Source organism: Thalassophryne amazonica, chromosome 2, assembly GCF_902500255.1.
Source record: "Thalassophryne amazonica chromosome 2, fThaAma1.1, whole genome shotgun sequence".
Lineage (NCBI taxonomy): Eukaryota > Metazoa > Chordata > Actinopteri > Batrachoidiformes > Batrachoididae > Thalassophryne > Thalassophryne amazonica.
The window spans coordinates 90210363-91363795 of NC_047104.1; the positions used below are offsets into that span (position 1 = coordinate 90210363).

Consider the following 1153433-nt stretch of genomic DNA (forward strand, 5'->3'; position numbering starts at 1 on the left):
CCCACCCCAACAACATCATCGTCAAGTTTGCCGACGACACCGCCGTGATAGGACGCATCACTGGCGGAGATGAAGCGGCCTACAGGAGGGAGGTGGACAGTCTGGTGATGTGGTGTGGCGACAACAACCTCACCCTCAACACAGACAAGACCAAGGAGATGATAGTGGACATGAGGAAGGAGAGGAGGCCTCACCAGCTGCTGTTCATCCGAGGTCTTGAGGTGGAGAGGGTGAAGAACTTCAAGTACCTGGGGGGTCCACATCAGCGATGACCACACCTGGACATTCAACACCACACAGGTGGTGAAGAAGGCTCAGCAGCGGCTGTATTTCCAGAGGAGGCTGAGGAAATTTGGGATGGCACCCAAGATCCTCAGCAACTTCTACAGCTGCATCATTGAGTCAGTCCTGACCACCTGCATCACTGTGTGGAATGGCAGCTCTAATGTGTGGGACCACAAATGCCTGCAGAGAGTGACCAGGACCCCACAACCCTCTCTGCAGAGCATCTACCACTGCAGAGTCCACAGGAGAGCTGTCTCCATCATCAGAGACCCCACTCACCCACAACATGGACTATTCACACTTCTCCCCTCAGGCTGCAGGTTCAGGACTGTGAGATGCAGAACCACCAGGTTCAAGAACTCCTTCTTTCCCACAGCCATTAGACTGTTAAACAGCTGAACACCCCCCCCCCCCCCCCTTAAGGACAGAGCCCCCCATCACTGGTCACTTTATCTTCTATTGGACACTTTACTATATTACGGACACTTTATTCTATTGCACTACAATACCTGTTAACTTGAATCTATTGGCTCATTTGCACTAAATTGCACGAAACTGCTGAATGTTGCACAAAACAGTGAATGTTGCACACTGGTGCACTATCATGTACATATCATGTAGGCCATTACACAAGCATATTTTATATTTCCCTTCTTACAGTGTATATTCTTTTTATTACATTATTACATTTTTATTACATTGCTTGTTATATTCTCTTGTTCTTACCAGCATGCTTACTTTATATTTTTTCATTTTTTCCCCCCACTTATATTTAGATATTTTATACTTAGTTATCTATATATATTTGGGCATCCAGTGTGGGCAGCAAAGTAAGAATTTCATTGCACAGGGAGACATGTTTCTTTACTGTGCATATGACAATAAAAGCTTTGAATCTTGAATCTAGACCATCACCTCCCAAAGATCATGGTGAGAATCCATGAAGTAGTGTTGACATAATCCTTCAAAGCCTATATAAAAGGAATTTTGATCCAGAATCCAGATCTGGATCTGGATCACCTCCAAAATTCAGCGGAGTCTTCCATGCCCTAATATCTATCTTTGGTGCAGATTTGGTGAGAATCCGTTGACCAGTTTTGACGTAATCCTTCAAAGCGTATAAGTGAAATCTTGATCCAGAATCCAGATCCTGATCACCTCCAAAATTTAATGGTGGTTTCATTGGCCTAATATTTAACAATGGTGAAAATTTGGTGATGATCCATGAAGTAGTTTTGATGTAATCCTTCAAAGACTATATAAAGTGAAACTTGATCCTGAATCCAGATCCAGATCACCTCTAAAATTTAATGGAGTCTTCCATAGCCTCATCAAAATCTGTGCAGTAGTTTTGACTAGGGATGTACCGATCCCAATACCAGTATTGGGTATTGGTCCGATCCCATATTCATTTACTCGTACTTGTAATCATAAAACATCTCAGATACTCCGTGACCTGATACTCCTTTACAGCAGCGTAATGTCAACCTCTCAACGCACATGCTTTGAAATTTCTGGTCTATAAGTCGCTACTTTTTTCATACATTTTGAACACTGCCGCTTATACAATTATGCGGCTAATTTATGGATTTTTAGACACTTTCATGTAATTTACTCATAAGTCGAAATACGTTTGACAATGCTGTCCATTGATTGGCTGAAATCTGCAGTCCATCATGCGGAGTGAATTCACACACACAGTAAATAAAAAGAAAAATAATTGACACAAAGCCTCCTGAGTTTGGAAAACAACATCTGAAAAGCCTTTAATTCCTCGTATGGCTGTAAAAAAAAACAAAAACCTCTGTGACACCACACTTTGCACTGTTCCTACTTCAGAACTCAGATCATGGTTTCAGTGGCAGATGTCGTCCATCAGGTTGGTGAGTTTCAGCCCTTGGTGTGGGTGTTCAGGCCGATAGGAGACCGGTTCGGTCCACTACAGGTGTAATCCATTTGCGGAATCTCTGTGGCGCTACGTTCGGAATCTCTACTCACTTCCATAATTTGGGAAAGAAGTTGACTCACTGCTCCTCGTTAACGGCTCATTTACTATAGGCAACAGGCCATGTTGTCTGAACGCGAGGAAATTATTCCATGATGAATGAATGAATCAATCAATCAATCAATCAACTTGTTTCTTATATAGCGCCAAATCACAACAAACAGTTGCCCCAAGGCGCTCCACATTGCAAGGCAAGGCCATACTTTGCTCCTGTAAATCCTTCTTTAGTGTGTTCATGTTTTCCTCTGTCCGCACTCGCCTGTATTTTATTTTCTCCTCTGGCTGATTCCGCCGATGGTTTCTATTATAAACGATGAAAACTGGTAGATGATCACTAATGTCATTGATTAATAATCCACTCACAGTGTTATTCTCAATATCATTGCTGAATATATTATCAATTAAGGTAGCACTATGGGATGTAATTCTGCTTGGCCTGGTGATTTTTGGATATAAACTCATACTGTACATTATACTGATAAATTCATCTGTTATTTTATGCTTATTTGGATTGAGCAGATCAATATTTAAGTCACCACAAATGAACACAGTTTTTTGATTAGTTTTTGAGAACATTTTTCCCATACAGTCAGTGAATGTTTCAATACTAGATCCTGGTGCTCTATATATACAGCTGACTAATACATTTTTGCTTTTTTCTTCACATATTTCAATAGTTATACATTCTAATAAGTTATCAATCACAGTTGTCATATTGTCTACTATTTTATAATCCATGTTCTTATCCACATACACAGCCACTCCTCCTCCACTCTTATTTTTTCTGTTTACACAATTAAATTCATATCCATCCAGTTCAAAATCCATTCCTTTATCTTCATTGATCCATGTTTCTGATATAGCAATTATGTTAAATATTTTTTTAAACTGACTTAAATATTCTTTAATGTTGTTAAAGTTTGCATATAGACTTCTGCTGTTGAAATGGATTATTGATAATTTGTTATCCGTTTTAATGATCCGATTAAACTGTTCATCTGTATAATAGCAACAACTGTCATTGATATTTGAGAAGAAATTATTGTCCGGGTCTATATCGTGCTCCAAGTCCAGTACATTGTGGTCTGTGTATTTAAATGTTCTCAGTTCTACTTTTCCATGATCAGCAATCCTTTGAGTTATATCCTTCTTGTCTCCAGATGTAGATGAATAGGTAGTAGATGAATAGGTTCCTCTGGTCTGTGTCATGGTGTTGTGATGTGTTTGTGTCCTCATACCTTATTGGTCATATTTGTCCAGATCCTCACTTTAAGAAACACTATTGTTCATATTTGTCCAGCTCCTCGATGTTCCTTATTGCCATGACTTTTGCTTGTTCTGGTGATCCGTTCAGTTTGATGATCCACAAAGAAAAAATAAAATAATGTTAAAAATTGCTCTGTTTGCCTCTGTGTGTTGCAGAGATGCTGCGTAACACTGTGTGTGCATGTGTGCGCACACGCCGTGTTCATCAATATTACATGTTCCACCTTTGAGAAAAACACCATTTATGGTTTGGTTTTGTGTATGGCACCAATAAGTATTTAATTAAAAGTTAAAAAATAGTATGGAGCATTAAAGGCTGTTTAGCTCAGTGTCACACAGTGTCAGTAATTACAAAACAGGCCTGCCACTTGTCAGTGTAAATTAATATCAGCTAGTTCAGTCCCACCTGATGACCTATAAAAAGGTGTCTCATTATCAAGGTGTCACACAAAAAAACATCTCATGATGGATAAAAGCAAAGAGCTTTTTCAAGCTCTTCACAACCTTATTGCAGTACATACTGATGGCATTGGTTATAGAAGGGTCATTCCATCTCAAGTCACCCAGGGGCTCCCAGGTCAGCCCTCAGCCCTGAGTTGCCAATTTGATATGTTTGACATGTTGTTCCTCTGTCAAAGTAATGGTGAAATGCCACATATTGGGTCAAAATCTTGAAAGGTTTTGCAGCTACAGCCCAATCAATATTTGTTGGATTTTCCACATTTTAAGAAAACAGTGATTTCTACCAAATGTAGACATTAATAACTAGCCTGTCATTAGCTTCCCAGCTTTGAAACTACACATCCTAGCCTACTTTTTGGTGTAGAGTTGGAATATGAAGTCAGATTTACTGTATCTGGTGTGTATCTGCCTTCCGCAAGGTCCTGAAAATGGTAGAAATTCCAAAATTTTACATGTCGTCCGTATATCTGCTTGCTCAAAAATCCCTCAAAGATACCAGCGATGGTCTTAAAATTATTTTTAGCATGATTTATGATGTGTTAGAGCATATCTATGAAGTGAAATCATATATCAGTCTGTTTGGAGCAAAATGTCGAGTTGTGGAAAATTTGCTAATATTTTGAAAACATGAAAATAGGCCATTTTCGGCACCCCAAAAGGATGTGTAGTTTCAAAGCTGGAAAGCTAATGACAGGCTAGTTATTAATGTCTACATTTGGAAGAAATCACTGTTTTCTTAAAATGTGGAAAATTTTAAAAATATTGATTGGGCTGTAGCTGCAAAACATTTCAAGATTTGGACCGAATATTTGGCATTTCACTATTGCTCTGTCATAGGAACAACATATTAAATTGGCAACTCAGGACTGAGGGGTGACCTGGGAATTTTCTGAATGTTCCAGTGAGCACATTTGGGGCCATAATCTGAGAGTGGAAAGAACATTATTTCACCATAAACCAGCCGCGACCAAGCGCTCCTCTCAAGATTTCTGACAGAGGAGTGAAAAGAATTATCAGAAGAGCCAAGACCAAGAGCCAAGGACAACTTCAGAAAACCTGGATTTAGCAGGTACAATTGTTCCAATGAAAACAATAAATAATGCACTCAACCGCCATGGCCTGTGTGCACACTCACCACGCAAGACTCCATTCCTGAAGAAACAACATGTTGACACTCCTTTAAAGTTTGCTACACAACATTTAGACAAACCTGTGAGATACTGAGAGAATATAGTCTGGTTAGATGAGACCAAAATTGAACTCACTGGATGCCATAATACACACCATACTATAAGGTACCACAGTTAACAGTATTTTTCACTGTCATTCCATTTTATTACACGTACTTTCTGCACTTACATGTTTTGGTTTCTTTGCATTTATGGATTACTTGGGTTGTTACCGACATCTGGTGAAAATTTCATGTCAGTAGAACCTTTAGAAATAAATTTTCTGAGAAACATGGTGAAGTGTTTAATACCTATTTCACCCGCTGTAGATTGGGGTAGTTTATACTTTTGCACCTCAAATTTCATTTTGAACTTAACCTTCAAATTGACCTTGATTTGGGACATTGAGATGTACAATTTTGAGAAAAAAGCTGGGTAAGACTACTCCCAGGCTGCAATGGGCACAAAAAACTTTGAGAATGTCAATATTTCCCTTTGTTTTGACTTTGATCGTTGACTCAAGACATTGAAGTAGTTGCTTATATCTTGAAAAAGACAAGATATCAAAATAAAAGGCATTGCCCATGGGACACTGGAAATTTTGTAATATTTTCATAGCTGCAGTTGTCTTTGTGGCCATTTTGAATTTATATGTATACACTGATAAACAGGACAGCCGTTTATTTAAATGAGAGGCATGTGCATTGGGACACTTCTGGACCTGACTGTCATTTCATAAGTGGATCCCATTTATATCCACCTTATTCCTGAGGGTGCTGCTGTAGAAACGATTATGGGTGCAACTTCCTGTTAGACACCGGAAGTAGCAGTAAGCCATTGTTTTCTAGCGGATTTTGTTTCCCCTGTTTATTTTTAAGTTTGTTTTCTTTTCAAGACGATGACCAGCTCCGGTAGCATTTTAAAACATCCTTGCGCCGCTCAGGAACATGTTGCGCTGTTTGCTTTATACTAACAACCAGTCGAAGTTAAATCTGCGGCTACATCAGTGATGTTTTTAACAGGCAGCCGGACTAAGAGAGTTTCCACCGCCGACCGAGGGATGAGGAACCCAGAAGGATGTGGCTGACAAAACTCAACCTGAAAAGACCACCTAAACATTATATGTGTGCTCTTTTCATGTTGTTGACAAAAAGCCCACAGAGGAATGTCTTACTTTGCGTTTGGGATATAACAGACCACCGGTGAAGATAAAGATGATTGACAGCAGTGTCACCAGAACAGGTATGATTTAATTTGTCTGGAGGACAAATCACTGTAGTATTAGGCATTAGCAATAACATGTATTACCCTTTTCTGAACAGCTAAAATGTAAAGTGCATTTGGACTGCTGGTCACTATGAACCTTAAAATGCCATAATTTCAGAACAGACATAAAATGTTCGACAATGCAGTATTTTAATCATAATCTGAATTTAATATTGTAGCTGTTATTATGTACCAGGTTTTCTTTTGGTTTCTGTAGCACAGAGGTGATGCTGTTACCGGTGGGAAGTCGTGGGGTTGATGGAAGGTTAATGGTGTAAATAAAGTGTTGTCATGAAAACCCTAATGCATCACTTCTTGATCATAATGTCCTTTATCGCTGCCCTCAGATGAACCAGATGAGATGGATCAGGTTAAGGAGCTTGTTTGCAGTAACAAAGTCATCATGTGATGCCCAACGGTGGAGGGTCACACTTGTTCAAAAGGGCCCACCATCACATGTGAAATGCACCCACCACCACGAGGACCGCCACACCCTGTAGCTGACTGCATCAGAGAGTGATGCAGACTCCCGTCGGTATGCAGGAATTCCACTTACAGAATTTCAGACACCTCACCGTCAGTGCCGGTTGTGGCCCAAATTCTACTGAGACAAAGCAAAGACAAAACTAAGACAAAACTTTGTCTTGCTGATTTGGCACACCGACTTAAAATATCACAAAACAAATCAAATCAATTTTATTTATATAGCGCCAAATCACAACAAACAGTTGCCCCAAGGCGCTTTATATTGTAAGGCAAAAGCCATACAATAATTACAGAAAAACCCCAACGGTCAAAACGACCCCCTGTGAGCAAGCACTTGGCGACAGTGGGAAGGAAAAACTCCCTTTTAACAGGAAGAATCCTGCAGCAGAACCAGGCTCAGGGAGGGGCAGTCTTCTGCTGGGACTGGTTGGGGCTGAGGGGAGAGAATCAGGAAAAAGACATGCTGTGGAAGAGAGCAGAGATCAATCACCAATGATTAAAAGCGGAGTGGTGCATACAGAGCAAAAAGAGGTGAATAAAAAGAAACACTGGGTGCATCATGGGAAACACCCCAGCAGTCTAAGTCTATAGCAGCATAACTAAGGGATGGTTCAGGGTCACCTGATCCAGCCCTAAGTATAAGCTTTAGCAAAAAGGAAAGATTTAAGCTTAATCTTAAAAGTACAGAGGGTGTCTGTCTCCCTGATCCGAATTGGGAGCTGGTTCCACAGGAGAGGAGCCTGAAAGCTGAAGGCTCTGCCTCCCATTCTACTCTTAAAAACCCTACGAACTACAAGTAAGCCTGCAGTCTGAGAGCGAAGCACTCTATTGGGGTGATATGGTACTATGAGGTCCCTAAGATAAGATGGGACCTGATTATTCCAAACCTTATAAGTAAGAAGAAGAATTTTAAATTCTGTTCTAGAATTAACAGGAAGCCAATGAAGAGAGGCCAATATGGGTGAAATATGCTCTCTCCTTCTAGTCCCCGTCAGTACTCTAGCTGCAGCATTTTGAATTAACTGAAGGCTTTTCAGGGAACTTTTAGGACAACCTGATAATAATGAATTACAATAGTCCAGCCTAGAGGAAATAAATGCATGAATTAGTTTTTCAGCATCACTCTGAGACAAGACCTTTCTAATTTTAGAGATATTGCGCAAATGCAAAAAAGCAGTCCTACATATTTGCTTAATATGCACATTGAAGGACATATCCTGACCAAAAATGACTCCAAGATTTCTCACAGTATTACTGGAGGTCAGGGCAATGCCATTCAGAGTAAGGATCTGGTTAGACACCATGTTTCTAAGATTTGTGGGGCCAAGTACAATAACTTCAGTTTTATCTGAATTTAAAAGCAGGAAATTAGAGGTCATCCATGTCTTTATGTCTGTAAGACATTCTGTAAGACATTTCTGCAGTTTAACTAATTGGTGTGTGTCCTCTGGCTTCATGGATAGATAAAGCTGGGTATCATCTGCGTAACAATGAAAATTGAAGCAATGCTTTCTAATAATACTGCCTAAAGGAAGCATGTATAAAGTGAATAAAATTGGTCCTAGCACAGAACCTTGTGGAATGCCATAATTAACCCTAGTCTGTGAAGAAGAGTCCCCATTTACATGAACAAATTGTAATCTATTAGATAAATATGATTCAAACCACCGCAGCGCAGTGCCTTTAATACCTATGGCATGCTCTAATCTCTGTTAATAAAATTTAATGGTCAACAGTATCAAAAGCAGCACTGAGGTCTAACAGGACAAGCACAGAGATGAGTCCACTGTCCGAGGCCATAAGAAGATCATTTGTAACCTTCACTAATGCTGTTTCTGTACTAGGATGAATTCTGAAACCTGACTGAAACTCTTCAAATAGACCATTCCTCTGCAGATGATCAGTTAGCTGTTTTACAACTACCCTTTCACAAGCTCAGGTCAGCGGGACAATGGGACTGTGGGTAGACATTATGTGTGAACACATGAAGGATCGCCTCATGAAACAATCAAAGCAACATTGCCAGAAGCTTTTTAAAGAGCACATTGCTAACACAACCTGTGTAATTGACTGCACAGACAGTTTTACAAAAAGCAAAAAACTGGATTCAAGATGTGAGCCATACAGACACTATTATGCAAATAACACAGTTAAGTATTTAATGGCTGTTTCTCCCTCTGGAGTAGTCATGATGATTTCTGACACTTATGGTGGAACAATGCAGAGGCATGTACATAACAGATAATGTTTTTTGTTTAGGTTTTTTATTATCATTATTTGGAACATATATTGAAAATGTATTGAAAACACTGTTTTCCTTGTAACAATAAAAAATAAACTGAAAGTTTTCCTTCACATAGGGTTCTTTTGTTGTCTGTAACACACATTACACCTGATAAGTGATGCCTGTATTTTTAAGAGCTTCAGATATTTGGGGCAGAGCAGAACCGTCTTTGCAACAAATTCATCCACTAATGTTGGAAGCAGATGTGAACAGTAGAAATTCTGGAGGTGTTTCATAAGTATGTCTGTAAAGACTTTGTTAAATATAATGTCTAATGTAAAAATATGGCTTAGAATTTATTTTCATGAAGGCTCACATGTATTCTGTCACATTAGTTCATACATTATAATTAACTAAAGTTACCCACCTGGAGATCTGCCCTGACCTGCGCTGCATGAGGACCTGCTTTCTATATTTCACCTGATGCTGAAACTCAAACCCATGAGGGACTTTAGGCTTCTACTGGCCTCTACGTCTGCCTTAAGGTAAATAAGTTGTGTCCCAAGACCTCTTTTAGCAGAACAGCACCGACCTTATTACTGTGCAGGTCCTGATACGCCTCAGAGCTTTTCAGATTGTTCATTGCCTCCCGTACGGAGCAAGAGCTAAGAAAGGGGCTAAAAATGCTGTCTTAGGCCACTTCTTCAGGTCGTTCCTCCGCTTCTCTGTATTTGTAGACAGCGGGATTGTAATGTTGTCTCATTTGAGCTGTGCCAGCTGCTGTTTATGTCTCGTAGAAAGTGGATTTGCATATGTAAACAAATGCCAGTTCCGGTTCATACCGGAAGTCTCACCCATAATTCACGCAAGGCCTCATGGGAGCTCACAATAAGGTGGATATAAATATGCTACATGGCATTATAGCTGGATGCATATGGTGTTGGCTTTAGGCTTGTCATTGTACTATCCCTTAACCACTTCCATTAGTTCTTTCACTCTATCTTGAATGGATTCCCAATTTTTATATCTTGAACTTTCAGCAGCTCTGGGACTTATTAGACTATGACCTTGCTTCCATGTTTATAACCTTAGTGTCTGTCCCTCTGTGAATGTTGAATAATTGGTGAGTTTGCCTAAATTGCCCCTCTTGTTGTGAGAAATCCCTGCTTGCAGAGAAACAGGTTGATTAACCTGGAACACCACAGTAGCTCAGCTCATGTTGTCCCCATGATGGTCTGTGTCCCATATGCATTTGTCTCCCAGCACCAGGCCTCATAGGTCCTCCCTGGCTGTCCTCTGTGGAATATCACAGTCAGCTGCTTCATGGTAGTCATTCTTACTGACGTTAATAGTTTGTTTATAATGAGGATAAACGCTGCCTTCATGCTGCATGTGGCAAAAGTCAGTTCATAAACCTGTCAGCAATTAAACCAACATATACGGGCAAAAGCATGACCTCCTTGGCAGTGGTAATTGTCATAATACCATGATTTGTGTAACGCCTATGGAAGCCTTTCTGATGAACATGAAACATTTGATTGAGATAATGCCATGCAAATTGTTTGCATTAACCATCAAACAACTGAGTAATTTTCACAACTAAAATGACCAAGTACAGTGATTTATGACCCTGTTGTATTTTTACCTGAGGCCAAAATATGGCCATCGGGTATTGCGAAAGACTTACATCTGTCGAGTTGTCCAGTCCTAAAATTTAAGTCATAAAAAGAGCTTTCTTTGGCACCACTATAATTTTATTCCTTATAATATCCATCCATCCATCCATCCATTTTCTTCTGCTTTATCCGGAGTCGGGTCGCGGGGGCAGCAGCTCAAGCAAAGCCGCCCAGACCTCCCGATCCACACACCCCTCCCCTAGCTCCTCGGCGGAACCCCAAGGCCTTCCCAAGCCAGTCGAGAGATGTAGTACCTCCAGCGTGTCCTGGGTCTTCCCCGGGGCCTCCTTCCAGTGGGACGTGCCCGGAACACCTCTCCAGCGAGGCGTCCAGGGGGCATCCGGAAAAGATGCCCGAGCCACCTCAACTGACTCCTTTCGATGTGGAGGAGCAGCGGCTCGACTCCGAGCTCTTCCCGAGTGACCGAGCTCCTCACCCTATCTCTAAGGGAGCGCCCAGCCACCCTGCGGAGGAAACTCATCTTGGCCGCTTGTACTCGCGATCTTGTTCTTTCGGTCATGAGCCAAATCTCATGACAGTAGGTGAGGATCGGAACGTAGATCGATCGGCAAATCGAGAGCTCCGCCCCCCTACTCAGCTCTCTCCTCACCACGACGGTCCGATACAGCGACCGCATCACTGCAGACGCTGCACCGATCCGTCCATCGATCTCACACTCCATCCGTCCCTCACTCGTGAACAAGACCCCGAGATACTTAAACTCCTCCACTTGAGGCAACGACACTCCACTGACCTGAAGAGGGCAAAGCACCTTTTTCCGGTCGAGAACCATGGCCTCGGATTTAGAGGTGCTGATTTTCATCCCGGACGCTTCACACTCGGCTGCAAACCGCCCCAGTGCACGCTGAAGGTCCTGATTTGACGAAGCCAAATCAGGTCCTCCAATCAGTACTCCTGGAGAGGGGCTGGACGCTTCCTTATAATATTCCTTAAACATTCCTTATTACTTAAAATTCGCACTGGAAAAGATTTAGAATTTTTCCTCCTGAAGGGGAGAAATTCAAGTGATCAGACACCATAACCTACATTTGTTAGTGATGTCAGATCACGCAGGGTCTTCTTCCAGTCTGCGAGAGGGATGCTGGGAAGCACACTGTGACTGCCAATTGGAGTAAAGAAAGGCAGCGTGACATCAGCTGGCTGCTCTCTCCAACAAACTAAAGCAAGAAGGAGCAAAATGCTTTGAAACAGCTTATTTCTGTAATATGTTGTTCATATTTTTTGTAAAGGTTAGCAAGAAATAAACAAATAAAAACGAAATAATAAAAAATAAAAAACACTTTATAAACCAGATAAAACCTCTGAAGTGATTGGAAAGATGTCTTACAGATATTAGCGTGCATCAAGCAAGTGGGTCAGGTCACAAATAATCTCAAAACCTCAGCCATGTGCATATGCACTTCCTCCTGTAGTTAGTCTGCACGATGGTGTTAGAAGGAAAAGGCTATACTTGCTGTGGAAGTCCCCCAGGAAAATATGTTCTCTTCATAAAAAAAAGAGCTGTAATTTTGCAACACGTTTCAAAAATAAACCTACCATTATATTTTAAATTTTAAATTTATTTTCACTTATATAGCACCAAAACACAACAAAGTTGCCTGAAGGCACTTCACACAAGTAAGGTCAAACCTTACCAACCCCTAGAGCAAGCACACAGGTGACAGTGGTAAGGAAAAACTCCCTCTGAGGAAGAAACGTAAAGCAGACCAGGCTCAAAGGGGTGACCCTGTAATTGGGCCATGCTACCGACACAAATTATGATAAAATTTTGGTAGAAACTAAATTTTGTCAGTTTTGTGAAATTTGATAGGCCGTATAGCTTTAAATAGAGCATGTCATAACAGGAATGGACAAAACTGTGATTCAAAAGTGGTGTAGGTGCTGCCCTGCTATCTATGAAATTCTGTCAGTTATCTGCTGCAGTCCCAGGGGATTGATTGACTGATTGTCCTTTTTTGTCATCTCTCCTCTGTGTCAGGTGCCCCTCTGTCCAATGGCAAGATTCATCTGCACAGCTCGGTGAAACGAAAGTTGGCTGAAGACAAAGGCTATGTGTTTGACAAGCGTTTGCGGTACAACGTGCGACAGAACGACAGTAGCTACAGATTCAGAGACATCATGGTGAGGAAAGAGGAGGGGTTCACCCACGTGCTTCTCTCGAGCCAAACAACAGACAACAATGCTTTGACTCCAGAGGTGAGAACCAAAAGGCACATTCAGGTACACACATTTATGTACATTATCTGTCAATGTGTAATTATATTTAAGTTTATGTACGTTTTCATTCTATCTGAGTTGATGTAGATTACTCTTACTGCAAAAAAGCAAATTATTTTGCTCAGTAATGACTTCTGTGAAGCCCAAAAACTACAAAAATGACACTTTGCCACTACTACAACCCCAATTCCAGTGAAGTTGGCACGTTGTGTAAAATGTAAATAAAAACAGAATACAATGATTTGCAAATCCTCTTCAACCTATATTCAATTGAATACACCACAAAGACAAGATATTTAATGTTCAAACTGATAATTTTTGTTGTTTTTGTGCAAATATATGGATGCCTGCAACACATTTCAAAAAAGCTGGGACAGTGGTATGTTTGCCACTGTGTTACATCACCTTTCCTTGTTATTTCACCTTTCCTACATCACTTGCCAAAGAGTTTTTACATAAAAGTAATTATTGGTGAATAATACAGTGTAATCAGGTGTTACATCATGTATTGTTGCAGCAAATGTTAGCTGAGCTAGTAGCAAATTTATGGAGGAGGTTTATGGAAGTGAATGTTGTGTAGTTATCCTTCAATACCCCTGGATATGGTCAAGAGTTCAGTGATTTTTCTGTGTTTCAATGACATAATCATCTTTGGTGGAGATGTACGAGGTCTGTTAGAAAAGTATCCAACCTTATTATTTTTTTCTAAAACCATATGGATTTGAATCACGTGTGATTGCGTCAGCCAAGCTTGAACCCTCGTGCGCATGCGAATAAATGTCTGAACGATTTGGATCTTTGCTGCCCACGTCCATGTCTTTTCACAATTCCTGTGCTAGTCAGAGGACATACCGGATCAAGACAGCGTCCAGTTTAGAAATGAACGGCACATTCCACTGTTACAGGAGTTTTTGTCATGGAAAGAGGAACAAAGGCGGAGGAATTCCGCGCGTCGCGGCAGAGCTGCATGGCAAAAAGAAACGCCGTGATGAAGCCTCACAGGACATGTTCTGGCATGTCCAGCTCATGCACAATCACAATCGGATATTCACACGACTGGAAAGCAACCGGAATCCGTCTGAAATCCACCTTTAAGCCGTCCTGTGAGACTAACACTGAGGTGGTTTTGTCCCGCGTAATGAACGGCTCCGTGGCGCGTCCCTCGGCTTCTTTTTCCATGAAAAAAAACTCCTGTAATGGTGGAATGTGCCGGAAAAAGTGCTGATGTCCACATCTTCTGCCTTTTTGTGAAAGTCAGACGAGGTCCCGGATCAACAAAGCTTTCACGTTGGAAATGATCTGGTTGTTTGTGCGGGGTGTCAGCCTGTCCATCGGCACTGGGAGCGCGCTGCACTCTCAGCAGTTGTGGGCCATCCTTAAAGGGGCAGTAACACCCCGAAATCTGTTTAATCCCCATAAAATCGTCCCTGAAAGCCATATTAATTTTTCAAACGGTGTCCACCTGGAGGTCTCTCACAGTTTCTGGAAAAAAATTGATGCAGCAAAGATCCAAATCGTTCAGACATTTATTCGCAATAAAAAATAGACGAGAGGGGTAGACCACACCTCACTCAAAGCCTGCTCACAGGCGAATGACGCAACCGACAGGCATGAAAAGACTCACGCATGCGCACGAGGGTTCAAGCTTGGTTAATCAAGTCATTCTAGATGTAAATTTACTTATCTGCTTTGCTCGTTCAGAGTTGGCTGGCAGTTTAGCTAAGCGCTGGTCAGTAGTCGGCAGATACCGCTGCTACCCTCTTTTAGCTCCGGGTGATGGGGTAGCATGTGGGCTTGCCGATTTGAAGTGTTTCCAAAGTACTTGACTTTCATTTTGCAGATTTTGCACACTGCATAAGTCATGTCAAGCTCCTTCTTAACGCAGCAAATAATAAAATCCAAAATGCGCCCAAACATTTGCCTTCAGCAAAGACGGTGCTGGCTGAGTTAGCTCTTCGTCCGCCATGCTAAGCTGCCCCTCATGAATGTTTGAAGCACGCCGGACCCCCCCCTCGCGGGGACGCTGTAGTACGGAAGCCGCTGCCTGACAAACAATACGTGCAGGGAGTAAGCAAAAAAATGTTTTAAAAAATGCTTTTTAAAAATTGATTCTTGGACATTTTGGATCGATTCAGAATCATAATAAATAAGAATCGTGATTCAGACGTGAATCGATTTTTTCCGACACCCCTACTACCTTGGTCAATGGCAGAGAAAGGAGCAGACACTAAATAATTTGTCATGATTGAATTTTTTTCCACTAAATGATCATTCCTGGACATGAAGTGCAGCTTGTTTATTTTATTTTTTCAATTACAGTGTTATTAGGTTTCAAACTTGTATGCGCTTCAAACTGGGTGGAATCCATTTGTTTACATTTGTAGAAGAAACCTGCTGTGAGGAAAATTCATAAATTTGAACCCCAATTTCAGATACAACAAAGACATTACAAGTGAAATGTTTATTTTTCTCTTATTTTGCTCAGAGAATCTATTTTATAATAGCCAAGTGGCCTCTGTGTGCGTGTATGTGTGTGTGTGTGCCTACGCGCATGCGTGCATGTGTATGGCTTTGATCACAGGGGAGAGCTGACGTTTGCCTTTTGGTATGCTTATGTATTTTGGGTCAAGGATGAATGCTGCGAAAACGGAAAGTTGATAGGACTAATATTTTTGGAGAAATTAGCGATTTTAGCTAACAACAGTGAACAATGGACGCTGTGCTGCAATGCACTATGGGAGTTCTGGGTTTGGGGGGTTTTAAATGTTGTTGTGGTTAATGTTAGTTCAACAGCATTGTTAGTGTTATTGATTTATTGTGTTTTGTAGCTTAATTGGTTACACCTATCATCACCCACCAGTGCATCCATGGCAATGCCCCCCGCTCACCTCAAAGACCTCCTCACTCCCCACACACCCTCCCGTTACACTAATCACAACACTAATCTTCTCTGTCTCCCCTCACACCACATTTCACACCATGGGAGACAGGGCCTTCTGTTTAGTTGCCCCTCATATTTGGAACTCCCTCCCTGATCATCTGAGGGCTCCACAAACTCTGGAAGCTTTTAAAAAAAAGTCTCTAGACATGCCTGTTTAGACAGGCCTATCACAGGTCTCAATAATTTGAATCTGTTGCATCTTAGTCTTTTTAATTTATTTTATTAATTTATTTTGGTTTTATTACATACTGGTGACTGTTTTTGTCTTAAGATTTTATGTTTTTATTCTCTTATTTATCCTTGGTTTTATTTTTTCCCTGTAGCACTTTGAGATTTTTATTAATGAAAGATGCCTTATTATTGCATTGTTGAACGTGATGTCACTGAACGTCACATTACACTCATTTTGTGTAAAACAATCAGTTCTGTTGATGAATGTTTATTTTCTTTTATGAGTGGAATATTTATCTAATCACATAAATCAGTAAATGCCAGAATACTGTGGAAAACTGAAAGGATGATGTCATTGCCCTGCCTCTGTAACATGTTGTTCACAGTGTAATTTAACAGTCTAATTTAGGAAAAATATATTTGTTTTCTTGGTGGTGGGACAAAGTGCTGGCGTCCTCCAGCTCAGTCTGAGAAACTCACCCAGAGCAGACAGACACTGAGGGACGTCTTTAAAAACGCGAATTAATTAACGCATTTCCAGATGTCATCTTCCAAAACAAGGTGTCATGTGCAAAACACTTTCATCTGTGATGATGAATTCTGGCAACAGGTCAGATTAAAAGACTTTATTTAATCCATAAGCCGGCTTCTAAAGTATTAGCTTTCGTCGCTGCGTTAGCCCCACGTCTTCTCCATTTTTTGTGGAAGTGTTACAGCGCTACATACAGGCCTGGCATGTGTACAACAGCATTTTCACACGGTTTCATTGGATCTGTGACAATGGAGATATTTGTTGAATGGAACACTTTTTAAAAATGACAAAAAAAAAGATTGTATAGCAGAAGTTCAGTTTCAGTGTAGACAAGGCCTTAAAAACATGGGATGGAATTAAATTAAAATAATGAATGAGAAATTATTTTCTTGGGGGTGCTATGACAAATCCAGGGGGAGCTCTAGCACCCTGTAGCGGCCCCTTGGCACCGCCCATGCTGTATGTGCGTGCATGTGTGCGTATAACTTCGATCACAGACAAACTATGGAGCTGCAATTTGCTGTTTGGTATGCTTATATATTTTGGGTCAAGGATGAATGGCCCAAAATGGAAAGTTGATAGGACTAATATTTTTGGAGAAAATACCGATATTAGCTAACAACACTGAACAATGTGATAATTACATTCTGGACTCACGCCATTCCAACAGGGGACGGTAAATCATCTGTATATTAAAAGTTTGCATGTGTGCCTGATTTTATTTAGTAAGTTCAATGTATGTACATAATTGTACATTACAAACACATGGATGACACAAGAAAGTGAAAACATTTCCATTATAGAAAATAGAAGGATCTGTATTCTTCCAAAATAGAAGTAATAATAATAATTATAATTATAATACTGATGATAATAATAATATTAGTGTGTATATGATAACAAGAACCGAAACAATTTCTAAATACATTAAGACAGTAAATTAACATTAAAAAATTACATAATTAACAGGAAATAAAAGGGTTGAGTTCTTCTAAAAACTGTTCAGGTCTGGGGTTCTCAAAGCATTCTGGAATCACACGTCGTTCCAACACGTTGCACAATTTACAACCCCAATTCCAATGAAGTTCGGACATTGTGTGAAATGTAAATAAAAACAGAGTACAATGATTTGCAAATCCTCTTCAACCTATATTCAGTTGAATACATCACAAAGACAAGATATTTAATGTTCAAACTGATAAACTTTAATGTTTTTGTGCAAATATTTGCTCTTTTTGAAATGGATGCCTGCAACACATTTCAAAAAAGCTGGGACAGTGGTATGTTTACCACTGTGTTACATCATCTTTCCTTCTAACAACACTCAGTAAGCATTTAGGAACTGATTTGTTGGGAAGGTGTAGTGACACGGACCCACAACAGGGGGCATTAATGAGCGGACAATGGATGAGCCAAAAAGTAACAATTTAATGTTGTGACTTGCACAACGGAATACAGACAGTAACAATAGAGGAGTACAGTCAATCATGTACAAGGTGACGTGTGGGCAGGCTCGAGGATAGAAGACGTCTGTCCAAAGAAGAGCCGGATCCCACACGGCTTCCACCGCCAGCGGATCTGAAGAACACCGGAGCCGCCAAGTCCCGAGTCCCAGGTGGCCACCGTCTCCAGCTGTCAGACCAGGTACTGCTGGCAGAAACAGAAACAGTTAATGGTGGGTGTGTGTAGACACACCCAGTAATCTTCCCCTGAGTAGTTCCTCTGGGAGGGAGAACCTCCACCTCCAGAAACAATGTCACCCGTGCAGCTCCTGTTGGTCTCTTTCCTGGATGGAGTGAGAGGCGAAGAACGTCGCCCTCTCACTGTCTGCCAATCCAGCCTCCGACAGAGCCCGCAGGAACACGGCTGCACACAGAACAATATTTTAATCACAGATAATTACAGCAGAGAGAGTTACCTTGCTTGGTAGCTGATTTCTCGGCGGGGAGGTGGAGTTGCAGTCTGGCCTTTATGGTGATGGTGTTGAGTGGTGGATGAGTGACAGCTGGTACGGATGATGAGTGACAGCTGTCACTCCTGGTCGCTCCGACGCCCTCTCCTGCTTGAAGCCCGCACTTCAAGCAGGGCGCCATCTTGTGGTGGTGGGCCAGCAGTACCTCCTCTTCAGCGGCCCACACAACACTGATTACACTAATTGTGAGTGTCATGATTGGATATAAAAGAAGCATCCCCAAAAGGCTCAGCCGTTCACAAGCAAAGATGGGGCGAAGATCACCACTTTGTGAACAACTGCATGAAAAAATAGTCCAACAGTTTAAGAACAATGTTTCTCAACATTCAATTGCAAGGAATTTAAGGATTCCATCATCTACAGTCCATAATATAATCAGAAGATTCAGAAAATCTGGAGAACTTTCTACATGTAAGCAGCAAGGCTGAAAACCAACAATGAATGCCCGTGACCTTCGATCCCTCAGGTGGCACTGCATTAAAAACTGACATCATTGTGTAAAGGATCATACCGCTTGGGCTCAGGAACACTTCAGAAAACCATTGTCAGTTAACACAGTTCATCGCTACATCCACAAGTGCAAGTTAAAACTCTGCCATGCAAAGCGAAAGCCATACATCAACAACATTCAGAAACGCCGCCACCTTCTCTGGGCCAGAGCTCATTTGGAATGGACAGACACAAAGTGGAAAAGTGTGCTGTGGTCTGATGAGTTCACATTTCAAATTGTTTTTGGAAATCATGGACGTTGCATCCTTCGGACAAAAGAGGAAACAGACCATCCAGATTGTTACCTGCACAAATTTCAAAAGCCAGCATCTGTGATGGTATGGGGGGGTGTTAGTGCCCATGGCATGGGCAACTTACACATCTGTCAGCAGCTTGTTTTTCAGGGACGTCCCTGCTTATTTCAGCAAGACAATGCCAAGCCACATTCTGCACGTGTCATAACAGCGTGGCTTCGTAGTAAAAGAGTGCGGATACTAGACTGGCCTGCCTGCAGTACAAACTTGTCACCCATTGCAAATGTGTGGCACATTATGAAGCACAAAATACGACAACAGAGACCCCAGACGAACAACTGAAGTCATACATCAAGCAAGAATGGGAAAGAATTCCACATACAAAGCTTCAACAATTAGTGTCCTCAGTTCCCAACCACTTATTGAGTGTTGTTAGAAGGAAGGGTGATGTAACACAGTGGTAAACATAAAACTGTCCCAGCTTTTTTGAAACATGTTGCAGGGATCCATTATATATATATATATATATTTTCCTCAGGGAGAATTTTGATCTTCCCATTTTTCTTTTGGGATGCTGTGGTTTGACAGAGAACAGTAGGACACAGGAGACTGCAACAGGGGACAAACAGAAATATCTGGTTTGGTGTAACACAGCAGCTGCCAGCCCTGGAGACTCAACTCAGAGACCTCCAAAGCAATGCTGCAATTCCCCAGACTGATTTTCTCTGACTGTCCCCAGGATTCAGCATCTGTCATTGTGAATCAATAGATATGGAAAATTACCTGCTAAAAAGAAACATGGAAACATGGAATACTTTACTTCCTCGGTTAGTAAAGTAGGTAGACAAACCAGACCCTCACAGAAACATGTAAATGATGTACAGAACAGACTGGCAAAATGGATGTAGAAAGCTGAAGCTGACATATTGCTGGCTTCTGGAGGAAACAGAAATGGAAACAGGTGAGTGAATGAAATAAATGTTATGCAGCTGTGCAGACAGAGCCAGAGAACCCGTGGCACACCTGTAACACAGACACACAGCGAGAAAAAGCCAGGGAACCCCAGTGATTCAAAACACACCAAGTAGCCACAATTTCCCAAAAAAACCCATGAAGAAGTGCAAAACAAACCCAATTGGAAACTGACACCTGTAGATCAATTCTTCCACGTGCTTTCTAGCAAATATGAACCAAGATTTCATATTCCTTTTTTTAAAAAATGAAAAAGTGTTTCTATGTGCTACTCTACCATAAAGCTGTGACTAGTGAAGCAACAGAAGAGTGTGGCGTCTCATATCACAGCCACTTTTGCTTGCGTCCGTTTTGGAGTCATCTCGGGTTGCTTGTGGTCTCCTGGGTGCCTCTTTTAGGCACAGTTTTGCCAGTCTCTTTACATTTCTTAGTGGTTGATTTAAATCAGTTTTTCCTAATCCTGGTCCTTCAGACCCAAAGTACCATAATTTCTGGACTATAGAGCGCACCTGAATATTCGCTGTACTCAACAGTTTTAAAATGAAAACAAATTGTACAACCCCCCCATTGGAAATTGGGGTTGTACATAAATAACCACACTTGTCTATAAGTCGCGGGTCTCCAAGTTGTAACATGAGATATTTACACAGAAAGATGTTAGACAGAAATAATTTTTAGCTTTAAATTAAATATGTTCCATAAATGCTTCTTTCCCTGAAATGTTACACGTAAATATTGATGCGCACGTCATCCAGCGCGCGCACGATGTCTCTGCTCCACACGGACAACTGAATCATTTTAACTTTTTTAAGATTTCATCACGTGCAGCCAGGATCGGATGGAGTCTGTGGTAAATGAGAAGTTAATGAAGCGCTGTGACTTTTTTGACTTGTTGCGCCAAGACAGAGAACCGTTTTGGAAGGATGGGCGGAGAAGGCTCCGCTCTGCTAACTGATCTGACGGCGCAACTCTGGCGCAAAGTGCCGGAGAGGGACTTTAATTTCTTCACTAACACAAACAGGTAAGACCTTATATTTACACTGTGTGTGAACTTACACCGCATGAGGAGCGCAGCTTTCAGGAAATCAATTGTAGCCACATCATTGTAAAAGCCGCAGTGTTCAAAGAGTGTGAAAAAAGTAGCGGCTTATAGTCCGGAAATTATGGTACTGCTCATTTTCCATTTTTCCCTTGTCTAGCTACACATAATGTATTCAATTCAGGTGTGTTCCATTGTTCAGCCAGCTCTTGGTTGACTGAACACACTTGACTAAGCTGATCTACTCTGAGCAGATGAGAGACAAAGGGACAACATGGAATACTTTGGGTCCCAAGTGAGGATGGCGAAACACTGATTTAAGTGAATGCCAAGAGATACTCACTCTGTTATTGTGTTCATCCCCGAGCTGGTCAAAAAGCCAACTGGCTGTTAGAGGGATGATTGGGCGTTGTTATATTAAATGGAATGAGTACTTACTTGATCCATTAATACATGTCACCATTTTTCTCAGTAAATATACATCTAAAGGTGCTACAAGCATGACATTTTCACCAGATGTTGGTAACAGCCCAAGTAATCCACACATACAAAGAAATCAGACTATAGATGTCCATAAATTATGTTATGTGTAATCATGTGAAATGACAAAGGAAAAAGTTATTGAACACCTGAAGAAAGGGAGGCATAAAAAGGCATGGAAATCAAGAAACCAGCTGAATTCTATTAGTATTTAGAAAGAAGTCCTGCCCCTTGTCAGTGCAAATTAATATCAGCTAGTTCAGTCTCAACTGATGGCCTTCAAAAAGGTGTCTCTTTACCAAGGTGTCACACAAGAAACATTACATGATGAGTAAGAGCAAAGAGCTCTCTTAAGATCTGCACAACCTTATTGCTGCAAAACATACTGATGGCATTGGTCACAGAAGGATTTCTAAACTTCTGAATGTTCCATTGAGCACTGTTCTGGCTGTAATCTGAAAGTGAAGAGAACATCGTTTCACCATAAACCGGCCATGATCAGGTGCTCCTCGCAAGATTTCTAACAGAGGACTGAAAGGAATTATCAGAAGAGTTGTCCAAGAGCTGTGGACTGCTTCAGAAAGACCTAAAATTAGCAGGTATAATTGTTTCAACAAATCCAATAAGTAATGCACTCAACCACCATGGCCTGTGTGCACGCTCACTGTGCAAGACTCTGCTGTTGAAGAAAAAGCATGTTGGAGCTTGTTTAAAGTTTACTGCACAAGATTTAGACAAACCTGTAAAATTATTGTCTGGTGAGATGAGACGAAAATTGAACTCTTTGGATGCCATAATACACAACACTACACATCAGCCCAAAAACACTGTACCAACAGTGAAGTTTGGACGTGGGAACATCTTGGTGTGGGGCTGTTTTTCAGCATCCAGCACTGGCAAACTTGGATGAATGGAAAAATGTACAGAGACCATCCATCCATCTTCTATACCTGCTTACTCCAGTTAAGTCGGGGTGGAGCCTATCCCAGCAGTCACAGGGCGTGAGGCAGGATACACCCTGGACAGGAAGCCAGTCTGTCATAGGGCCACATATGGACAGACAAACACATTCACTCACACCAGCCCAGTCTCACGGTTTTTTTTTTCGTCCTCCGTCACGAAAATTTGACTCATTTCGTGACGGGGGTTTTTGTCAACTCACTATTACTAACCCTACTCCTACCCCCAACCCTAACCATAACCACCCGACCCCCTACTTCACTTTTAATTTTGTGCAGCCATCGCGGAATGTATTAGAAAGAATTTGTGCTGCCGTGACGAAAAATGAGGCGCTTTTCGTCACTATCACAAACCAATAGATTAATGTATATTTCGTGCTGCTGAATCACAACTTGCCATGAGACTGGGTTGCACACACACACACACCTACAGGCAATTTAAAGTTTCCAGTGTACCAATCCTGCATTTCTTTGGATGTGGGAGGAAGCCGGAGCACGCGGAGAGAACCCACGCACCCTCCACACAGAAAGGCCACAGGTGTGAAACGATCCCATGACCTTTTTCTTATGCGGCAACAGTGCTAATCACTCAGCCATCTTGCTGCCATGTACGGAGACATTCTTGATTAAAATCTACCAGGATGATGAAGATAAAAAGAGGGGGGACATTTCAGTAAGACTTTGGTCCCAAACACACAGCCAAGGAAACTCTCAAATGGTTTCACAGAATGAACATAAAACTCAGAGAATGACCCAGTCAATCACCTGACTTGAATCTGAGAGAAAATCTATGGAAAAACTAAAGATCAGAGTTCACAGAAGAGGCCCACTGAACCTTCATGATTTGAAGACTGTTTGTGTGTAAGAATGGGCCAAAATCACACCTGAGCAATGCTTAAGATTAGTTTCTACATACAGGAGGCATCTTGAAGCTGTTATTGCAAACAAAGGCTTTTGTACAAAATATTAAACAAATTTCAGTAAGTGTGTTCAATATTTTTGTCACTGTCATTCCATTTTATTACACATAACTTAATTTCTCTACTTATTTGTTTTGGTTTCTTTGCATGTGTGGATTTCTTGGGTTGTTTCTGACACCTGGTGAAGATTTCATGTTAATAGCACCTTCAGAAATATATTTGCTGAGAAAAACGGCAGTGTGTTCAATACTATTTTACCCGCTTGTATATGTTTCAGATTTTAATTTAGACCATCTTGAAGATTTTCATTTTTTAAATGTATTAATTTACTACTTTTTTACTTTGTGCTTGTGCCCTTGGCAGAAATATGTGTGAATGACTGGAAAAAGTAAAACACTTTGAGCAACTGCATCAGAAGGAAAAGCACTATAGAAATGCAGCCCATTTACCATTAGATTTGAGATTCAAGAGCCTATTCTTTTTTTTTACTTTTTTATTTCTAGCAATAAAAATATAACAACACTCAAAGGAGGTAATTAATTCTCATAGACATTGCACATTCTGGTATGAATAATTATTTAAATGTTAACCCAAAATGTAGCCCAGCTCCAGCTCCAAACCCCCCCCCCCCCCCCCCACCCCCTTCCCTCCAAGTCCCTCTCTGGAAGCCAAAACTAAAAAAGAAGCCAAACTCCTTTCTCTGATAAACTGGTTTACATTCTTATTATTAATATTATTATACCAAATAAACAAACAAATCTATAACTTTTCACAAAAGAGTTGAAGTTTTTGAAATTATACCACAATGTATGTCCTGCAATTTTGTTTCTTCTCCTCACATGAAAAATGCAACTGGTGTTTTAGGTCTTTCAAAGTCAGACCCAGCCGGGAGTGATTAGACCTCGGCTAATGTCCTAGCAGCATTCAATAATGAATCTGCCCTCTGGATTCCAAAGCCACCTAGTGGCTTTCTCCACTGCTTCAGTCACAGATCTGATGCCATTCCTCCTTGCCACCCTGGTAGTGTGCTGTGGTGTAAACGCTTAATAACGTGAGCACCCTGAAAGTCTTTTGACGGCCCATCCATCTGCACAGGCTTACAGCAAGTTCACCAGCTTTGCTTTCTACACTCTTCCACAAAGTCCAGGTACTTGGTGTACTTCCTCTCCTTGACCTAGCCCACATGCTGTGCCCAAGGTACTGCATGTTCCAGTATATTAACCTCCAACCGGAGCTTGAATAGGAATTAGGTTTTGGAAAAACAAAGCTCTGTTGATGTTATCTGCACTTGGAACTTGAACTGCTTGCTGTCCTTGGCTGTTGTGAGGAAACCAGAATCACGCTAACTTGTCGCTGGGTCTTCTGTCCAGCTTTGAGGATCCTGAAGGTCTGTGACTGGTGGTTGCCTTTACTGGTGTTGATGGCCATTGTTATACTCTCAACAACCGTTTTATGCACTTGGTCATGGTGCTAACAGTAGAAACCATCCCTGCAGGGCTTTTAAGCAGCAATAAAAATGGAAGAACAAAATACTAAATTTGCACTCAAGAAGACAAATTGATGATTCCTGCTATTTCTCATGAGATCTGAAAGTCAAAATGAAATAGATCAGCATGCGCCAGGAGAAGTGGTGATTTAACAGCTGATACACAATACTTTTGTTGCTTTGTTATGTGAGTACCTCAGTTATTTGCCCATCAGTGTCCCCAGTTCCAGTGCACGCTTCATGTGACTGTGAGTTTGCTCTCAGTTAAGGTGCACTGACACGAGCATGCCTGTGCCTCACGCAATAGCACGAACTTCGTAGTGACGATCCCACCCACTATATTCACAGCTGGTTGCCGTTCTTTGTTCTACCTGCTGCCATGTGCTCTGTGCTGGACGGTGTGTATATAAAATAATTATTTTGTGGCGGATTCATCATTTTTTTTTCTGCAAATTGGCCGCTGAAAACAGCTCTCATCGCTTCCTGAATCACAGAGGAGGCTGCAGCCGGAGCCGTTCGTGCGCACATGCGCACCTAACTACCTTCAGAAAGCATTTTGAACCATCTAAAAAGATAATTATTTGACTTGTTTACATTGTCATGGCTTGATAAAACAGTTGCGTGTTCTTTCTTTCTTGTCTGCAGCTGTTAAAGTATGTTTATAACAGATTTAAAGTGGATATGACACTTAAAGACAACATAGTCTTATTACATGTAACAAAGGTTATATAATTCGGTCAACCTAAGCATTTTGGGAAAATGGACACGATTCTCCCGTTATATATAACATTTGAACGTCCCACCACTGAAAAATGTGCACGCCCCGTGACCAGCTTCCCGCTGAGCACCAAGCCTAAAATACTTCACTACGTGTAGACCGTATCGGCTTGCGTGCCTGGCGGCCGTTGTTTACACTTTTTTTAGTGGCAGAAACTTTGATTAAACACAGCTCTCAGGGACTTGTTTGTCGATATGCCTGACCAGTGTGTCGCAGCATATTGCACAAACACAAGGGCGAAAGGTTTTAGCCTTTTCAAGTCCAGGCAGATTGATCGAAAGTTGCGGTGTTGTGTGATGCACGAAATGTCTGGCTGCCGCTCGCACAAACGCATTTGCTCCTGACAGCAGACACTTTCCTCTACCGTCTCCATGTTCTCGCACCGCTCACAGGAACACATAAAATGTCAACCCCAAATAATATGTTCACAATAATCTTGAAATGGTCAAGGAACTTACGTAGTAAACACGGCGGCGGCATGTAAACACGACGGCGGCATGTTCAGTGTTGTTTTCGGCGATCTTTTTCGAAACGTTTGCCGTTTATTTCCTGTTCTTTCGTGAAAATAACGTAACTAAACATGGATGAATGCAATGCCAGGCACTCGAAGACGGCAAAAACCCGAAGGTAATGACGGTGGTCCACAAGTAGTAGCTACACTATCACGGCTCCGGAATAATAACAAAGGCAGTAAACAGACGCTTGAATCAAAAATGCTATAATTATAATGTTATAAACAGCAGCAACAAAAATCAAAGCCTCCCTTACCATTCCATATTCTGCAGCCTTTCAAAATCCATCGGAATTGGCACGTCTCTTGCCTCTGCTTCAGCTCCGCCATAAGCACGGCGGCATTATTTTCGCTGCCAGAATGCTCCTGGTTTGAATGTTCGTCCGAAAGATATGGCTCCAATCTGTAGGGTCTAATCAAGGCTGCGACATCTTCAGGATCCGAGTCACACTTGAAGAGGAGTCAGAAAAGTTCTTGATCTTGTCACTGTCCATGCTGAGGTCCATCTGTTCCTGTTGTCAATCGAACAGACAAAGACGGGACTGTACACGCTGTGACATCACGGCATCATGTGACTGGTGATGGAACGCTGCCAGTGCGCTTTCCAAGAAACACACTTTTGAGAAACTGTACAAACTTTATTTCTCAGTGATAATAATTAAAACCACTTTCAACTTACTATACTGTATGTATATTTTGATATTTATATCAGTTTTACCTAATTTTTTAGGTGTCATATCCACTTTAACTTCTTGTTATAATCCTTCAGACGAGCTGCGTTCTGATGCGATCCGCTGACATCACCACTCACTCTGTTCACTTCTTGTTCACTCGACTTGATGAGCTGCACGTAGTGTTGGAGATTAGATTGCGCCACATGGCACGATATTTGTGAGTGAAAGATTTTTTGAACATTTCAGAATTCTCTGTGCGCAGTAGCATGCATCGGCACCCCTCTGGCGTCTTGTCTGCACCTGTTAAAGACAAGTTTGCTCTCCAGCATGACACAGGTCGTGCTATTGCGTGAAACAAAGGCATGCTCGTGTCAGTGGGCCTTTACTTTGTTTCACAGCCTATAATCCACATCTCCTCATCTACGGTGTTTTCATCAAACAGTGACTTTAATCACCCTGCTGGAACAATGCCACGCTGACTCACATACTCACACTGGCACCCACGTCTATTTAAAGACAAGTACAGATTACATGCTTGGTGAGACATGGAGAAATAAGTTCATTTTGAGGTTGAATGGTTAATATGGGCCACCAGTATTAATCTGATTAAACAGTGGAATAAAGTGTGCAGGGTGACTAGTGTGTTGTGATCTGAACATTACAGTTTTTTGCAACTTTTCATTAATTTAACTGTTTGCCAGCACATGAATTTATTAACATGCAAGAACCCTGTTAGTTTACTCCATAGTGTTTACTTAAATAATGTTTAATTTTTTTTTCATCTTCTGTTGTTTGACTGATCTTAGAAAGTGTTTTTATAATATTACTCGTGTATTCATATTACTTATCCTGACAAAGATGTGCTCATATTTTTGGATTTCAACAATTATAATGGTCTTTGCTGATTTTATGCATGAAACAATGACATACCAGCAGGGCAGCCCTTAAGGGTCTAAATATCAGGCCATATGCTGAAGCTCAAAAAAGCTTTGGTTTTTGAGTTTCATAGCAGCATTGTTGGTCTAAAATGCCGACTGGTTACTGAGGCAAAAGCTCCTGCAAAAATTCCATGTAGTGTTTTGTGGGCCTGCCTTCAGATGGAGGGAGGGTATTGGAAAAACTAACATGTTTATTTTCTGGGCAGTTTATGTGGCAGCATAAAAGAAAAGCAATATGAAGCAAACAAAAGTTATTTTTTAAAACACAATGATATGTGTTATTATTCCATGAATATTGAATTTCTAGGCTTTTTGTTTTTTAAATTGTCAGAAGTGTGCTGCAATTTGAATTGCTGAATGATGATAAAAAGAAAATGACTCCTTACACCAGAGCTTCTCAATTATTTTCTGTTACGTCCCCCCCCCAGGACTATAAATGCCATGACTATAAATAGTATAATTTGTTCATAAAATTGCTATAACATTGTATCCTTATTAACACTAAAGAAAACAAAAAAGAAAGAACTTTAGATCAACTTTCAGCAAAGAATAACTTTAACATTGTTTTTAGTCTGTAACAGAAAAAAATGTGCATCACTTTGCTTGAAATTTAAAAAAAAAATCCTTAAACTACAAGTATAAACATTTTTTGACCGACTGCCATTTCATGTTGAAAAACAAAATTAAATAAAATCAATACGTAATAATAAATTCAAATTGATCAGAACACTTACTCAGGCGCACAATATATAAAACACTTTAACAGACAAAACAAAAATGAATAAAACAATTTGTGCTGATTTATTTAGGATTTTTTTGTGTGATTTTTATTAGTTTTTATTAGTTTTTATTTTTGTAACACTTGTCTATTGCTGCTCAGCTCCTCTGCTAAGGTACTATGATGCTAACGGTGCTCGCTGGTTTACTGAAGCAGCATTCACAAAGGGAGATGATTGCTGGCAATATTCGACACGTTTTCACTGAAATAAAGCAAGCGGCTTATTGGCGTGATTACGATGTAATGTCTTTAAGTAACACCTTAATTTATTTGGCTTCATGCTGTCCGCTGCCAACATTTTAAGACGCAGCGGTCTTTCCTTGTCTCCCACTGTAGTGTAAAAAAAAAAAACCCTACATAGAGCTACGTTCCATTATGCTAGAGTCCTCAATACTCCCTGCGCACACTCTTGACAATGAGAGCACCACTGCCACCTATTGTAGTGAATGTGCAATTATACTTTTTTCTAGTATGGGAAAAAAGCATGTTCCCTGTGGTCACACGTGCTCCCCTGGCATCGCACCCCCCCACCCCCACTATTTCAGAAGGAGGTGTTCCTGATATTATGTAAACTTTATGAACCCTAATTTACCTAGCAGGCATTGTTTGAAAAATTTTTTATAAAAAGAACCTGAAAACTATCATGCAAACATGGCTGATGGACACAGTACAACTACATTTTTCCCTTTGTGTTACTATAGCAAGAGAATAATCCATTGCGGGCATGTTGGGCCTGTCGCAGCTCCACCAGAGCCTCTCCAGTCACCAGGGTCAAACTACTGGTGTTACCAGGCTCCATGAAATGGACTTGGCGTTGGACTTTAGAGTCCTCCCCTACTGAAACAAGGCTGTAAAATCAAATCCATACCGCATATAGTCACATCCGGCCCACCATGGGTGGGGGTTGGGGGCACATAATTATTATTTACTTTATTTTGAAGAGAATTACAGTTGTTTTTCTTGTTGCACTCTAGTGAACTTTTTGTTCATTTATATACAGCTCCATGTATGTAAATGAACTAACAGTGTGATGGACTACTTATTTAATTTTTTTCAACACAAGAAAAGTAGATTTACAACCCCAGTTCCAATGAAGTTGGGACATTGTGTAAAATGTAAATAAAAACAGAATACAATGATTTGCAAATCCTCTTCAACCTATATTCAATTGAATGCACCACAAAGACAAGATATTTAATGTTCAAACTGATAAACTTTTTTGTTTTTGTGCAAATATTTGCTCATTTTGAAATGGATGCCTGCCACACGTTTCAAAAAAGCTGGGACAGTTGTATGTTTATCACTGTGTTACATCACCCTTCCTTCTAACAACACTCAATAAGCATTTCGGAACTGAGGACACTAATTGTTGAAGCTTTGTAGGTGGAATTCTTTCCCATTCTTGCTTGATGTATGACTTCAGTTGTTCAACAGTCTGGGGTTTCCGTTGTCGTATTTTGTGCCTCATAATGCGTCACACATTTTCAAAAAGACTTTGCTTGGATGGCAGCATGTATTGCTCCAAAACTTGGATGTACCTTTCAGCATTGATGGTGCCATCACAGATGTGTAAGTTGCTCATGCCATGGGTACTAACACACCCCCATACCATCACAGATGCTGGCTTTTGAACTTTGCGCTGTATACAATCTGGATGGTCTTTTTCCTTTTTTGTCCGGAGGACATGACGTCCATGATTTCCAAAAACAATTTGAAATGTGGACTCATCAGACCACAGCACACTTTTCCACTTTGCGTCTGTCCATTTCAAATGAGCTCGGGCCCAGAGAAGGCTGCAGGCTTTTCTGGATGTTGTTGATGTATGGCTTTCGCTTTGCATGGTTTGAGTTTTAACTTGCAGTTGTAGATGTAGTGACGAACTGTGTTAACTGACAATGGTTTTCTGAAGTGTTCCTGAGCCCATGCGGTAAGATCCTTTACACAATGATGTCGGTTTTTAATGCAGTGTCACCTGAGGGATTGAAGGTCACGGGTATTCAATGTTGGATTTCGGCCTTGCCGCTTATGTGTAGAAAGTTCTCCAGATTCAGATGTTTTCAACTGAATATAGGTTGAAGAGGATTTGCAAATCATTGTATTCCATTTTTATTTACATTTTACACAACGTCCCAACTTCATTGGAATTGGGGTTGTAAATATGGCAAGGCAAAAAATTAGGAATCTTTGTCAGATTTCATTTTGATTAGTTTCGTGTTAATATCAATGTACAGTTGATACCATTTGATATTCCGACATGCATGTCCTCTGGTAATTTGGCAAATACAGAAGACAGACCTATGGATTCTGTTTCGACTTGATCAAGTTTGTCTGTCTCTCACTTATGGAACACATGTATGTGGGTTTTTATTTATTTATTTTATCCTCCTGGTGTGAAATACGGTGGCTATAGCAGTGAACATGTCTGTCTGTCCGTCGTCCATTTTTGCTTGTTAGCGTGATATCTCAAGAACCAGTTGACCAATTTCATTCATATTTAGCATAAGTGTGTACTTGGGTGATCCCCCGACAGTTTGTATTACTGAATTGTAGGGACTGGGAGGGAGTGTCATCTCCTGATGACTCTTGTTTGTACATAATATACAGACTACTGCCAAGACATGAACCCAGTTTGAGGTTTGAAAAAATAACAGGGTGGCTGATCACTCTATGAATTAAAATCAGAATAGCTTCCATTCTCCAAGTATCTTCAAAGAATACAAGGAATCTGACTCCTGTAGAACTACTTTCCATGCAAGCATGCATAAATGAACACTAAACACTAAATAATTCACAATAAAAATGAGTGCAAAGACAAAACAAACAGATTGAAGTTGTACATGAGGTGTATGAATTAGTGAGTTTTTTGGCAGGTTAAGTTGTTCATCAGTGTGATAGCCTGTGCAAAGAAACTGTTTCTGTGTCTCGTTTTGATGTACAGAGCTCTGTAACATCGACTAGAGGGGAGGAGTTTAAACAGAGTGTGTCCAGGGTGTGAGGGGTCGGCAGAGATGTTACCAGGTCGCTTCCTGGTCCTGGACTGGTATAAGTCCTGGATGGAGGGCAGGCTGGCTCCAATTAATTTTTTTCTGCAGACCTGAGTGTTTGTTGAAGTCTGTGCCTGTCGTGTCTGGAGGCAGAAGGAAACCAAACTGAGATGGAAATGCACAGGACAGACTGGATGATGGATGTGTAAAAGATGATAAGCAGTTCCTGGGGCAACTTCCTAAGCTGTCTGAGGAAGTACACCCTGCCTTCTCCTGATTGCGGTGTTCTTTCTGTTGCAGCCTGTGCAACATCAGGAGTAGGTGCAACATCATGTTGTGTAGCCTATAAAATTGGATGCAATGTTTGAGTAATAAAATACATAAATAAATCTCAATGGGATTGTTAAAATGTGTAGGTTGAGTCAGTTCAACGAGACTTGTTTAGTTCCTTGAAAATGTTTCACTCTTCATTCAGAAAAGCTTCATCAGTTCAAAGTTACACTAGTGAGGGACTCAAATATTTATCTTGTGTTGGTGACATTGATGTCACAGCGATGCAATAAAAGATATTAAGAGCTCTTGGCCACCAGAGGTCACAGGTCCAGTTGACCTGGCTCAACCTGCAATTATACCATGACCTGGAAGTATGCAAGTAATTAATGTTTTTCTTCAAATATGGCATTCAGAGGTGGAAAAAAACAGGAAAGTTCTGAGGTTTTGGACAAATTTAAGTCACTTGTGCATTCTTAAGAAGTACATCATAACATTTATTCCACACTATACAGACATAAAGTTTTGAGCATTCAATATGAAAACATGAGACTTGCACATTTTGAGATCAGTAGATGAGTAGGACAAGATTGCTCTTGCTTGCCTCTACTGGTGGTTGGCTCTCACTGCGGTATTGTATCACTTCCTGTTCCGGAGCACTGTGGTGTTTTTCTGTATCTGTTAGCTGTTTAATCTGCGCAGTTAGATTGATCTAGTTATCTAGATTACGATTTGTTTCCCAGTGTAATCTTTACGTGCCATAACTAAAGCACTCCTTCTGCTGAATCACCTCTAAATTATTTACACATTATTCACTTTACGTGTTTTTAGGAATCCGCTAGCTTAGCGTAGCTACTAGCTCTTAGCCGATTTAGCATGGCGGCTTCTCCTGTCTCTCCCGCACTTTTCTGCTCTGGGTGTGAAATGTTTAGTTATTCCTCGGCCTCCTTTAGCAGTAACGGTACTTGTAATAAGTGTAGCTTATTCGTAGCTTTGGAGGCCAGGCTGGGCGAATTGGAGACTCGGCTCCGCACCGTGGAAAATTCTACAGCTAGCCAGGCCCCTGTAGTCGGTGCGGACCATGGTAGCTTAGCCGCCGTTAGTTACCCCCTGGCAGATCCCGAGCAGCCGGGAAAGCAGGCTGACTGGGTGACTGTGAGGAGGAAGCGTAGCCCTAAACAGAAGCCCTGTGTACACCGCCAACCCGTTCACATCTCTAACCGTTTTTCCCCACTCGACGACACACCCGCCGAGGATCAAACTCTGGTTATTGGCGACTCTGTTTTGCGAAATGTGAAGTTAGCGACACCAGCAACCATAGTCAATTGTCTTCCGGGGGCCAGAGCAGGCGACATTGAAGGAAATTTGAAACTGCTGGCTAAGGCAAAGCGTAAATTTGGTAAGATTGTAATTCACGTCGGCAGTAATGACACCCGGTTACGCCAATCGGAGGTCACTAAAATTAACATTAAATCGGTGTGTAACTTTGCAAAAACAATGTCGGACTCTGTAGTTTTCTCTGGGCCCCTCCCCAATCAGACCGGGAGTGACATGTTTAGCCGCATGTTCTCCTTGAATTGCTGGCTGTCTGAGTGGTGTCCAAAAAATGAGGTGGGCTTCATAGATAATTGGCAAAGCTTCTGGGGAAAACCTGGTCTTGTTAGGAGAGACGGCATCCATCCCACTTTGGATGGAGCAGCTCTCATTTCTAGAAATCTGGCCAATTTTCTTAAATCCTCCAAACCGTGACTATCCAGGGTTGGGACCAGGAAGCAGAGTTGTAGTCTTACACACCTCTCTGCAGCTTCTCTCCCCCTGCCATCCCCTCATTACCCCATCCCCGTAGAGACGGTGCCTGCTCCCAGACTACCAATAACCAGCAAAAATCTATTTAAGCATAAAAATTCAAAAAGAAAAAGTAATATAGCACCTTCAACTGCACCACAGACTAAAACAGTTAAATGTGGTCTATTAAACATTAGGTCTCTCTCTTCTAAGTCCCTGTTAGTAAATGATATAATAATTGATCAACATATTGATTTATTCTGCCTTACAGAAACCTGGTTACAGCAGGGTGAATATGTTAGTTTAAATGAGTCAACACCCCCGAGTCACACTAACTGTCAGAATGCTCGTAGCACGGGCCGGGGCGGAGGATTAGCCGCAATCTTCCATTCCAGCTTATTAATTAATCAAAAACCCAGACAGAGCTTTAATTCATTTGAAAGCTTGACTCTTAGTCTTGTCCATCCAAATTGGAAGTCCCAAAAACCAGTTTTATTTGTTATTATCTATCGTCCACCTGGTCGTTACTGTGAGTTTCTCTGTGAATTTTCAGACCTTTTGTCTGACTTAGTGCTTAGCTCAGATAAGATAATTATAGTGGGCGATTTTAACATCCACACAGATGCTGAGAATGACAGCCTCAACACTGCATTTAATCTATTATTAGACTCTATTGGCTTTGCTCAAAAAGTAAATGAGTCCACCCACCACTTTAATCATATCTTAGATCTTGTTCTGACTTATGGTATGGAAATAGAAGACTTAACAGTATTCCCTGAAAACTCCCTTCTGTCTGATCATTTCTTAATAACATTTACATTTACTCTGATGGACTACCCAGCAGTGGGGAATTAAGTTTCATTACACTAGAAGTCTTTCAGAAAGCGCTGTAACTAGGTTTAAGGATATGATTCCTTCTTTATGTTCTCTAATGCCATATACCAACACAGTGCAGAGTAGCTACCTAAACTCTGTAAGTGAGATAGAGTATCTCGTCAATAGTTTTACATCCTCATTGAAGACAACTTTGGATGCTGTAGCTCCTCTAAAAAAGAGAGCTTTAAATCAGAAGTGCCTGACTCCGTGGTATAACTCACAAACCCGTAGCTTAAAGCAGATAACCCGTAAGTTGGAGAGGAAATGGCGTCTCACTAATTTAGAAGATCTTCACTTAGCCTGGAAAAAGAGTCTGTTGCTCTATAAAAAAGCCCTCCGTAAAGCTAGGACATCTTTCTACTCATCACTAATTGAAGAAAATAAGAACAACCCCAGGTTTCTTTTCAGCACTGTAGCCAGGCTGACAAAGAGTCAGAGCTGTATTGAGCTGAGTATTCCATTAACTTTAACTAGTAATGACTTCATGACTTTCTTTGCTAACAAAATTTTAACTATTAGAGAAAAAATTACTCATAACCATCCCAAAGACATATCGTTATCTTTGGCTGCTTTCAGTGATGCCGGTATTTGGTTAGACTCTTTCTCTCCGATTGTTCTGTCTGAGTTATTTTCATTAGTTACTTCATCCAAACCATCAACATGTTTATTAGACCCCATTCCTACCAGGCTGCTCAAGGAAGCCCTACCATTATTTAATGCTTCGATCTTAAATATGATCAATCTATCTTTATTAGTTGGCTATGTACCACAGGCTTTTAAGGTGGCAGTAATTAAACCATTACTTAAAAAGCCATCACTTGACCCAGCTATCTTAGCTAATTATAGGCCAATCTCCAACCTTCCTTTTCTTTCAAAAATTCTTGAAAGGGTAGTTGTAAAACAGCTAACTGATCATCTGCAGAGGAATGGTCTATTTGAAGAGTTTCAGTCAGGTTTTAGAATTCATCATAGTACAGAAACAGCATTAGTGAAGGTTACAAATGATCTTCTTATGGCCTCGGACAGTGGACTCATCTCTGTGCTTGTTCTGTTAGACCTCAGTGCTGCTTTTGATACTGTTGACCATAAAATTTTATTACAGAGATTAGAGCATGCCATAGGTATTAAAGGCACTGCGCTGCGGTGGTTTGAATCATATTTGTCTAATAGATTACAATTTGTTCATGTAAATGGGGAATCTTCTTCACAGACTAAAGTTAATTATGGCGTTCCACAAGGTTCTGTGCTAGGACCAATTTTATTCACTTTATACATGCTTCCCTTAGGCAGTATTATTATTATTACGGTATTGCTTAAATTTTCATTGTTACGCAGATGATACCCAGCTTTATCTATCCATGAAGCCAGAGGACACACACCAATTAGCTATTCCTGCTTTTAAACTCAGATAAAACTGAAGTTATTGTACTTGGCCCCACAAATCTTAGAAACATGGTGTCTAACCAGATCCTTACTCTGGATGGCATTACCCTGACCTCTAGTAATACTGTGAGAAATCCTGGAGTCATTTTTGATCAGGATATGTCATTCAGAGCGCATATTAAACAAATATGTAGGACTGCTTTTTTGCATTTACTCAATATCTCTAAAATCAGAAAGGTCTTGTCTCAGAGTGATGCTGAAAAACTAATTCATGCATTTATTTCCTCTAGGCTGGACTATTGTAATTCATTATTATCAGGTTGTCCTAAAAGTTCCCTAAAAAGCCTTCAGTTAATTCAAAATGCTGCAGCTAGAGTACTGACGGGGACTAGAAGGAGAGAGCATATCTCACCCATATTGGCCTCTCTTCATTGGCTTCCTGTTAATTCTAGAATAGAATTTAAAATTCTTCTTCTTACTTATAAGGTTTTGAATAATCAGGTCCCATCTTATCTTAGGGACCTCGTAGTACCATATCACCCCAATAGAGCGCTTCGCTCTCAGACTGCAGGCTTACTTGTAGTTCCTAGGGTTTGTAAGAGTAGAATGGGAGGCAGAGCCTTCAGCTTTCAGGCTCCTCTCCTGTGGAACCAGCTCCCAATTCAGATCAGGGAGACAGACACCCTCTCTACTTTTAAGATTAGGCTTAAAACTTTCCTTTTTGCTAAAGCTTATAGTTAGGGCTGGATCAGGTGACCCTGAACCATCCCTTAGTTATGCTGCTATAGACGTAGACTGCTGGGGGGTTCCCATGATGCACTGTTTCTTTTTGCTCTGTATGCACCACTCTGCATTTAATCATTAGTGATCGATCTCTGCTCCCCTCCACAGCATGTCTTTTTCCTGGTTCTCTCCCTCAGCCCCAACCAGTCCCAGCAGAAGACTGCCCCTCCCTGAGTCTGGTTCTGCTGGAGGTTTGTTCCTGTTAAAAGGGAGTTTTTCCTTCCCACTGTAGCCAAGTGCTTGCTTACAGGGGGTCGTTTTGACCGTTGGGGTTTTACATAATTATTATTGTATTATGTATTATTGTATGCCTTACAATATAAAGCGCCTTGGGGCAACTGTTTGTTGTGATTTGGCGCTATATAAAAAAATTGATTGATTGATTGATTGATCTTTACCTCTGATGTTATGGCCCATTATATTTCTCTTTTATCCCAGAATTAGACCATTTCCTACAACTTTACTTTGCAATACAGGATAAATCTGCAGTGATCAAATGTGAAACTTTAGGGCCCCTTCACACATAACGAAAGACGCAGAAACCGGAAGAAAATCTGCAAACCAAAAACGAAATGGGGAACCACAAAATATTCCACCTGCTGTCGGGAGGCACCGCGGTATCATGCACTCTCGTGTTCACAGTGCGAGTACGTGGAAAGTCACGCACACAGCAGTGGAGCAAAAAAAATGAATAAAACACCACAATTTATAAAACTTAATTCCTGTTATAAAGAGCGGATTTAGCCTCCATCTATCATAGACGTACACCAGTAAGTAATGAAATGACATGGATTTCTGTTCTCTCTTTTATGTCTTACATGAATTACCTGATGCGTTCATCTCATGAAGAGCCAGTCGGCTCCCATGTCATGAAGAGCCAGGCTCTCGCGTCGTGAACACATCAGCAGTGATCCACTGCAAATGTGATCTGTGTTTTAATTATTACAATGTGGGGAAATCCCGCAGTGACACGCACCTCACAGGGACGTGCCGTGGGGGGATTTCCTGTATGGCACAATATTCACCAGCGTTGCGGTGTGCTGAAGTGGTTGTTAGCTGAAACGATATGTGGTTTAATTTATTTCCACGTGAGGACAGCAAGCTGATGTCCTTGCTTCATGGTACAGTTATGCGATGTCATATCCTACAAGCCACTACAGGTGTTCCCCAGCTATGACTTGAGAGCACAGATATCTCAACAGCTGCACATCGCAGGGGGACACGCCCACCTCTGTCAGCAGCCCTCGGCAGCTCACAGAAAAAAAAGGCTCAGTGTCTGTTGCTTTATTCTGTGAATTTAATGTCATGTTTGTATTATTATGTGTTTGTCCTGCATCTGTCTGATGTCTGTGTTGTAATGTAACACCTTGCATGCATGGTCATGTCCATACACGTCAGCTGACTTGTATGAGCAAAGCGATCACACAAGAATGAGTTCATGTCTTCACCCTTATTTATTTATTTAATTTCCACTTTTTCTGTCTGTCTGTCATGAAATCTACAATTTACATGGTGGAAGTGACATCAGCCTGGCTTCACACCGTGCCGTGCTCTCCGATGCTGGCCAGTCCTCATGAGGCCATGAGGGTCCACCTCCACATGTGCACTGCGTGTTCTCCAGCTGAGTTGCACATGGATGCTTATTCGCCGTCTTTGGACGGATTTCCGTGTTTTTGCAAAATCTCGCCGTCTAAAAGAACTAGCAAAACATTAATTTTTATTTCCTTAAATCCATGAAATGGTATTTTAGCTGAAAAACTACAAATCGCTGAGAAATTTATCATAAAATAGTGGTGTGTTCAGGGTTCTAGCTAGCGCAAACTTGCGTTACGGCCCGTTACGCTATAATTTTGGACCGTTATGCTTATTTTGGACCGTTATGATTTTCAGTACAGCGTCTGTAATCAACCGTTTCTGCAGCGCGACTCCAGTTTGAAGTTTGAATTGAAGCAATGCTTCGATTCAATGGCTCGTGGGTCTTTGATTCGCTGCTCTTCAGAAGCGGTAAGTCAACCCCTCTGAAAGCCATTAAAATATCATGAGTCATTTTTGTGTGGATTAAAGTCACTAACTGGGACTCTTGTCTTGTTGGAGTCGAGAAACGAGCTTCAAACGCTGCGCGGCTCTCTGCCGACACAGAGTCCGCTCGGAATTAATAACTTCAAAATGAATTGCCGCTTTAAATAAAATTACACCTCTTACAAACGTTGCAATACAGACAATAAACTACAATTGATTAAAACGTTTTTTCCTCCCAAAATGAGACGTGTTTCATTCTTTATAAACCTGACCTGCAGCACAGCTGCAAGAGCTCAGCTCATAGGTGTGGAAATACATTCATGCCAGTAATAATGTCTGGAAGGAAATGCTTTTGACAAAAACTAACAGATTTTATTTCTGTTATGTCCAGAGATCAAGGATCCACCATGTAGAGTTTATTATGTCCAGAGTTTAAGGATCCAGTAACCAATTTCATATTTATTTACTTTAAGACTCAATAAAATGTTGTTTAATTTCAATTTAATCAGCTTATAAAGCGCCAAATTACAACAAAAGCCATCTCAAGGTGCCTCCGACAGAACAGTTCAACATAAAAAAAATTAAAATAAATAAGTAAAAATAAAAAAATTAAAATACCTAATTAAAAACAGAAGTCAAAGACTAAAACATAACAAAATAAAAACTACTCATAAGAAAGATAATAAAAATAGGTTTTAAGTCTTGACTTAAAAATGTCCACGGACTCCGACTGCCTCACTGAGGGCCATGTACTGGCTAACCCAGAATGAGATTGCCCACTCGACAAACTTCCCCGGCCTTCTGGACATGATGAAGGGACTTGGGCTGTCATACCTGGCTTTTCCCATTTGGGTACCCCTAGAATGGCCAATTTTTAGCTTGAATTTTCAAACGCTTCCCCCTTCTGTAGTCTCCACAACAGTACTACAACTTTTTATTTCTCTCTGTTCAATCCAAAACAATATGCATTGAGAAGAAACATTTATTGCAGTACACATTCAGGCTCTCCACGCACATTTTCAAGAGCACAGCACCCCCCCCCCCCCCCCCCCCCCGGAAAACAGTAAGAGTTAAACAAATTTAACATTTTATTGTTGTGCATTATTAAATGAATAATAGTAATCAAGTGGCTTTTGAATGCATGCTACATCATGCTGTAGGAGATCACAAGAGGAATCTCAGGTTTATTTATTTTCACTCTACCTTTTTGGCACATGGGAAACACAGCGGTGTTAACGAAGTGTGTCCAAATGATAGAAAACCATCAGATTTCTATTGTTCCTGAATCTGAATCGGTATGGAATGACTGATTAGATGCCATGTCAGTGTTCAGAGCAGACAAATAGGCTGACTGTATATGTATTTACTATAATAGTATGTATACATGGTAATGTCATCTGTGATGGCATACAAAAGTGAATTGATCCTAAGCAGAATCCCATCAGTATTATGTTGTTTATGTATCTTTAGCTAGTCTGAAAGCAATTATCTAGTCTCTAGTCTGAAAGCATAATGACATTAACTAGTTCTTTGAATGTTGAGATTTTAATTGCCTAGTCTTTGAGCCCAATCAAAAACAAACTAAATCAATAAAGTTTTTTGCATGAGTTAGCTATATTTGTAAACTATTGTCTTGTTATATTCTGTACGAGGTCTGTTCCTTTTTATTTTTTGCAAAAACTATATGGATTTGAATCATGTGCGCTTGCATCAGCCAAGCTTGAACCTTCGTGCGCATGCGTGAGTTTTTTCACGCCTGTTGGTTGCATCATTCGCCTGTGGGCAGGCTTTGAGTGAGCACTGGTCCACCCCTCTCGTCGGATTTTCATTGTCAGGAAAATGTCTGAACAGCTGGAGCAGCGCTGCGTCAAATTTTCAAGAAACTGTGTGAGACAGCCAGGTGGAAACCATTCGGAAAATTGAGATGGCTTTCGGTGAAAATCCTATGGGCATCACACAGATTAAGGAGCATTACAACTGGATTAAAGATGACCTGAGGGCGCGCCGCGCTTCGAGCGGCCATCGACAGGTTGAAATGACCAGATCATTTCCAAAGTGAAGGCTGTGTTGATCCAGGACGTCGTGTGACTACCAGAGAAATGGCAGAAAAGGTGGACATCAGCCATTTTTCGTCAGATTCCACTGTTACAGGAGATTTTGTAATGAAAGACGTGCGGAAGCATTCGCGTGTCGGGACGAAGCCGCAGTGGCGGAGAACAAAAGCAAGTCTGTGTTGGAAATCTCACGGGACATGTTGTGACATGCCCAGCTCTCCACAATTTCTCGGATACTCAGGGTGCAGGACTACTTTGTGTCCCTAGGGTTAATAAGAAGTCTGCAGGTCATTGAGCTTTCTCTTATCGTGCCCCTGTTCTGTGGAGTGATCTCCCTGCATCAATAAAACAGTCAGATTCTGTAGAGACTTTCAAGTCCAGACTTAAGAAGCACTTATATTCCCTTTTGTATGGCTAGCATACTGGCATAGTATGTTACTATCCTTTCTACCCTTTTAAAATAATTTTATTAGTAAACAGAGTGTGCCACAGCCTCAACTTTATCTAAAGTCTGGGTCTTTTAGTGAAGCTTAGGGCTAGTGGCTGGCGATCACCTTAGTATTTCTTCTGTTTTTCTTGTTGCTCAATGCTGATAAATTATACTGTATTTCTTGTCTTTCTGCCACCTGATTATGTTTTTTCTCTCTGTTTGAGGTGCGGCTCCATCCGGAGATGGGAGTGGGTGTTTTTCTTCTGCAGGCCTTCCGTCCAGTGCCTGGACTACCAAAATTTCCCCAAATTTCCTGTATAATTTTCTGTATTGTCTAATGTGTCAGTAGCATGGCCCAAGCAGAGGGTCACCCCTTTGAGTCTGGTCTGCTTGAGGTTTCTTCCTCAGAGGGAGTTTTTCCTTACCACCCTAGAGCAAGCACTCAGGTGACTGTGTGCTTGCTCTAGGGGTTGGTAAGGTAAGACCTTACTTGTGTGAAGTGCCTTGAGGCAACTTTGTTGAGATTTGGTGCTATATAAATGACAATAAATTGAAAATAAATTGAAAATTAAATCTGGCGACTTTCTGAACGTTCTTGGCAAATTATTTTCTCAAAAGCAATTAGCGACGAACCTAGCTACTTTTCCTGGTGTCATTGGAGACTTTTCTGGTGTTTGGCAACTCAGAAATGAAAGCACGTATTGATCTACAAGTCTCTGTTCTCACCGAGTGGCATTGGGTGCTGCCATGAGGTCCCCACCGTCCCAAAGCAGTCACAAGCGGTCAGTACACAGTGTGCTCCGTGACAGCTTCAAAGCACTGGGAGCAGAGATCTACACTCCTCCGCACTCAAAGTGTAAATGAATCACGCATGCGTGATGCCGCCTCAGCTGATCCTGCCCTGTTTTAGAGTGGAGTCTAAAACAAAAAATTTGTTTCTCACCTAAATCACTGCTGCTGCAGTGATCTGGGGCCTCGTGTACAAAGCATGCGTTTACACAAAAATGTGGCGTACATCCGTCTCCACACTCACGTTCAGATGTATAAAAAGTGAAATGACCGTGGTCATTTCACTTGCTTGCCTCTACTGGTGGTTGGCTCTCACTGCGGTATTGTATCACTTCCTGTTCCGGAGCACAGCTGTGTTTTTCTGTATCTGTTAGCTGTTTAATCTGCGCAGTTAGATTGATCTAGTTATCTAGATTACGATTTGTTTCCCAGTGTAATCTTTACGTGCCTTAACTAAAGCACTCATTCTGCTGAATCACCTCTAAATTATTTACACATTATTCACTTTGCGTGTTTTTAGGAATCCGCTAGCTTAGCGTAGCTACTAGCTCTTAGCCGATTTAGCATGGCGGCTTCTCCTGTCTCCCGCACTTTTCTGCTCTGGGTATGAAATGTTTAGTTATTCCTCGGCCTCCTTTAGCAGTAATGGTACTTGTAATAAGTGTAGCTTATTCGTAGCTTTGGAGGCCAGGCTGGGTGAATTGGAGACTCGGCTCCGCACCGTGGAAAATTCTACAGCTAGCCAGGCCCCTGTAGTCGGTGCGGACCAAGGTAGCTTAGCCGCCGTTAGTTCCCCCTGGCAGATCCCGAGCAGCCGGGAAAGCAGGCTGACTGGGTGACTGTGAGGAGGAAGCGTAGCCCTAAACAGAAGCCCCGTGTACACCGCCAACCCGTTCACATTTCTAACCGTTTTTTCCCCACTCGACGACACACCCGCCGAGGATCAAACTCTGGTTATTGGCGACTCTGTTTTGAGAAATGTGAAGTTAGCGACACCAGCAACCATAGTCAATTGTCTTCCGGGGGCCAGAGCAGGCGACATTGAAGGAAATTTGAAACTGCTGGTTAAGGCTAAGCGTAAATTTGGTAAGATTGTAATTCACGTCGGCAGTAATGACACCCGGTTACGCCAATCGGAGGTCACTAAAATTAACATTAAATCGGTGTGTAACTTTGCAAAAACAATGTCGGACTCTGTAGTTTTCTCTGGGCCCCTCCCCAATCAGACCGGGAGTGACATGTTTAGCCGCATGTTCTCCTTGAATTGCTGGCTGTCTGAGTGGTGTCCAAAAAATGAGGTGGGCTTCATAGATAATTGGCAAAGCTTCTGGGGAAAACCTGGTCTTGTTAGGAGAGACGGCATCCATCCCACTTTGGATGGAGCAGCTCTCATTTCTAGAAATCTGGCTAATTTTCTTAAATCCTCCAAACCGTGACTATCCAGGGTTGGGACCAGGAAGCAGAGTTGTAGTCTTACACACCTCTCTGCAGCTTCTCTCCCCCTGCCATCCCCTCATTACCCCATCCCCGTAGAGACGGTGCCTGCTCCCAGACTACCAATAACCAGCAAAAATCTATTTAAGCATAAAAATTCAAAAAGAAAAAATAATATAGCACCTTCTACTGCACCACAGACTAAAACAGTTAAATGTGGTCTATTAAACATTAGGTCTCTCTCTTCTAAGTCCCTGTTGGTAAATGATATAATAATTGATCAACATATTGATTTATTCTGCCTAACAGAAACCTGGTTACAGCAGGATGAATATGTTAGTTTAAATGAGTCAACACCCCCGAGTCACACTAAATGTCAGAATGCTCGTAGCACGGGCCGGGGCGGTGGATTAGCAGCAATCTTCCATTCCAGCTTATTAATTAATCAAAAACCCAGACAGAGCTTTAATTCATTTGAAAGCTTGTCTCTTAGTCTTGTCCATCCAAATTGGAAGTCCCAAAAACCAGTTTTATTTGTTATTATCTATCGTCCACCTGGTCGTTACTGTGAGTTTCTCTGTGAATTTTCAGACCTTTTGTCTGACTTAGTGCTTAGCTCAGATAAGATAATTATAGTGGGCGATTTTAACATCCACACAGATGCTGAGAATGACAGCCTCAACACTGCATTTAATCTATTATTAGACTCTATTGGCTTTGCTCAAAAAGTAAATGAGTCCACCCACCACTTTAATCATATCTTAGATCTTGTTCTGACTTATGGTATGGAAATAGAAGACTTAACAGTATTCCCTGAAAACTCCCTTCTGTCTGATCATTTTTTAATAACATTTACATTTACTCTGATGGACTACCCAGCAGCAGTAGGGAATAAGTTTCATTACACTAGAAGTCTTTCAGAAAGCGCTGTAACTAGGTTTAAGGATATGATTCCTTCTTTATGTTCTCTAATGCCATATAACAACACAGTGCAGAGTAGCTACCTAAACTCTGTAAGGGAGATAGAGTATCTCGTCAGTAGTTTTACATCCTCATTGAAGACAACTTTGGATGCTGTAGCTCCTCTGAAAAAGAGAGCTTTAAATCAGAAGTGTCTGACTCCATGGTATAACTCTCAAACTCGTAGCTTAAAGCAGATAACCCGTAAGTTGGAGAGGAAATGGCGTCTCACTAATTTAGAAGATCTTCACTTAGCCTGGAAAAAGAGTCTGTTGCTCTATAAAAAAGCCCTCCGTAAAGCTAGGACATCTTTCTACTCATCACTAATTGAAGAAAATAAGAACAACCCCAGGTTTCTTTTCAGCACTGTAGCCAGGCTGACAAAGAGTCAGAGCTCTATTGAGCTGAGTATTCCATTATCTTTAACTAGTAATGAGTTCATGACTTTCTTTGCTAACAAAATTTTAACTATTAGAGAAAAAATTACTCATAACCATCCCAAAGACGTATCGTTATCTTTGGCTGCTTTCAGTGATGCCGGTATTTGGTTAGACTCTTTCTCTCCGATTGTTCTGTCTGAGTTATTTTCATTAGTTACTTCATCCAAACCATCAACATGTTTATTAGACCCCATTCCTACCAGGCTGCTCAAGGAAGCCCTACCATTATTTAATGCTTCGATCTTAAATATGATCAATCTATCTTTGTTAGTTGGCTATGTACCACAGGCTTTTAAGGTGGCAGTAATTAAACCATTACTTAAAAAGCCATCACTTGGCCCAGCTATCTTAGCTAATTATAGGCCAATCTCCAACCTTCCTTTTCTCTCAAAAATTCTTGAAAGGGTAGTTGTAAAACAGCTAACTGATCATCTGCAGAGGAATGGTCTATTTGAAGAGTTTCAGTCAGGTTTTAGAATTCATCATAGTACAGAAACAGCATTAGTGAAGGTTACAAATGATCTTCTTATGGCCTTGGACAGTGGACTCATCTCTGTGCTTGTTCTGTTAGACCTCAGTGCTGCTTTTGATACTGTTGACCATAAAATTTTATTACAGAGATTAGAGCATGCCATAGGTATTAAAGGCACTGCGCTGCGGTGGTTTGAATCACATTTGTCTAATAGATTACAATTTGTTCATGTAAATGGGGAATCTTCTTCACAGACTAAAGTTAATTATGGAGTTCCACAAGGTTCTGTGCTAGGACCAATTTTATTTACTTTATATATGCTTCCCTTAGGCAGTATTATTAGACGGTATTGCTTAAATTTTCATTGTTACGCAGATGATACCCAGCTTTATCTATCCATGAAGCCAGAGGACACACACCAATTAGCTAAACTGCAGGATTGTCTTACAGACATAAAGACATGGATGACCTCTAATTTCCTGCTTTTAAACTCAGATAAAACTGAAGTTATTGTTCTTGGCCCCACAAATCTTAGAAACATGGTGTCTAACCAGATCCTTACTCTGGATGGCATTACCCTGACCTCTAGTAATACTGTGAGAAATCTTGGAGTCATTTTTGATCAGGATATGTCATTCAAAGCGCATATTAAACAAATATGTAGGACTGCTTTTTTGCATTTACGCAATATCTCTAAAATCAGAAAGGTCTTGTCTCAGAGTGATGCTGAAAAACTAATTCATGCATTTATTTCCTCTAGGCTGGACTATTGTAATTCATTATTATCAGGTTGTCCTAAAAGTTCCCTAAAAAGCCTTCAGTTAATTCAAAATGCTGCAGCTAGAGTGCTGACGGGGACTAGAAGGAGAGAGCATATCTCACCCATATTGGCCTCTCTTCATTGGCTTCCTGTTAATTCTAGAATAGAATTTAAAATTCTTCTTCTTACTTATAAGGTTTTGAATAATCAGGTCCCATCTTATCTTAGGGACCTCGTAGTACCATATCACCCCAATAGAGCGCTTCGCTCTCAGACTGCAGGCTTACTTGTAGTTCCTAGGGTTTGTAAGAGTAGAATGGGAGGCAGAGCCTTCAGCTTTCAGGCTCCTCTCCTGTGGAACCAGCTCCCAATTCAGATCAGGGAGACAGACACCCTCTCTACTTTTAAGATTAGGCTTAAAACTTTCCTTTTTGCTAAAGCTTATAGTTAGGGCTGGATCAGGTGACCCTGAACCATCCCTTAGTTATGCTGCTATAGACGTAGACTGCTGGGGGGTTCCCATGATGCACTGTTTCTTTCTCTTTTTGCTCTGTATGCACCACTCTGCATTTAATCATTAGTGATCGATCTCTGCTCCCCTCCACAGCATGTCTTTTTCCTGGTTCTCTCCCTCAGCCCCAACCAGTCCCAGCATAAGACTGTCCCTCCCTGAGCCTGGTTCTGCTGGAGGTTTCTTCCTGTTAAAAGGGAGTTTTTCCTTCCCACTGTAGCCAAGTGCTTGCTCACAGGGGGTCGTTTTGACCGTTGGGGTTTTACATAATTATTGTATGGCCTTGCCTTACAATATAAAGCGCCTTGGGGCAACTGTTTGTTGTGATTTGGCGCTATATAAAAAAAATTGATCGATTGATTGATTGATTAACGTGATAGTGGCTTGCGTGAGCGTGGGTGGTAAACACCTGTTCTCCAGTGCCCAGTGATTCATTAAACATGGCCAAGAGCAGTGGTCCCAGTTTTTCAGCAAACTTTTTGTAAAATTCAATTGGAATCCCGTCAGGTCTGGGTGACTTATTTGATTGTAATGCTTTGATTGAATTTAAAATTTCGATGTTAGTGAGTGGGGAATCCATACTCTTAGCAATGGCAGGATCAACCACTGGATTATTAAGGTCTCTGAAAAATTCATCCATTTTAGTATTGGCAGGGGGGATTCTGATTTGTATAATGAAAAATAATATGATTTAAAGGTGTTATTGATTTCAACAGGGTCAGAATCAACAGTGTCTTGGGCATTTCTTATACTAGATATACAACCCCTGGCAAAAATTATGGAATCACCAGCCTCTGAGGATGTTCATTCAGTTGTTTAATTTTGTAGAAAAAAAGCAGATCACAGACATGACACAAAACTAAAGTCATTTCAAATGGCAGCTTTCTGGCTTTAAGAAACACTATAAGAAATCAGGAAATATAATTGTGGCAGTCAGTAACAGTTACTTTTTTAGACCAAGCAGAGGGAAAAAAAATATGGAATCACTCAATTCTGAGGAAAAAATTATGGAATCACCCTGTAAATTTTCATCCCCAAAACTAACACCTGCATCAAATCAGATCTGCTCGTTAGTCTGAATCTAAAAAGGAGTGATCACACCTTGGAGAGCTGTTGCACCAAGTGGACTGACATGAATCATGGCTCCAACACGAGAGATGTCAATTGAAACAAAGGAGAAGATTATCAAACTCTTAAAAGAGGGTAAATCATCACGCAGTGTTGCAAAAGATGTTGGTTGTTCACAGTCAGCTGTGTCTAAACTCTGGACCAAATACAAACAATATGGGAAGGTTGTTAAAGGCAAACATACTGGTAGACCAAGGAAGACATCAAAGCGTCAAGACAGAAAACTTAAAGCAATATGTCTCAAAAATCGAAAATGCACAACAAAACAAATGAGGAACGAATGGGAGGAAACTGGAGTCAACGTCTGTGACTGAACTGTAAGAAACCGCCTAAAGGAAATGGGATTTACATACAGAAAAGCTAAATGAAAGCCATCATTAACACCTAAACAGAAAAAAAACAAGGTTACAGTGGGCTAAGGAAAAGCAATTGGGGACTGTGGATGACTGGATGAAAGTCATACTGTGGATGACTGGATGAAAGTCATATTCAGTGATGAATCTCGAATCTGCATTGGGCAAGGTGATGATGCTGGAACTTTTGTTTGGTGCCGTTCCAATGAGATTTATAAAGATGACTGCTTGAAGAGAACATGTAAATTTCCACAGTCATTGATGATATGGGTCTGCATGTCAGGTAAAGGCACTGGGGAGATGGCTGTCATTACATCATCAATAAATGCACAAGTTTACGTTGATATGAATGAATGAATGAATGAATGAAAACTGTTTATTTCGAACATTTGATACAACAACAATTACAAGATAGATCAGTAAAGACAACAACAAAAAAGTTCCTACTGTGTACCCAACATGTCCGAAAAGGGGTAGGGTGAAGCATCAGCTTATTTATCCCTACCCCTTCTTCCCCACAACCAGTAATACCCTTTGGCACATATACACATAGATTCCTACACACCTAAACCGATATCAATATATATATATATATATATATATATATATACATATATATACATACACACATCAACATACATACACATATACATACACATATATACACATATACATATATACACATATATATACACAAACATAAATATACACCTACACATACCTACTTACATACAAAATACTATATATTTACAAGCCGAAGCAAAAAACAAAAACACCCTAACCCTCATTACCCTTCCTCCTCCCTATACCCAGAAAAAAACATATTTTTGTACCGCTGTTTGAACTGGTTCATGCTTGGACATTGCTTGAGCCCCACTCCCAATCTGTTCCACATCCTCACCCCACAGACAGAAATACAGAAACCTTTTAATGTTGTTCGTGCCCACTGATGCTTTAAATTAAATTTCCCCCTCAGACTGTAATCCCCTGATCTGTTAAAAAACATATTTTTAATATTTGCTGGAAGTAAATTGTTTATTGCTTTATACACAATTTGTACTGTTTGAAAATGAACCAAGTCTGTGAATTTTAAGAATTTGGATTGTAAAAATAGTGGATTTGTATGATCTCTATAGCCAGTATTATGAATAATTCTTATAGCTCTTTTCTGCATTACTGATAGTGATTGTGTTGTACCTTTATAAGTATTACCCCATACCTCTGCACAGTACTGTAAATATGGTAAAACCAGTGAGCAGTAAAGAATGCGGAGTGAGTTGTGGTCCAGAATATGTTTTGCTTTGTTTAGAACTGAAATGCTTCTTGACAGTTTACTTTGTATATGTTTTATATGAGTCTTCCAGTTTATCTTATCATCTATTATCACCCCCAGAAACTTATTTTCATGTACCCTTTCAATATCTACCCCCTCGACTTGTAACTGAACCTGTATGTCTGTATTACAATAGCCAAATAACATGTATTTTGTTTTACTTAAGTTTAATGATAATTTGTTTCTGTCAAACCATATTTTCAATTTTCCCATTTCTATACTGATCCTCCTCAGTAACTCCTGCAAATCCCCCCCTGAACAAAAAATGCTTGTCATCTGCAAATAATACTAATTTTAATATTTTGGAAACATTGACAATATCATTTATATAAATTAGAAACAGTTTTGGACCCAATACTGACCCCTGTGGGACGCCACAAGCATTGTCCAAGCATGATGATGTATATTCCCCCAACTTCACAAACTGTTTTCTGTTACTTAAGTAGCTTCTCACCCAGTGCAACACCAACCCCCTAATCCCATACTGTTCAAGTTTATTGATTAATATGTCATGATTAATTGTATCAAAAGCCTTTTTAAGGTCTATAAATATTCCAACTGAATGTAATTTGTGGTCTATGGCGTTTGTAATCTCCTCAACTGATTCTATTCATGCAAGTGATGTTGAACTATGTGCTCTGAATCCATATTGACTATCAGTAAGTAATTTATGTTTATTTATGAATTTGTCTAATCTATTATTGAATAATTTTTCTAATAATTTGGAAAATTGTGGAAGCAAAGAAACAGGTCTATAATTTGTGAAGTGGTGTCTGTCCCCAGTCTTATACAGCGGCACAACCTTAGCTATTTTCATTTGATTGGGAAATTTACCGGTTTGAAATGATAAGTTACAGATGTATGTTAATGGTTCTACAATCCATTCAATGACCTGTTTTACCACCACCATATCAATTTCATTTAAATCGGTAGATGTTTTATATTTACAATTATTCACAATGTCTATAATTTCATTTCCATCCACTGCTGTGAGGAACATTGAACAGGGATTTCTTTCTATGAGATTATTATCCCAATCCTCAGGTTGGGAATCGGGAATTTTTTCTGCCAAGCTTGGTCCAATATTTACAAAAAAATGATTAAAACCGTTGACTACCTCATCCTTATTTTCCTTCTTGACATTATTATCAATGAAATACTGAGGGTAACTCTGTTTTTTATTACCATTTTGGACACTTTTCTTATCCCATCAATTGAAAGGATGTTTGGGGATGATGAAATCATTTTTCAAGATGATAATGCATCTTGCCATAGAGCAAAAACTGTGAAAACATTCCTTGCAAAAAGACACATAGGGTCAATGTCATGGCCTGCAAATAGTCCGGATCTTAATCCAATTGAAAATCTTTGGTGGAAGTTGAAGAAAATGGTCCATGACAAGGCTCCAACCTGCAAAGCTGATCTGGCAACAGCAGTCAGAGAAAGTTGGAGCCAGATTGATGAGTACTGTTTGTCACTCATTAAGTCCATGCCTCAGAGACTGCAAGCTGTTATAAAAGCCAGAGGTGGTGCAACAAAACACTAGTGATGCGTTCTTTGGTTTTTCATGATTACATAATTTTTCCTCAGAATTGAGTGATTCCATATTTTTTTCCCTCTGCTTGGTCTAAAAAAGTAACCGTTACTGACTGCCACAATTTTTTTTTCCTGATTTCTTATAGTGTTTCTTAAAGCCAGAAAGTTGCCATTTGAAATGACTTTAGTTTTGTGTCATGTCTGTGATCTGCTTTTTTTTTACAAAATTAAACAACTGAATGAACATCCTCAGAGGCCCGTGATTCCATAATTTTTGCCAGGGGTTGTACTACGAGAAGTAGTTTGTCGTTTTAGCTGATGAGCCAAAAGACGACTGGCCTTATCGCCATACTCATAATATGTACTGCGAGTTTGTAATAGTAAGCGCTCTACTTCGCTAGTGGTTAAAAGGTCAAACTCTGTTTGCAAATCCAAACGCTGTTTATGAAGTTCTGGAGACGGGTTCCTGGCATATCTTTGATCAATATCGGCTATAGCAGTGGTTAATTTGTTTATTCTAAAATCAGATTTTTTCTTTGATAAGGCATTATAGTAAATTATTTGACCCCTAAGATAACATTTGAGTGTCTCCCATGTCAGTGAATGCGAAGTAGAATTAGTTTGATTAAACAAAAGGAACTCATCAATCGAGTTAGAGATAAAATCACAAAATGACTTATCTGCCAAAAGAAATGAATTAAACCTCCATCGAGGTGGAGTGTGCATTTGGGTGTTAAATTGAATGTCTAATAATAGTGGTGCATGATCAGATATTGTTATACTCAAATAATCTGATGAGAGTACAAATGGATTTAAAGTTCTATCAATAAAAAAATAGTCAATTCTGAAGAAAGAATGATGCACTTGGGAAAAAAATGAGTACTTACGACCTGAAGGGTTAAGAGATCTCCATGAGTCGATAAGGCCATTGTGTTTCATGAAATTAGAAAATACTTGTGCCATAGCTGATAATGTTGTAGTGCGCGGGTTTGATCGGTCCAAATTTGGATTAAAAACACAATTCAGATCGGCAGCAAAGATGATAGAATGAGTATTCAAAAGGGGGAGGCTACTTAATCTATTGGCGAAGGCGTCGTCGTCAAAATTCAGAGCATATGCATTAACTAATAAAACATGTTTCCCCCATCAAAGTACCAGCAACTATTAGAAATCTACCTTGTCTGTTGGCTATAACCTTAGTGGAGAAGAATTGTACATTTTTATGAATCAATATAGCAACTCCTCTCACTTTTGAATTGAAGTCAGAATGAAAAATGTGACTCACCCAAGGACAGCGCAATCTGTGATGGTCATCATTTCTAAGATGTGTCTCCTGTAAGAACACTATAGAAGGCCTCTGACATTTCAGATGAGAGAACGCCTTTGATCTCTTGACAGGGTTGCCCATCCCTCTAACATTCCAACTTATAAATCTGCAAGGTGTACCAAGCCCAGACATATTAGAATTTAAAGTGGCACTAGCCATTTGACCAAATAACATAGAGCTGAGACGGCCCCCCTCCCCCAATTCCCCTAAAAAGCAAAAAACACCCAAAGTCCCCCAAAAACCTTTGAACTGTGGAGACAGCAGTGTGAGCACTTCGGAGTCAACCAAACTATTCTTGGAAGCAAAAATTAGAGCCAATTAGCTAAGGGGCTCCCACCAAACACAGATCCTAAAAGTAAAATGCGCATTGTAAGTGCACCCTAATGTTACAAAGACTATGATTTAAAATTATATGAGCACCACAAATGGGACATTTACATATGTATCAGTAATTGTGAACAACAAAATTTCAATGTTAATGAAAGTCTGTATTGTTAATCAGTCTTGTATCAGCTAACATTCAAAATGAAAAGAAGTGAAAAAGTGTCTGAAAGATGAGGCCATACCGGTGCATTTCCAGATTATCCTGCTACCATGGTCTTCACATACCGTCCAGCATCCTCAGCAGAGGTGAACTCCTTCTCCTCTCCCCTGTAGGTAATACGGAGTCGTGCTGGATAAAACAGACCATACCAGGCTCCCTCGATGTTCCGGAGTTGTCGCCTCACGTTGTTGAATGCAGCCCACACCCGAGCTACTCTGTCAGTGTAGTCAGGGAAAATAGAAATGGTCATATCACCGACCTTTATCTGCCCCCGCTCTCTCGCACGACGTAAAATGTCCACACAATCACTGTAGTAGTGAAGCCGACAGATAATAGCTCGTGGGTGCGAGCGATCTCCTGGTGCTGTTTGACGAGGCGCCGTTCGGTGAGATCGGTCCAAGCGGGGCTCGCTCTCCAACCCGAGGGTCTCTTTGAGCAGGGCAGCGACAGCAGTGATATTGCAGGTGTTGGGACCCTCGTGGACTCCCACTATTCTTATGTTTTGGCGTCTCGATCTGGCCTCAAGATTCTCACATTTGCTTTCCAGTCTGGTTACAGTTGCAGAGAGATGTGCCACGGTCGTTCTCATAGTAGCTATGTCATCCGTACATTCAGACAGAGCCGTCTCCATGTCCTCAACTGTACCTTTCAATGCCATCAACGTAGCATCAGTAGCGGCCTTATTAGCCGTTAGCTGCGCCTGCAAGGCCTGTAAATCAGACCTCACTGGCAATAGCGCTGGCACAAGGGCATCTTGGAGCTCTTTCTTGATGATTCCGGCAATGTCTTCTTTTAGTGATGACAAAATCTCAAGTTTTAAAGCAGCAGTGTCTGATTCAGCCTGGGATAGGGCAGAGACCGGCTCGTTCGGTGCTAGCTGCACACCTGAAGCACCAGTGGTAGCCTGCATGCTAGGAGTTAGCTGCGTCTGAATGGTAGTCCGAGTCTTCTTAACTGTGCTCTTTCCAGACATTTTAAAGCGATTCTATTGTCCACTTCAAATAATTATGTGCTTCGAATAAGCAAAAATACAAGATTTGTAAATAAAACCGTGAAAAAATATCACTTTTTGTCGTGTTTGGCAGGAGCCCGTAATCACACGTCTTACTCCATGAACAGCTTAGCCACGCCCCCCCGTTACTCCTTTTCTAACCCGAATATCAGGTCATATAAACGTGCATTGGGATATCCCCATAGAAAGGAACATTATTTTGTGTTCTGCGCATGTCCTATCCGCAAGGAATCTTGGTCTTTTGAGTACGGCAACTACTTGTATGCGGCGCACGCAACCCACTGGACACCACAGAAGCAGAGGACAGCGCATTGTGTTCTGCGTCCTTATCAGGCGGGCCGGTCGCGGCACTGGTCAGCATCACCGCGATTGCTCTCACTGCCTCCGATGCGCTTACTGAGTCTGCGGGCTCGGTGAATGCCGCAGCGGGCCACTCACACCGACCCCCTCTCTGCCGTGCGGAGCTGCACCAACTCTGGCAACAGGTCCAGAGACTACGCTCGCTGTTTTGATGCGGAGCGCTCTGGCATTTGCGCAGTAATAAAATATAATATAATCTTCTCACCCAGAAGAAAAAAGAGTGTTTACACAGGAGACAAAAGTGAGAAAATGTTAATGCCTGTTTGAGAAAAGTGTATAAAGTGTGTAGTGAGGGGTTTTACAGCCTTAAAACATCTATAATAATTGTAAAAACTAACGCTGACTACTTTGCGGATTTCGCCTATTGCGGGTTATTTTTAGAACGCAACTCCTGCGATAAACGAGGGACCACTGTACTTCATTAGTATCGTGAAAGACATGAATATAATGTCTTTTATTGACGGTAGAAAGTACAGAAATAGCGACATTTACAAGAAGGTGGCCGAAAAGTGCGAAGCAGGATTTGCACAAACGCCAGACTAAATCAAGCACCGGTGGAAGATGTGTGTTGCTGTTTAGATGGGGATATTCCAAATGATACCAATGACAATGTATACAGGAGTAACTCTGTCTGCTTAAGCATGTAAACGGGTTATTCATAATGATTCAGAAAACGGAATATTGACCTTATCCCGAATATTAACGGCATGTAAACGTGGCCAATGTTTTTGTGAGTTGGCGTGGTATAAATTTAATTGAACTGAAATGAAAACCCACCATTCATATTTATCAACGAATAGCCAGAATGGCAAAGACTCAACCAATGATCAGCTCCACGTTGATCAAAGAAGGTCTAAAGTTACCTGTGAGTACTGTCACACTTAGAAGATGCCTATGTGAAGCCAATCTATGGGCAAAAAGCCCACACAAAGTTCCTTTGATGAAAAAATGACATCCTGAAGAGGTTACAATTTACCAAAGAACACACTGGCTGTGCCTCTTCCGCGCTTTGGAAATCCGAACATAGCGTGCAGAGGGCTTTACCGGGGAGCTCAACCCTGCGCACAAATTCACAGAGTCTTGCCTTTGTCCATGTCCACCTCCCGCTCCAAACATGTTCACTTAAACCTTTTTTTAAATTTTTTTTTTTAACACCACTATCAATGTCTTTAACGCGGTCTTCTTCCTCTCTCTCAATGTTAAAGATGCCGCGCGACAGAGCAAACTTGCAGAAATTCAAAATGTCCACTTCCGGGTACTTTCAGTAACTTTCGATATTACAGAGATTCTGATCGGCTAAAAGTTTGCTGTTGTAGAAAAAGTAACCAGGGGCCACAGACAGTTTGTCAGACAACCCCCCAAAACTGAATTCAAGCCACAGTACACTGTGAAGCATGCAGGAGCAAGCATCATGATGTGGGGATGTTTCTCATACTATGGCATCGGGCCTATTTATCACATATCAGGGATCATGGATCAGTTTGAATATGTCAAAATACTTGGTCATGTTGCCTTATGCTGAAGAGGAAGTTCCCTTGAAATAGGTGTTTCAACAAGACAACGGCTCCATATGAGAACAGCATCTTGGTCACAGACTAACAACATTAACATTATGGAATGGCCAGGTCAATCCCTAAACCTTAATCCAATAGAAAACATGTGGGGTGACATCAAAAATGCTATTTCTGGGGCAAAACCAAGAAATGCAGAGGAATTGTAGAGTGTAGTCCAATTGTCCTGGCTGGAATACCATTCCAAATGTTGGTCAGCTCCATGCAACACATGTGCGACGCACTTCTCAAAAAGAGTGGTTATACAACTAAATATAAGTTCAGTGATTCACAGGAAAGCAATGGCAGCCCATGTAGATATTGGAAAAGGTGAGGTGCTGGCTCACATCCTCATTTCTCTCTGAATAAACATTTTTTCTTTACTCAGTGAATTTATTCAGTGTTTGTTATTATCCACACAAACACCCAATAATAATGTCTATCGCACTGGATGTTATTTTGTGTCTGTATTCTCTGTGTGTGTTTGGCAAAGCACAGACATCTGTGCATTAACGACTCAAGCGATGGAAATATTTCTAATTACATACGTGATTGAATTTGCAGATGAGCCACAATGCTGGGACTAATCAAAAACAACGAGTCTGCATACAGGTGGGAAACAGGTTGGCTCTCACTGCGGTATTGTATCACTTCCTGTACCAGAGCACAGCGGTGTTTTGCTGTATCTGTTAGCTGTTTAATCTGCGCAGTTAGATTGATCTAGTTACCTAGATAACGATTTGTTTCACAGTGTTATCTTCACGTGCCTTAACTAAAGCACTCCCTCTGCTGAATCACCTCTAAATTATTTACACGTTATTCACTTTGCGTGTTTTTAGGAATCTACTAGCTTAGCGCAGCTACTAGCTCTTAGCCGGTTTAGCATGGCGGCTTCTCCTGTCTCTCCCACACTTTTCTGCTCTGGGTGTGAAATGTTTAGTTATTCCTCGGCCTCCTTTAGCAGTAATGGTACTTGTAATAAGTGTAGCTTATTCGTAGCTTTGGAGGCCAGGCTGGGCGAATTGGAGACTCGGCTCCGCACCGTGGAAAATTCTACAGCTAGCTAGGCCCCTGTAGTTGGTGCGGACCAAGGTAGCTTAGCCGCCGTTAGTTTCCCTCTGGCAGATCCCGAGCAGCCGGGAAAGCAGGCTGACTGGGTGACTGTGAGGAGGAAGCGTAGCCCTAAACAGAAGCCCCGTGTACACCGCCAACCCGTTCACATTTCTAACCGTTTTTCCCCACTCGGCGACACACCCGCCGAGGAACAAACTCTGGTTATTGGCGACTCTGTTTTGAGAAATGTGAAGTTAGCAACACCAGCAACCATAGTCAGTTGTCTTCCGGGGGCCAGAGCAGGCGACATTGAAGGAAATTTGAAACTGCTGGCTAAGGCTAAGCAAAATTTGGTAAGATTGTAATTCACGTCGGCAGTAATGACACCCGGTTACGCCAATCGGAGGTCACTAAAATTAACATTGAATCGGTGTGTAACTTTGCAAAAACAATGTCGGACTCTGTAGTTTTCTCTGGGCCCCTCCCCAATCGGACCGGGAGTGACATGTTTAGCCGCATGTTCTCCTTGAATTGCTGGCTGTCTGAGTGGTGCCCAAAAAATGAGGTGGGCTTCATAGATAATTGCCAAAGCTTCTGGGGAAAACCTGGTCTTGTTAGGAGAGACGGCATCCATCCCACTTTGGATGGAGCAGCTCTCATTTCTAGAAATCTGGCCAATTTTCTTAAATCCTCCAAACCGTGACTATCCAGGGTTGGGACCAGGAAGCAGAGTTGTAATCTTACACACCTCTCTGCAGCTTCTCTCACCCTGCCATCCCCTCATTACCCCATCCCCATAGAGACGGTGCCTGCTCCCAGACTACCAATAACCAGCAAAAATCTATTTAAGCATAAAAATTCAAAAAGAAAAAATAATATAGCACCTTCAACTGCACCACAGACTAAAACAGTTAAATGTGGTCTATTAAACATTAGGTCTCTCTCTTCTAAGTCCCTGTTAGTAAATGATATAATAATTGATCAACATATTGATTTATTCTGCCTTACAGAAACCTGGTTACAGCAGGATGAATATGTTAGTTTAAATGAGTCAACACCCCCGAGTCACACTAACTGCCAGAACGCTCGTAGCACGGGCCGAGGCGGAGGATTAGCAGCAATCTTCCATTCCAGCTTATTAATTAATCAAAAACCCAGACAGAGCTTTAATTCATTTGAAAGCTTGACTCTTAGTCTTGTCCATCCAAATTGGAAGTCCCAAAAAACAGTTTTATTTGTTGTTATCTATCGTCCTCCTGGTCATTACTGTGAGTTTCTCTGTGAATTTTCAGAACTTTTGTCTGACTTAGTGCATAGCTCAGATAAGATAATTATAGTGGGCGATTTTAACATCCACATAGATGCTGAGAATGACAGCCTCAACACTGCATTTAATCTATTATTAGACTCAATTGGCTTTGCTCAAAATGTAAATGAGTCCACCCACCACTTTAATCATATCTTAGATCTTGTTCTGACTTATGGTATGGAAATAGAAGACTTAACAGTATTCCCTGAAAACTCCCTTCTATCTGATCATTTCTTAATAACATTTACATTTACTCTGATGGACTACCCAGCAGTGGGGAATAAGTTTCATTACACTAGAAGTCTTTCAGAAAGCGCTGTAACTAGGTTTAAGGATATGTTTCCTTCTTTATGTTCCCTAATGCCATATACCAACACAGTGCAGAGTAGCTACCTAAACTCTGTAAGTGAGATAGAGTATCTCGTCAATAGTTTTACATCCTCATTGAAGACAACTTGGGATGCTGTAGCTCCTCTGAAAAAGAGAGCTTTAAATCAGAAGTGCCTGACTCCGTGATATAACTCACAAACTCGCAGCTTAAAGCAGATAACCCGTAAGTTGGAGAGGAAATGGCGTCTCACTAATTTAGAAGATCTTCACTTAGCCTGGAAAAAGAGTCTGTTGCTCTATAAAAAAGCCCTCCGTAAAGCTAGGACATCTTACTACTCATCACTAATTGAAGAAAATAAGAACAACCCCAGGTTTCTTTTCAGCACTGTAGCCAGGCTGACAAAGAGTCAGAGCTCTATTGAGCCAAGTATTCCTTTAACTTTAACTAGTAATGACTTCATGACTTTCTTTGCTAATAAAATTTTAACTATTAGAGAAAAAATTACTCATAACCATCCCAAAGACGTATCGTTATCTTTGGCTGCTTTCAGTGATGCCGGTATTTGGTTAGACTCTTTCTCTCAGATTGTTCTGTCTGAGTTATTTTCATTAGTTACTTCATCCAAACCATCAACATGTCTATTAGACCCCATTCCTACCAGGCTGCTCAAGGAAGCCCTACCATTATTTAATGCTTCGATCTTAAATATGATCAATCTATCTTTATTAGTTGGCTATGTACCACAGGCTTTTAAGGTGGCAGTAATTAAACCATTACTTAAAAAGCCATCACTTGACCCAGCTATCTTAGCTAATTATAGGCCAATCTCCAACCTTCCTTTTCTCTCAAAAATTCTTGAAAGTGTAGTTGTAAAACAGCTAACTGATCATCTGCAGAGGAATGGTCTACTTGAAGAGTTTCAGTCAGGTTTTAGAATTCATCATAGTACAGAAACAGCATTAGTGAAGGTTACAAATGATCTTTTTATGGCCTCAGACAGTGGACTCATCTCTGTGCTTGTTCTGTTAGACCTCAGTGCTGCTTTTGATACTGTTGACCATAAAATTTTATTAGAGATTAGAGCATGCCATAGGTATTAAAGGCACTGCGCTGCGGTGGTTTGAATCATATTTATCTAATAGATTACAATTTGTTCATGTAAATGGGGAATCTTCTTCACAGACTAAGGTTAATTATGGAGTTCCACAAGGTTCTGTGCTAGGACCAATTTTATTCACTTTATACATGCTTCCCTTAGGCAGTATTATTAGACGGCATTGCTTAAATTTTCATTGTTACGCAGATGATACCCAGCTTTATCTATCCATGAAGCCAGAGGACACACACCAATTAGCTAAACTGCAGGATTGTCTTACAGACATAAGGACATGGATGACCTCTAATTTCCTGCTTTTAAACTCAGATAAAACTGAAGTTATTGTACTTGGCCCCACAAATCTTAGAAACATGGTGTCTAACCAGATCCTTACTCTGGATGGCATTACCCTGACCTCTAGTAATACTGTGAGAAATCTTGGAGTCATTTTTGATCAGGATATGTCATTCAAAGCGCATATTAAACAAATATGTCAGACTGCTTTTTTGCATTTACGCAGTATCTCTAAAATTAGAAAGGTCTTGTCTCAGAGTGATGCTGAAAAACTAATTCATGCATTTATTTCCTCTAGGCTGGACTATTGTAATTCATTATTATCAGGTTGTCCTAAAAGTTCCCTGAAAAGCCTTCAGTTAATTCAAAATGCTGCAGCTAGAGTACTGACGGGGACTAGAAGGAGAGAGCATATCTCACCCATATTGGCCTCTCTTCATTGGCTTCCTGTTAATTCTAGAATAGAATTTAAAATTCTTCTTCTTACTTATAAGGTTTTGAATAATCAGGTCCCTTCTTATCTTAGGGACCTCATAGTACCATATCACCCCAATAGAGCACTTCGCTCTCAGACTGCAGGCTTACTTGTAGTTCCTAGGGTTTGTAAGAGTAGAATGGGAGGCAGAGCCTTCAGCTTTCAGGCTCTTCTCCTGTGGAACCAGCTCCCAATTCGGATCAGGGAGACAGACACCCTCTCTACTTTTAAGATTAGGCTTAAAACTTTCCTTTTTGCTAAAGCTTATAGTTAGGGCTGGATCAGGTGACCCTGAACCATCCCTTAGTTATGCTGCTATAGACTTAGACTGCCGGGGGGTTCCCATAATGCACTGAGTGTTTCTTTCTCTTTTTGCTCTGTATGCACCACTCTGCATTTAATCATTAGTGATTGATCTCTGCTCCCCTCCACAGCATGTCTTTTTCCTGGTTCTCTCCCTCAGCCCCAACCAGTCCCAGCAGAAGACTGCCCCTCCCTGAGTCTGGTTCTGCTGGAGGTTTCTTCCTGTTAAAAGGGAGTTTTTCCTTCCCACTGTCGCCAAGTGCTTGCTCACAGGGGGTCGTTTTGACCATTGGGGTTTTTATGTAATTATTGTATGGCCTTGCCTTACAATATAAAGTGCCTTGGGGCAACTGTTTGTTGTGATTTGGCGCTATATAAATAAAATTGATTGAATTGATTGATTGATTGAAATACAAAATCTGTCAGTCTGGTGTGGCAGTCACAATTTCCTTGATCCGGATCTTCTTGCATCTTTTAATTTTAAATAAACACAAGAATAAAAATGGTCATAACAAGGAAATGTTCATGGTGTCTTCCGCCTTCACCGCCACTATTCTTGGTTGTAATTCCCCCCCCCCCCCCCCCAAGACCAATTTGTCCCTCAACAAGCTCCACTTCTTTATGCAATCGTCAGCGTTACCTGCAGTTTACTTGTATCAATTACGGGTCATTTGAGCATCTTTGTAGTTTCTCGACTCATTGGTCATATTTGTGGACTTCTTCTGCCAAACGTTCCTCTATTTGATCCGTGATCGAAGTGTAATCTTCAGAGCCCTCTGCCTCACTGCAGAGATGGAGAAGCATGAATCAGGCTTAACCTTAATCATAACAACCAATGCTCCCCCCTCCTCTCTCGCCACCCGTGTCACCCCAAATTTTGTGACATCACAAACTTTTTTCGTGACACCATAACGAATATGTTTGATTTTGTTACATATCACAAACAAATAGATTAAATCATTTTTCGTGGTGCTATTAGGAACTTAGTGTGAGATTGTGATTATCTGACGTGCATTTTTATTATTATTATTGTTCTTATCATTTCTAGGAGACACTGTGCTCATTCGTTCTTTTTATAACTGTGACAATAAATTGAACTTTGAACTTTTGAACTTTGAAGTGTGTTTGTACGCACACAGAACAATTTTTTTTTTTTTGTGCTCAATAAAACGTGGCCTGGTTACATATTTCTTTCTTTCTCATTCAAGCTCTGGTTCAGGTGCTTCCACCACAGATGGGACAATCTGTGAAGTACTGTGCAGACACAGGCGCATACGACACTGTGACGTCACGTGTCTGCTGTTTTGTGTATCTTTTGAAATACCTCTCAGCATTATGTTGATGTCTGTCCGTGTTCACATTTGTATGGTAAATGGACTGCATTTGTATAACACTTTAGAATAATGCCTTGCATTCATATACGAGGTCTATTAGAAAAGTATTCGACCTTATTATTTTTTTCAAAAACCATATGTATTTGAATCACGTGTGATTGCGTCAGACAAGCTTGAACCCTCGTGCGCATGCATGAGTTTTCCACGCCTGTCGGTTGCGTCATTCACCTGTGAGCAGGCTTTGAATGAGGAGTGGTCCAGCCCCCTCGTCGTCATTTCATTGCCAGGAAATGGTGGAATGATTTGGGCTTTTTTTCCATCAGAATTTTTCAGAAACTGTTAGAGACTGGCAGCTGGAAACCATTAGAAAAGTTTATCTGGCTTTCGGTGAAAATGTTACGGGCTTGGTAGAGAATAAGGAGTGTTACTGTCGCTTTAAGGACAGCCCCCAGCGGCTGTGGGGCACGCCGCGCTCCGAAGCTGCCATCGACAGGCTGAACGACCATTTCATTTCTAAACGGATGGCTGTATGGATCCGTGACCATCGTGTGCAATTTCTCTGGTTATCACAAGAGCTGGACATCAACCATTTTCCGGCAGATTTCAGTTTTAACGAGAGATTTTGTCATGGAAAGCCAAGCGGAAGCTTCGCGCATCACGATGGATTCGCTACTGGAGCAAGACAAAACCACCTCCGTTTTGGTCTCACAGGACGGCTTTGAGATGGCGTTCAGACAGCTGTCGGTGGTTTTTCCATCGAGTGATTATCCGAGAAATTGTGGATGTGCCTGGACATGCCAGAACATGTCCCGTGAGGCTTCATCATGGCGTTGCTTTGCGCCATGCGGCACCGCCGTGACACGCAAAGCCTCCTCTCCTCTTTCCATGACAAAAACTCCTGTAACAGTGGAATGTGCCGTTCATTTCCAAACTGGACGCTGTGTTTTATGCGGGATATCATCTGGCTAGCACAGGAATTGTGAAAAGACTTGGACATCACCACTTTTTCGGCACATTGAGACAGACGTGCGGAGGAATTCCGCGCGTCGCAGCGGTGCAGCATGGCGCAAAGCAACGCCATGATGAAGCCTCACGGGACATGTTCTGGCATGTCCAGGCACATCCACAATTTCTCGGATAATCACTCGATGGAAAAACCACCGACAGCTGTCTGAACGCCATCTCAAAGCCGTCCTGTGAGACCAAAACGGAGGTGGTTTTGTCTCGCTCCAGTAGCGAATCCATCGTGACGCGCGAAGCCTCTGCTCGGCTTTCCATGACAAAATCTCTTGTTAAAAGTGAAATCTGCCAGAAAATGGTTGATGTCCAGCTATTGTGATTACCAGAGAAATGGCACACGATGGTCACGGATCCAGACAGTCATCCGTTTAGAAATGAAATGGTTGTTCAGCCTGTCGATGGCGGCTTCAGAGTGCGGCGTGCCCCACACCCGCTGGGGGCCGTCCTTAAAGCGACAGTAACGCTCCTTATTCTCTACCAAGCTCGTAACATTTTCACCGAAAGCCAGATAAATTTTTCTAATGGTTTCCAGCTGCCACTCTCTAACAGTTTCTGAAAAAATTCTGATGGAAAAAAAAGCCCAAATCATTCAGCCATTTCCTGGCAATGAAACAACGACAAGGGGGCTGGACCACTCCTCACTCAAAGCCTGCTCACAGGCGAATGACGCAACCAACAGGCGTGAAAAAACTCACGCATGCGCACGAGGGTTCAAGCTTGTCTGACGCAATCACACGTGATTCAAATCCATATGGTTTTTGAAAAAAATAATAAGGTCGGATACTTTTCTAATAGACCTCGTACACTCACACACTGATGTCAGGGTGCTGCCATGCAAGGTGCTCACTACACACTGGGAGCAACTTGGGGATTAAAGACTTTGCCCAAGGGCCCTTAGTGATTTTGTGGGTGTACAGGGTTTGGACCAAGGATCCTCTGGTCTCAAGGCCACTCCTTAACCACTAGACCATCACCTCCCCCATGTTTCATTGCGTCGTAGTGGGTGGCCTGCTTTAGGAGTTGAGCTTACTAAGTAAATATTCCTCGCAGTGGTGGCAGTGTTGGGCTTGAACAGCAAAAATGTCGACGAGTCCGTCCCATCCAGCACCAGAAGTAATGCACAGTTTCCATTTGTCCCTGAATTAATGAGAGCAGATCAACTTCATCAGTATTCACCTAATAACTAATTGACCAAGAAATGAAACAGTGTGTTCAGTTTTCCACTGAACACATGTGGCGGTGCTGTTTGTATGTCAGCCTTTGTGTTGGTGCATTAAAAATGTAATGGAGACTTCTGCCTTTTTTCCCCTCTTTAGATCATGAAAGAACTATGCCGGGCTCTGGGTAATGCAGCTGCTGATGACAGTAAATTATTATTGCTCAGCTCGGTGGGGACTGTTTTCTGCAGTGGCATAGAGTCGTCGTACCTGATCGGGCATCTGTCCACTGACCGCAGAAAAGAGAGCAGCCGCATCGCCGATGCAGTACAGTAAGGAGACATGTTTCCGTTATAATCAAGTCCCACATCCGACTTGTGTAAGACTCGGTAAAAGTTTGTATTGATAGTTCTGTGACCTCTCTAGGGACTTTGTGCTTGCATTCATCCACTTCAAGAAACCCATTGTGGTGGCGGTAAACGGTCCTGCCCTGGGATTGGGGGCCTCCATCCTGCCCCTGTGTGACGTGGTTTGGGCCAGTGAGCGAGCCTGGTTTCAAACTCCATGTGCAGCCCTGCACCTCACACCATCTGGATGCTCCTCTTACACGTTCCCTCAGATCCTTGGTGTAGCTTTGGTGGGTACTGGCAACATCAAAGCTTTTGGCAAATTATGATCTGATTTTATATTTATAGTGACCACAAATCCTGGGAGGTGGTTGTAAGGAATGAATGCACATTTCCTGAGTCAGAATTCTTGCATAGATGAGGCAAATGTCAGCCACAGAGGTTGTCTGGTGTTGTGACTTTCACTTTGGCTGTGAATTGAGAAATTGAACTTAAATCTTAATGGAACCTAAATTTACCATGTTCAGTTTAATACTGATGGTGCACCAAAGTTCTTACCTGTAAACCTCCATTATATAGAACTGTCACACTGCAGACAAAGTCCTGAATTTACGTAGTTCAGTTTCAGTTCACTTTATTTTGCAGTTCCACATCACAGCACAAGTCACCCCAAGGCAATGTACACAATTAAGGTTTAAACCTTACTCACCCCCTGAACAAGCACATTGGCAACGGTGGTAAAGAAAAACTTTCTCAGGTGTTTTTATTTTTTATGTTATATTTTTTAATTACTGTATAGGAAAAGACTTCAAGAAGACCAGACTCAGTGTGGTGACCATTTTGCAATGTTTGACAACTGTTAGGTCCCCTTCACGCATAACACGAAAGACGCAAAAACCAGAAGAAAATCCACAAACCACAAAACGAAATGGGGAACTGCTGTCAGGAGGGATGCACGGTCATACAGGAGTGCACTATACCGCGGGGAGGGTTTCATGCACACTCATGTTTGCACGTACGAACACAGTGCGAGCACATGGAAAGCCATGCACACAGCAGCGGAGGAAAAAACACCACAATTCATAATACTTAATTCCTGTTCTAAAGAGTGGATTTAGCCTCCGCTTAGATAGACACCAGGAAGAAAAGAAATGACATGGATTACTATTCTCACTTTTATCAGGGATGAGAATTTTCCACAGATCTGCAGATTTCAGAATTTTTCTGGGTTTGTGGGCCATTTCTGAGATCAGTGTAAATCCGTTCAGAAAACTTTTGGGTGAGTTAAATGTTAAATCTTTCCTCATATGCATGGGAACCATAATAACGCTGCAGAAACTGCAAGCTAAAATGTTCGTCATTGGTTACTTTTTCTACAACAGCAAACGTTTAGCCGATCAGAATCTCTGTAATATCGAAAGTTACTGAAAGTACCCGGAAGTGGACATTTTGAATTTCTGCAAGTTTGCTCTGTCGCGCGGCATCTTTAACATTGAGAGAGAGGAAGAAGACCGCGTTAAAGACATCGATAGTGGTGTTTAAAAAAAAAAAGGTTTAAGTGAACATGTTTGGAGCAGGAGGTGGACATGGACAAAGGCAAGACTCTGTGAATTTGTCCGCAGGGTTGAGCTCCCCGGTAAAGCCCTCTGCACGCTATGTTCGGATTTCATCAACAGAACCTTGGAAGAACACTGCAAGACAAAGAAACGTCATCAAATTAATATTAAACGGACTAATTTTCCCGGGTCCAAAGCGCGGAAGAGGCACAGTGAACCCGAAAGCCCACAGCACTCGTACTGGTCAGCGACCCAAAATCCAGTGCTCAGGTGCGTGTCCAATAATTCTGTTCATGCAATTAAATGTGTTTACAATCACTGAAATTTTTAAGTGTGTTACAGTTACTGTGCAAGTACTCAAGTGAAATTCAGTGCTGCAAAACCAGCGTTTTGTATATGTATTTTTGTCCAAATTTGTTTCCATGTTCCGTTTATTTCATCATATAAAACCACTAACTTACAAAAATATATATATGTATTTTATGGCTTTATTCTGACACGAAATACGCTGTAACAGACGTATAACAGCAGCCGGCATGCTTATTGTTGCATTGTTGCCACCTGCTGCATCAGTCCATTATAGCAGTACTAAATACTCTCAATGAGTCCAGTGTGTTTCAAGTATTTAAAAAACCAACACTTCCCTCTCTCACTTGACCTGATAGCTAAAATACTTCCTACAGAAACTTCTTTCAGGCCTTACAATTGAGTTCCTTCAGTTTTTACTCTTTAATAGATAAACCATTCAAAAATGACAAAATATATTTTGCCTGCATGCTGAAATTGTCCTGCATCAATTTTATTTTTGTTTTGGTGAATTCATAGACTGCGGTACAGCTGGTGCACAGGACGTGTGCTTTTTAATGAGACTATGCTGTATGTGCCTGTGGGGTTTTGCTGCTAACTGACATAAGTAGTCGGGCTGCATCTGTATGATTTAGGAATTTATTATGGGGCATTATTATCACTTACTGAGGTGTTGCTGGGCCGGTAGCATAGATTTCCATTTACGCTACCTGGCTGTAACTGCCCACAGTAACGGGTGGGTATCCCAGTACCCGCCTGCTGTGCATAAACTGATGACGTCATAGCGCGCAGCCCAAGAACTGTCCGCAGTTCATCTAACTCGGGCAAATATCTGTCATTTTGGCCAACTGGGCATGGACGTCGGGCCTCTGAAAATGCATACCGCCCTCCAAAAGCATGTCATTGTATTAGTGATTTGGAAGCATTTCACATGTAAATGTCACTGTTTTATACCACAAATGTTGTTTTGATAGGTTTTAATCTCTTTAAATGATTTACACATACTTTTATGAAGTTTCAGTACACTGAAAAAAGAGCATGTTTGAACCAACTTAAAAAGTGTTACAATTTGTAAAAACGTGAATGAATTAAGTTGTTTGAACTTAAGTTTGTAAGTTAGAGTTGATTTAACTTTCAAACTTAAGTTCAAACAAGTTAATTCATTCAGGTTTTTACAAATTGTTACACTTTTTAAAGTTGGTTCAAACATGCTCTTTTTTTCAGCGTATATTTCAGAGCTCATTGCAGGTTAAGGAAAGACACTTAAAGAATAGTTTTGGCAAGTTCAGTGATATCTGTCCAATGCTATGGCATGTATAGTAAGTACACTCAACAAAAATATAAACGCAACACTTTTGGTTTTGCTCCCATTTTGTATGAGATGAACTCAAAGATCTAAAACTTTTTCCACATACACAATATCACCATTTCCCTCAAATATTGTTCACAAACCAGTCTAAATCTGTGATAGTGAGCACTTCTCCTTTGCTGAGATAATCCATCCCACCTCACAGGTGTGCCATACCAAGATGCTGATTAGACACCATGATTAGTGCACAGGTGTGCCTTAGACTGTCCACAATAAAAGGCCACTCTGAAAGGTGCAGTTTTATTTTATTGGGGGGATACCAGTCAGTAAATGGTGTGACCACCATTTGCCTCATGCAGTGCAACACATCTCCTTCGCATAGAGTTGATCAGGTTGTCAATTGTGGCCTGTGGAATGTTGGTCCACTCCTCTTCAGTGGCTGTGCGAAGTTGCTGGATATTGGCAGGAACTGGTACACGCTGTCATATACGCCGGTCCAGAGCATCCCAAACATGCTCAATGGGTGACATGTCCGGTGAGTATGCCGGCCATGCAAGAACTGGGACATTTTCAGCTTCCAAGAATTGTGTACAGATCCTTGCAACATGGGGCCGTGCATTATCCTGCTGCAACATGAGGTGATGTTCTTGGATGTATGGCACAACAATGGGCCTCAGGATCTCGTCACGGTATCTCTGTGCATTCAAAATGCCATCAATAAAATGCACCTGTGTTCTTCGTCCATAACAGACGCCTGCTCATATCATAACCCCACCGCCACCATGGGCCACTCGATCCACAACACTGACATCAGAAAACCGCTCACCCACACGACGCCACACATGCTGTCTGCCATCTGCCCTGAACAGTGTGAACCGGGATTCATCCGTGAAGAGAACACCTCTCCAACGTGCCAAACGCCAGCGAATGTGAGCATTTGCCCACTCAAGTCGGTTACGACGATGAACTGGAGTCAGGTCGAGACCCCGATGAGGACAACGAGCATGCAGATGAGCTTCCCTGAGACGGTTTCTGACAGTTTGTGCAGAAATTCTTTGGTTATGCAAACCGATTGTTTCAGCAGCTGTCCGATCGGCTGGTCTCAGACGATTTTGGAGGTGAACATGCTGGATGTGGAGGTCCTGGGCTGGTGTGGTTACACGTGGTCTGCGGTTGTGGGGCTGGTTGGATGTACTGCCAAATTCTCTGAAACGCCTTTGGAGACGGCTTATGGTAGAGAAATGAACATTCAATACACGAGCAACAGCTATGGTTGACATTCCTGCTGTCAGCATGCCAATTGCACGCTCCCTCAAATCTTGCGACATCTGTGGCATTGTGCTGTGTGATAAAACTGCACCTTTCAGAGTGGCCTTTTATTGTGGGCAGTCTAAGGCACACCTGTGCACTAATCATGGTGTCTAATCAGCATCTTGATATGGCACACCTGTGAGGTGGGATGGATTATCTCAGCAAAGGAGAAGTGCTCACTATCACAGATTTAGACTGGTTTGTGAACAATATTTGAGGGAAATGGTGATATTGTGTATGTGGAAAAAGTTTTAGATCTTTAAGTTCATCTCATACAAAATGGGAGCAAAACCAAAAGTGTTGCGTTTATATTTTTGTTGAGTGTATATATGCTATAGCACTGAGCAGGTGAAAAAAGGTCTACATCGAGAGATTCTGTTATTACAGTCAGGTGTCCACATACTCCAACATACAAAAAATATAAAATGTAAATTCATGAAATTAGGTCTCTCTCTAGTGGCCACGAAATACCTCTAAAATGCTCAAAACTTGTGGGCCCCCACCAGGGGCATCTCCCCTGGACCTTGCTGGGGGCCTACGGCGACCCCTGGGTCCCCACTGATTTTCAGAGGGGTTTTTTTGTTTGCCCATTCCCTGTTTTATGTTTTACATGAATTACCTGATGCACTCATCTCATGAAGAGCCAGCCGGCTCCCGTCTCATGAAGAGCCAGGCTCTCGCACGTCGTGAACACATCAGCTGGCATGGCGTGTCCAGCACGCAGTGATCCACTGCAAATGTGATGGGTTTTAATTATTACAGTGTGGGGAAATCCCACAGTGACACGTACCATGATATTCACCAGCGTTGCGCTGCACTGTCAAGGTGGTCAGCTGAAGCAGTATGTGATTTAATTTATTTCCACACGAGGACAGTATGCTGATGTCCGCGCTTCACAATGAAGTTATGCAATGTCATATCCTACCAGCCACTACAGGTGTTCCCCAGCTGTGACTTGCGAGCACAGATATCTGAACAGCTGCATGTCACAGGGGGACATGCCCACCTCTGTCAGTGGACCTCGGTAGCTCACAGAAAAAAAGACTCACTCTCTGTTACTTCATTCTGTGGTTTTTATTTTATGTATTTGTTTGTCCTGCATCTGTCTGATATCTGTGTTTGTAATGTAACACCTTGCGTGCACAGTCACGTCCAGCTGACAGGCGTTGCATGTCCATAGTAAAGCATATGAGCAAAGCAATCACAAATGAATGAATTTATGCCTTTACCTTTATCTGTTTTATTTAATCTCCACTCTGTCTGTCATGTAAACTACAATTTATGTGTTGGAAGTGACATCAGCCTGCTCAGCCGGCTCATTAATTCCACACTGTGACGTGTGCTCGGACACTGGCCAGTCCTCATGTGATCGTGTTGGAATGTAATTATCAGCATGTGGTGAAGGCCTGAGTGCCCGCCCACACGTGCATCTCCAGCTGAGATGCAGTACCCAGTTCCACTGTTCCAGCAGCGCACTGTGTTGGACAGCGACCGCACTTTAGGACCCTCATCCAAAATGGTGTGTGTTGGGGGGGGGCGATGCACTCCACAAGCCATGTGTATGCGTGTCGGGGGAATGTTCAGCACAGTCACACCCATGCATGTTGCTAGGTTATGCCACACTTGTGATGCACTTCAAAAATTTTCACAGACAGGTCGAATGTGGTCGCCTGCTGTCTACTCTTGTGCTGGGAGCACGAACAGCCCCACCTTTTCTAAGTGTCCAGCAAGCAGTGTTAGATGTTTTTTTGTGTAACACCTGAAATGTGGCCGACACCTGCCAAGAGAGCAGTCGAATGAGCACTTGCTGTCTTTCAGCCACTGGTGTGCATGAATGGTTGTTGTGACAGCTGTACCAGGCATTTGAGGCGGCTCCGATTTTTCACGAGTGGCGTTTGACTCCTCCTTCGTGCGCCATTCTGCCTCAGTCATGTTATGTGTGAAGGGGCCCTTAAACATGCACAGACAGAAATGTAATAGTTAAGCAACCATACCCACATAGAATCCATTGATCCCAATGACCAGTTGCTCAAAAGACTCAAAGTCTCAGTGAAATGGACAGCAACTGGTGAGTCAGTCTGTGTATTGATGCCAGATCAGTCGTTAAAGAGGACATTACACAGTTTTAATACTGTCCCCAACCCACAGGCTCACTCTGAATCTCAAAAGTTCCCATGTGCATTCTACATGATCCAGTTCTGGAAGGATCTGGGATGGTTGTATAGGTGGCTGGATAAATGTTCAGTTTTACATGAGAAATGAAAGAACAAGCAAAGCAACAAGAAAATTTTCTTTATGGGACAAAGCTTGAAACTAATCTGTAGCCTCCAGCAAAAGTCGTTATTTAATGATGAATATTGAGCCACAAATTAAAATACAAGGAAGTGCAGTTTGTATGTGGTTTTCTTTACGTACATATACAACAAACTCTCAGTAAATTGTGCAGTAATTTTCAGAGGTAGTGGTATAGCGGTTCAGCTGGATCAACCAGTTTGCCTTTCTGATCTGTTGTGTAGTAAGGAGTTGATAAAAGACATTTCATTGGAACACGTCGGGACCAGCAACTGTAGCAGAAACGTCTTCACAAATTTGTGATCTTCGAAGGCTCCTGTATTTCGGCAGTGGTTTGGGTTAAGGCAAGCGTTTGCATTACAGCTACGTTTGGTCATCACAAAATTATCCAAAGGCAGGGTATAAAACTGGAGTGCCTTTGGATCATAACAACCCTTGATCATACATTTTGGGTGGCTAGCTACCAGGATCGTCATCCATTTGCTAGATGGGCAGCTACCTTTTTTATTTTATCTGCAATTACTGTCATTTCCGGACTATAAGCCGCTACTTTTCACACACTTTGAACACTGAGGCTTAAACAATGATTCAACTAATTTATGGATTTTTACAGTCTTTCTCATAAGTTGAAATACGCCAGTTGATGCTGTCCATTAATTGGCTGAAAGATGCCGTTCTCATGTGGTGTAAATTCACACACAAATATAAAGTCTTACCTGTTTAGTTTTAGTGGTTTCAACAACACGTCCTGAAGAAAACGACATCTGAAAATACTTTAATTCCTTGTCGTGACTGAAGAAAAGTACCTCTGGCACTTTGCGCTGCAGTGGTGCCTCCATCAGATCAGTCAGTGGAGCCTTCTCTTCCCCCCCCACACACAGGTCTCGTCTTTGCGCCCCAAGTTGAAAAAGTCACAGCGCCTCATAACATCTCATTTACCACAGACACCAGGCGATCCTGGCTGCACGCGATGATATTACCTCATGATCCACAAACAAACAAACAAAAAAAGCTAAAATTACTCAGTTCTCCGTGTGGAGTGGAGATGCCGCATGACACCATGCACGTGCTGGATGACATGCTCGTCATTAAAAAGCATTAATGGTAGGTATTTAAAAGATTAAAAAAAAAAATCTAACATCTTTCTGTGTAAATATCTCGTTACAACTTGGAGACCCGCGGCTTATAGACAAGTGCAGCCTATTTATGTATGTCTTTATCTTTTTAAAATTGGTGGGTGCGGCTTATATTCAGGTGCGCTCTATAGTCCGGAAATTCCAGTACATTGTTACTACATTGATGTAAAAATACTGTGATTCTCTGACATTTTGCTCCCACATCACAGGCCAATGAGATGCTCTTCTGTGGAAGAAAGCTCACAGCGCAAGAAGCGTGTAGTCGAGGTTTGGTGTCACAGGTCTTCTGGCCAACCACATTTAACCAGGAAGTCATGCTACGTGTGAAGGAAATGGCTTCCTGTAGTGCAGTGGTAGGTCTTCATCTTAAGAAAGTGGAGAAAACCCTCATTAATCAAAAACAACAATGCCCATCAAAAGAATAACCATCTCCCATTTTTATGTTGCAAGGTTCTGGAAGAATCCAAATGCCTCGTGAGGAGTGTCCTTATGTCCATCCTGGAGGAGGTGAATGAGAAGGAGTGTCAAATGCTGAAGCAGCTGTGGTGTTCCACCAAAGGACTAGAGGCCCTCTTCAATTACTTGCAAAACAAGGTGCATGAGAAGTGATCACTATATTATCTTATCTAGAAGTTTACTCTAAACACAACTGCACTTCTTGTTTGGTGTTGAAGACATTTTGCCACTCGTCCAAGTGATTCCTTCAGAATTGGAAGAAGTCATTTTAGAGTAAACATCTTGATATCTCCTACATGGGTGACTGAGAACCTTCATCAACTGTTAAGAACATTGTAGGCAATATGATCTTTAATTTGAGGAAAGGTTATATTACGTAAAGGTGATAGTCCAGCCATCGGTGGAGAATTTCTTCAGATGGGATTCTTAATGTATTTACCAACAAAAAATTCCTTCATGATTACCATTAAAAACAAACAAACAAAAAGTTTGTTGGTTGTCTAGGTTTATGTCGTTTTTGAAAGGGGTTAAAGTGCAAAGTAAAGCAAAGCAAACAACAAAAGAAACACTGAAGGATGTTTTTTCAGGGAGGTACTGATTGTACTTACATTTATAAAATCATCAGGATGTATGAATGCAGTGTATATTTGATAGTATGTGCTGAAGAATTAATATATTGATACATATTTATTTAATTTTGTTGAAGCATATGCTTTCTGTGTACAGGATGCATTTTAATAATTGTGACCTCTAGTTATTATATGTTGAGATTCGAGTTGTTAATTTGTTTGCATGAGGACATTGCCTTTTTTTCTTTAGGATGCATTGTGTTGCTTGTTTTTCAATCAAATATTCTAAAACTGCTCAAGATCAGGTTCATTGTCTGTTCAAAACATGGAATCTTGTACGTAAATCATCAGAAAGCAATGTGACATGACATTTATGATCACATATCAAAATTAATGAATTCAGAAGTCTCTTGACACATTTTAAATGCTTCATATTGTAAAATTTTTCTAAAGTTAATGTTGGTGTCGTAAAATTCCAAAGCTTTGATAATGCCTAAATACGTAGCCTCTAAAATGCAGTGAGTAAATACTTAAATAAATCCATCTGCTAACTTTACTCAAAACAATAAAATACTATTTATCTTATAAATCACCAAATTTAAAGGAATATATAATGTGGATGACCCCTTTCATATTGAAATTAGATTCACTATATCAATCAAAAAAGCATAATCATTTCACCTATGTAATATCCCATAGACATTTCTGCCACCTGCTGGATGGTAAGTGCATATTGGATTGATGGATGAAAAGCAGGTGTCGTCAATAAAGGTACGGAACATTTCCTCAGAGAAATGTACAAAGAAGTAAACAGTTACTTTCTATTTGTCTCATAGTCATTATGTTAAAGAACTCAAATAACATGTCCATAACTCTACATAATGGTGGAGAAAGAATTTTGCATGAATTAATAACAAAATAGAGTGAGGAAGATGGCCAAGCTAATTACACTCTGTGAATGGGGCCTGAGAAAGTGAGAGGGCGCATTTCTGCCAGGGCTGCCCAGTTAGGGGCCCACAATTGACCCGTACTCCCTTTCTTTTGGCCCACTAAGGCAACTGATGAGATCTGCAAATTTATAAATTACCGTTAAACAGATTAAACATTAGTGTTTTGATTTTGAACTTTAATTAAATATTTTAAACATTAACATTCGATCAAATCCAACACGTTCAATTGTAATGCCATTGTATGTATGCAGTTCACACCACAGATATTTATTTTTGCATGTGGCCCTTCAAAGGAAATGTGAGGCCTACTTAATGCAGCTTATATTCAGGATTCTAAGAAACTAGTTGCTTCTGTGTCTGCTTTAATACCTTTTCCACAAAATAAAGAGGCCTGCTCAGCGGTGCATAAATCTTGCTCAACTAAGTGCGAAGTCCCACTCCTGCTATTAACTTGGGAGCAAACCATGATTCACCCTTAAACAGCTTTGTATCCTAAACCTTTGTTTAACAACTAGTGTATTACAGCTGTATTTCTGAAGGAATTCTTTATATTCAAAAGAATTTTGAAAATACCTTTCCTTTACCTTTCCTTAGTTCCATTATGTATTATGATTGATGAATAATGCTGTAATTGCCATACTATTTCACAGTAAAATTACACTCATTCCAACCCAAATTTTTTTGAAGTTACATTAAAACGTGTAACAGTAATGTCATATTTATGCTGCAAAAACAACAGCAATACTGTAACTTTGATTCAGACAATGTAACCTTCTCCTGACCCGAACAAATATGTTTACAACACGGCTTCTTCACGACGACAGCATAAATGTTACGCTATTTTAAGTGCATATTGCATCCAAAACACGTCCATCCTTTACTGAAGAGTCGATAGTGACACTGTACAACTTTCCTTGTCATCGAGGCCATAACTTTAGATTTCATGTGGCATTTCTTTCTGTTACCGAGATGAAACAGGAACACCTACACATAGATCTTGTACGATTTCATGGCTTTCTGTCGAAAGGCTCCAAAAAAAGCTGTGATTTGTCACTTTTACGTTTTCACTCCTGCCTCCTCCTCTTGATTGATGCTTATAGGAAGAAGAGCTCGTTGAGGAACAAATTAATCCAGAAAAAGTGTAATCCAGACAAACTGCATAAAGACAAGACAGAGAACTTTAACGTCAACGTCATTGCATGGCCACTGAGTTCCAGAAGCATAAATCAGGCTTTAGGATTTTAAGGTAAGGCAGCGGACTTATAAAAAAGAGTGACTTGACCAAACGTAATCTTTTTAATCCACATAAAAAGACTACGGCGGGTGTGTCCCCACTCGACGACACACCCGCCGAGGATCAAACTCTGGTTATTGGCGACTCTGTTTTGCGAAATGTGAAGTTAGCGACACCAGCAACCATAGTCAATTGTCTTCCGGGGGCCAGAGCAGGCGACATTGAAGGAAATTTGAAACTGCTGGCTAAGGCTAAGCGTAAATTTGGTAAGATTGTAATTCACGTCGGCAGTAATGACACCCGGTTACGCCAATCGGAGGTCACTAAAATTAACATTAAATCGGTGTGTAACTTTGCAAAAACAATGTCGGACTCTGTAGTTTTCTCTGGGCCCCTCCCCAATCAGACCGGGAGTGACATGTTTAGCCGCATGTTCTCCTTGAATTGCTGGCTGTCTGAGTGGTGTCCAAAAAATGAGGTGGGCTTCATAGATAATTGGCAAAGCTTCTGGGGAAAACCTGGTCTTGTTAGGAGAGACGGCATCCATCCCACTTTGGATGGAGCAGCCCTCATTTCTAGAAATCTGGCCAATTTTCTTAAATCCTCCAAACCGTGACTATCCAGGGTTGGGACCAGGAAGCAGAGTTGTAGTCTTACACACCTCTCTGCAGCTTCTCTCCCCCTGCCATCCCCTCATTACCCCATCCCCGTAGAGACGGTGCCTGCTCCCAGACTACCAATAACCAGCAAAAATCTATTTAAGCATAAAAATTCAAAAAGAAAAAATAATATAGCACCTTCAACTGCACCACAGACTAAAACAGTTAAATGTGGTCTATTAAACATTAGGTCTCTCTCTTCTAAGTCCCTGTTGGTAAATGATATAATAATTGATCAACATATTGATTTATTCTGCCTTACAGAAACCTGGTTACAGCAGGATGAATATGTTAGTTTAAATGAGTCAACACCCCCGAGTCACACTAACTGTCAGAATGCTCGTAGCATGGGCCGGGGCGGAGGATTAGCAGCAATCTTCCATTCCAGCTTATTAATTAATCAAAAACCCAGACAGAGCTTTAATTCATTTGAAAGCTTGACTCTTAGTCTTGTCCATCCAAATTGGAAGTCCCAAAAACCAGTTTTATTTGTTATTATCTATCGTCCACCTGGTCGTTACTGTGAGTTTCTCTGTGAATTTTCAGACCTTTTGTCTGACTTAGTGCTTAGCTCAGATAAGATAATTATAGTGGGCGATTTTAACATCCACACAGATGCTGAGAATGACAGCCTCAACACTGCATTTAATCTATTATTAGACTCTATTGGCTTTGCTCAAAAAGTAAATGAGTCCACCCACCACTTTAATCATATCTTAGATCTTGTTCTGACTTATGGTATGGAAATAGAAGACTTAATAGTATTCCCTGAAAACTCCCTTCTGTCTGATCATTTCTTAATAACATTTACATTTACTTTGATGGACTACCCAGCAGTGGAGAATAAGTTTCATTACACTAGAAATCTTTCAGAAAGCGCTGTAACTAGGTTTAAGGATATGATTCCTTCTTTATGTTCTCTAATGCCATATACCAACACAGTGCAGAGTAGCTACCTAAACTCTGTAAGTGAGATAGAGTATCTCGTCAATAGTTTTACATCCTCATTGAAGACAACTTTGGATGCTGTAACTCCTCTAAAAAAGAGAGCTTTAAATCAGAAGTGCCTGACTCCGTGGTATAACTCACAAACTCGTAGCTTAAAGCAGATAACCCGTAAGTTGGAGAGGAAATGGCGTCTCACTAATTTAGAAGATCTTCACTTAGCCTGGAAAAAGAGTCTGTTGCTCTATAAAAAAGCCCTCCGTAAAGCTAGGACATCTTTCTACTCATCACTAATTGAAGAAAATAAGAACAACCCCAGGTTTCTTTTCAGCACTGTAGCCAGGCTGACAAAGACTCAGAGCTGTATTGAGCCGAGTATTCCATTAACTTTAACTAGTAATGACTTCATGACTTTCTTTGCTAACAAAATTTTAACTATTAGAGAAGAAATTACTCATAACCATCCCAAAGACGTATCGTTATCTTTGGCTGCTTTCAGTGATGCCGGTATTTGGTTAGACTCTTTCTCTCCGATTGTTCTGAGTTATTTTCATTAGTTACTTCATCCAAACCATCAACATGTTTATTAGACCCCATTCCTACCAGGCTGCTCAAGGAAGCCCTACCATTATTTAATGCTTCGATCTTAAATATGATCAATCTATCTTTGTTAGTTGGCTATGTACCACAGGCTTTTAAGGTGGCAGTAATTAAACCATTACTTAAAAAGCCATCACTTGACCCAGCTATCTTAGCTAATTATAGGCCAATCTCCAACCTTCCTTTTCTCTCAAAAAGTCTTGAAAGGGTAGTTGTAAAACAGCTAACTGATCATCTGCAGAGGAATGGTCTATTTGACGAGTTTCAGTCAGGTTTTAGAATACAGCATTAGTGAAGGTTACAAATGATCTTCTTATGGCCTCGGACAGTGGACTCATCTCTGTGCTTGTTCTGTTAGACCTCAGTGCTGCTTTTGATACTGTTGACCATAAAATTTTATTACAGAGATTAGAGCATGCCATAGGTATTAAAGGCACTGCGCTGCGGTGGTTTGAATCATATTTGTCTAATAGATTACAATTTGTTCATGTAAATGGGGAATCTTCTTCACAGACTAAAGTTAATTATGGAGTTCCACAAGGTTCTGTGCTAGGACCAATTTTATTCACTTTATACATGCTTCCCTTAGGCAGTATTATTAGACGGTATTGCTTAAATTTTCATTGTTACGCAGATGATACCCAGCTTTATCTATCCATGAAGCCAGAGGACACACACCAATTAGCTAAACTGCAGGACTGTCTTACAGACATAAAGACATGGATGACCTCTAATTTCCTGCTTTTAAACTCAGATAAAACTGAAGTTATTGTACTTGGCCCCACAAATCTTAGAAACATGGTGTCTAACCAGATCCTTACTCTGGTTGGCATTACCCTGACCTCTAGTAATACTGTGAGAAATCATGGAGTCATTTTTGATCAGGATATGTCATTCAAAGCGCATATTAAACAAATATGTAGGACTGCTTTTTTGCATTTACGCAATATCTCTAAAATCAGAAAGGTCTTGTCTCAGAGTGATGCTGAAAACTAATTCATGCATTTATTTCCTCTAGGCTGGACTATTGTAATTCATTATTATCAGGTTGTCCTAAAAGTTCCCTAAAAAGCCTTCAGTTAATTCAAAATGCTGCAGCTAGAGTACTGACGGGGACTAGAAGGAGAGAGCATATCTCACCCATATTGGCCTCTCTTCATTGGCTTCCTGTTAATTCTAGAATAGAATTTAAAATTCTTCTTCTTACTTATAAGGTTTTGAATAATCAGGTCCCATCTTATCTTAGGGACCTCGTAGTACCATATCACCCCAATAGAGCGCTTCGCTCTCAGACTGCAGGCTTACTTGTAGTTCCTAGGGTTTGTAAGAGTAGAATGGGAGGCAGAGCCTTCAGCTTTCAGGCTCCTCTCCTGTGGAACCAGCTCCCAATTCAGATCAGGGAGACAGACACCCTCTCTACTTTTAAGATTAGGCTTAAAACTTTCCTTTTTGCTAAAGCTTATAGTTAGGGCTGGATCAGGTGACCCTGAACCATCCCTTAGTTATGCTGCTATAGACGTAGACTGCTGGGGGGTTCCCATGATGCACTGTTTCGTTCTCTTTTTGCTCTGTATGCACCACTCTGCATTTAATCATTAGTGATCGATCTCTGCTCCCCTCCACAGCATGTCTTTTTCCTGGTTCTCTCCCTCAGCCCCAACCAGTCCCAGCAGAAGACTGCCCCTCCCTGAGCCTGGTTCTGCTGGAGGTTTCTTCCTGTTAAAAGGGAGTTTTTCCTTCCCACTGTAGCCAAGTGCTTGCTCACAGGGGGTCGTTTTGACCGTTGGGGTTTTTACGTAATTATTGTATGGCCTTGCCTTACAATATAAAGCGCCTTGGGGCAACTGTTTGTTGTGATTTGGCGCTATATAAAAAAATTGATTGATTGATTGATTGACATAATGCCCGCCACTTATTTAACTCAGGCGTTTATTTTTGTAATTTGTGTAGACAATCGTAAATAGTGAAAATTCACACATGCTAAACAGGGTTCAATCATTTGCCGTTCATGCAATGTGCAAGTTGCTGTCCAGTATGGCAGCATAAGCACATATCACGTGATCCGTGGTGTCACCTGCACATTATCTGTTAGAAAGGAGCTGCTGCTGCCACACCCACTCTGCCTTCAGAGAGGGTTAGTCTCCCGCTCTCACAAACTGCTGTTGTGATACACCAAAGGCACCTTGGCTCAATAAGCATGTCTCGCAAAGACAACAGCAACCCAGATATGGATGGACCTGTATTTTGCTTAGTGGACCTTCTACATAGCCAGTTGTAGAGTGGTGGGATTTTGAGGATGCTTATCATGAAATCCCAACTAAAAAGTACACATGAAGGACATTTTCACAATATGTCCCCTTTAACATACTGGCTGACATTTATTGCTCTTTAGGTTTTCTTTTTTTTTTTTTTTTTTCATAAAACACAGATATAACAATTTGCTTCTATATTTAATCAACATCTCTGCTCATAAATTATCAGTTACATTTTCTGATAATCAACAAGTGTTGAAATTTCAGCTTCATATTTGTTTGTTTCTGCTGACATTTAGAAGTTTTTACCTACAGGGTATTTTATTCCTTTTCCAAAATAAATGAAAGTCGAGAGGGTTTTGGCCATCATACAAACTAATCACTAATCAAGCTGTTATCTTCATTTTCAAAGGAGAAAATCTTGATTTTTCTGTTGTTGTACTGCCCAGTACATGAAACAGTAAGGACAGTTGATGAAAATCACTCCATAAGAAATAGTGCAGCAGATAACAGGTATTCACAGAGGAATCCTTCAAACGGTGATACAAGCACCTAATTTGGCACAAATACTCCTTAGAATTCTAAGAATTTTAGACGTTTGCGGTGAACAATTTCTTTCTTGGTTGAAGCCAACAACTGGACAAAATAAATGTAAAGAGAGACATAGTGGAGTTCCTATTTTTGTTTTGACAAGCATAATAAATTCTGTAGTCTACTCCTTACATGACCTGGTAAATTACGCATAAGAATAACTCCCCGACATGGTTACACCAAGACGCAGATAGGCAAGACAGAAATAAGAGTATTCTGTGCCCAACAATCACATGAACAGCTTCAGTTGAGAAGACCGATGGGAACACAGATGATTCTGGTAGACAAAGCCAGTATTGTCTTTCCTTTTTTTGTGCAGGTCTACTTAAACTTAATCAAGTGATCCATTGATCATTTTTGATGTGGTGCCATTAACATTAATGTTAAGCGATTCTGGGCTAGCAATGTAACATTAAACACTGCAAGCAAGGTTAGCAAGAAGCTAGCTATGCTAAATGGAAACCAGCACTACACTACGTTGAAGTTCAAGGCAGCCAACTTAGAGACATTTTCTTTATGGGTGGTCTGTATTACTGTGAAATGATTTTACATATAGCATCCGTTTATAAGTAGAACCGGAGAATTGGTATACTGTTTTAAACGCGATATATTTCCCATTGTGAATATCCACGACTCTGCTGTTTATCAGGCTGTCTGGCCACACAGATGTATTTCTTAGATTTTTCACTTTGATATCGATGACAATACTTAAAAGCGTGCACAAAGCTGAGACTGTATCTGTGTATATGTATATATGATATCTATGTTTTCATTTGTCACAGCTTTTTTTGGCCAACTTATCCACCTTCTCATTTGTTGGATAGCTATATGCTCTGGAACTCACATCAGTGTTATCTCAATGCCCATTCCTTTCCACATCCCTAATCGCCTATTGATAGCTGACACAGTCCATTCTATGTGCACTGTTTTGCACAATTTGCACTGTATTTTATGAAATGTATTTAAGTAATATCACTCTGTGTGTGTGTGTGTGTGTGTGTGTCTCGGGGGGGGTCACCGCGTCATGGTAGGTGTGCCATATATTTTCTTACTTTTTTATCATTTGCGAATCACACCTATGATTTAGAAATGCTCCAGTTATATTGACAATTGTACCACATCATTTGTCTCATAATAAAGATTCCAAAAATGTATAGTTTGGATGACCTATGACTGAATATTGTGTTGTAAAATCAGTAAGAATGGTGACAAAGGTCAATTTCAGTTTGTACAGGGGTCAAAGTTGCTGCAATTTTGGTAAAAAAAAACAATGGGTCAAATTATTGGTTAATAGGGTTTTAAAAAAGAATAGTTTGCACCATGTGTCATGCTTAGTTATCACATTGTAGAATCCAATGGATGTCCACTTTGTTTGACCGTTACTTTGGAGACCAAACACTCAACACAGTCAAAACTATTCCATTTATTAATATGATTGACATGATTTATATACGATTTATAATATGTTTTTTGACCCCTGTGTATTTCTTCACTTGACACCGACCTGGCTGCCAATTGAAAATTCAACTGTTTTTTTTTTTTCTCCTCAAAAGAGTAATGTCTAAGGAGTATTTGTGCCGAATTTGTTGCTTGTGTCACCATTTGAAGGATTGTTTGTTAGTGCTGCACTAAAAATGATTACATAACTCACATTAAATACAGCCCCATTTTCTTACAAATTTCAGGAGAACATAAAAGAAATCATGTATTGTTAACATTTTACTTATTTATAAATATTGGATACTGTGCAACTTCTCATTAATTTTAAAAGATTTTGGCACATTAAATATTGATGTTGGCAAAGTACTGTAGATCCAGCAAGAATGCAGAAATTGTAGTTGCGTGAATGTCTGGGACTAAAAATACAACCATATCCATTCTTTATCAAGTGGTAATTTGGCTTGAGGACAAACAATTAAATGAATTATTGATGTTTAGATCCACAAAGGGATTATCTCTACTTTAGTTTGAAGTACATACAGTATAGTCATATGTGGTGTATCAATTTGGAAAAAGTACTTAAAGTTTAGGGAAGTACTAGTGTAAAATTGTTACCTGCTGTCAGTGTAGATTGTTATTGTGTGAAATGTGATCACTTATTGAAAAGGTTGAGATGCTTGTGTTGACATTACAATGACATTATTTCTCACCTGTGTAGAGCTTACAAAAGAAAATGTTTTTGTTGTAAACTGCGCTTGTCAGTGATCGTTATTGTGAAGTTGCAGCCTTTGTGTACTTGGAGTTGACGTCTTCATCTGCATGTGATGATTACAAATCTAAAGAACTTATATTTTAATGTAAACCTCTGGAATCTATTTTGTTTTACCAAAAAAAAACATGTAGGTCTGTGAAAAATAGTTTTGTATAACTCGGACTTTGCAGTTGTACATAGGCAGTACGCTATGTGTAGACTGTTGTGTAATTATTAACTGCATGTACGTGTAAAATGCACTGTACATATGAATGTATTGCCTGTCAGGATAATTTGTATTTCGGGGTATGTTTTGTATCGGCATTGTAAGTATTGTTGGAAATGTTGGCAGTTTATTTTTGTATTTATTTGAGATAATGCTGATTGTGCAGTGCCATGTGGTTTCCTTTACTCCAGAGGCACCCCTGCTGTCTTCAACAACCTGTGTACAATAAAATAAAAATAAAACCCTTTTAAAGAATAAATATCACTGCTTAATTTCAAAATCAGAATGTTGAAACGTAATATTGTGCTGTATATTATTATTTGATGGCTCCCAGTGGGTCAGCCATCCTTTTGAACAAGATGTAACCATCTGTAATGTGGGCGTCCTTTTGGCTCGATCCTGTCACTGCCAGACATAACCGTAGTGTCACAATTGAGAGTCATGGGCAGAGTTGCAGAGTTCAGACCTTTTTTGGGGGGAGGGGAGGCACGCGTTACGGTGCATCCAGAAAGTATTCACAGCGCTTCACTTATTCCCCATTTTGTTATGTTACACCGTTATTCCTAAATGGAGTAAATTTATTTTTTCCCTCAAAATTCTACTCACAACATCCCATAATGACAACATGAAAAAAGTGTTTGTTTGTTTTTTTGGCAAATTTATATATAAAAAATAATAATAATAAAAACCCCTAAGAAATCACATGTACATAAGTATTCACACCCGTTCAACACTTTTGTTGATGTGGCTCAAGTACAAGTTGGCGCACCTATCTTTGGGCAGTTTTGCCCATTCCTCTTTGCAGCACCTTTCAAGCTCCATTAGGTTGGATTTGGAGCGTCGGTGCACAGCCATTTTCAGATCTCTCCAGAGATGTTGAATCAGATTCAGGTCTGGGCTGTGGCTGGGCCACTCAAGGACATTCACATTGTTGTCCTGAAAGCACTCCTTTGATATCTTGGCTGTGTGCTTAGGGTCATTGTCCTACTGAAAGCTGAACCGTCGCCCCAGTCTGAGGTCAAGAGCGCTCTGGAGCAGGTTTTCATTCAGGATGTCGCTGTACATTGGTGCATTCATCCTCCCCTCAATCCTGACTAGTCTCTCAGTTCCTGCTGCTGAAAAACATCCCCACAGCCTGATGCTGCCACCACGCTTCACTGTAGGGATGGTGCCTGGTTTCTTCCAAACATGATGCCTGGCATTCACACCAAAGAGTTCAATCTTTGTCTAATCAAAGCAGAGAATTTTGTTTCTCAGGGTCTGAGAATCCTTCAGGTGCCTTTTGGCAAACTCCAGGTGGGCTGCCATGTGTCTATTACTAAGGAGTGGCATCTAGCCACTCTACCATACAGGCCTGATTGGTGGATTACTGCAGAGATGGTTGTCCAACTGGAAGGTTCTCCTCTCTTCACAGAGGAATGCTGGAGCTCTGGCGGAGTGACCCACCAGGTTCTTGGCCACCTCGCTGACTAAGGTCCTTCTTACCGATCACTCAGTTTAGATGGGCAGCCAGTTCTAGGAACAGTCCTGGTGAATCTGAACTTCTTCCATTTATGGATGATGGAGGCCGATGTGCTCATTGAGACCGTCAAAGCAGCAGAAATGTTTCTGTACCCTTCCCCAGATCTGTGACTTGAGACAATCCTGTCTCTGAGGTCTACAGACAATTCCTTTGACTTCCTGCTTGGTTTGTGCTCCGACATGCACTGTCAACTGTGGAACCTTATATGGAGACAGGTGTGTGACTTTCCAAATCATGTCCAAATTTACCCCAGGTGGACTCCACTTAAGCTAAAGAAACATCTCAAGGATGGAAATTGGAAAAAGGATGCACCTGAACTCAATTTTGAGCTTCATGGCAAAGGCTGTGAATCCTTATGTACATGTGATTTCTAAGTTGTTTTTTTGTTTTTTTTAATAAATTTGCAAAAATGTCGACAACAAAAAAATTCCCATTGTCATTATGAGGTCTTATGTGTCGACATTTGAGGGGAAAAAATGAATTTAATCCATTTTGGAATAAGGCTGTAACATAAAATGTGGAAAAAGTGAACTGCTGTGAATACTACATTTTTTCCCCTTGCCTTGTTTATAGTTACTCATTTCAGGTTTGTTTCCGATTTCAAATGAATAATGACAACTCGACCAGAGCAATTGCATTACACCCACTATCCTACATTACCTGTTATTTTTTGTGCAATGTATTACAACAGCCATCTTTCTCCTGCCCACTCTTAATATTATTTTGAATGATAAAGAATAATGGAGACATTTATGCCATCATTGAATATGTTGTCAAAATGTGGGTTTCAATTCATTTTAATTAATTTTATTTGGCCAGTTGAATTAAAAACTTTTATTGGTTTAGGAAAAAACACACATCTTTATAAAACTGTACAAAATGGTCAAAACTACTGTATCTTTTTTGTTTTTTATTCTGTTTACACAATTTTTTATGTGGTCAGTTAAGACATTAATACATGTGGACATGTTTACATATGCTGTGGCTAAAAACATTCATACTGTTATTCGCAACATCACATACTCTATATTATCACACTGTGCTGTCAGTTATAATGTCTACTTCATTTCCTTAAGATAGATAGATAGATAAAGTTTTCAATAATGGTTTTTTGTCGTCACCTGTTTACACAGAAGACGAATGCCACGTTAAACAGTGTGCAAGATTCCAAAAATTGATGGGCTTACTTTTAAAAAGTTATAAGTTCCTAACTGGCATAATTATTGGTTAATTGTCGCATATTTGCCTGTATATAAAGGGCTAACACCATATTAGATTTAAGAGGCTTGTGACTTTGTACAGCCATAGTAATTAAGCAATCCACATCAACTTGCTATGGTGACCGGGGCCCCTAGGTTGAAACCACACATGCGCAAACACACACACGGTCAGCCTTATATATTAGAATCACAACCTGCTGACTGAAGCCCTTATTTTCACAGTTCACATGGTACTCAGGTCAAGGAGCAAGCATCACACTTTACTTACTGTGTCGTAGCGGCTGGCTTGGATAGACTTTAATTCAAATCCGAACGGACCAGTGCATGCTCCCTGCAAGTTAAGGCGTGTGTTGTTGTTTTTTTGTTGTTGTTGTTTTTAAACTTAAAATGTACCTGCAGTGTACAGCATGCAGACTGTTGATATGCCTCCCAAGAAGCGAAGGGGTGTTAGGTCATAAAACCCCAAGTGCTAAATGGATAAAATGTAATAGAGCTGGGGGAACATCTGCAGAGTCACTAAGAACATTATATATCCCACAGCATTGCTGTGATATGACATGCTATCACCTTTTTAATCATCATTCACTTGAGTCTCATAAATGTCACAAATTGCTCTATGAAAATTAATTTTGACAACATACACACAATGCAACTTACAACTTAACTAAAATGACATGAAATACGCAATGACATGGCTAAAATTCTTCTCTATTACCCGTGCTTAGAATGGGAAACTCAGCTAGTAATAAGCAAAGGCATTCATGACAGTTTTGGATCTCCATGTCAGGATCCTCATCTTGAAAATTGCACGCTCCCTCAAATCTTGCGACATCTGTGGCATTTTGCTGTGATAAAACTGCACCTTTCAGAGTGGCCTTTTATTGTGGGCAGTCTAAGGCACACCTGTGCACTAATCATGGTGTCTAATCAGCATCTTGATATGGCACATCTGTGAGGTGGGATGGATTATCTCAGCAAAGGAGAAGTGCTCACTATCACAGATTTAGACTGGTTTGTGAACAATATTTGAGGGAAATGGTGATATTGTGTATGTGGAAAAAGTTTTAGATCTTTGAGTTCATCTCATACAAAATGGGAACAAAACCAAAAGTGTTGCATTTATATTTTTGTTGAGTGTATTTTCCGCATTACTTTTTCCTTTCTTATTTGTGATTGTAAACCTTTATTACACTTATATAACACAACAAATGCATATATATTATGAAAGCACAGGTTGTCCTGAAAAAAGAGACAAAACTTGATTGTGGGATGCAGGGATAGCTGTTAACAGCAATAATAAAACATTTATACCATGCGAGTGAACTGTCCAAAAAATGCCCTCGGACCCCAGAGGGTTAAACTGTTGGACTATTTTTTCACGCAGTTGTTCACAAAGTGGTGATCCTTGCCCCATCTTTGCTTGTGAACGGCTGAGCCTTTTTGGGATGCTCCCTTTATACCCAATCGTGGCACTCACCTGTTTCCATTTAACCTGTTCACCTGTGGAATGTTCTGAACAGGTGTTCTTTGAGCATTCATCAACTTTCCCATTCTTTTGTTGCGCCGTCTCAGCTTTTTTAAACGTGTTCAGGCATCCATTTCAAAATGAGCAAATATTTGCAAAAAAAAACAAAAAAGTCTATCAAGTTTGAACATTAAATATCTTGTCTTTGTTGTGTATTCAATTGAATATACGTTGAAGAGGATTTGCAAATCATTGTATTCTGTTTTTATTTACATTTCACACAACGTCCCAACTTCTTTGGAATTGGCTTGGTAAAACAGTTGCATGTTCATTCGTTCTTGTGAGTAGCTGTAAAAGGATGTGATGGATTTAACATCTTGTTATAATCGCTCAGATGAGCTGCGCTTATGCGGTGCCCTGATGCAATCACTCGCACTCACATGCAGTGTTTTTTAATTGTTTGCACGATGTTCACGTGACGTTCATGTAATTAATGCGTGATGGAGATTTTGAACTTTTCAAAAATTTTCTTTGCGCACTTGCACGAAGCCGCACACAACGTGTACAATGGTTTACGGTTTACAATGTGTTTGCGTCAAGTTTACTCTCCTGCACGACAGAGTCTTTGCAAGTGTGTGGATCAAAGTTGTGAAAGTGTCAGGGCACCTTTGTGCCCAGACACTTTCACGACGGTGGGATCATAAACATAATTTTGCAGGTACCCATGAGAAGGAATGAACATGCAAATGTTTTACCAAGCCATTACAATATAAACATGACAAATAATTACCTTTTAGACTGTTCCAAATATGTTCTCCAGCTCATGCAGCGCACGAGAGTGAGAAGACAAAAGCTCCAGCTGAAACGGTCCTCTGTGATTCCAGAAGTGATTAGAGGAGTTTTCAACAGCCAACTCAGAGAAAATGATTAATCTGCTACGAAATAATTGTTTTATATATGCAGTGTCCAGCATACAAAGTGCAGCGTCCAGCACACAAAGTGCAGCACCCAGTGGAACAAAGCACACCATCCAGCTGGGTACACAGCAGGTGGGATCGTCACAACAAAGTGTGTGCAAGTGCGCAGATCAAAGTAATTTAAGTGTCAGGGCACCTTTAGAGGCATCATAGAGAAATGTGACATCACCCTTCTTTAATAAGCCTTGAAGAAGAGGGTATGGAGTGGAGACTGTGAGATGAAGAGGGAGGTACAAAAGGAAGTGTCAGTCTGTCTGAAGGAGGCTAATGAGGCATACAGCAAAAAGTTGGAGATGAAGCTAAGGTATCACATGCAGGAGGTTTGGATTGGTGTGAAAACCATTACTGGCTGTAGCAGCAAGGGTAATGCTGGCTGCATGGACCTCCAGAGAACTGAGGAGCTGAACACTTTTTAACCGGTTCAGTTCCCCTCTGACCCCACAATCTCCCTCTAGCTCCTCTGACCATCGTCATCCTGCTTCTCCTCTATGTGCCTCTCTCTTACTCACACAAGTGACTTCTCCCTCCATCAGGGTGGACCAGGTGATAAAGGAGCTGCAACGTCTACATCTTAGGAAGGCCGCAGGTCCAGACCAGGTCTGACCACGGCTCCTGAGGGCCTGTGCTGCTGAGCTGGGAGATTCTCGACAGCACATTTTCAATCTGAGTCTGCGGTTGGGGAGTGTTCCCTCACTGTGGAAAACATCCCACATTGTTCCAGTCCCAAAGAAGAGTTGCCCTCGGCAGCTGAATGACTACAGGTCAGTCGCGCACATGATGACAACACTGGAGCGACTAGTCCTGCAGCTCGTGCAATCTCAGGTGCAGATGGTGAGGGACCCCCTCCAGTTCACCTACCAGGGGAAGGTGGGTGTTGAAGATGCTTTTCTCTATCTCCTACACTGTGCACTTACATACCTGGATGTGGATGTTATTTTTTGACTTCTCAATACAATCCATCCCAGCCTTGTGCAGGAGAAACTTAACATCATGGCTGTGAACCCTCACCTTGTGCGCTGGATTTCAGACTATTTGACCAACAGGCCACAGTTTGTTCGTACTGGGGGCTGTAGGTCCTCAAAATTGATCTGCAGCACTGGTGATCCTCAAGGCACGGTGCTCTCGCCACTTCTCTTCACCCTCTGTACTGCTGATTTCCAGTACAACTCAGGTACATGCCACATGCAGAAGTTCTCCAATGACACTGCAATTGTAGCATGTATTAGGGCGAGTGAGGAGGGGGAGTATAGCGACTTGGTCAAGGACTTTGTGAGGTGGTGTCAGCAGAATAAGCTCCTGCTGAACACCACCAAAAGGAAGGAGGTGGTGCTCGATGGATCGGAGGTGGAAGTGGTTTCCACCTATAAGTACCTGGAGCTGCAGCTGGACAACAAGCTGAGCTGGCAGAAAACATGGGCGCTGTGTACAAGAAGGGAAAAAAAAAAAAGACAGTTTCAGGCTGATCTGGCTCATTAAGAAGACTGGATCCGTGGTTGGACTGTGTCTGGACTCTGTGGAGAAGGTGGTGGAGCACAGGACACTCTCCAAGATCAGGGCGATCCTGTCCAATCAGAACCACCCCCTGAACTCGGTCTTCTCCCACCAGAGAAGGAAGGTGAGCAACAGATTCCTCTCAGTGAGGTGCTCCACTGAGAGACTGAAGAATTCTTTTGTCCCTCGTGCCATCAGGCTGTATAATGCAGCCTCTTCAGCCAGGAGCAGGAGGAGTGAACCAGAAATGTCCCGTGCAGTGCCTTAAAAATCATTTACTTTGATTTTATTAGTGCTGTATTATTTATTGCTACTTTTTATACGTACTTTTAACGTGTTTTTATTTGCATGAATGGGAGCGACAGGCTGCCGCATAATTTCCTTCAGGATTAATAAAGTATCGATCTATCTATCCATCTTTATTTAAGACAGCATTAACAGCTCAGTAACAGAAAAAAAGACCTTCATCCTGATAATCAACTGTAAACTTTTTTTTTTTAATTAGACCAGGGTTTTGTAACTGCATTGCTTCCACACACGATGGATTTGTGGTTAGCGCTGATGCCTTACAGCAAGAAGGTTGTGGGATCGATTCCCGTCCTTTCTGTGTGGAGTTTGCATGTTCTCCTCATGTCTGTGTGGGTTTCCTCAGGGTACTCTGGTTTCCTCCCACAATCAAAAAACATGCTTATTTAGGGTCTGCACCTTTCTCTACCCCTGACCAAGGCAGAGTCTCTACATCTGGAGTTGGTCCCCGGGTGCCGGACTGTGGCTGCCTACTGCTCCTCGTGGTTGGATTGTTGGACAGATGTTGTATGTATACATCTACAATGACAATAAAGGTTCTGTTCTATTCAATACCACTGCACAATCACTGTGTGATTCTAAAGTTTAGATTAATGCACCCATGGCTACACTTTTGAGTGTACAGGCGTATTGCAAAGAATTTTATATTTTTTGTCAGGTATTTCAGAAAGTGAAAAGTGCATATATTCTAAACTCACTCATTATAAAGAAGCTAATGTTTCAAGCATTTTTTTAAATTATAGTTCTGATCATTACAGCCTACAGCTCGAATAAAAAACCATTAAAATGTGTATCTCAAAATAGAACATTTCATAAGATTGATTAAAAAAAAGATTTATAAGACAAATGTTGAACTTTTGAATGGTATGTTTGTTTATTCATGCATTCAATAATTGGTTTGGGCTCCTCTGGATGAATTACTGTCAGTATGGAGTAGCATTTAGGAGAACAGCCTGTGGCACTGCTGAGGTGGTATGGAAGCCCATGCTGCTTTGATAGTGACCTTTAGCTCTTCTGTATTATTGGGTCTACTGTATATTCGCTAATCTTCCTCTTGTCAATACCCTAAATCTTTGAGGTATTGTCTTTGGGACCAATTAAGTACAGTAATACCACGTTAGAAAAGCAGTTACTAGTACTTTTACCACTGTGGGCAGGTTGGAAAAGGAAATCAGCATCTACATAATGCTTGTCAAGCTGATGGAACCATGAAATGTTCTAACAATCTTCTGGCAGACAGCTGTGTTAACTTTGGACATGATAAAACACAGTGGACCAACACCAGCAGAGGACACAGCACCCCAAATCATCACTGACTGTGAAAACTTCACACTGGACTTTAAGCAGCTTGTACTATGTGCATCTTCACATGTCCTCCAGACTGTGGTGCCTTGACTTCCAAATGAAATGCAAAATTTACTTTCATGTGAAAAGAGGGCTTTGGACCACTGAGCAAAGGTCCAGTTCTTTTTCTCCTTAGCCCAGGTAAGATACTTCCAACACTGGCTCTGGTTCAGGAGTGGCTTCACAATAGTCCTGTGATACTTGTAGCCCATTTCCTGGACACTATGAGTGGAGGCTCTTGATACACTGACTCCAGCCTTAGTCCAATACTTGTAAAGCTCCCCCAAGTTCTTGAATCAGCTTTGCTTGACAATCCTCTCATAGCTCAGGTCATCCTTGTTGCTTGTGCATCTCTTCCTACCATACTTTCCCTTCCAGTCTACTTTCCATGAATATGCTTTGATACTGCTTTGATCAAACACCCAGCCCTTCCAGCAATGGCCTTCTCAGGGTGTCAGTGTGAGTGTCTTTTGAACAACTGTCAAGTCAGCAGTTTTCACCACGACTGTGGTTGTGTGTACTGAACCAGAACAATGGAGTCATGGTATTGACACTGAAGAAAGAGTTAGTTAATCACAGCTGAAATGAAATATTTTAATATTGAGATAGTTTATCTGTTTTTGTTTTTTCTGAAACAACAGCACACTTTATCTCTGAAGCAGACGACTAAAAATTTATAGACCAATGTATCTGCTCTTGGGGTACTTCTTATTCTGACAATAATCAAATAATTCGTGTGAATTATGTTCAAAATTAAATGAAACAAAATTAGATTCATCCTTTAAACATTATAAATGTTTACAAATGAATGTTCGTGTGGAAAACAGACAGTTTATAATTGCTTTAATATACATTTGAACTGACACACAAGAAATTCATTCCACGTTGCCATAATGAATCAGGTGTCAGAATAATGGTGAAAATAATGGTGACAACAGGCAGAATGATGGTGCAGCCTCATAAAGGACAAAATGGGTTTAGCGTTCTTCCAGCACAGGATAAACTACACTCGTAGAGTGCAAACCTCCATCAACACTAGTTTCCAAATCCACAAATTTTTACCTTGGAAAAATTTTTAATGTCAAAGTCCTGTAAGATGTGGCTTTTCATAAGATAAATAACACAAAATACAGATCAAAAGAGTGCAGCAGATAACTGTAACAATTGCTCATTTCTGGAAACAAGCACCAAAACTGGCACACATACTCCTTAGACATTTACTCCATAACACTCAGTCACAGATTGTCCAAATGAAACCATTTTGGAATATTTATGATCAGACAAATAATGTGGTATAGTTTTCAATATGATTGGAGCATCTTTTAATTTTGACCCTTGTGTAATTCTTCAGTTGACCCCTACCTGGCTGCCTTTTGAAAATTCAAGTGGCCAATCTTTTTTTTTTTCCCAAAAGAGTAACATCTAAGGAGTATGTGTACTGAATCTGCTTGTTTCACCACTTAAAAGATTCTTCTGTAAATATTCTGTTATTTGCTGCAGTAACAGGGCTTTTCAATGTTAAAATTAAATATCTGCTAAATCCACAATACAGATCAGACGCAGAAGAAACTTAGTCTATTCATTGAGAGTGCCAGTTTGCACGTCATTGTCACAAATGAGTGATTGAGGCACTTTTGATTGAGATATAATGCAAAATGTACACTACAAAATCCAGATCAGTTCCAGATCAAACTTTGTCAGGTAATCACAAGTGCCAGTCTGCACCTCACTTTAAAAAATATGAGAGTGATTGTGGCACATTTGATACAATGTAAAATGTACATTAAATGGGATTTTTGTTTGTTCACAAATGTTCAAAACTGTAGGTTTTGTTTTCACCCCTGTTTGTTTGTGAACAGCCAGGAACCCATAATTTTTCATATATTGTTGTGATTTTTTTTATTTTTTTTTTTTTTTTTTACAAAGGATTCATAAGCTGACAGGCAAGAGCTGAATCACTTTTCAAGGTCAGAGGTCAAACTCAGGAAAAATCTTGCAAAATTGGGAAAATCCCTATCCTTTAACATTGAACAAAAAATTTTTAATTATTAACTCATATTTGAGAGTGTTATGGAGGATGATATATTTTATTGACTGACAAAGTTTGATCCGGATTAGAGTTTGTGGCCACTTAAATTTTTAAGATTGAAAACCCCATTTAACATATATTTTACATTATATCTTATCCAAACATGTCCCAATCACTCTCATATTTGAAAGTGAAGTGCAGACTGGCACTCACTATCACCTGACAGTTTTATCCAGATCTGATCCAGATTTTGGATTTTGTGGACATTTGAATTTAATACCGAAAAGCCCATTTGGTTTACATTTTTCATTATATCTCAATCATAAGTGCCTCAATCACTATCATTTTTCTATTATGGATTTACCTACACCACCAAAATTGGATGGAGGTTCCAATTTTATGCCCGTTTGTCTGTCTTCCAGTTGTCAGTCGGAAACCAAGTGCCAAAAACAATGACAAATTGTGCATAACAGAGATAACCAATGTAATGTGAAAATTATCTGAAAAATCAAAAAAGTTGGCAAAAAAAACAAAAAAAAAAAAACAACAAAAACCTAACACCAAAAAAAAAAAAAAAAAAACAAAACTTCAAGTGCATGGACTAAATACATACTCCTGACATTTGATTACATGTAATGTGGCTTATGAAAAGCCACTTCTAACAGGACTATTACCTTGAAAATTTTTTCCAAGGTAAAAAATTTGTGGAACTGGAAACTAGTGTTGGCAGAGGCTTGTGCTGGAGAAGCACGGTGCTAGTTTCTCAGTAGTATCAAGGCAATAATTTTACACTGGCAATTTAAAAATGTACCATGTTGAGTGTACTTTTAACATTGCAAGGGAGAAGTTACACAGATATGTGTGTCCTCATATCAGAAGAATTTGTTTTCAATTAACTCCTGCCTGTGTGTAAAATGTGTTCACTATATACTGCTGTTAGGGAAAAAGGGAAATTGTGATACTTCAGCTTTAACAGATGTAGGGACACAAAAGTGAACATGTCTGTTATTCACAAGAGTCCATTTTCCTGCACATTACGGTGTTAAGTAAAGAGTGATTACTTTTTTTGGGAATGGTGGATGCAAAGGGTGATTCTGGACATGGCTTTTCCCTTCGGTACCAGTGGTCCTGTTGCAGTAAAGTGTCCTTCACAATTCTTTGTGGCCTTCTTTCACCTTGCGTTTCATCTCGATAGCACGCAGATGGCTTTGCTTCCTCTTTTCCTCTGCCTGTTGAATGGTAAAGTCCATAATCAGTAAGCTTGCTGCTGACTGTATATTATTCAAAAAGTAAAAAACTTTGAATCGCACCTCCTCCCTCAGACACTGACGCATAACTCGGTCCTCCTCATTGCACTTGCCAAGGAACTTCAGGAAACTGTGCTGAGGATAACATGAAACACTTTTGTTTTGTCCTCTCACACACTTAGTGAACAGTACCACAATAATGACTTACTTTTTCATTTTTATTCTTAAAGACTTACCTCATTGTGGCACTGCTTCAGAAGCGATATTAGTTCATTACACTTGTCTGTGTGCAGGTGAGGTGAGAGGTCAGGGTGCATAGTGACCTGTGGGCTTACGCTGAGTCCAGCAACCTGAACTGGAAAAACAAGTGGAACTAATGTGGACTAGTGAGTCAACAAAAACTACTTTTTAAGAAATAATTATTTTTAGAGGTGTGGAACATTACATTGTGTATCGTGCTAATCAATTAGTGATGCCTGTATTGAACTGTAGCTTTATTAAAGAAGAGTCATCAGGAGACAACATATTCCCCCGGTCCCCACAAATCAGTAATACAAAGTGTCAGGGAATCACCAAATGCTAAATATTAATGAAATTGGTCAACTGGTTCTTGACCTATCATGCTAAAAAGGCTGGCAATGACAACATCTGGGATATCTCACTGTGACCTTGAAATAGACCCCAAGGTCACTGTAACTGACTGGAGTCGGGGATCACCCAAGTACACCTTTATGCTAAATATGAAAGAAATTGGTCAACTGGTTATTGAAATATCACACTAACAAGCGCACAGAAAGACGGACATGCTGATTGCTACACTGAGGAAAATAAGTATTTGAACACCCTGCAATTTTGCAAGTTCTCCCACTTATAAATCATGGAGGGGTCTGAAATTTTCATCTTAGGTGCATGTTCACTGTGAGAGACATAATCTAAAAAAAAAAAAATCCGGAAATCACAATGTATGATATTTTAATAATTTATTTGTATGTTACTGCGGCAAATAAGTATTTGAACATGTGTGAAAATCAATGTTAATGTTTGGTACAGTAGCCTTTGTTTGCAATTACAGAGGTCAAACGTTTCCTGTAGTTCTTGACCAGGTTTGCACACACTGCAGCAGGGATTTTGGTCCACTCCTCCAAACAGATCTTTTCCAAATCTTTCAGGTTTGGAGTTTCAGCTCCCTCCAAAGATTTTCTATTGTGTTCACATCTGGAGACTGGCCAGGCCACTCCAGGACCTTGAAATGCTTCTTACGGAGCCCCTCTTTAGTTTCCCTGGCTGTGTGTTTGGGGTCATTGTCATGCTGGAAGACCCAGCCATGACCCATCTTCAATGCTCTTACTGAGGGAAGGAGGTTGTTTGCCAAAATCTCACAATACATGACCCCATCCATCCTCCCTTCAATACGGTTCAGTCGTCCTGTCCCCTTTACAGAAGAGCACCCCCAGAGTATGATGTTTCCACCCCCATGCTTCATGGTTGGGATGGTTTTCTTGGGGTTGTTCTCATCCTCTAAACATGGTAAGTGGAGTTGATTCCAAAAAGCTCTATTCTGGTCTCATCTGACCACATGACCTTCTCCCATGCCTCCTCTGGATCATCCAGATGGTCACTGGTGAACTTCAAACGGACCTGGACATGTGCTGGCTTGAGCAGGGGGACCTTGCTGCCCTGCAGGATTTTAAACCATGACAGCATCATGTGTTACTAATGTAATCTTTGTGACTGTGGTCCCAGCTCTCTTCAGGTCATTGACCAGGTGTGCAGTTCTGAGCTTTCTCAGAATCATCCTTACCCCACAAAGCGAGATCTTGCATGGAATCCCAGACCGAGGGAGATTGACAGTCATCTTGTGTTTCTTCCACTTTCTAATAAATAATCATAACAGTTGCTGTCTTCTACCAAGCTGCTTGCCTGTTGTCCTGTAGTCCATCCCAGCCTTGTGCAGGTCTACAGTTTTGTCCCTGGTGTCCTTAGACAGCTCTTTGGTCTTGGCTATGGTGGACAGGTTGGAGTGTGATTGATTGAGTGTGTGAAGAGGTGTCTTTTATACAGGTAACAAGTTCAAACAGGTGCAATTAATACAGGTAAAGAGTGCAGAATAAGAGGGCTTCTTAAAGAAAAATTAACAGGTCTGTGTGAGCCAAAATTTTTGCTGGTTGGTAGGTGTTTAATTTGCAGCAGTAACAAACAAATAAATTATTTTAAAAAACCATACATTGTGATTTCCAGAATTTTTTTTTTTTAGATTATGTCTCTCACAGTGGACATGCACCTAAGATGAAAATTTCAGACCCCTCCATGATTTCTAAGTGGGAGAACTTGCAAAACCGCAGGGTGTTCAAATACTTATTTTCCTCATTGTATATGCCCCGTATTTCATACTGATGTCGCAGACTGAACGGGCCACCCCTAAAAATTGGTCTGCCCTGCCTCCACTGCGCATGTATCATTTCGGAGCTCAGCCACTCGTCTGAGACAGAGTCTCTTCAGGGCAATTCTACGGTAACAGAATTACAATCTGAGCTAATCTGTCGTGGTTAGATGCCATATGTCCAGATTTTGCTGCTGTTGTAATTCCATTACCATAGAATTGCCCTTCAACCAAAGAAATCAAATGGATTAGTGGGATTATTAACCATCAAATGACAAGGTAAAACCTCTTAAATCATTCTAAAGTCAGTTTTAAGCAGAAACGAGGTAATAATCCGTGACTCTTTGAAATGACAGACGCAAAGTGAACACATCAGCTAGCAGCTTGTGTAGCTGTGGTGCTCTGATCGCTTCCTCCACCTTTTCTGATAAAATAATGCTGAATTTATGTGGAAATGTTGTACACTGTAATTGTTGTACAAAGCTTCAGATATCTGTCGCTGAGAGAGATGATGACTGGAGTGCAGTTTGAAGCAGAAACGAGGTGATAATCCGTGAAGCATGGTTAATGACGCATGCGCAGTGAAGGCAGGGCAGACCGATTTTTAGTGGGGACCGTTCAGTCGGCGACACTGGGGGAATAAAAATGAGTATCGTGAAAACATGAAAAGTCAACTACTATGGTGAATAAACCTCTTGCAGACGAATCATAAATGATTTAGAAAATATAGAATTACAGTTCAGAGTAATTTGTTTCTTTAAAATTAAATATTCAGCAAGAGTTACACACACAATTAGTGTGAAGTGCCATGTAATTATGTACTGTGATATGTATGATATTGTTGAGCTGTGCGCACCCCCCACCCCCCCACACACACTGCTTTCTGCAGCTGCTTTTCCTTGCCACTCCACTGCACAAAAAATATGCAATATTCACAAAATATTTTAACAGTCAGTCTTTGAACTGGCCAAGAGTAGCTCTGAGAAGTTATGGTCACACAGTGCTATTGTGAAGATCCCTAATACTGATCTCAGAGTGAGGCACAAATCCAACCTCAGCCCCACACATTGTCACTATGTCTGAACATTCATGTGCAGGGTCTTCCACATTTGAGCGCTGAGAAAGTGTGTTATAAAGTACTCAGGCACAGAGTATGCAGGTGTACAGATGCAGCACCTCTGGATCCAGGAGGAAATGCCACATGGGTTAAAGCAATAAATTTTTGTCTGACTGAAATGTTTTTCCTGGCAAAAATCAATGCCAGCAATTCCCTAAAATGTGGCGTAGTGGGGGCACACACTGTTTTTTTTTTTCATCAATAAATACACTAAACACATTATACAGTATACAAGTCTATTCTAAACAGCCTCTAAGGAGAAAGAGACAAAGCATAAAAAGAATGCAAAACCTGAACTTAAAGGTACATGAAAGGGTGGTGGGGGGGTGGGGTGTAGTCATGATTCTGGAGGATCTGGGGGTGCTCCCCCAGAAAATTTTTAAAAGAGCAAGTCAAATTTGGTATATTCTGATGAATTTTAATGTGTATGAAGCCCTCTGAAACAACAAAAACTCACTTCAAACTGTCAAATAAAAACACAGTATTGTAGGGCTGCAGCTATCGATTATTTTAGTAATCGAGTATTCTATCGATTATTCTGGCGATTAATCGAGTAACTGGATAAAAAGTACTTTTGCGTTTTTAAACATCAATAGTCCAGGGCTCTCCCTAAGCAATGGCACAATGTCACTGCGCCAAAGTGTTGAAATTTTGCTGAAATGGCGATGGGATGTGGCTTTCTGTTTTGTTTTCTCCAACTTGTAAAATATATATATATATATATATATATATATATATATATATATATATATATATATATATATATATATATATATATATATAAAGGTTGATGGACTGGGTCCCTGCGTGATTTTTTTTTTTTTTTTTTTTTTATCCCTTTCTCTGCAATTCAGAAGATGCATTTCAGCTGGAGGTTGAACATGCAAGCCTCACAGTTTTTTTAAATTATTATTTTATTTAAGTTACCGTGTTTGTGAAGTGTTGTGTGTTGCCCAAAAAAGCAAAAATTAAAAAGTCAAACACTCAGTGTGAGTCTGAGGGAAACACAGAAGAGTGGACTTCTGCTGTTTGTCAATGTAGCCAGGGACGGAGCTGGGACTCATCCGGTCTGACAGCCCCTCACACTGGGCAGAGAGAGACAGCAGCCGGCCACCGCGTCAATAGTCCCTCCCCACGTAGAGCAAACTGTGCTTTTTTAAAAATAGACAAACACACTGCTTCGCTTTAAATGCACAGTAAGTCTATTTCAGATGGTCAGCGTGGACCATCTTTCTCTTAAAAGGCTTTATTTTACTCTGTCACGTTGGAAAGCGGCAGCTATCATTGCTAATTTGATTAGCTGTTATGCTCCAGTCTTTTTTTTTTCTGCGGACGTTGCAGCGCCACACACAGGTTGGCATATGTACTACAACGTTAAACGAAGCTTCGAGGCACAGAATTTGCCTCGAACATTTTTTTGTAATCGAATTATTCGAGTTACTTGACTAATCGTTTCAGCCCTACAGTATTGATTATGGGAGGTCTGGGGGATCTCCCCCAGAAATTTTTTTAAAAGAGCAAGTCAAATTTTGTATATTCTAGTAAATTTTAATGGGTATGAAGTCCTCTGAAACAAAGAAAACTCACTTCAAACTGTCAAGTAAAAATTCTTTGTCTTCTGTAGTATTTTGATCTGTTCTAATCCGGTGAATGCACCAAATGGGTGCTGTGTCACTGGTTGTACAGTCAATAAAATACAAAATTAGGGCCTAAAGCAACTGACAACGTTGTTCTGCTGTGCAAAGTAACACTGTCACCCGTACGCATACGCACTGAGAAACTCAAAACTGGCATATTCACATTTAATCAGCAAATGCTCTCACTCGTAAAACAAACGGGCTGCAACTAACGATTATTTTAGTAATTTGTTAATCGGTTGATTATTTTTTCAATTAATCGTTTTTTATGTTTTGTTTTTTACTTACATGTGAGTTTTGCCATTATTTCTTGAAGTGAGTTATTGTTAAAAGGCCTTTGTCACGCAACATCAACGTTTGAGCTTGTAACAAAGTTATGATGTTATATTCTTGTCAAAAACATACCTGGAGTAGTGTTTTGTTTTATTTTGCACATACATACATCACCGACACACTACAAAGAGATTTCCATCAGGTTTTACCCGATTACGAACATTTTTAGATGCCTACAGCAACTATCTCAACCACTGACAACATATTACAGCAAGTCCACAAAAGTATTTCAAAGGCCTGACTAAAGTGTAATATGTTATATTTAATAAGATATGTTCATGAAAAAAGACACAAATGTGCAGTTTACTGCATTTTATTTTTTTTTTTCTTGTGTAAAAACACAACTTAGATGTGGTTTGAGTGAAACAAATTGTCATTAAACTTAAATGAAACAGGGATGAAGTGGAGGTTTAAGAGTCACTAGGTGTTCACAGAAAAGTTATTTCTATATTTATTTATGTTCATTGTTAGTTGGTTTAATCTTTTCTGTTTTTTATCAGATTCTTTTTGTCTGTTTCTCTAAAACTGTATTGTGACATTATTAGTTATTACTATTATTGTTGTTGTTGCTATTATTAATATTGATATATAAATAAAAATAAGTGAATAAAATATTACAATTTGTAATACATTTGACTCTTTTACAGCTTAGTGCTAACTTTAACATTGAAAATGCCATAGACACGCTAACGCATTAGCATAAGTCCCCTTTTTAAGTTATAAAATACATCTATCAACTGTTTCAGAAGACCATAACAGGTCGGTTTAACATAAAAAGGTAAATATTACTGACAGATATATGCTCTTTGAGGTTTTAGCGGTGAAAAATTAAGATAAAGCAAAATAAAACAAAGAACCGAAGCAGCAGATCATTGGTTCAAAGCAAAGCCACACTCCACTCTACTTGGGGAAGGTCTGCCAATGTTCCCACAAAGACAAGGAGAAGGACCGCGGCTTATAGCAAGCAGGAAACAGCGTGGACACAACGTCCCAACTTCATTGGAATTGGGGTTGAACATGTGATTTTAGTTTTTTCTTTTTTAATAAACTTACCAAAATCTTAAAGAAAAAAAAATCACATTGTCATTATGGGGTATTGTGTGTAGAATTTTGGGGGGAAAAGTTAACTTCATCCATTTTGGAAAAACGCTACAACTTAACATAAAATGTGGAAAAAGTGAAGTGCTTTCCGGATGTACTATAAAATTAGAAAACACTGCATCCATGTACTTTACCTACTGTAGCTTTTTGTTGTTTACCTACTGCCACAGATCGTTTGGAATCCGAGGAAAATCTTACATTCATGCAAGTGAAAAATAATAACTTTGAAAGGCGAATGTCTGCTGAAACCACAGACCAAAATCAAAAGTCCATAGTTGGTGTAAAACTTACGATGCGTATTATTGAAAAAACTCTCCAGCACACGCCCAGCAAGAGTAAATGTAATACACACCACCATTAATGATAAGACAACTTTTACCGTAAAATAACATTCGTTATTACAACATATTTTTTACGTAAATGCTACAACCTATATAAAGCGGACCTGCTAACAGCAGTGAAAGACACGGCGCGCTTCTTCCCTGTTTTAAAAAGTGCATCCATCGACAACATTGCCCTGTTGTACCGCCACCTACTGGGCTGGAAAATATATCGCATGGTTCAAACAACATATTACACATCAACTCACGTCTGTTCCTTGTTTTTCCTGATTCATCACACACTCAGTATGTCTGCGGGATTCTTTGTTTGGGAAGGTAGTCTGTTTAATCTGTTTTTTTTCCCAATAACTGCATTATCATATGCTGCAAATGCACGTATATGCATATCACTTTATTTATATTAATATTTATGTCAATAACACACACAATAACTCAAAAATGCACGGAAAAAAGTGTCAAGTAAATTTTACGGAGACCTAGTCTTACTGGGTCAAGAAGAAGTTTATTAAATTTTACGGCGCATATGGATCTGATTTAAAATGTTTTATTCCTCGCTTTTGTGGTTTTCTTTCCTGGGTTTGTCACTCCTGTCTCCAGCAGGTACCACTCCAACACACCAGAGGGCGCCAGAGGAGCCACCTATGCTTGTTTCTGATTGGTCGATTCGTGGGGCGGTTTGTTTGTAATGTTCAATCGACTGTTTTGCTAGAATGCGTCAAATGTAGAGTTTAGTAAATATCCAGACATAACAGTCATATGTCGGTTTGTTTCTGAGGAAGTATGGATGGTTCTGCGCAGTGTTTACTGCAGCAGCTCATACGACGGATACCCGTTCAACGCTTGAAGTCGACGCTGGATAAATGGGGCCGTTTGACGAAGGAGCAGCAGCAGTCTTTGGACTTACCTCAGTCCAAATGGTCTATAACCGAAAACCTTCTCAGCTTCTGTGAGGTGTGTACTCTTATTCAAGCATATTTTCGTGTTTTATTTATATTAACAGCCGTGTTTTAATGTAGTTTTACAAACTAAAATGGAAGTTTCGTGGAACGTCTCGCCACACTGACATCTAGCGGCCGAATGTCTTTCATTTACAAAGAATCAATAAGTGATCTCGTGTGTAATTCTGTATAAAATCAATAGGTCTGTATTTATGTGACTTATCTTGAATATTATGTTATGAAGAGGGATTTCATCATAATTTCTTATGATGATTTATTTGGCAAAACAAACGTACATAAAACAAAAATTTATTTCCATTGTGATCCTCAGGAAAAGGAGGAATCAATGGCTAAAGGAAAAAACAAGATATTGGAGTACTTGCATTCATTGATAACTCATTTGTGTTTTGTTTAATGACTCAAACACGTAAACTAAGCACACACAGAATCAAATCCTTGTCTTTGGGAGAATTTAACACAGTGTTACGTCTGGGATTACCCCACTTGTCATGGTCAGTTTCTGGCAGTAATGAGATGATTTCCAAGTGGTCTGGTCAATCTGCAGGTTACTCATGGTGATCGCAGATGCACATTAACAAAAGGCTTTTGATGCTTTGGATATACAAGATACACTGTACTAAAGGCTGGTGTTGTTGATGACATTCTACTAGCGAGTGACTTGTAGCATGTCACTTCTTCCCCTGGAAATATGTGCACGGCTGAGATGAGGATCTCGTCCTAGCCATAGATCCACTTGACCTGGTCACTGCCATCCTTCCACAGGGAGGAACATATATATATATATATATATATATATATATATATATATACAACCCCTGGCAAAAATTATGGAATCACCGGCCTCGGAGGATGTTCATTCAGTTGTTTAATTTTGTAGAAAAAAAGCAGATCACAGACATGATACAAAACTAAAGTCATTTCAAATGGCAACTTTCTGGCTTTAAGAAACACTATAAGAAATCAGGAAAAAAAATTGTGGCAGTCAGTAACAGCTACTTTTTAGACCAAGCAGAGGGAAAAAATATGGAATCACTCAATTCTGAGGAAAAAATTATGGAATCATGAAAAACAAAAGAACGCTCCAACAAAGGATTCAAGGATTCAAAAGAATTTTATTGTCATATGCACATAGGAACATGTTCCTTGCACAATGAAATGTGTCTACTGCATTTAACCCATCCTAATTGCCAGTTAGGAGCAGAAGTCGCCTTTAGGCGCCCGGGGACCAGCTCCAGATGTACTTCCCTGCCTAGGTCAACAGCAGGGCTGAGCAAACCATGACCGGCTCTTTACAGACAGCACACACAACACACATGAGCCGGCCCGGTACATGAACACATATAAAAGCACACACAAGGTAAAAACGTGGGATAGAAAAACCCTTCATAGCTGCTGCATTACACAGCAGCAATGCAGGGGAAAAAAAACCCATCAGCACAAAAAACAATGATCACACACACAGACAGGAGACAAAAGACGACAACCGAGATTTGAAAGTCCAGTTTATCAGAACACCCGGAGGCAGCCTTTAGGCGCCGTCAACGGCCTTGTTCATCCATCTGGAAGGAGGAGGGGCTCAGCCCTGAACAGTTCACTGTCCGCAGTCAACGTCAGAGCTGGAGAAGCTGAGGGAGGGAGAGACTGGGGAGCGAGGCTTAAGTGTTGTCCTTCCTTCAGGAGGTTTTTATCGCAGCGGCCTTGAAGTGCAGCTGTGTTTTTGGGAAGCCAAATGAATATCCAGATTAGCAGGCACCTGAAAGATTCCACAGTCTGAGAACAGAGTGGCTCTCATACATCTGAATGTAGAAAGGATGCGGTCTTACTGACGGTCAAAGCGGTTTTCCAGCGCCGCTATCTTACCGGAGATGGTATCCAGCGCACGGTTAACACCCGCAGATTGAGCGGACACTGCCCTTCCAATCGAATCAATCGTGCGGCAGCCTGGACGGGCCAATTATAGCTGCTTCAACCTTCTTGAGTTTCTGGTAAACCAGCGCTATGCCCGCTCCACACAGCAGAAAGCCGGTCACCACTGAGCCAAATATATACACATCTTTGATGTCCTCCACAGACAGCGTGTAAAGGCACATGGCCTGCCATCTCCTCCACGAGTCCATCACGTAACCCATCACATGCGTCCCGGCAGGACAGGTCGGGTCCTCCGCCCCCGAATGTCTTGTAGAAAAAATAGTGTCAATTGCGTTCAGAGACCACTTTAACAGATCCATTTTTGTCGTTTTCCAGAAGAGCAAAGCTGCAGCCTCACAGACAACACGCCACAGAAGCAGGAAAGATAAGGAGGGAGGGAGAAGAGAAAAATGCGTCCGTCTCGGCCGAGTGCAAGCTGGCAAAAACACATCACTAGTATTTTGTTGCACCACCTCTGGCTTTTATAACAGCTTGCAGTCTCTGAGGCATGGACTTAATGAGTGAGAAACAGTACTCTTCATCAGTCTGGCTCCAACTTTCTCTGATTGCTGTCGCCAGATCAGCTTTGCAGGTTGGAGCCTTGTCATGGACCATTTTCTTCAACTTCCACCAAAGATTTTCAATTGGATTAAGATCCGGACTATTTGCAGGCCATGACATTGACCCTATGTGTCTTTTTGCAAGGAATGTTTTCACAGTTTTTGCTCTATGGCAAGATGCATTATCATCCTGAAAAATGATTTCATCATCCCCAAACATCCTTTCAATTGATGGGATAAGAAAAGTGTCCAAAATATTAACGTAAACTTGTGCATTTATTGATGATGTAATGACAGCCATCTCCCCAGTGCCTTTACCTGACATGCAGCCCCATATCATCAATGACTGTGGAAATTTACATGTTCTTCTGTTCAGGCAGTCATCTTTATAAATCTCATTGGAACGGCACCAAACAAAAGTTCCAGCATCATCACCTTGCCCAATGCAGATTCGAGATTCATCACTGAATATGACTTTCATCCAGTCATCCACAGTCCCCGATTGCTTTTCCTTGTAAGCCCATTGTAACCTTGTTTTTTCTGTTTAGGTGTTAATAATGGCTTTCGTTTAGCTTTTCTGTATGTAAATCCCTTTTCCTTTAGGCGGTTTTTTACAGTTCGGTCACAGACGTTGACTCCAGTTTCCTCCCATTCATTCCTCATTTGTTTTGTTGTGCATTTTTTCGATTTTTGAGACATACTGCTTTAAGTTTTCTGTCTTGATGCTTTGATGTCTTCCTTGGTCTACCAGTATGTTTGCCTTTAACAACCTTCCCATGTTGTTTGTATTTGGTCCAGGGTTTAGACACAGCTGACTGTGAACAACCAACATCTTTTGCAACATTGCATGATGATTTACCCTCTTTTAAGAGTTTGATAATCCTCTCCTTTGTTTCAATTGACATCTCTTGTTTTGGAGCCATGATTCATGTCAGTCCACTTGGTGCAACAGCTCTCCAAGGTGTGATCACTCCTTTTTAGATGCAGACTAACGAGCAGGTCTGATTTGATGCAGGTGTTAGTTTTGGGGATGAAAATTTACAGGGTGATTCCATAATTGTTTCCTCAGAATTGAGTGATTTCATGTTTTTTTTTCCCTCTGCTTGGTCTAAAAAAGTAACCGTTACTGACTGCCACAATTTTTTTTCCTGATTTCTTATAGTGTTTCTTAAAGCCAGAAAGTTGCCATTTGAAATGACTTTAGTTTTGTGTCATGTCTGTGATCTGCTTTTTTTTTTTCTACGAAATTAAACAACTGAATGAACATCCTCCGAGGCCGGTGATTCCATAATTATTGCCGGGGTTGTGTGTGTATATATATACGAGGTCTGTGATAAAAGTAACGGACCTTATTATTTTTTTCAAAAACCATATGGATTTGAATCACGTGTGATTACATCAGACATGCTTGAACCCTCGTGGGCATGCGAGAGTTTTTTCACGCCTGTCGGTTACGTCATTCGCCTGTGGGCAGTCTTTGAGTGAGGAGTCGCCCACCCTCTCGTCATTTTTTCATTGTTTAGGAATGGCTCAGAGACTGCTACTTTGTTTGATAAAAAAATTTTCAAAAACTGTAAGGCACAACTGAGTGAACACCATTCGATAAATTCAGCTGGTTTTCGGTAAAAATTTTAACGGCTGATGAGAGATTTTGGTCTGGTAGTGTCGCCGTAAGGATGGCCCACGGTGCCTGATGGCGATCTGCGCTTCGAGGCGGCAGCGTCTCGCCGTTTCAAGTCGAAAACTTCCACATTTCAGGCTCTGTTGACCCAGTAAGTCATCAGAGAACTTTCAGAAGAAGTCGGCATGAGGAGTTTATTCGGACATTCCATTGTTAACGGACATTTTGTAATCAATCAATCAATCAATTTTTTTATATGGCGCCAAATCACAACAAACAGTTGCCCCAAGGCGCTTTATATTGTAAGGCAAGGCCATACAATAATTATGTAAAACCCCAACGGTCAAAACGACCCCCTGTGAGCAAGCACTTGGCTACAGTGGGAAGGAAAAACTCCCTTTTAACAGGAAGAAACCTCCAGCAGAACCAGGCTCAGGGAGGGGCAGTCTTCTGCTGGGACTGGTTGGGGCTGAGGGAGAGAACCAGGAAAAAGACATGCTGTGGAGGGGAGCAGAGATCGATCACTAATGATTAAATGCAGAGTGGTGCATACAGAGCAAAAAGAGAAAGAAACAGTGCATCATGGGAACCCCCCAGCAGTCTACGTCTATAGCAGCATAACTAAGGGATGGTTCAGGGTCACCTGATCCAGCCCTAACTATAAGCTTTAGCAAAAAGGAAAGTTTTAAGCCTAATCTTAAAAGTAGAGAGGGTGTCTGTCTCCCTGATCTGAATTGGGAGCTGGTTCCACAGGAGAGGAGCCTGAAAGCTGAAGGCTCTGCCTCCCATTCTACTCTTACAAACCCTAGGAACTACAAGTAAGCCTGCAGTCTGAGAGCGAAGTGCTCTATTGGGGTGATATGGTACTACGAGGTCCCTAAGATAAGATGGGACCTGATTATTCAAAACCTTATAAGTAAGAAGAAGAATTTTCAATTCTATTCTTGAATTAACGGGAAGCCAATGAAGAGAGGTCAATATGGGTGAGATATGCTCTCTCCTTCTAGTCCCCGTCAGTACTCTAGCTGCAGCATTTTGAATTAACTGAAGGCTTTTTAGGGAACTTTTAGGACAACCTGATAATAATGAATTACAATAGTCCAGCCTAGAGGAAATAAATGCATGAATTAGTTTTTCAGCATCACTCTGAGACAAGACCTTTCTGATTTTAGAGATATTGCGTAAATGCAAAAAAGCAGTCCTACATATTTGTTTAATATGCGCTTTGAATGACATATCCTGATCAAAAATGACTCCAAGATTTCTCACAGTATTACTAGAGGTCAGGGTAATGCCATCCACAGTAAGGATCTGGTTAGACACCATGTTTCTAAGATTTGTGGGGCCAAGTACAATAACTTCAGTTTTATCTGAGTTTAAAAGCAGGAAATTAGAGGTCATCCATGTCTTTATGTCTGTAAGACAATCCTGCAGTTTAGCTAATTGGTGTGTGTCCTCTGGCTTCATGGATAGATAAAGCTGGGTATCATCTGCGTAACAATGAAAATTTAAGCAATACCGTCTAATAATACTGCCTAAGGGAAGCATGTATAAAGTGAATAAAATTGGTCCTAGCACAGAACCTTGTGGAACTCCATAATTAACTTTAGTCTGTGAAGAAGATTCCCCATTTACATGAACAAATTGTAATCTATTAGACAAATATGATTCAAACCACCGCAGCGCAGTGCCTTTAATGCCTATGGCATGCTCTAATCTCTGTAATAAAATTTTATGGTCAACAGTATCAAAAGCAGCACTGAGGTCTAACAGAACAAGCACAGAGATGAGTCCACTGTCCGAGGCCATAAGAAGATCATTTGTAACCTTCACTAATGCTGTTTCTGTACTATGATGAATTCTAAAACCTGACTGAAACTCTTCAAATAGACCATTCCTCTGCAGATGATCAGTTAGCTGTTTTACAACTACCCTTTCAAGAATTTTTGAGAGAAAAGGAAGGTTGGAGATTGGCCTATAATTAGCTAAGATAGCTGGGTCAAGTGATGGCTTTTTAAGTAATGGTTTAATTACTGCCACCTTAAAAGCCTGTGGTACATAGCCAACTAACAAAGATAGATTGATCATATTTAAGATCGAAGAATTAAATAATGGTAGGGCTTCCTTGAGCAGCCTGGTAGGAATGGGGTCTAATAAACATGTTGATGGTTTGGATGAAGTAACTAATGAAAATAACTCAGACAGAACAATCGGAGAGAAAGAGTCTAACCAAATACCGGCATCACTGAAAGCAGCCAAAGATAACGATACGTCTTTGGGATGGTTATGAGTAATTTTTTCTCTAATAGTTAAAATTTTGTTAGCAAAGAAAGTCATGAAGTCATTACTAGTTAAAGTTAATGGAATACTCAGCTCAATAGAGCTCTGACTCTTTGTCAGCCTGGCTACAGTGCTGAAAAGAAACCTGGGGTTGTTCTTATTTTCTTCAATTAGTGATGAGTAGAAAGATGTCCTAGCTTTACGGAGGGCTTTTTTTATAGAGCAACAGACTCTTTTTCCAGGCTAAGTGAAGATCTTCTAAATTAGTGAGACGCCATTTCCTCTCCAACTTATGGGTTATCTGCTTTAAGCTACGAGTTTGTGAGTTATACCACGGAGTCAGGCACTTCTGATTTAAAGCTCTCTTTTTTAGAGGAGCTACAGCATCCAAAGTTGTCTTCAGTGAGGATGTAAAACTATTGACGAGATACTCTATCTCACTTACAGAGTTTAGGTAGCTACTCTGCACTGTGTTGGTATATGGCATTAGAGAACATAAAGAAGGAATCATATCCTTAAACCTAGTTACAGCGCTTTCTGAAAGACTTTTAGTGTAATGAAAATTATTCCCCACTGCTGGGTAGTCCATCAGAGTAAATGTAAATGTTATTAAGAAATGATCAGACAGAAGGGAGTTTTCAGGGAATACTATTAAGTCTTCTATTTCCATACCATAAGTCAGAACAAGATCTAAGATATGATTAAAGTGGTGGGTGGACTCATTTACTTTTTGAGCAAAGCCAATAGAGTCTAATATTAGATTAAATGCAGTGTTGAGGCTGTCATTCTCAGCATCTGTGTGGATGTTAAAATCGCCCACTATAATTATCTTATCTGAGCTAAGCACTAAGTCAGACAAAAGGTCTGAAAATTCACAGAGAAACTCACAGTAACGACCAGGTGGACGATAGATAATAACAAATAAAACTGGTTTTTGGGACTTCCAATTTGGATGGACAAGACTAAGAGTCAAGCTTTCAAATGAATTAAAGCTCTGTCTGGGTTTTTGATTAATTAATAAGCTGGTATGGAAGATTGCTGCTAATCCTCCGCCCCATCCCGTGCTACGAGCATTCTGACAGTTAGTGTGACTCGGGGGTGTTGACTCATTTAAACGTGTCTAGCGTTGGGACCAGGAGGCAGAGCTGTGGTCTTATACACCTCTTTGCAGCTTCTTTCCCCCTGCCATCCCCCTATTACCCCATCCCCGTAGAGACGGTGCCTGCTCCCAGACCACCAATAACTAGCAAAAATCTATTTAAGCATAAAAATTCAAAAAGAAAAAATAATATAGCACCTTCAATTGCACCACAGACTAAAACAGTTAAATGTGGTCTATTAAACATTAGGTCTCTTTCTTCTAAGTCCCTGTTGGTAAATGATATAATAATTGATCAACGTATTGATTTATTCTGCCTAACAGAAACTTGGTTACAGCAGGATGAATATGTTAGTTTAAATGAGTCAACACCCCCGAGTCACACTAACTGTCAGAATGCTCGTAGCACGGGCCGGGGCGGAGGATTAGCAGCAATCTTCCATTCCAGCTTATTAATTAATCAAAAACCTAGACAGAGCTTTAATTCATTTGAAAGCTTGTCTCTTAGTCTTGTCCATCCAAATTGGAAGTCCCAAAAAACAGTTTTATTTGTTATTATCTATCGTCCACCTGGTCGTTACTGTGAGTTTCTCTGTGAATTTTCAGACCTTTTGTCTGACTTAGTGCTTAGCTCAGATAAGATAATTATAGTGGGCGATTTTAACATCCACACAGATGCTGAGAATGACAGCCTCAACACTGCATTTAATCTATTATTAGACTCTATCGGCTTTGCTCAAAAAGTAAATGAGTCCACCCACCACTTTAATCATATTTTAGATCTTGTTCTGACTTATGGTATGGAAATAGAAGACTTAACAGTATTCCCTGAAAACTCCCTTTTGTCTGATCATTTTTTAATAACATTTACATTTACCCTGATGGACTACCCTGCAGTGGGGAATAAGTTTCATTACACTAGAAGTCTTTCAGAAAGCGCTGTAACTAGGTTTAAGGATATGATTCCTTCTTTATGTTCTCTAATGTCATATACCAACACAGAGCAGAGTAGCTACCTAAACTCTGTAAGGGAGTTAGAGTATCTTGTCAATAGTTTTACATCCTCATTGAAGACAACTTTGGATGCTGTGGCTCCTCTGAAAAAGAGAGCTTTAAATCAGAAGTGTCTGACTCCGTGGTATAACTCACAAACTCGTAGCTTAAAGCTGATAACCCGTAAGTTGGAGAGGAAATGGCGTCTCACTAATTTAGAAGATCTTCACTTAGCCTGGAAAAAGAGTTTGTTGCTCTATAAGAAAGCCCTTCGTGAAGCTAGGACATCTTTCTACTCATCACTAATTGAAGAAAATAAGAACAACCCCAGGTTTCTTTTCAGCACTGTAGCCAGGCTGACAAAGAGTCAGAGCTCTATTGAGCTGAGTATTCCATTAACTTTAACTAGTAATGACTTCATGACTTTCTTTGCTAACAAAATTTTGACTATTAGAGAAAAAATTACTCATAACCATCCCAAAGATGTATCGTTATCTTTGGCTGCTTTCAGTGATGCCGGTATTTGGTTAGACTCTTTCTCTCCGATTGTTCTGTCTGAGTTATTTTCATTAGTTACTTCATCCAAACCATCAACATGCTTATTAGACCCCATTCCTGCCAGGCTGCTCAAGGAAGTCCTACCATTATTTAATGCTTCAATCTTAAATATGATCAATCTATCTTTGTTAGTTGGTTATGTACCACAGGCCTTTAAGGTGGCAGTAATTAAACCATTACTTAAAAAGCCATCACTTGACCCAGCTATCTTAGCTAATTATAGGCCAATCTCCAACCTTCCTTTTCTCTCAAAGATTCTTGAGAGGGTAGTTGTAAAACAGCTAACTGATCACCTGCAGAGGAATGGTCTATTTGAAGAGTTTCAGTCAGGTTTTAGAATTCATCATAGTACAGAAACAGCATTAGTGAAGGTTACAAATGATCTTCTTATGGCTTCGGACAGTGGACTTATCTCTGTGCTTGTTCTGTTGGACCTCAGTGCTGCTTTTGATACTGTTGACCATAAAATTTTATTACAGAGATTAGAGCATGTCATAGGTATTAAAGGCATTGCGCTGCGGTGGTTTGAATCATATTTGTCTAATAGATTACAGTTTGTTCATGTAAATGGGGAATCTTCTTCACAGACTAAAGTTAATTATGGAGTTCCACAAGGTTCTGTGCTAGGACCAATTTTATTCACTTTATACATGCTTCCCTTGGGCAGTATTATTAGACGGTATTGCTTAAATTTTCATTGTTACGCAGATGATACCCAGCTTTATCTATCCATGAAGCCAGAGGATACGCACCAATTAGCTAAACTGCAGGATTGTCTTACAGACATAAAGACATGGATGACCTCTAATTTCCTGCTTTTAAACTCAGATAAAACTGAAGTTATTGTACTTGGCCCCACAAATCTTAGAAGCATGGTGTCTAACCAGATCGTTACTCTGGATGGCATTTCCCTGATCTCTAGTAATACTGTGAGAAATCTTGGAGTTATTTTTGATCAGGATATGTCATTCAAAGCGCATATTAAACAAATATGTAGGACTGCCTTTTTGCATTTACGCAATATCTCTAAAATCAGAAAGGTCTTGTCTCAGAGTGATGCTGAAAAACTAATTCATGCATTTATTTCCTCTAGGCTGGACTATTGTAATTCATTATTATCAGGTTGTCCTAAAAGTTCCCTAAAAAGCCTTCAGTTGGTTCAGAATGCTGCAGCTAGTGTACTGACGGGGACTAGCAGGAGAGAGCATATCTCACCTTTGTTGGCCTCCCTTCATTGGCTTCCTGTTAATGCTAGAATAGAATTTAAAATTCTTCTTCTTACTTATAAGGTTTTGAATAATCAGGTCCCATCTTATCTTAGGGACCTCGTAGTACCATATTACCCCATTAGAGCGCTTCGCTCTCAGACTGCGGGCTTACTTGTAGTTCCTAGGGTTTGTAAGAGTAGCATGGGAGGCAGAGCCTTCAGCTTTCAGGCTCCTCTCCTGTGGAACCAGCTCCCAATTCAGATCAGGGAGACAGATACCCTCTCTACTTTTAAGATTAGGCTTAAAACTTTCCTTTTCGCTAAGGCTTATAGTTAGGGCTGGATCGGGTGACCCTGGACCATCCCTTGGTTATGTTGCTTTAGACGTAGACTGTGTTTCATAATTATTGTATGGCCTTGCCTTGCAATGTGGAGCGCCTTGGGGCAACTGTTTGTTGTGATTTGGCGCTATACAAGAAAAAAGTTGATTGATTGATTGATAACCAGGTTTCTGTAAGGCAGAATAAATCAATATGTTGATCAATTATTATATCATTTACCAACAGGGACTTAGAAGAGAGAGACCTAATGTTTAATAGACCACATTTAACTGTTTTAGTCTGTGGTGCAGTTGAAGGTGCTATATTATTTTTTCTTTTTGAATTTTTATGCTTAAATAGATTTTTGCTGGTTATTGGTAGTCTGGGAGCAGGCACCGTCTCTACGGGGATGGGGTAATGAGGGGATGGCAGGGGGAGAGAAGCTGCAGAGAGGTGTGTAAGACTACAACTCTATTGAGTTAATGAAAGAACGTGCGGGCAGAGTCGCATGTCGGGCCGGACCCGACCGCGGGGGGTCGCGACAGGAAAAACACCTCCGTTGGAAACCTTAACGGGCAAGTTGGAACATGCCCAAGCTATTAAACAATTTCTCAGTTACTCACTTGTTGAAAGCCATCAAAAGCCGCCTGAATTTTACAAATGGTTTTCAACACGGAGGTGTTTTTCTTGTCGCGGCGCACACAGATTCGCCGAGTCGTCACGGAAACAACTCGGCGAATTTGCGCGCACGTCTTTCATTACAAAATGTCCTTAAACAGTGGAATGTCTGCATAAAGTTCTCATGCCGGCCTCTTCTGAATCTTCTCTGTTCTCTCACGACGTCCTGGGTGAATTAAGCCTTAAATTAGAATGTTTTCAGCTCAAAACAGGCCGACGACGGCGCCTGGAAGCGCTGCGCGACGTCCCGCTCCGTGGGAAGTCCTTACACCGACAGAAACACCCCATAATCTCTCATCAGCCGTGAACCTTTTCACCGAAAACCAGCTTAATTTCTCGAATAGTGTCCACTCGGATATCCCTCACAGGTCCAGAAAAAATGTTGATAAAGCAACGTGCGCCGTCCGCAGCGGCTATTCAGACAAAGAGATTCCGACGGGCAGGGTGGAGCACTCCTCACTCAAGGCCTGCCCACAGGCGAATGACGTCACCGACATGCGTGAAAAAACTCACGCATGCGCACGAGGGTTCAAGCTTGTCTGATGTAAAAACATATGAATCAAATCCATTTATTTTTAGAAAAAAATAAAAAGGACCGCTTTTTTCATCACATACCTCCTATATATCTGTATGTATGTACACTCAACAAAAATATAAACGCAACACTTTTGATTTTGCTCCCATTTTGTATGAGATGAACCCAAAGATCTAAAACTTTTTCCACATACACAATATCACCATTTCCCTCAAATATTGTTCACAAACCAGTCTAAATCTGTGATAGTGAGCACTTCTCCTTTGCTGAGATAATCCATCCCACCTCACAGGTGTGCCATATCAAGATGCTGATTAGACACCATGATTAGTGCACAGGTGTGCCTTAGACTGCCCACAATAAAAGGCCACTCTAAAAGGTGCAGTTTTATCACACAGCACAATGCCACAGATGTCGCAAGATTTGAGGGAGCGTGCAATTGGCATGCTGACAGCAGGAATGTCAACCAGAGCTGTTGCTCGTGTATTGAAATTTCATTTCTCTACCATAAGCCGTCTCCAAAGGCGTTTCAGAGAATTTGGCAGTACATCCAACCAGCCTCACAACCGCAGACCACGTGTAACCACACCAGCCCAGGACCTCCACATCCAGCATGTTCACCTCCAATATCGTCTGAGACCAGCCACTCGGACAGCTGCTGAAACGATCGGTTTGCATAACCAAAGAATTTCTGCACAAACGGTCAGAAACCCTCTCAGGGAAGCTCATCTGCATGCTCGTCGTCCTCATCGGGGTCTCGACCTGACTCCAGTTCGTCGTCGTAACCGACTTGAGTGGGCAAATGCTCACATTCGCTGGCATTTGGCACATTGGAGAGGTGTTCTCTTCACGGATGAATGCCGGTTCACACTGTCCAGGGCAGATGGCAGACAGCATGTGTGGCGTCGTGTGGGTGAGCGGTTTTCTGATGTGGATGGAGTGGCCCATGGTGGCGGTGGGGTTATGGTATGGGCAGGCGTCTGTTATGGACGAAGAACACAGGTGCATTTTATTGATGGCATTTTGAATGCACAGCGATACCGTGACAAGATCCTGAGGCCCATTGTTGTGCCATACATCCAAGAACATCACCTCATGTTGCAGCAGGATAATGCACGGCCCCATGTTGCAAGGATCTGTACACAATTCTTGGAAGCTGAAAATGTCCCATTTCTTGCATGGCTGGCATACTCACCGGACATGTCACCCATTGAGCATGTTTGGGATGCTCTGGACCGGCGTATACGACAGCGTGTACCAGTTCCTGCCAATATCCAGCAACTTCGCACAGCCATTGAAGAGGAGTGGACCAACATTCCACAGGCCACAATTGACAACCTGATCAACTCTATGCAAAGGAGATGTGTTGCACTGCATGAGGCAAATGGTGGTCACACCAGATACTGACTGGTATCCCCCCCAATAAAACAAAACTGCACCTTTCAGAGTGGCCTTTTATTGTGGACAGTCTAAGGCACACCTGTGCACTAATCATGGTGTCTAATCAGCATCTTGGTATGGCACACCTGTGAGGTGGGATGGATTATCTCAGCAAAGGAGAAGTGCTCACTATCACAGATTTAGACTGGTTTGTGAACAATATTTGAGGGAAATGGTGATATTGTGTATGTGGAAAAAGTTTTAGATCTTTGAGTTCATCTCATACAAAATGGGAGCAAAACCAAAAGTGTTGCGATTATATTTTTGTTGTGTATGTGTGTGTGTGTGTGTGTGTGTATGTATGTATGTATGTATGTACACTCACACATATATATATATATATATATATATATATATATATATATATATATATATATATATATATATATATATATATATATATATATATATATATATATATATATAAAATCCCTAACATTTTGAGGTATGTTACATACAGACAAACAGGGGTGTTGGACAGTGGAGGAAGTGTGCTCAGTTTAAAGTGAGTCCACAACGGACATGCACACAACTGGTGCACCTGCAATGATGTGCAGCAGACCACTGAAGGAAGTGCTTGTCAGGAGGAAAGTGATGACAACAGATTATGGGAAAAGTGTTTCCCTCCATAGCTTCTACTGCACATCATTTATTTTCTAGCTTGCAGGGGCATCGTGAACACCTGTTATGTACATGCCTAAGCTAAAAGATATTTATCATTGCGGTAAGAGGACAAGATACACAGTCCTGCATGAAGAAAATGAAAGGATTTTCAGTCTTTTCCTGTTTACTTTGCTGAAAACGTGGGTTTTTTTTTGTTTGTTTTTTCTTTTTAACTGATACACCTTAATTTTGTATTCAGCATAAATGCTTATTATTTTCCTTTAATCTCAGTTTTTTGTTGACAGGACAGTGACTGGACAGTTAAACATATTACAGAGCTTGAGATGATTTGTAAGTTCAGTAAAATTTCTTTATTGTTTGGACAATATTCTCTGTCATTTTTTTTTCTATCTGATATTTCTTTGCTTTGTTTGTTTCTTAGATGTCACTGACAATCCAAATCAGGGAATGTGGCATGCTCTACACCTCTTAGACCCTGGAGGTGAGTTAAAAAAATCTGCATGTTGATTTTGGCACAAGTTTTACACTGGATGCTCCTCTTGACGCATCTCCATATTACACAGAGAATGGTTAAAAATAATTATAATTTTCTTTATATATATATATATATATATATATATATATATATATATATATATATATATATATATATATATAAAATTCAAGTATTTATTAGTGTTTCAGTTGGTACATGGCAAATACAATATTACAGACCTCATGTTTACATGAGAAATACACACAAGAAAAACAAAAAACCAAGAGTCAGTTGGAACCGGGGTTGTAACTCAAAAACAGTGCAGGTAAGCACAAAGAAGTACATCATTATATAAACCTCTCAGGCATCAGTAGCCACCACATTAAAGCATATTTAAGCTATTATTATTATCAGAGATGATCCCATACTGATACTATAGTTTTGTCCTTGTTTTTAAGCTTGTTGAGCATGCACTCATAAGAAGCCATTTTTGTCATCTTATTGGCCCATTCTTTAACTTCTGGAGCGGTCTGTATTTTCCAGTGGGTTAGAATAACTCTAGCAGCTACTGAGACCCCTACCATGATGACTGAGAATTTCCTAGCAGAAATGTTAGGTATCTGTGCTCTATCCCCCAATAAACATAATCTGTCCACAAGCCTCGGTCCCACCAAATAATGAAGGCTGAAGAAGGAGCCACGCATGGGTGTGGGGTGATTATTTGAAGAATGACCCACGTTTTGATCTATCATGTATCCACTATGAAGGTGCCACTATGTGCCTCTCTGTACCCCGCATGTGCCGCGTAGTGAGCCACGACCGACCTGTCATTACAGCCTCGAATGGCTCGCATCAGCCACACTAATCCATGTAGTGACATGATAGCACCATGATAACGCCATGTTGGCGCACGTTTAGGCATGAGTTTGGTCCAAACCTCCAGCCCTCCCACACCTGGTCCCTTCAAAGTGTGGGTTTTCAATTCACAGATTCACAGCAGCATTTAAAGATGTCCCTTCTTTTTTTTTTAAATGCAGTCCAAAAATAGACACTCCAGCACAGTTGTGTGCTGTGTGCCAGGCTGCTGTCCACCTGTAATGCACCAGACCAGCTAGACCCGAACCATGGGTTCCTGGAGAGCCGCCTCTGCTCCTCGCTGGCTCCGTGGCTCTCTGGCTTTTCTTCTGCGCTTTAAACACACAAAACTTTGTTTGTCCGTTTATTTCTGCAAAAGCGCTCTTTTGTGCGCGCGCGCTGCTGTTGTCCTTTCATGGACAGCTGCCTCTGTGCTCTTTCTAAGTGGCTTCCTTTCCATCCATGGCTTGCTGGCTTTATTTTTCCCTTGGCTTTAAACACAATCATTTTTACAACGTGAATCCACTTTTAACTTTGTGTTCGTCCGTTTATTTCTGCAAAAGCGCTCTTTTGCGCGTGGTGCCGTTCTGCATACAGAATGAGGTGGCCGTTTTATTATATACACCTGTGGATCATTTTAATATATATATATATATATATATATATTTTTTTATTTATTTATTTATTTCTTCCGCAGCTTACAAGTTATCATGATACAACTTTTAACTTTGTGTTATGTCTTCAAAAACGGTCTTTTGCGCGCTTTCCACCTGTGTTGCCGCACAGCTCCTGCTCTTAGCTGCACCACTGGAGTTATTATCTTCCATGGCTTTAAACACACATCCACTTTCTCGTAGTCACCCAAATTTTTTACTTTGTGTTTGTCCAATATTGACTGAAATATCACTCTTTTGTGAGCTGGCGTTGTGCCTAAATGCTCCTTTGAAGCGTGATGATGAGTCACTGCGTCAGTGCGCACACACAGCGGCACTCATGTGATCCATTAACAAGATATTAAATCAACATACTTTTACATACAACAGACATCAACATACAGACATACCTTTACAGCAAGGAACTGTTTTATCAAGCTATAAAAAACATAAAAAATAATTACCTTAAGCTGTTCAAAATACATTCCACATGGAGCAGGAAAGAGAGGGAAAAAAAAAGCGTCCAGATTAAACAGTCCGCTGATTCTAGAAGAGGTGTTTTCAGCATCCAGGGTTTGGCAGAAAATGATTAATCCGCTACAAAATAATTATTTTTTATAGAGTCCAGTGCACAGAGCAGGTGGAATTTTGACAGCCGCTCCAAAAATAGCCTCTCAGGTCCTGCCTCAGTGCGCACACACTGAGCTCATGTGATCCATTAACAAGATATTAAATCAACATACAGACATACTTTTACAGCAAGGAACTGTTTTATCAAGCTATAAAAAACATTAAAAATACAGTCCACTGATTCTAGAAGAGGTGTTTTCAGCATCCAAGGTTTGGCAGAAAATGATTAATCCACTACAAAATAATTATTTTATATAGAGTCCAGTGCACAGAGCAGGTGGAATTGTGTGCGCAAGAGGAGAGCTGTTCCAAAAATTGCCTCTCAGGTCCTGCGAAGGTGCCAGGCGCACGGATAATGGACTTTTTGCAGACTCGTAAGCACCACGCAAATGCCTCTAAGCCGTCACAGTAACTTGAACACAAACTGCGCCACGCTGTTGTTGCTAAATTTTGAACATCTTGAAATTAGCGCCACGCTCAGAGAGGAGCCTCGTTAACTGAAGATAATGCCTCTAAGAGCCACTCTGAGCCACTATACTGCCACGATAGCTCACAAAACAAAAAAAAACAGGGTGCGTGGCTCCTTCTTCATCCGTCATTATTCGGTGGGACCGCGGCTTAAGGGCTTCCCCAGCCAATCACTAAGAATTTGCACCACCTTTAACCAGAAGGGTTTTATAACTGTACACTCCCACAGACAGTGCATAAGAGTCCCAGCCTCATTACAGCATTTCCAGCATAATGGATTATTCATAAGGCCCAGTCTATGCAGCTTTGTTGGTGTCCAGTAGTATCTCTGAAGTATTTTATTTTGTGTAAATTTACCTCTACATTCTCTTACAGATTTTCCATTTTCAGATATAATTTTAAACTACTCTTCATCTTTTAACACAGTTCCAATGTCTTTCTCCCATAAAACTTTCAAAGCTTTACAGCCATCACTGAGTGCTGAGTTGATTCTCCTGTAGAATGTTGAGGCTCGATGATGATGAGGTGGGAGATTCAAATAGTCCAAAATGGGATTGGCATCCGACGACTGAGGCAGTGACTTTACACAATTCCTTATCTGAAGAAATTTCCAAATGTGTCCTTTACCCGTCAGAGAGTATTTTTGTAATATTTAATTATATGACATTAATACCCCATCCTTATAAAGATTTCCCAGTGTGGATATTTTGTGATTGTGCCAATTCCTCCAGTAGATTGGTGCCTTTCCAATACAAATGGCTGAATTCCGCCAGAGTGAAGAATACAGTTGTTTAGAAAATGACATTTTAAAAAGTTTATGTGCTTTCATCCAGATTTCTTTTGAATGTGACATAATGGGATTGTCAGTTTCACCTGTAATTTGAGAGAGGCATTCTATAGGAGTGAATTGGCCAGACAAGGATTTCTCAATAGTTGCCCAGTACAAATGATCTCACCCCGACCAATGTGAAGCAATTTTTGCCATTTCAAAGGAAATACGAGGTCTGTAGAAAATATCCGACCTTTTTGTTTTTTTCAAAAACTATATGGATTTGAATCATGTGCGCTTGCATCAGACAAGCTTGAACCTTCGTGCGCATGCGTGAGTTTTTTCACGCCTGTCGGTTGCGTCATTCACCTGTGGGCAGGCTTTGAGTGAGCACTGGTCCACCCCCCTCGTCGGATTTTTATTGTCAGTGAAATGGCTGAGAGACTGCCACTTTGCTCCATGAATTTTCTTTCAGAAACTGTTAGAGACAGCCAGTTGGAAACCATTCGAAAGATTCAGATGGATTTCGGTGAAGATTCTGTCGGCGTCACACAGATTAAGGACCATTAAAACTGGATTAAAAACGGCCCACAGCGGCGGAGGGCACACCGCGCCGGAGCGGCCATCGACAGGCTGGAACGAGCAGATCACTTCCAAATTTAAGGCTCTGTTGATGCAGGACGTCGTGTGACTAGCAGAGAAGTTTCAGAAGAGGTCGGGATCAGCACTTTATCGGCACATTCCACTGTTAAAGGAGATTTTGTAATGAAAGACGTGCGGACGGATTTGCGCGTCGGGACGCGGCCGCTCACAGCCGCTGGACAAACAACACCTCCATGTTGGAAGTCTCACAGGACAAATTGGAACATGCCCAGCTGTTAAACAATTTCTCGGATACTCACTTGACTGAAAAGCCATCAAAAGCCATCTGAATCTTCTGAATGGTTTCCAACACGGAGGTGTGTTTTTTTTTTTGCGCGCAATGAGCGGCTCTGTGCCGACGCGCGAAATCCTCTGCACGTCTTTCATTACAAAATCTCCTGTAACAGTGGAATGTGCCGCAAAAGTGCTATGTCCAGCTGTCTTGCCATTTCTGTGGTAGTCACACGATGTCCCGGATCAACACAGCGTTCAGTTTAGAAATGATCTGGTCGTTCCAGCCTGTCGATGGCCGCTCGGTGCGCCGCGCACCCTCCGCCGCTGTGGGCCGTCTTTAAAAAGGTTTTAACACTCCTTAATCCGTGTGACGCTGACAGAATCTTCACCGAAATCCATCTGAATCTTTCGAATGGTTTCCAACTGGCTGTCTCTAACAGTTTCTGAAAAAAATTTCATGGAGCAAAGCAGCAGCCTCTCAGCCATTTCACTGACAATAAAAATCCGACGAGGAGGGTGGACCAATGCTCACTCAAAGCCTGCCCACAGGCGAATGACGCAACCGACAGGCGTGAAAAAACTCACGCATGCGCACAAAGGTTCAAGCTTGTCTGATGCAAGCGCACATGATTCACATCCATATAGTTTTTGAAAAAAATAAAAAGGTCGGATAGTTTTCTCACAGACCTCGTATAGTACAGTCTAGGGTCAGGTAAACCCAGCCCCCCTGCATCCCTTGGTAAACACAATTTAGTTAGTTTTATTCTAGACTTTTTCCCCTCCCAAAGGAACTGCTTAATCATCAGTTCATATTGTTTGAATATGGATGGTGATATAGTGACTGGCAGCATCATAAGAGGGTAATTGAACTGTGGTGAGATGATCCTCTTGATTACATTCACTTTGCCCCAGTGTGTCAATTTCAATTTTCCCCATTTGTCTAAATTAACTTTCATGTTTTGTAAAATTGGTTCTAAATTTAATGCTGGCAAAAAATAATTATAATTTTCAAAAATACAGCAGCTTCAGGAAGCAATGGTATACTGTATTTTGACGAACGGTTCGGTGCGCCTCCTACAGATTTGCGTGATATTTTGATATTTTCAGTGATGCCACCAGAGAATACTTTAAGAATGCCTAATCTAATTTTAATTAAACTTAGCAAAGAGCCTACATTTGGCCAATGGATGGGAAGAAGTGATTTTAGTTTGGATGGATCAAAGTCAAGTTTCTGTATGGAAATGAGTTCAGATATTTTACTGTTAGTAAACTTGACTGTTGAGAAGCTCAAACATTTTCTCTTCATGTCTGATTTTGTTTTGTGTGTGTGTGTGTGTGTGTGTGTGTGTGTGTGTGTGTGTGTGTGTGTGTGTGTGTGTGTGTGTGTGTGTGTGTGTGTGTGTGTGTGTGTGTGAGAGAGATGGTGGTGGGGAGTGGTTGGTTATCATGTTCTCTGAGCATTTTTGATCTAGTTAGATTATTTCCAAAGCCAGCAAGCTCTTCTACTTATTCTTCTTTAGGAGTGGCCACAGCAGATCACTTGTTTCCATCTCACCCTGTCTTCTGTATCTTCCTCTGTCACACAAACCACCTGCATGTCCTCCTTTACCACATCCATAAACTTCCTCTTTGGTGTCTCTCTTCTTCTCCTGCCTGGTGGCTCCATCCTCAGCATCCTTCTATGTTGATACCCTGGATCCCTCTTCTGCACATGTCCAAACCATCTCGCCTGTCTGACTTTGTCTCCAAACTGTGTCACCTAGCTGCCCCTCTGATATGTTCATTCCTAATAATGTCCAGCCTCGTCACAACATCTTCAGCTCCTGCCTCCTGTTTTTTTGTTAGTTCCACTGTCTCTAAGCCGTACAACATAGCTGGTCTCGCTACTGTCTTGTAAACGTTCCCCTTCACTCTTGCTGATATTCTTCTGTCAGAAAACACTCCTGCCACCTTTCTCTGTTCACTCCACCCTGCCTGCACTCTCTTCTTCACCTCTCTATCACAGTCTCTATTACTTTGGACAGTTGACCCCAAGTATTTAAACTCATCTACTTTCACCACTTCTAATCCTTCTACTACTCTTTCCAATAACTTCATGCTGTGGCTGCTCAGCTAAATGTATCTGTAGTTACTGCAAAAATAAGAACCAGCACACTTCGTCTCCACTCATACATCCTCTCACTTTCCAAGATTTTATTAATCCAAGACATTTCCATGCCTCCACTGGAATGTCATCTGGACCAACTGCCTTTCCACTCTTCATCCTCTTCATAGCTGAAAATCTGAGATCATGCATGACTGTAAAAGATGTTAACTGTATTAATAACAATGTGAAACAAATTATGAGTGGGAAAGCTTGTTCTCTGGAGTTCAATATTGTAATTAAGGAGAATGTGGAGAAACTGCTACTCTCTCTACCTGATGATAAATCGCCTGGTGTTGATCATCTTGATGGCAAAATTTTTAAAATTGTTGCCAATATGTCACATATTTAATAGAGCATTGCGCAGTGGGGTTTCTCCTGAACAGTGGAAAGGGTCTAAAATTGTACCTTTACTAAAGGGTGGAAAATTAGGGTTCACTGCCTCTAACTGTAGACAATTCATATTCTCCCTGTTTTCAGTAAAATATTTGAAAAGTTAATGTTTGATCAAATTTTACAATATTTTGTGACAAATGATCTGCTTACAAATTTGCAACATGCCTACGGACCTGGTCATTCAACTAGTACTGCATTAGTGCACATGGTGTTGTGTGGGCCGCTGAAGAGGAGGTACTGCTGGCTCACCACCACCAGATGGCGCCCTGCTTGGAGTGCGGGCTTCAAGCACAAGAGGGCGCCAGAACCACTGGGAGTGACAGCCGTCAATCATCCTCAACACCAGCTGTCACTCATTCATCTCATCATCATCATCACCATAAAGGCCGGACGGCGACTCCACCTCCTCGCCGAGAAATCTCCTACGATTCGAGGTAAACTTCTCTGCTGTGATTATTGCGAATAATAATCTGATCTGTTTTGCAGCTGTTTTTCCTGTTGGTATTCCTTATCTGGGATTTTTGGCGTTTGGTGTGACTGCGACGACTTCGCCTCACACCCCAAAACCGATAAGTGGTAAACAGGAGCTGCACGTGTGTATGATTGGAGGTGGAGGTTCTCCCTCCAAGAGGAATCATTAATCAAGGTTGCTGGGTGTGAGGATTCACACTCACCACCTTCTGTTTCTGTCTGCCAGCAGTACCAGGGCCGACAACGGAGGACAGAGACCACCTGGGGACTCAGGGCTTGGCGGCTTCGGTGTTCTTCAGGCCGTTGGTGGTAGAAGCGGTGTGGGCCCCGGCTCTTCGTTCATCCGAGGTCTCCTATCTTCAAGCCTGCCCGCAGTCCTCTTGTGTATGATTGGCAGCACTCTTGTTTATATTACGTTGTGTTCTTGTGCAACATTAAATTGTTACTCCTTCTCTTATCCATTGTCCGTTCATTTGCGCCCCCTGTTGTGGGTCCGTGTTACGACACCTTCCCAACACATGGTGGATCAGTGGTTAACAGACATGGATGATAGAAAACTAGTGGGTGCTGTATTTCTAGACTTTACAGCTGCATTTGATGTAATTAGCCATGAAATCTTGTTGTTAAAGCTAAAACATTATGGGCTCTCATCTATGTCTCTCTCATTGATAAGAAGTTACCTTAGTACTGACAGAACTCAGCAAGTATTTTTTAATGGAAGTGTTTCTCATCACAAACACTTATCATGTGGTATTCCGCAGGGTAGCTGTTTGGGTCCAGTCTTATTTTCAGTTTTTGTAAATGATCTGCCTAATGATGTTATGACTGCAGATGTAGTATTATATGCGCATGATGTAACTTTGTTCTGTGCATCTCATTCAGTCTCTAATCTTGGCCAAAACTTACAAACTCAACTCAGTGTCATTATTAATTGGGTTAAGGAGAATAAATTGGTTCTAAATATTTCTAAAACCAAATGCATTGTTTTCGGTACTCAATATATTTTAAATAGACCTTTTGACTTAAGTGTCCAAGACTAAACTTGTGGGAGTTAAATTAGATAATCAGCTCTTATGGTCTGATCAGATCAATCATATTGTGTCCAGAATGGGCAGAGGTGTCGCTTTGGCCCAAAGGTGTGCACCATACTGTCCACCCTTGGTCATGAAAGTGGTGGTTCTGTCCCTGGTTTTGTTACATCTGGAGTACTGCTTAGTCATTTGGTATAGTGCTAGACAGGGGCGCCTTTCTCCTCTCCATCATGTCAACCAGCTCTCTCCTTTTACCGGTCATACTGCCAACATTCAAAGTCCCAACTCTCACTTCCACTCTTCTAGTTTTCCTCTTCTCCTGCTGTCTCTGGACATGTTCTCCTCCTCTTCTTTTTTGCCCAGCAGTCCCCTAATTTCCACCGGCACCCTGTTGGGTAACAGCATTGGTGGTGGTCGTTGTTAATGGCCTCTTCACACATAACATGAACTTGGGTGAAAGAAGCAGGAACCCGCTGGAAAAAAAAAAAAATGAAATGGGGAACTGCGAAACATTCCACCTGCTGCTGGGAGGGACACACGGTTGGACAGGCGAGAAAGATACCGCAGCGACGGTTTTGTGCGTGCAGACGAACGCAGTGCGAGCACCTGGAAAGTGTGACACCACATTGCTCCGCTGCTGTGGGGGAATAAAAAAGAAACCACACAACAAAAGAAAACCCCCACAATTTCTGAAATTGAATCCCTCTTATCAAGCAGACGATACAAATATGATCTTTCTGTTCCTCTGTATATGAGCCATGGTCATGAACTGACATGAATGAAGCCATGCACCCTTATCATGTCCAAATCTGCCGGCGGCACGTGTTCAGCGAGCGGTGTGCCGAAGGACACCGCGCCATGTGGCCCATAGCTTATGTGGGTGACGTGATATTCAAATCGCCAGCTGAGTGTACACATGATCAGACAGTTCTTTTCACATGGGACAGCCCGCCGATGTGCGCACTGACGCGGTTGCTCCTGCCGGTTGCAAATGCGATATGTGTTTTTACGTATTTCCACGAGGACAGCATGCCCATGCACGAGCTTAACGGTGGAGTATTGTCAGGTCATATCCTTCATGGAACGGTATGTGTTCCCCAGCTGTGACTTGCAAGTCCACAGATCTCAACTGCAGTGGCTTGCATGGACACACCCACCTTTGCGATCAGTGCACAGAACAAAGTCTGACTCTTTTTTCTTTTCTTATGTGATCATTTATTTTATGTATTTATATAATTACGGAATAACCCTGATGATTTGCGGACGTTTGTGCTGGTTATACGGTTGCAAATTGAGGTTTACCGGCAATGTGTTATTATTTGCGGCCATCCCCATGTGATCTTGTCTGTACGTAATAATACACATGCAATGAGAGCCTGCTCACACATGTGCGTTGCCACCTCAGCCACACTTGATAATGTTGGATCATGACGTTCGGGGTTGACGACAACAATGACACACTCCTTATGACATCTGTGTTGCAGGGGGACTTGCATGACGTGTGTTGCTTGGTAACTGCACACCTGTGGGGCACTAAGAACTAAGGTTGCGACCGATCCGGTATCGGGATCGGCTTCCAATACCAACTTAATTTAAGTATCAGAAAATACAGATCCAACCCGCGACGTATTCCAATATGTGAGGAGCCACAGTGAATCCTCTTAACTGCTGTTGTTTGCTGCTGAATGGGAGGAGGGGAGGTTTTCTGAAGCCGAGCTGTTATAGATTGCTCTCTTTCGCAGTGTTCTAGCTGCAGGTAGCAGCAAATTTCTGCCCGGCTTTCGGGTTCAAATTGTCTGTTCATCAAACATGGATTTTCTGAAAAATGAACTGAATTGTTGCTGAAAATGTGTGGTGAAAAGCTAGCCTCTTCAGTGTCCAGAGGCTGTGAAACACCAGCTCAGCATTCAGCCGAGGAGGAGAAGCCGAACAGAGATTTTGTCTGCTGAAAGGGAACAAAAATCTCCATTTATGTTTCCAAAAAGTTTGATGTTTGTGCAGCATGAAAACAGCGAGAATGAAAGAAAAAGAGAGGGCGATAGAAAATGAGAGACAGAGAGAAAGAGAAAGCAAGCAAAATAGAGAGCAAACGAGAGACAGAAAGAGAGGGAGAGAGAACTTTTTAATTTTTACTCTTAACACTTGCTTAAACATGTTTCCCATGTCAATAAAGCTCCATTGAAATTGAAAATTGAGAAGGAGAGACAGACAGAGAGAGAGGAAGAGAGACAGGCAGACAGAGAGTGCTGTCTTTTCTCCGACATCTGAATCGTTATATCAAAGTGCTGCAGTTTCACATGCTCCGCACAGTAGACGTCCTTCAAACTATCACACCAGGAGACTGGTTCACAAGTGTTGACTTAAAAGACGCCTATTTCCATGTGCCAGAGGCACCTCGTCACAGGCACTTTCTCCGCTTTGCTTTCGAAGGTCAGGCATACCAGTTCAGGGTGCTTCCTTTCGGCCTCTCTCTCGCCCCTCGTACATTTACCAGATGTATGGCTGCAGCACTAGCCCCACTGCAAGCTCTTGGATTAAGAATCCTACCCTACTTAGACGATTGGCTTGTCTGCGCTCCGACTCAGGAGCAGGCGCACAACGACACAGCTCTTCTACTGAACCATGTCTCTCATTTAGGACTCACGGTGAACTTTGCAAAGAGTTCCCTTGTTCCCAGTCAACAAACAACCTTCATCGGCATTGCCATCAACTCCCTGACTATGACTGCATCGCCATCCCCGCAGAGAGTGGACGATGTAATTCGTCTCGTCTCACACATTCAACGGGCTGTGACGCTGCCTTTGGTTTGCTGCTCCGGTTGATGGGCAAATTGACTGCAGTGTCACTAGTGGTACCTTTTGGACTTCTGTTCTTACGTCCCCTACAGATTTGGATCAACAACCTAGGCCTCAGCTCAAAGTTGCATCAGCACAGGCTTGTACGACTCTCCAACCAGTGCCTTCTGCACCTCAGACCCTTTAAGTCTATAAAAATAAGGTTATAAAAGTCTATTAAAAATAAAAGTACTTAATTCTTTCACCAAAACATCAAATCTAGGCTTTCATCTTAGATACACCTTCTGGAAAATTGTAGCTGAACTTTTCAGGTCTCCTTTTTAAGAAAATCCTCATAAAATCAATAATAATCATAATAATATTAAAGCAAACAGAGCTCTGGCATCGATCTGAAAAGTATCGGCAGATATAGATATCCAATTTCAGGTGTCGGGATTGGATCGGAAGTAAAAGAAAATTGTGGATCGGCGCATTCCTACTTAGAACATGTGTGGCCATTTGCACATCCAGCTCCAAAGTGGTCACCTGGTCTCTACTCTCGTGCTGGCAGCGCAAATGGCCCCGCCTTTTCTAAGTGCCCCGTGAATGGTGTTGGATGTTTGTCAGTGGCACCTGGACTCCAGCCGACTCCAGACAAGAGTGGGTTGAATGGCCACTTGCACGGCATTTGACGACTTTCAGCCACCAGTGTCAAGGCTGCCTCGATCACGTCATTCAGCCACAGATCAACGTGGCCGATGATTTCATGCTCGGCCACAGCAGGATATGTTGGACCTGTGTACAACATGCCGTCCAGATGGTCCGAACACGATCAGATGGCAGTGCAACCTCACCTTGCTCGTCGTTTGAATGGGTTTCCGGCACAAGTGGGACGCAAATATCGAGTGCATGTGCTGTTCCTGAATTAATGTGACGACTGCTGTACGAGCCATTAGAGTGCGGCTCCAATTTCCCACGAGTGCCATTTGACTCCTCCTTCATGCGCCATTCTGCCTCAGTCGTGTTATGTGTGAAGGGGCCCTAACTCTGGCCTCGACCAGTCTGGTATGGAAATTCAATTTGTACCCTGGATCTTTATTTTGACTTGTTTTATGCCGGATACCCTTCCTGAGGCAACCCTGCTCATTTATCTGGGCTTGGGGCCGGCATTCAGAGTGTACTGGCTGCACGCTCCATGTGGCTAAGATTTGACAGACTTTATGGTTAATGCCCTGTGTCCTTATACCCTCCTCATTTATCCGGACTTGGGACCAGGACTCAGAATGTACCGGCTGCATGCCCCATGTGGCTGAGTTCAAAGTCAGCAAACTACACACGTATTATATATTCAGATCCTCAAAGCATCTCTGGATCCTGTCAGTGCTCTCTGTGCAAATGTGAGTTACAGATGAAAGGAAAAACAAACATGAAAATTAAAGACAAATAGTCTCTCAGCTCCAATGTGCATGGTGAGCATGATGAAGAAAATGAAATTTGAAGAGGCACTGCCAATCTGTTGTTTGGGAACATTTGGGATTCCGTGGTCATTAAATACAATGAAAAGGGGAGGAAGACTGTAATCAAAGTGCAGCAACCTTCCAATAACATTTTGTGACCACTTCAGAAAAAAAAATAATGCGAGCTTTGGGCGCGTTCACAGCCAAGGATGCGAAGGCCTAATCAGCGGTTACTAACTTCGATTTTGTCACTTGATGGGGAAAAAAAAAACATTGAAATATGTTACCTCCCAGACACATTTCACCAGCAAAGTAATTCCCAGACTTCATGAAACATTAGAGAGAGAAAGTTCAAATGAATTGTCAGAGGCACCCTTTTAAGTCTCTCCACTGATTGTTGGCCCTCCAGAGGAACTGAAGTCTACCTCATTGGGACTGTTCACTGGGTACTGGATTGGGAGATGAAGAGCAACCTGTTGCAAACTCGCCTCCTGTAGGAGAATCATACAAGCGCAAACTTAAGGTGCCCTGACACTTGCACGACTTTGATCCATGCACTTGTACACACATCATCGTAACGATCCCACCCACTGTGTTCCCAGCTGGAGGCCGTGCTTTGTTCCACTGGCTGCCATGCGCTCTGCACTGGATACTGCATATATAAAATAATTATTATGGAGTGGATTAATAATTTTCTGTTCGGATTAGCTGTTGAAAACGGCTGTAATCACTTCCGGAATCACAGAGGACCGCTCCAGCTGCTGTTTTTCTCACACGCGCGCTTAATAAGCTGGAGAGCGTATTTGGAGCCGTCTAAAAAGGTCATTATTTCTCATGTTTATATTGTAATGTCTTGGTAAAACAGTTGCATGTTCTTTCCTTCTGGTGTGCAGCTGTAAAAGTATGTTCATGATAGATTTAACATCTCGCTATAATCGTTCAGACAAGCTGTGCGCTGATGCGGTGCGATGACTCAATCACTCGTACTCATATGCTGTGTTTTTGAATTGTTTGCATAATGTTCATGTAATTAATGCATGATGGAGATTTTGAACATTTCAAAATTTTCTTTGCATACTTGCACGAATCTGTGCACCGTTTACAATGAGTTTGAGACGAGTTTACGCTCTTGCACAGCAGAGTGCATGCAAGTGCATGTATCAAAGTTGTGCAAGTGTCAGGGGGCCTTAAGCCATAGAATGAATGGGTGCCAGAGAGACCAAATATCACAATCCTAGTCACAACAGATAACACACAAGGCATTGTGAATGGTATCATGAAGCTCATGATTTTGGACCACATAATGGATGTTTTACACACGACTGGCCATCAACTCTACTGAATTGGACCAGAGTGGAAAGAAGCAGCCTCCCCCAGCAAGAACACAGATGACAGTGGTAAGGAAAAATTCCCTGTGCTGTTTTCAAGAAAGAAACCTCAGGCAGACCAACCTCAGAGGGGTGACCCACTGTTTGGGCCATTCTAACAGTTGGAAGGTTTTTACAAAAGATGGTGAAAATTATAAGTTATTAATAATTATTATTTTTATTATTATTTAATAATTATAAGTTATTAAATTATAAGTGGTCCATCTTGGTGCAGAGTCTCTAGATTCAGCTCTTGAATACTTCTGATAGCATCAAATGCCAGTGCCAGATTAGTCTGGTCCTTGGAAGCAACGCCAGCCTCTGGAAACTCAATGACAGCAACTCAGACAGAGAAAATAGCAGAATCAGCTGACTGAAGATAACAGCACTTTAGGCTTTAGTTCACCAGCAGTAAATCAAAAGGAGCAGAGCGATTACTAAAGTGGTCACTGGCAGCTATTCGTGTGGTTTCGCGAACAGACTCAGAATATAGATATGGTGAGGCTGAGATCTGTTCTGTTGCTGCTAATATGATTTAAGAGGAAGGGAAACATAATTTGATACTCTGGCCATACAGGACGGAAAATACAACCCCAATTACAATGAAGTTGGGATGTTGTGTAAAATGTAAATAAAAACAGAATACAATTATTTGCAAATCCTCTTCAATCTATATTCAATTGAATACACCACAAAGACAAGATATTTAATGTTCAAACTGATCATTTTTATTGTTTTTGTGCAAATATTTGCTCATTTTGAAATGGATACCTGCAACATGTTTCAAAAAAGCTGGGACAGTGGTATGTTTACTACTCTGTTACATCACCTTTCCTTCTAACAACACTCAATAAGCATTTGGGAACTGAGGACACTAATTGTTGAAGCTTTGTAGGTGGAATTCTTTCCCATTCTTGCTTGATGTACGACTTCAGTTGTTCAACAGTCCGGGGTCTCTTTATTCAATGGGCAATAGGTCTGGACTGCAGGTAGGCCAGTCTAGTACCCGCACTCTTACTATGAAGCCACACTGTTGTGACACATGCAGAATGTTGCTTGCATTGTCGACATTGCTTGGATGGCAGCATGTGTTGCTGCAAAACCTGGATGTACCTTTCAGCATTGATGGTGCCATCACAGATGTGTAAGTTGCCCATGCCATGGGCACTAACACACCCCCATACCATCACAGATGCTGGCTTTTGAAGTTTGTGCTGGTAACAGTCTGGATGGTCTTTTTCCTCTTTTATCCAGAGGACACAATGTCCATGATTTCCAAAAACAATTTGAAATGTGGACTCATCAGACCACAGCACACTTTTCCACTTTGCGTCTGTCCTTTTCAAATGAGCTCGGGCCCAGAGAAGGCGGTGGTGTTTCTGGATGTTGTTGATGTATGGCTTTTGCTTTGCATGGTACATGTAGCGACAAACTGTGTTAACTGACAATGGTTTTCTGAAGTGTTCCTGAATCCACGCGGTAAGATCCTTTACACAATGATGTTGGTTATAATGCAGTGCCACCTGAGGGATCGACGGTCACGGGCATTCAGTGTTGGTTTTTGGCCTTACGTGTAGAAAGTTCTCCAGATTCTCTGAATCTTCTGATATATTACAGACTGTCGATGATAGAATCCCTAAATTCTTTGCAATTGAATGTTGAGAAACATTGTTCTTAAACTGTTGGATTATTTTTTTCACGCAGTTGTTCACAAAGTGGTGATCCTCGCCCCATCTTTGCTTGTGAACGGCTGAGCCTTTTTTTGGACGCTCCTTTTATACACAATCATGACACTCACCTGTTTCCACTTAACCTGTTCACCTGTGGAATGTTCCAAACAGGTGTTCTTTGAGCATTCATTAACTTTCCCAATCTTTTGTTGCCCCTGTCCCAGCTTTTTTTTAAATATGTTGCAGGTATCCATTTTAAAATGAGCAAATATTTGCACAAAAACAAAAAGGTCTCTCAGTTTGAACATTAAATATCTTGTCTTTATGGTGTATTCAATTTAATATAGATTGAAGAGTATTTGCAAATCATTGTATTCTGTTTTGATTTACATTTCACACAATGTCCCAACTTTATTGGAATTGGAATTGTAGATGAGTGTTTCGTCTGGGCTTGAATGACTATGGAATCTGACTGTTTTGTCTCTGCAGGCAGATCATTCCACAGGAAAGGTGCAGAATAAGAGAAGGCTCTGTGGCCTAACCTTAGGGACACAAAGTAGTCCTGAGAATATAGAGCATGGGGTTTAATTAGGTTGGTTAGATAGGGAGGCTCTAGTCCGTGAATGATTTTATAAGTTAGTAATAAAACCTTAAAATCTGACCTCACAGAGACAGGAAGCCAATGAAGGGAGGCCAGTTTTGGTGTAATGTGATCAAACTTTCTGCTTCTAGTCAAAGCTCTAGCAGCAACATTTTGAATCCGTTGGAGGTCTCTAATGCTGGACTGCGGTGAGCCAGAGAAGAGGACGTTATGAACAGTGAAACAAGTCTCACATCATCAGGGATTTTCCCTCTAAAAATAATGATTCTCAAATCTGTGGCAGCAAGTCCTGAAAGCAGTGGCTCGAGGATAGACAGGCTCAGATCTAGTAGACTTTCATCACTGATATACAGTCTTTGATCAAAGTTTCAAATCCCTCCAACATGAAGCCTGAAGATCTCATCAAAGAAACTGAAGCACAAACATCAGGTATTTGGGTTATTTGTAAATGCTTTTCATTATATTTATATTGTTTTTGTCCTGTGCTTTAAAATATGTTATAAGATGATTTCAAAATATGTCATGGTTCATGATAACAGCAAACAATAATAAAAGATAACTAGAAGCACTCAGACAGTGCAAACCTCCGCCAAGGCCATGGCGTCATTGATGCCATAACATCTACACGCCGTGGAATCATTGAACCTATAAAAGTCTAACAATGATGTTTGCTCAGTAGTAAAAAAAAGTTTCATCTGCTGTGACTGAATAGCATGTATCCTTAGTGCTTGGCATCACAGTTTATTGCAACTTGCACCTTTCCCAGAAGCTACTGTCATCTGAGCACTGATATTGATATTGCATGTGCTTATAGACAAAAACAAGTAAGAGACAAAATTCAATTTATTATTCAACTAAACTGCAAATATTTGAATTTTTTAACATTTATGAAACACTTCTCTAAACAAGGCCATAGGGTCACTGACCCTAAAGAGATTCCCTCCTTGGCACAGTGATCTATTTCTTTTTGTCTCTTTCTCTAAAATTGTATATAATAATCATTAGATTATTAATATATAAAGAAAAATAAATTTAAGAAATATTACAATTTGAAAACAAATGCACCCGAACGTGATGACAGCTGCAACTGCTTAATGCTAACTTTTAACATTGAAAATGCCATAGACATGCTAACACGTTAGCATCGGGATCTGTATTGTGATCCGGATCACCAATAAAATTTAATCACTTGTTCCTCTTGTCATTTCCAACCACTCCACAAAATTTCTATAAACAAAAATAAATTTAAGAAATATTCGAATTTGAAAACAAATGCACCCGAACGTGATGACAGCTGCAACTGCTTAATGCTAACTTTTAACATTGGAAATGCCATAGACATGCTAACGCGTTAGCATCGGGATCCGGATCGTGATCCGGATCACCACTAAAATTTAATCACTTGTTCCTCTTTCCATTTCCAACCACTCCACAAAATTTCATCAAACTCCGTTCAAAACGTTTTGAGTTATCCTGCTGACAATCAGACAAACAAACAAACGCGACCGAAAACATAACCTCCTTGGCGGAGGTAATGAAAATTATTTTCATTTTTCTTGCAGTTTCAGGTAGTGTAAACAACAAAATCTACAGAGGAGGAAAATTTGTGCTCATTATCTCCTCCTCAAAAGATCAACATGTCAGAGTTGTTTGGAAAGCTTTTGAAAGCAGAGGAAGAGGTTCAGTCAGGTTTTAGAATTCATCATAGTACAGAAACAGCATTAGTGAAGGTTACAAATGATCTTCTTATGGCTTCGGACAGTGGACTTATCTCTGTGCTTGTTCTGTTGGACCTCAGTGCTGCTTTTGATACTGTTGACCATAAAATTTTATTACAGAGATTAGAGCATGTCATAGGTATTAAGGGCACTGCGCTGCGGTGGTTTGAATCATATTTGTCTAATAGATTACAGTTTGTTCATGTAAATGGGGAATCTTCTTCACAGACTAAAGTTAATTATGGAGTTCCACAAGGTTCTGTGCTAGGACCAATTTTATTCACTTTATACATGCTTCCCTTAGGCAGTATTATTAGACGGTATTGCTTAAATTTTCATTGTTACGCAGATGATACCCAGCTTATCTATCCATGAAACCAGAGGACACACACCAATTAGCTAAACTGCAGGATTGTCTTACAGACATAAAGACATGGATGACCTCTAATTTCCTGCTTTTAAACTCAGATAAAACTGAAGTTATTGTACTTGGCCCCACAAATCTTAGAAGCATGGTCTCTAACCAGATCTTTACTCTGGATGGCATTTCCCTGACCTCTAGTAATACTGTGAGAAATCTTGGAGTCATTTTTGATCAGGATATGTCATTCAAAGCGCATATTAAACAAATATGTAGGACTGCCTTTTTGCATTTACGCAATATCTCTAATATCAGAAAGGTCTTGTCTCAGAGTGATGCTGAAAAACTAATTCATGCATTTATTTCCTCTAGGCTGGACTATTGTAATTCATTATTATCAGGTTGTCCTAAAAGTTCCCTAAAAAGCCTTCAGTTAATTCAAAATGCTGCAGCTAGAGTACTGACAGGGACTAGCAGGAGAGAGCATATCTCACCCGTGTTGGCCTCTCTTCATTGGCTTCCTGTTAATTCTAGAATAGAATTTAAAATTCAATCAATCAATCAAATTTTTTTTATATAGCGCCAAATCACAACAAACAGTTGCCCCAAGGCGCTTTATATTGTAAGGCAAGGCCATACAATAATGATGTAAAACCCCAACGGTCAAAACGACCCCCTGTGAGCAAGCACTTGGCTACAGTGGGAAGGAAAAACTCCCTTTTAACAGGAAGAAACCTCCAGCAGAACCAGGCTCAGGGAGGGGCAGTCTTCTGCTGGGACTGGTTGGGGCTGAGGGAGAGAACCAGGAAAAAGACATGCTGTGGAGGGGAGCAGAGATCGATCACTAATGATTAAATGCAGAGTGGTGCATACAGAGCAAAAAGAGAAAGAAACAGTGCATCATGGGAACCCCCCAGCAGTCTACGTCTATAGCAGCATAACTAAGGGATGGTTCAGGGCCACCTGATCCAGCCCTAACTATAAGCTTTAGCAAAAAGGAAAGTTTTAAGCCTAATCTTAAAAGTAGAGAGGGTGTCTGTCTCCCTGATCTGAATTGGGAGCTGGTTCCACAGGAGAGGAGCCTGAAAGCTGAAGGCTCTGCCTCCCATTCTACTCTTACAAACCCTAGGAACTACAAGTAAGCCTGCAGTCTGAGAGCGAAGCGCTCTATTGGGGTGATATGGTACTACGAGGTCCCTAAGATAAGATGGGACCTGATTATTCAAAACCTTATAAGTAAGAAGAAGAATTTTAAATTCTATTCTAGAATTAACAGGAAGCCAATGAAGAGAGGCCAATATGGGTGAGATATGCTCTCTCCTCTAGTCCCCGTCAGCACTCTAGCTGCAGCATTTTGAATTAACTGAAGGCTTTTTAGGGAACTTTTAGGACAACCTGATAATAATGAATTACAATAGTCCAGCCTAGAGGAAATAAATGCATGAATTAATTAAATTCTTCTTCTTACTTATAAGGTTTTGAATAATCAGGTCCCATCTTATCTTAGGGACCTCGTAGTACCATATTACCCCATTAGAGCGCTTCGCTCTCAGACTGCAGGCTTACTTGTAGTTCCTAGGGTTTGTAAGAGTAGAATGGGAGGCAGAGCCTTCAGCTTTCAGGCTCCTCTCCTGTGGAACCAGCTCCCAATTCAGATCAGGGAGACAGATACCCTCTCTACTTTTAAGATTAGGCTTAAAACTTTCCTTTTCGCTAAGGCTTATAGTTAGGGCTGGATCAGGTGACCCTGGACTATCCCTTGGTTATGCTGCTTTAGACATAGACTGTGGGGAGGTTCCCATGATGCACTGTTTCTTTCTCTTTTTGCTCTGTATGCATCACTCCGCATTTAATCATTAGTGATCGATCTCTGCCCCCTTCCACAGCATGTCTTTTTCCTGGTTCTTTCCCTCAGCCCCAACCAGTCTCAGCAGAAGACTGCCCCTCCCTGAGCTTGGTTCTGCTGGAGGTTTCTTCCTGTTAAAAGGGAGTTTTTCCTTCCCACTGTAGCCAAGTGCTTGCTCACAGGGGGTCGTTTTGACCGTTGGGGTTTTTCATAATTATTGTATGGCCTTGCCTTACAATATAAAGTGCCTTGGGGCAACTGTTTGTTGTGATTTGGCGCTATATAAAAAAAAAGTTGAGTTGATTGGTTGAGGAGCAGTAATTGAAGAGAAGGTCACATCATAGAAGGCTGCAGATTGCCTTCATGTTGGTAATGATCCTGTTTTGTCACAGAAAACAAACCAAGGTTTCCCCCATTCCAAAACAGTGCCCCACTGTCCCGGCAACCTTTGTTGCACCTAAGTTTTCTTCATACAGGAAACTATAAGTGCAAGTTGTTCTTATGTTGCTTCAGAGAACACTGATGTTTTTCTCTTTGTAATATAGAAAACATTCAACATAAAGGAGGATACCTACTCAGTATTAGACTTTATTTCTACATTTTGTATCGCTGGTACAAATAAGCACCCTGTTTATTTAAAATCAAAATGGTGAAGCAAAGGAGCACTTTTCATTTTAATGTTGTGCTCACTTTGATTTTGCACAGTAGAGACTAAAACCAGGTCTGGTTTGTTATGTTGCCATATTTCTTAATGACAAGTGTTATTTTTCTGGAGGTGAAATAAAGAGATCATTGTTTAAAGGCTGATGTGTTTTTGTTTTTATTTATTTTTAGTTAATGTAAAGATGCACAAGTTGTACTGTTTATGTGGCCCAAACACAATGGCACATACTGAACTGTGGGCCTGCTGTACTATTGTATCCTTACTAAGTTTAAGTGTCTGATGGAAGTTGTGTTAGTAGTTGTGGTTTAATCGATGCAGAGAGCATCTTTGCAAGATTTGCAGGAGAAATGTGCATGTTTTTGTTGCTGTATCACTGGTTTGCTCTCCAACTTTTTCATGCCCTGATGTTTACTCAAGGTGTCATATATTTATACCCTCTGCAAACACAAATTTGCAGGGGTATCACCCTGTCTGTCCATGAATAGTGTGTCCATGTTAGTGTCCATGAATTTTATAAGTGTAACTACTCCTAAACTGATGGATTTCAGTGAAACGTCACATAATGGTAGCGCATTATATCTGAAGATATGCATCAGGGAAAATAATTCTGGTTCAAGATCTTAAAGGGGAAATAACTGGACTTTTGTGTTTAATTCATGCATCACATGATAATTGACTTTGTGAGTGCAACTCTTAAACCGCTACATGGCTTTCAGTGATGTAGACAGCAGTGTGTGATAGAGACAACTGGATTGTAAAAAAAAAAAAAAAAAAATCTTAATATTTATGATTGTACTTGCAGTTGTTGACCACTTTGTTAGGGTATTTCATCACCAAACAGTAATTACTGCCAGTGATATTTCATCACCAAACAGTAATTACTGCCAGTGATATGTAACGCATGCAAGCAGTTAATATGGCAAAGTGGGGAGGCTCATTTTGTGATCTTGAAAACAGACCTCAAGTTCCATTTTAATGTGAACATAATTTCATCTCTCTCCATTGTGGGTGATTTTTGTCTCACACCTGCAACAAAAGGACTGCCTGTATGCTTTTAGAGCAGAATTACACAAATGTGGGTCACAGTGCCTCTCATACAGTTTCTTATTTTTCTCACAATATGGATGAGTAGGTGGATGTGAGGACGTGGCATCGAAATTTAGGTTAATGTTAAAACACCATTGTGCTGTTTTAGCTTTCGCTGTCTGTATTCTTGTCATACAGAACACTTGCTATATTTGCTGCATGTTAAATTTGCATAAAGATAAACAAGATGTTCTATTTCATTCCTCCTGACCGCCAGAGGGCGGTGCTTCAGCACCTGGATAACTACATGTGTGCAGCACAGAGGTCGAGAATATATACCAACAAAGTCACGCCATTGGATGTGACCTGGGTGACGTCACTGATTGTCTTTATATACCAGACACACCCAGCGCTTCTTTTCTGCATTCTCGCATTGTTAGAGGTTGAGAACGCATTTAGCTGCGATTGCCGCTCTCGCTTGTAGCCTCGCAACCCACCTTCGGTTGGAGCTACGTGCACTGCACACGTCCTCCAGAGGCTGCGAGACACGGCTTCACCATTTTTTGTATTCTTTGACTGACGCCTGTCGTGAGTACACCTTCCTAAACGCTGGGTGCGCGCCTTTGCCGCTGCCCTGCTGGGTATTTTCCTCTGTGCACATTAGCTGTGTTGTTTTGACGAAAGCTGGGTATTTTAGTTGTGTCACTAACCCCGTTAACTACATGGTAGTATGTGTATAAGAACCAGTATAGTGTACTGTGTTGGGCTTGCCGTGAGTGTTTTCCACTCCTTGAAGTACTTCGTCTGCACTGCCGCCATTTTGCTAAGTTTAACAGCTCCGCTAGCAGCTAGTGTTGTCGCCGTTGCTCTAAGTGACTTAGCACTTGGGCTGTGAGTTTTTCGGCTGTGTGCATCGTGTTATTACTGTGGCTGTGAGTGTTTGATGCTCTGGGCCTTGTATTAGCTTTTACACTTTCACGTGCCGAGTCTGCGGCTGTGAGTGCTTTACGCTCCGTGCCTCGTGTCGAGTCTGCGGCTGTGAGTGCTTTACGCTCCGTGCCTCGTGTCGAGTCTGCGGCTGTGAGTGCTTTACGCTCCGTGCCTCGTGTCGAGTCTGCGGCTGTGAGTGCTTTACGCTCCGTGCCTCGTGTCGAGTCTGCGGCTGTGAGTGCTTTACGCTCCGTGCCTCGTGTCGAGTCTGCGGCTGTGAGTGCTTTACGCTCCGTGCCTCGTGTCGAGTCTGCGGCTGTGAGTGCTTCACGCTCCGTGCCTCGTGTCGAGTCTGCGGCTGTGAGTGCTTCACGCTCCGTGCCTCGTGTCGAGTCTGCGGCTGTGAGTGCTTCACGCTCCGTGCCTTGTGTTACTATTTACACTGCGTGTGATTCACGCTTTGTCTTTCCATCTGTAACCGTCAGGGCTTGTGTTAGCCATCTGCATGCAGTCCACAATGTTGACAGGGCCTTTGTTGCATGGCTGTAGTACCTGTTTGGCTCCCTTGAGCCCAGATGATGGACATATGTTTTGCCCCTCGTGTCTTGGGATCGGACACCTGAGGGAAGCCCTGACTGGCAATGCCTGCCTTAATTGTGCCAGCATGCCACTGGCAGAGAGATCTGCTAGACTTGCGGCATAGGAAAGTGGAATATCTAGTGCGACTTTAGCCTCCAGCCCCAGCCCCAAAGAAGGATGGCGGCTTTCGTCCTATCCTCGATCTCTGACGTCTGAATCATTATATCAAAGTGCTGCAGTTTCACATGCTCCGCACAGTAGACGTCCTTCAAACTATCACACCAGGAGACTGGTTCACAAGTGTCGACTTGAAAGACGCCTATTTCCATGTGCCAGTGGCACCTCGTCACAGGCACTTTCTCCGCTTTGCTTTCGAAGGTCAGGCATACCAGTTCAGGGTGCTTCCTTTCGGCCTCTCTCTCACCCCTCGTACATTTACCAGATGTATGGCTGCAGCACTAGCCCCACTGCAAGCTCTTGGATTAAGAATCCTACCCTACTTAGACGATTGGCTTGTCTGCGCTCCGACTCAGGAGCAGGCGCACAACGACACAGCTCTTCTACTGAACCATGTCTCTCATTTAGGACTCACAGTGAACTTTGCAAAGAGTTCTCTTGTTCCCAGTCAACAAACGGCCTTCATCGGCATTGTCATCAACTCCCTGACTGACTGCATCGCCATCCCCGCAGAGAGTGGACGATGTAATTCGTCTCGTCTCACACATTCAATGGGCTGTGACGCTGCCTTTTGGTTTGCCGCTCCGGTTGATGGGCAAATTGACTGCAATGTCGCTAGTGGTACCTTTGGGACATCTGTTCTTACGTCCCCTACAGATGTGGATCAACAACCAGGCCTCAACTCAAAGTTGCATCATCACAGGCTTGTACAACTCTCCAACCAGTGCCTTCTGCACCTCAGACCCTGGGGGAACGTGGACTTCATCTGCAAGGGTGTCCCTCTAGGCTTCGTCCCTTCTCGCCGAGAGGTGGTTGTTACAGATGCATCACTCAAAGGTTGGGGGGGCCGTGTGGAATCACAGGATGGTGAGGGGTGTCTGGAGTCCTCAGGAGAGACTCCAACACATAAACGTGCTGGAGCTTCGCGCTGTGCGACTGGCTCTCAAGCATTTACTCCCGGCCCTGAGAGGAAGACATGTTCTTGTCCGGTCAGACAACACGTCAACAGTCTATCACATAAACCATCAGGGGGGCACCAGGTCCAATCACTCATTGGCAGAAACTCAGAGGCTTCTCTTATCGGCGTTGCCTCACCTTCAAAGTGTCAGAGCAGTTCATCTGCACGGCGTACAGAACAGCGCTACGGATTTACTCTCCAGACAGAAACCACCACCAGGAGAGTGGAGACTGAACCCGATTGTGGTCCAAATGATCTGGCAGAAGTATGGTGTAAAGGAAGTGGACCTTTTCGCTTCAAGTACCTTGACACATTGCCCACGGTGGTACTCCCTCTCGGAACAGACAGCCCGCTGGGGCAGGATGCATTGGCTCACCCGTGGCCGGGTTGCCTCCTTTATGCCTTCCCTCCTCTCCCGCTGCTGATGTTGACACTGCACAGGATAGATCAGAGCAGCCACAGGGTGCTGCTGGTTGCTCCATTCTGGCCAGGGAGGATTTGGTTTCCCATGATTTACAAACTCCTCGAGGGGGAACCTTGGGGTCTCCCGGAGAGGAAGGATTTGTTGTCGCAGCTACAGGGGAGGATTTGGCACCCTCACCCAGAACGCCTTCAACTGTATGTGTGGCCGTTGAGGGGCCAGACTCCTTGTTAAGTTTTTGTGACCAGGCTGTTGTTCAGACTATCCTTAATTCACATGGTGCTTCTACCAGGGCTTTGTATGACAACAGATGGAAGCTGTTTGCGCGGTGGTGTGAGAACCAAAAGTTAGACCCGGAGCGTTGCCCTGTGCCTGTTCTCCTCAAATATTTACAAGAACTGCTGGAGAAAGGACTTTCTGTCGCTACCTTGAAGGTTTATGTTGCTGCAATCTCTGCCCGGCACGTCTACGTTGATGGCCGGTCAGTGGGTTCACACCTCTTAGTGTGTCGTTTTTTGAAAGGTGCTCTGCGTTTGCGGCCTCCAAGGCTTGCACGCGTACCTTCATGGGACCTTCCTCTAGTCCTGGAGGGTTTAAGCTTATCCCCTTTCGAACCAGTTGAAAGTGCTGATCTTAAATGGGTGTCGTTGAAGACTGCCTTTCTACTTGCACTGTCTTCGGCTAAGCGGGTGGGAGAGCTCCATGCCCTATCATTTGCTGGGGACTGTTTGCGATGGAATTCTGACGGATCTGGGGTTACGCTGTGGCCTAATCCGTCCTTTTTACCCAAGAGAATTTCAACCTTTCATGTTAACCAGCCAGTTTCCTTGGCTGTATATGCCCCGCATTCTGATCCAGGATTATCTGTTTCAGGTTCCCTGTGTCCTGTCCAAATGTTGAAGCAGTACATTAGTGCGACTGCCGGGATCCGGAAAACGGATGCCCTGTTTGTGTGTTACGGTGATACGGTTTGATGTGGATTGGTAATTTAGAGGCAGTGGAATGATGTCTCAGCTCCCTGCTTGCCAAAACGCTGGATACGTGGTTGTGGCAGCGAGAAGTGGGACACTGTTAGCCCACATGTTGCTGTATGTCTGGTCACCCAAGCGGGGTGGGGGTTGGGGGGAGGGATGCAGGTCAGCTGTTTGCTGGGATTTGTAAGAAGAGTTGGATTTTTCCCCAATGGAGCAGTGAGGGTGGATATCATCGCCTCAGCGGTGCAGTGGAACAATTAGGGTCTTAATGCTGTGGGTGCCAGTGGTGAGCTTGTGTAATAAACATAGCATGTTATATCTGGGAAGCAGCAAAAAAAAAAAAAAAAAAAAATCATGTTGTAGATTTTTATTTGAATTTGTTTACAGCATGCATTTACTGATTTGTGATCTGACTATCATCACATCTGCAACATGAACAAATTTAGTCTGTTCTGTAATGTGTTTATCTTCTCCAGATGATGCTCAGTGTGTTGACCTGATGACTTTCAAAGAATTATTTAAATCTCACCTCAGAGCGCTCATCAAACATGTAAGATGCATATCACTTCCCACATTAAACATTATTAAAAGTCCTACCTTCACATTTATATTGTTAAACTGTGTATTTGTTCTGTTTTGATAGTCCTTGTATTTTAGAGCAAAGCTTTATTCCAAAGAATGTTTTTGTCTTCATCGATTGCATCAAAGGTGTCTGTCAAAATAAAGAAGCATACAGATGAAGCTGTGTGGATTCGGATTGCATGGGGTGACAGATTCTCCCGGCCCAACCACCTGAAGCCAACATATGTTGTTCACAGTCTTCAGAGTCCATTTGTCTTTGTGACCAGTCTGACATCTAAGCAAAAGCCTTTACTATGTCAGGTAATCACTGTCATATTTTGTCCTGAACATGAACACTTTTAGTCCATGTGACAGTCGTACCACGTAAGGGGGCTAAATGACACATACAATCCAGTTTCAGTGTACCATGGCCTGCACAAAATATATGATAGCATCCCAGAGTGGTGGCTATGGCCTACCTAGCCGTAGCCACCATGAGTAATTCAATGAATGGGTTAAAATTGAGAAATGCTCCAATCAAATTGAAAATTATACCACATTTGTTCAATCATAACAATTCTAAAAAGGTATATTTGGACTATCAATGACTGAATGTTATGGGGTAAAAAACAGCAAGAATGGTGACAAAGGCCAGTTTCAGTTTATGTAAGCTCAAAAGTTATAGTTGCCCCAGTTTTGGAAAAAAAGACAAATTATTGGTTCTACTAAGTAGGATTAACAAAATAGTTTGGCTGTGCTGAACGCTTGGACTTTAAAGTAAATGTTTTTGGAATCTTCCTGATCAGGTAAACAATGTGGTATACGTTTCAATATGATTGGAGCATTCTTCACTTTTGACCCCTACCTGGCTACAGCTTCCACTCTGGGATGGCCATCATACATTTTTGTGTAGACCATAGTATACTGAGACTGGGTTGTAAGTGTTGTTTAGTACCCTTAAATGGTACCAAAAACCTGCTTGGCCCATTGACCCTGTTGACAGACCTACTGTGTTTCTGAATGTCCAGCCACTAAGAGGATGCTGTATTTTGCAGGCCTTGGTTCTGGCCACCAGGTATCATGGAATCGAAGATGCTAACCTTAGTGGACGGAAACTCACCGCCATAAGGGACCTGCTGATGAGGCAGTATCAACAGGTACACTTGTGATTGTGCTCTTACTGTGATGTTTTGTTAAAATCCTCATCAGTACAGACACAACCCAAAGAGGCTGCTTCAGTTCCATTTCTTTACTGAGTGCCAAATCATAAAGTAAGTTGCCTCAAAACACAATTGTTTTATTTCTATTTATTGTAGGTAGTTCTTAATATTCTCAACAGGCAACAACTTTGTTCACTAAATCTGACTTGAGAAAAAGAAAAATGAATTGAATAGTGTCTTTTAGTATTGGCTAATCTGATACATGTATGATGTGATACCATGAGAAAACAACCATCAAATTAAAGCTATTAAAATCAAAAAAGAAACTTTGCACCAGTGTTATAAAAAATGGTGCCACTTTCATTAAAGTTTTTTTAGGGTATCTTTCCATTGATTTTTCACCTTGTTTGAAATAGGTGAAACCATAACAAAATGACATCTGGGATTTGAGGGTCTATAGTGTGTAATTGAACTAGGAATTATACAGGCGATAGTTTAATTGCAAACTCACAAAACTTTGCATTTCATTTTTATTTTTTTATTTATTTACGAGGTCTGTTAGAAAAGTATCCGACATTTTTATTTTTTGCAAAAACCATATGGATTTGAATCACGTGTGATTGCAAAAAGCCAGGTTCAAGCCAAGCTTGAACCTTCGTGCGCATGCGTGAGTTTTTTCACGCCTGTCGGTTGCGTCATTCGCCTGTGAGCAGGCTTTGTGTGAGCACTGGTCCACCCCTCTCGTCGGATTTTTATTGCGAATAAATGTCTGAACGATTGGAGCTTTGCTGCATCAATTTTTTCCAGAAACTGTGAGAGACCTCCAGGTGGACACCATTCGGAAAATTCAAATGGCTTTGAGGGACGATTTTATGGGGATTACACAGATTAAGGAGTGCTCCAGCCGGTTTAAAGACCGCCCACAGCTGCTGAGCGCCAATCGACAGGCTGAATCAACCAGATCATTTCCAACGAGAAGGCTTTGTTGATCCGGGACGTCGTCTGACTTACACAAAAATGGCAGGAGACGTGGACATCAGTACTTTTTCGGCACCTTCCACTGTTACAGGAGTTTTTTTTTTTCATGGAAAGAAAAGCGGACAGATGCGCCACCGTGCCGTTCATGGCGCGGCACAAAACCACCTCCGTGTTGGTCTCACAGGACGGCTTTGAGATGGCTTTCAGACGGCTGTCGGTGGGTTTTCAGTCGTGTGACTAACTGAGAAATTGTGGATGAGCCTGGACATGCCAGAACATGTCCTGTGAGGATTCATCACGGTGTTGCTTTGCGCAATGCGGCACCGCCGCGGCGCGCGGAATTCCTCCGCACGTCTGTCTCAATGTGCCAAAAAAGTGCTGATGCCCACGTCTTCCACAATTCCTGTGCTAGTCAGAGGACATCCTGGATAAAACACAGCGTCCAGTGTGGAAATGAACAGCACATTCCACTGTTACAGGAGTTTTTGTCATGGAAAGAGGAGCGGAGGAATTCCACGCGTCACACGGAGGTGGTTTTGTGCCGCGCCATGAGCGGCACGGTGGCGCATCCGTCCGCTTTTCTTTCCATGAAAAAAACTCCTGTAACAGTGGAATGTGCCGAAAAAGTACTGATGTCCACGTCTCCTGCCATTTTTGTGTGAGTCAGACGACGTCCCGGATCAACAAAGCCTTCACGTTGGAAATGAGCTGGTTGATTCAGCCTGTCGATCGGCGCTCAGAGCGCGGCGCGCTCTCAGCAGCTGTGGGTGGTCTTTAAACCGGCTGGAGCACTCCTTAATCGGTGTAATCCCCATAAAATTGTCCCTCAAAGCCATTTGAATTTTCCGAATGATGTCCACCTGGAGGTCTCAGTTTCTTGAAAAAATTGATGCAGCAAAGGTCCAAATTGTTCAGACATTTATTCGCAATAAAAATCCGACGAGAGGGGTGGACCACTGCTCACACAAAGCCTGCTCACAGGCGAATGACGCAACCGACAGGCATTAAAAATACTCACGCATGCGCACGAAGGTTCAAGCTTGGCTGATGCAATCACACGTGATTCAAATCCATATGATTTTTGAAAAAATAAAAAGGTCGGATACTTTTCTAACAGACCTTTCTAACAGACTGAAGTACACATGTACCTCTGTTGGGATACATTCTGTCCTACTACCAGACACTATTTTGAAGTGGTTCACTTTGTGGTTATTAGCTCATCCTATAGCCTTAGATTGTACAGCTGTTTAGTCTATGACTGTTTCTGTTCCAAGTCAGTGCTGGAACAGATGAAATCATTTTTATCCCAAGTGAAAAGTTTAATCCAAAACATGTAAAAGTAATAATAAATTCAAAAATAACATCCCCTGTAATGTCATTCTGAATACAAATAGAGGTGCAACCTCGTATTAGCAAGGTGTAGCTATTGAAGTGGCCTTTTGAGCATATGTTGCAACAGATGTCATAGTTGACTATGACTACCTTCTACCTGACCAGTTGATTTTGTATTTTTATGAATTTGGTGTTAAGTTTACAGAGGCAGTTTAATGTGTAGATCATTCTGTGTGAAATCATCAGATTTTCCAGAATCTTTCCAGGTCACCGACTTGGATTCTTATGATTTTTTTTTTTTTTTTTTTTTTTTTTTTTTTTTACAAGTACCCACATATGTCTAATGAACACATTCAAAATATTTCTGCTTAATTCCAAGTAGTTTTTTTGATATTTTTTTAATCACGGTACCCACAATCCTATTTTACACTCGCGAATGCATTTTGAGCTAACGTTCATTTTTAAAATGCATTATCTTAGCTAACAATGCAGATATAAAACTCAAATTTGGAATACACCCTATTTGGGCACCCCAAATACAGTTGTAAATTTCAAAAATGGGATACAGAGCTAATTTTTCCATTCTGTAGCATCACAAAAATGGCAGTTTGTCCATTCTTGCAATAAAAAAAAATTACAACATTTCAAAGAGCTGTACTAAAGAAGGGATTCAATGGATAATCTTCATATTGTAGAATACACATATCTGGGGTACTAGTTATGTGTGTAAAACTTTGTGGTCATAACTTGAAGGGTTTTTGAATTATTGACTCTTGAAAATTGAACATGATCGTAGAATGTCAAAAATGGGCTTCCAGTCTCTTTGATTTGACCATGTGGGCAAGTGCTCAGCCACTTCATAATTTTGCATATTGATACCAACTTTGTCAAAAAAAATTATCTAGTTCAAATGCCTTCATAGTCAAAAAAAAAAAAATTGCAAAGTAGGATACTGTAACATGGCGCGAACCAATTTTGAACCTGTATTTGCATATTCAGAAAGCAATGTATCAGCTCTGAATGGAAGCATAAAGCTTAAATTTGGTATTTTACTATATTTGGCACCCCAAAATAATGGATCAACTTTGAAAGACAGATTACTCATCTTATTTTTTCTTTCATGGCATCATAAAATTAGCAATTCAGTCACCAACACAATTTTGTTACAAAGTTTTGAAGAGCTATACTACAAGAGTAAATTGAAAGATAATTTTGATATTTCAGAATTGACTTTCTCTAAGTAAAATATATTTATCAGGATGGGGGTTTCTCTCTCAAAGCAGGTGAAATCTTGCATGGTGCAGGAAAGTGTATACTTAGCCTAGTAGTTCAGCAGCTAAAACAGCTAAATGGTAAATGGACTGCATTTACCATGACCATTTTTACATCTTCATCAGACGCTCAAAGTGCTTTACAAATAATGACTCACATTCACCCCAATGTGAGGGTGCTGCCATACAAGGCGCTTACGACACACTGGGAGTACCTTGCCCAAGGGCCCTTAGTGATTTTTCCATTCAGGCTGGGATTTGAACCGAGGATCTTCTGGTCTCAAGCCCAACGCCTTAACCACTAGACCATCACCTCCCCTAAGACCATCATCTCCAACTAAGACAATATGTATTTTTCTTAATCTGTTCATTTCATCAGAGGCATTAATAGGGCAAGGGAATTATTGTTATAAGAATTTTAGACAAGCTGATCATGAGTCACTGCAGTTTAAAAATAGATCTGATATCAAGAGTAACTGCTCATTGTTTTCAATGTGGCTGATGATGTAATCAGCTGCTGTACATAAAGAAATTGGAGTCACCTGTTCACTTGCCAGTGTTTGCATCAGTGAAGAGTGCATGTATTGCTTTGTTTGACGTAATTAATTACAGCTTATGCAGTTCTTATGCATAAATATATTTTACTTAGAGAAAGTAAATTCTGAAGTATCAAAATTATCTCTCAATTTACTCTTGGAGTACAGCTCTTCAAAACTTTGTAACAAAATTGCGTTGATGACTGAAATGCTAGTTTTATGATGCCATGAAAGAAAACTCAGTAATCTGTCTTTCAAAGTTGATCCATTATTTTGGGGTGCCAAATATTGTAAATACCAAATTTGAGCTTTATGCTTCCATTCAGAGCTGATATATTGCCTTCTGAATTGGTTCAGAAGGCAATATATCAGCTATGTTACAGTACCCTACTTTGCAATTTTTTTTCACTGTGAAGTCATTTGAGCGAGCACTTGCCCACATGGTCAAATCATAGAGACTGGAGGCCTATTTTTGACATTCTACAATCATGTTTGATTTTCAAGAGTCAGTAATTCAAAAACCCTTCAAGTTATGACAATGTTTCACACACATATAACTAGTACCCCAGATATGTGTATTCTGCAATATGAAGATTATCCATTGAATCCCTTCAGCTCTTTGAAATTTTGTAAATTTTTGCGAGAATGGACAAACTGCCATTTTTGTGATGCTACAGAATGAAAAATTAGCTCTGTATCCCATTTTTGAAATTTACTACTGTATCTGGGGCGCCCAAATAGGGTGTATTACAAATTTGAGCTTTATATCTGCATTTTTAGCTCAGGCCTTTTAAAAATGAAAGTAAGCTCAAAATGCATTTGCAAGTATAAAATAGGATTGTGGGTACCCTGATTAATATATATATATATATATGTATATGTAAATATATGTAAATATAAATAAACTACTTGGAATTAAGCAGAAAGATTTTGCATGTGTTCATTAGACATATGTAGGTACTTGCAAAAAAAAAGAAAAAACAATCATGAGAATCCAAATCAGTGGCCTGGGAGGCACCTGATATCACACGGAATGACCCGTGTATATTTCCACTCTATTTGATTTACAATGCCCCTTGACTTAAACAGTGCTGTCAAAGACAGGGCATGTCTGCACAGATCAAACAGGAACCAGCACAGACCAACATCCACCTGCAGCCAGCACTACCTTCACTGAAGGGCTTTGAATAAATATCTTACATCTATTAGTAGCATAAACATTGTGTAACTGTCTGTGTTAATATCATGTTTTCAACTTGTTCTGCAGTTTTTTTTTGTTTTTTTTTAATGCACTTTGGAGTTTCTCTGCTTAGATTTGCTTTCATTAATTGTCGAGGTTTGTCATCCCAACCCAAGTGTACTGTACATCTATGTTAATTATGGTTTAGTTCTGTAAATATGTTTTTCTTATAGGTGTTTCCTACAACGTACCCCAGCCCACTTGCAGAAAGAAATCAACTTATCTCTGGTATGCTCAACAAATTTAATTTGATGAAAGCTGCTTTTTTTTTTTTTTTTTTTTTTTTTAATGTCTAATTCTGATGTGACTGCAGTGTGCCATTTATTGTGTTTAGGCATGTTTGTGTTATAATTAGGTGATAAAGGTTTTGGTGTGTTTTTAGACTCCTGTATAGAATGGGAACAAGCTGAGGCTGCAGCAAGTAGATATCAGATGGCCTGTGAGACCTTCGGCGATGGGCCGTTACCTCAGCTGCAGTCTGCAGTTTACAAGGTAGTCTAAAATATGTACATTGATGTTTGTCAAGAGCAAGACGTATTATTTACTATCTCTGTGTTAAAGCAAAGGATTTATATGTGTGCTGTGGTAATTTGACTTCTGCTGATTCTTCAACAGCTGGAGACTAAATTCATTGACCACACCAACAAGAAAATGACCGAGCAGGAGGAGCCCTTCAGATGTGTTATTAAATTCGCAAGCTCCAACATTTTGGAGTCACTTAGAGCATGTGCATCCTCAGGTAAGGCATTTCAAAGCACAACATTTTTATTCAATCTTTTTTCTGCACTTCTTAATGTCCACTCTATAAATGACCACAAGAGGGCGAACACACCTTGGTGTGTTGAAGGAATTGGCCAGACGTGACTGCAATACTGTTTTAACTGTGTAAATTCCCATAGCTGTTTTATTTCTGCTTGACATACCTTTTCCCCCATCTTAAGCTCTTCAGCTCAGAAAATAGCAGTCAAAGATCAGCTCCAGTAGGCTCTCTAAAATTTGGTGCATGAGGATGGGTGCTGTATCTCAGCTCACATCATGCTGCCCCTTTACATCAGTGTTCAGAATGGGTGGGTGCCTTTTTCTGGGCTTGATCAACAGCCCTAAAGGGAAATCACTGTTGTCCTGCATTCCTAACACATGACAGCAAAAAAGTTAAGATAGTTTCCTTGGGAGACAGTAATATTCTTAATAAGGTAATATTATGCAAACCTGCCACAGATCACAACAGACAAAATGTGGACAAGCATATATATTGGGCAGCGCAGTCTCATTGGAGGGCGGGCGCTAAGGGGTAAAATATGACGCATATGATGTAATTTAACTTCCGGGGGACAGAAACACAGCACTTTCTGAGTTTTTGGGCAGAGTACACACAAACAAAGTGAAGATGCAAAGAAAAAGTGTTGATGTGGTGGAAAGTGGACATGTGTTCGGGTTGGTTATGACCCGGAGCACAAACGTGTCGAGGCCGTTTTGCAGGCGAGAGAACGACACTACTCTGGTTAGCTGTGTAGGCTAACACTTACCAACACGACGTGTCCCATCTGCCTCATCTTCTCTTCTCCACTGGGAACCGGAAAGAACTCCACATTTTGTGACTGCTTCAGTGATTGCAGCCGAAAACAAAACAATACACCATTTTCCCGTGTGAAATGACGCTGTGTATATATTGCACAACGGGAGCATCTGTCCCCATAAGTGGTCAAATCCTGCGATATCACACAGGTTTCAAATGAGACTACGCTGCCCTATTGTCTTTTTTCTTTCTTTTTTTTTTTCTTTTTTTTACATAGAGTACATTCTTGGTTTGAGACAAACTATTTTGGGCAGCATCTCACAGTTGAGTACAGTTGCTTTAATAGCTGAGACAAATATATGTGGTAATTACCTAATGTTTTGCTGCTGTTAGCAGAATTGTGCAAAAACTACAAACCATCTTTCTTAGGTATGGGTGAAGGAGGAATCCATAAAATTTTGGAATAGACCCAGTTTTGGGTACAGGGTTGCTTTTTAGTTTAGTTTTTTCCAAGCTTCCTTTAATATTACATTTTTCAGGAATTTATCAAGAGCTAATGCGTGTGTGTGTGTGTGTGTGTGTGTGTGTGTGTGTGTGTGTGTGTGTGTGTGTGTGTGTTTTGCAGGCACAGGGGGCATATGTAGAGTGCTAATGACAGTATTATCTTTTGAGACATTCCTGAAAATATTGAAAAATGCTCTATCTTGCAATGTTAAAGAAAGTGGGGTGAAAAATTTATGGATCTGCCCCTTAATCATATCCACTCCAAAAGTAAATAGTTTCTTCCTTGGACCATATCCCACCCTTTCATATACAGTACTACAAAGAAAATTTGTATTGTATAAATTTTTTGTAATCTTGCTTGAATTTATCTCTAGCTACAGAGATATGTTTGAAGTGTTGGTAGAGATGTATGTGCATGAAGTACACTCCTACTATTATTGCTGCCGTTGCTGTTACTAGTAGTAGGAGGAGGAGTATTTATTAAATGATTTCATATATAGTCATGATTGCGTTTTTGAAGTCTGGTCTCCTTTATGTATTTTTCAGGAATTGCCTCCACCCCAGTTACACCCTTGCTCTCCTCCATCCCTCTGAAAAGTCGGAATTATTTTGTAATCACAGACAACGCCCCTGGTCGCTCTTCACAAACACGTCGGCCACAGACCTGAGTTGCAACGTTCAGCTCATGAAGTGACTTATTAATCACTCCTCTATCCATGTTCCCCTTCTGCTTTTTATCATTGATCTGCCTGTTGAAGTGTCTACCTGTTTTTAAAATGTATTTTCTCCTGTGTCTTAATGTATATTCAGTTTAAATGTCTGTCATTTCACAGTGGATGACTTTATCTGTATCATGCTATTTGTAAGTGTTGAAGTTGTTTGACATGTCATCAGTTGCTGTGTTCAAATTAAACAGAAAAATTTTTAAAAAATATATTCCTGATGCATCACAGTGTGACCAAAAGTCAGGTATGTAAGCATTTGGACGATGATCAATTTTGTATGGTAATTTTGCTTCTGTTCACCACCGCACTTGAATTGAAATGAAGCAGTTAATATGTGTAGACCTTCATGGTTTAATTCAAGGGTTGGGGAAAAAAGATGTTGCATTAACCATTTCAGAATTACATCTATTTTTGTATGTAGTCTCTCTATTTTCAGAGCCCATAAGTATGAGTATTGTTAATACACTTTTACAGCCAGTTTTCTTTAGACAAGTTAGGTCATGAATACAGGAACATTTCCAATGACTGATTTCTTGGACTTCATTGACATCAATCATTAAGAAGTACAACAGTACTGTACGGTAAATCTACAGTGAACAGTTCTTAAAAACAGTGATCATCTAGTAAGAAAGCCAACGGGGTAAACTGAACAAAGTACTGATGACACCTCTGAAGAAGTCATATGCTGCTGTGGCTGTGATGGGAAGAACTGCATAGTGTGATTTTTGCCTGCTGCACGACCAGTCACAGGCTTCGTGATGGAGCAGAGAATGCTAGTTGCATTTGGAATTCTGAGACCCATTCAATGACTTGCAAATGTCCATGTATCCATCTCTTGGCTTGTCCAGTGAAAACGGGCTGTAAAAGTGATTATTTTTATTGACAATAGTCATTATTTTGTTCAATTACTTGTGGTCTCTGAATTTTTTTTTTTGTTCAACCCTTTGAATTAAAGTTGAAAGCCTACCCTACAAACACATGTTGATGCTTTGATTTCACCTACACTGTAGTGGTGCAGAGGGAAGAAAAATCACAATAATTGTCACTTTGTGGATGCTTATGGACCTGACTGTATGTTGTCTTGGTACACAAATGGTTGTTTTTATTCCTGCCAACACTTAAATTATGTCTTTTTCCTGTCATTTGTTTAATATAAGTTACTGTGGAAGACTAACCAAGGTGTAGGATGCTGACTTGTCTAGACTGTGGGTATGTTGTGAGTCATCTGGACAATCCTGTTTAAATGCGTTCCATTCAGTCTTTTTCTGTCAGTGAGACCGTTAATCACAGAACTAGTATTTTAGGAAATGTGTTCAATAAATTTAAATATACTAACATTGTGTCATGTCATGTGTGGTTTGAAGTGAAAAGGGTAGTGAATATGACCTCAAGCAAGTATTTGAAATAAACTGGCTCTACTTTCTGCTCTTTCTTAGTGTTGATGTCAAAAACTTTACAATACTAGATAAAAGTGAGGGGCGATTGAGAGGTTTTGAGCCCAACCCTGAAAAAGTAACACGGTTCTCCATCAGGGCTACATATGTCTTTGGATGTGGGAGGAACCTGGAGCACCTGGATGGAACCCATGTACAGAAAGGCCACATGTGGGAACTGATCCCATGACCTTGCCATGGGGCAACAATGCTGACCACTAAGCCAGTGTGCTGCCCAACCCATTTTCCATGTTTGTAAATATCAATCAATTTTTTTTATATAGCGCCAAATCACAACAAACAGTTGCCCCAAGGCGCCTTATATTGTAAGGCAAGGCCATACAATAATTATGTAAAACCCCAACGGTCAAAACGACCCCCTGTGAGCAAGCACTTGGCTACAGTGGGAAGGAAAAACTCCCTTTTAACAAGAAGAAACCTCCAGCAGAACCAGGCTCAGGGAGGGGCAGTCTTCTGCTGGGACTGGTTGGGACTGAGGGAAAGAACCAGGAAAAAGACATGCTGTGGAGGGGAGCAGAGATCGATCACTAATGATTAAATGCAGAGTGGTGCATACAGAGCAAAAAGAGAAAGAAACAGTGCATCATGGGAACCCCCCAGCAGTCTACGTCTATAGCAGCATAACTAAGGGATGGTTCAGAGTCACCTGATCCAGCCCTAACTATAAGCTTTAGCAAAAAGGAAAGTTTTAAGCCTAATCTTAAAAGTAGAGAGGGTGTCTGTCTCCCTGATCCGAATTGGGAGCTGGTTCCACAGGAGAGGAGCCTGAAAGCTGAAGGCTCTGCCTCCCATTCTACTCTTACAAACCCTAGGAACTACAAGTAAGCCTGCAGTCTGAGAGCGAAGTGCTCTATTGGGGTGATATGGTACTATGAGGTCCCTAAGATAAGATGGGACCTGATTATTCAAAACCTTATAAGTAAGAAGAAGAATTTTAAATTCTATTCTAGAATTAACAGGAAGCCAATGAAGAGAGGCCAATATGGGTGAGATATGCTCTCTCCTTCTAGTCCCTGTCAGTACTCTAGCTGCAGCATTTTGAATTAACTGAAGGCTTTTTAGGGAACTTTTAGGACAACCTGATAATAATGAATTACAATAGTCCAGCCTAGAGGAAATAAATGCATGAATTAGTTTTTCAGCATCACTCTGAGACAAGACCTTTCCAATTTTAGAGATATTGCGTAAATGCAAAAAAGCAGTCCTACATATTTGTTTAATATGCGCTTTGAATGACATATCCTGATCAAAAATGACTCCAAGAAATATGTTTTGTGTTTTTTTTTTATTATACAAGTTATCACATAAAGTGTACAGGCTAACTTTCCAAAAAAAAAAAAGTTGAATGATCATGTGACTCCGTGAAGCGGACGTGACGTAGCGTCACGTGATTGTGTTGTGCGGTCTTTCTCGAAGCCTTTCAGGTCAGGCTGAGGGTGGCACGTTGCTGTTGTTCATTTAACGCCACAGCTTTGCTCGTATGTCAACACACATGGCTGCTGCGTCCGCGGCGAACAGTCCGAGCGGCGGACAAACGGCTTCGCTCGGCGGCCACAAATGTGCCGCGAAGGATGACTGTCTGCCGATAATAAAGCCCACCATCACGGAGCTAACTAAAGAAGTCAGGACGAACATCCTGTGCACGGTGGAGGGATGTGGCAAGATTCTCCGCAACACACCTGCCCTTAACATGCACCTGGTCAAATCACACAGAGTAAAGGTAAAAAAGAACAAGTGACCAAAACCTGCTGCGGGAATGTGGGAGTATGTACCTGGAATGCTAACCAAGCTAACATTTATGTAGCACTGTCAGAAAACGGGAAAATGCAAGTCACTTCAGTGAGGCAACGTGTTTGTCGAAAACGTATTTCATATTTCACTTGCGATCACGATTAGGGTTGCCAACTCTGAAAAATAAATAAGGGACACCTCACCGCCAGGGCCGACAGGCCGACTGACCATTGCCTTCACCCTTCCCAGCGTCTGTGTGAAACGATTTTTAACCATTTGACTGTTGACTTGACCCTGAATTTAGGTAGATGCATACATGCATTTGTTCTGATATGAACACGTGGAAAACAAATTATTATTTAGCAATTTATTTTTAGTGCAAAATAAATTTTCACTCACAATTTCAATATGAGCATTCTGTCTTCTTTAAAAAATAAATCTGTAGTGCTATTGCTTAACTTAAAATTGTATAAATTAACAAAAAAACAATAGAAAATTTGCATCATCCAAAACAATGTAACAGTGCACATTTACACATTTAGTGTAATAAAAAGTGCAAAAAATAAAGTCTGAAAAGTAAATACTGTTGTCGTGCACCTTTTCCACCCAGCCATTTTCCTTTTCTCATTCTCCCCTGTATTTTTGCATTCTTTTTTGTTTTTTTGGTTTTTTTAGGAGGAGTAATGACGTTACAGACATTGCTGTCCGTAGACATATCTGCAGTACCAGTGTCGGTGTCTGTATCGATATCAGCCATGCTGATTTGTTATTGTCGTCCAGCGACCGTCGTCGGCTCATGACGTCGGTATCTTCTTGCGAGTAGATGTCCCTCGACCAATGAGATAAGAGTGATTCTGTATTGTCAACTCGTGTCTGTCAGCTCATTGGTGAAAAGCAGGAGAGAGGCTGGGATCAAATTTACCGTAAGTTTCCATATAAAGCGCCAGTCAATTCCATTGACATTTTACAGACTTTTTGATTCTCACAGAAATACGGGACAAACTGCGTCCCGTTTCAGGTCAATACGGAACGCACACTTTTATTTCCAAATAAGGGACGATTCCATTTTTCAAGGGACGGTTGGCAACCCTAATCACGATGTTCCATACTGGCTTGTCAGCTAAGGCGTTGCTAGCTGTGTGGCTAGTTTACCAAAATACAGCCCACGTGGTGATTGTTGTGGTCCAGGTCAGGAGAATTCATGTAAAATATTACTGATGTTCTATTCTCAAGGCTTTGAAACTATATGGTTTGTAGTCCATCAATACGTTATAGTCATTGTGGTTTCCCATTAACGACTCCTTTGTAAAGTTAAAATCTGCTTAATTTAAGTTGGATTGGCCTCCCATAATGCACTGCGTGTTTCACAAACCAGCCTAAAACAAATGGCAGTAGCTATCAGCAGTATAGTGAAATCCCATTTGCATACAGTGTCTCTCTTATTGGTCAGTATAGGTCACATGATTATGAGGCTACTTGTACATGTATTTGCTGTTAATATGTAGATTCCTAAACTGTTTACCCCATCCAGAGATCTTAACCCTGACATAACCCCAAACCATAATAAAGCTGCACTACCTACAAATAGAATTTGGAATCATTAATATGGCTACGTATGAATAGAATGTAGTTTGTGTGTCTCCAAAGGTAGGTTCATGACATGTCTGTCCAACAGCATCTGTCTTCTGTCCACAAGACTATGAGACGGACCCCACCACACTCACTACAAGATATGTTTACTTGTTTACCAATAGACAGAAACCAACAGTAGAAGACACGCCTCAATAAACACCAAATGACATAACTGCTTGATTACCAATGACATTAGAAGGCACGTCCACTTGGAAGGCAGTCTGGCTCCATACTTCACGCAACATAAAAAACAAACTGCTTCATCTTTCGACCGCTCCCATAGGGGTCACCACAGCAGATGAATTGTTTACATCTCACCCTGTCCTCTGTATTTCCCTCCATCACACCAACCACCTGCATTTCTTCACTCAGCACATCCATGCAGTGTATCTGGAAAGTATTCACAGTACTTCACTTTTTCCCACACGTTACAGCCTTTTTCCAAAATGGAGTACATTAATTTTTTTCCCCCTCAGAATACGACTCACAACACCCCATAATGACGACATGAAAAAGTTTTTGGAAATGTTTGCAAATTTATATATAAAAAACAACAACTAAGAAATGACATGTACAAGTATTCACACCCTTTGCTCAATACTTTGTTGATGCACCTTTGGCAACAATTACAGCCTCAAGTCTCCTTGAATATGATGCCACAAGCTTGGTGCATCTATCTTTGGGAAATTTTGCCCATTCGTCATTTTGGATGGGGAGTTTCAGTGCACAGCCATTTTCAGATCTCTCCAGAGATGTTCAATCGGCAGCCGATCTGCTCTGTGTAAGCCTGATCCCGTCAGATCTCAGAAGCTAAGCAGTGCAGGACCTTGTTAGTACTTGGATGAGAGACCATTTTGTAACACCAGCGGCTGTGTGTGTTTCTCCAGGTAACACTGGAGTTGCGTCAGGAAGGGCATCCTGCGTAAAACTTGTGCCAAATATCAATGCGGATCTGGTTGTATCCACTGTGGCGACCCCGAACACAAAACGGGAGCAGCCGAATGGACAACAACAACAGGGATGTTCAATCAGATTCAGGTCTGGGCTCTGGCTGGGCCACTCAAGGACATTCACAGAGTTGTCCTGAATCCACTCCTTTGATATCTTGGCTGTGTGCTTAGGGTCATTGTCCTGCTGAAAGATGAACCATCACCACCAGTCTGAGCTCATGAGCGCTCAGGAGCAGGTTTTCATTCAGGATGTCTTTGAACATTGCTGTATTCATCTTTCCCTCAATCCTGACAAGTTTCCCAGTTCCTGCTGTAGAAAAAACATCCCCACAGCATGATGCTGCCACCACCATGCTTCACTGTAGGGATGATGCCTGGTTTCCTCCAAACATGACACCTGGCATTCACGCCAAAGAGTTCAATCTTTGTTTCATCAGACCAAAGAATTTTGTTTCTAGTGGGCTGAAAGTCCTTCAGGTGCCTTTTGGCAAAGTCCAGGTGGGCTGCTATGTACCTTTTATTAAGGACAGTGCTGGGCACAGATAACCTATAAGTTAACTTCAGTAACAGATAATCAGATAACTGAAAAGTTGTCTTTTGTAAAGATAAACCGATAAACAGATAAAAGTATTATTGGAAGATACAGATAACTGATAACTTTTAGTATTTACTAGGGGGCGCACGGCCACATTGGATTACACTAACGGCTTAATACTTTTGAATCTCAGCACTGCAGGCTCTGCTGCTGGGTAAAGGTTAAGTCACAAACACATAAAGGATGCACAAAAAAATAAATAAAACCCCAAACACTGTCATTATCTTCATCAAAATCAGTAAATCACTATTAGAAGTCAGTTTATATTTAACCGTTTGCGGAGCTATGGCTCATATTGCGTTCACAAAACAAATGCACAAAAATAGACTTTTGAGCTGTACTGTTTTTGTCCACAGTGTAAGTTCTTTCAGCTTCTCCACCGAGTGTTGCAACAGCAGCAGTCTTACCAGCTCTTGTGTGCTTTGACCTGTGAACTGGAAGTTATCTTTTTTTTTTTTTTTTTTTTTAAGTGCACACTGACGCCTGCTGGCTTATCGTTGTCAAACCAGCCGGCGTTGCTAAGCAGTTGCTAAGTAAGACCTCAGGCTGTCTGGATGATGTTCAAGTTCCAACATAGTGAATTTAGCTTAATTTTTTTCCTTTTAAAACCCAGAAAAAACAGACCTAGAAAACTGAAATTTTAATATGTTGTAGACACGGAGCCTTCCAAAAAGGTGCAGCATACCAAGATCAGATGATGATCAGCATGCACATAAATTAATTACATGAACAAATGAAATTAAGGAGTACAACATACTGTTTATTAAACACTCTTTATTAAACAAATATATCCTCAGTTAAGTTGTATGTAATTCAAAATAAATATTAAACAAATAAGTTGTTAACCCCCAAAACATTAATCAGCTGCAAATAGTGAATTATCCACAAACCTTTAACTGCAAAATATGAATACTGAAAATATCTCCCTAAACATGAATGTGAGTCTCACAAAATGTGAATATCATTCTATATTTATTTATTTCAGTTTAAGGATTTCAGTTTGCTGCAAGAAATCTTGATTACAAACCCTATCATGCAATTTCTTTTTTTTTTATGGGGGGGCTTGAGTTCACTACAGTCAATGAGGTGGGGAGGTGAGCCCAGGGCGGGTCTCGCTTCAAGTGACAAGCCCGACCTGCTCTGTTGACAGCAGCAGGTGAGGAGTTTGAGTGGGATGGTCCACTTGTCAAACAGTAACATAGGTGTCAAACTCGGGGAGGACAGAAACCTCCCCAGAAGACTCTGCTAAAGTTAGAAAAATGTTCACAGATTCAAAGTTCACAGGTCATAAGTCAAATGTTATAGAAAAATAAACGACACTAGTTACTACCCTCAGGAAGTAACAAGCTACAACCTTACTTTTATCCATATGAGCCGTTCTCTGAGCTGGAAAAAATGATATTAATCTGAACGAGCAGGGACCTTCTACAAAGTGCAAAAATGAAAGGAGACACCAGAAAAATCAGTAAATTCAGGTGTAGTGACAGAATTCACTGCACACATCAGTGATCTGCTGGTTATACTACAGCAGTCAGTTTGGAAAAATGGCTTTTTCAAAATTTAAGACAATTTTTCTTTGTTTAAAAATTTACTGCACACGTCAGTGGTCTGTTGCTGGTTATACTGCAGCACTCAGTTATAAAAATGTGCAAAAATTGAATTTTAGTGTTTTTTTTTTTATCATTTTAGTGTTGGTTTTTTTATCATTAAAATAAGTAATAAAATGAGCAATATAATTCATAAATTCACTTCAAGTATAAACAGCAGGAGACCATTGATGTGTTCAGTGAATTTGGTGATACCACACCTGAATTTATTGATAATTTTTCTGGCGTGTCTCCTTTCATTTTTGCACTTGTTTGTTTTTCTACGATGTTCGTCTTATGAGCCGTTAACATCTCTCTAACTTCTCCATCTTTCTAACATCTCCAAAGGAGGTTTCTGTCTTCCCCAAGTTTGACACCTACGTTACCGTTTGACAAGTGGACCGTCCCAGTCAAACTCCTCATCTACTGCTGTCAACAGAGCGGGTCGGGCTTGTCACCAGAAGCGAGATCCGCCCTGGGCTCACCTCCCCGCCTCACTGACTGTAGTGAACCCACCCCTCCACCAAAACAAACAAAATACGAAAAAAAAAAATAATAATAATAATTGCATGATAGGGTTTGTAATCAAGATTTCTTGCAGTAATTGATGCGTAAACTGAAATCCATAAACTGCTTAAACTGAAAAAAAAATATATTATGAATGATATTCATGTTTTGCAAGACCTGCGTTCACATTTAGGCAGATATTTCAGGAATCATGTTTTCCAATTAACGGTTTGCAGATAAGTCAGAATTTGCATCCGATTCACATTTTGGGGGTTAACAAAGTATCAAAAGAATAATAAATAGCAAGAAATGCAATACACATCTATTATACATTTATTGCTGCTTCTCCATCTCCTCGAGGTGATGCTTGTTGCCCTTCATGAACACCAACCTCTCAAAATTGACATCTGAGAGGGTGGCTCTCTTGGCCCTCAAAATGTCCTTGCCTATTGAAAATAGGCGCTCAATCGTAGCACTTGTTGGGATGGCTGTGTTGTACTTGATGAACAGGTCCACCAGCACCTGCTCACCCAAGAAGGCAGCATCAGTCAGGACATCCTTTGAGCTGGTCTCCAGCCAGATCTTAACCAAGTTCTGTGCCTTGGACTTCAGTGACCTATGACTCGTGCACTCCTGGGGCTGAGTAATGCTGCTGAAAAAGTCATCTGCCCCTTCCTCTTCAATACTGGTGCTGCTGCTGTTGCTGCCCTCCACCACGGTCTCCCTCAGGGCTGTCTCCACGGCGGTCTCCATGGCCTTCTTGACCCTGCTGACCTGGCTGTGGTTGTGTTTCTCCAGGCAGAACAGACGAAACTTGGGGTGGAAGGCAGCTGCCAGCTGGCACTCCTGGTCTTCTAGGAGGGACTCAAACCTTTTTGTGATGCCTGCCAGTATTACATCTACCAAGGAACTGCAGTATAGGAGGTCTGTGGACGTGGCCTCCTTTAGCTTCATAATGGTAGCTGCAACAGTTGGCAGAAGGCTCCCAAGATAGGCTTGATCCTCTCCCTGAATTTTGTCCAAGGCCTTGGCAACATTGGACATTACCTGGGCATACTCTTTCAGGAAGCTGACCTCTGAATCAGTGAAGCTCTGTAGCTTCAGCTGCGTCATCACCCAGTGGACAGCTCCCCTTTTATGATGCAGCAGGTCATTGAGGACAACAACCAAGTCATAGGTGGAGTTCCATCTGGTACCATTGGGGACTACCAACCTCCTCTTCAACTCATCCAGAATGGTGTCTGCTGACATGGTGCAGCCACACTGCTGGTTCCACAGCGCCTGTGCCTTAGACATGGCCTTCCTGTAGGCAGACTTAAATTGAGCACAGGCAAGCACCTTGTCAGCATCCACGCTGGCTACCAAGTTGAAGGTGTGGGCTGCCCACCTCATGTGGACTGGAAGGTTGTGGCACAGGCCACTAGACTCCTCAAGGGTAGCCTCAACAGATATGTACTCCACCTCATCCATGGTTCCAGCCTCGGGATCCCCCTCAATGTCCTCCATGTCCGAATCGGCAGCAGGCTCAGGAATGTCTGGCAAGAGTTCAGCTTCTGTGCCAAACTGAACAAATGCCTTCACAAAGTTGCTGCCATTGTCTGTTGTGATCCTGGTCACCTTTTCCTGTAGGTGGAACTTGTAGTGGGTGTCCACCATGGCCTCGGCGAGAACATCAAAGGTGTGGTGCCCTTTGAGCCGAGAGCAGGCCAGGACCGTGTGCTGTCTGGTGCTGGTCTTGGGGTCCAGCCAGTCTGCAGTCATCCCCATGTAGGACCTGTTGTGGGCTGACCAACAGTGCTCAGTGAACGCCACCCAGGGGACATCCTTAAACAATCTGTAATTAAAAATTATAAATCATAAAGAAACAAATTGTAAAATTTAAAATGGAATTCAATAATGACTATCTGTATTGATTATTTTTAATAATTGAAACACGAAATTTAGCATTAGACAACATTACAACGAATAGCAATAATATTAAAACAATCATACAAAATTATTTTGGGATTATTATTGCAGTACCTTTCCTATGCAAATCAAGTACACAAATCAACCTAAGTGTAATGAAATTGCGTTTCTAAATGTGGAAAATTTGGATAAAAAGGAAGATTAGGAAAACATTATAATATTAAAAAATATATAATAAATTAATACACAAAACTGATTTCTCAGTTGACCTAATTAACCGAATGGGCAGCAAATGCTTATACACACTTATACTACCCATTTTACCTCAGTAAATTTTACCGGCTATACTAAAATAATACCCAGTGGAGCAAAATGGGGGCTGATCACGAAATGGAGCAGACTCTCTTGAACACCAGATGGCGCTGCTGCCTCAAATACATTAGACTGACAACCCCCCCTTTTCAGTCCTCATTTCGCATTTTACCCCTCACAACAGAAGCAAAAACAGCGCAGTAGAACAAGCAAAACACAAACATTTGAAGATACTTAAATGTCTCATCATCTTAACAAAAATAATAGTGCACATCTCGCTTTGTACAGAATTGCAATGGACTTTGACATTTTGGATTTAACATAATTTGTGTGATTTCCAAATTAATTTCACATCGATAACTCCCAAGAAATTTGGTATCTTTTACAATTTCAATTTCATCATCATGTACTGTTAAGCAAGCTTCTACTTGAATTTTCAAATCTAAATACAAATACTTTGTTTTAAAAAATACCTTATAAGATACTCCTCCAGCTGTTTGTGGCTGGTCAAGATCTTCCTCCCCAGGGTGCGACGGGACATCGGCGTTTTGCAGGGGTTCAAGGTCTTGACCAAACTGATGAATGTGGGGACTCCACAACATGCAGCGGCAGCATGTGGCATACAAAGAGGTCCACGATCTTCGAGTCCACCATAGACTGGCGAACGCCAGCACCAGCAGCTGACTGAGCAAAGGACCCCCGAATAGTAGGCTGGGATAGCTGACTTTTTTGCGGGTGGCTGACCAAATGAAGACTGGCTGCTGCTGCTAGGTGACGAACGCCTCCTCACTCATTTTCCAAAAACACCACCGTAAACTCAGAAAAACAAGGCTGCTCGCTACTCACGTCCGAAACGCACGCTGCAAGACTAGTTACTGAGCACGCGGCTGTCGACGTCACCAGCCAGCAACAGCCAGTCAGAGCATGCACAGAGCACAGTGAAGTTTTTATTTTGTAATTTTGTTTTTATCTATTGATATAATATATATGTATGTTAAAGACCATTTCTATAAAAAAAAAAAAAAAAAACGTAAATCGCAGGAGTCACAGTTCTCTGTATAACGTCACCCATGTTGCGTTCAATGTGACTGATAAAATCTATAACTCTGTCAGGCTCTGAGAGCGCTCACGTCTGTTATTATGAATTTATGTGGAATTGATTGTTGTACAAAAGCTTCAGATAACTGTCGCTGAGATAGATGATGATTGGAGCGCAGTTTTAAGCAGAAACGAGGCAGTAACCTATGAATTGTTGCTGAAGCGCTGAAATGACACACGTGCAGTGAAGTGAGTGTGCCCTCCCCCTTCTGAGCTCCTCCGACAGCAGCCTGACTGTTGCAGACAGCCTGGAGCCAGGAACAATTTTAGCTGTTTACAAACCTTTTTGACTGTTTCACCTTACTCACTTCACTACCAAAAAAAATGTTATCGGACTGAAAGTTATCAGAACTAAATATATCAGAAGATAATTGGTCCGATAATGGTTTTAAAACTTATCTGAAAAGATAATCTGATAATGAAAACTTTATCTTCGATAATTATCTGTTATCGGAACTGTGCCCACCACTGATTAAGGAGTGGCTTCCTTGTGGCCACTCTACCATACAGGCCTGATTAGTGGATTGCTGCAGAGATGGTTGTCCGTCTCAAAGGTTCTCCTCTCTCCACAGAGGAATGCTGGAGCTCTGACAGAGTGACCAATGGGTTCTTGGTTACCTCCTTGACTCAGGCCATCTCCCCCGATCGCTCAGTTTAGACCATGGGTTAAAGTTCTCCATCACCACGACAGATTTCCGTCATTTGGAAAATTTAACCACACATACGTGCGTGCACGTGGTGTCGTGTGTTTTGGGGCTGAAATATGATACTCTCACTGTCAAAGCAACGTCCCATTCTGCGCTAATCAAAGCAGCAGCAATGTCGGCGTGGATGACGCCGCACTGCGGAGGAAGGGACTGTGTGAATTTTCACTCCTCTCTGGTCTGTTTACTGCTTGCCATGAGCCACGGTCCTTCTCCTCCCTGTCTTCGTGGGAACATTGGCAGACCTTCCACAAGTAGAGCAGGGTGTGGCTTTGCTTTGAACCAGTGAAGCATTGATCTGGCTCACTGCTTCGTTGATTCTTTGTTTTATTTCACTTTGTCTTAATTTTTCCCCGCTAAAACCCTAAATGTCTGTGAGTAATATTTACCTTTTTTATGTTAAACTGACCTGTTATGGTCTTCTGAAACAGTTGATAGATGTATTTTATAACTTAAAAACGGGACCGATGCTAACGTGTTAACATGTCTATGGGGTTTTCAATGTTAAAGTTAGCAATTTGCATCTCAGCACGTTTGTGTGCATTTGTTTTCTGTATAATAATTAATGGCTCGGCGTTTGTTGTCGTAAAAGAGTCTAATGTATTACAAATTGTAATTTTTTTTAAATTTATTTTTATTTATATATTAATAATAATAGCAACAACAATAATAGTAATAATAACTAATAATGCTACAATACAATTTTAGAGAAACAGACAAAACGAACCTGATAAAACAAAACAGAAAAAATAAAACTAACAAACAATGAACATGAATAAATAAATATAGAAATAAAAACTGTTTCCTGTGAACACCTAGTGACTCTTATATGGGGTTAACTTAAGATGAGACTCGACTCGCTGTATCAACTAGCGTGGACCTTGGAGGGAAAATTGACTTTATCGCGATTCGTCAAGAAGGAACATAATCAAGCGAGTCGAGTCTTAAGTTAGGACAACAAAAGCTGTTTGTACTTACATTAGATGATGGCGACTGCTCTCCTTGTCCGTCCATGTCCGTCCAGCTCATATCAGAAGTCAAAATGAGTCAAATGGCTAAGAGATCTAAATAGACAGCTGTGTAATGAATGGAACCACACTGCTATCTAGTGGATATCCAGTGTGCGTGAGTGTGTATTTACGAATCAGTAGGCATTTGTGGATCTGTGTGGATTTCGCGAAAAGAATGTCTTAAAATTACTTCACAGAGGAAAGCAATGAATGCGTGTAATTGGTGATCCACAAATGCTGAAACTCAATTCACAAATACAATTTCCAGTTTTACATATGTAACTTTTTTTTTACAAATTAAGTTTTATATTTGCAAATACAACATTATTTGCAAAGACCAATTTACAAGTTACAAATATGAAATTTGCATTTGTGGATATCTGAACACATTTGCAAATCAGTGATTATTTGTAGATCACCCTGTGTGCATTTACAAATTTTAATGGGACAATTTTAACCCCATACTCTTACACTTCCACTTCATCCCTGTTTGATTTAAGTTTGATGACAATTTGTTTCGGTCATACCACATCTATGTTGTGTTTTTACACAAGAAAAAATAAAATGCAGTAAACTGCACGTTTGTGTCTTTGCCATGAAAATATCTTATTAAAGATCACATATTACACTTTAGTCAGGCCTTTAAAATACTTTTGTGGGCTCTTGCCGTAATATGTTGTCAGCGGTTGAGAGTTTCTCTACGCATCTAAAAATGCTCGTAATCGGGTAAAACCCGATGGAAATCTCTTTGTGGTGTGTCAGTGATGTATGTATGTGTAAAATAAAACAAAACACTACTCCAGGTATGTTTTTGATGAGAATAACTGTTACAAGGTCAAACGTTAATGTTGCATGATAAAGGCCTTTTAACAATAGCTCACTTGAAGAAATAATGGCAAAACTCTCATGTAAGTAAAAACAAAAAAACAATCAATCGAAAAATAGTCGATTAATTAATTGATTACTAAAATAATCGTTAGTTGCAGCCCTAGTTTGTTTTACAAGTGAGAGCATTTTACCGATTAAATGTGAAGGTGCCAGTTTTGAGTTTCTCAGTGCGCATGTGTTTTCAAAACAGGTGACAGTGTTATTTTGTGCACAGCAGAACAATGTTGTCAGTTGCTTTAGGCCCTAATTTTGTATTTTATTGACTGTACAGCCAGCGACACAGCACCTTTTTGGCGCATTTACTGGATTAGAACTGATCAGAATACTACAGAAGACAAAGAATTTTTACTTGACCCTTTGAAGTGAGTTTTCTTTGTTTCAGAGAGCACCCCAGACCCCCATAATCAATCATGTGTTTTTAACTTCACAGTTTGAAGTGACTTTTATTTGTTTCAGAGGGCTTCATACCCATTAAAATTCACCACAATACACAAAATTTGACTTGCTCTTTTAAAAATGTTCTGGGGGAGATCCCCCAGACTCCCCAGAATCAAGACTACATGCCCCCTCCACCACCCTTTTATGTACCTTTATGTTCAGGTTTTACATTCTTTTTATGCTTTGTCTCTCTCTCTCCTTAGAGGCTATTTAGAATAGATTTGTATACTGTATATTGTGTTTATTGTATTTATTGAGGAAAAAAGTGTGTGCCCCCACTACGCCACATTTTAGGGAATTGCTGGCATTGATTTTTGCCAGGAAAAAATTTAAGTCTGATGAATATTTATTGCTTTAACCCATGGTTTAGACTGTGCTCATTGGGACCTTCAAAGCAGAAATGTTTCTGTACCCTTCTTCAGATTTGTGCCTCAAGACAATCCTGTCTCTGAGGTCTACAGTCAATTCCTTTGACTTCATGCTTAGTTTGCGCTCTGACATGCGCAGCCTGTCAACTGTGGGACCTTATATGTAGACAGGTGTGTGCCTTTCCAAATCATGTCCAGGCAACTGAATTTACCCCAGGTGAACTCCAGTTGAGCTGTGGACACATATCAAGGATGATCAGTCGAAACAGGATGCGCCAGAGCTCAATTTTGAGCTTCGTAGCAATGGCTGGAAATACTTAAGTACATGTGATTTTTATTTATTTATTTATTTTTAGCAATTTGCAAAAATCTCAAAAACCTTTCATATTGTCATTATGGGGTGTTATGTGTATAATTGCATCCATTTTGGAATAAGGCTGTAACATAACACAATGTGGGAAAAGTGAAGTGCCATGAATACGTACTTTCTGGATGTACGGTAAACCACCTCTTTGGCCTCCTTCTCTTCCTGCCTGGTGGCTCCATCTTCAGTATCCTTCTCACTATATACCCTGGGTAACTCCTCTGCACTAGAGCATGACACGGTAGTGGATTTTCACTCCTGTCCCATCCCGCTCCCAGAAAAAAAAACCATCCTGTCCCACTCCTGTAAAGATGACTCCCAATCCCATCCCGCTCCCACTCAAAATCAGTCCCACTCCCGTATGTCTCATGCCACGATGATCAATCAGGGACTGAATATGTAGTGACGTGGAGATGTCTGGAGTTTGACTGAAGATGTGAACATGTCCTGTATCTGGTAGCAGCCTGTGAGCAGGACTTATGTCTCTTTTGTCCTTTATTTCACAATTATGACAGAGTTTTTGGAGCGAGCAGCAGCACCGCAGCAGCAGGAGCAGATTTTCTTTATCTTTTTATGTTATGTGCGCGCGCAAGCGAATGGAGATTATTTTACTTATTAACTACACAGATGTATAATAAAACAGATGATGACTGGTTTCTAAACACAATTATGACAGTTTTTTGGTGGAAGAGCGAGCTGCAGCAAGCAGCGGAGTTTCTTTCTTCTTCTTTTTTTTTTTATTGTTTACATGTGCGCACGTGAACGGGACAGTTGGTCCTCAAGTTGGGTCCTGCAGAAGCGGAAGGACCACTGAAAGCAGCCGTCATCCAGACGCAGCTCCTGCAGCAAATAATGATACTCCCTGTATTGGGAGCTTTTCACAACAACTCGCTCTGTGTGATCAATGTCCTTCATGTTAACTTGACTGACAGCCGGAGCCGGCGAGCGGAATGGAAGCTCCTCCTATTTGATGATGTACCGGGGTGAATTTTCGCAGCAAAAGCAGAGCGACACACCGGGCGAAGGAGGCGCATCCGTCGCCACGCGACCCCTGTGAATTTGTAGCGTCTGATCGTGCCCGGTGTGAACGCGGCATTAAATAGATGAAAATCATCACCTATTTTTGGCATTCCAGCTCCTGCCCGCTCCCGTTCATTTTTATTCCCGTCCCATCCCAATCACGGGATTAATAAAATTTTGACTCCCATCTTGCTTGCCTCTACTGGTGGTTGGCTCTCACTGCGGTATTGTATCACTTCCTGTTCCGGAGCACAGCGGTGTTTTTCTGTATCTGTTAGCTGTTTAATCTGCACAGTTAGATTGATCTAGTTATCTAGATTACGATTTGTTTCCCAGTGTAATCTTTACGTGCCTTAACTAAAGCACTCCTTCTGCTGAATCACCTCTAAATTATTTACACATTATTTACTTTGCGTGTTTTTAGGAATCCGCTAGCTTAGCGTAGCTACTAGCTCTTAGCCGATTTAGCATGGCGGCTTCTCCTGTCTCTCCCGCACTTTTCTGCTCTGGGTGTGAAATGTTTAGTTATTCCTCGGCCTCCTTTAGCAGTAATGGTACTTGTAATAAGTGTAGCTTATTCGTAGCTTTGGAGGCCAGGCTGGGCGAATTGGAGACTCTGCTCCACACCATGGAAAATTCTACAGCTAGCCAGGCCCCTGTAGTCGGTGCGGACCAAGGTAGCTTAGCCGCCGTTAGTTACCCCCTGGCAGATCCCGAGCAGCCGGGAAAGCAGGCCGACTGGGTGACTGTGAGGAGGAAGCGTAGCCCTAAACAGAAGCCCCGTGTACACCGCCAACCCGTTCACATCTCTAACCGTTTTTCCCCACTCGACGACACACCCGCCGAAGATCAAACTCTGGTTATTGGCGACTCTGTTTTGAGAAATGTGAAGTTAGCGACACCAGCAACCATAGTCAATTGTCTTCCGGGGGCCAGAGCAGGCGACATTGAAGGAAATTTGAAACTGCTGGCTAAGGCTAAGCGTAAATTTGGTAAGATTGTAATTCACGTCGGCAGTAATGACACCCGGTTACGCCAATCGGAGGTCACTAAAATTAACATTAAATCGGTGTGTAACTTTGCAAAAACAATGTCGGACTCTGTAGTTTTCTCTGGGCCCCTCCCCAATCGGACCGGGAGTGACATGTTTAGCCGCATGTTCTCCTTGAATTGCTGGCTGTCTGAGTGGTGTCCAAAAAATGAGGTGGGCTTCATAGATAATTGGCAAAGCTTCTGGGGAAAACCTGGTCTTGTTAGGAGAGACGGCATCCATCCCACTTTGGATGGAGCAGCTCTCATTTCTAGAAATCTGGCCAATTTTCTTAAATCCTCCAAACCGTGACTATCCAGGGTTGGGACCAGGAAGCAGAGTTGTAGTCTTACACACCTCTCTGCAGCTTCTCTCCCCCTGCCATCCCCTCATTACCCCATCCCCGTAGAGACGGTGCCTACTCCCAGACTACCAATAACCAGCAAAAATCTATTTAAGCATAAAAATTCAAAAAGAAAAAATAATATAGCACCTTCAACTGCACCACAGACTAAAACAGTTAAATGTGGTCTATTAAACATTAGGTCTCTCTCTTCTAAGTCCCTGTTGGTAAATGATATAATAATTGATCAACATATTGATTTATTCTGCCTAACAGAAACCTGGTTACAGCAGGATGAATATGTTAGTTTAAATGAGTCAACACCCCCGAGTCACACTAACTGTCAGAATGCTCGTAGCACGGGCCGGGGCGGAGGATTAGCAGCAATCTTCCATCCCAGCTTATTAATTAATCAAAAACCCAGACAGAGCTTTAATTCATTTGAAAGCTTGTCTCTTAGTCTTGTCCATCCAAATTGGAAGTCCCAAAAACCAGTTTTATTTGTTATTATCTATCGTCCACCTGGTCGTTACTGTGAGTTTCTCTGTGAATTTTCAGACCTTTTGTCTGACTTAGTGCTTAGCTCAGATAAGATAATTATAGTGGGCGATTTTAACATCCACACAGATGCTGAGAATGACAGCCTCAACACTGCATTTAATCTATTATTAGACTCTATTGGCTTTGCTCAAAAAGTAAATGAGTCCACCCACCACTTTAATCATATCTTAGATCTTGTTCTGACTTATGGTATGGAAATAGAAGACTTAACAGTATTCCCTGAAAACTCCCTTCTGTCTGATCATTTCTTAATAACATTTACATTTACTCTGATGGACTACCCAGCAGTGGGGAATAAGTTTCATTACACTAGAAGTCTTTCAGAAAGCGCTGTAACTAGGTTTAAGGATATGATTCCTTCTTTATGTTCTCTAATGCCATATACCAACACAGTGCAGAGTAGCTACCTAAACTCTGTAAGGGAGATAGAGTATCTCGTCAATAGTTTTACATCCTCATTGAAGACAACTTTGGATGCTGTAGCTCCTCTGAAAAAGAGAGCTTTAAATCAGAAGTGTCTGACTCCGTGGTATAACTCACAAACTCGTAGCTTAAAGCAGATAACCCGTAAGTTGGAGAGGAAATGGCGTCTCACTAATTTAGAAGATCTTCACTTAGCCTGGAAAAAGAGTCTGTTGCTCTATAAAAAAGCCCTCCATAAAGCTAGGACATCTTTCTACTCATCACTAATTGAAGAAAATAAGAACAACCCCAGGTTTCTTTTCAGCACTGTAGCCAGGCTGACAAAGAGTCAGAGCTCTATTGAACTGAGTATTCCATTAACTTTAACTAGTAATGACTTCATGACTTTCTTTGCTAACAAAATTTTAACTATTAGAGAAAAAATTACTCATAACCATCCCAAAGATGTATCGTTATCTTTGGCTGCTTTCAGTGATGCCGGTATTTGGTTAGACTCTTTCTCTCCGATTGTTCTGTCTGAATTATTTTCATTAGTTACTTCATCCAAACCATCAACATGTTTATTAGACCCCATTCCTACCAGGCTGCTCAAGGAAGCCCTACCATTATTTAATGCTTCGATCTTAAATATGATCAATCTATCTTTGTTAGTTGGCTATGTACCACAGGCTTTTAAGGTGGCAGTAATTAAACCATTACTTAAAAAGCCATCACTTGACCCAGCTATCTTAGCTAATTATAGGCCAATCTCCAACCTTCCTTTTCTCTCAAAAATTCTTGAAAGGGTAGTTGTAAAACAGCTAACTGATCATCTGCAGAGGAATGGTCTATTTGAAGAGTTTCAGTCAGGTTTTAGAATTCATCATAGTACAGAAACAGCATTAGTGAAGGTTACAAATGATCTTCTTATGGCCTCGGACAGTGGACTCATCTCTGTGCTTGTTCTGTTAGACCTCAGTGCTGCTTTTGATACTGTTGACCATAAAATTTTATTACAGAGATTAGAGCATGCCATAGGTATTAAAGGCACTGCGCTGCGGTGGTTTGAATCATATTTGTCTTAAATTTTCATTGTTACGCAGATGATACCCAGCTTTATCTATCCATGAAGCCAGAGGACACACACCAATTAGCTAAACTGCAGGATTGTCTTACAGACATAAAGACATGGATGACCTCTAATTTCCTGCTTTTAAACTCAGATAAAACTGAAGTTATTGTACTTGGCCCCACAAATCTTAGAAACATGGTGTCTAACCAGATCCTTACTCTGAATGGCATTACCCTGACCTCTAGTAATACTGTGAGAAATCTTGGAGTCATTTTTGATCAGGATATGTCATTCAAAGCGCATATTAAACAAATATGTAAGACTGCTTTTTTGCATTTACGCAATATCTCTAAAATCAGAAAGGTCTTGTCTCAGAGTGATGCTGAAAAACTAATTCATGCATTTATTTCCTCTAGGCTGGACTATTGTAATTCATTATTATCAGGTTGTCCTAAAAGTTCCCTAAAAAGCCTTCAGTTAATTCAAAATGCTGCAGCTAGAGTACTGACGGGGACTAGAAGGAGAGAGCATATCTCACCCATATTGGCCTCTCTTCATTGGCTTCCTGTTAATTCTAGAATAGAATTTAAAATTCTTCTTCTTACTTATAAGGTTTTGAATAATCAGGTCCCATTTTATCTTAGGGACCTCGTAGTACCATATCACCCCAATAGAGCGCTTCGCTCTCAGACTGCAGGCTTACTTGTAGTTCCTAGGGTTTGTAAGAGTAGAATGGGAGGCAGAGCTTTCAGCTTTCAGGCTCCTCTCCTGTGGAACCAGCTCCCAATTCAGATCAGGAAGACAGACACCCTCTCTGCTTTTAAGATTAGGCTTAAAACTTTCCTTTTTGCTAAAGCTTATAGTTAGGGCTGGATCAGGTGACCCTGAACCATCCCTTAGTTATGCTGCTATAGACGTAGACTGCTGGGGGGTTCCCATGATGCACTGTTTCTTTCTCTTTTTGCTCTGTATGCACCACTCTGCATTTAATCATTAGTGATCGATCTCTGCTCCCCTCCACAGCATGTCTTTTTCCTGGTTCTCTCCCTCAGCCCCAACCAGTCCCAGCAGAAGACTGCCCCTCCCTGAGCCTGGTTCTGCTGGAGGTTTCTTCCTGTTAAAAGGGAGTTTTTCCTTCCCACTGTAGCCAAGTGCTTGCTCACAGGGGGTCGTTTTGACCGTTGGGGTTTTACATAATTATTGTATGGCCTTGCCTTACAATATAAAGCGCCTTGGGGCAACTGTTTGTTGTGATTTGGCGCTATATAAAAAAATTGATTGATTGATTGATTGATCCCGCGGGAATCCCGCAGGAATCACGTGACCCACGTGAATTCCTGAAAAATGTCATCCTCTACTCTGCACATGTCCAAACCATCTCTGACTTTGTCTCCAAACCGTCCCACCTGAGCTATCCCTTTGATATGTTAATTCCTAATCCTGTCCATCCTCATCACTCTGAAAGGGAGTCGCAACATCTTCAACTCTGCCTCCTGTCTTTTTGTTAGTGCTACTGTTTTTAAGCTGTACAACATAGCTGGTCTCACTACTGTCTTGTAGATTTTTCCCTTCGCTCTTGCAGATATTCTTTGGTCACAAGTCACTCCTGCCACTTCTCTCCACTCACTCCACCCTGCCTGCACTCTCTTCTTCACCTCTCTACCACACTCTCCATTACTTTGGACAGTTGACCCCAAATATTTAAACTCCTCTACTTTTATGACTTCTTCTCCTTTTAACTGCAATATTCCACCATGCTCCCTTTTATTTATACACATGTACTCAGTCTTGCTCCTACTGACTTTCATGCCCCTGTTCTCCAGAGCATATCTCCACCTGTCCAGGCTCAGCCTGCTCTCTACTCTCACTACAAATCATAATGTCATCTGCAAACATCGTGGTCCATGGAGACTCCTGTCTGATGTCATCTGTCAACCTGTCCATCACCACTGCGAACAAGAAAGGACTCAGAGCTGATTCTTGGTGTAATCCCACACCTTGAATGAGTCTGTCATTCCTCCTGTGCATCTCACCGCTGTCACACTATCTTTGTACATGTCCTGCAATACCCTCACATACTTCACTGCCACTCAGGAAAAAATATGTAAAATGACTGGGAGCAAAGGCTGTCAAATAAAAACATTCAAGTAAAATGTCCTAATATGAATGATACTTATTTTGCACAAGTTTTCATTCAAGGTTTTACAGAGGAATGGTAATTTTGACAGATTGTTTTCCTAAATTAAAGTGAAAATGACTGGGGGTGGGGGGATGGGGAGTTATTTTCATTTAAACTTTTATTTAGTGTCAATAAAATGTATGTAAATTTTGGAACAGGAGAAACTTCCCACCCCAGTGAAGTTAAAGAAGAACCCCCCCCCCCCCCCCCTTATTTACCAGCATCGTGACTAGGGATGGGTATCGAGAACCAGTTCCTTTCGGGTATCGTTAAGAAATGGTTTGATCCACCAACATCAATAACCTTTTTACTTAACGATTCCCTTATCGGTCCTTCAGAGTGGCCGTTGTTTTTGGGGGTGTTTGTCAGGAAAATTATAACTTCTCTATGTTGATTACAGACCCTGCAACGGGTCTGTAATCAACTTTTCTGCAGCGCGGCTTTGCTTTGAACCTTGAACCAATCGAAGATCATTGCTTCGTTTATTTATTTATTTATTTATTTAGCTTTCCCGCGCTAAAACCCTAAAAAGCATATGTCTGTGAGTATTATTTACCTTTTTTACGTTAAACCGACCTGCTATGGTTTTCTGAAACAGTTGATAGATGTATTTTATAACTTAAAAACGGGACCGATGCTAACACGTTAGCATGTCTATGGCATTTTCAATGTTAAGTTAGCATTAAACAGTTGCAGCTGTCAAGCGTTTGTTGTTGTAAAAGAGTCAGATGTATTACAAATTGTAATATTTTAAATTTATTTTCGTTTATATATTAATAATAGCAAGCACAACAATAATAGTAATAATAACTAATCTAATGATTATTTATAATTTTAGAGAAAGAGACAAAAACAACCTGAATACAATACACAACAGAAAATATAAAACCAACTAACAATGAACATACATAAAGAAATAAATACATACATACATACAGAAATAAATAAGTGTTTCCTGTGACCCTCCATTTCATCCCTGTCTTATTTAAGTTTAATGACAGTTTGTTTCGGCCAAACCATATTTTCAATAATTTCTTTAGTGATTTCCTGCAGAACTATCTGCCAAACTAGAAAACTGCTGCATCCTAGTAAGAGCAGAATACTACTGGAATTAATTTGAATAAGGAAAGTTGTTTTGGTTTTTTTTCCCCCTCACCTAAATGGATGCTGCACTCGCTTCAGTTTATCATCTGGAATAGTCCCAGATTGCATTTCAGAGCTTCTAGAATTCAGACATTTTCATGCACGTGGTGTTGGGGGGTAATTTTGGGTTTCAGCTCTTTTTGTTTTTCACCACTTTCATCCCTGAATATGTGAAATCGCGATTCACTTTTGTGTGGATTAAAGTTAGTAACTGGGACTCCTGTCTTGTTGCGAGAAAGAAACGAGAATCGTCCTCCATTCTGTTCACACAGCTCCAAACACTGTGCGGCTCTCTGCCGAGTCAAGTTAGAACGATAGAATCCAGTCGGAATTAATAACTTCAAAGCAAAACACCATTTTATTTTTATTTATGTCCAGAGATCAAGGCTACAGTGACCAATTTCATTTTTATTTACTTTAAGACTCAATGAAATACATAGAACCCTGCAAAGCCTACTTTTAGTACAAAATTCACAAGAGGTATCGATAAGGGAATTGATAAGGAATCGGATCGATAAGCAGAATCGATAATGGCATCAATATCAATAAAATCTTATCAATACCCATCCCTAATCGTGACTGAGAAGGAAAGCACTTGGGTCACCCTCACCCATGAAGTATTGTAGATGTTCATACAGACCACAATGGAAAAGGAATTCTCACAGCTTCATGTGAGGTGGGAGAGAGTTTCTGCAGTTCTAAAGGTACGCGTTTACAATATACAATTATAGACTTTTGATGAGGTGTACCCGTGATTATGCGGACCTGGTCAGGATGGGGTTCAGGCCGAGGTGAACCCCATCCTGACCAGGTCCGCATAATCATGGGTACACCGAAATTAAAGGTCTATAACTGCTTTATTATATGGTAAACAAGAAAATTGGGAGTTTGTCAAACATACTAAAACTGAGATCCATCGTTATCTGATTGGTCTTTATCAATAGAAGGCGTCGCTCAATTAGGACGTAGCTAGTGCTACGCTGCACGCGAGGTGTACTCGTTTCGCACGTGCGGTCAACTTGGCATGTGGTACAGCTCAGAAAGTGGCAAATGGGCCAGTCAGAAGTTGGCAAAATCCCATACCATATAGTAAAAAGAATAATATACATGACACATATGGCAAGAACGCAGTGGTCTTTGCAAGTATGCTACAAGTTTTATCAGCTAAAGCCTGCAAATTATTAAAAATAGCCTTCAGAAGGGTGCGTATGTTCAGTTTAATGTAGCTAAAATACACCAAAAAGAAGTATTCTTTTTAAAAAAAAAATAGTAATTCCAAATCGGTATGCCCCTTGTACCCTTCCTTTTATGCACATTTTTGACTCAGTTTACAGTGATATCACTGTCAGTGACTCAGCTTAAACACTCTAGGAAACAAACACTTGTCAGTTTGATCATGACTTGATCTTGTTGCATAATGGGAATTGATCCGATCTCCGTTTTTTAGACAAATTTCATGTAACCGTTGTTAGTGTCAGGGTTTTTAAATTGAATTTGAAGTGACTGCATTGTATGATATTGGATTTTGTCAGTTTATTCATGATACCATTTAAATGGGCACAAACCAAACTGACACCCGTAATTTGAGTTTTGGGTAACTCAGGAGCCTTCAGGCCATTTAGTTGGACCAAATTAAATTTCCTGTACTGGAGTTCTTGTGGAAGGTCATAATTCTCACTCAGTGAGTTCAGTGCTACAAAAGGCTGCATTTTCTCCTTCAGTCGAAGGTTTGAATTTAAATTAGACTTTTAAAGTAGTTATGTGACCAAGCTAGTAAAATGTTCAAAAGGCACCCATCACTGTATTTAAGTACTATAGCACTATATCTTTTTTTTTTTTTTCTTCTTTTGTGTGTGTGTGTGTGTGTGTGTGTGTGTGTGTGTGTGTGTGTGTGTGTGTGTGTGTGTGTGTGTGTGTGTGTGTGTGTGTGTGTGTGTGTGTGTGTGTGTGTGTGTGTGTGTGTGTGTGGCAACATCTCTAAAACTTGTTATTAATTAATTAAAAATCTAAAAGTCAAGATGATGGGTTGCATAAGTAATGGAACACTTTGGTATAATACCTGTAAATAATCAGTTTTATAAGGAAATCCTGATGAAGTGGCATAGCAGAGGATTTTCTTAAAAAGTGGTGCCTGGTATATCGCATAGAAAGATCACATTAACATATTAAAATAAATAATACCCAAAGTCTTAGATTACTTTTTCAGCATCACAAACCACTCCATGGTTTCAAACATTATATTTGGATATAAGCGAAAATTTGTCAGAATCCCCTCAATCATTGGCAGATCTCAGGGTGCATGTGCACTTGCTATTTTCTTGAATGTTTGATGCCAGACCTCCATGTGAAGCATATCAAAATGTAAAGAGGCTCGGTCAGGCATGACCTGGGGGCTGCAAATCCTGATTCAGGGGCTGTACCAAGCCACTGTTCAGCAAAACATGCAGGTTGTCAAAGTTTTATATCTCTTACTTATGTGGCGTTTTACCTTCAACAACAGTGATGTCTAGTATGAAACGGGCATGACTGAGGAGTTTCAATGGAAACAACAAATCTGACAAGTGATGAGTGCTTCATGGAGCGAGAAGAAAATCTAGGAGTGCAAAATAATTTGAGGGGGTGGGGTAAATTTGCACTTTTGCCATGTAGACTCAAAATGTGTCAGATTCTGATGTGCCAGCCTGCTCTGTGTACTTGGATGGGAGACCTCTTCAAAAGACCAAGGGCTGTATGTTTTTCCAGGTGAAACTGGAGTTGTCAGGAAGGACATCCGGTGTAAAACTTGTGCCAAATTCCAATGCAGAGCTGTGCTGGATCTGCTGTGGTGGCCACTCAAAATCTGAGCAGCCGAAAGACAAACAGCAGCAGATGTCAGATTCTGATGTCTGCTGCCTTCTGTGAGTCCTAGTGGACAGCAGGCGGTTTACTGTGGCATTGCTCTGCTGTCAGCTGACCTCCCCTTACATTAAACAAAAAGCAGTTGTGCAAAATCACTTCCAAAAAAAAAAAAAGCCCCACTTACTCCACAGACAATTATGTGTGAATGAGTCAAAGCACTGCAGATGTACAGAAATGATTGACACCCAGTTTAATACTTTGCCTTATTTAAAATAAATCAATCTGGCCTGGCTGGGGTTCTGTAAAACTGTAGGGGAAACAATGGAATCATGCAATTGTTTCCCTCACTTAGTCACACAGTTTGAATAAAGTACAAACATTTTTTTCCTCACTGCTATGAAATTGTTTTTATTTATTCATATTGGAATCGTATTTGAATGATTACTTAGAGTAAACAGTGCTATTTAAAAAAAAAAAAAAAACTTTTGCTTGAAGAATGTATGATCGGGTTATTCTCTAAAATGCCGCCATCTGTCTACATTCCATCATCAAGATTATTGAAGAGCACCTCTGTCTTTGGGTCTTTAGCCAATTGTCCTGACGGCAAATCGTGCCTTGGCATGACTCAGATTTCAGGTTACAAAAAGTTTATATAACTGCAGGCAATCGCATGTTGGGCTTGTTGTTGGTAATTGAGAGTTTAGTTGTCAGAAGGTGGTTGTCTGTTGTAGCTGTTTTACTCCCTCCAGGTGTACAGCAGATTATTATTACATTTACTCGTATGCAGTGTGGTAGCTTTGTTTGTTATCACAGTGCAACATACAGAGTTGTGTCCCTGTAATGTTTTATTTAATGGGTGTCAGTCTTCATCCATCCATTCTTGATTTAATACAGTGTGTTGAGAGCTATTTTAGCAAAGCTCATTTAGGATCGTGTGAATAGCAATGGAATAGTTATTGTTGCAATCAAAACCTGCAAAGTTTTGAGCTGACATGGCACATACAGTCGTTACCTGTTTCGCATCTAGGAATTTATGGTACTTTGACAAGTATTTTGTGATACTGTAAAAGTATTGTCTTGCTGACATGAGATTTGGGGTTCCACAGGGATCTGTTTTAGACCCCTTGCTTTATTCCCTGTATGTGGCACCCCTTGGGCGTATACTGCGGAGTTTTGGGATTGCCTTTCATTGTTATGCTGATAACTGTGGGAAATGTCACTCCCATAAAATCCCTGGAGGACTGTCTTCTATCAGTGAGAAGTTGGATGTCTAGTAATTTCCTAGTTTTAAACTTTGATAAGACTGAAATGATGGTTCTTGGTCCAGCGAGACATCAGCATCAGTTTAACCAGCTGGCGCTCAGCCTGGGTTCATGTGTCATACATCATACAGACAAAATGAGGAACCTTGGGGTAATCTTTGATCCCACGTTGTCTTTTGACCTCCACATCAGGGATGTTACTAGGACTGCTTTTTTCCATCTGAGAAATATAGTGAGGATCCGCCCCATCCTGTCCATGGCTGATGCTGAGACCCTGATTCATGCTTTTGTTTCTTCTAGACTAGATTATTGTAATGTTCTATTTTCAGGGTTACCACAGTCCAGCATTAGGGGTCTTCAGCTGGTTCAGAACGCTGCCGCCAGACTTTTGACACGTAGCAGAAGGTCTGAACATATCACACCCATTTTGGCATCTTTGCGCTGGCTCCCTGTCTCTGTGAGAGCAGATTTTAAGGTTTTGCTATTGACTTATAAGGTTGTTCATGGACTGGCACCATCTTATCTGGGTGATCTGGTGGAACTCTACGTGCCGGCCCGGGCTTTGCGGTCGCAGGATGCAGGACGTCTCTGTGTTCCCAGGGTGAAGAAGAAGTCAGCAGGTCAAAGAGCCTTTTCATATCGTGCACCCACCCTGTGGAACAGTGTTCCTGCGACCATGAGGCAGTCTGAGTCCGTGGACATTTTTAAGTCAAGACTCAAAACCTATTTTTATTCTCTTTCTTATGAATAGTTTTTATTTTTATTTGTTTTATTCTTTTACTTCTGTTTTTATTTATCTATTTGAAATTTTTTTTATTAATTTTTAACTTATTCAATTTTATGTTGACTTGTTTTATGTAAGGTGCCTTGAGACGGCTCTTGCTGTGATTTGGTGCATTATAAGCTAATTAATTAATTATTGGTTAAAAATTCATAATTATAATCTCTTTCCCTCTTTCTGTCTTCTTTGACCTCTTCCTTTGACATGGTCACTCACAATCAGGATGGCATTATCAATCCCACTGTCAGAAAGGACATGAAGGCCTCTCAGAAGCTTTACTGCTGTCCCATTGAGGGTTGTCCCAGAGGGCCTTTTCGACCTTTCTCCCAGTTCTCCCTCGTTAAACAAGTAAGCTTCTACTACATTGTTCACCAAACTGTAAATTTACTGGTGTAAAATCAAGAGGAGTCTGGACCATGGAAGTTGTTGGAATGTATTGCTTAGTATGTATTTTAACATTAATATGAAAATTAATATTTTTGATATACTTGGAAAATGTTACTTTTTGCTTTATATTTTTTGAGTGACAAATGTTGGCATGATTTATTTCAGCCCACGTGTACTTCATTAAGTCCCCCAACACGGTGCATTCGGAAAGTATTCACAGCACTTCACTTTTTCTACATTTGGTATGTTACAATATTATTCCAAAATGGATGAAACTCATTTTTTTCCTCAAAATTCTACATGCAATACCCCATAATGGCAATGTGGAAAAAGTTTTTTTGAGATGTTTGGAAATTTATCAAAAATAAAAAATTAATAAATCATATGTACATAATAAGTATTCATAGCCTTTGCCATGAAGCTCAAAATTGTGTTCCGGTTGTATCCTGTTTCCACTGATCATCCTTGAGATGTTCTGACAGCTTAATTGGAGCTGACAGTTTAATTGGAGTCCACCTGGGGTAAATTCAGTTGATTGAACATGATTTGGAAAGGCACACACCTGTCTACATATAAGGTCCCACAGTTGACAGTGCATGTCAGAGCACAAACCAAGCATGAAGTCAAAAGAATTGTCTGTAGACCTCTGAGACAGATTTGTCTCAGGGCACAAATCTGGGGAAGGGTACAGAAACATTTCTGCTGCTTTGAAGGTCTCGATGAACACAGTGACCTCCATCATCCATAAATGAACAAAGTTTGAGTCCACCAGGACTCTTCCTGGAGCTGGCCCCTTGTCTAAACTGAGCGATTGGGGGAGAAAGGCCCTTAGTCAGGGAGGTGACCAAAAATCCGTTAGTCACTCTGTCAGAGCTCCAGTATTCCTCTGTGGAGAGAGGAGAACCTTCCAGAAGGACAGCCATCTCTACAGCAATCCACCAATCAGGCCTGTATGGTAGAGTGGCCAGATGGAAGCCACTCCTTAGTAAAAGGCACATGGCAGCCCACCTGGAGTTTGCCAAAAGGCACCTGAAGAACTCTCAGACCATGAGAAACCATTAGAAAAGTTCTCTGGTCTGATGAGACAAAGATTGAACTCTTTGGTGTGAATGCCAGGCATTATGTTTAGAAGAAGCCAGGCATCATCCCTACAGTGAAGCATGGTGGTGGCAGCATTATGCTGTGGGGTTGTTTTTCAGCGTCCGGAACTGAGAGACTAGTCAGGATTGAAGTAAAGATGAATGCAGAAATAGAGACATCCTGAATGAAAACCTACTCCTGAGCGCTCATGAGCTCAGACTGGGGCGATGGTTCATCTTTCAGCAGGACAATGACCCTAAGTACACAGCCAAGATATCAAATGAGTGGCTTCAGGACAACTCTGTGAATGTCCTTGAGAGGCCCAGCCAGAGCTCAGACCTGAATCTGATTGAACATCTGCCAAAGATGCATGAAGTGTTGGGCAAAGGTTGTAAATACTTATGTACATGTGATTTCTTAGTTTCTTTTTTTCTTTTTTTTTAAATCAATTTGCAAAAATTTCAAAAAGCCTTTTCCATGTTGTTATTATGGGGTGTTGTAAGTAGAATTTGGGGTGAAAAAATTCCTCCATTCGCCCTATTGACGTTTGAAATCCCGCAAAACTTCGAAGAGTTCGCCGCACTGCGAGATCTCAGTAACATTGAGACGCTCTGATCAGGCTGCACTTTTCAACTGCTGCACACAGACAACACCATTAACATCACAATGTAAAACTATTTTTATATTGTGCCTAAAACTCTCATGAATATATTCTCTGGGTTTATAGACATTATTATTGCGTTTGTTTTATGTAAACATGCTAGAATCACAGGCTGTCTCTCCGTTATTTTCAGTGGGAGCTGCTGTGAGCTACGCTCGCTTCCTGATCATGTCGCTCTGGGGGAAATTGAAGTTTGCTCTTTAACGTCTTGATTATTGCCCTTTACAACACTGTTTGTCCTCTTTGTTCCAGACTAATATATATAATATGTTTGAAATTCGGTTTCCATTTATTCAATTCCACGCAGATTAAACATAGCAGACATGGATTATTTGTTATAATTGTTTTAGCAAGTTGTCAGGGTATCATGCATGCAGTCTCCTATTAAAATGAAAAGCATAAAAAATATTACATTTTTGTAGTATAATATTCATTTACAATTGTCATGTGGATTCTCTATATGTTGTTTGACTGCAGCGACTCTGGCGCGCAAGGGATTATGGAATACGTCAGTAGTGTTGTGTGTGGGCCGCCGGAAGAGGAGGTACTGCTGGCCCACCACCAGTGGGCGCCCTGCCTGAAGTGCGGGCTTCAGGCACGAGAGGGCGCTGCCGCCATGGACACAGCCGGGGGTGACAGCTGTCACTCATTACCTCTTGACAGCTGTCACCCATCTACTCAACATCATCTCACTCCATAAAGACCAGACGTAATCTCCACCTCGTTGCCGAGATATCATACTTCATTGGAGGTAATATCCTCAGCCGTTTGTGTTTTTTGCAATATATCTGTATATTGTTAGTGTTTGCAGGAGTACCGGTTCCTTTTTCTGTGGAGGCTGAGTGAGTGCAGGACGGCACTCTTTTCCCCTGAGGAATCACTGCGGTACTCTGCACCATATTGAGTGAGAGGTGGAGGTGGCATTCCCACCGTTGTTGTTACTGGGTGTACACACACCCACACTTGACTGTCTTTGTTCTTCGCCAGCAGTGCCAGATCCGACAGTCGGGGACGGTGATCACCTGGGAATTCGGGACTTGGCGGCTCCAGTATTCACCAGGTTCTGGGGCGGCGGAAATCGTGTGGTTCCGGCTCTTCTCAGGACAGACGTCTATCCTCGAGCCTGCCCACACGTCACCTTTGTGGATTGACTGTAATGATATTCTTTGTCTGTATATTCGTTGTGCACATTCACAACATTAAATTGTTACCTTTTGGCTCATCTATTGACCGTTCATTTGCGCCCCCTGTTGTGGGTCCGTGTCACTACACTTTCCCAACAGGATATCTCGGCCAGCGTCATGGACTCCGAGGGGCGTCACCTGGCTGTTGAACGACCAATGGGAGAGCAGGGAGCGCAGGCGTCTGCAGGAGATGTGATTGGTGAGCTGCAGCACATTCTCACCGCCTTTACGGCTCGGTTGGATCAAATGACCGAGCAAAACATCCTCCTGAACCGCAGGGTGGAGGCTCTCTCCGCACAGATGGCGGCGAGCGCTCAGGGCGCTGCTGCAGCTCGTCCTCCTGTCGACCCTGTGCAGGATATAAATGTTCCAGTGGTGGTTCAACAACCCCTCCCACCATCCCCTGAAGCATACATAAGCCCTCCTGAGCCGTACGGAGGTTGTGTGGAGACGTGCGCGGACTTTCTTATGCAGTGTTCGCTCGTCTTCGCACAACGTCCCGTCATGTACGCGTCAGATGCTAGTAAAATAGCTTATGTGATTGCTCTGCTTCGGGGTAAAGCACACGCCTGGGCTACGGCGCTCTGGGAACAGAACTCACGGTTGTTATCAGCATACACTGGGTTTGTGGGGGAGTTCAGAACAGTGTTTGATCACCCTAACAGAGGAGAGACCGCTTCAACTGTGCTGCTGTCAATGAGACAGGGACGCGAGAGCGCAGCCGCTTATGCAGTCAACTTCCGCATCGCGGCTGCGAGGTCCGGCTGGAATAACGTTGCGCTCCGCGCCGCCTTCATAAACGGACTGTCGGGGGTTCTGAAGGAGCAGCTGGTAGCTAAGGAGGAACCGCGGGATTTAGATGGGCTTATCGATCTCGTTATACGGTTAGACAATCGGTTGGAGGAACGCCGTCGGGAGCAAGGCGAAGGACGTGACCGGATACGCGCCGTCCCTCTCCCTTCCGGGTTCGAAAAGGGGCCGCTCTCCCCACGCTCCACAGCCGCAGCGCTCTGTGGGGCAACAGCTCCTCCTGCTGACGTTGTTAGGGAAACGCACAGGGCCAAAATGAGGAGGCTGATCCGTGGAGAGTGTTTTCTCTGTAGCTCTAAGGAGCACACACAGAGAAACTGCCCCAAACGGCCAAAACGACAACACTCGCCCTTAGAGACTGGGCTAAGGGGGGGGTCAAAATATTCAAGTGAGACACACACAGATTGCCACACGACTCCCAGTCACAATCCTGAGCCGGGATTTAACCCTTCAAGCCCCAGCACTGGTGGACACGGGGTCAGAAGGGAATCTGCTATACAGCAGATGGGCAAGGGAGGTAGGGCTCCCTCTGGTGGCGCTTCCTTCACCATTGCAGGTTCGGGCACTAGATGGCACCCTCCTCCCTTTAATCACACACAAGACACAACCAGTAACTCTGGTGGTGTCTGGAAACCATCGGGAGGAGATTGAGTTTTTTATAACTCCCTCTACCTCCCGCGTGATTTTGGGCTTCCCATGGATGTTGAAGCACAATCCCCGGATTGATTGGCCGTCTGGGGTGGTGGTTCAGTGGAGCGAAACCTGCCATCAGGTGTGTTTAGGATCCTCGGTTCCTCCCGGTTTACAGGCTAAGGAGGAGGTCAAAGTCCCTCCCAATCTGACGACAGTGCCGGTTGAGTACCACGATCTTGCTGATGTCTTCAGCAAGGATCTGGCACTCACCCTTCCCCCGCACTGTCCGTACGATTGTGCCATTGATTTGGTTCCAGGCGCTGAGTTCCCGTCCAGCAGGCTGTACAACCTCTCACGACCTGAGCGCGAATCAATGGAGACCTACATCCGGGACTTATTAGCCGCCGGGCTGATCCGGAACTCCACCTCCCCGATGGGGGCAGGTTTCTTTTTTGTGGGCAAGAAAGATGGCGGACTCCGTCCATGCATTGATTACAGGGGGCTGAATGAGATTACGGTTCGCAATCGATACCCGTTGCCATTGTTGGATTCCGTGTTCACCCCCCTGCATGGAGCCAAAATCTTTACTAAGCTGGATCTTAGAAATGCGTATCACCTGGTTTGGATCCGGAAGGGAGACGAATGGAAGACGGCATTTAACACCCCGTTAGGTCACTTTGAGTACCTGGTCATGCCGTTCGGCCTCACCAACGCCCCCGCGACGTTCCAGGCCTTGGTTAACGACGTCTTGCGGGACTTCCTGCACCGATTCGTCTTCGTATATCTGGACGATATTCTCATCTTTTCTCCGGATCCTGAGACCCATGTCCAGCACGTATATTAGAGGTTATTAGAGAACCGACTGTTTGTGAAGGGCGAGAAGTGCGAGTTTCACCGCACGTCTTTGTCCTTCCTGGGGTTTATCATCTCCTCTAACTCCGTCGCCCCTGATCCGGCCAAGGTTGCGGCGGTGAGAGATTGGCCCCAACCAACAAGCCATAGGAAGCTGCAACAGTTCCTCGGCTTTGCTAATTTCTATAGGAGGTTCATTAAGGGCTACAGTCAGGTAGTTAGCCCCCTGACAGCCCTGACCTCTCCAAAAGTCCCCTTCACCTGGTCGGATCGGTGCGAAGCCGCGTTCAAGGAGCTGAAACGACGGTTCTCTACTGCGCCAGTTTTGGTGCAGCCCGACCCTAGCCGCCAGTTCGTGGTTGAAGTGGACGCCTCTGACTCAGGGATAGGAGCCGTGCTATCCCAGAGCGGAGAGACCGATAAGGTTCTTCACCCGTGTGCCTACTTTTCACGCAGGTTGACCCCGGCTGAACGGAACTATGACGTCGGCAATCGAGAACTCCTTGCGGTGAAAGAGGCTCTTGAGGAGTGGAGACACCTGCTGGAGGGAGCGTCTGTGCCATTCACGGTTTTCACTGACCATCGGAACCTGGAGTATATCAGGACCACCAAGCGGCTGAACCCCAGGCAAGCCCGCTGGTCACTGTTCTTCGGACGTTTTGACTTCCGGATCACCTATCGCCCCGGGACCAAGAACCAGAGATCGGATGCCTTGTCCCGGGTACACAAAGACGAAGTCAAAACGGTGCTGTCGGATCCACCGGTGCCCATCATTCCGGAGTCCACTATCGTGGCCACCCTCACCTGGGACGTGGAGAAGACCGTCCGGGAGGCCCTGGCACGGATCCTGGACCCCGGAACCGGTCCGAAAAACCGTCTGTACGTCCCACCAGAGGCCAGAGCTGCAGTCTTGGACTTCTGTCACGGTTCCAAGCTCTCCTGTCATCCAGGGGTGCGAAGGACCGTGGCAGTTGTCCGGCAGCGCTTCTGGTGGGCGTCTATGGAGGCCGACGTCCAGGAATATATCCAGGCCTGCACCACCTGTGCCAGGGGCAAGGCAGTACATAAGAAGGCCCAAGGACTCCTCCAGCCGCTGCCGGTGCCTCATTGCCCCTGGTCCCACATCGGCCTGGATTTCGTCACGGGCCTCCCGCCGTCCCAGGGCAACACCACCATCTTCACGATAGTGGACCGTTTCTCCAAGGCGGCCCACTTCGTGGCCCTCCCGAAGCTCCCAACAGCCCAGGAGACAGCAGACCTCCTGGTCCACCACGTTGTCCGTCTGCATGGGATACCCTCCGACATCGTCTCAGATCGTGGTCCCCAGTTCTCCTCACACGTCTGAAGGAGCTTCTGCAGGGAACTGGGGGCCACCATGAGCCTCTCGTCCGGGTACCATCCACAGACGAATGGACAGGCAGAGCGGGCCAACCAGGAACTGGAACAGACCCTCTGCTGCGTCACATCCGCGCACCCGACGGCCTGGAGTAACCATCTGGCCTGGATCGAGTATGCGCATAACAGCCAGGTGTCTTCTGCCACCGGCCTCTCCCCATTTGAGGTGTGTTTGGGGTATCAGCCCCCGTTGTTTCCCGTGGTGGAGGGAGAGGTCGGTGTGCCCTCGGTCCAGGCCCACCTGCGGACGTGCCGTCGGGTGTGGCGCTCCGCCCGTTCTGCCTTGTTGAAGGCCCGGACGAGGGCGAAGACCCATGCAGACCGCCGGCGATCCCCGGCCCCTGCTTACCAGCCCGGGCAGGAGGTGTGGCTTTCCACGAAGGACAGCCCCCTCCAGGTGGACTCCCCGAAACTTCAGGACAGGTACATTGGCCCCTTCAAGATCCTCAAAGTCCTCAGTCCTGCCGCAGTGAAGCTCCAACTCCCGGCTTCACTGCGGATCCATCCGGTTTTCCACGTGTCACGTATCAAACCTCACCACACCTCACCCCTCTGTGCTCCCGGACCGGCGCCGCCTCCTGCTCGGATCATCGACGGGGAGCCGTCGGATGGGCCGGGGGTTCCAGTACTTGGTGGACTGGGAGGGGTATGGACCCGAAGAACGCTCCTGGGTGAAGAGGAGCTTCATCCTGGATCCGGCCCTCCTGGCCGACTTCTACCGTCGACACCCCAACAAGCCGGGTCTGGCGCCCGTTGAGGGGGGGGTCCTGTTGTGTGTGGGCCGCCGGAAGAGGAGGTACTGCTGGCCCACCACCAGTGGGCGCCCTGCCTGAAGTGCGGGCTTCAGGCACGAGAGGGCGCTGCCGCCATGGACACAGCCGGGGGTGACAGCTGTCACTCATTACCTCTTGACAGCTGTCACCCATCTACTCAACATCATCTCACTCCATAAAGACCAGACGTCATCTCCACCTCGTTGCCGAGATATCATACTTCATTGGAGGTAATATCCTCAGCCGTTTGTGTTTTTTGCAATATATCTGTATATTGTGAGTGTTTGCAGGAGTACCGGTTCCTTTTTCTGTGGAGGCTGAGTGAGTGCAGGACGGCACTCTTTTCCCCTGAGGAATCACTGCGGTACTCTGCACCATATTGAGTGAGAGGTGGAGGTGGCATTCCCACCGTTGTTGTTACTGGGTGTACACACACCCACACTTCACTGTCTTTGTTCTTCGCCAGCAGTACCAGATCCGACAGTCGGGGACGGTGATCACCTGGGAATTCGGGACTTGGCGGCTCCAGTATTCACCAGGTTCTGGGGCGGCGGAAATCGTGTGGTTCCGGCTCTTCTCAGGACAGACGTCTTCTATCCTCGAGCCTGCCCACACGTCACCTTTGTGGATTGACTGTAATGATATTCTGAGATTGTCTGTATATTCGTTGTGCACATTCACAACATTAAATTGTTACCTTTTGGCTCATCTATTGACCGTTCATTTGCGCCCCCTGTTGCACTACACTTTCCCAACAAGTAGGGCGAATTTTGGAATAAGGATGTAACATAAAATGTGGAAAAAGTGAAGTGCTGTGAGTGCATGTGAGGTACCTGAGGCAGCTTTGTTGTGATTTAGTGCTATATAAATGAAATAAATTGAGTACTTTCCAGATGCACTGTATGGTAAAGCTGGAGTGCTGGAGTTTGTGTCTGGCTCAGTGTTTGCAAGGGGAGGCTGGAACCAAAAATATCCAGAATTTGCCTTAGGGAGTGAGGGATCTTTGCCAGCGTTCCTGTTGTAAAATAAAATTTTTCTTTGTTGATAAACTACAAGTGCTTTCAACATTTGTGCCATGTTCTGCTGACTCCTCCTTTAGGCCCTAAGAGTCGTAAGCTTCATCTGAAAATTCTACAAAGATCTGGATGTGTTGAAACCTCCAGTGCTTGAGAGGACGACGCTGAAATAGATATGAGCAAACTGTTGGTTCTGAAAATGTCTTAGAAAAATAATACACGGTACAGAATAGATTGAAGTTTGACACGCATGTGCACACACACACACAGACTATGAACCTGCTCAGCCATATATAGCATAAACCACCATGCCTCTTTATTTTTTATAGTCAGTCAATAATTTTTTTCTGACTTGATTCAGAATGAGATCTTTCCAATATTTTCGCTCAAGATTTTTTTAAGATGCATTATCTAAAAATAAGTCCTTTTTATCTTACTGAAGTGAGTTTTGTTTTATATTAAATGTAATTAGATGTTTTGACTGCAAATTAGACACGTTGACTTTAAGGTTTTGTGTTTTTTGCAGTGCAGTGGTTACATAACACACTGTTAATTTGTTCTTTGTCACGGTGTAGCACTTTATGAAGATGCATGCAGAGAAGAAACACAAGTGCTCCAAGTGCAGTAATGGTTACAGCACAGAGTGGGACCTGAGGAGGCACATAGAGGATTGTGGGAAGACCTATCGCTGCACATGTGGCTGTCCCTATGCCAGCAGGGTGGCACTACTGTCACATATCTACAGAACAGGGCATCAAATTCCAACTGAACACAGGTAGACACAATGTATCAGTTAGTTTTTATTCAGTTAAACTGCACTGGGTTGTTAGTGAAAATTATGATTTTATGTTGTTTGATTTCAGTATTCCTCCAGTAAAAAAGCGCAAGATGGGGAAACCTAATGGTTCAGATGTGGCTAACACTGAGTCAGCCTGTCAGGTCATGACTGCCACTAACGAGCACTCTGAGAATGGTTTGCCTTTTGATGTAGCTGTTCACCTCCCAGACTCTGTGAATCATAGCTCCAATGGTCGTAAAAGCTGCCAGAAGTTGCTTCTACCCAAGCCCAGGATGGCTTTGGTCAGTGTTCCAGTGATGCAGGTGGCCCACCTTCCTGTTCTCCTTCCATCTGCCGAAAGTGGCACGTTGAGATCTGTCGTGCTGGCAGTAGATGGTCACTGTTCTGTCAGCACCCTTCAGCTATTGCCGCAAGCTGTGGCAGCTGTGGTACCCCAACATGATGGTAAGAGTCTGGGTTTCAAAGACTGCATGCCTACCTCCCGTTCTAGTCTGGGATCTGTCAACACCGGAGTGCAGGTTTGTCTGCAGACTGCTGGTCCAGAGAATTCAGCCTTCTGCCTGGGAGGACAGCGAGGAAGGAGCACCTCCACCAACATCCAAACGGACAAATCGTATTTGTCAAGAATGCCTACAGTGGTGGGAGTTGGGGAGGGGTTAGCGTTGTGTCCAGTGGGTGAATCCTTAGTGTCTTCCTGCTCCCAAACAGATATCAGTGTGAGTGCCCAAGTCATTCTGCCAGTCAGTGTTGAAACCCAGACATTCTTCTCCCGAGCCAAAGCCACATCTACTATTGGAGCTCAGACAGACAGCCGACATGCGAGCCACATTGCTAGCTCATCTTCAATTATCCCTCCATATAAAACCAGGCAGACGCAAACGTACTGTGTCATGCAGACTTCAGAGGAGAAGGCCGTGTGTTCGGACCTATTCGGTAGTGATTCCCTCACAGTCCCCACCCAGACAGCAGGTCTGGCCATGGACGGATCTCTCACTGCTGTTGGAAGTAACATCTATGACAGCTCCAAGTCAGTGGGTGGCATGTGTTTTGGGGTGCAAACAGATGAGCTCAACTCTACTAACGTGGCAGACAACCAGACCCAAACCATGACATTGTTAAATGACCTAGAAAACATTCTGTCTGAAGATATGTCAGGCCACCAGGTGCTTGCTGAGACTTCTGTGGGCTGTGGGTCAGGTCTGGGCTCTGTTCAGGAGCAGAACCATGGCATTGACTTTGACTTTGAAGAGTTCCTCAGTGCCGTGCACATCCAAACACAGACAGAGGAGAGTGAGCTCAGGGGAGTGGGTGGTGACACGCCACTGGAGTCTCTGGACATTCAGACTCAGACAGACTTCCTCTTGATGGAGGAGCTGGAACAAAATGAGGGAACAAGTCGCGCCCAAGCCAGTGACCTAGAACTAGAGATGTTTGATACTCATACTCAGACTGACCTCAACTTCCTGCTGAATGCTGGTAGCCACATGCCCCTGAGCAGCATCTTGCACCATTCCAGCTTTTCCATGAGCACGGAGTCGTCAGATACAGAAACACAGACAGATGTTCCTTCACTTGCTGCAGGCCTTTCTGCTCAGACCCCAATGGCTGCAGGGGAACACACCAGGCTACTGAACAGCACTGAGACTCAGACTATGACAAGCCAGGGGGAAGGCCTGGGACACCTCTTCCTGACCAGTAATGAAACACAGACGGTCTTGGACGACTTCTTGTCAGCAGACCTGGCATGGAATATGGAGTCGCACTTCAGCTCTGTGGAAACGCAGACATGCGAGGAGCTCTGTGCTCTTTTCCAGCACCCAGAGAAACCAAACAGCTGAAGTCCTCTGATTGAAACTGCCTGACCCTTTGCCATGCAGGTTTTTGAAGTCTGCCTCACATTATAAGGAGGAATCGGTCTAAGATGTCCTCTTACAGCTCACAGTCTCAGCTGTGAGCAGTCTGCAAGTCTCCAAACATTCCACTAGGGGCACCCTGATCAGATCATACACCCTGACACTCCTCTGCTCTTTGAGCTTAGCTGTCAGCTGACATTTATTTGCACACTAATAAGGTATACACTGTGTCTGGTTGTCACTGTTTGGTCTTATACATGATGTGACCTTGAAAACAAATAATGACAAAAATAGTTTGATTTGCATTAAGACAGCGTGGCACTTCTGTCAACCGACAAGGATCAGATAATCAAAACATCAGTGATGCTAGCTGTAGGTGGCATTCCATGCAGAATTTATGTACTTGATAATTGGATATTTACATAGTGCATGAAAAAAATTACAGTGTGGGGGTGGGGTTAAACATCAGCAAAGTTTTGGAAATATGGATAAAGCCAAAGCCTGGTCATCAGCAAAAAATAAGTGTACAACAGAAATAATTCTTTTTTGCAGGCAATTACACGCTTTATCCGTGAGATGGATTGATTTATGTTGGGAGTGAAACCCTGTCGCAGGACCACATACAGACAAATACAGTCACACCCCCACTCACACCTACAAATAATTTAAAGTTTCCAATCCTAACCTGCATGTCTTTGGATGTGGAAGGAAGTCGGAGCACCCGGAGGGAACCCACACAAACACTGGGAGAACATGCAAACTCCACACAAAGGCCACAGGTGGGAATTGAACCCATGACTTTCTTGCTGTGAGGCACCAGTGCGATCCACTAATCCACTGTGCTGGCCTGCACAATGGCTGTGAAAGTCAAATATTTAGAATTTCAGTTGTCAAGTATTAAATTGTGATGTTGTGTATTGACACTAGTTTAGGCCACCATAGCTATGCATAAACTTTTGTCCGTTAGCTTGGCTGCTGTTGTCTTTGACTTACTAACTGGATGTAAATGTACGCAGACGTCCAGGAACGACTGTGTAAATAATTGTGTAGTGGACAGATGAGCTGCTGCTTTGGCACAGAATTATTCCGTGTTCACCTGCTTGTGACAGCAGGAGATCTGATGTGTATCCCCTTAACTTTAGAGGCTACAGTGTAAAATTAATCTCTTGTACAGCAGCTACATTTAGTGTGTTTGAACAATACTGAGTTACCTCATTTGCACAGGCACGCCATGCAGACTGTGTTCACTTCAGGAGCACAGTGGTTATGGACCTTGATTATTTATGATTTATTTTCCTGTGTTGGTGCCTTAACCCATTACCTTTGCTCGTTTACAAGTAGAATTTGGTATTTTAAGAATAACATGGACAAGTTCCACGAGTTTGTTTTGGAAGTTGGCCCAACATCTCAAGAATCTTAAGGCCTTTGCATGTTTATGCCACTCTGTATCTGTTAGTCATTGTTGCATGAAATATTTAAATGCTGTTAACTGTTCAGCTGTAAAATCTGTTGGGGGGGGGGGGGGGGGGAGGCGATGCCTGACACATAAAAGTAAAAATGCTATGCAGCATTTATTGAAGAGAACTTGTTTGAAGTTATCTTGTGACTTTGAGTTGTTAATGTTGCATAACTAGACATAGAATTTGAATGTATAATACATGTGACTGACCCAAGTGTAACTGAATTTTGCACCACATTCAAATGTTTCATTGCTTTCCCTGTTGTAAAGGTTTGTGCTCTGATTTCTGTGTTTATTGCACTGTAATTACTACTTATTGTTTGTGGTGCCTGAATTTAAATTAATCTTCCAAGTTAAAGGCACAAAGAAAAGGCCTTGGTTAAAAGGAAGCTATGTTATGTAGAAATGCCTTCTTGGACTCGAATGTTATTGCTTTTGCTTTTTTTTTTTTTTTTTTTTCCCGGCGGGATGCAGCTCATACATCCCCCCTTCCAGCACAAAAATGTTTCAGTAGAATTACTTGAGTTGCCTCTGTGTGAAGTTGCCTTGATTATTGTTGAAGCCACATTGCAAATGTAATAAATATACTGCTGGAAAGTGCCCGAGAATGTGTTGCCAAATATGAAACTGAACATATTATGGTAGTTCTCTTTGGAGAATCATTCGGTATTGTTAGAATTGCTTTGGCAAACAAGCAACTATTTATGGGAACTGATTAGGAGTTGCATTGTGAGAGAACGTCAGCTATGACATTGTGGCCATTTGTATGTTTTCGTCAGCACGGAGGTGTCTCAGTCTTGAGGACCCAGGGAACTGGAAAAGGCCAAAGAGGTGCTCATGTTTCACCTGGCTTCAGCAAGTAGAAGGTGGAGATTGGCCAGTTGTCTGGCAGGGTGGTTGCCATCCAGCACCCAAGGTGGATGTTACACCCCATAGCACCCACTTACACCCCCTAACCTGCAGGGAACATGAGGAATTTTCAGCCAGGGCCCTGTTGAAAGATGTTTGGTTTCAACTTTTCACTCAGGACAAAAACAAAGTTAATGTATTGGAAATCTTTCAAAAGGTGATATAAGCACCAAATTCAGTGCAAATACTCCTGAGACATTACAATTTTGAAAAAGCAGACAATACACCTGAATTTTCAGTAGCTGGCCAGGTTGGGGTCAAAAATTATAAATGCACCAATGATATTGAAAAGTATACATTATTTGATCGTAAAGATTCCAAAAAGGTACTGTTGATGGGTGAATTCTATGGAGTCATGACGTTAAAAATGGTAAGAATGGTGACAAAAGTCAATTTCTGTACAAACTTAATGTTGATCCAATTTTCGTTTAAAAAAGTGATACAAATTATTGGTTGCATTAAAAGGGGTTTTTAAAAGAAACTGCACCATGTGTCATACCTATTGTGCATCTGGAAAGTATTCACAGCACTTCACTTTTTCCACATTTCATGTTACAGCCTTATTCCAAAACGGAGTAAATTCTTTTTTTTTCCCTCAAAATTCTACATGCAATAACCCCATAATGACAATGTGAAAAGGTTTTGTTTTTTTTAGGTTTTTGTAAATTTATTAAAAATAAAAACTAAGAAGTCACATATACATAAGTATTCACAGTCTTTGCCATGAAGCTCAAAATTGAACTCAGGTGCAACCTGTTTACACTGATCATCCTTGAGATGTTTCTACAATTTAATCGGAGTCCACTTGGGGTAAATTGATTGGATATGACTTAGAAATGCACACACCTGTCAACATATAAGGTCCCACAGTTGACCGTGCACAAACCAAGCATGAAGTGAAAGGAATTGTCTAGACCTCCGTTATAAGACTGTCTTGAGGTGCAAATCTGGGCAAGTGTACAGAGGCATTTTTGCTTTGAAGGTCTCAGTGAGCACAGTGGTCTCCATCTGTAAATGGAATAAGTTCAGATCCACCAGGAATCTTCCTAGAGCTGGCCAACTGTCTAAACTGAGCGATGGGTAAAGGGTCTTAGTCAGGGAAGTGACCAAGAACTCACTGGTCACTCTGTCAAGAATGTTTATTACCACAGATTTTATTTTATCTTCATTTATTAAGGAATGCCACCCAATTTGAGTTAACACTTCATTTTTTGCTTGTAAAAACATATAACAAACAGTGCCTTTCGAAACTAAGTAAATTCTCATTTAATAAGTATAATTTATATAATTTTGTGTTCAAAACACATTCTTGGGCACAGTGTGTATCATTCTGCATCAGAAGGGCTCCAGCCTGATGCCAGGAAGGCCCCCAAAGTGACACACAGTGTCGTGATCCAGAACCGGGAAAAGTGATCCATTTCCGGCAAATATTTGCACCACACATAATGTGGCTTCACACTTTAAGTAGAAGGGCTACCCCCATCCAGACTTTTTCAGCTAGATAACATCCAAATACCCAATACAACAATACCATAAAATAAAGGATATTCAGTTGCATTATGGCTCCGTATAGCGGGACTTTCAAAAAAGTGATCCAGAACTGGGCAAATGACTGTATTGGTGCTGCTGTTCATCCTTCGTTAGGATCTGATTGTAATCCTGGATAAGTGCAACTCCTCACTCAGCAAAATCATTGACAGCAGCAATGTTATGCAGGACCTGCTGTGATGACTGGAATGATGGGTCATCCTCCCACTGAGGGCTCTTTGATGAGGAAGTCCATGTTGATGTTGAATGCCTAAAAAATGTGACCTGAGGCAGATGTAACAAAATCTGCCACTAATAACCTAATGTATCCAGTCCATAACTCAATGTCACTTGCACGTCACAAAAAACGGGCCAGGCGGCAGTGGTTAATATTTTTTCCAATCTCATGAAATTTCACCCAATTCATTTTTCCCACCAAAAAATGAAGAAGCACCTTGAAAAAGTTGGTTTGTTTTTCAGTACCACCCTAATCCTCGTGCATGTCCCTGCACAGTCCAGGTGCTGCAGGATGTAATGCAGTACCATGTTGACTGCATCCTCAACTGACCTGTTTGCCCGGTAGGCAAACTGCAGGGGGTCCAGCAGAGGTCCTGTGATGTCTTTCAGGTGTCTCAACACTAGCCATTCAAAAGACTTCATGACTACAGATAACAGGGCAAGGGAATGTTGTCATTTAGTCCTGTTATGGGGGCTTTCTTTGGGACTGGGATAATAGCGGAGCGTTTGAAGCAGGAGGGGAGCTCGCACGGCTCCAGAGATCTGCTGAACATCCAGGTGAAGATAGGAGCCAATTGATCAGCACAGGCTCTCAGACATGGGGGGCACCATCAGGTCCTGGAGCCTTCTTGATCTTTTGTCAGTGAAACTACTGGCTTACATCCTCTACGCAGATCACTACTGTGGGCGGGGTTGCAGAGGGAAGGAGAAGGGGGGAAAGGGGGGAGCAGGTAGTCCATTGTTGTTGGGGTGGGTGAGGGGTGTGTAAGGGCCTCTTTCAAATCTTGCTTAAAACACGATCAGCTCCTCAGCCGCTCTGGGTTCTAAACAGGTTGGGGAGATGGTCTCCTGTAGTTGGTGACATGCTGAAGACCTCTCCACATTGTCGCCGGATCGTTGGCTGAGAATTGTTTTTTCAGCCTATCAGAGTAGCTCCTCTTTGCTACTTTGATCTCTTTGTCAGTGTGTTTCTGGCCTTCTTGCACAGGAGCCTGTCTCCACTTCTGTAGGCCTCTTCCTTGGCCTGGCGGAGCTGCCTTAGTTTCACAGTAAACCAAGGGTTGTTGCTGCTTTATGTGCAGAAGGTTTTGGTCTGCACACACAGGTCCTCACAAAAACTGATCTAAAATGTCACAGTGTCACAAAGTCCATGAATGTCTGTTGATGCAGCTTCAAAGGCGCTCCAGTCTGTGCAGTCAAAACAGGCCTGTAGCTCCTGCCTTAACTCATCTGGCACCTGTCGGAGACTCTGACCATTAGAAACATAAGTCTGGTCTGATGAGATGAAGATTGAACTCTTTGGTGTGAATGCCAGGCAACTGTCTGGAGGAAACTGGGCACCATCCCTACAGTGAAGGATGGTGGTGGCAGCATCATGCTGTGGGGATGTTTTTCAACAGCAGGAACTTGGAGACTAGTCAGGATTAAGGGAAAGATGAATGCAACAATGTTCAGAGACATCCTGGATAAAATCCTGCACCAGAGCCCTCTTGACCAGACTGGGGTGACGATTTATCTTTCAGCAGGGCAATGACCCTAAGTACACAGCCAAGATATCAAAGGAGTGGCTTCAGGACAATTCTGTGAATGTCCTTGAGTGGCCCAGCCAGAGCCCAGACCTGAATCTGATGGAAGATCTCTGGAGAGATCTGAAAACTGCTGTGCACCAATGCTCCCCATCCAACCTGATGGAGCTTGAGAGGTGCTGCAAAGAGGAATGGGCAAAACTGCCCAAAGATTGGTACACCAAGCTTGTGGAAGAAATGCAGTCTTTACTGACAGAATTAGAATTTTTTTTTAATTTCATTCATGGGTAGGGATTTTTCTAATTTTCAAAGATTTTTCATGACTCTGACCTATGACCTTGAAAATTGAATCAGTTCTTGCCTATCAGGATATGAATCCCCTGTTTAAAAAAAAAATCATGACATGAAAAATTATGGGTTACAGGTTGTTCACAAACAGACAATTATTTGTACCTGAGAGCTTGGCAAAACTTTCACACTGTTTCATAAAGCTTCTATAAAGTAACGTAGTTCTCATGATGAAAACAAGAAGCTGGGCTTCATGTGAATGTGTGTACCTGTTGCACCTCTGGAAGTGAAGGCCTGAGTAAGGTGCTCATCCATCAAGTAACGTATGTGGCGCATGGTGTCAAATTTGGAGGTGGGAGGTATCTCGCACCTGTGACAAACTCTTAGTGGCCTGGGGGCAGTCACTGTGACTTGTTAGGTGCTTTGTGAGTCTGTAAGCATCAGGTAGGTCTGGATCCACTTTTGTTCTTCTTTTCCTAGTATTTGCTTTGAAGGATTTCAAGAGCGTTCTTGCCAAAGCAAAACTGACTGCTAATTGTTGCTGGACTCACCTCTGGTGATTTTGTTGGGGGAAAAAATGTTAAGATTTTAGTAGGAACTACAGTTTTACTGTGGCTGTGTTTCTGATAAATGGTGCGCATGTTCACGACTATAGGATTTTTTGAGGTCACATGGCGGTGGCTCAGAGATAATGATGGCTTTTCAGGCCTTCCTACCTCCTCTATCATTTCTCTGAGTAAGATATGTGAAATTGGAGAGGTGCTCTTCTCGAACCTTGTGGCTGCACAAGCAGCTTCAGACTGACTAGGCTCGGCAAAAGTGCAGCTGGTTGAGCTTTTTGCTTCAGCAGATTTCTGTCTGCAGGTACGAGGTCTTCAGCCTGTTTATTCCCATGATTCTTCTTCTGTGGCACAAATATGCAGGCCATTGGAGCGACTCTTGCCCAGCCCCGGACCTGTCACAAAACCAAAGTTAAGGTTCACATCAGCAATGATGTTTATTGTATCAAGTGTATAAGTGAGTAGTATTAGCATCACCTTAGCACATGCATGGGTACCATAAAATAAATGCATAGATGAAACTATTGTCCTGTAACATGGCATAAATTTAAGCAATGTGACATTTTACACATTTATTTTCCAGTATCTATATAAGGCTGACATATTTACCAGATTTGGTGAAGATTTTTTACACCTAATACAAACCCATTTTGAGTTAGAAGAGGCTGATCTTACAGTATATCTCAGAAGTAAGAACATCCACACAGATGCTGAGAATGACAGCCTCAACACTGCATTTAATCTATTATTAGACTCTATTGGCTTTGCTCAAAAAGTAAATGAGTCCACCCACCACTTTAATCATATCTTAGATCTTGTTCTGACTTATGGTATGGAAATAGAAGACTTAACAGTATTCCCTGAAAACTCCCTTCTGTCTGATCATTTCTTAATAACATTTACATTTACTCTGATGGACTACCCAGCAGTGGGGAATAAGTTTCATTACACTAGAAGTCTTTCAGAAAGCGCTGTAACTAGGTTTAAGGATATGATTCCCTTCTTTATGTTCTCTAATGCCATATACCAACACAGTGCAGAGTAGCTACCTAAACTCTGTAAGTGAGATAGAGTATCTCGTCAATAGTTTTACATCCTCATTGAAGACAACTTTGGATGCTGTAGCTCCTCTAAAAAAGAGAGCTTTAAATCAGAAGTGCCTGACTCCGTGGTATCACTCACAAACTCGTAGCTTAAAGCAGATAACCCGTAAGTTGGAGAGGAATGGCGTCTCACTAATTTAGAAGATCTTCACTTAGCCTGGAAAAAGAGTCTGTTGCTCTATAAAAAAAGCCCTCCGTAAAGCTAGGACATCTTTCTACTCATCACTAATTGAAGAAAATAAGAACAACCCCAGGTTTCTTTTCAGCACTGTAGCCAGGCTGACAAAGAGTCAGAGCTCTATTGAGCTGAGTATTCCATTAACTTTAACTAGTAATGACTTCATGACTTTCTTTGCTAACAAAATTTAACTATTAGAGAAAAAAATTACTCATAACCATCCCAAAGACGTATCGTTATCTTTGGCTGCTTTCAGTGATGCCTGTATTTGGTTAGACTCTTTCTCTCCGATTGTTCTGTCTGAGTTATTTTCATTAGTTACTTCATCCAAACCATCAACATGTTTATTAGACCCCATTCCTACCAGGCTGCTCAAGGAAGCCCTACCATTATTTAATGCTTCGATCTTAAATATGATCATCTATCTTTGTTAGTTGGCTATGTACCACAGGCTTTTAAGGTGGCAGTAATAAACCATTACTTAAAAAGCCATCACTTGACCCAGCTATCTTAGCTAATTATAGGCCAATCTCCAACCTTCCTTTCTCTCAAAAATTCTTGAAAGGGTAGTTGTAAAACAGCTAACTGATCATCTGCAGAGGAATGTCTATTTGAAGAGTTTCAGTCAGGTTTTAGAATTCATCATAGTACAGAAACAGCATTAGTGAAGGTTACAAATGATCTCTTATGGCCTCGGACAGTGGACTCATCTCTGTGCTTGTTCTGTTAGACCTCAGTGCTGCTTTTGATACTGTTGACCATAAAATTTATTACAGAGATTAGAGCATGCCATAGGTATTAAAGGCACTGCGCTGCGGTGGTTTGAATCATATTTGTCTAATAGATTACAATTTGTTCATGTAAATGGGGAATCTTCTTCACAGACTAAAGTTAATTATGGAGTTCCACAAGGTTCTGTGCTAGGACCAATTTTATTCACTTTATACATGCTTCCCTTAGGCAGTATTATTAGACGGTATTGCTTAAATTTTCATTGTTACGCAGATGATACCCAGCTTGATCTATCCATGAAGCCAGAGGACACACACCAATTAGCTAAACTGCAGGATTGTCTTACAGACATAAAGACATGGATGACCTCTAATTTCCTGCTTTTAAACTCGGATAAAACTGAAGTTATTGTACTTGGCCCCACAAATCTTAGAAACATGGTGTCTAACCAGATCCTTACTGTGGATGGCATTACCCTGACCTCTAGTAATACTGTGAGAAATCTTGGAGTCATTTTTGATCAGGATATGTCATTCAAGCGCATATTAACAAATATGTAGGACTGCTTTTTTGCATTTACGCAATATCTCTAAAATCAGAAAGGTCTTGTCTCAGAGTGATGCTGAAAAACTAATTCATGCATTTATTTCCTCTAGGCTGGACTATTGTAATTCATTATTATCAGGTTGTCCTAAAAGTTCCCTAAAAAGCCTTCAGTTAATTCAAATGCTGCAGCTAGAGTACTGACGGGGACTAGAAGGAGAGAGCATATCTCACCCATATTGGCCTCTCTTCATTGGCTTCCTGTTAATTCTAGAATAGAATTTAAAATTCTTCTTCTTACTTATAAGGTTTTGAATAATCAGGTCCCATCTTATCTTAGGGACCTCGTAGTACCATATCACCCCAATAGAGCGCTTCGCTCTCAGACTGCAGGCTTACTTGTAGTTCCTAGGGTTTGTAAGAGTAGAATGGGAGGCAGAGCCTTCAGCTTTCAGGCTCCTCTCCTGTGGAACCAGCTCCCAATTCAGATCAGGAGACAGACACCCTCTCTACTTTTAAGATTAGGCTTAAAACTTTCCTTTTTGCTAAAGCTTATAGTTAGGGCTGGATCAGGTGACCCTGAACCATCCCTTAGTTATGCTGCTATAGACGTAGACTGCTGGGGGGTTCCCATGATGCACTGTTTCTTTCTCTTTTTGCTCTGTATGCACCACTCTGCATTTAATCATTAGTGATCGATCTCTGCTCCCCTCCACAGCATGTCTTTTTCCTGGTTCTCTCCCTCAGCCCCAACCAGTCCCAGCAGAAGACTGCCCCTCCCTGAGCCTGGTTCTGCTGGAGGTTTCTTCCTGTTAAAAGGGAGTTTTTCCTTCCCACTGTAGCCAAGTGCTTGCTCACAGGGGTCGTTTGACCGTTGGGGTTTTACATAATTATTGTATGGCCTTGCCTTACAATATAAAGCGCCTTGGGGCAACTGTTTGTTGTGATTTGGCGCTATATAAAAAAAATTGATTGAAGTGGAAGAGGAATTTGCGTTCATGTCTTTTTCACAACTTCACGCGGACTACCCATGGATCAAATTGCCACTCAGTCCATTCTCCTGTCTGAACTACAGTGCATCCAGAAAGTATTTACAGCCTTTTACTGACTGGCTTCCATCTGACCACTCTACCATACAGGCCTGATTGGTGGATTGCGAAATAGCTGACAAAAAATTTTGAACTTTTTCATGATATTCAGTTTTTTTGGGATGCACCTGTATTATCAATGTTGGCTAGTCTTACCCTTTACAGTCATTCGCAGCATGTGGGATTGTTGAGTGCCCGCTAGGAACATACATGTGCCAGTGCTGGCCACCATCATTGTTAATTGACCTGCCCTTTTCTGCCGTTAGTGATTTGTAGGAATGGTGTGCACACTATTAGCGCTTATATACTGGAATAGGCTTTACTTTACAGCCTGGACTACTGTGTTTGCTGGGACTATCATGGCTTCCCCCTGCTGCAGATTTTGCCATTCAGCTATGGACCCTTGTAATGGGGACTGTAAATGTTGGTCTTTCTTGGAAATTGCTCATCTGACAGCAGATGTGGATATTGTCCAGCCCAGTCTCACGTTTTTTTTTTTTAACTTTAATTTCGTGCAGCCATCACAGAATTAATTAGAATGAATTCGTTCTGCCATGACGAAAATGAGGTGCTTTTCGTCACAATATCATGAACCAATAGATTAATGTATATTTCGTGCTGCTGAATCACGACTTGCCGTGAGACTGGGTTGTATTGTCTGCAATACAGCTTGTGACCCAGTAAGGGATGTGCTTCTGCACCTTGCTACCAGGTCACATAGCTCTGTCCCTGTTGGTGGTAGGGCGTGTGTGAAAAGCCATCCCCAGGTCCACAACACGGCACCTGAGCATGTAGGGGACATTTGTAAATTGTTCAGCCTGTTTTGATTATTGTCACCCACCAAAGCCATACCATAGTTTTTATGTTATTGTTCTGACCACAAGAATAGTCCTCACTTTTAAATAGTTAACAGCATTTTTAATTACATTTTATTTCCTGTCCTCTTTTCACAAGTATCAAAATAGTAGTTTGTATCTTTGTTTAAAAAAAAATCCTGTTTTGTTCTTTCATTGTTGTCTCATTTTGCGACAGGATGAATGTTTTGAGGCCTGATCCTGAAATCTTAAATCCCTGCTTGTCATAAACCTGGAAAGTGGTTGGGAATACATTTGAAATTCTTGATCTGCAGAGAAGGATCTACCACTGGGTGATCAGAATGAATCTTCACACCCTATTACTGCTGGGATACGCTCCAGATTTCTTGTTTTGTTTTGGCTTCAGTGTCCTTCAGTGTCCTTCGTTAGTGCTATGTGACCGGGGCTTTAAGTTGTGAGACATCAAGAAGTTAATGAGGAGGACACTCATGACTTTATAGAGAGACATAAGAACATTCCATAATTTACGTATTTACATGATTTACCTGCATTATTTGTTCTACACGATTCATGTGTATGATTATTCTTTAACTATTTTGATGATTATATAGATCAGACCTACTGTGTTACGCAATTTATTATTTGCAAAAGTGTTAAATGAACGTTGCTGGTGTAGTGAGTAAATAAGTTGTTATTAAATGGAGTTGACAATAATGATATGGTTCTTGTTTTTTATTTATTTATTTTTTTGTTGTAATATGTGATAAATATCTTATTACATGTCTGTTTATGTATCACACCCTGTATCATGCCCCAATGTATCTGTATCAGCCTGAGTCTGAGGGACTTATATATATGAGAGAGAGACAGAGAGAGAGAGATGTGTGTGTGTATGTATATACAGTGGCTTTGAAAAGTATTCGGCCCCTTGGTATTTTACATATTTTAATTTACTTATGCCATTTCAAATACAGAAAGTAATCTGGCTTCTCAAAATAAAATTTTCTAAAATTATCTTCCTTATACTCAAAGCAAATCTCTACAATTTGATATAAGTTAATTAAAAATATAAAAGCCAAGATGATGGGTTACATAAGTTATGGAACACTTTGGTATAACACCTGTAAATAATCAGTTTTATTGCCAGTTTTCTTCAGACAAGTCAGGGGATGGATACATGAACATTTCCAAGTCAGTGAATATGTCTTGGACTTTATTTACATCAATTATGAAGAAATACAAACAGTATGGCACTCTATGGTAAATCTGCATGGAGTAGACAGTTCTCAAAAACTGAGTGACTGTGCAAGAAGGACAGCAAGAGTGAGGAAAGCCACCAAGACACCCAGACAACCCAAAAGAAGTTGTAGGCTTCTGTGGCTGTGACTGGAGAAATTGTGCATAGTGCATGTTTTGCATTTTGTATCCCCAGTTATACAGCTTCATGATGAAAAGGTATAGAGGAGGATTTTCTTTCACCAAAAAAAAAAAAAAAAAAATCATATCTAGGCTTGCATCTCAGATGTACCATCTGGCAAATTGTAGCTGAACTTTCAGGTCTTCTTTCTAAGAAAATCTTCCTCTATACCACTTCATCACAAAGCTGTATAATGTGATACAAAATGCAAAATATGCATGCAGAGTTTTTCATTTACTGAGGAAGATGAAGATTTATAGAGTATACTGCAATTCTACCTTGAGTATCTTTTAATAAGTGTAGGTTCAATTATTTATTTTTGTACATAAACTTATTTCAACTGGTATACTTTAAGCTGAAACAACTGAAAATTAGTTCATTTATTCAGTAACTGTAATTTAGCTGAAAACAACCTACTTTTACTTCAAAGATTTTTCTTATAAATGTAACTTCATAAAGTTGCAGTAATTATTTAAAAAATTGAGTTTTGTCAGCTTATTTGGGTTCACAGTATTGCTTGTTTATGAACATTACTGCATTTTTCTCTGTAATAAAATGGAACTGATATTATTTTGCCATTGAACTTCAAACTGGGGCAGAGAAGACATTATCACTGGTACCAGTTAAATGAACTGTGTCCCTATAGCTTTTTTTTTCTGAGCACCAGTGACTTCATCACTTGCTGCAAATGAGAACAGAATGTATGTGGCCACCTACAACAAAGGTGTTGCACATGTTGTCTTTTTCAGATCTTGCAGCCACTCTGAGCTCTTCAAGTTGAAAATCTATGAACTTTTCAGAAAGAGCTGCAGCACCTTTTGAGGAAACCAATAAGATGCAACAAAACCTGTTTTCCTAACATCCAGGAAAATGGAAGAAGCTTATTTTGCCATCTTTGTCTGCAGTCAGCTGACATGTCAGCCAAAACTGATCAGCGTAGGGACAAAGATAATAATCTGTGGGAGCAGATTAGACAAACTATATGTTCCTGCTGAGGGTGAGTGCTTTCGTTACGTATTTTGTTACGTATTTCTAAGGTATTTATGAACAGGCATTATAAGCTTGTTGTTTATTGCTGTCATAGGAATACATCACAACAATGATGTTTGTTTGCTTGTTATTTTTGCTTTCTTTAAAAAAATTAAAATAAATAAAATGCTGTGATAAAGTGCTGCTCAATGCCCTAAAAAGCAGCATGGACACAGGCTTAAGTTTTTATGTTGTTCTTTGTCACTTACAGCTTCTTCCCAACCTGAGTAGCAGTGATACTCATAAGCCTCCTGATCCCTGAGGAAGATCTCGTCACCGATCTCCAGATCCCCCTGTCTCATTTCTGTAACAGGCTGCTCCCATTCATCTTCTGTCTGCGACAGTAGCGTATCTGCTCTGTCCACAGCTGACTGGTTCTTTTCTTCCCTAGTGTCCATTAGAAAATCATGTTTTACAGCTATGAAATGAGAAATGAAAAACAACAACAACAAACATTTAAAAGTCAACCAGAATGAAGTTGGTCACAACTTAACAGTTACTTAGTCAGACACTTATTTGACAAAAATTTTTTTCTGTGAAGTTGGTTACCAGTTACTTATTCAGACACTTATTCTGCTGTTTTTTTTTTTTGGTATGAATGACATTTGACAATTTATTATTATCATTATTATTATTATTATTATTAAAGGTATGAATGACATCCAGTGGCTTCACAGAGATGCATAATATAGGAAATCGGCCTGAAATTGTGAAAATCTGTCTGAATATCTGTCCAGTCCGGTCCAGACACTTATTCAGCTGAAAAAAAAAAATCATTTATTTTTTTGGACAGAATGGCATTCTTTTGGTCTAAGGAGATGATTAATATAGGTTTTAACTGGGGAAAAAAAACGGGTTACAACTGCAAATTGGATTGAAACTGAGGATATCTGTCTGAATATCTGTCCAGACACTTATTCAGTTACCAGTTACTAGTTACTTATTCAGACACTTGTTCAACAATTTTTTTTTATTATTATTATTTTATTTTTGGAATGAATGACATCCAATGGATCCACAGAGATGCATAATATAGGAAATCGGCCTGAAATTGTGAATATCTGTCTGAATATCTGCACAGACACTTATTCAGTTACCAGTTACTAGTTACTTATTCAGACAATTATTCAACAATTTTATTATTATTATTATTATTATTTTATTTTTGGTATGAATGACATCCAATGGATCCACAGAGATGCATAATATAGGAAACTGGTCTGAAATTGTGAATATCTGTCTGAATATCTGTCCAGTCCTGTCCAGACACTTATTTGGCTGAAAAAATTCATTTATTTTATTTTGGACAGAATGGCATTCTTTTGGTCTAAGAAGATGATTAATATAGGTTTTGACTGGTAAAAAAAATGGGTTACAACTGCAAATTAGACTGAAATTATGAATATCTGTCTGAATATCTGTCCAGACACTTATTCGGTTACTAGTTACTAGTTCTTATTCAGACAGTTATTCAACAATTTTTTATTATTATTATTATTTTTTTTTTTTTGGTATGAATGACATCCAATGGATCCAAAGAGATGCATAATATGGACAATCGGCCTGAAACTGTGAATATCACAGTACAGTCCAGTCTAGACACTTATTTGGCAAAAAAAAAGTTATTTATTTTTTGGGTTACACTGCAAATTGGGCTGAAATTATGAATATCTGTCTGAATATCTGTCCAGACACGTATTCAGTTACCAGTTACTTATTCGGACACTTATTCAACAATTTTATTATTTTATTTTTGGCATGAATGACATTCAGTGGATCCACAGAGAAATTGCAACTATCTGCCCAGTCCGGTCCGGACATTTATTCAGCTGAAAAAAAAATTCATTTATTTTTTGGACAGAATGGCATTCGTTTGGTCTAAGGAGATGATTAATATAGGTTTTGACTGAAAAAAATTCGGTTACAACTGCAAACTGGGCTGAAATTGCGAAAATCTGTCTGAAGATCTGCCCAGACACTTATTCAGTTACCAGTTACTTATTCAGGCACTTATTCAAAATATATATATATATATATATATATATATATATATATATATATATATATATATATATATATATATATATATTTGGTATGAATGACATCCAATGGATCCACAGAGATGCATAATATAGGAAATTGGCCTGAAATTGTGAATATTTGTCTGAATATCTGTCCAGACACATTCGGCTGCAAAAAAATTGTTTATATTTTGGTCAAAATGGCATTCTTTTCATCCAAGGAGATGATGACCAAAAAATAAACCATTTTTGTTTCAGCCAAATAAGTGTCTGGACTGGATAGATATTTGCAATTTCAGGCCAATTTCCTATATTATGCATCTCTGTGGATCCACTGGATGTCATTAATACTATATATATATATATATATAAGTGAATAAGTAGCTAATCACTGGCAACCAACTTCATTCAAAAAAAATTTTTTCCAAATAAGTGTCTGAATAAGTAACTGGTAACCAACTTCACTCTGTTTAAAAGTCACAGGGGTGCACAAACTAAGTACTGAACAATGCATGCAGAATATTTCACACGAAGTAACAAATAAAGTTGTTTAAATTTAATCCCAGTCAACTTCAAAATTCACTCACAAAAATAAGGCAAGGTGAATTCATGCTGCGTTCGCTCACTGGACACTTTGTTAAACTATTTTTGACCCAGAAATGTCGCTGTGTGTCCCTGGAGGCAGCTGCAGCGTCGTAGTCGCCATGGCAACCTGTCGAAGCTGGACTGACGTGTGTGACGTGACCAAAACAGAGGGGGGAGGGGTAGCCTCTCGCCTGTGAGTACGTGTGGGTTGTGCTGCAGACACGATTCCATCTGTGCAATAGAAGAGAATGGAAAAGGCAGAATGTGCTTTGCTTCTGCGCTTTAGGGACAAATGTTATAACACGAGAAGTGAACACAGATTGGAGTTTGTGATACCGGAAACAGTTTTGGCTCTGAGCCAAATAGGGCGTTCTGTGTCGCACTTCCTCCAACGCAGATGTCAAACCAGTCTCGGTTTTGTGTTTAGTCCGAGATGATCGATCGTGTCTCTCTGGGATACGTTTTTTTAAATGACCGTTCAGCTGGAACAAACTGCTTTTCTGGCGCACAACGACAGCCCGATCTATTGGTCCAGAGGCGCGCAGTGTCAGCGCGTGACGCACGCGGAGCGCCTATCCGCGGCCGGCACACTGACACCTGGCGGTTTCTTCTCCTCCCGAGTCCTGAGTCCCACACTTTGCTCCATCACGACTGCTCCGGTTCCTCCTCTGCAGTGCGGTGCGCGGACTCTCCGCTGCGTTTTATGGAAACGGACTCCGCGCGTCCTGTCGTGGTCATGCTTCCTCCAAAAAACTGCCTGCCGAGGAACTACAGCTGTATCGCCGGACTGTTCGGGAGCTTGGCGGCGGCCAACCCGCGACTAGAGGATGAGGAGAATTACGACATAATGAACGGAACCTGCGAGCCCGTGGACAGCCCGGTGGTGGAGGAGAGACCGCGCAGCCGAGAGGTCTTCCTGAAGCCGCCGACCAGTCCGAACCTGCGGCGGAGGTGCAAATCCCTCCCAACCCCCTCAGAGAGAGGAAAGTTAGAGCTGTGCCGCAGCCGGAGCCCGACGAGCCAGAAAAAGGTCCGGTTCGCAGACTCTCTGGGCCTGGAGCTCATTTCGGTGAAGCATTTCGACGACACAGACGAGCCGGAGGTGCCGCAGCGCATTTTGGCCAAACTCCCCAAAGGACCTATGCACTTGAACCACTTGGACACTAAATTCCCCCGAGCCCCGACGCAGTCTGTGTTCATGGAACTGCAGTTCACCAACCCGGGCACACTGCCGGGCTTCGAGCAGAAGGTGAGAGAAGTGAGAGTGATGCTCGAAAGCGTCCAGGCCGACGAATTCAGCCTGTCCGGCTTCGTGCGCGTGCTGAACCTCGCCTTCGAGAAGAGTGTGTCTTTACGGTATTCCCTCAACAACTGGATAACCTTTATGGACAGTTTGGCGTCTTACGTGCCCAACTCGAGCGACGGCGTCACGGACAAGTTCTGCTTCAAGATCGTCATGCCCACTTTTCTCGACAGCGGCGGCACGCTGCAGTTCGCCATTAAATACTGTGTGGACGGACACGAGTTCTGGGACAACAATCAGGGCCACAACTACAAAGTGCGCCGTCACAGGTTGAAGATGTCTCCGCCGCGGGAGTGGGAGAACGGCTGGATCCATTTCATCTGAGCGGCACATTGACGCGCGTAATCCGTGCGTAAATTTTCCTCCATCTGGTACCTTAACGACGAGTGTAGCCTGTAACGAGTTTTGCGTTTTCTGCTGTTGTCAGTTGCAGACTGTCTGCATTCCATCCTCTTTCACAATAATTGTCTCACACACTGAACGTGGGATGCGATTAGATAATTAGCTTTATTGACTGGATTAACAGTTCGGTGCCCACTGGAATGGCGCGTTCTCGTTGTGTAATATGATTCAGGCACTGTGGAGAAAAAAAAACACAAATGTCAGCTCAGGCATGAGTGATCATTCCAGGAGATGCTTCAGATATTTTTCTACAGTGATGTTAAAGGGGTCATATTGTGCAACATTGCTCTTAAAATGATTGGAGTTATGTGATAAATATCTTCAAAAGGTAACGTTTTTTCTGACTGTTTGTAGAAATGATCTGACTACAAGCAAAAAAAAAAAGTCTGAAATGTTTCATTTTAGGCAGTAAGTTAGCTTAGTGGTTCACACTGTTGCCCAACCTGGTCTCATGGCAAGTTGTGCTTCAGCAGCACGAAATATACATTAATCTATTGGTTCGTGATATTGTGATGAAAAGCGCCTCATTTTCGTCATGGCAGCACAAATTCATACTAATTCATTCCGTGATGGCTGCACGAAATTAAAAGTGAAGCGGGGGTGGGGGGGTCGGGGTGGTTATGGTTAGGGTGGGGGGAAGGAGTAAGATTAGGTTATGGTTATGGTTAGGGTGGGGGGTGGGAGTAGGGCGAGGAATAGTGAGTTAAAAAAAACCTCCGTCACGAAAATTTGACTCATTTTGTCACAGGAGCACGAAAAAAAAAAAAAACTTGAGACTGGGCTGCATTGCCTCACAGCACGAAGGTCATGGGATCGATTCCTACCTGTGGCCTTTCTGTGTGGAGTTTGCATGTTCTCCCTGTGTTTGCGTGGGTTCTCTCCGGGTGCTCCGGCTTTCTCCCACATCCAAAGACATGCAGACTAGATGGATTGGAACGTTTAAATTGTCCGTAGGTGTGCGTGTGAGTGTGAATGTGTTTATATGTCTATATGTGGCCCTGTGACAAACTAGTGTTATATCCAGGGTGCGCCCTATGACTACTGGGATAAGCTCCAGCCCCCCCCACACACACACACATGCACATACACGCACTACCCCCATTACCCTTAATTGGAGTAAGCAGTTGAAGATGAGTGAGTGAGAGTCTTTCATTGCAGACTTGTGTCTAAAACCTGTCATTGACAGGAGTCCGTGTGGAGACTCCTGATTTCTCTGTGTGGCACGTCCACAGTCTATTCAATAGGGCTGCAACTATAGATTATTTTCATATTCTATAAATAAAGAAAATAATAGATCAATCATTGATAAGTTGTTAGGTCGAGAAAATGGTGAAAAATATTGACCAATGTTTTCCAGAACCCAAGAGGATGCCTTGACATGTCTTGTTTTGTCAACAACCCAGAGATACTCAGAAAGTATTCACATTTAAACAGCTGAAATCACAGAATTTAGATGTTATTTTGGGGGAAAAAGAGGATTACTAGTTACTTACAATAGTTGCTGATTAATCTAATAGTTGATTGATCATTGCAGCTCTTTTGGTAGTAAGATAAAAGTAGGGGGGAAGTGGGCGTGGCTACAAGCAGCTCATTTATATTTAAAGCACAGAAATGGGTGGTTTGCTCCATATTGTATTTTTATTTTATTATGGATGCACCACCTTGGTGTCTGTTTAACTGTAATATGTGTTTATATGTATTTGTGAGACACTTGGTGGCTTATATTAGTTTGCTGACGAGGTGACTAATATGACCCCTTTAAAATGACAGGCGTGAGCAAATTGGCTTTATGAAACCAGTTGTGCAGCTTCTGTTGGCTGGTTTGTGGATGCAAAGTGAAGCATTGTGATGAAATAGCTTCTTCATCTGTAGTGCTTCCTGCATAAATAAGTCAAGGGCAACTTTATTTAAAAAAAAAAAAGCTGCATATGTAAGTCTGGACTGTCATGTAATTTCAAAATGCCTTATCTAATCCATCACATTGGATTTTACTATATGTTGTTGAACAGGATAAAATGCATCAGGCCTGTCATTATCTCATCACTGAATTTACATTGTACAAAATGCAAGTTTGTATCATAGTCATGACATAGGGATCAAAGTCTTCTTATAAAATAGTAAGTTTTATATATGTATATATACTGCACTGCAACAAGCCTTGTCACATAATCACATCACTCATATTCCATTAAATCGTAAACGTCAGAAAACTGCTTCTTGAATGTGATTGTCGTTCCCCACTGAAATAAGATTCAGCTGCAGTTGACAGCTGAGTAGATTTACCTCATATTTACTAGTGGACTTTTTGTCTTTTACTTCAGGTTGATCATAAAAAGTTCTTTTCATAGAGCTATTTTCTTAACACCTTAATGCAAAAATGTGTTACTGTGCAATGCTGTGCAAAAGTTCGAGGCACATTTCATGTGCCTAAATCATTTTGACATTAACAAATGGGAATATTTATAGATAAATATAAATAACATCTAACCACTTTGCACCTTTAGATAGTCATTATATATTTTAGCTGATCACATGCAGTGTATTAGATAATCAGATTGTGTTTAATAAGGTTTTACTATCATTTTACTATAGAGATGATCATATACTATTTTTGTGTAGTCAGGCAGTGGGCAGTACAGTTAAAAAAATAATAAAGAATATAATGAAAACGTTCCATTTTTTTCTCAGTTATTTCAGATAATTATAATTTTACAATGTTAGACTCACTGCATAATTTTTTTTTCATTTTGATAATTACAACCTACAGCTCAGCAGTGTCCAGCCCAGTCTCCTGCTGCTGCCACTAAATATGTCATTTTCATGATGCCTTGTTTAAAATTATATTACTATTTTTAACCCTCTCCCTTCCCCTAACCGTAACCCCCACAGACAGCCCCCCCCCCCCCCGCGCATCACCCCACATTTCATGATACCACCACAAATAGGGGAAAAGTCACTTATATCCCTACAAATCTCTGGGTGCCTAAATCCTTTGCACAGCAGTGTACATTTTGAAGCTTAGCACCCCTTTTTGCTTCATGATATGTGCTGTCTGTTCATAGAGGGGTTGTTTATTAAAAAAGACAAAATGTTTTATGATATTTAAACTGCTTGTACTGCCACGAGGAGGTACATGATTGTGCACATGCATGACCAAAATGGTTTGCAGCAGCCACACGACTGGTTGACCCACATCGTTATCCTCAGGTGACGTATTGTCGGTTTATTACATTTTCCTTTCGCAAACCTTTACTGCTATCGTGCACTCAACTTCATGACATGGGTGCGCATGGAGTGAGAAATTTAATTTTAATGCACTTTTTCATTCATGATTTTTAAACATTTTTTATGATGCTATCCATGTTCGTAATAAGGTTGCTGCTCCAGTTTGGCCAGTAGAACCAAATCAGGTAGAGGGTTAGTAACTACTAATCAACGCCATGACTGTAACATGAACATCATTTGGCATTTGTTTACTGCCTCATGTCTTCAGATGAAGGTCATCAGGGGCAGATAAAGTTTCCCGTAAGCACTTAGTTTTTGGAGCACTTTCACTGTAAAGCCATCAGCAGATGGTTTGTGTTGACTGCAAGCTCAGCACTGATACCTTTGGACTACTTCTAATGAATTCTTTGGAAATGCTGTTTTTGCAGATGGCCAGGACTAAGTTAGTGTTTGTTTCCACTGGCTGAGCTTTGTGTTGCACACAACTGATTTTGATCAGAGATGTGACTATCTGAAACGTATGCTTGACGTTATGTTGTTGAAAGAGCGAGGGTTTGTGCAATGTGCAAGGATTTACATAGTGCGGTATAAGAACGCATTAGTTACCCAGGCTGAGAGTCTTGACATGGAGATGCATCAATACCAATTTGTTACATTTCGCAAGTTCAGTTTCTTTCTGTTTAATGATCAGCATGCACTTTCCCCATTTGTTTCTGCACTTTAATAGTATTTGTTCTGACAGGCATAACTCATTCTGCTTTTTGTTTCTGATTCTGCTGCTGTTATTGATGCATTGCCAAAGGATCAGCTCTTGATTAGATTACAGTCTGAGTAGATTATTCACAGCCATACACGTGAAGTACTTTAAACTCACTGATGTACAGTATGTATGTAAAAGTGTTTGTAAATGTTTCACATTGGATGTCTTCCCAGTACTGTTCTATATTCTTTGTGTGTGTTGTAAAGAATTTTAAAAAGTGGGGATTTAGAAATGTGAATGTTATATAAAGTTTATGAAAGTTGTTTAAAGTCTGTCTAAAGCAAGGGAAACTGTTACACTTCAAGAACGCAAAGTCTTACCAAGCAGAGTTATCTGATTTCTAGTCAAAATATCTCACCACTTAATATAAGACCAAACTATTTTAAAAAGTAAAACTTTGATTAAGATATTGACTTGTTTTGAGATAGAAGTCTTTGTTTGCATGCCCAGAAGAACTTGTGTTGTGGGTTGCGTCTGCATTCAGGTTTACACAGCACTTAACTGACTATCATCTGCATACAATCGTGTGAAACAAGTTTTGTCTGCTACTGTAATATATCTGGCTCGATTTCCTAATTTTATAATAATCGGCAATGGGAGACAGGCTTTTGTGAGTTTTGGAAACATCTTGTTTTGAGTCATATCTGAGATGTAACAAGGTTTGTTTGTTTTTTGATTCAACAAGATTTTTAACATGCATTATTTGTAAAAGATCTAACACTTTCTAATAATAGTAACATAAAGGTCAAAATGAGTGTTCTCTGCTAATTTCAAGACCTTAATTGAAGAAATCTTAAGTGAATTGTCACTTGTTCCATTGGCAGAATTGTTATTGTTGTTGTTTTTAACATGTAAACAAGGTGTTAACATTGAACAAGTTACACATACACACACACACAAATCTGCCTGAAACATTTCTTGAGCTTGAAATTAGCTGAGAAAACTAGTTTTGAGCATTAATTGGTATTCGGACGTGTTCCATCTTTATAAACAACACAACATCCTAAAAATCTTATGTTGTCAAAAATGTTTTTCATCTCAAATATGAGTCAAGGCTTTCACTTAAGAAGAAGACATATTATCAGACATATCTAAAAACACGCCTTTATATCTGACTGAAATTTGACTTTTTTAAGTGGCTGTGTCTTATATTAAGTCTAGATGAGATATTTTGAGTAGAAGTTGGGCAAATATACTTGGCAAAATTTAATATTTTTGAATTGCATACAGTTATGAATTCTAAATGAATTAAAGGTTTCTTGGAGGTATTTAGAGTGGACATTGCATAGAGTGATTACCTCAGCAAAATCCATCACCTATAATTCTTAAAAGAAATATTTTAATAGGATTCATCTCTTTCACAAAGTGAAAATGAAAAATAGTTATTTTGGGGCTATCCTGCCATCAAAAAATAAATACAATCATTCGTGGTGTTAATAAAAGGCTCAAGAGAATCAGAAATATAGATTATATAATATATTATCACACCATGTTTTATATGCTGAAGTATTTTCTTAAATATTGCAAAAAGTGATTCCAGTTATGGGTAAAGTGATTCTAGTTATGGGTGCATGTGGGTATAAAGGTAAAGTTGACGTTTGTTGAAATGTGGGACTTGTGATTATAGCCAGTACTGAGCGGGCGTGATGCACTTTGAATGAGGAATAAGAAAATGGTAGTGTTACTATAAAAGTCACACTGTATGTGACACATTTATCATGAACATATACTAACGTAGATACTTTCCCTGTGTTCTTAGATTCCATCTGTCTTTTCTCAGTGTGACCACTTTTGTTAGAACCATGGTATGGTGCTGATTTGTTTTTCGTGGTTTTCTTTGTAGTCCGGTGGATTCTTTATTCCACTGAGAAAGGAGCAGTCATCCTATTGTGTTTATCTGCAGTGTTGTTTTTATTTCCTTCCTGTGACCATTTAACTGTGTTTGCATGTAGAGTTAACGCGTACTTTTATGTTCTTTTTAAAATAATGTATTTTGTTAAAACACTGTTAATAAAGACAATTGTGATGGAAACTAAATGCAGTGTTGTTGCGTCTCTCTCTCTCACACACACACACACTAGAATCTTCTCTGATGGTAGGATGCAGTGTGTGAAAGAAATGTTTTTGAACGGTGTGCCTGTGATCAGCTCAACGCGTTCTTTTGGCCTGCAGGGCTGCAGGGCCCCGGTCATAAAACAGCACGCTGCACTCGACTGCAGCCATCGCCATTGGAGACATTACTGCACTCATGTCCTTGAATTGACTGTGTTAATGTTGAATGTGTTAGTTAAAGCATGCATTTTTTTTCATTTTAAATGTACCCGCTGTGTACGGCATGTCAGAGCGTTGCAGTGATATGACCTTTTATCATCATTCACTTGAGTCTCATGAATGTCACAAAGCCTTACTGTGTTTCATATTGCACTGTGTTGGCTTTGCTACAAGATTTGGGATCAGAGAGCCTTGATCTGTAGCCCCAGCTTTGCTGATAATGGAGTATGTTTGACTTTTTGGACTCTTGGTTATACACAGGTTTTATTTGTCAGGCCACGTTTTTTTATGTTTGGTTGAATAACATGTTATCTGAAGCCTCTGCTGTAAGGCATGGAGTTCCACAGGGGTCAGTTCTTGGCTCACTGTTGTTTTCTTTGTACGTAGCACCTTTGGCTAGGTTAATATGTAGCTTTGGGATCGATTTTCATTGTTGTGCAGATGATTTACAGCTGTTCATGTCTCTTCTTGTAGGACATGGGTATGGAGCTGTTAAGATGACAGCTTGTTTGGCAGTGGTGAGGAGTTGGGTGTCATCCAACATACTATTGCCAAATAATAAGACTCAAATGATGGTTATCGGTCCTGATAGGTTGAGGCACCTATAAAATCATCTCACTCTAACTGCGTTATTCAGCATAGTGATACTGTTGAAAATTTTGGTGTGACTTTTGACCAGTCTCTTTCCTTAGATGTATATATCAAAGAGATAAGGATTGCTTTTTCATTTATGAAAAATTGCAAAGGTTAGACCTGTCTCAAGGTCATGCTGACATTTTGCTGCATGTGTTTGTATCATGTAGAATTGATTACTGCAATGTTTTGTTTTCTGGCATTCCCACTGAAAAGCATTAGAAGTCTTCAGATGGTCAATCAATCAATCAAGTTTATTTCTAGAGCCCTTTACAACACTCAAAGTGACCAATGTGCTTTACAACAAAATTTAAAAACAAAACATGGTAAAAACAAATATCCAGCAGTAAAACCATTACAAAAACAATAAAAATATGCATAAAAACATTTAATAGCATAAAATAAAGCGCCATCATGCTACTGAGTGTTAAAAGCCAGCATGAACAAATACGTCTTGAGCCTGGACTTAAAAAGCTCCAAGTCAGAGATGATTCTCATTTCAGGGGGCAATTTATTCCAAAGTTTGGGCCCAGCAACAGAGAAGGCCCGATCACCACAGCGTTTAGACCTGGACCTGGGCACTTCCAGTAAAAGCTGATTTACAGACCTCAAAGACCTGTTTGAGACACGAGGATGCAAAAGCTCAGTCAAATAAGGAGGGGCCAGGCCATTAAGGGCTTTAAAGACAAACATCAAAATTTTAAAATCAGATGGTGCAGAATGTGGTTGCTCAAATACTAACAGAGACTACAAAATAACCATATTATGTCAGTGTTGGCTTCATTACAATGGCTATCTCTTCATATGAAAACAGACTCAGAAATGCTCAACCTGAGTTGTAACTCCCTCGTGCAAGCAAAATTGAAGAAACACATTTTCCTTCCGGTTCCTGCTCTCAGTTAACCATGACATTTGAGTTTCACAGTGTATGGTTGTGATATGAGCAAACAGGTGTATATGTGTTAGTGAGCGAGCTCTGGTCGAGCTGCTTTGTGGCGCCAGGTTTGCTCATAATGATGTATGTTTGACCTCGGAGTTTTGGTTACACAATACATACAATAAGGAATACACAGACATGTATGCACCTGTTTCCATTTAGCTTGTCCATAATTATGTCTGTGTAAAATATGAGCAGACTCTCCTGAACATCCAGTCAGCTGTACAAGGCATTAGTGCATGATGCATTATAATAAAATGTATAATAAATTCATGTATTAATATCCTCCTCTGATGCATACATCATGTTATATATTATGTTATAGTCCCATTTAATTTAATTTATTTTCATTTGTATAGCGTTAAATTTCAATTCAATTTCAATTTTATTTATATAGCACCAAATCACAACAAACAGTTGCCCCAAGGCGCCTTATATTGTAAGGCAAGGCCATACAATAATTACGGAAAAACCCAAACGGTCAAAACGACCCCCTGTGAGCAAGCACTTTGCGACAGTGGGAAAGAAAAACTCCATTTTAACAGGAAGAAACCTCCAGCAGAACCAGGCTCAGTGAGGGGCAGTCTTCTGCTGGGACTGGTTGGGGCTGAGGGAGAGAACCAGGAAAAAGACATGCTGTGGAGGGGAGCAGAGATCAATCACTAATGATTAAATGCAGAGTGGTGCATACAGAGCAAAAAGAGAAAGAAACACTCAGTGCATCATGGGAACCCCCCAGCAGTCTAAGTCTATAGCAGCATAACTAAGGGATGGTTCAGGGTCACCTGATCCAGCCCTAACTATAAGCTTTAGCAAAAGGAAAGTTTTAAGCCTAATCTTAAAAGTAGAGAGGGTGTCTGTCTCCCTGATCTGAATTGGGAGCTGGTTCCACAGGAGAGGAGCCTGAAAGCTGAAGGCTCTGCCTCCCATTCTACTCTTACAAACCCTAGGAACTACAAGTAAGCCTGCAGTCTGAGAGCGAAGCGCTCTATTGGGGTGATATGGTACTATGAGGTCCCTAAGATAAGATGGGACCTGATTATTCAAAACCTTATAAGTAAGAAGAAGAATTTTAAATTCTGTTCTAGAATTAACAGGAAGCCAATGAAGAGAGGCCAATATGGGTGAGATATGCTCTCTCCTTCTAGTCCCCGTTAGTACTCTAGCTGCAGCATTTTGAATTAACTGAATGGAGTCAGGCACTTCTGATTTAAAGCTCTCTTTTTCAGAGGAGCTACAGCATCCAAAGTTGTCTTCAATGAGGATGTAAAACTATTGATGAGATACTCTATCTCACTTACAGAGTTTAGGTAGCTACTCTGCACTGTGTTGGTATATGGCATTAGAGAACATAAAGAAGGAATCATATCCTTAAACCTAGTTACAGCGCTTTCTGAAAGACTTCTAGTGTAATGAAACTTATTCCCCACTGCAGGGTAGTCCATCAGAGTAAATGTAAATGTTATTAAGAAATGATCAGACAGAAGGGAGTTTTCAGGGAATACTGTTAAGTCTTCAATTTCCATACCATAAGTCAGAACAAGATCTAAGATATGATTAAAGTGGTGGGTGGACTCATTTACATTTTGAGCAAAGCCAATTGAGTCTAATAATAGATTAAATGCAGTGTTGAGGCTGTCATTCTCATCATCTGTGTGGATGTTAAAATCGCCCACTATAATTATCTTATCTGAGCTAAGCACTAAGTCAGACAAAAGGTCTGAAAATTCACAGAGAAACTCACAGTAACGACCAAGTGGACGATAGATAATAACAAATAAAACTGGTTTTTGGGACTTCCATCTTTCAAATGAATTAAAGCTCTGTCTGGGTTTTTGATTAATTAATAAGCTGGAATGGAAGATTGCTGCTAATCCTCCACCCCGGCCCGTGCTATGAGCATTCTGGCAGTTAGTGTGACTCGGGGGTGTTGACTCATTTAAACTAACATATTCATCCTGCTGTAACCAGGTTTCTGTAAGGCAGAATAAATCAATATGTTGATCAATTATTATATCATTTACTAACAGGGACTTAGAAGAGAGAGACCTAATGTTTAATAGACCACATTTAACTGTTTTAGTCTGTGGTGCAGTTGAAGGTGCTATATTATTTTTTCTTTTTGAATTTTTATGCTTAAATAGATTTTTGCTGGTTATTAGTGGTCTGGGAGCAGACACCGTCTCTACGGAGATGGGGTAATGAGGGGATGGCAGGGGGAGAGAAGCTGCAGAGAGGTGTGTAAGACTACAACTCTGCTTCCTGGTCCCAACCCTGGATAGTCACGGTTTGGAGGATTTAAGAAAACTGGCCAGATTTCTAGAAATGAGAGCTGCTCCATCCAAAGTGGGATGGATGCCGTCTCTCCTAACAAGACCAGGTTTTCCCCAGACGCTTTGCCAATTATCTATGAAGCCCACCTCATTTTTTGGACACCACTCAGACAGCCAGCAATTCAAGGAGAACATGCGGCTAAACATGTCACTCCCGGTCCGATTGGGGAGGGGCCCAGAGAAAACTACAGAGTCCGACATTGTTTTTGCAAAGTTACACACCGATTCAATGTTAATTTTAGTGACCTCCGATTGGCGTAACCGGGTGTCATTACTGCCGACGTGAATTACATTACCAAATTTATGCTTAGCCTTAGCCAGCAGTTTCAAATTTCCTTCAATGTCACCTGCTCTGGCCCCTGGAAGACAATTGACTATGGTTGCTGGTGTCGCTAACTTAACATTTCTCAAAACAGAGTCGCCAATAACCAGAGTTTGATCCTCGCCGGGTGTGTCGTTGAGTGGGGAAAAAACGGTTCGAAATGTGAACGGGTTGGCGGTGTACACAGGGCTTCTGTTTAGGGCTACTCTTCCTCCTCACAGTCACCCAGTCGGCCTGCTTTCCCGGCTGCTCGGGATCTGCCAGAGGGAAACTAACGGCGGCTAAGCTACCTTGGTCCGCACCGACTACAGGGGCCTGGCTAGCTGTAGAATTTTCCATGGTGCGGAGCCGAGTCTCCAATTCGCCCAGCCTGGCCTCCAAAGCTACGAATAAGCTACACTTATTACAAGTACCGTTACTGCTAAAGGAGGCCGAGGAATAACTAAACATTTCATACCCAGAGCAGAAAAGTGCGGGAGAGACAGGAGAAGCCGCCATGCTAAATTGGCTAACAGCTAGTAGCTGCGCTAAGCTAGCGGATTCCATAAAACACACAAAGTGAATAATGTGTAAATAATTTAGAGGTGATTCAGCAGAGGGAGTGCTTTAGTTAAGACACATGAAGATTACACTATGAAACAAATTGTTATCTAGTTAACTAGATCAATCTAACTGCGCAGATTAAACAGCTAACAGATACAGCAAAACACCGCTGTGCTCCAGAACAGGAAGTGATACAATACCGCAGTGAGCGGTATTGTATCACTATCACTATTGTATCATCGGTATTAAATCACAAAAAAGTTGCCTTAAGGTGCTTCACACAAGTAAGGTCTAACCTTACCAACCCCCAGAGCAAGCACACAGGCGACAGTGGTAAGGAAAAACTCCCACTGAGGAAGAAGAAACAACAAGCTGAAGAGAGTGACTCCTTTACACTGATCTACATTAATTAATGAGCTACACATTGTCGCGAAGGCAATGTGAGGGTGTATGTACTGGTGACCTCTGCGCTCAGGGTGATTATCAGACCAGTTTCCATCACAACGTTATTGACGCAGGGAGATAATTCCACAGAACAGGGACACGATAAGAGAAAGCTCTGTGACCCAGAGACTTTTTATTCACCCTTAACAGCAAGTAGTCCTGCATCCTGAGAACACAAAGCCCAGGCCGGTACGTAGAGTTTAATTAGATCAGCTAAGTAGGGAGGTGCCATCCCCCCACAAACCATGGATGACATAGTGGTCCTCATCAGAAATGATGGACTACACACCCATATGTATGCATACATTATATACCAAATTTGGTGTGTTGATGGCTTGGTTCACTTGGCTCTGTATCATCATATTTTAAATATATTTTATTTCGTAGCTTACAGAATATTCACATTTTAATTTCTGATAGGCAAAGGTTGGGGCTTGGTCTTCTTCTTTGTCTTTCTGCTGTTCCCAGTAGGGGTCGCCACAGCAGATCAATTGGGGCTTGGTGTATATCACAAATATTGACATACTGGAGCACTGGAGCACCGATGCCAGCGTACACTGCTAATATATGATGAATATTTATGTGTTTGAGTGTTACAGGTGTTTCTTCTCTGAGCAAAAAGAGGAGTGCAGTGGAAGTGACGGGGGTTGGGATCCCGCACACTCTATCTGCTTTGAATAATACGTTCACATTAGGCAGCGGGACTCCATATGGGTATAGTCTGTAGATTCCATTTCAATCCTGTGATTAGAGCTCTTCAACAGCATCCGTCATGTGGAAAATCACATCACTGTTCAAGACACAGACAAAAAACATTAAAGTAGTCCCGGTAAGTGAGTAGTGAAGCGGGAAATTGGGTCATACATGCTTTGATTTGGGCAATTAAATTTGAGGCACACTTGTCTGGATTTTATTTTACGTCTTTGTGAAGAAGGTAGAAAGATTTACTCCATATATTGTGAAATTTGACACGTCTTTGTGTGCTTGTTCTGTGTGATTGCCATGCTGTGTTACAACAGGCGCTTACGTAACTGTCACGGGCCGTGATGCTGCTGCTGTGACTGTTCTCACCCTCGGCTGTTGGTCACGAGACAGCCGCAGTCCCACTGCCGTATTTATCCCACTTCATCCACCTGGAGTCTGCAGCTCTAATAATGTGGTCAGGTCAGTGCACACAAATAGGATCCACGGTTTCCGTCTGAATAATTAATGTGGGCCAGTCATCAAAATGCTGTGCCATAATATTAATCGTGATGCAGCAGCAGCCGGAGCAGCCAGGCTGCACTCTACTACAGCCATAACCTCTTCTCTGTCAGCATCAGACCTGAATAATTGATCAGCAAAGTGATCTTTTACAGCTTTTGGAAAATTCATTTTGTTGTTTTGAACTGTCTTTCCACACAGCACTTCTTCTTTTGACCGACTGCAGCTTTCTTCTGCATTAACTCTCTTCCTGTTTAGTTGCAGGACAAATCACCAAACAGGTGCTTTCACATCATGCAAGGAAACAGATCAAATCTAGGCTCAAGTCTCCCCTGTGCCTTTGGGCAAACTGCAGTTGAGTTCCATAATTTAAAATGGGTCATTATTGTATATTCCAGTCTTTTGCACACATACTCTTTTGGGCTGCAGTGGCAATATGTGCTTGCATCGTAGTGTTATTAAAAGTCACTCAAGATTGTTCAACAGTTTTTATGGCGTACATTACAAAATCACTCTTGTAATGTGGATTTAACTTTTAAAGCTACATTTAGTGCGAATAATGGTCTCTTTTCTGTGATTTGGAGGTTTTCATCGCATTAGGGCATTTTTATTCATACTTTGTGTGTTGGAATTCAATTATTTTGTTACATTTTTTAGAAAATGCCTTATTGCCAATTGCCAATTTCAGTTGGGAGCAGCATGGTGGTATTGGGGATTTTCTGCCTGAGACCCCACCCTGGTAATTTTATGTGGTGAGTGAACTTAAGAATCAAATATTGACAAGAGACGGATTTAGAAAACCAGATGCTGTATTAAAGAGGTTAGCACTGTTGCCTCCCAGCAAGAAGGTCATGGGATCGATTCCCACCTATGGCCTTTCTGTGTTGAGTTTGTATGTTCTCCCCATATTTGTGTGGGTTCCCTCCGGGTGCTCTGGCTTCCTCCCACATCCAAAAAACATGCAGGTTAGGTGGATTGATAACTTTGGCTGAATCTCACTTTTACCCCTCAGCCCTTCTTTGAAAAAGAAATATAAGGTTAACAGAACTAGATGCAGCCCATAACATACATACAGGTGCTGGTCATATAATTAGAATATCATGAAAAAGTTGATTTATTTCAGTAATTCCATTCAAAAAGTGAAACTTGTATAATGTATACATTCATTCCACACAGACTGATATATTTCAAATGTTTATTTATTTTAATTACTAATTAATTAATTAATTACTAATCAATCAATTAATGATTAATCAAACAATATTAATTATTACTATTATTGATTAATTATTATTGGTCTTATTAACATTAATTAATTACTAATTAATTATTAATACTATTAATTATTATTATTATCATAAATTACAAATTAATTACATTAATTAACATGACGTGATTGCGATGCGTCGAAGAAATCTGCAACTTCTGTTTCTTTGCATTTACACAGAAAGGCGAGAAAATAAAAAGAGCAAACAGGCTACTGCAACAAGTTGCATTTCGGTTGCCATGTTAACAAACGGTGAAGATGGCAGTTTGACACGGGCAGTTTTTTTCCCCCTAAGGCAGAGGGGTGTCTCAATTCATAGGGCTAGAGGCATATCCCTTCGCCTTACCCCTTGTTTTAAAGAGGTAGGCGTAGGGGTAGGGCCAAGGAGAAGGGGTACAAAAGAGATTTGAGATTGGGGTAAATCTTTTCCGGTGTGAGTGTGAATGTGTTTGTTTGTCTGTATGTGGCCCTGTGACAGACTCAGTCTCCACAGCATGGTGGTGGATGAAATGCTGTTAGCCTGCTACACAGGAAATTTTGCGGAGTAAAATTTACTCTGCAGGGATAGCATTTGATCCCAGTCCAAACACAGGGCTAAATCATCTCAGAACAGCATAAAATCAACTCTTATTGAAGTAAAACCACTTGCATTGAACAGATGGTGTCACAGACTGAACGGTCCTCCATCGGCCCTGACTTCACTGCGCTTACGTCATCAGCCACGGTTCACTGATAATCACCTTGTTTCTGCTTAAAACTGCACTCCAGTCATCATCTATCTCAGCGACAGATATCTGAAGTTTTTATACAACAATCCTGTCTGCATTAATTCAGCATTATTCCATAATAACAGATGGAGGAAGCGTTCAGAGCAGCGCGGCAGCACAAGCTGTTAGCTGATGCGTTCACTGCATGTCGGTCATTTCATTGCGTCACCGTTTAGAGCCATGATTCAAGAGGTTTTACCTTGTCATCTGATGGTTAATCCATTTGATCTCTTTGGGTGGAGACACATGCACAGTGGAGGCAGGGCAGACCAATTTTTAGGGGTGGACCGTTCAGTCTGCAACAACTGTTGAGCTGATTCACTCTGTGATAGAGTGTAATTTACGCTACTTAGACTGGGATCAAATGCTATCCCAGCAGAATAAAATTTTACTCAGCAAAATTTCCTGTGTAGTCACTATTTCTGCTCAAATCAGATCTAGAAAAATCTTATATAATCCCCCCCCCGTAGATACATGAATTTGGTCTGGGTGGTCTAAATTCTTTGGTTCCAAATTCATCTTGACTGCTATGTAATCTGAATGGTATTTGTTGAGATGAGACAAGCTGAAGTAACGTAACCCATGTTTTACTCTTGAATCATGTGACAAGATAGCTTGCTACCTAGCTACTCCTTCCTCCACGTTATGTATGAAGTCAGCACATTAGTGCAGATCCTCTCAGAACCCATAGAGATTGCATTTGAGAACCTGCAGTTTGGGAAAAAAAAAATTAAAGTATATAAGAGCAATAAGGATGATTTTAAACTAGACTAAAATCATCCCAAAGGGGCGGTACTTCATAGAAGCCAACTTGACATTGACTGAATGATGATATTTAGAACCAGTACAAACTGTAGACAAGCCAAAACCAATGTAAGGGTGTGGCAGAATGTGATAAACAAAAAAACAAAAACAAAATTCCCTTCTCTCTTTTCCCTTTTGGTAGTGCATGGTCCAATCATCCTTATGGCTGAATAGCTGGAGAACTCGTCTAAAGAAAACTGATTGTAAAAGTGACCATTTGTATTGACAATAACTAGAGCTACACAAATCCAATATTTTGGATTATTATTGGTCTGGCATTGGCCTAGATTTCTGAATCGTTACTAAAAATGGCAAATGGACTGCCTTTCTACAGTGCGTTTCCATCTGTATCAGAATCTCAAAGCACTTTACAGTGATGCCTCACATTCACCCAAATGTCAACATGCTACCATGCAAGGCACTCAAATGTACACCAGGGATAAAGGATGTTGCCCAAGGGACCTTTGTGGATTTTCCAGTCCGGCGGACATGAGCTTGAACCAATGATCCGCTGGTCTCAAGCCCACTGCTTTAACCAAGAAGAATTCCATTTTAAAAGTAAAAGGTAAACAAAAAAGACTGTATTTAATGCTTAGCACAAACAAACAAATCTGAGTCTGGCATTGCAGCCCAGTCTCACACTTTTTTCGTGCTTCTGTGACGAATTGAGTCACATTTTTGTGACGTGGTGTTTTCAATTTTACTATTTCTAACCCTACCCCTTCCCCTAACCCTAACCATAACCCCCACAGACCCCCCCCCCCCATGCATCACCCTGCATTTTGTGATGTCACAAAATGAATTTGTGCTCCCGTCATGAACATATGGCAGATTTTGTGCATTTTGTATTGCACATGTAGGCGATGTTTGTTTTTCTTTAAGGAGCAGAATATTTGTTTCATAGGTTGAGTCGATAATTTTTATATAGCATGGTTTCAAAGTACATCCACACAAATGTCTTTCATAAGACATTAGTTGTTTTAAAATGGGTAAAAGATATTAAATTGGTATTGGCATATACTGATGGTCAAAGTTTTCCTGTTGCATTGGATGTGGAAAAAGTGACATCTTGACATCCCAAACAGGCATTTGTGTTGTGTGGGCCGCTGAAGAGGAGGTACTGCTGGCCCACCACCACAAGATGGCGCCCTGCTTGAAGTGCGGGCTTCAAGCACGAGAGGGCGTTGGCTTTGCTGGAGGTGACAGCTGTCAACAATCAACACAAGCTGTCACCCATCACCACCACTACAAAGACCGGACTGCAACTCCACCTCCTCGCCGAGAAATCAACTACCAGTCAGGTAATTTCTCTGCTGCCTGACACTGTGTGTGTTTAACCTGAACTTCTATTTGCAGCCGTTTTCCTGGAGTGTTTCCTTATCTGGAGGATTGGCGTTTGGTGTGACAGCGACGGCTTCGCCTCACACCCCAACTCAGATAAGTGGTTGACCAGGAGCTGCACAAGTGTGTGTGATTGGAGGTGGAGGTTTTCCCTCCTTTACTTAAGACAGACTGTGGATTACAGAGTGTGAACTCACACTCATCTGGACTGTCTTTCTTCTCTGCCAGCAGTACCGGGTCTGACTGCTGAAGACAGCGGCCACCTGGGGCGCAGGGCTTGGCGGCTCGGGTGTTCTTCAGCTCCGTTGGTGGTGGAAGCTGTGTGGGGATCCAGCTCTTCTCTCTCCAGGCGTCTTCTATCGTCGAGCCTGCCCACACGTCACCTGGTGTATGATTGACAGTCCACCATATTGTTATTGTCTGTACGATTCACAACATTAAATTGTTACTTTTTGGCTTATCCATTGTCCGTTCATTAATGCCCCCTGTTGTGGGTCCGTGTCACGTCACTTTCACAACAATTTGTCCAGTTATATATGGCTTTTGAAAATGGAGACACAATTAAGAAAAATGGCTGTAATTCCTAAATGTATAATGTGATATTTTTGTTAAACCCCTTAACTTGAAACAAAAATTCTGCAGTACAAACACAACTTGATTGTGTCATTCCAACTCCATTGTTGAGGGAAAATTCAGTAATTCTGTCCAATTACTTATGAACTTGACTGTATTCAGTGACTTGGAAATGTAATACATGGGTGGCAATAAATCTGACCAGTACTATATAACAGTTTAGTTATGTCTTGGTTTTGGTAAAGCAGTCACCTGGGCTGCAGATTTTTGATCCAGCTGATTTTCAGGTTTTGTGTTGCCACAGTTGATGTAAAACCATGCTGGTAAATCATCCACACCCATCTAAGCTTCTTTAGTCATATTTCCTGGTCTGGATCTTTGTTTTGGCAGAGCCCTCATTGGGGATTTCCTGTTTCTCAGATTGGTTTGTTTATGAGAAATAAAGAGGACAAACCATATTTGCACATGGTTAACAAATTATAGCTGTTATACCGGAAGCACTTTCTTTACAAAATATGTGTCTCTTGTATTGGTGCTGTTTGCACTGTATGAAATACTTTTAACACTGTGATATACAAGTACACAACCTTTGAGGACATTCCCCAATTCCCAACTGAGAACACTGTGGCTCACATTCAAATATGCAGTCCATGCAAACCTTGAAACACAATTTTGATATGTGTGTGCGTGTGTGTGTGTGTGTGTGTGAAGAATAACATTTTAATCTTTATTATATAATAAAAAAAATCAAAGATATAAGATTTATTGATTTATTTTTAATGACCTCTCTCGGACCACAAAGGGGCTGTTGCTCTCACTTTGGAAATCACTGTCCTGGAAAATACGTAGATGAATAATTGCTTTGTACTAAAATTAGTCAAATATAATTTTGTAAATGCAATGTGTAGCTCTTTAAAGCAGTACAAAAAGTTATTACGTCCGTCAAGGATGTAATAAAATCATTGGTGTTTGTTTATTTATTTGTCTGTCTGTCCGTCTGTCTTTTAGCAAGATTATGTGAAAACTACTGCACGGATTTTGATGAAATGTTCACCACAGATAGATATTAGACCAAAGAATGCTCCATTAAACTTTGGAGGTGATCCGGATCGGGTGTTGCCGACCGAACGGTCCCCACCTAAAAATCGGTCCGCCCTGCCTTCACTGCGAATGCGTCATTAGCCACGCTTCACCGTTATCACCTTGTTTCTGCTTCAAACTGCACTCCAGTCATCATCTATCTCAGCGACAGATATCTGAAGCTTTTGTACAACAGTCATTTCCACATAAATTCAGCATTATTTCATCATAAAAGATGGAGGAAGCGATCAGAGTGCCGCGGTTACACAAGTTGTCAGCTGATGTGTTCACTGCGCATCAGTCATTTCAAAGTATCACAGAGTTTTGCCTCGTTTCTGCTTAAAACTGACTTTAGAATGATTTAAGAGGTTTTACCTTGTCATTTGATGGTTAATAATCCCATTAATCCATTTGATTGCTTTGGGTAAAGAGACTCTGTCATAGCGGCTGAGGCTCAAAATAACGCATGTGCAGTGGAGAAAGGGCAGACCAGTTTTTAGGGGAGGACCGTTCAGTCTGCGAGACCAGAATCTGGATCAGCTTTCTCTTTATATAGGCTTTGAAGGATTATGTCAAAACTACTTCGCGGATTCTCACCAAATTTTCGCCACAGATATATAATAGGCCATGGAAGACTCCTTTAAATTTTGGAGGTGATCTAGATCTGAATTAGCGGACATCAGAAATCTCTGATTGCTCTTGTTTCCATATAGGACAGGTGAGATATGCAACATTTTCCATAATGCTCTATTTGTGTAGCTATTCATAATGTTTTTATAAAATTTGTGAACAGTAAAAATGTAGTTCAGTTTTCAGTTGTCTAAATGAAACTCTGTAAAGTGTTACACTTTGGCAAGCAGTGCCATGTTCCAAGACTTGAAATCAAGTGTTTTGTTATCTGTGTTTAGGTTTGCTTTTGCTGTCTGTGTTTAGGTTTGGTTTTGTTATCTATGTTTGGTTTTCTTATTTGTGTTTAGGTTCAGTCTTTTTTCATCTTTGTTGTCATTCGTCCACACCTCGTTTTCATTGTCTCTTTGTCTCACCATTCGCAGGGCTTAATTTGAGGGGGAGCAAGCTGGAGCGCGCTCCGGAACCTCAGACGCGCACTCCGGAACCTCTGACGTTGGCTCCGCCAGCTATTTATACTGGATCCGTGATCTGCCACCTCTCTTGACTAACAAAATATTTTTTAAAAATCACCGCGATTGCTCTCACTGCCAATCACACCGCCGCCCTCCTGTCTGCTGTGCGGAATTGCGCCAAATCTGGCAACAGGTCCAGAGGCTACACTCGCTGTTTTGATCCGGATGTTGACCGTAGCCGCAGAGCTCCGTGGCCACCGAGAGAGGACTTGGATTCTTTGCGGGTCCCGCATCCGTACCCCCGGAGGCAGTGAGTGAAGGGAGAGCTGCGCATTGTGTTCTGCGTGTGTCTGTTTATAATCTTCTCACACAGAAGAAAAAAGAGAGTGTTTACACAAGAGAGAAAAGTGAGAAAATGTTAATGCCTGTTTGAGAAAAGTGTGTAGTGAGGGGTTTTACAGCCTTAAAACATCTATAATAAGTGTAGAAAATAGTGGTACTGCGATAAACGAGGGACCACTGAGGAATTTGTACTCTATCCGGATTTGGTGTGACTAGTGTTACATGCCCAGTTTATTTTCGGTGTGGCGCACAGCGTTGTTCGCAAGCCCGCCCCCCCCCCCTTCTTTTTTTTTTTCTGCACCGGAGCCACCCATCCTCTGCGCTCCGGGACCTCCCACTTTACAAATTAAGCACTGCCCATTCGTCACTGCATTCTCTTGTCTCTCATCAGTTCTCATCTTTGTCTCGTCCGTCCATACCCCTTCCTGAATGCTTCCCACACCTGTCACATTTGTCCTTGATTATCTGCCATGCATTTCAGCCTCATGTGTTCTGTTAGTTTTTGCCAGTTCGTTGTGGTCTCTGTGTCCTCATTCCAGCCTTTTTGGTAACATTGTCTCTCTGTGCAGCTGAACCCTGCTTGTTTTTTGACCTCGCCTTTGCCTTGCACCTGCCTGTTACCTCCGGCTTGCTGACTGCCTTCCTGTATATCGAACCTCTGCTTGCTTTAAAGATAAAATCTTTTTTTACTCCAACGCCTTGTCTGAGAGTCTGCATTTTGTGTACACCCACTTTCTGTGCCACGCATCCACAAACCCTGACAGGGCTTAACTGCCCTAGTGTTTCTGTTACCATGTTTTGATGTATTAGTGAAACATCCAACTAAAAATTCCAAATATTTCTTTGAAAAAACATAAAAGGTTACAGGGTACTGTAGTATCTGTTTTATAACAAAATCTGAAAGTATCAGTATGTGCAGAGATCTTATCTTCTCCAAGACAAAATGAACCCAACCACAAAATATTATGACCAAGTTTTTTTTTTTTTAGGCATGGCAACAGGCATGTTTTCCCATGTGCATGTGCAAAATGATGGTTGCAAAGGTGCAACACACAGTAACAAGATCTCTGGGCCAAGGACAAAATTGACTTGGGAGAACTCAGCCCCATTGTGAATTTGGCTTGGAGAAGTCTAGGAAAACTGGGTCTTTGTTCCTCACATTCCACCTACTGTATTCTGTATTCACTCAAGGAAGCAAAATACTTGTATTAATTTCAGCAATCTAATATGAAAAATCTGTGATTTTTGAAGAAATGACAAAAAATAAATTAATTAAGCGATGATCATAGCTAGTGAAGACCATGAATGGATTCTCCAAAAATATGTTAACATCTAACATAACAATCATATTAACTACCTTAGTACTCAAAATGATTTTATGGACTCTGTAAATTTCATGGCCTCTGCAAACACTGCAAATGATCTACTCCCCTGGGCTGAGATCGCCCCTGGCTGAGTTCTCTTGTTTTCCAACACACAGCTGTCCAGAATGGAAAAAAGAGGACTTGGTGACATGTGATGGTATTTATTTATTAATTTATTTTACTGTATTTACTTATTTGTTGCACTGTGTGGGAAATAGTAAGAATTAGCACTTGTTTTGGGGAGAATCCTGTTGTGGGCTGTCTTGGTCCCTGCCTGTTCCTGCCTTTTTAACCTTGTGTTTCCAGGTGGTGTACCACAGAGCTGATCACCTTACCTGTGTCTCAACAACTTACCTGTATTTAAACCCTGGTTCTCCACTTCCATCTGTGCTAGAAACTCAGTTCTCAGAACCTGGTAACCTGGCGCCTCTATTTGTTGTAATAGAGTCCTGTCTGAGCTTTCCAGCGCTGTTTTGAACTCATTTATCTTTTTGCTGAATTTTTGTGTCTTGCTGATTCTACCTGTTGAGCTTTCCAGTACTCAGTTTTTGCTCACATGCAACTGCATGCCAACTCACCTGTGTTTGTTATCTCTTCCTCAGTGACTCTGTACCTTGACTGGTTCCAGTTCTCCGCTCCACCATTGCTTCACTTCCTGATTCTGGTTTCCCTGCATCCATCGTCCTGGTTCTGGTTCTATAGGACAGCAGCTCCGTTTCCGCATGCTGCCCGGCTAGTGTTTCCGTGCTCCAGGATTCCAGACAATTTCCATAATCTGTTTGCACATTTTCAGTACGAATTGTTGTGCAATAAATCTGTTTTTTCACTCATCCATGCCTCTTTGCTCCCTGAATTTGGGTCCATCCTCTTAGTTTGGCTCAAGCTGTAATAAATCTGTTTGCAATAAGCAATTTTTTTTCTTTCAATTTGTTAAACAACTCCAAAAATATGCAATAGACTGGCGTCCTGTTCAGTGTATGCACCGCCTCTCCCCTAATAACTGCTTAGGCCATGGGCCAGCATGGTCCCACATCATGCACCCTCCGGAACCCTATAAATTTGGTATCATTAGAAAGCTTAGAATGTCTAGATTACAAAAATAACAGGTAACAGTAAAAATACTGGGCCTCACGATGAGATATGAGAACTTTTATTGACCTACCATTGCCAATAGAAAATGTCCAATGACATCTGATATTTTTTCCACACAACATAAAGAGTTACCAAGCAGTCATCTTTTAAGCAAATAGGACATATAAGACACCAAATGAAAGCTGTCTTTGTACAGAATTGACTACATTTTGAACTAGAAGCACTCGGAGAGCGCAAACCTCCGCCAAGGCCATAGGGTCACTGACATCACATGGAATACCCTTTGGCAAAGAGACTTATTCCACGTTGTGTCACGCATCTATCATCATGTTTCAGATTCAGTGGTTAACCCTCTGGGGTCCGAGGGCATTTTTTGGACAGTTCACTCGCCTGGCATAGATGTTTTATTATTGCTGTTAAGAGCTCTCCCTGCATCCCACAATCAAGTTTTACACTCAACAAAGTATAAATGCAACACTTGGTTTTGCTCCCATTTTGTATGAGATGAACTCAAAGATCTAAAACTTTTTCCACATACACAATACACAATACAATACACAACACCATTTCCCTCAAATATTGTTCACAAACCAGTCTAAATCTGTGATAGTGAGCACTTCTCCTTTGCTGAGATAATCCATCCCACCTCACAGGTGTGCCATATCAAGATGCTGATTAGACACCATGATTAGTGCACAGGTGTGCCTTAGACTGCCCACAATAAAAGGCCACTCTAAAAGGTGCAGTTTTATCACACAGCACAATGCCACAGATGTCGCAAGATTTGAGGGAGCGTGCAATTGGCATGCTGACAGCAGGAATGTCAACCAGAGCTGTTGCTCGTGTATTGAATGTTCATTTCTCTACCATAAGCCGTCTCCAAAGGCGTTTCAGAGAATCTGGCAGTACATCCAACCAGCCTCACAACCGCAGACCACGTGTAACCACACCAGCCCAGGACCTTCACATCCAGCATGTTCACCTCCAAGATCGTCTGAGACCAGCCACTCGGACAGCTGCTGAAACAATCGGTTTGCATAACCAAAGAATTTCTGCACAAACTGTCAGAAACCATCTCAGGGAAGCTCATCTGCATGCTCGTCGTCCTCATCGGGGTCTCGACCTGACTCCACTTCGTCGTCGTAACCGACTTGAGTGGGCAAATGCTCACATTCGCTGGCATTTGGCACGTTGGAGAGGTGTTCTCTTCACGGATGAATCCCGGTTCACACTGTTCAGGGCAGATGGCAGACAGTCTGTGTGGCGTTGTGTGGGTGAGCGGTTTTCTGATGTCAATGTTGTGGATCGAGTGGCCCATGGTGGCGGTGGGGTTATGGTATGGGCAGGCGTCTGTTATGGACGAAGAACACAGGTGCATTTTATTGATGGCATTTTGAATGCACAGAGATACAGTGATGAGATCCTGAGGCTCATTGTTGTGCCATACATCCAAGAACATCACCTCATGTTGCAGCAGGATAATGCACGGCCCCATGTTGCAAGGATCTGTACACAATTCTTGGAAGCTGAAAATGTCGCAGTTCTTGTATGGCCGGCATACTCACCGGACATGTCACCCATTGAGCATGTTTGGGATGCTCTGGACCGGTGTATACGACAGTGCGTACCAGTTCCTGCCAATATCCAGCAACTTCGCACAGCCATTGAAGAGGAGTGGACCAACATTCCACAGGCCACAATTGACAACCTGATCAACTCTATGTGAAGGAGATGTGTTGCACAGCATGAGGCAAATGGTGGTCACACCAGATACTGACTGGTATCCCCCCCAATAAAACAAAACTGCACCTTTCAGAGTGGCCTTTTATTGTGGGCAGTCTAAGGCACACCTGTGCACTAATCATGGTGTCTAATCAGCATCTTGATATGGCACACCTGTGAGGTGGGATGGATTATCTCAGCAAAGGAGAAGTGCTCAATATCACAGATTTAGACTGGTTTGTGAACAATATTTGAGGGAAATGGTGATATTGTGTATGTGGAAAAAGTTTTAGATCTTTGAGTTCATCTCATACAAAATGGGAGCAAAACCAAAAGTGTTGCGTTTATATTTTTGTTGAGTGTAAAATAGAAGTGTTAAAAATTAGGAATGACAGACAGATGAACAGCAATAATATCAAAACAATCAGGATCAAAGGTCAACAATCAAAATCTAACTTCAGAATTCAGAATCAAAATTGAGAAATCAGGATAAAACATCAGACACCTGCCTCAAATCTTGGTAATTAGGATCAAAGGTTGCAATCAGAATCAAACCTTGGTTATCATAATCAAAGGTCTGAATGTAGGATAAGTAATTGGGATGAAAGATGAGTGATGAGGAGCAGAGATCAGGATCAAAGATTAGTCATCTGGATCAAACATCAATGCTCAGGATTAAAGGTCAGAATTAAGCAACAGTAATCAGGATGAAAGATGAGTGATCAGGATCAAAGAATGGAATGGTCAGTAATCCTGATCAAACTTCAGTAATCTTACCTGAGGTATGTGCTCTCTGAGCACCCTGCTTGTTTCAAATATTCAGTATTTTTTTCAGTATTTCATCCTATTTTGGTCAGTATGCATTTGATCCACAGATAAGTACTGCATTAGCTTTGTAACGCACTCGTTAACCGTTAACTTGATAATGACACAGAGCAGTGATGAGCGTGGCCTCTTGCTGTGATCATGTTTAAGTGTTTATGGCACACCTGATGCCTGGGGAGTGATGATGCTGAATGTTCCACTGATTATCTCCTCTCACCACATGGCCTTCAAGTACTTGCTTGCGGGCAGGTTTGGACTCTGCTCTTTAAAGGCGCCTAAGCTGATCTTTCTCAGTTGTTGATGTGCTGCATTGTGTTTGTCTTCATTCCTGTCTGCAAGCTGATGAGAAGGTGGAAAGTGTCAAGATCCGACTATTTACGAGTGCTCCTTTGGCACAGAGTACTTCCATGGAACAAGTTATCAGAAATACAACCCTACAGGATGAATGGGAAGAGAGAGAAGGAAAAGAAAAATGAAGCAATAACTTTAATAAAATAAATCATTTTAGTGAGGAGGGTGAACGAGCCACAAAAATCTTTGGATAATAGTATGGTAGAAAAAAAGCAGACCCAGTGAATTTCAGAAAAAATATGTCACGAGTTCACCTTTTTGTTTTATTCACAGCAATACTTCTTTGTGTAATGCCTTGGAAGGCAGGCATTTTTAATAGATAAAGCCTCTTCAGTCATGACGACAGAAAGCGATCTGCAGCATACTAAAGAGCCTACATTTTACACACACAGTGTCACTTCAAGGATACTTCAGGGAGGTTTCATTGATAATTATTCAGATTCCACTTGGTTCATTTTAAATTCATTGTATTACAACAGAGATTAATCAATATATTGCACACCCATAGACACAGTTTGTCTTGCACTGTTTAAAAAAAAAACTTTTTGTTTAAAGGTCTAGTGCCACTGGGTTTTTAAAGATTTAAGTCATAACAAGAACTTTCTGTGGCGCCACTAATTTTTTTTCCTTAGTATTTAGATAAGGGATTCATAATATGATATTGCCAATATGATCAAAATTCATGCTGCCTGGAAACAATGTAGAATTTCAACCCCTAAAGGGGAGAAATTTAAAGGATCAGATGCTATGACCATCATTTGGTAGATCTGAAAGTGAATTACAAGAAATATTATGGTTGTTAATGTAAAATGGGTCACAGGTAATCTCAAAACATCACACATGTTGGTTCAAAGCCGCTGATGCTGAGGAGATGGGGTGATTAAGAAAATGTGAGAAAGATGTGGAACATCCATCCATCCATCCATTTTGTTCCGCTTTATCCAGAGTCGGGTCGTGGGGGCAGCAGCTCAAGCAAAGCCGCCCAGACCTCCTGATCCACACACACCTCCCCCAGCTCCTCCAGGGCAACCCTGAGGCGTTCCCAAGCCAACCGAGAGACGTAGTCCCTCCAGCGTGTCCTGGGGCTTCCCTGGGGCTTCCTCCCAATGGGACGTGCCCGGAACATCTCTCCAGTGAGGCGTTCAAGGGGCATCCGGAAAAGATGCCCGAGCCACCTCAGCTGGCTCCTTTCAACGTGGAGGAGCAGCGGCTCGACTCCGAGCTCCTCCCAAGTGACTGAGCTCCTCACCCTATCTCTAAGGGAGTGCCCAGCCACCCTGCGGAGGAAACTCATCTCAACCGCTTGTACTTGCGATCTCGTTCTTTCGGTCATGAGCCAAATCTCATGACCATAGGTGAGGGTCAGTAAATCGAGAGCTTTGCCCGCCTGCTCAGCGCTCTCTTCACCACGACGGTACAATACAGAGACCGCATCACTGCAGATGCTGCACCAATCTGCAGTGTCGGTGCAGATGTGGAACAAATTGGTGAAAACAGAAAGTGAGACACCAGATGTTTTGGTTTGTCTGGGAATGTCACACTCTGCTCACTTCCTCTTCTGCTTTTAGGGCCCCTTCACACATAGTGCAAAGTTTGGATGAAAGCGGCGAAACAGTGTGAAACAGTTCGGAATTAGCGCACGAAACATCTCGCCGACGGGCAGGCATGTACGAACCCGGTGCGAGAGTTCATGCACACGCCAGTGTCCATCAAGCAGGAACACTGCCAGGTGCAGCACATGGTGCTGCTTATGTGGAAGAAATAAAAACCAGCTGGTACGTGTGGAAGCACATCGTGCTGCTTATGTGGAATTAATAAAAAAATAAAAACCAGCCGGTACCTGTGCGACCACATCGCGTCGCTTATGTGGAATTAAAAAAACACACCACCTGGGACACGAACTTGCACCTTTCAAAACCTCTGATCTCCACCCAGAGGTTTTGGGCCCGTGTGTGATGCAAGGAGCCTGAACACGTCCCTCTCTTAGAATCTGAACCGTCTAAGCTAACAGACTAACCATGGCTTGGGTGTTTATTACATTATGTTTTTGAGGAGTGCAATGTGATTCTCCTAACAATTTGCTTTGGTGTGGACATTAAAAGCTATGAGCCATGATTTTCACAGTAACTGTGCATTAATGGGACTTAACAGATCAAGCTACTGTAGCAGGATGAAAGTCCCGGGTCCCAATTGAAAAGACGTTCCCGCTAGCTTGGCTAACGGGGAGTTCCCCTTTGGCTGACCTGGTAGAGGAACGGTCTTTTGGTGCGAGCCGCGTGGGTTCGTTCCCCCACCGTCGTCCCGGCCATGAAGGTCCTGCTGCTTCACTACCAACAGCTGCTAAAGTGCTAACATCGTGTTAGCATACTACACTCAGTGCAAATACTGTAGCGGGGATGTCTTGGAGGTAATCGTGAGGTCTCAGGACAGAGGTGTTGGTGATTCCGATGTCTTTACAGGCGAACAAAGGTCCAAGTCTTTAGGGTCGTGGTGCTACCTGTCTTGCTGCATGGTTGTGAGACTTGGATGCTAACCAGTGACTTAAGGCGACAACTTGATGTCTTTGGTACTAGTGTCCGAAGGATCTTTGGGTACCACTGAAATGACTTTGTATCAAATGTTACTAAGAGAGACTATGGGGAGAATCACTTGCATTGTGAAGGAGCTTCAATTAAGACATTTTGGCCATGTGTCCTGTTTCTGTGTGCATGATCCTGTGCTGGGTCTGCTGTGGCGACAGCAGAAGGGCCAACAACAACTCTTGAACATATGATAAAAGAATCATTTAAATTTAGGAAATGAGTTGGTTCAAATTTAAAGATTCTCAGCCTCAACAATTATGACAAAAACACCCAAATATTTAGGCCACCACATGATGTTATTTCAAGTTATACATGTTTCACAATGGCAATTTCAAGAACACATCAAGCTAGCTGCTTTGATTAACTTTAGTGATGTAGCTGAATGGATTAGTCAGAAGGGCTGGCTCTGTCCTGGACTGTACTCTGGACCCCAAATAGGTGGTGGTGACAGGAGGATGTTAGCTAAGCTGACATCAGTTATGGACAACCCCTCTCACCCCCTCCATGAGACTGTGGGAGCCTTAAGTAGCTCCTTCAAGTAATAGACTGCTGCACCCTCGGTGCAAAACAGAACGCCTCCGCAGGTCATCTATTCCAACTGCTGTTAGACTGTATAATACCTCATAATGTTGTTTCGCACTATAACAACCTGCTGATTTTACACAACCAATTCTTCCACCGATTTTTTGTGCTTTATTACATGCACATCTATGTCATTTATCCTATGCAATAATTTTACTATATCTTTACCAGTGTTGCCACAGTTACTTTGAAAAAGTAATCCAATTACTGATTACTCCTTGAAAAAGTAACTTAGTTACTTTACTGATTACTCAATTGGAAAAGTAACTAAGTTAGATTACTAGTTACTTTTTTAGTTACTTTACCCAGCTGCTGACAACAACCCACCTCAACATGACAATGATACCTGTTTTGCCAAAACTCACTTTATAGTCACCCTTTCTTGACTTCAATGAAAATAAATACTTGTTTTATAAAAAGTAAAATAAAGACCTCTTTCTTGACCTCATATTTAACTGCTGACAGCACTGAAACAGTAAAACTTGCAATTTCTAACCTACATTGTTTATAAATGTAACTATTAAATTCATTCTAACATTTAAATTCTCTCTAAACATTTTACTTGTCGAAATTATTATTATTTTAATTAGTATTAGTAGTTGTAGTAAAAAAAAAGGCTTCAAAACTGGACCTTTAATCTAGGGGTGTTGTGGGGGAGGGGGGCACATCCCTGCCCCACGCCTCCATTCCATCTGGATTCGCCCCTGCTTTGGCGTTGGAGCACAAAGAATGGATAACATTTATTTATGCAGAAAACATGACCAGATTTACAGGTAAGAAAGTTTTATTGCGTTTTCACATCATGTGGTCCTCAGAAAGAGAGTTTAGGTGCATTTGAGTGGAAAATAATGTTAGTTGTTGACGCGTCGCGGAGGATCAGCTGTTTTTAGCAGCAGATACGGAGCGGCTCCGAGAAAAAAAAGCATAAAAATGTCTTTGTAAAGCTCAGTGCAGGTGTGCTGTTGTCACCGCGCTTTAAGAGGTGAGGACGAGTCGTAGCTGCTGCAGAAAACCGCGGATGAAAAGCTCACAGCTCGCTTAAAGTGGGCAGTTCAGTCGAACCCCGACCTCCTGCCCACAGACCAAGTTTAATGCTGCTATCGACCCACAATGTAAAAATAATAATAACGCACAGTGACTTGGAGAAGTAACTTTAATCTGATTACTGATTTGGAAAGATTAATGTGTTAGATTACTCGTTACTAAAAAAAAGTGGTCCGATTAGAGTAACGCGTTACTAAGTAACGTTACTAAGTAACGCGTTACCGGCATCACTGATCTTTACATATTTACTTATATTCTATTTTTACGTAATCTGTTCACACCAGTATTTATGCACTCACCAGCAAACATTAAATATACTTTAGTCAGCTTTCTTTAATGTAAATGTTTTTCTTTTTCTCTGCGACTTTTGCTGCTGCAACAAGTGATTTTCCCCTTTGTGGGATCAATAAAGTTTATCTTATCTGAATGTGTAAACTTCAACTGCAGAGACATTTGGGATTGTAGTTGGAATTTTTTTGTGTGTAATTCATTAATTAATTCATTTTCTACACCCACTTATTCTGGTTAAAGGTCATGTGGGAGCCTATCCCAGCTAGGCCATGGTCCTGCATGCACACACCCCCCCCCCCCCCCAACCCTAAAAATGTGTTATCATTAGAAAGCTTAGGATGTCAAGATTACAACAATAACTGGTAATAATAAAAATACTGAACTGCACTATGACATATGACAACACTGGATTACTACACTGTCATTAACTCACTATTACGGAATACAAAATTGTCTGATTGTAAACCTTTATTACACTTGTAAAACACAACTACAGAATATATATTTTGAAAGTACATGTTGTCCTGAAAAAAAGAGACATAGTATGTTGTCTTTGTGGTGTATTCAATTGAATATAGCGTGAAGAGGATTTTCAAATTGTATTCTGTTTTTATTTACATTTCACACAACGTCCCAACTTCATTGGAATTGGGGTTGTAGATGTAATCAAATGTCAGGAGTATGTATTTAGTCCATGCACTTGAATCAAAGTTTTTTGTGGTGTTGTCAGGTTTTTTGTTTTGTTTTGTTTTGTTTTACTTTTTCGGTTTCTGAATTCTTTTTCAGATAATTTTCACAGATCATTGGTTATCTCTGCTATGCACAATTTGTCAATGGTTTTTAGCACTTGGTTTCTGACTGATAACTGGAAAACAGACAATCAGGCATGAAATTGGAACCTCCATCCAGGTTTGGTGGTGTAGGTAAATCCGTAACAGAAAAATGAGAGTGACTGAGGTACGTTTGATTAACATATAATGTAAAATATACATTAAATGGAATATCAATCAATCAATCAACTTTTTTCTTATATAGCGCCAAATCACAACAAACAGTTGCCCCAAGGCGCTCCACATTGCAAGGCAAGGCCATACAATATGCAATATGAATATGCATTCAATGGTCACAAAATCTGTAATCCAGATCAGATCCAGATCAAACTTTACTTGTTGATAAAGGATACCATCCTACACAATGCTCTCAATATGAAAGAAATTTGATCTTTTTTTTCCTGACTTTGACCTTTGACCTATAACCTTGACAGTTGAATCACTTCTTGCCTATCAGGGTACGAATCCTCTGTTAAAAAAAAGAAAAAAAAGATATATATATCATAACGCTATATGAAATATTGTGGGCTCCAGGCTGTTCACAAACAAACGGGCGAAAACATAACCTCTGCTCAGCTTCATTGGTGGTGGAAAAAACACTCTATAGACTTTTGATCAGCCAACGAGGTGCATGGAACATTGTTCCCATATATGTAACCCAGATCAAGTGAGTGACTATTGATTAGGTGTGCATGTGTAATTGCACAGTGGAATGCACAAAGGTCAGTCAGACCAGAGTTTTTCAAGGAGAGTGATTGAATGATTGATTGATTTGCATTGTGGTTTCACATTCACAGCAAACTTGACTGCAAGATAGAAGTACACTGGTGGAGAGAGAAAGCCGGTCATTAATTTTGCATGCCTGCAGTGCAGACTACGTATATTTAGCATCCAGGGTGCAAAATTAATGACCCCTCACGTTTAGTCATTATTGAACCTCATACCAGAACTCAGTAATACCATGCTACCAGTTAAATAAATCATTCTATTTTCAGATGTTCTGCTTGCCTCCAGAGTACCTAACATTCTTTCTGTGTGAGGTCTTCTCTACATTTAGGTTTTGGATGGGGGGAAAGGTGTGAATGCCTCCATTGTAAACTGTTTAACTGCAAATATGTGGTACAGAATCGTGTTGGACACAAAAGTAAAGCTTAGGTTTTAAAAACAATGCAATATTTTTGTGAGATAAACTCATTTTCTTCTACATGCAGAATACTTTGCTAGTTTATCATCATGTGCATCTTTCAAGTTCATGACAGCCAGTGTACTCTGTGTGGACCTGATCCTGTCACTTCTGAGGAGTGAAGCAGAGTAGGTGCTGAGTAGTACTTGGCTGGGAGACTGCTGGGGAGACCTGGAGCTGTGTGTGTGTCTCCATTTTGAACTGGAGTTGTGTGAAGTTGTGTACTGGATCCACTGTGGTGATGCTGAACATCTGAGGGCAGCCGAAAGACAAACATCTATGAGGTTCATATTATTAAATCAGCTGTTCCTCATGTCAGCTCCAATAGATCCCTCTTCACAAAGACACACAACAACTGTCTCGTCCCCATTCACCAAGTGGACTAAATTAATTCAAAATAAAGGTGAGCAAACATTACCAGAACTGCAGTTTTGCCATGTTTTCTTCCACATGGTATCAGTGTGACACCTTTGTGATGCTTGATTTTTATGTGATCATACACTCAACAAAAATATAAACGCAACACTTTTGGTTTTGCTCCCATTTTGTATGAGATGAACTCAAAGATCTAAATCTTTTTCCACATACACAATATCACCATTTCTCTCAAATATTGTTCACAAACCAGTCTAAATCTGTGATAGTGAGCACTTCTCCTTTGCTGAGATAATCCATCCCACCTCACAGGTGTGCCATATCAAGATGCTGATTAGACACCATAATTAGTGCACAGGTGTGCCTTAGACTGCCCACAATAAAAGGCCACTCTGAAAGGTGCAGTTTTATCACACAGCACAATGCCACAGATGTCGCAAGATTTGAGGGAGCGTGCAGTTGGCATGCTGACAGCAGGAATGTCAACCAGAGCTGTTGCTCGTGTATTGAATGTTCATTTCTCTACCATAAGCCGTCTCCAAAGGCATTTCAGAGAATTTGGCAGTACATCCAACCAGCCTCACAACCGCAGACCACGTGTAACCACACCAGCCCAGGACCTCCACATCCAGCATGTTCACCTCCAAGATCATCTGAGACCAGCCACTCAGACAGCTGCTGAAACAATCAGTTTGCATAACCAAAGAATTTCTGCACAAACTGTCAGAAACCGTCTCAGGGAAGCTCATCTGCATGCTCGTCGTCCTCATCGGGATCTCGACCTGACTCCAGTTCGTCGTTGTAGCCGACTTGAGTGGACAAATGCTCACATTCGCTGGCGTTTGGCACGTTGGAGAGGTGTTCTCTTCACGGATGATGTGAAGGAGATTTGTTGCACTGCATGAGGCAAATGGTGGTCACACCAGATACTGACTGGTATCCCCCCCAAATAAAACAAAACTGCACCTTTCAGAGTGGCCTTTTATTGTGGGCAGTCTAAGGCACACCTGTGCACTAATCATGGTGTCTAATCAGCATCTTGGTATGGCATACCTGGAGGTGGGATGGATTATCTCAGCAAAGGAGAAGTGCTCACTATCACAGATTTAGACTGGTTTGTGAACAATATTTGAGGGAAATGGTGATATTGTGTATGTGGAAAAAGTTTTAGATCTTTGAGTTCATCTCATACAAAATGGGAGCAAAACCAAAAGTGTTGCATTTAGATTTTTGTTGAGTATATTTAATGTTCAAACTGATAAACTTTATTGTTTTTTGTGCAAATATTTGCTCATTTTGAAATGGATGCCTGCAACACGTTTCAAAAAAGCTGAGACAGTGGTATGTTTCCCACTGGGTTACAACACCTTTCCTTCTAACAACACTCAATAAGTGTTTGGGAACTGAGGACACTAATTATGAGTGCCATGATTGGGTATAAAAGGAGCATGCCCAAAAGTCTCAGCCGTTCACAAGCAAAGATGCGGCGAGGATCATCACTTTGTGAACAACTGCGTGAAAAAAAATAGTCCAATCGTTTAAGAACAATGTTTCTCAATGTTCAATTGCAAGAAATTTAGGGATTCCATCATCTACAGTCCATAATATAATCAGAAGATACAGAGAATCTGGAGAACTTTCTACACGTAAGCGGCAAGGCCAAAAACCAACACTGAATGCCCGTGACCTTCGATCCCTCAGACAGCACTGCATTAAAAACCGACATCATTGTGTAAAGGATCTTACCGCGTGGGCTCAGGAACACTTCAGAAAACCATTGTCAGTTAACACAGTTCATCGCTACATCTACAAGTGCAAGTTAAAACTCTACCATGCAAAGCGAAAGCCATACATCAACAACATCCAGAAACACCGCCGCCTTCTCTGGGCCTGAGCTCATTTGAAATGGACAGACGCAAAGTGGAAAAGTGTGCTGTGGTCTGATGAGTGCACATTTCAAACTGATTTTGGAAATCATGGACGTTGTGTCCTCTGGACAAAAGAGGAAAAAGACCATCAGGATTGTTACCAGTGCAAAGTTCAAAAGCCAGCATCTGTGATGGTATGGAGGTGTCTTAGTGCCCATGACATGTGCAACTTACACATCTGTGATGTCACCATCAGTGCTGAAAGGTACATCCAGGTTTTGGAGCAACACATGCTGCCATCCAAGCAGCGTCTTTTTCAGGGACATCCCTGCTTATTGCAACAAGACAATACCAAGCCACATTCTGCACCTGTTACAACAGCGTGGCTTCTCTAGTAAAAGAGTACGGGTACTAGACTGGCCTGCCTGCAGTCTAGACCTGTCACCCATTGAAAATGTGTGGTGCATTATGAAGCACAAAATATGACAACGGAGACCCCAGACTGTTGAACACCTGAAGTTGTACATCAAGCAAGAATGGGAAAGAATTCCACCTACAACGCTTCAACAATTAGTGTCCTCAGTTCCCAAACACTTATTGAGTGTTGTTAGAAGGAAAGGTAATATAACACAGTGGTAAACATACCACTGTCCCAGCTTTTTTGAAACGTGTTGCATTCATCCATTTCAAAATGAGCAAATATTTGCACAAAAACAATAAAGTTTCTCAGTTTGAACATTAAATATCTTGTCTTTGTGGTGTATTCAATTGAATATAGAAGAGGATTTGCAAATCATTGTATTCTGTTTTTATTTACATTTTACACAACGTCCCAACTTCACTGGAATTGGGGTTGTAATTCATCTTATGAAAAGCCACTTCTGACAGGGCTTTGACCTTGAAAAAATTTTTCCAATGTAAAAATTTGTGAAATTAGAAACTAGTGTTGGCACATGGGGTGTGCAGCCAGTACATTCTGAGTGCCGGTCCCAAGCCCGGATAAATGAGGAGGGTTGCGTCAGGAAGGGCGTCCAGCTGGTGGAAGCTGAAGGAGGAAGACTGTTGTGTAAAATTTAGCGAGCAGGTGAGAGAAGCATTGGTTGGAGGGGAAGCAATTTTGGACAACTGGAAAAGTACTGCAGATGTGGTGAGGGAGACAGCTAGGACAGTACAGGGTATGACATCTAGACAGTGGAAGGAAGACTTGGTGATGGACTGAAGAGGTACAGGAAAGCATAAGGAGAAAGAGGTTGGCGAAAAGGTTTTGGGATAGTCGGAGAGATGAAGAAAGTAGACAGGAGTACAAGGAGATGAGGCGTAAGGCGAAAAGAGAAGTGGCAAAAGTGAAGGAAAAGGCATATTGCGAGCTGTACAAGAAGTTGAATAGTAAGGAAGGAGAAAAGGACTTGTACTGATTGGCCAGACAAAGGGACAGAGCTGGAAAGGATGTGCAGCAGGTTAGAGTGGTAAAAGATGCACATGGTAATGTGAGGAGTCTAATCAGATCCAGAACCAGATCAGATGTGAGGAGTGTGTGCTGAGAAGGTGGAGGGAATATTTTGAAGACCTGATGAATAAAGAAAATGAGCGAGAGAAAAGGCTGGGTTGAGATGTTGAGATTCTCTTTGGGAGTTACAAGAATGGACAAGATTAGGAGTGAACATATCAGAGGGACAGCTCAGGTGGGACGGTTTGGAGACAAAGTCAGAGAGGCGAGATTGAGATGGTTTGGACATGTGCAGAGGTGGGACCCAGGGTATATAGGGAGAAGGATGCTGAGGATGGAGCCATCAGGCAGGAGGAGAAGAGGGAGGCCAAAGAGGAGGTTTATGGATGTGCTGAGGGAGGACATGCAGGTGGTTGGTGTGACAGAGGAAGATACAGAGGACATGGTGAGATGGAAATGATTGATCTGCTGTGGCGACCCCTAACGGGAACAGCCGAAAGACAAAGAAGAAGAAGAAGAAACTAGTGTTGGCGGAGGAGTGGAGTGCTCTATTTATTTATTTATTAGTTTATTTGACAGGGACAATACAGTCAGACATAGCTACAAATCAAAGCTTGTAGCTGATGTGATGCATACAAAGTATAGCAAAAAGTGCTAATTTACAACTCCCGTCCCTGGTTAGGCTTTTCTACTCTAACACAACCTAAAAAACATCTTAATTTACATTTGAACATCTATAATAAATAGAACAGTGCAATTCAAACTCTCATCTCACTCATCTCATTCATCCATTCTCATATGTTTACTGGTGGGTACAGTTTTGGTTTGATTTAAGCCAAGATTTAAGTTTAAAGGTGAACATTTTCAACTCGACGGCCTTAATATCTGTGGGCAGAGAGTTCCAGAGTTTACAGCTTTTGTAAGAAAAGGCTGACTGTCCAAACGAGGTTCTGCACTTGGGGATGGTACAGTTATGATTTAAGCTACCTCTTGTTGTCCTGCTGCTGTTTGGTCTCCCCATAAATTCCCTAAGTGGTTCTGGAGCCAAATTGTGGTAGCATTTAAAAAATAATTTTAGAAAACAGAAATTGCTAAAACTGTCAAAACTCAATAAGTTATGTTTGTGGAGGATTTGACAGTGGTGATGACGGATTGGTTTTCTGTCCATAATTTTGATTGCTTGATTGTAAAGTGAACCAATGCGCTTTGTGGCTGAGGGAGCTGCCTGGGCCCATGCTGTCATACAATAGGAAATATGAGAGAATATCATCCCATGCATGTACAGCAGGGCTGCCTGGTTTGGACTGAAGTGCCTGATAAGTCTAAAACAATTTATATTTCTTTGTATTGTTTTGGATATTTTCTTTATGTGTTCATCAAATTTTAGTTGCGGGTCAAGAACCAATCCTAGATATTTCATTTCATTTACTTGTTGTATTTCGCTGTTTTGGAAAACTATTTTAAAATTGTGTTCTAATTTTTGTTTTTTGATTGAAAGCACATAGACACTGTTTTAGTGAGGTTAGGAACTAATTGATTTTTGAAAAGCCACTGACTAACCTCAACCATACATGCAGATAAAACATCTGCAGCTTGCTCTGGTGTCTTTGCGGGTGCATAAAAAACTGCATCGTCCGCGTAAAGTTGGCAGTGAACATCTGGGCAAGATAGTGGAAGGTCATTTATAAAGAGACCAAAAAGCAGTGGTCCCAGTATGGAGCCCTGAGGTATTCCCATCGAGATGTTTATCAGGGAGGATTTATCCTGGGCCACTCTCACACACTGCTCCCTATCCTGCAGGAAAGAGGTGAACCACTGCATCGCCTCCGAGGAAATGTTAAATGTGGACATTTTGGCTAAAAGGAGGCTATGATTGACTGTTTCAAACGCCTTTTTAAGATCCAAAAACACAGCTCCTACCACTTCACCCTTGTCTAGTGAATTTTTAATGTTTTCTATGAAGCAGCAGTTGCCGATCTCAGTTGAATACCCTGCTCTAAAGCCAAACTGCTGTGAGTGGAGGAGCTGGTTGGCCTCCAAGTGGTCAGTCAGTTGAGCTGCCACAACTTTTTCAGTAACTTTTGACAATACAGGTAAAATTGCTATCGGCCTGTAGTTGTGCATAGAGTCCTGGAGTCCTGATTTAAAAATTGGGACAATCACAGCTTTTTTCCAGCCTGAAGGAAATTTACATTTTCTAATGGACAAATTAATAAGGTATGTCAAAGGTTTAACTAACAAGTTACTGTAACGTTTGAGAAAGCAGGAATTTATATTATAGATATCATTTGCTTTGGAGTTGGACAGTTTTTGGATAATCTTTGATACTTCATTCTCATTCACTTCTTGTAGACAAAAGTATTCAGAAGAGGACTGTAGTGATTCACTTTCAAATGTGGCTCTCTCAAAATCTTTTGTTAGTTCTTCGATTGATAGTACAAAGTGCTTATTAAATTCATTGGCCATGATGGCGTTTTCATTAATAATTTTGCCATTCACAATTAATTCTTTAATTCCTTTGGACTTGGTTGTTTTATTCGTCAGATTATTCAAATATTTCCAAAGAGAATTATTGTTGCCCATAGAACTGCCTATAAGTTTTGTATAATAGGAAGCTTGTGCTTTCCTCAGCTCTTTCACTACTTTATTTCTCAAGCTTTTAAAAGTAAAATTATCTATGCTGAGTTTGGACTGTAGTGATTTCTTCAAGGCCAGATCTCTCTTTTTCATGAGTTTCCTTATATCATTATTTAGCCATGGGAGATTGTTTTCCTTTTCTTTGCACTTTTTTTGAATGGTGAATTTATTAACTAATTGAGTGATTGCTGCAGTGATTGAATTGCAGCATTCATCAATGTCTTCCAAGGCTAAAATATGTTCCCAATTGAGATGTTTTAGTTCCCTTTCAAACTGTGGGATTTTGGATTTGGGGATAAAGGATTTCATGTCATTTTCATTGTTGTTTAATTTACCAAAGTAGCAAAATCTCTTTTTAGTCAGCTTCCTAGCAGTCCAAGTCAAATTATGGTCAGATAGACCCGTTATTAAATTATATGTTTTTATAATGCGCTCAGGTTTATTTATAAATGCCATGTCAGTTAGGGTCTTTGACTGCCGGGTGATCCTGGTGGGCCCTTTAATCATTTGGTAGTAATTAAATTTTGTCATGATTGTTTTAAGTTTTTGTTTACAAACTTTTTCAGTCCAATTAATGTTGAAATCCCCATACCATATTGTTTCAAGATGCTTACTTGTATGAGTTAATTCATCATAAAAGGAGACATTATGAGAAGGTGGGTTATAGAGAACAACAACATTAAAGTTCATTGATGGTGACAAAATTATATTTAAGGCTAGACATTCAAGAGGAGTATTAAGTTCAATTACTTTACAATTAAATTTATCTTTAATGTAAATTAGAACTCCTCCTCCCTTTCCAGAGTCTCTGTCCTTTCTGAAGCATTGCTATCCCTTAATGTCTATCATATTAGTTGGAATATTGCTGTGAAGCCATGATTCAGTTAAACAGAGGTAATCCAAATTGGAATCCAAGAGGAGAGCGGCAATCTGATCTCTCTTGGAGATTAGACTTCGGATGTTTAGTTGCCCCCCAAGGATTCCTTTTGGTTTGCATTTAGGCTCCCATAGAACTCTGGCGTGATTCACTGTTTCAAAGAATAGATATTTCCTTTGTTGTTGCACTGCGTGATGGTCTTTAGAACGTGTTAGAGCCATGTTTTCAGCACCAGTGTTGTTAGCAGTGTCTCACGCTGTCTCTCTGCTCCCCATACGAAAGTGACTGTCACTCACCAGCACAGCATCCGCGCGGTCAGGGGCTGTCGATGTTCCCAGCAGAGTCCCAGCGTCCTCGTGAGGGTCAGTCCAGTCATATGACTCCCCCGTTTGGCTGTAGTTTGGTGTTTCCATGCGGCGTAGTGCAGATGCGGCGCGCTCCTCGGCGTGTAGCTCCTGTGGCTCCTGGCTCTGCGCCAACAGCTGAGCAACAGCTAGTGTTTTTGTTTGTTTTTTAGCTCTGTCCAGAAACTCATGTTTTCACTCATGTCTGTATGAACTGATTTTCATGGATATTAATGAGGCATGGCCCAAGAAAGAAAACCAAAATTTTTGGTGGTGATCCTGATCAAGGGGCAGAGAGAGAGGCAGTATTGATCATCAATGGTCAGCTCAAATTCCAGTGATCAGGATTAAACATCATCAAACATCATCTCTGGTCTCAAAGATCAGAGATAAGGTTCAAAAGCTTATAACCCAGTCACAGAAGAATGATTAGGATCAAACTGCAGTGATCAGTTCCAAACCTGAGCCATGAGGATCAAAAGTCATTTCCCATGATCAAAGATCAAGATCAGGATCAAAGTTCAGGAATGTCTGTTAAAGGTTGGGGAATGGGATTAAAGGTCTGTATCAGAAGAAAAAAAATGAATGTCAGTATCAGGAAAAAACAACAACAAATGGGTATAATCATGGAAAAAAATAAGGAGCAGGATCAGACTTTAGTGATGAGTGTGAAATCTCAGTGAATAGGATGAAAGGTCAGCAACCAGGATCTAAGTTCTGTAATCAGAATCAAAAGTCAGTATCCTTTATCCTTTATCCCAAGCGATTGACATGTCTGTCCATCTATTCATCCATTTTCACTTTTTAGCACAATATCTCAAGAACCAGTTGACCAATTTGATTCATATTTAGCATGAAGGTGTACTTGGGTGATCCCTCGATACTTTGTCTTACTGATCTGTGGGGACCGGGGGCTATGTCATCTCCTGATGGCGCTTGTTTGAACTTTTCTGAACTTGTAATTTGAATAGTTTGATCACCTGTGTATGACTTTGGACCTTGACCTTGGCTTTGTTTAAAAAACACTGAACACATCTTGCCTCTTCTCTCCATTTTGGTCACATCAGAACGCAACCACAACAATATGTTTTTGAAAATATAAAGCAGGTCAGCTGATAAGAACCTGGTCTGCTAATATATAGACCTGGATTCAAATCCCGTTGATGCTACCTGTCTACGTCCTTGGACAAAACGGCCTGCACTGTTTCAGTCCACCCACCTGTAAAAAAAATGGATATTAGCCTTGGCTGGGGAAGAAAATGTGAGGCATCATTGCAAAGCACAATGGAAAAGTGCTATAAAAATACAGTCCTTCTTCAGGTCCATATAATGATCCAGATCAGGTGGTGGTCAAAAATGTATTCTTTTGGACAGTGGTTGTGCTCTTCTAAGCTATTAGTTTATTATTATTATTCAATCTTTGGGCACATGTAGCATTTAGCACTGTCAAATATCTGTGTTACGCCATTACAAAGTACACTGTGAGCCTGCCTCAGTGAATCACGGTGCCCAACACAGAGATCCTCTAACCATATTTTATGTTGCAAAGAAACAGTGTTCTTCAGCTATGACCCAGTGTGTTTAATAGACATGAAAGCCTGTCATTGGAGCTCTGGGGTGACTTAGTGGCCTGTCACCTCCTCCTCCCATTATCGCCCCTCCAGGGGCATGCCATGTGTAGTTTGTCATAGTGATGTCACTGAATTTTCCACCCAGCCTCATTCAGCTGTCTGCTGTTTAGGAGCAGAACAGGCACGTGAGTGATTCAGCAAAACGTGTCAGGAGAAATATTTGGATATTTGCGGGGAAGCAGCTGTTATGTATGAATGCATGTGTTTGCATGCATCTGTGTATATTTGTGTTATTTTGTGCGTGTGTGTGTGTTTGCAAGTGAGACCTTCTTTTTTCACCCCTGTAGCTGTGTCTTTATGAGCTCTGTTACCTTTGGGTGCCAAGCACTCACACAGGTCTCATGAAATAATGATGCTGATGCACTCTGTTCCATCTTCTCTCCCAAAGCAGAGTCTGGTGTCTCTGACTGGCTCACAAACACACAGTGGCAGGTCACATGAAGTGGAAGTGTGACTGTTTGTGCTGTGGTCTTTCTTAGCCAAAGACCCCAAGGTCACATTCACCCACACTCATGTATTCATAGCCATCCACCCACGCACATGCACATGCACATACACGTGCTGCACTTTGTTTGTGGTGTAAATGATCATATCCATTTGGTTTTTACCCAGTGTTCATCAAATATGCCCATTGGTTATTGTGAAGGCTTTGCGCCCATCCATCCGTCTGTCCGTCTGTCTGTGCTCAGCATAAGGCCAGTCCTATTACTGCCAGAGTTTTCTAATTCACAGGGAACATTCTTGGGACACAGTAGGGGTGGTGGAAAAGTGGTTAGTGCGCTTGGTTTCAGTGCAGAAGATTCCGGGTTCAAATCCCACCCCTGCCACATTTCTCCATGCAGTGCGAAGTTGTGTCAGGAAGGGCATCCGGCATAAAACCTGTGCCAAAATCAACATGCAGATCCACCTTGGATCCACTGTGGCAACCCCGAGTGAAAACAAGGGAGCAGCCGAAGGCAAAAAAAAAAATATCTTGGGACACAGACCTTGGATAAGTTCAAACCTATTTTAAGAGGTTAAAAGTCACATTCTATTTCAATCTGTTCGGCTTGTTTTTGAGTGGCGGGGTGACAGCCAGAGTAGAGCTGCACTGTGATGTCAGTGGCTGCTCTCTCCAAAACTGATTAATTTTGTGTGTTTATATAACGTTTCTGTTAGGTTCTTTTATGCCGTGAGTGATCTCAAAAAGAATTGGACAGGAAGCAGACTTCAAAGTTTAGATGTTGTATTGAAAAAGTTCCCACACTGATACAGAGAGTCATCTGCAGCGCTGGGGTCTGTGACCAGATCGCATGCTACATCTGGAACAAAGACCTCAGATTTTCTTTCTACGCTAATTTTTGATCCTTCAGCCGGCCCCATGTGGGCGGTCCTTATACTGGCGTGAATTAGCAGCTATGTGATTGACTGCAAAGTGAAGTATGCGGGTATTAGTGGGTGTCTGCTCACGCTGCGTTCAAAGCAGCATGTAAAAATGTTATAGTGTGTATGTGTATGTTGATGCCAAACAATAAATCAGAGTGTTCCATCATGCTGTCCAAATAGATGCAAATACTTTGGTTTTATCAATGAGACAGCTATAAAAATATCAGATGGTTTTATCAATTAGACAGCTATAAAAAGATCAGATAGTTGTGCCAAATACAAGGACATTTTGTACATCAGCCATTTTGAAAAGCAGTTAGGTAGAGATCAGATAGTTACATAGCACTGGTACCACAGTCTCTTATACAAAGAGACTGGTAGAGTGTTTTTGAAAACATGGCTGTGATTGGTCCATCTGATATGTCGGCCCCTATTGGCTATCACGCCACGCCCTGTGATTGGCTGTGGCGTAACCGCCGAAAATGTAAGTTGGTTCCACTCCTCCAGAGACTGTGGTACCAGTGCCACGTTGTAAACAAAGGCTGCAGCCAATCAGAGAGCGACGTGTCTCAGCCAATCAGCAAAATGTCAGAATCCTGACTAAAAGTCACATGACCAAATAACCCGATACCGACTCCTTTGCATTGGCTGGAGGAGTGGAACCAACTTAATAGTTACAAAGACATTTTGGATGTGTGTCAGCCATTTTGTGATATGCATCATGGAACCCTCTGACATTTCTCATATATTATTTAAAAGCTAGCAAGAAATAAACACTTCTAAAACTTAAAATGCTGTTTTTGGAACCTAATAACACCTCTGAACTTCTTATTTTGCAGATGTTAGCATGGCCATCTCATAGGCTGCGGTAGCTAGCTGCAAAACTCAGTTTCGTTTGTGTGTAAATATAACCTTTTTGTTGAATATTGTGTAAAAGCTAGAGAGAAAAAAACACTTCTAAAACTGAAAACACTGTTTTTGTAACGTAATAGCACCTTACAAGACATTTTGTGGCGTGCACGCTAACGTCCGCTAACTCAAAGCTAACTTCCTAATCATCACTCATAACTCATCTTAAACTGCTAATCCAGGGGATCCCAAACTTCTCTTTCCCTATGGAGTTAAAGTTGTCTCTCTCTGTGCATTTGCACCCTAAATGCACAGAGGGTGATCTACAAATATTCCTTGATTTGCACAACTCCCGTGCTCATGTGCACACACATATGCAAGGCCTCCTGCAGATGCCGTTAAAACGTAAATATTGTTTTTGACTGATTGACTGACTGATTAATAGAGGGGCTTTACTGAACATGTACAAATTGTACATAAGACAATAGGATCTTAATAATTAATTAAACAACTGCAAATTATAAAGAGCACAATGCTCATACAGCTGAAGATATTTTAGCACTGCGTTATATTTTATGTTATACAGGTTAAGTCAGCAAAATCATTTCAAACCACCTATTGCATCCATTTACAGATCAAAGCTTTAAAAAATGTACAACACATTGTATGGTATTTTTTTGTCACTCATGAAGGTTTTTGATTCTATGTCTCTGTTTATTGGTGACTGATTGTTCGGAGTTGTCCGATTCGTCAGTTCTAATGAAATTTGAGTAGAAGGATGGGTTTATTTCAGAATGCATAAATGATGAACTGAGAAAACAGACAAAATGACTTAACTTGGCCGAGAATAGGGAAGTGTGGACTGAGCTGCTCAGTCTATTGCCACTGTGACCTGGACCTGGATAAATGGCAGAAAATGAATGAATGAATGAGATGATTTATAAAAACTGCAACAGAATAGGTTACTTATTAGTTACTTATTCTAATATATATTAGAATATATATATTAGTTTCCAGCAACACCATATGTTGGTGTTGCTGGAAACTAATATACAGCCAAATTAACAGTTCCATTTTTCCAAAGTGTGGCTTGAACAAAATAAAAAAATAAACCAAAAGCAAAAATTTCAGTCACATGTGTGGGTTTGCATTCTCCCCATGTGAGTCTCAGTGCATCACTCCCATGTTGGTTGAACTTTGAATTTTTGAACTGTTCAAGTGTTTCACAGCAATAAATTTTCTCTCCAAGATAAGCTAGGATAAACTTTATTGATCCCACAGCAGGGAAAATCACTTGTTACTGCAACAAAAATCACAGAGTCATTGTGGGCATCTTGAACCCTTATTGATGTAGTTTCCATGAGTCAGAAAGTGTGCAACATGTAAGAAACATGTGAGGGATTGATGACACACTTTTCTTTTTATATGATCAGAGAGGAACTGTGTTTCTGGAAGCAACCAGACTAGCAAGTCCAGCAGCCAGGAAGCAGGCAGGGTCAGCGGGCTGCAGGAGACCTGTGCATAGGATGAGGATGAGGCGCGCGATCTGGATTTACTGTGCATCCAGAAAGCATTCATAGCGCTACACTTTTTCCACATTTTGTTATGTTACAGCCTTATTCCAAAATAATTTTTTCCTCAAAATTCTACACACAATACCCCATAACGACAATGTGAAAAACATTTTTTTTGAAATTTTTGCAAATTTAGTAAAAATAAAACAAAGAAATCACATGTACATAAGTATTCACAGCCTTTGCCACCTCCTTTTTCCACTGATTATCCTTGAGATGTTTCTACAGCTTAATTGGAGTCCACCTGGGGTAAATTCAGTTGACTGGACATGATTTGGAAAGGCACACACCTGTCTACATATAAGGTCCCACAGTTGACAGTGCATGTCAGAGCACAAACCAAGCATGAAGTCAAAGCAATTGTCTGTACGAGGTCTATTAGAAAAATATCCTACCTTTTTATTTAAAAAAAAAAAACTATATGGATTTGAATGACATGCGATTACACCAATCATGCTTGAACCCTCGTGTGCATGCGTGAGTTTTTTCACGCGTGTCGGTGACGTCATTTCCCTGTGGGAAGGCCTTGAGTGAGATGTGGTCCCGCCCTCTTGGCTGAATTCCTTTGTTTCACATGCTGCTCGAGACGGTGCGCGTTGCTTTATCAAAAATTTTTCTGGACCTGTGAGGAATATCCGAGTGGACACTATTCGAGAAATTAAGCTGGTTTTCGGTGAAAAGTTTAACGGCTGATGAGAGATTATGGGGTGTTTCTGTCAGTGTAAGGACTTCCCACGGAGCGGGACGTCGCGCAACGCTTCCAGGCGCCGTCGTCGGCCTGTTTCGACCTGAAAACATCCTAATTTAAGTGTTGTGTGGGCCGCTGAAGAGGAGGTACTGCTGGCCCACCGCCACCAGAGGGCGCCCTGCCTGGAGTGCGGGCTCCAGGCACCAGAGGGCGCTGCCGCCTCACAGGAGCAGCCGGGGTGACAGCTGTCACTTATCTCCGACGACAGCTGTCATCAGTCACCAGCAGTATATCAGCAAGACGGCATCTCCACCTCATTGCCGAGATATCGTTCTACCAAGGAGGTAATTTCTCAGCTGACTGTGTTTCTTGACAGGAATATCTGTTGCTTGTGTAAGTTGGACAGCATTTATTCTATTTCCTTTTTCGACGAGAGGTGGAGGTGGTTTCCCACCATACGTGTTGCTGGGTGCACGCGCACCCACTTCTGTGTTTGCTCCTCGCCAGCAGTACCAGATCCGACACGCGGAGGCAGTGGCCACCTGGGAGTTCGGGACTTGGCGGCTCCAGTATTCCCGGGGTTTGGTGGCAGAGGAAATCGTGTGGTTCCGGTTCGGCTTGGGACTGACGTCTCCTATCTTCGAGCCTGCCCACACGACACCGTTGTAATTTGACTTTGTGCTATTGTATAATCTGTTGTTGTTGTGCGCTTTCACAACAGTAAAGTGTTGTATTTGGCTTTATCCATTGTCCGTTCATTTGCGCCCCCTGTTGTGGGTCCGTGCTCTTACACTTTCCCAACAGGATATCTCGGCCAACGTCATGGATCCCGAGGGGCGTCAACCGGCTGTTGAACGGCCAATGGAAGAACTGGGCGTGCAGGCGTCCGCAGGAGGAATGATCGGTGAGTTGCAGTGAATCCTCACCGCTTTCACGGCTCGGATGGATTTAATGACCGAGCAGAACGTCCTCCTTAACCGCAGGGTGGAGGCTCTCGCCGCGCAGGTGGAAGCGCGCCCTCAGGGCGACGCTGCGGCTCCTCCTCCTGTCGACCCTGTGCGAAATAATGACGTTCCACAGGTCGTTCAACGACCCCTCCCACCATCCCCGGAAGCATACATAAGCCCGCCAGAGCCGTACGACGGTTGTGTGGAGACGTGCGCTGATTTCCTTATGCAGTGTTGGCTCGTCTTCGCACAACGTCCTGTCATGTACGCGACAGATGCTAGCAAGATAGCTTATGTAATAAACCTGCTTCGCGGTAAGGCACGCGCTTGGGCTACAGCGCTCTGGGAGCAGAATTCACGGCTCCTTCAGACATATGATGGGTTTATGAGGGAGTTCAGAACAGTGTTCGATCACCCTAATAGAGGAGAGACCGCTTCAGCCGTGCTGCTGTCAATGAGACAGGGGCGCCGGAGCGCAGCTGCCTATGCAGTCGACTTCCGCATCGCGGCTGCGAGGTCCGGCTGGAATAGCACTGCCCTCCGCGCCGCCTTTGTAAACGGACTGTCATTGGTTCTAAAGGAGCACCTGGTGGCTAAGGACGAACCGCGGGATTTAGATGGGCTTATTGATCTCGTCATATGATTAGACAATCGGTTAGAAGAACGCCGTCGGGAACGAGACGAAGGGCGTGGCCGGGCACGCGCCGTCCCTCTCCCTTCCGGTTCCGACCGCGTTCCGCCCTCCCCACGCTCCACGGCCCCTGCGCTCCATGTGGTCACAGCTCCCCCTGCTGACGAAGCTAGGGACACGAGCAGGGCTACATTTAGGGCACCAGATACACAGAGGAGGCTGGCCCGCGGAGCGTGTTTTGTTTGTGGCTCGATGGAGCATCAGGTAAGAGACTGCCCCGAGCGGTTAAACACCAAACGCCCGCCCCTAGAAACTGGGCTAGGGGTGGGTCGAGACATTCACGTGGGACACACCCACATTGCCACACGACTCCCAGTTACAATCCTGTATGAGGATTTAACCCTGAAGGCCCCAGCACTGGTGGACACGGGCTCTGAAGGGAATCTGTTAGATAGCAGATGGGCTAGGGAGATAGGGCTCCCTCTGGTGGCTCTTACCTCGCCTGTGCAGGTACGGGCACTAGATGGCTCCCTCCTCCCTCCAATCACACACAGGACACCACCTGTAACTCTGGTAGTGTCAGGAAATCACCGGGAGGAGATTGAGTTTTTTGTGACTCCAACTACCTCCCGTGTGATTTTAGGGTTTCCTTGGATGTTAAAACACAATCCCCGGATCGATTGGCCGTCCGGAGTAGTGGTTCAGTGGAGCGAGACCTGCCATCGGGTATGTTTAGGTTCCTCGGTTCCTCCCGGTTCCCAGGCTAAGGAGGAGGTCAGAGTCCCACCCAATCTAGGGACGGTGCCGGTGGAGTACCACGACCTTGTGGATGTGTTCAGCAAGGATCTGGCGCTCACCCTTCCCCCCCACCGTCCGTACGATTGTGCCATTGATTTGGTTCCAGGCGGTGAGTTCCCGTCCAGCAGGCTGAACAACCTCTCACGGCCTGAGCGCGAATCAATGGAGACCTACATCCGGGACTCTTTAGCCGCCGGGTTGATCCGGAATTCCACCTCCCCGATGGGTGCAGGTTTCTTTTTTGTGGGTAAAAAAGATGGCGGACTTCGTCCATGCATTGATTACAGGGGACTGAACGAAATCACGGTTCGTAATCGATACCCGTTGCCCCTGTTGGATTCGGTGTTCACGCCCCTGCATGGAGCCCGAATATTCACCAAACTAGATCTCAGAAATGCGTATCACCTGGTTCGGATCCGGAAGGGAGACGAGTGGAAGACGGCATTTAACACCCCCTTAGGTCACTTTGAGTACCTGGTCATGCCGTTCGGTCTTACAAACGCCCCCGCGACGTTCCAAGCTTTGGTTAATGATGTCTTGCGGGATTTCCTGCACCGATTCGTCTTCGTGTATCTAGACGATATACTCATCTTTTCTCCGGATCCTGAGACCCATGTCCGACATGTACGTCAGGTCCTGCAGCGGTTGTTGGAGAACCGGCTGTTTGTGAAGGGCGAGAAGTGTGAGTTCCACCGCACATCTTTGTCCTTCCTGGGATTTATCATCTCCTCCAACTCCGTCGCTCCTGATCCGGCCAAGGTTGCGGCGGTGAGAGACTGGCCCCAACCTACAAGCCGTAGGAAGCTGCAACAGTTCCTCGGCTTTGCTAATTTCTACAGGAGGTTCATTAAGGGCTACAGTCAGGTAGTTAGCCCCCTGACAGCCCTGACCTCACCAAAAGTCCCCTTCACCTGGTCGGATCGTTGCGATGCCGCGTTCAAGGAGTTGAAACGGCGCTTCTCGTCTGCACCCGTTCTGGTGCAGCCCGATCCTAGCCGCCAGTTAGTGGTTGAAGTGGACGCCTCGGACTCAGGGATAGGAGCTGTGCTGTCCCAGAGCGGGAAGACCGATAAGGTCCTTCACCCGTGTGCCTATTTTTCCCGCAGGTTGACCCCGGCCGAACGGAACTATGACGTCGGCAATCGAGAACTCCTTGCGGTGAAAGAGGCTCTAGAAGAGTGGAGACATCTGTTGGAGGGAACGTCCGTGCCATTCACGGTTTTCACTGACCACCGGAACCTGGAGTATATCAGGACTGCCAAGCGGCTGAATCCCAGGGAAGCCCGCTGGTCACTGTTCTTCGGCCGTTTTGACTTCCGGATCACCTACCGTCCCGGGACCAAAAACCAGAAATCGGATGCTTTGTCCCGGGTACACGAAGATGAAGTCAAAACGGAGTTGTCGGATCCACCGGAACCCATCATCCCGGAGTCCACTATCGTGGCCACCCTCACCTGGGACGTAGAGAAAACCGTCCGGGAGGCCCTGGCACGAAGCCCGGACCCCGGAACTGGACCGAAGAACAGACTTTACGTCCCACCAGAAGCTAGGGCTGCAGTCCTGGACTTCTGTCACGGCTCTAAGCTCTCCTGTCATCCAGGGGTGCGAAGAACCGTGGCAGTTGTCCGGCAGCGCTTCTGGTGGGCGTCCCTAGAGGCCGACGTCCGGGACTATATCCAGGCCTGTACCACCTGCGCCAGGGGCAAGGCCGACCATCGCAAGGTTTCGGGATTGTTACAGCCGCTGCCCGTGCCTCATCGCCCCTGGTCCCACATCGGCCTGGATTTCGTCACGGGCCTCCCGCCGTCCCAGGGCAACACCACCATTCTCACGATAGTGGACCGATTCTCCAAGGCGGCCCACTTCGTGGCCCTCCCGAAGCTCCCAACAGCCCAGGAGACAGCGGACCTCCTGGTCCACCACGTCGTCCGGCTGCATGGAATTCCAACAGACATCGTCTCCGATCGCCTTCCCCAGTTCTCCTCGCACGTTTGGAGGAGCTTCTGCCGGGAACTGGGGGCCACGGTCTCTCATCCGGGTATCATCCCCAAACCAACGGGCAAGCAGAACGGGCCAATCAAGAGATGGAGCAGACCCTGCGTTGCGTGACAGCCGTGCACCCGGCGGCCTGGAGTACCCATCTGGCCTGGATCGAGTATGCCCACAACAGCCAAGTGTCGTCCGCCACCGGCCTCTCCCCTTTTGAGGTGTGTCTGGGGTATCAGCCCCCGTTGTTCCCGGTGGTTGAGGGAGAGGTCGGTGTGCCCTCGGTCCAGGCCCACCTGCGGAAGTGCCGTCGGGTGTGGCGTGCCGCCCGTTCTGCTTTGCTGAGGGCCCGGATGAGGACAAAGGCCCATGCAGACCGGCGGCGGACCCCAGCTCCTACGTATCATCCTGGGCAGGAAGTGTGGTTGTCAACCAAGGACATTCCACTGCAAGTGGCCTCCCCCAAACTACAGGAACGATACATAGGTCCATTTAAGATCCTCAAAGTCATCAGTCCCGCCGCAGTGAGGCTTCAGCTTCCGGCCTCACTGCGGATCCATCCCGTGTTCCATGTGTCAAAAATCAAACTGCATCACACCTCACCTCTCTGCACTCTGGGTCCGACACCACCTCCTGCCCGGATCATCGATGGCGAGCCGGCTTGGACAGTGTGCCGGCTTTTGGATGTCCGACGGATGGGCCGGGGCTTCCAGTATCTGGTGGACTGGGAGGGGTACGGCCCCGAAGAACGCTCCTGGGTGAAGAAGAGCTTCATCCTGGACCCGGCCCTCCTGGCCGACTTCTACCGCCGCCACCCGGACAAGCCCGGTCGGGCGCCAGGAGGCGCCCGTTGGGGGGGGGGTCCTGTTGTGTGGGCCGCTGAAGAGGAGGTACTGCTGGCCCACCGCCACCAGAGGGCGCCCTGCCTGGAGTGCGGGCTCCAGGCACCAGAGGGCGCTGCCGCCTCACAGGAGCAGCCGGGGTGACAGCTGTCACTTATCTCCGACGACAGCTGTCATCAATCACCAGCAGTATATCAGCAAGACGGCATCTCCACCTCATTGCCGAGATATCGTTCTACCAAGGAGGTAATTTCTCAGCTGACTGTGTTTCTTGAGAGGAATATCTGTTGCTTGTGTAAGTTGGACAGCATTTATTCTATTTCCTTTTTCGACGAGAGGTGGAGGTGGTTTCCCACCATACGTGTTGCTGGGTGCACGCGCACCCACTTCTAACTGTGTTTGCTCCTCGCCAGCAGTACCAGATCCGACACGCGGAGGCAGTGGCCACCTGGGAGTTCGGGACTTGGCGGCTCCAGTATTCCCGGGGTTCGGTGGCAGAGGAAATCGTGTGGTTCCGGTTCGGCTTGGGACTGACGTCTCCTATCTTCGAGCCTGCCCACATGACACCGTTGTAATTTGACTTTGTGCTATTGTATAATCTGTTGTTGTTGTGCGCTTTCACAACAGTAAAGTGTTGTATTTGGCTTTATCCATTGTCCGTTCATTTGCGCCCCCTGTTGTGGGTCCATGCTCTTACACTTCCCCAACATTAAGGCTTAATTCACCCAGGACGTCGTGAGAGAACAGAGAAGATTCAGAAGAGGCCAGCATGAGGACTTTATGCGGACATTTCACTGTTTAAGGACATTTTTTAATGAAAGACATGCGCGCAAATTCGCCGAGTCATCACGGAAACGACTCGGCGAATCTGTGTGCGCCGCGACAGGAAAAACACCTCCGTGTTGAAAACCATTTGTAAAATTCAGGCGGCTTTTGATGACTTTCAACAAGTGAGTAACTGAGAAATTGTTTAACAGCTGGGCATGTTCCAACTTGCCCGTTAAGGTTTCCAACGGAGGTGTTTTTCCTGTCGCGACCCCCCGCGGTCAGGTCCTGCCCGACATGCGACTCTGCCCGCACGTTCTTTCATTACAAAATGTCCGTTAACAATGGAATGTCTGAATAAACTCCTCATGCCGACTTCTTCTGAAAATTCTCTGTTCTCTGACGACTTACTGGGTCAACAGAGCCTGAAATGTGGAAGTTTTCAGCTTGAAACAGCGAGACGCTGCCGCCTCGAAGCGCAGATCGCCGTCACACTACCAGACCAAAATCTCTCATCAGCCGTTAAAATTTTTACCGAAAACCAGCTGAATTTATCGAATGGTGTCCACTCAGTTGTGCCTTACAGTTTTGAAAAAATTTTGATCAAACAAAGCAGCAGTCTCTGAGCCATTCCTAAACAATGAAAAAAACAATGAGAGGGTGGGCGACTCCTCACTCAAAGATTGCCCACAGGCGAATGACGTAACCGACAGGCGTGAAAAAACTCTTGCATGCCCACGAGGGTTCAAGCATGTCTGATGTAATCACACGTGATTCAAATCCATATGGTTTTTGAAAAAAATAATAAGGTCGGATACTTTTCTAATAGACCTCGTAGACCTCCAAGACAGGATTTACTCTAGGCACAAATCTGGGGAAGGGTACAGAAACATTTCTGCTTCTTTGTCCCATTGAGCACAGTGACCTCCATGATCCTGGGGTTAGCTGATTATTGGCCGACCGCAAAAAAATACAAACACAAAGCGTACTCCAGACATAATTATTGACACTCATTATTAAAATTTGGTTGCAGAACTTTTGGCAACATTGACAGCCTTGAAACATCAGTGGCGATAATTGGTGAACCCCTAGAATGATTAATTCACCACATGTAGTTGTTGTTTTTAATATACAAAATTAGTTCTTTTGGATGTATTCCTGGATATATTCTGCATTCTGAACCAGAGGTTCCAATCATTTTGACAAGTGCTGCACTTCTGATTTGAAGTTGATGGATTCTATGAACAAACCCCTGCATATCTCCAGGGAATTCCTGCAAAACAGCCATTGATGATGACCTGAGCCACCCTAGTTTTTAACATAACGTTTGGGCGGGCATTGCCACATCATTGAATTTCTGTCATTGTGTTTCTTCTGTAAACGCAGGAGAACTAACTCTAAACCTGGATGGCAAGATTGAATCATGCAATGCATTTGTCAGTCCTTTCTGCTATAAATTTTTTTTTTGCAAGCAATTCAAGGATTATTTTATCTTGTGCAAATCAATTGTGTCGCTGGTCTCTCAGGAATGTCCATCTGTGAAGCTATATACTAAAATATTAACTTTAAAACAGTGCAGATGTATATTGTTTTTACATGCTGTACAGATAAAGACTTAGCCACAGCTACAGATCTGCATATTTATGTCTGTTTTATATCTTTTTGCCCAGCTTCAGATTAAATTTGATTGTCCATGTCATTTCTTTTACTATGTTCTTTCTTTCTTTCTTTACAACCCCCTAATTTCCGAACACAGACTATCACAGTTTCTTTTTTGTTCTCCTAGACAAGCTCTTGTGTGCATATTAAAGAGGCATGGAGTTTGCAGACTGGTGAGCTACGGGCATAAGCTTAAAAAAAGATGAAACTTCATCCATCAATACCAGACTTCAGCCAGTTGTACATTTCAAATTCATACACAGTCTACATTTCCTGAAAGCACCGTTATAGAGGATATTTCTTTCTGTCTCTGTTACATCTTTGATAATTGTAGGTCAAATAAAGGAACATTAGCACAACTTTTTGGTCATGCTTGAAGGTCAGTAAATTCTGGGAGCAGATTTAAAACATGTTTTTATTGGTATGTATGAGAAATAACTTCACCTTGCCATGCCTCTGACAATCCTTGATACTGCATCTGCTTGATTTCTCTTTTTGTTATGAAAAATATTCTGATCTTCTAATGTAGTGACACTGGTGTTTTTGGGACCTTATCAATCAATCAATTCAATCAATTTTATTTATATAGCACCAATTCACAACAAACAGTTGCCCCAAGGCACTTTATATTGTAAGGCAAGGCCATACAATAATTAAGTAAAACCCCCAACGGTCAAAACGACCCCCTGTGAGCAAGCACTTGGCGACAGTGGGAAGGAAAAACTCCCTTTTAACAGGAAGAAACCTCCAGCAGAACCAGGCTCAGGGAGGGGCAGTCTTCTGCTGGGACTGGTTGGGGCTGAGGGAGAGAACCAGGAAAAAGACATGCTGTGGAGGGGAGCAGAGATCAATCACTAATGATTAAATGCAGAGTGGTGCATACAGAGCAAAAGAGAAAGAAACACTCAGTGCATCATGGGAACCCCCCAGCAGTCTACGTCTATAGCAGCATAACTAAGGGATGGTTCAGGGTCACCTGATCCAGCCCTAACTATAAGCTTTAGCAAAAAGGAAAGTTTTAAGCCTAATCTTAAAAGTAGAGAGGGTGTCTGTCTCCCTGATCTGAACTGGGAGCTGGTTCCACAGGAGAGGAGCCTAGAAGGCTCTGCCTCCCATTCTACTCTTACAAACCCTAGGAACTACAAGTAAGCCTGCAGTCTGAGAGCAAAGCGCTCTATTGGGGTGATATGGTACTATGAGGTCCCTAAGATAAGATGTGACCTGATTATTCAAAACCTTATAAGTAAGAAGAAGAATTTTAAATTCTATTCTAGAATTAACAGGAAGCCAATGAAGAGAGGCCAATATGGGTTAGATATGCTCTCTCCTTTTAGTCCCCGTTAGTACTCTAGCTGCAGCATTTTGAATTAACTGAAGGCTTTTCATGGAACTTTTAGGACAACCTGATAATAATGAATTACAATAGTCCAGCCTAGAGGAAATAAATGTATGAATTAGTCTTTCAGCATCACTCTGAGACAAGACCTTTCTAATTTTAGAGATATTGCGTAAATGCAAAAAAGCAGTCCTACATATTTGTTTAATATGCACATTGAATGACATATCCTGATCAAAAATGACTCCAAGATTTCTCACAGTATTACTAGAGGTCAAGGTAATGCCATCCAGAGTAAGGATCTGGTTAGACACCATGTTTCTAAGATTTGTGGGGCCAAGTACAATAACTTCAGTTTTATCTGAGTTTAAAAGCAGGAAATTAGAGGTCATCCATGTCTTTATGTCTGTAAGACAATCCTGCAGTTTAGCTAATTGGTGTGTGTCCTCTGGCTTCATGGATAGATAAAGCTGGGTATCATCTGCGTAACAATGAAAATTTAAGCAATGCCGTCTAATAATACTGCCTAAGGGAAGCATGTATAAAGTGAATAAAACTGGTCCTAGCACAGAACCTTGTGGAACTCCATAATTAACCATAGTCTGTGAAGAAGATTCCCCATTTACATGAACAAATTGTAATCTATTAGATAAATATGATTCAAACCACCGCAGCGCAGTGCCTTTAATACCTATGGCATGCTCTAATCTCTGTAATAAAATTTTATGGTCAACAGTATCAAAAGCAGCACTGAGGTCTAACAGGACAAGCACAGAGATGAGTCCACTGTCTGAGGCCATAAGAAGATCATTTGTAACCTTCACTAATGCTGTTTCTGTACTATTATGAATTCTAAAACCTGACTGAAACTCTCCAAATAGACCATTCCTCTGCAGATGATCAGTTAGCTGTTTTACAACTACCCTTTCAAGAATTTTTGAGAGAAAAGGAAGGTTGGAGATTGGCCTATAATTAGCTAAGATAGCTGGGTCAAGTGATGGCTTTTTAAGTAATGGTTTAATTACTGCCACCTTAAAAGCCTGTGGTACATAGCCAACTAATAAAGATAGATTGATCATATTTAAGATCGAAGCATTAAATAATGGTAGGGCTTCCTTGAGCAGCCTGGTAGGAATGGGGTCTAATAGACATGTTGATGGTTTGGATGAAGTAACTAATGAAAATAACTCAGACAGAACAATCGGAGAGAAAGAGTCTAACCAAATACCGGCATCACTGAAAGCAGCCAACGATAACGACATGTCTTTGGGATGGTTATGAGTATTTTTTTCTCTAACAGTTAAAATTTTATTAGCAAAGAAAGTCATGAAGTCATTACTAGTTAAAGTTAAAGGAATACTCGGCTCAATAGAGCTGTGACTCTTTGTCAGCCTGGCTACAGTGCTGAAAAGAAACCTGGGGTTGTTCTTATTTTCTTCAATTAGTGATGAGTAGTAAGATGTCCTAGCTTTATGGAGGGCTTTTTTATAGAGCAACAGACTCTTTTTCCGGGCTAAGTGAAGATCTTCTAAATTAGTGAGACGCCATTTCCTCTCCAACTTACGGGTTATCTGCTTTAAGCTGCGAGTTTGTGAGTTATACCACGGAGTCAGGCACTTCTGATTTAAAGCTCTCTTTTTCAGAGGAGCTACAGCATCCAAAGTTGTCTTCAATGAGGATGTAAAACTAATGACGAGATACTCTATCTCACTTACAGAGTTTAGGTAGCTACTCTGCACTGTGTTGGTATATGACATTAGAGAACATAAAGAAGGAATCATATCCTTAAACCTAGTTACAGCGCTTTCTGAAAGACTTGATCAATGTTGATCAATTACAGGAAGTGATACAATATTTACCTTATGAGCACTGAGGTGTACCGTTTCATTTTTCACCTATTTTTAATCTGGCAGTGCTTGTTTTAGTACTAAGGGCATTCGAGTGCTTCAGAAAATAAAATGAGTGTTGTGGTAGTACCACCGGGAACTGGAAATGGACTCAAAATGCCTTGAGGCAGAGAAACAGTTTATTATAACAATGCGGGACAAACATATAATACAGTACTGCGCCAGATTTAAAGGTTACATCTTCTGGGCAATGCATTGACTGAGTCAAGGCATTCTTTCTCTAAGATTACTGAAGGCAAAAAGGAGAAAGAGGACATATCCATGTAGTTATTACCTTTTAGATTAGAAAACCTACAGTCCAGCGGATGGAGGTGGGTGCATGGGTGCAAGCTCTAACAACCACATCCTTTTGGTGCAAGACTCAGCACTACACAGGCAACTCTACGGTGGTTCTTTATGGGACTGTAGCCCCCCAAAGCCCTTCACCATTCAAAATCTTTTTTAAAACCTCACTTTCTCACATCCTGAAGCACTCCCAGTTTCCAAGCCACTGACATTGCTCAGAGGTAGTTTCGTGGCACCAGAAATTTCCACTGCAACATTTACTGGCAACACGCTTTTAATGTTTTTTGCAATGTCATGCTCACGCTGGAGAAACACATGCAAAAACCCATTACAAATATAGGGAAAGTGTGCCTCTATGACGCAATAATCCTACATCCGGGGACAGCCCTCATATATCCTCATCAGAAACATGGCACTTTCTCTGAGATTTTGGGCAAATTACATGGCAAACAAAGTGAAAATGCACAGACAAAGTGATATTGTGGTGAAAGTGGACATGTGTTGCAGTTTGTTGCAGTCTCCCACCCCCAACCCTAAACTTAACCATATTTAACCATACCAATTTTGGGAGTGGTCCAATATAGGTACACTATAGTAAGTCCCTTTGGCTGCTCCCTTGTTTGCACTTGGGGTCGCCACAGCAAATCCAAGTTGGATCTGCATGTTGAATTGGCACAAGTTTTACGCCGGATGCCCTTCCTGACGCAACTCCACATACACTAATAATCAATTAAATAATGGGTGTGTAAATCCAGCAACAGTCTATTTCAGCATTGCAATACCATGTCTACAATAAATGTATGATTCTAGGCTGCTTTTTTGAAGGGAATTTCAAATAGGTCTATAATAATATTACAGCAATTATCACAATATCATAATGTTGTAGCCATATTTTTGGTCAGTCGGTTGGTAACGTTTTTAGTAACATCTCAGCAATATTCTGGAAAGTGTGGAAATCAACATTCGTACAATGCTGTGATGCATAAATGTCACTTTAATGCGACATTCAGACAATGTGCAGTTACTAGGGGAGGTGATGGTCGAGTGGTTACAGCATTGGGCTTGAGACCAGAGGAGCCTTGGAAAATCACTAAGGGCCCCTGCGTAAGGTCCTTAATCGCCTAGTTGCTCCTGGTGTGTAGTGAGTACCTTGTATGGCAGCACCCTCACATCGGGTGAATGTGAGGCATTATTGTAAAGCGCTTTGAGCATCTGATGCAGATGGAAAAGCGCTATATAAATGCAGTCCATTTACCATTTACTAGCTGGGATAGCACACATAAGATATTGTTTACACAGCCCAGTCTCCTAACTCTAACCATAACCACAGTGTAAGTGTCTACCCTCCCCTAACCCTAGCCATAACCTCCCTAGACCCACCCCGGTCACTCCACATTTCATGCGCCTGCCACGAAATGAATTTGTGCCCCCATCACAGAAAGTGCCCCATTTTCATACCCCTGTCATGAACCCATAGATTACTGTACTTTTCATAATGCCACCATGAACTACCATGAGACTGGGCTGCAATACACTGGGAATAACAGACTGACTTCAGACCACTCATGTAAAACAAAATCATCACTTACTTTGTCCCTCCTCACCCCGGACTGTATTCAGCACCAGCCCACCTAAGCTCGCACCTCAGCCCCCCCCCCCCCCCCCCCCCCCCACTGTGACTCCGACTGAGGTAAGCGGCAGGACTTGATGGGATCTTCCTGAGGCTGCTGAGGACCTGTGCAGATGAGCTCTGTGAGGTCCTCAGCCACATCTTTAACAAGAGCCTCAGCCTGGGGGTGGTCCCCACCCTGTGGAAGACCTCCTGTGTGGTCCTGGTTCTCAAAACACTGCACACCAAGGAACCAGCCCAATACAGACCAGTTGCCCTGACCTTCCACCTCATGAAGACCATGGAGCGGCTTGTCCTGTCTCACCTCTGCACTGTGGTGAGCAACATCCTGGACTTGCTGCAGTTCACCTACAGGCCCAACATCGGGGTAGATGACGGTGTCATCTATCTGCTGCAGTGGGCGCTCACCCACCTGGAGACCTGCGCAAGCGCTGTGAGAGTCATGTTGTTTGATTTCTCCAGCACTTTCAATACCATCAGACCGGCACTGCTACGGGGGAAGCTGGAGGACGCAGGAGTGGATGGACATCTCACCGCCTGGACCATCGACTACCTCACTGACCGCCCGCAGTACGTGCAGCTGCATTGTGGGTTGTGTGTCTGAGGGGAACGAGCTGGAGTACCGGTCGGTCATCACAGACTTCGTGGACTGGTGTGAGCACAACCACTTGTGTCTCAACACCAGTAAGATGAAGGAGATGGTGATCGACTTCAGGAGGAAACCACCACCTCACCCACCAGTGAACATCCAGGGGGAGGACATAGAGACTGTGGACAGTTTCAAATACCTGGGTGTTCACCTCAAGAACAAACTGGACTGGACTCACAACACTGACACCCTGTATAAGAAAGGCCAGAGTCGCCTCCACTTCCTGAGGAGACTGAGATCCTTTGGAGTGAGCAGGCCTCTGCTTAAGACCTTCTACGACTCTGTTGTAGCCTCTGCTCTCCTCTATGCTGTCGTCTGTTGGGCCCCAGGCAGCACAGAGCGGGAGAGAAAGAGACTGAACAAGCTGGTCAGGAAGTCCAGCTGTGTTCTGGGCTGTCCTCTGGACTCTCTGGAGGATGTGGCTGAGAGGAGGGTGTTAACAAAGTTCAAATCCATCATGGACAACTCCTCTCACCCTCTGCACCGGACTGTAGTGGAGCTGAGCAGCTCGTTCAGTGACAGACTGAGGCACCCTCAGTGCAAGAAGGAACGATATTGCAGGTCGTTCCTCCCTGCTGCTGTCAGACTGTACAATGACACTGTGAAATAACCACATGCAATAATATGTCCACAAATCACGTGCAATAACAACTTGTTTATAAATTCTAGCACTAGTGTCACCTTATCACATCTAAACTTTACTTCACATATTGCAAATGAGATGCTCCTATTTCTATGTATATATATATATATATATATATATATATATACTTTATTTCTACCTCATTTTCTTATTTTATTGTATTGTTACAAGTTTTATTATTATTGCTTATCCTTTCACACACTGTTTGATGCACATTTTCTTCTACTCGCACTCATCTTGTGTGTTTATTAAGAGCTAACGTGAATTTCTCCACTTTGAGATCAATAAAGTTTATCTTATCTTATCTTATCTTATGGAATGATATTTTGATTCATTTTTTGGGTAATTTCATTTCCAAACTACTCATTCCAGGACCCAGGACCAGGTAAAATTGACAAATGGAAGGAGGACAGTTCCATACTGAGAGTGAAAGAGAATAGCGCCTTTAAGACAGTAAATTAACATTAAAAAATTATGTAATTAACAGTAAATAAAAGGGTTGACGTCTTCTAAAGATTGTTGAGGTTGAAGGCTCTAAAAACATTCTGGACTCACACACTATTCCAACTCATTACACAAGCTTTGCTTAATTTATTGCCACCCTTGAAAAATGTCAGCTCCCTATTTTATAAACACAACCCAATCTAGAGCCCATGGATCCCCACGGCAAACGCGGTAGTAAGCATTTATTCTCCTTAGTGGCTGCTCAGATGGCTGAAAGAGAAGACTCATACACTGATCAGCCAGGTGTGAGTGGTTATAACAGTTAAATTGAACCAGGCTGCTAATAAAACAGTGCAAACATGTTAACACTTATTAAAAACCACATGGTTGTTACTCAGCCAATAAAACAAAAGCAAAACGCATATTTAATCAGGTATGTAGAAATACTGTTACATGCTTGAGTTTGGACACACCTTTTTTGTCACAGTATTTCTGAAATCATCCAATCAAGCTCATTGCACAAAATGTTAGCTTGCCTTTTAATAAGAAGTCATTCCATCCAAACGGTGTGAATGAAGTCAGAATTACAACACTTGCAATACAGTATAAGTAAATCTGCCAAACAGGTCATTCACTATGCATTCAGAAAACAAATGAGGGAAGCCACCAAGACATTAAAGACGACTCTGAAGGAATTGCAAGTTTCCTTGGATGTGATTGGAGAGAATGTGCACACAACTCTACTTCTTAGTTCTTCAGTCACTGCTTTCATGTTGACTGGTATAAAGAAATTTACAGTGAAAAAGAAGGCATGAAATCCAGGGTGAGGTACCAGAAGACACGTGGGAGTCTCAATGAAATAGCCAACTGCTACTCCAACAAATGACCAGTCCACCTTCATCATGTTAAAGCTCGTGTCTCTATTGCAAAACTGCAGCTTTTGTCACTTGTGTCACCAGTCATATCTTCGTGGTGTAACAGAGCAGAACCTTGTCACAAGAAAATTGATGAAATCTAGGCTTTAGTTTGCAATATGCCACCTGGTGAACTGAAATGCCATGTTTTCTATTTGTAACATATTCTTCTGTGAGCCACTCCATTGTCAAAATGGGTATGAAAAAGACTAAAGTTACAGTTTTCCAGTCGCAGCCAGAGAAGTCTGCCTGATCGGCTTGGTGGCTTCCCTCACTGGTCTCCTTGCACAGCCACTCACAGTTTTTGCGAGGCTGCTTCAGGCAGATTTACCATGCTGTTTGTATCTCTTAATGATTGATGGAAATTAAGTCCAAGACATATTCAAGGACTTGGAAATATTCCTGTATCATCCCTTGACTTGTCTCAAGAAAACTGGCTGTAAAAGTGACGATTTACTGTAAATTCATCAAAGTGTGCATCACATATACATTTTATGGATGTACGTTTTTAAAAATATATTTTAACATATTAAAACAGAACCACACACCACAAAAAAACCCAAAAAACAAAACAAAACTGAACTATAAACACTGAGTAATCTGAGTCATAAATAATTAAGTAGGAAAGAAGAAGTATGCACAATTTACCTAAAACAGAGACAAATTTATTCAACTGGAAGACTCCAAGGTTCTCCACTTCAGTGAGCCTGTGCCCCTCTCCAAAGTATCGATTAGATCACTGGGCAAGTATTCCAATAGAGGGCGCCATAAGTCCAAATCATTATCATCATTACCTCTTAACTTTGCACTTAGCCTTTCCATTGGTAATACTCTGAACATTTTTTATACCATTGAGTTACTGTCGGTGACTTATCCTTAATCCAGTTCAACAAAATACATTTTTGTGCCAAGTATAAAAGTTTTCTTCATAATTTTGACTTATTCTTGTCCATCAATTTATTGGGAGATGGCAGCCCTAAGAAACTGACCTGGATCCTTTCAGACTCTCAGCGCCAGTATAGCACTGATTTATGTCCATATTTTTTAAATTACCCCATATGAAACAATTTGTTGTTGTCATTGTTCAGTAATTTGGACATTTTGATAAAACATTCACTTGCATTCATTTCTGATTACAATTTAAATTCTCTCATTAAAATTCAGTGTGTTGAGCATATTAGTTATTAAGACAAAGCCATGTTGATCAGCACCCAAATAGATCTATAAGACGTAATGACGTCAGAGATCTTGTGTACGCCCAGGCTTATAACCGTGTGTGTATGCGTGCGTTGTTCTCTCTAATAAATGGCGGTCTCCCCGATGCGGTGAGCAGGTGTGCTAGCAAAAGAAACACGGTTGTCCAGCGTTTTTCTCTTACTCATGTTAGCCGATAAAGATATTCCACTGTGTTACTCCTAAGTAAAACGCAAGTGCTGCCGAGCAGAGATGGCGAACATTTCTACAGGTTATGGGCCCAGTCACTTAGGCTACAGGTGGAACAGACTTTTATTTGACGGCGAAGAGAAAAATTACAAACTCTGGGAAGCAAGGTTCCTCGCTCACATGGAGCTCTGTGGTCTCAGGGAGACCATCACGGAAACACCAGATATCGATGAGGGGGATGAAGGAGCTCTGGCCGAAGATGAAGCAAAGAATGGTGAGGCGTATGCAGAACTTGTGCAAGTTTTGGACAACAAAAGTTTATCATTAGTGATGAGAGAAGCAGAACGAGAGGGAAGAAAAGCATTAGCGATCCTACAAAAACATTACGTTGGCAAAGATAAGTCACGAATCGTGAGTCTTTATTGCGAACTGTCCTCACTCTGCAAAGCTAACGATGAGACGACTACCGAGTACATAATTCGAGCAGAGACTATTTTCACGTCCTTAAGGAGAGCAGACAAACAAATCAGTGATGGACTTATGATTGCAATGGTAGTGAAAGGGCTACCTGAGTCCTACAAGCCGTTCGTCATGCATGTCACACAGACAAATGAAGTCGTGACGTTTGGCGAGTTTAAGAATAAACTGCGCAGCTATGAGAGTACAGAGAAATGTGGAAGAGGAGACATGACCGAGGACAACGTGATGAGAACAAGTGGAACAACGAAAACGCGCGGTAGAGGCCGAGGAAAAAAAGAGGACTTGGCTGACATAGAATGCTACATATGAGGAAAAAAGGGGCACATGGCCCGAGCATGCCCCAACAATGTGCAACAGAGAAGAGTTGATCGATCATGGGACACACCACACCATGGAAAAAGGCACGAACGCAGCCGAGGTCGTGACAAAATCAAGAAAGCTGATGAACTGACTGATACACAGTCGTCATTTTCTTTAAGATGAGTGACTGTCAAGTGCAAGGAGAAAACAAGAAAGGACTCATGGTTGACTGTGGAGCCACATCACATATGATCAATGATGCTACCAAATTCAAAACGGTAGACAAGAGCTTCAGACCCGAGGACCACGTGATCGAGCTGGCCGATGGAACCAAAGTGAGCAGAATGGCAAAGATGAGAGGAGACGTTGAGGTCTACTTGCTGGATAGCGAAGGACGACAAGTGAGAACAAGACTCAAGCAGGCGCTCTACATCCCATCGTTCCCACAGAACATTTTATCTGTCAAGGCAGCAACAAACGACGGCGCAGAGGTCCGTTTCAAAGACGGCGATGACTGGCTGGTCAACAGGGATGGTACAAAGTTCAAAATGGATGTATGTGGTAGGCTGTATTACCTTAGCACAGTTGAGGATGAAAACACTGATGAAATGTATGGTTGTCATGATATACAAACATGGCACAGAATACTAGGCCATTGTAATTTTGATGACATTACAAAGTTAGAGAATGTGGTTGAAGGAATGTCTATTAAGGGCAAAAATGACAAGTCAGACCAAAACTGTGAAATATGCACGCAGGAAAATTCACACAAAGCAGAAACAGACAGGCGGATGCAAAAGCTACATCCATACTTGAGCTAGTGCACACTGACCTGTGCGGCCCCATAGAACCAGCAGACAAAGATGGATACAAATATGCAATAGCATTCACTGATGATTACAGTGGGATGATTTTTTCATATTTTCTGAAGGCGAAAAATTATACAACACAAGCTACAGAGAAATTCATAGCAGATGTAGCCCCTTATGGGAAGATTAAGTGTATAAGGTCTGACAACGGTGCAGAATTTACCGGGCAGGAGTTCAGGTCCTTACTTAGGAGTAATGGGATAAAGCACGAGACAAGTGCACCCTACTCACCCCATCAGAACGGAACCGCTGAAAGAGGATGGAGAACCTTATTTGAGATGGCACGATGCATGCTGTTGGAGAGTAACCTCCCAAAGCAATTGTGGACATATGCAGTGCAAACAGCAGCTCAGATTCGTAACAGGTGTTACAGTAAGCGCCTAAAACAGACACCTTATTGTGTTTTCACAGGAAAAACACCCAACCTGTCTAACATGAAGGTATTTGGATCTGAATGCTATGCGTATAAACAGGACAAAAAGAAGCTGGATGCTAGGTGTGACAAAGGGATCTTTGTCGGCTATGATAAGTATAGCCCAGCTTACAACATTTACTACCCAGAAACAGGAAAGGTTCTAAAACATAGACTAGTAAAAATGATCACTAAAGGCAGCGTAGATGACCTGACGCAGGACGGCCACGACTTGGAGAATGATATAGAGAATTATGGAGATACAATACCAAAGGTAGCAAACCAGGATAAGGGACAGTCTGATGAGACTAAAGAGCCTAGCGTGGAGACGACTAAAGCTGATCCAACCCAGACAGATGATACAGAGAAAGAACAGGTAGAACGGAGATATCCCGTGAGGGAGAGAAAGGCCCCTGAATACCTGAAAGAGAACCAATGCAAAGCAGAGTGTGATGATGAAACAGAAAATGTGGATTATTTCTACAGAGTGACCTACGGTGTACCCAAAACCTTTAATGAGGCAATGAATTCAGGGAAATCAAAGTTGTGGGATGATGCAATGAAAGAAGAGATGCAATCCTTGACTGAGAATGAAACTTTCACCTTGACACCACTGCCACAGGGTAAACAACCACTGGGAGGTCGCTGGGTATATGCAGTAAAAGAAAACCCAGATGGATCTGAGACTTGTAAAGCCAGGTATGTGGCAAAAGGGTACAGTCAGATGAAAGGGATTGACTACAAGGAGACATTTTCACACACTGCTGAGATTATCTCTGTCTGAGCATTGATGCAGGTAGCTGTACAGGAGGATCTTATCCTTCACCAAATGGATGTAAAGACTGCATACTTGCATGCTCCCATGGACTGTGAGGTATATATGGAGCAACCGGAAGGTTTTGAGGTCAAGTCAAAAACAGATGAACACCTTGTGTGTAAACTTAACAAGTCATTGTATGGGTTAAAGCAATCTGGTCGTAACTGGAATATGTTACTACATGATCACCTTACAAAAAATGGTTTTGTACAAAATGATGCTGACCACTGTGTCTACACCAGAGAATCTGGGGACGAGAGAGTTATACTGTTAGTGTGGGTTGATGATTTGATCATAGCAGCAAGCGACAACACCATACTGAGAGATGTGAAAGAAATGCTGGAGAGGAAGTTTGGGATGAAGGATATGGGTCCGCTTAAACACTTCCTAGGTATTGATTTTAACTACAGTGATGGAGAAATTAAAATGACACAAAAGAGACACATTGAGAAAATGTTAGCCAGATTTGGAATGTCTGAATGCAAACCCAGATCCACCCCATCTGAGCAGAAATTACATTTTGACAGTGATGGCGATGTAGTTGATCCAACAGGTTACAGAGAGATAGTAGGTAGTTTGATATACATCATGACATGCACTAGACCCAACTTGAGTTTCATAGTTAGTAAGCTGTCACAACACTTGGCAGAACCAAATCAACAGCATTGGACTGCTGTGAAGCACTTACTGAGATACCTAAAAGGTACTAAGGGTCAGGGATTAAACTACCGAAAATGTGAGAAAACTTTACAACTTTAGGGATATAGTGACGCTGATTGGGCCGCTGACAAAAATGACAGGAGAAGCACCACTGGGTATTGTTTCAGCTTAACTGAGACTGGTGCAGTAATCTCATGGAAGAGCAGGAAGCAGCCAACAGTAGCACTATCTAGCTGTGAAGCAGAGTACATGGCTCTAGCAGCCATTACTCAGGAGAGCATGTACCTAGTACAATTACTGAAATGGATGGATGGTAGTAACCAGCATTTACCAGTAAAAATCTATGAGGATAACCAGGGAGCGATAGCATTATCCAAGAATCCGGTATGCAGACAAAGAAGTAAACATGTAGATATTAAATATCACTTTGTACGGTCTGCACACACAGAAGGGAAAATTAATGTTGTTTATTGTCCTACTGCAGACATGGTAGCCGATGTACTTACCAAACCAGTGTCAAAGGTCAAATTTGAGAAATTCATGGGTTATTTGTTTGGAGAGTAATGAAAGCTGGCAGATGAAATGAAGATAATGAAGAAATGAAATTAAGGATATACATTTTTTTTGTTTAGGTTCTCAGAACTGCCAGTATGTGAAATTTCTTTTTTTTTTTACGAGCTATACTGTAACTGGGTACGGTTTCATTGTTCGTTTGTTTTATGTTTTCCACTATACAGTAGAGAAAGTGCTGTAAACATATCTTTGAGTGGGAGTGTTGAGCATATTAGTTATTAAGACAAAGCCATGTTGATCAGCACCCAGTTAGATCTATAAGACGTAATGACGTCAGAGATCTTGTGTACGCCCAGGCTTATAACCGTGTGTGTGTGCGTGCGTTGTTCTCTCTAATAAATGGCGGTCTCCCCGATGCGGTGAGCAGGTGTGCTAGCAAAAGAAACATGGTTGTCCAGCGTTTTTCTCTTACTCATGTTAGCCGATAAAGATCTTCAACTGTGTTACTCCTGAGTAAAACGCAAGTGCTGCCGAGCAGAGATGGCGAACATTTCTACACAGTGGTAGAAATAATTGTGATCAACATCTGCCTGATCGTGACGATGATTATCGCACAGCACCCAGATTTAATTTTATTAGTTTCATTTGAGTTAGTTGGGTTGTTTGGTAAATTATTTGGGTTGTGCAACAGTACCCCCCCTTAATCAGGGGTCACGAGCCCTGCTCCTGGAGCTCACCTGCCCTGCATGTTTGCCATGTCTACATGCTGCAGCGGATTCATCAAGGCTGGTCTTCATTAGCTGAGCAAACCTGACAGTTAATTAGCAGTGGGTGGAGCACAGAGTTTGATGAGAAACCTGCTACATCAGAGGAGGACACACAACCTTCATTCAAATTTCTTGGCACAAATTTCTTGTGCATGGGGGATGCAGTCGCCCCCCTCATGACCCAATTGCTGAAAAATGTACTCTAAAGTGCCCTCTTGGGAGCCAAAATGCATGTTAAAGTACCCTTTTAGGAGGCAAAACGTGTGCTAAACTGCTCTCTTGAGAGCCAGAATGTGTGCTAAAGTGCCCTCCTGGTTGGCAAAACACACTAAACTGCCCCCTTGGCTGCTTAAAACCTGATAAACTGCCCCCTTGGGTGGCAAAAATGTGGGTTAAAGTGCCCTCTTGGGAGGCAGAAACGCATGCTAAAGTACCGTCCTAATTGGCAAAACATAACTGCCCTCTTGGGTGTTAAAAATGTGGGCTAAAGTGCCCTCGTGGGAGGCAAAGCCACATGCTAAACTGTCCTCTTGGATTGCAAAATACATCTGCTCTCTTGGATGGCAAAAATGCACACAAAAGTGATCTCTTAGCCTTCAGCCTCACTTGATGTTCTGCATTATTGGTTTTTTTTTTTTTTTTGCAAACGGCTGATTTGCAAATCCTCCACTGGACCCCGGCCAGGGAGGGCAAAGCAAATGTTGATATGTAATAACATGTATGTGGCACACAGTCATCATGTACAGTGGCGTGAACAGTGCACAATCAAACTGACATCACCGTGTGTCGCTGCACCTCTCTGTGGTCTCATGGGCAGTAATGTGTTATCGCACGCTTCAGCGCTGAACTGATCTCACTGCTGTAATATGCATATTATTACCTGATCACCATCTAAAAAGATTATTAAACATGAAACTCACTTCCAGCACAGAACCAGGACAGAATGCTTAATGACTCATGCAGCCGTTATGAACACATACACACACACACACACACGCACACGCACGCGCACGCACACGCACACACACACACACACACACACACACACACACACACACACACAGAGCTGAGTGATCATTTCAGCCCCGCTGAAACTGAATCTCATGAAAACCGTACTGAGAAACCAGTGTGGGGAAAACAGGCTCTCTGACCTAATGAAACTCTCCATTGAAAGAGACGTCCCAACTGAACGCAACAAGGTCATTGACATGTACAAACAGATGACCAAACAAAGAATTTCACTATAGTTCCACTTGCTGCATATGGGCACAAAGACTTGATTCATCCCTGCCACCTGCAGCACTTAAAAGGAATAGTTTGCACCATGTGTCATGCTTAGTTATCATGTTATGGGGTAACATATGTCACATGTCATAGAATCCAATGGAGACTGACGCTACTTGACCTTTACGTTGGAGACCAAACATTCAGCACAGTCAAAACTATTCAATTTATAATCCTATTAGCTCAACCAATAATTTGCATCACTTTTTTACCAAAATTGGAGCAACTTTAATTTTTGACCCCTTGACAAACTGAAATTGACCTTTGTCACCATTTCTGCTGTTTTTACCCCATAACTCCAGAACATTCAGTCATAGATTGTCCAAACTATACCTTTTTGGAATCTTTATGATCAGACAAATAATGTGGTATAATTGAATATGATTGGAGCATCTTTTAATTTTGACCCCTGTGTAATTCTTCAATTGACTCCTAACTGCTTATTGAACATTCAAGTGGCCAATCGTTTTTTTTTTTTTTAAGAGTAATGTCTAAGGAGTTTTTGTGCTGTATTTGGTGCTTTTGTCACCATTTGCAGGACTGTTTCAGTCATCTGCTGCACTCTTGCCCTCAATGAAATCACCCGCTTCACGGAATGGGTTTTATTTTTAAGCGTAGTTAAAGTTTCCGGCCTCATGATGGCAGCAGTGTAATATATCGCCTTCTGCTGAAAGCGGAGGGAGACTTTACAAGGAAATCAAAAGTAACTTCATCCTTTGAGCCTTTGAGGAGTCTGGTAAAATTGCTGGCTTCCCCTTCCTCTTCCCCCCCTCTGCCTTTAGGGGAGGGATTGTAAGGACTGCTGCCTATTAACAAGTCTCTGTGAGAGAGATGTGTTGAAGCCAGGCCAGCTCAGCTCTCAATCTGAAGAATGTGTTGGCAAACACAAGGGGCGCCACTCAAATGGAACTTTAATTCATTTTCACAAAAACCAGAACAATCGTTAAAACAGATCTCGCTACTTAGAGCTAACAGCTCGGCTAATAAAGGCTGGAACACAGCTTCCTCTAACCTGACAATTAGCCTTTATTGGGTTTTACTTTCGCTGTAATGTTGCACATTGCGTGGATAATACGAGTGAGTGCGTGTGTGTGTATGCGTGTATGGCTGCTTTTGCATGTGTCAGATGTTAGAGGTGGACCGTGAATGAGTCTTTGATGCAGCCTGCCAAGTTTCCCCTGTGGACAGCAGCTGTTATGATAAACACACTGTCTAGTAGCAACAGATCCTTCCAAGATGGTTCCCTTCCCGTCCCAGCCCTCTTCCCTTCTCTCCTCTCTCCTCTGCCTTTTGCTCCTGAGCCTGTGTTTGGCAAAAAAGGAAAAGAAAACAATTGTCCTGTCACTCTGACCTGTGGGTTCAAGAAGACTGTAAAAGAAAAGCAGTTCACACACAAAACACTACCACTACAACCACTAGAAGTGGTTTTGAAAAGTGCTTTTGCAGAGATGGATCACACATGAACCATAGGTGTTCTGTTGTCACATCCTTAAAGCCACAGTGTGCAGGATTTAGTGTCAACTAGTGGTGAGATTGAAAACTGCACTATAATGTTGCAGGTCTTGAAGTTTTCACTTCTTTGCAGGGATTCCTTCTCCCTTACTTTGCAATATGTATTAACCTCCATGAACAACATTATGAACCCTCATTTTTGTGAAGTCTGCACAAGCAACCAGCACATAGTGTATCCAGGGGCAAGTACTGAGTCCTGTTTTTTTTTATTCTGTTTTCTTCAGTCTCCCGGCCACACTGTAGAATGTGAAAATCTGCTCTCATGTAGTTATAAAGGGCTCATTCTCATGTGTCCTTTTCTCTCAGGACCCCATATGGCTCTGCATGTTGATTTGGCACAAAATTTATACTGGTGTCGCAGACCGAACGGACCCCCTAAAAATCAGTCCCTCCTGATGACACGGTTCATGGATTATCACCTCGTTTCTGCTTCAAACTGCACTCCAGTCATCATCTATCTCAGCGACAGATATCTGAAGCTTTTGTACAACAATCATAAATTCAGCATTATTTCATCAGAAAAGACGGAGGAAGCGATCAGAGCGCAGCTGCTACAGGAGCTGCTAGCTGATATGTTCACTGCGCACCGGACATTTCAAAGCATCACGGAATTTCGGCTCATTTCTGCTTAAAACGACCCAGTTTCTGCTTAAAACTGACTTTAGAATGATTTAGGAGGTTTTACCTTTATCATCTGATGGTTAATAATCACATTAATCCATTTGTTTGCTTTGGGTTGCTCAGACGTGCTGCTGTGGTCCGAAATGACGCATGCGCAGATGCAAAAGGCGGACCGATTTTTAGGGGTGGACCATTCGGTCTGCTACACAGGATTCTGTTTTCACACCATATTGTGAATGGACAAGGGTGGTTTTGAACCGGTAACTTTCTGTTATTGAAGAAAAATGCAATGACCACTTTGCCACCACGCTGCCTGGAAGTGTCCACATTAAACGGGAATATAAATGATAAAACTGCAGAGTGAAGGGCCGCGTACATATAAACTGATTAAAATGTGGTTAACTGATGCATAATATTAATAGAAATAGTAGAGAAGCTTGAATCTTCGACTGGACTGGGTTGCCTGATGTGAGGACGTTTCGCTTCAAATCGCAGAAGCTTCCTCAGCTAAAATTCTTGCTCTTGCTTGGGTTCTTCTCTACAAGAGTCAAGACAGAAGTCAGACTACCAGAGCAAGTTGGGTCGTTTTAAGCTTCTGCAACTAATGATCATTAGTTGATTAGTCTTTTGGTTAACTATCCAGTAAATCAGAACCATAAATTCCACTATTAACCTTCAACCTTGCATTATTTTGTCATAAAGGTATTCATTTACAATAAAATACAAAATAATAAAATAATAAATAATAAAATACAAAATACAATACGATACAAAGGATATAAAGTGACAGAAATTAAAAAGACATTGGTGAAAGGGAAATCATGAAAAAATAAGGAAGAAAACGTTGCACAGTTTTCTCTGTTCTTGAGACACAAAACAACAGAGAATACAAGCATGACAGATTTCATAGGGCTGTTTTCATTCTTAGTTAATCTGTCTCAAAGCCAAGAATGACGTCTTCATATATTCTATAAACCCAAAGATATTTGATTTACTGTAAGAGAGGAGTAACGACACCAGAAAATATTCAGATTTACCAAGCTGAAATCAACATAGCTGGCAATTATTTTAATAATTAATTAAAAATCAATTAATAATTGCAGCTCTAAATTGGGGTCATCATCCTGCAACCTTTTATGATAGCTAGCTAGCTAGATAAATGATGGCCTATGTCGGTTGATGTTGACCATGAATATTGCGCACTCGGTTGGTTTCACATGATGTTGTCTCGGCTGGTGCAGCATAGGCTGTGACTGAACAGTCCGATCTGGGAGCGACATTCTTTTCCGCATCTGCTGCAGGGGTAGGTGGTCACTGGATTTGCCTCGCAGGCACGCACTTCCCATCTAGCTCTCTCTTCCTTGGCTGAGATCTGGATTTGCTTCCTCTCCCACCTGGAGCTGTTTCTGAAGCATACAGCTAGGTCCTCCTAGCTTTCTATGTTGATATCCAGAGCATAGAGGTCGTGTTTGCAAATGTCTTTGTAGCATAGCTGGGGACGGCCAACAGGTCTGAGGGAAGCTCGCCGTACAAAATGTCCTTTGGTATGCATGCATCATCCATCCAGCGTATGTGTCCAAGCCAATGCAGCCTATGCCGTCTGAGCAGTATGTACATGGTAGGGATGCCAACGCATTCTAGGACCTGTGTATTGGGCATCACATGTCACTCCATGTGATGCCCAGGATGCGACGAATGCAGGGTAGGTGAAATCTGTTCAACCTCCGCTCCTGCTTGACATATGTTGTCCATTATTATCACTTTACCGGGGCGTTCCTAGGCCGGTATCGTAGATTTACGTCAACGCTATCTGACTATACCTGCCTGCTGTGCGTAAACAAATGACGTCATAGCGCTCGCACAGCCCAATAACTGTCCGCAGTGGGGGGAACTGTCCGCAGAGGAAAAGATGAAAATGCGAGAAGTGTTTTTTGGTCCCAATATGGATATTCCGGATGATTTTCTCATGGATAGTATGACAATGAACAGCAGCTAAAGCAGCCAGCTTGATGAGAACGCACTGGCTAAATTGGAGAGCAGCGCGCGCCAGCTAGCCGACACGACAAAAGTTAAGTGAGCCAACTTTTTATGTACGCGTTACGTGTTGTGTATCTCAGTAAAAAGTGATAATAATGCAAATAACATGCTGTTGTCGTGCGGCATGCATTTTCTGAGTCCCTCCGTTCACAGCCAGTCGCCCGCAATGACAGATATTCGCCCAAGTTAGACAATGATAATTCAATGCGGAAACCTTTTCTGAACTCACTGATGGTGTAAAAAATTGTACTCCTTGGCCTGTGTCCTTGACTCCAACATAGTATGTCCTACATACATATTTGCTACTGTGCTTCATGTACAGACACATTGTTATTATTAGCTTGCTTAATTCTACTAGTTAACCATTCCTAATAATTGTGGGGCGACCTAGCCTGTTAAGACTGTTCTGATTGCAATACAGGAGAATCTGTGCAAGAAGTATAGCATGGACAACATAATGTTACTTAGTATAAGTGTTCCCAAACAAAATCAAGCTTTTTGATATAAGTGTGAGTTGAACATAAATCTGAGCTTCATTACTACTCTCTTGGTACAACGACCCACTGGACTGTGCAGATGAAAAGTGCATGTATCCAACCACCAAAACCTACCAACATCTAGGTTAGCAGATATCAGAGCGCGCTACCACTGCAATGGGGAGCTTTCCAAGTTCCCTTGCCAGCAGTGGAAGATGATCATTTTCACTGAGAGAAAAGAAGTTCCAGGTTCTCATCTACATGAGTACCATCAGTTTTGCACCCTGGTGCCATCTTGGCAGTGGATAATCCCTCAGCACCACACTAGTTTTCACAATCCAGAAACGGGACACTTGATGATGGAGGTGATGGTCTAGTGGTTAAGCGTTGGGCTTGAGACCAGCGCATCCTTGGTTTAAACCCCAGCCTGTCTGGAAATATCACTAAAGTGTGGCCTTTCTGTGTGGAGTTTGTATGTTCTCCCCGTGTTTGTGTGGGTTTCCTCCAGGTGCTCTGGTTTCCTCCCACATTTAAAGACATGCAGGTTAGGTGAACTGGAAACTTTATAATTGTCCAGGAACTAGCCTGGTTAAATAAAGGTGCAATTAAAATTGAAAGGGCTCTTGTGCAAGGTCCTTAATCCCCTAGTTGTTCCCGGTGTGTAGTGAGCGCCTTGAATGACAGCACCCTGACATTGGTGTGTGTGTGTGTTTGTGTGAATAGGTGAACACGAGGCATCATTGTAAAGCACTTTGAGCTTCTGATGCAGATGGAAAAGCACTATATAAATGCAGTCCATTTACCATTTGATGTTCTCGGGTTCTTTCTTTTCCAAGGATGAGAATCCAAACAGCTTTCTCTCCATCTCCTTCAGAATGCATGCCACCCTCCAGTGGGTTCCTCACACAAAGTAATAAAATTAATCTTTGTTTCCGTTGTCAAGCTTTGCGAGGTGTTTTACAGTGGCTGGAGGGTCAGACTCACCACCATTCACTTCCACAAAGACGTTATCTGCACGCTAGAGGACCACCTATAGTTCCAAATGCCTTTTTTACTGTAAAAATAATAATTTAAAAAAAGGAGAAAATAAGGGGGTGGGGGTGGGAAGCAGGCTGTTGAATGTTGTTAACTCCTTAAGAATCTATTTTTTTAATGAACCTGAAGCAAATTATTGTCATTTTATTATTTTTTTATTTGAAAGGAAGAATATCCACCAAAATATGCAACATAAACTGCATGAAGTAAAAAAAAAAAAAAAAAAATCTAAATTAGATGAAGTGTAAGCACATGTAATGCAATTAAAACTTTTTAAAAAATAACAAAAACTGTTGTGGTCTGGGGAATCGGTCAGGGCTCTGTGTTGTCTCCCCCCTCCCTTCTGTGTTTCTCTGCTGGTGGAGTTGATTGCCTGCACCTGGCTGCGACACACCTGCATCAATCAGCGGGTTGAACAGATCTTTCCATCCACGGAAGTGGTAACCTGGCCTTACATTTGTTCCTCATCACCTGAGTCTGCTATCTCCTCATGTGTTTTGGATTATACTGTGTTATATTTTTCCCTTCTCTTGCAGTCTGCAGCCGCCACCTGCTCCACTGGTTCACCTGGCTTCCTGCACCTTCAGCCCGTCCTCTCCTCCTGGTCCTGGCGTCACCGACAGAATGATCCCCCGTAAAAATTGGTCCCCTCTGCTTTCACTGCGCATGTGTTATTTCAGCGCGTCAGCAGCAGTTCACCGATTATCACCTCGTTTCTGCTTCAAACTGCACTCCAGTCATCATCTGTCTCAGCGACAGATATCTGAAGCTTTTGTACAACAATCATTTCCACATAAATTCAGCATTATTTCATCATAGAAGACGGAGCAACGAGCGCAACAGCAGCATGTCTGAGTCTGACTGTCTGAGTCTGACTCTCTACACCCAAAGCGATCAAATTGATTAATGGGATTATTAACCATTAGATGTCAAAGTAAAACCTCTTAAATCATTCTAAAGTCAGTTTTAAGCAGAACCATGGCAGTTGTAAGCAGAAACGAGGCGATAATCGGTGAATTGCGCTGACGCTCCAAAATAACGCATTCGCAGTGAAACCAGGGGAGACCGATTTTCAGCGGAGACTGTTTGGTCTGCAACACCGGTTTCATAAAGCAGTCTAATCTTGTTTAGTCAAATAAACTCACTTAGTTGACTAATTTTTTGACATTAGTTGTTGCACAAAGCGCTCAGTCGGCTAAAGTTTCACATTACCTGACTAAAGTTTTTAACCTGGTACAGAGAAGGCTAATTTTATTTTATTCGACAAAATGACATTGTCTTAACTAAAAAGAAAATGGCGGCTATCATGTACCACCACTCTCTAAAAAAAAACAAAAAAAAACTCTACTCAGTTATGAGCAGGGTATCCAGTAATAAAAATGTGTAGCCCCAACTCAAATAAGGCACATCCATCCAAGATCATTTAATTTAATTTAGTTGGTACTACATATAGATGGATATCCTGCTCATAATTGAATTGAGTTCATCCAGTGAGACAGTTTTTTGAGTGCACTTGATGGAACACTCAAGAGCACCGCTATGTTGCTCATATTCCTCCAAAAGGAGAGCTTCCTCTGATTTTGTTCATGGTTGTAGCAGATGACTGTTGTGATGTGTTTGTGATAGTTTCCACATTAGCCACTGGGTGTTGCTGTTACGCTGAGCAGTGTTGTGTCCACAAAAAGGCTTAACTGATGTGCTGTAAGTAGAAGAAGAAGAACTGCTGGGCTAAAAGCTAAGCATGTCGTTCTGCAGTTCGTATGTGTTCATAAAGTTAATAAAGCCAATTATGGAAGCAAAGGCTGGATAGTTCATGACAACGACTAACCCTGAAAGTAAGCAAAACTCTTGCACATTGGAGGCGTTTCTTGGTAACAGCACTTCTGAGGCCGTTACACCCGTGAAAACTGTCGACTAACGTAAGATGGTTAAACTACACGTTTAGCCGTTGATGTGAAACGGAGGTTAGATGGATAATGTTGGACAACTAACTGTAGTCGACTAAGTAAGTTTAGTAGACTAAAAGATGTTTTATGAAACCCTGGTTTCCTGTTGGGAAAGTGTCGTAACACGGACCCACAACAGGGGGCGCAAATGAACGGACAATGGATAAGAAAAGGAGTAACAATTTAATGTTGTGAAAGAACACAACGGAATACAAACAAGAATAATGATGCCAATTATATACAGGAGGACTGTGGGCAGGCTTGAAGATAGGAGACCTCGGATGAACGAAGAGCCGGGGCCCACACCGCTTCTACCACCAACGGCCTGAAGAACACCGAAGCCGCCAAGCCCTGAGTCCCCAGGTGGTCTCTGTCCTCCGTTGTCGGCCCTGGTACTGCTGGCAGACAAGAAACAGAAGGTGGTGAGTGTGAGTCCTCACACCCAGCAACCTTTACAATTAATTCCTCCGGGAGGGATAACCTCCACCTCCAGGTACGTCTTCACTCGTGCAGCTCCCGTTTGTCCCTCCTCTGGGTCTTCACGGGCATGCGACTGCACACAGAACAATATTAGATTATCAGTAATCACAGCAGAGAAGGTTACCTCTAGTCGTAGAAGATTTCTCGGCGAGGAGGTGGAGTTGCCGTCCGGCCTTTATGGTAATGGTAATGAGATGAATGAGTGACAGCTGGTGCTGAGGATGAGTGACAGCTGTCACTCCCAGTGGCTCTGGCGCCCTCTTGTGCTTGGAGCCCGCACTCCAAGCAGGGCGCCATCTGGTGGTGGTGGGCCAGCAGTACCTCCTCTTCAGCGGCCCACACAACAGGACCCCCCCCTCAACAGGCGCCTCCTGGCGCCCGACCAGGCTTGTCCGGGTGTCGGTGGTGGAAATCGACCAGAAGGGCCGGGTCCAGGATGAAGCTCCTCTTCACCCAGGAGCGTTCTTCGGGTCCGTAACCCTCCCAGTCCACCAAGTACTGAAAACCCCGACCCTTCCGACGGACGTCCAGGAGCCGACGAACAGTCCATGCCGGCTCCCCATCGATGATCCGGGCAGGAGGTGGGTCGGGTCCAGGGGTGCAGAGTGGTGAGGTGTGGTATGGCTTGAGTCTAGAGACATGAAAAACCGGATGGATCCGCAGTGAAGCCGGGGAGTGTCAGCTTCACTGCGGCCGGACTGAGGATTTTGGCGATGGGGAATGGCCCAATGAAACGGTCCTTTAGTTTTTGGGATGAGCGGGATGTCCTTGGTGGATAACCACACCTCCTGCCCCGGTTGGTATGCAGGGGCCGGGGAACGCCGGCGATCTGCATGGGTCTTGGCCCTCGTCCGGGCCCGCAACAGGGCAGAGCGGGCGGTCCGCCACACCCGGCGGCACCTCCGCAGGTGGGCCTGGACCGAGGGTACCCCGACCTCTCCCTCCACAAGTGGGAATAATGGGGGCTGGTAGCCCAGACACGCTTCAAAAGGGGAGAGGCCGGTGGCAGATGATACTTGGCTGTTGTGAGCGTACTCGATCCAGGCCAGATGGTTACTCCAGGCCGCCGGGTGCGCGGAGGTGACACAGCGAAGAGCCTGTTCTAGGTCCTGGTTCGCCCGCTCTGCCTGGCCGTTCGTCTGTGGGTGATACCCGGACGAGAGACGTACGGTGGCCCCCAGCTCCTTACAAAAACTCCTCCAGACTTGCGAGGAGAACTGGGGACCACGATCCGAGACGATGTCCGACGGTATCCCATGCAGACGCACGACGTGGTGGACCAGGAGGTCTGCCGTCTCCTGGGCCGTCGGGAGCTTCGGGAGGGCCACGAAGTGGGCCGCCTTGGAGAACCGGTCCACTATCGTCAGTATGGCGGTGTTGCCCTGGGACGGCGGGAGGCCCGTGACGAAGTCCAGGCCGGTGTGGGACCAGGGGCGATGAGGCACAGGCAGGGGTTGGAGTAGACCCCTGGTCTTGTGATGGTCCGCCTTGCCCCTGGCACAGGTGGTACAGGCCTGGACGTAGTCCCGGACGTCGGCCTCTAGTGATGCCCACCAGAAGCGCTGCTGGACTACTGCCACGGTCCTACGCACTCCGGGATGACAGGAGAGCTTTGATCCGTGGCAGAAGTCCAAGACGGCAGCCCTAGCCTCTGGTGGGACGTAGAGTTTGTTCTTCGGACCGTCTCCCGGGTCCGGGTTCCTTGCCTGGGCCTCCCGGACGGTCTCCTCCACGTCCCAGGTGAGGGTGGCCACGACAGTGGACTCGGGAAGGATGGTGTCGATGGGGTCTGACAACTCGGCCTTGGCCTCCTCTTCGTGCACCCGGGACAATGCATCGGATCGTTGATTCCTGGTCCCGGGGCGGTAGGTGATCCGGAAGTCAAAGCGCGCGAAGAACAGGGACCAGCGGGCTTGCCTGGGGTTCAGCCGCTTGGCGGTCCGGATGTACTCCAGGTTCCGGTGGTCCGTAAAAACCGTGAAAGGCCCCGTAGCTCCCTCCAACAGGTGTCTCCACTCTTCCAGAGCCTCCTTCACTGCGAGGAGTTCTCGATTGCCCACGTCATAATTCCGCTCAGCGGGGGTCAACCTGCGGGAATAGTAGGCACAAGGATGGAGAACCTTATCGGACTCCCCGCTCTGGGACAGCACGGCTCCTATTCCTGAGTCTGAGGCGTCCACCTCCACTACAAACTGGCGAGTAGGATCAGGCTGCACCAGAACTGGCGCAGACGAAAACCGGCGTTTCAACTCCTTAAACGCGGCCTCGCACCGGTCCGACCAGGTGAAGGGGACTTTAGTGGAGGTCAGGGCGGTCAGGGGGCTAACAACCTGACTGTAACCCTTAATGAACCTCCTGTAGAAGTTTGCAAAGCCGAGGAACTGTTGCAGCTTCCTACGGCTTTTTGGTTGGGGCCAATCCCTCACCGCCGCAACCTTGGCCGGATCCGGGGCGACGGAGTTGGAGGAGATGATAAACCCCAGGAAGGACAAAGAAGTGCGGTGAAACTCACACTTCTCGCCCTTCACAAACAGCCGGTTTTCTAACAACCACTGTAGGACCTGACGTACATGCCGGACATGGGTCTCAGGGTCCGGGGAAAAGATGAGTATATCATCCAGATATACGAAGACAAACCGATGCAGGAAGTCCCGCAAGACGTCGTTAACCAATGCTTGGAACGTCGCGGGCGCATTGGTGAGACCAAACGGCATGACCAGGTACTCAAAATGACCTAACGGGGTGTTAAATGCCGTCTTCCATTCGTCTCCCTTCCGGATCCGAACTAGGTGGTACGCATTCCTAAGATCGAGTTTGGTGAATATTTGGGCTCCATGCAGGGGTGTGAACACCGAATCCAAGAGGGGCAATGGGTATCGATTGCGAACCGTGATCTCGTTCAATCCCCTGTAATCGATGCATGGACGGAGTCCGCCGTCTTTCTTGCCCACAAAAAAGAAACCAGCACCCATCGGGGAGGTGGAGTTCCGGATCAACCCGGCGGCCAAGGAGTCCCGGATGTAGGTCTCCATTGATTCACGTTCCGGACGTGAGAGGTTGTACAGTCTACTGGACGGGTACTCAACGTCCGGAATCAAATCAATGGCACAATCGTACGGTCGGTGCGGTGGAAGAGTGAGTGCCAGATCTTTGCTGAAGACGTCAGCCAGATCATGGTACTCTACTGGCACCGCCGTCAGATTGGGAGGGATTTTAACCTCCTCCTTAGCCGTGATCCCGGGAGGAACCGAGGATCCTAAACACTCCCGGTGGCAGGTTTCGCTCCACTGCACCACGGCCCCAGACGGCCAATCGATCCGGGGATTGTGCTTCACCATCCAAGGAAAACCCAAAATCACTCGGGAGGTAGAAGGTGTCACGTAAAACACGATCTCCTCCCGGTGATTCCCAGACACAACCAGGGTCACAGGCTGGGTCCGGTGTGTGATTAGCGGGAGTAGAGTGCCATCTAGCGCCCGTACCTTCAAAGGCGAAGGCAGAGCCACCAGAGGGAGCCCCACTTCCTTTGCCCATCTGCTATCCAACAGATTCCCTTCGGACCCCGTGTCCACCAGTGCTGGGGCGTGAAGGGTTAAATCCCACTCAGGATTATCACTGGGATTCGTGCTGATTTGCGGGGTTTCCCCGTGTACATGTTATGGCCCACCCTTAGCCCAGTTTCTAAGGACGGGCGTTGGTGTTTGACCGTTTGGGGCAGTCTTTTAACATGTGTTCACATGAGCCACAGTAAAAACATTCCCCGCGGGCCAGTCTCCTTTGTCTGATATCAGATCTCACTTGGCCCTGCTCGTGTCCATAGCTTCGTCAGCAGGGGGAGCTGTTGCCACACGGAGCCCACTGGCAATGGAGCGTGGGGACGACGTCACCCTTTCAGACCCGGAAGAGAGAGGGACGGCTTGTGCCCGGCCACGCCCCCCGGCCTGCTCCCGACGGTGTTCATTCAAGCGGTTGTCTAAGCGTATAACCAGAGTGACAAGCCCGTCGAAATCCTGCGGTTCGTCCTTAGCCAGTAAATGCTCCTTCAGTACTGGAGACAGTCCGCTTATGAAGGCAGCGCGGAGCGCAACGTCATTCCAACCCGACCTCGCAGCCACGATGCGGAAGTCGACAGCGTAATCAGCTGCGCTCCGACGCCCCTGTCTCAGTGACAGCAGCACGGTCGAGGCGGTCTCGCCTCTGTTGGGATGATCAAACACATGTTTGAATTCCCGTATAAACCCAGCATATGACATCAGGAGCCATGACTTCTGTTCCCAGAGCGCTGTAGCCCAAGCGCGTGCCTCACCTCGAAGCAGATTAATTACATAAGCCACCCGGGTGGCGTCTGATGCGTACATAACTGGACGCTGTGCAAAAACGAGCGAACACTGCATTAGGAAGTCTGCGCACGTCTCCACACAGCCTCCGTACGGTTCGGGAGGACTTATGTAAGCTTCAGGGGACGGTGGGGGGGGGTAGTTGAACGGCCAGTGGAACATCTACATTAGGCCCCGGGCCAGCAGGAGGAGACACTGCAGCGACGCTCGACTCGCGTGCTTCCACTCTGGCGGTGAGAGCCTCCATCCTCTGATTGAGGATTGCATTTTGCTCGGTTACTAGCTGTAACTGAGCAGTGAAAGCGGTAAGGATTTGCTGCAGATCACTTACCACGCCTCCTGCTGACGCCTGCGCTCCTTGTTCTCCCATTGGCTGTTCAAGCTGTGGTTGACGCCCCTCGGGATCCATGACGAATGGCCGAGAAATCCTGTTGGGAAAGTGTCGTAACACGGACCCACAACAGGGGGCGCAAATGAACGGACAATAGATAAGAAAAGGAGTAACAATTTAATGTTGTGAAAGAACACAACGGAATACAAACAAGAATAATGATGCCAATTATATACAGGAGGACTGTGGGCAGGCTTGAAGATAGGAGACCTCGGATGAACGAAGAGCCGGGGCCCACACCGCTTCTACCACCAACGGCCTGAAGAACACCGAAGCCGCAAAGCCCTGAGTCCCCAGGTGGTCTCTGTCCTCCGTTGTCAGCCCTGGTACTGCTGGCAGACAAGAAACAGAAGGTGGTGAGTGTGAGTCCTCACACCCAGCAACCTTTACAATTAATTCCTCCGGGAGGGATAACCTCCACCTCCAGGTACGTCTTCACTCGTGCAGCTCCCGTTTGTCCCTCCTCTGGGTCTTCACGGGCATGCGACTGCACACAGAACAATATTAGATTATCAGTAATCACAGCAGAGAAGGTTACCTCTAGTCGTAGAAGATTTCTCGGCGAGGAGGTGGAGTTGCCGTCCGGCCTTTATGGTGATGGTAATGAGATGAATGAGTGACAGCTGGTGCTGAGGATGAGTGACAGCTGTCACTCCCAGTGGCTCTGGCGCCCTCTTGTGCTTGGAGCCCGCACTCCAAGCAGGGCGCCATCTGGTGGTGGTGGGCCAGCAGTACCTCCTCTTCAGCGGCCCACACAACAGTTTCCATCTCATCCACACCATCCACGTTATTTCAATAAATCTGTTACCTTTTTTCATTGTCTAAAATATAGTGCAGCAGATAAGTGAATATTTACTGAGGGATCCTTCAAATGGTGATGCAAGCACCAAATTTGGCACACATACTCCTTAGACATTACTCTTTTAAAAATGCCGGGTACCCACGTGAACTTTTAATAGGCGGCCAAGAAGGGGTCAATTGAAGTATTACACAGGGGTCAAAATTTAAAAATGCTCCAATCATATTGAAAGGTATTCCATATTATTTGTCTGATCATAAAGATTCCAAAAAGGTATAGTTTGGACTAATGAATGTTCTGGAGTTATGGGGTAAAAACAGCAAGAACAGTGACAAAGGTCAATTTCAATTTGTACAGGGGTCAAAAGTTAAAGTTGCTCCAATTTTGGTAAAAAGTGATTCAAATTATTAGTTGGGTGAATACGGTTTTAAAAAGGAATAGTTTGCATCATGTATCATGCTTAGTTATCATGTTACAGGGTAGCATATGTCACGTCATAGAATCCAATGGATGCTGATATTGTTTAACCTTTACTTTGCAAACCAAGCATGCAACACAGTCAAAACTATTCCATTTATTCATCCTATTAGCTCAACCAGTAATGTGCTTGGTGACCTGTAGTTAAAATTTCACATCTTCTGTTTAAGAAAATTTGTACAACTGGTGATGCAACAGACAAAGATTACACTCAACATACTTTGCTGAGTCACAGCCACAGAAGCCGATAACTCCTTCACAGCTGTTTGGGTGTCTTGGTGGCTACCCTCACTAATCTTCTTGCATAGTCACTCAGTTTTTGTGAAGTGCCTACTCCAGACAGATTTACCATACAGTACTATACTGTTTGTATTTCAGCAACTTGAAAATGTTCATGTATCCACCCCAGACCTACATAAAGACAACTGGCAGTAAAAGTGATGATTTGTATTAATAGTAATAGTCATATTTAGTTTGTCCAATGACTTATGGTCTCTGAAAATGTGCTATGTATACCAATGGCTGTAATTCTTAAATAGTTAATACATTGTTTTTGTTAAACTCTTGAATTAAAGATAAAAATCTGCACAAGCACAACTTGATTGTTTCATTTCACTTCCATTATGGAGGCATATAGATAAAGAATTACAAATATTGTGTGTGCGAGCCCACACGCTTTTTTCCTCCATATTTCATTGAAGTTATTCACTGTGAAATTTAAATTTTTCACCCACCTTTACTCTGATTCACACCTCAGATTGCTGTCCCAGACTTTTGATGCCATGTTGCTCAGCTTTCAGTTTCCTGACCGTTGCTACTCAACAGTATAAGCACAATGGTAAGTGAAAGTGGGGGTGGTGGTGGTGGTGGTGGGGGGTGAGGTTAAGAGGACACGCACACATACATGCGCTGTGGTCACGTCAGGTCCAAACCACAGGAACCCGTGTGGAACAAGTCGTTGAACAGCCCCTTATTCTCGCACTGAGCCGCTCTGTGAGTAAACCCACTCACTCGAACACTCTCCAGCTTTGTGCATCAGTTCCTTTAAGTCATCCGGCCTCATTAGCGCTGCCAGCTTTATGACCTCAAAATGTTGTTCGGTGCTCTGAGTGCGTCTCACACACGGCTGTACTGCCTTACTGAAAGCTGCCTCTCTTACCGGGAGTGTTTTGTGTATTAACTCCTTGACCTCTGGGTGACCTTTAACGATCAGCTTGTAGCCTGCTGACAGACATGCAGCTTATTTGACCCTTCCTGTCTGACACGCCGATAAGGTTACTGACTGTGTGTCAGTGTAAACAGTTACTTCCCTGAATATACTGGAGCCCTGGCACAGCCAGTGTCACAGACTGAACGGTCCCCCTTAAAAATCGGTCCGCCCTGCCTTCACTGCGCATGAGTCATTAGCCACGCTTCACAGATTATTGCCTCGTTTCTGTTTCAAACTGCACTCCAGTCATCATCTATCTCAGCGACAGATATCTGAAGCTTTTGTAAAACAATCATTTCCACATAAATTCAGCATTATTTCATCATAAAAGACGGAGGAAGCGATCAGAGCAATGCGGCTACACGGGCTGCTAGCTGATGCGTTCACTGGGTGTCCATCATTTCAAAGCTTCACGGAATATATTGCGCTTCACTGCGCATGCATTATTTTGGAGCGTCAGCACGACTCACCAATTATCACCTCGTTTCTGCTTAAAACTGACTTTAGAATGATTTAAGAGGTTTTAACTTTATCATCTGATGGTTAATAATCTCATTAATCCATTTGATCGCTTTGGGTGAAGAGACTCTGTCTCAGACGAGCTGCTGTGGTCCGAAATGATGCATGCGCAGTGGAGGCAAGGCGGATCAATTTTTAAGAGGGACTGTTCGGTCTGCGACACTGGCGTAAACCGAGTCCACAAACATTCTTTCACATTTTTCCACTTTCCTGGAAGCACAAGCCTTTGGCATCACTGTTGGCTTTTATTTACGTATGCATGTGTGCATTTGTGTTTGTTTACATGCTACAAAGCACCGGAAATCTCTGGGTAAGGGGTTTGCTCAGTGAGGACGACTCTCTTCTGAGCTTTATTCTAGAATGCCTCCACCCCCACTTCAGCCTCAGACCAAATTTGCCTCTCTGAGTGTGTGTGTGTGTGTAAGAATGTGGGATTGGATTTGCTAATTCAGTACACTTATTTATCCTATGTAAACCAGAACGCTAAATGTATCATATTTCCTGTTCCTCTCTCAGACTCTTCACTTCCTTCTTCCTGGCACATTGCTTTTCACCAATAACCCCCAACACACCCGCTGCGCCTAAATCCCCCTCAGGCATCAGTCAGTGAGCCAATCCATCATGGGAAGCCTGTTTTGATGGAAAGAAGAGAAAGAATTAGGAGCAGACAGAAAAAGAGGTGGTGAGGGGGAGGTGTGGGTGAGAAAGGGAGGCGATAGGAAGTGCAGAGGCCTGATCAAGGTGATGGATGAGGAAGAGAATGCCAGGTGATGGCTGATTTCCCCTTTTAAAACTATATGTGAATGAGGTTTCAACATGGAAAATTGTGAATCTTGCACTGGCTGAAGACCAGAGCATAAAACCAGTGGCTTTTTTTTTCTTTTGTCATAATCCCATCAGAGTTTGTATTTTAACAGTTCTGGTTTGGGATTCCTCCTCAAAAGTAACATTTCCAAACAAATTAGAACCAAATTAAGCACTGGTTAATGATGCTTCATCTTTCGGACATTATATGTATACTGGTGATATAGCGTTGATATTTCACTCTGTGTGTAATCTGTCATTAATGCTGCAATCAACAAGCTAGGCTAGTGGTTTCCAAACATTTTCTGCCATGCCACACTCTCATATAGAGCAGCTGCCTCTTTGCATCGAAAGAAGCCAGCTGAGGTGGTTCGGGCATCTGGTGAGGATGTGCCCTGGTCTTCTTGCTGGGGTAGTCTTCTAGGCATGTCCAACTGGGAGGAGGTTGCAGGGAAGACACAGGACACGCTGGAGAGGTTATAGTTTCCAGCTGGCAACAATAGGGAAGTCTGGGATGAGCTTCTTGGTCTGCTACCACCACTATCCGGATCTGAATAACACCCCTGTCACACCTTGACAATTTAGCCAGCATATGCCGACCATATTAAAAACGCTGGCATATGCCAGCATACATTTGATGAGTTATGGGTAAGATTTGTATAAATTAAGAGTACGTTGAAGCACGCTGATATATGTCACAATATGCAGAGTACCTTGAAAAATTTGGGGCATGCGCAGTATCTTCAACGTATGCCAGAGTACGAGGGTAGGCTGAAAAGTTCTAAGGCTCCCCATGAAGGAGTAATGCATTAACTGCATTATAGTGAGCCTTAGAACTTTTCAGCCTACCCTCGTATGTCTAATATGTTCCTGATATGCAAGACATAAGTTGCAGGTAAGTTATGCGATTGTTGGCACAAGTTACTTGTACGTTACTCATAAGTCACAATACGTCCATTGATACTGTCCATTAATTGGCTCAAAGTTGCAGTTCTCGTGCAAACAGACTGCATCAAATATTAAAACCATTCACATACTGAGTAAACATAAAGTCTTAAGTCAGATTCATCATCACATCCTGACAAAAATGTATACACCTAAAGCATCCTGATTTTGGAAAACAACATCTGAAAATACTTTATTTGTGTGTTATGGCTGAAGAAACGTAGTGTTTTAAAGCAAGTCCCTTGGTGGTTTTTCTGTTCCAGGTGCATTTGTCAGCCTGAACCAGAGGATGCCAGCCCTTTATCCAATAACAAGACAATTAACTTATTTTAAAAGCTGAAAGAGTCACAGGGCCTCATTTATTCACGTCAGCATTTACCATAGACATCAGTCAATTCTTCAACATTCTGCACACAATGAAAATAAATCCCATGATCCACCAAGGCAAAAATAACCTACCTACTTACCTACAGCGCATAGTATTCACAACACTTTACTTTTCATTACTTTTCACTTCACTTCACATTAATTTTGTTATGTTACAGCCTTATTCCAAAATAGATTAAATTAATTTTTTCCTCAAAATTCTACACACAATACTTTTTTTTTTTTTTTTTTTTTTTAGATTTTTGCAAATTTGTTAAAAATAAAAAACTAAGAAATCACATGTACATACATATTTACAGCCTTTGCCATAAAGCTCAAAACCGAGCTCAGGTACATCTTGTTTCCACTGATCATCCTTGAGATGTTTCTACAGCTTAACTGAAGTCAACATAAAACGCTTTTTATGTGTGGGGACTTTAATATTAACATAGAAAGCTAAAGCTGCCAAAGATCAAGTGATTTTGTGAATACAATGTATAGTTTGGGGTTATTCCCCTTGATAACAAAACCAACCAGAATTACATCGCAAAGTGCAACGGTAATTGATAATATATTTACAAACAGAACAGATGAAATTATCAAGAATGGGATCTTCATGACAGATATTAGCGACCATTTACCAATTTTTTCAATATTTAAATATAAAAATAGGTACAACAAAAAAACTGATATAAACTTTAAAAGAGATAAGTCAGTAAAAGCCTTAGAGGCATTAAAATATGACCTTAAAAATCAAAACTGGGAAGAAGTTTATGTCAGTGATGTTAATGTAGCATATAACTCATTTATGAAAATATTGATGAAATCATACAATAAAAATTGTAAATTAATTGAAATTAGTAAGAAAAGAGTAAATAAACCATGGCTGACAAAGGGAATAAAAAATGCTTGTGCAAAGAAAAACTATTTATACGGGTGCTTTTTAAAATTGCAAACAAAGGAATCAGAACATAAATACAAAAAATATAAAAATAAACTATTAACAATAATTAGGAAACAAAAAAAAGATTATTACAGTGAAAAACTAAATAAGAGTAAAGATAATATGAGGGTAACATGGGGAATTATAAAAAGTGTGATTGATAGTGATGGAACGAAAGAAACTATTCCAAATTACTTTGTTAAGGAAAATAAAGAGATATATGATATAAAAGAAGTTGCAAATGGGTTTAATGATTATTTTTCAAATGTAGGGTCAAGTCTGGTGGGAAATAAACCAATAATAGAAGATAAATTATGTACATTGGTAAATACGGTCAATAGTATTTTCCTGGACAATGTGGAAAAAGATGAAATAAGAAATATTGTAAAAAACTGTGTAAGCAAAAGATCAACTGACCATGAAGATTTAGACATGATGACTGTAAAAGTATAATAGAAATTGTTATTGAACCATTTACTTATATTTGTAATCTGTCTCTGTCAACTGGGGTTTTTCCAGATGAAATGAAAATTGCTAAGGTAGTCCCATTATATAAAAATGGAGACAAACATAATTTTTCTAATTACAGGCCAGTATCATTGCTTCCACAGTTTTCTAAAATTATGGAAAAAGTTTTTGTAACAAGATTGGATAAATTTATTGAGAAACATCATATTTTAAATAATGCTCAGTATGGATTCAGAACAAAACATTCGACAGCTATGGCAATTATGGAACTAATAGAGAAAATATCAACAACAATAGATAATAAGGATTATTTTGTAAGTATTTTTATTGACCTGAAAAAGGCTTTTGATGTTATAGACCACTCAAGATTGCTCCACAAGTTACAACAATATGGAATAAGAGGTGTTGCACATCAGTGGGTAAAAAGCTACTTAGAAAATAGAAAACAGTTTGTTCAGATAAATAATACCAAATCAGAATTGTGTAACATTATTTATGGAGTACCACAAGGATCGGTACTTGGACCCAAACTGTTTATTTTGTATATCAATGATTTTGTGAATGTATCCAATGTGCTTGGCAGCATTTTATTTGCTGATGATACAACGCTGTTTTACTCTGGATCAGATATACAGGAAGTAGCACAAGTGATAAATACAGAGTTGGAAAAAGTTAAACATTGGTTTGATATAAACAGATTGTCACTAAATATTAATAAGACAAATTTCATATTGTTTAATGATAGAGCGAAAGAAAATAATGTGTCATTACAAATAGATGGAATGGATATACAAAGGGTAAAAGAAATGAAATTTTTAGGAGTCATGATTGATGAAGATCTTACATGGAAGTCACACATAAATTACATAAAAGGAAAAATAGCGAAAGCCATTGCTGTTTTGCATAAAGTAAAATATTCATTAAATAGTTATGGTTTATTAACATTGTACAATTCATTGATTGTCCCATATTTAACTTACTGTGTAGAAATCTGGGGATCAACATATACAACCTATATACAACCTTTATTTATTTTGCAGAAAAGAGCTTTAAAAGTGATTAGTAACAGTGGTTTTAGAGATTCATCTAATCCATTGTTATTAAGTATAGGGTACTTAAATTTCATGATTTAGTTGATTTGAAAATATTACAAACGATGTACCAAGTTAATAAAAATACTTTACCAACAAACATTCAAAATATGTTTGAAAAAAGAGTAAGTAGTTATAAATTGAAAGGAATAGAAGTCTTTAAAAAACCAAGATTTAGAACCAAAGTAAAGGAAAGGAGTATTGCAGTAAATGGTGTCAAATTATGGAACAATCTTAATAAAGAAATTAAAGAATTAAGGTCGCTTAAATTATTTAAAAACATATTAAATTAGATGTATTAAGTAAGTATGAAACTATGAAGTAAGTCAGTGGGCTGCAAGAAAGTCAAAAAAAAAAAAAAAGTAAACTGTTAATAATGTTTGGAGTGTCTTAAGTTTAAATGTAACCTGTCAGTGATGTAATCTATTAATTAATGGTCATAATTATGAAATGGGTCAGTGGTATGTGACAAGTTAAAGAAATGCAATCTGTTAAATAATGTTGACTATGATGCTGTATATTGAAAGATTGTATTGTTAAAAGGGGCAGAAATCATAAGACTTGTTCTTCTTTCTGCTCCTTTTCATTCTGGTATTGTGGTGCTTTTGTTTTTTGCTTTTCTGTTTTTCTTTTAAATGAATGAAATAAATATTAAAGAAAGAAAGAAAGAAAGAAAGAAATTCAGTTTATTGGACATGATCTGGAAAGACACACACCTGTCTACATATAAGGTCCCACAGTTGACAGTCAGAGCACAAACCAAACATGAAGTTAAAGAAATTGTCTGCAGACCTCCGAGACAAGATTATCTGAAGGCCCAAATCTGGGGAAGGGTACAGAAACATTTCTGCTCTTTTGAAGGTCCCAATGAGCACAGTGGCCTCCATCATCCATAAATGGAAGACGTTCAGATCCACCAGGGCTCTTCCTAGAGTCGGTCACCTGTCGAAACTGAGCGATAAGGGGGAGAAGGGTCTTAGTCAGGGAGGTGACCAAGAATCCGATGGTCACTCTGTTCAGAGCTCCAGTATTCCTCTGTGGAGAGAATAGAACCTTTCAGGAGGACAACCATCTCTGCAGCAATCCACCAATCAGACGGAAGCCACTCCTCAGTAAAAAGCACATGGCAGGCCACCTGGAGTTTGCCAAAAGGCACCTGAAGGTCTCTCAGCCCATGAGAAACAAAATTCTTTGCTCTGATTTGACAAAGATTGAACTCTTTGGTGTGAATGCCAGGCATCATGTTTGGAAGAAACCAGGCACCATCCCTACCGTAAAGCATGGTGGTGGCAGCATCATGCTGTGGGGATGTTTTTCAGCAGCAGGAACTGGGAGACTAGTCAGGGTTGAGGGAAAGATCAATGCAGCAATGTACAGAGAAATCCTGGGTGAAAACCTGCTCTAGAGCGCTCTTGACCTCAGACTGGGGCGACGGTTCATCTTTCAGCAGGACAATGACCCTAACCACACAGCCAAGATATCAAAGGAGTGACTTCAGGACAACTCTGTGAATGTCCTTGAGTGGCCCAGCCAGAGCTCAGATCTGAATCCGATTGAACACCTATGGAGAGATCTGAAAATGGCTGTGCACCGACACTGCCCATCCAACCTGATGGAACTTGAGAGGTGCTGCAAAGAGGAATGGGTCAAACTGCCCAAAGATAGGTGCACCAAGATTGTGTTGTCATATTCAAGAAGACTTGAAGGTGTAATTGCTGCCAAAGGTGCACCAAAAAGCACTGAGCAAAGGGTGTGAATACCTTTGTACGTGTGACTTCTTGGTTTTTTGTTTTTAAAAAATTTGCAAATAAATAAATAAATAAATAAATTCTCATGTTGTCATTATGGGGTGTTTTAAATATAATTTTGAGAGAAAAATTAATTTACTCCATTTTGGAATGAGGCTGTAACAACAAAATGTGAAAAAAGTGAAGAGCTGTGAATACTTTCCGGATGCACGCTACCTATCTATCTATGTCTGTCTATCTGTCTGTCTGTCTGTCTGTCCACAGTAAAATAAGTATTGACCACATCACCATTTTTCTTAGTGAATATATTTCTAAGGGTGCCATTGACATTAAATTTTCACCATATGTTGATAACAACCCAAGTAATCCACAGATTCTGTTGTGTGGGCCGCTGAAGAGGAGGTACTGCTGGCCCACCACCACTAGATGGCGCCCTGCTTGGAGTGCGGGCTTCAAGCACGAGAGGGCGCCGAAACTAGTGGAGTGACAGCTGTCACATCATCAACACCAGCTGTCACTCATCTACGTCATCCTCCATAAAAGCCGGACTGCAGCTCCACCTCTCCGCCGAGAAATCAGCTACCATTCAGGTAATTTCTCTGCTACACTTAATGCTGACTAATAGTCTGAACTTCTTTGCAGCCGTTTTCCTGTGGTGTTGCCTTATCTGTGGGATTGGCGTTTGGTGTGATCAGCGACGGCTTCGCTTCACACCCCAACCAGATAAGTGGTTAGACAGGAGCTGCACAAGTGTGTGACTGGAGGTGGAGGTGCTCCCTCCCAAAAGAACACAGACTGTGGGATTACTGAGTGTGCGAACTCACACTCATCAATACTGTTTCTGTTCTCTGCCAGCAGTACCGGGTCTGACTGCTGAAGACAGTGGCCACCTGGGGAGCGGGGCTTGGCGGCTCCGGTGTTCTTCAGATCCGTTGGTGGTGGAGGCTGTGTGGGATCCAGCTCTTCTCTCGCCAGACGTCTTCTATCTTCGAGCCTGCCCACATGCCACCTTGTATATAAGTGACAGTCCACAATATTGTAATTGTTTGTATTTCGTTGTGCGATTCACAACATTAAATTGTTACTTTTTGGCTTATCCATTGTCCGTTCATTAACGGCCCCTGTTGTGGGTCCGTGTCACGACATCTTCCCAACAGGATTTCTCGGCCAATGTCATGGATCCCGAGGGGCGTTAACCAGAGCTTGAACAGCCAATGGAAGAGCGAGGTGCACAGGCGCCAGCAGGAGGCGTGTTAGGTGAGCTGCAGCAATTTCTAACCGCTTTCACTGCTCGGTTGGATTTGGTAACCAAGCAGAACGTTATTATCAATCGGAGGATGGAGGCTTTCACCGCCAGGGTGGAGGCGCGCGATCAAAGCGCTGCTGCAGTTCCTCCTCCAGATGGCGCCCTGCTGCTGGTCCCATGTCAGACACAGACGTTCCACTGGTCGTTCAACGACCCCCCCCCCACCATCCCCTGAAGCATACATAAGCCCTCCGGAGCTGTACGGAGGTTGTGTCGAGACGTGCGCGGACTTTCTAATGCAGTGTTTGCTCGTCTTTGCACAGCGTCCCGTCATGTACGCGTCAGACCCTAGCCGGGTGGCTTATGTCATTAATCTGTTTCGAGGAGAGGCACGCGCCTGGGCTACGGCGCTCTGGGAGCAGAACTCACGGCTCCTAATGTCATACGCTGGGTTTGCAAGGGAGTTCAAACAGGTTTTTGATCATCCCAACAGAGGCGAGACCGCTTCGAGCGTGCTACTGTCAATGAGACAGGGGCGCCGGAGTGCAGCCAAGTATGCAGTCGACTTCCGCATCGCGGCTGCGAGGTCCGGCTGGAATACCGTTGCACTCCGTGCCGCCTTCATAAACGGACTGTCTCCGGTCCTGAAGGAGCATCTGCTGGAACCGCGGGATTTTGACGGGCTTGTCGACCTGGTTATACGCTTAGACAACCGCTTAGAGGAACACCGTCGGGAGCAGGGCGGGGGGCGTGACCAGGCACGAGCCATCCCTCTTCCTTCCGGGTCCGAAAGGGTGCCGTCATCCCCACGCTCCACAGCCAGAGGGCCCCGTGTGGCAACAGCTCCCCCTGCTGACGAAGCTATGGACACGAGCAGGGCCAAAGTGAAACCAAATGACAGACAAGGGAGGCTGGCCCGCGGGGAGTGTTTTTTCTGTGGCTCTAGCGGCCATATACAGAGGAACTGCCCCAAACGGTCAAACCTACGACGCCCGTCCTTAGGAACTGGGCTAAGGGTGGGCCATAACACGCACGCGGGGAAGCCCCGTAGATCCGCACAAATCCCAGTCACGATCCTTAGTGAGGAGTTAACCCTTCACGCCCCAGCACTTGTGGACACGGGGTCGGAAGGGAATCTGCTGGACAGCAGATGGGCATAGGAAGTAGGGCTCCCTCTGGTGGCTCTGCCTTCACCTTTGAAGGTACGGGCACTAGATGGCACCCTTCTTCCATTAATCACACACCAGACACAGCCCGTGACATTGGTTGTGTCTGGGAATCACAGGGAGGAGACTGTGTTTTATGTAACACCTTCTACCTCCCGAGTGATTTTGGGTTTTCCATGGGTGTTGAAACACAATCCCCGGATTGATTGACCGTCTGGGGTTGTGACGCAGTGGAGCGAAACCTGCCACCGGGAGTGTTTAGGATCCTCGGTTCCACCCAGTGTGACAGCTAAAGAGGAGGTCAAAGTCCCCCCCAATCTGACGGCGGTACCGGAGGAGTACCACGATCTTGCTGACATCTTCAGCAAAGATCTGGCACTCGCCCTTCCCCCCCACTGACCGTATGATTGCGCCATCGATTTGATCCCGGGTGCTGAGTATCCGTCCAGCAGGCTGTACAACCTCTCACGTCCGGAACGCGAATCAATGGAGACCTACATCCGGGACTCCTTAGCTGCCGGGTTGATCCGGAACTCCACCTCCCTGATGGGCGCGGGTTTCTTTTTTGTGGGTAAGAAGGACGGTGGACTCCGTCCATGCATCGATTACAGAGGGCTGAACGAGATTACGGTTCGCAATCGATACCCATTACCTCTGTTGGATTCGGTGTTCACGCCCCTGCATGGAGCCCAAATATTCACCAAACTCGATCTTAGGAATGCGTACCACCTGCTTCGGATCCGGAAGGGAGATGAGTGGAAGACGGCATTTAACACCCCCTTAGGTCACTTTGAGTACCTGGTCATGCCGTTCGGCCTCACAAATGCCCCCGCGACGTTCCAAGCGTTGGTTAATGATGTCTTGCGGGACTTCCTGCATCGGTTTGTCTTCGTATATCTAGACGACATACTCATCTTTTCTCCGGACCCTGAGACTCATGTCCAGTATGTACGTCAGGTCCTACAGCGGTTGTTGGAGAACCGGCTGTTTGTGATGGGCGAGAAGTGTGAGTTCCACCGCACTTCTTTGTCCTTCCTGGGGTTCATCATCTCCTCCAACTCCGTCGCCCCTGATCCGGCCAAGGTTACGGCGGTGAGAGATTGGCCCCAACTAACAAGCCGTAGGAAGCTGCAACAGTTCCTCGGCTTTGCAAATTTCTACAGGAGGTTCATTAAGGGCTACAGTCAGGTTGTTAGCCCCCTGACAGCCCTGACCTCCACTAAGGTCCCCTTCACCTGGTTGGATTGGTGCAAAGCCGCATTTAGGGAGTTGAAACGCCGGTTCTCGTCTGCACCAGTTCTGGTGCAGCCTGATCCTAATCGCCAGTTCACAGTGGAAGTGGATCCCTCTGACTCAGGGATAGGAGCCGTGTTGTCCCAGAGCGGGGAGTCCAATAAGGTTCTCCACCCTTGTGCCTATTTTTCCCGCAGGTTGATCCCGGCTGAGAGGAATTATGACGTCGGCAATCGGGAACTCCTGGCGGTGAAGGAGGCTCTTGAAGAGTGGAGACACCTGTTGGAGGGAGCGACGGTGCCCTTCGCGGTTTTCACGGACCATCGGAAACCTGGAGTATATCCGGACCGCCAAGCGGCTGAACCCCAGGCAAGGCCCGCTGGTCACTGTTCTTCGGGCGCTTTGACTTCCAGATTACATACCGCCCCGGGACCAAGAACCAACGATCGGATGCCCTGTCCCAGGTGCATGAAGAGGAAGCCAAGGCCGAGTTGTCGGACCCAACAGAGACCATCATCCCCGAGTCCACTGTCGTGGCCACCCTCACCTGGGACGTGGAGAAGACCGTCCGGGAGGCCCTGACACGGACACCCGGACCCGGAGACCGGCCCGAAGAACAAACTGTACATCCCACCAGAGGCCAGAGCTGCGATTTTGGACTTCTGTCATGGTTCCAAGCTCTCCTGTCATCCTGGGGTGTGCAGAACCATGGCAGTGGTCCAGCAGCGCTTCTGGTGGGCGTCTATGGAGGGCCGACATCCGGACTACGTCCAGGCCTGTACCACCTGTGCAGGGGCAAGGACTGACCATAAGAGGACTTCGGGACTCCTCCAGCCCCTACCGGTACCTCACCGCCCCTGGTCCCACATCGGCCTGGACTTTGTCACGGGTCTCCCGCCGTCCCAGGGCAACACCACCAATCCTCACAATAGTGGACCGGTTCTCCAAGGCGGCCCACTTTGTGGCCCTCCCGAAGCTCCCTACGGCCCAGGAGACAGCAGACCTCCTGGTCCACCACGTCGTGCGTCTGCATGGGATACCAGTGGACATCGTCTCGGATCGTGGTCCTCAGTTTCTCCTCCCAGGTTTGGAGGAGCTTCTGCAGGGAACTGGGGGCCACCGTGAGTCTCTTGTCCGGGTATCACCCTCAGACAAATGGACAGGCAGAGCGGGCTAACCAGGAGCTGGAGCAGACCCTCCGCTGCGTAACCTCCGTGCACCCGACGGCCTGGAGCACCCATCTGGCCTGGATCGAGTACACCCACAACAGCCAAGTGTCGTCTGCCACCGGCCTCTCCCCGTTTGAGGTGTGTTTGGGGTACCAGCCCCCATTGTTCCCACTTGTGGAGGGAGAGGTCGGTGTGCCCTCGGTCCAGGCCCACCTCAGGAGGTGCCGCCTGGTGGTGGCGGACCGCCCGTTCTGCCTTGTTGAAGGCCCGGACAAGGGCCAAGGCCCATGCAGACCGCCGGCGTTCCCCGGCCCCTGCATACCAGCCCGGGCAGGAGGTGTGGTTATCGACCAAGGACATCCCGCTGCAAGTGGAATCACAGAAACTCAAGGACAGGTTTATCGGACTGTTTCCCATCCTCAAAGTCCTCAGTCCGGCCGCAGTGAAGCTAAAGCTGCCAGCTTCACTGCGGATCCACCTGGTGTTCCACGTGTCATGCCTCAAACCCCATCACACCTCACCACTCTGCAACCCCTGGACCTGCACCGCCTCCTGCCCGATCATCGACGGGGAGCCGGCATGGACCGTGCGTCGGCTCCTGGACGTCCGTCGTAAGGGTCGGGGGTTCCAGTATCTGGTGGACTGGGAGGGGTATGGACCCCGAAGAACGCTCCTGGGTGAAGAGGAGCGTTCATCCTGGACCCGGCCCTCCTGGCCGATTTCTACAACCGTCACCCGGACAGCCAGGTCGGGCGCCAGGAAGCGCCCATTGAGGGGGGGTCCTGTTGTGTGCGCCGCTGAAGAGGAGGTACTGCTGCCCACCACCACCAGATGGCGCCCTGCTTGGAGTGCGGGCTTCAAGCACGAGAGGGCGCCGAAACTAGTGGAGTGACAGCTGTCACATCATCAACACCAGCTGTCACTCATCTACGTCATCCTCCATAAAAGCCGGACTGCAACTCCACCTCCCCGCCGAGAAATCAGCTACCATTCAGGTAATTCTCTGCTACACTTAACGCTGACTATAGTCTGAACTTCTTTGCAGCCGTTTTCCTGCGGTGTTGCCTTATCTGTGGGATTGGGCGTTTGGTGTGATCAGCGATGGCTTCCGCTTCACACCCCAACCAGATAAGTGGTTAGACAGGAGCTGCACGAGTGTGTGATTGAGGTGGAGGTGCTCCCTCCCAAAAGAACACAGACTGTGGGATTACTGAGTGTGCGAACTCACACTCATCAATACTGTTTCTGTACCGGGTCTGTACCGGGTCTGACTGCTGAAGACAGTGGCCACCTGGGGCGCGGGGCTTGGCGGCTCCGGTGTTCTTCAGATCCGTTGGTGTGGAGGCTGTGTGGGATCCGGCTCTCTCTCGCCAGACGTCTTCTATCTCGAGCCTGCCCACCTCACCTTGTGTATAAGTTACAATCCACAATATTGTAATTGTTTGTATGTCGTTGTGCGATTCACAACATTAAATTGTTACTTTTTGGCTTATCCATTGTACGTTCATTAACGCCCCCTGTTGTGGGTCCGTGTCACGACACCTTCCCACAGATTCACAGTACCATCTGACCTCCAAACATGTTAAACAATTTATTGTCATGTGCCAGTACAACGCACATGATGCACAGTAAACGGCACATTCTTCAATTAACCCCTACCTGGCCGCCTATTGAAAATTCAAGTGACCAGTTGGTTTTGTCAAAAGAGTAATGTCTCAGGAGTATTTGTGCAAACTTTGGTGCTTGTATCACCATTTGCACGATTGTTTCAGTTATCTACTGTACTCCAAGGAAACACCCACGTTTCACCTGGCTGCACCAGATAGATGGTTACTTTTGTGAGGTGGGAATGGACTGGTTTCAGTAACTTAGACAATATATTGTTTAAATTACTGCATGCTGAAAATATTTGTTTGTCATAAAGGGTCAAAAAGTAACATTAACCAGTAGCCATCTGGGCACCTTTAGTACATTTTCTTACAAAAGAGAAGGTTAACTGTTTAAGACCACCCATGTCCCATTAACCAAATACATATGGAGTTGGATCAGGAAGAGCAGATGGTGTAAAATGTGTCCCACATTAACATGCAGATCTATACTAGATCTGTTGCTGCAACCCCAATCAGAAGAGAAGCAGCCACTATGAAACCATTACTATGATTTTAAATAAATATTTCTGTTTTAGAACATGAAAAAGGGTATAGTAGGCACTGTTGCCTTGCGGTGAGAAGGTCCAGGGTTCACGTCTCATCTGGGCCTTTCTGTGTGGAGTTTGCATGTTCTCCCTGTATTTGCTTGGGTTCCCTCCGGGTGTTCCTGCTTCCTTCCACTTCCAAAAACAAGCAGCTTAGATGAATTGGTGGCTCTAAATTGACCGTAGGCGTGAGTGAGAGTGTAAATGAGTTTGTCGGCGCTACGACAGACTGGCGGCCTGTCCACGGTGTAGCTTGCCTCTCACTTAATGACTGCTGGGATAGACTCCAGCCCCTGTGACCTTTGACTGGAATAAGCAGGTTGAGAAAAATGAATAGATGGAACATTTAAAAAGTGTCTGGTTTCATTTTGTTTGTTGTGATGTAGAAATTGTTGGATTTTGTTCACTGGACCAATTCAAAGCCTTGGTGAAGATACAAAGTGAAGCCTTGTACATGTGGGAAAGTAGGGGCTGGATGCAATTCATTAATTGGAATATTATTTTCCCATTCAATTAATATATGTTTTTAGAAATTGCCACTAACCTGTGAGAGCCCTCATGCAGCGATGACTTACCATTTCATCTTTTGCAGTAAGAAACAATGGATAAAGGGCTGCATGAGTTATACTTGTCAGAAATCAGTAAGAGTCAGACAGGGAGAAACCGCAGCGCTGTCATGATTCAGCTCCAACAATGGAAGATTGGATAAATGCAGATGCTGAACTGCTTAGAAATGCAACAGTGTATGACAGGCCTTACCACAACTAGGGTATTATGTTACCAGACGATGAATATCATAGAGCTGTATGGGGAAAATGTTACTTTACGTCCTTTATGATTAAATGAGCATGAGAATGGATTATGAGGATTTGTTGTTTTGCTTCAACCTTACTATGGATGCTCATGCCAGTAGCAGACAATCGAGGAACAACATAAACAAATCACCAAACTACTGAGCAAACAAAGCAGAGATCCCTGACGTATTGTTCAGCATTATCGGCGAACATCTGGAACATCGTGTAAAGGTTGCATCTGACTGTGGGGAAATGGAAGTTGGCAAAAGAGGAGCAAAGGGAGGGAAGAAGCAACAGAGAGAAGATGGAGCCAAGGAGTTTAAAGGAGTGGAAAAAGAGAGAGGAAAGGCTTCCCTGCAGGGCTGTGTGGCTGGCTGTGTGCTCCTGTTCTGCTCGGCGGTCATGGCTCACTAAATAAACAATCTTAATTGGCTGTGGAGCCCCGCTAGTCTGGGGTTTCACTCGCTTTCATCCTCGGGAAGCTGCCGGGAAGCTGTGGGAGAGCAGAGGTGAGGCGACGTGATGAACGCGCATGTGCTCATGCACACGCATGCGAATGTGCATGTGCATTCACACACACAGGTACAGGGTTAAACTCTTAAACAGCGCTGAGTCTGTTCGGTGATTCCTCTCACACCAGGTGATATAGTACCACTGATGTGTGAGCTGTCGTAAGTGGTCTGCAGAGTAATGTGACCACCTGCTCTGCACATCTGGGGATGAGCGCATGCACATGAATGCATGTGCACGTGTGCATAATTTCACAGTTATCCACTTCAGCAACTGGACTTCTTCTTGTCAGTCTTCAAGTCAGTTCTCAACTCTCCATACATCCGTCAGTGGAGCAGAGAAGGATTTTAAAACAAGAAAACAACGCAAATCTAGGCTCCAGTCTTCTGTGTGCCTTCTGACAAAATGTAGGAATTTCACGTCTTGTTTGAAAGAAAATTCCCCTGTGTCATTCCACCATGAAGCTCTGTATCTGGTGGTACAACAGACAAAAGTTGTACTATGCAAAGTTTCATCAGTCACAGCCACAGAAGCCCATGATTCCTTCAGAGTGGGCATGAGTGCCTTGGTGGCTTCCCTCACTTGTCTCCTTCTTGCACAGTCACTCAGTTTTTGAGAACTGCTTACTCCAGACAGTACCAACAGTACAATTCTGTTTGTATTTTGACCGGAAGACTCAATATGCTAAAGAAAATAATTTATTCCAGAATTTGTATACAAAATTGTATATTTGGTTTGGCCTCGGCCGTCTGTGGGTTGAGCTGAAAGGATTCAATTTATTTTCAGTTCCATTTATTGGCAACATAGTATGGCCATCGGGTATTGCAAAGACCTTTCGTCCGTCCGTCTGTCTGTCCGTTTGTCTGTGTACAGCATAAGTCCAGTTCTATTACTGCCACAGTCTTCAAATTCCCAGGGAACATTCCTGAACACAGACCTTGGACAAGTTTGAATATGGCTAACCTTGACATATTTTAAGAGGTTAAAAACTCGCATTCTGTTCCTAATTTCATGGCATGATCTTGTGGACGTTAGCATGGTGATGTCACATGCTAGTAGCTAGGGGGAAACTGTTTTGTTTGTGTCTAAAAAATCCTCTTTGTCATATATTATGTAAAAGCTAGCGAGAAATAAACACCACAAAAACTGAAAACACTGTTTTGTTTTGTAATCTGATAACACCTCTGGAAGGATTTACAAATCATTTAGCGCATGTTATCATGGTCACGTCACATGCTGCTAGGTAGGTGGAAACTCTGTTTCATTTTTGTGTAAATATAACCTCTTTGTCATATATTATGTAAAAGCTAGAGAGAAATACGTAAACACTTCTAAAACTGAAAACACTGTTTTTAGAACCTAATGAACCTCTGAAGTGGTTTAAAAGACATTTAGCAGACGCTAGCATTCAGTTAAGTTTTGAGTGGTTAATTAGAGCAGAGCTGCACTGTGATGTCACAGTCTAGTTGCTTGCTGCATACTCAGTTTTTGGAACCTAATAATTACTTAAACAACTGCCAAAAGTACAGAACACAATGCTCATATGGCCAAGGGTATTTTATCATTGCGTTTTTTTTGTTGTTTTTTTTTCCATTTCTATAGTGCCAAATAACAATAAAGCCACCTCAAGGCGCTTCACACAAGTAAAATGTAACCTTACCAACCCCTAGAGCAAGCACACAGGTGAGAGTGGTAAGGAAAAACTCCCTCTGATGATATTGTGGAAGAAACCTCAAGCAGACCGACTCAAAGGGGTGACCAACTGCTTAGGCCATCCTTACAGTTACAAGGTGTTTGCAAAGCTTTACAAAGGTGAAGAAACAGAAAACAGGAAATCAAACAACACAACTTTACAAAAAAAAAAAAAAAGATTCACTTGATGAAAAGACCACGCAGGTGTTTGCACCAGAGGCAGGGGTCAACCAGAGTTCCTCAAGTCACTGGGGCCATTGCATGTGACATTTCAGGGTGGTGATGGCTCTCAGAAAGAAACTGTTTCTTAGTCTGTCTGTCCTGGCTTTGATGCACCTGTGGCATCTGTCAGAGGGCAACAGGTCAAACAGCTGGGAACCGGGATGTGAACTGTCCTTGATGATGTTCTGAGCTCTGCTGAGGCACCGGGTGGTGTAGATGTCCATCAGGGAGAGGAGAGGGCAGAATACTCATAATGTGTACTCGCAGAGCTAGTACTCAGTACAGTACAGATCTTCTTAATGTGAGGTGTGATGTAACGGGTCATGCACCATATGACAACTGCCTGGTTCCTGTATGTGACTTAAAGAGCTCCAGTCCCAGTTACTGAGTAACACGAACAGTATCACATAATTAAAACAAGAGACATTTATTTTCAACTCTGGAAAGTTGGCAAACTTAACAGAGCAGTATATGAATAGTAAACAACAAAATGAAAGTGAGCTGTGTCCATGTCAGGATGTAAAAATGGTTGTGACCAAACCACAAAGCTGAGTGTTATATAGAATGTGTTGCTTTGGAGGTACTTACTTAATTAACAATATGTTGTTTTTTGTTTCTTTGTGTTGTTTTTTTTTAGTCACAAATGGTCTGTCGATAAAAATGACTAATAATAATAATGTATACCTGCATTCAGTCTGCATTCTGCACTTATAATTCATCTTTGGCACATTTATTAATGACCTTCCATGTGAACTGCTTTAGGGACCTACAGTCAGGCTACTGAGGTCTTCAGTGTGTAACTGTGAGACAAAGAGATGCTCTTTGGCTGTCAAGTGCGAGTCTGGCTCTCGGCACTCCAGGCTCTGGGAAGGCAGATTGTGAGAGAAGTGGTTGCCATGGAAGAATAGAATGAAGGATGGGAAAAGACGTTTCTCCAGAGGAAGAGAACATTTAAAATTAATGGCTTTACATAGAAACTATAGAGACCCTCTGAGAGCCTACACCTGCTTTTCCCACCTCTTGTCTTAAAGTTGGACATTTTGAGGGTTTGCTTGAAGACATCCTGAGTGTTAGAATGCATCTGAGTATTAGAGGCCTCTGGGGATGAAATCATCAACCAATCAGTTAACCGACACACCTCTAATGCCTAAGATAAAATGGCCCCAATCTATATCTGGACTACAGCTAAATTTAATGGGTTTTCCCCTTTTCATCATGATCTGTGGACAGACAAATGGTAAATGGACTGCATTTGGACATGCTTTTCCATTTCACGCTACTTGAAAGTATTCCTCACATTCACACCGGTGTTTGGAGTAACCATCAAACCACTTAGGTGTGCACTAGATTCAGGATTAAGTACTTTCCAAGTACTTTCACCTTCTTGAACCAAATCTATCCAGATGGAACTGATATATGATATAACCTGTCCACCCAGCTGGTCACAAGAAGAATGTCTGACTCTTGAACCACAACTTCATCCATACAAACACACACACACACCACACACACACACACACACACACACAAACACCACACACACACACACACACACACACACACACACGGTAAGTATTCACAGCGCTCACTCTTTCAACATTTATGTTACAGCCTTATTCCAAAATGGGGTAAATTTATTTTTTCCCCTCAAAATCTACTCACAATACCCCATAATGACAACATAAAAAGTTTTTTTTTAACATATTTATTTATAATCTCATTAATCCATTTGATCGCTTTGGGTGAAGAGACTCTGTCTCAGACGAGCTGCTGTGGTCCGAAATGATGCATGCGCAGTGGAGCAAGGCGGATCAATTTTTAAGAGGGACTGTTCGGTCTGCGACACTGGCGTAAACCGAGTCCACAACATTCTTTCACATTTTTCCACTTTCCTGAAGCAAGCCTTTGGCATCACTGTTGGCTTTTATTTACGTATGCATGTGGCATTTGTGTTTGTTTACATGCTACAAAGCACCGGAAATCTCTGGGTAAGGGGTTTGCTCAGTGAGGACGACTCTCTTCTGAGCTTTATTCTAGAATGCCTCCACCCCCACTTCAGCCTCAGACCAAATTTGCCTCTCTGAGTGTGTGTGTGTGTGTAAGAATGTGGGATTGGATTTGCTAATTCAGTACACTTATTATCCTATGTAAACCAGAACGCTAAATGTATCATATTTCCTGTTCCTCTCTCAGACTCTTCACTTCCTTCTTCCTGGCACATTGCTTTTCACCAATAACCCCCAACACACCCGCTGCGCCAATCCCCTCAGGCATCAGTCAGTGAGCCAATCCCATGGGAAGCCTGTTTTGATGGAAGAAGAGAAAGAATTAGGAGCAGACAGAAAAAGAGGTGGTGAGGGGGAGGTGTGGGTGAGAAAGGGAGGCGATAGGAGTGCAGAGGCCTGATCAAGGTGATGGATGGAAGAGAATGCCAGGTGATGGCTGATTTCCCCTTTTAAAACTATATGTGAATGAGGTTTCAACATGGAAAATTGTGAATCTTGCACTGGCTGAAGACCAGAGCATAAAACCAGTGGCTTTTTTTTTTCTTTTGTCATAATCCCATCAGAGTTTGTATTTTAACAGTTCTGGTTTGGGATCCTCCTCAAAAGTAACATTTCCAAACAAATTAGAACAAATTAAGCACTGGAATGATGCTTCATCTTTCGGACATTATATGTATACTGGTGATATAGCTTGATATTTCACTCTGTGTGTAATCTGTCATTAATGCTGCAATCAACAAGCTAGGCTAGTGGTTTCCAAACATTTTCTGCCATGCCACACTCTCATATAGAGCAGCTGCCTCTTTGCATCGAAAGAAGCCAGCTGAGGTGTTCGGGCATCTGGTGAGGATGTGCCCTGGTTGCTGGGGTAGTCTTCTAGGCATGTCCAACTGGGAGGAGGTTGCAGGGAAGACACAGGACACGCTGGAGAGGTTATAGTTTCCAGCTGGCAACAATAGGGAAGTCTGGGATGAGCTTCTTGGTCTGCTACCACCACTATCCGGATCTGAATAACACCCTGTCACACCTTGACAATTTAGCCAGCATATGCCGACCATAAAAACGCTGGCATATGCCAGCATACATTTGATGAGTATGGGTAAGATTTGTATAAATTAAGAGTACGTTGAAGCACGCTGATATATGTCACAATATGCAGAGTACCTTGAAAAATTTGGGGCATGCGCAGTATCTTCAACGTATGCCAGAGTACGAGGGTAGGCTGAAAAGTTCTAAGGCTCCCCATGAAGGAGTAATGCATTAACTGCATTATAGTGAGCCTTAGACTTTTCAGCCTACCCTCGTATGTCTAATATGTTCCTGATATGCAAGACATAAGTTGCAGGTAAGTTATGCGATTGTTGGCACAAGTTACTTGTACGTTACTCATAAGTCACAATACGTCCATTGATACTGTCCATTAATTGGCTCAAAGTTGCAGTTCTCGTGCAAACAGACTGCATCAAATATTAAAACCATTCACATACTGAGTAAACATAAAGTCTTAAGTCAGATTCATCATCACATCCTGACAAAAATGTATACCTAAGCATCCTGATTTTGGAAAAAACATCTGAAATATTTATTTGTGTGTTATGGCTGAAGAAACGTAGTGTTTTAAAGCAAGTCCCTTGGTGGTTTTCTGTTCCAGGTGCATTTGTCAGCCTGAACCAGAGGATGCCAGCCCTTTATCCAATAACAAGACAATTACTTTTTAAAAGCTGAAAGAGTCACAGGGCCTCATTTATTCACGTCAGCATTTACCATAGACATCAGTCAATTCTTCAACATTCTGCACACAATGAAAATAAATCCCATGATCCACCAAGGCAAAAAAACCTACCTACTTACCTACAGCGCATAGTATTCCACACTTTACTTTTCATTACTTTCACTTCACTTCACATTAATTTTGTTATGTTACGCCTTATTCCAAAATAGATTAAATTAATTTTTCCTCAAAATTCTACACACAATACTTTTTTTTTTTTTTTTTTTTTTAGATTTTTGCAAATTTGTTAAAATAAAAAACTAAGAAATCACATGTACATACATATTTACAGCCTTTGCCATAAAGCTCAAAACGAGCAGGTACATCTTGTTTCCACTGATCATCCTTGAGATGTTTCTACAGCTTAACTGAAGTCACAAACGCTTTTATGTGTGGGGACTTTAATATTAACATAGAAAGCTAAAGCTGCCAAAGATCAAGTGATTTTGTGAATACAATGTATAGTTTGGGGTTATTCCCCTTGATAACAAAACCAACCAGAATTACATCGCAAAGGCAACGGTAATGAAATATATTTACAAACAGAACAGATGAAATTATCAGAATGGGATCTTCATGACAGATATTAGCTGACCATTTACCAATTTTTTCAATATTTAAATATAAAAATAGGTACAAAAAAAACTGATATAAACTTTAAAAGAGATAAGTCAGTAAAAGCCTTAGAGGCATTAAATATGACCTTAAAATCAAAACTGGGAAGAAGTTTATGTCAGTGATGTTAATGTAGCATAAACTCATTTATGAAAATATTGATGAAATCATCATAAAAATTGTAAATTAATTGAAATTAGTAAGAAAAGAGTAATAAACCATGGCTGACAAAGGGAATAAAAAATGCTTGTGCAAAGAAAAACTATTTATACGGGTGCTTTTTAAAATTGCAAACAAAGGAATCAGAACATAAATACAAAAAATATAAAAATAAACTATTAACTAATTAGGAAAAAAGATTATTACAGTGAAACTAAATAAGAGTAAAGATATATGAGGGTAACATGGGGAATTATAAAAAGTGTGATTGATAGTGATGGAACGAAAGAAACTATTCCAAATTACTTTGTTAAGGAAAATAAAGGATATATGATATAAAAGAAGTTGCAAATGGGTTTAATGATTATTTTTCAAATGTAGGGTCAAGTCTGGTGGGAAATAACCAATAATAGAAGATAAATTATGTACATGGTAAATACGGTCAATAGTATTTTCCTGGACAATGTGGAAAAATGAAAAAGAAATATTGTAAAAAACTGTGTAAGCAAAGATCAACTGACCATGAAGATTTAGACATGATGACTGTAAAAGTATATAGAAATGTTATTGAACCATTTACTTATATTTGTAATCTGTCTCTGTCAAACTGGGGTTTTTCCAGATGAAATGAAAATTGCTAAGGTAGTCCCATTATATAAATGGAGACAAACATTTTTTCTAATTACAGGCCAGTATCATTGCTTCCACAGTTTTCTAAAATTATGGAAAAAGTTTTTGTAACAAGATTGGATAAATTTATTGAGAAACATCATATTTTAAATAATGCTCGTATGGATTCAGAACAAAACATTCGACAGCTATGGCAATTATGGAACTAATAGAGAAAATACAACAACAAGAGAATAAGGATTATTTGTAAGTATTTTTATTGACCTGAAAAGGCTTTTGATGTTATAGACCACTCAAGATTGCTCCACAGTTACAACATATGGAATAAGAGGTGTTGCACATCAGTGGGTAAAAGCTACTTAGAAAATAGAAACAGTTTGTTCAGATAAATAATACCAAATCAGAATTGTGTAACATTATTTATGGAGTACAAGGATCGGTACTTGGACCCAAACTGTTATTTTGTATATCAATGATTTTGTGAATGTATCCATGTGCTTGGCAGCTTTTATTTGCTGATGATACACGCTGTTTTACTCTGGATCAGATATACAGGAAGTAGCACAAGTGATAAATACAGAGTTGGAAAAAGTTAAACTTGGTTTGAATAAACAGATTGTCACTAATATTAATAAGACAAATTTCATATGTTTAATGATAGAGCGAAATATGTGTCATTACAATAGATGGAATGGATATACAAAGGGTAAAAGAAATGAAATTTTTAGGAGTCATGATTGATGAAGATCTTACATGGAAGTCACATAAATTACATAAAAGGAAAAATAGCGAAAGCCATTGCTGTTTTGCATAAAGTAAATTTCATTAAATAGTTATGGTTTATTACATTGTAATTCATGATTGTCCCATATTTAACTTACTGTGTAGAAATCTGGGGATCAACATATACAACCTATATACAACCTTTATTTATTTTGCAGAAAGAGCTTTAAAAGTGATTAGTAACAGTGGTTTTAGAGATTCATATAATCCATTGTTATTAAGTATAGGGTACTTAAATTTCATGATTAGTTGATTTGAAAATATTACAAACGATGTACCAAGTAATAAAAATACTTTACCAACAAACATTCAAAATATGTTTGAAAAAAGAGTAAGTAGTTATAAATTGAAAGGAATAGAAGTCTTTAAAAAACCAAGATTTAGAACCAAAGTAAAGGAAAGGAGTATTGCAGTAAATGGTGTCAAATTATGGAACAATCTTAATAAAGAAATTAAAGAATTAAGGTCGCTTAAAATTAAAAAAACATATTAAATTAGATGTATTAAGTAAGTATGAAACTATGAAGTAAGTCAGTGGGCTGCAAGAAAGTCAAAAAAAAAGTAAACTGTTAATAATGTTTGGAGTGTCTTAAGTTTAAATGTAACTGTCATGATGTAATCTATTAATTAATGGTCATAATTATGAAATGGGTCAGTGGTACGTGACGTTAAAGAAATGCAATCTGTTAAATAATGTTGACTATGATGCTGTATATTGAAAGATTGTATTGTTAAAAGGGGCAGAAATCATAAGACTTGTTCTTCTTTCTGCTCCTTTTCATTCTGGTATTGTGGTGCTTTTGTTTTTTGCTTTTCTGTTTTCTTTTTTGAATAAATATAAAAAAAAAAAGAAAGAAAAGAAAGAAATTCAGTTTATTGGACATGATCTGGAAAGACACACACCTGTCTACATATAAGGTCCCACAGTTGACAGTCAGAGCACAAACCAAACATGAAGTTAAAGAAATTGTCTGCAGACCTCCGAGACAAGATTATCTGAAGGCCCAAATCTGGGGAAGGGTACAGAAACATTTCTGCTCTTTTGAAGGTCCCAATGAGCACAGTGGCCTCCATCATCCATAAATGGAAGACGTTCAGATCCACCAGGGCTCTTCCTAGAGTCGGTCACCTGTCGAAACTGAGCGATAAGGGGGAGAAGGGTCTTAGTCAGGGAGGTGACCAAGAATCCGATGGTCACTCTGTTCAGAGCTCCAGTATTCCTCTGTGGAGAGAATAGAACCTTTCAGGAGGACAACCACTGCAGCAATCCACCAATCAGACGGAAGCCACTCCTCAGTAAAAAGCACATGGCAGGCCACCTGGAGTTTGCCAAAAGGCCTGAAGGTCTCTCAGCCCATGAGAAACAAAATTCTTTGCTCTGATTTGACAAAGGATTGAACTCTTTGGTGTGAATGCCAGGCATCATGTTGGAAGAAACCAGGCAACCATCCCTACCGTAAAGCATGGTGGTGGCAGCATCATGCTGTGGGGATGTTTTCAGCAGCAGGAACTGGGAGACTAGTCAGGGTTGAGGGAAAGATCAATGCAGCAATGTACAGAGAAATCCGGGTGAAACCTGCTCTAGAGCGCTCTTGACCTCAGACTGGGGCGACGGTTTGCATCTTTCAGCAGGACAATGACCCTAACCACACAGCCAAGATATCAAAGGAGTGACTTCAGGACAACTCTGTGAATGTCCTTGAGTGGACCAGCCAGAGCTCAGATCTGAATCCGATTGAACACCTATGGAGAGATCTGGAAAATGGCTGTGCACCGACACTGCCCATCCAACCTGATGGAACTTGAGAGGTGCTGCAAAGTAGGAATGGGTCAAACTGCCAAGATAGGTGCACCAAAGATTGTGTGTGTCATATTCAAGAAGACTTGAAGGTGTATTGCTGCCAAAGGTGCACCAAAAAGCACTGAGCAAGGGTTGTGAATACCTTTGTACGTGGAACTTCTTGGTTTTTTGTTTTTAAAAAATTTGCAAATAATAAATAAATAAATAAATCTCATGTTGTCATTATGGGTGTTTTAAATATAATTTTGAGAGAAAAAATTAATTTACTCCATTTTGGAATGAGGCTGTAACAACAAAATGTGAAAAAAGTGAAGAGCTGTGAATACTTTCCGGATGCACGCTACCTATCTATCTATGTCTGTCTATCTGTCTGTCTGTCTGTCTGTCCACAGTAAAATAAGTATTGACCACATCACCATTTTTCTTAGTGAATATAATTTCTAAGGTGCCATTGACATTAAATTTTCACCATATGTTGATAACAACCCAAGTAATCCACAGATTCTGTTGTGTGGGCCGCTGAAGAGGAGGTACTGCTGGCCCACCACCACTAGATGGCGCCCTGCTTGAGTGCGGGCTTCACACGGAGGGGCGCCGAAACTAGTGGAGTGACAGCTGTCACATCATCAACACCAGCTGTCACTCATCTACGTCATCCTCCATAAAAGCCGGACTGCAGCTCCACCTCTCCGCCGAGAATCAGCTACCATTCAGGTAATTTCTCTGCTACACCTTAATGCTGACTAATAGTCTGAACTTCTTTGCAAGCCGTTTCCTGTGGTTGTTGCCTTATCTGTGGGATGGCGTTTGGTGTGATCAGCTACGGCTTCGCTTCACACCCCAACAGATAAGTGGTTAGACAGGAGCTGCACAAGGTGTGACTGGAGGTGGAGGTGCTCCCTCCCAAAAGAACACAGACTGTGGGATTACTGAGTGTGCGAACTCACACTCATCAATACTGTTTCTGTTCCTTCTGCCAGCAAGTACCGGGTCTGACTGCTGAAGACAGTGGCCACCTGGGGCGGCGGTGGGGCTGGCGGCTCCGGTGTTCTTCAGATCCGTTGGTGGTGGAGGCTGTGTGGGATCCAGCTCTTCTCTCGCCAGACGTCTTCTATCTTCGAGCCTGCCCACATGCCACCTTGTATATAAGTGACAGTCCACAATATTGTAATTGTTTGTATTTCGTTGTGCGATTCACAACATTAAATTGTTACTTTTTGGCTTATCCATTGTCCGTTCATTAACGGCCCCTGTTGTGGGTCCGTGTCACGACATCTCCCAACAGGATTTCTCTGCCAATGTCATGGATCCCGAGGGGCGTTAACCAGAGCTTGAACAGCCAATGGAAGAGCGAGGTGCACAGGCGCCAGCAGGAGGCGTGTTAGGTGAGCTGCAGCAATTTCTAACCGCTTTCACTGCTCGGTTGGATTTGGTAACCAAGCAGAACGTTATTATCAATCGGAGGATGGAGGGCTTTCACCGCCAGGGTGGAGGCGCGCGATCAAAGCGCTGCTGCAGTTCCTCCTCCAGATGGCGCCCTGCTGCTGGTCCCATGTCAGACACAGACGTTCCACTGGTCGTTCAACGACCCCCCCCCCCACCATCCCCTGAAGCATACATAAGCCCTCCGGAGCTGTACGGAGGTTGTGTCGGACGTGCGCGGACTTTCTAATGCAGTGTTTGCTCGTCTTTGCACAGCGTCCCGTCATGTACGCGTCAGACCCTAGCCGGGTGGCTTATGTCATTAATCTGTTTCGAGGAGAGGCACGCGCCTGGGCTACGGCGCTCTGGGAGCAGAACTCACGGCTCCTAATGTCATACGCTGGGTTTGCAAGGGAGTTCAACAGGTTTTTGATCATCCCAACAGAGGCGAGACCGCTTCGAGCGTGCTACTGTCAATGAGACAGGGGCGCCGGAGTGCAGCCAAGTATGCAGTCGACTCCGCATCGCGGCTGCGAGGTCCGGCTGGAATACCGTTGCACTCCGTGCCGCCTTCATAAACGGACTGTCTCCGGTCCTGAAGGAGCATCTGCTGGAACCGCGGGATTTTGACGGGCTTGTCGACCTGGTTATACGCTTAGACAACACGCTTAGAGGAACCACCGTCGGGAGCAGGGCGGGGGGCGTGGACCAGGCACGAGCCATCCCTCTTCCTTCCGGGTCCGAAAGGGTGCCGTCATCCCCACGCTCCACAGCCAGAGGGCCCCGTGTGGCAACAGCTCCCCCTGCTGACGAAGCTATGGACACGAGCAGGGCCAAAGTGAAACCAAAATGACAGACAAGGGAGGCTGGCCGCGGGGAGTGTTTTTTCTGTGGCTCTAGCGGCCATATACAGAGGAACTGCCCCAAACGGTCAAACCTACGACGCCCGTCCTTAGGAACTGGGCTAAGGGTGGGCCATAACACGCACGCGGGGAAGCCCCGTAGATCCGCACAAATCCCAGTCACGATCCTTAGTGAGGAGTTAACCCTTCACGCCCCAGCCACTTGTGGACACGGGGTCGGAAGGGAATCTGCTGGACAGCAGATGGGCATAGGAAGTAGGGCTCCCTCTGTGGCTCTGCCTTCACCTTTGAAGGTACGGGCACTAGATGGCACCCTTCTTCCATTAATCACACACAGACACAGCCCGTGACATTGGTTGTGTCTGGGAATCACAGGGAGGAGACTGTGTTTATGTAACACCTTCTACCTCCCGAGTGATTTTGGGTTTTTCCCATGGGTGTTGAAACACAATCCCCGGATTGATTGACCGTCTGGGGTTGTGACGCAGTGGAGCGAAACCTGCCCACCGGGAGTGTTTAGGATCCTCGGTTCCACCCAGTGTGACAGCTAAAGAGGAGGTCAAAGTCCCCCCCAATCTGACGGCGGTACCGGAGGAGTACCACGATCTTGCTGACATCTTCAGCAAAGATCTGGCACTCGCCCTTCCCCCCCACTGACCGTATGATTGCGCCATCGATTGATCCCGGGTGCTGAGTATCCGTCCAGCAGGCTGTACAACCTCTCACGTCCGGAACGCGAATCAATGGAGACCTACATCCGGACTCCTTAGCTGCCGGGTTGATCCGGAACTCCACCTCCCTGATGTGGCGCGGGTTTCTTTTTTGTGGGTAAGAAGGACGGTGGACTCCGTCCATGCATCGATTACAGAGGGCTGAACGAGATTACGGTTCGCAATCGATACCCATTACCTCTGTTGGATTCGGTGTTCACGCCCCTGCATGGAGCCCAAATATTCACCAAACTCGATCTTAGGAATGCGTACCACCTGCTTCGGATCCGGAAGGGAGATGAGTGGAAGACGGCATTTAACACCCCTTAGGTCACTTTGAGTACCTGGTCATGCCGTTCGGCCTCACAAATGCCCCCGCGACGTTCCAAGCGTTGGTTATGATGTCTTGCGGGACTTCCTGCATCGGTTTGTCTTCGTATATCTAGACGACATACTCATCTTTTCTCCGGACCCTGAGACTCATGTCCAGGTATGTACGTCAGGTCCTACAGCGGTTGTTGGAGAACCGGCTGTTTGTGATGGGCGAGAAGTGTGAGTTCCACCGCACTTCTTTGTCCTTCCTGGGGTTCATCATCTCCTCCAACTCCGTCGCCCCTGATCCGGCCAAGGTACGGCGGTGAGAGATTTGGCCCCAACTAACAAGCCGTAGGAAGCTGCAACAGTTCCTCGGCTTTGCAAATTTCTACAGGAGGTTCATTAAGGGCTACAGTCAGGTTGTTAGCCCCCTGACAGCCCTGACCTCCACTAAGGTCCCCTTCACCTGGTTGGATTGGTGCAAAGCCGCATTTAGGGAGTTGAAACGCCGGTTCTCGTCTGCACCAGTTCTGGTGCAGCCTGATCCTATCGCCAGTTCACAGTGGAAGTGGGTCCCTCTGACTCAGGGATAGGAGCCGTGTTGTCCCAGAGCGGGGAGTCCAATAAGGTTCTCCACCCTTGTGCTATTTTTCCCGCAGGTTGATCCCGGCTGAGAGGAATTATGACGTCGGCAATCGGGAACTCCTGGCGGTGAAGGAGGCTCTTGAAGAGTGGAGACACCTGTTGGAGGGAGCGACGGTGCCCTTCGCGGTTTTCACGGACCATCGGAACCTGGAGTATATCCGGACCGCCAAGCGGCTGAACCCCAGGCAAGCCCGCTGGTCACTGTTCTTCGGGCGCTTTGACTTCCAGATTACATACCGCCCCGGGACCAAGAACCAACGATCGGATGCCCTGTCCCAGGTGCATGAAGAGGAAGCCAAGGCCGAGTTGTCGGACCCAACAGAGACCATCATCCCCGAGTCCACTGTCGTGGCCACCCTCACCTGGGACGTGGAGAAGACCGTCCGGGAGGCCCTGACACGGAACCCGGACCCGGAGACCGGCCCGAAGAACAAACTGTACATCCCACCAGAGGCCAGAGCTGCGATTTTGGACTTCTGTCATGGTTCCAAGCTCTCCTGTCATCCTGGGGTGTGCAGAACCATGGCAGTGGTCCAGCAGCGCTTCTGGTGGGCGTCTATGGAGGCCGACATCCGGGACTACGTCCAGGCCTGTACCACCTGTGCCAGGGGCAAGACTGACCATAAGAGGACTTCGGGACTCCTCCAGCCCCTACCGGTACCTCACCGCCCCTGGTCCCACATCGGCCTGGACTTTGTCACGGGTCTCCCGCCGTCCCAGGGCAACACCACCATCCTCACAATAGTGGACCGGTTCTCCAAGGCGGCCCACTTTGTGGCCCTCCCGAAGCTCCCTACGGCCCAGGAGACAGCAGACCTCCTGGTCCACCACGTCGTGCGTCTGCATGGGATACCAGTGGACATCGTCTCGGATCGTGGTCCTCAGTTCTCCTCCCAGGTTTGGAGGAGCTTCTGCAGGGAACTGGGGGCCACCGTGAGTCTCTTGTCCGGGTATCACCCTCAGACAAATGGACAGGCAGAGCGGGCTAACCAGGAGCTGGAGCAGACCCTCCGCTGCGTAACCTCCGTGCACCCGACGGCCTGGAGCACCCATCTGGCCTGGATCGAGTACACCCACAACAGCCAAGTGTCGTCTGCCACCGGCCTCTCCCCGTTTGAGGTGTGTTTGGGGTACCAGCCCCCATTGTTCCCACTTGTGGAGGGAGAGGTCGGTGTGCCCTCGGTCCAGGCCCACCTCAGGAGGTGCCGCCGGGTGTGGCGGACCGCCCGTTCTGCCTTGTTGAAGGCCCGGACAAGGGCCAAGGCCCATGCAGACCGCCGGCGTTCCCCGGCCCCTGCATACCAGCCCGGGCAGGAGGTGTGGTTATCGACCAAGGACATCCCGCTGCAAGTGGAATCACAGAAACTCAAGGACAGGTTTATCGGACTGTTTCCCATCCTCAAAGTCCTCAGTCCGGCCGCAGTGAAGCTAAAGCTGCCAGCTTCACTGCGGATCCACCTGGTGTTCCACGTGTCATGCCTCAAACCCCATCACACCTCACCACTCTGCACCCCTGGACCTGCACCGCCTCCTGCCCGGATCATCGACGGGGAGCCGGCATGGACCGTGCGTCGGCTCCTGGACGTCCGTCGTAAGGGTCGGGGGTTCCAGTATCTGGTGGACTGGGAGGGGTATGGACCCGAAGAACGCTCCTGGGTGAAGAGGAGCTTCATCCTGGACCCGGCCCTCCTGGCCGATTTCTACAACCGTCACCCGGACAAGCCAGGTCGGGCGCCAGGAAGCGCCCATTGAGGGGGGGGTCCTGTTGTGTGCGCCGCTGAAGAGGAGGTACTGCTGGCCCACCACCACCAGATGGCGCCCTGCTTGGAGTGCGGGCTTCAAGCACGAGAGGGCGCCGAAACTAGTGGAGTGACAGCTGTCACATCATCAACACCAGCTGTCACTCATCTACGTCATCCTCCATAAAAGCCGGACTGCAACTCCACCTCCCCGCCGAGAAATCAGCTACCATTCAGGTAATTTCTCTGCTACACTTAACGCTGACTAATAGTCTGAACTTCTTTGCAGCCGTTTTCCTGCGGTGTTGCCTTATCTGTGGGATTGGCGTTTGGTGTGATCAGCGATGGCTTCGCTTCACACCCCAACCAGATAAGTGGTTAGACAGGAGCTGCACGAGTGTGTGATTGGAGGTGGAGGTGCTCCCTCCCAAAAGAACACAGACTGTGGGATTACTGAGTGTGCGAACTCACACTCATCAATACTGTTTCTGTACCGGGTCTGTACCGGGTCTGACTGCTGAAGACAGTGGCCACCTGGGGCGCGGGGCTTGGCGGCTCCGGTGTTCTTCAGATCCGTTGGTGGTGGAGGCTGTGTGGGATCCGGCTCTTCTCTCGCCAGACGTCTTCTATCTTCGAGCCTGCCCACACGTCACCTTGTGTATAAGTTACAATCCACAATATTGTAATTGTTTGTATTTCGTTGTGCGATTCACAACATTAAATTGTTACTTTTTGGCTTATCCATTGTACGTTCATTAACGCCCCCTGTTGTGGGTCCGTGTCACGACACCTTCCCAACAGATTCACAGTACCATCTGACCTCCAAACATGGTTAACAATTTATTGTCATGTGCACAGTAAACGCACATGATGCACAGTAAACGCACATTCTTCAATTAACCCCTACCTGGCCGCCTATTGAAAATTCAAGTGACCAGTTGGTTTTGTCAAAAGAGTAATGTCTCAGGAGTATTTGTGCAAACTTTGGTGCTTGTATCACCATTTGCACGATTGTTTCAGTTATCTACTGTACTCCAAGGAAACACCCACGTTTCACCTGGCTGCACCAGATAGATGGTTACTTTTGTGAGGTGGGAATGGACTGGTTTCAGTAACTTAGACAATATATTGTTTAAATTACTGCATGCTGAAAATATTTGTTTGTCATAAAGGGTCAAAAAGTAACATTAACCAGTAGCCATCTGGGCACCTTTAGTACATTTTCTTACAAAAGAGAAGGTTAACTGTTTAAGACCACCCATGTCCCATTAACCAAATACATATGGAGTTGGATCAGGAAGAGCAGATGGTGTAAAATGTGTCCCACATTAACATGCAGATCTATACTAGATCTGTTGCTGCAACCCCAATCAGAAGAGAAGCAGCCACTATGAAACCATTACTATGATTTTAAATAAATATTTCTGTTTTAGAACATGAAAAAGGGTATAGTAGGCACTGTTGCCTTGCGGTGAGAAGGTCCAGGGTTCACGTCTCATCTGGGCCTTTCTGTGTGGAGTTTGCATGTTCTCCCTGTATTTGCTTGGGTTCCCTCCGGGTGTTCCTGCTTCCTTCCACTTCCAAAAACAAGCAGCTTAGATGAATTGGTGGCTCTAAATTGACCGTAGGCGTGAGTGAGAGTGTAAATGAGTTTGTCGGCGCTACGACAGACTGGCGGCCTGTCCACGGTGTAGCTTGCCTCTCACTTAATGACTGCTGGGATAGACTCCAGCCCCTGTGACCTTTGACTGGAATAAGCAGGTTGAGAAAAATGAATAGATGGAACATTTAAAAAGTGTCTGGTTTCGTTTTGTTTGTTGTGATGTAGAAATTGTTGGATTTGTTCACTGGACCAATTCAAAGCCTTGGTGAAGATACAAGTGAAGCCTTGTACATGTGGGAAAGTAGGGGCTGGATGCAATTCATTAATTGGAATATTATTTTCCCATTCAATAATATATGTTTTAGAAATTGCCACTAACCTGTGAGAGCCCTCATGCAGCGATGACTTACCATTTCATCTTTGCAGTAAGAAACAATGGATAAAGGGCTGCATGAGTTATACTTGTCAGAAATCAGTAAGAGTCAGACAGGGAGAAACCGCAAGCGCTGTCATGATTCAGCTCCAACAATGGAAGATTGGATAAATGCAGATGCTGAACTGCTTAGAAATGCAACAGTGTATGACAGGCCTTACCACAACTAGGGTATTATGTTACCAGACGATGAATATCATAGAGCTGTATGGGAAAATGTTACTTTACGTCCTTTATGATTAAATGAGCATGAGAATGGATTATGAGGATTTGTTGTTTTGCTTCAACCTTACTATGGATGCTCATGCCAGTAGCAGACAATCGAGAACAACATAAACAAATCACCAAACTACTGAGCAAACAAAGCAGAGATCCCTGACGTATTGTTCAGCATTATCGGCGAACATCTGGAACATCGTGTAAAGGTTGCATCTGACTGTGGGGAAATGGAAGTTGGCAAAAGAGGAGCAAAGGGAGGGAAGAAGCAACAGAGAGAAGATGGAGCCAAAGGAGTTTAAAGGAGTGGAAAAAGAGAGAGGAAAGGCTTCCCTGCAGGGCTGTGTGGCTGGCTGTGTGCTCCTGTTCTGCTCGGCGGTCATGGCTCACTAAATAAACAATCTTAATTGGCTGTGGAGCCCCGCTAGTCTGGGGTTTCACTCGCTTTCATCCTCGGGAAGCTGCCGGGAAGCTGTGGGAGAGCAGAGGTGAGGCGACGTGATGAACGCGCATGTGCTCATGCACACGCATGCGAATGTGCATGTGCATTCACACACACAGGTACAGGGTTAAACTCTTAAACAGCGCTGAGTCTGTTCGGTGATTCCTCTCACACCAGGTGATATAGTACCACTGATGTGTGAGCTGTCGTAAGTGGTCTGCAGAGTAATGTGACCACCTGCTCTGCACATCTGGGGATGAGCGCATGCACATGAATGCATGTGCACGTGTGCATAATTTCACAGTTATCCACTTCAGCAACTGGACTTCTTCTTGTCAGTCTTCAAGTCAGTTCTCAACTCTCCATACATCCGTCAGTGGAGCAGAGAAGGATTTTAAAACAAGAAAACAACGCAAATCTAGGCTCCAGTCTTCTGTGTGCCTTCTGACAAAATGTAGGAATTTCACGTCTTGTTTGAAAGAAAATTCCCCTGTGTCATTCCACCATGAAGCTCTGTATCTGGTGGTACAACAGACAAAAGTTGTACTATGCAAAGTTTCATCAGTCACAGCCACAGAAGCCCATGATTCCTTCAGAGTGGGCATGAGTGCCTTGGTGGCTTCCCTCACTTGTCTCCTTCTTGCACAGTCACTCAGTTTTGAGAACTGCTTACTCCAGACAGTACCAACAGTACAATTCTGTTTGTATTTTGACCGGAAGACTCAATATGCTAAAGAAAATAATTTATTCCAGAATTGTATACAAAATTGTATATTTGGTTTGGCCTCGGCCGTCTGTGGGTTGAGCTGAAAGGATTCAATTTATTTTCAGTTCCATTTATTGGCAACATAGTATGGCCATCGGGTATTGCAAAGACCTTTCGTCCGTCCGTCTGTCTGTCCGTTGTCTGTGTACAGCATAAGTCCAGTTCTATTACTGCCACAGTCTTCAAATTCCCAGGGAACATTCCTGAACACAGACCTTGGACAAGTTTGAATATGGCTAACCTTGACATATTTTAAGAGGTTAAAAACTCGCATTCTGTTCCTAATTTCATGGCATGATCTTGTGGACGTTAGCATGGTGATGTCACATGCTAGTAGCTAGGGGGAAACTGTTTTGTTTGTGTCTAAAAAAATCCTCTTTGTCATATATTATGTAAAAGCTAGCGAGAAATAAACACCACAAAAACTGAAAACACTGTTTGTTTTGTAATCTGATAACACCTCTGGAAGGATTTACAAATCATTTAGCGCATGTTATCATGGTCACGTCACATGCTGCTAGGTAGGTGGAAACTCTGTTTCATTTTTGTGTAAATATAACCTCTTTGTCATATATTATGTAAAAGCTAGAGAGAAATACGTAAACACTTCTAAAACTGAAAACACTGTTTTTAGAACCTAATGAACCTCTGAAGTGGTTTAAAAGACATTTAGCAGACGCTAGCATTCAGTTAAGTTTTTGAGTGGTTAATTAGAGCAGAGCTGCACTGTGATGTCACAGTCTAGTTGCTTGCTGCATACTCAGTTTTTGGAACCTAATAATTACTTAAACAACTGCCAAAAGTACAGAACACAATGCTCATATGGCCAAGGGTATTTTATCATTGCGTTTTTTTTGTTGTTTTTTTTTCCATTTCTATAGTGCCAAATAACAATAAAGCCACCTCAAGGCGCTTCACACAAGTAAAATGTAACCTTACCAACCCCTAGAGCAAGCACACAGGTGAGAGTGGTAAGGAAAAACTCCCTCTGATGATATTGTGGAAGAAACCTCAAGCAGACCAGACTCAAAGGGGTGACCAACTGCTTAGGCCATCCTTACAGTTACAAGGTGTTTGCAAAGCTTTACAAAGGTGAAGAAACAGAAAACAGGAAATCAAACAACACAACTTTACAAAAAAAAAAAAAAAGATTCACTTGATGAAAAGACCACGCAGGTGTTTGCACCAGAGGCAGGGGTCAACCAGAGTTCCTCAAGTCACTGGGGCCATTGCATGTGACATTTCAGGGTGGTGATGGCTCTCAGAAAGAAACTGTTTCTTAGTCTGTCTGTCCTGGCTTTGATGCACCTGTGGCATCTGTCAGAGGGCAACAGGTCAAACAGCTGGGAACCGGGATGTGAACTGTCCTTGATGATGTTCTGAGCTCTGCTGAGGCACCGGGTGGTGTAGATGTCCATCAGGGAGAGGAGAGGGCAGAATACTCATAATGTGTACTCGCAGAGCTAGTACTCAGTACAGTACAGATCTTCTTAATGTGAGGTGTGATGTAACGGGTCATGCACCATATGACAAACTTGCCTGGTTCCTGTATGTGACTTAAAGAGCTCCAGTCCCAGTTACTGAGTAACACGAACAGTATCACATAATTAAAACAAGAGACATTTATTTTCAACTCTGGAAAGTTGGCAAACTTAACAGAGCAGTATATAGAATAGTACAACAAAATGAAAGTGAGCTGTGTCCATGTCAGGATGTAAAAATGGTTGTGACCAAACCACAAAGCTGAGTGTTATATAGAATGTGTTGCTTTTGGAGGTACTTACTTAATTAACAATATGTTGTTTTTTGTTTCTTTGTGTTTTGTTTTTTTAGTCACAAATGGTCTGTCGATAAAAATGACTAATAATAATAATGTATACCTGCATTCAGTCTGCATTCTGCACTTATAATTCATCTTTGGCACATTTATTAATGACCTTCCATGTGAACTGTCTTTAGGAACAGACCTACAGTCAGGCTACTGAGGTCTTCAGTGTGTAACTGTGAGACAAAGAGATGCTCTTTGGCTGTCAAGTGCGAGTCTGGCTCTCGGCACTCCAGGCTCTGGGAAGGCAGATTGTGAGAGAAGTGGTTGCCATGGAAGAGAGCAGAAGAATAGAATGAAGGATGGGAAAAGACGTTTCTCCAGAGGAAGAGAACATTTAAAATTAATGGCTTTACATAGAAACTATAGAGACCCTCTGAGAGCCTACACCTGCTTTTCCCACCTCTTGTCTTAAAGTTGGACATTTTGAGGGTTTTGCTTGAAGACATCCTGAGTGTTAGAATGCATCTGAGTATTAGAGGCCTCTGGGGATGAAATCATCAACCAATCAGTTAACAGACAACACACTCTAATGCCTAAGATAAAATGGCCCCAATCTATATCTGGACCTACAGCTAAATTTAATGGGTTTTCCCCTTTTCATCATGATCTGTGGACAGACAAATGGTAAATGGACTGCATTTGGACATTGCTTTTCCATTTCAACAGCTACTTGAAAGTAATTCCTCACATTCACACCGGTGTTTGGAGTAACCATGCAAACCACTTAGGTGTGCACTAGATATTCATGGATTAAGTACTTTCCAAAGTACTTTCACCTTCTTGAACCAAATCTATCCAGATGAAGAACTGATATATTGATATAACCTGTCCACCCAGCTGGTCACAAGAAGAATGTCTGACTCTTGAACCACAACTTCATCCATACAAACACACACACACACACACACACACACACACACACACACACACACACACACACACACACACACACACACACACACACACACACACGGTAAGTATTCACAGCGCTTCACTCTTTCAACATTTTATGTTACAGCCTTATTCCAAAATGGGGTAAATTTATTTTTTCCCCTCAAAATTCTACTCACAATACCCCATAATGACAACATAAAAAGTTTTTTTTTAACATATTTATTTAAAAAAACCTGAGAAATCACATGTACATACGTATTCACAGCCTTTGCTTGATACTTTGTTGATGCACCTTTGGCAGCAATTACAGCCTCAAGTCTTCTTGAATATGATGTCACAAGCTTGGTCCACCTATTTCTGGGCAGTTTTGCTCATTCCTCTTTGCAGCACCTCTCAAGCTCCATCAGGGTGGATGGGATGCGTTGGTGCACAGCCATTTTCAGATCTATCAAGAGATGATCAGTCTGATTCAGGTCTGAGCTCTGGCTGGGCCACTCAAGGACTTTCTGGATTTTACTTTCTGGGTGCACTGTGTACCTTAGGTAACTTATAGGATAATATTTTGTATGTCCTTATACACCCTGAGAAACATCATGCATCAAGTGTGAACAAGAGTCCATGACTCCCTATAGGCAGGGCACCAGTCCATCTCAAGATCCTTCCCAGCCAAAGCTGGTTCCCATTCACAGCTGTGTAAACTGAGACAATGAAGATTAAGCATCCTGTCCTAGGTCACAGACAGGTAGCACAAGCCATATTCAAACCTAGGTCTACCTATTGGCAGGCCTGCTCTTTATCCACTGAGCTACCTGCTGTACACTGACAGGACAATATTATCGAATTTTTAAAAAATACATAATTTGTGTCAACTGATTAAACTTTTTTAATGAATTATGCTTTGTAGAAAAATATGACATAATTCATTAAATGGATAAATGGACTGCATTTATATAGCGCTTTTCCATCTGCATCACACACTCAAGCTTCAAAGTGCTTTACAATAATGCCTCACATTCACCCCGATGTGAGGCTGCTGCCATACAAAGTACTCACTACACCCCAGGAGCAACTAGTGGATTAAGGACCTTGCCCAAAGGCCCTTAGTGATTTTCCGGTCAGGCTGGGATTTGAACCGAGGATCCTCTGATCTCAAGCCCAGCGCTTAACCACTTGATCATCAACCTTCCCTTAACTTCAACTTCATTAAAGAAGTTAAATCAATTGACACAAATTAGAAAATCTTTTTTCTTTTTCTGACAAGCCAAGTCTGGGAACATGTACTGGTGCTGTGCCTCAAAACATCATCACACTATGGAGCTACCCCAGGCAAAGATCACCACCTCTGTAAAGTAAGAATCTGCCACTCACACTAAGATGAAACATAGACGTCCCATTGACCTTCTCCAGGCACTGGGGTTCTCGACACCAAGGCATCTGTGCACTTGATCATGCCCATAGAAATGTGCCACATTGGCAAAATGTTGATGCTCCTTCACCACAGAAGACTTTTACCCACCACTGTAAATACAGTAGTGTTCAGAATAATAGTAGTGCTATGTGACTAAAAAGATTAATCCAGGTTTTGAGTATATTTCTTATTGTTACATGGGAAACAAGGTACCAGTAGATTCAGTAGATTCTCACAAATCCAACAAGACCAAGCATTCATGATATGCACACTCTTAAGGCTATGAAATTGGGCTATTAGTGAAAAAGTAGAAAAGGGGGTGTTCACAATAATAGTAGCATCTGCTGTTGACGCTACAAACTCAACACTATTATGTTCAAACTGCTATTTTAGGCAATCCTGTGAATCACTAACTAGTATTTAGTTGTATAACCACAGTTTTTCATGATTCCTTCACATCTGCGAGGCATTCATTTTGTTGGTTTGGAACCAAGATTTTGCTGGTTTACTAGTGTGCTTGGGGTGTGTGTGTGTCTTGTTGAAACACCCATTTCAAGGGCATGTCCTCTTCAGCATAAGGCAACATGACCTCTTCAAGTATTTTGACATATCCAAACTGATCCATGATACCTGGTATGCGATATATAGGCCCAACACCATAGTAGGAGAAACATGCCCATATCATGATGCTTGCACCACCATGCTTCACTGTCTTCACTGTGAACTGTGGCTTGAATTCAGAGTTTGGAGGTCATCTCACAAACTGTCTGCGGCCCTTGGACCCAAAAAGAACAGTTTTACTCTCATCAGTCCACAAAATATTCCTCCATTTCTCTTTAGGCCAGTTGATGTGTTCTTTGGCAAATTGTAACCTCTTCTGCACATGTCTTTTATTTAACAGAGGGACTTTGTGGGGGATTCTTACAAATAAATTAGCTTCACACAGGCGTCTTCTAACTGTCACAGCACTTACAGGTAACTCCAGACTGTCTTTGATCATCCTGGAGCTGATCAGTGGGTGAGCCTTTGCCATTCTGGTTATTCTTCTATCCATTTTGATGGTTGTTTCCGTTTTCTTCCACGCGTCTCTGTTTTTTTTTTTTTGTGTCCATTTTAAAGCATTGGAGATCATTGTAGATGAACAGCCTATCATTTTTTGCACCTGTGTATAAGTTTTCCCCTCTCCAATCAACTTTTTAATCAAACAACGCTGTTCTTCTGAACAATGTCTTGAACGTCCCATTTTCCTCAGATTTTCAAAGAGAAAAGCATGTTCAACAGGTGCTGGCTTCATCCTTAAATAGAAGACACCTGATTCACACCTGTTTGTTCCACAAAATTGACGAACTCACTGACTGAATGCCACACTACTATTATTGTGAACACCCCCTTTTCTACTTTTTTTTACTAATAGCCCAGTTTCATAGCCTTAAGAGTGTGCATATCATGAATGTTTGGTCTTGTTGGATTTGTGAGAATCTACTGAATCTACTGGTACCTTGTTTCCCATGTAACAATAAGAAATATACTCAAAACCTGGATTAATCTTTTTACTCACATAGCACTACTATTATTCTGAACACTACTGTAAATAAATAAATAAATTTAAAAAATATGAATGTACAGTACTTGTTAGGTGATGGGCAGCACAGTGTCTTAATGGTTAGCATTGTTGCCTCAGAGCAAAAAGGTCCCAGGTTCACTTCTGACCCAGTTTCTGTGTGGAGTTTGCATGTTGGTGTGGGTTCCCTCCAGGTGCTCCAGCTTCCCCCACCTTCCAAAGAAATGTAGGTTTGATGAATTGGTGACTCTATAGTAACTGTGAGTGTGAATGAGTTTGTCTATTATGTGTCAGCCCTGCATTAGACTGGTGGCCTGTTCAGGGTATACTCCACCTCTCGGCCATTGCCATTTGGAATAAGCTCCAGTCCCCCCGTGACCTTTAATTGGAATAAGCCAGTTTAGAAAATCGGTGGATATTAGGTGATGATCTCCAGCAACAACAAAGCATTACACAAGAGAAATACGTACTGTAAATTGAAAAGACATTTGCATAACTCAATACACAAAGACGAAGCAAATTCCAAAATAAGTAGCCAAAACTGAATTCATTGCCATAAATTTCAACAAAAAGGCTAGTGGATGCGATTTCTGAGAATTGCGTTGCTGACGGTGAGACAACACTGACAGAAGCAGAAACAGGGAGAAGGGAGAAGGGTCTTACAGGGAGAAGCATGCATATATTACATTCGTTCTTAAGGCATTAAAACCTTATTTACTGTCAAATAACCTGTGGTTTCAGCGTGCAGACTTCCTTTGTGTACCCAGTGTGAAAATGACGTCAGTCGGTTGCTGAAATCACCTGTTACTTGTGATAAAACAGCCTGAATCTGCTGAGTTGTTTCAGTTCTTACTCAAAACACACTTAATAGTGGTTCCTCGACCAAGGAGGTAATGTTTTCACAACTGCGTCTTGATTTATTTGTCTGCCTGCTGAAAGGATTACACAGAAACTACCAGACTGACTTTCAAGACACTTTGTGGAGGGTTGGAGCATGAGAAGAGAAACCCATTGAATGTAAGTGCAGATCCAGATCTAGAGGTGGATCCAGGAGTGGGTTCATGTTCATGCTCACTTTCATTTTTTTCATTTTTTAAATGTTGTGCAAAAAGGCTTTACATTTTCATTAATTTATCAGGAAATATTGCATGCATCTTAGTGAAACAAAGACTGGGTTGAGTTGATTTATTATGTCCACTAAGGATGTAATAAAATCATTGGCTTTTATTTATTTATTTATTTGTATGTCTGTCTCTCTGTTAGCAACATTATATCAGAATTACTGCACAGATTTTGACTTAATTTTCACCACAGATAGATATTAGGCCGTGGAAGACTCCATTACATTTTGGATGTGATCTGGATACGGATTCTGGATCAAGTTTCACTTTATAGAGGCTTTGAAGGATTACGTCAAAACTATTGCACCGATTTTGACGAAATTTTCAACACAGATCCATATTAGGCCATGGAACAGACTCCATTAAAATTTGGAGGTAATCTGGATCAGGATCCGGATTCTGGATCAGGACTTCACTTTGTAGATTTTTAAGGATTATGCCAAAACTATTGCATCGATTTTTATGAAATTTGCACCAAAGATAGACAGGCCATGAAAGACTCCAATAAATTTTGGAGGTGACCCAGATTCGGATTCTGGTTCAGGATTTGTTGGGAGTGATCTGGATCAATATGCAGGTTCTGCAGTAGAAAGATACAACATCACGATGTAAAATCAAGATCAGGAAGACACTATTTTGTTTCATCTTGTGAATGAAATATCAGATTGCAACATCTTGATCAGTCGGACCATTCTGGATCAGTATGCAATTATTGCATTGTGTTGTGGATCTGGATGCAGGTAAAGTCTGTGTCATGATGTGAATCATATATCTGTTATTTTGAGTCCTTATCAACCCTTGGTGGATGTCAGAAATCTCAGATTGCTCTTGTTCATTATTAAAATGCCATTGTATAAAATGGATACATTAACATGATAATATAAAGATAACACAATAATGCGACTGGCACCTATTTCCACTGTGGTCTGAAGATAACATGGTCAACGTGGGTACAATATGGAAAACAAAGAGTAAAGGAATAGTATAGCAATATATCAGAAATAAGTTACAATAACAAATAAAGAACAAAAGCATCCATTCATTTTCTATAACTGCTTACTTCAATTAAGGGTCACGTGGGCTGGAGCCCAACACAGCATGAGATGGGGTACAGGATGCCAGTCTGTCGCAGGACGACATATAAACAAACACATTCACACCCACACGCACACCTATGGTCAAGTCAAAGTTTTCAGTTCTTCTAACCTGCATGTTTTTGGATGTGGGGGGAAGCACCCAGAGCACCTGGAGGGAACCCACACAAATACGGGGAGAACATGCCAACTCCACACAGAAAAGGCAAGTGATCCCACAACCTTCTTGCAGTGAGGCATCAGTGCTAACCACTAATCCACTGTGCCACCGACAAAAACAACAATAAATATTCATAAAGAGATAGAAAAATATATGCGTAAAAATGCTGAACATAATAAGAAGTTCATAGTGAATAAAAGGAGACAACTCCTCAGAAGAAATTTCACTGAATAAAAATTATTTGACTCGTGTTTTGGACTGGGGTTTGTTCCTTTGGTTTTGAACCAAATGTATTTGAACAAAAAATATGCAGATTTGGAGTGGCTGATGTCTGTCCACTCCATGTACCCTTTTAGTTAACATTTAGTTGTGTTGAAGTATCTGTGACTTACTTTGTGTTGGACAGTTATTAATTGATGATTAAAATTTTTCTTTCACCAGTTTGGTTTTGCTCTTACTGGAATAGTTTTAATGATTTTAATGTTAGTTGCAGTGGTGGACCGTCACAGTCAGCATGGAAGTCTGCTGGCCTATACTGTCAGGGTGTCGGCATGAGAAAATAAATTTTCACAATTTAACATTTTCATTCATGTTGTGCACATTTTACGAAAATCATTCCTATAATTTATTTATTTATTGACATTTATTTATAGCAATTCAATCATTTGCACACATAAATATGGTCAATTTAGAATCACCAATTCACCTAACATGCATGCCTTTGGAAGTGGGACAAAGCCAGAGCACTTGGAGGCAACCCACATGAACACGGGGAGAATATCCAAACCAGGTAAGATGTGATCATAATGGCACATTCAAACTGGAAGAAAATCAATGATTAACTCTTGTGATGACTTTACCCCTCCTCCCCATATAAAATGAATCCCATCCCATTTGAACGGGGCTTTAAACTCTCTTTTTTGGTGTTTAGATGTTAGCTGTAGTGTATTCATATATATATATATATATATATATATATATATATATATATATATATATATATATATATATATACACACACACACAGTGGTGGGCACAGTTCCGCTAATCTGCTAATAGCTAATTATCGGAGCTAATGTTTTTATTATCAGAATAGCTTTTCACATAATTTTGAAAGCCATCAGCAGACTAATTATCTTCCACTTATGGTTAAAATTTTAACCAAACTAATTTCAGACAAGTTATTTAAATTAACGTCAGTTATGAAGTTTATAAAGTGAAAATATCAGATATGTTTTAGTTTTAAAGTAATGCACTAACTTTGAAGGTTTTAGTGTAGACATGCTGTGTCCAGTGCATTATGGGTAATTTCAGTGCATTCATAACAGGAGAAATGCATTTGCGATGCTCACCTCACGCTCCACACAGACAACAGCATTAAACCCTTTGTATATTGTGCCTAAAACGCTCGTGAATATATTCTCTGGGTTTATAGATGCTGTTATTGTGTTTGTTTCATGTAAAAATGCCAGAAGCAGCTCAGGTTGCTTCTCCATTATTTTCAATTGGAATCATTGTGAGCTGCAATTGCTTCCTGTATGCTCTTGCTTGTCAAACACTGTCTGTCCTCTTTGTTCCAGAGTTTTATATATATATATATATATATATATATATATATATATATATATATATATATATATATATATATATATATATATATGTCTGAAATTCAGTTTGCGTTTATTAAATTCCACGCATCTTAAACGTAGCAGACACTGAGGGATTAGTTATTTGGAATATTTGTTTTAGAAAGTTTTCAGGGTCTCTACTGCCATCTCCTGGCCAGTAGTGTTCATGGCAGTATCGCCCTAAGTACTGAGTGTCTGGGCACCAGTAGATGGCAGTGTTCTATTTATTTTGACCCCGGTTATATCAGACGGTTGTCTAATCACAGCTTGACTTTTGGCTTTTGCAAATGCCTTTTTTTTTAAACAAATAAAAAAAGTAATATTTTACAAAAACACATTTATATGTAAACACCAACACAGACCTCACATTAACATGTTAGTTTTTACAAAGAATGAATGAGTCAACCAATCAGTGTTAGCAGAGGCACATTTTACCCATAATCCCTTTGGCATCTGTCTGTGTTGGTTACAAAACTTCATAATTGTGCATTATTTAAAATTAAAAGATATATGTTATATTTCAACTTTGTACAAATGACAGAATTGACATTAATGGAATTATTCTATCTGTATTAATTTGATTTAGAAATCAAAACCACAAGTCAAACTGTTTATTTTCCAAGACCTCTGCCTCACAGCGACACTGCTGTATTCTATAAATAATGATGTATTTTGTGTGTGCATGCCGAGCTTCCAGTAGTGGGCAGGACTCACAAAGACAGAAGTGCTGAGTCATTAAGTAAGTAAGTAAATAAGGAAGTAAGGTTTATTTATATAGCACCTTTCAAGATAGAAATCACAAAGTGCTTCACATAAGAACAGAGAAATTAAAAACAGCAGAAACATAAAACCATAAAAACTAGGTAAAAGCTAGCCTATACAAAAGGGTCTTTAGCTTCACTTTAAATGTTTCAACAGAGTCCACGGAGCGTAGGTCCAAAGGCAATGCATTCCACATTTTAGGTGCCACCACCCTCGAAAGCACAGTCTCCCCTGGTCTTCAGTCTTGTCCTAGGCACCACCAATAGGCCCAGGTCCAAAGACCTCAGAGACCTACTTGTCACATATGGATGTAATAGCTCGGTGATATAAGATGGCATTTGACCATGCAGAGCTCTAAAAGTCAGTACTAGAATTTTAAATTGGAGTCTGAAATGGATGGGGAGCCAGTGCAAGGAGGAGAGGATTGGGGTTATATGTGACCTCTTTGATGACCTCATCAGCAGCCTCGCAGCCGCATTCTGAACCGTTTGTAAGCGGTTCAAAGAGGACTTGCTAAGGCTAAAAAATAGAGAGTTACAGTAATCCAAACGTGATGACACAAATGCATGAATGATCATCTCCATCTCCGCCCGAGACACAATGCTGCGCAGACGGGCAATATTGCACAAATGGAAAAAACAAGACTGTGCCAGGTGGGTAACATACGTGTCAAAATTGAGGGAGTGATCGAACGTAACACCCAAGTTCCTCACTGCTGAGCGAACAAAAGGGGCCAGAGAACCAAGATTCCCAACCACAGTGGGAACAAACTCGTCAGGGGCACAAACAAGGACCTCAGTCTTTGCTATATTTAAGGACAAATAGTTGGCCGCCATCCAGTCACCAATAACCTCAACACAGTTCTGAAGAGCAGATACCCTAGAGACCGTTTGAGGAGTGAATGAGATGTACAGCTGGATGTCATCTGCATAACAGTGGTAGGAGACATCTTTAAAACTACTCAAGACATGACCAAGTGGGAGCAAATATAGAGCAAACAATATATGTCCCAGAACAGAACCCTGAGGCACACCACAGGATAGCATGGCAGAGGAGGACATAAATTTACCAGCAGCAACAGCGAAAGTCCTGTGTGAAAGATAAGACAAAAAACCAGTCCAGAGCAGACCCAGAAATGCCCACCCAAGTCCTTAGTCTCTCAACTAAGACTCCATGATCCACCATGTCAAAAGCTGCAGAGAGATCCAAAAGGACAAGCACAGAATATTCACCAGCATCTCTGCGCATTAAAATATCATTTGAAACTCTGAGAAGGGCAGTTTCTGTAGAGTGCAAGTGGCGGAACCCAGACTGGAATTTATCAAGAATATTATGTTCAGCTAAAACCTCATTAAGCTGTTTGGCCACCACTTTCTCTAAGACTTTGGAAATAAAAGGCAACTTTGAAATTGGTCTAAAATTTTGAAGGAGTGAAGGATCAGCATTAGGCTTTTTTAAAAGAGGGTGAATAACTGCCTGTTTAAAATACTGAGGGACATAGCCGGAAAGCAGTGATCTATTTATTATCAATAAGACAACCGGGCCAATAGAATGGAAGACCTTTTTAAAAAAGGAGGTAGGGACGATATCAAGTGGGCAGGAGGAAGGTTTCAATCTGTCCACCAGACCAGTGAGCTCTTTCAGTGTTATAGGTTTAAAACTATCCAGAACTGATGGCCGGGTAAGATAGGGAACAGAAGAAGAACGAGAGGGATTAATATTTGCCCTGATATCACGAATTTTGCTGATAAAAAAGGACAAAAAATTGTCACAGTCTTCATTTGACTGAATGATAGCAGCAGGAGATGCAGGTGTAACAATGTCTCTGATTGTGTCAAACAAAATTTTTGGATTCCGTCGGCTGTTAGAAATTAAAGTGGAAAAATAAGCAGCCCTCGCATCTTTCACCATATTATTAAAAGAGATTAAAAGCTCCTTTAAATGAAGGAGGTGGACCTGGAGCTTTGTAGATTTCCACAACTGCTCCACTTTCCGACATGATCTCTTATTAGTTGGGTTTGTGATCACCTTTGATGCTACCAGAAGCGATCATGGTGTTAAAACTCAAAATCAGCTTGTTAGTAGTTACAAGTGTACCGGAGACAATACTGAAAGGTATTGGTTAGCTGTAGCTTCCGATAATTTTTTGGGTGGTTTATTGGCTTAGCTTCATAAAAGATAACTTTTCAGTTTGCTGATTAGCTGTTATCAAAGCTAACTTTTTGGTTAGCTGTGCCCACCACTGTATGTGTGTGTGTATATATATATATATATATAGAGAGAGAGAGAGAGAGAGAGAGAGAGAGAGAGGGAGAGAGAGGAAAACATTTTTTTTTTTACTTAGCTCTGTTTTTAACACACAATGGAGAAAGGAGGACAAGAGACTGATTTCATGGTGGAAACATGAACTGAACTGGGAAACGTGTGAACTGAATTCTTTATAAAGAAAAAGCAGAGGATAGTCTGTCTTCAAGTGATGAGCACCTTTGATAAGTTTAATTACTTTTTTTTAAATGTATTTTTTATTTGCCATTATTATTATATTATTATTAATATTATTCGGCAGTGTGAATACAGCAGTTTTACTGAAATCTATTAAATTCTGATCATGTTATTTGTGTTTATGGCATTTTTGCTGAATTGGTGGTCATATGAGAAAATGTGGCTGGGTGGTGTGAGTTTTCTCTTGTTTCTTTGGTAATGACAGTAAATATATATATATATTTTATAATGCTGTATCATGTGACACTGCATTTACTTGCAGGAGGATAAGTTTGAAGGCCTAGATATAAAAAGTACGACCCATCACAATAAGGTGTTCCCTTTTCCAGTTGAATGAAAAGCCTCCATTTTATTTTATACTTAATGTGATGCTTGATACAGTGTAAAGAAATATATAACACTTTTTGTGTCTAGACGTTTAAACCAAATGGACTTCTTGTATGTCTTCAAACATTCTTCTGTTTTGAAGAAAAAACCTAACCTACCTGGATGTGTGAGAACCTTCATCAACAGATATTGTTAGTGGTGTGTGCAGCCCACTAAGATTTCCTGTCATTTTTCGGCCTTATAAAGGACGTGGTGCAACTCTCGCTGTCTTGTTTTGGCTGTGTAAATAAATAGAATTGTTGATGATCATTTTGTTATTTGTGGGACAGCACAGTTGGCATCACGACATATCACACATTTTCACAGTAAAGTTGTATGTTCAACCATTAGGGCCCCTTCACACATAGTGCGAAGTTTGGACGACGTGCACACGAAGCAGGAATTTCATGCAAAACGTGTGGAATCGTATCTGCCTCTAATGCCTTGTACACCTGTTGCTACAACTATTTGCGCACACCAGCGACTAAAAGACAGAGTGTGCGCTGTGCGAACCCATTGAACCCTCTCGCGGCAGGTGCCGGCCAAATTTCAGGTGACACGCACAAACATCTAACACCACGCGCATGGCACTTAGAAAATGTGTAGCCAGTCGCACTCTTGGCACGACAGCAGACTGCAGGCAACCACTGTCGTACTGCTGTGAAATTCCCCACGAGTGTGACTTTGCAAACACACACACTGACACGTGAGTGTGTGCGCTCCACTCACGGGAGGCATAGCTCCCAACAGAAGTAGCTCTGAGAATCTGTGGATCTGGACATTCCAGCTGGACAACACCTACTGTGTTTGGACAGTCATGGACTAACAACTGTCCACTATGAAGCGCGTGTGTCTGATTCCTGTATTTATGTGGACATCAATTAAAAACATATTTCGCCGTGGTGGCAACAAGCTGCAGCAAGCGAGCATGTGCACGGAGTGGACACTGACAGCCTCTAGGTTGAAACAGACTGTCAGATCAGAACATGCAGCGGGCAATCTGACCGTCATGTCACCCATGTGAGCTCTGTTCCACATGATGCGGTGTCAGTGCTGCGGCGCACCGTCCACAAGACATGTGTGTCAGGCAGAACACACGTGTAGCTGACTGGATGCACCGGACCAGTAGATGTGGACATCGGAGCACACTGCTTCTCATTCATGTCATTTCATGACTGTATGTCTGTGACCATGGGTCATCACCAGCGGAACAGACGGATCATATTTGTATTGCTCGCTTTATAAATGCGGTATTTTTATATGGTATGTGATTTTATTTTTTTTGTAATACTTCCATGTTCTTCTCTATATGAGGCAGCTTCCCACAGCTTTCAAAGAACAGCTCTGTAGCTCAATGGTAAAGTCTCTGACTGGGAGTCAGAGCTTTTGGAAAGCGCGGGTTCACATCCAGTGGGTGGTATGTGTTTTTCTTTTCTTTTTTATATTTATTCCACATAAGCAGCGCGATGTGGTCCCACAGGTGCCAGCTGGTTTTTATTTTTTATTTATTCCACATAAGCGGCGCGATGTGGTCCCACAGGTGCCGACTGCTTTTTATTTTTTATTTATTCCACATAAGCGGCATGATGTGGTCCCACAGGTGCCAGCTGCTTTTTATTTTTTACTTATTCCACATAAGCGGCATGATGTGGTCCCACAGGTGCCAGCTGTTTTTTTTTTTTTATTTATTCCACATAAGCGGCATGATGGGGTCCCACAGGTGCCAGCTGGTTTTTATTTTTTATTTATTCCACATAAGCGGCATGATGTGGTCCCACAGGTGCCAGCTGGTTTTATTTTTTATTTATTCCACATAAGCGGCATGATGTGGTCCCACAGGTGCCAGCTGGTTTTTATTTTTTCTTTCATTCCACATAAGCGGCGCAATGTGGTGCACCTCACACTATTCCTGCTCAAAAGACACCGTCAACACGATGTTTCATGGTGCGCAAATTCGAGCTGTTTAGCGCTGTTTCACCGTATTTGTTCGAACGTCGTCCAAACTTTACTCTATGTGTGAAGGGGCCTTTAGATATTTGCAATGAAGAAGGCAATTGTTTCCTGTCTTGTAAAACCTCTGCTTGAGTTGATTGTTGTTGTTTAGCGGCACATTGTAGCAGCCAGCCAGTCCTCCATCCTTCCTCCCTTCTGAACTTTCCCTCTTCTTCTGTCTGCTGGCTCACATTCAGCACTCACGGCGCTCCTCGCGTGACCAACACACCCAAGAATCCGGACGAGCCATGAGAGGAGATTATGTGTGTGTGTGTGTGTGTGTGTGTTAGCACACATGAACGCTGCAGAGTGATTTTAAAGCTCCATATAGGAGCTGTGTGTACATCAGGCACCTCATGTATCAGCAGCACCTCTGTTCACTCCTGTGAAATGAACAAGACACGACGGTCGTACCTGCCTGATTGCACGATTCCACTCACACAAATGCATACATGCAGACACACAGTTACACAGATTAAAGGGTAGAAGTTTGCCAAAAACTTCTGAAGTCCCAACAAAGACCAATTCCTGATCAGTATGACTGTGGATACTGACTGAAAGAATTATGATTATTTGGTTGCAACTTTTTGTTTTGTTTTGTTCCAGAGACCTCTCTGAAGATGTCATGTCATCAGCATTTCCCTTGCAGCTTGCTTGCAGAGAGAGAGAAAAGGAGGGAGCGAAGAGAGGGAGAAGCTGAGGGCGAGCTTCTTCCGAAGGCGGCAGGCAGCCAACATCAACAGCCGACTCCAGCAGGTCGGCACAGGAAGGGGGGGGAGGTGTGTGTGGAGGGGGTGGGGGTGCTGTTCAAGCCCTCATCCATGCGCCCTGTACTCCTTGAGCATTCCCGTTTGTTGTTCCTGAACCAGAGGGCCTTCGCCTGGGCCGGTCACAGGGGAGCAGTTATACCGCATTCCTTTCCCATTATTTCAGGCATCTATTTACGAGCAGCACCATCCCTGATTTCAGCCGGCCTTTCCTCTTGCCGCTAATTTCTTGTGTTTTCACGCTTGTTGTTATTTTCTATTAGCTGCTGCTGAGGTGAAACACAGCGACGTGATAAGGGGGAAGGATGTGTCAAACTACATCCAAAAACTATTTAAAGAAAGCACTGGAAATGTGCTCGACCGCAAATGTAACTGATGTAGTCCGTTTTCCAAGTAGGATGACATATTGCAAGAGATCTAACATCTGCCTCAGAGAACAGGTGTCCCGCGTTCTCTGGTTCCATATGGAAGGTGATCAAGCGCAGAAACTCCACTTATCATTTCTCCTCTTAATCCACAGGATCAGTCCTGTCGGGCTTTTTGCCTCCCTCGGTGCTTAAATATTCTGCGTTACCTCTGGGTCACAGTGACCCTTCACAGGTCACCGAGATCGGACATCATCCAAAGTCTATTAAAACTGTTCAGGATCTCCGATGAGTCCGGCAGGGAGCCTCTTGAGTGACAGGTACAGGTGAAAACAGATTAGGTCATCCAGGACGCACACAGGCTGCATCCAAGCTGTGTTTCTGTGGGAAGCAGGTCATAGGTGGACCACAGCTGTGACACATTTGGCTACAAATTCTATGTTTGCTACAGTTTGTTTGATCTGTAGTGAGACTTGGAATTATTCTCGAGTTCTGAATCGTATTCCATGTCACATTCAGGTTGGCTGGAGAATGTGAGCACTCGCTCAGCAAAATTTAGTTTGATATGTGTGAAAACAGAGTTGTTTAGGAATTATTCTAAAATGTAAGTATTTTTGTTTTTGACGCAGGGTCACAGCTTGATCATCTTTGACAATCAGTGTCTTTTCCTGGAGAAAAAAAGCCAAGGGAGTTAATGTCAATAAAATAAAATGAATTGTGTGTGTTAGTTTTCCTCATGTGGAAGAAACTCATTCCTTTGTTCCACCTCTGACCTTGGAAAGATGGAGGAGATGTTGGAATAAATGAATAAGTAAACAAAACAGAGAAAGTCCAAGCCCCCCCCGACAAAGACTGATGCAGCTGACACAATGCTGATGGTGGTAGAATATTTCCACGCTTTCAATGACTTCCTGGACTCAGCCATCAAAACTAAATCTGTATGCAGTGAAACTGCTGAATTTGTGAAGTGGTACACTTATCTCAGCAGTGATGTTTGTATCTCAGGGTCCTCTGCCTTTGAGATAAAGTGACACCTGGGGAGAGCTTATAGTACATGAGGTCCCTGGACATCAGGTGTCAGATAGTGCTGTAATCTTTACAAGAGATCAAAGGTCCAGATTTTTGAGGTTCTGGTGCTGCCTACCTTCTTGTATGGTTGTGAGACTTGAATGCTAACCAGTGGTCTGGACCTCTTTCGTACTAGGTATTTTCAGAGGATCCTTTGCTGCTGCAGGAATAACTCTGTGTCAAACCAACAGCTATTTACACTCAGATGAAGCATTTGCATTGTGAGGGAGCAACACTGTGGGCATGATCCAGCACACAGGTGCCTCAGTGTTGAGGACACTGGCAGCTGGAGGAAGGCCAAGGGACACCCACATTTTATCTTGCTGATGCAGATAGATGGTTACTTTTGAGGGGTGAGGATGGACTGGATGTTTGCCTAGATGGCTGTTCTCCAGGACCAAAGGTGGTTCCATAGTGTGATAGAAACAGTGTCAGGCATCATCATTGTATGCTACCACACTTCACCTGACCAAAATGCATGACGTCTCCTTTTTAGCATTGCTGTGACTGTCCATGTAACTTGGACTTTTGAGAGTATATAAGAAAAATGCTTTAACATTCTCAAAGTCCTTTCCACTGTCTTAATGGGTTAATGGGTAACATGGTCTTGATCAGGGATTACCTCTGATATATTACATCAACCTAAGGCCATGTGACTTATTTTATCAATGTATTTTTATGTCTAATGCTTAATGTGCGCTGTTCTAAAAAATATCTTGTAAACTGTTTTTTGTTAAATAATCCCAAATTCCTTGCTTCTTCCTTTTAGTGGTGATCAAAAATCAAATAACGTTTCTTGAATCATTGACAAGAACGATTGAAATATGTAATTAAATTATCCGGTAGTCACAATTCATTTTGGTGCAGTATTAAATGACTCAGGTAACATTTTCAGTTGACATATAACTTCATCAACTCAGTCATCAAAAGGTTGATGACTTGTTTCCATCAGCAGTCGTTTTTTTTTTTTCCAACTGTAAATCTTCCCAAATGCATTTTCTCTCTGTGTGTGTGTGTGTGTGTGTGTGTGTGTGTGTCTGTCTGTCTGTCTGTCCGATTGGAGAGGGGTGGGTGTAAATCTAATTTAGAAGGTGTTCTGTTGGAACCTGCCTTTTCAGCCTCTGTGATGACTCACCATCCCAGGAAGTGAACTGCTGACTCTGGCTTGGTTTACTTCCTGTGTCACCTCTATGTAATGGCGTGCACACCCTCACTTCCTGCCTGACAGGATGCTGAGAAATGTGGTCGACAAGCAAAGCATGGCTGTTTTTACTGGCATCAAAGAGAATTAGCCGCTTCAAAACCTTATAAACACATAGACTTAAAATCATTAGTGGCTACACAGTAAGCACCAGTATCATTCTTCAGAAAACTTCTTGTCATGCATGAATATTGCTTTGATTTTTCTATTTACACCTTCTTTAAAATGTACACATTCTCAGTGCTGCTAATGTTTCATGAACAATAAATTGTCTGTGTGAGCTGATTTGAGGTACAACCCCAATTCCAATGAAGCTGGGACGTTTGTAAAATGTAAATAAAACAGAAGACAATGAATTTGCAAATCCTCTTCAACCTATATTCACATTGAATACACCACAAAGACAGATATTTAATGTTCAAACTGATAAGCTTTATTGTTTTTATGCAAATACCTGTATTTGCTCAGTTTGAAATGGATGTCAGCAACACATTTCCAAAAGTTGGGACAGTGGTATGTTTACCACTGTGTTACGTCACCTTTCCTTCTAACAACACTCAATAAGCATTTGGGAACTGAGGACACTAATTGTTGAAGCGTTGTAGGTGGAATTCTTTCCCATTCTTGCTTGATGTACGATTTCAGTTGTTCAACAATCCGGAGTCTCCGTTGTCGCATTTTGCGCTTCATAATGTGCCACATATTTTCAATGGGCGATAGGTCTGGACTGCAGTCAGGCCATTCTAGTACCTGCACTCTTTTACTACGAAGCCACGCTGTTGTAACACATGCAGAATGTGGCTTGGCATTGTCTTATTGCAATAAGCAGGGACGTCTCTAAAAAAGACGTTGCTTGGATGGCAGCATGTGTTGCTCCAAAACCTGGATGTACCTTTCAGCATTGATTGTGCCATCAAAGATGTGTAAGTTGTCCATGCCATGGGCACTACCACACCTCCATACCATCACAGATGCTGGCTTTTGAACTTTGTGCTGGTAATAATCTGGATGGTCTTTTTCCTCTTTTGTCCAGAGGACACGACGTCCATAATTTCCAAAATCAATTTAAAATGTGGACTCATCAGACCACAGCACACTTTTCCACTTTGCGTCTGTCCATTTCAAATGAGCTCGGGCCCAGAGAAGGTGGCGGCATTTCTGGATGTTGCTGATGTATGGCTTTCACTTTGCATGGTAGAGTTTTAACTTGCACTTGTAGATGTAGCGACAAACTGTGTTAACTGACAATGGTTTTCTGAAGTGTTCCTGAGCCCACGCGGTAAGATCCTTTACACAATGATGTCAGTTTTTAATGCAGTGCAGCCTGAGGGATCAAAGGTCACGTGCATTCAATGTTGGTTTTCAGCTTTGCCGCTTACATGTAGAAAGTTCTCCAGATTCTCTGAAGCTTCTGATTATATTATGGACTGTAGATGATGGAATCCCTAAATTCCTTGCAACTGAACATTGAGAAACATTGTTCTTAAACTATTGGACCAAGTCTTTATGGGGCCTTAAGCAGAATTTCATTTGGGGGCCCCCCTACTATCACCTCAGCACCAGATGCCTCATCATTCCATAGGCTACACTGTTATGTGTGTAACGTACCCACAATCATTAGCATTATTTGTAATTATCTTACATCATACAGGTGTCATTCTTGTTTTTAATCTTAAAGGGGTAGCAAACTCATAAATATGTTTTAATTAACTTCTACATACAGAGTGATGTATAAGTATGGCTCATTAATTTAACTATTTGAAAGTAACATCAGCAGGCAGGAGACTGCATTTATAGTAAACAGTTTAATTTCTTTCAGATGTTCAATGGTGTGCAAAATGTTCAATATCCAAATACAAACTAGAATACAAACTAAATGACATTCACATTATCTTACAGAAAAATAAAGTTGTAATCAAAATTAAATACTTAAATAATAAATACAATACTTAATCTCCAAAATGAACACAGAAATCCACAACATAACAGCAATGTGTGTGCATAACAATGCACAAACATTGCACTGGGGGCTATTGCTTTAACGTTGGCCTGCAAACCATTGAGAGCTGAGCTACTTTTCCCCACCTTTTGCACCAAATTAATCTGAGGAGTTGATCTGCCCTGCTGTTTAACTCTAAGTTTTTCTTCGCAAGGAAAACTATCAAATGGCTTCGCCAAAATCCGGTCCACAACATTCAAATTGTCTGCCATTATGTGCAGCTTGCTACCTAGCTAGCTCGCTAGCTGGGAGTGGCGCGAGGCTAGTGTGAAGTGTGTCCGCCTGTGAGTGCTTTGTGACGTGGAGGAGCTCAGCAGCACCCGCTACTCGGTAGGGACAGAAACTGCGATAGAAGTCAGAAAGAGTGATAGAAGTCAGTCTCCAAACACAAGCAGCTACAAAAAAAAAACCCCCACCAGAAATAGAAGCTCGATTTGTCGCTAGTCGTTTTTAACAAAGAAAATGCCGCTAAAAGGATTAGGAAAGTCTCCGGTTCAATTCAGAACAGAATGAAAATTAAAAAATGCTCCCACGGATGTTTACACCTTGTCTTGTTCACGAGTGAGGGACGGATGGAGCGTGAGATCGATAGACGGATCGGTGCAGAATCTGCAGTGATGCGGTCGCTGTATCGGACCGTCGTGGTGAAGAGAGAGCTGAGTAGGGGGGCAAAGCTCTCGATTTACCGATCAATCTACGTTCTGATCCTCACCTATGGTCATGAGATTTGGCTCATGACCGAAAGAACGAGATCGCAAGTACAAGCGGCCGAGATGAGTTACCTCCGCAGGGTGGCTGGGCACTCCCTTAGAGATAGGGTGAGGAGCTCGGTCACTCGGGAGGAGCTCAGAGTTGAGCTGCTGCTCCTCCACGTTGAAAGGAGTCAGTTGTGGTGGCTGGGGGGTGGTGGGGGCATCTTTTCCGGATGCGCCCTGGACACCTCGCTCTAGAGGTGTTCCGGGCACGTCCCATTGGGAGGAGGCCCCGGGGAAGACCCAGGACACGCTGGAGGGACTATATCTCTCGGCTGGCTTGGGAACGCCTTGGGGTTCCCCCGGAGGAGCTGGGGGAGGTGTGTGTGGATCAGGAGGTCTGGGCGGCTTTGCTTGAGCTGCTGCCCCCGGGACCCAACTCCGGATAAAGCGGAAGAAAATGGATGGATGGATGTTTACACCAAAAGATCACTGATTCGCTCATTTCACTGTCAATCAAAAAGGGATTCAGCCTCAGACAGATCATCCAATCATCATGCAGAAGCTGAGCGTCCGGGCCGGCCGAGGCCAGCCCACTGCCCCATAGACCCCCAGACACGCTGAGCGTCCGATGGGCGGGACAAAGCCCAGCATTTATCCAATGACTCGTCTCGTCTGTGGACGATGGTTTAAAGCACTGTGAAGCTGCGGGTTTGAGTGAGAGGAAAGCTGCGTCGTTACCAGTGATAAGAAGCTGATTCTGAACAAAGTTGAGCGTGTTGTAGCGCATATTTAGTCATTGACATGTACACACAACAGTATATATTTGATCACTTATTTTTTGACATTTTAGGGGTAGCTGAGCTTCCCCTGCAGTCTTAGAGCAAACGCCTCTGACTTTAAGACAACTAAAGCACTTTACACTAAACGAACGGAGCATTTCGCAAATAAAGACAACAAAAATTGTAATATTGGACATGCAAACCTACCATTGTCTTGTTGTTTTTTTCTCGTCTTCCAACTTCTTCTTTTTTCTTTTCTCCGCTCCAGGGGGATAATTTCTTTTCTGAGACATGACTTGCACTCACTTCATTCCTCACGATTAGTCATCGACCACCTGACCCAAGCGGTGCATCTAAATTTGCCCAACGGTGGCAGCAGCCAACAGGAGGCATCAATTAACCTAGTATTGGTATTTGTCAAAATGAATTAATTTTTTCGGGTGTAATGCAATTTCGTTAAAATTATTCTATATTATTTTAATTTCATGTATATATTTACTTTTTTATCACAACATCTCGTTGCTCTCGGGGGCCCCCTGGTGGCGTGGAGGCCCTAAGCGACTGCGTAGTTGGTGTATGCCTTGGGCCGGCTCTGTATTGGACAATTTTTTCATGCAGTTGTTCACAAAGTGATGATCCTCGCCCCATCTTTGCTTGTGAATGGCTGAGCCTTTTGGGGATGCTCCTTTTATAGCCATTCATGACACTCACAATTAGTGTCCTCAGTTCCCAAATGCTTCTTGAGTGTTGTTAGAAGAAAAGGTGATGTAACACAGTGGTAAACATACCACTGTCCCAGCTTTTTATGAAACGTGTTGCAGCCATCCATTTCAAAATGAGCAAATATTTGTACAAAAACAATAAAGTTTATCAGTTTGAACATTAAATATCTTGTCTTTGTGGTGCATTCATTTGAGTATAGGTTGAAGAGGATTTGCAGATCAATGTATTCTGTTTTGATTTACATTTCACACAACGTCCCAACTTCATTGGAATTGGGGTTGTACCACTACTGGTACATGCATGAATACTCAATACATTCATGAATACTCAACACATTGATGCAGCCATAACACATATGGACACACTGCTTATGCTGCTGATATGAACACAATTTTTATTTTTATCATATCGGCATTTCAAGTGTGTCTTCAGTGTTTTGTAGAGAAATAGAGGATGCGCAGTGAAGTGACACAAACGTGAACAGAAAAGCAGCAGAGTGTCACCAGGACAAAACTGTAAAAATCCACTCTGATCTTCTTTGATACTGTCACGTTACCGCCAGATTTGTTTCAGATATATGCAGGCTGGGGTTGAAGAGGACTGCCATTCTCACAGTATCATATCTTGCATGATTTCGCAGACTTTGTTCAGACCATGAGACAATACCCACACAGAAATTTGTGTGAAGAACTGCAAGGAACAAATGTCACATTTCTACCAGTGTTGTATAGTAACGAAGTGAAAATACTTCACTACTGTATTTAAGTACGTTTTGGGAGACTTTGTACTTTACTTGAGTTTTTTTTAATTCTGCTTACTTTCACTTTTACTTCACTACATTTCCGACCTTAATTGCATACTTCTACTCTGATACATTTTCTGTGCGCCATACTCCAAACACACACACACACACACACACACACACACACACACACACACACACACACACACACACACACACACACACACACACACACACACACACACACACACACACACACACACACACACGAAAAAAGTCGTGTTTTCACCCAGACACCACTGATTACTAGTGACTGCAACTAAGTCAGGCCGATTTGTCATGAGGCATGTCCGGTAGGCTTTTTTGCAGTTGCGCACTTGTTTGTCAGGAAAATGATCATTTGTCTACATTGATTACAGACCTGCAGCGGGTCTCTGTAATCAACTTTACTGCAGCGCGGCTTTACTTTGAACCTTGAACCAATTGAAGCAGTGATTCGCAGGTCGAAGCAGTGCTTCGATCTACGATTCATGGATTTTATTTCGCTTTGTCCTAATTTTTCTCCGCTAAAACCCTGAAGAGCATATGTCTGTGAGTAATATTTAATATTTCTATGTTAAACCAACCTGTTATGGTCTTCTGAAACAGTTGATAGATGTATTTTATAACTTAAAAACCGGACCGATGCTAACGCATTAGCATGTCTATGGCGTTTTCAATGTTAAAGGTAGCATTAAGCTGTTTGCATCAGCACGTTTGTGTTGATTTGTGTTCATTGTCATAAAAGAGTCAAATTGTAATTTTTTAAATTTATTTTTATTCATATATTATAGCAACAACAATAATAGTCTACATAATAGACAGTAATAGTCAATAATAACAGACTAATAATGTTCCAATACAATTTTAGAGAAAGAGACAAAAAGAACCTTATGAAACAAAACACAACAGAAAAGATAAAACCATGTAACAATGAAAATAAATAAATACATATAGAAATAAATAACTTAACTGTGAACACCTAGTGAGTAGTCTACTCTCGTTTAGGTTTTGAAACCTTGTTTCTGAAGTGTTCTTGTGTGATGTGCACAAATTTTAGTATTTTGACTAATACTACCAGTCATTTACAAGCCTAGATAAACTTTAATATAAAAAAAATCAGTCCATTTTTGATTATTAACATTTACTTGTACTTTTACTTTCAATACTTGAGTACATTTAGTTGTACATTACTTGTCATACTTAAGTACAATAAATACTAGATACTTTAAGACTTTTACTTGAGTAGCATTTCAATCAGTGACTTGAACTTCTACCAAAGTAATTTTTTAATGGGTATGTGTACTTTTACTTAAGTGTGATTTTCTGGTACTTTATACAACACTGATTTCTACAGATGTCTGGCATAAAGTTTTCTGTAAATGTAACCAATGCCTTATTTCTGGCAAACATCAGCCTCATGTGACAGGCAATGTAGTACCAAAATCTGACACGAGAGAGCAGTGTTGCAACCTTATGCTGACTCAGCACATAATCAGGGTTTCACGGCACATTCTTTAAAAGTGTAAGAACTGAGTAACTGGATGTCTGAAAGCATTAACAAACAAAGTGTTCAGCTGAAGAAGTGTTCACACACACGCTAATGTCAGATGTTTCTGCCAATCGTGTGTGTGTGTGTGTGTGTGTGTGTGTGTGTGTGTGTGTGTGTGTGTGTGTGTGTGTGTGTGTGTGTGTGTGTGTGTGTGTGTGTGTGTGTGTGTGGCAGGGGTGTGGGGGTGGATTGTGCATAGAAACAGCTCAGCATCCCCCCAGGAATGTAACCTCTTTTTTCTGATCCCACGGGGCTGTCATGCTGGGTGGGCAGGGAGATAATGATGATCAGTGCATTGTCTGGTTTTGGACTTGTGGAAGAGGCAAATTTGCTTCAGAGGTGATGATTAATGGAGAGGGCGCAGTGCGCCGATGGGTTCACTGAGTCACCCAAGAGTAAGGCTGAGGACAGATATTTCTGTGTGTTATATTTGAGGTCAATGTTTGTGGTTTGATTCCTGCACTGATTGTCTCATCGTTGTCTAAGAGAGTGGTGGTGTGAGTTTCGTGATTTGTGTTTTATGCCTTTACTCCTCCCTCCTTCAGTCCCTCTTCAGCTCTTTTGAGCTGAAGAGTTGTTGCTTTGTGATGACATATGATGTAATAAAAAGGCAAAGAAATGGATTCACACAGCCACATGCCTCTAATTTAAGCCTTCTTTTGCACATCTAGAATCACAGGTTTTTTTTTCATTATTTTTTTGTAAAACTGATCAAACTCAGTCACATTGTATTTAGCACTGAGAGTGGATGTCAGTTGTCCCAAGTCCATAATGCAGTTAAAGCTACAGTGTGTAGGAAAGGTTGTCAAACTTGTCAGCCTGCACTAGACTACATATATGGGAGCAACCACTGATTCCTCTTCTTTTATCTTCAGTCTTGTGCTGCAAAATGTGAAAGAGAGAGGAAGTACATCCATTTTGGGTTTCTGTACCAACATCGTGCTACAACATGGCAGCCTCTATGAAGGGTCCCACTCCCATGTAGATATGAAGGTGTTGGGAAAGTGTCAGTACACGGACCCACAACAGGGGGCGCAAATGAACGGACAATGGAGAAAGTCAAATAACAAGGCTTTACTGTTGTGAACGTGCACAACGAATACAACCAATCATGGAAATAGACAACAGTCAATTCAGCTGTCAGCTGTCTCAGGTGATGGGTGACAGCTGTCACCTTGGCTGCTCCTGTGAGGCGGCGGAGCCCTCTGGTGCCTGGAGCCCGCACTCCAGGCAGGGCGCCCACTGGTGGTGGTGGGCCAGCAGTACCTCCTCTTCAGCGGCCCACACAACAGGACCCCCCCCTCAACGGGCGCCTCCTGGCGCCCGACCGGGTTTGTCCGGGTGGCGACGGTAAAAGTCGGCCAGGAGGGCCGGATCCAGGATGAAGCTCCTCTTCACCCAGGGGCGTTCTTCGGGACCGTACCCCTCCCAGTCCACCAGATATTGAAAGCCCCGGCCCATCCGTCGGACGTCCAACAGCCGGCGCACTGTCCAAGCCGGCTCGCCATCGATGATCCGGGCAGGAGGTGGTGCCGGACCGGGTGCACAGAGGGGCGAGGTGTGATGGGGCTTGATCTTTGACACATGAAATACTGGATGGATCCGCAGTGAGGCTGGAAGCCGAAGCCTCACTGCGGCGGGATTGATGACCTTGAGAATCTTAAACCGACCTATGTATCTATCTTGCAGTTTTGGGGAGGCCACTTGCAGTGGAATGTCCTTGGTGGACAACCACACTTCCTGCCCGGGGCGATACGTAGGGGCCGGGGTCCGCCGCCGGTCTGCATGGGTCTTCGCCCTCATCCGGGCCTTCAACAAAGCAGAACGGGCGGCACGCCACACCCGACGGCACTTCCGCAGGTGGGCCTGGACCGAGGGCACACCGACCTCTCCCTCAACCACCGGGAATAGTGGGGGCTGATACCCCAAACACACCTCAAAGGGGGAGAGGCCGGTGGCTGATGACACTTGACTGTTGTGGGCGTACTCGATCCAGGCCAGATGAGTACTCCAGGCCGCCGGGTGTGCGGCTGTCACACAACGTAGTGTTTGCTCCATTTCTTGATTAGCCCGCTCTGCTTGCCCGTTGGTCTGGGGGTGATACCCGGATGAGAGACTGACCGTGGCCCCCAGTTCCCGGCAGAAGCTCCTCCAGACGTGTGAGGAGAACTGGGGACCGCGATCGGAGACGATGTCTGATGGTATCCCATGCAGGCGGACGACGTGGTGGACCAGGAGGTCCGCTGTCTCCTGGGCCGTTGGGAGCTTCGGGAGGGCCACGAAGTGGGCCGCCTTGGAGAATCGGTCCACTATCGTGAGGATGACGGTGTTTCCCTGGGACGGCGGGAGGCCCGTGACAAAATCCAGGCCGATGTGGGACCAGGGGCGATGAGGCACGGGCAGCGGCTGTAGCAGTCCCGGAGCCTTGCGATGGTCGGCCTTGCCCCTGGCGCAGGTGGTACAGGCCTGGATATAGTCCCGGACGTCGGCCTCCAGGGACGCCCACCAGAAGCGCTGCCGGACAACTGCCACGGTTCTTCGCACCCCTGGATGACAGGAGAGCTTAGAGCCGTGACAGAAGTCCAGGACTGCAGCCTGTGCCTCTGGTGGGACGTAAAGTCTGTTCTTTGGTCCAGTCCCGGGGTCCGGGCTTCGTGCCAGGGCCTCCCGGACGGTTCTCTCTACGTCCCAGGTGAGGGTGGCCACGATAGTGGACTCCGGGATGATGGGTTCCGGTGGATCCGACAACTCCGTTTTGACCTTGTCTTCGTGTACCCGGGACAAGGCATCCGATTTCTGGTTCTTGGTCCCGGGCCGGTAGGTGATGCGGAAGTCAAAACGGCCGAAGAACAGTGACCAGCGGGCTTGCCTGGGATTCAGCCGCTTGGCGGTCCTGATATATTCCAGGTTCCGGTGGTCAGTGAAAACCGTGAATGGCACGGACGTTCCCTCCAACAGATGTCTCCACTCTTCAAGAGCCTCTTTCACCGCAAGGAGCTCTCGATTGCCGACGTCATAGTTCCGTTCGGCTGGGGTCAACCTGCGGGAAAAATAGGCACACGGGTGAAGGACCTTATCGGTCTTCCCGCTCTGGGACAGCACGGCTCCTATCCCTGAGTCCGAGGCGTCCACTTCAACCACTAACTGGCGACTAGGATCGGGCTGCACCAGAACAGGTGCAGACGAGAAGCGCCGTTTCAACTCCTTGAATGCGGCATCGCACCGATCCGACCAGGTGAAGGGGACTTTTGGTGAGGTCAGGGCTGTCAGGGGGCTAACTACCTGACTGTTGCCCTTAATGAACCTCCTGTAGAAATTAGCAAAGCCTAGGAACTGTTGCAACTTCCTACGGCTTGTGGGTTGGGGCCAGTCTCTCACCGCCGCAACCTTGGCCGGATCAGGAGCGACGGAGTTGGAGGAGATGATGAACCCCAGGAAGGACAAAGAGGTGCGGTGGAACTCACACTTCTCGCCCTTCACAAACAGCCGGTTCTCCAACAACCGCTGCAGGACCTGACGTACATGCCGGACATGAGTCTCAGGATCCGGAGAAAAGATGAGTATATCGTCTAGATAGACGAAGACGAACCGGTGCAGGAAATCCCGCAAGACATCATTAACTAATGCTTGGAACGTCGCGGGGGCGTTTGTGAGGCCGAACGGCATGACCAGGTACTCAAAGTGACCTAAGGGGGTGTTAAATGCCGTTTTCCCACTCGTCTCCCTTCCGGATCCGAACCAGATGATACGCATTTCTAAGATCGAGCTTGGTGAATATTTGGGCTCCATGCAGGGGTGTGAACACCGAATCCAACAGGGGCAACGGGTATCGGTTGCGAACCGTGATCTCGTTCAGCCCCCTATAATCAATGCATGGACGAAGTCCGCCGTCTTTTTTGCCCACAAAAAAGAAACCTGCGCCCATCGGGGAGGTGGAATTCCGGATCAACCCGGCGGCTAATGAGTCCCGGATGTAGGTCTCCATTGATTCGCGCTCAGGCCGTGAGAGGTTGTACAGCCTGCTGGACGGAAACTCACTGCCCGGAACCAAATCAATGGCACAATCATACGGACGGTGGGGGGGAAGTGTGAGCGCCAGATCCTTGCTGAACACGTCGACAAGGTCGTGGTACTCCACCGGCACCGTCCCCAGATTGGGCGGGACTCTGACCTCCTCCTTAGCTTGGGAGCCGGGAGGAACCGAGGAACCTAGACACACCCGATGGCAGGTCTCGCTCCACTGAACCACTACCCCGGACGGCCAATCAATCCGGGGATTGTGCTTCAACATCCAGGGAAATCCTAAAACCACACGGGAGGTGGCCTGAGTCACAAAAAACTCGATCACCTCCCGGTGATTTCCTGACACCACCAGAGTTACAGGTGGTGTCTTATGTGTGATTGGAGGGAGTAGGGAGCCATCTAGTGCTCGAACCTGCACAGGCGAGGTAAGCGCCACCAGAGGGAGCCCTATCTCCCTGGTCCATCTGCTGTCCAGCAGATTCCCCTCAGAGCCCGTGTCCACCAGTGCTGGGGCCTTCAGGGTTGAGTCCTTATACAGGATCGTAACTGGGAGTCGTGTGGCAATGTGGGTGTGTCCCACGTGAATGTCTCGGCCCACCCCTAGCCCAGTTTCTAGGGGCGGGCGTTGGAGTTTAACCGCTCGGGGCAGTCTCTCATATGGTGCTCTATTGCACCACAAACAAAACAAGCTCCGTGGGCCCGTCTCCTCTGTGCATCTGGTGCCCTAAATGTTGCCCTACTCGTGTCCATAGCTTCGTCAGCAGGGGGAGCTGTGGCCCCACGGAGCGCAGGGGCCGTGGAGCGTGGGGAAGGCGGAGCGCGGTCGGAACCGGAAGGGAGAGGGACGGCGCGTGCCCGGCCATGCCCTTTGTCTCGTTCCCATCGACGTTCTTCTAACCGGTTGTCTAACCGTATGACAAGATCGATGAGCCCATCTAAATCCCGCGGTTCGTCCTTAGCCACCAGGTGCTCCTTAAGAACCAAAGACAGTCCGTTTACAAAGGCGGCGCGGAGGGCAGTGCTATTCCAGCCGGACCTCACAGCCGCAATGCGGAAGTCGACTGCATAGGCAGCTGCGCTCCGACGCCCCTGTCTCATTGACAGCAGCACGGTTGAAGCGGTTTCGCCTCTATTAGGGTGATCGAACACGGTTCTGAGCTCCCTTACAAACCCATCGTATGTCAGAAGGAGCCGTGAATTCTGCTCCCAGAGCGCTGTAGCCCAAGCGCGTGCCTCACCGCGAAGCAGGTTTATTACATAAGCTACTTTACTAGCATCAGTCGCGTACATGACGGGACGCTGTGCGAAGACGAGCGAGCACTGCATGAGAAAATATGCGCACGTCTCCACACAGCCTCCGTACGGCTCTGGGGGGCTTATGTATGCTTCCGGGGAAGGTGGGAGAGGTCGTTGAACAACCAGTGGAACGTCTATGTTACGCACGGGATCTACGGGAGGGAGAGCCGCAGCGGCGCCCGGCGCCACATTCACACCGGACGACACACGACGCCACAAATTCACATCTCTCGCCTGGCGATGGACGCGCCACCATTGCCCAGTGTGTTGCTCTGCTTGAGCTGCTTTCACTCTGGTAGCCACACGACGCCACAAATTCATCATTTGCTGCAGGAGCTGTGTCTGGATGACAGCCACTTTCAGCGGTACTTCTGCCTCATTTGAGGACTTCCTCGCCTGTTCACATGCACATGTGAACAAAGAAAAAAAAAACTGGCTGCTGCTGCAGTTCCTCACTCTCCTCTCCAACTCTGTCATAACTGTGTCATAAACCAGTCACCATTTGTTTTATTATACATCTGTGTAGTTAATAAAATTATCTTCACGGACGATTTGTTTGCGCGCACACATGTGAACAAAACAAAACAACAACAAAAAAAAAACTGGCTGTTGCTGCAGTTCATCGCTCTCCTCTCTGTCATAATTGTGTTAAATAAATAAAGGACAAAAGGGATATAAGTCCTGCTCACAGGCTGATTGCCAGAGACAGGACATGACCACATGAAGTATAAACTCCAGACATCTCCATGTCACTACATATCCAGTCCCTGATTGGTCATTGCGGCACCACAAGACGAAAAAGTTCAGATTTTTCAACGTACTTCCATAGGGATTACATAGCAACCTCTCGCTGCCGTCGTTCGCTTGGCGTCCGGTGTGAACGCGGCATTAATTGATGAAAATACATTGAGTCATCGTTGCAGGTCGCAACTCCGCCGGTTCGGCGGAGTTGTGTCCATATTTTAAGTTGGTCCCTTTGCAGCCATTGTAGTTCCCTTCCTTCTGTCACACCTTCTGGTGTCGCACCTCGTTTCTGCTTAAATCTGCACTCCAGTCATCATCTATCTCAGTGACAGATATCTGAAGCTTTTGTATAACAATCATTTCCACATAAATTCAGCATGATTTCATAATAAAAGACGGCGGACCGATCAGAGTGCACAGCAGCTGCTGTGGTGCCTACGTCATTTCAGAGTGTCAGTAACAACTTGCCAATTATCATCTTGTTTTCTGCTTAAAACTGACTTTAGAATGATTTAAGGCCATCTGCCATCTGCCATCTGATGGTTAGTAATCCCATTAATCCATTTGATCACTTTGGGTATAGAAAGTCCCTGCCAGACAAGCTGCTGAGCTCCGGAATGATGCATGCGCAGTGAAGGCAGGGCGGAATAATTTTTAGGGGAGACTGTTCGGTCAGTGACACTGGGTAGCTTCAAAGTATCTTTTCAGTAATGGGCTAAGATGCTGTTCCCTTCACCGGGAGGCTAACTGAGATTCCTGGTTTTCTATGTACTCTGCAATCTCTGTATGCTCCATATTCTCTATGTTTGTCTGTGAAAGGTATCCGCCACTGTCTCATTTGTATCGTTATTGTACAACTGGATTTAGACGTTAGTCCTAATGTTAAACTGTGGGCAGCCTTTGTCCAACTGTTTGCCAAAAGCTTTCAGGTAATATGCTGGTTGGTTATGAAGGTATTTGTACACTGTTTTAATCCTTGTTAGTTTATCTTAGACTACCTTGATTAAGATCCATTGTGTGCATTTAATAGCCATGTTTTGAATTTAGGTTTTGGGTGAAAGACGTTGAACGAGCGCACTGCACTGTTGTTGCTAACAAGGAGACACGCGAAGGTAAATTTGCTTGTACAGCTCCCATGTAGGGAGAGAAATGTGTGTCTGGATAGCCTCCGTATCTCTGTATGGTAACTAAATGAATGGGACTGACACTTTATTACTCTTGTAATCTCATGCAAGTTAACTTTGTCATTAGCCCATGATCTAAATGTATGACATCAGCTCTATTTGAACTATGCTTGGGTGTAAAAATGTTCTCATATTTGTGTTGACAGGCGCTCTGGGTTCCATGGTCTAAGATATGCAGAGATTTGCCACTGTTGTTGTTTGACGGTGTCGTTGACCAAATGGTCCCCCCAAAAATCGGGACACCCTGCCTTCACTGTGCATGCGTCATTAGCCACGGTTCACCAATTATCACCTCGTTTCTGCTTAAAACTGCATTCTTAAAACACACAGTCCCCTGTTATTCCGGATACAATGAGAGACGTTTTCAACAGCCAACTCAGAGAGAAAATGATTTATCCGCTAAAAAATTATTGTTTTATATATGCAGCATTCAGAGCACAATGCGGGGCATACAGTGAGACAAAGCATGGCATCCAGCTGGGAGCACAGCGGGTGGGATCATCACGATCATCATGTTGAGTGGTTTTAATGTCTTCAGCCACTGGCTTTGTTTGTCAGATTAAAACCACCTGCTTTCAGTAGCTGTGCATGCGTGTGTGTGTGTGTGTGTGTGTGTGTGTGTGTGTGTGTGTGTGTGTGTGTGTGTGTGTGTGTGTGTGTGTGTGCGTGGGTGGGTGTTGCATAATTTCTAGCGGGCAATTTCTCCAATCACAGCCACATAAGCCTATAACTTCTTCTTGGTGTCTTGGTGGCTTTCCTCACTGTTTTCCTTCTTGCACAGTCACTCAGTTTTTGAGAACTGTCTACTCCATGCAGATTTACCATAGAGTGCCATACTGTTTGTATTTCTTTGTAACTGATGTAAATAAATCAAAATCAAATCAAATCAAATCAATTTTATTTATATAGCGCCAAATCACAACAAACAGTCGCCCCAAGGCGCTTTATATTATAAGGCAAAAGCCATACAATAATTACAGAAAAACCCCAACGGTCAAAACGACCCTCTATGAGCAAGCACTTGGCGACAGTGGGAAGGAAACTCCCTTTTAACAGGAAGAAACCTCCAGCAGAACCAGGCTCAGGGAGGGGCAGTCTTCTGCTGGGACTGGTTGGGGCATATTCAAGTCCAAGTCATATTCAGTGGCAGCTTTACCATCAGAGAGCCTCGTCCACAACTTCCACAAAAGACTCCAAGCTGTCACTGATGTTCAAGGTTGGTTAGGATTACTTTGAAATGTAATCCAGAAGTAATCAGATTACAAGTAATCCAAATGTATGTACATACATACATGTAATCCACATGTATTCTTTCAAAGTAATCCTACCCAACCTTGCTGATGTTCAATACAACATCAATACACGGTCAATACACTGGTATTAAGAACAGGGGTATGTAAACTTTTGATCATAGTCAGAGTTAATCAGAGTATATATATATATATATATATATATATATATATATATATATATATATATATATATATATATATATATATATATATATATATATGTTAGTTGTTCCATGTTAGTTGTGTCTGTGATTTTCTTTCTTTCTTTCTTTCTTTTTGGATGACCTAGAATTTAGGCATCTCTGAAATAATACTAATAACAATAAAAGAGTGAACATTATCTCATAATAATGCACCACTCTGATCAACAATTTTGTGTTACTGTCTGGTGCTGGGGCATTACCTCTAGTTGCACATCCTCAAGTCCTCTTTGATTGTGTGGCCAGTCATCAGAGGGGCCACCATTCACCAGTAATTTATCACCGGAAAGTCTCTTGGTGGCAGAGCAGTGGCAGGGACATCTCCTTGTCACCCCCTACAGTTAGTTTGGGTTATATGTTACCTCCCCTGAGTCTTCTCCTTCATTTTCCACCAAAAACTGCCCTTCTGTGCAGCTTCAGAAGGTTCTTTCTGTGTCATATGCTACTTCCAACTACTCTCATGTCCCTTAGGAGGTGTACTGTTGACGCATTCAAATCTCGGTATCCAGCTTTGAGTGGTGGTCTTCAACATATTCTCCTTACACTCGACAGACTTAAGACCCTTTCTTTCAAAACTGGCCTGTATTTCTTCTTTCCATGGGATGATTAGCTCAATGACAAGCACCGTATTTGTGTTGCTGGTGTCAAGGTGGAGAGTTGTGCTATAGTCTCATTAGGGAACTGAAGTTTCTTGCCAAAATTAACTCTCAAGCCCCAGTCTGCCAGGAAACGATCTCTTGATGGAACCCTTGGCTCTGCACCTCTTTTTCCTCCACCTTCCCTGACAAACTGGAGGTTGTGTTCCACAGATGCTGTCCATCTTATACTAATTTCCTGTCTGTGGCCCACCAACATGGAAGTTAGTTTCCTCAGGAACTGATCATGTTGCCACCTGTAGTACTGCTGAGGAAGTGTGGTTGTGCAATATGACAGAATACGGCAGAGGTTTTCATTGGGGCACTGCAGAGGGTGCAGCACTATTCCTTTCCAAACTGTTGCTGTAGAATCTGTGGCCAGAGCACTAAGTCACATTGTTCAAATTGTGAAGCTGAGGATCCCCATAAAGCATCCACAGGCCCAACCAACTGATTTTCTGAGTCATACCCCCTTCCTGGGTTCCCCAGCTTTTCTGGTGAAATTCCAACACAGTCATAAACGTGTCATTCTTCCTCTGTCCTGGCTGTTCTGACACGAGCAGCTTCTTCTTCTCTTTATTTTGGTCTCAGACCAGAAGCATTGAGCCTCTTTCCATCCAAGCCTTTACCTGGGCTAGACTTGTTCAACGACCTTTTGGTTCCGTAGCTTGCAATTGTCAGGTTGACCTCATCTTTGGATCTGGACACCAACATACCTCATCTTCTGATCAGTTAACTCCATCAGCTGAAGAACCAACCTGGTGTTATGTGCTTGTAGAACAAAACTGAACATTTTCAGGAGAGGATGATCACAGCATGGCAAATCCACTTTTGGCTGAATGCATTGGCTTTAACCTTGGGTTTTACATGTTGTAGATGAAGGGATTTCATACATCAGTGACTCATTTACACACTCATACAGTTTATATTTTTAACACTGATGCAATATTGCAACATGTATAAAAGCGTAAAACTTTCTAGTATTAACTGTCTTGGTATTGTACATTATGTGAGACACACCCACTTAGTCAGGATATGCTAATGTAACTACACTAAAAAAAAAATGACTCATTGGATGAACTAAATTCAGTTATGTTCAGGATTTCCATCTAATAAATATATGTAGACCCAACTCAAATAAAGCACATCCATGCAAGATAATTCAATTTAATTTACTTGGGACTACATATATTTATTACATGTAAAGCCAATTGAATGAGTCAGTTTTTTGAGTGCACAGTCAGTAGGAGAAAAAAGCCAAACCAAAAAACAAACAATCATTGACATGGATTCTGCGTGTGAAATGTCAAATCATAGGATGATGTTTTGCCTCCGGAGCGGGCTGTTGCCTCAACTTTATGTAAAGTCTGGGTCTTTTAGTGAAGCTTAGGGCTAGTGGCCAGCGATCACCTTAGCATTTCTTCTGTTTTTCTTGTTGCTTAATGCTGGCAAATTATACTGTATTTGTTGTCTTTCTGATACCTGATTCTGTTTTTTTTCTCTCTCTTTGAGGTGCGGCTCCATCCAGAGATGGGTGTGGTGTCTGTTTCTGTAGCCTCCCTGTCCTGTGCACCGGCAGTTTTTCCTGTATATTCGTTTTGCGAATTGTCTTGTAAATTGTGTTGTTAGCATGGCCCAAGCAGAAGGTCACCCCTTTGAGTCTGGTCTGCTTGAGGTTTCGTCCTTAAATCATCAGAGGGAGTTTTTCCTTAGGGCCCCTTCACACATAGTGTGAATATGTACAACTCAGGGCGACTTTTAACATTAAATCGGTGTGTAACTTTGCAAAAACAATGTCGGACTCTGTAGTTTTCTCTGGGCCCCTCCCCAATCAGACCGGGAGTGACATGTTTAGCCGCATGTTCTCCTTGAATTGCTGGCTGTCTGAGTGGTGTCCAAAAAATGAGGTGGGCTTCATAGATAATTGGCAAAGCTTCTGGGGAAAACCTGGTCTTGTTAGGAGAGACGGCATCCATCCCACTTTGGATGGAGCAGCTCTCATTTCTAGAAATCTGGCCAATTTTCTTAAATCCTCCAAACCGTGACTATCCAGGGTTGGGACCAGGAAGCAGAGTTGTAGTCTTACACACCTCTCTGCAGCTTCTCTCCCCCTGCCATCCCCTCATTACCCCATCCCCGTAGAGACGGTGCCTGCTCCCAGACTACCAATAACCAGCAAAAATCTATTTAAGCATAAAAATTCAAAAAGAAAAAATAATATAGCACCTTCAACTGCACCACAGACTAAAACAGTTAAATGTGGTCTATTAAACATTAGGTCTCTCTCTTCTAAGTCCCTGTTGGTAAATGATATAATAATTGATCAACGTATTGATTTATTCTGCCTTACAGAAACCTGGTTACAGCAGGATAAATATGTTAGTTTAAATGAGTCAACACCCCCGAGTCACACTAACTGTCAGAATGCTCGTAGCACGGGCCGGGGTGGAGGATTAGCAGCAATCTTCCATTCCAGCTTATTAATTAATCAAAAACCCAGACAGAGCTTTAATTCATTTGAAAGCTTGACTCTTAGTCTTGTCCATCCAAATTGGAAGTCCCAAAAACCAGTTTTATTTGTTATTATCTATCGTCCACCTGGTCGTTGCTGTGAGTTTCTCTGTGAATTTTCAGACCTTTTGTCTGACTTAGTGCTTAGCTCAGATAAGATAATTATAGTGGGCGATTTTAACATCCACACAGATGCTGAGAATGACAGCCTCAACACTGCATTTAATCTATTATTAGACTCTATTGGCTTTGCTCAAAAAGTAAATGAGTCCACCCACCACTTTAATCATATCTTAGATCTTGTTCTGACTTATGGTATGGAAATAGAAGACTTAACAGTATTCCCTGAAAACTCCCTTCTGTCTGATCATTTCTTAATAACATTTACATTTACTCTGATGGACTACCCAGCAGTGGGGAATAAGTTTCATTACACTAGAAGTCTTTCAGAAAGCGCTGTAACTAGGTTTAAGGATATGATTCCTTCTTTATGTTCTCTAATGCCATATACCAACACAGTGCAGAGTAGCTACCTAAACTCTGTAAGTGAGATAGAGTATCTCGTCAATAGTTTTACATCCCCATTGAAGACAACTTTGGATGCTGTAGCTCCTCTAAAAAAGAGAGCTTTAAATCAGAAGTGCCTGACTCCGTGGTATAACTCACAAACTCGTAGCTTAAAGCAGATAACCCGTAAGTTGGAGAGGAAATGGCGTCTCACTAATTTAGAAGATCTTCACTTAGCCTGGAAAAAGAGTCTGTTGCTCTATAAAAAAGCCCTCCGTAAAGCTAGGACATCTTTCTACTCATCACTAATTGAAGAAAATAAGAACAACCCCAGGTTTCTTTTCAGCACTGTAGCCAGGCTGACAAAGAGTCAGAGCTCTATTGAGCTGAGTGAGACTTCATGACTTTCTTTGCTAACAAAATTTTAACTATTAGAGAAAAAATTACTCATAACCATCCCAAAGACGTATCATTATCTTTGGCTGCTTTCAGTGATGCCGGTATTTGGTTAGACTCTTTCTCTCCGATTGTTCTGAGTTATTTTCATTAGTTACTTCATCCAAACCATCAACATGTTTATTAGACCCCATTCCTACCAGGCTGCTCAAGAAGCCCTACCATTATTTAATGCTTCGATCTTAAATATGATCAATCTATCTTTGTTAGTTGGCTATGTACCACAGGCTTTTAAGGTGGCAGTAATTAAACCATTACTTAAAAAGCCATCACTTGACCCAGCTATCTTAGCTAATTATAGGCCAATCTCCAACCTTCCTTTTCTCTCAAAAATTCTTGAAAGGGTAGTTGTAAAACAGCTAACTGATCATCTGCAGAGGATTGGTCTATTTGAAGAGTTTCAGTCAGGTTTTAGAATTCATCATAGTACAGAAACAGCATTAGTGAAGGTTACAAATGATCTTCTTATGGCCTCGGACAGTGGACTCATCTCTGTGCTTGTTCTGTTAGACCTCAGTGCTACTTTTGATACTGTTGACCATAAAATTTTATTACAGAGATTAGAGCATGCCATAGGTATTAAAGGCACTGCGCTGCGGTGGTTTGAATCATATTTGTCTAATAGATTACAATTTGTTCATGTAAATGGGGAATCTTCTTCACAGACTAAAGTTAATTATGGAGTTCCACAAGGTTCTGTGCTAGGACCAATTTGATTCACTTTATACATGCTTCCCTTAGGCAGTATTATTAGACGGTATTGCTTAAATTTTCATTGTTACGCAGATGATACCCAGCTTTATCTATCCATGAAGCCAGAGGACACACACCAATTAGCTAAACTGCAGGATTGTCTTACAGACATAAAGACATGGATGACCTCTAATTTCCTGCTTTTAAACTCAGATAAAACTGAAGTTATTGTACTTGGCCCCACAAATCTTAGAAACATGGTGTCTAACCAGATCCTTACTCTGGATGGCATTACCCTGACCTCTAGTAATACTGTGAGAAATCGTGGAGTCATTTTTGATCAGGATATGTCATTCAAAGCGCATATTAAACAAATATGTAGGACTGCTTTTTTGCATTTACGCAATATCTCTAAAATCAGAAAGGTCTTGTCTCAGAGTGATGCTGAAAAAACTAATTCATGCATTTATTTCCTCTAGGCTGGACTATTGTAATTCATTATTATCAGGTTGTCCTAAAAGTTCCCTAAAAAGCCTTCAGTTAATTCAAAATGCTGCAGCTAGAGTACTGACGGGGACTAGAAGGAGAGATCATATCTCACCCATATTGGCCTCTCTTCATTGGCTTCCTGTTAATTCTAGAATAGAATTTAAAATTCTTCTTCTTACTTATAAGGTTTTGAATAATCAGGTCCCATCTTATCTTAGGGACCTCGTAGTACCATATCACCCCAATAGAGCGCTTCACTCTCAGACTGCAGGCTTACTTGTAGTTCCTAGGGTTTGTAAGAGTAGAATGGGAGGCAGAGCCTTCAGCTTTCAGGCTCCTCTCCTGTGGAACCAGCTCCCAATTCAGATCAGGGAGACAGACACCCTCTCTACTTTTAAGATTAGGGTTAAAACTTTCCTTTTTGCTAAAGCTTATAGTTAGGGCTGGATCAGGTGACCCTGAACCATCCCTTAGTTATGCTGCTATAGACGTAGACTGCTGGGGGGTTCCCATGATGCACTGTTTCTTTCTCTTTTTGCTCTGTATGCACCACTCTGCATTTAATCATTAGTGATCGATCTCTGCTCCCTTCCACAGCATGTCTTTTTCCTGGTTCTCTCCCTCAGCCCCAACCAGTCCCAGCAGAAGACTGCCCCTCCCTGAGCCTGGTTCTGCTGGAGGTTTCTTCCTGTTAAAAGGGAGTTTTTCCTTCCCACTGTCGCCAAGTGCTTGCTCACAGGGGGTCGTTTTGACCGTTGGGGTTTTACATAATTATTGTATGGCCTTGCCTTACAATATAAAGCGCCTTGGGGCAACTGTTTGTTGTGATTTGGCGCTATATAAAAAAATTGATTGATTGATTGACTCATGGCGGTAGAGCTTGTATGAGCGCACCACGAAACATCTCGCCGACAGGCATGCACGATGCCGGTGCAACAGTTCTTGCATGCGACAGTATCTTTCGAGCAGGAACACAGTGCGAGCTGCTGCAGATGCTCGCACTGTGTTCCATGGGACGAGGTGCACCACATCACATGGCCACACATTTTCTAAGTGCCAAATGAACGGTGTTAGATGTTCATGTGTATCAGCTAGAATTTGGCTGACACCTGCCGAGAGAGGGTTTGATAGGCTTGCACAACGCACACTCTGTCTTTCAGCCACTGGTGTATGCAAATAGTTGTAGCAAAAGGTGTATAAGGCAGCTACGATTTTACACGTTTTGCACATGATTCCTGCTTCATGCACACTTTATGCGTAAACCAACCAAATTCGCACTATGTGTGAAGGGGTCCTTACCACTGTCACCTGTGTGCTTGCTCTGGGGGTTGGTAAGGTTAGACCTTACTTGTGTGAAGCAGTTTGAGGCAACTTTGTTGTGATTTGGCGCTATAGAAATTAAAATAAATAGAAATTGGAATTGCTTCAGAGTATAAGGGGTCAGATTATCCACCTATTCGACAAATGCCTGAAAAGCAGATATGAAAGTGCACTCAAAAAACTGACTCATTGGACTGGATTTCCATCTAATAAATATATGTAGTCCCAACTAAATTTAATTAAATTATCTTGCATGGATGTGCTTTTTTGAGTTAGAGCTACATATATTTATTAGATGGAAATCCTGCACATAATTGAATTGAGTTCATTGAGTCATTTTTTTGAGTCTGCATAGCTAAAAATACTCAGAGACACTGATGATGCACAACCAAAACATGTCACTTTCTGGTTTAACCGCAGCGGTATGAGACTATTTCGACTGGATAGGACTGTAAGTCAAGGTGGTGGTAGACTGCATGTTTACACAAAAGTTGGTTCTGTGGTCAGCAGCATCATAAGTGTAACAACTTTTACCCATTAAATGTCGCCCTCATTATTTGTTTCCGGAGTTTACAGTTTTGTTTATCACAGCTGAGTAAAAGAAACAAAGAGAAGTGGGGGCTAAACTGCACAACAACAAAAGTACTCTCCAAAATAAGTGATAGTGTCAAGTGATAGTATCAAGTTTTGAATCAGTACTACAGGTTTTGAACAAAAGTCACTTTTTAAGGCACAGTATTGAATAAAATTGGTGTTAAATATTGCAGTATATGAAAACACTAGTTTGAACAGCACGGTGGGATTAGTGGTTAGCGCGGTTGCCTCACAGCAACAAGGTTGTGAGGTCGATTCCCACCTGTGGCCTTTCTGTGTGGAGTTTGCATATTCTCCCCGTGTTTGCGTGGGTGCTCCAGCTTCCTCTCACATCCAAAGATGTGCAAGTTAGGTAAATTATAAACTTTAAATTGACCATACGTGTGTGTGGGTGTGAATGTGATTGTTTGTTTGTCTGTCTGTCTGTCTATGTAGCCCTATGATATACTGGCATCCTGTCCAGGGTGTACCCTGCAGAGGTGAGACGATGTCACCATCAAGTCACTTTCAAGTCATGACTTGACAGTGACTTCGTCCCACCTCTGGTACCCTGCCTCATGCCCTATGACTGCTGGGATAGGCTCCAGCCCTCCTGTGACCCTTAATTGGAGTAACACCCCATTCCACAGGATACCATTCGATTATCACTCCCCACGATCCAGAACAAGTGCAAAAATGGGATGAATGGCTTACTCCAGCATGCCTCCTATCAAGCTGGCTTATAAAGTACAGAGCTGGCAGCTTGTTCGAAAATTAAAGTAAAGCTGCGCCCGACTGCGTTCTCAGCCAGAACTGCAACAAACACTGCTTTTGCTTCAGACTTTTACCCCAATGAAGCACAATCCAACAGGTTTCAACTGTACTCACTAGGACGACTTTAAAGCTGTTTGACCATGACTGAAGCTGTTAAGACTACGAACACCCAGAAATGACCGAGTATTGATGCCCAGTTGACGAATTGAGATGAAATTTTTGAACAGCTCAAAAATTTCACCCCGATTTCGAAACTGGTGCAGATGATGGCCATAACTACTATGTATACCAAGTTTGTTTAAGATTGACAAAAGATGGATCAAGAAGTTACTGTGATGCTTCAAAACACACACCGACTTGCTCTTTAGGATGAAACGGGAAGGAACAGCGCTCTGAGGAACAGGGGTATAAGCAGGTAGAAAATGAATGAAAACATTAGTTTGGCACAAGAGTACTTCCCCACCTGTGCTTCAGCTTGGTTAAGGACAGACAAACTGAGAGTTGTGCCTTTTCTGGAGGTATTCAGTGTCTGAGTGGGATTTCTCTTAATGTGTGTGATAAATGTGCATGGGTAAAAACAATCCCTGTGTTTCAATACTTATGTATTGGTACACTATAAAAAAGGACCTGCTATCTCAATGAAAAAAATTGATGGAACAGTTTCCATAGATTTTTCAACTTTCAACTGAGTTAATGCCACAGGACTTCTCGTTAAGTTGAAATAACTTTAAAAAATCTATGCAAATTGTTACATCAGTTTTTTTCATTGAGCCAGCAGTTCATTTTTTAGTGTGTACATATGACCCAACTGTTACTGCAGTACATACTAGAAGTACATGAACGACTAGTAAAATGGTAAATGAACTGCATTCATATAGTGCTTTTCATTTATATCAGAAGCTCAGAGCGCTTTACAATGATGCCTCGCATTCACACACACCGATGGCAGGGTGCTGCCCTGTAAGGCACTCAGGAGCAACTTTGGTATTAAGGACCTTGCCCAAGGTGTCCTTAGTGATTTTCCAGCCAGATGGTGGTTTGAACTGAGGATTCTGTGGTCTCCAGCCCACTGCTTAACCACTAGACCATCATCTCCTTAGTCGAGGCACAATTCCAATGTACTACACCACTGCCATTTTACTTGTCCTTTGACCTGGATGTTTATGCATATACGCATACCATGCCAGGAAAATATCTATATTGCAATGGCAGACTTTTTTAAAAGGCTACTGATGTATATTTGTGTAACTCGATGACTTCTCAGACACCGCTATCATTTTCATGTATGTCTGCTAAGTTCTGCTTTAGCTAGTAGGCTCCAGCTGCATTATGGGGTAGCATAGTGTGGTCTGTTTGCACTATGGAAGTAGCAGATCATCCAGGTACCGTTCACCTGCTACTAAATACATAATGAGTATTCAGACACTCTGTGGATTTTGGGCACTGCATAGTAAGTTAATATGCACATTCTGTGAGTCAGCCATCAATTTTGACCTAATCGGTACCACGGAAGTTGATGAAATGACACTTACAGTCCAGCCTCAGTGTACCATGGCCTACACAAAAATGTATGATAACCATCCCAGGATGGTAGCTGTAGCCATCTAGGGGTCAATGAAGAATTACACAGAGGTCAAAATGTAAAAATGCTCCAATGATGTTGAAAACTATACTACATTATTTGTCTGATCATAACAATTCCAAAAAGGTATAGTTTGGACTATCCATGTTGTGTGGGCCGCTGAAGAGGAGGTACTGCTGGCCCACCACCACCAGATGGCGCCCTGCTTGGAGTGCGGGCTTCAAGCACGAGAGGGCACTGGAGCCAGTGGGAGTGACAGCTGTCACTCATCATCAGCACCAGCTGTCACTCATTCAACTCATCACCATCACCATAAAGGCCGGACTGCAACTCCACCTCCTCGCCGAGAAATCAGCTACCTTGGAGGTAATTTTCTCTGCTAAACCGAAAACACTGACTAATAGTCTGAACTTCTTTGCAGCCGTTTTCCTGTGGGTGTTGCCTTATCTGTGGGATTGGCGTTTGGTGTGATCAGCGACGGATTTGCTTCACACCCCAACCAGATAAGTGGTTAGACAGGAGCTGCACGAGTGTGTGACTGGAGGTGGAGGTGCTCCCTCCCAAAAGAACACAGACTGTGGGATTACTGAGTGTGCGTACTCACACTCACCTGTACTGTTTCTGTTCTCTGCCAGCAGTACCAGGTCTGACAGCTGGAGACGGTGACCACCTGGGGACCCAGGACTTGGCGGCTCCGGTGTTCTTCAGATCCGCTGGCGGTGAGGGCCGTGTGGGATCCGGCTCGGTTCTGGATGGGCGTCTCCTATCCTCAAGCCTGCCCACACATCACCCAACGTAATTGACTGTAGTTCCAAACTGGTTGTTGTCTGTATTCCGTTGTGCACAATTTACAACATTAAATTGTTACTGTTTGGCTTATCCATTGCCTGTTCTTTTACGCCCCCTGTTGTGGGTCCGTGTTCCTACACTTTCACAACAATCCATGACTGAATCTTCTGGAGTTATGGGGTAAAAACAGCAAAAATGGTGCCAAACGTCAGTTTCAGTTTGTACAGGGGTCAAAAGTTAAAGTTGCTCCAATTTCAGTAAAAAAATGATGCAAGTTATTGTTTGGGTTAATAGGGTTCTAAAAGGAATAGTTTGCACCATCTGTCACGCTGAGTTATCATGTTACAGGGTAACATATGTCACAAGTCATAGTATCTAATGGACGCCGACCTTGTTTGACCTTTACTTTGGAGACCAAACATTCAACACAGTCAAAACTATTTCATTTATTAATCCTTTTATTTCAAAACATAATTTGCATCATGGCAGCACAGTGGCTTAGTGGTTAGCACTGTTGCCTCACAGCGAGAAGGTCGTGGGTTCAATTCCCATGGCCTTTCTGTGTGGAATTTGCATGTTCTCCTCGTGTTTGTGTGGGTTTCCTCCGGGTGCTCAGGTTTCCTCCCACATCCAAAGACATGCGGGTTAGGTGGATTGGAATCTTTAAAATTGTCTGTAGGTGTGTGTGTGTGGGTGTGTTTGTGTTTGTTTGTTTATTTGTGGCCCTGTGACAGACTGGCGTCCTGTCCTGGGTGTGCCCCGCCTCGCGCTCTATGACTGCTGGGATAGGCTCCAGCCCCCCGCGACCCTTAATTGGACTAAGCGGTAGAAGGTGAATGAATGAATTTGCATCATTTTTACTGAAATTGGAGCAACGTTAACTTTTGACCCCTGTACAAACTGAAACTGACCTTTGGCACCATTTTTCGTGTTTTTATCCCATAACTCCAGAACATTCGGTCATAGATAGTTCAAACTGTACCTTTTTGGAATCTTTATGATCATACAAATAATGTAGTATAGTTTTCAACATGATTGGCATATTTTTACATTTTGACCTCTGTGTAATACTTTTGTCACCTTAAGTGGTACTGAAAACCTGCTTGGCCCATGGACTATAGCCAATGTGTTTGGTGGCCATGTAAACAAATACAAACTTAATGCTGTTTACCACGCCCCCTCTTTCTCTCCTATAGGCTGTGTGGGTATGTTGCACAAAAGGCAGTGGGTGGGCCGTGCAGACAGGAATACAGTTGTGGACTTCGGTGACGATATGTTGCTGTCACAAGCTATTTCAGGCCTGAGAGCAGGGAAGTTTGTATGCACAAAGATTGTCAGACTTTGAAGATAGTTATCATATAATACAACTTTAACGAACGGTAAAGATGCAAACTGATTTGCACAGTGTATCCCCTTTAACACATTAGAGGTTTTTACTGATATCGCTGTGGCCACCTGTGCGCAAGCCACGTGCTGTCTGTGCGCGTGTGTCACTGAGTGAAATGATTACATTTCGTTTGAATGGCATGTGCGCTTCCTCTCAGCGCGGTTGTGATGAGTGGGTGGAGGTTGTGTCTGGGGTGTCTCAGTGGGTCCCATGAATTAAATCGGGGATGGCGCTGCGTACAGTGTGTGAGCGTGTGCGCAGCCAAAGTTTGCAGAGCGCAGAAAGTTTGCCGGCGAAGCGACCCGTGATTCTTCTGTCATCACGTTACCTCTGGATTTCCAGTGCAACCATGCGAACTCCTACCAGAGAGGATTTGTGCGCTTTTGGGAATGTTTTCAGTGAATTCCTCAATGCCCTTGAAAGATAAGCGCGAGCTGCCGCTGCTTTCGCTGCACGCTGTCTTTCCAATGGAGCCGCCGTCTCTTATCACTCAGTGAGTAGCAGCTTTGGTCCGTGCGCATGACCTAACTTTATCAAGTTATACAATGTAGCGTACTGTTTGGCGTTTGAGAACAATGAACTCACCCCGTGACAAGGATCTGGCACCCTTATCTCGGAAACATCGGCTCATAGCTGCAGCTTTGCCCGGTGAGGACAGCTCACTGGCCGGTAACGCGTCCAGGATGGATCGTAACGGATTACTGGTTCACTGTTTCATATGTGGAAGCGGCGTTACACCGGGGAAGGAGTTGAGGTTACAAGTGGCATATCAAAAAGAGAGAGTTCCTATTTTCCCGTTTCTACAGAACCAGGAGCCTGCTCCGGGTGCGTCTGAAGTCAGCCCGGATGGACATGCGCTGGTGTGCGCCGTGTGCCACTGTTTTCTGACGGAGCAGTGGAACTCCTTCGAGCGGAGCAGGACGCCCATCGAGAAGCGCATGTACTGGCTGAAACGGCCGTACCAGTGCGACTCTCGTCGGGTACCGCAGGAGTGGAACATCTCATACGATCTGGAGAGGAGAATCAGTGCCGGCGGTCAAAATTACGACGGAGGCGCAGACTCTGATTTCTCGTCTTTTTCCGACAATGAGAACCTGTCAGATCAGGACATGGATTTAATCGGACTTGGCAAAGAGAAATGCCTGCGAACATGTGGTAAAACGCCAAGAGAGAACAGCAGAAAAAACAATGTGATGAGCGTTAAAAGCAGTCCAGATTCCCAGCGCGCAATGCGCTACCCGCTGAGCGTTTACGGGGCTCACGGATCGCCAAAAGCGGAGTGCGCTCTGCCGGTGCGCCGCGGCGCTAAAATGATCAACAGTGTTTATCAATCATCAGAATCCACAAGCAAGTGTCAGGACAGACTCCCTCAGCGTTGCTATGACAGCTCTCTGAATGACACACCTGCGCAAGACAACGGGGTCATTATGCGCAACAGGCGGTGGATGGAAGAGGAGGAGGAGGAGAAGGAAGGGAATGTCAGAAACACGGAGGTGCGTCAGATCCAGCGTGCTGCTGCTGACAGCAGCAGCTGTATTTCGGCTAGACATCCATCGCTGCTGTCCCGAGGAAAAGGTGAGCGTCACCCCAACTCACTGACATCCAGCTCCGCTGTCAAACCCAACGCAGCAGATCCCAGAGACAAACAGAACGGTGACACCTCCGAGGATGAGATTAACATCACAAGCGATGATGAAAGTGACAGCAAAGTGGAGCCGACCCCCCAGCAGCACCACCACAGGGTGGCTTCCAGCCCGGAGGGGTGTGTCTGCTACATCTGTGGCACAGGGCTGAGACATGATGCGCGTTTTAAAGTCAGCGTGCAGAAACAAGAGAGTGCACAGAGTGAGCCCTTCTTCCCCTTTCTGTGGATGCACGCGCCTCCCCAGGGTGCAGCACCCATCAATCCAGCAGGCACAACCCTGGTGTGTTGCAGCTGCCACTCCTCCCTTATGCAGCAGTGGCAGAGCTTCCAGCAGGCGGATGTGCCTGTCCTCCAGCGCCTCTATGTTGTCCCCCTCAACCAATCCACCAGTGCACCCTATGCTGCCCACTTCATAGACCAACATGGGAAGCCCTCAGATTCAATGGAATCCTTACCTGAACACAGGGCTCCGAGTGAGGCCTGCTTCCTCTGTGGGCAGGAGGGTGGCGGCGCTATGAGAGTAGCGTATGCACAGGCTAGTGTTGGCAAATCCCGTGGCGTGATGTACTTTCCTTTCATCAACTTGTTGCCTTGCCCACCGAATGCCCAGGTGTTGAGGAATGGTCGTGTGAACTGCTGCCAGCCTTGCCATGTTATCCTGGAGGACATCTGGGGGGCATATCGCCTCAGCCTCTGTGAAGACCTCATTACCTCCGTCAGCTCCTTCCTGGCGAGGTACCACGCTGCTATGGCTGTCGATGTGCCCGGAGCAGCCCACTCTCAGACTGCCATGGCAACTCACCGCAGCAGTTCCGTGTGTTACTTATGTGGAGCCAAATTATGCGCAGGAGAGTACCAGCTGCATGTTAACCCACCTGGGCGCTGTGGGGAAAGAGAACCCTTCTTCCCATTCCTTACCGTTCATCCTTCTGCTCCTCACGCCAAGCCGGTCGATTCTACCGGTCTGGTGTCGGCGTGCAGCCTCTGCTACCACGACCTGCACACTCAGTGGGCCCAACATGAGAATAAGGGCCTGCGATCCTCCAGCCCGGCTACCTCATCCTGTGCCAACCCCCAGCCTCCCAGCTCCCCTTGGGCTCGCCAGTATAGCTGTGAGGTTTTTGTGTGTTTTTTCTGCAGGCAGGAGCAGCGCAGGCACGGTAGGTTGTGTGCCGTTATTGTGGCCAGGCTGCCTGTTTTCCTGTACGCACCGCGCAGCACACGCACGCTCGTAGTGGATGATGGGAGGAGACTGGTGATTGGCTCCTGTGTGGAATGTAAGGCCATGGTACAGGTGGGGCAGAGGATGCAGCAGGACAGAGACCGAGGCCGGAGTGGACACGGAATGTCAGATGGAGCACCAGAATCGCACAACTCGCCACGGTCTCACCACAAGGTAAGACTGACACAAACTGCAGCATTTGAGGTTCACGTGTCCAAAATATTCCAAATGTAGTGATGATTAAAAAATTGTCTAGTGTGGTTAAGGTGTTGGGCTTGAGTCTAGAAGATCATTGGAATATAATATATAAGATATACCTTACTGAATTTTCATGGGTTCAAATCTCCGCCTGACTGGAAAATAAATAGAGCCCTTGGGCAAGGCCTTTAATCCCCTATTTGCTCCCAGTGTGTAGTGAGCATCTTGTGTGGCAGCACCCTGACATCAGGGTGAATGTGAGGCATAATTGTAAAGCGCTTTGAGAGTCTGATGCAGATGGAAAAGCGCTGTATAAATGCAGTCCATTTACCATATAAATAAATTAAGTTTTCTAACACTAACAAATGAACCAATTTGTTCAGAAATGTATTCACTGCTTTTAAACAGTGGAAAAAAATTAAAGGGTGAAAAAGAATTCACAAAATGATTCACTGTTGTGAAATCCCAGCCCAGTCTCACATTTTTTTTTCATGTTCCCATCACGAAATGATTTAAATTTTCATGACTTTTTTTTAAAACTCACTGTGACTAACCTTAACCATAACCTAACCCTACTCCTTCCTTCATTTTGTGCAGCCCTCACGGAATGCATTAGAATAAATTTGTGCTCCCATTCTGAACATTTTTGCGCTTTTCGTGACAATAACACGAACCAATAGATTAATGTATATTTCGTGCTGCTGAATCACGACATGCTGTGAGACTGGGTTGGAAATACTCAAGGCTGGACCTGTTGACTCATAACTTTTCAAAACATTAAATGAAACAGCTGTTTTAAGAAATGGCCCAGTATTTAAAATTTTTAATACATTAAATAAAACGGCTTTAGAAAAGGATCCACTGTTTAAAAGTGCTTGAAGCAGGTCACTTCAGGTCACCACAAGTATGGTGACCTGAAGTGCACAGTGGTGACTACTTGGCTTAGAAAATGATTCACTCTTTCAAAACGATAACACTTAAAAAACAATTGCTTCAGTAGAGAGGTGATGACTTGTGGTGCAGCCCTGTGTGACTTGGCTGAAGTCTGTACCGCTTCCTTCTAATGACGTCATGCTATAACCTAAAGTCTTTCTTGTAGACTTTTATTTTAATTCAGCGTGTTCAATCATCTGTGTGTGTGGCCAGAACCTCAGTAAATACTCACAGAGAACTTTTATCTACTTTGTTGTTGATTTGCATTTATGTATGAAGCGATATGGCTACAGAATCGGTGGATATTTTGCACTGACCTATACATGCGTGCCAGGAAGTGAGAATATGTTTCGTACTCCTGGCATTATGTAAATTTCTCGGCCAATCAGAAAGTCAGAACTCATTAATTCATTAAAAAAGGGGTGGAGCCTGTGTGCCGCAATGTGTGTTAAAAGACGCCTGATGTAGACAACAAGGTCTTCTTCTTTGCCTTTCGGCTGTTCCCGTTAGGGGTCGCCACTGCAGATCAATCATTTCCATCTCACCCTGTCCTCTGTAGCTTCCTCTGTCACACCAACCACCTGCATGTCCTCTCTCAGCACATCCATGAACCTCCTCTTTGGCCTCCCTCTTCTCCTCCTGCCTGGTGGCTCCATCCTCAGCATCCTTCTCCCTATATACCCTGGGTCCCTCCTCTGCACATGTCCAAACCATCTCAATCTCGCCTCTCTGACTTTGTCTCCAAACTGTCCCACCTGAGCTGTCCCTCTGATATGTTCATTCCTAATCTTGTCCATTCTTGTCACTCCCATAGAGAATCTCAACATCTTCAGCTCTGCCACCTCCAGCTCTGCCTTCTGTCTTTTTGTTAGTGCCACCGTCTCTAAGCCGTACAACATAGCTGGTCTCACTACTGTCTTGTAAACTTTCCCCTTCACTCTCGCTGATATTCTTCAGTCACAAATCTCTCCTGCCACCTTTCTCCACCCACTCCACCCTGCCTGCACTCTCTTCTTCACCTCTTTACCACACTCTCCATTACTTTGTACAGTTGACCCCAAATATTTAAACTCATCTACTTTCACCACTTCTACTTCTTGTAACTGCACTATTCCACTGGGCTCCCTCCCATTCACGCACATGTACTCAGTCTTGCTTCTACTGACTTTCATTCCCCTTCTCTCCAAAGCATATCTCCACTTCTCCAGACTAGACTCAACTTGCTCTCTACTCTCACTACAGATCACAATGTCATCTTCAAACATCATAGTCCAGCCTGTCCATCACCACTGCAAACAAGAAAGGACTCAGAGCTGATCCTTCCCACCTCCACCTTGAATGACTCTGTCATTCCGACTGCGCATCTCACCGATGTCACACTATTCTTGTATATGTCCTGCACTACCCTAACATACTTCTCTGCCACTCCAGACTTTTTCCAGAATTTCTGAACAACCTGGTGCTTTTGCCCCTCTCACACACATGGCGTGTGGGTGTAATGGGTGACTGTGCAACGAATGAAGTTGAGTGGCAAGTGTTTTGAACACTCACACGCGGTCTGTGTGAGAGGGATTTTAGATGCATCTTGACTTATCCAGGTGACTTTCAACCTCAATGACTGACAACCTCCATTAAGAGACTTCAAGCAATGACTAAGGCAGCTGCTTTAGAAAAAGATTCGATGTTTCAAAAGTCTTCAACTACTATGAAGGCGAGGACAGTGGGACACCCTACAGAATTAATTCGACCTGTACCACAAGTTATTTTACAGAGCCTATTCTTTCAGAAGAGCAAATAACCGCACAGACAAGAATGTGTGCATCCTGCATTTGTAGGGGGACGACTGAGCTCAGAAGCAATGATCAGACAAACATGCTCAATTCAGTAAACATTACAGGAAAACTCAGAAAGCATCTCAAGGCCAATGACGGTCATGTGTTTGCAGAGTGTGTTTATTTGAATAATCACAATGGTGTGTGAGTCACCCCCACATTGAACAATTTGCTTTGGGTTGTTAACTGCATTTTAAATGAATTCATTTCACAACTGTCCTATACTGTATACTTTCTGATAACGGTGATATTATGGCACAAATGCAGCGATGCTCTGCTACACAAATGTTCTCTTGATATTTATGAAATAAATATTAAAACCAGGGTTCCTTCAGCTTATGGCAAGCTAGATTTAAGACTTTTTCTTATGCCAGTCGGAATTTAAATTTAGGACCAGCATTACAGTAACCAAAAATGGGGTGGTAGGTGTGTAGGTGTGTATGTAGGAAAGGGACAGGGGGTGATAAATAGCTGAGGGTTAAGGTCAAATATGCTCAGATATTTACTGAAATAAAAACATGGTTTCTGGTTTAAATCAGAAAGTGCCTGACTCCGTGGTATAACTCACAAACCCGCAGCTTAAAGCTGATAACCCGTAAGTTGGAGAGGAAATGGCGTCTCACTAATTTAGAAGATCTTCACTTAGCCTGGAAAAAGAGTCTGTTGCTCTATAAAAAAGCCCTCCGTAAAGCTAGGACGTCTTACTACTCATCACTAATTGAAGAAAATAAGAACAACCCCAGGTTTCTTTTCAGCACTGTAGCCAGGCTGACAAAGAGTCAGAGCTCTATTGAGCCGAGTATTCCGTTAACTTTAAGTAGTAATGACTTCATGACTTTCTTTGCTAATAAAATTTTAACTATTAGAGAAAAAATTACTCATAACCATCCCAAAGACGTATCGTTATCTTTGGCTGCTTTCAGTGATGCCGGTATTTGGTTAGACTCTTTCTCTCCGATTGTTCTGTCTGAGTTATTTTCATTAGTTACTTCCTCCAAACCATCAACATGTCTATTAGACCCCATTCCTACCAGGCTGCTCAAGGAAGCCCTACCATTAATTAATGCTTCGATGTTAAATATGATCAATCTATCTTTATTAGTTGGCTATGTACCACAGGCTTTTAAGGTGGCAGTAATTAAACCATTACTTAAAAAGCCATCACTTGACCCAGCTATCTTAGCTAATTATAGGCCAATCTCCAACCTTCCTTTTCTCTCAAAAATTCTTGAAAGGGTAGCTGTAAAACAGCTAACTGATCATCTGCAGAGGAATGGTCTATTTGAAGAGTTTCAGTCAGGTTTTAGAATCCATCATAGTACAGAAACAGCATTAGTGAAGGTTACAAATGATCGTCTTATGGCCTCAGACAGTGGATTCATCTCTGTGCTTGTTCTGTTAGACCTCAGTGCTGCTTTTGATACTGTTGACCATAAAATTTTATTACAGAGATTAGAGCATGCCATAGGTATTAAAGGCACTGCGCTGCGGTGGTTTGAATCATATTTATCTAATAGATTACAATTTGTTCATGTAAATGGGGAATCTTCTTCACAGACTAAGGTTAATTATGGTGTTCCACAAGGTTCTGTGCTAGGACCAATTTTATTCACTTTATACATGTTTCCCTTAGGCAGTATAATTAGACGGCATTGCTTAAATTTTCATTGTTACGCAGATGATACCCAGCTTTATCTATCCATGAAGCCAGAGGACACACACCAATTAGCTAAACTGCAGGATTGTCTTACAGACATAAAGACATGGATGACCTCTACTTTCCTGCTTTTAAACTCAGATAAAACTGAAGTTATTGTACTTGGCCCCACAAATCTTAGAAACATGGTGTCTAACCAGATCCTTACTCTGGATGGCATTACCCTGACCTCTAGTAATACTGTGAGAAATCTTGGAGTCATTTTTGATCAGGATATGTCATTCAATGCGCATATTAAACAAATATGTAGGACTGCTTTTTTGCATTTGCGCAATATCTCTAAAATTAGAAAGGTCTTGTCTCAGAGTGATGCTGAAAAACTAATTTATGCGTTTATTTCCTCTAGGCTGGACTATTGTAATTCATTATTATCAGGTTGTCCTAAAAGTTCCCTGAAAAGCCTTCAGTTAATTCAAAATGCTGCAGCTAGAGTACTGACAGGGACTAGAAGGAGAGAGCATATCTCACCCATATTGGCCTCTCTTCATTGGCTTCCTGTTAATTCTAGAATAGAATTAAAAATTCTTCTTCTTACTTATAAGGTTTTGAATAATCAGGTCCCATCTTATCTTAGGGACCTCATAGTACCATATCACCCCGATAGAGCGCTTCGCTCTCAGACTGCAGGCTTACTTGTAGTTCCTAGGGTTTGTAAGAGTAGAATGGGAGGCAGAGCCTTCAGCTTTCAGGCTCCTCTCCTGTGGAACCAGCTCCCAATTCAGATCAGGGAGACAGACACCCTCTCTACTTTTAAGATTAGGCTTAAAACTTTCCTTTTTGCTAAAGCTTATAGTTAGGGCTGGATCAGGTGACCCTGAACCATCCCTTAGTTATGCTGCTATAGACTTAGACTGCTGGGGGGTTCCCATGATGCACTGAGTGTTTCTTTCTCTTTTTGCTCTGTATGCACCACTCTGCATTTAATCATTAGTAATTGATCTCTGCTCCCCTCCACAGCATGTCTTTTTCCTGGTTCTCTCCCTCAGCCCCAACCAGTCCCAGCAGAAGACTGCCCCTCCCTGAGCCTGGTTCTGCTGGAGGTTTCTTCCTGTTAAAAGAGAGTTTTTCCTTCCCACTGTCGCCAAGTGCTTGCTCACAGGGGGTCGTTTTGACAGTTGGGGTTTTTCCGTAATTATTGTATGGCCTTGCCTTACAATATAAAGCGCCTTGGGGCAACTGTTTGTTGTGATTTGGCGCTATATAAATAAAATTGTTTTGATTTGATTTTGGTTTAAGCCATGCTGCAGAATCTTCCGTAAGAAGCCCATTTTCATGAACTTTACACATTTGCTTTTATCTTTTTCTAGCAAGTTGAAAGTGTCTGTGCTCTGAGTGTTCCAGCAACAAACAAAACAGATTTGCTGGTTAGACTTGGACTCGTTTTTTATTGTCATTCAGTAATAAACATCACAGATGCTGTCCCAGAACAAAATATTGATGCACTGCACGAATGAATAAAAACAGAATAAAAGCACAGAATAAAAGTCCAGGGTGTATAATAGTGATAAATAGGGTTAAAAAAAACTATTGATAACCGTCCTCTGTATCTGTATATACACAACATACAAGTACAATAAATAAATGGACACGGGTTATTGCGCATCTGAAGATGCTACAAGTTCCTACCAGATGCTACAGTGTATTCTATATCCTACATTCTATGTTGCACAGTTCTGTGTTTAACTGTCTTATGGCAGATGCGTAAAAGCTGTCCCTGAATCTGCGTGTTTTGCACCCCAGGCTACGGTACTGTCTACCTGAGGGCAGGAGGGAAAACAGTTTGTTGAAAGGATCTGTAATAGAGGGCTGGATTGGGTTCCGCGGTACCCAACACAAATCTCGCGGGAGCAGGCGGTTAGAACTTCGCTGGGGCTGGGAGCAGGCGGCTAAAAGAAAAACACTGCAGGTTTGGAAGTGACAGGATGACTCAGTCAACAAAGGAGAATAGTGTAAAAGTATGCACACACGCTACTTTCAGCTTAAGTAGAACGTCTTTAATTTAACAGGAGGAGAGGACAGGAACAGTAACACAGGTACACAGATGCAGTGAGAGTTACCATAGCAACACCGCATGCCCATATATGAAACAGTCTTTAAACTAAAGGAAAACATTGGAATAGGAGCACTATTCCTGACCAGTGTGTCAAAAAACATACATGCCAGTGAAATGAAATAAACAACCCCATGAATCTCTTTATTGATAGCCTAAATGATGTGTTTTCTCCCGCGGGACAGGAGAGACACAAAATCAATGCATGTGTAGGCATTAATTCTCAGTGTTTTGCGGGGGTGGGCGGGACTGGAAATACACATTGCGGGGACGGGAGGGAGTGTAACAAACACGTTGTGGATGCGGGCGATAATGGTCTGAATTTCAGCCAGTGGGCAGAAGCGAGATGAAGGTAATATTCCCATACAGGGCTCTAATGTGAAGTGTCCCTGATTATCCTTCTTTCCTGGACAAGCAGCACTGTTCTGCCAGTTCACCAATGGTTGGCAGTCTGGCCCAAATAATCTTTTCTGCTGCAGTGACTTCCTGTCTGCAAGGCTGCTACTTTCATGCCACAGAGAGATACTACTGGTTAGTACACTCTTTATTGTTCCTCTATAGAAGGAGGTGAGGACAGCCTGGGCTGATGGGCACTCTTTAACCTGCGGAGGAAGTGCAGATGGTCATTGGCCTTTTTAACTAAGAGAGGATATATGCAAAGTCCAGGTCAGGTTAACAGAGACATAAACCCCCAGAAATGTTAATTTCTGCACAATCTACACATTAGTGTCCTTGATGTAAATGGGTGTGTGTGTGTGTGTGTGTATGTGAGGGTGGGGTGGGGGGGGGGATTTTCTCCTGAAGTCGATCACCGGCTTTTTGGTTTTCTCCACATTCATGATCAGATTGTTGTTGTTGCACCAATCAGTGAAGAGTCTTACCTCCTCTATGTAGTTCTTGTCATCCTTGTTTTGGATGAGCCCCACTATGGTTGTATTATCAGCATATTTGATGATGTGATTTTTTATGAACTTTGCACAACAGTTGTGGGTCACGAGGGTGAAAAGGAGGAGACTCGGCACACACCCTTGTGAAAAGCTTGTGCTTAAGGTGATGTGTTTGACCTGCTGTTGTAAGTCCAGTATCCATTTTAGCAGCGGGTGTTCAGTCCCAGTGGGTCCAGTTTGTTAGTCAGATGCTGTGGGATTATGGTGTTTAAAAGCAGAAGTAAAATCAACTAGCAGCATCTGGACCCATGCATTTTTTTTCCCCTCCAGGTGTTCCATGACAGATGGAGAGCAGTGGATAAGGCGTCCTCAGCAGAGCGGTTTTTGTCGGTATGAAAACTGTAGGGAGTCTAATGTGGGAGGTAAAATTGAGGTGATGTGCTCTTTTATTAGTCTTTCAAAGCACTTCATGATTGTAGAAGTGAGGGCTACAGTGCAGTAATCATTAAGGGTGGTAATGGAGGGTACTTTTGGGTACTGGGATGATGGCTGACGTTTTGAAGCATGAAGGCACAACTGCTTGACCCAGAGAGATATTGTAAATGTCTGTCAGGACCTGTGCCAGTTATTCTGCACACCCCTTGAGCACGCAGTCAGGTATGTGGTCCGGACCTGCAGCCTTCCATGGGTATATTTTTTTCAAGGTCCAACAGACATCAGCTGGATCAAGGGCCAGAACCACCTCATCCTGGAGTGGGGTGGCCTTGGCTGCTGGAGTTTTATTTAGTGCCTCAAAACGTCCAAAGCAGTTGTTGAATTCATTCAGGAAGTCAGATGTCATCCACGGTTTCTTGTTTGCCCTCACTGTGATGTTTTTGTGACAGTGACATCCTCCATGCATTTACAGATACAGCTTCAGCATACTCCTCAATGTCTGTAGTGTGGTCTGTGGTGGCAGCCTCTCTGAATACTGACCAGTCCGTGCATTTGAAGCATCCCTGCAGTGCTGTCATTGCGCCCTCTGGCCACACTCTTACCCGTTTGATGGAGGGTTTGTTTCTGTTGAGCAGAGGTGTGTATGCAGGCGTTAGCATGATGGAGATGTGATCTGATGAGGTGAGGGTGAGGGGCTGGGTTTGAATGCTGTTTTGATGTTGGTATAGACATGGTCCAGTGTGTTGGCGCCTCTTGTGGCAAAACTCACATGGTGGAAAATGTCGGGAGAGCTTTCTTCACATTAGCTTGGTTTAAGTCCCCAGCAACAATGGTTCTGTCTCGCGAGCATTATAAACTGCTTTCACTGAATCATACACAATATATTAAAAAGAGATAGATTTTGCCATTTACTTTATTTTAATTGCAGTGTCAGAAGAAAATATTAATAAAGCCCTACTTTACATGTCTTGGCATCTTTAAGACTTTTGGCATATGGATTTAAGAAAGTTTAATACCAATTCTGATTGCCAGTGTTACACAAGTCTCAAGTTATTTGTCGTAATGCATCGGCGTTATAATATTCATTCATTTTTCATACCTGCTTACTCCAATCAAGGGTCACAGGGGGGCTGGAGCCTGTTGTTGCAGCCATGATGAAGTGGTACAGAGGAGGATTATCTTAAAAAGAAGACTGAAAGTTCGGCTACAGTTTGCCAGAAGGTACAGCTGAGATGCAAGCCTAGATTTGATTTTCTAGTGAAAGAAAGTCCTACTCTATACCGCTTCATCGTGAAGCTGTAAAACTGGTGATACAAAATGCAAAATATGCACTATGCACAATTTCTCCAGTCACAGCCAGAGAAGCCTATAACTTTTTCTGGGTTGTCTGGGTGTCTTGGTGGCTTTCCTCAGTCCTCTTCTTGCACAGTCAGTTTTGAGAACTGTCTACTCTATACAGATTTTCCATAGAGTGCCATACTGTTTGTATTTCATCATAACTAATGTAAATAAAGTCCAAGACATATTCAGTGACTTGGAAATGTTCATGTATCCATCCCCTGGCAATAAAACTGATTATTTACAGCATAGGTGTCAAACTATTTCCAGAAAAGGCCAAGAGGGTGCAGGTTTTCTTTGCAACCACCCACTCCACAAGGTGACTTCACTGATTAATATCTCTTTGAGCAGATGGAATCAGTTGATCAGTGAAATCACCTGGTGGAGTGGCCAGTTGCAAAGAAAACCTGTGCCCTCTTGGCCCTTTCTGGAATCAGTTTGACACCTCTGATTTATAGGTATTATACCAAAGTGTTCCATTATTTATGCAATCCATCATCTTGGCTTTTATATTTTTAATTCATTTATATCAAGTTGTAGAGATTCACTTTCAGTTTGAGTTTAAGGAAGATAATTTTAGAAATTTCTCTCTCTCTCTCTCTTTCTCTCTCTCTCTCTCTCTCTCTCTCTCTCTCTCTCTCTATATATATATATATATATATAGTATTTGAAATGGCATAAATAAATTAAAATGTGAGAAATACCAAGTGTTCCAGTACACTTGGAGTGCAGTGTAGGTGCACCAAGCTTGTGGCATCATATTCAAGAAGACTTGAGGCTGTGATTGCTGACAAAGGTGCATCAACAAAGTACTGATCAAAGGCTGTGAATTCTTAAGTACAAGTGAGTTCTTTCATTCTTTTTTTTTTTTTTTTAGAAATTTGCAAAAAATGAAAAAAAAAGACATTTTTTTCATATTGTCATTATGGGGTACGAGGTCTGTTAGAAAAGTATCTGACCTTTTTATTTTTTGCAAAAACCTGATGGATTTGACTCACGTGTGCTTGCATGAGCAAACCTTGAACCTTCGTGCGCATGCGTGAACTTTTTTATGCCTGTCGACTGCATCATTTTCTGGTAAGCAGCCTTTGTGTGGGACGCGTGCTGACGGCTTTCGGTGACAATCCTGTGGGCATCACACAGATTAAGGAGTGGTACAACCGGTTTAAAGACATCCTCACAACGGTGGAGAGCGAGCCACGCTCCAGTTAGCCATCAACATGCAGAAATGACCAGATCATTTCCAAAGTGAACGCTGTGGTGATGCGGGTTCGTCGTGTGACTATCCAAAAAATTGTGGAAGAGGTGGACATCAGCACTTTTTCGGTACATTCCACTGTGACAGAAGATTTGGCCATGAAAAGAGTGGCTGTGAAATTCATGCTGCTGCTGACGGCGCAGCAAAAGTGCCTCCGTGTTGAAGTCTCACAGGACATGTTTTGACATGCCCACCTCTTCCCCAATTTCTCAGATAGTCACACGACTCAAAAGTCACTGAAAGCCGTCTGAATCATCCGAATGGTTTCCACCTGGCTGTCGCCCAGTTTCTGGCAAAATTTGATGCGGTGCTGCTCCAGTCGTTCCGTCTTTTTCCTTGAAATGAAAATCCGCCGAGCGCACAAACATGTCCTCACACAAAGGCTGCTTACCAGGAAATGACGCAATCGACAGGCGTGAAGAAGTTCACGCATGTGCACGAAGGTTCAAGGTTTGCTCATGCAAGCACAAGTGATTCAAATCCATCAGGTTTTTGCAAAAAATGAAAAGGTCAGATACTTTTCTAACAGATCTCGTATTGTGAGTAGAATTTTGAGGGGGAAAAATTATTTACTCCATTTTGGAATAAGGCTGTAACATAATAAAATTTGGAAGAAGTGAAGTGCTGTGAATACTTTCCGGATGCACCGTAGTGCGAGGGATCATTTAATCAGGGCCAAAGGTCAAAACAGGTGTTTCAGTTATCCTCAGGGACAATGTTTAGTTTCATTAAATAGAAACTTGGGGTGACTGAGTCAGTGAAAATGATCTGAACATTGGGTGATTGGTTTTGTTTGTCAGCATTACCACTGTAAGACACTAGTTTCTGGTAAAGGGTTCCATTCAGGCCTGTAGAAGCTTGTATTATTTTGACACCAAGCCTGACAAATGATGGTTTTTGAGATATGGCAGAAAGTCCATGGAAGTGTGCACAAAGGCAGACACATGGAATATAGTACAGTATTTATTTATTTTTCAAGGTTTTAATTTGTCTTTTGATTTGCTGGATCAGTACATGTTTCATGTAATGTCTTCCACAGAAATTAAGTTTAGAGATCAAAGGAGTTTGCCAAAGTAATGATTTTTTTAAAGATTGTTGAAGTTGTCATTTTTCTAATATTCAGTTAATTACTGCATTTTATGTTTGGAGCTTAAATATCATATTGAAATACATGTATTTCTATTTAGAAGCCCAATTTTCTTTCATTTAGATTACTGCTTTGCTCAATTTTTTTATTTCCAGCTCACCTGTACAGAGTATCGACAGGACATGTACTATACCCACACGTCCTGAAATTTACCACTGTATGGTAAATGTTCAGAAATCTTGTCATCATGTCACTGTTGCTGTCAACATAGCAACAGTAACATGCTTTATATATTAATTAGGCCAAAGGGTCAATATCATATTTTGGCTCATAGAAACTATATTTAAGTGAGGCACATACAATTTTGACACAACCTACAAATGACACCAGGCGCCCACTACATACAAGATAACCTTGCTGTTCATGTTATCCAGTGCAACATATTACAGAGAAAAGGACGGGTGCTTGTTGTGTGTTCCAATTTGTAGTGGCTTTACTTCCTACAGAAATACTACATGAAGATGTTGGAGTAAGCAGTGCAAAGACGATCTTGTGTTGGTGGTCCACATGAGTCGGTTCAGAAAACAGTTCAGCTCCGCACTTCTACTGAAAACAGACAGTTGTGACATTGTTCACTATGTGCTGTTTTCTATGTCCAAGGTTTTTTTGTTTGTTTGTTTGTTTGTTTTTTGCTGCTGTTTTCTTTACAACAAACATAAAAATCTCTTTCCTGGTGTTAAAAATTAACAGCAGAACCCCAGATTTCCAGATGTTCCTTCTCAGAGGATGGATGTTGGTTGTAGCAGTGACACGTATGTGTGGGGAAAACATGAAAATGATCTGTTCATAAAGATAGACAGTTCGGCGCATTTTTCACAAAAGCATAGAAAGACCGCTCATCCACACAGGACACATGAAGCACATCTGTGGATGCCAATCGCACTCTGTAGCCTCAATGTGCTGCATGTTCACACCAGCTGCTTGGAGTTGACTGCATAATTCTGTTCCTTAAAAAAGAGGCTGAACTCCAAGCTTATAGGATTCATACTATGCAGATGATATTGAGTATGGAACCTGTTTTTTGGTGTTGTTTGTTTTCGGGCATTGACTCTTGTGTTGTCTGGAGTGTGGTTGGTATGAGGAGTTCCAAGTGGAAAGGCAGTCAGTTTTGGCTCAAGTGAGTGAATGACCTCATGGCTGGAAAAGTCACTGCGTGTGTGCTTGAGTGGAGGGGGTATGAAATGGTTGTGGGAAGTGACAGGTGCTTTGTCCTCTAGTGTCATATTATATGCCTGAAAGGGTCTATCATCACCAAGGATCAGCCCATCAGGGAGACAGGAGGGAGGTAGATAAGTATTAATGCCATATTCTGTTGTATTCTTGCAAATAATGACATTGTAACTATGTTTATCACAGTCCAAACACAGCTAGTGATTCAATTAGAAGCATATATATTGCAAAACCTGTTTTTAAACTACATTTAACAAGTAAATATTGATGAACCTTCAAAGTAAGAGTCATAAAAGCAGTGGCGGCCGGCCCATAGGGCGCGCTAGGGCGCTGCCCTCCTAGATGTGGAGGGGAAAAGTCATAATATATATATATATATATATATATATATATATTTAAAAAGTATTATCAATGTCAGTTTTACTTAATAGTATGTGCCTACATTTAATATGAATGATTAAAACAACTCTTCCTCCAACTGACTCTCATTCAACAGTGCATTTCCACCGACAGAAGCAGAGAATGTATCATTCCTCGTCTTGGGCGCTCATTGCTAAAGCTTATAGTTAAGGCTGGAGCAGGTGACCCTGAACCATGCCTTAGTTATGCTGCTATAGATGTAGACTGCTGGGGGGTTCCCATGATGCACTGTTTCTTTCTCTTTTTGCTCTGTATGCACCACTCTGCATTTAATCACTAGTGATCGATCCAACCAGTCCCAGCAGAAGACTGCCCCTCCCTGAGCCTGGTTCTGCTGGAGGTTTCTTCCTGTTAAAAGGGAGTTTTTCCTTCCCACTGTAGCCAAGTGCTTGCTCACAGGGGGTCGTTTTGACCGTTGGGGTTTTACATAATTATTGTATGGCCTTGCCTTACAATATAAAGCGCCTTGGGGCAACTGTTTGTTGTGATTTGGCGCTATATAAAAAAAAATTGATTGATTCAAAGCGCCCTTGAAGTGCAGCGAAATAACCAATTGTATGTAGTTGCTAGGGAAAATTAATAAATATTTGGCAAATCAACATTGCCAAAATTAATGGCTTTGGGGCGCCGGAATTTTAGCCCTTGCTACAAAAATGCGGGAACGTTAGATTGCTACAGTCAGTGATACACGTGACGCTGCAGCTGCTGCTGTCAGTCAATCAGGAAGAGATGATGGTGACGACGACGTTTGGGTTATATTTATTTATTTTTATTTTGTCTCCGTGTGTTTTGCTAGAATAAGTTGAAGAACTCTTCGGAGGTTTAAAACAGGTCAAAACTAATCAAATCAATGACACCAAAGTTTCACGGGGATCCTTTTGGAGGCGCATGGAGGTGCGCACATCAGATCTTTCTCGTGGTTTAATGACAACTGCACATCCCGGTTGGAGGAGAGACGTTTGTCTGACTCGTTATAAACCGTGTCAGGCTTCATTCACACTGTCAGTGCGCACACGTCACAGAGGCTGCTGATCTGCGCTCTTTACTGCGGGGTGGAAAGGAGCGAATCCACCTCTGCCAGCTGCGGACTGACTCCTCTGGATCCACTTCAACTCAGGTGAGCTGACAAGCTGCTCAGATTTATTCCCGAATGTTGCTCCTGGTGTGGAAACGAGGATGAAAATTTAAGATAAAATGAATGAGTGATTTTTTTTTTGTTTGTTTTAGGGGGTCAAAGCTGTGATCTTTTTTGGGACAGCAGACCAGTTATAATGGTGATAGGGGAGGCCGGGGCTGTTTGTAACAGTGTTCAAAGCTGCTGGTATTTTGATTTCACTTTACACATTATGAGGATCAGTTCACAGAAGTGAAATATTCTTTGGAATATTCCACACTCTAAAACAAATTATTTGCTCAGTTCAAAAACAAAACAAAACCCTAAAATAGCAATTTGCATGGTTTTTAAAGAAATTCTAACTGAGCCACTGAGAACACACAAGACACTTACAGTAAGACAAACCCAGGTTTAGCAACGCATTTAATTAAGTGGTTTTGTATACTTAATTTGCTTTGTCCTCTACACTGTTAATTAATTTTAACCAGTTTAATTGAAAGGTTTTGGTGTTATTAGTTAGTCAAGTTATTTAATTAACGTTTTTCTAGCTTCTTTAGTTTACCTCCATTCCTCTCAGTAATGTTCTTGCAAAATATTACCTTCATTTTCTCTCGCTCTCTCTCTCTCTCTCACACACACACACACACGCTCTCTCGCTCTCTCACACACAAACACTTTCTCTCTCTTTCTCTCTCGCTCTCTCTCTCTCTCACACACACACATAAACATTCTCTCTCTCTCTCTCTCTCTCTCTCTCTCTCTCTCTCTCTCTCTCTCTCTCTCACACACACACACATAAACATTTTCTCTCTCTCTCACATACACAAACATTCTCTCTCTCTCTCTCTCTCTCTCTCTCTCTTGGAAGGTGGTGTGAACATTGTCGTATGTACATAATGTTCTTTTGTCAATTGAAGAATTTTTCCATATTTTGAAAGAGTGTAAATTTGGTGATATTTTCTATTTTGTTAAGGTCGGTGTCATTGTGAACCCCAGGATCTGTTTGTCTGAAGATAATGGCAGTGCAGTACAGTTTGGTGTACTATGTGTGTAATTGGTGTCAAATGGTGAAATGTTCTTTGCCCAAGAACTTGAGTGTTGTATTTGATACTGTTCCTTTCCAAAGTAGAAATGGGGCCTAATATAGCTGTAAATGGTTAACTTTATCTGTAAAACTGCTGATTTTGAGAAGGACATGAAATGATTATTGTGGAATTGTAGTAATTTTCCGACTGTTCACTTGAATGCCTGTACTGGACAAGGCAAGGGAATCTATTGGCGCAGCAGCCCCACCATGACTGTTTTTCACCAGCCGCCACTGCATAAAAGTCCCTGTCAGGACGGGCGGGAGCCCGTCACCCGGGGCGGCTGGACCCGCAATACAGACTCCCAGACTTGACTTAGGTGAAAGAGAAAACGTGGTCTTTATTTCAGGCAAAGGTTCGGCACACATTTGGTCAGTCAGCATGGCAGAGGTACCAACAGGATCAGGCTGAGGCGCAGTCAAAAACAAGCAGGGGTCAGAAGCACGAGCAAACACTGACATCTGGGATGAGGCAAAAGGCAAGGTCAAGGTAACAGAGCAAAGTTCAGTACACGGCAAGACAAAAACAGGACTGTGATGGGCGCTGGAAAGTGCACAAAGACAACAATCTGGCAGTGAGCTGTGAGACTGTGGAGGCTTAAATAACAGGTGGTGTAAACGAAGTGCATGTGCAGACTGATTAGGTAACAAGGTGCATGTGTGGAGGGAAGATTCTAGAAAGGGGGTGTGGCTAGTGGACAAAGATTAAACACTGTGCAAGATAGTGAAGGAAGGGAAGCACAGAGTGGAGTGATGTAATAGACAAAGACACATGAGGTGGTGGCAAGAGTGTGAGTGAAAGATACGAGGTAGGTGCAGTGATGTGAAGTGAACCAAAACAGATGGGCGTGAGGGCAAACTGAGAACAGAGATCAAACAGAAACAGAGGACTAAGAATCGAGCATGAACAGCAACAAAGAACAGAATAAAATACCATAATGAACAAGACCAGAACTAAGCATGAACATGAGAACAAAAAGCGAACCAGTAGACAACAGAAGATAAATTACATAAGAACTGAATCGGAAAATAAACACTAAGACAAAACTGAACTGGAGCTGACTATGATTGAAGAATACAAGCAGATGACAAAACAAACAAAGACTAATAATTAACAGAAAACAAAACATGATACTACTGCATAACTGGTAACACAAATGAGATGGACAAAATAAACAAATGGTAAACAATGGAAACACAAACTGGCTGAACAAAACCGGACAATGGCTAAAGTATAAAAGTAGCAAAGAAGCAAAGCAAAATAAAAAACAATAAACCCAAGAAAAATGGCTAATAAAACAGAGCTGGGGCAGACGGTGAGTAAAAGAAGGAGGAAAAATGAGGATTGAAGCCCAGAGGCGGCCAAAAACGTGACAGTCCCACATTTCTGTGTAGAAACACATAGCAACTGTCCCGCTATGGGCTGAAATAAACTGGTTTTAGCCGTGTTATGTATATCACAAAAGTCTGAACCTCGCATTTTCAATAAAACTAGTGCAGTGCCTGGGAAATGTCACTTGCACTGCAAAATAATAAAGAACAAGATTCAGTTTGGTGCTGCATATCAAATTAAAATGATATTGAACAAAAAGATATTATCAGTTATCAAGTTGTTCACCAATGAATATGGCTTTATACACCCTGAAGAAAACCTTCGGCCTTCGGCCTCAGGGTGTATGGTTTATCGTTTATCATTTATTGCATTATCGGTTTATTCGTTTATCGCGGGAGTTACGTTCTAAAAATAACCCGCGATAGACGAAATCTGTGAAGTAGTCAGCGTTATTTTTTTACAATTATTATAGATGTTTTAAGACTGTAAAACTGCTCACTACACACTTTTCTCAAACAGGCATTAACATTTTCCCACTTTTCTCTCCTGTGTAAACACTCAAAGTTCAAACCTTAGTAGAAAAAAAAAAATAGAACGGTTTCCTATGAATAATTATGATGGCTTTTAGAACTAACAAATTTAATCTGATCGATCAACCTACGAGGTTGGACACGTAAGAAATTAGTAATAGTGACTCACCAGTATTTCACAGTTCCTCTGACCGCGCCTCTTCGTCGTGGTGCCGCTCCACTGTCCGGATTGGCTGATTACCAAGGCGAAATTCATTTTGTGGGTTTTACTCGGGTGGTATGAAAAATATTACCTGTCCGTGAAAAGGGTGCATTGCTATTTATTCTTTAGTGTTTTATCCAATCATATTGACGTATCATTTATAGGTATATGACAGTAGTTAATACATTTGGTTGTTGTCATTTGATGCTTTACTTCACATGATTAATGATGATTATCATTAACTATCTAACTTGGTAGGAGTTGGCAATAGAGTAAGGTAACGTGTGTTTTGTAAAGCTAACTACACACTAATTCCATGCTTCCTTAAATTCAAATGAAACAATATTATTAGTTAAATTAATTAAGTGTAGAAGCTTGAAGATGAATAGTGCAAGGATACAGACATTATTAGTGTGTGTGTGTGTGTGTGTGTGTGTGTGTGTGTGTGTGTGTGTGTGTGTGTGTGTGTGTGTGTTGCGGGTGGTCCCAAAAAACGTTTGAAAATAAATCTCAAAAAACTTCATAATAAAAGATTGAGTGATAATAAGTACTTTTATGTCATCCGGGTCTGTGTTTTGATTGATATGTTAAATTATTATTTGAATATAGTATTTCATATTGTTTTAAAAATCAGTTTTATTTTCAATTATATGAAAATTAAATGATTCCTATTAAACAGGTTACTAGCAGAGACGCAAACAAAATTAAACAGAACATTTAGAATATTTGAAACACAGTATCCCACCTCCTGAACACAGTTTATTTAAACTTGAAATCACAGCAAATATAAGATTGTATTCATCTTGTGTACTCACTGAAACATGCAAATTGTGGGAAAATGTAAGATTTTATTCAGCTTATGTACTTACTGAAATGTACAAATACTGGGAAATTTGCTTGTGTTAGCAAAAAACGGATTTTAGCTAACGTCTCCTCAGTGTTGTCAAAGTTAAACTCAGTTGCAAGGAACACTGCCAGCATACCTTTCACAGTTAAAGTATTTGCTGGGGTGCTGGCAAACATTTTATTGTGAAATGGTGCAAGCAACATAAACTATTTGATGTTGTATAAATTTGCTACCAGTCTCATCAGCGAGTCGCCATCTTGGAAGTATGAATGTTACAATGTTAATCAAAATCTGTCGGGGCAGAAGGGAGCCCGTCACCAGGAGCGGCTGGACCCGCAATGCAAACCCCCAGACAAGGCTTTGGTGTGGGAGAAATCATGGTCTTTATTCCAGGCTTGGTTTCGGTACACATGTAATCAGTCAGCGTGGCAGAGGTACAAACAGGATCAGGTTGAGACGCAGTCACAAACGAGCAGGGTTCAGAGGCACGAGCAAACTCAGACATTCGGGATGAAGCAAAAGGCATGGTCGAGGTACAGAGCAAAGTTCAGAACACGGCAAGACAAAAACAGGACTGTAATGGGGGCTGGAAAGAGTACAAAGACTACAATCTGACGAAGAAGTGAAGGACTGTGGAGTTTAAATACTTGTGGACTAATTAGGGAGAAGTGAGGGACAGATGGTGTAAATGAGGTGCACGTGAGGAACAATCTAGAAGGGGTGTGGCTTCTGGCTAAAGAGTAAGACAGGGCAAAAGTGTGAGGAAGGGAGTGAGCAAAGTGGCGTGATGTAATAGACAAAGACACGGGAGCAGGTGCAAGAGTGTGAGTGAACAGAAACAAAACAGACTGCATCAAAGTGAGGGAAAAAACATAATGTCAGGTGCAGGGCGTGGAGTGAACAGAAGTAACTGGGCGTGAGACTAGGAATGAAGACATGATGGGAGGTGCAGAGTGGAAACAAACAGCAAAAGCAGAACAGAGTAAAATGGAAATCAGGGTCAGAATGTAATACAACAACAGGAACCAAAATCAAACATGAGCATAAATACAAGAGCAGCTAGAACTGATCAGAAAATCAATACAAAAGCAGAAATAAACAGGAACAGACTAATCAACAGAAATCAAAACCCGATATAAAAGTATAACAGAAAACATATACAGATGAAAGCTAAATGAAAAACAATGAAAACACAAACTGGCCGAACAAAACTAGAACAGAACTTGACAATGGCTAAAGTATGGAAAGTAACAAAGTGATAAGAAAAACATAACAGAATAACTCATGATGAAAATATTACTGATAAATCAACGCAGAAGCAGACGGAGAACCACAACAAGGGGAAAAACAAGGGCTCAGTGCCCTGACCCGGCCAAATCCCTGACAAAATCAAGGTTTCAAAATAAAGGTTTTGAAAATGAATCCCCCAAATTTTCATAATAAAGGACACACATCATCATGCTGTGCTCAAGCCATATCCGAAAGCTGAGGGGGATTTGACAAATAGAGAGATATGTGAGTCATGTACACACACAGATGCTTCTTGCTTTACAGACAGATCCTGAACCAATCTGCATTGTGTTCCATTTCCACACAGACTCTGGATGATAGAGTATTGAGGGGATGTAGCCAGGAGTAACTCATTTCAATTTGAAGAAATGGGCATAAAAAGTGGCTATTATTAGAGGCCTTAAAATGGCTTTACTTTGGAATTAATCACTTTCTTTCATTTATAGGTATCTTTGGCTGCAGATTTTGATATCTGTTTTAAGATCTCTCCAGACCAATATTATTTTGCTGAATGAGTTTGTATTATGACCTCTTTGACTCTAGAACACAATACTCTAGAGCACAACAGGTTAATGTATTATTCAGTTCAGTTTATCTTATTTATATAGCGCCAAATCACAACAAAGCTGACGCTTCACACGGGTAAGGTTCAACCTTAGGGTCCTATCTCACCGGACTATGACAGTTGGTGGATGCCAATTGTGAGTGAAATTGCTTGATTTTGCATGACATTTGCTGGGTGGGGCTTCTCCCTCGCCTCACTCACAGGGTGTTGCCAGCATCGTGCCTGGATTTTGAATTTCTTAAAGTTGGTGAGGCGACACGGCTCCTCCCAGTATGCTCCCAGAGCATCACACGTTCATTGATTAACATCACTTTGAGTAGATGGAATCAGTTAACTCATTGAGTGCCATTGACGCTTAAACGCGTCTTTTCAGATAGTAACGCTCAGCGCCAAAGACGGGTTATCGCGCCAATTACATTTTTTATGGGGGGTGGTAATCAGCTGATCTAGCTTGTGTAAAAAAATTAGAGTTGTAATCACAAGGGAACCCATTCTGTGGGTGGTAGCAGTGTGAGTGTGGACCGGAGCACGGCTCGCTCTCCACCGTTGTGCGGACGTCTTACGGTTGTACCGCTCCTAATCCGACTGGTTTCCACCTGGCTGTCTGTCAAACTGTGATGTAGTCGCGTTGCTCCAGTCGTTCCGTCTTTTTCCTTGGAATGAAAAAACGCCGAGCGCACGACACACACCTCACACAAAGGCTGCTTACAAGCAAATGACGCAATCGACAGGCTCATGCAAGCATGTGATTCAAATCAATCAGGTTTTTGAAAAAAATAAAAGGTCCGATACGCGGGAGCCAGAGGGAAAAGACGCACCGCCGAGAGAAGAGAGAGACGAGTCCCCCCCCCCCCCCCCCCCCCCCCCCCCCCCCGACGTTTTTTTTTTTTTTTTGGTGCATTATACAATAGGATCACTTTTCAGAATGTTTGAGATGTCACTGAAGCAAAAACAATTATAATCAAAGACATTTTCTCCTTGAAATGTTGCTTGTCACAAAAAGCCAATTTTCTCAGTTTTTTGTCAGAAATCAGCATTTTTAGTGATACCCACCCATGTTCTGCAGACAATTACTAAAGAATGGAAAGAGGTACAAACAAACGGTTTTTTTCTGATGATAAAGGAAAGTCTGAAGTTTCTTTTGGTATGTTTGTTGTTGACATGGACATAGAACTCAATTTTCTATGGGTCTTGAAAAAACACTCAAATGCTGAAAAATCCTGGCACTGGGATGTTCTGAACTTTAAAAATGGCTGGCACTCAATGAGTTAATTAGTGAAATCACCTGATGGAGTGAGTGGTTGCAAATAAAACCTGCACCCTCTCGACCCTTTCTGGAACGAGTTGAATACCCCTTCTCTATGCTGTCTATGGGTATGTCTGTGTAAACAGACCACAGTTTCAACTTGAAAAATTTTGATTTGTGGCACATGGACTACACTGTCATCATAGTGGATTTTCGGCACTAATTTCCCAGCTAAGTTAATGGACTCCACATCCACATTAAAAGTCGGCCCTGCAGGTTCTCTAATCACTTGCTCCATGGCCTGCTGTATGCATTATCTCATGCAGTTCACAGTATTGTTCACAGTCATTTACTGCCATTGACAAAAGCATGGCAGTCCAAATTATGTTTGTCCAGACATTTACACATGGGGCTGCCCCAGTTTGAGCACCTTGGTTGAGCTTGTCACACTTCCTCACCTCTCTAATCCTAGTCTAGACCTCTCTAGTCCTCACCTCTCTAGTCTCTCTACTAGGGCTGTAACCCAAGTGATTTTGGATCTTAACGTGTACTAACGCTGCTGTCTGTGTCATAGGACACTATTTTACTGCCACTGTGAAAGTGCATGTGGGCGTGCGTGTGGAATATCTTCATGATGCTGTTTTTACAGGCTGCCCGAACAAGCAGATGTATTTATTACAATGGAAAAAGTCAAAATATGTGATTTTCACTAGATGTCCCTGATTCAAAAAGTATTCTCTCTTTCAGTGGTTAGTGCTGTAACAATGTGTTGATTAATTGATCAAGAGAAAACGAAAGAATCTTATTTGACAGTTGAACAAAAAAAGTCTCTGTGCTTGCCAAATGTGAAAATTTCCTGCTTTTTTCTGTTTTCCATCACTTTCAAGAAACTTGGCTCATGACTAAAAAGACCCCCAATTGGGACATCATACAGTGCTTCCCCCCACCCCCATATATAGTGATCAGCATGTCCGTCCGTCCATTTTTGTTTGTTAGTGCAATAGCTCCAGAACCGGTTGACCAGTTTTATTCATATTGCATTATCTGACTCTCATGTCTTCATGTTAAAACTTTCTGGTCTGCAGTAGATGAGAGGAATCAGTGCATAGCCAGTATGAATAATGCAGTTTTTTTCTCACATCCTGTAGACTTGAAAGTCAATCATTGCAATCAGTGAATGGTGTAAAGCAGGTTTTATATTAGGGGATATAGTTGAGTCTCTGCTTCAACTGTGTCAAAATGTTTGAGTTCAAATCAGCGAGGGTCTGTCTGGCTAATGAATGCATAATTGATCTTTTAACCCACAATGCCACACAGAAGGTAGATACTGATGTGGTCTGAGCATCCATGGCCGGGGTCAGCAAAGGCTGCATAGGAGAGAAGGACATACACAACAAAAATGATGCACCTGTTTGAGTTTTATTTTTTTTAAATGTAAGAAATCTCATTTTTTGATGGATCTTTGTGAGTTAAAACTTTGAGAAATACTCTGACTCTTATTTTGTCTTACAGAGTACTTGTTTGTATTAACACAGAAAGCTTTGTGCTTAGGTTACACTTTCAGTGATTATTGTAATGTATCTGGACTTTAATAAGTATCAGTCACACATACAGCCTATTATCTGATTCAGTGCACAATTTAAGCAATATCCCTAATGTTTTTATCCAACGACTGAACCATACTAACATTTAGAAACGAGCTTGAAATTCCAATGAGCTGTTCACAGACAGTCGTAAGAGGCATTTCTGGTGTCAATATTGACATCAGTGTGGGTTTCACAGACGGTGGACAGAGTGGGTGTGTGATGAGTTGGAATAACATTGAAATGTTTTGCAAATGAAGAACTGTTCAGATGAAAAGCTGATGTGATTTTTGGCTGGAATGAAGAACTACACAAAGTCTTTTTTTAATGGAAGTCCGAACTCAGTGCACCGCATCACCGGACTACATGTCACAATTTGGACTTTAGCAGCGGTGGAACACCAAAATGTAAGTCCCTTTTCTGTTGTTTATAAATTAATAAAATATCAAATGACAAGGATCTATTTTAGCCATTATATAAAACAAATAAATGTTTTTAAATTCCTTCAGTGGAACAAATATTTAATTCTGTGACAGCTGGAACAAACCATTCAACTCAGCTTTGCCTCATTGAATGGTTTTTTCCAGTTTTCACCTCATGAAATATTTGTACCATTGAACTCATAAACATTCATTATTTGTGTAATATTATATGACGGCTGGGTGGATCCTTGTCATTTGATGGGTGCTTTGTATGTCACGTGACATGGATTATTCATCCCATTTGTGTTGCATTGCTTTTAGAGTGTAATTTGGCTTGATTTAGCGTCCAAGTTTGGTTTCATAGGTACCATTGCACTCTGTGCACACACGAGCACTCACACACGTGTGCACACACGCACACACACACAAAACAAATCCACAAATCCTCTGGAGGCATGAAGAGCTGTTAGGAGGAAGTTAGAATGAAAAGCTGGACTAATTTCTGACGTGATTGTTTTCGCTACACTGAGGAAGTACACAGTCTTTTTTTGGGAAGTACACGAAGTTGGTGCACGGCATCACGGACGACATCGTCAGAATAATTTTTGGACTCGTATTCAAAGTTTGTGTTGGATTGTTGATGTCAGAGCAGCAGTGATGTACAAAAGCTGGACAAATTTCTGACATTATTTTTCACTGGAATCGTACACAAACTCTTTTCTTTTTTTCTGGAAGTACACAAAGTCAGTGCAGTGATGCACCAAAATGTAAGTCCCTTTTCTGTTGTTTATAAATTAAAATAATATCAAATGACAAGGATCTATTTAGCCGTTATATAAAACAAATAATGAATGTTTTTACGTTCTTTCAATGGAACATGCCATTCATGGTTTGTTCCAGCTTTCATCCCATGAAATATTCATACCACTGAACTCATAAACATTCAGTATTTGTATACTATTTAATGCTGCTGTGGGACAATGTGAGACAAGACACTGATCAAATGTAATACATTATTGCAGATATTATCATTACTATGTTTATAATAATTGAACAATCAAATGTAATAGATGGTTTGGTAAGTAAGTCCCTTGGCTGCTCCCTTGTTTTCACTCGGGGTCACCACAGCAAATCCGAGGTGGATCTGCATGTTGAATTGGCACACATTTTACACCAGATGCCCTTCCTGACACAACTCCACATTACATGGAAAAACGTGGCAGGGGTGGGGTTTGAACAGGAACTTCTGGGCTGAAACCAAGTTGCTCTAACCACTTGGTCACCACCCCCATAGAACCTTTGACATTTATTGCACCTCAGCAGGCCGCAGCCCATCAAAATGAATGTAAAATTAAATTATGCGTGTTCACATGTACGTTGTTGCCTTTTGTCTCAATGAGGGGAATGTAATGTCCGTGTGTGTGTGTGTGTGTGTGTGTGAACTCCCGCCTGCCTCTGGTTGGCTTACCATGAAACTTTGCACTTCCTTAGCCAATCACCATCACTTATGTGGTTGTCCCCCCCACTAAAAAAAAGAAAAAAACTTTGTAGCTCAGCTGCGGCTGAGTTTGGTCAGACAAAAGTGTCTTCAGTGAGCTGAATTATAGTAATACTCCACATTTTACTGTCGGTAACGGTAATGGCGTTGTAACGATGGGAACAGTAATTAGTTAGATGACCTGTTACTGAAAAAATAACACTGTTAGTAACACCGTTTATTTTAACAGTTATGCTCATCAGAGAAATCCAGTGACCCTGTGGTGTCATGTCATGTTTCCATAAGTGTAGTCATTTGACACCAAAATGTAATTTGTGAAATATCAGGCTCCTGTTGTGAATGAGGCACAAGTGAGGAGACTCCTGCTGATGTTTTGCTAAAATTGACATTGACATCGATTGGCTTGTGGACATGCATGTGTCTGACGCTGGCTTGTTGTTTATTTGATCTATAGTTCTGTTTGGATGTACATAGAAAAAGTTCAGTTTGAACAGAGAAAAATGAATGAATGGATTCCTTCTACACTATTATTGTTATGGTATTTTTTCCAACACCCTACCATGGCACTTACCTTCAAAAGTGAAATATTGTTAACTTTTACTGCCTGCCGCTGCAACACATTTAGCAGATGCTGTTATATCAATAACCAAGAAAAAAGGAACAGCAGTGCAGTTGCTGGATTTTAATCAGGTAAATGAATTCAATTAGTTTTCTTTTATTTTCTTGTTTAATTGGTGGCCATTTCATTTATTTATTTAAAAGGGACAACACATATTGATGAACAAATAATATGTAAATATGTCAGATTATAGCTGTGGGCTAATTTCCATCTGTAGTCCCTGACAGACTGTAAAAATTAACAAACAATTTAAAGTAAAAACACAAAAATGTCACGGGAGCTTACAGTATAACAACAGACTACATTACATAAGGGTCAATGGCATGAATAACATGCCTCCACTTCCACTAATGTGTCCAAAAGCCCGAACCACCCAAAAAGTGTTTTCATACTGGAAATGCATCTGACCATGGTTCACTTTGATCTGGACCGAGACCAACTCTTTTGGTCAGTCCAAAGTTTGGACCTTTGGTCCGGGCTGTGGTACAAAACAGCTTTCAAACCTGTTGTTTGGGTTTGGACCAAAATGTAAAGGCCAAAGCATCCTCAAACACAAGCACAGAAGTTTCCTTTAAGTCTTTTGGAAGAGTTGCCATTCATCCAAGTCACTTATTCGGTTTAAACCTCATCATTTTGGAGGGACATCAGTGGAATAACAAGTTTGGAAATCGCCATCCTAACCCTCTAGTCACTAGGTAGGTTTTCATTACCCTCCAAATTATGCAATTTGTAGTAACAAATTGAAAATCTTCTTAACGGCAACACGTGTTTTTTTGTTTGTTTGTTTTTTTTTTTTAAAACCTTAAATATCCCAAAAATGTTTGTACACTCTCCTGATGTGGATTTTCAGGTGATTTGAAAAAGCCATATTTTGCAATTGAAACTGTTTTTGTGCTGTTGCAGGTCACATGACATGCAGAAAGAGTCACATGACTGTTAATCCTCCCTGTTCTTATTGTAATGCTGTCCCTTACAAAGAACAAAATTGGTATATTCCTCAATTTGAATTTATTTTAAAGTCACGCTGAAAACCAGGCCTGGGTCCCCAGAGACGCAGCTTCTGACAGACCCCGAACATGGCAGACAAAATGGCTTTTATACAAGAGAATGTAGGCAGTACAGTGGGTGGGCTTTAGTCTCACAAACCTAATCTTAATGGTTCCCCAAAGACAGAGGGGAAGCTCCACCCCTTGTCTTCAACTCACAGTTGTTTGGGACCTGGTGGAACCTAAATCCTTTGTTTCTGATCATATACAACCAGTTCAGACTAGTTGACATACATACTCAAACAGATGACTAAAACTCACTAAAAATATAACCATTTAAGCATAGCAAATACTTGATATAGTAAAAAATAAAATATAATAGCAAATAAACACAAATATGTCAATCAATCAATTAATCAATTTTTTATATAGCGCCAAATCACAACAAACAGTTGCCCCAAGGCACTTTATATTGTAAGGCAAGGCCATACAATAATTATGTAAAACCCCAACGGTCAAAACGACCCCCTGTGAGCAAGCACTTGGCTACAGTGGGAAGGAAAAACTCCCTTTTAACAGGAAGAAACCTCCAGCAGAACCAGGCTCAGGGAGGGGCAGTCTTCTGCTGGGACTGGTTGGGGCTGAGGGAGAGAACCAGGAAAAAGACATGCTGTGGAGGGGAGCAGAGATCGATCACTAATGATTAGATGCCGAGTGGTGCATACAGAGCAAAAAGAGAAAGAAACAGTGCATCATGGGAACCCCCCAGCAGTCTACGCCTATAGCAGCATAACTAAGGGATGGTTCAGGGTCACCTGATCCAGCCCTAACTATAAGCTTTAGCAAAAAGGAAGTTTTAAGCCTAATCTTAAAAGTAGAGAGGGTGTCTGTCTCCCTGATCTGAATTGGGAGCTGGTTCCACAGGAGAGGAGCCTGAAAGCTGAAGGCTCTGCCTCCCATTCTACTCTTACAAACCCTAGGAACTACAAGTAAGCCTGCAGTCTGAGAGCGAAGCGCTCTATTGGGGTGATATGGTACTACGAGGTCCCTAAGATAAGATGGGACCTGATTATTCAAAACCTTATAAGTAAGAAGAAGAATTTTAAATTCTATTCTAGAATTAACAGGAAGCCAATGAAGAGAGGCCAATATGGGTGAGATATGCTCTCTCCTTCTAGTCCCCGTCAGTACTCTAGCTGCAGCATTTGAATTAACTGAAGGCTTTTTAGGGAACTTTTAGGACAACCTGATAATAATGAATTACAATAGTCCAGCCTAGAGGAAATAAATGCATGAATTAGTTTTTTCAGCACACTCTGAGACAAGACCTTTCTGATTTTAGAAATATTGCGTAAATGCAAAAAAGCAGTCCTACATATTTGTTTAATATGCGCTTTGAATGACATATCCTGATCAAAAATGACTCCACGATTTCTCACAGTATTACTAGAGGTCAGGGTAATGCCATCCAGAGTAAGGATCTGGTTAGACACCATGTTTCTAAGATTTGTGGGGCCAAGTACAATAACTTCAGTTTTATCTGAGTTTAAAAGCAGGAAATTAGAGGTCATCCATGTCTTTATGTCTGTAAGACAATCCTGCAGTTTAGCTAATTGGTGTGTGTCCTCTGGCTTCATGGATAGATAAAGCTGGGTATCATCTGCGTAACAATGAAATTTAAGCAATACCGTCTAATAATACTGCCTAAGGGAAGCATGTATAAAGTGAATAAAATTGGTCCTAGCACAGAACCTTGTGGAACTCCATAATTAACTTTAGTCTGTGAAGAAGATTCCCCATTTACATGAACAAATTGTAATCCTATTAGACAAATATGATTCAAACCACCGCAGCGCAGTGCCTTTAATACCTATGGCATGCTCTAATCTCTGTAATAAAATTTTATGGTCAACAGTATCAAAAGCAGCACTGAGGTCTAACAGAACAAGCACAGAGATGAGTCCACTGTCCGAGGCCATAAGAAGATAATTTGTAACCTTCACTAATGCTGTTTCTGTACTATGATGAATTCTAAAACCTGACTGAAACTCTTCAAATAGACCATTCCTCTGCAGATGATCAGTTAGCTGTTTTACAACTACCCTTTCAAGAATTTTTGAGAGAAAAGGAAGGTTGGAGATTGGCCTATAATTAGCTAAGATAGCTGGGTCAAGTGATGGCTTTTTAAGTAATGGTTTTAATTACTGCCACCTTAACAGCCTGTGGTACATAGCCAACTAACAAAGATAGATTGATCATATTTAAGATCGAAGCATTAAATAATGGTAGGGCTTCCTTGAGCCGCCTGGTAGGAATGGGGTCTAATAAACATGTTGATGGTTTGGATGAAGTAACTAATGAAAATAACTCAGACAGAACAATCGGAGAGAAAGAGTCTAACCAATACCGGCATCACTGAAAGCAGCCAAAGATAACGATACGTCTTTGGGATGGTTATGAGTAATTTTTTCTCTAATAGTTAAAATTTTGTTAGCAAAGAAAGTCATGAAGTCATTACTAGTTAAAGTTAATGGAATACTCAGCTCAATAGAGCTCTGACTCTTTGTCAGCCTGGCTACAGTGCTGAAAAGAACCTGGGGTTGTTCTTATTTTCTTCAATTAGTGATGAGTAGAAAGATGTCCTAGCTTTACGGAGGGCTTTTTTATAGAGAAACAGACTCTTTTTCCAGGCTAAGTGAAGATCTTCTAAATTAGTGAGACGCCATTTCCTCTCCAACTTACGGGTTATCTGCTTTAAGCTACGAGTTTGTGAGTTATACCACGGAGTCAGACACTTCTGATTTAAAGCTCTCTTTTTCAGAGGAGCTACAGCATCCAAAGTTGTCTTCAATGAGGATGTAAAACTATTGACGAGATACTCTATCTCCCTTACAGAGTTTAGGTAGCTACTCTGCACTGTGTTGGTATATGGCATTAGAGAACATAAAGAAGGAATCATATCCTTAAACCTAGTTACAGCGCTTTCTGAATATGACATTAATATGACATTACAAAATACATGGTACAGTATGAGGGAACAAAGTAAGAGATGTAGAGCTTGTTAAAGTTTGTAACAGATCACATAACGGCAATATTGGATTACAACCCCAATTCCAATGAAGTTGGGATGTTGTGTAAAATGTAAATAAAAACAGAACACATTGATTTGCAAATCCTCATCAACCTATATTCAGTTGAATACACCACAAAGACACGATATTTAATGTTCAAACTGATAAACTTTATTGTTTCTGTGCAAATATTTGCTCATTTTGAAATGAATGCCTGCAACACGTTTCAAAAAAGCTGGGACAGTGGTATGTTTACCACTGTGTTACATCACCTTTCCTTCTAACAACACTGGATAAGCATTTGGGAACTGAGGATACTAATTGTTGAAGCTTTGTAGGTGGAATTCTTTCCCATTCTTGCTTGATGTATGACTTCAGTTGTTCAACAGTCCGGGGTCTCCGTTGTCGTATATTGCGTTTCATAATGCGCCACACATTTTCAATGAGTGACAGGTCTGGACTGCAGGCAGGCCAGTCTACTACCTGCACTTTTTTACTACGAAGCAATGCTGTCCCTGAGAAAGACATCCCTGAAAAAATGTTTCTTGGATGGCAGCATGTGTTGTTCCAAAACCTGGAAGCACCTTTCAGCATTGATGGTGCCATTACAGATGTGTAAGTTGCCCATGCCACGGGCACTAACATAACATCACAGATGCTGGCTTTTGAACGTTGCGCTGATAACAATCTGGATGGTCTTTTTTCTCTTTTGTCCGGAGGACACGACGTCCATGATTTCCAAAAACAATTTGAAATGTGGACTCATCAGGCCACAGCACACTTTTCCACTTTGTGTCTGTCCATTTCAAATGAGCTCGGGCCCAGAGAAGGTGGCGGCATTTCTGGATGTTGTTAATGTACGGCTTTCACTTTGACTGGTAGAGTTTTAACTTGCACTTTTAGATGTAGCGACGAACTGTGTTAACTGACAATGGTTTTCTGAAGTGTTCCTGAGCCCACACGGTAAGATCCTTTACACAATGATGTTGGTTTTTAATGCAGTGCTGCCTGAGGAATCGAAGGTCACCGGCATTCAGTGTTGGTTTTCGGCCTTGTCGGTTATGTGTAGTAAGTTCTCCAGATTCTCTGAATCTTCTGATTATATTATGGACAGTAGATGATAGAATCCCTAAATTCCTTGCAATTGAATGTTGAGAAACATTGTTCTTAAACTGTTGGACTATTTTTTCACGCAGTTGTTCATAAAGTGGTGATCCTCACCCCATCTTTGCTTGTGAATGGCTGAGCCTTTTGGGGATGCTCCTTTTATACCCAATCATGACACTCACCTGTTTCCTATTAAACCTGTTCACCTATGGAATGTTCCCAACAGGTGTTCTTTGAGCATTCATCAACTTTCCCAGTCTTTTGTTGCCTCTGATCAGCCGTTTTGAAACGTGTTGCCGGCATCCATTTCAAAATGAGCAAATATTTGCACAAAAACAATAAAGTTTATCAGTTTGAACATTAAATATCTTGTCTTTGTGGTGAATTCAATTGAATATAAGTTGAAGAGGATTTACATTTGTAAATCGTATTGTGTTTTTATTTACATTTCACACAACGTCCCAACTTCATTGGAATTGGGGTTGTAAATAAAAAAACTTAACATCAGTATTTTATCAGACTTACCAATCGGTATGCATGACATTTGGAATTACAGTTCTCATGTGATCCTTCCTAGAATGACCACTATTGCAAGATGACAAAACCCATCAGTGGTATTCAATCACTCAAGGGAAGTGCTGTCATCTTGCAGTTTTTTTTTTTTTTTTTGGTCAACATTCTGAAAATATCTCTTAACATTTGCAAAAATCTGTAGTGGAATCCCAGCTACTGTTATCTCGACGCTTATTGCAGTTGTCCTGTAGTCAAAGAGAAGAGTTCAAGCTAGGGAAAGTGGTTGCCGTTGTACTCCACTGGAATCTGGCTTTTACCATAGTAAAACAGGCTTCAATGTGGTAATTATATAGTATAGAGGGTAATGTAACTACAGTGCAGCTCAGTCTGCTTGGAGCCCCGTGGCCATGACAGTCACATGCATACAGACGTGCACTTTCAGTACATACAGTATGTAATCTTCATCTGGCAAGAGGAGCTCGCACACAGAGAACAGCTGCAAACTTGGGTTAATGTGTATTTGTCAGGTGGTTGAGAGTACTGGCAGGTGTTGGCTCTCTGAAATTTGCTGGTAAATGCAGCTGGATTGTGCAGCAGCTGTGTATGCATGTGTGTGTGTGCGTGTGTGTGTGTCCACACCTGGATGCACTAATGTGCGTAGCAGCACAGTAGCTAATAGTAGGCCTGCTTCCCTGCTGAAAATTGAACATGTAACCTATCCCCTTGGCTGAGTGAACATTATTCTTTAGTGTTATGTGTTATTTGTTAGTCTTCAGAATTCAAACATCTCAAGTGCTCCTAACAGTTTTCCTTTGGCATGTCCCTTCTTTTCCCACTTTGCTTCATCATACACTTGTCCCTCAATTTGACCTGTTTTGGCTGATTGTTTAAATCAGATGAAAAAGTAAGGACTAACTTTCATCTTTCTGTCAGAACAGGCTGAGATGACAGCTGGAGCCAAAATAGCCACCCTGTAGTGGACTAAATATACAACACACACTATTGCCTTACACACTTTACACAGACAGCCAATGGTTCTTCCCAACCACCTGCTGGACACCCTCACTATCTTTCCATCAGCCAACCAGAGGAGAGATAATGATTATCATTACTGGTGATCTTCTGGGAGCTTATTTTGGCTGAAGGAGACATTCCCTCCTTCAATTACTCCCTCATCCCATCAACCTCCCTTAAGTCCCAGCCCTGACCCCCACCCATGCATGTCGCTCAGCCATCTGGTCTCTTGCATACCACACTCACCCTGCCAGTTCCAGGACAGCTGGGAAGAAGCTAGAAAGGGATTTATGGAGTGACCTTCCATGGCGCTTGAGGCTCAGATGCAGTTCACAGACTATGCAGTAGTTCTGGCTATTTTCACAGTATTTTTAACATGTTTTGGAAGCACGCAATGAGATGCATTCATGTACCCTTAGAGAAATTCTGAAAGTGATATCTAGTGTCTTTATTATGAATTTTCTCTACTTAGTGTGCCAGCCAGGTCTAAATCCCTTGGTGTCAAATCTCAATGCTTTTTCGAAGCCCATGACACCCTTGCCAATGGGGAGAGTACAGCCCCAGTCACACTATAACGGACAGAGCAAAAGGATTGGCTATATGTTACATTTGAATATTTTGTCCGTTGGCAAATATGTTGGTCTCCGATGTAGTCGGGGCGCTAATGGACAGGTGACGTCACATTTCCTCAGAGTTCTGCACTGAGCAGAAATATTTTCCCGGTTTACAGGCAGATATGCTGCGTTTGAGCAGAGTTTGGCGCTCTGAAAGCATGAAGTCCTGTTTCCTTACTCGAATAGCTCCTCTATCTTCTCTCTGAAAGAGAGAGAGAGAGAGAGAGAGAGAGAGAGAGAGAGAGAGAGACAGAGAGAAAAAGAGAGTGCAGTATCTATTTCTTCCAGACATGGAGCTGCACTTACTGTGTTGGACCTTTCTCCGCTTGCTGGATTTTTGACAAAACAGAATGCTAGAATGAACATTCAGACAACAGCAGGAAAAATAAATGACATGCGGAGTAAAAAACAACAAATGCGCAAGCAGCAGCAAAGATTTCCATTTGATATCCGTTCAAAGTTTTGAACATGCCAAAACTTTCAGACGGACTTGGCTGACATCAGCTGACAAGGTGTGCATTTTGCAGATGGGCCAATTACTTTTGTCGGACAAAAACAAACATGAACATATAGAATCAGTTCCTCATATGTTACCTTGAACTGTCAAAGTGTGACTGGGGCTTAAGAAGGGACACCTCACCAGGATGTGACACCTTTCCACAGAATGTCATGTGTGCTGTGATGAGTGGAAAAACCATAAAAACCAGAACAGCAAACATTTCCTCCAACTTAAAGCTGTGTTCACATTGTGTGCAAAATATATTTTGCACAAATTACTTCCATTATTATGTATGTGGTGTGTTGTGACAGTGTTGCAGGGTGGAGGTATCAAAAGCTCAGATTTGTTTAACTTTGACAACATAAAAATGTGTATGTGTAATCAGTGAGCATAGAGTGGAGCAGTGACTGTCCTGAAACTGCTCTTAAACCTGGCCAAGTTTGGCACCATAACAGCTTTCGCCTGGCTGTGTTCGGTGCCGAGTCCTTCCAAGCAGGCACACCACTTAGCAGTAGTTGAGAAAAGTCTGTTTTTTTTTCTGTGGACTCCCCGCCACTTTTACCTGCCCGTGCAGTTATACTGCTTCATGATGAAATGGTATAGTGGAGGATTTTCTTAAAAGTTGACTTCAGCTATAGCTACAATCAGCTCAGCTACAGTCACAAGGTACATCTGAGATGCAAGCCTAGATTTGATCTGTTTTGTTGAAAAAATATCCTTCTCTGCTCAACTCCACTATGAATTTAAGAGTGGTGATGCAAAACGCAAAACTTGCACTGTGCACAATTTCTCCACAGCCACATAAGCCTGTCAGTTCTACTGGGTTGTCTGAATGCCTTGGTGGCTTTCCTCACTCCTCTCCTTCTTGCACAGTCACTTAGCTTTTGAGAACTGCCTCCTCCAGACAGAGTTGCCATACAGTACTATACAGTTTGTATTTCGTAAAGACTGATGCAGATTCAGTCCAAGACATAGTCAATGATTTGGAAATGTACATGTATCCATCCCCTGACCTGTTTAAAGAAAACAGGCAATTGTTGTTCATTCGGCTGCACCCGGTTCTGTGCGGGGTCGCTACAGCAGATACAGCCAGATCCACACTGGTAATTGGCACAAGTTTTACGCCGGATGCCCTTCCTGACGCAACTCCAGTTTTATTCGGAGAAACACACACAGTCACTGGTGTTCCAAAGAGGTCTCCCATTCAAGTACTAACCAGGTCCTGCTCTGTTTAGCTTCTGAGATCTGATGGGATCAGGCTTACACAGAGCAGACCGGCTGTAAAGAAAACAGGCAATGAAACTAATTATTTATGCTTGCTATACCAAAGGGAACCAATACTGATGCAACCCATCATCTTGGCTTATATTTTTCTTTCATTTATATCAAGTCATAGAGATTTGCTTTGAAATTTGAGTATAAGGAGAATAATTTTAGAAATGTTAATATAGAGAAGCCTGAATTACTTAATACATTTGAAATGGCATAAATAAATTAAAATGTATAAAATTCCAAGGGGCTCAATACTTTTTCAAGGCACTGTAATGTTGGTATTAATTTCCCTCCAAATAGCATTAAATAGTCTTAAATCTCTCTTGCCTTAAGTCACAGGAACACCCTTTATTTTGTAAATAATTTTAAATGGAAATAAAGTTGAATAACTACAAAAAGGACACATATCTAGTAAAGGATACTGCAGAAGCGACCTCATGGTCGACATGTGCGCATACTGTTTATCAGGTGTTCATGAGGCTTTGTGAATTCTTTCCATTAGCAAGTGTTTGCCACACAGATAAGATCACCACATGAGTCAGATGCCACAAATAGCACTCAAAGGTCTACCATAATTTATTTGCTACTTTTCGCCAGCCATCACTTTTAATTATGCCACTCACAGTATTGTAGTACTATTAATATAGACTTCATGTATCTGTTTACTGGTGCTGGTTATGTCTGCGGCTTATTGAAAATGTGTCTGTGTTAATCCGGGTTGCTGACATATGGCTTGCCCGTTTGGTCAGTGGCATTCCCCACATGACCTGGGGTTTATACGTACGATGTTGACCCAAACGCGCTGGAGCACAAGTACAAGACCACAGTGAAGCAAAACATCTTCTTAGATTGAACGCGTCAATCATAAATACACTCCAAAACACAATTGCTCCCCTGCCCTTGCGCCCCCTTGGGGTGCAGCTGTGCTATTACTGAACCAAAATATCATATTGCATCAAAAGTTCCTGGCAAGCAACAGAACTTTTTTTTTTTTTTTTTTTTTTACTGTAATTAAGATGTTAAATACAAAAGGTTAGAATATAAAATGAGATGATAAAACCAAATGTTTCAGCTTCTCTGTAATAAAATGCTTAAGTATTTATGAAATGCCACGAACACACAGGGGTTCAACATGTTTCTGTGTTCTCTTGTATGTGTGTGTGTGTGTTAGAGGACGGTGGGGGGGGGCGCTATAAAAATAGAGTTTGGCTCAAGTTAGGTGTCAGAGGTCTTCTCTCTTCTCCTCACAGAACTTTTTCTTTCCATCACTCGCCTCCATCTCGCCCCCACCATTCTTTTGTCTTTTCATGTCGCCCCCCTCTACCCCCACCTTCTCCCAGGCCTCCCCCTCCCTCCTTCCCCCTGCTCCTCTTCATCTCCCCCTGTGGTATTAATGGGGCCACATGTTGCTGGCCTCTCCTGGTGGTGTGAGCCCCATGGCAGACCCTGGCTCCAGGCTGACGCGAAACTGTGTGTGTGTGTGAGAAAGAGAGAGACAGAGACAGAATGTGATGTGTGCCTGCATGCCTAAGAGTCATCGTGCAGTGTGTGTGTGTGTGTGTGAGAGTGTGTGTGTGTGTGTGAGAAGCTGCTAACACAGTAACCTGATAGCAGTGCGGCTGAGCGGTGCAAAGCGGGGCAGTGCTGTGATTTATCCCGCGGGCCCAGCAGATGGCTGCAACAGGAGTTTGTTTAAGTTTGCTTCAGAGATGGGCGAGCAGCCAGCAGCAGAGAGCGGGCCTGCCAGAAAAATGTTCACTCACTCTGGATGCCTAACCACACGACTCCCCCCAAACGCCTCTCAGCCCCCTCAGTCCAACACACACACATGGTCCTGCAGACTCTCTGTCGCTATCCTCTCCCTTTACTCCTCTCTAATTTCTCTCTTGATTCCCATCTGCTTTGGGCACATGCTTTCATTCATGTGCACACTCGCATGTACGTCTGCGCATACACAAACATATGTACGTTGCTTGTGCAGTTTGTGCGGTCTTGTCTGGTCCTGTTGGCAACATCTTTGGGTGCAGACATGATCTCACATCTCAAGAGGGGGCATTACACAGTGAGGAGGTGTCCATTGTAGCAAGGTTGGGGGGGGGGGGTCTTGTGAAAATAGCCATATGATCACCAGTTTTCTTCCAATGCAAAGAAAAGAGAAGCATCTTTGTCGATTTTTGTAATTGAGCAGATGCACAGCAACTAATTGTAAGATCAGAACATGTATAGAGATGTTTTTTCTTCTCTCCAGTGTTTAAATGAGTAAGAAGTAAGACTTATAAAGGGCCATCATGCTACAAGCTTATCCCTTCATACTGCAGTGTGAAGTGGATGAGAGTCTATAGGCGCCCTCACACTTGCACGACTTTGATTGTACTCTGCCGTGCACAAGAGTAAACTCGTCTGAAACCCACTGTAAACTGAGTGCGGTTTGGTGCAAAGAAAATTTTGAAATGTTCAAAATCTCCATCACGCATTAATTACATGAACTTCACGTGAACATTACGTAAACAATTCAAAAACACTGTGTGTGAGTGGTTGTGTCAGCGCACCGCATCACAGCACAGCTCGTTTGAACGATTATAACGAGATGTTAAATCTATCATAAACATACTTTTACAGCTGCTCACAAGAAGGAATGAACATGCAACTGTTTTACCAAGCTATTACAATATAATCATTACAAATAATTACCTTTTTAGACTCTTCCAAATACATTCTCCACCTCATTAAGCGCACGCGAGGAAAACAGCAGCTGGAACACTCCTCTGTGATTCCGGAAGTGATTAGAGCCGTTTTCAACAGCCAACTCAGACAGAAAATGATTTATCCGCTACTAAATAATTATTTTATATACGCAGCATCCAGCGTACAATGCGTGACATCCAGTGGAACGAAGCGCGGTGTCCAGCTGGAAACACAGCGGGTGGGATCATCATGACAATGTGCGTGCAAGTGCGCGGATCAAAGTCCTGCAAGTGTCGGGGCACTCGGATGGTATGCTACTCCATTGCAGAACATCCCCATAGACCTTCATTTTCCTGCAAAGGCATTGGCATGACCAAAGACCTCTGTCCGGTGTCCTCCTGACTGAGTAAGCTTCTACAAAGTGTGTCTCGATCTCAAACACTGACACAAAGGTCACTGCTGAAATAAGTGAATGTATGTACCGGTTCAAAACTTTCACCACATACAGATACACTTATGATGGCTGAGTCCACAAAGTCATTGAAAAACATGGATCTTATTCTTGATCCAGGATAAACCCAAACACTCTGACAATCAGGTTCTTAAGTGGAACAATCTGGGTATCCATCGATTCTGCAGAAATCACAAAGTCCAAGTCAGTAAACCTTTTCTCACTGACAAAGACACCTGGACTGCTGGCTTTCACACCCCTTCCCAATGCCCAGTCCATGCAAGCATTTATCTGAGTCGGAGCCTGAATGCATCCCTGACAAATGCCAGAATTCACTTGGAAGAAGGCAGAGACTCTGTCCAGGCACAGCATTCTTAGAATTGAATACACAATGATGATAGACACACGTACATCCACAAACCATTCAGTTACATGTACAAAAACCTGCAACCCACATGGTGGCCATGCAAAAGTACAACATGAAACCAACCATGAAAGATTTTTTTTTTTAATGTCGAGTTTGGTGCAGACCTTACTTTGAGAAAGTGGGTGTTCATGCCATTCTTAACCCTGAGTTCATTTGCTTTCTTCAGTTTGTAGGGCAGTCTGCAGTGTTTGGGTGTATATCACGGTTATTTGGATAGATGTATTTAATTCCAACATTGCAGTCCTAACGATGATTCTCACAGCTTGTAACTGATCAGGAAGAGGATGTTGACTGTGGCTGAGCTGGAGCATCTAAATTTTTAAATAACTGATGAAAGTTGAGTGCATCCTTTAATGTGTTAAGGCATGTACACTCAACCAGCTGATGGATAGTGTTAAAATGATACCCTCAGAGAGTTCAATTACAGTGGCAGATAGTTGACTCAATGCTGATACGTTCATGTCTGAGAAATGACTTCAACTCAGAGGATGTCAGTGTATTCGTAACACTCCAGTTTTGCCCGGAGCTGGTTTTCACAAGCAGTGGCAGAGATCTCAGATCATTAAACCGTAAGTGCATTCGAAATCGGTGCTGAGAAGACATGCTGTGTGACATCTGTCTGTTACTTCAGATAGTTTATGTCTTTTGAAAATTGCATCAGGTGCACTCATCCAGCTAAAAAGATGAGAACTGACAGACGCTTTGAGAAGACAGATTTCATAATCAGGCTTCGTATCCTTCTGCAACTCTGATCCCTGATATAGCTGTAGAACCAGAAGTGAGTGGGTCACAGGTCAGGTAGCTTAGCTGTCTACGAATGAGTGTTTATCTGAGAAGGTTAAACTCCTCTAGCACAGATACATTTCTGCTCAAGTTATGAACAAAAGTACATATTCAAACTGAAACTTACAACTATGTCATGAAGTAATTTGACATCTGAGTATAAAACAGCAGTTGTGGAATTATAAGAATACTGTTTAATCAAGTCAGACAGACAGATGTACCCAGTTTTGCCCAGGTGAAGAATAAATAAGCCAATAATTAATAAGTGGGCATTAAATGTTTCACTCTACTTTTTCAGAAGGTTAGAGTACATGAAAAAGTCTTGGATTTCTCACCCATGATCAACCAGTGTACAACTGGCCATGGGCAGAACATGGGCTCCTTCAAGTTCATCTCCACAACCTTGAGGCTCTGGCCCAGTGCCTTGTTGATGGACGATGCAAAGCTTGTTTTCAGCAGGAACTACAGCCTTGACAACTTGAAGGGCAGTTCAGTAGACGAAGGGACCAGTGGAATCTTTTGAATGAAGGCTGTTTCTCTTTGATATTGATATTTGCTACCAAGAATGGTGGCCATTCTTATTGTCCTCATGATTGTCATTTGTGTACCATTGCAGAGGTGCGGGGATCCAGATTTCTAAGGAGCATTATTGGTGCTCCAACCTTGAAGGCCAACATGTGGGGGAGTCCAAGGGGCTCAAAGCTGTTAAGGACAAGAGAGTGCTCTTGTTTTTTTTTTTTTTAATAGCCTTTAACCATAGTGTGCAAAGATTTTGCTTTTTCTATGTTTTGTGTCTTGTTGGCTTTCCTCACTCTTCTCCTTCTTGCTGAGTGTTCTTAAGCAGTGCACTGGAATGGCTGTTGTGTAGCTCGAGAGGACGATGGCATGCTACTAGACACAAATCAGTACAACTCGGCAAAATCTGCATAAACACGTGCCAGTTTAGAACATGTTCAAAGTTTTCTGGAGTCAAAGTTGGACTCCCAGTCACTTCAGCTGCCTAATATTCAGTTCAATGCAGGCTTACTGCACACCGGCATCCAGTTTTGACTCAAACCAGAGACATAATCACCTGGTGGTATCAGTAGTGCACTGTATCTTTCCCGTGCCATCCCAAGCTGTGTGTAGGTGCGGTCGAGGTAGCCGGGGGTGCAATGAGACTAAGAAAAACTCTTCTCCAAACTATTGCTGAGTAGTGTGCCTGCTCAGGAGAACATCATGGAGTTGTAGCTGTAACAGCATCATACTAGGCCAAATGTGCGAGCAGCTTTATACAAGTAGCTGAATATTTATATGTTTTGAAACTTTAAAGTCCCGGTTACACGGCACTGCTGAAGGACAACGAAGCCCAAACAAAACAAGAAATCTGGACTTGCGTTGACTTTCAGAGGTATTGTTTAACAGTCATCCAGTCAGAATTTTCAAACTATTAAAAAATGTGAACAACCTCAATTCATCCATATTCCATTTTATTTTTTGTCTTGCCGGTTCCTTATCATTTGCGTAGTTTCTGTGATGTCAGCGTTTCATTTGACTGTCATCCAACTTCGTCCAACCTCCCAAGTCCGACGTACTGCACAAACATTGATAATATCTAAATGGATCAACAACTGAAGCTCCGACAAACTGCATGTACATCCTTGTATGCCGATGACTCGTCCATGTGTGGGAGGAAAAGCAGCGTTGTCATACAGAAACAATAGCGGCAAGAATGTTTTACCAACTATTTTAGCTATTTAAGCACATTCCAGTCGTTTGTGTCTGGCCTCTATGTGCACACACTTTGTTGTTGTGAAGACAACCAACATCTCTCAACTGCTGTCAAGACAACCAAATCCCACCCCTGCAAGTGCTGTGGACATGAGGAAGAGGCTGACTGCGCTTGGTGTCATACCCGCTGTCAGTCACATCATTGTGAAAGTTTTGTTTAGATTTCGGTTGAAGCGTTTTTCTGTTGGTAGTTCCGGTTTTGTTTTGTTCCTTTTTGTGCTCTTGATTCTCAGGCTTTTTGGTGATGGGAAAGGTGCAGGATCATTTGTTGATTTGATATGTGACATTTTGACTTTTTTTCCCCTTCGTTCAGCTATGGCCATGTGACCGGGTTCTAATATGAGATATGTAAGATAACCTCACTGTCTCAACTCAGAAAATCAATTAACTTGTCTTTTCTACTATCATGGACTCTTTAGTTTATTGCTTTCATAATACTGTCCATGTCCTCATTATCCTGTATATAACGGTACATGTTCATCCAGGCCAAATGTAAATCCTCCATTTGTTGGCCACCTGTTGGTTTGCCTCTTAAAAGCACTAAACACAGGAAATTCCACCCACCAGAAGCAGAGACACAGATCCTGACCAAGCAGTGATCAGATGCACATCTGATTTAGCAGGTGTTCTCAGTATTGCACAGACAGCAGGAGTTGGACTGGCACAGCCTCCCAGGTGTCAGAGATGTGCAGGGTTGTGTGCGTGCACTGGATACTGTGAGAAACAGACAGCATGCCTCTTTCATGTTAGTGTGAACACATGTGAGACCACTTTGAGCTCTGGAGCATCTAAAACATAAAGATCTGTCAGTGCAGATCAAAGTGCTTGGTCTCTCTTGTTTTTCCCATTCTTGGCTCCGTCAGCATGCATGAAGTCTTGGACTGCTTTTATGAAGTGTTTCTGAGCTGGCCAGTGGTTGGACCTACCTGTATGGCTGTGTCCTGTTGGATCTCCTTGATAGATTGTTAAACCTGAGTGACAGGACGACTTTACAAGCTGCTTTACATCAGTCCATAGGTCTGCTGCAGTTGTGGGAACACAGACTCATTTGTGTGAGGGTTCAAGAGAGGTAGGGGCAGGGTGAGGGTCTACTGCTGATGAGCGATATGCCCTGCTGATCTCTTGATCGCCAGCTTGCTGTGACGAGGTCATCTCAAGTTACACCTGGCCAAATGTTCCCTGTCTGCTACCATTAAAACAAGAAGGTCTAACCTCTGGAACAAAATCCTATGATGGACGATGACCTTCTGTCCAAAAAAACACAAAGACAAATAGATAAATAAGTTCTCATATACCGTATTTTCCGGACTATAAGTCGCACCGGAGTATAAGTCGCACCAGCCACTTTATCCATTATAAAGAAAAACAAACCATAAATAAGTCGCACCGGAGTATAAGTCGCACCAGCCACTTTATCCATTATAAAGAAAAATAAACCATAAATAAGGTCCACTGGACTATAAGTCCCATGGACATACAGGTATGTTAACATGAAAAGTTCAGATGATAATATTGTGACGGCTACCGTTTTCGGATGCATATTTCACCAGTCGCAACTTGTAATCTGCAGAGTATGATTTTCTTTTTGGTGGCATTTTTTCGGGCCTTCTCCGTTGTCTTGTTACGTTATCAGTAACGTTAAAATTTTTATTTTTCTATGGTAGTCAGAAGTCGCAGGAACAGTCACACAAGCCTCGAGTGCCCTCTCGTGAGCTGCATTTTACCTACGGATATGTTTGTATTTTGCGGACCACATTGCGAGCCGAACCATGCAGCGCCTACCTGCGCAGCTCATGACCTCCCAGTGGTGTCGATCCAGCTCCTTCCAAGTGGAGACGCTAATCCTCCGCCGTCGCTCAGTGCTCCCATGCAGCTCTCAGCGTCAACTCTGCTCACACTGATATCCAAGGGTTGAAGCTGTCTTGTTAGCCGTCCCGGAATAAACACCATGTTCGTCTGCTTCAAACGCTTTTCACAATCATCGACGCCAGCTCCTTCCAAGTGCACACGCTAATCCTCCGCCGTCGCTCACCCAATGCTCCCACGCAGCTCTCAGCGTCAACTTAAACACTCTGCTCACATTGATATCCAAGGGTTGAAGCTGTTCTGTTCGCCAAGCCAGAATAATAGCAAGCACCGAGTTCGTCAGCTTCACACGCTGTGGGTGAGGTGAGGAATACGCATCCAAAGTTCTGTTCTCTGATTGGTTATCGCGACCAGCGTGAACTATAGGATGGCCGTCATACTACAGTGCCCATGATGCATTGCATTTCCTTTTCCGGTGGCCATTTTAAAACATAGATCGACTCTGTCACGTAAAATTGTTTTGTTACAGTAAATTAATTGAGATCCTACCGGTATATTTTTCATTTATAAGTCGCACCGGAGTATAGGTCGCACCCCCGGCCAAAACATGTAAAAAAGTGCGACTTATAGTCCGGAAAATACGGTACACGCACGTACAGTCGGTCTCGGAACTAACCTCTACTGAGACTGCCTTTTCTCTAACAGAATTGGCACAAAAACTTAATTGGTTTAGTGACCATGTAACCATCTGCATTTAGTGCTATGCTCCAAATAAACTTTTTGAATTTGACACGTAGCAATAATACATATGGACAATAGGGATACAACTTTTTATTTCTCTTTCCTCAACAACAATGTTGTCTATCATATTTAGATGGTTAGATGGACTTCTAGGCATCCCTCACTATAGTGAACTCACCTTTGAGGTATCTTTGTGTTCTTATGCAAAACTTGTTTGAACACGGGCACGGTTGCATAGCACCCTTGGATTTCAATAGATTGTGAGCATATGTAAGACTTCAGTGGTGATTAGAATTTATTGCTGAGTCATCATGGTTTCCCCCCCTTTTTTTTTTTGCTTATTATTCATCCAGGTTTCTAGTTTTTGGAAATCCACCCAAATACAACCTAGTATAGTATTTTCATTGTTTTCTAGGAAAAGCTCATCAGAATATGATACAGGACTACGAGCTGCAAAAATGTTGTATCTCAAATGGGCAATAATCCATAACCTGATTTGTCTTTGTCACTGCCACAAATGGAAAATGCTGAATTGAAATTTTGATTTATTTGTTTTACTTTTAAAAGCATGTACCATTGCGGTGTTCATCAGTTCCTCCATAGGCGTCACTCACAGCTAGCAGTGCTATTGGGTTGCTCTGCACACACACGTGGGGCTGCAGTTATCACTCAGCCATGTGTCTGTGTATGCGTGTGTATGCATAACGCTGCATGAGACACTAAGCGCGCGCGAGGTGGACGTGCACGCACATGCTACTGGACAACTTCACTGAAAGCTTGCTGGCAGTTGGCCATGCTGTTCCCTGCATCAGATGGCACCTTTCCAGCGAACTTTAACTTCTTTTTTGCTCACCTCAGGAGCACAATGCAACTCAGGACACCACAATGGTTAGATTATCATATGGGATTTTTTTTTTTTTTTCGGGTGAGAGGATTTTAACCACAGGTTGTTGTTTTGGGTCCACATCTGCGCTGTGAAACACTCCTGGACCGCTGTTGCGGGTGAGATTCATGTTTATTAATGCTGTCACAGCCTGGCACAACAGTTCCATGTCATAACTCCTACAGAGTTATGAAGTAGAAGCGTATTACAGCGTGAGATTCATTCAGCTCTGAGCCTGATACGTGCAATGACGTGTTACTACACACCACGGAGAGGCACAGCTGCCCATGTTATATACAGTTATGATGGAGACAATATTCACATTATTTACTTCGTCCATGGGAAGAAATGGACCAATATCTGTACTGTCAGATCAATTGTGGATATAACAGCCTGTTCAGATTTGTGGCAGCGCGCGCACAGTAGCGCATGGTGCTTTGGGTTTGATAGCCGCTGTTCACATTCACTATACATGATAATAATTCATAATTATTATCATGATGAAGCATGCAACATACATTTCAACAGTTCTTTTGTGCTCCGGTGTGGACATTATTATAAGTGGCATGTGTGGGTCATACCGGCAGGCTTTCCCTTGCCAGATCCATCTCGAGGTTCCCTCGTATGCACTCAGATCATTTCAGATCCTGTTTATGCTGCCATCAGAATATGTAAATTGCAGTCAGATTGTCCTCAGATTGCACCGTTGAGATGGGACACCTATCTATGGCGCCCGGAGGGTTTTGAACATGTGCATCACACTAGGAGCCACCGGTTGATTTTGACCAACTGTGTGGACTTCTGCAGATGGCTGTCAGACCGTTTTGTAACTGAAATCTGGCACTTTTCGGATGTGCGCCGATTTGTCATTCTGACGCAGTTCTGCGTGATTCTGGCTATGTGTGAGGGGAGAGTCAGTGTTGAAGACACTAGTGGCTGGTGAAGGCCCAAAGGAGGGCCATGCTTCACTTGGCCGCAGCTGATAAATGGTTACTTTCCAGAGTGGGGATGGATAAATTGTCTGCCTTGCTTGTTGCCATACATGAGGTCACATATCACTTTTTTGAGCCACATGACCTTTGACCATGGACAGTCTTGAAAGGTCAAAGTCATATTAGCACATTAACTGTAAATTTGCTGTTACAGTGGTTAGTGATTCTGATTGAATTATTCTGATTTGCTCTCTGTCCAAGATCCTGCTTGCACGAGCTGCATGGTGTCAACTGTAGCAATGAAGACTGAAAATTACAGCACTGAGATTTCCAGCCATGCTGACGAGGATCACAGGACGAGTATTGGGACTGAACTGAAGAGGAACGTGTGTGCATTATGTTTTAATATGAATCTTTTGCATGGAGATGTGTACAGTCTACATAAGATCTTTTGAAACCCTGAACTTGCTTGTGGATATCGGGCATTTTGTGGGGGTAGTGATGTATCAAGGTTGGGGTGAGAACTGGTGAATGCCGTAATTCAACGACTGATCAATTAAATCGCTGATTTGTCCTTTTGGCCTTCTGTCATTAAGAACACTGGTGTATATATGCTTGGTTTGCTCAAACATTTCTTTCAATGCATGTTCTGAAAATTCTGTCACATTTGACTCCTTGTCCATACCTTAAAGCAGAAGAAGCAAGCCCTATGTAGACCTTATATTTGTAAAACTGGAAAACTGTGCCGTGGTCTTGTGTTAACCCTGACAAGATTTTAAAATTTCTTTTTCCATTGCAAACTTTGACATACTCTCGTAATCCCTTGCATTTCTGTGGATGCTGTCGATGCTGTCATTCATTTCATGACATCACCAGGAGGTTTTCCAGACGCACCAAGGTTGCGCTCAAGTTATACTACACGTGTGTTATGGTTGTTTTTGCACATCACTCAGTGCAATTCTAACACATTTGTAATTTCTCCCGGTTCTTTATGTAAAATACTGCCCCTTTCCAAGAACCAAAACGTTATATTCCTCATTTTGATTTTATTGAAGGCCACGTTGAAGCCCGGCCTGGGTCTTCAAAGACAGAGTCCATCTTGTGAAAGACGACAAAGATGGCTCGCCCAACACTTTTATACAATGTGGGCATTACAGTGGGTGTGGTTTAGACTATATGTTACTGGCTCTCACGGATAGGGGGAGCCCTCCCTGTATCTAAAACTTGCACATGCGTGATGAAAGTGAAACTTAACGCTTATGTTTAAACTTTAAACCAGATCTCAGAGACTTCCAAACAGATAACAAAGGCAAATACTTGATCACTAACATAAAATAAGGAATTAGCACAGATATTATCTAATATATTCAGTCATCAAACATCACGCTAGATTGCAATCGTGGGCAACTGTAAACTTCACAAGCCCGTTTGTGACAGTTAGAGATCGTGTCCTTCTGGAATACATGTAAGTGAAAGCGAGAACGGGGTTTTAGAGATGATAGGTAATTATAGCATGTGTTTATGCTGTGCACGTATGTGCACGCTGGTGCACCTCAAAAGGCTCCACTTTTTAGCCAGTAGTTTTCTCTCTCTTCTTGCAGAAAAAGGGAAGTATCTAATAAAAGGCGGGTGTATGAGATGGAGTGAGTCATGCACACACGCACAGAAAGAAAGAGAGTCAAAGAGAGAATGAGCGAGCGAGTGAGAGCGAGGCAGGAAGCAGGGAGGGAGGCTGTGCCAAGCTGGAGCTGAATTCCTGCCAAGAGTCTACTTGTTTGCTCGTCTGGCTGGAGCCAGAGGCTGACCTTATTAGCTAGGAGGGCAGCTGTCTTATTAAAACACATCTGGCGCTCAGGGAGCCCAAATAGTCCTCATATTGTCTTCCTGCTCGCTCCTGACCTTGCGTTACCTAGCAGGAATGCTGACAAGAGCTTCACGCATCTGTTGAGAGTTTCACCAGGGTCTTTCTCTTACTCCTTCACCCCTCCTCCTCCCCTTTCCACCCTCGCTGTCTTTGCTGGCGCCTGCACGGTAGCTCTGTGGGACCTGTTTTTTTCCTCCCCCATCTTTTTTCCTTTCCCTCCATGTACCTCCCCCCTCAACACTTCCACCACTCTTTGGCATCATGTTCTGATACCCCACATGTAACATTATTTTTTCCCCTGCCAAGTTGCTGTGTTGATGCAATTATTCCTTTGTGAATTTGTTTTATGAGGCGCTGTAACCTGGCGTAGCTGAAATTGTTTTTTGCTCTTTATTTTTAAGTGTGAATGGTGCTGCATCCTGGAGCTTTATGGATGGAACAAAAGGAGCTCAGAGATCTTTTACTGTACAACAACATTCCACCGTAGTTGCAGTCACACCATATGCATGCTGCAGTAAGGCCCCATTAAAAAAACAAAAACATTAGTTTATCATTCCTGCCCACATGCTGAAATCGGCCCCGCATCAGTTTTATTTTGTTGTTTGTTTGTTTTTTGGCGAATTTCATTGACGGCCACATAGCTCATGCAAGAACCGGCACGTCCACTAGGTGGTGGGTATGTTTTGGCTGAAGACGGCCGAAGTTTACCGAGCCGGGCCAGGAACTTGCCACTTGACAATGGGGGTAGCTTGGACACTAAGTACAACGGTTGCAAGGTGAGTTTTTCCTCAGGGAGTTGTAGCTCTGTGCTGACACATTCTACTCCATGTGCCTTCTGGGAAACTGTAGCTGAAGTTTTACATTTTGTTTTGAAGAAAATCCTTTCTTGTATCACAGAAAACTATATATATATATATATATATATATATATATATATATATATATATATATATATATATATATATATATATATATATATATATATAATCATCACTTTTTTTCTGATGTCAAGGATGATAAACTGTTTTGTTGTTTTTTAATGGGGCCTAACTTTGCCACCATGCAAAGGGAATTCAGTGAGATGTTTTAAAATACAGCATTTTAGTAATGCTTGTGGATCACAGCTCACTGTCGACCAAATGTAACACCGATAGCTGCAGAAAGGAATGAGGGGTTGCTCTTCACTCAGTGTTTTCCCTCTCTTTCCCATACGAGCAAAATGCACATGACAATTCCCAAAGACATCGGGCAGGAATCTTGCTCGGCTGTGTGAGGTGCATCCATTTAGTCCGCTGCCTTTAGTGCAGCTTGTTCAGTTTGAGTCTGTTCTGTGCTGGTGATGTTCACGACAGTGCCCTTTGACCTCTCCGTATCCTCTGGCTAAGTGTGACTTTTCACTGCACTTCTGACCCTGGCCCCTTGAAGGCACATCACCCCTCCTCTTCCCAACAAATTCACCAATTATCTCTTCGTGTATGCCTCCCAACTACACTGTTTTGTGTTCCTCCTCTTGTCCATCTCCTCTCCCCTGTGATTAGCCAGAATTCAAGGGTGATTTATACCATTTGCAGATCAGCATGGTGAATTTGATTAAACTTGTGTCTGCTGCTGATCTGAAAGGATCAACTTGGGTCAATTGACTTGTGTAAATTCGGGATGCACTTGGAAGACTACTCCCTCAAGGCTAGTGTTTCTCGCTGTACCAAGTGGTTCCCATAAAAAATCACTCAGCACACATTATGTTTATACGAGCGAAGCGACGCACAGCGACACAAAGCTCGCTTATGGTACAGGGAGTCCCAAACAGTAAATGCCAAATTGTGAGTCCACACTGAAACAGGAAATGTCAAATGTCAAACACTTCCTAGATCTGCACTTCCTGGATTGACAGATGAATCCCATGGAATCTTGCGGGAACTCAGTGGCAAGTTCACACTGAAACAGGAAGTGCCAAATTTTGAGTTCACAGTAAAACAGGAAATGTCAAATGTCGAACACTTCCTGGCCTGGGTAGAGCTAGAGCGGAAGTTGCACTGGACTCCCCTGAAATCTGATTGGACACAGATGATTGACATGTCACGGCACTGTACGTCTGGTTGAAAAAAAGCTGCATTTTGAAATCAGGGAGTCATAATGACTGCTAGATTCCTCCTGTCCAGTAGTTGGTGCTGTGTACCACAAAAAGTTCTAATCCACCTTAGTAAAAGAAGAAAAATGTTTGCCTCAGATTTGAGCTGAATGGTCCGTCCTAATTAACCACTCTGTAAGTCTGATGCGTGGAAACCGATGACGTCCCAACACATTCCCATTATATATTAAAAGTATTTTCATTAGGGGCTGACCAGAAGATTTCTGGGGGGGGGGCAGTAAATATTTGAAAAAAAAACCCCGTCTCTGATAGGGTTAGGAAAAAAAGCACATAAAAGTTTGCCAAATTTCCGCATCAGACTTACAGAGCGGTTAATTAGGGCCGACCGAACTGAACACGTCGTTTGAACTGTGAACTAATAATGACACCAAAGTTATATTGGTGAGTAAACAACCATATTTTATGCCAGAAATGAGGTCCAGGCTGTGAAAAGCGACATTTCTCCTTTAATTCTGGTTGCCTTATATATATATATATGTGTGTGTGTGTGTTTTTCCAGTGATTTTAAACAAGCAGACAGCTCTTGATTAAATAACCTCTTAATTTTGCTGTCTGAGTGACACATCAGTGACACAACTTTATAAATGTAAAGTTATCTTCCTTAAACTCAAACTGAAAGCAAATCTCTACAACTTGATATAAATTAATTAAAAATATAAAATCCCTCTTCCTGATGAAGTGGTATAGAGGAGGATTTTCTTAAAAAAGAAGACCTGAAAGTTCAGCTACAATTTGACAGAAAGTACATTTGAGATGAAAGCCTAGATTTGATGTTTTGGTGAAAGAAACCAAATGTATTTCTTTGTAATTGATGTAAATAAAGTCCAAGACATATTCAGTGACTTGGAAATGTTCATGTTTACATCCCCTGACTTGTCTAAAGAAAACTGGCAATAAAAGTGATTATTGTTTACGGGTTTTATCAAGTTTTAGAGATTTGCTTTCAGTTTGAGTTTGGGGAAGATAATTTTAGAATTTTTTATTCTTTATATTGGTTGTATTTCTTGTATTTGAAATGGCATAAACAAATTAAAATGTGTGAAATTCCAAGTGTTCCAATACTTTTATAGGGCACTGTATCCTAACCTTATGATGAGTGCAAAAGGAGTGTGGTATTATTACTGTTTTGTTTAAGAATGTTTAATTTTCACTGTTGCTGCACTTTGTGTGAAATCATAGTCATATTGTATATCACATTGATATGACAATATTGAGATACGATAATCTGGCCATATTGTACAGCCCTACTGTCAACTAGCTGAAAACTTTGAATATTAATTTACATCTACATTAAAAGAACAGTTAGAGTGGCAGGGGGTTAGGAGGGCTGTCATCAGGGGGGTCTGGGGGGTGGAGCCAAGAAGCTGAAAGGCAAAAAAAGAAAAATGCTTAAAAAGGTGGGGGGTCTGGGTGGGCCCCATAATACATTGCAAACCAGATTATTTATCTACATTTTCACAGTCCAACAAGCTGTAAATGGATACCAGCCTTGACTGGGGAAGTAGACTGTGTCAGACTGGCGTCCCATCCAAGGCGAATCATAGACTAAACCGCTTTACGCTGTGAAATCTAGAGATAAGCACTCACACCAACAGGCCTCATGGCATATATAGAACTTTTCTTCTTCTTTACAGCATCTGTTTATCTTTGCAATAATTACTATGCAGTTGCACTTGAGGCCGTGGCTTAATGTGCTCCTGCTGCCACACAAACTGTTCCACAAGAAAGGAGGTTTTCAGTACACAAATACAAAACAGGTGAAATCATAATCAGGTTCATTATGTAATTTTGTGAAGATTAGTGAAATGATACATTTTTGGAAAGTGCATGCAATAGTAGGAGTGGGGGGGATCAGTTGTGATTTTATAAACACTAATTGATACAGATACTTTACTGTCATTGCAACAAGTTCAATGAAAGGTAAAGTGCAAGCCTTTCAGTGCAAATATAAACCTGAGTAACCCACATGCAGGCTTAAAAGGTCTGGGGAAGAAAGAAAATAAACATAAAATTTAACAGAATGGAAAGGGTGTCTTCAAAGTGCAAATTAAAAAAGAAAAAAATTATAAGTGTGTAGTAGCAAAAAAGATTATAAGTAAAAAAGGAGAAAAGTATGTACAAAACTGTGGACGTTTCAGTGGCAGTGGATATTGCACATTAACAAATACTGCACTCATTACGTCCACCAAGGATGCAATAAAATCACCGGCATTTATTTATTTATTTGTCTGTTAGCAGGATTACATCAAAAATACTGCACAGATTTTGACAAAATTTTCACCACAGATAGATATTAGGCCATTGAAGAATCCATTACATTTTGGAGATGATCCAGATCCGGATTCTGGATCGAGTTTCACTTTATATAGGCTTTGAAGGATTACTGTTAGCAGGATTACGTCAAAACTACTGCACGGATTGTGATGAAATTTTGAACACAGATAGATATTAGGCCATGGAAGACTCCATTAAATTTTGGAGGTGATCCAGATCTACGAGGTCTGTCAGAAAAGTATTGGACCTTTTTATTTTTTTCAAAAACTATATGGATTTGATTCATATGTTTTTATGTCAGCCAACCTTGAACCTTCGTGCGTATGCGTGAGTTTTTCCACGCCTATCAGTTGCGTCATTCGCCTGTGAGCACGTCTTGTGGGAGGAGTGGTCCAGCCCCCTCGTCGGATTTTCATTGTCAGGAAATGGCGGAATGATTTGGGCTTTTTTTCCATCAGAATTTTTTCAGAAACTGTTAGAGACAAGCAGCTGGAAACCTTTCGAAAAATTTATCTGGCTTTCGGTGAAAATTTTACGGGCATCACAGAGAATAAGGACTGTTACTACAGTTTTAAGGACGCCCCACAATGGCGCACTTTTCAAGTTCCTTATGTAAGCCTGTGTTTCTACTTTTTGTACCAATAATGTACTTTTTATTTAACTACATTTGCCATACAGCTTCATTAGAGCCTCTCTCTTTGTAAAAACTGGAAGAGATGACACGAGGTGCAGCTATATGTTCAGCACTGTTGTGTGTAAAGAAAGAGAAAAAACACTTGTTTTTGGATGCTATGTGACACACCACAGGACAAGAAGCATCTATCAGCAAGTTCTGGCTACATCTGAACACAGTCTAGAACTTCAAAATCTAAAAAAACAAACTATACGAGGGCTGTCCGTAAAGTATAGGTCCTTTTTATTTTTTTCAAAAACTATATGGATTTCATTCATATGTTTTTACGTCAGACATGCTTGAACCTTCGTGCGCATGCGTGAGTTTTTCCATGCCTGTCGGTGACGTCATTCGCCTGTGAGCACTCCTTGTGGGAGGAGTCGTCCAGCCCCTCGTCGGAATTCCTTTGTCTGAGACGTTGCTGAGAGACTGGCGCTTTGTTTGATCAAAATTTTTTCTAAACCTGTGAGACACATCGAAGTGGACATGGTTCGAAAAATTAAGCTGGTTTTCAGTGAAAATTTTAACAGCTGATGAGAGATTTTGAGGTGATTCTGTCGCTTTAAGGACTTCCCACGGTGCGAGACGTCACGCAGCGCTCTCAGGCAGCGTCATCAGCCTGTTTCAAGCTTAAAACCTCCACATTTCAGGCTCTATTGATCCAGGACGTCGTGAGAGAACAGAGACGTTTCAGAAGAAGTCGGTTTCAGCATTTTATCCGGATATTCCACTGTTAAAGGAGATTTTTTTAATGAAAGACGTGCGGACGGGTCCGCGCGTCGGGACGCAGCCGACGCGGCGGCACAGGAAAAACACCTCCGTGTTGATAACCATTTGTTAAAATCCAGTTGGCTTTTGATGGCTTTCAGTGGAGTGAGTATATGAGAAATTGTTTATCAGCTGGAGATGTTCCAACTTGTCCTCAAGGCTTCCAACGGAGGTGTTTTTCCTGTGACGGAGCGTCGCGGCGGCTGCGAGCCGACGCTGCAATCCGCCCGCACGTCTTTCATTAAAAAAATCTCCTTTAACAGTGGAATATCCGGATAAACTGCTGAAACCTGTTGGGAAAGTGTAAGTACACGGACCCACAACAGGGGGCGCAAATGAACGGACAATGAAGAAAGTCAAATAACAAAGCTTTACTGTTGTGAACACGCACAACAAACACAACAAATTACAATTTTGGTCACAAGTCGAATTCCAACGGTGTCGTGTGGGCAGGCTCGACGATAGGAGACGTCTGTCCAAGTCGAACCGGAACCACCCGATTTCCTCTGCCACCGAACCCCGGGAATACTGGAGCCGCCAAGTCCCGAACTCCCAGGTGATCACTGCCTCCGCTCGTCGGATCCGGTACTGCTGGCGAGGAACAGAAACAGTCAGATTTGGGTGCGGCTGCACCCAACAACACATGGGGTGGAAAACACCACCTCCACCTCTACTCAGAAACAACGCTGTAATGTGGGAATAAGAGTACTTATCCAAATACGTCCTTTTCAGTCTTCAGTCGTTTTACACACAAGCAACAATGGATTAATCCGTATGGCTGGCTGAGTTCGTTACCTCCTTGGTAGAGCGATATCTCGGCAATGAGGTGGAGATGCCGTCCAGCTGATATACCCCTCTGCTGATGGATGTCAGCTGTCTTAGTTGATAGATGACGGCTGTCACCTTGGCTGCTCCTGAGAGCCGGCAGCGCCCTCTGGTGCCTGGAGCCCGCACTCCAGGCAGGGCGCCCTCTGGTGGTGGTGGGCCAGCAGTACCTCCTCTTCTGCGGCCCACACAACAGAAACCGACTTCTTCTGAAACTTCTCTGTTCTCTCACGACGTCCTGGATCAACAGAGCCTGAAATGTGGAGGTTTTCAGCTTGAAACAGGCTGATGACGCTGCCTGAGAGCGCTGCGCGACGTCTCGCACCGTGAAAAGTCCTTAAAGCGACAGAATCACCTCAAAATCTCTCATCAGCTGTTAAAATTTTCACTGAAGACCAGCTTAATTTTTCGAACCATGTCCACTTCGATGTGTCTCACAGGTTTAGAAAAAATTTTGATCAAACAAAGCGCCAGTCTCTCAGCAACTTCTCAGACAAAGGAATTCCGACGAGGGGCTGGACGACTCCTCCCACAAGGAGTGCTCACAGGCGAATGACGTCACCGACAGGCGTGGAAAAACTCACGCATGTCACGCATGCGCACGAGGGTTCAAGCATGTCTGACGTAAAAACATATGAATGAAATCCATATAGTTTTTGAAAAAAATAAAAAGGACCTATACTTTACGGACAGACCTCGTATAGTTGTGTGACAGTGCCTTTTTTATCTTCACTCTCCATCAGCACATTGAAAGTTCAGTTCATGGCTCTGCTGAAAGCAGACTCATTCTGTTGTTTCATAAAGGACTAAGAAAGACTCCAAACAGGTTGTTTGCCGAGCATCATGGCTGATCACCTAAAATCATCTCCAGCACATCTTTTTAATATGTGTAGAGTAGATATTTGTACTCAAAAATCCAAGATGGCCTCCATAAATGATACAATTTTTACAAATTCAAAACAGTCTATCTTGACTTCTGGGCAAATAGAATCAACCATTTTGTGAACGGCGATTGTATGCACTTTTAATAACGTATAGTTTTGCAGTTCTCCACAAAATTCCAACAAAAGCTTGTACCTGAACATAGTGAACCTGACTATACTGTGCATGCCAAATAATTTTACTCTTTAATAATGTAAAACAACAGTACACCTCTGCAGCAAACTGCCTGTTGCACTCTGACAGTTATTATTCTTCTGCAGCACTGTAGAAAAAATGTTATTTTACAGTGAGTGTGCCGAGAGTATTCCATTTTTGTATGCATTTCCATGCTTAATTATTGCTTTTCAAATAGTTTAATGCTCTTGGCAGTGGTGAGCACAGCTAACTGAAAAGGTAGCTTCAATAACTGCTAATTCAAAACTGAAAAGTTACTGTAACAAATAACGCAAAATGGATAAACTGATTTATTATTTATTGCGGAAGTTACCGCTAACATTTATTTATATAAATTAAATTGTGTGGAGGGTCACCAATTAATTAATATCATATAATATTAATTCATACATATCTGATTAGATTACCTTAAAATATGAAATAAACTGACCATTGGCCATTGAATAAAATGGCCTGCTCTTAAATATCTGCTTAAATAACTATAACAGTGAAGTGTATATATATATATATATATATATATATATATATATATATATACACTTCACTGTTATATATGACCATTCACACCCTCACTCAGGCTGCCTTTGCAATAAACCTACAAATATCAACAACACAACATATTATTTTACAGTTGTACTGCACTGTAGGTCCACGACATTGCTCTTGCCTAGAGTTAAGTGGAATCTGTGTTGGCCTCTTAAGGTGACGTTGTGAAAGTTGGACTTAGCAGCAATAGCTAACCAGAGCTAACCGCCACAAAAACTGTCAGCTGATTAACTTCAGAGAAAACAACACAAAGGACCAGGGATGAACCACTTTACTGTCCAGTATACCAACTTGATGAGGCTTGATATTCTTTAGGCTCACCGAACATAATATTTTCTTACACCCAGAATCATACACTTTTGGTCATATTACCTCAATGTACCCTATTTGTGCTTACACTAGATTCAGGGTTTTGGTCTACGCCATGTTTTAGTAGAAAGTCCACGCAAGTCTTTGTACATGAGGCCCCTGCTCATCTCACTCAAAGCACCCCCTGCAGTCTTCTGGTCATCCCGGTGTCGCAGACTGAACGGTCCCTCCTAAAAATCGGTCCGCCCTGCCTTCACTCTGTATGTGTTATTTCTGTGCGTCAGCTGTGGTTCACCGATTATCACCTCGTTTCTGCTTCAAACTGCACTCCAGTCATCATCTACCTCAGCGACAGATATCTGAAGCTTTTGTACAACAATCATTTCCACATAAACTCAGCATTATTTCATCATAAAAGATGTAGGAAGCGATAAGAGCGCCACAGCTACATGAGCTGCTAGGTCTTTTCAAAGTGTCACAGATTATCGCCTCGTTTCTTCTTAAAACGGCCTTGTTTCTGCTTAAAACTGACTTTAGAATGATTTAAGAGGTTTCACCTTGTCATCTGATGGTTAATAATCCCATTAATCCATTTAATCGCTTTGGGTGGAGATACTCTGTCTCAGAGCTCTGAAATGACACATGCGCAGTGGAGGCAGGGCGGACCAACTTTTACGGGTGGACTGTTCGGTTTGCCACACTGGACAGTTTGTTTTCTGCTTCATCTGTTTTGTGTAAATGTAGTGCTGTTGTAAAATATGTAGCATGTGCTTGGTTGTTTTTCATCTGCCCATCAGCATGTCCTAAGTTTTCATATGTTAACTCCATCTTTTCTGACTTCCAGACCTCTTGGTGGGTCATTTTCAAACCTAAGTTACTTTTAGTGATTCACATATTCATAGATTTTGCTTCAGTTGAATCATCGTTTGCTTCACCAGGTGGCCCTATGACTCACTTTTTCTTTTTTCTTTCTTTTTTTTTTTTTGCTCTGTTTGTGTTTTTCTCTGATCTCTGATGTGTAACAGAGCCATCACCGATGGGGAGCTGTGTTTAGCTTACACACACGTAACCTGCGCACTTGCAGCAGGCTCGCATGTCTGCAAACGTTCTGTCATCAAACGGGTGCTCTGCTCTGATTGGCTGCCAGCACATTTTGTGTAAAATGCATCGTGACTGAAAACAACACAATGAGAAATTCTCTGGAGACACACACACACAATGTCTAATAAAGAGAAGCAGAAGGACAGAGAAACAGAGAGAGAACAGTATTACGTAATGCAATGAAAGGCATCAAAGGGCTGATGCATACCTGACGTGCTCTGCACACTGACGTGCTTATATTGTAAATATTAGAAATACTTATTGTCAGGTCAGCAATACATGCAGGGATCTTTGAGGGACCCCACTAATTTACAAAGTTCAGAATCAGACTTTAGTGTTATTATATGTTAAACATACAGTATAAAGAAATGAAAAACTCTTTGTCAATTCAGAATATTCAAGAAGGAAATCAAATCTGCAACAGATAAGAATATAACAAAGTTACAAAGTTGAATAAGTTTTTTTTTAAAACGACACATGACTTCATGTGGTGTCTTTGTGCAACCTAGTCTCACAGATTGTCATGATTCAGCAGCATGAAATATACATTAACCTATTGGTTCATCATATTGTCACGAAAAGTGCAAAATTTTCATCATGGCAGCACAAATGAATTCTAATTCATTCCGTGATGGCTGCACGTAATTAAAAATGCGGGGGGTTATGTTTGGGGGTAGGAGCAGGGTTAGTAAAAAAAACTGTCATGAAAATTTGAATCATTTCGTGATGGGAGCATGAAAAAAAATGTGAGACTGGGCTGGCCAAATTAAGTCAACACCACCAAATCCAAACACAACCAAAAATAAATAAATAAATAATTATCATTGCTATTATCAATAATAATGATAATAAGAAAGAAAGAAAATCCCACCTTCATGAATATGTACACTGGGTCATTACATCAAAAAATATCTTACAAACTGAGAAAATGCTTGCAATTGCAAGGAGTACGACACATGCAACAATTTAACTTGATAACATGACTGCTGCAAATTCACAGAACACACACACACACAAAACACAGAGACCGTGTAAATAACTACAATGTAAGGAAGTACTACCGCAAAAAGCTGTTTCTGACGAGAAGACTTCAAGCGGCGAAGTGTTCAGTGTATTCGCCCTACTGAGGTTTCAAACCCCGCAAAATATCAGAGTTCGATGTCAACAACATTGAGAAATACATTGAGACATTCAGATAATGCTGCAATTTAAACGCTGCACACAGACAACAGCATCGCAACTTAAAACTCTTTGTATATTGTGCTTAAAACTCTTGTACACATGCGAAAAGCTCAGGTTGTTTCTCCGTTATTTTCAATGGGATTTGCTGTGAGCCACGATCACTTCCTGTTCTTGTTATTTGCTTCCACCAGATCGGCCAGATAAGACGGCGACAGTCTATGAACAACTTTATAAGTCAATAATAAAACCTTAAAATCTGCTCTCACAGAGACAGGGAGCCAAAATGGGTGTGATATGTTCAGACCTTCTACTTCGTGTCAAAAGTCTGACAGCAGCGTTCTGAATCAACTGAAGACCCCTAATGCTGGACTGCGGCAACCCTGAAAATAGGATTTTACAATAATCCAGTCTAGAAGAAACAAAAGCACGAATCAGTGAAGTGAAATGCAATGAAGGATGAGAGCAATGCAGGAGTCGAATGACAAATAAATATGTAACATGGCTGAGTCTGTGAATAATCAAAATGCTGCAGTGCATACAAGATACAGTTATTTCCCATGTTTGATTAGTTTGTGCACACTTGATAAACATCTGCACCATGACAAGGTGCAAAGTGTGCACAGACATCAGAAATAATACACAAAATGATGTTATTACTGGGTGTTTATGTGGATAATGACAAACACAGATATGCATTTATTGTTCACAGAATAGATTGTGTCCAGTCAGAGGTAGTTGCATGTACACCAGCACCTTACCTTATCCACTGAATTGGATATGTGCTGCCAAAAGTATTTATTTATCTCAAGCACACATTAATCAACCCATAGGAAATGATCATATGTCGTCCACATCCAAAACATTTCAAGGAATATGCATTTTTTGTATTTTCTCCTCTCTCTGGCCTTTCCCAGGCTATGTGGGTGTGGACACATTCATGTACACACCTTGGAAGTCCTTTAAAGATGTGCAGCTTTTGCTTTTGATTAGGTATTTAAAACCGGAAACACGGATCTCCACCTCACTGAAATTCTTTTTTTGATGGCTGATGGGCCATTTTGTCACCACTGAACAGCTAAAAACATCTGTTCAGAGCAAAATGTGTGCATGTTAACCTCACTAAATGTAATTAAACATTTTAAACCTCTTTCTGAATACAACATAGTTTACTTTACCTTGGCCTAAATGTCCTCTTCGTTGCTGTTCAAGCTGTCCTACAATGTCCAAACCAATGGTTTGCTAAGTATTATGAAGGTTATGAAGGTCCCTCTCTTTATTCAAGAATGTGGCCTTTCAGTTTGAGAGTGTAATTCATTCATTTTTCTCATTCTCTCAGACCCACCACATCCTTTTCATTCAGTTATTTTTCTTCTTGTTTTATGGCAGTTGACATCTAGCTGAATGGTGCATTACCACCATCTTCTGCTTTGGACCGTGAATCGCAGTACCACTTTCAAATCAGTGTCCCAATTTTCAAAACAGCTTGCCACATGTGTACATGGCCCCATCTTGTGCCCATAGTTGATAATGCAGTATGTTTTGATATATAAGTCACTTCAAAATATTATTTGCAAAACCAGTGAACCAAGTTAAAAAGTGACTAGTTCGATTTTTCCATGTGTTTGGTTTTCATATTGTATTCACTGTGTAAGGAAACTGGTTTATGGGCAAACCAATAAGTGCCATTATTCACTCATTCATTTAGTAACTGGGTGCACTAACACTGTGGAATAGACATTTTGTTTAGTGTGTAATGTCTGAAGGTAAAGTTTGGTTGAGACATGAAATTACATTTGTGTTTTGGTTTTGACAGACGTTTATCAGGATGAGTGTGCAGTCATGCATTTGTGTTTAAAGTTTTGGGAAATGAAGCATCATTTAAAAAAAATGGGCTTGGCAGTCAAAAACAAAACTGTAATGTGTGTAATAAAAGTGAACCAGATCACATAAAGTAAGAGACTGATGCTTTTTATGTGGCAGGATGTATTAGTGCAGCAGATAACAATATTTACAGAGGAATCGTGCAAATGGTGATACAAGCACCAAATTTGGCACAAATACACCTTAGACATTACTCTGTTGAAAAAAAATGATTAGCCATTTGAATTTTCAGTAGGCAGCCAGGTAGGGGTCAATTGAAGAATTACACAGGGGTCAAAAAGATGCCCCAGTCATACTGAAAACCATATTATTTCTCTGATCACAAAGATTCCAAAAAGGTATAGTTTGGACAATCTGTGACTGAATGTTATACAGTTATGGGGTCAAAACAGCAAGAATGGTGACAAAGGTCAGTTTCAGTTTGTACAGGGGTCAGAAATTAAAGTTGCTCTAATTTTGGTAAAAAGTGATGCAAATTATTGGTTGAGTTAATAAGGTTTTAAAAAGGAATAGGTTGTACCATCTGTCATGCTTAGTTTTCATGTTACAGGTTAAGATGTCACAAGTCATAGAATCCAATGGTCACTGACCTTGTTTGACCTTTACTTTGCAGACCAAACATTCAACACAGTCAAAACTATTCCATTTATTAATCCTATTAGCTCAGCCAATAATTTGCACCTCGTTTTACCAAAATTGGAGCAACTTTAACTTTTGACCCCTGTACACACTGAAATTGACCTTTGTCACCATTTTTGCTGTTTTTACATTCAGTCATAGACAGTCCAAACTATACCTTTTTGGAATCTTTATGCTCAGGAAAATAATGGGGTATAGATTTCAATATGATTGCAGCATCTTTTAATTTTGACCCCTGTGTAATTCTTCAATTGACCCCTACCTGGCTGCCTACTGAAAATTCAAAAGGCCAATCATTTTTTTCAAAAGAGTAATGTCTAAGGAGTATGTGTCCCGAATTAGTTGCTTCTATCACCATTTGCAGGACTGTTTCTGCTGCACTATATTTGCATTTGTGTGTTGCAGGATGCATGTGAATATGTATGGTTTTTAAATAGGGGTATTATTATTATTATTATTATTATTAACTGTATATATTGTTAATATATTTTACATATTATTTTATTAGTTATTTATTGGTATTTTTTTATAATTTTATTTATTTGTAATGCAGGGTTTGCTCCTCCCTTCACTGATAGAATAAATAACAGAACTTCCTCTTTCACCTCTTTGATGCTTCCTGTTGTCTCCTTGGAAGAGGGCGTAAGAGACGCAGAACTTCATACCCCTAAGCCACTTCTTCCAGATTTGTTTTTTTTTTTTTTTTTTTCAGTCAGAAAAATAATAAAACCAATTTTTTGGTTGTAAATAACACCCGAGTATAAATGGTACTCATTTGTCCACCAGTCCCCAACAATATGATGTTTATCTGTCCTAATTTAGTTGACATTCAGGTGGGGATGTTCTGCCAAAGTACAAATAACATAGAACTCAATAGGCGACATTATAACATAAATATCAATTTAAAGTTGTTCTGGAGCTATATCTAGTTCAATATTTAATGGCTGCGTCTTTGGCCCAAGACATGCCTCCATACCAAATTACATACCATCTCATGTCTTTTTCAGGTACAAAACATGGGAGAACTAATAAAATATATATGAAAAAATTAACATGAGAGAATTAGAGACATATTTTGTTCAAAATATAGCCAATATTTCTATGATCCAAGGCCTACCTTTGTAACAAATTCTGTGAATTTGTTACAAAGGTAGGCCAGAAGTTCACGTTCATGGTAACATTTTTGATGAAGAAACTCATGCAGTCCAATTTCAGCATTACTCCTTGATAAATGCAAAGACTGAATCACTTATAATATAAATGGTTGACCCCAAGTTTCTAACAATCTCTTTCTCAATGAACAGGCTAATTTATTTCAGCAATATAGTAAACATGAGTTAAAGAAACGGTCTTTATAAGTGTTAAATGGACTGTACATTTGTACAGGACTTTTCCATCGGAGGCAGATACCCAAAGTGTTTTACAGTGATGACTCACACACACACGTGGATGTCATTGTGCCGCCATGCAAGGCATTCAACTGCACATGAGGAGCAGCGACCTTGCCCAAGGGACCTTGCCGAGTGTGATTTTCCTGTCTGATGGGGAATCAAACCTGCCTCGCTAACCTTTAGACCATCACCTCCCCTGTGCCCCCCCCCCCCCACAGCCTCCCTCCCATTCCCTTTTGTTTACTGCTCGACCATCTCTATTATCTATCCATTATGCAGTCGTTGGAAGCACGTTGATGGACGCCATGGTGGTGCGTTTGTTAACTCCAAACTGATTATATCCGTATGTCTGCACGCGACATTTGTGTGTGCGGCGTCCAGATCCTCAGCATGGGAACAGCTGTTCAGAGCAGCACTGGCCACACACACATGGGTCTGATTAGCACTTGGTGACTCCCTCCTTCCCTCCCTGCTCGCCTCCCTCTCCTTTTCAGCGGGGGCCGCGGCATGCTGGCGGCACCAATAATTTTAATGCCTCGTCTGAGTCTGCCAGCAGCACAGGCGTGTGTGTGTGTGCACGCAAAAACATACTCAGCCGCTGAATCCTGCCAGGAGAGGGAGCACAAAGCTCACATGCCTTGATCTGCTCTCTTTCTCTCTCTCTCTCTGTTTACCCCTGACCTTCCCCTCTACCGCCTCCCTTCCTTTCCACCACACAGATGTTCTACCTTAGCAAGTTCAGAGCTGACATGTGAGGGGGCTTTATGTCCTATACTGTTGTATGATAATCCCCTTGTAAATTTTATATCCTGCCCCCCCCCCCATCTCCAAATCACATCCTTCACATTTTTTTGTTGCTGAAGAATTAAAAGTGCAAATGTGCAAATCCAATAACTGCTAGCAAATTCATTACACTTATCCAAATATATCTGCCTACCTAGGTGAATGTGGATATCTGCCCCCCTGCCCCCACCCCCCCTTATCCGGAGGAAATGTGAGGCAGATTCCACACAGAGCAAAATGGGTGTAATAACTCACAGAGGGAGATAAGTGAGGGAGTAAAAGCAGCAGAGGTTGGTCAGGAAGGGAAGAACAAGAGGTTAAGAAAAAAAATGTGGCGGCACTATAATGTTGCAGAGAAGTATCAAATCAACCATGATGGAGAAAATTATCTCAAAGGGGAAAGTGTAGACATAAGAAAGAGAGGAGGGTATAACTGTTTTCCCGTGTGAACTCTGAAGTGACCTTGGGACAATGTCCAGACATTATCGGGAGAATCAGGTCTGGACATCGTCTGGAGTTGCTCTTTCACACAACAGGAGAGTGTCTGTGTCAGACGTGTACTCCTTCACTGGGAATGCTGCATTTGGTTTAGATGAGGGCTGGGGAACCTGCAGGTGGCAGGACATTACGCACAAAGTCATCTGGAGAAATCCCTCTTGTCGCTCTTTGAATTTGTCTGATGAGTTTGACATCAGCCCTTACCAACAGATGTTACAGAATCTTGTCATCTGCCCAGGTAGACATTCTTATGTTTCTGCACATGATAGAAACATCATCAATACTCACTCACTCACTCACTGTAAAACCTCTGAACAGTGACCTACGCTGTTCACATGTCACATGATACACTCTTTGTAGCAGATCTGATCAGGTCTGGGAGCATGCCTTGGTGCCATGTATCCTTAGGTCCTAGATGGCAACCATCCATGCAGATAAGCGGTTCATCCCCACCTCTCCAAAGTAGTCATCTATATATTGCAGCCAGATGAAATGTGGGCGTCCTCTTGGCCTTGTTTCAAGTTGCTGGGTTCCACAAAACACAGGCATGAGAGTGTTGGACACACCACATGTCCAAAATTTCATAGCTACTGATGCCAGTGGTACCTCTCATGTGATTTTTCCTAAATAACCATTTGTTTAACAGAACTTGTTCGAGTTAAGTTATTAACATCCAGTTAGATATTTGACTTCTAAGCTCGTCCGGGTAATGGTTACGCCACATGTATGAAAGAGGCTCGTATTTGGTGTGGTGCGACAAATGTTCAGTGTGTACTCCTTTGTGCAATGATTGAACAAAAACAAGCTGTTATCATTCAGTTTTAAGTTGGAGGAACTGAGCGTGGCAACATGGTGGCTTCAAGGTTTGCACTGGCCTCAACGCAAGAATGGTTAGTTTGTGACCTGTGTGGAGTTTGCCTGTTTGCCCTGTGTTTGTGTGGGTTCCTTTCAGGTGCTCAGACTTCCTTCCATGTGCAAAGACATGCATGTTAGGTGAACTGGTGATTCTAAATTGCCCGTAAGTGTGAATGAGTTTGTCTGCATATGTGTGTCACCCTACGACAGACTGGCAGCCTGTCACAGCTGTAGTCTGCCTTTTGCTCAAGGCAAACAACACATTTCAATGCAAAAATAGGCTCCAAATAAATAAATAAATCATGCATTTGATTCACTGGTTGCACCCCCCCGCCCGTTGTTGCATCCCTACTATTTATGCAGTCAAAGACATTTGTATGCATGCAAGATGAAAGAGTGAGCCCCTAAAAATCCAGCTTGTAGAGCAATGGGTGAATGTGACATTATTGTGGCTTTTCATGTACATAGATGGTTGTAGTTAGCTTTATATTGGTCATGGATGCAAAGCCTAGAATTCTGAAAATTACAACCTAGGCTCTATTTGTTGGGGGTCATTTTTTCACTTGGGACACAAATGAATTTACTCAGTGTGTTATTTATTTTAGAATTCAAACACAACAGTAGCAAGCAGAAGCTAACCAGTTTACTAATGTTTTGGATGGGCAATAACAGAGTACAGTAAATTACATCTTGTCACCACACGCAAAAACTTCATTAAAAGAGTCCCGTTGCGTGGACCACTTCAATGCTGAGCCCCATGTGCACACATTTACTTTATAAATTGTAAATAAACTTTTTAACATGAGTGATTACCCAGCTACTTACCTTAGCCTAGCTGTCCTCTGTGCAGCTACGTTTCACTGAGGCTTTGAAAGTTGTCTACCAAGGAGGGGCTGGATCTTACAGTGCAAGAATCTATTTTTGTAACACTTGTTGACTGTAACTGTAATAGATTTTGGAAAATGAATTTTATAGAACCCCTTTAAATAGTTTAATCATACAGTAGTGAAGTTATATCTATGTGTATAATGCCACACATTAACAGTATGATCGCTACAGCACCAAGTTTGGAGCAATTTCAGTCAATATGTTATTCCCCAAAAATGATTGCAGCACTGTTCAGATACTGAAAGCACTGAAGGAATGTTCTTGAAAAAGAAGAAAACAGTTGGTGAGCTACCTCACCCCCACATATGGAGTTAAAACCACTTAAAGTGGGGAAATAAATGGAAATAACAATGAGGGTGAAAAAAAGACAACAAAATATCTGAGTTTGAGTTCTTCTGTATTAAGTTCAAACTGGCATCTTCACCACATTCATTCAGTGCATAACACATTCTTAGATACCTCTATGCAACTCTTTCTAATCTGAATTCAAGTCGGCACTTACTAAATTATTCTAATTTTTTTAAAATGATTGAAGTAATGAGTTTAATGGCCCATCAGGACAACTCCACTTGTGTGAGGAGAATATAATGTAATCAGTCACCCACTACTTTTCCCAAACTGCTATTTTTTTTGTGACCATCTTGCAGTATTTAGGAATTGTCTTCATTTTTCTTTCATTACATTTTCTTTTGAGTAGAAGCTGAGCCTCTCTAAACTAATTATATTTAAATAGATTTCATTTGAACTTTAATGTTATTTGAGGCTTTCCAGATTCTTTCCTCAGGTTTTGGAAAGATCTTTTCTTGCCCTCTCCTAATTTGCTTCCAAATTAACAAGGGAAGTTCAGTTTTACTTTGATTCATTTTCGTGTCATTATTATTGGATCAAAGGAGATGACGGGTGTGCTTTTTTAAACAATTTTTGCCAGTTATGACGTGCACACTGTGCAGCTGGCTGCACGCTTTCAGGAATGTGTGATTATTTAACTTGCCACCAGATGGAGCCAGTGCTCCACTCAGAAAGAGGTCAGCATTCAGAAGTGCAAAGGTGCAAATGTCCCCTAAATGAACACTGACTCTCCAGTCGGTGCAAACATGGTGCACGCAGGGATTTGCTATGTATTAGGCAGACACAATTAGGCATTTTGGAATATCTTTGCATGTGTATTTTGAATGAAAATGTGCTAAATTGTGCAACAGTTTGAGATGTTCTCTGCAGCAGTGGGTGGCTTGGAAAGTGTGCATGAATGTCGGTGCGGTTTGGAGTTATGGGGATATGGAGCAGCTGGTTAAATGCTTTGTACCGTATTCGCTCCTCTGTGTGTGCGGTGTATGGTGTCATCACTTGGGCTGTGTTGTGGTAGACTCTCGGCTCCACACACCAGGCAAGTCTGTAATTACACAAGCCAACGCTGGTCCACACTAAAAACCCAGAGTTTGTGGCTGCATCTCTCTCTCTCTCTCTCTCTCTCTCTCTCTCTCTCTCTCTCTCTCTCTCTCTCTCTCTCTTTTAACCTCTTTCCTTGTGATTCTCAGTGTGGTCCCAGCTATGGTCTGGTTGTGACAAACTGTCTCTTGCATTTTTTTTCTTGGAATGTGTTGGTGCTTCTTGCCAATTGCACACACACCTCTTACTCAGGCTCTACTGGCAGCGTGCACACCAGAGGTGGGTCCAAGTCACTGTCAAGTCATTCTCAAGTCATCAATCTGCAAGTCTCAAGTCAGTTTGCAAACAATTGGTGGTCATTATGACTTGAGACTTGACTTGGGACTTGCTGATGCATGTCTTAGAGTGACTTGATGGTGACTTCGTCCCCCTTATGGTGCACATAAACACACATATATACACACACACACACAAACACACATGAAAATGGTGGCAGCTTTGCGACTACATTGTTCCAGCCAACAATTACACAAATCTGATCAGAAACACAGTGAGCAAACACGTATTACAGGGTTTTTTGTTTTGAAATGTTTAATTAAAAGAAAATAACCTCATGTCCTTAAAATGTCAAGTTTGTGGCCTTTGAAATAGTAAGCTCACCTGTTGCTTGTTGAGTCATGAGGTCACTGGAAGGTGTATGTCAGTGTAAACTAGACAAGTTTAGACCCGTCCGCAGGTATAAAATTTAAGCCACCCATATAAGTGGTTTAAGTTAGTTCTGGTCTCAGGCCAAGACATCAGCAGTTGTTGTGCTTCAAAACCAAGACAGGAGCAATGCTCATGTCCAGACAGGGTTTATTGAGATCACCAGAATCCTCTCAAGATTGATGATCAGGAAGTGAAATTGAGGATTCGATTCTATACAGCGGTGGTTGAAGCTTTCATTTTGCTTCTGGAACTTCACCCCATAGTGTCAAGTGTTTCTTACAATGTTCATGAAGTACCACAAGCAAGAATCCACTAGTATTTAGTTTTAACACACTAAAAATGTTAACCTGAGAATATAGACCCAACCTCTATTTTGCTTTTATTATTTTTTTATGTTATTTTTAGTTTTTTGTCATGCTGTTGTTTAAGTTTGACAACAGCATTTCTCTTCCAAGTTGTATTTCCTCAAGGAGCTTACATTTTAGCATTGGTTAAAATTTTGCTTCTCTTCACATTGTTTCCACTCTTCACATTGTTTCCACTCACAAAGACTAAGAGAGATTCACTTCTGAAGAAATCCACAAAAAATAAAAACATAAATTGTGTTTCTGGTCTATTGAGCATGTGCAAAGGAGAACATTCAGGCTATGTGCACGACAACCAGTTAACTTTTGGAATCGATTGGTCAAAGGTCAAAGTCAAGCAAAACATAGCTCCCCCCCCCCCCAAAAAAAACCCCTCTTTCTGTTTCTATCTCTGTTACCAGTGTTGCTAGACATTTGATCGAAATCTCGTATTTCTCAGTAAAATATTTGTAATAAAGTAATAAAGAACTAATATGAAGTCATATATTTATATTTTTTTTAAAATGACATCTTTGAAGGACCACACATAGTTACTCACTCACTCATCTTCAACCGCTTACTCTAGTTAAGGGTTATTCTGTGACCTCACACTCTATGACTGCTGGGACAGACTCCAGCAGTCATAGAGTCTGAGGTGAGGTCCACACTGGATAGGACGCCAGTCTGTCGCAGGGCCACACACACACACACACACACACACACACACACAGACAAACAAACACATTCACACCCGCACGCACACCTATGGACAATTAAGTTACCAATCCACCTAACCTGCGTGTCGTTGGATGTGGGAAGAAGCTGGAGCACCCGGAGAGAACCCACACAAACACATGACAAACATGCAAACTCCACACAGAAAGGCTACAAGCGGGAATCGAACCCATGACCTTCTCACTGTGAGGCAACAGTGCTAACCAATAAGCCACTTTGCTGCCCACACATAGTTAACTTTTCATAATTCATGATCTAGTAAACTTATATCTGAGTGTGCAGAGTGCACAGGGTGCATCAGCCCTCTTCCGACTCCAAAAGATCAACTTGTTTACCTTTGTGGTAGATATTCATAATGTTTACATAACTTAGTCCTTTTCATATAAAAATATCAAGAATACCATGAACATCTGAACTGGTAGACTGCTATTAAACTAGATGTGCGTTAAAGACAAATATGGGGAAAGGCCAAACCCCTCATGGATTGTGTTACATTATGCCGATGCTTCTGAATAATCACCAGCATGAGAAGAGGAACAAAGGATGCCCATCCCAGGAGAAGCTGCACTGCAGCTTACGTAACATTACTAACATAAACACTCAGATAACAAAACAGGGAAATCATTTATTACATTGTGTCAGTGTTGTGGGCGGTGCGCAGTGCGCACACGTGTGTGTGTTTTAAAGCAGCTGTCAGTTGGGCCCAGCCACACCTGGGATTGCAGATGGTTGCCTGCAGCTTGTTTGCCCTCTGACCTCCTCTCTTCCCAATATTAACACAGACAGGACACAGTCCCTCCCTCATCTGTCTTCCTCACACACATTAATATCCAATCAGAGACAGAGCTGTAACAGTCGCTGCTTTGATGCACGCCGGTAGCAGGAGAGGGAGAGTTTCTGTGTAGTTCCTGCCAGCTGCCGTCAGAGGACAAGAGGCTAAGCCACGTTTATAACCAGCCTGAGAGCCTGCCTATCTCTGCTCACACAGACTGCCATGTCAAGCACACACATGCACGCACACAGATCCCCTCTACCATCATGGCTAAACTAGATTAGTGCGTATAAAGGCTCATAATCCCTGCTGCCTCCCCAGCAGGCAGAGAGGAGCCTGTCCTCCAAATTAGGTTGGCCTCTCTGGGTGATGAGTGGCTGCCAGCAAGAGTCCCTTATATCGGTGTGGAAGTGTACGTGTGCGTCTTTATATTTGTGCATTTTTGCTTTCATGCATGCCTTGTGATGTCCTCATCTCCAGGTGCTGTGGCCACATGTAGACGTTCACAGTGAGGAAGGACAAGGAGGTTTAATTTATGTAGGACCATTGTACATTTCTCTGGATATATGCAACATTCAGCAATTTGAAGTCAGGTGTCTTGTCCGAGGTGTCCGAGGTGTCCTCGGCCTCCTTTAGCAGTAACGGTACTTGTAATGAGTGTGGCTTGTTCGTAGCTTTGGAGGCCAGGCTGGGCGAATTGGAGACTCGGCTCCGCACCGTGGAAAATTCTACAGTTAGCCAGGCCCCTGTAGTCGGTGCGGACCAAGGTAGCTTAGCCGCCGTTGGTTCCCCCCTGGCGGATCCCGAGCAGCCGGGAAAGCAGGCTGACTGGGTGACTGTGAGGAGGAAGCGTAGCCCTAAACAGAAGCCCCGTGTACACCGCCAACCCGTTCACATCTCTAACCGTTTTTCCCCACTCGACGACACACCCGCCGAGGATCAAACTCTGGTTATTGGCGACTCTGTTTTGAGAAATGTGAAGTTAGCGACACCAGCAACCATAGTCAGTTGTCTTCCGGGGGCCAGAGCGGGCGACATTGAAGGAAATTTGAAACTGCTGGCTAAGGCTAAGCGTAAATTTGGTAAGATTGTAATTCACGTCGGCAGTGATGACACCCGGTTACGCCAATCGGAGGTCACTAAAATTGACATTGAATCGGTGTGTAACTTTGCGGAAACAGTGTCGGACTCTGTTGTTTTCTCTGGGCCCCTCCCCAATCGGACCGGGAGTGGCATGTTTGGCCGCATGTTCTCCTTGAATTGCTGGCTGTCTGAGTGGTGTCCAAAAAATGAGGTGGGCTTCATAGATAATTGGCAAGGCTTCTGGGGAAAACCTGGTCTTGTTAGGAGAGATGGCATCCATCCCACTTTGGATGGAGCAGCTCTCATTTCTAGAAATCTGGCCAATTTTCTTGAATCCTCCAAGCCGTGACTATCCAGGGTTGGGACCAGGAGGCAGAGTTGTAGTCTTACACACCTCTCTGCAGCTTCTCTCCCCCTGCCATCCCCTCATTACCCCATCCCCGTGGAGACGGTGCCTGCTCCTAGACTACCAATAACCAGCGAAAATCTATTTAAGCATAAAAATTCAAAGGGAAAAAATAATATAGCACCTTCAACTGCACCACAGACTAAAACAGTTAAATGTGGTCTATTAAACATTAGGTCTCTCTCTTCTAAGTCCCTGTTGGTAAATGATATAGTGATTGATCAACATATTGATTTATTCTGCCTAACAGAAGCCTGGTTACAGCAGGATGAATGTGTTGGTTTGGGTGAGTCAACACCCCCGAGTCACACTAACTGTCAGAATGCTCGTGGCACGGGCCGGGGCGGAGGATTGGCAGCAATCTTCCATTCCAGCTTATTGATTAATCAAAAACCCAGACAGAGCTTTAATTCATTTGAAAGCTTGTCTCTTAGTCTTGTCCATCCAAATTGGAAGTCCCAAAAACCAGTTTTATTTGTTGTTATCTATCGTCCACCTGGTCGTTACTGTGAGTTTCTCTGTGAATTTTCAGACCTTTTGTCTGACTTAGTGCTTGGCTCAGATGGGATAGTTATAGTGGGCGATTTTGACATCCACACGGATGCTGAGAATGACAGCCTCAACGCTGCATTTAATCTATTATTAGACTCTATTGGCTTTGCTCAGGGGGTAGATGAGTCCACCCACCACTTTAATCATATCTTAGATCTTGTTCTGACTTATGGTATGGAAATGGAAGACTTGGCAGTATTCCCTGAAAACTCCCTTCTGTCTGATCATTTCTTAATAGCATTTGCATTTACTCTGATGGACTACCCAGCAGTAGGGAATAAGTTTCATTACACTAGAAGTCTTTCGGAAAGCGCTGTGGCTGGGTTTAAGGATATGATTCCTTCTTTATGTTCTCTAATGCCATGTAACAACACAGTGCAGAGTAGCTACCTAGGCTCTGTGGGGGAGATAGAGTATCTCGTCAATAGTTTTACATCCTCATTGAAGACAACTTTGGATGCTGTAGCTCCTCTGAAAAAGAGAGCTTTAAATCAGAGGTGTCTGACTCCGTGGTATAACTCACAAGCTCGTAGCTTAAAGCAGATAGCCCGTAAGTTGGAGAGGAAATGGCGTCTCACTAATTTGGAAGATCTTCACTTGGCCTGGAGGGAGAGTCTGTTGCTCTGTAAAAGGGCCCTCCGTAAAGCTGGGACATCTTTCTACTCATCACTAGTTGAAGAGGATAGGAACAACCCCAGGTTTCTTTTCAGCACTGTAGCCAGGCTGACAAAGAGTCAGAGCTCTATTGAGCTGAGTATTCCATTAACTTTAACTAGTAATGACTTCATGACTTTCTTTGCTAACAAAATTTTAACTATTAGAGAAAAAATTACTCATAACCATCCCAAAGACGTATCGTTATCTTTGGCTGCTTTCAGTGATGCCGGTATTTGGTTAGACTCTTTCTCTCCGATTGTTCTGTCTGAGTTATTTTCATTAGTTACTTCATCCAAACCATCAACATGTTTATTAGACCCCATTCCTACCAGGCTGCTCAAGGAAGCCCTACCATTATTTAATGCTTCGATCTTAAATATGATCAATCTATCTTTGTTAGTTGGCTATGTACCACAGGCTTTTAAGGTGGCAGCAATTAAACCATTACTTAAAAAGCCATCACTTGACCCAGCTATCTTAGCTAATTATAGGCCAATCTCCAACCTTCCTTTTCTCTCAAAAATTCTTGAAAGGGTAGTTGTAAAACAGCTAACTGATCATCTGCAGAGGAATGGTCTATTTGAAGAGTTTCAGTCAGGTTTTAGAATTCATCATAGTACAGAAACAGCATTAGTGAAGGTTACAAATGATCTTCTTATGGCCTCGGACAGTGGACTCATCTCTGTGCTTGTTCTGTTAGACCTCAGTGCTGCTTTTGATACTGTTGACCATAAAATTTTATTACAGAGATTAGAGCATGCCATAGGTATTAAAGGCACGGCGCTGCGGTGGTTTGAATCATATTTGTCTAATAGATTACAATTTGTTCATGTAAATGGGGAATCTTCTTCACAGACTAAAGTTAATTATGGAGTTCCACAAGGTTCTGTGCTAGGACCAATTTTATTCACTTTATATATGCTTCCCTTAGGCAGTATTATTAGACTGTATTGCTTAAATTTTCATTGTTACGCAGATGATACCCAGCTTTATCTATCCATGAAGCCAGAGGACACACACCAATTAGCTAAACTGCAGGATTGTCTTACAGACATAAAGACATGGATGACCTCTAATTTCCTGCTTTTAAACTCAGATAAAACTGAAGTTATTGTACTTGGCCCCACAAATCTTAGAACATGGTGTCTAACCAGATCCTTACTCTGGATGGCATTACCCTGACCTCTAGTAATACTGTGAGAAATCTTGGAGTCATTTTTGATCAGGATATGTCATTCAAAGCGCATATTAAACAAATATGTAGGACTGCTTTTTTGCATTTACGCAATATCTCTAAAATCAGAAAGGTCTTGTCTCAGAGTGATGCTGAAAAACTAATTCATGCATTTATTTCCTCTAGGCTGGACTATTGTAATTCATTATTATCAGGTTGTCCTAAAAGTTCCCTAAAAAGCCTTCAGTTAATTCAAAATGCTGCAGCTAGAGTACTGACGGGGACTAGAAGGAGAGAGCATATCTCACCCATATTGGCCTCTCTTCATTGGCTTCCTGTTAATTCTAGAATAGAATTTAAAATTCTTCTTCTTACTTATAAGGTTTTGAATAATCAGGTCCCATCTTATCTTAGGGACCTCGTAGTACCATATCACCCCAATAGAGCGCTTCGCTCTCAGACTGCAGGCTTACTTGTAGTTCCTAGGGTTTGTAAGAGTAGAATGGGAGGCAGAGCCTTCAGCTTTCAGGCTCCTCTCCTGTGGAACCAGCTCCCAATTCAGATCAGGGAGACAGACACCCTCTCTACTTTTAAGATTAGGCTTAAAACTTTCCTTTTTGCTAAAGCTTATAGTTAGGGCTGGATCAGGTGACCCTGAACCATCCCTTAGTTATGCTGCTATAGACGTAGACTGCTGGGGGGTTCCCATGATGCACTGTTTCTTTCTCTTTTTGCTCTGTATGCACCACTCTGCATTTAATCATTAGTGATCGATCTCTGCTCCCCTCCACAGCATGTCTTTTTCCTGGTTCTCTCCCTCAGCCCCAACCAGTCCCAGCAGAAGACTGCCCCTCCCTGAGCCTGGTTCTGCTGGAGGTTTCTTCCTGTTAAAAGGGAGTTTTTCCTTCCCACTGTAGCCAAGTGCTTGCTCACAGGGGGTCGTTTTGACCGTTGGGGTTTTACATAATTATTGTATGGCCTTGCCTTACAATATAAAGCGCCTTGGGGCAACTGTTTGTTGTGATTTGGCGCTATATAAAAAAATTGATTGATTGATTGATTGTGGCCCAGTCACATAGCATACAATAATTCCTAAATGAAGGAAAAAAGTAAAAAAGTCACAAATCGTCACGGAAAGGTGGATGAATGAGCTTTCTACTTTTCCCATCATTGAATAGCCTACGAATTAAGAGCGCAAAAGGAACGAAAGAGGAACAAAATGAAACCAAAGCTAACGTTGATCTCGACGCTTTAAACGAAACTCGCATGGAGCCACTGTTGGAGCAGTGTGTGTCTGCATCCTGCTCTGTGTTCCAGGACTCTGCAAAGGGACAGAGCTCTGTTGTGCCTGAGTCCTGGAGAAGCTGCAAAGAGAAGCGCGTGATCCGATCCTCTGTGGAGATCTGTGTGCACGCCGGTGGATCCACCTGCTCTGGTTGCTCATCCAGAACAACAGAGGGATCATCTCCTTCATCATCAGAATCCTCACTGTCTGGTTCAGAGTCTAACGACACGCTGCATGCTCCGTCTTGCTCCCATTAAAAAAAAAAAAAAATGAAGCGCTTGCTCAACATTCATAAGACACCTCATTTTTACAAAACAAAAAAACACCATCATACTAACCACACATGCTAAATACTCTACCAAAATAATACACACTCCAAACACACCAAATATATATATTTTTTTGCACTGTAGAAATCCGCTCCATCTCAAATGGTAATGCAAACGGCACTCACGTTTCCAGATCATGTACAGCGGGACACACTGCTTCCTTGTCAGGGCTGGGAACATCAGATTGCAAAGTTCAGAGTCCTTCTGTGTCCCCCCCCCCCCCCCCACCCCCCCCCCCCCCCCCCCCCCCCCCCCCCCCAAGCAAAAGTAGAAAATATTACCATTTAAACTCAAGCAAACTTAAAGATTCTTGTTTCAGCATTGAAAGCATTGAAAGAGAGAGAGAGAGAGAGATGTCTCTCTCCCTGCCTTTTTTCCCAAAACCCTGGTGTTTCCGATCACTGGGCGCTGCAGCTGTGTGGTTCAAGCAGATAGTCACACACACACACACACACACACACACACACACACACACACACACACACACACACACACACACACACACACACACACACACACACACACACACACACGCAGGGATTCGATTACCAGTTCTGATCATGCACGCACAGGTGCTGTGTACGTGGATCAGACACACACACTCACGCACTTCACCTTCTCTTCAGCTGATTCACTCTGGATGAATGCATTCAGTCTTTGGATGTGTTGTAGCACATGCGCACTTACATGCGCACACAAAAGGAATAATTCAGGGACTGAAATGTTGTTCAGAAAAGAATGCAGCCATTTGTGATCACACTGGGTTTTCTGTTTTCATATGTCACACCTCTGTGGATCAAAGCTGTTCACACGCGAATGTTCGCTGCTGAAACCTAAACTGTCGCCTGGTTTGCACAAACTGGGGTGCAGTTTGCTCTGAGAGATCACCGCAGACGATACGAAATATTATTTCGCGCTCCTGAAAAGCCCGCCCCAACCCACCCACCCCATGCTGCAAACAAATACGCAGCCCATCAAGGATCACCACCAGTAAATTTCAATTTTTAAATCAAGGTTCATAGCGCCCATAGTTTAAGGATTATCAAAACTGTAAGAAATTTAAAATATGTTGATTTTAAAATTAATATTTCAGTGGTGCACTTATTAGTTGGTGTTGCTATCGTAGTGTCAGTGTTACAAAACCTAAACTTTGTCTCCAAACCGTCCCACCTGAGCTGTCCCTCTGATATGTTCATTCCTAATCTTGTCCATTCTTGTCACTCCCAAAGAGAATCTCAACATCTTCAGCTCTGCCACCTCCAGCTCTGCCTCCTGTCTTTTTGTTAGTGCCACTGTCTCTAAACCATACAACATAGTTGGTCTCACTACTGTTTTGTAAACTTTCCCCTTCACTCTTGCTGATATTCTTCGGTCACAAATCACTCCTGCCACCTTTCTCCACCCACTCCACCCTGCCTGCACTCTCTTCTTCACCTCTCTACCACACTCTCCATTACTTTGAACAGTTGACCCCAAATATTTAAACTCATCTACTTTCACCACTTCTACTCCTTCTAACTGCACTATTCCACTGGGCTCCCTCTCATTCACACACATGTACTCAGTCTTGCTTCTGCTGACTTTCATTCCCCTTCTCTCCAAAGCATATCTCCACTTCTCCAGACTAGACTCAACTTGCTCTCTACTCTCACTACAGATCACAATGTCATCTGCAAACATCATAGTCCATGGGGACTCCTGTCTGATCTCATCTGTCAACCTGTCCATCACCACTACAAACAAGAAAGGACTCAGAGCTGATCCTTGGTGTAATCCCATCTCCACCTTGAATGAGTCTGTCATTCCGACTGCGCATCTCACCGCTGTCACACTATTCTTGTACATGTCCTGCACTACCCTAACATACTTCTCTGCCACTCCAGACTTCCTCATACAATGCCACAACTCTTCTCTTGGCACCCTATCATAAGCTTTTTCTAAGTCCACAAACACACAATGTAACTCTTTCTGTCCTTCTCTGTACTTTTCCAACAGTATTCTCAGAGCAAACATTGCATCTGTAGTGCTCTTTCTCGGCATGAAACCATATTGCTGCTCACAGATCTTCACCTGTTTTCTAAGCCTAGCTTCTACTACTCTTTCCCATAACTTCATGCTGTGGCTGATCAGCTTTATGCCTCTGTAGTTACTGCTTCTCTGCACATCACCCTTGTTCTTGAAAATAGGAACCAGCACACTTCGTCTCCACTCCTCAGGCATCCTCTCACTTTCCAAGATTTTATTAAACAATCTGGTTAGAAACTCTACTGCCATCTCTCCTAGACATTTCCATGCCTCCATTGGAATGCCATCTGGACCAACTGCCTTTCCACTCTTCATCCTCTTCATAGCAGCCCTCACTTCTTCCTTGCTAATCTCTTTTACTTCCTGATTCACTCTCACCACATCATCCAGCCTTTTCTCGCGCTCATTTTCTTTATTCATCAACTCTTCAAAATATTCCCTCCACCTTCTCAGCACACACTCCTCACTTGTCAGCACATTACCATGTGCATCTTTTACCACCCTAACCTGCTGCATATTCTTTCCAGCTCTGTCCCTTTGTCTGGTCAATCGGTACAAGTCCTTTTCTCCTTCCTTACTATTCAACTTCTTGTACAGCTCGCAATATGCCTTTTCCTTTGCTTTTGCCACTTCTCTTCTCGCCTTACGCCACATCTCCTTGTACTCCTGTCTACTTTCTTTATCTCTCCGACTATCCCAAAACGTTTTCGCCAACCTCTTTCTCCTTATGCTTTCCTGGACCTCTTCATTCCACCACCAAGTCTCCTTGTCTTCCTTCCACTGTCCAGATGTCATACCCAGTACTGCCCTAGCTGTCTCCCTCACCACATCTGCAGTACTTTTCCAGTTGTCCAAAATTGCTTCCCCTCCAACTAGTGCTTCTCTCACCTGCTCACTAAATTTCACACAACAGTCTTCCTCCTTCAGCTTCCACCATCTGATCCTTTGTTGAGCTCTCACTCTCTTCTTCTTCTTTACCTCTAAAGTCATCCTACAAACAACCATCCTATGCTGTCTAGTGACACTCTCTCCTGCTACCACCTTACAGTCTGTGATTTCTTTTAGCTTGCATCTCCTATAAAGAATGTAGTCCACCTGTGTGCACCTTCCTCCACTCTTATATGTTACCCTGTGCTCCTCCCTTTTCTTAAAGTAGGTATTCACCACAGCCATTTCCATCCTTTTTGCAAAATCAACTACCATCTGTCCTTCCCCATTCCTATTCTTGATACCATATCTACCCATTACTTCCTCATCACCTCTGTTCCCTTCACAAACATGCCCATTGAAGTCTGCTCCTATCACCACTCTTTCATGCTTGGGCACACTCTCCACCACCTCATCTAACACACTCCAGAAATCTTCTTTCTCCTTCATCTCACAACCTACCTGTGGGGCATATGCACTGATGATATTCATCATCACCCCTTCAATTTCCAACTTCACACTCATCACCCTGTCAGACACTCGCTTAACCTCCAACACACTTTTAACGTACTCTTCCTTTAAAATGACCCCAACACCATTTCTCTTCCTGTCCTCACCATGGTACAACAACTTGTACCCACCGCCGATGCTCCTGGTCTTACTTCCCTTCCACTTGGTCTCTTGCACACACAATATGTCTACCTTTCTCCTCTCCATCATATCAGCCAGCTCTCTCCCGTTACCAGTCATACTACCAACATTCAAAGTCCCCACTCTCATTTCCAACCCTACATAGTTGGGTTGGCTTGTTTTATGCCGGATGCCCTTCCTGACGCAACCCTCCTCATTTATCCGGGCTTGGGACCGGCACTCAGAATGTACTGGCTGTACACCCCATGTGGCTGAGTTGTCCCTTCAACAACAATGTGGTGGTAAAATAACCCTCAAAAATATGTGTCATTGTCCAAATACTTATGAACCCAACTGTATGTGACTAATAAAAACCAACTCTTCATGATGTGATGTTGTCCTCCTGTTACCCAATGCGATGCATATCATCATGATTCAGTGGGCCGACCGTTACGTCGAGGCTGTATTAGCCACGGGCCAACACTCTTTGGGGTCTTTAGCGTGCTAATAGTGAAAAGCTCATGGGGAAGCACAGTAATTGGTCTTTATTTATGCTGAGTGAAGGCTATGATTAACTAATATCACCCTTGAGTGTGGGTACACTTCCATGATAATGCAAAACACATGCACACAGTCACACGCATGCATACAGATGCCCCCATGAAGCGCGTGTGGTTGTGAGATTGAGCAGAGAATTGAGTATTGAGCTAATCCCCAGTGGCGGGCGCGCATCTTTGTAAAGTCACCGACAGGCTGTGAAAAAGGCATTTTGAAATTTGCTTTCAGTACCAGTGAAATCCTAACGGTGGGATCACACAAACTGCTTAGTTTGTCAGGATTTTCTAACCAGTACAGTATTCAATGCTATTTTGCATTAAAGCACTGTAAGAGCGTTGTTTGCATCTTTCTCTGCTCTTCTTGCTAACAAGCCAAGGACGGGGAGGTCAAGGTGCTTTGTCTTTTACGAGACAGGCGGCAAACGGGGAAAGTGGAGCGCATTGACTTGCAGCCAACTAAACCTATGCACGTGAAGGTCCCCGTACTTAACTCATGTTCCCCCTGTGTTGTTCTGCCTGCACATGTACGGTGTACCTGTGTGTGTGTACACATGTGTGTGTATGCTGGTGGATTGTCTGATCCCCAGAGAGCCAGAGTTCTCATGTGTTTACTCCTAGAAACTGAACACTGGGCTGTAATCAGAGCTGCAGCAAGTGGATCACAACAACAGTGTTCCCTCATTATGGCTCCAGTAGCTCACCTTTACCTCCTGTGTGTGTGATTACGGTTCCCCTCTGCTAGCCTTACTGGCAGCAGCACTGCATATGGGTGCAGACAGCCATCTGACTGATTATGCACATGTGTAATATGAAGAGCTTTGTTTTGTGGCTTCTGGATTGATCGTTTGGCTGACTTGCTATGACTGTGTGGCTCTGGAAAGCTTGACTGACACATAAGAGGCTCCAGCAAACAGCACACAGAAGATTCTATAATTGTACAGCAGGGACTTGCACTTATCACACATTCATCTATAGAACTGGCGAAAGCTTGCAGCACTGTGTACAAAAAGACATTTGTCATCTTGTAGTCATGGTTTTACAGTGAATGCATGCAACGCTGGAAGTGATCATGAGCATTAATGTTTCAGTGATGTATGTTTAAGATACAGTGTGTAGGATTTAGTGTCATCGCATGTTGAGGATGCAGATTGCATTATCCGATTGTTGGCCATGATTTTGTTTGCATTCACGTTTTCCTTTCTTTGCCGTCATGGATTCATGCTCTCTCACCTTCTCTTGTGATAACAAATATCTATGGGGTCACTGAAAAGTTTTAAGCATGAGTCAACATTTCTCATCATTGGACCCAGTGAGTCAAAATTTAACACATTCTTGAATCATGAAGAATCATGGGGTTGTAGGGGATTTTCTTGCCTGGGATCCCCTCCTGGGCTCCCCGAGCGACTTGAAGACTCAGAGACTGACAGGACACAGACTTCAAAAACCAGATGTTGTATTGAAGAAATACCTTCACAGAATGAACAGAGAGTAACTACGACAGCGCTGGGGTCTTGGAGCAAGCGTCCCATACAATGCTGCAAACAAGAGCCCGACATTTTGTCCCACCTACGTTTTTAAGCCTGTGCTTGACCCATCCCTAGGTGGGTGGGCCTTGCCCTATTTTGTAGATCAGTATAGTTATGTGATTGGATGTAGAGTGTTGCATTTGACATTGTATGTGGGTGACATGTTCGCTTTCTTTATCTGAACGGTATGTGTTATATCAAACTTTGTACTGCCTGTCTTGTGTCAGTGTGATAAGCAAAGAACAGAATATTTCATGACGCCTGTTGCCCCAAACGGAGATATGAAGATCTTTGTTTTATGAGTTATGTACGCTGTGTCATCAAGTGGTCTGAGGACAAGCGTCATGGAACATTCTATCCAACAGGGTCCTCATGACCACCATGGCCACTTATGTTAATTTAAAGAAGTAGGTCCTGTGTAGGCCCCGATCCCTGGATTTTGTAGTGTTAATCGGGTGAGATTTGTCTTGGTTTCTTTTCATGGACAGAAGGTACTGCCAATGAAATGAGGTTGACTATAGAATTCAGGCTGTAGTCAGTTTCATTTAAAATGTGTTTCTTTATAGTTATTAATGTGAGATTTACATGTAGAAATAGTTGAGTCTTGGCAGCACAGTGGCTTAGTGGTTAGAACTGTTGCCTCACAGCGAGAAGGGCATGGGTTGAGTTCCCGTGGCCTTTCTGTGTGGAGTTTGCATGTTCTCCCCGTGATTGCGTGCGTTTCCTCCGGGTGCTCCGGTTTCCTCCCACATCCAAAGACATGTGGGTTAGGTGGATTGGAATCTTTAAATTGTCCGTAGGTGTGTGTGTGTGGGTGTGTCTGTGTTTGTTTGTCTGTTTGTGGCCCTGCGACAGAGTGGCGTCCTGTCCTGGGTGTACCCCACCTCACGCTCTATGGCTGCTGGGATAGGCTCCAGCCCCCCGCGACCCTTAAATGGACTAAGTGGTAGAAAATGAATGACTGAATAGTCGAGTCTTGTTTGGGTACCTGAAGATGTTTATGAATTCAAGTTGCACAGGGTTCCATCTGCTCCCATGTGATTCCTGGTTATTGAATTAGAACAACCCGGTCCTCCTCTTCCTTTCACGCTCCCTTTTCGTTGTCTGGATTTTAATATTATTGCATTATCTCCGCCTCCCAAACTGACCCTCCCTGCTTTATGTGGCCGAGTAATGAGACAGTGACAGATTACCCATAACCCATCTCTCTCTTTTACACCCACTCTCACTCTAAGCCTGTACTGACTTGCAGTTACAATGCGTACAAGGTGTGTGTGATCCTTCAACGTCAGGTGAAGAAGTCGTGAAATATGTGATAAATTCTGCTTCTAATCTTTTGTCAGATCCAACTCATACCAATTTGTTAAAGATCTGGCAGCTCGACTTTAAACCTGGTGGGCCTCAAAGGCCCAACAGGTTTTTGGCGTGACAATGATATGACAGTTTTGTAGCTGAGTTAAGTTGCTTTACAGGGGACATGGTGTACATTTTCACTATTTAATGCAATGCAATCAAACATCAGTGCACACTGGTGTTGTGAAGCTGGGAGCTGATGCTGTGTCAGGGGGAGTTCACCCTTTGAGGCTGGTTGTGGTTCTCGTTTTCAGGGTATAATTAGTGGTGGTGTTGTAATGCCCTGCATTATATTGAAATGTGTTTCTAATGTTTTCTCTACCTCCAACTGCACACATAAGGGTTTCAGAATATTAAAAACATCTCTCAGTGTAATGTCTTATGCATCCCATCTCCTCCCTGTCCAACCAGCTACCAAGACAGTTTAGCTTTCCCTTTACTATATTGGATGCAAGAGTGAAGCAGCTTTCTCACTAAACATCATAATCTGTGATTCCTGAGACCTGTGTAATTAAAGTGGAAACCAGACATTTTTTCCCCCCGATGGTGCATGACTTGCTGTGTCATACAGCACAATCACCCGCCCCAAAAAATCCACCTGGCCTCCAGCAGCTTTTTAGACTAGTGTATAGTCTTAATGTTACTGTCAAATCAACATCCAAAGTAATTTCCCAAAATACTGGGAGGAGTAATCATTGAATCAGGCTCAAAATTCACAACAGGAATTATTTTTCCAAATGTTCAGTTTATCAAATAGAAATATGGGGCCCCTGAATAATTCTAATATTCCACTCACACACTCATCTTCAACTGCTTACTCCCATCAAGGGTCGCAGGGTGCTGGAGCCTATCCCAGCAGTCATACGACGTGAGGTGGGGTACACCCTGGACAGGACAAACAAACACATTCACACCCACATGCACACCTACGGAAAATTTAAAGTTTCCAATCCACCTAACCTGTATGTCTTTGGATGTGGGAGGAAACCGGAGCACCCAGATAGAACCCACACAAACACAGGGAGAACAAGCAAACTCCACACAGAAAGGCCACAGGTGGGAATCGAACCCATGACCTTCTTGCTGTGAGGCAACCATGTTAACCACTAAGCCACTACAGTATGCTGCCTCTAATATTCCAGTCTATTCAAATCTATTATCCAGCCTAAGTGGATACTGAGATTCAGTGAGAGGTTATTTCTTCGGCCTCAATGGTCAGCGTCAGCATTTCCAATCATATTCACTCATTTTAAAAAGTGGAACAGAGAGATACTCAGGGTACTACGTGAGAAATGTCAAGGTGTTGTGAAAGGTTTTTTACAAATTAATATAGCAGCCAACTCCTGTTGTCTATATAAAGACATCTTAATGTCAGCCAGCAGCTTCTTTTAAAAAATATGCCCAAAAAAAAAAAAAAAAAAATCACCTTTTGAGACTAAAAGTAACTGAAGAAGAATGTTGTTTGACCACAGTCTGTGTTCATTTGGCTTTTCATGCATAGAGAGCTGCTCAGCCTTGTTGAGAAGGCCTGTAAATATCTAATTTATGTACTTATCTGTTTCAAATTTGATTCCATGTTACAAGTCTGTAAAGACCGCTTTTTTCAGTAATGAGTAATCTAACGCATTAATTTTTCCAAATCAGTAATCAGATTAAAGTTACTTCTTCAAGTTGCTGTGCAGTACTATTATTTTGTGGGTTGATCGCAGCATTAAGGGGGTTGGGGTTCGACTGATCTGCCCACTTTCAGCGAGCTTTTCATCCATGGTTTTGCGCTACTGTTCCGAGTTGAAAAAACATTTGTCATCACTCAAAGTGTGGTGATGACAACATACCTGCACTGATCTTACAAAGACATTTTTATGCTTTTCCCCCCTTTATTTTAAACTCTGAGCCGCTCTGTGTGTCCTCGATAAAAACAGGTGATCGGCGGCGCGTTAAGACCTAACACTTTTTTTCCACCCAAATGGACCTAAACTCTCTTTCTGAGGATGACACGATGTAAAAACCACTGATAAAAATTTCTTACCTGCCAATTTGATCATATTTTCTGCATGAATAAACTTTATCCATTTTTCCTGCTCAAAAGGGAAAGCAGGGGCCAATGCAGACGGAAAGGGGGTGTGGGGCGGGGCAGGGACGTGCCCCCCCACAACACCCCTAGATCTACTATGTCTACTTTTGATGCCCTTTTTATTTACTACTACTACTACTACTACTGATAATAATTTAAACAACTAAAACATTAGAAATAATTTGATAGTTACATTAATAAACAATGTAGGTTAGAAATTGCAAGTTTTACCATTACAGTGGTGTCAATAGTTAAATATGAGGTCAAGAAATATGTCTTTATTTTATTTTTATAAAACAAGTATTTATGTTAATTGAAGTCAAGAAAGGCTGACAATAAAGTGAGTATTGGTAAAACAGGTTATCATTTTCATGTTGAGGTGGCGGGGGTGTTGTCGGCAGCTGGGGAAAGTAACTATTGATGTAATTAGTAATCTAACTTAGTATGGGACTAGGTAGTTTGAAATGTGATTCAAATCACATTTTTGCTAATCCGTTCTGGTCTCAGTGTTGAGGAGGAGTGGCCGAGGAGAGAAACTCTACATCCTGAATTCTGGTGCAACTGCGACAGCTAGTGGCAGAAAAACCATTCATCATACCTTAAAGTCAAACCTCTGCTCTCTAGCCTCATTGTGTAGTGGGTGAATTTTGTTGTTTTTGATTGTTACCATGGTAATGGTTCATTTTCTACAAAGTGCTCCCTTACAGGCTATAGCAATAAGTATGATGTAAATATGTTTATGTTAAAATTTAGACCGTATGATCAACAATGTCTGAGATGTACCTTGTCAACACACACTCTGACAGTCAAGTGGAATGTAGTGGGCCATTAATTATTTAGTTTGGTTTGGTTTGTTTAGTCAACAACTTAGTGTAGCTGGTACAGAGAGATCACACTGGATCACACTGAAAAGCTAAATAATTTTAAATAAAGCAGATGGTGATGTGTTTAGTCAAACCCAGCTGGGGCCTCCCTGGGATTTGCCTGTGTGGGATCCTTTTACAGTCCAAAGTCATGCAGGTTAGCATCGATAGAGACTCGAGGGTTAACAAAAGGTGAACAGTAATGGATGGACAAGTTACAGTTTTATAGCATTTCAGCTCATTAAATCCAGAAACACCACACTAATGTTTACACATGTGAGATCTATAAATTGGAACATGAGCAAGCTCAAATTTCTGCAGCAAAGAAATCTGACACCCCACTTCAGTGTCAGAATACATCATATAATAATAGACTGTGGCACTGGTTAGTATACGATTACTCAAATCCTGCACTTCTCAGGCTCATGAAGATGCTTCATGTCGCTCTGTGTGTTGTTCCTGCACTTTTTCTCTTGTGTGTATGCATCCTTGTATCTGTGAACGTACAGTACCTTTGTGGGTGTGAGTATCAGTGAGAGAGTGCACACTGAGAAGAGGTTCAGTAATCCTGTTGACACAAGAGATGCTGCTGAGCATTAGTTCAACAACTTTCAAGTTTGGAACACAGAAGTCCACTTCTATTTAAACAAATGGCTGAGAGGTCTTGACAAAGCAATACAGGTTCACTGATATAAAAAATCCCCCCCCCCTTTAAAAAAAAAAAAAAACTACATACATATAGTCAAGCAGTACAATACGGCGAGGTGGAACAGTAAAAACAATTGTTTAGAGTTTATGAACACATTTTGACAATACAGAATTTCATGACAGGCATCTACTGTGATGTTACAGATACAGTGGTATGTAAAAGTTTGAGCACCCCTGATGATTTCCATGATTTTCCTTTATAAATCATTGGTTGTTTGGATCAGCAATTTCAGTTAAATATATCAAATATCATCTTGTCTGCGAACATAGATAGAGCTCTACAGGGTGGGTAACAGAATTTACAGCAGGACACGGAGCAGGTGATTAGATACCCTGCAAGGCTTATGACAAATGTGGGTGTGGAATCCATTAGCTTAGCGGGGAAATTAGTGCAGAAAATCTACTATGGTGATAGTGCAGTTTATCTGCCAGGGAGGGAAATTAAACAAGTTGAGACTGTGGCCTGCTTCCATAGATGTGTCCATAAAAATCACAGAGGGATATGCTTTGCAAACTTAATACCCATTACGACAATGGATGATGCTGAAATTGAGGAGGGCCCAATTGTTGTTCCAGTAATATCAATGATTTCGTGTCTGCTACCTACAACGCGTGTGGAATGTCTCAATCCTAAACCTACTTCTAGGCATCTTATACACTCAACAAAAATATAAACACAACACTTTTGGTTTTGCTCCCATTTTGTATGAGATGAACTCAAAGATCTAAAACTTTTTCCACATACACAATATCACCATTTCCCTCAAATATTGTTCACAAACCAGTCTAAATCTGTGATAGTGAGCACTTCTCCTTTGCTGAGATAATCCATCCCACCTCACAGGTGTGCCATATCAAGATGCTGATTAGACACCATGATTAGTGCACAGGTGTGCCTTAGACTGCCCACAATAAAAGGCCACTCTGAAAGGTGCAGTTTTGTTTTATTGGGAGGGGATACCAGTCAGTATCTGGTGTGACCACCATTTGCCTCATGCAGTGCAACACATCTCCTTCGCATAGAGTTGATCCGGTTTTGGTTGTTCAGGATTTAGACTGGTTTGTGAACAATATTTGAGGGAAATGGTGATATTGTGTATGTGGAAAAAGTTTTAGATCTTTGAGTTCATCTCATACAAAATGGGAGCAAAACCAAAAGTGTTGAGTTTATATTTTTGTTGAGTGTATATGCTAATCTGGAACCACCCCTAAACCCAAACACTTCAACTGTCAACCCCACTGAGGTCCTAGTCTGAGTCTCATTAACATAAGATCACTATCCTCAAAATCATTGTTAGTTAATGATCTAATTATTGATCATCACTTAGATATGATTGGGTTATGTGAAATCTGGCTTAAACCTACTGCTGTCCTCCCCTTAAATGAAGCCTGCCCACCAGCATATACATTTAGTCACATCCCTCATGATGCGAAGCAAGGCGTGGGTGTTGCTGTTATTTTTAAATCTAGGTTTAGCTTATTAGCTGTTGGGGGTCACAAATATAACTCGTTTGAGCATCTGATTCTCCACTTTGCTCAGGATATTATGCATTGCCAAGGTCAGAAGAATAAAAATCAGCTGTATTACTTTGTCACTGTATATAGACCTCCTGGCCCATACTATGAATTCTTAGATGAATTTGTTGCATTCATCTCTAACTTGTCAACTAATGCAGATAACATTCTGATCATTGGTGGCTTTAACGTTCATGTAAATAAGCCTTCTGATCCCCTCTGCAAATCATTTATGGAAATTGTGGATGCATTAGGAATTTGGGCACTGCATTCGGGACTCGACGCACATTAGTGGAAATACCCTGGATTTGGTTCTAACACGTGGTATTGCTGTCATGAATACTGACATCATGTCTCTTATATCAGTGGTCTCTGATCACTCACTTATTAAGTTTACAGTTTCGCTGCCGTGTTTAGTGGAACAACATCCTTATATATCACTACGGCGATGCATCAACTCCTCAACTAAGACTGAACTCGAAGCTAGACTGCCTGATGTCTTAGCTTCACATTTGGCAAATACCCAATCAGTAGACAGTCTTGTGGATAGTTTAAACTTAGTGCTCAAAACTGCACTCGACATGATTGCACCACCTGTGTTAAAACTGCGCTCCCCAAAACACAGTCACCTTGGTTCAATGATTACCTGCGTGACCTCAAGCATAAGGCCAGAGGTTTAGAACAGAAATGGCGTAGTTACAAATTAGAAGTATTCCACCTTGCATGGTGTGATGCTATCTTAGACTATAATCATGCATTACTGGCTACAAATCAATCAATCAATCAATTTTATTTATATAGCGCCAAATCACAACAAACAGTTGCCCCAAGGCGCTTTATATTGTAAGGCAAGGCCATACAATAATTACGTAAAAACCCCAATGGTCAAAACGACCCCCTGTGAGTAAGCAGTTGGCGACAGTGGGAAGGAAAAACTCCCTTTTAACAGGAAGAAACCTCCAGCAGAACCAGGCTCAGGGAGGGGCAGTCTTCTGCCCGGGACTGGTTGGGGCTGAGGGAGAGAAGCAGGAAAAAGACATGCTGTGGAGGGGAGCAGAGATCAATCACTAATGATTAAATGCAGAGTGGTGCATACAGAGCAAAAAGAGAAAGAAACACTCAGTGCATCATGGGAACCCCCCAGCAGTCTAAGTCTATAGCAGCATAACTAAGGGAAGGTTCAGGGTCACCTGATCCAGCCCTAACTATAAGCTTTAGCAAAAAGGAAAGTTTTAAGCCTAATCTTAAAAGTAGAGAGGGTGTCTGTCTCCCTGATCCGAATTGGGAGCTGGTTCCACAGGAGAGGAGCCTGAAAGCTGAAGGCTCTGCCTCCCATTCTACTCTTACAAACCCTAGGAACTACAAGTAAGCCTGCAGTCTGAGAGCGAAGCGCTCTATTGGGGTGATATGGTACTATGAGGTCCCTAAGATAAGATGGGACCTGATTATTCAAAACCTTATAAGTAAGGATCTGGTTAGACACCATGTTTCTAAGATTTGTGGGGCCAAGTACAATAACTTCAGTTTTATCTGAGTTTAAAAGCAGGAAATTAGAGGTCATCCATGTCCTTATGTCTGTAAGACAATCCTAAAGTTTAGCGAATTGGTGTGTGTCCTCTGGCTTCATGGATAGATAAAGCTGGGTATCATCTGCGTAACAATGAAAATTTAAGCAATGCCATCTAATAATACTGCCTAAGGGAAGCATGTATAAAGTGAATAAAATTGGTCCTAGCACAGAACCTTGTGGAACTCCATAATTAACCTTAGTCTGTGAAGAAGATTCCCCATTTACATGAACAAATTGTAATCTGTTAGATAAATATGATTCAAACCACTGCAGTGCAGTGCCTTTAATACCTATGGCATGCTCTAATCTCTGTAATAAAATTTTATGGTCAACAGTATCAAAAGCAGCACTGAGGTCTAACAGAACAAGCACAGAGATGAGTCCACTGTCTGAGGCCATAAGAAGATCATTTGTAACCTTCACTAATGCTGTTTCTGTACTATGATGAATTCTAAAACAAAGCGGACCTATTACTCTGATTTGATCAACAAAAGCAAGCATAACTCAAAGTTCTTGTTCGACAAGGTGGCAGCGCTTATTCATGGACAACCACCCGTAGTTCGCTCTCCTTTTACAGCACAAGATTTCCTGGATTACTTTGAGAAGAAAATAGAAGACATTAGGTTAAACACATCCCAGCATGCCTTAACCCAGCCACTACACCCTGCTCTTGAGGTGGGCGCCATTACTGAGGTATTACCTAGATTTACAGAATTTGAGAGTATCTCACTGGGCATGCTGACAAAACTCGTAATGTCAACAAAAAGCACAACCTGCTTATTTGAACCTATACCAACAAAACTGTTTAAGGACCTGTGGCCCACTCTTGGGCCGACTGTGCTGGAAATTATTAATCTTTCTTTAACTTCTGGATCTGTTCCTAAATGTTTCAAATCTGCAGTGATTAAACCATTACTTAAGAAACCTAATCTTGACCCTAGTGTATTGACCCTAGTATACTGATATCAAATCTATCATTTTGCTCTAAAATTCTGGAAAAAGTGGTGTTCTGGCAACTTGTGGACTATCTTACTGACAATAATCTCTTTGAGCCACTGCAGTCTGCTTTTATAAAATATCATTCCACAGAGACGGCTCTCAGCAAAGTGGTGAATTATCTTCTGCTTGCAATGGATTTGGACACCACTACGGTTCTGGTCCTGTTAGATCTCAGTGCTGCATTTGATACCGTGGATCATCATATTCTACTAGATAAGATGGAAAATCACTTTGGGATTACTGGGAGTGCCCTTGCATGGTTGACATCATACTTGACCAGTCGATCTCACTGTGTTTTATACAGTAACACTACCTCTAACCTTACTGACATGAAATTTGGGGTTCCACAGGGGACCATCTTAGGCACCCTGCTTTTCTCCCTTTACATAGCGCCCCTTGGGCACATATTGCGGCATTTTGGGATTACTTTTCACTGCTATGCTGATGATACTCAGTTATACATGCCAATAACTGATGGTAATCTCATTCACATACAATCCTTAGAAGATTGCCTTGCATCAGTGAGAAGTTGGATGTCTAGAAACTTCCTACTTTTAAATTCTGATAAGACTGAAATGATGGTGCTTGGTCCAGTGAGACATCGGCATCAATTTGACCAGTTAACACTTAGCCTAGGCTCATGTGTCATACATCACACTGACAAAGTGAGGAACCTTGGGCTAATTTTTGATCCTACATTGTCCTTTGACCCCTACAATAGAAATATTAGGAGGACTGCTTTCTTCCACCTGCGAAATATAGCGAAGATTCATCCCATCCTGTCTATGGCTGATGCTGAGACCCTGATCCATGCATTTATCTCTTCCAGATTAGACTACTGCAATGTTGTATAATCTGGTTTACCACAGTCCAGCATTAGGGCTCTCCAATTGGTTCAAAATGCTGCAGCCAGACTTTAGACACGAAGCAGAAAGTTCGCCCACATTACACCCATTTTGGCATCCCTTCACTGGCTTTCTGTCCAAGTGAGATCAGATTTTAAGGTTCTGCTACTAGTCTATAAAACATGCACTGGCACCTCCCTACCTAGCTGACCAAATTAAACCTTACTTACCGGCCCGGGCTTTGCGTTCTCAAGGTGCAGGACTACTTTGTGTCCCTAGGATGAATAAGAAGTCTGTGGGTCATAGAGCTTTCTCTTATTGTGCTCCTGTTCTCTGGAATGATCTCCCTGCATCAATAAAACAGTCAAATTCTGTGGAGATTTTCAAGTCCAGGCTTAAGACGCACTTATTTTCGCTTTTGTATGGCTCGCATACTGGCATAGTATAGTTCTGCGCTTTTTATTCTTTTAATTAATTTTGTTAGGAAACGGAGCATGCTGCGGCCTCAACTTTACCTAAATTCTGGGTCTTTTAGTAAAGCTTAGAGCTCATGGCTGGCGATCACCTTAGTATCCTGTTTTTCTTGTCGTTTAATGTTGGCAAATTATACTGTATTTCTTGTCTTTCTGATGCCTGATTCTGTTTTTTCTCTCTGTTTAAGGTGCAGCTCCATCCAGAGATGGTTGTGGTATTTGTGCTGAAAACCCTCCTTTCCTGTGTACCAACAGCATTTCTTGTATATTTGTTTTGTGAATTGTTCTGTAATTTGTGTCTGTAGCATGGCCCAAGCAGAGGGTCACCCCTTTGAGTCTGGTCTGCTTGAGATTTCTTCCTCAGAGGGAGTTTTTCCTTACCACCGTTGCTCTGGGGGGTTAGTAAGGTTAGACCTTGTGTGAAGCGCCTTGAGGCAACTCTGTTGTGATTTGGCGTTATATAAATGAAAATAAATTGAAGATTGAGGTGCATAAATTTGGGCACCCCAACAGAAAAAATACATCAATATTTAGTATATCCTCCTTTTGCAAAAATAACAGCCTCTAAATGCTTCCTATAGCTTCTAATGAGAGTCTGGATTCTGGTTGAAGGTATTTTGGACCATTCTTCTTTACAAAACATCTCAGATTTGTTGGTTTCTGACCATGGACAGCCCGCTTAAAATCACACCGCAGATTTTCAATAATATTCAGGTTTTTTGGACTGAGATGTCCATTCTGGAACATTGCACTTATCCTCTGCATGAATGCCTTAGTAGATTTTGAGCAGTGTTCTGCTGATATTGACTGGAATCCATGTGACCCTCAACTTTAACAAGATTCCCAGTACCTGCACTGGCCACACAGCACCACAGTATGATGGAACCACCTCTAAATTTTACTGTAGGTAGCAAGTGTTTTTCTTGGAATGCTGTGTTCTTTTTCAGCCATGCATACCACCCATTATTATGTCCAAATAACTCAATTTTAGTTTCATCAGTCCACAGCACGTTATTCCAAAATGAAGCTGGCTTGATCAAATGTGCTTTAGCATACCTCAAGCTACTCTGTTTGTGGCGTGTATGCAGAAAAGGCTTCCTCTCCATTACAGCATCATACAGCATCTTTTTGTGCAAAGTGCGCTGTATAGTTGAATGATGCACAGAGACACTATTTGCAGCAAGATCATGTTCTAGGTCTTTGGAGCAGGTCTGTGGGTTGACTGTGACTGTTCTCACCATCCTTCTCTTCAGCTTATCTGAGATTTTTCTTGGCCTACCACTTCAGGCCTTAACTAATACTGTGCCTGTGATCTTCCATTTCCTCACTATGTTCCTCACAGTGGAAACTGGCAACTGAAATCTCTGACATAGCTTTATGTATCCTTCCCCTAAACCATGATGTTGAACAGTCTTTGTTTTCATTTCATTTGAGAGTTGTTTAGAGGGTCCCATGTTGCCACTCATTAGAAGAGATGCAAAGAGGGGAAACATTTGCAAATGGCCACCTTAAATACCCTTCCTCATGATTGGATTCTCCTGTGTAAAGAAGTCAAGGTTCAAGGTTCTGTGAACGATCAAGTACTGAATATAGTTAATTGTTTGGATGGTGCCAAAGTAGAAGGGGACCTCAAAATCAAATTCTTCTTAGGGCCCCACGAAGACTTGGGCCGGCTGCCTAATTTGTAAAACACACTCTCTCTCTCTCTCTCTCTCTCTCCCCTTCTGTGCTTGGTCATCTTTTAGTATTTTTATTTTTTTTTATTGGTTTCATATCACTGTGTCAGCTCATTTGTTTGTTCACAGGCACAGCACCTGACTCCTCTCGGCTGTAGGTGCACAGCGGTCTGCTCCGCCTCTGGCTCACAGCACACGTTCATTATCTAATCTGACTCTATATTTAATTTACAGCCGAAGCTGCTGCTGCCATATGCTGCTTTTGTCCCTGCCTACTCACACACACGCACACACACGCACACATGCACCCACACGTGCTCATATACACACACGCACACATATACACATTCATGCAAGTACACTGCGCAATTGCCTCAGCCTTTCTGTCAGAGGAAAAAAGCTAAACAAACATGTCTAAGATACACCACCACCACCACCCCGCCCCACCACCCAGCAGCATTTCAGAGCCTCTTCTCAAGCTCATGTTGACACAGCAAAGGTGTATGCGTGTGTGTGCTGCCTTCTGTACACACTTGAAGGCTGAGAGTCTTTGAGGAGGCCAACTGCCCTGCTTAAGGTGAGAGACCTTTATACAGGCTCTTATTCTGCTCATCACACCATTTTTTGAATACTATTTTTTTTTTTCAACTGTGTGTGACAGTGAGTTTGTATTTATGGTGCATCCAGAAAGTATTCACAGCACTTCCAACTTGACTCTGCAGAGACCCGCACAGTGTTTGGAGCTGTGTGAACAGAACGGAGGACGATTTTCATTTCTTTCTCGCAACAAGACAGGAGTCCCAGTTAGTGACTTTAATCCGCACAAAAGTGACTCACGATTGACATATTCAGGGATGAAAGTGGTGAAAAACAAAAAAAGCTGAAACCCAAAATACCCCCCAACACCACCCACACAAAAATGTTTTAATTATAGAAGCTCTGAAATGCAATCTGGGACTATTCCAGACAATAAACTGCAGTGAGTGCAGCATCCATTTTGGTGAGAGAGAGAGAGAGAGAGAGAGAGAGAAAAAAAACAACTTTCCTTATTCAGATTCATTCCAGTAGTATTCTGCTCTTACTAGGATGCAGCAGTTTTGTAGCTTGGCAGATAGTTCTGGAGGAAATCACTGAAGAAATTAACACGAAAATATGGTTTGACCGAAACAAATTGTCATTAAACTTAAATAAGACAGGGATGAAGTGGAGGTGAAATAGTCACTAGGTGTTCACAGGAAACATTTATTTCTATATTTATTTATTTATGTTCATTGTTAGTTGGTTTTATATTTTCTGTTGTGTTTTTAATCAGGTTCTTTTTTGTCTCTTTCTTTAAAATTGTATTGTAGCATTATTAGCTATTATTACTATTGTTGTTGTTGCTATTATTATTATTATTATTATTAATACATAAACAAAAACAAATTAAAAAAATTACAGTTTGTAATACATTTGACTCTTTTACGTCAACAAACGCTGAACCATTAATTATTATACCTTAAACAAATGCACACAAATGTGCTGAGATGCGAACAGCTTAATGCTAACTATAACATTGAAAAGGCCAGAGACATGCTAACGCATTAGCACTGGTCCCGTTTTCAAGTTATAAAATACATCTATCAACTGTTTCAGAAGGCCATAACAGGTCTGTTTAACATAAAAAAGGTAAGTATTACAGACATATGCTCTTTGGGGTTTTAGCGTGGAAAAATTAAGATAAAGCGAAATAAAACAAAGAACCAATGAAGCAAAGGGTCAATGCTTCATTGCTTCAAGCTTCAAAGAAGAGCCGCGCTGCAGAAACGGTTGATTACAGACTCTGCAGGAGTTCTGTAATCAACGTGACATAATCATTTTCCCGACAAGCACCCCCCAAAACAATGACCACACTGAAGGACTGATAAGGGAATTGTTAAGCAAAAAGGCTATTGATGTCGGTGGATCAAATCATTTCTTAACGATACCCGAAAAAAAAACGGTTCTCGATACCCAACCCTAGCCAAGATATCAAAAGACTGGCTTCAGGACAACTCTGTGAATGTCCTTGAGTGGCCCAGCCAGTACCCTGAACTGAATCTGATTCAACATCTCTGGAGAGATCTGAAAAAGGCTGTGCAGTGATGCTCCTCATCCAACCTGATGGAGCTTGAGAGGTGCTGCAAAGAGGAATGAGCAGAAAACGCCAAAAGATAGGTGCACCAAGCTTGTGGCATCATATTCAAGAAGACTTGAAGCTGTAATTGCAACAAAGGTGCATCAACAAAGTATTGAGCAGAGGGTGTGATTCTTAGTTTTTTTAAATTTTCAATAAATTTGTAAAAATTAAAAAAAAACTTTTTCATGTTGTCATTATGGGGTGTTGTGAGTACAATTTTGAAGGAAAAAATGAATTTACTCTATTTTGGAAGAAGGCTGTAACATAACAAAATGTGGAAAAAGTGAAGCGCTGTGAATACTTTCCAGATACACCGTACATAGCAGTGCTGAAATATCATCTAGGCGGACCCGGCGCCACGAGGGGGCGTTTGGGGGTGACGCTCCCTCACGTCATCAACCTCGCCCCCTTGGATATGAGAGTTATCAAAAATAAAAAAGAAAGAAAAAGAAATACTGGAAAATATAGCACCCCGCAGTTTCACAGATTTTTTTAGTCCAATTTTGCATGTTTCTTTTTTTGTTTTTTTAACAGCACATTGTGCTCTGTGTCCTCATCAAGCAGGCTGGTGTTCTGTCGAGATGACGTGACACCTGTTGCGGCACCGCGAAGGGAGAGTACGCGCATTGTGTTCTGCGTGTCTGTTTATAAGAATCTTCTCGCCCAGAAGAAAAAAGAGCGCCAACAACTACCCAGAACTGTGTTCTTCACTCGGAAAAAGACACCTGCAGCGAGGTGTGAGTGGAAAAAGGCGCGACAATGGCGCGGCGCCAGGACGCAGAGGTGCGATCACAGGAACTGTGAAATACTGGTCAGTCACTATTAATAATTTCTTATATGTCCAACCTCGTAGGTTGATCGTTAAAATTAAATTAGTTAGTTCTAAAAGCCATCATAATTATTTATAGGAAAACGTTCTATTTTTATTTCTCAAACAAATGTTTGGGCCTGAAAACAGGTTGGTCTTATTTTTCTACTAAGGTTGGAACTTTGAGAGTGTTTACACACGAGAGAAAAGTGAGAAAATGTTAATGCCTGTTTGAGAAAAGTGTATAGTGTGTAGTGAGGGGTTTTACAGCCTTAAAACGTCTATAATAATTGTAAAAAATAATGCTGACTATTTCACGGATTTCGCCTATTGCAGGCTATTTTTAGAACGGAACTTCCGCGATAAACGAGGGACCACTGTATATCTACATGAAAGGTTTATGTGGGGTTAATCTACTGTCTCGTGTCGTTTCTCAGATCAGTTGTTGGTTTGGTTTTGTGGTATGCAGGAGATCACTTGACCAAGGGTCTATACGTTCAAATAATAATTAAAAAATACTGTCATCACTCTTTACTCTTACTCGGTCTCTTACAACGGTGTAGCCTAAATACACGAGCTTTCTAGGAGCGCACCCAATTCGTTACGCACGCTCAGAGGCAGGTACCCTCCGGTGCGCACTTTTTTGTGGGGAGGGGGCAACCCCGCGGCAACCCTGCCCCCTGTGATAAACTCATTGCCCCCTTCATATTTTTTTTCTGGCGCCGGGCCTGCATCTAGGTGCAGCTAATGTAGTCTCCCTGTGAAGTATAAATGGGATGAGAAGTGCCGAGCTGCAGATTAGCACTCCTGGGCCTATTTTATATGGTGCTGCTGTACCCACAGCCACCTATCCTTATTCATTCTCATGGCTCTGCGTTCCTGCTTTGACATAAAGTGGTACAATGCATCTGCCTACTCTGGTGCATTTGGGAGGTATAATGAGTTCCAGCGACAGGAATTTACATGCACTGTATTGGAAAGGGCAAAAGATGAGAGAGGGTAACACAAGTGGCTCAAGAGTGTTGTTTGCAGTTTTCTCTCTCTGTTTTCTCTCTCTGTTTCTCCTTTATCCTGGCCCTCACATGCTTTCCTGGCTCTACTGGCCAGTGACACGTTTAGAAATGACGTATTTGCAGTGAGACACTTTGAGGAAGGGTGTGTATGTGAGACAGAGACACTCACAGAGTGTTTGTGGTTAGCAGGGCTTTCTCTCTGGCTCCACAGGCCCTGGCCAACTCAGTGGTGAGGTTTGGCTTGCTTCTCACAACACTGCACATGCAGGATGTGTGCACAGTTGCTCTTTCTCTGTACCATCTACCACTTATTCATATACTTACTGCAAGTGTGCTGTCGATTTTACCCACAGCTTGCCCACCCTCTGCACCACCCTGCATCCCCCCGGAAGCTTGTTTTAATCGTCTGACCCTTCCAGGATACATTGTTTTGGGATTAACTGAACCTCTATCTAGCACCTGTCAGATGTTCATGTTAGGGCCCATGTCCATATAACTTATTTTTTTTCAGGGTGCCAGTGTCTTTTTTTTTTTAAAATTGAGAACAGTGGTGTTAAATTGAAAATCCCTGAACTTTTCAAAAAGACACTGTGACGCCACTATAGGGCCTTCTCACTCTCCCTCAGTCCTCATCTTCAACCACTTATTTGGGATTTAATTTCAATTTATTTTCATTTATATAGTACCAAAACACAACAATGCTGCCTCAAGGCGATTCACACAAGTAAGGTCTAACATTACCAACCCCTAGAGCAAGCACACAGGTGACAGTGGTACGGAAAAACTCCCTCTGATGATTTGAGGAAGAAACCTCAAGCAGACCAGAGAGTGACCCTCTGCTTGGGCCATGCTATCGACACAATAGACAATACAGAAAATTATACAGGAAATTTTGGGAGATTTTGGGAGTCCATGCTGATGCACAAGACGGGAAGCCTGCAAAAGAAAAACACCCACTCCCGTCTCTGGATGGAGCTGCTATAGCTTTTCAATACACTAGGATCAATATTAGATTTCTTAAGTAATGGTTTAATCGCTGCAGATTTGAAACATTTAGGAACAGATCCAGAGGTTAATGAGAGAGTAATCATTTCCAGCACAGTCAGCCCAAGAGTGGGCCACAGGTTCTTAAACAGTTTTGTTGGTATAGGATCAAATAAGCAGGTTGTGCTTTTTGTAGACATTATGATTTTCATCAACATACCTAGTAAGATACTATCAAATTCTCTAAATCTAGGTAATACCTCAGTAATGGCACCTACCTCAATAGCAGGGTGTAGTGGCTGAGTTAAGGCATGCTGGGATGTGTTTAACCTAATGTCATCTATTTTCTTCTCAAAGTAATCCAAGAAACCTTGTGCTGTAAAAGGAGAGCGACTTATAGGTGGTTGTCCATGAATAAGTGTTGCCACCGTGTCGAACAAGAACTTTGAGTTATGCTTGTTTTTGTTGAGTACATCAGATTAATATGTCTGCTTTGTAGCCAGTAGTGCATGCTTATAGTCTAAGATAGCATCATGCCACCTGAAATAGAATACTTCTAATTTTGAACTGCGCCATTTTTGTTCTAGACCTCTAGCCTTATGCTTGAGGTCGTCATGCAAGTAATCACTGAACCAAGGCGACTGTGTTTTCAGGGAGCGTGGTTTTAATATAGGTGGCACAATCATGTCGAGTGTAGTTTTGAGTGCTGAGTTTAAACTATCCACAAGACTGTCTTTGATTGGGCATTTTCCAAACATGACGCAAAGATATCAGGCAGTCTAGCTTTGAGTTCAGTCGTAGTTGAGGAGTTGATGTGTCGCTGCAATGATAAATAAGGTTGTTGTTCCACTAAACATGGCAGCAAAACTGTAAAGCTCATAAGTGAGTAATCAGAAACCACTGATGCAAGAGGCATGATGTCAATATTTGTGACAGCAAAACCACATGCGAGAACCAAATCCAGGGTATTTCCACTAATGTGTGTTGAATCCTGAATGCATCGCTGGAATCCTAATACATCCATAATTTCCATGAATGATTTGCAGAGGGGATCAGAAGGCTTATTTATATGAATGTTGAAGTCACCAATAATCACAATGTTATCTGCACTAGTTGACAAGTTCAAGATAAACTCACCAAAATCATCTAAGAATTCATGGTATTCATAGTAGCTATATACAGTGACAAAATAATACGCCTGATTTTTATTCTTCTGACCTTGGCAATACATAGCATTGTGAGCAGAGCGGAGAATCAGATGTTCAAAAGAATTATATTATGACCCCCAACAGCTAATAAACTAAAGCTATATTTATAGATAAGAGCAACACCCCCACCTTGCTTCGCATCATGAGGGCCGTGACTAAATGTGTACGCCGGTGGGATCAGGTCGCAAGAGGCCTTTTCAGGAAAGTTTATTTTTTCTGATTTCTCACTCAGTTTCTATCACAAAAGAGACAAAAAAAATACATCTGTGATAGCAGATTGAACAGACACTTGGTTCTTTCTGAGGGTGAATACATTTTATCACCATAATTTATAAGCTAGTCATTAGCTATTTAGTGTTGTCATGGAAACAAATAATCCACGCATACTTTTTTCTCTTCTGAAAATGCTGAAACTGCTGGGGTGATGCATTTGTGGGTGTGCTCTCTCTTTGCTTTTCCACCAAAGCACAGGGTCTAATACTGTGTTTGCATCCACTTTGGCTCTGTAGTGTCATGTGTGAAATGACCTTGGCCTTGACTTTGAAGACCTTTGGTGTATGGCCTATTGTGCATATGTAGCAACTTGGTCAACAATTTGACTCCTCCTCCTTGCTCCCAGCGGGTTGCAAACTCGGACTCTCCCCAGCATAGGAGGTGGACACTATGACCAGTTGGCCTAAAAGCCTGGGCTTTAGCCTGAGTGGCCAGAGTATATTTAGTATATAGTATATTTAGCTGTCAGGGGAGTGAGGACTATTGACTACTATTGCACAGTGACTCCTGCTGGTCTCATTCACACATAAGGCCTTTTTTCCCCATCTCATAACATGTAAAATGAATGTAAAATAGGGCACAGGGTGTAAAGGGGTTGGATTCATCCTCTTAATTAATCGTGGACATGTTTTGGGCACACCTTGAAATAAGTCATACAGTGTATCACCTGTCATCCCCTTTAAGAGCTGATGCACTCTTCATGTACACTGTTCCTGAGAGGTTTTCTGGTGAATTAGTTCAATTTCAATTCATTTTATCTGTACAATATCAAATCAAAACACAAGTCTCCCCAAGGCACCACACACAAGTAAGGTTCTGAGCAAGCATATTAGAAAAGTGGAAAATGTGGAAAATGGAAAAGCGCTATATAAATGCAATCCATTTTAATTTACATTGACAACTGTGGTAAGGAACAAGTACCTCTGGCATTTTTTGATTATAGGAAGAAACCTAAAGCAGACCAGACTCAGTGGGGTGACCATCTGCTTTGGCCATACTGACAAAAACAAAGCAATGAAATTAAACAAAAGCACAAACAACTGTTAAACGTGCAAAGACAGAAATGTTGCAGCTAAGCAACCACATACATATTAGGTCTAGTTATCACAATAATTGATGACTCAAAAGACAACCAAGAGGTGAACAGTACAGTCCCACTAACATGGACTACAATTGTTGAGTCAAGGTTTACAACCTGTTCCAGTTTTTGACCACATGATAGTCCATTAACCTATTGGCATGCTCCAGACATTTAACAACTAACACACAAAGTTCATGTATCTCCCTGTGTGTCTGTGCATGCCAGCAGACAGCTGCTGCCTAGGCTCCCCGAGGTGAAGCAGCAAAGCAGTAAAGTGTATTTATAAAGCAGAATTTTTCCATGGGTGTTAACTTTTATGTCACGCAATACTTGTTCTCAATTCATTTTTATTTTGTATACAAAGTCTGTTAGAAAAGTAACGGACCTTTTTATTTTTTGCAAAAACTATATGGATTTGAATCATGTGCGCTTGCATCAGCCAAGCTTGAACCTTCGTGCGCATGCGTGAGTTTTTTCACGCCTGTCGGTTGCGTCATTTGCCTGTGGGCAGGCTTTGAGTGAGCACTGGTCCTCCCCCCTCGTCGGATTTTCATTGTCAGGAAAATGTCTGAATGATTAGAGCAGCGCTGCATCAAATTTTTTCAGAAACTGTGAGAGACAGCCAGGTGGAAACCATTCGGAAAATTCAGATGGCTTTCGGTGAAGATTCTATGGGCGTCACACAGATTAAGGAGCATTACAACTGGATTAAAGACGGCCCACAGCGGCTGAGGGCGCGCCGCGCTCCGAGCGGCCATCGACAGGCTGAAATGACCAGATCATTTCCAAAGTGAAGGCTGTGTTGATCCGGGACGTTGTGTGACCCAGAGAAATTGCGGAAGAGGTGGGCATAGCCATTTTTTGGCACATTCCACTGTTAAAGGAGATTTTGTAATGAAAGACGTGCGGCGGAATTCGCGCGTCGGGACGAAGCCGCAATGGCGGAGCACAAAAGCAAGTCCGTGTTGGAAGTCTCACGGGACATGTCTTCCGCCATCCAGAAGATTCAGACGGCTTTCGGTGGCTTTTTATTCGATCAACACAGCCTTCACTTTGGAAATGATCTGGTCATTTCAGCCTGTCGATGGCCGCTCGGAGCGCGGCACGCCCTCAGCCGCTGTGGGCCGTCTTTAATCCGGTTGTAATTCTCCTTAATCCTTGTGACGCCCATAGAATCTTCACCAAAAGCCATCTGAATTTTCTGAATGGTTTCCACCTGGCTGTCTCTCACAGTTTATGAAAAAATTTGATGCAGCGCTGCTCCAATCGTTTAGACATTTTCCTGACAATGAAAATCCAACGAGGGGGGAGGACCAGTGCTCACTCAAAGCCTGCCCACAGGCGAATGACGCAATCGACAGGCGTGAAAAAACTCATGCATGCGCACGAAGGTTCAAGCTTGGCTGATGCAAGCGCACATGATTCAAATCCATATAGTTTTTGCAAAAAATAAAAAGGTCCGTTACTTTTCTAACAGACCTCGTATATGCAGGATGTATGTGTATTAGGTAAAGCAAAAATAGGTGCACAGATGAATGCAAGGAATTTAAGATTTAAAGAATGAAACTGCTGGACATTAAAACTGTATTTGCATCAGCTGGACACTAGTGATGACTCTTGCATTGCACTCTGCTGTACGCAGCGTCACACAAGGAGGAAGATAGGGCCCCTTGCATTTTAAACATACAGGCTGTGTATGCAACAGCATGTGGGCTTCTGGTGGAGGCACGCGCGCACACACACACACACACACACACAATATGCTGTCATGCTTTTGTAGAATGGATTTGTTTATGTCATGTAAACCAAACTGATGTTTGGTCACTGAAATCTATTTAGTCAGAGTGTAGAGAGTATCTGTGTCCTTGATTTTCAGGCGATATGCAGACCGGGTGGAAGCTGAACTGATTCCAAAACTAGCCAAATAAACAAGCCAACCTGACAACAGTATCACATATCGGACAAACAATACTATGCATTCATTTGTTTTCTTGCCTTGAAGGTTTTCACATATTTCAGCAGAGCTGTAAAACAGACGTACAGTCAGTTAAACTGCAACGTGGTGCCTGCAGAGTTGGAGTATGCATGTGTGAAAGGACTTCTTGCTCTGTCACTCGCTTCTTTGTCTGCTGCTTTTAGCTTCCTCATTCTCAAAACATTTTCACAACCCACTTGTTCGTATACACAAACACCAAAAGAACGCACAGATGTCTCTGCAGTGCTTAACAAGACAAAGGCCCATTGATTTTTGCAGTGGGTAGAAGGAGTTAGAAGTGATTAATTTAGTTAAGCTTATGGATGTTCTCTTCCTAAAAGTGCAGTGGAAGAATGTGAAGGAGATGGGAGGAGACACAAATCAAGAGAGAGAGAATGGACGTGAAAGACGATGTGTGAACCAGAGATGTGAGACCCGGTCTCAACAACAACCCTCCTGACCTTTGATCCTAATCACTTATCTTTGATTGCTTGTCTTTGATTGCTGATCTCTAATCCTGATCCTTCATTTTTTTTTTTATCCTTATCACTGAAGCTTGATCTTTGAACTTCTCCATGGCGATTATCTTTTCGTTGCTGTTTGTCTGACTGACCGCCCGTCTGATCCTTGTTACAGAATCAGTGGAGTCAAGCTCAACCGACAGTTCGCACTTTTCATCTTTGAGCTTTGATTGTCATGCAGAAATGAGATCCTGCTTTTATCCTGTAATCAGGATCAACAAATTGAGGATCAAAGATCATCCAAATCAATGGTCAGCTCAGATCAAAGGCATGTTTTAAGCTACTCAGAGGGGTAATTAGTTGATGTCTGTTACTGATTTAATCAGTATTATGCTTTAAGGCCTTGTTCAAATTGCCAATAAAAATCTGTTTATATCTGATCTGAATATGATTCTGTGCTGTGCTGAACGTCTGAAGAGTCAAAAGTTGCATGAAATCAATTTTTTCCAAACCTGTTTCAAGTGTCCCTCATAAAGTCTGAGTCACGCTGTATGGATACAAAATTTTGTCTGTCTTTTAGCAGGATTACATCAAAACTATTACATGGATTCTCACCAAATTTGTACCACAGATAGATATTAGGGCATGGAAGACTCCACAGAATTTTGGAGGTGATCCAGATCCAGATTAGCAAACGTCAGAAATCTCTGGTTGCTCTTGTTCATTAAATGTGTTCCTTGTTAGCTGATGTCTGGCGTAATAATAGTATTGCATTATTACATTGTTACAGTAAATTATAGAGCATTTACTGATCGTTTGATTGCTAAGTTGCGTCTCCAGCTGCTCTCCAACAGCCGCGTCCAGTGAGATAGGACGCTAATCTCTGCGTCCTTTCAAGGTTAATGTGCACCATTGTTGAATATCAATCAATCAATCAATCAATTTTATTTATATAGCGCCAAATCACAACAAACAGTTGCCCCAAGGCGCTTTATATTGTAAGGCAAGGCCATACAATAATTACGTAAAAACCCCAACGGTCAAAACGACCCTCTGTGAGCAAGCACTTGGCGACAGTGGGAAGGAAAAACTCCCTTTTAACAGGAAGAAACCTCCAGCAGAACCAGGCTCAGGGAGGGGCAGTCTTCTGCTGGGACTGGTTGGGGCTGAGGGAGAGAACCAGGAAAAAGACATGCTGTGGAGGGGAGCAGAGATCAATCACTAATGATTAAATGCAGAGTGGTGCATACAGAGCAAAAAGAGAAAGAAACACTCAGTGCATCATGGGAACCCCCCAGCAGTCTAAGTCTATAGCAGCATAACTAAGGGATGGTTCAGGGTCACCTGATCCAGCCCTAACTATAAGCTTTAGCAAAAAGGAAAGTTTTAAGCCTAATCTTAAAAGTAGAGAGGGTGTCTGTCTCCCTGATCTGAATTGGGAGCTGGTTCCACAGGAGAGGAGCCTGAAAGCTGAAGGCTCTGCCTCCCATTCTACTCTTACAAACCCTAGGAACTACAAGTAAGCCTGCGGTCTGAGAGCGAAGCGCTCTATTGGGGTCATATGGTACTATGAGGTCCCTAAGATAAGATGGGACCTGATTATTCAAAACCTTATAAGTAAGAAGAAGAATTTAAATTCTATTCTAGAATTAACAGGAAGCCAATGAAGAGAGGCCAATATGGGTGAGATATGCTCTCTCCTTCTAGTCCCCGTTAGTACTCTAGCTGCAGCATTTTGAATTAACTGAAGGCTTTTCAGGGAACTTTTAGGACAACCTGATAATAATGAATTACAATAGTCCAGTCTAGAGGAAATAAATGCATGAATTAGTTTTTCAGCATCACTCTGAGACAAGACCTTTCTAATTTTAGAGATATTGCGTAAATGCAAAAAAGCAGTCCTACATATTTGTTTAATATGCGCTTTGAATGACATATCCTGATCAAAAATGACTCCAAGATTTCTCACAGTATTACTAGAGGTCAGGGTAATGCCATCCAGAGTAAGGATCTGGTTAGACACCATGTTTCTAAGATTTGTGGGGCCAAGTACAATAACTTCAGTTTTATCTGAGTTTAAAAGCAGGAAATTAGAGGTCATCCATGTCTTTATGTCTGTAAGACAATCCTGCAGTTTAGCTAATTGGTGTGTGTCCTCTGGCTTCATGGATAGATAAAGCTGGGTATCATCTGCGTAACAATGAAAATTTAAGCAATGCCGTCTAATAATATTGCCTAAGGGAAGCATGTATAAAGTGAATAAAATTGGTCCTAGCACAGAACCTTGTGGAACTCCATAATTAACCTTAGTCTGTGAAGAAGATTCCCCATTTACATGAACAAATTGTAATCTATTAGATAAATATGATTCAAACCACTGCAGCGCAGTGCCTTTAATACCTATGGCATGCTCTAATCTCTGTAATAAAATTTTATGGTCAACAGTATCAAAAGCAGCACTGAGGTCTAACAGAACAAGCACAGAGATGAGTCCACTGTCCGAGGCCATAAGAAGATCATTTGTAACCTTCACTAATGCTGTTTCTGTACTATGATGGATTCTAAAACCTGAATGAAACTCTTCAAATAGACCATTCCTCTGCAGATGATCAGTTAGCTGTTTTACAACTACCCTTTCGAGAATTTTTGAGAGAAAAGGAAGGTTGGAGATTGGCCTATAATTAGCTAAGATAGCTGGGTCAAGTGATGTCTTTTTAAGTAATGGTTTAATTACTGCCACCTTAAAAGCCTGTGGTACATAGCCAACTAATAAAGATAGATTGATCATATTTAAGATCGAAGCATTAAATAATGGTAGGGCTTCCTTGAGCAGCCTGGTAGGAATGGGGTCTAATAGACATGTTGATGGTTTGGATGAAGTAACTAATGAAAATAACTCAGACAGAACAATCTGAGAGAAAGAGTCTAACCAAATACCGGCATCACTGAAAGCAGCCAAAGATAACGATACATCTTTGGGATGGTTATGAGTAATTTTTTCTCTAATAGTTAAAATTTTATTAGCAAAGAAAGTCATGAAGTCATTACTAGTTAAAGTTAAAGGAATACTCGGCTCAATAGAGCTCTGACTCTTTGTCAGCCTGGCTACAGTGCTGAAAAGAAACCTGGGGTTGTTCTTATTTTCTTCAATTAGTGATGAGTAGTAAGATGCCCTAGCTTTACGGAGGGCTTTTTTATAGAGCAACAGACTCTTTTTCCAGGCTAAGTGAAGATCTTCTAAATTAGTGAGACGACATTTCCTCTCCAGCTTACGGGTTATCTGCTTTAAGCTGCGAGTTTGTGAGTTATACCACGGAGTCAGGCACTTCTGATTTAAAGCTCTCTTTTTCAGAGGAGCTACAGCATCCAAAGTTGTCTTCAATGAGGATGTAAAACTATTGACGAGATACTATATCTCACTTACAGAGTTTAGGAAGCTACTCTGCACTGTGTTGGTATATGGCATTAGAGAACATAAAGAAGGAATCATATCCTTAAACCTAGTTACAGTGCTTTCTGAAAGACTTCTAGATATTTGCACATTTACTAATACTGCCCTTGTAGCCTTTCCACAAACAATCTTTATTCTTTACAAACTCATTTTGGCAAAGGCCAAGGTCAAGAAATTAAATTTTAATCTGATTTGAACTGAATGTGTCACACACTTAGGTGTGTTGCAGAATTGCTCTGGCAACATCAGGCAGAGGTCAGATTGTAGTAGCCCTTAGTGTCTTCATCCTCAAGTTATTCCTACATACTTACTACGATACAAGCCACACCTCCATTGTGCATTCTATTGGAATCACTGGTCTTCATTTGTCCAAGTATTATCAACATTTCTCCAGTTCATGTTCATAGCTGTCATGAAAAATGAATGTCAAGAGGTTCTTTGACTGCTTTCCACTCTCTTTCATATTACAGAGACAGAGAGCATAGGGACATATGTACATGTGCTATGATGCAAGGCGATTGCAGTAGTATGTCTTTATGAGAGTCAAATATCCTATCTTCATGTATTGTAGCTTGGCTCTGCACCCAGGGAGCGGTTTTGAATTGGTGATTAACCATAGCTTGATGATCCTCCATAGAGCAGAAGCTGGCAGGCAATGAGACCCACGGAGACAGAGTTCTGCCCAAGCCAGGTCTCCCTGACTGGCTTGAGGTTTGGAAGCCAGCCCCGTCTCACCGCGGAGCACTTCCATCACTGCTGGTGTGCAGCTGGGACGGAGGATCACAGGCACTCTAAGTCAAGTTTGTGTGCAATCAGCCACATCCTGTCTATGAGACCCGCAAATGTCCCAGCTGATAAGATGGAGAGTGAGAATGGATCGGGCCTTTCTTTGTGGAGCACAGGTCGGCTGCTTAAATCACGAAAAAAACATTCACTCTCATTTTCAGTGAGAGAAACATGATGACATGATACAAACAGGCTCTGATGTGAGGACATCAGTGTTAGCTTCGTGTAGCTGGTGCGTCAAACTACAAAAGTCTGTTTTAGCAAGTACAGTCTGGTCCATACTTATTTGGACATTTGGACATTTTGTCATTTTGACTCTATAACATGACCACAGTGGAGATGAAATGAAAAGATCAGTGCTTGCAGTGTAGACTCTGAAAATACATTCAAGGGGTTTAACAAAAATTACTTTAACCATTTAAAGGCCGTGTGCATTAAAATCAAAAAATGACTCATACCATTGTGAAATGATGCCTTTTGTAACTATTTGGAAGGTCTGTGTTCAATAAAAGGTGTAAATGGCTGAGTGGTCAGCAAAGTAGCTCACATGTGAGCTATTTTTAAAAATGTTCACCCATGTACCCATGTTTATACTCGTATGCAAAAGCTGTTTGAATACGGGCAAGGTTAAGCACTCTTGGCTTTCAGTAAATTCTGAGCATTTGTAAGACTTCATTGGTGGTTAGATTGTATTGCTTTCTCTTTTTGTTTATTATTCAACCAGGGTTCTAGTTTTTGGAAATCCACCCAAATGCAACCAAGTATAAAAAATTCAAGGGTGGTCATGGGTGAACTCTTTTGATCAAAAATAAAAAAAAAAACCTGTTGATTTTAATTGTTTTCTGGTAACAGCTCATCAGAATATGATACAGGAGTATGGAATTGCAAAAAAATTTGTATCCCTAATGTGGAATCTATATTAGGAGATAGTGAATCACTTTGTTGTGTTTGGGTGCAGAAATGTGCCCAATACTGGAATTGCCCTTCATGAATTCCCCATGGGGAAGAAGCAACAAGCTGCATGGACATGATTTGTCAAGAGGACACAAAAGGACTGTGATGGTCCCACAAACACACACACACACACACACACACACACACACACACACACACACACACAAACCTACTATATGTAGTTGCCAGCCGTTTTCCTTCTCTACAAATCAGTCCATACTTGGTTGCACCGGATTTTTGTGCTTGACAGAAAAGCGGAGAACTCTCCCTTTTTGCTTTCCAAATTCCTGTTTGAATCCTTTGCCACTGTGAACAAAAGAAGTCGGTCATGGCCTATCCTGCATTGATGTCATGCAGGAGCGTGCTTTCTCACCAGCACGGTATATTTCAGGTACAGTGTGTGACCAAATGACGAACTAAATAATTTGACACAGACCATTTTGGCAAAAAATTCTGGCTTTTTATTGAACATCCTTCAAGGCAAATTCAGATTTCCGGAGCTTCACATGTGGCCTTTCAAATTACAGAGGCCTTAAATAATTTGACTAATTAAATATAAGGGGTTATTGCTGATACAGATGACCATTTTTCCAGACAGTTTTCTTTTGACAAGTCATGGGGTGGAAACATAAACATTTCACATAATTGACTATATCTTTGGATACATTTACATTAATTGTTAAAAAATACACGCGGAAAGAGAGAGAGAGAGAGAGAGAGAGAGCGCTAAATATTAAATTAATTTTTCACACTTCAGTTTGGATTTGTCTTGTGTGCATGCGCATGTGTGTGCATATGCTTTTCTCCATCATTCACGGGCGGCCTCAGCTAAATCTGCAGAAAAATGACCTTGTGTAATTAATATCTGCCACTGGACTTTCTATGGCTGGAAAACAATGGAGACATGAAAAATAGAATTTTTTTTTCTAAAAACCACTGCAGGGACTGAAAAAGTCTCAAACTCAGGATTTATATAATTCATGGTAAAAAGGACAAAATTGCCATCAGTCCACATTGAGCTTAATGTCCCTATTTATATATTAAACCATTCCATGCGAGGTGTTACATGCAGGTTTGTCCAGCGCACGGCAGTGAGAAAAAAAAATCCCACACGCACGCATAATCCAAACTGAATGTGCACACACATTAATTGTATTTTTTTTATTCTTCTTCTTCTAATTTGTGTTATTTGGTTTTTTGTGCAGCACTTTGGAGACTTTGTGTTGGTAAAATGTGCTATGTAAATAAAGGTGGATTGGATTGGATACAGATGTGTGGAAAAAGGATTCAGTTAATATTTAGCTTGTTTTGTCTACCATGGTGACAGTTTGTTACAGGTGCAGTTTATTTGTCTGACGTGTCCTTTCGGTGAGTGCCGAACTGCATGTCCCCTTGTGCTGAATTGACACACGAGCTTTCGGAAGCCCAAAATGAAACATCAGCTGTAGGAAATGTATTTTTTAAAAAGAGGATTCTCACCAGGATTTTGTTACAACATAGGGCTGGAATTTAGCGGAGCATCGCCTCAAGAAAATTTTTTAATTTATAACCCTTTGAAACACTATTTCCTGCATTTTGAGGGCCACTTCGTATTGCTAATTGGGACGTTAAATAATGTGCAACATGTCCTTTAAAAAAGAAGAAAAAAAAAAAAACAGAAAAGCTCCCTCTATGCTGGTTAAGTCACAGCACAGGGGCCCTAATTACAGCATAGGGGATCCAGGGTTCTTGCCAACTGCGCTGGCAAGAACCCTAACAAAATATCTCTGCTCAAGGTTAATGCACAAAACTGTCTGATGAACTCGCTGGACATCAGCTGACAAGGAACTTATTTTGCACTTTATAACTTTATGAATGAATTTTATTCATAAAAATCATGGCATACAGCCTTGATCATTGCGTTGGATGTGATACTGAAATTATATTGTTCTTTTTTTCTGAGTTCATGTCCAAACTCACGTCACTCTGGTCATGTGTCAGTGGACAATCGGCTGTTGCCATGGTGAAACCGTCACAGTCATTTTGCGCCCGTCAGGGCGTCCTGAGGTGTTTTTACGTGGCCTGTGTGGTATTTGTATGCATTCCAGGATTGGCGACTCTTCTGTGCAAATCATGTGAAACTTCATAATTCACCGTGACCATTGCGATTGTGGCGGTTTGTGAGAGGATACCGAGAGGACCTTGTAAGGTCCTGGCGACAGCTCAGTGCCTCTTTGGTGTCAAGCAGCATTTGTCACGATTTCATGACTGCACAAGGACCACTGGACAGACCCCGTCCCTGTGTAAAGGGGGTTTAAGAAGTTAATATCAGCTATAGTTTGCCAAAAGGTACAGGGGAGACCAGCCCCACCAACAGAAGCCAATAACAACATCAGAAATGTCATAGGTGTGTTAGTGGCCTCCCTCACCAGTCTCCTTCTTGCATGGTCACTCAAAAACTCAGCGTAGACTAAAGTTTTTAAGGATTAAAATTATATGCACAAAGTGTATCTTGTAGCACATAACAGATGTAAACACTACAGATGGAAAATAGCCACCAATTCACTGGGTAATGGTCAGGTCATGTGTGGGTTATGTATGAATTGCCTTTTTGACTGATGATAATTATGAAGAGTCACAAGGCTGCCGATTGGCGCCTGCAATTTGTGGCAGGAACCAGTTAAATGGGATGCATAACATTGCCCCCCCACACACACGGTGTGATAAATCCATCATAGCCTCTGTGTCCCGCTCTGCCTGCCGCTCATCGCACTGCTACGTCTGGCTTGTTGCTAGGATACATACACAGCGAGGAAGTAGCTCACTCCTTGTCATACACATTCGGTTTGTGCCCATACGTTGCCAATGTGCCGCTCAGCATGCACACACACTCACACACACACACACACACACACACACACACACACACACACTGAAATGTATGTGCAAGTGCATGAAAAAGGTTCTGTTCTTGTTTCGTCTATATTTTCGTTTTCACTTAGAAAAGAAGAGTGAGAAAATGTAAAAATCTCTCTTTTTATCTCAGTTATTTGGAGTGTCACGTCGGGTTGTGTGTGCACTGGTGGCCTGACAGTTTTCATTTCAGAAGCTGCTGCATTTTTTTTATAACATGGAATTTGTCACCATTTGGATTCACGTGTAAACGTGGCTGCAATCGACTTCTCCTGTTTTTTTGCAGTTCGGCCCCTAAACAAGAGGGGCTTGGCTCCACAGAACATTGATGGTGCTGCTGCACCATTTGAGGGCGCTAGATACCTCATTAATCCTCCTTATCACTCTGTGCTGCTGCTTTGGGAACATCTCCCTCCTCTCCTTCGCCCATTTATCTCCCTCTTTGTGTCTTATCGTCCCTCTCTCTCCCTACCGACCTGTTGCTTCCCTTCCAGAGTTCTCTTCCTTTCCGCCTCCCCTGCTCCCTTTCCTAAATACTGATTTCTTGCCTTCTTTCCTTTTTTCCACTTATTCTTGTGCACTTGCAGATGAAATCCTCTTTGCACAGCTTCCCTTCCCTGCCTCCCTTCATCTTTTGCTCCCTCCCTCCCCGTGCATTCATCACCCTTGCCCCTCAGGCTTTTGTTCTGCTTTAATCAGGAGCTTAAGTGTTGCATTCTCATCCAGACAATGCCTGCCATTCAGTCTGGGCCTGTGTAAATAGGTGTGCCCTGTTAGTCTGCCAGCGGGCACGCCATGCCTGCCTCGCTTCAGTGGTGGTGATCAGCCATAGCCCTAAGCTACAGGAGATGCTGCTCTCTACACAAGTGCACAAACACAAACTCGCTCCCGTACAATTAGCAGCAGCAGTGCGGGGAGCTTGTTTCAGATTTTTTTTTTTTAATAATCAGCCATTTCTTTCTTGCCCTTTCCACTTCCGCTGCTCCCATCATGCGGTTTTGGCTTATACTGTATGTGTCTTTGCAGAATTGAAGGGTTATGTGTCTACTGGCTGTTGGAAACCTGCAGCCTGTTTCTTTGCCACTTGGCTCGTTCATTCTACCAGGCACTGCAGGCTCCTACCCAGCTGGATGACGCTTGCTATCACGCTGGTATGTCACATCCAGGCAGCTATTTTTCTCCAAACAGCCGGCCATCTGTCTACATCCACGATGCCACACTACAGTACCTGCAGACAGGCTGAGAGAGAGAGAGGGAGAGAGGTTGACAAACATACTGTACACACAGTATGCTGGAGAGAGAGAATCACACATACATGTAAAGAAACCCTGGCAAGCATAGTGTATACATCCAGAATCAGCTTTACATCTGCAATCATGCTTTCCAAGACTGTCACGATATCTCACTAAATACACTTGTGAGATACAGTATATGTTTGTGAAAGTGAGATTATGTGCTTGCATGCGTGAGAATAATGTGTCCCAGTTTGGATCTACAGTACTGCCTTGTGTCCTGGTTAGCAAACACCCAGGTAGGAACCTAGTCCATCTTCAGCTCCTTTTCTACTTGCTGGGGTCTTCAACAGTGATGCAACTGCACTTGAAGTTGAAGCAGATTAAACCTGAAACACTGAGCAGACAGTCTGTGGGACCTTAATGCAAAATTTCAGCTGCAGCTTGCCAGAAGGCACAACAGAAACTCAGGCCTTGATTTGATCTGTTTTCCTGTTTCATACAGTTATTCTTTACTCCACACCAACATCAAGCGGTGAATGTGGATGCCACAGGGAAACATTGCACCCTTCCCAGTTTCTTGACTCGCATCTACAGAAGCCTATAATTCTTTCAGAGCTATTATGGGTATCTTGGTGGCTTCCCTCACTAGTCTCATGGCCACTCAGTTTTTGAGAAGTCCGACTTGATGCAGATTTACCATACAGTACCATGCTGGTTATCATTTGTAATGATTAATGTAAATGAAGTCCAAGACAAGGTCAGTGATTTGGAAATGTTCATGAATCCATCCTTTGACTTGTCTTAAGAGAACTGGCTGCCAAAGTGATGGTTTTGATCCTTACATTTAAAATAAATTGCATACAGCCTAAAGTAAATGTAAAGTTCAGTTTGTGTTTTGTTTTGTTTTTTGTTTTTGTTTTTTTCATTTTCCATATCATAGAAACTTTTTCTTATTGGGAGTTGTAAGTCATCTATAGGCCCTGAGGTTCACTGGTGCTTATCTCTGGATTCCACTGAGTGAAGTGGATGAGACTCTATGACTTGAGGGGACACCAGTCTGATCCAGGTTCCTTCCCCAGTCAAGGCCTGTACCCATTTACAGGGGTGTAGACTCAGACAGTGCAGATTAAGTGGCTTGTGGACACAGACATGGAGCATGAGTGGGACACTGTGTCCAGGAGGAAATACATGTGAATGTGAAAACATATGTGTATGAGTGAAAACATATAAAGCCATATGACTTAGAATATACATATATATGTTACAATCCCTGTCTGGCTGTCATTATCCTCTTCCACTACCTTATGACTGTTCCTGGTGTTATTTTAAGTTTCCTGTGGGTTTTCATATCTGTGTGGTGTCTTTATTCTCGTAGCTCTTTGGTGTTTACTTAAGTGTTATGCAGTTTAGTTCCTGAGTTATTGTAGTCTGGTTTTAGTGTGTTTTATTCCTGTGTTTATTTGATCATGGTTGTGTTTCTATATTTATTGTATTTAATTTTTCCTGTTTTATTTGAATGGTCTTGGTTTCCTTGTATGTCTTTGTTAACTTTCTTCCTGTGTTTCTCCTCAGCTGTTGTCTATCAGTAATTACACTCACCTGTCATCCATTTATGTGATTGCCTCCAGTGTATATTTATGTTCCTCCCGTGCAATGCTTGAATGTACTTTGTTGCTTTCTTCTTGCCATTACTTCTAGTGTTTCCCAGTGATGGTCTTCTTGTTGATGACCTTTATTTTCCACTTGTGGATGTTTGACTGCACTTTGGACAGGTTTACTGTTGTTGCCTCTTGTGTTTTTGGACATTTCGCTGCCTCTCTGACCGCTCATCTGCCTGTCCCCTTGCGGGCACTGTTACCAGTGGTGGATTGATCTCCTGTGTACCATCCTTTGACCTTTCCCATGTGAGACATTAAAGACTGGCTGATATTATCTCTGCGTTGGGGTCTGAACCATCTTCCACCCGTGAAAGTTTGTAAGTGAGATGTATGTGCAGGAGTAAGAATAAATGTATTTGAGGCTTGTGTGGCCCCTCATGTAAAAGTAGGGCACAGACATGCAATCATGTAAGTAATGTAGAGAGCAGAAAAAAATAACAAAACACAGTGCGCCCACACTTACCCGTGCTATCTGTCCTTGTCAGATGGCCATTTGGGCTTGTTAATCTATCGCCTGGTAACAGAGACAGCCTATCAACAGTAGCCACACCTCTCTGCACATGCTCATGGAGGGGATGCTTTGGCTCTTTGAAGGGAAACATGCAGACCGCATCCAAGTACATGCACACACATGTGCACACGGTTAAAAAAAAACTTCCCACAAATCCAGGCCTGTCATTGCTCTTCATTGTTTGGCTGTGGTCGCTTTCTCCTGGTGTGACTGCCAGCAGATGGCTAGCACTGAGCTGTCAGAGTCGGCCCGGGGCCCACACACAAGGACACGCACAAAGACTCACTCATGCAATGATGGTCTTATTGCATGGAGAGTGTATGCACAGTGTCCACTGAATGGCGCTAGTGTCGGATGTACCATACTGGGTTATACAACGCATATCGTCACACATCAGGTAGGCCGCGGAGCTGCTTAGCTACAGGTGCTCCTCGTGACCCTTCTCCCTGTAATGACTGTGTAATCTCATAAAACAGCCGCTTTACTGCATTAGCATATGTAAAGGCCATTGTGTTCCTTCGTGCACATGTCTGTGTGTGCGCATGTTTGGAATCTTGCATCTGCTGCCATCTTGTGCGTCACTGTACAAGTGTGCTTCTGTTTGTGTGGAGGACCTGATGTCTGGCCCAGCCGAGTATGTCAGCACAGTTTAAAAGCGGCTGCTGCTGCTGCAGCTGTGGGGTCGTGTGTGGGTCATCCAGAGGTGAGAGGTCAGGGTCGGGTGAGGAGTCGGCCATAGCCGCATGGCATTCCTGTGCTCACTAATCATTGCTCTGATGAATGGCTGGAAAGTAGCAGCTGGTAGGCAGGAGCCGCAGCTGAACGTGTGTGGCGCTGACAGAAGATACAAAGAGGAGGAGAAGGAGGAGGAGGAGGAGGAGAGGGACAGAAAAGGGAACGGAAGCCTTATTGCGTATGCTGCATCTAATCTGTATCTCTCTTTCTCACACATCCACAAAGCGGAGTGAGTAGTGACTGTGCTGTGATCCTGCCAGAGCTGCACATCACAGAAGACAACAAAACAAGCGTTTGTCAGAGTGAGAAACGACTCGCAAACGCACACAACATGCTACTAAATTCACATGGGCATACATCATCATCCACGCTCTCTCTCACGTACACACGTAGTTTGTTGTGTCTGCAGAAATCTGTGGCTAACGACGGGCTTTCTGCCACGTTCACTCACTCACCTGCCCCTGGACACACTTTATCCACCCTGCAGAAAACTCTCTCTCTCTCTCTCTCTCTCTCTCGTTCTTGCTGTCTCCTCACTTTCTTCTCCCTCCAGAGAATACAGTTGTTTTGCTGATGCTCTGCTGTATGTATTACCTGCTGTGTACATTTTTCTGGGGGCCTGATGACCGACACACCAGTACACCAGTGTTTTTGGCTGACGCCAGCCTTTTACCAGTAAGGGCCCTGTCCCACTGGCATTTAGGAGGATTTGCGTATGGATTGCGCACAAAATTGGCCCATATTCACCAAACATCCACAATATCCGTGTAACATGCCTGTATGAATCGGCCGTCATCCGAACACGCCCGTGATCATCCGCAGAGGCACGCATGTCCGCAGCCAGGATTTTTGAGCTGTTCAAAAATCTGAATGCGTACTCCATATATACTCAATTCATACACAATACATACTCACTCTATGCGCTGTATATCTGCCGTTAACCGCTGATATCCACATCTGATGGGGATTTGCGGCTTGGCAGTGGACTGGAACAGTGTGTAAAACAGATATATTGTGTGCCTATCATGTCCACATCACAAACTAAAATATGTTGTAGCAAATGCATACAAATTGGCCACGAATGAAGCGTTTTTATTACATCTGCTTTGCAGCTGATTTGCGGACAATCTGTGCATAACAAACACGTCACGTAAACCCAGAGTACTATATGTGGCAGAAAGCGACATACCTGCCAGTCAGTGCCAGTCCGGCTGTGTAGATCCACAAAGACGTAGCTGCTGCAATCCAGTACTTTTATTTAACACCAACAAAAAGAAGAGTTGCTGTTCAGCCACAACTCACGCTGAAGTCTATTTTCTGTGCCACTCTCAAAAAAAAAAAAAACCCACCATCTCACACCCCAGCGGCTTCCCCCTCCCGCTCCCCAAACTCATGAACAGTTAACCCTTGCATGACAAAATGAACATTAGCTCTGTGAACAACTTGTCCAAGTCCAGCAAATGCTCCAGAGGCTGTATTGTTGGTGTGAATAGTGATGCCGATGGCCCGAGTGTGCTTCTTTTATGACCGCAATGCAGATGCCGTGCACGTGCAACACATGCGCGATGCATTCATGATACACCCATAATACTGCCGTGAAAATCTCAATGTGTCGGATCAGTTTCCTCACTACATGCGTTATGTAACTGTGATTGTTCATCATATATTCGCTATATATTATTAATATATCCGTAATTCATACTGGGACATTTGTCATTTTTGGCCATTTTTGTTGTGGACGACAATGAACACCCGCAGTTTGTATACTCAATTCATGCGCAATTAATCCTCTCCCCAGTGGGACAGGGTCCTAAATAGAGAAATGCAGGATGTGCCTTATAATATATAAATAACGAAATTTATGAGTGCAATGGTTTGCCTCGTTGAATGGAACATTCCATCTCTCACTGAATGAAATATTCTTTTGATTGAATGAATGAAAAAAAACATTCATTATTTGTTTTATATAATGCCTATTAATTAATAAACAAGTATTTTGTATGTAAGTATTTTGTTGTGCGTCACTCGTCCTTTGACGTCAAGAGATTCCAAACAGTCCAACATGAATTTCAAATAGCCGTCCAACCCAATCCAAAATTGTTCTCAGTCAACTTGCAAAAACAGTCAGATAGTTCAAAAATAATGCTATCAAACGCTATTAGAGAGTGGTAATCAATGGGGAGGCCACTACGCAATCTGCAGTAACATTCGGAGTTCCCCAGGGGACAGTGATGGAACCTTTGCTTTTCTTATATTATGTAAATTTTATCTGCCAGGTGCCTGCACTGACTGATGTCTTCATGAACTCGACTGCCAGCTGCTTTTCTCAGTCCAGTGAAAATTTGCGACAGAAATTTGTTGAGCTCTTCATCCGACAGAGGTTCTACTTTAGCTAACTACATCCCAACGAATATTGCAGATGCTTCCAGATGTCTTACGGCTAGGCTTGGGGAGTAACGGAATACATGTAACGGCGTTACGTAATTAGGATACAAAAAAAGGTAACTGTATTCCACTACAGTTACAGAAAAAAAAAAGACGTATTCAGATTACAGGTATATTTAGTAAAAATGGGGATTAGTTTGCAGGATTACAATTTTAATGCATTTTATGATATTATCTGTATATAATATATTTTTTCTTTGAAACGAAAACGTCCCGCATGGACAGCGACATGACGCCTCCTAACGGGGCAAAATATTGATGAAGTTCCCGGATGTTAATGCATTTTCAATGGAGATTCGCGTCTGAACACACTCAGAAAAATGCTTGCAAAATACGTGTTAAAATACCATTTTGACCTGGATATCGAGCCAGTAAAATTAAATGACATTAAATTATGTCAGGAAAGTATTAAACTTACTCTGACACACACACATTCTCAAATATTAGTCTTGAAAGTTACATGGATCTGTGCTGTTAAGCTACGCTGCTGGGCTGAGCTGCTGCTGTGTTCAACGCAGCGCGGGCTCCTAAAACCATTACAATACATTTATATATATATAAATCAAATGACAAAGATCTGTTCAGGCGTTATATAATAAAATAATCATAATAAAAAGTTTAAGCATCATTAGTGCTGAATATGTTCACATTTTCCTTTGATATGATGCATGAAATCAAGATAAACAAGTCAGAATGGCAGTAGGTTTTACTGTAATTCAGCTAATGAAAATGAGTGTGAACAAAATCTCCAGTGTTGAATTAACACTAAAAAGTGTCTACATGCACTTGTCTAGTGTTAAATGTAACATATTAAGTGTTTACACTGAAAAGAGTGGACACATGTAGACACTTTCTCATGTGCTGGGGGGCACAGTGGCTTAGTGGTTAGCACTGTTGTATCACAGCAACAAGGTTCTGGGATCGCTTACCATTGGGTCCTTTGTATGTGTGTAACGGAGGCCAGCAGGTGTCGCTGTGCAGATGTAGTTAGTAAACCTCACTCCCAACAGCTCAAAAGGATTCTCTGGTCACAAGGCCAGAGCCCTGGGTTTTAGCCTTCTGGTTAGAGAGTCCGACTCCCATGCCGGAGATCGTGAGTTTGCGTCCCGAGGGGAGCGAATGGGCGGAGTCATAACAACACAAGGCAGAGTGCAGCCGCTATATGTGTTTACATGTTCTCCCCGTGTCTGTATGGATCTCCTCTGGGCACTGCAATTTCCCCCCACTATCAAAAACATGCTTATTTAGGATCTGCTCCTTTTTCTGCCCCTGACCAAAGCAGCGTCTCTACATCTGGAGTTGGGCACCGGACTGTGGCTGCCCACTGCTCCTAGTGGTTGTATTGTATCTAACTGTAATTAGGATGGGTTAAATGCAGAAGACAAATCTTGTTGTATGTACTTACAATTAAAACAAAAGGCCCTTGTTCTTCTTCTGATTTAACACTGTCAATTTTGGGGGGAATTATAAGATTTCTCAGATTTTTATTTTATTTTTATAAAATTGTGTGTTCCCCTTTAATTCACCACTTTGATCATAATTGAGTGTTTTGTCATTACCCATAATGCAATGTGTTAAACTCTTTGTGTCTTTGTGTTTGTGTTTTTCTCTTTACAGTCACATTTCCAATGTTACTATTTCAGATCTTTTGGAAATAAGACTATCCTAAGATCCCCAAAATTTGTCAAAGAGGCAAATTGCAGCCATCAGTCATGTGTTTTGGCTCAAATAGTCAATGAAAGAACACAAATAACTTGAGGTAAAGAGCACAGTGCCAAAATGGAAAGATTTTGTGTGTGTACACCATTATGTGGTGACATTTTGGCTAATGAGAAAAGACTTTGGATGTACATGATCACGATGTAACCTGTATACAAAAAAGAGAAAAAAAATGGTACAGTGCGCTGTTCTGTCTGTCTGTCTGTTTATACATCCTCAAATGGACGTTATTTGTTGTAGTTGAAAGAAGCCACAAGATTCTTATGTTTCATTTTTGCACCTCCATCACTCTCGTTTCACCGATGGTTCAAATTTGGTGGGGTTTTTACTTTTAAATCATATCTGACTTTCAAAGTTTGGACACTGTTGGATTCCTTGTTTCAAGCCGAGTTCACTGCCCCTAGGATGCCAATTTCTTCTGTTTACATCTTTGGTTTCAAGGAGAAAGCAAATACACATTTTGTCCAGTCGTCATGAAAACTGCACCGTTCATCTTCACACCAAACCTCACAATTACATCTGTGTGGCAGTTTGATTTTTCAAAGTGTCCTCTGTCACAGTCAATTGAAATTGTTGCCAGAGTCACCAAATAGGAAGTGAGGTGTTATCTCAGAAACCCTTTGATGGATCATAACCAAAAGTGGTGAGTGCTCTCTGGACCCCATTATCTGTAAGATTAAAAAAAAAAAAAAAAAAAAAAATCAAAAAACAATATCATTTAACCTCTAAAGGGTGCTGCTTCCCTTGGGCAATGCTCAGCCATGAGTTGCCTTGTTCTGTATTCTGCTGTCCTGTTTGGTTTCTAGCTGATGGATCACATATCTCTCTCACTATGATGAATGAAGGTGTTCCTTTGATGTTTTGTAATTCTGCTGTTTGTCCTCATCCTGAATTTGTTAAATCACAATGAGCAGCCTCTCAGTCTCCATTTGTATGTTTATCTGCCCGTGCACATATCCATCCTCCCAGTGTCTGTCCCTCTGTCTCATATCTAAATGCCATCAAAAAGCCCAGCTGCAGCAGAGCGCTCTGTCTGTAATGTCACAGAACAGTCCAGGGCAGCATTTCATATCTACTCCAGTGTTTGTCTCCTTCCTTGATGATTTATGGTGATTTTTGTAAAGTCATTTTCAATAAAAACCAGCATGCAGACAAAAGCCACAAACAAAACAAAACTGGTTTAGTCTGAACTTCACTCCTGCAATTTACTGAGAGAAAAAGCTGATTTCATTCATATATTCAGTTTCTCAACCCACTGTAAGGAAAATAATGGTCTATTTAGATTTACATATATTTGTAGTTATCTTTCACTGACTGGTTCAAACAAAAAATGGTTTTGATGATGTACTTAAGATTTTTTATGAAAATCTTGATGGTCCAGAAACATATGGTGTGTATATGTGTGTGTGTCTGTGTGCGTGCGTGCATATGTGCGTGTGCATGCATCCTGTACCTGTAGTAAAAGATGACCAATGATTAATGTGCTACATCAATTCTAGTGTTTCCTTATTTTAAGTTAAGTGGGGTTTTTTGTTTGTTTGTTTTTTTTTTTTACAAGATGCATGCTGGACATCCATGAAAAAGTTAATATTATGAGGACAATCTGTTTCATCTGGATGTCTTGCAGTTGATTGCCAAAACAGCAGTACTGCCCCATTTTATAAAAAGAGTGACAGGTCTGTGTCTGTGAATTTCCAGCCTTCCAAACTTCAAATTTCCAAACTTCAATTATTTATTTATTTATTTTTCTGGCAATTATTATTATTTAAATATGATCACCTTTTCCATGAACAACATGGCTTCTACAAAGGCAGTTCATGTGAGACATAACTCCCACCTCTTGTGGATGACCTGTGAAAGATCTTGGATTGTAGAAGTGTCGCAGGTCTTACAATGGATTTCAGCGAGGCCTTCAACAGAGTTCCCCACCAACATTTTTTTAAACCAAAGTTCAACATTTCAGAATATGGAATGGGGGGCCACTAAGCAATCTGCAGTAACATCCGGAGTTCCCCAGGGGACAGTGATGGAGCCTTTGCTTTTCCTATATTATGTAAATGATCTGCCAGGCATGCTCCAATCCAGTGTCAGGCTGTTTGCTGAATACTGTATTCTGTATTGAGAGACAACAAGTGTTAAAGACACCAGAGACACAAAGATATTGAAGACGTTTATTTATGGAGCATAAATGGCAGATGGGATTCAATGAAGCCCAATGTTTCACTGTGCATGAGTCACTTATATGTTATGTTTCGGACGCGGTCGGAGCACCGACCCAGCGTTTGAAAGGACCCAGCATAAAATAAGCAGAGCACGGTTCAAAGGATAACAGAATTTAATAAACATAACAGTGAGATGCAGTGCTAAACAACTAAAAAGTCTGCGGTCTGGTGAGGTGGAAACACGGCGCACTCTTAACAGCGCAAACGGTCCGGAGCCACAGCAGTTCGGACCCAGGGACCCCGCCGACACCCCCCAGGTGGCCGCGACAAACCGAGTCTGTGAAGAAAGAAAACATGAGGTGAGTCCAACACTCTCCACCCAGAGAGACACAGCTCAAAGGTGCACGCAATCAGCAAACACTTCCTGGCTTAAATCTATACATCAGCTTCTCACCCTGCAGGCACGGAACAACCCAGCTCAAATCTCCACTGCAGCAGAAGCTGATTAGACAATTAGCATAACGTGACAGCTCAATAACACAAGGTGTGAGGGACACCAAATCCACTGTCATTACTTCACAGACTGTGGCGTCAAACCTGGAGTGGTCTCTGCGTCCGTGATGGTGAGATTGTTCTCCTGACGTCGATCTCACATGTCTGCTCACAAGGTCGAGTCTCTGGCAATCACACACTGTGCATTCAAGGTTTAAATGCAGCAATCTCTGATCAAGACAAAATACACCACAGCTGTGAGTCCTGATGACCTGCATGTGAAAACAAGCCTCAGGTGTTCAGGGTGAGGTCCTAATGCTCAGCCACTCAGTCCTGAATGCATACCACCTGGTGGGAGAAACAGAAAACAAAAACCAAACCAGCCAAACACCCCAGCCCACAACACTTATAAAACCAACCAAAACCCTTGCCACAACCTAATGGAAGATCATACTTTGGAGTAACGAAACGACAATCCATACAGTATTTAGGAGTGGAGCTTTTTTCAGAAGGGGGGAAAAAAAATCATTAATTAAAGTTGTCATCAAAGTCAATAGGACTTTTGATCTTCTTAAAAGAAACCTCTCCTCCTGTGATAAGTCAACAAAAATCACAGTCTATTTTTGCTTTAGTCAGCCCACTTGTGGAATATTGCCACATGGTGTGGGATTCTTACCATTAGACCACAAAAAAAAATAAAATAATTGATTATAGCCACAAGTCGAGCATTACAAATAAGACTAATCAACTGGAGTGGAAATTGGCTTGGCAAATAGACATATTTGAGCCCATCTTCAAGTCATCTATAACATAACCAGCAGCCACATATCAGATTGTGTCATCAATCCGGACAAGTCCTTCAGACCAGTTACTCGTCACAGCACTGGCTGTTTCCCGTATCACCATATCTCTGCAAATAAATCCTGCTATCAGAAATCCTTGTGTGCTTTAATAATTCCTCACCAAACCAGATGTACCTTGTCTATAGAGTCCTTTCAAAAATCAGTTGTTCACCCTCAACCTATCAGCCTTGACTGTGCATCGTAGCATGTTCAAAACTTCAGGAATTCGACTCCTAAGTGCTAACTTTGCAGGATAGCCACACCAGACATTTGTCCAGAAGCAAGCAGAAAGCTAAACAAGAATACTGAAGTGAAATCATTCCCCTTCTTTGATTCCTATATGTTTGAAGGATAGTCTTGTTTTTTAGATTTAGTGGCATTTTTTTTTTTAGCAATCTTTTCACTTTTCAGGGACCTTTATTATTTTATGTCGTGTTATTTGATATTGTAATGGGAAACAAGTCCAAAAATCCATATACTGTATGTTTTAAACATCTGGCCAATGTTCAATATTTATTTATTCATATATATATATATATGTGTGTGTGTGTGTGTATATTGTGTGTGCAACATTTTGCTTTTGTTGTGTGGGCCGCTGAAGAGGAGGTACTGCTGGCTCACCACCACCGGATGGCGCCCTGCTTGGAGTGCGGGCTTCAAGCACAAGAGGGCGCCAGAACCACTGGGAGTGACAGCCGTCAATCATCCTCAACACCAGCTGTCACTCATCATCTCACCATCACCATAAAGGCCGGGTGGCGACTCCACCTCCTCGCCGAGAAATCTCCTACGATACAAGGTAATCTCTCTGCTGACTTATCCGTCAAATAATAATCTGATCTGTTTTGCAGCTGTTTTTTCCTGGTGGTATTTCCTTGACTGGATTTTCGGAGCTGCACGTGTGTATGATTGGAGGTGGAGGCTCTCCCTCCACAAGAATCAATAATCAAGGTTGCTGGGTGTGAGGATTCACACTCACTACCTTCTGTTTTTTCTGCCAGCAGTACCAGGGCCGACAACGGAGGACAGAGACCACCTGGGGACTCGGGGCTTGGCGGCTTCGGTGTTCTTCAGGCCGTTGGTGGTAGAAGCTTCGAGCCTGCCCGCAATCCTCTTGTGTGTGATTGGCAGTACCTTTGTTTATTTTACGTTGTGTTCTTGTGCAACATTAAATTGTTACTCCTTCCCTTATCCATTGTCCGTTCATTAGCGCCCCCTGTTGTGGGTCCGTGTTACGACACCTTCCCAACAGGATTTCTCGGCCATTCGTCATGGATCCCGAGGGGCGTCAACCACAGCTTGAACAGCCAATGGGAGAACAGGGAGCGCAGGCGTCAGCAGGAGGCGTGGTAAGTGATCTGCAGCAAATCCTTACCGCTTTCACTGCTCAGTTACAGCTGGTAACTGAGCAAAATGCAAGCCTCAATCAGAGGATGGAGGCTCTCACCGCCAGAGTGGAAGCACGCGAGTCAAGCGTCGCTGCAGTGTCTCCTCCTGCTGGTCCGGGGCCTAATGTAGATGTTCCACTGGCCGTTCAACTACCCCCCCCACCGTCCCCTGAAGCTTACATAAGTCCTCCTGAACCGTACGGAGGCTGTGTGGAGACGTGCGCAGACTTCTTGATGCAGTGTTCGCTCGTTTTTGCACAGCGTCCAGTCATGTACGCGGCAGACGCCACCCGGGTGGCTTATGTAATTAATCTGCTTCGAGGTGAGGCACGCGCTTGGGCTACAGCGCTCTGGGAACAGCAGTCATGGCTTCTGACGTCATACGCTGGGTTTATACGGGAGTTCAAACAGGTGTTTGATCATCCCAACAGAGGCGAGACCGCCTCGACCGTGCTGCTGTCACTGAGACAGGGGCGTCGGAGCGCGGCCGATTACGCTGTCGACTTCCGCATCGCGGCTGCGAGGTCGGGTTGGAATGACGTCGCGCTCCGCGCCGCCTTCATAAGCGGACTGTCTCCAGTACTGAAGGAGCATTTACTGGCTAAGGACGAACCGCAGACTTTCGACGGGCTTGTCACTCTGGTTATACGCTTAGACAACCGTTTGAATGAACACCGTCGGGAGCAGGCCGGGGGGCGTGGCCGGGCACAAGCCGTCCCTCTCTCTTCCGGGTCTGACGGGGTGACGTCGTCCTCACGCTCCATTGCCGGTGGGCTCCGTGTGGCAACAGCTCCCCCTGCTGACGAAGCTATGGACACGAGCAGGGCTAAAGTGAGATCAGATATTAAACAAAGGAGACTGGCCCGCGGGGAATGTTTTTACTGTGGCTCATGTGAGCACCTGTTAAAAGACTGCCCCAAACGGTCAAACACCAACGCCCGTCCTTAGACACTGGGCTAAGGGTGGGCCATAACATGTGCACGGGAAGTTCCCGCAAATCAGCACGAATCCCAGTGGTAATCCTGAGTGGGGATTTAACCCTTCACGCCCCAGCACTGGTGGACACGGGGTCCGAAGGGAATCTGTTGGATAGCAGATGGGCAAAGGAAGTGGGGCTCCCCCTAGTGGCTCTGCCTTCGCCCTTGAAGGTACGGGCACTAGATGGCACTCTACTCCCGCTAATCACACACCGGACCCAGCCTGTGACCTTGGTTGTGTCTGGGAATCACCGGGAGGAGATAGTGTTTTACGTGACATCTTCTACCTCCCGAGTGATTTTGGGTTTTCCTTGGATGGTGAAGCACAATCCCCGGATCGATTGGCCGTCTGGGGTCGTGGTGCAGTGGAGCGAAACCTGCCACCGGGAGTGTTTAGGATCCTCGGTTCCCCCCGGAATGACGGCTAAGGAGGAGGTTAAAACCCCTCCCAATCTGACGGCGGTGCCAGGGGAGTACCATGATCTGGCTGACGTCTTCAGCAAAGATCTGGCGCTCGCCCTTCCACCACACCGACCGTACGATTGTGCCATCGATTTGGTTCCGGGCAGTGAGTTCCCGTCCAGTAGGCTGTACAATCTCTCACGTCCGGAACGCGAATCAATGGAAACCTACATCCGGGACTCCTTGGCCGCCGGGTTGATCCGGAACTCCACCTCCCCGATGGGTGCTGGTTTCTTTTTTGTGGGCAAGAAAGACGGCGGACTTCGTCCATGCATCGATTACAGGGGATTGAACGAGATCACGGTTCGCAATCGATACCCATTGCCCCTCTTGGATTCGGTGTTCACACCCCTGCATGGAGCCAAAATATTCACCAAACTCGATCTTAGGAATGCGTACCATCTAGTTCGGATCCGGAAGGGAGATGAATGGAAGACGGCATTTAACACCCCGTTGGGTCATTTTGAGTACCTGGTCATGCCGTTCGGTCTCACTAACGCCCCCGCGACGTTCCAAGCCTTGGTTAATGACGTCCTGCGGGACTTCCTGCACCGGTTTGTCTTCGTGTATCTGGATGATATACTCATCTTTTCCCCGGATCCTGAGACCCATGTCCGGCATGTACGTCAGGTCCTACAGCGGTTGTTAGAAAACCGGCTGTTTGTGAAGGGCGAGAAGTGTGAGTTTCACCGCACTTCTCTGTCCTTCTTGGGGTTTATCATCTCCTCCAACTCCGTCGCCCCGGATCCGGCCAAGGTTGCGGCGGTGAGGGATTGGCCCCAACCAACGAGCCGTAGGAAGCTGCAACAGTTCCTCGGCTTCGCAAACTTCTACAGGAGGTTCATTAAGGGTTACAGTCAGGTCGTTAGCCCCCTGACCGCCCTGACCTCCACCAAAGTCCCCTTCACCTGGTCGGACCGGTGCGAGGCCGCGTTTAGGGAGTTGAAACGCCGGTTTTCATCTGCTCCAGTTCTGGTGCAGCCTGATCCTACTCGCCAGTTTGTAGTAGAGGTGGACGCCTCAGACTCAGGAATAGGAGCCGTGCTGTCCCAGAGCGGGGAGTCCGATAAGGTTCTCCATCCTTGTGCCTACTTTTCCCGCAGGTTGACCCCCGCTGAACGGAACTATGACGTGGGCAATCGAGAACTCCTCGCGGTGAAGGAGGCTCTAGAAGAGTGGAGACACCTGTTGGAGGGGGCTACGGGGCCTTTCACGGTTTTTACGGACCACCGGAACCTGGAGTACATCCGGACCGCCAAGCGGCTGAACCCCAGGCAAGCCCGCTGGTCCCTGTTCTTCGCACGCTTTGACTTCCGGATCACCTACCGCCCCGGGACCAAAAATCAACGATCTGATGCATTGTCCCGGGTGCACGAAGAGGAAGCCAAGGTCGGGTTGTCGGACCCCATCGACACCATCCTTCCCGAGTCCACTGTCGTGGCTACCCTCACCTGGGACGTGGAGGAGATCGTCCGGGAGGCCCAGACTAAGAACCCGGACCCGGGAAACGGTCCGAAGAATAGACTCTACGTTCCACCAGAGGCTAGGGCTGCCGTCTTGGACTTCTGCCACGGATCCAAGCTCTCCTGTCATCCTGGAGTGCGTAGGACCGTGGCAGTAGTCCAGCAGCGCTTCTGGTGGGCGTCACTGGAAGCCGACGTCCGGGACTACGTCCAGGCCTGCACCACCTGTGCCAGGGGCAAGGCGGACCATCGCAAGACCAGGGGTCTCCTCCAACCCCTGCCTGTGCCTCATCGCCCCTGGTCCCACATCGGTCTGGACTTCGTCACGGGCCTCCCGCCGTCCCAGGGCAACACCGCCATACTGACGATAGTGGACCGGTTCTCCAAGGCGGCCCACTTCGTGGCCCTCCCGAAGCTCCCAACGGCCCAGGAGACGGCAGACCTCCTGGTTCACCACGTCGTGCGTCTGCATGGGATACCGTCGGACATCGTCTCGGATCGTGGTCCCCAGTTTTCCTCGCAGGTCTGGAGGAGTTTTTGTAAGGAACTGGGGGCCACCGTGCGTCTCTCGTCCGGGTACCACCCACAGACGAACGGCCAGGCAGAGCGGGCGAACCAGGAACTTGAACAGGCTCTTCGTTGTGTCACCTCCGCTCACCCGGCGGCCTGGAGTAACCATCTGGCCTGGATCGAGTACGCTCACAACAGCCAAGTATCCTCTGCCACCGGCCTCTCCCCCTTTGAAGCGTGTCTGGGCTACCAGCCCCCGTTGTTCCCACTTGTGGAGGGAGAGGTCGGGGTACCCTCGGTCCAGGCCCACCTGCGGAGGTGCCGCCGGGTGTGGCGGGCCGCCCGCTCTGCCCTGTTGCAGGCCCGGACGAGGGCCAAGGCCCATGCAGACCGCCGGCGTTCCCCGGCCCCTACATACCAACCAGGGCAGGAGGTGTGGCTATCCACCAAAGATATCCCGCTCCAGGTAACCTCCCACAAACTCAAGGACCGCTTCATTGGGCCGTTCCCCATCGCCAAGATCCTCAGTCCGGCCGCAGTGAAGCTAACTCTCCCGGCTTCACTGCGGATCCATCCGGTTTTTCATGTTTCCAAACTCAAGCCATACCACACCTCACCGCTCTGCTCCCCCGGACCCGACCCACCTCCTGCCCGGATCATCGACGGGGAGCCGGCATGGACCGTTCGTCGGCTCCTGGACGTCCGTCGGATGGGTCGGGGCTTTCAGTACTTGGTGGACTGGGAGGGTTACGGACCCGAGGAACGCTCCTGGGTGAAGAGGAGCTTCATCCTGGACCCGGCCCTTTTGGTCGATTTCTACCACCGACACCCAGACAAGCCTGGTCGGGCGCCAGGAGGCGCCCGTTGAGGGGGGGGGTCCTGTTGTGTGGGCCGCTGAAGAGGAGGTACTGCTGGCTCACCACCACCGGATGGCGCCCTGCTACTGGGAGTGACAGCCGTCAATCATCCTCAACACCAGCCGTCAATCATCCTCAACACCAGCTGTCACTCATCATCTCACCATCACCATAAAGGCCGGGTGGCGACTCCACCTCCTCGCCGAGAAATCTCCTACGATACAAGGTAATCTCTCTGATGACTTATCCGTCAAATAATAATCTGATCTGTTTTGCAGCTGTTTTTTCCTGGTGGTATTTCCTTGACTGGATTTTCGGAGCTGCACGTGTGTATGATTGGAGGTGGAGGCTCTCCCTCCACAAGAATCAATAATCAAGGTTGCTGGGTGTGAGGATTCACACTCACTACCTTCTGTTTTTTCTGCCAGCAGTACCAGGGCCGACAACGGAGGACAGAGACCACCTGGGGACTCGGGGCTTGGCGGCTTCGGTGTTCTTCAGGCCGTTGGTGGTAGAAGCGGTGTGGGTCCCGGCTCTTCGTTCATCTGAGGTCTCCTATCTTCGAGCCTGCCCGCAATCCTCTTGTGTGTGATTGGCAGTACCTTTGTTTATTTTACGTTGTGTTCTTGTGCAACATTAAATTGTTACTCCTTCCCTTATCCATTGTCCGTTCATTAGCGCCCCCTGTTGTGGGTCCGTGTTACGACACCTTCCCAACAGCTTTGTTGAAGTAAAAGATTAAAGACTTCTGTGCACACAAAATGCTTATTTCTCTCACATTTCAGTTCCTGTCCTGTGGGTCATAGAGCTCTTTGTGGGTTTTGTTGTGGGTTATGTCTGTGACCTCTTCCCTAATCATAGAAAATTCAGTAAAATGTGTTAATTATGTAATGATGTAGGTGTGATGTCAAAAATGATTATCTTGAGATCATTTGTCTGTCTATTTTGCTGTATGCCACTCATGAGAAATAGGCACCGACATGAATTTCTGGAGGGGCAATGTGACACGTGACATGCCCTGAGATGCTTCCCTCATGCCTGCAGTCCAAAATGAAAATCAACATAGTTTTTTTGCTTTTTTTTGGGGGGGGGGGGGGGGGATTTGGATTTATTTATGAGACACGTAATGATCTATACATTGCCTCTTTATCTTCTGTTAATTTTTGTCATTGAGGATAATTGCAGCCATACTGTACATGCAGCAAACGCACTGTATGTATGTGTGCATATTTTACCCCCTAGCTCATGCAAATAACCAAAGAGATGGAGCCCGTGTATTTTCTTAAAAATATTATATCGTGCTTCACAACTTATTCTTATTGAATTTGCTAAAAAAAGAAACGTGTTATGTTGTGGAAACATGCTCTACTCTGTGTGCATCCATATAATACCAGTAAATATTCATTCGAGTGCTGTGGCAGATGAAGCGCAAAAGCCAGCAATGTTCTTGTGTCTATCTGCCCTCACATCAGTCTCAATTCAGACGTGCGTGTGTCAGGCTTCCTGTGGCCGTGCCCTCGACTGAGCCAAGTCTGACCTGTGTGTGGGCCTTAGGCACCCTCGTGGCTTCTGTGTAGGTGTGCGTGCGTGGCTCACATAGGATGGTGGGGTGTAATCGGAGCCCCGGGCTAGGACAAGGCCACCGAGGATTCCAACCAGGCAGAAAAACCAAGACATGGGAGCTGCAGGATGTGCAGAGAGAGAAGATGAGCAGGACATCCATAAGAGTAGGAAGGTAGCAAAGAGGGAAGGCGAGAGAGAGAGAGAGAGCAGCGGACAAAGAGTGGCGAGGCTCTTTTTAGCCGTCTGAGTGGATGAGAGATGTCAATGTGTGTCAGTTCCCTCCACTAAGCAGCATGTAGCCTGGGAAACACATCTCTCCATCCCTCTTTCTCTCTTATTTTCTGTCCCTCTAGCTCGCTCTCACACCATCGCTGCCTGTGTTCTCCTCTCATATCTTTTGGTGATAGGTTTTCTGCCTCACTTGAGAGAGGAAGAAACACTCCACAGCTCAGGGGAAAGCAGCAAGCTGAGTAAAAGAGCGAGGAGCGAGCCGGCCACCTCTGAAAGGCAGGTCTGTAGTGCAGGGATTTTTTTGATCACAGAGCAGGTGAGTGAAGTGCAGGCTGCTGTGGAGCAAGGCCCCGAAGGCAGGCCATGCTGCCGCCTTGGCAGCGCTCTTCACCAGAGTGGCGTGCAGTGTAGCCTGCAACTGCTCAAACATGGGAGGAATCAAATCTGCAAATCCCCTGGAAATGTCAGCTGCATTTCAGGAAATGTCAGCGGAGCTGAGAACACATGCACACGCATCAGGATGAATGTGCGCGCACACAGGAGTTTGAAAAGGGATGCGATAACAGGCAGCTGCATTCTGATGACTCGATAGAAGTTTCGAGAGCCATGATCACAGAGGCACTTCTATTTAAAGCTACAGTGTGTGTGATTTACGGGCGTCTATTAGCATACATGGACATTAACATTCCTACTGTAGTAACGATCTGTTCATTAGTATAAAATGACCTGCAACAAAGAATCAAAGTTTTCATAAGCTCAAATTGAGCCCTTCATATTTACCTGAGAGAGCGCTCCCTGGTGGAGGCTACCATGTTCATACAGTAGCCCAAAAGGTACATAATTACTCTGGTATTCGGCCCTTTGCAGTATGGACGGGAGACTGGAGAAAAGAGAATCAGTACTTGCTCCCCTGTCCACTGTCTATTAGCTACTAAGTACTAGTGCAGGCTAACAACGTTGAGTACTCTCATTTTTGTGAAATGGAGGACTATACATACTGCTTATGACAAGAGCAATATGTATGAAATGTGACACGAAACAATACAGTTCCTTGAGGTTGCAGAAATGCAATTTGTAGTCTCACCATTAGATGACACCAAATCCTACTCACTGTAGCTTTAAAAATCAGTGTGTCATACCCATTAAAAATAAAGCCTTTTGTAGAATGTGTAATTTGCTTGGAAGGCACCACTTCTCTATGTCTGAACAAGGGAGATGCCACTGAACGTGTACCTAGGTATTGAGACGCAGCAGTTTTTTGACATGTCAGTTTCAGAAAAAAATTAAAATAAAATAAAAAATACATCACGATCAGATCTGTCACCCATACAGACCTTCACTGAAGCAAGCAACGCATGAATATACGTACAGACCTTGCACCTTTAAATATGAAATAATTTGATAGGATGCACATTCCTGAACTGTCCAGCAGGTGTCAGTATCCACCATGTCTTCCTCGAGAACAGGGGTGGGCAATCATGTGCCATGAAGCGCCAAGACACTGCACTTTTCCCTTTCTACTAATCACCTCAGCAGGTGATTTCATTAATGTTCAGGTGTTTATGTTCAGGGGAGAAGCTCATCAGCAAACCCACCTACTGAGGTGATTGGTTGCAAGGGAAACTTGCAGTGTCTTGGCTCTCGCTTCCCACCCCTGGTCTAGAACAACATTGCAAAAGAAGTTTCAAAGTCCTCCTAGACAGTATTTCATGCTGGCATTACTGATTTGCAGTACTGCCGAAAGGTTTTGGCACCATCCCCCGCCACACATCCTCTCCATTCTTTATTTCTGGTTTTACTGTCCTGTTCTGTTGTACGTTTTGTTCCATGCTTGGTCATGTTGTGGACATGATGTTTCTCCCTGCAGTTTCTAGCTCAAATTGTTATGACACATATGGGAAGATGCGCACCAAAGGTGGGCAACCCTGTCAAGGGTGAGTAAAAGTCTGACCATACACTGCCTCCACCTTTGCACATAAAGCAGGTAATTTCACTGATTAACTCACCTACCTGGTTGAAAAGTTGAACAATTTATAGTCAGCTAGTTTAGTTGGTGGATAGAACAAATATGTCGTAGGACGTTTACTCGCTGAAACTGGGATTACCCACCTCTGGAGCACATGGCGTGCTCAATGTTTCAGCAGTTGGCAAACAAACTACATGTAAATTGTTCCTAATTTTCCATAATACAGCTAGTATCCACAACCCATCCAGCAGGTGAAAGGCACATCTGTGGGATATTACATAGTCAAAACTGACTTTATTCTTCAAAGTTAAACAACTAATCTTTTCTTCTTCATTAGGTGCTATATTAATTTGGTGAGTTACAAAATGAGGTAATTGTTTTTGTCTTAAAAAGCTGGCTCCAATGGATCAACCTAGTCACCTACTCACCCACTCATTTTTTGCTACATCTGACGTTGCTGCTACCAGTGCAGGGAATATATAGGTAATATAGGTAGACAGGAAGGAAAGAATAAAGTTGCTGTGTTCTAAGAAATATAATAGCATTAACTTTAGAGAGGTGTGCACTTTCATAGTGCTCTTCTAGTTTACACAGCTTTCAAAACCTTTTACCCATGGTTTCATCTGTGCTAAAGCAGTTACTAGCTGTTTTTGAAGGGGCTTTAAACAGGGTTAAAGCAAGAGTAAAAAGTTTCAGCAGTGTTGCTAATTTTTAAATTAAATTTTAGAGTTTTTTGAACTCATATTAACCAGCTCTAAACTCTTAAACTTATTTAAGCTGGGTAAATTCAAAATAAACTGCTTGACTAGTTGTGAAAAGCAATGTCTTTTGACTGTTTACTTTTTTGTTTATATTTTGTGTATGTGTGTGTGTGTGTTGGGGGGGGGGGGGTATGATTATGTGATAAAAGTAGACTTTTTAAAAACTATTTGTTCATTGACAAATTGATCCATCCATCCATTTCCTATAAACATTTACTTCAGTTAAGGGTCACCGGGGGGCTGGAGCCTATCCCAAGAGTCATAGGGCGTGAGGTGGGGTACACCCTGAACAGGATGCCAGTCTGTTGCAGGGTTTGACAAACTGATAAGGTAATTATTAAAATAATTTAGCATTGTTGGAAATAATTATTAGTTGCAGCCATACTTCATTCTATTATGTATTGCTGATGTCACAGAACCCTCTAAGATGTGTCATATGACAACTTTGTGTTGATCATGTTGCCTTAAGTGATCTCATCTACAGGCACTGACATCACCCATTGTTCCTATTGATCCGTTTGTACAGATCTCGTCGACTAACTTATCGACATCCTCAAGTGTATTTCCTGTCTAGACTGTCAACTGTGTTTATGGATGTCCCTGCCCCCTGGTGACACACATGCACATGCACCTCCACTGTTTATTGACATATCCTTTTGCTTTTGACTCAGTCTGCCTCCTTAATCAATCTGTTGAACTTCAGATGTTGTTCAAAGCTCAAGCATTGATGTGCACAGATCTGATGAAAGTGTGTCCCCCCAAAAAATCTGATTTAAGTCAAACTAAGGGTGTGTTTGTGGGAGACAAAGAAATATATGTTCTTGAGTGATGTACGCATGCCTTCCCCAAGGAGTTTATGCATGTGTGAAGTGGCATTATGTTCTCTGTATCAGTATTGCGAAAGTTCCTTTTGAAATGTGATAGGCTACAGATTACTAGTTAATCTGTTAAAAATGTAAAAAGTCGTGTAAGTATCTATATTATAATAGTGAAGTGGCCTCTGTGTGTGTGCCTGCGTGTGTATGGCTTCGATCGCAGAGAAACTGGGGAGAGCTGACATTTTCTGTTTGGTATGCTTATGTATTTTGGGTCAAGAATGAACGCTACAAAATCAGAAATTTGATACAACTAATATTTTTGGAGAAATTAGGGATATTTGCTAACGGCAGTGAACAATGGACATTGTGCTGTAATGCACCATGGGACTTCGGGGTTTTGGAGTTTTAAATGTTGCTATTATGGTTCATATTAGTTTAACAGTGTTGTTAGTGTTATTGAGTTATTGTGTTTTTGTAGTTCAATTAGTTTAGTCAGTTTAATTAAGTGGCATGTTGCCTTTACCATGAGTGAAAACTGTACTGCGTTTGATGTCTTCCGCCACCGTCTCTGTTTGTGGGTGTGTAAAAATAAAAGCATCTACTTGGTGCAGAATGCAGAAAAGGAAAAAGTTCTGCCTCGGTTTTCATTCTTCCACAGAGCTTGCCACAATATATTAAAAGCAAACTACTGTTTGTGTACATGTATGCGTGCAAGTGAATAACTTAGAGCACAGAAAAACTGGGGACAGCTGACATTTACTGTTTGGTATGCTTATGTATGAATGAATGAATTAATAAATTTATTCAGCACACACAGTCCAAAACAACAAAAAACTTACAATGAAGAAAGAAAATGGATTTACAATGCATCTGTGTGCCTGAAAGGGTATAGGCAGAAGCAAAGCTTATTAATGCCTACCCCTTTAACCAAAAATAAAATTATCTTGTCCAAAAGGAGTGGAGGGAAGTAACACATCCTTCCATTCCCACTCCCTTTTCAACTACTTCAATCTCTTCAGCTTAAAGGACACAATCCAAATGCTACCAAACAAATTTACATTTACAATTTGGCAACACACAAAACTCATATCTTGAAAACATCAAGTCTTTATATTGCTTTTTAAACTGATTGATTTTTGGACATCGTTTGAGTTCCTCCGTCAGGTTATTTCATATTCTAGGACAACACATGGAGACACAGAAACCTTTCCTGATCGTCCGAGCGCCAGCAGTTTTAAAATGATACAAGCCTTGTAAATTAGATGTTCCCGCTCTCTCAGTAAAAAATTCTTGAATTCTAAAGGGCACTTGTTTCCCATAATGAGTTCACTTCTTTGGTGACACAGACTTACGATCTCCCTCACCTTCTCTTGTGATAGACAATATGTATGGTCCTCCATTTCACAACAATGAGAGTTCTCAGTCTTGTTAGCCAGAGATCTTTTCTCGTAATTACAAGAAAAGATCTCATAATTACAAGATCAATGGTCAAATTTTTATTTTTTTATCCAGTGAATGCAATACACTTCTGTAACATATATATATATATATATATATATATATGTATATATATACACACACACACACACACACACACACACAGTTGTATGCAAAAGTTTGGGAACCCCTGATAATTTTCATGATTTTCCTTTAAATATCATTGGTTGTCTGGATCAGAAATTTCAGTTAAATATATCATATCATATAGCAGACAAACACAGTGATATTTGAGAAGTGAAATGAAATTTCTAGTATTTACAGAAAGTGTGCAATAATTATTTAAACAAAATTGGGCAGGTGCATAGATTTGGGTACCCTTGTCATTTTATTGATTTGAATACATTTAGCACTAATTTGGAACAAAAAATTGGTTTGGTAAGCTCATTGACCCTTGACCTCCTTACACTGGTGAATCCAATCATGAGAAAGGGTATTTAAGGTGGCATTTGCAAATGTTTCCCCTCTTTGCATCTCTTCTAATAAGTGGCAACATGGGAGCCTCTAAACAACTCTCAAATGACCTGAAAACAAAGACTGTTCAACATCACGGTTTATGGGAAGGAAGCAAAAAGCTATCTCAGAGATTTCAGCTGTCAGTTTCCACTATGAGGAACATAGTGAGGAAATGGAAGACTGCAGGCACAGTACTAGTTAAGGCCCGAAGTGGCAGGCCAAGATAAATCTCATATAAGCTGAAGTGAAGGATGGTGAGAACAGTCATAGTCAACCCACAGACCTGCTTCAATGACCTAAAACATGATCTTGCTGCAGATAGTGTCTCTGTGCATCGTTCAACTGTACAGCGTACTTTGCACAAGGAGATGCTGTATGGGAGAGTAATGGAGAGGAAGCATTTTTTGCATACACGCCATAAACAGAGTTGCTTGAGGTATGCTAAAACACATTTGGACAAGCCAGCTTCATTTTGGAATAATGTAATGTGAACTGATGAAACTAAAATTGAGCTATTTGGACATAACAAGGGGTGGTATGCATGGCAGAAAAAGAACACAGCATCCCAAGAAAAAGGCTTGCTACCTACAGTAAAATTTAGAGGTGGTTCCATCAAGCTGTGTGGCTGCGTGGCCAGTGCAGGTACTGGGAATCTTATTAAAGTTGAGGGTCACATGATTCCAGTCAATATCAGCAGATTCTTGAGAACAATGTTGATGAATCAGTGACAAAGTTGAAGTAGCGCCGGGGCTGGATCTTTCAACAAGACAATGACCCTAAACACAGCTCAAAATCTACTAAGGCATTCATGCAGAGGAACAAGTACAATGTTCTGGAATGGCCTTCTCAGTCCCCAGACCTGAAGATTATTGAAAATCTGTGGTGTGATTTTAAGCGGGCTGTCCATGCTCAGAAACCAACAAACCTGACTGAACTGGAAATGATTAGTAAAGAAGCATGTTCCAAAATACCTTCAACCAGAATCCAGACTCTCATTGGAAGCTATAGGAAGCATTTAGAGGCTGCTATTTCTACAAAAGGACGATCTACTAAATATTGATGTATTTGTGCCCAAATTTATGCACCTGCCTAATTTTGTTGCAAGTGTTATTGCACACTTTCTGTAAATCCTATATGCTTCATTTCACCTCTCAAATATCACTGTGTTTGTCTGCTATATGATATATTTAACTGGAATTACTGATCCAAACAACCAATGATTTATAAATGAAAACCATGGAATCATCAGGGGTGCCCAAACATTTACATACAACTGTACATTGTAATGGGTTGGTAAAACAGTTGCATTTTCATTCCTTCCTATAAGTCAGATAATGTGTCTGTAAAGTTATGTTTACCACTGATGTAACATCTCTTCATAATCTAATTTCCAGTTCAGATGCCCTGCATATTTTCTAATAGGTTATGCAATGTTCACGACTAATTCATGCCGGTGGCACGAAATTTATGCGTGCTAGAAATTTTGAACATTTCCAATTTTTTTTTTTTTTTTTTTTTTTTTTGCACACTGACACACAGCTGCGCACAGTTGACGCAGTTTCCAACAGTTTATGACAAATGTATGCACTCAAATTTGTGCAAGTGTCAAGGTGCCATAAGGGAGCAACCACTGATTCCTCTTCTTTTTTCCAAGTCTTTCAGCCATGTTGCAAAATGTGGAAAAAGAGAGTAAGCAGCGCCTTTTATGTTGCATTAACATGACGATGCAACATGGAGGCTTCCTTGAGGGGGCCCACTCCCATGTAGATATAAAGGGCTCATAAAAACACACCGAATTGTTGTTGCAGGTACATACACGAATGAAGAAATGCTTATGAATGCTACTACATTTCTGCTAATAAACGCCCCTAAAACCCACACACTGTAGCTTTAAGTGAGAAACTGATACAAGACACACAGATGAGTTTTTTGTTCCCCTTAACCTGAAGAAAAAAGACATAAAGAACATAGAATGAACACACAAAGAACTTATGATGTAATCGCCAACTTGAATATTTAAGCTTTTTTCCACCCTCAAACTCGAGATTTTAGAGCCTCGTAGCCTGACAGCATGTCAGGTGAGGATGACAAAATCTTACCAATTTAAAAACATGAACATTATTTCTCATTTTCTCTCTCTCTCTCTCTCACACACACACACACACACACACACACACACACACACACACACACACACACACACACACACACACACACACACACACACACACACACACACACACACACACACACACACACACAAGAGGCCCAATGCTTAAGTGTCAGCCATTTCTGAGGGTGCGTGGGAGCGTCGGATCGTTAGCTTGAACAAAGGGTGAACTTGTCAAGTGAGGTCTGTCTAAATGGTTTTGAACTGCTGTAGTGTGGTGGAGGCAGCTGTCTGGGTTTGAAGAGAGGGCAGGTGGGCAGGACTGAGCCAGACAGTTAAAAGCACATTTACAACCAGAGGAAGAAAAAAAAACACAATCGCCTGACCAGCAGGTGGATTTACATTCACACAACAGACAAAACCGTTGTGTGTTTTTGTGTCCTCGCTGTGCTCTCTGCAAACTCGTAGTGTTTCTTGACACTCGCAACCACCTGAATGTGAAAGCACATAGAAAAGAGTTCTCCTCACGAGGAGTCATTAAGAATGTGTGTTTTATTTTTCGAGGAGGGGTAGCGGAGTCCTTTGCACCGTTGCTCTGTGTCTCTGCTTCCAGCTGAGAGTTATGTATATTTCATAAGCCCAGGGTGCCTTTTTGTCTTAAGAAGTGTCACACACTCCTCTGCCAGTCTCCCCTGTGACTTGTCAGTGGAGGGTATCCATCACAGACTCCTTTAAACTCCGCTCGTCTTCCTCTCTCTCTGGCGCTGACAGCCACCCTCTGCTTTTCATGGTCAGCTCATCTCTCTCCTCGTCTCTCTGCAGTGAAGAAGAAACCGGATGGAGCACATCCTACAGACTTGTGCTGTCAGGAGAACTCTTTCTCTCTCTCTCTCCATCTCTGTCTGTGATTCTGTCTGTGTTTTTGCAGCTTTGTCTGTTCAGGATCTGCCTGCCGTGTTTTTAATTTTACATGAATAAAAGGGCAGAGTCGGGGTGGCAAATACTGTTTCTAAACAATACTAGTTCAAATTATTAATATTATGGTTGTATATTGTCGCAAAATGTGCACTAAAATGCAGGAAATGTCACCTAAAAATTGAAATTCCAAACGTTCTGATGGGGCATGTCCCCAGATCTGCAACAGACTCAGATTCACAAATCCACACCTTTACCTAATATATATATATATATATATTGTGATATAAATTTATTCAAAAATATAAAAGCCCAGATGATGGGTTGCATAAGTAATAGAAGACTTTTTTTATAATACCTGTAAATAATCTGTGTTATTGCCAGTTTTCTTCAGACAAGTCAGGGGATGGATACATGTACATTTCCGAGTCACTGAATATGTCTTAGACTTTATTTACATAATTTATGAAGAAATGCAAACAGTATGGGACTCTATGGAAAATCTGTATGGAGTAGACAGTTTTCAAAAACTGAGTGACTGTGCAAGAAGGAGAAGAGTAAGGAAAGACACCAAGATACACAGACAACCCAGAAGAAGTTATAGGCTTCTCCAGGTGTGATTGGAGAAATTGTGCACAGTGCATGTTTTACATTTTGTATCACCAGGTATACAACTTCATGATGAAGTGGTATAGATTAGGATTTTCCTTCACCAAAACATCAAATCGAGGCTTGCATCTCAGATGTACCTTCTGACAAATTGTAACTGAGCTTTCAGTTCTTTGTTTTAGGGTGATCCTCCTCTATACCACTTCTGGAAGGTTCTCCTCTCTCCACAGAGGAATGCTGGAGTTCTGACAGAGTGACCATTGAGTTCTTGGTCACCTCCCTGATTAAGGGCCTTCGCTCCGATCACTCAGTTTAGACGAGTGGCCAGCTAGGAAGAGTCCTGGTGGATTTGAACTTCTTTTATTTACACATGATGACAGAAGATTTGGCCATGAAAAGAGTTGCAGTGAAATTCATGCCGATGGCTTCAGCACGAAGCTGCCGACGGAGCAAAAGTGGCACCGTGTTGAAGTCTCACGGGACATGCTGGACTCCGAAAAATGATGCCCACCTCTTCCACCATTCGGAAGATTCAGACGGCTTTCGGTCGCTTTTCAGTCATGTGACTATCCGAGAAATGGTGGAAGAGCTGGACATGTCACAACATGTCCTGTGAGACTTCAACACGGTGGCACTTTTGCTCTGCCATCAGCTTCGTGCCGAAGCCATCGGCATGAATTTCGCTACAACTCTTTTCATGGCTAAATCTTCTGTCACAGTGGAATGTACCGAAAAAGTGCTGATGTCCACCTCTTCTGCAATTTCTCGGATAGTCACACGATGGTCCCACATCTCCACAGCATTCACTTTGGAAATGATCTGGTCATTTCAGCATGTTGATGGCCGACCAGAGCGCGGCTCACTCTCCACTGTTGTGCGGACGTCTTTAAACCGGTTGTACCGTTCCTTAATCTGTGTGATGCCCATAGGATCGTCTCCAAAAGCCGTCTGAATAATCCGAATGGTTTCCACCTGGCTGTCGCCCAGTTTCTGGCATTTTCCTTGCAAATAAAATCCAAGGAGAGACTACACCCATCCTCACACAAAGGCTGCTTACCAGAAAATGATGCAATCGACAGGCGTGAAAAAAATTCACGCATGCGCACAAAGGTTCAAGGTTGGCTCATGCAAGCACACGTGATTCAAATCAAAAATTAAAAAGGTCGGATACTTTTCTAACAGACCTCGTAGATCTTATTCGTGTGTGTCTTGGCCTTCAGTCATTGTGCTTGGTAATAATTATGTCTGCATATCTTCCAGGCTTCTACAGTAAAGGAGGATGCGGCTGGAGCCAGCAGAGAGGCAGATTCTGGATCTCATCTGATAACCAGCAGCACTTCGGGACTCTCTAAACCTGTAGCTGATCACACGTCATCTCACCCAAGAACTTTGAAACAAGAACGAGCTGACCAAGCTGACCATCGTCTTTCTAGTGAGTAGTGTTTCCCTAAATAATATTTCTATTTATTGCCTTGAGTGGCTTCTCTGGCCTACACACACGTGTCATAATGTTATGTTTGCCTTTACAAGAATGTGCAGTTATGCAGACTTGGACCATGAAGAAAAAAAAAATACCATTTGGTCCAAACATATAGAAATGGTGCTCTGGCTTTTATAGTTATGCTCCTTGTCTTTATTTGATTATTCTACATCCTGTTCAAACCTGACGCTAATAGTACTTGTGGGTATGAAGACATTAAAGGCTACAGCAATAAGACATTTGACCTCAGTGATCTTGAGCTTCACCCAAATCACTGACCTCTGGCTGACCTTTCCAGAGCAATTCTAGAATCCACCAGTGTGTCACATTTGGTGCAACTTGGGTTGAAAATCAAATTATTTGACCTTTGGCAAAATTAGGTATTTCTGGAAATTTCGAGGTTAACCTTTGACCCCAGTGATTGGTATTTGGTAAATTTCATCTCGCCCGGGCAATTCCAGAACCAACCAACATAGTGATGTGAAAAAGTTGGTGCACTCTCGAACTTTTACAATATTTTTTAATGACATAAAAAAACACAACGTTCCATTCATTGAAAATAATAAAGTCTGGTGCTCCTGTCATCATGAAAACAAAGCACAAACTCAATATTTTTCAAGCACTTAGAAACAGAAAAACCTGCACTGAAACAGCTGAGGTGGGAGCGCGCACAGTCACGTGAGATTTACACGCTACTGAGCATGTACATTGAGAATGTAACAATGGTCTATTAAAAGAAATAAAAATCTAAAAGCCAAAATGATGGTGTGACCTTTAGTATAACACATATAAATCATCATTTTTTACATCCAGTCTTCTTCAGACAAGTCAGGGGCTGGGTACTCAAACATTTCCGAGGTACTCATTATGTCTTTGACTTCATTTACTTCAGTTATTAAGAAATACAAACCGTATGGTACTGCATGGTAAATCTGTCCACAAGTGGCAATTCCCAAAAAATGAGTGACTGTGTAAGAAGGTGCCGTCTGAAGAAAGCCACCAAGACAGCATGACAACCGAAAGATGTTATTGGCTTCTGTGCCTGTGATTGGAGAAATTGTTTTTTGTGTTAATCACTGTGAGAAAACTGACTCACTGTTTGAGTGTCACCTTCATAATTAGAGCTCACAAATAATAATGGGTTTCACAGAATGTTTCCTATCACTTAGCAACCAGTGTAGCTCAGCTCTGTTTTTCTTCTGTGCCGTATCCTTTTGAATCTGCTTTGTGGCAACACAGGAAATATACTATGAGTGCTGGAGTGAAAGATATGACTTCTGGAATAGCTCAGACAATCTGAAGTGTCAAGAACAGTTCTCGTGTTCTCCTTTTTTCCTGCTTTGCACTGTGACCTCTTTTGTTTGTCCTGTTATATCTCACTGCATCACTTCTCCTGAACATGTTTTGCCATCACAAGTCTGAAGCAGGAGACTCAATCTCTGGTACTGAAAAATGTAGCCAACTAGGAAGTGCCAAATCTTGTATTACCTTGAATGATTACTTGAGGCTGGCTCTAAAATGGTGTCACTCTCCATCGAAGCCCATGTTAAAAACCCTAAATTTAGAGCAAGAAGAAACTTATTTACAGCCTGCTGCAACAAGCAGATTTGGTTTCCATGTATTGCCTGTTCCTGACAACTCTGAGGAGAATGAATTTTTATACATCTCATTTAAATCACAAAGTTATAAATAATTAGGGGTGTGGTCACTTTGAGTGACAGCTGTGTACCGGTGAGAGGAGTTCATACTCCAGGGCCCCGTAGCAGCAGTGGCCAATATAGTGGCTGTGGATCAAATGTGTCTGTCCATTCTGAGCATTTTATTGAAAATATATTGAAATAATATGGCTTGCTGTGTGGTTAATTGTACTAACAGACCATCTAAGTAGTCTGTGCACCAGTATTTCCATTGAGTGACATTTTAGGTTTTTTTTATCTGTATGTTAGCACCATTAGCACAGTAGATATTGGTAGTTTGGTGATGTTACGTCTTCGCATGGTGCAACTGTTACTGAGGCTAATTTTTTATACCCGTCCCAAGCCATATGTTATGCAAACACTGCCCAAACAGGAAAAATATGTGCTTATCAAATACCCAAACTAAAGCTAGCCCGTTCCTTAGCTTGTTTGGGAACTTTGAAATGGGGGCATGTTCAGGCTTTCTTCATCCCACCAAAGCTATTCCTGTCTTGAGGTTGCTCGTCTGCCTCACCATCTTATGGACTATCCGGGAGTTTGGCAGAGTAAAGCGCTGCCAAGTTAGTGACATCCAGATCCTAGTTGAGCTTCAGAACTGCTCTTCAGAAATCCTGTGGGTGATGTCATGGAGGGTTTGTCCAGTATGTATATGTTCTCTGTTAAAAACAGCAAAAATGTTAACAAAATTTGTATTGGGGTCAAAAATTAAAGTTGGTCCAATTTTTATAAAAAGCAGTGCAAATTATTCCTTGAGTTAATTGAATTTATAAAAGGAATAATTTACACCATATATTATGCTTAGTTATCATGTCACATGGAATATACGTCATACGTCCTAGAAGTCAATTGACAAATGAAAATTCGTAGTTGACTTGTAACGAAGGTACCATTTGTCATTGACTAGTCCGTTTACTCACTCAAATTTAAGTGGTGAAATGACAAATGGACTTTAAGATTGAAGAGAGTGCTGGCTGCTGGTTCCTGGTGGCCTGTGTTGGTTCCTACGTGATCTCTGTCCTCAGTGAAATGAACATTGCACATTGAAGCCGTAAAAATACAGAAGTAGTTATTTCATAGTTATATGCTGTCTGAACTACCCGACGTGTCGACCAGAAGAAAATGAATCGACTAGTTGGGTGATTTAGATAGCATATACAACTATTATGACAAGTTGTCCCAATCCTAATGTGGATCTTGTTTGCACTTTATGTAGGAGAACAAACATTCAAAACAGTGAGACGCATTGTGTTTAAATCCTATTAGCTCAACTAATAATTTGCCTTACCATTTACGAGAATTGGAGCAAATTGTTGGAAGATTTTTATATTTTGACCCCTCTGTTATCCTACATTGACCCCTGCCTGGCTATAGCTGCCGCTCTGACAAGACTATCATATAATTTAATGTAGACATTGGTACAGTGAGACTGGATTTTATGTACTGTTTTGCTACCTTAGGTGGTATTGATTGTGTGAAAATTGGTTGCAGGCAAGAGAACTCATTTTTCAAGAAATTTGCAAATGGTCTATACAATTCCATCGGCTTTCCCAGTCTCCAGTGTAAACCCCTGGGACAGGGACACTCATATGGCTTCCTATACAATCTGAAAGCATCATGTGTTTTGCAGTCATTTTGCACTGTTCAATCCTAAAACAAATAAGTGAAGTAGAGGATGGTAGCTCTGAATTGAGCCTGAGAGACAACATGGAAGATGTCACCATGAAATCAATGTTGGCACAAAAACTGAGCGACATGTGACTGTGCCTTGTGCGAGTGTGCCCAGAGGGAGGCCATCACTGCTGCGAATTTTGAGCTCTGTGCATTTATGTGGAAATAGTTGCTGTCTCCTCCTATCAGTGTGCAAAAACGTATTTTCCACTGAGTACAGTAGATTTTCCCCTTCTGTTATACAAACATTTATACTCGACCACTCGAGACTTTATTAACTGATCTTTTTTTAAAGCTGCAGTGTGTAGGAATTAGTGTCATCGACTGATGAGATTGTAGATTGGATTATGTCATCACCGGTCCTGATTTTATATCCCTTCATGTTTTCACTTCTTTAGCTTTAGGGATTTGTGCTCCCTTTCTTTTTCTTGTAATAAGGAAAACGTATAATCTTCCATTTCATAAAAATGAGGGTTCTCAAATTTATCTTGCATGAGGAATCAGAAGACGGTGTATAGGGACCAACCAGTGATTCCTGTTCTTTTTCTTCAGTCTTCCTGCCATGTTGCAAAATGTGAAAGGGAGAGTAAGTATGTCTTTTTTTTTTTTTTTGGCTGCTATATTAACATGGCAGTGCAATATGGCAGCATTTTTGAGGAAGCCACGCCCATGTAGATATGAAAACCTCATGAAAACACATTAGGTATTGCTGCTATATTCCATTTCTGCTAATAAGTACTCGTAAATCCTACATGCTGTATGGCTGGGAGGGCCCCCACTGTCATTTCCAAAAACTCATCTCAAGCACACACGCACAAACACACACACAGCGACTTTGGTTAAACACTTGATAAGAAGGGGTGCTGCACACAGTGCATCTTTTACAACCAGGCACACACACACACAGTATTACAGTATGCTGTAGTCCCAGTGGTCTGCCGGAGGTTCAGATCAGGGTTTTCATGAGCTATTTAACTGCTCCCCATCATGCATGCTCACACTGACATAACACGGCTCATTTCCTCCACTCAGACTGGAAATATGACACAAAATGTGCTTGTGGTGTTCATACAGTGTGTACAAGCAGTCATAATCTTAACCTGCTGTGTTTACGGTACGTTGGGAAAGTATTCACAGTGCTTCACTTTTTACACATTTTTTAAATATTACAGCCTTATTCCAAAATGGAGTAAATTATTTTTTCCTTCTAAATTCTATTCACAACACCCCATAATGACAAATGTAAAAAGTTGTTTTTATTTATTAAAAACAAATGTATAAAACTAAGAAATCACATGTATGTAAGTATTCACACCCTTTGCTCAATACTTTCTTGATGCACCTTTGGCAGCAATTACAGCCTCAAGCCTTCTTGAATATGATGTCATAAGCTTGGCGCACCTACAACCCCAATTCCAGTGAAGTTGCGACGCTGTGTAAAATGTAAATAACATTACAAATTACAAAAAGATTGCACATCGACTTTGGCCGAGTTTGGGTTGAATGGGCATTAGCCCACCATTCGCTCTCATTCAGCCTGTAGTGTGAAGGCTGGCTCGATTGGGATATTCAGCCAGGATTCCACGTGGCCAGACATTTTGTACGGCCCCTTGACCGCAGTCTGAATGGTCCGACTTGCGTACCGAATGTTGCTACTTCAGTGGAATGGCGGTATGACTGCATCTCGACCTCTGTTCGATTTGGTTTCCTAAGAGAGCACAACACAAAATGTGGTGTGCATGTGCTGTGGCTAAACAGATGTGCCTACTGCTGTGAGACTGCTGTATGAGACGTTTGAGTGCAGTTCAAATTTGCACAATTGTCATCCAAATCCTCCTTCATGCGCCATACTGCCTCATTCATGCTATGTGTGACAGGGCCTTTAGTAAAAAGCACATGGCAACCCATATGGTCTGATGAGACAAAGATTGAACTCTTTGGCCTGAATGCCAGGCGTCGTGTTTGGAAGAAACCAGGCACCATCCCTACAGTGAAGCATGGTGGTGGCAGCATCATGCTGTGGAGATGTTTTTCAGCAGGAGGAACTGGGAGACTAGTCAGGATTGAGGGAAAAATTAATGCAGCAATGTACAGAGACATCCTGGATGAAAACCTGCTCCAGAGTGCTCTTGACTTCAGACTGGGGTGACAATTCATCTTTCAGCAGGACAATGACCCTAAGCACACAGTCAAGACATCAAAGGAGTGTCTTCAGGACAACTCTGTGAATGTCCTTGAGTGACCCAGCCAGAGCCCAGACCTGAATCCAAATGAACATCTCTGGAGAGATCTGAAAATGGCTGTGCACCAACACTCCCCATCAACCTGATGGAGCTTGAGAGGTACTGCAAAGAGGAATGGGCAGAACTTCCCAAAGATAGGTGCACCAAGCTTGTGGTATCATATTCATTTGAGGGGAAAAATGAATTTATTCCATTTTGGAATAAGGCTGTGACATAACAAAATGTGGAAAAAGTGGAGCGCTGTGAAAACTTTCCGGATGCACCGTTTATGAAATGAATGGAATATATTTAGACATGTATATTATTGAGTTTGTATGTGTGCAGATATATGTGTCTTGGCATGTGTGTGACTTAGTGTTACACATGTTGATGATGTGATTATGATGAGACAAGCTCTAAGTGTGTTTTGATTGTTGGAGCACTGCTGGCCTTTGCAGACTGCAGTCTTCTGCCTTTGGCTGCTGGCCAGTTAGATACAATTAAGTTTACCCACTGTGAGAGCACAGAGCATTCTGAAAACAGGGCGTAGGTGCTCTTGGCCCACAGAGGAGGCTAATTGACAGTATCTAGTAACTTGTACTTGCTTGGAATAAAGATCAATGTCATACTTGTTGCTTTCACCACTGTGGTTAACACTTGAAAGTAATTCTTACATGAAGAACACTGCAGATAGGTCAGCCATGTAACGTGCTTGTACCTGCTCCCAGACTCACATTACCAAAAAATGCATTCAGAGAACACATACTTCTGCCAACATTGAACAGTTGTGATATTTTGGATTATGGTGCACAAACTGACTGCAAAAACCTAGAGTACCCAATATCAGAATGTGTATTTAACAGACCTAAAGCATTATCAAGGCCTTCACAAAGTTTCACTCAAAATACAGCCAAGGGACAAAGTATTTTTGTTGTTGTGGTCTCAGGATTTCATTGTTCTAGTGTTGGTATTTGGAGAAGGTGTTCCTCTGATGGCCTTTACTGAGCATGACCCCCAGAGCTCATTGAGTTGGATTGCAGATGAGCATCAGGAATTTAATGTCTGAAGCTCTGATGCACTGCTGGAAGACTGGAGGATTGTGGGGGATTGACTGGACAGTAACCAAACCAAAAGGTAGCCCCAGAGGTGGGACAAAGTCACCATCAAGTCACTCTCAAGTCGTGAATCAGCAAGTCTCAAGTCATAATGACCACCAATTGTTTGCAAGCTGACTTGAGACTTGACTTGGGACTTGGAGATTGATGACTTCAGAATGACAGGAAAATGATCATTTCTTTACATTGATTACAGTAATCAACTTTTCTGCAGTGCGGCTTTGCTTTGAACCTTGAACCAATCGAAGCAGTGGTTCGCAGATCGAAGCACTACTTCGATCTGTTGCTTCATTTATTCATTTTTTTCTTTCGCTGTATCTTAATTTTCCCTCACTAAAACCCTAAAGAGCATACATCTGTGAGTATTATTTGCCTTTTTTTATGTTAAACAGACCTGTTTTGGTCTTCTGAAACAGTTGATAGATGTATTTTATAACTTAAAAACGGGAGCGACGCTAATGCGTTAGCATGTCTATGGCGTTTTCAATGTTAAAGTTAGCAGTTTCAGCTGCCATTAATGCTCGGGTGCATTTGTTTTCTGTCTAATAAGCGTTTGTTGTCGTAAAAGAGTCAAATGTATTACAAATTGTAATATTTTTTAAATTTATTTTTGTTTATAAATCATCTAATGATTAGTTATTATATACAATTTTAGAGATAGAGACAAAAAGAACCTGAATAGAAACACAACAGAAAATATAAAACCAACTAACAATGAACATACATAAATAAATAAATACATACATCCATACAGAAAAAATAAGTGTTTCCTGTGAACACCTCCATTTCATCCCTGTCTTATTTAAGTTTGTTTCGGTCAAACCATATTTTCAGTGTGTTAATTTCTTCAGTGATTTCCTCCAGAACTATCTGCCAAGCTAGAAAACTGCTGCATCCTAGTAAAGCTGGGGGTGAATTTTTTTCTAACTTATTAGTTAGTTAGTTTTAGTTTTAAGCAATAAAGTTCTGTATAATTGTGGTTGCTTTGAGTGACAGCTGTTGATTTCAGTGACTCCTCCCCCTCTCGTAGTGTCCAACCATAACTCAGAGTCCGCTGGCTGTGGCCGCTCACTCTTGTGTTGTTGCTCCGTCTGTTTGGAGTATCACCTGGGATAATCTGGCTTGTTGTGCAGTTAAACATCTTAACGGATCATCTAAGATGTCCCTGTTGTAATACTGACACTGAGTGAAACTTTGGTCTTGTTTAATGTTGTGTGCTAACAGCATTAGCATGTGCAGCAGCTGTTGGTAGGTCCACTTAATGCACAATTACTGAGGAAATATAATGGCTGGTAACTTTTACTGCCCATATCAAAGCAAACCATTATAAGAACCACCACACAATCCCTCAAAATATGATTTAATAAACACCTGAACCGAGGTTAGCCTGTTAGCTGGCACCCACACTCCACCTCTTTATGCATTAATTAGTTCTTCATGAATCACTGTGGGCTGGGCCCTCAACATGGCGACACTCATAAAAGGGGGTCATTTCGTGCTTTTCCGTGTCTCTATAGAAAACCACTGGATGATGTCACGCAGGCTTTGTATATATACATTCTATGGTTTCAACCCTCATCCATGGTCATGAACTTTGGATAAGGACCAACACAATGACACTGGAGATACAAGTAACCAAAGTGTTTTCTTAACAAGATCAAGAAACACACCTTTGAATCGAGGCTGACAAGTTGTGCCATATGGAAGGAGGTCAGAGTGAAGGTCTTCCTTCTGGTTGAAAGAAGCTTATTGAAGTGGTTCTAGTTTTTAATTAGGTTGCTGTCTGCATACTTGCCTTTGGAGGTTTTTCAGGTTTATCTAACTGGGAACTCAAGGTAGACAGAGAACATTTACTTTTTCCATCTCTCTAAAGTAGATCTTGAGATGTTTCTGTGTAGGCTCTCAGTTGTCCAGGTGGTTTCCATAGTATAGAAGCTTGAATCTTCGACTGGACTGGGTTGCTTGACGCGAGTCTCGCGTCAAGCAACCCAGTCCAGCCCAGTCCAGTCCCATTTTGCCGTATCAAAGAAAAAAAAAGATGATCCAGAATCTACATTCTGATCTCAATCAACACCAGAATGTAATTGGCCCTTCTTCTGGATAACATTGAGCATTCTACTTGGTTTTGTGGAGATCATCTGCAAACGTTGTGAGTGGTACCCTTTCCAAAGGAGCTAGTGATCACACAACCTCCTCGGCAGAAGTAATACAAAACAGTCTGTCCATGAGCGAGTGATTCCAGCTGCTCTTCTTCCCATTCTCATGTCCAGAGGGCAGAACAGCAGGAGGAAGAATGGAACAGAGGAATGGAAAGAGAACAGAGCTGAGAGATGACAGGAGCAATGTGGGGAGGAATTCATGGGGATGGTGGTGAGAGAGGAATATGAGGACAGTGGAGAGATGACAGGGAGCATTTTAAAAGAGAGATGGGAGGGTGACATCCGAGGCACAGAGAGGAATGGTGCCACTTGCTTTTCCTCCCTTTCTTTTGTTCTGCTCAGGAGGGGTGGCAGGAGGGTGGTCTAATTCTGAATGACAGTGACAAGCTTGCCAGTGCTCCCATGAAGCGCAGCAGATGGAAGCGTGAGATCTCACAGGCGCATGCATAGCATGCTGTATGTGTGACTAAAATGCCAGAGTACAACCTGATGCCCGGTGGCTGGCGGAGCGCTGCCACGCTGCCGTTTTTCCAGGCCGGCAGAGCGGATGTGGAGTTGTTTCTGCTAAGCAATGGACAGCAGTGCCCAGCATGAAGTTATTATTTCTGCTTTGACGTATCTGATCTTTACAGGGACTGTGAGCTGGATGTCCTGTGGGAGATGTTTTTCATCAATTTAGCAGAAATTCAGTAATGCAATGATTGCAGGAGTTTTGAGAAACAGAGCTCTCTTCTGCAGAGTGGCGCCAGTCCTGGCGGGCATGGTGGAATTAGTCAGGAGACAGTGGGTTTGGCACAGTGCCGTGGTTATTAGCCACTCACAGGGTGGGCACAGGGTCATGCCTGACTTCATCACTGACTGTGTGTGTTTAAAGTGTTTGTGTGTGTCGGGTTTTCGACTCAGGATCTGGTCACACTGACCTTATTGTGCAGTTACTCCTGGATGATTTGTGCGTTTCCAAACGCGATTCCTCTCTCCAAAATGCTTTGAAACACGCTGTTAACCTCCATCCTCTCCTCCCCTCTGGATGGGTTTGATTTAGTGACTGTGGCTTTCCGAGCAGAGTCTGGGAGCCAAAAAGAGTAGATTCAGGGAGAGACCTATAGATTCACAGCCAGCCGAGCACATCATTACTTGGCCGCAGCTCATCAGCTGATACATCAGCACGCTGTAGCACTAATAAATGCAAGCTGTAGTCGTTCAGGAAGTGATAAACCTCTCTTCATTTTGCCCCTTAATTATTTCCTTCTTGCAGTTTGCATGAATTATATTAACATCAAATAGCAGCAGAGTGTGTGTGCAACCTCACACCAGAGTAGATATTTGGCCAAATGATATCATACTGAGCCAGATAATGCAGGCTTTTGGTTATTCAGAAGGTATATTTAGACCTTCAAGGGGGCTCTGACCTGTCAGGGCAAGTCGAGGTGAGCTTACTGACATGTTTTAGCAGAAAGCCACTTAGTGAGAGACCCCCGCTTCTGACCTCACGTTCACCAAGAAGCAGGTGTTCAAACAGGATTACGCGTGACCAACTGCACACTCAGATGTGGCTGTAAGTTGTGAGGTGTGTGTGTGTGTGTGTGTGTGTGTGTGTGTGTGGTGTGTGTGTGTGTGTGTGTGTGTGTGTGTGTGTGTGGTGTGTGTGTGTGTGTGCGTGTGGTGTGTGTGTGTGTGACTAAATAACAGATATGCACTAATGAATTCAACAAACACAATGTTTTGATGTCATTTGCCAAAAACACGAGTTGTTTCCACAGTTGATGATAAAGTGAAGGAGAAATCCAGAGAGCGATCTCAGTCTCCCACAAAGTGCAAAAACAAGGAGACAGACAGACAGACAGACAGACAGACAGACAGACAGGCTGTTATGGAACTGACTGGTAGGACCTAAAAGCTAAGAGCTGTGACAGATAAAAGGGAGCAACAAGATTTTATGTATAACACCGAAGGGGATGAATGTACAGTGGATAAGCTAACGGTGCACAACAAATGATGGTCAAACAGAAACCAGGAGGAGGCGCTGAGGAGCCACAGCACCGGAGGACAGGACACAAGGAGGTGAGATATAACCAGCTGCAGACTGCAAGGAATCAGAGGGCCAGGTAGATGGTGAAAGGAAGGAGACAAAAAAACAAAAAAAATCCACATCCACAGTGACAGTGATAATCCACTGCAGGGGGGGGGAGGGGGGACTCAGTCTACAAAAACATCCACTTAATCTGTCTTGGGGTTGGAAAGATCCAAACAATAGGTGCACTTAAAAAATGAATTCAAGAAAAATAGCTAAACCAGGAAGTAGTGATGTTATGCTCGAAGTGGATGGCTCGACACAGTATCGATCTATCAAAGCAGAAGTGTCGCTGCAAAGATGTTTCGATGCCTTGCTTCACTCTGAAAAATCACGTCACTCGCATATCAGCGACATGTCACACCGATTTGAATTCAGGGTGGGAGTTATCAAAACTCTCGTAGTGCTTATAAACGGGCACAGTCGCTCTGTACTTTGTTTGTTTTTTGAGAGGGGGAGCGTTGTGGCGTGTGTAATTAGTATAGTTTCTTCAACTGACAACCAGAGAGAGAGAGATTAGCGCAGATTATCATTAGATTAGATAAACCATCATACATTTATACACTCACATTGGAACATGGACACTATACAAACTGATTTACACATTTACCCATACATACTTACACACATTAAGTATACATACAGAGAAACATTAATAGGTTAGTTAGAGGATGAGTGTAAAGTGAGAAGAGTGTGAACATTAGAAAGTGTGTGATAGTCTGTAGTGAGTGTGAGAGAGTGTGAGGAAAGGAGAGATAGGGAGGATGGAGACAGCTGTTTATCCAACTCTTTACAAACTGGACAAAATCTACCTTCATATGTCACCAACGTCTGTGACGTCTGTGCCGTGTGAGAGGGTCTTCTCCAAAACTGGAGAGGTAGTACCAAAGAAGAGGAACAGACTTGAGCCTAACACCACAGAAAAGGATTTTGTTTAAAATAAATCTTTTGAAGCACCCAAATCCCCTTCATTTTGTACCACTATGGTCATAACAATCCATAGTTAGGGTCTGTGCTTTTCTCTGTCCCAGAGCAAGGCAGCGTCTCTACATCTGGAGTTGGTCCTCAGGTGCCAGACTGTGGCTGCCCACTGGTCCTAGTGGTTGGATTGTGTCTAACTGTAATTAGAATGGATTAAATGCAGAGGACAAATTTTGTTGTATGTATATATGTACAATGACAATAAAGGCTCCATTCTATTCTATTTTAGTTGCACAAGCATTTCCCTATTTATATCTCTATTACATACAGTATTTTTTGATGGCGCAGTCACATTATAACACAAGTATATATTTATGTCTTTATGTCTTTTTTTATATAGTAAAAAAAAAATCAAGATGCACATAGAACTTTTATTATTAAACATATATAACATTGCCTCACTATTTCGTGACACCTTCCTTGCCCTTTAATGCTATGTTCAATATTGGCCAGCAGATGTCGCCATATTTAATTGTATCAAATGCTTCGAAACACTGAAAGTATTTCAACACAATTGCTTCATATTGATTCAATGGATCAAAACACTTTGGTTTTTCCACCACTACCAGGAAGTACAGTCTTTTATCTCAAAAGAAAACAAAAAGCAAAACCCCACAGAATTCAAAATGACACAAGAGTTCAGATTTCCTCAGGAAAATTCACAACGCTCCAAGAGACCAAAACGTTACCACTCAATGCAATGGAACATTCTGGCGACAAAAGTCTGCCCAACTCAGAGACCCAGCAAACGAGCCCCAGGTGTGTCACTTAGCAGCTGGTTGACATCAGGAGCTGCAGACAGGAAACAGGGAAGAACAGGGAAGAATCATGACGGGCCAGACTGCAACCCAGATGACAACACAGACTGTGTTACTTAATGCAACCTGGAGCCACCACATACCACAAATCATCTGTCAAAAACCTATTTTTAAGTCATGGATCTTATTTGAGAAAGTTGAATGAAATCAATGTGTAAATTAAGTGAGAGTGAAATGGGTCTCTGCTGTAATACTTGAACATTACAATTTGTTGCAGGGTTGCACAGTGGTGTATACCATCAGGTGTACCTGTCATTTTGTTCATACCACCGAATTATTTATTCATTCATTTTGCACTGGATGAATACAGAGCGTTGTTAAGACAAGTGCACTACTACAAAATATCATTCAGTTTCTATACCTGCTTAGTCCAATTAAGGGTTGCGGGGGCCTGGACCTTTCCCAGCAGTCATAGTGCTTGACGTGGGTACACCCTGGACAGGACACCAGTGTATCGCAGAGCCACATATAGACAAACCCATTCACATCCACACAGCCTCCGGTCAGTTTAGAGTTTCCAGTTCCAGTGCGCAGATAACAGAATATTGACAGTGGAATCAATCAAATGGTGATGCAAGCGCCAAATTCAGCAGAAATACTCCTTAGACATTACTCTTTTGAAAAAACTACTAGCCACTTGACAGAGGTGTCAAGTAACGAAGTACAATACTTCGTTACTGTACTTAAGTACACTTTTTAGGTATCTATACTTTACTCCATTACTTATTTTTCTGCCTACTTCTGACTTCTACTTATTACATTTTTACACAAGTATCTGTACTTTCTATTCCTTACATTTTTAAAACAAACAGCCTCGTTGCTCTTGGCTTCAGCGGCGGTGGATGTGCGCTGCGCTGCCCCCGGCGCGGCTCCACCTGAAGCCCGAGGCGTCAGCGCAGTTCCACCGGCGTGGCTTAATGAGGTGCCAGCGCGGATTTATCTGACCATGGGTCGAAGAAGGCACTGACGGCGGAGGAGGGAGATGATATCAAATGCAGCAGAAATCCATTATGGAGGCTGGTGGAAGAAGTGAAGGCTCTCCGGATCCAGAATGCCGAGAAAGACCGGCGTCTGGTGCACCTGGAGAACCGTGTTGCGGAGTTGGAACAGTACACAAGGATGAACGACGTTATTATTACAGGAATTCATATTAAACCTCGATCCTACGCCTACGGGCGGTGTCAGAAGACAGCAGAGGGGAGGCCAGTGAGCAGGAGGCCAGCTCAGTGGAACAACAGGTGGCTGACTTCCTGCAATCTAAAGGTATTCAAATGGACTGTAATAACATTGAAGCGTGCCACCCCCTGCCCAGGAGAGAGGATGGAGACACACGCGAGCAGTTATAATGAGGTTTGTCAACAGAAACATAAAAATGGCATTGTTAAAACAGGGACGGAAACTTAAAGAAACAAATGTATTCATCAATGAACATCTGACCAAAAGAAACGCAGACATCACCAGGAAAAGCTCGTTTCTTAAAAAAGCAGGGAAAAAATTCAACAGACCAGAACAAGCGAAGGTTATGGTAATCAGAAACATCGAGGAACTGGACAAATACGACCAATAAGGTATGAGGACACAAACACATCACAACACCATGACACAGACCAGAGGAACCTATTCATCTACTACATCATCTACATCTGGAGACAAGAAGGATATAACTCAAAGGATTGCTGATCATGGAAAACTAGAACTGAGAAACATTTAAATACACAGACCACAATGTACTGGACTTGGAGCACGATATAGACCCGGACAATAATTTCTCTCAAATATTAATGACAGTTGTTGCTATTATACAGATGAACAGTTTAATCGGATCATTAAAACGGATAACAAATTATCAATAATCCATTTCAACAGCAGAAGTCTATATGCAAACTTTAACAACATTAAAGAATATTTAAGTCAATTTAAAAAAAAAATTTAACATAATTGCTATATCAGAAACATGGATCAATGAAGATAAAGGAATGGATTTTGAACCGATCGAAGTAGTGGTTCGCAGATTGAAGCAATGCTTCGACCTATTGTTTCGTTTATTCTTTCTTTCTTTCGCTTAATTTTCCCCCGCTAAAACCCTAAAGAGCATACTTCTGTGAGTATTATTTACCTTTTCTATGTTAAACTGACCTGTTATGGTCTTCTGAAACAGTTGATAGATGTATTTTATAACTTAAAAACGGGAGCAACGCTAACGCGTTAGCATGTCTATGGCATTTTCAATGTTAAAAGTTAGCATGAAACAGTTCCAGCTGTCTTCACGTTCGGGTGCATTTGTTTTCAAATTGGAATATTTCTTAAATTTATTTTTGTTTATATATTAATAATCTAATGATTATTATATACAATTTCAGAGAAAGAGACAAAAAGAACCTGACTAGAAACACAACAGAAAATAAAATATAAAAGCAACTAACAATGAACATACATACAGAAATAAATGTTTCCTGTGAACACCTAGTGACTCTTCCACCTCCATTTCATCCCTGTTTTATTTAAGTTTAATGACAGTTTGTTTCGGTCAAACCATATTTTCAATGTGTTAATTTCTTCAGTGATTTACTCCAGAACTATCTGCCAAACTAGAAAACTGCTGCATCCTAGTAAGAGGAGAATACTACTGGAATGAATCTGAATAAGGAAAGTTTTTTTTTTTTTCTCACTAAATGGATGCTGCACTCACTGCAGTTTATTGTCTGGAATAGTCCCAGATTGCATTTCAGAGCTTCTAGAATTGAAACATTTTTGTGCAGGTGGTGTTGGGGGGTAATTTTGGGTTTTGGGTCTTGGGCCACATGTAGAACGAATCAGTTTTGAAATTAAGCTTTCAATTCATATAGTGGCATCTACCTTTTTTTTTTTTTAGAGGTTACTTTATACTTTTATACTTTAAGTAGGTTTGGAGCACATACTTTTTAACTTTACTTGAGTAAAGAGGTCAAGTTGATACTTCAACTTTTACCAGAGTGTTTTTAAACTGCAGTACCTATACTTCTACTTAAGTAACAAATGTGTGTACTTTTGACACCACTGCCACTTGAATGTTCAATTTGCAGCCAGGTAGGGGTCAATTAAGGAATTACACAGGGTCAAAATTAAAAATGCTCCAATCATATTGAAACCTATACCACATTATTTGTCTGATTATAAAGAGTCCAAAAAGGTATAGTTTAGACTATCTACGACTGAATGTTCTGGAGTTATGGGGTAAAAACAGAAAAAATTGTGACAAAGGTCAATTTCAGTTTGTACAGGGGTCAAAAGTTACTCCAATTTTGGTTAAAAAAAAGTGATGCAAATTATTGGTCGAGTTAATATGGTTTCAAAAAGAAATAGTTTGCACCTTGTGTCATCCTTAGTTATCACATTAAGGGGTAACACATCACACATCATAGAATCCAGTGGACGTCGACATTGTTTGACCTTTACTTTGGAGACCAAGAATTCCACACAGTCAGAGCATTCAACTCAGTCAAAACTATTCCATTTATTAATCCTATTACCTCAACCAATAATTTGCACCACTTTTTTTTTTTTTTACCAAAATTGGAGTAACTTTAACTTTGACCTTTGTCACCATTCTTGTTGTTTTTTACCCCATAACTCCAGAACATTCAGTCGTAGCTAGTCAAAACTATACCTTTTTGGACTCTTTATGATCAGACAAATAATGTGGTATAGTTTTCAAAATGATTGGAGCATTTAAAATTTTTGACCCCTGTGTATTTCCTCAATTGAACCCTACCTAGCTGCCTATTGAAAATTCAAGTGTACCAAATTTGGTGCTTGCTTCACCATTTGAACAATTGTTTCAGGTATCTGCTGCACTATTCACCTGACATGCATGTATTTGGATGTGGGAGGAAGCCAAGCCCCACACAAACACATGCAAACTCCTCACAGAAAGGCCCCAGGTGGGAAGCAATTCCATGACCTTCTTGCTGTGAGTCAAGAGTGTTAATCCACCATGCTGCCCACCTTTAAATATGAAATGCATTATATGAAATGCATTATTTGATACGGGTGCAAGTTCGTGAAATATCCAGCAGGTGGTGATATTGAGTAGGTGGCGTGATTAGGGCTGGGAAATGAGAATCTGATCCATTTGGGAACTAGTGACAAATTTTTCACTTCAGTGGACTCGTATATCTCAAACATTATCTTCTTGTCAGTGCTATTCTTCCAGTTCTGCACTGCAAAAATGTACATGTCATGATCTCACATCTGGCATCATGATATCAAACTTTGAAGTCTGGCAACAGGGAAAACAGCTACACTGACATTGGAAACCTGTGTAGGCCTCATTTTTCCACAAAGCAAACTGATCAGGAATCGGTAAGGGCATTGATAAAGAATCAGGCTGATAAGAAGGAGCATTCTGTTTTATATTTCCTTGTGGATTTCTTTCCGTTATCTCCTGTTTTTGTCTCCTCCTTCCTGTTTGCATCCCTTCTTTCTTCTTCCATTCTCTCCCTCTTCATTGCTGCTGCCATTTGATCCCTCGCTTCCTTTCTCTTTTCCTCCCTCTTAAACCGCCCTCCTCTGTCAGAAGGCTAAGTGCTTTTTGCTGTCTCACTGCAGGTGGGACTGTAATAAAGCTTGTCAGTGGGAGGCATGGGTTGCACCATCACGTGCTCTTTGCCTTCCCATCCCCATGCCTGCTCATCTCCCCACTGACCCCCCGTCACTCTCCTCCAAGATCACCAGCTTTTATTTTCCCTCTCTGATTTGTTTTCTTTTTTCTTCACCCTTTCTGTCTTGCTCTTACCCGAAACCGCTCATTGACTCGTCACTCACGCTTCTACCTCTCCGGTTTCCTTGCCAACAGCGGTTTGAGGATCCCGATGAAGAAGAGTTGCAACAGGAGACGCCCAGCTCCAAACACCACACGCGAACACTCACGTGTGTAGAATGCATGTAAATGGCTCCAGGTGACGTTGTATTGTTTGCCCAGCTGCTCCAGCTAACCAGCCTCGCCCGTTCCGCTGTAAAGCAGCAGGCTGCATGGAAATCAGCTTCCGCTGCACAAATCACTTCTCTGTTTCTCCTTGTCGCTTCACGTTTGTGCACAGGGAACGTGCTTGTGTGTGGGTTTTTGTTGTCTGCTTACTGCTACGCAATTACACACAAAGGGCAAAAGGGTTACAACTTGCACTATTTGCATGCTTGTTTTTATAACTTCTCTGAAGCCATCTTCCTGTTGTGACACGTGCACGTGCATGCTCCCCAGTCTTCTGACAGGGATGGGCCGCACATACTATAATATTGCTTTTAGCCACAGGATGGCGATGCTGAGTGTATTCTAGAGAGGAATCCTTCTTTACCACATCCTAAAAGACTTTCTCCCACACACATACGTTCAGACACAACCCTCTTTAGGCTGCGTTAGCACAGACTTGTGTAAGGTGACAGGGTGCAGTGAATAATTTAGTCCGGGCCATGTTAACTGCTGACAGCGACATGGCCTCTCTGCTCCACTGTTGGCTCCATTACGGGTACATTCTGTTTCACTCTCAATCTTTCTCTCTGTTATAATTTTTCACTACATTATGCTTATATGCTTTTATAGTCTAAAAGTTGCCATCTTCATAGTTGATTCATTTCTGAAATTATCTCACATTTCCATCCATCCATCCATGTTCTGTACCAGGGGTGGGCAACGAGAGCCAAGACACTGCATGTTTTCCTTGCAACCATGAACATAAACACCTGATCATTAGTGAAATCACCTGCTGAGGTGATTGCTAGAAAGGGAAACATGCAGCGTCTTGGCCATTCGTGGCACATGATTGTCCACCCCTGTTCTATACCCACGTACTCCAATTAAGGGTCACGGTGGGCTGGAGCCTATCCCAGCAGTCATATGGTATGAGGCAGGGTACACGCTGGAAAGGACGCCAGTCTATCTCAGGGCCATCTTACATTTGATTTTTTTTTCAAATGTAACTTTCTGTGGCACCAGGTCATATCAGGCCAGATGCACTGGTGTCACATGTTGCAGCATCCACTACACTACAGAACCACACTGGATCATGATTGGCAATCACCTAGACAGACCACTTGAATATCCTGACTTTCCAAAAGTAGCATCAAGTCTGTGCCCCCTTGGCCTTTTCCAGCTGTCAGAATCCTCATCACTGAGGCACTTGAATGTTGGATCATGTTCAGGGAAATGTGCCACATTACCCATAGTTGACATTCCTTCACAATGCAAGCACTATATGTCATCTTAAACTCTGTAATGCCCTATTCTGACAGGGTTAGTTTCACATGGATAGGACTGTGCACTTTTGTGTCAATAAAGTTTCTGGTGACTTATACCTTCTGCATAAGATCTATATGAATTACCTCAAGTTCTCTTAATTCCGTGCAAATACTCATGTCATTAATATCCTATGAAAATGGAGTTTTCTGCCATTTATCACAAGTATGGAGACACAATTGGAAGACAATCATCCTAGAAACATTTGAGTTTTGCCTACAGAATTTTGAGTAAAAAATTGAATTTCATCCATTTTGGAATAAGGCTGTACCCATAAAAACTGTGAGAAAGTGCAGCGCTGTCAATACTTTCAAGATGCACTGTCTGTTGGATTTAGATGTGTCAAACAACATAGACCATAGCACATTTTATATAATTGGATAAAATGAGTATTTTAACAATACCTCAGTGGACATTTTATGTTTTTCTGTTTTATGATATTTTATAGGGGCAGCACAGTGGTTTTGTGGTCAGCACTGTTGCCTCACAACAAGAAGGTCATGGGATTAGCTCTCACCTGGTCCTTTCTGTGTGGAGTTTGCATGTTCACCCCATGTTCATGTGGGTTCCTTCCAGGTGCTCCAGCTTCCTCCCACATCCAAAGACATGTAGGTTAGGTGAACTGGTGACGCTAAATTGACCGTAGGTATGAGTGCAAGTGTCACTGTGACTGAGTTTGTCCATCTACATGTGGCCCTGCGATAGTCTGGTTTCCTATCTAAGGTGCACACCGCCTCAGGTCCTGTGACTTCTGGACTAGGCTCCAGCCCCTCCACCCCCACCCATGTAACCCATAATTGGAGTAAGTGGGTATTGACGCCTTTACGGTGTCAAATCTCGCGTGTAATCATGTTCTCGCTGGGAAGGCTGAGATTTTGTTGTCAGTGTAAACAAGCATTTGTGGCAACTTGTTTGCAACATTGCATTGTTATGGAGGTGAGTTCAACCAAAATATGTGTTTAGGTGTTTAACTAAGATAATCGTGAGTCTTTAATGTGAGTTTTATTTTTTTTAAAAAAGCGTGTTGCTGTTAGGGTTGTGTGAGCCCTGAGCCTGGTTCTGCTGAAGGTTTCTTCCTATTAAAAGGGAGTTTTTCCTTCCCACTGTCGCCAAGTGCTTGCTCATAGGGGGTCGTTTTGACCGTTGGGGTTTTTCTGTAATTATTGTATGGCTTTTGCCTTACAATATAAAGCGTCTTGGGGCAACTGTTTGTTGTGATTTGGCACTATATAAATAAAATTGATTTGAATTGATTTGATTTGTGTGTCGCAGACTGGTTCTATTCAGGTATCCTTAAGAAATTATTCGATCCATCGACATCAATAGCCTTTTTGCTTAACTATTCCCTTATCAGTCCTTCAGAGTGACCGTTGTTTTTGGGAGTGTTTATCAGGAAAATGATCATTTCTCTACATTGATTACAGACCCTGCAGGGGGTCTGTATAATCAACCGTTTCTGCAGTGCGGCTTTGCTTTGAACCTTGAACCAATGAAGCAGTGCTTTGATCTTCGATCTGCTGCTGGTTCTTTGTTTTATTTCGCTTTATCTTAATTTTTCCCCGCTAAAACCCTAAAGAGCATATGTCTGTGAGTAATATTTACCTTTTTTATGTTAAACCGACCTGTTATGGTCTTCTGAAACAGTTGATAGATGTATTTTATAACTTAAAAACTGGACCAATGGTAACGCGTTAGCATGTCTATGGCATTTTTAATGTTAAAGTTAGCATTAAGATGAGCCATTATCAAGCCTCCCTCCCCAGTGCGCAAAGGATTCTGGGATACTCTAAAACCGTGAATAGAAAATGGGTAAATAAATGACATTGTATATAGTGTTTAAAAACGGATTTATAGGTTATCAACAGAATATTTGACAATTATTTGGTGCCATAGACTATATATGCCAGACTAACCCTTCATGACTTCACCGTTAGGTTTTCTGAAGAGTGGGTTTGAAGCTCAAGTGGTGCTGCTCTATATGTCAACATTTTTGCAGTGCCTGACTCCGCCTAACTCAAGTCAACCAATAAATGGGTAATGGCGTATAGCTTGGGTAAGGGGGCTGTGACCTGAGCAGCACAAAAAAAAAAAAAAAAACAGGACATGCCCACCCTTCTTGACTTGATAAAACAATTCAAGGTTAACAGGGTAGTTCACCTGAATTCAGATGATTGATTAACACTGATTTTAAAAAAAAACTATAACTGGCATACTGCCTCTATAACAATGGCACTATCCCTGGTGCTATCATCACCTGCTAATTAGTGCTAACAATGCTAACACACAAATTAAATAATGCTGAAATTTTACTCAGTGATAATACTGAAGCGCAGACTTCAACCAACACATTGGAGTACACAGCAGGTAGTGGTGTGGGCAACTACTGCTAGACGGGCCCTTGACACTAGCTCTCACTCAAAATGACTTCACCCCCTTTAATTATTCATAAGTGTGTGACTTAAAATTGCTTAAACAAATGAGTTATATAAAATCCTCCCACCCCCCACCCAAGAACATTTGTCATGAACATGGTAACTAGCTATAGTCAACAGAACAATTTTTTTGTACCAGACTGTAAACATGTTTATTTCTTCTGTAAAAATGAAGATTAGAACATGGGCTTCTATGGGAATTGACTTGCTTTTGGAGCCAACTTCAAGTGGCCGTTAAGGGAATTGCAGGTTTTTGCATTTCGACTTCCTGTGTCATGTTTCAGCACCAGAGGGTTCCGCTTGTTCATTGCAGGCCTGTTGTGCAACTTAATTGTACACGTTACAAATCACTGTGGCAGTTTCATCTCTTTGGCTTGTCTTCATTTTATTTTATTTTTCTGTGCTCATATACTTTATTTCCTCTGGTGCCCCATCTTCTCTTGTTTACCTCATCTTCTCTTCCTTCTGTGTTCTCCACAGAAACGCAGTAAATATCATTTCGTGCTGCCGTCATGAAATGAATTCATGCTCCCGTCTCGAAAATGTGGTGCTTTTCGTGACGATATCAAGAACCATAGATTAATTTACATTTCCTGATGCCACCACGAAATGGTGTGAGATTAGGTCGTGTGAGTGATACGACCCAAATGCTAATTTAATCCCAAATAATTTAGATCAATTATAACCCTCTCCCCTATGCCTCCTCTCTCCTTCCCTGCATGTACATGTTCAGTGTTCATGTTTTGCACATCCTACCTTACTTTTTCCCTCTCTCTGATAAAATCAGGATGAATTTGTGGCAGGCAGAAGCCACGCTGCTGTCTGGTCATGCTCAGGCAGGCTCGGGGGGGATTGGAACTGACGTATCACCCCGTTGTTGGGACTCCCCACCACTCGCGTTGGTTCCATCCTGGCTGATAAAACCCAGGACATGTTCCATCTATCTCCTGATCATTCTCTCTTTCTCCAAACATCTGTTCAACACATCTAAGAGCCCGGCTCTTCCTTTCCTTCATCATATTTTGTCACGGCTTTCCTGCATTCTGTCTACTTGCTTCAGTTTATTCACTTCTGTTTTCTTTCCTGCAGATTATTTCTTTATTTCCACAGCATATCACACACGCCATCCTCTTCTGTCTGCCTGTCTTGCACTCACACATACACAAACACATCCAGAACCCTTGAAGTGGGGTCATGATTGAGGCGTGCTGCTAATTAGTCGGCGGTGGTTGTTGCAGCAATGCGACGGTAGGGTGTAATTAATTAGGTGGCATGTGCACAGTGGGAGGAAAGAGAGCAAGAGAGAGAGATGGAAGGGGAGAGAAATGCCAGCTCTCATTCCTTCTTTTATCCTTTGAGCTCACATGAGTTTCCCTAATGAGAAAAAATGAGATGCTCTCAACTAGGGAAGAAAGCATTTTGTCCTTTACATGTTCTCTCTGCCTCGCCTCTCATTCGTCGTTCTGCCACTGCCTTGTTTCCCTTTTCATCTGCCTGTCACATCCTGAATATTGCTCGTGGGGTGCCAGCGAAGTGAGTTGGAGTCACCAGCCATAGATCTCTCATAGCAGAGTGAACACAACCTCCGGGTCGCGTGCCCACAGACAGCACGGTGCCACAGTGTTGGCCTGTGGTATATGAGTTCTTGCATTTGTGCACATTATATCTGCTTGTGTCCACGTCTGCACGCTGTTGTGTGCAAAAACAGCGATCGCTTTATTGAATATGCTGCTGCTGTACTGCAGTTTTTACGCAGGAGCAAATGAGAAGTGGAGCCTGATTGAGATGAAGAGAGTGACCGAGAGACCATGAAGAGGCACAGAAAGTGTGTGGACGCAGGCTGAAGTGCACAAACAACTCTATCGATCCCCTCCTCAGTTCAACATCGACTCCGTGAACTCATTCTCAAACACCTTTATTTGACTATTTCTGTGGTCGCGTCTGTCAGCACAGCTGTGTGTTTGTGCTTCTGTGTGTCAAAAGTCCAGCTGTAGTGTCTGTCTCTTAAGGTGTAAATGTAAATGAAGTGAAAGCCAGAGTGTGTTTGATTTAGGGGTGTTTATTTGCAGAAATGGAATGCAGCATTCATAACCATCTGTTCATTATTGTGTAATTATCTTCAGCAATGAGCTAATTTTCAAAAGCTTTGAATGATCCCTTCATATCTACATGGGAACGCTCCCCCAATGTTACAACGCTACGTTGATGTAGTAGCCCAAAAGGGACAAATTTACTCTGCCTTTTGCATTTTTTCTACCAAATTGCTAGTGCAGGGTAGTTTGAGAACCCTCATTGGAGAATCACACTACATGTTGATCATCACAAGCTAATGTGAAGGAGCATGACTCTTCATCACCAAAGAAACAAAAACTTGAAGGGAAACAAAGTCGTGATCTGTGACAGCATTAATGCATTGTGTAACTTCATCAGGAGATGACACTAAATTCAATTTGCTGAGTTGTGTTTTAAATGACTGGACTGGAAGCTTTCTTGTGTTTCAGAGCTGTGAGACATTTATTTTGTGAAGTGGGACAGAACATGCTTATAAGTAAGTCCCTTCGGCTGCTCCCTTGTTTTGCACTCGGGGTCGCCACAGCAAATCCAAGGTGGATCTGCATGTTGAATTGGCACAGGTTTTACGCCGGATGCCCTTCCTGACGCAACTCCACATTACATGGAGAAATGTGGCAGGGGTGGGATTTGAACCCAGAGCCTTCTGAACTGAAACCAAGCGCATTAACCACTTGGCCATGTGGGCAATAATGATTGTGGCTTATGTGTGTGTAGTCATATACAGTTGGATCAGACATCATCATAGAGTTGGTACAGTTTAAGAATATTAAATATATAATAAATATAACAACATTAAAGTATGTATTTTTGACAGTTATGTAGTTATTTTGATATGGCCACCTCAAACTATAATGCTTAAAAGTTACGATTATAACAGAAAACTAGTTGTTTCTTTAATCAATTCAGAGTATGTTGTGTTCCACAAGGGTACAACATTGTTTCTCTGTTGCTTTAATTTTATTACCTGAGGCCATCAAATATGGCAAACAGGTATTGTGAAGACTTTGTGTCTGTCCGTCCGTCCGTCTGTCTGTGTTCAGCATAAGTCCAGTTCTATTACTGCCAGAGGCTTCAAAGTCACAGGAAACATTCTTGGGACACAGACCCTGGACACGTTCAAAGCTGGCTAACCTTGACCTATTTTAAGAGGTATTTTAAGAGGTTAAAATGTCATATTGTGTTTCATTACGTTCGGTATTTTTTTTTGAGGGGCGCGGTGATAGCCAATCATAGTAGAGCGACACCGTGACACAGGGGCTGGTCAAGTTAGCTGCAAACTCCGGCCATTTGTGTGTAAATATAACCTCTTTGTCATATATTTTGTAAATGCTAGCAAGAAATAAACACTTCTAAAAGTGAAAACACTGTTTTTGGAATCTGATAACACCTCAGGAGTGATTTACAAGACATTTCACAGATATCAGCATGCACACTAACTTCGCTAACTCAAAGCTAACTTCCGCTCTTGTCAAAAGCTCATGTATGCACACACACACACACACACACACACACACACACACACACACACACACACACACACACACACACACACACACACACACACATGCCCTCCTGCAGATGTCATTAAAACTTAAATATTGTTTATGATTGACTGATTGATAGAGGGGTTTATTGAACATGTACAAAAACAGTAAGTGTGTGTGTGTGTGTGTGTGTGTGTGTGTGTGTGTGTGTGTGTGTGTGTGTGTGTGTGTGTGTGTGTGTGTGTGTGTGTGTGTGTGTGTGTGTGTGTATATATGCATACTTTGCACTGGGATACCAATTAAACACCTGCAAATTCTAAAGAAGAGAATGCTCATATGGCTGAGGGTATTTTATTATTGTTATATTATTAAAGCCATACAGCCATTCAAATTTCACTAAACTGACAAATTTTAGGGCTCCTTCACACATAACATAATTGAAGCCGACTGGCGCATGAAGGAGGAATCGCATGCCACTTGTGAAAAACTGGAGCTGTCTCAGATGCCTCGTACAGCAACCATTCGGGCACACCAGCGGCCAAAAGACAGCGAGTGCCCTGTGAGTGCCCATTCAACCCCCTCTTGGCAGGTGTCGGCCAAATTCCAGGTGCCACACACAAATATCCAACACCTCTCACTGGGTACTTAGAAGAGGCGGGGCTATTTGTGCTGCTGGCATGATAGTAGAGTGCTGATTTCAATTTATTTTCATTTATATAGCACCAAATCACAACAAAGTTGCCTCAAGGCGCTTTACACAAATAAGGTCTAACCTTACCAACCCCCAGAGCAAGCATGCAGGTGGTAAGGAAAGATGACCACACTCGAGCTGTTGGTGAAAATTGTCTGAGTGCCACAGGAGTGTGGGTTACCAAGCAACATACTCTGCTGAACTCCCCCCCCCCCCCCCCCCCCCCACACACACACACACACACATACACACCGTGATCCAACATTGTGGCTGAGTGCAATCGCTGTCTAGCGCAGTGCGCAGCTGGAGCAGCTGACCGTTGTGTACTGCAACTGAGCTGATCACCTGAGGACGTCGCTATCATAGGCTGTATAGGTGGCTGCTTTAAGTAGTTCAAGTCAATCTGTTCTCTTGGAATTTTGCGAATTGTGATCATATTGGTAATGTCATCTTATGAATCCCTCATTAATAGATAATAGATAAGAATTATAATAATAAGAAGAAAGAACTTTATTAATCCAGAAGGAAATTATTATACCAGAGTGCCGAAACAATAAACATTGCTTTTTTTGTTGTTGTTGCTATTGTTGTTTTAACAATGAGAACAATGAGTATATGTTTATGCAAAAAAACATAAACATATGTCCAATATATTTGCTAATGATACCACACTGAACATGACTCATTATGTTTTTATAAATTGACGAAAGAGGCAAATTAAGCCTCATCTCCCTATGCAAAAGAGTTTGCAGTGAACAAACCCTCTTTCATCAGTTTTCAAATCTAGTATTATTGTCTTGAGTGGGGATAAAATCTAAGATTATTGCTAACGTGCTATTGAATATTGAAATCTTCCAAGTTTCAGCAATAAAACTTGATGATGAATTGAAATAGAAAATCAGAAAATCAAAATTTAATTTAGGGTGGGCATTTAACCAAGTTGCATCAAAAAAGGGGGTGGGTGATGCTCGACGAGGGACGTTCCAGCATGCGGATACGATAGTACAGATTCTGTCATCCCACTTCCCAGAACTAAATGATCACACCCCCACAAAGAACAAAGTCCTCTCGAGCCGCCACCGTGAAGCTGGTATTTTCATAGTAATTGGTGTTATTGACTCATAGATTGAGGGCGGCCATGAGTCAATAAGTTGAGTCTGTGCTTTCAGTTGAACAACTATGCTATATCAACCCGGCCACTTTAATCACATCATGCATATTTGCAAGCACTTCATGCCCCTCCCTCACACTGGCTGTTTCCATGTAGCACATTTCAGTCCTTTGTGTTGTCACTCACAGATGCAGCACAGTCCCGTGACTTCCAGCACAGTCTGTTCTTATGTACTGCAAACCAACAGTAAAGACTGCTTCTCCTGTCCTGTATGATTGAAATTGTCCAAGGTGACAGGTTTATGAACAGGTTGGCAGTGTCACTGGAGCAAGAGAGTGGCAGCTATTTACAGCTTAGCATTAGACACTGTGGACACCGGCAGTTAGCGTAAATTCTCTGTCGGGATTGGCTGTAACCAGCAGCTAATACACACTGTCCACCTCACACTCTTTATCACAAATCATTAAACGCACACGAGCGTGTGTACAGCAACCACTCAGTCCGGCTCATCCTTCTTAACACAGCCATGCATGCAAACCTTGCACAATCGTCTCTCACACACACACACACACACACACACATATGCACGCTGCAGATCTGTATCGCCGTTATTTACAGTTGCCTGCCATCACGTTAACAGCCGGCATTCACGTTTCCTCCTCTGTCCCCTCTCCCCCCATCTTCACCCCTTCTCTCATTGCTTTCGACAATCATTTAGCTTTATGAGGTGTCCTAAAAGAAGGCTGAAATGTGCACCCCGCCCTCCTCCACTCTGTGTCAGAGATATTGATATCCTCCATAAGTCACACGTCCCTCTCTCTCTGTTACTGAGGAGAAATTGATGACCGAGGGGTGTGATGGGATGGAGCCGGTGGGGAGTTACAGGAGTTTAGCAGTGTATTTATCGCCGTCAGATGAGACCTCTACAAGTGTGCACTGCATACAGACGGTCCTATTAAGGGGAAAACAGGGGTTGATTTGGCGAGGCTACAGGTTAGACAAAGGAGAAAACCACAAAGTGAGGGGCAAAAAAAAACAAAACAAAGATGTGAATAATGTAGAGGAGGAGGGAAGAAAGATCTGCTTCTTTCTTTATGAGCTTCTCTGTCTGTGATACCGTTGCTATAAACAAGGGGTCAGCTGAAGAGCGGCTGTTTGTAAGGACCATCTCTCAAAGTAAGCACATCAAAACGCTTGTGAAATCCTGATCAGCCCGCTGAGGTTTTCATCTTCATGTGCATATGTCCATATTTGTGTTTCCTAGTGTGCTAATCCATCACAGGCATTAGCAAACCATCTGTCTCACATCCAAAAGAGAATCACAGTGTAATTCTATTAGTGTGATGCATTGTACAGTAAGAAATAAACTGAGGGTCTCAAACTAGAAATCCAAGAGCCAGATGAGGCCCACAAGCCAAAATGAGGTGGCCTATTTTATTACACGTCACTAAATAAGACCAGGGTGCTAATTTTCTTCGACACAGTTTGAATCAGCAACATGGTTTGACCATTGAGACTGAAGTATAATGAAATATTGTATCAGCTACGTTGATATTGCAGAGCATTAGGGATGGGTATTGATAAGATTTTATCGATATCGATGCCATTATCGATTCTGCTTATTGATCCGATTCCTTATTGATTCCCTTATCGATACCTCATGAATTTTGTACTAAAAGTAGGCTTTACAGGTTTTCTATGTATTTCATTGAGTCTTAAAGTAAATAAATATGAAATTGGTCACTGTACCCTTAAATCTCTGGACATAAATAAAAATAAACAAAACGGTGTTTAACTTTGAAGTTATTAATTCAGACTGGATTCTATCATTCTAACTTGACTTGTCAGAGAGGCGCGCAACGTTTGGAGCTGTGTGAACAGAACGGAGGACGATTCTCATTTCTTTCTCGCAACAAGACAGGAGTCCCAGTTAGTGACTTTAATCCGCACAAACGTGACTCACGATTGACATATTCAGGGATGAAAGTGGTGAAAAACAAAAAAAGCTGAAACCCAAAATTACCCCCCAACACCACCTGCACGAAAATGCTTGAATTCTAGAAGCTCTGAAATGCAATCTGGGACTATTCCAGACGATAAACTGGAGTGAGTGCAGCATCCAATTAGGTGAGAAAAAAACAACTTTCCTTATTCAGATTCATTCCAGTAGTATTCTGCTCTTACTAGATGCAGCAGTTTTCTAGTTTGTCAGATAGTTCTGGAGGAAATCACTGAAGAAATTAACACATTGAAAATATGGTTTGACCAAAACAAACTGTCATTAAACTTAAATAAGACGGGGATGAAATGGAGGTGTAAGAATCACTAGGTGTTCACAGGAAACATTTATTTATTTCTGTATGTATGTATGTATTTATTTTTTTATGTATGTTCATTGTTAGTTGCTTTTATATTTTCTCTTGTGTTTCTATTCAGGTTCTTTTTGTCTCTTTCTCTAAAATTGTATATAATAATCATTAGATTACTAATATATAAACAAAAATACATTTAAGAAATATTACAATTTGAAATCAAATGCACCAGAACGTGATGACAGCTGCAACTGCTTAATGCTAACTTTTAACATTGAAAATGCCATAGACATGCTAACGCTAGCATCGCTCTCGTTTTTAAGTTATAAAATACATCTATCAACTGTTTCAGAAGACCATAACAGGTCAGTTTAACATAGAAAAGGTAAATAATACTCACAGACGTATGCTCTTTAAGGTTTTAGCGGGGGAAAATTAAGCGAAAGAAAGAAAGAATAAACAAAGCAATAGATCGAAGCATTGCTTCAATCTGTGAACCTCTGCTTCAATTGGTTCAAGGTTCAAACAAAGCCAGAAAAGTTGATTACGGACCCGCTGCAGGGTCCGTAATCAATGTAGAGAAATGATCATTTTCCTGACAAACACCCCCCAAAACAACAGCCACTCTGAAGGACCGATAACAGAATTGTTAAGCACAAAGCTTATTGATGTCGGTGGATCGAATCATTTCTTAACGATACCCGAAAGGAACCGGTTCTCAATACCCATCCCTACAGAGCATCCTCTGATATTTTGACATTTTCTTTCTTTCTTTTTCTGCATAATCTGGGGCTTTCAATGATTCTTGGACCCAACCATCAGATGTGTATCTGTATTAGAAAGCTGACTTAATCTATAACCTCACAAAAGTTAACTTTACAAGTTATCATTATAGCCAGGTAGTCCTGTTAAATATAATGCTGTGCAAAATAATAAAACTCTGTTGTATCGTTTAATGAAGTAAATTGTTGTCCGTGTCAATTGAGCAGCACTGTCTCATATGAGGGCGGATGCTGAAGTAAAATATGTCACATATGACATAATTTCTCTATTTCCGGGGACAGAAACACAGCAGTTTCTCTGAGATTTTAGGCAAATTACACGCAAACAAAGTGAAAATGCAAAGATAAAGTGTTGATGTGGTGAAAAGTAGACATGTGTTGCAGTTTGTTTATGACCCGGAGCTCAAAGATGCCGAGGCCATTTTGCAGGCAAGACAACACTTACCGACATGATGTCTCCCATCTGCCTCGTCTTTTCTTCTCCACTGGGAACTGAAAAAACTGCACTTTTCGTGACTGCTTTTGTGTTTGCAGCCAAAAACAAAACAGTACACCATTTATCCGTGTGCAGTTATGCTGTTTTATTGCACAATGGGAGCGGCTGTCCCCATAAGTGGTCAAATCCTGCAATATCACGCAGGGTGCAAATGACACTGCACTGCCCTGTAGCACTGAAAAATGGCCGTGTGTCATTTTGTCACCTGCAGGCTGTCACTGCAGACAAGAACTCTGCTCTGATGGCTGGTATGATGGTTTTTGGAGCACCAACATGTGAATGCAGCATTATTGTATTGTTGTGAGACTTGGATGCTCACCATTGGCCCATGGGGCCGACAGGTGGGTTTTGTTTTGTTTTTTATTCTTGGTACCAGGTCTCTTTGGAGGATCCTTCACTACTGCTGGAATGACTCTGTTTCAAATGAGTGGGTACTTTGGGAGCCTCAGATGAGAAGCATCACTTACACTGGGAAGATCAGATATGGGTTTTTGTACATGGGGCAGGTTTCTTTGTGCACAGTCAAGGATGCAGGTGCCGAAGTGTTGAGGATCCTAGTGGATGGAGAAGGCCAACAGGACACCCATGCTGCAACACATAGACTGTTATGTTCAAGAGGTAAGAATGGACTGGTCATCTGGCTGGGTGGTTGCATCCAGGACCAAAGGCAGTTCTGCGATGTCGTGGATGCTGGAATACACACTCCCAGGCTGCACCTGAGACCTGTACATGCAGCTGTACCTGTCCAGGTTTCTGTTACAGCCAGGAGCACCTGCAGTGAGATGTTGCAGCATTTGAACCATCACACAAACACACCTGGTTAGTGCTCAGCGTAAAGGTTTCACTGACCTTGCTGTATGTTTTAGTGGAAGCTCTCTTAGAATACAGCAGGCGAAGATCCAAGAGGAGACACAGGAACAGTCTCACCTGCAGCGATGTCACCTTCACTGTGTGATTGGTCCAAGGCTGACACCTGTTAACTTGTTTGGCACGCAAACATCTGTTTCTTTAGACGTGGCTAAGTGGTGTAATTAGTTAACTGTTTACTGTGGGAATTTCCTTTTGTGCCTGTGTATTTTCTTGTTCTGACTACTGGTGGGTTTTTTTTTTTCTATTCCTGTGGGAAAAAAGAAAAGGTTTGTTTGATTAATTAATGCTGTTAGACATGAATGTAAATGATCAAAGGAGAACATTTGCATTTGGTGTTTAATTATTCATGAGCTACGATTGCTGATGAATAAGGACACCTGTGAGGACCTTCTCTTCACGCTCACTCATGCACATGCATATGCATTATGCGATCATGTGACCTGGTGACTTCCCGCCGCCGCCGCCCGTGTCTGTGTGCAGCGCTGCGTGCGGGGACGCAGGTCACCGCAGGTTCATGTTGGCATTATTAGGTTATGTTGTCACTCTGGCTGGAGTTCAAACGTGATTAGGTTACCGCTCGGTGCTAAAGCTCAGACTGTCACCCTGACTGTATGATTCATCTCCATGGAGACAAGAGAAAAGCTCTGATCTAATTACCCTCACCGTGGCTGTTTCAGTCTTGGAGGAGTGGAGGGGTTGGATGGTGTGAAGTGGAAGAGAGAGGCACAAGAGATGAAAAGACAGAGGGTGGAACACAGTTTTTGTAAAAGAAGAGAAGATAGTTTGAGGCAGAGGGGGAAAAAATCAAATGCGAAGAAAAGCGCATGATCTGACACTAACGACAAAGAGCTTGATAAAAGCCGATATTATTGTCTTCTTTTTTCTTGCTCTTTCTCATGTCTCCCCTCTTCATCTGCAGCATCCAACTGCTGCAAATAGGGCCTTGTTGCCATGGATATGAGCAGCAACTCTCCCGTTCTGCTGGATGGGGCTCAATGATAAATGTTGGGATGTGGAGGAAGTTAATAATTTATCTCACAGAGGGAGCAAGCATTTGGGGGAGCGTTACCTAGCGTAATGGGTTAAGTGCAGCGATTGCTGCATGCCGAGCAATAGACTCACAGGAGGTGATATATAAAATATGAATAAAGGTAGAGTGGAGCCTGCTGGGAGGGGATCGTCCAGGGAGCGCGTCGGTGTGTGCGTGTTGTTTTACGGAGAGAACTGTATCTTTTTTTTTTTTTGAAGTTATAAGGTTGTCATGTAAAGAACAGTAGAGTTAATAGAGCTTCCTCCAGGCTCTTGGCAAAAAATCTCCACCCACTCTACTTTTACTGCAAATGAAAAATAGTTCAATATGCCTCTGGCTTTGAAATGTGACAGCACCAGTGACAGATCTATAGCCACTGAAGAACAGAGGCAGAGGGCGTGTGAGCGTGCACAATGCTGTCATTATCAGTGACTCATTGACACCTACTGTAGGTAAACAAAAAGGGGCAAAATGCAGATATAATCCTGACCGCTTCTTCGCATAGCCTGCATATATACTGGGCAAAACCATTGTGGTGTCACCCATAGGTATTCTGAAAAGTGGGCTTGAAGCTGAAGTAGGGTGGGGTAGTTGGGTGGGACTGCTCAGAGCACCACAGCACCACATCTGAGTCTGACGTGCTGCTGCTGCGCCTACATCATTTCGGCGCGTCAGTAGCGGTTCTCCAATTATCACCTCGTTTCTGCTTAAAACTGACTTTAGAATGATTTAAGAGGCTTTACTTTGTCATCTGATGGTTAATAATCACATTATTCCCTTTGATCGCTTTGGGTGTAAAGAGTCAGACTCAGACGTGCTGCTGTGATCCCAAATGATGCATGCGCAGTGAAGGCAAGACAGACCAATTTTTATGGAGGACCATTCAGTTGGCGACACTGGAACTCGCTCTGAAATGAGCCTGCTATGTCTTTACGTTTCCCTGACTCCCAGCAGTCTTGACAGCTGCACGGAGCAAGCTAGTACTATAGCGGGTGTAACACATATGTTAGGAATCATTTTTCAATGCTTATTTATACTTTACTCATAAATATTACTTATTTACAATTGCACATGTTGAGCCTAAAAGTTTCCTTTTTTTTTAATTTATCAGCCGTTTTGTCTTGTGGTGGAAAAAATGCACAATGACTCATGGGATTGTTTGTGTCGTGAAGGATACACCTGTTGTGTCCTTTGTTTCAGGGAAACAGAGTCTGCACATGGCTGCTTCACAAGTCTTATTACTTCCAGGGTCTTCAAATTCACAGGGACCATTTTTGGGACACAGACCTTGGACAAGTTCAAAGAAGGCTAAGTTTGACCTCTTTTAAGAAGTCAAAAGGTCACATTCTGTTTGTTCATATGGCCAACAACAGGAATCATGCAACTCCGCTCAGGGAAGGACATGGTGACAGCCATTCAGAGTAGAGAGGCACCGTGACATCACTGGCTGGTCTCCCTCTGGCTGCTATCTCTGGCGGAATCTGCTCCGAAACTGCTTTGTCAATGGTCACTGAGCTGGCACCACTGTTTCCAAGGTTACTGTGGGTAATACACTAAGACGTCATGGGTTAAAATCATGCATGGCACGGAAGGTTCCTCTGCTTAAATCAGCACACGTCCAGGCCCGTCTTAAGTTTGCCCATGACCATTTGGATGATCCAGAGGAGTCATGGGAGAACGTTATGTGGTCAGATGAGACCAAAATAGAACTTTTTGGTCTTAATTCCACTCGCCATGTTTTGAAGAAGAATGCTGAGTACCATCCCAAAAACACCATCCCTACTGTGAAGCATGGGGGTGGAAGCATCATGCTTTGGGGTGTTTTTCTGCACATGGGACAGGACGACTACACTGTATTAAGGAGAGGATGACCGGGGCCATGTATTGCGAGATTTTGGGGAACAACCTCCTTCCCTCAGAGCATTGAAGATGGGTCGTGGATGGGTCTTCCAACATGACAATGACCTGAAGCACACAGCCAGGATAACCAAGGAGTGGCTCCAGTCTCCAGACCTAAACCCAATAGAAAATCTTTGGAGGGAGCTCAAACTCCATGTTTCAGCAACAGCTCAGTAACCTGGCTGATCGAGAGCAGATCTGTGTGGAGGAGTGGGCCAAAATCCCTGCTGCAGTGTGTGCAAACCTGGTGAAAAACTACAGGAAGCATTTGACTTCTGTAATTGCAAACAAAGGCTACTGTACCAAATATTAACATTGATTTTCACATGTGTTGAAATACTTATTTGCAGCAGTAACATACAAATAAATTATTTAAAGAATCATACATTGTGATTTCTGTTTTTTTGTTTTTGTTTTGTTTTTTAGATTATATTTCTCACAGTGGACATGCACCTAAGATGAAAATTTCCCTCCATGATTTCTAAGTGGGAGAACTTGCAAAATCACAGGGTGTTCAAATACTTATTTTCCTCACTGTATATATTTGTGTGTGTGTTAGTGTGTCCTCAGTTCCCAAAAGCTTATTGAGTGTTGTTAGAAGGAAAGGTGACGTAACACAGTGGTAAACATACCACTGTCCCAGCTTTTTTGAAACGTGTTGCAGGCATCCATTTAAAAATGAGCAAATATTTGCACAAAAACAATAAAGTTTATCAGTTTGAACATTAAATATCTTGTCTTTGTGGTGTAAAAAAGTAACTCCCTTCGGCTGCTCCCTTGTTTTGTACTCGGGGTCGCCACAGCAAATCCAAGGTGGATCTGCATGTTGAATTGGCACAAATTTTTACACCGGATGCCCTTCCTAATGCAACTCCACATTATATGGACAAATGTGGTAGGGGTGGGATTCGAACCGAGAACCTTCTGCACTGAAACCAAGAGCATTAACCACTTGGCCACCACCCCGTCTTTGTGGTGTATTCAGTTGAATATAGATGGAAGAGGATTTGCAAATCATTGTATTCTGTTTTTATTTACATTTCACACAACGTCCCAACTTTATTGGAATTGCGGTTGTATATGGAACAAGTAATGAATGATATAAAATAGTTCATGAATGTCGCGAGAGGAATTCTTTTGCTTTATACATAATTGCAATGGCTTTAGACATTTTAGATTTAACATAATTGTGTGTTTTCCAGCTTAATTTGTCATCAATAAAAACCCCAAGAAATTCTGTTTCAGTTACAACTTCAATTTCAGGATCATGTATGAGTAATAATAATAAGTAATAATAAATAGTAATAATAGTAGTAGTAGTAATAATAATAGTAATTATAAATTTCTGCTTAAATTCCTGGGCTTATTTCCAAATATAATACACTTAGTATTACCAAAATGGAGCGATAATTTGGTTGAACCAAACCATTAATTACATTTCTGCAGTTCCTTCTCCATCATGTCCAAAAGCTGATCCCCACTACAAAACACAGTTGTATCATCAGCAAACAAAATACAGGTCAGGGACTTAGAAACCAAACATTTATCATTAATATATAAAAGATACAACAAAGGACCAAGAACTGAACCCTGGGGCATCCCACATGTGATCTTCAAAATTTCAGAATTTATCCCACATAAATGAACATACTGATACCTATTGTATAAATAACTTGCTATCCACTCAGATGCCAATCCTCTGATACCACACAATTTGTCCAGTAATAAGCCATGATCTATGGTGTCAAATGCTTTCCGCAAATGCATTTATTATTCTCAATTGCATTTGTAACTCCATACTGCTGTTCACTAAGTAGATGATGTTTAGCAACAAAATTATTCAACCTCCTGGCAAATACCTTTTCCAGGTTCAGATTTACAGAAAAAAGAGATGTGTGTTAAAATACTTCTAAGCCTCACATCAAACAGCAGGGAGAATGCCACACTAAGAATCCGTAGGCCAATATGCTGCCAGTTGCACAATAGTAGAAGTTCACCATGAGCTGCTGAGGCATTCGAACACTCTTAAGTTTCCTCAAGTAGAAGAAGCATTGTTGGGCCTTTCCTACAACGTTGTTGGGCCTTTCCTACAGCTGAGGTGGTGTTAGTGTTCCAGGTCAGGTCCTCTGACACAGTCACACCCAGGAAATTGAATTGTGTGACTCTCTCCACCACCTCCCTCCCAATGGAGAGTGGAGCAGGGATGGATCGGCCTGACTTGTAGAAATCCACAGTCATTTCCTTTGTCTTTTTGATGTTAAGGGCCAAACTGTGATTTCACACCATGATGTCAGATGTACAGTAGTGTTCAGAATAATAGTAGTGCTGTGTGACTAAAAAGATTAATCCAGGTTTTGAGTATATTTCTTATTGTTACATGGGAAACAAGGTACCAGTAGATTCAGTAGATTCTCACAAATCCAACAAGACCAAGCATTCATGATATACACATTCTTAAGGGTATGAAATTGGGCTATTCGTAAAAAAAAAAAGTAGAAAAGGGGGTGTTCACAATAATAGTAGCATCTGCTGTTGACGCTACAAACTCAAAACTATTATGTTCAAACTGCTTTTTTAGCAATCCTGTGAATCACTAAACTAGTATTTAGTTGTATAACCACAGTTTTTCATGATTTCTTCACATCTGTGAGGCATTAATTGTGTTGGTTTGAAACCAAGATTTTGCTTGTTTACTTGTGTGCTTGGGGTCATTGTCTTGTTGAAACACCCATTTCAAGGGCATGTCCTCTTCAGCATAAGGCAACATGACCTCTTCAAGTATTTTGACATGTCCAAACTGATCCATGATACCTGGTATGTGATATATAGGCCCAACACCATAGTAGGAGAAACATGCCCATATCATGATGCTTGCACCACCATGCTTCACTGTCTTCACTGTGAACTGTGGCTTGAATTCAGAGTTTGGGGGTGGTCTCACAAACTGTCTGCGACCCTTGGACCCAAAAAGAACAATTTTACTCTCATCAGTCCACAAAATATTCCTTCATTTCTCTTTAGGCAAGTTGATGTGTTCTTTGGCAAATTGTAACCTCTTCTGCACGTCTTTTATTTAACAGAGGGACTTTGCGGGGGATTCTTACACATAAATTAGCTTCACACAGGCATCTTCTAACTGTCACAGCACTTACAGGTAACTCCAGACTGTCTTTGATCATCCTGGAGCTGATCAATGGGTGAGCCTTTGCCATTCTTGTTATTCTTCTATCCATTTTGATGGTCGTTTTCCGTTTTCTTCCACGTGTCTCTGTTTTGTTTTGTTTTTTGTCCATTTTAAAGCATTGGAGATCATTGTAGATGAACAGCCTATAATTTTTTGCACCTACATATACGTTTTCCCCTCTCCAATCAACGTTTTAATCAAACTACGCTGTTCTTCTGAACAATGTCTTCAACGTCCCATTTTCCTCAGGCTTTCAAAGAGAAAAGCATGTTCAACAGTTGCTAGCTTCATCCTTAAATAGAGGACACCTGATTCACACCTGTTTGTTCCACAAAATTGACGAATTCACTGACTGAATGCCACACTACTATTATTGTGAACACCCCCTTTTCTACTTTTTTTTACTAATAGCCCAATTTCATAGCCTTAAGAGTGTGCATATCATGAATGCTTGGTCTTGTTGGATTTGTGAGAATCTACTGAATCTACTGGTACCTTGTTTCCCATGTAACAATAAGAAATATACTCAAAACCTGGATTAATCTTTTTGGTCACATAGCATTACTGTTATTCTGAACACTACTGTACCTCACTTCTGTAAGTAGACTCGTTGTTGTTGTTGTTGAGTCCAAGCACTGTGGTATTGTCCACAAATTTGATGATGAGATTAGTAGGGAGAGTGGTGCAGCAGTGTAAAGATTGAGTAGAGTAATGGGCTAAGCACACAACCATGGAGAGCCCTGGTGTTGATGAGAAGTTTAGATGAAGTGTGCTTTGCCAACTCTGACATGCTGTGAGGGGTTTGTTAGAAAGTCCAAAACCCAATTGCACAATGTGGTGTTCAGTCCAAGATGGTCTGGTTTGGATAGTAGTTAGTTCAGTCGGATTGCTCTTTGCTGAACTGAAGTCAGCAAAGAGCAGCTTAGCATAGGTGTCGCCTGTGTGCTTTCTCTAGGCGCTGGTAAGGTTAGACCTTACTGGTGTGAAGCTCCTTGAGGCAACTTTGTTGTGATTTGGCACTATATAAATGAAAATAAATTGAAATAAATTGAAATTGTTAACAATAATTAGCAGGTATTGAGAGCTTGGTGAGTCTGTCGCCAATGTTACTCCAAGGTTACCGAGGCAATATGGCGCTCACAGTTTTTAATACCCACACCCATGCCATCTGATATGAAAACCACTAGCCAGTCTGCAAAAAATATCCACTGATCAAACACCCAAGTCCATATTAATGTGTTAGCTTCTTGGTAACTCCAAGGTGTGGGGGGCATGTTTGGACCTTTCTTCATTCCACTCAGGCCTCACTGGTCTTGTCCACACTCCACTTCTGTACTTATTTATGCATTGGCTGAGAGGGAGGCAGAGTCAGGCACCTCCAAGACGGCAACCTTTGTAACTTCCCCATTAAAGCTTCAAACCTGCGCTCCAGAAAACCTGTGAGTGACTTCATGGAAGGTTTGTATATACAGATTATTGGAAAGTCATTAAGGTCTCTTAGGCAAGGGCCTTAATTCCCAAGTTGCTTCCAGCGTGCACTTGAGCACTTGCATTGTAGCACGCTGACACTGTTGTGTGTGTGTGTGTGTGTGTGTGTGTGTGTGTGTGTGTGTGTGTGTGTGTGTGTGTGTGTGTGTGTGTGTGTGTGTGTGTGTGTGTGTGTGTGTGTGTGTGTGTGTGGCTAAATGTGAGGTATCGCTGTAAAGTGCTTTGAGCATCTACATCTGATGGAAAAGCACAGTAGAAATCCAGTCTATTTTCCTTTTGCAGTCAGAGCAGTATTGCCTGTAATCTTGCTGTTGTTGTCACTCAGATTAGCTGCTCTTTTCCGTCTCTGTTCTCCTCATGTCTTTATTGTTTTACATGCTCTCGTTGTCTTCGCCATACATTGAGCTTAGACAGATACGGCAATGAGCCATGACAGGGTCAGACGTGTGCGACATGTAAAATCACACACACAGCCTAAGGAGGATGTTGGAGCCCCTCTAAAATGTGCATGTGATACCATGGCTAGTGGCCTCATCAAGCCCCACCCATGCACATGTGAGGACACACGTGCGCATACACACATCGACAGTACAGAAGACACCTCCCTCCCACCCCTCAACCCCACCCTTCCCACCCCAGGTTGCCTTTGTTCCCAGCATCTGTTTCCCTCCATGATTAATTGCAATTAGCAAGAGGTTTGAAGGCTTGTGGGCACACACAGTGTGAGGAAAAACATCAAGATTAATGAGGGGATGCATTCATGGGGGGGAGAGAGAGGAGGAGGATGGAGGTGGGGAAGGGAGGGATGCTTAGATGCTAATGACGTAGGAGATGAGAACAGTGCAGGAGTGTGACATGGACCAGGAGAACGAGGAAAAACGGGAGTACTACGGCGAGAGAGAGAGAGAGAGAGAGAGAGAGAGAGAGAGAGAGAGAGAGAGAGAGAGAGAGGGGGAGCTTGTTGTCAAAGCTCAGGGCACAGAGCTGCACCCCAGGGGACTGATTAAATATGGAAATTATAATTGCTAATTGACCTTTATTAATCAGAGCAGTGTGGGTGTACATGGGGGGGTACATTTTTATGACTCTCCGTGTGCGTGTGTGTGCGTGTGTGTGTGTGTGTGTGTGTGTGTGTGTGTGTGTGTGTGTGTGTGTGTGTGGATGTTTGATCCCTTTATGCAGCTGAGTTCTCTTAAAGAGCTCTCTCAGGTTTAAATGTGCTGTAATGGGAGAAGCAGCTTGAATAACACACACATAGACTGTGTAGGTTTTTTTTTGTTTTGTTTTGTTTTGTTTTTTTTGTCCTTTCAGGTACATTGTGTTGACTTAGAGTACATCGATTCCCAGTGGACTTGCCCTTACCTTCATGAGCATTGCAATATGTTAACCCTCTTAAAAGGATGCTATTATACTTTTTTTTTAAATCAAGCTAATATGGGTGAGCAGGTTTGTAGCCGAAACTACTCCATAGACACAGAGGTGATACATTCTTTAAGAAAAAAATAATAAGCTTCACATTTCTGAACTTGCTGTGTATGCACTTGGTATGATCCATTCTTGTATTGTGTATAAATAAAAGGTGGAGTGACTGATATAAACGTTAATCCCTATTACGTCCCACTCCTGTAACATTGGGAATCCACCAATGCGTGTGATACATTAAGTACAAATCAGGTTGAAAATTAAATTCCTTACCCTTGATTTTCGTCAAAAACAAACTGTTTATGGGCAGTTCTTCCTGTCGCAGCCGAGTGACAAAAACAAGGCAAAAATTAGAATGCGCTCCCAAAGGTGGTTCATAAGAAACTATATGCCATAGGAAGAGTATCAGGGTCAACATTTTTTTCAATAAAAAGGTTGGTAGAACTCAGCAAAAGGACCTGGGAGTAGAAGGCCATAAAACAGACATAACCTCAGTCCTAGTTATTGATGTTTGGCAAATTTGACCTTTCCTGGGCAATTCTGAACCCGTCTCCACATGTGTGTTGTAAATCAGAGTGAAAAACATAAAATTTGACCCCAATGATTGACATTTAGTATATTTGACAACCTGGAAAATTCCAGAACCCACCATAATATGTTTGGTGAGGACAATGGAGCAAGTCCCTTTGGCTTCTCCCTTGTTTCACTCCGGGTCGCTGCAGCAGATCTGAGGAAAATCTGCATGTTGATTTGGCACAGGTTTTACACCAGATGCCCTTCCTGACACAACTCCACTTTTTACATGAAGGATGGGCCAGGGGTGGCCTTGAACCGGAAACCTTCCACATTGGAAACAACTGCACCTACTTGCATGGCCACCACCCCTGCTCTGTGATGGACATAAAAATTTAAACCTTTGACCATGATGACTATAACCTTTGCCAAAACCAACTCTTTAAGGTCAATTCTGTGGTTGACATTTATCCACATATTAAGATTGGTTGAACTCAACCAAAGGAGCTGGAAAGAGAAAGGGAACAAACAGACAGACTAACATTGATTTTGGAAGCTACCACTAAGTTCTAACCTTAACCATGAACTTCTTTGAAACCCTGAACATTAAAGTTTACTTTGTGGGAACACACTTTTTGCTTTTGCAAACAAAGTGAGGTCCCAAAAGTGACTGTGGGAAAATGTTTCTGTCCCGAAAACACATGTTATTACACATACATATATGTACAAGCACCCAAACATGATGCTACAGATCGTATGAATATATCATGAATTCAGAACAGGGTCACTGTGGAACCTCAGTTTGTGCCAGATGAGCCAGATGTGCCATTGTCAACAATTGCATTCGCCCTCATGCACATGCACACAAACATATCTCCTTTTTTCCCCTATCAGCACCCTTCTGTCAAAGATGATTATTTTATGTGGAGAAAAAAGCTGACACCTTGAATCATGGGCAGAATGCTTACGCTCTTGTTTCAATATTAATTCAAATCGTACACTCTCACACACATATGGATGGCAGTCTCGTTCCCACATCACACAGATTTGATTAGAGACCCCTTAAATTCATTAACCCGCAGTGATCTGGGCAGCCATTATTACCACTACATGTAAACTGGTCTGAAGTGGCTTGATTTGGCTCCAGCTTGACGAACACATTAGATTCATTCTCCAAGAGCGCAGCAGGTGCAAGCAAACTCGTATTCCCTGTTCAGTGGTATGAAGCTGTATGATGATTTGGTGGCAGTTTTATGCCAGATGCCCTTTGTGACATAACACCAAATGCACATAGAGAATGGGGGGAATTGACTGCCTTCAACTGGGCGCCTTGGGGAGTGCGATAAACACTTGTGGCACTGCACTGCTCATTTTCACAGTTTATATACAAATATGATTTACCACTGAGCAGCTGAAAAGGATGACTTCACATTACAGCCACTTTCACACCTAAAAACAAAGCCTCTACTACACCTGAGTACAGAACAAGAGCCACTACAAGTGCTTTCTGAAAGTCCTGCCCCAGCACAATGTGTGATTCTCCTTCCTCACGGTGCCGCTGTTTCAGCTGTCGCATGATTTTTTTTTCTTTTTTATGACAATCTTAGAGAATGGTACATCAGAATGATACACTTGTAACATGAAGTCAGAGTTACAGCCAGGTAACATCTACACCTTCACTGGCATCGTGTACATGAATTACTACTTTAAGGCCTTATCCACACAGATGCGGCACTTTTCCAATACAATCTCTTTCTTTGCCATTTTCAAATAGTGTTCCATAAACACGGCACGTTTCAAGATTTATCTGCATCCACACGAAAACGATCAAAACAGCTGAAAATGTTGTAGTACATATGCCAGGCCTGTATGTGGTGCCATAATGCTTCCACAGAAAATGGAGAAGATGTGTGTAATGCCGCGATCACACCGGGCGCGACGCAAGTGACAGCACCGACAGGTTGCCAAGTAATCCCTATGTAAGGACGCGTTTTGACGCCAAGTCACGCAGCGCGACACGATGGACGCGAATGAAGCAACGCAAGTGAAGCAATTTTGAGCGATTGCCACATTTGTGGCGCAATATTGCGTTGCGTCACGTTGCGTTGCCCTCCTCCCCAAGTTGAAAAATCTGAACTTTTTCGTCTTGTCGAGCCGCGATGACCAATCAAGGGCTGAATATGTAGTGACGTGGAGATGTCTGGAGTTTGACTGAAGATGTGAACATGTCTTGCTCTCTGGTAGCAGCCTGTGAGCAGGACTTATGTCTCTTTTGTACTTTATTTCACAATTATGACAGAGTTTTTTCAGCGAGCAGCATTCCCACAGCAGGGGGAGCGGAGGTTTTTTTTTTATGTGCGCGCGCGAGTGAATCACCCGTGGAGATTGTTTTACTTATTAACTACACAGATGTATAATAAAACAAATGTTGACTGGTTTCTAAACACAATTATGACAGAGTTTTTTGAGGAAGAGTGAGGAGCAGCCCCACAGCAAGCAGCGGAGTTTATTTCTCTTTTTTTTTATGTGCACGTGCGAGCGAATCGTCTGTGGAGATTATTTTATTAATTAACTACACAGATGTATAATAAAGCAAATGGTGACTGGTTTCTAAACACAATTATGACAGAGTTTTTTGTGGAAGAGAGAGGAGCAGCCTTGCAGCAAGCAGCAGAGTTTTTTTTTTTTTAATTGTTTACATGTGCGCGTGTGAACGGGACAGGAGGTCCTCAAACTGGGTCCCGCAGAGGCAGAAGGACCGCTGAAAGCGGCCGTCATCCAGACACAGCTCCTGCAGCAAATGATGATACTCCCCGAATTGGGAGCTTTCCACAACAACTCGCTCCGTGTGATCAAGGTCCGTCATGTTAACTTGACTGACGCCCGGAGCCAGCGAGTGGAATGGAAGCTCCTCCTAATTGATGACACACTGGGGCAAATTTTTGCAGCAAAAGCAGAGCGACACATCGGGCGATGGTGGCGCGTCCATCGCCATGCAACCCCTGCGAATTTGTGGCGTCTGGTCGCGCCCGGTGTGAACGCAGCATAAGAGCTATTCACTGTAGCAACAGAAGCTACAGCTACTAGAGGTGGGTGATACCGGGAATTTTGGTATTGATCCAATACCAAGTAAATACAGGCCCAGTATCGCCAGTATCGATACCGATCCCGATACTTTTTCATATGTAAGCTTCATAGATCCAAAGGATCCAAAAGACCTAGGATAGAATTTCGCCAAACATTGTACGTGACAACAAAATACAGTAGTGTTCAGCATGTCTTTTTCCTGGTTCTCTCCCTCAGCCCCAACCAGTCCCAGCAGAAGACTGCCCCTCCCTGAGCCTGGTTCTGCTGGAGGTTTCTTCCTGTTAAAAGGGAGTTTTTCCTTCCCACTGTAGCCAAGTGCTTGCTCACAGGGGGTCGTTTTGACCGTTGGGGTTTTACATAATTCTTGTATGGCCTTGCCTTACAATATAAAGCGCCTTGGGGCAACTGTTTGTTGTGATTTGGCGCTATATAAAAAAATTGATTGATTGATTGAATAATAGTAGTGCTATGTGACTAAAAAGATTAATCCAGGTTTTGAGTATATTTCTTATTGTTACATGGGAAACAAGGTACCAGTAGATTCAGTCAATTCTCACAAATCCAACAAGACCAAGCATTCATGATATGCACATTCTTAAGGCTATGAAATTGGGCTATTAGTAAAAAAAAGTAGAAAAGGGGGTGTTCACAATAATAGTAGTGTGGCATTCAGTCAGTGAGTCCGTCAATGTTGTGGAACAAACAGGTGTGAATCAGGTGTCCCCTGTTTAAGGATGAAGCCAGCACCTGTTGAGCATGCTTTTCTCTTTGAAAGCCTGAGGAAAATGGGACATTCAAGACGTTGTTCAGAAGAACAGTGTAGTTTGATTAAAAAGTTGATTGGAGAGGAGAAAACATATACGCAGGTGCAAAAAATTATAGGCTGTTCATCTACAATGATCTCCATTGCTTTAAAATGGACAAAAAAAAAACAGAGACGCATGGAAGAAAATGGAAAACAACCATCAAAATGGATAGAAGAATAACCAGAATGGCAAAGGCTCACCCATTGATCAGCTCCAGGATGATCAAAGACAGTCTGGAGTTACCTGTAAGTGCTGTGACAGTTAGAAGACGCCTGTGTGAAGCTAATTTATTTGCAAGAATCCCCCGCAAAGTCCCTCTGTTAAATAAAAGACATGTGCAGAAGAGGTTACAATTTGCCAAAGAACACATCAGCTGGCTTAACGAGAAATGGAGGAATATTTTGTGGACTGATGAGAGTAAAATTGTTCTTTTTGGGTCCAAGGGCCGCAGACAGTTTGTGAGATGACCCCCAAACTCTGAATCCAAGCCACAGTTCGCAGTGAAGCATGGTGGTGCAAGTATCATGATATGGGCATGTTTCTCCTACTATGGTGTTGGGCCTATATATCGCATACCAGGTGTCATGGATCAGTTTGGATATGTCAAAATACTTGAAGAGGTCATGTTGCCTTATGCTGAAGAGGACATGCCCTTGAAATGGGTGTTTCAACAAGACAATGACCCCAAGCACACTAGTACACAAGCAAAATCTTGGTTCCAAACCAACAAATTAATGCCTCGCAGATGTGAAGAAATCATGAAAAACTGTGGTTATACAACTAAATACTAGTTTAGTGATTCACAGGATTGCTAAAAAAGCAGTTTGAACATAATAGTTTTGAGTTTGTAGCGTCAACAGCAGATGCTACTATTATTGTGAACACCCCCTTTTCTACGTTTTTTTTTTTTACTTATAGCCCAACTTCATAGCCTTAAGAGTGTGCATATCATGAATGCTTGGTCTTGTTGGATTTGAGAGAATCTACTGAATCTACTGGTACCTTGTTTCCCATGTAACAATAAGAAATATACTCAAAACCTGGATTAATCTTTTTAGTCACATAGGACTACTATTATTCTGAACACTACTGTACTTTATTATCACAATCAACATTTTTGTTTAAAAAAATATCACTCAACACAACTTAAAACAAAATCTCCTGAGGCAGAGGGCTGACAAACCACAATACAACAAAATTAGCACACCACAACAAAATTGGCTGGCACCGCTGAGCCACGTGATGGCGCAACAACAGAAGACCAGAGGGGGGAGAGTGCGCTGCTCCGTGTTGTGTGACACAGTGCAGTGCTGCTCTTACAGACAGAGAGTGGACTTTGATGAATCTGCATGTGCAGCAGTCAGTGCATGCGGGAGAGAAAAAAAGCTTGAGTATCGATCTTTTTACACGAAGATAGTTCAATATCAATACCAGCATTGGTATTCATATTATCGATATTAGGATCGATTCGCCCACCTCTAACACCTACTCTACAAAGTGGCACACTAATAATAATAAAATAGATCTTTATTCAGGATGGTCCACATAAATACAGAGGTGCAGTACAACATCTCCAGACTATATATTTCTTTTCAGTGAAGTCCTCATGCGACCATTCATACAGTTCTGATTTAAACGGTTTCAAATATTACAACCATTCATACGCTGAGTAAATATAAAGTCTTAAACGTATCTGTTGTATCATTTAAAATGGATTCATCATCACAGCCTGATGAAACCTGTTATCCATATAAGATGTCCTTGTTTTGTTAGACAATGTCTGGAAATACTTTAATTCCTTATCGTGGAATTTACTCGTGGATAAATGTCACAAAGAACAATAGTGGATTTTTACCCTTATCACTTGGCAATGTACACGTGCACACTTAATTTAATTATGCCACATCCGTAGTCCTACAGTGTAACAGTTGCACACATGCACATAGTGATGGCGATGCTCAAACAACATATCGTGCTGTAGCTTCCTGTCTTACTGTAATGGTTTTGAGACTTCGGTGCTGACCAGTGACCAGTGGTGATGACTGAATGTCTTTGGTAATACCGGACGTCTCTTTGGACTGAAGGATCCATGGGTATCACTGGAAAGGCTTTGCGTTAAAACAGGAATCACTTAAGGAAACTCAGATGCGGAGTATTACTTGAACTGTGATTGAGCGTCGCTCCAGAAATTGGACATGGGGCGCGTTTCTCTGTGCATAATCCACCCACAGGTGCCTCAGTGTTAATGACCACAGTGGCTGCAGAAGGCCAAGGGGACACCCATGTTTGACTTGCCTGTGGCAAACAAGTGGAACCTGTGGTCACTTTGGACAGGTGAGGATTGATCAGTTGTCTGCCTTGGTGGTTGCTATCCAGGACACACGGTGGTTCAGTGGTTAGGAGGATGTAGCCACACATGGCACCAGACTTGACCTGACTGAGAGCTCAAGGCAAAAAAGCCAGTACATTGGTCTGGTTCTGCTGCCTCTCTTTGCTACCTTTGAATGTTTTTGTGAGGTAGGTGAAGACCTGTGAGCTCTAAGGGCATCTGCAGAGTGTCAATTCTGATCCCAAGAAAGACAGAAAAAAGAGTGTTGGGGGTGCACTCCTCCGTTTGTCTCGGCTCCAGTAATCCTGTTAGCTCGGCTCAGGTTCAGACTGCCATGCCTATCTTCAACAGCAACTGCCCCCTCAGTCAGGGGCCTCAGGGGCCCTTGGCCTCAAAGCAGCAATTGTTGCAGGGTCTAGAGTTGGAAGTGCTGGTGAGCGGTCAGCCATCATGCGTTTCAAACACACTCCACTAAAACCCACACTGCTGTTATCTCCTCGTAGAGGGTTTTCATTTCCTCTCTAACGTATTCCATTCCTCGCTGGGTAGCAAAGAATAATTATGTGTAAATACACAGAACACGCGTTGGACCGGCTCATCCCTTCTTCCTGCATTTTGCCTCTTTTGTGTTGTTAGAGAGGAGCCGACCTCTCCTCGGGGAGAGGATAGGGTGTCTTCAGAGAGCAGCACAGCCTATCAGCTTTGACTTTGGCTGTTGCCAATTTCCTCACCAGTAAAGAAAATTTGCTGGCAAAAAAAAAAAAAAAAGCACGTTGATCACAGAGCGTGGTGCTACACCTCATCTGACCAGCAGAGGGTGCACGGCATGGTGGAGCCCAAAGCCTCAGTCTGCTGACTTTACTGCTCCTCTGTGCAGGAATAATGGCTGAAATCAACCAGTGTACAGTGTTAATGACGTCTGAATTAGAACACTTTTAAATTAATTAGGTGAGTTAAGTGTGCAACAATCAAAATGCCACTGTTGATAAAGCTGTGCTCCTGTAAGCCGAGGGGAGAATCAGAAGATTTGTTTGGAGTTATCAATCTGGGTTATGCTCTGCTGGTTCCAGGCTAATTGTGTGTGTGTTTGTGTGTGTGTGCGCGCGCGTGTGTGTGTGTTTGTTTACTGTTGGGTCGGGGGACAGTTTGATTGAGCTCTGCACTGTAAAGCTCTCTGTTTGCCAGACGCTTTGTCTCCTCGCCAAGACTGCAGCAGAGAAGAATACAATGATTATCTGTCACAAGGAAGCATCGTTCTTCATCATTCTGACTACCAACAACCCAGACTGCCTTCATACTTGGCTTAGACCACACAGTGCATCAGAAATCCAAAATATGCTTTTCTGCTTCTTTTCAGTGTGTGCCGAAATGTTTTTGACATGTTTATGTTCGGTGTGATAGAACTGTTTGACTTTCTCTGTATGACCTGAAATTTAAGTAAAATTAATCTACTTTTCAAGTTCTTGTGTCCGTGCTTGGAGTATACTGTGTGATTATAAGAGATGGTACTACGCAATGGTAGGACCACCATATGGAGATGTGCATGAAGGAAAATAACTCCTGTCTGACTTCTTCAAAGCGAGCTCAGTGGAATTTTGTGTTTGATTCATGCACCATACTGTGTGACAGTGACTCCGGAAGCGCAACTCCACCTAAGCCACTACATGGATTTCAATGATACCTCACACAGTGGTAGCACACTATGTGAAGATCTGTATAAAGGAAAATGATTCCATTCTGACATTTTTGAGGGCAGATAATTGGGCTTTCTTTAAAACCTATATATACTATGATACAGCGGTTGGGTGTTTCATTACAAAAGATTTACTACATCTGATATAGGTATCAGTTTTTGAGCTTGCTCACAGATCTCTCATTATTTATTAGTATATATTAAACATACAATTTTTTTAAAACTTAAATTTATTGTAATAATTACAATTTAATATTTATTTAAAAAAAATAAAGTTACCCCACCACAGGAGCACACATAAAGATGTTACAAGTTCCATTCCAGAACTGACATCTGACAGACTGTTGTCACAGGACACTGAAGACCTCCTGGGATCTTCAACAAGTCAAGGACTGTGGCGTTGTACTCTGCCCTATAAAAGTGACAGTCATGCAGACGTTCCATCAAACTGAAATGTGATTTACTGAAGAAGAAGAACTAAAAGGACCAACAAACAAGTCAGGCATCAGACAAGTGTTATGAATGCCTGTGACACTGCAGAATAATGGAGATTTGTCTCATTGTACACAGATGCACAATGGTAAATATATCGGATTGACTCGTTGGGAAGAGACAGGCACGCTATCAGGCAATGCCTACTAGATATGCTCAGACACAAGATGCCAGTGATTGTCTCATTTCAGGGCAACCTGTATTTGTAAAAATAAATGTTCAGTGTTCATTTGTGTGTCTGCTGGTTTTGTTCACAATATGCATATACTTTTAAACAGTATAACAAATTGCTAACTTGAGTTTTGTTAGAATTGCATTAATCACATAAAAGGCCTTCATTCAGTCTTGACCCCTGCCCCCAAAAACATCTCTCCATCAGGACCTTCTTCTCAGTTTTAGAGGAACTATGCAACATGTTTACCTTCATTTTACAGTTGCTGAGTAATTGTAATCGCTAAATGACTTGTTTTGTGGAAAATTCCACCCCGCACCACCAAGCATCTTGCAGCACAAGAGCACAAACACGCCCCCCTACCAGTGAGCTAGCAGGTTTAAGAACAAATCAAAGAAGGCTTTATATCTTACCTTTATTCCTGACTATTGTTGCCTACATGCTTGCTCAAGGGGGTTGGTAGGGTTAGACCTTACCCTTGTGAAGTACCTTGGAGTGGCTTATGTTGCAACTGGGCACTATTGACCGAATTTATCTGCATTGTTCCCATTCCACCCAGCTGTAAATGGGTAGTGGCTTTTGGATTGGCGTCTCCTCCAGGCTTGCATTCACGTCACACTACAGAACCCAGAAATAAGCATGGTATTGTGAAGGGTTTGCGTTCATCCGTCCATTTGTCCATTGTCTGTACTCAGCATAAGTCCAGTCCTATTACTGCCACAGTGTTCAAATTAACAGGGAATATTCTTGGGATACAGACCTTGGACAAGTTGTAAGATGGCCAACCTTGACCTGTTTTAAGAGGTATCTTAAGAGGTTAAAAAGTCACATTCTGTTTCAAACTGTTCAAACAGAGTAGAGCAGCACCGTGATGTCACAGTCTGGTTCCTAGCTGCAAACTCTGTTTCATTTGTGTGTAAATATAACCTCTTTGTCATATATTATGTAAAAGCTAGCGAGAAATAAAGACTTCTAAACTGAAAACACTGTTTTTGTAACCTGATATCACCTCTGGAGTCATTTACAAGACATTTTGTGGCGTTAGCGTGCACGCTAACTTCCGCTAACTCAAACCTAACTTCCTGTGGAGTTAAATTTGTCTCATTAACACCCAGTGATGGACACAGTTCCGATAATCCGATAACAGATAATTATTAAAGATAATGTTTTCATTATCGGATTATCTTTTTAGATAAGTTTAAAAACCATTATTGGACTAATTATCTTCCGATAAATTTTTGTCCGATAACTTTTAGACCAATAATGTAGTAAACAAAGTTGAACAACAGCAAACATTTTTAAAATTTAAAATCAGTTGAGCACCTACCTGTTAAAAGTTTCCTAACAGGTGTATAGTTCCACCCTCTGCAAACAGAAGAGAGCTGCTTCCAGAAGAAACCACTCTATCCTTTGCAGGCAAAGGAGAACTGGTCACACACACACAAAAAAAATAATTTCCTTTAACACCATACTGATATGCTGGTAATGTCACCCAAGTCATCCAGAGGCATACATTTTAACTTATGGTTCAAATTTTAACCAAACTAATTTTGGACAAGTTATTTAAAATTGTCGTCTGAAGTTTTATAAAGTGAAAATATCAGATATATGTTTTAGTTTTAAAGTAATCTGCTCATTTTTAAGGTTTTAGTAAGCACATGCTGTGCCCAGCAGTGCATTATGGGTAGGAAAGGGTAATCTCAGTACGTTCACGACAGGACAAATGCATTTCAGACACTGTTCAGGCTCCACGGACAACAAAAATTAAACTCTAGTGTCTAAAACTCTTGTGAATATATTCTCTAGGTTTATAGACATTGTTATTGTATTTGCATTTGTTAAATTCCACACATCTTAAATGTAGCAGACACAGATTATCTGGAATTTTGTTTTGGCAAGTTTTCAAGGCCTCTACTGCCATCTACTGGCCAGTAGTGTTCATGGCAGTTCATGGCAGTATTCGTCCTGAAGCTGAGCAGACACTGTATATTTTAATCACTGTACTTTGTTTCAGTTCAAACTGTACAACAGAACCGCACGATGTAAAAGTTCAGAGTGCCCAATTTATGTCCTCACACACATTGTACGTTCAAAAACCACACATCGACTCGTGTTTCCAGAAGCAAAACGTAAGCTTTTTTTTCAAACTTAATTTACAAAAACTCTCGATGGGAGATGTCAAAGTTTAAAAACAAAACAAAACAACAAAAAAAAATTACAAGACAGCTCTGCAGTGTTTGCACATGCACAGTGCGAGCGGTTGGACACTTGTAGCTCTTCAGCAGCAGGATACCCTCACGACGGGCGACCAGAATAATATCAAACAGGTTTGATTTTCATCTGACCATACGATCGGCGATCAGGAGGTGGTCATGAGATGTTAAATGCAGCATGTTACTCCATGTACACTACACGATGCAGGATGCGCGATTAACCTGAAACTCGGTCCAAAAAATTCTCGCACAAATGAAAAATCAGCTGAAAAAGGGCCAAAACTCGCACAGTGTAAAGCCAACATTTATGTCAAGACAGTATTGAGTGCATGTTTTACAACATCATAAAACGTGCACACAACACTAATAAAATGAGTGCACATTCTCTCCACATGCAAAACATTTTGTGATGAGACTTCCAGGGCTCTGTAAAAATGCCTGTTTTTACAAATAAAAATGGAATATTTTACAAAAGCACATTTATCTGTAAACACCAACACACGACACATGTCACATTAACGTGTTGGTTTACATAATGAATGACTGAACCAATCAGTGTTTAGCAGAGGCACTTTTACCCAGAATCCTTTGCGATCTGTCTGTGTTTGTTACAAAACCTCAGAATTAGTGCATTATTCAACATTAAAAGATATATGTTATATTTTAACTTTGTACAAATGACAGAATTGACATTAATGGAGTTATTCTATCAGTATTCACACCAAACCATAAGTCAGCATGACTTTATTTTCCAAGACCTCCGCCTGACCGGAGCGTTGTGATTGGTAGAGAGCTAGCTTTGTGGCTGCTCTCAGGGTGCTTCTGTGTTGGAAGCTGTGTAGTAAACAAGAGCTTCCAGCAGGGGACAGGATGTTCAAATATAGAAGCGCGGGCTCATTGTTTGGGTCTGTTGTCGCTTTTGCTGCTTCCAAAAATGATCGTGGTGTTAAAACTCAAATTCAGCTTGTTAGTAGTTGTAAATGTACCAGAGACAATACTGGAGGTTTTTGGTTATCTGTAACTTCCGATACATTTTTGGGTGGTTTATCGGTTTATCTTTATCAAAGATAACTTTTCAGTTACCTGATTATCTGTTATCAGAGTTAATTTTTTGGTTCTCTGTGCCCACCACTGTTAATACCTACACTCTCACGAGTGCCACGAGCTTAGCTTATGGCAAGCTAAAAGTGGACACTCTCGTTTTGGCCAAACGTCTAGCCAGTTTCTGGGTATTCTGTGTTAGTACGCGCCCATGGCAGATGTGCTTGATGGATTCCTGTGCAAAAAGTAGTTCCTGTGAGATAATGAGTACATCTCATCTAAATTAATTCTAAAATTTACCAGTAATAAAATTATAAAGATAACTGAAGTTTTAAGAGTGGCCGTAATAAATATTTAAGAAACGTAAAGTTTATGAGCACCTTCACCTGTTATTGCTCAAGCACATTGTAAACATTGACACAATGGAGTTTGATGCAGAAGAGTTCAGAAACATACGATTGGAATGGTTTAATTACCATTTGCAGTTGGCGATGAAAGACTTGGGTGTTAACTTTGTGTTAAAGTCAGAACAAGAAGCTGCACTGAAAGAGATCTATCTGGGAAGAGACACATTCTGTGTGTTGTCACTCCAACGTGAGCGGCACGCTGAGCAGGGTGGCGAAAGTAGTCTGGCAAGCTCAATCTGTGTGCGCGAGCTATCCCACAAATCCATAATAGCAGTGATGTCGGTCCAATGAGAGCGACACTCTGAGCAGGGTGACTAATGCCTGCAAATGCACAGACGGTGATCTACAAATACGAGGTCTGTTAGAAAAGTAACGGACCTTTTTATTTTTTGCAATAACCTTATGGATTTGAATCACGTGTGATTGCATCAGCCAAGCTTGAACCTTCGTGCTCATGCGTGAGTTTTTTCACACCTGTCGGTTGCGTCATTCGCCTGTGAGCACGCCTTGTGGGAGGAGTGGTCCAGCCCCCTCGTCAGATTTTCATTGTCAGGAAATTGGCTGATCAACTGCCGCTTTGCTTCATCAAAATTTTTTCAGAAAGTGTGAGAGACAGCCAAGTGGAAACCATTTGGAAAATTCAGATGGCTTTCGGTGAAGATCTTATGGGGATCACACAGATTAAAGACAATTACAACTGGGTTAAAGACGGCCCACAGCGGCAGATGGCGCACCGCGCACCGAGCGGCGATCGACAGGCTCAAACGACCAGATCATTTCCAAAGTGAACGCTTTGTTGATCCAGGATGTTGTCTGACTACCAGAGAAATGGCAAGACAGCTGGACATAGCATTTTTTCGGCACATTATACTGTTACAGGAGTTTTTGTAATGGAAAGAGGAGCGGAGAAATTTGCGCGTCAGGATGGAGGCACAGGGCACAGAACAAAAAGCAACGCTGTGATGAAGCCTCACAGGACATGTTGTGGCATGTCCAGCTCGTCCACAATTTCTCAGATAGTCACACGACTGAAAAGCCACCGAAAGCCGTCTGAATTTTCCGAATGGTGCAAGAACTGGGCATGTTAGGGCTTGTCTTGTGATACCAACACGGAGGTGCTTTCGTCCCGCGCCATGAGCGGCTCCGTGGCGAATTTCTCCGCTCCTCTTTCCATTTCAAAAACTCCTGTAACAGTGGAATGTGATGAAAAAGTGCTATGTCCAGCTGTCTTGCCATTTCTCTGGTAGTCAGACGACGTCCGGGATCAACAAAGCGTTCACTTTGGAAATGATCTGGTCGTTTGAGCCTGTCGATCACCGCTCGGTGCGCGGTGCGCCATCCGCCGCTGTGGGCCGTCTTTAATCCATTTGTAATTGTCCTTAATCTGTGTGATCCCCATAAGATCTTCACCGAAAGCCATCTGAATTTTCCAAATGGTTTCCACTTGGCTGTCTCTCACACTTTCTGAAAAAATTTTGATGAAGCAAAGCGGCAGTCGATCAGCCAATTTCCTGACAATGAAAATCCGACGAGGGGGCTGGACCACTCCTCCCACAAGGCGTGCTCACAGGCGAATGACGCAAACGACAGGCATGAAAAAACTCACGCATGCGCACGAAGGTTCAAGCTTGGCTGATGCAATCACGCATGATTCAAATCCATATAGTTTTTGCAAAAAATAAAAAGGTCAGATAGTTTTCTAACAGACCTCGTATTCCTTAATTTGCACAACTTCCGCTCTTGTAAAAAGCTCATGTACATGTGTACACAAGGCTTCCTGCAGATGCCGTTAAAATGTAAATATTGTTTTTGATTGATTGAGGGGCTTTATTGAACTGAAAATGCCGTTTTTGGAAGCTCAAAGACAATTAGTGGACGTTAGCATGCATGCTAACGTCCACTAACTCAGAGCTAACTTCCAGTCTGTTCAAAAGCACATGTTCATATATTATGTAAAAGCTAGTGAGAAATAAACACTTCTGAAACTGAAAACGATGGTTTTGTAACCTGATAACATACCTATATATATAAAGACAGAGAGAGTGTGTGTGTGTGTGTGTGTGTGTGTGTGTGTGTGTGTGTGTGTGTGTGTGTGTGTGTGTGTGTGTGTGTGTGGCGGGGGAGGGGCTCTGCATCGTTATTAAACATGTACAAGATCTATGTAATACAATAGGATCTTAATAATTACTTCAACAACTGCAAATTATAAAGAACACAATGCTCATACGACTGAGGGTATGCTAGCATTGCATTATATTTTAACTGTTCAGTCAAGTTTGTGTCTCATGCAGAATCTCTTTTTTGTTTGTTTGTTTTTTGTCACACTACAGAAGCTGTTGTTTCAATGTAACTGTAATGGACTAAACAGCAGTGTGGTGCTGTCTGTTATCATACGTTTCTCCCTCTCTCTGTGCCTGTGTGGGCTGAGTAATAATGTCCAGACAGGAGTGTGAGAGGAATGTCAATAACCTTTGACCCTGGGACTCATTAATGTGAGGGGTGTGGGGTGCTGGGATAATTGGTGTGTGTGTGTGTGTGTGTGTGTGTGTGTGTGTGTGTGTGTGTGTGTGTGTGTGTGTGTGTGTGTGTGTGTAGGGGTGAACATCCTCATTGGTGTCAGAGCGGACATGATTTATCACGTATTAGGAGGCAGAGATGGGAGGACGACAGAGCTCTGCAAAGCCTGGGGTTACAAGGTTAGGTCAGAGGTCATGATGGATCAGAGTGCTGAGTGGATATCAAAGGGCACCCTGGGAGTTAGATACGACCGACGCGTCGCTGGAAGGCTGGTGTTGGCGGCGTGCATAGAGACGAGGGTCTGAATGGTGGGTCAGAGGTCAGATGTTAGAGGAAACAGGCAGCAGGTCAGACTGTGGATTTCCTTCATCCTGCTGCCACCTCTCTCAAATTCACAGACGTACGTTAGTGCTGCAGCGTGGGCTACCTCCTGACAGACTGACAGGAAATATGTTGTAAAATATGCATATAAACTGAGCGTGCTGGTGCACCCAAACACATGCACGAGCAGACAAAGCCCCACAAAGGCAGCTAATTTCACACGGCCTCTGTTGGGGCCCTGTTTGGGCACGGCTGCGAAGCACAGACACCGAGACAGATGGTGCAGGGCTGGCAGGAGGAGGCTCTGCTGTCCTCTGCGCTTCGACACATACAGCGTGTGTGTGTGTGTGTGTGTGTGTGTGTGTGTGTGTGTGTGTGTGTGTGTGTGTGTGTGTGTGTGTGTGTGTGTGTGTGTGTGTGTGTGTGTGTGTGTGTGTGTGTGTGTGTGTGTGTGTAAGACTGCCTCACTATACTTTGGAGTGATAGTTTATTTCTGGGTATATCTCCTGTGCCTGTGTGCACATTTTACCTTGTTCTGCACACAATCTGCAGAGCGGCGGCTTTGGGCTATCAGCGCCACTCCAACCTGCTTCCACTCGCCAAGTTCAGTGTGAAGAAACGTTACCCCTGGCACCACCTCTGCGCCTCCATAGATGTGGTTCAATCCGGTCACAGCGTTGTGTAACCTTTCATTTCTTTTTTGAAGAGCGTGCAGAGAAGCTGCTGTACATATTAAACATCAGAAGGAGCAGCTTGAAGTTGGATGTTGCTGGCAGAGAATGAAGCGAGCGGCGGTGTCTTTGTGTTTTACTGGAGGTGTTGTTTGCCGCTCTGCGGTTGTGCATCCGTTTTAGCAGTAATTGAGATGACTGGCTGCCATGATAGCGTGTGTAGAACTGAAGCATGTTGTTATGCTTGTTTTGAGTGAACTGTGATGGTTGGGATGAAATGAGGGAGGAAGAGGAGGGGGGCAAAGACACGGTGCTGTAGATAACAGCAAATCGGCAGGGTATTAAGAAGAGGCAAAGGAACAAACAGAGTGCACTGGCTATTTTTACGTGAGTTCTTGTTGCACATGCACATCTCAAGACATCCCAACTTAGAATGTTTTTACTGCAAAATGACTGCTGTAAGCTAGTGGCCGAGCGTCTTGGCCTCCAGTTTTCATTAATAAAACTCCTGAAATATAGTTCAGTTTTTAATTAAAGTACACTTCTAGCTTTTGCTCGTTAGCTGCCATTCCTCTTGCACCACACAAATAGTGTTGCTGCACAATCTGACATTAGTAAACTAGAATAGATCCATTGCACATATACACACACAACAAATTTTGTCCTCTGCATTGAATCCATCCTAATTACAGTTAGACACAATCCAACCACTAGGAGCTGTGGGTCGCCACAGTCCGGCGCCCGGGGACCAACTCCAGATGTAGAGACTCTGCCTTGGTCAGGGGCAGAGAAAGGAGCAGACCCTAAATAAGTATGTTTTTTGATTGTGGGAGGAAATCGGAGCGCTCGGAGGAAACCCACGCAGACACGGGAGGACATGCAAACTCCACATCGAAAGGGCGGCAAGTGATCCCGCGACCTTCTTGCAGTGAGGCACCAGTGCTAACCACTAAGTCACTGTGCCGTTATTTTTTTAACCGTACAGGCAGTGTTGGTTTAAATGTTAACTACTTTAATTTGTGTGGCTTTTCTTCAAAAGGCTAATTAATGTTCATGGCAGAGTTGTTGCCTCAGGTATGAATAAAAAATCAAGTGTTTGATCTATTTTCCATTTTTTGTCCAGATAGCCTTTGTACATACACTGAATAAAGCTATTCAGTTTTGAATGCATAAGATTGCAATGTTCCATACAACTCAGTGCGGATAACAAAAGACAAAATATATCAAATTTACATTGCAGGAGAGTCATAAATGAATGACTGAAGGCCTACCAGGCTACATCACGACAGCTTTTTTTGTTTTTTTAACAGTTGTTTTGCAGTGGAAGCATTTTAAGTTGGGAATTCTCAAGTTGTGCACGCACGTAAAAATAGCCTGGAGGTGCTCCTTTATGGTTCTGCAATTCTGTAAACACAAATAATGAGAAGAAGGTAGTGGAGAAGGGCAGGCAGCATCCAGCGGGAAGACAAATGAGTTAACAGACAGGCTGACAAATAGGGAAACTGACCGACTGACTGACTGCTGGTGAGGATGACAGACGGCCAGACAGACATCAAGCGAGCCAAGCGGGCAGCCAGTGAGCCAATGTCATCTCACACAGAGAGAGCAGGAGAAGCGGGAAGGGTTCATATTTCCCCAGACGGTTGGTGGACACGTGCCACCGCCACCACCTGGCAATCGCCACTTTCTGTAGTGCAAGGCCTTGACCCAGACTTCCTTCAGAGACTCAGGTGTGCGCCACAGCATCGTGTGTCTGCGTCCCTGGTGCACAGATGCAAAAGGATGATTTGTGATTACTTTCCAGGCTTCCGCCGGCCCACAGGGGCATGCAGGTAGGCCCTCTGTCCTCGTCAGCAGCAGTCAAAGCCACAGCTGAGTGGACAGGTGGGGGAGCCACTCTGGTGCCTGGACTCTGATTCCCTCAAGTAGCAGAGGCCACCTGCTCCCATTCACCGCTTCACTGCCTCGTCTGACCAACCACCCCACTAGCACTGCGCGGGCTAATTAAACTCAGTGTGGCACGGACACTTTTACTCCGGCTCACACTGAGATGAGCACACATGCCAGCTCGCATCAACTGTGTGAAATTACTGTCATGACACAAATCTACAAAAGCAATGCACACCCATGCAGTCGTAAGAAGAAAGAGTGAGCAATACACTTGTTTTGTAATTATTTTTTGGAATTATTGCGATAAATGGTAACATGCACACATGCAGACTTCATGCTGCCAACAATCAGTGTCCCACTTTTCAGTAAGAGTGTCCTATTTGGCATCCACCCACCGCTCTTCTGCACTTCTCTGACCTCGCTGCAGCATTCCCGTGTGGTCCTCGGGAAGACAAAGTAGTGACAGGTATCCTTCAGTGACATCACAAGGACACTGTTTTGAACTCAACAAACTTTTTTTTGTTTCATTTTGTATTACATTCATTTGCTACAGTTTCTGTATCATGGGATAAAAGATTCCCAAGAAAACGGGAAGAAGTTCAAACTCTGATGACATTGTTCAGCCGGCTTTTAGATTTTTGTTTGTCCTTCAGCCTCTTCATACACTCAACAAAAATATAAATGCAACACTTTTGGTTTTGCTCCCATTTTGTATGAGATGAACTCAAAGATCTAAAACTTTTTCCACATACACAATATCACCATTTCCCTCAAATATTGTTCACAAACCAGTCTAAATCTGTGATAGTGAGCGTTTCTCCTTTGCTGAGATAATCCATCCCACCTCACAGGTGTGCCATATCAAGATGCTGATTAGACACCATGATTAGTGCACAGGTGTGCCTTAGACTGTCCACAATAAAAGGCCACTCTGAAAGGTGCAGTTTTGTTTTATTGGGGGGGGATACCAGTCAGTATCTGGTGTGACCACCATTTGCCTCATGCAGTGCAACACATCTCCTTCGCATAGAGTTGATCAGGTTGTCAATTGTGGCCTATGGAATGTTGGTCCACTCCTCTTCAATGGCTGTGCGAAGTTGCTGGATATTGGCAGGAACTGGTACACGCTGTCGTATACGCCGGTCCAGAGCATCCCAAACATGCTCAATGGGTGACATGTCCGGTGAGTATGCCGGCCATGCAAGAACTGGGACATTTTCAGCTTCCAAGAATTGTGTACAGATCCTTGCAACATGGGGCCGTGCATTATCCTGCTGCAACATGAGGTGATGTTCTTGGATGTATGGCACAACAATGGGCCTCAGGATTTCGTCACGGTATCTCTGTGCATTCAAAATGCCATCAATAAAATGCACCTGTGTTCTTCGTCCATAACAGACGTTTGCCCATACCATAACCCCACCACCACCATGGGCCACTCGATCCACAACATTGACATCAGGACAGCCCTGGACAGTGTGAACCGGGATTCATCCGTGAAGAGAACACCTCTCCAACATGCCAAACGCCAGCGAATGTGAGCATTTGCCCACTCAAGTCGGTTACGACGACGAACTGGAGTCAGGTCGAGACCCTGATGAGGACGACAAGCATGCAGATGAGCTTCCCTGAGATGGTTTCTGACAGTTTGTGAAGAAATTCTTTGGTTATGCAAACCAATTGTTTCAGCAGCTGTCCGAGTGGCTGGTCTCAGACGATCATGGAGGTGAACATGCTGGATGTGGAGGTCCTGGGCTGGTGTGGTTACACGTGGTCTGCAATTGTGAGGCTGGTTGGATGTACTGCCAAATTCTCTGAAACGCCTTTGGAGATGGCTTATGGTAGAGAAATGAACATTCAATACATGAGCAACAGCTCTGGTTGACATTCCTGCTGTCAGCATGCCAATTGCACGCTCCCTCAAATCTTGCGACATCTGTGGCATTGTGCTGTGTGATGAAACTGCACCTTTCAGAGTGGCCTTTTATTGTGGGCAGTCTAAGGCACACCTGTGCACTAATCATGGTGTATAATCAGCATCTTGGTATGGCACACCTGTGAGGTGCGATGGATTATCTCAGCAATGGATAACTGCTCACTATCACAGATGTAGACTGGTTTGTCAACAATATTTGAGGGAAATGGTGATATTGTGTATGTGGAAAAAGTTTTAGATCTTTGAGTTCATCTCATACAAAATTGGAGCAAAACCAAAAGTGTTGCGTTTATATTTTTGTTGAGTGTATTTATTATATTTGTAAGAGTATCATCAACATGTAGCAGAAAAATTAATATGTTAAGGGGGCATATTTCTTACAACCTCTAAGTGAGCTAATAGAGGATGCCAAGTATTTGAATAACAGGTGGAAAGATTTGGTGGAAAGAAATAAAGCAAACACTCAAAATATAATGCAACCTCTGCCGTATGAGCATTGTGTTCTTGATAATTTGCAGTTGTTTAATTAAGATCCTATTGTCTTACGTTCAATTTGTACATGTTCAATAAAGCCCCTCAGTCAATCAATTAAAAACACTATTTATGTTTTAACAGCGTCTGCAGGAGGCCTTGCGTATGCATGTACTTGAGATGTTGACAAGAGTGGAAGTTGTGCAAATCAAGGAATATTTGTCGATCACGCTCTGTGCATTTGCTGGTATTAATGAGACAAATTTAACTCCATAGGAAGTTAGCTTTGGGTTAGCAGAACTTGGCGTGCATGCTAACACCACAAAATCTCTTGTAAATGACTCCGGAGGTGTTATCAGGTTGCAAAAACAGTGCTTTCAGTTTTCAAAGTGTTTATTTTTCACTATCTTTTACATAATATAAAAAAGAGGTTATATTTACACACAAAACAGAGTTTTGCAGCTAGCTACCAGCCTGTGACGTCACCATGCTAATGTCTGCAAAATGTCTTGTAAATAAGTTCAGAAGTGTTATTAGGTTCCAAAAACAGTGTTTTCAGTTTTAGACGTGTTTATTTCTCACTAGGTTATACACAATACATTAAAGACATGTATATAAACACACAAAACAAAGTGGTTTTGGAGAGACCAGCCACTGATGTCACCGTGCAGCTCTACTCTGATTGGCTGTCACCCCCTCCACTCAAAAACAAAAACGGAACAGATTGAAACAGAATGTGGTTTTTTTAACCTCTTAAAATACCTCTTCAAATAGGTCAAAGTTAGCCATCTTTGAACTTGTCCAAGGTTTGTGTCCTAAGAATGTTCCCTGTGAATTTGAAGACTCTGGTAGTAAAAGGACTGGAGTTATGCTGAGCACAGGCAGACGGATGAATGTAAAGCCTTCACAATACCCGATAGCCATATTTGATGGTCTCGGGTAAAAACCATCAAACCTGAGTGATGTGTTTGGATGTAAAATGTGACAGTGATATGAACTTTTATTCAGCTATTTGTTTACATTGGTCAACCCATAAAATTGTGATGTTTGTTTTTAGTTACACTCACAAAATGTAGAATAACACTTTATCATCCACCTTATCTGTGTGCAATATTGTGCATGCTTCAAAACCTTATTACTGAAAATGGAAATGCTTTTTTGAAAGAATTTTTGAGGGAAGGCAAAAAAAAAAAAAAAGTGCCTGATGCTGGATTAAATTTTGAAAGTTAACCATGACTTCTAAATATTCCTCACACGGGGAGCGGCAAAGAGATGAATATTTGGTGGTGATGGAGAGTGTGTGTGGGTCCAAATGAGAATGTGATAGCCTGACAGACAAAGAGAGAGCGAGGAGACTTTGGCAGGCGAGAGACTTCGAGAGGTGTGACTGTTCTCTAAAATGATTTTAGGCCCAGCCCTCGCAGACCCCCACAGCTTTCAACATACCACAGGGAGTTGTCCCATAATCCTCTGTTCCAGGTAAACAGCTTTCTTTCTTTAAAATCCAAGGCCCATCTATTACACACACGCATGCACACGCACCATCTAAAACTCTCCTTTGCCTTTAAACCACCTCTTTGCTCAAAGCGTCTGGGTCCAAATCTGTAATGGAACTTGTTGAGGCACATATGTTCCTCTGTAATTGGTCAGAATTAGCCTGATGTTTGTTGATTGGGACCAACAAGGTGCTTAAACAAATATCACAATTTCAGTGTTTGTCTAGTTTGCTCATTTGTCTATTTTTCACCAAGAGGCAACCTTGAGTGCTGACAGTGTTGTATAAAGTACCGGAAAATCACACTTAAGTAAAAGTACAGATACCCATTAAAAAATGACTTTGGTAGAAGTTCAAGTCACTGATTGAAATGCTACTCAAGTAAAAGTCTTAAAGTATCTAGTATTTATTGTACTTAAGTATGACAAGTAATGTACAACTAAATGTACTCAAGTATTGAAAGTAAAAGTACAAGTAAATGTTAATAATCAAAAACGGACTGATTTTTTTATATAAAGTTTATCTAGGCTTGTAAATGACTGGTAGTATTAGTCAAAATACTAAAAATTGTGCACATCACACAAGAACACTTCAGAAACAAGGTTTCAAAACCAAACGAGAGTAGACTACTCACTAGGTGTTCACAGGAAACAGTTATTTATTTCTATATGTATTTATTTATTTTCATTGTTACATGGTTTTATCTTTTCTGTTGTGTTTTGTTTCATTAGGTTCTTTTTGTCTCTTTCTATAAAATTGTATTGTAACATTATTAGTCTATTATTATTGACTATTATTGTCTATTATGTAGACTATTATTGTTGTTACTATAATATATGAATAAAAATAAATGCAAAAAATTACAATTTGACTCTTTTATGACAACGAATGCTGAGCCATTAATTATACAGAAAACAAATCAACACAAACGTGCTGATGTGAACAGCTTAATGCTAACTTTAACATTGAAAATGCTATAGACATGCTAACGCATTAGCATCGGCGCCGTTTTGAAGTTATAAAATACATCTTAACTGTTTCAGAAGACCTTAACAGGTCGGTTTAACATAAAAATATTAAATATTACTCACAGACATATGCTCTTCAGGGTTTTAGCGGGGAAAAATTAGGATAAAGTGAAATACAGCAATCAATCCACGAATCGTAGATTGAAGCACTGCTTCGACCTGCGAATCACTGCTTCGATTGGTTCAAAGTTCAAAGCAAAGCTACGCTGCAGAAAAGTTGATTACAGACCCGCTGCAGGTCTAATCAATGTAGAGAAATTATCATTTTCCTGACAAACCCCCCCCCAAGTGCACAACTGTAAAAAAGCCTACCGGACATGCCTCATGACAAATCGGCCTGACTTCGTTGCAGTCACTAGTAATAAGTAGTGTCTCTGGGTGAAAACACGACTTTTTTCGTGTGTGTGTGTGTGTGTGCTTTTTTTTTGTAATGAGTAACGGCATGGCGCATAGAAAATGTATCAGAGTAGAAGTATACAATTAAGGTCAAAATGGAGTGAAGTGAAAGTGAAAGTAAGCTGAATTAAAAAAACTCAAGTAAAGTACAAAGTCTCCCAAAACATACTTAAGTACAGTAGTGAAGTATTTTTACTTCATTACTATACAACACTGAGTGCTGAAAATTGATGCCAATACAGAAGTAACAAATCTTGCAGTTCCAAAATCAAGCCACTACACATAAAACCTGATGTCAAAAGCCCTAACTTTACAGCACCTAGTATTCCCTTTCATAATTAGGGCTGTGGTTGGTTTGACAGGCAGCAGCGTGCTGGAGTCAGGGCTCCGCTTGTCGTGGCTCTTAGCTGCATGTGGTCGTCCTTTCTGAGCATTTTCTTACAAATATCTGAGATGGTTTGGATTGCTTTGCAGTTAATTGTACGGACCATCTAGGATGTTGGTGCTCCAGTGTTTCCGCTGAGTACAATGTTAGTCTTACTTCATTTACATGTTAGCACCATTAGTAGATAGCTCTGTAATGGTGCAACATACACTAATGCAATATGACGGTAATACATTTTAATACCTATGCCCACCCCTGCCCAGTCCACAAAAAAATATGTGTTAATAATCACACACCCAAACCAAAGTTAGCATGTTAGCTTTAGCTTCACTTGTTTTGTAACTGTGTGTTCAGGCTTCATCCATTCCACCCAGGTCACGCCACCTCTTTGTCCATTCATAGGTTGGTTGGGGGGAGGGTGGACTCAGGCGCCACCACGATGGGAACATTTGGAGCCGCGCGATTTGAGCTTCCAACCTGCTCTTCAGAAAAACTATGTGTGATGTCATAGAGGGTTTGTTCAGTACATGCAGTACATATATCTACATCATAAATTGTATACATGGTGTATTACCATGGAAACTGTATTCTTTCAGAATACGCTGCACATCCATGTACATGACCAATCATGCTGTTGTACAGGACCACCGCCGTCTCTCTGTGCACAGCGAAGAACCGACTGTTTACGCTCCATCACAGACACTTAAACACTGCTCCCTTGTCTCTGCCGTTCATTCCCTCTTTAATCTGTCCCTCCACTCTTTTCTTTTCTCTTCTTTTCTCTCTCCACTCCATTTAGTCATTAGGTCGAGTCTCATCTGCATAAGCTCTCTGTTGTAGCACTCGACTGCACCGGACTCCAGCTCATGTTTATTAAATAAGCCTTCTTGTTGTGTCAGCCCCACAGCTTGCCCTGCTCTCTCTCTCTCTTTCTTTTTCTGTGCTCGGTGTGCTCGCCCACCCACTTCTTCCCCTTCTCCTCTCCTTCTTATTCCTCTGTGGGGGTATTAAAGGCTGGTTCTGTTGGCCGTCACTCTTCATAAGTGGTGTCTTGCTCACTGTTTCGCCCGCTCCCTGTGCGAGTGCACCTCTGTGGCCCGGTGTGCGCTCTCCCCACAGGCCCCACTCAGAATGGAAATGAAGGGAGTCTGTAATGAGTTCCACTCAGCCAGGGTCCCCGACACCACCACCATCAGACAGCTTAGAGGAGCAAATCAGAGAGGCAGAGAGGGTAGGGTCAGTGACGGAGAAAAGAAGCACCTCAAGGGAAAACACAGGGCTGTTTTTTTAACACATCCCCCCTCCTCTTTGGTGCCTGGTTGCCAGGCTGCTACAATGTTAAGCTGGCCATTCTTTGGGTCTATAGGGAACAGTGTGGGAGCATCACGCGGGGCTGCAGACAAGAGCTGGATTTGGAAAGGTGAATGTAAAGGGGGAAGGAGAGAAGTGAAGGAAAAGGACAATTGTAGAGCAGCGAAGAGTGGAGAACAGGAAAGATGATACTGATTTAGAGAGAACTAAAGGAGAGACTGTATTTGAATGAACATATGGGTGAGAAGAGTTAATGTTTGGCGACAATAAAAATAATAATGACGACTGCAGTCTCTGTAAATGATATTGTTCCACTTCCTGCCAGCGCATCCGGCCGCGCCAAGCTCGCTCTGATGCAATTAGCATTTTACGACACATTAACTTAAAGCTACAGTGTGCAGAAATTGACTGTCATCTAGTGGTGAGGCTGCATATTGCATTATGCTGTGTGTGTTTATTGTTTATAGTTTATGCAGTAATTCCAAACCTTTTTTGCAGATGGAGTTTCCATATTTTGCAACATCAAAAGTATGAATGCAAGGATTTGGCTGCTTGTGTTTCTGAAATAAGCATTTTGAAACATGTATTAAAAAGTTCACCAAACCTTTAGTGTTCTTAGTCATCACTGCAAAACCTGAACATGTCTGAAAAGGGTTTCTGTCACTTAGCACGAAGTAAATTGCTTCTTTATCATATGTTTAATCAGCCTTTATGTTTAGGTATGCTTTTAAGTGTGAGGTCACAAAAGGGTTAAGCACTAAACTTCTGCATTTGTTCGTGTTGGGTTAGGATGAGTGGTGACGTCAACAAGCCTCAACAATAGGAAGATTCATGGTTCAATACAGATTCATGGTTCAATACCCATAATTATTTGGACAAGGCATTTTTTTGTTTGTTTTTTTGTTGTTGTTTTTTTGTTTTTTTTGCTATTTTGCCTCTGTACAATACTACAATAGAATTAAAATAACATACTCAAGATGTAGACTTTCAGCTGTAACACAGTTGGTTTAACAATAATACAGTATTAAATATTTTGGAATTACAGCCATTTTTAAACACAGCAGGGGTTTTTCTAGGAAAATTTAGCAAGGGGATGACACCAGATGCTAAGCAGCACAGCACTTCACTTTATCTACATTTTGTTATGTTACAGTCTTATTCCAAAATTGAGAAAATTCTTTTTTTTTTTCAAAATTCCACACACAATACCCCATAATGACAAAGTAAAAAAACTTTTTTTTGGAGATTTTCAAATTTATTAAAATCAAAAACTAAGAAATCACATGTACACAAATACAAATACAAATACAGCCATTGCCATGAATCTCAAAATTTAGCTCAGGTGCATCCTGTTTCAACTGATCATCCTTGAGATGTTTCTACAGCTTAATTGGAGTCCACCTGGGGAAATTCAGTTGATTGGACTTGATTTGGAATGACACACACCTGTCTACATATAGGGTCCCACAGTTGACAGTGCATGTTAGAGCACAAACCAAGCATGAAGTCAGACCTCGGAAATAGGATTCTCTTGAGGCACAAATCTGGAGAAGGATACAGAAACATTTCTGCTGTTTTACCCGTCTAAACTGAGCGATCGCGGGAGAAGGGCCTGAGTCAAGGAGGTGACCCACAACCCAATGGTCACTCTGTGGAGAGAGGAGAACCTTACAAAATGACAACCATCTGTATATCAATCCACCAATCAGGCTTGTATGGTAGAATGGCCAGATGTAAGCCACCCCTTAGTAAAGGGCGCATGGCAGCCCAGCTGGAGTTTGGCAAAAGGCACCTGAAGGACTTGCGGACCATGAGAGACAAAATTCTCTGGTCTGATGAGACAAGATTCAACACTTTGGTGTGAATGCCAGGTGTTATGTTTGGAGGAAACCAGGCACCATCCCTACAGTGAAGCATGGTGGTGGCAGCATCATGCTGTGGGGGTGTTTTTCAGCAGCAGGAACTGGGAGTCTAGTCAGGATTGAGGGAAAGATGAATGCAGCAATGTACAGAGACATCCTGGATGAAAACCTGCTCCAGAGCGCTCTTGACCTCAGACTGAGGTGACGGTTCATCTTTCAGCAGGACAATGACCCTAAGCACACAGCCAAGATATCAAAGTAGTGACTTCAGGACAACTCTGTGAATGTCCTTGAGTGGCCCAGCCAGAGCCCAGACCTGAATCTGATTGAACATCTCGGGAGAGATCTGAAAATGGCTGTACACTGACGCTCCCCATCCAACCTGATGGAGCTTGAGAGGTGCTGCAAAGAGGAGTGGACCAAACTGCCCAAAGATAGGTGTGTCAAGCTTGTGGCACCATATTCAAGAAGACTTGAGGCGTAATTGCTGCCAAAGGTGCATCAACAAAGTATTGAGTGTAGACAGATTTCTACAGACATTGTATCACTGATTTCTCTGTGACTAACAATGTCGATCACTGGTGTTATTGTGTTGCTATTTTGTGTATACATTGGATATGATTCTGTTGACATCTGGTTATGCGCACTCAAAGTCTGTCATGCACACGTCTTTCTGCATGTCACAGTGCTGTGGTCCTGTGATAGAACAGACACAACTGATAAGGAGAAGTGAGGCAGCCTGTTCAGTCTGTTTGCACGTGTGCGTGCAGCACGGCTCTTGAACACAGGACTGCGTGTTTGAAGGCAGATGCCTTGCTGGGCGTGAAGCCCAGGAATTGTAAGCGCGAGTCTCAGTGAAAGAGGGTAATGGCTGACTCTACACGGCCTCTGACCCTGCTGGGCAGCACAAGTCCTCCTCTGTTTCTCCTCACATTGATTAGAGGGTCAGAGCTGCACCACACACACACATACACACTAATAATAACACACACACACAAACATTGTGCCTCTTTTGGCGCTGCCGTCAGCACAATAGAGAAGGAGAAAGAGGACATTCTGTAGTGCTGAGAGGTGAGGTCAAACTGAGAAGGAGGTGGGGGAGGCAGGTATGAGGCGGTGAAGCACAGCGAAGAGCAGCGGTACAACATGGATTTGCAAAGATAAAAGAGAAAAAATAAATGGCTCAGGATATAGACTCAAAGGAGACAGATATGTTCAAACTAAGATAAAAGAGAAGAGACTGAGTTATCTACCTGTTCTGAAAAAATATACAGCAAGCACGGGGGCCCCTACAGTAACACAGGGAGTGAGAAATATGGGCCTTTTTTTCCTTGCTTCATCGTTTTCCTTCATTTCTCACTGTTTTTAAGGATGATTTATTCATTCATCATTTAGTTTTTTCTGTTAGACTGTGACTTTAGGTGCCTCCTTGCTGTTTCTCCATCTTTATATAGTACACACCCCCACCCCACCCCAACCCAAGCCTTCTGTCTGAAAATTAAAAGGAGAGATTGCAGGGTGTTAATCGCACCGCTGGACACCACAGCTCTGAGTCACTGTGCTCATATTTAATACCACTATTCCACAGAGCGTTGTTCCTTCTCGTTTCATCCCGAATAGTAAATCGTGGTGCGTTTTGAAGCATCACATTAACTTCTTCATTAAACCTTTGTCAATCTTGAACAAACCTATGTAGTATTTATGGCCATCATTGGCACCAGCTGTGAAATTGGGGTGAAGTTTTCGAGCTGTTCAAAAATTTCATCCCAATTCACTTCTGGGTGTTTGTAGTCTTTTCAGCTTCAGTCATGTTCAAACATCTATGAACAAGGTAGTTCTAGTGAGTACAGCTTGATACCTATTTGATTGTGTCCCATCAGGGTAAAAATTTTAAGCAAAAGCAACATTCGTTGTAGTTCTGCCTGAGAACACAGCCGGGCACAGCTTTAGTTTTGTTTTCGACCGAGTTCCCAGGTGTGCACTTCATAAGCCAGCCAGTTGCCAGGGCTGCACATTATAAGTCGTCAGCCTGATAGGAGGCAAGCTGGAGTAAACCGTTTCAACCCCTTTTTGCACTTTTTCTAGATTTTGGGGGAACGTAATAGAACAGTGCCTTGTAGAACAGGGGTTTAGGCAGGTATCCTGTCATTTGACAAAAGGTTTGCTTGTTTGTAGAGCAGTTGGGGCACACATGCATGAACCCCCTGTATGTAATGGCATGGTATGTGTGTGTGTATTGGTGAGGGGGACACATGCATCGTCGATGCTCTGCCTACTCCACACAAGTATACACAGCATGTTGAAGAATTTGTGTGTGTGTGTGTGTGTGTGTGTGTGTGTGTGTGTGTGTGTGTGTGTGTGTGTGTGTGTGTGTGTGTGTGTGTGTGTGTGTGTGTGTGTGTGTGTGTGTGTGTGTGTGTGTGTGCGTGCGCGCGCGAAAGAGAGACAGAAATGCAAACATTTGTAGAAAAAAGGGTGGAGAATAACAGAATGATGAATATATGTAGCTGTATTCCATCATCATCATTTTTCACCTGCAGTTTGCAACTTTTTGTGCTCATTTGTAAAACTGTGTAATAGTACCAATGGACATAATAACAAGGGCAAGGACAGTCTAAAGGCCCCTTCACACATAGTTCAAATATGGTCAAATTGCGCATGAAGCAGGAATCGTATGCAATATGTGTAAAATCCAAGCTGTCTCCAACTCCTTCACCTGTTGCTACAACTATTTGCGCACACCAGCAGCTGAAAGAGAGAGTGTGTGCTGTGAGAGCCCATCGAACCCTCTCGCGGTAGGTGTCAGCCAAATTCCAGGTCACACACACGAACATCTAACACCGCTTATTTGGCACTTAGAAAATGTGTGGCCATTCATGCTATTAGCACCAAAACAGTGAGCAGATGATCACTTTTGAGCTGAATGTGAAATTTGTCTAAGTGCCCCCATGACTGTGGAGTTGCAAAGCAACACACATGTGGCGCATGTGTCTCGCACGTGTCTCGCACATGTGTCGCGCCTCCTCCCCTGCTCCCCCCAACACATATAACATGCCGGGGAACACACTTGCATAAAATGCTTATGCAGTGGGGCAAAAAAGTATTTAGTCAGTCCCTGATTGTGCAAGTTATCCTACTTAAGGCCCTGTCCCACTGGCGTTTAGGAGGATTTGCACATGAAATGAGGAGACAAAAGCTGAGCGTCCGCAACAAAGGTGGGCGGAAATGAAAATGTCCCGGGGTGGATCAGCGAATACATGAGGAAGAAAAGAGGATATAACAGGGAACAGAAGCAAAGGCGACCGCGGAGGCGCCCCCATGAGGAGCACAGTGGAAGAGAGGCACTTGCTTCATCCGTGCCCACTCTGTCTGCATGCGCGTCATATCATTTGGGACCGTGATGTGGCCGTGCTGGGCATGCGTCATATCTGTTTTGCACGCTGTCCCGGTCCGCCGCCAAGCCGCGCCAACCCGTCGGTTGCGGATATCAGTGGATGACAGGGGATATGCGGCGCATTGGTTGTGTATGTCCTGCGTATGCCTTCAGTATGTGTTCAGGCAGTGATGCGGATCTCATCCGCAGCAGGATTTTTGAGGCGCTCAAAAATCCTGGCTGCGAACATGCGTGCCTCTGCGGATGATCACGGACGTGGTTGGATGGCGGCTGACTCATACAGGAATGTTACACGGTTATTGCGGTTGTTTGGTGGATGTGGGTCACTTCTGTGTGCATTCCATCCGCAAATCCTCCTAAACGCCAGTGGAACAGGGCCCTTAGAAAGATGAGAGAAGTCTGTAATTTTAGGTACACTTCAACTAAGAGACAAAATGAGAAAAAAAATCCAGAAAATCACATTGTAGGATTTTTAAAGAATTTATTTGCAAATTATGGTGGAAAATAAGTATTTGGTCACCCACAAACAAGCAATATTTCTGGCTCTCACAGACCTGTAACTTCTTCTTTAAGAAGCTCTTCTGTCATCCACCTGTTACCTGTATTAATGGCACCTGTTGGAACTCGTTATCTGTATAAAAGACACCTATCATTAGCCTCAAAGAGTCAGACTCCAAACTCAACCATGGCCAAGACCAAAGAGCTGTTGAGGGACACCACGAAGAACATTGTAGACCTGCACCAGGCTGGGAAGAGTGAATCTACAATAGTCAAGCAGGTTGGTGTGAATAAATCAACTGTGGGAGCAATTGTAAGAAAATGGAAGACATACAAGACCATTGATAATCTCCCTCGATCTGGGGCTCCACGCAAGATGTCATCGCTTGGGGTCAAAATGATCATGAGAACGGTGAACAAAAATCCCACAACTACATGGAGGGACCTGATGAATGACCTGCAGAGAGCTGGGACAAAAGTAACAAAGGCTACACACTACGCAGAGAGAAACTCAAATCCTGCAGTGCCAGGCATGTCCCCCTGCTTAAGCCAGTACATGTCCAGGCCCATCTGAAGTTTGCCAGAGAGCATATGGATGATCCAGAAGAGGGTTGGGAGAATATCATGTGGTCAAATGAAACCAAAATAGAACATTTTGGTAAAAAAAAACAACTAGTCATGTTTGGAGGAAGAAGAATGCTGAGTTGCATTCCAAGAACACCATACCTACTGTGAAGCATGGGGGTGGAAGCATCATGCTTTGGGGCTGTTTTTCTGCAAAGGGGACAGCACGACTGATCCGTATTAAGGGAAGAATGAACAGGGCCATGTTTTGTGAGATTTTAAGCCAAAACCTCCTTCCATCTGTGAGAGCATTGAAGATACAATGTGGCTGGGTCTTCCAGCATGACAATGATCTCAAACACACCGCTCAGACAACGAAGGAGTGGCTCAGTAAAAAGCATTTCAAGGTCCTGGAGTGGCCAAGCCAGTCTCCAGACCTCAACCCCATAGAAAATTTGTGGAGGGAGTTGAAAGTCCATGTTGCCCAGCAACAGCTTCAAAACATCACTACTCTAGAAGAGATCTGCATGGAGGAATGGGCCAAAATACCAGCTACAGTGTGTGCAAACCTAGTGAAGACTTGCAGGAAACATTTGACCTCTGTCATTGCCAACAAAGTTTATGTTACAAAGTACTTGTTATGTGGGCCGCTGAAGAGGAGGTACTGCTGGCCCACCACCACCAGAGGGCGCCCTGCTTGGAGTGCGGGCTCCAAGCACGAGAGGGCGCCAGACCCAGAAGAAGTCACAGCTGTCACTCATCGCACCAGCTGTCACTCATCTACACCACTACATAAGCCGGACTGTAACTCCACCTCCCCGCCGAGAAATCGACTACCAAGAGGTAATTTCTCTGCTGACTGACACGTTGTGTAACAATCTAATCTCATTTGCAGCCGTTGTCCTGTGGTTGTTCCCTTATCTGGGATTTTGGCGTTTGGTGTGACTGCGACGACTGCGCCTCACACTCCAAACAGATAAGTGGTTAATCAGGAGCTGCACGAGTGTGTGATTTGGAGGTGGAGGTTCTCCCTCCTAACTGTGTACAGATCGTGGACCACTGAGTGTGCGGACTTACACTCATTCATCTTGTCTCTGCTTTCTGCCAGCAGTACCAGGGTCGACAGCCGAAGACAGAGGCCACCTGGGGATACGGGACTTGGCGGCTCCGGTGTTCTTCAGACCGTTGGTGGTGGAAGCCGTGTGGGACGCGGCTTCTCTCTCGTCGGGGGTCTTCTATCTTCGAGCCTGCCCACACGTCACCTGGTGTTAATTGACTTTACAAATTTTGTGTGTTTAGTTGTGTGTTGTCACAACATTAAATTGTTACCTTTTGGCTTACTCATTGTCCGTTCATTTGCGCCCCCTGTTGTGGGTCCGTGCTACGACACCTTCCCAACAGTACTGAGTTGAACTTTTGTTATTGATCAAATACTTATTTTCCACCATAATTTTTTTTTTTTTCTAATTTTGTCTCTCACAGATGAACTGTACCTATGTTGAAAATTACAGACCTCTCTCATCTTTCTAAGTAGAAGAATTTGCACAATCAGGGACTGACTAAATACTTTTTTACCCCACTGTATGTATGTACAGATCTGATCACATGGGGGCTGGACAGCGAGGTTTGATTGCACACAGCACAGGGAGGGGCCTGTCAGCTGATTGCAGCACACTGATAGCTGGATGACAGCTCAGTGCACACATTACAAACACAGAAACCACTGCCAGGACAGTTATAATTACAATACCTACATATGCAATTACATAACAAATAACGAATATGAATGACCACATAACACAGAGACACGTTGGTTTGGGCGCTGAACGGACAAGGGGGGGCGGGTCTAGTCACAGCGGCTGCTGTTGTGATCTCTGCTCCCGGAAGTCCCAGCTGGAGAACACCTACTGTGTTTTGAAGGACATGAACTTACAGTATTCCTCTGTGAGGTGCGCGTCTCTGCCTGCTGTCCTCACGTGGAAATACATAAAAACATACGAGGTCTATTAGAAAAGTAACTGACCTTATTATTTTTTTCAAAATCCATATGGATTTGAATCACGTGTGATTACATCAGACATGCTTGAACCCTCGTGGGCATGCAAGAGTTTTTTCACGCCTGTCAGTTACATCATTCGCCTGTGGGCAGTCTTTGAGTGAGGAGTGGCCCACCCTCTCGTCGATTTTTTCATTGTTTAGGAATGGCTCAGAGACTGCTGCTTTGTTTGATCAAAATTTTTTCAAAACTGTAAGGCACAACTGAGTGGACACCATTCGATAAATTCAGCTGGTTTTCGGTAAAAAATTTAACGGCTGATGAGAGATTTTGGTCTGGTAGTGTCGCCGTAAGGATGGCCCACGGCGCCTGATGGCGATCTGCGCTTCAAGGCGGCTGCGTCTTGCCGTTTCAAGTTGAAAACTTCCACATTTCAGGCTCTGTTGACCCAGTAAGTCGTCAGAGAACAGAGAACTTTCAGAAGAAGTCGGCATGAGGAGTTTATTCGGACATTCCATTGTTAACGGACATTTTGTAATGAAAGAACGTGCGGGCAGAGTCGCATGTCGGGCCGGACCCGACCGCGGGGAGTCGCGACAGGAAAAACACCTCCGTTGGAACCCTTAACGGGCAAGTTGGAACATGCCCAAGCTGTTAAACAATTTCTCAGTTACTCACTTGTTGAAAGCTATCAAAAGCCGCCTGAATTTTACAAATGGCTTTCAACACGGAGGTGTTTTTCCTGTTGCGGCGCACACAGATTTGTCGAGTCGTCACGGAAACGACTCGGTGAATTTGCGCACACGTCTTTCATTAAAAAATGTCCTTAAACAGTGGAATGTCCGCATAAAGTCCTCATGCTGGCCTCTTCTGAATCTTCTCTGTTCTCTCACGACGTCCTGGGTGAATTAAGCCTTAAATTAGGATGTTTTCAGGTCGAAACAGGCCGCCGACGGCGCCTGGAAGCGCTGCACGACGTCCTGCTCCGTGGGAAGTCCTTACACTGACAGAAACACCCCATAATCTCTCATCAGCCGTTAAACTTTTCACCGAAAACCAGCTTAATTTCTCGAATAGTGTCCACTTGGATATTCCTCACAGGTCCAGAAAAAATTTTGATAAAGCAACGCGCGCCGTCTCGAGCAGCGTGTGAAACAAAGGAATTCAGCCGAGAGGGCGGGACCACATCTCACTCAAGGCCTGCCCACAGGGAAATGACATCACCGACACGCGTGAAAAAACTCACGCATGCGCACGAGGGTTCAAGCATGATTGGTGTAATCGCACGTCATTCAAATCCATATAGTTAAAAAAAAATAATAAAAGGGTCGGTTTATTATCTAATAGACCTCGTATATCACTTTTGCGATGGGCTGAAGAGTGCGCACAGCATACACAATGACAGGCTGTCTAGGCTGGAACGGACCATCAGTTCATGTGGACACACAGCAGGCGATCTGAATGTCACGTCTGTCTGACAGGACACACATGTCCTGTGAGCTGCACGCTGCAGGGCCATATGACAAGCCAACAGTGCGACAAATACGCCACTTTCAGTCACATATCAGCAGAAATATGCTGTAAGAAATGGTGTTTGGTCAGTTATTTCTTTAAAAAAAAAAAATAAATACATTTCTCTGCATGTTGATTTTAGTCATTTCATGCTCCTGTTCTAAGACAGTGATTGTAACGTAATGGTAAAGTTTCCGTCTGGTAATCAGAGCTTGGAGGTTCGCACCCCATGAGTGGCAATAATTTTTTATTTAACCAGGGTTATTTAATCACGGGATTCTGTATTGCGTCCCCTTTTATTTACATCAACCCAGTGATATTCACTAATTATACAGCTGTTTTTATTTTATTTTTCTCCACATCAGCAGCACCGTTCTCCACATCAGCTGCCTGTCGGCTCGATGTTTTCGTGGTTCGCTCATACCAGCTGTTCCACCATGATTCACCCTGATTTGTACTTATTCGTACTATGTGTGAAGGGGCCCTAACAGTTGACCTCTGGCTCACCTTGTGATGGCAATTCTGGAATCCCCCGTGTGTTACATTTATTCTAAATCAGGTGGAAATCAAATTCCTTGACATTGAGCTTTGTCAAAATTAAGTCTTTGACAACAATTTTGTTGTCAACCTTCATTGATATATCAAGTTTGATCAAAATCAGCAAAAGCAGCTGGGAGGAATAGACCAGAAACAGAGAGGCAGGCATGACCTTGGCCCCAATGATTGACATTTGGCAATTTTGTCCTTGCTGGGCAATTCTAGAACCCACCTCCATATATGAACGATGTTTGCTGGAAATTGGAGTAAAAAACATAAATTTTGATCTGAGTCCCCAATGCTTTCAACATTTTTTTTTATATATATATTTCATTCATTTAAAAGAAAAGCAGAAATGAATATATTACAAGACATTGAATGAAAAGGAGCAGAGGGAAGAACAAGTCTTATATTTTCTGCCCCTTTTTACAATACAATCTTTCAATTTTAAGCATCATTATTCATCATTATTTAACAGATTACATTTTTTTGACTTTGTCACATACCACTGACTTATCTCATAATCTTAGCCATTATTTAAATGATTACATTTTTAACAGGTTACATTTTAGACTTAAAACATTTTAGACATTATTAACAGATTACAGTTTAGACTTTGTCACAACCCACTGACTTATTTCATAGTTTCATACTTACTTAATACATCTAGTTTAATACCTTTCTTAAATAATTTAAGCGACCTCGATTCTTTGATTTCTTTGTTGAGGTTGTTCCATAATTTTACACCATTCACTGCAATACTCCGTTCCTTTACTTTGGTTCTGAATCTTGTTTTTTTAAAGACTTCTATTCCTTTCAAATTATAACTACTTACTCTTTTTTCAAACATATTTTGAATGTTTATTGGTAAGGTATTTTTATTAGCTTGTTGCATTGTTTGTAATATTTTCAAATCAACTAAATCATGAAATTTAAGTACCCTATACTTAATGAATAATGGATTTGATGGATCTCTAAAACAACTATTACTAATCATTTCTAAAGCTCTTTTCTGCAGAATAAATAATGGTTGTGTATAAGTTTTACATGTTGATCCCCAGATTTCTACACAATAAGTTAAATATGGGACAATCAATGAATTGTACAATGTTAATAAACCATAACTATTTAACGAAAATTTTACTTTATGCTAGTTTTCCTTTTGTGTAATTTATGTGTGACTTCCATGTAAGATCTTCATCAATCATGACTCCTAGAAATTTTGTTTCTTTTACCCTTTGTATGTCCATTCCATCTATTTTTAATGACACATCATTTTTTTCCACTCTGTCATTAAACAATATGAAATTTGTCTTATTAAAATTTAGTGACAATGTTTATATCAAACCAATGTTTAACTTTTTCCAACTCTGTATTTATCACTTGTACTACTTCCTGTATATCTGATCCAGAGTAAAATAATGTTGTATCATCAGCAAATAATATGCTGCCAAGTACTTTAGATACATTCACAAAGTCATTGATATACAAAATAAACAGTTTGGGTCCAAGTACCGACCCTTGTGGTACTCCATAAATAATGTTACACAATTCTGATTTAGTATTATTTATCTGAACAAACTGTTTTCTATTTTCTAAGTAGCTTTTTACCCACTGATGTGCAATACCTCTAATTCCATACTGTTGTAACTTGTGAAGCAATCTTGAGTGGTCGATAACATCAAAAGCTTTTGTCAGGTCGATAAAAATACTTACAAAATAATCCTTATTATCTATTGTTGTTGATATTTTCTCTGTTAATTCCATCATTGCCATAGCTGTCGAATGTTTTGTTCTGAATCCATACTGAGCATTATTTAAAATATGATGTTTCTCAATGAATTTGTCCAACCTTGTCACAAAAATGTTTTCCATAATTTTAGAAAACTGTGGAAGCAATGACACTGGCCTGTAATTTGAAAAAATTATGTTTGTCTCCATTTTTATATAATGGGACTACCTTGGCAATTTTCATTCCGTCTGGGAAAATTCCTGTTGACAGAGACAGATTACAAATGTAAGTGAATGGTTCAATAACAGTTACTATTATACTTTTTACAGTCATCATGTCTAAATCTTCATAGTCAGTTGATCTTTTGCTTACACAGTTTTTTACAATATTTCTTATTTCATATTTTTCCACGTTGTCAAGGAAAATACTATTGACCGTATTTACAAGTGTATTTAATTTATCTTCTACTATTAGTTTATTTCCCACCAGACTTGATCCCACATTTGAAAAATAATCATTAAACTCATTTGCAACTTCTTTTATGTCATATATCTCTTTATTTTTCTTGACAAAGTAATTTGGAAAAGTTGATTTCGCTCCATCACCTTCAATCACACTATTTATAATTCCCCATGTTGCCTTTATATTATCTTTACTCTTATTTAATTGTTCACTATAATAATCTTTTTTTGTTTCCTAATTATTGTCAATAGTTTATTTTTATATTTTTTGTATCTGTGTTCTGTTTCCTTTGTTGGCATTTTTAAAAAGCACCTATATAAATAGTTTTTCTTTACACAAGCATTTTTTATTCCCTTAGTCAGCCATGGTTTATTTACTCTTTTCTTACTAATTTTTATTAATTTACAGTTTTTATTATATGATTTCATCAGTATTTTCATAAATGAATTATATGCTACATTAATGTCGCCGATATAAACTTCTTCCTAATTTTGATTTTTAAGGTAATATTTTAATGCCTCTAAGGCTTTTACTGACTTATCTCTTTTAAAATTTATAACAGTTTTTTTCTTGTACCTATTTTTGTATTTAAATATTGAAAAAACTGGTAAATGATCACTAAGATCTGTCATCAAGATCCCATTCTTAATAATTTCATCTGTTCTATTTGTGAATATATTGTCAATTACAGTTGCACTTTGCGATGTAATTCTGGTTGGTTTTGTTATCAAGGGGAATAAACCCAAACTATACATTGAATTCACAAAATTGACCTCACCTGGGGACTTCTTTGTGCCTAGGTAGGTGCAAATTGATCCTAACATGTAACACCAGAACCCATTTACACATGTGTGTCATGTTTGGTGGACATTGGTGTGAAAGTCAAAATTTTGAGCTTTGACCCCACTGACCTTGATCTTTGCTAAAACAAACCCTTTTGGGACAGTTCTGGGGTTGACCATCATCCACATTTCAAGCCTGGTGGAAACTGATCTAAGGTCCTAGAAAGGAATAGGGGAACAAACAGATACACAGACAAGCACTGCTCAAATTATAGTACGTAGAAATGGGCCTCATCTGGGTAGGCAAACATCTGTGTCCTCTGCCAGCCTTGACCTACATTTTTTTTCTAATCTAGAAGATTAAAATGTCAGTGAGCGCCCAAATATATACCTGTTTGTCTATGTTGCAATACCAATTTGATGCTGGTACTGGTTCTCCAGAAAGTCGTCGATCTTTTATTGTACATCTTGACTGGTCAAGTATGTCCCACCACCCAAGCAGATTTTGGACTTGTTTGATGGTCCTAATTTGGTGTCAGATTATTCCAAATGTACAAAAAAATTCCCGACATTGCTGAGTCTTTGTTTTCCATCAAGTTTATCTCTGTCGTGGAAATATTTTGCAAACCTGATACTGAAATTGAGGGTTCATTTCATGTCACTGAACAGATTTCTGGTCATTTTTAGAAAAACTGTTCATTTGGAGTAAATATGAACTCTGAGCCTCAGTAATTTAAGCTCAACATGCAACCTGAGGTCTCTTTGAGAGCTGAGTGGGGTAACCCTGTTGCCCTCTTTCTGACAAAGTCCTCCGTAAAAATGCTTCACAAACCTGTATGTTGCAAATAATTTGACATCACAGTTTAAGATTGAACAACCAGCCACAACATTCATAGCAATGACTCACAGACAGGTGGAATATAGTACATGGCACATTGTTATTTTTATGAGGGGGCGGATGATTATGATGGTGATAATGATGATTATTATTACTGATGTTGTTGTACACCCTTCAATTAGTCAAGTGGGTACAGAGATCAATTAATTAATATTATTATTATTTTTGTCATTCTTTTCTCCTGCTTCCAGCAGATGTATCACACCTCCTTTTCTGTGTACTGTAATTGTGCATACAACTCGTTTAAAAGGCTACAGTAGAACAGAAAAGGACTTCACTGCAAGAAAATAGATTAAATCGAAGCTGGAGTCCTTTGTGTGCCATCTGGCCAACTTAAACTCCTTGAGATTTTTTTTATTTATTTATTTTTGTTGTTGTTTTCTTTGTTTTTGTTTTCTCTGTTCCACTCCACCATGAAGCTGTGACTCGTGATACAATGGAAAAGAAGTTGCACTGTGCCCAGTGTCTTCATTAAGATAAGATACGATACAATATGATACGACCGTGTTGACCCCACCTCAGGGAAAATAATTTGTTACAGCGTCATAGTTAAAAAAAGAGGTAATTAAAATAGGAAAAAAAACACAGGATACAACATTACACTAGGAGATGAACTGAATGGCTGAGGACTGTTAAAACTAGCAGGAATTGAAACAGTCACAGAGTAGTTGACTTAAAACACATCCTTTAATTTAGGACCAATTTTTTCATTACAAATTTATTTTGAGTAGGTGAAACTGAAAACAAGAGGATAAAGAGCTGGCTTTAAACACGCACAGTGTTAGAAAGGGCAGAGTGCTGCAGGGACGCTCTGTACTTCACAAACTCCACTTTACACAGGGTTTGATGCAAGGCCAACAGGGCAGGGGTCAGTGCCTGGTGATGCCAGGGTGTCTGTGCCCTGCAGAGTACGAGGGATAGTGTTTGAAAGATTTCAACATCTCAATTCTGCCTTTTATGAATAGAAATGAGGCTAAACAATGAACAAGGTGGAGGGACTGGTGCTTGCGGCAAAGCTTGGCGGGCTTGACGGCTGAGTGAGGATGATGAGGATGAAGAGGGGGAGGTGGGAGTTCCAGGGCGTCTCTGTTGTAAAAGTTGGGTCATGGGGATCGCTGCCATTCAACTTTGAGAAAAGGCTCCAATTAAATGACTTTGTTGAGCAAGCGAGCTGGAACGCGTGCGCGTGCATACGTGCATGTGGGTGCGGATATATTTTGGAATGTAGGTCTGAGGACTGTGTCTGTGCGTTGGTTTCTATGTGCACACAATCTTTTTTTATGTGGATCTGATGGTGACAAGGTACTTGAGGCATCACCATGGTGCTGTAATTTGCAGGCAGAGGTGAAAGAACGGACACAATTCTGCTGGCCCGGGACAGGCCTTCTCCCAAGAGCAGAAGGCGGGGAAGGTGAAGTGGGGAGCAGATTGGGGGTTGGGGGGGTAAAGGAGTAGAGAGTGTTTGACAGAGAAAAAAACGAAGCATACATTTAAAGGAGGCCCCTGGCTGAAATGAGAGAGAAAAGAAAGCCATTATAGAGTGTTAGTTTTGTAACTTTACCCTCCTCCACTTGGCATTTGTTATGTTTATTGCTGAATAGTTTGTGTGTCTGTGAATGCATGCATGTGCAACCGCATTACAGTAATACCAAGTTAGATATTTAGAGCCTAACGTTTGTGGTAGTGTAACAACCAACAAGCAACACTTTAACAAGTTACTGTTTTCCTGATGCTCAAATTCCCTTTGTGCACCTGCTTGGTGTTTTCATGAGAACAGCACAAGGAGAGGCAAAAACAAGTATGCGTTGCATTCAGATGACAAAGTATTGTTTTGGTGTTTTGATGGAAAATGGGATTTAGGTGTTGGACCTCTCAGGACTATGTGTGCTCCTGCCCTGAAGTTATTTTTGCAAATTGAGTGTGCCAACAAAATGCAAAAATAAAAACTACCTGTAAATGTGCAGGAAATGTAGGTTGATGCAGTTGCATGAGGCCAAATGGTTGCACATTTAGCACACGTTTGTGGGATATATGTGGTTATTTTGGGGGGGTGAGGTTCAGCTGGATAGCCACCAGCCAGGACTCAACGGCATCCCTACTCTGACGTATTATAAAGCAGGAATAAATCATTTTATTGAAACACTCAGACCAGTCTGTGCATTTAAATAAGCAAGTCACACACAGGTCTTGAGGTCCATCAGGCTGGTGCTTGTCCCTGAATAACATACAGTGGGGAAAATAAGTATTTGACCCCCTGTCAGTTTTGTAGGTTTTCCCACCTACAAAGAACGGAGAGGTCTGTAATTTTTATCGTAGGTACACTTCAACTGTGAGAGACAGAATCTAAAAAAAATCCAGTAAATCACATTGTATGATTTTTAAATAATTAATTTGCATTTTATTGCATAAAATAAGTAAGTGACCCCCTAGAAAAACAGAGCTTAACAATTGGTACAGAAACATTTGTCTGCCATTACAGAAGTCAGACATTTCCTGTAGTTCTTGACCAAGTTTTCACACACTGCTGCAGGGATTTTGGTCCACTCCTCCATACAGATCTTCTCCAGATATTTCAGGTTTCGAGTTTCAGCTCCTCCAAAGATTTTCTATTGAGTTCAGGTCTGGAGACTGGCCAAGCCACTCCAGGACTTTGAAATGCTTCTTACAGAGCCCCTCCTTAGTTGCCCTGGCTGTGTGTTTGGAGTCATTATCATGCTGGAAGACCCAGCCATGACCCATCTTCATTGCTGTTACTGAGGGAAGGAGGTTGTTTGCCAAAATCTCGCAATACATGACCCCATCCATCCTCCCTTCAGTACGGTGCAGTCGTCCTGTCCCCTTTGCAAAAGAGCACCCCCAGTGTATGATGTTTCCACCCCCATGCTTCATGGTCGGGATGGTTTTCTTGGGGTTGTTCTCATCCTCTGAACATGGTAAGTGGAGTTGATTCCAAAAAGCTCTATTTTGGCCTCATCTGACCACATGACCTTCTCCCATGCCTCTTCTGGATCATCCAGATGGTCACTGGTGAACTTCAAATGGGCCTGGACATGTGTTGGCTTGAGCAGGGGGACCTTGCTGCCCTGCAGGATTTTAAATGACAGCATCATGTGTTACTAATGTAATCTTTGTGACTGTGGTCCCAGCTCTCTTCAGGTCATTGACCATCTCCTCCTGTGTAGTTCTGAACTTTCTCAGAATCATCCTTACCCCACAAAGTGAGATCTTGCATGGAATCCCAGGCCGAGGGAGACTGACAGTCATCTTGTGTTTCTTCCACTTTCTAATAAATAATCATAACAGTTGTTGTCTTCTACCAGGCTGCTTACCTGTTGTCCTGTAGTCCATCCCAGCCTTGTGCAGGTCTACAGTTTTGTCCCTGGTGTCCTTAGACAGCTCTTTGGTCTTGGCTATGGTGGACAGGTTGGAGTGTGATTGATTGCGTGTGTGAACAGGTGTCTTTTATACAGGTAACAAGTTCAAACAGGTGCAATTAATACAGGTAAAGAGTGCAGAATAAGAGGGCTTCTTAAAGAAAAATTAACAGGTCTGTGAGAGCCAGAATTCTTGCTGGTTGGTAGGTGTTCAAATACTTATTTTCTGCAATAAAATGTAAATTAATTATTTAAAAATCATACAATGTGATTTTCTGGATTTTTTTTAACGATTCTGTCTCTCACAGTTGAAGTGTACCTATGATAAAAATTACAGACCTCTCCATTCTTTGTAGGTGGGAAAACCTGCAAAACTGACAGGGGTCAAATACTTATTTTCCCCACTGTACATAGCATAAAGCCGATGACATTCGACAAGCCCCAGGTTATGTCCCTGCCAAGGCTAGGACCCATTTACAGACAGGTGGACTGAGACAATGTAGGTGAAGTGACTTGTTCAGTGATGCAGACAGGTAACCTGGTGCACACACACGGAACTGAATGTTGGTCTATATAGTGGTAGTCCACGTTGTATCCCACAGAGTTCTAAATTATGGTGCAACCCAGACAGTGGTAGATCTTTATATATGCAATATTGTCACCCACTCAGGGTGGCAACTTGGAGGATGCAGCATGAGTGCTTTCATTTGCACAAACCAGGTTTTCAATCATTCATTGCACTTCATATCAATCCATATCATGTCATAGTGTAGGGAGAGGGTGCTGTGTGTTTCATGCAGGCGCTTCTGCTTTTTGCTGACCAAGAAGGTGTCATGGCAGACACCCACTGAGGAGGCGCCTACAGAAACAATCTAAAGCGACAGAAACTGGGCATAGCAGGTCTCTGGTCAATGGCAAGTGCAAGGATGGAGCAGAGGACGGGAAGAAGCCATGGAGGAGATGCTGTCAGTTGGGGAACCTGCTGTGGCATGTGCCAGCCACTGACTAGATGGGGGATGGCATCTAATAATATTACTACTCTTGCACAAGATGAGAACAGATGTGGCATGCCATGTTTTTTGCAGTTTAGAGTGTCAGCAAACCAGCAGTACAACAGAGTTTTATCGTTGTCACAAAACACATTCCTGTTTTAAATATTCTGACACAAGTACAAAATGCATTACTGCAGCACAGCCTGTGTGCACACAGCCACGGATCACAAAGAGGTGTGTTACCTTTTAACTGGCTGGAGTGTTAATAGTTCATAATGGACTCAGGTACGTGAGTCAACACTTACACAGGCAGCTTTAGCAAGGGGGCTTGAGGGGAGCAGCCCCCCTCCCCCATTTCAAATGCGTGAATAAGAGCCACAAAGATGCAAATGTGGCTGATCTGTTAAAGAACAGTAAGTAAGCCCCTTGGGCTGCTCCCTTGTTTGCACTTGGGGCCGCCACAGCAAATGCAAGGTGGATCTGCATGTTGAAGTGACAGAGATTTCATGCCGGAAGCCCTTCCTCAGGCTGGGCATACACTGTACGATATTTTCAATCGTTGTACTCGGCTCCAGCTCAAACTGTGCGACAAAACTGCAGGGTTTAAAAGTTCAGAGCGCACGATTCATGTTCTCACACTGTACGGCCCGATGCTCTGATGCGATCTGACTGCTCACATTGTACGTTCAAAAACCACACATCGGGCTCGTGTTTCCAGAAGCAAAACGTAACAGAAGCTTTTTTTCTTTTAAAAAAAAATGGATTTCATGCCTATCAGCGTGCACAGTGAGTGAAATCAGGTGGGGGGAGACTGAACGCATATGCGTGCACGCGCACACACAGCAGACAGCAACATGATTCACGAGAGGATGGTGAAAAAAGAAAACATAAACATTGATAACAGGTGTTGCAACTACACTGTTGTATAAATAAACTATATTTCATACGGAGTCTTACAGCTGTGCAAGGTGTAGCAACCTACTCCCTCATCTGTCGTAAATCCTGTTGTTGTTTGCTGTGTGTGTGCGCGCGCGCATATACGTTCAGTCTCTCCCCACCTGATTCCACTCACTGTGCGCGCTGATAGGCATGAACTTTAATATGATATTAGGTTATTGCGAGGGAACGCAATAAAAAAAAAACACAAGACTATACATGAGATCACTGTTTGCTCTCTCCGGTGTTTGCTCATGGACAGTGCACAAGGTAATCAGCGCATAGACACTTGTAGCGCTGCTTCAACAGCGCGGAACCGTCACGACGGCCGACCAAAATATCGAACAGGTTTGATTTTCATCCGCCCATATGATTCCCGATCGGGAGGTGGTTGTGAGATGTTAAATGCAGCTCATTACTCCATGTAGACTGCACGATGCAGGACGCATGATTAAGCTGAAACTTGGCGCGATCCAAAAAATTATCGCACGATTGAAAAATCGGCTGAGAAAGGGCAAAAACTCGCACAGTGTAAGCCTAGCCTAACGCAACTCCAGATTACATGTAGAAATGTGGCAGGGGTGGGATTTGAACCAGGAACCTACCGCACTGAAACCAAGTCCATTAACTACTTAGCCACCACCCCATCTGATCTGTTAAAGAATGCAGTGGAAATAAATTCATGATGGTTCATTACAAATACTTTTTGAAAAGTACCAAATACTCACACAGTGTGTGTGTGTGTGTGTGTGTGGGGGGGGGGCAATAAATACTGTGTAGAAGAAATATGCATCAAGATGCAATATCGATCTATCTTCAAATTATAGCCCTCTGAATCAAGCTGTGAGATGCCTAGAGATTTGTACCCCTAGATGAGACGGGCTAACTTGATGCTGCTCTTGCGATGTTTGCTATGCATATGCCTTCTTTATACATATGACAACAGTTTTCAGTCCAACTGAAACAGCAAACATTAGTGGTAAATTCAGATATTAGATATCAAATATTAGATAAAAAGTTGCAGTCTGGGGTGGTGGTGGCGTCAATGACGACAGGTGTGTGTGTGTGTGTGTGTGTGTGTGTGTGTGTGTGTGTGTGTGTGTGTGTGTGTGTGTGTGTGTGTGTGTGTGTGTGTGTGTGTGTGTGTGTGCGTGCGTGCGTGCGTGTGTGTGTATGTGTGTGCGTGTGCAGGGGTGGTGTTCACCTAGGGCATCATACAAGCCATAACACCTCTGAACCCAGATGCCTCCAAGTCCAGAGAAGTAGATGCTGCTTCTGGACAACGTAAAAGTCGAAGGTGTCTGTTTATGATGTTGTTGAACGGCGCTTTGCCAGGATGGAATGATTGTACAGCATACATCAAGAATGACTTTAAAACAAGTGGGGTTCACGATTTTGATTTTTTTTTTTTTTTTTTTTTGGATAGTCTCTCATCTACATAGGGTCAAGATTATACATACAGGCTCAAATATATACATACACTCACTGAAATCTTTTAATAAGTGGTGCTGAAGGTTGTACAATACCTTTTAATGTGAGAAGGTCAAGGCCTATTAACTCCTTGTCAGTGATCATGATTGAATGCAACTGGTAGTTTCTCTTTGACAGCATTAAAGGATGTCTTTGACAGCACTCATTGGACTACCCATTACTTTTAACAATTGGAAAGTCCAAGGAAGTTAGTGAAGATCTAAGACGGAGATTTGTACAGTTAAAGAAGTTGCGAATGTTTCTTGGAGCCATTTCTAAATGACTGCAGATCCCAAGATCATCAGTTCAAACAATTGTATGTAAGTACAAGGTAGTTGGATGTGTCACCAATTTGCCAAGGTCTGGAAGAAGACCCAAACTGTCACCCTCAGATGAGAGGAAATTCAGCATCATAGTCTCGTTTTGAGGGTGGGTGATAAAGGGGTTAAATGAAAATGCATATGACACAAAAATTGTACTTCCAGGGACAGCCCCATTATCATTATTCACATCAAATCTTGTTAAAACTTACCGACACAACCTCTCCCATTTGTCTTATCTTCCCTTCTCCACTGGGAACTGAAAAAATCTTTTTTCGCATTTCTGCATCAGCGACTGCAGCCGAAAGCAAAACAGTACACCATCTTTCCGTGTGAAGTGATGCTGTGTTTGTGTTGTGCACTGGTAGGCTGTCCCAAGAAGTGGTCAAATCCTGCAATATCATGCAGGTGTTCAAACGAGATTGCGCTTCCCCATTGGTTAAGATGTTGTGGTTTTGAACTTGTTCCATACCTACCCTAAGGCCCTGTCACACCTTGATGATTTAGCCTTCATATTAAATATACACAGAATACACTCATGTACATATAATAAGTTATGGGTAAGTTTTGAATTAAGAGCCCATTGAATCATGCTGTACATGCCGTAGTACGGCGAGTTAGTTGAAAATGTTTGGGCATGCACAATATTTTCGATGTCTCATACATCTTGCATATCTAGGCCATAAGTTGTAGGTAAGTTATGCAATTGTTAATACAAGTTATTTATAATTTACTCAGTCGAAATACGTCCATTGATCCTGTCCATTGATTGGCTCAACAACTGAAAGTTCAGACTGTTTCAAATATTAAAACCATTCACACACTGAGTAAATATAAAGTCTTAATCTGACCTGTTACATCATTTCAGTCTGATTCATCATCACAGCCTGATGAAACTTATCCACAGAAAGTGTTCTGATTTTAGAAAACAGCATCTGAAAATACTTGAATTCCTTGTCCTGGCTGAAGAAGTGTAGCGTTTTCTCAGCCTGAATGAGAGAATGCTGGCGCTTTGTGCCACAACAAGGAAATTAACTTATTTTAAAAGTTGAAAAAGTCACAGTGCCTCATTCATTCGCACCAGTGTTTACCACAGGCATCAGTCAATTCTTCAGCATTCTGCACGTAATGGAAATCCTATGATCCACCAAGACAAAAATTTAACTTAATTAAATTTTAAAAAAATATTAAATTACTCTGTTTGGCCTCTGTGTGGAGGGGCAAGGCCGCACAAAAGCGTTCACGCTCTTGATGATGTGCATGTTAACATCTACATGCTCTGCCTACCAGACAAAAGGGTTCTGCTGGCGGTGGAAATGCAAGCCAAGCCAAGCCAGACTGAATCATTCCTACCTGTATCATACCATATCGTGCCGTACCGACCCAGGCCACTCGGTGGAAACAGGGCTGTCAGCATATGCTGGCTAAATTGTCACGATATGACAGCTGCATAACTTATTTGAGGTAGCCAGCATATTCGCCAAATTTTTCATAAGTTGACATACACTGGCTAAACCATCAAGGTGTGACAGGCCCATTATTCCCCTGATTTGGCACCTTTGGACTTCCATCTGTTTCCACACATGAAAAGATGCCTTGTTGAAACTCATTATAATACTAACAATGATGCCATATCTGGAGCGGATTACTTCTTTGAGCTCCAGGATAAGACTTTCCATGCAAACAGTATTATGGCACTGCAGCAACACTGGAAAAAGTGTGTGGACTTACATGGAGATTTACTGTATGTTGAAAATGAATTATTACATTAAATCAGTTGTGGTTTCTTCTTGGTTTTATATATATATATATATATATATATATATATATATATATATATACACACACAAAAGTCTCTTTAGCTGCTCCCTTTTTTCACCACAGCAGATTCAAGGTGGACCTCCATGTTGATTTGGCATAAATTTTACACCAAATGCCCTTCCTGACACAACACCACATAACATGGAAAAGTGATGGAAATGAGATGGAAATGTGCAGGGGTGGGGTTTGAACCGGGAACCTTCCACCATGAAACCATGCGTACGAACCACGTGTCCACCACTGCCTTCACCTCTCATGTATATACTTTCTTTAAGCTTCCTCCAAGTTACACTAGCCATTATGCGCCAGAGAGATACTGATTTGCAAAAAGTTACACTGGGTATACCATATAAATAACTGCTGCCACAGAGATGAAGGTTTCCAAGACCAAAGCCAAACCTAAAACCTCAAGAGGAAAAAAAGTGCCTTAGGGCACCTTACGGCTAAGCCCAAGCATTGAGGCGTTATAACATTGACAAGATGCTCCGCCATTTTGAAGCATCTTTAATTTAAAAAACAAAAGCATTCTGGGGGTAAAATAATGCTAAAATGGCCTGTGAGAAATGGCAAACAGACTGCATCTTTGTTGTGCTTTTTTGATTCAGTGCAGATGCTTGAAGTTTTTTGCCATGATGCCTCAAGTTCACACACACACACACACACACACACACACACACACACACACACACACACACACACACACACACACACACACTAATGTCAGTTTCCTGTCATGAAATGTGCTCAACTATACACCGAGAGCAACCTGGAGATTTAGGACATTACTCAAGAGAACATTCCTGAGTTTCCTGTCTGACACGGAATCGACCCAAAGACCTTGTAGTCATAAGGCCACCTCTCTAACCTCCCCTGAAAGAAAACCAATAAGTGAAAGAAACAGGTCATGGAATTGTAAGCAAGATGTAGCAAAGGAGACCAGAGGATCACTCCTTCATAAACACAGTGCAGTCTGAGCTGCTGGTGCTCCAGACAGCTACAGTTATCAGAGATTAAGGTTTTTAAAAGCCTGTCAAACACCCAAGCAACATTAAAAACCGTTTATTTGTTCAAATGCATGTCTCTCAGCGTGTTTAGCTGTCCCCTGCTGGGAATGTGATGAAGAGTCCTTTTACCATCATATTCTGCACAAACAAGTTCTCTCCATTTCATAAAACCTCCTGTAGATGTCTTGTCAAATCCAGGACTGTTGAGGAAGAGTATTATGACACTTTCTATTCTGCTTTCATACAGGAAAAACACTCATTTTGTCAAAGTATAATGTCTTCGAGAAAGAACTACATGATTGTTCTTGTCAGTTTAAGTTAAATAGAAAAGTAGGGATTTTAATAATTATAGGCTCTTTGTATAGTCAATAGAATTTTCTATTCCTTACTGTCATCTGCATATATAAGAACATTTTCTTGCACATATGTACTTTCAGTTGTTATTGGCTTCTAAGTTTGACTTTGGGGGAAAATGCTGTGTGCACAAGTGTTGGTTCATGGGCTAATCCTGAAGTTATGGTTGCATAATAATAATAATAATAATAATATCATAGCAGATATGATGTCATCATCACTGGAAGACACGGTCATATTAAGGGTGAGCAGTACTCAGGTGTAGAAGACTTTGTTCAGACTGCCAGTAAAAATACAATTTATTTGCATGTATGATTTGATTCTCCTCCCATGTAACAAGTCCAAACAGTCAAAAGCTTTTTTTTTTTCCAAATATATTTTATGCCTCATTTGTAGGTGGTCTGAAATGAGATTCAGATCACATTTTTGCAAATCTGTTTTGGTCTGAACACTCAGGTTGGATTCCAGGAGTGTTTTTTTTATGTCTGTGACTTCTGATGCAACTTAAAATTGGTATTCACAGACACTGCAGACCACTCCACTTATTGTCGCCCACAGCTCTGGTCAGTTTTCACCAAACTCTAATAAAATTGCTCACCACTTGCTCCAAAAATAAATAAAAATAAACATTTAGCATGAGATGTGCCTTCAGGGTTGTGCTGTCAGGTGACAGTTGTTCATCTAAACAAGCCAGTGGCAAAACACACAAACACACAAACAGACTGTATATTTGTTGTGCTTTTTGCTTGTGCTTGTAACAAACAAAAAAGTCTTTAAAAGGTTTAAAACATATTTAAATATGTATGGTTATACATGATCACAATGTATCCAAGTGACTTAGTTTTCCTGTGTATGTAATTGGTAAACAGAAGAGAAGTATTTTATTTGGACACATTCATGATCATGTGCAACCATGTAAACATTTAAATCAAGTAAATTGACAGATTTTTTTTCATTGAACCCCAAATGTACAATAATTGTGCTAACCACTGCCTTGTCAGCTGAGGTATTGTCTTGACGGAACAAAACTCTTCCTGGGTGTTTAGTCCTTATAGCCTAAACAAGATGATATCGTATGCTACATTTATGGCTTGGCCCTTTGGAAGGAAGTCCACAAACATTGTGACCACCAGTTTCCCTACAGAAGAAAAACAGCCTTAGCCTTCTTTGGATGATGTAACAACATGTGTTGAAGTTCATTGAAATTAACCAGATCTGTTTCCAAATGCTCTGAGTTCTACTATGACTCACGACACCACTGATCTTTTGATCACAGTTCAGAAAACATGGAACCCACTGAGCAGAAACCTTTGACATTCCAAGTTCTGTTTGCAGAATGTTTTCATCTCTCTCAGGGGAGATTCCAACATCATTAACTATCTGATTGATAGTCTTGCTTCCCATTGATCACCATGTGATGAACAGCAAGCAGTGTATTGCTCAGTGGTGGGAGTCACAGGTCAACCAGACCTTGGATCATATTCAAGGTGCTCTTACCCCTACTTCAATTCAGCTACCCACTTTTTCACTGTTGATAAAGCTGAAGCATCATTCCTTCACTAACCCAGGGCTCTGGCCTTGTGACCAGAGAATCCTTTTGAGCTGTTGGGAGTGAGGTTTACTAACTACATCTGCACAGCGACACCTGCTGGCCTCTGTTACACTCACCCCCCTAAACTCACTCCCATCCTGGTACATGGCACCATTGTAGCGGTTGCACTCTGCGTTGTGTTGTTATGACTCCGCCCATTCGCTTCCCTCGGGACGCGAACTCACGAGCTCTGGCATGGGAGTCTGACTCTCTAACCAGAAGGCTAAAACCCAGGGTTTTGGCCTTGTGACCAGAGAATCCTTTTGAGCTGTTGGGAGTGAGGTTTACTAACTACATCTGCACAGCGACACCTGCTGGCCTCTGTTACACTCACCCCCCTAAACTCACTCCCATCCTGGTACATGGCACCATTGTAGCGGTTGCACTCTGCGTTGTGTTGTTATGACTCCGCCCATTCGCTTCCCTCGGGACGCGAACTCACGAGCTCTGGCATGGGAGTCTGACTCTCTAACCAGAAGGCTAAAACCCAGGGTTTTGGCCTTGTGACCAGAGAATCCTTTTGAGCTGTTGGGAGTGAGGTTTACTAACTACATCTGCACAGCGACACCTGCTGGCCTCCATTACATTTACAGAGCCCTGGAAGTGTCATCGCAAAATGTTTTGCATGTAGAAAGAATGTGCGCACATTTTATTAGTGCCGTGTGCACGTTTTATGATGTTATAAAACGAGCACTCAGTATTGTCTTGACACATAAATGTTGGCTTTACACTATGCGAGTTTTGGCCCTTTTTCAGCTGATTTTTCATTCGTGCAATAATTTTTTGGACCGAGTTTCAGGTTAATTGCGCGTCCTGCATCGTGTAGTATACATGGAGTAACAAGCTGCGTTTAACATCTCACGACCACCTCCTGATCACCGATCATAGGATCGAATGAAAATCAAATCTGTTTGATATTATTCTGGTCGGCTGTCGTGAGGGTATCCTGCTGCTGAAGAGCAACAAGCATCCAACCGCTCACACTGTGCATGTGCAAACACTGCAGAGCTGACTTGTAATGTGTTTTTTTGTTGTTTTGTTTTGTTTTTAAACTTTGATGTCTCCCATCAAGAGGTTTTGTAAATTAAACTTGAAAAAAGCTTACGTTTTGCTTCTGGAAACACGAGTTCGACGTGTGGTTTTTGAACGTACAATGTGTGTGAGAACATAAATCATGCGCTCTGAACTTTTACACCGTGCGCGGTTCTGTGGTACAGTTTGAACTGAAACCGAGTACAGTGATTAAAAATATCATACAGTGTCTGCTCAGCTTCAGGACAAATACTGCCTTGAACTGCACTGGCCAGCAGATGGCAGTAGAGGCCTTGAAAACTTGCCAAAATAAAATTCCAGATAATCTGTGTCTGCTACATTTAAGATGCGTGGAATTTAACAAACACAAATACAATAACAATGTCTATAAACCCAGAGAATATATTCACAAGAGTTTTAGGCACTAGAGTTTAATGCTGAACAGTGTCTGAAATGCATTTGTCCTGTCGTGAACGTACTGAGATTACGCTATCCTACCCATAATGCACTGCTGGGCACAGCATGTGCTCACTAAAACCTTAAAAATTAGCACATTACTTTAAAACTAAAACATATATCTGATATTTTCACTTTATAAAACTTCAGACATGGCAGTAATTTTAAATAACTTGTCCAAAATTAGTTTGGTTAAAATTTGAACCATAAGTTAAAAATGTATGCCTCTGGATGACTTGGGTGATATTGCCAGCATATCAGTATGGTGTTAAAGGAAATGATTTTTTTTTTTATATAAACAACCACTTCTCCTTTACCTGCAGAGAATAGAGTGGTTTCTTCGGGAAGCAGCTCTCTTCTGTTTGCAGAGGGTAGAACTACAACCCCTGGCAATAATTATGGAATCACCGGCCTCGGAGGATGTTCATTCAGTTGTTTAATTTTGTAGAAAAAAAAGCAGATCACAGACATGACACAAAACTAAAGTCATTTCAAATGGCAACTTTCTGGCTTTAAGAAACACTAAAAAGAAACTAAGTTTAAGAAACTAACACAGTTACACAAATAAATAATATAATCACCAACCAACCTCATCACACACTGTGCCAGCCTTCAGTCTGATGCGCATTTGCGTATCACATATGATTTGAACATTGATTGAATGAAAATGTTTCCTGTTAACAAGAAAAAATTCATCATGTGCTGGTGCCTTTATAACAATATCTGTGCAGTCAATAGCTCCAGTTACATTCAGGAAACCGGCTCTTGCTGAAAATTGTGCATTAATGTTGGAATGTTTCTGTGTAGGCTCTCAGTTGTCCAGGTGGTTTCCATAGTAGAGAAGCTTTAATCTTCGACTGGATTGGGTTGCTTGACGTGAGGACGTTTTGCTTCAAATCACAGAAGCTTCCTCAGCTAAAATTCTTGCTCTGGTAGTCTGACTTCTGTCTTGACTCTTGTAGAGAAGAATAAACCAGAAGCCAACAAAAGCTGGAGTTTTTAACCTAACCAGACACCTCCTACCGAGAGGCCGACTGCTATAGGCTAGTGACTAAACAATAGCTTTAATTAGCACCTATTGTGCTCTAGTTAGCACTCGCCTAATGATGGGATGGAAGCCTCCCCTGATGGCTCCCTTGATGACTCTCCTGATGACGTGAATGTCTCATTACCATGAACAAAATACTGAAACTGCTTTGACCTGAGTACCCCATTGTAAACAGGGAACAAAGCGTGTCTGAGACCTGCCCCCCGGTTAAGGCTGGGTTTCAACTGTTTTACAAAGAATGCTTCCTTGACACCTCTCTCAAACCATTTCTTCTCTCTGGCTAAGATTTTAACTTCCTTGTCCTCAAACGTGTGGTTAGTGTCTTTCAGGTGGAGATGAACTGCAGACTGAGGTCCACTGGCGACCTCTCTGCGGTGCTGGTATAGCCTCTTGTTTAAAGGTTGCTTAGTCTCACCTATGTAGTGTTCATTACAGTTTTCCTTACATCTGATATAATACGCTACATTGCTCTGTTTGTAACTAGGGATCCTGTCCTTAGGGTGAACTAATTTCTGTCTCAAGGTGTTAACCGGTTTAAAGTAAACTGGGATTTTGTGCTGTCTGAAGATCCTCTGTAGTTTTTCCCCTACTCCTGCTAAATAAGGGAGAGACACTCCTCTTCTTCTTGTCTCCGTCTCCTGTCTATCTGGTCTCTTTGTTTTCTGGGACTTCTGCACTTTGTCCAGGGACCATCGTGGGTACCCACATACTGTGAGGGCTTTCTGTACAAGTTGTTGTTCTTTAGCCCTTCCCTCTGCAGTTGTGAGCACCTGTAAGGCATGATCACCCCAAGCTTGTGTTCAAGGGGGTGGTTTGAGCCAAAGAGCAGATATTGGTCAGTGTGAGTGGGTTATCTGTAAACCTCTGTCTGGAGCTGCCTGTTCTCTCCAATCGTAACATCACAGTCCAAGAAGGCTAAATGGTTGTTTCTGGCATCCTCACGTGTGAACTTGATATTGGAATCCACCGAATTGAGGTGTTCTGTAAAGTCCTCGACCTCCTGTTGCTTGATTTTAACCCATGTGTCATCGACATGTCTGAACCAGTGACTGGGAGAGATGCCCGTGAACGACGTCAAGGCTGTCTTCTCCACTCGCTCCATGTACAGATTGGCCACAATGGGGGATACCGGAGACCCCATCGCACAACCGTGGATCTGCCTGTAGTAATTCCCACCAAACAGGAAATACGTGGTGTTAAGACAGATCTCCAAGAGTTGGCAGATATGGTCTGGTGTAAGTTTGGTCCTTTCAGGTAGAGACACATCCTTCAGCAGTCTCTGCCTCACAGCTGAGATGGCCTCAGTGGTGGGGATGTAGGTGAACAACGAAGTCACATCAAATGACACCATAGTTTCATCTGCCTCCAGCTGCAGGTCCTTGATCTTGTTCACAGAATCTTGTGTGTTCTCCACATGGTGGTCTGAGTTACCCACTAGAGGAGCCAAAATCCACTTGAGGTGTTTGGCCAAATTGTATGTGATGGAATCTGTGCTACATACAATAGGCCTGAGTGGCACGTCCTGTTTGTGGATTTTGGGCAGTCCATAGATGCATGGAGTGGTGTCCCCCGGATACAGTCTGTAGTATGTCTGCCTGTCGATGCGTCCCTCTTTCTCCAGGTTTTGGAGGTAGCTAATGATTTTCTTCTTATAGCCACTCGTGGGGTCTCTCTTCAGACGTTCGTATGTACTGGAGTCACTGAGCAAGTTGTTGATCTTGGCCTCGTAGTCCGATGTGTTCAGGACCACTGTGCATCTGCCTTTATCCGCTGACAGGATAAGGATGCTTTGGTCCTTCTGCAGTGCTGCCAAAGCTTTCTGTTCTTCTCCTGTGATGTTGGACGGAGGAGGCTTAGCACTGTTAAGCACTGCTGTGACTCTTAGTCGGAGGTCCCCAGCCTCTGACTCTGACAAACTGTTATGTTTAATGGCTGACTCTACTGCAGTGATGTAATCTACTGTCGGTATATGTTTAGGGGTCACTGAGAAATTTAGTCCTTTAGCGAGCACATCCTTTTCTGTCTGTGTAAGAACCCTGTCGGACAGATTCTTTACCCAATTTTCCCTGTTGTCACTAATTTGTCTGGGTGTATCTTTAAAACTACTCCCCCTGAAAGTACGCCTTTTCTGCACTAAAAGGTGGTGAAACTTCCTGATTTGCCACTCCTTACTTTTTAAATGCTCAGCCATTTGAATTTTAACTATGAACTTTGTGATCTTATTATAGGCCTCTTCCCCCACTAAGGTTGCTAACCTTTTGTAAAGACTATCAAGATTATTTTGGAGGTCTAATATTTTAAAATGAAGCCTTCTAATTCTAAGACCCAAAATCCTCCTAAGGTAACTGTGCTGGATCTTTTCTGCTGTGTGACCTGCTTCTAGTGCCTTTTGCTTCATGCATTTGGGAATAACATTGTTTTGTTTGCATCTTAGGTTAAATCTTAAGTGGTTTCTAAAGTTAGCTATCTTTTTAGCAGTCCTTTCCAGCTTACGTACCAGTGCCAGGGCGTCATGCCCACAGTTGGTTGCAATGTTTCTGTGTAGGCTCTCAGTTGTCCAGGTGGTTTCCATAGCAGAGAAGCTTGAATCTTCGACTGGATTGGGTTGCTTGACGTGAGGACGTTTCGCTTCAAATCACAGAAGCTTCCTCAGCTAAAATTCTTGCTCTGGTAGTCTGACTTCTGTCTTGACTCTTGTAGAGAAGAATAAACCAGAAGCCAACAAAAGCTGGAGTTTTTAACCTAACCAGACCCCTCCTACCGAGAGGCCGACTGCTATAGGCTAGTGACTAAACAATAGCTCTAATTAGCACCTATTGTGCTGTAGTTAGCACTCTCCTAATGATGGGATGGAAGCCTCCCCTGATGGCTCCCTTGACGACTCTCCTGATGATGTGAATGTCTCATTACCATGAACAAAAGACTGAAACTGCTTTGACCTAAGCACCCCATTGTAAACAGGGGACAAAGCGTGTCTGAGACCCGCCCCCCGGTTAAGGCTGAGTTTCAACTGTTTTACAAACAATGCTTCCTTGACACCTCTCTCAAACCATTTCTTCTCTCTGGCTAAGATTTTAACTTCCTTGTCCTTAATGTTGGAATGCGATGTACCTGGATGACATTTGGATGATTGTGTCCCACACAACTGACATGGCTTGGCTCAAAGTTGACTGGCACACTCTTGACTGATCAGTCAGCTCCCACTGGAATGCCCCTGTTGCCAGGAAGCCCAGCGTGGTCAGCACCGGAGTGAGCACAGACAACCCCTGGCTCCTTGCCATATTGCACTCTGGGCCGTGTTCTGTGCCCAACTCCAGTAACACTGGCCTTGGTAATTGGAATCAGTTTATGAGCCAATTATCTTCATTTGCAAGTAAATCCTCACCTTTGCTGAATACACGCTCATGTCAGATTGCACTGTTTGGAAGGCTCTCTGAGGCTAACATAGCCACTCTTAGTGCCATTTTACGCATCACTTTGTGCATGCTTTTACATCCACCCATGTAGTTGTAAACACGTGGGTGTGTTAAGTGTTCATCTGTGCGTCTCTGATGTGCACATCAGTCTGATGACTTCATGTTTTCACACTATTAATGGTTCCCAGCATCACCTCTATGTGTCAGCAGTGGAACAATAGCTGTACAAATGTGCGTAGCCAGGAATTTTGCGTGACACACCTTACCTTTCCAGTCATTTCACTTTTGATACATCTGAACATTGGCGTGGAAACAGACGTATGCCACATTTTTGTGCATACGCACGCTTTGTACATGAGGCCCCTGGTTTCAGAATTTGAGAGGATGAGTGAGGAGTTGGTGTGGTTGTGCTGATTCACGGCTAACATCCAGGCTTTCAGTGACTGCCTGGGCGGAGCCCATAAGCATTGTAGTGGAGCAGATAACAGAATATTTGCAGAGGAATCCTTCAAATCCAGTTACAAGCACCAAAGTTTGACTGTGTATACCTTTTGGTACATATTTTTAAAAAATAATGTTAGCCATTTGAATTTTCAACAGGGGGCCAAGTAGGGGTCAATTGAAGAACTGCATAGGGGTAAAAAAAATGTTCCAATCATATTGAAAGCTATGCCACATTAGGTGTGTATAGTTTGGACTATCTGTGACTGAATGTTCTGGAGTTATGGGGTAAAAACAGCAGAAATGGTGACAAAGGTCACTTTCACTTTGTACAGGGGTCAAAAGTTAAAGTTTTTCCAATTATGGTAAAACATGATGCAAATTATTGGTTGAGTTAGTAGGATTTTAAAAAGGAATAGTTTGCACCATGTGTCATGCTTAGTTATCATGTTACGGGGTAACATATGTCACATGTCATAGAATCCAATGGATGTCGACATTGTTTGACCTTTACTTTAGAGACCAAACATTCAACACAGCCAGAACTATTCCATTTGTTAATCCTATTAGTTCAACCAATAATTTGCACCATGTTTGACCAAAACTGGAGCAACTTTGTTTGACCCCTGTACAAACTGAAACTGACCTTTGTCACTATTCTTGGCGGTTTTAATCAATCAATCAATCAATTTTATTTATATAGCGCCAAATCACAACAAACAGTTGCCCCAAGGCGCTTTATATTGTAAGGCAAGGCCATACAATAATTACGTAAAAACCCCAATGGTCAAAACGACCCCCTGTGAGCAAGCACTTGGCGACAGTGGGAAGGAAAAACTCCCTTTTAACAGGAAGAAACCCCCAGCAGAACCAGGCTCAGGGAGGGGCAGTCTTCTGCTGGGACTGGTTGGGGCTGAGGGAGAGAACCAGGAAAAAGACATGCTGTGGAGGGGAGCAGAGATCAATCACTAATGATTAAATGCAGAGTGGTGCATACAGAGCAAAAAGAGAAAGAAACACTCAGTGCATCATGGGAACCCCCCAGCAGTCTAAGTCTATAGCAGCATAACTAAGGGATGGTTCAGGGTCACCTGATCCAGCCCTAACTATAAGCTTTAGCAAAAAGGAAAGTTTTAAGCCTAATCTTAAAAGTAGAGAGGGTGTCTGTCTCCCTGATCCAAATTGGGAGCTGGTTCCACAGGAGAGGAGCCTGAAAGCTGAAGGCTCTGCCTCCCATTCTACTCTTACAAACCCTAGGAACTACAAGTAAGCCTGCAGTCTGAGAGTGAAGCGCTTTATTGGGGTGATATGGTACTATGAGGTCCCTAAGATAAGATGGGACCTGATTATTCAAAACCTTATAAGTAAGAAGAAGAATTTTAAATTCTATTCTAGAATTAACAGGAAGCCAATGAAGAGAGGCCAATATGGGTGAGATATGCTCTCTCCTTCTAGTCCCCATTAGTACTCTAGCTGCAGCATTTTGAATTAACTGAAGGCTTTTCAGGGAACTTTTAGGACAACGTGATAATAATGAATTACAATAGTCCAGCCTAGAGGAAATAAATGCATGAATTAGTTTTTCAGCATCACTCTGAGACAAGACCTTTCTAATTTTAGAGATATTGCGCAAATGCAAAAAAGCAGTCCTACATATTTGTTTAATATGCGCTTTGAATGACATATCCTGATCAAAAATGACTCCAAGATTTCTCACAGTATTACTAGAGGTCAGGGTAATGCCATCCAGAGTAAGGATCTGGTTAGACACCATGTTTCTAAGATTTGTGGGGCCAAGTACAGTAACTTCAGTTTTATCTGAGTTTAAAAGCAGGAAATTAGAGGTCATCCATGTCTTTATGTCTGTAAGACAATCCTGCAGTTTAGCTAATTGGTGTGTGTCCTCTGGCTTCATGGATAGATAAAATTGGGTATCATCTGCGTAACAATGAAAATTTAAGCAATGCCGTCTAATAATACTGCCTAAGAGAAGCATGTATAAAGTGAATAAAATTGGTCCTAGCACAGAACCTTGTGGAACTCCATAATTAACCTTAGTCTGTGAAGAAGATTCCCCATTTACATGAACAAATTGTAATCTATTAGATAAATATGATTCAAACCACCACAGCACAGTGCCTTTAAAACCTATGGCATGCTCTAATCTCTGTAATAAAATTTTATGGTCAACAGTATCAAAAGCAGCACTGAGGTCTAACAGAACAAGCACAGAGATGAGTCCACTGTCTGAGGCCATAAGAAGATCATTTGTAACCTTCACTAATGCTGTTTCTGTACTATGATGAATTCTAAAACCTGAGTGAAACTCTTCAAATAGACCATTCCTCTGCAGATGATCATTTAGCTGTTTTACAACTACCCTTTCAAGAATTTTTGAGAGAAAAGGAAGGTTGGAGATTGGCCTATAATTAGCTAAGATAGCTGGGTCAAGTGATGGCTATTTAAGTAATGGTTTAATTACTGCCACCTTAAAAGCCTGTGGTACATAGCCAACTAATAAAGATAGACTGATCATATTTAAGATCGAAGCATTAAATAATGGTAGAGCTTCCTTGAGCAGCCTGGTAGGAATGGGGTCTAATAGACATGTTGATGGTTTGGATGAAGTAACTAATGAAAATAACTCAGACAGAACAATCTGAGAGAAAGAGTCTAACCAAATACCGGCATTACTGAAAGCAGCCAAAGATAACGATAGGTCTTTGGGATGGTTATGAGTAATTTTTTTCTCTAATAGTTAAAATTTTATTAGCAAAGAAAGTCATGAAGTCATTACTAGTTAAAGTTAAAGGAATACTCGGCTCAATAGAGCTCTGACTCTTTGTCAGCCTGGCTACAGTGCTGAAAAGAAACCTGGGGTTGTTCTTATTTTCTTCAATTAGTGATGAGTAGCAAGATGTCCTAGCTTTACGGAGGGCTTTTTTTATAGAGCAACAGACTCTTTTTCCAGGCTAAGTGAAGATCTTCTAAATTAGTGAGACGCCATTTCCTCTCCAACTTACGGGTTATCTGCTTTAAGCTGCGAGTTTGTGAGTTATACCACGGAGTCAGGCACTTCTGATTTAAAGCTCTCTTTTTCAGAGGAGCTACAGCATCCAAAGTTGTCTTCAATGAGGATGTAAAACTATTGACGAGATACTCTATCTCACTTACAGAGTTTAGGTAGCTACTCTGCACTGTGTTGGTATATGGCATTAGAGAACATAAAGAAGGAATCATATCCTTAAACCTAGTTACAGCGCTTTCTGAAAGACTTCTAGAGTAATGAAACTTATTCCCCACTGCTGGGTAGTCCATCAGAGTAAATGTAAATGTTATTAAGAAATAATCAGACAGAAGGGAGTTTTCAGGGAATACTGTTAAGTCTTCAATTTCCATACCATAAGTCAGAACAAGATCCAAGATATGATTAAAGTGGTGGGTGGACTCATTTACATTTTGAGCAAAGCCAACTGAGTCTAATAATAGATTAAATGCAGTGTTAAGGCTGTCATTCTCAGCATCTGTGTGGATGTTAAAATCGCCCACTATAATTATCTTGTCTGAGCTAAGCACTAAGTCAGACAAAAGTTCTGAAAATTCACAGAGAAACTCACAGTAACGACCAGGAGGACGATAGATAACAACAAATAAAACTGTTTTTTGGGACTTCCAATTTGGATGGACAAGACTAAGAGTCAAGCTTTCAAATGAATTAAAGCTCTGTCTGGGTTTTTGATTAATTAATAAGCTGGAATGGAAGATTGCTGCTAATCCTCCGCCTCGGCCCGTGCTACGAGCGTTCTGGCAGTTAGTGTGACTCGGGGGTGTTGACTCATTTAAACTAATATATTCATCCTGCTGTAACCAGGTTTCTGTTAGGCAGAATAAATCAATATGTTGATCAATTATTATATCATTTACTAACAGGGACTTAGAAGAGAGAGACCTAATGTTTAATAGACCACATTTAACTGTTTTATTCTGTGGTGCAGTTGAAGGTGCTATATTATTTTTGCTTTTTGAATTTTTATGCTTAAATAGATTTTTGCTGGTTATTGTTGGTCTGGCAGCAGGCACCGTCTCTACGGGGATGGGGTAATGAGGGGATGGCAGGGGGAGAGAAGCTGCAGAGAGGTGTGTAAGACTACAACTCTGCTTCCTGGTCCCAACCCTGGATAGTCACGGTTTGGAGGATTTAAGAAAATTGGCCAGATTTCTAGAAATGAGAGCTGCTCCATCCAAAGTGGGATGGATGCCGTCTCTCCTAACAAGACCAGGTTTTCCCCAGAAGCTTTGCCAATTATCTATGAAGCCCACCTCATTTTTTGGACACCACTCAGACAGCCAGCAATTCAAGGAGAACATGCGGCTAAACATGTCACTCCCGGTCCGATTGGGGAGGGGCCCAGAGAAAACTACAGAGTCTGACATTGTTTTTGCAAAGTTGCACACCGATTCAATGTTAATTTTAGTGACCTCCGATTGGCATAACCGGGTGTCATTACTGCCGACGTGAATTACAATCTTACCAAATTTACGCTTAGCCTTAGCCAGCAGTTTCAAATTTCCTTCAATGTCGCCTGCTCTGGCCCCCGGAAGACAATTGACTATGGTTGCTGGTGTCGCTAACTTCACATTTCTCAAAACAGAGTCGCCAATAACCAGAGTTTGATCCTCAGCGGGTGTGTTGCCGAGTGGGGAAAAACGGTTAGAAATGCGAACGGGTTGGTGGTGTACACGGGGCTTCTGTTTAGGGCTACGCTTCCTCCTCACAGTCACCCAGTCGGCCTGCTTTCCCGGCTGCTCGGGATCTGCCAGAGGGAAACTAACGGCGGCTAAGCTACCTTGGTCCGCACCGACTACAGGGGCCTGGCTAGCTGTAGAATTTTCCACGGTGCGGAGCCGAGTCTCCAATTCGCCCAGCCTGGCCTCCAAAGCTACGAATAAGCTACACTTATTACAAGTACCATTACTGCTAAAGGAGGCCGAGGAATAACTAAACATTTCACACCCAGAGCAGAAAAGTGCGGGAGAGACACGAGAAGCCGCCATGCTAAACCGGCTAAGAGCTAGTAGCTGCGCTAAGCTAGTGGATTCCTAAAAACACACAAAGTGAATAATGTGTAAATAATTTAGAGGTGATTCAGCAGAGGGAGTGCTTTAGTTAAGGCACGTGAAGATTACACTGTGAAACAAATTGTTATCTAGGTAACTAGATCAATCTAACTGCACAGATTAAACAGCTAACAGATACAGCAAAACACCGCTGTGGTCCGGAACAGGCAGTGATACAATACCGCAGTGAGAGCCAACCACCAGTAGAGGCAAGCAAGAGCCAAAATCCCCATAACTCCAGAACATTCAGTTATAGATAGTCCAAATTATACCTTTTTGGAATCTTTGTGATCAGACACATAATGTGGCATAGCTTTCAATATGATTGGAACATTTTTTTTTTTTTTTTTTATCCCTATGCAGTTCTTGAATTGACCCCTACTTGGCCCCCTATTGAAAATTCAAATGGCTAAAGTTATTTTTCTATAATATGTACCAAAAGGTATACACAGTAAAATTTGGTGCTTGTAACAGGATTTGAACGATTCTTACAGTTATCTGCTGTACTATTTTGCCTGAATATGTTGAAAGTGTTAAACTTGTTGAGATATTGTTTTATCTCAGCAGTAACATTTTTGTCTCTGGGTGATTGGCCTGTGAGATGGAGAGACATCTGGGAAGAGTTTTTAAGAGGATCCTCGGTTCAATTCTAGAAAATCACTCAGGGCCCATGGGCAAGGTCCTTAATCCCCAAGTTGCTCTCAGTGTGCAGTGAGTGCCTTGCACCATGGCAGCACCCTTTCATCTGTGTGTGTGTGTGTGTGTGTGTGTGTGTGTGTGTGTGTGTGTGTGTGTGTGTGTGTGTGTGTGTGTGTGTGTGTGTGTGTGTGTGTGTGTGTGTGTGTGTGTGTGTGTGTGTGAGTGAATGTGAGGCATTACTGTAAAGCACTTTGGCCACAAAAGCGCTGCATAAATGCAGTCCATTTACCATTTACAGAAGAAATGTATGGGGAGCAAGGCAAATGGGAAGAAGGGAGAAAAATTAATCTGAATCAACTGAATTAAAATGAAATAAACTGAAATTCAATCTGTTGAAATCCCCAGTAAAAAACATTTCTCCTTTATGGGTGTGAAACTTGGAAGATCACTAAGGCATAAGAAGATCAAGTGAACACACTCCAACATCAGTGCTGAAGAAGAATATTGAAAATCCAATGGCAAAGCAAGACATCTGACAAAATAAAAAATAATGAAATTTCCAAAATAAGGAGCATCAGCTTTTGATATTAGAAGAAAGTGGACATGGTTTGGACATATGTTGATGAGAAAAAGATACTGACAGTACGGTTGTACTTTATTGGACACCAGAAGGAAAAGATCAAGAGGCATGGAGAAGAACAGCAGAAAGAGCGAGGAACTAGCAGGGATGCAACAGCTAAGAACCACAGCACAAGACAAAAAGGGTTGGTCAGTCAGCAAGGTGGCCTTATGCAGCTTCTGGCGCTGAAAGATTTAAGGTTAATGATATCTTTGCAGGAGGGGAAAGATCCTAGACTTTGGTGCTTCTTGTCTCACTGTATAGTTGTGAGACCTGGACACTAAGCAGTAACGTATGGAAATGACTGTTTGTATTGGGGACTGGTACTAGATCTGTCTGGAGAATCCTTGGGTAAAACTGGCGTGACTTTGTGTCAGTGAGTTATTATTTAGTGAATAATGTCAATTATGACACTCTGGCCATGTGGTGCATTTCCCTGATCTTTTCCCACCATGCAGCTCTCTTAGTGCTGAGGACCACACAGGACAAGAGCATCCTCTCAAACCTGACTTGAGTCAACCTGTGGACTTTTCAGCCAACCCTTATACTTGGACAGTTCTACAGGTGCACAAAACAGAAGATGGAAGCATTTTTGCATGCAGTTTTTAAAATCATGTTGAGCTATATATTTCTTTGTACATACTTTATACTATATACAAATGATTGTGTATAAGAAATACAACATACATATATAAATTGTAACCTACAAATCCAAGGCTTTGTAAGGAAGATAGCAGCGCTCAGTGGAGAGGCGTGATGTGTGGGTGTCTAATGCAGAGACAGTCTGTTGCTGGAGACAGATCTCGTTTTAGTTGGCATATGGTGAGCAACGCACATGGTCTGAAATCTGTCAGTGACATGTGTAAGAGGGTATGCACATTACAGCAATGTGTGAGGTTTGTGTCACAAGACAACTGAGTTTGAATGACATGTTTGTGTGACATTTAAGTAACTGCGGAAAGGCATTTGGGGGGCCTTGTCCAGGTTTTGTGTTTTTAAAAGTTTTTAATATTAAGACTCCATTTCAAAATAAATGTTATTCATAAAGACATTAGAAAACTAGACTAATACTTTGAAAATTGGAACTCTTGGAATGCCTGTGTAATATGTATGCTTGGTAGTGTAAAGAAGCCTGTTGCAGAATCCCAAAAAAATCTAAATGTTAAGATCTATGTATAAAAGCTCTGTTTTATTGTGCAGTTCCTTAATAGTACACTGAACTCCAGTCAGAAGAAGGGATAAGAGTACCACTGTATTCCACTGAAAACGAATTCAATTTTACAACACCAAGGTCATTCAGAAACATATTTTACTTAAATATCTTTAAATAAGACAAACAGCAGATTGTAGCAAGAGAACAGCGCACAGCCCATGTTCTGTTCTAGTCCTGGTAAACACCAGTATCAATAGTTTATAATACTATGAAACAATTTAAAGGTTTCTTTTTAAGCAGTGGACTATAAAGAACACATGAATGGGATGACTTGCACTCCAGCACATATTTCCAGCAATTTAGACCCTTTTGTTCTTATTCTATTTATATTATACAACAATTCCCCAAAAGCTTCCATTTATATTAACTGCAGAGTGTGCCTGAGAAAACTGTCTAAAGTGGATATATTGTTGAGATAAAGGTCTCTATCTTGAGAATTTCTTCAGTACATAGTCTAAAATGCATGGCACAAATCCATTTGGTGCATTTCTGAGTGCACATTGCAATGGAGATGGTGCATATTCTGAGTGCAAATATGTGCAGTGAGCACAAAGGGGCTGGATTAATAGTCCACATTGTGCAAGGGTGTTTTGTAGGCACATCATAACTTTAACCATTCAGAGATGAATAGCATCCAAGTGTGCCCAAGTGCATGTAGCTTGGTAGTGAATGGACACAATGGGAAGAGCCAAAGTCGTTATGGATTATTGGGGGGGGAATTATGATACACACATTTATTTTTTTTATTTAACCTTTATTTAACCAGGAAAATCCCCTTTGAGATTAAGAACCTCATTTTCAAGGGACATGTGGCCAAGATAGGCAAATCTAAGATAAAAAATAGACAAATAAAATAATAAAAAAGATTAAAATTATAAGCATATTATAAAAAAAAACAAGCACATGTTGTGGAGTTGGCCTCAAGTACTCTCAATTTAAATTTAAAAGTGCTCAGTGTGATTAATGCTGTTCATTTCCACTCCTCTTGCAACATATTCCATGCAAAGGGTGCGGATTGAACAAAAGCCCTTCTACCCAGTTCAGTACAGGCATATTGGAACAGAAGACAACATGTTGAGAGCGGAAAGAGTAAGGACCAGCACTTCTCTTTGCAATTAACGTACCAATATAGGAAGGCAACAATCCGAGTATTACTTTAAAAGTCACATAAGTCAGATGCAACATATATAAAATGTCTACCTGTAAGAAAATAACAATTAAAATAAAAAAAAAAAATCACATAAAAATCAACTCAGCTTTTAATGTCATGAGCAGTTTGCATGTTCTCCCCCTATTTGTGTGGATTACTTCCGGGTGCTCTGGCGTCCTCCCACCTCCAGTACATGCGGGTTTAGTGAATTGGAAGCTTTAAATTGACCATAGATGTGAGTGAGTGTGTAAATGGGTTTGTCCACTTGTACGTGTGTCAGCCCAGTGATAGACTGGCAGCCTGTCCAGGGTGTAACCCGCTTATCATGCAAGGACAGCTGGATCTAGAGCCTTAACTGGACTAAGTGCGTTCTAAAAATGAATGAATGAATATGAAACAAAAGAGACCATTCTTATAAGTTAAATACAGTAGAATTTACACATTAAAAAATCTTTGCTAGCGTCCAAGTGTGAACATATTGGTCCACAAGGGAGCTAATTAATCCTTTAATGAACAACTCAACCATTTAGTAGAGCATATTGATATCTACTGCATTGTATTTAAAAATGTGTGGATGTTAAAGGATTAATATGAAGTTTAAAATGAGCAAAGTTTATTGCTGCAAGATGCCCTTTAATGTATAAATAAGCAGATTTTTGGAATAGAGGAAAATGACTGCTTGTCAAGTTTGTTCATGTTATTTCAATCAAATCAATTCAGATAGGCTCTTTGTTTATTTTCTTTAATATCGCCACTGGTTTTTTGCTTCTTCATTTTTTTTTTTTTGCAAAGGACATGGGACTATTTATTTATTTATTTTTGCCATATCTCATGGTGGCCAAGAGAAAAAAGTTTGGGACTTATTGGTCTAGAACCAAATGCACAGTTGAACTTTGTACAACAGGTACCATGCATCAGAAACACCAGAGATCCTCATTAGTGCATTAAGACAAGGCTGTTTACAGGCCTGTTATGTTCATGTGTATACTGTGCGCTACATTTTGGGAGCGTGCATGTTAACTGGGTGCCAGCTGGCACTCGGTCAGTCTTGGCAGCGTGCTGGTATTCACATGCCTGCTCAGCTCCCACCACCTGTCTGGTCCCTGGAAGAGTCGCCGGGCCCCTGCGGGGAGGGCCTCCACTGTGGGCGCGATGCACATGTGTGTGTTGTATGCTGTGTGTGTATCGCACGCCGCGTAAGGTGTAGCTACAGCCTGGCATGAGGGAAGGCCATGGGGAGCAAGGAGCACGGGGAGCTCGGACCTCCGGATCTGTGCCACAAGATGGGGTTGTGCTGCAGAGACACTCAGACTGAGCCGAGCCTGGCCTCGTCTGGACGCTGATACCTCCAAGAGCCAGTGAAAATCTGCACGTCCTTCCCTCAGTCCATCTGTCTGTCTGCCTGTCCATCTGCATCCTAAATTAGTGTGTCTGTCTTTTTGACTACATGTTTGCTTTTATGAGTGGGGAGGATGCCAAGAGGAGAGAGAGAGAGAGAGAGAGATGCTCCTGCTCTGTGTGCCTCCCTTTTTGTTCTTCTCAGCAAATCTGTTATTGAAAAATGTATCGCATTGGTTGGCTGCCCCACTGTGTCTTAATTCGTCTTCTGTTTGCAAAAGTATTCCTCAAGAGGGAGTGAGTGGAAAGACTGCTCGAGGAGTGAGAGCTGTTAAAGGCCAGGTGGCGTACGTGGCGGCTGTGCGTCTTCAGAAAACCCTCATATTACCTGTCAGCATGTGACTATGCGAACATATACTCTTTCAATAATTTAGCCAGCGTTCAGAGTGGTTCGGATTAAATAATGAACGAGCTTGGCACTGATGAACAAGGAGGCATTTCTCCATCCACGTGTTCCTACGGCACACAGGCCCATAATAGCCACAATCAGGGTGTAGCTTGCACATCCTCGTGAGCAGAAAAGTGCTAAAAATCATTTTTGGTGCTGAAAGTATGGTAATGGACAACAATAAAGCAGACACTGACTGAATCCAATCAACACGGACAATCAGAGGAGCGAGAAATATCCCCATTTTCTTTGAGTGTCTATTATTTCTAGATCCAAAATAAAATGCGATTTAGCAAAGGTGGGGGGGCTGTTGAAAGCCCCAGTTGATGCACATCATGTAATTTTTCACTTAGACACACCAGCCACCATCATAATGTGGCCTTGTGTGTCTGCCTGTCATTTCATTTCCAGTTTTAACTGCCACAGCCGTAATGTCTGTTTTATACCACGTGCGCGCCATAGCCACACATAACACACATCGCCACACGTGATTTAAAAAAAAAAAAGAAATGTGGTGCACTGCTCACAGCTCTCAGTGGCCTCTCTTTTCAAGCTGCTGTTAGCATTCCCCGATTGTGTCTGCGTTGCTCACGGTTCAGGTGCAGGGCAGGGTTTGCATGCCAGTAAGGTGAAAGGTCAGCTGCTGTTAAAGCCTGCTGCTGTCTGGGGGTTGTAGACTGTTATAGATGGGCGTAGACCACATGTAAATGGGCTTTAGAGGCTGTCGCTTGACCTATGAACTGTGATGACCTATGCAGTCCTGTCAAGAGGCCACAGGCAGTTGCTAGATTTAAACCTTTGACCTGCTGATCAACATGGGGGAAAGGTCAACAGTGTTACTTATTGGTCGGTCATGTGGTCATGCTACTGCACTGTTTAAGTGTATGGTTTAGTATGCAGAGCTGTTTGTCAAAATATTATTCTATTATACAGATATAATTGTTTTGGGGGGGGGGGGGGTTCGGCATCAAGAACATGTAGTTTTCATTTTATACAAACATTCAGCAAATAACATTTAAATGATTTTTTTATTCATCTTCAGGACAGTGCTGTGTGACAGTTTGAGTTTGAGCTTGTGTGGCTTTTACATTCCTATACATCACCACTGCAGTTATGCTGCGTTCATGACCTGTTGTAAAGTTGGAAATTATAACCTCCAACTTGAACAAAAATGAGTTGAACATATGATTGGAATGTTTGCTCATGAATGTGGGTGGAAATTCAGAGCTCCAATTTATTTGACTTAATGTTGAATCAGCTACAACTAGAAGGGACATACACCATGGCTACATAGTCCTACTGCCAAAATAATCATTTTCAATTGCATTTAGCATCAAGCCTTGAATACAGAATATATGCATATGCTCATAAATGTCATCAAGATCCATGAATGACTTTTTGAGTTCAATGTTGCTATATTTATAACACTCTTCACAGATCCAGAAGAGTGTTCCAGACTGACTAAAAAAATTACAGATAGTGGTGCAGGTTAGCTAAAATTTACATAAAAATTGTTCATTTTGTGATAAAAGCATGCAATTTGGCACACATATTTTAAATTAACTAATGTTTATTTTCAGATATTGAGCCATCCTGGAGCTGACCTCTAATAAGCCATAAGGGTCAATAAAGAATTACACAGGGGTCAAAATTGAAAAATACTCATGTTGAAAACTATACCACATTATTTGTCTGATCATAATGATTCCAAAAAGGTATAGTTTGGACTATCTATGACTGAATTCTATGGAGTTATGGGGCAAAAACAGCAAAAATGTTGACAAAGGTCAGTTTCCGTTTGTACAGGGGTCAGAAGTTAGGGCCCCTTCACACATCGTGCAAATTTGGTGGATTTGCGCATAAAGAGTGCATGAAGCAGGAATCTTATACAAAGTGTGTAGAATCATAGCTGCTTCTAACACCTCGTACATCTGTTGCTACAACTATTTGTGCACACCAAGGCTGCAAGACAGAGTGTGCGCTGTGCGAGCCCATCGAACCCTCTCACAGCAGGTGTCGGCCAAATTCCAACTAACACGCACGCACACACACTTAACACCACTCGCATGGCACTTAGAAAATGTGTGGCCATTCGTACCTTCATCACGAAAACAGTCTGCAGACAATCACTGTCGAGGTGGATGTGAAACTGTCCTCATGACTGTGAAGTTGCTGAGTGCAGGTGTGGTGTGCCAGAGTGTCTGCTTCCCCCACAACACATGTGCATGTGTTTTGCGTGCCCCCCACCCTCCCACTCCCTCCCCCAACACATCTGTGCATGTGGTTCACTTCCTCTGCATTTCATGCTCTTGTTATAAGACAGTGATTGTCTGGTAATTGGAGTGTGTGGGTTCAAATCCTGTGGTATTTTTTTATTTTTATTTTACCAGGGTTATTTAACCGTGGGCTTCTTGTGTCCACTTTTATGTATTATTTATATAAACCCATGATATTCGCTAACTATACAGCTGGTTTTCATTTTATTTTCCTCCACATCAGCTGTGCGATGTGGTGCACCTCGTACCATGGAACACAGGGCGAGCAGCTGCAGCAGCTCGCCCTGTGTTCCTGCTTGAAAGACACTGTCGCATGCACGAACTGTCGCACTGGCATTGTGCACACCTGCCTCTTGCCGCGATATTTTGTGGTGCGCTCATATGAGTTGTACCGCTGTGAGTCGCCCTGAGTTGTACGTATTCGCACTATGTGTGAAGGGGCCCTTAAGGTTGCTCCAATTATGGTAAAAAATGATGCAAATTATTGAGTTCATAGCATTTTAACAAGGAATAGTTTGCATCATGTGTCATGCTTAGTTATCATGTTTCAGGGTAACATATGTCAAATGTCATAGAATCCAATGGATGTTGACCTTGTTTCACTGTACTTTGGAGAACAAACATTCAACACAGTCAAAACTATTCCATTTATTAATCCTTTTGTTTCAACCAATAATTTACATCACTTTTTACCAAAATTGGAGCAACTTTAACTTTTGACCCCTGTACAAACTGAAACTGATCTTTGTCACCATTTTTCCGTTTTTACCCCATAACTCCAGAACATTCAGTCATAGATAGTCCAAACTGTACCTTTTTGGAATCATTATGATCAGACAAATAATGTGGTATAGTTTTCAACATGATTGGAGTATTTTTAAATTTTGACCCCTGTGTAATTCTTTATTGACCCCTGTAACTCATTAGAGGTCAGCTCCAGGATGGCTCAATATCTGAAAATAAACATTAGTTAATTTAAAATATGTGTGCCAAATTCCATGCTTTTATCACAAAATAAACAATTGTTTTGCTATGCCCCCCCCCCACTAATAAATTATTTATTGATCTGCTTACAAATTGCTCCATCTCAGTTCTAAAGTATATTCCAGCTCACCTCCACAGCTCAACCCCTTATTTCCCCAAATATTATCTGTAAACTCGCCAAAATTCACTGGAATCCATTCATTACTTCTTGACTTATCCAGCTAACAGACAAACACACAAACAGGGAAACAGCAGTGAAAATATTACCTCCTTGGCAGATAACGTTGTTTCTGTGTGCAAAGTACTATTACTGTATGTAAGCATTTAAAATAAAACTAGGGTGTTTAGACATGCTTTGTTGAAAATTCCTTGTACTGTTTAAAAAAAAACACTGGAAAATTTTGAAGAAAATGTTAAATCTCATAGGGGGGAAGGTAATGATTTTGTCCTCATCTCTGTGTGTGTGTGTGTGTGTATGTGTCTATACACACACACACACATATATGTGTGTGTGTTTGTGTGTGTCCATGTGTGTGTGTGTGTGTGTGTGTATATATATATATATATATATATATATATATATATATATATATATATATATATATATATATACGAGGTCTGTTAGAAAAGTATCCGACCTTATTATTTTTTTCAAAAACCATATGGATTTGAATCACGTGTGATTGCGTCAGCCAAGCTTGAACCCTTGTGCGCATGCATGACTTTTTTCATGCCTGTCGGTTGCTTCATTCGCCTGTGAGCAGGCTTTGAGTGAGGTGTGGTCTACCCCTCTATTTTTTATTGCGAATAAATGTCTGAACGATTTGGATCTTTGCTGCATCAATTTTTTTCCAGGTCCACCGTTTATTGTGGACAGTCTAAGGCACACCTGTGCACTAATCATGGTGTCTAATCAGTATCTTGATATGGCACACCTGTGAGGTGGGAAGGATTATCTCAGCAAAGGAGAAGTGCTCAATATCACAGATTTAGACTGGTTTGTGAACAATATTTGAGGGAAATGGTGATATTGTGTATGTGGAAAAAGTTTTAGATCTTTGAGTTCATCTCATACAAAATGGGAGCAAAACCAAAAGTGTTGAGTTTATATTTTTGTTGAGTGTATATATATGTGTGTGTGTGTGTGTGTGTGTGTGTGTGTGTGTGTGTGTGTGTGTGTGTGTGTGTGTGTGTGTGTGTGTGTGTGTAAAATGGTTTAAAAATACAAATTTAAATACAACAGTTATCTGTGATTTCTTCAGTGTTTGATGTCAACATTGAGCTCCCTGAACTGCTGTTCCAGGTTATTGCTGTAAATTTAACCAACATGCTGTTGGACTTGGGAGGGGTCCTTGTTATCTGATTACTCATAATTCATTGCATCTGAAAGAGGCCATGCAGACCTGCATCTATGTGGGTGTAAAAATGTTGTTGTTGTTGTTTTATGATGTATCATAAGGTCGGGTTTGTTCATGTAATAATTTTGGGCTGCAAACATTCATGATGTGACCCCTTTACAAAGTGTCTTCATCATCCCCAGTCTCAGTCCTTCAGAAACAGTGGACCTTTTGATGATGAGTTAGTTCTATATCAGAGTGAAAAAACAGGTTTGTGGATTTCTCAGTGGGTTTTGTTTGTTTGTTTGTTTGTTTGTTTGTTTGTTTGTTCGTGTAATAATTTTGAGCTCAGTAATTTTTTCTCCTGATCACACTATAATTTCCTGTGTAAAATCATCTAAACTCACAAAGCAGCCGAATACATTAACATTCAAAACTGTTGCTGTGCCTGGACCTTGGACAAACCGCGTGTGTGTGTGTGTGTGTGTGTGTGTGTGTGTGTGTGTGTGTGTGTGTGTGTGTGTGTGTGTGTGTGTGTGTGTGTGTGTGTGTGTGTGTGTGTGTGTGTGTGTGTGTGTGTGCGTGTGTGCGTGTGTGTGCTTTGAGCTGATTGTGGAATATGAAGGGTAATGCAGTGAAGCTGTTTTTGCTATAATGCAGCCTATCCTTCATGTCTTATCTGAGGCTGCTAATGTGCCGGGCCAGTGTAGGCTGCAGTTTGCAATTCATGGCGCAGACCTTGGCCTTGTGAGAGCTGACATCAATAACCCCCCCCCCCCCCCCCCCCCGCTTTATTCTGGCTAGCGCATCACTCGCATCCATATGGCTCCTGGATGTTCTCTATGTCTAAGAGAGAGAAAGAGAAAGCAAAGATCAAAGTCTCAACTGAAGTAAGTGACAATAATTCAGAGGAGACGGGAAAGCAAAGGATTGATGTTGGGATTAAATGACACACAGCAGTAACCTTTGACCTTCGCCTGTTCATAATCAACACAGTGGCACAAAAAACTGTGCAAACAGGGTTTCTTCATTCATATACCAAAACAACTCTCTCAGCTCTGCAGGCCTCCAGGCTAAGAGGGGTACTGTCATCACGTTGGAACTTTTCAGGATATGTTTGAGCGCAGCTGGAATCACACTATATTTGGATCCAAATCATTTTTTAACCTGGCTGTTATGGTGACCACCTTTAGTTTTATTTCAAAAACTCTTTGTGAGTATGATGTGCATGCCTGATTGTTGGTAAACTTGTATGTACCCCAAAATGTGGCTCTTGGGGGCATATTGTGTTTTGGTGAAAGTCACTGGAAGGTTTTATTGTTGTTGTTTTAATGCAAAATATTGCCCAGTAACTTCCGCTCCCCATGCTTGAGTGTTACAAAACTTATTGGTCGATATTTTACAGGACTTAATCAAACTCCGAGAACTCTTTTGATTTCGGGGTCAGAAGGTCAAATGCAAGGGTCACTGGGAACAATATTTAACCCAAAAACTACTTGATAGCTCCTGCTCTCAATTCTTGCACATAACAAAACAGCACCCAGACTCCAACAACTCTGCAGATCAGAAGGTCAAGGTCAAGAGAAGGTCTTTTTTTTTACCTTAAAATTGCTCGATAACTTCTGCTCTTCACATTTGAGTGTTAGTAAACTTCTTGGAATATATTTTACAGTGGGTAGCCAGACTTCAAGAATGCCATTGATTGATTTTCATGAAATTTGTTGAAAGAATGGAAGATGGATCGGAGAATGACACATGAAATTTTGATTTGATCCCTTGCATAACATTCACAGAATTTTAATCAGTCATATCCTTGGTGGGGCAGGAAATATTCTCACTTTATTCAGTATTGGAAGATTTCTTTTTTTGTCAATTTCTTATGAAATAATGCATGGTTAATTTAGAATATTTAAAAAAAATTGTCCCTGTGGTCAAAGCGCTGAAATTTGGATGGGTGATAAGATGGTTTAAAGGATTAAAGTATGCTGGGAGTATGCTCTAGCACTGCACTTTGACCATATTAGCCACACCACTGAAATGCCTTGGGTCCTGATTAGCAGCCACCCAGACAAACCTTTGGTCCATCTCCACATCCACAATATAGCCATTTCGCTAGCACAACTAAGTGATACAGGTGCCCCATTGGCATTTGTTGACATTGACATTTGCTGGGGTTCTTAACTCTGAGGCATCTGTACACTTGATCATGCTCAAGGAAACACTCCACAAGGATGTAATGTCAAACCTGATGTTCCCTATCATTGCAAGTAGTGTGTGTCATCTGAGTGTCCCTGCATAATCACTCATTTGACACAGTCAAAACATCCAGTTGTCACGTTTACATTCCAAGACTCACAACCGCACTGTAACACTGGAAGCTCCTGGACCTACATTTTTCCTGCAAAGATCACCAAACACCTCTATCCAGTGACCTCTTGACTCCATAAGCTCTTCCCAGACATCTTTCTGTCTCATAGGGTGAGCTCCCAGAATGTCACTTCCAAGAGAATTTTGGCACTTTCACTACATAGGAAGGAAGTCAGTGTAAACATGGCTTTTAGTCTTGATTCAGAACAATCATGCTACAATCAGAACATTCACTGATTCCACAAAGATCGCAACATCAAAGTCAAGGCCAGTGAAACTTTCTGCAACAACAAAAGCACCTATGTCCGTGGACTGCAAGACCTTACCCAACACCCAGTTCAGCATAGAACAGAGAAGGACAATCTGCCTCCACTTTGCGCAGCGTTCGCTCGGCCTGAGTATGCACCGGCTATGTGAGCAACATATTGGGAATCTGAAAAAGTCTCAGGATATCTCATAAAGCATCTGTTTATGCCATTCAGCTGCTTTAAACACTCTACAAAAATCACCATAGGCCACACAGAAGCTGCGCTGATATTCCTGCTTGTGTTCGGTGAATATTCCCAGGATTTTAATATTTGTGTATTTAAATTACCACTGTAACATCAAGAGGAATATTAGCAGCTGGCCATATTCCACAAATATTCATCCATAAGCATAGGGCCTTTATATTATTACACTATGTAACAAATTTTTATTTTTGTTTTGTTCCTGGGTACATAGTGTGTTTTCCTAACCTGTTATGCCTTAAATAAATAGAAAATAGCTGTTATTCCACAGAAACTTTGCTTCTGTGATCAGGACAATGATATTTTGAAATTTGTCTGTTTTCAAGAATATTCTCGATTTGCCTTCACTACTACTGAGTAGTCTTCTAGAATATTCTTTAACTGCTAGAACTGTCCAGAATTTTCTAGAAGTTTCCAGAATTATCTAGAAATTTCAAGAAACTTTTAGAACTTTCTAGAACGTTAAAGAAAATAAAATCAAATTTTGTGCTGAATGTAGTCATTTTTCCATAGGCTTTAGACATAAGCAGTTGAAATATAACACTTAGAAGCCAGGAACAAAAATTGTGTTACATAGTGTTATTGTTGTTGCTGTTGTTGTTGTTGAGGTCCATTCGCATGTCATAGAAAGGGCAGCACAGAGGTGTATGTGTCTGTTGAGCTTGCCTCCCAGACGCAAGGTTCCTGGCTCAAGGCCATCAATGCCCCAGCATCCAGTACAAAACTGATAGAAAGTCAGGAAATGGATCCATAACAGGTCCACTGTGGTAACTCAAGCAAAACTACAGAAGCCAAAAGAAAGTACAATTCATATTTCATAAAACACTGACAAAAATGCAAAAAATAAAAGAGTCCTGATTTGCACCAAATATAAAGTCCCCCGACCCTTTGGGCCCAACCTCCACTCTACCACCAATTTTCATGAAAATCAGTTGATACTCTTTTGAATAATCTTTGTTGACACATAAACTGTCGTAACTGAAACCACAACCTTTTAGTAACGGGTGTGTTTTCAATTGTATATAACTGAACACAGGCTATCATTTAATTTTTGTTCTCTTTTTTGTCAGATATTGTTGTTGTCTTATGTCACCAAGCACAGGTCTGATTTAATGAGATAGCAGAACAGATGTGACTCGTTCTGTTTGATTATAAGTTGCACATTTAGTCCTTGTGCGTATGTGTGTGTGTGTATTAATCTGTATGTGAGAGAGAGAGAGAGACAAAGAGAAGGAGTTGTCGCGTATGAGCAGCACTCAACCCTTAGCTCCATTAATTAGCGCAGTAAATAAACGCTGCTGTGATTACTGCAGGTGAAGTGAGCCATGTCACACAGGGAGAATGAACAGAGCGAGAGAGAATGTGTGCACGTATCAATGCTCACCACCACGCCGTATTTTTATTTTCAAGGCAGATATTTTCTGATGAGAGTTTGGATGATGTGACGGAGGAAGAATGTGATGAGAATGAAAACATGTACATAATATTGGAGAGCTGAGCAGAAAATGTGAAATCAACAGTGGAAAAAGGTCAAATGAGGCTGACGGAGTCGGCTTCATGGTCGGTTGTTCATGTATGTATGTATGTATGTACCCTGTAAAATGTTCATCCAGTCCAGTTTGTTTCCAAAACTCAAAAACAAGCAAATGCTGTCATCCTGTATGTCTCTAGCTTACAAAGGTATGTAATAACTCAGAACTCAGAACTAGTTTATTTTCATTGCCAATGAACAGGATTCACAAACTAGGACTTTGCTTTGGTATAATGGTGCAACATTAAACAGAGAGCAATATAAAATGCTAAGATAAAATATGTGCTAAAATAAGATAAAATATAAGATAAAATCTGAAATATGAAATATGAAAGGCTATGTGCAACGACACAAACAGAAAAAACAGTGCAGTGGGAGGAGTGCAATTAAAAACCAAAGTACATTGTCTAAAGTGACCCGTGATAAAATGATAAAGTGACAGAGTTAAGGTTAAGGTGACTGAGTTATGAGGAGTTCATGAGTTTAATGGCAGAGGGGAAGAAACTGTTCTTATGGCGGGAGGTTATGGTCCGGATGGACCATAACCTCCTGCCAGAGGGGAGTGGTTCGAATAGACCGTGTGCAGGGTGAGAAGGGTCAGCTGTGATCCGACCTGCTCGGCCCAGAGTCCTGGAGACTACAGCCGATCACCTTCTCAGCAGAGGCCACAATGCGCTGCAGTCTGTGTCTGTCCCTGGCTGTGGCCCCAGCGTACCACACCGTGATGGAGGAGCAGAGGATGGACTCGATGATGGCCGTGTAGAACTGCACCATCAGCTGGAAAGGCAGCTTGGCCTTCTTCAGCTGCCGCAGGAAGTATATCCTCTGCTGGGCCTTCTTGATGAGGGAGCTGATGGTTGACTCCCACTTGAGGTCCTGGGTGATGGTGGTGCCAAGGAAGCGGTGACAGTCCACAGTGGTGATGGGGCTGTTGGTGAGGGCGAGGGAGGGCGGGGGGGCTGTGGCTTTCCTGAAGTCCACGATCATCTCCACTGTTTTCTGGGCGTTGAGCTCCAAGTTGTTGCTGCTGCACCGGGTCACCAGCCGGTCCACCTCCCTCCTGTAGGCCGACTCATCCCCATCCGAAATGAGTCTGATGAGGGTGGTGTCGTCCGCAAACTTGATGAGCTTTACGGAGTCGTGGCTGGAGGTGCAGCAGTTAGTGTACAGGGAGAGGAGCAGAGGGGAAAGGACACAGCCCTGTGGAGAAATGGTTTTGTTTATTGGGAATAATTAGACTCCAAAATCAAGACAATTAAATATATATATATATATATATATATATATATATATATATATATATATATATATAGTGAGATCTTGCATGGAATCCCAGACCGAGGGAGATTGACAGTCATCTTGTGTTTCTTCCACTTTCTAATAAATAATCATAACAGTTGTTGTCTTCTACCAAGCTGCTTGCCTGTTGTCCTGTAGTCCATCCCAACCTTGTGCAGGTCTACAGTTTTATCCCTGGTGTCCTTAGACAGCTCTTTGGTCTTGGCTATGGTGGACAGGTTGGAGTGCGATTGACTGAGTGTGTGAACAGGTGTCTTTTATACAGGTAACAAGTTCAAACAGGTGCAGTTAATACAGGTAAAGAGTGCAGAATAAGAGGGCTTCTTAAAGAAAAATTAACAGGTCTGTGAGAGCCAGAATTCTTGCTGGTTTGTAGGGGTTCAAATACTTATTTGCAGCAGTAACATACAAATAAATTATTTAAAAAATCATACACTGTGATTTCCGGATTTTTTTTTTTTTTTTTTTTTTTTTGGATTATGTCTCTCACAGTGGACATGCACCTAAGATGGAAATTTCAGACCCCTCCATATTTTCTAAGTGGGAGAACTTGCAAAACCGCAGAGTGTTCAAATACTTACTTTCCTCACTGTATATAAAATAAATAATATTTGGAAAAAAAAACACTGCTCTGAGAGCAGCTTGTAATTCCATGGAAAAACATACTTGGCTTATCTCCATTCTTTCAATGACATTTTTAGAGCCATGTAATCTTGTGTTAGTGTCTGTTGGCTTGTGCACAGGATTTTTCTTGCACAGCGCCACTCCTTCTCACTTTCAATCCACTCAAGCGTCCGGCCGCCTTCTGCCATTATGTGCAGTTGAGGAAGCTGTAATGGGCTGTGGCTCACCTTTACTCCACCTCTCCCCTTTCATTTTCTCATAACAGGCCCCCTGTGCTCTCTTACTGGAGCTCAGACAAGATTATCCCAGCGTTAGTCCACCTTCTGCTCCATCTAACACCTCCTGGCCGCACTCCTGCATGACCCTGTGGTGGAAGGAAATGGTCATTTGTACCAGTTATTTCTTTCTCTCTCTCTCTCTCTCTCTCTCTCTCTCTCTCTCTCTCTCTCTCTCTCTCTCTCTCTCTCTCGCTCCACGTTCCTCTCACACACACAGTGCCTCTTGCACCTTCCTTCTGGTGCGCTCTCTTAGGACTGGTCACCGATCATTTCAAGCACCTTGAAAGTGGTGAAGCAATTACGGTACTCCTGCCGCTGCTCCCTGTTCAGTTTTGTGGGAGACTCTTCTCTTTAATTTCCATTCTTCACTTTATGTGCCATACATTATGTGAGCCAATAACACACCTCTGCTTCTAACCCTATTCATGTTTTTAGAGTATCCCAGAATCCTTTGTGCGCTGGGGAGGGAGGCTTGATAATGGCTCAGCTGAATGCTAGCTCCTCACCCTATCTCTAAGGGAGCGCCCAGTCACCCTGCGGAGGAAGCTCATCTCGGCCACTTGTACCCGCGATCTCATTCTTTCGGTCATGAGCCAAATCTCATGACCATAGGTGAGGATCGGAACGTAGATTGATCGGTAAATCGAGAGCCCTGCCCCCCTACTCAGCTCTCTCTTCACCATGACGGTCCGATACAGCGACCGCATCACTTCAGACGCTGCACCGATCCGTCTATCGATCTCACGCTCCATCTGTCCCTCACTTGTGAATAAGACCCAGCGATACTTAAACTCCTCCACTTGAGGCAAGGACACTCCACCGACCTGAAGAGGGTAAAGCACCTTTTTCCGGTCGAGAACCATGGCCTCAGATTTGGAGGTGCTGATTTTCATCCCGGATGCCTCACACTCGGCTGCAAACCGCCCCAGTGCACGCTGAAGGTCCTGATTTGACGAAGCCAACAGAACCACATCGTCCGCAAACAGCAGAGACGAGATTCTGTGGTTCCCAAACCAGACCCCCTCTACACCCTGGCTGCGCCTAGAAATTCTGTCCATAAAAATAATGAACAGAACCGGTGACAAAGGGCAGCCCTGGCAGAGGCCAACGTGCACTGGAAACAGGTTTGACTTACACCGGCAATGCGAACCAAGCTCCTGCTGCGGTCGTACAGGGACCGGATAGCCCTTAGCAAAGGACCCCGGACCCCGTACTCCCGGAGCACTCCCCACAGGGTGCCCCGAGGGACATGGTCGAATGCCTTCTCCAGATCCACAAAACACATGTGGACTGGTTGGGCGAACTCCCATGAACCCTCGAGCACCCGATGGAGCGTGTAGAGCTGGTGCAGTGTGCTACGACCAGGACGAAAACCACACTGCTCCTCCTGAATCCGAGGTTCGACCATCGGTCGAATTCTCCTCTCCAGTACTCTGAAATAGACCTTACTGGGGAGGCTGAGGAGTGTGATCCCCCTATAGTTGGAACACACCCTCCGGTCCCCCTTCTTAAACAGAGGCACCACCACCCCGGTCTGCCAATCCAGAGGCACTGTCCCCGATCGCCAAGCGATGTTGCAGAGGCGTGTCAGCCAAGACAGTCCCACAACATCCAGAGACTTAAGGTACTCAGGACGGATTTCATCCACCCCAGGAGCCTTGCCACCGAGGAGCTTTCCAACCACCTCGTTGACTTCTGCCTGGGTAATGGATGAGTCCGCCTCTGGGTCCCCAGTCTCTGCCTCCTCTTCGGAAGACGTGACGATGGGATTGAGGAGATCCTCGAAGTACTCTTTCCACCGCCCAACAACATCCCCAGTCAGAGTCAACAGCTCCCCACCCGCACCGTAAACAGTACCGATGGAGAGCTGCTTCCGCCTCCTGAGGCGTCGGACGGTATGCCAGAATCTCTTCGAGGCCGACCGATAGTCCTCTTCCATAGCCTCCCCGAATTCCTCCCAGACCCGAGTTTTTGCCTTTGCGACCACACGGGCTGTGGCACGCTTGGCCTGCCGGTACCTGTCAGCTGCCTCTGGGGTCCCACCTACCAACAAAGATAAGTAGGACTCCTTCTTCAGCAAGACGGCATCCCTTACTTCCGGTGTCCACTACCGGGTTCGGGGATTGCCGCCACGACAGGCACCAGAGACCTTGCGTCCACAGCTACGAGCGGCCGCATCAGCAATGGAGGTGGAGAACATGGTCCACTCGGACTCCATGTCTCCAACCTCTCCCGGGATCTGGGAGAAGCTCTCCCGGAGGTGGGAGTTGAAGACCTCCCTGACAGAGGGTTCCGCCAGTCGTTCCCAGCAGACCCTCACGATACGTTTGGGCCTGCCAGGTCTGACCGGCTTCCTCCCCTCCCAGCGGATCCAACTCACCACCAGGTGGTGATCGGCGACAGCTCTGCCCCTCTCTTTACTCGAGTGTCCGAGACACGTGGCCGAAGGTCAGATGATACGACTACAAAGTCGATTATCGACCTCTGGCTCAGGGTGTCCTGGTGCCACGTGCACTTATGGACACCCTTGTGCTCGAACATGGTGTTCGTGATGGACAAACTGTGACTAGCACAGAAGTCCAACAACTGAACACCACTCGGGTTCAGATCAGGGAGGCCGTGCTTCCCGATCACCCCCCTCCAGGTCTCACTGTCGCCGCCCTCGTGGGCGTTGAAATCCCCCAGGAGAACAATGGAGTCCCCAGTCGGAGCGCTATCTAGTACCCCTCCCAGGGACTCCAGGAAGGTCGGGTACTCTGCACTGCTGCTCGGCCCGTAGGCCGAGACAACGGTGAGAGACCTGTCCCCGACCCGAAGGCATAGGGACGCGACCCTCTCGTTCACCGGAGTGAACTCCAACACATGGCGACTGAGCTGGGGAGCAATAAGCAATGCAACCCCAGCTCTCCGCCTCTCCCCGTGTGCAACGCCAGAAAAATGAATCATCCAGCCTCTCTCCAGGCGTTGGGTACCAGAGCCCATGCTGTGCGTGGAGGTGAGCCCGACTATCTCTAGTCGGTATCTCTCAACCTCCCGCACAAGCTCAGGCTCCTTGCCCCCCAGCGAGGTGACATTCCAAGTCCCAAAAGCCAGGGGCTGTGAGCATGGACCGGGCCGCTGGGCCACCCGCCCTCGACCGCCACCCAATCCTCTCTGCACCCAACCCCCATGGCCCCCTCTGCAGGTGTTGAACCCACATCGGTCCCGTTTTTGTTATAAAATACATCTATCAACTTTTTCAGAAGACCATAACAGGTTGGTTTAACATAAAAACAGTAAATATTACTCACAGACATATCCTCTTTAGGATTTTAGCAAGGAAAAATTAAGATAAAGCAAAATAAAACAAAGTACCCAACAAAGCAGGAGATCAAGGATCGAAGCACTGCTTCATTCCATGGAATGAAGATTTGACACCGAGATTTGACACCGTTGCTGCTTTGTTGGAACCAGGCTTCAACCTCCATGACTGAGAAGCCAAAGCGCCAAACCCTGCAGTTCTTTGAATGGGTCCAAACGCGAGTCATTCCCCATACACACCCATGTTAAATTACCCAACTTTAACAGAAAAAAAAAATCATGTTTACAGCCTGATACAAAAAAAAAAACAGTTTTGCGCTCTGTAGCTAGCTTCCCCGTTCATGACACCAGTGTAAGAACTGAATTATTTTTGTATCATTCATATCAGTATTACACATTTTGAGCCATACTGTTATGAATAATTAGCAAGCGTGGTCACTTTCAGTGAGAACGGGGGAGTCAAATACAAGACCCGCTAGCAGAGGCCGACGCCGTTATGTCATTCTAAAGTCAGTTTTAAGCAGAAACAAGGTCGTTTTAAGCAGAAACTCTACGAAATTCCATGATGCTTTGAAATGACTGGCGTGCAGTGAACACATCAGCTAGCAGCTCATTTAGCAGCGGCGCTCTGATCACTTCTGCCACCTTTTATGATGAAATAATGCTGAATTTATGTGGAAATAATTGTTGTACAAAAGCTTCAGATATCTGTTGCTGAGATAGATGATGACTGGAGTGCAGTTTGAAGCAGAAACGAGGTGTTAATCCGTGAACCGCGTCATCAGGGGGGACCAATTTTTAGGGGGGACCGTTCGGTCAGCAACACCGGTCATAATTTTTCAGACCCACACCAAAGTCACCTGTTATGAAAACCAACACCCAGTCAGCAAAAAATATGTGTTAATACTGTATAATAAAACACCCAAACCAAACACAGCCTGTTAGTTACAAAACAAGAGTTGGGGGTGTGTTTGGTCTTCGTTTGTCCCACACCTCCTCTTAACTCATTTATATGTTGTTTGGGAGTCAGACAGAGTCAGTCACCATCCAGACTGTGACATTTATAACAACACCTTTTGAGCTTCAAACCAGTTCTTTAGACAACCTCTGGGTGATGTTACCAAGGTTTTGTCCAGTATATTTACACTCTGTGGTCAAAATATTAACATGTTCTGTCCTGTTGCAGAGGAACAGACATGAAGCAGGAGTCTGAGACACAGAAACATATTTCCTAAATGTATGTTCATCTCACACCGGCTTGTCAGACAAGAGGAGCCATCCATCATCTGTCTCCATCACGCTCCATCTGTTTCCCCTTCATCATCGTCTCTCTCCGCTGTGCTCGTCATCAACATGGACACACAGCAGCATGTGTGTCTGGGAGTGGATTTGTGTGCATGTGTGCCTGATTTACGACAAATTTGCTCTTAGGCAGCGGCTCGCAATAAATTCAGTGACATCACAGCAAGAGTGGGAATCGAAGTGTTGGAGCGCTTACTCACAACTCCTTCATCATACTGTGATAGCTAATAAGTGTAAATGCACACACTCTCCAAGCAGCAGGTCTGAGAACACAGATCAATGCTGCCAATAGCGGTCATCAAGATTGATGAAGCCAGTTTGGTAAAAACAATTTTAAAACATAAAGGCCTCTATGGTTCTGTTATCTCTCTCCAGCAATCAAGGAAATATAGCAGATGCCAAATAAGAGATTTTTATTCTTATTTTTATTTCGGCTGCAGTGTTCAAAAGGAAACAACTTCTTATTGGTTACTTATCTCAGGATACCTGAACACATTTCAGACTATTACAGTTATTACATAAAAGTACAGTAGTGTGCACATTTAATATTCATGAGATTATTCAAAAGATGTATACACTGCTAAATAAATATGTCAGACTATTTTTTACTTCTAAAAATCTATTATTTGCTGTTTGTGATCATTTGTCTTCAGTGGTCTATTAAAATTGATCAAATTGAGAAATTTGGATTGTATAGGTTTTGCCATGGATTCTATTATCAAGCGATAATGGTGAATAAATGGACTGCATTTATATATCAGATGCTCAAAGTGCTTTACAGTAATGCATCACATTCACCCTGATGTCAGGCTTCTGCCATGCAAGGCGCCCACTACACACTGGGGGCAACTAGGGGATTAAGGACCTTGCCCAAGGGACCTTAGTGATTTTCCGGTCAGGCTGGGATTTGAACTGAGGATCACCTGGTCTCAAGACCAATGCCTTAACCACTAGACCATCACCTCCTGTGTGTGTGTGTGTGTGGGGGGGGGGGGGGGGGGGGGTGTCTTTTTAAAATTAGGATAATTCTATTAATTTATTTAATGGAATAGACAAAAAAGTTCTCAAACTACAAGCACTCAGAGAGTGCAGACCTCCGCCAAGGCCATGGGGTCACTTACCCCATAACATCTACATGCCGTGGAATCACTGAACCTAAAAAAGTCTAACAATGATGTTTGCTCAGTAGTAAAAAAAGTTTCATCTGCTGTGACTGGATAGCATGTATCCTTAGCACTTGGCATCACAGTTTATTGCAACTTGCACCTTTCCCAGAAGCTACTGTCATCTGAGCACTGATATTGATATTGCATGTGCTTATAGACAAAAACAAATAAGAGACAAAATTCAATTTATTATTCAACTAAACTGCAAATATATTAATTTTTTAACATTTATGAAACACTTCTCTAAACAAGGCCATAGGGTCACTGACCCTAAAGAGATTCCCTCCTTGGCACAGTGATCTATTTCTTTTTGTCTTTCTCTAAAATTGTATATAATAATCATTAGATTATTAATATATAAACAAAAATAAATGTAAGAAATATTACAATTTGAAAACAAATGCACCCGAACGTGATGACAGCTGCAACTGCTTAATGCTAACTTTTAACATTGAAAATGCCATAGACATGCTAAAGCGTTAGCATCGGGATCCGGATCGTGATCCAGATCACCACTAAAATTTAATCACTTGTTCCTCTTGTCATTTCCAACCACTCCACAAAATTTCATCAAAATCCGTTCAAAACATTTTGAGTTATCCTGCTGACAAACAAACAAACAAACGTGACCGAAAACATAACCTCTTTGGCAGAGGTAAAAACAGAAAGACATTCCTGTGCGCCAAGCATCCCCTGCCAGTAATTTTTACTACAACATTCGAGTGGCTTAATGTTGGTTTCATCACTTTGGTGAATAAATTCAGGGATATTTTGTGTTCTGATACTGTACGAGGTCTGTCCGAAAAGTAACAAACCTTTTTATTTTTTTCAAAAACTATATGGATTTGACTTGTTGGAAGTCTCACATGACATGTTGTGGCATGCCCAGCTGTTACACAATTTCTCAGATACTCACTCGACTGAAAAGCCACCGAAAGCCGTCTGAATCTTCCGAATGGTTTCCAACACGGAGGTGTTTGTTGTGCGCCATGAGCGGCTCCGTCCCGACGTGCCAATTCCATCCCGGATCAACACAGCCTTCACTTTGGAAATGGTCTGGTCGTTTCAGCCTGTCGATGGCCGCTTGGAGTGCGGAGCGCCCTCCGCCGGTGTGGGCCGTCTTTAATCCGGTTGTAATGGTCCTTAATCTGCATGACGCCGATAGAATCTTCACCGAAAGCCATCTGAATTTTCTGAATGGTTTCCACCTGGCTGTCTCACACAGTTTCTGAAAAAAATTTTCATGGAGCAAAGCGGCATTCTCTCTGCCATTTCCCTGACAATAAAAATCCGACGAGGGGGCTGGACCAGTGCTCACTCAAAGCCTGCCCACAGGCGAATGATGCAACCGACAGGCGTGAAAAAACTCACGCATGCGCACGAAGGTTCAAGGTTGGCTGATGCAAGTGCACATGATTCAAATCCATATAGCTTTTGAAAAAATAAAAAGGTCCTTTACTTTTCGGACAGACCTCGTATTTGGAAATAAAAAGAACCGGCTGTGTTGCTGAACTAACCACACTACCACACTGGCAATTACATAAACAGAATTTTAGCAGTTTTCAATATATAAAACTAGAAGGTTAAATAATTTATGTGTGGGTTTTTGTTTTGTTTTTTGTTTATTTTGCTTATTGTTTGTTTGCTTTTGTTTGGGAGGCTGTACTGGTGCTTTTTGGCTTGGTTTGGTTGTTGGTGTGTGTGCATTTGGGGTGGGGGGTGGGGGGGCTTAGTGACTAGGGTAGGGATATGAAAAAGAATGAGCTAACGCTGACCAAAAAATATATATATATTAACGGCACCAGGGGATAGCGGCACGGTGGATCAGTGGTTAGCACTCTTCATTCACAGCAAAAAGGTTCAGAATCAGAATAGGCTTTATTCAGCAAGTATCTTCACAGGATACAAGGAATTTGACTATGGAGTTTGAACTGTACTCTCTCTGTACAAACATGTACAAATAAACACAAATAATTCACAATAAAAATGTGCAGTAGAAAATGTGCAAATGAGAAACAGATTTAAGTTGTACATGAGATATATGAATTAGTGAGGTTTTTTTGGCAGGTTAAGTTGTTCATCAGTGTGATGGTCTGTGGAAAGAAACTGTTCCTGTGTCTCGTTGTTTTGACGTACAGAGCTCTGTAACATTGACCAGAGGGGAGGAGTTTAAATAGTGTGTCCAGGTTGTGAGGGGTCTGCAGAGATGTTACCAGCTCGCTTCCTGGTCCTGGACCGGCATAAGTCCCGGATGGAGGGCAGGCTGGCTCCAATGATTTTTTTCTGACCTGACAGTTCATTGAAGTCTGTGCCTGTCATGTTTGGAGGCAGAGGGAAACCAAACAGAAAGAGATGCACAGGACAGACTGGAAGATGGATGTGTAGAAGACGATGAGCAGTTCTTGCTGCATGTTGAACTTCCTGAGCTGACTGAGGAAGTACTTCCTCTGCTGTGCCTTTTTCCTGAGGGTCTATGTGGGAGGTCCATTTCAGATCCTGGGAGATGGTGGATCCCAGGAACTGGAAAGTGTCCACAGTTGACATTGTGTTGCTGAGGATGGAGTGGGGGGGATTTCTCCTGAAGTCCACTATCATCTCCACTCTCTTGACAGGGTTCACTTCCAGGGGTTCAGTTCCAACCATGCTCAGTTGCTTTCTGTGTGCAGTTTACATACTCAACTAATTTCTGTGTGGGTTTCTTCTCACCATCCAAAACACATGCATTGGGGTCTTCCCCTGACCAAACCTGTGTTTTTTACATCAGGACTTGGTCCCCTGATGCTGGACTGTAGCTGCCCACTCCTCGTAGTGGTTGGATTGTTTCTCACAGTAATTAGGATGAGCTAAATGCAGAGGATGCATGCACAATGACAATGAAGGCGCTTCTTCTTCCTTCTTCTAGATAATACAATGCAAAAATCATTACTATGTTCTGTACAGTGGGAAGTCTTTAGAGCGTCTTGATGGAACCTAATCATGCTCGAAAATCAATACATTTTGAAATTTCAACCCATTTGGGCTGTCCTGTTCAAATTTGGTGAAAATCCGTTAAATTTTGGTCAAGTTATTTTGCGCACAAGAATAAATATTCTGTTCAGTACTGACTGAGAATTAATCAGCTATGACTTCTTGCCGATGTTTTGCACTTCTCTATTCAAGATACTGCACATAGGCGCCTCAGTGATCAAGACCCCAATAACTGATTAAGACCAAGGGGAAGTCCACCTATCTCCTGGCTGCGACAGTTAGATGGTTACCTTTGGGAGGTGGGGATAGACCGCTTGTCCACCTGGATGGTTGCCAACCAGAACCTAGGCCGGTACCGTAAAATGACTCTTATTAATTCTGAGCATCTTGGGTCATACAAACAAACAGGGCAAGGTCTGTCACTGTTCTGCAGTCACACTGGTGCTTCAACCACATCTAAACACTTAGAGTATACAATTCACAAAGCAGTTTTTTTAATTATCATTGATTAATTACTTTGTATTCATACTCTAGCTGCCTTTAAAACAGAAGAAAATAAAGCATCGTCACACAGTAATTACAATTTCAGAAAATATTGTTCAAATATATCACATCCCTCATTTGTAGTATATTTGTGAATGATTTCTGACAAGGAAGATAAATCCTCCAGCTCCCCACCAGTCCAAAAAATGCTTCTCTCCTTCCTGATCATTGTGGAAGGTCCGTTCCCACGGTGACCAGGCTCCGCAGTGCCATGGTTACGACAGAACCCTTTGAAGCCATCTCAACACTCCTGAGTCCGAACTCCCGCAAAAAAAAAAGAAAAAGAAAAAAGAGAAAAAAATGCTTCTTTCTTACACTGGCTGGTTCTTGAGTACTGGACCTAAGCTCCTCTCACTCCTCTTTTCTTTTTGTTAATGGAGAGTTAGTTACTCAGCCAACCTCACTTGGTAAAATCAACACAACACATTAACCAAGAGAAGACACAAATACATTAACCTTTTAAAACTGTCTAATACCTCACAGCCATGGTTTAAAATCACCTGTTTCAAGCCGCTTGCGTTCAAACTGCAGCCGGTTGAACACGTTTAAAAGATTAAAGGTAAATACAAGACCGATTTGGACTCAGTTCCATTTTGTCTGTGAGATTATTGGAGAGCTCTACCAAGGTTTATGCACTTTTTGTGTCATGCATAAATGTTCCGCAGAGAACATTTCTCCGCAGCGAGCACAGAGATTTACGCAGCTGCTGGACAGATTAATCTGCAGAAAAAGAAAGAGGAGGGAGACGATGGATTCTTGGAAGGCCTTTCCTCTCCATGCTGGTGGAGGACCAAAGAGAGTAAAGCTGTTTGCAGGATGATTAGCTGTGATGTTCAGTGATTGCGTCTTTTTAGCTGTTGCCATTTTTGCCTCCTGTGATTTTTCAATAGAGAAGACATCCTTAAATAACTATCACTGTGACAATTAGTTTGTTCAAAAGCAGCACAACTGCTCTCAGATCTCATGTTTTGTCTGTGCTTGTGTGCACGTGCATGTGTGTTACTATTTATCACTCATGCATTCCTTCCAGTTGCTCAGCTTTCATGTAAAATCAAAGTCAGTGTCAGAGGGAAAGTACAGTCTTGTGCAAAAAAAAAATGTTTATAATGACTTCGAATTTAAAAAAAAATCTGTTAAAATTCATAAAATTATGGCCTTTAAACTCAAAGAGAAAAGTAATCTCTACAACATGAAATACATTAAATATTTAATTTAATTTAATGATGTAATTTTTTAACATTTTATTTAATTTACGGTTGTAGAGCAGAAGAGGTGCACTTGACACCATTATGTGCTAAATCCAAATAAGATGTAAATAGTTTAAGCATTTGTTCTTCAAATCAGGAAACAGATGCTGTCCCACATATTGTTCTGCTACCACGTTGCCTCTCCTCAACCCACTTTTTGTGCGTTCCAAACACCACATCATCACACAGACGCTCCACCGTCTAAACACCAGCATGAGAGGCTAATTTGCTTTTATGCTTGAGGAGAGTGACAGGCGTGAGGACGGGATGATGCATTTAAAATCTAGCCACAGATGTCACTTTGCCCAAATATCCTGCTCTGTGTGTGCATGTGTGTGTGTTTGTGTGTGTGTGTGTGTGCATGCACACGTGTGAACGTATGCAGGAGCATCCATGCACTTTGGCAGAGGATCACAGTGTTAATTTGTTACCCATGTTTGAAAATGGAGTTGGCTGTTGTGTTTCTATGGGTTGACACCACTCTGGAAGAATGCTGTGCATCCACGCTGATGTAGGTGGAATCTAGAATGCAATTGGTGTAGATGGTAGGCCAAAGGCCACTCAGGCCAGACTGACTGTCACCTGGTACATGGAAAATGTATATTTTTTAAAAATCTGCACTGATAGATAGTGATAGAAGAGACTCATGTTATGTGTGGTCAACTTAATTGAGTTTAGTATACATCCATTCCTGCAATCAGTGTGCCAGATACAGTGCATCCACAAACTACTCATAACGCTGCACTTTTTCCACATTTTTTGTTGCAGCCTTATTTTAAAATGAATTTCTTTTTTCCCCAAACTCCTACACACAACACCCCATAATTATAATATGAAAAAAGTGTTTTTGAAATGTTTGCAAATTTATTAAAGATCATCCTTGAGATGTTTCTACAATTTAATTGGAACCCACCTAGGGTAAATTCAGTTGATTGGGTATAATTTGTAAAGGCACACATCTGTCTACATATAAGGTCCCACAGTTGACAGTGCATGTCAGAGCACAAACCAAGCATGAAGTCAAAGGAATTGTCTGTACAACTCTGAGACAGGGTACAGAAATATTTTTGCTACTTTGAAGGTCCCAGTCAGCACAGTGGCCTCCATCATCAGTAAATGGAAGAAGTTCAGATCCACCAGAACTCTTCCTAGAGCTGGCCGCCACCCTAAACTTAGCGATCGTGGGAGAAGGGCCTTTGACAGAGTGACCACCGGGTTCTTGGTCACCTCCCTGACTAAGCTCCAGCATTCCTCTGTGGAGAGAGGAAAAACCCCTAGAAGGAAACCATCTGCTGCAATCCACCAATCAGGCCTGTATGGTAGAGTGGCCAGACGGAAGCCACTCCTTTGTAAAAGGCACATGGCAGCCCACCTAGAGCTTGTCAAAGTGCACCTGAAGGACTTTCAGACCATGAGAAACAAAATTCACATCATCTACTCTCTTCGGTCAGTTGGTGGTAAAACACTGTAAAATGTGTTACCACAGTGCAACTCTTGTGAGAAATTTGATGCTGTTTACTTTTTACCTTGAAGTGCCCTCCTAAACCAGCCGTTTTTTATTTGCTGTCTTGATCCTACAAGGGAGCCATAAGCAGCACCATGTCATTACTTGGGAGAAACAGCAAAATCTGTCTTACTGAGCTTTAAAAGGAAGGATGGAACATGAGGACAGAGAAGAGACAGAGAGGAGCGGCAACAAAGAGAGATAGTCAGAGAAGGGGAAAGAAAAGTAGGGGGAAAGATGATTAATCCAATCAAGCCTCTTAGTTTTTCATCAGTAGGCATTGTTCTAAGATGGCTGCCTCTCCCTGCTGCGGCTAGGCTAATACACAAGCTAATCCCAGAATAATACCAAGACGAGGGCAAAGCTGAGGATGTGGGCTGTGCCAGCAGATTAGTACACACAAACACACACAAACACACGGCGAGAGAGAGAGTGGTGTTTCCACTGAATTGTGGGGCTTCATCTGGGGTGCATGTTGTGAAGTAGCGGAGCCAAACTGAGCTAATAAGGACTCAGAGCTGCTAGCCGTTCAGTCATATCCATCTGCGTTCTGTGCTTACTTTGCACTGGTCTTTTTAATTAGCGTATGGAATCAGTGGACCAAACGGGATCACGTCGAGGCCATGTTGTCTCTGTACAAGCACATGCGGCTGTGTTATGAAGTGACGCGTGTTTAAGACACACTGTCATTTACACCTTGTTTTCAAATAGTTGACTTGTAGTGCGGGAATGGCACAGCCTGTGTTTATTTAACACTGACGAGAAGTGCAACATTCCTTCTGCCTCATTTTCCATCCCCTTTCTTTAACACTTCTCTTTCTTTATTTCACTTTGCTTTTATCTTGCGCGTTCTGTCCTCCTGTCAAGCTCCCTTGCTACCCATCCTCCCTCCAACATTTTTCTGAGATGACAGGCGGGTGTTTTTCCTTTGTTGGGGAGCTGCTTGCACATTCTCTCCTCTGTTGACAGGTGAAAAAAATGTATGAAAGATACTAAAAGACTGAGCATGATGGAATCCTCCCGGGAGGACAGGCAGAGGGAAGGGACACCTGGAAGCAAAATGGAGACGGGGCGGGGGGAGGGGGCTGTTGAATCATGGAGTGTTCAGGCTTGGCTGCAGGAAAAGTGAGAGAGAGAAGGAAGGATTGAGTGATAGGGGAGTAAGGTGGGGTGAGGAGGAGAAGGAGGGTCCCCTAGTCTGTGACCTCGGGTAAGTCTCTTCAACTGTGTGCTGATGCGTGAAACCTGAGCACACGCGGCATTAGCACGCCTCACGTCCTGAACACAGCGGAGGCTTGACATAGGGCAGGTCCACTTGGTACATGACATTTTCCAACATCCCAACTGGATCATTACATGAAAACGTTTGGTATTAAAAGCACTCTTTGGATGAAGGTGATCTTCAAAAAAATGTTATAATTTATTTACTTTTTTCATGTAATCAGTATGCATCAGTATGCTTAGCACCACACTGCAGAACTGTTTTTGATCGTGGATGGCAACCACATGGGCAGATAATCAGTCCATCCCCACCTCTCAAAAATATCCATGTCTGTCACAGCCAGGTGAGACATGGATGTCTCCTTGAATAGGAACAGGCTTGATGAAAAATTGTACTAGCAGCTATTGCTAGCTTTGTAATAATGGTCATTAAAGATGTAACCATGAATCAATTATAAATCAACTATTGATTTGATCGACAACTATTTTGATAATAGCCTCATTGTGTTTTTTTTATATCCAAATTCTCTAATGTCAGCTTCTTAAATGTGAATACCTTCTGGTTGGTGTCACCGTTTTCTGGGCCTAACTACTAATCAATCATTTAATTGAGAAAATATTTGATTGATTAATCAATAATGTGTATAATTGTAATTTACAGCACCAGTATCATGAGATACTTTAAGACTGTCATACATGTACATCTGAATGTTCAAACAAATAACTTTTTAATACCTTTGCTGTATGAGCTGATATAATGAGCTTTTACCTTTCTGTCAGATTTTACATAACTCAAAGAAAATTCATGACGAGTCCACTTACTTGTCTTTTCACCTTCTGTTTAATAAAATGCAGATGAAGTCTTCTTTCGCCTGCTCCTCTTAGGGATCATCACAGCAGATCATCGATCTCCATCTCATCCTGTCCTGTCACACATCCACCTGCATGTCCTCCCTCAACACATCCATAAACCTCCTCTTTAGCCTTCCTCTTCTCCTCCTGCCTGGTGGCTCCATCCTCAGCATCCTTTTCCCTATATACGAGGTCTATTAGACAATAAACCGACCCTTTTATTTTTTTTTTAACTATATGGATTTGAATGACGTGCGATTACACCAATCATGCTTGAACCCTTGTGCGCATGCGTGAGCTTTTTCACACGTGTCGGTGATGTAATTTCCCTGTGGGCAGGCCTTGAGTGAGATGTGGTCCCGCCCTCTCGGCTGAATTCCTTTGTTTCACACACTGCTCGAGACGGCGCGCGTTGCTTTATCAAAAATTTTTCTGGACCTGTGAGGAATATCCGAGTGGACACTATTCGAGAAATTAAGCTGGTCTTCAGTGAAAAGTTTAACGGCTGATGAGAGATTAGGGGGTGTTTCTGTCGGTGTAAGGACTTCCCACGGAGCGGGACGTCGCGCAGCGCTTCCAGGCGCCGTCGTCGGCCTGTTTCGACCTGAAAACATCCTAATTTAAGGCTTAATTCACCCAAGACGTTGTGAGAGAACAGAGAAGATTCAGAAGAGGCCGGCATGAGGACTTTATGCGGACATTCCACTGTTTAAGGACATTTTTTAATGAAAGACGTGCGCGCAAATTCGCCGAGTCGTTTCCGTGACGACTCGGCGAATCTGTGTGCTTCGCGACAGGAAAAACACCTCCGTGTTGAAAAGCATTTGTAAAATTCAGGCGGCTTTTGATGGCTTTCAACAAGTGAGTAACTGAGAAATTGTTTAACAGCTGGGCATGTTCCAACTTGCCCGTTAAGGTTTCCAACAGAGGTGTTTTTCCTGTCGCGACCCCCCGCGGTCAGGTCCGGCCCGACATGCGACTCTGCCCGCACGTTCTTTCATTACAAAATGTCCGTTAACAATGGAATGTCCGAATAAACTCCTCATGTCGACTTCTTCTGCAAGTTCTCTGTTCTCTGACGACTTACTGGATCAACAGAGCCTGAAATGTGGAAGTTTTCAACTTGAAACAGCGAGACGCTGCCGCCTCGAAGCGCAGATCGCCGTCAGGCACCGTGGGCCGTCCTTACGGCGACACTACCAGACCAAAATCTCTCATCAGCCGTTAAAATTTTTACCGAAAACCAGCTGAATTTATCGAATGGTGTCCACTCAGTTGTGCCTTACAGTTTTTGAAAAAATTTTGATCAAACAAAGCAGCAGTCTCTGAGCCATTCCTACACAATGAAAAACGACGAGAGGGTGGGCGACTCCTCACTCAAAGACTGCCCACAGGTGAATGACGTAACCGACAGGCGTGAAAAAACTCTCGCATGCCCACAAGGGTTCAAGCATGTCTGATGTAATCACACGTGATTCAAATCCATATGGTTTTTGAAAAAAATAATAAGGTCGGATACTTTTCTAATAGACCTCGTACTCCAAACAATCCTACAAGCATTGTCCTTTCACTCCCCAAGGAAAATGACAGCATTTTTAGCTCAGCTACGTCCAGCTCCACTGCCTGTCTTTTTGATAGCACCACCAACTCCAAGCCACACAACATCGCTGATCTCACTACTGTCTTATAAACTTTCCCTTTCACTCTTGCAAGTATACTTCGATCACCAATCACTCAGGCCATTCTTCTCCACCTATTCCGCCCTGACTATATTCGGTTCTTCACCTCTGTTACTTTGGACAGTTGTCCCCAAGTTTTTAAACTTATCTAATTCTCCACTTCTGCACCTTACAACCTCACTATTTCACCATGCTCCCTCTCATTCACGTTTTCCTATTGACTTTCATTACCCTTTTCTCCAAAGCATATCACCACCTCTCTAGTGTCATCTCAACCTGCGATCGAGTCTGCCTACACATCACTACGTCATCTGAAAACATCATAGTCCGTGGACTTCTGTCTGATCTCATCTATCAACCTGTTCCTCAGAAATGCAAACATTAAGGGCTCAGGGCCAATCCTTGATGTAATGCCACCTCCACTTTGAAGGCATGTTATTCCTACTGGGCAGCTCACTGCTGTCCTTGTGCATACCCCGTACCGCCATCACATACTTCTTTGCCACTCCAGATTGCTTCATAGAATCCTGCAACTCTTCTCCTTCTGGATACTTCTCCTTCAGCACTTTCAGCACAACATTAATTTCAATTCAGTTAATTTATATAGCACCAAACCTCAACATAAGTCACCCAAAAGGCATTTCACAAAGGTAAGGTCTAATCTCATCCAGCCCACTTAGCAAGCACATTGGCAACAGTGATAAGGAAAAACTCCCTCAGGTGTTTTTTGATTGCAGGAAGAAACCTTAAGCAGACCAGACTCAGGGGAATAACCATCTGCTCTAGCCATAATACCATTAACAGTTTAACAAAGTACAACAAAGAATTGTCAAGCATGCAAAACAGAGAAGATGCAGTTAAGCATCCAGTTATTCATAAAGTCCAGTGTTTGTTAAACAAATGTCAATATAGTCAAACAGTTAAGAAAATAGACCCCTCAAGTGGAACACAGTTGTAACAGACCTTCCAATGACAGTTCTGAGCCACAGTCACAACTTCCCAGTCCACCATGTTCTTGCAAACATTGCATCTGTAATGCACTTTCTTGGCATCAAATCATAAGTGTATGGTTTGATGTCACTGCTCGCAAATCTATACCTCTTTTCTCAGCCTAGCTTCCACTACTCTTTTCCATAACTCTTTGGAGCAGCTTATCAACTGTTTACATCTGTAGTTTTGACAGCTCTGCACATTAAAATGATGCATTTTTGGGAAAAGTCCATTATCTTTGAAGGCAAATGTTCAGTAAAACTAATAGAGTTGGCAAGAACACAGAGACCCAACTAAATTGTTTTTGTGAAGGGGTGTCAACATTTTACATAAATTAAGAATAAATGTCAATCCTGATGAAAGAAATAACACTTATTTGAAATTTATTTTATACAATAGTTTGACTTTTGTTGCAGCCATGCCACCCTGGGCACACTTGATCTTCACTGGTACTTGACTGGGAGACCACTTGGGAACACCGAGAGCTGTGAGCATGTGTCTCCATGTAGAACTGGAGTTGCATCAGGAGGGCATCCGATGTAAAATTTGTGTCAAATCCTAACCGTATCAGTCACTATGGTGACTCCAAGCAATCAGAGGCCACCTGGGAAATAAGCTGTTTAGTTTGATGTTATCCTAAATAACTAGTTAAACTTGAAAATCATACGGAGGGTCAGACCATTTTTACATTTTTTTTTAGATCTTTCACAGAAAAAAAAAGTGGTTACAATTCAAACTAAAAGTCTAAGAAAAATAAAGTTGTTTGATCTCATTCAAACTAATTTATCAAAGGTTTTGTTCTTTCACATTTACTGAGTAGATTTATTTTTGTGACAGAAACAAGAAATTTTGGTTTGTCCACCCAGCTGTAAATTACAGGCACACTTTGCTGCTCCAACATTCTGACAGCACTGGAGTTTTAAATCCACAAGCCCGCTGGTAAGTGAAGAAGGTCAGTTCAGGCCCTCCAACAAGCCCCAAGGTGCTGGTGCTCCACTGCCCCCTTCAGCCGCTCTCTGCTGTTCATGCACAGTTTGTGCGTGCGGTTGGCGCTCAGCCAGGCCAGTCAGTGTTTGCGGCCTTATACAGTTGCGTGATTCACAATATGCCCCAGGCAGTTTGAACCATCATCCAGCTCCCTCGTTCTCTGTGTTTCTCTCTGTGTTTGCCTCGTTCTCATTCCGTTTTCTCCTCCTCCTCCCCGTGTGTAAGTTAATGGGTTAACCATCTCTGTCCAATAAGCAGGGATAATTGAGACAAACAAGCCAATGAGGAAATGTCACAGGAGAGCACAAGTCAAGCGAAAAACACGCTGCCAGCAGCACTTCGTGTGTCCCATGCTCTTCTCTGTCTGTGTGTGTGTGTGTGTGTGTGTGTGTGTGTGTGTGTGTGTGTGTGTGTGTGTGTGTGTGTGTGTGTGTGTGTGTGTGTGTGTGTGTGTGTGTGTGTGTGTAAATACAATTAAATATTAAATGCAGCAGCTTATGTGCTCCTGTTTTTGCATAACTCTGTGCAAAGCTTTGTGTGCTGGAAAATGTGTTCTTGTGCATATGCATGTGCACGTGTGATCCCTCCCTGTCAACCTCTGGCTTGTGCGTTGCTGCAAAGGAGGATTCTCCCGCTGCGACTGTTCTCCAGGTTCCATCAGCTTCACCTGCTTTGCACACTGCACACCTGCTGCCGGGCAATCGCAGTCAGCGCACACACTCACACGCACATGCATGCAGAAGAGCACACACGTGCACATCTATTTGTTAATCAAATGAGCAGCACGTTTTAATGATCCCATCCCTCCTCCTCCTCCTCTGTTCGCTACTTTTGTCTACAGTTCTTCCTCTGTCTAATAACAGCACCGTCGACTGAGAGGCTGCAGATCTGACGTGTTTGATATGGAGACAGATGAAGGGTTGGAAGATGCAGGTAAGAGAGCAGAGTAACTATAAAAAGCCTCATCAGAGCAGAGATGTGTGTTGCGATGCATCCCCTAGGCTGGGAGCAGGGATGCTTCTGTCGTCTGTGCTAGAAAGCTGGTGTGCCACAAGTGATTGTGGGAGGGATGTGATATGACGGCACATTGGTTTGTCAATTCTGGCCTGCTTCCCCGCCTCCACCACCACCACCCAGCTCTCTGGAGTTAGGGTGTGTGTCTAAAAGCACAAGAACATATTTACCGTATTTTCCGGACTATAAGTCGCACCGGAGTATAAGTCGCACCAGCCACTTTATCCATTATAAAGAAAAATAAACCATAAATAAGTCGCACCGGAGTATAAGTCGCACCAGCCACTTTATCCATTATAAAGAAAAATAAACCATAAATAAGGTCCACTGGACTATAAGTCCCATGGACATACAGGTATGTTAACATGAAAAGTTCAGATGATAATATTGTGACGGCTACCGTTTTCGGATGCATATTTCACCAGTCGCAACTTGTAATCTGCAGAGTATGATTTTCTTTTTGGTGGCATTTTTTCGGGCCTTCTCCGTTGTCTTGTTATGTTATCAGTAACGTTAAAATTTTTATTTTTCTATGGTAGTCAGAAGTCGCAGGAACAGTCACACAAGCCTCGAGTGCCCTCTCGTGAGCTGCATTTTACCTACGGATATGTTTGTATTTTGCGGACCACATTGCGAGCCGAACCGTGCAGCACCTACCTGCGCAGCTCATGACCGCCCAGCAGTGTCAATACAGCTCCTTCCAAGTGCAGACGCTAATCCTCCGCCGTCGCTCAGTGCTCCCATGCAGCTCTCGGCGTCAACTCTGCTCACACTGATATCCAAGGGTTGAAGCTGTCTTGTTAGCCGTCCCGGAATAAACACCATGTTCGTCTGCTTCAAACGCTTTTCACAATCATCGACGCCAGCTCCTTCCAAGTACACACGCTAATCCTCCGCCGTCGCTCACCCAATGCTCCCACGCAGCTCTCAGCGTCAACTTAAACACTCTGCTCACACTGATATCCAAGGGTTGAAGCTGTTCTGTTCACCATGCTGGATTAACAGCAAGCACCGTGTTCGTCAGCTTCACACGCTGTGGGTGAGGAATACGCATCCAAAGTTCTGTTCTCTGATTGGTTATCGCGACCAGCGTGAACTATAGGATGGCCGTCATACTACAGTGCCCATGATGCATTGCATTTCCTTTTCCGGTGGCCATTTTAAAACATAGATCGACTCTGTCACGTAAAATTGTTTTGTTACAGTAAATTAATTGAGATCCTACCGGTATATTTTTCATTTATAAGTCGCACCGGAGTATAGGTCGCACCCCCGGCCAAAACATGTAAAAAAGTGCGACTTATAGTCCGGAAAATACGGTACATGTGCTTCCAATTGAGAAGGGCACAATTCAAGAGAACGCAGACTGTGCAGGCTGGATTTGTGAATGTTAACATTTGAAGTCTAAATGAGCAAACATCTAAGAGTCTTTTCTGGACTTCATGTTGCACTGGAATGAGTCTCATCTGTCCAAAAATGTGTCACAAAGAGAAAACAAAAACCTATATAAGTTGCATTTATTTTTGAAATGTGGTGCTATTGCTTCATGCAACAAGAAGTAAAATTATTTGATCGGCACATTATTTATTTACAGTGCAAACACTTGTTTAGCAAGCAAAAGCTAATGGGCTAATGAATGTGTTACTGTATGAAGAACAAAGAACTTGAGTTAACTGCTTTTTGTTGCCACTGAACAGACAGAAATGTCAAAGCATGTATACATACATACATATATAATATGCACATTTACTTTACTAAATGTAAATTAACTTTAATTCTTTATACATTTTTTAAAATATTATAATTAGTCTTAGTCTAGCTCCTCACTGCAGTTCTGGCTGTCCCACAGAAAGTTATTCCCTATCTTTGTTCAGGAGTGTGGTCCTTCAGTTTGAGAGGATGATTTATTAATTTCACCCTTTGTCAGACTTTAATTTAGTCACTTTTCAAAGGGATCAGACTCAACAATAAAGTCAATTTAATGTACAAAGGCTCATTTCAGGTCATCTTGGTGTATAAATCTCATCGTTCCAGGCAATGATAGCTGTCAACTGTCTGATAGTGTTATGTGTCGACGCGGGTTGAGGAGCGGACCTGCGTTAGACGGAACCCAGCGCTACAAATAACCAGAAAAGCGGTTCCAAAAACAATATATTTATTTCACCCGCTGGTGCATAAAAAGTGTAAAAACAGAAATAGCGTCCTTCTGGTGGAGTGAAGGCTGGCACGCTCCCCAGCGCCCAAAAGGATCGAAGCCCGGCGCTCCTGGACCCACTACCACCGCCAAACACCCCCCAGGTGGACACGACAAACCGACTCTCTGCGAAGCATAGAAGAGGTGAGGTAAGTTAGCAGTTACAACTAATATCCTTCAAAAGACACACACTATCAGCAACACATTCAGGTCTGTATTTTAAGCTTTATGCAAATGAGCAGCTTCTCACAACAGGTGGAGGACCACTTGTCCGCATGCCACAGCAGTGAGAAGCGAGCTGCACAATCCTCATCACAATTCAAGTATACTGCATAACAAAATACCAAGTTACTATCAACAATTAGTCAAACACTTAATCACCTTTGATGTGTGCTGACAGCATGTGTCCCTCACCCTTCCTTGCTTCACGGGCTCGATGTGTCAAACTCAGGCGCGGTCCTCAGCATCTCACAAACGAACATCACAAGGTCGAGTTCCCGGCAGTTCTGCCTGAATCACACATGACTTAAATGCAGAACGCCATCCAATTATCTGCCTCAGCTGAAAGTCTTCAAGGTTGCACGTGAGCACCATTCGCAGGTGCCACACACGACGTTGATGAGGGTGAAGGACTCCCCAGCCAGCACCTTCTCCACAGACAAATCAGTTCTCATGCCACCTGGAGAGCAAAGAAAAGGAAAGAACACCAAAATATCCAGCCACACCCCCCAACACACAACAGTACCCCCCCTTTAACGGGAAGCCTCCCGGCGACCGAACAGACCAGGACCGAGAACAGCACCTCCCTCCGGGGTCCTCGTCAGGAAGCAGACAGCACCACGCTCCTAAGGTCCACCACAGACAGCAGGACAGGGCACCGCAGCTGGAAGGCTGGCTGGCATCAACAAAAGCCCCAAAACATTCCCCAGTACAATCCAACACACAGAAAAAAAACACAAAACCCACCCAAAACCTCCCCAGGGGACCGTCCCATCAAACCCCGGGAAGAAAAGAAAAACACCCAAACGCAAAAACCCAACACAGCCCCACAAACACAATACAAACATAAATGCATAAAAGAAAAATAACAAACAACCCCCTCAGAACGACCTGCAGAGCCCAACCCCCCCCAGAAGGCCTTTACCGCCAGTTCCAGGAGGAACAGCCAGAACCAGAATCCCACACAGGTCCCCAGGTATACATGGAGCAAACGGCGCCCCCCAGAGGACCATACCATCAACCCCAGGAGGTACCCTCCCCACAACCCCGGAACCCCAGACTCGGCCACACTTGGCTAGTTGGCCCCAAGCCAATTCCCCCCCAGAGGACCATCCCATCAACCCTGGAGGTGGAACCCGGAAGGAAACAGAACAAAATCAAAACTCAACCCCCGGAGGACTACCAAAAACAACCCCAGGGGGATATAAAACGACCGTAAACCCTGTTACCCTCCCCAGCACCCCGAAAGACCCCAGGTCCCTCCCAGAGCCCCTCGGCGGCTCAATTTTGGCGAACGGCTCAAAATATTAAGCCGGGGAAGGGAACAGGAAAAACTAACCCAGACCCAACCCCAAGGCGCAGCGGAGAACCGGAAATACGTCCGGTGCCCCAACTCGACCATACCCCAGCCTCTCGGGAGGGGTGGAACTACCGAAATGGCGAACGGCAACAGATCGGCCCACCCCTCCGACTGAGGTATGTCTCCGCTGCACCACACCCCGGCAACACCAATGACGAACGGTACAAAGGCTCACCGAGGCTGGAGTGGAACCGGGCCCTAACCAAACCAAGAAAAACGCCCCTAACACCCCCCCCCCCAGGTGCAGAGGTCTTCTGAGAACGCTCAGCGTGACCAACCTGCACCACCCCACAACCTACAAGACAAACGGTCTTGGGGCAAGTGAGGTTGGGGTTAGGGATGTAGGGGAAAAAAACAACAAAATAAAACGACCCAACAACCCAAACAGAAAATACCTAAAAACACATAAAAAATTAACAATGAAGTGAGCCCAGACGGGCTTCTTTCCGCCTAACATTCACTCCACCAGACACGCCTCTGACTCCCCAAACAAATTATAACCCCTATTTAAAGAAAACAAAACATTAACCCGAACTAGATTTTTTTTTTTTTTTTTATGTGTGTTATTTTGCCTGTCCCAGAACACCTGGAGATACGTCACCATTATTTTTCTTGACGCTTATATGTCGGGGCAATACAGTGATCTCCGTTCGTCCGAGCTGCATGGGCTCGTCAGCAAGAGGAGCCAGAGGTCCTGTCGGAAGAGCCTCAGTGGGGCGAAGAAGAGGCGGCCCAGATTTGTGTCGGGGAAAGCCCCGAGACGAAAAAACCCGCTCTGATGGCCGCCCTCTCGCGATCATCTAGACGAATCACCAACGATATTAGCTCATCTAAATCGTTTGGCTCGTCACGGACTGCCGGCTCGTCTTTTAATGACTCATTTAACCCATCTACAAACATTCCTCGTAAAGCTGCGGCGCTCCAACCTGACTGAGCAGAAACCAGAGAACATTGCATCACCACACAAGGCTCCGGACGACAAACATTCGGTTCGGACGCCGAATCTCTGGGTGACGGAGTTATCTGCACTAGTATCGATGGTGCCGCAGCTGGAGCAGCAGGAAGCGGAACGGCTTGCGCTGCAAGCTCCGTAACACGGGCGTCTGTTTGTTTAATGTGGTTTGCGAGATGCTGTAATTGCTCCCATATTTTCTCCAAGTGTTCTTGAACTTTTTCGGCAAAAGGAACCGCCTCTGCCGCTGGGTCCATTATGGAATGGCCGGGAACTACTGTTATGTGTCGACGCGGGTTGAGGAGCGGACCTGCGTCAGACGGAACCCAGCGCTACAAATAACCAGAAAAGCGGTTCCAAAAACAATATATTTATTTCACCCGCTGGTGCATAAAAAGTGTAAAAACAGAAATAGCGTCCTTCTGGTGGAGTGAAGGCTGGCACGCTCTCCAGCGCCCAAAAGGATCGAAGCCCGGCGCTCCTGGACCCACTACCACCGCCAAACACCCCCCAGGTGGACACGACAAACCGACTCTCTGCGAAGCATAGAAGAGGTGAGGTAAGTTAGCAGTTACAACTAATATCCTTCAAAAGACACACACTATCAGCAACACATTCAGGTCTGTATTTTAAGCTTTATGCAAATGAGCAGCTTCTCACAACAGGTGGAGGACCACTTGTCCGCATGCCACAGCAGTGAGAAGCGAGCTGCACAATCCTCATCACAATTCAAGTATACTGCGTAACAAAATACCAAGTTACTATCAACAATTAGTCAAACACTTAATCACCTTTGATGTGTGCTGACAGCATGTGTCCCTCACCCTTCCTTGCTTCACGGGCTCGATGTGTCAAACCCAGGCGCGGTCCTCAGCGTCTCACAAACGAACATCACAAGGTTGAGTTCCCGGCAGTTCTGCCTGAATCACACATGACTTAAATGCAGAACGCCATCCAATTATCTGCCTCAGCTGAAAGTCTTCAAGGTTGCACGTGAGCACCATTCACAGGTGCCGCACACGACGTTGATGAGGGTGAAGGACTCCCCAGCCAGCACCTTCTCCACAGACAAATCAGTTCTCATCCCACCTGGAGAGCAAAGAAAAGAAAAGAACACCAAAATATCCAGCCACACCCCCCAACACACAACAGATAGAACCAAACTAGAGACAAAACCAAACCAGCTGATTTCAAGAGACAATACAGCCCAAGCATGATTTCAGCAGGCAGCCAGCCGAGGAAATAGGAATTCTTGCCGTTGGATTCGCCACTTCACCGGAAGTGACGTACCCGCACCCTTCTATACCCAGCATGCCATCTTCATTCAGAGCTTCTTCTTTTACTTCTTGTTTTATAGTAGTTGGCATCCATTAATGGTGCATTATTGCCACCTTCTGCTCCGGAGTGTGGATTGGACAGTGCCATATTCAGATCTATAGACAGGAGCGGCTTGTCATACATGTAACAGTGCCATCTTGTGGCTGTAGATTACACACACACACACACACACACACACACACACACACACACACACACAGACACACACACACACACACACACACACACACACACACACACACACATATATATATATTCATGCCCTTATATAGAGGGGGTTCAGGGGGTTCAACCGACCCCCCCGAGAATTCTGATGATTTTTTTCTGATGATTTTTTTTCTGATCTGGATATCAACGTTATGTATTTTCTTTTCATTGATAATAAGCAACAAGCACTAACTGTTACACAGCTATTATCAAACACCCTCAAGTTTCAATTTCCTCTGCCAGAGTAATCCCTTAAGTGATGAAAGGGGAAACTGCTAGATAAACTTTTCCCATGGGGGTTGAGAATTTTTGCTCCCTGGTCCCTATCCTCCTCTGATATCAAACAGATTAGTAGGCTTGTAAATACCCATGTAGACACACAATTACACTTGTCTGGTTTGTAAAAACATGTTTGTATGTATAAGCTGAGAAATAAAGGGAGCTTCTCCTTCCTGTTGCAAATACTGTAAAGGTGCAAATATTCACGTGGGATTTATTATGTGAATTTCGCGAGTTTAACAAGGTCGCCAAATTAAATACCGCTATTTTAATACATAACGTACATATACGTACATATTCATAATGTAAACGTGAATATTAATACCGCTAAATATGAGGTCTGTTAGAAAACTATCTGACCTTTTTATTTTTTGCAAAAACTATATGGATTTGAATCATGTGCACTTGCATCAGCCAAGCTTGAACCTTCGTGCGCATGCGTGAGTTTTTTCACTCCTGTCGGTTGCGTCATTCGCAACTGACAGGCAGGTATAAAGTTTGCATTAATGTTATCTTGGTTTTTCCTGGGTGGTTCTTATGGCAACTGATCCAATCCCAAGCAAAGACTATTTGTATATAAAAATGTATTTCCTAAAATGATACATTTTGGGTTTCAAATTTCATTTGAAACCCAAAATGTATATATATATATATATATATATATATATATATATTCTGGAAAAAATAGCACTGTTCTGGTTGTTTATTTGTTTGATTGAAAAGATCCTCAAAGTTTAACAATTCTGTGTGTGTGAATGTTAAAATTCTTTTGCTATCTGCAAAATGTTCATCTGAAGTGATTCTTTTCAGACTTCTGTGATGTGTTGTATTTCACAAACGTCCATCCTTGGATTTGTTCTTGTTCTGTGAGAGACACCCACCCACTCTGTGTGACATTTCTATCGCATTTTTCCTCCTCCCATTCACTTTAAAAAAGGGTTGTGGCAAATGGCAGCGACTTTCTTTTTAAAGTAAAAGCCACAGAAACAGGTCATATCTTAGAGTCAGAAAGTGTTTTTAGATTTATTTATTTATTTATTACAAACCTTACCCATCAAGGCGTGGACTCCATCAGACCCCTGAAGGTGTACTGTGGTGTCTGGCACCGAGACATGAGCAGCACACACCTTAATTCCTGTAATGTGTGACGTGAGGCTTCCATGGATCGGACATGTTCGTTCAGCACATGCCATATGACCTTGACACCAGTTCTTTTTCCTCCCTGGGACCACCTTTGGTAGGTACTGATCAGTGTAGACCAGGGACATGCCATCAGAGCTGCAGTTTTGGAGATGTTCTGGACCAGTCGTCCAGCTATCACAATATGGCCCTTGTTAAATCAATCTTAATTACTTCAAATTAATTAATTAATTAAAATCTTTTTGCACCTGCATTTTCTGCTTTCAACACATCATCTCAGAGGACAAAATGTTAACTTGCTACCAAATATATTCCACCCACTGACAAGCGCTGTTGTAAGGACATAAAACTAAGTCCCCTCATCTTTTCCCTTGTTTCAGTCAGGGTTGATTTGGCACAAGTTTTACACTGGATGCTCTTCCTGACACAACTCCAACTTTTACATGGAGAATGGTCAAGGGTGGCCCTGAACAGGGAACCTTCCGCACTGGAAAAAAGCGCACTTACCCGCCTGGCCTCTGCCCCTGCCCACTGTTGTAATAAGATGTTAATCACTCTGCTTGTCAGTGGTTGCAGTGTTATGTATGTCCATATGTATGCATGCTAGCAACATATCTTAATAAATGCCTTGTCCAAATTTGGTCAAACTAGGCAGGTACATTGAGGCTGAGTACAGAAAGAAGGGGGATTTGATCATAAATTCTTCCCAGATGTCTCCCAATCTCAGTGGATGAAGACCCAGAGACATGAATGTCACTACTGACAAATGTGAATGTCTCTATTAGAGGTGGGCGATACCGGGAATTTTGGTATTGATCAGATACCAAGTAAATACAGGCCCAGTATCGGTGATATCGATACCGATGCCGATACTTTTTCATATTTAAGATTCATAGATCCAAAAGACCTAGGATAAAAGTTTGCCAAACATTGTACGTGACAACAAAATACTTTATTATCATAATCAACATTTTTGTTTAAAAAATATCACTCAACACAACTTAAAACAAAATCTCCTGAGGTAGAGGGCTGACAAACCACAATACAAGGGTGCACTGCTCTCTGTTGTGTGACACAGCGCAGCGCTGCTCTTACAGACACAGAGTAGACTTTGATGAATTTGTGTGCGCAGCAGTCAGTGCATGCGGGAGAGAAAAAAAGCTTGAGTATCGATCTTCTTACATGAGGATCGTTCAATATCAATACCAGCGTTGGTATCAATATTATCGATATTAGGATCGATCCGCCCACCTCTAGTCTCTATGCCTTCAACACTATTTCTGCATGCAGATACACTTCTGATGGCTGAGTCCAGGAAGTCATTGAAAGCCTGAATCTTAGTCTTGATCCAGGACCATCCCAAACCCAGACACTCCAATATATTTCAAATCATTTTACAGCAAAAATGAAGATCAATGGATTTTACAAACTGGTATATGTCCACAGGAGCATGCACACCGGGATTATAGTGCACAACATTTTTATGTTTCTCACTTCCTAACTACAAATGTAATATTGCTCATGTTAAGATTCGTTTTATTTTACCAAAATAAATGTAGTAGTTGACTCATTCCTACAGTTTTGTCAGTTGTGTCTGCAGTCTCACAACTCTGCTAACTTGAGACAAATGTTTATTTTCACCGTCTGTTATGAAGTGAGTCACAAACACCAAAGAATTTTCAGTGGCTAGAGAGAATCCTGAGCCTATAAATCATCTTTCCTTCCTTTTTTGACCTCGGTTCTGGCAGAGCTTTGGGTTTACAGTTTGTTTGTCAGGTCGGATAATTTATCTGCCAACCAAGTAGTGTATCATCTTCAAAAAAATGTAAATCTTTTGCCAAGAGACTGTTGTAATCGAGAGTGTGTAGTATTCATCAGCTGTCCATGGTTTGAGCGTCCTTGTTTGATTTCAAGGGTGATCTGGTTTAGCCCCTTAGTCTGGAAAAAAAAAACAGACATGTGCTTGGACGCATTTTTTCCTTATAATGCTAAGGTGTGACTGCGGTGCATGATGGGGTCAGTGTCAGAGATGAGCGTGTGTGAAGTGCCGACAGATGTGTGTCGTGCTGCAGATGAACGTGTGCCACTGTGGGTTACTTTCTGGCGCCATCGACAGATGTGTGAATAAGCTGTAATCACGATAATGGATTTTGAGAGCATGTGGTTCGCCTCCAGTGACTGACAAAGCTCTTACTCATACTTCCATGGCTGCTGGACCAGAAAGGGGTCATACTGTGCAAAACTGCATTTCTTCTTCCATTTACATTTTAAAATGGCAGGGATTTCTTGTTAAACATCCTCAAAGTCCCACAAGTGTGTGACTGTGCCTGAAATGGTTTGTTTTAGATTTTGTCACCGACATCCATATCTGGACTCCTACTTGTTGTGAAGCACACGCCCGCTGAGTTGAGCCACACTGTAGGTGACACATCCAGTCGATCAGCGGGAGAGAGAATGTAACCTCTAAGCGCTGATCCCAAGGTCACAGGTCAACTCCAAGCCCAACTCTTTATCCACTTCTTCTATAAAACATCTGCTATATTGACTCACTTTTGGAGCCAGCTTCAAGTGGCCATTGTAGGAACTGCAAGATTTGGCACTTCTGTATTGGCTTCATTTATCAGCACTGGAGGTTGCAGAAAGGAATTCCGCCCTCAGGTGTGCACCGTCTGAGTCGTGTTCTAGATTTATCCTGTAGAATAGATTGTTTCAAGGGGCTTGTATTAAAAAAATATGCTAATCAAAGTTATGCATAAATTAAAAAGGGTGAAAGAAAAATGCTGGGTTGGGGAGTAGGATCCATACATGAAGCTAAACTCCTCATTTAGCCAAATTTCTCTTTGTTGTTGAAGCAGTGGAGCGATTTTCATCATAATGAAACATTTCAGCGAGCTGTTCTTTTATCCACCAAATAGTGGCACAGCGCAACCAGATGCTGCATCCCCACATTTCTTTTGATCAAATGCAATTCCTAACACTTCTTTCATGCCATCAATAGCAGAATAGTGTGCCTCAAAGGCAGACAGCACACATCTGTATAAGCAGCACACAATAATGGCTGCAACTCACAAATGCATTTTAAGTAACAGAGGCTGCAGAAGACAGCCCATACAGGATTTTCTTTTTCTTCTTTTCTTCTTTTTTTTTACACTGTGGAACACTCCTGCAGGGAGAATTCAATGTTATCTTCATGTGATCCTGAAAATAATCACTGTATTTCAGTTTTTCTGGTTTTGTACTGACTTAATCAAATAGTCATTGCCAAACTTTATTCATCCAACTTCTCCATCATTCATCTCCATCATTCATTCATTCATTCATTCATTTTGTCAACCCCTGTTATAAACCTTAGCGTTAGTGTAGGATACTTCTAAAGCTGCAACATTCAAGCACAATTCTTTCAAATTATTACCTGCTTGTTGTTGTTTCATAGATCACAGCCCTCTGCCAAGGCGTAACCGACCCTTCAATCATGTTATCCTCGACCCTTAGTCCAAACTGTCAATCTACAAACTGCTGAGAGCCACCTGACTTTAAGTCATCCTCACATAAAACACATGTGAATTATTAGGCAGGGAGGGGGGTGGATGGATAAATGGATGGATCCTTGTGAAACTCTCTTGTCCTTTTTATGGCATAATAATAAATTTCACATGATGTCATACAGTAAATTTTAAGATTATGCTCTTTAATCTTAATATGAAAACAAACATGATGTAAATGTAACACAAAAGTTAAGCTAAAAATCACAAAGCACAGCACATGACTATACACCTCCTGTCTCGTATATATATATATATATATATATATATATATATATATATATATATATATATATATAGTGTAACACATCTAAATCATCATTTGTATTGCCAGTTGTCTTTGTACCATTCAGAGGATGGATGCAAGAACATGAAAAAGATGAAAACATGAAACCTACCACCATTTTTAACCTACCATCCCTGGTTCTCAAGTCCAGGCACCTAAGTGGCTCTACTCTACTCTTTTCTACTCTCCTATTTTACTCTTCCTTTTTAGATATTTAGATATACCTTTGTATACTGGCATAGTTTCACCTTAGAATTGGAATATAATATATAAGATATACCTTACTGAATTTTCATGAAAGTGAATGTGCAGGATTTTATAGAATATTTTACCAAATGATGCAGATGCTCTAAAACCTTTACAGCGATGCCTCATGTTCACTCATTCACACACACTCAGTCACGCACTTATGTCAGTGTGCTACCATGCAAGGTGCTCAGCTGCACACCAGGAGCAACTTGGGAATAAACTTTGCTCAAGGGACCTTTACGATTTTACCGTCTGACAGGGGAAAATGAACATCCTCTTGTCACAAGCCCACCTCTCTAACCGTGATCACCGCCCCAAACCAGTCGTTTTGGTGCCCGAGGCAAGATTACAGATAATGAAACATAAGGTTATCCAGTAACCGTGCTTGTATTTTTTTTATAGCAGGAATTATAATAATACTTCAGTGTTGTTAAGCTTCGTTTTCTGAGTATCTTGTAGCAGCCGCTGTTGGCAAATGGGCTGTGCAGTTATAGTTTTGCTACATGAGTGAGGTGTAGCTCAGAGCTTCTCTCACTACAGTTTCAAAGTTACTTTTCTCCAACAATAAAGTGTTACTGTAATACTTAATACTCCAAAATTCTCTCTTTTCCATGTGGCCCTAACCTGCCCTCCTCCTTGCGGCCCTTCTACCCGTCACCTCTGATGCTGACCTGTCACTCCGCAGGTAAGTGCTCCAGCTTACACACGCTCTCAACCACTGCCCAGTTTATCTGTCATCTAAAACCGCTGAAGTCTGCAGCGCTGCCATGCTCCTCAGTAATGTTGCTAAGAAACAGGAGTGTGTAAAAGTGTGCAACTGACCTTGGTTGTCCTCTTGTTGACACTCAGGTTTGGAGCTGTAATTACATTGTAAACGCACTGACTATCACTTTTGCACAAAGCGAGTCTGGGCTTTTTCTTTCTGTATAATCACAATGTGGCATCTTTTTGTCAGCGCTGCACCTCCACAATGAAAAATGCGTGTTTGCGTATGCGTGCCTGCGTGCATGTGTGATGCTCAGCTGGTCGAGAGAGAGTTGTGTAATTGCAGGGTTATTGCTGCTGAGCCTGGTGGGTAATGACACATTTGCAAATTAATTCTCAGTGCATGGCTGTGATTAGCATACGGAGAGGAGCATCTCACATATGAAGGCACACATGCACATGCACACACGCACACACACTTCACAGGCTTCTAATCACCACGGAGAGGTCAGGTTAAATGTGTGTAATGGTGGAGTGGCTGCAGGTCTCTGCAAAGAGGGCTGAATGAAGGGTGATGAGATATTATTTGTAGTCATGATACAATATGTGGCAATGCATCTTTGTTCATTAAAATCTCCTTTTATGGTTAGATTAGGGTGTCTCTTTAGTTACATGCATACATATACCCATGTATGATGAATGTTTAATTCTGATTGATTCTGTAAGAGAGGCCTCATCCCTACTCCAAATGAATGCTCCATAATATATATATATATATATATATATATATATATATATATATATATATATATATATATATATATATATATATATATATATCTCGCCAGGGTTCCATTCACAGTTGCTTTATTTATAGAAAGAAATGGCTCCAAATATAAATACCAATTAGTGTCATGTATTAATGCATATTATTGAAATGACTATCATACAAGGGTATGCTGCACCCTCTGATGCCTTTCATTTGATTTCAAATTATTGTATTATTGTATTGAGTATTGTACACACAAATATTTTTAGGAATTAGCAGGGCCAGCACAGTCAAGGTTTAATTCATTCAGTGAAGCAGTGAACGGGTCTGCAAAATTTCTGTCACAACTACTGCATATACTGCATATATAATGTCTTGGGTTCTGACAGATACAAGTGACGACCAGTGAACCTCCTATTTCGGGCCATGTTGACATTTTTTTTAGCCAAATTATTTACAGTTATTCTTTTATATTCAAGATCTCTGTAGATTAGAGAAATATTATTTTATATTAGTTTAAATATGAATTTTGGCACATTATGTCATGTCTGGGCTTGTTCAGGCAGGCATGCTCGTATGTTAAGTTGCCCTTTTGTTTGCATGCAGTTTATGAATTTTTGCTGCTAATCAGAGGGAACTAGTGGCCACAACGACAACTGTTGCTTACTTTGTAGTTAATACTAGTTTTTAATGTGGTGTTTGCTGTATTTTTACCTGAGGTCATCAAACATGGTCATCGGGTATTGCGAAGACTTTGCGTCCATCCGTCTGTCTGTGCTCAGCATAACTCCAATCCTATTACTGTCAGAGTCTCCAAATTCACAGTGAATATTCTTGGGACACAGACAGTGGACAACTTCAAAGATGGCTAATCTTGACCTATTTTAAGAGGTTAAAATGTCAAATTCTATTTCATTCTGTTCCATTTTTGTTGTTGTGGTCGTTTTTTGTTTGTTTGTTTTTCAGAGGCAGGCATAGCCATTCAGAGTAGAGCGGCATCGTGACATCAGTGGCTGGTCTGGCATCAGGTTACAAATGATCTTCTTATGGCCTCGGACAGTGGACTCATCTCTGTGCTTGTTCTGTTAGACCTCAGTGCTGCTTTTGATACTGTTGACCATAAAATTTTATTACAGAGATTAGAGCATGCCATAGGTATTAAAGGCACTGCGCTGCGGTGGTTTGAATCATATTTGTCTAATAGATTACAATTTGTTCATGTAAATGGGGAATCTTCTTCACAGACTAAAGTTAATTATGGAGTTCCACAAGGTTCTGTGCTAGGACCAATTTTATTCACTTTATATATGCTTCCCTTAGGCAGTATTATTAGACGGTATTGCTTAAATTTTCATTGTTACGCAGATGATACCCAGCTTTATCTATCCATGAAGCCAGACGACACACACCAATTAGCTAAACTGCAGGATTGTCTTACAGACATAAAGACATGGATGACCTCTAATTTCCTGCTTTTAAACTCAGATAAAACTGAAGTTATTGTACTTGGCCCCACAAATCTTAGAAACATGGTGTCTAACCAGATCCTTACTCTGGATGGCATTACCCTGACCTCTAGTAATACTGTGAGAAATCTTGGAGTCATTTTTGATCAGGATATGTCATTCAAAGCGCATATTAAACAAATATGTAGGACTGCTTTTTTGCATTTACGCAATATCTCTAAAATCAGAAAGGTCTTGTCTCAGAGTGATGCTGAAAAACTAATTCATGCATTTATTTCCTCTAGGCTGGACTATTGTAATTCATTATTATCAGGTTGTCCTAAAAGTTCCCTAAAAAGCCTTCAGTTAATTCAAAATGCTGCAGCTAGAGTACTGACGGGGACTAGAAGGAGAGAGCATATCTCACCCATATTGGCCTCTCTTCATTGGCTTCTGGGTTTGTAAGAGTAGAATGGGAGGCAGAGCCTTCAGCTTTCAGGCTCCTCTCCTGTGGAACCAGCTCCCAATTCAGATCAGGGAGACAGACACCCTCTCTACTTTTAAGATTAGGCTTAAAACTTTCCTTTTTGCTAAAGCTTATAGTTAGGGCTGGATCAGGTGACCCTGAACCATCCCTTAGTTATGCTGCTATAGACGTAGACTGCTGGGGGGTTCCCATGATGCACTGTTTCTTTCTCTTTTTGCTCTGTATGCACCACTCTGCATTTAATCATTAGTGATCGATCTCTGCTCCCCTCCACAGCATGTCTTTTTCCTGGTTCTCTCCCTCAGCCCCAACCAGTCCCAGCAGAAGACTGCCCCTCCCTGAGCCTGGTTCTGCTGGAGGTTTCTTCCTGTTAAAAGGGAGTTTTTCCTTCCCACTGTAGCCAAGTGCTTGCTCACAGGGGGTCGTTTTGACCGTTGGGGTTTTACATCATTATTGTATGGCCTTGCCTTACAATATAAAGCGCCTTGGGGCAACTGTTTGTTGTGATTTGGCGCTATATAAAAAAAAAATTGATTGATTGATTGACTTTGTCATATATTATGTAAAAGCTAGCGAGAAATAAACACTTCTAAAACTAAAAACACTATTTTTGGAACCTAATAATACCTCTGGAGTGATCTACAAGTCATTTCACAGACGTTAGTTGGTCATATACTATGTAAAAGCTTGCGAGAAGTAAAGACTTCTAAAACAGAAAATGCTGTTTTTGTAACCTGATAACACCTCTGGAGTGATTTACAAGACATTTTGTAGATGTCAGTGTGCACGCTAACTTCCGCTAACTCAAAGCTGACTTCCTCACTTGTCAAAGGTGCATGTATGCACACATACATTATATTTGTGTGTGTATATACAGTAGTGTTCAGAATAATAGTAGTGCCATGTGACTAAAAAGATTAATCCAGGTTTTGAGTATATTTCTTATTGTTACATGGGAAACAAGGTACCAGTAGATTCAGTAGATTCTCACAAATCCAACAAGACCAAGCATTCATGATATGCACACTCTTAAGGCTATGAAATTGGGCTATTAGTAAAAAAAAAAAAGTAGAAAAGGGGGTGTTCACAATAATAGTAGCATCTGCTGTTGATGCTACAAACTCAAAACTATTATGTTCAAACTGCTTTTTTAGCAATCCTGTGAATCACTAAACTAGTATTTACTTGTATAACCACAGTTTATCATGATTTCTTCACATCTGCGAGGCATTAATTTTGTTGGTTTGGAACCAAGATTTTGCTTGTTTACTAGTGTGCTTGGGGTCATTGTCTTGTTGAAACACCCATTTCAAGGGCATGTCCTCTTCAGCATAAGGCAACATGTCAAGTATTTTGACATATCCAAACTGACCAATGATACCTGGTATGCGATATATAGGCCCAACACCATAGTAGCAGAAACATGCCCATATCATGACGCTTGCACCACCATGCTTCACTGTCTTCACTGTGAACTGTGGCTTGAATTCAGAGTTTGGGGGTCGTCTCACAAACTGTCTGCGGCCCTTGGACCCAAAAAGAACAATTTTACTCTCATCAGTCCACAAAATATTCCTCCATTTCTCTTTAGGCCAGTTGATCTTGGCAAATTGTAACCTCTTCTGCACGTGTCTTTTATTTAACAGAGGGACTTTGCGGGGGATTCTTGCAAATAAATTAGCTTCACACAGGCGTCTTCTAACTGTCACAGCACTTACAGGTAACTCCAGACTGTCTTTGATCATCCTGGTGCTGATCAATGGGTATTCAATGGTTATTCTTCTATCCATTTTGATGGTTGTTTGCTGTTTTCGTCCACGCGTCTGTTTTTTTTTTTTGTTTGTTTTTTGTCCATTTTAAAGCATTGGAGATCATTGTAGATGAACAGCCTATATTTTTTTGCACTTGCGTATAAGTTTTCCCCTCTCCAATCAACTTTTTAATCAAACTACACTGTTCTTCTGAACAATGTCTTGAACGTCCCATTTTCCTCAGGCTTTCAAAGGGAAAAGCATGTTCAACAGGTGCTGGCTTCATCCTTAAATAGGGGACACCTGATTCGCACCTGTTTGTTCCACAAAATTGATGAACTCACTGAGTGAATGCCACACTACTATTATTGTGAACACCCCTTTTCCACTTTTTTTTACTAACAGCCCAATTTCATAGCCTTAAGAGTGTGCATATCATGAATGCTTGGTCTTGTTGGATTTGTGAGAATCTACTGAATCTACTGGTACCTTGTTTCCCATGTACCAATAAGAAATATACTCAAAACCTGGATTAATCTTTCTAGTCACATAGCACTGTGTGTGTGTGTGTGTGTGTGTGTGTGTGTGTGTGTGTGTGTGTGTGTGTGTGTGTGTGTGTGTGTGTGTGTGTGTGTGTGTGTGTGTGTGTGTGTGTGTGTGTGTGTGTGTGTGTGTGTGTGTGTGTGTGTGTGTGTGTTTGTACCATATCATAAACAAAAGTGAACAAGAACAGAAGTGGATGGATAACAAAAGTCATGATGGATAATATACCGATAGTGGAATTTTTTTAATAGTTGCACTGAAAAAATAAAACACCACTTAACTACCTACAGGAGAGTTGTTTTTTCCTTGTAATGTTAATATTTATTACACACAGCTCTACGAGTTTCAGCCTAATATTAGTAATAAAGCTCGTAGCAACAGTGCCTAAAGTTCCACCGTACTATGCACAAGTATACCTAATAAATGTCTTAAAATAGTTCATCCTACACAAAACTCAACATGTGGCTACACACAAGCCACTTATCATTATTATTTTCTTTGCCTATATGCTGGAATAAGGGATAGTACTCTTCAAATTATTGTTCATTACTTTCCATTTCAATCATACTTGGGTGATTCTTTAACTACGGGCACTATTGGCCTTGTAAATGTAATTTCCACCACACCATTGCCTTACAATATAAAGCGCCTTGGGGCAACTGTTTGTTGTGATTTGGCGTTATATACATGTGCTCTGATGTCACTGTTTACCTCCATAGAAACTACCCAAACAATCTTTCATACAAACTGTTTAGGGACATTACAGTGTTGTGGTGGAAATTACGGCAATAGTGTGGGACAACTACATTTTGTTTAAAAAAATCACAACAGTTGTATGACATTGAATACTCCAATTATGTTTTGATTATTTTACTGATATTTTATTCAGAGATATTTTAAAACATTAGAAAAAATGTTTCTTTACCATTCATTTTTATCATTAAAGATCAAAAGTCTGGGTGTGGGACAAGCACAAAACAGCAATATTTGCATATAATGATGCTGAAAAAAGGTGAAAAAGTCATCATAGACTACTAGAACAAATTTCTTAACACACTTTCATTGTAAAGATAACTATAAAAGTGTGAAATTTCCCCTTTTTTCTGTTTTTCATACAATATGATCAAAGGACATAATAAGTGCCCGTAGTCTAAGAATCACCCACTTACATGTGAAATGTTCATTCACAGCCTTTGAACTTGCATGCGCCTGGTTAAAGATCAATATAAAAAAGCATTCAGGAGTGGAACATGCAAGTGGTAATACGGCGGCTGATTTGCTTAAAAAATATTGGCCAATGAGCTATCCAGTTTTGTATACAGATAAGTGGCACACACGCACAGCCAACTGAAGATGCCATTAAAACATAAATATTGTTTATGATTGATTGAATGATTGATAGAGGGGCTTTATTGAACATGTGCAAATTGTACGTAAGACAATAGGATCTATATATATAGGGTGTCTTAAAAATGTACCTAAAAGTACTCTGAAATATGAATACAAGGAAATGGTTTTACTGGGAAATAATGGTGTTTTTCTCAATTCAGAAACCCTAAAGTTTGTTCTGCAAGACATTAAAGTCCAGGAAAAATGCCGCAGTTGACCCTAATTCAGAGAACAAAAATCATTGAGTTCTGTGCAACGGATCCTAAGGGCTGACTTTCATCTCTTTCCATACAAAATTCAGTCTCAGAGCAAACTAACTCCCCAGCAAATGGCAAGGAGACTTGAATTTGCTAGGTGGTTTTGCTAGGTGGAGACGGATGATTTGTTGCTTCGGAAACTTCAGACGAGGAGGTTACATTGATCATATGGTGTAAAAGATAAAGGGTTAAAACATCTAAAAGGAAAGACTGAACTAAATACTGTGCACTGGGGAGAAAAATTACATGCTTCAGCCACATAGTCATGCAGAAAATGTCAGATAATATTGATTGGTTTTTCTGTGCTGTCAAAATACTTTTGGGTACATTTTTTGAGACACACTATATAGCGTTGCATTATGTTTTTATTTTCTAAATACCTTGTTGTATGACTGCGTGTATGATTATGTAAATGGTTACACTGAGTAATACATTTTTGCTGGAAAAAAATAAATTATTAAAGAAAATGTAAATAAACACAAAAATAATAATTTCAGATTTGCTTCATCATATAAAAATTTGGAGAAACATTAAAATAAATTCACTGATTTAATTTGCGTTTGTGTGTCTGTGTGCATGCCATGGGTTGTGTGCTGTAGGGAGAGATTGCAGCGATGGCAATCTCTTCATGCCGTGGAAGAAGACAGCTCATCGCTCAGCACCTTCCAACACACACACACACACATACAGTGACGGAGAGAGAGATTATTTTTTGCAAAGGTGGCTCTGTGGGGAAAACAACTGCAGTGAGAGAGAGGAAAAAGAAGGAGATCACTCTTACTGTTTTTCCTCCATCACTGTCTTCATCAGCAGTGTTCCTCCTTTCGCTGGTTTTCCCTTTTTTTGCTTGATTGTTTCTCCTCCTCCTTCCAGACTTCTGCACTCCCTCTGCTTGTTACTTCTTGCTCACAATGTTTGCAGTCAGTCATGCTGCCTCAGTCCCCAGGGAGCTTTTAAAGCTTTTCAGAGCGCGTGTGCGTCTTTTTGCTGAATGCTTGTCAAATGTGACTCATTTGACTACACTAAATAAGACAACAATAGGGTTTTTTTTTTTTTCGCATTGCTTGATCTTTGTGATCAGCCAAGAAAGCAAGAATGTGAAGGCCACTAATTAGAACACATATTCTATCTCCCTCAAAGCCCATAATGCCTTGATTTACCATGATATAAAATTATTTTAAGATTTCCTTCATCTGCCTCTTTATCTGGATACATTACAGAATTTAATGGCAGCTACTCCCTGACATGTCCAAACTTTGCTTTATGTTCATTTCAGAAAATTACTATGTTGATGAGCACTGAAAGAAAAGTAAGTCCCTTCGGCTGCTCCCTTGTTTTCACTCGGGGTCGCCACAGCAGAGCCAAGGTGGATCTGCATGTTGATTTGGCACAAATTTTACACCAGATGTCCTTCCTAACGCAACTCCACATTACATGGAGAAGCGTGGCAGGGATGGGGTTTGAACCAGGAACCTACCACACTGAAACAAAGCACAGTAACCACTTATCCACCACCCCTGCTACGATATTGTACACTGACTAAAATTCCCAAAATAATATTATGTAAGTGTTATGATGTAACCCTCCTAGGACCATGGACGCACTGGTGCATCCAACTCTGTTTTTCATATTTGTACTAATAGATTAGCGAGGGAGCATCACTGAGACTTCAGTCGACCGCATACCGAAACTACAAACTCTCATTTGCATAATGCATCTTTGCTCTAGACGGTCTTTCTCTGACAGCCAATCCAAAGGCTGGAGGATGTCACATGGCATGTCTCCTCCTCCCCCAGCAGACTGAAGGCACTCAGTGTGTTTCAGATGCTGCTCACAGAGAGCTTCTCATTTTTGTGTTGCATGTTTGAAAATTCTTTGCTGAACTTTGTTAATTTGATCTTTGTTATTGTTAGAATGGCCTAAGCAGTGGGTCACCCCTCTGAGTCTGGTCTACTTGATGTTTCTTCCTCAAAAAAGGCCAGAGGGAGTTTTTCCTTACCACTGTTGCCTATATGCTTGCTCAAGGGCTTGGTAAGGTTAGATCTTACCCCTGTGAAGTGCCTTGAGGCAGTTTATGTAGTGATTTTGCACTATATAAATAAAGTGAATTAAATTGAATCGGTGATATGAAAGTGAATGTGAACAGCTTTAAAAAATAATGCAAAGTAGTGTAAATGGATGAAGGATGGAAGGAAGGAAGGAAGCTTCATATGCAGTATGCAGTGTTTATTTAATCTCATTTTATCTAAATCACTCAAAACTTTGCTAATATATAGTGGCTGACAGCATTTTCACTCCATATGCAAAATTACGTATTTTCATTTTGGACATTTATTACACACTGATGTATAATTATTTACTTCATATATTACACTGCTTTTGTGACCTAAAGACATTGGTAACCCCTTTATAGCACCAAAACAGTTCTTCCACATGAACAAATGTGTATTTTCAATAAAGATTTGAAGAATTTTCTAAAAACATACTTCATATTTTCAGGTTTAGAGCCAAATTATTTCTATATACAGTATTCTAAACAAATAGGTGTCACATATTCTGAAAACTGAGATTGTTCTGAACATTTTGATAAGCAATACATGGGCATTATACTAAAGTAATACATTTTAAAGGGGAATAACATTAATATGGCAACCCTTGGGCCCCACACGGTTAAACCTACAGTGTGTAGAAGTTAGTGCCATCTAGTGGTGACGTTGCAGATTGCATTATGCCATCACCAATTATTTTGTTTCCCTTTGTTTCTTTGGGGACAGGGATTCAAGCTATGATCCTCCATTTCACAAAAAATAGGGTTCTCTAACTTGTTATCCTGCACTAACAGCTAATAAAGAGTCTATAGTCAGGTACCCACTGATTTTTCTGTTTTTGTTTTTTTTTGGGGGGTTTTTTCAGTCTTCTGGATGCACTGTAAAAAGTGATAGACAGACTAACTATGTCCCTTTTGGGCTACCGTATCAACATGTCGGTGCAACATGGTGGCCTCAATGATGAGGTCCACTCCCATGTAGATATGACAGGCTCATTCTAAGCTCATGAAAATGCATTGATTGGTTGTTGCAAGTAATTATACACTAATGAACAAATGGTTATGAATGTTTTTTTTTTTTCCATTTCTCCTAATAAACATGCCTAAATCCTCCACAGTGTCACTTAACAACTGGAGGGAAAAAAACAGATGAAACAATTTTATTACAATTATCTGTGAACATCTGCACAAGCACAGAACTTCAGAAACTGTTTCTTTTTTTTTTCAAGCGGCAAGCAATATACAGATCATCACAGAATGCTTGCCATGTAAACCAGCAGCCCAGTCTCATGTTTTTTTGTTTTTTTTTTTCGTGCTCCTGTCACAAAATGAGTCAAATTTTCATGAAGGGTTTTTTTTAACTCACCACTACTAACCCTACTCCTACCCCCAACCCTAACACCATAACCACCCCCCGCTTCACTTTTAATTTTGTGCAGCCATCCCATCACGGAATGGATTAGAATGAATTTGTGCTGCCGTGACGAAAATGAGGCGCTTTCGTCACAATATCACGAACCAACAGATTAATGTATATTTCGTGCTGCTGAATCACGACATGCCATGAGACCAGGTTGAAACCAGAGTTGTTGCAATGCTTAAACACATTGATGTCACACACATCAACCAAACACAACCCACAGACATACTATTATTTTCATGCTGTGCGATTTTGAGGGCCATTGCAACACCACCAAAGAAATGTCTGGGTCACCCTGACTTTGTGTGGCTAAGCATCATAATGCTCAAAGCCCAGTCTGTTGTTCCCTCTACGTGGTGCCCACAGAGGGAGGAGAATTGGTTGTAGGTGCTCACTGATGCACCATCAGATTTCCACAAAAAAACTTCAGCTATAATCTGAACTGAGAAATGATGGCACTCCACACCACAATAATACCACCAGAACAATATACCTTGATGTCGACCGTCTGAACTGACATAACTGACACTGAACCTTCATTCATTGAAGAACATTTTTGTCCAACGTCTGTCAACCCCAATGTGATCTTCTGATGCAATGCTTACAGCTGCCAAAATACACACAGTCCTGATGATAATCTATTTTGCTCTTGTGGCAATAGTGTTGTGTGAGGTTGTGTCAGCTGTGGTATATGGTACAAGACAATATGGTTTCCCTGTCTTGCAGTTGTTGCCTGTTTGTGTATTTGGTTGTGATTTGTCCTCCATTTTTCCTGCAGTCATCATTCAAATTTGATTCTTCTGAGAAAATGACCACCTTCTTTCCAAATGCCGAGGCTAACACATCTCTGTCAGCGAGCCATTTCTCCCTCATTGCATGATTGGAAGGAATTAAGATAACCCCCTGTATTCAAGGGTGTTTTCCAACTGATGCTCTTGAATTTACCATGCAACAACAATAACAAGACATACTCCATAATCTAGGTTCACCGCCTGTGGTATTTTCAGTTGTCCTTTCAGTGAAAACTGAGGAACATCCAGTTTGTCACATGCGTAAATATCAGAATCAAATTTATTGCCAAGCAAGTTCTCACATATAAGACATTTGATCTGGTGTCATTGGTGTATAAACAGCAATAAAAATAAAAAGGAAAAATACTTCTGTAAGAAGTGAAAGAGTCAGACAAATGGACAAAACTATGTTTACTGTCACTTAAATATAACATAGTGGAATGGGGCTGTGCAGGCATACAGATGTACAGTACCTTTCAGTACAGGGATGATCAAGCTGTACTTGAGAGTGAGGGGGGAGGCAGGGTAAATGGGGGTCTCTGGCATTATTTATAAGTCTAGTTTGGATGGAAAGAAACTGTTTTTGTGTCTTGAGGTTTTAGTCCTGATGGACCTCAGCCATCTGCCAGAGGGGAGGGTAACAAAAAGTTTGTGTCCAGGGTGAGAGGGATCAGCCACTAACTTCCTTGCTCGTCTTAGGGCCCTGGAGGTGTACAGGTCCTGTAGGGATGGCAGTAGTATATCATGAAGACATTTTTGTGATCACCTGTGTTGCCGAACCATAACACTGAAGTTTTTCCAAGTTGGCGACATGTGCCACCTATTTTTAGCTTCTTTCTCATCTCTAGAAGAGACTCTAGAAGAGTTTTAATTGTTTGTTTATGTTAGTTGTAGCATAATAGAAAGTCACTGTGGATTTTTTATGGCACAACCTCAGACTTTATATGTGTGAATTCATACTTTAATATGTGACATGGACATCCATAAAAATATAATTGCAGAAAATCACCTCTTGTTTTATTATATGTACCGTGTGTGTGTGTGTATGTGTGTGTGTGTTGGGTTGTTCTATAAATAAAAAGTAAACCTTTTTATCACTTTATAGCTGAAATGTGTGCTCTATCATGATTGAAAAAGTCTTTAGTGCATTCAGGAAGTGATGTATAACACATAAAAACTCTTGCAGTTTGTTAATAATCCTGCTGACCTGCCAATAAATAGAAATGGATTAAAACATAGCCTTCACGGTGACGCTCAAAACCAGATGTCACTAGTTACTAACTCATTAGTAACTAAAGTCACAGTAGCTGAACTGGGGTGGGGGAGAAAAAAATAACAACACATCTTTAATGCACTGCAAATGCAGACAATCCCCAAACATGAATGGAAATTGGTTGTTGTCTTGTCTGGTGCCTTTTCGGTCTTCTGTCTGTCAGACTGGGTGGTGCAGCACATCGGGGGAACCACATCGCCTCTCTGTCCTTCTTGCAAGGTGCGAGACACTTCAACACCTGCCTGGGACACAGACAGACAGACACAGGTGTGGTAAACAGCACAGGAGTGTGCCTTCCAGCTCTGACGACGTGTATTGTTTGCACACACATAATACGGAGCAGCTTGTAGGGTGTGTGCACGCGAACATGTTGCACGTATCACGCAGGGCACACCTACAGACTGCACGCAGTAATTAAACATTTGCTGAGTTCTCATTTTCATATTATAATAACAATGGCTTTGCTCCCAGAATAACTCACCCCTCCTCTCTCTTTCCTTCACCAGATCCTATTAGTGACCATTTCCTGTCTTTGCCTGTGAGCATGCTTTTTACACTCTTCCTCATTGAGCTTGTTCTGTGGTTGTCTACGGTTGTCCCCCCCCCCCCCATCTTCCTGAGGCACAGGACCCCTTCCTCACTCCCCCTTCCCCACTAAACTCCTGCCAATCCCGCCTCCCTCTCCCACTGTGAGTTCCGCAGAGAGGGTTCGAGAGCACGTCAGCCCTCAGGGCAAACCTTCCCACTTGACTATCTCCCCATCATCTGTCTCTTTCTATCTGTGTGCACCCCTTTCCTGCTGGGTTTTTTTTTTTTTGGTGGTGGGGGGGATTGGCATGGCTGCTCCCCATCAGATATCTAAGTCCTCACCCTTCCCGCCACTATCCCGGGCAGGTTTGTGCATAACACAAGCCTCTTTGTGTTTATGCGTGTATGTGTGATGCGAGAGAAAGGGGGGGAAAGTCTGCTGTCGATGCAGCATGGTAAGCAGTCTGCGCGCGAGGCTGCACAAGCCAAGTTTACTAGATGGACACACAAACGCACCCACACACTTGCAGACAAAGATGAGGACTCTCATTTTCACAGAAGAGAATGAAGGCGGGGGATCTTTTATATTTTTCTCTTCCAAACATGTAGCTGTGCTATTGTGAGCCGCCCTCGAAGACCTCCAGCATTCCCTGCAATTGCTGCTGGTTGACGCTTTCCTACTGTCTAATATAGTGTGAACAGATGCTCCCTTGATAGTCGTTGGCCTCTCGCTGTCAGTGGGTCCGTCCAGTCAGCTGTCACCCTGACTTCCAAACTGAACTGTGGCCACTGTCTTCCTCGGGTGAAGCATTAGCACTGGCCGGCATTTCCTTCTCATCTGTACCCTCTTCTGCTATCTGGCTTGTGTTGTTGCCCGGAGGGAGTTTATTCTCCCCTCCTTCTCTCCTCCAGTCCTCCACCTCTTTCTCTCTCTGTTTATCGGAGGGAGGAAAGGGAGGGTGAGAAAAAGAGAGTGGCAGCAGTGGCGGTGGAAGCAGAACTGTCTCTCTTGTGATCATCTTTCTTGGATAGAGGGATAAAAGGCAGTCCCGGGCTTCAGTCGTCGCTCTCGTCTGCAGGATTTACCCAGTCTGTATATTATCCTCCCTTCTCAGCGCTTTTCACCTTTTTTTTGTCTGCCTCCGGACCGAAGGCATTTACATCTTTCTCCGGCTGTCCCGAATCATCGCTTGTGCATTGAACAACAAAAAAAAGGAGCGTGTTTCCTGCTGCTGCTTGGAAACGAACATCAAGTGTGTGTGTGTGAGAGAGAGAGAGAGAGAGAGAGAGAGAGAGACCCTTTACTCAGGAGATCCGGGGCAAGAGTGAGGGGGGTCGAGAGCAGGGGCGCGCTCAGGGGTTGACCCTTGCACTGCTCTGTCTGCTCGTATTTATCTGGCTGCCTGTGTGTTTGTGTACGCGTGTGCGTGCTGATGTGTACGTCCTCGCCGGCTGGGCGGTCCTAGCCTCACGCTTGGTTAGCGGCAACCAGAGAGTGGGGATGACAGGCTGAGTCCCAGCCCAGCCTCCCCACACACGGCGCCTCATTTCTGGGTGGCTGCAGGGGCACAGCACCTTCTCTAGCTCAGCCATCCAGGACGGGACGTCTGCCTGCATGTTTTAAACAAGTTGCCCCCTCTCTTCATGACAATTCAACACTAACCATGTTTGGATTAAAAGCACCGCTCTACTACTTGCCAGGTAAGATGATGGCAATTGTTGTGTGAAATGTGTGTTTTTGGTGACAGGGGTGCTTATATATCTATATATATTATATAGACATATATACATACACTCGCAAAGCGTACAAGCGGTCAAGCCCACGTTGCTGTGTTTGTTTGTGTGCACTGAGAAAGTGCGCACAAGAGGTTTAAGGTTATCTGGCGAGTGCATCCTGAGGAGAGGCTTGTCTTTGTGTTGCTGGTTCTTGAGCTGGAACATGAGATGTAATGCTGGTAATGCAGTGTGACAGTTGTGCTCGCTCTGTTTCACTAAGCTCTCAACCCCTTACTGGCACGGACAGCAGCAGGTAAACCGGACGGGGTGAGTTTTACTTAAGACATCAATTACAGTGGGGGGCAAATACAGTATATGTGTGTGGTGTGTGGATTTGTCTTTGTCTGCCACTGTACGTGTGTGTGTGTGTGTGTGTGTGTGTGTGTGTGTGTGTGTGTGTGTGTGTGTGTGTGTGTGTGTGTGTGTGTGTGTGTGTGTGGAAAAAGAGTACGTTCCAGGGCAGCAATAAGGCTACCGTACTTAAGTGCACTTCACTGCTGACTGGACTGTGATTGTGTTGGGGTCAGTAAAAAGGGTGGGTGGGGATGCGATGGAGACATTCTCATATTATATTTGCTTATATTACTTGAATGCATCACATAAATGTATTAAATGTTTCCTGCAATTAGCATGGTAAGCATATAGGCATCATAAAACCAGTCAGTGAGTGGGTCTGCAAAAGTTCCATCAGTAACTGTAAAAACTGCTGCACATTCAGCTTTAAAATTCTGCATTCTGACAGATACAGGTGACAGCCAGTGAACATCCTACAATGAAAAAAGACAATAGTTCAATCAACTTAAAAAAGCGTTACAATTGGTAAATCATGAATAAATTAAGTTGGATGAACTTAACTTACAAACTTAAATTCAAACAACTTAATTCATTCTTCAATTGTTAATACGTAAGTTTGTCCAAATTAAATTCACAAACTGATTTAAATATTACGTGATAAGTTAATTTGGCTCAGCGTAATTCAATTGTATGCTGCAAAATTAAATATCCTGTAGTTTACAGCATGGTATACTAATTGTAAAGACTAAACAAAACAAATAACTTTAAAACAAAAATTATTTAAGATGAAATGTCGCTGTTTGTTACATTATGGAATCAAATGTTACACATAATAAAATAGGAAGGGATTTTCTTCTTTGACTCCATTAGTTTATTATTGATCTGGAAGTTGTGGAGTTTGTTTCTTATTTTTTGTTTTATATGGTGAAGTACATTCCAGTTAATGCTATTATGCTGAATTATTATCTGTTGTGAATGGAATTGTTTTGATTTTGCCTGAGCTGATTATTTGAAGTTGTTCTCTTTCCATGTGTGTGTGTGTGGGGGGGGGGTTATGGTTAGGTGACACTTACACTATGGTTATAGTTAGGAGAAGCAGAGGATTATAAATAGCAAAATAAATTTTAAAAAAGTGTCACGAAAATGAGATGCTTTTCGTGATGGGGCACGAAAAAATACGTGACACTGGGCTGGTGTGTGTGTGTCTGTGTGTGTGTTTCTTGGTTGCTTGTAGAATGATGGAAGGGTTGGTATAATAAACTGTGGCCTCAGTCTGTTTCTTTTCACTTTTAATACGAAATAACATGAATCAATTCAATATTTGCTTAAAATGAGTATTGAGCCGTAAACCTACAGACTGAACAGGTTTAAGATCTGACACTGTCTTCAATTTACTACTTTGTTTCATAAATAGACTGAACTCATTGTAACAGTTGAGGGTTTTTTTTAAACATCTCAAATTGGGTCTTTTACTGACATAAAAATAAAGACAAAAAAAACAAAACATCAAAAACTACACAGCACAGTATTATATGTCTGTTTGTCCAAGGTTCAAGACCACCTATTCCCCATTCTCCACGTATGTCTGGAGGTGCCTCAGGAAGGCCATCCAATGTAAAACTTGTGCCAAATCAACATGCAGCTCCATCCTGGATTCACTGCGGCACCCGCAAGCAAAACGGGAGAAGCCAACAGAAATGCTGTATGTCTATTTAATATTTTAATCTGAACACGGAGACACCTGCTTATCCTCAGGTGAATGTGTTATCGTCTGTATTTAACTGCTGTCTCCCCAAAAGGGGGGACACTTCACTGACACTCAGTGGAGATAAATTATTTATGTGCTTCAGTCAGCAGGTGGAGTGTGCAGTTAGATTATAAGTGACATCACTTTAGTTTTGCCCGACACACTTTTAGTCAACAGCCCCACAGGCTCTTTTAAAGCAGCCAACTGTCAGCTCAGGAAACATGATTATTAAAAAAATATATAGATTTTATTTTACAGCCCTCCGGTCTTTGTGTCAAAATTACTTTTCCTCCTCCTCCTGCATGTAACTGCAGACAGAACTTTTAGTCAATATACACAACACAAGCATAACTTTACTTTTTCAAAACAAGTCAACTTATCCATATATCAAAACACTTAAGACCCCTAAATAATATAATTTTACAGCAATTACTACCTACAGAGTCAAGGTTTAAAGATGTTAAAAATGATATTTTGCACATCTCGCTTTTCCCACATGGACAGCTGTTCAACCTCTTTAAAGGTTCCAACTGTGGTTTATTTTACTCAGTGAAGAGGAGGGAGGCGAGGGTTGGAGAGTAGTGGCCGAGGAGGAAAATTTTGTTTTGATTCTGAAAACACTGTGTGACATATTGACAGGGAAAAAAAAGTTAGGGCACCGTTAAGCTCATTGCCATAACCTTAATAAATATTCATCTGTTTAATTGAATTTAATTTAATTTAATTAGCTTATAACACACCAAATCACAGCAATGCCGTCTCAAGGCGCCTTACATGAAACAATTCAACATAAAATTTAAATAAATAATTAAAAATGAATTTTAAAAAATCAAATACATGATTAAAAACACAAGTAAAAGAATAAAACAGATTTAAAAAAATAAAAACTATTCATAAGAAAGAGAATAAAAATAGGTTTTCAGTCTTGACTTAAAAATGTCCACGGAGTCTGACTGCCTCACGATCGCAGGAAGACCGTTCCACAGGGTGGGTGCACGATGCGAAAAGGCTCTTTGACCTGCTGACTTCTTCTTCACCCTGGGAACACAGAGAAGTCCCGCATCCTGCGACCACAAAGCCCAGGCCGGCACATAAAGTTCCACCAGATCAGTCAGATACGATGGCGCCAGTCCACGAACAACCTTATAAGTCAATAGCAAAACCTTAAAATCTGCTCTCACAGAGACAGGGAGCCAGTGCAAAAATGCCAAAATGGGTGTGATATGTTCAGACCTTCTACTACATGTCAGAAGTCTGGCGGCAGCGTTCTGAACCAGCTGAAGACCCCTGATGCTTGACTGCAGTAACCCTGAAAACAGAACATTACAATAATCTAGTCTAGAAGAAACAAAAGCATGAATCAGGGTCTCAGCATCAGCCATAGACAGGATGGGGCGGATCCTCGCTATATTTTGCAAATGGAAAAAAGCAGTCCTAGTAACATCCCTGATGTGGAGGTCAAAAGACAACGTGGGATCAAAAATTACCCCAAGGTTCCTCATTTTGTCCATATGATGTATGACGCACGAACCCAGGCCAAGCACCAGCTAGTCAAACTGATGCCGATGTCTCACTGGGCCAAGAACCATCATTTCAGTGTTATCAAAGTTTAAAAGTAGGACGTTACTAGACATCAAACGCAGCACTGAGGTCTAACAACACCAAAACCATAGTGGTGTCTGAGTCCATTGCTCGCAGAAGATCATTCACTACTTTAGTGAGCGCTGTCTCTGTGGAGTGATATTTCCTAAAAGCAGACTGCAGCGGCTCAGAAAGATCATTCTCAGTGAGGTGGTGTACAAGCTGCTGTGAAACCACCTTTTTATGTGACATTTTCTCTTCATCTTTGGAGAAATTACTGTTGAACCTGAAATTAGAAGTCATGATTTGCCAAACCGTACTGTTCACACTCACATAAAATCTTAACAGTACATGTTTGACAGACATGGTGACAAGCATTGCCTGTTTTTCTTTTCTTCCTTCTCAAAATTGTTGGACATAAACATGATTTTTGTATCCCCCAGGCAGGGAATATGTTGTGGCTGCTACACTGCTCAGTGGTCGCATGAAATGGATGTATAGGGTAAGGTTGTGCAAACCAGTGGCCTTGGGTCCTTTGCTAGTGAGGAAAGGTTTATGGAGCTTAATATCACAGATGTTGCTATGATCTTTGCAGAACTGATGGATGCCCTGACTGCAACACTTGAGAAGGGGATTCGTGATTGTCCTGGACCTGGACCCAGGCTTTCAGTTATTCTTGGACTCAGCCAACTCAAGTGTATCTGTATATTTGCATGCAGCAAAAGCATTGAACTTGTAGAGACATTGAATTATCTTGGCAGTGACGTGGATATCTCTGGATCCTTTGCATCTGAGATTGACAGATGTCTGGAAAGAGCTTGTGGAGTAATTATGATGCTGGACAGAGGTGTTTGGTGATACCGATATCTTTGCAGGAGGTCCAAGTATTTTGGGTCAAAATGCTTCCTCTCTTATGGTTGTGAGATTTAAACACTAACCAGTGACCGAAGATGACAATTGGATGTCTTTGGTAATAGGACTCTTGGCAGTTGCCGCTGAAAATACTTTTCGTCAAAGGAGTGTAGACTCAGATGGAGCATCACTTGAATACTGGAGGAGCACCAGCTGTGATATTTTGGCCATTCAGAATATTTCTCTGGGCACATATGCTGAGAAGAAGGACAAGAGGATGCCTACGTTCAGGTGTGGGGACAGACCAGTTGTCTGCCTGGGTGGTTGCTATCCAGAACCCTGGGTAGAAATGTGGCATGGACGATGGGCAATGCATTTTCCGCCACATAAGCTCATCCCATGCTGTTAATGGACAGCCTGGTCTTCCATCACTTATATACATACTGCATTTAGTTTCCTTCCAGTGTTGCAGAAACACAAAATCGTTCCATAGTGGGCCTGCTGGGTTGTTGTTTGACACAAACTAAAATGCATCCAGTGTCACACCCATAATGAACTCTGTAAAGGTGTAGAAAAGAGCATGCTGCTTGTTATTTTTTGTAGGTGCAGTACCACCTCATCTATGGAGCCGTGTCACCAGTCGTGTTGCTAGTCATCACCATAAAGTGTACAAGCTTAATAAAAAGAAAACTGTCCTTGCTAAGGTGACATTAATTTAGTGGACCGACCTTTTTTAATCTCTCTTATTCTCTGTTCACCATGTTTGTGCACTTCTCTTGTTCAGGAGGAGGGCTTTAAAATAGAACCCCTGCAGTGTGAGAATTAAGATAAAAAGGAGAGAGGTGTGAGGTCATCCTGAAGGAGGCAGAGGCAGATGACTCTTTAAACCCAACGTGACGGTCAGTTCACAGAGAGACAGAAACTTGTACAAAATAGGAATCAGGAAGCAGATGAGCATAAGGACAGCACGAACCAGGAGTGATAAAGAGAGGAATATTTGGCTCCTGCTTTTCACCTCCATGTGGCTCCTCTGGGCTTTTCTCTGCTTTTGACTTCCCTCCAGCATGCAGCCGTCTCCTTCACTTACGTCCTCCTATGTCGTTTGCCTCTTGGTACTTTTGACCCTTTCCCCCATCTCTCAGTTAACAGGAGTTTATCTGTATTTGTACGACGCCCTTTAAGAACCCTGAACCTTCCTCATCTTCCTCCACAGCAGGAGCTGTGAAGATTAGAGACACAATGAAAGAAAGGCGTTATGGGTTCGAGCAGTGTCCAAAGCTGGTAATGTCAGTGTGTGCAGCTACTCTCTCTGTCACTCTAATCTTAGATGTGTGTGCCCCCCCCCCCCCCCCCCCCCCCCCCCCCCCACAAGCTTTCATTCAGACACTGAATGAGCCCCTGCCTTCCCATCTTACCAGCCGTTGTCTTGGAGACCGTGCCAGACACTTGCTATTTCTCTGTGATTATTTGACAAAAAAAAGTTGGAATAAATGGAGAGGAATAGGGCAAAGGAGAGAAACTGGAGAAAAAGCAATGGATTAAGAAGCTGCAAAAGATGTCAAGTTAAAGGTGGGGAGAAGGTGCACTTGAACCAGCATTCATATCACAATGAGGTGGATCACCGTCGCTCTTCTTCCATGTGCCTCCTCTTCATCCGATGTTTATTCCCGTTAATAAGGCTCTTATGTTTAATTCCTATTCTTCACCTTCCTTTTTTGTTCCCCCAAGGTGATTTTCTGAATAGAGCTACAACTAACAACAGTTTTCATTGTAAATGAATCTCTTGAATATTTTGGCAATTAATCAGTCATTTACTTAGCGAGAAACGTCTTGTACTGTGGCCCTGAAGGGCCATTTAACAGACCATATTCATTAGCTTTTTAAAGTAATGGCGCTGATTAAAAAGAAAGTGTCTTAAGTCGTTTAGTGAGTTCTGGCTAATATTTGGATTAGAAAGCATAGCAGACTCATCTTAGAAATTATTCTGATGTAACAGCACTTGTAGGGAAGAACACAATCCTGACACCATTTAATTATCAATGTCCTCTTCTTTTTAGTCATATTCCTTTGGCGAGTTCAGTATTTAATTCATGCTGCAGTTATATTAACACATTAGATTGACAACGGGACTCATACCCCAAGTGGTAGTGGCTACAGGTATGAGACATTACTGAGTAGCTGTGACATAACACAGCAATGTATTGCAGTACTACTACTAACCCAGTAGCACTACCCATGATTACCTGTATCGAATCAGAGTGTTCACTTCCTGTGGCAACAACACATGAAATCTCATGAGAATTCTGCCATGTCATGCGTGATTTCCACCTAAATTTGAAATGGCAACACATATTCCACAAAAAAATTAACTAATTCATTAAATTTAATTAGATTTTTAAAAAAAAATAATCCACAACTTTTTAAAGAAATCTATCATGAACTAGTAGCGCTACAATCAGAGCTGGTGTTCTGATGAACCATCCTACTTTGTTGAAACATCCAACTGTCAAATGGCTAACAGTAGTTACACATTCGGTCATTTAGTCAGTATCTGCTGTTTCGAATAACATAAAACTGGAAACTGCAAAACTGGAATGCAGGATTAATCTAAACGGAACTTAATTGGCAACACTAAATGTACGGGGTCCACAAAGCTAAAGCCTGATTTTGCCGTTTGCATCACTTTTTTTACCCTCTCTGAGCCCCTGTCTGTAGCCTGACGTGCACCTCCCAAAAATTGTAACTACATGTTGAAACAACAGTGACCGCAAAGACTGTCATTGGCTACTTTTCCGGTTTCACTTCTTCCTCTTCCATCAGATTCAAAGGTTTTTGCAGTGTGCACGCCAATTACATTTCAATCATGGATCAAATAGAGGAATGTTTGACAGAAGAAGTCTGCAAAAATGACAATTTTACAACACAGTCGAAAACTGAGTTACAGAGTTGTAGAAGCACAAGTCAGGCTTAATACTATGCTTGTAAATGTATGCTAATACAGAGAATATACAAGGTCTATTAGAAAAGAAAACAACAGTTTTATTTTTTTTTAAAACTATATGGACTTGAATCACGTGTGATTACATCAGCCAAGCTTGAACCCTCGTGGGCATGCGAGAGTTTTTTCACGCCTGTCGGTGACGTCATTCGCCTGTGAGCACGCCTTGTGGAAGGAGTGGTCCAGCCCCCTCGTCGGATTTTCATTGTCTGAGAAGTTGCTGAGAGACTGACGCTGTGCTTGATCAAAATTTTTTCAGAAACTGTGAGGCACATCCAAGTGGACGCCATTCAAGAAATTCAGCTGGTTTTCTGTGAAAATGTTAACAGCTGATGAGAGATTTTGGATTGTTTCTATCGCTGTAAGGACTTCCCACGGAGCGGGATGTCGCGCAGCGCTCCGAGGCGACGTCGTCATCCTGTTTCAAGCTGAAAACCTCCAAATTTAAGCCTCTGTTGACCCAGGACGTCGTGAGAGAACAGAGAACTTTCAGAAGAGGTCGGAATCAGCAGTTTATCCAGACATTCCACTGTTAAAGGAGATTTTTTTTTTTAATGAAAGACATGCGGACGGATTGGCGCGTCGGCTCGCAGCCGGCGTGGCGCACCCGCCACAGGAAAAACACCTCCATGTTGATAACATTTGTAAAATCCAGGCGGCTTTTGGTGGCTTTCATTTGAGTGAGTATCTGAGAAATTGTTTAACAGCAGGGCATGTACCAACTTGTCCTTAAGGCTTCCAACGGAGGTGTTTTTCCTGTGGCGGGTGCACTGCCAATCCGTCCGCATATCTTTCATTAAAAAAAATCTCCTTTAACAGTGGAATGTCTGGATAAACTGCTGATTCCGACCTCTTCTGAAAGTTCTCTGTTTTCTCACGACGTCCTGGGTCAACAGAGGCTTAAATTTGGAGGTTTTCAGCTTGAAACAGGATGACGACATCGCCTCGGAGCGCTGCGCGACGTCCCGCTCCGTGGGAAGTCCTTACAGCGATAGAAACAATCCAAAATCTCTCATCAGCCGTTAAAATTTTCACTGAAAACCAGCTGAATTTCTCGAATGGCGTCTACTCGGATGTGCCTCACAGTTTCTGAAAAAATTTTGATGAAGCACAGCGCCAGTCTCTCAGCAACTTCTCAGACAAAGGAATTCCGACGAGGGGGTTGGACCACTCCTTCCACAAGGCGTGCTCAGAGGCGAATGACGTCACTGACAGGCGTGAAAAAACTCTCGCATGCCCACGAGGGTTCAAGCTTGGCTGATGTAATCACACATGATTCAAATCCATATGGTTTTTTAAAAAAATAATAAGGTCGGATACTTTTCTAACAGACCTCGTAAATCAACAAACAAGCCACAAACGGTAAGTAAATTCAACAATTCAAAATCAAGTATTAACTTTAATAAACTTGAAAACAATGAATACTCTCCACTGAAAAACACACTGGCAGAACCATTTATGAACATTAATACACATATATGCAATTTATTCTTGCGAGACAGAAGGTATGTAGTGGGTGAGTGAACGTGGTGTGCGTGTGTGACCCGCATCCGCCCCTCCCGATCAGCCTTCTCCATCCTACTCAAAGCCAACCGACAACTTCTATCAGGAAGGGCCGACCAATAAAACAACACAAAGACAGACAAGAACGAAAGACAAGTGGTGAAGGCAATAACTGTGAAGTGATGAGAAGTGAGACACCGAGGAGACGGGGCCCCAACCGTACAACTTACCATGACAAACAACCACACATGAACAAGTAGTGACAGCAACAGTCTGTTGTCTAATTAGTGAGCATCCATACCCTAATCTAGGACACCAAAGTCTTGATCACCTTGAGAGCACCCAAAACCGAATTGTGGTGATGGCCACACACACATCCTTCGTTATTTTTAATGGGAGGTGCTGTGAGCTGTGATCACTTCCTGTTCGTGTCGTTTTGCGGGAAAGTGAAGTTTGCTCTTTAACGTCCTAATTATTGTCATTTACAGCACTGTATGTCCCGTTTGTTCCAGAGTAATATATATATATATATAAAATGTCTGAAATTCGATTTGTGTTTATTAAATTCCACACAGGATAAACGTAGCAGGCACGGATTATTTGGACTATTTGTTTTAGCAAGTTCTCATGCATGCAGTCTCTTATTAACGTAATGAAAAGCATAAAAAATACATTTTAGTAGTATAATGTTCATTTGCAATCTTTGTCATGTGGTTTCTCTTTGTTGTTTTGACTACAGCGACACTCTAGTGCACAAGGGATTTATGGGATATCTCAATAGGGCAAATGGCAACTGTGCAGGAGGTGAATTTTTTTTAACTTCTTAGTTTAAGATGTTGTAAGCCATAAAGTTCTACATGATTAGGAGTGTGGTTGAGTGGCTGTGCCCAGCGTTTCTGTCTCTCGTAATGCCTGTAACTCATTGGCCACTGGGCGCAGCTGCTCGCTGTTGTGGAGCGCTGTCTGTTGTTTTCAGCATTTTTTTTATTTTTTTTACAAATACCTGAAATAATGTGACTTGTTGCATGGTGAAATGCTTTAACAGATCACCTAAGGCGCCCTTGCTGCAATATTTGCCCTGAGTGAAATACTCTTCATATGTGAATGCTAATGGCATTAGCGCTTTTAGCAACTGGCCATAGCGTCATTGGTTATGTCCATTTAATGCACAATTACTGAGAAAATAAGTAGCTCATAATTTTTTATGCCCACACCAAAGTTAACTGTTATGAGAATTGTTGCGCTGTCCCCAAAAATATGATTTCATAAACACCGTGGGGTGAAAGTAAGCCAGTGCGGTCTGGAACTACGTACCGCTAAAAGATCCAGAGGTGGTACGTAGTTGTGGTAAGAGAGGAGGTCACGAATGCAGTTTCGACAAAAACACATCTACTAACAATGCGTCATCTGAAACAAATGTTATCCTTCTCATCAAATATTTGTAAGTCATCCCGAAATCCCTCTGAAGTGTCTGTGCAGTGATTTTGATGGGTATGTGCTGGACGTTAACACCTAGTGCAGTGTTTGTCTCAGAGTTTGGCAGGAGGACATTTGGTGTAAAAATCTCCCAAATAAAATGTGTAACTCTTTCATGCTATTGTGTACTTTTTATTCCAGCATCACAGAATGCAGCTCAGACGTTTTCTGTCAGGAGACGATTGACATGACTTAAATGGCCACTGCGTGAATGTGCATATTCCCTTGTGAAAGGGTGCACTTGATTTTCTCCCAACCACATCACGGATCGTGGGTTGTTAGTGGTGGATGCACTGAAACAAATAATAAAGGATTTCAACAAAATTCCAAACATTCTTGTGGTTGGTTTACATGCTGTCACGTGTTATATATGTATGCTCATCTTAACAAACACTTCTAGATGTGAGCATATTACGCCTGTACTTTACTCACTCCACTGGCTTCCAGTTCACTTTAGAATTGATTTTAAAATTTGAATGTTTGTTTTAAGGCTATTAATGGTGCACCCTCTTACTTGTCTGAAATTTTAACTCTCTGCACTTACAGTAGGACATTACGGGCGTCTGGTCAAGTTTGCTTAGATGTTCTGAAGTCAAAATATGAACTCTGGGGTGATCGTGCTTTTGCAGTAGCTGGCCCCAGACTGTGGAACAAGGTACCTCTTGATTTACACTCTATTCCTGATGTAGCACTTTATAAAACAAAGATAAAGACTTATTCATTTAAGCTGGCTTTTAATACCTAGTAGTGCTGTGACATGTTTTGTAATTATGTGCGGTTTTAACTGTATTGTATATATGTTTTATTTTTATGAATTTTTGATTTTACTGTAAAGCACTTTGAACACCATCTGGCTGCTGTAAAGCACTTTATAAATAAATGTTTGATTGTTGATTGATTGATTAATTGATATTAGACACCCTAACTGTTGTGTCAGGGAAAAAGGGAAGGGAAAAAATCAAACATTGTAAAAAATAAAATGTCGAGTCAACTTAAAAATGTAATGCAGAGCAAAAGGTTTTTAAGTTTTCTCAACTTCAGGCCTGATAGTTGTGCTGACTTGTTCACACAGAAGAGAAGGTTAAATTGACTCAACTATGCATTGGACTTAGCAATTCAGATTGGGTTCAGATAAAAGTACCTTTTGAATTAACTAATAACCTAACTCAGAAAAGCAAAGTGGCTTAATTGTATAGTTCCTGAAGTTGAAAAAAAAAGTTTCACACCAGATGCCCTTCCTGATACAAATGTGACACAGGTGGGGTTTGAACCAGGAAACTTCTGCATTGAAATGAAGTCTCCACTCAGATTGCAATAGCCAATCACAGATTAACCTTTCTGTCCATCATTTACCTGTATTTTGCCATGCTTGGAGCCAGAAAGTTATGTTGGATCCAAAAGGATCCAAAAAGGCTAGGACCAAAAGTTATATTGGATAGGTTCCCACTGACCAATAGCGTTAGAGCTTACTGCCAACAGCTAGCCAATCAGAGCACGGCATACGAAGGTCAGGAACTAGCTGACAGATGCTGGTTGAAAAAATGGCAACAAACATGTCAACAACAGCAGAAAATCATCTGCCAGCGAGGTTTGCTGAGTTCACAGAGGAGGAACTGGTGGAAATATTGAACATCAAGGATGCCAAAAACACTATGTTTGACTCCTTACCATCCATTATTTGTATAATATATATACACTCAACAAAAATATAAATGCAACACTTTTGGTTTTGCTGCCATTTTGTATGAGATGAACTCAAAGATCTAAAACTTTTTCCACATACACAATATCACCATTTCCCTCAAATATTGTTCACAAACCAGTCTAAATCTGTGATAGTGAGCACTTCTCCTTTGCTGAGATAATCCATCCCACCTCACAGGTGTGCCATATCAAGATGCTGATTAGACACCATGATTAGTGCACAGGTGTGCCTTAGACTGCCCACAATAAAAGGCCACTCTGAAAGGTGCAGTTTTATCACACAGCACAATGCCACAGATGTCGCAAGATTTGAGGGAGCGTGCAATTGGCATGCTGACAGCAGGAATGTCAACCAGAGCTGTTGCTCGTGTATTGAATGTTCATTTCTCTACCATAAGCCGTCTCCAAAGGCGTTTCAGAGAATTTGGCAGTACATCCAACCAGCCTCACAACCGCAGACCACGTGTAACCACACCAGCCCAGGACCTCCACATCCAGCATGTTCACCTCCAAGATCGTCTGAGACCAGCCACTCGGACAGCTGCTGAAACAGTCGGTTTGCATAACCAAAGAATTTCTGCACAAACTGTCAGAAACCGTCTCAGGGAAGCTCATCTGCATGCTCGTCGTCCTCATCGGGGTCTCGACCTGACTCCAGTTCATCGTCGTAACCGTCTTGAGTGGGCAAATGCTCACATTCGCTGGCGTTTGGCACGTTGGAGAGGTGTTCTCTTCACGGATGAATCCTGGTTCACACTGTTCAGGGCAGATCGCAGACAGTGTGTGTGGCGTCGTGTGGGTGAGCGGTTTTCTGATGTCAGTGTTGTGGATCGAGTGGCCCATGGTGGCGGTGGGGTTATGGTATGGGCAGGCGTCTGTTATGGACAAAGAACACAGGTGCATTTTATTGATGGCATTTTGAATGCACAGAGATACCGTGACGAGATCCTGAGGCCCATTGTTGTGCCATACATCCAAGAACATCACCTCATGTTGCAGCAGGATAATGCACGGCCCCATGTTGCAAGGATCTGTACACAATTCTTGGAAGCTGAAAATGTCCCAGTTCTTGCATGGCCGGCATACTCACCGGACATGTCACCCATTGAGCATGTTTGGGATGCTCTGGACCGGCGTATACGACAGCGTGTACCAGTTCCTGCCAATATCCAGCAACTTCGCACAGCCATTGAAGAGGAGTGGACCAACATTCCACAGGCCACAATTGACAACCTGATCAACTCTATGCGAAGGAGATGTGTTGCACTGCATGAGGCAAATGGTGGTCACACCAGATACTGACTGGTATTCCCCCCCATTAAAACAAAACTGCACCTTTCAGAGTGGCCTTTTATTGTGGGCAGTCTAAGGCACACCTGTGCACTAATCGTGGTGTCTAATCAGCATCTTGATATGGCACACCTGTGAGGTGGGATGGATTATCTCAGCAAAGGAGAAGTGCTCACTATCACAGATTTCGACTGGTTTGTGAACAATATTTGAGGGAAATGGTGATATTGTGTATGTGGAAAAAGTTTTAGATCTTTGAGATCATCTCATACAAAATGGGAGCAAAACCAAAAGTGTTGCGTTTATATTTTTGTTGAGTGTATATATATATATATATATATATATAAACCCCACCTGACCCATCAGTAAATCCACTCTCCTCTCCTCTGGTATTTCTCTGGCATGACCAGTGCTCTTCCACACGTAGGCTGAGGACCTTCCCTGGTTTGAAACCTCTCCACAGGCTGAGAGTGGTTCTCTCTGATGTGAGACTCAAGCGAAGGAATGGCATCACCCAAAAACAGCACATGAAATCAAGTAAATTTCCTTGGAAATACCATTCCATGCTGTCGCAGTCCAGTGAGATAGGAACCTTAACTAACGGCACATACAAATGACTAAAAAAGCCATTTTTCCTCATGCCGGAGGTCGGAATCTCTGAGCTCCTCAGGGTTTTGAACACAGCATTGATGGACACCACAGCCCGCGCTTTTCACAGTCGCATATGCAGCCCAGTCTCATGGGTTTTTTTTTTTTGTCCTCCCGTCACAATTAAAATTTTCATGACAGGGTTTTTTTTTTAACTCACTATTACTAACCCTACTCCAACCCCCAACCCTAACCTTAACCATAACCTAATCCTACTCTTTCCCCTAACCATAACCCCATAACCACCCCAAACTCCCCCCCCCGCACTTTTAATTACGTGCACCTGTCATGAAATGAATTACAATAAATTCATGCTCCATGTTGAAAATTTTGCACTTTTCGTGACAATATGACAAAGCAATAGATTAATGTATATTTCGTGCTGCTGAACCGCGACATGCCGTGAGACTGGGTTGTGTGTATGATGTAAACACGTAACATGCTGTACACACTGAACTCATCGAGATTGCATTGCAAAGCCCTGTTTTGTGAAAAAAATACTTTACATGAGAATTTGTGAGAGATGTGTGGAACAATTTTCACCCTGACTGATATCGCTCCAGAATGTGTGGGACCTGACTGGACATTCAGATGCAGATCAGTCAGTCTGGAACACTCATAATCACTGTAAGAGTGGTAGAACTGACAGATTTTAAAAAAATTATCTTCTTTATCCATTTGGCAGGGTGTCACCCAAATCGCCCTTATGAACGAGCCGCCCATGCTGCCAAGTTTGCTCAAACTCAGAAGATGTAAGTAATAAGTGATACTGACCCTGATACTCATTGGGGTACATACAAAATAGTTGCAGAGGGAACAAGGCAATCACAAAAGTGTACAGTGTCTGGTGGTGTCACTAATAAGTGTGAAATTTTGTTATACAAAAAGAGAAATACAGAAAATGCTACATTTTATAAGCAAGAACCAATTAAAAATAAGTATTTTTACTTTATTAATTGTGCCATCCACTAAATCAATTATAAAGAGATAAACTTTAAAGGCCACATTGTGTTTGTGAGAAATCATTTTAGTTTATGATGCCTGTGTGCATCTTGTAGGGCTCCCTTAGCTGTGTGAGTTCATGTGTCTTGATGGTTATTGTATCTGTGTGCGTGTTGTTGTTGACTGTTGTGCATGTGATTTTTTTTTTCTGCCTAAAGCATCTGTGGTTTGTTAGCCTGCGGGTGAAGCATATGAGAATGAGAGGATGCAAAAGAGCGAAACAGAACTGAACATACAGATGTATTCTATCTGTACGAATAGCTTATTCGTAGCTTTGGAGGCCAGGCTGGGCGAATTGGAGACTGGGCTCCGCACCGTGGAAAATTCTACAGCTAGCCAGGCCCCTGTAGTTGGTGCGGACCGAGGCAGCTTAGCCACAAATCCCGAGCAGCCGGGAAAGCAGGCTGACTGGGTGACTGTGAGGAGGAAGCGTAGTACTAAACAGAAGCCCTCTGTACACCGCCAACCCGTTCACATTTCTAACCGTTTTTCCCCACTCTGCGACACACCCGCCGAGGATCAAACTCTGGTTATTGACGACTCTGTTTTGAGAAATGTGAAGTTAGCGACACCAGCAACCATAGTCAATTGTCTTCCGGGGGCCAGAGCAGGCGACATTGAAGGAAATTTGAAACTGCTGGCTAAGGCTAAGCGTAAATTTGGTAAGATTGTAATTCACGTCGGCAGTAATGACACCCGGTTACGCCAATCGGAGGTCACTAAAATTAACATTGAATCGGTGTGTAACTTTGCAAAAACAATGTCGGACTCTGTAGTTTTCTCTGGGCCCCTCCCCAATCGGACCGGGAGTGACATGTTTAGCCGCATGTTCTCCTTGAATTGCTGGCTGTCTGAGTGGTGTCCAAAAAATGAGGTGGGCTTCATAGATAATTGGCAAAGCTTCTGGGGAAAACCTGGTCTTGTTAGGAGAGATGGCATCCATCCCACTTTGGATGGAGCAGCTCTCATTTCTAGAAATCTGGCCAATTTTCTTAAATCCTCCAAACCGTGACTATCCAGGGTTGGGACCAGGAAGCAGAGTTGTAGTCTTACACACCTCTCTGCAGCTTCTCTCCCCCTGCCATCCCCTCATTACCCCATCCCCGTAGAAACGGTGCCTGCTCCCAGACCACCAATAACCAGCAAAAATCTATTTAAGCATAAAAATTCAAAAAGAAAAAATAATATAGCACCTTCAACTGCACCACAGACTAAAACAGTTAAATGTGGTCTTTTAAACATTAGATCTCTCTCTTCTAAGTCCCTGTTAGTAAATGATATAATAATTGATCAACATATCGATCTATTCTGCCTTACAGAAACCTGGTTACAGCAGGATGAATATGTTAGTTTAAATGAGTCAACACCCCCGAGTCACACTAACTGTCAGAATGCTCGTAGCACGGGCCGAGGCGGAGGATTAGCAGCAATCTTCCATTCCAGTTTATTAATTAATCCAAAACCCAGACAGAGCTTTAATTCATTTGAAAGCTTGACTCTTAGTCTTGTCCATCCAAATTGGAAGTCCCAAAAACCAGTTTTATTTGTTATTATCTATCGTCCACCTGGTCGTTACTGTGAGTTTCTCTGTGAATTTTCAGACCTTTTGTCTGACTTAGTGCTTAGCTCAGATAAGATAATTATAGTGGGCAATTTTAACATCCACACAGATGCTGAGAATGACAGCCTCAACACTGCATTTAATCTATTGTTAGACTCAATTGGCTTTGCTCAAAATGTAAATGAGTCCACCCACCACTTTAATCATATCTTAGATCTTGTTCTGACTTATGGTATAGAAATTGAAGACTTAACAGTATTCCCTGAAAACTCCCTTCTGTCTGATCATTTCTTAATAACATTTACATTTACTCTGATGGACTACCCAGCAGTGGGGAATAAGTTTCATTACAGTAGAAGTCTTTCAGAAAGTGCTGTAACTAGGTTTAAGGATATGATTCCTTCTTTATGTTCTCTAATGCCATATACCAACACAGTGCAGAGTAGCTACCTAAACTCTGTGAGTGAGATAGAGTATCTCGTCAATAGTTTTACATCCTCATTGAAGACAACTTTGGATGCTGTAGCTCCTCTGAAAAAGAGAGCCTTAAATCAGAAGTGCCTGACTCCGTAGTATAACTCACAAACTCGCAGCTTAAAGCAGATAACCCATAAGTTGGAGAGGAAATGGCGTCTCACTAATTTAGAAGATCTTCACTTAGCCTGGAAAAAGAGTCTGTTGCTCTATAAAAAAGCCCTCCGTAAAGCTAGGACATCTTACTACTCATCACTAATTGAAGAAAATAAGAACAACCCCAGGTTTCTTTTCAGCACTGTAGCCAGGCTGACAAAGAGTCAGAGCTCTATTGAGCCGAGTATTCCTTTAACTTTAACTAGTAATGACTTCATGACTTTCTTTGCTAATAAAATTTTAACTATTAGAGAAAAAAAAATTACTCATAACCACCCCAAAGACATATCGTTATCTTTGGCTGCTTTCAGTGATGCCGGTATTTGGTTAGACTCATTCTCTCCGATTGTTCTGTCTGAGTTATTTTCATTAGTTACTTCCTCCAAACATCAACATGTCTATTAGACCCCATTCCTACCAGGCTGCTCAAGGAAGCCCTACCATTAATTAATGCTTCGATCTTAAATATGATAAATCTATCTTTATTAGTTGGCTATGTACCACAGGCTTTTAAGGTGGCAGTAATTAAACCATTACTTAAAAAGCCATCACTTGACCCAGCTATCTTAGCTAATTATAGGCCAATCGCCAACCTTCCTTTTCTCTCAAAAATTCTTGAAAGGGTAGTTGTAAAACAGCTAACTGATCATCTGCAGAGGAATGGTCTATTTGAAGAGTTTCAGTCAGGTTTTAGAATTCATCATAGTACAGAAACAGCATTAGTGAAGGTTACAAATGATCTTCTTATGGCCTCAGACAGTGGACTCATCTCTGTACTTGTTCTGTTAGACCTCAGTGCTGCTTTTGATACTATTGACCATAAAATTTTATTACAGTGATTAGAGCATGCCATAGGTATTAAAGGCAATGCGCTGCGGTGGTTTGAATCATATTTATCTAATAGATTACAATTTGTTCATGTAAATGGGGAATCTTCTTCACAGACTAAGGTTGATTATGGAGTTCCACAAGGTTCTGTGCTAGGACCAATTTTATTCACTTTATACATGTTTCCCTTAGACAGTATTATTAGACAGCATTGCTTAAGTTTTCATTGTTACGCAGATGATACCCAGCTTTATCTATCCATGAAGCCAGAGGACACACACCAATTAGCTAAATTGCAGGATTGTCTTACAGACATAAAGACATGGATGACCTCTAATTTCTGCTTTTAAACTCAGATAAAACTGAAGTTATTGTACTTGGCCCCACAAATCTTAGAAACATGGTGTCTAACCAGATCCTTACTCTGGATGGCATTACCCTGACCTCTAGTAATACTGTGAGAAATCTTGGAGTCATTTTTGATCAGGATATGTCATTCAATGCGCATATTAAACAAATATGTAGGACTGCTTTTTTTGCATTTGCGCAATATCTCTAAAATTAGAAAGGTCTTGTCTCAGAGTGATGCTGAAAAACTAATTCATGCATTTATTTCCTCTAGGCTGGACTATTGTAATTCATTATTATCAGGTTGTCCTAAAGTTCCCTGAAAAGCCTTCAGTTAATTCAAAATGCTGCAGCTAGAGTACTGACAGGGACTAGAAGGAGAGAGCATATCTCACCCATATTGGCCTCTCTTCATTGGCTTCCTGTTAATTCTAGAATAGAATTTAAAATTCTTCTTCTTACTTATAAGGTTTTGAATAATCAGGCCCCATCTTATCTTAGGGACCTCATAGTACCATATCACCCCAATAGAGCGCTTCGCTCTCAGACTGCAGGCTTACTTGTAGTTCCTAGGGTTTGTAAGAGTAGAATGGGAGGCAGAGCCTTCAGCTTTCAGGCTCCTCTCCTGAGAAACCAGCTCCCAATTCGGATCAGGGAGACAGACACCCTCTCTACTTTTAAGATTAGGCTTAAAACTTTCCTTTTTGCTAAAGCTTATAGTTAGGGCTGGATCAGGTGACCCTGAACCACCCTGAACCTTAGTTATGCTGCTATAGACTTAGACTGCTGGGGGGTTCCCATGATGCACTGAATGTTTCTTTCTCTTTTTGCTCTGTATGCACCACTCTGCATTTAATTATTAGTGATTGATCTCTGCTCCCCTCCACAGCATGTCTTTTTCCTGGTTCTCTCCCCTCAGCCCCAACCAGTCCCAGCAGAAGACTGCCCCTCCCTGAGCCTGGTTCTGCTGGAGGTTTCTTCCTGTTAAAAGGGAGTTTTTCCTTCCCACTGTCGCCAAGTGCTTGCTCACAGGGGGTCGTTTTGACCGTTGGGGTTTTTTCATAATTATTGTATGGCCTTGCCTTACAATATAAAGCGCCTTGGGGCAACTGTTTGTTGTGATTTGGCGCTATATAAATAAAATTGATTTGATTTGATTTGATTTGATGTACAGAGAGCATGTGTGATACAGGAGAGAAAGAGATAGAGAGAGAGAGAACAGGAAAGTGAGGCAAAGAAAGAAAAATACTGATGTTACGCTGAAACCACATAAGCGAGCATAAAAAAGACAAAGTGAGGTTAAAGAGCCTGAAGATGTGGAGTGTTGCTAGTAGAGGCCCAAAAATAATTTCAGTGTTTAGACGTAACCTAAGTTGGTTCGCTTGGATATGTTGAAGAAAGACAATCATTGGAACAACAAGTTACAAACTTTTTATATCAAAAAGGTGTTGTCATCCATCAAGACACAATATCAGACTGTTATACTATTCCAACTAAAGATAGAAAAAATAAACTATCTAACATTGTTATACGATTTACAAGCAGAAAATATAATATGAGTTATTAAGACAGGCAAAGAATTTGAAAGGAACGAGTGTCTATATAAATGAGCATCTAACAAAAAAAAATGCAGATATTGCTAGGGAAGCAAGACTACTAAGAAAACAGAAACATATTGTTGCTACATGGGTCTGGAATTGTAGGGTGTGGATTAGAGTGAAAGAAGGAACAAACGGTATACAAATCAAAAACATGGAGGACCTTACGAAATACAGACCTGAATAGACAATCAAATATAACATCTGTTGGTAATTGGACCAACAAAAAATCAGATCAAACATGGAAACAGAGGATAAAATATATGACATAGACACTAATATTGATGAAAGTATATTTGACTTAAAAACGATTGGTTGTGAGTATTATACAGTAGAACAGCTGAATAGTGAAAAAATTGCAGAAGATACCCTGTCACTCATACATATAAACAGTCGAAGCTTGTATTGTAAAATGTCACAAAGAAAAGATTATTTAAATCAGTTTAAAAATAGATTTAGTATTGTTGCAATCACTGAATCTTGGCTTAAAGATGATCTCATGGATGAAGTTCAAATGGAGGGATATGAGCTGTATTTTGTAAACAGAAGATATAAAAAAGGCGGTGGTATTGCTCTGTATACAAAAACAGATCTGATGTGTACAATTGTTGAAGAAATGACAATTATGAATGATGTCATAGAAATTGTAACAGTGGAACTTGTACATGAAACATCTAAGAATATTTTAATTAGTTGTGTATACAGAGCACCAGATTCTTGTGTTGTAAAATTTACAGATAAAATAATTGAATTATTCCATCAAATTAAAAACAAAACGCTTTTTATGTGTGGGGACTTTAATATTAACATAGAAAGCTCCAGCTGCCAAAGATTAAGTGATTTTGTGAATACAATGTATAGTTTGGGGTTATTCCCCTTGATAACAAAACCAACCAGAATTACATCGCAAAGTGCAATGGTAATTGATAATATATTTACAAACAGAACAGATGAAATTATCAAGAATGGGATCTTCATGACAGATATTAGCGACCATTTACCAATTTTTTCAATATTTAAATATAAAAATAGGTACAACAAAAAAACTGATATAAACTTTAAAAGAGATAAGTCAGTAAAAGCCTTAGAGGCATTAAAATATGACCTTAAAAATCAAAACTGGGAAGAAGTTTATGTCAGTGATGTTAATGTAGCATATAACTCATTTATGAAAATATTGATGAAATCATACAATAAAAATTGTAAATTAATTAAAATTAGTAAGAAAAGAGTAAATAAACCATGGCTGACAAAGGGAATAAAAAATGCTTGTGCAAAGAAAAACTATTTATACAGGTGCTTTTTAAAATTGCAAACAAAGGAATCAGAACATAAATACAAAAAATATAAAAATAAACTATTAACAATAATTAGGAAACAAAAAAAAGATTATTACAGTGAAAAACTAAATAAGAGTAAAGATAATATGAGGGTAACATGGGGAATTATAAAAAGTGTGATTGATAGTGATGGAACGAAAGAAACTATTCCAAATTACTTTGTTAAGGAAAATAAAGAGATATATGATATAAAAGAAGTTGCAAATGGGTTTAATGATTATTTTTCAAATGTAGGGTCAAGTCTGGTGGGAAATAAACCAATAATAGAAGATAAATTATGTACATTGGTAAATACGGTCAATAGTATTTTCCTGGACAATGTGGAAAAAGATGAAATAAGAAATATTGTAAAAAACTGTGTAAGCAAAAGATCAACTGACCATGAAGATTTAGACATGATGACTGTAAAAAGTATAATAGAAATTGTTATTGAACCATTTACTTATATTTGTAATCTGTCTCTGTCAACTGGGGTTTTTTCCAGATGAAATGAAAATTGCTAAGGTAGTCCCATTATATAAAAATGGAGACAAACATAATTTTTCTAATTACAGGCCAGTATCATTGCTTCCACAGTTTTCTAAAATTATGGAAAAAGTTTTTGTAACAAGATTGGATAAATTTATTGAGAAACATCATATTTTAAATAATGCTCAGTATGGATTCAGAACAAAACATTCGACAGCTATGGCAATTATGGAACTAATAGAGAAAATATCAACAACAATAGATAATAAGGATTATTTTGTAAGTATTTTTATTGACCTGAAAAAGGCTTTTGATGTTATAGACCACTCAAGATTGCTCCACAAGTTACAACAATATGGAATAAGAGGTGTTGCACATCAGTGGGTAAAAAGCTACTTAGAAAATAGAAAACAGTTTGTTCAGATAAATAATACCAAATCAGAATTGTGTAACATTATTTATGGAGTACCACAAGGATCGGTACTTGGACCCAAACTGTTTATTTTGTATATCAATGATTTTGTGAATGTATCCAATGTGCTTGGCAGCATTTTATTTGCTGATGATACAACGCTGTTTTACTCTGGATCAGATATACAGGAAGTAGCACAAGTGATAAATACAGAGTTGGAAAAAGTTAAACATTGGTTTGATATAAACAGATTGTCACTAAATATTAATAAGACAAATTTCATATTGTTTAATGATAGAGCGAAAGAAAATAATGTGTCATTACAAATAGATGGAATGGATATACAAAGGGTAAAAGAAATGAAATTTTTAGGAGTCATGATTGATGAAGATCTTACATGGAAGTCACACATAAATTACATAAAAGGAAAAATAGCGAAAGCCATTGCTGTTTTGCATAAAGTAAAATATTCATTAAATAGTTATGGTTTATTAACATTGTACAATTCATTGATTGTCCCATATTTAACTTACTGTGTAGAAATCTGGGGATCAACATATACAACCTATATACAACCTTTATTTATTTAGCAGAAAAGAGCTTTAAAAGTGATTAGTAACAGTGGTTTTAGAGATCCATCTAATCCATTGTTTATTAAGTACAGGGTACTTAAATTTCATGATTTAGTTGATTTGAAAATATTACAAACGATGTACCAAGTTAATAAAAATACTTTACCAACAAACATTCAAAATATGTTTGAAAAAAGAGTAAGTAGTTATAAATTGAAAGGAATAGAAGTCTTTAAAAAACCAAGATTTAGAACCAAAGTAAAGGAAAGGAGTATTGCAGTAAATGGTGTCAAATTATGGAACAATCTTAATAAAGAAATTAAAGAATTAAGGTCGCTTAAATTATTTAAAAAACATATTAAATTAGATGTATTAAGTAAGTATGAAACTATGAAGTAAGTCAGTGGGCTGCAAGAAAGTCAAAAAAAAAAGTAAACTGTTAATAATGTTTGGAGTGTCTTAAGTTTAAATGTAACCTGTCAGTGATGTAATCTATTAATTAATGGTCATAATTATGAAATGGGTCAGTGGTATGTGACAAGTTAAAGAAATGCAATCTGTTAAATAATGTTGACTATGATGCTGTATATTGAAAGATTGTATTGTTAAAAGGGGCAGAAATCATAAGACTTGTTCTTCTTTCTGCTCCTTTTCATTCTGGTATTGTGGTGCTTTTGTTTTTTGCTTTTCTGTTTTTCTTTTAAATGAATGAAATAAATATTAAAAAGAAAAAGAAAGAAGAAAGAAAGAAAGTGGCAACCTCCAGTGCTGAAAAATATAACCAGCGTAGAAGTGGCAAAACCTGCATTTTCTTGAATGGCCACTTGAGGCTGGCTCTCCAGTGCATCCAGAAGTTATTCACAACGCTCCACTTTTTTCCAACTTTTGTTATGTTACAGCCTTATTCCAAAATGGATGGAATTCATTTTTTTCCTCAAAATTCTACACACAATACCCCATAATGACAATGTGAAAATAAGATTTATTGAGATTTTTGAAAATTTATGAAAAATAAAAAATTAAGAAATCACAACCAGAAATAAAAGTATTCACAGCCTTTGCCTTGAAGCTCAAAATTGAGCTCAGGTAAATTCTGTTTCCACTGATCATCCTTGAGATGTTTCTACAGCTTAATTTGAGTCCACCTGGGGTAAATTCAGTTGATTGGACATGATTTGAAAAGGCACACACCTGTCTACATATAAGGTCCCACAGTTGACAGTTCATGTCAGAGCACAAACCAAGCATGAAGTCAAAGGAATTGTCTGTAGACCTCAGAGACAGAACTGTCTTAAGGCACAAATCTGGGGAAGGGTACAGAAACATTGCTGCTACTTTGAAAGTCTCAATAAGCACAGTGGCCTCCATCACGCTTAAATGGAAGAAGTTCAGATCCACCAGGACTCTTCCTAGAGCTGGCTGCCCATCTAAACTGAGTGATCGGGGGAGAAGGGCCTTAGTCAGGGAGATGACTAAGAACCCGATGGTCACTCTGTGAGAGCTCCAGCATTCCTCTGTGGAGAGAGAACCTTCCAGAAGGACAACCATCTCTGCAGCAATCCACCAGTCAGACCTATATGGTAGAGTGGCCAAACAAAAGCCACACCTTAGTAAAATGCACATGGCAGCCCACCTGGAGTTTGCCAAAAGGCACCTGAAGGACTCTCAGACCATGAGAAACAAAATTCTCTGGTCTGATGAGACAAAGATTGAACTCTTTGGTGTGAATGCCAGGTGTCATGTTTGGAGGAAACCAAGCACCATCCCTACAGTGAAGCATGGTGATGCCAGCGTCATGCTGTGTGAATTATGTTTTTCAGCAGCAGGAAGTGGGAGTCTAGTCAGGATTGAGGGAAAGATGAATGCAGCAATGTACAGCACTCATGACCTCAGACCGAAGTGACGATTCATCTTTCATTCAGCAGGACAGTGACCCTAAGCACACAGCCAAGATATCAAAGGAGTGACTTCAGGACAACTCTGTGAATGTCCTTGAGTGGCCCAGCCAGAGCCCAGACCTGAATCCAAATGAACATCTCCCGAGAGATCTTTGCGCCGACACTCCCCATCCAACCTCATGGATCTTGAGAGGTGCTGCTAAAGAGGAATGGGCAGAACTGTCCAAAGATAGGTGTGCCAAGCGTGTCGCATCATATTCAAGAAGACTTGATGTTGTAATTGCTGCCAAAGATGCATCAACAAAGTATTGAGCAAACGGTGTGAATACTTATGTGCATGTGATTTCTTAGGTTTTTATTTTTAATAATTTTGCAAAAATTAAAAAAAAAAAAACTTTTTTCATGTTGTCATTATAGGGTGTTGTAAGTAGAATTTTGAATTTTTGAATAAGGCTGTAACATAGCAAAATGTGAGAAAAGTGAAGTGCTGTGAATACTTTCTGGATGCACTGAATATCCCCATTTCCTCCCGCCCACATGCCTCTGCCGACTGACCCAGACCGAATCCAAATATGAGGAAATTAAGTACTTTTATTTGTATTTATTATTTAGTGGTTTGTTGTGGCATTTTGGAAATGTGGAAATGCACTCCATTCTCAAAATGGTACATGAAAACAAAACGGCACCCACGTTTCCAGACGTATGGCGTGACACATTGTCAGAATGTGATTTTTTTAACTTCTTAAAATACCTCTTGAAATAGGTTAAGGTTAGCCATCTTTGAACTTGTCCAAGGTCTGTGTCCCAAGAATGTTCCCTGTGAATTTGAAGACTTTGGGAGTAATAAGATTGGACTTATGTTGAACACAGACAGACGGACAGATGGACGCAAAGTCTTTGGAATACCCAATGGCCATATTTGGTTTCGAGTAAAAATAATATTTAGCCCACAGAAGATTGTTTGTGAGAGAATACCAGAATCAAAGGGCTTTGGGTGCACTGAAATGATTATTCACATCCAAATTAACGTTTATTTGGCCGCATTTTTCACTGGTGTTATTAACAAAATATTCCTGGGCTGGCGGGGGTTCTTGTTAACCTGGCGGCCCACCAGGCTTGTAAAACTGTAAGGGAAATACTGGGCTATATTAATGTGTGTGCGTGCGTGCATGTGTTTGTGTGACATGCTGGATCAGAGTGCAGACTAACCGCTGGGGTTTATTGAGCATTTGTTAATTATAGAAAAATAAATTGTTTCAAGCAATTTGGAATAAGAATGCATATGGGCTTCTGTGCATCTGTTGTGCACACATTTAACCACCTTGACCAAATGAGAAGTCTCTGAAAGTTTTAATGTAGGAGTCTCTGCTTTGTGTGAAGATTATCTGTGCAGGAGTGGAATCATTATATCCAATTAACGGCATTATCTCCAGCCTTCTTCTCTTTTTCTCCTTCTATCTTGCTCTTCAAGCTCATCTCTTCCAGTCAATTTATTAGGTTGCTTGTGTTCGGATCTCCTTGTGTCACACGCGCCTCTCTTTCATTCTTTTTCTTTCTTTCCATCCTCCCTCCTTCTGTGCTTTTATCTGCCAGTTCACTCCATCATTGTACCCATTTATCCTGCTTTACTCTCCCTCCGCTCCTCTTTCCATCCATCCCTCCACCCCTCCCACTCCATGTGCTCTGACAGCTTTGTCATTAGATGGCAGTAGCGGCAGTAAAGGAGTCAGAATGATGGACTACTCGCTGTTTCTCCCCATCTCGCTTGTCTTTCTGCCCTTGCTATAAAAGCTCTGACCTATGCTTCGTGTGGCATCTGTTTCATGCCAGTCCGCAGGTGGCACCACCGTGGTACGGCCATAAAGGTTGGCAGTGGCGTGCTCCCCCAGCTGTCCTGAAAGCCTTCTAATAAACCTGAGCCTGACCAAGCACACCTGTGGCCTTCCCTGTCTGGTTAAACACCATCAGCAACAGCTTAAGGGGGAGTTCACAAATGAAATATATGCACATTTTAGTGGCCTTCATTGGCTACATGTCAGATTCCTGAACTTTTAGTATATTCTCAAGCAAGGCACCCACTGAACCTTCTCAGATGTGAACAAAGCCATTCAGAAAGAAAACATTCAAACATCAGTTTTTGTTTTTGGAATTTTTCAATTTTCTATTTTTGTGAGGACACTTCAACCTCCCATTTTAAATACTGAACCAGAATTTTTTTAGAGGAGGTGATGGTCTAGTGGTTAAGTGTTGGGCTTGAGACCAGAGGATCCTCGGTTCAAATCCCAGCCTGACCAGAAAATCACTAAGGGCTCTTGGGAAAGGTCCTTAATCCCCTAGTTGCTCCCGGTGTGTAGTGAGTACCTTGTATGGTAGCAGCCTCACATCGGGGTGAATGCGAGACATTATGTGTAAAGCGCTTTGATCGTCTGATGCAGATGGAAAAGTGCTGTATAAATGCAGTCCATTAAATTTTTTCACAACTGGTTAGTTTTGAACAGAAACAGGATTTAAACATTTCTGGTTTTGGGTTGCACCACAAAATTGACATTCCTGATCCAGTTAGAACAAAAAAAAAATATTGTTACCTAACCAGTTAACAGCTTTCCATGTCAGCTGTGGGACACTTAAAACACTGTGTGCACCAGGCCTGCATGTGGCGCTGTAACGCAGCCACGATAAACAGAGAAGAAAACAATAGAGCATTCATATCATAGACATCATAAAGAGTAGATGCCACATCGACTGCGACCACCTATTGGTGCTGACGAGTCGTGGGGCCGCCATCTTGGACCGGTCATCCAGCCTGCTCCACTCAGTGCTCTTTAACAGGCGCAGCACATTTAATTCATCCTAACTCTCTGAATACTTAAGTTGTATTTACACAAAGGCAAGACGTGTTACGAATGTCATATCTGCGTCATTCTTGGTGCATTCCTGACATTCTTAACATGACTTAACGCATCTGAATAGGTTTCTTAATAGTGTGTGTTGGTGCGTGATATTCATGATTTTCGTGGAGCATATTTCTGTCAAAAAATCTTCTACAAATGTCACACACCACCCTCATTTCGCCTCATGTCGTGGAGGTTGCAACTGCGCATATTGATCCGTCTTGATTAGTGGTGATCCTTAATAGAGCATGACATCGTTCTTCTCTGACGTGCACACAATTAAACCCTGCTGCACCGCATTCTGTTTCATTGCTGCAGTATTAAAGACCTTGCCCAAGGGCCTTTAGTGATTTTCCAGTCAGGCTGGGATTTAAACCAAGGATCTTCTGGTCTCAAGCCCAATGCTAAACCACTAGACCATCACCTCCCCTGCCTCCCCTGCACCAAACTGCAAACAGTTTATTTTTGCTGTAAAGCTGGAGATTTTAACATGGATTTCTATGGGAACTGACTTGCTATTGGAGCCAGCCTCAACTGGCCATTCAACAAACTACAGGACTTGACACTTCCACGTGAATTTAATTTTTCAATACCGGAGGTTACTGCTTGGATACAAAGCAGTTCTTTCACCCTGTAGATACAGTGTAGAGTGCTTGTCAAATACTCAGTTATCATGATGGACACTCACCTCTGCACTCACCTCTCCACTTTAAATTCCATTTGGAATGCCAGCATAATGAGCATGCATGTATTTTGTAGTTGTATGCAAGTGTGCATGTTGCCACCTCTTTGCTGATACATTATTCCTGCAGCAGAAATAGCCAACCTCTTGTTGCCTTCATCTTCCTTTCCCTTCACTAATCAAATTATACTACAGAAAAAAAATCAATTAAACTCTGGTTAAGTCCTATTTACACACTCAAACTAACTCACAGATGCACATCACTGCATTGCATCCAGAAAGTATTCACAGCACTTTTTGCACACTTTGTTGTGTTACAGCCTTCTTGCAAAATGGATGGAATTAATTTTCCCCTCAAAATTCTGCAAATAATAATAATGATAATGATGACATGAAAAAAGCTTTTTTTTTTTTCTTTTTTTTTTTTGATTTTTGCAAATTTCTTAAAAAAAAAAAAGAAGAAGAAATCACACATGCATAAGTATTCACAGCCTTTACCATGAAGTTCAAAATTAAGCTCAGGTGCATTCTGTTTCCACTGATCATCCTTGAGATGTTTCTACAGTTTAACTGGAGTCCACCTGGGGTAAATTCAGTTGATTGGACATGATTTGGAAAGGCACACGCCTGTCTACATATAAGGTCCCACAGTTGATATGTCAGAACACAAACCAAGCATGAAGTCAAAGGAAATGTCTGTAGACCTCCAAGACATGATTGTTTCAAGGCACAAATCTGGGGAAGGGTACAGAAACATTTCTGCTTTGAAGGTCCCAATGAGTACAGTGGCCTCCATCATCTGTCAGTGGAAGAAGTTCAGATTCACCGGGACTCTTCCTGGTGCTGGCCACCTGTCTAAACTGAATGACTGGGGAAGAAGGGCCTTAGTCAGGGAGGTGATGGAGCTTGAGAGGTGCTGCTGGTGCTGATAGGTGTGCCAAGCTTGTGGCATCATATTCGAGAAACCTGAGGCTGTAATTGCTACCCAAGGTGCATCAACAAAGTATTGAGCAAAGGGTGTGAATACTTATGTACACATGATTTATTAGGTTTTTTTTATTATTATTATTATTTTTAATAAATTTGCAAAAAATTAAAAAACTCTTTCATGTTGTCATTATGGGGTGTTGTGTGTATAATTTTTGATGCAAAAATTAATTTAGTCCATTACGGAATAAGGTGGTAACATAACATGTGGAAACAGTGAAGCACTGTGAATACTTTCTGAATGCACTGTATATAATGACACATCAAAATAATACAAATTATTTTTCACCAATGTGCATACACTCCACCTAGTAGTAGTGTGACATTAGAGAGCACAAACAGCTTTGACTGCTTTGTAATTTTGCAACTTGTTGACAACCTGAATTAATTTCAGTTCAATCCATGCAAAAACTGGTCATAACATGTGTCACCTCAAAGCCCTATATAAGAACACTGGTGACAATGGTAAGGAAAAGAAAATCTCCCTCTGTTTTCTAATTTGACAGGAAGAAACCTCAAGCAGACTTGTGTCAGTAAGGGTGACCATCTGCTATGACCATTCTAACAAGACAAAACAACATGGGTTTAACACAACTGACAGCAATTTTGCAACAGAACAACTGTATATACAGTAGTTGTGAAGAGTGTGAAGAGCTGCACCAGTGTTCAGCATCAGCACCGCTGATGTGCTGTCTGAATCCATATTGGGCAGATCATTCAGCACTTTACCAGGTACACTTTCCTGTTTCCATGTTCTCAAATCTGTTCTTTTTCTGTATGTTTCAGTTGTGTTTCTACCTATCTCCCAAGTTCTATGCAAAGAGTGGGAGCAGAGATATACAGTAACAGAAAGATCAGCATACAAGAAGCCAACACTTTTCAGCGTGTTAGCGTAGCTTTGCATCTTAGCTTTCCCTGAAAGAAGATACAGTACATACAAAATGAAAGCATTTATTTGCGTTTCCTGTGTGCTGAAATTAATCTGCCATTTCTTAATGTTTGATGTATGCCTCAAGCTTCTCCATCTTCTCTGGTAGTTTTGTGGTTCAAGTCTGTCACCTGACCACAGCAGTAAATTCTGCATACAGCATGAAAATATGAGGTTGAAAGTGTGGTGAAATGCGTGTCATTCCATCAAAAGGCCTCTATACCAGCTGATTTCCCATAATTATTTTTGCTGCATCAACCAAAAGTGATGCTAATATGCAACACTGATGTGGCGTACACCAGCCATGATAATGATGATGAGGGAAAACAAAGAACTACACAGTACCACCCAGACAGTGTGTTAGAGGGTTCTGGAAACTATATTTTTCTACTCTGAAGTCTATAAAAGAGTCTGTGTTTGTGTGTGGTTTTTGTGGAGGGTGAGGGTGATTATTCGCTGGTGGCATCTTAACTTATGACGTGGGCATTAAACAGCTGTGAGAGTTATTACACTCTAACCAACCTCTGAACTTAAGTTCTCACAACATAAAATCTCTTCCTGAGTTTACCATCTTCACATTACAGTCCTGACTGGAAGGGCACTTGTTGGAGTTTGTATCTCCAACACGGCACTGCAAGCCTCCTTTAATTTAATACCCAAAGTTCCAATCCTTCATCTGTTCTAGTGGACCACCACTAACCGATAATACATTTTCACTTACCAGATGCAGATCATTATTTGGATTTGGGCCAAAGTATACCTGTAGAGAGACGTGTAATCATGTTCCTAACCTTTGGTCTTGATTTCTGAACTCATTTCAGGATCAAAGCAATCAAGATAAAATAAAAAAAAACCCTTTAAGGATCAATACAAGATCTGCTTCTTCATGTGGATCTAAACCAAAATTCAGTGTTTTCTCCCTTGGCCAATGCACTCTCACTCCACCAAGATGAATTCAATCAGTCAATTTGTGCTTATGTAACCCTTCTAACAATATTTAACAACAACAACAAAAAAAACCATACAGGTTTGGTAACATACATATACTTATTCACAGAGGTGAAAAATATACACGATAGATAAGTGAAGCAATTTCAAAATACAATAGTACAGGTTAGGAACTTCTGAGATCACAATTTCTATAATGGAGGTAGAAAATGATCAACTTCTCACCATAACCAGAGGCGAGCACTTCTTTCGTTTCATGATGCAATGCTTCTGCCTCACTGCATGCAGGAAAGAAATGAAACTAGAAAGGACATTTTCCAAGTGACATTTTTGAATCAGCATTGCAACCTGGAATCTATATTATAATAGCCAAGTGGCCTCTGTGTGCATGTGTGTGTATGGCTTTGATCATGCCAAAACTGGAGAGAGCTGACATTTTCTGTTTGGTATGCTTGTATTTTGCGTCAACAAAGTTGCCTCAAGGCGCGTCACACAAGTAAGGTCTAACCTTACCAACCCACAGAGCAAGCACACAGGCAACAGTGGTAAGGAAAAACTCCCTCTGATGATTTGAGGAAGAAACCTCAAGCAGACCAGACTCAAAGGGGTGACTCTCTGCATGGGCCATGCTACCGACACAATTTAGATAACAATTCACAAAACAAATATACAGGAAGTGTTGCCGGTGCACAGGACAGGAGGGTCACAGATCTCTGGATAGAGCTGCACCTCAAACAGAGAGAAAAAAAAACAGAATCAGGCATCAGAAAGACAACAAATACAGTATAATTTGCCAGCATTAAGCAACAAGAAAAACAGAAGAAATACTGAGGTGATCGTTGGCCACTAGCCCTAAGCTTCACTAAAAGACCCAGACTTTAGATAAAGTTGAGGCAGTGGCCCACTATATCCTAATAAAATTAATTTAAAAGGTAGAAAGCATAGTAACATACTATGCCAGTATGCTAGCCATACGGAAGGGAAAATAAGTCTTAAGTCTAGACTTGAAAGTCTCTACAGATCTGACTGTTTTATTAATGCGGGGAGATCATTCCACAGAAAAGGGGCACAATAAGAGAAAGCTCTGTGACCCGCAGACTTTTTATTTACCCGAGCGACACAAAGTAGTCCTGCATCCTGAGAAGCCCAAGCCGGTACGTAGGGTTTAATTAGGTCAGCTAACCAGTAAACAACAGACTTTGGTCTGCAATGCACCATGGGAGTTCTGGGTATTGGGGTTTTAAATGTTATTGTGGTTCATGATAATTTAACAGTGTTGTTCGTGTTATTGATTTGTTGTGTTTTTGTAGTTTCATTGGTTTAGACATTTTAGTTAAGTGTAATGTTGCTACCATGAGTGAAATGTGTAGTGCTTTTAATGTCATTAAACATTGTCCTTTTGGGCTATTGTGTGTAGAATTTTGAGGGGAAAAAATTAATTTCATCCATTTTGGAACAAGGCTGTAACATAACAAAATGTGAAAAAAAAAAACTGAAGCGCTGTGAATACTTTCTGGATGCACCGTGTATGAAGCTGCGATGTGTGGTGTGTGTGTGTGTGTGTTGGGGCCAAGGGGAGCATACATACATGCATACATACAAACACTATGATAATTATAGTAAAATATTGTGTGCATAACATAATACATTCAACCAATCACAGTGGCACCTGCAATCACCTTTAACCCTATTCAGGATTTTAGTGAGCACAGTATGGAGAAAGCAGTTGCCATGGTGTCCAATGGACCCCAAAAGTCCTGCATAGGGTTAAGCAGAAATGTGCCAAAAGACAAAATGGCAAAAGAACAATTTTTGACACACAACAACAGTACCGCAAAACACTGGAACTTTATTCACTGCTATGACAGCTGAATTAGGGGTAGCATCCTCTGCTATGTGTGAAGCTTGTCCTGTGAGGAAGGTGCAGCTGACATGGACCTCACCTGCAATTTTCTGAATGGAAGGAAGCACAGAGCCCTTTCACCTGCAGTACTTTTTAAGATAATTGAAAAATGGTTGTCTTCTTTTTCTGTCAAGGTTTGTGTGTGATTAGTGATTGCAATGTGTTTTTATATCAAAGTGCAGGTTGTTATGCATATTAAAAAAGTATTATCAGCAGTCTACATTTTTGTTTCAGTTTTTTTTTATCTGGACCCATGTTCATCCATCTGCCCCAGCCGCAGGGAGGAAGAAAACTAGAAGTAGAAGTAAATTCCATAATGGCACTGAAGTCCATCGGTGACTGTGCATGTCACCATATTCCCGTAGCATGAAGCAGATGAGAGGCTATGACTCTGAGTGGATGGGATGTGAGTTCTAGAGGAAGTCCAACACCCACATACAGCAGGATGGACTGAATCCATGCAGACAAAGTCTCTACACAGACTGGTAGTGTGACCAAGAATGGAACCCAGGCCTACATATTGCTAGTCCAACTCCTTATCCCACAGAAGAAGGTGGAGAAGTATTTGCATGGAGGAAGATATTCATTCATTCATTTATTTTCTACTGTTCATCTGGTCACGGTGGCAACAGACCAACCAGCTCATCCCACACTTTCCTATCCTTGGCCAAGTCCTGTAACTATTCCCAAGCCAGCTAGTAAACATAATCCCTCCAGTGTGTCCTGCGTCTTCCCTGGAGCGTCTTTCCAGTTGGCCGTGCCTGGAAGATCTCTGTAGGGAGACGACCATCCTCACCAGATGCCCAAACAACCTCAGCTGGCTCCTCTAGATGTGAAGAAGCAGCAGCTCTATTCCGAGTCCCTCCAGGATACTTGAGCTTCTCACCCGATCCAGGACTATAAGTCCATATAGACGATGGAGAAATCTCATTTCTGCTGCTTGTATCCATGACCTTATTCTTATTCTATTCATTACCCAAAGTTCATGACCATATGTGAGCATAGGAGTGTAAATCGATGGGTAAAGCGAGAATCTTGTCTTCTGGCTCAGCTCCTTCTTCACCAGGACAATCCGGTACAGGATCCATAAAACACCAGACACCGCGTAGCGTTAAAGTCGTGTTCAAATATGGTACAAAGCAGGGTTATTAAAGTTATGGTTTTTCATTCATTTCTTTTTGTTAATTTTTGTGTTCAATTCAGGGTCACGGTTCTGTGATGATACACTATGGCACACTGTTGTCCACCCATATGTACGAGTATTGCATGTATGTGCATTGTGTGTCGCTGTGGGCACAGTGGAAAACAGGGCCTTAAGTCTCAACTATTTTTTTTTTTCATCATTTGTGTCACATTTACAGAGAATAGAAGTACTTGAATCTTCTATCCTCACATTCACCAAGTTGTAACAACTGCATTGAGCAGGGTGTCAGTAGAGCTGAAAGATAGCTTGTCCCAAGTGGATGTCATTTTTCCCTAATTTCACCCCAAAGGAGTTGAATCCCAGAGTCCTTTTCACTGGTATCCTTGTATCTGTTGGTCTTCAATCTCAATCAATTTTCGCTCGTGTTTTGTAGGTTTTTTACAGCAGTGGCCTGTGAATGAGTGAACCAGCCCTTCTCTATGTGTACATTTTAGGGATAAATGTAAGGTCTACTCATAGCAGATATCACAACACTAAAGAAAACACAGAGAAAATGCTTCTCAAAACCCCTTTAGACATACAGGCAAAGGGGGCACTGAAACTATTTTTCAGATTGATGTAGGTCTGCTATTGTCCATAATTACTGGATTGGATATTAACTGTTTGAGTTGATGTTTCATTTGTTGGCTAGGTTTGCAAACTACGTACATCCAGACAAATGTATTTCTGAACAGATTAGTTGTTCTAAGAGGAAAAACTGTTCCGGCTTGGTATTGTACTGGCAGATTTTCAAGGTTCTTGTATCAGTTTTGTATCAAATATGAAAAAGGGGTCTTGAGCCATCCCTAATACAGACGAACATCTGCTCACTCTGTAGTTTGTGCAGTCGTCAAACCTGATGTGTTTTCAACTCCACACTCAATTAAGATGTATATGCTCCTAGCTTTCTGTCTGCATGCAGGAGACAGTCATGCTTGGAAGTCTTCCTCCTGGCTGTGCTGATCCAAAATTGTCTGGAGAGGGAGGCAGACTGCTGCAGCTTTTATCGAGAGGTTGTAAATACCTATGTCGCCAAGGGCCTTCTCCGTACTCCAGAGTGCTTCAAGGGGTTATGGATAAAAGGCATGTAACCTTAGAGTGTCAGAGGAAGGTGCAATAGGTTCCAGAAGGGTAACAGTTCCTGGGTTGTTACTTATCATCAACACTGTGGATGAACGACCTGGGTCTCATCCCACACTGCAGTCAGTAATGAATAAATAACCTCTGTCCTCAACTTTATTTGCCAAGGTTCACGCTTTGTGGGTAACGTGTGAGAGACGGTGCACTTGTTTATGTGCCTCACTGTAGTCGATTGGTGCCGAGCTACCAGCCTTTCAGCACACAGGAAATGGAAATGAATCATGGGAGACAGATTAAGAGAATTGGAAGCGCTCATCACATCCTGTTAAAAACTGAAGATGACTTGAGGCAAGGTCTCTCTCACATGCTCTTCTTTCTGTTTCTTTCTCGTTGTATACCCTTCCCATCTCTATCCACATCTTCACTCGCTATTTCTCCGACAGTAGCGTGGCTCAGTGATCAGTGACCGGGTCTAAAGCATCCTATTAAAATTAGTGTCACACACTGCATTTGTGTGTGAGAGCAGAGTCACTCGATGATAGATGATGGTTGTGACCTAAATAGATGGCTGCAGGCAGGTCAGATGACTCTCTCAAAAGAGGAGGAGTAATAAGAGCAGGGCATCACTGTTCCATCACACTGTGTGGAAGCCTTAAAGCAAGCACAAAGAAAATACTCTATAGACCCAAATATAAGACAAGTTCTCCTCAGGAACAACTTACAATCACAGATTAGACTTTCACATGTCATACACATCTATAACAATGAATGACATCAATAACTATTCAATGTTCACAATAGCTAAGCAAGAGGTAAAAGGCAGGCCGTCGGATACAATTTACACTCATGGTGCTAAATGTTGTAAAATTATGGTCACTTTTTTAACTTTAAAAAGAGCAAGTGCACCACATTCTCAATTAATACATCACAATTATGTATCACTGCAGAGTTCCTTCTGCTCCCTCTCAGAGTGAACTCTTGCTCACTAGCTCAAAGTGGTTCCTGTTTTCCTCCAACAATTTCGTTTCATAAATGGACCCACATTATTGTTGCTGCTCAAACTGCATCAGGAGAAAATTTACCTTAATAATTTGGATTTGTTATACCCTGAACACTGCAGCAGCTGTAGACTTCATGGGCATTATGTCACAGTTCTTAGGGTCCAAGCGCCCAGGACAAGTTGTGCTGGCATCGCCCAAGCAGATTTATTCAGATTTTTCTGTTTCTGGACAGCAAAACAGCTAAAGATATTTAAGTCTTTTATAATCTCCATAGTTGCATTCCGCATCCCTTCATAGGAATTTCTGAGCAGCCTTTGGGGATTTACCCATCTAAAAAAAATCATGTATGTACAGAAAGTTCCACTTGTGTAGAATAGATTGACTGCCAGTTTGCACTGTTTACTGCAACACTGTTTGCTGTACTTAATGTGCTGTCATTTGCATTATTTTCAAATTAAAGTGTTTCTTTTTAAAAGAAAAAGATTTTGGTTTTAGAAATGATTTTTCTGCAACTATGTAATGATTAAAGTGGGGGAGGGAGGCATCTTATAATCAGGGTTGTGTTATATTCAGGCCAATGCGGTAGTTGAGGATCTAAATCCAGCAGTAATTCAATGTTGTTCAGTGGTGTATGTGCATGTCATGGAGAAAGGAGGTGGGGAATTGCTGAAAAATTGCTTTCTTTCTCACATTCGGTCTCATGGGTCCTGTGTTTGTGTGTTTCCTTGTGTTTATTCGGCTGCTTGGTGTCAGAGTGTGGGCTCGATATGGGTGGTTTTACACCTTTAGGGGAAATTGTACAAGCCGAAAGGTCAGGCAGGGGTTACATCAGTGGCTGTAAAAGTGTGGACACACACTTTCTCTCACACACTTACACTTTGAGAGGCTGCCCTGAGCCAAACAGAGCAAACAGTAAGTCACTGGAGGCGAAACGCCTTACTCTGTCGGTTCAGGACCCATTTTCCTCATAAATACAACCAGTTGAAGGATGATTCTCGAATATGACACAAAGTCGTCCCACTCTCTGGTGCTGATTGATGTAGCTTGGCCCCTGGCTTGCGAGTGTGTACTCTGATCTCTCAGCATTGTGTCAAGTGTAGCTTCACAAAAACCCTGGATGACTGGGGGACGCTTAGAGGAGTGTGGAGTGTAGCAGCTAAAGGTCAGAGGAGAGCACGGCATCAGGTGAGAAAAGAGCTAAAAGGGGGGGTTGAAGATGCAGAAAGACGAGGGAGAACTGGAAGGAGTGTGACATGGTTAGAGGGGGTGGAGACTGATGAGTGTGGGGGAGGATGGGCTGTGGCGAGCGCAAACAGATTTGAGGAGAGCCGGCCAGCTGAATCCTGATGGGGAGTGGCAGGAGTAAGCTGGCACTGTGGAGGCGGGCATATGGAGGGTAGGTTGGCACTCTGGCTGCCACCGGAGTGTGCACCTGCCGACAGGGGGAGGCTCTGCCAAAGGATTGGGGGGTGGGGGGTGGAATGGGGATGTCTGAGGTATGTGGCAGGGAACAAAGTTTTGTACCCTGTGATCATTTTGGCAGGAATGAGGAGTGTATCAGGCTAATGCACGCCATCTTAGACTGGGCATACAAAAAGATGGGTCTATACAAAACACACAAAGTGATCTTCCCATACTCACAGTCACATGCACATAATGATTTGAGGCGACTCAGGTCCCTTGGAGTGCAGGGGGCGGTCCTGAGAGGAGGAGACTTGACAAAGTGATTAGGAAGGCCAGCTCTGTCCTGGGACGTCCCCTGGACTCAGTGCAGGAGGTGGGAGAAAGGAGGATGATGGCTAAGCTGTCATCCCTGCTGGAGAACGCCTCCCACCCCGTGCATCACAACCTGACTGCACTGCAAAGCTCCTTCAGTGACGGGCTGCTTCACCCAAAATGCATGAAGGAGCGATAGATACCGCAGGTCCTTCCTTCCTACTGCTGTCAGACTCCACAACCAGCACTGTTCCCGATACAACCAATTAGATCACTCAAATCCTTCATATCGTTATAGTAACAATTGTTCAGACATTTGCAATAATACTGCACATTCTGTGCAATACTACTTGCACAACCGTATACATCTTCACTTGAACACTCATGTACAATATTACGAAACATTCTTTCTACTTGTTTATAGTGTAATCTATTCTACCCCCACCCCACCCCCCCCCCCCCAAATAAAAAAAAAACTGGTCTGCTTGCTTCCACTGCGCATGCGTCACTTCAGACCTCAGCAGTTCATCTGAGACAGACTCTATTCACCCAAAGCGATCAAAGGGATTAATGGGATTATTAACCATCAGATGATAAAAGTAAAACCTCTTAAATCATTCTAAGGCCAGTTTTAAGCAGAAATGAGGCCGTTTTAAGCAGAAAACAAGGTGATAATCTGTGACGCTTTGAAATGATGGAGGCGCAGTGAATACAGCAGCAACAGCTTGTCTGGCTGCTGCGCTCTGATCGCTTCCTCCGTCGTTTATTATGACATAATGCTGAATTTATGTGGAAATGATTGTTGTACAAAGCTTCAGATATCTTTCGCTGAGATATGAGAGCATATTTCACCCATATTGGCTTCTCTTCATTGGCTTCCTGTTAATTCTAAAATAGAATTTAAAATTCTTCTTCTTACTTATAAGGTTTTGAATAATCAGGTCCCATCTTATCTTAGGGACCTCATAGTACCATATCACCCCAATAGAGCGCTTCGCTCTCAGACTGCAGGCCTACTTGTAGTTCCTAGGGTTTTTAAGAGTAGAATGGGAGGCAGAGCCTTCAGCTTTCAGGCTCCACTCCTGTGGAACCAGCTCCCAATTTGGATCAGGGAGACAGACACCCTCTCTACTTTTAAGATTAGGCTTAAAACTTTCCTTTTTGCTAAAGCTTATAGTTGGGGCTGGATCAGGTGACCCTGAACCATCCCTTAGTTATGCTGCTATAGACTTAGACTGCTGGGGGGTTCCCATGATGCACTGAGTGTTTCTTTCTCTTTTTGCTCTGTATGCACCACTCTGCATTTAATCATTAGTGATTGATCTCTGCTCTCTTCCACAGCATGTCTTTTTCCTGATTCTCTCCCCTCAGCCCCAACCAGTCCCAGCAGAAGACTGCCCCTCCCTGAGCCTGGTTCTACTGGAGGTTTCTTCCTGTTAAAAGGGAGTTTTTCCTTCCCACTGTCGCCAAGTGCTTGCTCACAAGGGGTCGTTTTGACCGTTGTGAGGCATTATTTGTAAAGCGCTTTGAGCGTCTGATGCAGATGGAAAAGCGCTATATAAATGCAGTCCATTCACCATTTATGACGTGACTTTCGGTGACAGTCGAGCTGCAAGTCCATTTGTGCCGAAATGACACTGGAGCATTCAGAAGCTCAGAATGAAGCATCAGCCACAAGAGAAGTATAAAACAAACCTCTCCACCTGATCTCCGCTCAGTTTTGAACACGCACAAAAGTTTCTGATGAACTCCGCAGATATCAGCTGACAAGGAACTAATTTTGTGCTTTATATCAGCGCTTTATAAAATGAACTTTATTCATAAAACTCAGCACACAGCCTCGATCACTGTGCACCCACTGGCTGTGATACTGAAATGATATTGCTCTTGTTTTTCTGAACAAGAGCAATATCAAACCTGCGTCACTTCGGTCATGTGTGAGGGGAGGATCTGCTGTTGTGGTCATTGTGCACCTGTCGGGTGGTCATGGGGGTGCTCTGTGAGTTGTTTTTGCGTGGTCTGTGTGGTGTTTGTGCATCTTCCAGGTTTGACGACTCTCCTGTGGAAACCAGAAGCTTCATACTTCACCACAACCACTGTGATCATGGTAGTTTGTGAGATGATACCGACTTTGTAAGGCCCTGGCAGCAGCTGAGAGCCTCTGTGGCATCAGGTGCCGTTCAACATAATTTCATGACTGCACAAGGACCAATGGACAGACCCCGTCCCTGTGTGAAGGGAGGTTATGCAAGACTGATGTTTTATGCAGGGTTTGTTAAAGGTCTTGTGCTCGATTACTATGGATGAAATGCAATGAATTACATGCACACAGCATGAAAATATGTTAAGGAGAGAAAAAAGTGTATGCACGGGTGGGGGAGCAAAATCTATATGTCTAAAACGTGGGGTGGAGTAATGGGGTGGGGTGAACTTTTCTAAAGTTCCTACGCCTGTGCACAAACACAAAAACGAATAAACACACATGCACAGAGTTGTTTAACTCACTCCCACCCACCCCCCCACCAACCCGGTCTAAAATAAACACTTATTCAACTTTAACTGTGTTTGTCTAAATCACAGTCAGATGCACCAAGTGTGCTTCCAAAAAGAAGAACAAATAAACAGCCTCGATAATCAGGATGCATTTAAATCCTTCACTATTATACACTACAACAGAGCCCCTAATTGTACTGAACTGTTTTCCTGCTAATTAGCTGCTAATTAGATCATCGTATTCCTCTCACTCCCTCCCTCTTTTCCTGTGTCATTATTTGCTCTGAAGAAAACACTTGCGAGTGCGCTACAGAAAGTGCCGAGTCCTCCCACGTGCGCTGAGAAGTGAAGAGATGAGAAGGGCCCATTCAGGACAGATGCCAAATGTTATTAAGTGAAGCTATATGTCACATATTCTGAAATGAGCGCGTGAGCACAGGTGTGCATTTTGCATAAATTAAAATGTGTATTAATCAGTGCTTGTTTGTGTGTTTTGGCGTCTCAGTGCTCAAACAGATGCAGGAGCCAAAGGCCAGGTCCCACTGTCAGAGAGGGTTTGTAACAGCCCACTGGAGCCCTTCTGGATCCTGCCATGCACATGCATGTGCACATGCACGCGTACAGAGCGATTTATCTGTGTACCAGTGCAAACAAATAGTATCTGGTATTTAGTTTTCTCATTGGTACGTATACGTTCCTCTGTGTGGTTGTCAGCGTCTCGTGTCTACATGGCTGTGCTGTAGGTGAGTAAGAGGAGCGTGCGCTGGTTCTATCCTTGGCTGTGGATCCACGTCTTTAGGCCGGCATGCTTTCCTCAGATCTGTCTCCCCTCTTTCATCATGAAAACCACAGTGAAGGATGCAGAGGGAGAGACGGAGAGGTTTAAAGGCTGGCAGTAACACCATGGCCTTGAGGCGTTATCTCTGCCCCTCGCTGTGTTTGGGTGGGGGGGGAATAGAGAAGGAGACGGTGGGAGTGATTGCAATGTATTGTACGTCTCCCTCTCTCTTTCTCACTCTCTTTCTCTCTTTCTTCCCCCCTCCTTTCAGAGTAGGATGGTTAGCAGATGGTCTTGTTACCAGCAAAATGAAAATGAACGGAGTAAAATTTGATCGTGTTCATTTCTCATACCCCAGGTGAGACTGGGAGCACTCGCTTATGAGCTTCCTCGCAAACACACACTCATTTACACACACGTCAGATGTTCACGTACATGCACCCCCGTTAGTTTTAATCACGCGCCATCTGCGTGCGGGAAAAGTGTGCTGGAGGAGTGTGAAGCATGTGCTTGGCTTAAAGAACATGTTTCTAATGTTCATAGCCGGAGCTTATGTTGCTTTGGAATGTACAGAGTTTCACCAAACACCACGCAACCGAACCTTCACAACGCAGCTGACCACAGACAGTAGGTGTTTTGATGCTGAGCTCACGGAGCTGAAAAAGAGGCCTGAATTAGCACTGAGAGGTAAAGGGATGCAAGAGAATGTGTGCTAACAGGGAGGAGACGGTATGTCGAGCCAAGGATGCCCAGATATTCTCATTCTCTCCTCATCTTCCCTCCCTTGCTCCTTCACCGCTTACTTAGCAGTGAGATGAGAGCTTCTGCTTTGTAACGTCTGCTTTCTGGGTGCTTGTGTGTCTCGAGAATCCAGACTAGTCCGTAGCTTATCCTCCTGAGCACGTGTGTTCAGCAGGGATATATGTGCTTTAGCGGGTCCCTTATCTACTTCCAAAGGGCACTGCTGTGTTGGAAGGCACCGGAGAAGGAAAGTGAGTGAGGGGAGAGTGCACATGTGTAAAATAAGAGGAAAAGGTTCAGATTCCAACATACACTGTATATATAAAGGACAAATCCTCCATGACGTGACCCACGGGGTTTCTGAAGAAGGGGTTTGAAGCTCATATGGGAGGGTTTCAAATGTTGCCTTCTTAGCAGTGCCTGACTCTGCCTGACTCTGGCCACTGGTTAAAGAGGAGGAGGTCAGTTCATTGCTCAAGACTTGACCTAAGTAGGACTAATGAAAACTGAACACATCCCTCCATTCGCCCCACTGAGGTTTCAAATCATGCGAAATCTCAGAGAGATCACCGCTCTGCAAGATGTCAGTAACATTGAGAAAGACACTGAGACAGTCTGATAAAGCTACACTTTAACCACTGCACATAGACAACAGCATTATCATCGCAACATAAAACTCTTTGTATATTGTGCATAAAACTCTCATGAATATATTATCTGGGTTTTTAGATGTTGTTATTGTGTTTGTTTTATGTAAACATGCAAGAATCTCAGGTTGCTTCTCCGTTATTTACAATGGAATCGCTGTGAGCCGCGTCATTCTGGGGGAAAGTGAAGTTTGCTCTTCTGCTTAAACTCCCTGCTTATTGTCCTTTACAACACTGTTTGCCCTGTTTGTTCCAGAGTAATACGAGGTCTGTTAGAAAAGTATCTGACCTTTTTATTTTTTTCAAAAACCATATGGATTTGAATCACGTGTGATTGCATCAGACAAGCTTGAACCTTCGTGCGCATGCGTGAGTTTTTTCACGCCTGTCGGTTGCGTCATTCGCATGTGAGCAGGCTTTGTGTGAGCACTGGTCCACCCTCTCGTCGTTTTTTATTGCGAATAAATGTCTGAACGATTTGGAGCTTTGCTGCATCAATTTTTTTCCAGAAACTGTGAGAGACCTCCAGGTGGACACCGTTCGGAAAATTAATAAGGCTTTCAGGGACGATTTTATGGGGATTATACAGATTAAGGAGTGTTACTGCCGCTTTAAGGACGGCCCACAACTGCTGAGAGCGCGGCGCGCTCCCGGCGCAGATTGACATGCTCAGACCCCGCTGAAACAACCAGATCATTTCCAACGTGAAGGCTTTGTTGATCCGGGACCTCGTCTGACTTTCACAAAAAGGCAGGAGACGTGGACATCAGCACTTTCTCGGCACATTCCACTGTTACAGGAGTTTTGTTCATGAAAATAAAAGCGGAGGGACGCGCCACGGAGCCGTTCATTACGCGGGACAAAACCACCTCAGTGTTGGTCTCACAGGACGGCTTTCAGGTGGATTTCAGATGGATTCCAGTTGCTTTTCAGTCGTGTGATTATCCGATTGTGATTGTGCATGAGCTGGACATGCCCCAACATGTCCTGGAAGGCTTCATCACGGCGCTGCTTTGCGCCATGCGGCTCCACCGCAACGCGCAGAACTCCTCCGCACGTCTGTCTTAATGTGGTGAAAAAGTGCTGATGTCCACGTCTTTTCACAATTCCTGTGCTAGTCAGACGACATACCAGATCAAGACAGCGTCCAGTTTAGAAATGAACGGCACATTCCACTGTTACAGGAGTTTTTGTCATGGAAAGAGGAGCGGCTCCACCGCGCGTCCACTGTCCACTGTGAGAGACATAATCTAAAAAAAAATCCGGAAATCACAATGTATGATTTTTTTAATAATTTATTTGTATGTTATTGCTGTAAATAAGTATTTGAACACCTGTGAAAATCAGTGTTAATATCTGGTACAGTAGCCTTTGTTTGCAATTTCAGAGGTCAAATGTTTCCTGTAGTTTTTCACCAGGTTTGCACACACTGCAGCAGGGATTTTGGTCCATTCCTCCATACAGATCTTCTCTAGATCTTTCAGGTTTGGAGTTTCAGCTCCCTCCAAAGATTTTCTACTGAGTTCAGGTCTGGAGACTGACCAGGCCACTCCAGGACCTAGAAATGCCTCTTACAGAGCCCCTCCTTAGTTGCCCTGGCTGTGTGTTTGGGGTCATTGTCATGCTGGAAGACCCAGCCATGACCCATCTTCAATGCTATTACTGAGGGAAGGAGGTTGTTTGCCAAAATCTCGCAATACATGACCCCATCCATCGTCCCTTCAATACGGTGCAGTTGTCCTGTCCCCTGTGCAGAAGAGCACCCCCAGAATATGATGATTCCACCCCCATGCTTCACGGTTGGGATGGTTTTCTTGGGGTTGTTCTCATCACTCCCTGTCACTCCCGGTCAATCGGACCGGGAGTGACATGTTTAGCCGCATGTTCTCCTTGAATTGCTGGCTGTCTGAGTGGTGTCCAAAAAATGAGGTGGGCTTCATAGATAATTGGCAAAGCTTCTGGGGAAAACCTGGTCTTGTTAGGAGAGACGGCATCCATCCCACTTTGGATGGAGCAGCTCTCATTTCTAGAAATCTGGCCAATTTTCTTAAATCCTCCAAACCGTGACTATCCAGGGTTGGGACCAGGAAGCAGAGTTGTAGTCTTACACACCTCTCTGCAGCTTCTCTCCCCCTGCCATCCCCTCATTACCCCATCCCTGTAGAGACGGTGCCTGCTCCCAGACCACCAATAACCAGCAAAAATCTATTTAAGCATAAAAATTCAAAAAGAAAAAATAATATAGCACCTTCAACTGCACCACAGACTAAAACAGTTAAATGTGGTCTATTAAACATTAGGTCTCTCTCTTCTAAGTCCCTGTTAGTAAATGATATAATAATTGATCAACATATTGATTTATTCTGCCTTACAGAAACCTGGTTACAGCAGGATGAATATGTTAGTTTAAATGAGTCAACACCCCAGAGTCACACTAACTGCCAGAACGCTCGTAGCACGGGCCGAGGCGGAGGATTAGCAGCAATCTTCCATTCCAGCTTATTAATTAATCAAAAACCCAGACAGAGCTTTAATTCATTTGAAAGCTTGACTCTTAGTCTTGTCCATCCAAATTGGAAGTCCCAAAAACCAGTTTTATTTGTTGTTATCTATCGTCCTCCTGGTCGTTACTGTGAGTTTCTCTGTGAATTTTCAGAACTTTTGTCTGACTTAGTGCTTAGTGGGCGATTTTAACATCCACACAGATGCTGAGAATGACAGCCTCAACACTGCATTTAATCTATTATTAGACTCAATTGGCTTTGCTCAAAATGTAAATGAGTCCACCCACCACTTTAATCATATCTTAGATCTTGTTCTGACTTATGGTATGGAAATTGAAGACTTAACAGTATTCCCTGAAAACTCCCTTCTGTCTGATCATTTCTTAATAACATTTACATTTACTCTGATGGACTACCCAGCAGTGGGGAATAAGTTTCATTACACTAGAAGTCTTTCAGAAAGCGCTGTAACTAGGTTTAAGGATATGATTGTTGGGAAAGTGTAGGTACACGGACCCACAACAGGGGGCGCAAATGAACGGACAATGGAGGAAGTCAAATAACAACACTTTACTGTTGTGAATGGGCACAACAAACACAACAGATTACAACAATAGACAAAAAGCCAAATCACAAAAGGTGTCGTGTGGGCAGGCTCGAAGATAGAAGACGTCTGTCCAAAGTAGAACCGGAACCACACGATTTCCTCCGCCACCAGACCCCGGGAATACTGGAGCCGCCAAGTCCCGAACTCCCAGGTGGCCACTGCCTCCGCGTGTCGGACCTGGTACTGCTGGCGAGGAACAAAAAAACAATTAAATGTGGGCGCGTTTGCACCCAGCAATCCACACGGCAGGAAAACTGCCTCCACCTCTCATTGGAAAAAGAGTCTGCTATACGATGCACAAAAGTCACAAAAGGTTACTGTCGAAAGATCACACAGTCAGCTGAGAACGTTACCTTCCAGGTAGAGCGATATCTCGGCAAAGAGGTGGAGACATCGTCCTGCTGATGTACCCCTGCTGATCAGGTGATTGGTAACAGCTGTTGCAGGTGATGCGTGACAGCTGTCACCCTGGCTGCTCCTGAGAGGCGGCTGCGCCCTCTGGTGCCTGGAGCCCGCACTCCAGACAGGGCGCCCTCTGGTGGTGGGCCAGCAGTACCTCCTCTTCTGGCGGCCCACACAACAGGACCCCCCCCTCAACGGGCGCCTCCTGGCGCCCGACCAGGCTTGTCTGGGTGGTGGCGGTAGAAATCGGCCAGGAGGGCCGGGTCCAGGATGAAGCTCCTCTTCACCCAGGAGCGTTCTTCGGGACCGTACCCCTCCCAGTCCACCAAATACTGGAAGCCCCGGCCCATCCTACGGACATCCAAGAGCCGGTGTACAGTCCAAGCCGGCTCGCCATCGATGATCCGGGCAGGAGGCGGCGCCGGACCCGGAGTACAGAGGGGTGAGGTGTGATGCGGTTTAACTCGGGACACATGAAACACAGGATGGATCCGCAGTGAGGCCGGAAGCTGAAACCTCACTGCGGCTGGACTGATGACCTTAAGGATCTTGAAGGGGCCGATGTAACGGTCCTGTAGCTTGGGGGAGTCCACTTTGAGGGGAATGTCCTTTGTGGATAACCACACCTCCTGCCCTGGCCGATACGCAGGGGCCGGGGTCCGCCGACGGTCTGCATGGGCTTTTGCCCTCGTCCGGGCCTTTAGCAAAGCAGAACGGGCGGCACGCCACACCCGACGGCACTTCCGTAGGTGGGCCTGGACCGAGGGCACACCGACCTCTCCCTCAACCACCGGAAACAACGGGGGCTGATACCCCAGACACACCTCAAAAGGGGAGAGGCCGGTGGCTGAAGACACCTGGCTGTTATGGGCATACTCGATCCAGGCCAAATGGGTACTCCAGGCCGCCGGGTGCGCGGCTGTCACGCAGCGCAAGGCCTGATCCACCTCCTGGTTTACCCGTTCTGCTTGCCCGTTGGTCTGAGGGTGGTACACGGACGAGAGACTCAACGTGGCCCCCAGTTCCCGGCAGAAGCTCCTCCAGACTTGCGAGGAGAACTGGGGACCGCGATCGGAGACGATGTCTGTTGGAATCCCATGCAGCCGGACGACGTGGTGGACCAGGAGGTCCGCTGTCTCCTGGGCTGTTGGGAGCTTCGGGAGGGCCACAAAGTGGGCCGCCTTGGAGAATCGGTCCACTATCATGAGGATGGTGGTGTTACCCTGGGACGGCGGGAGGCCCGTGACAAAATCCAGGCCGATGTGGGACCAGGGGCGATGAGGCACAGGCAGCGGCTGGAGTAGTCCTGATGCCCTGCGATGGTCAGCCTTGCCCCTGGCGCAGGTGGTACAGGCCTGGATATAGTCCCGGACGTCGGCCTCTAGGGACGCCCACCAGAAGCGCTGCCGGACAACTGCCACGGTTCTTCGCACCCCTGGATGACAGGAGAGCTTGGAGCCATGACAGAAGTCCAGGACTGCAGCCCTAGCTTCTGGTGGGACGTATAGTTTGTTCTTCGGCCCAGTTCCGGGGTCCGGGCTTCGTGCCAGGGCCTCCCGGACGGTTCTCTCTACGTCCCAGGTGAGGGTGGCCACGATAGTGGACTCCGGGATGATGGGTTCCGGTGGATCCGACAACTCCGCTTTGACTTCATCTTCATGTACCCGGGACAAGGCATCCGATCTCTGGTTTTTGGTCCCGGGACGGTAGGTGATCCGGAAGTCAAAACGGCCGAAGAAGAGTGACCAGCGGGCTTGCCTGGGGTTCAGCCGCTTGGCGGTCCTGATATACTCCAGGTTCCGGTGGTCAGTGAAAACCGTGAATGGCACGGACGTTCCCTCCAACAGATGTCTCCACTCTTCAAGAGCCTCTTTCACCGCAAGGAGTTCTCGATTGCCGACGTCATAGTTCCGTTCGGCCGGGGTTAACCTGCGGGAAAAATAGGCACACGGGTGAAGGACCTTATCGGCCTCTCCGCTCTGGGAAAGCACAGCTCCTATCCCTGAGTCCGAGGCGTCCACTTCAACCACTAACTGGCGACTAGGATTGGGCTGCAGCAGAACGGGTGCAGACGAGAAGCGCCGTTTCAACTCCTTGAACGCGGCATCGCAACGATCCGACCAGGTGAAGGGGACTTTTGGTGAGGTCAGGGCTGTCAGGGGGCTAACTACCTGACTGTAGCCCTTAATGAACCTCCTGTAGAAATTTGCAAAGCCGAGGAACTGTTGCAGCTTCCTACGGCTAGTGGGTTGGGGCCAGTCTCTCACCGCCGCAACCTTGGCCGGATCAGGAGCGACGGAGTTGGGGGAGATGATAAACCCCAGGAAGGACAAAGAAGTGCGGTGGAACTCGCACTTCTTGCCCTTCACAAACAGCCGGTTCTCCAACAACCGCTGCAGGACCTGACGTACATGCCGGACATGAGTCTCAGGATCCGGAGAAAAGATGAGTATATCGTCTAGATATACGAAGACGAATCGGTGCAGGAAATCCCGCAAGACATCATTAACTAATGCTTGGAACGTCGCGGGGGCGTTTGTGAGGCCGAACGGCATGACCAGGTACTCAAAGTGACCTAAGGGGGTGTTAAATGCCGTCTTCCACTCGTCTCCCTTCCGGATCCGAACCAGGTGATACGCATTTCTAAGATCTAGCTTAGTGAGTATTTGGGCTCCATGCAGGGGCGTGAACACTGAATCCAACAGGGGCAACGGGTATCGATTACGAACCGTGATTTCGTTCAGCCCCCTGTAATCAATGCATGGACGAAGTCCGCCGTCTTTTTTACCCACAAAAAAGAAACCTGCACCCATCGGGGAGGTGGAATTCCGGATCAACCCGGCGGCTAAAGAGTCCCGGATGTAGGTCTCCATTGATTCGCGCTCAGGTCGTGAGAGGTTGTACAGCCTGCTGGACGGGAACTCAACGCCTGGAACCAAATCAATGGCACAATCGTACGGACGGTGGGGGGGAAGGGTGAGCGCCAGATCCTTACTGAACACATCCACAAGGTCATGGTACTCCACCGGCACCGTCCCTAGATTGGGCGGGACTCTGACCTCCTCCTTAGCCTGGGAACCGGGAGGAACCGAGGAACCTAAACACACCCGATGGCAGGTCTCGCTCCACTGAACCACTACCCCGGATGGCCAATCGATCCGGGGATTGTGTTTTAACATCCAGGGGAACCCTAGAATCACACGGGAGGTGGCAGGAGTCACAAAAAACTCGATCTCCTCCCGGTGATTTCCTGACACCACCAGAGTTACTGGTGGTGTCTTATGTGTGATTAAAGGGAGTAGGGAGCCATCTAGTGCCCGCACCTGCACAGGCGAGGTAAGCGCCACCAGAGGGAGCCCTATCTCCCTGGCCCATCTGCTGTCTAACAGATTCCCTTCAGAGCCCGTGTCCACCAGTGCTGGGGCCTTCAGGGTTAAATCCTCATAAAGGATTGTCACTGGGAGTCGTGTGGCAATATGGGTATGTCCCACGTGAATGTTTTGGCCCACCCCTAACCCAGTGTCTAGGGGCGGGCGTTGGTGTATAACCGCTCGGGGCAGTCCCTCACTTGATGCTCTATTGAGCCACAAACAAAGCACGCTCCGCGGGCCAGCCTCCTCTGTCTATCTGGTGCCCTAAATGTGGCCCTGCTCGTGTCCATAGCTTCGTCAGCAGGGGGAGCTGTCACCACACGGAGCGTAGAGGCCGTGGAGCGTGGGGAGGGCGGAACTCGGTCGGAACCGGAAGGGAGAGGGACGGCGCGTGCCCGGCCACGCCCTTCGTCTCGTTCCCGACGGCGTTCTTCTAACCGATTGTCTAATCGTATAACGAGATCAATAAGCCCGTCTAAATCCCGCGGTTCGTCCTTGGCCACCAGGTGCTCCTTCAGGACCAACGATAGTCCGTTTACGAAGGCGGCGCGGAGGGCAGTGCTATTCCAGCCGGACCTCGCAGCCGCGATGCGGAAGTCAACTGCATAAGCAGCTGCGCTCCGGCGCCCCTGTCTCATTGACAGCAGCACGGCTGAAGCGGTCTCTCCTCTATTTGGGTGATCGAACACTGTTCTGAACTCCCTCACAAACCCATCATATGTCAGAAGGAGCCGTGAATTTTGCTCCCAGAGCGCTGTAGCCCAAGCGCGTGCCTCGCCGCGAAGCAGATTAATCACATAAGCTATCTTACTAGCATCAGTCGCGTACATGACGGGACGTTGTGCGAAGACGAGCGAACACTGCATAAGAAAGTCCGCGCATGTCTCCACACAACCCCCGTACGGTTCTGGAGGGCTTATGTATGCTTCAGGGGAAGGTGGGAGGGGTCGTTGAACGACCTGTGGAACGTCACTATTGCGCACAGGATCGACAGGAGGGGGAGCCGCAGCAGCGCCCTGAGGGCGCGCTTCCACCTGCGCGGCGAGAGCCTCCACCCTGCGGTTAAGGAGGACGTTCTGCTCGGTCATCAGATCCAGCCGAGCCGTAAAAGCGGTGAGGATTCGCTGCAACTCACCGATCATTCCTCCTGCAGACGCCTGTGCGCCCTGCTCTTCCATTGGCCGTTTAACGGCCGGTTGATGCCCCTCGGGGTCCATGACGTTGGCCGAGATATCCTGTTGGGAAAGTGTAGGTACACGGACCCACAACAGGGGGTGCAAATGAACGGACAATTGAGGAAGTCAAATAACAACACTTTACTGTTGTGAATGGGCACAACAAACACAACAGATTACAACAATAGACAAAAAGCCAAATCACAAAAGGTGTCGTGTGGGCAGGCTCGAAGATAGAAGACATCTGTCCAAAGTAGAACCGGAACCACACGATTTCCTCCGCCACCAGACCCCGGGAATACTGGAGCCGCCAAGTCCCGAACTCCCAGGTGGCCACTGCCTCCGCGTGTCGGACCTGGTACTGCTGGCGAGGAACAAAAAAACAATTAAATGTGGGCGCGTTTGCACCCAGCAATCCACACGGCAGGAAAACTGCCTCCACCTCTCGTTGGAAAAAGAGTCTGCTATACGATGCACAAAAGTCACAAAAGGTTACTGTCGAAAGATCACACAGTCAGCTGAGAACGTTACCTTCCAGGTAGATCGATATCTCGGCAAAGAGGTGGAGACGTCGTCCTGCTGATGTACCCCTGCTGATCAGGTGATTGGTAACAGCTATTGCAGGTGATGCGTGACAGCTGTCACCCTGGCTGCTCCTGAGAGGCGGCTGCGCCCTCTGGTGCCTGGAGCCCGCACTCCAGACAGGGCGCCCTCTGGTGGTGGGCCAGCAGTACCTCCTCTTCTGGCGGCCCACACAACGATTCCTTCTTTATGTTCTCTAATGCCATATACCAACACAGTGCAGAGTAGCTACCTAAACTCTGTAAGTGAGATAGAGTATCTCGTCAATAGTTTTACATCCTCATTGAAGACAACTTTGGATGCTGTAGCTCCTCTGAAAAAGAGAGCTTTAAATCAGAAGTGCCTGACTCCGTGGTATAACTCACAAACTCGCAGCTTAAAGCCAGGCTGACAAAGAGTCAGAGCTCTATTGAGCTGGGTATTCCTTTAACTTTAACTAGTAATGACTTCATGACTTTCTTTGCTAATAAAATTTTAACTATCAGAGAAAAAATTACTCATAACCATCCCAAAGACGTATCGTTATCTTTGGCTGCTTTCAGTGATGCCGGTATTTGGTTAGACTCTTTCTCTCAGATTGTTCTGTCTGAGTTATTTTCATTAGTTACTTCATCCAAACCGTCAACATGTCTATTGGACCCCATTCCTACCAGGCTGCTCAAGGAAGCCCTACCATTATTTAATGCTTCGATCTTAAATATGATCAATCTATCTTTATTAGTTGGCTATGTACCACAGACTTTTAAGGTGGCAGTAATTAAACCATTACTTAAAAAGCCATCACTTGACCCAGCTATCTTAGCTAATTATAGGCCAATCTCCAACCTTCCTTTTCTCTCAAAAATTCTTGAAAGGGTAGTTGTAAAACAGCTAACTGATCATCTGCAGAGGAATGGTCTATTTGAAGAGTTTCAGTGAGGTTTTAGAATTCCCATAGTACAGAAACAGCATTAGTGAAGGTTACAAATGATCTTCTTATGGCCTCAGACAGTGGACTCATCTCTGTGCTTGTTCTGTTAGACCTCAGTGCTGCTTTTGATACTGTTGACCATAAAATTTTATTACAGAGATTAGAGCATGCCATAGGTATTAAAGGCACTGCGCTGCGGTGGTTTGAATCATATTTATCTAATAGATTACAATTTGTTCATGTAAATGGGGAATCTTCTTCACAGACTAAGGTTAATTATGGAGTTCCACAAGGTTCTGTGCTAGGACCAATTTTATTCACTTTATACATGCTTCCCTTAGGCACTATTATTAGACGGCATTGCTTAAATTTTCATTGTTACGCAGATGATACCCAGCTTTATCTATCCATGAAGCCAGAGGACACACACCAATTAGCTAAACTGCAGGATTGTCTTACAGACATAAAGACATGGATGACCTCTAATTTCCTGCTTTTAAACTCAGATAAAACTGAAGTTATTGTACTTGGCCCCACAAATCTTAGAAACATGGTGTCTAACCAGATCCTTACTTTGGATGGCATTACCCTGACCTCTAGTAATACTGTGAGAAATCTTGGAGTCATTTTTGATCAGGATATGTCATTCAAAGCGCATATTAAACAAATATGTAAGACTGCTTTTTTGCATTTACGCAATATCTCTAAAATTAGAAAGGTCTTGTCTCAGAGTGATGCTGAAAAACTAATTCATGCATTTATTTCCTCTAGGCTGGACTATTGTAATTCATTATTATCAGGTTGTCCTAAAAGTTCCCTGAAAAGCCTTCAGTTAATTCAGAATGCTGCAGCTAGAGTACTGACAGGGACTAGAAGGAGAGAGCATATCTCACCCATATTGGCCTCTCTTCATTGGCTTCCTGTTAATTCTAGAATAGAATTTAAAATTCTTCTTCTTACTTATAAGGTTTTGAATAATCAGGTCCCTTCTTATCTTAGGGACCTCATAGTACCATATCACCCCAATAGAGCGCTTCGCTCTCAGACTGCAGGCTTACTTGTAGTTCCTAGGGTTTGTAAGAGTAGAATGGGAGGCAGAGCCTTCAGCTTTCAGGCTCCTCTCCTGTGGAACCAGCTCCCAATTCGGATCAGGGAGACAGACACCCTCTCTACTTTTAAGATTAGGCTTAAAACTTTCCTTTTTGCTAAAGCTTATAGTTAGGGCTGGATCAGGTGACCCTGAACCATCCCTTAGTTATGCTGCTATAGACTTAGACTGCTGGGGGGTTCCCATAATGCACTGAGTGTTTCTTTCTCTTTTTGCTCTGTATGCACCACTCTGCATTTAATCATTAGTGATTGATCTCTGCTCCCCTCCACAGCATGTCTTTTTCCTGGTTCTCTCCCTCAGCCCCAACCAGTCCCAGCAGAAGACTGCCCCTCCCTGAGCCTGGTTCTGCTGGAGGTTTCTTCCTGTTAAAAGGGAGTTTTTCCTTTCCACTGTCGCCAAGTGCTTGCTCACAGGGGGTCGTTTTGACCTTTGGGGTTTTTACGTAATTGTATGGCCTTGCCTTACTTGCCTTACAATATAAAGCGCCTTGGGGCAACTGTTTGTTGTGATTTGGCGCCATATAAATAAAATTGAATTGAATTGAATCCTCTAAACATGGTAAGTGGAGTTGATTCCAAAAAGCTCTATTCTGGTCTCATTTGACCACATGACCTTCTCCCATGCCTCCTCTGGATCATTCAAATGGTCACTGGTGAACTTCAAACGGGCCTGGACATGTGCTGTCTTGAGCAGGGGGACCTTGCTGCCCTGCAGGATTTTAAACCATGACACCATCATGTGTTACTAATGTAATCTTTGTGGCTGTGGTCCCAGCTCTCTTCAGGTCATTGACCAGGTCCTCCTGTGTAGTTCTGAGCTTTCTCAGAATCATCCTTACCCCACAAAGTGAGATCTTGCATGGAATCCCAGACCGAGGGAGATTGATAGTCATCTTGTGTTTCTTCCACTTTCTAATAAATAATCATAACAGTTGTTGTCTTCTACCAAGCTGCTGGCCTGTTGTCCTGTAGTCCATCCCAGCCTTGTGCAGGTCTGCAGTTTTGTCCTTGGTGTCCTTAGACAGTTCTTTGCTCTTGGCTATGGTGGACAGGTTAGAGTGTGATTGATTGAGTGTGTGAACAGGTGTGTTTTATACACGTAACAAGTTCAAACAGTTGCAGGGCTTCTTAAAGAAAAATTAACAGGTCTGTGTGAGCCAGAATTCTTGCTGGTTGATAGGTGTTCAAATACTTATTTGCAGCAGTAACATACAAATAAATTATTAAAAAATCATACATTGTGATTTCCGGATTTTTTTTTTTTTTTTTTTAGATTATGTCTCTCACAATGGACATGCACCTAAGATGAAAATTTCAGACCCCTCCATGATTTCTAAGTGGGAGAACTTGCAAAACTGCAGGGTGTTCAAATACTTATTTTCCTCACTGTATATTAGTCTGGAACAAAGAAGACAAACAGTGTTGTAAAGAACAATAATCAAGATGTTAAAGAGCAAACTTCACTTTCCCCCAGAACAACATGATCATGAAGCGAGCGTAGCTCACAGCAGCTCCCATTGAAAATAACGAAGAGACAGCCTGTGATTCTCGCATGTTTACATAAAACAAACGCAATAACAATGTCTATAAAGCCAGAGAATATATTCATGAGAGTTTTAGGTACAATATAAAAATAGTTTTATGTTGCGATGTTACTGGTGTTGTCCGTGTGCAGCGGTTAAAGTGCAGCGTGATCAGAGCGTCTCAGTGCAGTTCTCAATGTTACTGAGATCTCGCAGCGTGGCAACCTCTCTGAGGTTTTGCAGGATTTGAAACCTGAAAAGGGTGGATGTTATGAAAGCCAAAAAAATATATATTTTGGTAGTATAATATTCATTTGCAATTGTTGTCATGTGGTTTCTACATTTTGTTTTGATTGCAGCACCTCTCTGGCATGCAAGGGATTATGGGATATCCCAATAAAGAGAATATCAATGTTACCAAATAAGATAAAGCTAACAAACTTATCTTTGTTTGGGTGTTTTATGAATACATATCTTTTTCAGACTGGTTTTGATAACTGGTGGCTTGGGTGCAGGTAAAAAAGTATGACTGGAGTATTGCCTCAGTAGCTGTGGAGATAAAGTCAGCAAGCTGTTGATGCCTGCTAATTAGTGGTAACAGTGTTAACCCCTTAACGCCCATCGTTGCATATATGCTACAATCTCTGACTCAAATATGCAACTTACCAAATTGACCTGTATGCCTGTTGTCGCAAATTTGCAACATACCATCATTATTATTATAACATTATAACATAAAGTCATTACCAGAATACCCAATATTATTATCTAGTTTTTGTGCAGAAGTGAAATTAATAATCTCAACATTATTTACCATCTACTTAAAGGCAAAAACACACACAAAACATTTTTTTATATACAGCTATATAAATTCCGGCGTTAAGGGGTTAATATATAAATTAAAGAATACTACAATTTCACTGAATGGAAATACTGGATCACATACTTTATAGATGGTCACTTCCTAAAATTAACAACACAGAAAACCATATTTGTAATAAAATGCTCAGAAAGAACACTGCAGCTAGCAGATCCTGCTAGTGGCTAGCAGGCAGCTGTCTGACATGAGTTATATAAAAATTCACCTCTGCAAAGTTGCCATGAGAGTGGAAACTAGATAAAGCGATCCAAAACCATTTTTTTTGTACCAGGCTGAAGACAAGTTTACTTCTGCTGTAAATTTGGAGACTTTTAACACGGGTTCTATAGGGAGTGACTCACATTTGGAGCCAGCATCGAGTGTTCATTCAAGGAACTGCAACATTTGGCACTTCCATGTTGGCTTCATTTGTCAGCACTAGAGCTTGCTGCTTGGGTTCTGTGAAGGCACACTGTGGACAAACCTCATAAATAGCTGTGCAACAGCTGTGCCTGATGAATGATGTCACAGCGTAGTCATGGTACCTCTTTGTGAAGTGAAGTGGGCAAATAGCATCACTACATTTTTGTATAATAGGCCTCTTTACCAGGCAAGTTAATTTTCTTCAGGAGAAAGGAAGCAAGCATATTTCAAAAATGATGGGATTGATAAAGCTGTAGTGTAGATGCTCCACAGCTATGTTATTTACAGCCACTGAAATGTTGTGAGGGAAATGAAATGCACTTAACTGAAATCTACTTTTTCAAGCATTTTTATTCACATCTTTGAACATCACTGAGTGAAACCAGAGTGAAAGAGAAAACCTTTCAAACCTTTTAAGTCTTTGAAAAAAAAACATGTTCTGTTGATGGATATATTCATGAACGTCCCCTGCTCTTTCCCTGTCCTTGCAAAACCGGCAGGCCTATTTACAAGTGCAGATGCAGCACTGTGTTCATATTTACCTTGGTTCTCCGTGTGGAGCATGATATTCACATAGCCATGCTTAGAAATTTAATACCGGCAGGGAAGAGCAATACAATGTGGGCATCGATGGTACTGCAGGCTACTTTGGGATAATACAGAACGCCATATGTTACATTCAAATATACGTTGAGCGCACACTCTTTCATGTCTCTGTGGTGTTAATACCAAGTCACCATATTGCCCACGCAGCCTTTTTGGATGTGAAACAAATGAGTCATATGTGAGGAAGCTCTTTGTCAACACAGAACACATATGTTCTACTTTAACATACAAAACACTCCTGTTGTGCTCATCATCCTGAACCTCCTCTTGGCTCAGGCCACTATTTGTCTAAATTAAAAATGTTGTAAAATGAAAATTAAAATAAAATGCCATGAATAGTTTATCATTATTATTATTATTCATGAACAGCATGAAAATACATAAGCTTAAAAAACACTCACAAAAAATAATTTTCAAAAATTCATAACTCAAAAAACATTGAATTTCTTTCATATTTGACAGTGGCCATTTAAATTTAACATGGAAAAACATTTAATGTATATTTTACATTATATCTTAATCAGACATGCCCCAATCAGTCTCATATTTGAGAGTGAGGTGCAGACTGGCACTCACTATCACCTGACAAATTTTGATTTGGATCTGATCCGGATTGTGGATTTGAAACCAAGTGCCATGAAGCAATGACAAATTGTACATAGCAGAGGTAACCAGTGTTCTGTGAAAATGATCTGAAAAAGAATTCAGAAACTGAAAAAGTTAAAGAAAAAAGCTCAGCAACACCACAAAACATTTGATTCAGATGTATTAACTAAATACATACTCCTGACATTTGATCACATCTATTTTTGCTTATGAAAAGCCACTTCTAACAGGGCTTTAAAATTGTTTCCAAGGTAAAAATTTGTGGAATTGGAAACTAGTGTTGGAGGAGGTTTGCACTCTACAAGTGCACTGCTCTAGTATATTGTTGGGTTCATATTGTTTTGGCAGAAACCTTCCATGAAGTCCACTTTAACTTCTAAACAGACTTTTCCAGATTGAGTATACCAAGGTCTCTCTGGTTTCTGACACAATTGATCTAACTGGGGCACTGAACATCTTTCAAATGCAAAGTCAGAATGCTGTGTGTTTCATCTGCTACACTAAGATATTATACCTGCCTGACCATTGCATCTGGCTGTCAAACACTGATGATTTCTTCTAGCCTCTGCAGAAGAGCTTGGACTTCACATCTGGAAAGAGCTGTCTCCTTTGACATTTGTGCCTGTGAGAGACTAGATTGAAACCATAGACCGTCTTGCGTCTTCTTGCTGTGCTCAGTCTTTCTAAGAAAAAGAGCATCAGCACTAAACTGTGTTTAACAACCCTGACTTTGTTAATAGAGCTGTCGTGTTGGATCTTCGGTTTTACTCCTCATACACAACTGTTTCTGTTTCAGGTGATTGTGTTTACATGAATACCTGTTTGATGTGACACTTTAATCATGCAATGGACTATGTATCTACAAAATATAGACAACCGATGCTGTATTTAAGAGAATAGTGGTCATCAAAATAACAATTTCATTACTTGGCTGGGGGGCTTAAAGAAGGGCGAGCTTAAATATAGTTCTTATTTTTTTCTGATAAAACATAATAAATACATGCATTCCTCACCCTTCTTATGAGGTTTTTTGTTTTTGACAATGAATAAATTGATAAAATACAAAAATGATAAAGAACACATCTGACTGGTCAGCCTTTTTCTGACATAGGCGTATGGGTAAGCTCCTGCGATATGGTATCCATATTGAATCCTATGTGCAAGTGAGAAAAAGTAGAAGAGCGTTTTAGTGAAAATGGGGGTGTTTTGTATGGCTCCCGGCTGCATTAACGAGGGATAAAGAAGAAAGACTGTTAGCCATCATGGGGTACCACTGAAAAATAATGAAAGACTCGGGCAGTGGCTAAGTGCAGTGAAACTAAAGGACCCACCTGTAAGCGGGCTGTTAAAAGTGTTTAGCGACCATTTTGAGCGGGACTGCGATGGAAGAGATTTTTGAACAGAGCTCATGGGTTCAAAACCTAAAAACTTGTTGAAAGACACTGCGGTCCCAACGTTATTTGACTTCAGTGAGTGTGTAAATGCGGGGACAGCCACAGTCAACATGAGTCCCAGAAACAGGATCCCGGTCAAGAAGACCAAAGCCAGCTGTCACCGTGAGCGCAGAGTCAACCGACAACAGAGGCAAGTGTTTACAGGAGGTGACTTTCAAAAGTGGACTATTTATTCATCAGTCTAGCTGAGGACATGATATGAATTCAAACAGTTCCGATAATCTGATAACCGATAATTATCAAAGATAATGTTTTCATTATCGGATTATCTTTTTAGATAACTTTAAAAACCATTATTGGACTAATTATCTTCCGATAAATTTTTGTCCGATAACTTTTAGACCAATAACGTAGTAAACAAAGCTGAACAGCGGCAAACATTTTTAAAATTTAAAATCAGTTGAGCACCTACCTGTTAAAAGTTTCCTAAGAGATGTATAGTTCCACCCTCTGCAAACAGAAGAGAGCTGTTTCCTGGAGAAACCGCTTTATCCTCTGCAGGCAAAGGAAAACTGGTCACAAAAAAAAAAAAAAATCATTTCCTTTAACACCATACTGATACACTGGCAATATCACCCAAGTCATCCAGAGGCATACATTTTTTAACTTATGGTTCAAATTTTAACCAAACTAATTTTGGACAAGTTATTTAAAATTACTGTCATGTCTGAAGTTTTATAAAGTGAAAATCTTTATAAGAGTCCTTTGCGATCTGTCTGTGTTTATTACAAAACCTCAGAATTAGTGCATTATTCAACATTAAAAGATATATTTTATATTTTAACTTTGTACAAATTACAGAATTGACATTAATGGAGTAATTCTATCAGTATTCACACCAAGCCATAAGTCAGCATGACTTTAGAAAATCAAAAAAGAAATGTAGTGTTTTAAAAGAAGTCCTTCTGTGTTTTCAGCCTGAATCTGGAACAGCCCATATGAAGCAAAAAATATCTGGGTGTCGCCATGTTGGCTTCGTTGGCAACCCTTACTCTGCTACATCACAATGAACCCATAAATGAATTGGGGGGGGGGTTGACTCCACTATGTGACGAAAGATGTGTGAACATGCCCCTGTCTTTGAGTCTGAATCAGTTATGCTAACAGGTTAACCTCGGTTTGGGTGTTTATTGTATCATATTGTATTTTTTGGGGACAGTGCAGTGGTTCTCATAATGGTTTTGTTTGATACCGGCATGAAATATTATGAGTCACGTATTTTCTTAGCAATTGTGCATTAATGTTGTGGTTTTAGGGGGCCTCCTGCAGCCAGCGAAAAAATATCTGCCTTTTTTCCCTCCCGCGTTGAAACCGGAAGTGAGCTTACAAGCACGCTCATTGGTGGCTCATTGTGGTTGGGCGTATATGCTCGCGTATTTACTTTATTGAACCAACGGTTGGGCGTATAGCCACTCTGTTTGGCAAACTCCAGGTGGGCTGCCATGTGCCTTTTACAAAGGAGTGGCTTCCGTCTGGCCACTCTACCATACAGGCCTGATTGGTGGATTGCTGCAGAGATGGTTGTCCTCCTGGAAGGTTCTCCTCCCTCCACAGAGGAATGCTGGAACGGGTTCTTAGTCACCTCACTGACTAAGGCCTTTCTCCCCGGTCGCTCAGTTTAGATGGGCGACCAGCTCTAGGAAGAGTCCTGATGGAAACAAACTTCTTCCATTTACAGATGGAGGCCACTGTGCTCATTGGGACCTTCAAAGCAGCAGAAATCTTTCTGTACCCTTCCCCAGATTTGTGCCTCGAGACAATTCTGTTTCAGAGGTCTACAGAAAATTCCTTTGACTTTGCTTGGTTTGTGCTCTGACATGCACTGTCAACTGTGGAACCTTATATGTAGACAGGTGTGTGTCTTTCCAAATCATGTTCAATCAACTGAATTTACCCCAGGTGGACTCCAATCAAGCTGTAGAAACATCTCAAAGATGATCAGTGGAAACAGAATGCACCTGAGCTCAATTATGAGCTTCATAGCGAAGACTGAATGCTATTTACATGTTATTTTATATATATATATATATATATATATATATATATATATATATATATATATATATATATATATATATATATCTTTTCTGACATTGTCATTATGGGGAAAAAATTTATTTCATCCATTTTGGAATAAGGTTGTAACATAACAAAATGTGGAAAAGTGGAGAGGAGGGGTTCTTATGTTAAAAGATGTTCATTTGGCCTTTGTTCAGAGATACCAGACCCACTCTCCACCCCGCACCCCCCAATCACAATACCCTCACGTCTCACAATGCAACATCATCTGTGGTGAGATAAACAAGACCACTTCAAAGCAACTCACATGCCAAGTGACCTCAGAGGAACTGCAGTGGTGGGACAAATAATGGAGCAGCATGGAGGCAATGTGTGAGCGTGACCGCTATTAATGGCCTAATAATATATTTTGTTGTTTTGTCAGTTGGGAAAAGTCCAAAGGGGGATTAGCGAGTAGAGGAAAAGAAGTTGACAGCCTCTGGCTGGTTAAAAGTAAGATTGGAGAAGAGAGAAAGGCCTTGTTTGTTGAGTTAAATGCTGTAAATAACATCAGAGAGTGCAGCTAAATGGAAATCAATGCTATTACCCTATTAACATGGGCTTGAACTCCCACTGGCTGCACTCACGCTCTCTCTCTCTCTCTCTCTCTCTCTCTCTCTCTCTCTCTCTCTCTCTCTCTCTCTACCCCCCCCCCCCCCCCCCCCCCCCACACACACACACACACTCCATCCATTTCCTGTACATTTATCATTCACGGTGTTTGTGGCAGTGTCTGCCAGACAAACTGGAGAATCATTAAAAACAATAGCAGTGACTAATGTTAGCGGTGTTCATGCAGCGTGCTCCAAGTGGTCAAGCTGCGTTGAGCTTGTTAACTAGACTGCAAGCATAATGGCTTTATTTAGATTTACGTACTTTAACCCCTAATCAGCCCTATTCTACTGCCTAATGATAGCAGAAGGGATTATGTAGTTAAGCGGTAAATTGCAATTAGGATGATAATTGATTTGACTGTGTGTGCCATATGTTTGACGGCAGGAATGAGAGCAAGAATTTGATCTTATACAATACCAGGGTCGATATTAATGCTTGTCCAACTGTCTGTGTCAAGCAAAAAAAAGCTGTTGCGATGCAACTTCCTGCTTGGATTCCTTTAAAGTAGGCCTACATTGAAATAAATGCAGTCAGATCTTTGGACCAAAAAATGACTTATACGAGGGCTGTCCGTAAAGTATAGGTCCTTTTTATTTTTTTCAAAAACTATATGGATTTCATTCATATGTTTTTACGTCAGACATGCTTGAACCCTCGTGCGCATGCGTGAGTTTTTCCACGCCTGTCGGTGACGTCATTCGCCTGTGAGCACTCCTTGTGGGAGGAGTCGTCCAGCCCCTCGTCGGAATTCCTTTGTCTGAGAAGTTGCTGAGAGACTGGCGCTTTGTTTGATCAAAATTTTTTCTAAACCTGTGAGACACATCGAAGTGGACATGGTTCGAAAAATTAAGCTGGTCTTCAGTGAAAATTTTAACAGCTGATGAGAGATTTTGAGGTGATTCTGTCGCTTTAAGGACTTTTCACGGTGCGAGACGTCGCGCAGCGCTCTCAGGCAGCGTCATCAGCCTGTTTCAAGCTTAAAACCTCCACATTTCAGGCTCTATTGATCCAGGACGTCGTGAGAGAACAGAGAAGTTTCAGAAGAAGTCGGTTTCAGCATTTTATCCGGATATTCCACTGTTAAAGGAGATTTTTTTAATGAAAGACGTGCGGGCAGATTGCAGCGTCGGCTCGCAGCCGCCGCGACGCTCCGCCACAGGAAAAACACCTCTGTTGGAAGCCTTGAGGACAAGTTGGAACATGTCCAGCTGTTAAACAATTTCTCATATACTCACTCCACTGAAAGCCATCAAAAGCCAACTCGATTTTAACAAATGGTTATCAACACGGAGGTGTTTTTCCTGTGCCGCCGTGCTGCGTCGGCTGCGTCCCGACGCGCGGACCAGTCCGCACGTCTTTCATTAAAAAAATCTCCTTTAACAGTGGAATATCCGGATAAAATGCTGAAACCGACTTCTTCTGAAACGTCTCTGTTCTCTCACGACGTCCTGGATCAATAGAGCCTGAAATGTGGAGGTTCTAAGCTTGAAACAGGCTGATGACACTGCCTGAGAGCGCTGCGCGACGTCTTACACCGTGAAAAGTCCTTAAAGCGACAGAATCACCTCAAAATCTCTCATCAGCTGTTAAAATTTTCACTGAAAACCAGCTTAATTTTTCAAACCATGTCCACTTCGATGTGTCTCACAGGTTTAGACAAAATTTTGATCAAACAAATCGCCAGTCTCTCAGCAACTTCTCAGACAAAGGAATTCCGACGAGGGGCTGGACGACTCCTCCCACAAGGAGTGCTCACAGGCGAATGACGTCACCGACAGGCATGGAAAAACTCACGCATGCGCACGAGGGTTCAAGCATGTCTGACGTAAAAACATATGAATGAAATCCATATAGTTTTTGAAAAAAATAAAAAGGACCTATACTTTACGGACAGCCCTCGTATTTACACATAAGATCCTTCTGTATGTAGTAAAGTAAATCTGGAAGTCCAGATCTGTCATTCAACGGAGAAATCTTTGTTTAAAAATGACAAATTTACAGCTAAAATTTAGCCCTCCGCAAAACTGTCATCACATCTGGGACGCTACCGAGACGTCACAGAGAAGACCCTCTCCCAGCATGCATTGCCGCGCCAACTGTCATTTGTGGATTTACGTCAGTTTGCATTGGCACCTTTTTATTGTCTTATAAGGAAGGATTTACTTTTTTTAAACTTCATATTGTCTTGCGGCACATTTGGTGTGTACATATTTCTTTTATTTGTGCTTGAAAATTATTTTGGGGGACTTTTTCATACGCCCGTTTGATTGAGTGGTGTCGCATTGAAAATCTACTGTCTTTTGCCTCCGGGGTTACGTTGTGGGGTACGGAGGCGGGACCCGCAAAGAATTGAAGTCATTAAAAAGATATAAACCTCTCTCGGCGGCCACGGAGCTCTGCGGCTCCGATTACCGAGACGTGCGGCACTGCAGATTTTGCCGCAAGAAGTCTGTCCTTGCGAGCAACAGGTGTCACCGGGCGCTTCACATTAAGACAGCGAGCGTAGTCTCTGGACTTGTGCCAAGTTGGCTGCACCTCCATTGAGTAGACAGAGAGGTGGTGCCGGCTGCACAGCAGACACGGGCGATGTGAGTGGCCCGCTTCAGCGTTTACCGAGCTTACAGACTCAGTAAGCGCATTGGAGGCAGAGAGCGAGGCGTCGGGGAAGAACGTCGCCCGCTGTCGATGTCGCCGCTGATCTGAGCATGCAGAGCTGTATCTCACATTCATTGCTGCTTACTTTTGGATGTTGAAACCAGGATGTGTATAACAGTAACATTACTAACAGATAAAATCAATTTCAATGCGGGATCGGACTGAAGGCGCGAGCGCTCCGTCTTCTGCCGGACGTCACTGCAATGTCAAGTATGTACAAACAGTTTTCGCTGAGGGCCAAATTTTAGCTGCAAATTTGTCATTTTTAAACGAAGATTTTTCAAGAGATTTTGTCATGGAAAGCCGCGCGGAGGCTTCGCGCGGCTTTCCATGACAAAATCTCTTGTTAAAAGTGAAATCTGCCAGAAAATGGCTGATGTCCAGCTCTTGTGATAACCAGAGAAATTGCTCACGACGGTCCCGGCTCCACACAGCGATCCGTTTAGAAATGATGTGGTGGTTTCTGCCTCTTAATGGCGGCTCGGAGCGCAGCGCGCCGTACGCCATTGTGGGCCGTCCTTAAAGCTGTAGTAACACTCCTTATTCTCTGTGAAGCCCGTAAAATTTTCACCGAAAGCCAGATAAATTTTTCGAATGGTTTCCAGCTGCCTGTCTCTAACAGTTTCTGAAAAAATTCTGATGGAAAAAAAGCCCAAATCATTCCGCCATTTCCTCGCAATGAAACGACGATGAGAGGGGTGGACCAGTGCTCACTCAAAGCCTGCCCACAGGCGAATGACGCAACCAACAGGCGTGGAAAAACTCACGCATGCGCACGAAGGTTCAAGCTTGGCTGACGTAAAAACATATGAAACAAATCCATATAGTTTTTGAAAAAAAATAAAAAGGTACAACACTTTTCTAACAGACCTCGTATTTCGTATACTCTTCCACTGAACAAAGGTGAAAAACACACACAGCCGCAAATTTAAGAAACTGCCGATGGGTTCAGCATGAATATTTCATATTTTTGAACATTACACTTCAAAGAATATGTAGGGAAATTAAAGGCAAGTGTGGTGGCACTCAACATGTCAAGAGGTCCCTGGTTAATTTGATTCAGCAAAGGCTTCATTATCTGAGGCCTCATTTACAGCTCATTACAGACTACTGACATCTGCTGGTTAATAAATGTATACCACATGTAACCGACGATCTCGGCACCACTGTTACCGATGTTCTCGGCACTCATATGCTGGTGTTGTCTATCTGGCTGGACTATGGACGATGCCACTCGTGTCTGTGGTGCAGGAAGGACATCACGGCCACACAAGAGCTGCTCTCAGCCTGGTTCAAGTTTATTTTCCCACTGGTGTAAAAATCAAGAGTGCACACTTATTAGTGCTGTTCAATGCAACTGCAATAGGGCACACATCTGTGTAATGCAGACAAAAGATTACCATCTGTAACGTGTGAATCACGGCTGCACACGAGGCATCAGACACATGTTAAGCTAGTTAGCATTAGCTTAGCTCAGACACAAAGTGTAGCTCGTGAATAAAGTTACTATTTCTACACGCAGGTGTCTGTAACTTTCACATTAATTTCCACTTGTATTTGTAGTCAACATGCATGTAACAGAAACCTTCTAGAAGAACTTCAAAGAACTTTAGTATTAAATGTCGGTCTGAGCATTACACACACACACACACACACCTACCATCAGCTCAGGAGAGATTTCCTTTGCTGAGGTAAAACAGCAAACAGCCCAGAGCCCTGCAGCTGCAGTTACGCTGTTTAACCACCAGGTGGCGAATACAAAACATACAGTATGACATTCACATCAATTTTGTAGAAATTCAACAGAGGTCATTTCTAACTCTGTTACACACACACAGATGTTACAAGCTGGAGGCCACATAGCACAATTTCTGAGGACATGAAGCTTAGGCGATATTATAAACACTGTTGAAAAAGATAAATAGGCAGGCAGGGAGATAGACTGAAGAAAATTGCTTCAGTGACCGGGAAGTGATAATGCTTGTGATGTTAAGCAATCAAGGGATCGTTTGTTTTATTCAAAAGAAAAGAACTTTTTACAGTATTGAGACAAAGGCTGTTTTCTGTTAGAGGTGTTGTTTGCAGACTAGTAAGTCTTTTCATACTGAGCATTTGATTATTTTAAAGAAAGACATACGTGGACGTTACATCAGTGTAGGACAAGTGGCCTATCATACTTGATGTTGAAATCTGCAGTATGCTGATTTCAAAACATGTAAAGAAAGTCACAAAAAATTACAATTGACCACATACTCACGACTTTATTTCTCATTCTTATAACAGTATCATGTGCATCCTTATGTTTAACTCCTAATACAGTGCCACTGGGGTCCTCCACACTAGGGGACCTGTGTGATGGATCATCCCTAGAGAAACTCACCATATGGTCAAAATGTTGTAGCTGACACTTCCTTGCAATATACATTGAACAAAAATATAAATGCAGCACCTTTGTTTTTGCTCCCATTTTTCATGAGTTGAACTCATGAAAATCTACAACATTTTCTATATACACAAAAGACCTATTTCTCTCAAATATTGTTCACAAATCTGTCTAAATCTGTGTTATTAACGGCTGAGTGGATCCTTGTCATTTGATTGGTGCTTTGTATGTCACATGACATGGAATAATTCCTCCTATTTGTGTTGCATTGCATTTAGAGTGCAGATTTGGTTCCATACGTTTGGTACCATTGCACTCTGTACATGTGCCCACACGCACACATGCACACATGCACGTGCTCGCGCACACACATGCACACGTGCGCCCACACGTATTCGTGCACACACATGCATGTGCACACCCACACATGCACGTGCGCGCACACACACAATGCACATGCAGATGTTCCTTCTCTGTTTATCTTGTGGATGAATGTTGATCGTCTCCCACCTCTGGTGTGTGTCTTTTGGATGCACGTGTGTGTGTGTGTATTGTCTCCTTCCTCCAGGGTGTTGTGAGGCTGTGTGTGCCGTTCCACTCCCTGCTTCTTGTGTGTGTGTGCGTTTGTGTGTGTGTGTGTGTGTGTGTCCTCTTCCTTGATAAAGTGCTGTTATAAAATGCAAAATAAGTTTCTTGTCAGCTGATGTCCACCAAGTTTGTCAGAAAGTTTTGGGCATGTTCAATACTTTGAGCAGAGATCAAACAGAGAGCTTTGTGTTGTATTTTTCCTGCAGGTACTGCTGAAGTAGTGTGTGTCTTATGATGACAACCTGTCACACTAACTACAAGCTGTCACCACGGCAGACAAAATGAGCTAAATATTAAATGAATCCTTTTTCCACGTCTGTACCATGTGCATTCATTGTAGATTTTGTATGCCCCCACCAACACACACATACTGTCATGTGCCTGACAGCACACAAAATAGATCCAAACTAAAGAAGACTGAAAATTAATAATTAATATTTAGTTTGTTTTGTCTGCCATCTCTTTCTACACCCCCCCCCCCCCCCCCATCTGTGTACCTCTATCTTGTTCTCTTGCTCTCGCTCTCTCTCTCTCTCTCTCTCTCTCTGAATTCTTTGATGTCCTGGCACATGGACAGTGAGGAAATATGACATCATGCTTTTAGATAATAGCAAAGTCTGCTCCAAACCACTGTAGGCTACATCTATATAAACCAGGAAAATCTGTGGAAATGTGACATCATCTGTAGCACCCCAACTCCACCAGAGAGAAGGACAACGCACAAGGGACGCTGAAGCAGTTATGCAGAAAGGTGTTTTTGTGTCCCTTCTGCATCTTGGCAAAGTTTTAGAATGCACGACAGACTCACAAATGACACCGTCCTGTGTAACGGGGCTCTAAGTATCCACTTATTTGACACAAAGTCATTCCAGTGGTACCCACAAATTCCCCAAAGAGGCCTATCAAAGACATTGAGACGTCATTTCATAGTACACTTCCCCACCTTCCTTCCTTCCTTGCTCTATTTTTCTACTGCCTATTCTTTCTGAAAATAAATAGGTGATTCTGTGTTCTCTCTCTCTCTCTCTCTCTCTCTCTCTCTCTCTCTCTCTCTCTCTCTCTCTCTCTCTCTCTTTCTCTCTCTTCATTATTATTTCTGTCTGTGTCACAGGGGATGAGAGCCAATCTTTTTACTCTGTCACTGTTTTCAAGGATGGTTGTTACTTGTCTCTATAAAGATGATGTGAAAACATTTGCGATCTGATTAACAGAGGAGATGTTATCCACAAAGCTCAGATTCTTGCTGCAGGTACAGTAAGATGTGCATCCAGGCTTGTGTGCACACAGGCAAAGCACTTACAGGGTTAATGATGTGCCCTGACAGCTAACAATTAGCTGTCGCGGGCACGGCTAATAGAGGAGTGTACATTGTTAATTATGTCACAGCTAAGAGGTGTGAAGGTGGAATAAATTTGAATAATGGTATGAATGATATAACAATTGGCTTTTAAATTCCTCGACCCTTTATAAGAGCGATGAAGGTTGTGTATGAGGGGTCTGCTTACACATCTATCATTCATAAACACAAACCACACGGCAGCGCCCCAGCCATTACACATGTAGCAACACACAGTCCCTCCGCGCGTGCACACCTATGTGCGCGGTAATCCTGAGAGGCGTGAGAGATGGAGGGTATGTCTAAGTAGTGTGCTTGTGCCTAGTTTTCCAGATCAATGATGTGCGGCTGGGTGATCGATGTGAGGGCTTAGCAGAGTGGAGAGAGCTAATGGGCAGGTCAGTGGCTCAGACACATCCTGGCTCCCCCTGCCTATTACCACTACATCTGTTAATAGGCCTCACCACATTCACTCCCCTGTTGCTCACACACACACACACACACACACACACACACACACACACACACACACACACACACACACACACACACACACACACACACACACACCAGAGTAGGAGGGTACTGAGGAGGGAACACGGCCAAGAATGCTCAGACCTCCTCCCTACACCCTGTTTAAACCTCATCCACACGTCTCCCTTTTAACTGTTTTATTTCCCTCTTCTGTTCTCCGTATCCTGTTTTTACAGCAAGGCGCTCATGTTACCGCGCGTTTATTGACGTAAGTAAAAGAAGACGCAAATACGCAGCATATTTCTATTTACAGCCGTGTAAATATGGGAGATTACTGTGCAAACCACTCCTAATGTCCTCAAAGTCTACTGAGGCACAGACAAGCTGAAGACCACCTGGACTCATTCCCTGCAGTTGTAATTGGCTGAAGTGGTGCTACAGTATGTATCTTCTGATTGGCTCTCTTTGGCTGTTTGTCAGGAAATGTACGATCGTGTTTGACTTTGAGGATGAGGCCTGGATTTATGATTCAGGCGTATAACAGCCTGGTTGGTGTGTATTCTAATTGGACTGTCTCAGAGGTACTCACAGTTTCATGCAAATGTATAAAAGATGAAAGACCTGAATTTTAGATCACAATAATTTTAAGCACATATCATTATGTATGTGCATTATTATTATTATGTCCAACATTCTGGTGTGTTGTTTAAATTCTTCATTGTTTATTCTGAAAGACAGAGTTGTAAGTATAGTTAATATTACAGGGGTACAGCGGAGGTCTGACACTCTGTATTCAGAGTTGGACCCCTCAAAATCTGATAAAAACAACAGTGGAGCGTCCAAAACCTTTTACACATCCATCTTACCTGTAATTACGTCCACCAAGGATGTAATAAAATCATCAGCGTTTATTTATTTATTTGTAAGTGTAAGTGTAGCCCTGTGACAGACTGGCGTCCTGTCCTGGATGTACCCCGCCTCGCGCTCTATGACTGCTGGGATAGGCTCCAGCCCCCTGCGACCCTTGGTTGGACTAAGCCAGGGGTGGGCAATCATGTGCCATAAAGGGCCGAGACACTGCAGGTTTTCCGTGCAACCAGTCACCTCAGCAGGTGATTTCATTAATGATCAGGTGTCTCAGCAGGTGATTTCATTGACAACCAGGTGTTTATGTTCAGAGGAGAAGCTCATCAGCAACCCACCTGCTGAGGTGAATGGTTGCATGGAAAACCTGCAGTGTCTCGGCCCTCGATGCCCACCCCTGGACTAAGCGGTTGAAGATCAGTGTGTGTGTGTGTGTATATGTTAAGTGGATTCAGCACTTTCAGCGAATGTGTGGTGACAAATGCAGTGAACTGTGTGTGAACTGTGTGTGGCTGCATGCCAGCGCGCAAAGAAAATTTTGAAATGTTCAAAACCTCTGGCACGCATTAATTTCATGAACTAGTTGGAAACATTGCACAACCTATTCAAAAACACTGTGTGTCACTGTGTGTCAATGGGTGTCATTGCACGCAGGGCATCGGAACGATTTTGAGGAGATGTTACATCTATAATAAACATAATGTTACAGATACATGATGTAACTCATGAGAAAGAATGTAAATGCAACTGTTTTACCAATCCATTACTATACGAGGTCTGTGAGAAAAGTATCGGACCTTTTTATTTTTTTCAAAAGCTATATGGATTTGAATCACGTGCGATTACATCAGACAAGCTTGAACCCTCGTGGGCGTGCGAGAGTTTTTTCACGCCTGTCGGTTACGTCATTCGCCTGTGGGCAGGCTTTGAGTGAGGAGTGGTCCACCCCCCTCGTCGGAATTCCTTTGTCTGACTTCTTCCTGAGAGACTGGCGCTTTGCTTTATCAAAATTTTTTCAGAACCTGTGAGGCAGATCGAAGTGGACACCATTCGAGAAATTCAGCTGGTTTTCGGTGAAAATTTTAACGGCAGATGAGAGATTATGGAGTGTTACTGTCGCTTTAAGGACTTCCCACGGAGCGAGACGTCGCGCCGCGCTCTGAGGCGCCGTCGTGAGCCTGTTTCGAGCTGAAAACCTCCAAATTTATAAAATAAATTTATAAAATAATTTATAAAATAAGAGAAAGCTCTGTGGCCCACAGACTTTTCATTCACCCTAGGGACACAAAGTAGTCCTATGCCCTGAGAACTCAGATCCCGGGCTGGTACATAGGGTGTAATTAGGTCAGCTAAGTAGGGAGGTGCTAGTCTGTGAATAATTTTATAGATTAGTAACAGAACCTTAAAATCCAACCTCACAGATGCTGGAAGCCTGTGATGAGATGCTGAAATCAGTGTAATGTGGTCAAACTTTCAACTTCTTGTCACAACTCGGACAGCAGCATTTTGAACCAATTGGAGACCCCTAATGCTGGATTGCAGTAATCCAGAAACTAGAACATTGCAGTAGTCCAATCTAGAAGAGGCAAATGCATGAATCAGGGTCTCAGCATCAGCCATAGACAGGATGGGATGAATCTTCGCTATATTTCACAGGTGGAAGAAAGCAGTCCTTGTAATATTTCTAATGTGGAAGTCAAAGGACAGTGTGGGATCAAAAATCACCCCAAGGTTCCTCACTTTATCAGTGTGATGTATGATAGGTGATGGTCTAGTGGTTAAGCATTGGGCTTGAGACCAGAGGATCCTCGGTTCAAAGCCCAGCCTGACCGGAAAATCACTAAGGTCCTTAATCCCCTACTTGCTCCCAGTGTGTACTGAGTATCTTGTATGGCACCACCCTCACATTGGGGTGAATGTGAGGCATTATTTGTAAAGCACTTCGAACATCTGATGCAGATGGAAAAGCACTAAATGCAGTCCATTTACAATACACGAGCCTAGGCTAAGCGTTAGCTGGTCAAACTGATGTTGATGTCTCATTGGACTAAGAACCATCATTTCAGTCTTGTCAAAGTTTAAAAGTAAGAAATTGATGGACATCCAGCTTTTCACTTACGCAAGGCAATTCTCTAAGGATTTTATGTGTACGAGATTATCTGCATTTATCGGCATGTGTAACTGAGTGTCATCAGCATAGCAATGAACAGGAACCCCATAATGCCACAGTATGTGCTCAAGGGATGCTATATAAAGGGAGAAAAGCAGGGGGCCTAAGATGGACTGATGTGGAACCCTGTTTCATGTCACCAAGGTTAGAGGTAGTACTGTTGTATAGAACACAATGAGAGCAACTGGTTAGGTTAGATGTCAGCCATGTAAGAACATTCTCAGTAATCCCAAAATGAGTCTCCAACCTATCATGTAGAATACGATGATCTACCATATCAAACACAGATCTAACAGTAACAGAACCATTGTGGTGTCTGAATCGATTGCAAGGAGAAGATCATTTACCACTTTAGTGAGAGCTGTCTCCGTGAAATGATGCATTCTAAATGCAGACTACAGTGGCTCAAAGACATTATAAGGTAAGGTGGTCCATAAACTGCTGTGAAACCACTGTTTCAAGAATTTTAGAACAAAATGGGTTTGATATTGGCCTACAGTTTTAATCACTGCAGAAATGAAAAATTTAGGAACAGATCCCGAGGTTAATGACAGATGAATAATTTCTAACACACTAGGCCCAAGTGTCAGCCACACGTCCTAAAACAGTTTTGTTGTTATAGGGTCGAACAGACCGATTTTACTTTTAGCAGAAGTTACAAGTTTTGCCAGCACACCCAGTGAAATAATGCCAAATTCAGTAAATCTAGGTAATGCATCAGTGATGGCACCCACCTCAATAACAGGGTGTAGAGGCTGGACTAAGGCATGCTGGGATATATTTAACCTAATGTCACCTATTTTCTTCTCAAAGTAATCTAAAAAGTCTTGGGCTGTAAATGGATAGTGACTTACAGGTGGCTGTCCATGAATAATTGTTGCCACCGTGTCGAACAGGAACTTTGAATTATGCTTGTTTATGTTAATCAAATCAGAGTAGTAGACAGGTTTTGCAGCCAGTGGTGCATGTTTATAGTCTAGAATAGCATTGCACCACGTGAGGTGAAATACTTCTAGTTTTGAACTACCCCATTTTTGCTCTAGACCTCTAGACTTATGGTTGAGGCTACATAAGTAATCATTGAACCAAGGTGAGTGTGTTTTGGTGGGGCATGGTTTTAATGTAGGTGGAGCAATCATGTCCATTGGTCATGAGCACCGAGTTTAAGCTTCCAGAAGACTATCTACTGAATGGTCATTTTCCAGAAGTGATGCAAAGGGAGTACAACACCAAAAGTGGCCCATAGGCCTCAAATTGGGCAGCTCTAGGATAGAGGTAGCTCTACTTTCAGTGGGATTTCTCACTTCTGAATGTGGATCTGTCAGCTTCTCAGGTTCACCAGATTCTGGTTCCTTTTCCTTTCCAGGTTGGTTTATCATGCTAGCATATCAAAGCAAACAGAACAATGAAAAATACATCTTGCATTATGTGACTGGCCTGAACTTGCTCAGTTGATCCCAGGCAGTGCCTAAACTGGTGGCACTATAAGACGAGAGCAGTCAGAGAATGTGAGAAAATGGAATTGAAAATATAGAATGTTGAATGGTAAATGTCAACTGGAAGCAGGGGGTGGAGGGAGAAGAGGTTTAGAGGCTTCAGAATCCAGTTCCCTCTCACTCACTTTCTTCTTCTTTCTTACTTGTCACTATGCATGCCTCCCTTTTATCATCTGTCTGCCATCTGATCTGCATGTTAATTACCAATATGTTGTTAATTTAATATCTGCCTGGGCAGAATGTGAAATAGCATATGCCAAACAGCACACATACAGTACAAACACATGCATCAGTACACATACTGTATAGCCCACTGCTGTGTTAGATTTTTTTTTGTAGAATGTGTCTGGACTGCATGGGTCATATTTCTTAGGTGTTTATACACATGGATAGCATGGTGGATTAGTGGTTAGCACTGTTGCCTCACTGCAAGAAGGTCATGGAATTGATTCCCACCTGTGGCCTTTCTGTGTGGAGTTTGCATGTTCTTCCCGTGTTTGCGTGGGTTTCCTCCTGGTGCTCTAGTTTCCTCCCACAACCAAAGACATTAGGTGGATTGAAAATAGAGGTGGGCGGATCGATCCTAATATCGATAATATTGATACCAATGCTGGTATTGATATTCAACGATCTTCATGTAAAAAGATCGATACTCAAGCTTTTTTTCTCTCCCGCACGCACTGACTGCTGCGCACGCAGATTCATCAAAGTCTACTCTCTGTCCGTAAGAGCAGCGCTGCGCTGTGTCACACACCACGGAGCAGCGCACCCTCCCCCCTCTGGTCTATTGTTGCTGCGCTGCGCAGCCATGCAGGTAGGCTCAGCCTGGCCCGCCCACTCAGCGCTCTCCTCAAGTCAGCCCTCTACCTCAGGAGATTTTGTTTTAAGTTGTGGTGAGTGATATTTTTTAAACAAAAATGTTGATTGTGATAAATAAAGTATTTTGTTGTCACGTACAATGTTTGGTGAAATTCTATCCTAGGTCTTTTGGATCCTTTGGATCTATGAAGCTTAAATATGAAAAAGTATTGGTATCGGTATTGATATCGATATAGGCGATACTGGGCCTGTATTTACTTGGTATCGGATCAATAACAAAATTCCCGGTATCGCCCACCTCTAATTAAAAACTAAAAGGGGTCCAGAGAGGGAACATTACTCTATTTCTATACTAGCTCTCTGAGTATGTCTCCCTCTGGCAAAGGTGAAAAGAGCTGTCACTTGTCTGTTTTAAAAAAGTGGATTTTGAGCACTCTTTCTTTGACTATAGGGGTGGGGAGGGAGTCAAGAAGGGGTTAGGAATGTGTGCATGCTTGCACAGTGATGGGCAGTTCATCTTCCATATGCATACAAGCATACGGAAGATGCTTACATGCTTCCACATTCATTGTATAAACAATTCTGAAGTACAAAGTACTTTACTAGGGAGAGGGTGCATTTTTGAGCTTAACAAGGTGTTGACTCTCTTACAATGGAATAATTAAAACCATTTTTATTATGAGTGCCACACACAGTCACTTTCTTTCTTAGTCATGCATCAAGGCTGTGTCTCTAGTGGCTGATGGGTTGTAATGAATGTAACAACAGTCAGATCCTTCAAAACCCTCTCAAAAGCCCCTTTATTAAATTAAGCTAACGATGCTTAAGGCCAGGTCCACTGCTGAGACAGAGAGAGAGACAGTGCACTGGAAAAACACAGAGGTGGAGCAGACAGATGGACACAATGACAGCAGCGAGGACGTGAAACTGTAACTTGTGAAATCAGATGGCTGGTGAGAACAGGGAACATTTATTCTCAATAAAGAAGGTGAAGGAGGTAAAGGAGGAAGAGCTGGTGAAGGAGGACAGGAGGAGGAGAAGCCTGCAGACTCCAGCGCCCCTGCAGCTGAGTGGAGAAATATTCATTTAGCAAAAACACACTGTGGGAAATTCACAAGGCAAATGTGCATTTCTGCAAAATACACATTTGGTAAACATTAATGTTAAAGCTCTTTGTAAAGGTTATAAAACAGGGCTGGCGTTTCATAGCTGTGTTGAGTGCATTTAGGTCCATATGTTAATTGCACTGTGTGGTAGTTAGAGAGGCAGCAAAATGAGATTAATGCGTTATCATACACATCATTAGACTCATTTTTGAACTTTAATTTCAGCACATTATTCCCAAGTATTACTGTTCTTCAGATCAATCTGTGCAAATCTGTGTTCTGGTCCTACATTGCAGCTTGCCATCACAACTCTACAGCCTGCCTTCAACACTTTGCAACTAAATTTGGCTTCTTTAAAACTGGTTGTGAACTCAAATAAAACTAAATTGAGGACCTTCTCCAGTAAACCATCTGCAAATAGTGTTCAGACTATTTGCACATCATCAGGGTCAGTCATAGAGAAAGTGTCCCAGTATAAGTATTTGGGTTTCATAATTGATCAGTCTTTCCTTCATTCCACATGTTGAGGCGTTGGTCAAAAAACTGAAATTGAAGTTAGGTTTTTTCTTTAGAATTAAGTCTTGTCTCTCTTTTCAAGCCAAGAAGGAACTTGTGAATGCAACATTTTTGTCAGTGTTGGACTATGGAGACATATTGTACATGCATTCGACTGCTCAGTGTCTCCATGCCTTGGACACAGTGTTTCATGGAGCCCTGCGCTTCATCACCAACCTGAAGACTCTCTCTCATCACTATGTTCTTTATTCTCAGGTTGGTTGGTTTTCTTGCGCCGCTGGATCCATTGGAAGATTTTTATTTATAAGGCCGTGTTACGTCTCCTTCCGTCTTACTTCTGCACCTACCTGAGACGGAAAACTATGAGGACATATTATTTACGTTCACAGGACCTGTATTTAATGTCTTTGCCTAAAGTCTGCACTGATTTGGGCAAAAAGGCTTTTAACTTTGCTGCCCCATTTGCTTGGAATCAGATTCAGGATGAGCTGCAACTCAAGGACTTGGTCTCTTTTAGTCAGGATCTGATGAATCAGAGGCCTGTCTGTCAATGTTTTTAGATGTTGATGATTTTAAAATGATGTATGTAATATGTATTTATGTCTGTATGTGTTTTTTTGTGTTGCATCTTGGCCAGGACACTCTTGTAAAACAGATTTTTAATCTTAATGAGTTTTTAAAATCCTGGTTAAATAAAGGTTTGAATGAATGAATGAATGAAAAATAGCGCTCCTAAATCTACAGTGTGTAGGACTTAGCAGCCCAGTCTCATGCTTTTTTCATGCTCCCATCATGACATGAGTCATATTTTCATGACACTTTTTAATTCATTAATTAATTTATTATTTTTTACTGTTTTTAAGGTACCTTGACACTTGCACGAATTTGATCCATGCACTGGTGCACAATCTGCGGTGCCAGAGCGTAAACGCTTTGGAAACCATTGTAAACTGTGTGCGGCTTCATGTAAGTGTGCAAAGAAAATTTTGAAATGTTCATTATCTCTGTCACTCATTAATTATGTGAACTTCATGTGAACATTGTACAAACAATTCAAAAACACTGTCAGTGCAAGTCATTGCTTCAGCGCAGGGCATCACAGTGCAGCTCATCTGAACAATTACGATGAGATGTTAAATCTATCATAAACAAAGTTTTACAGATACTCACAAGAACTAATGAAAATACAACTGTTTTACCAAGCTATTACAATATAAACATTACAAATAATTACCTTTTAGACAATTCCAAATGCGTTCTCCATGTCATGAAGCGCATGAGAGAGAGCGAGAGAGAGAGAGAGAGAGAAAAAAGCTGCAGCTGTAGAAAATTCCACTGTGATTCCGGAAGCAATTAGAGGTGGTTTCATCAGTCAAAGACTGAGAGCAAATGATTAATCGGCTACAAAATAATTATTTTATATGACATAGCGTCCAGCAGCACAAAGAGCAGCATCCAGCGGAACACAGCGTGGCGCACTGGCACAACGAAATGTGTGGCAGTGCAGGGTAGGGATGCACCGATACCACTTTTTTCCAGACCGAGTACAAGTACGAGTACACACATTTGTGTACTTGTCAATACCGATATGAATATTTAATAATATCATTAGTTTTATGGTGATTTTGAAAACATGTTTTATTCATCAGCTTTTCCTTACTTTTTGACTGTAACTGCTACCAATATCATTAGCTTTGTTTTTATTTACAAACATTTCACTTAAATCATGTAAGGTCACTTTTTGAATACAACAAAATGTCCTTTAACATTAATTGTGTGTTTCTTAACAAACATGTCACTGCCAGATATCTCACTTAAATGTAACTTCAGAACTACAAAATATACCACACCGATAACTAAACTGAAACTGTCCATCAATAACTGTCTGTGAGCACTAAAAGCCTTTTTTGAAAATGTGAGGGTCAGATTTATTTTGATGAAAAGCAGCTTCTCTGCTTTATCAGCCTGTTTCTGTTTTTATCTACAACACTGAGCTAAACAGCCTTTCACTCTCTACACTATTTTTTAACTTTTAATTAAATATTTACAGGTAACATACATGAATACAAAGGTGGAACATGTAATATTGGAGGAGCACGGGGTCACACGCACACACACACGCCGTGTTGCGACACAAGGAAGCAAAACATAGTCATTTTAACATTTTATTTTTCCTTTGTGGATGATGGGATCATTTCCTCACATTCAGACAGAATAGCCCGTTGCCTGTGGTAAATGAGCTGTTTAATGAATGAGGCGCACAGTGAACCAACTTCTGGGGCAAAGTGCAGCTCATGGAAGCAAGCGGATGGTCCGAACACAGCTTCACAGAGATTCCGCAACCAGATTACCCGTGTAGCGGGCCGAGACGCCTGAACACCCACACCAAGGGCTGAAACTCACCAACCTGATGGACAATCTCCGCCACTGAAAACCTGATCTGAGTTCTGATGGAGGGACTGCGGCGCAAAGTGCCGAAGTCACAGAGAAATGTTTTTTTCAAGCCACACGAGGAATTAAAGTATTTTCAGATGTTCTGTTCCAAACTCAGGAGGCTTTATGTGGATTATTCTTCAGGTTTGTATGATGATGAATTCCACAAACAGATAAGACTTTTTATTTACTGTGTGTGTGTGAATTTTCTCTGCATGATGGAGCCAATTAATGGACAGTATTGACGGACATATTTCAACCTATTCTGGAAATTGCAGAGGGTGTGCATGAAAATCCCACATTGAGAGGTTGACATCACGCTGCTGTAACGTGGTATCGGGTCATGGAGTATCGGACACGTTTTATGATTACAAGTACGTGTAAATGAATACGGGATCGGGCAGATACCCGATACTGGTATCGGTATCCGTGCATCCCTAGTGCGGGGGTTAAATGCGTGCAAGTGTCAAGGTGCCTTTACCCTACCCCTACCCCTTCCCCAAACCATAACCCCCACAGACCCCTGTACATTTTGAGCTGCCATATCAACATGGCAGTATAACATGGCAGCCTCCGTAATGTTGTCCACTCCCATATAGCTATGAAGAACTCATTCTTAACTTACTATAACACATCAGTGCACTCATGAACAGATGGTTATGAATGCCACATTCCATTTCTGCTCATTACCGCCCCTAAATCCAACACACTGTAGCTTTAACATGTGGTTCTGTGTGAAGCCCACAACACATTTTGTGAATATGTTGTGATGCTAGAGAAGAGAACACAATTTTCCCACTAATAATGACTAATCCACCAGTAATGACTAAACACTATTAACTCATTAGTGATTCAAGATAATCAGATCACATAAATTGCTAAATTACTCAAATTGTAACAGACTAATTACTGATCAGTTCCTAAAATACAAGGGGGGGGGGGGATCCCTAGAGAGTGTTCCTGGGAGTAGCATGTGGACAGACAGCAGGCAGATGTCAGTGCTGCATCGTTAGTCAGGACGTCTGGTATAGCTGGTCTTTCTCTTTTGTAGGTCAGCTAGAGGTGAGGAATACACTATCGCACATGATAAAAAAAACAAACAAAAAAACAAGCCACCCCAGTGTCCATTTACTCACACATGAAATAAGCTGGGCTGCCTAAAGGGGGATCCCTGGCAAAGGGCAGCATTTCATTATTTTACACTACTCCAAACTGACAAGGGGGCTGTGGTAAGGCACACGTAGTGCATAATTAGCCGTACATTTGACTCAATGCATCACAGCAATTAGTAATTTATAGCACAATGCAAAAAGGCCTCATCCCACTTCTTCCCCAGCCATCACCTCCTTAATCCTCATTTTCATCCCTGGCTGTAGGAGAACATCCTGGCTTTACTGCTTACAAATGTGGCTTTGATTTTACAGTGTGTGCAGTCACTGGTATCTAATCCACAGTAAACCCATTGATAAGCCACACAGTCTCTATTGTGATTTTAGTGGGTGGCTGTCCCCTTGTGGAAATATTGTGAAATTACACACATTTTATTATATTATTGCAGTGCATTTTCTAATATAAGGCAGGAAAATTGAGGGGCCTCTTTCCTAACATATTTTAGTTATTGAAATTTTTTGACAAAATTTTATTTATTTATTTTTACTAAAATAAAAAAGATATCAGATTAATCTTAGCCTAGTATAAACCACCCATTTTGTCAAATGAACCTCTGTAGTTAGCATACAGCACAGCTGGGTCAAGATTAAGTGCACTGTTGAGGACACAGAAACACGTTAATAATAATTTAAAAAATAATTAATCAGTGAAAAATATTTGTGTCATTATCAACACAATTTTTTTTTTCTTTTTGTTTGTTTGTCTGTCAGCATAGACCAGTTTTCCTGCAACTTGGTACCATATCAATCAAGAAAGAATCCAACAAATCCTGGTGCAGTTCAGGTTTCAAGGGTGGAGAAACAATTTCAGTTTTATCAAGATATTCACATCAGGGTTTCTCATGTAATAATGAATAGACCTCACCTGGGGGAAAATGTGCATATGTCTTTTTTTTCTGTAATCATGTGAAGTTTTGTGTAGATCTGGATAATAGTGCTGATAAAGCAAAAATGACAATAACAGTGCAATTCTAAGTAGTCGATCAGTTTCAGGAGAATTGGAATCTGGGTTGAAGAAATTTGCTGAAATATGGAGTTCCCCTCTGGTTTTGTTAAATTTGATAAGCTAAAGATTTTTATTGTCATTGTTGATTTAATATGTCTCTGCACGGAACTGTTGGCCAGACAAAATATGTCATTTGGAAGTGTTTTTTTGTTGTTGTTGTCTTTCTCACAATCTTATTAACTATTAGCTATACGCATGATCTGCATTTGGGCTTACAACACATAGCCCTGACGTCACTAAAGTCAGTCAGTCACACTTAATGTACTTTTTAAAATGTTTTTCAATAGGAATAGAAATGTCCTGCAGATTTAGTCCCGCGTGTCATCTGAATAATTTGTAAGAATCCTTGTTGGGGCTGATGTAGCTGCAGCTCCTTTGTGTTTTGATCATGCGGTGACTCTTTGTCTTGCTTGGTGATGAGACATGTTTCGTGTCATGTGGGGACAATGCGGGTCAGCCTGTGGAGGCTTGAACCGGGAGCAGGTGTTTGTGCCCCGCCCCTCCGGCTCGGTCTGCGTGTCCAGCCCTGCCTCAGAGGAAGCCACGCCCCCCGGCTCCCAGCAGCCGGCTGCTTCTCTCCTCCTCTCCGTTCCTGTGGCCTCGCGAGGCGACAACAAAAGTGCTCAGTCGTCGACGGAGGGATGGCTCCGCGCTCTTTCCACTGACGGAGGGACAGATTCACTCACACGTACCGGAACAGCTCTGACTTGCTTGCGGTGAGTGACGGTCTGTTTAAAAAAAAAAAAAAAACAAAAAAAACACAGAGGGTGTTTGTGTGAGCGAGCACACGGAGAGGGTTTTGTTGCGGAAGTCATCGCGATGTCGAGGAAACGGCTCGTTTTTTTTTTTAACCCGAAGGGGTGTGCGTGAGAACGTGCGCGCACGTTTATATAAAGAGAAACGGGGCCGCTCGCACGCTCGCAGCTGGAGCAGTTTGTAACCTTTAAAATTGGTTGTGGTTGTTTATGTGAGTGATTTAAAGGACTAGCGCGCGCGCGCGCGCCACCCAGCCTCTCTTCACCTCTTCAGATTAACTTGTTGCGGCGCTGTTTCGTGATTATTATGAACAACGAAGCCGGAGGCGGGGAGACTGCCAGCTCATTTCTGGATCTTTTATGTAGAAGACTGCTTTTGGTAGTAGACTTCTTCCGCTCTCCTGACCTTATCTTGTTTGTGTGCGCGTGACAGGTGGACCACGTTGAATTACTCCCCACGCGCTCCTTTACTTTTTCACTGCGAGCGCGTGCAGCAGCTGCTCCCGTTGTAAAACCGCCGTGAAGCAACAGGCTTCATGTGAAGTTTGTGTGCAGCCAGGAGGAAGCTGATAAGGTTAGCAGGAAGTTAGAGATCTTGGTGTCATTCGGAGTGACGTCACTGCTTATGTACCGCAGCTATGGGCGAGTGCACGAGACGGTCATTCATACTGCTTGACCCAGCAGCAGTGTCACCGTGTCGGATGTCATCAAGTAGGCACTTGGACATTTTTTTTTTCAAAATGATTCAATGGCAGTATTAATCTAATAGAATGAAATCTAATATGAAATGTTTAAATCCGTTGGGGTCTCCTGAGCCATTTTTGTAACACATTTTTGATAGTCCATAGATTAGATTCACAGCAGCAGTGTCTCGACCCAGAAGAGCACCATTGAAATCAGATTCCTTGTCCAGTGACTTGAGCCTCTTCTGGCACCAAATGCGAGTCCATCTAGCGGGTGCAGATTGCACTTAAGTTCAAGAATGTTCAAATCCTGTTCAGCTGAACTTTGCCACAATGGTTGACATCCACCCTGTCACTCAATGTACTTTTGTTTGTTTATAATATTCAGGTGGAAAGTCACAAGGTCAACCCCCTTGAACTCTGCAAAACAGTTAGGCTAGTAATGTCCTTCAATGCCTGATTTATATGCTGCACATGGTAGGTACATGACAAAAAAGTAAAGGAATTGTAACAGAAATGGTGGTTGCAAAAGAGCTTACAGAAACCTTCAAATGGTGTTTAAATATTTGTTCTATGTCAGATATGATGAACGTTATGAGCATTTGAAGGTGGGAAGCGCTTGGTAATTTATATATGTGTGTTTTAAGGGACAAACACCAGAAAACTGTGACCGGTCTCTCATTGTTTACATTTCAAAATGATGGTACTCTGTCAAACCTAATTATTATCTCATTTAAATATGTGATTTTATTTAGTTGTACATATATTTAAATAACTTATTGTTAATATTCATTATCTTTTATTTGGCTAACAATTACTCGCACCTCGGAAAAGCACCTTTTGGAGCTGCACTCAAATCTCGTTGCAGTGCAAATTACAATGACAATAAAGGCGATTCTGATTCTGATTTGCAATGATCTGCCATATAAACACTGTTTTCTGACAGTAGTTTACAAGGTAAAAAAAAAAAAATCAATTTCGCCATGTCCGCCGTCTTGCCGACTTGACAACGGTTTTGCGGATCATAAAAAAGCGAAGGCTTCGATCACCTCCATACTTCGCAGAAAGATAGGTAATTACATGAGTTAAATGTTCTGTATGATTTGAAAACCGATCTTACTCGCCTTCAAGGCAAATTTCTTTGACTTTTTCAGCGCAATTTTTCAATCGTGGAATTTCCTGACTTCTACTCATCACAGGCATGCCGTTCGAAAATGAGGTTGCGGGGGGATAGGGGGATTCCTTATTGTCAAAAATAAACATATTCCACGAAATGCAAACTCGGCACTACTGACTGGAAATTTAGGTACGCGTGTACATACACATAGTCATCAGTCCTGCCTCCTGTGAAGACTTCTACTTGCAAAACCAGACTTTTTGGCTGGCTACCCTCATCCCCAGAACTTCATTCTGTGTTCATTGATGTGTTCCGCATCTAGCAAAGTCGTGTCCCATCCAATATTTACATTATCTTCACTTTCCAGGGCTTCTGCCACTTGAATGTCTGACAGTAGCCGAAGTTCATATGCACACTGGCAAACAGTGGTAGGGTCTGCCACAGAATCCAGTTTTTGTCCAGTTATATCATCTACAATATCCTGAATCAGAAGGCCCACTGCCTCTACTGGTACTTGATTTAAAATACATTTGTTAATCCACTTCCTGTAATTTGAATTATACGGCTTACCATCTTTTCTACAATGTACCTTTTCCCCTGACCCTGCTTTCTCCTCCTGCATGTCTTTCAACTGAACCAACAAATCTTCATTCGCAACTTCAAGTTCTCTTGCTGGTTTAGGGAAACACCACCTTTGGCTTTTGTTGTCCTTTTCTTTATACAGTGCTTCTTAAGTTTTAAATGTAACCATTTGAGCAGATCTAACTCGGTCTTGGTGCTGGCAAGTTCTTTTCCTAAAGGCCCCTTCACACATAGTGCAAATATGTACAACCCCTGGCAAAAATTATAGAATCACCGGCCTTGGAGGATGTTCATTCAGTTGTTTAATTTTGTAGAAAAAAAGCAGATCACAGACATGACACAAAGCTAAAGTCATTTCAAATGGCAACTTTCTGGCTTTAAGAAACACTATAAGAAATCAAGAAAAAAAATTGTGGCAGTCAGTAATGGAGACTTTTTTAGACCAAGCAGAGGAAAAAAAATATGGACTCAGTCAATTCTGAGGAATAAATTATGGAATCACCCTGTAAATTTTCATCCCCAAAACTAACACCTGCTTCAAATCAGATCTGCTCGTTAGTCTGCATCTAAAAAGGAGTGATCACACCTTGGAGAGCTGTTGCACCAAGTGGACTGACATGAATCATGGCTCCAACACGAGAGATGTCAATTGAAACAAAGGAGAGGATTATCAAACTCTTAAAAGAGGGTAAATCATCACGCAATGTTGCAAAAGATGTTGGTTGTTCACAGTCAGCTGTGTCTAAACTGTGGACCAAATACAAACAGCATGGGAAGGTTGTTAAAGGCAAACATACTGGTAGACCAAGGAAGACATCAAAGCGTCAAGACAGAAAACTTAAAGCAATATGTCTCAAAAATCGAAAATGCACAACAAAACAAATGAGGAACGAATGGGAGGAAACTGGAGTCAACGTCTGTGACCGAACTGTAAGAAACCGCCTAAAGGAAATGGGATTTACATATAGAAAAGCTAAACGAAAGCCATCATTAACACCTACACAGAAAAAAACAAGGTTACAATGGGCTAAGGAAAAGCAATCGTGGACTGTGGATGACTGGATGAAAGTCATATTCAGTGATGAATCTCGAATCTGCATTGGGCAAGGTGATGATGCTGGAACTTTTGTTTGGTGCCGTTCCAATGAGATTTATAAAGATGACTGCCTGAAGAGAACATGTAAATTTCCACAGTCATTGATGATATGGGGCTGCATGTCAGGTAAAGGCACTGGGGAAATGGCTGTCATTACATCATCAATAAATGCACAAGTTTACGTTGATATTTTGGACACTTTTCTTATCCCATCAATTGAAAGGATGTTTGGGGATGATGAAATCATTTTTCAAGATGATAATGCATCTTGCCATAGAGCAAAAACTGTGAAAACATTCCTTGCAAAAAGACACATAGGGTCAATGTCATGGCCTGCAAATAGTCTGGATCTTAATCCAATTGCAAATCTTTGGTGGAAGTTGAAGAAAATGGTCCATGACAAGGCTCCAACCTGCAAAGCTGATCTGGCAACAGCAATCAGAGAAAGTTGGAGCCAGATTGATGAAGAGTACTGTTTGTCACTCATTAAGTCCATGCCTCAGAGACTGCAAGCTGTTATAAAAGCCAGAGGTCGTGCAACAAAATACTAGTGATGTGTTGAAGCGTTCTTTTGTTTTTCATGATTCCATAATTTTTTTCCTCAGAATTGAGTGATTCCATATTTTTTTTCCCTCTGCTTGGTCTAAAAAGGTAACCGTTACTGACTGCCACAATTTTTTTTCCTGATTTCTTATAGTGTTTCTTAAAGCCAGAAAGTTGCCATTTGAAATGACTTTAGTTTGTGTCATGTCTGTGATCTTCTTTTTTTCTACAAAATTAAACAACTGAATGAACATCCTCCGAGGCTGGTGATTCCATAATTTTTGCCAGGGGTTGTACAACTCCAGGGTGACACCCCTTGGAGCAGCTGGTATGTGCGCACCATAAAACAATGCGCCGATGGGCAGGTGTGCATGATTCTGGTGCAACAGTTTGTTCCTGCATGCACAAAGTGCCACAACCTGCACGGTGTGAAGAAAAAATAAATAACAAATAAAAAATACTTGCTACAGTGGTTCCGTGCACGTGGAAACACAGCAGCTTTTCCCCAGCAGCTGACAAAAAACAATACGTCACCCACGGGATTCGAACCTGCGCCTTCGAAAAGCTCTGATTGCAGTCACAAACTTTACCAAGTGAGTTACCATCGCTGTCCTGTAAAAGGTGCTGAACACTGCCTCATATCAGGAAGCACATGGACGTATTTAAAAAATATATATATATTTCAGCCGCTGTTGTGCGCACATAGTTGTAGCAACAGGTGTACAAGGTGTTAGAGGCCGCTACGAAATTACACGGTTTGCATACAATTCCTGCTTCATGCGCACTTAATGCGCAATTCGACCAAATTTGCACTGTGTGAAGGGCCCTAAGTCATGTCCTGCTAGTTTTGCTTCCAGCTCTGCAATTTTTCTGTCCCTTGCTAACAGCTGCTGGTTTTTATGTGTCAGTGCTTGATTAATCACACGTTTTGGAGTGTTCAGTTTTTGTTTCATTTCACTTAGCTTTGACTTCTTTTCCTCTTTCATCCTTGCCTTTGAAGCAGACACAAATGCCATTCTTGTCCTCAACCTTTTTTCCAAGGAGTGAGCTTTTCTGAAGACCATTGTTTTTCAGGCGTTGGTGAGCTTGGCCCTGTTGATGGTGTGACCGCTGGATCAAGAGTATGAGTCAGTTGCTGTGAAAGACTGCCTGGTGTATTAGTTGATGTACCAGGGACGGAGTCAAGGGGTGGACAAGGCATGGAGAGCAGGGGTGTACCAGGGACATGGTCCAGAGATGTACCAGAGACGGAGTCTGGAAGCAAATATTACATATTACATTTACAGATCCTGAGACAGAGACAGTTTCCACAGGTGGAAGAATATCAATGTTAAAAATGGTGTCACAGATGCTGGCAAATTTTTCAAATTCCTTTTCATCACTGAGCTTTCTGTACTTAAGCAACATCCCAGAGATAAGGCTTTTAATCCTTGAATTAAGCAAATTTGAGAAATGTGCGGTAGGAAACTGAGTCTGCAAACTCCTTTCTGTCTGGGCTCGACTACTTTCTGATGTGACATAAACAGAGAGGACGTGCCCATTCTTCAGTGATGATTGACTTTCAGGAAGAGTTGCAAAATTAGCTTCCAGATGTCTGGCCAAATTTGGCTTGGTTGCAGAAGTCTGGCATCTCTTTTTAGGAGGCATCTGAAAGACGGTTAACAGACAGTGAATGTAACCATTTTAAAAATCATGCTCTGAATGGAAAAAAAACCTTTGTCTTATATCAGGAGTACAACCCCTGGCAAAAATTAGGGAATCACCGGCCTCGGAGGATGTTCATTCAGTTGTTTAATTTTGTAGAAAAATAAAGCAGATCACAGACATGACACAAAACTAAAGTCATTTCAAATGGCAACTTTCTGGCTTTAAGAAACACTATAAGAAATCAAGAAAAAAAGATTGTGGCAGTCAGTAACGGTTACTTTTTTAGACCAAGCAGAGGAAAAAAATATGGAATCACTCAATTCTGAGGAAAAACTTATGGAATCACCCTGTAAATTTTCATCCCCCAAACTAACACCTGCATCAAATCAGATCTGCTCGTTGACATTGACCCTATGCCATGACATTGACCCTATGTGTCTTTTTGCAAGGAATGTTTTCGCAGTTTTTGCTCTATGGCAAGATGCATTATCATCTTGAAAAATGATTTCATCATCCCCAAACATCCTTTCAATTGTCCAAAATATCAACGTAAACTTGTGCATTTATTGATGATGTAATGACAGCCATCTCCCCAGTGCCATCTCCCCAGATCAGCTTTGCAGGTTGGAGCCTTGTCATGGACCATTTTCTTCAACTTCCACCAAAGATTTTCAATTGGATTAAGATCCGGACTATTTGCAGGCCATGACATTGACCCTATGTGTCTTTTTGCAAGGAATGTTTTCACAGTTTTTGCTCTATGGCAAGATGCATTATCATCTTGAGAAATTATTTCATCATCCCCAAACATCGTTTCAATTGATGGGATAAGAAAAGTGTTAATGATGGCTTTCGTTTAGCTTTTCTGTATGTAAATCCAATTTCCTTTAGGCGGTTTCTTACAGTTCGGTCACAGACGTTGACTCCACTTTCCTCCCATTCGTTCCTCATTTGTTTTGTTGTGCATTTTCGATTTTTGAGACATATTGCTTTAAGTTTTCTGTCTTGACGCTTTGATGTTTTCCTTGGTCTACCAGTATGTTTGCCTTTAACAACCTTCCCATGTTGTTTGTATTTGGTCCAGAGTTTAGACACAGCTGACTGTGAACAACCAACATCTTTTGCAACGTTGTGTGATGATTTACCCTCTTTAAAGAGTTTGATAATCTTCTCCTTTGTTTCAACTGACATCTCTCATGTTGGAGCCATGATTCATGTCAGTCCACTTGGTGCAACAGCTCTCCAAGGTGTGATCACTCCTTTTTAGATGCAGACTAACGAGCAGATCTGATTTGATGCAGGTGTTAGTTTTGGGGATGAAAATTTACAGGGTGATTCCATAATTTATTCCTCAGAATTGAGTGAGTCCATATTTTTTCCCTCTGCTTGGTCTAAAAAAATAACCATTACTGACTGCCACAATTATTTTTCCTGATTTCTTACAGTGTTTCTTAAAGCCAGAAAGTTGCCATTTGAAATGACTTTAGTTTTGTGTCATGTCTGTCATCTGCTTTTTTTCTACAAAATTAAACAACTGAATGAACATCCTCCGAGGCTGGTGATTCCATAATTTTTGCCAGGGGTTGTAGTTTCCAAAATGGAGAAAAATCAAAAGTTGCTGAATTTCCCCAAAATAAGCATGCAGAAAATGAAAAATGCAGTATTTTGAACTCAGTGATAAAATAAAAGCACATGGCTCTTTGTTTACAAACATCACCAATTATCCAACTAGAAGATGCCTTTCTGGTCACGTGACCTGATTCGCACTGCACTCAGTTAAGGTCAGAATCCCCCACACAAAATCGGCAAACATCGTGAAAACTAAAGGATGATAAATACAGAAACTGCCATAAATATCTTGGTGTTAATTCAGCCCTAAAATGTTCTGTTTACATTATGCAATACACATAATTAGAACTGGGTATTGATTCAAATTTTAAGAATCGATTTTTTTCACTGCACAAGTTTTTTGTTTTTTTTTTTTATAAGGAAATACTTCCACCGCTTGTGATCTGTTTGTACTGTTAAAAATCCTTCCACTAGTGCTGAAGGCAAAGTGTCATTAAAAATGTGTAAACTGTTTTGCGTGAGGGTTTGTCAAACAGCATCTTGCCGCTGTGCTGCAGCTGAATGGAGGGCTACTAACTAGTGCCATGTTTGGCCCAGCCTCCTCCTGTGTGGAGGAGGTTGGGCCTGTTAGGGGTACATTAGGGGTCACGGTACACAGAAGTCATGGTTCAATTCACTTTTGTGGTTAGACATCACAATATGGTATGAGTTTGGTTTTTACATACTGTTGCTTTAATCTGTAAGCAGCATGAGCGCTGCCGTCAGTCACTTCAGCACTGAGACCAAGTGTAATGTAATATAAACTTTTTTCCTGTAAATGTTAGAAATGTGGTTCTACCTCTTGTCATTCACATTGGTATGAATTTACTGTGCTTCACGGTGTTTTTATTATTATTTTTATGTCGCACGACGTGTGGAGCCAAACTGCCTTCAAAATTTAGTTAATTTTAGCTTTGTTTTATTTTTGCACGACAGCCTCTCATAAAACCTCACTCTGTGCAGATTTGAAATCATTGCATGCAATGTGGCTATTCGCTGATCATCTCATCCGTGAAATTTTACACTAATATATACAAAAGGCCAACTTTTGTCATAGATTGGTGGCATTTTCTGTGTAAACCCGAAAGCGGACTGACCTTGTACAGGGACAGTGACTCAAAACAAATGCGTATCAGTATGTCCAGACACTTTGGTAAATAGGAGTGCCCAACTATAAATAAATGCCCTGAGATCTGTCAGGGATGACTGGGGGGATTCTGACAAATCTACATATTAAATTTTGCTTAGCCATTGGGTATTCTTTAATATGAAAATTTTGTGTGTATGTGTGTGTTTCTTTTTTTTTTTTTTCCTTTACAGCCCGACTGATAAATCAGCAAGCAGTTATGAGCTATTTGCAGATAAATCTGAATCAGTGTTTGTGATGGCCGATAAGACAATTAAAAAGAAATTGGAGAGGTGGAAGATTAATGATGAGATGCAGTTTGTCATAGTTCGTGACCAGCATTATTGATGCATTAATTTTTGCTCCCAAACATGATAACTTACCTGTTTATTCCAAGATATTAACCTAAAGTTTGAATGATCCAGATTTGTATTGAAGTGCTGTCACCATATTCTTACTATCTTACTGCTGCCAGGAGCAACAGGACACAATGCCATCAACGATTTACAAAAGTTGATGTTTTATATGAATTAGTGGAAGATTACAGGGCTGGAATCTTTGCAGAATAGTGACACGGGCAACAAGGGTATTAAATGTGTATAGAATGTTTTATGAGCTGTTGTCATTTGAACAAAATCAAACAAATTAAAATTTACAAAATGTCAAAGGTGGTTTGATGCAACACATTGTAGACTACAACATGTCAAAATATGATGCAATGCGAAAATGCCCTCGACCAGAGCAGTGTCTTATTTGTAACTAGCTGAGTTACCCGTTCTATGCACAGGTAATAGAGAAGAATTTTAGCCATGTCATTGTATATTTCATGTCACTTTAGTTAAGGTGTAGTAAGTTGCATTGCATTATGTGTATGTTGTCATCATTTGTGACATGCATGAGACTCAAGTGACTGATGATAAAAGGTGATAGCATGTCATATCACTACAGTGCTCTGGCATGCCGTACACAGCAGGTACATTTTAATTGAAAAACGTGCGCTTTAACTAGCACACGACACGTGCTGGCCCATTTGGATTGTAATTTAGCCAGCCGCTACTATAGTAAGTAAAGTGTGATGCTTGCCACCTGACCTAAGTATCACATGAACTGCAAAAGTAAGAGCTCCAGTGAGCAGGTCGTGATCTGATACACAAGTCTGACCAAGTGTATGTTTGTGCATGAATGCTTTCAAGCTAAGGGCCCCAGTGACCACAGTGACTATCATGCAGAGTAAATTCACACACAGAGTAAATAATCAAGTCTTACCTGTGTCAGTGGAATTCATCATCACATGATCCTGAAGAAAAATAATCCACATAAAGCCTCCTGAGTTTGGAACACATCTGAAAATACTTTAATTCCTTGATGTGGCTGAACAAAGTTCCTGTGACATTGCACTTTGCGCCAGTTCCACCGTCAGAACTTAGATCATGGTTTCAGTGGCGGAGATGCTCCGTCAGGTTTGTGAGTTTCAGCCAGGGCTTAATTTGAGGGGGAGCAAGCCGGAGCGCGCTCCGGAACCTCGGACACGCGCTCCGCCAGCTATTTATACTGGATCCGGTGATCCGCCACCTCTCTTGACCAACAAAATATATATAAAAAAAAAAAAATCAAGCAATTAAATAAATGAAAGTTTTAGTGTCAATGTCTGATTTTGATATCTGTCTTGTTGGTGATTTCTCTCATGAAACGAGATCCACAAAATATCTATATTACGGAAAAGGAGGGTGCACACTTCCATTCTAGAGGGCATTTGACCGTGTAGCGTGCGTAGCCTACATGTATGTTTTTCGCTAGCACAGTGGGAAAATGCAAAAAAAGCAAGAAAGTTTGCTGAAGTTTTTCAAACCATCCGGACAGCCGGATCCCAAACAAGCTAAGCTTGCGGTCGACGGCGGTGGCCACGGAGAATGTAGCAGCTCAGTCAGCGGGATTGTCGAGGATCAGGGACATCACGGTGAGACAGCTAAGGATGGCAGTGAAGCTAGTGCACCAGTCAGAGGGAATGAGGAGCGGGAAGGTCTCGTTACTGATGGAGGTGAAGCAGCAAGTGGGGAAATCTGGACCAAAGAACAGTTTAAAGAAAAACTAAAAATGTATCCAGGGCTGTTTTGAACAACTGAGATATGTGTAAGTAAGATGAACTTTATTATTCTCTGCTGTGCTGGTATTTTGCTGAGCCTGTGTGTTTTCGTTGTTAAATTTAACGTGGCCAAGTCATGTTTGCAGTGTGCAAGTCTTTGAATGTTTGTTTTCATGCCACAGAGATATCTATTTTTCAAGGACTTGGTGTATATTTGTGTTTACTATTTTATCCAGTTACATCCCAGTCATTCACTGGCTTTAGTTATATTGTCTTGCTTTGTTGACTAAATACGGCATTAAACATAGGAATTTGTATTCTATCCGGATTTGGTGTGACTAGTGTTATTAGGCCTACAATACATGCCCAGTTTATTTTCGGTGTGGCGCACAGCGTTGTTTGCAAGCACCCCCCCTTCTTTTTTTTTTTTCTGCACCGTAGCCACTCATCCTCTGCGCTCCGGGACCTCCCACTTTACAAATTAAGCACTGGTTTCAGCCCTTGGCATAGGTGTTCAGGCCAATGGGAGACCTGCTCGATCCGTGACATTTGCGGAATGTCTGCGGTGCTGCGTTTGGACCCTCCGCTCCTCCTCCACGGGTTGCAGTTTGCGCCAGAAGTTGAGCCACTGCTCCTCGTTTACGGCTCATTTACCACAGGCAGCAGGCCATTCTGTCTGAACACGAAATTATCCCATGAGCCACAAAGAAAAAAATAAAATAATGTTACTCCATTTTGTCTCCGTATGTTGCGGAGATGCTGCGCGACAACGTGTGTGCATGTGCATGCACGCTGTGCTCCTCCAGTATTTACATGGTCCACCTTTTTTTTGGGGTGGGGGGGGGTGGTGGTGGTATGTTACCTGTACGTATTTAATTAAAAATTTAAAAATAGTGTGGAGAATGAAAGGCTGTTTAGCTCAGTGTCACACATTGTAGATAAAAACTGAAACAGGCTCACAGCTGATAACACAGAAGCATTTAAAAAAAAAGGTTTATTGCTCACAGACATAAGTAAAGGTAGTGATGGACAGTTTCAGTTCTGTTCCTGGTGTGGTTATTTTGTAATGCTGAAGTCCACAGGTTACAATTAAGTGAAATGTCTGGCAGTGCCATGTGATTAAAAAACACAATTAATTTTAAAGGACAATTTGTTGTAGTCAAAAAGTGAAGTTACATGATTTAAGTGAAATGTTTGTAAATAAAAACAAAGCTAATGATATTGGTAGCAGTTACAGTCAAGTAAGGAACAACTGATGAATAAAACATGTTTTCAAAGTCATCATAAAACTGTAATGGTAACATTAAGTATTCGTATCGGTACTTGGTATTGACAAGTACCCAAATGTATGAATGAATGAATGAATGAATGAATGAATGAATGAAAACTGTTTATTTCGAACATTTGATACAACAACAATTACAAGATAGCTCAGTAAAGACAACAACAAAAAAGTTCCTACTGTGTACCCAACATGTCCGAAAAGGGGTAGGGTGAAGCATCAGCTTATTTATCCCTACCCCTTCTTCCCCACAACCAGTAATACCCTTTGCCACATATACACATAAATTCCTACACACCTAAACCGATATCAATATATATATATATACATATATATACACACACATACATATACACATCAACATACACATATATACACATATACATATATACACATATATATACACAAACATAAATATACACCTACACATACCTACTTACATACAAAATACTATATATTTACAAGCCGAAGCAAACAACAAAAACACCCTAACCCTCATTACCCTTCCTCCTCCCTATACCCAGAAAAAACCATATTTTTGTACCGCTGTTTGAACTGGTTCATGCTTGGACATTGCTTGAGCCCCACTCCCAATCTGTTCCACATCCTCACCCCACAGACAGAAATACAGAAACCTTTTAATGTTGTTCGTGCCCACTGATGCTTTAAATTAAATTTCCCCCTCAGACTGTAATCCCCTGATCTGTTAAAAAACATATTTTTAATATTTGCTGGAAGTAAATTGTTTATTGCTTTATACACAATTTGTACTGTTTGAAAATGAACCAAGTCTGTGAATTTTAAGAATTTGGATTGTAAAAATAGTGGATTTGTATGATCTCTATAGCCAGTATTATGAATAATTCTTATAGCTCTTTTCTGCATTACTGACAGTGATTGTGTTGTACCTTTATAAGTATTACCCCATACCTCTGCACAGTACTGTAAATATGGTAAAACCAGTGAGCAGTAAAGAATGCGGAGTGAGTTGTGGTCCAGAATATGTTTCGCTTTGTTTAGAACTGAAATGCTTCTTGACAGTTTACTTTGTATATGTTTTATATGAGTCTTCCAGTTTATCTTATCATCTATTATCACCCCCAGAAACTTATTTTCATGTACCCTTTCAATATCTACCCCCTCGACTTGTAACTGAACCTGTATATCTGTATTACAATAGCCAAATAACATGTATTTTGTTTTACTTAAGTTTAATGATAATTTATTTCTGTCAAACCATATTTTCAATTTTCCCATTTCCATACTGATCCTCCTCAGTAACTCCTGCAAATCCCCCCCTGAACAAAAAATGCTTGTGTCATCTGCAAATAATACTAATTTTAATATTTTGGAAACATTGACAATATCATTTATATAAATTAGAAACAGTTTTGGACCCAATACTGACCCCTGTGGGACGCCACAAGCATTGTCCAAGCATGATGATGTATATTCCCCCAACTTCACAAACTGTTTTCTGTTACTTAAGTAGCTTCTCACCCAGTGCAACACCAACCCCCTAATCCCATACTGTTCAAGTTTATTGATTAATATGTCATGATTAATTGTATCAAAAGCCTTTTTAAGATCTATAAATATTCCAACTGAATGTAATTTGTGGTCTATGGCGTTTGTAATCTCCTCAACTGATTCTATTAATGCAAGTGATGTTGAACTATGTGCTCTGAATCCATATTGACTATCAGTAAGTAATTTATGTTTATTTATGAATTTGTCTAATCTATTATTGAATAACTTTTCTAATAATTTGGAAAATTGTGGAAGCAAAGAAACAGGTCTATAATTTGTGAAGTGGTGTCTATCCCCAGTCTTATACAGCGGCACAACCTTAGCTATTTTCATTTGATTGGGAAATTTACCGGTTTGAAATGATAAGTTACAGATGTATGTTAATGGTTCTACAATCCATTCAATGACCTGTTTTACCACCACCATATCAATTTCATTTAAATCGGTAGATGTTTTATATTTACAATTATTCACAATGTCTATAATTTCATTTCCATCCACTGCTGTGAGGAACATTGAACAGGGATTTCTTTCTATGAGATTATTATCCCAATCCTCAGGTTGGGAATCGGGAATTTTTTCTGCCAAGCTTGGTCCAATATTTACAAAAAAATTATTAAAACCGTTGACTACCTCATCCTTATTTTCCTTCTTGACATTATTATCAATGAAATACTGAGGGTAACTCTGTTTTTTATTACCATTTTTGATAATGCTATTTAATATATCCCATATTCCTTTAATATTGTTTTTGTTATTATATAATATGTTACTATAATATTCCTTCCTACATACCCGTATAATATTAGTTAATCTATTTTTGTATTTCTTATATCTATTTTCTGCCTCTTTAGTCTTTAGTTTTATGAATTCTCTATACAGTGTATTTTTCTTATTACATGCATTTCGTAACCCTTTCGTCATCCATGGTCGAGCTTGGATTTTTTGTTTTCTGTAGTCTTGTTTAATTGGACAATTTTTATCATATAATGATGTAAATATTTGTAAAAAAGTTTCATATGCACTATCAACATCACTTTCACTGTATACCTTTTCCCAGTTTTGCTCCTGTAAATCCTTCTTTAGTGTGTTCATGTTTTCCTCTGTCCGCACTCGCCTGTATTTTATTTTCTCCTCTGGCTGATTCCGCCGATGGTTTCTATTATAAACGATGAAAACTGGTAGATGATCACTAATGTCATTGATTAATAATCCACTCACAGTGTTATTCTCAATATCATTGCTGAATATATTATCAATTAAGGTGGCACTATGGGATGTAATTCTGCTTGGCCTGGTGATTTTTGGATATAAACTCATACTGTACATTATACTGATAAATTCATCTGTTATTTTATGCTTATTTGGATTGAGCAGATCAATATTTAAGTCACCACAAATGAACACAGTTTTTTGATTAGTTTTTGAGAACATTTTTCCCATACAGTCAGTGAATGTTTCAATACTAGATCCTGGTGCTCTATATATACAGCTGACTAATACATTTTTGCTTTTTTCTTCACATATTTCAATAGTTATACATTCTAATAAGTTATCAATCACAGTTGTCATATTGTCTACTATTTTATAATCCATGTTCTTATCCACATACACAGCCACTCCTCCTCCACTCTTATTCTTTCTGTTTACACAATTAAATTCATATCCATCCATGTATGTACTTGTACTTAGTCTGGAAAAAAGTAGTATCGGCGCATCCCTAATTTTATCATATGTACACTTCAGCTATGAGAGACAGAATCTAAAATAAATTTAGAAAAACACATTGTATGATTTTTAATTAATTAATTTGCATTTTATTGCATGATTGTTTCTATTGTATTTGATACAATAGAAAAACAACGTAGTATTTGGTACAGAAACCTTTGTTTACAATTACAGAGGTCAGACATTTCCTGTAGTTCTTCACCAAGTTGGCACACTCCAGCAGGGATTTTGGTCCACTCCTCCATACAGATCTTCTCCAGATCTTTCAGGTTTCAGCTCCCTCCAAAGATTTTCTATTGGGTTCTGGTCTGAAGACTGGCTAGGCCACTCCAGGACCTTGAAATGCTTCTTACGGAGCTCCTCCTTAGTTTCCCTGGATGTATGTTTTGGGTCATTGTCATGCTGGAAGACCCAGCCACAACCCATCTTTACTGCTCTTAATGAGGGAAGGAGATTGTTTGTCAAAATCTTGCAATACATGACTCCATCCTCCCTTCAGTACCGTGCAGTCGTCCTGTCCCCTTTGCAGAAAAGCACCCCCCAATAATGATGTTTCCACCCCCATGATTCACAGTTGGGACGGCGTTCTTAGGGTTGTTCTCATCCTCCAAACATGGCGAGTGGAGCTGATAGCAAAATGTTCCATTTTGGTTTCATCTGAACACATGACCTTCTGCCATGCTGCCTCTGGATCACCCAGATGGTCATTGGTGAACTTCAAATGGGTCTGGACATGTGCCGATGTGAGCAGGGGGACTTTGCTGCCCTACAGGATTTTAAACCATAACGGCGTTGTGTGTTACTAATGTAATCTTTGCGACTGTGGTCCCAGCTCTCTTCAGGTCATTGACCAGGTCATCCTGTGTAGTTCTGGACTTTCTCAGAATCATACTTACCCCACGAGGCGAGATCTTGCATGGAACCCCAGACCGAGGTAGATTGACAGTCATCTTGTGTTTTTTCATTTTCTAATAATTATGGCAGCAGTTGTTGCCTTCTCACCAAGCTGTTTGCCAATTGTCCTGTAGCCCATCCCAGCATTGTGCAGGTCTACAATTTTGCCCCTGGTGTCCTTAGACAGCTCTTTGGTCTGGTTGGAGTGTGACTGGCTGTGTGGACAGGTGTCTTTTATACAGGCAAAAAGTTCAAACAGATGCAATTAATACAGGTAAAGTGCAGAATAAGAGGGCTTCTTAAAGAAAAACTAACAGGTGTGTGAGAGCCAGAATTCTTGTTGGTTGGTAGGTGATCATATACTTATTTCATGCAATAAAGTGCAAATTAATTATTAAAAAGTTATACAACGTAAGTTTCTGATTTTTTTTTTTTTTTTTAAGATTCAGTCTCTCACAGATGAAGCGTACCTACATAAATTACAGACCTCTCCATTCTTTGTAGGTGGGAAAACTTGTAAAATCGACAATGGATCAAATGCTTATTTGCCTCACTGTATGAGAAACATGTTAGATTTACATAGAAATGCAGCAGTTTGGGAGCAAATTCTGCGATGTGTGGTACGCATGCACCCTGATGTCTGCGAGATGTCTTGTAAATCATTCCTTAGCTGTTATGAGGTTCCAAAAATAGCATTATCAGTTTTAGAAGTGTTTATTTCTCGCTAGCTTTTACATAATATACGAGGTCTGTCCGTAAAGTATAGGTCCTTTTTATTTTTTTCAAAAACTATATGGATTTCATTCATATGTTTTTACGTCAGACATGCTTGAACCCTCGTGCGCATGCGTGAGTTTTTCCATGCCTGTCGGTGACGTCATTCGCCTGTGAGCACTCCTTGTGGGAGGAGTCGTCCAGCCCCTCGTCGGAATTCCTTTGTCTGAGAAGTTGCTGAGAGACTGGCGCTTTGTTTGATCAAAATTTTTTCTAAACCTGTGAGACACATCGAAGTGGACATGGTTTGAAAAATTAAGCTGGTTTTCAGTGAAAATTTTAACAGCTGATGAGAGATTTTGAGGTGATTCTGTCGCTTTAAGGACTTCCCACGGAGCGAGACGTCGTGCAGCGCTCTCAGGCAGCGTCATCAGCCTTTTTCAAGCTTAAAACCTCCACATTTCAGGCTCTGTTGATCCAGGACGTCGTGAGAGAACGAAGAAGTCGGTTTCAGCATTTTATCCGGATATTCCACTGTTAAAGGAGATTTTTTTAATGAAAGACGTGTGGGCGGATTGCAGCGTTGGCTCGCAGCCGAGGCGACGCTCCGTCACAGGAAAAACGCCTCCGTTGGAAGCCTTAAGGACAAGTTGGAACATCTCCAGCTGATAAACAATTTCTCATATACTCACTCCACTGAAAGCCATCAAAAGCCAACTGGATTTTTACAAATGGTTATCAACACGGAGGTGTTTTTCCTGTGCCGCCGCGTCGGCTGCGACCCGTCCGCACGTCTTTCATTAAAAAAAATCTCCTTTAACAGTGGAATATCCGGATAAAATGCTGAAACCGACTTCTTCTGAAACGTCTCTGTTCTCTCACGACGTCCTGGATCAATAGAGCCTGAAATGTGGAGGTTTTAAGCTTGAAACAGGCTGATGATGCTGCCTGAGAGCGCTGCGCGACGTCTTGCACCGTGAAAAGTCCTTAAAGCGACAGAATCACCTCAAAATCTCTCATCAGCTGTTAAAATTTTCACTGAAAACCAGCTTAATTTTTCGAACCATGTCCACTTCGATGTGTCTCACAGGTTTAGAAAAAATTTTGATCAAACAAAGCGCCAGTCTCTCAGCAACTTCTCAGACAAAGGAATTCCGACGAGGGGCTGGACGACTCCTCCCACAAGGAGTGCTCACAGGTGAATGACGTCACCGACAGGCGTGGAAAAACTCACGCATGCGCACGAGGGTTCAAGCATGTCTGACGTAAAAACATATGAATGAAATCCATATAGTTTTTGAAAAAAATAAAAAGGACCTATACTTTACGGACAGCCCTCGTATGAGAAACATGATATATTCTCACAGCAACACAGCGGATCGGGAGCGGATTCTGCCATATTGAATTAGCAGCCAGAGAGAGATCAGCCAGTGATGTCATGGTGCCTCTCTACTCTGATTGGCTAGCACCCCCACATGCCCCCCCCCCTCCAAAAAAAAACAGATTTGTATGATTCATAGCATAAACATAGGAAAAAGAATGTGACCTTTTGACCTCTTAAAATGGGTCAAGGTTAGCTATCTTTGAACTTGTGGAAGGTCTGTTAAAGTGTGCCTCTGGTGTGCACATCACTCTGATGACTTGTTGTTTTCACACTATTAACAGTGTCCCAGCATCACCTGTACATGTCGCCAGTGGACCAAAAGCTGTAGAAATGTGTGTACAGAAGCCAGATTTTTGTGTGGAACACTGCACAGTTCTACGGTCATTTCACTTTTGATACATTTAAATATTAGCGTGGAGACGGACATACGCTGCGTTTTTGTGCTGTACGTACGTTTTGTACACGGGGCCCCTGTTGAATATTAAGTAAAATATCAAGTGAGGTGGAGCTATTGATGTGTCATAATAAACAAATAATGAACATTTCCAGTGTTATTTTCATTCATTGAAAGATGGAATGGTACATTCCATTCCACTCAGCTGATGCACACTGAATAGTGCGTTCCATCTTTCAACTCATGGAAATATTATTACCGTTCCACTCATAAACATTCACTATTTGTATACTGTTTAATTCTTTGTCTGATCACTTGTTAGCATCAGATTATGGTAAATGAGATCAGATCAGATAGTTTAATTTTTCATGTTTTATATTACTTATAATTGGTATCTTCCATTCTTTGACTAGTAGTCTTGAAGATAATAAAATGACTTTTGAATGCAAAAATGTTTTACCTAAAGTTCTGATGCAGTTTAGAAAATATCAAATTTCATGTTCTCATTTCTTCATTGCTTTTATCTTTTTGTTTTTGTACAATAACCCACATGACCTTCTATTTCAAAATTATTTTAACAATCCTTTCCGTTCTCAGTCATCCTGTCAAAATCAATGAAGTAAAAAAAAAAAAAATAATAAAACAAAAATAACACCCAAATCCTTTATGCCTTGTAGTTCATTTGCTGCAAACACAACAGCAAGGTACTTGTGAACAAGCAGTCCTCTGCAAGTACTGTACGTGTTGCAAACTCGGTCGTAGTTACAAGTATATTGGGACTATTCCAAGTGTGGGCTAACTAAACCTGTTCAAATCAAACTTGCACAACTTGATCCTCAGAAAATATTACAACAATTGTATATTGGTCTTTCTTTTTGATTGTGGCAACAGGAAATGGAAGTTGTATGTGCTTTTTACATATGTAACAAGGAATTTGACTTGTGTTACAATTTACTTAGAAATTAGTATGAATACATGAAAGCAATGGCACGATTTATTTAGTCTCAGAAATCCTTCCACTACTTTGTAAGCTCTAATGTATGCTTTGTGCTTTGACATTCATTCAAACTCAGACATGTTCAGATGTTGCTGGAATTTTATTTTATTGTAATTATTATTATTATTATTATTTTTTTTTTACTGTGCAACCTTGTTTTATTTCTGACTGATTTCAGCCAGTGTTTCCAGCTTCTCTTCATTTAGCCAGATCTGGAAGGTTTGTAATATATTCTGCACTGTTGCATATTTGAGGCACAGCATAATATACTCTAACTTAAATGTGCATGTTTGTTTTGGCCATAATTACATAATTTTGTTGTCACAGCTAAACCGTCATGTGTTACTTCCAGTGAAGCATCAGACAAGTTTAAGATTGCAACTCTTGTAAATCCAAAAACTGATTACATAGCTGTTGTGTGCTCATAGTTGTATTTGCAGTAAAGGTCGGCTAGCTAGGCTGTATTGCTTCACCATGTATTTAAAAACACAAATTGCCATCTGTACGTCCACCAAGGATGCTCTCGTAGTTGAGATAAAGTATCTCCTGCTGCAGTTTGAGCAGCAAAATTACCACATATGTGGATAGTTAGGGGGTTCAAAGTAGTAGCCTGACAACCGGCCCTGAATTGGGCCAGATACTGGCCTCTCTCTCCTAGCCTCTGATTGGTTGGTGGTCGAGATGCTAACATCAGCCCATGCGTCAGCCTCACATTGATGTGGCGCAAGCGCTGCTCTCCTATTGGTTGTTTAGGGGAGGGAATTCCAGCGCTGCTGTCCTATTGGCCGTTTAAGAGTGGGAAATCTCACTCCAAAATGAAGGCCAGTATCCGGGCCAATTCATAGCCGGGCCGGTTGTTGGGCTATCAAAGGAGCTGCTTTCTGCGCATGTCAAAGTAGCCAATCCCATTGTTGTTAGCAACGCGTATAAACACATGTATCTCCCTGATTATCTTTATTACAATCATGTCCATGATTTCACATGGATTAACCATTTGTGTTGACATCGCTATAATAACTTTGATCTGTGACTTTTGTCATAAATAGTGAAAAGTACAAGTGGAGATGCTGATGAGAGTCAGATGTGTTAGCAGCCAAAAAGTACTTTTCAGGCAGACAGAGAGAAAACTGCCTTAACTGACTGTAGGCGGGTTTATCATGTCTTGTCACACACTTATCTATGCATGTCGGATGGTTTAGCACATGAAAGGAGCCTAAAACAACTGTAGAAAATGTGGCTCTGAGGAAGAGAATTCCTTGCTTGTAATGTGTCACGTTTTCAAACCTTTACTCTGTGCTATACTGGGTTGGCATGTTTTCAGGTGTTGTCTTGCTGTTTGTCATTCTGTGGTAGCCTGCAGTGATGTGAGTGTCTTGGGGCTAGACAGCAGCTGTGTTGAACAGTGTTGGTGACAGTTTGTCTGTGGCAACAGCACCTGGCTCTGTTTAGAGAGTGATTAGGAGAGTCCCAAGCAAGTTCTCTGTACTGTTTACACTAGGAGCCTGGAGTTAAAGGTGACCCACTTTGCATTTCCTTATCAACAGTCCACATTGATGGCTTTGAATAGCACAGACTGTAGAGAGGTCTTTGCATGTGTTTACATAGTTCCCCATTACAGAGAATAGGATGTGTTTGACTGGGTGAGGCTTGCATTTGACTAGCATGACAACAATGTCCTGAGGTGGTATGAAAATATGGGCGGGTGCACTGCTCTCTTTTTGTGTCTGTTTGTAATCTGCCTTTGTGATGCTTTCACACTTTCTATGTGCTATTAGGTGACCCTTGACTGTGGGATGGTGAGAGTAATGGTGAGAGCTTCTGCTATACTTGCTGTTCCCACAAGGGGACATTGCATCACATATAGTGTAATTGTGATACTCGTCATAGTGCTTTCGAGAGCTACCATAATGCATCACAATATCATGAACCTCTTAAATTTTATCACTTTGCACGAGTGGCAGAGCAATGAAGACTTCAGCTTGTGGTTACCATATTTCCTTGATTAAACGCCTGACCTTAAATGCGTCATTACTGGGTCAAAACTCCACTGGAAAAAATGCCTTAAATATGTGCCGGTCTTAGTTAAAGGCTGGCTCACGTATGTTAGCCACCAAATGTTGCTGCCTGGCTGATTGTCCATGTGAGCAGTCGTAGGTCCAAATGGCAGCCTCTTGCTCGAGCGTATGTGCTGACAGAGAATATACCCATAATTTGACTCCTGAGAGAGTAACTCCTTGTACCAGTGATGTCACAAAAAGGAAGTACTGTTCCTACACCGTTGAGACAAAGCTGCAAGCAAGGTACGTACAGTTTAAAATTAATTAATTATTGTCATTAAATGATGCAAAGGAAACAACGTTAAATCTATTCCTTCAGCTTTGGAAAAAATAAATTTGCCATAAAATATTGCAGGTGAGCCCAGTAAACTTGCGCACGTGTCAGACATGATTCGGCTTTACTCACCGTCAAGTTGCAGACCCCAAAAATTTTGATTTCTGTATAAAAGTCCATTCTGATTTGACTGTTTTTGGGAGGGCTCGTCGGTGCAGACGATTCTGGACAATGATTTCGTCTTCCTCCTCCTGCTGCTGCATGATTCCCGATGATTCAAAATTTTTGGATGTGAATATTTAGATCTTTGCTGCCGGTTAAGTTTGGGCCGGAATTTATACATGCGCCCGCCACATGTGTGTGGCATGTATAAGTTCTGGCCTAAATTGAACCGGCAGCAAAGATCTAAATAGTCACATCCAAATATTTGGAATCATCAGGAATTGTCCGCACTGACGAAGCCCTCATCACTGACCTGCAGCAGCTGGAGGAGGAAGAAAAAGATCCCAAACCACTCCAGATTGTTGTGTGTTGGGGGGTTTGGCTGGACATTTTGGTGTTGTTTTCTTTTCTTTGCTCTCCATGTGGTATGCAAACTGGTTTTTTGTCTGTGGAGAAGGTGCTGGCAGAAGAGTCCTTCACCCTCATCAGCATAAGTAGCTGCACCTGTGGAGGATGTTTACGTGCAGGCCTACTGACTCGCAGCACCTGTGGATGATGCTCACGTGTAAACTTAGACTTTCAGCTGAAGCAGATAATGAGATGGCGTTCTGCATTTAAGCCATGAGTGGTTCAAGCAGAATTGCCGGGAACTCAACCTTGTGACGTTCGTTTGTGAGACGCTGAGGACCGCGCCAGGGTTTGACACATCGTGCCTGTGAAGGAGGACGGGTGAGGGACACATGCTGTCAGCACACATCAGAGGTGATTATTGTCTGAATGATCGTAAATAGCAATTTGGTATTTTGTTACGCAGTGTATTTGAACATTGATGAGAATTGTGCAGTTTGCTTCTCACTGCCGTGGCGTACGGACTGATGATCCTCCACCTGTTGTGAGAAGAAGCTCATTTACATAAAGCTTAAATTCAGACCTGAATGTTTTTTGATCAGGATATGTCATTCAAAGCGCATATTAAACAAATATGTAGGACTGCTTTTTTGCATTTACGCAATATCTCTAAAATCAGAAAGGTCTTGTCTCAGAGTGATGCTGAAAAACTAATTCATGCATTTATTTCCTCTAGGCTGGACTATTGTAATTCATTATTATCAGGTTGTCCTAAAAGTTCCCTAAAAAGCCTTCAGTTAATTCAAAATGCTGCAGCTAGAGTGCTGACGGGGACTAGAAGGAGAGAGCATATCTCACCCATATTGGCCTCTCTTCATTGGCTTCCTGTTAATTCTAGAATAGAATTTAAAATTCTTCTTCTTACTTATAAGGTTTTGAATAATCAGGTCCCATCTTATCTTAGGGACCTCGTAGTACCATATCACCCCAATAGAGCGCTTCGCTCTCAGACTGCAGGCTTACTTGTAGTTCCTAGGGTTTGTAAGAGTAGAATGGGAGGCAGAGCCTTCAGCTTTCAGGCTCCTCTCCTGTGGAACCAGCTCCCAATTCAGATCAGGGAGACAGACACCCTCTCTACTTTTAAGATTAGGCTTAAAACTTTCCTTTTTGCTAAAGCTTATAGTTAGGGCTGGATCAGGTGACCCTGAACCATCCCTTAGTTATGCTGCTATAGACGTAGACTGCTGGGGGGTTCCCATGATGCACTGTTTCTTTCTCTTTTTGCTCTGTATGCACCACTCTGCATTTAATCATTAGTGATCGATCTCTGCTCCCCTCCACAGCATATCTTTTTCCTGGTTCTCTCCCTCAGCCCCAACCAGTCCCAGCAGAAGACTGCCCCTCCCTGAGCCTGGTTCTGCTGGAGGTTTCTTCCTGTTAAAAGGGAGTTTTTCCTTCCCACTGTAGCCAAGTGCTTGCTCACAGGGGGTCGTTTTGACCGTTGGGGTTTTACATCATTATTGTATGGCCTTGCCTTACAATATAAAGCGCCTTGGGGCAACTGTTTGTTGTGATTTGGCGCTATATAAAAAAAAAATTGATTGATTGATTGAATGTGTTGGTGATAGTGTGTGCCTCTGAGGGATATTTGCTGTAGCTCTGTTGACTTACCTCACCTTTTCCATCCTTCACAGAGTCAGTTTGTCGTGTCCACCTGGGGGGTGTTCGGCGGTGAGTCTGGGTCCAGAAGTGTCGGGCTTCAATCCATTTGGGCGCTGGAGAGCGCGCCATCCTTCACCTCGCCAGACAAATGCACATTTATGTTGTACACAATTATTGCACAAAAGGGAAATAAATTTGTTTTGTTTTTGGAACCGCTTTCTGGTTATTTTAGCGCTGGGTTCAGTCAGACGCTGGTCGCGCTCCTCAACTCGCGTCTGCACATAACATAGATGAAGAAATCTTCACCATCCAGGAAGGAATCACACTTCAAATGGTAGAAACTATGACAAAGTAAGATGATTATAAGACATTGAGAATGTCTAGCTAGATGCTACTTGACTTATGTAAAGGGGTTGTCTTTGGTTCCACCCAGGGATACGTGTGAAACTTAGAAACTACAGAGCAGACAGCAAGCTGCATTTTGTTAATACTAGCCTGCCTTGAATACGGGCCTGCCTCATTTAGGTGCCAAGTCTGCAAAAAAAATAAAGGCCCGGGCTATTAATCAAGGAAATACGCATGCTGGCAGACATAATATCACAAGTAAAAGTAAGTCCCTTCGGCTGCTCCCTTGATTTGCACTTGGGGTCGCCACAGCAAATCCAAGGTGGATCTGCATGTTGAATTGGCACAAATTTTATGCCGGATGCCCGTCCTGACGCAACTCCACATTACATGGAGAAATGTGGCAGGGGTGGGATTTGAACCGGGAACCTTCTGCACTGAAACCAAGTGCACTAACCACTTAAGTGAGTTTAAAAAATGTTTAAATGATGACTTTATCACAATCGGTAATCTTTGAAAATGGTTTGCTTTACAGTCTTTTGCAGATAATTTAGGCAGATCATTCAGGGTTGGTGATGTTTAAACGTGTACAAAAAATGTTTAACCTCAATGTTTTACTGGAGGTTTTTGCACTTTTTTCTAAGTTATTTCAGTGAGAGCTGGCTGTGGAATTTTGCAACTGATACTTCAGTATAAGTGGTTTTCATGTCATGCATGTAGCACAGGTCATGGCCACAGTTGAAAGTATCATCTAGATCAAAATTGCTCAGAGTACAGCAACACCATACCCCCACATTCCAAAGTGAAGGCATGTAGAGAAAATATTACAAAGGCTTCTCAACAGTCAAGTTTACCACCAAAAGTTAACTTTACACCAAATTAGTCATCTTGCTCTATATTAGTATCGGGCAGAAATTTGACATCCACCTTTGAACTTGATTGTTGATTGGTCATAATCAAATCACTGTTCCTATGCCCATTGTGCCTGCCAAGTTTAATCAGTCATATTACTGAATTAAGTGTTCTTAAGATATAACCTACAGTGGTCATGCTGGTTGGGTTCATTCATCCCCTCTAGACTGTGTAAGAAATAACTCGAAAGAAAAAAAATGGTGCCAATTAGTAGCTTACCAAAGTAAAAGGACAAATAATGAGGATGGTGAATGTGGAAACAACTCAACCGAAAACCAATTTAATAGAAAAACTTTGCGTATGTAATATCCCAGAGATATGGTATGGCCAGTGATAAGTCTGTAGCATGACCCAAGCAGAGGGTCACCCCTTTGAGTCTGGTCTGCTTGAGGTTTCTGAATCAGAGGGAGTTTTTCCTTACCACTGTTACTCTGGGGGTTAGTAAGGCAAGACCTTACTTGTGTGAATCACCTTGAGGCAACTCTGTTGTGATTTGGTGCTATATAAATTAAATTGAATTGAAATTGAAAATTATGGTTGTGACCAGGAGATGGATGGTGGAAGCTTGATGGATTTTGGAAAATTGTACTTTTTGTCACTGTCTGCTGAACACTGGGCACATCATGTGCTTGTTTGTGGGCTCCACCCACTGGTATCCACCTTCACGTCAGGTTCAGCTGTCAACTTAAGCTAGTTCTGCAGGGAGAAACATCAAGCCCACTATGTGGGTAAATATAGGACAAAATATACAACAAAATGGATAAACAAAACTGGAATTAAGGAATTTAGCTTGTAGCTGGGGATGATGCCACACTTTTTCATCAGCACTGCAGACTGGCGATGGCATACTCAAAAGAATGTTCTGAAAGATTTTCTGGAAATCTTTGAAATGCCTGGGTTTCAGAACATTGTTCCAGAAGACATCATGTAATGTGCTAAATGGTGCCTCATTACATCACCAACTGCTTTGAAACAAAAGGGTGTCCAAATGTTTCATTTGATTTTCCTTCTCTGGTGTTGAAACATAAAGAATCACTGCAGGGTCTGTACGCATGCATGTACATTTCTCGTCTTGCTAGCATGCACACATGCAATCATAGCTACATAGAAATCAAAGAGCATATTATGCCTCCAGTGGTGTGTTGCCAACAAAGTTTAAATGTAAGCATTTGTATGTCTAATTATCTCCTATTGGGTGTAAAACCAGTAGTAAAGGTAAACTATAAATGGGAGGACTAGACAGCTGTACAAACAAGTCGTAAAGCATTTATGTGCAGCAGAGACAGAGTTGGCTATAGACACAAAACAGATTGACTGTTGTGAAGTAGATGGTTAGAGAACAAAGAACTTCCCATGCCTGTCTTAGACAGACTTGTGCTACTTTTTGCTTAAAATTTTTAACCTCTTCTCACATTGTTTGTCTACTCTTGTTGTGTTAGCCCAGCCTGTTCTGGTGACTGAGATACTGCAATCCTTTCAAGACTATTGTGATTCCTTGCTGTTAAACGGTATTTAATTTTTTTACATTGGCTTTTGTGTCTGTGTGTGAGGGGGATGTTATGTGCTGTCAAAGATTTTCAGGGTGTGGCGCTCATTTGCCTGACACATAAGCTGGCACGCACTCATACCACAGTAAGTTTTGGATTTAATTGTGCATCTCATAAAATGAGTTACACCCCTTTCAGACCAACATGTTGACTGATGGGTGAAACTTATGTCTGCAGCCAACCTAAAAGGTTCAATATGGATCAGGCAACCTGTCTTAATGACCTTCCTCTTTACTTGGTTCAAACCCAGGCGTGTGTCATTTTGAATTTTGCTTGAATGTGTTCCTGGCTGGGGCAGCAGGCGACTTAGTGGTTAGCACTGTTGCCTCACAACAAGAAGGTCATGGGACCGATTCCCACCGGTGGCCTTTCTGTGTGGAGTTTGGATGTTCGAGTGCTCAGGCTTCCTCCCACGTCCAAAGACATGCAAGTTAGGTCGATTAGAAACTTTAAATTGTCCGTAGGTGTGGGTGTGAATGTGTTTTTGTCTATATGTGGCCCTGCGACAGACTGGTGTCCTGTCCAGGATGTACCCTGCGTCACGCCCTATCACCGCTGGGATAGTCTTGAGCCCCCTGTGACCCAATCTCGGGTAAGCCGTTGATGATGTGTGTGTTCCTGTCTCATAGCATTTGCTCCAGACTCTTAGGATGTCATGATCTACAGGATTTTCAAGTGGCAGTAATTTTGGATTTCTTTTAGATTGTTTTATTTATTTATTGTTGGATTATTTTACAGGAACAATGCACGTGAATAAACCAGGCTGTAAATGTTCTAGCTGCAGTTAGCAGAAAATTTCTCTTGGGTTCAAGTTGTTTGTTCGTCGAGTACGGATTTTCCAAAAAATTAGCTAAATTGTTGCTGAAAATGTGTGCTAAAAAGTTAGCCACTTCACTGTCCCGAGGCTGTCAAACGCTATGAAAAGCCAGCTCAGTGTGCAGCCAAGGAGGAGCCCAAACAGAGATTCTGTCCGCTGAAAGGGAAAGAGATAGAGATAGAGACAGACAGAGAGAGGGAGAGAGATGGGCAAAGATAGAGAGACAGAGGCCTTAGTTTTTACTCTGTAGGCACTTGCTTTGACAGTGTAAACATGTCTCCCATATCAATAAAGCTCCATTGAAATTGAAAATGGAGAAGGAGAGATAGACAGAGAGAGAGTGCTGTCTTTTCTCTTTAAGTCTATGAAAATAAGGCTATAAAAGTCTATATAAAATACTAAAGTACTTAATTCTTTCATCAAAACATCAAATCTAGGCTTTCATCTTAGAAACACCTTCTGGCAAATTGTAGCTGAACTTTCAGGTCTCTTTTTTTAAGAACTTCCTCATAGAAAATGAACAGTAATGATAATAATAATAATATTAAAGCAAACAGAGCTCTGGTATCGAATCCGAAAAGTATTGGTATCGGCAGATATCCAAATTCAGGTATCTGGATCGGATTGGAAGTGAACAATTGTGGATCGTGCATCCCTAATAAATGTGCCAGAGTACACCAAAAAGGTATTTTTCATCTGCAGTCCATGGGCAGAGGCTAGAATGGATGGACAATCGTGCCATTAAGGGCCAAGACACTGTAGGTTTTCCTGGCTACCAGTCACCTCAGCAGGGGATTTCATTAATAATCAGGTGTTTATGTTCAGGGGAGAAGCACATCAGCAAACCCACCTCATGAGGTGATTGTTACAAGGAAAACTTGCATTATCTTGGCCCTCATTGCCCACCCCTGGTCTAGAATCATTCTAAAAACAAAATATAGGATTGAAATCATAAAGTGTGTGTGTGTGTGTGTGTTTATCATCAGACACAATAAAAGAAAACCCACAACGCAAGCATGCAAGTACAAAGGGCAACTGGCAGTATGAATATCATAACAGCTTTGTGGGGTTTTGGGTTCTGTCCAGTGTTAGCGCTGGGTTTTAGTCTCATCTCATGCTCATGGGGCTGCTTCAGTCCTGCATACAGAAATGTTGGGTGGCTGATCTGTGGCCCCATGGTCAGTTCTTGCCTCTCTTTTCTGTGGCCTCGGGGTGGAGTGTCAGTTTGGGTGTTGTATGACACTGATGCAGCTTCTCACTCGTATTAATTTTGTCACGTGTTTTTGTGTTTTACACTCTGCATGTACATCTCAGTAAATTAACTTACACTGCATCCAAAAAGACTTGCAGCTATAATTGCTGCCAAAGGTACATCAACAAAGTATTGAATAAAGGCTGTGAATACTAAGGGATTATTGACCGAGCAACCAAGGTTAATAATTCATTTATTATATGGCATATACATATATATAAAACGTGCAAACTTACTGTATCGCCCGAATATGAAAGCTGGTGATAGGCTTGGGTTCGTAGTCAAACCTGTTCACTTCACTTCCATGAAGAACTTGCTAACGGTCCGGTTGTTAGCTGATAATCTTTCAGTCTGTGTTTTTTCTGATGCTGTTTAGATATTTATGGAGTACGTTCATGTCTGAATGTTTTTAGCTTTCTTGTTTGTAATGAATGTGATACGCGTTCCGGACCGATTGCCATGGTAACTGGTCTGACATCACATAACTGGTCAGATAATCAGAGCGTGCGTAGTGTCATAGCCATATAATAATTATGTATATGTGATTTCATAGTTTGTGTGTGTGTGTGTGTATATATATATATATATATATATATATATATATATATATATATATATATATATACACATTAGTGTTCAGAATAATAGTAGTGCTATGTGACTAAAAAGATTAATCCAGGTTTTGAGTATATTTCTTATTGTTACATGGGAAACAAGGTACCAGTAGATTCAGTAGATTCTCACAAATCCAACAAGACCAAGCATTCATGATGTGCACACTCTTAAGGCTATGAAATTGGGCTATTAGTAAAAGAAAGTAGAAAAGGGGGTGTTCACAATAATAGTAGTGTGACATTCAGTCAGTGAGTTCGTCAATTTTGTGGAACAAATGGGTGTGAATCAGGTGTCCCCTATTTAAGGATGAAGCCAACACCTGTTGAACATGCTTTTCTCTTTGAAAGCCTGAGGAAAATGGGACGTTCAAGACATTGTTCAAAAGAACAGCGTAGTTTGATTAAAAAGTTGATTGGAGAGGGGCAACCTTATACCCAGGTGCAAAAAATTATAGGCTGTTCATCTACAATGATCTCCAATGCTTTAAAATGGACAAAAAAAAAACAGATGCGTGGAAGAAAAAGGAAAACAACCATCAAAATGGATAGAAGAATAACCAGAATGGCAAAGGCTCACCCATTGATCAGCTCCAGGATGATCAAAGACAGTCTGGAGTTACCTGTAAGTGCTGTGACAGTTAGAAGACGCCTGTGTGAAGCTAATTTATTTGCAAGAATCCCCCGCAAAGTCGTGCAAGCGTCATGATATGGGCATGTTTCTCCTACTATGGTGTTGGGCCTATATATCGCATACCAGGTATCATGGATCAGTTTGGATATATCAGAATACTTGAAGAGGTCATGTTGCCTTATGCTGAAGAGGACATGCCCTTGAAATGGGTGTTTCAACAAGACAATGACCCCAAGCACACTAACCCTAACCCTAACCACACTAACCTAACCCTAACCCTCTGCGGTCAACATCCGCATCAAAACAGCGAGCGTAGTCTCTGGACCTGTTGCCAGATTTGGCGCAGCTCCACACAGCAGACAGCAGGGCAGTGTGAGTGGCCCGCTGCTGCGTTTACCGAGCCCGCAGAAATCGCATCGGAGGCAGTGAGAGCAAACGCGGTGATGCCGACCGGTGCTGCAACCGGCCTGCCTGATAAGGACGCAGAACACAATGCGCTGTAAAAAAAAAAAAAAAAAGCATGCAAAATTGCACCAAAAAAAATCCACAAAACTGCGAGGCCGCGAAAGGTGAACCGCGTTATAGCGAGGGACCACTGTATATAAAATTTCCCAAAAATCTAAAAAAAAGAAAGAAGTGTGGCAGAACAAGGTGCACAAGTAACAGGGATAACTGTAGGCTTGGGAGCATTGTGAGGCAAAGGCCATTCAAGAATTTAGGGGGGGCAATACACAAGGAGTGGACTGCAGCTGGAGTCAGTGCTTCAAGTGCCACTACACACAGACATAGCTACGAGATGGGCTACAACTGTCGCATTCCCTGTGTCAAACCACTCATGAACCAGAAACATCTTCAGAAGCTTCTTACCTGGACTAAAGCCCCTTTCACATTGGCATATTCGTAGAGCTGCTCATTGCGGCGTTGTGTTTTATTTAAATACGCCAGAAATATGCACGTACTCGGCCTTTTTCAGTGTTCGTTCATACTTGCAGCTGCATGTGTTCGTGTTTTAATGTGTGCACACAGTCGCGTGTACTGCTCAACTCAGCGTAGAAGATACGCTGCAATGAGCATCTCTACAAATACGCCAATTTGAAAGGGGCTTAAGGACCAAAATCCTCTTATCAGATCAAAGTACATTTTGCATTTCATTCGGAAATCAAGGTCCCAGAGTCTGCGAAAGAGTGTCGATGCACAGAATCCAGCTAGCTTGAGGTCCAGTGTGAAGTTTCTTCAGTCAGTGATTGTTTGTGGAGCCATGACATCTGCTGGTGTTGGTTCACTGTGTTTTATCAAGTCCAAAGTCTGCACCATATACCAGGAAATTTTAGAGCACTCCATGCTTCCCTCGTCTGACAAGCTTTATGGAGGTGCTAATTTAATTCTCCAGCAGGACTTGGCACCTGCTCGCACTGCCAAAAGTACTCATACCTGGTTTAATGACCATGGTATCACTGTGCTTGATTGGCCAGCAAACTTACCTGACCAAAACCCATGGAGAATCTATGGGGTATTGTCGAGACGAAGATGAGACACACCAGACCCAACAATGCAGATGAGCTGAACTCCACTGTCAAAGCTGCCTGGGCTTCCATAACACCTCAGCAGTGCTATAGGCTGAATGCCTCCATGCCACACTGCACTGATGCAGTAATTCATATAAAATGAGCCCTGACCAAGTATTGAGTGCACATACTCTACAGTAAATAGACAGCATACTTTTCGGTAGGCCAGCATTTCTGAATTAAAAATATTCAAATTTTGGGTTTTCATTTGCTGTAGGCCATAATCACTAATTAAAGTAAATAAATAAAATGAAAGTTAAAAAAAACACTTGAAGTATATCGCTGTGTGTGTAATTATTATTATACGAGGGCTGTCAATAAAGTAACGGTCCTTTTTATTTTTTTCAAAAACTATATGGATTTCATTCATATGTTTTTACGTCAGACATGCTTGAACCCTCGTGCGCATGCGTGAGTTTTTCCACGCCTGTCGGTGACGTCATTCGCCTGTGAGCACTCCTTGTGGGAGGAGTCGTCCAGCCCCTCGTCGGAATTCCTTTGTCTGAGAAGTTGCTGAGAGACTGGCGCTTTGTTTGATCAAAATTTTTTCTAAACCTGTGAGACACATCGAAGTGGACATGGTTCGAAAAATTAAGCTGGTTTTCAGTGAAAATTTTAACGGCTGATGAGAGATTTTGAGGTGATTCTGTCGCTTTAAGGACTTCCCACGGTGCGAGACGTCGCTCAGCGCTCTCAGGCAGCGTCATCAGCCTGTTCAAGCTGAAAACCTCCACATTTCAGGCTCTATTGATCCAAGACGTCGTGAGAGAACAGAGAAGTTTCAGAAGAAGTCGGTTTCAGGATTTTATCCGGATATTCCATTGTTAAAGGAGATTTTTTTAATGAAAGACGTGTGGACTGGTCCGCGCGTCGGCTCGTAGCCGCCGCGACGCTCCGCCACAGGAAAAACACCTCCATTGGAAGCCTTAAGGACAAGTTGGAACATGTCCTGCTGTTAAACAATTTCTCATATACTCACTCCACTGAAAGCCATCAAAAGCCACCTGGATTTTACAAATGGTTATCAACACGGAGGTGTTTTTCCTGTGCCGCTGCACCGTCCGCACGTCTTTCATTAAAAAAAATCTCCTTTAACAGTGGAATATCTGGAGAAAATGCTGAAACCGACTTCTTCTGAAACTTCTCTGTTCTCTCACGACGTCCTGGATCAATAGAGCCTGAAATGTGGAGGTTTTCAGCTTGAACAGGCTGACGACGCTGCCTGAGAGCACTGCACGACGTCTCGCACCGTGAAAAGTCCTTAAAGCGACAGAATCACCTCAAAATCTCTCATCAGCTGTTAAAATTTTCACTGAAAACCAGCGTAATTTTTCGAACCGTGTCCACTTCGATGTGTCTCACAGGTTTAGAAAAAATTTTGATCAAACAACGCGCCAGTCTCTCAGCAACTTCTCACACAAAGGAATTCCGACGAGGGGCTGGACGGCTCCTCCCACAAGGAGTGCTCACAGGCGAATGACGTCACCGACAAGCGTGGAAAAACTCACGCATGCGCACGAGGGTTCAAGCATGTCTGACGTAAAAACATATGAATGAAATCCATATAGTTTTTGAAAAAAATAAAAAGGACCGTTACTTTATTGACAGCCCTCGTATATGAATTTCACTTTTTGAATTGAATTACTGAAATAAATTAACTTTTCAATGATATTGTAATTTGACATGTACCTGTATATTCTTAGTAGGGCTGCCACAAACAATTGATAATTGACTAGTCACCGATTATTTTTGCAATTAGTCGACTAATTGGATCATACGTAAATTGCGGCTTAATGCACCAGCATGCAGCTGCTCTTATGTAACCATTATTAGCTTCAAGCGTGAAGTGTTTAAGGTATGTGCTAACTAAAAATATACCAAAAATGGAAAGATCTGCACTGCCACAGCGCTCCCATGCAAAAAGCTTTATTAATGAAAATGTGACATTTCTGGCAAACTGCCCTTCCTCAGACAACGCACAAGGCTGCCAGGGTCTTCAAATTCATAGGGATCATTCTTGGGACACAGACCTTGGACAGATTCAGAATTGGCTAACCTTGACCTATTTTAAGAGGTCAAAAGGTCACATTGTTTCCTATTTTTATGCTTATAGCAGGGGTGGTGGCCAAGTAGTGTGTTTGGTTTCAGTGCAGAAAGTTCCCGGTTCAAACCCATGTAATGTGGAGTTGTGTCACGAAGAGCATACAGCATAAAACTTGTACTAAATCAACATGCAGATCCACCTTGGATCTGCTGTGGTGACCCCGAGTGAATACAAGGGAGCAGCTGCAGCTTTGAATTGTTATCAATTATGTTATTTTCCAAACTAAACTATGCTTTCTGCATTTGTTCCTTTAAAATAAATTACAAAAGTCAGTTGCATCACTCTGACTTGTTCTGTCTCGTATGAATTCACCGTGACAGCAGGCGGGCTATTGCCCAGTATGTACTTTTTTGTGTAAAATATGCTCTCTTAACTCCAAGTTTGAGTGGAGTAATTGCAAAAATCATTAAAATATGTTTTTGTTTGCTCTATTCTCCAGATTAATCATGCAGACGTCTTTAGATTATCTCTGTGTTTGTGGTGTTGTGTCTTCTTGTCATGCAGAGCCTGATAAGCACTGAACATGTGTATACACACACACACACACACACACACACACACACACACACACACACACACACACACACACACACACACACACACACACACACACACACACACACACACACACACACACCATGAGAGCAGTAAATAAGGTGACGATATCTTTCTCTGCCCCTGACCAGGGCAGCATCTCTATATCTAGAGTTGGTCCCAGGGTGCCCACTGCTCCTAGTAGTTAGATTGTTTTGTTTTTTTTCCTCTCTCTCTTTCTCTCCTCCAACTACTGCTATAGGCATGCTGCTTTGGACAACCTGACTGTTGTATTCATTAGTAATGAAACTTGTTAATTCAGCTTTTTTTTTTTTTTTCCTATGGTCCTGCAGTTGTGTAACATGTGTGGCTCATCACTATTGCTCACGTCACTGTAACCCAGCATTGTGCTGAAGGCTACGTTGTCACAAAAGCCTTTTCTTTTGCAATTAAAACATCTTTTTCCCCACTCGCTGTCTTCTTTTTTTGCCTTTCTTTCTGTTTTAGCTGACCATCATACTGTGTGTGTAAGCTTCTCTCCCTGGACTTGAGGCCAAGGCCAGATATGTGACTGAAGAAGTGACGTGGATTTTGTGGTTGGATGTTTTAATCAGTCCGTGGGTTGTGCTGCGTGCCGGAGCTGATGAAGGCTATGTTTGGTGTGTGAAACGTGCTGTTATTGAAGGTCGAAATGCCAGATAGACTTGTTTTATCTGGTTGGTATTTGCAAAGTTAGAGTGTCCATTATGAACACATTTTAAAGTTTCTGTTTGTATATTGAGTCATATCTTCATCAAGTGTATATCTTCTTTGCATTGTCATTGACAGATTAATCAACAAGTGTAATGCTGCATTTACACATAACAACGGCAAGTCACGAATGCCATGAAGTATACATTCTTGGCCGCTGATCACGAATGTGATGATTTGAGGCAGAGGCGTCAGGTGTCCTCAGGAACTGCTGCAACCTGTTACCACACGTTAGATTTATGGCATGTTGCTGGAGAATTAGCAGGAACCATTACGCATGGTCAAGAATAATGTTCCGCATTGTTGCGCGTTATTGCGCGTAATGTTATGTAATGTATTGTCTCCACACACACCCCCATATTTATCCTACCGTCAGTTGCTGAGCAATTCAGATCACTCCATTTTGCTCCTCAAAGTCCACAGCAGAAGAACTTGTTATTGCATGCTTAGTTGGGCTCTGTGCCATGGAGTGGCGCAGAAAGGAGGAGGAGACTGAGAGAGCCAGATGTGTGGCTCCACACGGCTCTCATCTTGCTCATTTTCCCAAACATCAGGCACAGCAGCAGCAGGTGGAACACCTGCAGGAGCACACTGAGGAGCATTGGAACAAGACTTTTAGCAAACTTGGCGTCACTGTCCTTCTTCAGCATACTGCAGCAATGAAACGGAATGCAGTGCAGCAGGGTTTAATTGTGTGCACGTCAGAGAAGAACGCTGTCACGCTCTATTAAGGATCACCACTAATCAAGATGGATCAACACGCTCAGTTGCGACCTCCACAACATGAGACGAAATGAGGGTGGTGTCTGACATTCGTGGAAGATTTTCTGGCGTCCAAAAACATGCTCCACGAAAATCATGAATATCACGCACCAACACACACTATTAAGAAACCTATTCAGATGTGTTAAGTCACGTTAAGAATGTCAGGAATGTGCCAAGAATGACGCGGATATGACATTCGTAATGCGTTTTGCTTATGTGTAAATGCAGCATAAAACAGCAGTTGAGTACTTAGAACAGAAACGCTATGGTTAGTTGATCAACACGAAAATGTGAATTTTTTGATATTTAAGTTTTTAAAGTCATTTGTCAAGAACAAAGCAAATTTTGGTTGCAGCTTGTCAAACATGAGGATTTGCTCAAATGCTCCGTTTTTAGTGTAAATGGAATACTGAGGTTTTTGGCTGCTAGATAACTAAAACAAGTGGTGGACATTTTGGTCAGTTAGCATGATCATATGTTTGTATTTTATGTACATTTTATGCACCAAACAATTAATAGATTAATCCCAAAGAAAATCTATATATTAAAAGCCATGTTGTCTCTGTGTACGTGTATGCGTGCATGTGTATAACTTTGATCATAGAGAAACTGGGGAGAGCTGACAATTGCTGTTTGGTATGCGTATGTACTCGTATTTTGGGTCAAGGATGAATGGTGCAAAAATGGGAATTTGACATTTTCTGAGAAATTAGGGATATTAGGTAACAATAGTGAACATTGGACGTTAATTAAATTCTGGACTCACATCATTGCTGCAGGGAGCGGCAAATCGTCTATATATTAAAAGCGAAATGGCCTCTGTGTATGTGTGTGCGTGTATGTAAGTTACATCATGGAGAAACTGGGGAGAGCTGACATTTGCCATTGGGTATGTTGTGTAAATTGGGTCAAGAATAGGGACGGTGTTGACGAGATTTTATCTATCAATTCTGCTTATCAGTATACCTCGTGAATTTTCTGTGTGTAAAAAGTAGGCTTTGCAGGTTTTTTATGTCAACAACATTTTACTGTTTTATTTAGGGCTGCAGGTATCGATTATTTTAGTAATCGATTATTCTGGCGATTAATCGAGTAATTGGATAAAAAGTACTTTTGTGTTTTTAACATCATCAACAGTCCAGGGCTCTCCCTAAGCAATGGCACAATGTTACTGCGTCATCACGGAGATTTTCAAATTTAGTGTATCCCTTTCTGCTTTCCTGGGTAATCATTTATTTTTTCACATTTTTACAAGTTTTGGATCTTTCCTGGTGTCAGGAGCTCAGCCAAAGTCAGGCCAAAATCTTGACATTTTGCTGAAATGGCGATGTGATGTGGCTTTCTGTTTTTTTTTTTTTTTTTTTTTTTTTTTTTTTTTTTTTTTTTTTTTTCTCAACTTGTAAAATTTAACCATTTTTTTAAATTTTTTTTTTTTTAAGGTTGGTGAACTGGGTCCCTGCGTGTTTTTTTTTTTTTTTTTTTTTTTTTTTTTAATCCTTCTTTCTCTGCGATTCAGCCAATACATTTCAGCTGGAGGTTGAACATGCAAGCCTGGCAATCAGTTTTTGAAAATTATTATTTTCAGTTACCGTGTTTGTAAAGCGTTGTGTGTTGCCCAAAAAAGCGAAAATTATAAAGCGAAACACTCCATGCGAGTCTGAGCAAGAAACAGAAGGAAGAGTGGACTTCTTCCAGAGACTGTCGGTGTGGCCGGGGACGGAGCTGTGAGGGCAGTGCTGAGCTGCTCACAATGGGCAGAGAGAGGCAGCCACTGGCCGCTGCATGAATAGCCACTCCCCATGTAGAGCGGAGAGCAGGCAGCAGACGAAAGTGTTTAAAAAAAAAAAAAAACAGACAAACACACTGCTTTAGATGATCAGCGTGGACCGTTGTGCTCCTAAAAGACTTTGTTTCACTCTGTGTGTCGTGTTGGAAAGCTGTAGCTATTGTGCTAATTTGATTAGCGCTTACACAGCTTATGCATGCTCTAGTCTTCTTCTGTTTGTTTTTCTGGGGATGTTACAGCACCACACACAGGCCTGGCATATGTACTACAATGTTAAACGAAGCTTCGAGGCACAAAATTTGCTTCAAACATTTTCTGTTATCGAATTATTCAAATTACTCGGCTAATTGTTTCAGCCCTAGTTTTATTGTAGGAAATGTGGTCATATATCTAAAATTGAATAAACTACACCTCCTGAATTGTACTGTACTTCAGGGGTCACCAACCCGGCTTCTGGAGAGCACCTGCCCTGTATGTTCTGCATGTGTACCTGCTGCGACCACAGCTAATTAGTTAAGTTTGATGTTTCCCTAATATTATTGGCTGAGCACAACTCACTTAGCTTAACAGTGGGCAGAGGAGGGGAATTGATAAATATTGCAGGCAGATGATCTCCATGAGCAGGGATGTTGACCCTTGCTCTTAAACCCATCACCCTGTGTGACTCCCCAGTTGAAACTGTGGAGTACTTCTGCTTCCTGGGGTCCATCATTACATGGGACCTCAAGTGGGAGCTGAGCATCAGCTCTCTCATCAAGAAAGCCCAGCAGAGGATGTACTTCCTGTGGCAACCTGCCAAAGACAATTATGGTGCACTTCTATACATCCATCATTGAGTCCACCGTCATCTCCTCCATCACCATCTGATATGCTGCTGCCACCACCAAGGACGAGGGTAGACCGCAGTATATCAGCTGCTCTGCTGAGAAGGTGATTGGATGTATTCTTCCATCCCTCCAGGACCTGTACATCTCCAGGATCCTGAGGCGAGCCAGAAAGATCATGGCTGACGCCTCCCACCCTAAATACTGTCTCTTTGAGTCTCTTCCCTCTGGTAGGAGGCTGCAAGCCAGGCATATATTTGCACACGTGTGTATATTTGCACACATTTCTTTGAAGTTTGAAGAACAAGTTGGCAAATTCCATACTTTGTGTAGAAATGTCCATGCGCACAGTTGATAAATGATGGTCCAGGAGTAGGGTTGGAGTTCCCTCACTTAAAATGTAATAATTATGGAAAATGCTATTCTCAGATTCGAAGAAACAAAAGAAAATTCACATTTGAGTTTTGTCACAAGGATCTAAAATCCACAAATATACGATTGGTTTGCACAGCCATTCAGACTAATTTATTACTAATTTGTCTGCTGGTTTCAAGCTGTTTAATAAACATGGCAAATATCTCAAAAGTTTTAAAGTGGTGAGAAAGAAGCATGAGAAGCAGTATAAAAGCATTTCACCCTTCTCTGTTTTTGGTATGAAATGGAAATCTGATGATCTTTAAATTAGCCAGATGAAAGACTATTTCAAACATTTAATCATTCTCTTGTTGTTTAAACTCTGTCTTTTGTGCATTTTAAAGTAATTTAGTCTGTCTTCTGTGTAAAATAGTTCAGAATGGCTTAAGTAACTGGAAAGGGAGAGTGACTGTTCAGAAATTTCGTTTACTGCACATTTTACTTTAATTTAGATAAACAGCAAGTGGGTCATTCCATATGATTGCACTTTCGTTCCAGTTAAATATCTCCACCCATTCCGATTTTATAGGCTGTTGAAAAAAGGGGCATGGCAACGTTAACCCTTTGTTATTGGTTTGTAAGCATTTTTAAGAGGCTCTAACTCAGAAACTAAATAAGATATCAATTTGATTTTGATTTTTTTCAATTTGATGCAAGAAATGCTGTAAAAATGCGGAAACAATGGAATTCTTCCTGACTTAGTCAATAAAACTGGCAGTCAGCAAATAGCTTTAGAAACAATTAACAAGGTCTTGGCTTTCTATGAAAATGACCAATTTACTAGAATGCTACCAGGGGCAAAAGATTTTGTAAATGTGAAAGATTTGAATGGGGAGAAGCAGCGGGTGCAGAAAAGACTTATTTTGTTGAACTTAAATTAATTGTACATTCAATTTAAAAAGCAGTATCCTGATGATAAGATAGGCTTGTCCAAATTTTGTGAATTGAGACCCAAGCAATGTGTTACTGTTGGTGCAAAGGGGAACCACTCAGTATGTGTTTGTACTATACACCAAAATGTCAAATTAATGTTAGCAAGCTTGCCAGGTGATAAAATTGATTATCATGAGTTGATGTCAAAGATGGTCTGTTCAGTGCAGTCAAAAACTTGCATGATTCACCGATGTGAGCTATGTCCGGGAAATGAGGCACTTGTCTCTTTTCTAGAGGAACGGTTGGCTGTGGCAGGGCTTGAGGAAATTAGATTCAAGCAATGGGTTACCGTTGACAGAACAACTATTGTAGAGCATGTTCTTCATTGTCAGGCCTACACTGAGAAGTTGGCTTCCATGGTTGATAAACTAACCACCCATCACTTTATTGCTAAGAATCAGGGGGCTTTTCTGGAAAAGCTAAAAACTAACGTGGGGGAAGATGAATGCATTATTCTGCTTGACTTTGCTGAGAATTACTCATTTGTAGTACAGGATGCAGCACAGGGTTACCACTGGGATAATTCCCAAGCAACCCTGCATCCCTTTACTGTGTACTACAAGATGAATGATTATCTGCATTGTCGAAGCATATGTGTAATCAGCAATCACTTGCAACACGACACAATTGCAGTTCATTATTTCCTCACTCAGGTATCCTGACAACTTTAAGCAAAGCATATTACTTCAGCGATGGGGCAGCCTCCCAATATAAAAACTTCAAGAACTTTTGCAACCTTCTCCATCACAAGGAAGACTTTGGCATGGAAGCAGAATGGCATTTTTTTTGCCACTGCTTATGGAAAGAGTCCTTGCGATGGAATAGGGGGCACAATCAAGCGGGAGGCAGCCAGGCACAGTATGAAAGCAATTACTTCGGGTCATATTCTTACTCCCCATGACTTATTTGAGTGGGCTCACGCAAATATCAAGGGGGTTGAGACAATTTTTGTTGAGAGTGAGGATGTTCAGAAGCACTCAAAGCAGCAGCTGAAGAGATTTGAGGGGGCTAAGAAAGTTCTGGGTACCAGGGATAACCACTGTTTCAGTGTAACTAGGAATGGTACCATTCTCGTCAAACGTTTGTCGGGTGAAGAGGAGGTCGGTACCCCTATACCTGAGCCTCTAAAACTGGCAGACTGTATCCCTGGTCATTATGTGGCCTGCTTGTATGATGGCCATTGGTGGTTGGCAAATATCATTGAGCAATCTCAAGAGAATGACAATGTCAAAGTTTCATTTATGCACCCAAATGGACTAGCCTCAAATTTCCACTGGCCTCGTAGGGTGGATGAATGCTGGGTACCTTTGACTCACATTCTCTTGATGGATGCTCCAGGCACCACTGGACTTGGAAGGAACTATGTTTTATCTAGTCAAGAAGCTTCCAGAGTGCAGGCATGGTTTGACAGCCTGAAGTTAGCAACAGAGTAGAAGTCAATATTTACAGAGTAGCCTGGCAAAATTGTGGGCTTTTTTTGTCCAGAACCAGAGGTACAAGGGTTGATTGTGAATAACAGAATGCATTAGGATGTTAACATAATTAGTTAGTTCAAGGTTTACATATTTTATATTTAAAAAAAAAATGGAAAAAGAGCTGTTGTACATGTATTATTTATGCATTTTAGGTAACTATGCACCATAACTCATATGTATTGTGTACATTTGTGTACATACGACTGTACATTAAAATATATGCAAAAAGTGGGATATACCCTGAGGGCTTTAATTCTATGTGTAGGGGTGTTTGTTTTATATCAGTGGGTAATTTTTCTAGCAGCACATATCAAGAGCTTTTAGATGATACAAAGTTTTTGAAAATCAGAACATCCCCACATGGTGAAAAAAGAGGTCCAAAAGTGCCCCACCTGGCAACCAAGGCTGAAAAGGGTTAACATTGCTCTGAAATAAATAACAGCATCAGTCTGGAGTTCACTTCCTTTGGAAGCCCCTGGCATGTGCTTTCCAGAAAACTAAAAGCAAAGCACTATCTTCAATGGTATGTGAGAAAATTGAGCCTATATTTGGCTGATTTTGCTTCAGTACCGTTCAAATTTCAATTTTCACCCTGATCCTGTGTGGCCAGTGGAGGGTTAATGTTTGTAAAAATCATTTTTTCTGAGAGTTTAAGACAGAGTTAATACATTCTGAAAAAATCAAATTGATATCTTTTTGAGTTAGAGCCTCTTAAAAATGCTTACAAACCAATAACAAAGGGTTAACGTTGCCATGCCCCCTTTTTCAACAACCTATAAAATCGGAATGGGTGGAGATATTTAACTGGAACGAAGTGCAGTCTTCATCTTACACCTCATACCACAAAATATAAAAAAAACAGAGCAATTCTGAGACCATAAAAGATGATGTTCTCAATTTGGCTCATTTCATATGGAATGACCCAAGTAATTAAACAAGAGTAACTGATAATTATATGTTTTTAGCTAATTGATTATTTAGTTTGACTCTACTGGTCTTGTGCCCCTCCTCAGAATGAGGCTGCAGAGGACCAAGGCAGCTCGACATCTGACGTCTGGGGTGCGGACCACAAAGAGACACAGATAGAAAACTGTTTTGTGTGTTTGTGAGACTGTGTGTGTGTGTGTGTGTGTGTGTGTGCATATTTGTATTTGTGTTTTCACACTCTCTAAGCAGCCTTGTGAAGCGTAACCAGACTGTTCTGTCATACGCCCACAATGGTGTCTCAGAGAACACAACCACACACATACACGAGCATGCACGCGAGCCCTACCACAGCTGCTACATAATTAACAGACAGAGGAAATGGTGCTGGGAGGAAAGGAGAGAAAATCATCTCAGCTCGTGCCTATCCTCACTGTATCTCTGGGTGCGCATGTGTGTTTGAGAATAAAAGGGAGGAAGGTGAAGAGTGGAGAGAGATGCCGGCTGTTCTTTTGAAATCTGTTTTTGTTGCAAGCTGCTGCCAGGCAGGTTGGGGGGGTACAGAGCCAACAGAGGAGAGGAATAGAAGTAGGAGGTGAGAGATGAACAGTAAGGTGTGCACACATGTATGCTCATGTGCACAACCATGGCCGTATCATTTAGAGCCACACAAGGCAAAAAGACAGGAAGACTGCTCTCTTTGCAGAGGTGCGTGTTAGTGTTCAAGATCGTGAGAGCGAGTGAGGTCAGAGGGAGATGTACTACTACTCTGCTCTCTGCTGTAGCTCCATAATGGAGGCTTTCTGTATGACAGCTCACACACACAAATAATTCTCTCTGTCTTCTACATGGTTGATTGATCTCTTGCTCTGATCCCCCCTTTGGTGCTTCTCACTGTCTCCCCCCTTTTTAAGATTTTTTTCTTTCACTCATTCCCTAGTAAAATTATGGCCTTTAATTCGTTAGCTCTGCAGCCATACAGATGCAGTCTGATATTAGAGGTTTTCCTTTGTTTGTTTGTTTATTTATTTATTTATTTATTAGTTTATTTGACAGGGACAATACAGTCAGACATAGCTACAAATCAAAGCTTGCAGCTGATGTGATGCATACAGAGTATAACAAGTGCTAATTTACAACTCCCATCCCTGGTTAGGCTTTTCTACTCTAACACAACCTAAAAAACATCTTAATTTACATTTGAACATCTATAATAAATAGAACAGTGCAATTCAAACTCTCATCTCACTCATCTCATTCATTCACTTTCATATGTTTACTGGTGGGTACAGTTTTGGTTTGATTTAAGTCAAGATTTAAGTTTAAAGGTGAACATTTTCAACTCACTGACAGCCTTAATATCTGTGGGCAGTGAGTTCCAGAGTTTACAGCTTTTGTAAGAAAAGGCTGACTGTCCAAACGAGGTTCTGCACTTGGGGATGGTACAGTTATGATTTAAGCTACCTCTTGTTGTCCTGCTGCTGTTTGGTCTCCCCATAAATTCCCTAAGTGGTTCTGGAGCCAAATTGTGGTAGCATTTAAAAAATAATTTTAGAAAACAGAAATTGCTAAAACTGTCAAAACTCAATAAGTTATGTTTGTGGAGGATTTGACAGTGGTGATGACGGATTGGTTTTCTGTCCATAATTTTGATTGCTTGATTGTAAAGTGAACCAATGCGCTTTGTGGCTGAGGGAGCTGCCTGGGCCCATGCTGTCATGCAATAAGAAATATGAGAGAATATCATCCCATGCATGTACATCAAGGCCGCCTGGTTTGGAATGAAGTGCCTGATAAGTCTAAAACAATTTATATTTCTTTGTATTGTTTTGGATATTTTCTTTATGTGTTCATCAAATTTTAGTTGCGGGTCAAGAACCAATCCTAGATATTTCATTTCATTTACTTGTTGTATTTCGCTGTTTTGGAAAACTGTTTTAAAATTGTTCTAATTTTTGTTTTTTGATTGAAAAGCACATAGACACTGTTTTAGTGAGGTTAGGGACTAACTGATTTTTGAAAAGCCACTGACTAAAACCATACATGCAGATAAAACATCTGCAGCTTGCTCTGGTGTCTTTGCGGGTGCATAAAAAACTGCATCGTCCGCGTAAAGTTGGCAGCGAACACCTGGGCAAGATAGTGGAAGGTCATTTATAAAGAGACCAAAAAGCAGTGGTCCCAGTATAGAGCCCTGAGGTATTCCCATCGAGATGTTTATCAGGGAGGATTTACCCTGGGCCACTCTCACACACTGCTCCCTATCCTGCAGGAAAGAGGTGAACCACTGCATCGCCTCCGAGGAAATGTTAAATGTGGACATTTTGGCTAAAAGGAGGCTATGATTGACTGTTTCAAACGCCTTTTTAAGATCCAAAAACACAGCTCCTACCACTTCACCCTTGTCTAGTGAATTTTTAATGTTTTGTATGAAGCAGCAGTTGGCGATCTCAGTTGAATACCCTGCTCTAAAGCCAAACTGCTGTGAGTGGAGGAGCTGGTTGGCCTCCAAGTGGTCAGTCAGTTCAGTAACCTTTGACAATACAGGTAAAATTGCTATCGGCCTGTAGTTGTGCATAGAGTCCTGGACTTCTGATTTAAAAATTGGGACAATCACAGCTTTTTTCTAGCCTAAAGGAAATTTACATTTTCTAATGGACAAATTAATAAGGTATGTCAAAGGTTTAACTAACAAGTTACTGTAACGTTTGAGAAAGCAGGAATTTATATTATAGATATCATTTGCTTTGGAGTTGGACAGTTTTTGGATAATCTTTGATACTTCATTCTCATTCACTTCTTGTAGACAAAAGTATTCAGAAGAGGACTGTAGTGATTCACTTTCAAATGTGGCTCTCTCAAAATCTTTTCTTAGTTCTTCGATTGATAGTACAAAGTGCTTATTAAATTCATTGGCCATGATGGCGTTTTCATTAATAATTTTGCCATTCACAATTAATTCTTTAATTCCTTTGGACTTGGTTGGTTTATTCGTCAGATTATTCAAATATTTCCAAAGAGAATTATTGTTGCCCATAGAATTGCCTATAAGTTTTGTATAATAGGAAGCTTGTGCTTTCCTCAGCTCTTTCACTACTTTATTTCTCAAGCTTTTAAAAGTAAAATTATCTATGCTGTGTTTGGACTGTAGTGATTTCTTCAAGGCCAGATCTCTCTTTTTCATGAGTTTCCTTATATCATTATTTAGTCATGGGAGATTGTTTTCCTTTTCTTTGCACTTTTTTTGAATGGTGACTTTATTAACTAATTGAGTGATTGCTGCAGTGATTGAATTGCAGCATTCATCAATGTCTTCCAAGGCTAAAATATGTTCCCAATTGAGATGTTTTAGTTCCCTTTCAAACTGTGGGATTTTGGATTTGGGGATAAAGGATTTCATGTCATTTTCATTGTTGTTTAATTTACCAAAGTAGCAAAATCTCTTTTTAGTCAGCTTCCTAGCAGTCCAAGTCAAATTATGGTCAGATAGACCCGTTATTAAATTATATGTTTTTATAATGCGCTCAGGTTTATTTATAAATGCCATGTCAGTTAGGGTCTTTGACTGCCGGGTGATCCTGGTGGGCCCTTTAATCATTTGGTAGTAATTAAATTTTGTCATGATTGTTTTAAGTTTTTGTTTACAAACTTTTTCAGTCCAATTAATGTTGAAATCCCCATACCATATTGTTTCAAGATGCTTACTTGTATGAGTTAATTCATCATAAAAGGAGACATTATGAGAAGGTGGGTTATAGAGAACAACAACATTAAAGTTCATTGATGGTGACAATTATATTTAAGGCTAGACATTCAAGAGGAGTATTAAGTTCAATTATTTTACAATTAAATTTATCTTTAATGTAAATTAGAACTCCTCCTCCCTTTCCAGAGTCTCTGTCCTTTCTGAAGCATTGCTATCCCTTAATGTCTATCATATTAGTTGGAATATTGCTGTGAAGCCATGATTCAGTTAAACAGAGGTAATCCAAATTGGAATCCAAGAGGAGAGCGGCAATCTGATCTCTCTTGGAGATTAGACTTCGGATGTTTAGTTGCCCCCCAAGGATTCCTTTTGGTTTGCATTTAGGCTCCCATAGAACTCTGGCGTGATTCACTGTTTCAAAGAATAGATATTTCCTTTGTTGTTGCACTGCGTGATGGTCTTTAGAACGTGTTAGAGCCATGTTTTCAGCACCAGTGTTGTTAGCACGCCGCGCTGTCTCTCTGCTCCCCATACGAAAGTGACTGTCACTCACCAGCACAGCATCCGCGCGGTCAGGGGCCGTCGATGTTCCCAGCAGAGTCCCAGTGTCCTCGTGAGGGTCAGTCCAGTCGTATGACTCTCCTGTTTGGCTGTAGTTTGGTGTTTCCACGTGGTGTAGTGCAGATGCGGCGCGCTCCTCGGCGTGTAGCTCCTGTGGCTCCTGGCTCTGCGCCAACAGCTGATCCGCCCAGTGCGCTCGGGTGTGCGGCTCCAGTGTAGGTAGGGGCGGCGTCTGTGCTGCTCCACCGGTGTCAGGCCTCACCTGCTCCACCATGCTAGCCGCGTGCACAGGTGAGAACGGCCCTGGATTAAGATGTATATCTCCAGCCAAAAGCAGGAGCACCATAAGTGCTTGGGATGCGCGCACTCGGCTTTGCTTTGGAGATGGTCCGTTGGCTGTGTCGTATTTAATGTTCTGACACCAGGATGCCGACCAAATTGAGTACAAAATGCAGTGCCCATGTCCAAACATGTAAAGTTTTATATGTTCACCATTTAGAGGATTAACCAAAGTACCCTTCTGTGGTGAAAAATTGTAAATCCAAGCATTCAATAATAAAATACATTGTAAAATACAGAGGGCATGAGTGGAGCCCAACAAGCCGCTCCTGCCCTCAGCAGCCATCTTCTTCTGGATCTCTCAGGTAGCACTCACAGGGGTGTGTGCGTGCGTGTGTGTTCTTTCGCGCACGCACGCACTTACTTGCATATCTGTTCTATAGTGCCTGAGGGTAGATAGCTATGACATCTCATCTCAGAACTCAAACAATTTTAGAACTACCAGAGCAGGTTTATCCTGCTGTGCTCCTGGAGATGAAGTATGCTTGTGTGCATCCATATGCTGCTTTGTGTGTGTCCAAGGCAGACATCATGTCACGCATCTGTGTTTAAAAAACAAAGTGCAGCTCTCATATGTAGCCAGTTTTTGACGTTATGTCTATGGCTCTTACTGTTGTCATTGTTGTTTAAAGCCCTGGTCCCACAGAATAACGAACGATGAACCATGAGCTACGTAGCATGTTTTTTGGTACGAGTCGAGTTATTCAACAATCGTGGGACAATAGTGGCTCTTAGAAGCAGAATATTTGGCTACCGAGGCTCATCTCTGAGCGTGGCGCTAATTTCGAGAAGTTCAAAATGTACCAAAAACAGCGTGGGGCAGTTTGTGTACAGGGTACTATGAGGATAAACGAGGATATTAGAGGCATGTTAGTGGTGAGTACGGGGCTGTTAGAACCCCATTATCTGTGGCGGGTACAAGGACAGGGCAGGCTATTTTTGACAGGCTATTTTGGCGCCACACTCTGGCGCACTTCGTTGTGACAATCCCACGTCCTTTGTTTAGCTGGATGCCGTGCTTTTTGTGCTGGACGCTGCGTATATAAAATAACTATTTTGTAGCTGATTAATCAGTTTCTCTCAGATAACACCTGTTGAAAACCTCTCTAATCTCTTCCGGAATCAGAGGACCATTTTAGCTGCAGCTTCTCTCTCTCTGGTGCGCTGTGATGCGGCGCGCTGACGGAATGACTGATGTAGTGTTTTTTTTAATTGCGCAATGTTCATATAGATGGCTCATTATTCCAATAATCAATGAAATTTCTGACAAATCTATATGTGGCTCATTATTCATGGCTTTATTATTCGGTGGGACCAGGGCTTAACCTATTAATAATTTTGCAAATAAGAAATTCATAGCTTAGTTCATGAAATCCAGGAAAAAATGGGTTTAAAAAAACATTTTGGCCCAAGCAGAGGGTCACCCCTTTGTGTCTGGTCTGAGGTTTCTTCTTCAAATAATCAGAGGGAGTTTTTCCTTACCACTGTCGCCTGTGTGCTTGCTCTGGGGTTTGGTAAGGTTAGACCTTACTTGTGTGAAGCACCTTGAGGCAACTTTGTTGTGATTTGGCGCTAGATAAATGAAATAAATTGAAATAAAAAAAAAAATGCCCATCAGACTTTCTTAGAAAGCAAGAAGATCTCTTTAATGTGTTTAACCTATAGTCTAAAATTGAATGCAATTGAATAAGAAACACAAATTTAGCCAGTTTAAAATCAGTGTGATATTAGGTTAGAGCTATTCCAAAAAATTTCAAACAGCTAATATCTGCTTAAAACTCGATGAAAATTGAAACCACATTTTCTTGTATTTGTCAAGTTTAAACCACTGTTTGGACTTAACCTCAGCCGCTCATAATGAGTGACATGATGTTGTTGTTCACAGTGTAATTTAATTGAACATACTTTTTTCTTTGTCTTGGTGGATCATTAATGGGATTAATTTTCGTGGCAAGTGTTAGTGAGACAAAGCACTGGTGTCCTCTGGTTCAAGCTAATAAACGCACCCAGAGCAGACAAACACAGAGGGACTTCTGTAAAAATGCTGCATTTATTCAGTAATTTTCATGATAAGGAATTAAAGAATTTCTAGACCTCATCTTAAACAAGGGCATCTTAGGTGGAAAAAGTAGCTGAGCGTTTTGGGATGCTCCTTTTATACCAAATCATGACACTCACCTGTTACCAATTAGGTGTTCTTTAAGCATTCATCAACTTTCCCAGTCTTTTGTTGCCCTGTCCCAACTTTTTTGAAACGTGTTTGCTGGCTTCCATTTCAAAATGAGCAAATATTTGCACAAAAACAATAACGTTTATCAGTTTGAACATTAAATATCTTGTCTTTGTGGTGTATTCAATTGAATATAGGTTGAAGAGGATTTGCAAATCATTGTATTCTGTTTTTATTTACATTTTACACAATGTCCCAACTTCATTGGAATTTTGGATGTATATGGCCTCCAGCTTGCAATATTATAGCACTCTGTTTGGTTATTTCTAAATGTGCAAACACACAATGTAACTTCTTCTGGCCTTCTCTATACTTCTCCATCAGTCTTCTCAGAGGAAACATTGCATCTGGAGTGCTCTTTCTCCACATGAAACCATATTATTGTTCACAATTATCCTACTCTTTCTCATTACTTCATGCTGTGGCTGATCACCTTTATGACTCTGTAGTTACTGCAGCTCTGCACATCACCCTTGTTCTTTAAAATAGGAACCAGCACACTTTGTCTCCACTCCTCAGACATCCTCTCACTTTCCAAGATTTTATGAAACAGTGTAGTTACAAACTCCAGTGCCATCTCCCCTAGACATTTCTATGCCTCCACTGGAATGTCATCTGGACCAACTGCCTATCCACTCTTCATCCTCTTCATAGCTGCCCTCACTTCTTCCTTACTAATCTCTTGCACTTTCTGATTTACTCTCTCCATATCATCTAGCCTTTTCTCGCTCTCATTTTCTTTATTCATCATCTACTCAAAATATTCCCTCCACCTTCTCAACGCACTCTTCTTGCTTGTCAGGACGCTACCATACGTGCACCTTTTACCACCCTAACCTGCTGCACATCCCTTCCAGGTCTGTCCCTTTCTCTGGCCAATCGACATAAGTCCTTTTCTTCATCCTTACTATTCAGCTTCTTGTACAGCTCGCTATAAGCCTTTTCCTTAGCTTTGCCACTTCTCTTTTCGCCTTATGCTGCATCTCCTTGTACTGCTGTGTTATGTGTCGGACGCAGCCCGGAGAACCGACCAGCGTTTGACAGGACCCAGTATAAAATCAGCAGAGCACGGTACAAAGGATAACAAAATTTAATTACATAACAGTGATGTGAAAAATACAACAAATGAGTGTGCGGTCTGGCGTGGTGGAATTGCGGTGTGCTCCCAGCAGCACTAACGGTCCGGAGCCAGAAACTGTTCGGACCCAAGGACCCCGCCGACACCCCCCAGGTGGCCGTGACAAACCGAGTCTGTGAAAGAAGAAACCATCATGTGAGTCCACACTCCACACACAGAGAGACCACTCAAAGGTGTACATAAACAGCAAACACTTCCTGGCTTAATCACTAATCAGCTTCCCTCCCTGCAGGCATGGAACATCCAGTTGACATAACTCAACTGCAGTGGAAGCTGATTAAACGACTAACATAACAGCTCAATATAATAAGGTGTGAGGGACACCACATTTACTGACTGTACAAATGTTGGTCACAAAACCTAACGTACCTCAGGAAGTGTGCTGACGAGCGTGAGACCTCACCCCCTCCTCTTTCACAGACCATGCATCAAACCTGGACGTTCTCTGCATCCACTGATGATGAGATGGCTCTCGAGACGACGATCTCACCCGTCTGGTCACAAGGTCGAGTCTCTGGCAAATACACACTGTGTACTCCAGACTTAAATGCCACCATGCTCCAATCCGTGTAGATGCACCACAGCTGTGAGTCCTGACGAGCTGCACTTGATCAGCCTCAGGTGATCAGGGTGAGGTCCTGAAAACTCAGCCACACAGTCCTAAACGCGTACCACCTGGAAGGAAAAACAAAAGACAGCACAGAAGACAGAAACAAAAGGCAGCCAGGCCCCCCCAGCCATACAACACTGCTGTCTACTTTCTTCATTACTCCAACTATCCCAATTCTTTTTCACCAACCTCTTTTCTCCTTATGCGTTCCTGAACATCGTCATTCCACCACCAAGCCTCCTTGTCTTCCTTCCGTTGTCCAGATGTTTCACCCGGTACCCTCCAAGGTGTCTCCCTCACCACATCTGCAGTACTTTTCCAGTTGTCCAAAATTGCTTCCATTCCATCTTTTGCCTCTCTCACCTGCTCACTGAATTTCACACAAGTCTTCCTCCTTCAGCTTCCACCATCTGATCCTTTGTTGAGCTCTCACTGGGGCTGCTCCCAAGCATGACCACAAAACTGTGAGTTGACGTGTCACTGCATAAAGGGAGCATATGTTGACCCATTGAAGTAAACATGTCCAGGGCAGATAGATGGTCCAGCAGCACCATACCAGTAGTTTTAATGAGCTGATAGGCAGATCTTTTCCTGGTTAAAGATTAACTGTTGTCGAGAGCTGCCACTGCATTATCTTGCCACTGACCAGGGCACATGGAAGCCAAGAGGATTTGTTTTGTGTGTGTGTGTGTGTGTGTGTGTGTGTGTGTGTGTGTGTGTGTGTGTGTGTGTGTGTGTGTGTGTGTGTGTGTGTGTGTGTGTGTGTGTGTGTGTGTGTGTGTGTGTGTGTGTGTGTGTGAGAGAGAGAGAGAGAGACAAAGTACAGTTGTATGTAAAGGTTTGGGCACCCCTGATGATTTCCATGATTTTCTTTTTATAAATCATTGGTTGTTTGGATCAGCAATTTCAGTTAAATATATCACAGACAAACACACTGATATTTGAGAAGTGAAATGAAGTTTGTAGGATTTACAGAAAATGTTCAGTAATTCTTGAAACAAAATTAGGCAGGTACATAAATTTGGGCACCCCAACAGAAAAAAAATACATAAATATTTAGTAGATCCTCGTTTTGTAGAAATAACAACCTCTAAATGCTTCCTATAGCTTCCAATGAGAGTCTGGATTCTGGTTGAAGGTATTTCGGACCGTTTTTCTTTACAAAACATCTCAGGTTTGTTGGTTTATGAGCATGGACAGCCTGCTTAAAATCACACCACAGATTTTCAATACTTTTTTCACTTCTGGAATCACAGGGGACTGTTTCATCTGGATGTTCTTTTTCCTCTCTTTCCTGCTCCATGTGGAATGTATTTTGAACAGCTTAAGGTAACTATTTTTAATGTATTTATAGCTTGATAAAACAGTTCCTAGCTGTAAAAGTATGTCTATTGTTGATTTAATATCTTGTTAATGGATCACATGAGCTCCGCTGTGTGCACACTGACGCTGTGACTCATCATCACGCTTCAAAGGAGCATTTAGGCAGAACGCCAGCTCAAGAAAGCGTCATTTTTCAGTCAATATTGGACGAACACAAAGTTAAAATTTGGATGACTGCGTGAAAGTGGATGTGTGTGTAAAGCCGCGGAAGAAATAACTCCAGTGAAGCTGCTAAAAGCAGAGCAGAGCTGTGCAGCAACACAGAAGGAGAACGTGCCAAAGACCGATTTTGAAGACATAACACAAAGTTAAACGTTGTATCACGGTGACTTGTAAGCTGTGGAAGAAATGAAGAAACAAAATATACACTCAACAAAAATATAAACGCAACACTTTTGGTTTTGCTCCCATTTTGTATGAGATGGACTCAAAGATCTAAAACTTTTTCCACATACACAATATCACCATTTCCCTCAAATATTGTTCACAAACCAGTCTAAATCTGTGATAGTGAGCACTTCTCCTTTGCTGAGATAATCCATCCCACCTCACAGGTGTGCCATACCAAGATGCTGATTAGACACCATGATTAGTGCACAGGTGTGCCTTAGACTGCCCTCAATAAAAGGCCACTCTGAAAGGTGCAGTTTTATCACACAGCACAATGCCACAGATGTCGCAAGATTTGAGGGAGCGTGCAGTTGGCATGCTGACAGCAGGAATGTCAACCAGAGCTGTTGCTTGTGTATTGAATGTTCATTTCTCTACCATAAGCCGTCTCCAAAGTCGTTTCAGAGAATTTGGCAGTACATCCAACCAGCCTCACAACTGCAGACCACGTATAACCACACCAGCCCAGGACCTCCACATCCAGCATGTTCACCTCCAAGATCATCTGAGACCAGCCACTCGGACAGCTGCTGAAACAATCGGTTTGCATAACCAAAGAATTTCTGCACAAACTGTCAGAAACCGTCTCAGGGAAGCTCATCTGCATGCTCGTCGTCCTCATCGGGGTCTCGACCTGACTCCAGTTCGTCGTCGTAACCGACTTGAGTGGGCAAATGCTCACATTCGCTGGCATTTGGCACGTTGGAGAGGTGTTCTCTTCACGGACGATGCGAAGGAGATGTGTTGCACTGCATGAGGCAAATGGTGGTCCCACCAGATACTGACTGGTATCCCCCCCAATAAAACAAAACTGCACCTTTCAGAGTGGCCTTTTATTGTGGGCAGTCTAAGGCACACCTGTGCACTAATCATGGTGTCTAATCAGCATCTTGGTATGGCACACCTGTGAGGTGGGATGGATTATCTCAGCAAAGGAGAAGTGCTCACTATCACAGATTTAGACTGGTTTGTGAACAATATTTGAGGGAAATGGTGATATTGTGTATGTGGAAAAAGTTTTAGATCTTTGAGTTCATCTCATACAAAATGGGAGCAAAACCAAAAGTGTTGCGTTTATATTTTTGTTGAGTATATATATACAGTGAGGAAAATAAGTATTTGAACATTTGAACACCCTGCGATTTTGCAAGTTCTCCTACTTAGAAATCATGGAGGGGTCTGAAATTTTCATCTTAGGCGCATGTCCACTGTGAGAGACATAATCTAAAAAAAAAATTCTGGAAATCACAATGTATGTTTTTTTAATAAGTTATTTGTATGTTACTGCTGTAAATAAGTATTTGAACACCTGTGAAAATCAATGTTAATATTTGGTACAGTAGCCTTTGTTTGCAATTACAGAGGTCAAATATTTCCTATAGTTTTTCACCAGGTTTGCACATACTGCAGCAGGGATTTTGGTCCACTCCTCCATACAGATCTTCTCTAGATCTTTCAGGTTTGGAGTTTCAGCTCCTTCCAAAGATTCTCTATTGAGTTCAGGTCTGGAGACTGGCCAGGCCACTCCAGGACCTTGAAATGCTTCTTACGGAGCCCCTCCTTAGTTGCCCTTGCTGTGTGTTTGGGGTCATTGTCATGCTGGAAGACCCAACCATGACCATCTTCAATGCTCTTACTGAAGGAAGGAGGTTGTTTTCCAAAATCTCGCAATACATGACCCCATCCATCCTCCCTTCAATACGGTTCAGTCGTCCTGTCCCCTTTGCAGACGAGCACCCCCAGAGTATGATGTTTCCACCCCCATGTTTCACGATTGGGATGGTTTTCTTGAGGTTGTTTTCATCCTCTAAACATGGTAAGTAGAGTTGATTCCAAAAAGCTCTATTCTGGGCTCATCTGACCACATGACCTTCTCCCCTTCCTCCTCTGGATCATCCAGATGGTCACTGGTGAACTTCAAACAGGCCTGGACATGTGCTGGTTTGAGCAGGGGGACCTTGCTGCCCTGCAGGATTTTAAACCATGACAGCATCATGTGTTACTAATGTAATCTTTGTGACTCTGGTCCCAGCTCTCTTCAGGTCATTGACCAGGTCTTCCTGTGTAGTTCTGAGCTTTCTCAGAATGATCCTTACCCCACAAAGTGAGATCTTGCATGGAATCCCAGATCGAGGGAGATTGACAATCATCTTGTGTTTCTTCCACTTTCTAATAAATAATCATAACAGTTGTCTTCTGCCATGCTGCTGGCCTGTTGTCCTGTAGTCCATCCCAGCCTTGTGCAGGTCTACAGTTTTGTCCCTGATGTCCTTAGCTCTTTGGTCTTGGCTATGGTAGACAGGTTGGAGTGTGATTGATTGAGTGTGTGAACACGTGTCTTTTATACAGGTAACAAGTTCAAACAGGTGCGGTTAATACAGGTAAAGAGTGTAGAATAAGAGGCCTTCTTAAAGAAAAATTAACAGGTCTCTGTGAGCCAGAATTCTTGCTGGTTGGTAGGTGTTCAAATACTTACACTCAACAAAAATATAAACGCAACACTTTCGGTTTTGCTCCCATTTTGTATGAGATGAACTCAAAGATCTAAAACTTTTTCCACATACACAATATCACCATTTCCCTCAAATATTGTTCACAAACCAGTCTAAGTCTGTGACAGTGAGCACTTCTCCTTTGCTGAGATAATCCAGCCCACCTCACAGGTGTGCCATAGCAAGATGCTGATTAGACAACATGATTAGTGCACAGGTGTGCCTTAGACTGTCCACAATAAAAGGCCACTCTGAAAGGTGCAGTTTTGTTTTATTGGGGGGGGATACCAGTCAGTATCTGGTGTGACCACCATTTGCCTCATGCAGTGCAACACATCTCCTTCGCATAGAGTTGATCAGGTTGTCAATTGTGGCCTGTGGAATGTTGGTCCACTCCTCTTCAATGGCTGTGCGAAGTTGCTGGATATTGGCAGGAACTGATACACGCTGTCGTATACGCTGGTCCAGAGCATCCCAAACATGCTCAATGGGTGACATGTCCGGTGAGTATGCCGGCCATGCAAGAACTGGGACATTTTCAGCTTCCAAGAATTGTGTACAGATCCTTGCAACATGGGGCCGTGCATTATCCTGCTGCAACATGAGGTGATGTTCTTGGATGTATGGCACAACAATGGGCCTCAGGATCTCGTCACGGTATCTCTGTGCATTCAGAATGCCATCAATAAAATGCACCTGTGTTCTCGTCCATAACAGACGCCTGCCCATACCATAACCCCACTGCCACCATGGGCCACTCGATCCACAACATTGACATCAGAAAACTGCTCACCCACACGACGCCACACTCGCTGTCTGCCATCTGCCCTGGACAGTGTGAACCGGGATTCATCCGTGAAGAGAACACACCTCTCCAACGTGCCAAACACCAGTGAATGTGAGCATTTGCCCACTCAAGTCGGTTACGACGACGAACTGGAGTCAGGTCGAGACCCCGATGAGGACGACGAGCATGCAGATGAGCTTCCCTGAGACAGTTTCTGACAGTTTGTGCAGAAATTCTTTGGTTATGCAAACCGATTGTTTCAGCAGCTGTCGGAGTGGCTGGTCTCAGGCGATCTTGGAGGTGAACATGCTGGATGTGGAGGTCCTGGGCTGGTGTGGTTACATGTGGTCTGCGGTTGTGAGGCTGGTTGGATGTACTGCCAAATTGTCTGAAACGCCTTTGGAGATGGCTTATGGTAGAGAAATGAACATTCAATACACGAGCAACAGCTCTGGTTGACATTCCTGTTGTCAGCATGCCAATTGCACGCTCCCTCAAATCTTGCGACATCTGTGGCATTGTGCTGTGTGATAAAACTGCACCTTTCAGAGTGGCCTTTTATTGTGGGCAGTCTAAGGCACACCTGTGCACTAATCATGGTGTCTAATCAGCATCTTGATAGGGCACACCTGTGAGGTGGGATGGATTATCTCAGCAAAGGAGAAGTGCTCACTATCACAGATTTAGACTGGTTTGTGAACAATATTTGAGGGAAATGGTGATATTGTGTATATGGAAAAACCTTTAGATCTTTGAGTTCATCTCATACAAAATGGGAGCAAAACCAAAAGTGTTGCATTTATATTTTTGTTGAGTGTATTTGCAGCAGTAACCTACAAATAAATTATTAAAAAATCATACATTGTGATTTCCGGATTTTTTTTTTTTTTTTTTTTTTTTTTAGATTATGTTTCTCACAGTGGACATGCACCTAAGATGAAAATTTCAGATCCCTCCATGATTTCTAAGTGGGAGAACTTGCATAACCACAGGGTGTTCAAATACTTATTTTCCTCACTGTATGTATATAGATATGAAAGTGATCCACAGATGTATATAATTAAAGCGGCCACCTCATTCTGTATGCAGAACAGTTATCATGGCGCTATCACGGCGCTATGTGGCTGATGCGAGCCATTCGAGGTTCTAATGACAGGTCGGTCGTGGCTCACTAGAGGGTGCTACATGGCACATGCAGGGTACATAGAGGCACCTTCATAACGGATACGTGATAGATGAAAACGTGGGTCATTCTTCGAATAATCGCTGACACACCCATGTGTGGCTCATTATTCATGGCTTATTATTCGGTGGGTCCCAGGCTTAAATGGTCACCTTAAATACCCTTTCATGATTAGATTAACCTGTGTAAGGAGGTCAAGGGTCAGTGAGCTTAACAAACCAATTTTGTGTTCCAATAATTAGTGCTAAATGTACTCAAATCAATAAAATGACCAGGGTGGCCAAATTTATGCACCTGCCCAATTTTGTTTAAATAATTATTGCACACTTTCTGTAAATACTAGAAACTTCATTTCACTTCTCAAATATCAGTGTGTTCATCTGCTATGTGACATATTTAACTGAAATTTCTGATCCAGACAATCAATGATTTATAAAGGAAAATCATGAAAATGATCAGGGGTGCCCAAACCTTTGCATACAACTGTAATCTGCATTTCTACTAGCCACCAGCTGAAATGGTGTGTTGTTTGACTATGAGTTAGTGATAAGCTTTACTCCCAGCAGGGTGCTAAAACTGTGTGTTTACTGGATGTCATTTAACAGCCAGTCTTCCTTTGTGTGTGTGTGTGTGTGTGTGTGTGTGTGTGTGTGTGTGTGTGTGTGTGTGTGTGTGTGTGTGTGTGTGTGTGTGTGTGTGTGTGTGTGTGTGTGTGTGTGTGTGTGTGTGTGTGTGTGTGTGTGTTGCGGGGGGGGGGGGTGTAATTTGCATTCCTTATTTTTTCAAAGCTGTTTGTTATCCCTGAGGGCGTAACAACACTCGAGGGTTAATTGCCAAGGGAAGGTTGTAAGTGATACCTTTCACGATTGGGCTCTCAGTAAAAGTTCTAAAGTTGATGCAGCAGTGCCAAGAAGTCTGCTTTACTCCTGTATCTTAAAATGTTGCTTTATGTTTTAAACTCATGCTGATGTAGCTTTTAACATTTCCAATATTTGTAACTCTTTCAAAATAACACAAATCATGTCATTAACAGAGTTTGATTAACTGTAACACACCACCATCTTCTGGACCTTTCAGGTATTGAGTTATAGAAATGGCCTTCATTGCTCAGCAAGGTTATAACCATAGAAGTAGAGAGATTCGAATGCCAACTCAAGATATTGTTCCACTGAGTTCTGTTTGTGAGCTTGTGACCCTACGATTTCAGCCACTCAGCCACGAGAGTTGGGATATTCACTTCCGGTCTGCCAGCAGTAACACCACATGCGCTTGTAAAGGACACTTTCTATGTGTTTTCTTGCATTTTCTCCTGTTGCTTCAACAAGTTATCCCCTCGAAGTATGTTCAAAGTGTAGCTTTAATGAAATTCGTATTCAGGACAAAACTTGCTAATATTATTGATAAGAGCATGCAGACTGTCAGCAACCGTGGCGGAAAATCACGGTCAGTAATCATTAATTATTCATAAAATGTATACAAAAATACAATAAAAGTACACATCATTTTTCATTTAAAAAGCATCATAGTAAAATTCATAATATAACTGTATAAAACTCATAAACAGCACAGTAAAGTCATCAAGTACCATAATAAAATTGTCAATCAATAAAAATCAAACACCATAATAAAACAATCATAGTATTCTTTTGAAGCAATAACACTCAGAACATTTACTATATATATATATATATATATATATATATATATATATATAATGTATTTGGGGGGATTTTAGTCAGTCCATTGGCAACATGCAGAGATCAAATCAAATCAATTTTATTTATATAGCGCCAAATCACAACAAACAGTTGCCCAAGGCGCTTTATATTGTAAGGCAAAGCCATACAATAATTATGGAAAAACCCCAACGGTCAAAACGACCCCCTGTGAGCAAGCACTTGGCGACAGTGGGAAGGAAAAACTCCCTTTTAACAGGAAGAAACCTCCAGCAGAACCAGGCTCAGGGAGGGGCAGTCTTCTGCTGGGACTGGTTGGGGCTGAGGGGAGAGAACCAGGAAAAAGACATGCTGTGGAGGGGAGCAGAGATCAATCACTAATGATTAAATGCGGAGTGGTGCATACAGAGCAAAAAGAGAAAGAAACACTCAGTGCATCATGGGACCCCCCCAGCAGTCTAAGTCTATAGCAGCATAACTAAGGGATGGTTCAAGGTCACCTGATCCAGCCCTAACTATAAGCTTTAGCAAAAAGGAAAGTTTTAAGCCTAATCTTAAAAGTAGAGAGGGTGTCTGTCTCCCTGATCTGAATTGGGAGCTGGTTCCAGAGGAGAGGAGCCTGAAAGCTGAAGGCTCTGCCTCCCATTCTACTCTTACAAACCCTAGGAACTACAAGTAAGCCTGCAGTCTGAGAGTGAAGCGCTCTATTGGGGTGATATGGTACTATGAGGTCCCTAAGATAAGATGGGACCTGATTATTCAAAACCTTATAAGTAAGAAGAAGAATTTTAAATTCTATTCTAGAATTAACAGGAAGCCAATGAAGAGAGGCCAATATGGGTGAAATATGCTCTCTCCTTCTAGTCCCTGTCAGTACTCTAGCTGCAGCATTTTGAATTAACTGAAGGCTTTTCAGGAAACTTTTAGGACAACCTGATAATAATAAATTACAATAGTCCAGCCTAGAGGAAATAAATGCATGAATTAGTTTTTCAGCATCACTCTGAGACAAGACCTTTCTAATTTTAGAGATATTGCGCAAATGCAAAAAAGTAGTCCTACATATTTGTTTAATATGCGCATTGAATGACATATCCTGATCAAAAATGACTCCAAGATTTCTCACAGTATTACTAGAGGTCAGGGTAATGGATCTAATGTTTCTAAGATTTGTGGGGCCAAGTACATTGACTTCAGTTTTATCTGAGTTTAAAAGCAGGAAATTAGAGGTCATCCATGTCTTTATGTCTGTAAGACAATCCTGCAGTTTAGCTAATTGCTGTGTGTCCTCTGGTTTCATGGATAGGTAAAGCTGGGTATCATCTGCGTAACAATGAAAATTTAAGCAATGCTGTCTAACAATACTGCCTAAGGGAAGCATGTATAAAGTGAATAAAATTGGTCCTAGCACAGAACCTTGTGGAACTCCATAATTAACCTTAGTCTGTGAAGAAGATTCCCCATTTACATGAACAAATTGTAATCTGTTAGATAAATATGATTCAAACCACCGCAGCGCAGTGCCTTTAATACCTATGGCATGCTCTAATCTCTGTAATAAAATTTTATGGTCAACAGTATCAAAAGCAGCACTGAGGTCTAACAGAACAAGCACAAAGATGAGTCCACTGTCCGAGGCCATAAGAAGATCATTTGTAACCTTCACTAATGCTGTTTCTGTACTATGATGAATTCTAAAACCTGACTGAAACTCTTCAAATGTGTGATGTCGTGATGTGTGCGACATCAGTTGCTTGCCGGTGTCACTGCAGCAATTTCTGTTTTTCCCCCAGGATTTCAAAGAAATATTGGCTGGCATCAATCTTGAAGATCGTGATGTTCCTTAAGAACCACGTTCTTTTGCTGAACAGCAAAACTCATTGTTAAGAACAGTTCACATTTTATTTTCAGTCATAAATTATTTTGATATCACTGAGGTATCATACAGTCAATACGATGAAATATGCATTAGTCCAAACAAATCAAATCATCATGAAGGACCTGACTCCTGCCTTCAGTTTGTATCAAGCTGCCAAAACTGTGGAAAAATCACCAGAAAGCCCAGCAGGTTTGTATGATATTATATGATTTAAATTGACATGATAGTTTTGTAGTTTTGGAACTGTGCACATTGCTAGTTCTTGCATCATAAAGACGTCCAGGATATCTGGGATCAACCGCAAGGCCTCACAGGCGGGATTATACCAGATGGTGGCTGACAGGATGATGCAGGTGACAGGAGACCACCAATTGACTCTTAGATGCCAAGTCGAGCAGTTCTTAGTCTGGCAATGTGGACAGCCTTGTTCCCTCAGATAAAATAGTTTCTTGAGTAAAACAAAAATCATCAGTATTTACAAAGTCGTCCATTGAAGAGGAACATATTTTTTAGCACTGTAACGTAGCATTAAATACGTAAGCGTTATCACATTCAGTGTTCAGCTATGACATCACTGTTATAGCATTACCGCAAACACATAAGCTATGCGTGCTAAGGCTCATGAAATTGTCATTGTTAATGTTAACGTTTACAGCTATCAATATAGGTAGCTCACTATAGACGCTAATGTTAGCAGCTAACTAGCCAATTACCTTACCGAGATGAGTGTCAGTTGTTAGATAATATCTGTGCTAATTCTTTATTTTATGTTATCTATCAAGTATTTATTTGTTTGGACGTTCTGAGAAATATAAATTAAGTTTTACTTCATGTGTCCAAGTTTCAGACACGGAGATTTTCCCCTCTTGGTGAGAGCAGTAACATTAGAAATGTGAGACTAAACCACACCCATGTTAATACCCACAAGGTATAAAAAGTGTTGTATGACTCATTTTAGGGGTCTTTCACAAGATGGACACTGTCTGTGAGGGTCCCAGGCCTGGTTTCTAACGTGACCTTGAATAAATTCAAAATGAGGAATGCGATGGTTTGGTTTTTGGTAAGGGGCAGAATCATCCATAAAAGAACCAGGTAGAAATAACACCCTCTTCGTCAGAATCAGCCACAACATGCTTTCTTCTCAAGGCAAGTCCTGCCTTGCAGATTTTGCATTGCACATTTTTCTCTTTAATTTGGTTAAAATTATCCCAAACTTTTGAGCTTCATTGCTGCTGTTCTGTCGAGATGAACTACCAGTCGAGGTGAGCTCCACAATGCAACTGTGCAGGCGCACGCATGTGCATCTCTCTCTACCCCGGACTTTAAAGCTGTTGAGTTAAGCTACCCCATGGAGGAAAACTCACATACAGTAATAGGTGTCTTTTCAATTGTAAAAAGTAAAGATTTGCATGTACACACTGTTTTTAAAGCAGATTATTCACGTTAGATGACGGGGAGCTCATCTCGACACAACACCAGCTAACCATGATATTGTTTGGACATAACTTTTCCAGTGACATCACAGCGGACCCAGATTACCACAATTGCACATGTGTCTCAAGGACAAAAAGGCAGCAGAAGATACAGCAGCAGTTTTGAGAGAAAAACAAAGCGTAAAAAAATAAACGGTGACGTTGATTATTAAATTAGCCGTCGACTATTTTGATAGTCGACATAATCCTGACTAGTCAACTAATCATGGCAGCCCTAGTGGCAGTAAAGGTTTTTCGTGAGACCCAGACTGAAAAGCTGAACCCAGACTGAAAAACTGAACAAAGCTTTCATGGCTGTCATTGAGACACAATGATAGCCTTCCTGTAGATGCAACACAAAATAATGTCTTTGCGTGTCCTTTCTCTCTCTCTCACTTTCTTTCTCCAATGCTGTTTGGAGAAACGTAGTGACTGGCGGAAGGAGGAAGTGACTAAAGAAACAACTCATTCACACCCTTGCAGTAACAGCAGAACAGAGAGGAAGTCAAACCTACGCTTTGACCCTTTCCTGAGACCTCCACCCCCCCAATACTGATGGGGGGGGGGGGGGGTGACACAAAGCACCGTCACCACACACACATGCTGGCGACGGTGCTTTGTGTCATGTAGTTCTCTCTTAAGAGTGCGGTTACATTTTCTGACATAAATTTGCCTTGATGGCCATTATCCACCTAAGCTAAGTTTGTAAAAGTTGTTAAGGAACAATTATTGGCATTTAAGCTGCGTGAGTTCAATTGACGAGATATTTGAACACAAAAGGATCTCTCCCATGCTGTAGGGTTTAACACAGGTCAGGACTTGTCCTCTTTTCATGTTTTGTGTCTTTATTTATTTCTCTCTGAAGAGAAGCACAGATTTAACCTATTCCACACTATGCGTACATGTACGCATAAGTGTGCCCTGCCTGTCGCTCTCCAGCAATGGGGTCAGATGTGGTGACCAGCTGAGCACCCTCCTCCTGGTCCTCCTCGTCTTCATCCCTCTCCTCCCCCACCTCCAGCTCGCCTCAGCAGGGCAAGCATGCCTGTGTCTGTTATCTACAAATGGCTGAGGAATTATAGGTTAAGATGGGAGGAGGAGTGAATGAGGGAGACGTGTGTGTGTGTGTTTTTTTGGGGGGGGGGGGGGGGTCATGTGACATCGCAGCAGCTGCTAGGCTAAGAATTTCTGTTTTCTCGCTTAGAGAGAGAAAGGAGGGAAGAGATAGGCTGCATGTGCTCCGTGTTGCTTTGTTAGATAAGCTTTAAACGGTCTTTGTGAGTGGCAGCGAAAGAGACAGGACAGCAGGCGTGCAAGCTTGGAGGGTGGACAGACAAACCGGCAAGAGGAGATCGACAGGGTCGCGAGCAGGAAGATGGTGTGTGTCCTGTTGGTGGCCGTCGGTATTTGCTGGGCTGGGCTCAAAATGAAGATGCAGCCATGGGGGATCAAGGCAGTTCCAGTCCTTTATGCAGTAAGGACCTTCAGCCATGCGTTTCTATCTCTGCTACTCATGACCCACTGCTGGATCTCCTCCGCATGTCAGCCTCCTCAGTATTTGTTAAGCTACACATTGTGCTTGCGCCTTGCTTTTTAAAACTTTCTTTTGCAGATATTCTTTATTTCCTTTTGTGACTTTTTTTTTGCCCGACTTGGAGTGAGGGAGGAGCAGTATCTTGGTGTCTTGACAATGTCAGTGCTCAAGTGTGCAGTTGGCATATGGCTTTGCTCAGTTTTCAGTTTCTCAGTGGCGCTATGTGCTCTGATCAGACAGTAGTCATTGTTGATGCCATTATTAATTGTTGTGTGCTAGGTTCATTCAGAGTGCACCGGGTAACGCTGAGGTTACAGCCAGCATCGACCAAGAGCTGTTGGGAATGTTATTCACTGTCTTGCTTGACTTACTGTTGTGCCTCTGCTCTCTTCTCGGGAGGGAACATGATCTTTTTATAGCCCTCTCAGCCACTGGGGTAAACCCAGATATAACTTCTACTTATCTAATAGTGCTGCTGATGTACTGTTAGTAAGCTGCTTTCCTTTTAGTTTGTGTGAGCTTGTCTCAAAAGTGGTAATATAAACACTCTTCTGTGTGTCATAGTTCATACTTCTACAAACTTGAACACCATCTTCTGAGAAAACAAGACTTTGTGTGTGTGTTGTGTTGTGTTTGAGCATGCAGGTCTTTCATAGGATGTTCTGGAATTTAGGGATTCCTCTGACCAACAGGCTGTCAACAAAGTGTCGCTTTTCACCACAGAAGCACACACACACACACACGCAGAGGAAGAGAAGGGAAACACAGCTCAACCTCCCAGACCCTTACTAACCCTTTAGCCTGTTTTTCCGGCCGCTCATAGGTATGAAGCTAGAAGGAGGCATGGCAAAAACATAAGAAACGTTTGGACTACTTTAGCAGGGTGAGCATTGTTTGTTTGTTTGTTTGTTCGTTTTGTTTTTTGGGAGTTAAAACACAACTTTTTATGCCCACATCCCAGATTCTTTTACTCAAGAATTTGGATTCAAAACTAATGGTAAAAAACTGACTTCACATGTTGACAGACTGGATGTTCACTGTTTTCAGTGAGAGGCAGATGGGAAAATTCTGCATATTGTATCTTAATGAGTAGGGAAAAACAGACAGCAATCACCTGCAATTCAACAGGTCAGAACTTTTTAAGCTTCCCTGCTTTAATATAACGTTGTGCAAATGTTTCAGTGAAGTAAATTAGTGTCTGCTTGGTTAACATTGAAAACTGCTGCAGAGATGAAAAAGCAGTTTAAATGCCAGACATCAGCTGAACACATTTAATAAATGACAAAAGGATAGGACAAAAACAGACACAGACAGGTGATTTATTCTTTATTTGTGAGGAAATCAGACATTTTACTGAATTAGGTGTCCAGCAAATGTAACATTTGGCCGAGTTTGTACAAATGCCCGCTCCCATTCAAGCAGAATTTTGCGCTGAATGCTGAGGGTACTCAGTCCGCGAATACTGTGCGTGTATAATTTGCTTATTTATTTTCTAACTGTGGATAGAACAGAGTTTTCTCAAGCATTTCAGGAGGTTCATGGCATAGAGTTGGTCTCATGTTGGCAAAAAACATAACATTGACAATATTGACACATACTCAGACACTAGATTGCTTTGAGTGAGGGTATCATGACTTGCCCTTGTAACCTTTCACCTTTGACCCTAAGCTATAGAACCAGAGCCCGTCTGCCCCTCACACCACCAGTCCCCATCTGCCCCAGCTGTCACAAACAGCCAGCCACATATATTGTCCTGCTTATCTGTGTTCAAGAAAACAGCTATGTGTCTTATGCCAGCCATGTACTACACATATTATAAACATATCATTGTCAATGTAATGCAGAACCATATTTCATAATAACCACAGAGTAATAATGAATACTTCATGTTGTGTGCCCCTACCAAAGTCCGCTGTGTGTGCACAGGAGGGGGGAAGGATCTGTGCAGCAGGTTGTGATCTCACCTGTGTTTGATGCATAACTCCAGAGTGGTGAAGAGAAAAATATACAAAGCTATATTTTAATACACTGAGCACTCAAATAATGTGTGACCCACAAGATACAATTTGATTCATCCCTTCCCACCTTTCATTAACTCATGCACTGTACCAAACTGAGCACATTGTGTGTTTTAGGTGGGTAAGAGCAAACAAGGAAGTGCGTTATTTATTTATTTTTGAGCATAGAACTCCGTTCATTGACTTAGATTCCTTTATTGATGAGGAAAGGTTTACTCACCTGGACTTTGTGGATAATTCCGTTATATTTGCAGAATCAGTGGATACTGTAATAATAGCACTTGTAAAGTTGAGTGAAGAATCTGAGTTTCTGGGTTTGTGGTTGTCCTGAATCAAGACTTAGATCCAGGCCTTCAGTGACTGCCTGTGTTTGGCCATCTGTATGCGGCAAAAGTGTTGAACGTGTTGAGCAGTGTCTCCCAATCCTGGCCCTTCGGACCCAAAGTACTGCACATTTTCCACATTTCCCTGAACTAATCAAGCAGATTTAGCAACATTGTTGTGGAGACATTCACTGATCTCTATGGTGACATTCATGTCATTCATTTGTCCTCAGCCTTTCACACTGGGAAGAGTTTATGGAGGTTCCTGGACAGAGATGTTTAATGATCCAGATTCCTTTGCATGAGAAAGTATGGCTTCCTGCCATACTATATGGTTGTGAGACTTCGATGCCAACCAGTCACTTAAGCCGATGACTGCATATTTTTGGTACTCTGTCTCTTAGGAGGATCCTTGAGTACAGCTGAAATGTTTTTTTATCAAATGACTTATTCAGAGAGGGACACAGATGAAGCGTGCTACTTGCATTGTGAGATAACCTGAGATAAAGTCAGATGCAATATTTTGACTGTGGACTGTGTTGAAGATGGACCACTTGTCTGCTTGGGTGGCTGCCATCCAGGACCCAAGGTGGTTCCGTAGTGTGATGGATGGATGCGCAGTGTCAGAGCACACTGCCACACCTGCCCTGAAGTGGTTGCACATTTTGCCTATTTTTCTGAACAGCTGACAAACACACAAAATGATAAAAACTGATCATTTTAAATTGCATTTTCACTTAGAAATCTAGGTCTTCCTTATGGTGATTTTTTTTTTTTGGGGTGGGGTGGGGGGCTTTTTAAATTATGCCAGAAGATTCAGCAGAAAACACAATTATAATTGCCAACCTTTGCCATATCAATGCCCATACCAGCATGAAGTTACTTATAAAGTATGAGCTTTCTAATTAGGGCTGCAGCTATCGATTATTTTAGTAATCGAGTATTCTATCGATTATTCTGGCGATTAATCGAGTAATCGGATAAAAAGTACTTTCATGTTTTTAAACAACATCAATAGTCCACGGCTCTCCCTAAGCAATGGCACAATGTCCCTGCGCCAGTGTTGACATTTTGCTGAAAAGGCAATGGGATGTGTTTCTGTTTGTTTTTTTGTTTGTTGGTTTGTTTTTCTTTCTTTCTTTCTTTACCCCCCCCCCCCCCCCCAACTTGTAGAATTTAACCATTATTGAGTTTTTTTTTTATTTTTTAAGGTTGGTGGTCTGGGTCCCTGCATTATTCTGCTTTCTCTGCAATCCAGCAGATGCATTTCAGCTGGAGGTTGAACATGCAAGCCTTGCAGTCAGTTTATTATTATTATTATTATTATTATTATTATTATTTAAGTTACAGTGTTTGTGAAGCATTGTGTGTTGCCCCAAAAAAGTGAAATTTAAACAGAAGAAAGCGTGGACTTTTGCTGAGAGGATCTTTCAGAAACTGTTTGTCAGTGTGGCCGGAGACGGAGCTGTGACTCACCCGGTGTGAGCGGAGTGCTGAGAGCCCTTCACAGCAGGTAGAGAAACACAGCAGCCGGGCAAGTCACTCCCCGCGTAGAGCGGACCATGTGTTTTTTTAAAAATAGACAAACACACTGCTTTGCGTTAAATGTGCAGTCAGTCTATTTCAGATGATAAGCGTGGATCTTCTTTCTCTTAAAAGGCTTTATTTTACTCTGTGTGTTGTGTTGGAAAGCAGTAGCTTTAGGATTAGCTTTTAAATGGTTTATGGGCATGCTCTAGTCTTCTTCTGCTTTTTTCTGGGGACGTTACAGTGCCAGACACAGGCACACATAGGCATATATACTACAATGTTAAACTAAGCTTCGAGGCACAGAATTTGCCTCGAACCTTCGTTTTAACATTTTTGTAATCAAATTATTCGAGTTACTCGATTAATTGTTTCAGGCCTGTTTCTAATGAATCACTTTAGTCTACAACATACCAATTCCTGACAATTTTGAAAAGTTGTTTGAATTTTGAAAATCATGGAAAGCTGCTATCACACTCTTCTCCATTATGTCTAATTATGTCTGTCTAATTAAGAAACAGGCTTAAAAGCATCACTGCCTTGTAGAGGTCCTTCTATTTTTAACCTTCATTTATCTGATTGCTACACATATCCATGAGACATTGTTGTTTAGGTGTGTAAACAAACACACATTAGCACAGTATAGGCACATCAACCCTTGACACTTACCTTATTCTTTGTATCGGTCAGATTTAACTGATTGTCAGTAAATATTCTTTGTTTCCCCAAATTAACATGCTGTCAGCAAAATGGTGACTGCAGTCTGACAGTTTATACCACTGAAAGGGTTTTTCATAGTTAAAATGGGATATATGATCTTAATCTTTTCCACAAAATGTACAGTTATTATTAGCAGTTTTATACACAGATATTGAATTGATCCTTGATTTCAGCTAATACTTTAACACATTGAAATTGGTTTGAAGATGAGAAAAGTTCAATCTGTGCATTAATACTTAAAAGTATGCTTGTATATGTGTGGCCAAGGCTGTTTGAAGTACCTTCAAGTCTATGTAGGTATACTGGATGAATTGCTTCTCTTTGAAGCCTGATTTGTCACTGAAGATTCAGTCATGGCTGCCAGACTAAAATTAATAAAATGTTTTATTATAACAGAATTATTTTATGCAGTATTAGATGTTAACCCTTTCATATTCTGCCCCACCCCCTTTTTTGTGTTTGCGTTATAGGCATGAGCCATGAGTCAAAGTCACCATCGTTGGGAATGATCTCCACGGTGACACGGACCACTGCGACAGTCAGCCCCCTCAACCCGTCGCCTATAAACAGCTCTATAGTAGCCAATGGAAGCCCAGCATCCCAATCAGCTCATTCTGGATTCGCTGCAGCCCTCCGTAAACTGGCAAAACAGGCTGAAGAGCCTCGAGGTACCTGTACCCTACTGTGGTTGCTTAAGTTTGATTTTAGACACGTTATTGGATTATAGTCCGTGTGTGTATTTGCATCTACATTCAGTTTTTCTGATAACAATAGCATGATAGGCTAATACGAGGTCTGTTAGAAAAGTATCGTACCTTTTTATTTTTTTCAAAAACTATATGGATTTGATTCATATGTTTTTACGTCAGCCAAGCTTGAACCTTCGTGCGCATGCGTGAGTTTTTCCACGCCTGTCGGTTGCGTCATTCGCCTGTGGGCAAGCTTTGAGTGAGCACTGGTCCACCCCTCTCGTTGTTGTTTCATTGTGAGGAAATGGCGGAATGATTTGGGCTTTATTTTCCATCAGACTTTTTTCAGAAACTGTTAGAGACAGGCAGCTGGAAACCATTCGAAAAATTTATCTGGCTTTCGGTGAAAATTTTACGGGCTTCAGAGAATAAGGAGTGTTACTACAGCTTTAAGGACGACCCACAATGGCGCACGGCGCGCCGCGCTCCGAGCCGCCATCGAGAGGCAGAAACCACCACATCATTTCTAAACGGATGGCTGTGTGGAGCCGGGACCGTCGTGTGCAATTTCTCTGGTTATCACAAGAGCTGGACATCAGCCATTTTCTGGCAGATTTCACTTTTAACAAGAGATTTTGTCATGGAAAGCCGCGCGGAGGCTTCACGCGTCACGACCGATTCGCTGATGAAGCGAGACAAAGGAACACCTCTGTTTCGGAGTGCCAGAGGACAAGTTGGGACATGCCTATCTCGGCTTTCAGTGCTTACCAGTCGAGTGAGTATAAGAGAAATTGTGAAGCTGTGACAGCTTGTCCTCTGGCACTCCGAAACGGAGGTGTTCCTTTGTCTCGCTTCATCAGCAAATCGGTCGTGACGCGCGAAGACTCCGCGCGGCTTTCCATGACAAAATCTCTTGTTAAAAGTGAAATCTGCCGGAAAATGGCTGATGTCCAGCTCTTGTGATAACCAGAGAAATTGCACACGACGGTCCCGGCTCCACACAGCCATCCGTTTAGAAATGATGTGGTGGTTTCTGCCTCTCGATGGCGGCTCAGAGCGCGGCGCGCCGTGCGCCATTGTGGGCCATCCTTAAAGCTGTAGTAACACTCTTTATTCTCTGCGAAGCCCGTAAAATTTTCACCGAAAGCCAGATAAATTTTTCGAATGGTTTCCAGCTGCCTGTCTCTAACAGTTTCTGAAAAAATTCTGATGGAAAAAAAGCCCAAATCATTCCGCCATTTCCTCGCAATGAAACAACGACGAGAGGGGTGGACCAGTGCTCACTCAAAGCCTGCCCACAGGCGAATGACGCAACCGACAGGCGTGGAAAAACTCACGCATGCGCACAAAAGTTCAAGCTTGGCTGACGTAAAAACATATGAATCAAATCCATATAGTTTTTGGAAAAAAATAAAAAGGTACGATACTTTTCTAACAGACCTCGTATTTTGTCTCAGAGGTAAAATTGTGCACACACATCCACGTGATATCCACATGATTGAATTAGTAGTCGTGGATCTAGTTTAGACGTGTATGCACATCATTTAGGTGAGGATAACTCAAATGTTCTAGACTAATATGACCCCATTGAACAACTTGGGATAGGTGCCAAAATCTCTATCCGGGACAAACAACCCGAAAATGGCCACGCCTCTTTTCATCCCAAATGTTACTTCAAATACAGGTGTATTTACTGAACTGCAGCAGCTACAGATTTTCCAAGGTACGCAGTATGTTCAGAATGACCAGTAAATGTTTAGAAGGGTCATAGAAGAATGTCAAATTGATATTTCAAGAGAAAACCACTAGAAAACATTTGGTCAAACAACCTACATACAGTCCAGAATCGCCACATATTTAGTTGCTTTCTGGGCTATTGGCTGTTGGGAAATTTCCCTGATAATACTTAAAGCATTTCAGACCTCTAAATACTCCTGTCTGCTAAAGAAACAAGTTTTGTTTTGTATATTTCGCTCTGTGTCAGCCTGATCCCATCAGATCTCAGAAGCTAAGCAGAGCAGGATCTGGTTAGTACTTGGATGGGAGACCTCTTTGGAACACCAGCGGCTATGTGCATTTCTCCAGGTGAAACTGGAGTTGCGTCAGGAAGGGCATCTGGCGTAAAACTTGTGCCAGTTACCAATGCGGATCTGGCTGTATCCGCTGTGGTGACCCCGAACAAAAACCGGGAGCAGCCGAATGAACAACAACAACTTTAAATAAATATTCCATTGATAACAGTGTGACTGAAAATAAAATTTCATTATATGCAGTCTAGAAAATACAGCCGTATTTGAAGTAACGCTAGTGACGAAAAAGGGCGTGGTTATTTTTGGAGTGTTCATCCCGGCTAGAGATTTTGGCACATATCTCAAGTTGTTCACTGGGGTCGTATTATTCAAGAACACTTGAGTTATCTTCTCCTAAATAATGTGCATACATGTCTAAGTTATGTCCTCTACCATAGAGTCCCAAGAGAAAATACGAACACAGATGAGCCATTCTAACTGAATCTACAACCCCTGGCAAAAATTATGGAATCACCGGCCTCAGAGGATGTTCATTCAGTTGTTTAATTTTGTAGAAAAAAAGCAGATCACAGACATGACACAAAACTAAAGTCATTTCAAATGGCAACTTTCTGGCTTTAAGAAACACTATAAGAAATCAAGAAAAAAAGATTGTGGCAGTCAGTAACGGTTACTTTTTTAGACCAAGCAGAGGAAAAAAATATGGAATCACTCAATTCTGAGGAAAAAATTATGGAATCACCCTGTAAATTTTCATCCCCCAAATTAACACCTGCATCAAATCAGATCTGCTCATTGACATTGACCCTATGCCATGACATTGACCCTATGTGTCTTTTTGCAAGGAATGTTTTTGCAGTTTTTGCTCTATGGCAAGATGCATTATGATCTTGAAAAATGATTTCATCATCCCCAAACATCCTTTCAATTGTCCAAAATATCAACATAAACTTGTGCATTTATTGATGATGTAATGACAGCCATCTCCCCAGTGCCTTTACCTGACATGCAGCCCCATATCATCAATGACTGTGGAAATTTACATGTTCTCTTCAGGCAGTCATCTTTATAAATCTCATTGGAAAGGCACCAAACAAAAGTTCCAGCATCATCACCTTGCCCAATGCAGATTCAAGATTCATCAATGAATATGACTTTCATCCAGTCATCCACAGTCCACAATTGCTTTTCCTTAGCCCATTGTAACCTTATTTTTTTCTGTTTAGGTGTTAATGATGCCTTTTGTTTAGCTTTTCTGTATGTAAATCCCATTTCCTTTAGGCGGTTTCTTACAGTTCGGTCACAGACATTGACTCCAGTTTCTTCCCATTCGTTCCTCATTTGTTTTGTTGGACATTTTTCGATTTTTGAGACATATTGCTTTAAGTTTTCTGTCTTGACGCTTTGATGTCTTCCTTGGTCTACCAGTATGTTTGCCTTTAACAACCTTCCCATGTTGTTTGTATTTGGTCCAGAGTTTAGACACAGCTGACTGTGAACAACCAACATCTTTTGCAACATTGCGTGATGATTTACTCTCTTTTAAGAGTTTGATAATCCTCTCCTTTGTTTCAATTGACATCTCTCGTGTTGGAGCCATGATTCATGTCAGTCCACTTGGTGCAACAGCTCTCCAAGGTGTGTTCACTCCTTTTTAGATGCAGACTAACGAGCAGATCTGATATGATGCAGGTGTTAGTTTTGGGGATGAAAATTTACAGGGTGATTCCATAATTTTTTCCTCAGAATTGAGTGATTCCATATTTTTTTCCTCTGCTTGGTCTAAAAAAGTAACCGTTACTGACTGCCACAATCTTTTTTTCTTGATTTCTTATAGTGTTTCTTAAAGCCAGAAAGTTGCCATTTGAAATGACTTTAGTTTTGTGTCATGTCTGTGATCTGCTTTTTTTCTACAAAATTAAACAACTGAATGAACATCCTCCGAGGCCGGTGATTCCATAATTTTTGCCAGGGGTTGTAGTGCACATGGGCATGTGATGAATGTGTGCATGTTGTATTTCTCATCCATTCACATACACTTCTCTTCAAATACCCTTCTTTTTTCTTTTTTTTTTACTTATTCAGTGCTTTTGCATACAAATTTTGGAATATAAGGCCCAGTGTCTGTCAGTTACACATAGTATATACAAGCAATCAGATTTATACTCTGACTCCTTTCGTGCAAACGCTGTTGTTTTTTTTTTTTTTGTTTGTTTGGTTTGTTTTGTTTTTTTATGATTGTGTTCATTATTGTGTGGCACCACACGTAATGTTGCTCTGTGTACTGGCTCCAGAGAGGCTCAGGCTATCTCAGGCTTCCACCCCTGCTCTGACTCTTAAATCAGACGATCCCCTTCGTCCTGACTGTCCCTGGAGACCTTGTTCCCCAGTCTGCTGCTGCAGCCTGAGACCCAGAACCCCCCAAAATGATTTATTACCATGGAGAGGGAGCATTCAGCCCCAACTACTCCTCATCTCCCCCTCTGTCCTTCCCTCCATTGTCTGTCATCATGCCCTCTATTCTGCATGCCAGCTCTATTACTTGCTCACTCTGCCTCCCTCCAAAATAAAATCTATTTCCGGGCTCCAGTCCTGTCTTTTCATTTTGTGATGGGCTTGACTTTTTTTTCTCTGCAGGTTTTGTCGTTATCTTTCCTTCTCATCTGCCTTTCTGTCATTTGCAACTTGAGCATATGAGGCTTGTGGACTCTGTCATATTTCTGCTTTTTACTTTCATTGTATTTGGTGGTAAGATGACAACAGAAAGGTCTTGCCTTTGTCTTTTTCATATAAACAAATATGAGGTTCTGTCTGACATTCTCGGCCATCGTTTTATTAAAATCCCCACAAAAAGCACCTTTTGTGATTTTAATGGCCCAGTTACACAGCATACGATGACTCCTGAACGAAGGGGGGAAAAAAGCAAGAAATGTCACAAATTGTCGAGAAAAGGTGGCCAAATGAGCTTTTGACTTTTCCCATCAACGAATAGCATGACAATCAAGAGCGCAAAAGGAACGAAAGAGGAACAAAATGAAATCGAAGCTAACATTGATCGCCACTCATTAAATGAAATGTGCCTGGAGCCACTGCTGGAGCAGTGTGTGTCTGCATCCTGCTTTGTATCCCGGGACTCGGTGCTGGGATGGAGCTCTGTAGTGCCTGAGTCCTGGAGAGGCTGCAAAGAGAAGCGCGCAATCCAACCCACTGTGGAGATCTGCGCGCACGTCGGTGGATCCACCTACTCTGGTTGCTTGTCCAGAACAACAGAAGGATCATCTCCTTCATCATCAGAATCCTCACTGTCTGGTTCAGACTGATGACACGTTGTACGCTCCGTCTTGCTCCAATGAAAGAAAAACTGAAGTGCTTGCTCAGTATTCACAAGATGCCTCATTTTTACAACCAAACACAAAAAAGGCTGCTTTATCACTGTATTACGTTACTAAGCCATATATATTGATTTATAACAGAAAACTGTCAAAAGGGATAAAAAAAATAATTGTAAAGATGATTGAATACAGGGTTCTAGCTAGGACCATTTTAGTGCCGGCTAAATTTTGCGATCGCGGCTCATAGCTTCGGGGGGCTGCGGGCTCCTGGATCCCCGGCCCCCAGAAGCTATAGGGTTTTATAGCACTAAAACATTCTTGGCAAGCCTTATTTTAACGAATTTTGGGTGATTTTAGACACATTGAATGCAAGAATAATAAACAAAAAAAAAAATTATATTTATGTTGTAATATTTGTAAGATCAAAGTTCTTTTTTTGCATGTTTCTGTCAAAGTCTAAGTTAATACATTAAATAACATCAAAAATGTTAAAAACACATTAATATTTAATGTTTAATGGACATAGCATTAGCCTCTTCAAAAATGACAGTTTTTTTTAATCCAGAGAAGCAAGCAGTTTTTCTGTCATCCTGAAGTTTTTTTTTTGTTACAGGTAGTTTTTTTTTTTTTGTGGGATTGCATTACTTTTTCTTTTTAAACATTATAACACCTAATTGTTAATCCTGCTGTTTTAAATGAAAAACATTGAGTCAGTTTTTCACTTCGAATTAGTACATTTTTGTACATGTTTTAGTACATGTTTTCAAACTCGGAGCTTTTTGGAAACACAAAGCCTTTCAACTGTAAAATAAGCTACATTTCTCAATGTATCAAATACAGATACAGAAAGACCTCTGGAGGACTTTCACGGTGGGGTTATTTTTTATTTTTTATTTTCCAGCTCAGAGCGGAGCAGAGTCGCTGTTTCCAGCAGCTCCCACTTACAGCTCTGTGGCCACAGAACGCGCTGACTCTATCTGCTGTTTGTGATTTGATACGAAGAAAATTACTTATTACTTTAATTATTGGTTTAAAATTGCAAAAATATGATGCTATAAGCTTCAAATACGATTGAATTAGTACATTTCTGTCAACATTTCAGTTCATTTTTCAGAAATTCTGTGCTGGGCGGCACAGCCAATTTTAACCTGAGAGCCGGGTGGAAATTTGCAGTACCGGGCGGGGCCGCCCACCGTGACTAGAACCCTGACTGAATATATCATCAGAGCAGTAAATTGATCAGTCCGTGTGAACACCGTGCATTGACAACGTGAATTCTGCCTTCCAGAGCAGCTGTTATATAATCATCTGAATCATCTACCTGTTGTCACATGTACAGAAGGGCTGGATTGTCATTCCTACACCCATATTGTTATATTTAATAAAAAATAATAAGCACACGCAGGAAGCTATTGCTGCTGCTGCGTTCAAGTACCATTGGAAATGACACAAATTTTTTGTTGTTTCAAATTCAGCAGTTGCTTGTGCCAGGAGTGTGGTTTTCATTTTATTTTTGGTAAAATAATTCATTGTACCCACACAAAAGATTAATTCTGGCCTATATAAGGTGCCTGAGCCCAGTGAAGCTGAACCCCCCACTCAGATAAAAAAAAAAATTCCAAGCAAACAGGCTGTTTGCCCTGTAATTTCTGACAGTACATGAACGCGGCAGCAGCAGCGGCAGCGGCGGCGCTCACAAACCGGCTTCTGCACTGTATGAAAACATTCAGCTGGTTGAACTAAGTCAAAGTAAACGCTAACATTACAAAAACTAAGCAACCAATAAGAAACCATCAAGAACAACAGCAAAACGAAATGCAAATAAATTGAGGTTTTCGGCGCCATTCATTCAAACTTTCTACAGTTTAAAAATCCAGATGAAACTCCAGCTGCAGGAATGAAGCTGCACGAACGTTAAACGATGCCAACGAGTGTGACCGGGCCATCAGCCTTGTTTCCACCGAGGGGTCCGGGTCGGTATGATATGGTACGGTTCAGAATGCTTAAGTCTGGCTTGTGTTTCCACTGCCAGCAGTGCTCTTGTTTGGTAGGTGGAACATGATAGACATCAACATGCAGGTCTTTGAGAGGGCACCCTTGCCCCCTTCACACAGAGTCCACACAGTGTAATTTAACAATTTTTTTTTTTAAATTTCATTTTGTCTTGGTGCATCATAAATGGAATTTATTTTCATCATGAGCAGAATGCTGATGAGACGACACATGGCTGTGGTGAACGCTGGTGTGAATGATTGGAACGATGTGGCTTTCAGATTTTAAAACAATTTTTCTTGTTGTTGGTGACATAGAGTGCTGGAGTTCTCTCGTTCATGCTGAGAAACACACCTGGAGCAGATAAACACCAAGGGACTTGTTTAAAAGCGCAGCGTTTATTCATCCACAATAAGGAATAAAAGTATTTCCAGATGTCGTTTTCCAAAATAAAGGGTGCTTTATATGGATAATTGTTTTCGTAAGACTGTAATGATGAGTCTGACTGAAACAATGTAACAGGTAAGCTTAAGACTTTAATATGTACTCAGTGTGTGAATGTTTTTAATATTTGAAACAGTATAAGTTCAGATTGTACGAATGGCCGCATGAGGACTGCAGCTTTAGCTTTTGCTGAGCCAAACAATGGGCAGCAGTAGTGGGTTAGTGCCTCCCTTCCATTATTTTGGTACCCCAGGTGAAGGGTGCCAAAAAAGTGGTACAGTACGGGTCAGTTTTTTTTTTTTGGTACCAGTCCATAAAACTGGATGTTAAAACGCAGTAAATAGCATGCTGTACGAACCAGATGGTTTGGTAGAATCGGGCTTTTGAGGCTGCTGACTAGGCTGTTTGGCCCTTGAGAGCTGTGACGTGTAGATGAGTCAGGTATAAGAGAAGCCTCTGGCTGAGTTAGTACAGGTCCATGGTTAAGCAGAGAGACACGTCACTTTTGGAGCTTCTGTCGCTTGTCTGTCTGTAGAACCCGTATTTATACACGCTGCACTCAAAAACGCCCCCACACACAGACGGATATATGCAAAGAGTTGTCTTTGGAACCGTGATCACTCAGCATGCTCCAGCCTGCCGTCGCTTCGTTGGCCACAGTGAGTCAACCTTTCTCTCCCTCTTGCTCATGCACTGAGGGAGAGAACTACAGGTGAATAGTGCAGTAAGCATGAGATGCCATGACTCAGTGGGCTACATCCTACTGCAGAGAGATCGGTTTGTGTGCTCATACCATTGCCACTGGCTGCTCAGCTGACTCAAGACAGTGTGGTGCTTTTCATCCACACACGTGCACACAGACGCATACATCGTCATTTGTCAGCAGTGGCTGTAATGAAAAGCACTGTGTGCTGAGTGCTGCGCTGAAGAGGGGAGGTGATGGATAATGAATATCAGAGCGGAGTAAAGAACACACTCCTTCCACATACACTTGCGTTAACACACACACAGTAGCATTCACATGCATGTACACAGGCAATGCTGTCTGGAAAAAGGTTTGCCTGCTGATATCTGATTAATTAGGCAGATGTGGGTTTAATGCTCTTGGTTGTTTCTTCTCACTCGCTAACACTACGTGCCACCAGAGTTTCCTGACTGGATTCATAGCAGCCTGGAGAAAGTTGAAGAGATGGAGAATAAAGGTTGTGCAAGAGAGATGGAAGGAATTGGTTGGAAAAAAAAAAGGAATCGGAAGTAATTAGGAGATGTGTGAAAACCTGAGGCGTTTGTGTGTATCTGTGTGTCTTGTGTGCTAGTGTGTGGCTGGAGGCTTCCCTTGTTTCTGGGAGCCCAGAGCATGCTGGGACAGCAGGGCAGTGTGTCTGTGACCTCTCCATCTGGAGCCTGCCTGGAGCTCTCACAGCCTCGCTACACTGTGTGCGTGTGTGTGGTTCTTTGAGGCAAAACCCTTCAGGCTGTGACTGTCCCTGAAACACTCACAAACAGGCTCATGTTCTCTCTCTCTGCTTCTTGACTAGTGTCACACTCTTTACTTTCAGAACTCCATTTCACTCAAAAAACAATATTTATGCACAGTATGCACCTGGTAGAGCCGGCAGAAGGCACAGAGCATCACTTTTATTTCTACCCGCCATCTTGTACTTCCTTTCCCTCCCTGGCACAGCCACACACACACAAATGCACGCGCGCACACACACAGTGTGCCTCTCCGCTCCCCCTGCTCAGCGATGCAGATTACAGGCTTTGTGTTGTGTTGTCAGTGCGTGGCCAAGACTGTAGTAGCAGGTGCGTGCAGCTTTTACGTGCGCATCAGCGGTTATTGTGTGTTGGCAAGTGTGAGGTTCCAAATATGTGTGCACACATGTTGAGGCTTGTGCTGGTGTGGTGGCATATGTATGCAGGGTTGACTGTCACTGCTATGCACACCAGGTGTGAAATGGACTGTTTAATTAAGTGCTGATGTTGTTGTAATGCATGCTGGTAGGGAGGAAGGAGGAGGTGCAGGGTACAGGAGAGCACCTCCTGTCTTGCAGGGGTGACACTCTGGGTGGCTGTTTTGGCAGATATGTGGCAGATATGGGTGAGGCGTCGTCAGAGTTGTCTTCCAGTGGGATTCACTGCTGTAACTCTGCCTCTCCCCAAATGAATAAACAGAATACCAAATTTTTATTTATTTATTTTTATTTGCCCAGTAGCCAAAGTATACGTTTCTGTCTACACAGGGGTGCTTGGCTGCAGCTTTTGACCACAGCTTGGTTTGTTTGTTTGTTGCTGATGGTGTGTGTGCGGGGGGGTGCTCAGCTTGAGCGGTCAAGTATGGAGGCATTCTGGGAGAGAGGGACTGGTAATAGAGGAGGCGACAGAGAAGGGAGCTTCACATTAATCACACACAGCTTGGGACTAAGGCAGAATTTGCCTTTCTTCTCTCTTTGATTTTTTTCTTTCTGTCGCTACTGCCTTCTCTCATTTTATGCCAACCCCACATAAACATGCACAAACCCCTTCACACCAAGCGAGTGACAATCAGCACAGCTAATGATGTGCAGGTTGAGAGCTGATGAGTCTATTTTATACTCTGGGGGCGAAGGCTGTGCTTCACTCCCCCCCTTTGACTCCTATAGCGCCCTACAGAGCTAGCATGTGTGGCCATTCTTCCTCCGTATAGCTGGAAGAGGAAGCACGTATGGCATAAATGACACTCATTTCCCACAAGTCACATGCTTCATGTAAGTGGCTTCTGGCCGACCAAAGGGCATGAAGACAGCCGGGAGGAAAGGAGGATAAATTACACTAGCAGTGTTGGGGGAGCGGGGGATGACATTTGCACATGAACGAGGGAGAGTATGAATGAAGGCACCTAGATGACAATGTGTGGTTCATACAGGATAAGGATTAATATGCAGAGAAACATGCAACCACCCTTTCAGGTAACCTCACCTGTCCTCAGTTGTAAGTATTTTAAATTTGCTGATGAAAATTGCATGGCGAGGGTGACCGGTCCGTATTCATCAGCCAGTGCCTTTAATTCTTTTTCCTCCCTCGTCTTCAGAGTGTATGAAGAGGTGGTGGGTGGGTGGTGGATGTGTGGGGTGTTGTTGGCAAGTAGGAGGAGCGAACGATCAGGGAATAAAAGCTATTTGTGCTTTTTGTGTATATACAGTGTGTGTGTGTGTGTGTGTGTGTGTGTGTGTGTGTGTGTGTGTGTGTGTGTGTGTGTGTGTGTGTGTGTGTGTGTGTGAGAGAGTGAGTAAGAGAGAAGGAAGGACATCTCGTGGTGTAGATGGAAGCAGAAGAAAGTGAAGCGTTGGTCACCTGCCTTTTGTCTTTCTTTTCCTCCTTCTCTTCACCTGTTCCTCTTCCTGCTCTTAATTATTTAGTCTGCCTGCTCTCCACTCTGCTCTACCTCTACATGGAAAAGGAGGAGAAGATTTGAACAGAGGAAAAGCAATGGATGGAGTGGAGCGCTGTTGCTTAGCAGTTCAGCTGCTGTGATCCCCCTCCTCTCCGTGTTGTCCCTCCTCTTGCCTCAACTGTGCGCCCCTCATCCTTGTGTATACATATTGTGAACCCGTATGTGTGTGTGCTGACTGAATAGGCTGTGACACTAGAGCTGTATTAAGTGTAGCTCCATTCCCGAGGCTGAGTGGGCTGCTATTGATTGGCCTGGTCTTGCAGGGGAGAGTAATGGCTCTCCGAGGTGAGGAGGGGGAGGATTTGGCCACTAATTGCCATTGTGCATACAAGATATGCCCTCACTCCACATATCACACCCTAACCCCTCCGCCCACACACCGATCTGTACTCCTTTCTCTCACTGCCAAACTCTTCTTTTCTCTCCTCCATATCTGGCCTCACCTCATACCTCTTTTGCACAGTATCATTTCCTCACACCTATTTAATTTTCAGTTTCATATTCACGCAACAGTGCTGTCTTTTCCTCATGACTTTTTTTTCTCCTGTGATCCCCATGCCTTTTTTATTTGCACCTCCTGCCTCTAGTTTCACATACTTCTTCAGATTTAACCTTGCTGTCATTATCAATTGTCATTACTTTGTAATTTTAGTCAGAATGATGTTTAAATTGTCAATATACTGACTGCTGCAACCATAAACACAATATAAACCTGCTAAGATGCCACAGATTAAGAAGGGAAAAAAGTATGTGGGTCTGTGGCTTTTTATGTAATGGTGATAATTGGAGAGGAACCTTAAACTGGATTCATTGCACAGCTGTATTTGGGCATATGCACAGGTGTGTACATGCACACATTTCTCATCTCTTCTTTTGTCCTCGCTGCAGCACTGCAGTGTGTGTCCCATTGAGAGGGTTGTGACCCAGTTTGACTGTGTAATGTTTCGCTCAGAGAGCCACTCAGAACGGTCAAAAAAAGAAAGTAAAGACAGGGATAAATAAAAAAAAAAAAAAAAAAAAAATGGAAGGAATGAGAGGAGAGAGCACAGGTTAGTACATGGGTAGAGTGGAGCAGGAAAGGGAGCTACAACACTTGAGAGAAAAAAAAAAATGTGTATGTATACCGAGCTAAAGATGCACAGTTAAAAGGATGATGTGCAGCAGTGATTGTGTCATATGTGAGATCTGTTCAACCAGAAAGCGACAAGGGTGATGAAAGCAAGGTACGTGATCAGAGTGTAACCCTGCAGTGCAGGGTTCTCCAGAGGGCTTTGTTATTCTGGAACTGTTACAGTATAGCAGTAACTTTTCAGCACCTCCCTGCATGTGTGTAAGAGATTATAAAGTCAGCTGATTGTACAGACACACAGTAGAGCTATTTCTCACTCAAGCAATGTGTTCTTACGGTGTGTGTGTGTGTGTGTGTGTGGGCCTCACAGAGCTGTTCATTCTGATCACTATCACTTCATTAGGGGCCTAAGACCATGTTTCGAGAAGTGTTTAAAAACCCCTTTAAATTGAGTCGTTGTGAAGAAGTTGTGCTTCTCATTTCCGTATGACATTGAAAGTCCACACCAGTCTGACTTTGTTATTGGATGTCAGAAGCCTGTTGTGACTGGAAGCAGTTTGTGTTTAAAAAAAAAAAAAAAAAAATCAATATCAGAAGCGATTTGTGTACACAACAGAATGTGGAAGTTGACATCTTACCAGCTTTGTTTTTTGGACAGGCCTATGATTAGACTATTCCTTTCATGGTTGCATCGTACAAACAGGTCTCCTCCATCAATGTGCAGCTTCTCTGTGTTCTGTCTACATAGCTGACTTTTTTGTGTCTGGGAACTGCCAAAGTCACATGATCCATATAGTCAGAAAACTGAAAATAGCCTTATGATACGATAACTAATCACAAGACAAATGATCCCATTGTATGATTGTCCACGCGGGTGAGACAAGTGCCAATTTTGTCAGACTACAACTCAATGGAAAATTGTTGAATCATAGTCATTGTTGAAATCACAATGTTTTTCTTTGAGACGTCGTCTTGTCACATTGTGTGTAGTCATTGTGGTACCCCCCAGGTCTTAGTCCTGCCTGTTGTAAAATTAGTAAAGTGGAATACATGCCTGTGCCCATGTTTTGTTCTTCTTAAATTGAACTGATTTCATATGTCTCTGTCTTGCTCCAGCTGCCTCCTCCATCAGCAGTGAGTCCTCTCCTGTCTCCTCCCCTGCCACCAATCACAGCTCCCCAGTTAGTACGCCGAAGAGAGGTCCTCTCGGCTCAGGGCCTGTCCTGGTTCCCCCAGCGGGCCACAGTGTGCCAAACACTCCACCTGTAGTCACCATTGCCCCGACCAAGACCAGCAACGGCCTCTGGAGGAACGAGGGACGGCAGGTGAATCATCTCTCTTTTTTTATGTTTTTTTTTTTTGCTGAAATGTCAGATTGTTCCAGTTTATTTGCCACTTGTGTTTTCTTCTCTGCCCCTTGTCTCTTATCTGGCTATTATGGTAATGTTCAGATGTTTACACATGGTCACAGACAGGCTCTCGAGGGATTAATGGATTTTGCAGCTGGCTTGTAACCCATAGTTTTGCATTATGTATTTGACATATGTACATGTAACATAGCTGGCCGTTAAATGAATTTCTGCACCCCACCCATACTCCTTTCACACCCCATTTGCTGATCCAGCTGTCACAGTGATGTTGATGCAGTCACCTGAACACCTCTTAAAATCTGTACACCTCTATACCCCTTGAACCAGCACTTCTCAAGTCCCAGACTTCTAGCCTTTCACCCCTTCTCCAGCTTCACCTTCCCCGCTGAAGCAGTCAAGTGCATCCTCAGCTTCAACCCCCAAGCACCCACTCCATCTTATGTACTCGGGTGAACGAGAGAGAAAGAGTGAGCTGCTTGCTTTGATAAGAAGTGGATTATGGATTATGGTCTTGCTTTAAGCCTTCTTATCTTGGCTCAGGGCTAATGGTCGAGACTATGCTTATGGTTATCAACAGCCCCCGGCAACAGGCGGAAACTCTTTGAAACACTTTGATGACTCCCTTGAGGCACACGGAAGGGGGGATAGCGTAGGACTAGCGACGAAGCCAGCCAACCTGCTATGTGTGGGAGCATACTGGCCATTGTCCTCTTCCCTGGATACCTCCGTGACCCCACACTGTGCAGCTTGCAGTATCATTTATGAAACAGCTTTGTTGATGTTCAGCAGTCATCCAGAGATGAAAGGGTCTACAGTGACCGAGAATCCCTTTTAAATGTTACGCTTTTTGTAATTTTTTTCACGATCTTGACTTACAAAGAAATAAAGAAACACATTTATATAAACATCTAATCCTATAGCCATCTGTTGCATGTGTGTGAAAAGAAATTTCACACACATACTTGCTGTGGGTGGTTTGAAAAAGTCATTTTGCTGCGTTTGTTGTACCTCCACGAGCTCTGGGACATCCAACAACAGAGTAAGATAGTTGAGGGAGGAGATGTTGACAAATGATTGGGGTTAAGGCAGGGTGGGGTGGACATTTGAGGAGCTATGTTGCACCGGCTATAGTGTTGTCATTTCCACCAGCATCACCCAGCATGCCCTTCAGCAAGCACTTATCAGATTAAAACAAAGCCCAACATAAAGTGCCTCGGGAAAGCGGTGGGCCACCATGAGTTGCACCTTGGCATTGATGCTTAAAATGTTCAAAATTGATAGAGTTGAGCTGGGTTGGTTTGGTGACTGTGAAGGCCTTAGTATAGGACTCCTATCATTTTCATGCACATCAAGCTATTTGCTGACATCCTATGAATGGGAGCATTTATTCTGTTTCTCCACTCATTTATTCATGGTATTCTTTAATTTGTCACTCTTCAATGTTACTATGTTTACAAAGAGATGCACTCCAAAAATGGCGTTCTTGATGTAAGGCGTGGAGGGGAGAGTTAACAATTTGGATCTTGTATGTAGAATTTTCAAAGAACTTGGCAAGATTTTTTATTAGTTTTATTATTTTGCAACATTTTCTCAAGTAAATATATAAGACTTATATTCTTCTTATAAAATGTAATTGTGTGTGTAACTTTTAGTGAAGGATATTTTTGGATGAAGACTTGGAGGACACATTAGTATTTTGACAATTTGTTGGTGAAAGAAAAAGTTATTCTCTAAAATCTTGACCATTTTCAGCCCTTGAACATTGTCAAAATTCAAAAGGTTGCTGGTGCACACTCCAAAAGAATCTTACACTTTAAATAATAACATTCAAGGCAGTAAGATTTTTTTTTTTTTTTGTGATATAGTCAGCACAGTGGCTTGGTGGTTAGCACTGTTGCCTCACTGGGTGTGGAGTTTGCATGTTCTCACCGTGTTTGTGTGCATTCTCTCCGGGTGGTCCGGCGTCTTCTCAGATCCAAAGACATGCAAGTTAGGTGGATTGGCAACTTTAAAAATTGTAGGTGTGCATGCGGGTGTGAATGTGTTTGTTTGTCTATATGTGGCTCTGTGACAAACTGGAGTCCTGTCCAGGGTGTACCCCGCTTCATGCCCTGTGACTGCTGGAATAGGCTCCAGCCCCCAATAAGGGCCCATGGCCCTTATTTGGAGTCAAGCAGTGGAAGCTGAGTGAGTCAGTGAGTCTGATTTCATCCCATTCTCTTATTTTTCTAATTACTTTGTATTTCTGTGCAGTTAAAAGACCTGCATATCATGCGATGAATCATTTTTTCCCATCTGACAGGTTGAAATAAAGAATAGGAAATGTGGACAAGGCAAAACAGAAAGGGAGAATATGATAGAGGGAGAATAAAAAAGACAGGCAGTAGTCTGTCCTCTGGATCTCTTGCATAAAGTTCAAAACAACAAAGCAATGAATTGTGTGTGTGTGTGTGTGTGTGTGTGTGTGTGTGTGTGTGTGTGTGTGTGTGTGTGTGTGTGTGTGTGTGTGTGTGTGTGTGTGTGTGTGTGTGTGTGTGTGTGTGTGTGTGTGTGTGTGTGTTAGGAGAGCTGATTAGTGTCTCTCTGACCGAGATAAGAGTCTTCAGAAATCGGGGGGCAGTAATAGGCAAGGCAGTGAAGGAGGGAGGGCTTGGTGTGTTGGCATTTTGCTTTAATGACTGCAGGAGCCTGCTCCCGCTGCTGCCTCTAATTGCTTTTTAATTGGCAATTTGGATTCATGGATCCATCTGAGAGGCATAAACGAGCGCTCTACAATACTCGGGGTCTCCCATCCTCACTGAGAGGTTACAGGGGCCTACTTCATACTGAGGAAGATGGGTGTTAATGGATGTGTCTCTGGGTTTGAGTGCTTGTATTTGTGGTCTGTAGTGTATATACAGTATTGTCAATGAAAACAGTCTGTTGGAGAATAGAAGGCTTTTTTTTTTTTTTTTTTTTTTTACTACAGTGTGGCAGTTTTAAATGGGATGGTTATTTGGATGACTAGGTGCCCAAGTGACCGAGACATGGATGGAACATTGTGACTGTATGTGTACTTCTGGCGTGTTACATGAACACACATAGACAAACAAATAAGGGGCAAGCTCAAAGAACGCATGAATATGGTACGATTCTCCACATGTGCACATAATTTAAACTCTGATTTAGAGCTGCATTGATTAATCTTTTATCAGTGTTATTTTAATGATCAAGTGATCATTAAGTTAATCAGCTATTTTCAAGACAAGTCTTGGAGCATGCGCTGGTGCTGCGCTTTGCCACATTCACGACACTATGTAAACATCTTGGGTCCTGGATGCCAGCCAGCCAGGCAGACAACTGGTCCATTCCCGTATCTCTAAAATAACCATCTGTCTGCTGCAGCCAGGTGAAATGTGGGTGTTCGCTTGGCCTTTTCCAGCTACTGCGGTCCTCAACACTCAGACACCTGACTGCTGGATCATGCACAGAGAAACGTGGCATGTGGCCAGAATGCCAAAGCTGACGCTCCCTCTAAGTGAAACAACTCAGTGTTTAAAAAAAATTATTTGATTGCAGCTTCTTAAAGGTGACTGCTTTATTTTACTAGTTTTTTTTTCTCTTCTCTGAATGAAGCAGAATATATCTGGCAAAACTAGACATTTGAAGGTATCATCATTAGAGCCCGACCGATATGGATTTTTCGAGGCTGATGCTGATAACGATATCTGGATGAAAAACATGCCGATAATCGATAAATTGGCTGATTTGCCGATAGCCGATAAATCAACCGATATTTTTTTTTTATGAATAAAATGTTCTTTTTTGGACCCTTAACAAAAAAGGTATGAGCTAAAAGCTGAAGCTTTGTCCTCATATTGATTAACTTTATAACAGAGAAGAATTTTCAAGTTCAAAAAATGCAAAAATGCTATTGGAGCAGTTAGGGGGCTATTTATACGGGCCAACTAGTAAGATATCACTCCTGAAAATGATCTTTGCCATATCACGTGAGGTAAATCTGCCCTACGATTGGATTTTGGAAAACCATGTGACGGAGAACCAATTCCAATTGGACACTCACATTGCGCACGTCATCACACATCTTCTATGAGGAGTACCAAGGTGGCTGACGGTAGATCGAAAGTCCGCAGAGTTGACTTTTCATCAAAAAAAGTAAATTTGTATCTCATATCATTAAAAGGTTAATTACAATTTAGTAAACCTTGGTCCCAGCCGTCGTATACGACGGCGTCGGCCCTAGAGGGTTAATGGTGAACAGCAGTGATTCCCAGAACCCTTCCGGATGACCAGTGAATCTGAATGTTTCAACCTCTTAGCAGTAAACGAAAGTTTTTCATGCTAGAAATAAGGTCTACAAAACGTGGGCTTAATAAAAAGCGTGACCGACGCAATGAAGCACATTTGACACATTACTACATAAACTGAGTTAATCAAACTGAGTTGAACTGAAACTGGAGAACTGTGGGGTGAATGTAATCACAAAGTTATTACAAACAACATTCTTATAAACTTACTTGTATGCTTTTGTCAGCCGATCAGTGCAGTGTGATGGCAAACTACAGGGGCCGGTGATGAACACATTTAAGCAGGGGTGTAAGCAGCTGTCAGTGCAAGGACATTTTACATTGCCGACACAAACATTATTTCAGTAACAGTTCTGCTTATGAGAAATTATCGGCGTTCTATCAGCAAAATTTCAGCCGATAGTGAGTACTTTGAAAAGGGCTTATATTGGCCGATAATATTGGCCGGCCGATATATCGGTCGGGCTCTAATCATCATGGGCTCTGGATAACAGATTGACAATCTTCACTGTTACCTGAGAATTTATGGGCCCCACATGTTGGTGCTTCGTTTTGTGTGTGTATATGCATGTTTCACATATATTATGTAAAAGCTTTCGAGAAATAAACACTTGTAAAACTGAAAACGCCGTTTTTGGAATCTAATAACACCTCTGAACTTATTTCGGACATTAGCATGATGACATCACAGGATGGGAGCTAGCTGCAAAACTCTTTAGTTTGTGTGTAAATATATCTTCTTTGTCATATATTATGTAAAAGATGGTGAGAAAAAACACTTCTAAAACCAAAAACATAGTTTTTGGAACCTAGTAACAGGCTGGTGGCTAGCTTCCTGTGGAGTTAAATGTGTCTAATTAATACCAGCAAATGCACAGAGGGTCATCTTCAAATATTCCTTGATTTGCCTAACTGCTGATTTTGTCAAAAGCTCATGTACATGCACACACAAAGCCTCCTGCAGATGCTGTTAAAATGTAAATATTGTTTTTGATTGACTGATTAATAGAGGGGCTTTATTGAACATATACAAATGGTATGCAAGACAACAGGATTGTAATAATTAATTAAACAACTGCAAATTATAAATAACACAAGGCTCATACGGCCAAAGGTATTTTAGCATTGTGTTAAATTTTTTATTACTGGCATTTATTATTTTATTTTTGTAGTTTATTTTGTTTCGTGCTTTGATTCTTGGGAATAGGTATTATAATTATAATTACTATTATTAATAACAAAGTTGTGAATTTTTGGTTTATAAGTCGGAGGACCTCCCAGAAAAGTAAAAAATAAATAAATAAAACACAACTTATACTACAGAAAATATGGTATATGGAAAAAAATGGACATATGACCAGAACAGTTGCTGCAGTTTGAATGTAATGTCTGCAAGTTGCACATATTTTACAGTTCATGAAATGTTGCCATAATTACTAACCAACATTCTGTCACACACATCTGTACATAGGAAATTGAAAAGCTTCTGCCCATGTTTGTGTACCAGCTGGCCACCAGTTACACATCAAGTGGTTATGATTATGCAGTATCTCAGCCATTAAATTAGTTATTGTGCTTGGAAACATTGTCAGGTTTTCATGTCATCAAAAGGGTTTGCTCTGTTAATGTTTGACATCTAACTATAGAATTTATCTGGTTATCCAAGATCGGATATGGACTGAATGGTGCTTTCTTAGAAGAAATCAGTCCCATTTTATACCGATAGCAAAGGAACATACACAATAATTCTGACATTTCTGGCAGTTCCTCCCATTCACTTCTATTGCTGGACTTTAAATAAAATGCAAGAGGATGAGAAATATCCACATACTCCAGCATTAAAGAAGGGATTAAAGAAATACAAAGTGCATTTTCTGGGCTGGCACAAATAATAATAATAATTTTTTTCGTTTTTTACATCAGGCCTTTAGGTGTTGGTGTTATTGGACAACGGGGCAGATAGAGAGAAAGCTGTTTCCTTGGGAAAAGAAGGAAATGCAGCAGTCATATTGCATTTTTCTAAGCTTCTGTCTGATATTGACTTCTTTTGACACATATAAACCTCTTTTCTACTTGGCTGCTGATGGGAAGGAAACATCAGTTTTCTCATCATTCTTCGCTACTGGGGTCAGCGATGTAGGAATTGAAGGAACAGGAAGAATACAGTGCCTTACTGTTTAGTCAAGCACATCAAGCAACACAGAGTGAACTGCAACATTAAACAAGTCCAGAGAGGATCTTTGAAGGATGGAAGGAATGTGGGGAGTTTTAACATTAGAGGCATTTAAGATTGGATGTTAACATGTCTGTGTCAGCTCGGGTCAGTGGTTGCAGAACAGGATGCAGAGGCAATGGGTCACTAAATGTGATTTGTTTTAGCAGTAACGAGGGAGAGGACAGTGCTGCTCAGAGGTCTTTCTCTAATCCCAGCGATGCCCAGAGGTTAATGTTCCAGGGCATGAATTGCCTTCTCCTTTCTCTTCTCTTCTGTCTTTATTTTATCCTCTCTGCTCTAAATTCAAGTCTCACTAAAATGTCAGACAAGTTTGACATTAGGCGCATTTCAATTCTGATTGTGGCCACCAAGGGGCAGAGTCTCAGAAACCTTGTGTATGTGATATCTTAAAACAGACTTCATATATCAAGGTGAAACTTGGTTCACAAGGTCACCTTTCTAAAACCTCAGACATGTTCAACATTGTGAATATTTCAATTCTGATTCTGGCCACCAGCAGAAAAAGTTCCTGAAACCTAGTGTATACAAGAACTCCACAAGGTCTGTATGGATCACGATCATAATTGTTGCTGTAGCAATGTAGCAACCTTGCTAAAATATTACACATGTTCGAGGTTGGGTTTGGTGACGCATGTTAGTATTGCCTTTGTTTCTCTAAAAGTATATCACCTCCAAATATTGGTTTGTGGTCTGCCTAATTTCTAATAAGTATGGATGGAAAATTTATGTGTTAATTGTTCAGCCATTGATGTATTAAGGTCAACAGCTTTGTATTAATTTTAGAGACACAACTCTGTCAAAGAAAGAAGGGCAGGTGAATGTAGTGATAAATGCTTTATTTGCTTTTTACAAAGGGTTGGGAGGTTAATTTGTTGATGGTCTCATTGATATTATCAGCATTAACACATTACAGAAACTCAACACACTTTCACATGATACACTATACCTCTTGCCATTCACTGTTGTGTCACATGAAAGCCCAACAAGTCATGCACTTGTCTTTATAGGAGATTACTGGAGAATGGGCACCAACCTCGTTCATTAACAGCCGACAGGCTTTTCTGAGACCTGAATTTCTCTAGTAGGTAGGAAATGACAAATTTCTTACTAGAAGTTGGGGAAATTAATATCTCTGGTTTGGCAGTGTGTTGCTTATCTCTCATTGCATGCAGGAAAATGCTCATCAGTATTTTGAAGATTATGAAACCCTGTCTTTGGATTGACTCTGGAGAATATTTCAGTGACTACAGGGAAAGTACTGCTGACAATTGAGAAAGACCACAAGCTGGAATCCTTTTGGGGGCCCATAAGACCAACAGGCCAGTTATGAGCTTGGGCAGTGTCTGGGGTGGTATCTCTCTAGCTTACCTATGGCCCCGTCCACACAGGAACAGATTTAGGTGTATCTGCATAGGTTTTGTATTGTTTTAGCATTTCATTTACACATAAATGATATTTTGGGTGGCCAGAAACAATAGTATTTGAAACCTGGTCCCAGAGTGGGTAAATCTGAGAACACTGTGTGCACAAGCAATACGGAATGTCTCTGAAACAATTATGTCACAACACCACCTGTCTAACCACAGCGGCTCAGAAATCAGTTGATGCAGTTGTTACTTTTCTCTCTCTTTGTGGATCATTAAATGGATTTTTTGCAGCCAGCAGAAGGCTAAAGAGATGATGGCTGTGGTGAAAGCTGAGTAATCTGCACCCCGATTACTGTAGAACGACAACCTGTAGCACCAACTAACAAGCTCACATCATGGCAGACAAAACAAGCTAAATATTCAGTGAATCCTTTTTCCACATTCCTGTACAGTGCATTTGCTATGGATTTATTGTGTGCATGTACATTTTTTTAAACTGAGCCTGACTGCACCAAACAAAAAATCCACTCATGGAATGTGTTAAGTACATTAAAATTTTTGCGGACTCACCATGTTTTCTTTTTTCCGTGATTTGTAAAATCCAGAGTTTTTCCATGTGATGTTCCGGTCTTTGTAAAATCCACATTTTTTTCCGTGTGGTGATCCAGTTGGAAGAGCAAAAAAGTGAGTTTTCTGGAGTGGACAACAGTCGCATGACTTTCATTCAGTCCCTGCAATGGATTAGAAAAGAAACAACTTTGTATTCTTCATGGCTGTGTTGTTTTCCAGCCATGGGAAGTCCAATAAAAGGTATTAATTATCCATGTCCCTTTTTTCTACTAGCTCAGTTGACCCCGTCCACTTGAATGACAAAGAAATGCATGTGTGCACGCACGCACACAAGATAGATCCAAACTGAAGTGTAGAAATATTTAGCTCTCTCTCTCTCCTCCTCTCTCCCTCCCTCCCTCCCTCCCTCTGTTGTTTTCAAGTCATAGAAAGTCCAGTGAAAGATGAATGAAAAAGACGTCCACTCACATAACATACAGCGGCACCTACAGGCCTGGCATATGTACTACAGCTTTTTTGGTCTATTTGAGCATTTTACTGTGGACGCCAAGGCTTTGAACTGGTTTGTGGAACAAAAACCCGAAACTTGGTATTTTGCTTGGAACAAAAATGTAACCAGAAACTTTAGATTTTTTATGTTTATTTAAAGTAATGGTAACCGGTTAATACTTATTTTTTTCATTCTTGAAAAGATTTATGTTTACAGTGACCCAGTGAGGACGTTGGACTCCATTAATGCTGGATTTGGTGGGGAGTTTCCTGTGTACCTGCATCCTTGTAACACTTCAGGGTCATCAAGGGTGGTGCAGAGCTGCTGAAGTTTGTAGTGTGAGGTTACTACTCTAGGTACCATTGCACTGCAAGGTTTAGTTGAAGATTGCGATCTGACATACAACAAAAATATATGGATATATTTTGTAATCGAATTTGTTTGCGTTACTGGATAATAAAAAAGTTACTTTTTTTTTTAACTTGCAGTGCTGGTGGTTCCATACCGGGATTAGAAGTACTTTGTTTTTTTAATTAATTTATTTATTTTAAGGATTGTGTGTACAGAGAATAGAACCACATGAGTATTCATTGAGCTGTAACAATGGCATTGAGCAGAGCAGAAGTGGGACCGGAAGTTAAGTTACGCAATTAACAACAATAACATGTCATTCATTATGAGCGGCTGAGGTGAGACAGGCAGGGCTATGGCATAATCATTTCAGAAAAGCTCCATATAGGCTGTCCACATGAAAATACAAATCTGACGTTTTCATATTTATCCACTCTGGGACCCCTTTTCAGAAAGTAGTGTGTTTGACCACCAAAAACACCAGTTCCATGTGGACAGTATGTCAGGACAATACTAATCTTTTGCATATACGCCTGAACCCATCTCCATGTGGATGGGGCCTTTTAATTTTGCCAAGCGCTAATAATCACTATCAGCTCAGCATAAATTATATGTGTTGATCCCTACTTCAAAGAATTGTAAGTTTTTCATTCCTCAATTGTATTTGTAGGTTGAAGAAAACCACTCCCTCAGTGGGATGTCTTCATAGCTTTGAAATGGTGTGTGTGCATGCTGTGTGTTTGATTGTGTTTGTTGCGGGATTGGATAAGTGAGGCCAGGCTTGCTGCCAAACGAAGAGGGGAAGGTGAAAGAGAAGACAGGAGAAAGACAAAAAGAGAAACTGGGAAAATGTGATGCTGCTTTTCAGGCTTCTTCTCTGTAATTGCTGCTTTTTGCATGCATGCACAATTTGCTGAGATCAGTTATCACTTCTGTACCACTGTTGCATATGTACGATCACCACGTGCTCATCGATCATAGGGATGGCATACAGTATCTTGATTACAGTTGAAGAACACTCAAAGTAGGGTTTGTTTGTTTTTTTGCTACCACTTAGCTTCTTTCTGTTTGTTCATTTCCCCCGAGAAATGTTCATCAGAGGCTTGTTTCACAGGGTATGTTTTGTATAAGAAATGAGAGAAAAGTGCTTGAGGTAGGAAAGTAGAAGATGTAAGGATGCTGGTACACAATAAAGAGGACTCCCACTGCACAACTCGCATCATAGGCTCAATCAACTGTGAAGATCACAGGACCTCAAAGTCACTAAAGCCCCTTTCACACTTGGGATGAAAGACATGCATCCTCTGTTAATGGTCATTATGATGTCATGTTTGTGTGAATAACAGACTGTGTGACCAAGAAGTAGAAGTTGGTCCATAATCCTGCAGTCACGACCTCGTAACAAATACAGAAGGCGTTAACACAGGTTAACTGTTGGAGGGGAGCAAAGATGAATGACTACTGGAATGTTTGATTGTAGCAGAGTAATGACATGGAGAGTGATGCAGCATTTAGAATATACACCTTGCTTTCAAAGAGCTTCATACAATTTGGATGACCTTATGTTAATACAAATAGTGTGTCTGTCTCTCATTGCACAGTGTGCACTCCCACTAACGTCTTCATTAATCTGTCAACTTTATAAATGTGTACTGTCCAACAGTAATTTTTTTATGTTCCTTATTTTATTTGTTGTTGTTTGTACTCTGTGCATTGTGCTTCACTCTTCCTGGCATTGTGCCACAAAGTGAGCAGTGAGAGAGAGAATCAAATCTCTCATTCACCACAGAGCAAAATTGTCTGATCCTGACAACTTCATGTGTGTAATTTTTATTTATTTATTTTTTTTTAATCTGAAGACATGCAGTGGAGAGGTCAGGCAGACATTTCTGTTAAGATACTTCATAGGCATTGTGTGTAGAAGAAATTCAATGAGAAAAGTATGTGAAGGTTGCTGTGGATTTTGGAAAGAACACCACTCAAGACATGTAAAGAGGTGCAGGCTGACTCCTTGCAATCTGGGTGGGTAGTATTAACCCATACCATATGCCGCACTTAAAACCAAATATTCTCCCATGGGTGAAGGCCAAGCAGGGCACCATTGTGTAAAGTCAAGTGTGTGAACAGGCACTGGTGCAGTGCATCACTTCACCACACCACACAACTGGGTTGGTTCCTGAATGGGAACCACCCAGGCAGACAGCAGGTCCATCCCCACCTCTTGAAAGTAACTGTCTGCCTGCCACAGGTAGGTAAAAAGTGGGCACCCCATTTGCCTTTTCTAGCCGTTGGATACCTCAACACTGAGGCACCTATATGCTGGATCATGCCCAACAACATGCTACGTGGCTCAAATGTTGCAGCTAATGTTTCCTTACAATGCAAGTGCTACTCCTCATCTTAAGCCTGGTTCACACGACAGGATTTTAAAATTATCTTTAGGTTTCCAAAACCTGAGAGACCACACATGTGAAGATAAGAAATCATGGATCAAACAGGTTTGGTCGTACAGTGTGTGGTGTTCAGCCACACGGTAAGAACAACAACACCATACACGAACAGATTTCACACACGAACATTTACAGTTCAGACAGGGAATCTTGCAAAATCTCTCGAGATTAAACATGACTTCAGAGTAAACAAACGGAGATACTTTGTGGACTATTTAAAACAGAGGGAAAAATGATACAAAAAGAAAAAGAAAAGGCGTCCTTTAAAGGAGTGGAGACAGCGTGACCATCTGACTTTCTGGTAAGTCAGAACAGCTGTTTTGATTTCATTTTCTGCTCCGTATGTCTGTCACCTCACTTTCTGATTGGCTGCACATCACATTCAGCAGGCTGTGTGCTCGTTTTGGTCGGAGGACACAGCGCACGCTGCAATATTGGGCCAAAAAAATCCAACATGTTGAATATCCCCGATTTGCGATCGGAGCGCTCCTGACGCCTTTCCGATCAGATCAGAGCACTCTTAATACACCACACACAGGAGGAATATCTGATAAGATTATCTTTAGCATCATCACGATTGTCGGGGCGTCCTTAAGATTGTCGGAAGGGGAAGGGGATCGGGTCCGATATTGGCCTAATTATCCTGCCGTGTGAACCCGGCCTTAGTCTCCCTCAGTAACTACTCATTTGCAACAAAGTCATTCCAGCGGTACCCAAGGATCCTTCAAAGAGCCTTGGTACTAAAAACATTTAGTGTTGCCTTAGGTCTGGTTAGCATCCACGTCTGACAACTACAACCCCTGGCAAAAATTATGGAATCACCGGCCTCGGAGGATGTTCATTCAGTTGTTTAATTTTGTAGAAAAAAAGCAGATCACAGACATGACACAAAACTAAAGTCATTTCAAATGGCAACTTTCTGGCTTTAAGAAACACTATAAGAAATCAGGAAAAAAAATTGTGGCAGTCAGTAACGGTTACTTTTTTAGACCAAGCAGAGGGAAAAAAATATGGACTCACTCAATTCTGAGGAATAAATTATGGAATCACCCTGTAAATTTTCATCCCCAAAACTAACACCTGCATCAAATCAGATCTGCTCGTTAGTCTGCATCTAAAAAGAAGTGATCACACCTTGGAGAGCTGTTGCACCAAGTGGACTGACATGAATCATGGCTCCAACACGAGAGATGTCAATTGAAACAAAGGAGAGGATTATCAAACTCTTAAAAGAGGGTAAATCATCACGCAATGTTGCAAAAGATGTTGGTTGTTCGCAGTCAGCTGTGTCTAAACTCTGGACCAAATACAGACAAGATGGGAAGGTTGTTAAAGGCAAACCAAGGACCAAGGAAGACATCAAAGCATCAAGACAGAAAACTTAAAGCAATATGTCTCAAAAATCGAAAATGCACAACAAAACAAATGAGGAACGAATGGGAGGAAACTGGAGTCAACGTCTGTGACAGAACTGTAAGAAACCGCCTAAAAGGAAATGGGATTTACATAACAGAAAAGCTAAATGAAAGCCATCATTAACACCTAAACAGAAAAAAACAAGGTTAAACAGGCTAAGGAAAAGCAATCGTGGACTGTGGATGACTGGATGAAAGTCATATTCAGTGATGAATCTCGAATCTGCATTGGGCAAGGTGATGATGCTGGAACTTTTGTTTGGTGCCGTTCCAGTGAGATTTATAAAGATGACTGCCTGAAGAGAACATGTAAATTTCCACAGTCATTAATGATATGGGGCTGCATGTCAGGTAAAGGCACTGGGGAGATGGCTGTCATTACATCATCAATAAATGCACAAGTTTACGTTGATATTTTGGACACTTTTCTTATCCCATCAATTGAAACGATGTTTGGGGATGATGAAATAATTTCTCAAGATGATAATGCATCTTGCCATAGAGCAAAAACTGTGAAAACATTCCTTGCAAAAAGACACATAGGGTCAATGTCATGGCCTGCAAATAGTCCGCATGTTAATCCAATTGAAAATCTTTGGTGGAAGTTGAAGAAAATGGTCCATGACAAGGCTCCAACCTGCAAAGCTGATCTGGCAACAGCAATCAGAGAAAGTTGGAGCCAGATTGATGAAGAGTACTGTTTGTCACTCATTAAGTCCATGCCTCAGAGACTGCAAGCTGTTATAAAAGCCAGAGGTGGTGCAACAAAATACTAGTGATGTGTTGGAACGTTCTCTTGTTTTTCATGATCCCATAATTTTTTTCCTCAGAATTGAGTGATTCCATATTTTTTCCCTCTGCTTGGTCCGAAATAGTAACCGTTACTGACTGCCACAATTTTTTTTCCTGTTTTCTTATAGTGTTTCTTAAAGCCAGAAAGTTGCCATTTGAAATGACTTCAGTTTTGTGTCATGTCTGTGATCTTTTTTTTTTTCTACAAAATTAAACAACTGACTGAACATCCTCGGAGGCCGGTGATTCCATAATTTTTGCCAGGGGTTGTATACAGTAAAACAGAATGTACCAACATCTTAAAGACTTACCTTGATTCTCCTACAAAGATGTCGGCATTGCCAAACACCTCTGTGTCCTCATGATTCCATAAACTCTTCCAGGGCATCACCTGATCTCATAGGCTGAATATCACTGCAGATATAGGTTACTGTCTCTACAAGGCCATCACTTTGATTGCAAATACACTCAACAAAAATATAAAAGCAACACTTTTGGTTTTGCTCCCATTTTGTATGAGATGAACTCAAAGATCTAAAACTTTTTCCACATACACAATATCACCATATATCAAATATTGTTCACAAACCAGTCTAAATCTGTGATAGTGAGCACTTCTCCTTTGCTGAGATAATCCATCCCACCTCACAGGTGTGCCATATCAAGATGCTGATTAGACACCATGATTAGTGCACAGGTGTGCCTTAGACTGCCCACAATAAAAGGCCACTCTGAAAGGTGCAGTTTTATCACACAGCACAATGCCACAGATGTCGCAAGATTTGAGGGAGCGTGCAATTGGCATGCTGACAGCAGGAATGTCAACCAGAACTGTTGCTCGTGTATTGAATGTTCATTTCTCTACCATAAGCTGTCTCCAAAAGTGTTTCAGAGAATTTGGCAGTACATCCAACCAGCCTCACAACCGCAGACCATGTGTAACCACACCAGCCCAGGACCTCCACATCCAGCATGTTCACCTCCAAGATCGTCTGAGACTAGCCACTCGGACAGCTGCTGAAACAATCGGTTTGCATAACCAAAGAATTTCTGCACAAACTGTCAGAAACCGTCTCAGGGAAGCTCATCTGCATGCTCGTTGTCCTCATCGGGGTCTCGACCTGACTCCAGTTTTTCGTCGTAACCGACTTGAGTGGGCAAATGCTCACATTTGCTGGCGTTTGGCACGTTGGAGAGGTGTTCTCTTCACGGATGAATCCCGGTTCACACTGTCCAGGGCAGATGGCAGACAGCGTGTGTGGCGTCGTTTGGGTGAGCGGTTTTCTGATGTCAGTGTTGTGGATCGAGTGGCCTATGGTGGCGGTGGGGTTATGGTATGGGCAGGCGTCTGTTATGGACGAAGAACACAGGTGCATTTTATTGATGGCATTTTGAATGCACAGAGATACCGTGACGAGATCCTGAGGCCCATTGTTGTGCCATACATCCAAGAACATCACCTCATGTTGCAGCAGGATAATGCACGGCCCCATGTTGCAAGGATCTGTACACAATTCTTGGAAGCTGAAAATGTCCCAGTTCTTGCATGGCCGGCATGCATGGCCGGCATACTCACCGGACATGTCACCCATTGAGCATGTTTGGGATGCTCTGGACCGGCGTATACGACAGCGTGTACCAGTTCCTGCCAATATCCAGCAACTTCGCACAGCCATTGAAGAGGAGTGGACCAACATTCCACAGGCCACAATTGACAACCTGATCAACTCTATGCGAAGGAGATGTGTTGCACTGCATGAGGCAAATGGTGGTCACACCAGATACTGACTGGTATCCCCCCCCCCCCCCCCCCCCCCCAATAAAACAAAACTGCACCTTTCAGAGTGGCCTTTTATTGTGGACAGTCTAAGGCACACCTGTGCACTAATTATGGTGTCTAATCAGCATCTTGATATGGCACACCTGTGAGGTGGGATGGATTATCTCAGCAAAGGAGAAGTGCTCACTATCATAGATTTACACTGGTTTGTGAACAATATTTGAGGGAAATGGTGATACTGTGTATGTGGAAAAAGTTTTAGATCTTTGAGTTCATCTCATACAAAATTGCAAACCCAGACACTCTGAATCCTTGTTAAGCTTCTCAAGTGCTGCAATCAGTGTATTGATCGACACATAAGTCGCTGGTTTCCACAATCCTACCCAACACACAGTCCATGCAAACACTGAACTGTGTAGGAGCCAGAATGTATCCCTGATGAATACCAGTTGTCACTGGGAAAATTATGGGTTTCTGGCCTTGCTCCACACTGCACTCATACCTGTGTATAGACTGCATATGATGTCCAGCAATAGCTTGGGGATTGCAGAGTTCAAATGCAGTTGATGGTGGACTTCTTGGGTGTGAAGCCAGACTTTTGTGCTGTTGCCTGGAAATGTACACAGCTTCATGTGTGAAAGGGGCTTAAGACACTTGCACACTTTCTCATTCTCATTCTCACTCTCTCTCTCTCTGGCTCTCTGTCTGTCTGTCTGTGTCTCTCTCTCTCTCTTCAGTCTGACTCAGGACCTCGTGGAGCCAGCAGGGAGCGTCTGGGTACAGAGGGGACCCTTCCCCAGGAGAAGGGAGCCCCCTCTGTCCCTGCACACCTCCTGGGAAACCCCTATGCCTTTGGTCTTACCCCCGGTGCTGTAATGCAGGATTCTCGTTTCCAGCCCCTCAAGTGAGTTACTCAGTCAATACACAGTTTGCTCCTCTTCAATTCAATTCTGATGGTGGAATATTTCAGTTTAATACACATTATTTACAATTACTATTTTGCACAGACATATTTCGCCAGTCAAACATTTGGACATACTTTTGACTGGCATTGTAAATGGTGTTATAATTTATTGAATTTCTTTAAATTGAAAATATACTTTTAAACATTGATAACACTGAATTTAGAATAATTCTTTCAGTCTTTTCCCTGTGGTATTTCTCTGTTGTCCTCATCCATCCTCTCTTACCACAGTCTTCCCAGACAGTTGCCTAATGCAGTGCCACCTGGTCCCGTACCAGAAGAATACCTACGTGGTTTCCGGCCCTATGCCACCACAGAGGATGCCCTCCGCATGCCCTCCTTGGCTTTGGGGTTAGACCCTGCAGCTGCAGCTGCTGCAGCTGCATACTACCATCCCAGCTACCTACCCCACCCCTCCTTCACTCCATACAGGTAAGCTTCCTCATTAATTTGTTTTGTTGACTTGGCACCCATTTCCAGTGGGAGCAGACTGTGCAAGCCTGTGCATATGAGTGAGCAAAGTATTTGTACTGTTAAGACTCAGCAATAACAGCATAGCTGGCCATGTGTTTATATTCCCAAAGGAAAAATATTATTTTGTATCACTTTGTAACTTTGAAACTCAGGAAAATTTTACATGAATAAAATCCATAATAACAGTACAGTAAACAAGTTTGCAAATAAGTGAAATCATAATGTAGATTAAATGAAATAATGTATGAATGAATCATAATGATGAAATCATACTATAGCAGTTTGCTAAGTGAAAGCACAGTGGGTAGTGGTTCACTTTAAGGAATAACATTCTATCTCCTTGCATCAGATAGACAGTGCTTAAATATTTTTGTAGTTTTTTTCATAAATTAAAACAGTGAATTATCCCAAGACATAGTTGTGCAAAAATAATTCAATAATAGCACTTATTAAATTAAACATATATAATATTAAATGAAAATATTTATAGTACTGTGCAATTTCGATTTCAGTTTATTTAAAAGGGACCATGTGTAATTAAAACATGAATGTTACCATTTGATGTGTTGCACCAGAGTTAGCCTTAGGCTAATTTGCATCTGCAGTCCCTAATAATCCTAGGTGTTTTTAATCACAAAGCAAAATGCAGCGAGATCATGTTGAACAGTTCTATTCTGTTTATTGCTATCTGGTGATTTTGTGGAATCATGCATTGGGTTCAAAAACTACAAAATCAGGTTTTTATTGATTTGTTACTGTTTTCTACAGTATTCTCCATCACATTTTGTTGTTTTTTTCTTAAATGATAATTTGTACATTTCAGATTTGGTCTTTTACTGACAGTGCAAATAAAGAACAAAACATCAAAAAACATTTTTGTACAGAAACAATCAGGTGCTTCACAATTTTTAATATTATTTTATGTTTTATTTAGGTTTTTATAATAAGAAACTCAACAATTGGCTTTCATAATGAAAGAATAGCATTTAATTTCTAAGTTACCCAACAGTCTGTAGCAAGACATTCTTGATTATGTTAACTAAATTGGAAACTGCAGAAGAGAACCGTGTGCGGTTTTTCCCATTAGGTCAATATATCTGGGCATGTTTATGCATGTGTTGGTGCTCGACATGAGCCTAACAGCACAGTGATCGCAAATGTTGGTGCAGTACATCCCAGGAGCAGAAGCTGTGTGTGTGCATGTGTGTTCAAAAATAAATTTGGCTGCATGCCATACATGTTGCTGTTTGTGGAGAATGGCTGTGTTTGCTTTGGGCTATCACACGGTATGCATGCTCCTGGTCTGTTAACCCAGCAAGATCAGAGAACATCAGCAGCCATCACACACTGTGCTCTAATGGATGTAATGAGGGGATGAGCTGTGGGTGTCGCACACAAAACACGCACAGGTCTGCAGCAACACACAACACAGTATCTTGCTTGGTTCTATGTGATGATTCAGTTGACAAAATACGCATATTATTGGGTTTTGTTTTGTTTTTGGGTTTTTTTTGTTTTGTTTTTTTTTTACGATGGAGACTATGGGATGCCACCTCTGTTGGAGAATAAGGCACGCACAGGCTTGAAAGTGAACACTGCATTGTCACAGGGGGAGTACTTTTTCGTCCTTTCATTTATGTTATTGCAATCCCTGTCTCCCAGGATGGATGATCCATTCTGCCTCTCAGCTTTGAGGACACCATTCTATCCCCTGCCAGCAGGGGGAGCTTTACCCCCAATCCATCCTTCTGCAGTTCACATGCACCTACCAGGGGTGCGTTACCCTGGAGACTTCACCCATCCTTCGCTGTCGGCACTGCAGTCTGAGAGGCTTTCTGAAAGGTAAAGTTCTCATTCCCTCTCACAAAAGATTCTACTAAATTTTTTTTCATCTTACTACCCGTTTAGAATTTTTCTCTGTCCATTTTTAGGCTTCAGCTGGAAGATGAGCTGCGGCAGCGAGAGAGGGAGCGTGAACGAGAAAGGGAGCGTGAAAAAGAGCGGGAACGTGAGGCAGAGAGAGAAAAAGAGCGGGAGAGAGAACGAGAGAGGGAAAGGCAGCGGGAAAAGGAGAAGGAGCTGGAGAGGGAGAGGGAAAGGGAGCGGGAAAGGGAACGTGAAAGAGAACGGGAAAAGGAGCGAGAAAGAGAAAAAGAGCTGGAGAGGCAAAAGGAGAGGGCACTGAGAGAGAAGGAGTTGCAGGTATCCAAGGTGATGGAAAGCCACTTCTTGGCTGAGCTCCATGCCATGAGAGGACAAGAGGATCGAACCAAGCCTGAACGACTCACCCCCAATCGGGCTGGTATGTGTCTGTAACTCTCCTTCATATACTGCAGGTGTACTTGTCACAGTACTTCTCCCAAAGGACATCTTCTATCAACCAAACTGACACTGATCCCTCTTCCTACACAGATAAAACCAAAGAGCCTGCCCTTCCTGCCCCCAAACCTGTCCCACCGGGTCTACACTCATCAGTGGTCCAGTCTCATCACGCTGTTCCTGGTCTAATCGCTAGCCACGGCCTCTACATGGGGCCCAGCACTGTGGCAACGGGGCTTGTATCCACAATGATTCCTCAGAGGACTAATGAGGAGGAGAGGTGGCTGGCACGGCAACGCAAGCTGCGGCAGGAGAAAGAGGATCGTCAGTACCAGGTGTCTGAATTCCGCCAGCAGGTTCTAGAGCAGCACCTGGATATGGGCCGAACAGCTGATGCACCAGATCACAGGACAGATGCTCACAGGTGAGCCCACTAACTCCCTAGTTTAATCTTTGTGGAGTCACTTTGATTTCAGTGAACATGACAAATGTTAAAATTATGTCTCTTCTATTTTTTTCTTCCCCTGTGATATTATTAGGTTGGTCCACTGTCACAAAAAACTCCTCAGAAGTCCCCACTGCACTAAAACTCTAAAAGAAAATGGGGAACAAAATTGCCTTGCTTTTAGTTCAAGAAATTCTACCATAGTCGTTTTTAAAGGATTTTAATACAGAGATGTGTCACCAGAAACCTGTGTACTAAATCATTATTTTGATTATTACTCCAACTGCATTTATAGAAGAGCCTTTATTCCCCGTCTGACCATGCTGCAGCTGTGGTCTGGGGACAGTGAAAGCAGCATGACCATAATATGCTTGTTTTGAGTGGGAGGAACTCACAGTGACACAGAAAGGAACTGGGCACTGGTGGAGTCGAACCCAGGACCTTCTTGCTTGCAAGCGTGCCACCCATTTTTCTACAGTGCTTTTCATCCCTGATAAAATATCCATCATGATAAAAGCTGTATTCAGATCTGATTAATTTTATATGGAGAGGTGGAGTAATGTAATTTAACCCCAGGGCAAGCTGTAATATTTAAACCGATTTTGAGCAATTGGCGTGTTTGTGGCGCAATATTGCGTTGCCCTCTTCCCCAAGTTGAAAAATCTGAACTTTTTTGTCTTGTCGCGCCACGATGACCAATCAGGGACTGGATATGTAGTGACGTGGAGCTGCCTGGAGTTTATACTTGATGTGGACATGTCCTGTCTCTGGCAATCAGCCTGTGAGCAGGACTTATGTCCCTTTTGTCCTTTATTTATTTAACACAATTATGACAGAGTTGGAGAGGAGAGCAATGAACTGCAGCAGCAGCCATTTTTTTTTCACTTGTGCACACGCGAACGAATCATCCGTGAAGATAATTTTATTAACTACACAGATGTATAATAAACAAATGGTGACTGGCTTATAACACAATTATGACAGAGTTGGAGAGAAGAGCGAGGAACTGCAGCAGCAGCAGTCAGTTTTTTTCTTTGTTCACATGTGCGCGTGCGAACAGGACAGGAGGTCCTCAAACTGGATCCTGGAGATGCAGAAGTACCGCTGAAAGTGGCCGTCATCCAGCAGCAAATGATGAATTTGTGGCGTCCAGTGTGAACGCGGCTCAAGCAGAGCGACACACCAGGCGATGGTGGCGCGTCCATCGCCGGGTGAGGGATGCAAATTTGTGGCGTTGCGTGGCATCCTTTGTGAACGCAGCATTAGGGATGATCAGTCTGTACTCACTCCCCCACTCCCACAGGCTGGGTAAATGGGGGTCTCTGATGTTTATGAATACAGCTGCAGATGGCTTGTGTCTTGAGGTTTTAGTCCTGATGGACCTCAGCCTTCTGCCAGAGGGGAGGGTAACAAAGTTTGTGTCCTGGCCACTATCGTCCTTGCTTGCCTCAGGGCCCTGGAGGTGTGCAGGTCCTGTAGGGATGGTAGTTTGCAGTTGATCACCTTCTCTGCTGCATGAATGATGCACTGCAGTCTGTTCCTGTCCTTAGCAGTGGCAGCAGCATACCACACAGTGATGCAGGAGGAGATGATGGACTCAATGATGGCAGTGTAGAAGTTCACCATCATTGTTTTTGGCAGGTTGAACTTCCTTAGCTGCCGCATAAAGTACATCCTCTGTTGTGCTCGCTTGATGAGAGAGCTGACGTTCAGCTCCCACTTGAGGTCCTGGGTGATGGTGAGGTCCTCAGGTAATCGAAGGACTCTACGATGGCGACTGGGGAGTTACATAGTGTGATGAGTTTGGCTGGGACTGGGTTCTTCCTGAAGTCAACAACCATCTCCACTGTCTTGGTGGCATTGAGCTCCTGGATTGTTTTGTTTGCACCAGGACACCAGGTGATTGATCTCCCGTCTGTTGGCAGATTCATCCACATCAGAGATGACCCCGTTGAGGGTTGTATCATCAGCAGACTTCAGGAGCTTTACAGACTGGTGGCTAGAGGTGCAGCTGTTGGTGTACAGGGAGAAGAGTAGAGGAGAAAGAATGCAGCCTTGGGCGGGATCCGGTACTGATGGACTGTGTGTTGTAAATGTGCTGTCCCAGCTTCACGTGCTGACTTCTGTTAGGCAGGAAGTCAGTGATCCTCTTGCAGGTGAAGTCAGGCACGCCAATCTGAGAGACCTTGTTCTGTGTCAGGGCCGGGATGATTGTGTTGAAAGCAGAGCTTTCCATCTTGAAGCATGTTGACACCTGGCATGTCTCCAGTGAGGTGTTGATGTCTGTGAACACCGGAGAAAGTTGGTCTGCACAGTTTTTCAACGTGAATGAGGAGACAGTCGTGTCCTGCTGCTTTGCATGGGTTTTGCTTTTTTGCTTTTTTTTTTTTTTTGCTTTGATTGGAAAGGTTGTGCATAGTACATGCTTTGCATTTTGTGTCCCCAGTTATACAGCTTCAGGATGAAGTGGTATAGAGGAGTATTTTCTTAAAAAGAAGACCTGAAAGTTAAGCTGCAATTTGCCATAAAGTATATCTGACATGCCAGCCTAGATTTGATGTTTTGATGAAACAAAATGTTGTATTTCTTCATAACTGATGTAAATACAGTCAAAGATGTATTTGGTGAGTTGGAAATGTTCATGTCTCCATCCCCTGACTTGTCTGAAGAAAACTGGCAATAAAACTGATTATTTACAGGTATTATACCAAAGCATTCCACTGCTTATGCAACCCATCATCTTGCCTTTTATAGTTTTAATTAATTTATATAAAGTTGTAGAGATTTACTTTCAGCTTGAGTTTAAGGAAGATAATTTTAGAATTATTTATTTATTTTGTATTTGAAATACCAAGTGTTCAAATTCTTTTGGAGGACACTGTATAGTCAGTTGAGAAACACTCAGGGGCATGTGCATTTTTTAAGTGAAATGCGTCACTCTGGTGACAGAGCAAAATTAAGAGGTTATTAAAAAAGTCCTTCCATCCTTATTGGAATTATTAACCTAAACATATCTTCTTCTCGATCATGTTTCTTCAAATACCTAAACTATCTATCTTTACTTATCAATAAAAGACTCAACTTCTAGATGTGATGTGCTGTTGAATGTAACCGCTGTGAAACAATTAGAGCTGCCACAAACGACTATTTTGATAGTCAACTAGTCAGCGATTATTTTTGCGATTAGTCGATTTGTCTTGTTAGCCGTCCCGGAATAAACACCATGTTCGTCTGCTTCAAACGCTTTTCACAATCATCGACGCCAGCTCCTTCCAAGTGCACACGCTAATCCTCCGCCGTCGCTCACCCAATGCTCCCACGCAGCTCTCAGCGTCAACTTAAACACTCTGCTCACATTGATATCCAAGGGTTGAAGCTGTTCTGTTCGCCAAGCCGGAATAACAGCAAGCACCGAGTTCGTCAGCTTCACACGCTGTGGGTGAGGTGAGGAATACGCATCCAAAGTTCTGTTCTCTGATTGGTTATCGCGACCAGCGTGAACTATAGGATGGCCGTCATACTACAGTGCCCATGATGCATTGCATTTCCTTTTCCGGTGGCCATTTTAAAACATAGATCAACTCTGTCACGTAAAATTGTTTTGTTACAGTAAATTAATTGAGATCCTACCGGTATATTTTTCATTTATAAGTCGCACCGGAGTATAGGTCGCACTCCCGGCCAAAACATGTAAAAAAGTGCGACTTATAGTCCGGAAAATACGGTACTCATTGACGTTTTTTCATTGACGTTACTGCATGTCTCATAGGGACAGTTGTGCCTGTGTTGTGAAGCCTCAGATGCTGACAGGCTTTAGAACTTTGTTTTCAGGGAGGGGAAAAAGATAAACCTTGTCAGAAACATCACATCTACTCTATTGCTATCCTTGTTACCTCTCAGGCTTGGCATGTAGGTAAATACACAACTACAGTATATGTGGGCATGGACCTGGGCTTCTGGTTAGGACTGCTTTCATGCATAGTGCACATGATCTGCAAACGAGCAACGTGTGAGACAGCTAAGACACACAATTCTCAGATAATCCTCTCAACCTTGCATGGTATAAGCCCCTTACTTGCCCTTCTTTGTTACTGCATCTTTGCTGGTGTTTACTGTGTTTGATTCAGAAGTAAGGTTGAGGTTAATGCCTAACTGACAGATCAGGAGAGATACGCACAGCTCTGCTATTGCTAACCCTGGCATTATCACAGAATCACAGCCTACATCTGCAGATTGCAGATAACGTACATATTTATCCACTCAAACAGCAGGCGGAGATTATGTGACTGGCCATGCAGCACATCCTTCTGCCAGCTTTGATTTGGAATGATGTTCCCCACAGTGATCAGCCATCTGATTTTCTGTCTTTTCCATCTTTAGACAACACTGTTCGTCACCTGGTTTCCAGTTTCTCAAGCTCTTTTAAAAATATATTTTTAAGCAACAGTATCAGTCATTCCTCTTTTTGACCTTTTTTTTTTTACAGGATTGGAGTTTGTTTTCTAGAAATGCACACCCCTACCTCTATACGGTAGGGGTGTGCATTTCTCCCTTACGGCCCTATTACACAGGATGGCATCCTTTGGGAGTGCGTTGTGCATCCTATAAATTTGCTAAGATGCAAAAGGGATGCAAAACACCTCTCTGTGTAAATACACTGCATTTATATAGCGCTTTTCCATCTGCATCAGATGCTCAAAGCGCTTTACAATGATGCCTCACATTCACACAAACAAACTCACACACCGATGTCAGGGTGCTGTCATGCAAGGTGCTCACTGCACACCGAGAGCAACTTGGGGATTAAGGACCTTGCCCAAGGGACATTGGGCAAAAGGATTAAGGACCTACATCCTTAGCGATTTTCTGGTCAGGTTGGGGTTTGAACCGAGGATCCTCTGGTCTCAAACCCACCGCTTAACCACTAGACCATCACCTCCCCATCTCTGTAATTGCTTCAGCGTCCATTGTGTGTCGTTGTCTCCCATGGCGTTGGGGTGCTACAGATGATGTTACACGGAGCTCTGTGTTGAACAGAAGGATTTTCAGACATACGAGGTCTGTGAGAAAAGTATCCAACCTTCTTATTTTATGCAAAAAAATATATGGATTTGATTCATATGTTTTTACGTCAGCCAAGCTTGAACCTTCGTGCGCATGCGTGAGTTTTTTCACGCCTGTCGGTTGCGTCATTCGCCTGTGAGCAGGCTTTGAGTGAGCACTGGTCCACCCCTCTCGTCGTTTTTCATTGCAAGGAAATGGCAGAATGATTTGGGCTTTGTTCCATCAGAATTTTTTCAGAAACTGTTAGAGACAGGCAGCTGGAAACCATTCAGAAAATTCACATGGCTTTCGGTGAAAATTTTATGGGCTTCACAGAGATTAAGGAGTGTTACTACCGCTTTAAGGACGGCCCACAATGGCGCACGGCGTTCTGCGCTCCGAGCCGCGATCGACAGGTCCAGGGTGTATCCTGCCTTTTACCTAATGACCACTGGGATAGACTCCAGCCCACCTGTGACCCTATAGTCACTGCCAACTATACAATTCAGGCTTGATACTTGTATCAAATATATGGGATATAGCAATCAACATGTCCATCAATCTGTCCGTCCATCCATCTGTTTTTGCTTGTTAACGCAATATCTCAAGAACCAGTTGACCAATTTCATTCATATTTAGCATACAGGTGTACTTGGATGATCCCCTGACACCAGTAAATTACAGTGGCCTTGGGGTCAGTTTCAAAGTCACAGACAGATACTCATGATATTGTCATTGCCACTCTTGTTAGCACAATCTCTCAAGAACCAGTTGACCGATTTAATTCATATTTACCATACAGGTATACTTGGGTGATTCCCTGACACCAATTGATTACAGTGACCTTGTGGTCAATTTCAATGTCACAGCAAGATATTCAATATATTGTCATTGCCACCTTTGTTGGCACGATATCTCAAGAACCACTTTACCAATTTCACTCATGTTTAACATAAGGGTGTACTTGGGTGATCCCCCGACACTTTATTACTGATTTGTGGGGACTGGGGGGATATGTCATATCCCGATAACTCTTGTTTATAATAGAATGATTCAATTGGATGTGATTTGATGTGGTGCAATACAATGCATTCTGATACAATTCTTAGTTTAATAATGCTTGGGCCGGTAGCATGGCCCAAGCAGAGAGTCACCCCTTTGAGTCTGGTCTACTTGAGGTTTCTTCCTCAAATCATCAGAGGGAGTTTTTCCTTACTGCTGTTGCCTGTGTGCTTGCTCTAGGGGTTGGTAAGGTTAGACTTTACTTGTGTGAAGCACCTTAAGGCAGCTTTGTTGTGATTTGGTGCTATAAAAATGAAAATAAATTGAAAAAAATTGAATTGAAACCAGAATAAGCCAAAAGTGGCATTACTCACCTGCAAATGCATACAACCCAAAATCAGAAAACATTGGGATGGTATGGAAAATGTAAAAATAAACAAATAAGTATAATAAAAAACTCCTGCAACGCATTCCAACAAAATGGGGATGCTGAAGCATTTATCACTTTGTAATGCTGCCATTCCTTCTCACAACACATAAGACATTTTGGCATAAAGGATACCAAGTGATGAAGCATTTCTGGTGTTATTTTGTCCAGTTCTTCCTGCCAACATGTCAGAAATTGTGCAACAGTATTGGGTCGTTGTTGCATTTTGGCAGCGTATGTTGCTCTAAAATCTCAACGTGCTTCTCTGCATTAATGCTGCCATCACAGAAGTGTAGAGTACTTTTGCAAAGGGCACTGCAGACCCTGGTTTTTGAATTTGTAACTGATAACTGTCTGGTCTTTTTTGTCTTTAGTCCATAGTATCCATTTCTTTAAAAAAAAAACAAAAAAAAAACATCTGGAATCCTGATTCTTCCCAAACTAGATGACACTGAACCCAGAAGAAGCTAATGCTACTTCTGGAAAAAGTTAACCCAAGGCTATTTTTTTGCACAGTAAAGTTTTAAGTGCCATTTGTGAATGTAACTGTATTATAGTGCCCGACGAAGGTTTGCCAAAGTAATCACTTGCCCATGTGGTTGTATCAGATATTGATGAATGCTGTTCTTGACGCAAGGCCATTTGAGGGATCGCTGGTCATGGGTGTTCATTTTAGGCTTGCAACCTTGCCCTTTACACACTGAAATTTCCTCCAGATTCCTTGAATCGCAAATGAAATTGTGCTCTGTAAAGCTTGAAATATATGATTCTTTTCAAATCTTTCTCTGAGGAACATTGTTTTTAAACATTTTAATAATTTTCTTACACATTTGTTAAATTGGAGATCCGCTACTCATTACCCTCAAAGACTCAGCCTTTTATGGATAATGTTTTTGTACCAGATCATGAGTACAGTCACCAATTATCATATTTTTTAAAACTTCATTACTAGCTCTATATTGCCTCGTCCCAACTTTTTGTAATGTGTTGCAAGTGTAATATGATGCATGATTGGATAGAAAAAAAAACTGTCAGAAAAAAAAAACATTAAATATATTTGGTTCATTCTGCAATGAAACAGTAGTTCAAGAAAATGTAATAATGGTTTTTATTTTCTTGCATTTTCCATACTGTCCCAACTTTATATGGGGTTGCATTTTATGAAAGCAACAGCAGCAGAAAGCCCAGCATAAATATCATAACACATCCTATTCGTGTGTGTGCGTGTGCCACAGTACAAGGGGGACACGGCACAAGTCCTGAATATCTAGAGGAGAGTGCTGGCCTTTGCCACATTCTCACTCTGCTCTGGGCTGTTCTGTCTGGACTTGATAACGCTGCTTAATAGAGGCACACAAACCCACCAACATACTCACAGGGATGATGGCATTAGGCAATACACTAACAAAACATGTACATGTGCACACATGCACACATTTTGTTAGTGTATTCAAGATATGATCAGAAAGTACACGTCGTCTGTTTTTGTTACACTGATGCAGGCTGATGAACATGAACCCTGTTCTGTTGTATTTATACAGAGCCATAGCAAATCACCATGAACAAGGAAATCGGGACCTCCACCCTCACTTGGGCGCCCCTCCACCCCTCATTTCTCCCAAACCTCCCCAGCCACCACGGGATCACCATCCTCCTCCCCCCACCACCCTGTGGAACCCTGTCTCTCTGATTGAAACCACCACAGACTCCAAACGGAACCATGAGCCTTCAGGGGTGGGGCACTATGAGCTCAGTCGGCTGCCTCCGGGGCCCTCTAAATATGAGGAAGGGGGCCGGAGGAGAGAAGACGGAGTAATAGAAAAATGTCCACCACTTCGAGGCCCTTTGCCAGAGCCCAGCACGTTCCTGGCTGATTTGGAGAAATCCACACAGACATTCTTCAGCCAGCAGAGGCCATCACTGTCTCTGTCGAGCCAGTATGATCTGGAGGGAGCTGTGAAAAGTAACGTCGGACTGAAGAGCCACCAGGGGCAAGGTAGACATGGTCAAGGACTAGGGATGGTCACTGGGCCCGTGATGGGACCAGCGGCCACACTAGGAATAACTTCAGAAGGAAAATTGATCTATGACGAGTTCCTTCAGCAGCACAGACGTCCTGTCAGTAAACTGGACTTAGAGGAGAAAAAGAGAAAGGAGGCCAGGGAGAAAGGTAAGACCAGGTGCAAGCATCTGCATGCTGCAAAAAAATAAACACATCATCTTTCATTTACCTTCATCAGAGGGCTTCTCTGTTCCGATATCAGCGGCTGGCTTCATGCGTGGTGTCCGTGTCATCCTCTGTGTTTGCTGCAGGTTATTACTATGAGCTGGATGACTCGTACGACGAGAGCGACGAGGAGGAGGTGAGAGCTCATCTCAGAAGAGTAGCGGAGCAGCCGCCACTCAAACTGGACGACTGCACAGAGGTAACGCACCTGCATGCTTACGCTGCATTCTTGTGATTGAGACATACAAGCACTCAAGTCAGAACACTGCAGTCAGGTGATTTCTGCCCCCGCTGCGACTTTCCACAGAAATTAGAATACCTCGGAATATTTGGATTAACTACAGTTGGGCGACGAAATGAGCTGGTACACCATAACAGCAGGAAGAGAAGAAGGATGCTCAGGGAGCGCAGCCCCTCACCACCAGTCTCACTCTCAAAACGTACGCCTCCTCCACCCCAACTGGTCACACGCTTCACTCCTGAGGACATGGACCGAGTACCAGAACTGGAGGATAAGAAGCGTTTCCTCACCATGTTCAGACTCTCCCATGTCACTGTGCGGCAGCGGAGAGGTAAGGCCGTGGCTGTTGTCTCTATTTTATTAAACAAAGTAGGATATTAAAGATTCTATAGAAAAATGGATCCTCATGCCACACTCCGGTCCCCGTCAGCATAAAATCGTGTCGTCTTCTTGCTCTTGGTATTCTGGCAAGTTTTAAGGAGTTTGGCTGTAAAAATGTTGATTAATCCTGCAACTGGACAAACACTGATCAATCAATCAATTTTTTTATATAGCGCCAAATCACAACAAACAGTTGCCCCAAGGCGCTTTATATTGTAAGGCAAGGCCATACAATAATCATGTAAAACCCCAACGGTCAAAACGACCCCCTGTGAGCAAGCACTTGGCTACAGTGGGAAGGAAAAACTCCCTTTTAACAGGAAGAAACCTCCAGCAGAACCAGGCTCAGGGAGGGGCAGTCTTCTGCTGGGACTGGTTGGGGCTGAGGGAGAGAACCAGGAAAAAGACATGCTGTGGAGGGGAGCAGAGATCGATCACTAATGATTAAATGCAGAGTGGTGCATACAGAGCAAAAAGAGAAAGAAACAGTGCATCATGGGAACCCCCCAGCAGTCTACGTCTACAGCAGCATAACTAAGGGATGGTTCAGGGTCACCTGATCCAGCCCTAACTATAAGCTTTAGCAAAAAGGAAAGTTTTAAGCCTAATCTTAAAAGTAGAGAGGGTGTCTGTCTCCCTGATCTGAATTGGGAGCTGGTTCCACAGGAGAGGAGCCTGAAAGCCTTCCCACTGTAGCCAAGTGCTTGCTCACAGGGGGTCGTTTTGACCGTTGGGGTTTTACATAATTATTGTATGGCCTTGCCTTACAATATAAAGTGCCTTGGGGCAACTGTTTGTTGTGATTTGGCGCTATATAAAAAAATTGATTGATTGATTGATTGAAAGCTAAAGGCTCTGCCTCCCATTCTACTCTTACAAACCCTAGGAACTACAAGTAAGCCTGCAGTCTGAGAGCGAAGCGCTCTATTGGGGTGATATGGTACTACGAGGTCCCTAAGATAAGATGGGACCTGATTATTCAAAACCTTATAAGTAAGAAGAAGAATTTTAAATTCTATTCTAGAATTAACAGGAAGCCAATGAAGAGAGGCCAATATGGGTGAGATATGCTCTCTCCTTCTAGTCCCCGTCAGTACTCTAGCTGCAGCATTTTGAATTAACTGAAGGCTTTTTAGGGAACTTTTAGGACAACCTGATAATAATGAATTACAGTAGTCCAGCCTAGAGGAAATAAATGCATGAATTAGTTTTTCAGCATCACTCTGAGACAAGACCTTTCTGATTTTAGAGATATTGCGTAAATGCAAAAAAGCAGTCCTACATATTTGTTTAATATGCGCTTTGAATGACATATCCTGATCAAAAATGACTCCAAGATTTCTCACAGTATTACTAGAGGTCAGGGTAATGCCATCCAGAGTAAGGATCTGGTTAGACACCATGTTTCTAAGATTTGTGGGGCCAAGTACAATAACTTCAGTTTTATCTGAGTTTAAAAGCAGGAAATTAGAGGTCATCCATGTCTTGATGGCCACATAACCTCAGCGGTGACAGTAGTGATTAATTTTGAGGAGCAGGGTTTTTTTCCCCCCATTTATGTATTTATTATGTGATACATTTGCTGTTTTTTGCCTGCAGGTGGCAGCACAGAGTCTCACACGATTAGCATACACTTACTTTCCTGACATATTGATGGTGTGAATGGGACACACGGAGATGAATGCAACAGTCACAATTGATATATTTTTATATTTGTTAGATAATGAGCGGGTGGAGGAGCTGCTTCAGGCTATTAAAGAAAAAAGCGTAACCTTGGATACAATCAGACATAATCCTCATCCTCTGTGTAAGAGCCCTCCAGCACACAACTCTGGTGAGACACATTCTAAAAATAACTGAAGTACTGTTGATCTTCTGCTGTCATTTGTATAATGTATCTGAGCAGACATTCGAATTGGCGGAGTTCTGTGTGTAATGTGGATTTTGACCTTAGCAGGACTAACACTTACTGAAATGATTACAGATTCTGCATTTGTCCAGCCCTCTACTGAATCTGAAGACCACCACAGACTACATAGCTCCCCCTCACATTGCCCAGCTTCCCCCAACGACCATCCTAAATCCCATGGGGACACATTAAGACCAAAGGAACCCCTTTCCCCAGCTGTCCATCCAGACAAGGCCCGGGGGCCCAGTGATGGTTTGGTCTGTAAGAGGAGTTCCAGTTTACTGAACAGCTTGCGGCCTCCACTCTCACTGCAGGCTAAGGACGGCCTACACAACGTCAATGGACGAACCAAACAGTGGGACAGCTTCACTCCTGAAGAATTTGCCCAGCAGTTCCATGAATCTGTACTCCAGTCAACCCAGAAGGCTCTGCAGAAACACAAAGGTAAGCCTCACAGTCAAGACCACCTTATACACACACACCAGAGTTCTTACCAGCACAATTGAGCATAGGGAACCCATATGCTGTGATTTAACCAGAGTAGGGGGACTTTTCTCTTTTTGTTTTGTTGTTTTTTGCCCCCCCCCCTTCTTTTATAGGACGTCACATTATTTAGCGTCCCACTCAGCAACACAAAGCATTCATGATTGTAAGTCTATCAGTGGACATGCGGTAATAATTTCTGGTCGCTGATGTATTTTATTGCTCTTGCTCTGCAGTTCAGCAGACGCATTTACGCTGGAGGTTGAACAAGTCTCACAGTCATGGTCTTGGTGAAGCGCCATGCGTTTCCCCCCAAAAAAATAAAAATTAAAAAGCGAAACACTTAATCTGTAAGTCATAACCACAAGATTAAAGTGCAAAAAGCAGAAGAACGAGTGATGGACATCACCCTGCCTGGAGGAGCTTTTTTCAGTGACTGTTCAAAGTGAGGCCAGGCAGAGGTGAAGGGGCCGGCCCGGTCAGAGAGCCACACCCGTCGGTCAGGGAGAGAGACAGCAGCTGGTGTGATCAAGCGCACAAAATCAGTCTGAAATTTTTCACTTTTGGATATATACACACACACACACATATATATATATATACACATATATATATATATATATACACACACAACCCCTGGCAAAAATTATGGAATCACCGGCCTCGGAGGATGTTCATTCAGTTGTTTAATTTTGTAGAAAAAAAGCAGATCACAGACATGACACAAAACTAAAGTCATTTCAAATGGCAACTTTCTGGCTTTAAGAAACACTATAAGAAATCAAGAAAAAAAGATTGTGGCAGTCAGTAACGGTTACTTTTTTAGACCAAGCAGAGGAAAAAAATATGGAATCACTCAATTCTGAGGAAAAAATTATGGAATCACCCTGTAAATTTTCATCCCCAAAACTAACACCTGCATCATATCAGATCTGCTCGTTAGTCTGCATCTAAAAAGGAGTGAACACACCTTGGAGAGCTGTTGCACCAAGTGGACTGACATGAATCATGGCTCCAACACGAGAGATGTCAATTGAAACAAAGGAGAGGATTATCAAACTCTTAAAAGAGAGTAAATCATCACGCAATGTTGCAAAATATGTTGGTTGTTCACAGTCAGCTGTGTCTAAACTCTGGACCAAATACAAACAACATGGGAAGGTTGTTAAAGGCAAACATACTGGTAGACCAAGGAAGACATCAAAGCGTCAAGACAGAAAACTTAAAGCAATATGTCTCAAAAATAGAAAAATGTACAACAAAACGAATGAGGAACAAATGGGAGGAAACTGGAGTCAACGTCTGTGACTGAACTGTAAGAAACTGCCTAAAGGAAATGGGACTTACATACAGAAAAGCTAAATGAAAGGCATCATTAACACCTAAACAGAAAAAAACAAGGTTACAATGGGCTAAGGAAAAGCAATTGTGGACTGTGGATGACTGGATGAAAGTCATATTCAGTGATGAATCTCGAATCTGCATTGGGCAAGGTGATGATGCTGGAACTTTTGTTTGGTGCCTTTCCAATGAGATTTATAAAGATGACTGCCTGAAAAGAACATGTAAATTTCCACAGTCATTGATGATATGGGGCTGCATGTCAGGTAAAGACACTGGGGAGATGGCTGTCAATACATCATCAATAAATGCACAAGTTTATGTTGATATTTTGGACAATTGAAAGGATGTTTGGGGATGATGAAATCATTTTTCAAGATGATAATGCATCTTGCCATAGAGCAAAAACTGCAAAAACATTCCTTGCAAAAAAGACACATAGGGTCAATGTCATGGCATAGGGTCAATGTCAATGAGCAGATCTGATTTGATGCAGGTGTTAATTTGGGGGATGAAAATTTACAGGGTGATCCCGTAATTTTTTCCTCAGACTTGAGTGATTCCATATTTTTTTTCCTCTGCTTGGTCTAAAAAAGTAACCGTTACTGACTGCCACAATCTTTTTTTCTTGATTTCTTAGTGTTTCTTAAAGCCAGAAAGTTGCCATTTGAAATGACTTTAGTTTTGTGTCATGTCTGTGATCTGCTTTTTTTCTACAAAATTAAACAACTGAATGAACATCCTCTGAGGCCGGTGATTCCATAATTTTTGCCAGGGGTTGTATATATATATATATCCAAAAGGACTTTCTCACTCTTATCCAGCAACTGGTGACTACTTCCCACCAGTGTGCAGAAGGTTGAAAACTTTATACTTGCTGAGGCTTTTTTGAGCTGTTCTGTCTGCAGTTACTAACATTAATGAATTGATTTGAAATATGATGGTTCTCCCCTCTGTCCTTTCTGTGTTCTTTAGTCATAACCACGGGGATGTCGGAGTCCTCCCACATCCAGGAGTCATCTGTCCACTACAACATTCCAGAGTTTCAAAGCATCCCCAACCGGCTGCCACATTCACAGTCTCACTCAAATACCCATCATGCATTTCCCCATCCACTGTCCCACCCTCAGTCCAATGGGCAGCACTTCTCCGCAACCCAACAACAGGAGGCCTTGAGGACAAGGGATGACATGTCTGGTCCAGATGACTCAGAGGAGGAAGACGAGTCGGAAGAGGAGACACCTGCCTCCAGGTGGCAGGGCATTGAATCTGTATTTGAAGCTTATCAGGAATATGTTGATGGTAAGTATTTGTACTGAACATGGGTTCAATGTAGTTATGCAGTTAGTAAATCTGTTTTTAATCTCCTGTTGGAGAATGTGTCATAACACCCTCTGATGGGTGGGTGAAGGTAATAGCAAGTAAACTGAATCTATGTGTTCTTTTCTCAGCACTAGATCATGCTGTTTGACCTTTGTTTTCTCAATGCAGTAGTAATGTGATCAGGACTGTAATTTAATTCAAGACTATTTTAATAGAGAGCTTATATATTTTTATATTAGTGAAGTGAATTAGAACAAAAACCTGTCCATTTTTTTCTGTAATTGATCCAAAAACACGATTTCACCATAAAATTTGTAATCAGAAATAAACACATTGACTCACAAAATAAACATAAGACTGACACATATTCAGTAAATTAATGAATCATCAATTTAGTATCTCTTCAGTTTCACTGTTATTTATTTAATCACATTCAAAAACAGAAATATTCTAAGATTATTGATATTTAATCCCATCCCACGCTATCGGTAATCAGTAATTCTCAGCATTCTGCCAAAACTGTAACCATTTCCCACAAAACTGAATCTTGCAGCTGTTTATTTGAAAGTGGTGTTGCAGTTACTGTTTTATTATAAGCAATCTGACAGTGGGTTTAATTTTCATTTTCCATTTACTTACATCGCTGTGGAAGTGTGATTAGTTTTCACCGTCAGTACGGTCTCAGCCTCTTAACAAAATGTGCTGTGATGACCAGTGTTCTCACTGCTTGCAGATGTTCAATAATCCTGTGGAAAGGCATTGTATGATTTTTTTTTTTTTTTTTCTTTCTTCATAGCTGGCCACAAACAGTGGAGCACCAGAAGTGTTTATTTTCACACATTAATGCAATCTGCATTAACCATAAAAATTGGCATCTTATCTTTCCTCATTCTTACTGTTGTGATACCAGTGTGCAGTGGAAGCAGACCAAGGTTTCACTCGAGCTATGTGCTTCATCTGCGTTATCCCAGTCCACCCAGCTGTTAATGGGTACCAGGCTTCCTAACATAATATATCCTGGGATCAGCACCGGGCTGAAGGGTCAGTATAGCCCCTAAATTGTCACTAATAGTCATTACTACATCACACATTTAGCTCACCTGCACTGAAAGTCTGGTGGGTTTATGCTGTGGGTTGTCTGTCCGTCAGCCTCATCAGCATGTGTAAACATAATCTCCGAATCCACCGGACCAGTGAAGCTGAACCTTGGTTTGCATGTTCCTACCGACGAGGGCGCCAAAGTATGTTTGAGGTGTTCCGATCAGATTTCAAACATGGCTGCCACGGGGGGTCATCTTAACAATCATATATATAGCCATTTGTCAGCCATTTATGCAGCAGTCGAGCTGAAATTTGCTACATGGGCGGCAAGCCTAAAAGCATATCTGACAAGTTTTGCGAAACATTAAATTTTGACCTTAATATACCCCTGGACTGTCATCGTGCCCGCTTTTCCAGTTGTCACTTTAAAGGAGATGTCGCACTGAAATCATAAAAATTTAGATTTAGGCTGTTAGTGACCATCTGATGATCCACCGGGATTACTTTGTGCACTGCTGTGACCGGTTTCAATCAATCAATCAATCAATCAATTTTATTTATATAGCGCCAAATCACAACAAACAGTTGCCCCAAGGCGCTTTATATTGTAAGGCAAGGCCATACAATAATTACGTAAAAACCCCAACGGTCAAACGACCCCCTGTGAGCAAGCACTTGGCAACAGTGGGAAGGAAAAACTCCCTTTTAACAGGAAGAAACCTCCAGCAGAACCAGGCTCAGGGAGGGGCAGTCTTCTGCTGGGACTGGTTGGGGCTGAGGGAGAGAACCAGGAAAAAGACATGCTGTGGAGGGGAGCAGAGATCAATCACTAATGATTAAATGCAGAGTGGTGCATACAGAGCAAAAAGAGAAAGAAACACTCAGTGCATCATGGGAACCCCCCAGCAGTCTAAGTCTATAGCAGACTGAGACTTCTGTCTGCTATAGTACTCATGAGACTTCCGAAAAGTACTCATGAGTACTTGAGTGTTTCTGACAGGTGACATAGTTACTAGAAGTGTCCCAGCGTGCACTTCAATGAGCTGAGGCACAGAATAATTTCAAAGTTTACACAAGTGTGATGTTGTGTTATGATGACGACGCGTTTTTAAGTGGTAACTGTTCATTTTGATGCAGTCATGGTAAAAGGAGCAGCTGTGAGGTTTTATGCACCTGTGGCAATTAGCCATAAATGCAGCCTGTTAAAAACGCTAATAAGTGTCATAACTGAAAAATCTACTAAATGTATATATCTGCGTCGTCACTGAGACATTCCACGTCCATTAAGTGGCAAACAATTGACATGCAGGTTAAAACAGCCACCAGCGTAACAACCCCAAGAAAACCATCCCAACCATGAAGCATGGGGGTGGAAACATCATACTCTGGGGGTGCTCTTCTGCAGAAGGGACAGGACGACTGCACCGTATTGAAGGGAGGATGGATGGGGTCATGTATTGCGAGATTTTGACAAACAACCTCCTTCCCTCAGTAAGAGCATTGAAGATGGGTCATGGCTGGGTCTTCCAGCATGACAATGACCCCAAACACACAGCCAGGGCAACTAAGGAGGGGCTCCGTAAGAAGCATTTCAAGGTCCTGGAGTGGCCTGGCCAGTCTCAGACCTGAACTCAATATCTTTGGAGAAAATCTTTGGAGTGAGCTGAAGATCTGTATGGAGGAGTGGACCAAAATCCCTGTTGCAGTGTGTGAAAACTTGGTCAAGAACTACAGGAAACGTCTGACCTCTAACGGCAGACACGTTTGTGTACCAATTGTTAAGCTGTTTTTCTACGGGGTCAAATACTTATTTCCTGGAATAAAATGCAAATTAATTATTTAAAAATCATACAATGTGATTTCCGGATTTTTTTTTTTGATTGTCTCTCACAGTGGACATGGAAAATTTCAGACCCCTCCATGATTTCTAAGTGGGAGAACTTGCAAAATCGCAGGGTGTTCAAATACTTATTTTCCTCACTGTATTTCATATATATCCATCATGGTGGCCAACTTGATATTATCATATTGTCAGCAGCAATTGAGCTGATATTTGCTACATGGGTAGCTATCAGCAAATCCAAACACACATCCGATGGGTTTTGCGAAATGTTAAATTTTGACCTTGATACAACCTTTACGGTTTGGCCATGCCCACTTTTCTAGCTGAACCTGTGATGTCTTGTATCATCTAGGTGAGCTACAGTGCCTGTGGCACTATTTTCATTATTTGCATGACCTTTGACCTTGGGTGACTAAAAGGTCAAACTCAAGGACATACCCTTTGAAATATGGGTTAAATGTAGAGGAAGGGTTGTGGAGTTTTTGAGCTCCTTTAATGAGGAGTGGGAGATGTCCTGACTGAGGAGCATCACTTTCCTTGTGAGCGAGCATTGGCTTCGATATTTTGGCCATGTGGCGTGTTTCTCTCTGGATGGTCCAGCATATAAGTATTTGAGTGTTTGGAAACGACCAAGGGGGATGTGTGCACTCTTCACCTGGCTGAGGCAGGTAGATGTGGAGACGGACCAATTGTCTGTTTGGGCAGTTGCATGGTGTCGTGTAAGTGACGAAGCACAGCACGAGCGCACGCTCTGTGACTTGTAGGACTGTATGCCTTTTTGTACAGAATTGATCAAATGTGAAAGCCCCACACATCCATGTATTACAGTATCACTGAAACATAAAGAATTAATTTGTTTACAAACGTGTAAGGTGGGTGTGTTGCACTCGCAGAGGGCCCCTTGTTTGTATATAACTTGCTGTTTTTTTTTCCCCTTTGTTTTTAAGTAATGATCATTTCCCTTTTTTATTTTCCTCTTTAACTTTGAAACCTGTTGCTTTCTTCCACATTATATTTTAATGTTCGTCTTTTTCCAGAGCAAAGTGTAGAGCGGCAGGTGCTGCAGAGCCAGTGTAGAAGGCTAGAAGCTCAGAACTATAACCTCAGTCTGACTGCTGAGCAGCTGTCTCACAGCATGGGGGTACGGTGCACGTGCACACACACGACACTGGACACTGTGATTCTGTGTGGACCTCATTTCATGACTCTGCTGCTGTGGTCTTCTAGGAGCTGATGTCCCAGAGACAGAAGCTGGCAGTGGAACGGGAGAAGCTGCAGGCAGAGCTGGAGCACTTCAGGAAGTGTCTCACTCTGCCACAGACACACTGGCCTCGAGGTGGTCATTACAAGGGTTATCCCCCCAGGTGACCCCAACATGCTGACCCGATGGCTGCCAGGACCTGGCTGTCTCCTTTTCCAGACTTACTCCCAGAGGTTTTTTTCCCCCCCCTCCCCCATAAACTGATCCACAAGGCTTCACTGAAGAGGACAAGGTCAGCTTGATAAAGATGAATAAACCAAGTGAATGGACTGATAAATGGTCACAGGAGACAGGATCACACCGTGAAGGACTGCGGCCAGCTAAGGACTGCGCCACAAGCCATAAATGTGCCAATGTAGCCAATACCAAGATCAGCAAGGCGAAAAGCAGGAACACCTGAAGATGAAAACACACACACACCCCTTGTTCCTGCTGGTCTGTTGTTTGGTTCCTGCATCCCTTAAAGCCACACAGACAGTCCTGCCAATAGGGGAGCAGCTGGTCCAGATGGGCTCCAGTCAAAAGACTTGAAAGCTCCAAATCTCCAAACCAGTGCTTCTGGCCATTCACACTGACTTCAGCACCGTGGCAACAGGAGCATTAGAACCGGAAATGCACTTAAGTAAAGCTGAAGAACTACCTGGTGGTACTATTACAGCAGCAACCTGTTAGAATTGGGAAAGAATTTAGAAAATGCACATTTTTTTGGAAAGATTAAGGAAATGTTTTATTTCTAAATAGAAAATTTGAAACTAAGAATTTTAAAAGGTGCTTCAGCCTTATTGTATATAATATGAAGACTTATGAGAATTTTGTATGTTTTTAATACTTTAATCATTGTTCTTTTAAAAGAAAAAGCCTGCCATTTTTATATGCGTCTGCTTTTTCCCCCCTTGGAGTGGGAAAGGAAAGCCTTGCTTTTAGTGTTTGTAATGCTGCTGGCCAGATCAGCTCATTTTGAGACATTTAATTGAGGATAAGAGAAACAGGATGCACACCTGCTCTTACACTCCGGCACACACACGGCCTCCGAGCTCAGCACAGCTTACAGGTCCTCACACCCCACTCCTTACACACCCACACACACCTCCCTTCACAGCAAGCCTTCTTTAGTTAACCATTTTAGCAACTTCTCTGGTCAGCTTTGGCTCCTCACCCTCAACATCAAAATGCTAAACAGTTCATTTGACAGCTGCAGTGAATTTTTCTACTTGGTTCCCTTGAGTGTTTTGGATTGATGCAAATCCTGATGCACGGTTTTACGCCTTAGATCAAGCTCTTTAGCAGCAGCAGCCATGACAAAAAAACAAAAACAAAAAACTGTGCCAAAATGGAGCAAACAGCTGAATCTGCAAACCATTTGAGTCTTAATGTTAAATAATGCTATTAATTAGCCAAAATGTGAACCAAACAGGCCAGCTTCTACTGTTGATTAGCTGTCATCTAACTTGCCACCCTTCTGCATTTGCCAATGAATAAAGTAACAGATTACAAATAAAACTGTCCTATTCTGTCTAAAAACTTATGTCAGCACTGTAACAACACATTGTGATAATACGATATTACATAGTAATTCAAAATATAAAATTTTTACTTCATTATGTGATAAGTCACATTTTACAACAATTTGACATAATAAACAGCCAAAATGGAATATGTAAAAGATTTCCTCACATTTTGTAAATAAATGGAAAAAATGTGTGAACTGTTACATATTGCAGAGGTTATTACAAAATATTGGAGATGCACTTTTTTTAAAGATGAAACTACAATATAATGCATTATATAAAAACCAGTCAAAATGGAGGTCTTCCTCTGTACACGTGTGTGTATATATATATATATATATATATATATATATATACACATACGAGGGCTGTCAATTTTTTTTTCAAAAACTATATGGATTTCATTCATATGTTTTTACGTCAGACATGCTTGAACCCTCGTGCGCATGCGTGAGTTTTTCCACGCCTGTCGGTGACGTCATTCGCCTGTGAGCACTCCTTGTGGGAGGAGTCATCCAGCCCCTCTTCGGAATTCCTTTGTCTGAGAAGTTGCTGAGAGACTGGCGCTTTGTTTGATCAAAATTTTTTCTAAACCTGTAAGGCACATTGAAGTGGACACGGTTCGAAAAATTAAGCTGGTTTTCGGTGAAAATTTTAACGGCTGATGAGAGATTTTGAGGTGATACTGTCGCTTTAAGGACTTACCAGGGTGCGAGACGATGCAAAAGTAACGTTTTGTTTCAGGATTTTGGTGCATACTCATGAAGGCTGAACATAAATCCAGTTAAAATCTCAATTCATGCCTCCATGTGATCTTACTTCTTAATGACAATTCTGTTGTATTCTTTCCATATAATTATTGCATATTGCATTCAGGCCATTTATTAAAGTGTTATTACATAATGAAGTACACAAAATGTTAAATGTACATTTTGTTTAGTTATAACAACGTAATGTTATTACATAACACGTTGTTACAAGTATTGTCTTCTTGACCAAGCTGCATTGGCGATTTAATACCCAAATTGCATGTCAGACATTGTGTTTAAGGCGATTTAACCTAAATGTATTATTGACAGTGTGAAAACCAATGAGGGATTTCACTGCGTTTACAGACAGAAATTTATTCCGATTTTAAAATGTGCTGAGAGCTAATTCGCATAAATGACCAAAGCATGACATGTGGTGTAAGTGCCTCAAGAATTTAGGAGCATGAGAACGAGCTGCAGTTGTGTTAACACCTTGTACATGGTGGTGATGAAGGGTATTAACTTTCACCCGTCGTGTGCTGACAATGCACAGTACGAGTTTTATCAAAGCAGTAACAATGAAGTACCAAGTTCAAACTTGCATATCTACACCCCTTCTGAAAATGAACCACATTTTTAATACAAGTAACTCAAGACCAGATAGTCTGTTTTCCAGAAAAGAGTGAACACTGACATTGCGAGACACACACACACACACACACACACACACACAGTCAGCTGCCAACAAACTGGGAAGGGAGGTGCTGTAAAACTGAGCCCCTTGACCCACAACTCCCCATGTGTCCAGCCCACGCAATAGTCCCATTACTCAGCGGAGGATGTCTAGATGCTGTGAAATCCTGTTTTTAAAATGTACTTGTTTGAATTCATTGTAATGTAATATATTCTTTGTTGAATGTAGTAATTAGGTATTTATGAATATATGGCTGTGATTTCAGACAAAAAAGAAAATAAAATATTTCAAAAATGTTTAATATCAACTTTTGTCTCTTTGCTGATGCTGGTATTTAAAATTACTATCATGGTATTTTTCATTTTATGGACAGTGACTGCATATCACAGTATTACTAGGTCTGCACTATATGACTCTTTGGGTTAGTGGTTAGTACTGTAGCCTCAAAGCAAGAAGGTCCTGGATCGCTTTCCACCTGGTTTGTTCTGTGTGGACTTGCATGGGTTCCCTTTGAAGGATTAGGTCATAACTACATAATAGATTTTCATCAAATGTTCACCACGCATTGGTGTGAGGCCTTGGAAGACTCCGTTAAATTTAGGAGGTGATCTAAATTCTGGATCAATATTTCACATTGTAGACTTTTAAGGATTACGTCAAAACTACTGCATAGAACTTTATGAAATGTTCACCACAGGTAAGATATTAGAGCATGGAAGACTCCATTAAATTTTGGAGGTGACCCGGATCCTGATTCTGGGCCAAGATTTCACTTTATACAGGCTTTGAAGGATTACATCAAAACTACTACACAGATTCTCACCAAATATGCAACACAGATAAATAATTAAGCCATGGAAGACTCTCACTGAATTTTGGAGGTGATCAGGATCAATATGTACAGTAGTGTTCAGAATAATAGTAATGCTATGTGAGTAAAAAGATTAATCCAGGTTTTGAGTATATTTCTTATTGTTACATGGGAAACAAGGTACCAGTAGATTCTCAAAAATCCAACAAGCCCAAGCATTCATGATAAGCACACTCTTAAGACTATGAAATTGGGCTATTAGTAAAAAAAAAAAAAGTAGAAAAGGGGGTGTTCACAATAATAGTAGTGTGGCATTCAGTTAGTGAGTTTGTCAATTTTGTGGAACAAACAGGTGTGAATCAGGTGTCCCCTATTTAAGGATGAAGCCAGCACCTGTTGAACATGCTTTTCTCTTTGAAAGCCTGAGGAAAATGGGACGTTCAAGACATTGTTCAGAGGAACAGCGTAGTTTGCTTGGAGAGGGGAAAACTTATACGCAGGTGCAAAAAAATATAGGCTGTTCATCTACAATGACCTCCAGTGCTTTAAAATGGCCAAAAAAACCAGAGACGTGTGGAAGAAAACGGAAAACCATCAAAATGGATAGAAGAATAACCAGTATGGCAAAGGCTCACCCATTGATCAGCTCCAGGATGATCAAAGACAGTCTGGAGTTACCTGTAAGTGCTGTGACAGAAGACGCCTGTGTGAAACTAATTTATTTGCAAGAATCCCCCGCAAAGTCGCTCTGTTAAAAGACATGCAGAAGAGGTTACAATTTGCCAAAGAACACATCAATTGGCCTAAAGAGAAATGGAGGAATATTTTGTGGACTGATGAGAGTAAAATTGTTCTTTTTGGGTCCAAGGGCCACAGACAGTTTGTGAGACGACCCCCAAACTCTGAATTCAAGCCACTGTTCACAGTGAAGATAGTGAAGCATGGTGGTGCAAGCATCATGATATGGGCATGTTTCTCCTACTATGGTGTTGGGTCTATATATCGCATACCAGGTATCATGGATCAGTTTGGATATGTCAAAATACTTGAAGAGGTCATGTTGCCTTATGCTGAAGAGGACATGCCCTTGAAATGGGTGTTTCAACAAGACAATGACCCCAAGCACACTAGTAAATGAGCAAAATCCTGGTTCCAAACCAACAAAATTAATGCCTCACAGATGTGAAGAAATCATGAAAAACTGTGGTTATACAACTAAAAAGTAGTTTAGTGATTCACAGGATTACTAAAAAAGCAGTTTGAACATAATAGTTTCGAGTTTGTAGCATCAACACCAGGTGCTACTATAAGTATTATTGTGAACAGCCCCCCTTTTTTTTTTTTTTTTTTTTACTAATAGCCCAATTTCATAGCCTTAAGAGTGTGCATATCATGAATGCTTGGTCTTGTTGGATTTGTGAGAATCTACTGGTACCTTGTTTCCCATGTAACAATAAGAAATATACTCAAAACCTGAATTTTTTTTTTTTTAGTCACATAGCACTATTATTATTATTATTATTACTACTATTATTATTTTTAACATCTAAGGTTTTTATGAAGTTTTACAAAGGTGAAGAAAAGGAAATCAAAACATGACATAATAACTAAAGAATAGGTATATGATGAGAAGTCCATGCAAGCAGTTATGCCACATGTAGGGGTTATCCAGCAGCCCTCATGCAGTCAGTGGACCTGTTCCCGTGGCAGTGTCCATTTCAAACACAGACCAGTGCACAGTCTGTCAGTCTGGCATCCTGTCTCCATTAGCTGTCCCAATATCCATACCTCGGACAGAGAGAAAAGGAGCAGACTCAGTAGGGATGTGAATCATACAACTCACGATTCAATTCAATTCCGATTCTTGGGGTGACAATTCGATTCAGAATAGATTTTTGATTCAAAGAGCTCTGAGAAATAGTTATATTACTTTAAAAAATGTTTATGTTTAAGAAAATGCTGCTTTACAAGGTTAATCAAGTGATTCTAGATGTAAATGTACTTATCTGCTTTGCTCATTCAGAGTTGGCTGGTAGTTTAAGCGAAGCACTGGTCAGTAGTCGGCAGAGACCGCTGCTCCCCTCTTTTAGCTTTAGTAGCATGTGGGCTTGCGGATTTGAAGTGTTTCCAAAGTACTTGACTTTCATTTTGCACACTGCAAAAGTCATGTCAAGCTCCTTCTTACGCAGCAAATAATAAAATCCAAAATGCGCCCAAACATTTGCCTTCAGCATAGACGGTGCTGGCTGAATTAGCTCTTCATCCGCCATGCTAAGCTGCAGCTCACGAATGTTTGAAGCACTTCGGACCCTCCCCTCGCAGGGATGCTGCAGTATGGAAGCCGCTACCTGACAAACAGTACACGCAGCGAGTAAGCAAGAAAATGCAAAAAAAAAAAAAAAATGCTTTTTAAAAATCGATTCTTGGACATTTTGGATCGATTCAGAATAGTAATAAATAAGAATCACGATTCGGACGTGAATCGATTTTTCCCGACACCTTAGGGAGACTCAGTCTCCCTAAGGTATAATTCATCAGCAGTAAATCGACAGGAAAGCAGAGAAAATACTGTGATCGCCTGCCACCAGCCCTAAGCTTCACTAACAGACCCAGAATTTAGACAGAGTTGAGACAGACATGTTCCATTACTAATAAAATGAATTTAAAAGGATAGGAAGCATAGTTCCATACTATGCCAGTATGCTAGCCATACGAGGGAGAATAAATGCATCTTAAGTCTGGACTTAAAAGTCTCTATAGAATCGGTTTTATCTCCATAGAGGATCATTCCACAAAACAGATGCAGGATAAGAGAAGGCTCTGTGGCCTGCAGACTTTTTATTCACCCTAGGGACACAAAGTGCAGTATTTTTGTGACCAATCCAGTTTTATTTATAGAGCACTTCAAAAAAAAAAAAAAAAAAAACAACAGCAGTTTAACAAAGTGCTGTACAGCAGATATACAAGGCAATAAAACAACAAAACCAACAAAAGACATGAGGCTTACACACATCACTATCTTTCCGAGTGAGTTAAAATCCAAGGAATAAAAATGCATTAATACCTCTATCATACTTGAGGCAGAATGAGCCCGAATCACATCTGAATGAAAAGTCGACCCACGTTTGGGGTGTGTCGAGGTGCATTTGACAACATCGGACAGCATTCTCAGAGCAGTCTAAACAGTTGGGCACGGTTGTGCAGCTCCCTTGAAGGTTTTGCTCATGCTTAAAACAGTCGTAGCGCAGTCAAGGAACCACTACTGAATGGCAGTCGAAGTGCCATCTGACTGCACTGAAAACAAGCCGACAACGTGGGGGCGTTCGGCATGCTTCTGCCATGTCTGGCTAAATGTCCAAATGTTCTGAATGTGCCTGAATACACCACGTGTGCCTCATGTGCTGCTGAATTATATTTCCTCCACTTGCAATTGGATTTCACTCGTACAGCAATATAAGCTCATTTGCCATATTCTCACCGTATTTTGACAGCTGTCTGGGTAATCCTAATGTGTTCCACGTATTTTTGTACTGTGTTCAAAGGCTCATGCACCCGCCCTGTGCAAAAAAATCAGCCAGAGCGGGTCGTGGCGCAGTCTGGGTGTTCGGACGGCTGTCCTCCGCAATTCTTATTCCCTAACAAATGTGGAAGAATTTTTTTTTTTTGACATTCTGCTTGAGTTAGCCACTGGTGTTCCAACAAGATCTCCCATGGTAAATGGACTGAATTTATATAGCACTTTTCCATCTGCATCACACGCTCAAAGCGCTTTACAATTATGCCTCACATTCACCCCGATGTCAGGGTGCTGCTATACAAGGTGCTCACTACACACCGGGAGCAATAGGGGATTAAAGGCCTTGCCCAAGGGCCCTTAGTGATTTTCCAGTCAGGCGGGGATATGAACCCAGGATCTTCTGGTCTCAAGCCCAACACCTTAACCACTAGACCATCACCTCCCATCTAAGTACTAACCAGATCCTGCACTGCTCAGCCTCTGAGATCTGACAGGATCAGGCTGACACAGAGCAGACCAGCTGCATATATAAAATTATACATTTAGTTATTTACATTAATTATTTAAATCCTATTGTTCCCAGGAAGGAGGTTTTAGCCATGCTAATGCTGCCCAGAACCATTTTTTGCAGTGAATTTGCAAGGAGAGATAGGGAGGATGGAGGCAGCCATTTATTCAACTCTTTACAAGCTGCACAAATTCGGTCTTCACACGCCAGCACCTTCTGTTCTGTGTAAGAGAGTCTTCTACAAAATTGGAGAAGCCTGAAAAACCACCTCATATGAGGGTAAAGTGTTTTTGTGATATTTGAGGGTTTTTTGTAATACATACCTTTACAAGTGTATTTTGAATTCACTACTTAAAATAGTGCAATTTCAAGAGTAATAGAAACCTGCTTTATGGCGCCGATGTATTGCGCACCCCAGCATTGCTCATACAAGAATTTCTTTCATTCAGCATTGTGTTTCCCTTTTACACCAACACTGACATTTCCAGCTGTAGTACAAGAAGTTATTTTTATTTTTAAAACATAACATCGACCTTTGCAGTCACAAACATCCTATATCTACAGACACCAACAAAAAAAACCTGTTTCCATACCCTTCTGTTTTCTGCAGGTGAAACTCACTCAGCAGAACAAAAGTACAAGATGCTGTTCATATTCAGAAAGACGTACTGCAGAAAAAGAACACAAAAGTGTCCAGTTAATATGATATTCCTCACACTGACATATAAAGGTGGCTGCTGGTAGTTTACAGTGCATCCACATATCCAATATTCAGTGTTTCACTTTTCTACATTTTATGTTGCAACATTATTCCCAAATGGATGAAATTCATTTCTTCCCTCAAAATCCCACACACACACACACACACACACACACACACACACACACACACAATAGAAGCACCTTAGTCAGGGACATGACCAAGAACCCCTTGGTCACTGTGTCAGAGCTCCAGCATTCCTCTGTGGAGAGAGAAGAGAACCTTCCAGGAAGACAACCATCTCTGCAGCAATCAACCAATCAGGCCTGTACGGTAGAGTGGCCAGACAGAAGCCACTCCTTAGTAAAAGACATGGCAGCCCACCTGGAGTTTGCCAAAAGGCACCTGAAGGACTCTCAAACCATGATCAACAAAATTCTTTGGTCTGATGAGACAAAGACTGAACTCTTTGGTGTGAATGCCAGGCATCATGTTTGGAAGACACCAGGCACCATCGCTGCAGTGAAGCATGGTGGTGGCAGCATCATGCTGTGGAGATGTTTTTCAGCAGCAGGAAATGGGAGACTAGTCACGATTAGGGGAAAGATGAATGCAGCAATGTACAGAGACATCCTGGATGAAAACCTGCTCCAGAGCACTCTTGACTTCAGAAATGGAGTGATGGTTCATCTTTCAGGAGGACAATGACCCTAAGCACACAGCCAAGATATCAAAGGAGTGGCTTCAGGACAACTCTGTCAATGTCCTTGAGTGGTCCAGCCAGAGCCCACCCAGACCTGAGAGATGCTGCAAAGACACCTGGGTAAAACTGCCCAAAGATAGGTGCACCACACTTGTGGCTTCATATTGAAGAAGACTTGAGGCTGTAATTGCTGCCAAAGGTGCATCAACAAAGTATTGAGCAAAGGATGTGAATACTTACGTACATGATTTCTTAGTTAGTTAGTTTGTTTGTTTTTTTACTTTTAATAAATTTGCAAAAATTTAAAAACAAAGTTTAAAAAAATTAATGTTGCCATTATGGGGTGCTGTGAGTAGAATATTGTGTTAAAACATGTACTCCATTTTAGAATAAGGTTGTAACATAAAATGTGGAAAAAGTGAAGCGCTGTGACTACTTTCTGGATGCACTGTAAACTACTGTAAGTTACGTCCACTTGCTGGAAACAGAACAGACAGAATGTCTGCATTCTTTATGTACAATGATCACATCACTCCCTCTGCAAAAACAACCATGTAAAAACTGCAAGATGAGGCAGCCATAAAGAAAAATATTATTTGATTCCAGTTCTGAGAAAAATCTGCAGTAACATCTCAATGAGTGCAGGCCCTGAACCTCACACATCGAAGTCCAAACCTTTCAGCCCGGCCTTGTCAAATTCCTGGCTCCAAACACAAACCTGCTCAGTAGTCCATGAACTGCCCCTTACTGGATCCAGGCTGCAGATTTGAACGCAGTTTGTACATGCAGTTGAGTGAGTCAAGAAGGAATGCACGTATGGTGTTAATCTCCATCAGAGTCAGGTTGTCCAGCTATAAAAAAAACAAAACAAAAAAAAAAGTAGAGAACAATCTCCCTTTCATGAGCACTTTAAGAGTGCTCACATTTAATGATTCTTAAAATGACTGTTGTAATTAGTTTGTACACAACGTTCATGTCTAGTAATCTCCTTGATTACTAGATCAGAGATTCTCCATTTTTAGTTTTACCTGGGCATGAGCCTCCTGCTGACTGATGAAGCTGTCGGCAGAGAGGCGGAGCTTGGCCATGCGTGTGTCCCAGATGTCCTTCACGAGCGTTCGGATCTCATCTGCCTTTGGAATGTTGTCAGATGCACTACACCAACACGATCACATCATAAGGTGGCGAGTCCCAGAGGAGAAAGATGCACAAACTGTTTCTCTGTCTCACTCACACACACATGCAAGGCTTCACTTCCTGTGTGGAGATTTTTGAACTGCAGTTATTGTGTACAACTCACTGGTTCAGCAGCAGTTTAGTAAGCTCCATGTAGTATGGACTGGGAACTGGTGTGAAGGTGTTTTCTTTCCTTTCAAGGTCTCGTATCTCCTCCAGCTTCTCTGCAAAGTGGATCACAGTGTTATCAGTAATCGCCTAAACACTAAAACCTGGGTCAACATTAACACTGCTCAATGAAAGCTGTTTTATTATTATTACATCAGTGGTCTGGAGGGCAAGCAGGAAAATGGAATGTCTGCTTCTTTTGTCCGCTGCAGCCATGGCCTGTCATGGTTAAAATAAATAAATCACACGCATGGCTTGAAATTCTCAGGTGACCTGCTTGCCTGGGGAAATGAGGCGCCATCATCAGGCAAATAAACTCTTCACTTTGTTTCCAAACTCAAGTGAGCAACTGGCCCACACCCCTTTGTTTTGGACAAAGATGGACATGGTCTTTGCAAATTAAACTACTGTTATCTAGATTAAAGAGAAGCATTTTCATTATTATGAAAGTGGATTTTACATACATTCATATTATTAATCACTCACTCATTTTCAACCATTTACTCCAATTAAGGGTCATGGGGGTTGGAGCCTATCCCAGCAGTCAAAGGCCTTCAGGCAGGGTACACCCTGGACAGGACATCAGTCTGTTGCAGGGCCGCATACAGATAAACAAACATATTCACACCCATGAATGATGAATTCAAGCACACCCATGGACAATTTAAAAGTTTCCAATCCACCTAACCCGCATGGCTTTTGGATCATCATGCACTAACACAAGCACTGCAAAATATCTGGCAACCTTCCTGCTACAGACATAATTTTGTAAATTTTCATGGAGACACTGTGCAAAAGATGTGTGAAAACTAATCCTTGAGTATATCTGATGAACTGAGCCATATGAAAAGCACATGAACATATTAGTACCAGAAGTAGCACGGACTAGTCCATCAGTTGACTTTTCTGCTCTACGATGATGTGGTAAGCTTGTCATCGCCTCGTCACTGATTATGGCATACCGCTTGCCCGGTACTATTTAGGGTCTTCTCCACCTCATCCCTTGACCAAGGTAGCGTCTCTACAGCTGGAGATGGTCCCCGGGCTCCGGACTGTGGCAGCCCACTGATTGTGTCTAATTGTAATTAGGATAGGTTAAATGCAGAGGACAAGTTTTGTTGTATGTAAATATGTGCAATAACAATAAAGGTTCTTCTTCTTCTTGGTTACACTTGCCCTGATTCCATGAAACCTCTATTACTAAAGGAATCAAACACAACTATACATGAGAGGCCAGGAAGAGGAGCCAGAATGAAACCGCCTTACAGTTCTGCCAATCTGCAGATGTGCAGTCAACTACAAACAAGGACCACAGACCACAACTACCAACAAGGACCACAGCAGCAAAGACTTGAAGCAAACAATACATGAGACAATCCGACAGGACACAAAATGCCACAGTTAGGATGTCCCTGCCAGCATTGTGCACAAAGAGCACAGCAATGGACGATCTAGATAGGAGTTGGTGACATAATGTTTTAGTGTGGGGAAACAGCAGACAACAAACAACTGATGGCTGGGATGGAAAAGGACAAAATTACAAGCTTCAAAAAAACTTTATAAAGTGTGACCAGACAACCTCTCCCTCCCAACAAACAAGATAAGCACAAAATATCCACTCGGTCTCACACACAGGGTCTACTGTTAACTTTCTCTTATAACATTTCAATCTTCTCTTCTTTGATAAGTGCATGGAACGTGTAGCATACAGATGTTGTTGCTGTTATGTTATGAGGGCGTTATGCTATGAGCTCGCGCCACACCTGCTGTAGAGCATGTCTGTTACACTAATGCCGCGTTCACACCGGACGACACGTGAGCGACGGCGACAGGATGCCATGTAATCCTATGGAAGGATGCTTTGTCGCGCCACAAAAGTCCAAGCCACGCAATGCGATGCAAATGAAGCGATTTTGAGCAATTGGCACGGCTGTGGCGCAATATCGCGTCGCGTTGCCCTCCTCCCCAAGTTGAAAAATCAGAACTTTTTCGTCTTGTTGCGTCAACCAATCAGGGACTGGATATGTAGTGACATGGAGATGCCTGGAGTTTATACTTGATGCGGACATGCCCTGTCTCTGGCAGCCAGCCTGTGAGCAGGACATATGTCCCCTTTGTCCTTTATTTCACAATTATGACAGAGTTTGAGGGGAGAACGAGCAGCAGCACCGCAGCAGGGGCCAGTTTTTTTTTCCACGTGCGCACGTGAACGAATCATCCGTGAAGATTCTTATATTTATTAACTACAGAGATGTATAATAAAACAAATGGTGACTGGTTCGCGAACGGGACAGGAGGTCCTCCAACTGGGTCCTGGAGAGGTGGAAGTACCGCTGAAAGCGGCCGTCATCTAGACGCAGCTCCTGCAGCAAATGATGAAACTCCCCGAACTGGAAACGTCTCATGAGGATGTTGTGAACCCAGGGACAGCGCTGCTGGCGACGTTTGTCAGCTTTCCAAAACAAACAGAGCACAGCAACTCGTTCCGTGTGATCAAGGTCCGGCATGTTGACTTGACGGCAGCGAAAGCAGAGCGACACACCAGGTGATGGTGGCATGTTCATCGCCAGGCGAGAGACGTGAATTTGTGGCACTGCGTGTCATGCGGTGTGAACGCGGCATAATGACGCAAAAGTGCAAGCAGCTGTGTGTCGCTGGTGTCAAGAGAAGACAACAAATTTCTTCAACCGACAGGATGCAAAAACTTGTCTCATCTTATCATAAGTGTGTGCAAAGGGAAGACGACTATGTGGAAAAGTTATGGCACTACCTGATAGAGAACATTTCAAACTTTAACCAGATATGCAATTCATGTGAGTATCTTGATTGTTATTGAAATAATTATGTAGGAGGCACATCTTTTCAGCTAACCCTCATATCTAAAGTTGTGCAACCCCTAATTAGTAGAAAGAGCTTACCAACATCCATCCAGTCAGGAGGCACAACTCTACATTTCTGTCTCTGTTTTAAGTTCAGAGCCAACCACACAGGAACATCAACTGGTAGTCCAGGGTTGAAAGGACCCAGGTCGCCCTGTTGGGGGGGGGAGAAGAGCTGTACTTTAACAAAAAAAGCTCATGCCTGCATTAGTATATTCCATTTACTGTGAAGTTGTTTTGTTTTTTGCCTGAGCACAAATTCTCACCTTTAGAGGAATCAAGGAGACATGGAATAAGAAGCTTCAAGTGAGGAAACATCTATCCTTTGTAAATTTTGTATTTATTCTGAATCGTAATTGTAATGTGAATGTTGACTGAACAGTTCAAAAAGCCTGAGGATACAGCATTAGCAAACTATATTAATTTTTCACAACTGTTTACACACAAATACTGCACTAAAACTGCAGTTCTAAAACACACATTTTTCAAAACATTACACACAATTCTCTGCATTTGGCACAATTTTCATGAAGACAATCTCTTGTTTTCACAAGAAACACACTGTATTTCAAAATTCTAAAGTTAATTGCCCTACTATGCACACTGACATCACATGGGCAAACACCTGTCACACAGTTTTACAATTAGCAATAGTGCAGCAGCTAAGAGAATATTTAGAGCAAAATCGTGCAAATGGTGATACAAACACCAAAGTTGCCACAAATACTCCTTAGACATTACTCTTTTGAAAAAACGACTGGCCACTTGAATTTTCAATAGGCGGCCAGGTTGGGGTCAATTGAAGAATTACACAGGGGTCAAAATTAAAAATGCTCAAATCATTTTGAAAACTACACCACATTATTTGTCTGATCGTAAAGAGTCCCAAAAGGTATAGTTTGGACTATCTATGACTGAATGATCAGGAGTTATGGGGTAAAAACAGCAAAAATGGTGACAAAGGTCAGTTTCATTTTGTACAGGGGTCAAAAGTTAAAGTTGCTCCAATTCTGGTAAAAAATTATGCAAATTATTAGTTGCGTTAACAGGGTTTTAAAAAGGAATAGTTTGGACCATGTATCATGCTTAGTTATCATGTTACGGGGTAACATATGTCACATGAAAATTCAGTAAGGTATATCTTATATATTATATTCCAATTGACCTTGTTTGGCCTTTACTTTGGAGACCAAACATTCAACACAATCAAAGCTATTCCATTTATTAATCCTATTAGCTCAACCAATAATTTGCATCACTTTTTAACCAAAATTGAAGGAACTTTTTGACCCCCGTACAAACTGAAACTGACCTTTGTCACCATTTTTGCTGTTTTTACCCCATAACTCCTGATCATTCAGTCATAGATAGTCCAAACTATACCTTATTGGAAACTTTACGATCAGACAAATAATGTGGTGTAGGCTTCAAAATGATTTGAGCATTTTTAATTTTGACCCCTGTGTAATTCTTCAACTGACCCCTACCTGGCTGCCTATTGAAAATTCAAGTGGCCTGTCGTTTTTTTCAAAAGAGTAATGTCTAAGGAGTATTTGTGCCAACTTTGGTGCTTGTATCACCATTTACACAATTGTTTCAGTTATCTGCTGCACTACAACCACAGTTTTAGCATAAAATGGCAACAGGTGAGTTCCTCTGCTTTGGAACAATGGATGCCAACACTGGAAACAGAGGCAGAGCCAGTGGCAGAGGAGTGAGAGTAAAAGGGAGAGGAAGAAGGCCAAGAACCATATTCTCTGAGATTTGAGCCACTTTGGTTGACCATGTGGTCAACCATGGGCTAACAATGAGGGAGGCTGGGCAATGTGTACAGCCAAATTTGAGCAAATACACTGTAACATCCATCATCCGGACTTCCCAAAATGAGATTGGGTAAGAAATCTACTGTCACTAGAAAACTGCAGTACTGCATATCAATACGCTACTCAATGTAAATGTCTTGTGGAGTGTTCTGTGGAACTCTGTAAAAATAAAACTATATTTTAAGTATTTTGGAAATGTATTTATACTTTGTATTCCTACACAGTATTTATGGTACTTTACTATTAATATGGCAGAACGGAAAGATTACCAACACAAGGTGGCTGGGAACGTCGTCAGTCTCCTGAACAGGAAACTGAAATCATGAACATGGTCCTAGAAAATAATGGCATAACATTATGGCAAATACAAAGAAAAATAATAGAAAACAATGAGATATTTCAAAGTATTGATAGGGTAAAATCATCAACACTGGACTGTGTCTTGCACAGGAATAATCTGAGGATGAAGCGGGTCTATAGGGTGCCATTTCAACGCAATTCAGAAAGAGTTAAAGAACTGCGATAAAACTATGTGCAAGTAAGTCCTATACAATCTCACACTTGATGCATACTCTCAACACTGCATAAATTATACATATTTCTGTATTGTAAGGTAATGATTGTGCCTCACAACTGACCACGCCAATGTCTGTCATGTGTGTTTCAGAGAGTCCATGAGCTAAAGGTGGCTGCAGTGGAGCACCAGTTCATCATCTTTGTTGAGATTGGATTCAACCTCACAAAAAGACGAAGGAATGTCATTGGTCGGCATGCCATTGTTGAAGTCCCTGCCCAGCACGGCAGGAACATCACAATGTGCACAGCGATTACCCACCACGGTGTCATCCATCACCATGCTATCCTTGGCCCTCTACAACACTGCCCATCTGATCACATTCCTGGACATCCTGCACAACGCACTAATTTTTTTCTGCCTGGAGATGGAAAGTGTATGACCGAAATCCATAAACTTGTATACCCCTTCCCTTCTTCAAGCTATGGAAGATGCATGTGGAGGTATAAGCTGATGCTTTTCATCAGAATCAGAATTGAATTTATTGCCAAGTAAGTTTGCACAGACAAGGAATTTGATCCAGTGTTATTCATGCATAAACAATGAAAAAAGGAAAGAAAAACACTTCTGTAAGAGTCAAATAGGCAAAACTATATTCACTGTTACATAAATATAGTGTAATGAAATGGGACTGTGAAAAAAACAGGCAATTGAAGTACAGATGTACAGTACCTTTCAGTGCTGGGATGACCGATCTGTATTTTATAGTCTCTGGCATTATTTATTAGTCTAGCTACAGATGGAAAGAAGGCATTTGTGTCTTGATGTTTTGGTCCTGATGGACCTCAACCTTTTGCCAGAGGGGAGGGTGACAAAAAGTTTGTGACCTGGGTGGGAGGGATCAGCCACAATCTTCCTTGCTCGCATCAGGGCCCTGGAGGCAGGTCCTGTAGGGATGGCAGACTGCAGTTGATCTCTGCTGCGTGGATGATATGCTGCAGTCTGCTCCTGTCCTTAGCAGTGGCAGCAGTATACCATATGGTGATGGAAGAGCAGAGGATGGACTCAGTGATGGCAGGGTAGAAGTTCACCATCACTGTTCTTGGCAGGTTGAACTTCCTCAGCTGTCACAGAAAGTACATCCTCCGTTGTGCTCTCTTGATGAGAGAGCGCTGACGTTCAGCTCCCACTTGAAGTCCTGGGTGATGGTGATCCCCAGGTAGCGCAAGGATTCTACAATGGGGACTGGGATGACTGGATTCACCATGCTAGGCGATATTACCCCGCTGCTTTGCCAGGGAAAACATTGCTTGTGGTGTGGATGAATGAGGTGCTTGTGGCCAGACCGAAACAGAAGAGGACACAGCAGTTTTTGTTTTATTGTAACTATACAGTAAATTCTTCTGTTGTTGTGTATGTAGACCACTGTTTGTGCAACTTTGTGTTGGTTGTGATGTACATTGTGGACATTAAAATATTTGTTACAGATACAAATATCTGTTAGTGTTATTGTGTTCCGAGTATTAAAATATTTTACAACAAACTTATGTATGTAATGTCTGTCATAAGTGTAACACTGAACAAAAAGGCCTAAGTCTTTATGATGAATGGAGAAGTGGTTTCCATTCATTTTACATTAAGCACATCAGTGTTCAACTGGTTCTTATAAATGTCCATTTATATGATGGTTTTTATGTGCCCTTTGAAAGCAAAATACAGTTTTGAGAAGAAATACCATTGTTTTGAATGTAAAGTTTAATTTTGCTGGAGAATTGAGGGGTTTTGCCCATTGTGTTTTCGATTTGGGTGCAGAGTTCTGAGAGTATGAGGCATGCTTTCAGAAACTGTGTGTAAGCAATCGAGAAAAACTGTAAATAGGATAACCAAACTCCAGATGTAGACGAGGACACACCTTACTGACGGTCTTGAGCAGGGATCACAAACGCTGCTCAGAGACCATCTGACAGATAAGCTCTCCAAATAAAGTAAATTCAAGTAACAGCTAAATACACGGACTCGTGAAGGGACAAAATGACGTTGTTAAAATGTATAAAATGAAGCAATAACATCCAGGAGAGCGGAAACTTAAGTGCTTTAACGTCTCCTTTCCAGTTAAAAAAAAAAACAACAATCCAACCACAAAAAGTTCCTATTTATTTCACTCACCCCAATCAAATAGATTTTGTCCAGGCTGAAGTTAGGGACAATCTGGATCATCTCTTTCTCGGCGAGGAACTCTACCTCCGACGAATCCATCACACACTCTCTGAACAACTTCGTGACCCGAAACTTCTTCCCCCTCGCGCCGCAGACTTCCCGCGCTGTTGCTCACGCAACCAGGAGGTGTGGCTAACTTCCTCACCACGCTGCAAACACTGCTGTAAAGCGTGCATTTTTATTTTATATCGGCGTCCTTCCAAATTAATTCTTCTATTATTGACTACAAACTCTTATCGACAGAAAAAAAAAAAAAACGAACATAAATCTGGTTTGTCATTCCTCTTCGCGTCTTCTTCTTTGGTCTGCCCCGGAACAAGCTGATCGACGTGACACATCACGTGACACGGAAGATACCGCTAAATGTCACGTGGTGGCGACATTGCTCACATGAATAAGGAGACCGTACACTGCTGTTTCCCCAACACGTCATTTTTAGTCGCACTGAACAAAAATCTTGATATACTTTGCTGCCATTTGCCGGATTGGTGCCTTTAAAACTACTGATTTGGTTTTGCATAGGGAGTTAAATGTTTAAAGATGGCAGTTTGAAAGTGAGTGCATCTCACTGTCGAGTCCCTTAAAAAAAAAAAAACTTTTTTTTTAACGCCAGGCAGACAATCAACTGAACACTAAACCCCGCCAGGTTCTGCTAAAGCTCAAATTAAAGTGCAAAGTTTAAAGCAACAATTAGCTGCATGAATCTCTTAACCATTACTAAATATACACCGAACTTAAAATTTCAGTGTTATTGGCCTAATATTAATCTGCTATTCAAGAATCCAAGATGGTCATCCAAGATAATCAATGCATTATGATTATAATAGTAATAATAATAAAAAAAAATCCAAAGCATCAATTCATATTCTAAAGTGCTTGCTAAATGATTTAATATTATTGTATAACCACTTTCAGACTGCAAAATTTGTTTTCTGTTAAGTATTTTTAGAAAAGCACATTGTGCAAATAAATGGAAAAAAAACGTGTAATAATTCACTGAACTATAAACCTGCAACATAAGCTGTATTTTTCTTTTTTTAAGCAACTGCACCTGTATCACAACGTAGCGTGATGTCCATCAAAGCAACTCACTCAACACGCACGCACACATGCACATTTGTAGGAGTTTGCAACATGCTGATCTCCACATTCAGAGCAAGCCGACAGGAATAGCCAGACATCAAATTGCCAACCCTGCAAGAAATCTGAACCACACTCATCACTGTCTTTCTTTTCATGTTTGTACAAACTAGATATTTGGGAAAACTTCACATTTTTTTTCTACTGATACAATAAAAAAAAAAAAAAAAAACATTCATACATCAGATTTATGTAAGGACTGTAAAGTGATATCTTTTGCATAGCAGTTTATTTGAGGGGGATATATTTTCCAAGATATACAATTTCCATCTCAGACTAAACCATGAATATGAATTCAAATGTTGGCATGGAGCCGCAAGAAGCCTAAAAATGATGATCATGGCTGTGTGAGTGATTTGCATCAAATGAAGAAAGGCACAGTGAAGAAAGTGGGAATGAAGCATGTGAAATATAGGTCAGGGCAAAGTCTATGACAGTTTAGTAGTAGTGTCACATATCAGCAACCAAAGCAACATCCTGCCTAACCACGAGAAAACAGCCTATGTATGTGGCTCTCACTGCGGTATTGTATCACTTCCTGTTCCAGAGCACAGCGGTGTTTTTCTGTATCTGTTAGCTGTTTAATCTGCGCAGTTAGATTGATCTAGTTATCTAGATTACGATTTGTTTCCCAGTGTAATCTTCACGTGCCTTAACTAAAGCACTCCTTCTGCTGAATCACCTCTAAATTATTTACACATTATTCACTTTGTGTATTTTTAGGAATCCGCTAGCTTAGCGCAGCTACTAGCTCTTAGCCGATTTAGCATGGTGGCTTCTCCTGTCTCTCCCGCACTTTTCTGCTCTGGGTGTGAAATGTTTAGTTATTCCTCGGCCTCCTTTAGCAGTAACGGTACTTGTAATAAGTGTAGCTTATTCATAGCTTTGGAGGCCAGGCTGGGCGAATTGGAGACTCGGCTCCGCACCGTGGAAAATTCTACAGCTAGCCAGGCCCCTGTAGTCGGTGCGGACCAAGATAGCTTAGCCGCCGTTAGTTTCCCTCTGGCAGATCCCGAGCAGCCGGGAAAGCAGGCCGACTGGGTGACTGTGAGGAGGAAGCGTAGTTCTAAACAGAAGCCCCGTGTACACCGCCAACCCGTTCACATTTCTAACCGTTTTTCCCCACTCGACGACACACCCGCCGAGGATCAAACTCTGGTTATTGGCGACTCTGTTTTGAGAAATGTGAAGTTAGCGACACCAGCAACCATAGTCAATTGTCTTCCGGGGGCCAGAGCAGGCGACATTGAAGGAAATTTGAAACTGCTGGCTAAGGCTAAGCGTAAATTTGGTAAGATTGTAATTCACGTCGGCAGTAATGACACCCGGTTACGCCAATCGGAGGTCACTAAAATTAACATTGAATCGGTGTGTAACTTTGCAAAAACAATGTCGGACTCTGTAGTTTTCTCTGGGCCCCTCCCCAATCGGACCGGGAGTGACATGTTTAGCCGCATGTTCTCCTTGAATTGCTGGCTGTCTGAGTGGTGTCCAAAAAATGAGGTGGGCTTCATAGATAATTGGCAAAGCTTCTGGGGAAAACCTGGTCTTGTTAGGAGAGACGGCATCCATCCCACTTTGGATGGAGCAGCTCTCATTTCCAGAAATCTGGCCAATTTTCTTAAATCCTCCACATCGTGACTATCCAGGGTTGGGACCAGGAAGCAGAGTCTTACACACCTCTCTGCAGCTTCTCTCCCCCTGCCATCCCCTCATTACCCCATCCCCGTAGAGACGGTGTCTGCTCCCAGACCACCAATAACCAGCAAAAATCTATTTAAGCATAAAAATTCAAAAAGAAAAAATAATATAGCACCTTCAACTGCACCACAGACTAAAACAGTTAAATGTGGTCTATTAAACATTAGGTCTCTCTCTTCTAAGTCCCTGTTGGTAAATGATATAATAATTGATCAACATATTGATTTATTCTGCCTTACAGAAACCTGGTTACAGCAGGATGAATATGTTAGTTTAAATGAGTCAACACCCCCGAGTCACACTAACTGTCAGAATGCTCGTAGCACGGGCCGAGGCGGAGGATTAGCAGCAATCTTCCATTCCAGCTTATTAATTAATCAAAAACCCAGACAGAGCTTTAATTCATTTGAAAGCTTGTCTCTTAGTCTTGTCCATCCAAATTGGAAGTCCCAAAAACCAGTTTTATTTATTATCATCTATCGTCCACCTGGTTGTTACTGTGAGTTTCTCTGTGAATTTTCAGACCTTTTGTCTGACTTAGTGCTTAGCTCAGATAAGATAATCATAGTGGGCGATTTTAACATCCACACTGATGCTGAGAATGACAGCCTCAACACTGCATTTAATCTGTTATTAGACTCTATTGGCTTTGCTCAAAATGTAAATGAGTCCACCCACCACTTTAATCATATCTTAGATCTTGTTCTGACTTATGGTATGGAAATAGAGGACTTAACAGTATTCCCTGAAAACTCCCTTCTGTCTGATCATTTCTTAATAACATTTACATTTACTCTGATGGACTACCCAGCAGTGGGGAATAAGTTTCATTACACTAGAAGTCTTTCAGAAAGCACTGTAACTAGGTTTAAGGATATGATTCCTTCTTTATGTTCTCTAATGCCATATACCAACACAGTGCAGAGTAGCTACCTAAACTCTGTAAGTGAGATAGAGTATCTTGTCAATAGTTTTACATCCTCATTGAAGACAACTTTGGATGCTGTAGCTCCTCTGAAAAAGAGAGCTTTAAATCAGAAGTGCCTGACTCCGTGGTATAACTCACAAACTCGTAGCTTAAAGCAGATAACCCGTAAGTTGGAGAGGAAATAGCGTCTCACTAATTTAGAAGATCTTCACTTAGCCTGGAAAAAGAGTCTGTTGCTCTATAAAAAAGCCCTCCGTAAAGCTAGGACATCTTTCTACTCATCACTAATTGAAGAAAATAAGAACAACCCCAGGTTTCTTTTCAGCACTGTAGCCAGGCTGACAAAGAGTCAGAGCTCTATTGAGCTGAGTATTCCATTAACTTTAACTAGTAATGACTTCATGACTTTCTTTGCTAACAAAATTTTAACTATTAGAGAAAAAATTACTCATAACCATCCCAAAGACGTATCGTTATCTTTGGCTGCTTTCAATGATGCCAGTATTTGGTTAGACTCTTTCTCTCTGATTGTTCTGAGTTATTTTCATTAGTTACTTCATCCAAACCATCAACATGTTTATTAGACCCCATTCCTACCAGGCTGCTCAAGGAAGCCCTACCATTATTTAATGCTTCGATCTTAAATATGATCAATCTATCTTTGTTAGTTGGCTATGTACCACAGGCATTTAAGGTGGCAGTAATTAAACCATTACTTAAAAAGCCATCACTTGACCCAGCTATCTTAGCTAATTATAGGCCAATCTCCAACCTTCCTTTTCTCTCAAAAATTCATGAAAGGGTAGTTGTAAAACAGCTAACTGATCATCTGCAGAGGAATGGTCTATTTGAAGAGTTTCAGTCAGGTTTTAGAATTCATCATAGTACAGAAACAGCATTAGTGAAGGTTACAAATGATCTTCTTATGGCCTCGGACAGTGGACTCATCTCTGTGCTTGTTCTGTTAGACCTCAGTGCTGCTTTTGATACTGTTGACCATAAAATTTTATTACAGAGATTAGAGCATGCCATAGGTATTAAAGGCACTGCGCTGCGGTGGTTTGAATCATATTTGTCTAATAGATTACAATTTGTTCATGTAAATGGGGAATCTTCTTCACAGACTAAAGTTAATTATGGAGTTCCACAAGGTTCTGTGCTAGGACCAATTTTATTCACTTTATACATGCTTCCCTTAGGCAGTATTATTAGACGGTATTGCTTAAATTTTCATTGTTACGCAGATGATACCCAGCTTTATCTATCCATGAAGCCAGAGGACACACACCAATTAGCTAAACTGCAGGATTGTCTTACAGACATAAAGACATGGATGACCTCTAATTTCCTGCTTTTAAACTCAGATAAAACTGAAGTTATTGTACTTGGCCCCACAAATCTTAGAAACATGGTGTCTAACCAGATCCTTACTCTGAATGGCATTACCCTGACCTCTAGTAATACTGTGAGAAATCTTGGAGTCATTTTTGATCAGGATATGTCATTCAAAGCGCATATTAAACAAATATGTAGGACTGCTTTTTTGCATTTATGCAATATCTCTAAAATTAGAAAGGTCTTGTCTCAGAGTGATGCTGAAAAACTAATTCATGCATTTATTTCCTCTAGGCTGGACTATTGTAATTCATTATCAGGTTGTCCTAAAAGTTCCCTAAAAAGCCTTCAGTTAATTCAAAATGCTGCAGCTAGAGTACTAACGGGGACTAGAAGGAGAGAGCATATCTCACCCATATTGGCCTCTCTTCATTGGCTTCCTGTTAATTCTAGAATAGAATTTAAAATTCTTCTTCTTACTTATAAGGTTTTGAATAATCAGGTCCCATCTTATCTTAGGGACCTCGTAGTACCATATCACCCCAATAGAGCGCTTCGCTCTCAGACTGCAGGCTTACTTGTAGTTCCTAGGGTTTGTAAGAGTAGAATGGGAGGCAGAGCCTTCAGCTTTCAGGCTCCTCTCCTGTGGAACCAGCTCCCAATTCAGATCAGGGAGACAGACACCCTCTCTACTTTTAAGATTAGGCTTAAAACTTTCCTTTTTGCTAAAGCTTATAGTTAGGGCTGGATCAGGTGACCCTGAACCATCCCTTAGTTATGCTGCTATAGACGTAGACTGCTGGGGGGTTCCCATGATGCACTGTTTCTTTCTCTTTTTGCTCTGTATGCACCACTCTGCATTTAATCATTAGTGATCGATCTCTGCTCCCCTCCACAGCATGTCTTTTTCCTGGTTCTCTCCCTCAGCCCCAACCAGTCCCAGCAGAAGACTGCCCCTCCCTGAGCCTGGTTCTGCTGGAGGTTTCTTCCTGTTAAAAGGGAGTTTTTCCTTCCCACTGTAGCCAAGTGCTTGCTCACAGGGGGTCGTTTTGACCATTGGGGTTTTACATAATTATTGTATGGCCTTGCCTTACAATATAAAGCGCCTTGGGGCAACAGTTTGTTGTGATTTGGCGCTATATAAAAAAAAAATGATTGATTGATTGATTGGGGAAAGTACTGCAAAAGTCAACTTTATTACTTTTATACTGAAGATTGTCTTCCTTAGGAAGGCAGAGTAAAAAAAAAAAAAGTTTGAGACAGGAGGCCTTGCAGTGCTGTTCAATCAAACTGTGAAACATTGTAGGCACCTCATAATTTATTACATGCTGACCAGCTGTTTGCTGTTTTTAATATTTTAGGCACATTAACCATCGGAAGCATTTGTAGAATTCTGTATACAAATGGTATATAAAAGTCCAACCATGAAGCTGGTGGTCACCTTTTTTCCCCTCCTAATGTTCATGTGACATGTAGCAACACAAATCCTTAAATGTCATAAAATTACCCTTACATTTTGTCATTTCAAAGGATAATTTTATTGTACGTTTTATTTTTTTGTTAAAAAAAGATAGTTATTTAACTACGTTTTATAGAAGAAATCTAATCTCATATGCAAAGTTATGTACCCTTTCATTAAGTATATCAATCTTCAACACGACTTGTAAATAAATGTGTTATTAAATATGAATAAATACTGTAACCTATTTTTTTCCTTTTCGATAAGCAAAAACCCACCATGAAACAGTATTCACACGTTCTTAGGCTGGTTCACTCTACATTTATGAAGAGGCCCTTGAGCAGAAACAAAGAGCCAACACTTCATTAATTTATGATTTGCTGAAGAAAATTTCTATATATATATAAAACGAACTACATATGCAGTATATAGAGATTGTGTTTTCTATTTTTTTATTAGTATAAAAGCAACAACAAATCACCCAACAAAGACTGCTGGTATATCTACAGACCAGTAACATCATCTGATATCAAAAAACATCTTCCTAATGGCTGGTTCTTTATGAAGTGTTGGCTCCTGTCTCCTCCGTACTGTTGAACTGTCCACAAATGTACAACTGCAGTTCTACAGTCAGGTCCATAAGCATTTCAACAGTGAACAGTTTCAAAGTTAAAAATATTGCACTGAAATTTGGCAGTTTGTGATTGAGATATATGCCATTTGATTTACAAAGGACATTTACGTCCTTAAGTGATGACTGATACAAATCCTCACTTATGACGAGATTCTTTAGAGAAGTCAGAGGATGGATACAAGAATATTTTATGAGTCACTGAATGTCGAACTTCATTTACATCATTTATGAAAAAATATAAACAGCATGGTGCTACATGGCAAGTTTGTCTACAGTAGGTACTTTTGGCAGTGACTGTGCAAGGAGACTAGTGAGGGAAGCCACAAGAAACCCAGGCAATAATGAAGGAGCTATAGGATAGTGTGGCTGTAACTAGAGAGACTGCCCTTAGTCCAGCTTTTGTCTGCTGCATCACCACTTATACGCAATTTGCCAGAAGTTATATGACAGACACGCAATTTGCCAGAAGTTATATGACAGACTCGATTTATATTTGATTGGTTTTGTTGGATTAAAATCCTTCACTGCTCCAATCCACCATGAAGCTGTGACTGATGATGCACAAACCTTGCAATATAGGGCAGCAGATAACTGAAAGAATCCTTCACCTGGTGATACAAGCACCAAAGTTGGCACAAATACTCTTTAGACATTATCCTTGAAAAAAACAAGTAGCCACTTGAATTTTCAATAGGCGTCCAGGTAGGGGTCAATCGAAGAATTGCACAGGGGTCAAAAATTTAAAAAGTTACAATCATGTTAAAAGCTATACCACATTGTGTGTCTGATCACAAAGATTCCAGAATGGTATAGGTTGAACTAAATGACTGTCATGGAGTTATGGGGTAAAAACATTAAGAATGGTGACAGAGGTCAATTTCAGTTTGTACAGGGGTCAGAAGTTAAAGTTGCTCCAATTTTGGTTTAAAAAAAAAAACTGGCGAAAATTATTGGTTGAACTAATAGGATTAATAAATGGAATAGTTTTGACCATGTTGAATGTTTCGTCTGCAAGGTAAAGGTCAAACAAAGTGTCGACGTCCATTGGATTCGATTGCATGTGACATTTTACCCTGTAACATGATAACTCAGCATGACACATGGTGCAAACTATTCCTTTTAAAAACCCTATTAACTCAACCAATAATTTGCATCACAGTGTTACAAGACTTGGAGCAACTTTAACTTTTGCCACCATTCTTGTTGTTTTTACCCCATAACATTCAGTCATAGATAGTCCAAACTATACATGTTTGGAATATTTATGTTTTGAAAAATAATGTGGTATAGTTTTCAATATGATTGGGACATTTTAAAATTTTGGCCCCTGTGCAATTCTTCAATCTGGCCACCTATTCAAGTGGCCGCTAGGTTTTTCCAAGAGTAATGTCTAAGGCGTTTTTGTGCTGACTTTGGTGCTTGTATCACCATTTGAAGCATCCCTCTGTAAATATTCTTTTATCTGTTGCACTAACGAGCACACTTTCGTCATTGATGTCTTGGTGGCTCGTCTCCTTCCTTTAGAACTGCCGACTCCAATTACATTTACATACAGTACACTGTATTCGTGAAAGTGACTTGTGAATATTCACGTATCCGTCATGACTTGCTTAAAACTGGCCGTCAAACTGGCTGTTAAAGTAACAAATTTTTATGAACAATAAGCCTTGTATTTAGTTTGTTTGATTACTTGTGGTTGTTGAAAATGCAGGGAATCCATCTATAAATGGCTGTAATTCCTAAATGGTTAATGTGATTTTTGTTCAATCATTTGAATTAAAAAGAACAATCTACCCTAAAATAACTTATGCCATTTCAACTCCATTGTGGTGGTGTAGATGCAAAATTACATAATAAAAAAACAAGACTGTAGTATTATCCAAATACATATGGACCTGACTATGTGTAAACATTATTTAAGGGCTTTGATGAATAGGTTTTTAGTCATATCTCAGTAGTACCATAAACTAACATTTTAAATAACTGCCTACTTTATGCATACAGTATATGGCTAGTGGCCCTAAAGTGTAAATTTTAAAAATTGTTATCATCCTCTTGTACTTGAACACAAGCTGATGCAGAAATTAAGAAAAAAAAATTGTTGCATTCAAAAATGTACGGTCTTCACCATTTCAGAATCACATGCCAACAGCGCCTATATTGTGCTTGCCCTTCAAAAATTTTGGCATAACTCATTGCCCCACAAGATCTCATCAATATGAGAGGCTTAAATCAGAGCAAAGACTATGATCAGCATTTTGTACTCCTGTGCTACACTTGATGTGGCACTGAGGAAGCAGAAATGGCAGCAGAACTTGTGCATGTGACACTCCTGAGCCAGAGTACTAGCACAGATCCAGCACAGACTTGTTAATCACAGGATTGGTCCAGTCATTCCTTAGGTCATCCAGGTGATTGTCAAAGTCAATCAAGTTCTCGTAGGACCTACTTTCTAACAAAGCAGATGTGATCTTCTGTGCTTCAATCCAGTCTTCAAAACAATCTCTGAAACAGAGAAATAAATAATTAAAATAAAAATTTGATTGTCAATTACATTATGTATTTCTGGATCCCGACAGGCTAGTGACACTGTAAATGCACTTACACTTTTACGTCTCTGCTTTTCCACTTATTTTCATGATGGTCATAGATAACCACAATGGGCTCAAAACAGCTCATTGTTAATCTACTGTTGTCAACCTGAGAACAATGACACAAAACAACAAGGACTTAACATGCATACAAAATCCTCTGCAAACACCTGTTGTAAAGTATGCTGTTTTTCACTACTCTGTTCTTGCATGTATTAACAACCAGTTTTTGCTTGACTGTCAGCACAGCAATATGGACGCGCATGTCCATTTGGCCATTAAACTTCACAGTCCCCTTCATGTTGGAGTGGAAGGACATGATCAAGCTGTGCAGTCTTGGTGGGCAGCCAATCTTTCAAAGATAACGTTGAAGGTCTTAGTAAGGTAGATGAATGTGATGTACAGGGGTACACACTGGCATATCTCAACTAATTATTGGACGGATATTTTCACCCATGGTCAGCCATGAACGACAGAGGTCTACATTATAATAGCTAAATGGCCTGTGTGTGTGTGTGTGTGTGTGTGTGTGTGTGTGTGTGTGTGTGGCTTCAATCACGCAAAAACCGAGGAGCGCTGACATTTGCCATTTGGTATGCTTATGTATTTTGTGTCAAGGATGAACGCTGCGAAAACAGAAAGTTGATAGGAGTAATATTAACAATTATTAGCTAACCAGTAAACAATGGACATTGTGCAGCAATGCACCATGGTAGCTTGGGGTTGTGAGGTTTTAAATCCTGTTTTTGTGGTTTGTTAGTTTACCAGTGTTTTTAAGTGTTATTGATTCACTGTGTTTCTGTAGCTCAATTGTTTTTATCAGTTTAGTTAAGTCTCATGTTGCACTTATTATGAGTGACTTAAGTTCCATGTTGGTACCATGAGTGAAATGTGGAGCATTTTTAATGTCTTCTGCTACTGTCTTTGTTTGTCAAATGAAAAGCACTTGCTTACAGCAGGTGTGTGTGTGTGTGTGTGCGCACGCGTGCAACTTCGATCACAGAGAAAGTATGGACAGCTGACATTTGCCGTTTGGTATAATTATATATTTTGGATCAAGCATGAACGTGGCAAAAACAGAATAGTGGATATCGCTAACTACTTCTTGGACTCGCGCCATTCCAGCAGGGAACCTTTATATTAAAAGCGTGAGTGTGGCAAGTTATTTTGAGTTCAATGCAAGTACATAATATAACTGTAAATGTGTTAAAACTACATGGATGACACAAGAAAGTGAAAACACTTATTTCCATTGTGGTCCACTTAAAAATCAAATGACAAAATAGAAGTAGAAATAAAATAATAATATTATTATTATTATTATTATTATTATTAAGTGTGTACAGTGGTCCCTCGTTTATCGCGGGAGTTACGTTCTAAAAATAACCCGCAATAGGCGAAATCCGCAAAGTAGTCAGCGTTATTTATTTTTTTTTACAATCATTTCCCCTCACTACACACTTTATACACTTTTCTCAAACAGGCATTAACATTTTCTCACTTTTCTCTCCTGTGTAAACACTCTCTTTTTTCTTCTGGGCGAGAAGATTATAAACAGACACACGCAGAACACAATGCGCGTGCTCTCCCTTCGCTCACTGCCTCCGGGGGTACGGATGCGGGACCCACAAAGAATCCAAGTCATGGCCACGGAGCTCTGTGGCTGCGGTTACCGAGACCATGCAGCGGCACTGCGGATTTTTCCGCAAGAAGTCTATCCTTGCGGGCTGCCGGAGCGCTCCGCATCAAAACAGCGAGCGTAGTCTCTGGACCTGTTGCCAGAGTTGGCCGCAGCTCTGCACAGCGGAGAGATGGGCGGTGAGTGGCCCACTGCAGCATTTACCGAGCCCACAGACTCAGTAAGCACAGAGCAATTGCGGTGATGCCGACTGGTGCCATGACCGGCCCGCCTGATAAGGACGTAGAACACAATGCGCTGTTAAAAAAAAAAAAAAAAGAAGCATTCAAAATTGCACAAAAAAAAAAAATCTGTGAAACTACGAGGCCGCGAAAGGTGAACCGCGTTATATTAAAACAAGAAGCTAAGCAATGTATAAATACATTAAGACAGTAAATTAACATAAAAATTACATAATTAACAGGAAATAAAAGCGTTGAGTTCCTCTTCTAAAAATTGTTGAGGTCTATCTAAGGTTCTAAAAACATTCTGGACACAACACACCATTCCAACTCATTATACAAGCTTTGCTTAATTTATTACCACCCTTACCACAAAAATGTCAGCTACTTATTTTATAAACACTACCCAATCTAGAGTCCAGGGATCCTCATGGACAACGTGCTAGTTTAATGTACGAGTATATTTTACATTATATCTTAATCAAACATGCCCCAATCACTCTCATATTCAAACATGAGGTGCAGAATGGCACTCACTATCGCCTGACAAAGTCTGATCCGGATTGCGGATTTTGTGGACATTTGAATTTAATATTGAAAAGCCTATTTGGTGTACATTGTGCATTACATCTCAATCAAAAGTGCCCCAATCACTCTCATTTGCACTCTCAATGAATAGACTTAAGGTGCTCTGACTTTGATCCGTGCACACTATAGTGGCGATCTCCACCCGCTGTGTTTCCAGCTGGACTCCGTGCTTTGTTCCACTGGATGCACCGCGTTGTGCGCTGGACGCTGGACGCTGCCTATATAAAATAATTATTTTGTATCGGATTAATCATTTTGTCTCAGAATTGGCTGTTGAAAATGCCTCTAATCGCTTCCAGAATCACAGAGGAGCGCTCCAGCAGCATCTTTTATTTCTCTCTCTCATGCGCTGAATGACGTGCAGAGCACATTTGGAACAGTATAAAAAGTTAATTATTTGTAATGTTTATATTGTAATGGCTTGGTAAAACAGCTGCATGTTCATCCCTTCTTATGAGCAGCTGTAAAAGTATGTTTATAATAGAGTTAACATCTCGTTATAATTGTTCAGATGAGAGCCCCTTCACACATAGTGCGAAGTTTGGTCGAGTGCGCATGAAGCAGGAATCGTGTGCAAAACATGTAAAATCATCCCTGCCTCGAGCGCATCGTACACGTGTTGCTACAACTATTTGCGCGCACCAGTGGCTGAAAGACAGAGTGTGCGCTGTGAGAGCCCATTGATACCTCTTGTGGCAGGTGTCTGGCAAATTCCAGCTGATACCCACGAACATCTAACATCGCTAGTTTGGTACTTAGAAAATGTGTAATATTAGTCGATTCGAAGAAATAAAAAAAATAATGTTCCGTCATTTCTTTCAGACGGCAAGAATTTACAAAAAGACGGAAAACTGTCCAAAGACGGTGAATAAGCATCCCTGTTATAAAGACACTTCTAACAGAACTTTAACCAGAAGTGGTCAAATCTTGCGATATCACACAGGGGTTCAAACGAGATTGAGCTGCTGCATTGGAAACTAGTGTTGGCGGAGATTTGTGCTCTACGACAGTGGTACTCTAGATTCAACACTGAAAGTGCCTGCATAAATGGCAGTCCTATTTTTGAGGTTTAAAAAAAAACAACAAAAAAAAAAACTTTGGCTTGCTCACAAACTGTGAGCAAAAAACAGATAGAGGAATTCCTATAGACGCCCCCCCCCCCCCCCCAAAAAAAAAACAAATTTGGTGGCATAGGGGATACAAACATGAAACATGCACACAACAGTTGCAGTAGGATTTTTACACATGCTCATGACAATTACGTTGTTACTCTAGACCATTTTCCATCGGGTCCTGAATTACCCACAAACTCTGCGATCGGCCAGCTTGATGGTCAAGCCTTCATTATATTAGTCATTGAAGGGAGAAACAAAGTGAGAATGGCTTAATTCATCATGAATTCGAAGCATTGTAAGAGTGACATGGTAAAAAAATCTCAAAGTATCAAGGATCTCTAGAAGGAACTGCTTCAACGCATTATCTTGACAAGTTCAACTTTTCTATTAACTCCATATTTTCTGTGGCGAGTCATTGAAGTTTACCCACATTCTCTGTACAATCTCCAGCTCACTGTGTGCAGCTGCACCAGTGGCTTCTGGTGTAGGCAACAAGTCACTGATGTAGGCATCAGCACTATCAGATGATTGATCCAGCTCAGCACTACTCATCTTTTCCTTCTGCAAATCTAGCAGAGCAAATACTGCTTCAGACTTGGGTTTTTTCTGACTTCTGATCATACAATATATAAATCAACATAAAAGACCATTGTGTACAAATTCAATGAAAACTTGACGACTATCCTCATGTACTATTTTAAAATGCACGTACCAGTCAGAAAGTGGCCAGAATACACTGTGTAGTGACACTGGTCAGGTTGAGGGTTGAAATCCTGAGGAATTATTCTGGCTAGCCCCTCCTCTTCTCTCCCTCAACAACTCTTCAGTTTGCTTTCCCAAATGAGTGATGGCCTTCAGTATAATATAATACCGTCGACTCGAATCTCCGACATTCGATTGGTTTGTACAATCCCACACTGCATGAGTATTCACCATAACTGAGCACGTAGATATGAGCGTATCAGCCTATGTGACAGCTGTATCTACACTTTGGTTAGCCTGTTACGTTGAGCAACTGCTGCACTGTGGGTAGAGCATGACATTGGAAAAAAGGTCTATTGATATAGTGGCGTATGCAAACAACAAACCGCTAATATGAGCGAAGTGTCGCACAGCGGCGTGAAGCTCACTCATGGTACAGGGCGTCCTAAACAGGAAGTGCCAATTTTCAAATCCACAGTAAAACAGGAAATGTTCAAATGTCAAGCACTTCCTGGCATGGGTGGAGCTAGAGAGGAGGCCAGGGTTTCACTGGACTCTCCTGAAATCTGATTGGACACAGATGATTGACATGTCACGGAACCACACATCTGGTTGAAAGAGCTGCATTTTCAAATCAGTGAGTCACATTGACTGCTAGGTTCCTCCTGTCCAGTGGTTTGTGCTGTGTACCACAAAAACTTCTAATCCACCTTAGCAGAAGAAGAAAAATGTTTGCTCCAGATTTGAACTGAACATGTCATTTGAACTATGGACTTCTAATCACACCAAACTTATATTGGTGAGTAAACGACCGTATTTTATGCCAGAAATGAGGTCCAGGTTGTTAAAAGCAGCATTTCTCCTTTAATTCGGGTGGCTTATTGTTGTTGGCTTATTAGTGCAGCAGATAACTGAAGCAATCCTTCAAATGGTGATACAAGCATCAAATTCAGCATAAATACAGCTGGAGCAAAATTAATGGATCAACTTTAACTTTTGACCCCTGTACAAACTGAAACTGACCTTTGTCACCATTCTTGCTGTTCTTACTTCATAACTCCATAACATTCAGTCACAGATTGTCCAAACTATACCTTTTTTTGGAATCTTTATGATCAGGTAAATAATGTGGTGTAGTTTTCTATATGATTGGAGCATCCAAGGTGGATCTGCATGTTGAATTGGCACAGGTTTTACGCCAGATGCACTTCCTGACACAACTCCACATTACATGGAGAAATGTGGCAGGGGTGGGATTTGAACCCGGAGCCTTCTGAACTGAAACCAAGTGCATTAACCACTTGTTCACCACCCCTGCGAAACTGGCTATAAAACTGATTATTTACAGCTATTATCAAGTTTTAGCAATTTGCTTTCAGTTTGAGTTTGAGGAAGATAATTTTAGGAATTGTAATTCTTTATTTTTTTGTATTTCTTGTATTTAAAATGACATAAACAAATTAAAATGTGTGAAATTCCTAGTGTTCCAATACTTTTGGAGGGTACAGTATCCTAACCTTATGATGAGTGTAAAATGAGTGTAGGATTATTAGTTTTGTTTAAGAATGTTTAATTTTCACTGTTGCTGCACTTTGTGTCAAATCATAGTCATATTGTATATCATACTGATATGAAAATTCTGTAAGGTATATCTTCTATTATACATTCCAAATCTAAAGTGGAACTCTACTAGTGTTTACTAAGGTACACCTAAGTAGCTTAAAAAAGTACAGCCACTTAGGTGCCTGGTCTTGAGAACCAGGGATGGTAGGTTGAAAAGCTTTTTTATCCCATGGGAACTCTCCCTACCCACCTAAGCGGCTCAAGAATATGGACAGCATGTATATAAGTGACATTTACATGACAATTTATATGACAATATTAAGATACGATAATTTGGCCATATTGTCAACGAGCTGAAAACTTTGAATATTAATTTATATCTACATTTAAAAAAATGCTTAAAGTGGCAGGGGGTTAAGAGGGCTGTAATGAGGGGGGTCAGCTGAAAAGCAAAAAATAAAATGCTTAAAAAGGTGTGGAGTATGGGGGCGGAGCCGCCCCCAGAAGCTAAAAGGTTTTAGTCATGCTCATGATCCCAAGAACTATTTTACTGAAAAAAGTCTGAAGGACCTAAAGGACATGGTTAGATGACGAGGAGCTTTTCCAGGCATGTGAGAAGCAAATAAAGAAAAATGCTTAAAAAGGTGGGGGGGGGGGGGGGGGTCTTCCAGAAGCTGAAAGGTTTTTACCATTGTAATGTTTCCTGATACTTTTACTCAAAATAAAGTCTGAAAAATTTAAATGACATGGTGAGATGCTGACGAGCTTCGCTCATTCATGTCCATGACATATGCATATTAGTACAGCACCCATTGTTACATGCACAATCCTAACTTTTAAGATTGAAATTTGTCAGCTGTCTCCTGTAAAGTTTCAACACCATAATGTCTCACTTGACCATATGATAATCACAGTGGTTTGTTATTGAATGCCATACGATCATGGAATTTGTTATCGGGTGCTGTACTGTGAAAAGCAAATGTGGTACCATATCAATAGCCACTTTGTAGCATTTACTATTACCATTACAATTGCAGCTTCACTGAAGTTCTCAGAAATCCTGGCAGCAACTTTCTCTGCAACCTGGTTAGGTCTGCAAGACAAAGAGACAGACTGATTGTGCACATCAGAGATTAGGGCATGGCTGAACCATGGAACGATTGGTCGCACAGACCGCGTCACAGCCCACTTGCTTTCACCTACCTTAAGTCCTTTTTGCGTTCATTAGCTTGGTAATATCCAGCAATGACATAATTATTTTCTTTACACCAAGTGTCAATCTGAGGCAGCATGAAAGGACAGAACGACAGCTGAAGTCAGCAGAATTTCACTGGCAACAAGAAAAACAAGCAGAAGACTATTTACCAGTGTTAGAGCCACTTCCAGCATTGGTGCCAGAGCCAGAGTCCCGTGAAAAAGCGGCACACAGTCCACGCAGAGAACCGTTACACAGCGACTCTCCTTTTTGGGTTTTTCTGCCACAAACAGTCCATTTACGGCGCAATGAGGATATTTGGCCGCATGCAGCAGCATTTTGCAGTAAGCCTGACTCGTTAATTGTATAGGCATGTTTGCAGTAACAACAGAATAATCGTTTAAAAGGTACTTCTGCTTAAAGTTGAACGGCTGCAGCCTGCTACACTAACTTAGCTAACGTCACATATCATTCTCACGGAAAAGTACTACATTCAGTCAACTTACTGACACTTTATGAGAACGACAACACGTCTTCTAACGACAATGTGAAAATTATCTAAAAAATACAACGGTGTTTTACGATAAAGAAACTTCTCGGTGTCACAAAAAAGAGCTAACTAATGGAGCTAATCTGTCCTCCACTCGTCTGAGCTTCTCCGGTGGTGCCGTAAAGCAAAGTGTGAAACTATCGCAAAGCTCCCGCTTCACTTGAGTGAAACCATAGAGATGAAAAAAAAGATAGAGTGGACATCGAGCTCCTTTCGAGCGCTGGCGATGGCGTCATATGAAGACCCCGTCATGGATTGAAGTTACTCCTGTACCAGAGTTGTATATTCGTAATTCAAGCAAGTAGAATTTGAACAGGGGCTTTTTCCCTGAAAATTTACATTTATGAATATGAAATTTAGCAAATATAATTAAGAAAATTATGAGATGAAATTCTTTCTTTTTAGATTTACATACATTATAGAAACCAAAGAGCACATCAGAGTACATTAGACAGAAGTTACCAAGAATATTAGATTGTATAAAGCGAATGACATCTTTCCAAAATGCAACAGTTAGAGGGCGTGTCCAAAAGAGATGGATGACAGTTTCATTGGCCTGAGAACAAAAAGAGCAGCTGCAGTCCATGTCCCTGTGAAGAGACGTTTTTGCAGGGTAGCATCTGTGGAGAAGTTTGAAACACACATCTCGAAGTTTGTTTGTAATAAAGTATTTATGAGATAAAGTCCATACAGTAGTCCAGTTAATATCAGGCACAAACTGCTTCCAATAATGAATAACATAAGGAATAATAGCAATGTTTTTCTGGAATAAAGATCTAATTTTTTTTTGTTTCTTATGGAGGGGCTGGAAGGAAAACATATTTTGCCCAGAGATGATTCAAAAATTGGCAAATCAGGGGGCCTCACAGAAGATAGCACCCGTCCCTTAAACAGCATCAACACACCTTGGAGGATTGCATCCATAACAATAGCAAATTCCTTTGGGGTAACTGGAATCTTGTAAGATGATACAAATTCAGAATAAGACTTCAGAAGCCCTTGACTATTGAAAAGTTGCCAAACAAAAAATATATTGTTATTGTACCAGTTAAGGAAAAATAGAGATTTGTTTTTATACAGTATATAACTATTGTTCCAAATTTGAAAAGTGTGGGGAGAGAATGAGTGTTTATACAACAGTGACCAGGCTAGAACTATTTGTTTATGAAAATTGGCCAATTTTATGGGTAATTTGTCAGTTTTGTAGTGTGATTTTAAAAGTAGTGGGAGACCACCTATTTTTGAGAAAATAAAATTTGGAATGAAATTCCACATGGAATTGGGATTTAATAAGAACTTTTTGAGCCAATTACTTTTAAAAGTGTAGTTTAAGGAGGTGAAATCTAAAAAGTTTAGACCTCCAGAGTCTAACGAATTCATTAGCACACTGCCTTTTATAAAGTGGCTCTTGTTTTTCCAAACAAATCTAGAGAGCAATTTATCAATGATTTTACACTTTGAAGCATTGGTGTTCAGAGAGAGAGAGAGCTGCATAGGTCAATCTAGAAATACCCTCTGATTTCGATAACAGAATTCTACCTCTTAAAGATAAGTTTGAAGCCAATGATTCAATTTCTTTTTGGTTTTATCAATGACAGGATCAAAGATCAGGTTGCATCTTTCTTCTGTGTTTTTGGAAATAATAACTCCAAGGTAGGTTACTTGAGATTTGACAGGAATAGAGTAAAAGGACGATTGACAACAGCTCTTAATAGGAAGGAGTTCACATTTATTTACATTAAGTTTAAGGCCTGAGGCTTCAGAGAAATTCCTTATGAGACCTATAGCGATAGGAATTTGGTCAGAGTCACGCAAGAACAGAGTGGTGTCATCAGCCACCTGACTAATACTAACTTCTCTATCAGCGATTGAGATGCCGCGAATGTTAATGTCTGAGATGTAAGTTGCAAGAATTTGAGCTGCAATCAAGAAAAGATACAGAGAAAATGGTCACCCCTGGTGCACTCCCCTGGCCAGCTGGAATCTCAGAGTAGTCCCATATTTACGTTTAAGACAACAGTCTGCATTAGCAAAAAGTGTTTGAATTGATTTCACAAAGAAATGACCAAAACCTAATTTCTCCAAGGCTTAGAAAATTAACCTGTGCTCCAAAGTGTCAAATGCCTTATAGAAATCCAAGAACATGACAAAAACTGTTTTCATTTATGAGGTCAGAATAGTCAAGCATGTCCAAAACAAGCTGTATGTTGTTCGTCTTGTGTCTGTGGGTCATAAATCCCGACTGTGATTCATCAATAATTGCAGATAGAGTTTTTTAATTCCATTTGCCAAAATTATAGCAAAGATTTTGTAATCATTATTAAGTAAACAAATTGGATGCCAGTTCTCAAGAAACAGATGATCCTTATTAGACTTTGGGATAAGGGTAATAATGCCTTGTGTAAGGGTAGTTGGCAATTTGCCTAGCGCAATGCTGTCAGAAAGAGTTTTTAGAATAAAGTGGGAGAGTTCATTTTCAAAAGTCTTATAAAATTCACTCGATAATCCGTCATTGCCAGGGGACTTATTATTTTTTAGACATCTTATAGCTTCTTGCACTTCCTTAAGGGATAAATATGAATCACAAAAATTCTTATCAGCTTCAGAGGGAATTTTACAGTTGGTAATAGAATTCAAAAACTGACTACTTTTTTGTTCAGAATACCTAGACGAGTAGAGATTGTTGTAAAAATCTGAACAAAAAGATGCTACAGATTGGAAATCAGTTACAATTTCATTGTTAATTTTGACTGAGTCTAAGGTATTGATAAGTTTTGATTTTTCTAAACCAAAAAAGTAAGAAGAGCATTGCTCACCCTCCTCTAACCATCTTGCTCTTGATCTGACAAACGTACCATGAGCTTTTCTTTTATAAATGCCATCAAGTTTGTTTTTGGCAATCCACAAGGTGGAGTACCTCATCCTCAGACATATTCTCACAATTCATATGAGATAAAGATGCAATCTGAGAGCAGAGATCATCTTCCTCTTGTCTTCTGGGCTTTGCTAGGTTACTACTGTAAGATCTCATAAGATCTCAGGTGCTGTGTGTATAACCACATTTGAATTGTTATGATTAATCTTATTGGAAACCAACCAATAGTCAATACAAGACATTTTAGATAGATCTTTTCTGCTCCAAGTAAAGGATTTTAGTGCAGGAAATTTCGCCTAAAGACATCCACAACATCAAATTTATCTGTAAAATCGGATAAATAACTGTTAGAAATGTTCACACTACCAGGATAACGATCTAAGTTATTGTCATATACTACAATGAAGTCACCACCAAATATTAAGTAAGCGTCAGGATATTTAGCTAACCAAAATGATATTTTTTCATCCCATTGATCAAAAAGCTTTCGGTTGTCAGAATTGAGAGTTATAGCCATAAATATTAGTTAAAATCACTATACAGTGAGAGATTGACAAAACCATAATAATTAAGTGCCCTTTGGGGTCACAATAAGAGCTCAAGACTTCTCCATCAAATCGGTCTATAAGTACTAAGACACCAGCCGTTTTCTCAGAACCATGTGCTGCCTGTAATTCCTTACCCCACTGACTTTTCCAAAAGGACAAATCTTCAATTCAATTCAGTCATCATCAAACCCTAAAGCTGTGAAGACTCTTGATATTGTAAATTATTTTAAGTGCTGACAGATTATCTATTTTATATTTATTTATTTGATGTTTTTCTTTATTCATTGACCCCTGGCATACCTTTGTACTTTGTGTATTTGCTAAAATGTAATAAATAAAAAAAAGATTTGTATATTTGCTATCTTGGCAAGCGCAAACTGTGTGCGGACCAAAATCAGGTTTAATGTGAATAATTTCTGATCTTATCTCCGCAAAAAACATGGAGTTTGTTCTGTACTGAGTTTACCCTTTCTGTGTGCGGACCAAAATCAGGTTTAATGTCAATAAATTCTGATCTTATCTCCGCCAAACAGGGAGTTTGTTCTGTACTGGGGTTACCCTTTCTGTGTGCAGACCAAAATAAGGTTTCCAGGCGGATTTTCTCCATAAACTGAAACCAGCTCTCAGTCCTTTCTGCACACAGACAGGGTAGCTCAGTACAAAACGAATTACCCTTTTTGTGCATGCGCAGATAGCAAATATACAAATCTGGCACGGGGATAATCTCTGTATGTGACACCCCACCGCCAGAAGTTGCAGTTTCTTGACTGGCCGCTTGAGGCTAGCTCCAAAACAGAGTACATTTCCATGTTAAAATGTGCAATTTTAGATCAGGAATAAACATATTTACAGTCCTTTACAAAAATGGTTTTGGTCTCCATTTGCAGTTTCGCAGTTGTGAATCTCACGCAATCTCGCGATCCGTGACTCACGCGAGAGGTCAGTTTCAGCAGAGTTCCGGTGTCGCCGACTGAAAAATCGGTCCGCCCTGCCTTAACTGTGCATGTGTCATTTCTGTGCGTCAACCGCGGTTCACCGATTATCACCTCGTTTCTGCTTAAAACTGCACTCCAGTCATATCGATCTCAGCGACAGATATCTGATTGTGGGAAACGTTAAAGTACTGAAAAATTTCCTTGGCTGATTTTTTTTTCCCAACATCTTATTTTAAGATGTTTTAGGCCATAACCTTCTGTATAATAAGGGCCATGGTCACTTTGAGTGACAGTGGCTGCGCCCAGCAACACCACCTCTCATTTGTCAAGTGCTGTGAAATTAGCTCAGAGTCCGTTCATAGTTGCTAGCTGTTGTGGATCAAGCGCTGTGTCTGTTGTTTTCAACATTTTATAACAAACACCTGGAATAATATGGCTTATTGTGTGGTGAAATGTCCTAACAGATCTTCTAAGATGTCCCTGCTGCAATATTCGCTCTAAGTGAAATTTTCATAGTATTTAATGTTGTGCGCTAATGCCCTTAGCACTTTTAGCAGCTGTGGGTAGCCTGGAAGGAATAGCCTTTATTGTCATTGTACATACATGCAACAAAAATTTCTTCTGCATTTAACCCAACCTAAATACAGTTAGACACAGTCCAACCACCTGGACCAATGGGCAGCCTCAGTCTGGTGCCCCAGGACCAGCTTCAGATGTAGAGTCGCTCTCTTGGTCAGGGGCAGAGAAAAGAGCACCGGAAGTGCCTCAACAAATACAGAAAACGCTGGCATCTGCCGCGGCACATACAGATGCCACCTGAAGTGCTGAGACAACATGCAGCTCCCACAAAATGCGCTTGTCCTCTCTCTCTAAATAAGCATGGCTTTTTTTGTTTTTGTTTTTTTGACTGTGGGAGGACACCCACGCAGACACAGTAAGAACATGCAAACTCGACACAGAAAGAGCAGGAAGCGATCCCAGGACCTTCTTGCTGTGAGGCAACACTACTAACCATGAAGCCACTGTTAGAGTATGTTAATGCACGGTTACTGAGAAGTGGCTTATAATGATTTACTTTGGTTCTGAGCTTCTGATTTAGCTGAAAATACTAATGCAATCCACTGCCATCTTTCCTAAACATTTCTGTAATCTGGACCAACTGCCTTTTTGCTCTTCATCCTCTTCATAGCTGTCCTCACTTCATCTTTACTAATCCCTTGGACTTCCTGATTTACTATCTCAACATCATCCAGTTTTTTTTTTATCATTCTCATTTTGTTCATTCATCAGCTCCTCAAAATATTCCCTCCACCTTCTCAACACACTCTCCTCTTTTGTCAACACATTTCCATCTGCATCCTTTATCACCCTAACCCCCTGCACATCCTTTCCAGCTCATTCCCTCTGTCTGTCTAATTAGTACATTTTTTCCTCCTTCCTTAGTGTTCATTTTTATGTACAGCTCACTATATGCCCTTTCCTTTGCCTATACACTGTATTTCTTTGTACCCCTATCTTCTTTGATTATCTCTGACTTTCACCAATTCTTTTTTGACAACCTATTTCCCCTATACTTTCCTGTACTCCTTCCACCAAGTCTCCTAGAATTCCCTCCTGTATGCCTGAAACTATTTTCATAACTAATTAATTTGTTGGTTATTTTCTCAATTAATCAAATAGTTGTTTGGTCCATAAAATATCAGAAAATGGGGAAAAATGTTGATCACTGTCTCCCAAAACCCAAGATTACATCCTTAAATATCTTTTTGTCCACAACCCAAAACTATTCAGTTTATTGTCTAAGAGGAGAAAAGAGATTAAGAATGAAACCAGAAAATATTCACATATAAGAAACTCTAACTCTAACTCTAGAATACTCTAAATGATGAATTGATTATGAAAGTAGTTGGTGATTAATTTTTGTCTATTATTCATTGCACCCCTAGTCCAGATGTCACACCCAGTACTTTACGAGCTGTCTCCCTTACCACATCTTCATTAATTGTCCAGTTGTCCAGAATCATTTCACCTCCATTCAGTTCCTGTCTCATATCCTCCCTGAATTTCACACAACAGCCTTCCTCCTTCAGCTTCCACCATCTGATCTTTGATTCAGCTCTCAGTCTCTTTCTCTTCTTCACCTTACCTACAAATCACAATCCGACACTGTCGAACTGTAATCTCCCCTGAAACCACCTTACAGTCTCCAATTTTTTTAGGCTGCATCTCCTGCATAGGTTGTATTTCACCTGCATGCACCTTGTTCCACTCTTAAACTGCTTCTTCTTAAGATAAGTATTTACCACAGCGATTTTTATCCTTTGTTGCAAAATCTGCTACCATCTGCCCTTTCACATACCTCCCCTTGATACCATCTCTCCATTCAGCACACTTTCATGCTTGGGTGCACTCTCCACCACCTCACCCATCTCTCTCACTCCATAAATCTTCTTTCGCCTTCATGTCACAATCGATCTGTGGGGCATACAGTGCATCCAGAAAATATTCACAGTACTTCCCTTTTTCCACATTTTGTTATGTCACAGCTTAATTCCAAAATGGAGTAAAAATTTTTTTCCTCAAAATTCTACTCACAACACCCCATAAGGACATGAAAAACGTTTTTTGAAATTTTTGCAAATTTATTAAAAATAAAAAAACTAAGAAATCACGTGTACATAAGTACTCACACCCTTTGCTCAGGACTTTGTTGATGCACCTTTGGCAGCAATTACAGCCTCAAGTCTTCTTGAATATGATCCCACAAGCTTGGTGCACCTATCTTTGGGCAGTTTTGCCCATTCCATTTTGCAGCACCTCTCAAGCTCCATCAGGTTGGATGGGGAGCGTCGGTGCACAGCCATTTTCAGATCTCTCCAGAGATGTTCAATAGGATTCAGGTCTGGGCTCTGGCTGGGCCACTCAAGGACATTCACAGAGTTGTCCTGAAGCCACTCCTTTGATATCTTGGCTGTGTGCCTAGGGTCATTGTCCTGCTGAAAGATGAACCATTGCCCCAGTCAAGAGCACTCTGGAGCAGATTTTCATCCAGGATGTCTCTGTACATTGCTGCATTTATCTTTCCCTCAATCCTGACTAGCCTCCTAGTTCCTGCTGCTGAAAAACATCCCCACAGCATGATGCTGCCACCACCATGCATTATAACTGCGTGATGACAGGTGCCTGGTTTCCTCCAAACAAAGCGTTCAATGTTTGTCTTATCAGACCAGAGAATTTTGTTTCTCATGGTCTGAGAGCCCTTCAGGTGCCTTTTGGCAAACTCCAGGTGGCCTGCCATGTGCCTTTTACTAAGGAGTGGCTTCTGTCAGGCCACTCTCCCATACAGGCCTGCTTGGTGGATTGCTGCAGAGATGGGTGTTCTTCTGGAAGGTTCTCCTCACTCCACAGTGAAATGCTGGAGCTCTGACAGAGTGGGTGGCCATCTGGTTTGGTCACCTCCCTGACTAAGGCCCTTCTCCACTGATTGCTCAGTTTAGATGGGTGGCCAGCTCTAGGAAGAGTCCTGGTGGAACTGAACTTCTTCCATTTACAGATGATGGAGGCCACTGTGCTCATTGGGATCTTCAAAGCAGCAGAAATGTTTCTGTACACTTCCCCAGATTTGTGCCTCGAGACAATCCTGTCTCACAGGTCTATAGACAGTTCCTTTGACTTCATGCCTGGTTTGTGCTCTGACATGCACTGACAACTGTGCGACCTTATATGGATTCCAATGAAGCTGTAGAAACATCTCAAGGATGATCAGTGGAAGCAGGATGCACCTGCGCTCAACTTTGAGCCTCATGGCAAAGGCTGTGTATATACATGTCATTTCTTAGTTTTTTATTTTTAATAAATTTGCAAAAAACTGAAAAAACAACTTTTTCACATTGTCATTATAGGGTATTGTGTGTACAATTTGAGAAAAAAATTAATTTAATCTATTTTGGAATGATGCTGTAACATAAAATGTGGATAAAGTGAAGCGCTGTGAATATTTTCTGTATGCACTGAATGCACTGATGAAATTCATTATCACCCCTTTAATTTCCAACTTCACACTCATGACCCTGTCAGACACTTACTTAACCTCCAACACACTTTTACACCCCATTTATACCGAGTCCACGACCAATGTGCAATCGAAAAATGGCTAACTGCTCCCTGTCACTCTCACTGAGGTTGCAGGCTGGTCACAGTGGAGTCTCCATGGTCGAAACAAAGATCCCTCCTGGTTGCATCACTCTCTGTCGGTCTCAAACAAGTGTGCGAGTGTACTGAACTGTTTAAAACACTCACAGCAGTTGTGCGACTGGTTAAAAGATATTTGGGTCTCATAATCAGTCTTATTAACTCTCACAGGTCCCAACCCACTCCCAACTTGATCCTATGGGTCGTAATAGCCTCTCAACTGACACTGCATGGGGTTGCATAACTGATCGAGGATATTAACATATATTGCACTTGCACAATTCAGTAGCAATGCACGCAAATAACAGATAAACCTGCAGACCAGCCAAGACTTATGAGAGTTTACAATATGTCATGGTCTTGTAGGTCTTATATGGGTGTCAGTCCAGTGTAAACAGGCTCTTTACCGATACTACCAACATTCAAAGCCTAGACTCTCACATCCACTTATTTTCCTCCTCTGCCTTATTCTTTGTCTCTTCTTCCTACAACAGATTTTCTGTCAGCATGTTGATGGACAACAGCTCCTTAGCGGTTATTACTAAATTGAGCCTCAACTGGTGCAACCTTCCTCATCCGGGCATGGGACAGTCATTCCAAATGCACTGACCTGTTTACCTAATGTCATATGTGCCTGAGTTTTTACAAAATTTACAATATACGCACTTTGTGTTTCAACCCTCTTCATTTAGCATTAAAAAAAACCTCAATCCGATCACACGTTCAAACTTTGTTCGAGGAGCCGAGTTCTTAAGGTGATTTAACTTTACGACAGGTCATGAACACGGCAGCACTTCCTGAGCGAAACATCTTGCCGATTCAAAGCAGTGTGTCGAGCTGTGCTTCGAGCGTGGTTTCACCTTCCTGATTGGCCTTCGGCGACGGAGCACGTTGCTAGAGTGTAGGTCAAAATTTAACAAATTCTGCCTTCGTGATGTTACAGAAATATTTTATTTATAAATATTTTATCGCTTGTGCATATTGCAGTGTTATGTAAGGACAGGGTTTTTTTTAACTGAAGTGTTATTCTTGTAGCTATTTGTAAACAGCGAAGAATACGCACACGTTAAATATAGGTTTTATTTCTTTATTTCTCTGTATTTTTTAAGCCAAAAGGAAGTTTGTGTAAAATGTTATATCATTCATTACCACGTATATTGTGTTTATTTTTTCATTGTGATAGTGTGTTGCTACTTTGCTTTGGTAGTTAAGTAGCTAACGCTAGCATTAGCACATCCGTCTTCTTACCTTTTAGTCACAAGCTATCAACGTCAAATACCATTATTTTAGTTTAATCCACTCATATACGTTTTGATTTGAAATCAGGCGTGAAAGCAACTGTCAGAATAGTAGAAAAGATAATATAAACACCTGACAAGGTTAAGCCAAATGACATTAGAGTCATTGTAAAAATGATTTATTGTAATTTTTAAAGCCTTTAAAAAAATACAATAAAACTATGGAAGTACAGTAAAACTGTACCTTAAACCTTATCTTAATGCTGTATCAACATTTTAAATGAAGTGATTAACTGGTATTCTGTACTATGTTTCTGATAGAAAATATCAGGTCATAATAATAGTAATATGATGATAATCCGATCAATAATAGTCAGATCAGGTTTGTGCTGATGTTGCACATTCTGCATCCTCTACCTCAGGACACTGCTGTGGGCCCTGATTGACAGCCATGTTTATTTTCTCACACCATGGGATATACCCATAGTTGAGAGCACCCTATGTCTTTCAGATCATTTGCCACAATAGTGCCATGGTCCTGACCTCAAAACTGTGAAACATGGCACATGGGGGAATGATAACTATAGAAAATGAACTAGATCACAGGATCAGTGAGTGCAAAATCATAATTTGCCTCAGAGAGATTATAGAGCTTGCAGAGTTGACATAACATTGTGTTCTTTTACTGGGTAATTTATTCACCACTTCTAATCCTTGCAACCTCACTGATGCATGAATTTGATCCCTGCACTGCCATGTAATTCGCTGTGCCAATGTGTCCTGCTTATCCTGCTTGATGCCACACTATATAAAATAATCATTTCGGAGCTGATGACGCATTTGCTCTCAGAACGTAACTGATGAAACTATTCTCTTGTCACTCCCAGAATTACAGAGAAATAATCTACAGCTACAGGTTGTCTCCTGTGTGTCGTGTGGGGTAGAATGCATTTGGAATCTTGTCTCATAGATAATTATTTATAATATATTGTAATGGGTTGGTAAAACAGTTGCATTTTCATACCTTCTCGAGTTAGATAGTATATCTGTTAAGTTATGTTTAGTAACATCTCATATTCAATTTCAGATGCCGTATATGTGCAGTGGCACACAGTGTTTTCGAATAGGTCGTGCAGTGTTCACAACTAGTTCACACAAGTGGCACAAAATTAATACATGCCAGAAGTTTTGAATATGTCAAAATTTTCTTTGCGCACTGACACGCAACTGCGCACAGTTGATGCACAGTTTACAACCATTCATGACAAGTTTACTCATTGTGCTGGGATCAAATTTGTGTCAAGGTGCCTTATGTTCTCTCTCGGTAAACAATCAGCATGCTCTGGATTCATTTTATGTTCTTTCATTGAGAACCCTCCAATGTACATTTTTCTCCTGACATTGAAAATGTTATTGAAGAAGGAACCTGATTTTTGCCGTCAGATTTCAGTTTCATAAATGTGTATATTTTTTGGTTTCATTAATACTTTTGTTTCTTCTCTGACAAACTGAATATCTTTGGGTTGTGGACAAAACAAGATATTTATGGATGTCAGTTTGGGCTATGGGAAACACTGATCAACATTTTTCACCATTTTCTGACGTTTTATGGACCAAAGAGTCATAATCATTAGTTGCAGCCTCAGAAGCAACATTTCGGGGAAATACTTGCACATTTGTACATAGGCATTGTATTATTCAATACCTTTATTCCAGCTCTCTCTTCAGAGATGTGGAGGGTTTATTTTAACTCTGAGCACACAAACATTCTTAATAATTTTGCTGTTCTACAGAATGCTGGCTGCCAGGACTCTTAGGTTTGTTGGCAAACGTGCCACAACCACATTGATTTGTGTACGTGGAGAACATGGTAAGTGTTCTTTTCAGTAAGATTAGCCTAACATTTTCCTGATGGAGTAACTGTATTGCCATGTTGTACTTCATGTACCCTTTGTTCTTATGTTTGTGTATTTTGCATTAATATTTACCTCCCACTAAGAAGGCATGATTAACAGTTTCACAATATATCACAGGATGAAAATGCCAGTGTTGTAAGAACATCAGCATTTTACCACAAAGGTTTTCCATTCAGTGCTATGCTACTGCTGTATACAGTGCAACCTGTGTGTGTTGTGTGCGCGTGCGTGCGTGCGTGCGCAGTATTTTCAGATAAAAGCATTTACCTTTTCAGAAACAAGATTTGGTCTTCAGAACCCATTTTTACAAAAATAGATCATAAGAAATGCAGGGTGTCTTACATTTGGGCCAATATGGTACTTTGTTGAGATATACACTCCATGGTTACCCTGAAAATGTACTTCATGTCATATTTCAACAACTGAGGGTAGAAACGCTGTGGTCATCGTGTATAAAACCATTTTAAAAAGCATTCTGTGTTGCGCCCCTTCAGGTGTTGCTAAGGTGGAGGACTACTCTGTGCCTACCAACTTTGACAGGCAGGAGAACCCTGTTGCTGATATCACGTATCTACGGAACCTCAGTCCAGAACAGAAGTCCCTGAAGCAGAAGGAGAAGGGCTCCTGGGTTTTACTGTCTAATGAGGAGAAGCTCGCATGTAGGGCTTCACCTGACTGTTTTTCTGTGATGCTCACGCTGTCGTTTAGAAATGCTTTGCTCTTGTATTCATCTAACTTGATGTTCAATGTTCACAGTGTACCGCATTAGCTTCAAGCAGAGCTATGCTGAGATGAACCAGGGAGCGTCACGCAGGAAATCGGTGCTCACATGGGGACTGATCTTCATTAGCTTCACTGCCCTGATGAGTTTTTGGCAGAAGAAGGATGGTAGGTCCTCAAAAACAATTGTAATGATTAGATGTAGTCCTTGTCAAAATTATTGGCAGTATATAATTCAAGTACATAATTTGCAATATTTTTAGAAATGAAGAACCAATATTGTAAAATCATAATAATTAATGAAATGTACAAATTATCGAAAAACGGTGACAAAAACAATACTTTCATAGTATACAAAGCTTTCAGAATAAAAATATATAAATTTATGCTAGACAAATGAAATAGCACCTGATTTAATTTAGTTAAATTAAAAAAAAAAAACAAGACTCACCTGTTCGAGTGATGTGAATTAACCCATGAATGATGTTTTACTACATAAAAAAACTGTTTCCAGTTTCTTCTTCACAATGATGAAGTCAAGAGAGCTGTCAAAGGGCATCAGAAGTGCTGTTATCAAAAAAAAACTACAAGGCAGTTTCCAAAGATCTTAATGTCCCCATTTCAGTAATTTGTAATGTTAAATTACAGTTTTCCAGTCACAAATGGAACTTCCTCATTCATATTGTCCTAAGGACAGAACCACAATTGTGACTGCTGTATACACAACATGTTGTGTGCTGTCCAACACACACCTACCTACCTTATGTGATAACACTGTGTAATTGACACTGAGGACAAAAATGTCCAGTAACCTTTATGCACGTGACAGATTTTAACAGGTATTTTCACCCCTGAATACTGATTTTTAAAGTATATTTTTCACCTGCAGGACAAAGTTTCAAAGGGGGTTTTGTGGTTGGAGGGTATTGTGTAATCTGTATATTTTCCGGAGCTCTGAAAAAAATTGACACTTCCCAGACAAGGCATGAAGAAGAAAATTAATGAGCAGTGTGTGAGGTTGGTGTGGATTGGGGGTCAGGGTGGAGACACCACTCAAGACATGTAAAGAACTCCAGTCTGAGTTGGAGTAATTTGTTGTGGTGGTTTACCCTGTACATATACCAAGTTGTCCTGTATGAGTGACTGCCCAGGAGGAAACCATTGTTGACAAAAGGGCACAAAAAGATGAGGTGTTTGCAGAAATCTTCCTTGATAAACCAGTTCGTTCAGTCTTTCTGGGATAATGTTCTCGTATGGTCAAGTAAGTCAAAGTAGAGTGCTTCACTTTATAGGTGATCAAATGAAATGGTTATTTAAAAGAACTCTACCTTCAGTAAAACATGGTGGAGGTTCTACTGTGCGGTGGGATTGCTGTTTTACCTGGTACAGCATGAATTGAATTTGGAAATCAGATTATCATGGCATTTTAGAGAAAGTAAGTGTTGTTCTGTGTCAGAACACTAGTTTTGAGGTGAAGGTCTTGGGTCTTTCAGGAAGGTGGTGTCCCAAAGCACCTGTGCAGTAGCACGAACGATGGAGTGTTTTAAACTGCCGACCAAAATTCCTACATAAAACACTTAGGAGAGAGCTGAAATCTGATGCTGGAAAAACAAAAAACAAATGCATAGCTCAAGAACAGTGACAGAAACTTGCAACAGATAGGTGCCGGAAGCTTCTTGATGGTGAGAAGAAATGTTTAGAGGTTGTCATTGTTTTCAAAGGTTCTGCAGTTAAATATTAGTGAAGGATGCCAGTAATTTTGTCCATGATAGATTTTGTTTGTATTATTTCACTGTTTTCAAGTTTTTTGCCCCCCTCCCCTTTTTTTGTTCAATAACCTTAGTCATTTTATGAAAAATTGTGATCATTCAAATTGGTTCTGTTGCATTTATTCTCTGAATAAGATGACTGGCACCTGCACTTTACAAATGTTGATTTATTTTTGCCTGTGGTCTAATTAAGACCCATACTTCAGCTGTGGTACTGTTTCTTTTTAGACCCCGAACACAAAAAGCAAGAGCTGCAGAGCGTACTGGACGTGAGGATCAAGGCAGACAAGGGCATCTGATCTCAGTGGGACTTTGGAGGGTGGGCGGTGATCCAGGGGCCATTACACAAATTTGATCACAAAAGCAGATCAGAAAACAACATACAAGAATAATGTATTTATAAACTGTCACTTTAACCTCCCTGTTTGTTTTGGAAGATGTCTTCCTCTTTGGTTTGGTTTGTATTATAAAAGTAAAAATAAAGTTATCCATATAAGGGTGATTCTTTAAGTACGGGCACTATTGGCCTTGTAAATGTAATTTCCACCACACCATTGCCTTACAATATAAAGCACCTTGGGGCAACTGTTTGTTGTGATTTGGCGCTATATACATGTGCTCTGATGTCACTGTTTATCTCCATAGAAACTACCCAAACAATCTTTCATACAAACTGTTTAAAAGGACATTACAGTGTTGTGGTGGAAATTGCGGCAATAGTGTGGGACAACTACATTTTGTTTAAAAAAAATCACAACAGTTGTATGACATTGAATACCCCAATTATGTTTTGATTATTTTACTGATATTTTATTCAGAGATATTTTAAAACTAAATTTAACTAAAATTAGAAAAAACGTTTCTTTACCATTCATTTTTATCATTGAAGGTCAAAAGTCTGGGTGTGGGGCAAGCACAAAACGGCAATATTTGCATATAATGATGCTGAAAAAAGGTGAAAAAGTCATCATAGACTACTAGAACAAATTTCTTAACACACACAATTGTAAAGATAACTATAAAAGTGTGAAATTTCCCCTTTTTTCTGTTTTTCATACAATATGATCAAAGGACATAATAAGTGCCCGTAGTCTAAGAATCACCCATAATAGGAGTGAAGCAGAGGGTTCTGTTGTTTTGAAGTAAATGCACAGTACTCAATATGTGTGTGTGTTTGTTTCTATCAAGTAATAATAGATCTTATCAGTGTTAACTTATTGGTTGGCCTTAAGAGTTCCCTTATGTGTTTACCAGTTACTCAGTAATTTACTCTATTTTGTCTGTGCATTACAAAAAATAAAACTTCACAAATGTGAGTTACAGAGTTCATGGTTCATTCATTCATTTTTCATACCAACTTACTCTGATTAATGTTCACGGGGGGCTGGAGCCTATCTCAGCAGTCAGATCGTGAGCCGGGGTACAATTGAATAAACTAGAAGAAGCGTAGTGACTGTGCTGATGAGTGGTTTTCATTTGGATCTGTAGGGTTTGCGTTGCAGATCTTGGGGTCACTGTAACAATGCCTTTAGATACAAGGAACAACAGAATGTTGACTTTGACCACAATCTGATTCAATGTAGTTATATTTTGCTGAACCAATGAACAGTTTCAAAACCTGTTGTCATTTTTGAATTAGCTTGTATAGTTGGGAAATTATTAGTTGTTGGTAGAGTTTTAAGAAACAACTGTTTGGTATTGTTCTTTTAGAAAGAGTACTATGACTCTCTCTCTCTCTGTGTGTGTGTGTATATATATATGTGTGTGTGTAAAACATAAGTTGTGTTTAGCTCATGTTTTTAATACTCCTAATGTTTTATTCAGTACTAACATAGGGGCTTACATCAATGATATCATCTTTCTCTCAATTCAGTCCCTCAAAAGGTGCATTTATCATTCAAGTCAGTGAACCTGAAAATGTAAAGCTGGAAGGAGCACAGCCATGTTTTACTCCAGCTTATATCAGCTAAATGGGAGTTCCATAAGAATTTTCCTTTGGGGGAGATCTTGTTATAGCATCTATTCCTAACATGTGGGATAAGGTGGGATAAACAAACCTTGACACACCTTCAGCTTTTGACAAGAACACAAAGGTATTTTTGTAACCACATATTAAAGATGGATTTTGCTTTTTTGATTCTAGGGGGAAAGTTTAATTGCTGTCTCTGGGTGAGGTATATATATATATATATATATATATATATATATATATATATATATATATATATATATATATATATATATATGAATCCCTAAATATTTGACAGCCTGTTTGACAGGAATATTGAACATAGATTGCTAGTCAGTCTCATAGAGACATAATATTTAAGATTTGTTGATATTTAAGTCCTGAGGCATCTGAAAATTCCTGTGTATAGTAGTGCAGTTTCTATTTGTGATTTATCCTTAAGAAATAAAAGTGTTGTCCACTAGCTGGGAAATCTTTACCGCTTGTTCACAGATATATCCAGTCATTTTATGAAAAAAAGGGGGTCAACCCGGAACAGATTGCATCAGAAATGATTTTGGTGACATTTGAACCCTGAAACTGTTTTATAAAACATACTAAAAGTCTAGAAAGATAAAAAATCGGGAACACTCCCAAAATCCAAGATGGCCGTCCGAAAACATGCAAAAATTTAGTTTTTCCAAGATAACTCAAAAAATACCTATTTAAGCACATAAATGTATTGATGTTAAATATAAACTTGGGGAGGTGATGGGCTTGAGACCAGAAGATCCTTGGTTCAAATTCCCACCTGACTGGAAAATCACTAAGGGCCCTTGGGCAAGGTCCTTAGTCCCCTATTGCTCCCGGTGTGTAGTGAGCGCCTTGTATGGCAGCACCCTGACATCGGGGTGAATGTGAGGCATAATTGTAAAGTGCTTTGAGTGTCTGATGCAGATGAAAAAGCGCTATATAAATGCAGTCCATTTATTGGGGACATTTTGACACCAAAATTAGGTCTCTATGTGTAACGGTTCTTGAGATACAGCCTATATGTAGTTTACATACACTCAAGGATGGCAATTTGGTTTGTGTCCTATTGCATTAAAAATATTGCAGTTAAAGCCCATAAATATACTGAAGTTGAATATAAACTTGTGCATTGTGGACATTTTGGCACCAAAAAAATAGCTGTAGCTATTACAGTTTTTGAGATAATGGTATAAAAATACATCTACACTCGACAAAAATTTATGAAATTGAGCATTGTTATGTTGAAAACTAAGTACCATTTCTGAAATGTTCATTAAAGAAGGTAATAATAATCTTTTTGAGTCAATATTTCACTGGAATATGAATAGAGAAGTTACTCACATACAAGTATTATGTATAATAGAGTGGATGTCAACGCACAACCAGGACACTGCTGTGTGGACAACCTGGAGAAAGCCTCAATTCTCTCAGATACAGGCACTTTTGTGATAAGGTTGCAACAAAGACAACTCGTGCAGCCACAGTGTTTGCCACCCACTTCGGCAGCTGCCAAGTTTCATATAGTCTGAGAGTTTACTTGCAAGTTCAAGAATGGAAAGGTGAAGATGAAGGTGACAACATGCCATTGCAAGAATGGGGATGGAAAGTTTCTGATAGTCAGGTTGTCCCAATCATGACTGACTTGCAAGCAGCACCAGATTCTCTTCTGCATGCTGTGAGATGTAACTGCAGTACTGACTAGTACAACCCCTGGCAAAAATTATGGAATCGCCGGCCTCAGAGGATGTTCATTCAGTTGTTTAATTTTGTAGAAAAAAAGCAGATCACAGACATGACACAAAACTAAAGTCATTTCAAATGGCAACTTTCTGGCTTTAAGAAACACTATAAGAAATCAAGAAAAAAAAGATTGTGGCAGTCAGTAACAGTTACTTTTTTAGACCAAGCAGAGGAAAAAAATATGGAATCACTCAATTCTGAGGAAAAATTATGGAATCACCCTGTAAATTTTCATCCCCCAAATTAACACCTGCATCAAATCAGATCTGCTCATTGACATTGACCCTATGCCATGACATTGACCCCATGTGTCTTTTGCAAGGAATGTTTTTGCAGTTTTTGCTCTATGGCAAGATGCATTATCATCTTGAAAAATGATTTCATCATCCCCAAACATCCTTTCAATTGTCCAAAATATCAACATAAACTTGTGCATTTATTGATGATGTAATGACAGCCATCTCCCCAGTGCCTTTACCTGACATGCAGCCCCATATCATCAATGACTGTGGAAATTTACATGTTCTCTTCAGGCAGTCATCTTTATAAATCTCATTGGAAAGGCACCAAACAAAAGTTCCCGCATCATCACCTTGCCCAATGCAGATTCGAGATTCATCACTGAATATGACTTTCATCCAGTCATCCACAGTCCACAATTGCTTTTCCTTAGCCCATTGTAACCTTGTTTTTTTCTGTTTAGGTGTTGATGCCTTTCGTTTAGCTTTTCTGTATGTAAATCCCATTTCCTTTAGGCGGTTTCTTACAGTTCGGTCACAGACGTTGACTCCAGTTTCCTCACATTCGTTCCTCATTTGTTTTGTTGTACATTTTTCGATTTTTGAGACCTATTGCTTTAAGTTTTCTGTCTTGACGCTTTGATGTCTTCCTTGGTCTACCAGTATGTTTGCCTTTAACAACCATCCCATGTTGTTTGTATTTGGTCCAGAGTTTAGACACAGCTGACTGTGAACAACCAACATCTTTTGCAACATTACGTGATGATTTACTCTCTTTTAAGAGTTTGATAATCCTCTCCTTTGTTTCAATTGACATCTGTCGTGTTGGAGCCATGATTCATGTCAGTCCACTTGGTGCAACAGCTCTCCAAGGTGTGTTCACTCCTTTTTAGATGCAGACTAACGAGCAGATCTGATATGATGCAGGTGTTAGTTTTGGGGATAAAATTTTACAGGGTGATTCCATAATTTTTTCCTCAGAATTGAGTGATTCCATATTTTTTTCCCTCTGCTTGGGCTAAAAAAGTAACCGTTACTGACTGCCACAATTTTTTTTTCTTGATTTCTTATAGTGTTTCTTAAAGCCAGAAAGTTGCCATTTGAAATGACTTTAGTTTTGTGTCATGTCTGTGATCTGTTTTTTTTCCTACAAAATTAAACAACTGAATGAACATCCTCCGAGGCCGGTGATTCCATAATTTTTGCCAGGGGTTGTACATTGCGACGTACATGTCGCAAACTTAATTGCTCAGCAGCGTGTGGCAACTGCAGAGGTACAGGGTGTACAAATGCAGGCCAACTCAATGATAACCAGGATGATGAGACTGAAATTTGAACAAGTAAAATTTCAAGTGTCATGATGTACACAATACTGATTTCACCTGAACTTTTATTATCATGCTTCATTGGTTTTACTGTAAAATTAGTGTGTGATTACATCTGTGTCATTAAAAAAGTTAGTGCAGCTGACAAACACTAAGAATATTATTATTACATTCTTTAAATGAACATTTCAGAACAGTTACTTGGTTTCAACATAATTTCACCATTTTTAGCCAAGTGTAGATGGCTTATGTGCTGTATCTCAAAAACTGTAAGAGCTACAGCCATTCTTTTGGTGCTAAAATGTCCACAATACACAAGTTTATATTCAACTTCAATACATTTCTGGGCCTTAACTGCAATATTTTTAATGTAATAGGACACAAACCAAATTGCCGTCCTTGAGTGTATGTAAAACTACAAATAGACTGTATCTCATGAACCGTTACAGATAGAGACTTAATTTTGGTGTCAAAATGTCCACAATACCCAAGTTTATATTTAACATCAATACATTTATGTGCTTAAATATTGATATTTTTTGAGTTATTTGGGAAAAAAACAGATTTTTGCATGTTTTCGGGTGGCCATCTTGGATTTTGGGAGTGTTCCTGATTTTTTATCTTTCTAGACTTTTAGTATGTTTTATAAAACAGTTTCACGGTTAAAATGCCACCAAAATAATTTCTGTTGCGATTTGTTCTGGGTCAAACCATAAAATGACTGGACTAATAGTTAAACTATAGATACTGGAATTCTGTGAAATGTTAAAAAAAAGTTTTTCAACAATAATAATAAATAATAATAATAATAATAAAAAAACAGGAAATATAACAACCTTGGTGTACACCTCTTGATACAGAAAACCTTTTAGACATTGTGGGATGCAAGATAACTGAGCTGGTTATGTCTGGATAGAAAATGGCAATAATATTAATGAAAATGTTTCCAAAACGTAGGATTGTCAGTTCTGTATAATAAAGGAATGCTCTGTCGAATCAAATGCCTTGTAAAAGTCAAGGAAAGCATCAATATGCTAGAGTATAAGATCTGAATTGTCACTTAGATCTAATACTAATCTAATATTAGAACTAATGACGCTTGGCCATAAAGGCATTTTGATTTTCAGCTATTATTACATATAAGTTATTTTTAGTCACTTAGCATGAACTTCTGTAATAATTTTATAATTGATTTTTAAAAGTGAAATGGGTCTGCAATTCTCAATTATGAAGTGGCCTTTACCGGGCTTTGGAATCAAGGTTAACAAACCTTGTTTCATTGTTGTTGCCATTTCCTGCCTCATACAATCCTTAAATATAAGTAAGAGATGCTCCTTAATCAATATATATATATATATATATATATATACACATTAAGAGGAAAAAATAAATTGTACAACAACAAAAGTAAATGGATTCTTTAACATTAATTCTCTTTAAAAAGTTCCTTATAGAGATTGACAATTTTATGACATTTGGGAGAGTCAATAAGCTTAATACTGCTTATATATTATTCAAATTCAGCCAGAAATCCATGTAAATTGGGGTCCTTTTCAATACTCTGCATTTATGAATATGGAATTTATCAAACAATATTAAAGGGTTGATAATGTATTCAATGCTTCTCTCTTGAACAAAATATCTAATAGGCTTACAATGAATGGCAATAGGGTGTCTGATTTTACACAAAATATATTTTCTAATTTAGTCCAAAATGGAATCGAGTGAATGCAATGATAGAATAAGTGTATTAAAGTTTCAGATTCATCACTACAGAAGTTAACATTAAATAAATATCTAAAAAATTGCTTAATTATCTCTCTCTCTCTCTCTCTCTCTATATATATATAATATGACTCCACAGTGACGTCACTTACCGGATGGGCTGTATATTTGTATATTTGTTTCACGTCAAAACTATCCGGAAGACGGCAGAGCGAACACTAGCAACCGGACTGCAGAGCCGAGATAACTTTAGTGATTTTAAAGCAATAAAGCAGAGTGTCTTAATTGTATAGACGAGAAGAAACAGTTTCGTATAGGTCATATCAGTTTTCTTTTTCGTCGGGACCAGCGTAGTGTTTCTGTGTTTAAGTCCATGTTAAATATTGGTGAGCTGTAGGTCGTTTCACTGCACTTCGTCATGGGGAATGGCATGAACAAGGTAAGCGCGGATTTATGCGGAATGTCTTATTTTATAGTGAAACGGGTTCATTATAAGAAAGAATGTTGTTAATTACGCCGCGTGTGTTGCGCTCATTAAAAAGCACGTTTACTAGTTACAGTGCAGCTGTTTTACTGAATTATGTTAACGTCTAAGACAAAAGCTTGGTTATACAGTATAAGATGAATAACTAATACAATCATCTTTGGTTGCTCGAGGTCCAGACTGTGACAAACAGCTGGGCTGTTGTTCCCGGCTCTTGTGCTGGGTACGAAGCCGTATTTGTTTTAGTGAACTTTTGTTGGTACGTAGCTTCTCTCCCATTGGTCAGTGTAGATCATGTGATAATGAGGCTACACGTATTTGCTATTGAAACGTAGATTCTAAACAACGTTAAGCACAACAAATAGAATTTTGGATTATTAAAACGGCTACGTATTAATGGCCACTTCCATAATATTCCAGCACCTCCAGTTGTCACACAGAGCTCCTGTTCATGGATTGAGATGCCTCAGATGCAGTCAGACCTGCCCAAAATATTGTTTATTGACACCACCAACCTGACATTCAGAAAGAGCTCCAGTTTGACTAGACAACAATAAAACTATTGCAGAGGTGGTGGCTGACATGCAGCCTCTCAAACAACACCTCAGTTATTCATCCCACAATGCATTTCCTTAATTTTTTTTTTAATGCATTGGGTCAACCTAACCCTGACCCATGAACCTACCAGCCCCCACGTAAAGGGGGCTACATCACCTGCAGAGACACTGCACGTGTAAACCAGAAATTCACAGATGGCCGCCAATATGTTTTGATTATAGAATACATGTACTGGCCGTCACCTAGTGTGAATAGTATACAAATAATGAATGTTTATGAGTTATGTTCCCCTTGTTGAATGGTATGTTCCAGCTTTCACCTCATGAAATATTTGTTCCATTGAAAGAATGTAAAAACATTCATTATTTGTTTTATATAACGGTTAAAATACAAGATCCTTGTCATTTGATATTTTATTAATTTATAAACAACAGAAAAGGGACTTACATTTTGGTGTTCCACTGTGACGTGTAGTCCAGTGATGCTGTGCACTGACTTCGGACTTCCATAAAAAAAAAAGACTTTGTGTAGTTCTTCAGTCCAACCAAAAATCACATCAGCGTTTCATGTGAACAGGTCTTCATGCATCCAGACAGCTTACAGTGGAGTGGATTTAGTGTGTGTGTGTGTGTGTGTGTGTGTGTGTGTGTGTGTGTGTGTGTGTGTGTGTGTGTGTGTTACAAGCAGTGTCAGTTAGCTCAATTCACTGTGTCGTTGTCCCCCCCGCGCACACACACACACACACACCCGGGTCAGTTGACTATGTACGTCCTCAGTGCAGTGAAAAAAAAATCACGTCAGAAATGAGTCCAGCTTTTCTTCTCTCTTCCTGCTAACAGCCTCCAGACAGCACAGTGGATTTGTTTTGTGTGCGTGTGCACATTTTGTGTGGGGGTGCACATATGCGTGTGCGATCATGTGTGCGCGCACACACGTGCGTGCATGAAGGCGTGCATGCAGAGTGCAATGGTACCAAACGTATGGAACAAAATTTGCACTCTAAATGGAACCAAGCCGCACTTTAAATGCAATGCATCACAAATGGGATTAATTAATCCATGTCATGTGACATACAAAGCACCAATCAAATGACACGGATCCACTTAGCCGTTATATAATAAGTAATCACTAAGATGATTTGCAATGCATTTTATTCCCACCTCAGAAAAAGTTAACGTTAGACTTAATTTGTGGTTCATATGTGTGCCAAACTGTGTGGCTCAAATGTGATCCGTTACACCACTACCAATAAAATGAGTGTAATTTTGCATATTCTAGAATCTGTATTTTTGAAACAATTTCTGAAGTCATTTTGCATTGGAAGACATTTAAAAATCTCTTTCATTGTGAGGGAAAAAGAATGAATTGGCAGTAAATAATTTACCTTAGTACTTATTTGTGATTATCCATCCATCCATTTCCCAGTTTATTCCAGCTAAGGGTAGGAGGGTTTGGAGCCTATCCCAGTGGTCATTAGGCAGGAACAAGCTACTCCCTGGACAGGCTGCCAGTTTATTGTAAGGTGCACACTTGGAGACAAACGCATCGCCTTAGAGTTACCAATTCACCTATCCTACATGTCTTTGGAAATGGGGGGAAGCCAGAACACCTGGAGGGAGCCAACACAAGCACAGGGAGAACATACAAACTCCACATAGGAAGGACCAGGTCCAAAACGAACCTGGGACCTTCTTGATGGGAGGAAACAGTGTTAACCACTAGGAATCAGAAAGCCTTTGTCATTGTAAGCTGTGCATGCAGGACATTTAGGGGCGGTTAAGCGTTGGGCTTGAGACCAGAGGATGCTCGGTTTAAATCCCAGCCTGACCGGAAAATCACTAAGGGCATTGGATAAAGTCCTTAATCTCCTAGTTGCTCCCGGTGTGTAGTGGGCGCCTTGCATGGCAGCACCCTGACATCGGGATGAATGTCAGACATTGATGTGTAAAGCGCTTTGAGCGTCTGATGCAGATGGAAAAGCGCTATATAAATGCAGTCCATTTACCATTTATGGGTGCTGCTTCTGTTTGGTGTATTTCAAAGTAGAATGAGTTCTACTGAAGTAATAATTCAGTATAAAAATATATTATAATACTAAACAAAAAAAATGCTGTGATACAGTAAAATAATATGTTATTGCACACTGACATGTTGATATTATTGCAGAGGTGAAAAAGTCTCAGTGATGGCCTTGGGGAAAGAAACTGTCTCTAAATATGAAGATGCATTTTTTTTGATTGACCTGTAGCGCCTGGGAGCGGGCAACAGTTCAAACAGGTAGAGATAATAAAAGGTTACCAGCAGCAGGTTAGTTTTCCTGAAGATTCAATCAACTGCTGAGCAACTAAGAAACTGTGCTCCTCTGTATTTGTAATTAGAATTTCATAAAATTGTAGAACAGCCTGTATTTATTGTGCATGAATAGTGTGAATCAGCCGTAGCTTATCTTCAGATAGATGCAGCTTTGTGGTAGGAAACAAGCACGTTTTAAAGTCATGCAGTACCACACTGTGGTCAGTAGCTGCTTGCCACTGATCACTTTAGCCTGATGTCATGGATGAAAGCATCAGGCCTTGTATGGTCCTATGGAGCGCTTCCTTTATTGGTAGTTATCTGTTAAGATTGAGGATGAACTGTGTCTCACTCCTTTGCATTTGTGATGGCATAACAAATTTGAAGCTAGTCTCAAACGATTCTGGAACTTCAGTGTAAAATGTCTGTGACTGATGCTTCACAGGTTGTTGATGGGCTGTACCTCGGCAACATAAGAGGTAAGATAAACATGATGCAAGTTTGTTATTTAGATTTTAATGCGTATGTGGCTGTATCAAGGTTTCATTACAAAATGCAAATTTCCGTGATGATAATGTGGATAATAATAGTTGTAAAGAAGGCCATTCTGTGCCTTTCATGTTTTACAAGGTGTATAATTCTTTGTGATTGTTACAGTAATACAGTGCATCCAGAAAGTATTCCTAGCACTTCATCCATATTTTGTGTTAAAGCCTTATTCCAAAATGGATAAAATTCATTTTTTGCTCAAAATTCTACACACAATACCCCATAATGACAATGTGAAAAAGGTTTTTTCTTGTTGTTTAGATTTTTGTAAATTCATTTAAAAAAAAAAGTGTGTTAAGATCCACCAGGACTCTTCCTAGAGTTTGCTGCCCGTGTAAACTGAGCGATCAGAGGAGAACGGCTGTAATCAGGGAGTTGACCAAGAACCCAATGGTCACTTTGTCAGAGCGCCAGTATTCATCTGTGGAGAGAGGAGAACCTTCTAGAAGGACAACCATCTCTGCAGCAATTCACCAACCAGATCTATATGGTAGAGTGGCCAGATGGATGCCACTCCTTAGTAAAAGGCACATGGCAGTCCGCTGGAGTTTGCTCAGACCACGAGAAACAAAATTCTCTGGTCTGAAGAGACAAAGGATGAACTCACTATACTTCTACAGTGAAATATAGTGGTGGCAGCATCATGCTGTGGGGATGTTTTTCAGTGGCAGGAACTGGGAGACTAGTCAGGATTGAGGGGAAAATGAGTGCAGTAATGTACAGAGACATCCAGGATGAAAACCTGCTTCAGAGTGCTCTTGACCTTAGACTGGGACAACTGTTCATCTTTCAGCAGGACAATGACCCTAAGCACACAGCCAAGATATCAAAGGAGTGGCTTCAGGACAACTCTGTGAATGTCCTTGAGTGACCCAGTCAGAGCCCAGACCTGAATCCGATTGAACATTTCTGGAGAGATCTGAAAATGGCTGTGAACCGACACTCCCCATCCAACCTGATGGAGCTTGAGAGGTGCTGCAAAGAGGAATGGGGAAAGTTGTCCAAAGATAGGTGAGCCAAGCTTGTGGCATCATATTCAAGAAGACTTGAGGCTGTAATTGCTGCCAAAGGTGCATCAACAAAGTATTGAGCGAAGGGTGTGAATTCTTATATACATTATTAGTAATTATTAGTAATTTCTTTTTTTTTTTTAAATAAATTTGCAAAAAAACAACTTTTTTCATGTTGTTATTATGGGGTTTTGTGAGTAGAATTTTTGAGGTGAAAAATGAATTTACTCCATTTTTAAACAAGGTTGCAATATAACAAAATGTGGAAAAAGTGAAATGCTGTGAATATTTAGTAGTAGTAGCTACAGGTCTGTCTTTATCCATTTCTGAAAGTAGTCATTCTAAATTTCTCCCATATAAATATAAATCCATACAGACAAAATTTGACCCTGGTCTGTGACCATTGTGTCTTTTACTTATTTTTTCTTAAAATCTAATAATTTGTTTCTGGTTGACCCTCAGTCATTCCATCAAGTGTGGCCCATGTTGGTTGAAAACTCTTTCAAGGTGCTATTAGTGATTATTTTCTGCCACTAGATGTCAGAGTAGTGGCACTTTCAGGACCTAAATAAAACATCAGTCCTCAGCCATTACTCCTCAAACCTCCCTTTTCTGCCTCCTGCATCGTGCACATGGAACACCACTTGCAGTCTTTCAAGAGTAGTGCAGCAGACAACTGAAACAATCGTGCAAATGGTGATACAAGCACCAAAGTTGGCACAAATACTCCTTAGACATTACTCTTTTGAAAAAACTGACAGACCACTTGAATTTTCAATAGGTGGCCAGGTAGGGGTCAACTGAAGAATTCCACAGGGGTCAAAATTAAAAATGCTCAAATCATTTTGAAAACTACACCACATTATTTGTCTGATTGCAAAGATTCCAAAAAGGTATAGTTTGGACTATCTACGACTGAATGCTATGGAGTTATGGGGTAAAAACCTTAAGAATGGTGACAAAGGTCAGTTTCAGTTTGTACAGGGGTCAAAAGTTAAAGTTGCTCCAATCTTAGTAAAAAATGATGCAAATTGTTGAATGAGCTACTTAGATTAATAAATAGAATAGTTTTGATTGTGTTGAATGCTTGGTCTCTAAAGTTAAGGTCAAATAATGTTGGCGTCCATTGAATTCTATGACGTGACATACGTTACCCCGTAACGTGATAACTAAGCATGACACATGGTGCCAACTATTCCTTTTTGAAACCCTATTAACTCAACCAATAATCTGCATCACCTTTGAACAAAATTGGAGCAACTCTAACTTTTGACCCCTGTACAAATTGAAACTGAACTTTGTCACCATTCTTAAGGTTTTTACCCCACAACTCTATAGAATTCAGTCATAGATAGTCCAAACTATACCTTTTTGGAATCTTTATGATCAGACAAATAATGTGGTGTAGTTTTCAAAATGATTTGAGCATTTTTAATTATGAACCCTGTGTAATTCTTCAATTGACCCCTACCTGGCCACCTATTGAAAATTCAAGTGGCCAGTCGGTTTGTTCAAAAGAGTAATGTCTAAGGAGTATTTGTGCCAACTTTGGTGCTTGTATCACCATTTGCACGATTTTGCTGTAAATATTCTCTTAGCCGCTGCACTAGAGGTCTAACCTCACGGTCACATTACCAATAAATGATGGTGAAAGGCAGTTTGCTTTGCTGTTTGGTGGGCATTCCTGGGGCGTGCCCACTACATCTACATCAGATGAAACGGGTGAGATGTGCCATGACTGCACTGGGCAGTCGTGGGCTTGAACAAGTACAGTTTGGCATGGTGTCTGGTGGAGAGATACTTTGCTGCTTGACTCAGAGTGACCTGGTGGCCACAGCAATTTGCAAGCCATCATTTAGGTTTCATGCCATGCACAAAAAAAACAATAATAATAATAATCTCAGATACCAAGAAGAGTTTGACTGCCTGCAGTTACACAGAGATGCTTCAGCTGAAACAACGTAGGCACTCTGAGAGCGCACCCACCGAGTGTCCCATGGGGACATATTTTGCGTAGTGGCTAAAAGTGGTCCAGTGGCTGCAGCTGCTTACATCTGGGCCCAATTTTCTTGCTGAGCACAGAAAAATTGCAGAAAAGTACACCTGCGTGGAGTTGAGCACAGACGTGTCGGGTGGTCAGACTCTGGGGGAAAAAAAACATCATCCTATCTTTTGCCAAATGGCAGGAATGACTCGGCTGCTCTGACTGTGGCTAGGCAAGACCTGCTTGAGAAAATCTGCTGAGGTGCACCTTTACTTGGCCCGTTACTCTAAATCAGTAATGATGAATTAATAGTAAATATTGAATTCATGAGTACACATTTTAAAGAGTGTAAAATAAAGTTGCTTCACATAAAATGAGAATCTGCAGAAGTTGCTGTGTCACTCTGGCCTGGCACAAGTTCAGCTGAGATGATTATACATTTACACCTTTCTAACTTTAGCCACTGATACGATGGCTTCATCAGTTGGGACAAGTGAAACATCTAAAGTTAGCTTGAGTGACTGGACCAAATGATGCGGTCCAAGATGTTGCAGTCTAATCCGACAGCTTAGAGTAGCAGCAAACAACTGGTAGAGTCGACTGTGGGATGCGGATGTGTTTGGATTTAATGTCATGGTAAAAGCTTTTCTTTTTCTTCTGTGTACCAGATGCAGAGAACAGGGAAAGTCTGTCTCAAAATGGCATCACCCATATCCTGTCTGTGTACAACAATGCTACACCCATGTTTGAGGTTAGTGCCAAAACCAGGCCACTGATGTTGCATCGCTTTATTTGTGGTGTTGTATGTATTTGAATCTTAATTGTAATCCGAGATGTTGGGATGGTTTTCTTTCCCAGTGACTGTATGTGATGTGTTCTTTCAGCCAGGTGGTGGCAGCAATGAATTATTTATGGAACAAGAATGATTTAGTCCTGACATGACCAGAAGTCACACAATAAAACTGTGGAGTTATTATTTGTACTGTTTCATTAACACGCTGTATCCTGCAAAACTTTAATCATGATTTGAAATTAATAATAAAGCAAGGAATCTAAAAAGCTCAAAAAGCTACAAAAGCTACAACATTTAAAATCATGATTTAAAAGGGCTTAGCAATAAAGAACAATACCTCACCCTTTAGCTTTAAAAAATTGAATTTTGTTTTACAAGAAAATCAAGTTGATCACTACTTTGGTCATTATCTCCTGTTGATGTATTCTTGATCTGAAATGTTACTTTCTTTCACATAAAAAAAAAAACAGTCGTGTGTTGTAAAGTTAATATAAACTTTATTCTGTTTAATTAAAATGCATATCTTTAAGTTCAAATTTTGTCTAATGACGTAGCATTCATTATATTAATTAAAAGCAAATATATTAAGTTCAACTAACATACTTTTTTAAACAACTTTTTAATGACCTTTTTTTTTTCAGGGTCGCAAAGTAATCTTTCAAATTTTTGACTGCCTCGAGCAGACAAAATTCTCTGGAATCTTTTAAAAAAAAATTTTTAATTGAAAATTAACACTTCGAATGATCAAATTAGATCTTCTGTTGACAAACATCAAAAACCAAAGTTCCGTTTTGTTTTTTAAATGGCAAACCTTTCGTATGTATTCCTGATTTGAGCAGGAGGCATATTGTTTTAATGTAAGCTTTAGAATAAAATAATTGCAAGAGATTTAACAGATTTTTGCACTGCGGGTATCAGACTTAGACATTATGAAGGATTACAGGTGGATGTAAAATTAGATAACAATGCTGATTAGCATCTGATAATTATCAGATACACAGATAAATATTTAAAAGTAACACTAGAATGTGACTCATATGGTCTGTATTTTCTTATTTATTTATTTTTAAATGTCTGTCTCACAGGACATGACCTACCTGTGTATTCATGCAGCGGATGCGTCCAGCCAAAACCTGTAGGTAAACGGAGATACTTTTTGGACTACTTTTTAACATCATTCACAAACTGCCCTTTTTATGTGAAAGTGCGATACAGAATGGTTTCACTGTGTTCAGTCCTCCTCCAGACTCTGGTTCCATGGTGTGACAATACCCCACAAACTATGACACAAAATACAGTGCTGCCAAAAGGTTTGTACTATAATTGAAGCTTCTTTATATTAAAATTTCTTAAAATGATGCACTTTAAACCCACAGTGAAGTAGACCAGAGAAGGATTTCCATGCAAGAAAACTGTCCATGTCTTGGCTTGGCCTTCTTGTGTCTCCTGTTGATGAAATTTAATGGTTTGTATAGAAGAACGCATTTCTCTGCACAACTCCATTGTTATGCTGTGAGCGGAGATGCAGCAGACAAAAGTTGCACTTTGCACAGTTTCTTCTGTCACAGCCACAGTATGCAAAAAATGAATGTTTATGAGTGAAATGGTAAGAATATTTAGTCTTTCACAAATGAAATATTCTTTCCATTTCGCTTATGAAAAAACATTCATTATTTGTTTTATATAACACTTAAAATAGATCCTTGTCATTTGATATTTTATTCATTTATAAACAAGAGAAAAGAGACTTACATTTTGGTGTGCGTTGCTGGTCCTTTGAGGTCAAAAGGTTCCAAACAGTCCAACACAAACTTTAAATAGCAGTCCATTCCAATCCAAAATTGTTTTGTCAGCTTGCAAAAACAGTCAGATAGTTCAGAAACAATCCTGATTATGTAGTCCATAGCTGATGCGTAAAAACAAACCCTGCCATGTTTGTTTTTAAGCTAAGCGCCACTGCCACTAGTGTGACTGTACAAGGTAGCAGTGTGCAAAACCACAAAATCTATAGACTCAGTGGCACACTAAATCGAACCAAAATTGCATGCTAAGTGGAACACAATGGCAAATGGTATGAATAATCCATATCATGTGCCATAAAAACCACCAATCAAAGGACAAGGATCTATTATATTTGTCTATAAGAGGTACCCATACCTATGCATGACTTTTATGTTTTTAATTCTTTTAAGTCATGTTGAGATTTTCACTGAGTTCAAAGGACATCATTTTAGATATCTCAATATAAAGAAGCCTGAATAATGATTATTATTATTGATTTTTTTTTTTTTAAAAAAATTGATGTCAAACATGTAAAAGTTTAAGGGTGCACAAACATTTTGGCAATACTATAGATAACATTTGAATGAAAACTGCTGGTTTGTTTTGTTTTTATGAGTGTAGAAGTAAATACATTAGAGTATAAATAGCTAAGAACTTATTAAATATAACATAATGCTAAAATACCCTCAGCTGTATGAGCACTGTGTTCTTTATAATTTCCAGTTGTTTAATTAATTACTAAGATCCTATTATCTTACGTACAATTTGTACATCTTAATAGTCGATGGTCATATTTGATGACCTCAGGTAAAAATCCAAACGTTTCATGACCATGTGAAGACATGGACTGTGAACTATGACTTGAATGTTACTGGGGGGGTGGGGGGTTGTTGACGGTTTGTAATATCTGTCTGTGTGCGTGCTAGAGTGAGATGGAAAGGAGCGTGTTCAATGTGTCATTGTTCATCAGGATGCAGGCTCAGTGTTGTAAGAGGCATGAGCTGTCCCTCCGCCCTTGCAGCTGTCTCGAACACAAGGCATGAGTCATAACATTAGTGTCAATTTTTGTGTAGGTTGTTTGACCTCATGCGACACTTTGCAGAAATCCACTGAGAAAATCCACATGGACAAATCCAAAAGTCATTAATTGATGTTAGGGTCGAGGTAGTTTATAATCGGTGAGTCCTTCAGACAACCTGCCTGAGATCAGCATGAGGGACTTTAAATTGAGCAAGTGGTTGGTACTATTTGAGCAACTTCTACTGGCCGCTCGCGGCTCCTGTACACGTGTACAGGATGATTTTTGGGGACATCATGAACCTGTACATATTGTGCTTGTTTTGCCCAGTTCCTTGTTCTTAGGGGAATATTTGCAGCTGCAAACACATGTATAATCATGAAAGCACAATACTGTTTACACCCTCCCCAAAAGTGAACTGCAACACAAGGCAACAAGATCTTCTGCTGAATTCAACAAAATAGGAATTGAATGAATGATTCAAGATGAGTGATTAATTTGGTGACCATGAAGCAAAAGCATGTTGCACTGTAAAACTGAGTTAGCAGAACTAAAAAAAAAAAGAAAAAATATAATCGGTTACAGGAGGTTTTTTTTTTTTAAAGCTAATGTACTCAGAAATAACTCCTTAAAATTGACACATTTGACATTTATGTCACACATATTGTGATTGTAACTACATTAAAGATATTACCTGCGTCTCAATTCAGGGGCCACATCCTTTTGAGGGCTGCGTTATACAAAAATCTGGCCTTCCGAAACTCTGGAGGCTGAACCAGTCATTTCTGGAATGAGACTAACTCGCAGAGCTTTTTGCAATAGCGTCATCTCAACCTTGGTGCCTGTCACCAAGCAACCTTCACAGCTCCACACAACAAGCAAGCATAGTGGGTGCAACCTGTAGTTTAGTAATCATTTTTCGATACTTATTCATACTTATTTACTACGGTACATATGGAGCTTGAAAGTGTCCTTGTGTGTGTGTTTTTTATTTACTAATTTATTTTGGGATGTGTGGGGATTACACAATGACTCTTGGGATTGTTTGGACTGTGAAAGATACACCTGTTGTATCCTTTGTTTTCGGGGGGGAAAAGGATGTATTGGTCGGCCACATTCCAAGGAGCCTTCAAAATGGGATAGTCTGTTCACGCCACTGTGATGCATATGGTCAATGAATGCAACCTTCACAGGATTTGGCTCAGAAATTGGGACATATCCACTGATTTAAATTAACTCATATTTTCAGTTGTTTCAAATTTAGAGTATTCATGTTAATAGAATGTTGCAATGTTAAGTAAATGAAAGACAATATTCAAACACGATTTGAGGCAGAATTTCAGATTCAGAAGGGGAGAGGTTAACATTAACGTTTGCGCACAAAACTGGATTGTTTGGTTGGATGTTGCTGATTGGGTCAGGTTGGAGGTGTCTGACCTCCGCTGTAGCAATCAAGCATCCTTCCCTCAGGCGGCAGAGGAAGGAAACCTCAGTGTGACATCTGGCTGTTAGCTTTGACCACCCAGGGATTTACTAAGCACCCCTCTGTCACAGTCACTGGTCTGACTGATGAGGGTGGTGAGACTAATGCCTGCCACACCATGTTCGCTACCAGCTAGAGGCTCCATTGACTAGGTCTTATGTCCCCTCCTGTTTGTAAAAGTCAAGTCTCCATCCTGCTTTCAATCAGCATTTGTCCTGTATTTCAAAATGGCTGATTGCACAGTTTATTTGCTGTCATTTGCATGTTTTCAGGTTTTTTTTTTTTTTTTTTTTTTCTGTAGTTAGAAGAGCATAAAATACTGAAGTACTCACAGTTCATAAATGAAGAAAACCTTGTTTATGTTAAGAGGGTTTGTGAACTGTTGTTTAGTTAAATTGTGTCACTAATTAAAATTTTAAAAGATGGAATAGTGGAAGCCACTATCTATCTAAACTGTCACCCAAAATAAAAATGAAAAAAGTGGTGTGGTGGGGGCAGAAAGTACAAACGCTGGTCAGGGGTTGTGGAGAATCCACTTCTAATGCCATCAGGCAAGCAAGGGATGATGAGAGACGCAAAACGAAGAATTAAAAATTGATAATACCACTTGATAACCATTTTTAAACAGTGAGGCAAATAAGTATTTGATTCACTGTTGATTTTGCAACTTTTCCCACCTATGAAGAATGGAGAGGTCTGTAATATTTATTGTAGATATACTTCAACTGTGAGAGACAGAATCTAAAAAAAAAAAAAAAAATCAGAAAATTACAATGTATGATTTTAGCCCTCCTATTCTACACTCTTTACCTGCACTAATTACACTTGTTTGAACTCCTTAACTGTGTAAAAGTCACCTGTCCACACACTCATTCAATCACACTCCAACTTATCCACCATGGCCAAGACCAAAGAGCTGTATAAGGACACCAGGGGCAAAACTGTAAATCTTCACAAGGCTGGGATGGACTACAGGACAACAGGCAAGCAGCTTGGTGAGAAGACAACAACTGTTGGTGTAATTATTAGAAAATGGAAGAAAAACAAGATGGCTGTCAGTCTTCCTCGGTCTGCAGCTCCATGCAAGATCTCACCTCGTTGGGTAAGGATGATTCTCAGAAAGCACTGAACTACACAGGAGGACCTGGTCAATGACCTGAAGAGAGCTGGGACCACATTCGCAAAGATATGTAATCTTTGTAATACACTACGCCGTCATGGTCTAAATTCTTGCAGGACACGCAAGGTTCCCCTGCTCACACCAACACATGTTCAGGCCCATTTGAAGTTTGCCAATGGATGATCCAGAGGAGGCATGGGAGAAGGTCAGGTGACACCAAAATAGAGCTTTTTGGTATCAACTCCACTCACCGTGTTTAGAGGCTGAGAACAACCCTAAGAACACCGTCTCAACCGTGAAGCATGGAGATAGAAACATAATTTTTGGGGGTGCTTTTCTACAGAGGGGGCAGGACAACTTCACCGTATTGAAGGGAGGATGGATGGGATCATGTATCACGAGATTTTGGCAAACCTCCGTCCCTCATTAAGAGCATTGAAGATGGGTCATGGCTGGGTCTTCCAGCATGACAATGACCCCAAACATACAGCCAGGTTAACTAAGGAGTGCCTCTGTAAGAAGCATTTCAAGGTCTTGGAGTGTCCTAGCCAGTCCCCAGACTTGAACCCAATAGAAAATCTTTGGAGGGAGCTGAAACTTGAAACCTGAAAGATCTGTATGGAGGAGTGGACCAAAATCCCTGCTGCAGTGTGCAAACTTGGTCAAGAACTACAGGAAACGTCTGACCTCTGTAATTGCAAACAAAGGTTTCTGTACCAAATATTAAGGTCTCTTTTTCTTTTGTATCAAATAGTTATTTCATACAATAAAATGCAAATTAATTATTTAAGAATCATACAATGTGATTTTCTGTTTTGTTTTGTTTTTTGTTGTTTTTTTAGGATCCTGTCTCTCACAGTTGAAATGTACCTATGATAAAAATTACAGACCTCTCCATTTTTTTTTGGTGGGAAAACTTGCAAAAGTGACAGTGGATCAAATATTTATTTGCCTCACTGTAGATATATTCAATAAATTGCTCACAGTGAAATCAATTAATTTGTAACATTAATATTTCTTTGAAATATTTGATGACCTATGACTTACAGTGTGTTTTCCTCACATACATAAGCATGTTTGTGGAGTGTTTGCAATTTCTCTTTTTGTGGACCTTCTCATGAACCAGCCTGTTCTGATTTTCCTGTCTGGTGTGCAGTAACCGTAAAGCTATAAAAGTGATTTGCATCAAATCTTTCCACAGTGAAAGTGTGTGGAGTCTGTCACCTATTTGTACTTTTTGACACTTGTTTGTAAAATTAATGTGATGCAAATTTAAGATTTAATGAATTCACAGTCATGTAATTATAAAATATGCCATAATATTAGATGTACAAAAATGTTGTTGCACCTTGAGGCTTTTATAATAGTTGTAATTTCAAAAAGCTATATATATATATATATAATCTGGTTAAAACCTTACGTAATAGTCACAAGATAGTTTTAAGCATATTAAACAAGACAGCCGGAAGCCTCTGTGCTTGAAAGACAGAACAAAGTGCTGAGGGGACATCTTTTCATGAGGAGTTTGGATCTCAGGAAGAAAGAAAAGAGGCAGTCAGGCTATTTTAGCCGCAGTCTGTTAATCCGTCTGTTGTTGAGTAACCAACATCTGCTCCTCAGGAGTCCAGCGTTATCAGCCGCACACATTTTGATTATGCAAAAGGCCCTCAACATTTCCTGACAGCAGAGGGTAGTTGAGCTTTTTTATGTTGCACTTTATTTGGAAAACTTCAATCAGTGGTGCACATTTTATAAGCATTTTTGTGCTCCTTTTTAACATAAAATAGCAGTTGGTTAATCCAACTTAAAACTGAATGCTATGGTGTTGTACAGTAGTGTTCAAAATGATAGCAGTGTGTTGAAAAAAGTGAGGAAAGCTCAAAATCCTTATAATAGCTTTTGTTTCCATACATGCAAATGCATTGGGAACACTGCACATTCTATTCCAAATAAAAACGTGAAATATTCATCAAATTTGTTTCTACAAAGTCAAAGTCGGCTTTATTGTCAATTCTTCACATGTACTAGACATACAAGGAATCGAAATTTCGTTTCTCACCTTCCCTCTGTGATGACAAGACATTTCGACAATAAGGACAGAAAAGTGCACAACTATTTACAGTGTAGTGTCTGAGGTAATAGTAAAAGTGGAAAGTGCAGTAGTGCAGTTCTGTACTACTTTACAGAAAGTGAAGAATTGTATTATTGTAAAGCACTTTGAGCATCTGATGCAGATGGAAAAGCGCTATATAAATGCTGTCCATTTACCATTTTAAAAAGGAATATTAGGCTGTTTTTAAAAAGCATTTTTCTTTACAAACTCAAACATGTACTGTATAAATTGAAAAATGCTTGAAGAGTTATCTTTCCTGTGAATTACTGAACTAATATTTTGTTGTATAACCACTGTTTCTGAGAACTGCTTCACATGTATGTTGCATGGATTTGACAAACGTCTGAACAGGTATTCCAGCCCAGGATATTGGACTGCATTCCACAATTCCTCTACATTTCTTGGTGTTACCTCAGGAACAGCATTTTTGATGTCAACCCACAGGTTTTGTATCGGATTAAATTCCCATGATTTGGCTGGCCACTCCATAATGTTAATCTTATTGGTCTGCAGTCAAGATGCCACTCACTTACTGGTGTGTTTGGGGTTGTAGCCTTGTAGAAACAACCATTTGAAGGGCATTTCCTCTTTGGCATAAGGCAGCATGACCTCTTCAAGTATTTTGATGTTTTCAGACTGATCCATGATCCCTGGTATGTGATAAATAGGCCCGGCACATCCCCATGTCATGTTGCTTGCTTTCCATCATGCTTCAAGGTCTTCACAGTGTACTGTGGCTTGAATTCAGGTTTTGGGGGTCATCTGACTGTCTGCGGCACCTACACCCAAAAAGAACAGTCTTGTTTTCATCAGTCCACAAAATGTTGTGCCATTTCTCTTTAGGCCGGTCAATGTGTTCTGTGGCAAACTGTAACCTCTTCAGCACATCAATTTTTTTTTTTTTTTTTTTTTTAACAGTGGGACTTTGTGGGGGCTTTTTGCCCATAGCTTGGATTCACATAGGTGTCTTCTAACTGTTACAGTACTCACAAGTAAGTTTAGGCCTTCTTTGATCACCCTGGAGTCTTGGCTGAGTCTTTGCCATTGTAGCTGTTCTTCAGTCCATTTGAACTTTTTAATTGAAGTATGCTGTTCTTCTCAACAGTGTCTGGAACGACCTATTTTACCCACCCATTTTGATTTTCAGAGAGAAATGCACCATAACCAACATGTACAACATTGGCTGCCTTCATCCTTTTGACAGAAAGAAAAATGCAGACGCTGCAATTTTTTTTGAACAGCCTGATATTACTTTTTCTTCACTTTTTGTAAAGTAATAACAAATTTGATGATTTTTTCTTCATGTTTTGAGTTGGAACACAGTAGAATGTGCAGTGTTCCCAATGCATTTGTGTGTATGGAAATAAAAGCTATTATAAGGATTTTGAGCTTTACTCACTTTTTTAAAACACACTGCTATTATTTGGAACACAACTGTATATTTCCAAATCCAAAGTGCATCTAATTTGGATAAACTGACAAACAAATTTGATTAACTTTGATGCAACAGATCAATCCAACTTTGTTTATGCAACATCCATTAAACCTATCTGCCACTTGCTGAACAATTGGAGTATGCTACATGGATGATAGAAATTAGGAGCATGTGTAGTTCAATTTGCATGTATCTTGAAATGAACTTGTTGATCGCTTTCATTTCCAAAGCCTAAGTGTGGTTGTCACCATTTTTTTCTTTCATGAATATGTCACATGTTAATGTGACTATTCCTCCATAAGGAAGGATGCTGCATTTCCATTGTTAAGCTAGAAAAATTGAGTTAAAGACTTTTCATACAGAAAGACGTTGAATGTTGATGTAATTTTGCAAATGGACAGAAATGATAACCACTACTTCCCTCGTCTATCCCTACTGTCTGTTCTTTGGTCTACCACAGAGCCTCTGTTTGAGCAGCTGTAACCTCCTCCTCACATGACAAGATGTAGTTGAATGAGAAGTCATGATTCCTTAGCATGTCTGGTTCTTATGGCTACCAGAAATCTGTTGCTTAACTGGCACGCTCTGGAAGTTATCTGTGGTTTCAAGTCAAATCAGTGTCACTCAGTCAGAACTCATTTGGACGTTTGTCTGCACAACTGTTTGACGTTAATGTTAGTCTAGGGCCCCACTACAGGGGTTTCAGTTCAAACTGCTCTTTCTCATATCCTATAAGGTGTTACAGGAAATCCAATAATAGGAATTCATGCCATTGTACCTTTTTAATAGTAAAAATAGGGTCCCGACTAAACAGATTATTAATTAAAACATAAACTATATTTTGTGCATCACACCATAGAAATATGTAGTTGCTGTTGAATAGGAGCATAGTAAGAGTTTGTTTTGTGTTTTTCTAGGTTACAACATTTTAAAGAATGCATCAGCTTCATCCATGAATGTCGACTAAATGGTGGATCTTGTCTGGTTCACTGGTAGGTTTTTACAGTATATGGAAAAGCAGTAATCTGCTGCAAAAGAAGGCACCTTGCTTTTACAATGTGTGCTGCCTTTCTTTTTCTCAAAGAACTGAAACATTTGGTAATGCAGTTTGAGAACCTTTTAGAACCCACTTCCTTATTTTTCAGAATCCTGTTGCTGTTGGAAAATGAGCAGTCTGTAAACTTTGTGTTCCTGTAGCCTTGCAGGTGTTTCCCGCAGCACAACCATGGTAGTGGCCTACCTGATGACTGTTACCCACTACAACTGGGAAGAGTGTCTTTCTGCCATCAAGGCTGTTCGGTCCTTTGTTGGACCAAATTATGGCTTTCAGCAGCAACTACAGGAGTACCAGAGGATGCAAGTCTCAGAGGTATACAATGAATTAAACATTTTTGGTTCGTAATGGTGCAATGTCCCAATCTGAGCAAAGTCCTTGAATATTGAATAGCAACTGAGAGACAGTCTAGTATTCAAATTTAAAATATATACACACAGTAGCATCTTGCAGACCTACCTGAGGTGAAGAAATGAGAACTATGCCTTACACTATTATCTATATTATAATAGCCTAGTGGCCTCTGTGTGCGTGTACGTGTACGTGCATGTGTATGGCTTTGATCACAGAGAAACTGGGGAGAGCTGGCATTTGCCATTTGGTATGCTTATGTATTTAGGATCAAGAATGAATGCTGTGAAAATGGAAAGTTGATAGGATTAATATTTTTGGAGAAATTAAATGTCAGCCAACAACAGTGAACAATAGACGTCGTGATGCAATGCACCATGGGAATTCGGGGTTAAATGGATGGCATTTATATAGCGCTTTTCCATCTGCATCAGACGCTCAAAGCGTTTTACAAATAATGATGTGAGGGGTGAATGTGGGGTGAACTACACACCAGGAGCAATAGGGGATTAAAGACCTTGCCCAAGGACCCATAGTGATTTGCCCAAGGACCCATAGTGATTTGCCAGTCAAACTGGGATTTGAACCGAGGATCTTCTGGTCTCAAGACCAACGCCTTAACCACTAGACAATCACCTCCCCTTTTGTGGTTTTAAATATTATTGTGATTCATATTAGGTTTAACAGTGCTGTTAGTGTTATTTATTTATAGTGTTTTTGTAGTTCAATTGGTTTAGTCAGTTTAGTTAAGTCTCGTGTTGTCATTACCATGAATGAGAAGCGTCGTGAGTCTGTCTTCTGCCACCCTTTCTGTTTGTATGTGTGTAAATATAAAAGCACGTACTTGCGGCAGAATGCAGAAAAGACAAAAAGCTGTGCGTGCATATATAACTTAAGTCACAGACAAACTGGTGAGAGCTGACATTTGCTGTTTGGTATGCTTATGTACACTGAACAAATTATAAATATGTAGCTTGTTTTGCTCCCATTTTTCATGAGCTGAACTCAAAGATCTAAAACATTTTCTATATACACAAAAGACCTATTTCTCTCAAATATTGTTCACAAATCTGTCTTAAGCTGTGTTAGTGAGCACTTCTCCTTTGCCGAGGTAATCCATCCCACCTCACAGGTGTGGCATATCAAGATGCTGATTACGCCTCTTGATTATCGCACAGGTGTGCCTTAGGCTGACCACAATAAAAAGCCACTCTGGAATGTTGACTTTTATCACACTGCACAATGCCACAGATGTTGCAAGTTTTGAAGGAGTGTGCAATTGGCAGACACACTGCAGGAATGTCCACCAGAGCTGTTGCCCGTGAATTGTATGTTCATTTCCACCATAAGCTGTCTCCAAAGGCGTTTCAGAAAATTTGTCAGTACATCCAGCTGGACTCAGAACCGCAAACCGCGTGTAACCACACCAGCCCAGGACCTCCACATCTTACATATTCACCTCCAAGCTAATTTGAGACCAGCCACCCGGGCAGCTGCTGCAACAATCGGTTTTCAGAACCAAAGAATTTCTGCACAATCTGTCAGAAACCATCTCAGAGAAGCTCATTAGCATGCTTGTCGTCCTCATTGGAGTCTCAACCTGACTGCAGTTTGCTGTCATAACCGACTTGAGTGGTCAAAGGCTCACATTCACATTGGCATCTGGCACATTGGAGAGGTGTTCGCTTCACAGATAAATCTGGTTTTCACTGTTCAGGGCAGATGGCAGACAGCATGTGTGGTGTCATGTGGGTGAGCGGTTTGCAGATGTCAGTGTTGTGGATCAAGTAGCCTATGGTGGCTGTGGGGTTATGGTTTGGGCAGGCCTATGTTATTTACAACAAACACAGGTGCATTTTATTGATGGTATTTTGAATGCACAGAGATACCCTGACGAGATCCTGAGGCCCATTGTTGTGCCATTCATCCACGACCATCACCTCATGTTGCAACATGATAATGCACGGCCCCATGTTGCAAGGATCTGTACACAATTCCTGGAAGGTGAAAACATCCCAGTTCTTGCATCGCCAGCGTTGTCACTGGATATGTTTGGGATGCTCTGGATCAGCATATACAACAGTGTGTTCCAGTTCCTGCCAATATCCAACAACTTTGCACAGCCATTGAAGAGGAGTGGACCAACTTTCCACAGGCCACAATCAACAAACTGATCAACTCTATGTGAAGGAGATGTGTTGCACTGCGAGAGACAAATGGTGGTCACACCAGATACTTACTGGTTTTATGACCCCCTCCTTCCCCAATAAAGCAAAACTGCACATTTCAGAGTGGCCTTTTTACTGTGGTCAACCTAAGGCATGCCTGTGAGGTGAGGTGAGATAGATTATTTCAGCAAAGGAGAAGTGCTCAGTAACACAGATTGAGATAGATTTGTGAACAATATTTGAGAGAAACAGGTCTTTTGTGTATATAGAAAATGTTTGAGATCTTTGAGTTCAGCTCATGAAAAATGGGAGCAAAAACAAAAGTGTTACATTTCTATTTTTGTTAAGTGTATTTTGGGTCAAAGATAAATGCCACCAAAATGGAACATTGATAGGACTAATATTTTTTGGAGAAACTACAGATATTAGCTAACAACACTGAACAATGGCTGTTAATAACGCATTAAGTCTGAACAAACAATCTTGATTGAATCATTAAATACTGAGAAGGGAGGTGATGTCAAGCGGGTACAGCAGTGGGCTTGTGACCAGAGGATCCTTGGTTCAAATCCATGAGTGATCAGAAAATCACCAAGGCCTTTGACCTCGCTCCTTAATCCAAAAGTTGCTCCCTGTGTGCAGTTCAGCACCTTGCATTGCAGCACAATGTCAGACATCACTGTAAAGCTCTTAGACCATGATGGCACTATAAAAATGCAGTCCATTTACCATGACTGAATTTAACATGTAGTTTGTTTTTCTATTTGAGTTTATATACAAGCAAACCACCCAAGACAAATCATTGTGAGACATAGATTCTTACACTGTTTGTAGGTGAAAGGTATTATTAATTTGGTTTGGTGACATTCAAGTAAGCTGTAAAGCTGTTTTATTTATTTTTATTTTATTTATTTATTTTTGCTTATATCATTATCAAAAATGTTTTTTAATAGCCTTATGTCATCAGACATATAGAGAATGTAAAAAAAAAAAAAACCAATCCCTTTTCAGTTTTGCTACGAACCGTATTTCCCACAACTACAGTATTTCTTTTGGCAGGAAGTGTTACACACCAGCACGCCATAGGTAAGCACTCGCAGCCTTTCACTGACGTATCTGAAACATGATTCTACTGCAATCACACTGACCCTGGGACTAAGTAGAGAAGGGGAACTGCAGGGGGTTTGCTGGAATTGCATTAGCTAGGCACTGCTGCTCATCACGTGTTTGTCATTACTGTCAGCATCTTGCAACATAACATGACTGAGGGAAAAAAATCTAATTGTTTATAGCTCTTTCACTGATTTCGAGGATTTTAGAGGAAACAGGTCTTTTGTATTTGTCATTTTCCCACATCTGCCACAGATAGAAAGTTACGAATTCTCACAGTAACTGTTTTGAGTTACAAATGTCATTTAAAACTACAGAGGAAAAAGTAATGTATTATTCTGTGCTCATAGGATCACATCATTCAGAATACTATAAACAGCTGTTTCTTTTTGTAAGGTATGAATGTGGACATATGATAATTTAACCTGCAGTTGAGTGAAATGTACTGCAGTATACAGGCTGCATGTTTTCTGTATCTTTATTTTAGAAAAGAGGGAATAATTAATCAGTAGGATCATCTTCAGACACTTAGCAGTGCAGTTTGTTACAATGACATGCTCCAAAATGTTTTCTTAAAAGAGAAGCTGTGCCTTTATTTGACCATTTATTAAAAAAAAAAAAAAAAAAAAAAAAGCATTTGTACTGTAATTGTATACATTTGTTGTAAGTTCTTTCGGCTTCTCCATTTTTTCACTTGGGGTTACCAGGCCATGTCTTGTGCCAGATGCTCTTCCTGACATAACTCCACATTACATGGAAAATGGACAGTGGGCTTTAACTGGGAACCTTCTGCTCTGGAAACAAGTGCACGGACCCCTTGGCCACCACACTGCCTGTTACTAATCTGAAGAAATTAAATTTAATTATTTCAAGATTATTGCTGCAGTAAATGCAGTTTCATGTGTTAGTAATTAAGGAAATTTAAAATGCATTAAAAAAGTAAGCAAATGTGAATACATTGCTGTACTAGTTTCAGGCACTCTGTTTCTGTATAAATGTGTTTTTTGAATTTAGTCTTCATTAGTAGATTAGTAAATAAACGCATTCAAAATTTTACAGGTTAATTTAAAAAATGCTTTTATTTAGATGAAGGGAAAGTAGAGTATTAAAGGACGCAGCTTTTCAGGTCCCCCACCCCTGAAAAACCTGTAGGTTTTTTATTAGGGCCCCTTTACACATAGTATGAATGTGGTCAGCCCATCGAACCCTCTCGCGGCAGGTGTCGGCCAAATTCCAGCTGACACACACGAATATCTACCACTGCCGCTTGTTTGGCAGTTAGAAAATGTGTGGTCATTTACACTATCATCACGAAAACAGTCAGCAGACAATCACTGTCGAGCTGGATGTGAAAATTGTCTAAGTGCCCCCATGAGTGTGGAGTTGCAAAAAAGCCACACACGTGGTGCATGTGTCGTGTGTGCCCCCCCCGCTCCTCCCAACACATCTGGCGTGCCGGGGGTAGAATACTTGCATAAAATGCTTATGTGTGCACAGATTTGATCACATGGGGGCCGGACATTAAGGTCTGATCGCACACAGCACAGGGAGGAGCCTGTCAGCCGATCGCAGCACACGGACAGCTGGATGACAGCTCAGTGCACACATTACAAACACAGAAACCACCACCAGGACAGTTATATTAAAAAATTACATACCGACATACGCAGTTACATAACAAATAATGAAAATGAATGACCACATAACACAGAGAGTGACATGTTGGTCTGGGCGTTGAACGGACAAGGGGGGGGTGTGTCCGCCCACAGCCGCGGCTGTAAAGAACTCTGCTCCTGGACGTCTCAGCTTGAGAACATGTTCCGTGTTTGGAAGGACATGAACTTATAACATTCCTCCGTGAGGTGCGTGTCTCTGCCTGCTGTCCTCACATGGAAATATATAAAACATTTTTCGCCTTTGCGCCGGGCTGCAGCAGCCGCGTACAGGGCACCTCCTTCATGTCCTTGTTGATTTCAGGCATTTTTCTGCTCTGATTACAGGCCAGCGATGGTAGCGCATTGGTAAAGTTTCCGCCTGCTAATCAGAGTTTACAGGTTCAAATCCCGTGAGTGGAATATTTTTTTAACCAGGGTTATTTAACCGTGGGGTTCTGTATTGCATCCCCTCTTACGTATTATTTATATAAACCCGGTGAGAGTCCCTAATTATACAGCTGGTTTTTATTTTATTGTTCTCCGCATCATTGGCACGATGTGGTGCAGCTGCTCGCACTGTGTTCCTGCATGCACGAAACCATCGCAGCATGTATTTTTATTTATTTTATTTTTTCTTCACGGCAGCTGCGCGATGTGGCTACACATCGCGCAGCTGCTCGCACTGTATTGCCACGTGCATGAACCATCGCAGCGGCATCATGCACACCTGCCCATCAGTGCAATGTTTTCATGGTGCGCTCATACGAGCTGTTCCACCGTGAGTCGCCCTGAGTTGTACTTATTCGTATTATGTGTGAAGGGGCCCCCTACCTCTGAGCCTATAATAGGGTGAAGGAGTCAACAGAGGTGAGATTGTTCTGGAATGGGGAGTCCGAGGGTCACCAAATTTAAAGGAACCTCGTCCAAGTTTCAAAATGGGTGACCTTGAGTTCAAGGTCACAGGCTAAATTTTTGGATTTTCCTGTTGGTGCGATTGCTCTGGAGTGGAGAGGCCTAGGGTCAAGAAACTTACAGGAAAGTTGTATCAGGTCAAGAGCTTTGTCAAGTTTGAAAATAAAGACCTGGACCTTTTGGTCAAAGTCATAGGCCAAAACCTCTTGGTAACACCACAGGAATTTTGCCATCCAGGGATTTCACTGCCATGGAGGCTGAGCGGTACCACTGACACCCGCCAGTATTTTTTTTATTTGTTACACTATAAAGACAACAAAGACTAATAGGTTCTATCCCCAATTGCTGGTGAATTTCAAAGCCTTCCTGTGCAACATGCTGAACCCTGAAACAGCTTAATCTCACATTAACATGGGACAAAGATGTAGAGAAGGAAGAAAGGGGGGGGGGGAATTATTTATATATATATAATTTCTTTATTACACCCCCCCCCCCCCCAAAAAAAAACAGCATCCACACAAACAAGATTAAAATGCAACAATAAAAACTATAACAATTAAAACAACTGAGTAAATTCAATCAATTCAATCAATCAATTTTTTTATATAGCGCCAAATCACAACAAACAGTTGCCCCAAGGCACTTTATATTGTAAGGCAAGGCCATACAATAATTATGTAAAACCCCAACGGTCAAAACGACCCCCTGTGAGCAAGCACTTGGCTACAGTGGGAAGGAAAAACTCCCTTTTAACAGGAAGAAACCTCCAGCAGAACCAGGCTCAATTGACGACGGTACTTCAGTATTTAGTACTCTGTTGTAAATTAAATGTAGTCATTTCCTCTGCAGTATCTGTGCTTTGTGAAATATTTTTTGAAACACACTTGTACACAAAGGGAACAACAGTGCAAAACTGAAGTCCATTTGTGTGTAAATTCGCACTCCTTTGATGTATTTAACATGATGTTGTTTTTACAGTGTACTAATGGGAAGATTATTTTCTTTTAAATCAGTGACACCAGAACAGCAGGGATTGAGATTTATGTGTTTTGGGGTGTATTCATTTTTATAGTTGTGTAAAAAAGTTGATAGGGTTGAATGAATGATTTTTTTTTTTTTTTTTTTTTTTTTTTTTTTTTTTAGAAAACAAAGCATTACTTCTAGATTTACTTTCACTTCATTGTATTTCGTAATAATTTAGGGATTTCACAAAATAACAAGGATTTAATTCCTGCACATCATTTGAGAAACTAAATTTTAACAGAAAAGAAGGCTCCAGGGTCATATTTTTGTATTTCCAGTGTACATCTACACAAAGCTTTTGTCTGATAACATTTTTTGCTGGTAAAGTTTAATGGTCAAAAATGTTTGTAAACCCTAAAATCAAACATTTTAGTCCTTTTGTTGTGTTTTTATCAGACTGGCTGCCTGTCGCTTGCTGATGACATTATCATTAAGTGCAAAACGTGATTGGCCGATCGACGCAGGGAGCATTGTGGGTAGTGTAGTTCAGGTTCACTTTGGATGTTACAGTGACTTGTCCACTCGACACAAAAACAAAACAGACTAATTTTAACTTTATTTTATTTCTTTGTGGCTGTAATTTAATCACCAAGACTCGGTGGGGGAGACGAGCTCTCACGGCACAGCTGTGTGTACAGAGGGAGGGACTTTTCTTCACGTTTCGACACTGTTTTGGTTTTTAAAAAGACGCTTTATGTGGATTATTTATTCAGATGAATCCCACTGAAACTAACGGGGAAGAATTTATATTTACTATGTGTATTTTATTCTGCCAATCAATGCATTAATGGACGTCTTTCGGTTGTTTTAGCCGCAGGGTTCAAAGTGTGTGGAAAAAAGCGGCAGCTTTTTAGTTCGTAAATGACGGTGTATCTAATACCAAGATAAACTGTGACTTCTAATACTGTGATTTACTGCTTTTGAAAAATGACAGTGTTTGGGGTTTTATTTTTTTATTTATTCATTTTTCACTTTCACTTTATCCACAGTTTGACATTATTCCAAAATGGATGAAATTCAGTTTTTTTTCATCAAAATTCCCCAAAGAATATCCCATAATGACATGAAAAAAGTTTTTTGTTTGTTTGGTTTTTTTTTTTAGATTTTTGCAAATTTATTAAAAATAAAAAAAACTATGAAATCACATGTACATTAGTATTCATAGCCTTTGCTATGAAGCCCAGAATTGAGCTCAGGTGCATTCTGTTTCCACTGATCATCCTTGAGATGTTTCTACAGATTAACTGGAGTACACCTGAGGTAAAGTGAGTTGATTGACAATGATTTGGAAAGGCACACACCTGTCAACATATAAGGTCCCACAGTTGACAGTGCATGAAAATTCAGTAGGTATATCTTATATATTCCAGTTCTAAGGTGGAACTATGCTGGTATACTAAGATATATATAAATATCTAAAAAGGAAGAGTAAAATAGAAGATTAGAAAAGAGTAGAGTAGAGCCACTTAGGTGCCTGGTCTTGAGAACCAGGGATGGTAGGTTGAAAAGCTTTTTTTTATCCCTTGGGAACTCTCCCTACCCACCCAAGCGGCTCAAGAAAAAAGGATAAATATATATAATAATAATAATAAATAATAGGCCATAAGAAAGATAAGACATCATATGTACAACTGATAATTAAATAATAAGGGTAATAAGCAACATATACAAAAAATATGGTATTATATAATATACAAGAGTAGGTTTTAAAACCTAAATATTAATACAGGAGAAGATTGTAGTATAGGTATTTTAGTATGTAGACTAGTAGTAAAATTATAGTTAGTAAATTATAGTTAGCATGTCAGAGCACAAACCACACAGAGCACAAGTCGAAGGAAGTGTCTGTAGACCTCTGAGACAAGATTATCTCAAGGCATAAATCTGGGGAATGGTACAAAAACATTGCTGATTTGAAGGTCCCAATGATTACTGACCTCCAGCCATCATGCGTAGCAGACAGTGGTGGGCACAGTTCCGATAATCTGACAACCGATAATAATCGAAGATAATGGTTTCATTATCGGAAATGAATTATCTTCCGATAAATTTTTGCCCGATAATTTTTAGACCGTTACTGTGGTAAACAAAGCTAAACAGCTACAAACACTTATAAAATTTTAAATCAGTTGACCACCTACCTGTTAAATGTTATGTAGCAGATGTGTAGTTCTACCCTCTGCAAACAGAGGAGAGCTTCTTCTAGAAGAAACCACTCTATCCTCTGCAGGCAAAGAAGAACTGGTCACAAAAAACTAATTTCTTTTAACCCCATACTGATATGAGGGCAAGATCACCCAAGTCATCCAGAGGCATACATTTATAACTTATGGTTCCAATTTTAACCAAACTAATTTCAGACAAGTTATTTAAATTAACGTCATGTCAGTTTTATAAAGTGAAAATATCAGATATATGTTTTAGTTTTAAAGTTATGCGCTAATTTTTAAGGTTTTAGTGTGGACATGCTGTGTCCAGGTGCATTGTGGGTATGATAGGGTAATCTCAGTACGTTCACGACATGAGAAATGCAGTTGAGACTAGGGATGTCCTGATCAGGTTTTTTGGCCCCGATCCGATTCTGAGCCATCTGATTTTGGCTGCCGATACCGAGTCCCGATCCGATACTTTAAAAAACTGAATGAACAATGAACAAATGCTAAATATATAATAATTTCATTTTAATCACGTTATTTTATTATTTGTCACTTAAACAGTGCACTTCTCCTTGAGGTAGCTTGAACAATCAAATAATAATCTACCAGACAATAAAAAATGTACAAATTTCCATTTTATTTTATTTGTCTAAAAATAAATGTCCAAGGTTCCGTATGTTAAACAAGAAATTATCTAATCTGAAATAACAGGTGGTTTTAATTTATAGATGAAAGGTTTCTAAAGAACCATTTATTGATTTAGCTATTTTAATTACAAGTGTTCTAAACTTTTTTTAAACAGTAATCAGAAATTTTGAGGTAACAAACAACAACAAAATATTTCCAAGGATTTTTCTTCAGAAAACTGCTCTATGAGCAGTGCTGTGACATGTTTCTGTTTTGTACAGATCAGTGGCTTCTGCCATGGAAATAGTCTTCTGTGTTTTGGCCTGACGCATCGTTCCTATTGGACAGCGCAAAGCTACGTCACAGCTCAGAGCGTCGAAAGTTCAAAAGTGAACTTGAAAGGCGAAAGATTTATTCGGTTTGAAGCGAAACAAGATATCTAAGATTAAAGAATTTTCAGAGGCTTCCGGTTTGAAACTAAATATGTCCAAATGTGAAATTCTATGTTTGTATGACTGTGACGATACAATAATTGATAATATAACTGTAAAGGAAGCAGCACATCTGTAAGGACGGTAGCATGCGCCAGCACCTTAACTTCTCTCCTAAACTGAAGAAAGCTAAAAACATTTTTAATATGTGGACTCAAAGAGATATCTCTATTTGGGAAAGATCACTCTTAACAAAAGCAGAAGGAATATCTAGGTTTGTCTATCCTGCTCAATTTCTGAAGCAAGCTGTTTGTGATTTAAATCAATAAGTTAATCACAAATTTTGTTTGGAAGAATAAACAGCATGGAGTGAAACGAACTATACTGACTAACCACAAGGAGTCAGGGGGACTGGAGCTTTTAGACTTTCAGGTTCTAAATAATACGTTAAGATCAGATGGATCAAAAAATGCATTGGAAACCCTGACTCTTTGTGGTATTTTATTCCCAACAACATTTTTGAAAAGGTTGGAGGTCTTCCATTTCTACTGCAATGTAACTTCAGTGTCACTAAACTGCCGCTGAAATTGTGTGCTTTCTATCAACAAGCCCTTTTAGCATGGAAATTGTGTGCTTTCTATCAACAAGCCCTTTTAGCATGGAAACTCTGCTACAAGCACAATTTTTCACCACACACGTATTATTTGGAATAATGAGAACATTACTGCACGGAATCAAACACTTTTTATGCCTAAATGGATAGAGCGAAAAATCATGTTTCTTCAAGATATATTTGACATTCAAGGTAAAATATTTATGTATGAAATGTTTTTAAGAATTCACCAATTTCAAATCACTTCTAAAGAATTTAACTGTTGTGAAAAGTATTCCTAGTGGACTGAAAGAATTGATGAAGGCACATGTGAAAAAGGAAACTCCGTATACCATAGGCTCAATGATGATTGATGGGATTCCATTTAATAGCCAAAAGTGCAGTAATAAATATATTAGGAATACAATTCAAAATTCTAATAGGAATATACCCAACTGTAAATCTTATTGGAGCTCTCAATACAGTGATTTAAACTGGAAACATATATGGCTACACCCCTTTCAATATTGTATTTATAATGAAATTAGAGAACTACACTGGAAAATTTTACATTGTATTTATCCGACAAACTTGTTTATATCCAAATTTACAGATGTAGATCCCAAATGTTTCTGTGGTATAGAAGAAGAGTCAATAATACATCTATTTTATGAGTGTAAGTTCACAAGAGATATTTGGCTTAATTTGGAGTTACATATTCATAATAAAACTAATCATAGAATTAAAATAGCCAATCATAATGTAATAACCTCCTTTGAATATAAAAATATACAATATCTAGTAAACCTGTATATACTACTTGGCAAATATCACATACACAAAGCTACATTTAGTCAATCTAAGCTCCTTCTTAGACTATGGATAATTAAAAACAACACCTACCTTAAAACTTTAAATAATATACCAAACAAAAAAAGTATAAAGACAATAAAGCTGGTAAAGAACTTCAGTTTACAATAAACCCTCCCATACCCCTCGGATCTGTGTTGTATAATATATCTTCTGTTAAGTGTTTGGGATGATGTCTGTTAGTCATGCTGTATGTTAGTCATACCGTTTGTCTGCCTGTACCTCCTGTTATGTTTTTTCCTTTGTAAACACCAATACACACCTCACATTAACGTGTTGGTTTTTACATAGAATGAATGTCAACCAATCAGTGTTAACGGAAGCTCATTTTACCCATAATCCCATAAGATCATTTTGTTTATTGTGGGCAGTCTAAGGCACACCTGTGCACTAATCATGGTGTCTAATCAGCATCTTGATATATGGCACACCTGTGAGGTGGGATGGATTATCTCAACAAAGGAGAAGTGCTCACTATCACAGATTTAGACTGGTTTCTGAACAATATTTGAGGGAAATGGTGATATTGTGTATGTGGAAAAAGTTTTAGATCTTTGAGTTCATCTCATACAAAATGGGAGCAAAACCAAAAGTGTTGCGTTTATATTTTTGTTGAGTGTATAAGATAACTCTTCAGTTAGCTGATTAGCTGAATATTGAAGCTAACTTTTTGGTTAGCTGTGCCCGCCACTGTAGGTGGGGGTCGTATTTGATGACTGGGTTGAGAACTAGTCGTAGCATACACTTCCATATTTGCCTTTCAACACAATATCAGATTTTTGTTTTTCTTTCCCCTCATCTCCAGTACAGAGCATGGCTACGAGCCAGTTTCCGGCCTAGTCCATTTAATGACCAGGAACAAGTGGGTGCCCTCCTGTGCCAGTATACAGAGCAGCAGCAGCAGAGCCACAGAAGAGGAGCAGACCACCGCTGGATCAGGGAGGATGTAGGCATCTGCAGTTTGCCATGTGATCCTGATGAGAATGAAGGCAGCAGCTAAACTGTGGACCACTGGTCACGCCCACTTTGTGTCCAGTGCCGTGAGGAGACAGGAGTAGCTGTTATTCTGTACTAGATTCCATATCAATAGCAACTTGTATTCACTTCACTTTTAAGGCCTTAAATCTCCCAAAACATAAGATTTGCTCCATGGTTTTCAAGCAGATTGTTATACATATATATAAGATCCTTCATTTGGTAGCACAATGGAACCAAAGAGTACAGTGATCACCCATTACAAAATACAGTGGATTTAGTTGTCAAAGGGCCAGTTAAACATACAGAACAAGACATTGTCAAAATTGAATTGCAAAATAGGCTGGAGTAATAGAAAAAGCCAGGAAACCTTAAGACTTTATAATATCACACACATTTATGCATACACGCACACACAACTGGAGCAGATGTGTAAGGTAAAAGTCCAAAGTGGTCCCAGTGGTAATAGGCGCACTAGGAGTTGTAAATCCCAAAATGGAAGAGTGGCTCCAGCAGATTCCAGGCACAACATCAGAATTCTCTGTCTAGACGTTTGCAGTCCAAGGAACAGCTGAGATACTGCGCAGAACCCTCAAACTCTCTGGTGGAGGACCCAAGCTTGAGGAACACACATACCACCCTCCCCAGGGGCGGTGGGGGTGGATTTCCTGTTTAATTAAATGGGGAAATTGTGTGGACTGGTAGTGAACTATATGTATTTATTACATTGCACTACACTACACTGATGAGTTTGAAATGGAGGAATTAACCTCAAACGAGCCCGAAGTGGACATACAAGATGAAAGCACAGCTCCGAACAGCCATATAATAAACAAATTATTAACCTCGCTTGCTCAGTCCATACGGTAATATCAGACCTCGCTGTGCTTGGTCTGTATGGTCAAAACCTCTGTCTGCTATTTTCCCATACAGATCTCGTGCTTGGTTAATAATCCTTTAATATATGTACATACACGCACACACACACACACAGAGTTTGATGCCCCTACCCCTTTTTTATTGGCATGTCAACACACAATCCGTTTCAACAAAAGTGAATATGTGACTTACATTTGTTTTTATTCCATAATAATGATTTCTTTGTAAGTGTACTGGCCAGTAGAATACCACACAAACACAAGTGCAAATGATGATGCAATATTAAAATGATTGTAAAACAATTACTCATACTTCAAGTGGGGTTTTTCTTAAAACAGTTTTTGAGGTTCTGCGACACACTGTGGGTGCGACTTATATACCAAGAATTACACGGAAATGGAATCCAATTTTCATATTGATGATCATTTAAAGTTGAAATTCACACATTTCATTTATTTATGAATATTTTTCAGGTTTTCATAACTTAATGCTTTTATGATGCATTCAATATGCTTAAAACATATGCACAGTGTGTGTATATGCGTGTGAATATATATATATATATATATACACACACACAAATAATGGATGGTAAGGAGTCCAACATAGAGAAATATTGGATGAAGAAAAGTTATATTGGACGAGTCATAGCGTCCAATCTTTCTCTATGTTGGACAACTTGCCATCCATCAATTATGTTCTCCACCCCCTTCCCAAATTAAGCAAACAAAGAGTCAAGTAAATTAGATCAATTAATTTTGTTGTGAACAGCATATGATTGATTCTGATGCGATGAATGCTTCTAAACCGTCAGTAACGTGCATGTCTACCTTCTTAGTGTTTTTGGCATCCTTGGAGTTCAATATTGCCACCAGTTCCTCCTCTGTGAACTCAGCAAACCTCGCTGGCAGACGGTTTTCTGCTGTTGACATGGTTGTTGCCATTTTTTCAACCAGTGTCTGTCAGCTAGTTCCTGACCTTCGTATGCCGCGCTCTGATTGGCTAGCTGTTGGCAGTAAGCTCTAACGCTATTGGTCAGTGGGAACTGATCCAATATAACTTTTGGTCCAAGCCTTTTTGGATCCTTTTGAATCCAACATAACTTTCTGGTGCCAAGCATGGCAAATTACAGGTAAATGATGGATAGAAAGGCTAATCTGTGATTAGCTGTTGCAATCTGAGTGGAGAACATACATACACACACACACACACACATATATATATATAACCACTGGCAATAATTATGGAATCACCGGCCTCGGAGGATGTTCATTCAGTTGTTTAATTTTGTAGAAAAAAAAGCAGATCACAGACATGACACAAAACTAAAGTCATTTCAAATGGCAACTTTCTGGCTTTAATAAACACTATAAGAAATCAGGAAAAAAAATTGTGGCAGTCAGTAACGGTTACTTTTTTAGACCAAGCAGAGGGAAAAAAATATGGACTCACTCAATTCTGAGGAATAAATTATGGAATCGCCATATAAATTTTCATCCCCAAAACTAACACCTGCATCAAATCAGATCTGCTCGTTAGTCTGCATCTAAAAAGGAGTGATCACACCTTGGAGAGATGTTGCACCAAGTGGACTGACATGAATCTTGGCTCCAACATGAGATGTCAATTGAAACAAAGGAGAGGATTATAAAACTCTTAAAAGAGGGTAAATCATCATGCAATGTTGCAAAAGATGTTGGTTGTTCACAGTCAGCTGTGTCTAAACTCTGGACCAAATACAAACAACATGGGAAGGTTGTTAAAGGCAAACATACTGGTAGACCAAGGAAGACATCAAAGCGTCAAGACAGAAAACTTAAAGCAATACGTATCAAAAATCGAAAATGCACAACAAAACAAATGAGGAACAAATGGGAGGAAACTGGAGTCAACGTCTGTGACCGAACTGTAAGAAACCGCCTAAAGGAAATGGGATTTACATACAGAAAAGCTAAACGAAAGCCATCATTAACACCTAAACAGAAAAAAAAGGTTACAATGGGCTAAGGAAAAGCAATCGTGAACTGTGGATGACTGGATGAAAGTCATATTCAGTGATGAATCTTGAATCTGCATTGGGCAAGGTGATGATGCTGGAACTTTTGTTTGGTGCCGTTCCAATGAGATTTATAAAGATGACTGCCTGAAGAGAACATGTAAGGGTGATTCTTTAACTACGGGCACTATTGGCCTTGTAAATGTAATTTCCACCACACCATTGCCTTACAATATAAAGGGCCTTGGGGCAACTGTTTGTTGTGATTTGGCGCTATATACATGTGCTCTGATGTCACTGTTTATCTCCATAGAAACTACCCAAATAATCTTTCATACAAACTGTTTAGGGACATTACAGTGTTGTGGTGGAAATTACGGCAATAGTGTGGGACAACTACATTTTGTTTAAAAAAAATCACAACAGTTGTATGACATTGAATACCCCAATTATGTTTTGATTATTTTACTGATATTTTATTTAGAGATATTTTAAAACATTAGAAAAAACGTTTCTTTACCATTCGTATCATTAAAGATCAAAAGTCTGGGTGTGGGACAAGCACAAAACGGCAATATTTGCATATAATGATGCTGAAAAAAGGTGAAAAAGTCATCATAGACTACTAGAACAAATTTCTTAACACACTTTCATTGTAAAGATAACTATAAAAATGTGAAATTTCCCCTTTTTTCTGTTTTTCATACAATATGATCAAAGGACATAAGTGCCCATAGTCTAAGAATCACCCGTAAATTTCCACAGTCATTCATGATATGGGGCTGCATGTCAGGTAAAGGCAGTGGGGAGATGGCTGTCATTACATAATCAATAAATGCACAAGTTTACGTTGATATTTTGGACACTTTTCTTATCCCATCAATTGAAAGGATGTTTGGGGATGATGAAATCATTTTTCAGGATGATAATGCATCTTGCCATAGAGCAAAAACTGTGAAAACATTCCTTGCAAAAAGACACATAGGGTCAATGTCATGGCCTGCAAATAGTCTGGATCTTAATCCAATTTAAAATCTTTGGTGGAAGTTGAAGAAAATGGGCCATGACAAGGCTCCAGCCTGCAAAGCTGATCTGGCAACAGCAATCAGAGAAAGTTGGAGCCAGATTGATGAAGAGTACTGTTTGTCACTCATTAAGTCCATGCCTCAGAGACTGCAAGCTGTTATAAAAGCCAGAGGTGGTGCAACAAAATACTAGTGATGTGTTGGAGCGTTCTTTTGTTTTTCATGATTCCATAATTTTTTCCTCAGTATTGAGTGATTCCATATTTTTTTTCCCTCTGCTTGGTCTAAAAAAGTAACCATTACTGACCACCACAATTTTTTTTCCTGATTTCTTATAGTGTTTCTTAAAGCCAGAAAGTTGCCATTTGAAATGACTTTAGTTTTGTGTCATGTCTGTGATCTGCTTTTTTTCTACAAAATTAAACAACTGAATGAACATCCTCTGAGGCCGGTGATTCCATAATTTTTGCCAGGGGTTGTATATAAAATCTCACTAACAAGTATCCAAGTATCTCTTGATTTTGTCTGATTGCATACAGATATTGATTTAGAATTGAACAGACTCCTATCCCACAACTAGTATGTAACGTCCATGTTCCTTTTGTGAGTTGAGCTGTAGCACATGCCTTAAACAACCAGCACATACATCTTAAGTCTGTAAATGAGCTTCAGAATCACCTCTGTAGCCTTACAGAAATGTATGATTTACCCTTAAACGAACATGAACATGACATTGTATTCTTATCTACCGGGCAGCGCAAGTGATGCTCGTAGTTTCCACCTGATGCATTCATGGTTTTCACACTCAGTGCCCACATTCTGTAAATAACCTGCATTTGTCTGTGTGCCCATGGGTGTGCTGGTTTAAAACTGAGGTGTCATCTGGTACAGTGTAGACAGAGCATGAACGTGAAGAGGCAGAAAGTGGCTGTGCCATGGACATTTGCTCAGAAGTCCAACACAGTGTGTTTAGGGTATCTAAACAGGACAACACCGAAACACACCATATTAGGAGGTTCAAGACTCTAAAACATCCTGCTTGCAGATGACAGTATGTGCCGACAACATTCATGGTACATAACTGTCGCCCGCACATCTATTCCAGGGACATCATGTCGACAAACACTATGCATATCTTCGCCTGCAGCACTGTGTTAGCATCACGCCATATCACATCACTGTAGGAAAAAGTACAGAGCAGGTATCTGGGGGAAAAACATTTCTAACAGCAAAATTCTTCCAAGATTAATTTGTGAGGTGGGCAAAACAAAAAAAAAGCATGAGATGAAAGCCACAAAGTCCTGAAACCTCATCAGACCACATACTAAATGCACATTACTGAGGAACATCTTGGAGCAAAGCTACTTATGAATATCGTATTGTCATTTGTAATATATTGTTAAGTTGGGATTCGACAACCGTGTGATATAACCGGGTTCCGGTAGATGGTAGTGTTCTGTGCATTTTGACCCATCCACTGGTTGGCAGTGGGACTGCTTACTTTACTTTGCTTAGGGCAGTCCATCGTTGTTGATGACGACGTCACTCCGTGCCTTTCAGACTGATGCGGACCGCCAGCACTCTTCCGCAGACATCGCACACATGTTCGCTCCGCGGCTGGTCAGGATAATGTCTCCTCTCTTTTGGTCTCTGCTTTCTTGTTGAAGCTGTTGTTGAAGGAGGCACTGCTTGCTGAACACTGCTGCCTCCATTTGTTCCTGTTCAAGGCCAGTGCTTCCAGATCAGCAGGTTTGATACCGCACTCCTTCAGGTTTACTTTCAATTGGTCTTTGAAGCGTTTTTGTTGTCTTCCAACAGTTCTTTTATCGTTGGACAGTTCTCCATACAGTACCTACCCTGGTAGACGATTGGGGGCCATACGGATGGTGTGTCCGACCCACCTGAGCTGTCTGTGTACAACTCCAGTTCTAATGAAGTTGGGACATCGTGTAAAATGTCAATAAAAACAGAATACAATGATTTGCAAATCCTCTTCATCCTATATTCAATTGAATACACCACAAAGACAAGATATTTAATGTTCAAACATTCAAAAATTGAATGTTGAGAAACATTGTTTTTAAACTGTTGGACTATTTTTTCACGCAGTTGTTCACAAAGTGGTGATCCTTGCCCCATCTTTGCTTGTGAATGGCTAAGCCTTTTGGGGATGCTCCTTTTATACCCAATCATGACACTCACCTATTTCCAAACAGGTGTTCTTTGAGCATTCATCAACTTTCCCAGTCTTCTGTTGGCCCGTTCCAACTTTTTTGAAATGTGTTGCATTTCAAAATGAGCATATTTTTGCACAAAAACAATGACGTTTATCAGTCTGAACATTAAATATCTTGTCTTTGTGGTGTATTCAATTGAATATAGGTTGAAGAGGATTTGCAAATCATTGCATCCTGTTTTTATTGACATTTTACACGACGTCCCAACTTCATTGGAATTGGGGTTGTAGTAGTATGGTCTCAAGGGGCTCAATGTTGGCCTGGTGACGGATCTCTGTGGAATGGACTTTGTGCCACCAGTGCAGGCCCAATATGCTCTGGAGGCAATGGGTATGAAAGTGCTACAGAGTACGAATGTGTCATCTGTATAGTGTCCAAGTTTCACTAGCGTACAGCAAGATTGAGAAGTAAACGGCCCTATAGACAGTAACCTTGGTCTTGACAGTCAGGTTCCTATTCAGGAAGACTCTGCTTGCAAGTTTACCAAACGAGGCAGATGCTCGTCCTATTCACCGTTGAACCTCATCAGTTATGTCGCAGTTTGCACACAAAGTTGAGCCGAGTTAGGTGAAGGAGGGCACGTTCTTCAGTGTGGTGTTCGTGATCAGGAAGTTTATTGGGGCTGCTTGGGACTCACTTTGGCTGATGACTTCAGTCTTCCCCGTGTTAATACTGAGCCCAGCCCGTGTGTAGGTGTTGTCCAAAACACTGAGATTCCTCTGCAGTCCTTCAGCAGTGCAGCAAGGACTGCTGCATACTGCAGCAGTACGCAGTACTGTGTACTGCAGCCTCTTGGTGGATTTTTGTTGGCGCTCTAAGTCTGCGCAAGTTGAAGACGTTTCCATCGAGTCTGTAGGTTAAGGGGACAGTCCTCTGCTGCGGCAAGGAACAAGTTAAATATCACAGGCGCGATCACTCAGCTCCTGATCACTCCTGACACCAGTGCATACAAGGAATGCGTCGGACTTCTCACCTCCACCGAAGACCCTCACCATGGCTCTGTCATGCAAAAAAGTTAGCTTTGCTAATTAGTGGCTAGCAGATTAGCGGAACTGTGCCCACCACTGGCCACACCACAGAAACATCTTTGTTCCCAACAACCACCCAATCAGAGAACTGGACCATCCCCACTTCTTGAAAATCTGCCACACCCAAGAAAAATCAATTAAATCTCCAGAAAACCTTTTCATTTGCATCCAGTTTCTCAGCACCACAGCACTGTGTACCTTGCCAACTCAAGTTTAAAGTGAACCACAGGTGATGGTGGTTCCCATCCAGGACCCAAGGTGGTTCTTTGGTGTCATGGATACAGCGAAGCACGACACCAGCACATATGCCCACACTTGACAGGTGATGAGTGGTCAGTTTTTATGTTATGCCCACAACAGACCCCTGACTACTGTAATCAGTGCTCATCTTTTTGTTTAATTCACAAAATGCTCTTTGTAGCAAAAAGAACTAGGATATACCCCTAATCCCTTTCTTGAGGCACCTGACAGTTTGCCAGAATCAGTTTGAGTTGTTTTCCATGTCCTGTCCAAACTCCTTCCATGGCCGAGTTTTGCCTCAGGCCTAGCTGTAACTGCTCACTGATTCCGGGGACCTCTGTGCCAACAAGAGGTAAAGGCCTCCTCCTTCAGTCTGATTCAGTCTGGAGTCCTCCAGCGAGAAGGGAAGAACCTGCTACAATAAGCCGTTCTTAGCCCCAGCTCTGTTCAGCAGGGGAGGAGAGCTGCTAAACTGAACTGAGGATATAGCCAGGCAGCGAAAAGAACACTTTGAGATTATCCTCAACCCTACTGACATGCCCTCCATTGAGGAGGCAGGGATCGAACACTCAAGTGCATTTTGTGCCATTTTCCTAGCAGAAGTCACAGAGGTAGTCAAAAAACCCCTTAGTGGCAAGTCGCTGAGGGCCGACGAGCTTCGTTCTGAGATGCTGAAATCTTTGGATGTTGTTGGACTGTTATGCCTGACATGCTTATACAATGTTGAATGGAATTCGGGGACAGTATCTCTGGATTGACAAACGGGTGGCGGTCCCCATCTTTAAAAACGTGGACAGCAGAGTGTGCTCCATTTGTAGAGGAATCACACTGCTCAGCCTCCCTGGGAAAGCCTATGCCAGTAAGTCAAATCTCAGCTTCAGAAGAAGCAATGCAGGTTCCATCCTGGTTGTGGAACAGTGGACCAGCTCTTTGCCCTCACAAAGATATTAGAAGGGACTTGGGAGCATGACCAGCCAGTCTACAAGTGTTTTGTGGACTTGGAAAAGGTGTAGGACTGGGCCCCTCGGGGTATCCTGTAGAGTGAATTGCGGGAGTATGGGGTACTGGATTTGCTGCAATGCGAGATCCAGTTTGTCACTCACTGATTCACTCACTCATTCACCTACCTTCAACCGCTTACTCTAATTAAGGGTCACGGGGGACTGGACCCTATCCCATCATCATAGGGTGTGAGGCGGCGTACACCCTGGACAGGATGCCAGTCTGTTGCAGGGCCACACAGACAGACAAACCCATTCACACCCGCACGCACACCTACGGACAATTTAAAGTTTCCAATCCACCTAATCTGCATCTGTCTTTGGATGTGGAAGAAAGCCAGACCACCCAGAGGGAATCCATGCAAACATATCAAAAGGAGCCAGTTGAGGTGGCTCAGGCACCTGGTGAGGATGCTCCCTGGTTGTCTCCTTAGGGAGGTCTTCCAGGCACCTCCAACCAAGAGGAGGCCCCAGGGAAGATCCAGGACACGCTGGAGAGATTATATTTCCCAGCTGGCTTTGGAATGCCATGGGATCTCCCAGGAAAAGTTACAGGACTTGGCTAAGGATAGGGAAGTGTCGACTGAGCTGCTTGCTCTGCTACCACCGTGAACATTGAGGTAGTCCAGTCTGTTCTAGACTGAACTACTGCAATGTTCTATTTTCTGGTTTACCACAGTCCAGCATTAGGGGTCTCCAATTGGTTCAAAATGCCGCTGCCAGAGTTTTGACAAGAAGCAGAAAGTTTGACCACATTACACTGATTTTGGCCTCCCTTCACTGGCTTTTGGTCTTGGTGAGGTCAGATTTTAAGGTTCTGTTTATTAACCAATAAAATTATTCACAGCCTAACACCTCCCTACTTAGTTGACCTAATTACACCCTACATACCAGCCTGGGCTTTGCGTTCTCAGGGTGCAGGAATACTTTGTGTCCCTAGGGTGAATAAAAGTCTGCAGGCCAGAGAGCCTTCTCTTATTGTGCTCCTGTTTTTCTGAATGATATCCCTATGGAGATAGAGGAATTCAAGTCCAGACTGAAGACGCATCTACTCTCCCTCTCGTATGGCTAGCATACTGGCATGGTATGGAACTATGCTTCCTGTCACTTTTGCTCATCTTATTAGCAACGGAACAGGTCTCAGCCTCACTTCATCCAAATTCTGGGTCTGCTAGTGAAGCTCGGGGCTAGCTGCTGGCGATCACCTTAGTATTCTCTCTGCTTCCCTGTCGATTTAGTGCTGGTGAACGAATACCTTAGGTGTAGTTAATTCTGGCAGACTGATTCTGCTCTTTTTCCTCTCTGTCTGAGGCACTGATGGCAAGGCTTACAGCTGCACACCACAGAGCACTGGATTGACCACAAGATGGCAAGGCTGAAGCTGATGCAGCACACTGCAGTCTGCTTTTGGAATGTATTCCTACATGATGTGATGGATGGATGGTGGCTCCGCATCCCAAGGTGCTGGATGATCCCCTCCCAATGACTGTGTGCTCATCTCAATAATGCACTTTGTTTTGATGGTATTCCAGTTTTCTGTTTGTTTATGCAGATGCGTAACAACTGCTTTAGCAAGATGTTATAACAAACATAGCTTCTTATTCAGCCAAATAAATTATAGTGCAGCAGATAAGAGAATATGTAGAGCGGAATCCTGCAAATGGTGATAAAAGCATCAAATTCGGCAGAAATAGTCCTAAGACAATCCTCTTTTGAAAAAAAAAATGATTGGCCACTTCAATTTTCAGTTGGCATTCAGGTAGATGTCAATTGAAGAATTACATAGGAGTCAAAATTAAAAGATGCTCCAATCATTGAAACCTATGCCACATTATTTGCCTGATCATAAAGATTCCAAAAAGGTATGGTTTGGATGGTCTGTAACTGAATTCTATGGAGTTATGGGATAAAAACAGCAAGAATGGTGACAAAGGTCAGTGTCAGTTTGTACAGGGGTCAAAAGTTAAAGTTGCTCCAATTTTGGTAAAGAGTGATGCAAATTACTAGTTGAGTTAACACGGTTTTAAAAAGGAATAGTTTGGACCATATATCATCCTTGCTTATCACATTACAGGGTAACATATGTCACATGTCATAGAATCCAAGAGACGTAGACCTTGTTTGACCTTTACTTTGGAGACCAACCATTCAACACTGTCAAAACGATTCCATTTATTAATCCTATTAGCTCAACCAATAATTTGCATCACTTTTTACCAAAATTGGAGCATCTTTAACTTTTGACCTCTGTACAAAATGAAACTAAGGTTTGTCACCATTCTTGCTTTTTTTTTTAACCTGCAACTCCATAGAATTCAGTCACAGATAGTTCAAACTATACCTTTTTGGAATCTTTATGATCAGGCAAATAATGTGGAATAGTTTTCAATATGACTGGAGCATCTTTTAATTTTGACCTCTGTGTAATTCTTATATTGACCCCTACCTGACCACCGATTGAAAAGTCAAGTGGCCAATTGTTTTTTTTTTTTTCTTCAAAATAGGAGTGTCTATGGAGTATTTCTGACAAATTTGATGCTTTTATCACCATTTGCATGATCGTTTCAGTTATCTGCTGCACTATTAAGAATATCTTGTAGACATTTGCCGGCACCCTCTGTCCTTCTCCCCCATTCACATTTTTTTTGTTAATCTTCATGAGATTTGGTCTTGTTTCCCCATCATTGGTCCTAAGTAGTGATTCATAAGCTGCCTGGCTTTGTTGGACAACTTGTTCCGAGGCTGTAAGTTTGCCATGTTCATTTCTTGAATGCTCGTGTCACTAACTACTCTTTTCTTAATTTCTTCAAAAACGCTTTTAAATTCACCACCGTCCATTGCCGAAAATCAACCAAATTGATCCCTTTATCATCCATTTCCATGAATTTTGTCTGTCCTGTCCAAAATAGTGTCCTAAACAAAGTTTACCATCGGTTTTTGTGTTGACCTTTTCTACGTTCCTATCAAAACATTGGCATCTCATCGCTTTTATGTATCACATATGACCTTTGGCCGTACCCATGATTCACTGCGCATGCTGAGATAGTGACTTCACTTAGATTGTGACTTCTGCATGTAGTGGTGAAACACAATAGCCAAGGAGTTACAACTTGTTGACTAGGTGTTAAATGGGAGACAAAATGGTGTAAATCCCTGTATCAATTTTAAATACATGTTGTGAGCTGGTATGCTGCCACTTAGACAAGTAATACATTTGCACATTACTGCACATGCATGCAACTGCAGGTTGCAGACACTCAGTTCCTGTTGATGCTTTCTTTGGTTGTAATTTTAAGTCATCCTTTAATGCATTTATGACTGCAGAGAAGCAAAAGTGCTAACCGTCCACAGTAAAAGACTGACTTGTTTTTAAACACTAAATGATGTGATATATCTGCTTCTGGGGGGCCAGAAGTTTTTAACTGTGTTGCTGCTGTTCTGGTTAGCTAGAAGATGAGAGTGTAAGAAACCATTTCAAGTAATTTTTATGTTTTCATCCATGATTTGCAGTGTCATACAATTCACATTTTGCTCAACTGAAAGTCACATTTGATACTCTATGACCAGAAAATCTACTGAAGAATTACTAAAGCTTAGTGGTACGAATGCTGACTTAACACAGAAACATCAAACAGGATGGACATTTGTCTGTCTATGCACTAGTATTTTTTTTAAATAAAAACTAAAATAAATATAGCTGATACAATTATTCACCAATGAATTCACAGCTTTTGAGATAAACTTTCTCCTTTCTGAGAACATATTATCAAAACAGCAAAAACTTCACAGCTTGTGTGTGCATTGTCTTCTGTCAGCTTATGTCTCAGACAAACGGGATAATGTTTTTACGAATAAAAGCTGCTATAATTTGCTACAGATGAGATTAGAATGTACACTGTACAAATATGCCATTATATTTAACACATGGAAGAAATGTTGAAATTTGGTAAGATTATAAAATGCACAAGTTTAATGTTGTATGATTGTAACTTTTCTTGAAGAAAACATGAAGGATCTCTGATTCAAATGCGAAAGTCTTCCGGATTTTATTCCAAATCTGATTTTTTTTTTTTTAGTATGGAGGAAAAAAAGCCAATTTTTTTGGGGAAATTTATGTAAATGTTTTACTTGCCTATTTATGTTTTTTTTTTTTTGTCTTTTTAAATAAAATTGCAGTGATCAATATAGAAATCTAATAAGTGTTTGTTAATGAAAAAAAATTGTATGCTGTATTTGTCTACATGTATATATCCATCCATCCATCCACCCATTTTCTTCCGCTTTATCCGGAGTCAGGTCGCGGGGGCAGCAGCTCAAGCAAAGCCGCCCAGACCTCCCGATCCACACACACCTCCCCCAGCTCCTCCGGGGGAACCCCAAGGCATTCCCAAGCCAGCCAAGAGATGTAATCCCTCCAGCGTGTCCTGGGTCTTCCCCGGGGCCTCCTCCCAGTGGGACGTGCCCGGAACACCTCTCCAGCGAGGCGTCCAGGGGGCATCCTGAAAAGATGCCCGAGCCACCTCAACTGACTCCTTTCGACGTGGAGGAGGAGCGGCTCAACTCCGAGCTCCTCACCCTATCTCTAAGGGAGCGCCCAGCCACCCTGCGGAGGAAACTCATCTCGGCCGCTTGTACTCGCAATCTTGTTCTTTCGGTCATGAGCCAAATCTCATGACCATAGGTGAGGATCGGAACGTAGATCGATCGGTAAATCGAGAGCTTTGCCCCCCTACTCAGCTCTCTCTTACCACGACGGTCCGATACAGCAACCGCATCACTGCAGATGCTGCACCGATCCGTCTATCGATCTCACGCTCCATCCGTCCCTCACTCGTGAACAAGACCCCGAGATACTTATACTCCTCCACTTGAGGCAAGGACACTCCACCGACCTGAAGAGGGCAAAGCACCTTTTTCTCCGGTCGAGAATCATGGCCTCGGATTTGGAGGTGCTGATCTTCATCCCGGACGCTTCACACTCGGCTGCTTTTTTTTTTCTTTCCCAAATATATACATGTACACTCAGCTGCTCGGCTGCCGAGTGTACATGTATATATTTGGGGAAAAAAAAATTTCAGGTCTGGGAGTAGGCACTGATGCCACACATCACCACATCCACTATGGAACTGCTTTGGGTCCTAGGTGGTAACCGTCTATTCGCTGCAGCCAAATGAAATTCCCTGTGGCCCTTTCCTGTTGTTACAGTCCTCAACACTGAGGCACCTATACATGCTGCAACGTGACCAGAGAAATGTGCCACATGGCCAAAATGTCATAACTGACATTCCCTCACAATGGAAGTGGTAATCCGCATCTGAGGATCACCAAGTAAGCATTTGTGTTCATTCCAGCAGGACCCAAGGATCCTCTGAAGGACTTGGTACCAAAGACATCTAATCGCCTTTGGTCACGAACGTCCAAGTTTCCCAACTGTACAGTAAGACAGGAAACACCAGGGACCTAAAGCCTTGAGCCAAATCCAAAGCCTGAACACAGTTGGAATTTGGAAAATGGAGTAAGAAATGGAGTAAACACTAAATGGAAAATGGAGGCTGCATGTTCTAATAAGAAGGAACACTCAGACAGTGTTTTACATCTCTAATAGAGAACCATTCAAATTATTTCTTGTTAAGACTGTTACTACAATATATGGTTGTAGGTGGTCTTGACATTAGGTTAATTCAGTCCAAAATTGAACCACTTTGTTCTTGATTAACACACAAGGCTTCCGCCATGTTTGATCCATAGGGGCTTCAAACTGAGTTAAATGGTTATAACCTTGACCTTGGCTTTTCATCCTTACCTAAGGTTAAAGGTCATGTGGCCAACAGCAAACATGACTTCATATTAGTGTTTAATAGTAGCCATAGGTGTATCTATCCAATTACATAAACTAGCAATTCTAAATCTCCCCTAAATGTAAGCATTGGGTCAAATATTGACCTTAGCCTGTAACCTTAATGTTTAATCAGTTTTTCCAAAAATCAGATCACTTTGTCCTTAGCTGACCCTTAAAAAAATTCCATCAAGGTTGATCAAGACAGATCAAAACCTTTCAACTGATTTTGTTCACACACAGGTCTGAAAACAATACCCCTGCATGTGTGGGTGGAAATCTTTTTCTGAAGCTTCTTACCAGATTTTAAAGATGAAAATCAGGTGACTGACTGCTGACCTCCCCAGTGCATGTAAAAACGTCCCCCCAAGCATCCCTTCCCATTCTAGGAATTCATTTAAGGAAAAGCAATTAATGATCACAAACTGAAAATGTGCAGACACTGAAGTTTACATAATTTACAAATGGGGTGAAAAAAAGCCCTCCAATACGTATCACTTTCTTGATTCCCATGACGTAAATTATTTAATTTAAATTACCATAATGTATAATAAAGAGACTTTAGCGGCATTGTTTGTGTGTGTGTGTGTGTGTGTGTATATATATATATATATATATATATATATATATATATAAAATAAGAGGACAGAATGTTAACAATGTCACCATAACAAAATTAGAAAATGATTGAAGGAAATAATGATATTCATCTGTCAAATCTGGTTGACGTGTTAATACAGTACAGACCCACTGTGTTCACTGAAAATGACCTGAATTCAGTTGGTAGATAAATTTTTTATAAAGAAATCTCTGCCAAACTGAACTACTCAACCACTGCCTCATTTGTCTTTTATACAAAATACTGTAGTACAAATGCTCTTAACAGGTTTGTCACTGGACATGCACTGGGTAGAGGTGGGTAATTCCAGCTGTGCACTTAAAATAGGCGATTTCACTGATTAGCTCATTTACCAGCCTGAAGACTGAAACTAATTAGAATCAGCTGGTTTAGTGGGTGGATGGAACAAATATGTGGTAGGACGTTTACTCATGGATGCTGGGATTACCCATCTCTGCACTGTGTCCATATCTCTGCAAACACAGCAATTATTGCAAGACCTTTGTAATGTCATAAAGTGAAGATCTCAGAAAAAAACAAGGAAAGTTTTGCAACTTTTGTTAAAGAGACTAAAGGAAATTTAGAGATTAAAATAAAGATAAAAAAAGATTAAAAGAGATAAAAAATAAAGATTTTGAGGCATCTTCAGGTTGCCACCAAAATTAAATTATCTTTGGATCATTTCCTCACAAAATGCTGTCAAAAGCCATCTGCTACTTTGAGACATTGTATCCATAGACGTGTTGTCATTACAGGTAGTTTTTGTTAAGACAAGTCAGGGGATGAATGTATGAACATCTCTAAGTCACAAAATATGTCTTGGGCTACATTTACATTCAATTTCTTTATCTGTACAGGCTGTCAGTCCATCGCAGGACTGTATACAAGCAGACTAACACATTCTCACACTTGCTCACACCTATGGTCAACTTAAAATTTCCAATTCACCTAACTGGGATTTCTTTGGAAGTGGGAGGAAGCCGGAGCACCCAGGGAGCAAACGGTATGGTACATCTGTCTGGATGTGTGTATGTGTGCCCGTGTGTGAATGTGCATGTGTACAAGTAAGGTGTGTATTTTAATTTATTATCTGATTAATCTGGTTTTTATCTGTTTTATTATGCTGTTTTAATTGTAAATTCTATTATAGTAAATGTGCAATATGCTGATGAATGTTCCATAGGCATGCAAGCAGTGTACTGTTTTGTTGTTGTATTTATTGATTTTTGAGACAGAAATATTTGCAGAGTACTTCAAGTCCAAGACAGATTTCCCTTTGGGGACAATAACGTATATTGTATCGTATCATATCATATCGATGTGGTAGTTCTCAAAAGCTGAGAGACTGTACAAGAAGGAAACTAGTGAGGGGAGCCACCAAGACACATGACAAGTCTGAAGGAGTTAAAGGCTACTGTGGCTGAATGAAGAAATTATGTATAGCACGACTTGGGGGGAAAAAAGCCGCCAATTTTTGACAGACCAAGGGGCAGTGTCAAAATACTTTCATCCATTCTTCCAAGCTTCTTGAAATTAACAATGTGGATCTAGAATGAGCAAACATGGAAATCTATTTGATTTATTTTTTAAAGGACATGTCTCACATTTTTTTTAACGTCCCAGTTAACAAGACAACATAAAAGTTCTCATGATTGTTAGTGTCGCCACCCGCGCGCTACTAATTAGTGATAGCTGATGTACGAGTATTTTATTCCTCTCACTCTGAGCGTTAGCGGGTGCATTTCTGGAAAACATTTCACTCGGGAATTCTCTGAATTTTTCATTGTGTGATGCACTTATTAGCAAAACAGAAACATCCCAATGACTGACAGACAGAGAGAAAGGAACCTGGTCTGTCCAAAAATGAAGCTGCTGAGCTGCCATTCTAAAGTGATGGCTCAGATTTACAGAGAGGAGATGACACTGTTATTTTTCCCCCGGTTCTTTCTGTAACACTGCCCTCACAAAGTACAAACTCAAACTATTCTGCTCTTTTAAATTTACTCAAAGTCACAGTGAAAAAAATCAGGTCTGGGTCCTAGAGAACTTCTCTCACAGACAAGATCCACTCTTTTCAGAACCTCGAACAAAGGACACAAACAGTTTTTATAAAGCATTACATAGGCGTGACAAAGGCAGATCTTATTTAGACAAATCCTACCCTTATTGGTCCCCGTGGGCATTTGAGGGAGGTCCCACCCCCTGCCCAAGACCCGCACAGTAACGGAACATGTATGATTTATAATGTAACCTGAATCTGTTTGTCCTAAGTGATAAAAGTGATTAGATCCAGTTCAACATGCACATTCCAACAGAGTACAAAGGAAAGTAAAAATACGAATAAGGGTGAAAACTAAGAATACAGTCCTAAGTAAAATAACTACTTTAATACCAAAACAAGTTAGGGAAACAAATAAAGAAAACCATAATTGTACTCACAAATATATCTAACAACGTGCTTCACCCCAAAATTCTTAACTTTTTCAGAGTGTCAGATTTTGGAGCCTAAACTGTCGTGACGCGCTGTTTGTGTGGATGCTGGTTTACAGAAGCTGTGGACATGGACGTGGGGACATTTGACACTGTTTTTAACAGACTGCCTGGACACAGAGATGCATTTGTTACACTGGAAAAAGTCAGAATACATTATTTCCAGGAGTTAATGGACATTATTTTATGTGCCACAATTGAGAGAGAGGCAGAGCTGCAGCCGGCGATCTCAAGCGTGCACTTCTTTGATCGTGTGGAATTTACATTTGGAAATTAATCCATAACACAACGGTGAGCCTGGCATGTTCAGAATTTTACCCCTTTTGTGTTTTGTGGTTAGATTTTTATTTATTTATTTATTTTTACTTCGTGAGAGTGAATGTGGAGCTGGAATGTGTATGCGAGCATGTGCACTGTGCAGCTGATGAGACGCTCATTTCCCCCGACAGCACATGTATTTCTTTAGATTTTATTGATAACAGCACTCATAATTAATTGTGCACAAAGCTGAAGCTGGAGCAGAGATGGTTATTGACAGGCTGTGTTTATGACTCGTGTCTGTAGGTGCACATAAACCTTCTTGGAGCTGCAGCTTTTACAGTGACTCCATCAAAATGAACAGTTATCACTTAAAAATGAGTCATCATAATGCAACATCACACTTATTTCAACTTTGGAATTAAACTGTGCCTCAGTTGTTAACGTTAGCACCTATATTAAAAGCAGCTATAAAAAAATGAGGTGGGCTTCATAGATAATTGGCAAAGCTTCTGGGGAAAACCTGGTCTTGTTAGGAGAGACGGCATCCATCGCACTTTGGATGGAACAGCTCTCATTTCTAGAAATCTGGCCAATTTTATTAAACCCTCCAAACCGTGACTATCCAGGGTTGGGACCAGGAAGCAGAGTTGTAGTCTTACACACCTCTCTGCAGCTTCTCTCTCCCTGCCATCCCCCCAATACCCCATCCCCGTAGAGATGGTGCCTGCTCCCAGACCACCAACAACCAGTAAAAATCTATTTAAGCATAAAAATTCAAAAAGAAAAAATAATATACCACCTTCAACTGCACCACAGACTAAAACAGTTAAATGTGGTCTATTAAACATTAGGTCTCTCTCTTCTAAGTCCCTGTTAGTAAATGATATAATAATTGATCAACATATTGATTTATTCTGCCTTACAGAAACCTGGTTACAGCAGGATGAATATGTTAGTTTAAATGAGTCAACACCCCCGAGTCACACTAACTGTCAGAATGCTCGTAGCACGGGCCGAGGCGGAGGATTAGCAGCAATCTTCCACTCCAGCTTATTAATTAATCAAAAACCCAGACAGAGCTTTAATTCATTTGAAAGCTTGACTCTTATGGGCCTTTCACACTGAATCCGTCAGATGCGTCAAAAATCGGTCTAAAAAGCATTATTTTCAATGAGACGCATTGTGTTTTAGATGCGTCAGATGCGTGACGTCAAAAACCGAGCTAAACCGACGCACTAACGGGAGCGTGCATTGCCGCTTGTCAGCAGGCTGACGGAGTCAAAGTTCAAGCCAATCCAACTTCCGACCTGCTGAGCTGTGACGTACCTACCGTTGTCCAATAGGAATGACGCATCGGGCCAAAACACGGAAGACGGGTGGCAGAAACCGCATTGGCTGCCATCTTGGAAGGGGCGTCCTACCTATGGCAGAAACCACTGATCTCTACAAAATGGATCGGTGGAAACCACTGATCCGTGCAAAACAGAAACGTGTCACAGGACTGCTCATTTATGGAGCAGTTTTCTGAAGAAAAATCCTTCGAAATGTTTTTTGTTGTTACCTCATTATTTCTGATTACTGTTAAAAAACAGTTTAGAACACTTGTAATTAAAATAGCTAAATAAATCAATAAATGGTTCTTTAGAAACCTTTCGTCTGTAAATTAAAACCACCTGATATTTCAGATTATTTCATTTCTTGTTTAACATAAGGAACCTCAGACATTTATTTTTAGACAAAATAACATGGAAATTTGTAAAAAAAAAATAATTAATTCTGGTAGATTATTTATATCTCATTTTAAACAGAAAAACAGACACTGTAAATAAATACTAATGTTTATTATAAATGCAACAGGAAATAATATAACAATGACTGCAGTGTGATTGTAAAGTAGGATTTCTGTGACAAACCTCATGATTTATATATATATATATATATATATATATATATATATATATATATGTATATATATGTCATTAGGGCCCGAGTAGGCAACGTCCTACGAGGACCCTATTGTAATTGCGCTGTTTATTATTATATTATTATTATTATTATTCTCACTTTTGAAATCGAAATTTCGGCCTCTTCCCATACTCAAAAACTCACCAAACTTTCCAAAGTCGTCCGGCCGGATCCGAAATTCGATATTTTGGGGGCGTCGCACATGCTCGTAGAAAAATCGCGAAATAGCGCCCCCTAGACATTTTCAAAAACCCCTCCTCATTGGGCTTTTTTCATCGTAGCCTCACGAAGTTCGGTACACATATTTACCATGCCAGGATGCACGAAAAAGTCTCTTACTGTCATGGTGAAATATCGACACGAAGTCGGCCATTTTGATTTTAAGTTTCGATTTTGAGCAAATTTTTGCCATTTTTGGCCATTTCCACTACTTACATTTGAACAAACTCATCCTAGGGATTTCATCCGATTGTCTTCAAATTTGGTCAAAATCATCACAACACAATGGTGATCAAAAGTTATCAAAAGATTCTAATTAAGTCAAAAGGCGTGGCTGCTAGGGGTCGTCAAACTTTGGTGAGCTTTTCGGAGCACGCCATTTCACTTCGAACGACTGTCACGCCCACATACTTCATCGTAGATCCTTCAAACTTGCTGGACATGATGAGAGCTCCGCCCTGAATGTCTACATATCTTAAGTTCCCACTTGCGCCATAGCGCACCCCGGTGGTGGCGGGAAATGTCCTATTTTTACTTTAAGAGGTCCTGATGTCACATACTTAACCCAATCAACTTCATTCCACTTCTAAAACATGCAGAACAAATTGGTGAACGTAGGTGATGCACGCCATGAAGTTACAAGTAACGGCGACCGTGTGGCGGCGTGCCGAATATGCCCATTCGCCATGAATTACGTTCTTCATTTTGACGGCTTTAATTTTGTCACATCATCATGAAAATTGAATACACAGGTCGAGCACGACAAACCTCTTACAATTCATAGGGGCCGTCGCCCATGGGCGGGGCACAATGCCTCAATAGCGCCCCCTTGAATCTTTCAAAAACCCCTCCCCATGGGGGGTTTTTGGAGTAGGGAGATGAAAATTGGTACACATGTGTGACTTGCAAAGACGTACAAAAAAGTCCTTGCCACCATGGGTCTACTCCAAACAGGAAGTCGGCCCATTTTTAATCTTCTTCTCATTTTGGCATGATTTCCACATGTTGTATTTGAACGAACTCCTCCTAGGGATTTTGTCCAATGCACTTCAAATTTCTTACAGATCACCCAGAGACGATACTGACCAAAAGTTATTGAAAGCTTTTCTGTATGTCGAGGGTGTGGCCGCTATGGTGCCGCCATTTTGACCGTTCGCCATATGAACATTATACTTAAACAGGTGCTGAAGTCACATATTTAACCCCATCAACTTCCTTCCACTTCTAAAACATGCAGAACAACTTGGTGAACATAGGCGATGATCGCCGTGAAGTCACGAGTAACGGCATCCGTGTGGCGGCGTGCTGAATATTGCCCATTCGCCATGAAATTACGTTCTTCCTTTTGACGGCTTTAATTTTGTCATATCATCATGAAAATTGAAACACAGGTCAAGCACGACAACCTCTTACAATTCATAGGGGCATCGCCCGTGGGCGGGGCAAAATGCCTCAATAGCACCCCCTTGAAACTTTCAAAAACCCTTCCCCTAGGGGTTTTTTTGGAGTAGGGAGATGAAAATTGGTACACATGTGTGACTTGCATAGACGTACAAAAAGTCTCTTGCACCATGGGTCACTCCAAACAGGAAGTCAGCCATTTGAATTTTGTTCTCATTTTGGCGTGATTTCCACATGTTGTATTTGAACGAACTCCTCCCAGGGATTTGTCCAATGCACTTCAAATTTATTTAACAGCATCCACAGATGATACTAACCAAAAGTTTTGAAAGCTTTTCTCTATGTTGAAGGGTGTGGCCGCTGTGGTGCCGCCATTTTGACCCTTCGCCATAGAACATCAAGTCATGATAACTCCTTCATGCTTTGCCTGATTGACTTGAAACTTCACATGTATGATGACGGTTGGCCCCTCAACACACCTGGCCCCTGTTTCTACACTGAGCGTCTCCTAGTGGATGAACCATCAACATGTCATAACTCCTTCATGCATTGTGTGATTTGCTTGAAATTTGAACTGTGGGATGAGTGGGTTGCCCCTGTACGCACATGCCCACATCTGGTCACAAGGAGAACACACTGCCCTGGGTAGGCGGCGATCGCGCGGAACAAGGGCCCGTATATGACTGCTTGCAGTCCTAGTTTCAACTTGTAATTTCGCCAAAATATGTAATTGCCTTTATGTTGCTATCAGGACAGAGTCATTTCTAAAATATGAATTTGAGCACAATAGGTGGAGAGCTTCTACCTGTGTAAATGTCTTTTGACTTTGATTTGTGGACATTTTAATGATCCGTTCATTTATTGTTAAAATATAAAATGAAACAGCTTTTAAAAAAATAATAAAATAGTTGCTGTTCAAAGAGCCTTTAATTTAGAAGCAGGTGATGTTCTGCTGGATTCTCTGGACAGATGAAGGTCTCTTCTGCAGCTTTGACCTCTGGTGGTGTTGCTGAAGAGCAGAGATGTTTTCTTTCGACTGGACTTCGTGTGTTCAGCTCATCAATGGAAAGTTTGGTTGTCTGCACAGCAAATGTTCCTGATTGGGACAAATAAAATATTTCTTTAAATATAAGAAACACAAACAGTTTATACAAAAAAAAAAGGGGGGAAACGGCAAAAAAACGCTGGAAAAAAAACGCCCGAAAAAATAAGTATTTAAAGCTGAGCTTTGTGGTGTCTGAAAAAGCGTAGCTTTATTTGGTAAAAATAAAAAGACTGACCATTTAGAATTAAAGTGTTCCCTCAGATCAACTGTGCTAAAAGGCTAAGCTAACGTTAGCTGAGTCATTAACCTTCAAAGCAGTTAAGTAAACGTCACGTTTTATTTTTACATTATTCTCACCTCGATAAAGCTGCAGAACTAAACTCCGTTGGGCAAACTGGGACTTCGCATATATCCAAAAAGTGGGAGATTTCGGACTGAGTGGGTTTGCTCATCACCCCGGCGCCTGCCTCGGTCTGCCCAGTGATGATGCCTGAAGGCCGGCTTCTCCGTGCGGTTTGGTCCGCTGTTGCGGTTCGATCGTCGGTCCTCCTCGTCCATCCTCACTCCTCGGTCGGCATCACCTCCGAAAGTAGCTGAAAAAAAGCTTCTCCCAGCAGGGTGATGGGAGAATTGTTCTACTGCTGTTTTTTAAAGCTTTTTTTGTGGTTCAGGCGACCCAAATTCAAGATGGCGATCACTGAACTTTTTCAGATTGTGGAAACAGCCAGAGTGTGACGTGGCAATCTCCGCCCCCCACTTTTTTTTCTTTTTTTTTTTTGCCGCTTCCAAAGCGACGCGTCTGACGTCATCCGACGGATTCGACGGATCCCGATCCGTTGACGCACTGGCCTGACAGATTCAGTGTGAAAGGCCCTTTAGTCTTCTCCATCAAAATTGGAAGTCCTAAAAAACAGTTTTATTTGTTGTTATCTATCTTCCACCTGGTCGTTACTGTGAGTTTCTCTGTGAATTTTCAGACCTTTTGTCTGACTTAGTGCTTAGCTCAGATAAGATAATTATAGTGGGCGATTTTAACATCCACATAGATGCTGAGAATGACAGCCTCAACACTGCATTTAATCTATTATTAGACTCAATTGGCTTTGCTCAAAATGTAAATGAGTCCACCCACCACTTTAACCATACTTTAGATCTTGTTGTGACTTATAGTATGGAAATTGAAGACTTAACAGTATTCCCTGAAAACCCCCTTCTGTCTGATCATTTCTTAATAACATTTACGTTACTTTAATGGACTACCCAGCAGTGGGGAATAAGTTTCATTACAGTAGAAGTCTTTCGGAAAGCGCTGTAACTAGGTTTAGGATATGATTCCTTCTTGTTATGTTCTCCAATGCCATATACTAACACAGTGCAGAGTAGCTACCTAAACTCTGTAGTGAGATAGATTATCTCGTCAATAGTTTTACATCCTCGATTGAGCACAACTTGGAGGCTGTAGGCTCCTCTGAAAAAGAGATGCCTTAAATCAGAAGTGCCTGACTCCTGGTATAACTCACAAACTCACAGCTTAAAGCAGATAACCCGTAAGGTGGAGATGAAATTGGCGTCTCACTAATTTAGAAGATCTTCACTTAGCCTGGAAAAAGGAGTCTGTTGCTCTATAAAAAAAAGCCCTCCGTAAAGCTAGGACATCTTACTACTCATCACTAATTGAAGAAAATAAGAACAACCCCAGGTTTCTTTTCAGCACTGTAGCCACGCTGACAAAGAGTCAGAGCTCTATTGAGCCAAGTATTCCTTTACCTTTAACTAGTAATTGACTTCATGACTTTCTCTGCTAATAAATTTTAACATAGTAGAGAAAAAATTACTCATAACCATCCCAAAGACATATTGTTATCTGTGGCGGCTTTAAGTAATGCTGGTATTTGGTAGACTCTTTCTCTCCGATTGTTCTGTCTGAGTTATTTTCATAGTTACTTCCTCCAAACCATCAACACTGTCTATTAGACCCCATTCCTACCAGGCTGCTCAAGGAGCCTACCTTAATTAATGCTTCGATCTTAATATGATCAATCTATCTTTATAGTTGGCTATGTACCACAGGCTCTTAGGTGGCAGTAATAAACCGATTACTTAAAAAGCCATCACTTGACCCAGTTTATCTTAGCTAATTATAGGCCAATCTCCAACCTTCCTTTTCTCTCAAAAATCTTGAAAGGGTAGTTGTAAAACAGCTAACTGATCATCTGCAGAGGAATGGTCTATTTGAAGAGTTTCAGTCAGGTTTTAGAATTCATCATAGTACACAAACAGCATTAGTGAAGGTTACAAATGACCTTCTTATGGCCTCAGACAGTGGACTCATCTCTGTGCTTGTCCTGTTAGACCTCAGTTCTGCTTTTGATACTGCTGACCATAAAATTTTATTACAGAGATTAGAGCATGCCATAGGTATTAAAGGCACTGCACTGCGCTGCGGTGGTTTGAATCATATTTATGTAATAGATTACAATTTGTTCATGTAAATGGAGAGTCTTCTTCACAGACTAAGGTTAATTATGGAGTTCCACAAGGTTCTGTGCTAGGACCAATTTTATTCACTTTATACATGCTTCCCTTAGGCAGTATTATTAGAAAGAATTGCTTAAATTTTCATTGTTACGCAGATGATACCCAGCTTTATCTATCCATGAAGCCAGAGGGCACACACCAATTAGTTAAACTGCAGGATTGTCTTACAGACATAAAGACATGGATGACCTCTAATTTCCTGCTTTTAAATTCAGATAAAACTGAAGTTATTGTACTTGGCCCCACAAATCTTAGAAACTGGTGTCTAACCAGATCGCTTACTCTGGATGGCATTACCTGACCTCTAGTAATACTGTGAGAAATCTTGGAGTCATTTTTGATCAGGATATGTCCTTCAATGCGCATATTAAGCAAATAGGTAGGACTGCTTTTTGATTTGCGCAATATCTCTAAAGGTCTTGTTCAGAGTGATGCTGAAAAACTAATTCATGCATTTATTTCCTCTAGGCTGGACTAGTGTAATTCATTATTATCAGGTTGTCCTAAAAGTTCCCGTGAAAAGCCTTCAGTTAATTCAAAATGCTGCACAGCTAGAGTACTGACGGGGACTAGAAGGAGAAGCATTATTCACCCATATTGGCCTCTCTTCATTGGCTTCCTGTTAATTCTAGAATAGAATTAAAATTCTTCTTCTTACTTATAAGGTTTTGAATAATCAGGTCCCATCTTATCTTAGGGACCTCATAGTATCATATTACCCCATAGAGCGCTTCGCTCTCAGGCTGCAGGCTTACTTGTAGTTCCTACGGTTTTTAAGAGTAGAATGGAAGGCAGAACCTTCAGCTTTCCAGGGCTCCTCTCCTGTGGAACCAGCTCCCAATTCGATCAGGAGACAGACACCCTCTCTACTTTTAAGATTAGGCTTAAACTTTCCTTTTTGCTAAAGACTTATAGTTAGGGCTGGATCAGGTGACCCTGAACCATCCCTTAGTTATGTAGCTATAGACTTAGACTGCTGGGGGTTCCCATGAGGCAACTGAGTGTTTCTTTCCTCTTTTTGCTCTGTCTGCACACCTGCATTTAATCATTAGGGATTGATCTCTGCTCTCTTTCCGACAGCATGTCTTTTGCTGATTCTCTCCCCTCAGCCCCAACCAGTCCAGCAGAAGACTGCCCCTCCCTGAGCCTGGTTCTGCTGGAGGTTTCTTCCTGTTAAAAGGGAGGTTTTCCTTCCCACTGTCCGCCAAGTGCTGCTCACAGGGGGGTCGTTTGACTGTTGGGGTTTTTCTGTAATTATGTATGGCTTTTGGCCTTACAATATAAAGCGCCTTGGGGCAACTGTTTGTCGTGATTTGGCGCTATATAAATAAAATTGATTTGATTTGATTTGATATATTCCATTGAAGCGCACGCTGAGATGCTTCCAGTAGCGATGTCACTTGTCAGAAACACACGCGTTCTCACAAGTACTTTATTTTTGTATGTCTCCATAGCTGTTTGCTGTGAATCCCGTATACTTTGAAACCGGTCACGGAAGTGCACAATGTAATCCCGGTGGATCATCAGATGGTCACTAACAGCCTAAATCTAAATTGTTATGATTTTGTTGGGACATGTCCTTTAAAGTGAACTGTCAATCATAGGTCCTTGATTAGAAGAACATGGTGATCACATTTATGGTGGTCAGTAAAATGTTACTGGATTAATTCAATATTTATTCAGCTGTAACAACTCTAACTTAACACTGTAAGAAAATATTTAGTCTTCTCGTAACTTTGTAATAGATAACACTGTACGCTAAAGTTTTACTACAAAGGTGCAAATTTTTTTTAAATAAGAACAAAAGATATATATATAAAAAAAGGTATATAATAACTTGTTTAACAATCATTTTATTATTGTCTGATCATCTGCAGCTGTCCTTGTGTTGTCATGTATCGACCACCAACAAATAAAATGTATTTTTTCATTTATTCTTTAAATATTTTATTTATTTATTTTTAACTGTGTGAGTGTGCTTTTTACAAGATAAGTTAAAAACAAAACAAAACAAACAAACAAACAAACAAAAAACAGCTTAATGGAGATATCTCCAGATTATTTTGGACTTTTGGAGAGGATCAGAAGTAAGGTTAGAGTCAACAAACATATTTTCTGCTGTATCTCTGTAACCTAGAGGACTGGAGAAATTATGAAAGTTTATATTGATCGGCAAAATATTTGAGGACTGATTAGTGTAGTGGTGGTATGATGACGTCACAATGGTTTATTCAGTGTGCAGGGTTTGCAACAGCATCCCCCACACACACACACATACATACTTTTTTAATGTGACTTGATCAGTGAGTTAGAGAATACATTTCAGATTTTTTTTAATTTTTATTTTTTTTTGTAATAAGAATGTTAACCATTTATTTGTCGTGGACTGACAGATGCGTAAATAAAAGTATATTTTGTTTAAAAAAATGAGGGTGTCTAAAGCTTTTGCACACTAATTCAGGTGGGTTTCCTTTCTGTCAGATGACATGTGGCTGTTTGATTGATTGATTGATTTAAAGGTCTGTTGTCACGCCGTGGGGCGTGGAAAGGATGAGCTACCTTGGCGTGGAGAAATCCCCTCAAAACCATCGACAGTATCACAACATGGTACCTTGTGACTCTCCGTGTTCGCAGTCTGTGTGGGCTGCAGCTTTGGCGTGGGCAGCGTCTTTACAACCATGTTGTCAGACCATTTCTTGTAAACGCCGAAGGTTCGAAGAACAACGCTTCCTGGAGGGACTGGCCCGCCGGAGCGTCACTCATTCTCATTGGTCAGAGCGCTGAAGCGTCGTCCAATCACCGCCGTCCTGCTCCGGCGACTTCCCCGCGCTGCATAAAGTTGACAGGCACGTGTCAGTCAGAGCGGAGTTGATTGAATCTGACAAAGTGTCCGTGCGTCGCCCTCTACGTGGCGTTGGTTTGACTGGATCGTTGAAGAGCTGATACAGAGCGCCGTTTGTGATGTCGAACCCTGGAGGTCGCAGACTGAAACAGTGGCTGATGGAACAGATCCAGAGCGCTCAGTACTCTGGACTGCAGTGGGAGGACGACAGCCGGACCATGTTCCGGATCCCCTGGAAACACGCGGGGAAACAGGATTACAACCAAGAAGTAGACGCATCTATTTTTAAGGTTTGACAACATCACTGAATAAAACATAACTTAAAAATAATAATGATAATAAATAAATAAACACACTTATTCTGGGTGCCTGAATCAGTCTATTAATTAAAGAGAGAAATGCGTCTATAACGCATATATGATCCATTTATTTTTGTTGGACGCACGATTTATAAATGTCAGGGGTCATCCCTTTATTTCAGTGTGTAATATTATGAATATAAACTGGATTTGTTTTCAGGTATAATTTCAGTGCAGATTTTAATAGTAATAATGAAAATATTTGTCAAAAGAAAAATCTTTCTTTCCACAGATTTGGGGAAAAAGCCATATTTAATACCCTTGATCCATCACAACGATGGTTATAGTTATTGTTGAGTTACTGTTAGTATTGGAATTATAAATATTGTTACAATGATCTTCAGCATCATTATCGCTATCATTATTATTAGTAGTAGTCATATTTGTATTATGATATATGGTAAAGTGTATGACATGATATACTTATCACTAATATATAATTAGTTTTATTAAGGACAAATATTTGTCTATAATAACTGATGTTATTGTTTATTGTTCATATATGACTTATCTTAATATTTATCTTATCAATATTATAATAGTCAAGTGGCCTCTGTGTGCATGCGTGTGTGCATGTGTATGGCTTCAGTCACGCAGAAACTGGGGAGAGCTGACATGTTTTGGTTCAAGGAGGAACGCTGAAAAAATGAAAAGTTGATAGGACTAATATTTTTGAAAAAAATTAGCAATTTTAGCTAACCAATAAACAATGGACTTTGTGCTGCAATGCACCATGGCACTTCGGGGTTTTAAATGTTATTGTGGTTATTGTTAGTTTAACAGATTTATTGTGGTTTTGTAGTTCAATTGGTTTATTCAGTTTAGTTAACCATTATGTTGTCGTTACCATGTGTGAAAGCGTATTGTTTTTGATGTGCCACTGTCTGTGTTTGTGCATGAAAGTTAAAAGTACCCACTTGCAGCAGAATGAAGAAAAAACAAAAAGCTCGGCATGTGTGCGACTGGGGACAGCTAACATTTGCCGTTTGGTACGCTTATGTATTTTGGGTCAAGGATGAAAGGCGCCAAAACAGAACGTTGGTTGGACTAATATTTTTGGAGAAATTATGGATATTAGTTAACGTTGCTATATACATTCTGGACTAACACACCCTCCAACAGGGAGCAGTCAATCATCTTTATATTAAAAGCGTGACTGCGTGCGTGTGTGATTTTTATTTTGTAAATTCAATGTAAGCACGTAATATAATTGTAAATACATTAAAAGTACATGGATGACACAAGAAAGTGAAAACACTTATTTCCATTGTGGTCCTTTTAAAAATGAAATGACAAAATAGAAGTAATAATAGAATAAAAATAATAATAATACTGATGATAGTAATAGTGTGTATATGATAACAAGAACCTAAAGAATTTATAAATACATTACGACAGTAAATTAACACAAAAAATTACATAATTAACAGGAAATAAAAGGGTTGAGTTCTTCTTCTAAAAATTGTTGAGGTCTAAGTTTCTAAAAAACATTCTAGACTCACATGCCTTTCCAACTTTACTATTTATAAACACTACCCATTCTAGATCCCGTGGATCCCCACGAGCAACACTAGTTATTTATACTTGTATATTTCAGTCTTGGCACTTTGTTTCAGTGTAAAACACAGTCAAATACACCTGTAGAATTTCATTAAGAAAGCCTAGCCAAAAAGTTTATTTATTTATGGGAAAATAAATGTTTTATCTTCTGTAGCATAACATTTATTACTGTTGTTCTTATGACAATTGTTTCTCATCTGGTAGAACAGATTGTTAACACAACAGATTGCTTCAACCTCTAACTGCATGTTTGTTTTGCAGTTGAATGAAACCCAGAACTTTGAAAATTGCTCAACTTTGGTGAGCTTGATGATGATGATGGTGATTTATTGTGAAGATGATAATAACAATAACAACAACTGTAAGGATAATAAGAGACTGTCTTTATTCAGACTATTCATAAGGGTCACAGTTGGCACACACACAGGGCACTGAGTGTGTTTCTGACCCACCTTCACACACTTAACGCCTTCATTCACACACCTCATGAAGGTGTTTTGATGTTTAACAAAGAAAGCAAAAATGTTTCTAATACTTTTCTCTATTGCCAGGCCTGGGCTGTGTTTAAAGGCAAGTTTAAGGAAGGGGACAAAGCTGAGCCCGCCACATGGAAGACCAGACTGCGCTGCGCTCTCAACAAAAGCCCTGACTTTGAGGAGGTGACAGAAAGGTCACAGCTGGACATCTCTGAACCATATAAAGTCTACCGCATTGTACCTGAAGAAGAGCAGAAGCGTAGGTTCATGGCTTTGTTGAGTTAATTATATAAAAGTTGCTATACCAAATATCTACTTCAGCATTTAAATATTGGAATTCTTCAACATGAATGTTTTGCAACAGATAATTTTAAACAGAAGCACTGTTTTGTGTGCAGTCGTAACACCTTTATTTGTGTGTTATAGATGGAAAAAGCTCAGTGATGACTGTGGCAGCTACCAGCAGCTCGTGTGAGATGACGGACATGGACTGCAGCCCTGCAGAAATAGAGTCACTGATTAAAGAGGTGACATTTATTCAACTCTTTTCTCAATTTTGTTGCACTTTTTTCTTGTATGATCACACTGCGTTGTCTCTTCCAGCACAATTCGTCCTTCACTGTGATTTTTAAAAAAAGGTGCTGAAAGTCTCAATTATTTTTTTTTTCTTGTTATTCAGGAGGAAGGCTGCAGTATCCAGGCCAGTCCAGAGTACTGGTCCCAGAGCAGCATCACTGGTGAGACGCTTCACTCACTCACTCACTCACTCACTCACTCACTCACTCACTCACTCACTCACTCACTCACTCACTCACTCACTCACTCACTCACTCACTCACTCACTCACTCACTCACTCACTCACTCACTCACTCACTCACTCACTCACTCACAGTTGAGTGGGTCGACACAAGGCTGTTAGTTCCATGTTTGTGCAGATGAGAATAACCACAGTGGAAAGCTCAGCGGCACGTCCCTGTACTCGTGGCTGCTAATAGAAGTTTTGCTCGGCTGTTAAATTCTGCAATGGAAGAATTGACTAACATCCTGTTGAATTTTGCTGACGAAGATGATGAATTATTTGTAAGGTTGTGCTGGGGGAATGGTATTTCTGATGATGTGGCAAAATAATGACCAAAGACTGGTTATTAACGTGCCATGTGCCTCTTTTAATTCACAGGTTTCCCACTGCATCAGGATCTGCTGCCAGTGGGCAGTTCAAGCTCAGGTACACTTTGATCCTTTCTAATTACTTATGGCAATGTTTCTACTCCTACATATGGGTTACGGTTGGCTTATTAACAGCTAATTTAGCTCTTCTACTATAACTAGCTTATTTTCATTATTTACAATTTTATTTTACATGGTGTAGATTTTTAATGATTCATCAGTTTATGTGTTATTTTAAAGATATCAACATATAGTACCTAAGTTCTTAGGTTTCCATTGGATAGCATAATGATTATAGCTTTTATTTTTCTATAGTATGCTAACAGAGTTACTTTAGATCAGTGGTGTCCAAACTATTCCAGAAAGGACCGAGAGGGTGCAGGTTTTCTTTGTAGCCAGTGACTTCAGCAGGTGGTTTCACTGATTAACATCCTTTTGAACAGGTGGGATGAGTTCATCAGTGAAATCACCTGCTGAAGTCACTGGCTACAAAGAAAACCTGCACCCTCTCGGTCCTTTCTGGAATAGTTTGGACACCACTGCTTTAGATAGATACCAATACACTCATAGCTTCTGTTTCTATAATAAAATACCAGATTTATAGCTTAGCCTACTAACTATATTTAATTTTACTACTAGTCTACATACTAAATTAATTAATTAATACTACAGTCTTCTCCTGTGATGTCTTATCCTTCTTATGTCTTATTATTTTTTATATTATATATACTTTTTTCTTGAGCCACTTGGGTGGGTAGGGAGAGTTCCCATAATAATAAATAATAAAAAAGCTTTTCAACCTACCATCCCTGGTTCTCAAGACCAGGCACCTAAGTGGCTCTACTCTACTCTTTTCTACTCTCCTATATTACTCTTCCTTTTTAGATATTTAGATATACCTTTATATACTAGCATATTTCCACCTTAGAATTGGAATATAATATATAAGATATATCAATCAATCAATCAATTTTATTTATATAGCGCCAAATCACAACAAACAGTTGCCCCAAGGCGCTTTATATTGTAAGGCAAGGCCATACAATAATTACGTAAAAACCCCAACGGTCAAAACGACCCCCTGTGAGCAAGCACTTGGCGACAGTGGGAAGGAAAAACTCCCTTTTAACAGGAAGAAACCTCCAGCAGAACCAGGCTCAGGGAGGGGCAGTCTTCTGCTGGGACTGGTTGGGGCTGAGGGAGAGAACCAGGAAAAAGACATGCTGTGGAGGGGAGCAGAGATCGATCACTAATGATTAAATGCAGAGTGGTGGGTGCATACAGAGCAAAAAGAGAAAGAAACAGTGCATCATGGGAACCCCCCAGCAGTCTAAGCCTATAGCAGCATAACTAAGGGATGGTTCAGGGTCACCTGATCCAGCCCTAACTATAAGCTTTAGCAAAAAGGAAAGTTTTAAGCCTAATCTTAAAAGTAGAGAGGGTGTCTGTCTCCCTGATCTGAATTGGGAGCTGGTTCCACAGGAGAGGAGCCTGAAAGCTGAAGGCTCTGCCTCCCATTCTACTCTTACAAACCCTAGGAACTACAAGTAAGCCTGCAGTCTGAGAGCGAAGCGCTCTATTGGGGTGATATGGTACTATGAGGTCCCTAAGATAAGATGGGACCTGATTATTCAAACCCTTATAAGTAAGAAGAAGAATTTTAAATTCTATTCTAGAATTAACAGGAAGCCAATGAAGAGAGGCCAATATGGGTGAGATATGATCTCTCCTTCTAGTCCCCGTTAGTACTCTAGCGGCAGCATTTTGAATTAACTGAAGGCTTTTCAGGGAACTTTTAGGACAACCTGATAATAATGAATTACAATAGTCCAGCCTAGAGGAAATAAATGCATGAATTAGTTTTTCAGCATCACTCTGAGACAAGACCTTTCTAATTTTAGAGATATTGCGTAAATGCAAAAAAGCAGTCCTACATATTTGTTTAATATGGGCTTTGAATGACATATCCTGATCAAAAATGACTCCAAGATTTCTCACAGTATTACTAGAGGTCAGGGTAATGCCATCCAGAGTAAGGATCTGGTTAGACACCATGTTTCTAAGATTTGTGGGGCCAAGTACAATAACTTCAGTTTTATCTGAGTTTAAAAGCAGGAAATTAGAGGTCATCCATGCCTTTATGTCTGTAAGACAATCCTGCAGTTTAGCTAATTGGTGTGTGTCCTCTGGCTTCATGGATAGATAAAGCTGGGTATCATCTGCTTAACAATGAAAATTTAAGCAATGCCATCTAATAATACTGCCTAAGGGAAGCATGTATAAAGTGAATAAAATTGGTCCTAGCACAGAACCTTGTGGAACTCCATAATTAACCTTAGTCTGTGAAGAAGATTCCTCATTTACATGAACAAATTGTAATCTATTAGATAAATATGATTCAAACCACCGCAGCGCACTGCCTTTAATACCTATGGCATGCTCTAATCTCTGTAATAAAATTTTATGGTCAACAGTATCAAAAGCAGCACTGAGGTCTAACAGAACAAGCACAGAGATGAGTCCACTGTCTGAGGCCATAAGAAGATCATTTGTAACCTTCACTAATGCTGTTTCTGTACTATGATGAATTCTAAAACCTGACTGAAACTCTTCAAATAGACCATTCCTCTGCAGATGATCAGTTAGCTGTTTTACAACTACCCTTTCAAGAATTTTTGAGAGAAAAGGAAGGTTGGAGATTGGCCTATAATTAGCTAAGATAGCTGGGTCAAGTGATGGCTTTTTAAGTAATGGTTTAATTACTGCCACCTTAAAAGCCTGTGGTACATAGCCAAGTAATAAAGATAGATTGATCATATTTAAGATCAAAGCATTAAATAATGGTAGGGCTTCCTTGAACAGCCTGGTAGGAATGGGGTCTAATAGACATGTTGATGGTTTGGATGAAGTAACTAATGAAAATAACTCAGACAGAACAATCTGAGAGAAAGAGTCTAACCAAATACCGGCATCACTGAAAGCAGCCAAAGATAACGATACGTCTTTGGGATGGTTATGAGTAATTTTTTCTCTAATAGTTAAAATTTTATTAGCAGAGAAAGTCATGAAGTCATTACTAGTTAAAGTTAAAGGAATACTCGGCTCAATAAAGCTCTGACTCTTTGTCAGCCTGGCTACAGTGCTGAAAAGAAACCTGGGGTTGTTCTTATTTTCTTCAATTAGTGATGAGTAGTAAGATGTCCTAGCTTTACGGAGGGCTTTTTTATAGAGCAACAGACTCTTTTTCCAGGCTAAGTGAAGATCTTCTAAATTAGTGAGACACCATTTTCTCTCCAACTTACGGGTTATCTGCTTTAAGCTGTGAGTTTGTGAGTTATACCACGGAGTCAGGCACTTCTGATTTAAAGCTCTCTTTTTCAGAGGAGCTACAGCATCCAAGGTTGTCTTCAATGAGGATGTAAAACTATTGACGAGGTACTCTATCTCACTTACAGAGTTTAGGTAGCTACTCTGCACTGTGTTGGTATATGGCATTAGAGAACATAAAGAAGGAATCATATCCTTAAACCTAGTTACAGCGCTTTCTGAAAGACTTCTAGTGTAATGAAACTTATTCCCCACTGCTGGGTAGTCCATCAGAGTAAATGTAAATGTTATTAAGAAATGATCAGACAGAAGGGAGTTTTCAGGGAATACTGTTAAGTCTTCAATTTCCATACCATAAGTCAGAACAAGATCTAAGATATGATTAAAGTGGTGGGTGGACTCATTTACATTTTGAGCAAAGCCAATTGAGTCTAATAATAGATTCGCCCACTGTAATGATCTTATCTGAGCTAAGCACTAAGTCAGACAAAAGGTCTGAAAATTCACAGAGAAACTCATAGTAACGACCAGGTGGACGATAGATAATAACAAATAAAACTGGTTTTTGGGACTTCCAATTTGGATGGACAAGACTAAGAGTCAAGCTTTCAAATGAATTAAAGCTCTGTCTGGGTTTTTGATTAATTAATAAGCTGGAATGGAAGATTGCTGCTAATCCTCCGCCTCGGCCCGTGCTACGAGCGTTCTGGCAGTTAGTGTGACTCGGGGGTGTTGACTCATTTAACTAACATATTCATCCTGCTGTAACCAGGTTTCTGTAAGGCAGAATAAATCAATATGTTGATCAATTATTATATAATTTACTAACAGGGACTTAGAAGAGAGAGACCTAATGTTTAATAGACCACATTTAACTGTTTTAGTCTGTGGTGCAGTTGAAGGTGCTATATTATTTTTTCTTTTTGAATTTTTATGCTTAAATAGATTTTTGCTGGTTATTGGTGGTCTGGGAGCAGGCACCGTCTCTACGGGGATGGGGTAATGAGGGGATGGCAGGGGGAGAGAAGCTGCAGAGAGGTGTGTAAGACTACAACTCTGCTTCCTGGTCCCAACCCTGGATAGTCACGGTTTGGAGGATTTAAGAAAATTGGCCAGATTTCTAGAATGAGAGCTGCTCCATCCAAAGTGGGATGGATGCCGTCTCTCCTAACAAGACCAAGTTTTCCCCAGAAGCTTTGCCAATTATCTATGAAGCCCACCTCATTTTTTGGACACCACTCAGACAGCCAGCAATTCAAGGAGAACATGCGGCTAAACATGTCACTCCTGGTCCGATTGGGGAGGGGCCCAGAGAAAACTACAGAGTCCGACATTGTTTTTGCAAAGTTACACACCGATTCAATGTTAATTTTAGTGACCTCCGATTGGCGTAACCGGGTGTCATTACTGCCGACGTGAATTACAATCTTACCAAATTTACGCTTAGCCTTAGCCAGCAGTTTCAAATTTCCTTCAGTGTCGCCTGCTCTGGCCCCCGGAAGACAATTGACTATGGTTGCTGGTGTCGCTAACTTCACATTTCTCAAAACAGAGTCGCCAATAACCAGAGTTTGATCCTCGGCGGGTGTGTCGTCGAGTGGGGAAAAACGGTTCGAAATGTGAACAGGTTGGCGGTGTATACAAGGCTTCTGTTTAGAACTACGCTTCCTCCTCACAGTCACCCAGTCGGCCTGCTTTCCCGACTGCTCGGGATCTGCCAGAGGGAAACTAATGGCGGCTAAGCTACCTTGGTCCGCACCGACTACAGGGGCCTGGCTAGCTGTAGAATTTCCACGGTGCGGAGCCGAGTCTCCAATTCGCCCAGCCTGGCCTGTTGGGAAAGTGTCAGTACACGGACCCACAACAGGGGGCGCAATTGAACGGACAATGGAGAAAGTCAAATAACAAGGCTTTACTGTTGTGAACGTGCACAACGAATACAACCAATCACGAAATGGACAACAGTCAATTCACAAAAGTGTCGTGTGGGCAGGCTCGAAGATAGGAGACGCCTCTCCAAGGTAAGACCCGAACCACACGGCTTCCTCCGCCACAGGACCCCGGAAATACTGGAGCCGCCAAGTCCCGAACTCCCAGGTGGCCACTGCCTCCGCGTGTCGGACCTGGTACTGCTGGCGAGGAACAAAGAACAGTTAGATGGGGGCGCGTTTGCACCTAAGACTCCGAACAGCAGGGAAGTTACCTCCACCTCTCGTTGGAACAGTACTCCACAAGCTATACACTAATCCAAAAGGATACACTCCGTCAGCTTTGATACGTTACCTCGTAGGTAGAAACGATATCTCGGCAATGAGGTGGAGGTGCCGTCCTGCTGATATACCCCACAGATGATTGCCGTCAGCTGTCTCAGGTGATGGGTGACAGCTGTCACCGTAGCTGCTCACGTGAGGCGGCGGCGCCCTCTGGTGCCTGGAGCCCGCACTCCAGGCAGGGCGCCCTCTGGTGGTGGTGGGCCAGCAGTACCTCCTCTTCAGCGGCCCACACAACATGGCCTCCAAAGCTACGAATAAGCTACACTTATTACAAGTACCGTTACTGCTAAAGGAGGCCGAGGAATAACTAAACATTTCACACCCAGAGCAGAAAAGTGCATGAGAGACAGGAGAAGCCGTCATGCTAAACCGGCTAAGAGCTAGTAGCTGCGCTAAGCTAGCGGATTCCTAAAAACACACAAAGTGAATAATGTGTAAATAATTTAGAGGTGATTCAACAGAGGGAGTGCTTTAGTTAAGGCACGTGAAGATTACACTGTGAAACAAATCGTTATCTAGTTAACTAGATCAATCTAACTGCGCAGATTAAACAGCTAACAGATACAGAAAAACACAGCTGTGCTCCGGAACAGGAAGTGATACAATACCGCAGTGAGAGCCAACCACCAGTAGAGGCAAGCCTACTGGTGGTTGGCTTACTGAATTTTCATATGCAAACACTGTTGTTGTTGTGTGTGTGTGTGTGTGTGTGTGTGCGTGCACGCACGTGTTTAGATGCAGTCTTGTGAACAAGATATCTCCTTAACAAAACATCACACACATGCTATATTTCCACCATAGGCACCCTCCAAGGAGCAGATTAGCTGATTTGATTTTAAAGTTGTTTGGTGCACCCATTTGCATATCAGTAGGGATGAAGTGATGTTGCTTGTGAACACAATTACTCCTTACCAATGCATGTTCTTATAATTACTTCTTATAGTACAAAAAATTAGGTGAGCTGACTTTGTGGCTGGTCTTCTGTTTATTTGTGCATTGTATTACTGTTTGTTTTACTGTGTTCAGATACTTTATTTCACTGATTGGTATTTGTTGTTTTGAGTGTATTTATGTGTGTATAGTAACTGGTGTAAGGGGTGGGCGTTTAGAAGCTTCTGCTTCAACCTACGCCCTTTCGGCCGCGCTAGACTGGATCATTGTTTATGAGTTTTTGTTTTATTTTCTTTGTTTTGTTTTGTTATCGGGCGAGTCTTTCAGTGTTTTGTGTATGTGCTGAAATAAACGACTTTGATTGATTGATTGACTGATGTTCCCCCGGGGAGTAAAATCTGATTAGATTTTACAGTTGTTTATTGTTCACATATAAATACTGAGGATGACGTGATTATTCTTCTGAACATGATAACTCGTTAACAATGTAGTACAGTTTTGATACTGATATCAGTGGTACCCCCCTGAGGAGTAGATTAGCTGAATAAATTTTAGTTATTTGGTAGATGAAATGATTGTTCTTGTGAACTTGATAACTCATAAACAATTAATTTTAGATACTTGATGCACAATAGAATAATAGATTTTAGGGTTTTTTGGTGCATATATGTGGAAATTATTAAGTATGAGATATTGTTTTCTAGCAGCCACTATGTAAGAATGCTTTATCATAGTCTTTATGTTCAATGTGTGTGCATATTGTGCTAACACAATTATGACAATGTTTGAAAAATATCTTCATTTGTTGGCTAATTACATAAAAAAATTAAAAACAACCACAGGTCAAGAATACTTGCTTAGAGCCTTCTTATTATAATGTATATATTGTGATATAATATATATATATTACATTATTTTGGGGAGTCTAAAACTTGGTGAGACAGTTGACACTTCACATGCCTGTTGTCTGACTTTTTTCAGCAGCTATGATTTTTCTCTTGCAGAATTAACCATGTCTTGTTGTTTTTGTGTGTGTGTGTGTTTTGTTCCTCCAGGTTTCTCCGAAATGATGATCAGTTTCTATTACAGTGGAAAGCTGATGCATAACACACTGGTTGCTCACCCTGAAGGTTGCCGGATTGCCCCGGGCCAACAGCACATGGGTCGTGGCGCCCTGTACAGTTCAGAGAGCATGCAGAGCATTCCCTTCCCTCCTTCTGTGGTCATTGAGCACGAGCGGCAGCGCTATGTGACGCGCAAGCTCCTTGGCCACCTGGAGAGAGGCGTTTTGGTCCGTGCCAACCAAGAGGGCATCTTCATTAAAAGGCTGTGCCAGAGCCGTGTCTTCTGGATGGGGATGGGAGAAATTGGCTCACATTATAGCCCTGTACCCTGTAAACTCGAGAGAGATGCTGTGGTCAAGATTTTTGACACAGGAAGTTTCTTGCATGGTGAGCATCAGTGTTTCTTCCTGGGCAAAACCAGTGGTGGGCGCAATGATCTACTAAATGAAAGGTTAACCGTGATCACACATAACCGATAAACCTCAAAAATACTGAGCTGAACTAACTGGTAATGACTAACTTTTATTTTGTTAATTTAGTTTTCCTCCGCGAAACATCATCAAAAGACCTAAATAGTTGAACTTTTAATATGTTGAAGCTTAAACATGGAGGTTCAAAAATGGTTCAAGATGGACATGAATAATTAAGTGAACAAATTAAATTAAACAGTAGTTTCCATTCAACATATAGTTTATTCACAGTACAGAAAGTATGAAACCAATAAGACGTATTAAGAAACAAGGTTTAGCGATTTTTGCTAATTGCATTAGTGTATAATTGCCATCAGGAACGTATGATTTTAGGGTTTAAACCTTTTTGTTTTTTTTAACCATTACACCTTATTAAAATGGTGGCTGGCTTAAAGTTAGCAGAAATAATGTTAGCTATTTGGTTTGTTTTTCAAAAGTTGGTTGAACAGCCAATCTGCTAAACGTTAGCTATGCTAGCTAAGGGTTAGCTGATTAGCTGAACTGTGCCCACCACTGGACAAAATGTACAAGAATGAGGGTTGCCACGTTGAAAAGACTTTCTAAACAGCTGTTCATTTTTGATTATTTCAGCTCTGGAGCTATACCAAGAGGGTCAGGTTCACGCTCCTAATCCCACAGTGACTCTGTGCTTTGGAGAGGAGCTCCACAGTCTCAATGCTGCCAAAAGCAAGCTGATCATTGTACAGGTAAATATCATTCATATATAAGGTGAATATTAATATTATAGGAAATAATATTACATCTCTCTCTCTCTTTAAAATAAATCAGATCACTATGATGAAATGCCAGCAGCTCCTGGAGACTGTCAACATGCGACGCTCTCAGCCCTACACCAGCACCTCCAACCTGGAGATGTCTGAAGAGGTGGCTCATATCTACCAGGACTTATGCAGCTACAGCGCCCCCCAGAGGACAGCATGCTACAGGGACAACATTCCTATTACTGTCTGAACTGTGAGCAGCAACACGTGACAGGAGCATAGAGAACAGAGCGGGCTGTGCATGAACTGAAAGGTTGCTGAATTAATTCCTGACTGAGTTCACGCTGGCCATGCTGGTTGGCAAAAGACATGCTGGATTTACTCACTGAATTCACAAACAGTCCAGTCAAATTGATAATTCACAAATAGTGTTGCTGTTTGATTGCAAAACACAAGCACACAACTAAATATGTTGATGAATTAGGCCAGGGGATAGGAGCCTTGGTCTTGGAGATCACCTATCACTGCCTCTTTCCCGTATGTACCCTGTTGCAACCACAGCTGATGAGCTAAGTTTGGTGTTTTTCTTAACTGGCTGAGTGCACACCTGACGAGCAGAGAGAGTTTGAAAACATGCAGGACAGGTGGCCTTCATGATGTTTTAGACGGTGAGGCTACAGAATATGTGGCCAAATGTTTGCTAGTTGGTGTGCAGGATCCTACACACCAACCTTACCTTACAGTCTGTCTGGACAGTTTATCACTTTTTTGCCTTTTCTTCCACAAACCACACATGGAATATGTGTTTGTCACCATGTGTCAGTAGGCCATTGATATTGATGACCAGACAACACAAATCAACATTTGGAACCAAACTGAAATTAATCTGTAGACCGCTTACCTACAGTGGACCAGAACAGAACAGGTGTCACAGACTGAATGGTCCGCCCCTAAAAATCGGTCCACCTTTTGCATCTGCACATGCGTCATTTCAGACCACAGCAGCACACCTGAGACGGAGTCTCTTCACCCAAAGCAATCAAATGGATTAATGGGATTATTAATCATCAGATGATAAAGGTCAAACCTCTTAAATCATTCTAAAGTTAGTTTTACGCAGAAATGAGGCTGTTTTAAGAAGAAACGAGGTGAAATTCTGTGATGCTATGAAATGTCCGACGCGCATGAATGCATCAGCTAGCAGCTTGTATAGCCGCGACGCTCTGATCGCTTCTGCCGCCTTTTATGATGAAATAATACTGATTTTATGTGGAAATGATTACAAAAGCTTCAGATATCTGTCGCTGAGATAGATGATGACTGGAGTGCAGTTTGAAGCAGAAACGAGGTGTTAAAACATCGATTTTTAGGGGGACTGCTTGGTCTGCAACACCCGGTGTGTGATGTGCCACTTGTTAACAAGCAGACAGATGAAAAGACAATGATTGTAACTACTGTTTTTTTTTCAACTGTAGCACATGTTTTAGAGACAGAACAAATCATCAGATATGAAGATGCTAATTTATCTAAAGAGCGATGATGTGATGAGCACACACTTCCTCCTTCCCTCCTTTGTGCACACAGGAGCATACACACACACACACACACACACACACACACACACACACACACACACACACACACACACACACACACACACACACACACACTCAGAGAGAGAGAGAGAAATCTGGGAGACTTGCATGAGGTCTAAAAGTTTAAAATATGCCTCCTTTCCAGTTTGATCTAAATTATCTGATGTTATTCAAGCAAATATAAGATAACGTACCATTAGGAAAATGTTTGTTGACTGTCCTACTTGTTGAAAGTGGTTTCTGCTACTTCACTATACATTATTTATCTCATCTTTCTGGTGTCAATGGAAATTTATAGAATGAAATACTCTTCATTTATCAGTGCTGATTGTTGCAGTCATATGCTGAATATGAAAGCACCATGTGTGCGTCAAATCAGAAGGTTCAAATGAGGGATTATTGAGGAACATAATTAATGTTTTGCTCATCACACCAACTGAAGTGAAGCGTTCTTGCCAACCAAGATGGCAGATCACATGATCTGATGACATCACCTGCACAGAGTCTATAGTACATTTTATTACTCCATGAGTAAACTCAATTTATACACACACACACACACACACACACACACACACACACACACACACACACACACACACACACACACACACACACACACACACACACACACACACACACACACACACACACACACACACACACACGTGTGGATTTTGAAAAAACATTTGGAAGCCCTTTGTCCAGAATATGTTCATGTATTGTGTGTGCGTGTACATATACAATACAGTGTTTTATCGTGAATAATGCAGTAAGACTCATCGTGATACACATTTATGACCTTTTTAATCAGAGCAGTTTGCCTTTTTTAAATAATCTGTTTTTCCTAAGACATAAGGATGTTTATTTACTTATTCATCTTTTAAGTGTCTGTCTCTGAAGCACATTACAGTGACATGTTAGACTGTATGTAGAGTTCTCAAAACAATTTTCTATTTTACTTATGTATTTTTTGATTGTATTTGCTATTGATGTTTTTTTTTTTTTTGAACATTTTGATAACAAGAACATTTTCTTGATATATTTTGTATTTGTACAGTACATAACCGATGACAAGTTGTCAAAATAGAAATCTTTGATGCAGGCTAGTAGTGTATTAGATAGGTTTTACTATCAGATTTTTTTACTCTGCAGTAAATAAGGTTTTTATATTGACTTTATTTCTAATAAAAAAAATATGTTTAAAAAAAATCACACATCTTCATGTCCTTATTTAATTTTATATTGTTTAATTTAGATTGTGGAATGAATGTTAGCACAAAAGATATTTTCTAGCTTCCTGTTCTGCAAAGTGATTTTCTGGACAGTGATGTTTGGAATACAGTTTGTTTTTAAAATCAGTGAGTATCGATGAGAGTGATGTGTGAATTTGTGTGATACATGACAGTAATTAAGCTGAAACCTGCAAAGCCATTGGAACAACTGTTATATTCCCTGCAAACAAACCTTTTCAGGGACTATAAAGGAATCATTTTGTCCGTCTCTGTATGTGATTCTTGTCAGCGCAACTCCTCCTAAATCCTGAATTTAAATGAAACTTCACACAATGGTAGTAGCATGCCATATAAAGATGTACACAAATCAAAATAATACCAGCCCAAAGTCTTCAAGGGGAGATAATAGGACTTTTGTTGTATTTTTTTTTAATGTACCATATTTGTCAATTACGTGTACAGAGTGGTGATTCAGGGGTCATCACACACACACAAAATCTTCTCACCAATATATAATACATGCAATTTCTGAGTGTGATCACAGATTTGTGCTTTAAAAGGTTATGTAAACCTTGGCAGGCAAAAATTATTAATGGCAAACCTTTCCAAACAGCACATAAAATTAACATTACAATTCAGCATATAACTGTGTATTACATTTAATAGAAAATACATTAAAGCTAAGATGTTGTTGCATCATAATTTCATTTCGTTTTACATGCATTTACATGCATTTGCCCAAAATAGTCAGCCTTGTGCAACAGTTCCAGGCACATTTAGTGTGAGAAAAAAAAAATCTGCTATTTATGTGTAACTAAATTGTGTGGCTATTTTATATATATATATATATATATATATATATATATATATATATATATATATATATATATATATATATATAACTAAGTACTTAGTTTCTTTTACATAGTCATCTGCAATTTATAAGAAAACCAAGTTTTATTTAAACAGATTTTTACTATTATTTTACATTTAACATGTTTTTTTATGTGAGAATGGGGGCTGCAACTTTAATTACATAGAAAAAAGGAAAAAAAAAACCCAACTATGACATTTGTTGGAATAGGAATGGTAAGTTATTACTAATATTTTTTTTTTTCTGTTATGTGTTGATGGAGCCGGGTCATCTAACACCACATTTTCAAAATTCTGAGGGGCTTAAAACATTTACATAATGCTCTATGTCCAGCTATGCACATCTACTGTATTTATTATTTATTTGACATTTTTCTGCATTTTCATTCAAATTTCATGGCACTAGTAATGTATATTTGTCTAATTTAAATTAAAATGTAAAATAAACATCACATAATTTTAACAGCATAATTTAAATATAATTATTGCAGTAATTAAAATACAAAATATGTTCTACAGTAGTGCTCAGACATCTCAGACATTAAAATCCTAAAACAATAACTCATCACACATCTTTATCAAAAAGCTCTTTTATTGCTTCATTGTGTGCTGTGCATGTCTGATATGAATGAAGGAGTCAAGCCATACTCTTAAACTCTAATCAGCCTTAAAGACTGTGTGAAACTAAAGGGTATAGAGTGCCTAAGCCAGAGAAACTCAGATGTCCATGTCACCACATAAGCAGTCAAGTAATACCTTGAGAAAGCAGTGATGGAACCAAGTGGCACCAAATGATTCACAGAGACACGAAAATGAAAACATTCGTAATGCTTCTTCTTATTTTGTCTCATGGAGTCATTTAATGTAGTGAGAGTGATGATGATAACATTTTACAGAACAAACTGAAAAAAAGGTGGCAGTATATTCAACAAATGCTGTTTTTGCTGTTTATTATTTTAAATGTACCATGCTGCTGCCCTCTTGGCCATGTCTCCCTTGTAAAAGAGCTTTTGTTCTCAATGGGACTAACCTTGTTAAATAAAATACATAAATATATAAGAAACAAAGATGCACACGGATTGAAATACGAGTACAATGTGTTCTTTTTGACATAAAACAGCTTTTTTAGTAGACAATGTTACCAGTTTAACATAAATTAGTTAATTTAACTTTATTGCCAAATTCATTTAAAATGTCATGAAAATATTGACTTCACTAAAAGCTTTATACTTTTTCCTCATAATTTACATAATAAGATGAAAAACAACATTGAAAGCAGTCATGTGGTGATCTAAATAGAGGTTGACTAAATTATAAACAGGTGGAATTTGTGTGTGTGTGTGTGGGGGGGGGGGGGGGGGGGGGTATCTAAATGGGGGAGTTCTCTCTAAGTTCCACAGAACAGGAACTTACCTAAAAAAACTGACAGGAAACCAACTCTGCCCTCATACTCCAAATAGAAGACAAAAGAACTGGATTAAAATTACATGTATGTAATTATATAATGTACATATACAATGTACATATACATATATAACATATACTCGTATAAGGTATATGTTGATTTACAGGCTGTTACATGTATGCAAATGGTAGCTGAAAAAATACAAATCTGTATTATATTTAAATATGAACTGATGAAATTTTAAAGTGCAACTGACATCATTTTTTCTTTTCTTTTCATCACTGATTCACATGATTTTATGATGGTATGTGTTTTGTTCTATTGGAAAAAATATTGAAGGATTGAACTGTGATCTGAACACACACTATTCTGGCACACTATTAGCCCTGCAGTGCCACTGTTTGGTCCCGCGAGGCTACAAACAGCTGACATGCAGCAATTCTAGCAGGACGTCAGACAGCAGGCTTGCTGCACTGAAAACAATGTTAATCCCCACAAGCGGCTCTGACCCATGCATTATTTTGCCAGTGTCTGAAAGCTCATACGAGATGGACACGTCAAACACTAGAGCGAAGATAATATAGTGTTTGGTGATCAGAGGACAGCTTTAAGCCAAATGAATCTGAAAAAGATGACAAAGGCACTCTGAGAGGACGCAGGTAACAGAAACGGGATTTCCCACACGGGCCTAATAATATTAAATGGTCATTCATATTCATTAAACTAAACATTATATATAAAATCCCAGGACTTTGCCACATAAATGTAACACCAGACTGGTCCAAATGCACACGGGTTTTATTTTATTTTTTTAACAAGGAATTTCCAACCTGAGTGTTGAGGACCGCAGCAGCTGGAGAAGGACAAGAGGACACCTACGTTTCACCTGGTTGCTGCAGATATATGGTTATTTTAAAGATGTGTGGACTGGTTGTCTTGCTGGGTGGTTGCCAATCAGGTCCCAACACAGTTCCGTGGGGATGTGGATGTGGCAAAGTGCAGCACCAGCGCATACTCCCAGAGTTAACTCAACTTGATTTTCTAGTGCATGATATCATGAAATGATACGAAGGAATCTGGAGGAATTTCAGTGCGTAAAAGGGAAGAGTGCAAGCCGAAGCTGAACACTAGTGATCTCCGATCCCTCAGACGGCACTGCATGAACTGTCATTTATTAATAGCTGATATGACCACATGGGCAAGAGATTACTTTGGGAAAATGTTCTCAAGCACTGCAATATGGCATTAAGTTCACAAATGCCATTTAAACTTTTATTGTGCCAAAAAAAAAAAAAAAAAAAAAACCCTTGTCTTATGTTAACCTTGTCCAGAAGTGATATTGACTGCTCTGGAGTCTGAGCCATCTGGGTTGGACCATCACATAGTGTAAGCATGCATTGTGGTCAGATGAAATACCATTCCAAATCTTTTTTGTAAAAAATAGACTGGACTAAAGATGAAAACAAGTCCAAAAGCTATAGGGTCTGTCATGGAATGGGGTTGTATCAGTGATCTTGGCAAAGGTAACTAACACTTCTGTGATGACTGTATTAACGCAGAAAAGTGCAATAAGGTTTTAGACCAACATAATATGCTGACTTGAAGAAGACATCTTTTCCAGGGAGGTCCATGCATTTTTTAACAAGACAGTAAAAATCATTTTCTGCACATATTACAAAGGTGTGGCTGTGGGAGAAGAAAATAAATGTATTGGACTGGCTTGCCTGCAGTCCTAACCCCAGTACAGAATGTTTTCCCAATAGAGAATGTGCAGAGGTTTTTGAAGTTTGTTGGACAGCGTAGTGGATCAGTGGTTAGAACTGTTGAGTCACAGGCAAGAAGGTCTGGGGTTCATTTCCACCCAGTTCCTTTCTGTGTGGAGTTTGCATGTTCTTCCTGTGTCTGTATGGACTCTGGTTTCCTCCCAATGGAGACTGTTTTGAATGAACTGGGGCTGTATGTGTGTTTCTCCATGTACAAATTTAGTTGCATCAAAAAGGGCATCTGTTTCAAAACCTTGTGTCAAATCCTGATGTGGACCTGTACTGAATCAGCTGTGTCAACCCCTAAACAAATGGGTGCAGCTGAAAGAGTGTATTTGCAGTGCAAATCAAGCGAAAGGTTTAGGAATTACATTTTGTTTGTGGGTCTCCATTCAAGGACCAGAATTAATTAGACATATGGCTGCCTCATGGACAGACATGTTTCATTCACTCGTTATTTTATTAAGAAGTCAGCAGATAAAAGCTAAACTCTGCTTTATTTTAACACAACCCTTGGAATTTTGAAAAAAAAAATGATGAGGTCATGAAATTAGTGCTAGTGTATACCATATACAACCCCAATTCCAGTGAAGTTGGGACGTTGTGTGAAATGTAAATAAAAACAGAAAAAAATGATTTGCAAATCCTCTTCAACTTATATTCAGTTGAATACACCACAAAGACAAGATAATTAATGTTCAAACTGATAAACTTTATTGTTTTTGTGCAAATATTTGCTCATTTTGAAATCGATGCCTGCAACATGTTTCAAAAAAGCTGGGACAGTGGTATGTTTACCACTGTGTTACATCACCTTTCCTTCTAACAACACTCAATAAGCACTAATTGTTGAAGCTTTGTAGGTGGAATTCTTTCCCATTCTTGCTTGATGTACGACTTCAGTTGTTCAACAGTCTGAGGTCTCCGTTGTCATATTTTGTGCTTCATAATGCGCCACACATTTTCAATGGTCAACAGGTCTGGACTGCAGGCAGGCCAGTCTAGTACCCACACTCTTTTACTACGAAGCCACACTGTTGTAACACGTGCAGAATGTGGCTTAGCATTGTCTTGCTGAAATAAGCAGGGATGTCCCTGAAAAAGGCGTTGCTTGGATGGCAGCATGTGTTGCTCCAAAACCAAAAACAATCTGGATAGTCTTTTTCCTCTTTTGTCCTGAGGACACAACATCGATGATTTCCAAAAACAATTTGAAATGTGGACTCAGCTCAGACCACAGCACACTTTTCCACTTTGTGTCTGTTCATTTCAAATGAGCTCAGGCTAAGAGAAGGTGGTGGCATTTCTGGATGTTGTTGATGTATGGATTTTGCTTTGCATGGTAGAGTTTTAACTTGCACTTGTAGGTGTAGCGACGAGCTGTGTTAACTGACAATGGTTTTCTGAAGTGTTCCTGAGCCCACACGGTAAGATCCTTTACATAATGATGTCTGTTTTTAATGCAGTGCCACCTGAGGGATCGAAGGTCACGGGCATTCAGTGTTGGTTTTCAGCCTTGCCACTTACGTGTAGAAAGTTCTCCAGATTCTATGAATATTCTGATTATATTATGGACTGTAGATGATGGAATCCCTAAATTCCTTGCAATTGAACATTGAGAAACATTGTTCTTAAACTGTTGGACTAACGCTTATTGAGTGTTGTTAGAAGGAAAGGTGATGTAACGTAGTGGTAAACATACCACTGTCCCAGCTTTTTTGAAACATGTTGCAGGCATCGATTTCAAAATGAGCAAATATTTGCACAAAACAATAAAGTTTATCAGTTTGAACATTAAAAATCTTGTCTTTGTGGTGTATTCAATTGAATATAGGTTGAAGAAGATTTTCAAATCATTGTATTCTGTTTTTATTTACATTTCACACAACGTCCCAGCTTCACTGGAATTGGTGTTGTACTTCCAGTGATATAAATGTTTCTTTATAAGTAGTTTTATGGGTGGTTTAGTGGCACAGGAGTTGAACTGCTGAATGGAACTGAAATCTAGGGGCCTTATTTATAAAACCCACAACTAAAACTGTCTTGGCACAAAGCCAGAAATGTGCATCATAAAGCTGTGTGAATGCATGGTTCTCCTTTATGACTATCAGATATTGGGACACTTTACACATGTGCATGAGTCTGCTGTTCACTCCCATCTTTAGCCATGAATGATGTAGACACTCCCTCAAATAATCAATTGCACACAAAACCTTTATGCATCTTATGCTCTAAAGCCAGACTGAGAAGAACATGTCAGTGACAAAAAACAAAACAAAACAAAACAAAAAAAAAAAAACAAACCCACCAAACAAATGAGTAGGAACAAATAGTGCGTGATTGAGGTAGTCATTGGAGAGGTGTAGAAAAGGAAATATGTTTCATTTTGTGTTTACAGTTATGGATTCATGAATAAAAAGAAAAGCAGCTAAATGGGGAAAAAGCAACAGAGATTTTTAACTTGTGCATGGCTGTAACTACTTACAGCCGTCACAATCAACAAAAACAAGAAATCATTAAATAATTTTATTGACTTGCTTGTTTTTATTCACTGCTTCATGCGAGCTAAGCAGCAGCATGATGGGCCAGAGGGTCAGAAAAGGATTTATATATATACCCTCTAATATTAATTATATATAATGTAATTAAGTATGCTGGATCGTCAGACAAAAAGATGCAGATGCAAAGTGCGCTTCCTGGCCCCGGGGTTGGGCCTCGCCTCTTGTCTGGGGGCCGGGCCCCGCCCTCATATGGCTCGATGGTCCCTACCGGTGCTTTGGATTTGGTTGCGGTGGCTCCTTTGCCCCCCCATCCTTGCCGCTGCTCACCCCAACATTCGGGGGCCGTGGCCCTGGTGGTGTGGTTCTGGGGCTCCCCCTAGTGGTGGGCTCATGCCAGCGCCCTGTGTGCTTCCCTTGGGTATGGGGCTGCTCCCTGTGCCTCCGTGAGGAGGGTGGTGTCAGGGGTGTGTTCCAGCGCCTTCGGGCCTCTTCCCTGTTGGTCTGTCGTGCTGCCCGGTGGCTCTGAGGGCTGCCCTTCCTGGTCCCTGTGCCCTTCCGCTGCCCTTTTTCTCCTGGTTTCTCCCGGGGCCCTGCGTCCTGGACCCATTCTGTTGGTGCTTGTGGCCGGTTGCATGGCTTCTGACGTGCTGGAGTGGTCCACGTCATATGGTAAGGATCTGTACTCTTGTCTTGGCCCAACACACCAGCCACAGTAGTGATCGGATATTTAGCTGTGATCTGGGTCTCTGTGCGTGGATGGTTGTGTGTTTGTGGCCGTCAACACAATTTGGTTTTGGGTGCTCTCAAGGGGATCAAGACTCTGGTGTCCTAGATTAGGGTATGGATGCTCACTAATTAGACAACAGACTGTTGCTGTCACTGTTTGTTCATATGTTGTTGTTTGTCATGGTAGGTTATATGGTTTGGGCCCCGTCTCCTCGGTGTCTCACGTCACAGTTATTGTCTTCACCACTCGTCTTTCGTTCTTGTCTGTCTTTGTGTTGTTTTGGTGGTCGGCCCTTCCTGATAGAAGTTGTCAGTTGGCTTTGAGTAGGATGTTGTAAGCTGATCAGGAAGGGCAGATGGGGGGTCACACACACACCACATTCACTAATGCACTACATACCTTCTGTCTTGCAAGAATAAATTGCATATATGGGTATTAATGTTCATAAATGGTTCTGCCAGTGTGGCATTTACCATTACTATATATGCAGACTGGGGGGGAATTCCAAATTTTAATAAAAATGCCTCAGTATGAGGGGGGTTCATTAAAGATTTCCCCTGACCAACTTCCCGTGGACTGAGAGGAATGAAACTTGGCATGTTTATTAGTCTTTCTCTACATAGGTACCACCAAGGGTGACACACCTCTCCCATCGCTTTATGCAGCTGTGAAGGCCTCGCCTGTAGAAGTCCCCAGATTGCGTCTGAAGCCACAACCTGACCTCGAAAATAAGCTCCTCATCACCTGAGAAGTGCTTTCCCTTCAAAAAGCGCTTCATGGTTGGGAAGAGGTGAAAGTCCGATGGTGCGAGCTCGGGAGAGTAATGTGGGTGAGGTAGGATTTCATAGCCGCAGGACAGTGCTTCCTTCTGGGCAACATGTGAGTTGTGAACTGGGCCATTGTCTTGCAGGAAGCAGATTTCCTTTGGTCAGCATGCCGCTCCTCTCGGTTTTGATGACCACCTGCAATTTCTGCAACAGCGAAGCATAGTATGCCCCATTAATTATGGTACCCTTTTCCAGGAAAACCATCATCACTACTCCGCGCTGGTCCCAAAAGACTGTGAGCATGACCTTGCGGGCCGAGGGTTGAACCCGTGCTTTCTTTGCAGGTGGCGAGTCAAAATGCTTCCATTGCTTTGACTGGGCTTTAGTTTCTGGATCATAGTGATGGACCCATGTTTTGTCTTGTGTGATTAGTCTGTTGAAGAAATCCTCCTGGTTGCCTTGACACATGTCCAAAAGGGCCTGGCAGCACTTGACTCATTCCTGCATTTGGAAAGGTGTGAGCATCTTGGGAACCCACTGTGCAGACACCTTTCGCATGTGCAAATGGTCATGAATGATTTTTTCCACCGATCCCACACTGATCTTGACATCTTGGGCTAGTTGGCGAACGGTTGTGTGGCGATCTTCCAAAATGGCGGCCTCAACTTGCCGGATAGTGCCTTCATCAATGGCGGAATGTGGTCTCCCGGGAATGGGAGCTTTTTCCATAAATGTCCGACCACACTTGAATTGACGATGCCAGTGTTTAACAGTGTCATAAGATGGGGCATCCTCACCATAAATCTCTTTCATCTCATCGAAAGTCTCTGTCGGTGTGCGGCCTTTCAAATGCAGGAACCTGATGACTGCTCTACACTCAACTGGCTCCATGATGTGACTTTGCTTTACTTGAGCACCTGCAGCAAAGGAACGAATATGAGTTCTGAGCTGAAAATTGTCATGTTACCTCTTGAGATAGGCATTATTATGCATGTGCAATTTGAGACTCCTACAGTAACCAGAAGTGGGTCAGGGGAAATCTTTAATGAACCCCCTCGTAACTTTATAAAAGTAAATGGTAATGTTATGTAACATTTGAACTTTGATATTCTGTTTTGTTTTGTTTTTTTAAATTACATGGAATGGACACTTTTGCTGAATTGGAGCATGAAAAATAAAATCTTCACTTCTTCATTGGCCGCCTGTGGAAACGAAGGCGCCACATTTCTGGTAAAAGCGTTCCTTTTTTACTCACATTTTCAGTGCAACACGGTTCTTTGTGTCTTGCAACATCTCTTTGTGGCGTCTGAGGGTTCCCACAATAAACCATTAGAGATGTGCAACAAGCAGAGCTTATTTTATCACCACATGTAGACATGACCATCTGCTTTCTTACATTTCAATGTCACATCTTGTGGAGAAACAGCTTTATTTCAGGAAATGTAGCACTTCACAGAATCCAAAGCAAAAAAGAGGAATAACTAGACATTGAAAACTATTTTTGATTAATTACTGTATACCATTTGCGTTCCCCTTTTTTATTTCTAGATTCAGCTTAAATGCTGACTCTTCAATCCAAGGAACTACCAGATTTTATGCTTTTTCTTGTAGCAACTGTTCATGTGCTACAAACTGCATGAGAACTGAAAGAGAAACTTAACAAAGAATGTTGTACTTTTTAATTCTGTTTACAACTTATTTGCTAAGTATAAGTTTCTATAGGATCTCCTGTAACGTTTTGTCAAAATTACTACAGTAATGGCCAAAAACAGAATCCACCCAATACTCAGATCTCAGGAATAAGTGACACTGCCGGGTCTTTGGTCGTTAAGCACTCAGTGACTCCAGTGTTTCTGTTTGATGCAATTAAACATATGTTCCTATAAATGATAATGCAATTCCTGTTTTGACCTTTGACCTATAGAACTAACACCAGCTGTGCTCCCATAATAGGTCAGCAAAATTGTTCTGTTGAAAACGTAACATTTGCTGGTAGACGGCTGTTGGTGTAGCAGGTTGTGCAACACAGGAAACAAGTGCTGAATTCGGTACTTTAATATTTCCCTGGCAGCCCCCTGCGCTTCCCAGAATGCACCGCGGTGCCAGCAGAGGTCTGGTGTCTCACAGCGCATGTAAACAGTGGCTAGCGAGGATGTGGATGGCGTTGATCCTGCGAGGTCACAGGCGATTATGATGATGACACATTCTCCCACGTTCAGAGGGTTATGAAGGTGTAGCACCTATAATGGACTTCTGCCATGCCCCGATGTTGTCTTGTTGTCCATACTTCAGGAGATTTGCTTACACTGTGCCGGAACTCTGCTGAAACTGACTCTGCTCTAGTGGAGTAGAGCAGAGAAGGATTTTCTTTGACCAGAACAGATCAAATCCAGGCTTGCATCTCAGATGTACCTTCTGGCAATTTGTAACTAAACTTTCAGGTCTTCTTTTGAAGAAAATCCTCCTCTATACCACTTCATCATGATAACTGGTGATACAAAATGCAAAGCTTGCACTGTGCATAATTTCTCCAATCACAGCCACATAAGCCTATAACTGCTTCTGGGTGTCTTGGTGGCTTTCCTCACTCTTCTACTTCTTGCACAGTCACTCAGTTTTTGAGAACTGTCTACTCCATGCAGATTTACCACAGATTGCCATATTGTTTGTATTTCTTTGTAATTGATGTAAATAAAGTCCGAAACATATTCAGTGACAGCTTCACCATCAGAGAGCCTCGTCCACAACGACCACAAAAGACTCCAAGCTGTCACTGATGTTAAAGGGGCAACACATGGTATTAAGAACAGGGGTATGTAAACTTTGGATCATTTGGGTAGTTCTCTTGTCATTTTGATTTAAAAAGTGGAAACATAGTTGTTTAACAATAAATGGCTTCACCCAACCACTAACCATGAGTGAAAAAAAAGTTTTTGTGTTGTCATTCATATTCTCTTAAAAATGGCCAAAAAAGCAAAAATTCTGCCAGGGTATGTAAACGTTTGAGCACAACTGTAGGTATCAGTGGTGTTTAGCTCACACTGTAAGCAAACATCAGAGTCTGAGAAGCCCATTTTATACATCTTATATTGTGTAATGTGTGTTCTATGAAGAATTTTGTATTGGATGAGTTGTAAGTTGGTATTTTTTGTCAGTGAAAATGTGTTTTTACAAATCTGTCCAGTGGTCAGGGTCAGATGTGAGGAGGAAGTCCAGCCCCCATTTTAAACTGGGTAAAAGTAAAGCAGTGTCCACGCATGATATTAATGCAATAACACGCAGATGCTGTGCGGTATGCATTTTCTGAGTCAACTCCGTTCATGCCCGGTTGCTCAAAATGACGATATTCGCCTGAGTTAGATGAGGGCGAATATTAGCGCAGCTATTAGCTTTTAGCCGGTTTAGCATGGCAGCTTCTCCTCTCTCTCCCGCACTTTTCTGCGCTGGGTGTGAAATGTTTAGTTATTCCTCGGCCTCCTTTAGCAGTAACGGTACTTATAATAAGTGTAGCTTGTTCGTAGCTTTGGAGGCCAGGTTGGGCGATTGGAGACTCGGCTCTGCACCTTGGAAAATCCTACAGCTAGCCAGGCCCCTGTAGTTGGTGCGGACCAAGGTAGCTTAGCTGCCGTTAGCTGTCCCTCAGCAGATCCCGAGCAGCCGGGAAAGCAGGCCGGCTGGGTGACTGTGAGGAAGAAGCATAGTTCTAAACAGAAGCCCCCTGTACACCACCAACCCTTTCACATTTCTAACTGTTTTTCCCCACTCGGCGACACACCTGCCGAGGAACAAACTCTCATTATTGGCGACTCTGTTTTGAGAAATGTGAAGTTAGCGACACCAGCAACCATAGTCAATTGTCTTCCGGGGGCCAGAGCAGGCGACATTGAAGGAAATTTGAAACTGCTGGCTAAGGCTAAGCATAAATTTGGTAAGATTGTAATTCACATCGGCAGTAATGACACCAATCGGAGGTCACTAAAATTAATATTGAATCGGTGTGTAACTTTGCAAAAACAATGTCGGACTCTATAGTTTTCTCTGGGCCCCTCCCCAATCGGACCGGAAGTGACATGTTTAGCCGCATGTTCTCCTTGAATTGCTGGCTGTCTGAGTGGTGTCCAAAAAATGAGGTGGGCTTCATAGATAATTGGCAAAGCTTCTGGGGAAAACCTGGTCTTGTTAGGATAGACGGCATCCATCCCACTTTGGATGGAGCAGCTCTCATCTCTAGAAATCTGGCCAATTTTATTAAACCCTCCAAATTGTGACTATCCAGGGTTGGGACCAGGAAGGAGAGTTGTAGTCTTACACACCTCTCTGCAGCTTCTCCCCCCTGCCATCCCCTCATTACCCCATCCCCGTAGAGAAGGTGCCTGCTGCCAGACCACCAATAACCAGTAAAAATCTATTTAAGCATAAAAATTCAAAAAGAAAAAATAATATAGCACCTTCAACTGCACCACAGACTAAAACAGTTAAATGTGGTTTATTAAATATTAGGTCTCTCTCTTCTAAGTCCCTGTTAGTAAATGATATAATAATTGATCAACATATTGATTTATTCTGCCTTACAGAAACCTGGTTACAGCAGGATGAATATGTTAGTTTAAATGAGTCAACACCCCCAAGTCACACTAACTGTCAGAATGCTCGAAGCACGGGTCGAGGAGGAGGATTAGCAGTAATCTTCCACTCCAGCTTATTAATTAATCAAAGACCCAGACAGAGCTTTAATTCATTTGAAAGCTTGACTCTTAGTCTTGTCCATCCAAATTGGAAGTCTCAAAAAACAGTTTTATTTGTTATTATGTATCATCCACCTGGTCGTTACTGTGAGTTTCTTTGTGATTTTTCAGACCTTTTGTCTGACTTAGTGCTTAGCTCAGAAAATTATAGTGGGTGATTTTAACATCCACATAGATGTTGAGAATGACAGCCTCAACACTGCATTTAATCTATTATTAGACTCAATTGGATTTGCTCAAAATGTAAATGAGCCCACCCACCACTTTAACCACACTTTAGATCTTATTCTGACATATGGCATAGAAATTGAAGACTTAACAGTATTCCCTGAAAACCCCTTTTTGTCTGATCATTTCTTAATAACATTTACATTTACTTTAATGGACTACCCAGCAGTGGGGAATAAGTTTCATTACAGTAGAAGTCTTTCTGAAAACACTGTAACTAGGTTTAAGGATATGATTCCTTCTTTGTTATGTTCTTCAATGCCATATACCAACACAGTGCAGAGTAGCTACCTAAAGTCTGTGAGTGAGATAGATTATCTCATCAATAGCTTTACATTCTCATTGAGCACAACTTTGGATGCTGTAGCTCCTCTGAAAAAGAGAGCCTTAAATCAGAAGTGCCTGACTCCGTGGTATAACCCACAAACTCGCAGCTTAAAGCAGATAACCCGTAAGCTGGAGAGGAAATGGCGTCTTACTAATTTACAAGATCTTCACTTAGCCTGGAAAAAGAGTCTGTTGCTCTATAAAAAAGCCCTCCGTAAAGCTAGGACATCTTACTATTCATCACTAATAGAAGAAAATAAGAACAACCCCAGGTTTCTTTTCAGCACTGTAGCCAAGCTGACAAAGAGTCAGAGCTCTATTGAGCCGAGTATTCCTTTAACTAGTAATGACTTCATGACTTTCTTTGCTAATAAAATTTTAACTATTAGAGAAAAAATTATTCATAACCATCCCAAAGACATAGCTTTATGTTCGGCTGCTTTCAGTAATGCTGGTATTTGGTTAGACTTTTTCTCTCCGATTGTTCTGTCTGAGTTACTTTCATTAGTCACTTCCTCCAAACCATCAACATGTCTATTAGACCCCATTCCTACCAGGCTGCTCAAGGAAGCCCTACCATTAATTAATGCTTCGATCTTAAATATGATCAATCTATTTTTATTAGTTGGCTATGTACTACAGGCTTTTAAGGTGGCAGTAATTAAACCATTACTTAAAAAGCCATCACTTGACCCAGCTATCTTAGCTAATTATAGGCCAATCTCCAAACTTCCTTTTCTCTCAAAAATTCTTGAAAGGGTAGTTGTAAAACAGCTAACTGATCATCTGCAGAGGAATGGTCTCTTTGAGTTTCAGAATTCATCATAGTACAGAAACAGCATTAGTGAAGGTTACAAATGACCTTCTTACGGCCTCAGACAGTGGACTCATCTCTGTGCTTGTCCTGTTAGACCTCAGTTCTGCTTTTGATACTGTTGACCATAAAATTTTATTACAGAGATTAGAGCATGCCATAGGTATTAAAGGCACTGCACTGCAGTGGTTTGAATCATATTTATCTAATCGATTACAGTTTGTTCATGTAAATGGGGAGTCTTCTTCACTGACTAAGGTTAATTATGGAGTTCCACAAGGTTCTGTGCTAGGACCGATTTTATTCACTTTATACATGCTTCCCTTAGGCAGTATTATTAGAAAGCATTGCTTAAATTTTCATTGTTACGCAGATGATACCCAGCTTTATCTATCCATGAAGCCAGAGTAAACACACCAGTTAGCTAAACTGCAGGAATGTCTTACAGACATAAAGACATGGATGACCTCTAATTTCCTGCTTTTAAATTCAGATAAAACTGAAGTTATTGTACTTGGCCCCACAAATCTTAGAAACATGGTGTCTAACCAGATCCTTACTCTGGATGGCATTACCCTGACCTCCAGTAATACTGTGAAAAATCTTGGAGTCATTTTTGATCAGGATATGTCCTTCAATGCGCATATTAAGCAAATATGTAGGACTGCTTTTTTGCATTTGCGCAATATCTCTAAAATTAGAAAGGTCTTGTCTCAGAGTGATGCTGAAAAGCTAATTCATGCATTTATTTCTTCTAGGCTGGACTATTGTAACTCATTATTATCAGGTTGTCCTAAAAGTTCCCTGAAAAGCCTTCAGTTAATTCAAAATGCTGCAGCTAGAGTACTGACAGGGACTAGAAGGAGAGAGCATATCTCACCCATATTGGCCTCTCTTCATTGGCTCCCTGTTAATTCTAGAATAAAATTTTAAATTCTTCTTCTTACTTATAAGGTTTTGAATAATCAGGTCCCATCTTATCTTAGGGACCTCATAGTACCATATCACCCCAATAGAGCGCTTCGCTCTCAGACTGCAGGCTTACTTGTAGTTCCTAGGGTTTGTAAGAGTAGAATGGGAGGCAGAGCCTTCAGCTTTCAGGCGCCTCTCCTGTGGAACCAGCTCCCAATTCAAATTAGGGAGACAGACACCCTCTCTACTTTTAAGATTAAGCTTAAAACTTTCCTTTTTGCTAAAGCTTATAGTTAGGGCTGGATCAGGTGACCCTGAACCATCCCTTGTTATGCTGCTATAGACTTAGACTGCTGGGGGGTTCCCATGATGCACTGAGTGTTTCTTTTTATTCACCTCTTTTTGCTCTGTATGCACCACTCTGCATTTAATCATTAGGGATTGATCTCTGCTCTCTTCCACAGCATGTCTTTTTCCTGACTCTCTCCCCTCAGCCCCAACCAGTCCCAGCAGAAGACTGCCCCTCCCTGAGCCTGGTTCTGCTGGAGGTTTCGTCCTGTTAAAAGGGAGTTTTTCCTTCCCACTGTCGCCAAGTGCTTGCTCCTTATAAAGTAACTGTATAAAGTAACTAAAAAGTAACCAATGAAGTAACTTTTTGAAGTAACTGGCAACACTGCAGATAAGCAAATAAAATATTAAAAGTATCATATTTCATTGCAGAATTGTAGAATAGATTACTCTTAGTTAAATACAGAAAAACTGCTATAGGAAAAAAGACAATAGAATGTTGTTAAAGTACACCATGATGGTGTTAAAATGCAGGCAAATTTTGTTTTTTTTTAACACAATAAAACTGTATTACATTTTACAAATAATATTATGTATGAAAACATTAAAAGTGTGTTAATATGAAAAGTTGTAAAAAATATGATGTCCATTTAGTTAAGCTTACCAATATAAAAAAAGTATTGTCTTTTGAATAAAGAGACCAAAAAGACCACAGCAGTTCTTTAATTTTTAGACTAGTTCCCAGTGTGTAACAGCACAGGGGTGCAAGCAGTTCATTTGCTATTCTTCTTAACAGAATACCCCCAGTTCTCTGGGATAGCTGGACATACATTACAAAAGCCAAATCAATATGTGGAACCCATACCAAATCTATGGTGACCACAAGCAAACTGGGAGAAATTGCATTGAATGGGATCCAATCTATGCTATAATAGCCAATAGGCCTCTGTGTGTGTGTGTGTGTGTGTGTGTGTGTGTGTGTGTGTGTGTGTGTGTGTGTGTGTGTGTGTGTGTGTGTGTGTGTGGTATCAATCACAGAGAAACTGGGGAGAGTTGACATTTGCCATTTGGTTTGCTTATGTATTTTGGGCCAAGGATGAATGCTGCACAAACAGAAAGCTGATAGGACTAATATTTTTGGAAAATTAGTGATATTAGCTAACAACAGTAAACAATGGACGTAGTGCTGCAATGCACCATTGGATTTCAGAGTTTTGAGGTTTTAAATGTTGTTATTGTGGTTCATGTTAGTTTAATGGTGTTGTTAGTGTTACTGATTTATTGTGTTTTTGTAGTTCAATTGGCTAATTCAGTTTAGTTACGTGTCATGTTGCTGTTATCATGAGTGAGAACTGTAGTGTGTTTGATGTCTTCTGCCACTGTATCTGTTTGTGGATGTGTAAAAATAAAAGCACCTGCTTGTGGCAGAATGCAGAAAAGACAAAAACGTGTGTGTGAGTGCAACTTCGATCACGGACAAACTGTGGAAAGCTGCCATTCGCCGTTTAGTATGCTTATGTATTTTGGGTCAAGGATGAACACCGCCAAAACAGCATTTATAGGACTAATATTTTGAAGAAACTATGATATTAGCTAACAACACTGAACAATGGACGCTGATAATTACATTCTGGACTCACACGCCTTTCCAGCAGGGGGTGATAAATCATCTATATATTAAAAACGTGTGTGTGGGATTTTATTCAGTAAGTTCAATGTAAGTACAATAATATTATTGTAAATATGTTAAAAATACATGGATTACGCAAGAAAGTGAAAAAAACATATTTCCATTGCGGTCCATTTAAAAATGACAAAATAGAAGTAATAATAATGTTGTTGTTCATTCGGCTGCTCCCGGTTTTGTTCGGGGACGCCACAGAGGATACAGCCAGATCCGCATTGGTAACTGGCACAAGTTTTACGCAGGATGCCCTTCCTGATGCAACTCCAGTTTCACCCGGAGAAACACTCACAGCCGCTGGTGTCCCAAAGAGGTCTCCCATCCAAGTACTAACCACATCCTGCTCTGCTTAGCTTCTGAGATCTGACAGGATCAGGCTGACACAGAGCAGACCAGTTGCAGAACTAATAATAATAATAATAATAATAATAATAATAATAATAATAATAATAATAATAATAATAATAATAATAGTGTGTATTTGATTACAAGAAGCTAAACAATTTCTAAATACATTAAAACAGTAAATTAACATTAAAAATTAGGCAATTACCAGGAAATAAAAGGGTTGAGTTCTTCTTCTAAAAACTGTTGAGGTCTAAGGTTCTAAAAAACATTCTGGACTCACACAACATTCCAACTAACTATAGAAACTTTGCACAATTTATTTCCACCCTTGAAAAATGTCAGCTACCTATTTCATAAACACTACCCAATCTAGAACCCGTGGATCCCCATGGGCAACGCGCTAGTGTACGAGAAGAGACAGCTGCATTTTAATTTTTACAGAAATAATTATTTTAAATGTAATTTTTTTAAATTTAACAGGTTGTTCTGCAACAGTATTTACATTTTTTTTTGTATTTTTACAGAATTATTCTGACCGCCACAGCTGCTAGTTTTTCTGTAAAACATTTGTTTGTTTGTTTTTTGCAGTGTACATTTGCAAAGAAACAAACTGAAATAACTGAAGCCTATAAGGCTTTAGATGTGTAATCTGATGGATCCAAATTTGCAGTACAAGGTGATATAGGGGAAAGTGTAAACGGGAAGTTGTGATTTACCATAAACAGGTTGTTATGCAAGCAGTGGTGTGGAAGGCGTTGGTGGTGTCTCTGGAGACAAAGCTGATTTAGAATGACTGTGGCTGAGATTAGAATAGGCCTCCAGAGAGGAACTGGGAGAGGAGGCTCTGAGTGGAGACACAGGTGGACAGCGAGGCCACATCCTGGGATGCACAGACAAATCCACATAACCACACTGCACAGCAACCACTGGTCAAGGAGCATATCCTCTAAACAGTATCAGTTCATGTCCTTCAAACCAAAGGTGCTCTTAGTTGTAGGTTTCAGGAAATCTTTTTCAGTGTAACTGCAATAATTTGATCACGCATTCAAAAACAACACAGGTTTCTTATACAGGCTCAATTTCACTTTAACAGTGAGTTACATTTTGGTCCAAACTATTCAGCATTAATTATCCAAAGCACTTTTTATACAAGTGCCAGGATTTCAGTTGCACACTTAAAATTTAATTCACGAACACAGTGACGGAGCAGAGAAATAAGCATGCCTGTGAGTACATTCAGGAATTATATGTCTCTTAACTTTCATGAAAATTCATTAAAATGTGCTTAAAATGTGAATACATGTAGTGTGAAAAAGGAAACTGAAAGAAATTCATCACGTGTTAAAATTTACATTAAAGCTTCAATGTGTAGAATTTAGTGTTATCTTCTAGTGGTGAGGCTGCAGATTGCTTTATGCTACCACCAGTCATGATTATGATTCTGTTCATGTTTTCGCTTCTTTGGCAAGAGGGATTTAGGCTCCATTTCCTTCTATTGTGATACGCAATATGTATGATCCAATATTTCACAAAAATGAGGGTTGTCAAACTGCTAAGCCTGCACTAACAATGAGTCAGTGCATAGGGGAGGAACCACTGATACTAAGTTTTCCGTCTGTGCTGCAGAATGCATAAGGTGGAGTAAGTACGTCCCCTTTGGGCTTCTGTATCAACATGACAGCCTCCATGTAGATATGAAGGGCTCATTAAGCTTATGAAACCTCATAATAATAATAGTACTTACTTTATGTCATTGCATATACATACAACAGTCTGTCTTCTGCATTTAACCCATCCTAATGACAGTTAGACACAATCCAACCACTAGGAAGCCAGAGTCCAACACCCAGGGTCCAACTCTAGATGTAGAGACGCTGCCGTGGTCAATGACAGACCCTAAATAAGCATGTTGTTGATTGTGAGAGGAAAGCCACACAGACATGGGGAGAACATGCAAACTCCACACAGAAAGGGTGGGAAGTGATCCCACAACCTTCGTGCTGTGAGGTAACGTGCTAACCACTAAGCCTCCCTGCCCCATTGACTTGTTGCTGCACATAATTATAAACTAATGAACAGAGGGTTCTGAATGCTATATTCCATTTCAGCTAATCAAAGGCCCAAGATCCTGCACGCTGTAGCTTTGTAGATTTAAGCACAATAGTGTACTTTTAGAGAAGGGTGTTTGATTGCCGTTTCACTATTGCTGTTTATTTGTATGAGTGACTGGTTAAGAGTTATACGATAATGAGAGTTTTGGGACTTTTGCTGCTGGCATTAATGCTTCTTTGTGAATGTTTCTCCATCTGCAAACTACACTGGTTTGGACAGGTAGCATCCAGGCGTTAAGTTTAGAGGGAAGCACACCTATCCCAACACACCTTTGGAGATACAGACACTTTTTGACCATTTATCCATAATTTTCTAACAGACATGAGCACTCCACATAAACAACAACTACAACCCCAATTCCAATTAAGTTGGGACGTTGTGTAATATGTAAATTAAAAACAGAATACAATGATTTGCAAATCCTCTTCAAACCTATATTCAATTAAATACACCACAAAGACAAGATATTTAATGTTCAAACTGATAAACTTTATTGTTTTTGTGTAAATATTTGCTCATTTTGAAATGGATGCCTGCAACACATTTCAAAAAAGTTGGGACAGTGGTATGTTTACCACTGTGTTACATCACCTTTCCTTCTAACAACACTCAATAAGCGTTTGGGAACTGAGGACACTAATTGTTGAAGCTTTGTAGGTGGAAATCTTTCCCATTCTTGCTTGATGTACGACTTCAGTTGTTCAGCAGTCTCTGTTGTCGTATTTTGCACATCATAATGCACCACACATTTTCAATGGGTGACAGGTCTGGACTGCAGGCAGGCCAATCTAGTACCTTCTTACTACGAAGCCACGCAGAATGTGGCTTGGCATTGTCTTGCTGAAATAAGCAGGGATGTCCCTGAAAATGACGTTGCTTGGATGGCAGCATGTGTTGCTCCAAAATCTGGATGTACCTTTCAGCATTGATGGTGCCATCACAGATGTGTATGTTGCCCATGCCATGGGCACTAACACACCCCCATACCATCACAGATACTGGCTTTTGAACTTTGTGCTGGTAACAATCTCGATGGTCTTTTTCCTCTTTTGTCTGGAGGACACAACATCCATGATTTCCAAAAACAATTTGAAATGTGGACTCATCAGACCACAGCACACTTTTCCACTTTGCGTCTGTCCATTTCAAATGAGCTCGGGCCCAGAGAAGGCGGTGACGTTTCTGGATGTTGTTGATGTATGGCTTTCACTTTGCATGATAGAGTTTTAACTTGCACTTGTAGATGTAGTGACAAACTGTGTTAACTGACAATGGTTTTCTGAAGTGCTCCTGAGCCCACGCGGTAAGATCCTTTACACAATGATGTTGGCTTTTAATGCAGTGCCGCCTGAGGGATCGAAGGTCACGGGCATTCAATGTTGGTTTTCGGCCTTGTCGCTTACATGTAGAAAGTTCTCCAGATTCTCTGAATCTGCTGATTATATTATGGACTGTAGATGATGGAATTCCTAAATTCCTTGCAATTGAACATTAAGAAACATTGTTCTTAAACTGTTGGACTATTTTTTCACGCAGTTGTTCACAAATTGGTGATCCTCGCCCCATTGTTGCTTGTGAACGGCTGAGCCTTTTGGGGACGCTCCTTTTATACCCAATCATGACACTCACATGTTTCCAGTTAACCTGTTCACCCGTGGAATGTTCCGAACAGGTGTTCTTTGAACATTCATCAACTTTCCCAGTTTTTTGTTGCCTTGTCCCAGCTCTTTTTAAAATGTGTTACAGGCACCCATTAGTTTATCAGTTTGAACATTAAATATCTTGTCTTTGTAGTGTATTCAACTGAATATAGGTTGAAGAGGATTTGCAAATCATTGCATTCTGTTTTTATTTACATTTCACACAACATCCCGACTTCAATGGAATTGGGGTTGTATGTAAGAGGCCAGAGAGGCGGCGTACAGCAGTGGCTTTGGAGGAGAGGTAAGAGACCTCCAATCATCAGTGCTGGTGTCCCCTAGGGGTGCGTTAGTCTGAACTCTAGAGCTGCTTGTGTGACTGATCTTCTGCTGTGGTGAAACATTTCTTTCCTAGTGAGACAACAATATGTCCAATCAGAGGATCTGGGGTTCACTGAATGTTTTGATGAAGGATCAGGTGCAGTCCAAACTAGCTGCAGGACATTTTGGACTGACATATTACACCAGTGTTTCTCAACTCAGTCCTCAGGTACTACCTAACATACACCTTTTCTACCTTTCCATGCTCTGCCACAACCTGATCAGCTCATTCATGTGTCTGTTAATACTTGAATGGCTGCACACCTGAATGAGGTAATCAGGTTGTGGAACAGCATGGGGAGATGGAAAATGTGTACATCCGTTGGTACTTGAGGACCAGTTTGAGAACCACTGTGTTAGACATCATCAAATGATGCAATATCTTTAGAAAATTATACAATTCATTTCTCTGACAGAACTCCAGCGTTTGTGCACTGAAGATGTTCTGGCAGTTTGAGGTCAATCAATGTTCACAAGATATTTTAAGTTTATTTTTCTTTTATTGTATTTTAAGACAGTATTAAATGTAACTGTATGAAGAAGGGCCTGTGTTCAGTTTGTTATCAGTGTGTCTGTCAGGACACACTGAGGATTTCATCAGTCCATATCCTGGTTGCTGCACCCTCTGACAAAGAGTGATCCCTGACCGCCTGATCGGTTTCTGGACAGGAAACACAGGAAGAAGCCCAGGAAGATGATCCAGCACAGCACACAACTTCTGCCCCAAAAAGAGGAACATGCTGCACACAGACCCGTTGTGGAAAAGAAGTGGATGATTCAAGGCTGTTGTTGAGCTTTGGTGCATGTCAGTGTCAGAGATGAGAACATCATGCCATCTTTAGAAATGTGCTTTTCAGTGCAGAAATATTTTACTCAGTTCACCCACAGAAATTAGTGGTAAAGAAGCCATGGTGTGATTCTGTTTCATATTTATGTAAAACAAAACTTATCGAAAAGCTGGTCCATGCTGAGGTATAGGGGAAAGCCAGGGTGGGGTGACAGTCCCATGAGGAAACCAAACCAGGGGACCATTCTGTCAAATTACACAGCTCACAGTTCACTGCTCGCGCTGTGTGTGTGTGTGTGTGTGTGTGTGTGTGTACGTGCACGCGTGAAGCAGGATGTGGGTATCTCAAGGTGATATGTATGAGAACATACCTGTGAAAGTGCTTTACTGCAGTCTAAGCAGACTGAATTCATTGCTTTTCTCAGCATTTTTAATTCAAAGAGCCACGACTTTCTCTCTTTTTTTTTTTTTTGCAAATTCAGACAGCAGCAAAAAAGAACGGATGTTTTAAATGTGAAAAGTTGTCACATATTATATGTATTTATATTTAATAGACAATACTGTGTATTAAGCAAAACAAGGCATTCAAAATGTGCCTAAAACCTTTGCACAGCACTGGAAATAATAATAATAGTAATAATAATAAGAAATTTGCTTTGTGTGTTTGTGAAACCCTCAACAGCTTTAAAAATACAAATATTAATTACTCGTTTGTGGTATCACATTTATTAAGAACAGTCTTGGTTTTTTATTTATTTATCTTGAACAGACACAATGTGAAACATGAAAATGAAAACACCAAAAAAAAACAAACACATATTATAGATAAAAAAAGTGTGCTTGAGAAGGAGCAGGAAGAAGCAGAAATGCTTATAGTGTCCTATAGCCCTTTTGTTTTAAATGTTCACAAAGACACCCTCCTGCCCACCATCAACAATATGTAATTGACATCTTTATTATTAATCAACTCATTAAATATTTATAATATTTACATTTTTCTATAATAAAATATATACATTCAGAAATAATTATAAATGCAACATATGAACTATAATATAACAAAGTAACTTCCCAAACACATATACCTACATACCTACACCTACATGTATATATACATACCACATAGGTGTGTGTGCACTCTAAAACATTGCAGCTGTGTTAGTTATGTCCACTTGCTACCTCTCTTTAACATAAAGAGCTCTTACAAGTTTTGGATGTTGAACTCATCTTTACAAGTTGAGCTGAGTTGTCCCAGTTGTACCATCAGTTTGTCAAACACATTATGTCTGCCATAACACCAGATACTCGTCTGATCCTTAATTAATTTCATTATGAAGTTAAAGATGGGAAATAATCAGGGGTGAAAGTAAGCGCTTTGGACGTTCGCATCATATTAAAGATATTAATATTAAAGCTTAATATTAATAAGTTTAATAGGTAATATGAAACTTAACCCACCTGCAGGACCGTTTTTACAGAGCGCTTCTCTGCCAAAATTTCAAATAAAATAAATCAAATGAAACAGCCACGCCAGCCAGGGTGAAAGTAAGATGATTTAATAATTTCTGGATCAAGTTGAAAGAAATCTGAAAACACTAGACTGGAATATCCAGTATACCATATAGAAATTAATGTCTTATATTAGTAGAATATACAATGTCAAAGGAAAACCTGATGTGAAGAAGAAACCCGAGGCTAATTATTGAGATTTATGAAAGTGAGACTTCTAATTGAATCACTAAACGAATGGTGCGATATTTATCACGGCAAAGCATTCAGGCAGTAAAACTGATGTCACTACATTACAGAATACAGACCGATACAATAAAATAAATAATTTTCTAACCTCTATTCAGCAATTTTAGTCATTTCCCCACTCACTAATATTACACATATTACACACTCACTCCACAATTTATTATTTTTTATTTATTTAACCTTTATTTAACCAGCAGCTGATCTGCTCTGTATCAGCCTGATCCCGCCAGATCTCAGAAGCTAAGCAGTGGGGCCTGGTTAGTACTTGGATGTGAGACCTCTTTGGAACACCAGCAGCTGTGTGTGTGTTTCTCCAGGTTACACTGGAGTTGCGTCAGCAAGGGCATCTGGCGTAAAACTTGTGCCAACTACCAATGCGGATCTGGCTGTATCCGCTGTGGCGACCCCGAACACAAAATGAGAGCAGCCTAATGGCCAACAACAACAACCTTTATTTAATCAGCTGACAATACTTCATCAGCTTGTTGCTGGACCCAAACGCTGCACAAAACAGCATTTTCAGATCACTTTAATCCAAGTTTAAGTCAGCGCATCATACATTTATATTTAATCTAATACCTGACGAGAAGGAATTACACCAAGCAAGATGGTGTCTGCTGGCAACAGCTCACAGGCTGCATCCACCATCTAGCAGATTAAATAGAAATCGATGACCTAAACACATATGCGTATATACACATATACATCCTCAATGTTATACAATACCTTACTTACAGTTGTGCTGAAAAGTTTACATACCCTGGCAGAATTTGTTTTTTTTTTTTTGGCTATTTTTCAGAGACTATGAATGATAACACAAATGGTTAGTGGTTGGGTGAAGCCATTTATTGTCAAACAACTGTGTTTAATCTTTTTAAATCATCATGACAACAGAAACTACCCAAATGTATCACCAGTTGTCCATCTTCATGATGAAGTGGTATAGAGGAGGATTTTCTTAAAAAGAAGACCTGAAAGTTTAGCTACAAATTACCAGAAGGTACATCTGAGGTGCAGCCACATAAACCTATAACTTCTCCTGGGTTGTCTGGGTGTCTTGGTGGCTTTCCTCACTCTTCTCCTTCTTGCACAGTCACTCAGTTTTTGAGAACTGTCTACTCCATGCAGATTTACCATAGAGTGCCATATTGTTTGTATTTCTTTGTAATTGATGTAGCTAAAGTCCAAGACATATTCAGTGGCAGCTTTACCATCAGAGAGCCTTGTCCACAACTACCACAAAAGACTCCAAGCTGTTGTTGATGTTAAAGGGGGCAACATACGGTATTAAGAACAGGGGTATGTAAACTTTTGATCAGGGTCGTTTGCGTAGTTTCTGTTGTCATTATGATTTAAAAAGAGTAAACACAGTTGTTTGACAATAAATGGCTTCACCCAACCACTAACCATGAGTGAAAAAAGTTTTTGTGTTATTCATATTCTCTGAAAAATGGCCAAAAAAAAAAAAACAAAACAAAACAAAAAAAAAACAACAATAATAATTCTGCCAGGGTATGTAAACCTTTGAGTACAACTGCACATATATACACATATTGTATTGTACTGTATAATTAGTTGAAAGTCTTAATAGGCATAACAGTGACATTTAAGCCCCCTCCTCCTAGTATTGTACCTATCAAAAATAATCTGCTTATAGTTGTTTTTTTTGTTTTTTTTGAAACTTTTTATTTAGAGCTTATATTTGTTTTTAAAGTAGATGACGTCTTGACATTGTTTTAGTTTCCCTTTCAGACCGCTCCAAAGATTGACTCCACTGGTTGATATTGTAAGTCTTTTCATTGTGGTTCGAATATGTCTTAAAATTCAGTGTCCCCCTCAAACTATACCCTCCATCTCTGTTGTGAAACATTGCCAGTAAGTTCCTAGGTAAACAGACCTATTTGCAGTTCAATAATGTCATAGACTTGTAGTATTTAAGATGTTAATAGTGTATTAGTATGAATGTATCACTTTTCATATACTCTTTCTATGTTTACATCCTGCATCTTTATCTGCACCTGATTATTCAGTCTAGTGCTACAAAACACCATGAATTTAGTTTTGTTCTAATTTACTGATAACTTATTCATGTCAAACCATAATATCATTTTGCTAAATTTTGAAGTGACTGTCTAAAAGTTGCTGTAAGTTCTGAGCAGAACTCAAAATATTTTTCATCTGCAAATAAAATGAATTTTGTTATTCACAACACTTTACATAGGTCATTGATGTAGATAATGAAAAGTTTCGGGCCTAACACTGACCCCTGGGGATGCAGAAAATGTCCACACATCTTGATTGATATGCCCCTATCTTCACAAGCTGTCTCCTGTTCCTGAGGTAACTTCCAACCCATTTGAGAGCTGTCCAAATAATCCCATAAAGTTCCAATTTGTGAAGTAACATATCATGATTTATTGTGTTAAAAGCCTTTTTTAAATCAATAAATACCCTAACAGCATATTTCTTTTTGTCTGTGGAATTCATGATTTCCTCAATAAGTTCTGTTAAGGCTTGCGATGTTGACCGGCTTCTGCTGAATCCAAATTGACTGTCAAAAAGTAAATTGTGCTTATCAATGAAGTTCTTAAGTCTGTTATTGAAAAGTTTTTCTAACGTTTTTGAGAATTGTAGGAGCAGACAGACAGGTCTATAATTTGTAAAGTGGTGTACATCTCCAGTTTTGTTCAGGGGAATAACTGTGGCTGTTTTCATGCTATTAGGAAAATGACCAGTGTGAAATCAAAGATGAAAAAGGTGTGTTAGTGGTTTAGAAATACCAACAATTAACTTTTTTTTTTTTAACTATTTCATATCTGTATTGTTATAATCAATGGATGTTTTATTTTTGGACTTATTAACGATATCTAAAATTTCCTTTTCTACTACTAGTGTTTGGATTTCTTTCTATCATTAGATGTCCTCAAGTTAGGAATTTCATAAACTAAAATTGGTCTAACACACACACACACACACACACACACACACACACACACACACACACACACACACACACACACACACACACACACACACACACACACACACACACAAAAATCATTAAATTTATTGACCACATCATCCATGTTATTAATAAACTCATTTTCTAGGAAATACTGAGGATAATTAATCTGTCTGGAGTTAATTCTAATAATACTGTTTAATACGTCCCATGTACCCTTTATGTTATGTCTATAAGTCAGTTACTGAAAATCAGTTACTTTCAGAATGTTAATGGGTTTCACGTGTTCAGCAGGGTTGTAACAATTTTGATTGCTTTTGTTCGCCAAACTCCAGCCAGGTAATTTGCTGATTTCTACCAAACTTATTATGTAGAGAAGGTTAACTGAGAAGGAACAATCCTCTTGTTGATCCTAATCTCAGTCACTTCACATTTGGTCGCAAACCTGCTAAGTGGAGGCAGGCCACATGGGAGGCCACAGTCTGATGTACCCAACAGAACCACATCATCTGCAAAAAGCAGACATGCATTTCTGAGGTCACCACAATGGACACCCTCCAAACTGCATCTGCATCTTGAAATCATGGACATGAACATCACAAACAGGATGAGTGACAAGTGACAGCCTTGGCAGAGTCCAGCACCCACGGGGAACACAGCTTCTACTTTGGTCAGTCCAGGTACCCCATACTCCTGTAGCACCCGCCTCCCCACCCACACACAGTATACCTCATTTCCTATGTTCATGCTTATCCTATATCTCATTCGCTAGTTGTACTTTTCAGGTCCAGAAAACACTGACTTGGGCTGACTCCCAAGCCTCCTCTAATATCCCTGTGAGGGTAAAAAGCTGGTCCACCATTCCATGACCAAGACGGAACCCACACTACTCATTCTGAACATGAGATTTGACCACTGGTCTTGATCTCTTCTTTAGGACCCTGACATAGGCTTTCACAGAGAGGCTAGTGTGATTGCTGTATAATGAGAACATACTTTCCAGTCCCCTTTCTTTTTTAAAGACAGGGAGCACTACCCCAGTTTTTTGTGGATCCAGAGGTACTGTCCCAGGCTTCCATGCAACATCAGATAGGCATGTCAGCTATGACAGTCCAACTACATCCAGAGACTTCAGCATCTCAGGGCAAAAATAATCTGTTCTTGGTGACTTGCCACTGAAGAGTTTTTTTTTTTTAATGATCTTAGTGACTTTTGCCAGAGAGATGGCAACAGAGTGCCCCAAGTCTTCTATCCCTGATTCCTCTAATCTTTCCTACCGAAAGCCATTCTCCATAGCCTCTCCAAACCCCTCCCACACCTGAGTGTTTTGCCTCAGCAACCACTGAGGCTGTAGTCCTAACGTTCTGGTACCCATCTGCTGATCCCAGAAACCTCTATGTCAACCAGATCTTAAAGGCCTCCTTCTGCAGCCTAGTTCTTGGGTTGCTGACACAAGATGTACTGACAACTGTCTGGCCACAAGTCAAAGCAGCTGCCTTAACAACGGAGACTTGACATGGACCACTCCAATTCCATGTCTTTGACCTCCCTTTTGTTAGTAGGAGAAGTTCCTTCAGAGGTTGTACACACAAACAAACACAAACAACAACTCTATGAGCTGGTGGTAATTAATTAATATTTAATCTGTTTTTTGCAAAATGCTATGACTGAATGATCTTTGTCAGCAGTCTTTATGTTGTCATTTCAGGGAGTACCCCAGTGCTTTCCAATTTTTTTCCTTGTTTCCTTTGTACCTGAGAAAAGTTAAAAAATTAACTTAACTTTCCCACATAACTTTTTTCATAGTTTTTTTGCCTCTTCTCTCTTTGGTTCATTCAGAGAAATACTCAGATCCCTTTGAATTTGTATTGATTATCCTGGAAGTGAGTTGTTATGCCTTTATGTCGCACATACTAATTTTGATAGTCTGAGAGAAGATAAAAACTAGCAACTCCCTCTGATCTTCTGTAATCCATTCGGGGGTCTCAGATCCTTGTTTGGAAACATAAAGTCTATGGTTGGGAACCAGTGCAGTGCACCATTGAAGAAATGAAGTCCTTGTTATTGTTTATAAAAGGAGATCTGCGAATTGATAGCTGATCAGTTTCTTCACAGACAGAGGAGAACCTCACTTAAAAAAAGTTTGGCATTTCAAATTTTGTGTTGAGTCCCAAACAAAGAGGTTCATAAATAAATAAACACTGCAATTTATTGTAATCAAAATCCACAGATGTTGAAATTTGCAGATGACAGTATGTCCATCTTTGTACCTGTGTTGTGTTCATTCTTTGTATTATTTGACATTTTGTGGTTTGTTACTTGTGACTCCGTTATTGATTGAGGAACAGTGCCTTTGTGGTTTCAAACCTTGTTTCCAACTATATTGTCACACGGCACACAGACACATGTAAGTCCCACTGACTTCACAAGAAAACGGTGTGCTGGCCGGATAACAGGTGCTGCTGGGGTGGTAATTATTTTGAGTTGCTCTAAAATGATTTCATGACAGTTGAAGAGGCTGAGGCCCGAGCTGTGTGCTGACCACAGGCATCAGCAGAAAATACAGCAACGGTACACACTTCCCTCTTTAAAATACCAGAATCCAAACATGATCATCACATCACATCACTAATTACCTGTTATTGCTTTCACTGAGTGTATTTTAATAATGACGGAAATGGTGCCTGTTTATGAAAAGTGGATTAAAGTACGAAAATGTGGTTAAAACTAAACTTGCTGAGTGCAGAAACTGGGAAGACTTTGCAAGTATAAAAGCAACAAGCCAGCGAAAGAGTCAAGTATATTTTAGTCACTCACAACATTTGCATGTTACTGTGCTGGGCTGGGGGCGGCGTGAGGATCAGTCAAGCAGATCTTTAACTATTTTCACAGTCGTCAGCTGACATGAACACAAAGTGCACAGGGGAAAATCCTGCTTATGTAACGTAGGCGCAAAGTAAAGCCTGTGTCATACCGGAGCTCAAATCAAGAGAAGGAAATAGTGAAACTTATGAAAAGAGGAAACAGCTTATTGTTAGAAGTTGTCCTGTCACTTAAAGAGATTAGATTTGTTTTTTAGTTAATACTTTGTGTTGTTCTTGCATTGATTAAAAGACAGGAATTTTTGGAAAACTCTATGGTGAAGATACAGCCTTTATTGCCATCTAGTGGTAAAAGAAGGGAAAACATCACATTGCACATAAGGTGTGCGACAAATTAAAGGGAATACGTTTAATTTTAGGGTTTACAAACGTCTGTGAAATTAAACTTTGTTTTTAAAAAGTTATCTGACTTACAGTTAGTAGAACTACATTTAGTGGAAGCTAATTGGTCTGCTAATGGTTTTCAAGGTTAGCTGGAAAGCTAATATGCAAACAAAAAAGTTAGTTTCGCTTCTGAAGTGTTAGTTGATGAGGTAAACTGTGCAAACTACTGGACGCAACGGTACCTTCTCAGGAATTTGTGTCAAATTATAGCACTTTTTTTTTTAAAAATGTAACAACCGTAGTTATAAAACACGCACCCCATGCACTCTTTTTAAGCAGCTGAAAAGCAAATACCTATCAGGAGGTCAACTACAGTAGAGCTTTAAATACAATCAAACTGTCTTTTTCCAAACATTAAAATCGCATTGTGTAGTTAATATGTAAACATCTGGGCAACCCTGATGATTTCCATGATTTTCCTTTATAAATCATTGGTTGTTTGGATCACCAATTTCAGTTAAATATATCGCAGACAAACACAGTGATATTTGAGAAGTGAAATGAAGTTTATAGGATTTACAGAAAGCGTGCAATAATTCTTTAAACAAAATTAGGGCAGGTGCATAAATTTGGGCACCCCAACAGAGAAAATACATCAATATTTAGTAGATCCTCCTTTTGCATAAATAACAGCCTCTAAACGCTTCCTAAAGCTTCCAATGAGAGTCTGGATTCTGGTTGAAGGCATTTTGGACCATTCTTCTTTACAAAACATCTCAGGTTTGTTGGTTTCTGAGCATGGACAGCCCGCTTAAAATCACACCACAGATTTTCAATAATATTCAAGTCTGGGGACTGAGAAGGCCATTCCAGAACATTGTACTTGTTCCTCTGCATGAATGCCTTAGTAGATTTTGAGCAGTGTTTAGGGTCGTTGTCTTGTTGAAAGATCCAGCCCCGGCGCAACTTCAACTTTATGTGTTTTATGTGTCTTATGTGTTTTATTTTAACACATAAGTTGGACCTACTTTTATTGAATGAGACCTTGGTAAAAGCTGGCGATAACAGCGCTTTTACTGAACTTCTCCCGGCTGGGGGTACTCATTCTTCACTCTCTTCAAGCAGAGCTTCAGCTGTCATTTAGTTCCAGTACAGCACTATTCTAGTTTTGAATTACAATCATGTATAATTAACTTTGCCTCTCCTGTGCTTTGCACTGTCATATACCGCTCCCCTAAATATAATAAGGATTTTATGACTGACTTTTCAGAGTTTTTATCAGATATAATGCCTAAATATGATAATACGAGTATACTCATATATACTCATATATACTCGTATACTTATCTGTGGGGACTTTAACATACATGTTTGTTGTGCCTCAAATCAGTTGGGCAATGACTCCAAAAGCCTCTTGGACTCTTTTGGTCTATTACAATCAGTGCATGGCTCCACACTTCAATTCGGTCATACACTAGATTTAGTTATTTCACATGGACTTTCCCTGGCTCTTAGTAATACAGCAGTTGCTCCTATCTCAGATCACCTTCCTGTTATTTTTTAACTTACAGCTCCTGTCAATATCCCCAGGCCCTCCATACCAGCCCGCTCCCGCCACACCATTACCGCCTCGACTGTAGGGCAGGCCCGGCGCCAGAAAAAAAAATTAAGGGGGCGATGAGTTTATCACAGGGGGCGCCCCCCCAAAAAAGTGCGCACCGGAGGATACCTGCCTATGAACGTGCGTAATGAATTGGGTGCGCTCCTAGAAAGCTTGTGTATTTAGGCTACAACGTTGTAAGAGACTGACTAAGAGTAAAGAGTGATGACAGTATTTTTTTAATTATTATTTGAACGTATAGACCCTCGGTCAAGTGATCTCCTGCATACCACAAAACCAAACCAACAACTGATCTGAGAAATGACACGAGACAGTAGATTAACCCCACATACAGCCCTCCATCACAAGCGCAAACACAGCGCAATTGGGCATGACAGTCACACAACGGGTCAAAGATAAACCTTTCATGTAGATACAGTGGTCCCTCGTTTATCGCAGGAGTTACGTTCTAAAAATAGCCCGCAATAGGCGAAATCCGTCAAGTAGACAGCGTTATTTTTTACAATCATTATAGACGTTTTAAGGCTGTAAAACCCCTCACTTCACACTTTATACACTTTTCTCAAACAGGCATTAACATTTTCTCACTTTCCTCTCCTGTGTAAACACTCAAAGTTCAAACTTTAGTAGAAAAATAAGACCAACCTGTTTTCAGGCCCAAACATTTGTTTGAGAAATAAAAATAGAACATTTTCCTATAAATAATTATTATAATTATTATGATGGCTTTTAGAAGTAACGAATTTAATTTTAATGATCAACCTACGAGGTTGAACACATAAGAAATTATTAATAGTGACTGATCAGTGTTTCACAGTTCCTCTGATCGCGCCTCTGGGTCCTGGCGCCGCGCCACTGTCGCGCCTTTATCCACTCACACCTCGCTGCAGGTGTCTTTTTCCGAGTGAAGAACACAGTTATGGGTAGTTGTTGGCGCTCTTTTTTCTTCTGGGCGAGAAGATTCTTATAAACAGACACAAAGAACATAATGTGCGTACTCTCCCTTCGCGGTGCTGCAACAGGTGTCCCGTCATCTCGACAGAACACCAGCCTGCTTGTTGAGGACACAGAGCACAATGCGCTGTAAAAAAAAAAAAAAAAAGCATGCAAAATTGGACAAAAAAAATCTGCGAAACTGCGAGGCGCTATATTTTCCAGTATTTCTTTTTCTTTTCTTTTCTTTTTTATAACTCTCACATCCGGGGGGCAAGGTTGATGACGTGAGGGGGCGTTGCCCCCAAACGCCCCCTCGTGGCGCCGGGTCCGCTGTAGGGGACTTTGAGGCTGCTTTTAGAGACACTACACTTTATTGCACAGAGGATGTGGCCTCCTCCCTTAGTCCAGATGACTTCATCTCAAATTTTAATACCACATGCTCTGATATTTTAGATACTGTGGCACCTTTTAAATCCAGGTCCACCAAACCCAAACCAGACCCCTGGCTCAATGACACCACCCGTGCCTTACGCCATCGCTGTAGACAGGCTGAGCGGAGATGGAGAAAGGACAGGCTTCAGGTGTTCTTGGAAATGCTACGGGATAGCCTTACAGAGTATCAGAATGCTGTGAAGGAGGCAAAAACCCAATATCTGTCAAGTATCATAGCCAGTAGTTCTAACTGTCCGAGAGTGTTTTTTGACACAATTAAGTCAATTTTAAACCCACCCACCATATTGTCTGACATTTCGCAGGCTACATGTGAAAAATTTCTCAAGTTTTTTATAGAGAAAGTAGCCACTGTCAGACAGAATATTTTAAACTGTAACACGGTTTTTAATAGCCTTTACACTCTACCTGAACCATCTGCTGTTTTTAATAGTTTTGAGCCGGTTACTCTGACACTTCTGAGGTTGTCCAGAGCATTAAACCCAGTTACTGCTCATTGGACACTATTCCAGGAAAGGTTTTTAAAGAGGTTTTTAACACTGTGGGTCCGAGCTTGCTCTCTTTTATCAATAGCTGCCTCAGCTCCGGGACAGTTCCAGCCCATTTTAAACATGCTGTAGTTAGGCCTCTTCTTAAAAAGTCCATCCTAGATCCCTCAGTTTTATCTAATTTTAGACCAGTATCAAACAGCGTTTTTATCTAAGGTTTTAGAAAAAGTTGTTTTTAATCAGTTGCAATCATTTTTAGAACACAACTCTGTTTTAGATAAATTTCACTCGGGTTTTAGATCTCGACATAGCACTGAGTCAGCTCTTTTAAAAGTACAAAATGACATTCTTTTATCGTTGGACTCTAAAAAAAAAACCTGTGCTGCTGGTGATGTTGGCTCTAACAGCTGCGTTTGATACTGTGGACCACTCAATCCTCCTCACAGTGGAGTGGTTTCAGTCTTATTTGACCAACAGGACTTTCAGGGTGATGGTTAATGACCTCTCCTCCTCCACAGTTCCTCTGACCACTGGTGTGCCTCAGGGCAGTATCCTTGGACCGCTCTTGTTCTCTTTGTACATGCTTCCACTGAGTTCAGTCATCACTAAATACAATCTTCAGTTTCATTTTTATGCCGATGACCTTCAGATTTATATGCCAGTTGTGCCTAATGATACAAGTACTTTGGACTCAATACATAACTCTTTTAAGGATATTAAGGACTGGCTGGCTCAGAATTTTCTGCACCTTAATGAAGCCAAAACAGTGTATTCTGTTTGGAGCTAAAACTGACTCTGACCCAGATCTTGGCTCCCTGGCTCCTTATCGTAGGGCTGTGGTAAGGAACCTTGGTGTGCTGTTTGACGACTGTTTAAAATTTGAGAAACAAATTGACAGTGTGGTAAGAGCCAGTTTTTTCCAGGTGAGACTCTTGGCAAAAGTCAAACCCTTTCTAAGCCAAAAGGACCTTGAAAAGGCTATGCATGCTTTTATCAGCTCCCAGATTGACTATTGCAATGCACTTTATGTTGGTATCACTCTAGGCTCCCTAAACCAACTCCAACTGGTCCAGAATGCTGCTGCTCGCCTGTTGACCAACACCAGGAAGCACAGCCACATCACTCCTGTACTTTACTCCCTGCACTGGCTTCCAGTCCATTTTAAAATTGATTTTAAACTGTTAATGTTTGTTTTTAAAGCTGTAAATGGCATTGCACCTTCTTATTTATGTGACCTGTTAAAAACACACAACCCTGTCAGAGCACTTCGGTCTGCTGACCAAAACTTTCTGGAGGTTCCCAGGTCCAGGTTCAAACAATGGGGTGACCGTTCTTTTGCAGTAGCAGGTCCTAAGTTGTGGAATGCATTACCTCCTGAACTGAGGTCCATTAATAGCTTGCCTTTGTTTAAAGCTAAGTTAAAAACGTACTTGTTCAGGGCAGCTTTTTGCACATAATTGCTTTGACACTTTTTTGTCTATTTTTATTCTATTTGGATGCTCTTATTATGTTTTATGTGTGTTTTTCGTTCTGTTCTTTTTATTTTATCTTTAGCTGGTGCTATTGGAAAGCCCTTTGGTTCAGTGAAAACTGTTGTAAAGTGCTATAGAAATAAACTTGATTGATTGATTGAACTTTATCACTGATTCATTCAAAGGATTCAAAAGAATTTTATTGTCATATGCACAAAAGAACATGTTCCCTGCACAATGAAATGTGTCTACTGCATTTCACCCATCCTAATTGCCAGTTAGGAGCAGAAGTCGCCATTAGGCTCCCGGGGACCAGCTCCAGATGTACATCCCTGCCTTGGTCAACAGCAGGGCTGAGCAAACCAAGACCGACCCACAACAAACGACACACACACAACACACAACACACATAGGCAGGCCCGGTACATAAACACATATAAAAAGCACACACGAGGGAAGGAAGAGAAAAAAAACCCTCATAGCCACTTGCGTTACACAGCAGCAATGAGGAAAAACCCCCCATCAGCACAGAAAAAGAATAATCACACAGACAAACAAAGACACAGGACGACAACCGAGATTTGAAGGTCCAGTTTATCAGAACACTCTGGAGGCAGCCTATTAGGCGCCGTCAATGGCCTTGTCTGACAATCCTGGAAGGGGGAGGGGTTCAGCCCTGAGCAGTCCACTGTCCACAGTCAATGTCAGAGCTGGAGAAGCTGAGGGGAGGGGGATGACCATGGAGCGAGGCTTAAGATCACAGCGGCCTTGAAGTGCAGCTGTGTTTGGGGAAGCCAAATGAATATCCAGATTAGCAGACGCCTGAAAGATTCCACAGTTCTGAGAACAGAGTGGCTCTCAATACATCTGAATGTAGGATGTGGTCTTTACTGACGGTCAAAGCGGGTTTCCAGAGCTGCAATCCTGCCCAAGATGTTTTCCAGCGTGCGGTTAACACCCGCCGACTGCACAGCCACTGCCTTCCCAATCGAATCAATCATGTGGGGCAGGCTGGACGGCCCAATTAATGCTGCTTCCACTTTCTTAATTTTCTGGTAAACCAGCGCCATGCCCGCTCCACACAGCAGAAAGCCGGTCACCACCAAGCCAAATATATACACATCTTTGACGTCCTCCACAGAAAGCGTGTAAAGGCACATGACCTGCCATCTCCTCCACGAGTCCATCACGTAACCCATCACATGTGTCCTGGCAGGACAAGTCGGGTCCTCTGCCCCCAAATGTCTTGTGGAAAAAATAGTGTTACTTGCATTCAGAGACCACTTTAACAGATCCATTTTTGTCGTTTTCCAGAAGAGCAAAGCTGCAGCCTCACAGACAACACGCCACAGAAGCAGGAAAGATAAGGAGGGAGGGAGAAGAGAAAAATGCGTCCGTCTCGGCCAAGTGCAAGCTGGCAAAAATTTGAACATTGAACATTGTTCTCAAAAATCTGTTGATATTGACGGGAATCCATGTGACCTTCAACTTTAAGATTCCCAGTACCTGCACTGGCCACACAGTCACACAGCACGATGGAACCACTGCCAAATTTTACTGTAGGTAGCAAGTGTTTATCTTGAAATGCTGTGTTCTTTTTCAGCCATCCACACCGTCCCTTGTTATGTCCAAATAACTCCATTTTAGTTTCATCAGCCCACAATACCTTATTCCAAAATGAAGCTGGCTTGTTCAAATGTGCATACCTCAAGCTACTCTGTTTGTGGCATGCACGCAAAAAATGCTTCCTCTGCATTACAGCATCATACAGCATCTCCTTGTGCAAAGTGCACTGTACAGTTGAACGATGCACAGAGACACTATCTGCAGCAAGATCATGTTGCAGGTCTTTGGAGCAGGTCTGTGGGTTGACTATGACTGTTCTCACCATCCTTCGCTTCAGCTCATCTGAGATTTTTCTTGGCCTGCCACTTCAGGCCTTAACTACTACTGTGGCTGCGGCCTTCCACTTCCTCATTATGTTCCTCACAGTGGAAACGGACAGCTGAAATCTCTGAGATAACTTTTTGTGTCCTTCCCCTAAACCACGATGTTGAACAATCTTTGTTTTCAGGTCATTTGAGAGTTGTTTAGAGGGTCCCATGTTGCCACTCATTAGAAGAGATGCAAAGAAGGGAAACATTTGCAAATGGCCACCTTAAATACCCTTTCTCATGATTGGATTCACCTGTGTAAGGAGGTCAAGGGTTAATGAGCTTATCAAACCAATTTTGTGTTCCAGTAATTAGTGCTAAATTTATTCAAATCAATAAAATGACAAGGGTGCCCAAATTTATGCACCTGCCTAATTTTGTTTAAATAATTATTGCACACTTTCTGTAAATACTAGAAACTTCATTTCACTTCTCAGATCTCAGTGTGTTCATCTGTTATATGATATATTTAACTTAAATTTCTGATCCAGACAACCAATGATTTATAAAGGAAAATCATGAAAATTATCAGGTGTGCCCAAACTTTTGCTGTAATGTGTTATAGTTTAAATATGAAATTCTTCAGTTGACCCCAACCTAACCTCCTATTGAAAATTTAAGTGGCCAATTGTTTGTTTCAAAAAGGTCTACAGAGTATTTGTGCTGAATTTGGTGCTTGTTTCACCATTTGAAAGATTCCTCTGTAAATATTCTGTTATCGTCTGCACTCTAAGGGATATTCAATGTTAAAATCAAGTATCAGCTAAATTTGCAATACGGATCAGATGTGGCTCAAACTTAGCCCATTCATTGAGAGTCTGCGCCTCATTGTCACAAATGAGAGTGATATAATGCAAAATGTACATCAAATGGGCTTTTCAATATTAAATTCAAATGTCCACAAAATCCACAATCTGGATCAGATCCAGATCAAACTTTGTCAGGTGACAGTGAGTGCCAGTCTGCACCTCATTTTCAAATATGACAGTGATTGAGGCACGTTTGATTAAGATATAATGTAAAATATTCATTAAATGGGGTTTTCAACGACCACAAATGACAACTATCAGGATATGAATCCTCTGTAAAAAATTTCATAACCATATTTGAAAAATTGTGGGTTCCAGGCTGTTCACAAACAAACAAACGGGAGAAAACACAACCTCCACCCAACTTCATTGACGGAGGCAAAAACAAAAAAGAAAGAAAGTAAGAAAAAAAGCTTGGTAACAATTTCCACATAAAAAATTAAGCACATTTAACAGGGTATTTTGTTTTTGTCAGTATGTTACTCACTTGTCATTTGTAAACTCTACCTCAAAACTGTTCCAAATTTAACAAAGAAAAACTTTTGCATGGTTTCATAGATTCTCCAAAGGTAATGCCTCACATTTGCTTTCTTCCCCTCCTGAATTTATGATCATTTATGATTGTTTTCAGACAAAAACAAGATGATATACCCAATTAAATGTTGTGGGTCAGTCCGGGTTTGGTTTATTTAGTTGTCTCTGTGCCTTTAATATGAGTGCATGTGTTATGTGTTCCCCTGTTTTGTGGTTGTGTCTGGTGTGTGTGTGTGTGGGCATGCCCTCAGTCTGTGTTTGGTATGTGAGTGTGTATGTTTCTCCATCTGCTCGTTGTCATCTCTATGGCTCCCTGTCATATCTGTGCTGGTTGTGTGTGTAAGTGTGTGGCTCTCTCCTGCTTAGACAGGTCTTGTGCATTCCCCATCTACTGTGGTTATCTTCGAGGTCTGATTCTTGTTACCTGTCCGCTGCTTGTGTCTCAGTGCTTGATTTCTGTTCATCAGTTCTTTATGTAAATTTTCAGGGTTACACTCTGTTCTATTTTGAGGTCTTTATTTAGTGTTTGCATTTGCCTTACAGTTTGTTTGTGATCTTGGTTTGTTTGTTTCTTCCTGTTGTCTTTTTGTTCCACCTTTGTCTTTGTGTTGTCCGGTTTATATTTTGGTGTTCCTTTATTGTCCCGGCTTTTTGGTTGGCTCTGATTTTACACCTGTTGTTCATTAGTTGAGTTTGTATTTAAGCTGCACCTTTACTTCCTTGTTTGCCAGTTGATTGTTTTCTGTCTGAATGTCCATCTTTGTACTGATTTGTTTGTCTCGACCTTGTACTCCTACTTGTAACTATTTTGCTCCCTGCTGTGATTTTGACAGTCTTTTTGATTTTCCCTCATTCAGTACCTAATGTTGTGTGGGCCGCTGAAGAGGAGGTACTGCTGGCCCACCACCACCAGAGGGCGCCCGGCCTGGAGTGCGGGCTCCAGGCACCAGAGGGCGCTGCCGCCTTACGGGAGCAGCCAGGGTGACAGCTGTCACCCATCACTGGACACAGCTGTTCCACTCAGCACGGGGGTATATCAGCAGGACGTCGTCTCCACCTCGGTGCCGAGATATCGCCTTAAGATTGAGGTAACCTTCTCTGCAAGCATATTCGGTATAATCTGATAAAACTTGTTAAACCTTTTCAGGACAGCTGACTACTGAAAGCTAATTACTTGGATAAGTACTCACCTTCCTGCTTTATTGTGACAAGAGGTGGAGGCGGCTTCTCCCCTCTCCGTTTACTGGGTGCTGTCGCATCCACACCTGTGTGTTTGTTGCTCTCTCCCGCCAGCAGTACCGGATCCGACGAGCGGAGGCAGTGGCCACCTGGGAATTCGGGACTTGGCAGTTCCAGTACTTCTGGGGTTCGGTGGCAGAGGAGATCTGGGTGGTTCCGGTTCGACTGGGACGGACGTCTCCTACCTTCGAGCCTGCCCACACGACACCAGCAGATTTCGGCTTAAACCCCAAATTATTGATTGTTGTATTAGTTGTGCTCGTTTCACAACAGTAAAACTTGTTATTCACCTTTCTCCATTGTCCGTTCATTACGCCCCCTGTTGTGGGTCCGTGTACCTACACTTTCACAACACCTAACCCAGTTTTTTGATGTATTGGTTTGTTTGTCATGGTGGATCGCCCTGTCACTATTGTTATATCACTTTAACTGTGGACAATTAAAGCACCCTGGTTTTTTCCTGTCACACCTGTTTCCTGGCTGCCTGCATTTGGGGTTTTATTCAACTCAGTTTAGTTCCCGTCATAACATTAAAGCTGCTTTTGAGGGTATGTGGGATTTTTATACTGGAATGACTGCTCTATTCACTTTAATTGCTTCCTTTAAAAAAAAAAAAAAAAAAAAAGGATTTCTTGCAAATGAAACAATTACCAAAGCTGAGTATAGCCCTCAGAGGCTTGGCTGCCAATAATATATGACTGGGGTTATAAAAAGTGAACTTATCCTTCAGTGTGGTCACTAATTTGGATATTTATTCATCAAATTCCAAAAGGACTGGCAAACAGCCACTCCTATGGCCTACGGTCAATGTAACCTGCATGTCTTTGGAAATGAGAGGAAGAAATGAATTCAGATTCAAATCCAGTTCCTAGATGTGAGGCAGCAGTGCTAACCACTAAGCCACTGGACAACCACAGATTTGATCACTTTTGGACAAATTGCTTGCTGTTATTTCTAACATTTGTAATATTTACAAATGTTTTTGCTGTGAGATCTGAGTATTGGCTAAATTTTGTGGTTTCTGGCCATCACTGTGGTAATGCTTCAGTTTTCACTTTCCTTCAGGAAGTGTTCCACTGGTATGTATAAATAATTTGACACCAAAACTGACAAAGTACAACCAGCAACTGAGATATAAAATAACATCCACATAAATATGAACACAGGAATGCAGTGTACAATATGGATTGTTACATCCGCCAACAAAGTTGTGCAAAGATTATGTTTTCGCCCCTGTTTGTGTGTTTGTCTGTTTGTTTGTGAATAGCCTGTAACCCATAATTTTTCATATATGGTTGTGAAATTTTTACAGATGATTTATATCCTGATAGGCAAGAAATTATTCAACTTTCAAGGTCGTACGTCAAAGATTAATGTCAGGAAAAATCTTGGAAAATTGGAAAAATCCCTATCCTGTAACACTGAACTAATATTCACTGTTGTATGGCTGGGGGGGGCTGGCTGCCTTTTTGTTTGTCTTTTGTCCTGTCTTTTGTTTTTCCTTCCAGGTGGCTTGCATTTGGGACTGAGTGGCTGTGTAGCTGAGTTTATCAGGACCTCACCCTGATCACCTGAGGCTGATCACCTGCGGCTCGTCAGGACTCACAGCTGTGGTGCATCTACATGGATTGGAACATGGTGGCATTTAAGACTGGAGTACACAGTGTGTATTTGCCAGAGACTCGACCTTGTGACCAGACGGGTGAGATTGTCGTCTCAAGAGCCATCTCATCAGTGGATGCAGAGAACGTCCAGGTTTGATGCATGGTCTGTGAAAGAGGAGGGGGTGAGGTCTCACGCTCGTCAGCACACTTCCTGAGGTACGTTAGATTTTGTGACTAACATTTGTACAGTCAGTAAATGTGGTGTCCCTCACACCTTACTATATTGAGCTGTATGTTGGTCGTTTAAATCAGCTTCCACTGCAGTGGAGTTTTGTGAACAGGGTGTTCTATGCCTGCAGGGTGGGAAGCTGATTTGCAATTAAGCCAGGAAGTGTTTGCTGTTTGTACACCTTTGAGTGGTCTCTCTGTGTGTTGAGTGTGGACTCCCATAATGATTTCTTCTTTCACAGACTCGGTTTGTCGCGGCCACCTGGGGGGGTGTCGGCGGGGTCCTTGGGTCCGAACCGGTTCTGGCTCCGGACCGTTAGCGCTGCTGGGAGCGCATCGCAATCCACCACGCCAGACCGTGCACTTTTATATTTTTCACAACACTGTTATGTTCATTAAACTCTGTTATCCTTTGTACCGTGCTCTGCTTATTTTATACTGGGTCCTTCAAACGCTGGTCGGTTCTCCGGGCTGCGTCCGACACATAACATTCACAAATTCATAACTCTGTCAAAAATGATCAAATGTCTTTCTTATTTGTACGATGGTATCCTTTATCGACTGACAAAGTTTGATCCAGATCTGATCCAGATTACAGATTTTGTCACCATTTAAATTTAATATTGAAAACCCCATTTAATGTATATTTGACATTGTATCTTAAACAAATATGCCCCAATCACTCTCATATTTGAAAGTGAGGTGCAGACTGGCACTGACTATCACCTGACAAATTTTGATCTGGATTTGATCCGGATTGTGGATTTTGTAGACATTTGAATTTAATATTGAAAAGCCCATTTGGTGTACATTTAGGGAGTAACCCTGTTGTGTCTGATGATTTGCGGATGTTCATGCTGGTTTTATGGTCACAAATCAAGCTTTACGGATATTGGCGACTGTAATCCAGCATGAACGTCTGCAAATCATCAGACACAAGGGGGTTATTCCCATTTAAAATCAACTCCATTGTTTGCATGGTTTATTTTTCTGGAGGCAATTCGGTCACCGAGGCTTACCGTCAAGGCAGCGTCCCTCCAACAACAGTTAGGGTGCGGAGTAATCCATCAAATGTGAAAATCCATCAAATTGAAACAGTAATTCTGTATCAGAATCTACATTAATACTTTCGTATGGTAGCTTAAATTCACCCATTTCGGCATCGTCATCGCTACATGACTTTCTCTCGCTCTGAGCTATCTGTGTAGCAGCGCGCACAGTCAGGATGTGGAGTAATGCATGAAATGTGAAACGGTCGAATATTTTGCGACCATACACCCAATATTATGGTCTGAAATCTCACATGATTCAGATTTGCAGAAAAAAATGTAATAACTGGATTAGAATTTGCATTATATCTCAATCAAAAGTGCTTCAGTCACTCTCATTTTTCTGTCATGGGTTTGCCTACACCACCAAAATTGGATGGAGGTTCCAATTTTATGCTTGTTTTTCTGTCTTCCAGTTATCAGGAAGAAACCAAGTGCCAAAAACCAATGATGAATTGTGCATAACAGAGATAAGCAATGTTCTGTGAAAATGATCTGAAAAAGAATTCAGAAACTAAAAAAGTTGAAAAAACTGACACAAAAAACTTAATTCAAGTGCATGAACTAAATACATACTCCTGACATTTGATCACATCTAATTTAATTTATAAAAAGCCACTTCTAACAGGACTTTGACCTTGAACATTTTTTCCAAGTTAAAAATTTGTGGAATTAGAAACTAGTGTTGGCAGAAGTTTGCACTCTAGTTCTCTAGCTTTTAAAAGTTATCCATAGGTTGTGCTGCGGTTCTCTATGATTTGTATGTTTTTTATCTATGCTGACTTAATTGTGGCTTCCTGTTTTTTACACAAACCTGAGTGTAAATAATGAGCCACATGAGCAGACGGCAGCAAAACTCTGGACACTGGCTGTGGTTTCTACCTCTTTGTGGAGTGTTTATGCGGCTTGTTCAGAAAGCCTTTTTGATTACTCAGTCTCTCTACGGCTCTGTCTCCTTACAGAGTACATTTCTAAGACTTTCCACATTCGACCTAATGATGATCTCTGCCTCATCTACACTCAATTACTCACAGACTCTAATTGAATACTTGGCAGAGAGCGAGGGCCTGTGATGGCGTGCACTGAGCTAAGCAGTCATCAGTCTTGGTCACCAGCCCCCATTAGGTAGCCTGAATAACCTATGATGTCATTATGTAGTCAGGTTTTGGAAACGCATAAGGTGTCTCACGAGGAGGAGGTCCCTGTGCTCTTTATGCAAACTAAATAAGTAAATTAATCAAAATGAATCAAATAAAAAATAAAAATCACATTCATTTCAGAACCAAGTCCTGGCTTCACGTTAACTCAGTAACTACACTGATGGTTATAAGTATGTACCTTGGCTAAAAGCATTCAAACTCAATGTTCTCTGAATGCACATTTTGTCAAATACTCAGAATATCTGCTTTGCTGCCATACAAAAGTATTGAAAAATAATAGTTACAACATAAATGTATTTTAGTTTTTATAAAATGAAATAAAAACAAAAAAGAATGTATGTAAACTTATGTTCGCAACTGTACACGTGAAAAGAAGTAAAAAAAAAACATGTTTTCAGGGTTGCTTTGAATGTGAAATTGTGTGTTCTTAAAGTTTAAGGATGTGAAAGTACCTTTTGTGGTTTGAACATATGCTTCTATGACACAGGGGCTTTTGCTTGGTCTCGTGTGTGAAGCGGTTTCTCAGTTATGTTTTGATGCATTCACTGAAATGTGACTGCAGCTCACTCAGTCGATGATTGTGCTCTGAGAGATAGAATAAATCAAACCTTATTTGTTACCAGTGGGCCATTTTCTTGCACAAACATGTAGTACATGTGTGTACATCAACACACCATTAAGACATAACTACACAACGTTGTAATAAAATCTTCATTCAAAAGAAAGAAAAAGGCAGAAAACATGACATTAAAGGCTGTATTACGAGTTGTGTCATATACAGCGTTAATCCTGAGCCCTCTTCAACACTGCAGGGTTTAAAGAGAGGACAGCTGCAGCTGAAGATTTACTCCACCGCTCCATAAAACTCTGCACAGGCAGATGAGCTCTTCACTGTATCCTGGATTCAAAATGAGTGCTGAGCAGGAGAGGGGACCTGGTCTGCCTTCAGCCTCTCCCAGGAGGTGAATTACGATTTCCCGAGTACAGCTGAACCCGGAGAAACAGTCAGAACAGCCATCCATCAGCCCGGGTGTCTGCATCCTCCTGAACAATGTGTGACCCCTCGAGGCAAAGAGGGTCAGACGAAGGGTGACTTCCACATTCGAACGCGAGCACGCATGCACACACGTCCACCCAGTAGTGAGAGCATAACCTTAAAGTACAAAAGTGAGGGAATTACATCCCCACCTTTGAGTTTTAGGACTCTGTAAGATGGAATGACAGTTACCTGAATTCGTATGGCAACACAAGATGAAATCAAACAGCAGCCACCGCGACTTACAGGTCATAAACACAAACGTTATGCACTGTGTTGAAGCACTATTTTTTTCCACTCATCAAAAAATGTCCATGGAACACAGCTCTATATTAAAGAGGGAAGATCTATTTTGAAGCAATAAGAATAACAAATAAAACCAGACATTAAAGCTGGAATACCGGCAATCTTCAATAGATAAAATATAGTCTGAAGTTTAATATATTTAGAACCCATTAAATTTTTTGGGGAATTTTAAATTCGTGGGAACATACATAATTTGAGGGAAATCCATAGCATATTTCGCCCCAGCGAACGTCAAAACCTGCAGCCGAATTCAAGCTGGAAGTGCGTTTGCGCACTTAATAACTCAGATAATCAGATAATAACAGACTCAGATAATAACCATAACTGTACACCATCAAACACCAGGCAACTCACCTGTCCAAAAGCAGCACTGCAAAATCCTCATGAGTTCGATCGGCAGTCTTCTGTCGCAGTTGCTCCCAATGATCTCTCACCGTCGTTGATCTTCTCTTTTTCTCTCACTCCAAATTACGTCTTTTCTTCTCACTTTCTGTGTATATCGCCAGTCTTCCTCGCTTTCTTCCACTTCTACTGTCTCTCTCCTCCATGTTGCCTTCTTCATGCATTGCAGCTAGTGGTGAAACCCCCCCACGTGGCCTGTGACATCACCCAATGGCGTCCTGGCTTTCGAATTTTTGGCACGTGCCAATAATTCAGAATTTGCTTCGATACAGACAAATTTTAATCACATTCATACTAATATTTTGGGACTCCTTTATATTCACACTAACGAGCAAAATTACTTTGGTCCCCATCAAAATTCTAACAATCGTCTCAATTTCAATGCTTCCTGACACTCCAGCTTTAAGTCTAAACCAGGGGTGGGCAATCATGTGCCATGAAGGGCCAAGACACTGCAGATTTTCCTTACAACCAATCACCTCAGCAGGTGATTTCATTAATGATCACTTGTCTCAGCAGGTGATTTCATTGATGATCAGGTGTTTATGTTCAGGGGAGAAGCTCATCAGCAATCCACCTGCTGAGGTGATTGGTTGCAAGGAAAACCTGTAGTATCTCGGCCCTCGCTGCCCACCCCTGGTCTAAACTCTTCAGTAAATTGATTTTAAAATCTCAGGCATAATGCTAAAATTAGAAGGCTTCCTCCAGTGTTGGAACATGTGTTTATTTCTAGAGATTGTGATGGTCACTAATAAAAATTAAATTTGCACCATCAATTTGCGTGGATGGCAACACGGTGGCTTAGTGGTTAGCACTGTTGCCTCACAGCAAGAAGATCACTTCCCACCTGTGGTCTTTCTGTGTGGAGTATGCAGGTGTTTGCGTAGGTTCCCTCCGAGTGCTCCAAAGTCCGCCCACATTTATAGAAATGCAGGTTAGGTTGATGGGAAACTTTAAACTGACTTCAGGTGTGCATGCGAATGTGTTTGTCTGTCTATATGTGGGACAGACTGGCATCCTGTCCAGGGTGTACCCCACATCACACCCTGTGACTGGGGATAGGCTGCAGCCCCCTGTGACCCTTAACTGGAGTATAGAAAATGAATGAATTTGTGTGCACCACATGAAAAACAAAAATATAATAGTCCTAGGATTTAGAAAACGGCACATGAGGGAATGAATGATAGAAATGTACTGCATCATTAGAGTGTTATTTTCTCATTGCTTCACATCAGCTACATTTTAAAACTCAAATAACGTGGTTGTATTTTCACACAACCCTCTGGAAAGGATTTTGCATGAATTTAACAATAAAACAAAGAGACAGAGAGGGATGGTCGAGCGATGGTTGAGCGAGAGCAGGTGTGGTTGTCAGTGAGAGTTCCAGAGTGTTTCCGCACAGAGACTGAGCCCTGTACAGGTCCTGAGGCCCTTCAGGGTGGCGGTTACCCTTGCATAATGTATGAAGCAGATGAGAGTCTACAACTCATCATACAATTTCAGTTTCAATTTATTTTCATTTATATAGCACCAAATCACAACAATGTTGCCTTAAGGCTCTTCACACAATCAAGTCTAACCTTACCATACCATACCAACTTTATTGATAAAGCACCTTAAAACAGCCACCGCTGACACAAGGTGCTGTACGCTACAAACATAATACAGGTTAAGATACAATAACATAAAGCAAGAACCACAATATAAAACTAAAACAAAATAAAATAATCAAATTAAGTCTCATAACAAAAGCCAGAGAAAAAAGCCAAGTTTTAAAGTAACTTTTACAATAACCAATGAAGGTGCCTCCATTAACACCCAGAGGCAAGCTATTGCACAGTTTAGACTGACATAAAAGGCCCTGTTCCCCCCCCAGCATACAAACATAAGAATTTTAAAATGAACCCTAAAATATACTGGCAGCCAGTGACGTACGCTGGATGGAATACCAGTCATTACAGGTTACTTCGCCAGTGGACAATGCAGATGAAGTATCTTGTCCTAAGACAGAGAGGCACCATGAAGCACCTGGAACTAAACCAATCAATTAGTAGGTGTTCCAACTTTGAAGCCACAGAGCCACCTAGTACCGTTTCATCAGGGAAATATATTATTATTATTATTATTATTATTATTATTATTATTATTATTATTATTACACAGTGGTTACATTCTTCTTCTTCTTCTGGCTGTTCCCGTTAGGGGTCACCACAGCAGATAAATCGTTTCCATCTCACCCTGTCCTCTGTATCTTCCTCTTTCACACCAACCACCTGTATGTCCTCCCTCACCACATCCATAAACCTCCTCTTTGGCCTCCCTCTTCTCCTCCTGCCTGGTGGCTCCATCCTCAGCATCCTTCTCCCTATATATCCTGGTCCCTCCTCTGCACATGTCCAAACCATCTCAGTCTCGCCTCTCTAACTTTGTCTCCAAACCGTCCCACCTGAGCTGTCCCTCTGATATGTTCATTCCTAATCTTGTCCATCCTCGTCACTCACAAAGAGAATCGCAACATCTTCAGCTCTGCCACCTCCAGCTCCACCTCCTGTCTTTTTTGTTAGTGCCACCGTCTCTAAGCCGTACAACATAGCTGGTCTCACTACTGTCTTGCAAACTTTCCCCTTCACTCTTGCAAATATTCTTCAGTACACTGGTTACATTCAAAAACTCAAATAACACAATCACAAGTTCAGACAGTGCTAATAAATCACACAACTACAGCTGAAAACAGAAAAATAATACTTGAAGATTTTAGCTCAACTTCTTTATGTCCTATTAAACAATTGTGTTTTTTTTTTTATTACTTCTGTCTTTGTGAGGATTATTAGATTAGATTAAATAGAACTTTATTGATCTTTTGGTAAGACTCCTTCAAGGTTACTGAACATTGTATTTGCATTTATTTCTACTCTGAAGCCAAAATCTCTGACATGCTAATTTTTCAAAGAACAAACATTTCTCAATTCCCTTTTATGTTACTATTACCTACAGCTGGAAACAGCACAGATTTGATCTGAGTTGTGACATTAAATTGAGAAGCATTTGCAAAGGTATGATGGTTCTGTAGGTTGCTGTATGACAGTAGGTGATAAGGTTCCTGCTGCACAGCGATGGTCACGGGGCTGCTGGGATATGGGGCTTTACAGAGTGGCAGTGTGTAGAGGGATGGGATCTGTCTGTATCTCTGTCTGGGATCCTGACAGCTCTGGCTTTAGTCTGCACCCAGACCTCCTACACGCATGTCTCCATGTTTACTGGCCCTCCGCCTCACGCTCCTCCCTCTACACATCTATCATTTCAGCAGGACCACACGCACATACATGGGGGATACACAAATGCATGCAAATGCATATCCACAAAGGCAAAATTCTAAATATTCTAAGGCTCAAGGACATTATGACATTCTAGCTACACTGCTGTAAACCTAAACGTTCATTCATATGTGTCTGTAACTACAATCTGTATATATTAGCAAAGATAGTGACACTGAAAAACAATTCCTTTTCTATGGAAATCTACTTTCTCACAAGGTTTCTCACAGGAATCCACTCATTCACTCAAAAATTATGGCCTGCATTATTAAATTAAGCTCACCCACTGCAAATGTGTCCAGTCAGAGACACATTGCTGCTGATTCCACATGGAAATTCTAGTAATAACAATAAAAAAAAAAAGTTGAAACAATGAGTTTGGGATCTGATGCCAGTGTGTGAGGAGGTTGTCAACAGACTTTCATGAAAGGATGTATACTGGGTCTTACTGAAGTTCAGAACTTTATAAGAGTATTTGTGCAATGACCTCATGGAATCAAAAAGTGATACCACACAGTAGTTGTTGATACAGCACATGATAATTTTTGTGTTGTCCAAGTGTGTGAAAGTAATTTCTAAAAACATTTGTCATATTTATGTCTGGGTCTCATGAACTTGCATTGACAAATATTGTAAGCAAAGGTGTTAATAGTAATTAACAAACTATGATTTTGGTCTTGCATAAATCATAATTTGATTTTATAAAATTATACTATACTTAAAAATATAAAATCTCCAAATGAATGATAACAAGGCATCTTTATTTAGTTCTACTGATTTCTACATTTTATTGCATAGGTTGTTATCTCTTTGCTTTTTGATGGGTCAGATGTCATAGATTAAGTCTGTGGTGGTAGTTTGTTTACAAGCTGATCCTGTAAGTCATTTTTATGACATCATCTGTGACAAAAACTCTCAGGGTAGGGTTTTGTTTGCGCATTGTTAATGTATCTTGTGTTATTTCACCATGTACACTAATAGTTTGAGCTGCAAAATCTGCTTTGTGTTGTAATAGTACAGTTACAATGTAGCTGTTTGTCACTTTATAAAGTGTTTTAACAGTATGAAAGAGAACCTTAAGATATGATTATTTCTTTTTTTGCTCTCACTCAGTAGATTCTTCTTATTAAAAAAAAAAAAATCTTATTATTTTTTTTTTTTAATCTCAAAGGGATTATTGAGCCAGTAGACTGCATCTGAACACAAACATTATCACCAGGTCACACAGACAGGATGTTGATAACATAGTTGATAACATCCTGTAATTCTAGCACACACGCATGCACGCACATTGTTGCCTCACAGTGAGAAGGTCTGAGGTTTGTCTAGTCCTTTCTGAGTTTGCATGTTATCCATCTGGGTGCTCCGGCTGTGACCTGGTGACTCTAAAATGACCTTGTGACCACATTCACACTTGTAGGTGTGAATGTGTGAATGTAAATGGGCTGCATTTATATTGCGCTTTTCCATCTGCATCAGATGCTCAAAGCGCTTTACACATCAATGCCTCACATTCACCCTGATGTGAGACTGCTGCCACTGCTGCCATGCCGGGAGCAACTAAGGACCTTGCGCAAGGGCCTTTAGTGATCTTCTGCCTTGATTTGAACTGAGGACCCTCTGGTCTCAAGCCCAACGCTTTAACCACTAGACCATCACATGTGAATGAGCATGTGAATGTGTTTGTCTATTTGTGTGGCCCTGCACCAGATTGCCAACCTCTCCAGATTGGGGTCGGGTCATTGGGAGAGGCTCCAGGCCCCCCGTTACCCTTATCTGGAATATGTGGGTGTAGAAAATGAATGAAAGTATTTTTAGCATTAAAAATCTGTTATTTCTCTCTTGTTGTTGGAGCAGGTAGCTCAGTGGGACAGGAGTGGGTACTCTGTAGGGATACACAGTAAAATCACCAGTGTAAAACTAACACTGTCAGTGTACACATAGTCCTACTCTAGTGGGACCGTATGTTCACTGTCAGTGTTAATTTAACACTGGTGATTTTACCGTGTAGACTGAAAATCGGCTGGACCGATAATCAGCCGATGCCGATATTCTGCATGGCCGATACTCAGCCAATATTAGCCAAGCCAATTATCGGTCTATCCCTACTTTATCTGGATCATTTTGGCTATGTATGTGGCATATTTCTGTGGGTATGATCCAGCACACAGGTGCCTTAGTGTTGAGGACCCAGCAGTTGGAGAAGGTCAAAGGAGGAGGTGCGGATAGATCACTTGTCTGCCTGGGTGGCTGCCAAACAGGATCCAGGGTGGTTGCGCAGTATTATGGATGCAACAATGCGTAGTGTCAAGGAATGCTGAAGTGAAAGAAAGGGTAGACTTAAAGAATATGATTCTGCTTCTCCTGTTGCCAAGTAAGAAAAGAAGAACAATAACGATAAAGATGACAGCAATCATTGAGTCCTCTCTTGAAATAAATTTACACAGGGTAACAGGAGCTATTTTCTACATGTCGAAATATCTGATCCAAGCATATTGAGCAATACTTAGAGCCACATCTATCAGAGGATAAGGACCTGGCCTGCTCCTGCTACCTGTCTGTGTCTTTGGACAAACATTCTGCATTTTCTAAGTCTGTCGAGCTGTAAATGGATGGTGGCCTTGGCTGTGTCAGACTGGTGTCCCATCTATGGGGAGTCGTAGACTCCACTTCAAGCTATGGAATCTAGAGAAAAGCACCAAAACCAACAGGCCTCAGGTCCTATATGGTACTTCTTCTTATACTTCTGTTTCAGTGGTATATGTGCCTGACATTTTTGACTTTTAATTCTTCTAACCACATACTTCAATAAATAAATAAAATTGATGGCATTCATTCATTCATTCAGACAAGAAGATACCTTCAGTGGAGAGTTTAAAGTCCAGATATTTTAAATAAAATATTTGTACCAAACATTCAATATGCACATTATTATTGAGACAATTCATGCATTCATTTTCTATACCCGCTTATTCCAATTAAGTGTGTGTGTGTGTGTGTGTGTGTGTGTGTGTGTGTGTGTGTGTGTGTGTGTGTGTGTGTGTGTGTGTGTGTGTGTTGGGGGATGGGAGGGGGTGCTGGAGCCTATCCCAGCAGTCACTGGGCAAGAGGCAGGTTACACCCTGGCCTGGACTAGAGTTCCTTAATTCAGAGAGTGGCGACATGACGAGTCGGAAAAAAATGGTCCTGTGACACGTGGTGCCATCTTGGGGCCAAAATAGTGTTCGCTATTAATCTGTCTACATGGAAATCCAGCTATTTTATTTACTTAATCACTGAAAATGCCTGGTTGTTGTGCATTTGGATGCACAAATAGACACAACAAGGGCTTCAAGATGTACAGATTCCCTTCAGATCCAAACAGAAGAAAAATTTGGGAAAATAAAGTTGGCTGTGTGGGATGGAAGCCAACATCATCGTCAAAGTTTTGCGAGATAAATTTATAGTTCAGTCCCATGTTCAGTAAAACTCACCTAAACCGTCATCGTATAAACCAGATATTCGCAGTCACAGCACAAAAAAGTCACAAAGTTTTTGTATTGTTTTCCATGTAATAAACACCGTATATAACAGATTTTGTATAACGGATTTTTCGCTCACATTGGATAAAATGTCCCGTCCGATCACGATATATTTCCATTAAAACCCCCTCATGTGGGACCGGAGTGATTTCCATGATTAAAAGCCAGACCGTTTATTTTTTTCAAGTCGTGCTCAGACTCGGACCCGCAGCCTGGATGTGCACCTGTTAAATCAGACACAGCAAAAGGCTGTGATTTGACACTTTTCGCATTAGGAAGTGTATCCGGCATAAAACATCTGCCAAATACCAATGCAGATCTGGCTGTGTCCACTGTGGTGACCCCGAACATAACAGGAGCAGCCGAAAGGACAACAACAACTGCTTTCAGTCCTTCGTCTGCCATCATATTTGAATAGTTTTTGCAGTGCACATGCTGATTACAAATGGATAAGAAAAGTTTGCAAATATACAACACAGAGTCGGAAAAAAGAGGAAAATGTACAGCTTACCTTTGATTTGGAGGTGATAAGTGTAGAAAGAAAAGCTTGTTGAAGGTCAAACTAATCCATAATAAAGCATAATCCAACAACAGAGAACTTTAAAACTGTCACGTACATCATTGCATGACACAGAGTTACAGAGCTGCAGCTGCATAAATCAGGCTTTAAATTCATTAAATAAATCATCATAAATTGTAAATGTATGTAAATTTGATAGTTTAACTTAGTACTTGTACCTGGATGTGTTGCTGTATGTGATTAAATGATTAAAAAATATAGAAAACATAAAAGGTTCATTCAGTACTTCAGCACAGTTGGCCCACAAATGGCGCCATGTTCTAAGTTGATGCTACTCTCACAATAAAGGGACCCTAGCCTGGACAGGACACCAGTCTATCACAGCGCCACACCCTGACAGGTAAACACATTCACTCTGCCACTCTCACCTACGGGCAGTTTAAAACTGGCCTAACTTGCATGTCTTTGGAAGTGGGATGAAGCCTGAGCAACTGGAGGGAACCCATGCAAACACATAAACTCCACACAGAAAGTAACAGGTGAGAAGCGATCCCAAGGCCTTCTCCCTGTGAAGCAACAGTGCTAATCACTAAGCCACTGTGCTGCCCTATTGAAAGAATTGTTAATATAATTTTTAAATAGATATGTTAAGCAGTGATTTGTATTTAATTGGTGGCAAAACAACATGATGGTGCCACAAGGTGTCGAAATAAAATGTGAAATTAAGGATGATGAAGACAAGTTGACATGATTTTCTTAAAATGATGATAGCTCAGTAATATGTTGAAGTACAATAAACCCTTATAAGTTCTCCATGCGTTATTTTGGATTTCATGTGAATGTGCGTAGTGTAAACAGTCAGAATGAAACTTCAGAAACAGTATTGGGATTTTTTTGTATTTCCCAATAACAACCAAGTGTTTTCTGAAACAGTGAGTGGGATGAGTATCTTAATGACACTAGATGAAGTAACATATTATTTATCACAAAGCTCCTGAATTTCTTCCAGACTTTAAGTGTATCAGTGTTGTTTTCTTATGACTTCCTTGTCAAACGTGAAAGCACATATGTATAGGAAAGCAAGAAGTAATAAATCAGGCCACATTTATTTTATATAACGGTTGAGTGGATCCTTGTCATTTGATTGGTGCTTTGTATGTCACATGACAGCCCAGTCTCACATTTCTTTTTTCATGCACCCGTGACGAAATGAGTCAAATTTTCGTGACAGGGCTTTTTTAACTAACTATTACTAACCCTACTCCTACCCCCAACCCTAACTTTAACCATAACCTAATCTTACTCCTTCCCCCCACCCTAACCATAACCACCCTGACCCCCTGCTTCACTTTTAATTTTGTGCAGCCATCATGGAATAAATGAGAATAAATTAGTGCTGCCATGATGAAAATGAAGCGCTTTTTTCCACAATATCATGAACCAATAGATTAATGTATATTTCCTGCTGCTGAATCACAACTTGCTGTGAGACCAGGTTGCACATGACATGAATTAATCATCCCATTTGTGTTGCATTGCATTTAGATTGCAGTTTGGTTCCATTTAGAGTGCAACTTTGGTTCCATATGTTTGGTACCATTGCACTCTGTGCACACACGCACACACACGTGCTCGTGGACGTGCACATGCGCTTGCGCATGCACATGCATGCACACGTGCTCATGCACGCACATGCATGTGCGCGCTGACACACACACACACACACACAACGCGTGTGCGCACGCACACACAAAATAAATCCACTGTGCTGTCTGGAGGCTGTTAGTAGGAAGTTAGAATGAAAAGCTGGACTAATTTCTGACATGATTTTTTTTTCACTGCACTGAAGATGTACCCGTTTTTTTTTTTGGTAGTACACGCATGCACAAGCGCTGACCCGGCTGTGTGTGCGCGTGGGGGACAATGACTCCATCGAGACAATAATTTGATTGAGCTAACTGACGCTGCTAATTCTTGTAACACACACATACACACAGAGACAAAATCCACTCTGCTGTAAGCCGTCTGGCTGATAAGCTGAAAAGCTGACATGATTTTTGGCTGGACTGAGGATCTACACAAAGTCTTTTTTTTACGGAAGTCCAAACTCGGTGCACAGCATCACCGGACTACATGTCACAATTTGGACTTTAGCAGCAGTGAAACACCAAAATGTAAGTCCCTTTTCTGTTGTTTATAAATTAATAAAATATCAAATAACAAGGATCTATTTAAGCCATTATAGAAAACAAATAATGAATGTTTTTACATTCTTTCAATGGAACAAATATTCGCCTTGAATTGAATGTTTGAATGTTCAGTGAATGTTATGTTCCAGCTTTCACCTCATGAAATATTCGTACCATAAACATTCATTATTTGTATACTACTATATACAGAAATTCACAGCAAATAAGCAAATATTTCAAACGGTTTTACCCTGTTTTTTTTTTCATTTATTTATTGAGGAAAAATAGACAGTGCTGCTGAAGGTCAAAAAAGTGAGTGTTGATAGCATAAAAATGCAAAAATAAATAAATAAAAAATAAATCAGGTTTAGGCCAAGAAAGATTAAAATAAAATGAAAAATAAAAAAACTGATCATCCAGCCTATAAAGAATAACAGTGAATAAAATTAAAGACGGTTTAACAAAAATCCAAGGCACTATGATATAAAAGTAAGCAACTTTTTAATAAAATAGAGTTTTTGGCCCACTGTAAATTTTTGTTTTGTTTATTATAGTTAAGTTTTCCAGTTTTATATCAGAGTCCCATTCATTTTATTCACTTTTTTCTTCAGTTGCTGTTAGGAGTATTTTTAAAATCATTTTAAATCAATTTACAGAAATATCTCTTTGGAATTTTCAAGCACTTAGTCCTTAGAGATGAGCCATTATGACCATTTTTACATCACAAGTCATGATTTGTAAGTAAGTGATGAGTGTGCACAGAAACACGAGCCTGTAGAGAGCAATCTTAGTGTTTATATGGCTAATAGCTGGTAATATTTTCCAAATGGATTATTAAAGGTTTGCACCGCCCTTGTTATTGTGATTGAATTTGTGATTGGATTCAGGTATTCTGTTGGGGGCTGAATTGTTTATGAGGGATTGTTCTGTTCCAAATCTCAATCATTCTGAGTCTTTGAAGATTATTAAAATAAAGATTACTGGGTTGCATGTAAAAGGACTTGGTGCAGGTGTTCCGCCTGATGCTAATTCAGATTTGACATTGTTGGCTGTTTCAGAGGAAGAAATATAATGAAAAACACATTTGTCAACCACATTTAATGAACTTTTTAATTGAGTAAATAACATTTGCATGCAGATACCAAAAGTAAGAAGTTTGACAGACCCAGACCAAAGTTGCTGACCCACTCTTAAAAGCGTTCATGTTACTTAACAGCACTGAGTGTGTAAATTCGGTGTCTGTGTCTGACACGAGGCCACGTCTGAGGTTTTTACTGTGTTTTTACTGTGTTTGCTTGGTTGGCAGCGGCCCAGGTGGATCAGGACGACTCGAGCGCCTTGTCGGTCCAACCTGTAAGCTGGATCTTCCAGCCCTGCTTACAATACCAGCACAGAATGAAAGATGAAGCTCTATCTTTAGCTCTGTGAACTCGCTACTATTTTAACTTCCAATGTGCTATTAAGAGTGGAAACAGAGCAGGAGCAGGAAGGAGACAATAACTCCTCACATTTCAGGACCTTCACTGCAAAAACCGATATCTAGGAAAGTAAAAAAAAAAAAGAAAAATTTTCTTGTTTAAAGAAAATTTGACTTAATTTTTGTCTAAACAGAAAAATAATCTTGTCAAGCATTTTTTTACATAAGAAAAAATGTCTTATTTTGGGAAAATGTGTCTCACTTTTTCTTAAGTTTTTTGAGCTAATATCAAGCTGTATTTAACCAGTAACAAGGAAAGACAGTGGATTTTAAATCATCCAAGCAAAGGAACAAGATTGTTTTCTTTATTTTAAGACAGAGACTAATCTTAAAATAAGAATTCTGTCTAGTTTTAAGGCACATTTTGATTAGTCAGTGCCTAGACATTTTGCTGATTTTGAGAATTCTAACCAAGTAAATCTTTCTTATGGAGTGAGGTGAGTTTGTGTCTCGTGTGTCTTCACTGTTTCAGCCTCACACTGTCACTGAAGAAGACAAAGCAGCGTTTAGCGGGGCCTCCTGCTGTCTGCCCGCCTCCCCTCTTAGGGCTCTGTTGGTTTAACCCTGGTGGGCAGCAGGCAGACCTGACAGCACCCAGACACTATCATGTGATTTATGGGCCGCTCTGAGAGTGGTGAGGAGATGACCACTCAGATTTGACCTTTGCTGTCTTATCAGCAGCTCATCACAAAGTAGGGAACTCTCAGACCTATTGTGCTTTACTCATCCCCTTTAAACCGTGAGACACAGCGGCACTGAGCATTAGTAAGAGCCAAGAATATTCTCTTAATCACTGGTTAATAGTATTTAACAGAGGTTCACATCCGTTGTGTGCACTGTGATAAAGGTTCAGTCCTATCCAGATGTTTTAGGCACTACAACGTTGTATTTTATTTATTTTTTGGGGGGGGTGGGGGAAGGGGTGTCATGTTTGATGTTTTTTTTTTTCCTGTCATTAGCAAATCAAAAGAAAATCACATTTGCAAAGCAAACATTCTTGGTTAAAATAAAAAAAAAACTATTCTGCCACATTTTTTTTTTTTTTACAATTTTTGTTTTAGGTTAAAGTTACAGTGAGTATGATTAAGAATAAAATGACCAGCGGCAGCACGGTGGATTAGTGGTTAAAACTGTTGCCTCACGGCAAGAAGGTCATGGGCTTGATTCCCACCTGTAGCCTTTTGTATGTGGAGTTTGGATGTTCTCGCCTGTGTTTGTGTGAGTTCCCTCCGGGTGCTCCAGCCACCTCTCACATCCAAAGACATTGTCTGTAGGTGTGAATGTGTTTGTTTGTCTATGTGGCCCTGCAACAGACTGGCGTCCTGTCCGGGGTGTACCCTGCCCCACGCCCTATGACTGCTGGGATAGGATCCATCCCCCTTAAGCAGTTGAAAATGAGTGAGGGAGTAAATGAGTGAGCTTAGAATGAACCCTTTATATCTACATGGAAGCGGGCCCCTTCATGGAGAGTGCCATGTTGATACAGAAGCCCAAAAAGGACATACTTACTTTGCCTTCATATTTTGCAAAGCAGCAAAATTGCATAGTTGCTGCTCCCCTATCCATTGTGTGTGGAATCCCCATCATCAAAGAAGCAAAACCCTGTAGGGAAACAATACCGTGATCACCAAAGGTACCAGTAGATGACACTCGGAAGCTTTAAATTAAAATTTTAATGTAGTTATGATTTTTTTACTGCAAATTTACAAGCCTCATAAAACATTTTCTGGTGTGCATACATTACAGAAGTCCAACTATAAGATATGGTTTTATTCCCTAAAATAATTTTTTTATTTTTTATTTTTAAAAATTATATAAGTAGCAGCTTTTCAATATTTTAAAAGTCACTGTAGTTCCAAAATGTGTGCTGCAAAAATGCTGTAGTTCAGCTTGTGTTTTGTGATTGTTTGTTCTGCTCAGTTATAATTTGATCCAAAATGTAACATTGTTTCTTTTAATTACTGGGTTTGTTTAGTTTGGTGGCATAATCTTATATTTTATTGTTATTATATATTTTTCTTGCAGAGATGACACCATAAAAAAATAACAAATGGACTATAATAACTTAGAGCTTACGAATTTGTCTTTCAATTAAAAAAAAAAAAAAAAAATCCTGCTTGACTGACGATGTGTTCGTGTTGCCTAAGCTCTGCAATACAGCATGTATCCTCTAGGGGGCGTCCTCCACAATGCTATAAAACCAAAGGAAATCGTGCGTGTGATGCGCAGCAGCCCTCTGTGGCAATTCTACAAGGCTTCAGTGGTTCATTTCATCCTATTCCTTTAAACACTGGTGATGACATTAAAAACAAATACATCTTCATAAAGGAATATTTCAATACAGAGCGCATAGACACGAAACATCTTTCTTAAAGCTGTCTAAAATGATGGCTGGCTTCATGTTTTGAAATCCCTGGCTAATTCAACCACAATAGATATTATATGCTTTCTTTTCCAACCTGAAGAAAAAGAAACATTTTTCCACGACGTTTGCCACAGAACATCTTTGAAAACAGGCACTGGGCTGGGTTTAAGGTGATATAAACACAGATCTATTTCTGTGGCTATGACACACTGTGGTTTCTCTCGAAGGGGAACAACAAAAGAGGCCACACAGACAGCAGCGGTCAGAACATCACTGTGGACACACACACGGACAGATGGATGGATGAGAGGATGCAGGGAAAGACTGTGTCACTGCCAAGCGCTCAGAACGCACAGAAACACGATGCGGCTCAAGCACCCGAAGTTATACAATATTACACACATATTCACATACAATAGAGGCAGAAATGGAAAACAAAAAGTTTGTGTGCCGACAATAAAATGTCAAGACTCAAACGTCAGCATCCACGAGCATGAGCACAGTCAAGTTTTGTTTATAAGTTCACTTTGTGGAGACCCACTGACAGTGAGACGTTGGCATCGCAAGGTTTCAAACATTTTGAAAGGCAAAAATATTTTCAAAAGCAATTGCTTTACTTGTTTATTTTTAATGCTTCTATAGTTTCCAGCTTTTGAAACACTGAATCATTTTCTGAAGCACTTATTTTTAGTGTTTCCAACATTTCAAAATGATGAATCATGTTTGAAGCGTCTAATTTATTAATGTGAGCATTTTGAAACAGTGACTTGTCTTGCCACGTCATTGGTTAATTACAGTTTTTATCTGAGGCCAAAACACCATCAGGTACTGCGAAGACCTTCTGTCTGTCTGTCCATCTGTCTGTGCTCAGGATAAGTCCAGTCCTATTACTGCCAGTCTACAAATTCACGGGGAACATTCTTGGGACACAGACCTTGGACAAGTTCAAAAATGGCTATCCTTGACCTGCTTTAAGAGGTCAAAAGGTCACATTCTGTATACTATTTTTATGCTCATACAGCTTGAGGGTATTTTAGCATTGCATTATATTTAGTAATTATGAACAGTGAATTGTTGTCTGACAATTCTATTGACAATTCTATACACAACTGCAGTTTGAAGCATTTTGAAACAGGAAAGCATCTTGTGTTACTGGTGGTTGATTTAGGAAATAACCCTGTTGTTATTTTACTGTCCCAATTTGAGTTTTACCGGTGACGAGTTAGCAGAGCTGGTAAAACGGATATTTGCGACCATAATCCAGCATTAACATCCGCAAATCATCAGACACAAGGGGGTTATTCCCATTCTAATCCAGTTCCATCGTTTGTTTATTTTTCTGTAAGTAATTCGGTTGGCGAAGCTTACCATAGCAACAGCGTCTTCATGCCAATTGGAAATTCTGTGAGCAGACCCACAGATTTCTCCGTCTCGTCAACTGCATTGAGTAATTCCAGTATTATAATTCCATTGTTGTTCCAGTAATTCCATTGTTGGCTGACACAAATGTTTCGTTTACTGTTTCACACATTTTGAAAATCTGAATTGCTATATTACATCATTGGTTAATTCCTGTTTTAAATATGTAGAAACTTTGGTTGATTTACTGTGGTGAGCATTTTTTTTAGTTAATTTCTGTTTTTAGTAGGTAGAAATACTGAATTGTTTCAACCATTCTGAAATAATGAATCATCTTACAACAGTGTTCATTAATTCACGGCTTAAAGAAGTTAGAAACATTGACTTATTGACTGACAATTCTGGGATTTTGTGGAAAAAATGATCTGTTAATGCAACTGGTTCATTGACTGTTTTCAGCATTGAGAAACAGTGAATCAGTGACTCACAAACTGGTTCATTTATTGTTTCAGTAAATTGTTAAGTGAAGCAGTTGATTCAGCCAATTGTCACTAAACATTTTGCGTAAAACATCCAAAGAAGTAGTGCGAAAAAAATTGTACATATTTGTACACATTTTTCACCTGAATACATACGTATCCCATGTATTTTTACACTGGTAGGTGAAGATGAAGTCATTGACAAGAAGATGGTGGATCATGTGAGCAAAGAAAAGAAAAACAGTAAGCTATTTTTTTATTTAATAATATTGCTTTTCTAACACTAACTATAACCTCAACCTCAAACCACAAACTGGTACCATTTTTTTTTTAAAGGTGAACGGAAAATTACCACCAAAATAGCTGGCTGTGGGTATGACCAGGCAGATTCAAATTTCCAGCCCTGTATATGTGTTGGCCATCTCTGTTTATTTAATCCCTTTCTACAGCACACTCAACACAGCACAGCCACGGCACACTCAGCAAAACAACATGCTGAGGCTGAGGCTGTGGGTTATGACCAGGCAGATTCAAATTTCCAGCCCTGTATATGTGTTGGCCATCTCTGTTTATTTAATCCCTTTCTTCAGCTACTTTATGTTCTCAGCTGTTAAGCACCTGTCTGTCCTGTACAACCCAGTTTGCCTTCCTGTCTGAATACATTCATTTTATGTTTGTAAAATTGCAATGTAAAAACAGTGAAATACACCACTACCTCAATTTTGATTCACTGATATTTACATTTACTGTTACCTACCTTTTGTGTGTAATTTTGTTATAAATTTGATTGCAAAACAAAGTCTGCATGAAGAACTTCAAATGTGTTTGTCTTTTAACCAAATATTTCCACTTAGTGTGCGGAGTCCACCTCTTATAGTTCTGCTGGACAAACTTTAGCCCATTAACGATTATATTTATAAGGCATCAGCATTACAAAAACAAATGTTGGGCAATTGTTTTGATTAAAATGATTGGCATTTGGCTTATGTCTAAAACAGGTTAACCCAGGCAGTGCTGGGTACCCCAGCTAGTTTCTCCATAAAATAATAAATAGCAAGCAACTAATTAGACATGCCACTGATTGCTAACAGAAAATTGATACATTGCATGAAATGATGCACCTCAAGACACCACAATATTTTTATGCTTGTTGAAGAAAAAATTAAAATGATGTACGCTTTGGATATAGTTTACATATTTATAGTACAAATAATAAATAGTACTTAAAGTGGTGTGATTTGCTGTCTGTGGTATTTTAATTATTATTCTTCTTCATTCTGTGATTATAATGGGATTTCAGGGGCTCACAGAAAAGACCAGGTGAAGGGCTTGGGGTCACTTTAAGCCACCCCTGCTGCCTTCACTGAGTGGAATATTTTTGGAAGAGTTTAAACCTGGATTTGACCCCTAGGTACTCTCGTGGCTGATATACATGCTGTCTGGGCGTGGCTTGAATTTTGCCTTAGTTTTTACAAAGAGGGGGAAAAAAATCAGCTATATGTCAGATTGTAAAGAACAGCAAGACAAACATTTTGTCGTGTTGGGAAAGAAGAAATGAGCCAGATGACTGTGGTAAAGTCGCTCTGACACACAGACACAGAACAGGCGAAGAGCTCCCCCTCATAAAGTCAGCAGTGAGACTTCAGCAGTCTGGCACACGGCGACTGACGCACACTCAAAACTAAAATATAGGTGTTCTTCCACGCTTATAGACACTGATTCATGAGTGGGCGTTTATCTGTTTGTTTTATCAGCAGTAGGCCTTCTCTGGCCACCACCGAGCAGGATCGATCAGACAGCAGATACATCACCATCTCACTCCTCCCAACCATGAGACTTGGCCCACCCAATTTACAACATCAATCAACGCCCCCCCAAAAAACTCTCACCTAATCCAACATCGTCTTTTCCACCCTCAAACACACAAACATACACATATTACAACACATCCTGCTCGCATGCAGTGCTGACCAGGCTGCAGAGCATCTCCAGAGAGCAAAGGTGACGGTGGGTGGAGCGCATGAGTTTTGTATAAACTAATCACTCTCCATCAACCCACATCTCTCTCTCTCTCTCCTCTCTCTCTCTCTCTCTCTCTCTCTCTCTCTCTCTCTCTCTCTCTCTCTCACACACACACACACACACACACACACACACACACACACACACACACACACACACACACACACACACACACACACACACACACACACACACAATCATAAGATGCACTCAACATCGCCAACCAGGTCGACCCGATTTGTAATTTCAGTGGTCTATGCCAAGGGAGGTTGCTTAATCAGACACAAACCTACACTGACGTGAAGACAAGAACACGTACCTACTTGGAAAATGTGGGAGCGGGAAGATAAAGACATGATGATGTGCTTAAATTGTCTGGTGACGTGTAAATTTGCGATCCAAAAGGTTAACAGCTCTTGAATTGTTCATGTTAATGTCTCCAGTTTTTCAAGAACCATTCATTTCTGGCTGAGTCACACTTGGACCTGGACTATTCTGTGTGTGAGGTCGAATGTAAGAAGGAAAAAAAAAAGTGATGTCTTTCACTCCACCGTGAACCTGTATAACTGGTGATGCAACCAACCCAGTCTCACGGCAGCTAGTGGGGCTGGGTAACGAAAAGTACATTAATCTATGGCTTTTGTGACAGGGTTATGAAATAGGCCGTTTTTTGTAACGGGGGCATAAATTCATTTCATGACGGGGGCGGCAAAAGGTGAGGTGAAGGGGGGTTGGGGGGGTCATGGTTAATGTTTGTGGAGGGTAGACACTTACAAAGTGGTTATGGTTAGAGTTAGGAGAAGGGGAAGATTATAAATATCAAAATAAAAAAATGTGTCACAAAAAGCGAGCATTTTCGTGACAGGAGCATGGGAAAAAAGTGAGACCAGGCTGGATGCAACACGTTGATAGTACGGTTCCATTTTCAGAAAAGAAGCTTGTGTAAAGTGCCCAAAACATTTTCTGTTAAAAGCAGACATCAGACTGCCGAGTTCAAAAATTGCTGTTAGCATGCTGTATCTTTACCTCTTCACATAGCTGGCGCCACGAGGGGGCGTTTGGGGGCGACGCCCCCTCACGTCATCAACCTCGCCCCCTCGGATGTTAGGGTTATCAAAAAAATAAAAAAGAAAGAAAAAGAAATACTGGAAATATAGCAAAATATTAGTAATTCAATAATATCACGTATTTAACAAATAAACCAAATTAATTAACTAAAGTAATTAATTTTAAAACAAACGGATATGGCGTGTGTCTGTGTTCAAGGGATTTGATAGGTTGAGGGTTGCGCTTGTCAGTGCGGCAGAGGGCGGTGCGTTTCCAACGCGTCGTGACGTCAGACGCGTCGCTTCGGAAGCAGCAAGGGGGCAGAGATTGCTACGTCACACTCTGGCTGTTTCCACAATCTGAAAAAAGTTCAGCGAGTGCCGTCTTGAACTTCGGTCACCTGAATCACAAAAAAACCTTTAAAAAACAGCAGAATGATTCTCCCATCACCCTGCTGGGAGAAGCTTTTTCAGCTACTATTTGGAGTGACGCCGACCGACGGAGGACTGTCGACTTGGTGGGATATCGATCGAACCGCAACAGCGGGCCGACCTGCACGGAGAAGCCGGCCTTCAGGCATCATCACTGTGCAGAGTGATCCAGGCCGCCGGGGTGATGGAGCAAACCCACTCAGTCCGAAATCTCCCACTTTTTGGATATATGCGAAGTCCCAGTTTGCCCAACGGAGTTTAGTTCTGCAGCTTTAATGAGGTGAGAATAATGTAAAAATAAACGTGACGTTTACTGAACTGTGAAGGTTTAATGATCGGCTAACGTTAGCTTAGCCTTTTAGCACAGTTGATCTGAGTGAACACTTTAATTTGTAAATGGTTCAGTCTTTTTTATTTTTACCAAATAAAGCTACAGCTTTTTTTAGACACCACAAAAGCTCAGCTTTAAATAACTTATTTTTTCGGGCGTTTTTTTCCAGCGTTTTTTGCCGTTTCCCCCCCTTTTTTTTAATGTATAAACTGTTTAGTGTTTCTTTATATTTAAAGAAATATTTTTATTTGTCCCAATCAGGAACATTTGCTGTGCAGACAACCAAACTTCCATTGATGAGCTGAACACCACAAAGTCCAGTCAAAAGAAAACATCTCTGCTTTTCAGCAACACCACTGTTGTGTGTTGGGGGTTTGGCTGGACATTTTGGTGCTGTTTTCTTTCTTTGCTCTCCAGGTGGTATGCAAACTGTTTTTTTCTGTGGAGAAGGTGCTGGCGGAAGAGTCCTTCACCCTCATCAGAACTATTGGCTGCACCTGTGGAGGATGTTCACGTGCAGGCCTAACAACTTGCAGCACCTGTGGATGATGCTCACGTGCAGACTTAAAGACTTTCAGCTGAAGCAGATAATGAGATGGCATTCTGCATTTAAGCCATGAGTGATTTGAGCAGAATTGCCGGGAACTCGACCTTGTGACGTTCGGTTGTGAGACGCTGAGGACCGCGCCAGGGTTTGACACATTGTGCCTGTGAAGGAGGATGGGTGAGGGACACATGCTGTCAGCACACATCAGAGGTGATTATCGTCTGAATAATCGTTAATAGTAATTTGGCGTTTTGTTACGCAGTATATTTGAACATTGATGAGAATTGTGCAGTTTGCTTCTCACTGCCATGGCGTACGGATTGATGATCCTCCACCTGTTGTGAGAAGCTGCTCATTTACATAAAGCTTAAATTCAGACCTGAATGTGTTGCTGATAGTGTGTGCCTCTGAAGGAAATTTGTTGTAGCTCTGTTGACTTACCTCACCTTTTCCGTCCTTCACAGAGTCAGTTTGTCGTATCCACCTGGGGGGTGTTCGGCGGTGAATCTGAGTCCAGAAGTGCCGGGCTTTGATCCATTTGGGCGCTGGAGAGCGTGCCGTCCTTCACCTTGCCAAGACAGCTGACTATTTATGTTGTACACGAATTATTGCACATGAGGGGGAATAAATTTGTTTCTTGGAACCACTTTCTGGTTATTTAGCGCTGGGCCATTGTCAGATGCTGGTTCGGTTCTCTGACCCGCGTCAGCACATAACAACCACCAGAGTTAAAAACTGCAGAAGAGACCTTCATCTGGTCCCGAGAATCCAGCAGAACATCACCTGCTTCTAAATAAAAGGCTCTTTAAACAGCAACTATTTTATTATTTTTAAAAAAGCTGTTTCAATTTATATTTTAACAATAAATGAACAGATCATTTAAAAATGTCCACGAATCAAAGTCAAAAGACATTTGCACAAGTAGAAGCTCTCCACTTATTGTGCTCAAATTCATATTTTAGAAATGACTCTGTCCTGATAACATGAAAGGCAATTACATATTTTGATGAATTACAAGCTGAAAGGTTTCTAAAGAACCATTTATTGATGTATTTAGCTATTTTAATTACAAGTGTTCTAAACTTTTTTTTAACAGTAATCAGAAATTTTGAGGGTAACAAACAACAACAAAAACATTTCCAATTATTTTTCTTCAGAAAACTGCTCTCTAAATGAGCAGTCCTGTGACACGTTAATGTTTTGTACAGATCAGTGGTTTCTGCACCAATCGGATTGGTCCAATCCATTTTGTACAGATCAGTGGTTTCTGCCACGAGTCTTCCGTGTTTTGGCCCGACGCGTCGTTCCTATTGGACAACACGAAGGTACGTCACAGCTCAGAGTGTCGAAAGTTGGCGCACTTCATCTCGACAGAACATCGGCTCTGTGTGGTATGCAGGAGATCACTTGACCGAGGGTCTATACGTTCAAATAATTAAAAAATACTGTCATCACTCTTACTCTTACTCAGTCAGTCTCTTACAATGGTGTGGCCTAAATACATGAGCTTTCCAGGAGCGCACCGGAGGAGACGTGAATCTGAGCGTGCGTAATGAATTGGGTGACCCCGCCCCCTGTGATAAACTCATCGCCCCCTTAATATTTTTTTTTCTGGCGCTGGGACTGCCTCTTCACCCCAATTTGCATAAAACAAAATGGCCGCCCACTTCATCAAATTTGTCAGACGTTGTGGCGCTATTTGCTTTGGATGAGAAAATACAAATTATATTTCTATGTAATTTGACCTGCTGAATTTAAACGTTGTTGGAAAGCTGTATCCCTACACCTTCACCCCATAATTAGCAAAAAAATTAATTAATTTAGTGACTGCCTGGTAAAGTAAGTCATCTTTAATTTGACCAAGGCAAGCAAATAAGGAAAATGAAGCAGAAAAGAATGATAGTTTGAAATGAAACACGTTTCTTGGATAAATATGCATGTCTCTAAAGGTCAAATGTGGGTAAAACTGTTCTAATATTTTGCTTCTGCTGCCATGAGATCACCACAACCAGCAAGACCAATATGCAATTCACAATCAAACGCTGCAGCCTTCAGTATCTTTTCATTCATCTTGAATGTCTCACCATTGTGCAGTCTTGTCAGCCTTCTCCTCCTGGCAGAATATGCAAGGGCCCATTTGAAAGTACTGTGGGCACCTTTGACTCTTGCACTTGCACCAATGGAGGAACCTGCAATGGGTTCCTCAGTATCTTGAGACATTGACCTTGTCTCTAGTCTCCTAATATTTGTCTTGTTAGTGCCATTTTAGAGACGTCTCATCAGAACTCAATATCCTCTCAATCGTGAGTTGTTCTCCATATCTTTGAGCTTGTGATAGACTCTTGCACTATCCTGCAATGTAGCCCTTCCTTTGTCACTACCCTGAACAAGGTTTTCTTTAGTGCAGTCCTCAAAATGATGCGGACATCACCATCTACTAAAAGAATCTCGTTTCATGCTGCCTAAGGCCTCCATTTTTCAATTCAAGACAACAAAGTTTATTACGTAAATAAGTATTGAGAACAGTCGAAATGTTTTGATCACCACTGAAGTATGCAACAAGAGAAATGCTAACAAGAGGAAGTCACTCCACAATTGAAGTGATGAACGCAACTAAACCTAAATGCTACAGAACAAAGAGATTCAACTATATTATCTTACTGCCTAACACTTTCAAGATTATATACAAATCAATCTAGTGAGAAGGGACACTGGCAACTTAACACAGTGTGTATAAAGAGAATCAACAGACAAGAGACAACACAAATCTAATCTAATTCTACAAAGTAAAATATACTTAACAAAAATATAAACGCAACACTTTTGGTTTTGCTCCCATTTGTATGAGATGAACTCAAAGATCTAAAACTTTTTTCCACATACACAATATCACCATTTCCCTCAATATTGTTCACAAAACAGTCTAAATCTGTGATAGTGAGCACTTCTCCTTTGCTGAGATAATCCATCCCACCTCCAGGTGTGCCATATCAAGACGCTGATAGGACACCATGATTAGTGCACAGGTTTGCCTTAGACTGCCCACAATAAAGGCCACTCTGAAAGGTGCAGTTTTATCACACAGCACAATGCCACAGATGTCGCAAGATTTGAGGGAGCGTGCAATTGACATGCTGACAGCAGGAATGTCAACCAGAGCTGTTGCTCGTGTATTGAATGTTCATTCTCTACCATAAGCCGTCTCCAAAGGCGTTTCAGAGAATTTGGCAGTACATCCAACCAGCCTCACAACCGCAGACCACGTGTAACCACACCAGCCCAGGACCTCCACATCCAGCATGTTCACCTCCAAGATCGTCTGAGACCAGCCACTCGGACAGCTGCTGAAACAATCGGTTTGCATAACCAAAGAATTTCTGCACAAACTGTTAGAAAACCGTCTCAGGGAAGCTCATCTGCATGCTCGTCGTCCTCATTGGGGTCACGACCTGACTCCAGTCGTCGTCGTAACTGACTTGAGTGGGCAAATGCTCACATTCGCTGGCATTTGGCACGTTGGGAGGTGTTCTCTTCACGGATGAATCCCGGTTCACACTGTTCAGGGCAGATGGCAGACAGCGTTGTGTGGCGTCATGTGGGTGAGCGGTTTTCTGATGTCAATGTTGTGGATCGAGTGGCCCATGGTGGTGGTGGGGTTATGGTATGGGCAGGCGTCTGTTATGGACGAAGAACCCAGGTGCACTTTATTGATGGCATTTTGAATGCACAGAGATACCATGACGAGATCCTGAGGCCCATTGTTGTGCCATACATCCAAGAACATCACCTCATGTTGCAGCAGGATAATGCACGGCCCTATGTTGCAAGGATCTGTACACAATTATTGGAAGCTGAAAATGTCCCAGTTCTTGCATGGCCGGCATACTCACCGGACATGTCACCCATTGAGCATGTTTGGGATGCTCTGGACCGGCGTATACGACAGCGTGTACCAATTCCTGCCAATATCCAGCAACTTTGCACAGCCATTGAAGAGGAGTGGACCAACATTCCACAGGCCACAATTGACAACCTGATCAACTCTATGTGAAGGAGATGTGTTGCACTGCATGAGGCAAATGGTGGTCACACCAGATACTGACTGGTATCCCCCCAATAAAACAAAACTGCACCTTTCAGAGTGGCCTTTTATTGTGCGCAGTCTAAGGCACACCTGTGCACTAATCATGGTGTCTAATCAGCATCTTGATATGGCACACCTGGAGGTGGGATGGATTATCTCAGCAAAGGAGAAGTGCTCACTATCACAGATTTAGACTGGTTTGTGAACAATATTTGAGGGAAATGGTGATATTGTGTATGTGGAAAAAGTTTTAGATCTTTGAGTTCATCTCATACAAAATGGGAGCAAAACCAAAAGTGTTGCATTTATATTTTTGTTGAGTATATTATACTACAAAACCTATACCACAAGACTGGAACTTGTCCACACAAACCAACACACTAGAACATGAGCATGCACAGATGTAGATGAACAAAGTATCTCAGAGTCTCCTTAACATTAGTGTGAAAGGATGAAGTCCACAAATATATCAGGGAACAATGCAGTTTGATTGACCACGTCTATGCTGTGGCTGCTGCTGCTGCTGTTGAGTTACTGTGGCATCATGTGCCTGGCCACTGGTCTGCTTATCTGTGCTGTACTGAGCCAATTATATAGGTTTTCACATAGTATTATCATTATATTGTTCAGCATTTGTGATGAAAAAATACACGAGTCATTCGCATGCCATCAAGGAATGAATATAATGATATTGCGATTTTTAAATCCACAGAAAATGTTTTCAACAGACCAGTATAAGTAAGATTGACAAATACATGCATTTGTAGGCCTGATTGTGCAGCAGAGGCATGGGGAAAATTTTGTTTTGTTGTTAATGTATTTTGGAGAACAAGCTTCTACAAAGTATGAAAACAGCAAGCAGCCATGTTGTTTCATGCATGTAAAGAAGAGAAGAATACAGCTTGCAAATAAGAAACTATGAGCTCAGCAGTTCAAATAACACAAAGATGAGTTTTTTTTCATTGCCTTTCTTGAGCAAAACATTCAAACTTTGGAAAAATGTGAAAAACTGGGTAGCCATGTTGTTTTATGCAAATTAGGCAGTGAAGGAGTAGAGATAGAGCATGGTAACAACAATATTTGAATTCTGTACATCAAAATACATAAGAAGAGAACTTTTATTTCTGTTTCTAATGCAAATACAAGTAAACTTGTGGGAAATTTGACCAAATTTGACCATTGTGTTTTATGCAAATTAGAAGGTGAAAGAGTAAAGATACAGCATGTCAACAGCAACTGGTGGTATGTTTACCCCTGTGTTACATCACCTTTCCTTCTAACAACACTCAATAAGCATTTGGGAACTGAGGACACTAATTGTCAAACCATCAACATGCTCAACATGCTTATTAGACCCCATTCCTGCCAGGCTGCTCAAGGAAGTCCTACCATTATTTAATGCTTCAATCTTAAATATGATCAATCTATCTTTGTTAGTTGGTTATGTACCACAGGCCTTTAAGGTGGCAGTAATTAAACCATTACTTAAAAAGCCATCACTTGACCCAGCTATCTTAGCTAATTATAGGCCAATCTCCAACCTTCCTTTTCTCTCAAAGATTCTTGAGAGGGTAGTTGTAAAACAGCTAACTGATCACCTGCAGAGGAATGGTCTATTTGAAGAGTTTCAGTCAGGTTTTAGAATTCATCATAGTACAGAAACAGCATTAGTGAAGGTTACAAATGATCTTCTTATGGCTTCGGACAGTGGACTTATCTCTGTGCTTGTTCTGTTGGACCTCAGTGCTGCTTTTGATACTGTTGACCATAAAATTTTATTACAGAGATTAGAGCATGTCATAGGTATTAAAGGCATTGCGCTGCGGTGGTTTGAATCATATTTGTCTAATAGATTACAGTTTGTTCATGTAAATGGGGAATCTTCTTCACAGACTAAAGTTAATTATGGAGTTCCACAAGGTTCTGTGCTAGGACCAATTTTATTCACTTTATACATGCTTCCCTTGGGCAGTATTATTAGACGGTATTGCTTAAATTTTCATTGTTACGCAGATGATACCCAGCTTTATCTATCCATGAAGCCAGAGGATACGCACCAATTAGCTAAACTGCAGGATTGTCTTACAGACATAAAGACATGGATGACCTCTAATTTCCTGCTTTTAAACTCAGATAAAACTGAAGTTATTGTACTTGGCCCCACAAATCTTAGAAGCATGGTGTCTAACCAGATCGTTACTCTGGATGGCATTTCCCTGATCTCTAGTAATACTGTGAGAAATCTTGGAGTTATTTTTGATCAGGATATGTCATTCAAAGCGCATATTAAACAAATATGTAGGACTGCCTTTTTGCATTTACGCAATATCTCTAAAATCAGAAAGGTCTTGTCTCAGAGTGATGCTGAAAAACTAATTCATGCATTTATTTCCTCTAGGCTGGACTATTGTAATTCATTATTATCAGGTTGTCCTAAAAGTTCCCTAAAAAGCCTTCAGTTGGTTCAGAATGCTGCAGCTAGAGTACTGACGGGGACTAGCAGGAGAGAGCATATCTCACCCGTGTTGGCCTCCCTTCATTGGCTTCCTGTTAATGCTAGAATAGAATTTAAAATTCTTCTTCTTACTTATAAGGTTTTGAATAATCAGGTCCCATCTTATCTTAGGGACCTCGTAGTACCATATTCCCCATTAGAGCGCTTCGCTCTCAGACTGCGGGCTTACTTGTAGTTCCTAGGGTTTGTAAGAGTAGAATGGGAGGCAGAGCCTTCAGCTTTCAGGCTCCTCTCCTGTGGAACCAGCTCCCAATTCAGATCAGGGAGACAGATACCCTCTCTACTTTTAAGATTAGGCTTAAAACTTTCCTTTTCGCTAAGGCTTATAGTTAGGCCTGGATCGGGTGACCCTGGACCATCCCTTGGTTATGTTGCTTTAGACGTAGACTGTGTTTCATAATTATTGTATGGCCTTGCCTTGCAATGTGGAGCGCCTTGGGGCAACTGTTTGTTGTGATTTGGCGCTATACAAGAAAAAAGTTGATTGATTGATTGATTTATAGGTGGAATTCTTTCCCATTCTTGCTTGATGTACGACTTCAGTTGTTCAACAGTCGACAGGTCTGGACTGCAGGCAGGCCAGCCTAGTACCCGCACTCTTTACTACGAAGCTACGCTGGTGTAACATGTGCAGAATGTGACTTGGCATTGTCTTGCTGAAATAAGCAGGGATGTCCCTGAAAAAGACGCTGCTTGGATGGCAGCATGTGTTGCTCCAAAACCTGGATGTACCTTTCAGCATTGATGGTGCCATAACAGATGTGTAAGTTGCCCATGCCATGGGCACTAACACACCCCCACGCTATCACAGATGCTGGCTTTTGAAACACGCGCTGGTAACAATCTGGATGGTCTTTTTCCTCTTTTGTCCAGAGGACATGATTTCTAAAAACAATTTGAAATGTGGACTCATCAGACAACAGCACACTTTTCCACTTTGCGTCTGTCCATTTCAAATGAGCTCAGGCTCAGAGAAGGCGGCGGCATTTCTGGATGTTGTTGGTGTATGGCTTTCGCTTTGCATGGTAGAGTTTTAACTTGCACTTGTAGATGTAGTGACGAACTGTGTTAACTGACAATGGTTTTCTGAAGTGTTCCTGAACCCACGCGGTAAGATCCTTTACACAATGATGTTATTAAAAAAAAAAAAATAATAAGATTTTTTTTTTTTAATCTCAAAGGGATTATTGAGCCAGTAGACTGCATCTGAACACAAACATTATCACCAGGTCACACAGACAGGATGTTGATAACATAGTTGATAACATCCTGTAATTCTAGCACACACGCATGCACGCACATTGTTGCCTCACAGTGAGAAGGTCTGAGGTTTGTCTAGTCCTTTCTGAGTTTGCATGTTATCCATCTGGGTGCTCCGGCTGTGACCTGGTGACTCTAAAATGACCTTGTGACCACATTCACACTTGTAGGTGTGAATGTGTGAATGTAAATGGGCTGCATTTATATTGCGCTTTTCCATCTGCATCAGATGCTCAAAGCGCTTTACACATCAATGCCTCACATTCACCCTGATGTGAGACTGCTGCCACTGCTGCCATGCCGGGAGCAACTAAGGACCTTGCGCAAGGGCCTTTAGTGATCTTCTGCCTTGATTTGAACTGAGGACCCTCTGGTCTCAAGCCCAACGCTTTAACCACTAGACCATCACATGTGAATGAGCATGTGAATGTGTTTGTCTATTTGTGTGGCCCTGCACCAGATTGCCAACCTCTCCAGATTGGGGTCGGGTCATTGGGAGAGGCTCCAGGCCCCCCGTTACCCTTATCTGGAATATGTGGGTGTAGAAAATGAATGAAAGTATTTTTAGCATTAAAAATCTGTTATTTCTCTCTTGTTGTTGGAGCAGGTAGCTCAGTGGGACAGGAGTGGGTACTCTGTAGGGATACACAGTAAAATCACCAGTGAAAACTAACACTGTCAGTGTACACATAGTCCTACTCTAGTGGGACCGTATGTTCACTGTCAGTGTTAATTTAACACTGGTGATTTTACCGTGTAGACTGAAAATCGGCTGGACCGATAATCAGCCGATGCCGATATTCTGCATGGCCGATACTCAGCCAATATTAGCCAAGCCAATTATCGGTCTATCCCTACTTTATCTGGATCATTTTGGCTATGTATGTGGCATATTTCTGTGGGTATGATCCAGCACACAGGTGCCTTAGTGTTGAGGACCCAGCAGTTGGAGAAGGTCAAAGGAGGAGGTGCGGATAGATCACTTGTCTGCCTGGGTGGCTGCCAAACAGGATCCAGGGTGGTTGCGCAGTATTATGGATGCAACAATGCGTAGTGTCAAGGAATGCTGAAGTGAAAGAAAGGGTAGACTTAAAGAATATGATTCTGCTTCTCCTGTTGCCAAGTAAGAAAAGAAGAACAATAACGATAAAGATGACAGCAATCATTGAGTCCTCTCTTGAAATAAATTTACACAGGGTAACAGGAGCTATTTTCTACATGTCGAAATATCTGATCCAAGCATATTGAGCAATACTTAGAGCCACATCTATCAGAGGATAAGGACCTGGCCTGCTCCTGCTACCTGTCTGTGTCTTTGGACAAACATTCTGCATTTTCTAAGTCTGTCGAGCTGTAAATGGATGGTGGCCTTGGCTGTGTCAGACTGGTGTCCCATCTATGGGGAGTCGTAGACTCCACTTCAAGCTATGGAATCTAGAGAAAAGCACCAAAACCAACAGGCCTCAGGTCCTATATGGTACTCTTCTTATACTTCTGTTTCAGTGGTATATGTGCCTGACATTTTTGACTTTTAATTCTTCTAACCACATACTTCAAAAATAAATAAAATTGATGGCATTCATTCATTCATTCAGACAAGAAGATACCTTCAGTGGAGAGTTTAAAGTCCAGAATTTTAAATAAAATATTTGTACCAAACATTCAATATGCACATTATTATTGAGACAATTCATGCATTCATTTTCTATACCCGCTTATTCCAATTAAGTGTGTGTGTGTGTGTGTGTGTGTGTGTGTGTGTGTGTGGTGTGTGTGTGTGTGTGTGTGTGTGTGTGTGTGTGTGTGTTGGGGGATGGGAGGGGGTGCTGGAGCCTATCCCAGCAGTCACTGGGCAAGAGGCAGGTTACACCCTGGCCTGGACTAGAGTTCCTTAATTCAGAGAGTGGCGACATGACGAGTCGGAAAAAAATGGTCCTGTGACACGTGGTGCCATCTTGGGGCCAAAATAGTGTTCGCTATTAATCTGTCTACATGGAAATCCAGCTATTTTATTTACTTAATCACTGAAAATGCCTGGTTGTTGTGCATTTGGATGCACAAATAGACACAACAAGGGCTTCAAGATGTACAGATTCCCTTCAGATCCAAACAGAAGAAAAATTTGGGAAAATAAAGTTGGCTGTGTGGGATGGAAGCCAACATCATCGTCAAAGTTTTGCGAGATAAATTTATAGTTCAGTCCCATGTTCAGTAAAACTCACCTAAACCGTCATCGTATAAACCAGATATTCGCAGTCACAGCACAAAAAAGTCACAAAGTTTTTGTATTGTTTTCCATGTAATAAACACCGTATATAACAGATTTTGTATAACGGATTTTTCGCTCACATTGGATAAAATGTCCCGTCCGATCACGATATATTTCCATTAAAACCCCCTCATGTGGGACCGGAGTGATTTCCATGATTAAAAGCCAGACCGTTTATTTTTTTCAAGTCGTGCTCAGACTCGGACCCGCAGCCTGGATGTGCACCTGTTAAATCAGACACAGCAAAAGGCTGTGATTTGACACTTTTCGCATTAGGAAGTGTATCCGGCATAAAACATCTGCCAAATACCAATGCAGATCTGGCTGTGTCCACTGTGGTGACCCCGAACATAACAGGAGCAGCCGAAAGGACAACAACAACTGCTTTCAGTCCTTCGTCTGCCATCATATTTGAATAGTTTTTGCAGTGCACATGCTGATTACAAATGGATAAGAAAAGTTTGCAAATATACAACACAGAGTCGGAAAAAAGAGGAAAATGTACAGCTTACCTTTGATTTGGAGGTGATAAGTGTAGAAAGAAAAGCTTGTTGAAGGTCAAACTAATCCATAAAAAATAATCCAACAACAGAGAACTTTAAAACTGTCACGTACATCATTGCATGACACAGAGTTACAGAGCTGCAGCTGCATAAATCAGGCTTTAAATTCATTAAATAAATCATCATAAATTGTAAATGTATGTAAATTTGATAGTTTAACTTAGTACTTGTACCTGGATGTGTTGCTGTATGTGATTAAATGATTAAAAATATAGAAAACATAAAAGGTTCATTCAGTACTTCAGCACAGTTGGCCCACAAATGGCGCCATGTTCTAAGTTGATGCTACTCTCACAATAAAGGGACCCTAGCCTGGACAGGACACCAGTCTATCACAGCGCCACACCCTGACAGGTAAACACATTCACTCTGCCACTCTCACCTACGGGCAGTTTTAACAACTGGCCTAACTTGCATGTTTGGAAGTGGGATGAAGCCTGAGCAACTGGAGGGAACCCATGCAAACACATAAACTCCACAGAAAGTAACAGGTGAGAAGCGATCCCAAGGCCTTCTCCCTGTGAAGCAACAGTGCTAATCACTAAGCCCTGTGCTGCCCTATTGAAAGAATTGTTAATATAATTTTAAATAGATATGTTAGCAGTGATTGTATTTAATTGGTGGCAAACAACACTGATGTGCCACAAGGTGTCGAAATAAAATGTGAAATTAAGGATGATGAAGACAAGTTGACATGATTTTTCTTAAAATGATGATATCTCAGTAATAGGTTTGAAGTAACAATAAACCCTTATAGTTCTCCATGCGTTATTTTGGATTTCATGTGAATGGCGTTAGTGTAAACAGTCAGAATGAAACTTCAGAAACAGTATTGGATTTTTTTGTATTTTCCCATAACAACCAAGTGTTTCTGATAACAGTGAGTGGGATGAGTATCTTAATGACACTAGATGAAGTAACATATTATTTATCACAAAGCTCCTGAATTTCTTCCAGAACTTTAAGTGTATCAGTGTTGTTTCTTATGACTTCCTTGTCAAACGTGAAAGCACATATGTATAGAAAGCAAGAAGTAATAAATCAGGCCACATTTATTTTATATAACGGTTGAGTGGATCCTTGTCATTTGATTGGTGCTTTGTATGTCACATGACAGCCCAGTCTCACATTTCTTTTTCATGCACCGTGACGAAATGAGTCAAATTTTCGTGACAGGGCTTTTTTAACTAACTATTACTAACCCTACTCCTACCCCCAAACCCTAACTTTAACCATAACTAATCTGACTCCTTCCCCCCACCCTAACCATAACCACCCCTGACCCCCTGCTTCACTTTAATTTTGTGCAGCCATCATGGAATAAATGAGAATAAATTAGTGCTGCCATGATGAAAATGAAGCGCTTTTTTCCACAATATCATGAACCAATAGATTAATGTATATTTCCTGCTGCTGAATCACAACTTGCTGTGAGACCAGGTTGCACATGACATGAATTAATCATCCCATTTGTGTTGCATTGCATTTAGATTGCAGTTTGGTTCCATTTAGAGTGCAACTTGGTTCCATATGTTTGGTACCATTGCACTCTGTGCACACACGCACACACACGTGCTCGTGGACGTGCACATGCGCTTGCGCATGCACATGCATGCACACGTGCTCATGCACGCACATGCATGTGTCGCGCTGACACACACACACACACACACAACGCGTGTGCGCACGCACACACAAAATAAATCCACTGTGCTGTCTGGAGGCTGTTAGTAGGAAGTTAGAATGAAAAGCTGGACTAATTTCTGACATGATTTTTTTTTCACTGCACTGAAGATGTACCCGTTTTTTTTTGGTAGTACACGCATGCACAAGCGCTGACCCGGCTGTGTGTGCGCGTGGGGGACAATGACTCCATCGAGACAATAATTTGATTGAGCTAACTGACGCTGCTAATTCTTGTAACACACACATACACACAGAGACAAAATCCACTCTGCTGTAAGCCGTCTGGCTGATAAGCTGAAAAGCTGACATGATTTTTGGCTGGACTGAGGATCTACACAAAGTCTTTTTTTAACGGAAGTCCAAAACTCGGTGCACAGCATCACCGGACTACATGTCACAATTGGACTTTAGCAGCAGTGAAACACCAAAATGTAAGTCCCTTTTCTGTTGTTTATAAATTAATAAAATATCAAATAACAAGGATCTATTTAAGCCATTATAGAAAACAAATAATGAATGTTTTTACATTCTTTCAATGGAACAAATATTCGCCTTGAATTGAATGTTTGAATGTTCAGTGAATGTTATGTTCCAGCTTTCACCTCATGAAATATTCGTACCATAAACATTCATTATTTGTATACTACTATATACAGAAATTCACAGCAAATAAGCAAATAGTTCAAACGGTTTGTACCCTGTTTTTTTTTTCATTTATTTATTGAGGAAAAATAGACAGTGCTGCTGAAGGTCAAAAAGTGAGTGTTGATAGCATAAAAATGCAAAAATAAATAAATAAAAAATAAATCAGGTTTAGGCCAAGAAAGATTAAAATAAAATGAAAAATAAAAAAACTGATCATCCAGCCTATAAAGAATAACAGTGAATAAAATTAAAGACGGTTAACAAAAATCCAAGGCACTATGATATAAAAGTAAGCAACTTTTTAATAAAATAGAGTTTTTGGCCCACTGTAAATTTTTGTTTTGTTTATTATAGTTAAGTTTTCCAGTTTTATATCAGAGTCCCATTCATTTTATTCACTTTTTTCTTCAGTTGCTGTTAGGAGTATTTTTAAAATCATTTTAAATCAATTTACAGAAATATCTCTTTGGAATTTTCAAGCACTTAGTCCTTAGAGATGAGCCATTATGACCATTTTTACATCACAAGTCATGATTTGTAAGTAAGTGATGAGTGTGCACAGAAACACGAGCCTGTAGAGAGCAATCTTAGTGTTTATATGGCTAATAGCTGGTAATATTTTCCAAATGGATTATTAAAGGTTTGCACCGCCCTTGTTATTGTGATTGAATTTGTGATTGGATTCAGGTATTCTGTTGGGGGCTGAATTGTTTATGAGGGATTGTTCTGTTCCAAATCTCAATCATTCTGAGTCTTTGAAGATTATTAAAATAAAGATTACTGGGTGCATGTAAAAGGACTTGGTGCAGGTGTTCCGCCTGATGCTAATTCAGATTTGACATTGTTGGCTGTTTCAGAGGAAGAAATATAATGAAAAACACATTTGTCAACCACATTTAATGAACTTTTTAATTGAGTAAATAACATTTGCATGCAGATACCAAAAAGTAAGAAGTTTGACAGACCCAGACCAAAGTTGCTGACCCACTCTTAAAAGCGTTCATGTTACTTAACAGCACTGAGTGTGTAAATTCGGTGTCTGTGTCTGACACGAGGCCACGTCTGAGGTTTTACTGTGTTTTTACTGTGTTTGCTTGGTTGGCAGCGGCCCAGGTGGATCAGGACGACTCGAGCGCCTTGTCGGTCCAACCTGTAAGCTGGATCTTCCAGCCCTGCTTACAATACCAGCACAGAATGAAAGATGAAGCTCTATCTTTAGCTCTGTGAACTCGCTACTATTTTAACTTCCAATGTGCTATTAAGAGTGGAAACAGAGCAGGAGCAGGAAGGAGACAATAACTCCTCACATTTCAGGACCTTCACTGCAAAAACCGATATCTAGGAAAGTAAAAAAAAAAAAAGAAAAATTTTCTTGTTTAAAGAAAATTGACTTAATTTTGTCTAAACAGAAAAATAATCTTGTCAAGCATTTTTTTACATAAGAAAAAATGTCTTATTTTGGGAAAATGTGTCTCACTTTTTCTTAAGTTTTTTGAGCTAATATCAAGCTGTATTTAACCAGTAACAAGGAAAGACAGTGGATTTTAAATCATCCAAGCAAAGGAACAAGATTGTTTTCTTTATTTTAAGACAGAGACTAATCTTAAAATAAGAATTCTGTCTAGTTTTAAGGCACATTTTGATTAGTCAGTGCCTAGACATTTTGCTGATTTTGAGAATTCTAACCAAGTAAATCTTTCTTATGGAGTGAGGTGAGTTTGTGTCTCGTGTGTCTTCACTGTTTCAGCCTCACACTGTCACTGAAGAAGACAAAGCAGCGTTTAGCGGGGCCTCCTGCTGTCTGCCCGCCTCCCCTCTTAGGGCTCTGTTGGTTTAACCCTGGTGGGCAGCAGGCAGACCTGACAGCACCCAGACACTATCATGTGATTTATGGGCCGCTCTGAGAGTGGTGAGGAGATGACCACTCAGATTTGACCTTTGCTGTCTTATCAGCAGCTCATCACAAAGTAGGGAACTCTCAGACCTATTGTGCTTTACTCATCCCCTTTAAACCGTGAGACACAGCGGCACTGAGCATTAGTAAGAGCCAAGAATATTCTCTTAATCACTGGTTAATAGTATTTAACAGAGGTTCACATCCGTTGTGTGCACTGTGATAAAGGTTCAGTCCTATCCAGATGTTTTAGGCACTACAACGTTGTATTTTATTTATTTTTTGGGGGGGTGGGGGAAGGGGTGTCATGTTTGATGTTTTTTTTTTTCCTGTCATTAGCAAATCAAAAGAAAATCACATTTGCAAAGCAAACATTCTTGGTTAAAATAAAAAAAAAACTATTCTGCCACATTTTTTTTTTTTTTACAATTTTTGTTTTAGGTTAAAGTTACAGTGAGTATGATTAAGAATAAAATGACCAGCGGCAGCACGGTGGATTAGTGGTTAAAACTGTTGCCTCACGGCAAGAAGGTCATGGGCTTGATTCCCACCTGTAGCCTTTTGTATGTGGAGTTTGGATGTTCTCGCCTGTGTTTGTGTGAGTTCCCTCCGGGTGCTCCAGCCACCTCTCACATCCAAAGACATTGTCTGTAGGTGTGAATGTGTTTGTTTGTCTATGTGGCCCTGCAACAGACTGGCGTCCTGTCCGGGGTGTACCCTGCCCCACGCCCTATGACTGCTGGGATAGGATCCATCCCCCTTAAGCAGTTGAAAATGAGTGAGGGAGTAAATGAGTGAGCTTAGAATGAACCCTTATATCTACATGGAAGCGGGCCCCTTCATGGAGAGTGCCATGTTGATACAGAAGCCCAAAAAGGACATACTTACTTTGCCTTCATATTTTGCAAAGCAGCAAAATTGCATAGTTGCTGCTCCCCTATCCATTGTGTGTGGAATCCCATCATCAAAGAAGCAAACCCTGTAGGGAAACAATACCGTGATCACCAAAGGTACCAGTAGATGACACTCGGAAGCTTTAAATTAAAATTTTAATGTAGTTATGATTTTTTTACTGCAAATTTACAAGCCTCATAAAACATTTTCTGGTGTGCATACATTACAGAAGTCCAACTATAAGATATGGTTTTATTCCCTAAAATAATTTTTTTATTTTTTATTTTTAAAATTATATAAGTAGCAGCTTTTCAATATTTTAAAAGTCACTGTAGTTCCAAAATGTGTGCTGCAAAATGCTGTAGTTCAGCTTGTGTTTTGTGATTGTTTGTTCTGCTCAGTTATAATTGATCCAAAATGTAACATTGTTTCTTTTAATTACTGGGTTTGTTTAGTTTGGTGGCATAATCTTATATTTTATTGTTATTATATATTTTTCTTGCAGAGATGACACCATAAAAAAATAACAAATGGACTATAATAACTTAGAGCTTACGAATTTGTCTTTCAATTAAAAAAAAAAAAAAAAAAATCCTGCTTGACTGACGATGTGTTCGTGTTGCCTAAGCTCTGCAATACAGCATGTATCCTCTAGGGGGCGTCCTCCACAATGCTATAAAACCAAAGGAAATCGTGCGTGTGATGCGCAGCACCCCCTCTGTGGCAATTCTACAAGGCTTCAGTGGTTCATTTCATCCTATTCCTTTAAACACTGGTGATGACATTAAAAACAAATACATCTTCATAAAGGAATATTTCAATACAGAGCGCATAGACACGAACATCTTTCTTAAAGCTGTCTAAAATGATGGCTGGCTTCATGTTTTGAACTCCCTGGCTAATTCAACCACAATAGATATTATATGCTTTCTTTTCCAACCTGAAGAAAAAGAAACATTTTTCCACGACGTTAGCCACAGAACATCTTTGAAAACAGGCACTGGGCTGGGTTAAGGTGATATAAACACAGATCTATTTCTGTGGCTATGACACACTGTGGTTTCTCTCGAAGGGGAACAACAAAAGAGGCCACACAGACAGCAGCGGTCAGAACATCACTGTGGACACACACACGGACAGATGGATGGATGAGAGGATGCAGGGAAAGACTGTGTCACTGCCAAGCGCTCAGAACGCACAGAAACACGATGCGGCTCAAGCACCCGAAGTTATACAATATTACACACATATTCACATACAATAGAGGCAGAAATGGAAAACAAAAAGTTTGTGTGCCGACAATAAAATGTCAAGACTCAAACGTCAGCATCCACGAGCATGAGCACAGTCAAGTTTTGTTTATAAGTTCACTTTGTGGAGACCCACTGACAGTGAGACGTTGGCATCGCAAGGTTTCAAACATTTTGAAAGGCAAAAATATTTTCAAAAGCAATTGCTTTACTTGTTTATTTTTAATGCTTCTATAGTTTCCAGCTTTTGAAACACTGAATCATTTTCTCTGAAGCACTTATTTTTAGTGTTTCCAACATTTCAAAATGATGAATCATGTTTGAAGCGTCTAATTATTAATGTGAGCATTTTGAAACAGTGACTTGTCTTGCCACGTCATTGGTTAATTACAGTTTTTATCTGAGGCCAAAACACCATCAGGTACTGCGAAGACCTTCTGTCTGTCTGTCCATCTGTCTGTGCTCAGGATAAGTCCAGTCCTATTACTGCCAGTCTACAAATTCACGGGGAACATTCTTGGGACACAGACCTTGGACAAGTTCAAAAATGGCTATCCTTGACCTGCTTTAAGAGGTCAAAAGGTCACATTCTGTATACTATTTTATGCTCATACAGCTTGAGGGTATTTTAGCATTGCATTATATTTAGTAATTATGAACAGTGAATTGTTGTCTGACAATTCTATTGACAATTCTATACACAACTGCAGTTTGAAGCATTTTGAAACAGGAAAGCATCTTGTGTTACTGGTGGTTGATTTAGGAAATAACCCTGTTGTTATTTTACTGTCCCAATTTGAGTTTTACCGGTGACGAGTTAGCAGAGCTGGTAAAACGGATATTTGCGACCATAATCCAGCATTAACATCCGCAAATCATCAGACACAAGGGGGTTATTCCCATTCTAATCCAGTTCCATCGTTTGTTTATTTTTCTGTAAGTAATTCGGTTGGCGAAGCTTACCATAGCAACAGCGTCTTCATGCCAAATTGGAAATTCTGTGAGCAGACCCACAGATTTCTCCGTCTCGTCAACTGCATTGAGTAATTCCAGTATTATAATTCCATTGTTGTTCCAGTAATTCCATTGTTGGCTGACACAAATGTTTCGTTTACTGTTTCACACATTTTGAAAATCTGAATTGCTATATTACATCATTGGTTAATTCCTGTTTTAAATATGTAGAAACTTTGGTTGATTTACTGTGGTGAGCATTTTTTTTAGTTAATTTCTGTTTTTAGTAGGTAGAAATACTGAATTGTTTCAACCATTCTGAAATAATGAATCATCTTACAACAGTGTTCATTAATTCACGGCTTAAAGAAGTTAGAAACATTGACTTATTGACTGACAATTCTGGGATTTTGTGGAAAAAATGATCTGTTAATGCAACTGGTTCATTGACTGTTTTCAGCATTGAGAAACAGTGAATCAGTGACTCACAAACTGGTTCATTTATTGTTTCAGTAAATTGTTAAGTGAAGCAGTTGATTCAGCCAATTGTCACTAAACATTTTGCGTAAAACATCCAAAAAAGTAGTGCGAAAAAAATTGTACATATTTGTACACATTTTTCACCTGAATACATACGTATCCCATGTATTTTTACACTGGTAGGTGAAGATGAAGTCATTGACAAGAAGATGGTGGATCATGTGAGCAAAGAAAAGAAAAACAGTAAGCTATTTTTTTATTTAATAATATTGCTTTTCTAACACTAACTATAACCTCAACCTCAAACCACAAACTGGTACCATTTTTTTTTAAAGGTGAACGGAAAATTACCACCAAAATAGCTGGCTGTGGGTATGACCAGGCAGATTCAAATTTCCAGCCCTGTATATGTGTTGGCCATCTCTGTTTATTTAATCCCTTTCTACAGCACACTCAACACAGCACAGCCACGGCACACTCAGCAAAACAACATGCTGAGGCTGAGGCTGTGGGTTATGACCAGGCAGATTCAAATTTCCAGCCCTGTATATGTGTTGGCCATCTCTGTTTATTTAATCCCTTTCTTCAGCTACTTTATGTTCTCAGCTGTTAAGCACCTGTCTGTCCTGTACAACCCAGTTTGCCTTCCTGTCTGAATACATTCATTTTATGTTTGTAAAATTGCAATGTAAAAACAGTGAAATACACCACTACCTCAATTTTGATTCACTGATATTTACATTTACTGTTACCTACCTTTTGTGTGTAATTTTGTTATAAATTTGATTGCAAAACAAAGTCTGCATGAAGAACTTCAAATGTGTTTGTCTTTTAACCAAATATTTCCACTTAGTGTGCGGAGTCCACCTCTTATAGTTCTGCTGGACAAACTTTAGCCCATTAACGATTATATTTATAAGGCATCAGCATTACAAAAACAAATGTTGGGCAATTGTTTTGATTAAAATGATTGGCATTTGGCTTATGTCTAAAAACAGGTTAACCCAGGCAGTGCTGGGTACCCCAGCTAGTTTCTCCATAAAATAATAAATAGCAAGCAACTAATTAGACATGCCACTGATTGCTAACAGAAAATTGATACATTGCATGAAATGATGCACCTCAAGACACCACAATATTTTTATGCTTGTTGAAGAAAAAATTAAAATGATGTACGCTTGGATATAGTTTACATATTTATAGTACAAATAATAAATAGTACTTAAAGTGGTGTGATTTGCTGTCTGTGGTATTTTAATTATTATTCTTCTTCATTCTGTGATTATAATGGGATTTCAGGGGCTCACAGAAAAGACCAGGTGAAGGGCTTGGGGTCACTTTAAGCCACCCCTGCTGCCTTCACTGAGTGGAATATTTTTGGAAGAGTTTAAACCTGGATTTGACCCCTAGGTACTCTCGTGGCTGATATACATGCTGTCTGGGCGTGGCTTGAATTTTGCCTTAGTTTTTACAAAGAGGGGGAAAAAAATCAGCTATATGTCAGATTGTAAAGAACAGCAAGACAAACATTTTGTCGTGTTGGGAAAGAAGAAATGAGCCAGATGACTGTGGTAAAGTCGCTCTGACACACAGACACAGAACAGGCGAAGAGCTCCCCCTCATAAAGTCAGCAGTGAGACTTCAGCAGTCTGGCACACGGCGACTGACGCACACTCAAAACTAAAATATAGGTGTTCTTCCACGCTTATAGACACTGATTCATGAGTGGGCGTTTATCTGTTTGTTTTATCAGCAGTAGGCCTTCTCTGGCCACCACCGAGCAGGATCGATCAGACAGCAGATACATCACCATCTCACTCCTCCCAACCATGAGACTTGGCCCACCCAATTTACAACATCAATCAACGCCCCCCAAAAAACTCTCACCTAATCCAACATCGTCTTTTCCACCCTCAAACACACAAACATACACATATTACAACACATCCTGCTCGCATGCAGTGCTGACCAGGCTGCAGAGCATCTCCAGAGAGCAAAGGTGACGGTGGGTGGAGCGCATGAGTTTTGTATAAACTAATCACTCTCCATCAACCCACATCTCTCTCTCTCTCTCTCTCTCTCTCTCTCTCCTCTCTCTCTCTCTCTCTCTCTCTCTCTCTCTCTCTCTCACACACACACACACACACACACACACACACACACACACACACACACACACACACACACACACACACACACACACACACACAATCATAAGATGCACTCAACATCGCCAACCAGGTCGACCCGATTTGTAATTTCAGTGGTCTATGCCAAGGGAGGTTGCTTAATCAGACACAAACCTACACTGACGTGAAGACAAGAACACGTACCTACTTGGAAAATGTGGGAGCGGGAAGATAAAGACATGATGATGTGCTTAAATTGTCTGGTGACGTGTAAATTTGCGATCCAAAAGGTTAACAGCTCTTGAATTGTTCATGTTAATGTCTCCAGTTTTTCAAGAACCATTCATTTCTGGCTGAGTCACACTTGGACCTGGACTATTCTGTGTGTGAGGTCGAATGTAAGAAGGAAAAAAAAAAGTGATGTCTTTCACTCCACCGTGAACCTGTATAACTGGTGATGCAACCAACCCAGTCTCACGGCAGCTAGTGGGGCTGGGTAACGAAAAGTACATTAATCTATGGCTTTTGTGACAGGGTTATGAAAATAGGCCGTTTTTTGTAACGGGGGCATAAATTCATTTCATGACGGGGGCGGCAAAAGGTGAGGTGAAGGGGGGTTGGGGGGGTCATGGTTAATGTTTGTGGAGGGTAGACACTTACAAAGTGGTTATGGTTAGAGTTAGGAGAAGGGGAAGATTATAAATATCAAAATAAAAAATGTGTCACAAAAAGCGAGCATTTTCGTGACAGGAGCATGGGAAAAAAGTGAGACCAGGCTGGATGCAACACGTTGATAGTACGGTTCCATTTTCAGAAAAGAAGCTTGTGTAAAGTGCCCAAAACATTTTCTGTTAAAAGCAGACATCAGACTGCCGAGTTCAAAAATTGCTGTTAGCATGCTGTATCTTTACCTCTTCACATAGCTGGCGCCACGAGGGGGCGTTTGGGGGCGACGCCCCCTCACGTCATCAACCTCGCCCCCTCGGATGTTAGGGTTATCAAAAAAATAAAAAAGAAAGAAAAAGAAATACTGGAAAATATAGCAAAATATTAGTAATTCAATAATATCACGTATTTAACAAATAAACCAAATTAATTAACTAAAGTAATTAATTTTAAAACAAACGGATATGGCGTGTGTCTGTGTTCAAGGGATTTGATAGGTTGAGGGTTGCGCTTGTCAGTGCGGCAGAGGGCGGTGCGTTTCCAACGCGTCGTGACGTCAGACGCGTCGCTTCGGAAGCAGCAAGGGGGCAGAGATTGCTACGTCACACTCTGGCTGTTTCCACAATCTGAAAAAAGTTCAGCGAGTGCCGTCTTGAACTTCGGTCACCTGAATCACAAAAAAACCTTTAAAAAACAGCAGAATGATTCTCCCATCACCCTGCTGGGAGAAGCTTTTTTCAGCTACTATTTGGAGTGACGCCGACCGACGGAGGACTGTCGACTTGGTGGGATATCGATCGAACCGCAACAGCGGGCCGACCTGCACGGAGAAGCCGGCCTTCAGGCATCATCACTGTGCAGAGTGATCCAGGCCGCCGGGGTGATGGAGCAAACCCACTCAGTCCGAAATCTCCCACTTTTTGGATATATGCGAAGTCCCAGTTTGCCCAACGGAGTTTAGTTCTGCAGCTTTAATGAGGTGAGAATAATGTAAAAATAAAACGTGACGTTTACTGAACTGTGAAGGTTTAATGATCGGCTAACGTTAGCTTAGCCTTTTAGCACAGTTGATCTGAGTGAACACTTTAATTTGTAAATGGTTCAGTCTTTTTTATTTTTACCAAATAAAGCTACAGCTTTTTTTAGACACCACAAAAGCTCAGCTTTAAATAACTTATTTTTTCGGGCGTTTTTTTCCAGCGTTTTTTGCCGTTTCCCCCCCTTTTTTTTAATGTATAAACTGTTTAGTGTTTCTTTATATTTAAAGAAATATTTTTATTTGTCCCAATCAGGAACATTTGCTGTGCAGACAACCAAACTTCCATTGATGAGCTGAACACCACAAAGTCCAGTCAAAAGAAAACATCTCTGCTTTTCAGCAACACCACTGTTGTGTGTTGGGGGGTTTGGCTGGACATTTTGGTGCTGTTTTCTTTTCTTTGCTCTCCAGGTGGTATGCAAACTGTTTTTTTCTGTGGAGAAGGTGCTGGCGGAAGAGTCCTTCACCCTCATCAGAACTATTGGCTGCACCTGTGGAGGATGTTCACGTGCAGGCCTAACAACTTGCAGCACCTGTGGATGATGCTCACGTGCAGACTTAAAGACTTTCAGCTGAAGCAGATAATGAGATGGCATTCTGCATTTAAGCCATGAGTGATTTGAGCAGAATTGCCGGGAACTCGACCTTGTGACGTTCGGTTGTGAGACGCTGAGGACCGCGCCAGGGTTTGACACATTGTGCCTGTGAAGGAGGATGGGTGAGGGACACATGCTGTCAGCACACATCAGAGGTGATTATCGTCTGAATAATCGTTAATAGTAATTTGGCGTTTTGTTACGCAGTATATTTGAACATTGATGAGAATTGTGCAGTTTGCTTCTCACTGCCATGGCGTACGGATTGATGATCCTCCACCTGTTGTGAGAAGCTGCTCATTTACATAAAGCTTAAATTCAGACCTGAATGTGTTGCTGATAGTGTGTGCCTCTGAAGGAAATTTGTTGTAGCTCTGTTGACTTACCTCACCTTTTCCGTCCTTCACAGAGTCAGTTTGTCGTATCCACCTGGGGGGTGTTCGGCGGTGAATCTGAGTCCAGAAGTGCCGGGCTTTGATCCATTTGGGCGCTGGAGAGCGTGCCGTCCTTCACCTTGCCAAGACAGCTGACTATTTATGTTGTACACGAATTATTGCACATGAGGGGGAATAAATTTGTTTCTTGGAACCACTTTCTGGTTATTTAGCGCTGGGCCATTGTCAGATGCTGGTTCGGTTCTCTGACCCGCGTCAGCACATAACAACCACCAGAGTTAAAAACTGCAGAAGAGACCTTCATCTGGTCCCGAGAATCCAGCAGAACATCACCTGCTTCTAAATAAAAGGCTCTTTAAACAGCAACTATTTTATTATTTTTAAAAAAGCTGTTTCAATTTATATTTTAACAATAAATGAACAGATCATTAAAAATGTCCACGAATCAAAGTCAAAAGACATTTGCACAAGTAGAAGCTCTCCACTTATTGTGCTCAAATTCATATTTTAGAAATGACTCTGTCCTGATAACATGAAAGGCAATTACATATTTTGATGAAATTACAAGCTGAAAGGTTTCTAAAGAACCATTTATTGATGTATTTAGCTATTTTAATTACAAGTGTTCTAAACTTTTTTTTAACAGTAATCAGAAATTTTGAGGTAACAAACAACAACAAAAAACATTTCCAATTATTTTTCTTCAGAAAACTGCTCTCTAAATGAGCAGTCCTGTGACACGTTAATGTTTTGTACAGATCAGTGGTTTCTGCACCAATCGGATTGGTCCAATCCATTTTGTACAGATCAGTGGTTTCTGCCACGAGTCTTCCGTGTTTTGGCCCGACGCGTCGTTCCTATTGGACAACACGAAGGTACGTCACAGCTCAGAGTGTCGAAAGTTGGCGCACTTCATCTCGACAGAACATCGGCTCTGTGTGGTATGCAGGAGATCACTTGACCGAGGGTCTATACGTTCAAATAATTAAAAAATACTGTCATCACTCTTTACTCTTACTCAGTCAGTCTCTTACAATGGTGTGGCCTAAATACATGAGCTTTCCAGGAGCGCACCGGAGGAGACGTGAATCTGAGCGTGCGTAATGAATTGGGTGACCCCGCCCCCTGTGATAAACTCATCGCCCCCTTAATATTTTTTTTCTGGCGCTGGGACTGCCTCTTCACCCCAATTTGCATAAAACAAAATGGCCGCCCACTTCATCAAATTTGTCAGACGTGTGGCGCTATTTGCTTTGGATGAGAAAATACAAATTATATTTCTATGTAATTTGACCTGCTGAATTTAAACGTTGTTGGAAAGCTGTATCCCTACACCTTCACCCCATAATTAGCAAAAAAATTAATTAATTTAGTGACTGCCTGGTAAAGTAAGTCATCTTTAATTTGACCAAGGCAAGCAAATAAGGAAAATGAAGCAGAAAAGAATGATAGTTTGAAATGAAACACGTTTCTTGGATAAATATGCATGTCTCTAAAGGTCAAATGTGGGTAAAACTGTTCTAATATTTTGCTTCTGCTGCCATGAGATCACCACAACCAGCAAGACCAATATGCAATTCACAATCAAACGCTGCAGCCTTCAGTATCTTTTCATTCATCTTGAATGTCTCACCATTGTGCAGTCTTGTCAGCCTTCTCCTCCTGGCAGAATATGCAAAGGGCCCATTTGAAAGTACTGTGGGCACCTTTGACTCTTGCACTTGCACCAATGGAGGAACCTGCAATGGGTTCCTCAGTATCTTGAGACATTGACCTTGTCTCTAGTCTCCTAATATTTGTCTTGTTAGTGCCATTTTAGAGACGTCTCATCAGAACTCAATATCCTCTCAATCGTGAGTTTGTTCTCCATATCTTTGAGCTTGTGATAGACTCTTGCACTATCCTGCAATGTAGCCCTTCCTTTGTCACTACCCTGAACAAGGTTTTCTTTAGTGCAGTCCTCAAAAATGATGCGGACATCACCATCTACTAAAAGAATCTCGTTTCATGCTGCCTAAGGCCTCCATTTTTCAATTCAAGACAACAAAGTTTATTACGTAAATAAGTATTGAGAACAGTCGAAATGTTTTGATCACCACTGAAGTATGCAACAAGAGAAAATGCTAACAAGAGGAAGTCACTCCACAATTGAAGTGATGAACGCAACTAAACCTAAATGCTACAGAACAAAGAGATTCAACTATATTATCTTACTGCCTAACACTTTCAAGATTATATACAAATCAATCTAGTGAGAAGGGACACTGGCAACTTAACACAGTGTGTATAAAGAGAATCAACAGACAAGAGACAACACAAATCTAATCTAATTCTACAAAGTAAAATATATACTTAACAAAAATATAAACGCAACACTTTTGGTTTTGCTCCCATTTTGTATGAGATGAACTCAAAGATCTAAAACTTTTTCCACATACACAATATCACCATTTCCCTCAAATATTGTTCACAAACCAGTCTAAATCTGTGATAGTGAGCACTTCTCCTTTGCTGAGATAATCCATCCCACCTCCAGGTGTGCCATATCAAGACGCTGATTAGACACCATGATTAGTGCACAGGTTTGCCTTAGACTGCCCACAATAAAAGGCCACTCTGAAAGGTGCAGTTTTATCACACAGCACAATGCCACAGATGTCGCAAGATTTGAGGGAGCGTGCAATTGACATGCTGACAGCAGGAATGTCAACCAGAGCTGTTGCTCGTGTATTGAATGTTCATTTCTCTACCATAAGCCGTCTCCAAAGGCGTTTCAGAGAATTTGGCAGTACATCCAACCAGCCTCACAACCGCAGACCACGTGTAACCACACCAGCCCAGGACCTCCACATCCAGCATGTTCACCTCCAAGATCGTCTGAGACCAGCCACTCGGACAGCTGCTGAAACAATCGGTTTGCATAACCAAAGAATTTCTGCACAAACTGTTAGAAACCGTCTCAGGGAAGCTCATCTGCATGCTCGTCGTCCTCATTGGGGTCACGACCTGACTCCAGTTCGTCGTCGTAACTGACTTGAGTGGGCAAATGCTCACATTCGCTGGCATTTGGCACGTTGGAGAGGTGTTCTCTTCACGGATGAATCCCGGTTCACACTGTTCAGGGCAGATGGCAGACAGCGTGTGTGGCGTCATGTGGGTGAGCGGTTTTCTGATGTCAATGTTGTGGATCGAGTGGCCCATGGTGGTGGTGGGGTTATGGTATGGGCAGGCGTCTGTTATGGACGAAGAACCCAGGTGCACTTTATTGATGGCATTTTGAATGCACAGAGATACCATGACGAGATCCTGAGGCCCATTGTTGTGCCATACATCCAAGAACATCACCTCATGTTGCAGCAGGATAATGCACGGCCCTATGTTGCAAGGATCTGTACACAATTATTGGAAGCTGAAAATGTCCCAGTTCTTGCATGGCCGGCATACTCACCGGACATGTCACCCATTGAGCATGTTTGGGATGCTCTGGACCGGCGTATACGACAGCGTGTACCAATTCCTGCCAATATCCAGCAACTTTGCACAGCCATTGAAGAGGAGTGGACCAACATTCCACAGGCCACAATTGACAACCTGATCAACTCTATGTGAAGGAGATGTGTTGCACTGCATGAGGCAAATGGTGGTCACACCAGATACTGACTGGTATCCCCCCCAATAAAACAAAACTGCACCTTTCAGAGTGGCCTTTTATTGTGCGCAGTCTAAGGCACACCTGTGCACTAATCATGGTGTCTAATCAGCATCTTGATATGGCACACCTGGAGGTGGGATGGATTATCTCAGCAAAGGAGAAGTGCTCACTATCACAGATTTAGACTGGTTTGTGAACAATATTTGAGGGAAATGGTGATATTGTGTATGTGGAAAAAGTTTTAGATCTTTGAGTTCATCTCATACAAAATGGGAGCAAAACCAAAAGTGTTGCATTTATATTTTTGTTGAGTATATTATACTACAAAACCTATACCACAAGACTGGAACTTGTCCACACAAACCAACACACTAGAACATGAGCATGCACAGATGTAGATGAACAAAGTATCTCAGAGTCTCCTTAACATTAGTGTGAAAGGATGAAGTCCACAAATATATCAGGGAACAATGCAGTTTGATTGACCACGTCTATGCTGTGGCTGCTGCTGCTGCTGTTGAGTTACTGTGGCATCATGTGCCTGGCCCCTGGTCTGCTTATCTGTGCTGTACTGAGCCAATTATATAGGTTTTCACATAGTATTATCATTATATTGTTCAGCATTTGTGATGAAAAAATACACGAGTCATTCGCATGCCATCAAGGAATGAATATAATGATATTGCGATTTTTAAATCCACAGAAAATGTTTTCAACAGACCAGTATAAGTAAGATTGACAAATACATGCATTTGTAGGCCTGATTGTGCAGCAGAGGCATGGGGAAAATTTTGTTTTGTTGTTAATGTATTTTGGAGAACAAGCTTCTACAAAGTATGAAAACAGCAAGCAGCCATGTTGTTTCATGCATGTAAAGAAGAGAAGAATACAGCTTGCAAATAAGAAACTATGAGCTCAGCAGTTCAAATAACACAAAGATGAGTTTTTTTCATTGCCTTTCTTGAGCAAAACATTCAAACTTTGGAAAAATGTGAAAAACTGGGTAGCCATGTTGTTTTATGCAAATTAGGCAGTGAAGGAGTAGAGATAGAGCATGGTAACAACAATATTTGAATTCTGTACATCAAAATACATAAGAAGAGAACTTTTATTTCTGTTTCTAATGCAAATACAAGTAAACTTGTGGGAAATTTGACCAAATTTGACCATTGTGTTTTATGCAAATTAGAAGGTGAAAGAGTAAAGATACAGCATGTCAACAGCAACTGGTGGTATGTTTACCCCTGTGTTACATCACCTTTCCTTCTAACAACACTCAATAAGCATTTGGGAACTGAGGACACTAATTGTCAAACCATCAACATGCTCAACATGCTTATTAGACCCCATTCCTGCCAGGCTGCTCAAGGAAGTCCTACCATTATTTAATGCTTCAATCTTAAATATGATCAATCTATCTTTGTTAGTTGGTTATGTACCACAGGCCTTTAAGGTGGCAGTAATTAAACCATTACTTAAAAAGCCATCACTTGACCCAGCTATCTTAGCTAATTATAGGCCAATCTCCAACCTTCCTTTTCTCTCAAAGATTCTTGAGAGGGTAGTTGTAAAACAGCTAACTGATCACCTGCAGAGGAATGGTCTATTTGAAGAGTTTCAGTCAGGTTTTAGAATTCATCATAGTACAGAAACAGCATTAGTGAAGGTTACAAATGATCTTCTTATGGCTTCGGACAGTGGACTTATCTCTGTGCTTGTTCTGTTGGACCTCAGTGCTGCTTTTGATACTGTTGACCATAAAATTTTATTACAGAGATTAGAGCATGTCATAGGTATTAAAGGCATTGCGCTGCGGTGGTTTGAATCATATTTGTCTAATAGATTACAGTTTGTTCATGTAAATGGGGAATCTTCTTCACAGACTAAAGTTAATTATGGAGTTCCACAAGGTTCTGTGCTAGGACCAATTTTATTCACTTTATACATGCTTCCCTTGGGCAGTATTATTAGACGGTATTGCTTAAATTTTCATTGTTACGCAGATGATACCCAGCTTTATCTATCCATGAAGCCAGAGGATACGCACCAATTAGCTAAACTGCAGGATTGTCTTACAGACATAAAGACATGGATGACCTCTAATTTCCTGCTTTTAAACTCAGATAAAACTGAAGTTATTGTACTTGGCCCCACAAATCTTAGAAGCATGGTGTCTAACCAGATCGTTACTCTGGATGGCATTTCCCTGATCTCTAGTAATACTGTGAGAAATCTTGGAGTTATTTTTGATCAGGATATGTCATTCAAAGCGCATATTAAACAAATATGTAGGACTGCCTTTTTGCATTTACGCAATATCTCTAAAATCAGAAAGGTCTTGTCTCAGAGTGATGCTGAAAAACTAATTCATGCATTTATTTCCTCTAGGCTGGACTATTGTAATTCATTATTATCAGGTTGTCCTAAAAGTTCCCTAAAAAGCCTTCAGTTGGTTCAGAATGCTGCAGCTAGAGTACTGACGGGGACTAGGAGGAGAGAGCATATCTCACCCGTGTTGGCCTCCCTTCATTGGCTTCCTGTTAATGCTAGAATAGAATTTAAAATTCTTCTTCTTACTTATAAGGTTTTGAATAATCAGGTCCCATCTTATCTTAGGGACCTCGTAGTACCATATTACCCCATTAGAGCGCTTCGCTCTCAGACTGCGGGCTTACTTGTAGTTCCTAGGGTTTGTAAGAGTAGAATGGGAGGCAGAGCCTTCAGCTTTCAGGCTCCTCTCCTGTGGAACCAGCTCCCAATTCAGATCAGGGAGACAGATACCCTCTCTACTTTTAAGATTAGGCTTAAAACTTTCCTTTTCGCTAAGGCTTATAGTTAGGCCTGGATCGGGTGACCCTGGACCATCCCTTGGTTATGTTGCTTTAGACGTAGACTGTGTTTCATAATTATTGTATGGCCTTGCCTTGCAATGTGGAGCGCCTTGGGGCAACTGTTTGTTGTGATTTGGCGCTATACAAGAAAAAAGTTGATTGATTGATTGATTTATAGGTGGAATTCTTTCCCATTCTTGCTTGATGTACGACTTCAGTTGTTCAACAGTCGACAGGTCTGGACTGCAGGCAGGCCAGCCTAGTACCCGCACTCTTTTACTACGAAGCTACGCTGGTGTAACATGTGCAGAATGTGACTTGGCATTGTCTTGCTGAAATAAGCAGGGATGTCCCTGAAAAAGACGCTGCTTGGATGGCAGCATGTGTTGCTCCAAAACCTGGATGTACCTTTCAGCATTGATGGTGCCATAACAGATGTGTAAGTTGCCCATGCCATGGGCACTAACACACCCCCATGCTATCACAGATGCTGGCTTTTGAACATCGCGCTGGTAACAATCTGGATGGTCTTTTTCCTCTTTTGTCCAGAGGACATGATTTCTAAAAACAATTTGAAATGTGGACTCATCAGACAACAGCACACTTTTCCACTTTGCGTCTGTCCATTTCAAATGAGCTCAGGCTCAGAGAAGGCGGCGGCATTTCTGGATGTTGTTGGTGTATGGCTTTCGCTTTGCATGGTAGAGTTTTAACTTGCACTTGTAGATGTAGTGACGAACTGTGTTAACTGACAATGGTTTTCTGAAGTGTTCCTGAACCCACGCGGTAAGATCCTTTACACAATGATGTCAGTTTTTAATGCAGTGCTGCCCAAGGGATCGAAGGTCAGGGGCATTCAGTGTTGGTTTTCAGCCTTGCTGCTTACGTGTAGAAAGTTCTTCAGATTCTCTGAATCTTCTGATTATATCATGGACTGTAGATTATGGAACCCCTAAATTCCTTGCAATTCAACATTGAGAAACATTGTTCTTAAACTGTTGGACTATTTTTTCATGCAGTTGTTCACAAAGTGGTGATTGTCACCCCATCTTTGCTTGTGAACGGCTGAGCCTTTTGGGGATGCTCCTTTTATACCAAATCATGACAATCACCTGTTTCCAATTAACATTTTCACCTGTGAAATGTTCCAAATGGGAGTTCTTTGAGCATTCATCAAATTCCCCAGTCTTTTGTTGCCCCTGTCCCAGCTTTTTTGAAATGTGTTGCAGGTATCCATTTCAAAATGAGCAAATATTTGCACAAAAACAAAAAAGTCTATCAGTTTGAACATTAAATATCTTGTCTTTGTGGGGTATTCAATTGAATATAGGTTGAAGAGGATTTGCAAATCATTGTATTCTGTTTTTATTTACATTTCACACAACGTCCCAACTTCATTGGAATTGGGGTTGTACTTTTGGCCTCTGAATATGGAGAGATGGAATATAAAAATGCTATAATTCCTCAATAGATATGATATTTTTGATTAAAAAAAGTTGACACTTCAAGCACATCTTGATTGTTTCATTTCAAAAACTCTGTGGTGGTGTAGAGAGCCAAAATTGCAAATAATATCACTAACCAAATACTTATGGACCTGAGTGTATGTACAAACATTCGAAAATTCTTTGTCCTTTCTTGAAAATTATGAATTAAGGAACAAAAGCTATAAGGTCATCTGTCAAGGGCCATTTGGACTGATGACCACAAACGTGTCTGTCAGTTTGTGGCTTGATTATGACATTGAAATGAGCCAAAACCACTGCTCGGTTAGTATAATTGCATGTTTTGAAGACAAAGAGCTGATTATTTTATTATTTCACATTTCAAGAGATTCCCAGCCGCATTACCTCACAATTGTGTAAAATGATAAATTCATGAATGGTTATTTTACATGGTTTCCTAGTTTGTCAAAAAGCACCAATTTACTAATGCACACGACCTCCATCTAATTTCAGAGAGGTAAATCAAAACATTTCCTTTCTGCTCCCTTCTTCCTGATATCCTTCCAGCCCTCAGCCGAAACTTCTAGTTGTTTCCAGCTCATTCAGGTTGAGTGTGACGCACAAGTGTAATGACCAGGAAAATAACCAGTGGCTGTTTATTGCAATGGTGTCCACCCAACCATGAAGAAACCTTTTAGCATTAATTTATATCTCCTGCATGCAGCTGCGCACTATGCAGCAAATGCACGTGCTCAAAGCAAAAAGCACTCAGTGAAAAATCTCCACGTGCTCATCATAGCATGGACACTGAGGGACAGCATGATCAATCAATCAGTCAATCAAGCAGTGTTTGTGTGTCTGTAATGCTGTTTTCCAAAATTCCATTTCACTCCTGTCTGATCCATGTACTTTAAATTTAGTACATATTTACCTCAGTGTTAGCCAATGCATATGTATGTGGAAATCCACTCAGCTCCAGGTCCATAGGTTGCATCTTAAAAACCTTATGTTGTCTTTAAATTAGTCTATAAAAGAGGCCAAGTTTCAAGTTATTGTATCATGGTGTGGAGTAAGTATGATTTTTTTTTCTACTTCTCTAACTCTCTCTTTGCATAGCTTTGCATGAATTTATATGTTCAGTTAGCTTTATATACATTTAACTGTTTTCATAGTGATAAATACATTTTTAGATTCAGATAGTGTTATTTTAAGTAAATTTTAGATTGATATCTTTATATTCATTTAGCTATTTGCATAGCTTTGCATGAATTTATATGTTCAGTTAGCTTTATTAACATTTAACTGTTTTCATAGCGATAAATACATTTTTAGATTCAGATAGTGTTATTTTAAGTAAATTTTAGATTGATATCTTTATATTCATTTAGCTATTTGCATAGCTTTGCATGAATTTATATGTTCAGTTAGCTGTTTTTCAGTTAGCTTTATATACATTTAACTGTTTTCATAGTGATAAATACATTTTTAGATTCATATAGTGTTATTTTAAGTAAATTTTAGATTGCTAGCTTTATATTCATTTAGCTAGTCACATAGCTTTGCATGATTTTATGTTCAGTTAGCTGTTTTTCAGTTAGCTTTATATACATTTAACTGTTTTCATAGTGATAAATACATTTTTAGATTCATATAGTGTTATTTTAAGTAAATTTTAGATTGCTAGCTTTATATTCATTTAGCTAGTCACATAGCTTTGCATGATTTTATGTTCAGTTAGCTGTTTTTCAGTTAGCTTTATATACACTTAACTGTTTTCATAGTAATAAATACATTTTTAGATTCAGATAGTGTTATTTTACATCAATTTTAAAATTTTACTTTCTTAGCTTTATATCATTTAGCTATTGCTTTGCATGAAATTATGTTCATAGTGATTAATACATTTTTAGATTCTGATAGTGTGATTTTAAGTACATTTTAGATTGCTAGGTTTATATTCATTTAACAATTTGCATATCTTTGCATTAATTTATGTTCAGTTACCTGTTTTTCAGTTACTTTCCGATTCAGTTAGCTTTATACACACTTATCTGTTTTCATAGTGATAAAGGTTTCGACTGTGATTGTTTTAAATGCATTTAGATTTGGTTAGCTTTATATTCCCTCAGCCCCAACCAGTCCCAGCAGAAGACTGCCCTTCCCTGAGCCTGGTTCTGCTGGAGGTTTCTTCCTGTTAAAAGGGAGTTTTTCCTTCCCACTGTCGCCAAGTGCTTGCTCACAGAGGGGTCATTTTGACCGTTGGGGTTTTTCCTGTAATTTTTCTGTAATTGTTGTATGGCTCTTGCCTTACAATATAAAGCGCCTTGGGGCGACTGTTTGTTGTGACTTGGTGCTATATAAATAAATAAATAAATTTGATTTGATTTCATTTGATATTCCGTTTGTTAGCTTACAAGCTATAGTTACGTTGCACTAGATGAATTGTTTTCGGTTTAGATTGAGTCAGATTTATTTTCAGTCAGTTTTAGATTGTTTCAGGTAGGTTTTCCTGGAGCTGCACTCACTTTGGTTTTGATTAGGTTGGCTTTGTGTTTTTGTTGTTGTTGTTTTACAACACAGATATTGTTTATTCAAGTATGGCAGTGGTAGGTCCATGACCTATACGGGATCTAGGCGCTCCCGCCATCACGAGCCTCCCAGCTGACTGGGTTATAGCAGTGGGTAGATGGGACTCATTAGCCCTGTTAAGGCGGTCCACCTAGGGGAAGGAAAACCCTGATGTTAAACCCCCAGCCTGGGTTACTGCCCCCGCGCCTCCGAGGAAAGTTCTTTAGCCAGAGGCTAGGAGAAGGTCACTCTGATGTAAAACCTACAGCCTGGTGGTTGCCACAGCCGTCTCAGCTTGTCTGTGCCACTGTGGAGTGCCACCTTGCCTAAAGAGTGGAATTGGTGTGCGCGAGCTGATCCCCACTTTAAGCAACAAGCGCAGGTGGGAAGGAAAGCCCTGCAGCGATGGGAAGAGGCGAAAACAGCAGGTGCATGATGGCACTGGGAGCTGCAGTCTTGATTCTGCATGCAGGCGGCTCAGGAGCTATGGTCGTTTGATTGCTGACCCAAGACAACAGCATCATCCCGCAGGGCCCTGGGTGACCAAGCAGCCCTGTTTAGGGACAGCCCTGCTTGCTCCACATGGAGACAGACCTAGAAAAGGTGGTCTAAACATGGCTTGTCTCACTAGACCCGGTTGGCTCACCGCTGCCAACGGGCATCACTACACGCGGTGCGAAAAGAAAAACAAAGAACCTGAAAATTGCGTGCTGGAATGTACGCACAATGATGGACTCAGAAAATAGCGATTGTCCTCAAAGACACTCAGCCTTAGTCGCCAAAGAGCTAGCAAGGCTTGACATAGACATTGCTGCACTCAGCGAGGTGCGCTTTGCAGACCAAGGGTCACTCACCGAGGAAGGCACAGGCTACACACTGTTCTGGTCAGGGAAGGCTAAAGATGATCATCGACTCTCAGGGGTCGGGTTCATGATTAAGAGCGCCATAGCACATAGGTTACACAGTTTGCCAGTTGGACATTCTGACCGACTCATGTCACTCCGGCTCCCCATCAACAACAAGGATTTTGCCACTATTGTTAGTGTGTATGCCCCAACCATGCAGGCCGACATCGGAGTTAAGGAGGCTTTCTATAGCGATCTGCACAACCTTCTACAGCGCGTCGACACCCAGGACAAGCTCCTCATCATGGGAGATTTCAACGCCAGAGTGGGCCGCGACTGTATGTATGTATGTGTAATGTATGGAAGGACGTGCTAGGGAAACATGGCATAGGCAACTGTAACGACAATGGCCGCCTGCTGCTGGAGTTCTGCTCTGCACATGACTTGATGATCACCAACAGCCTGTTCCAACAGAAAGAGAGATTCAAACCAATCTGGAGACACCCACGCTCCAAACACTGGCACCTTCTGGACTACGTTCTGATGCGACAGCGTGATAGAAGAGACGTACTACATACCAGGGTGATGCCTAGCGCAGATTGCTATATGGATCATCGCTTGGTCCGTTCCAAGATTGCTTTCACTTTCAAGCCCCTTCCTAAGAAGAAAGGCCCACAGTTTAAGAAGCTATAAGTCCACAAGCTGCAAGACATAGACACAAAAATGGAGTTCCAGGCCAAACTAGAGGAGACACTGGGTGGAGAAGAAGGCCTGCCTGACAACCCTGAACAACAGTGGATGAGATTAAAGACCATCCTTCAGGAGTCGGCAGCAGAAGTAATGGGCTTCTCAGCCAGGAAAAATAAAGACTGGTTTGATGAGTCTGATGCACAGATCCAAAGAAACGTGCATGCCACAAGACTCTTTTAGCTAAACCTGATGACCACTCTGCCAAGACAGCTTACAGAAATGCCTGCTCCACACTGCAAAGCAAGCTCCGCATACTGCAGAATGACTGGTGGCTAGCTTTTGCGGAGAAGACACAACAACATGCCGATGCCGGAGACATGTGCTCCTTTTATGAAGCCCTTAAGACCATCCATGGGCCAGCACATCAAGTGCAAGCACCCCTGCGCTCCTCAGACGGCTCCACCCTTCTGACGGACAAGGAAACCATTATGCAGCGTTGGTCAGAACACTTTGAAAACCTGTTTAGTGACAAGCGCACTGTGCAAGAGTCATCAATCGAGAAGATTCCCCAGGTGGAGGTGAAACGGGGAACTTCATGACCCCCCAACACTTGAAGAGATCCGAAAGGCCACCACGCAGCTGAATCCAGGGAAGTCTCCTGGCATAGATGGCATCCCAGCACAGGTGTACCAAAATGGAGGTGAGGCAGTCCTCGACAAGCTTCAGATTCTCTTCTCCAGTTGCTGGGAAAAGGAAATGGTTCCACATGACCTTCGGGATGCGGTCATTGTCTCCCTGTACAAGAACAAGGGCGACAAGTCCGACTGTTCTAATTACCGGGGCATCACTCTCCTCTCAATAGCAGGTAAGATTTTGGCTCGAGTGCTGCTTAACAGGCTTACCCCTACCATAGGGCATGAAAATACTCCCGAGAGTCAGTGCGGATTTCGGGCCAACAGGGGAACCACCGACATGATCTTTGTTCTGAGACAGATCCAGGAGAAGTACAGAGAACAGAACATGGCCCTTTATGCAGCCTTCATAGACCTAACCAAGGCTTTTGACACGGTCAGTCGTGAGGGTTTGTGGAAGATTCTTGCACGCCTTGGCTGCCCTCCAAAGCTCCTCACCATCATCCGCCAGCTGCATGAAGGCCAGATGGGACAAGTGAAGTACAACCGGACTCTGTCCGGCAGCTTCCCCATCTCAAATGGTGTCAAACAAGGTTGCATCCTCGCGCCCACTCTGTTCTCCATCTTCTTCAGCATGATGCTTCGTGAGGCCAAAGAAGACTTGACAGACGGCATCTATATCCGCTTCAGAACCGACGGAGGTCTGTTTAACTTGCGGCGCCTTCTGTCCCACACTAAGATCACAGAACAGCTAATCATGGAGCTGCTCTTCACAGATGACTGCACCCTCGTCGCCCATACGGAGCAAGCCTTGCAGCACATTGTCAACTGTTTTGCTGAAGCAGCAAGAGCCTTCGACCTCATCATCAGCCTGAGAAAGACAGAAGTGCTATATCAACCGGTCCCCCATACAACATATACCCCACCCCAAATCAACATCGAGGGTACCAGCCTGAATGCAGTACAGCACTTCACGTATCTCGGTAGTGTTATCTCAAACGATGCATCTGTTGCCAAGGACCTAGACAGTCGCCTTGCCAAGGCCAGCAGTTCTTTTGGTCGACTCTCAAAGAAAGTCTGGCAGAATCATGCACTTCGCTTTTCCACAAAAGTGCAGGTCTACAGAGCCATTGTGGTCCCTACCCTCCTGTATGGAGCTGAAACATGGGTTCTGTATCACCAGCAGATCAGATTACTGGAACGCTTTCATCAGCGTTGTCTCCGAAACATCTTCGGGATCAAGTGGCAGGACTACGTCTCAAATGAGGACATCCTTACCAAAGCCAAATTGCCCAGCATGGAGTCTATTATACTCAAACAACAGCTTCGTTGGGCAGGTCACGTAGCCAGGATGGATGATACACGCATGCTGAAATTAATTCTCTTTGGCGAGCTCAAGGAAGGGAGACGAAACCAAGCGGCCCCCAAAAGCGCTATAAGGACCAGCTGAAGAAACAGCTCTCCCTTGCAGGCATTCAGCATCAGTCATGGCAGCATCTAGCTACAGATAGACTCAGCTGGCGTTCCAGCATCAAATCCGCAAGCCTGAAGTTTGAGGCAGAAAGAAGTGAGGCCTCACGCCAGAAGCGTCAAAGACAGAAAGATCGGGCAGCAGCACAAGCCCAGCCTACTCAAGTGTTCATTTGCCCCAAGTGTAACAGGTCTTCGGACTTTTCAGCCACCAGAGGGCTTGTAGAAAATAAACTTAAAAAAAAAACAAAAGACCTTCCCACTATCCTCGCAAGCGAGGAAACTGCCAACAACAACAACAACAACAACATAATTTTTAATCATAGTCTGACTATAGTGAACAGACCTCATCTTAATTTGGAATACAGCTTCACCTCTGCCCTAGATAATACACACCACGTTTCTTATTTTATATCTTTTTTTTTTTTTTTTTTTTTTAACAAAGAACAGTGTTCAGTGACCTGCAGATCTATTTTTACCTGAGGCCATCAGGTATTGCGAAGGCTTTGCGTCCGTCCATCCATCTGTCCATCTGTCTGTGCTCAGCATAAGTCCAATTCTATTACTGCCACAGTCTTTAAAATTCACGGGGAACATTCTTGGAACACAGACCTTGGACAAGTTTAAAGATGCAAACTTTGATATATTTTAAGAGGTTAAAAAATCACATTCTGTTTCAGTCTGTTCCATTTTGTTTTTGAGTGGAGGAGGTGACAGCCAATCAGAGTAGAGCTGCACTGTGACGTCAGCAGCTGGTCTCTCCAAAACCGCTTTGTGTTGTGTGTTAAAATACATGTCTCTCATATATGTAAAAGCTAGTGAGAAATAAAACTTATAAAACAGAAAACACCATTTTTGGAATCTAATAACACCACTGAACTTATTTACAAGACATTTCACCGACACACACATTTCACAGGCTGGTAGCTAGCTGCAAAACTCTGTTTCGTTTGTACATATATATATATATATATATATATATACACACACGAGGTCTATTAGAAAAGTATCCGACCTTATTATTTTTTTCAAAAACCATATGGATTTGAATCATGTGTGATTGCGTCAGACAAGCTTGAACCCTCTTGCGCATGCGTGAGTTTTTCCACGCCTGTCGGTTGCGTCATTCGCCTGTGAGCAGGCTTTGAGTGAGGAGTGGCCCACCCCCTCGGCGGATTTTCATTGTCAGGAAATGGAGGAATGATTTGGGCTTTTTTTCCATCAGAATTTTTTCAGAAACTGTTAGAGACTGGCAGCTGGAAACCATTCGAAAAATGTATCTGGCTTTCGGTGAAAATTTTACGGGCTTCACAGAGAATAAGGACTGTTACTACAGTTTTAAGGATGGCTTTAAGGATGCTCGGTGCGCCGCGCTCCGTGCCGCGCTCCGTGCCGCCATCGAGAGCCACAAACCACTGGATCATTTCTAAATGGATGGCTCTGTGGATCCGAGACCGTCGTGTGCACTTTCTCTCCTCTTTCCATGACAAAAACTCCTGTAACAGTGGAATGTGCCGTTCATTTCCAAACTGGATGCTGTGTTTTATCCGGGACGTCGTCTGACTAGCACAGGAATTGTGAAAAGACGTGGACATCAGCACTTTTTCGGCACATTGAGACAGACGTGTGGAGGAATTCCGTGCATCGCGGCGGTGCCACATGGCGCAAAGCAACGCCGTGATGAAGCCTCACGGGACATGTTCACGGCACATCCACAATTTCTCGGATAATCACTCAATGGAAAAACCACCGACAGCTGTCTGAATGCCATCTCAAAGCCGTCCTGTGAGACCAAAATGGAGGTGTTCCTTTGTCTCGCTCCATCAGCAAATCGGTTGTGACGCGCGAAGTCTCCGCTCAGCTTTCCATGACAAAATCTCTTGTTAAAAGTGGTGAAATCTGTCAGAAAATGGCTGATGTCCAGCTCTTGTGATAACCAGAGAAAGTGCACACGACGGTCTCAGATCCACAGAGCCATCTGTTTAGAAATGATCCGGTGGTTTGTGGCTTTCGATGGCGGCACGGAGTGCGGCACGCCGAGCGTCCTTAAAGCCGTCCTTAAAGCTGTAGTAACAGTCCTTATTCTCTGTGAAACCCGTAAAATTTTCACCGAAAGCCAGATAAATTTTTCGAATAGTTTCCAGTTGCCAGTCTCTAACAGTTTCTGAAAAAATTCTGATGGAAAAAAAGCCCAAATCATTCCGCCATTTCCTGACAATGAAAATCCGCCGAGGGGGTGGACCACTCCTCACTCAAAGCCTGCTCACAGGCGAATGACGCAACCGACAGGCGTGGAAAAACTCATGCATGCGCATGAGGGTTCAAGCTTGTCTGACGCAATCACACGTGATACAAATCCATATGGTTTTTGAAAAAAATAATAAGGTCGGATACTTTTATAATAGACCTCGTATATATACACTGTGTGCTTCAGCCGTCTATAAAGTTGCGGCCAACAGGAAGAGATCCACAGTGCCTGTCTACACGCCGGCCAGAAGGTCTGGCTTTCCATGTGTCACCTGCCCATTTGGGAACTGCCTAGAAACCCCTTCCCAGGTTTGTTGGTCCAGTCCCCATTTCCAAGGTTATTAATCCTGTTTCTGTTGGTTTACGTCTGCCAAGGTCCATGAGAATTCATCCCACATTCCATGTTAGCCATGTGAAGCCCATGCACTTCAGCTCTTTGAGTGAATACTTTCCGGATGTACTGTATGCTGTTGACTGGAAGTCTTTGGTACTATGTCTCTATGGAATGATCAGATCGGCAAGTGCGAGTTGACCCTCACACTGCATTGTGAGTGAATATCAGCTGTGGCATTTTGGCCATATGGCTTGTTTCTTTGAGCATGTTCCACCACGCAGGTACCTCGGAGAAGGCCAAGGCAATGCCCATGTCTCATCTGGCTGTGGGAGGTAGATGATTACTTTTGAGTGATGGACAGTCTTAATTATGTTCTGCATCATGGGTCCACATTTTTCAGTATTTGATTCGCTGGACACTTCATTTATACAAACGCTGGACTTTATGAGTCCCTGGATGATTAGGTGCATGTTTTCTGTCTTACATGTTTGACAATTCTTGTTGTACTTTGTTTTATTCATTCATTATTAGTAGCATGGACAGAGCAGATGGTCACCTCTCTGAGTCTGGTGTGCTTGAGGTTTCGTCCTACAATAAAAAACGGCTGAGGGTTATGTAAGGTAATGAAATTACCACCGTGGCTAATGTATTTGCTCAGGGGGGAGGATAAGGTTAAATCTTACTTTTGTGAAGCATCTTGGGCAATTTATGCTGTGATTTAGAGCTATATGGAATTGATGAAGGCAGTTCTATATGGTGGTGAATGAGGCACCAGCACAGACTCTAGACTGAAAATGCTTATCAGTGTAATAATATTCATATTTCATTTCAGTTCAGTGTTTGTTGACACAGTCCTGAAGAGTACTATTGACACTCCTGATTATTAAAGGTCAGGGTCATGTCAGTAATGTCAATAATTTGTCTCTAGGTTAAATAGTACATGCAGTGCCATGACAGACATCCGGCTGCACGGTATATATCTGAAGCAGCAGACCTACAGTTAGCGCTGACAGAGACGTCAGAGTGAACGTCACGCCTGTGAAAAGACAGAGTTCATTCATCAGCCGATTTGTTATTGCTCTGACACTCAGGCTTAACACTTCACATAATGTCAGTTATAAGCACAATCATCAGTGTGAGTTGTGCGTGCCCGTTGGTGTATGTGTGTGTTTGTGGCTGTGGTATGTATGTATACGCGCGTGTGTTGAAGTGCCAGCACCCCTGCAGGGATTCTGATTGGCCTTCAGATAAGCTTCATCTCCATTTACAATCACAGCTGCTGAGACGGGCTTTTTGTCTCTAATAAGTAAATTAGCTCTAATACCTTCTGTGCTGTACTTGGCTGCTCTCAGGCCCTCATGGAAACCAGATGTTGCACCGGCATGCCTGCACAGACACACACACTGGATAATGCATGCAGGAGCGACACACAGCTGGTGCTCAGAGACACACAGAGGGCACGTGCGCCATCGACTCTTAATGAATGTGAATCCTTAACCTCACCTTCAGCTCCCATTCAACACCATTTCCCGTCTTTCCTCTTCATCATTAATTTCTCCTCTGTCACTACTGCTTCATGGCTTTTATCAATACAGTTGGCTTAATCCCCACTGGGGTCTTTTCTTCCACACAATAACAAACACAAGCTTTGTATGAGGTTATGGGCCAAATCCAATTGGCTAATGAAGGGTTCAATCGATCTTGAAGTGTAGCGCCGCAAGCTGAGGTCAGACCTCTCAATCATCAAGAGACCCACCTGGAGGACATATTTATCCATGCTGCTTGTTTGACAGTCTTCAAGAGCTGTGTATCAATAGTGTAAACACTGTAAGGCTGCTAACTATTGCTAATGACATATCCTTAGTTTACTAATTAATCCACCAGGTGCTGATAAACATATGCTTACAGATCGCATGAGAAAGAGACATTTAAAAGCTGCTGGAATGGTGTATGCATTATGATTTTAAGTTTTGTGTGAGACACTCAGCGATCGTCCTCCCTGTGTGCCATGTGTGCAAGTACATGCTGTTTCATACCATGTGGTTTCTAAAAATACAGATGTAGGGCTGCACGCTCATCCCCCACCCGCAGACACTGTGAGAAAGCACAGGCTGACCCTCCACGTGTGCTGCTGGCTGTGACCCGTACCTGTTCCTTTGGGTTTTACAGGCAGCTTCACACCGCCATGTCACGCATCGCCACACTGCAGGCCTGTGAACACTGACTCTTTGTGCAGTCACCGCAGTGCGTGGGAAGGACTCTCTGTACCATCCCATGCATCAGCGTACACATCTATACATGTCCATGCAGTATCTCCTGTGCACTGTAGAGAAGAAAAAGATGGAAAAATCTTTTAAAATGTACATAACGTCAGTTAATCATGTTGCGCACCCTGCCCGAGGGTTGTTCTCATCGTCCCTTAATGTGAAGTCACTAAGAGTCAGAGATTATTCTAATAGTACACATGTAATGACTTCATAGGGTATTTAAAACATTTGAGTGTGCTGTTGATAGTGATAGATAATATTGCAGTATTTTTTCATATATTAGTCAGACTGGAGTATAAGCTGCAACTTATAATGTGGAAAATACAGTAGATATTAGAGAGGTGACTACAACTAGCAATGCCCTAACAAAGAGATTTTGAATCATACATTTGCATTTTAGAAATTAATTCTGGAATTTCTTATTTAATGGCTTGCTACTTGGTGGTATGTAATACAGAATACAGCTGCTGGAGGTTTGACTAGGATATAGGGGTGGGCAATACTGTGCCATGAAGGGCCAAGTTTTCCTTCGTACTGATCACCTCAGCAGGTTATTGATGATCAGGTGTTTAAGTTCAGGTGAGAAGCTCATCAGTAAACCCACTTACTGAGATGATTGGTTGTTAAGGAAAACCTGCACTGTCTTGGTCCTCATTGCTCACCCCTGGGATGAGGAAATTTGACCATATAACCCAAATGCTGATTTGTCTTCAATTACTTGGCTCCCTCTAACTATGTGCACAGACTTTAAGTGTCTGCTATCAACTAATGAAATACTGAGTAGATGTGTTCCCCTTTATCCTGCTGAACTTATTGAACATTATGTGCCAACAGTAGGTTGTGTGCTGGCACATAAGTCATAAGCAGTTGGCAGGATGGAGAGTAGAGGTGGGGCGGATCGATCCTAATATCGATAATATCCATACCAATGCTGGTAGTGATATTGAACGATCCTCGTGTAAAAAGATCGATACTCAAGCTTTTTTTCTCTCCCGCACGCACTGACTGCTGCGCACACAGATTTATCAAAGTCTGTCTGTAAGAGCAGCGCTGCGCTGTGCCACACAACACGGAGCAGCGTACCCTTGTATTGTGGTTTGTTAGCCCTCTACCTCAGGAGATTTTGTTTTAAGTTGTGTTAAGTGATATTTTTTTAGACAAAAATGTTGATTATGATAATCAAGTATTTTGTTGTCACGTACAATGTTTGGCGAAATTCTATCCTACGTCTTTTGGATCTATGAAGCTTAAATATGAAAAAGTATCGATATCGGCGATACTGGGCCTGTATTTACTTGGTATCGGATCAATACCAAAATTCCCGGTATCGCCCACCTCTAATGGAGAGCTTTTGCTTGTTGGGCTCCAACTTTATGGAACAGTTTATCAGTTGATATTACAGTCTTATCCTGAATTAGTTGATTCAGTTAACCTTATTGTTGTGCTGGTGTTTGTGGGCACCAGTGATTCTGGGAGCTATGTTGATTGGGGAGCTGGTGTGTTGGTCTACAGCTAGAAGAAGCAACATGGTGTCACCTCATTGTGGACTCACCACCCACAAGGAGGGACTAAAGTGTCTGGTGGGCTGTTGGGCACTAGACAGGGGTATAGGGGAAGGAGCCTGAGCTGGTGCTGGAGGCTGAGAGATATCAACTACAGATATTTGGGCTCACGTTCATTCGCAGCCTTTACTCTGGAACCAAGCTCTTGAAGACGGGCTGGACTCTCTCCTTCTCCGGAGTTGCCCAGGGTGAGAGACACTGGGCAAATATGGGGATACTCCCACGTCCACGGCTGAGTACTGTTATTTTGGAGTTTTCCACGGTGAACAAGAGGGCTGCTTTAATTTGACTTCCTGTTACAGAGAAGACTCTGACTTGTTTGCGCACATGCACCAAATAGCAGTTCAGAGTATCCAGCCTTCCTGGAAAATCTTAGTGGGATCCTGGAAAAGGTCTCTGCTTTAGTTCATTTGAGGGACTTCAATTCTTACATTGGGAGTGATGGAGAAAATTGAAGAGGAGGGACTGAGAGGAAGGCCCCCCCCGATCTTAACACATTGCTTTGAATTGTTGCTGGACATCTACATGGTCCATCACAAACAGCATGTTGGAGCACAAGGGTGTTCAGAAGCACGTTTGACACCAGAGTACCACAGGTCAAAGGCCATTGATTAATTGTGTAAAATGACTGAATGTGACTGTGTAAGTAGACATGTCAACTGATCACCACCTGGTGATGAGTATGGTCAGATGGTAGCCACCTAGAAGACCAATGCATCATGAGGGTTTTCTGGGAGTGTTTAGTGGCAGAACCTAGCCACACAACTTTCATCTCACACCTCCAAACCAGTTACTCTTACATCCTGAGTGAGGTCAGGGACATGGAATCAGACTGGTCCACATTCAAAGCCTCTGTTGTTGTGGCAGCTGTTTGGAGTTGTAGTTTGCTGTTTGTTGGTGCTTGTTGCTGTGGCACCACAAGGTCCCTCTGGTGAACCCCTGCAGTGAAGGCATCCATCAGGCCGAAGAAGGAGGCTTTTCATATCTGGTGGGCACAGAGGTGTCCGTAATCAGTGGTCAAGAAATGACAGGCCAGAAGGCTGAGGCAACCACTGGGAGGAGTTAGGGGAGGCCATGGAAAAATACTTTTGTTTAGCCTCAAAAAGGTTCTGGCAAATTGTCAGAAGACTCAGGAAAGGGAAACAGTTCTTGGACCACGCTGTTTTCAAGAAGGGTGAAGAGCTACTTACTTGTACTGGTACGCTGTATATCGTCGGGACACTTTGAGGAACTCCTCAACCCTACCGACAGTTGACCAGTTGGCTGATCTATTGCCATTTCCACGGCAGAAGTCACAGTCAAAAAACTCCGCACTGGCACCTCACCGGGAGTGGACAAGCTTCACTGCTGCTGAAGTCTCCTGATGTTATTGGGTATCATAGCAGACATGCCTAGACAATGTTGCATCAAAGGGACAGCATCTCTAGATTGACAAACTGGAGTGGTTGTTCCCATCTTCAAAAAAAGGCCAGTTTGCTGACCTCAGAATTGCATCTCTGCTTTTTATCCCCCTGATATGAAATATGGGGTGATATAGCGATCAGCATGTCCATCTGTCCGTGCGTCCATTTTTGCTTGTTAGCGCAATATCTCAAGAACCAGTTGACCTATTTCATTCATATTTAGCATAAAGATGTACTTGAGTGTTCCCCCAACACCAGTCAATTACAGATTTGTGGGGACCAGGGAGATATGTTGCTACATTTTGTTATGTTACAGCCTTATTCCAAAATGGATAAAATTATTATTTTTTTCCCTCAAACATCTGCACACAATACCCCATAATGATCATATGATTTTTTAAAACATTTTTATAAATGTATATAAAAAAAAACCTTAAGAAATCACATGTACAGTACATAAGGATTCACAGTCTTTACCATGAAGTTCAAAATTGTGCTGCATCCTGTTTCCAGTGTTCATCCTTGAGATGTTTCTACAGCTTAATTGGAGTTCACCTGGGGTAAATTCACTTGATTGGATGTGATTTGGAAAGACACACACCTGTCTACATATAAGGTCCTACAGTTGACAGTGCATGTCAGAGCACAAACCAAGCATGAAGTCAAAGGAACTGTCTGCAGACCTCTGAGACAGGATTGTCTCAAGGCACAAATCTGGGGAAGGGCACAGAAACATTGCTGCTGCTTTGAAGGTTCCAGTGAGCACAGTGGCCTCCATCATCCGCAAATGGAAGACCTTCGGATCCACCAGGACTCTTCCTAGAGCTGGCTGCCTGTTTAAACTGAGCGATCGGGGAGCAGGGCCTTAGTCAGGGAGGTGACCAAGAACCCGATGATCACTCTGTCAGAGCTCCAGCATTCCTCTGAAGAGAGAGGAGAACCTTCCAGAAGGACAACCATCTCTGCAGCAATACACCAATCAGGCCTGTATGGTAGCGTGGCCAGACGGAAGCCACTCCTTAGTAAAAGGCACACGGCAGCCCACCTGCAGTTTGCCAAAAACACCTGAAGGACTCTCAGACTGTGAGAAACAAAATTGTCTGTGCCATGAATACTTTCTGGATGCACGATAATTTACCAGTGCCAGTCCATTACTGTAAACTTTGCTGTGGTCTCCCTTGGTAGGTAAACATGTGATATTCCTTATAAATGTTGGCCATAGACCTCAGTTTCATCAGTGTTTGATAGACATGCTAACATGTAAAGTGAAATGAGAAAATATTTAGGTAATAGAGGAGGTAAATATTGTCAGATGTACCTTATAAATGTTGGCTTTAGACATCAATTTCTCAATGTATGATGGACAGGCTAACGTGGAGAGAGAAATAATAAATAGTCAGCTAGCTCCAGTTACACTTAACAATGTGCCCAGCATAGCCTGGGTTGCTAAGTGCGGCATTAGCGATCGTCTATAGAACAGCGTTTCTCAAACATTTTCAGAACAACAAAGGACGACTTAACCAATAAAAAAAAATCTTGCGGACCCCCTAATTCCCCAAATATCAAAAACAATGGGCCTGCTTACCACTCTAACAGTAGAAGGAAAAAAGACAAAAAGTAGACGATCAAATGTCCCTTTAAATTAGAGAGTAAAGATATGATGAAGCATACAGAAACATGTCATGTTCATGTTGTAACAAATTACAACCTAATATTGAAGTTTTATAATAGCTTTGTTTATGCAGTCACATATACATTCTATTAGACTTTGTAGTCATTATTAAACAGTTTGAGAAAACACTTCTAAGTAGAACCTGATACTAATTTAAAATGTGATATTTTACCAATATACTCACGAACCACCAGATGTTTGCGGACCACTCTTTGAGAAAGGCTGCTACAGAGTAAATTCTAGCCTATATCAGTAGGCATGTTTACAATGTAAAAAAACATACATATTACTATGACACACAGCCTTACCCTAACCCTAACCCTAACCCTTACATGGAATGTTATCTACCGGCCTTTCATGAAGTTGTAAACAGTTCAGGAACGATTTTACAATCTAACCTAAAAAAAAAAAAAAAAAAAAAAAAAAAAAAAAAATTAAAAAAAGACAGCTCTCATTTGAAGACCTAGTTTTGTGTGTATCTGTACGTGCATGCACATGTGTTTACGTGCATGTGCATACTAAGACATCCGTGGTGGAGGACAGCGGTCAATGTTTGGGAGCAGTCGAGGGCAAACCAGGCCCATCTGGAAGCAGTTGACAGAGGCTGAAGCCCTGCAGCTAAAAGAGCTTCTGCCTCCTTATCCTCCATTCACAGTGACCCCCACCACCACCACCACCAATCCTTCTCTCTCTCTCTCTCTGGCTGCATTCTCTATTTGACTCTGTTTCACTGAGACGCTTTACAGAAGAAATGTCAGTACACTGTGGATAAATTGTCAGTGGGTCACTACACAGAGTGACTGACTGGAATCTCACTCACACACATTTATGCCCATGTAGCTGGCAGCATCTTTTTTTGTCAGACCCCAGAGGGAAGTGGTGGACTGGGCTGAGATCTCTATCATCACCGCCCCAGAGACACTGGTCTGATTGCATGTATGTGCGTGGAAGACAAGCTCAGTCCCTGGAGAGTGGTGGATACAGAGGAGCCCTGAGGCCACAGGAAATCCACAGAGACAGACAGACTGAGAGAGTGAAGCCTGTCAGAGAGAGTGCAGGAGAGAGATGGAGTTGGAAAAATAAAAAGACATGACATAAGGCCAAATATCAGTTTTCACTCAATGGTAAAGGAAAAAAAAAAATCTTTAAAAAGAAATATGCTGAACCTGTTTATCTGCATTTACAGTTGTGCAGGCAGAGGGCGCTGTTTGAAAATGTACAAACAGCAAATAAATCAACAGGAGACATAAAACAACCCAGTCTTACGGCAGTACTTGGCAGCATTAGGAAAAGTACATTAATCTATGGGCTCGTGCCGGGGGTGAAAATGGAGCGCTTTTCGTGATGGGGCATAATGAATGTCATTTTGTGATAGGGCATGAAATGTGGGGTGACGGGGGGAGAGGGGCTGGAGGGTTATGGTGACGGCTAGGGGAGGGTAGACACTAATGCTATGGTTATGGTTAGAGTTAGGTAAGATTATAAATAGCAAATAAAAAAAAAAAACATGTCATGAAAATCAAGTGCTTTTCATGATGGGTGCACACAGAATTAACTAGAGGTACACACATCTGCGAAACAATCCTACAATTTTGAGATGAATTACATTGTTTTATATTGTAACTCTAAATTTAAATGAGACCTTCAACCTTTGTCAACCTAGGCTCTATTTGTAGATGATTTGGGATTAATCTTTTCACTCCGCAAAACAATTGAAATAAGTGCATTATTGATTCAGCACACAAACACTGTCTTTGGCTAACCTTTTTGCACAAAGTCATATTGAAATAGGAAGCTCTTGCTCTGATGGTTCCTGAACCCTCTGTAATATCACACAAATGGTTCACATTTACCTGATTAAAAATGGGTGACTCTCTGCACTTAAATTGTCCATCTCTCATGCTTGTTTCCTCATTAAAGCTTTTCTTTCTTAAACTGTTTTATATTATTGACAGCAAGTGCCATGGTGGTACACCATTTTTGCACTTGCAGGCAGCGGCAGTGCAATTTTCCTTCATCTTCTTTTTGAAAACAATGGAATTTGGTTTACGATCTGCTGCTTGCATGTGAATGCAGCATCAGAGTAAACCACTTTTTTCACCACTGAGCAGGTGAAAATATGAGAAGTGTATGGTAGTATGGACGGGATCCCTATGGAGGTAAATGTGTGCAAGTTTATCTCAATGTGCCAGAAAATCAATGAGCCTTTGGGCAAGGTCCTTAATGCCCAAGTTGCTCCCGGTGTGTAGTGAGCGCCTTGCATGGCAGCACCCTGACATGGGTGAGTGAGTGAGTGTGTGAATGGCTGAATATGAGGCATTACTGTAAAGCCCTTTGACCTTCTGATATATATGAAAAAGCACTTTACAGTGCATCCAGAAAGCATTCACAGCGCTTTACTTTTTCAACAATTCATGTTACAGCCCTATACCAAAATGGATGGAATATTTTTTCCCTCAAAATCCAACACACAATACCCCATGACAATGACAATGTGAAAAAGTTTTTTTTTTTTTTTTTTTTAGATTTTTACAAATTTATTAAAAAAAAACTATAAAAAAGAAATCACATGTACATAAGTATTTACAGCCTTTGCCATGAAGCTCAAAATTGAGCTCATGTTGTCACATTGTCACGTTTATTTGAAATGGGACAATGCATATTAATGAACATAGTTACATGTAAATATGCCAGATTACAGCAGGATGCTAATTTCCATCCGTAGTCCCAGTAACATAGAAACAAACTAAGAACACACAACATTCCAAAACAAATCAATCATGACAAAACAATTAATACAGAATATACATACAAATATTTACAAATTCAAAGTAGAAACAATTGATCGGTGATCGGTCAGGTGCATCCTATTTCCACTGATCATCCTTGAGGTGTTTCAACAGCTTAATTGGAGTCCACCTGGAGGTAAATTCAGTTGATTGGACATCATTTGGAAAGGTACACATCTGTCTACATATAAGGTCCCACAGTTGACAGTGCATGTCAGAGCACAAACCAAGCATGAAGTCAAAGGAACTGTCTGTAGACCTCTGAGACAGGATTGTCTTGAGGAACAAATTTGGTGAACAGTACAGAAACATTTCTGCTGCTTTGAAGGTCCCACTGAGCACAGCAGCCTCCATCATGCATAAATGGAAGAAATTCAGATCCACTAAGACTCTTGATCGAGTTGGCTGCCCATCTAAACTGAGCAATCAGGGGAGTAGGACCTTAGTCTGGGAGGTGTCCAAGAACCTGATGGTCACTCTGTCAGAGCTCCAGCATTCCTTTGTGGAGAGAGGAGAACCTTCCAGAAGGACAACCATCTCTGCAGCAATCCACCAATCAGGCCTATATGGTAGAGTGGCCAGACGGAAGCCACTCTTTAGTGAAAGACACATGAATGCCCACCTGAGGTTTGCCAAAAGGCACCTGAAGGTCTCTCAGACCATGAGAAACAAAATTCTCTCGTCTGAAGAGAAAAAATTGAACTCTTTGCTGTGAATGCCAGATGTCATGTTTGGAGAAAACCAGACACCATCCCTTCAGTGGAGAAACGGTTCATCTTTCAGCAGGACAATGACCCCAATGGCACTGTCATGTGGGACTATGTTCATGTGCGGATTTTGTATTGTTTTGTGTTCTTGTTCACTGCATATACTTATTTACTTGTGTACACTGGATACCGCTGCTGATTTTTGCCTGCCGTTCTGTGTACTGACCTCTGCCTGTTTGTGAATTAAACTCTGTTTCTCACACCTTGCATCTGAGAGAGTCCTGCATTTGTGTCCTGCCTTTTTGTGCCCTAGTTCATGACAGACTCAGCCAAGATATCAAAGGAGTGGCTTCAGGACAACTCTGTGAATGTCCTTGAGTGGTCCAGCCAAAGCCCAGACCTGAATCTGATTGAACATCTCTGGGGAGATCTGAAAATGGCTGTGCACCAACGCTCCCCATCCAGCCTATCAGTATAGTAGTGTTATTAAGGGCTTGTGTGTTTATATGTACTTCAATTGGGGGGGTGCTGTTGCAGTATCTGCAGGCGGAATTGTGGTGGGCCAATCTGGACCAAAAAGTGCAGGGCTGAATTTTTGCCCCACTCCAGCCGTGCTCACGGAGTCAAGCATTTATTATTAGAGGGCTCACTCACTACAGTAGATGTCTAAAGTTCTAACTGAACTTTTACTAAGCTTCATTATGTTAAACAGCTGTTCTTGTTTGTTGGTCACAAACCTCAGAGAAAAATCTTAACCTCTCTTGGTCTTGATATATGAGCTTTCTGTGTTCCAAACCCTCACCGCACAAACTTACTTTTATTTCAAACTGACCATCTTGGGTCACGCAATTCCCTTCTCTTCTAAATAGTCGTTTTCCTACTTGATCGTGTGAGCACGTTCAGACGTCGGAGTGGCTGGCAACCAGAGGCTCGTATGACTCAAAGTCTGCTTCACTCAGAGTCGCTGTTAGCCAACCAGCTATTTAAATCTATTGAAACTTTATTAGGCGTGTGGAGTTTCCCCCTGTGAAAGAGCTGCTTTGACGAGGGGAGCGGTAAGGCCTATCACGGCCTCGCGGAACGTCCCACCGGGATACTTTCACCCCGAACCTCTTTCCATGGAGCATATTGTGATTTCATTCAGGCTGCAACAGCTCGCTTCCATTTGCAACATTGAACCTCCATTTTTGGAGGACCACCCACACACACATCTGATGGTTCACTCGCTCCCTCCCTCAGTCTCCGCGTGCATGCGTAATGCTGTCCAAACAGAACGATTCACTATTCCTGTATTTATCTTCAGATTGGGAGAACGGGAAAAATCTGTAAAGCAGAATGGGTTGGTGTAAAAGGGCCCCCTGCAATGGGCCCTTTTGTGGCCTACGCTCTGCTGGGCTGATAGTCCACCCCCTCCTCCCTAAAAGGTCCCCACCCCCCCCTGCCCCATCAGCAGTGGGTACATGTCTCGTCTGGCTCTGCGTTTGATTACCATGACTGGGCTCAGTCTGGGGACTCGAAGTCTCCCTGGACTCCTTTTGGTACCTAATCCTTTAGTGTGTTATCTGTATGTCTGGTCCATCCATCTACCCCTCCCTGAATCCCTCTGTTCTTCGCTCCAGGCCGGGGGCCGCAATCACCTGGAGGCCATAGCATTAGCTGTGGTATGGACTCCGCCGACCCTCAAGATAACTTACAGCCTAACGAGACAGCACTATTCTTACAACGCGGTCTCATCTTAAAAAGTAGAAAAAAAAATCTAAATTACATTAAAAACAGTCCATTTTTATCAATGCATGTGGGTTAAATCAGTTTTTTTTTTAGGTTCTGAGAATCTGCAGAGACTTTGGTCATCATCACAAGAACTGTTTTAGTGCTGACAGCACTGACAAATATCAGCATTTGAAAAGCTTCAAGATGCTGGATCGTTACAGTCTTTAATCTCTGTGAATCAGGATAAAGTCTGGGTGGAAAACAGCAAAGCTGCATGCCGACGCAACCTTGACTGATGTGTGCAGGCTGCTGTATGTCATACCACCTATGTAGTTCTACGTCACCACAGAGTGCAGTGACTTGCAGTAATGGAAATCACAGCAGAGAAGAAGCCGGATGTGTAAACAGTTTGTAGCCTGTTAGCATAGCTTAGCATCTTTTGTGTTCTGGGAGGAGGAGAAGGAAGAAGAAGAAGAAGGAAGTTATTGTCATCTTATACTAAACGTGAGGCCCATTGGGCCGGTGTTTATCCCCAGACACTGTCTGAAGCCGATGAGCGTCTATGGCTCACTCTCTATGAGATATCGATCTATTGCAGGTAACTTCACCATCAAAAGCCAGTAAAACCCTTTATCATATACCTATAAATGATACGCCAATATGATTGGATAAAACACTAAAGAATAAATAGCAATACACCCTTTTCGTGGATGGGTAATATTTTTCATACCACCCGAGTAATCAGCCAATCTGGACAGTGGAGCGGCACCACGACGAAGAGGCGTGGTCAGAGGAACTGTGAAATACTAATACAATAACATGCTTTTGGAGGGCGGTATGCATTTTCAGAGGCCCGACATTCACACCCAGTCGCCAAAAATGACAGATATTCGCCCGAGTTAGACGAGGGTGAATATCTGTCATTTTGGGCAACTGGTCGTGAACAGAGGGACTCAGAAAATGCATACCGCATGACAACAGCATGTTATTTGCATTATTATCACTTTTTACTGAGATACACAACACTTAACGCGTACATAAAAAGTTGGCTCACTTAACTGTTTTTGTGTCGGCTGGCGCGCGCACTGCTCTCCAAATTCGGCATTGCGTCATCAAGCTGGCTGCTTTAGCTGCTGTTCATTGTCATACTATCCATGAGAAAATCATCCGGAATATCTATACTGGGACCAAAACACACTTCTCGCCTTTTCATCTTTTTCTCTGCAGACAGTTTCCCACCCCCCCGCGGGCAGTTATTGAGCTGCGCACTATGACGTCATTTGTTTACGCACAGCGGGCGGGTATAGCCAGGTAGTGTCGACGTAAATCTACGATACCGGCCTCGCAACGCCCCGGTAAAGTGATAATTATGGTGAGTCACTATTAATAATTTCTTACGTGTCCAACCTCGTAGGTTGATCGTTAAAATTAAATTCATTAGTTCTAAAAGCCATCATAATTATTTATAGGAAAACGTTCTATTTTTTTTCTACTAAGGTTTGAACTTTGAGTGTTTACACAGGAGAGAAAAGTGAGAAAATGTTAATGTCTGCTTGAGAAAAGTGTATAAAGTGTGTAGTGAGGGGCTTTACAGCCTTAAAACATCTATAATAATTGTAAAAAATAACGCTGACTACTTTGTGGATTTCGCCTATCGCGGGTTATTTTTAGAACGTAACTCCCACGATAAACGAGGGACCAATGTATATGATAAAATCGTTATCAAGTTGTTCACTAACGAATATGGCTTTTTACACCCTTCAGAAAACCATACAACATTTATCATTTCTAGGTATATGATAAAATTGTTATCAAGTTGTTCATGGTGATAACCCTCATCTGACAACTTGATAACTGATATTATGTGGTGTGTGTGTGTGTGTGTGTGTGTGTGTGTGTGTGTGTGTGTGTGTGTGTGTGTGTGTGTGTGTGTGTGTGTGTGTGTGTGTGTGTGTACACACACACACACACACACACACACACAAGCCTTTCCTTTACGTGGGTTTCCTGTGTGCTGAAATTCATCTGCATTTCTAGATGTTTAGTGTATCTCCATTATTTTGGCTCCTCAACTGACAGGAGCAGTAAATTCAACCACAATGAATGATTACTTTTTCTTCTTTTTTTTTTCCTACACCAGCCAAAAGTGATACTGATGTGTGCCAGTGCTGTAGTGGACTCAGGCTTTTAGACAAAAATGGTTTCATAAAGAAAGTGAAAAAGCATAAACTGCCCTCTGCAAGTTTCATGCGTAAGTGTACAAATTTTCATTTCTTCTTCTAAATTTAGCAACCAAAAAATCAGACTGGATGGAACTCAGCGGCCTCTGTCAAGCAACTGCATCTGTCTGCAACTGACGTGAGATGCAGGTGGAGACAGGGGCATGTTCAGATTCATTGACTGCAGTGGCCCTATGGGGGGACCTGATTCATGCAAGGGTGGGCCGAATTATGAGTGTGTGCACATACTCACACACATCACATTAGCATACTTGATTAAAAATAAAACAAAACTAATCATTTAAGTTTAGGGCTGATGATCTATGAAATGTTATCAGAGTGATAATAAATCAGCATTTTTCTACGTAGGCTAATTGTGGTGATATCCGACTCAAGTCAACAAAATGACAGCATGACAATTACTCCTCTACACACATCAAAGAGTTCAATCTAAGCCCCGCCTCTGACTGGGAAAATAGCCAGTCACTGCTTGGAATAATGGGGTGGCACTTGAGATGGCCAGTTTGATTCCAGGGGTGGTGACTGCAAGTTGAATTATAATTTTGGATTTTGTTATGTGGGATATTATTTTGATGAAGATATATTATTGTTTAAACCTTTTTGTGTGACAAAATTTGTTCATCTCTTTATAGCATCTACATCTATTGTAGTTTTTGTTTGCAACAGTTCCTTCAGCAGATGCAGGAAATAAAATTAGTATATTTGCATATTTTGCAAATGGGAAAAACAAGTTTATTGTTTGATGAAGTGATGCAGAAGTGTACATTTTCAAACTAAAAAAAAAAAAACATTTCAGTGAAAACATTTTTATTCATTTTTAACATACATACATAAGATGAGAAAAAGTGGTTTTGGCTGCACCTCAGTTTTGTTTTATTTTTTATACTGGGTCAAAAAAGGTTGCTTGGTTTATTTTTTGTGTTGTTGCATTGACAATGGAATAAAATGAACAAAAGAGAGTTTTGCCAAAGGTTTTGTGTTGATGGGAGGAAAGGTTTGGTGGGCATTGAGCTAAAGGGATAACATTTCAGTATTTCAAGGTGCACATGTACACACACAGCCACCCACAGAGGGTTTTAGTAGATATCAGATAGATGGCAGATCCTCTAAAGCTCTAAAACTGGGATTGCAAATTACCACCACCTCCTCCAACCCTGTGCACTCATTTTCTTCCAGTCCCACCCTTTCCTTCGGCCTCTTTTTCTCTCCGTCTCTCTTACACACATATGCACACACACTCACATGCAAGCTCTCATATTACTTTGTGAAAATCTTTGCACAGTTTGCAAGAGAGTAAAGAAAAACCATGTAACTAAGAAGAAGAGTAGAATTGTTGCAGAAATGGTGATATTACTTTCACTGGCAGGGTGAAGGGAAAAAATTGTTCAGTGAATTTAGAGATTTTAATGTGAACAAACAAAATTCATAATTTCAGTCATGTCTTTTTTTTTCTTTTTGCTCAACAATATCTATTTCCATAGAAAGAAAATGGCAAATTTGTCTTGTTTTATAGTCTTACATAAGAAGGAATATGTGCATCTTTACCTTCATACTTACATTATTATGCTTAAGTTTGCACGTACTATATTTCTGATGATGTAAATAAGAGACCATGTGGTTTTTAATGGTGACTTCATACGTTTCACTATCTCTGCAGACAAGGAGACCTACAAAAATTATTTGTCGTATTCTTTTTTAATCTGTGAATGTAGTATGGATTTTTTTTTTTCCTTTTTCCTCAACTAGAGCATTGGTTGAATTTAAAATGTGTGTTTCTGTTTTGTTGTTTTGTTTTTCTGTTTATTATTCTCAGCTGTACATATCTAATTTAGTTTTGTATGTAACATTCTATAGAAAATGTTTTCATGCATTATGATAGAACTAAACAAACAAGTGAGTAAAAAAAAAAAGAAATAAAAACTAAATTTTTACAGGGAAATTAAAACAATGTTTTAAAAAGCTTCCTGGTTGGAGCAGTTTCATTCTGCCTTATTCTTGCTATAAAAAATTCAGTGTAAAGAGATAATTGATTTTAAATTTCTTTGCCTACGCTGACATTAATAACAACAAAAGTGACAACAAAAAAGTAACATAAGGATGATTGTTAATACAATTCAAATCTTATCAAGTTTTAAAATAAATCCATTTTTGAAAGAATAAGTCCCTTCGGCTGCTCCCTTGTTTGCAATCAGGGTCACCACAGCAAATCTGAGGTGGATCTGCATGATGATTTGGCACGTTTTACACCGGATGCCCTTCCTGACACAATTCCACATTGCACGGAAAAAAAGGTGGCAGTGGTGGTGTTTGAACCAGGAACCTTCCACACTGAAACCAAGCGCACTAACCACTTGTTTGAAAATATCTCATAAAATCAAATTTACAACAGCTTGGCCTTTGATTTATATCCTTAACATAAAGGAATCATTAACATAATATAAGATAAAGTCACTTTGAGTTAATGCTTATGTATATTTTTTAATTCCATTTTTTAAACCTATCTTTTTTTTTGGGGGGGGGGGGGGGGGGCTTCTTGTTGAAACACATGTAGCTCCAGCTGATTAAAATTCATTCTATCATTACTCTGTGTGTGTGTGTGTGTGTGTGTGTGTGTGTGTGTGTGTGTGTGTGTGTGTGTGTGTGTGTGTGTGTGTGTGTGTGTGTGTGACTGACTGAGAGAGTACCTTGTTAGGTAAATTGTTTGACTTTGGCGTTGAAGATGTGATAAACAGGAAGCAGAGAGACCCCCCGCAGTGTCCTGCAGCCACACGCCACGGTCATAGCAAACAGCACCAACATAAACATGTCTGATACGTGGACATTTATACTTATCAACCTTGTCACAAGTTCAAAGGTTTGCATGCCTAGCAGCTGCTTACAGACAAAAATGATTTTACAGAGTCCCAAACCTTAACAGATGCTCAGAAACTCAGGAAAAGAGATTTTCTGACAGTATTTAACACGCGCACTGTTAACTGTTTAAATCAACATGTAAAAGGGCAAAGAAATGAGCCATTAAACATGAAAATCTTTAAAGAAAGCAAATCAGGCTTTGCATCTTATTCTTCATTTGGGTTTTGGTTATTTGTGGAAGAAATATAATTTCCTGCACCAAAGAGTCTATAATTTTATTCTTGCCTCTTTAACGGGATTAATAAAAATGACTGACTTCAACTATTACTGACTTTCATTAGTGCAAGTAACATGGGTGGGAAAGACAGTAACTTTTGGGATATATCTGATGAGCGGGTTTGATGATTCCACATTCTCTTGACTGAGCATTCTCCCTGCCGTTGTTCACACATTTTGGTAGAAGTCAACCTCAAAGTGAATTTGTTCTCAACAGTGAAACCTTGGAGCAAAGTCAAAGAGTTGTGTTTCTGTGTGGGGGCACATCACTCTAGCAGTCATGTGGTAAATATTGTGTTTCCTGTCTCCTCCTTAACTGTTTTGGTAATTGGCTTGTGTTAACCCTGTGACCCAGTGACTGTGAGCACAGTGTGTGCATGTGTTGCACAATAAAATTTGACTACTAGCATAACAGAAAATATTCCATAATCAATCATCTGAGTCAAGATGTTATATGTTTTTTTTGCTCTTGCTATATATATATAAACTATACTATCTAAACTATTACATATTACACTCTTAGTTTTATTTTGCATGTTATATTAATTGTTTGTAGTTAATCTTTTTTATCTCTATGTAGAACTGTAGATTTGCTATTATTTTCAGTGTTAGGGTGTTGACAAATATAAACTCATTATTCTTATTAATAGCTTGAGACAAGAGGATCTGAAGTTCAATTCCATGTCACATGGGAACATCACTGAACTGCCTTTGAGCAAGGTTCTTAATCTCTGATTTGTTCCTGGTGTCCAGTTGTATTTCACCATTGTGACACATGTGAGTTTGTGAATGGCCAAATGTGAAGCCTCATTGTAAAGTGCTTTGAGAGTCCTTTATGCTCCATTTCTTAATATTATTAGTCATTTGTTTATTTTTTTGTTATGCATGCTATGATTACCAATTGATATTGCTTAATAATCTTGCGCAACGCTTAATGATCAAGTTATGTTATTTTTTATAGGTGTCAAAAGATGGGCAGGATTTCTGTTATTATTACAATTCCAGAATTATTTGTAATCTTTATTACTTTGACGTTTCCCGATCTTCATATCACACTCAAGTGAATTCCATCGTAAATCAAGACCAGCAATTTAACAATGATGTGTCGGCATGACCTCATCCCAGGCTGTTGATGTAGCGACATTTGTTGCTGCTGGATGTGCATACTGTCCTTTTGCATTTCACCTATGACATACAGGGATTTTTGCACAAATACATGTGAAATTTTCATGTATGCCACGAAAATATTCATAACCACAACCCCAGCATTAACAATATCCAAAACCAAACAAGAAATAAAATTATCCCTTCAAATTGCTCACACAAAATGAAATCTGTTGCATGTCTCTATCAAGTCTGTACGCACCCACAAGCAGTGAAATATGAAATGTTTCTCTAAAGGCTGCTACAGCCATGCTGTGGGTTAAGAAAATGTTGGCATGAGATACTGTATTTATATTACAGCTGAAATATTTGGAGTTTTGCTTTGAACTGGTGATAATTACGCTGATTTAGTGGAAGATGAGACAACAATGTGATAAACTGAAGTGACTTGGCACTGCACGCTGATGTTGCATTAACTCATTGTATTACAGCTTATTTCTGCTGCAATAATAATTATATAATACAGTAAGTCATCTGCGGACACTGGCTTGATTCCCGACGTTCACTCCATTAGCTGCTCTGAACAGCGGTGTGTATTTGTAGCTCTGTATCCCACACAGCAAAATGTAAGTCTGACTAAAGCCCTGAGCAATGATTTGTATTTTCCATGTCATGTACACGAGAAAATAAATTATTGTAACTAAATGCCATGATTATATGTAAACATCTACTGTGTGGGCATGTGCGTGTTTGCATGCAGTTAGAGAACAGGAAGCTTGGGGGCTGACACTGGGGCCGGTTAGTGCTGAGTGGCTGGAGATACAGAGCAAATGAGCAATTAGGGAGCTCCTCTTTTGTGCTGGAAGGCTGATTAGATTGGCTGTGAGGCGCTAACTAGCTGAGGGCTTGCAGAAAACACTCATCTCATTGCTTGTGTCTTATCTGGTCATCTTCTGCAGCCTGCAGCCTGAGGCTGGAACATAATCTCTTATATGAGGATTTAGTAAATGTTGAGTGCTTCAGTTAAAAAAAAAAAAAACAAACAGTACTCAGAATCTCTACAATGTGAGATCAATGAAAAATTACAAAACATAAAATAATGCATTGCATAGATGCACACACCTTTTAATAATCACTCTTACAGTCAGTTGGCTATAAATGGCCACTGATATCTGTAATTATTAAACGCTTATGGGTGCAGAAACATAACAAAACACTTGCTAGTAAGTTCATGGACCATGTCACAGTGGTAAATGTGTTGCAAGAGGTTCTTCGCCAAATAAAAACTGAGTGAGCATGCAAGAAGACTTAAAATATATGTATATATCCCTAAATATATATGTATATATATTTGTATTTGTATATATATATACATCCTGAAAGTATTCACAGCGCTTCACTTTTTCCACTTTTACCAAAACGGATGAAATAACTTTTTTCCTTAAAATTCTACACACAATACCCCATAATGACAATGTGAAAAAAGTTTTGCAAATTTATAAAAAAAAAAAAACACTAAAAATTACTCGTACATAAGTATTCACAGCGTTTGCCATGAAGCTCATAATTGAGCTCAGGTGCATCCTGTTTCTACTGATCACCCTTGAGATGTTTCGACATCTTAATTGGAGTCCACCTGGGGTAAATTCAGTTGATTGGACATGATTTGGAAAGGCACACACTTGTCTACATATAAGGTCCCACAGTTGACAGTGCATGGAAATTAAGTAAGGCATGTCAGAGCCCAAACCAAGCATGAAGTCAAATGAATCGTCTGTAGACCTCAGAGACAGGATTGTCTTGAGGCACAAATCTGGGGAAGGGTACAGAAACATTTCTGCTATCATCCGCAAATGGAAGAAGTTCAGATCCACCAAGACTCCTCCTAGAGCTGGCTGCCCATCTAAACTGAGCAGTCGGGAAGAAGGACATTAGTCAGGGAGATGACCAAGATCCTGATGGTCACTCTGTCAGAGCACCAGCATTCCTCTGTGGAGAGAGGAGAACCTTTCAGGAGGACAACCATCTCTGCAGCAATCCACTAATCAGGTCTGTATGGTAGAGTGGCCAGACGGAAGCCACTCCTTAGTACAAGGCACATGGTAACCTGCCTGGAGTTTGCCAAAAGGCACCTGAAGGACTTTCAGTCCATGAGAAACAAAATTCTCTCCTCTGATGAGACAAACATTGAACTCTTTGGCATGAATGCCAGGCATCATGTTTGGAGGAAACCAGGCACCATCCCTACAGTGAAGCATGGTAATCAATCAATCAATCAATCAATTTTTTATATAGCGCCAAATCACAACAAACAGTTGCCCCAAGGCGCTTTATATTGTAAGGCAAGGCCATACAATAATTATGTAAAACCCCAACGGTCAAAACGACCTCCTGTGAGCAAGCACTTGGCTACAGTGGGAAGGAAAAACTCCCTTTTAACAGGAAGAAACCTCCAGCAGAACCAGGCTCAGGGAGGGGCAGTCTTCTGCTGGGACTGGTTGGGGCTGAGGGAGAGAACCAGGAAAAAGACATGCTGTGGAGGGGAGCAGAGATCGATCACTAATGATTAAATGCAGAGTGGTGCATACAGAGCAAAAAGAGAAAGAAACAGTGCATCATGGGAACCCCCCAGCAGTCTACGTCTATAGCAGCATAACTAAGGGATGGTTCAGGGTCACCTGATCCAGCCCTAACTATAAGCTTTAGCAAAAAGGAAAGTTTTAAGCCTAATCTTAAAAGTAGAGAGGGTGTCTCTCTCCCTGATCTGAATTGGGAGCTGGTTCCACAGGAGAGGAGCCTGAAAGCTGAAGGCTCTGCCTCCCATTCTACTCTTACAAACCCTAGGAACTACAAGTAAGCCTGCAGTCTGAGAGCGAAGCGCTCTATTGGGGTGATATGGTACTACGAGGTCCCTAAGATAAGATGGGACCTGATTATTCAAAACCTTATAAGTAAGAAGAAGAATTTTAAATTCTATTCTAGAATTAACAGGAAGCCAATGAAGAGAGGCCAATATGGGTGAGATATGCTCTCTCCTTCTAGTCCCCGTCAGTACTCTAGCTGCAGCATTTTGAATTAACTGAAGGCTTTTTAGGGAACTTTTAGGACAACCTGATAATAATGAATTACAATAGTCCAGCCTAGAGGAAATAAATGCATGAATTAGTTTTTCAGCATCACTCTGAGACAAGACCTTTCTGATTTTAGAGATATTGTTGGGAAGGTGTCGTAGCACGGACCCACAACAGGGGGCGCAAAATGAACGGACAATGAGTAAGCCAAAAGGTAACAATTTACTGTTGTGACAATACACAACGAAATGTACAGAAATTGCAAAGTCAATTAACACCAGGTGATGTGTGGGCAGGCTCGAAGATAGAAGACCCCGACGAGAGAGAGACCGCGTCCCACACGGCCTCCACCACCAACGGTCTGAAGAACACCGGAGCCGCCAAGTCCCGAATCCCCAGGTGACCTCTGTCTTCGGCTGTCGACCCTGGTACTGCTGGCAGAAAGCAGAGAAAAGATGAATGAGTGTAACTCCTTACACTCAGTGGTCTATAGTCTGTACACAGTTAGGAGGAGAACCTCCACCTCCGAATCACACACTCGTGCAGCTCCTGGTGTGACCACTTATCTGTAGCGCGGTTGTCGTTGTCACGCTCCACGCCACTTCCCAGATAAGGGCGAACACCACAGGATACCGGCTGCAACAAAAGTTCAGGTTATTAACCAACGTATGAGTCAGCAGAGAAATTACCTTACGGTAGTCGATTTCTCGGCGAGGAGGTGGAGTTCCGATCCGGCTTTTAAGATGGTGATGCTGATGATGAACGAGTGACAGCTGGTGCAGGGGATGAATGACAGCTGTCACTTCTTCAGGGTCCGGCGCCCTCTCGTGCTTGGAGCCCGCACTCCAAGCAGGGCGCCCTCTGGTGGTGGTGGGCCAGCAGTACCTCCTCTTCAGCGGCCCACATAACAGATATTGCGTAAATGCAAAAAAGCAGTCCTACATATTTGTTTAATATGCGCTTTGAATGACATATCCTGATCAAAAATGACTTCAAGATTTCTCACAGTATTACTAGAGGTCAGGGTAATGCCATCCAGAGTAAGGATCTGGTTAGACACCATGTTTCTAAGATTTGTGGGGCCAAGTACAATAACTTCAGTTTTATCTGAGTTTAAAAGCAGGAAATTAGAGGTCATCCATGTCTTTATGTCTGTAAGACAATCCTGCAGTTTAGCTAATTGGTGTGTGTCCTCTGGCTTCATGGATAGATAAAGCTGGGTATCATCTGCGTAACAATGAAAATTTAAGCAATACCGTCTAATAATACTGCCTAAGGGAAGCATGTATAAAGTGAATAAAATTGGTCCTAGCACAGAACCTTGTGGAACTCCATAATTAACTTTAGTCTGTGAAGAAGATTCCCCATTTACATGAACAAATTGTAATCTATTAGACAAATATGATTCAAACCACCGCAGCGCAGTGCCTTTAATACCTATGGCATGCTCTAATCTCTGTAATAAAATTTTATGGTCAACAGTATCAAAAGCAGCACTGAGGTCTAACAGAACAAGCACAGAGATGAGTCCACTGTCCGAGGCCATAAGAAGATCATTTGTAACCTTCACTAATGCTGTTTCTGTACTATGATGAATTCTAAAACCTGACTGAAACTCTTCAAATAGACCATTCCTCTGCAGATGATCAGTTAGCTGTTTTACAACTACCCTTTCAAGAATTTTTGAGAGAAAAGGAAGGTTGGAGATTGGCCTATAATTAGCTAAGATAGCTGGGTCAAGTGATGGCTTTTTAAGTAATGGTTTAATTACTGCCACCTTAAAAGCCTGTGGTACATAGCCAACTAACAAAGATAGATTGATCATATTTAAGATCGAAGCATTAAATAATGGTAGGGCTTCCTTGAGCAGCCTGGTAGGAATGGGGTCTAATAAACATGTTGATGGTTTGGATGAAGTAACTAATGAAAATAACTCAGACAGAACAATCGGAGAGAAAGAGTCTAACCAAATACCGGCATCACTGAAAGCAGCCAAAGATAACGATACGTCTTTGGGATGGTTATGAGTAATTTTTTCTCTAATAGTTAAAATTTTGTTAGCAAAGAAAGTCATGAAGTCATTACTAGTTAAAGTTAATGGAATACTCAGCTCAATACAGCTCTGACTCTTTGTCAGCCTGGCTACAGTGCTGAAAAGAAACCTGGGGTTGTTCTTATTTTCTTCAATTAGTGATGAGTAGAAAGATGTCCTAGCTTTACGGAGGGCTTTTTATAGAGCAACAGACTCTTTTTCCAGGCTAAGTGAAGATCTAAATTAGTGAGACGCCATTTCCTCTCCAACTTACGGGTTATCTGCTTTAAGCTACGAGTTTGTGAGTTATACCACGGAGTCAGGCACTTCTGATTTAAAGCTTTCTTTTTTAGAGGAGCTACAGCATCCAAAGTTGTCTTCAATGAGGATGTAAAACTACTGACGAGATACTCTATCTCACTTACAGAGTTTAGGTAGCTACTCTGCACTGTGTTGGTATATGGCATTAGAGAACATAAAGAAGGAATCATATCCTTAAACCTAGTTACAGCGCTTTCTGAAAGACTTCTAGTGTAATGAAACTTATTCCCCACTGCTGGGTAGTCCATCAGAGTAAATGTAAATGTTATTAAGAAATGATCAGACAGAAGGGAGTTTTCAGGGAATACTGTTAAGTCTTCTATTTCCATACCATAAATCAGAACAAGATCTAAGATATGATTAAAGTGGTGGGTGGACTCATTTACTTTTTGAGCAAAGCCAATAGAGTCTAATAATAGATTAAATGCAGTGTTGAGGCTGTCATTCTCAGCATCTGTGTGGATGTTAAAATCGCCCACTATAATTATCTTATCTGAGCTAAGCACTAAGTCAGACAAAAGGTCTGAAAATTCACAGAGAAACTCACAGTAACGACCAGGTGGACGATAGATAATAACAAATAAAACTGGTTTTTGGGACTTCCAATTTGGATGGACAAGACTAAGAGTCAAGCTTTCAAATGAATTAAAGCTCTGTCTGGGTTTTTGATTAATTAATAAGCTGGAATGGAAGATTGCTGCTAATCCTCCGCCCTGGCCCGTGCTACAAGCATTCTGACAGTTAGTGTGACTCGGGGGTGTTGACTCATTTAAACTAACATATTCATCCTGCTGTAACGAGGTTTCTGTAAGGCAGAATAAATCAATATGTTGATCAATTATTATATCATTTACCAACAGGGACTTAGAAGAGAGAGACCTAATGTTTAATAGACCACATTTAACTGTTTTAGTCTGTGGTGCAGTTGAAGGTGCTATATTATTTTTTCTTTTTGAATTTTTATGCTTAATTAGATTTTTGCTGGTTATTGGTAGTCTGGGAGCAGGCACCGTCTCTACGGGGATGGGGTAATGAGGGGATGGCAGGGGGAGAGAAGCTGCAGAGAGGTGTGTAAGACTACAACTCTGCTTCCTGGTCCCAACCCTGGATAGTCACGGTTTGGAGGATTTCAGAAAATTGGCCAGATTTCTAGAAATGAGAGCTGCTCCATCCAAAGTGCGATGGATGCCGTCTCTCCTAACAAGACCAGGTTTTCCCCAAAAGCTTTGCCAATTATCTATGAAGCCCACCTCATTTTTTGGACACCACTCAGACAGCCAGCAATTCAAGGAGAACATGCGGCTAAACATCACTCCCGGTCTGATTGGGGAGGGGCCCAGAGAAAACTACAGAGTCCGACATTGTTTTTGCAAAGTTACACACCGATTTAATGTTAATTTTAGTGACCTCCGATTGGCGTAACCGGGTGTCATTACTGCCGACGTGAATTACAATCTTACCAAATTTACGCTTAGCCTTAGCCAGCAGTTTCAAATTTCCTTCAATGTCGCCTGCTCTGGCCCCCGGAAGACAATTGACTATGGTTGCTGGTGTCGCTAACTTCACATTTCGCAAAACAGAGTCGCCAATAACCAGAGTTTGATCCTCGGCGGGTGTGTCGTCGAGTGGGGAAAAACGGTTAGAGATGTGAACGGGTTGGCGGTGTACACGGGGCTTCTGTTTAGGGCTACGCTTCCTCCTCACAGTCACCCAGTCAGCCTGCTTTCCCGGCTGCTCGGGATCTGCCAGGGGGTAACTAACGGCGGCTAAGCTACCTTGGTCCGCACCGACTACAGGGGCCTGGCTAGCTGTAGAATTTTCCACGGTGTGGAGCCGAGTCTCCAATTCGCCCAGCCTGGCCTCCAAAGCTACGAATAAGCTACACTTATTACAAGTACCGTTACTGCTAAAGGAGGCCGAGGAATAACTAAACATTTCACACGCAGAGCAGAAAAGTGCGGGAGAGACAGGAGAAGCCGCCATGCTAAATCGGCTAAGAGCTAGTAGCTACGCTAAGCTAGCGGATTCCTAAAAACACGCAAAGTGAATAATGTGTAAATAATTTAGAGGTGATTCAGCAGAAGGAGTACTTTAGTTAAGGCACGTAAAGATTACACTGGGAAACAAATCGTAATCTAGATAACTAGATCAATCTAACTGCGCAGATTAAACAGCTAACAGATACAGAAAAACACCGCAGTGCTCCGGAACAGGAAGTGATACAATACCGCAGTGAGAGCCAACCACCAGTACAGGCAAGCGTCTACTGGTGCCAGCGTCATGCTGTGTGAATTATGTTTTTCAGCAGCAGGAACTGGGAGACTAGTCAGGATTGAGGGAAAGATGAATGCAGCAATGTACAGAGATATTCTTGATGAAAACCTGCTCCAGAGTGCTCAGACTGGGCCGATAGTTCGTCTTTCAGCAGGACAATGACCCTAAACATACAGCCAAGACATCAAAGGAGGAGAGACAACTCTGTGAATGTCCTTGAGTGATCCAGCACACACCCAGTGTGGCCCAGACCTGAATCTGATTGAACATCTCTGGAGAGGTCTGTTAAAGGCTATGCAGTGACATTCTCCATCCAACCTGATGGAGCTTGAGAGGTGCTGCAAAGAGGAATGGACCAAACTGCCCAAACATAGGTACAGCAAGCTTGTGGCATCATATTCAAGAAGACGTGAGGCTGTAATTGCTGCCAAAGCTGCATCAACAAAGTATTTAGCAAAGGGTGTGAATACTTATGTACACGTGAGTTCTCAGTTTTATTTATTTTCAATAAATTTGTCAAAATAAAAAAAATAAAAAAAACTTTTTTCATGTTGTCATTATGAGGTGTTGTGAGTAGAATTTTGGTGGGAAAAAAATGAATTTTAAGGCTGTAATATTTAAAAAATGTGTAAAAAGTGAAGCGCTGTGAATACCTTCCAGATGCACTGTTTTGTAAAGGGGTCATATACTTCTTCTTAACAAGAAAATCATGCATATACCCACAAAAATAATAAAATAACTTAAAAAATCTTACAAAGATGTGTTTGAACCAATTACAAAAATGAATAAATAATCTACCTGTTTCTAAAAAATACACTTTAGTGCCGCTGATCTGCTCTGTGTAGCTCTGTGTAGGCCTGATCTCGTCAGAGCTCAGAAGCTAAGCAGAGCAGGACCTGGTTAGTACTTGGATGGGAGACCTCTTTGGAACGCCAGCAGCTGTGTGTGTTTCTCCAGGTGAAACTGGAGATGCGTCAGGAAGGGCATCCGCTGTAAAACTTGTGCCATCTACCAATGCTGATCTGGCTGTATCCGCTGTGGTGACCTTGAACACAAAACGGGAGCAGCCGAATGGACAACTTCAGACACTTTAGTAGCTGAATTCACATTCTTATTTCAGAAGTCAGAGAAATCACTTCTGCAGCATTCTAGCCAGCAAGAAAACCCCCACATTCTCCCACAGCACAGGACAGCAGTGGAGCCCTGGTTGCATGAGCGCTGGCTTGAACACTACATGATGAGCCAACATGACATCACAAGGGCAAGTGGTCCAATCTTACGCTGTTTCATTTGGTGTCCAATTAGACCGCGTGCATTTCCACTCACGCATCTGGCCCTATCACAGTCAGACATGCAAGTCTGTCCAAACACAACATCTCTGTGTTTCCTCTGGCCGCTCAGCAGCACTGGCTTCACATCCATAACACTCAGCCTCCTGTAAAACTAATCTCAGATCGAGTCCATGTGTTACCTGTAGTGTGTGCAGACTGTGCAGTTTCATGACGCCTGATCAACACTTTGGTTTGCATCTTGCATTTTCCTTGAGGAAAACGACATCAAATGCCAAAGAAACTGTTGACTTGTTCCATTTTGCATAAAACATTTGGCGACATGCGTTCTCAGAAGCTAGCATCACTGGGAAAAGACAGACTTTTTCACCACGGGATCAGTCATTGTTACAAGCTGTGGCATGGTCACAGCAGAGACAAGCTGACATGCTCTCAGCATGACATTAACCATCCTACACACAGCAGAGAGAGGTGGCGAGGTGACAAAAATAAATTTGTGATTATCACGTGTTTAAGAATGAAAAGAGGCTGGGACCATATTAATGTTATACAACGTAATTTCCTTTGCTGAAGAGGGAATGTGTTTGTTTGTCAGATCGTCTGTCTGTGAGTGAAATTTTGTGCAGAAGCAAACCTTGTAATGATTAGATTTTGAGGCTGATCATGCAGATTAGTAATAGACAAGCTGATTCCCCACCCGAGGGTGGGTTTGATTCAGTCTGAAATGAAACCTTCACCAACAAAGCTATTATCTCCCACCTATCCTGAATTTCAGAGAACTGGGCTTCCCTTAGGCAGTATTATTAGAAAGCATTGCTTAAATTTTCATTGTTACGCAGATGATACCCAGCTTTATCTATCCATGAAGCCAGAGGACACACACCAATTAGCTAAACTGCAGGATTGTCTTACAGACATAAAGACATGGATGACCTCTAATTTCCTGCTTTTAAATTCAGAAAAAACTGAAGTTATTGTACTTGGCCCCACAAATCTTAGAAACATGGTGTCTAACCAGATCCTTACTCTGGATGGCATTACCCTGACCTCCAGTAATACTGTGAGAAATCTTGGAGTCATTTTTGATCAGGATATGTCCTTCAATGCGCATATTAAGCAAATATGTAGGACTGCATTTTTGCATTTGCGCAATATCTTTAAAATTAGAAAGGTCTTGTCTCAGAGTGATGCTGAAAAACTAATTCATGCATTTATTTCCTCTAGGCTGGACTATTGTTGTTGTGTGGGCCGCCAGAAGAGGAGGTACTGCTGGCCCACCACCAGAGGGCGCCCTGCCTGAAGTGCGGGCTTCAGGCACGAGAGGGCGCTGCCGCCACGGACACAGCCGGGGGTGACAGCTGTCACTCATCAACTCATGACAGCTGTCACCCATCTCCACTTCATCAATCCACTCCATAAAAGCCGGACGTCATCTCCACCTCGCTGCTGAGATATCATCTACCTGTGAAGGTAATTGTCTCTGCTGACTTAAACATTGAGTAATAATCTGAACTTCTTTGCAGCCGTATTCCTGTGGCGTTTCCTTATCTGTGGGATTGGCGTAAAGTGTGATCAGTGACGGCTTCGCTTCACACTCCAACCAGATAAGTCATTTAACAGGAGCTGCACGAGTGTGTGATTAGAGGTGGAGGTGACTTTCCACCTTCTGACTGTTTTTGTTACTGGGTGTGCACACACCCACATCTCACTGTTTGTGCTCCTCGCCAGCAGTACCAGATCCGACAGTCGGGGACGGTGATCACCTGGGAATTCGGGACTTGGCGGCTCCAGTATTCACCAGGTTCGGTGGCGGTGGAAATCGTGTGGTTACGGCTCTTCTCGGAACAGACGTCTTCTATCCTCGAGCCTGCCCACACGTCACCTTTGTGTATTGACTGCTATCAGATTCTGTGATTGTCTGTATAATCGTTGTGCACATTCACAACATTGTTACCTTTTGGCTCATCTATTGACCGTTCATTTGCGCTCCTTGTTGTGGGTCCGTGTCACTACACTTTCCCCAACAGGATATCTCGGCCATTGTCATGGATCCCGAGGGGCGTCAACCATCTGTTGGACAGCCAATGGAAGAGCAGGGTGCACAGGCGTCGGCTGGAGGCGTGATTGGTGAGTTGCAGCACATCCTGACCTTAATCGCAGGATGGAGGCTCTTACCGCGCAGGTGGAAGTGCGCGCTCAGGGCGCTGCTGCATCTCCTCCTCCTACCGACCCGGTGCCGAATACAGACATTCCACTGGTCATTCAACACCCCCCCCCCCCCCCACCATCCCCTGAAGCATACATAAGCCCCCCAGAGCCATACGGAGGTTGTGTGGAGACGTGCACGGACTTTCTTATGCAGTGTTCGCTCGTCTTTGCACAGCGTCCCGTGATGTACGCGTCTGATGCCAGTAAGGTGGCTTACATGATTAATTTGCTTCGAGGTAAGGCACGCGCTTGGGCTACAGCGCTTTGGGAGCAAAGTTCACAGCTCCTTGCCTCTTATACTGGGTTTGTGAGGGAGCTCTGAACTGTTTTTGATCACCCTAACAGAGGCGAAACCGCGTCTACCGTGCTGCTGTCAATGAGACAGGGGCGCCGGAGCGCAGCCGAATATGCAGTCGACTTCCGCATCACAGCTGCGAGATCCGGCTGGAATATGACTGCGCTCCGCGCCGCCTTTATAAACGGACTGTCGTCGGTCCTGAAGGAGCACCTGGTGGCTAAGGAGGAACCGCGGGATTTGGCTGAGCTTATCGATTTGGTTATACGATTGGACAATCGGTTAGAAGAATGCCGACGGGAGCGAGGCGAAGGGCGTGGTCAGGCACAAGCCGTCCCTCTTCCTCCCGGGTCCGAAAGGGAGCCGTCTTCCCCACGCTCCACAGCCACAGCGCTCCGTGTGGCTACAGCTCCCCCTGCTGACGATGCTAGGGACACAAGCAGGGCCACATTCAGACAGAGGAGGCTGGTCCGCAGGGAGTGCTTTGTCTGCGGCTCGAGTGAGCATCAGCAGAGAGACTGCCTCAAATGGTCAAAACACAAACGCCCACCCTTAGAGACTGGGCTGAGGGGGGGTCAAAACATTCACGTGGGTCATACACATCTTTCAACACGACTCCCAGTTACAATCCTGAGCGGGGATTTAACCCTTCAAGCCCCAGCACTGGTGGACACGGGGTCAGAAGGGAATCTGCTGGACAGCAGATGGGCAAGGGAGGTAGGGCTCCCTCTGGTGGCGCTTTCTTCGCCAGTGAAGGTGCGAGCGCTAGATGGCACTCTTCTCCCTTTTATCACACACAAGACACTACCTGTAACCCTGGTAGTGTCTGGGAATCACCGGGAGGAGATTGAGTTTTTTGTGACTCCTTCTACCTCCCGTGTGATTTTGGGCTTCCCATGGATGATTAAACACAATCCCCGGATTGATTGGCCATCTGGGGTTGTGGCTCAGTGGAGCGAAACCTGCCACCGAAATTGTTTAGGATCCTTAGGAGTTTCTGCAGGGAACTGGGGGCCAGCGTGAGCCTCTCGTCCGGGTATCATCCTCAGACGAACGGACAGGCAGAGCGGGCCAATCAAGAACTTGAACAGGCCCTCCACTGCATCACGTCTGCGCACCCGTCGGCCTGGAGTGACCATCTGGCCTGGATCGAGTACACCCATAACAGCCAGGTATCCTCTGCCACCGGCCTCTCCCCGTTCGAAGTGTGTCTGGGGTATCAGCCCCCACTGTTCCCCGTGGTGGAGGGAGGGGTCGGTGTGCCCTCGGTCCAGGCCCACCTGCGAAGATGCCGACGGGTGTGGCGCACCGCCTGCTCTGCCTTGTTGAAGGCCCGGACGAGGGCTATGGCCCATGCAGACCGCTGGCGTTCCCCGGCCCCTGCTTACCAGCCCGGGCAGGAGGTATGGCTATCAACGAAGGACATCCCCTTACAAGTGGATTCCCCTAAGCTGAAGGAACGTTACATTGGACCATTCCAGATCCTCAAAGTCCTCAGTCCGGCCACAGTGAAGCTGGTAGCTTCAGCTTCACTGCGGATCCACCCGGTCTTTCATGTCTCACGTGTCAAGCCATACCACACCTCCACCCTCTGCACTCCTGGACCGGCGCCGCCTCCTGCCCGGATCATCGACGGGGAGCCTGCACGGACAGTGTGCAGGCTCCTGGACGTCCGTCGTAAGGGCCGGGGGTTTCAGTATTTGGTGGACTGGGAGGGGTATGGACCAGAGGAACGCTCCTGGGTGAAGAGGAGCTTCATCCTGGACCTGGCCCTCCTGGCCGACTTCTACCACCGTCACCCGAACAAGCCTGGTCGGGCGCCAGGACGCGCCCGTTGAGGGGGGGGGTCCTGTTGTGTGGGCCGCCAGAAGAGGAGATACTGCTGGCCCACCACCAGAGGGTGCCCTGCCTGAAGTGCAGGCTTCAGGCATGAGAGGGCGCTGCCGCCACGGACACAGCCGGGGGTGACAGCTGTCACTCATCAACTCATGACAGCTGTCACCCATCAATCCACTCCATAAAAGCCGGATGTCATCTCCACCTCGCTGCCGAGATATCATCTACCTGTGAAGGTAATTGTCTCTGCTGACTTAAACATTGAGTAATAATCTGTACTTCTTTGCAGCCGTATTCCGGTGGCGTTTCCTTATCTGTGGGATTGGCATAAAGTGTGATCAGTGACGGCTTCGCTTCACACTCCAACCAGATAAGTGATTTAACAGGAGCTGCACGAGTGTGTGATTAGAGGTGGAGGTGACTTTCCACCTTCTGACTGTTTTTGTTATTGGGTGTGCACACACCCACATCTCACTGTTTGTGCTCCTCGCCAGCAGTACCAGATCCGACAGTCGGGGACGGTGATCACCTGGGAATTCGCGACTTGGCGGCTCCAGTATTCACCAGGTTCGGTGGCGGTGGAAATCGTGTGGTTACGGCTCTTCTCGGAACAGACGTCTTCTATCCTCGAGCCTGCCCACACGTCACCTTTGTGTATTGACTGCTATCAGATTCTGTGATTGTCTGTATAATCGTTGTGCACATTCACAACATTAAATTGTTACCTTTTGGCTCATCTATTGACCGTTCATTTGCGCCCCCTGTTGTGGGTCCATGTCACTACACTTTCCCCAACAATTGTAATTCATTATTATCAGGTTGTCCTAAAAGTTCCCTGAAAACCCTTCAGTTAATTCAAAATGCTGCAGCTAGAGTACTGACAGGGACTAGAAGGAGAGAGCATATCTCACCCATATTGGCCTCTCTTCATTGGCTTCCTGTTAATTCTAGAATAGAATTTAAAATTCTTCTTCTTACTTATAAGGTTTTGAATAATCAGGTCCCATCTTATCTTAGGGACCTCATAGTACCATATCACCCCAACAGAGCGCTTCGCTTTCAGACTGCAGGCTTACTTGTAGTTCCTAGGGTTTTTAAGAGTAGAATGGGAGGCAGAGCCTTCAGCTTTCAGGCTCCTCTCCTGTGGAACCAGCTCCCAATTCAGATCAGGGAGACAGACACCCTCTCTACTTTTAAGATTAGGCTTAAAACTTTCCTTTTTCTAAAGCTTATAGTTAGGACTGGATCAGGTGACCCTGAATCATCCCTTAGTTATGCTGCTATAGACTTAGACTGCTGGGGGGTTCCCATAATGCACTGAGTGTTTCTTTCTCTTTTTGCTCTGTATGCACCACTCTGCATTTAATCATTAGTGATTGATCTCTGCTCCCCTCCACAGCATGTCTTTTTCCTGGTTCTCTCCCTCAGCCCCAACCAGTCCCAGCAGAAGACTGCCCCTCCCTGAGCCTGGTTCTGCTGGAGGTTTCTTCCTGTTAAAAGGGAGTTTTTCCTTTCCACTGTCGCCGAGTGCTTGCTCACAGGGGGTCGTTTTGACCATTGGGTTTTTCTGTAATTATTGTATGGCTTTTGCCTTACAATATAAAGCGCCTTGGGGCAACTGTTTGTTGTGATTTGGCGCTATACAAATAAAATTGATTTGATTTGATTTGATTTGACTTCTATCAAAATGTGTGAACAATGCCAGGGATACCTTGTGGTACACCATGTTTCTTGTTTGTCCATTTGGTGTGACGAGAACAACATTCTCAGAGGTTCCAGTTCGTGAGGCTGCCGTGTAGAACATGTCATGTGAAAAAGAAAGCTAAGAGAATCTCTCCCTGAGCTTTGCTGATGTTCATGGAAAATCACGACTTGACAGAAAACTGAAGCCTTCTGATCATGCTGATCATGCAGATTAGTATGATGCCCTGATGTATCTTTGTCAGCTGATACAGATACATTGGGGCATAATACAGGCCGGGATACAAAAACAGACATGTAATAAGATAATTATCATATATTACAACAAAAATAAAGAACAATAATCATACACATGAATCATGTATAACAAATAACGCAAGTACATCATGTTAATTTGTAAATTTTGGTTTGTTCTTATGTCTCTCTATAAAGTCTTGAGTGTCCTAATCACTGATGTTTCACAACTTCAGTGTGAGACTCAAGTTGTAGAATTCTCCCTGTGAGGGGGAGGCTAAAATGCTTTCACCTTGATCAGACATCTTGGTTGAATAAAATGATCTGGATCCTGTATCAGGATCCTGCACTTGTCACCAGGGTAACATAAAATGGGGGTGTGTCATTGATGGGGCTGAGAAATGGGGGTTCCTGATTGGACGAAAAGCAGGGCAACACAAAGCCTGGTATTTTCAATCTGTGTTTTTTTTTTTGTTTTTTTGTATCACCCTGTTTTAAGATTTGTATCGTGGTGATTTTATTGCCAC

The 1153433-nt window shown here is 41.8% G+C and overlaps 12 protein-coding genes and 4 long non-coding RNA genes across 20 annotated transcripts in view; 10 read left to right on the forward strand and 6 right to left on the reverse strand.

Annotated features, from left to right (window-relative positions):
- The window catches only part of LOC117526855 (chromodomain Y-like protein 2), a 162223-nt gene extending 86149 nt beyond the window's left edge, over nt 1-76074 (forward strand). The window contains exons 3-8 of the mRNA XM_034188934.1: nt 12839-13056; nt 64596-64768; nt 64863-65073; nt 72903-73046; nt 73144-73287; nt 75769-76074. Coding sequence (XP_034044825.1) covers nt 12839-13056; nt 64596-64768; nt 64863-65073; nt 72903-73046; nt 73144-73287; nt 75769-75813 — 935 coding nt within the window. The 3' untranslated portion in view covers nt 75814-76074. The remainder of the gene's footprint in view (nt 1-12838; nt 13057-64595; nt 64769-64862; nt 65074-72902; nt 73047-73143; nt 73288-75768) is intronic.
- A 4455-nt stretch (nt 76075-80529) lies between these two features.
- Nucleotides 80530-85989, forward strand: LOC117526865. Its single transcript, XR_004565372.1, has 3 exons — nt 80530-80871; nt 84417-84419; nt 85977-85989. It is a non-coding gene; the product is annotated as an uncharacterized LOC117526865 (long non-coding RNA).
- Nucleotides 85990-94363: 8374 nt separating this feature from the next.
- On the reverse strand, nt 94364-102085 carry cmc2 (C-x(9)-C motif containing 2). Of its 3 annotated transcripts, none has more exons than XM_034188952.1 (4): nt 101827-101970; nt 95204-95322; nt 95031-95102; nt 94364-94949 (listed from the first exon to the last, which is right to left on the reverse strand). In XM_034188952.1, exons 1-4 carry the CDS (start codon nt 101891-101893, stop codon nt 94869-94871), a joined length of 339 nt encoding a protein of 112 aa, XP_034044843.1. In that variant the 5' UTR covers nt 101894-101970; the 3' UTR covers nt 94364-94868. The 3 variants fall into 3 exon arrangements, with proteins under 3 accessions (XP_034044843.1, XP_034044855.1, XP_034044848.1); XM_034188964.1 differs by having other exon boundaries at nt 95204-95317; nt 101827-101905; XM_034188957.1 differs by lacking the exon at nt 101827-101970 and adding an exon at nt 101981-102085 and having other exon boundaries at nt 94365-94949; nt 95204-95317.
- Nucleotides 102086-102535: 450 nt separating this feature from the next.
- Nucleotides 102536-154108, forward strand: cenpn (centromere protein N). Its single transcript, XM_034188982.1, has 10 exons — nt 102536-102827; nt 116943-116988; nt 117080-117139; nt 143425-143498; nt 143657-143830; nt 144565-144666; nt 150200-150254; nt 150409-150518; nt 150642-150765; nt 152593-154108. Exons 1-10 carry the CDS (start codon nt 102657-102659, stop codon nt 152712-152714), a joined length of 1038 nt encoding a protein of 345 aa, XP_034044873.1. The 5' UTR covers nt 102536-102656; the 3' UTR covers nt 152715-154108.
- A 1541-nt stretch (nt 154109-155649) lies between these two features.
- Nucleotides 155650-194450, forward strand: atmin (ATM interactor). Its single transcript, XM_034188976.1, has 4 exons — nt 155650-155945; nt 181170-181295; nt 190314-190513; nt 190602-194450. The coding sequence occupies exons 1-4, from the start codon at nt 155706-155708 to the stop codon at nt 192373-192375; spliced, it is 2340 nt and encodes a 779-aa protein (XP_034044867.1). The 5' UTR covers nt 155650-155705; the 3' UTR covers nt 192376-194450.
- A 4130-nt stretch (nt 194451-198580) lies between these two features.
- On the reverse strand, nt 198581-208717 carry LOC117526907 (uncharacterized protein C16orf46-like). The gene is made up of 3 exons (XM_034189014.1): nt 208410-208717; nt 206011-206219; nt 198581-199291 (listed from the first exon to the last, which is right to left on the reverse strand). The coding sequence occupies exons 2-3, from the start codon at nt 206197-206199 to the stop codon at nt 199061-199063; spliced, it is 420 nt and encodes a 139-aa protein (XP_034044905.1). The 5' UTR covers nt 206200-206219; nt 208410-208717; the 3' UTR covers nt 198581-199060.
- A 108-nt stretch (nt 208718-208825) lies between these two features.
- On the forward strand, nt 208826-210607 carry LOC117526906 (protein phosphatase 1 regulatory subunit 3E). Its single transcript, XM_034188998.1, has one exon. It carries the CDS (start codon nt 208841-208843, stop codon nt 210032-210034), a length of 1194 nt encoding a protein of 397 aa, XP_034044889.1. The 5' UTR covers nt 208826-208840; the 3' UTR covers nt 210035-210607.
- Nucleotides 210608-293345: 82738 nt separating this feature from the next.
- On the forward strand, nt 293346-294966 carry LOC117502568. Its single transcript, XR_004558358.1, has 2 exons — nt 293346-293430; nt 294838-294966. It is a non-coding gene; the product is annotated as an uncharacterized LOC117502568 (long non-coding RNA).
- Nucleotides 294967-374092: 79126 nt separating this feature from the next.
- gse1 (Gse1 coiled-coil protein) lies at nt 374093-885394 on the forward strand. 2 transcript variants are annotated; one of them, XM_034189029.1, is made up of 17 exons: nt 374093-376573; nt 516272-516443; nt 831724-831921; nt 845359-845567; nt 862108-862274; nt 862566-862766; nt 864471-864650; nt 864740-865110; nt 865221-865551; nt 873586-874214; nt 874358-874470; nt 874579-874843; nt 876614-876727; nt 876851-877246; nt 879602-879928; nt 883871-883974; nt 884061-885394. In XM_034189029.1, the coding sequence occupies exons 1-17, from the start codon at nt 374108-374110 to the stop codon at nt 884199-884201; spliced, it is 6384 nt and encodes a 2127-aa protein (XP_034044920.1). In that variant the 5' UTR covers nt 374093-374107; the 3' UTR covers nt 884202-885394. The 2 variants fall into 2 exon arrangements, with proteins under 2 accessions (XP_034044920.1, XP_034044929.1); XM_034189038.1 differs by having other exon boundaries at nt 876878-877246.
- On the reverse strand, nt 560142-585450 carry LOC117526928. The gene is made up of 3 exons (XR_004565386.1): nt 585376-585450; nt 569199-569210; nt 560142-560153 (listed from the first exon to the last, which is right to left on the reverse strand). It is a non-coding gene; the product is annotated as an uncharacterized LOC117526928 (long non-coding RNA).
- An 8237-nt stretch (nt 885395-893631) lies between the features above and the next one.
- gins2 (GINS complex subunit 2) lies at nt 893632-902232 on the reverse strand. Its single transcript, XM_034189050.1, has 5 exons — nt 902011-902232; nt 897547-897661; nt 894585-894684; nt 894313-894439; nt 893632-894135 (listed from the first exon to the last, which is right to left on the reverse strand). Exons 1-5 carry the CDS (start codon nt 902098-902100, stop codon nt 894007-894009), a joined length of 561 nt encoding a protein of 186 aa, XP_034044941.1. The 5' UTR covers nt 902101-902232; the 3' UTR covers nt 893632-894006.
- An 8404-nt stretch (nt 902233-910636) lies between these two features.
- emc8 (ER membrane protein complex subunit 8) lies at nt 910637-919536 on the reverse strand. Its single transcript, XM_034189064.1, has 5 exons — nt 919043-919536; nt 918881-918957; nt 918701-918770; nt 911864-911958; nt 910637-911763 (listed from the first exon to the last, which is right to left on the reverse strand). Exons 1-5 carry the CDS (start codon nt 919244-919246, stop codon nt 911604-911606), a joined length of 606 nt encoding a protein of 201 aa, XP_034044955.1. The 5' UTR covers nt 919247-919536; the 3' UTR covers nt 910637-911603.
- Nucleotides 919537-928802: 9266 nt separating this feature from the next.
- On the forward strand, nt 928803-933929 carry LOC117526947. The gene is made up of 5 exons (XM_034189073.1): nt 928803-928872; nt 931003-931079; nt 931620-931784; nt 931882-932013; nt 933843-933929. The coding sequence occupies exons 2-5, from the start codon at nt 931004-931006 to the stop codon at nt 933911-933913; spliced, it is 444 nt and encodes a 147-aa protein (XP_034044964.1). The 5' UTR covers nt 928803-928872; nt 931003; the 3' UTR covers nt 933914-933929.
- Nucleotides 933930-940807: 6878 nt separating this feature from the next.
- On the forward strand, nt 940808-971508 carry dusp22a (dual specificity phosphatase 22a). 2 transcript variants are annotated; one of them, XR_004565399.1, is made up of 8 exons: nt 940808-941063; nt 944404-944437; nt 948170-948252; nt 949380-949429; nt 958163-958237; nt 958443-958614; nt 971000-971278; nt 971324-971508. XR_004565399.1 is itself a non-coding variant. In XM_034189082.1 (7 exons), exons 1-7 carry the CDS (start codon nt 941043-941045, stop codon nt 971192-971194), a joined length of 630 nt encoding a protein of 209 aa, XP_034044973.1. In that variant the 5' UTR covers nt 940808-941042; the 3' UTR covers nt 971195-971508. The 2 variants fall into 2 exon arrangements, 1 of the variants encoding a protein (XP_034044973.1); XM_034189082.1 differs by having other exon boundaries at nt 971000-971508.
- Nucleotides 971509-998826: 27318 nt separating this feature from the next.
- On the forward strand, nt 998827-1012136 carry irf8 (interferon regulatory factor 8). The gene is made up of 8 exons (XM_034189096.1): nt 998827-999081; nt 1001262-1001445; nt 1001613-1001713; nt 1001866-1001923; nt 1002365-1002412; nt 1009901-1010296; nt 1010971-1011086; nt 1011169-1012136. Exons 1-8 carry the CDS (start codon nt 998911-998913, stop codon nt 1011349-1011351), a joined length of 1257 nt encoding a protein of 418 aa, XP_034044987.1. The 5' UTR covers nt 998827-998910; the 3' UTR covers nt 1011352-1012136.
- LOC117526974 lies at nt 1009423-1020187 on the reverse strand. Its single transcript, XR_004565404.1, has 3 exons — nt 1020103-1020187; nt 1018885-1018887; nt 1009423-1009433 (listed from the first exon to the last, which is right to left on the reverse strand). It is a non-coding gene; the product is annotated as an uncharacterized LOC117526974 (long non-coding RNA).
- Nucleotides 1020188-1153433: the final 133246 nt, after the last annotated feature.

Coding starts and splice junctions, on each gene's coding strand:
- cmc2 (XM_034188952.1), bottom strand. CDS start 101,893: ATGGTGGTGTGTATTACATTTACTCTTGCTGGGCGTGTGCTGGAGAGT. Junction 95,323..101,826: donor TTTTTTCAATAATACGCATC/GTAAGTTTTACA, acceptor TTGTTTTTCCAG/TTCAGGTTGCTGGACTCAGC. Junction 95,103..95,203: donor TGAAGCAGTGCCACAATGAG/GTAAGTCTTTAA, acceptor TGTTATCCTCAG/CACAGTTTCCTGAAGTTCCT.
- cenpn (XM_034188982.1), top strand. CDS start 102,657: ATGGATGGTTCTGCGCAGTGTTTACTGCAGCAGCTCATACGACGGATA. Junction 143,499..143,656: donor TCAGAGCGCTCATCAAACAT/GTAAGATGCATA, acceptor ATTGCATCAAAG/GTGTCTGTCAAAATAAAGAA. Junction 150,255..150,408: donor AAGAAATCAACTTATCTCTG/GTATGCTCAACA, acceptor GTGTGTTTTTAG/ACTCCTGTATAGAATGGGAA.
- atmin (XM_034188976.1), top strand. CDS start 155,706: ATGTCAACACACATGGCTGCTGCGTCCGCGGCGAACAGTCCGAGCGGC. Junction 155,946..181,169: donor TCAAATCACACAGAGTAAAG/GTAAAAAAGAAC, acceptor ACTCACAATCAG/GATGGCATTATCAATCCCAC. Junction 181,296..190,313: donor AGTTCTCCCTCGTTAAACAA/GTAAGCTTCTAC, acceptor GTCACGGTGTAG/CACTTTATGAAGATGCATGC.
- LOC117526907 (XM_034189014.1), bottom strand. CDS start 206,199: ATGGACACTAGGGAAGAAAAGAACCAGTCAGCTGTGGACAGAGCAGAT. Junction 199,292..206,010: donor ACTCAGGTTGGGAAGAAGCT/GTAAGTGACAAA, acceptor GTTTTGTGACAG/GTCCGGGGCTGGGCAAGAGT.
- LOC117526906 (XM_034188998.1), top strand. CDS start 208,841: ATGATCGATCGTGTCTCTCTGGGATACGTTTTTTTAAATGACCGTTCA.
- gse1 (XM_034189029.1), top strand. CDS start 374,108: ATGAACTCACCCCGTGACAAGGATCTGGCACCCTTATCTCGGAAACAT. Junction 376,574..516,271: donor CGCCACGGTCTCACCACAAG/GTAAGACTGACA, acceptor CATATCTTCCAG/GCTTCTACAGTAAAGGAGGA. Junction 874,215..874,357: donor AAAGGAGGCCAGGGAGAAAG/GTAAGACCAGGT, acceptor TGTTTGCTGCAG/GTTATTACTATGAGCTGGAT.
- gins2 (XM_034189050.1), bottom strand. CDS start 902,100: ATGGATTCGTCGGAGGTAGAGTTCCTCGCCGAGAAAGAGATGATCCAG. Junction 894,685..897,546: donor TCCTGACTGGATGGATGTTG/GTAAGCTCTTTC, acceptor TCCACTTTGCAG/AGAAGCTGGAGGAGATACGA. Junction 894,136..894,312: donor AGCAGGAGGCTCATGCCCAG/GTAAAACTAAAA, acceptor TTTTTTTTATAG/CTGGACAACCTGACTCTGAT.
- emc8 (XM_034189064.1), bottom strand. CDS start 919,246: ATGCCTATACAATTAACGAGTCAGGCTTACTGCAAAATGCTGCTGCAT. Junction 911,959..918,700: donor GTGAAGCTGCAATTGTAATG/GTAATAGTAAAT, acceptor CATTGTTCTCAG/GTTGACAACAGTAGATTAAC. Junction 911,764..911,863: donor AAAAGCAGAGACGTAAAAGT/GTAAGTGCATTT, acceptor TCTCTGTTTCAG/AGATTGTTTTGAAGACTGGA.
- LOC117526947 (XM_034189073.1), top strand. CDS start 931,004: ATGCTGGCTGCCAGGACTCTTAGGTTTGTTGGCAAACGTGCCACAACC. Junction 931,080..931,619: donor TTGTGTACGTGGAGAACATG/GTAAGTGTTCTT, acceptor GCGCCCCTTCAG/GTGTTGCTAAGGTGGAGGAC. Junction 932,014..933,842: donor TTTTTGGCAGAAGAAGGATG/GTAGGTCCTCAA, acceptor GTTTCTTTTTAG/ACCCCGAACACAAAAAGCAA.
- dusp22a (XM_034189082.1), top strand. CDS start 941,043: ATGGGGAATGGCATGAACAAG. Junction 949,430..958,162: donor GATGCGTCCAGCCAAAACCT/GTAGGTAAACGG, acceptor GTGTTTTTCTAG/GTTACAACATTTTAAAGAAT. Junction 958,238..958,442: donor GGATCTTGTCTGGTTCACTG/GTAGGTTTTTAC, acceptor GTGTTCCTGTAG/CCTTGCAGGTGTTTCCCGCA.
- irf8 (XM_034189096.1), top strand. CDS start 998,911: ATGTCGAACCCTGGAGGTCGCAGACTGAAACAGTGGCTGATGGAACAG. Junction 999,082..1,001,261: donor TAGACGCATCTATTTTTAAG/GTTTGACAACAT, acceptor CTCTATTGCCAG/GCCTGGGCTGTGTTTAAAGG. Junction 1,001,446..1,001,612: donor ACCTGAAGAAGAGCAGAAGC/GTAGGTTCATGG, acceptor TGTGTGTTATAG/ATGGAAAAAGCTCAGTGATG.